The following is a 1,043,183-nucleotide window of genomic DNA, read 5'->3' on the forward strand; positions in this document are numbered from 1 at the left end:
CTAAGAACCCTAAAATTATTCTCCCGTATCTCAGTATGAAGTTGCTGTAAGAATATTGTAATTTTCTTAAATTATTTATGTTCATATATATATATATGCTTGAAGCATGCTTATTATTTTACGAAATGGTTACAGGAAAATTGTAGATGTTGCTGGAAATTGCTGTCACATTTTAAGAGAATGTTTTCAATCAAAATTGTTTGTACTTTTTATCAATCAATTAATCATAAATATTAGATTTATTTCCATTTAAACTTTATCTTCTCAAAAGTTAAAGGATTAAAATTTTCTTTTTGAACTTCGTTTGAGTAACATTGGAACATTCGTTAGAACATATCATTGCACTCAATAGAACATCTTCCATCTTATTGATCGAGGAGATTTGTTTGTTTATATTTTGACTTGTCCGTTTGAAAACCTTTTAACAAATATTCTCAGTTATATTTTATGAACCGGGAGACATTAGAAGGTAGTTTTAAATTACTACGTCATGTGTTTGTTACGTTAGAGTATATCTATAAAATTCTTATCTTATATTGATATAGTTACATAGATGAAGATATTGTGGTTCCTCAAAGATCAGTTGGTGCTTTACCTTCAGATGGCAGGTATTAATGTACACATCCAGATGTGCTGAAAGATGCTTTTGATGTTATGTCATGCTTATGTTTAACCTTTTAATGTTGTATCTTAATTACTTTCATAAAATAAGTAGCTACTCATGGAGAAAAAAACCCTTCAATAGTGAAAAATGATACTTGAACACCAGATGCCAAAACCACTGAAAATATCGATGAATTGGCGTTTTTTTTTTTCATCCGTCGATTGTATTAAGTCTAAAAATAAAATATTTTCATGTATATTTGTATTTTCTTTTGCTCAATACTCGTGATCAAATGTCCGGGTTACTGTATTCATTGTAATAATTATTACTAATTTTGTTTTAAACGTGATATCAAGATAATTTTTAAACCCATTTACATTTTTTTCAGTTATTCCTAGTTATAACGTGTTAGCATGAAATCAGTTCAACTTACTACATCAAGGTAATTCCAAGTTTATTTTAAAATATATAATACTCCATCATTGAAAGCACTTGATCTAATTTGCCTTTCGTATTTGTTAAAAATTAAAAAAAAACCTAATATTAATTATAAAATCCCATATAATATATTTTTTTAAATTTTGGAGGCGAAACGGCTGAGTGTAATAGGTGCTATTTTCGGTCGATGTAGTCGAAGCGACGGTATGTCGTATGTTTTCACTTGGAAGTTTGCCCTCCCGACGTGGGCATAGATTCTTTGTGGGGGGGGGTTTGTGCTGGAATCAAAAAATACCCTCTCTGAGGTGGCCCGCTAAGCGCTTGCAAAATCGTAAATTGTGAAAATGGAATGATAAACGTTATTTTTGTTTAGAGAATCCTACAGATTTTTCGCACGTGCCTCTCGCCGAGCGAAGGCCAGGCGCGGGTCTCGCCCACGCAGCAGAAAAGTGAAATACAGCAGTATCGAGCCCCACGCGACGCGGGGTGGCAGTGTTCATGAATAATGAATGCCCGCGTGGGAGGCGCCTCCTCTGGGTGCCGGGATGAAAAGACCGAGAGACAAAACACGGTCGCGTCGCGTCGGGTTAGGTGGTGTAGGGGATGGAGGAGGAGGGGGGGGGGGGCGCTTTATTCGCGCAAACCGTTGACCTGTGAACGGGCTCAGTAATCTCCTTGCGGCGCGCGGGCGAATGGAGTATTTTCCAGGCGTCGCGTCGGCGGCACCGATGAAATGCTACGCGGAGCGTTTCCGCGCTGTTGCCACGCCTCTATTTTTTTTTGTTTCCCCCCCTCCCCCTCCATCACTCCCACCCCCTTTACTTTTCGTTCCCTTTTGAGCGCAACGCGCACGGGGTGGTCTCTGCCTCATCCGCGTCGTTTGCCACACCAGCAACCCGCACTTTCCACCCACCTCCATCTTCCACCCTCCGCCCCGGCGTGACATTTACAAATTAAGTCCCCGTGAGAAACCCGACGCTCTTAGTCACGTGCTGCTGCGCCGACTCGCGGCGTTAGGTGCTCCTCAACCTCCCTCCCCCGCCCGTCCTTCCAACACCAGGTGTCATGCAGCGCGCGGCACGCACCGGCGGTGTTGCCAACTTGGCGGCTCTACCACTGGTTTCAGCTGATTCAAACACAGCACAGCAGATGAAACATCTCTTTAAGCAAGCGCCGTAAAACTGAAAATTCTTTACAGGCTCCTTGCACGAGTGGGGCGCTCAATGTTGGTAACGAAAAATGTAGAGTCAAGACAACTGTGAGACTCTTCGCAAATACTCATCACCATGTTTGTCACAGTTGTGAACACCCAGTGTTAAACTCCATTGCCTAATTGATTTTTTTTTTAGTTTTATAACTCATGTGAATTATTGAATGCTTTGTTTTATCGTTCAAGTAGATAATTTTAATGTGAAGTTTTCACTTGTAACACTTTTAGCACATACCCATTCATGTAGATGTATATTTTGGGTTAATGTCATATTAGACCAGCTGTTACATAAGCAAGTAGCAACTTAATATTCTTTTCGCTGTTTATTTGGTTATTATTTTGGTATAACACCTGTCAGTTTAATTTTTTAATATCCTATCAGATAAAAGTGGAAAGATAATATTTTTTTTATTTTTAATTTATTCAACGTAACCTATTAATCACTTTGATATGTTTTAGTGTAATTTATCCGCAATGTAACGATGCGGCATAGTGGTTAAAAAATGAACTCACGCTCCATTTGCCCTCTTCCAAAGAAAAGCTAGGTTTGTTTCTGGGCCCGATTACCATCCCAATATCTTTGGTCGGTCCAGTTGTGTGTTAGGCCCGTTGCACACAGCGGATTTTTCCGAGCGGATCTTTTACGGTCGCCGCCGTTCCACTAGTAGCCCACTGTAGTACATTGGAGCTTGCACATTCGACGGAAAAAAAAACGATCGGTAAGTCTAAAGTCGGCGATAGCTGTGCAGCCGCCCGGTGCCACTGGAGCCGACGGAAGTTTTACCGTCGCTTCGAAGTAGTGGCCTACGTGATCAAATGCGCGTTTGCACACACAGCGGATTATACCGCTCTTGTTTTGGGCAGTATGATTTGAACTCTCCTGCATGCACCGTACTGTTTCTGTTTCCTCATCGCGTATCCTCTTCCCCGTGTGTTTTGTTATAATGAGTGACGAAATTGATAATGAAATCCTTATTTCATTAGTCGAAGCAAAGTCTGTGCTATGGGATAAAACTCTAGACATTTTTAAGGACCGAAACGCCACGAAAATCGCTTGGCATGCTGTGTGTGTGGAATTACGAAGTGATTTCGACCAGATGCCAGAAAATGAAAGGAACAATTTTGGTAAGTCAAGTCCATATTCCTTCTATAATTCAATTCACTAATAATTTGTGCCATTCTATCATTTTGGAATGGAATGGAATATATTTAATTGTAAAAAAGTGAAGTTATTATTTTACCTTTTTTATTGAAAATATTACATTACATTATTCAAAAATTTCACAAATTAAACACAGTGTGACAAGAAAAATGTTTAAACAATTTACACTTTGGACATCTGCCAGGAAATCCTTCCTACACTTGAAACAAAATATTTACAGAGAATGTTTCTCACATTGTTAGCTATCAGGCCTCCGCTTATCGTGTTCTCTCCTGGTATTTCTTCCATCCCTACAATTGAGGTTGCATCCTCAACTATGTAACCATCTCTATCCCTAACATAATTCTGAAGAACAATGCAGGCTTTAACAATATCATTAGCTAATTGTGGTTGAACATTTAAAGGTCGATGGAATATTCTCCATGTGTTGCTGAGAATACCAAAAGCACACTCTATGTACCTTCTTGCTCGACATAATCGATTATTAAAGATTCTCTTTTCCTCTGTTAAATGTTTCCCAGCATATGGCCTTAACAGGTGTTTGTGTAGTCCAAATGCTGCATCACCAACAAAAAAAATATGGCACTTTCGGACTTCCTGCACCTGGTAGGAACTTCTCATCAGGTAACATTTTTGAACTGATTTGTATTGATTTCCACAGCTGAGTCTGTTTGAAAATTGACGAGTCACAGTCCTTACCATAACTACCAACATGCACAAAAATAAATCGGTACTTACTATCTGCAATGCCCATCAACACAATTGAATTATAGTCTTTATATTTAAAATACATAGATACACTTTCTATTGGACTCACGATGCGGACGTGTTTTCCATCGACTGCCCCAATACAATGAGGAAAGTTTGCTATTTGTTCGAAACCGTCTGCTACTGATTCCCACATTTGTTTTGTAGGGGATGGTATGCACTCACTTTTCATGTCCCTCCACACTGCTTGACAAACATCTCTAACTAACACTCTTGCTGTTGAGATTCCTACTCTGAAGGAATAATGAAGATCGGTGAAAGTACATCCACTTGCTAGATACCTGAAAAACGCACAAAAAATCATCACAAAAGCATAGTTAATATTATTTAAGAAGACATACATTTACTATAAATAAATTAGAGTGTTTTTTCCTTGTCACTTCCGAAAGTAAAAAAGCCTGGAATTCGTTTATGAATTCTAACCTAATAGAAACATTAGTAGTTTCTGCACATGCGCAAACAAATGTCACTCAAATTTTGCTAGGTACCAAACTATTCTGTACAACAGAGAAAGTAATTTATTTTATTTTTGCTTTTTCCCCAGGAAAGGAAGTGATGAAGCGTTGGAAACATCTACGTGACGCTTTTGCCAAGGCCGAGAAGAATATTAAAGAAAACAAAATCACTGGTTCCGGAGCTACCAAAAAAGGAAAATACGTATTTAATGACGAACTTCAGTTCCTGAAGAAAATATACACTAATGCAGACACAGCAGAGAGTTTTATTCAAGAACAGAACAATGATGACAACGACGGTACGTTGCAAACTGAAAGCACTGAACAAGAATGCGGAATTACAGCAACATCAGAATCCGCTCCTCCTTGTCAACCACGGAAAAAAAAAAAAAAGATGGATAAAGTAGATTTGAAAATTTTGAAGATTTTAGAGAAAAAAGAACAACCTGACCACCAAATGTCCTTCTTTAATAGTCTACTTCACCACACACAAACTTTCAATAACAATGAGTGGCTTCAATTCCAAGTGGAGGTTCTTCGCATGATTTCCAATATTTAAAATCACAACTTTGCCACGCCTTACTATCAGGGATGCTCTACGCAACGCTTTTCTCATCAGCAGCATCATATCCGCCCACCACACTATGATCCCCAACCTCAGACATTTCCACAGCCAACTCAGCCACATTTTTCCATGAACCCACAATATTCCCATCCTCCACAAGTGCCACCTTACGTTCCATCATCAATTCCCCAAGACGAACCACCTAAACCACCATGCCAGCTGAGACAAACATCTCGAACTATCACAGATCTGGCTCCCTAGCCATCACAACAGCACAAACCACAAGCCTCAGTAGCTGAACATTTTGCCGAGTTCGTTGGCGATGAAGATTGTGGAAGATGTTCTACACCAAGTTCACTTTCTTCAAATGCAATGGACATACATTTTTAATTGTAAATTGATGTACGTTTATATAATTTATACTTACATATTTATTCTTTACATTATACTGTATGATTTTTATTACAACAGTTTATACAATCACTGGAACAGATTTTTTATATTATATTACCCCGTATTATTATTTTTAACTCTCACATTTAAGAGTTATTTTCACTTACCTTAGTGTTATAGCCAGCATTTCTACTGGTTGAATACAGTTTCTCATTTTTGTATTTCTGCGCTGAATGGTATCTTTTAACCGACCGTGTAGTTCGTCAAAGGAAGTGATTGACATCCTGAAATAGTTGAAGAATTTCTTGTCATCTTTCCTCAACTCTTCGAACAATGTGTAGAATGCGCCAACCTCATTTCTTCGTTCATTAATTGGATGAACCCAAAATAGTCGAAATTTTCTTCGTCTTCTCATTCGACGACGGAATAACAACAATGCTAGGAGCTGCTCTTGGTTCATTTCAGACTACACAACTGAACTGAAATTAGTTCCAGAACTACAACTGCTGGTACCGACGTATATTTTTCCGTCCGTTGCCGGCGGTGAAATATCCGACCATTAGCGACGGTAAAATATCCGACCATAAGCGACGGTAAAATATCCGACCATAAGCGACGGTGGGGTGTCCGCTCGGATAAATCCGCTGTGTGTGCAACGGGCCTATTACATTCTTCGAATGGATCTTATAATGGGGGAGATTGACTAATTTTTTTTTCTTTGGGCATAGGGTATTGCTGGTTATTCTAAATGTCATAGAAAAACCTAAATAAGAATAAAAAAAATATATGAATACGCAAAAAAAAAAAAGTCAAAATCGACCAATGCCAAAACTAAAAACTTAAGACACCACAGAAAAGTCCGTAGAAGGAATTATTCAGGGGGGAAAAAATTTCATGCACAAACGGACATTGTGGGTTGACACCGACGAGACAGTTACAACAATAACAGCAAACAAAGACAAAAAAAGACCACGGGCAACACAGTGACAAACAGAGGAACCTAGCTATGATTCTAAACAGATAATCAGGAGAACACTACAACACAGACGCACGTGCGAGTCTAGCGATGAGACAAAACAGTTGTGTATTACCGTCTCTAATGATCTGGTTGTGTCGAAAAGACGATAATTTCAACTTAAAAATTAAAAGAAAAAAAAAAGGCAGATACCTATACTCAGAGGAACGCACTTTTCGCGAAAAAAAATTATTTTGAGACAAGCTGAGAGTTGAAATACTGTAGCTATGTCTGTGTTTCTTGATTGGCCGAGTTTATTTTTCAGGTAAATGCCTATAATGTCAGCACACCAATCACAAACAATCCAAGCAAACGCGTCCTGAATGGCCAGTTCCAATAAGGCAATGGCTTCTCTTGCGGACGGCCGCCATTTACAAGGAAGAAACAGCTGGCTCGGTCAAACCATATCGCAAAAAAAAAAATTGCCTGCGTCTAATTAATATTTACCACATTCAGCTGTTTTTCACTGCGATTCGTAGTCGAATAACTTACTTGTTTCGTCGCACGCAGCGCCTGAAACGGTGAAAACGAAGAGTGAAAAAAGGAAAAAGGAAGTGGGGGGGGGGGGGGGGGGTATTTGGGAATTACGCCCCTGAACAGCCGTCTGGCGACGACGCCAGCGCGCCCATCGATTTGTCATTTGCGGCGGCTGGCCGCAGATAAATAATGTTTCCGGTGCGCCCCTCTGCGGCCCGGGGTTCGTCACTGATCGACTGTTTCCGTGCGCGCCCTCAGCGAACCGGTCATTTGTGCGACCACGGGTAAGTAAGTCCACCTGTCTCCTGGACTCCCCTTCTCGCAACCACCCCGCGTCTGCGCTCAGGACACTGTCGAAAATCCAACAAAAAATTTCGGATAACACCGGTCCAAAATTATTCAAGCACATTCGTAAATATACACGCGCACCGAGTTTGGTTGTTTCAAATATGAACCCCTGAATAACATTGTTGTAGTATTAATAAAACCTTTCAATCAGTGGCGGTTACAGGAATTTTATTCGAGGGGGGGGGGGGGGGAAGGGATTTAAAAAAAATATATTAAAATTTCAACACGTGTGTTCAGAAAATACGTTACTTTTGACACTAACACACTAACATATGGGCCTAAAGAAGTATAGCCACAGACGACGAGGCTTCTCATAAAGTTGAAATTGCAGGCGTTGCAACAGCTCACCTCGCATCACCCAAAATAACATACTGCCTTCGCTGATGTTTTGCACATTTTTTCTAAACTTCGGAAAAAAAATTTTCTGTACGTTTACAAAATTTTCTGTACGTTTACAAAATTTTCCTTTGGAAACCTTTTTGCCTAACAATAGTTTGTAATACAAGATAGGTATAGTAACTTTGTACAACATACGGCTATGGTAATTTTTTGCATGTATGGAATACGATTTTTGGAAACAACACGGAATATTTATTAAGAAAATCTGCGCGCAACTGTATATTTTAACTGATGTTTCATTCAAGAATAGTTTTTTTTTTTCACCACGGAAAAGATTGTCGAATATCCAATAATTTGACTATATTTAGATTTATTACGCTTATTAATATGCACAGTAACATACTGGAAAGCTATTCGGAATGGTTTACAAATAACTTTTAACCATGGGAGGTGCTGGGACAACTCAAAGCGTAAATTCCCGGGTAAGAATCCGAACCCAACATTACAGCGAACACTGTTTCGTAGTGATATAGTTGTGTCCATGTAAATGTAAAACTGTACAAATGTACCTGTCATTCTACATGAATATTTCTGTTCAATTTTGCAAATAAAATTTTTACAGTGTACCCCACTTTTCACAAAGGAACACAGAACTCTGAAGTACAAGCATCAGGCGATGTTTATACGAAGATCCAATTATCAGGCACTACCATTGGCGCGTTATTCATTCGGGAAGTCAGTACATTTACTGTTATTTCTCGCCAGTGTGTGTGTGTGTGTGTGTGTGTGTACGCTCGATTCGAACTCAACAGCGGGTTCTGCCAGCCGAAATTACAACATGCCGAGCGGAAATCGTAAATTTCATTCCCTGCATCCGTCACGAACGCCCCTGGAGACATCACGTGACTCACTGCAGTTGACGATGTGTTTAAATAAGCTGTCTCTGGCGCGTCGTGTGTTGGTGTTGCCATAAAACATTTAAATTGTGTGTGAACATTACCACCCCCTTCCTCAACCCTTATCCATGACCATCGAGTGGAACTAAGGGCCCCGTGGGCAAGACAATTTTGTCAGGGCTCCCTCCCTATTACTTAACGTACAACTTTTCATCACCCTCATAAAAAAAACGTAAGTCTAAAAGTTACCGTGGCCATAACTGAAAACGTGATATAAATAATTCGCCTAACTTACAATGTTTCCAATGAATTTTAATAGCAATATATTTGAAATTTTTGTCATACTATCAGGGTAAAAACAAGCATGAAAAACGGAACCCGGCCGTGGTGTTCTGGCCCCAGGAAATTTTCACCCCGTACCCCCCAGCCAAATCACTACCTTCCTTTTCGTTCTCGAAAGCCCTGCCCTTATCAGGTCGCAGTGAATGTATTCACGTTTGTAACAGACGTCTGCTGCCATATTTTCGGTGTACTTTTCCGTTCCATTTCACAACATTTTAATAACACTGTCACAACCTCCTTTTTTTTGTTGCTTTTACGCTTGATAGGTTTTTGTGGTCTGTAATGTCCAAGAGTGTTCTTTGTGAATCTGTTAAACCTCTGCTTGACGTTTCGCATGGTTTTTTTTTCTCTAATCCACCCAGCATCGTACGTTCTCGTTTACTAAATATTCCATTAAAATTCTGCTGCTTTTTTTTTATTTGTCAAACGTCACGCTTTAAACTGTGGATTACTATCCGAACATCTTTCCAAAAAATATTTTCACGGTTCTAAGATAACTTTATTTTAGTTTCAAAAGGAAACTTCGTGCTTTTTACAATATGATCAATATTGAAACCTTCCATAACCTACACAACCATAATTTTTTTTTTAGTGATTTTACGTTTCATCAAACGAGGTACGCACATCAAGGAAGTAAAGGAAGGAATCTGTCGTGGCCTTGGTAACGAACCGTCCTAAGCATTGACCATAAATGAATTTGTCAAATTGTTAGATTCTTACATAACATTACGTTAGCTTTTACTAAAAATCTCACCTTTTAAGTATATGGATTAAAATAGTTATTTTAAATGACTGTGTAAATTTTACAGCATAGATAAAAATATATATCTTGAATTGCTATAACTAAACATTAAAATTTACGGTAAATATTACGAAGTATCATTAAACTTTGCACGATCAACAGCAAAAGTTACAATATTTTTTTGTTTCTGTTTTAAGTAACACTGAAACTATTTCGAAAAAAAGTGACACAAGTACTGTAGTAAGTAAGTACAAGTGTAGGTACTTATTAGTATTGATGAAAAGTAATTATTTACGAAGAATAAGTCATGCGGTGAAAGTTTTCGAGTTTTTAATCTGCAGTGTTATTTAGAACGGCTTTAAGAAACACAACAAACCGCTATTAAATTCCGAACGAGAGTGATTCCTGGGAGAAAGGTTTTTGGAGATAAACTGCCCGTGGTGTGATCCCTCAAAGTTTTGGAAGCGAAGGTAATGAGCCGACCTGTGCCGTATATTACATTCGCCCGGGGATCATCATCCGCGCCGGTCGAGTTGGGGGAACTGTCCGGGTTTAGCACGGAAGCGACGCGTGCTAAGGGCAAGAGCAGTTCAGCTCCCCTCCCGGAGGACTTGTTTGTGACGGGGGGAGATCCATCCCTCTCCGCGCGAGAGGAGGTGTCGTCAAAGCGCGTCGCTCTGATGGACCTCGCCTCTCCCCCAGGACGGCGTCCTTCCCGCCCGGTCCCCCCCCCCCCCCCTCGCCCGGTCGCTTTGAAGTGACGGCGTCTCCGAGGCGCCTCTCCGTCCACGCCGGGTCTTTGACTGGGGGGGTTCCGCGTCATGGCTCCAGCCCCAGGAGCCACGGGACCACGCGCCGTCCACACTCAGGCGATTGGGGGTTCGATTACGTGTTCTCATTTTGATGCAGGCGGCCAAAACGTCACAACACTTTGACCGCTTGTGTGTGTATATGTGTGTGTATGTATTGTTATGATCTACCGCGGGTTCGTGAAGGATAGCCCAATTAAAGATTTCATTACACGCACAGTTTTATTGATGGCCACAACTTATGTCACTTACAATATTATTAATCTTCTAAAATTGCAAATAATCAATTGCACTTAAAAATAATGTTGATTCCCCAGTCACTCGTTTTTTTACAATCCACGCACCTCGCTGGGCCGCACCTCTGGCGCAACTCTCGCCGCAGCAACCCTCGTGGATCTCCGCCGCGGGACTCCGTCGTCGCACTCCGCCGCCGCCGACGCACTTGCCTTCGCCGAGGATCCACTCGACGCATTGAAAGGGAACTTCGCTCGGAACTCCGCCGCGGGAAAACTCCCGACTTCACTCACTCACTCCCTGCCCTGGAACCTTCGTCCAAGGACTTCGCCACTCTGCCGCACCCGCGGCACTATCTCCCCGAGAACTCAGCGGGAAATCTCCCGCCTGAACTCTGAACTGACTGAACTCTGACGCCGGCGTCCTCGTTTTATATCAGCCCAGGCGCTTTCCAGAAATCACGAGTGCGGCTGGGGCCAGTCGCGTCATTCCGCGCCGACCTAACGGCAGAAATCTCTCGAAACACGTGTCGGCGGCTCGCGTTAACCCGCAGCTGTCAGGTGTCAGTTACGTGTCAAAGGCAGGGCGCCGCGCGGGGAGTGGTTGGGAAGGATGGGGGAAAGCGATAATCCTTGTAATCTTCCAGGCGCGCGCGGCGCATATCATGTTGCGGCAGCCGCCAGCCATCAGCTCTGCACCTGCACGTGTCGCGGCCTTGCTCACGTTCGTAACAGTATATATACACACACTCATAAAATGTATTACCCGACGTTGAACACCGAGTGAAGACGATTTCTTTTTAAAAATTGGACGTATAATGTTCTTTTTTAACTTTATCGTCAAGTATACAAAATTTCATCAAGAGGTGCCTGAATTATAATTCAAGGGGTAGAAAAGGGTGTTGTTGGAAGGGAAGGAAAAAATAAAGTAGTGATTCAAAATCTCACGTATTCAATTATTTTTTTCTCGTTAAAATCAGATGTAGATAGAAGTGTTCTTTTAAATTTTAACGTAAAGTGTTCAAAATTTCATCTTTAGGGCCAAAATACTGCTTTAAGGGAGTAGGAAAGGGAATTTTTTTCTTTCGTAATCTCATAGTATAAGTGAACTTCTTTTTCTTAATTTGGAAGTTGACGATAAATTCTCCTTTTCTATATGCGAACTGTTCTAAATTTAACCAAGAAGAGCAAATTCTGCTGTAAGGGGTAGTAAAGTGGATTTGTAGCAGTAATTTATTAGTTTCACGTAACCAGGAAGAAGGGTAGGTTTAACAGTAATTTCATTTTTAGTTTTAACATAAAGTGTAAAAAATTTCATCAAGGAGTGAAAAATTTCCCTTGATGGGGTGAGAAAGGTGGAAAGTGTAGTTTTTTTTTTTTAATACCGTGGATTCGGTAAACCTTTTGTTTATGAAAATCAGATGTAGACAGTAACTTTCCTCCTCTTTAAAACGTCTAGTGTGCAAGATGTTATCAAGTTGTACCAGTACTATTCATTATAAGTAGTGGGAAAGGTTGACGGGAGTGGTTTTTCGAAACCTCTTAAAAATTATATGATGGGGTTAAATTTAAAATTAAATGTAGGGACACGAAATCGGCTACCCTAAATTTTTGTGCGCGGGGGTAACCAATGTAATATTTTTCTGGGCCCCAGTTGGAAGTGAAGCATACTTGTCAAAAAAAAAAAAAAATTTCATACAAGTTTTAAAACCGTCCGAATTCAATACTCAGGAAACTGTTTTGCCAGAATTCAACGCAGTGACACTTGGAAAACACACGATGATAAAATGGTCGCTCCTATAATATCAGGTGTGCAATATTCCTAATGGAATATTTACGTGTATTCCATTGCATGCGGGACGTGCAGATGTAGCTTGATTGGCAATCCACCGAGACCATGTTGCTACATCAGGGTCAATCAGCCTTATTGCTGCAGAGTTGTGTGCGTGCGTGTGTGTGTTTGTTTTGTGTGTTTTGTTGGTGGGTGGAGGGGGTGGGAAGGCTGCCACTTTTCGTGGCATATTAATTTTTATTACAGCTAAGTCCCTTGGGAACTTTCCCTCTTGGGAGGGGGGAGAAGATGAAATGGGAATTTTTTTAATAATTGCTATTATTTTTCAAACTTTTTTCTCAAATGTGATTGATAAATTTTTTGTGAGAGAAAAGCTTTTGTGTACCTATTTCTGGTTTATAGTATCTAATAAATTACTAAATGAAAGAAATAAAAAAACCTTATTTAAACTAAATAAGATTTTAATTGACTGAAAGCATTGTGTGGGAAGAAAAAACGGTACAGCTCTAATTAAAAGTACTAACTTTATTTTAAATTAAGTATATCAAAATATGATGTTTATTTCCTAACTTCAAACTTTCGGGCCAAATATTTATGATTTTTGTTGGAAGGAAGGTTGTATTTTCTCCTAGTTATTTCGCAAAAATAATGTATAGATTAGCTGGTCATCACTGATTTTCTGTTGAAGAAATTTTTAAAGCCTGAAAATTGAACGGGAATACCCAAGCATACAAATTTTGTATAAATCGTTACGCAACAGATAATTTTTTAAATATTTTTTATAGCTTCCAGGCGAATATTTCTAAAAGTAAACTGGGCTACTAAGAGTGATAAAGTGACGCATTTATTGTATTACTGCACGTAATCTTAAGTAAAATTTTATAAGGATGATACTAGCTTTCAGTAGATGTTCAATACAATAATGTATGTTGAATACGTTGACGTCATAACTTATTAAGTCCATATCCGGTGTAAATGGTTTGTCGGAAAAATGTTATGTCTAATTTTAATCCTGATCATTTTGCAAGGTAATTTTTTTTGTAAGTGAAACCGAAATATTCATGTAAAATTACAGATATTTGTACATTTGTATGTTTACATGAAAACAACGACATCACCGAAAAAAAAAGTGTTCGCAGTATTACTGGGTTCGGATTCTTACCCGGGAATTTATACTTTGTATTGTCCCAGTATCACCAATAGTTATAAACCGTTCCATTAATTGATTTAAAGTATTAACTGCGCAAACAATAAGCATAATAAAACAAAATAAAGTCAAATGGTTGAATATTCGATTATCTTTTCCATGGTTTAAAAAAATTATGTTTGAATGTAACATAAATTAAAACATAAAATGATGCGCCAATTGTAATAAGAAATACTCCGTATTATCTCCAAAAAAAGTTATCTGACTTGTAGTAATATTACACAACTATTTCTTGGTTTTAAAGGAATGTTTTGTAAAATTACAGAAAAAATTTTCTGTGTAGATGTACACGAAAATACACCTTGTTTCAAAATGGTCTCGAGGGGATTGACAGCGGTGCGGCTTTGCATATCTGAACGCCTTGTTACCTCGGCAACAGACATAACCGTTAATTTTTTATTTATTTTTTTTCAAAACATCGCCAATTGGCAAGACGCTCGCAAGTTTGTCCGCTTGCGGCTCGAAGCCGTTTTGCCTGCGGAGTGGCACTTGGGCTAAGTTACATCGCTGCCACCTCGGGAGATCTTGAGCGATGGTCAAGAACGCCGAGAGCTTTTACAGCGTTGTGAAGTGGTAGATGAAGCGGGGAAGAAGGGGGGGGGGGGAGGGGCGAGCAAAAGGAGAAAGAAGATGGTTTGATACTCCGTGTCTGAGGCGACGGGAGCTGCGATTTGTCAGCAGATGCGGCTGTGCACACCCCCCCCCCCCCTTCACCCTTCTCCGCCTTACCAATTTTCTCTACCCTGCGTTTGCAGAGCTCGAGTAGCTGGATACAAATACAGAAGATAAACACAGCCACCGGACAATCTTTTGTTTTGTTGTTTCTCTCCCCCCCCCCCCTCTCCCTTTTCTCCACGGATTAAAAGAAGGCGAAGCACGTGGTTTAAAATTGGCTGTATAAATTAAATCACTGCTGTCCATTAGCAAAAATATTTTATCGCCGTCCAAACGTGTGATAGATATGACTAATTCTCAAGACGCTAGTAACGAATGAAAAAAAACTGTCATAAGCGAGGAAATTACATACGTAATTCTACAGTTTATTATTTTTATTCTCTTTTAAAAAAACCTAATTGTCACAAATACACTATATAACTTTATAACTCTCTCTAAAGCTATCTTGTACGTAAGTGTAAAGAGAGTATTAGTATTATTATTATTATATAAACAGTATTCTTACGGTATATGAACCTACAATTTCTGATAAAGACATAAAAAATTATGTTAATTTTTAAAATATAGAATTTTTAAATACAATTTTTCATTATTTTATATGTTGCCTCAGAGTGTATAAAATATATGATTATGGTTGAAATAAAAAAAGTATAATTACCAAAGCAACTAGATATAAGAAAAGTCTGCTTAAAAAATTGTAAGAGGTATTTCATCATCAGTTGAATTATCCAGCCATTCCTAAACTTTTATTGTAGAGACACATCTTACCGCTGGGTTGTTTATCGCATTCTTGATTTCGTTGCTGGTAAGTAACATAGACCAGTAATGGAGTTAGACAATGTTTGCAAGGTAACCTGTATAGAAACTTTGAAGACCTGACATTGAACGGCTTAGTCACCAATAACGTGTCGCAATGGTTAGAATCTCGTAGGACTTTGTATCAGCGGTGGCCCCAAGCTTTGCAGGAACCTAGGCCATATACTATTTATTTTGGAAAGTATTCTTACCGAAGAGATTCGGGGCTCTCCCCCAGAAAATTTGAAAATTGAACTCTTTAACGGGGTATGTCCTGTTTCAAGTCATTCTAGTACAGGTATATTTACGTTCCACACGGTTAAACTTCCTGATTGTTTGAGTGGCTGAAAATTCACAAAACAAAAAAATATATATTGCATACTTTTAACCTAATTACCTGAACGACGTTAAGGCTAAACGCGGTTGCGAGTCCAGACTTTCCGTAAGTTATGTGTGCCTCTGTACTTACCGTATATTTTGTAAGAACCTGCGCGGGATATCCGCTACTGGATTTAGGCTGTTATACTTGCTGTCGCTTCACAAACAACGAAGTTATCGTCTCATTAATTACATTATAATTTGGTTTGTCTAGATATAAGATTTCGGGGCTTTATTCTCTAACTAGAACTACGTCTTAAATTCTGAGATGAGTACAAGAAGTAGCTAGTGGCATCATAAATTTTACCTTTTATACCGAATCGAACTTACAGATGTTTAGAAGTAAACAAAAAGAAATGGCAACGATACGTCTGGAGGTTGTTGTGGAAAGTTTCTTTACCTTTCTCCGAGCCAACATTCTGTTCTTCTGGGAACCAAACCCACTGACAGAGTGGCTGCCGCATAAGAACAACAATGCTCCCAGCTGAAGAGCTCCTGAACAGAAGGGCTGCCGCGCAAGAATACCAAGCTCACATCCTGAAAGATTATGAACATTTTGGCTGCCGCTCAATAATACCTCAGCCCTCATCCTGATAGCTTCTGAACATGGTAGCTGCCGCGCAAGAAGACAATGCCCTCATCCTGAGAGCTTCTGAACATGGTAGCTGCCGCGCAAGAAGACAATGCTCTCAATCTGAGAGCTTCTGAACATGGTAGCTGCCGCGCAAGAAGACCATGCCCTCATCCTGAGAGCTTCTGAACATGGTAGCTGCCGCGCAAGAAGAACAAGCCCTCAACCTAAATTCTTAACATGGTAGCTGCCGCGCAAGAAGACCATGCCCTCATCCTGAGAGCTTCTGAACATAATAGCTGCCGCGCAAGAAGACCATGCCCTCATCCTGAGAGCTTCTGAACATGGTAGCTGCCGCGCAAGAAGAACAAGCCCTCAACCTAAAATCTTAACATGGTAGCTGCCGCGCAAGAAGACCATGCCCTCATCCTGAGAGCTTCTGAACATGGTAGCTGCCGCGCAAGAAGACCATGCCCTCAACCTGAGAGCTTCTGAACATGGTAGCTGCCGCGCAAGAAGACCAAGCCCTCAACCTGAGAGCTTCTGAACATGGTAGCTGCCGCGCAAGAAGACCATGCCCTCATCCTGAGAGCTTCTGAACATGGTAGCTGCCGCGCAAGAAGAACAAGCCCTCAACCTAAAGCTTCTGAACATGGTAGCTGCCGCGCAAGAAGACCAAGCCCTCAACCTGAGAGCTTCTGAACATGGTAGCTGCCGCGCAAGAAGAACAAGCCCTCAACCTAAAGCTTCTGAACATGGTAGCAGCCGCGCAAGAAGACCATGCCCTTATCCTGAGAGCTTCTGAACATGGTAGCTGCCGCGCAAGAAGACCATGCCCTCATATTGAGAGCTTCTGATCATGGTAGCTGCCGCGCAAGAAGACCATGCCCTCATATTGAGAGCTTCTGAACATGGTAGCTGCCGCGCAAGAAGAACAAGTCCTCAACCTAAAGCTTCTGAACATGGTAGCTGCCGCGCAAGAAGACCATGCCCTTATCCTGAGAGCTTCTGAACATGGTAGCTGCCGCGCAAGAAGACCATGCCCTCATATTGAGAGCTTCTGAACATGGTAGCTGCCGCGCAAGAAGACCATGCCCTCATATTGAGAGCTTCTGAACATGGTAGCTGCCGCGCAAGAAGAACAAGTCCTCAACCTAAAGCTTCTGAACATGGTAGCTGCCGCGCAAGAAGACCATGCTCTTATCCTGAGAGCTTCTGAACATGGTAGCTGCCGCGCAAGAAGACCATGCCCTCATCCTGAGAGCTTCTGAACATGGTAGCTGCCGCGCAAGAAGACCATGCCCTCATCCTGAGAGCTTCTGAACATGGTAGCTGCCGCGCAAGAAGACCATGCCCTCATCCTGAGAGCTTCTGAACATGGTAGCTGCCGCGCAAGAAGACCATGCCCTCATCCTGAGAGCTTCTGAACATGGTAGCTGCCGCGCAAGAAGACCATGCCCTCAACCTGAGAGCTTCTGAACATGGTAGCTGCCGCGCAAGAAGACCAAGCCCTCAACCTGAGAGCTTCTGAAAATGGTAGCTGCCGCACAAGAAGACCATGCCCTCAACCTAAAGCTTCTGAACATGGTAGCTGCCGCGCAAGAAGACCATGCCCTCATCCTGAGAGCTTCTGAACATGGTAGCTGCCGCGCAAGAAGACCATGCCCTCATCCTGAGAGCTTCTGAACATGGTAGCTGCCGCGCAAGAAGACCATGCCCTTATCCTGAGAGCTTCTGAACATGGTAGCTGCCGCGCAAGAAGACCTTGCCCTCATCCTGAGAGCTTCTGAACATGGTAGCTGCCGCGCAAGAAGACCATGCCCTCATCCTGAGAGCTTCTGAACAGAGGGGCTGCCGTGCAAGAAGACAAATCCCTCTGTCTGAGAGCCTCGAGGGTTTCTCGACTTCTCGACTGCCCCGCATATCGATTACCGTCGTCAGGAAGAGGGAGAGTGGGATTAGTAGGAAAGTGGGGGGCGTAACCCGTCCGGGAGAATCATTCCAGATACCACTCTCTTTCCCCGGACCCTGGGAAATATAAGGCAATTTCCTATTCCTGGTGTTCTTGTCGCGCGGCTGTCAAGAAATAAAGGGTGGTTGCGGCAGGAGGAGTGAAGGTTTTTTTTGTTAGTATCCTTCGTCCGCTTACACGCCTGCCAGCCGGCTTTTAGAGGAAATGGTTCGGGAAAAAACCCGCTTCCGTGAAGAATGAATGCTCTTGGCTCGCCATCGGTCGGACATTTTACCAGAAGATACTGTGTAACGTGTCATGCTTCCGGTTTAATTCTGAGTCAATTTACATAATAATATTATTACAGTTTTAAATATTGTTTATGTTCCCACCTTACTCAGGAAGCCTATGTTGGGGACGGCTTGGAAGCTAACTAGGAGATAATAAAGAAACATACCCGTTAAAAACATTTATTTTTTTGGCCACACGTCATTTCTGGATACTCTGTTAATCATAGATAAGCCTTAATAACGGACACAAAAGATGAAAACCAATGCAAACATGACCATAGCCATGTTTTGTGCAAAGTTTCAATGTCATTCTTGTAGTATCACATACTGTTTCTTGGTAACTGGTTTCCAAAATAATATTTTATTTTTAAAGTACAGAATATATAATATATTTTTCTGTGTAGACGTTATCTGACTATGGGGTTCATCTATGCCTTTCTCGTCGTTTAATTGAGGTGTCCACCAAGCCAGGAGCATGAGCCATAAGTGAATCTGTGTTGGCTGATTCTGCTAATGCAGTATCGTTTCTAAGCACTAGAATCTGAACTGGCGCGCTCGGGCAATTGTTAGGTTTTGTGATGCAAAACTAACTAATTAGTGACGTAGAGCTGAAGATAGCGGTGCAGTGCGCTTGCCTATGGTTCTTTCAGAATTTGTACCGACTGTTTTTTTTTCTTCTGAAAACATCTGTGTTGCGTCTTTTTCACTCTCCAAGAATATGCAATTTAAAACCAATTAGGGAAACAGAACTACCATTCAGATTAAATATATATTTAAATGCTTTTGGTAAACATATGCCACCCATTCATCTTGAGTGGGTTTTTAAAAAATCGCTTGGGTGAAGGAGGGATGTAAGGGAAAAAAAATTGCAAACATCAGTGAAGCAAGCATTTTATTTTGGGTAATGCAAGGTAAGCTGTTACAAATCCTGCAATTTCAGCTGTGCGAGAAGCCACATTTGCATGATGCATCATTAAGGCCATGTTAAAAATTAATAACCATTATCAAGTGCATAAACACACGACCATGCATATGACGTGCGAAATTAGTTCACCCTTAAATTATTCGTTGATGAATAAATATTCCTCAATATATCTGACATTTGTTGGTAGTGTTAGTTAAATATTTCTAGCTTGTAAATAGTGCTGATTATGTACTCCACGATGGCTAACTAGAAGCCAATGAACAGTGTTTTTCAACCTGTAATAATTTTTTTTTTTTTTTTTGTTATTGGAAGGATACTTCCGTAGGCCAATTTGTCAGCGCGTTCGTGTCAGTAGTAATGTAATTTATTTTTTGAATTCAGGTTTGAATTTTTGTTTTCCCATTTGTGTTTCAAATCAGATTAAAAAATATATATTTCCAGTATTGGCCACCCAGTGGTTAATCACGAAGCTTTGCACACAGGGTGCTCGCGCCCAGGTGGGCGGTACTGGCGCGCTGGTAAGTAAGAAGTCAACAAGCGCCGGAGGCTGGGTGACTAGTTCATCCGCTCGGCCGCGGACGAGAGCGTGTTACCACGGAACCCCCCCCCCCCCTCTCCCGCCCCCCCCCCTACCGATGACAGAGCTAATTGAGAGCTGCGATCACGAAGATGAAGATGGACGGCCGGCGGAGGCGGTGTGACGACTGGAAGGCGTTGAGTCACCCACGCGTCGCCTCCAGTAAGGCGGTGGCTGTTGCTGCCTCGCCGGAGTGCCTCACGTCCCCACACTGTCTCTCTCTCTCTTTATTTCCCCTCGTAAATGGAACATAAGTATTCACGTGAAATTTCGGATGTTTGTAAATTTTTGACGTGACAACGTCTAATAAATCGATGAACGCCGGCTGCACGCACGAAAATTGTCACGTTACGCTATGTTCCGTTACACTGTATCCCATTACACGGTGTCCCGTTACACTCATTGTCCCGTTACACTGTGTCCCGTTACACTCATTGTCCCGTTACGCTGTGTCCCGTTACGCTCATTGTACGCTTGCGCCGCACCGACAGAAGTGAAAACTTAAAACTTTGTTTATAAATGTGTAATATGAAATAATTTCTACGTCAAATGTACGTAAGAAAATGAATCTGATTAATAGTATAATTTCAAGTATTTATTCTTTTATTATTAAAATAAAAATGATTCAGTTTTATTCATAAAAGTATGCAATCATTTCATCGATGTTTTGTTACGACGTTGTCACGTTAAACTATCGCCCATAAACCGACTTTACAGACAACCAATGTTTTTTTTTTTAATTTACGTGAAAACAACTGTATCTCTGCAAAATAGTGTCCGGAGTAATACCTGGGTCCGGATTCCTACCCGGACATTTACGCTTTGTGCTGTCCCAGTGCCTCTAGTAGTTAGTTATTTGTAAAACCCCTTCCCTGAATAGCTTTCCAGTCTCTAACTGCGCACAATCATAAGTAAACTAAAAAAAGTTCAAATCGTTGCCTGTTAAATCATCTTTTCCATCTATCAAAAATAAAATTACGTTTGAATGAAACATTTATTAAAAATTTAACAGTATGCACTAATTTTCGTAAGAAATTATCAGTATCGTCTCGAAAAAGTATTTAATTAATGCAAAAATAACCATATCCATGTGTTGTACAAAACAACGATATATTTCTTGTAGTATTACTAACAGTTTCTTGGCTTCTGGTCTCCAAAGTAATCTTTTGTGAAGGTACGGAGTAAGTGTTCGTGTGTATGTCTTAAATCGCGGGGGTGCTGAACGTAAACACTGGCTCGCACATAGCATGCCAAGCTGATTCCACCCGCGAAGAACTTGACAATCCCGCTGTCTATCATTCGTCGATAAAGTTTGGGACCTCTTAATTTTGAACCTATAAGTTTACATTGTAATTTTTTGACTATGACTTCCTGCATCTACCTATGTCTGGAGAACTTAAAATAATGATTTTTTTTTTCGATGCCAGGCTATGATTCATTAAACTGTGCATAATATAGTCGATGTTAGGTGATCTTTTTATATATTTCCGGGTTGGATTTAATTTTGGATTTTTTTAAGGATTATCTTCATTAACCTAAAGTATTTCAGGGCGTGTCAAATAACCTATTATTTATATGAGGGACTAAAATCCATGTTACAATATTACACTTGTCTAGGCTGAGGCAAGGACTATTTTGACCTTTTTTTTTTAGTGTGTAACATCTTGGCTCTCGGTACGCGGATTCGTTTGGATTAATTTCGTGAATGCGACGGAAGAAAAAGAACGGAAATGTGTAACATAAGGAAAATTTAAAGTATTGACTTTTTAATGAATTTTAACGAGATTTTCAGAATTTTAAGATAATCCCTTGTGGAAAACAAGGTCTAAAGCTGGGGGTTAGTATTTTTATCAAGGTTTTTTTCGCTTTTATCGTTCGCCGTTTCATTATATAGATTAAAATTTCGGCCTGCAATTTTAATGAGTCGATAGTTGACGTAGCTTCTCTGGCAAAAAATTCTAACGGCGGATGTGGAAAGTACTTATTAATCGCGTTCAGAAATATAGTTCAAAACAATTTGCGTATATTTATCACTTTCAGCGTTATTTTCAAGAATTCTACGTTAAATTTTGTGTCCGACTTTCTTATTATACGTGTATTTGCAACATGAGAACACATTAAACACATTTATGCAATGGGAAATTTTAATTAAATGCATTTTTTTGGACATGCGCCATTGCAGTTTTGCACTATTGTAATGGAAAAATTCCGAAAAAAAAAATATGAAGATTAAAAAATTCACAGGAAACAAGACTGAATCAGCTGATGTCATTATTTTTATTTATTTATTTGGTTTTCGGAATTTTTCCATGACTGCAATGGCGTTTGTTCAAAAAATTTCATTAAATTAATCAACTATTTACTTTCGTTAGATGTTAAACATCACTGGCGAAAAATGAAAGACTCACTTTTTTTTTTGTTGTAGTTGGACAATTTTCTGAAAGATTGTGCATTTTTTCAAAACTCTTGAATTCTGTGTACAACCACACGAAGTGAAACACCAGCCTTGCTGCCTTGAATGTGCACACTTTCAGAAATTGCAGTTTAATTACGAACGTTCCGACAAATAATTAACCTAAAAATAAACGCAGTGTTCTGCGTAGTTCCAGTTCGCCATATTCGTACCTCCGAGTTCTTTGTTCAATTTGGGGAGGGGTGGGGGAATCTACATAGAGAGAGAGGGTTTTGTTTTCAATTGGGAAGGGAAAAAATTCTACACGGAGAGAGGAATTCTTTTTCTGCAGAACGAAAGTTTTTTTTAGGGGGGGGGGGGGGAGTTTGTTGAAATGATTTTTGGAAGTGCATGTTCGAAGTTAAGTACCCTCAATGCCCGCAAATTTACGAACGATATCAGTAACCATACGAAGATCCCGGGATAATGATGATCCAAGCATTGCCGTTCGTAAATATGAGTGGATGATTATTTGTCAATAGTGTAGGTACTTGACCTACGCAAGAGCATATTTCGGGCAACGGTGCCTGGGAGGGGAGTCCACCCTGAATGTAAGGCGGCGGGGCGTATCGCAGCGAGGTCCTTTGACGCTCCTTCCCTCCTGCGCGCGAGGTCCTTTGTCCTTCGCACAAGTATCCCATGCATCCTCGCGTGGCCCGAGACGAAGCGAGCGAGAGAGAGAGAGAGACAGAGAGAGAGGGCCTCTCCTACACCTCGCCCGGTACAAAGGATCCGGCCGCGTGTCCGAAGCAACCTATACACCCTTCGGGCCGCGTCCATTTTTTTATTCTTTGAACTCGCCTCTAAATATAAACCGGCGACGTTCAAGGGCCAATCCAACTGTTGCCTGCGGTCAGACTGAGTATGGCAGGCATTAAGAAAAAAAAAAAAAATATGTCAAGCGAAAAGCGCTTTCCGGACTCAAAAAATGATGACCTAGTTGCTTGCAAAGTGGGCGAACTTACCTCTCACCATTGGTGAAATTAATAATTTCAAAAGAAAATCCTACTTATATAACAAATGCGAAAGTTTGTATGTATGTGTGTACGTTTATTATCACTCAGTTCCTTATAGGCTGAACGGATATTAAAAAAAAAAAAAAAAAAAAAACTTTTCAAAAAGAGCTGCGGATGTTTTTTGCCGCAGCGACATGAAACTCGTGTTGTGATACCGGCTTAAGGAGGTGCAAGACGGTTCTTGCATGCATTCGAAAGCAGCGCAGGGGAAGCGGTCAGACCTGTTCATTGGCTGTCCTGTGGGAGGAGTGATGGTGGTGAACCCCCCCCCCCTTTTTTTCTCCTTGTTTTCATAACCAACCCCTCGAACTAAAATAATCTACTCTAGGCTGAACATGTTCTTTGAAGTCAGTTCGTATGTTTTGGTCGAGCCTTTTTTTTTTTTTTTTTTTTTTTTTAGGGAGACATCATATTTTAAAAATTTAATACCCTGATATTAGGTGAATCATAACAACTTTTCAAAAACGTCGCAAATTTGTTAAAATATGTTTTTTTCGCCCCTCTTCAAAGTGTTGGACTCTACATTTAACTGGGTGGTTTTCAAAACCGCCCGAAACCCTCAGGTAGGCTATATTTCGTCTTCTCCTCAGTTCGATCATTTTGAATCAGTTCTGTGCAATGACTTGTTCAAAAGATTAGTTAATTTCGTTCTTTTAGTTCAGACCACCGACAACAGTATAAGGCACGTCTTCGTTACGTTACGTCACGTCTTAGAGGCTGGCCTTGCCGCCTGCTGGTTATGTTACCTGGTCGGCTCGGTTTGCTGAAATTCCAGACGTAGGCCTATAGCTTTATACTGACTGTTAACAAAAAATTAGCGTGAACACATTTCAGAGCTCTCGCAGATAAATTTAATAAACAAAACCCAGACAGCAGTAATTTAATAATAATTGTAGCGCGATACTTTGATGATTACTCTGACTCCCGATGTTATGAGATAATTTATTGTACGAACGGATCAGCCCGGCCGGTTCACTTTCCTCGTTCTCTCTGCGAATTGTATTACCCCGAAATCGTGTAATCGACTCTCACGGTAACCGATTCTTTTACTTAGCGAACGAATCATGAATGCTTTCGTTCGCTCAAAGATTCGTTCATTCTGAACTAATTGTTCACGAACGACACATCAACTGGACGACGACACCCTCCCGCGTCCAACGAAGCTGTGACTTTCTCTCTCTCTCTCTCTCTCTCTCTCTCTCTCTCTCTCCGAGGATGGTCGTCCATCGTGCACCCGTTAACGCTGTATTTCCCCTTCCCGGCGTTTTCGCGTTAATAACGTTCCGGGTGCCCCTCCCCCCTTTTCCCTCCCTTCCCCCCCCCCTGCCCGCGGGGGACACTCTTTGAGCCCGCCCCTCCGCCATATTTGGGAATCAAGTTAGGCCTCTCGCGCGACGACCGGTCCTGACACGTCGCGCGTCAAACGCGCCACTTAGTTCGCGCTCTCGTTTCGTGATCGTTTGAGCTGAACTTTCCGGGATCTTGTTCCCTCCCCCCACCCCTTTTTTTTTTTAAAGTGAAAACTTATGTACAGTCGGTAGGTTGAGTCGGGGCAGTGACGTAATCAGAGCGCAGCCAAAAAGCGTTTAAAAAAGATATCGCTTAGAGCGAATAAATAAAAAAAGTAAGACAATAATAGAATAAATGTCTGTACTTATAAAAGATTCCTTTGAAAACAAGTTACCAAAAAAAAGTTTGCAATAATAAAAGGAAGATATTGGGAATTTGTACAACACATGGTTATAGCTATTTTTGCATATACTAAATACGTTTTTCGAGATAATACTGAGTATTTATTATATAAAAATTGGCATAAGCTTTTATATTTTATGTTTCAGTCGATCATAATTTTTTAAACCATGCGAAAAATATAGAATATTCAATAATTTCACTTTATTTGGTTGTTCATACTGGAAAGCTATTCAGGGAACGGTTTATATTTATTGGAGGTACTGGGACAACACAAAGCATAAATTCCAGGGTAAGAACCTGAACCTAGTATTACTGCGAACATTATTTTGTATTGATACAGTTGTTTCCATGTATAGGTACACATTTACAAATATATGAAATTTTTCTATATTCAGAATGAATTACGTTGTAGGACTGCTTGATTTTAGTTCGCCACGTTTGTTACAATTGTAAACCACCAGTGTGTATTTGATTAGCTGCCAAATTGCTTGCCGAAACACACAGATGAAAGCAGCAGCGCTCGACGGAATGTTTGCGTTATAGCGCACGTGCATACTTGCGCACTAGCACACTTGGGTAGGTAGGCTACTTGTAGGGTTGCACACTCGTGTGTCTGCTCACTCGCATACTTCCGCACTCGGATACTTGCGCACATTCCAGTAAACTCACATACCTGCACACACGCCAGTACACTTGTACACCTGCACATTTGTGCGCGTGCTTCCAGGTGGCGTCCAAGCAACTGTTTATGCTCTGCCGCCGGTCCTTTTGGCGCCCTTGGTTGAGGTTATGTAACTTCTGCGCGAGGGTTCTGAGTTCATGTCCCGGATAAGGCATGGATAAAGCATAGATATGTGTGGCTTTCCTAATCAAGGAAGGGGAGGGTTAGAAACGGAAATATGCCATATGCCATATTGGTTTAAACAGTTTTTTCGCCACGTTAATTCTTTTTCTTTTTTTTATATTGGAAAATGGCTAATGCCCGGCATGTTTGGCAATGCCTCACTCATTTTTTTTTTGTAATTTGTTTGAAGCAGGTACCACATATATCTCTAATTTTCTATCTATGTATCTGTCTGTCTATGTATATCTCTACATCTCTTCTTTATATCTCGATCTACATATCAAAATTTAAAAGCAGTCGGCGAAGAACTTTCTGAGATTTGACATTTTAAACGAACGAACATTTGCATTTTTATTTATGTAGATTTGCCCTTGTCGAGGCAGTATGTTTACTGTATTATTATATAATATAATTTAATTCTAAACGCAAATGACTTCGCTGGGTAAACTAATTGTAGCATCTCGTAGGTGTTAACTTCACGCATTCCATTAAATTATGTCTTATTGTTTAACGAAGCCGAATTTTTAATATCAAACAATAAATAATATGTTTGACTAAAAATCTATTAAAATCAAAATGACATCATTGGGTTCCTACTAAATTATATTATAAGAAAAAAAGGAATCTGTAAACAACTAATATTTACTTGCAGTATTTCACGATTAACAAAAACTGAATCAATGAATAACAGGCGGGTCTCACTAAACAAAATTAGACAATATTCGAAAATATTTATTTGGCTCCAAGATACGATCTGTTGAAACAGCACCGGGGACCAGCTTTTACCCTACTTGCCACACGATTAATGCCAAGATTACTCCGCCGACTCATTCCACTCCATGCTAGACTCGACTTCAAGCCCTTTTTAGGATTCTCATTGGTCGATAACAAGGTTATTATGTCCTTTGGCGGGTTACGCGTAATTAGTACCCACTTTTTTTATTTAGGCCTACAACCAGCCCACGGTTGTCAAAGGCGTGTTAAGAGCACTGCAGTCCAATCATGAAAGTGAAGCAGGGGTAATGTGTTCAAGTCTACTTTGCTTACCCCATATCAGTCCGTGTAATAATCATGGCTCTACACATGGGTGTGGCTTGTTCAATTACTACAAAACTTCATGACGGACTATATTCAAAGATTCTAGACAGATATGAAGGAGAACGCCGCACGGAATTACTTTCCAGTATACGTCGACCCGAAACTAAGCCTTGTGATAAATTGGTTTTGATCTACAGGTGGATCGGGGAGGCTTATACAGCGCACTGTCACGCTATGCGTTATGCCGGTCACGGGTTGTTGGGTTACGGGAAACAAAAGGCCGCTGGAAATTTTTCCAGTTCCACTATGGCGTAAGAAACCGAACTAAGGTAAACGCAGTTGAGGACTTTGTTTTCGTAACCCAGTCTTTCTTTGCACTTAGAGGAATAATTTTAATCCAACCTAAATGCACACTTTCAGATAGTAATCATACTAACATACAAATGTGAAATTTAGAAATGTTGGGATGTTTGTTACGCAATCATCTTTTTATGATAGCCCGTGAACGTTAACTTACACGTTCGATATTCACCATTACGAATTTTCACCCCTAAGAAAATGAAAATGGGGTCATATAATTTAAAATAATAAAATTTAAGATATTGGTTATAAATAATATACATACATATAGGGGTTGGCCTCTTTCTATATCTGCCAAGCAAAACACACAAGTCTTAAATTATACTGTTGCTCCAGATGGAAGGAATGTAATCGTACTTACTGAACTAAAAACATCGGGGTTGTCACATTATACATGCTAAAATAGCGTGTTTGTCACATTTGTGAATGTAATATGACTATACAGATAACATCTTTAGTCAAAAACCGAAGTTTTCTTGATTTAAATAACCAAATAAACAAGAGAACATCGCCGACATTTTGTTTCAATCTAATAGTTCAAGTGCTTTTTTTAAATTTAATTTAATTTGAATTTGATCAGTATGGTTTATGAATTTGATCGGGTGATTAGGAAGTTATTGTGGAGATACTGTATTAAAAAAATGTGAAATTTTGAATGACTGTATGTTTGTTAACACATAGTTTTTATTTAATCAATTTTAATGAATTTTGAAATATATCTAGCTCTCATATTGGAAGCAAAGGTTACTTTTATTGTTCAAAAAAATTCTTTAGGGATTAACTGTTATATTCCATTTACAAATATGAGATGTGGTGACACGGGCTCCGGTACTGATGGTAAAAACCTATGTTTACGTATAAAGTTTCGATAATAATTTTTTTGGCATTATTACATTGTTTCAATTTTACAATAAAACATGCAAATATAAAATATAAAATATATTCCTACTCCAAAATAGTGCTGAAACTGCAATGCCGTGTTATTTTTGTATTGTTTTAGATATAAATCGACGCTAAGTGCATTAGAATGCTTTGGAATTAAATGAAAATTCAATCCATAAACGACAGGTACCAGAGCTAAAGTACAAATAATATTGTTACTATTTAAAAAAAATTAAATAATTGATCTTAGGATGGATCTTTTTGAGTAAACAGATCTATTAATAATTTTATTTCTAGAGCTTATTTATAAACGTTGAATGTTATTTGTTCCAGCGTCAAGGGAAGCCTGTTTTTCACAGACGAGAGAGCCACACCCGAAGTTCCCCGAAGGTTGCTTAACAAATAACTTTTTAATATGTAGCTATCCAGGGCTAGGAAACAGTTTACATGATTTCACAGTATCTTTAATGTAGCTATCCTAACCAAATCAACCGTCCACAATTTTTTAAAGTATTTATAATGTAGCTAACCTAACCTAATTGACCATTAGTTATCATGAGTTGTCCAAAATAAAAAATAAAAAAACCGAAGATGCACGATCGGGCGTTTGGCTCTCTCGTCTGTGAAAAGAAGGCTTCCCGTTATTGACGTCGGTAAGAGAGGAGAAATTTTTTTTTTTTTTTCAAGCACCTTCGAAACATGACCAATTTTCGGAGAGCACTCCTCCGACACCGCTGATTAGCTTGAGCGCTCCGCCGCTGCGCCATTTAATCCAGTTCGCTCTCGCAAGCGTTCTGCTCGCTGCACGTAAACACAGCTCGCGCCCGCGTAACGCGCCGCTGGGGTGTTTACGTATGCCGTGGCGGAGAGCGGCGCGTGCCGCGGTGGTTCCAGGTACCGGGAATAGCGGCGAGGCAGCAGCTAGCGCGCCTGGTCAACAACCCGTGGCCCCTACGCGATCTGGCGCGCATACTATTCATCATCGCGCCACACGCAGCTAGAAAATTTTTTTAATCAACGAACATCTTTGTATCTTCTGCATATTTTTTTTACATTAAATTTATTCGGAACACGTTTCAAAAACGTAGCGCAATTGAAGGCGGGCTATATCATGGCTTTAAATATAATTTATATACATTTTAATTATATGGCTTTATATATATTAATAAAAACACCTCTCGTGTGATGAGTAGATACCGGAAGAAAAAAAAATTCGTTGATTCAATTCGCGACAGGCTAGAGGCAAACCACATTCAACACCGCATTAACCTTTTTCCTGCTTCTGTGATTGAACTGCAGTTGACTAGAAGGACTATGAGTCAATTGAAAACCCTCAACGTGAGATGTATCGAGTCAGTATCGAGTCAGTAGCCAGTGAGCAGGTGGCATTTTCCCGAGTACGTAGAGGATTTTAGAAACGTCCTTGATGTCAATGAAACCGCGAATTTTTCCACTCCCTAGAGGCGAGGGCTGTGGGCTCGATCGCAACAAGTCGGATTGATTAAAATATGTGAGCACCCACAGAAAAAAAGTTTTCTGTACTTTTACAAATGATTCCATTGGAAACCAGTTACCAAAAACTAGTTTGCAATGCTAAATATTCTAACTTTGTACATCACGTGGCTATGGTTATTTTTGCATTTATTAAAAACGTTTTTCGAGATAAGACTAAGTATTTATTACAAAAAAATTGGCGCATATTTTCATATTTTAATTGAGGTTTCATTCAAGCATAATTTTTTAACCATGGAAAATATGATTGAATATTCAATATTTGGAATTTATTTTGTTTAATTATGCTTATTTATGTGCGCAGTTAATACCTCAAAGCAATTCAGGGAACGGTTTACAACGAACTTTAACTATTAGAGGTGCCGGGACAACATAAATCATAAATGCCCGGGTACGAATCCGAACCCAGAATTACTGCAAACACTATTTTGCTTTCGTGTAATTGTACATATTCACAAATATCCGTAATTTTACACGAACATTTCTGTTCCATGTACAAAAAAAATACAGTGTGAGTTAACTTGTTACTGGTTAAATTACGAAGATATTTGTAGAATATTTGTAACCAGGTTTGGTCGCAAATATACGGATAAAAATTTTTAACAGTGCTGGCCCTGGGGGAGTTTTTTTTTTTCCTGCCAGTCCCTGAATACGAGGCTGTAGACAGCGAAAACCAAGTTCGTGAACTTATTCGAGCCGTGGGAGAGTTGCGGAATGGGGGTCGGCTTAGGTGGTTATAGCGGGAGTTGGTGCACCAATTGCTGGCTTTAAAGCGTTCGGAGTCAGAATCGTCGATTTTACAATCGATCGGTTGGGGATCGGACCGGCGCGGCGAGCAAGACCCAAGACAGGGGCGTAATGTCGGCGCCAACCCCTGCGTCCCGCCAACGCAAACCATCACAGGAACAACAAAATTAATTATTCAGCAATTCAATCAACTCGCCGTTGCAAAATTACGAATTCAACAAAAAAATCCTCCCTCCGCCCCTCCACCCCCCTCGCCGGCTGGAGTGGGACAGGGGGAGGGGGGATGCAATTAGGCCACGCTGCGGTCACATCGCCGCCACCGCGTCGCCTCGCAATTAGCGCAGTCGCACTGTCGCCGGCCTTCCCGTGCTTCGGGGAACTACCTTCCCGCTGTTTTCATTTGTGTGCCGCGCGCACTCGGCGCTCTTTGTGCCCGCTGGCCAAGTGTCTCATTTACCACCAACTAATCATATTACTAATTAGTAGAGACCTGATAAATTCGCGGATTCATTTCGTGAAATGCTACAATTTAAATAATCATACCTTAGTGCTTGCTGCTTCTGCCATTGGTTCACTGTTAATCTGGAGTAATGAGGGTCAATTAGAGACCCTCACTCGTAGAAGTGTCGAATCACAGGCCGCCCAGTCGAGACGACTCACAAGTCAGCAGCCAATGAACAGTTGGCGTTTGCCCGAGTGTGTAGAGGATAGTGGAGTCTATCCTGGAGGTCATTGAACCCGCGAATTTGTACTAATTAGGGATGGGCCAACCAATTCCTCATATCCTCAAATACTATCAAATCCTTGGTATTCGAAGGATTCTATATTCGAGGAAAAATAATAAATGAAATAAAGTTTATTAAACAATTCAAAGCTACAATCTCTGGAGTTTACTAGGTCAATGTTTTTTTCTCTCACAACTTTTCTGTTACCATTCCTCAAGATACTGAACTATTAATTACAAATACGTATTGATTCTGGAAACTTTATTTTGGAAACAACTATTTAAAGAGTAAAATGTTTCAAAACCTTGGTTAAAATTGCTTTATTTACTGTGTATTATTTTATTTTTTGACCCTTGACACCTAGATTCGGATTCTAGGGTTAAATTATCTGGGATTCGTATACGTATTTGGATTCGAGACGATTGGGATTTGAACCATCTTTAATACTAATACATCATGTATTGAAATAAAAATTTTAAGCGGCGAGTGTGTTCGCAGCCAGATAGCTGCTGGAGCGAACATCACTTCTCGACGAGTTCGCCAGGGGTTTATTTGGTGTGTTAGTGTCAGTGTGACGGGATGATAAGTGCGACGCTCGCTGGTGCTTCTGACGTGGTGTCGCCTCTAAGCGCAAGGCCGTGGACTGACGTGCAGTCTTCTCGTCGTGCATAGGACAACTACGAGATGACATAATACGGCGGAAGAGTGAAGTTAAAGGTGTAATGCAAGGCGCTTAAGTGCTTTCAAGAGTCTATACCGGATGTTTTCATGCATAAAAACCATTTTGAAAACCCGCGGAGCTTAAGCCATCTGAACTCTTGAAATAAAACAGTTTAAAAACGAAATACGTAAAAAAGAACAACTCACAAACTCTCAGCGTATTCCTAAAAGATTTTCTCATAAATTTGGTAAATAAAAATGAATATCCTCGCAACAATTTTCGTCAAGCGGCTCAAAAAGTAAAAAAAAAAAAAAAAAAAATTCTTTTGTGCGTCACTGACTAAGTCTTGCAGATTAATTTTATCGGAACGTGTCTTTCGACGCAGCGTGTGTCTTATCGTCCTGCAGTAGGCTACTTCATTTCTCGATACGAAATATATTTGTGAACTTTAAAGCGCAAACCTCTATTTTTAATGAATGCCGGCATGACGAAATGATGAGGATGAACAAAAATCTTTTTTTTTTCCCCCTTGTGTATTGCATAACATCTTAGCTCTCGGTATAAGTCGTGAATGCGACGGAAGTCAAGAATAGGAATGTGTAACAACCATTCTGCTGCCTTCTGTGACGGATGGCTCGAACCAAACTTCACATATGAAAACTTTACAGTATTAATTGGTTATTGAATTTTAATAATATGAGCAGTATTTTAGTAAAATTACTTGTCAAAAATCAGGTACAAAGTGGGTCTTAGTGTTTTGCAAGCATTTTGCGTTTTTATTGAAGCCGTTTCATTGTATAGATTAAAATTTCGGTATGCAAACTAATGATTCGATATTCGACGTAGCTGCTCCGGCAACGAATTCTAGCGGCAGGTGCTGAAACTACGTGCGATTCGCGTCCAGAAATTTAGTCGAAAAAACATTTTGCATATTTTTATCACGCTCTGCGTTATTTTAACTAATTTTATGATAAATATTTCGTGTCCAAGTGCAATATTATAAGCGTTTTGCAACATGATACACATGAATGTTGTTTTTACCGAGGTAAGATGTTTCACATCATTGGCGAGAACAGAACGACTCACTCACCTTTTTTTATTTGTTTATGCTACATATCTTAATTGAAAATTTTTATCTTTTTTAATAAAAAAGCAAAACTCGTCCTTATCCCTAGAGGCCGTTAAGATTTTCGTATTTATTTCATGTCAGGGCAAAATGTACCAAGAGGCACATGTACCTGCTCGGTGCATCGCCGATTGATCCCACAGATCGTGCTAAGACCTCTACACCAATGAAAAACTTAACATAAAATACTGTAATTACCGTAACACGAACAACCCATAGACTAACAAATTAAGCAGCCAATTATCATATTTCACTGACCTAAAATTACAGTGCCCACCAAAAGCTTAAGATCATTAGTAGATTTAGGATGATAATGTTTTGGTTATAAACTTCAGGTAGAATATACTTGTAAGTTATAATATCTCTTAAAAATATCAAATAATACATTATTATTTAACTATTTAAATGTAAAAATTATGGTAATTATTTGTAAAACAAAAAAAATAAATTTTTAGAAAATATTTACTTAATAAGGTGTTACATATATATTTTTAAGTTTTTGAAGTAATGGAGTAGTAAATGAATTCGTATGGTAAAAATACAGCGATTTAAAAATCAAGTTACGTAAAGAATAGCAGCTGAAAGAAAAATCTTAATTCCTTCATTTGACTTTATATATAATTTTACCAATAAAAAGTAATTTTGAAAGATTTTTTGTGAGAAGGAATTTTTACTACAACTTTAGAACCAAATATTACTATAATACAATTTATAAAGGTTTTACACTTTTGGTGTGTTCTGTAAAAAAGACTTTGGAGTGTATCTGCCGGTCACTGAATTCGTCAATTTTCCAGTCCTTTCTTATTCCCTGCTTTGTTCATAATCTGCTTTCCATGTAGTAAGAGTTTAAAGAGAACGTATGCAGGAACTTCTGCACCTAGGGGGAAAAAATCTGTGGAATCTGACTGCACAATAATGTTACGCATTTTTGTGTTAGTTTTTGATTCCTGAAATTGGAGGAATTGCTAGATCGTAGATAGCGCATGCAAGTGCGATCTACTGCTGTACTTTTCCATTGCAATCAGTGCAGTGCAAAGTATTATCCCGGTTACTATATAGTTATAACTTTTCAATTGTTTTGCAAATTTTGCAATCAGTTCCACAACTGCTTGCATTAGTACTCAGTGAAATCCACTGATGTTCCAGTCAGTAGTAGCTTGTAAGCTATATTTAAAGGTTTTTTTCCTATTCACCCCATTTGTACAACTAAACTTTACTTTAGTTTTACTGGATATAAACTCAAAAATTGTAGCTCGTTTTTATAAAGTATGTATCAAAATTCATGTTACATCGCTTGAGGGTAGAAAGCTCTTATTATTTGCAACCATTTTTGCCAGTAAACATGTTGCCAGAATCGCGTAGTTAAGCCCCTGTAGCCCCAGAAAGAGTCAGCGTAGGCAACCCGTTGGGCTTTGTGCGAGACAGATGATGCTTTGGTGAATTACGTGTTTACGACGCCGGGCAGCGCTCGAGAGGACTGTACGATGTCGAATGTTGACCCCCGCCCCTTTTTACTTCCGTTGGTGGCGCCCTCGCTTCTTTTCTTCCGTTCGTGCCGTGCCATAGCACTGCGCTGCGTGACATCGCAGTGTCGCAGTGTGTTTTGATATCACTGGTGGTCTGTCGTTGACTGTTCTGTCGTACAATAAAACTCGTGGTGTCATTTCTTTCGCTGTGGTTCTGAAAAGGGCGACATTTTAGTGGAGCTCAATGGAGTACACGTTTAGTGAGTACACGGACATGCTGCTTGTTTACGGGGAAGCTAGACAAAATGGACGAGCCGCCCGTCGTCTGTACGAAGAACGATATCCGGGTCGTAGGATTCCAGCTCACACCATGTTTGCAAGACTTACTCAGCGAATGCGTGATACTGGTACATGTGCCGTCACAAGACCAAATGCTGGTGCTCCACGCAGGGTTCGTACTCCCAGTTTTGAAGATGTACTTCAGAGATTTGAGGAGAGTCCGGATACAAGCACAAGGGCAGAAGGTTCCGATATGGATGCTGACAAAATGGCTGTTTGGCGAGTTCTTCATGAGCAACTATTGTACCCGTACCACCTTCAAAAAGTGCAACACATGGGTCCGGCGGACTATCCTATTCGCATGACCTTTTATCGTTGGTACATTCTAAGAGTATTGAGGAACCCCGAGTTAGCGGTTTTATTCAGCGATGAAGCCAAGTTCACTCAAGACGCTATTCTCAATTCGCACAACAGTCATGTTTGGAATGATGTCAATCCGCATGCAACGTGTGTTACAGCTCGCCAGGAACATTTTTCAGTTAATGTGTGGGCCGGTATTGTTGACGGCGTACTCATCGGGCCTTCTTTCTTCCGCCACGACTTACCGGCGCCGGATACCTCCACTTCCTTCAGAACGAACTACCAGGTCTTCTTGAAGAGGTTCAATTGCATGCACGACGTGTGATGTGGTACCAACATGACGGGGCACTACCTCATTTTGACCTGCAAGTGCGAGAGTATTTAAACCAAACATTTCCAAACTGATGGATTGGACGAGCGGGCCCTGTCGCATGGCCGCCAAGGTCACCGGACCTAACCCCGTTAGATTTCTTTCTGTGGGGTTCCGTAAAAGGGCTTATCTACGCTACGCCAGTAGAAACGGTAGAAGAGCTTACACAGCGAATCATTGAAGCGTTCGAAATCATAAGGTCGACTCCACACATGCTCCAGCGTATCCGTGAAAACATGATTCGCCGTTGCCACCTCTGTGTCGCTCAAGGTGGGCGTGTTTTTGAGCCGTTGCTTGAGGCTGTCACGTTGTTAAAACGTATGCAACAATTTCAATGTTGTGAAACAAAGCCGAAGCTGTGATTGATTTCAGAGTGAAATTAAAATCTGTGCCACGATTAAAAAGGTTATTTCTCTACTCGAACGCCCGCACATCCACAACATAACACTCTACAACGGGTTGCCTACGCTGACTCTTTCTGGGGCAAATAATAAGAGCTTTCTACCCTCAAGCGTTGTAACATGAATTTTGATACATCTTGTGTATATATATATATATATATATATTAGTCTACATTATGTCTACGTGCAATAGTGTTCTATTATAAAAAAAAACAAATTAAACGTACATAATCTTTTAATTATCTATGATTGAAAAGAAAAAATTTACTGACGTACAATTTAATACAAAATTTTGATTTAAATATTAATAATATAAAGAGACGATATTCAGAGAAAAATATGACATGAAAAATAAACTAGCTGAATTGCCTGGAATTCCCCGGGCTAAATCACACTTGGACCTGATTTTTGGATAACCTAGTTTTTAGTTAATGGTATGTAATATAAGAAACATCACTGCAGAGATTAAAGCCTGTAGAACATAATACTTGAAGAACGATAAATTTTGATCTTTGACACCCCGCAAAAGTTTTGCAGAACTTATTGTGTAAATACGTGAATTTTTAATTTTAACGCCCCCGCAACCCCCCTTGAGAGCTGATTTTCGTTAAATCCTTTCCTAGTGGATGTCCACGAACAACAGGAATATACGTGCCAAATTTCAAGACTGTAGGTCTTATAGTTCCTGACAATTCGTGATGAGTGTGTCATTGATTGATTGGTGTTTCGCATCATACCTACTTTACCGATTCTTTTCACTCCTTTAGGGTTGGAATTTCAAATATTTCTTTCAGTGATGCACCCCTAGGGTAATCAAAGGAATATTTCCTCCCAAATTTAAAGTCTCTAGGTCCACCCGTTTAGGCTGTGCGTTGTCTGTTAAACTATAACATGCAGTCGTCGTCATTCCCCGCCTTTTTCAGTAACTGAAATCTTTCGCTCGAGTTTGGAGCGTACGTCAGCCAGCTCACGGCGACGCAGCTCTTCGCCGAGTTGCCCGGGGCGGAAGTCGTGGGATTACTCGTTTGTAATTAAGAACAGAAAACGCGGGCGGGTGAACTCGGCGCTCAATCCCCGACGTAATCCTCCTGCCCAGAGCCCGCCCGAGGAGGAAATCCACTCCCCCCCCCCCAATTCCCCCTCCCTGCGGCTAGGTGAAGCAAGAGAGTGGTAGCGCGCGACGAGTAGCTTCGTCGCGTGGCAACCAGCCGCCGGGATACCTTCCAAACACGTGACCTCCGTGCTTCAAACGCGACATCACCGAATCTCCTCGTTGAAGAAGTGACTGAAGATGCAGTCAAACGAGAAGCACCCGAAAAACCGGCTATTCATTATGCAACTATGGGCCATGTGTTTTTCACAGAAAAAAAATATTCCTGCGAGTTAATACATCGTAATTAGTCGAGTTTCTTTTCAGGTACATGTCCAAGGGCCCTTTTTTATGACCCCCCCCCCTTTTAAATCTGAAGGATAACCAACAGATAGTTAATCCAACCCCCCGGTTAAAAAAAAAAACGAATGAAGTTTTTAACGGCTCGTATTATTTAGCCGGAGGTTGGCTAACTGAATCCTGGCGAAGCGCGTGGTGTAAAATTGGATGTGTTGGTAATAAATTGAACTAGAATTTAGTTTACGTTTGTTTTTTTAAGTGTTGCAAGACATCTCTGTTCTCTAGTCTGATAGTCAGCTATTAGTCTGAATCGTAATTATAACGGCTGCAACAAAAAATATATATATGCCGTAAACTTTAACTGGAAACATAATTACATAAAATGAAATAAGAAAAAAACTACTTTGACATGTAACTTTTTTGCATTAAACAATAAAAATTCAATTTAAGACGCATGACCGTGCCTGTTTTCTTTTTTATTAAACAATACTCTTGTATTTCGTAGCACGATCTCTGTAAGGTTATGTTAGGTTAATTTAAAACAAAGCAAACGGAAATAAGTCTCTACACACAACAACTATAGAGATAGAGAAAATAGGTTTTCTGTTACATAACATCTATTCTTTTCTGTCACAGTGTTTGTTTTATAATCCATTCATGTACACATCTGCCTCGGCGTTTTTAATTTCACTGGTGTGGGTTTCATTGGTGCCTTTATTTCAATGATATTATCCACACTTGTTACTTGCATGACAGGAAAATAGTATAGGTTTGTAAGTTAGAGAGGGAAAATTGTATAACCTTTATTTGCAAATTTAATTGTAATCGGGTGAAATACACCCATACCTGGAGTCACTTGAAGTGCATTTCAATTATGGAATGTGCATATATGTTCCTATCACAAGTTTTGGTAGTTAATTCACATATTTACCACGAACGCACGACTTTTATAGGTAGCAATGGCACTCGTTTTGCAATTTTTAAATGCAGTCAATTGCAAAAGTTCTTAAGTCATTACATTAAAGTGTTTTATATATATATATAACGTACATTTCCTTTGGAATTAATTTAAAACGAATACAATATACGACTCAGTGATAGGCTTACCCACATCATCAGATGAGTTTTACTCAAACTTCAATTAATGGAAAGAAGCATTTTTTTGTGCAGTACCTACTAAATTAGTTCATTGCATCCTGCATTAAACTCCATTGGAAATTCCCAAATAGTCATCTCACTATCACAGTCAACAACTAACCTCGTCTGATATCTCGCCAGTTTTTTTTCCTGGTGGTTGTTAACTTCAGGTTAACCAGCTAGCCACCAGTTCATCCACGGTATATCTCAGAATCAGGCGTCAACTACATAGGTCGTTAGACATAAATGAGAGCTATGTAGCAGTTAAATTTTTAGCCTTAGGTTTAACCGAAGGTCATAAAACCAGCCCTAATATTCAGCACGCGAATCACAGCCCATTCAGTTAAGAAACAAGCGTGGCTTGAACGGCCTGGTTGAATAAGGAAATGCTTTCCCTTGCAGACGGACACCAATTACAAGGAAGAAACAGCTGGCGTAGTTTTTTAAAGAGTGTTTAGAATGTTTTTTCGAGAAAAAATAAATGGCCCTAATTATAACTCACTGGTAGAGACGATAAAAATTCTCAGAGGCTGAAAGAAACTGGCTGGAATGCGTTCCGTTATGTACTTGAAACTGTTTCTAATTGAACCGTAGGTAGAGACCGGAAAAACTCGCGGATTCATTCAGCGATAGGCTAGAAGTCAAATACATACCTTTTAGATTAATGTTAATGTCTACGTGCGTGAGGAGGATGCACATTGAACCGAAGCCATATCCGGAGAAGGGTTGCCACGATTTGGAAAAGAAAATAAGGGATTTGCCATAAGATATTTTGTCACTAAACATATTAAATATGAAATTGTTTAAGTAACTGTGAAATAGCGTAATTTTACTGGAAAAAAAGGTTTAAAACTTTTCTAATTTGCAGTAGTTTTAACAGTTTAATATTTTAAGTACACCAATAACTATAAGGAGAAAAAAATGTACCAAAATATGTTTTCATTAACAGCAAAATTTTCTTCATATTTTGGAAAAATGCCATTAATGTTTTACACTGGTTGCCATAAACTGACTAAATTCCTTCCACGGATTTAATTCTCTGTGTTGTCTGAGCGTGTGGTCACAGAATAAACAATTGGTAACAGAAGCGACAAAGTGGGTTTACCCGCGTACTCGCTCATCGTTTGTTTACTTTTCGGTCGCCATCTTTTCGGGGCGCGTTTAGCCAATGCTGGGATAGCAGTTTAGTCGGATTTGAATTAAGTACTGTATTAGTTAGTGATTGCGAGTGAATTCTGGCATTGTAAATGATTTAATTACGTAGGCTTCACATTAGATTACATCGATTAACATTATGCAAGGTTTTTGTTTTTGTTTTGTATTGACGTCTAATATCTTTGTAAAAACGTGTACACACAGAAGATCTGACAAGATGGACAAAATAAGCTAAACAAAATGACATAATGATATGTTGTCCTCCCATTAAGAGCTAAAATTTACAGACAAGAAAGTTTCTTCAGTTAGTGTCAATAAGAAAATGGTTAAGTAAACTTAAATGTTAAATTAATTTGTGTTATGAGATTCTACTTATTTAACAAGCCAAAAAAGTAGGTAGCTATTTAGGCCTACATTAGAAATACCTAGATATGATGTGCATTTACAAAGTTTATTATAAGTATGTAAATACATATTTTATACGTGTTAAATACATAACGTAGGGGCCAATTAAAAGCAACGACTTAAAGAAATTCACTCTCAACAATATTACATTAGGCCTACAGGAAAATAAATCACACGTATGTTAAGTGTGTCATTTGTAATATAAATTGCATATTAAATTATAGAAAAAATCACTCTACATTTTGATTGCTGTAGTCTAGGTGCATTGTGGCAAAAAATAAATAAATAAAGGCATCGAGACACGTTGCATGGCAGTAAGCACAGAGTTACACAAATATCACTCATTCTTTCCAGCAAACGAGATCCCAACTATCAGAGGTATAAATTAACAATGTGGCATTTTAGATATTTTGCTTTGCAACATAAACTGAAATCTTTGCATTTAAGTCAGGGCACTATTGAACATCGTGGTGTACGTTTGATTGACGAAATAAGTTTAACACGAGATCTGTAGAGACATGCAAAATTCGCGGATTCATTTCGCGATAGGTTATCATTAAAACAACTATACCTTCGTACCGCTTCTGCGATTGGCCCACATTTTATCCGGGGAACTGTGAGCCAATGGGAAACACTAAACCAAGAAAGTGCCGAATTACGGACAGCCTAGTTGAGACGTCTCACGCGTCAGTAGCCAATGAACAGGTGTCATTTCCGCGAGTATTTAAAGGACTGTGGAGTCTATCCCAGAGGTCAATGAATCCGCGAATTTTGCAGGTCTCTAGAGATCTGGATTTAAATTCGGTGTCTCGTACAATTAAAGGGTTAGTGGATATAGATTATAATACAACAGACACGATTTCATCTACGTATGCTAATCATGGTTTAATCATGTTCTTTCAGTTATTTAATGGTGTCGTTTGTTCACTGGTTATTTAACAAGCCCTGAAGGGCTAGAAGCCAATAAGCAATACCTAAAAAACATCCGATCGAATCAAGAGCTTCTCGGAGCAAATGTGGAATATAGCAGCAGCCAATGAACCGATGGCATTCATTTGATTATGCACACGAATATGGAGTCAAAACTGGCACTTGAGAATAACATATATTTCGCAGGCCTCTGTATACCTATTATTAATGCAGTTGTTAATGGGGATTATGCCTCTCCATTTGGCAATTTCGAATGTTTTTATACCGCTTACAATAAAGCTTTTGTGCTACATGTTATGGTTTGACATGACATAGTACTTGGATGCTTTTTGAAGTCGAACACTTGTGAACTGCTTTGATTATCATTATAGTTATAATCGCCTGCGTGAAATAATAAGTTATTTCATCGCGGCGCTTTCAGACTAGAGCCTGTTAGTTACAACAATGTATAGAAGGTCTGGGAGATATGATTTATGCCTTAAAGTGCCAAAAATTGGGATAAATAGTTAAAAATTAGAATTATTGTAAAAAGTAGAGAAATCAAAGATAACGATGCCTGATCCCCCTTAAGACACTCAGAGTTTTATACATATTTGCTAAATTGTTATTATACTATTTCAATATATTATATTTACAAACCACAATAAATAAACGCAGAAAATTTATATTTCCCGTAGTAAAATACTCATAATCTTTAAGACCAGGTTAGTTTTCAGTTTTTTTTCTTATACTTGCCTCCGTAAGGAAAAAATCTTATGCTATTGTGTGTAATTATATTAATGTGCACTTGGAATTTTTTTCTAAAAATGTCTTAAAAGATTTTGATGAAATGTACAGAGCTGACGCATGCAATAGACAATTGATGCATGAATAGTTTAATATGTTTTATTTCACTGCAAGTTGTGTGAGTTTTCTCGACAGCTACTCCCTACACTCATCTCTATCATCGATCGCTTGCGCCCCACGTTTTTAGTTTTGCATCTTACAAATTAGTTCATAGATGTTAAAAATCAAAAACTAAAGATTTTTAGGTCAAGCTGTATTGGGTTAAGAATCTGTATGGGGTTACAAATCTTTACGGGGCTAGAATAAATTATTTTGTACGTTTTAGTACGTTTTAAAACGTTATTTTTTTTTAAATAAATATTTTTTAAATTAAATATATATTTTTTCTATTCCCATCATTTTCGTTTTTTTGGCGAGTTTGAGTCTGTTCTCTGAACAGGAAGTTACCAGTAGATCATAAAGACCGGCTTAATGAAAAAAAAATTGACCTCGTACACTTCTGCGATTTCGGTCTATGAGTTAGTAGAAAGCGTAGTTACTTTGTTTTCACAGTTTATAAGTCAGACATCACTTTTTACTTTACAAAAACTAACACAAACCTAATAATTTCTGATTTTTTGACGCGTTTTTTTTATCCGCAAAACAATATGAGTGTGATTATGTCAGTAGTTTGAAAATGTGTTGACAATATACACAGTGGTCTGAGTGTAGGACTTCAACCGTACTTAAAAACTGATCAATTAACCGTAAATTAAGCACAGGTAAATGATCTTATGGAAACAATGGAGTTAAATTACTGGAAAATGATAATACACTGAATCCAGTCAAGTAAGTTTCATCGACTTGCTTAAAAAAATGTTTATGCATATTTATATATATTAGGGAATGGTCAATAAAATCATCAAACTCGAAGTAAAATATCAGAGGAATTAAAGTAAATTAAAAAATTCAACACTGATAACTTCTGAAGTTTACTAGGTCAATTATTATCTTCATACCTATCCTCTTACCATTCTCCAAGGTATTGAAATTTTAACATGTAATTATATTAATAAAATTACAATATGTATTGATTCTGGAAACTCAATTTGTGAAAACATACATTTAAAGGGTAAAAGGTTTCAGTATCATAGTTAATATGTATTTTTCATTTGTTGCACATTATTTTAGATGGATTTGTATTTCAAGGGTATATTCGAGGTACTCTATGGGATTCGAGTTCGAGATTCGGATTTGTGGAAATTGGGGTTTGACCCATCACTAATATATATAAATATTTATAAAATTTAACGATTTCATGTTAAATACATGCGTGAACACCACAAATGAGGAATATTAGAGAAGTAATCCGCCATGGCCTTTATTTAAAAGATTCCTTTCATTTGTGCGCAGTGATTCAGAGGAACCATGGATACGTAAATCAGGTTGGTATTTCAACCCGTGACCTCAGGAATGCGAGCCCAGTGTTTTATCGCTGCGCTAACTGTACAAGCATTTCCGTTATATAGTAGTGTTTCACTGTTTGAACGCTCGGAACGCTAGTGCTTTAGTTGTTTATACGTACGATCTGGGCAGCAAAAAAAAAAAAAAAAACTATGCCATAGCATGCATTTCTGAAAACCTTGTTGCATAACGTTTATTGTGCAATTATTACTAGTTTATCAGTTTCAATTTTTCGAAATAAATAAATACTAATTGAGCCCACCAACATTTTGTGTCCATTTTAATAGACAATTTGTTTTAAATGATTTCAACTCAACATAATTATGGTAAGAAAAATATAAATACTAATAATTGACAGGCTTTCTCGTAAAAAAATTTCTAATTTAAATTATTGCACAAACATGAAGGCCTTATTTTCATAGCGCTAAACCTACAATTTCTGTACAGACTCTTTAATATGAATGTGTAAATGAAATTATATTATTTAGATATCTGAAACTTAAAAGTCCATGGCTTGTTTCAAAAGATTAAATTTTTCTGTATTTCAAATTACGAGTATGATCAACATCAAAGTGAGGATAACTCAAATATTTTTTTTATATCTATAGATATTAAAAGTGGAATCATGCCACTATTGAATTAGGAATTTAATTTTACTTTCAAATTTTCTGACATTTGAAACAGTACATAGCAGAACATTGCATGATGTGTAGCCCGATTTTGAAATTTCATTGATAGTAACATACTACATATGCGCTACAATATGTATAAACATTGGTATAAGTTTACAGGTTCAACACACACACACACACACACATATATATATATACATATATATATGTTTACACCCAGCCTTAGTTATCATGTTTAAACCTGGGTTCTCACAGGAATTGAACTCGTGAACAAGTCGAGGCCTCCGAGGTCACTTTGTTCAGTCAACGAGTCTTTTGTGGACGCCTATTCCAGTCACATTCGAGGGTACATGACCCGTTGAGGACGGGGTCTGGTCGTTGGGGGGGGGGGGGGGGGGGGGAGGAGGAGGATGCTGCGCCTCCTGAATATATTAGTAGTCCGAGCGTGTCTCCGAGAAACCAGCCTGCAGTCAGCTGCATGCTCCGAGAGGAAGAAGGAATGCGTTGCCGCTGCCTTCCGCGGTCGCCTGGCGCCCAAAGAGCCTCTGGAGATGTCCTTCGTCGTTGCTGCACGGTTGGGCGCTCGTCCTGATCCTGTCATCTGGCTGGGGGTCGGCGTTATCCCGCCGAGATGTTCTCTTCTGGGACAGCATTCTAAATGAGCATCAGTGCGCTGGAGAAAAGAAACCGTTTACTGCCGCAACAAAGTACAGCCAAGATAGTTTCTGATTTCTCAACGAAACCACCATATTTGGTGACGACGCAGTTTTACAAATAATCTACATTATTGTACATAAAAGGATGTCCCAGTTATACATTTTTAATAATAATAATAACTGTAGGCGTTGTAGATTGTTAGTAGTTCAAGGACACCATAATTATTCATTATTAAAGAGCAACTCAAGTTAAGCGCATGCGCGAATACTCTTTGTTGTTTTCTCGCTTGCAGCAATAATGAATGGCTCTTCCCCCAATTAGTTAAAGGGTGTACTAGTAAACTTGTAAACTCCATTGGAATCTCTTTGTGCGAGAGTGGCTGAACGTCGAAGTCCCTGACCGTTGGATTGGTCTAATGGTCGAGACGACAGAGCTGTTTTACGCTGGCTTCCACATTTACCTGACATAATGCCGTGCGATTTTTTTCCTTTCGGGTTTTATAAAAGATCGTGTCCGCGTTCCGCCGCTGCATAATGATTTGCCAGAGTTGAAACACGGAATTAAAGAGGCTATTGCTTCCATTACTCCGAACGTGTTAACCGAAGTGTGTGAAGAATTGGACTTTAGGTTGGATGTGTGTCTGTATAGGAACTAAAGGTGCACTTATTGGACATATGTAAGAAAAAATTGGTTGGTTTAACTTCAGTTTGATGATTTTTTTTTTGGAAATAGTCTAAATTAAACTCTTACAATATACCATTGAAACTGGGACATTATTTTATGGACATTAGGTACTTCGTGGTCACTATAGAATTATTTGGTTTTTGACCAAAATAAAAATTAAGGTATAAAATGACAAAAAATATTTTTTTAGTCGCTACAAAATATTTTTTGCCAATGCTATTAAAAACATGAGACTAATGCATTGAGCGTTTGATGGTAGCAAAATAATGAAAGTCGCTGTGAATATGTACTAAAGCCAGAATAATTCGTAGAAATATCTGCTAAAACAATTGATAAATTAATGAAATTTATCATCTGAACTAAACCCCAACAATTCACAGTGTTAATTGAAGCAATTTCAGCATATTTCCAGTTACATTTGACTGGTTTCGGAGCAGTTTCCATTTTTTTTCCTATATAGAGATAATGAAGACTTTTTTTTTTTAAAAAAAGGAGAATGAAGAACAAAGGTTAGATAACTCGAAGATGATCGCAAAAAGGCATGTCGAAACGTCTGGATCATTATCAATTTTTAAGAGCGTTATTTTTTCACCAAGTTGACATAAACATGTTTAAAGAACGCGAATGCAAAATAGTTTTTCAGTAGACTAAAATATAATGGCAATCTCTATCGTTGAAATGAAATTATATTTTTATCGTAGCTGTCATGTTATAACCCGTGTACTATGTATTTACCACGCACCTCGCAAATGAATAAAAAGGCTCTTTGTTATCTTTTCGCCTATCTTAATACTTTGGGCACGCAAATCCTCTGCTCTCTTGAAATTTTTCTTATCCCTCGTTATTTCCTTCCCAGGAGTGGTTTGCCTTTCTTGTTATCACCGCCCCGCTTGTGTTTACATTTAATCTCGTACCGTAAAGTTCTTCTTCCCATTTACGGCAGTCCTTGCGTGAATCCTGACTCTTTTTCTTTCCCGTTCGTTTTGTTCGTACTTCCCATTACCTCGTGCGTTACGACTATAAACACCAGTGGCAATAAAGCACTTCCTGTTCAGCGATTTCCTTACACAGAAAAAAAAAATTCTGCACTTTTACAAAAGATTTGTCTGGAAACCAGTTATACCTACTCTTATACGTTTCACTTGAAATATTTTTCTGTGTCGTAGTACTATCATGTTTTGCATGTCTACAGTACTCGTAATTTCCATTCATTCTTCATTATGGTATCCTGTCCTTGTTAAATACTTGTGGACACTACAGCAAAGGCATAGAGATGTGACAATAAATTTAAACTAGCTTCTTTTTAAACTGGTTTAGATGTCTCTAAAATTTATTTAATTTATGCAAAAACTGTCTGTTTTGTGACTTCTAGCCCAAACAATACAGATCCACTCTTTCGATCTAAATATTAATTTACACTTTTACCTCACTTTTTTCTTGAATAAGTTTGGTTTTAAACACATTTATCTTTATAATGTACGTTTCTACAACATTTTTAAACTCACTATTTATATATATTTATTGGATGTTGGTATGTATAACGTTGATAAACTCGGACACCGTTCGATCTATCGGATCGCCATGAAAGTTGCACATCGAAGTGTTTTTTTTTCATGGAAAAGGTTTTCATGCTATCCTTTTTTTGTAACTCGCCACTAGATGGCGCTGCAGCGCATCAATTTCTGTTCCGTTCAACCGATAACCATAAAAATTGGTGTGTTGTGATTTTTACTTTCCTTAATCCTCAATAACAACAAATAGTGATTGTGACCATGATTAGTCATTTGTGAGTGAGTTTAAAATTGAATACCATGCCATGAAGTGCTGGACGTCGATATAAATAACTATTATTATTTTGTTTACTGAAAAATGACATTTGTGTCAACTATAGTTGGACTGCTGGACATAAATATGAATAACCATTATTATTTTGTTTACAAACAAATAACATTTGTGTCAACTATCTTTGTCTTTGGACGTCTTATCTGTCAAAAAGTATTAAATATTGCAAATTCCACGCAAAAAAAAAATCGAACATTGAAAGATCAACCATAAATGCGCAGCAACTATCGGCTAGTAGAGATGATTAAACATCGAAAACGCGAGAGCAGCCCGGAAAAATAACCGGAGCAGAGCCTCTACTACAATTATTAATAACAAATGTATGTAATTTATCATCAATTTATACCAATATGAATAATAGAATATTATCATTATGAGTAATATTTCATTATTCCAAATATTTCTAAACAGCTTTATACACTCTATATTAAATACAAACCATTCATTTTATATATACTTAAATATATATATATATATATATATATATATATATATATATATATATATATATATTAAGCATCTGATTTCGTACCGTCATTTTTTATGATTATATCCTACTTTACGGATTTTTTTTGGAATGTGAAAAAAATATACTCAATATTTTTATTTAATATCTAGCCGGAACACATACATCCGTGTCTACCAAACTTTCACATTTGTTCCAAAGAGTTACGAAATATAGATTTTTCATATTAAATTATCAACCCTTAATAGATATACTTTATTGATTTATAAAATATCATAAAGTGAATACAATGTTAAATTTGTCGCAATTTAATTAATTTCTAAAGTACTGGAATATTAAATACAAATTGTGTTTTAAGAAAAGTTATATGGATATAACTAATGAAAGTTTTTAAATTACGTGTACATTTCATTAGTTTATTTTGTATGTTTTTAAGTATTATATTTCAGAAGATATTTTTAGTCGTGCCATATTTAAGCTGTGCAATATTTATCCTTTATTAATTTACTTAGATTCATAATCTAATTGACCCCTCATTATGTCATCCACGTCATTATCTAGAACTCTAGTTTTTTTTCTTAGCCGTAGTTGGTGTTGTAATTGAAGTACTTTTTTCCTCAGGTGACGTGAGCGAGGACTATATCTACAAGGGCAGCCAGCCTTAGGAAACAGGTAGGGCTGACTGCAGTGTATCAATGTTCTTATGTCTGTTTAAATAACCATGCATGTTACTCCACAATGAGGTAAGGTTTGCTCAACAATTTCTGAAAATGTGTTTCCTTTACACATCATGTAGCACACAATGAATAAATTTTTTTATAACTGTAAGGCCAGATTTTAAAACTCTGTCCGTATGTTAGCGCTTAAAGGGGCCCAAACTGTAAATTTATATATATATTTTTTAATTCATTGCGAAATAATTATCTAAGTTACGTTAGAGTTATATGTAGATAATAAAGTAAAGTTGTAAAGTTAAGTTATTGTGAAAAGTAATTTAAGTTAAAGATTATGTTAAAATTAAATAATTATTTCCTTGAAAATAAAACATATGGTATTTTTAAAATAAAATAATTAACAGTTTATGATTATGGGGAAGTAAACCTAGATACTGAGGTAAAAATTGTAAAATGTAATAAGTTCTATAAAAAGATTTAAAAAAAAGTCTCTTTTATAACTATATATGTAAATGACCTGAATTTTTTACAAGAAATAACTTTATCTTAAAATAAAAATAAGAACAATTAAAAATTTTGCAATTATTTTAAAGAACAAAATAAAAGTATGTCATTTGTTCACTCTCTGTTGAAACTTAACAATTGTGTGCCAAAAATTTTATCGGATAATAATTCTCCCAGTAACACTTAACAAGTGTTCTACATCTGCCGAAGACGGAATTGTAGTGCTATATTTAACAAACAATATCCTCATTGGACTAGACAGGAATTTCAGACTCGTATCGGCACTAGACAGGTACCGAGAAAGTTTCGGTAAAAACGGTTTCGCCTCCATCTTCTTCGAACTAGAAGAAGTCTTTAGTAAAACAGTTTATATTGCGGTGAATGCTGGACGTGTTTCTTTCTTGCATCATCAATCACACTTGTGAACGATTATTTTATTTATTTTATGTTTTAAAATGCTAGCAATCAAACTTTAACTTTTAAATTATCCGGAAATGTTAGTCACTCAAAACAACTCGTGAAAGTTAAAGTTAGCTTGATATAAAAGTAACTCGTTAAGATACATTTTAGCAAAAAACAAATAACTTTTTAACTTGTAACCTTTTTTAATTAGTTACTGCAGAATTCTGTCGCATACCTGTACACTTGCCAGTGCGTTTGAATAACGGCTCACTTGTACGCGTGTTTCAAACATATGTGTACCCTGCAAATTTAATATCTCTCTACCTATAAAATTTCATTTTAACAAACCTACAAGTTCCACACCAGTGTGTGTGTTTGTGTGTTTGCTGTTGGAATAATCATGGCAAATGTTTTAATAATCCTTACACACTGGTGAACACTTTGGCACTTGGATTCTCCAGGGAGGCTAGGTTTGCATCTAGAAGAATAGTTTTTTTTTTTTAATCCGTAGTAGTTCTTTTTAGAATTAATTTTTCTTAGACCACCTTTACCGGATGATCTCCAAGGCATTGTTAATGATGCGTTATTCGTCTCCATTGCAACGGCTCGGCTGTCGCATTTTTGATGCTTTCTTCGTTTCCTGGCAACGGCTCCTACATTTTTTATGCCTCATTACTTTTCGGATCTTAAATAATAATAATATTTCTGTAATAATATTGGCCATAATATTTACATAGCATTGGTTAAAAAAAAGGGCGAAATGAAAGTCCCTTTATAAAGGTTGAATCCAAGATGGCTTCTTTGGTTAAACTTTCTTCCCGTTTATATTAGTTCAAGTTTTTTTTTGGTTCGTAAGTTAATTTTAAAAATTTGGATTCAGGTTATTTTTTTTTGCTCGAGGTGCAGCAGTAGCGTACACAGAAAAACATATTTTATATTTTTTTAAAAGTTTCCTTTAGAAACCAGTTGCCAAGTAATATTGTGTAATACTACAAAAATATATTGTAACTTTGTACAAAACATGACTATGGTTATTTTTTGCATTGATGAAATACGCTTTTCGAAATGATACTGAGAATCTATTACGAAAAATGGCACATAATATTAAAGTTTTATTGTTGTTTCATTCAAATACAATTTGTTAAACCATAGAAACGATAATGGTATATACAATAATTTGACTTTATTTTGTTGTACCGCTCTTATTATCTGCGCAGTTAATCCTGGAAAGTTAGTGCGCAGTTAATCCTGGAAAGCTATTCAGGGAACGGTTTACAATTAACTTCAACTACTGGAGGCACTGGGACAACACAACACAAAAAAATGCCCGGGTGAGAATCCGGACCCAGTATTACTGCGAAACACTTATTGTGCAGCGATACGAGTTTATTTCACGCAAGTGTACGAATTCAAAAAAAAATATGTAATTTTACATGAATACATTTGCACCATTTACAAAAAAAATCACACTGTAGCCACGAGGAGGGGCCGTGTGTACGATGGGCACTTGTTTTCCGGCCCGAAGGCCGGCTCACCCGCCATCTCCCCTTCCATGTCTGCGCCCTTTTAGGGTAGAATAGGTGTCGTCTTACAGATCTTACTAATACGGAGCACAACACCTGAACTAGACTTGGAAAACAGACAGGTCCCCTCCGCTCTGTCCGACTTGTGGACCGCCAACTGCCTACGCAAGTCGGCGGACAGAGTTTCACAGTGCGAGAGAGTGCAGCAGCACACCAACGGGGACTCACCACAACGCCGAAATACCACAACGCCGAACGTACAATAACGCCGAATGACAAATTGACTACAACGCCGACAGCTAGAAAACTGCTGTGTACCACAACGCCGAATTACCAAAACGCCGAAATACATTAACCCCGAAAAATGTCATTGCAGGACTGCCACAAAGGTTAGGTTAGGTAAGGTTAGCACACAAATTCATTCAGTTGTTTTTTTTTCATTTTGCTCCTGTGGGCCCCCCCCTCCCCCCTTCGGTGTTACTGTATTTCGGCGTTGTGGTAGTACACAGCAGTTTTCTAGCTGTCGGTGTTGCGGTCAATTTGGCATTCGGCGTTATTGTATACGTTCGGCGTTGTAGTATTTCGGCGTTGTGGTAACGAACGACCCCACACCAACTAGTCCGGGCCTGAATGATGAAGTGCCTCCCCCACGAGCCCGCCCGGAGCAGTCCGGCTGCCGCCCGGAAGCCGGCTCCGGGGCTCCGGGGCTCCGGGGCTCCGGGCGGGCCCAGAGGAAGGTCGCGGCTCCGGGCCCCGGACCTCAACCGCGACCGCCACGCTGTTAGAGAGTTCGCCGTCATTTACGGATGTTTTTTTTTTTTTTTTTCAACGAAGGATTCAGCTCAAATAATCGAAGAGTTCATGGTTATTTAAATTAACTGACTCTTCGTAGAAAACCACGCCGTATTTTAGACTCCCAAAAATTGCACGTTTTCGTTCTTAAACAAAACGTGAATACACAGGCGCGGACGAAAAGAAGTTTGTTCCCTCTTGTATATACTAAACCAGTTTATGAAAGTTCTGTTAATATACTAAAAAAATATTCTTTTGGAGGTTTTTTTTCAATGTAAGGGGCCGTTGATTAATTATTTAAGGACGATTTTGGCAAATTTTTTTGTTTTCCCCCCTCCTTCTTATATAAAGATATATCAGATTTCTCGTACCCCCCTTGCCCTTCTTACATAAGATTTTACCTAGCGTTTCCCTAAAATAAAAAAGTTAAATAGTTAAATGCCGTAAGAAAAAGTTCAGTTACACTAAAAAGAACTTATTATTTGATAATAATTAAAGATTTTTATTAAAAAAATAATAATAACTTGGTCTATGGAAAATGCGCATTATAATAATTAAAGGTAAGGTTTGAAACAAACTGAAAGTAAGGAAACAAATCGGTAAAAAAATCTACAAACGAGGAATAGTTTGTCTAACATAATAAAATACTTGATTTAATATAATCTTAAAGTAAACCATTCCAAGAGTAAAATATTAGGTAAGAGTGGCTTTTTATCATCCTTTCCCTCAAGGTAAGGTTATGTAGAAATTTTTTAAACCCCTTCTTAACTCTCGGAACCCTTACGAAATTAATGAACGGCCCCTAAGTGAGTTCATTGTCCGTAAATTTACGAATGTCCCTGGATAATTTATAACAAGCTACCTTTTTAAGTTAAAAGTGAATTTTTTTTTGACAGATACACTCATGGCCTACAAGCCCCTTGCTCAACTAACTCCCTCGGTTCATAATCCTGCAAGGGGCATATCCATTAAGGTAATGGATGAATATTTTACATGTCCAAATTCTGAGAACCAAATATTGAGCATGGGTTCCGAAAACCGGGAAACAGATGAGCCATTTCCAATCGCGGCATGGTTCCGACAACTGAACAGCTACGCCGAGAGGTTGAAGAGACCCATTCCAACTTCAGCGTCACCGAAACAGCTACCATCCCGCCGTGTACCCCAGGTCACCTTCGGTGCTTGCTCCTTACCCGTGGTTACAGGCCTACAACTATCACATCACTGGGACCCCTTGATCACCCAGTTGCTCGTGATCCAGCCGAGGACCCAGAGATCTTTGGACAGTGTACAGAAACAGCAATGACTTCGTGGCGTTCCGGGCACAGAGCCACAATTACCGTTGATTTTGTCAACTGAACTGTCATCGAAGCCGATTTTGTTCAACGGCGAATTCTCTGTCGCAGTTGGTTGGAACCACATTTTTGTTGCGAGGGGCTGCTCATGTTCAGAATTCTCGTCTAAGGCAATAAATATTTGTGTGGTTTAGTTATTGAAGTAAAAAAAAAATATTTGCAGTCGGTAGGGGAAATCGAGGCAATGACTCATGATCAAACGTGCAACGCACATCACTCCAGTTCCCCTTTCTAAATATTTCTCTTGAGCTGCAGCGAGTGCTTGGAATGCACTTGAAGAACCGGTTAGGCAATAAATGTCACGTTCATATTTTAGGACGTCTGTTATAAACCGTATCAACAAAAAACAAAATATTGAAAAGGAGGATTATGAAGTGGATGTGATCCTTATTTTTATGAGCTTTGTACAAGTGTATGTTGTGTGCGTGTGTGTGTGTTTGTGTTTGGTTATTAAAATTGCTTTAAGTTAAATATTTTCAGACTTATATTTAACGATAAATAGGTTTTAGTTTCCAGTGTTTTTGGCATGAGTTTTATTTAATTTTTTTTGTTAAATATAAATCTGTCCTGTGTTTACTATTAAAAAAAATGTATCAATTGTGATATCAGTAACATGTAGCTTAATATAGGTGAATCATTTTTCATTACTTGCTAGTAATTGGTTTTGCTTATTTTGTTTGTATTTTATTTTGTAAGTTTGTCGTAAGTAGTTAGTTTAGGGTAGTATTAGAAACATAAAAATACTATAAATATAATCCTGATATTAAATTGTATTATAATCATAAGGTGACTAATGGGCAATGTTTCAATAGAGCGTTTCATGTCTTGTGTATCGAACGATGAGTATGCCCGTCGAAGGTTTCTAAACCTTCTACGTCAGTTCACTAACCAAATGTTAGTTATGTGTGGTGTTCCCCAAACAGACTGTTTACTGCAAGGGAAGCTACGCATCACAAGGGTAAGCAATGACTGAATTCTTGGACAGAACAGGAGACTATTGTGTAAATGAAAACGACGTATCCCGAGAAGGGGTGGGGAGCGGGTGCGCTCTGCTGACGAGAAGGAAGCCGGCAAGAGGGTGTGTTGGGGGACTCCCGAGGAGGTCATGTATTGGGACTTCGAGCCTGGTCTGATGGAGGAGACTTGGAGAGTCTAAGATGTACTGTGAATTTCTATGTATCTAGAGGTGTATGCAAAACATCTGTAAAGTATGAAACTTGTTAAGACTCAAGAAAGAGGAATAATAATACGAGATGTCCGGATCGTAGTAGTAAGTTATTGCTTTTAATCGCTTCGCTGCCCCACAAAGCCTTACCTATCAGGAACCAACCGCTCGGTCACGACAAGTTGTTTATCATGTCCTTATTTATTGTTTTTTATTTAGGTTAGCTTGGGTATGAATGTTTTTGGTGTAAATTTACATTTAATTGTATAATGTATATGTGGTTAAGTGGTGGACAAGGCGGCCCAACTTTACTTTGCCACATAAATTAAGTCGATAAAATAAAAATAAATACAATGAGTGGGGCGTTAGATGTTTGGGGAGGGGGAATAAAGTTGAGATTTATACAAGCGTAAAACATTTTTTCATGTTTTTCGTCACCATGTTTGTTACAATTATAAAACTTCAGTGTAAACCCCTGTATTGTATTTTATTGTTTGGTTTTGTTTTTAAAGTAAATTATTTAAGTTTGAAGTTTCACTTATAACTTGCGTGGCGATCACGCACCCATTTTTTTGTCAGATAAATTGTCATCCAAGCCGATATTATAAACTGTGAATCTCGAGTCATCATTTGGAAACAAAGGCTGACTTTTGTGGGCGCAGTTAGTTGAGACGCTATTTCTGGCAGTGTATGTGTGTGGTTTAAATAATTTATTTTAGTTTCACGCCTCATTAGCAAACGAAGTATTCAGAAACGGGATATCACTTGATGTTTCAGGGATGCTGGAGAAAAATAAAAAGAATCCGTCGTTGTTTCTTTATGGCCGGGTGTGTTTGTATGCTGTTGAACTAGAACTGTTGCCAGAGTCTGCTGTATGATTACATCTAGATCAATTGTTTACACATTTGTTTTAATTAATTTACTTCGTTAATTCTTGTGTACATTGTACACATTAAAAAAAGCTGTCAAAATAATATTCAGCAAAAAAAATAAACAAAAACGCTGCGGAAGTTGAAACCGCAGCGGTGTTGTGTGACACCAGTCTCAGAAAGGAACCATACAGTAATTTGTGTAAAATTATTTCGGGGAAACCATGGGAATCCGAAACCAGGATGAATTGTCCAGGAATTGGAAACCAGGGTCTTACCGAATGCGAATCCAACATCTAACTCTCACGCCAACCCGCTCAGTGGTTCAACGTAAGGTTTTTGAATCGGAATATTACTTATGGTTTACCTTGAAGTGGTCGGTGCGCGTCACTTGAACTTCGCGCCGCGCGGCGGACTTCGGCGCTCCTTCCCTTCCTACCTTCCCCCCCCTCTCTGCGTCCAGTGCTGTGTTTTGTCTTCCCCTCGTGAGGTGTCCGCGCATGCGCGTGGCGCCCTCTTGCTTAATTAAAACTAGGTGTAATGCCATGAAGGCTCTTCTTGTTCGTTAGCAGTCAGTCGGTGCTGGTCGTGAATTAAGCATGTAGTCTGATACTTGCTTTAGAGAGAGTGTGTGACAGCGGGGAGAATGCACGTAAGTGTTGTAAGGTGGTGACCCTTACAGTAATGTAAACGGTACTTGGTAATAGCTGTATTATAAATTCCATTTCGGCCGTCACCGTCTAAATTCAATTTGGCATTTATTGTTTTCCTTGATCGTTTTTGTATTAATACCATGCATAGTTTGTTTGACGTCTCTCCCCGTCTGGTCTACAGTCTTCGTTAGGACTTGTTTTTTACGTAATGTATTTAATGTATTAATTTGTGAATTTTCCTTTTATATCATGCCTTATCATGCTTTACAGTAAGCTTATACCGCCTAGTGTAGGTTAGGCCGCGGTCGCCTGCATGTTCATTTGACGTTTTTGTATTCTCTAATGAGGCATGTTAGTGTTCATTATCCTTGTGTGTAAGCGTTAATACTTAATTGTAAAATTTCTTTCAAGTATTTATCAAGTTAATATTATGTATTCAATCAAGCATTTAATCCTAAAGAAAACATGGATATGTGTTCACGTATTTTGCCGTAGCATTTGTACCGCTAATTTTTCTTGCTATCAGTATTATTAAAAACCCAGTATTACTCTTGTATGTGAAAGAATGTTTTACGTGAGGCTTTTGCCCAGGATTAAACGACATGTATGTAAATTCATTCTTGCTAATTCAACCTTTGCATCCATCCTTGGCTATAATTGTTAGATTACCTCTTTGAAAACCTTTTATTCAGCATAATTTATTCAGTATTTTTAGGATAGTGTTACACGCAGTTGAAGGTTCACGTGAATGTACTTCACCTGTTTACACTGTCCCATGAAGCTCATGGAAGCCTTCAACCTGCCGGCATGAAAACGAAGGCGTGACTAGACCAATGGAAATAAGAACAAATTGTAATCAGGCTATTTATGATATTATACATTTGAAAAACCAACGCCAATTGTATCATTGTAGTTTGATCAGTAGAACGACAAGAAAACACTAAGAAAATTATAAAATTGACGTGACCAAACCGGAAAAGAGGTGACGTGTAGCAGCGGTTAATTACGAAAGTACGTCGAAATAACAAGAATCTTCGTGGTGTCTATCATTAAAACATTACATTTCACTTATTTTAGAAGTTTGCGTTTTGCAAGATGTGTAAAATTTATTTAGGGTTAACTTTTCTACATTCAAATATACCTCATTCCTTGGGCGTAGATATTTCAGGGGGGGGGGGGGGAAGCTGAAATTAAGAAGCCCCTCACTGAAGAGCCCTGCTTGCGCTTAGAAAATCCTGATTTTGAAACGGCGTTAATGAACGTAAACGTCTAAACTATGTTTTATGGGAAACTTTCTGTAAACAATAAAGATCGCAGGCTTTCACGGCCATTGTCCTGGGTGTAGACCGTGTCAGGTAATTGTCTTATGACTTTTCGGCAGTCATTGCAGCTGCCATCATCAGGTAGACTAAGTCTGACTGACTGGTGCAGAGGATGCAGGTCCTTTTATACCCTGGTGCCTGAGTGGCTGTTTTCTGGTTGGCTGTGCTGGTCGTCCAATGACAGGCTGTCATTTCTGTATATATTAAAGTTTTATTATCATTGCATGCATGTGGGCTAACATATGTGCAGTACATAACATACAATCACCCTAACCAGAGATTGTGTCGGTAACATCCCACGCACAAATTTCGGGCCGCACGGACCCCCCCCTTTTTTTTTTTAATAAACCCCGCGAATTTCCGCGGACCCAACCTTGCGAATCCTACAGACCTTCACCCCGGCCTCCTGATATCCCTAAATATGGGCTAACTCATTTTAAGGTTTAACCCATAGGTTTGAATCACCTTTGAAGATGGCTGCAGCCATGTCGGAGACACCATCAGTTCCACGGAAATGGTATCAACCCAGCAGCCACGAAGTATTCAGTGACTCTGGCTACGAAAGGCGGCAGATCTAGACTTAAGAGGTGGTGAAATGTTTGCAAACCCCATATTGGAAATTCTTTGTTACACAAACACACAGAGTTGAGTTCGGTCCAGCTTGAGGTAAAGTTGAGCGTGTTGCCCTTGTAGATATCTAAGGCTTTGGCATCCCGTCGGACAGACAGTCTGCTGAGAATGCCACAGCTCATTTTAAGGTCGACCCCACTTGACCGAGCTTCAACACCAGCGGCTAGCTGTGGCTCCACACTTGCCACTGCTCTTTCAGCCAGCCACCGCTTGGCATGCTTGGCCGCCTGAGAATTATTGTCCGGCCGATGAAATACACGAATAAAATACTTTAATTTAATTCATATTAATGCAGTTCCATATTCAACGAGTTTAGATGCTGTGTTTAGTAGTCAGTAGGCCTATATTAATTTTTTCCCCCCGGCATTGTCTTTCAGAATAAGGAGGTAACAAGTTTGGGATTCGGTGTTGCACACACAGAAAAAAAAATTGTACTTTTACAAAATAAATAGTTTGTAATACTACCAGAACGTTATTGTAACTTTGTACAACACAAGGCTATGGTTGTTTTTGAATTATATTAAATACTTTTTTCGAGATATTTCTGAGTATATGAAAACTGGCGCATAATTTTAAATTTTCATTCACGTTTAATTCAAGCATAATATTTTTTGTAACCATGGAGAAGATGATAGAAATTCAATGATTGGACTTTGTTTTGTTTTATTATGCTTTTTAATGTGCGCAGTTGATACTGGATAGGTAGTCAGGAAACGATTTACAAATAAACCATTGAAGGTACTAGGACAACACAAAACATAAATAACCAGGTAAGAATCCGAACACAGTATTATTGCGGACACTTTTTTGTAACGATACAGTTTTCATGTAAATATACAAATATCAGTAATTTTGTGTTACGTTTAGAAAAAAAATACAGCGCAGTAAGAGAATGACTTTCTACCCCTCCTTTTCCATATAATTTTTTTTGGATCAAATCGAGGTTAAACGCTAATTCTTGATTATGTATTTAATCAAAAGTCTTTATTAAACGATACATGCTTCATCACGACATTTTTTACTATTTTTCCTGCCGAGTTCCCTTCAATCTATCAAACTTCTAACGTTAGCCTTTTTACAGTTACGGTTTGTTTGACTAACAAGTTAATTACTGACCAGAATTACTCAACTTCAGAACAGACATCCTATAGATAGTGTCATACCTCTTAGGTTCCTATAGTGGTTTATCATTTTATCAGTTTTTTTTGGTAAGCACGATTAAAAAAATTATTGACGATGACCTAAACATAGTCATAGATAGCGTGGTTATTTTTTATGAAACAGAATATATAAGGGGTTCCTTCCCCTTTACTCTGAGATTACTGCATTTATTTTTAGTTTAAGTAGAAAAGTCCAGCTGTCACCTGCGTTATTTCTGCGTGTTTTTATTTTAAATGCGACTAACATTGTTAAAATTCATTTAACTATTTACTGTCGAATCGACCTTCACACACGACATTCATACCCCTTCATTCTGTCTGCTTCGTTATCCTTGTAACGAAAGTTGAGCTCAATGTTTTCTAGACTCATTGATGGATTTAATTAATTGGCCTGGTACAACAGATTTTAACGTACCCTTGGGAACAGCTAGTATGTTCAACAAACTAAATTGAAAATATTTTTGAATTCGGGAAGATTTATTTATCTCCCCGAGAGCAAAATAAAATGGATCATGTTTCCGTGAAAATACTGCATCTTTATCGACAGAGATGACCACGGAACGATAACGCAAACGGGCCGCAAGAATGTATTTTTTTTTTGTGGAGGTTTGGGGGTTTCTGACGCAGTCGGGTTGGGTTGGATGGGAAGGGGAAATTTTTTTCTCGTAAGTTTGGCAGGGCCCCGCCCCGTCGAGTTATTAATAGCGGGCCGTTTGATCTCCGCCCTCGCTCGCCATCCCATCAATCCCCTGCCCGCCTATTTCACCCCCTCCACCCCCCTTGCCCGGGGCGGATCCGGAGTGGCCCAGTTGCGTGGATGTGAAGGGCTGCGTTCCCCCTTCCCCTTCATCTTCCCTCGTGGCCCCCGCCACTCATATAATGCGCTGATAATTACCTGCTAATGGCTGAAGCTGCGGACGCGTTGGAGGGGCAAAAAAAAAAAAAAAATTGCAAGCTCCGATGTGAAGCCTTTCAGTCCGCGCGAACGCGTCCGAACCGAAAAAAAAAAAAAAAAGACATTTTTTTCGAAAATTCTCTCTTCGCCGACGCTTAACGAGCTAGGATAAAAAAGAACCGTTCAAGTACGTTTCTGTTAGTTTGGCGGGCGCGTGCCCTTGGACGTATGGAACAAGCGAGAAGCGGGAAAACTGGCCTTGCTGAATCAGCCGTTGAAACGCACTAGAGTGTATGTTATGTTTGTGCTAATCGATTCTCATAGAAATCAAGCAGCACTCAAGGATTTTAAAACCTTTCTTAAAACTTAAAGCGGGCCAATGCGAGTCGAACTTGATGAATTAAATTCGTAAAAAAATTATATCAGTTTTAGAATATTTATTTACTTATATATGTTGTCGCTATTATCATAAAGATGGATCACGAAATCCCTCACTAATCGTCAAAATTATGAACTAAATTTATATTTTATGAGGGATGCTAGGAAGATAAATTAGCTGTTATTTTAATCAAATGTAAAAACATGCTTGTGTTAGAAACTTCTTGCTTATTAGGTAAAGATAGAGATACTTATTTACATTTTAATGACACTATTCACATAAAAATGAATGATACTTATAAAATTAATCGCACAAATAAACAACATTTTTCCACACGAATAAATAAATTGTAGATACTTTAAATTAAATAAATGAAATATGACAGCGTCAATCGGCCGTCAAGAAAACTGAGGAGTAGACAAACAAGCAGCGTTACGAGAATTCCGTAGCATCACTGCTGCGCGTCATTTCTATCTCGCCGTCTCTATGCCTCTATGCCGTCTCCCCTTCCGGCCGTTTCAACTAACATATATCGTGCTGCGCTACGTACCTATCCCCTCCCCTCCCTTATCGTCTTCCCATGCAACCACTAGTGCATGCTGACGCACTCTTCTCCTCCTCTATTGGTTACCCCACCACGTAGGCTACCGTACTATTAGACTCATGCGAACGGGAATTTTTCATAACGCTCGAAAATTGCAGACCCTCAGCAAAGATGTTTCACTTCAAAAACAAATGTTGTGAAAACAACCATGGATTTATATAATTTCGTTTACATGTTACATCATATAATTTTAAGATTCTGTAAATTGTTGAAATCCTTTATACTGTCGGTTGCAGACGTGTACGTAATAACATCCCAACCTAGTCAGGGGTGTATTGATGTGAGTGAGGTGGGGTGGCAAGTACGAAATTTCGCTGCTGCTTCTAGCGTGGTGTCGCCTCTAAGCGCAAGTTTGTGGACCTTGCGGGCAGTTTTCTCGGCATGCATGGAGTAACTATGATAAATGATGAAAAATGTGCAATGAAAGTCCCTTGTGTCCTTTCAAGACTCTGTTGTACCGAATGTTACACGCCTAAATATAATCGTAAAATCACGCGTTTCAGCCATTTTCACTCTTCTGAAAACAGAACCAACCCCATCCGCCCTCGGAGTATTCTTAAATACTTTTCGTTGACAGGCACCACTCGGATATCTTGAGCAGTTCTCAATCGCGCGGTTCCTTCTGAAGCTCCGTGTGCCCTTTGCAGGCCCGGAGTTTTATATATTGGAGGCTGCCAGGCCGTCTCCTCGAAGGTGCAGCAGTTGGTACGCGTGTACACGAGGCACCCGTGCGGGGAAGCCTACGATTCACTCATCTTTCTGGACATACCGGAATATTCACGTTGGCAAGCCTTCTTTCAACAGACGAGAGAGCCAAACTCCCGATCGTGCATCTTCGGGGTTATTTTTTTGTTCATTGTAAATAAATATACAACTCATGATAACTAATGGTCAATTAGGTTAGGTTAGCTACATTATAAATACTTTAAAAACATTGTGGACGGTTGATTTGGTTAGGATAGCTACATTAAAAATACTGTGAAATCATGTAAACGGTTTCCTAGCGCTGGATATCTTCATATTAAAAAGTTATTTGCTAAGTAACCATAAAATGATTTTACAGTATTTTTAATGTAGCTATACTTACCTAATATAACCAACCATCCACAATGTTTTAAAGTATTTATAATTACTTCTTGCTAATTTTAAGAATGACACAAGTTAAACCTGCGCATTTGGAGAATAAATGCCCGCGAATTTCCCCCCCCCCCCCCCCCCAAATAAATACACCTGTTGTGGTACGGAAAAAAAAACCGAGCATGAACTTGGGGAACATCGGGCTTGGCTCTCTCGTCTGTGAAAAGAAGGCTTGCCAACGTGAGTATTCGGGTATGTCCAGAAGGATGAGTGAATCGTAGGCTTCCCACCCGTGCGAGCGCCCATGGACGTCGTGTCGGCGGGCACAGCTTCGGCGCCCCTGGGGTCCGCGAGGAGGAGGAATTCCCCAAACCCGGTCGGCCTGCCCGCCAACCCAACAGCTGTCATCGCCCCTCCTAGGCCATTGTCACCGCGGGGAAGGCGAAACAGAAGGACGTCGGCGTGGGAGTTACCCCCCCCCCCCCCCCCAACCAACTCACACCTTCCCCACCCAACCAACCACCATGAAGCGCCGCAAAACAAGCCCGTGGCGATATTAAACGCACTCCCCTTGTCCCGCGCACAAAGACGTTCGGCAGCCGAAAGGGTTAATCGGGCCCCGGCTTCCACGCGGGCTGCATTGTTCGCCGGGCGTCGCTGGCGAAATGAACACACACACACACACGGTACGAGTTAACCCCCCCCCCCCCCACACACACACACCCGACACACACACACACACACACTACGAGTACCCCCCATTCCCTGGCTGAGATAATAACACTCGCGTCGTCTGTCCGCAACCGGTGAGTTGGTGTAGAGCGTGATGCCGAACCAGCTCCCAGGAATTCCTGTGCGATAAATTTAGGTTCTCGGAAAATCCCACTCTTGATCAGCTTTCATTTCAGAACGTCTGAAAAAAAAAATTATCGTGTTTTTTTCTGACCTTTTTTTTCTTTCTTGTGTCCTGATAATACCTGCGTTGATAGCAAATCCGTGCTTTTCGAAGAAGTACGCAACCTCAAATAAACGAAGGGATCCTCGTACTTTCAGGTAATTGGAACGCTGGGTTCCGACTCCAGGAAACACCCACGCTGCAAGGTAGAAGACAGTTTTTCATCTAGACTCAAAAAGTTTTTTTTTTTTTTTTTGTTATTTCTAAAAGATGAATTTCGTAGTTCATGTTTTGAACACAGAAAAAAAAAATTCTGTGCTTGTACAAAAGACTCATTTGGTATCCAGTTGCCAAGAAATACTTTGTAGTATTACAAGAAATATATTGTAACTTTGTACAACTTGTCAATGGTTATTTTGCGTACACGAAATACGTTTTTTTTTGAGATGATAGGTACTGCGTATTTATTACGAACATTGGCGCATAATTTTATTATTGCCTGATGTTTCATTGAAGCATAATTTTTTAAACCATGGAAAAATTAATCGAATATTCAATCATTTTGTATTATTTTGTTTAATTATGCTTATTAATGGTCGCAGCTATTCAGGGAACGGCTTACAATTAACTTTAACTTTTGGAAGTATTGGGACAACACAAAGCATAAATGCCCGGGTAATAATCTGAACCCAGTATAACTGCGAACCCCTTTTTTGTAGTGATACAGTTGTCGTGTAAATGTATAAATTTACCAATATCTGTAATTTTATATTATTTAGCCTACAATATTTCTGTAAATGTTCACCAAAAAAATATTTACAGTGAAGCTAGTGAATTCAATACCAGTAAATTTACGGATAATCTCTGAATTAAATGCAAAGAGTGTTTTTCGTAAATTAAAAATAATACCTTGAACAGTGTGCGACCTAAGACTGGAAAAATAAAACATTGGAAACGTCCATCATAGTTACCAGACGCGAAAATACATAATCGGACCCACCGGCTTTTGAACACAGATGTCCGTAGGTAGAGTCCATATCTGAAAAACTCTGACAGTGATTAACGTACAACCCCTTATTACATACGTACTGTCTTCATGGCTGACCGAATTACTTAGTTGCATTTCTGTACGATAATTCAGACTAAAATGTATTTGACATGCGTTTATTTTGTTTGTTCGTTGCAGGACATTATAAACTGAGGGGGAAAAAAAGTATTCTTTTTTATATTTTATTACTAGCGCAACAGACTAAACTAAAAAGGCCGTATACTGCTCCAAAATATATGACTCTAACTGCAATTCATTTGAAATGGTTGTATACGAATCAGTGAACCTTTACTGATTAATTAAAGAACTGTTATCTTCCCTTTTTATTTGCAACGAATTTCACTGCTTCATAGGGAAGAAATATGAACCTAAAGTCACTATCTTGGTTTATACCATTGTTACGCTATAATAATTGTCTGCCATTAAATTTTCAAAATTTGGATTTGTTAATGCATAATATAGTACATAATTTAGTACAATGCTTACATTTAATAATGCCCGAATGCTACAAATATGTTTAACTGTGATATCATTGACATTTGATATTGAATTATTTTCGGAGAATGATTATAATGATAATAATACTGTCAACAGACATTATGTTATGGTCTTTGAAAATCTCATTATGTGCTATCTCTGCTTTGGCGAAGGCAAATTTTCTATACCAAACGAATCAAATTGTTATGGCACAAAATTTTTTTAAACAAATACGACGTCTTCAGTTCGTAACTGTCATCCTTAAAGGATATTAGTGCCCGCCATCTTGGATATCTCATATTTTGGCTATAATTATGTTTTTACTATTTATCCCTATTTTTTTTTGGGCATGTCAAGGCATAAATCAGTTCTCCCAGACCTTATGTACCTTGTTGCGACCACGTATTTACCAACAGGTTCTACTTTGTAAGTGCTACGAGGAAGTAACTGATCGTTTTACGCGGGCGACTACAACTGTCATGATAATCAAACCAGTTTACAAGTGTGGACTTCAACAATTAGCCAAGGCTAAGTTCTTTGCCATATCGAGTCAAAACATTTAACACGGAAGATTTTATTGCAAGGGGGGGAACAAAATATCTGGAATTGCAAAGCTTAATACCCCTTAAGTTGACAGGACTTCCAAGATTTTAAGGGGTACGGAAATCTTTTGTAAAAATTGGAAATTTGTAAATTTGATTCATACTCGATGTTGGGATCGAACCAGCAACCCTCTTTCACGCTTTTGAAAACCTATTCTTAAAGAGAATTTGAAATATTTTCACTTTAACTATGTACAATATTTGTTTGTGTTTTGTAATTTTAGTGTAAGTAACAAATCGTGTAGTTACCAAAGAATTATTAAATAAACAAAGTCGTACGATGTAAAAAAAAAAAAAAAAAATGATGAGCTAGTCTGTTAGTATTCAACAGTGATTTATAACATATAACCTCGGTAACGAGTCAATTCATTTGCTCGCATGTTGCAAATACACTTTCAGTATGAAACTCGAACACGAAATTGAACTTAGAATTCTTTACATAATGTTCTGAGCACAATACTTACATGTACGTAAATTGTGAATCACATGCAGTTTTCTCTCCCACCGCTAGAATTCGCTGCCGGAGCAGTTACGTAGACTACTGAAACGTTTGATTATGAGACAGAAATTTTAAACTATATAATGAAATGGCTCCAATAAAAGCGAAAAAGACTTGGAAAAAAAATACTAAACCCCGGTTTTGGGCCTGATTTCCGACAAAGGAATTTTATTAATATAATGTCCATCTTGTTAAAATTCAGTAAACAGCTATTACTATAAAGTCTCCCTTTGGATTTGTGTACTTTGGTTCGCGCCATCCGACACAGATGGCAGCATCGTAGTTGTTGCACATTTCTGTTCCTTGACTTTCGTTACATTCACGAATTTACTTCCACCAAATTCCGCATCTCGAGAGCTAGAATTAGAACACAAAAGAATTCTGTCCGTCAATTATGTGTATAATTTTATAGACGAGGCCCCCTCGCCCGTCGTCGGGCAAGATTCGACCATTCCTGGATGACGTCAAGGATGGCGCCGATAGAATCCACTCTTCTTCTTCTTCGGTCCCGGACGCACCCGAACACCATCTGGACTTTGGGACAATCGATAAACACCCCCTTCCTCCTCCCCTTCAACCCCTCCTCTTTCCCATTTTCCCTTCCCCCGGCGAACCACTTCTGTTTTCGAATTGGCTTCTTTTCACTTAATGGTTTCCATTCAGGCCGTAAACTGGCTGTTCCTCGTCCGCGGAATGACTGTCCTTGCGCCCAGAGGCCACTCCCCGTCCATTGCCGTGATGAATAAAAAAAAAAATCCCCCGCGGGTTGTTCCGGTCAAGCCCCGGGGGGGGGGGGGGGGGGGGAGCTGCGTGGGAGGTCCTTCTGGGAAGAAAGGAAGTTCCGGTGCGCGGGCGATAGGGACCGTTACGGTCGCTGGAGCTGAGGCGTCGCACCGTGAGGCAGAAAGAGAGAAAGAGGACTGATTGTTTGTCCGACAAAATATGCGTTTTGTAAATGCCACGAAATGATTACGCGGAGTTGACTCAAAACAAATATTTATTATGAGGTAGAAAAGATTTTGTTGATACCGTAAAATGATTTGTTCAGCTCAAATGTATATTCATATTGTTACAATTTACCGCGGGTTCGTAAAGGATAGCCCAATTTAAGATTTTATCACTACAAAGTTTTATTTATTGCCACTATTTATGTCACTTACAAATAATCTTATAAAATGGCAAATAATTAATTACGCTTAAAGAAATGTCTATTTCCCAGTCACTCGTTCAACACACCTCGCTGGGCCGCACCTCTGGCGCAACTCTCACCGCAGCACCCCCTCCGCCGTGGGACTCCGTCGCCGCACTCCGCCGCCGCCGACGCACTTGCCTTCGCCGAGGATCCGCTCGACGCCTCGCTCGCAACTTCGCTCGGGACTCCGCCGCACCTGCGGCACTATCGCCCAGAATCTTCGCCGCGGGAAAACTCCCGACTTCACTCACTCACTCCCTGCCCTGGAACCTTCGTCCAAGGACTTCGCGACTCTGCCACACCCGCGGCACTATCGCCCCGGAAGCTTCGCTGCGGGAAGGCTGCCGCCTGAACTCTCTCTCTGAACTCTGACTGACTCTCAGGCCGCCTTCCTCGTTTTATCTATCAGCCGCAATTTCCAGAACTTGCGAGCGCGGCCGGGGCCAGTCGCGTCATTCCGCGCCGACCCGACGCGACGGCAGAAATCTCTCGAAACACGTGTCGGCGGCTCGCGTAACTCCACAGCTGTCAGGTTTCAGTTGCGTGTCAAAGGTAGGGCGCCGCGCGGGGAGTGTTGGGGAGGAGGGGGGAAAGCGACAATCCTTGTTATCTTCCAGGCGCGCGCGGCGCATATCATGTTGCGACAGCCGCTCGCCAACTCTGCACCTGCACGTGTCCCGGCCTTGCTCTCGTTCGTAACAATATATATTGTATATACATGGTATATATATTATACTTATATATAATACTTTATATATATTAAACTTATGAATAGTTAATTTTGTTATAAGTACGTTAAGTTAGTTTGGTAAAAAAAAATTATGAGATAATAAATGTAAAAATTTTTTTTTTTGATCGTATTGAAGCAACCTTTCACGCGCAGTTTTGTAGTGGTTTCAGGAAGTAAATGGTAATACCATACTTTTATTTGTTATGGATCAAACATTTACACCTGTTTGGTGGTGGTAAAATATTTGTTATGTCTTATTTGTTTAGGTTTAGCCAACCCAATATATAATTTCAGAAAGTAAATGTAAAAAAAAAAATTGTTTCGTATCGAACAAATCTTTCTCCCAGAGTGTTGGTGAAATTATAATTCAAGTCTTTGATTTTATTGGAATTTATGTACGTATTATTACGTTTGACGAGTTTTTAACAATTTAAAAAACAGCTGTTCATCCACACTTACACATAACGAATGTTTTTTCCATTCTGTTCCATGCAGTTTTGTAGTCTCGATAACAACTGTGTTCTCAGCCATTGTTGATGGTTGGAAATTGATAAGCAAAGCCACAATTATTCTGCAGATACATTGGGTAGCAAAGTAAACATGAAGCACGTGTACATCGGCTTCACGTTGGTGATTGGATGACAGCGCTCTTGACACGCGCTTGAAACCCTGAGAAAAACAAGGAGAGAAAGTGTGCAATCCGCCAAAAAGTGTGACCTTGTTTTTGACCATTCAGCACTCTAAACGGGCATGATTACATACAGGGAAGTTGAGTTCAGTTCGGAGTGAAATGAATCCGCTATAATATGTATGGCTATAATGATAAATGCTGCAACGTATACACAGAAAAAAAAAATTCCGTACTTTTAGAAACGATTCCTTTGGAAACCATTTGCCACGAAATATTTGTAATACTCCAAGAGATGTATTATAACTTTGTACAACACATGGATATGGTTAGTTTGCATATATGAAATTCGTTTTCCTAGATAATACTGAGTATTTCTTACGAAAATTGGTGCATGATTTTATATTTTAATTAATGTTTCATTCAAACATAATTTTTAAACAATAGAAAATTTATCCAAATATTCAATAATTTAATAAGATTTTGTTTTATTATGCTTTTCAAGGAAGGTTTTACAAATAACTTTAACTATTGAAGTTGCAGGGACAATAAAATAAAACAAAGCATAAATTCCGGGGCAAGAATCCGAACACTATTTTGTAGTGATATAGTTGTTTTCGTGAAAATAAACACATTACAAATATTTGTAATCATACATGAATGTTTTTTTGTTAGATAAACAAAAACAAATGCATTGTACAGTGTTTACATCAATTTGTTTTGAATATTGGCGAACATGTAGGAATTATGTAGGCCTGATTAAGTTATTAAAATGTACCAGGAGTTCATAGAAGTTTACAAAATATTTCCTGAAGAAATAGGCACTTCGAAATATACCTACGCCTGTAGGCTGTGCCGAAAGGGATATTTATTATTTTGTTAAATTTAAATACAATCAAAAGTGTAAAATACAACTGCCATGAAATCTATAGGGTGTATTCTTACAACTATCAGTTAATTTTACTGCATCGTTGAATAAATTTACATTAACAATGAACAAGTAAGTTTTACTATTTCGAAAAAAAATATTAATTTTTTCGTAGCTTAAAACAATCAGAGTGAATAAGAGGAGTATCAAACTTAATAACTTTTGGTTGTGTCTACCGTCTTAACCAGTTTACCAGCGTGCTCACCAATAGAGCCGTAAGTAATGAGAATACCACTTTCGTAACATGATGTAAATTAAATGGTATTTTTGTGAGCATAAATTGCTAATGTCTTTATTTTTTCATTAGTTCTTTGGTAGTGTTGTAAATTAAATATGACAAAAACGCATTTACCTAAAAGGTACAGTGTACTGACCAAAAAAAAAAAAAGACACTGTGTAATTTTATTTATGCATCTATATGTGTAAGCTTTTAATACGTTAGTTATTGTAAAAAAAATTTAACATTTGTGTATTTTTTTCTAACCGAAGCCTGTAGAAAAATATTTTTTTTTCCCTTGAAAGATTTTTGTTAAAATTATATCAAATTAACAGGACAAAAATTATTTTAAAATTACCAAACCTTTGTACAGTTAATTTTAAGATTTTTTTTTTTTTTTTTACAGTGCTGCTATCCTTGTTCCTCGGTCTGTGTCGTTGCTTGCTCACAGTGTCCGGTGGCCTTGCAGTCCCTGCTCTGCTTGGACGACAATCACGTGGACAGGAGGTGTCTCCCCCCCCCCCCCCCCCTTCTTAGCAACGCGCCGGCGAGACCCTGTGGGGCGGGCTGAAACTCTCCCAAGATCAGGGGAAAGGACTCTAGCATGATTTACGGCCGTCGCTTGACGGGTTGAGAAGGGGGGGGGGGGAGTGGCGGAAAGTCAAGTGGGGCCAGGGCTCGATAAGAAAGGCCGCTCGCTCCTGGAACGCAAACGCCCAGCCTCTTTTTTTTTTTCTCCCAGGTTTCCAATTCATCAACTAGCGGACCACGGGTTTTTGGTGGGGGGTTTTTTTTTGGGGGGGGGGGGGGGGGAATTGCAGTCGCTGCTGCTGTAGCGTCGGTGCTCCTTGCCGTGCAGTTGGTGAGGTAATAGGATATATTCCCACGTTACAAAAATGCCAGTGAGGGCAGGTGAGCTACACAACACCTGCAGTTTAAATTGCTTTCTAAGCCAAATCGCCCATGGCCCAAATGTCAGAGTTTTCGTGTCGAAAGTAGGTTTTATTTGGAATACACGTGTTATAATTTTAATTTTATTTCTATTGTTTACTCCTTTATTTTTTCAACTCCTGCACCAATGTTACATCGTATCAAAATTTGGTTTCAGACAAAAGTTTATAAGATTGACAAACAATCTGAACGGATTTAATAGTAAACCTAATAAGAGAAATAGTGATTTTTTTATTTTACCCCATACTTATTTTTTTTAACCCCTTGCAGCAATGGTTCGGCTCATCAAAAATTGTTTCAGACAAAAGTATTAGATAAAAATTACAACAATTCGTACGAATTCTATGTCGTGCCTACGAAGTTATGATTATTATTTTTTGTACCACCAACCCTTGTTTTTTCAACTCCTTGCAGTTCTGGTTGGTCGTATCAGAAATTTATTCAGACAAAATATTTTGATATTACTGCAACGATCTTATAATACGTTCAAACGGATGTGATTTTTTTTTATATTATGTGATTAACAGGAATTTTTTGGTTTTTCGAAAAACCTTCCCCATTTCTACCCCTTTGGTCGGATATTGCCCATTAACGAACTCAACTGAGATTTTACACTATTAGATTTTATGTATCAGTTTGGAAGAGACTTGTAAAAAATTGCAGCGGTTATCGTGTCCATAAAATTTATATATATATATATATATATATATATATATATATATATATATATATATATAAACGTTTTATTTGACTATGGTTTTGGGTTTTTTGGACCATGAAACGAAAAACTATGCAAACATTTTCTGGAAGTCGCGCCATGATAATGGTTACAATAGGTAGTATTTCTTTGAAATCTACTTAAAAACATAGATTTAACTGTGTCACATTGTTAAATCGCAATAATGAAAAATTATTTGACCAAGTGCAGATATTTAACTTTCTCTTACTGTTGTATTACCTAAATCTTATATATATTTAATTTAAGGTCCAATAATATTTTTGTTGGGTAATTCTGCACCCTCTCTAATCCTGCGGCCGGGGCAGGCTGCCCCCCCCCCCAAAAAAAAAATTCTATATCCGTCCCTGAATACACGATTCTCTAGTTATTATCTATCGGTCGTGCAAATCAAACATGGCTAAGTAAAATACAGAGGGGGTGTCCAACAAAAAACGCATCCAATAAACATGTTATTCGTTCTCTATTATGTAGGTATATTACTGCGGAGTCCTGCCTGTTGGTAAAATTTTCGGACACTTTTCTTAGTTCTATTTTAAAATCTCCAGACAGTAGGAGCGTAAAAAGGCCATTTTTACGAGATATATGGCAGTATTTCCCAATCATAATCCGGAATAGGCTACTTTTATTGCCAATATGCTAGGTTCAGCTCTTACTTTAAAGTAGTTGAATTGAAATTAAAACACAAGCTGGTGAAGTGAGTTTTTTTTTAAATTCTCCTAGATACGTAGGAATAGGCGGCGATGTATCACCAAAATATTTTTGATACTAGATCTCCAAATATTGGTAATTTTATAATTTAATATCAGGCTTTTTAACTGACGTAGGCAACGAGAGAACTACTTCATAAAATATCAAAACGTGTAACGGTATTCGCAGAAAATAAAGTAAACTCTTTCTTCACAAATATTTCACACGTATTGAATAAAAGTTGTTTCTGTCGCGATTGGCTTTTGATTCAGATAATTCCTGGTGCCATGTCTTTGGCTCATAGGCCGCAGTTTTCTAAGTGTTTTCGAGTTTCAATTACTGAAAATTATCTACACCCTGCTTCAGAGTGTGCCTCTAAGTTGTCTCGTTCCCAAATAGAGAAACATTTAGAAAAAGCAAGATACTACTTTTTACTGCGAGGAAAATAATGAAAACAAGTCTACACATACTTTTTTATAACTTTTTTACTGCACGTTAGAGCTTAAAAAAAAAAAAAAATTTCTAGCAAAAATTTCACATCATATTACATCGACTGAATTTGTCACCATTGAATAGCAGAGGTGGAGTTTTGGGGCATATGTGTTCCTTCCAAATTGGATTAATTTTAATGACTCGGTGTTACATGATTTAGGAATTATTTAACTGCGTGCATAAATGCATACTTAACAAACAATTAAGCCAAATGATTGCATTTACCACGTGAGAAAATCTTAGTGTTTAATTATAATTCGTGATAGTAATTTTTTTTTTAAAAATACATAATGCATTAACAAGGAAAACACTCAAATATATTTAAGAATAAATGGGTTTGGCTTTCCGAAAGAAAAATAAACCTTTCATCTAGCAACGTATGTCCTTATTCTGCGTCTTATGATGCAGTATTGGTGGTGTTGATAGCTCCACAAAGAATACTTTTTGCTACATCAACGCGCTATTATGAGAGTTAGATGCGTTTTGAAAAAATAAAAGTTTTCTTTGGCAAAACGAAAGAAGTAAGCACTTTGGAATACCTAACAAGTAATTAATAAGTCTAAACAAATACTAAAGATCCAAACAACGGACACACTGTGTCCCGCGCTCCTGACGAGAGTTGTAGATACCAACTTTGGAGTATAATTTTGATTGATTTGAAACTTATATATTCAGAAAATCAGAGTGAATATTTTTTTAAAAGGATATTTTCAGAGAATTGGGTTTACATTATGAACGATTAATATGGTTATGACTGTAAAATGACGAAGAAGGCTAATTTCGGCCTGTTTGAACTTCTTGCCACTTTTTTTAAACAATTATCGCGAGGAAACACTGGCTAGTGTCCATGCTGAACAGGCTGAGTGTCCGGTATAAAGCAATGCAGTATTTGGTATAAATACGCGGTGGTTACATAGTGGTTAGAGTGGTCGCCTCCCACAAAGGCGACCGGGGTTCGACTTCCGGCGGGATCAACCTTGATTTTCGCAAGTTGCCGTGGCCTGTTGATTTTTTTCGGGGTACTCTCGTTTTCCCCCCACCGATTCATTCCGTCGCTGCTCCATACCGCATCTTCACACTGCTCGGAACAGGTCTATCCCTAGGGTAGAGCAGCCGGCTCCTATATGAGTGTCAGTCCTATTCCATTCATGCAGACCCTGCCTCAGGCTGGAAAGTACGTGTCGATTTTCATTTTTTAGTATTTTGTATAAACCCTACAAAAAACTGAAAAAAATATAGTAACAACTAGGACACAGCTAAACTTGTCTTGATTTTTTCCCCCTTTAAAATGTTTTACATCTTTCACTTGTCAGTGTTTGTTTTTTGCCACCGTAAAACGCTCTTAAACTGTGCTTGTCCGTAATGCCCCGTCTTCGTACTCATTATAGTAAGCGAGCCCAATAGGGGATTTAGGGATTTACTCGAGCGCGGCAGATGAACATAAGGGAGGATACCTTGTATTTTGTTGAGTAGGCTACCTCCACCATACATAAGCCCTTTATATAGGAACGTGCGTCTAGGGCAACCCATCAGAATAGTAAAAAAAAAATTGGTTTTCTGTAAAGTCGGTTTACGGACGATAGTTTAACGTGACAAAGTCATAACAAAACATTGATGAAATGATTGCATACTTTTATGAATAAAATTGAATAATTTTTATTGAATTATCAATATTTTGTATGGATACAAAGAAGGAGCGAAATTAAATCTACAATTTAATTGATACATTTACTTTTATTTACACTCATTAATTCAAATATGTTTATTACTTTAACGAAGAGATTATTTTAAATATAACTTTTATACATGATTGCTATTTAACTTCTTCCAATCTGTGTTATTCTTTTAAGGATAGGACGATGATATGAAAAGTAGGCAACGAATGGGAGTGTTTCAAGTTTAATGTGCGTCGAAAAAGTCAAATCGATGGTTGTTCCAATCGAGTGGAAGAGATATAGTTGCAGCGCAAGCGTACAATGAGCGTAACGGGACAATATGCGTAACGGGACACTTTAACGTGCGTTCAGCCGGCGTTCATCGATTTATTAAACGTTGTCACGTCAAAAAAAAAATTTGATCGTCAGAAATACTCAAGAACGTCAGATTAAGGCAAGGTGGGTTGATTACTAGCTGAAAAGTAATCTGACGATCTGAGCGCAACTTAAATAAGTGGGAGGATCACAGACTTGCAATTCTCGAGCGTGGTTGATTTTTTTTTATTATTTAGAAGGAATATAATGCAAAAATAACTAGAAAAATATAATCCTCCGATTTCCACAAGCCGAAGTAACAAAAATCGTCTAAAAAATTTAGTGCGTGCAGCTGGGATAAAGCACGTATTCCCTACTCCACGCTTCTCTTTCACTTTCTCTTTTTTCCCTATCTCTGACTCTCTCGCACCTGGTTCGTTGGTAATCACTAGAGACCCAGAAAATTTGCGGGTTCATTTCGTGTTATGCTAAAATTCAAATAATTATACCTTAGTGCTGCTTCTGTCATTGGTTCACTGCTAATCTGGAGGACTGAGGGCCAATTAGAGACCCTCACTCATAGAAGTGTCGAATCACAGGCCACCCAGTCGAGACGACTCACAAGTCAGCAGCCAATGAACAGTTGGCATTTGCCCGAGTGTGTAGAGGATATTTGTGTCTATCCTGGAGGTCATTGAACCCGCGAATTTTCCGGGTCTCTAGTAATCACCTACCAGAAGCCTGTGAAGATGTTGTCATAACACCAGTTATTCTAGGATATGCTTCTGATTTAGGCATATTTATTTTCATTACATTAATAATACGCTCTTTTCATGGCATAAATAAAGTATTGTTAAGTGTTATAACGATTTATTGTTACAAATGTGGAAACCGCAGTTAATATCGACGACCCAATTGAATCAGTAGATTTGCAGTACGATGATAATTCCTAGGATGACTATAAAGATTGAAAAAGAATATATATTTTTTCAACAATTATATTTTATTTTATTTGTTTTCTGAATAAATTATATTTCTAAATATCGACTAATTTTTCGTGATTTTATTTGTCACATTTCATGGCTATTGAAAAAAAAAATTCATAAGTTAATTTTTTTTCTAGCCGTCAGATTAAGAATTTCCCTCCAAATAATCGTCAGATTTTAGGCTAGCACAACTGGGACATCAAACTGAACCGTCTTTATAAAAATCTGACACGCTCAAGTATTTCAATATTGCGATATAAATATTTTTTTGCATTTTCAAAAATTCGCTATGAGCTTGCGTCACTTCCGAATCGTCAGTCTTTTGAATGGGAGCATTTTTAGGGTTGACTTAACAGCCCTTCTGAATATCTGACGTGCTCGAAAAAAAAATATATAGGTATATTTGTTTCAATTTTCTTACCTTCTGGATGGCTACCCCCACCACGCAAGCCGGCTGATTAGTATATTTTTATATGAGAGATACGCTGGGGGACCTAAACTATCAATATCTGACACACTAAAGTATTTCTATGTGATGGTTTATTTTTACATTTTTGAAAACCTTCGGACGCTTTTCCCCACCGCTGAAAGAGAAAACATTATATAACCTTTTGTTTTTCCTATCATCTAGTATTCAAAATCCAAGAAATCCCCACGACGCTGGAGCAAATCCCCATTCAGCCTCGTGGGCTGCCCTACTATTAGGTTCTCTGCGCAAATGGCAGCAGGCCATCCGCACTTCATGTGTGCGATGGGTCGCCTGCCTCTCGCCCATCGCTACTTGATCTATCACGCTCCGTAGAGCTTTCAGAAGAATCACAAACCATCAGTACTCAAATGAGTCGCTCAATCTTAAGTTATTGCACGTTAGGTTCAGGGAAATCCGGTATTTTTTATGGAATAAATTAAATTATTTCGTTCATTAACTTATATTTGTTTATAAATTTTAAGTTCCTTTTTAGCTATATATATTTCAGTGGTCCTTAACCGTCTGTGTAATACTAATAATTATTTGTCTCTTAGGTTATCTAATTTTTCATAAATTACTTTTTTTTAAATTCTAGCTACCATGTCAAATAAACTATGCAAGTTCAACTTCCTCGAAGTACCACTGATATTTCAATTGTTTTGTAAAATTTAATGTGTTATCATTAAATAATTAGAATTGAGATATCTAGCAGTTTTATAGTAGTTTCAAACAGGAGTTCAAACACTACGTTTTATTGCTAACATACAAGGCGATACATAACAAGTTAAATAAATGAAGACGCTGTTTTAATGCTTATCCTCTTTTACAGTGTATTTTCAAACACACCACAATCGTTGGCAATGCGTTCCTCCGCACTCATGTGAACTGCGCGCGTTGCGTCGCTCACCCGCGGTCAATGCTGTGAGCGCGCGCGCTTCACATTGGTGCGACTATGCGCATCTTTGTAACTCCATACGTATTGCGATTGCACTTTGTATTAATATAACATTTAATTTTTTTGTACTCCAAATAACGTCAGTTATCAGCTCCTTGGTTTATTATACTTCTTCACTAATCATCTTGTCTATATCACCTTGATATGCTATGTTAAGAGGCCTGCCTTGTCATGGGTGTATTTAAGTTAGTGAAACGGGATGATGAGTGCGACATTAGCTGATGCCTCTTGCACGGTATTGCCTTTAAGCGGAAGGCTTTGGACTGGCACTTGTGTATAGAAAAATATGAGATTTCAGTAGTAACCAGAACATTATATGGGGAGAAATGAGGCGTAATGCAAGTCCCTAGAGTGCTTTCGAGAATCTGTCAGGAGTGTTTCGTACCAAAAATACTATCCTGAAAAACAGTGTTTTGACCATTTTAACTCTCATAAAAATACAGCTTTAAAACGAAATCCCCCTCAGTGTATTCGTAAATGTTTTTCGTAAACAGATTCCACTTGGATATCTTGAGCAGTTTTCAAATTCGTGTTTTTTCCCCGAAGCTCTGCACACTGCATGTGTTCGGGTAGGCGGGGCCCTCAACTTTTATGAATTAATAATGCTAGTAGTATTTAAAATAGAGCTCATTAGGATTTGATACGGCCCATCTTGTCTTTATATCACTTTAGTTGGGTTATCAAATACACATGGCTTAACATCTTATGAATAGAGACTGGAAAAATTCGCGCTTTGGATGACTTCTAGGATACACTCCATAACCCCCTACACACTCAGGCAAATGCCACCTGCTCATTGGCTACTGACTCGTGACACCTGTCAACTGGGACGCTTGCGATTCGATACTTTTTTCGTTGAAGGTTCTCCATTGGCTGAAATTCCTTCACATAAATTGTGAGTCAATCACAGAAGCAATATCAAGATACAGTAGTTTGGATTCTAGCATATCGTGAAATGAATCCGCAAATTTTTCCGGTCTCTACTTATGAATGTTATCTCATTTAGATGTTAACAATCGTTTTGGCAAGCCCGTGCCCGACTTAAATATTTTTAAAATTTTTACCATAGAAACATTTATGATTATTTGAACAATTGAATTCCAGGTTCAAACTTTTATTGCATGACTTAGTAAATGTCCTTTATTCGCAGCGGCATTCTTCTTTGATAGCCCCTCCCGAAAAAGTCATTTCTGGAGCCGTCTTTGCATTGTGCCTGATTTCGTGATTGGCCGCGCTGTCCGGGCGCCTGCTGGTGGCTGAAACATAACCGTCATCACCACCGGCACGTTGAAGGGCCGTGAAAGGGGGTTGGGGGAGGAGGAGGGGTGGACGCTTGGAGCGCGGCCGTTTCATTACACGGCTGCCTCCCGCGCAACCCGACGTCGGGTGACGTCGCTCGATCAGATAACGCGGTCCTTGACTCCCACGGGCGAAGGGGCTCGGGAGTGGCCATCAAGCGGTGCTCGGCTGCAGCCTTAATCTCCGGCCGTTGGATGCCGTTACCGAGCGCCCTTACCCCGTCCACGGCGCCCCGCCTCATGCTCCAGACGCCGCCCCTGCCCTTAAACTCCTCCCCCCCCCCCTCCTCTTCACCGAGGCACCACAAGGTTATCTCGGGACTAGAGTCTTTTGTTCGCCCTCCACCTTCGGCGGGGTCGGTCCCCCCCTCCCTCCCTCCCCACGAAGATAATTGTCTTCCTTTCGTGAAGCTCTATCTGCGGTGAGATAAAACGTCTGTGGGATGTGGCATTCGTTCCGTTTTCTGGGATCGAAAAAAGAACAAAGAAAAAATGGCTTTCGCATCATACACCTGAGAACACTTGTCTAGAGAGACCTGTATTTAATAAAAGTTTTTTTTTTGTAATGGATAGGGACAGGAAAATTTCGCGGATTAGTTCCGCGACAGGCTAGAAGCAAAACACGTTCAAAACATTATTCACATTTTGAAGTTATTTAAGTCATATTTCTTTAGGCGCGTTATGAAAAAAAAAATGATGAGAAAGCGCGTGCAGCATGCAACAAAAATTGGAATGATTAAAAAAGTCTACATACAAATAAAAATATATATTATTAATTATGTGCATGCAATATCAAAGCGAGTGTTTTTATTACGCCAAGTAAGCATAACTTCTGTGATTGGACCACAGTTGATTGGTATTGCAAGCCGATTAAAAACCTTCAACGTTAGACGTATCGAATAACAAGGAACCCAGACACCATGTCTTACAATTCAGTAGCCAATGATCAGGTGAAATGTTCCCAAGTATCTGGAGAATTATGGAGTCTATCCTAGATATCAACGAAATCGCGAATTTTTCCACTCCTAGTTTTTTGGAAAAAATATTAAAATTGGAACATTTTCTAATTGCCTTTAAAAGTCTACCAATTAAAAATAAGTTCTAAATAATTTGTACTGTTCTTACATTATTTTAATAACGATTTTGTATGCATTTAACTACGACAAAAATTTAAAAAATGTAAAATAAATTTTTATAAACGATATTTACTATTTTTCTTGTATATTCTCTTACAATGCATTTAATCTACAACTGATAAATGTTTAGCAAAGGCAAGTGGTATCGGTGCCGAGTTTGGCGCTTTTGGTTTATTTCTCTCCCATGACAAATTTCACTTCGTAGTGCGTCGGATATTTAATTTTATAGGGCTGGCTTCTGATATATTAAAGTTAGCATGATTTTCCTTCCCCGCCCAATATTTTAACCATTTTCTACACTGTGAGCTGTTTTCTTCCATTTGATTCTTTTAGAAATGCATTTACAGCTATTAGTTTGCGTAGAATCCTTTTGAAGTACTGTGTGTCGATAAAAGAATGTCTCAATTTCAATGGTAAATTATAACAGTTTATTTTACATTATTTACAACAAATCACACATCAAAACGAAGGTAAACTAACTTAGCTTTTCTTTCAAATGTTCAATATGTGTACCTTTAGTCATATCGCACACATCCAACCTAAAGTCCAATTCTTTCCAAAATTTGGTTAACATGTCTCAACTCTGGCAAATCATTAGGTAGCGGCAGAACATAGACACGATTAACCACTCTCATACAAAGAGAGCCCAATGGGGAGGGTACTCCATCCTTTTGCCAAATAAAGTTCACAGATTCACTCTCTACAATTCGCCATTTTGCGTAGGTGGCGCTGCAAGCGAGAAAACAACAGAGCAGTACTCGCAAATGCGCTTAAATAAAACTCTTTGAGTTACTTTTTAATTGTGACCTTAACCAAAACTCTACAACGCCTACAATTGATACTATTAAAATTTGTAGCTGGTAACATTATTTTATGGACAACCTGTATATATCATACGGTAATGTTGACCACCCACGTTGAACAGCAGTTTCATAACCGAAATGACTGGACGAGATCAAAGTGTGGCCATGCATGCATTATTACTACATGGGAACTAAGTGAAGCCGCTCTTTATCCAGTTCATGGTCTACGCCATGTTTGCGGGTCACCCCAAAATAAAAATAATGCGAAGCATATTGTTTGCATCGTGGGAACAGTTTTAAAGGACTGTGTTTTTAATGGACGTGGCTGTTTACACACAAGGAAATTTTCTGTACTTTTTACAAAAGAATTACTTTGGAAACCAGCCAACAAGAAATATTTTGTAATACTACAATAAAGATACGGTAACTTTTTACAACACATGACTATGGTCATTTTTGCAAATATGATATATGTTTCTCGAGATAATACTGAGTTTTGGTGCATAATTTTATATTTAAATTGATATTTCGTTCAAGCATATTTTTTTAACCATGGGAAAAATTTTGACTTTATTTTGCTGTGTCGTGCTTATTATGTGCGCATTCAATATTGGACAGCTATTCAGGGAACGGTTTACAAATAACTAACTAATGGAGGTACTTGGGCAATACAAAGCATAAATGCCGGGTATGAATCCGAATCCTGTAAAACCTTTTTTTGTAGTGATTTAGTTGTTTTCATGTAAATGTACAAATGTACAAATATCTGTAATTTTACATGAATATTTCTTGTTCCATTTACAAACAAAATTTGCAGCGTAATGACAGGAGTTCTTAATTATAGTAATTATCGTTTTTGTTTTGGGCAGTGGCGGATACATGAATTTATTTCGGGAGGGGATTTGGAAACAAAAAATTCGTATTCAAAAATCTACGTCAACTACAAAGATTTGGGTCAGTTTATCATTCTCAACGTGCATCACTGCCTTGAGGTTCCCGTCGCTGCTGTAACAGATCACTTTGCACCATCCAAAATAACGCAATTCCTTCACCGAGATCTCGAAATTTTAACTACCCTGCGTTCGTCACTGTGACTTCAACAATTTCACAGCATGCTATCTCCTGTTGATTCCAAACTGTACCTGAAAGATAAAAATAAGCGCGAGCATGTTTTTTTTACTTAGTATGATAGTTTTATGGATTCCCCATAAAGCGTTGTTTTTGTTCCAGTATTATTCCAGTCAAACTGTAGGAAAAAAACGCACGTGGTATCTATCTGTGCTCAGGCGCCCTTGGCTGGTGGCATCTGACGGCAAAACGGATAACTAAATGACATAATTCAGGCGGCGACACAACCCCACACGCCGGCTGGGAGGTAACGAATGCGCTGAAGCGAATCCCAGCCGGCGACCGCGTGGTATCGAACGTGACCCTGATGTAGCTGGGATTTATGGTCGATGCTAAATGCTGCGCGCATAAATCGGTATCTTGACACGCGGACCTGATAGCTCGTGGCTCAGGCATTGACACGAGCTGGCTCGTGGAGAGATCGGGACGCCGGAGTCATCCCAGCCGCTACCGGTGATGAACTACATATGCGCGTGGAACGTACCATTTTTGTCATATCGGTATATACATATACACATTTTTTGTTGGAATGTGAAGCTTTGGATTTTTGTTCAACGTTTATATATATTTTTTTGTCTATACTCATAAATATTTTCTTCTGTCTTTCACTTTAAATGACCTTTTTTTCGTTTATATTTGTATTAATTGGACTACCTCAGATACTGGCTCTTAGTACACCCCTTAATTTTCTTAGTAGCTTTTTCGTTGTACTCTCAGTGAACAATGTTTCATTGGTTAGAATTGTTTATTAACATTATACAAATATAAATTGATGAAAATCCAACTTTTGTGACGATATGCAAAAATAAAATTCATATAAATTGAATGGATTCTATGTCGACTATAACTGCTAGAGTTATAAATATATATTTTCTTTTTTGTCGTCAGGATTGTGTTATGTAATAATTATTTAAAGAAAAAAAATATTTTTATAACATAGAATGTGAGATTTCTTTGGGAACCAACCAGTTGGCAAGAAATAGTTTGTAATAGAACACGAAAGATATTGTAACTTTGTACAACATATGGCTATGGTTATTTTCATGTATGAAATACGTTTTTCGAGATGATATTGAGTATATATCACGAAAAGTGGCACCTAATATTATAGTTTTGGTGATGTTTCATTCAAGCATAATTTTTTTTTAACCATGGAAAAGATAATAGAATATACAACAATTTGACTTTATTTGGTTGTATCGTTCTTATTATGTACGCAGTTAATATTTTAAGGGTATTTAGGGAATAGTTTTATAAATAACTTTAACTTTTGGTGGTACTGGGACAAAACAAAGCATAAATGCCTAAGTAAGAATACGAACCCAGTATCTCTGCGAACATTATTTTGTAGTGATAAAGTTGTTTTCGTGTACATGTACAAATTTAAAACTATTTGTAATTTTACATGAATACTTCTGTTCCATTTACAAAAAAAAAATATAGTGTGGAGTTGATATGCGTTGACAGACTTTTAAGAACAAATATATGGTCGAACACTAAGAGGCAAATGCGCCTCTAATGTCTGTCACAGTTTCATTATATGAACCTTTGCACACTGTTATAAATCGTTGTCTAAAATTTACAAAGAATACTAGTTACGAGGTACCTATCCATGTTTCCTCATAAACGTAAGGCTCTTGACATTAATTTCTTTGAACATGAACTAGACCGCAATTCCCTTGGAGTGTTAATCAAATCTTCAGAAACAGAATTAATCCATAAGGGCTAAAATACTCCTCTTTTCTACGCGTGCGCGATCATCCTGCTCACAGGGAAACGCACAACTCGGGAGTGAGTAGGAAACTCGACATTGCTGGTTATAGTTGCGGTGCGTTCTTATTCAACGGAAAGCCCGTGAAGCCGCAGTAACTTCCAAGAGTGACGCGCAAGGCTACGGCTAAAGTGGATGTGTGTTCTGACGAAAATGAATCTGTTAGAACAGCTCAGATTTGTTCGTCAGTACACAGTGGTTTCAGTGCAGGCGTTTTCTGATATCTGTTTGCTTCTCTCCACAAACGAAGATGTACCCATAGACGCGTCGTTACCACAACGCCGAAATACCATAACGCCGAATGTCAAATTGACCACAACGCCGACAGCTAGAAAACTGCTGTGTACCAGAACGCCGAAATAAGAACTTAATGAATTTGTGTGTGTTTCTTTAATGTACCTTAACGCCGAAATACCACAATCAAACCTAACCTTACCTAACCTAATCTAACCTAGCGTAATGTAACCTAACTTAACTTAACCTATCCTAGCCTAATCTAACCTAACCTAGCCTAACCTAACCTAGTTTAATCTAACCTAGTCGGCGTTAGTGTATTTTGGCGTTGTGGTACACAGCAGTTTTCTTGCTGTCGGCGTTGTGGTCAATTTGGCATTTCGGCGTTGTGGTATTTCGGCGTTGTGGTATTTCGGCGTTGTGGTGCGTCCACCCCCCCCCCCATAGACGACGCGTATTTCCATTAAAGTCCGATATTAAAGTATTTATTAAAGAGTAGCGAAATAACCGAATATGTTAACTGATTGTCGGCTGCAAGAGACGATAAAGGAGAGTATCAAATATGCTCTTTCAATATTATTTATGTCAACCAATAAAATTGTATCAGTATTTCAGAATGACACCTACGACGTTCAAATATATCCCACTTCTGCCGAGATATATCTCTGTGTGGTTATTTTTTCCTTGCATAGGCTATCCTACAGACACTCTTTTTCAAATACAAGAATAATTAATTTTTCTGCGTCCATTGTTATGACCTATTATATTGTCGCGGGTTGAAATTTTGCAGGGTTGTTGAAATCAAATTTAGGGACTTTACTGACGGGACTCTGGGCTGGCTGCTCTGTTCACTCGTCAGCGCAAGTGGCGTGACCATGTAATTGGGGCACGGGGCCGGCGCGGCGCGCTGCGGGCTTGCAGAATTTTGTTTGTTTGTTTGGCCGCACGCTGGCGCAGCCACGGGCCGCAGTTACTGGGGCGCGCTGTCGTAACAAGCCGCGCGGTGTGGCCTGCACATTGGGGTAGAGGGGGGGTAGTCTTCCCAGATGTTCTAGTTAGTTGTTTAGTAAATTTGACTTCAATAACGAGCTTTTGTTATGGTAGGCGCGGCAGGGCGCGCGAATTTAAGCGCAAGTGAGTGGTGACTCGGGGCTCACTCAGGCGGAGGCTATGCGTCTCACCTGTGGTCACGAGTTGTTAGTTCGTTCGTGATGTAGGAATTCAAGCTTTCGGGCAGAAGCTATGGCCGACGCCAGAGGCCACGAGTCGTTTAATTTAAGTTAGGTCATAATGTAGTCGTCAAGCTTTCGGGCGGAGGCTATGGCCCTCGTCAGGGGTCACGCGTCATAGTTTTTAAAATGTAATGTTCGTTCGGGATTTCAAGGGCAGGAGAGGCCCCTACGTTATTTTTTTAAAGTAATCGATCAAGAAAGGCTTTTCGGAAAATGTGAGTATGGACTTATCTTTGTTTTAATTTTAAGTATTAATTATGATTTGAGGTATTCGGAAGGACTAGGGAAGTGTTTAGTGAAGTTCTCTCATTCTCTCTCTTGTAAGGTCGTTCAATCGTTAAGGAAGTAAAGAGATTATTGTTTTAAATTGTAATCCCGCTATTTAAATGTTCTTTAAAATGATGTTGAGTATTTGACTTTAAGAATAAAATAATTTTAATTAAGTATTATGTTATTTTGCAAAATCTCCTTAGTTCAGCTCTCACCAGACATCCTGTACGGGATGACGAACCTATGATCCTAGGTACAGTAAAGTATTTTATGAAGTTGAGACTAGTTGATGCCAAGCGAGTTGTTTCTATGTAAAGAGCTACGATTCTCGCCCCCCCTCTGAAGGTGGATCGTGACAGAAATGGCGGTGGCACCGGCTAGGTGCACGAGACAGAAATGGTAGAGTTCGCCGGATAGGTTCTATTTCTGGAGAGAGAGAGAGGTAGATTTTTATGTTTATTATTAAGTTAGTTTCAGCTTCTGATAGCAGGTTATTAAGAGTTTACTTGAGGAGAGGATTACGGAATTTTAGTCTATAGTGGAGGAAGTCTTTGAGATTTTTTTTTTTGACGTAACAGATGATTATTTGAGTATACTTGTAAGGATAAAGTTTATAGTGATAAGTTGTTTTAAGTCGTTGAATTTATTGTAGATTTATATCGGGGATTATTACGTGAGGAGAATACGTTATAAGTTAAATGCTTATTAGAGATAATGCAAGTGGTTTAATTTAATTGAAGTTCATTTTAAGATTGTAGGTTAAGAGAATTATAATTTAAAATAAAGTTTTTTGTCGTAAATAGGAATTATTTTCAAGAGAAGTTTGTTTTGTTTTCGTGCGCGTAGGAGACGAGACGTACGAATTAAATCAGTCGAGGGAAGGATAAACGTTAGAAAGGAATTAAAGAGAAAACGAGAGTTTATGTAAAAGAGAGTTATAGAATTTATAGTGATGTTTTGTTTTAATTAGAAAAATGTTGAGAGTTGTTTCAGAACGACACGTCAGTGGACGTGGCAGAATGAACACGTGACGGGGAGGTGCTGAGACCTAGCGGAGAACGGAGGAACCGCAAGCGAGGGTTGGCGCACCTGATGGAATTCGGTGACGTCACGAGCACGTACAGAGACGTGGACGGCCGTGACCTTGTTTTGATCAGCTGTACGGTAACTTAGCGATAAGAAAATAGACTATTGGTTAAATAAATTTAAATTTAAGTGTGTTTTAGGAGAAGAGGAACTTTCAGTATGTAAGTAATTTAATTTAAGAAGTGTATGATGTATAGGCTAGAAGTGTTTCGTTGTAAGTTGTTTATGTTTTTGTTAGTTAAATCCTACCTCGGTTTTAAAAATATTTTTTTGGGATTTGTAAACAGTAATAAGGAGGTACACTATAAAATCGATAAGCATTGAGAAAACTGGGAAGGCTAGATTTTGTGTGTAGAGGGAATTTACTCCAAAAGAACAGAGAGACAAAATTAATGTTTTCATTAGGGCGAGGGACCCTAAGGTGAGGCGTTGTGTCCCTGGGAAGAAAGGGAATTGTAGCGCAGACCATAGGAGATGGGCTGACTACGGAATTAAGGGTCAGGAGAATCCTGAGAGTTGTGAGTAGTTTGGGGCAGGAGTTCCCCATGGTAGTACCGAAGTGGCTATCCTGTATGGGATAGGGTACAATTTCAATGAAGTTTGTTGGTGGGGTTAGAGCCCCCTGTGTAGTGGGCCTATAGCAGATAGGCACTACAGTGAAATTTTTGGTTATTTTGTGAGGTAAATTCCCTGGAGGTTAAGTAAGATTGGATTCAGTTAGGAAGGAGGGAAATGAGAAACATTGCTGTAGAGAGTTAGTGTACTTGCCTAATGTGAAATTGAATTTTAATAAATTAATTAATGAGAAAGTTTTTTCTGGTCAAATAATAATGGAAGATAGGTAGGAAATTGAATTAATTTTTTTGAGTAAGTTGTTTTAAGTAATGAAATAAAATAAGGTGAAATAAGTTGAATAATTGGGGAGGAGTTTCTTTAAGAGTTTAGATAATTGTTTTTGAATTTATTGAGATATTCAGCCAGTGAAGTTTGAGTGTGAGAGACACAGTGAGATTTTAAGGAAATCGGTTGTTTATTAATTAGGAAGAATGAGATTTTATGATTAAGAGAGTCAGTAAGCATAGTTAAATTTATGACATGATATTTGTTGACAGTTTACAGTTATTAAGGAGAAAATAGAGTAATCTATTTATTTTTATTTTAATGGTTGGAAGATAAGATTATGAATTTTTTTTGGAAGTTTCTTTGGCATGTTGGAATAATTTTTTTTGATTTTAAGAATTTACAGAGAAAATTTAATTGATTTACATTAGTTTGGAGGTTTAATGTTCGATTAGCCCTAACTTGATGGTCGGATCCCAAAAGAATGCCGTAAAACCGATAGCCAATTGAGAGGAATGCGGTAGGCGCTTGTGTAGAGAGGGGTTGTGGGAAAACTCCTTGGGACTGATGGCAGATCAGGGGCCCTAAATAGTGTGTGATGCTGTAAAACCAGTGCAGAGAAAGCCTGGTATGCTTAAATTTTTGGGCACAGGTTATGTAAACCTGGGGTTCCATGGGATTTAGTCATGTTAGCTGCTGTGAGACATTAAGATTTCCAGGCTCCATAGTAAATTCAATGTAAATTTTTGTTTTCTTAAAATAATAAATTTGTTTTTAATTTTTTTTAGATATTTGATTTGTAACAGTGAATACAGACCCCGAGGAATAAGAGTTGTCATGCTGTGAGAGGAGAAGGTGGTAGGCCTAAAAGGGTACAGGCACCACAGAGGTTATGTGCATTGCATAATTTAAATATAAGGAAACTTGAGAATTTGAAATTTTGTTGTTGGTTTGTACACCCATAAGAAGAGTATAGGCAGAATTTTTATTGTTATGAGATGTCTAATTTAATTGAAAAGAAGAAAGTTTAAAGATGCAAGGTAACATTATTATTGTAATAATTGAAAGAGATTAAGAGGTAGAGAGAAATAGGCAGTTTTTGTTTGTAAGTACTAAAGTTTACATATAGAAATTTAGTAACTAAGAATGAATAATAAGTTAAGTCTAGTGTAAAAGTTTTTTTTTAAGTTTGTTAAGTTAAGAGTCACAAGTAAATTTTTTTTTAGAGAGAATGTCTTTGATAGGAAGTATTAGAAACTTATGGGAATTTTAGGGTAACATAAATAATGTAGGTAATGAATAATAAATAGATGGTAGGTCTTAAGTTAGGATTAACATTTGAAGCAGAATTTAATTAAGAAGAAGGAAAATAAATAGGCCTAATGAAAAGAACAAAAAAGGATTTTATGGTAAAGCATTTTTTTTAAGTAATAAACAATGAATAATAATGTTGTTTCAGGGTAATGTGTACTAATAATACAATTTTTTTTTTAGGACCAAAGAACAGGAATTATGTAATTTAAATTAACATGTATTTTTGAAACTGTTACAGATTCCTTAAGATGAGCTGAGCAGCAGTCCAGTTTACAAGATGACAAGAGTTCGAGAGACAAGATACAAGATCACTGAAACAAGAGCCAAGACTGAAGATACAAGAGAAGAGAAAGCTGGCAGCCATGGACTTACAAGTGGAGATTAATAAGGTCATGTAAAGTTTTATTTTTTTTTATGGAAGACAGTAACTGGAGTTTTTTTTTGTTATAAACATTATTTACAGAACTTTTTAGGTTATAGTAATGTAATGGAACTAGTGAGTTGTGATAGCTGTCAAAAAGAACTAATACCTTAAGTTTAATTTTTAAAGTTAATTTTCTTAATTTACAGAGGGATTAGTAGTTTTTTTTTAAACCTTATTTAGGTTGGAATTTAAATACAATAGCTTATTATAAATGTGTACGAACAGTTCAAGTTCACAGTACTGATAGGTAGGTCAGATGATCTTATTGATTTTGATGATTTGTTGTTTTGAGTTGATTTTTAGGTGTTGTGAATTAGACAATGAAATAGTTTTGAAAACTTAAATTATTTCAAGCTAAGAAATAGTAAAGTTAATTGTAACTCAAAGGACACCAGAATTTAATTTTTTTTTGAATTAGTAATGTTTGAAAATTTTATACTTTACAAGAAAGGTTATAAACAAACAGATCGGATGGAACAAGGATGCAGTAAATCACAATTTCATTTAGAATTATTGATTAGCTTTTGAGGTTATGAAGTAAAAGTAATTATAGTTTAAAAGTTTGAATAAAAAAATGTTTTTTTTTATTTGTTTGAAATAGAAAGTTTAAAAGTTAATTAGTCATGATCTAGGTGGGTGATGGGGTGGGAATTGGCCACTCTTTTTCCCTATAACCTCCCTAACATGGCCTTCTATTACATCTAACAGAAAAAAAAAAGAAGAAAAAGAAGACTTATTATTAGTTAGAATGTTTTTTCATGAAGATACCTGATGAACTTTTTTTTTTATTGTTGGGAAGAATAGTAGCAAGATTAATCAGATGTTTTACTCAGAAGAAGAAGAAGAAGAAGATAAATCAGTTTTATGACTCGACAAGCCAGAGATTGGTGTTTCCCCTCTGCGCTTCTATTGACTACGTTGTTTACTCTCATGGGATAGCTGGTTCGGCACCATGGAGAGAGATTGGTGGGCATTGTGGTTGCCCCCAGAAGAAAAGAAGAGTAGAAAGGTTATGGGTGGGTCATGTGAAGTGACCTTCAACCCAGTTACTTCGTGGGGACTATTTGCTGTATAGAGAAGATCAAGACTCAAGAGTTATGGAAAATCATTGGAGGTCATGTTTCCCTTCCTTAAGTTTTTCCTATCAAATTATTTGCCTGATTAGATTATGCTAAGGGTGGGATACTTTATGTTAGCAGTTGAATTAATTAATTTTATTTTTTTGTGTGTTTGCATCCTTGCCCATCGATTGCAGTTTAGTAGTTAGTTTTGTATTTGTCAGGCGTGATGGTAATGCCTGTTGATGATGTTTCAGAATTGTAATCTGTTCGTGATGAGGATGGCACAACTCCGAAGCAGATGTGGGGAGAAGTTGTGAGCTGCCCTGGAAGCCAGTCCAGTAGCTGTTGGAGTTGAGTGGTGTTTGCTGATGGCCAGCCCAGGGAGCTACTCTTCTCGACAACACTGACTTCGAGGAGTTGCACCAACCTTCACGAGATAAGAGTTTAATTAATTTGAAACACTGATAATTTTGTAAGGACACTTAATTTTTTTTTGAAGAACGAAAGAAGTATGGTAATAAACGGAAACTGAAAAAAAAAAAAAAAATAATAATTATCAAGAATTTGCACATTGTTTAACGAATACTGAGAAACTAAGAACAGTAATTTAATTTGTAAAGAGAGCTTCACTAACAGAACAATTTTTTTTAGAATTGAGAACTCGAGCCTCTGAAGGTTCCTGTGAGAACAAACCAGATAAAAGTTTTACATTTAATTTTATGAATACTTGTTGTTTTAAAATAAATCTTATGCAGAATCTAGATGTATGTTCAGACAGCAAGGAACTAAGAAAATTATTATTTTTGTGAAATGAGGAATTTATAGTTATGGTTTAATGGAAAAAGACAATTTGTAATTTTGAGGTAGCTCGATGGGGCTCGAGCTCTGTGAGGGGAGGGTTATGTCGCGGGTTGAAATTTTGCAGGGTTGTTGAAATCAAATTTAGGGACTTTACTGACGGGACTCTGGGCTGGCTGCTCTGTTCACTCGTCAGCGCAAGTGGCGTGACCATGTAATTGGGGCACGGGGCCGGCGCGGCGCGCTGCGGGCTTGCAGAATTTTGTTTGTTTGTTTGGCCGCACGCTGGCGCAGCCACGGGCCGCAGTTACTGGGGCGCGCTGTCGTAACAAGCCGCGCGGTGTGGCCTGCACATTGGGGTAGAGGGGGGGTAGTCTTCCCAGATGTTCTAGTTAGTTGTTTAGTAAATTTGACTTCAATAACGAGCTTTTGTTATGGTAGGCGCGGCAGGGCGCGCGAATTTAAGCGCAAGTGAGTGGTGACTCGGGGCTCACTCAGGCGGAGGCTATGCGTCTCACCTGTGGTCACGAGTTGTTAGTTCGTTCGTGATGTAGGAATGCAAGCTTTCGGGCGGAAGCTATGGTCGACGCCAGAGGCCACGAGTCGTTTAATTTAAGTTAGGTCATAATGTAGTCGTCAAGCTTTCGGGCGGAGGCTATGGCCCTCGTCAGGGGTCACGCGTCATAGTTTTTAAAATGTAATGTTCGTTCGGGATTTCAAGGGCAGGAGAGGCCCCTACGTTATTTTTTTTAAAGTAATCGATCAAGAAAGGCTTTTCGGAAAATGTGAGTATGGACTTATCTTTGTTTTAATTTTAAGTATTAATTATGATTTGAGGTATTCGGAAGGACTAGGGAAGTGTTTAGTGAAGTTCTCTCATTCTCTCTCTTGTAAGGTCGTTCAATCGTTAAGGAAGTAAAGAGATTATTGTTTTAAATTGTAATCCCGCTATTTAAATGTTCTTTAAAATGATGTTGAGTATTTGACTTTAAGAATAAAATAATTTTAATTAAGTATTATGTTATTTTGCAAAATCTCCTTAGTTCAGCTCTCACCAGACATCCTGTACGGGATGACGAACCTATGATCCTAGGTACAGTAAAGTATTTTATGAAGTTGAGACTAGTTGATGCCAAGCGAGTTGTTTCTATGTAAAGAGCTACGATTCTCGCCCCCCCTCTGAAGGTGGATCGTGACAGAAATGGCGGTGGCACCGGCTAGGTGCACGTGACAATATGGACACCTATATTTCGCGATTTCATTTCATGTCAAGGTATTTCACAAAACACTGTAGCTTTTTCTAAGAGTCATGGCAAATTGTGAGGGTGCAGCAGTACGGTGACCACATTCTCATTGGCCCCGTCAAGAGCGGGACGACACCTCTCCCCGATCTCAGCCAATAACCACAGGAGAAAAGCTAAAGTATTTTGTGAAATACCTTGACACGAAATGTATTCGCGAAATACAGGTGTCCCTACCTATTGATTAGCCTACAACGAGCACGTGGACATCACAACTAAAAACACGAAAGTTCAAACCGGTTTGAACGACGTACTACTTCTGACGAGTTCGTGCGTAATCCTGCAGGGGCTTCTCATCGATTGACTCGCCCGAACCTCTTCCCACCAGAGCACGCGTCCACTGTAACCGTGACGTCACGTGGCAGACGTGCTCGGAACAGCCTCCCGACGAAGCGGGGCTGCCGTCACAGACAGCTGCGCACCCCGAGGGCCGGGCGCAGACAGCGGCGTCGAACCTCCCAGTCCGCCGGGAGCACCAGGCGGTGGAATGTCGCGGGTCGTTACCACAACGCCGAAATACCACAACGCCGAACGTACAATAACGCCGAATACCAGAACGCCGAATGCCAAATTGACCGCAACGCAGACAGCTAGAAAACTGCTGTGTACCACAACGCCGAAATACCGTAACGCCGATAAATGTTAAATGTATCTTAACGCCGAAATACCACAACCTAGCCTAACCTAACCTAACCTATCCTAATCTTTATGGCAGTCCTGCAATGACATTTTTCGGCGTTAAAGTATTTCGGCGTTGTGGTACACAGCAGTTTTCTAGCTGTCGGCGTTGTAGTCAATTTGGCATTCTGCGTTATGGTTTTCGACGTTATTGTACGTTCGGCGTTTTGATATTTCGGCGTTGTGGTGCGTCCCCGAATGTCGCTAGTCAGGTTTTCAAGGTTTTAAGTAAAAATGATACTAGATTTCTAAGAAGCTTCAGTTGAGTTACTTTAGTATCTCGACGTGGCACGAGTCTGTGGTTGTAGTGCCATAAATACGTACGTAGATTATAATAAAACTTGTATTTGTTTAAAGACGATATATTTTTTTTAAATTTTATATAGATATTTATTTAAGGTTTGTGTTTGGTCTAGGTGGAAGAATGACTGATTTGTATACACGTAGGGAGGTAGCTGCAGCAGCGAGCAGTTTTTTTTTTTTTTTTTAAATAATGTTCGCAGGCCTTCACGGCCATTGTCTGAAGTAGTTTGACTTCTGGGTTGTAGCCGCGTCCTTTGGCAGAATAATTCACCGACGTTTCGGTCGACATTGCAGTCACCATCGTCAGGTAACTGCACCCTGGTGATAGCGCAAATTAAATAAACCTAGAGAAAAATCAGCTTAATAATCTAATGTGACTCTGAGATACATTTTTTTTTCTGAGGGCTGGTGATAAGGGTGGTTCCGGTGATTCCAGATGGTTATTATGATGGCGAACTGCATTTTCGACCGAAACGCCGGTGAATTATTCTGCCAAGGATCGCGGCTACAACCCAGAAGCTAGGCTAATTCAGTTTTTTTTTGTTTGAACATTTTTGAGTGGTAATTATTAGAAATGCCGTTGAAACTGCGAGTTTCCCTGAACCGTGGTCCGCTGCCGGGAGCTTATGGCAAGGCGTGTCGGAGGGAAGGTGTATCTTCGAGCCGCGGCCGGACAGTGTGCCCAGGAGGGCGACGACATGTCCTTGTACGCTGCCGGGGGTCTCGTCGCGCGCGAGTTACAGCGGGGACGCACCACAACGCCGAAATACCAAATTGACCACAACGCCGAAAGCTAGAAAACTGCTGTGTACTACAACGCCGAATTACCACAACGCCGAAATACACTAACGCTGAAAAATGTCATTGCAGGACTGCCACAAAGGTTAGGTTAGACTAGGTTAGGTTAGACTAGGTTAGTTTAGACTAGGTTAGGTTAGACTAGGTTAGGTTAGACTAGGTTAGGTTAGACTAGGTTAAGTTAGACTAGGTTAGGTTAAGCTAGGATAGGATAGGTTAAGTTAGGTTAGGTTATATTACGCTAGGTTAGGTTAGGTTAGGTAAGGTTAGGTTTGATTGTGGTATTTCGGCGTTAATGTACATTTAAGATACACACAAAAATTCATTCAGTTGTTATTTCGGCGTTGTGGTACACAGCAGTTTTCTAGCTGTCGGCATTGTGGTCAATTTTGACATTCGGCGTTATGGTATTTCGGCGATGTGGTAACGATCCAGTGACAGCTACCTGTGTCCCGGTCCTCCTACCCCTCATTCCCCCTGCGACCACCTTGCTCCCCTCGTTGTTCAATTAGCGGCGCGTGCATCGGTTATCGGGCGGAGGCGGGGTGCTCCTCCGATCAGGCTCCGTCCACCTTGCGTGTGCTGGGTGTCAACACGCGTGGTGCGTGGTCCGCGATTGATTGATTTGCTCGGTTGAACGCTGACATTAATAGCTACTTGTTGGCGTCTGTATGATCTCTGCATCTCTGCTTTGCCAGACGCTTAAGTGCCCTTTGCAGCCATCTTCAAAGGCGCTTGACAACAGTTGTCATCATATACTATATATATATATATATATACAACGCATAATTTTATAATCTAATGTCAGACAAAATATCTTTTGACTTTTTTCCCCTTGGAAATTGCAGGGTCAGGAAATAAAGTATATGTATGCAAATCATTCGAAGAAAGACACCTCCAAGAATATTAATAGACATAAAAGTACTTGGAATAATTTTAACGACAAAAATATCACTTTTACAATGTATTTTTATTTTCCAAACAAAAAAAAAACTCTAGTTTGAAAGTTCTGCTCAGCAGGTAATTAGTTACGTGTAGGTACATTATACTTGATCTAGTGAATTTGAGATATTTTTTATAAACTTTTGTTTTATGATGCTATCGTTGATGCTCACGTGATATGATAAATCGTACTATATTTTTCTTTAGACAAATATTTAAGATTATTTTCTGTCAATTTTGTACCTTCTAAACATAAATTCGTAGGTTCGAGACCCACTCCTAATCGAAGGGGTTGTTTTATTTAATATCCCTAACGTTATACTATAATTAGGGGTAGGCTTATGAGCTGTACGTAACTTATGTTGTAAAAACAACACACACATATATGCCTTACCGGTGGGTTTATAACACAGAATCCCTCGCACCGAAGCTAACTGAACCTTCAGCAGATTATTCCAAGAAGGCAGGACCATTCATTTTTGACGTTACAGTGGATTTTCTTTAAATTTTCCTCAAAATGGCACCGCACGTTTAACGCGAAAGCTTCCCATATGCTGTTCCGTTACGCGGTGTGTCGACGAACAAGCATGCGAAAGTACTGAGCTGAGACGCCTCTTGCCATATTCAAGTCTTGCGCTAACATCGGGAAAGCTACTATTCTTGATCTGAAGTCAAGATCGTACGTTCTTGCAAATTCGGAGTTTTTTTTAAATGTTTTTCAAGTAAAGGGTTGGTTAGTTCAGGTCTGTCACATAATAAAAATTCTCGCATAAATTAGTTCTTTATTTTTTTTCCACCTTGGAGGACAGGAGTAAATAGAAATGGCCGATTCGAGGACAAGCGGTGGAGCATTGTACCGACCTCCATCTAAGATCTACCATCTTGGATGATCATGACATTTTATCTTGACTCTGGCCACCATCTTTAATGACCTTAAAGCCCGGCCATCATCTTGGGTAAGAGACGGGATAATAGTATTTTCTAGGATCAAAGATGGCGGCCGGAGTCAAGGATAAATTTCAAGGTCTTACAAAATGGTGGATCCAATATGGCGGTTGGCTCCAAACCGCCTGTCTTTGAATCGGCTTTTTCTATCTACTGATAAGTTTTCACTCGTCTGGGCGATCAGTGAGTAAAATAGAAAGGTGTGTTAAGTTACTTGGGTTAGCGATAACTAAAATAGTCTAAAATCGGAAAAAATGTACGAAATATTGCATTTTTTTTGTTTCTATTCCGACCCCCAAAGTTGATTCAAGCGAGCGATGAAACTTCGGATATGTTCTGAACTGTTCGGGGATCAGCGAATCCTAGAACATCCGTAGGCCAATATCTCGCACGTAAACAGTCCACTCTCTCTTGCAGGTTAGAATCCACCTGCTCTCTCTATCTCCCGTTCCAGATAATTATTTTAAATTATGTTCCACGTGGTTAAACGCCAACATTTTGAGTGGCTGAACTTTCACAAAATGAAAACAATATATTTATTTACTAGCTGCCCGACCCGGCTTCGCACGGCTATACTAATGGAAAAAAATTAAGCCACATCTCCCATTTACAGTAATGGTAAATAAAAAAAATTCAGTGCAATTTTATTACAATGCTGTATAATGTACCGGAGAGAAAATGAATAGCACCGGTGGTTTCCCGACTCATGCACGCAACGTACATCTGATGTACCCGTACTTCGCTACGGCAGTCTATCGGCAGATCACTTTTGCGCCGCTCATTATACATGCCCCTTCTTGAGGGTACGCCACTGCCGCGCGATGCCCGTTGCCATGGAGACGCAGAAGGCATGAAAAATGCAAAATACTGTTCTCATGCAGACAATGTACCCACTGTTGCCTGGTTTTAACCACCCATTGGATCTAATTTTCAGAAAATGTCATCCTGCGTAACATAAGGAACATTACTGTGAAGTTTCAAGTCTATAAAATATATATAATTGGAAAAAAGGGCAATTTTTGATATTTAAAGTACTTGCAAAATTTCAACGGTGATGAGGACTGCACTAACAATGAAATAGCCGTTGCCATAGAGACGAATGAAGGATCAACAAAGCAACAGCCGTTGCCATGGTGATTTCCTACCAAAAACTGGAAATAAAAAAAAAATTTAGGGGTGGACTACCCCTAACATTTAGGGGGATGAAAAATAGATGTTGGCCGATTCTCATAGATACCGGATAAGCACAAAAATATGCCGGGTCAGCTATATGTATATATATATTTATAGATATGCACGCAACGTACATCTGATGTACCCGTACTTCGCTACGGCAGTCTAATTACAATGGAGTACGATATTTTACAATGTTTTGGCATTTAATACAGTTTCAGTATAAATAAATAAATATATATATATATATATATATATATATAAGCCATGAATTAATTACAATGGAGTACGATATTTTACAATGTTTTGGCATTTAATACAGTTTCAGTATAAAGAATCAAACAAACTACGCATATACAGCATATTAATAACACGTGCTTCTGCATGTGCTGCTACCTGTCAAGCTGTCATAGAACTACTTACTTTGTAATTGGTGCATATGTGATTTGAATATTTTCAACAACTCGTTGTGCTCGTTCAAAAGAGCATCTAGCTCGCTGACGATGCGCCTGGCATAAAGTGAATCAAGGTTATTATAATCACAACGTGCATTCACGCGATTGGCAAGTGCGCTTCCGGAATCCTCGCCGCCCATAAAGTAGATTTGTAAGAATTTATGTGGTTCGTTTGGCATTGGCAGCAGTGAGCCCATTTTATGATAAACTTGGCCTCTGATTTTGAATGTAGAATTGAATTGTTGACCAGTTGCATTAGTATTTCGAACTATTTCTGTTGCTCCGAACGATGTCATTTGAAAGCATGAATTGAATCTTCGAATTGACTTCAGGAACACGTTAGAATCTGGATCCGTGCCGATAAGTAAGCCGTTCAATGGTTCAGGTGGTGTTTCAATTTCAGGTAGTTGCACTTTTCCTGACGCGCAACACATCCCAGCTGGCTCATTTTTGAATTTCAGAGCATGACAATGCGGACATTCCTTGTCCATAGCACCAATTACCACTTTTGAATGAGAATAATATTCAATATCGGGCTCATACTGGAATGCTAGACGCAGGAATGAATCAGATATAAATGCTCGATGTACCTGTTGTCGTTGTTGGTCATTTGTTCTTCGTCTATTGACTGTGAAACGGCGTGATTGTCGTTGTTCTAATCTTCTGACTTCATTGCGTTCAGCTCGTGTATCTTCCGGCTCTTCTTGATGCAATTGCGCCATTCTGACACGTGCATCAGTATTTTGTTGCTGGATTTGTTCTTCTGTTCTTTCGGATCTGCTATTTCGCAAGTTTCGAGCTTTACTTGTACTGCGGCTCAAATCAGCCCCTTTGCGTTTTCTTGGCATTGCTCACTGTACAAAACATACATAAATAGAATTAATGAAATTATTTAATGATGAAAAATGTTAAAAGTATAATTAGGGCCAGGATTTTTGCCGCAGTTTTAAAATGATTTATAACAAAAATATAAGTTTTAATGGAAAAATGTTTCAAACAAAAGTAAAAAATTAAATTTTATGAAAACATTGTCTCTTATAATTTTTTCATACAACCAATATTTCCATTGACATTTCAAAATAAAGATTCATAATGATTGATTTGTTGGAAACTATGAAAATCTTAATTGTTCAATTACATTGTTTTAATAAAATTAAATTAAAATTACATTTTTATAAGATCAACAACATTTTCGATATAAATAAAAAAAAGTATACTTACAACACAAAATCCGTTGTTATTGGAAGCTCGTGTCACGTGTTGAGTACTTTTGAGGTTATAAAATCACTTGATTAACTAATCGTGCAAAATACACTCAAAATTGATAATTTAATTATTATTGATAAAATAGGAATGATTAAAAGTTAATATGAGAGTTACACTGAAATAGCAAAATAATAGTTGTCAACGTTACTACTACACTTGATGCATTAGCAAAATAATAGTTGTCAACGTTACTACTACACTTGATGCATAAACAATAATGATGGCCGACAACTGTGTAGGGAGTGAGAAAGAAAGGAGACCGGCTTCGTTCTCATCCCTACTCCGTGCTGTTTACTGGGTCAGAAGTGACACCTGTAGACATCTGGCGGGGATAACTAATTAAATGACGATTGATCAGTTTTCGACCGGAGAGGAAAAATGATTAAATTACTAAAATGGCTATTAAAAAATAAGGGTTGATCGTAGAAGGGTGAAAATTGAGGATTGTATGTATTTTTGTATGTTGTATCATAAAAAAATAGAAATTAAAAATTTTGTCTAAAAAATAAAAATAAAAATTTAGGGGTGGACTACCCCTAACATTTAGGGGGATGAAAAATAGATGTTGGCCGATTCTCATAGATACCGGATAAGCACAAAAAATTTCATCAAAATCGGTCAAGCCGTTTCGGAGGAGTATGGCAACGAAAACTGTGACACGAGAATTTTATATATAAGATAGTATAATTTTTGTATAATTAGCTGGCATAGTTTTATTTTTAACATTTTTGTGCAGTATGGATAAGGAAAATGAAATTGAATTTAAAACTGAAACTTTTCAGATTTAAAGTCAATTTACGGTCTGTTGTATGATATGGTTTAATTTCTTTCAGAAGAAAACTATTTAATTTTTTCTGGTTAATCGAAATCATCACAATTTTTATGATTTTAAAAGGGTAAATATTTTTTTTCTGAAATAATTACAAACATGCCACTCAGTAGCTACCATTGCCTTTAAACCCAAATTTTTTAGTTATTTATTACATTTTATTCTCCTTATTCATATCCACAAAAATGTTAAAAATTGAAATTTGTTCGCTAATTATGTAAAAAGTAGGCTTTATGTAAATTTATAATTTTATTGAAGTTCGGACAGTTAAAAAATCTATAAGTTGAAAAGTGTTAAAATTAAAAATAAAATAATTACCGGGAACTTGGTAGATGTCCTTTTAGCGAACTAGCTTCTCCCAGCCCCTCACCGATTCCTCGGATCATTAATATCCCTCCGCTAATTAGCAGATAATTAGGGGCATGTATTTTTGGCGAAAATATATAATCTTTAATAAGAATACAATAAGTTATGTCTGCGGCAGTGAGTGTTTCCTTGTATTTGGCGGCTATCTGCAAAATAACATTGCCCTATTTGACCTGGCTATTCAGGACGTGTTTATTTCAGCACTGAATGGCTATGATTGGTGTACATCTACTTAAAGAAACACAGCCAACTACGAAACACAGGCAATGCAACAAAGTTTGAACATACATCTGGTCTAGAATATTTCTCGCGGGAAATACATGACTCTGCATATAAATAGAAGCAAGATCATATGGCAGATGCTATAAAAGAAAATAACACCGAACTGGAAGTCAATACAACACGTAAAATATCTTAGTAACCTATTTTTTTTCAAAAGAAATGTAGAACTGAATTCATAACACTTTAAGGGATACTTTAATTAAGAAAAATTTTACAATTGTCTACTAATGTTTCAACATATATTTAGTGTCTATAGTATTGTTTATTTTATGGTACATTGGAAAATAAAAGAAGGCATTAGTAAAAGAATATTAACAGAAAAATTAATGTGATATATGACACAGTGTGAGAAATTTTATGTATTTATACATTATAGTGGTAATGTATGTAAAACGTTCGTAAAAGTAAAAACGATAACAGGCGTGATGTTAAATTTTTAATTTTATTTCAAAATATAATACCATAAAATCTGGACTCTACTATAAATTCTTCCCTCAACCTTTAAGCCCTACCCCTCTCTCTCCCTTCACCCTCTTCCTTGCCCTCCCGCAGCAAAGCCGCACGATGTTACACCATCACACCTGTTCCACGTTCCTGGTTATCGATTAGCCTCCACTGCTGTTAGCGTCTCATACCTTCTTCTTTACACACATCCCGCGTGGTTTTTGTTACTCATCATCATGCAGATCGGCGGATAACGTTTATCGCTTCTTCCCTGATTGATTATAGTGTTTATCCGGCCTTCTTTTCCGCCCGAAATTGCCTTTTCGGACATCGAAGGCAGTCGTGGAACATGTTTTGATGTAACTAAGTGCCACGCGGTATCCACCGAGGTAAACATTTTGAAGATTACGGCCACAGCGCAAGGGAGTTATAACCTAAAAACTGTAAGAGTAACCACCCTCCCCCCCAAAATGTTTCGAAAATCAGTCTCGTTCACGAGGAGAGTCTTATGACGTCTCACAGATTACGCAGTGTCTCTATTGCGTTAGTAATAGTAATTATATTTCAGAGTGTTCAAACACTAACAACCAAATTATCAATACATTTGTCAGAAACGGCAGTTAATATATATGCCTATATATATTAGCTTTTCGTTTGACTGTCCCCCTCCCTTCCGCCACCCCTCTACTACAGGTAACAAATAATGAAGGACAGAGTTACGTACATAGGTTTTTCCTTTCTTGTTTAATGCTGGTATCACACGCTATACTGTTTTTGTTGTTGTCAATACTATTATTTGACACCTATTTCTGTAAATGTATCACGAACTTATCTCTGGCATTTTATGTTTCGTCACAAACTTTTTTCATCGGATATTTAGGATTTTTTTAAATGTAGTAACGGTTAAAAGTCACGCGAAGTGTTGTTTAGTTTTTATCACTTGCGTAATATTTTACAGCACGGAAATAGTTTTTTATAATTATTTTGAAACGCAATCTGTACCTTTTAGCTCTGTCTGTGCCATTTAACTTGATTTAGGTAAAAATCCTTATCCAAACTTCAAACAAGTAAAAACGACAATGTCGTGTACATGAAACTGCTATGTAAATACTTGTCCAATGTTTGTAATTCCGACGAGCCGTTCAGAGGAACAAAGGTGCCTGAAGTCCATTCTGAAAACATCTCCACACTGTGTTGTTTCACGAAGTTAGAGACACTTGTAGGTTTTTTTTTGTAGCGGTGGCAATATAGCTGAGTTGTTTCAGTGACCAGATAGTACGGACTGTTAGTCGACGTGAGACTAGGAAGCCCACGTGTAAAAACATTTACTTGGTCCCTTACATCACTGCTATTGCACTATGTCTACTGGACGTGATAATGGCAAGGTCTGTGCCTCACGTCAATATTTCGATCCCAACGTTGACACGTGAGGCTGTTGTTTCGAAAAATACTGGTTCGATATGTCGAGATTGAACATCTATAAAGGTGAATCAGCGGTATTTCAATACCGAACAAAATTTTACACGTCACAACGTCCACACAAAATGTGTCAAAACCTACTTGTCAAAATATTTATATTGTAATAAACTAAACCACATGTCATAGATGTTTACAAATGCTCAACACTTAATAAGAAAATAGAAGCAGAAAAATTATGTTGATATCTAAAGGCGAGTTTGAAATTAAACAAAAAAATACTCTGTAGAGCCATGTATTTTCTGCGATGATATTTTGAGACTAGCTGTGTGTTATAACACTTTATTTTCGCCTGTGTTTCTAGATTGCTTGAGTGATTCGTTCAGGCACACGCCGGCTGTCTGCACACGGATCACAGCTAGTTTGTACAAATACACGTGTGTCCTGAATCGCCCGGTCAAAAAGGACAATGTATTATCTGTCTGACTGTCGCTAATTACAAGGAAATAAACCGCTCGTACATGCATACATCGTTGTAGTCTAATGACCATTCAGATTTTCCAGCAAAAATAAACCCAGAGTAAGGCGCATTTTGGCTCTGTGAAGTAGATTTTTCGTGAAAACGTTAACCTAAAATCAAAACAATCTTTGATACAATGGTTACACATAGCTAGAGACCTGAAAAATTCGCGGGTTCATTTTGTGTTATGCTAAAATTAAAATAATTATACCTTAGTGCTGCGTCTGTCATTGGTTCACTGTTAATCTGGAGGACTGAGGGCCAATTAGAGACCCTCACTCATAGAAGTGTCGAATCACAGGCCACCCAGTCGAGACGACTCACAAGTCAGCAGCCAATGAACAGTTGGCATTTGCCCGAGTGTGTAGAGGATATTGGAGTCTATCCTAAATGTCATTGAACCCGCGAATTTTTCCGGTCTCTACACATAGCGTCTCGCTATGCACAAGATGAACACGACGGCCGGCGAGAAAACAAATACTGCGCGACAAACAACATCTATCCGTTGTGGGGCCCAACAAAATTGTTGACGCACAATTTAGTCTCGTAGTTATTAGCGATTCCATTCTGACGATATTCCGTATACACGAGAGGAAAGGTTCGACCGACCATCAACTTACTGTAACGAGCGAGCAGAGACTCTCACGACGTCAAAAAAGTGCTCTTGCCCCTAACATTTTGCGATGATATCGCCGTAACTTTTTTTTGTTGACGTGAAGTGTCGTCGTCATCAAGAGACCCGAACGCGACAACAATCCAACCCGCACGAGCCATCGGGTAACTCTGCATCTCGGGTTAGCGCAAAAGGCGCGGAGGTCGAGACCTGGAAAGTTAAAAAACAAAAAAAAAATCACGTGGTCTCGCGCACAAGGGTCGTTGGAGGGAGGGGGGGGGGGGGGGTGGTTGGTCCGTGGGAAGGTGAGAGAAAAGACTTTGGGATTGCATGCCGCGGAAATGCAATGCAATTTTCAGCCCCCGCGGTCTAATTGGGCCGCATCTCTCTCTTCCCCCCGGCGGAACCCGGAGGCGAGGGATTTGTCGTGGCGTCGGTCGGGGTCGAGGAGCGGTCGTCGTCGGGTTCAACGAGGAGGCTCAGGGAGGTCGTGTACCGCTCCGGAGGCTGGCTGTCACCCGGCCGATGACGGAGAGACGCGAGGCCGGGAGTGTTATGTTTGCGGCGGCGGACGGCGAGAGCGTTGGCAATTTCTCTTCGTCCTCGTCCTGGGAGGGTGGAGGTTGGGGGTTAAAGGTAAATATCCCCCCCAACCTATCTTCCCCCCCCCGCACACACACCATTTTCCTTCCCGCGCGCCTACACCATTCAACCCTGTCGCAGCTCGCGCAGGAATTGCCACGGCACGTCATTCTCCCGACAAGGCCTACCTCGGCGTGGCGCAACTTTTAGTTCCCTCGCGATTCATTAATCAAGCTCGCCGTAGCGCGCCCGAGGGTAGGTCTTTTTATTTTATTTTATTTTCATTCGTACCTTCCGGCTGCGCGTGGCGAAGCAAGAGGCGGGACCGTCTACGTTTCAAACTTTAACCATGGGATTCTCCACGTACAGTAAGTATTCTTTTCGAGCCCACATAGTGAACACAGAGGCGAGACTTTGCAGAACTGGATGGCATTGCATCCAAGGCAAAACAAGAAAAAAACAAACACATTAGTCATTTAATTTTTCTGCAGGGAAATGTAAAATTGAATTAATAAATATTTAGGGGAGAATTGAATTAAAAAAAAAAATACAATTTTCTACTAATGTTTCAACATATATTTAGTATCCGGCCTATGATTTTTTTTTAGCGTACACTGGAAAAGAAAGGAAATCTTTAGTTTAAAAAAAACCTTACTGACAGAAAAATAAAATGTGATATCCCAATTTCTGAGAAAATTCTATGTATTTTTACGAATGTGTTGATATGTCTGAAGCTTTCGTAAAAATAATTACGATAACACGCGAATTATTTAGTTTTTATTTTAATTCGAAATACATTACCATCAAATCTTGACTTTACTTACAAGTTGTTCTACCTTCAAAGTTTGCGCCCCGACTTTCTCTCTTGCTTCACCGCCTTCCTTTTCCTGCTCCGCAGCAAAGCCGCACGATATTAAACCTGCAGAACCCGAATTTACGTGGCGAGCACCTACAATGCTTGTTAACACGTGACACTCCCGTCTGAGATCCCAGCAGGGACCCGGAAATGTCGCGGGTTCATTCTAGGAAAAGTTAGGCTTCAAAAACTTGGGTTTTTTGACGTGACGTCTAATAAATCGATGAACGCCGGCTGCACACACGAAAAAATGTCCCGTTACGCACATTGTTCCGTTACGCTGTGTCCCGTTACGTACATTGTTCCGTTATGCTGTGTCCCGTTACGCTCATTGTACACTTGCGCCGCATCTATCTCTCTTTAACTCGACTGTTTATAAAGTGAAGTGAAAAGTTAATGTGGTTTTCATTGCTTATTACAACAATAATTTCGGCAATAAAGTTTAATTATTCTTGCATTTTAAAAATCTGATTACTAGTATAATTTCAAGGATTTATTCTTTTATTACTAAAATAAAAATTATTCAATTTTATTCATAAAGTATGCAATCATTTCATCAATGTTTTTTTATGACGTCACGTTAAACTATCGTCCGTAAACCGACTTTACTGACAACCAATTTTTATTTTTCGACGTTTTCGATTGGACCACAATTATTCCGACGTGTTGCAGGGAAGTGCTCGGTCAAATCACGTTCAAGGCCATTAGAGACTAAAATGTCTCCTCTCGAGCAGAACAGCCCAATGAAAAAAAAAAAAAACGAAAGACTGAGACGTGAGTAAACATAGCACCGTCTGATCTAGCCTGCGGGTCATTGAACTAGCGAAATTTCAGGGTCTATATACCGAGAAACAAAACGGAGGTAAACGGATAGTTTCTTTAAATTAAAACTAACCTTAGCAACACAACTCAACCGTTGACTTTGAATGGCTTTAAATCGCATTTTTTTTTCATCTTAGATTCACATTAAATAACTAAAAGATATATCTTAAAAACATCCAACATCTAAAAATCATGTTGTACAAACATAAAAAAAATATCTTATACTAACTGCTGCCGGGGTTTAGGTACATATCAGATCAAGTCTGCAGGACAAAAGCTTGAAATACGCGAAATTTTGATCTTTAACTTCCCCGCAACCCGCCTTGAATGCTGATTTTATGAGAAAAATAACCCTTGCTCAGTTATTTTTTAATGTAATATAAAGAACATCCCTGCCGAGTTTCAAGTCTGTAGGACTCAAACGTGAAAGACGGGAAATTTTTTAATCTTAAATGCCCTCGCAATCCGTCTTGGTAGCTGATTAATACCTGGAAAAGAGTAAATAATTAAAATGTAAAAGACTTCGCCAGGAGACGCGGAAGCCATCCACACTTTCAATAGCAGTTGCCATGGAGACGAAGAAAGCACCAACAATGCGACAGCATTGGAAAATATGGAAATTATTATCATTCACACCCCCGAAACCTTCTTGGGAGCTAATTTTCGTAAAATACTTCTATAGCGGATGTCTACGTAGCTAAAGCAATACACGTGCCAAATTTCAAATCTGTAGGTCTCATAGTTTCTGAGAATTCGTGACTAGTGTATCATTGAGTGTTATTTTGCTTCATATAAACTTTAACAAAAATAATTCCCTCTTTAGTGAACCCCTATCACAACATCTCAGGGTCGCCAAACATCCGTTATCTACTTCACCATTTAAACCTAATATCTATTTTCGCAACTAGAGGTAGTGGGCGGCAATCCGCGGCCTGTAACTCTACGCGGACCTGTGGTTCGATGCCCGGATCTTGCATTCGGACCTCGAGACCCGCAATGTCAATGATGACAGTACAGTTGCAGCTTACCCTGCGGCGGTATTGCCTGACTAAGCAACAAGTCTGAGCCAGTGAACCCCTAGGCTAATCAAAAATATTTCATCCAAATTAAAAATCTCTAGGTCCACAGGTATAGGCTGTAAGTGGTCTGTCAATGTTTCAAATTTTGATGAAAAGTTCATTTTCAGGCTGTTAGTGTTGGTTAAGTGGTATTGATGAAAATGACAACAGTGCAAATGGCACATTGTGTAGATAAACATTTTAGTGTAAAATTGTACGTTACGTATCCTTGTTTTATAACAATGTGTATTGTAATGCATCTGTTATCTTGCCAGATGAGGCAGGAAAAAAAATGGTGGATGTCTAAAAATAAATAATTTGTTAATTTACTTTTTATATGATTCTCACATGCCCCATTTGGCAAATAAAACACATTTTATTCATTGCGATTGAAGAGATAGGATACGCCTTTTTGCCTTTTTCTTCAGAAATTCGTGCTTAACGCAGTGGAAGTTGTGTATCTGAAGCGCAGCTCATTGTAAACAACCGATATAACAAGGAAGGAAAAAAAAATGCGGTCAAACTCGCAGTAAGAAACATTGGTCAGATTTTCAAGTAGTGTTTAGCACATCTATGGTGGTTTCTGCAGTGTACGTAAGTAACCGCTGAGTTGCCAACACATTTCTTAGCCCGCGCGAGCTGTAATAATGTTCCGTTGGGAGAGACTGGTTTTTGTGACCTCTGTCTGGTCCAGCTAGTTTATTGCTCCCCGCACCCTCTGGAGCTACAGCTGCGAAAGCACAAAGGCTGCGAAATAAAATATAGCGTGCAGTGATGACGTTGAATATGTTCCTTAAAAAGTCGTAAAACTGGCCGGGTCCCAGGACACACATTACATGGCCATTTCTCGGGACCCATTTTTTTTTAGTATTGAACAGGGTTTATAGGTTTCAGTTTGAAGTTTATATGACTTTGAAGAAAAACACTGCTCTCATACAATCCTCAAAACAACATCCACGGTGGCAACATTACTCTAGTTTTGGAAATTCAAAATGTTATAATACGTCTGTCCCTCTTGCTATCTTTCGGAAAAGCTCAAGAAACGAATGACGTCTAAAATCTCATATCTCATGGTGTTGGCCTTCCCACTATCAGTTGTTGGTATTTCATCTATCCACACTCTTTATATTGAGCACTCGTACAGTAGACGCAACATAACTCCGAGCCTGGGTGACGGTTAGAAAATCTTGTGTATGTGAGTCCCGACACTGGAGAAGGCAGACGTAGCGCGCCAACGAGCGATAATGCGTAACTTGATAACAGGGGCTACACGCTACTGCACAGAGTGAAAACTTAATCCTTCGGTGAAATCCGACGAATACGTTCGTTAACACATCCGTGGTACTTACTAAACGTTTTCGTTTACAGTTTGGATCTGAGGTTTGTATGCATGTAATGTATCACTTTTGTTCAGAGCCAGTGTTACATTTGTAGTGCAGTACTTCAGTAAAGTAATACAACTTTATACATAAAATGCCTCCAGTGTTGTCAAAAGTTAAGAGGAAAAAACTGCACTCGCAGGCGAGGGAAATCGTCTATAACGTTCTGCAGTTTATGGAAAATGAAGTGCGATTGCAGGAACCCTCCATTTCACTAGAGAAAGCACAGCTGAGAACAGCTAATGCGACGGGTGTGTCTCGCACGACTGTACAAACAATATGAAAAATGGCTCACCGAACAATTAATACAAAATCTTCCACCAAAAAGTGTTGTTGTGATAGATAATGCTCCCTATCACAATGTAAAATAAATAAAACGCCTACCTCCAGCTTGACAAAATTGGAAATGCAGCAGTGGTTAAGTAAGGAGAATATTTCCTTTACTAGCGACATGCTCAAACTAAACTTGTATAACCTCATAAAGAAGCACAAACCTTCGCAAGTGCAGTACTCGGCAGACAGACTATTGGTAAATAGTGGCCACACATTACTTCGTCTGCCCACTTATCATCCGGATTTGAATCCGATAGAAAGCATAAGGGATAAAGATAAAGGAGAAGTCGCTTCAAGAAATGTTACTTGCAATTTGGCAAATGTAAAAAAAACTTTGCGAGGAAATATTTAACCGAATGGGTCCAGAAGATTGGATACCGATTTTTAATCACGTCAAGACACTCGAGAACGAATACTGGGATAAGGATGTGCGATTTGACATTGAAATTGATAAAGTGATTGTTCAGTTAGGTGATGCAAACAGTGACAGCAGTGACGTTTACACATCAGACTCTTCGCATGGAACAGTCAGTGGCGTTGAAGAACTGAGGTAGTGCTTGGAACGTCAGTGGTAAGTGGTCAATGTTTTCTGCTTTTCTCTACCTGCTGTGAAAGGTCGCCGTATCTGCTGTGCCGTTAATTAGTAAATTCGACACGATATATTTTAAATTTTTACTATGATTTTAAATTTTTGTGTGGAAATTTTATTTGCTCTACTATAGTGTAATTTTAATTTGTTAGTCTGGTGTACTCCTCTGAGTTAAACTTTGTCTCAGTGCCCTGAAGCCCCTTTCCCATCGGGGTATCGGATATTTTGCTGGCCTAATCCCTGACTAGCAGACAGTGTACCTTTTCCCCCGCTTTCAGTCACGCCTCAAGCCTGTAATATCATTTCTCTTCGTGACCCTAACTGCATAGAGCAGCTTCTGGGCTGCAAGCCGCTACTTCTCAGAGAGCTGCTGAGAGAAGTAAGTCTGGTCACGAATACGTATTAGGTTCTCTCCTCGAAAAGCACGTCATGGATACTTGTTCTCAGCGTCGATGCACTTTTACCCCCCCCCCCCCCCTCTCTTTCGGTTCTAAGAATTCGCCTAAGGCCAATGACAGGTCAGAAACCCCAGCAGACAGCGACCGTCTCCCAGGATGCCTTGCATAAAAAAAATGTGTGTGCCAGGATGGAACACCCCGCGACACCTAGCGGCAAACTCGCTAACCACCCAGCCAACTTGCCCTGTAGGCCGCCAGAGTGTAGCACTAGACTGCGCCCTTTAACCCTTGGTTTAAGCAGACGGCTTGGGCGAGTCGATTCTTTTTTATTTCAGACAGCCCCCAACAGGTAGCGCTAAAGTCGACGCAATGCTACCAGCTTCGAGACTTCAATCAGAGTTTTTTTTATGGCCCTCACTCGGGGAACTTCGGGACCTTTCGGTCCGGACTCCCAGTCCTCCCCTCCACTTTTGATTCAAGTTTTACTTTTAATTACGAGACGCGGTTTGCCGCGACACAGATCATCTCGCGTCGCGCCTGCAGACAGATCTCCAGCGATTATCGGCGAATCGGCAGACTTCATACGACCGCTAACGACTATGTAGTCGCTTTGTATAAGGGATGCTATCCATCAAGTCAATTCTAGTAGATTAGTCTGTCTGCATAGTTTAGTTATTTGCCTTAGAAATTTTTCTCTTTTAAATTTAATAATGAAGAAATCATCCACGTCCTGCCGCGCTATTCGCGAGCTCCAGACCCTGGCTGACTCCACGATGGAAGCATGCTGGGCCCATAACCCAGAGGTCCGTGGATCGAAACCATGCTCTGCTACCAAGTTGTCACACCCCTCGTGCCTGAAAATAGAATTATTTTAAATTAATTAAAAAACCTTGGAAACATGCTAAAAAAAAATTAGTTAAATAAATTGATTTACCAGAGGCGACACGAGGTGGGGAACACACAAAATTTAGGAACTTCCTGTAACAAGCAAGGAGGAAGTTGGTGTGGATCGTTAAAATCAATAAATAAAAACTACACGATTAACTTGATCTATAGTTTCCCTGTTTTATTTGCCCTGAAGAATTATCTTGTTTGGATTATTTTACACACACAAGGTTTTAACAAGTTTCAAAGATTAACAAAAGGAAAAACGAAAATAGGGCCGGCCCGCTAATCTTTAAACACTTTACATTCTTAGTTTGACATATAAACATTTGCATTATAAGTTTCACACCCAAAGTTGTATGGATCCGATGATTACATTGATAATTAGTTCTATTCGCTCTACATTTTCTTGAGAAAAACACTGGTCGCTGGTGGTTTGGTCATCCGCTTAAAATAGTTCGTAGCTAGGTAAGGGGGAAATGTTGAATTTACATTACCACCCGGGGTCTTCAAAACGATCACGTCGGGTAGTAGAAATTGTTTCTTCTAATGTGACCCACGGAACAGAAGGGGGGGGGGGGGGGGGGTGGGCACGAGATGAGAGCAATCAATCTCTCCCCGTCATCGAACCCTGTCTGCAACAGTCCAAATCAAACCTGATTAGAACTTGTATACAGGCAGTCTATGGGGCAGAAAATGCCCAAAGAAATTTAAGGGAAAAAAAGGGGGGGTCGCGAATTATCACTCACCAAAACAGGGGAGTTGCCTAGCACGCTGCCATCGTGGAGTCAGCCAGGGTCTGGAGCTCGCGAATAGCGCGGCAGGACGCGGATGATTTCTTCATTATTAAATTTAAAAGAGAAAAATTTCTAAGGCAAATAACTAAACTATGCAGACAGACTAATCTACTAGAATTGACTTGAGGGATAGCATCCCTTATACAAAGCGACTACATAGTCGTTAGCGGTCGTATGAAGTCTGCCGATTCGCCGATAATCGCTGGAGATCTGTCTGCAGGCGCGACGCGAGATGATCTGTGTCGCGGCAAACCGCGTCTCGTAATTAAAAGTAAAACTTGAATCAAAAGTGGAGGGGAGGACTGGGAGTCCGGACCGAAAGGTCCCGAAGTTCCCCGAGTGAGGGCCATAAAAAAAACTCTGATTGAAGTCTCGAAGCTGGTAGCATTGCGTCGACTTTAGCGCTACCTGTTGGGGGCTGTCTGAAATAAAAAAGAATCGACTCGCCCAAGCCGTCTGCTTAAACCAAGGGTTAAAGAGCGCAGTCTAGTGCTACACTCTGGCGGCCTACAGGGCAAGTTGGCTGGGTGGTTAGCGAGTTTGCCGCTAGGTGTCGCGGGGTGTTCCATCCTGGCATACACATTTTTTTTATGCAAGGCATCCTGGGAGACGGTCGCTGTCTGCTGGGGTTTCTGACCTGTCATTGGCCTTAGGCGAATTCTTAGAACCGAAAGAGAGGGGGGGGGGGGGGGTAAAAGTGCATCGACGCTGAGAACAAGCGTCCATGACGTGCTTTTCGAGGAGAGAACCTAATACGTATTCGTGACCAGACTTACTTCTCTCAGCAGCTCTCTGAGAAGTAGCGGCTTGCAGCCCAGAAGCTGCTCTATGCAGTTAGGGTCACGAAGAGAAATGATATTACAGGCTTGAGGCGTGACTGAAAGCGGGGGAAAAGGTACGCTGTCTGCTAGTCAGGGATTAGGCCAGCAAAATATCCGATACCCCGATGGGAAAGGGGCTTCAGGGCACTGAGACAAAGTTTAACTCAGAGGAGTACACCAGACTAACAAATTAAAATTACACTATAGTAGAGAGAAATAAAATTTCCACACAAAAATTTAAAATCATAGTAAAAATTTAAAATATATCGTGTTGAATTTACTAATTAACGGCACATACTTCCCCCCTGAAAGACAGAGTCAGGATGGCCCACTTGAGCCACCAAAAACCTGGGTTCCAGAAACTTACCCTGTACCAGGATCTACTGTAGTAAACTACTTACAATGGCTAACAATTCTTAAGGCTAAAACTTACAGATAACTTATTGAATTAGGGGCGCCCCTTTAAACTAGACAACTTAGCGTAACACTTCTTAACTTAAATATCTTATAAACTAGTACCATGGATTTTTTTTATATTACTTATAATTATTACCTAGGTTTTTTGTATCAACACGTTGGTTGAGTATGGCATGCCGTAGTAGGAACGCTGTTCCTTGTATAAAGAAACACAGTGAAGAGTGCCCTCATTTTAGGTTGGGGTGCACTTTCTTCAACTGAGAAATGTGTGCGCGCGCGCGATATTCGCCGGAGCTGGGGTCGGCTAACGCGACCGTGACCGGCGTGAGGTATCGCTGGATCTGCCAGGGGCCATTCCAACGATATGAAAGCTTGGCTGACCTCTTGTCGATCGCCTTGCTGAGTGTGTGTGCTCTGCACAACACCAAATCTCCTACTCTGTAGGGATTGGGATAGCGTTTCTTGTTATATTTTTGCCTGCTTGCCTCGTGGGCCAAGTTCAGGTTTTTACGAGCTCTACTCCAGACTTCCTTAATGTTCCTGGGGTCGTCTGGCAGTAACTCTTTTAACGTCCATTGATTAGAGAGTGGGGTGTTGGGCTGGTATGTAAACATGAGTTCAAACGGTGTTGTTTTGTGACTTTCATGTCTGGCGGAATTGAAAGCCATTTGCAACCACACGAGATTGGAATCCCACCTATCCTGAGAGTTCGCATGGAATGCTATTAAGGCAGACCGGAGTTTTCGGTTGAAACGCTCCGCATGCGAAGGCTGGGGGTAGTAGGGATTCCAATAATCAATAATCACGTCAAGACACTCGAGAACGAATACTGGGATAAGGATGTGCGATTTGACATTGAAATTGATAAAGTGATTGTTCAGTTAGGTGATGCAAACAGTGACAGCAGTGACGTTTACACATCAGACTCTTCGGATGGAACAGTCAGTGGCGTTGAAGAACTGAGGTAGTGCTTGGAACGTCAGTGGTAAGTGGTCAATGTTTTCTGCTTTTCTCTACCTGCTGTGAAAGGTCGCCGTATCTGCTTATACCCCCTCCTCATCCACCCGACCCCCCACACGTGTTGCAGTCCCTACTCCTCATGTGTGACGTAGCTCAAGCTCGGAGTTATGTTGCGCCTAGTGTACATTAGAGTTGCCGATAAAAGTGCCCGGTCTACAGAGATAAATTTATTTTGAATATTGCGTCAAATTAATTGTCTAATTAAAGTTTTTAAATGGTGGACAGTTTATTTTAACGTTCACTAAAATTTACTAAAAATACATTCTACATTTTTTTTTAGGTTGATATGGATTTCGTTTTCTGGAGTTTTAAGTTCTTCTGAAAGATGTTGTCATCTGTTTTATATTTTGTCATGTAACTGTGGTGATGCAACAAGCAACGATTAAAAAAAAAAAAAGAAAAAAGTATTAATTTTTAACGCTTAAGTGATAATTTTTTGATATTTTATTAATATTTTGTTCAAATGTTTTTTTTCCGTCGAAGTAAAAAACAGGCCCCCTAAATTGTAGTAAACCAATTGCATACTGACCACTTTTGGTATTTATGATTAGTCTTGTCGTTAGATAGGCACGGATTACTTAATAGTCAAGCAATAACAACTAGTCCAGTGAGTATTTCACAGATGGTAGGGTAGAAGATATATATTTTTTGTATTTTTGCATATGCATACCAACATGAAAAATCCAAGTGATCCAACATGGCCAATCAAGGAAAAACTTTTGGCGGCCAAAAAACCACAAAATTTAACTCTTTGAATTTTCGAAGTGTCTAAAAATTATTGAATTTCTCGATATTTTTGTTATGTCATGTTTAAAATATTATTAAATTTCCTACAATTTTTATTTCTACATCTTTTTTCAGGTACGAATATTAAACTACTTAAACGTTCATATTTTTTCTAATTTTTTGTAATTTCTTAATGAATAATCGAGTCCCGAATAAGGCATGGGTGTAAATTTGCAAATGTTCAAATAACTCTCAGCACTAGTCACGGTTAAAGGTATGGTCAAAATAAAAATTAAAAAGTCACAATTTAGTCATTACACGTACTGCGTTGTGCAACGAAAGCACGAATCTTTCTATAGTGTGTCTGTAATGTCATGGTGCACTTTCGACCGGTCACAGGGGGAAAAAAAAAACAACGAAACAAGATAGATAGCAATGTGAAATCTTCGCCAAGGTAAACTCTCCAAGAGTAAACTCTCCATGCCAAACTCCTGGAGACTTTACCTTTTATTTGGCGAAGCTTTCACTTTTCTCTTTTTTTTTTTTCGTTGCTTTCCTGTGACCGGTCGAAAGTGCACCATGACTTTACGGACATACGATAATAATCATGACTCTATGTTCAAAATAAGACCTAAGCGTGTTCTGGCCAGCGCGGGCGAGGTGTAGCTCACGGGCGGGCGCGTCATGATCTGCCGAGTCCACTTGGCACGCTCAGATAAACAACCGCACTCTTGTCACCTCCTTTAGGTCGAGCCATGACTCAAATGGCCACTGCCCCGCAAGCCTCCGTTTCATTGACCCCCGATCAGTTCCCCGTAACATTATCCGAGAAGCCTAAGATGTCCATCAAGTTCTGACCCTGCCCGAACACGCCCGAATATTCACCTTCAGCCAAACTCGGGATTTGTTTTATTTTTGCGCAGGAAAAATTAATTAAAATATTAAAAGTGGTCGGTTAGGTTAGCTACATTAAAACCCTTTAAAACACTATGGACGGTTATTTAGGTTAGTATAGCTACATTAAAATAAACAGAGAAATATAAATATATATAAATAAACCCGAGGTTGGCCAAAGGTGAATATTCGGGCGTGTTCGGGCAGGGACAGAACTTGATGTACATCTTCGGCTTCCCAACATATCCCAAGCTCATCGTTCGCTCGTGCAACTTCGAGGTCAGTGTATACACACACACACACACACACCGCTCTGCGCTATTTCATGCATTGTCGCCATTTTTAGAATATTTCACATGTCGCCGATCCGACCCAACCACCTAGACACGTAAAAAAAAAAAAATAACCTCCCGAATTTCCGTTTTGCAGAAACTTCAATCATGTAACGTACCTAACCTAACCTGAATTTAAAAAAATAATCATTGCGTGGTCGCTACGTGCGTTAGAAGTGACACTTAACACAATAAAATAATCCACCACAAAAGATAAAACTTGACGATAAATAATACAACGTAGGATCACAATTTGTAACAGACGTGACGGCAGAAAAAAAAACTCCTGCAAAAAGTGTTTTACGGTTTGGCCGCCACTTTATTCCCTACTCAGCCTATCCACCATGAGGTGCCTGTTTTACCTGAACGCCGCACTTCTCGTCACACTCCAAATAACCATCAGCTTACAAGCTGCCGGCTGTAAAGAAGCTTCGGGAAGATGCAGAAACGTGGGTTGTTTCGGGCGCATGACTCGGGCTCGGTGGATGTGACTTATCTCGCGCCGGCCACTGTGGCCGCGAATAGACGCGCGCGTGTCTGTCGTGTTTGTGTGAACGACCGTGCACCGCCTCTGCACTTCTGCCGCGTCACAAGCACAGCCTGTGTCGTGCACTGAGAAATATTATTTTGTATTTGAAACAGGAATATCCACGTAAAATCATAGACATTTTTTTGACGTGACGTCTAAAAATCGATGAACGCCGGCTGCACGCACGAAAAAATGTCCCGTTACGCACATTATCCCGTTACGCTGTGTCCCGTTGCGCTCATTGTACGATTGCGCCGCATCTAACTCTCTTCCACTCGATTGGAACAACCATCGATTTCACTTTTTCGAGGCACATTAAACTTGAAACACTTCCATTCGTTTACTACTTTTCCTATCATCGTCCTATCCTTAACAGAATAACACAGATTGGAAGAAGTTAAATAGCAAACATGTACAAAAGTTACAGTTAAAATAATCTCTTCGTTAAAGTAATAAAGATATTTGAATTAATGAGTGCAAATAAAAGTAAATTTATCAATTAAATTGTAGATTTCATTTAACTCCTTCTTTGTATCCATACAAAATAGTGATAATTCAATAAAAATGATTCAATTTTATTCATAAAAGTATGCAATCATTTTATTAATGTATCGTTATGACGTTGTCACTTTAAACTATCGTCCGTAAACCGACTTTACAGACAACCAATTTTTTAAAATTTGTACATGTAAATGAAAACAAATGGATTAATACAAAATATTGTTCGTAGTAATACTGGGTTCGGATTATTACCCAGGCATTTATGCTTTTGTGTTGTCCCAGTACCTTCAATAGTTAAAATTATTTTTAAAGTCCCTGATTTAGTTACAAACAGCGAACATTTATAAGCAAAATAATACCAAAATGAAATCTAATTTATGATTATTAGATTATCTTTTCCAAGATTGAAAATAAATATGCTTGACTGAAACATCCATTAAACTATAAATTTATGCGCAAATTTTCGTAAGAAGTACTCAGTATTATATCAAAAGAAATATTTTATGTATGCAAAAATAATTATAGTAATGTGTGGGCAAAGTTAAAATATTTTTCTTGTATTATTACAAACTATACATTGACAAATGGTTTGCAAAGGAAACTTTTGTAAAAGTACAGAAAAATATTTCGTGTTGCAACTCCGACAGTCACATGATGCTTGTTCTACGAATACTTACAAGCACATAATATTTACAGACAATGCTTGACAGGACAGCAATGGCAACGAAATGTGCATTGGTGACGACATAATTAAAAAATATCGCAAAGTTCTAGAAAACCAAATGGCGGATCCAAGATAGCTGCCAGGGTCAAGGTTAAGGTCAAAGTCCAGGTGATCCAAGGTGGCCGCCATGACGTCACAATCCAAGATGGCGTCTTCAATCCTCAAACCTCAGCCTGAAGCCTGGGCTAGGAGCCCCATTTGTACACTACTATCAATCACTAAAGTATAAGATTTAAAAGCACATATATATTTTTTATTAGTATGTAATTTTTTTCATCCTGTTAATTTTTTTTACATGCTGCGCGCGCATCCAAAAAATTCATTCTCATATTTTTTTTCATAATGCGCCTAAAGAAGTATAACTAAAAAAAACCAATAACTTAGAGTCATAACAGGTTGCCCAGGTGACCTGTTGGGATGTATTCCCCAGAATGCGAAGAAAAATGAAGTATTTTTGAACATCATTTGACACTTCGCGAATTTTTACCTGTCGAATTGTTCTTGACACTGTATGCTAACATAGTCTCCAATGAAAGTTTTAAAAAAATTGAGGGATATTTTAAGATTGTCTACTTAAGAATAAACGGCAATGATAGTAAAGAATTTTGCGCTGTGTGTATACTAGTGTAATGATTTTTCATTGTCGTTAACCGATAATCGTAAACCATTGCACGTGTATAAACAGAATTATATTTTAAGAAAGAACTAATTAGTTACTGCTGTGACTTCTTAAGTAACAAATCGTTAGCAAGCCGTTAATATTTAATACTATCTATGAAATGAAAGTAATAACAATTCTCTTGTTTTGAACGTCATTAGTACACTTTTTATTTTTATTTTATCTTTTCTTAGTAGAATGACAGTAATTTCGTCGGCGACCTTTTTTTTCCTAAGCATTTTAACGTACGGTTTCTTTTGTATCTCGACGTTCTATTGTTTACATTCCCTTTTTTTTCCCTTCGTATTTCCGTGTCGGGGCGTTAGTCGAGTCTAAATGTTCATTTCCACCCCCCTGCAACCCTCCTCAGAGGTGCTCATTTCCACGTAGCCACGCTGATCTACGCTTATTTCCTCTTACTCGTTACCAGACGGTAGTATATATTTTTTTTCCTTCAGCCGACCTCTCTCATCCACCGGTCTCTCGTTCCTCTGTCATTCTCGTTTCTTGTTTAGAACCGGGAGGAGGCTTCGGCTGTATTCCTGCCGCGCTGAGAACTGTGGGTGTTCATTCTCTCTCTCTCTCTCTCTCTCTCTCTCTCTCTCTTTCCTTTTCTTATCCCTTCCGTTACTTTTTTTTCTTTTCCCCCCACCGAGGTGGCAATCTGCAACACGACTTGTAGCGGTCCCCGCTACGCCCGCCGCAGAAACCGCCTCCGGAGTTTCGTCCTTTTCCTCCTGCTTCCGCTTCGACGGCCTTCGCTCTCTCCTTCGGCAGGCTCTCTCGTTGATTACAGCGGGCGCCGCCTCGCTCGTGTGTGTGCGCCCTCCTTCCTCTACAGTAGGCCTACCTCGCTCGCGGAGCTGGGGGGGATTGTCAGCAGACGGGCAAGCCCGCGACGTGGTGTGAACCCACCTTTGTGCCCCCCCCGCTGCAGACATGTCGTGCACGGTTTAAAGTCATTGCGCAAATGGGCGTTGCTTCGTCACGCCTGGTGATGGTTGATAAGTGTGTAGGAATTAAAAAAAAAAAAAATTACCCGTCGTTGAACACAGTCCTTCTAGTCATTTAAAATCGGTTCCACGATGAATTAATTTGATTTTCCGTCGCTAAACGGTTAGTGACCTAATTTTTTTTGCTTATAATATTATATGTGTTTTTTTTTTCAACGTGCTTTTTATAGTAAATGCATATTATTAACAAATTAATAGTTCATAACAGTATTTTATTACAAAAAAAATCCATAGTTGATGATTTTTTATGAATTTGAAGGCAAATTTTTATGTCCATCCCAGCAAGTAGGTACTGATGAAATATGCGGTATGCAGTTCTGAAATAACTGTTCGTGTATAACATTATCTTGAAACTCTTTATATTTCGTAGATCGTTCGTTAAATCAATTAACAAAAATAGATTGACCAGGGTTTTAGGAAACCCTAATTTTTATTAATTGACTTTTTATAGACTTGTTTTATTAGAAATAGCTTTTTACAAAACAATTATATGTGGTTATACTGTGAATTTATTTTAAATTATTTGCGCAAACACGAAGTATTAGAAGAAAAATATTTAAGGATACTACATACACCCTTAAGCACAGCCACCACACGTCCTTGAAAACTGTTTCCACAGTGCAAGCGCAGCACTTGGACCAATGTTTCTGGCGTCTCGCGAATCGCGGCGTGGACCATAAGCTGGACAGTACGGTACTGCACACAGCGTCCGCGCTTCATTGCGTGCGTGGTCGACCCCTGCGACCTCACACGCTTCGTCCGGACAGCCACGAGTTAGTTGTTCGCGAACCGCAGCTCGCACCCGGGCTCCAAGTTTCCCTCAATCCATTTATTCTTTCCTTGGCAAGTATTTCTGACATTTGATTCACTCTCGGGGCTCCGAAGCACCAGCATCCAACATTTCTGACAGGGTATAACACAACTGGCAACAAAACTTCTTACTTCAATAGTGTGTGTGCATGTATGTATGTATGTATATATATATATATATATATATGTACCTCGGAGGCAGAAGATGCCATGTCCACTTATGTGAAAAACTCACTTTTAACCACAAACGTTAACACCGTTTGACGTTCTTTCTAATGGAATATAACACTAAGATCTACGATATGCCAAAATTGCACATATAAATTGGGTAGAAAATAGTCAAGTAAATAAGTGAGGTACCATTTAAAATTCTTTAAACTTCTAATCATGAAAAATTACGGTTTATGTGACATAGTTTCGTATGCCTCCGCGGTACATATCGTACACGTACATATATACGCATAAATCCAACTTTTGTGCGTTTCGCTCTGTCGAGGGTTACTGACATAAACTTACAGCTGAAAAAAAATGCTCCATATGAATCGTCCTCGATTTGAACTCAAAATAACGCAGTCTGAAAGTAGAGGTTTCTCATTTTGCTTACTAACATATATAACGCAGGATTTTTCTCTAAGAAATTTTATGTAGCAAGGTCTCTATCCCAAACCTGTGGGAGGATTTTAGCAAGACAATGGAAACACATCTCTCTGGGAAGTCCGTTAGTAAACATACAATTATGCGGCGCATTCATAAACGTACGATTATTTTTCAAGTCTATAGGCTACAGAATTTTGACTGATAAATTTTGTTAAAAAATATTTTTTTTTATCTCGGATGAATAGGTTTTAATCACTGCACTATGAAATAGAGTAGAGTTAGTTAGGCTTTCTACGCAATGAAAATGTTGGTTAAGGGCGAGTTCTTGATTAATTAAATATGTAAACATGAGATTTGTTTCCTTGTGTACCTTTATTGAGTGAAACACGTATGAGACACTGAAATTTCTCCTTTTTCTACTACAAAGCTAATCCAAATTTGAAACTGCATTACTTAAAATTGATTTTTGGAAAAAAAAATGAAGTTCATTGAAATATAAACAGGATTTTTTTCTAGACAGTTTCATTGGTGATTTATGAAAAGAAAAATGAAATGCCTTATTTATTTTTCTACATCGTTCAACAGAAATACATTCTCTCAATTGGATAGGAAGATTTTTGATGCCTTCTTGGAAGAAAGATGGTTGCCCCAGTAGCCAATCGCGCACTTAATGTTCGACCGTAGAGTCAGTCGTCTTCAAATCTTCCCCCTCCTGACGCCTCCTTCAGTGGACCTTCTAAAGCTCACGCACGGCCTGGATATTGTCGTCATTGTCGCTGGTCGCCGACCGCGGTTTATGGCTTTTATTTTCCACTTTATCACGACCATTTCGAGCTCCAATCGAACACTTGGGAACCACTCAGAGTAGCATCATCTAACTGTGCTTGGAGTCTCTTCGCAATTTCACTCGATGTCACACCTTCGTTGGCGAGAGAACTAATAACAAGGCGTCGCGCAACTGACGCTGGCTCTACCACAGCGGCACTGACATGGCGGACGTGAGTGTGATTGTCTGTCCCCTCTCCATCCTCCCGCCACCGATTGACCATCTCACGTCACTACTTCAGTCGAACTAACCGAATTACGGTTTATATTTGAATGACCCTCGTATATATCTCGAGAGAGCAAGTGTTCAGTTCAAAACACCAAAAATCGTTCGGCTGCAAGCGATTTTTACGATAAAAATTTATAGGCTTAGTAAATATTTAAGCGTCCCTAATTATATACAATTTTTTAAGCCGGTGTATAGTTTGATAGTAATTTTATTATAGCTTAGATTACCAACTGTATTTAGAACTAGCAATTAGTTAAAGTTAAATTCAGATATTAGATGTTAATTTTAATATAAAAATTCCGTGATTTTTTTACTTAATCAGAGAAAATCAATAATATATAATCCATAATCAACTAAGTAAACAATTTCAGATTGGCATAAACAGGATGTTAAATTTGTATACATTTTTAATACCTAAATATTCGTCAATAACTACAAATACGAAACAGGGCAGCCAGAATAGTAGTATAGCAATTCTGTTGGGGAAAAAAAAAATAAAGGAGACATATGCTAAGTACACACAACACAAACATAGCAACCTTTATATTAAAATAAAACAAATCCAACTCTGTGCTACTTCAGATAGCTTGCTTGAAGCCAAAGGTAGAGTTCATAGAGTGAAAAAGCTCACGTATACGTACGGGCACTGTGCGGATACTCAAGCAAACATTGTGACACGTGTACACTGTCCCTGAGCATGATTGATAACGGGGTTGGAGGTGCTGTCTGAACGAGGGGCAGCCCCCCCAGAGACTAAATGGAGTCCTTGAGAAGAAGGTGGGGTGGGTTTTACCCGGGCTTCTCTTATCTTCCCGGCGCGCCGCAGGAGGACTCAAGTGGATGAAGACCTCCAGAGGCCTAGAGGTCGCTCCCAGCCCGTCTTCTCTGTGGCTTCCATCCTGCCTGCACTGGTCTGCCCCAGAGCTGAGCACGTGTCACCCGCCACACGACACCTGCAGGCCATGTTCTCTTCATTAGCATTAGTTCCCTTGTATCATTACGTGTTCTTGCATATTAGTTCTATCAGATTTTTAATACAACCAAACTGTTTAAAACCGCAGTATATTTTACTAACTTTTCAACTAAGAATTCACCTCAAATGTACGTGAAGTTTTCTTTTTCGTCATATCATATAACTTGATCTTCGAAGAAACTACGATGGATTCCGACTCCATATAGTTTCGTGTTCAATTGTATTCAGGGTATGAACAGCCACTTGGAAGGAAGAAGATCGTTTGGTTGATTTACCAAGATTATTCTTGCAGATATTTTTTTTTCAAAAGTAAAAACGTAAACTTGTACTCGTAAATTTACGATAATTAGTAAAATTACGACGATCTCTGGATAATTTGTAACCAGTTTTTTTCGCAAGTATACTGAGAAAACGTTCAACAGCGACTATTTTTGATAGTTTATACAAGTCCTTTTTTCTGATAAACTAGACGTTATGCGATGTTTATTCGAACAACTTAAAAAAACTTTTTTTTTTTCAGTCTTAGCATGTACTGAAAGCATGAAATAATGTGGTGTATAGTTTTGGATTAACCGTTTGTATGTAGTATTCAACTTAAATCTTTTTATTTTTAGTAAATCATTCATAAATCAAAAAATAAGTATTCCTAAAACCATAGAAACATATTTTTTTCGGGGATTTGAAAAATAACTAACTAATTTATATTGATTTATGAATGATGTAATAAAAATCAATAATTTTAAAGACAAATACTACAAACAAAAGGTTAATTCAAAACTATATATAAAACACATGATGTCACTTTTTCAGTAGGCATAATCATTTTCCTTTAAGTTTATAAAAACCATTAAATAAGGACTAGTTTCCAAAAAATGTTTTTTTATAAATAATAAATATGGTCGTATTATTAATTTATTTAAAATCATGTGCAAAATACAAAAAATTAGAAGCAAAATAATTTCAGATAATAACCGTTTAAGTACTCCAGTGCTTCAGGGGCACTACGCAACCCGCGTTAACTACGTAAGATTCAATGCTATTTTCATTTTGCTTATAAATAATTAACTAACCTAGATTTCGAAATGATGCTTGCTTTATATGTAAAACAACGATGCTCTTATCAAAGTCCCTTTCTTCAAAAACGTGCATAAATTATGGTTTTATACTAATCTTTACTAATATGAATAAGTGTATTGTCTAGGTTTGAACCATAATTTATGCACGTTTTTGAAGAAATGGGGCTTTGATAAGAGCATCGTTGTCTTACATATCAAGCAAGCATCATTTCGAAATCTATGTTAGTTAATTAGTTATAAGCAAAATGAAAAAAAGCATTGAATCTTATGAGGTTAACGCGGGTTACGTAGTGCCCCTGAAACACTGGAGTGGCCTCTTAAGGATTCTTTTTGAAATTTGAACACGATACCTCCCTTGCATTTGTTGTTCTGTGACCAATACTTTCAACAAATTTTCTAAGTGTAATAAAATGCGTGTAAAAAGTCGCTCAAGTGATAATAATTACGAGCAATTGAGCAACTATTTACACCAATGGTATTACACTTAGTAGATATCTGCTGAAAACATCGGTGACAGAACATCAACAACGAGGTATCGTTTTAGAATTTCAGGACGAATCCTTTAAATAACAGCGATGACGGGAAAATGAAAATAACCAACAAAACGCACGTGACCGAGTCTAAGGTTACTTGTTCACATCGCGAAACGTACAAAATAACCCCTCGGTGGGGCGGAGTCCCACTCGAAACCTACATACAGTTATCTGTAAACTGTACAAAATTTAATGGCGTGACCATACACTGAAAACTTTTTTTTTGTGTGTGGGAATGAAATTAGCTATTTGTAAAATTTGTACACTTACATTAAAGTAACTGTAGCGCTGAAAAATAATGCTGGGTTCGGATTCTTACCCGGGCATTTACATATACTTCGTGTTTTCCCAATACCTCCAATAGTTAAAATTGTTTGTAAATCGTTTTCTGAATAGCTTTCCACTATTACCTGCACACATAAATATGCATTATAATTAAAATAAAGGCCAATAATTGTTGGATATTCATTTTATATTTCCTGTATTTTAAAAAAGAATTTTGATATTATATATTAAACACCATTCAATATTTAACAATTTTTGTAAGCGCGTCTTTATATATATATAAATATATATATATATATACAGTATTTTTTCCAAAAAAAAAAAAAACGTATTTCACACATGCAATGAATTGTAAAATTTGTCAGTAGGTTTCTTGTAGAATTACAAAGTATTTCTTGGAAACTGGTTTCCAAAGGAATATTTTTTAAAAGTACAAACAATGTTTTCTCTGTAGCTATTTTTGACACGGTTCTGCTTGGAAAAGTTTGGCATAGTATATAATTGTTTTATTTACATATACGTAGTTATTTTCCAGTTATTTGAAAATCATGCACAAAAATTAGTATTTTCTGAATTGTTCATATATTATATTTTCACATAGTTTCATATATTTCACACACACACAAACACACACACACACACACACACACACACACACACATATATATATATATCCTCTCTCTATCCAGTCCTATCTCTAATGAGAAAAAACACTATGATATGATCTCACCTGAATACTACTGTAAAATTTGTGACTTTTTCCGCGCAAGTAATCAGAGCATTTATATATATATATATATATATATATATATATATATATATATATATATATATATATATATATATATAAATGCTCTGATTACTTGCGCGGAAAAAGTCACAAATTTTACAGTAGTATTCAGGTGAGATCATATCATAGTGTTTTTTCTCATTAGAGATAGGACTGGATAGAGAGAGGAGAAATTATAAGTGCGACCGACACACAGTGATGCACTCTCTTTGTTATGAAATAGAAAAAACTACCGCTAAACGTTAAAACTGCTCCAGTCAGATTCATAATGTATCAGTTTGAATTGACAGTCAAATTTAATTGCTTCGCAGTAGTTTTTACAGCTTCATATTTTGAGCGCAAATAATAATGTACTTTATCATGGGATAAAACACAGTGTTTTTATCGTGTAGAGTGCAACTATAGTACTTTTAGGAGTGAACCTATGATTGTATCGGTTAAAAAATATATGCTTGGCAAAGTTCTAAGCAGTTAATAAAGTATCTAAGTTTTGTTTACGTAAGGTAATTATTTATAACAGTTTTATATTTTATGATAGTTAGAAATTTTAAAGATAAAAATTTCTAAAAAGACCTGCAATTAGCCTTCTTCAAAGTTAGAAATTTTGAGTTTCTAACGTCTGTGACGTCTTTGAACCATTTCTTTGTTAGAAGAATTTAGTGTTTTTCGTACATTTTGTGGTTTTGCAGAGAAAGGGAAATTTCAAACACGCTGCAACAAAGTTTAAGATCCCGGTTTATTAAGCTTCTTTAAAGTGTGTGCAGATCTAAATGATTTTCGGTAGAATTTACATAGATGTGTGGCCAGAATATTTTATTATCCATGCGTAGACACTCTAAAGCTGAACGATGATTAGCAGAGAAAGCGAACGGATATGGCCTCACTTTTCTGGTACGCACGATAAATACGGTACAAATTATGGCACGTTAACCACGGGTAAGTGAAAAATTGTGTTAGGTACACTATAGGGAATTTAATGTTACAAATTATTATACATCCTACGAAAATTATGGCATGCTTTTAAAATTACCTATATCATACCTTAAGTTATGGTAATTTTCCTCTTCCTCCTCTCCTTCCTCCCTCGCCATTTCCTGTCCCATCCACCTCCTTCACCACCTCCAGTTTTCAGTGTCATTCGAATCGAACATTACTTACTCATCAAGGTTTTGGACAAGAATATACCTTCGCAACTTCACTGCCAACACAACAAGCGTAAACTTGAGAAGCGTTAAGTTTTTTTTTTTGTTTGCAGTAATGGTTGTATGTCCCAGGTTGATTTAAATGGTGTTTCAGATAGCAATTAACAAAATGTAAGCCAGCTGCTCAGCCAGATCCTTATATGGAAATTTCGAACTTGGCACTGTGAAGTTAAACAATAGAAGTTCTCAGCGAGCGTGATAGCTGAAAAGTCTCGCACGTGTGGCAAGGGTCATGGGTTCCTTCTATCTCAGACCCCTCCTCCCCCATCTACAAGCCTGAGATGAGAAACTAGATTTACGAGCACCGAGACCTTTGCATGTTACGGGGTCTACTGTAATCTTGGAGGTCCCGTTGGTGTCTCAGTTTTTTGACGTGACAACGTCTAATAAATCGATAAACGCCGGCTGCACGCACGAAAAAGTGTCCCGTTACGCACATTGTCCCGTTACGCGGTGTCCCGTTACGCTCATTGGACGCTTGCGCCGCATCTATCTCCCTTCCACTCAATTGGAACAACCATCGATTTGACTTTTTCGAGGCACATTAAACTTGAAACACTCCCATTCGTTTCCTACTTTTCCTATCATCGTCCTATCCTTAACAGAATTACACAGATTGGAAGAAGTTAAATAGCAAACATGTACAAAAGTTATAGTTAAAATAATCTGTTCGTTAAAGTAATAAACATATTTGAATTAATGAGTGCAAATAAAAGTAAATGTACCAATTAAATTGTAGATTTCATTTCAATCCTTCTTTGTATCCATACAAAATAGTGATTATTCAATAAAAATGATTCAATTTTATTCATAAAAGTATGCAATCATTTCATCAATGTTTTGTTATGACGTTGCCACGTTAAAATATCGTCCGTAAACCGACTTTACAGACAACCAATTGTTTATTCAATCTTTTTAAATGCTTGTTGAAGTCTGTGTGTACATGCAAAACAGTTGTAGGTAACTTAACTGTTAACAATCCAAGTATTGCGTGATTTTAGAAATTAAATATCTTATATAGACTTAAGATAACCAAACATCTGTAAACAGTAATAATTTACTCCACAACGAAATATGTCATATTAAAAAAAATATTACATTACCATATAAAAAAGTATTATTACAGCACAAAAAAAAATGTTTTTGAATGTAATTTGTTTTTGAAAATACGATTATTAATTGTTAATATTTAGTTTTTACTGAAAGTTTAATCGATATTCACAAGTAACATCGTACGAATAAGTAAAAATCTAATAGGGCATAGAACATTATACTAACACTGTATTGTAACTACACTGTAACAACTAAACCACAACTGGTTGTAACAACATACCCTTTCGCGCACCATTGTGTTTAGAATCAGATTCAAATGACAAAAATTACATTATGAAATAACATCGAAATGCCTTGATTTCACACGTTCTTTACATATGGTGAACATTTGAGTTCTTATGGGCTTCTTATTGACAGAAAAAGAAAACCTCGGAAACTTAAAAAATGACTCCAGTCTGCAGAAAGCACTCTTTTGTGCATACAAGTTCCGAACAACACATAATAACGCAACGAGAGAACTCGACGTGTGCTTCATCCGTTTGCGCGGATTGCACATAGCCGTCGCATACACCACACCATCGCTCCGCCGTTTCGGACTGTATCGACGCGACCTACACTACTGAGATCGACGAAGATAAATCAACGTCAATGCCGAATCGATAATGCATACATAGACTAATAGATTTATAGACTGCAGACGCGAGCTGCGCAGTATAGATATTTTGAGCCCTACATTGAAAGTCTTATTTGCCACTATGATTAATGAAAAAAAAAAGGTTTCATGACAGAACACAGCTGGCACGTTGGTGAGCTCATAAAGTTTTATAGAGTTTTATACCGAAAATTATGAAATTGAGCTCACTTAACCTTCTAAACAAGAGGAAGGTCGCTGTCTACGGGATATGTCAGTAAACAACTCCAGTCCTCTATTACCATACCATTTAAAGCATAATTTTGGCAATTCTTGATGAAATATTTGCTATTGCATTGTTAATGCTTTCTTCACCTCCTGACTACGGATATTGCATATGTGATGTTCACATTCGCTACGAGTATCAACGAGGTGTATGGCAGCTATTAACGATGAAACGTCATGTTTTCCACACGGGACAACTGTACATGGCTTGCTCAAGAGGCGGCAAGTCGGATAGATCTTTTGTTTACTATCCGGGCGGACAAACGAAAAACATTGTTCTTTCTCCTCTAGTTCTGGGTGCTGACTGGAAGCGGAGTTATTGGCCAGTGTGTAGCCACTCACCACCAGGGGTGCAAGAGCCCCTGGTCATAGATCCAGCAAGGGATACAACATGTGAAAGCGGACTACGCGTCCAAGTTCCCAAACCCCCTTCATGGTAGACTCATTCCTGCTTGTCAAACTCTTCATCCATATCATACTCTGTATCCTGTACACTCCTAAGAAATTAATGCATGCTCTTGCATCCCGCATGTCTGTGCCCACGTTTTTATATGTGTCTATGCAGGTTTTACCTGGTCCAACATAGCATAGTTTTAGTAAAGGGTAATCGGTCATGGCAACAATCGCTGCCATGTCTGGCCAATCCCCGAACAAAGCACACGATGCATTACCCTCTCTGCATGGCTAATCGCAGCATGAGTAGGCGTATGGGCTTCGCCGTAGGGGTTTCCCTAACCCGGAATCCTCCTTAGAAATACAATTAGTTTTTAGTTTGGTTAGGCATTAAGAAGGCAAAACATTGCATATATTTAATCTTTACAAAAATATAAAAAATAAAAATTTTTTTTGGAGGTTCGTTTTCCCTCTAAATAAAATATACCTACTGTTTACATTAGATTTTGGAAGAAAATAAAAACTATTCCCATCCAACTAAACGAAGCTTCTTAACGATAGGCAAAGCTCGGGTGAAATGGGTACACTGTCTAGTCCAATAATAATTAAAACTTTACTGGTGTTTAAAGAAAACAGTTGCACGAATGAGAGAAAGTGAAGGCGGTAACCTACTTTGCAACAGCGCAGCAACCGGATACGGTTACTGAAAATAAACGATCGCAGAGTCCCGTCAAACTGTCAGCCTCTTAAGTTCCAGCAATTTAAAGTGGAACGGAAACTTCTTCGCTGGCGAAATAATTGAATTCTTTCTTTAGCTACTACTGCTCCCAATTTGCAAACAACAAAGTTTCATTTGAAATAGTAACGAGGCTAGCGCTTGTGGAGTGGAACTAGAATAGACTCCCTTTCGACAACTTTCAAATAACGTCAAGTTTAACAAGTTCTGCACTAGAATAGCTGAAGTTGTGACTCTTTTCTTCCATTATAACAATCAACCCTCGCACAATACTCCGAAATCAATATCTGTGGATACCGATATAAAATTAATTTTTCCAACATGGTTTGTGCGTAGGCCTGATATCAACCAAATTGCTTACCTACAATGCATTCTAGTTAAAATGAACTATTCGGACTCGACGACTGCCAATCGTTGCTGTCAAGAACTGCACAAGACTTTCCTTGAACATAACCTGTCCTGTGCCTGCCCAACAGAACAATAATGCGTATTTTAACACCTCCTTTATTAAAATAATTCAAAAGTTTTTATATTTGGTTGAAGTGCGCTATACGTATGTATCTTAAAATACTCAAGTTGCCGAAATAATAAGTACAGACTCAATTGATAAATTCAAATGCCTCACCATCGTCCACAACTCTGGTGACTGAGAAGCAAACATATACACAATTATATTTCTCTGTATGTACTTAGCGTTTATAATAGTTTGTCGACTTAGAACTTGGTGAAATCTGCAGACGGTTGGAAGTTTACCTCCGTAACTTCAGTCAGGCTCTCACTACGGACACCACATACGCTCACCCGTACAATGCACGCAGCGTAATTTACGCACGATGTTCGTCAATTAATAACAAAAAGAAATATAGCTTAGCTCTAATTCCAAGGATTACGGTTCAGATGTGTTATTTGTGCAAACACCAACACTAAATTATTACCTGTTTAGTGTACGTTTTTTGTGGATATTCTATGCTTTGGATTCCACAATATGAGAACAATTTTGATAAAATCTCTTACCTTTTATGGTAAAAAAAAGAGTGTTAGTCTCTTATCGCATACTACAATTTTTTTCTGGCTCATATTATGGATAGTTCATGCTGTTTTATTGAAAAGTATAGCTTAAATTAAAACGCCTCTCTTGTTTTAAATGGCTTTCTAATTTACTTACTACATTTTTTTAGCTTTAAAAATGTATTTTTTTTTTTCACAATACTGTCCAGAGCGCATCTTTTTCATAATATTCTACATGCGCACTCTGCACTGTATTTATTTTTCTTAAAGGCCGAAGTCAATCCATTCGGATTTTAGTTTTCTATGTTTTGCGAAAATAACTCCAGGAAGTATGCCATATTCCCTTTTCGTTGTCTGATTTTGGGTTGCTCTGCATCACCGTCTCAAATGACTTCGCCGAAGCCAAAATTTAAACAAATAACTATATAAATAAAGTTAACGGAAACGCATAGCGTACGTTGTGAAATAAACGAACGTATGCGCGTAAGAAATATCGTGGCGTGGCGAGCAGCTGATCGCAATTATGACACACACACACACCATCTATAACCGCTTATAATCCAAATGCGTTATATCGATTAGTAAAGAACAAACATCTGAGCTTCTCCCTTTGCTGCGTCCGTTCTGTTGGCTAAGTGACGCGTCATCGCTAGCGCGTGCTATGTTTGTATAAGCAAATCATAAGTGCGGACGTAAAAAGTCAACGTTCTTTTTCATATTTTCTGGATCGTACCAACATTTTATTCGCGCATAACATCAAGACTCTAAGCTAAAAACTATTTTTCTTGGCAAACTTGTAAAATACATTGACATTAACCCAGAAAGGTCGTCTTGTAGGAAGTACTCAGGTATTCTGACTGCGAGCCGACCAATCAGGGGGTGGCTACGTCTTCATGATTACATGGTAAATGTGTGAAGCCGTTTATTTTTCACCAGTTCATCAGCTGAAGTGTACTGTTTGCATTGTAGAAACAGTTTTAAATAACCTTATATTTAAAATGAAAGTTACTGTTTTTAACGTTGTAGATTCTAATTCAAACTTACTAATCATCATCAGACGTTATGAAGCACCATTCCCGCAATGTTTTGGACGGAACAGTATGGCGATTGTGAGGATAAAAAACAACCACTTCAACTACGTCTCAGTATACCGTCTCATGACAATTCTCAACTCCATGCTACTACTCTACAAGTTACGGCCATGTGCGTACTTCAACAAATGCTTTGAACAGTAATGTTCAGTTGTAAACGAGAACGTTAATATGCAGTTGACAATCCTTAGCATTTTCGTTCGATTTGTGTTTCAACCCTCAACGTGTTGTAGTTTACGTTATCGATTTTTTTAATGGAAAGTTTATTATAATTAATATTGACTCCGGTAAAATGCTGAACATTCCATATTTTCAAAGAATAAAAAGCCATGTGATATATACATAAAAACGATTAATATGTTTGCTACATCTCCTCCTCCAGAATTGAGTGAAAATTGCGTAGCGAGGTAGCTGGTTTTCGTTTTATGTGGAATGCAATCGTCTTTTTCACTTTCATGAGTGGGATAGCTTGCTAAAGATATAGATAAATATATATGTACGTGCTGGCATTCCACACAAAGACTGCCCAGCCCGTACGCTGCAAAATTATTTTAGTTGGGAGCGGGAAGCTCGGTTGGGATTTTTTCTTTCGATTTGTGCCAGCATTGCATCCTGATATTTGCCTAAGGGGGAAACTTTCTATTCACTATCTCCCGAGTCAGACCTGTGAGATTCTCCTTCGCCCGGCTTTGGATTTTTGTTATTTTCTGTCATAAAAGTAAATGGTATATTAGGTTAGTTGTTTCATAAATAAATTCTTGCAATAAAAAGTTATTTAACTTTTTTCCGGAAGGGAAGGTGAAAGCTCGTCTAGGTGATCGTATAACCGATATAACAGTTTGGTTAAGTTAGGTCATAGACATTTTAAAATACTCTAAAATCATTAAAATGTATTAAATTTTGCAAAATAATTTTTTTTTAAGTTCCAACCATGAAGTCGTCAATAATTTTTTTCAAGGCTGTTTGTAAAATTTCAACCTAATACCTTCCTTGCTTTTGTTGCTCGGTCAAACATATATTCGCTTGGGTGTAAAATGTTGCGTAAGTATTATTATTTGCGCGACATTTTTAAGTATTTTGGAAATATTTGCGACGGAACAACAAGTGTGAGGGAAATATCGAGTTTGAAATTTTAGGAATAGCCCTTAAAAAAATATATATATGTATACATGTAGGGACCGGAAAAATTCGCGGATTCAATGACCTCTAGAATAGCCTCCATTATCCTCTGCATTTTCTCAAGTAAACACGCGTGTTCATTGGGTACTAAATTTTGAGGCGTCTCCACTGGGTAGCTTGTGATTCGACGCTTCTTTGGTCGATAGTCTCTCGTTGGCCCAGAGAGCTCCAGTTAAACTGCGAGCCAGTAGCAGAACCAGCAGAATTGTACACATGTTTGAATTTCAGCCTATCACGAAATGAATCCGCAAATTTTTTTCCGATCTCTATAATATGTATGTAATGAAGGGGGGGGGGAAATTCAAGATGGCGCGTGGGACCGGGAACGGACGGGGGGTCAGTGAAAGGTCGGGGCTCTCCTTGCCTGAGCGCCTGGCGCTGGGCTACATCGGCTCCGACGTGTCGACGGATCCGCTACGGCTGTTTATGCTGCCTCGCCCCTCTCCCCCCCAACCATGGACCAGGTCACTGCACACACACACACACGCGGCTCCGTGACGCATGGACGTTCCCTGGTCCGCACAGCTTCCGCGCACTCTATCTCCCGGCAGGGGTGGACACGAGCCATAGCGTCCTCCCACCCCCCTACCCACCCCCGCGGGGTGGGTGTTCGGGGGGTGGTCGAGGGCTTATCTGCGACCACACACGCACTCTGCCTCCCCCCTCTCGGCCCCTTCTGCCCTTCCCATAGTAGTGCCATCCGTCAAACCGTCGGGGAAGGGGGGGAGGGTGGCAGTGCACACCACCCACCGTCAATGCAGGTAGGACGCGCGCCCGTTCGGAGGAAATATTCCTCCTTCTTCTCCCACCAAACAATTTTTTTTTTTCATTTTCAAAAACCAACTTTTCAGTACTTGAAAAAAAAAAAAAAGAATACGTGCGGATGCAGACAGAAGGCGGATGCAGACAGAAGGCGGATGCTTATACTTATTGGAAAGCTGCCCGCTATATAATTTCTCGAGTAACGTTTTCATTAAAAAAACAATTAAATCTAAGTTTCAGCCCACAAACTTATTCAAACCAACAAGTTAGCGCAGAAATACTTATGCCGTTTATTTTATCTTTCACCGAGTACCTGCGCTTTTATCCGTACAATGCTTATGAATTATTTGATTTTTTTTCAAGGTATATGCATTTTTATAGCATTAATTTCTTTTAAATTTTAAATAATGTGTTTACTAACAATTTATACTTTTTTCAAGACCATTTTTTAGGTTTATTTATTTTTCTTTGTTTTCTTTTAAATGTATATTTACTTGACTAAAATGTATTTTCCTTGTTTTACATGCAGGATGAAAAAAATATTCAACACAAAAATCGGAATTGTATTACAATAAAAATGTCAGTGTAGGTATTTTCCTCACTGAAGAGGCTGCGAATACTTTAAAAAACCTTACACGCCATGTTGATTTTATTTTATATTTATTACTTTTATTAAGTGCTAATTCTGAAACACTAAACCGATAGTTCCTTTGTATTTGTTTTTCTGTCATTAATTTTTTTTAAAGATATTCACTAAGTGAAATATATTGGGTGTAAATAGCCGCGCAATTACCCGTAGTTATCATAACAGGCGCGACTTTCCACACCCGTAATGTTATACTTAGTGAATATCTGTTAAAATTCTTGGTGAAAGAACAAACGTATGCAATGAAAGTTATCGTATTGAATTTTCGGATTTAGCCCTAAAATAAAAAATAATAACCTCTAATATTATACAATGTTAAAGTTAAATCTTGTACCTATTTAAATTAACCAACTTTTTCATTTGTCACGTAGATTAAAATGACTAGATACACTCACACACAAAGCTTGATTTTTTATTTTTTTTAGTGTTAAATATATTGTTTGATTAAGCGAAATCATTGTCAACGTGTAGAAAACAAAAAGAGGAAAAATAAATTAAATTGAAAATAAAAAATGACAAGACATCGAGTTGCCGTGTGGATACCAAGCTTAAGCGCGGACACCACACTGAACTGCGCATCAGTCCACAGCCTTCGACGCGGTGAATTCACAAACGGCCAAACGTGGCACACCGACGAACGAAATAATGGAGTAGGATCATGGCGGTGGGAGGGAGGGGTAAAGAGAGATTAACCTGTTTCCCCCCGCGCGGGTGGGGGGGGGGGGGGAGGTGGATGGCGGAATGGAGCGTCGCGAGACGTCGGGACTCGTCGTAATTAATAGCTCGCGAAAAGCCACGGGGCCCTCCTCTCGCGCGCGCCGGTTGTATCCTAGCCCCCCTCCCCCCCACTCCGCTTCCAGGGCTCTCCTCCGGCCTGTCCGCCCATTCAACCGCGCGTCTGGAAGCGCCGGCGCCGGCGGCAGAACCGCCGTCAACTAGGGCCACGCGATTAATCACGCGCGCGCGCGCCTCAGGAGTCGGCATTCCCCCTTCCCAGCCTCTTCCCCTGTTGCACAGACGGCGTGTTAAGGGGGATCAGACCTCGCCGTCAAGGAATTTTTTTTCCATATTTTTTTTTTCGTGTAGTTTATAATTTTGAACTATTTATCCCAATTTTTTTTCTGACACGTCAAGGCATAAATCATATCTCCCGGACCCCCATTACCTTGTTACAAGAACGTTTACCACCAGGCTCCAGTCTGTAAGCGTTGCGAGGGAATAACTTATTATTTCACGTGGGCGACTATAAAACTGTAATAATAATAATAATGATCACGCCAGTTCACAAGCGTAGACTTCAGCAAGTAGCCGAAGCTGAGTCCTACGCCATGTTTGAACCCCCCCCCCCCAAAAAAAAAAATGTAGCACGGAAGCTTTATTGCAAGTGGCATAAAAATATTTGGAATTTGCAAAATGGCGAAGTCTAATCCGTGTGCACACATGCGGTGGGCAGGGCTTCGGAAGAATCCACGCCATTTTTAAACTGCTCGATAATATACTAATCATGTCTGTCGCGTAAATTATTTAAGAATAGGTGTCGGTATTCTTTTTTAAATATGTATTTTATGCATTTTTTGGAGAGTGGAAATGAGTAGTGAAATAACTATTTCATTCACAATGTAGATTTGTATGAGAAACAAACAAAAACTGTGGATTATTATTTATCATTAGTGAATTAAAGGGTGTTTTCAAAATCCTTTGACAAGGAATTACAATTGACTAAAATAGTACTTCAGTGGTGCAACATCAGTGTTATCAGTATACGGCATTTGGTAGGAGTAATTAAGTGAATGGAGCGGACGTCGCATGAAAAGGAAATGTGTAACCACGGTGCTTCCATCTGTGGCGGATGGTGCAAACTAATATTCATAAAGTCAAAGGAAAACTATATAGTATTAACTGTTAAATTAATTTTAACAGGATGGGCAGTATTTCAACAAAATTCCTTGTCGAAAATCAGTTCCGAAACAGGAGTATAGTTTTATTCAAGTCTTTTTCGCTTTTATCAGACCTTTCACTTTATTGTACAAAATTTTGGTCTGCTAATAAAATGATTCAATAGTCGACGTAATGGCGGGCGCGGAAATGTAGTTGAAATCACAACTTGCTTATATTTATCACGCTCTATATTTCAAAATATTTTAGACAGCTACAAAATTACACCATACAGCTAGCTGGGACTCTGATACGAAATTTCTCACACCGAAAGCCAAAGTGTGACTAACTGCGCCACGGAGTAAGTACCCTTCGAGTACGCGTATTTTTGTTTCACAGTAACCGTCCGCGTTTATTCGAAGGGATTTTATGTTTAACATTTAGAACATTAAAAATCGAAACATATGTATATTGAAAAAAAAATTTGGTGTGTTTGTCATTCGATGGGCTGTGATTTCGCACCCTCGAATCAGACAGTAGATTTAAGTTCGTGGAACGAAATGTGGTGGCCATTATCACAAGGTAGAGCCGTTTGTGAGTGCAATTTTTATTTATATTTAAAATATATACATAAATTGATTGAAACCAAGCATTTGCTAAGCTACAAAAATGTCATGGATTCCTTTATTTTGTCTCTGTACATTTATGCTGTAATGTTCATGTATTATCAACACACATTTCCCAGTTTGGCACTTGGTCCGATGTGAATTTCTCTTGAAACCCACCCTAGTAATAGGTTTGTTTTATATTGCTATACGTAATTTTGAGATCATCCCGTTTAAAAAAAAAAAAAAAAAAACTGCATTGACTTTGTAACATAAAGAGTAAAAAAAAAATGTAGCGTAGGTTTGGAAATGACACCGAAAGTGGGTCAAGCGGTCCCCCCTCCCCCCTCCCCATTAATAGGCATGCCGTGACCCAGGCGAACCCCTCTGACGCTAGCGGCGGCGTGTAAAGACGAAGTCGGCGCACTGCGTCAGCTGATCGCGGCCGGATGGTAGTTGCAGCGGCGCCCGCCAGTCCGCGCCGCGGTCGCCTGGTTCGTGCGCAATTACCCCGCGACAACGGCGCCCCGGGGAGGTGGTCGGAGCTCCGCCGGGGGTTGGTCCTGCAGGGGGGGGGGGGGGGGCAACAAATTGCCTTCCGAGGCCTTCCCGTTTCCGGAGGCTCATCGATCACGCTCAGATCGATGTCTCCGCGGCTCTCGAACCAACGCCGCCCGGCCGGGCTGCACTCCCCCCCCCTACCACCCTTCCTCCATTTCCCATGATTCGCAGCGCCTCCTACGTCATCTGGAGTCCTGTCCAGCTGCTGGCCGATGTTTCATGGCCTTCTATTTCTTTCCTCCATCCTTCTTACAGTTCCGAGAGTCAAAACAAAACAACTAAAATTTTTCAATACGTATCTTGGCTTCTGGGCATGAAAGGCCACGTTCGTAGGCTTCCCCCCCCCCTCCCCCCTCCTTCCTGAAGATGACTGAAACAGAGAGGGGTGAAATGTCGGGAAGAAATTTGCAAACACAGACTATGGCCACTGGCCGTGAAAGTATCCGATCCAAATGAAGTTATTATTTTTTTTATCGGAGTTGGTTTTAGATTAAAAAAAAAAATCTATTTACACGCAGTTTAAATAAGTATTGAAATCATACATACGAAAGAACTGTCTGTCTCTTAAAGTTATTAAGTACCCAAGTAAAATTAAATTAAATTTTAAAATGTTATGCTAACTTTCCATGACATTTTTTTTTAAGTTCCGAGAATTCCATTTTCACGAAACCCTCCTCTCGTAAACATTAATCAGCACTAAGTTTCATAATTTTTCACATAGTGGAATAAAACCTTTTCAAGGGGCCACTGTAATAAATTCGCAGGATTTCTTCTGTTCAAGACGGCTGGATAATATAGCGACGTGTTTGCAGAAGATCCAAATCCTTTTGAAAGAAAGAGTAATAAAAAGAGAATTAAATACCTTTGACGAGGGGGAGGGTTTCAGTGGAATTTTTTGGCACCACTTTCCAGATCATTACTTAAGTCACCTAAGATATGGGGTACATCGTAAAATGTTGTTCTAAAGAGTGTTAATAATTATTTATGTCGAGTGTTGTCTCTCAAAGCATATTATAATTGCACTTAAATATATCAGGTAAGAAATAATTCTGTTTGAGTTGCAGGAAATGTTTTAAATTGACCGCTTGGTTGTCAGGAAATCACAGGTTTGATTCCTACGGCAGTAGAAGATTAATACAACCTGCTTCCGGAATGGCTGTATTAAGTTTTAACCAGATGAGTCCAGCGTCAGAAGTAATTAAAAAATATAAGGCATCTCCATTTAGGCTTCCTAGCACAAAATCTGGAGACTTAAATAGGCCCTTAATTTGAAATTTTTAACTTACTTTTTAATTAACGCACATTTGATATAAACTTTTAAAAATTATTCTAGCCCGCAACCGTTTCCGTAAAAAAAAATATGTTTTTCTAATTCCCTTTCAATCGCAGAAGTCATTAATCGCTAAACAAAAAAAAAACTATGCTGCAGAATTTCCTGATTAAACTATCATAAGTTTATCATTTTTGTTGTAATAATACTTCGCATTAGTGGTGGTGTTACGCAAGATATTTTATAAGTAGGATATCGTAGTTACAATTAAGTATGGTATATATGTTCTAAACTACAATCTTAATCCATCTTTCCTTTTTAGAATATTATAGATTAATCACAGCCAGAAGCAGATATCGTTTCTATCGAACGGGTCTGCTTACTCATGATTTGTCAATCGTTTAACGGTTAAATAGCTTCAAATAGTCATGGTCGTTGCGCGACTCAAAATTGCAGGAGAGAAAGTGATTTGGGGCTTAAAAGGGATCGCCCAGTCAAGGGTTTGGGAGTGTTAGTGAGGTGGGATGATAAGTGCGACATTCACTAGTGCTTCTAGCGCGGTATCGCTTCTAAGCGCAAGGTTCTGAACTGACGCGCAGTCTTCTCGTCTTGCATACATAGGGCAACTATGAAAGTTTAGTGGTGACCATAACAGTTTATGATGGAGAAATGAAGATAAAGATGTACTGAAAGTCTCTTGAGTGCTTTCAAGAATCTGTAAAGAGTGATTCATGTCTAAAACGTATTCTGAAAACAAATGTTTCAGCCATTTTCACTATGCTAAATAAAATAAATTTAAAAACGAAATACGGCAACAGAAATAACCATCACCGCTCAGCGTATTCTTAAATGCTTTTCGTAAACAGACAACTCTCTGATATCTTGAGCAGTTTACAAATCTCGTGTTCTTTCCTGAAGCTGTGCACAACATATGTGTGCCCGGGTAGGCGGGGACATAACGTCTTATCGACTTCAATAATATTGAGACTCTGAAGTTCACGATGTGAGACTGTAGCAGGAACTGAATTACTGAATGGGTGGGGGAAACGTGAACACCATGAGAAATAAAAGTTAGCTTCTCTTTCACTATTCGCCAGAGATGTGTAACATCTAACCTCGCGGTAAACGAGCAAACCCATGTGTACTCATGTTGCAAATACACTAATAATACGAAACTCGGACACGAAATTTTACAGAGAATTCTTTAGAATAATGCCGAGCGTGATGAATATACGCAAATATAGTGTTTTCAACTATATATTTCTTGACACGAATCACACGTAGTTTCTGCACCTACCACTAGAATTCGCTGCCGGAGCAGCTACGTCGACTATTGAATCATTTGTTTAGCCGACTGAAATTTTAAACTATGAAATGAAACGGCTCCGATGAAAGTGAAACAAACAAAAAAATATTTGGAAAACTACTTAGCATCGAATTTGGACCTGATTTTCGACAAGGAATTTTATTAAAGTACTGCCCACATTGTTAAATTTCATTAATTGATTATTACTATAATTTATCCCTTTGGCTATGTGAACTTTGATTCGCGCCATACGCCACAGATGGCAGCACGGTGGTTACACATTTCCGTTCCATTACTCCAACCAAACGCCGTGTACCGAGAGCTAAGGTGTTGTTATGAAAAAACCACCTCACGGCAACGTTCACCACGTTTCCCACCCCCCAAAAAAGTCGGGTTTCAACCCGCCGGAAATCGAACCCGGATTGTTTCGGTGGAAGGCGAGCGACTTATCTCCTTAAAGCCCTTGCCCCTCCCCCTCCCAAAGAAAAACGAGATAACGGCATCCGGGAAACTGTTAAGGGGCCCGCCTACCTGGGCACACATACGGTGTGCAGAGCTTCAGGAAAAACAACGCGATTTCAAAACTACTCAAGATATTCGAGTGGGGCCTATTTACGAATAGCATTTAAGAGTTCGCTGAGGACCGAAAAGTACTTTTAATTTCGGATTAAGTTTTTAAACTGTATTTTTAGAAGCGTTAAAATGCCTAAAACGCGTGTTTTCAGAGTAATTTTTAGGCATAAAACAATCAGTACAGATTCTTGAAAGCACTTAAGGGGCTTGCATAACACCTTTATCTTCATTTCTCCGCCATATAATGTTATGGTCACCGCTCAAATTTCACAGTTATCCTGTGACGACGAGACGAATGCGCGCCAGTTCAGAGACTTGCGCTTAGAGGCTATACCGCGCTGGAAGCACCAGCGAGCGTCGCGCTTATCATCCCGCCTCACTAACACACATACACCACTGACGAGGCGGGCCCCTTAAGCCCTAGATCTCCGGGGACGACCCCATAAACCACAACAAATTATTAGTTTAAAGTTCCACCCCTGAACTGCTGATCTTATAGGCATGTATCGGGGAAATAATGAGCTCGAGCTCTGTAGCCAGAACTACTTTACTGTAGATACGTGAATAAACATGAATGGCGGCAGATGTTTTATCTCGTTTTTGTAGAGACGACAGCTGGAAATTATTTTCCGCCACGAATATTTTTGTGCGTGAATGCTGCAGACCTCTGCAGCTAACTGCCCCATATTTTCACAACATCTGCACGGACACGGACATTCGAGTGCCCATGAGAATAATCCATTAACCCTCCCTGCTTGAATTATCATGAATATTTTCCTGCTCGTGATTTCTTTAGCGTTTTTAACATTTTCTGCTAACATTGCGTGATTTCTTGTCATAGAATTTTTTTATAGAGCAAAGTCCATGGCTTAAAACTTACATAATGATTACTTATTCTGAATCGTGGTTTCAATTAGAGCTTTATTAAATCTTTATATTTTAAAATCTATATCATTGAATTTTTGTTTTATCTTTAACTTTCTGTCTGCAATGATCAGTACAAAGATTACTAGTTCATGTTATGAATTATGTAAAGTTTCTCTAAGTTTCAAGATAATTTCATGAATTTCCTAGGAAATAAAACAGCTTGCAGAGAAAACAGAAAACATAAAAAAAAGGCAAAATGCATATAAATTAGAATTGTATATAACATTACATAAAGTGACATAATTTCAATTGGTGTAATTGGTTTATCATAACTGCTTCAAAATCTAAAGTTTTTAATTTGATATAAAACTTATTTGCTCGTAAGACTTCCAACGGAATTAGTAATTACATTTGAATCTTTAATTTTCTTAACTGACAAGCATTATGTTTCTAGAGAATTACCAAGTAATTTTTGTCAGTTAACTAATTCTTTCATTATGGAACCATTTGTATGTTTATTTTGGCTACACATTTTATGAACATCCACCACTTCTCTAATTATAATAATAAGAGCATCACTTTTTTGCTAAGCGCTATGAAAATAAATAATACGTGAATAATTGCACAAGAAGGCTTAGCTAGAAAAATAATATAACCCATCAACGCCAGCTGCTACATCTGTAGTTTTATAGCGAGCCACTCGAAATGTCAGGGAATATGTTAACTGTTTAAAGTAAAATACTTTATTCTCGAGCACGTATTAACTCAAATATGAAATGCTTTAAGCCATCCCATGGACGCATAGGCTTTCTTGAAAAGTAATTATTTTTATTAAATTTATTCTTTAATATTTTCCCAAAATTTGAGAGAAAAAGTAAACACTGTTAAAATGGTTGGCATAGCCACGTTGTTTTGAAAACAGTGTAGGTGCTTAAATTTATTTAATGTAATAAATTTGCGCAGAAGAACATTATATTAAGAATACTTAGACATTACTTGTCATATAAAACATTATGGCATTAATTTACGTAATGTGCAATAACACGTTCGATAACAGGCTGAGAAAGATAAAGGTCTTTTTTTTAACCCTGTAAAGTATTAATGTGTAGCTTTCGGGGGCTGTAAATGAACGTGGGCATTTACTCCAGAGAAGTTATATATACATATATGTAATGCTCTTCATGTGCCAACGTACGAGGATTAATGTTTGCTTCCTCCCCCCCCTCCATAACCCTCTTGCGGTCCGCAGCGCAGGGCGTGCGCTGTGAGAGGGGCACAGCAGAAGCGTCCCCATTCGCCGCAAGTGTTGCCCGAAGGGGGGTAATTCAATAAGGATGTCGCAGCGGTCGAGTGGCGCTCCAGCCAGGACGGCGGAGTGAGAGGGGGAGGGGGGTGGCGGTTCGTTTGATGTTTTTATTGGACCCCGGGTCTGGGCGGAGAGAACGGCCCACAAGGGTTACGGCGTCCGCCTGGCCAGGACTCTACTCGAGTATGCGAGGCGGGATGATGGGTGCTGCTTGACTTCTCGTCGAGCACACGGCAACTATGAGGTCTGACCGGTAACCGTAACATTTTACGGCGAGAGAAATGAAGGTAAATGCGTTATGCAGGTCCCTTGAGATCTCTCAATGATCTGTGCCAGCTTTATTACCAGAATTATTATGAAAACACGGATTTTTATCAATTAAAAGGAACTACTCACCATACTTTTCGTGAACAGATACCACTCAGAGATCAGGAGCAGTTTTAAAATTACGTGTTATTTTCTCCCCTGAAGCTCTGGGCACCGCATGTTCGCCCGGAAAGACCGGTGGGGGGGGGGGGGGGGGGGGGCGCTTGAGGGACCCACCTAGTCCGGGGTGTACGTGTGTTAGTGAAGAGGGACGATAAGTTCGTGGCTCTCTGGTGTTTCTAGCGAGATATCTAGCGGCAAAAAATAAAATTACAAGTATGGCGAAGGAATGAAGATAGAGGTGTAATGCAAGTACCTTGAGTGTTTTCATGAATCAATACAAATCTGTACAAATTACCCTCAGAACACGCGTTTTAAATATTTTTACACTCCTAAAAATACATTTTAAAAACCTGATCTTGAAACAGAATTACTCATCCGTCCTCAGCGTATTCTTAAAAGTTTTTCGTGAAGTGACACCACTCGGATATGTTCAGCAGTTTAGATTTTTTTTCTCCTGAAGCTCTGGACATCGTGATGTGTGCTCAGGTAGGCGAAGGCCTTAAAAGTTAGTGATAGGAACGTGTTGGCTCTGAGGTTAAAGCTCCCGGAAGGAGATCATAATGACCTCCTTGGTACAGTGATTTTTACACATAGGGAGATTTCCTTCCCAGGCCCAAGACTGGGGAACTCTTTTCAAAACACCGTTGCGTAACCATGCTCGTTCACAAATATCATGGAACCATCATCACGGACACGTATATAGCTGGTTATTTCAAACCGCTTTACGCCTGAAAGATTCTCAATTTGAACACAGCGTATCAGTCAACTAAGCAATGGAACTTGAAAGAGCATTACAAATGCTATGAACACTTAGTTGTTAAAACGCCTTTTATTTCTAACTGCTTGGTCTTAAATGTTAGGTTGGGTTTATAAACTGGGCAAGGAACACAATGACGCAACAGCGCTACAACAACCAACGCAAGTAAGTCACAGTTATTTATAAAGTACGGAAGTCGCAAGACGTCACCAACCCACAACATGAAATTGCAACACAGTAGAAAACAAACATCTAGCCCGATATTCTTTTTAAAATTCATAATTATCATAAAAACCACAAAACAAATTCCGTGATTTGGTTTCAAAGTGTAATTTTCTTTCACTTCGTGAAAGTTTAACAACTGAAAACGCGATGTACATAATAAAAAGAACATCCGAGGTCTTCTATGCACATAAAGACTGCGTCTTTAAAAGTTTTCGGAACACCTTTCTTTGAATAATGGCCGTCAAGAACGCAAGCCGAAACGCAAAAGATTTTAATTGACCGATGCTTGCATTGAGTTTTGGATTGTTGTGTAGTTTATAAACGGGTATTTCAAAACGTCGATATTTAACTTTTTTGCGCCATGCGTTCCTTGCGTAGTTTATAAACCCAGCCTCACACCTCGCTTGCTGTGCAAAATACGACAAAGGACTACATATAAATTCGCTTAAGTTTTTCCAATTTTGAAATGATAGGATCCTCTATAAGAGAGAAAAATAAGCCTAATTGATGATTTTTACCAACTTCTCGCATAGATGGTCGTTCAAAGCTCCGCGCGAAAAAAAAAAAAACCCTCCATTTAATACAATGAAATTCCCGTTTGCCTGAGTGCTGTTTTCTGCACAAAGCAAACAGTTTACTCCAAACTACACGCCATGAAGTTTTTTTTTTAAAGCTAACTCCCCCATTTCTCTTTCCTAACAATTTGTGGGGATGAAGTCATTTAATTTGGTAACTTTTTTTTTCCTTTTAAAGTATTTCTTTTTTCGTGAAGCGCAGGAAACGTTGTAATTTCCACTAAACAAGTTTCCGTATCTCTCCTCTACGTGGACGATTCCCACTCGACTCTGAAGCAATGGGAACAAAATCACGTTTGGCTTTGCCTTGTGAATTTAGTTCTAGATTATTTTATAATTGCGTGCTGTTTATTTTGAATCAACACAAGAACTTATCTTCTTTTATTTTGTTTTGTAAATAGCGGTTAGTACAAGGGAATATAACTTAAATAAAATATATATATATTTTTCTTTTACCAGCTAAAACTTAACAAAGATATATATACTTATATACATATACATAAATTTTTTGTTAAAATATTTTGCAAAAAAAAGTTAGTGCATGCTTTCGATTCAAAATATTTTATGCACTTTGAAATTAAGGTCTCATTGGAGGATGAAAATAATTTGAACACACGCGTTTTAAAAAATATCCTGATAAATTAGAATTATTTATTCATATTTAACACACCAGTTGAATATTATAACATTCGTATAACTGATACCATGCTATTAACACTATAGCAACTTATTTTCTATTTATATCACTATTACTATTTATAATGCTTCTCTGTTTGATTTTAAAAAAATGTGGATGGCTTCGTAAATTTTATTTTTGGTATATTAATGAAAAATTGGTTTTCAATTGTGGCTTCGAGTAGCATTTTCAATTCCTTGAATCTATTTGGAAGTATGTGTTTTCGAATGTATTTTGTTTAATTGTTACTAAAAGTGTTGTGGTGATATGTCTTACAAGCAAAACCTGTTACAGCACAAGTCAACATTTTTACCTGCTTGGCAATATTTTGTATTGACACCAAAGAAAAGCTGTGCAGCAAAAAGTAAACATAACGTGCTCTGGTCTTCAACATATTTTTTACGTATTATGCAATACTATTAGTACTGGAGAATTATTTGTGGCTGGGATGTAAAGTCGACCCTCTTACAAATGTGTCAGCTGTCGCTCATACTGCCGCAGTTTCTTGGGCAGACCTGGTTTTTGACGCAAATCCGTCATTGACGAGACTCTAATCACAAAATATCTCTAAGTAGATGTCATCATTAAGGGGGTGGTTTTCTGGATTAGTTAGCATCTATAACGTGATTGGTTTGCTTGGAAAAAAAAAATTCAATCAATAAAATTGATAGATAATAGTTTAAAATAGATAGTAAAATAAATAGATAGTTTACAAAAGGTCATGTCACTTCAAAAAGTGTTACTTGATAATTTTGAGAATTATAAAGTCAAATAAAAGTCACAATCATCGCATGAACTAAGACCCTGAAATAGTTTGCTATACTATTTTGAATAACCGCTAGTAAATCTATTTATTTTTAGGTTTCATCAGTAATAAACCATTATGTTTTCACCAAACCTTGAAAATATGAGGTTTCTTGGTTTTTAGGAAAACAAAATTATTATTGATTCACGTATGATATCCTTGAAAATAAAGAGTTTTACAAAATAGACCACACACAACGTTCAACTGACAACTGTGCGTGATGTACTCAAGACGTGCTCTCAATTCATAATAGGATTTAAATATAAATTGGCCTTCAAGATGATCAACCCAGTTCAATAAACAAGTATTAATTAAAAAAAACGATTATGAGAATACCGAAGTTATATTAAAAGTTAATTTAAAACCAAAATAAAACGTGACTTAATAGGATAATCATAATAATTTAGGATAACCCCCTCTTAACGAAAACGGTTATCTGATAAATAATACTCGGCCAATCAGTTTTAAAGTATACTCTTGCGAGTTAAAGTTGATAGACAACGTGATTCATATATCTCGTCTTCAGTCAGCTGTTTTGCAGATAATGGCAAAACTACAGATAACTTCAGAAGTGACATATTTGTTAATTATTGATATGTTTTTGTAGTAGGATGCAATTTGCATGCAATTTATGTGTGTCTAGCGTGTGATGATTTTTTTCTTAACACTTTTACGCTCTCCGCATGGTTGTTCATTCCCCGTATGTCGGCGTGGTTGCATATTTCAGGTACCCAAGGGGAAATAGAAACATCAGCAAACATACCAAGGATAAACAAATACGTCTCGGAGGTCTCTCGTATTAACCGTGATGTCAGGAAAATCAACTACGATATCTCATCCTTTTGTATTTTATTTCTATTATTCATCTGTGATTACATTACAAAAAAGTTAAATATAGGAAATAATCTGTGTCCTTAAAACTTGCATAATGTGCTATAGAAAACCAAGATTCATACACAATCACAACGCTTTTTAATAACGCATACTGTCAGAGTCTGAGAGAGAAGCCAGAAGTTGTTCTGGTTGTCTCGTGCAGGGTTCCGAATAAAAAACAATGGATGACATTTTCCGAAATTAGATCCCATGGGTGGTTAAAACAAGGCAACAGTGGGTACTTTGTGTGCATGAGAACAGGAATTTACATTGTTCATGCCTTCTGCATCTCCATGGCAACGGGCATCGCGCGGCAGTGGCGTACCCACAAGGAGGGGCATGTAGAATGAGCGGCGCAAGAGTGATCTGCCTGTAGACTGCCGTAGCGAAGTACGGGTACATCAGTTGTACCTTGCGTGCACGAGTCGGGAAACCATCGGTGCTATTCATTTTCTCTCCGGTACATTATACAGCATTGTAATACATTTTCACTGAATTTTTTTTATTTACCATTACCGTAAATGGGAGGTGTGGCTTAATTTTTTTCAATTGGTATAACCGTGCGAAGCCGGGTCGGGCAGCTAGTATTCTTATAAAATTATAGATATTAGTACATTGATTAATTTTCTTGGGAAAAAAATTGTATTACTACAAATATGGTTTTTGCATTAATACTGGGCTCGAATCCTTACCCGGGAATTTACGCTTACTATTGTCTCAGTATCACCAATAGTTAAAGTTATTTGGAAACCGTTCTGCGCATACTAATAAGTATAATAAAACATAATAAAGTCCAAATATTTATTATTCGATTTTTTTCCCCATGGATGAAAAACACAATAGTAGTATGTAAATGGGGCTCCGAGGACTGGCGCTGGCGCGTGGAGCCTGAGCCGGTGTCCGCCATATTGGATTGAGACGTCACGGCGGCCATCTTGGATGGTTGTGACCTTGACCTTTGACTTTGACCTTGACCTTTGATCCTCAAAAATCGCCAAAATCCTCCAAAATTGGGCAAAATTTGCCCAAAATTCCTCAAAAATCGCCAAAATTTCCATTTCTGTGGAAAAAAGTTCCGCCAAAAATTCGCAAAAAATTCCTCAATTCGAAAATCAGGATTTAGAAAATCCTCAAAAGTCGTTTTGCCCTAGAAAGAACCCTAATTCCTAAAACTGGCTTAAAACTCCTAAGAGATAGCCGCTTATAAGCCATTTCTAGGAATAAGGATACCATGACCGCCATCTTGGATTATGTCGTCACCGATGCATTTTTCGTTACGGCCGCCATCTTTAACTTTTTTATTTATTATCCGATTTTAATAAAATATTTTTTAAAAATTATAAAAAAAATTAAATAATAAAATTTTAATAAAACATTTATAAAAAACAAACATTAACGACACGGAGTTCGGAGTCCTCGGTTCGAATCCGGTGAGGGCAAAAAAAATTAAAAATGGCGACAGGCTCCTTCCTTAATGGTGGCTGCAGGCAGACTGACTCCCACCACTTTTCTTAAAGCAGATATATCGTCACCTAGTATGACGTCATGTCCGCCATCTTGTCTTCGTTGCTGGAGACCACCATCTTGTTTTCGTCGGCGAGAGTGCGCTGACGCCATGTTAGTTTAGTTCTTATCCGCTAGAGTGCAGTAATCATTTATTACTAAGGTGCCCACCATCTTGAAATTTGGACGCCATATTGAAAATCCGTAATTATTTAGCTAGAAATTCGGGAAAAATGTCTAAATTCGTTAAATAAATCACTCATTAATTTACATATTGATTCGATCCGCTCCTGTCCTTGGTTCGATACTTGATCGATGCAATAATGTTTAATTTTATGTAAAAAATAATAATTTCAATAAACCATGTTCAACATTCATAAAGAGACTCTAAATCCTCTACGACCACCATCCTATCAGACATCAAGACCACCATATTGGAAATGCGTAATTTTAATGCTAGAGATCCGGGAAAAAGTTCAGAAACCATTAAATAAATTTCCGATCAATAAACTGATTAATTAGATCGACTAAGGTCCTTGGTACGATCCCAGGCCGATACAAAACAACTTTAATATTTTAAAAAAGCACCACTAAAGTGTAAGGTTCGAGGAATTAAACACCGCAAGTTCTTTTACAAACATAATATTTATTACATAATTTATATTCTACTACAGGATCACTTACGAAAGCCAGCAATCTTATAATCATTTAGTTCCGCAGCGGTGTGAAATGACTAATTCTTAGCTCCAATCGGTTTATACTAGACAGAGTCCAGCCAGAACCTTTACAGACATAGTCCACCTCTTCTTGACAGAGTTTCTGGATACCGTTTTTAACAGTTTGCTTCACATCGTTAGAACTGTAAATTACTGCAGCCGATGTCTTGAATGCACACTTCTTCACTTTGTCATCGAACGGATGTGGCTTTCCATATATACAGTCCAACCACAAGTTATATTTCAAAGGTCCGTTTGTTGCTACATCATCAGTAAGCTGATTGATTATCTTCTGTCTGATATCGTCAAGAAAATTACAAATGTCCTTCGACTCACCGAACGTATTTAGATAATAGTAGTCTTTCAAAGTTCCACGAAATGCAGACTGCGCCAAGTAGAAGCCATTATCGTTCACTTGTAATGCTCCGAGCACAGTCTTAGGTTTAGTTCCATGTTCAGACGTCATAACAATCGGTTGCTGGGCATCTGTTTTTTTGGTTGTACGCTTTCGTGTCTCCAATCTAAAGCGAGGAGCCGAAATGTCGGCAGGTAGTTCAGCAGTAGGAGCACAGACTCCACCTTTACATTTTTTCGCATGATGTCGCAAACTGTCAATTCGAGTAAACCATTTAAGGCACTCATCACATCGAAACTTCATGCGAGAAGGATTCTTCGTGCATTTGCTCCGCTCATGTCTTCGTGCATCATGGGAAAATGCGAACGACGTATCACAGTAGCTGCAAGGATACCGTGGTGATGAAGACGATCCTTTCAGACCCGATCCAGATACAGACGTTGCAACAGTAGTACCATTTCCAGGCATTCTCTTATGCACATCGATGCATCGTTGTTGTGCCGAAACCTTTACTTTCTGCCGCACAGCAGGACCTTTGCATGCCTTCATGTGCGTTTTCATATTATCTTTTCTGGCAAACTGCTTATGACATTTCTCACAAACAAACATTTTACGATATAGGTTCTTGGCAAATTCGCTCCTCTCGTGTCGCCGGGCATTGCTGTTGTTTGAGAAAATCTTGTCGCAGTAACAGCACCGATGTTCGCTAGTTGTCAAATCAGCATCCATTGAAGTCTCCATCGAAGTCGTATCGTCGATCGTCGTGGTTTCCTGCACATCCAGCTCAGTAGTCATTAAGCTATCTTCTGCTGGTGGTATCACATCTGTTGAAATCTCCTCCAATGTCGACGTCGTCGTCGTTGCCAACGGGATCTGTTCCACCATTGTCGTCGCTGACGTCAAGGTTCCCGTAGACGATGGTACAACGTCCATCGAGTTCGGCGTTAAAGTCGGTAAAGATGCCATCGAGTTCTCAAGAACAGGTAATTACACGACTTATGCACCAGATGAAATAATCTAGGTGATCCTTACACCGTCGACGACAGTAACAAACTGAGTGACCTGCTGTCTAGGACTCGCTTATATACATGCACCGGATGGAATAATACGCAAGTCAAATCAAGAACCATTTACTATAATACTAGAGTCAAAACAACATTAAAAATAGAAGGACCATCAACGAAAAGGCAGCACATTTGGAAGCACCGACAACGAAAAGGCAGCACATTTGGAAGCACCGACTACGAAAAGGCAGCACATTTGGAAGCACCGACTACGAAAAGGCAGCACATTTGGAAGCACCGACTACGAAAAGGCAGCACATTTGGAAGCACCGACAACGAAAAGGCAGCACATTTGGAAGCACCGACAACGAAAAGGCAGCACATTTGGAAGCACCGACAACGAAAAGGCAGCACATTTGGAAGCAACGACAACGAAAAGGCAGCACATTTGGAAGCACCGACAACGAAAAGGCAGCACATTTGAAAGCTCCATCAACAAAAAAAAAAAGGCAAAAAGGAAGCACAAGTTACGAGATCTATGTCTTAGTTAGAAATCAGAATACAAGAAATAAAAACATTAAATTCTTATAATTTAAATTATTTATTTTATTGCTTTACACTATACAAATGCAAGTAAAACAAGCCATTATTGTATTGTATGCATAAACAGTTTCTGCTAGCTTGTAAACTTATCATTGTTGAGCAAAGATAGAGTTCTTGTACAAGCCAGAAATTTATGTATTTTTTTTATTAATTTATTTTTATTTTTAAATATTTTTTCCTGTAATTTTATGATATCAAAGAAAACATGTGGTGGTTTTCTCCGAGTACTTCTGATTAATCTGGTCAATATTATGATGGTTTTCTCCGTGTGCTCCTGATTATTCTTGTTAATATTATGATGGTTTTCTCCGTGTGCTCCTGATTATTCTTGTCAGTATTTTGATGGTTTTTCCCGTGTGCTCCTGATTATTCTTGTCAGTATTTTGATGGTTTTTCCCGTGTTCTTGCAATCATTCCTGTGGTTTCTTCAAGTGTTTCTGACTATTCTGAGAAACCGCTGTCTGCATGGATTTTTTTTTTGACTAAGACATGTCATTTTATTTGGAGTTACATTTAATTCGATAATTTCTGCTACTAAATCAAAACTTGCAATATTTTTATCAGGTGGAATTAAAAAATATCATTACTCAGTCAAATTAATATTACGCCATGAGACATCTGTGGAGCACCAACATGCAAGACGAACTTCCTTTTCCTTGGAGTCTAGCGAAGCCATCCTTCTTTTGCGATCGTTAGTGAGCATCCCGCATCCCGCATAAAATAACTAAATATTATTTACCTGCAAGCAACATGTGGCGACATCTGTTGTTGAAAAGCAGAACTACATGCATAAAGTACTTTTGCATGAGATATATTAATTCGCGCTGATGAAATATGAAAATATTTCTATTTAAGTATTGGATCTAATTTAAAACACTCAATTGGTATCTGACGTTAGTCTCAGTAACTAATATGAATTCCGATTTGGGATCTGACGCTGTATCGAAAGAACATAGGTGTAAGTTTTGCAGTAAAGATTTTATCTTGAGAAAGAATAAAAGACAACACGAGAAGAATGACTGTGTTAAAAATCCACTGCGCAATATGATAAGTTGTGTTCGATGTAGCAAGTCGTTTACGCGGAGAGAGAGCCTAAAAAGACATGGCAGAACTTGTAGCGCCAAGCCTGCGTACAGGCTAGAGGACAACGATGAATCTACTAGACTAAGGAAGAGTGATCTGCATTACGCCAATAATTTTCTTGGCTCTTCCGATCTCGACAACGAACTTAAATTGAAGGAGGTTGATGATTTACGGAAGAATGAAGACAATGGAAGAATCCTTAACGTGAAAAGTGAGAATATATTCCAGCCGAATTCAAGTAGATCTTTCCTACTTTGTAAAAATGATGGACTCCTAAAAAGGAAGCATGAAGACGATGAAGACACTTCAACATCATCAACATCGAATTATTACGGTAAATTGGGTGAAGACGATTCCTTCTACGGTGATTGTTACAGTGACTCTGAGGCTGTTTACAAAGACATAGACTATGATGAAGCACCTAAAGCTGCCAAGATTGAAGAATGTGGCGGTGTCCTGAGACCGAAACGATGGAAACGACGTGATATATTAAATAAATCTGATCAAGCTTGTGATGATCACCGTCTCAAACATGAAAGTTACCCTGCGGTTGGTGGTAAAACGGAAGACACCAGAGATCATAATAATTATAAAGGTGCAAGGAAGATGGTGGTAGAAGAGAATGATTACACATCATGGAAAGATCCAAACATATTGGTTGACCGGCTAAGACTTCTACATGGTTCGCTTTGTGCAGGAAACTATTCGTGCATCAAAGAAATATCCTTCATACTCAAGGAACTGAGGAATGCTGGCTACATACAATAATGGCTTGTTTTACTTGCATTTGTATAGTGTAAAGCAATAAAATAAATAATTTAAATTATAAGAATTTAATGTTTTTATTTCTTGTATTCTGATTTCTAACTAAGACATAGATCTCGTAACTTGTGCTTCCTTTTTGCCTTTTTTTTTTTTGTTGATGGAGCTTCCAAATGTGCTGCCTTTTCGTTGTCGGTGCTTCCAAATGTGCTGCCTTTTCGTTGTCGGTGCTTCCAAATGTGCTGCCTTTTCGTTGTCGGTGCTTCCAAATGTGCTGCCTTTTCGTTGTCGGTGCTTCCAAATGTGCTGCCTTTTCGTAGTCGGTGCTTCCAAATGTGCTGCCTTTTCGTAGTCGGTGCTTCCAAATGTGCTGCCTTTTCGTAGTCGGTGCTTCCAAATGTGCTGCCTTTTCGTTGATGGTCCTTCTATTTTTAATGTTGTTTTGACTCTAGTATTATAGTAAATGGTTCTTGATTTGACTTGCGTATTATTCCATCCGGTGCATGTATATAAGCGAGTCCTAGACAGCAGGTCGCTCAGTTTGTTACTGTCGTCGACGGTGTAAGGATCACCTAGATTATTTCATCTGGTGCATAAGTCGTGTAATTACCTGTTCTTGAGAACTCGATGGCATCTTTACCGACTTTAACGCCGAACTCGATGGACGTTGTACCATCGTCTACGGGAACCTTGACGTCAGCGACGACAATGGTGGAGCAGATCCCGTTGGCAACGACGACGACGTCGACATTGGAGGAGATTTCAACAGATGTGATACCACCAGCAGAAGATAGCTTAATGACTACTGAGCTGGATGTGCAGGAAACCACGACGATCGACGATACGACCTCGATGGAGACTTCAATGGATGCTGATTTGACAACTAGCGAACATCGGTGCTGTTACTGCGACAAGATTTTCTCAAACAACAGCAATGCCCGGCGACACGAGAGGAGCGAATTTGCCAAGAACCTATATCGTAAAATGTTTGTTTGTGAGAAATGTCATAAGCAGTTTGCCAGAAAAGATAATATGAAATCGCACATGAAGGCATGCAAAGGTCCTGCTGTGCGGCAGAAAGTAAAGGTTTCGGCACAACAACGATGCATCGATGTGCATAAGAGAATGCCTGGAAATGGTACTACTGTTGCAACGTCTGTATCTGGATCGGGTCTGAAAGGATCGTCTTCATCACCACGGTATCCTTGCAGCTACTGTGATACGTCGTTCGCATTTTCCCATGATGCACGAAGACATGAGCGGAGCAAATGCACGAAGAATCCTTCTCGCATGAAGTTTCGATGTGATGAGTGCCTTAAATGGTTTACTCGAATTGACAGTTTGCGACATCATGCGAAAAAATGTAAAGGTGGAGTCTGTGCTCCTACTGCTGAACTACCTGCCGACATTTCGGCTCCTCGCTTTAGATTGGAGACACGAAAGCGTACAACCAAAAAAACAGATGCCCAGCAACCGATTGTTATGACGTCTGAACATGGAACTAAACCTAAGACTGTGTTCGGAGCATTACAAGTGAACGATAATGGCTTCTACTTGGCGCAGTCTGCATTTCGTGGAACTTTGAAAGACTACTATTATCTAAATACGTTCGGTGAGTCGAAGGACATTTGTAATTTTCTTGACGATATCAGACAGAAGATAATCAATCAGCTTACTGATGATGTAGCAACAAACGGACCTTTGAAATATAACTTGTGGTTGGACTGTATATATGGAAAGCCATATCCGTTCGATGACAAAGTGAAGAAGTGTGCATTCAAGACATCGGCTGCAGTAATTTACAGTTCTAACGATGTGAAGCAAACTGTTAAAAACGGTATCCAGAAACTCTGTCAAGAAGAGGTGGACTATGTCTGTAAAGGTTCTGGCTGGACTCTGTCTAGTATAAACCGATTGGAGCTAAGAATTAGTCATTTCACACCGCTGCGGAACTAAATGATTATAAGATTGCTGGCTTTCGTAAGTGATCCTGTAGTAGAATATAAATTATGTAATAAATATTATGTTTGTAAAAGAACTTGCGGTGTTTAATTCCTCGAACCTTACACTTTAGTGGTGCTTTTTTAAAATATTAAAGTTGTTTTGTATCGGCCTGGGATCGTACCAAGGACCTTAGTCGATCTAATTAATCAGTTTATTGATCGGAAATTTATTTAATGGTTTCTGAACTTTTTCCCGGATCTCTAGCATTAAAATTACGCATTTCCAATATGGTGGTCTTGATGTCTGATAGGATGGTGGTCGTAGAGGATTTAGAGTCTCTTTATGAATGTTGAACATGGTTTATTGAAATTATTATTTTTTACATAAAATTAAACATTATTGCATCGATCAAGTATCGAACCAAGGACAGGAGCGGATCGAATCAATATGTAAATTAATGAGTGATTTATTTAACGAATTTAGACATTTTTCCCGAATTTCTAGCTAAATAATTACGGATTTTCAATATGGCGTCCAAATTTCAAGATGGTGGGCACCTTAGTAATAAATGATTACTGCACTCTAGCGGATAAGAACTAAACTAACATGGCGTCAGCGCACTCTCGCCGACGAAAACAAGATGGTGGTCTCCAGCAACGAAGACAAGATGGCGGACATGACGTCATACTAGGTGACGATATATCTGCTTTAAGAAAAGTGGTGGGAGTCAGTCTGCCTGCAGCCACCATTAAGGAAGGAGCCTGTCGCCATTTTTAATTTTTTTTGCCCTCACCGGGTTCGAACCGAGGACTCCGAACTCCGTGTCGTTAATGTTTGTTTTTTATAAATGTTTTATTAAAATTTTATTATTTAATTTTTTTTATAATTTTTAAAAAATATTTTATTAAAATCGGATAATAAATAAAAAAGTTAAAGATGGCGGCCGTAACGAAAAATGCATCGGTGACGACATAATCCAAGATGGCGGTCATGGTATCCTTATTCCTAGAAATGGCTTATAAGCGGCTATCTCTTAGGAGTTTTAAGCCAGTTTTAGGAATTAGGGTTCTTTCTAGGGCAAAACGACTTTTGAGGATTTTCGAAATCCTGATTTTCGAATTGAGGAATTTTTTGCGAATTTTTGGCGGAACTTTTTTCCACAGAAATGGAAATTTTGGCGATTTTTGAGGAATTTTGGGCAAATTTTGCCCAATTTTGGAGGATTTTGGCGATTTTTGAGGATCAAAGGTCAAGGTCAAAGTCAAAGGTCAAGGTCACAACCATCCAAGATGGCCGCCGTGACGTCTCAATCCAATATGGTGGACACCGGCTCTCGCTGGGCAGTGTCGAGGGCTGATTCCACCCTCCAACCCTCTCGGCCAGCCCTTCCCTCCCTCACAGCGGCAGTGGCGCTACCATCACTACCATCACCGCTCCCGCCCTCTTAAGGTTATAGTATCCTAAAATATTTGTGCTTCAACAATGTCATTACTTCAAAAAAAATTCATATTATAAATATAATTCATCACTACATAGTATAAAACAAAGTCACTTCCCGCTGTCTGTCTGTCCCTATGTATGCTTAGATCTTTTAAAATAAGAAACGGATTTTGATGCGTTTTTTTTAATAGATAGAGTGATTCAAGAGGAAAATTTATATGTATAATACATGCATAATATAGTAGAGAAACACTGGCAATTTTAGAGGTTTCTAATGTGATGTCGTAAATAAACACTTTTTTTTTTTGCGCTTACATTGCAAACGCCGGCTGAACCCTACGAGATAGATCAAAATAATGTACTACAGTATTGTACACCTTGAAAAGTTCTACAAAAAAAGTCTGCGATGGTTTATGTCTATCTCTTAGGGATAACCCACAATAACCATTTTTTATTCTTTACTTTTTACGAGAAATAATGACTTATATACGAAGCGATTTTAAGCAATATAGCTTTAATCCTTTTCCAATTAAGTACCTTAAATACATTGTGCATTTAATATAGATCAATATGGCCCTTTACAGCATGTTATTTAAATGAATATATTTTCGAAGATATTACAGATTTATATTGCAGGGACTTAGCGGTTGCGACGGTACTGGCCGGGAAGCTGGTATATAGACATTCTGTAGTATATTTAGTATCAGCATTGCACCCGTGCGAAGCCGGGGCGGGTCGCTAGTTATTTATAAAGTATTTTATAAATTTAATACGCATTTTTAAAATAATTTTTAGAAACTTTAAGAGCATGCTTTAAATCAACCCTAGTATAAACTAAACTATATTTTTTTTGTAATTTTTTTTAAAGAGAATCTTTGGAATCCCAGCTTGCAACGATATCACTTGTAAAACTGCAAGACAGAGGTTTGTAAAAATACCAATGGTACAAAGCTCTACCTTATAATTTTACAAGTGATATCGTCGGAACTAAGTTTCCAAGGATTATCATTGTAAAAGTACTAAATATTTTACAGAGTGCATTACTTAAATTTTTGGTATTTCATTCATATATCAATTAAAATATATATTTAAAACTAAGTAAGAAATGTCAAACTATTAATTCCAAATCTTAACGACTCGATTACATGTTCGTAATTCATGCTACGGTTGAAAAAAAAAAATGTTCTTTAATTTTCTGAAAAGAACTAAACAAAAACTTACTAAATTAATCAAGAAATTATTGAACAATTAACGAAAGTTATACCATGAATTTATTTGAAATAATGAGCAAATACACGACATGATGGAAGCAAAGTAAAACTGCGACACTAACCCTTTAACGCTGAGGGATGCTACCCTTAAGGGGCCTCCCTAGTAGCTTCAGAAGTTAGCGGAACACTATGTTTTTTAAATAATGATGGGACTTTATTGATCGACACTACGAATCTGAAAATTTTTCACCCACGAGAAGATACTACACGAATTGTCTGTATACTTTTACATTTATGTTTTTTTCTATCAAAATATGAAATAAAAAATCACCAACTTGTCCAACTTTGGGGCCATTTTATACTGCTTAGGAGAATGACAGAAAAAAAGTACAAGTCTAGAAAAAAATATAATTTTTTTCTGAAGAAATTCATGTATTTAAAACATATAGTCATCGCTTTGAATTCCGAGATATCTTTTCCGCAATTTCTGCAAATCCTGAAAGTTTTCCACCGTCTCGTGCTGCCGCTCGGCGAAGCCAGCTCGCCGCCCACGGCTCAGGTAGCGTGGTGGTGGACCCTGGCCCGGAGGGGAGGCAGGCTACCTGTGTGTGTGCGTGCGTGCGTGAGAGGGAGACAACCCACAACCGCAAAGGTAAGATAATCCCGTGACCGAAAGAAATTCTCAGAATTGCTTTTAGTGTGCCTCGCCACAGTACCATGTGCTCGACTTACTCTGTGCGTATATTCGTGTATCTCTAAAACATCGCTTTTTTTTTAACTACTAATATCCTAAAGTTTACAATACTAGATCATGTATTACGAAATAAAGTATTGAAACTGATCAATCAACACGTTGAAATTTGTCGTACAAACTATTTATTGGTGACTTTACAGTCTCGCTAGCTAATTCGACAAAATTTTTATTTAACTTTTAACATGAACATACACTTCAGTGTTTTCCTTCTATTTTTAATAAATATTAAAAAAACAATTATTATACTACCCTAATTTTTTTTAAATTATTTTAGTTTTCCAAAATGATTTTACACATCTTACAACGCTGAAGAAAAATTTATACTGGTATTAACCAAATGGTCAACTATTTACAAAAGTTTTCATACTTAAAAATGTAGGTTTATATAAAATGTATCTTAAACTAAAAGAAAAATCATATTTTGAAAACTAAATGTTATTTTTCTATGTTTTTTGGTTAGATAGATATCTGATGGTCTTCTCTGTTTTAAAAATGTTCATGGAATGATAAATAAAAAATAAAAACAAGGGGAGATCTATAATAAATAAGCTAGTCAGAAGTATATATATATGTTCCTCCTGGCGCAGGAGTCACGAGGAGTATTGAAGATGAGGTCAGTGACCGATCGCTCACATATGTAATTATGGATGGTACGTTATTAATTACAAAATTCAAAAACCATTTGGAAGTTAAAAAGTATAAATAGTGGCAATGTTTAATGAAGATGACATAAATTTTCAGATAAACTTATTTCTACAGCTCGATTAATTAATAAGGACAGGAAATAAATTTTTTACAGCAATTATACAAAATTATTAAAATTTTACAAACCACAATTAATTTATCCAAAAACCAAAATTAAGTAAATATTGCCCATACATTACAACATCCACGAAAGAACCTTGCAAATTATTATTTTTAGATGCATTATTTTGCATTCAAGTTCTTTTTGTTTAATACTTCACCTACTTATAATTGTTACATATTTGGCACATGGTCCGTCACGCCCAATTAAAGGGCCTGAATAAAAAGAACGCGTTTCTAATCAAATTTCACGCCTGTTACTTTACCTGCAACCCGGAGCAGTGTGACATAAATTATTGTACACTCGTGACGTTGGCAATCAACTTAAATATTATTGAGTTAAAACTAAACATAACTATAACGGATAATCAAAAAAAAATGTAAAATTTTGAAAGCTTGTTATGTTTTTATATAGTACACAAAGCAGTTAAACCATTAATCATTTGTTGTTGAAAAAAAAATCCGTAATCTTTCATGCTTTTTTCCTTGATTTTTATTTCCAGATATTTTCGTTCTAGAAAAAAAATTAAGGTAGCCTTATTCCAAATTTGTTATGATAGACGTTAGTTAACTAATAATAAAAAATTCGCTTTACAACCACAGCTTGTACACAAGTCGTAAAAAAACATGGGTTCTACTTACAGGCCGTATTGAACTTAGTAGGTTTATGACAAACACAACAGCAATAAACATTATGGCTGAGTCTGCTTCCATGTACACTTTTGTTTTAAGTTATCACTTTTAAAGCGGGTAAAGTGTACCTATCAAGTAGCTTAGCATTACCCAAAGTGAATGTCGTGCTCCAGAAAATGTTCGAACTATGTAATATTTGCATCACTGTTGCGTTACAGACCTGCAACTTTTTTCAGTGCGCGATGTCACTCTTATGTAAAAATATGTCGTGTTTAGCGCAAACGTGTTCGAATGAATCCACATAGAGCTGCCAAATAATACCTATCGATGTCGGCAACATACATAAGTATGCAAACCATCGTTTACAAGTGTATTCATACGTAAGTATATAACTGGCGGCGGGCCATGATGCAGTTGGTTCTTCGCGTACAGTCCACTGACGGGATAAGAAGCGTCAAAGATCTTATATGGCTATTCTGTAAACTTGTATGTAATTTCACTGCCTGCTTTAGACAAACAACATCCATTACTTTCAGCTTTGGCTTGAAAAGAATTACTCCGGCCGGCTTTCTTATAAGACTTATTTCAGCTCCTCGTGCGACCAGTGTGTATAATTTGTCCGCGGCCTTATCTTTGGGTGAAAGTTATTTGGAAGGGAAGTTGTGTTGGTAATGTTATTGTTCATCATGTATTACATAACAATTCGACTTAGATACGCACATGTGTTTTTAAAATATAGGTATGCTTAATAACTTGCAATACAAAGTACCTAAGTGTTGAATTTCATGTATTGAATTTTTTATTACATGATGTACGAACATAATAATTACAATATTTCATGAGAAATTTTTAACACTTTTTACAATCTCTAATTTCTTCCACACCTCATGGTTAACCTTACTATTTTATTTCATGTTTCAGTTGATTTAAACTGTTTGGAATCATAATATGACGGACAATGAAGAATATTAGTTTCAGTAAATTTTATGAGAGGATTTACTTATTACATTAAATATACCTCAATTTTTACCTCAAAGGAAAAAGTTGCATATCATTAAATGATAAATATTTGTTTCCCTTTAATAAAGTTTATGAACATAACTTATTGTGATAATACCTATTAGTTAAATTGTGTTTTTGCAATGCTCTCCTATTGCAGTAAAATTCTTGGACAAATTGAATAGCATATAGTCGATCTTTAACATAAGCTTTTAGAATACATAAACGTAATAAATTATGTTCTCGTGATTTTAACAATTAAATATTTCTTCGCATGAAAAAATTAATAAACTAAAAAAATATTTCAGTAAATTTATACTCAAGGACTAAAAATGTTTATTTTAGTTTTAAAAAATATTGTATGTATGTATACTTTTCTGAAAAAAGTATATTCAAGAAAACAAATTTTCTTCTTTTTTATTTTGATCTTGAACTTACTTGACAAGCAATATTGAACTTCAACTTTATACTTTTGGTATAGCACTTTTCGATTTATTCTTCTTCAAACGGGAATTAAAAGTAATGAATAAATAGTATTTTCCTCTATAATTATTGCAGCCGTATACTGAAAAGTTTAACTTTCCTTTATTTGCATGACGCGGAACTCCTAACTAGACAAAACGTTTGTTATTTATTTTGAACGTTATATTTATGTTTCCTTTCGAACTTAAATGAAACTCTTAACATTTAATTTCATCAAAAGTTATACAATATAAGTATCAAGTTAAAATATTTTTAAGTGAAGTTGTGGCTATTTTGTTGTTGAAAATGACACTCTGAAGTTTGAATAAAAGTGAGAAATGATGAAATTATATTTGTAGTTAAAAACAGTTAATTCATTTCAAATTAAATCTTTTGTACATGCATATTGCCAAATAAATTCCACAATATATTAAATTCTATGCATTTGAATCTATTCGTATATTCTGCAGCATTAATTCCTATAAGCAAATACTTATTACGTACAATGTACTTTTAGTCCTGTCGTATAGTTATACAAAAATTTTTATCAAAATTATTGTTTCGTCTATGCGGTTATGGTTGAAAAAGAAAAAAAGTAATTTATATTATTTTTAAATTCGGTTGTTAGTAAGAACACGTATTTAGTGTAATATGACATACATTATTCTGTTTATTAAAACATTACTATCGATAACTCTATTTTAGATTTATCTGTCTATGTTATAGGTATTTCAGCTTGATTCTTTTTCTTCGGCTTATGACAGCAGCAAATTTTGTTTTATCGCATATGTAATGTTTTTATGTTTTGCATATTATAATTAATGAGTTAGTATTTGTTAGCGGGTGAGGCTTTTTCACAAATGGACGCGTTCTTGGCGGCTAGCAGGTAGGACGCGTGTATTATGCAGGCTGGATAGGGAAGTACGACTGCGGGCGAGCTCCATGATAGAAGCAACGGGAGAAGTAGCACTCGGCTATTTGTATAGGTTGGGATAGCTGTGCGAATGGTAGAACAGACCACAGGTCTATGGTGAGGAAAAAGGTCCCAAGCTCGACATCCCGACGATGAGACCGTTTACGAACTGTCGATGGATCATCAGGAATGTCAACAACTTGTTCAGAAACTTGAGTCCCTCTTTCAAAATTCAGTTTAATACCTGGAGATGACTATATTCGATGTTCTACCAAGCGAAGCAAACTCTTAATTCATTACTAGTTGATGTTTAATATTGTGACGCAAAATAAAATTGTGAATTAGCTTACTTTGCTCATGCTAGGTTTTACAAGTTTGGTCAAAGTTAATTAAATGAATAAAAATTATGTCCCTTTGCTGCTGGCTACCCGCAAGAAATTATCATGGTGAATAATAGATAATAATTTAAATCGACATGGAATATTATACGATTTTTATGGGATTGTGTTTTGGTAATGGTGTGTGTATTTTTAAGAAACTGTCTTGTGTATTTTATTACATTCACTTCACGTAACGAATTGTCTGAACGTAATGTTATTGTTTGTTTGTTTTAATATTTCGTTTAATTGAACAATAATACATAGTTTGCCGCTTCGAGCGACTACAGAAATGACAATACAATTAGTTTACAGTGTTCCAAACATTTTAGTTTCCTCTACTGAACATGGGGCGAATATTACTTATGTTATGTTTACTGAAACCATATCATTATACATGATAAGTGAGATGTTGCGATTGAGTAGAAGCGAAAATATGTCTTAAAACCCTGGTAATGCTATGAATTCCATTCATTAGTTTACTCGGTGATCCGCAGGGTCTGTTGTTATGACTGAATACATGTGCACTTCCTCTATGTAGCGTGGCTTCATTGAGATGAAAGCATAGCTCACGTTGATGAAATACTTATTAATTAAAAAATAAAAATGTTATTTTATGCTTCAATTTCTGTTAGTGTCGTACACAGATTTAAAATGTAATGCAGAGTTCCTTAGTTTTATGTATATTGAAATTTGCTCATGTGTAGAGTAGTTATTAAAAGCATAAAAAACATATATGACGAATTGTTGTGTATTATTTCCATTAGGCGTAACCATGAAAATAGATAAGATTTTATCATTATATGAAACCTACATTTGAAATGTTGGCGTTTAAATATTTATAAAAGCGTGTGAACTCTTAAAGCGCTATTTATCTATTTAGGAAGTAGGTCGTTTCTTTGATTTTAGAAGGTTTTTTTTAACAAACAACTAAATTAATTCAAAAATTTGAACTACTGCAAGCAAAAAATACTTTATTCAATTTTTATTTTAAAATTAGCCTTATATTCTACCTTGCTTACACTTTATTATCGAAAAGGATTTTTTTTGACAGAGATGAATACCGTAAATTAATACACAAAACAAACATGTTTTCGTATGATACAATAACAGCTAGTGACAGTGACGAAACCAAAATTATTTTGATAGTTTGTATAGAAAATCCCCAACAGTAGTGGTGATATATTTAGGGATTTCGTTGTAGATGGGTACTATTTCACAATAAAAAGGAGTTATCGTCAATTATCAAAGCAGCCATATTTCGTATCTTCTTTGACAGCCTAAATACAGCACCAAATTACGTACTTGGCTAAAAATTAATTCCAGCTGCATGTGTACATTCCGGGAGGAGGGGAAAAATCTCAGGGTGGCCCGAACCTCCCTGAAATAAAAAAAGCCCATCGGAGGGGGCCCACTTGGATTTGCAAAATCTTCACGTTATCGCGCGGGCCTCATGGGAATCCTACAGATTTTCGCCCGTGATTCCAGCTATACATTTCACTGACACCTTGAGCACAACAGTCAGTGCACACTGAGTTCTTACATACCACCCGCACTTGTCTTCGATAAAATCTGAACTCAGGTGGATTCAGCATGACTGACTAAGCCTGCAGTCTGAATCCACCTGTAGGCCGCTGTTGCAACAGCTAAGAAATTTACACTGCTCGTAAACAGTCTGTATGTAACTCGGAACGGGATTCCAGTTCATTCGTGTATATTTATTCATCATATTATGCAACGTTAAAGTCATTAAAACATATTAAAAAAAATAAAATGCTAAACATGTAATAAGTGCCAGAAAATAATAATATGCTGTAATATTTAGTGTACCTAAATACGACGTGAACCCTAGAATACAAAGTTGACCATGTGTCGTTGGTGGGATCACTTGTTTGTTCCTGACATTTTTTTCTCTACAGAATTTTAAAGTGAGTTTGACATGTACTTTTTCTTCAGGAAGTAAGTTAAAAATTTGTTTGTCGTTATTGCGATTTCAAAAGTAGATTTGTGTCTAAGAGTAAAAATATTTAATATTATTTTCATCATTTTATTCCCAGTTTTATTACTCAATCTATTAGTAGGACGTGATTTCTCGTCGCGGTGCGGAAGACTTTTATGAATGAAAGCATAATGTTCGTGAAAAACCATTCATCACACAAATGTCAGTTCTAAAGTATAATGTTGTAAATTTTTTTTTAATTATAATAATTTTTACAATTTTTTTTCTGAAAACACAAGCTTACGCATCAATTTTTGGTGACAATTTTTTGTAATGTATGTAAATCTATTAATTATGTAGAACATAATTAAAAAATAAAAATAAATGTTTTAAACAGAATTGACGATTGTTTGTATTTAATGGATATGGACTGGATCGCAACACTAATTTAATGTTTCAAGTTAATAAACACTGTCAGGAAGCAAGCAAGGCAATATGAGAACATTATCTTTTGGTTGAATGTAGCGAAAGGGAAAAACAGTCACCTTTCTTGCCACGATCTTGTTCGCAGATAACGCAGGTATAAGTAGTAAATGGACTCCACACAATGACAACCCTCCCATTATTCCGCCCCCCTCGCTGAAACGCCCTCTCCCCCCTCCACCTCGGCGCAGGCGACAGTCTCAGGTATATCGCCACGCCCAACCACTGGCAGTAGCACGTGGCCAGTGGCCCACCGCGCTAAACATTTTTACTAGGGAGGCCCCTTAACGCCCTATCCTTCTCCGTGACGACTCGTCCCGGATGTGCGACGGGGCGGCAGCAGCCCCTGCTCGTAAACAGCGTGCAGCTGTTGTGAGAAGTTTCTGCGTCCCTCCCTCCCCGCGCCATCCCCCCCTCCCATCCTACGACCACGGTTGTAATCCCGGACACACTATGGGTGCGTGGTCGTAACCCGCGCGCTACACCTCGAATTTGGAACAGAAATATTCATGTGAAATTACAGCTATTTGTACATTTCAACACATTTACATGGATGGCAACAACTATATAACTAAAAAAAATTAGTGTTTCCAGTAATACTAGATCTTACACAGACAAGATTACCCTTGCAAGATTTGTGTTGTCCCAGTGCCTCCAGTAGTTAAAGTTATTTGTAGAGACCTGCAAAATTCGCGGATTCATTCGGTAATAGGCTAGAATTCAAACACATATACCTCTTAGATAATTTTGCTATTGGCTTACTGTTCATCTGGACGAATCTCAACCAACCCTCAACCAAAGAAGGATCGAATCACAGACAAACCAGCTGAGACGACTTACAAGTCGGCAGCCAATGAACTTGCGTTATTTGCCCGAGTGTACAGGGGTATGAGCAGTCTATCCTGAAGGCCATCGAAACCGCGAATTTTGCAGGTCTCTAGTTATTTGTAAACCGCAGTTTTCCAGTATTAACTGCGCGCGTTTATAAGCACAATAAATCCAAATAAAGTCAAATTATTGAATGTTCGTTTATCTTTCCCATGTTTTAAAAAAATTATGCTTGAATAAAACATACATTAAAAAATAAAATTATGCGCCAATTGTCGTAGGATACACTCAGTATTATCTCGAAAAACCTATTTTATGTATGTGCAAAAATAACTATAGCCATGTGTTGTACAAAGTTACAATATCTTTCTTGTAGTGTTACAAACCATTTCTTGGCTACTGGTTACCAAAGGAATCTTTTTGTAGAAGTAAATCATTTTATTTTTTGCGTGTAGAAGCGAAGCTTCACACTCCAGTCATCCACTTGAGCGATAAGCGCAAAGCAGTTTCACGCTGAATGTCCACAATTGCAACACATAGGGTAGGGTGGGGCTATTTGGGTCGTGGGGCTATTTGAGTCGAAATAAGACTTTCGGCTACTGCGCAATAACTCCGCGCATCATCGGCACGGACTGGACTTCAGAAGCGAGAAGAAGGTTGTGCTGAGCAGACGGACATGTTGTGTGCGGACGTGATGTGATATTTTGTGTACGGACGGGCGGCGAACGGCGCAAGGTAATCATCCCACTGTCTTGAAATATTAAACTCTAACTTTAATACCCGGGGAAATAGAGATATCCAAGTGTAACGTGAAACTTTATCGTAAGTGTTATATGTCAAACGAAAGAAGAAGAATTTGTGAGTCTCTTAGTATATTCACAGCAAGAATTATTTTTAATGAATTTAGTATTTTGCTAATTTTGTGATTTAAAGTAATTGGGGCTATTTGAGTAGTTTTTCTGGGGCTATTTGGGTCAACAATGGGGCTATTTGGGTCAACACAAAAGTGATTGTTGTGATACCAAGTATATATTTATTAAATGTAAAGATGGTTTTTGCTAATATTTATTATATTACATTACATTTATATGAAAAAGTTTTGTTGTACACCATATTATGTAATTTTATCTCACTTTTTTTTTCAGATGGTTCGCACTTACAAAAGGACTGGTGCATATTTAAAGTGGACAAGTGAGCAGCTTAATTTAGCATCCAAAGCTGTCTTGGAGTGCCGTTTAAGCGTGAGAGCAGCAGCAGTTCATTTCAGCATACCATATGAAACTTTGAGGAGAAGTGTGTATACAGAAAGACTTCGACAATCGTACAGTGAGCATCACCTCCAAGAATATATTTCAAGAAAGAAAAAAATTGGCCACCCAACAGTGTTAAGTGACGAAAAAGAGAAGGAACTTGTTTTGAGACTGATAAACTTATCCCACCGAGGATTAGGATGTGATTCTAAAGGAGTGTGTCGTGCTGTTTACAAGTATGTTGTGTCAAATAGTATAAAACATCCATGGGGAGAATCTGGAATCGCAGGGAAAGATTGGTTCCTTTCATTTATGAAAAGACATCCTGAATTATCGTTGAGAAAACCCGAAGGACTTTCAAAGGCTCGTGCTGCAGGGGTGAATAAAGGTGCGGTCAATGACTTTTATTCTTTGCTTCAAACTAACTCTTAAAATTGGAGTCAACTGTAAACCTCAGAACATTTATAATGTTGACGAAAGTGGCCTACCTATGAACAATAGACCAGTCAAAGTTGTAGCTCCAAAAAGGAAAAGAGAAGTAACATCTATCACCAGATTATAACACGGGGAAAATGTTACAATAGTTGCAGCATGCAGTGCAAGTGGTCAGTATATTCCACCAATGGTGATATTTAAGGGTGTTCGTTTCCGACAAGAGTATAACGAGCACATGCCATCAGGAATGGTATTTAAAATGTCGGAGTCTGGATATATAAACGAGGAAATATTTCTCTTTTGGTTAAAACATTTTAATGTTTTTAGGGTTCCCGGAAAATGTCTTCTGGTGATGGATGGACATTCTTCTCACTGCTCCCTCGAATTCTTGGAGTTTTGTGAACAAAATGACATTGAACTTTGTCTGCCCCCACACACAACTCATGTGCTTCAACCCATGGACAGAACTGTGTTTAAGACTCTCAATACACACTATCATGCTGAAGCCACGCAGTATATCCATAGCCATCCGGGTGGAAAAATCAGCATGTTCAATTTGTGGAAACTGTTCAAAAAGGCCTGGCTCAGAACTGCAATGCAAGCTCTTGCAGAAAAAGGTTTTCAATGCACAAGAATACATCCATACAATCCTGAAATAGTCCCTGAAGAGAAATTTTTACCATCGACACTATTCTACACACAGCAAGAACCACCTGAGCTAGAGAGCTCTATTCCATCGACTCCACTTTCTGAAGAATATGCTTCTACACAAAAAGATCGTGATTCCTTCGAGATATCTACTGTAACTTTAACCACGAAGCAGTTGTCTTCAAAGTCTCCAGATTTTTCACAGATTCTCTCAACGCCAGTTAAAACAAATAGTAACAAAAAACAAGGAAGCAGAAAACAAAAATCTCGACTTTTGACATAAAAAGATAATATTTCTGACTGTAGAGCAAAGAGGCAAATAAAACTATTGAAAGGACAACCATGCAAGAAACTAAAGAAAAATTCCAGTGCAAGAAGTGTTCACTGTCCAGCTGAAGATTTACGTGAAATATCTACAAATTCAACTTCTGAGGATGATCCAAACGAAGTATCAATGCACTGCGAAGGAACTGATAACACACCGTGTAGTTTTTGTAGCCTACGTTATAACTCCTTGGAATCGCTGAAGAAAGGTGACTGGATAGCTTGTCAGCAATGTGCTCGCTGGTATCATGAAGTTTGTGTTGGAGCTGTCGGTCATAAAATGTTTGTTTGTGGGAAATGCATTTAATGCCTATGGAAACTCGTGTTTCTGTTTACTTTTCAAACATGGTATGAGTGGACATTTTATTTAGTAGGAAACATTTGTACGCGAAAGATTGCCTAAAGGGACTTGCAGATAACCTCGAAGCACAATTTATATTATTTAACAGCTCATTTACTCCATAATTAAATATAATTTCAACGACTCAAATAGCCCCTTGCGAAACCCAAATAGCCCCACATATTCTATTATTGACATATTTTACAATGGGTTTGACTTTTATTTCTGTAGTATGCATTTTCATAGATACGACTTCTATAACTGAGATACATGTAATTCAATAAGTGCAATTACAATGTTTAGCAAAAATTAATTTTTAAAATCGATTTAAGATGTAAAATTTTTGATTTTTATGTTAGGGTACTCAAATGCAAAGAGTCTTACAGTTGTCTGACACTCATATTTATTCCCCCTCCCCTTTATTCAACAAGAGTCCCACTTCTGACCATTGCACTTTTCGTTACGTATCAATTGATCCTATTAGTTTTAGAGAAGTTTCATTTTAAAAACAAAGCGTACCTCCAATACGTTAGAGTTGGCCAAACTTTATTGGGGAACAGTTACATACTGAAAAAAAGAAAGGTATGAGGTCACTGCAATATATATGTATAAAATTCACTAAATATTTTGTGGTGAAAACAAAATAATTTAGTTGTTTCCATATAGTGTTTTTTTTTTTTTTTTTTTTAGGAAACCTGAAATATTGAAAAAAATTTTGTGTCAGGCTAAACTTCACACACGTGTATTTCTTTTTTTTTTTTAGTGGTTCAGTTTTTATTGCTATAAATTTACTTTTTCCTCGAATTAATTGACGTGATTCGACATCTCAACTGCTAGCTGTGTTAGTTGGTTATCCCGCAGGTGAACAAAGGCGTGTTGAAAGAACAGAGATCCAATCATCGAAGTAATGGAAATATATAAGTACGTGCAGTATACTTTGAGACCAAACGAATCAGCGAAAATTTTCGTATTTCCATTTGTTCTGTAAGTTTCCTTGAGCGAAAAATAATATTTTTTTTTTGTAGATTCCTTATTTCCTGTGTGCGCTGTTTGGTTTTGTGATTGAACGTAAGTACAAGCAATTTGACATTGAATCGGTCAAATGTATAGAAATTTTAAATTATATTATGTAGGGTTAAAATTTTGCAACAGTGCTTTATTGAAATTAATCTATTGCTTGAGTTGTGATATCCTGAGCTCTGGCGCTCCGAAACTGTTTCTCAGGCCACACGTTGGGCGCCATTTTCATGGTCCACGGGCTTAAACGGATTTCGAATTTCAAACAGGAAAAAAAAATATAATAATAATCTGGTCGGACGGCGGTGACACAATAACGAAGGATTGATAACGTTTGGGGCTCGGATTAATGAATGACGTACCGAAGGGAGACGAGAGAAAACGCTTAAGCCCCGGTTTAGGTTTTAACGACGCCATGTAGTTTCGCCCAACGCCCTTCTTTTGTACACGGCGTTATGTTTTTATTTTTAATTTATTTTTTTTTACGTCAGCAGTGACAACCATCGGCTGCAGGGTTCCTGGAAGGTGTTAACATATCCGCTTTTATGCTATTTTATACTTACGATTCAAAAACGCCATACACATGACAGGTCGTGCATAAGCCCAACTAAATATAAAGTATTAATACTCATAAGAAGCCTCGCAAGTTACAAATCAAAGAAAATTTCGTAGTTCGTACTTCTTTTGAAAGTTAATGGTAAACTTCTGGAACATTCTAGAAACTTTTGGAACATTTGGAAAACTTAATGTGCAAAATATCCTATGTGTTCTCCAATATTCCAATATTAACGATAGAACATATTCTCATATTCCATGTAGCAAAAATGTTTAAAAAAAATCTTCTATTCGATGCATCCATGATTTTCGTATATTTTTTTTAGAAAATTCTCAATATAAGGAGACGAGGTCGTGAACTTTCACTTGGCCTGTCGCAAGAAGATAGGATCATTGTGCTGCTAGTGAAACTCCGATGAAGATATCCTCTGTACCAGTTTTGTTTCTTAGGCGAAGAACTAAAAAATTTTAACCTCCCTTTTGTGACGAAGCTTGCGCTTACCAAATAAGTCCTAGAAAAAAATATTTTGGAAACGGTATTATGAATATTTTGTCCTTCAGCCCCAAATTTTCCTCCTATTGCAGTAATAGTTCCTTGTATCAATTTTTTTTATAATACTTTAAGATACGAAGAACGAATTTCATACAATATTTATACCTACTAAAGGCGCAATGAATCTTTATTTCCTTCAAACACTATCCTTTAGCAATTGCAGGGGAAAATTGTCGTATAAAAACTTGTTTTTGGAACAAAGTTTGAGATAAAAATTAGAAGGTTAAAATAAGTTTCAACGGATTTGATTTTTTTCAGTCTCTTTTTTTTTAAATTTAATTGCAGTAATGGTTTAATTTGAAATTTTTTTAACGCAAATTGTTTTTAAGGAATCTTAAGAATGCTTACAATAAATTATAATACATTTTTTAGTGTATGTAGTAAGGGAGTTATTATTATTTTTTTTTAACCCCTGGTCCCCCCCCCCCCCCCTCCTTTTGCAGCAATGGTTTTTTATAAACACGGTTTTAGCCAGACAAAAGTTTTAGCTATTTTAAAGTTTACACATAATATGAAACGTTTTGGTGGTGTTATAAAACAATGTAATTTTTGTGTCCTTCAATCTTTTTTTTTGCTAGCATACCTAACTGGCGACAGAGGTCGTCACTTTCATGCGATGGATGGTATTTAATTACCAACAATTACATGAGGTCAGTAAAAATAACATTGCAGGGAATATTTATGATACAGAGTCATTGCAGATTTATTTTGAAAACGTAAAAAATTAATAACAAAAACTACCTACATTATTGCAATGATTAATATTTATTTCATAGTGTTAATTATTTATTGATATTAATTAATGTCCTAGATATTCATCGGTATTAACGTACCATAAGTGTTCCAAGTATTTTTAATTGGCGCCGAACAATACATTTCAGCTTGATTCTTGCTATATGAATTTTTGTAGTTTTTTTTTTTTTTTTACTGTCAAACTGTGCTAATCACGTGTAAGCTGTCTCGTAACTATAAAACTTGACATACAGTGAAAGTAATGCGTATCGGCAATTTGTTGTAACAGATTGAAGCTTTGTCGCCTGGGTTTTTGTTGTGACTTAATGCTGGCGAACGATCATTCATAGCTAATTTAAAATGTGATCTTGAGTCATGCATTACTCGTGAATTACGTAATGCTGCCTGTTATGTCTAGTCTTTAGGGCTTTCTCTCACACACAGCGTTAGTTATTTCATTTCATAGTCATTTCTTTGACATAAGGGCAATTGCTGTTGATTTATCATGACAGATAGATTGTAATTTATATACAATATGTCCATAAAATAGTGTCCAAGTTATAAATTTCAATAGCATCAACTGTAAGCGCGAGTACGGCTTTGTTGTTTTCCCACTTGCAGCGCCATCTACGCAAAATGGCGACTCCTGAGCGTAAAGCGTTTCGTGTTCTGCAATTTGCTAAGAGTGAATCTGTAATTTCAGTTCAACTGACGTTTCCTTTAGAGTTTAACTGTGATCCTCCATGTGGCAAGAACATACGCCGGTAGTTGCGATGAGAGATCTCTTTTTCGCTGGATTTCGCGTTCATTTGACGTAAAACCATGCGATTTTCATCCTTTGGGGCTTTATAAAAGATCGTGTCTACGTTCCGCCACTACCTAATGATTTGCCAGATTTGAGAAACAAAATTTAAGAGGCTATTGCTCCCATTACCACGGACTTGTTAACCAAAGTGTGGGAAGAATTGGACTTTAGGTTGTATGTGTGCCGTATAACTAAAGGTGCACATATTAAACATGTGTAAGAAAAAATTTGTAATTTTACCTCCAATTTTATGTTTGATTTGTTCTAAATAGTATAAATTAAACTGTTACAATATACGATTGAAAACGGGACATTCTGTTATGGATACGTTGTATTGTTAGAAATTATGCCTTGGATCTTTACTAAGTGTTATCTAACAGTGATAAAAAGCCACGCAAATGTTTATAAACATGCTAACTTGCTATGCATATTACAGATCCAAAATAACGTTTAGGAAATATCTGGTGACTAAAATTGCAACAAAACGTAAAATGCAAAAGAGTTTCCTGATATACTTGCAGAAAAAGCAGTAATGACAAGAAAATTATATATTATACATGTTGTGTGAAACTGAGCCTTAAGTGTAAATGGAATATTCTCTGTTGTTAGAAACATGCAGCTGTTCTGGAATATAAGTTTCGTCAGGGAAGCATTTATGTAGCAATATAATATCTTTTACGTATGATCTAATTGAGTTTTCTTTTATTTTCAGGTACGTGGCTGCAAGAGTAACGTCCACATTCGTAAGTAGAACGATAGAAAAAGGTACATACGGGCCTCGAAACCTATAATCTCCTAGCGTGTAGATTCAAGTCCTTTAAATTCTTTCCGCTTTAAAAGTTCTTTCAATATTTTTTTTTGATATGATAAAACAAACATAACTGGCATCCGATTTTTTTCGTCACCGGTAGTGTTAGCTAGGTATTTTTGCCTAAGAAGTGGTACCAGGGCTTATGTTACACTAGCTAAAGTACCCGGCGAGGCCCGGGCTTTACAAATCGTGAAGAGGCTTTTATTTAATACGTACACAGGTAGTGCTCTTAGTACTGAATATTCACAAACATTCATAGGATTGTCGTTTATCTATTTTCTGTTTAGTAGTGTTTCTAAAAATATTTTTGTTAACATTTATTGACTGCATTATAGTCTGTGTTATGTAACGTGTCTCAAATCTGACAGTTATAAAAAGTAGAACCTATTGTCTACGTATGCATTTGCCACTGTTTTAATGTCATTTAGTTGTAACATGGAATAAATTCAAGGAATTCGTAAACTTAAAAATATTTTTATTAAAAAAACTTATTGACAAACGGTACAATTAATTTTTATTTCTTTTCATTTACTATCATTATCCCATGATTTCCCTACATTATTCATGTTCTCAATTGTGTAATTAGGTCCAGTTATTCATAAATGTTGCGCAAGGACACTAAAAGTATATCTTCAGCAGGACTACATTTCAAATAATAACTGCATTTACGTTCGTAACATACAAGAAGTTCCAAGTCTTCGACCTATACATACCAAACTTCGAAAAAAATAAATTATGATTTTCGACTTGTGGTGAAAGAATACGGAATGGTTAGAATCAACTGTATAAAATAATCAGACAAAACGGTTTATTGGTAGAGAAAAATATTTCATAATTGATGTAAGGCTGTAGGTTTTTTCTTTGTGTAACATCTTAGATCTCGGTATGCGGCATTTGGTAAGAGTAAGGGGGTGTCCATTATTTACGTGAGGCGATTTTGGCGATTTTGCAACCCCCTCCCCCCTTGGTGAGATGTGAGATTCGGCTCGACCCCCTCCTTACCCTAATCAAACGTGAGATTTTTCCAAATGCGTATTTTTAGTGTAAATACGTTAATCTGTGCTTGATTGCGTTAGATTTATTAAAAAACAAAATTTGCTTAAATATTTTTATTGAAGACAAGTTAAGAATAGTATTTAAGACAGAAGGTACTCTAGAACCACAGTGAGAAAATATAACAATAAAAATACTTAAATAGGAACTACTAATACTATTCGTAAAAGAATATGCATTCTAATTCAGTCCACAGGAACTCATGTGGGGTCTCAAGAATGACTTTGTGGCGTCCGTATAACCACGATAAATATTATCGTGTAACATTAATGCATTTTTTAGTGGAGAAACATGTTTTACTTAATTCAACCTAGTTTTCTCGCAATTTTACACTGTTTCTTGCGGGAAAAAAAAATTACGTGATATTTGACGAGACCCATGACGTGAGATTGGGTGAGATTCAGCTCGACACCCACGACCCCCTTTTAACTCCTCACGTAATTAATGGACGCCCCCTAATTTCGTGAATGGAACGGAAGTCGCATGAAACAGAAATGTGTAACCACGGTGCATACATCTGATGGCGGAAGGCGCCAAAGGTAAACTTCATAGTATTAACTGTTAAGTGAATTTTAACAAGATGGGCAATATTTTAATAAAATTCCTTGTCGAAAATCAGGTCTAAAGCCGGGGTTTGGTATTTTTTAAAGTCTTTTTCGCTTTTATCTGAGCCATTTCATTCATTATATAGTTTAAAAATTCTGTATGCAAATGGAATGATTAGATAGTCGACGTAGCTGCTCCGGCAGCGAATTCTAGCGGCGGGTGACAAACTACGTGTGATTCGCGTCCAGGAATGTAGTTGAAAACATAATTTGCGTATATATTTATAACGCTCGGTATTATTTTAAATAATTCTACGTTAAATTTCGAGTCGGAGTTTCGTATTATAAGTGTGTTTGCAAAAATGAGGACACGTGAATTTGTTCGTTACCGAGGTGGGATCTGGCGAGTACCGAAAAACTCGCTGACAATTTTTTTTTGCCGACATTATCGACGTGCGCAGGATCGGGAACAAGCGCGTTCTGCGGGGGCGTATTTGCATTTTTATGGTGACGCGCATGGTTCGTTCATGTCCGACAGGTCCTTTAATTCAGCTCCGGACTCCCCGACGGCCGTATGTCCCTTGGTGCGTTCCGAAACACGACAGACATCTGCACGGTCGTCCGCCATTGGCAACCTTTTTTCGTGGGGAGGGAGGAGGGAGATATCTGATAACAAACTTACTGAGATACGATCTGCGCCCGGGGGCCAAAATCAAATTAGTCACCATCAGATTGGCGGACCCACCAGCGCGACGCATCGATCAGCACGAAGCCAGAAAATTCCGTTAAAAATAAAAATAAAAATTAAAAAGTGATGGGCTTCGGTTGAAAGTAGTGGCGTCGGAAAAGTCACTGTCAGAGGGCGAGAGGGCTTACGTCACTTTCTGGGTGGTTATTATAGTAAATCTGGCAGCTCTGTTAGTGATACCTTGGTATCGTGGTATCTTTAGGGACAGATATATGAAAAGGAACTCACCATATTGATATCTAAAAAAAAATTAATGCCATAACTACGAGGGTCGTTCAAATATAAACCGGAATATTGCTATACAGATTTACTGGTGTTTTACGAAAATACATTGCAAAGAATTATATTTTTTCTACATATTTTCCTTCAACAGAAGTACATATTCTCCGTCAGATAGGAAGTATATTGATCCCTTCTTGAAAAAAAATATGGCTACCCCAGTAGCCAATCGTGCACTTAATGTTTTCCCTCCTGATGCCTCCTTCAGTAGGACCGTTTAAATCTCACGCACGGCCTGGATATTGTCTCCATTGACGCTGGTCGCCGACCGCCGTGTGCGGATTTGATTTTCCACATTATCACGACCATTTCGAAACTTCTGGCCCCAATCGAACACTTGGACTTCACTCGGAGTAGCAACACCGAACTGTGCTTGGAGTATCTTCACAATTTCTCTCGATGTCACACCCGCGCGTCGACCCACACACTCGTCTCGGTGTCAGTCATTGACGTCACAGCCGCCAGCAGCGCACTCACGCTACGCGTCACACGACACTTGCTACCAACTCTTACATAAAAGTACTGACCATTTGCCAACTGTCACTTGTGCTCACTCAGGAACTGCTACCCAGCCAAAGTCTCTTACATGTGGTACGAGTGTAATAAATATTTGCCCACGTCTCTGCGCAAATTAGATTACCCAAATGAATATGAGCACAGTATAATAAAAACAGACTAAGCACAAACTACTGCTCAGTAGGCAATGCAACTAAAGGGCAACCAAAGCTAAAGAAAGAAATACGTCCTAAATGACAGTAACAGAATTATATCAAAACAAAGTTAAACTCACGTGAGGCGGGCCACACGCCTCAGTTGGCGAGAGAACTAATAACAAGGCATCGCGCAACTGACGCTGACTCTACCACAGCGGCACTGACATGGCGGACGTGAGTGTGACTGTCTGTCCCCTCTCCATCCTCCTGCCACCGATTCCCCATCTCACGTCACTGCTTCAGTCGAACTAACCGAATTACGGTTTATATTTGAATGACCCTCGTCATTTTTAATTTCTTAGTTTTGGAAATTTGCCTTCCTTACGGCTTAGACAGTATTATTACAAATGTAATTATTACCAGAAATGAATTCAGCGATAAACGCCATTGATTTAACATGTAAAACTCTTTGTAATAGCCAAACTTTATTGTACTTAAAACACATCTTATAAATGTTATAGTGTGCTTTAAAGAAGCCAGATTTTGAACATCTAACGTTAGAAATCTGTTATGGTCAAAAATGCCTTTGAATATGTTGCCTTTAGGTTACCATACCTACTCCTGAAAATTGTATCTTGATAGCGACACCATTCTGCATCCATAATAAAACAACGAAAGAATCGTATCAACTTTTTGTTTGAGAGATTTCGTGATGTCTAAGGTGTATGTCACAGGAAATGCAACCCCTACTTCCAAACTGCGATAGCATGAAGACAAGTGAGCTTTGTTCTTTCATTTTTCTTTGAGTATAAACATATGAATTAATTTTACATTTGTTAAAATTAATTTTAATCGCGGTAGATAATTAGCTCTTTTAACTTGTAACCGAAAAGTAAGTTTAATAAAGAGTGTCCCTCACCTTAAAAAGTGCGTCAGCAACAGAACAGTTGCTAGACGATAGTGTTTAAATCATCTTCATTTTGTCAACCAGTAACAGAGAAGCAAGACGTATGTTTCTTGTTACTACTTGTCAACTATTTAAAATAAGAATGTATAGAAATATATTTCTCTAATTTTCACTTTGTCAATCAGCAATAAAAATAAAAGTAACCGTGTTTCACGTCTTCAATTTGTCAACCAGAGATCTAGAACCAAGAAAGTGCTAATATCACCTTCATTTACTCAGCCAGCAACCAAGAAGAAATGATGAGTGTTTCGAATCTTCACTTGTGAAAAAGTAGGTAACCGAGAAGAAAGTATAGGGAAGTGTTTCTCTCATCTTCAATTTGTTAACCAGTAATCGAGAAGCAAGAGTAGGTTTCTCATCTCCACTTTTGCTTGTGAACCATTGAATAGAAGGTAGTATGCGGAAAAGTGTTTCTATTAACTTCACCTTGTCAACCAGAAACCCAAGAAGCTAGAAAGAGTGTTTTCTCACCCTCACTTGTCAACAAGTAACCAAGAAGAAAATAATTGGGAAGCGTTTCTGACATCTACAATTTGTCAACCACTAACCAAAAAGCGTGGAAGTATGTAGGTTTTTCATCTCCACTTTAACCGTGAACCACTGAAAATAAGGTTAGTACAGGAAAGTGTTGTATTATATCCACCTTGTGAAACAGTATCCAAGAAGCAAGAAAATGTTTGCCTCCTATTCAATTTGTCAGCCAGTAGCCGATAATACCTACAATGTGAGCGAGCAGACCCCTGCTCTAATCTTCACTCGTCAACCAGTAGCCGAGAATCAAGCTTCTGGAAGAGCGAGAAGCAAGCACAGTTGCGAGGGTTGTCCCCCCTGAGAGAGAGAGAGAGAGAGAGAGAGAGAGAGAGAGAGAGAGAGAGGACAGAAGGGCGTGAGGAAAGGGCAGCTGACAAATCGGCGACGGCGCGGGAGGCGCTGTCAGGACCACCGCGGCGGCGGTAAATCGCGAGGCCGAGGACGCAGCGGCGGCGGCGGCGGCGGCGGCGGCTGCTGCTGCTACCCCACGGAGGGGGTTACGAATGGCGCGGGGGCGTGCCGGTGACGTCACTGCAGTCGGCCCGCGGGTGCCCCTGAAATATGTGTGCGTTCCCGCGACGGCTGCTGCGACCGCTGCCCCGCTGACGGGAGAACAAACCGCGGCGTCGCGCCTGTTGGGGGGAGGGAAGAGGCGGTCGTCGTACCACGGAGACGTCGCAGATGCTCCGTGGCTGGAGGTTGCGTGCGAGCCACGGACCGCTGATGGATACGGACGGATCACCATCGTTTGTCTTCTGCGTAAGGGATCAACAACTAACTTTGCCCTATTCAAATTCAGCCGAGGTGAGAAATGCCACTTGCGCTTGTTCACAAACTGTAGGTATCATGGGCGTATTCAAGCGGCGACTTTGATGGAAAAAATAAGGTAAGGAAAATTTTGGAAGTATCTATTACAATTTAATATATATTTTTTCCTATTAATATCCTCTAATATCGTATGGCTTAACGGACCCTCGTCCCCTATGAAAGAAATTGAATTCTGGAAAATGCACTCACACACACCCTTCCCTCTTCAGGCGGATTGAGAAAAATTCCACCTTCTCCTTTTTATTTTTGAAGTGAAATTTCTTTGGGCGCTATGGGAGTAAAATTTCGAGGCCGAATTTCAATGCAAGGTTTCCGTGAAAACATTGTTGTGTAACGCTATTTTTTTTTAAATTGTAAATCTTCAAAATATTATTAAAAATGTGTTTTCGTGGAGTCCACGCGTGACAGAAGAGAAACATATTGCTTCTTATCTTGCTTATTAGGTGTAGATAGGGATATATTATTTTTTATTGAACAAGAGATAAAATAGTAAGGATGCGGTTATGATCTCAAATGAAAAAAAAACATTAAAAGTTAATGTTTAAAATATACTTCACGAAGAACTTGTTATTTAATTTGACAAACACATGAATAAATTATTATAATAATTACTCATTTTTATGATTATCCACAGAATTATTAGTGTATATCATGCACAAATCAATAACTCTTTTCCAAACGAAAAAAATTAATCGTAGATACTTTAAATAAAATTAAATAAATCCGGTAGAGTAAATCGCTAGCCGTTACGAAAAACCGAGGAGTAGACAAACACAAGCAGCGTTACGAGAACTCCGTAACATCACCGCTGCGTCATTTCTACCTCTCCCCTGCCGTCTAGTCTTCCGGCCGTTACAACTAGCTTATAGCATGTTACTCTACGTACCTATCCTCCCCCCCTTCCTTGCTATCTTCCCATTCGGACGCTAGTGCACGCGTTGGAGCGGCGTCGCCGCTGACGCACTCACCTCCTCTACCGGTTCCCCAGCCACGTACCTGACCATGCCCCTCATGCGGTCGGAATCTTCGTAACGCTCGAAAATTGTAGCTCCCTCAGCAATGAAGTTTCACTTCAATAATTCGTCTGATATATTTTTTGATAACTGCTAACCTTAACGTAAGGGATGAACATATATGTATGTATGTATGTGTGTGTGTATATATATATATATATATATATATATATATATATATATACACACACACACACAAGCTGCAGTATTCTGCGCTGCCCTGGCATTACACATCAATTTTTAATCATTACCACCTCTGCAACTCGCCTTTGCAGCTGATTTCCGGAAAATCCCGCACTCAGGTAATGCGTATGTAATATAAAGAACGTCCTTGCCAAGTTTCCAGTCTGTAGGAAATATACTTGATAGACAAGTGTTGTGCCTTTGAACGCTACATTTCTCTATAAAACTATTAATTACTTTTTTTAAATTTCTTCATCCAGTATTTAATATTTCTTATTTGTTGCCTTTTCCTGTGTATTTTTTTTATAAATTAAATGTGTCAAAAACGGTGCAAGCTTTTGGATTTGCAAAACAAATGAACTTCAGTTTTTATTTTTTTAAACTTTGTCTTTATAACCCCTTAGGGCTTGTGGTAGATCAGCAAGGAAGATCTTGATGTATTAGTCAAATAATTTTTTTTAAATTAATACTGATAGGATTTAAATTCAGAACCTCCTGTTTTAAAGTTCTCCCAGTAATTAATAACCAATTTGTTTTTAGAGGTAAAATTATACCGGTGGTAGAAATTCATCATAAACTCACTGCATAATATTTCGTCAATGTCAGTCGTGTTTAGCAACTTTTTTTTTGTTTTTGAATATAGCACGTTATAATTTAATTAAGGCTAACTTTGTGAGGTTTCGTTAGGTAATTATTACTCCATCAATGTCATACGTCTGCGCGAATGGAAATTGGCCTCTTGCCGAAAGATAATTTTTGATTGGATTTTTTTTTGTTTTTCTGTCAGCAATCAATTTTCACATTAAAAAATTATGAAATGTTTTCGCCATTCTGTGTGTAATAAAAAACTTTACTATTTTTAAATGCAATAAAATGGCGAGTATAAAATAGTTATCGCCTGACCTAAAATATTACGCCCCTCGCCTGGCAAAATTTATGTTCGGTAAGTGTTTTCTTTTCTGGATTTGTCGTAGGTACTGCCGTAAGTAAGCGAAGATCACTCACTGCTACTGAGAACTAGGATCATCACGTCTTTATGGACCATAATTTCGACTGTAAATTTCGGCTGTACCTTTAACAACAGACGTTTTTAAGACGTACGTTACGAGGTCTTTCGTGCAACTCTTGAGTTACCTTGAGTTACATTCATGTTTTACAGCTGAGTTTATTGCTGCTACGATGGAGTTTGATGGACGCGCTGTCTAACAACACTGGGCGTGTGCAATTTTATGTGCTTGCATATGTTCGGACAGTAAACTGAATTTTGTTCCGAGCTTGTGTTCCTAGCGTTTGCCAGTGGGGATAAAGACGGCACACGTCTTCTGAGTACAATAAATAAGTTTCTGCAAGGTGTCAGCAATGATTAAGACGAGTAAGCAACAGCGAAGTCTTTTGCAGAGTCTGAGTAACTAAGTTCTTAGTAAGCGTTTGTATGAAATGCATTCACGAATATTATGTAAAACAATTTATTAGGAGGTTTCAAAAATATTATTAATTTGTCATTCAATTTTGGTTTTAGATAACTAGCTGACCTTTGCAAATATTTCTCACAGTATCGTAATGAAACACAGAATAGTAATGTAATAATGTGGAAATAAGTAAATGCAAGTATTTATTAATGGAAAATATTTTGTTTTGAAGATAAGTAATAAATATCATTCTTATTGTAAAAAGTCGTATCCAATATATTTAATTATAAAACATTTAACAAATAGATTTTGGCTTTGATGGATGTGATATTTTTTAGAATATTTAATCTCACAAAACTTCTTTGAAAACAAGCATTTATAATGTGATCATCATTGACTTTTTGACCGTATGTATCCTTAAAAAAGATAAATATCACTGAATTTACGAACTCACGAAAAAGCCACGTATAATTGTCCATGCGAAAAAAACAAACAGGTTCTGGTATATTTAACGTTTTATTACTAACTCTTAACGTTGATTTAATTTGACTGATTTGCGTGATAGGTTACACTTGTACATAGAATTTAAACAATCTAACATATGTCATGTTTAACAGATTGTTAAAATATGGCTACTTATACAAAATAGTTGAATATATTTTCATTAGGAATACCATCAACATATGACATATGCTTCTTATAAAAAGGTTTTAATTAATTTATTTAACATAAACATTGATTTTAAACTATTTGTCTAATTTTTAATAGCGGGAAATATAATCTATAAAATGATGTTTGAAACATTAATTTTGATGAAGAATTAAGGGAGCAATGGCGTTGCCACAAAAAAAAACCTTTGAGAAATAATATATACGATGATTAATAGTTTTCAGTGAATTTTCGTGTGTCATTTTAAATCATCATTATAATTGTGATTGGAAGATTATTAAATAAGTTAGGAAGTGTTTACTAATTAGTCCGTGCGGAAAAAAATCAATTTTTTGCTGTCATCGTTTCTAGTTTTTTTTAAGCTAATAGGTATTTATTTGTATGAGTCTTGAAGTTTATAAATGGTCTTCTAGGAAGGTTCCCTAATTTGAATTGCCTTTCGGTACAAAAATTCTGTTAAAACGTCCCACCCACAAATGGTACAAGGGCTAGAAAATATCATTTGAAGTTTTTTTTTAATTTGCTTATGAAAATAAGATATCTGCTTCATTAAAATCAAGCTTCTACAAAAAAAAATGGCACAAGGGCTAGAAAATATCATTTCAAGTTTAACTTGCTTATGGAAATAAGATATCTGCTTCAATAAAATCAAGCTTCTACAATAATTGGTACTACGTGGTCAGCTGGGAATGATATTCTTTCACTGGCTCCGAAGAACACATCTCAGGGTCTCGTGAAGTTGAAACACGAGCGATGAACCAGGCTGCTTTGCGGGTGAACTGTTCGTGAGTTACACCGCCGCAGCTTTGAATGCGTGCAGTCTCTCCGGCTGCCAAGTCCCGTTGGGAAATATCGGAGAGCGCCCGTATTTTTCTGTACATCGCGATAGAAGCCTGTCCGATACCATCGCGCTATTTCGAGGGATCTGCACTCGGACGGAAAGTGCTCCAAGAATCCAAATCCATTCTCTACAGCACGAGACGTTTTCCTGTATGAAAGTACTACACTCTAAATCACAATCGCGGATTTGAATAAGTGAATAGTTTCTAACTGAAAATTCTGATGACATGTGGTTACAGACTGGTAAATCAGAGAATTTAACTTTATAATCTGATATCAAAGAGTGGAACTGAATGGGAACTTATTAAAGTTGTTTGATAAAAAATTATCATTTAGTAACAGAAACAAACTGTTTGAATCCACTGATTAAAGTGTAGAAGTTTCAAAATATCATCTGTCTAATTTAACTGATTTCAAGCAGTTAACGCAGTGGATGATATATAATTTTTTTTCAGGAATGATGTTTAAACAAAATAGAAAAAATAATAAAATTAGTTTTTATAATATATCTTGTTAACTAACTTCAACAGCATGGGTTTAGGACTGTTACTTTATATCAATCTCAATATGAGTTACTTCCTGTGTAGCTTATAGTTTCAGGCGTTGTCACCTTTAATTATCAAAACCAAAATACCGCCTTTACCGTAATATATCATTTTTTTTCTTAATATTTTCGGGAGGAGGGGTAAAATACATCCCCATAATCCCCTTGATCTAAAATATCCTATGAAGAAATACCCTATTATAAGTTAGTTATAGTTATAAGTTATAAAATACATCCCCATAATCCCCTTGATCTAAAAGATCCTATGAAGAAATACCCTATTATAAGTTTATTTTTTAATGTTTTGGCTTACATATGCAAGTGGTTCAATTATTTACTCAGGGTGGACACAAATAAGAAGAAGAATTAGGTCTAGCTTACCAGAAATCATCTGACAAGTCGCACCTAGTTAGCATAAACGTTAAATATCACCATTGGCTTTAAACAAAAATGTTAGTGGTGAAAGTAAATTATAGGCTTCGTTTAAGAAACATGAGATGTGTATTTAAGAAAACAGAATAATAGCGAGAAATTTTTAACTTTTTACAATATTTTAATAAATATTTAAATCTTTGGATTTTTACATCTTCGTTGTGTCTGTGTGAATACGGAACAAGTGATTGAACAAAGTATATAGCCGAGGTTTAGTAGCTACCAAATCAAAATGTACAAATTTACGAACTGACCAACTTGAAGACGGCTAAGGGCTCGAACCATTTTCTTTGCGGCCGTTATGTGTTGATGAAGCTTTCCAGGAAACGATATTAGTTTGCACTGTGGATCTCCAACGAGATGGCTGCGACCCCTAAACGCGAACCACGTGACTGGTCTTCCGAGAGTCAGTGCGAGGGAGGCACAGGGATCGTACCGAGAACCTTTTTTTTAACGAATCACAACCACAGAAAAAAAATTCTGTACTTTTACAAAAGATTCCTTTGAAAACCATTTGCCAAGTACTTGTTTGTAATCCTACAAGAGAGATATTTTAACTATGTGTATTGCTATGGTTATTTTTGACGTGACAACGTCTAATAAATCGATGAACGCCGGCTGCACGCACGAAAAAGTGTCCCGTTACGCACATTGTCCCGTTACGCTCATTTTACGCTTGCGCCGCATATATCTCTCTTCCACTCGATTGGAACAACCATCGATTTGACTTTTTCGAGGCACATTAAACTTGAAACACTCCCATTCGTTTCCTACTATTCCTATCATCATCCTATCCTTAACAGAATAACACAGATTGGAAGAAGTTAAATAGTAAACATGTATAAAAGTTATAGTTAAAATAATCTGTTCGTTAAAGTAATAAACATATTTGAATTGATGAGTGCAATTAAATATAAATTTATCAATTAAATTGTAGATTTCATTTCACTCCTTCTTTGTATCCATACAAAATAGTGATAATTCAATAAAAATGATTCAATTTTATTCATAAAAGTATGCAATTATTTCATCAATGTTTTGTTATGATGTCACGTTAAACTATCGGCCGTAAGTCGACGTTACAGACAACCAATTTTTTTTACATAAATGAAATACTTTTTTTTTTCGAGATAATACAGAGCATTTCTTACAAAATTCGCGCATAATTTAAATTAATGTTTCATCCATTTTTTAAAAACCCCGTGGAAAATATAATCGAATATTTAATAATTTGACTTTATTTTGTTTTATTGTGCTTATCAATGTGTGCAATTTATACTGGAGAAATATTCAGGGAATGGTCTACAAATAACTAAATGTTGGAGTTATTGGACAACACAAAGCATAAATGCCTGGGTAGGAATACGAACCCAGTATTGCTGTGAAACTATTTTGTAGTAATAGAGTTGTTTACATGTGAATGTACAGATGTACAAATGTTCAGACATTGGTAATTTTACATGAATATTTCTGTTCCATTTACAAAAAAAAAAAAAAACTACAGTATGCCACATGCGAGAACATTTCTGCGAGCATACCAAACATCTCTGCGAAAAGGGCTTTTTGTGAGTTGCAGGTAGAATGGAGGGCAAGTAAGGAGTGTGTCCAGTCATTCCGTCTGTCTGTTTTGTTTCTCATCTTTTCATAACAAAGCACGTACCGCCTTCTAGCGCTCCGCTATTTTTGTTCCTGGTGACTTGTATTCTATGGATTTTCAAACATTCGCTATACTCACGTACACGGATAGGTTTATTCACAATAGTTTTCGGTTAGAGACTGCATTTCATATCGTTCTTTAAACTCCGGAAAACTTATTCGATCGAACTTGACTTTTATGGAAGTTGCAAAAGGTGTTTGTCTGCTCATCCAATCTCCTCACCAGAGTTTTCATCTCGTAGAGAGCGCTTTCGATTCGCCGTAAACAACGCACACCTCCGTAAGCATATGCTCGTACAAGTTTTCTAGCGCTTTTTTTCTTCTCTTCTCAGCTTTCCTCTCTGTTGTCAAACTTGCCCCGTGCAAGAAGAGCGAAAACTTATTTTTCCTCATTCTTTTTTTTCCTTTAGAGTGCCCTCTAATCCGGCCTTCCCACACGATGTGTGGATGTTAAATGTTTAATGACGTCTGAGCCGTTAAAAAGTCTGCTTTTTTTTTTTTTTTGCCTTTCTCCGCCATTTCTTTCTTGTTCTCTCCGGGAGTTCTTTTCAAGCAGGGTTTTTCCGCCGCGGGTTCAAAGAGCAGAGCGCTCCTTCCCTACTCAATCATTTCTCTTCCAAGATCTGGATGTGCGCAAGTCAAAGTCACATTAACATTTTACTTCGAGCCTGTGGGACGAGTCCAAGACTGTTGCTTCAAGGATACGAGACCTTTAAGTTGGTAGTATCCTAGCTTATTTTGCATGTATAGTTTTATTGTATGCTCATAATTTTAAATGAATGCATAATAAATCTACCGTAAATTGTGTGTTAAAGGTTTTGACAAATTTATAAGTTTTTATTTGATGGTTTTATACGAACTTTAAGGTCAATTTATATTTAAACCATAGCGAGAACTAAGAGCATGTAATCGTGTGATATAAAGCTGGGAAATAACTGTTAATATGATTTAATACAATTCTTGGGACATACGCCATTGCAGTTGTCGTTGAAGAAAATTCAAGAATGCAAAATAAGACATTCTGGAAAACACAGCTAACAGATGGACCGAACGATGAAACTGAACAGGTAATTAATATGTACAACTCAACGTAGACCGCACAGACGAAAATATCAAACTTTAAATGTTATTCTGTACAATAATTTTGTGGAAGCTATTTAGTCATGAAAAAATTACACACACACGAACACAGTGGGCTAACAACGACGAGACTGTTTCAACAAGAACGGTAAATGCAGACAGACAACAAACCTGGAAAACACAGAAAACTCACGAACACAACGATGGAAGAAAATTGGTATCATGAACAACACAACGAAGAGAGCATCGATGAACCCCTCGGTAGGCTTCCTGTGACAATAAAAGTTTCGACGTTTCGGGAACTGGCATCTGTTCCCGTCATCAGACGTAAACAGACTGTATGTTTACCTTTGGTTCCGTGTGTTCGTTGGTCCGTATGTCTAGGGTTTCTTATTTTGCATTATTGAATTTTTTTCCAATACAAACAGTGCAAAACTGCAATAGCGTATGTCCAAAGAATTGTTTTAAATCCAAATTTCCCATGGTTTGAATAATTTAAGGACTGTAACTGTTAATATGTACGTTTTCGTTTTTATAAAACTCTTAATTTTTTTTAGCCTGATTCATTTATAAAACAATAGCAAATTGTGTATCCATAAATTATAGAAACTTGAGTTTTTCAGTGTTGTAGGAAATCACGTTTTTAATTGATTAATGATATCCTTATAATAAAGGAACTTAAGTCAAACACTGCATAGAAATTTAGTTATAAATCACTAGAAAAAATATTTAATCAAAGAGGAAAAATAATTTACGAAACAGGTCCCTTCATTTTTGCGAGTTTTATCATCTCTTCGAATATTATATATTGTTCAACTTTTGAATTGTTTAAGTAAAGTAATTTTCATAAAAAAATAGAAAAAACTTGTTTCAACGTGTAATAAGAACCTAATTGACTGCTTAATTTTAACTTTAAAAAGTTAAATTCAAATAACAGAGTCTACTTAATGATAACTTTAATATATTTTGTCTCAATTAAATTTTTACTTAATGTTTGTATAAATCTTTACAAAATAAATTTGAGAGTTGTGACATCTACATAAATTAACACTAATTTCACTTATAAAAAATCCCTTTTATATTTTTTCCGTACCGGTATATGAAATCGCTGGAGTAAGACGCCTCTGTCAAGGTATAAATGACGCACATCTCCGGTACGGGTATTTCCAAACCCTAGGTTGACTCGCGTGTTAGCCCTTGAAGCGCACTGGGGTTGGTCGCCGCACTGGCGGAGGTGGAGGAGGGTGTTTACAACCAGGGTCACCGTGAAAAGGGGGTCGCGTTATGGCGAATTTACGGTTGTTTTGATCTTGGAGGGGAAGGAGAAGTAAGATGCCCTTATTTCGTGACTAAAGGACACAAATTCAGAGTCGGCATGAAATAAATAAATTCAAGTTAACGTATGGACGAGTGTGAGCATGTGTACTGCTGCAGATTCTGAAATATACTTAGAAAATATTATTTCATAAGACTCCCACGGTGCAAAATTCCAAATTGTTAACAATGAAATTAACTGTGAAGGTTTTTGTGCTATTTCCAATACTGAGTTAACTAAATGCGACGAAAAGTTGGAGTGAGAAAAGCGATTGTTGGGTGAAGAGATTCTCAGACGTTACTAAAACAGATTGTACTTAAAAACATGTTTTATTTATAAAAAATTGCAAAAATGTAAAATTTGTGTAAGGTATCGTTCGGTTGATTTTAATACTTTTTTTTTTTCAGAATTTGTGTTTTATATAAGTATATTATTGATACAAACTAATATTTAGTTTATTATGTGTCTTTAGAAATCAAAATGATTGGAAAACAATTTTTACTTAAATATGCACGAAAAAGACAATATTCACAACAAATTTTATGATAGAGACAATTCTTGTATGATTTCCAGTTCATTTATGTGTTTGTAATCAGAATTGTAAATTTTACCTTTGATATCTATAAAAGCCCTTTTTTAACTGGTTATATTTCTGCAGCCATGTCAAACAGATAATTTTGTAATTAAATAAGCTTACAGAAATTAAAGAGATTATAATGTGTATATTTACACATAAAACCTTATCCAAACCTAACATTAATCAATTGCAGCCAGTGCAATCGTCTAAAAGGAGTGCAGTAAAAATAAATCATAAATTAAATACATTTAATCAATATAAATTACAGAGACAGTCATCAAACAAATCTCGTATCCTAAAATAATAAAATTCTTTAAAAAATACGCACATATAACTATGTAGGTACGCACCTTAGAAGTTGCCGTAATAAAATCTAACTTTTATATTGCATGCGAATAATTAATAGAAATAGAAAAATAAAGAACGGTTATTAAAATATAAATTTAATAAAAAAATGTTAAATTAATACACAGTATTCAATATTAATATTAATATATATGAATCGGAAACCTAATATAAGAAACAAAATCACTTAATACAATATAAATGAAATGATTTGCACCCAAATTTAATTGAATAAATAAAATTAATTAAAATAACATGAAAAAGCATCTAAAGAACCCATATATAACAAAATAAGCCTACTTTAATAGAATCGAATTTCAATGATTAAATGCCTGATTTGTAACGAAATAAATCGAAGGAAAGGACTGAAATGTGTGGAAATGTTACCTAACTGTACGTATTAATGTGAAATAACCGAAATAATCTGAAATATTAATATATGTGTATAAATTTCAAGTAATAATGGAAATTAAAAAAAAATGTTCTAGAAACACTTGGAATTATTTTTAAGAATTTTGCGTTAGATTTTGTGTCCGTGTCTGAAGGAATACAATCCCTTGCAACAAGTCAGACTACCAAAGAGACGGTGGGTGGTAACAGGAAACCTTGCAGAGTGGCTTCCAAATGGGGAGCCCGTTTCTTTTCTTAGGGCTCCCCATGCGGGGGTCATCCGGGGGTTTCTCCGGGGTCAAGGAGTTTTGCAAAAAAACTTAATAGTTTTCCTATACATTTTAATATATATAATATTAAGACTGTTTAAAATAAATTCAAACTGATTTGATACTAATATTTGATAGCATATCTATTAAAAAAGTAATGATAATTTTATACTAAATATATTTAGAAAGTTAAACAAAATAGAATTCAATTAAATCACTCAGTATTAATTATTAATATATTAATATGTATAAAATAGATTCATTTTGTTGAATGATTGAAATGGATTTTAATCAGTAAATTTGCGGAATGTTTATTCTAAGTAAATAGTTTAATTTCTAAAATTATAAATAATTATAAATCCGGGAACATCATTTATATAAATACATAATTTATATCTCTAATATTCACAATAAATAAATGTTTTTAATTTAATGGAACATTAAATTTCTAATGTCTCCGATAAAAACTAAAAATACATGAAAAAATACTAAACTCCAGTTTGGAACTGGTATTTTACAGGCCTTTTTATTAAAATACTTCATGTTAGCCTATATGTTTTAAATGTAAAAATCCCTATCGGCACAGCCTACAGGCTTAGATGGATTCCGAAGTACCTATATATTCTGGAAATATTTTTGAAACTTCTATAAACTTCTGGAACATTTTAAGAATTTACATAAAATATTTATGTTACAAAAAATGGGAACAAATATTTGCTCATCTTCCATGCAGCGAAAACATGTCGAATATTTTTAACTCATTGTATCCAGCATTGAAAGTTGACAACGCAGCATTGAATTTCTTTGTACGAATTTCATATTATACCTATGCCAAACAAGGTATTTATTTTTTACCTTTAAACACTTTTTTATTCATTGCACTAATAAAGTATTCTTATTTAAGTTTTAAGATAAATTTAAGATGGTATGAAATAAATTCAAACGATTTTGATACTAAGAAATTTTTATAGTAATAATTCGTTTCATCAAAATTGTTTCAGCCAAAGTTTTAGATGAAGTTTATGATTTATACAATACATTATAACGGATTTGATAATATATCTATTAAAAGTAATGATAATTTTTTTACTTTCATACCTTGTTATTTTCACCTCTTGCAGTAATGGTTGTTTGGATTTAAAAAAAATAGATTTTTTTTACAGTAGATTTAGAAAGTTAAACAAAAATAAGATTGTATTTGATAATGTACATAGTAGGTAAGTTTTATTTATTTTGTCATTCCAGCCACATGTTTTTTCAACCCCTTTGCAATAATGTTTTGTATTATCAAAAATTGTTTCAGACTAAAGTTGTAGATAATGATTCAAGGTGTTACAAGAAATCAGAACGCATTGATAGTGTACAGGATACAAAAATTATGATTTTTTTTTTAAATTCTTACCCTTGTTTTTTTCAACCCCCCTGCAGCAATAGCTCATTTTATCAAAAATGGTTTCAGACAAATGTTTTAGATAAAAATTGTAACATTAAGAAACAATTTGAACGGATTCCATTATGTTCTTACTAACGGAGTTTTTTTTTTTTTTTGGACTCCCAACCCCTTATTTTCCCACTCCTTGCAGTTATGGTTGGTCATATAGAAAATTATTACAGCATAAAGTATTAGATAATATTTATACGGTTTACAAACAATTTGAACGGATTTAATAGTGTGCATGTTCGGGGAATTATGAGTTGTCTTTCAAACTTTGCAGTAATGATAGGTCATATAAAAAATAATTTCGTACGAAATTTTAGCTAATATGTTTAGGTTTTACAACAAAAAAAATAATGGATTTAATAGTGCAAAAGGTACGGATTTTATGATTTTTTTTTATTTTTTCACCCTTTTTTTAAAACCCATTGCATCAATTATTTCAGACAAAAGTTTTAGATAAAAAATTATAACATTTACAAACAATTTGAACGGATTTGATAGTGAACCTACCCTACAAAAGGAGTTATATATATATTTTTTTAAATTTTACCCCTTATTTTTTTAACACCTTGCAGAAATGGTTAGTCAAATAAAATTTTGTTTAGTCAAAATGTCAAAATTTTAGATAAAAATTATAATATTTGAACGAATCAGATGTCGTGCCAATGAAAGTAGTTATGATATTTTTTGTCCTCCAGACAAAATATGTTGGTATTAGTCCTACAAGTCATGGGCGTAGATCCCGGGGGGGCCAGGGGGGCCCGGGCCCCCCCTGGAATTAATGGGGCCCCCCTTGGGGGGGCCTACTTCGTGATTTTAAAGTTAATGGTGTACACATTAGATATATATCAGATTATTATTTACAACGACAGACACTTTGACATGCTTTACATTCATACCGTCGAGTTCCGTAGTTATTTTCCCTTACCCCTTCTGCGAAAGCCATGGTATGGAGTTTTCCAGTGAGAACTTTGAAACCCTTAATTCCTAGAAACCGTTCATTCCAAAGGACGAAGCTAGGGTAAGGTTCCGTTAGCATTTCCTCCCCATTGTTACCCACACTACCTCGTCCTCTGAAACGACAGTATTATAGGTTTCAGGTAGTCTGTTTTTAAAGTGGTTTTGCTCTCGTGTGCGCCAGTCTTCTGCTTTCTTGGCAAACATCAACATGGATAAGTTCGTGACGCGGAAGACACGGAAAACAGAATCTGATTCTCACCTGGTAAGCTTGATTGTTTTATAAGTAGTGACTGTTATTTAGGTAATATATTTTATTTAAGTGATTATGTAATATTTTTTCCAGTAAATAAACAACTTAATACTTTAACAGTAATTATAGCAGAATTTAGTTTATTTACGAACAGAAACTTATATACCATTTTCTGGAATTATTTAGCTCATCTTCATTCTGTAAGGCTAGCTGCTCTGTACGTTACATGTGAATATACAGGGAATAATTTTTTTCCTCGTCAATATGGAATTTAAAATCACTCCCCTTTTATTATCAATCGATAATTTTCACAATTCATGGCCGATAATCACTTTATAACATTTGTTATTTGATAACTGCAACACTGCACGAGTAAACAGAAGTAGGAGTGAGAAAGAAGTATTTAAACGTTACACATCCGTATTTAAGTTAATAAGGAAGCAAACGCGTCTCTTTAATAACTAATGAAGCGGTATATTTTAACTAAATAATTCACTGCCAAAACACTGATTATACTAAATATAAGCCGAGAAATGTATGTAGTTTAATTAGCTGAAGGATAAATTTCTTAGTTCTATCTCCGAGATTTTTCATTTGTATCATTAAGTTTTTTTCTTTTTTACCTGGTTGATGTCTTTACTAAATAAAATATTCTTTAAGGGTTTTAATATGATTCAATCGTTCATTTGATGTTGATCCGTTTATTAGCTTTGGCGCTTTGGGTTTTTAGGGCGCATCAGAAACTGAGAACAAAGAATTTCACGAACAGCATTTGAATCGCAGTAATTATGTGATGTGGCATAAAAAAAACCGACAAAGTGCGAGTCTAACTCACGCACGAAGGGTTCCGTACCATTATCTATAAAAACGGCAAAAAAAAATCATGTCTGTTGTATGGGAGCCCCACTTAAATATTTATTTTATTCTGTTTTAGTATTTCTTGTTATAGCGGCAACAGAAATACAGCATTTGTGAAATTTTTTTCTGTTTTCGCGTTTGTTGTATGGGAGCCCCCTTAAATATTTGTTTTATTTTAATTCAATCATTTATTTTTAAATTGAAATTAGAATAAACACTTTTAGAAAATGGTAATGTATCGGTGGGGTGTTATATATTTGCCTTATATTCATGTATATTATTTTTATTTATTTTTTTCATGGATATTTTATGTATTTAGGTTAACAAATTATTCAAACATGTTTGAGAGATCACTGCTTATAGTCATGAATTAATAATTACTAAAACATATTTTGCTCTGCTTTATTGTTAATATCACTTACGTGAAAATAAAGTGTATAACATACGAGCTTATCATCCAGAGAAGACTTGTTTCGGTTGACCTCTAGCGCAAAATTCTTAAACCACAGAATTCACGGGCCCCCCCCTGGAAATCCTACAGATTTGCGCCCATGCTACAAGTTATAATACGTTCAAACGGATGTGATATTTTCCATATTGTGGGAGTTAAAGTGATTTTTCAGTTTTTCAAAAAAAAAAAACCTTCCCCATTTCTACCTCTTTGGTCGGATTCGACCGATATTTTTCACTACTAGATTTTGTGTATCAATTTAAAAGTGATTTGTGAACAATTTCGATGGTTATCGTGTTCACAAATTTGTGATATATATATTTACAATCTTTTTAGTTGACGATGATGGACCATGAAAAACGAAAAACTCTAGTATTTAATAATATAAAAAAAAATGATAAACAAATAAAACGTATTTAATATTTATTTGCTTAAAGCACAATTTGTATAATCCAGTAATCTGAAATTTTTTAAAAAAAAATTTCAACTACCGAGTTTTGAACTATGTTCCTTCCTACAGCTTATTAACCGCACACTAAAACCATTACGTCACTATGCCTGTATATTTAATATAATTTTTGTAATACCAGTAAAAATTATATTTTTTAAAAACTTTTAATAATTCTGTGCTACGGCTATTTTATTTTACCAAATATATTCCAAGGTTCCACGTTCCTATGAAAATTTCGCTGCATGTTGTGTTGCGATCGCGAGCATCGTACAAATTCACTCTCATCATTCTTCCATAACGCGCCTAAAGAAATATAACTTCAAAAATTTAACGTACTGGAAACAGCTGAATGTAATATAAGAGAGATATAATTTTATCAAAATATTTTTGTACACTTATGATCTAAATATGCGAGTTATTTCTGTGAAGTTTGTGGCATTTTAGGTTAAAAGCATAAACTTGTAACAACCACGCTATTGAGATGCATGCATATTTTATACAGGATTTATTTTATGTGCTATAATGTTGTGTTGTATTGATCTTTAAAAGTGTTTATTAATCCTGTAACTAAAAAAAAAAAAAAAACATCTAAGCTACAAAAATAATTGTGGCAATTGTTGCTCGTTGAGATAAATTAACAATGTTGCATTGTTTTGAGGGTAGGCCTACAGGTTTCTAGTCTCGCTCTTATGCACTGAGTCTCAACACGACAGGGGCTGGGCCTAGACCGAGGGAACTCGCCTCAAGCCAGCCTCAGCAGCCACGGCCGTCAAGGAGCCTGCGTTAGTTAAGTGATTTGAAAATGGAAATTATTGTGCGATAAAATACTAAATTTAGTTAAAGGCTAAACTGCTGCATAAATGCTGTGGCATATCTATATTAAAAAAAATTGAAAATTATATTCGAGGTTTCAACCCCGCACGTAACCGGACACTCGTTCATGTATCCGTAAAGCTGCAGAGATGACTAAGATTATGGTCTGTAAGTAAGTACAGGCATATACACACACACATTTGTATAGAGTTATACTCTCGTCGCTGTGCCGCATTGCTTCTAACCGACCGCCTTCCCTATCCTTGAGTGGTTCCCCCACCTCGCGGCCAAAGAGAGCGCAGTTCAGGCACGCGTCGGCGAGTCAACCTAGGGTTTGGAAATACGTCTCCGGTACCGCGATCATCCCAGCACCAGATATGAAAACACTGTACGCCGTCATTTTAATCGATCCCATTCGATTTATTGTTACCTAATATTAAAAAAAAACTTTCTAATGTTTAAAATATAACAAAACGGTACATCAAAAACATTATCCCATTCAATTACGTCCTTGGCTAGAATGTTTTCAGCCTAAAAGCAATTTAATTCACCGGCTCAGCCGCGCACAAGGATAGAGTTTTACGTATCAAATACAAATTTTTTGTTTTTCAATATCGCTTTCGTACGAAAAATACACTGTGCAATGCGAAAAGAAAAAAAAACTGCTATAGAACAAGCAGCGATAAGGTTTTTGTATGTCTTTGTTTAGTCATTCAAACTTTTAAAACTTAGAAACACAGATTTATTTTCGCACTCTTTCTTTTATAAACATGTTATTCTCGTTGCAGTGCAATTTTTTTGAAAGTTATATTGTAGAATATTGGCGTAATTTCGCCCAATAGTACTTAATATGCCGTATTCCGAAGCATGATTAATTCTCCAGGTAAGCAGGTAACGTTAATTAATAAAGACCTTTTTAAGAATTGTTCCTTCAAATATGTGTTATTTACGCTGAAACGTTGTATAATCCTTTGTTTTTGTTACCTTAACTAATTACTGAAGACTATTACGAACGTATTCTCTGATAAATTTAAGTTTCAATCCCATTATATCTTCATGTTTAGAATATTTACATTTTAGTCTGCATCAGAGATTTTTTTTTTTATGTTTTTGAAGTGAATGTGTTTATCATTTGCTGTAGTATTAAATCTGGGGAAAAAAATTCGTCAAGGTTGAGCAATTTTTATTTTTACTGTGTTCAGTACTGTGTTATCCCCCCTTCTTTTTTTCCCGTTTATTTAATGACACACACATAAATGTATATATATATATATATTTGTTGTCAACTCGGTATCTGAGCTGTCGCGAAGGGCGTAACAACGCGCCAGTCAACAGGCGACCGCGCGTCACGTCCTGTAAACGAAGCTATCTGCCACTCGTGTCACCGGGTCGGACAGGGGCGGTCATGTTGGCGGTGGAGGGGGGGATAAGGGTGGGAGGAGCCAGCCAGATGGCGCCAGCGTCAACAAACAAGGCACCGCGCGTCCCCCGCTTCACTCGTTGATCAGCGCGAAACAAACTGAAACAAACACGCGACCGCCGACCAGGACGCGCCAGTTTTTTGTCGCTGATGGGATCACGCGCGTTATCCCTCTCCTCCATGACCGGGGGGGGGGGGGGGGAAGGGAGGTTAACCTTCTGCTCTTCCCTCCTCTGTGCTTCCCCCCCGCGAATCCCAAATTGCGTGTCTGCCGTACGCGGCGCGGGACCCGTCACAGTCACCGCCGCCGCGAGAGCCAATAAACGCTAAAGCCGCTTGCAAATGGCAGCTAATTTGCCCCGGCGATGCGGCGGCTCTGGATGTGGGCGAACCCTGAACCACGCTCCCCTCCCCCCCCCCCCCCTTCCTCATTCCTTCTACAACCATCGGTTTTGGCCTTGTGTGTACTTCATTACTACCACTTGCCGAAGCCACGGTGGAGCAACTGGCAAACAGGGGCCCCGGTTCGAATATTGCTCCAACAGTCACAGTTTTTCGATTTTTATTTTATTGCTTCCAGAAATCTCACCAGGTTACCTCGTCATGTAGGTTATGATATAACGTGTCCTAGCCTAGTTTCTTCGTATCTTTTGCATATATTCGTTGCTAGTGTTGATAAAACGGTATGAACATTACGAAGTTGTCCCAGAATTATTTCTTTTTTCCATTTCCTAACTAAATACATTGAATAATATTGTTCAAATTAATAAAATGACATTACCATTCGCCAATAATAATAAATTTTGAAAATAAGTGAATAAAACAATATATATTTTTTAATTTTATATTAAAAATTGTATAATTTAAGAAAAATACCTATCAGATTACATAATAGGATATTTCTCAAACTACGTGTTTGTTATAGTGATTATTAAATATGAGAACATTTTGTAAATGCGCATAGTTTTTTCAAAATAATTGAGTCATCATTATGGGTGCTATCAGTCACGTTATGTAAAAGTATGACTGGTCTTATACATGAGCCACACTAAAAATAGAGTATTATACTCAAGAATAGACTCGCAGGCCACAAATGAAGGTAGATTTCGAAATTCGTACTTCTTTTGGCAGTGAATGGAAACTTCTGGAACGTTTTAGAAACTTTAGAAACTTTTGAAAAATATACGTACAAAATATCCTGTGTTCTTTAATATTCAAAAATTATCGATAAAAAATATTCTCATTTCCATGTAACGAAAAATTTTAAATTGGGTTCTATTCGATGCAACCATGATTTTCGTAAATTTTTAGAACATTCTCAATAAGGAGACGTGTTCGTGAACTTTCACTTGGCCTGTCGCAAGAAGATAGGATATTTGTGCTGCTAGTGAAACTGCGATGAAGATAACCTAGGTACTAATATTTTGTACCGATGGCTAAGATTAAACAAAATAAACCGTCCCCTTATGATGATTCTTGTAGTATTCGAAAAACGTTTCAGAAATAACATTTTGACTAACGGAGTTATGAATATTTTGTCCTTCAACGCCCTATTTTTCCACCCATTGCAGTATTAATTCGTTTTATCAATTTTTTTTGATAAGAATTTCAGATAATACTGTAATAGCTTACTACACCTTTTAAGGGCGTTATTAAAATTTATTTGTCCTTCAAACACTATCCTTATTTTCTTGCAGGACACGATGTTCAAGGGGCTTCGAACCAGTGGTCACGTATTATGGAAAACACTTGACCTAAGTAATTTTTTTTTATATAAATTTGATTTTCCTGCATTTTTTGACCATACATGTGGGTTTTGGTGTGTGATATATGTTGAACTAAGCAACTAAAAATGCTGAATGCTCTTTTTTTAACATTATTTATGTAACATAATTTTGTTGGTAGGTAAAATTTGCAACAGAGAAATTAGAATCTTGTACACACTTCATGTGCTTCCCCTTTCCGCTATCAATCCCATAGCTCTAACATATTCGTAAATTAATGACAAGCTGCATAAACATATGGCCTAGGAATTAAACAACTTCATTTTGAGGTCTAGTTAGACAAAAACATTGATAAACTGTGAAGAACTTATTGAAATTATTTAATTTGCCATAGCTGAAATTTTAATAACACGTCAATATAACTGCTAGAATAAAATTAACACAACTAAAATTGTGTAAAGATTTCATTTTCTTTTATTTTCTCTCATACATATTTGTCACTCGTGTAAAATAGAAAAAAAAGACGTAAAACCGTAAATTACTCCTCTGGCCATAACACGTGTCTGCAAAACTATGTCATTACGTGACCACTACAATAACAGTTCTGCAATGTTAAGTTTTAAGAGACTTTTAGTATAAACCACAATAAAATTTTACTATGCATAAGCTATCTCAGAGATTTGCGTATTCACTCTAAAATGAGTTCAGTGTCCCATTCTACAAGAGTTAATCGTTTTACAACACGCTAGGGTAATTTTTTTTCTTCTCTACAGCGCGACAGTCTTTCAGGAAGGGCGGGGGAGATACATGGAGCCGCCAATCCACCCCTATCCCCTTCCCCCCCCCCCCCCCAACAATCTCCCCTGTCGGGATTTTCAACTTCCCGGCCGACGTTACGGGGATAAAAAAAATTATTGAGGGTTGGGTTGGGGGTAGGGGGAGGAATATTCGGCTGAGGAGATGCTGCTACGGGTGATTGATTGGGAATCGATCCCCGTCGTCATTTCTGGGGCATGCACCCTGCGGGCTGTTGGTAGGAATTTTTTAACCCTCCCCCCCCCCCCCCCCCCATTTTCTCTCTCTTTCTCTGCGCTAGACATCAGCGCACAGCGGTGGGTGGTGATGTAAAAGGATTTTTTTTTTTTTTGGTAAGGATGGAGTAGAGGGGTAGCTCTAGGGAAGAACGGTCGCCGCTCTAATGTGCGGCTGTTCGCTACCCTGACGAGCGTCCCAAGGCGTCTTTTTGTATTTGACGATGGGTTCTCTGTGACCTAATTATTTTGCTTCTGATATTTCATTATTTTGCGCATGACTTTTAAATAAATTCACCATACCAACATATTTAATTGTTAATGTGTTGGCATTTTATACTAAACAAATCCTTATTCAATGATTTTTATGAACTTAAAGGCAAAAGAAAGTAATCATATGGTACGTAGTTTTGTATTAAACGTTCGTGTGCAGACTTAGTCTTCAAACTCTTTATTTTGAGTATAAAAATCATAAATCAAGAAAAAAAATTTAAAGATCAAAAACCGCAGGTTTCTATAGTTTTTATGAAACGTAATCTTTTCTTTATTAAATGTAGTTTTGAATTTCGGATACATCAAATTATGTCTCCGGATATGTTAAAAATTTGTGGTTTTTAGTTGCAAGTATTTGTTTTTAAATTTATTTATTTATTTATTATCATATATTGTAAAATTTTAAAGGTGTTTTCTTATACTTGGTCATCTTTGTTATTTACGTTGGTTATATAGTTTTTCTTTAAATATTTTCTTGCATTGTGAACATTTGTGTAGTTACATTTTCAACACGGCCTTAACTTCGTGACATAAAATTACTCCTTGCAATTAATTAAATTATTCCCAATAATGATTTATAATTTATGCTCACCGAATGGGCGTCCATAGACTTAATAACCCAATAGAATTAAAATTCCCATAACCTTAAACCTCTCTAAACGAGCATTAATATCTTTATTTCGTAGTTTTGCATTATTAAAACTTAGAATGTTTAGAGTTTCCCTACAAGGAGGTCACTTAATATATATATTTTTATGTGGGTTGTTAATAGCTTCAGCTGGATATGTTAACATTTTTAATTTATCAGATGGTAAAATTTTTGTTCTTGAAAAATACTATTTAAAATAATGCTGTTTTAAAAAATGCTCTAAATGAGCACTGATACGTGTTCTGCTTCTGACAGGCTACCATCATCTATCTATACTATAACAGGATTATTATTGTTTCTTATTTTATGAATCTTCGTCGTAATCAAATCAATTTATAATGAAGTTTAAAAAAAATCATTTCAAAAATGTCCATGCTAAATAAATCATTTGATGGTTTTAATTAAACAATGATCACGTATTTATCGTCGACAAACAGAGCTGAAGGTTTGTTTGCTTCGAGTTTCAATCTCGGGTCAGGGATGTTGATTGAAGTTCCATGTTCACTGGGATTATACTTTTATATAAAACTTAATTCCTCTTTTACAGGTTGTCTAGTTCCACATCAGACGCTGTCCTAAACCATTTATTGATAAAAATTGCGTCTGTCAATATCAGTTGTAGAAAATTTTTAATATAAATTTAATATCTAAGTCTAAGCCGGCTTCAGTAACATTTCACCTTAATAAGAAGTAATCGCAGTTTATTTACTTGAAAGAATAATATTAGCCTGGTTGTTCAAAAGGAAAAAGAATATTGGAAAATGTCTCAATTAATAAAGGTTTTGGGAAAATATGCTAATGCATTCGTCTAAAAAAAATATTTTTTTCCTTGCGGCACTATAAGAAAAAAACTTCTGGCAAAAAATGAAAAGTTTAATTAGAATTTTATGTAACATATAAAACGATCTCGTCTTCTCTCGTGGAGTACGTATTGAAATTGTTCGTTATTTGCAGAAGATTTTATTTAGCGACGAGAAGCATACATATACTTTGAACATTTCTCTTGTTCTTCTAATTAGGTCATTTTCTTTCAGAAAATCGGTTGTTGCGAACACTCTCGTGTTGGGAATTTGTAACACATTTCTAAGTGTCTGAATCAGTAGCCTATTATATATAGTAACTAAAATTACTGCTTCGGTGGATCTGCGGCCAGTAAAAATTTATTTTGAAAGTAAAAAAAAAATTAAGTAATTACGTCTAGAGTTAGTATTACCTTGCATCGGAGTAAAAATCGATTGACGAGGAGAACAGCCTGACGTCAACTGATAAGTTGAACGACACGTGACTGGAGAACTGATCATTGTGTCAATGACAAAACGTCGGACTCGTGTTAGTGACCTCAAGGGCTCTACTCCCGGACTGCCTACCCTCCCACGACTTTCCGAAATCACCCCAGAGGCAATGGCTAGTGTGGTTCCTAGAGGCGTGAGTAGGAAATTTTCATTCTTTTCCAATTTCAACGCAAATTTAAATAATTTAAGTGGGATTCGTGTACTAAAATATTTGCACAATCTTTCAATGCTTTCGTCTGTGCGCATGCACGTTGTTTAGTATTTATCCTATATAATTTTTATGCCACTTGAAAACTTTACTTTAATGTTATATCTCAGTACAGTAAAAAAACATCAAACTATGGAGTATTACCGTATGTAGCCTATAGTACATTATGTCTTTCTTTACCACTAACGGCTCACTTATTTATTTTTTGGTTTTGTTTGTTTTAAATATTTCTGTGAAAGTATAACTCGTTGGAAAATTTTTCCGGGTTTGCAGAAAATTTTCCGGTAAATTGCAGGAAAATGATCTCCAAAATATTTTCCTCGTAAAATTAACATCTTAAGTGGTTCCTAACAATAAACCATTCACTCACTTCTTGCTCAGTTTCCATGACTTGCATAGTCTTTGGCCGCCTCCGGTGAGCTATTTGTCGAAGACACGTAAAATGGATACAAAGAAATATACAAGCGTGAAAATTGCACTTAAATTCAGAAGGAAAAAAGAAATATGAAATCTATCACTTCCCCTTTTTCACCCGTCAAACTTGAGGCGTGTGCTCTTGATATACATTGATCTCTAATTTGAGAACACCTGCATTTACCTTTTAAGTTTGATTGTCACTTGACTGGGACGATAACTGGATGTGCGGTGTGATAATGCGGTTATTAAATGTGATATTGCAGACAAAATTAGCTCACATTTACTTCGCAAACAACATTAACACGCAAAAGCCAAACAAAATAAATTAAATTAAAGGTATCATTATAAATTCCTCAGTTCCCCGTAAAGTTGGGCACACGTTTAGCACAAAAACAACCATTACAAACCAAGCTTATGCTTTTCGCTCTTTTATTTATGGACTGATTCGTTCTTTTACTAATTACAATTTTGTGGACTGGGAAATATAAAAATATTCATATTGATTTACCAAAAATATTTTTGAATATAAATAGTTCACTAAGAGAGATGTCTCACTCGTAAAATCTACGATTTGAAAGTTCAACAACGAGCTCGTATGGTATTAAACTTTTTTTGTTGTTGCAGGAACTTTGGATAGGCTACCGATATTCTGGCAATAATGCTGTAATAATATCCTGCGCATAAACCGATCATTGAGGATCGGCTTTGTTGAGTTTCATTTGATAGCGTTAAAAGCAAGAACTCAACAGTTGGCTTTGTAACAGAGCTGCTTGTTTTCTCGCATTTAGCAAATTGGTGTGTACATCTACTTTAATCACAAGTCTTGTCGCTTCGAATCATTTTAACATTACTGAACTCCATTTACATGAGCACATTCCGTTTAATATTGATTTTAAATTTGCCCTTTTTTCAGTTATCTGACAGCGTTGGTAACTGCGTCGCATTTAATTAAATAAAATACAAAGAAGTGATTCAATTTTTTTAATACCTGACTAAGTACGATTCTCATAGTATAGTTAATAGGTTTCCTGTTAGTTTTCTGTTTTTATTTACTTCTTTAGAGCTTCTCCAAAAACTTAAATGCAAATTTTTTGCGATCGTCATTGATATATCAGTTTGGTAATATTATAGAGTACTAGCTGTACCCTGCCACGCTTCGCTGTGGCACATTGTGAAATCCATGAAAACAAAAGAATCAAGAGAAAACGCTTGTCTTTTGTTTTTATTAGCGGGATAAATGTTCATAAAAGTAAAACAGCAATAAAAAAATGAAGGAACGTTTGAATTCAAAAAATAAATAGCCATAAACCATCTAGGAAAAATTTCGCATCGAATGGTGGTAGTTTCATGTCGATACGATCAGTGGTTTAGGCGTGATTGAGCCTCAAACGAAGACCATTTTCATTATATAAATATAGAAGAAGAAGAAGAAGAAGAAGAAGATTTCGTAACTTACTATAATCAACTATTTATGTATTTAATTTACGTCTATTATTGATTATTTATAGTTAGAGAGACCGAAAAAAATTCGCGAATTCATTTCATGATAGGCTTTAAGCTTCTTTAGCTATTTCCTGACTGTTCATAATGGCCGACTCTGGGTCAATGAGAAACCCTCAACTAAACCAGTATTGAATCACAGGCAAACCAGTTGAGACGACTCGCAAGTCAACAGCCAATGAACTGGCGTTATTTTCCCATATATATAAGGGACTGTGCAGTCTATCCTGAAGGATATCGAAACCGCGAACTTTTCCAGTCCTTATCCGTAGAGACCTGCAAAATTCGCGGTTTCGATGGCCTTCAGGATAGACTGCACATACCCCTGTACACTCGGGCAAATAACTCAAGTTCATTGGCTGCCGACTTGTTAAGTCGTCTCAGCTGGTTTGTCTGTGATTCGATCCTTCTTTGGTTGAGGGTTTATAACTGGTTTGAGATTCGTCCAGATGAACAGTAAGCCAATAGCAAAATTATCTAAGAGGTATATGTGTTTGAATTCTAGCCTATCACCGAATGAATCCACGAATTTTGCAGGTCTCTAGTTATTCGTAGTAAATTTTATTTCATAAACATTTTGCGCTTCAGATGAAATTTACCTGCCACAGTTTGATGGGGGGACCACCAACCTACTTTTCCTGCTGGTCATTTCTAAACGCACCAGGGCCTCGTGTTTTCTGACGAGTTCTCAAATCACCAAGCCGCAGCATTCTCGCGTCCATAACTCTCGCCTCGCCCTGTACTTAACGGCCACGCCCAACAGCTTTGTTACCATGACAGGGGCACTATGAGCGCGTGACGAACAACCGCTGGAGAAACCTGACGTGCCGTCGACGAACAACGTGTAATCGAGGCGCGCTGCAATCCGATTCGCTGTGCCGTTTCTGCTATTCGTCAATTACACTTTCCAGCAAGTGCAAGGCCGGGTTGTTTCTAGTTTCGCAATAAAAAAAGTTCCCCGGCTCTCACGTGAAGCCGGAGTAAACTGCACTTGCTTGATTCTGGTCCCAATCAAGCGCGAATTAAGGGGGAGGGGTGCCCGGTCATACTTCTCTTCGACAGCCAGACTTGATTTGAGAAGTATGGAAGTGCAGATTTATGGTTTTGTGGTGGGCAACCAAAAATAACGAGGCTGATATATAGCGTCACCGTACAGCGTTTGTGGCATACACATGCAGAATGAAAACAAATACACACATTCATGGTAAGTCGTACCCATTATTCAAGAACGAAAGTTTCGCTCGTTATTAGAACTGTTTCCAGAGCAATATGAAAGGGGTGGTGAAGGTTCCCCTCCCGTCATTCGAAAGTATCCATGGAGTAGATTGTATTACAATTCTTACAACTAGGAAGGGGGGAAGAGACAACCCCCACAAAGGTGGAAACTGGAATGAAAATAATTTTTTGAAGCCGGTATCGGGAAAACAATGTTAAGGATTTGGAATACTTTTCGCAATTTTTGTGCGTCGTTCTCCAAAGTTTGGAGTTGCGAAAAATATTTTATACATTAAATTTGATTTATGCCCGATGCATTTTCCCATCGTCGTATCCCTCCGTGGGAGGAGGAGGGATTCCAAGCCAGTCATTTTTCGAAATACTGAAAATCATTCCCACATAGCATTTCGAAGTATTGCTTTTGATTAAATTACTCAAGACTCCAGCATGTTATGTGAAAGGTCCTCGGTTCTTAACTCAGCCGATTAATTCTAAATTGCCATCTCGTCCTCTTTATGAAGTCATTTTGAAAACTTGAATTTTTTTAATAAAACTTATTTATCTGACATATGTGCCAAATATCCGACTTAAAATAGCCTCCTGCTGCTTTAGAGTTCTAAATAACTTGAAATTGTGTTGTTAACCCATCAAATTCAGATGGTTCAATGTGATACTAAAGTACTAATAAACTATAATTTAAATACTAGGCTACCAATAATGATGTATGTTTATACGTCATAATTTATTATTGGTACGCATGTACAACATAAAGTTTTACTAGTCTCGACGTGATGAGATTGCGAAAATGAATGTTCTTATATCTCCAAATAAATCCAAACGTTATAACGATGACGAGATGTTTTCTTTGTGGCGAGTTGAGGTAATACGGAATACAACTTATTGCGACTAAGCTTTGGCGCCTTTTTGCACAGAAGAAAAGACAGGGTAACGCATTTTGAATAATTTCATGTAGTTAATTGGTTTTGAATTAATTTTTGTCAGGGAGGAGTCAGGAATAGAATCAATACCAAACAATCTCAAGAGAAGCACATAAAATGTATGCCCAAACCGATCATGTCGGTGGAACATAGAACAATAATAATTTGAAGGATAACAACTATTATTTTCGCTATTATTATTACTTGCTTATTCACACAAGGTGGAATTTTCATAGTCCTGAAACTCAGTGATCAAAGTAAAACATCTTTTTACGACAGTGGTAAGTTTCGGGACGCAATTAAAAATATCTTTATGGAAGCACCTTAAATTTATTAAGATGTTAGTTTTTGCAAGTCGCATATCAAAATAACTAAAACAAACATACCAGTGGTTCCACCACAAATTGTTAACATCGTATTAAGTTAAACACTTCTCTTGGAATTTAATAATGAACACCGAGTTGGTGTAGAACTTAACGTCATAGTCATTATAACCGAACGTTCAACGTTTTGTGTACTACTTCTGAAAGTTCACTGCTGAGAAAACTGGTCGCGTGAAAATATATTTAAAATTGTAAACTGTTTTAAATGTATGCGACTGGAGGAGAACTTTGCGTTTATTGAGGGGTCCTGAATTTATTTAATAGTAAAGATAAAAAACTCAATCAGTTATTTTAATGTATAACCCATACATTGAAATGATATGCACATCTGTACAGCGATATTATTATCTTTCTATTCTTTAACCTGTCGTACTTATGTTTCAGCTTCACCAGACATGTTTGATTTGTTTAGTTTTTGAATTACAAATTTTATGAAGACATGTTTCAAATATGTTTTATGGAAGAAAATTTGTATGCTTTGCTTAGCTACGGAAACTTTAACAAATAATAATAAAGCCAACATTTTAAATGAATTTCCATCTGACATTTTAAAAATTTGATGTAAATTGTATTGTAGATATAAAAGTATACAGAAAAACCATACAATACGCTGTTTTGTGGATAACTCCAAAAAAACATAATGCTCCGCCCTATTAGTTATATCATCCACGGTAATATTTTATAAACATTAAACTTGATGGCTAATTTTATGATCCAGTTCCAGTGTATGATTCAGTACATTCAAATACTCCTTTACTCCACCTTGTTGAAGAAGGCATCGAAAACTGAATATATCATACCGACTTCTGCCGGTGAATGTCAGAGGTCAGGCAAGTAATGGCATGGTAACCAACTGCCTGTGGGGGGGGGGTTATTCATTTTGAATAATGCATGCCTTATCAACACAGGGAAAGGAAGGTTCATCTGCGCGGAAGGGAAGCGAATGGGGAACGCATAATCACAGTCGTTTTCTCTCGTTGCTTTCTAGCGTCGGAAAGATGGAGGAGGGGGCGGGGGATTTTGCGGAAATGCCCAGCAATGTTTCATGCCCGAGGTTCCGCCTAGTAATACTCGATTCAAGATGTTATTTTATACACATGCCATTGCTGATTACACTTAATGTCATAAGAAACCTCAGAAATTGACAAGAAAAGATGAAATAAATAAAGACCAAGCAACCACACAGAAAACATCTGACATCAGCCGATGTCAAAAAATTAAAAACATAAGCGGCACTGGAAATTCTGTGGAAGTAATTTGACAAAAAAAAATCACAGCACAGACGGACACAAGTGGACTAAAACGACGAGAAAGTAGCAACATGAACAGTGAATAAACACACAGAACGACCCTGGAGAGCACGGCGACAAACAGACTAACCCAACGACTATAACTGAACAGATAATCTGGACATGGGTTAATTTTTTTATTTCTTTAATTTCACGCATTTGATTCTTTTTGTGCAAAAATTTTTGCGAAAGTTTCACAGGAACTGGCAAGGAAGGCTGCTCTCTTCCGGCGTATACTTGCCAACATTTTATCCATTACTAGAGACCTGCAAAATTCGCGGTTTCGATGGCCTTCAGGATAGACTGCACATGCCCCTGTACACTCGGGCAAATAACGCAAGTTCATTGGCTGCCGACTTGTAAGTCGTCTCAGCTGGTTTGTCTGTGATTCGATCATTCTTTGGTTGAGGGTTTATAACTGGTTTGAGATTTTTCCAGATAAACAGTAAGCCAATAGAAAAAATTATCTAAGAGGTATATGTGTTTGAATTCTAGTCTATCACCGAATGAATCCGCGAATTTTGCAGGTCTCTATCCATTACAACTACGATTGTAGGATCTAGCTCCACCTTTCTCCTAGAATGAAGCGGCAGTAAAGATGAGAAGAGGAAATGTCTGTGGATAAATATGATCAACACGACGTCGACACAGAGACACACAGATGAACACAGACATGTGACTTAACAGATATCGTGGACGCCACAACGACAGCACAGACGAACTCAGCAGGATTCGTAAGACACTGATTCTAATAATAATACTGGAACCAGTTGTGGATTCGCTGTGCAGCAACCACGTCGTTCTTCCCGATAGAAGTGTTAAGTTTCTTGGAAAATTCACCCGTGTTAAAGGGGGGTAGCTAACGCCTCCCGTGTTTCGCAAGAAGAAATAATCCGGGCTGACTATCGGTGTCTGGCTTGCGTTATATACATAAGTATAATAAAATAGTGCTACTAAAATTGTTGCAGGAAAGGAAAAATAATACTCGTGTTAGTTATTTAAAAAAATTGCAATTTTTTTATATCCTACAAACAGCGTTCATTTTCTCCAATATTCCGCAATTTCGTCATCCACCTTTTTTTTTGTGTGGGGGGAGGGGGAGGGAACAACGATAAAACCAAAAACGGCGAACATGTGATGGACCGCGGAAGGGAGGGGAGCCACGGAGTAGGTGACGTCAGAACGGAGAAGCTCTCTGACTGGTTATTGGTCGGAGCGACGACACGACACGTTTGCCGCGCCGGACCATCGTGCGCCATCGCGTCTTTTGCTGTCACTTTTTTCTTTTTGTCCGGCGGGACAGCCTTGCGTCCCGACAGCGACCGAACTGTCTTGTCCGACGTCAGGTCGTCCGGGGATCCGGGCGATTGTCTGCCCCCTTCCTGTTCCTCGCCCGTGTCGCGTTGTGGGCGGACGCAACGAACCGTGCTGCGACAGGCACGGACATCTCTCCCCCAGCAGCGGACGCTGGGAAGGGGGGGGGGGGGGGAAATACGTTAACATTTTTACAACACAGGGCTATGATTATTTTTACCATTATATAATACGTTTTTTTTCGTGATGATATGAGTATTTCTTATAAAAATTTGGGAATAATTTAATATTTTTAATTGATGTTTCGTTCAAGCATAAATTTTTTTTAAACCATGGAAAATATAATCGAATATTTAACTTATTTGTCATTATTTTGTTGTGTCATGCTTATTATGTGCGCAGTTAATACTGGAAAGCTATTCAGGGAACGGTTTACAAATACAATTTTAAAATATTATTGGAGGTACTGGGACAACGCGAAGCATAAATGATTGGGTAGGAATCTGAACCGAGTATATATGCGAACACTATGTATGAATTAGTGATAAAGTTATTTTCATGTAAATGTAAAAACTAAAAAATGCCGGTAATTTTACATGAATACATGTCAGTGTATTTAAGTCAATAGTAGTGTGAGGTTTTTATGAATACACGTGTTTAAATTTTTAAATTATATCTAATTTATTTTTAAATACCCTCCCACCTCCTTGAAAAAAAATTCCCCTATCCGCCCACTGCGTCTCCCGCTCTCTTCTACTCCTCCAGAGCCATCTCCGTTGCACGCCGTGAGAATTATCTCCCCTGCGATGAATGGCGAAGGGGAAAAGGGTCGCCCTTATAATGGCGGCACGTGCCTCTTACAGCGCTCGTTAACTCCCTTTCCCCTCGGGCGGTTCATCATTCCTGCCGCCTGGGGAGACTTCACTCCGCCCCGCGGTCCGTACTGCGACGCGCGATCGTAGCTCCGTTTGGCATTCGTTGTAGATCGCACCGTCCCATCAGAGAATGGCCGGGAAACATTTGCATTCTAGCTCTCATTTGGTAGTAATTTCGTGATTGGAACGGAAATGTGTAACCACGGTGCTGTCATCTGAAGGCGGATGGCGTGAACCGAAGTTCACAAGGTCAACTGTTTAGTGAAAATTTAACAAGATGGGCAGAATTTTTAATAAATTTTCTTGTCGAAAATCAGGTCCAATGCCGGGGTTTATTTTTTTTTTTTTTCAATTTTTTCTCGCTTTTATCGTAGCCATTTCATTACGTAGTTCGACCTTTCGTATGATTCGATAGTGGACGTAGCTGCTCCGGCAGCCAATTCTAGCGGCGGGTTTGGAAACTACGCGTAATTCGCGTCCAGAAATGTGGTAAAAAACACAATTTGCTTATATTTATCACGCTAGGTATTATTTAAAAGAATTATTTATAAAATTTCGTGTCCAATGCCCGAGTTTCGTATTATACATAAGTGTATTTGCAACATAAGAAGACATGGAATTTTTTTTGATAACCGATGTTAGATGTTACACATCTGTGGCGAGTACTAAATGATCGCTCACTTTTTTTAATTTCATAATCAAAACTGTTTTTGAATCGGCAATATAAAGTCTTTAGATTAAATTCCAGCAGTTACCAAACAACTAAAGGCTAGTTTATGATTGAGAGGTACTAAATAATTTTCTGTTTTATTGCTATTTAACATATAATCATGCATCTAGTTGTTTTACTCTCCTGGTGGGTTACATTTCATGAAACCACCAAAGAGCATTTTGTTAGGTGGTTGAATGCGCGATGTGTTTGAACTACGTTTAAGTGAAAACCGTACAGATAGTACCTGTAGTAAATTATAAAGCAATTCCAAAAGGAAATTTAAGCCATACAATCAATTTAACGTTTTTTACAATTGTGCTACTGCTACACTAATGTAAGTTCAGTAGCTCCAATAAAATGGAGTCTTGTTTTGACACACGAACTGTGATATATGCTATATTTGAGTAATTTTATATATTTATGCTCAATGTTAGTATAAAATAAAAAATTTTTTTAAACAAATATGTCAAAACATTAAACAAAAAATCTTGGTTCTAATATTAAAAATGTCCTGTCTTAAAAACCTTTAAATATTACTGTATATACAAATGTAATGGTTTTAGATTTTCAATCATAAATCATTAATTGCACTCGTTTGCACAGACTTATATCTTAGACTAGCTGGACTGTGTATATGGAAAACCATATCCGTTCGAGGACCAAGTAAAGAAGTATGCTTCCAAGACTATGAATATTCTCAGTTTTCACGATGTAAAGCAGTCTGTTAAACACAGTGTCAAGAAACTTTGCCGGAAAGAGGAAGACTATGCCAGTAAAGTACCTGGTTGGTCTCCCTGTCTTCAGTAATCCGATTGGAGCTGAGAATTAGTCAGTTCAAGCCAATGCAGAACTAATTTTTTTTTGGTAAATTGATGTAATATTTGATTTAATTACCTTTTTTTTGCATTAGTTAAGGATAAAACCAAGGGTGGAAATCGGTCAAGTAGGCCTATATCAATATTTTAATAAGTGATTTAGGTGATTATTTTTTGAAATTTCTCCCGTATATATAGATAAATAATTCGGGAATTTCAAGATGGCAGTCCATACAGCCGACAAGTTGGCGGACGCTACGGATAAATACTACTTTACTCTAGTGAATAAAAATATAATTTATATGGCTGCAGCGCCATCTAGCAAACTAAAACAAGATGGCGGATACAAGATGGCTCTCATGACGTAATTCTGGCTGACGTAATATCTCCCTTGGCATTATTTGGGGCGGGGGGGGGGGGGGGTCAGTTGCCTGGCAGCGTCCGCGGAGGAAGGAGCCATCGCCATTTTTTTTCGAATCGAGGACTCCATGATATTGTTTTTTAATTAAAATTTTATTAAAATTGTAGTTAATACTCTTTGAATTTATTTTTTTTTCCGATTTTTTACCTAAAAAAAATATGATTTTATGTATGGTGGACGTTACTTCATACAAAATGGCGCCCATGACATCCTAATGGTCGAGGTCATGACTTTGGTGGCTTAGGGTGGCTGTCAATGGGGAATTTAAACCACTATGAGGACATTTCAAGTCTCCTGATATTTTTTGTGGAAGGAAACGGGATTTATTTCCTCAAAACGGGAATTTTTCATTCGCAATAGGTACATTTTTATTTTTTATTTTTAAAAATTCGTAATGGATTTTTTCTCCTAAAAACTCGAAATTTTGGAGTTTTTTTAACGACCTTTTGGCAGACTTTTATTCATTTCAGACAAATGTTGAAGGTTAGTTTCAAATGTCAACGACAAGGTCCAAGGTCATACAAGATGGCCACTGTGATGTCACAATCCAAGATGGCTAACATCCACACCGACACCACACCCCGAATCCAGTGTCAGTAACGGCCAATACATACCTACTATTTAACTAAAGTTAAATTATTTTTTTTTAAAAAACCAACGTAACATCGGTTCTTCTATTTATTTATTTCGTCTGCCTTATAAATTTGAAGGCAGACAAAAATGGAAAATCATAATCTACGAGATCTTTATATTATGTAAATACATTATTTATGCTCCCGAGCTAACATGTTTGTTTAGTTACAAATTTTAGCATACCATGTTTAAAATTAGTGCAGGAGATAAATCACTAGCTTTAAAAACCCATAAACAAAATAAAAATACAGCATTTTGTGAATATTTGTGACATTTACGGACAAGTTATTAAGTTCTTAAAGTTCTTAGATCTTTAAACACATGAATTCAAACTAAGCAAATTTCCATTATTTCTTACGAAATACACGAACGCAGCTTTTTTGACGTGATAAAATTACTTAAAAATTTATTTAAGGAATTTTCTATTTGATGAAAACTCGTATTACAAGTAAAAACTATAGTAGTCGCTGTTGATGCAAATCCTAGAATGGTGAATTTTATGTCTCCGATCTTAATGCCGGCAGGTTTTATTGAATCAATTCACGAAACTTTTTCTAATGGTACTGAAAATTAAAATCTAGGAAGAACAGAATTGAGACGTGAAACTTGCTCGACTGTCGATTTTTTTTTCTCCCCTTACTTTTGGTTCTTGTAGTTGACGGTTTATTTTATTTTTTTTAAAGGGAAATCTTGTCGCAACAAGGGAAGGAGTTGTTGATGCCGCGCTGGGAGCCGAAGGGGAAAATTCGCACGGCTGCGTTCCGAAACGGCTTTCTTCCGCCGCGGCTCCCAACAGTTTATCCTCGGGCGTGTCGGCAACTGCCCTCCCCCCCCCCCCCTCTTTCGGAGAGATGTCCCGTGGCTGGGGGGAGCTTCTGTGGAGGGCGTGCGCCCCCGTTGTACCTGCAGCTTCGATGCTGTTGGCTGATCGAACAACTATTTAAAACTCCCTCACGCACAAAGGAAGGAATTCAACCCCTCCTTCCACACCCCTTGTCCTTCCTTCAAGTTTCGCCTCCCAAACTTCTTTTGTATGTAGGTTACGGAGTTTTCTTAGAGGGGAAGGTAGGAAAAAAAGGTGAGTGAGATAGTTCCGGTGAACTCCGGTGTGTTTGGAGTGAAATGAAGGATGAGAGGAGGAGGGGGGGTTGTACATGGATGCTGGCCGGGGGCGATCACTCGTGAACACATCCCCCCCTTCCACCCCGGTACAAGAGAGAAAAAAAAATAAAAGATGGAAGAAGAGAGTAAGTTGTCAAGAAGTGCTGTGTTGAAAAAAAAAATAAAACTTCTTAAGACATCGCCAGGATGGAAGGAAGCAGAGATAAATTCTACCACCTCGAATATACTGCAAGGTACAACAGCTTCCACGACAGAAATATCTTCAAAATGGACATGGCTTTCTTGATACAAAATGGGAAGAAAAGCCACGTACATGCAGATAGATCCTGTATGCTTTGCTCTCGGAAAATATTTGCGCATCGATTGTGGGATGTTGACATGTCTTGACGGCGGATAACACATGGCTATATAGATTTTAAGTGCTTCTATGTTGCAAACTCTATAAATATACGTTTGCGTATATCAATCACCAAATTTGTTTCATCAGAAACCCCATCCACTGAAAAAAATCTCGTAAGTCCATATCAAGTGACAAGTTTTTTGTTAAAGATATATGTTTCCTGACGGCTAGCAGTAACTTAAGCAATTTTTTTTCAGTATGAAGCACCAAATAATTTTTGTTAGATAGATATGTATTTTCAGAGACCAGTGGATATAGTAACTTCGAGTTTTTTTTTGTGTATGAATAAGTGGTACATTTTATCGGAGGGCACACATACTAATGCTATTGAATAGCCAAAGACATCAACTTCTAACCTGAAAAGTATATGTATATATATGTTTTTTATATTTATTTCTTCTCACTAAGTATATTATCAAATAGAAACAATTAAGGTCTCCGCCTACCTGGGCACACGTGTGGCTTGCAGAGCTTGAAAAAAAAAAAACAACGCGATTTGAAAACTGTCCTAGATGTCCTAAAGGCGTCTGTTTACGAAAAAAATGACGCTAGGGGTGGTTGGGTGGTTTTCGTTTCCGTATTTCTTTTTTAAACTGTGTTTTTAAAAGTGTGAAGAGCGCTTAAACGCATGTTCCCAGAATGATTTGTAGGCATGGAACGCCAGGTACTTAAAATAATTTCACTACATCTTTATCTTCTTTCCACCGTTATATAATGCTAGGTTACCACTCAAATCTGAGCACCGGTCCATAAAGTCGATACCGTACAAGATGTAGGCTACTAACATAATGAGACAACCCTGAGTAGCTGCGCCCCTTATACGAGGCAGTGCGAGAGATGTGAGTTTTTTTTTAATTAATGGGTAGAGACCGGAAAAATTCGCGGATTCATTTCGTGATAGGCTGAAATTCAAACATGTGTACAATTCTGCTGGATCTGCTATTGGCTCGCGGTTTAACTGGAGCTCTCCGGGCCAATGAGAGACTATCGACCAATGAAGCGTCGAATCACAAGCTACCCAGTGGAGACGCCTCACAATTTAGTACCCAATGGACACGAGTGTTTACTTGAGAAGTGCAGAGGATAATGGAGGCTATCCTAGAGGTAATTGAATCCGCGAATTTTTCCGGTCCCTATTAATGGGTATTTTTTTTTTTTTGGAGGTGCGGGTGATGGCAAGCGTGGGGCGGAGGTGCAGAGGTCAGCTCACGGACTGGATCGTAGTGGAAGAGACGGCGCGCGTTCACCCGGAAGGCAGGGGGTCTCTGGGGCGGCGGCTGGACGTCAAAGGCGACACCGCAGCCGCGTGCGCCGCCCGGACAGGCGCTCGCGGCCTGCTGGTCCCGGGATATTGGCTCGCCCCTGCCTGGGTGGATAGGCAACCCGCCTGGCGGCGCGGTGCTGCGGGGTCGCTTCTCTCCCCTGTCCCTCTGCAGGCACCTGGGCCCTGATGCTCGAAATCGTTCGACTTCATAGACCATTCGAGTCGAGTAGAGTGATGAACTCGCATACGACTTGCTGTGTTCGACATTTGCTATGCTCGAGGTGCTACTTGTCGCATGCGACTTACACAAAAGTCTTCGAGACGGAGAAGTCGAGTGGATTGTGGGAATTCGGAGAGAACTGTGAATTTGTCAGGATGGCTACTCTGCTCGTGTTCCAACTGGCCAATCAACGATCGCCGTTTCGTTTGTTGTCGTGTTCGGTAGGAAGAAGACAAACTCTTTATCAAAACATTTTTTTTATTTTGCCGTGTGTTCGTGAATGCCTAATTAATTAAAATTGTCGATTAGGTCAGGTCAGTTACATTAAAAAATACTTTCAAACTAAACTGACATTAAACATAATATGAATTAATTTTAATGGTTGTTCAGTTTTAAAGTATTTATAATGTAGCTGACCTGACCTAACAAACCAGGACAAAGGATGAACAGTAGGAACTCACGTAATTTTTTTTTTTTACTTATTACTTGCGCAACAATATCAAAATAACAAATAAAACATTAAAATTTGAAACGTTAAAATCTCGCCTAAGTTAGAGGCGGGTACAATTCCTTTGCCATTAGTAGAAAATGATGTAGTCGTTCACGTACGTCGCGAAAAAAAAAATTTCATACTCGTAAACAAGAAACAATCGTAGTAGTATGTAAATGTATTTCCGAGATCAGGTTGCAGGTAGTGGATTGAAGATTGTCGACCGCCATCTTGGATTTGTGACGTCACGGCGGCAAAAATTCCTCAAAATTCCTCAAAATTGACTCAAAATGACTCAAAATTTCCCGTTTTAAGAAAAAATTTCCCGTTTTCGAGGGAAAAATTCCCGTTTCGAGGGAAAATTTCCCGTTTTATTCCTTAAAAATCCCAACGGCTAGAAATGTCCTGATAGAGGCTTAAGCATCCTTAACTCAAGCCTCAGTTAAGCCTCTATCAGGATATGACCTTGACCTTAGACCTTGACCCCGACGGCCATCTTGGATCCGCCATCTTGGATGACGTCATTTCGTTTTCTAGAAAATTCCGGCATTGTGTTATCCGACATTTTGAATTATGACGTCACCGTTGCAATTTCCATTACAGCCGCCATCTTTAAATTTATTATCCGATTTTAATGAAAAAAATTATAAAAAAAATTTAAATAATATAAATTTAATAAAATATTTATAAAAAACAAAAGTTAACGACACGGAGCTCGGAGTCCTCGGTTCGAACCCGACAGAGGCAAAAAAATTAAAAAATGACGACCGATCCTTCCCCCGCGGTGGACGCAGGCATACTGACTCCCTCCACTTTTTTTTCAAAGCATATATATATATCGTCAGGTAGTATGACGTCATGTCCGCCATCTTGTCCTCGTCTGCTGGAAGCCATCATCAGTGTATCGTCGGCGAGAGTGCGCTGACGCCATGTTAGTTTAATTCTTATCCGCTAGAGTGCAGTAATCATTTATTATTGCTGTGACACCCGACATCTTGTCATTTGGCCGCCATCTTGAAAATCCATAATTATTTAGCTAGAAATTCGGGAAAAATTCCAAAATTCATTAAATAAATTTGTAATCTATATACTGATCGATTAGGTCGACTAAGGTCCTTGGTACGATCTAGGACGATGCAAAAAAATTAAATATAACATCAATTTAACATAATAGTAACAGGTTCGAGGAATTAAACACCACAAGTTCTTTTACAAACATAATATTTATTACATAATTTCTATTCTACTACATGATCATTTGCGAAAGCCAGCAATCTTATAATCATTTAGTTCCGCAGCGGTGTGAAATGACTAATTCTTAGCTCCAATCGGTTTATACTAGACAGAGTCCAGCCAGAACCTTTACAGACATAGTCCACCTCTTCTTGACAGAGTTTCTGGATACCGTTTTTAACAGTTTGCTTCACATCGTTAGAACTGTAAATTACTGCAGCCGATGTCTTGAATGCACACTTCTTCACTTTGTCATCGAACGGATATGGCTTTCCATATATACAGTCCAACCACAAGTTATATTTCAAAGGTCCGTTTGTTGCTACATCATCAGTAAGCTGATTGATTATGTCCTCTCTGATATCATCAAGAAAATTACAAATGTCCTTCGACTCACCTAACGTATTTAAATAATAGTAGTCTTTCAATGTTCCACGAAATGCAGACTGCACCAAGTAGAAGCCATTATCGTTCACTTGTAATGCTCCGAACACAGTCTTAGGTTTAGTTCCATGTTCAGACGTCATACCAATCGGTTGCTGCACATCGGTTTTTTTGGTTGTACGCTTTCATGTCTCCAATCTAAAGCGAGGAGTCGAAATTTCTGCAGGTAGTTCAGCAGTAGGAGCACAGACTCCACCTTTACATTTTTTTGCATGATGTCGCAAACTGTCAATTCGAGTAAACCATTTAAGGCACTCATCACATCGAAACTTCATGCGAGAAGGATTCTTCGTGCATTTGCTCCGCTCATGTCTTCGTGCATCATGGGAAAATGCGAACGACGTATCACAGTAGCTGCAAGGATACCGTGGTGATGAAGACGATCCTTTCAGGCCCGATCCAGATACTGACGTTGCCGCAGTTGCACCATCTCCAGGCATACTATTATGAACATCAATGCATCGTTGTTGCGCCGAAACCTTTACTTTCTGCCGAACAGCAGGACCTTTGCATGCCTTCATGTGCGTTTTCATATTATCTTTTCTGGAAACTGCTTATGACATTTCTCACAAACAAACATTTTACGATATAGGTTCTTGGCACATTCGCTCCTCTCGTGTCGCCGAGCATTGCTGTTGTTTGAGAAAATCTTGTCGCAGTAACAGCACCGATGTTCGCTAGTTGTCAAATCAGCATCCATTGAAGTCTCCATTGATGGCGAACCAGCGTTCGCCGAGTTTCCCTGTGCAGACAGCACTAGCAGCATTAAAGTCTCTTCTGCTGGCGGTACCACGTCTGTTGAAGTCTCCTCCAGTGTTGACATCGACGTTGTCAACGGGATCTGCTCCACCATCGTCGACGCTGACGTCATGGTTCCCGCAGTCGATGGTACAACCTCCATCGAGTTCGTCGTTAAAGTCGGTAAAGATGCCATCGAGTTCGCAAGAACAGGTAATTACGTGATTAATGCACCAGAAGAAACAAACTAGGTGATCCTTACACCGACGACGTCAGTAACAAACTAAGCATCCTGTTGTCTAGAGCTCGCTTATATATACATGCACCGTATGGAACAATACGCTAGTCAAATCAAGAACCATTTACAATAATACTAGAGTCAAAACAACATTAAAAATAGAAGGACCATCAACGAAAAGGCAGCACATTTGGAAGCACCGACAACGAAAAGGCAGCACATTTGGAAGCACCGACAACGAAAAGGCAGCACATTTGGAAGCACCGACAACGAAAAGGCAGCACATTTGGAAGCACCGACTACGAAAAGGCAGCACATTTGGAAGCACCGTCATCGAAAAGGCAGCACATTTGGAAGCACCGACAACGTAAAGGCAGCACATTTGGAAGCACCGACAACGTAAAGGCAGCACATTTGGAAGCACCGACTACGAAAAGGCAGCACATTTGGAAGCACCGTCATCGAAAAGGCAGCACATTTGGAAGCATTGTCAACGTAAAGGCAGCAATTTGGAAGCACCCACAACGAAAAGGCAGCACATTTGGAAGCACCGACAACGAAAAGGCAGCACATTTGGAAGCACCGATAACGAAAAGGCAGCACATTTGGAAGCACCGACTACGAAAAGGCAGCACATTTGGAAGCACCGTCATCGAAAATGCAGCACATTTGGAAGCACCGACAACGTAAAGGCAGCACATTTGGAAGCACCGACAACTTAAAGGCAGCACATTTGGAAGCACCGACTACGAAAAGGCAGCACATTTGGAAGCACCGTCATCGAAAAGGCAGCACATTTGGAAGCATTGTCAACGTAAAGGCAGCAATTTGGAAGCACCCACAACGTAAAGGCAGCTCATTTGGAAGCACTGACAACGAAAAGGCAGCACATTTGGAAGCACCGACAACGTAAAGGCAGCACATTTGGAAGCACCGACAACGAAAAGGCAGTACATTTGGAAGCACCGACAACGAAAAGGCAGCACATTTGGAAGCACCGACAGCGAAAAGGCAGCACATTTGGAAGCACCGACAACGAAAAGGCAGCACATTTGGAAGCACCGCCAACGAAAAGGCAGCACATTTTGGATGCATCATCGAATAAGGAAGCACATTTGGAAGGTCCATCAACTAAAAAAGGCAAAAAGGAAGCACAAGTTACGAGATCTAAGTCTTAGTAAGAAATCATAATACAAGAAATAAAAACATTACATTCTTATAATTTAAATTATTTATTTTATTGCTTTACATTATACAAATGCAAGTAAAACAAGTCAATATTGTATGTAGCCAGCATTCCTCAGTTCCTTGAGTATGAAGGATATTTCTTTGATGCACGAATAGTTTCCTGCACAAAGCGAACCATGTAGAAGTCTTAGCCGGTCAACCAATATGTTTGGATCTTTCCATGATGTGTAATCATTCTCTTCTACCACCATCTTCCTTGCACCTTTATAATAAATATTATGATCTCTGGTGTCTTCCGTTTTACCACCAACCTCAGGGTTACTTTCATGTTGGAGACGGTGATCATCACAAGCTTGATCAGATTTATTTAATATATCACGTCGTTTCCATCGTTTCGGTCTCAGGACACCGCCACATTCTTCGATCTTGGCAGCTTTAGGTGCTTCATCATAGTCTATGTCTTTGTCAACAGCCTCAGAGTCACTGTAACAATCACCGTAGAAGGAATCGTTTTCACCCAATTTACCGTAATAATTCGATGTTGATGATGTTGAAGTGTCTTCATCGTCTTCATGCTTCCTTTTTAGGAGTCCATCATTTTTACAAAGTAGGAAAGATCTACTTGAATTCGGCTGGAATATATTCTCACTTTTCACGTTAAGGATTCTTCCACTGTCTTCATTCTTCCGTAAATCATCAACCTTCTTCAATTTAAGTTCTTTGACGAGATCGGAAGAGCCAAGAAAATTATTGTCGTAATGCAGATCACTCTTCCTTAGGCTAGTAGATTCATCGTTGTCCTCTAGCTTGTACGCAGGCTTGGCGCTACAAGTTCTGCCATGTCTTTTTAGGCTCTCTCTCCGCGTAAACGACTTGCTACATCGAACACAACTTATCATATTGCGCAGTGGATTTTTAACACAGTCATTCTTCTCGTGTTGTCTTTTATTCTTTCTCAAGATAAACTCTTTACTGCAAAACTTACACCTATGTTCTTTCGATACAGCGTAAGATCCCAAATCGGAATTCATATTAGTTACTGAGACTAATGCCAGATACCAATTGAGTGTTTTAGATTAGATTCAATACTTAAATATAAATTTTTTCATATTTCATCAGCGAGAATTAATATATCTCATGCAAAAGTACTTTATGCATGTAGTTCTGCTTTTCAACAACAGATGTCGCCACATGTTGCTTGCAGGTAAATAATATTTAGTTATTTTATGCGGGATGCGGGATGCTCACTATCGATCGCAAAAGAAGGATGGCTTCGTTAGACTCCAAAGAAAAGGAAGTTCGTCTTGCATGTTGGTGCTCCACAGATGTCTCATGGCGTAATATTAATTTGACTGAGTAATGATATTTGTTAATTCCACCTGATAAAAATATTGCAAGTTTTGATTTAGTAGCAGAAATTATCGAATTAAATGTAACTCCAAATAAAATGACATGTCTCATTAGAACAAAAAAAAATACATGCAGAGAGCGGTTTCTCAGAATAGTCAGAAACACTTGAAGAAACCACAGAAATGATTGCAAGAACACGGGAAAAACCATCAAAATATTGTCAAGAATAATCAGGAGCACACTGAGGAAACCACCTTAATATTAACAATAATAATCGGAAGCACACGGAGAAAACCATCAAGAACTCTATCTTTGCTCAACAATGATAAGTTTACAAGCTAGCAGAAACTGTTTATGCATTTTTTAATTTTTTTATAATTTTTTATTAATTTTATTTTTATTTTTAAATATTTTTTCTTGTAATTTTATGATATCAAAGAAAACATGTGGTGGTTTTCTCTGTGTGCTTCCGATTAATCTGGTCAATATTATGATGGTTTTCTCCGTGTGCTTCCGATTATTATTGTTAATATTAAGGTGGTTTCCTCAGTGTGCTCCTGATTATTCTTGACAATATTTTGATGGTTTTTCCCGTGTTCTTGCAATCATTTCTGTGGTTTCTTCAAGTGTTTCTGACTATTCTGAGAAACCGCTCTCTGCATGGATTTTTTTTTGTTCTAATGAGACATGTCATTTTATTTGGAGTTACATTTAATTCGATAATTTCTGCTACTAAATCAAAACTTGCAATATTTTTATCAGGTGGAATTAACAAATATCATTACTCAGTCAAATTAATATTACGCCATGAGACATCTGTGGAGCACCAACATGCAAGACGAACTTCCTTTTCCTTGGAGTCTAACGAAGCCATCCTTCTTTTGCGATCGATAGTAAGCATCCCGCATCCCGCATAAAATAACTAAATATTATTTACCTGCAAGCAACATGTGGCGACATCTGTTGTTGAAAAGCAGAACTACATGCATAAAGTACTTTTGCATGAGATATATTAATTCTCGCTGATGAAATATGAAAAAATTTATATTTAAGTATTGAATCTAATCTAAAACACTCAATTGGTATCTGGCATTAGTCTCAGTAACTAATATGAATTCCGATTTGGGATCTGACGCTGTATCGAAAGAACATAGGTGTAAGTTTTGCAGTAAAGAGTTTATCTTGAGAAAGAATAAAAGACAACACGAGAAGAATGACTGTGTTAAAAATCCACTGCGCAATATGATCTGTTGTGTTCGATGTAGCTAGTCGTTTACGCGGAGAGAGAGCCTAAAAAGACATGGCAGAACTTGTAGCGCCAAGCCTGCGTACAAGCTAGAGGACAACGATGAATCTACTAGCCTAAGGAAGAGTGATCTGCATTACGACAATAATTTTCTTGGCTCTTCCGATCTCGTCAAAGAACTTAAATTGAAGAAGGTTGATGATTTACGGAAGAATGAAGACAGTGGAAGAATCCTTAACGTGAAAAGTGAGAATATATTCCAGCCGAATTCAAGTAGATCTTTCCTACTTTGTAAAAATGATGGACTCCTAAAAAGGAAGCATGAAGACGATGAAGACACTTCAACATCATCAACATCGAATTATTACGGTAAATTGGGTGAAAACGATTCCTTCTACGGTGATTGTTACAGTGACTCTGAGGCTGTTGACAAAGACATAGACTATGATGAAGCACCTAAAGCTGCCAAGATCGAAGAATGTGGCGGTGTCCTGAGACCGAAACGATGGAAACGACGTGATATATTAAATAAATCTGATCAAGCTTGTGATGATCACCGTCTCCAACATGAAAGTAACCCTGAGGTTGGTGGTAAAACGGAAGACACCAGAGATCATAATATTTATTATAAAGGTGCAAGGAAGATGGTGGTAGAAGAGAATGATTACACATCATGGAAAGATCCAAACATATTGGTTGACCGGCTAAGACTTCTACATGGTTCGCTTTGTGCAGGAAACTATTCGTGCATCAAAGAAATATCCTTCATACTCAAGGAACTGAGGAATGCTGGCTACATACAATATTGACTTGTTTTACTTGCATTTGTATAATGTAAAGCAATAAAATAAATAATTTAAATTATAAGAATGTAATGTTTTTATTTCTTGTATTATGATTTCTTACTAAGACTTAGATCTCGTAACTTGTGCTTCCTTTTTGCCTTTTTTAGTTGATGGAGCTTCCAAATGTGCTTCCTTATTCGATGATGCATCCAAAATGTGCTGCCTTTTCGTTGGCGGTGCTTCCAAATGTGCTGCCTTTTCGTTGTCGGTGCTTCCAAATGTGCTGCCTTTTCGCTGTCGGTGCTTCCAAATGTGCTGCCTTTTCGTTGTCGGTGCTTCCAAATGTGCTGCCTTTTCTTTGTCGGTGCTTCCAAATGTGCTGCCTTTACGTTGTCGGTGCTTCCAAATGTGCTGCCTTTTCGTTGTCGGTGCTTCCAAATGTGCTGCCTTTACGTTGTGGGTGCTTCCAAATTGCTGCCTTTACGTTGACAATGCTTCCAAATGTGCTGCCTTTTCGATGACGGTGCTTCCAAATGTGCTGCCTTTTCGTAGTCGGTGCTTCCAAATGTGCTGCCTTTACGTTGTCGGTGCTTCCAAATGTGCTGCCTTTACGTTGTCGGTGCTTCCAAATGTGCTGCCTTTTCGATGACGGTGCTTCCAAATGTGCTGCCTTTTCGTTGTCGGTGCTTCCAAATGTGCTGCCTTTTCGTTGTCGGTGCTTCCAAATGTGCTGCCTTTTCGTTGTCGGTGCTTCCAAATGTGCTGCCTTTTCGTTGTCGGTGCTTCCAAATGTGCTGCCTTTTCGTTGATGGTCCTTCTATTTTTAATGTTGTTTTGACTCTAGTATTATTGTAAATGGTTCTTGATTTGACTAGCGTATTGTTCCATATGGTGCATGTATATATAAGCGAGCTCTAGACAACAGGATGCTTAGTTTGTTACTGACGTCGTCGGTGTAAGGATCACCTAGTTTGTTTCTTCTGGTGCATTAATCACGTAATTACCTGTTCTTGCGAACTCGATGGCATCTTTACCGACTTTAACGACGAACTCGATGGAGGTTGTACCATCGACTGCGGGAACCATGACGTCAGCGTCGACGATGGTGGAGCAGATCCCGTTGACAACGTCGATGTCAACACTGGAGGAGACTTCAACAGACGTGGTACCGCCAGCAGAAGAGACTTTAATGCTGCTAGTGCTGTCTGCACAGGGAAACTCGGCGAACGCTGGTTCGCCATCAATGGAGACTTCAATGGATGCTGATTTGACAACTAGCGAACATCGGTGCTGTTACTGCGACAAGATTTTCTCAAACAACAGCAATGCTCGGCGACACGAGAGGAGCGAATGTGCCAAGAACCTATATCGTAAAATGTTTGTTTGTGAGAAATGTCATAAGCAGTTTCCAGAAAAGATAATATGAAAACGCACATGAAGGCATGCAAAGGTCCTGCTGTTCGGCAGAAAGTAAAGGTTTCGGCGCAACAACGATGCATTGATGTTCATAAGAGTATGCCTGGAGATGGTGCAACTGCGGCAACGTCAGTATCTGGATCGGGTCTGAAAGGATCGTCTTGATCACCACGGTATCCTTGCAGCTACTGTGATACGTCGTTCGCATTTTCCCATGATGCACGAAGACATGAGCGGAGCAAATGCACGAAGAATCCTTCTCGCATGAAGTTTCGATGTGATGAGTGCCTTAAATGGTTTACTCGAATTGACAGTTTGCGACATCATGCGAAAAAATGTAAAGGTGGAGTCTGTGCTCCTACTGCTGAACTACCTGCAGAAATTTCGACTCCTCGCTTTAGATTGGAGACATGAAAGCGTACAACCAAAAAAACCGATGTGCAGCAACCGATTGGTATGACGTCTGAACATGGAACTAAACCTAAGACTGTGTTCGGAGCATTACAAGTGAACGATAATGGCTTCTACTTGGTGCAGTCTGCATTTCGTGGAACATTGAAAGACTACTATTATTTAAATACGTTAGGTGAGTCGAAGGACATTTGTAATTTTCTTGATGATATCAGAGAGGACATAATCAATCAGCTTACTGATGATGTAGCAACATACGGACCTTTGAAATATAACTTGTGGTTGGACTGTATATATGGAAAGCCATATCCGTTCGATGACAAAGTGAAGAAGTGTGCATTCAAGACATCGGCTGCAGTAATTTACAGTTCTAACGATGTGAAGCAAACTGTTAAAAACGGTATCCAGAAACTCTGTCAAGAAGAGGTGGACTATGTCTGTAAAGGTTCTGGCTGGACTCTGTCTAGTATAAACCGATTGGAGCTAAGAATTAGTCATTTCACACCGCTGCGGAACTAAATGATTATAAGATTGCTGGCTTTCGCAAATGATCATGTAGTATAATAGAAATTATGTAATAAATATTATGTTTGTAAAAGAACTTGTGGTGTTTAATTCCTCGAACCTGTTACTATTATGTTAAATTGATGTTAAATTTAATTTTTTTGCATCGTCCTAGATCGTACCAAGGACCTTAGTCGATCCAATCAATCATTATATAGATTACAAATTTATTTAATGAATTTTGGAATTTTTCCCGCTTTTCTAGCTAAATAATTATGGATTTTCAAGATGGCGGCCAAATGACAAGATGTCGGGTGTCACAGCAATAATAAATGATTACTGCACTCTAGCGGATAAGAATTAAACTAACATGGTGTCAGCGCACTCTCGCCGACGATACACTGATGATGGCTTCCAGCAGACGAGGACAAGATGGCGGACATGACGTCATACTACCTGACGATATATATATGCTTTGAAAAAAAAGTGGAGGGAGTCAGTATGCCTGCGTCCACCGCGGGGGAAGGATCGGTCATCATTTTTTAATTTTTTTGCCTCTGTCGGGTTCGAACCGAGGACTCCGAGCTCCGTGTCGTTAATGTTTGTTTTTTATAAATATTTTATTAAATTTATATTATTTAAATTTTTTTTATAATTTTTTAATTTTTTTCATTAAAATAGGATAATAAATTTAAAGATGGCGGCCGTAACGGAAATTGCAACGGTGACGTCATAATTCAAAATGTCGGATAACACAATGCCGGAATTTTCTAGAAAACGAAATGACGTCATCCAAGATGGCGGATCCAAGATGGCCGTCGGGGTCAAGGTCAAAGGTCAAGGTCACATCCTGATAGAGGCTTAACTGAGGCTTGAGTTAAGGATGCTTAAGCCTCTATCAGGACATTTCTAGCCGTTGGGATTTTTAAGGAATAAAACGGGAAATTTTCCCTCGAAACGGGAATTTTTCCCTCGAAAACGGGAAATTTTTTCTTAAAACGGGAAATTTTGAGTCATTTTGAGTCAATTTTGAGGAATTTTGAGGAATTTTTGCCGCCGTGACGTCACAAATCCAAGATGGCGGTCGACAATCTTCAATCCACTACCTGCATCCTGATCTCGGAAATACATTCACATACTACTAATCGTGAACGCCGCATGAAAGCACAAGTATTGTGATGAAAATTAAAAATTTGATATCTCCTATAGTATTTGGAATTTCTTATCTCCGCCGTGTTTAATGAAAAGAGGAAGTTAAAGAGCACAGAATAAAAGCATTTTCGGAATTTAATTTTTTTTAAACAAATATCGCCCAAATATGATTATTAAAAAATTCGATATCTCCTAAAGTATTTGGAATTTCTTATCTCCGCAGGGTTTAATGAAAAGAGGAAGTTAAAGAGCACAGAATAAAAGTATTTTCGGAATTAATTTTTTTTAACAAATATCGCCCAAATATTAATATTAAAAAATTCGATATCTCCTAAAGTATTTGGAATTTCTTATCTCCGCCGGGTTTATTGAAAAGAAGAAGTTAAAGAGCATATAATAAAAGTATTTTCGGATTTTTAACATTTTTTTTTGCAAATACCGCTACTCTACATATTTACCATAATTAAGACTAAATAGCATTAACTAGTGTTGTGTTTACAGTATTGTAATGGACATGTAGGCCTAACCATTAATGTTCAGTTTGACGTTAGGGAGCAGGCTACATAGGCTAATTTTAATGTGGATACACACAAGACATAGACGTTCACTTGGAACTAAATATGCCAGGCTATTACCACTGTCACAGGAACAAACCAAGCATTTTAACATAACTGAAGTAGGCCTACCTATTTAAACCTGTATAATGCTTAAACAGGGGGTTTACTTATGTTTATCTTTGATTAGCTATTTATTGTAACTGGTAACTTAATTCAGGTATGCTCCAAGGAGGGATAAACTGCCATTCTGTGTTAATGGTGCTGTAGTGTTTGACTTCAGTCAATAATTATATTAAAAATGTACTACAGGCATAACTGCCTTCTGCATAACATTGCACTCTGACAGCTAACGAACCATTTGTTTTGTCACCGAAACTACACATAAGCAAGCACATAAAGATAACAATAGGGCTTCTTTGGTTTTTATAAGGTGCTAACAATTACTTTAGTTTCAACAGAAAGTGCAGTTGTACGAGAAGGTGCCGGCATAACCTCTTCCAGACTGCTAATCAGGTCTCCGGCACACCGCTTGTTAAGACGAAACAACTTAACAAATTTGTTGTCGTCCAGTTCAAACGCATCCTTCCGTTCTAGGAATCGACGAGGGTTTCTAGCTGCTTCTATTTCAGCTAATTCAAGCTCTTCAATGTCCAACACATCCAACCACTCCGCCATTTTCACTGTTTTCGTGACTTTTCGCATTCGTAATGGTTATCTCATTCGAGTTGGACCCCTCGGTTTCCATTCCGAACACTCGAGTCGCACACGAGTAAACTGGAACAGTTCGTGCATACCAAAGCATCAAACCGATCGGAAAAGACCACTCGGCTGGCAACTCGCATACGACTTAAAACTCCAGCATAGGGCCCCTGGGGATTCACCGACTCCGAGCGTGCGAGGAGGGTATGTCGTCGTCACAGCACAACTAAAAAAAAAAAAAACAAAAAACCAACATCTGACCTCGGCAACGAGCAAATTTCACGTGTTCCCATGTTACAAATAAAATTACAATGCGAAACTTGGACACGTAATGCAACGTAGAATTCTTTAAAAAAAATAATGCCGACCGTGATAAATAAGCGTAAATTGTGTTTTCAACTACGTTTCTCGACGTAAATCCCGCGTAGTTTCCGCACCCGTCGCGCTATAATTCGCTGTCGGATCAGCTAAATCGACTATCGAATCATTCGATTGGCAAAGCGAGATTTTAAACTATATAATAAAAACGTCTCCGATAAAAGCGAGGAAAAGACTTGAAAAATCTAAACCCAGGTTTTGGATCTGATTTTCGACAAGAAATTTCGTTGAAATGCTGGCCATCTTGTTAAAATTCATTAAAAAGTTAATGCTATAAAGTTTACGATTGTAATTGTGAAATTTCTTTCACGCCAACAAGTCACAGGTGGCAACGCCGTGGTAGTTTCACATTTCCGTCCCTTGACTTCCGTCGCATTCACGAAATAATGTTACACATCAGTAATTGAGTAATCGCTCAGAGCGAATATTATTTGTAAAAATCTGTGCAGGTGTTTTCGTTGCAATGTATATTGCAACTGTGCAACTTAAGCGTATTGTGTTAGCTGTCAAATTACTTGAAGAAAACTCAAGATGGTAGTAGCAGTGTACTTGTTTACTCGCGCAGTTGTGTACTTTCACACTGAATACTTGCTTACTAGCATACGTCCGCACTCGACTACATGCCCTCATTGACATACACTAGCATGTGTGTTTCTATTATTGGTATACCCTACAAATTTTCCTATTCTATCTGTGAAGTTTCACTTCCAAGGTGTGTGGCGGCCAAAACCTATTTATTTTTGCTGTTGTCAAAGTAAATGTTGATTTAGGTTAGGTGAACTCTAGATATGTTCGCGATGGATTGGGAATACATTTTTATTATGCTCAGCCTAGCACACAATGCTGTTTTTTCTAACTCCAATTTTTTTATTAGGATTTATTCAGTAATAGATATTGCCCGGCATGCGTTTCAATGCTTCTTTAATAATTTTTTGTATTTTTTTTAGTTTGTACACTCACAAAGCATCTGTCTCTATCTATATCTCTCTTTATCCCTCTGTAACTCTATATATATGTGTATATATAGCTTTCTATTAATCTGTATACAACACTCAATTTCTCTCAATCTCTATAGGTATATATTTATCTCACTATATATCCATATCTCTCTATATCTTTATATGTATCTTTATATTCTCTATTAAATACAACTGTATAATTATCTCTATCTCTACATCTCTAATCTCCAACCCTTTATTTTTATCTCTGTATATATCGTTCTCCTCTATGTATATATTTATCTTTATCTATACTTCTATATATCACTCTATTTATCTATCCCTATAACTCTATATTTCACTATATATACATCCCTATAACTCTATGTATATCTATATATATCCATCATACTATATATCTCTATCACTCTATCTATATCGCTCTCCATCTACTCAATCACTGCCTCTCTATCTTTCTGTCTCTATCTCTCCATATCTCTCGATTCGCCCATCGCCATTATTATTTGGAACATATAAAAGAGGAACTGGCATAACATACTTACTGGTAATGATCCGATACTACTCGCGCGCTACCTTAATTTTTGCTTTAAGGGTTGGTTTTATCCAAATCTCATCTAAACAGTGACCTTCCTCGTGTTTTAAACATGGAGGTAAGAAGTAAGGAAGTTGGTGCATACAATCTTTGCCATTTTAATACTTGAAGTCAAAATGAGAACGCGCTCTAAACCCTCTCCCTTTTTTTTCTTTCTGCATAGCAAAGTAATTATGGATTATAATGAAGTTTAATCCTAATTTCTTGCAGATGTTTTGGTATTTTTTTTGTTAAGTAATATTCACTACATGATGGCATATTTACGAATCTTCTTAGTGAGTTCTTTTCAAATTATTAAACAAATTTATAGCATATTAGTATTTATACAGCAACGATTGGTTTTGCTACATAATTGCTAACCAGCAAACTTCAAATTCAGAAGACACTTACTCCATAGACTGACTAATACCTCCATGATTTCAAAGGTCAAACGTGCAAATTTCATAAAGATCAGATGACCGATGAGTTATCAATGCAATGACAAAATTTTATCAGGAATAATAAATTCTGCTTTAAGGATTGGTTTATTCAGAATCTCACCTAGGCAGTGACCTTCTCCGTGTTACGAAGGTCAAGTGTGCAAAGTTTCAACTCATTCCGATGAACGATGCGCGAACCCATACAAGACGAACACACATACAAACATTCATTTATATATGTAAGAATATGTGGGACTCTTTAAGTAAATTAGCAAACATTACCAGGTATGGGGAAGAAAAACCACAACTAACTAGCGTATGACCATGACTAGTTATAAAAAACAGCTGTCTAGTAAATATACTTTGCTGAATTCTTAAAAAAAAAAAAAAATCAAAATATTTGTAAGGTAAAATTTGGTTCAAGAAAACTATACAAAGAAATATTCGATATTTATACAATACACATTTAAAATACTCTCAAAACGGCGTGTAGGTATTTATAAAGGACACGTAGAGGAGGTAGAAATAACAGTTAATATAAGTTATAAAGTTTCTTATCGCTAGAACGTTACCATGTACGTACTATGGGATACTCTGAACTCATGTTATGTAGAATGCCATGTCAGCAAACGTACAGTGTTTATTTTTTTTTTAAGTTTTTTGTTTTATTTAAATACACATGGACCCTATTTATTTTTAAAATTTATTTAGAAAAGTTTGCACTTTACAATGAACACAGTGAATATATATACAATGTATGTCTATGTATATATAAGTGCCAATATGTCAATGCACTTAATGTGACTACTCAGCAGAACGTTTGCTTTTTGTTCATTCAATTTTATTTTCTGTGGACTTCGTTGTTGCTTGAAGTGCCTACCGATTTTCCTGCGTATTTGTATGGGTTTCGAATCCCGAATCCCAAATAAAGCACGCATGTGTCGGCTCTGTTATTTCAGATTGTGTTCATTTCAGAAGCAGCCCTTATGAAAAAAAAACTGGTATTGTAGCGAGGAAATTATGTCCAATATAAATAAGAGATTTTCGTCAGTTAGTTTTAAAAAGGACAAAAAGCTCAAGAAAGATTTATATTCAAAACAATTTTTATATCTCAGCCATGACGTGGATTTACAAGAGAATGCAATACAAGAACGCCCATAATCCGTTCCTCTATATATATATATATATATATATATATATATATATATATAAAATCCAGCACTACTTCATATCACATACCCCATGCGCGATTTTGTCGGGTCGTGAAAACACCCCCTTAGCGGTAAAACACCGACAAAAATTCTTCTGTTTTGGTTTTTTATTAACAAAAAAAAACTTCAGCCTACTTAGCGAGTGTTTGGGATTAGACTCTTTCTTCTTTAATGAGAAAGGGGAAGAGGGCATTTGGAAAATACCACGCGCCGCACGGATTTTTTTTTTTTTTTTTTTTTTTCCGTTGCAGCATCGATCGCGACGAGGCACTTCAGCCAACTCTCATTTCGGCCCTCGACATGATGCGACCCGTGGAAGGGGGCTTCGGCAGGGGGTAAGTCGAAGGGATGCAAGGGGGGGGGTATGAAGGCTGGAATCCTGCTTCACCTGGCCACGACCTCAGTTGAATCCCCTCCTCCTCCACCCCTTTCCCCCTCGTAACCCCCACTCGATGATTCCCGACTCGCCAGGGGATTCATGGAGAGGCTGGAATTGTTTGCCAACAGGAGCCCCTCCCCCCCCCCTCCAGCCCGCTGCAACAGCGAGAGAGATGTGTTCCCGCGTCGAGAGTACACTCGGTCACACAAAACAGTGGGGCACATGCCTCTTTGCCGTTGCGTACCCAGCGTGCGTGGCAAGCAGATTAGATCACGCGTGGGCACCGCGCATTTTGAAAGTGAAACTTCACAAACTGAGAAATATGGAATTTGCATGACACACACAGTTACCACCACACCTTTCTTCACCTTAGAGAGGAATTCCAAGATTTTCAAATTAGAGCGAAAGACATGGTTCCAGGGCTTCAACGAGTTTTACTTATTTAAATGTTTAAAACAAGCAGCTAACTATCACAAAATGAAAAACATTATTAAATAATTATTTAACAAATATAAAATATATATAATATAAACGCACCAAGACCTCAAGACGGTTAATCATTACGTTAACAATAACCGCCAATAATCCAAAATTGTAAAAAAAAAAAAATTACAGTGATATTAATTACAGAAAATAACTAATGACTGAACATTTATCAAACAATTATACCCAAATACAAAGACTCCGCCGAAAAAAATGCTGTTAAAATAATCGTCTCTACTCGCCTTAAACAGGCTTTCCATAAGCGGGTTCACCAAACGAGTAGCTGCACTCGTCCTGGGCGATCGCACGTAGCTCGCTCTTCGTGGAGTGGGCTCGCCAACTCGTCAGCGCGAGACACCCGGTGCTTACTTAACTTAAACCCTTGTATCAATCTAATTATTAATGTAATTCATGATAGACCAATTATTGAGATAGTTTTAGATATCATTATTTTAGTATTAAAACTGAGTTCACAATTTTTTTAGGTTCTATATTTAATACTATTTATACTGAAAAAATAAATAAATTCTTAAATGGTAGAAAATTGTAATTAAAGTTGGTATTACTCTTTATCTTATTAATATAGATATTCACGACATGTACCGCTGTATGAAAATGTTTTCAATCCGTTTCCAACATTCAACCGCAGTTCCTTTTGTTACCTCGCAACGAATTTTCTTCTGCCCATCGTGTTCTTCAGTTGTGTCCTGTAGGTTCAAAATGTGCGCTACCTGGAAAAAAACTTTGTTATTAATTGTTCTGGCAGGGCCAGTTAGAAGTTTATTCATTTGTGGGATTTATTTAAATTTTAAATGTACGTGTGCAACATTACATCCGTAATGATTGCGATAAAACTTACTGTATGAAATATTTTTTCAGCATGTTACTTTATAAAAATTTACATACGTACTAACATTTTAGATCCCTTAAAAAATAATTTTCCAGTTTATACTCGATCAACTATTTTTTTTATTGTTTTTAAGTCATGGCCGAGGTCAGGCTTTCACGGATTAACCCACCGCATTGTTTGGTCCGAACCAAGGCACCAATCATGACGCCGCAGAGACGTTGCAAAAATAATAATTCGTGCCAGGATTCGCGTCGCGCCACTCGTGAAGCGTGCCAAAAAGCAGTTTGTTACCCGCCGACGAGAACATCCCAAATTGTTTTTATGTGATTTGCTTTTTTTAATTTTTTTTTTTACACAAATGCTGTCATGTTTCCATCCGCACTCTGACGCTGTGACCTCTCTTGCTTCTCCCCCCCCCCCTCCCCATCTTTTTTTCCTAACCCGTCGTTTGCTTGGTTTTTTTTTTTACGTCGAGTTTCGCCACTTTACTCTAATTGGTGTGACAAGCTCGGTCCAACTTGGGCCAGCTCGGTCGGGAGCCGTCGGCGGTCAAGGGCATTGAACAGTGCCGCGGTCAGTGAACAGTGCTGCGGTTAGTGAACAGTGCCGCGGTCAGTGAACAGTGCTGCGGTTAGTGAACAGTGCCGCAGACAGTGAACAGTGACGCAGCTCGTGAAAATTGCCGCGGACAGTGGACTGTGCCACAGACAGTGAACAATACCGCAGCTCGTGAAAATTGTCACGGACAGTGGACAGTGCCGCGAACAGTGGACAGTTCCACGGACAGTGGACAGTATAACGGACAGTGAACATTGCCGCGGACAGTGGACAGTGCAGCGGACAGTGACCACACTGTTAGAAATGACAGAAAATGTTACAAACTATTAAACAAACAATTCGCCTCAAATAAATGAATAGTTCTTCGTAGTTTAAGATAACTATATCTTTGTATAAACTACTTATGCCGTATTAAAACCTACGAGTTCTGTTTATTTATTTTTGTTATAAACCTTGTGAACACACAAGTGGAAGAAATAAGAACGTTCTTGCTATAGTTTTAACAAGGTTTTTGAAGTTTTTCTGATATACCAAGATTATTCTTGTGGATTCATGCTCAAAGTAAGTGAACTTAGTACCTGTAAATTTACGAAGATCTCGGGATAATTTGTAACCAGCGTTCTCCATACATTTGAGGAGAAAATGATTAACAGTGCAGAGCTTGGACAGTGACCAATAGAGATAGGAATTATTAGGAGACGACAATACTGTGGCTAAGGTGAAGCCACACTTTACCTCGCTATCGCCATATTTTTTCCACCCAAAACTCGCGGAATGGTGTTTGACCACCTTTGTGTGCGCTGAAGAGCTCTTGGTAAAAACAACCATAGTCAAAAAATTAAATATTTCCCTCCTTTGATCCTCGGTATTTAAATGTGAAACTATTCTGTGACACAAATAATACTTCATTTATCCCCTATGGAGTTTAAATCACCATTAATATGCAAATATAATTAAATAATTAAACTTGAAACTCTCTTGGTTCTAGACTAAGGTTAGTTTTGCCAAAAAATAAAAAAAGTAGAAAACGCTAGAGTGTACAAAAATGAAAAGAATATTCTTCATTGGTTAATTACTGTTCTAATAAAGTCACGTGAAAACTAATAAGAAATAAGGCGAATGAAAAAAAAAAAGTAAGCAAGTCTTTCAGTGATGTGACAACATATAACCTCAGTAAAGAGCAAATTCATTTTTTATCTTGGTGTTCGTTTTGGAAATAAACTTATAACACAAAACTCGGAAACGAAGTGTACTGTAGAATTTTTAAATTAATATGGAACGTCATAAATATACCGATAAATAAAATATCATATTTTAAAGTACATACCAAAATTTCTAGACGCGAATCACACACGTGCTTTCTGCATCCGCCGCTAGAATTCGCTGCCTGAAGCGTAGACGTTGCTTGCCACCATTACGCACAGTTAGCAGCACGAAACACACGGAAATTATAAACTATTAGAAATAGCTCCAACAAAAGCCGGGCTTTGAACCTGATTTTATACAAATAAGTGTATTAGGATACCGTACTCCTTTTAAAATTCACTAAAAACTTATTATTGTAAAGTTTTCACATGAGTTACAAGTTTTACTTCTATGACATTACTAAAATGTTAACCGGAAACATTTTAAAATACATTAAAATACTTAGTATATGTATGTAATTTTTTCTAAACCATAGAAATAATTATATATATACTTTCTACAAGCAAACCTTGACTCATTGAACTGATTCAACACTATTACGTAATATTGTTATTAATTTTTTTCTATGTAACAAGATTTGAACCACATCCGTTGAGATAAACCAGCATGAGCTCTACCGCTGTGCCACAGAGCCTTCTGGGAATTCAGAAGAAGAATATGTATTATTTTTAATGTACAACCAGTTTTCTCAGGTATTTTAGAACTTGTAATTACTTTTCACTATGACTATTTTAGTTTACCAAATATATTCCAGGTTAGTTTCACTATCATCAAGCTATATTTTGCACATGCATCTGTTTGGTATGTAGGATGGCAACATGCTTTGGATAGGGTACATACAAATAAAATATTTATTAATACTAAGGATAATGGTTATTTCTGTTTAAATTACTGTGGACAATAGTTATTTTCCCTGATAATACTTAATGTTGACAATGGATATTTTACTGAACGCACCATATTTAAGAGTCTCATATCGTACAGACAGTGGTTGTTTTATCACCACAAGATGAAGAAAAAAAAAACGCAAAATTGTATGTTTATGATTTTTTTGGCCAAAATCTCCTCAATTATAAAATCCTCGTCATTGAACACTGTCACCTATATACAAAACAATAATTTAAAACTGTCTCTTAAGTGTCAATTTTCGGGCATCCAACCAAACTGGTGCAAACCAAATGCTGAAAAATAAATTGTGAACGAGACTTTCATTTCTCGTCAGTGATATGTAAAATGTAACCTTGGTAACGAGCAAATTCAAATATTCTCATACTGCAAATTCTCTTGTAATACAAAAACTTCAACAAGAAATTAACGTAGAATACTTTAAAGTAATGCCGAACGAGATAAATACACGCAAATTGTGTTTATAACTACATTTCTGGACGCGAATTACACGCAGTCTCCAATATTTGAACTCGGGTCTTCACAAGAGCGAGTCCGTTGGTTTCTCATAAAGGGGCCCGCCTGGTCAGGGGTGTACAGATGTTGTGAGTCAGGATGATGAGTGAAACGCACGCTGGTGCATCTAACGCAAGGCTGTGGACCGACGCACAGTCTTCTCGTCATCCACAGTGGCAACTTTGAGATCGGAGTGCTAACCACTACATTATATGGCGGAGAAATGAAGATAAACGTGTAATTAAAGTCCCTTGAAAGCTTCCAAGAATGTGTACTGGATGTTTCATACCTAAAAAAAAAATATTCTGAAAACACGGGTTTTTAGCCATTTTCACTGTCCAAAAAAATACAGATTAAAAACAAAATACAGAAACATAACCACACATCCGCCCTCAGCGTTGTCTTAAAAGCTTTTTGTTAACAGACACCACTCGGATATCTTAAGCCATTTTTGAATCGTGGTGTTTTTTTGACGTGACAACGTCTAATAAATCGATGAACGCCGGCTGCACGCATGAAAAATTGTCCCGTTACGCACATTGTTCCGTTACGCTGTGTCCCGTTACGCTCATTGTACGCTTGCGCCGCATCTATCTCTCTTCCACTTGATGGGCCTATGCGTCCGAGGAGAAGAAAGACAGCGGCAGCACACAACTTACATCTACACGTGAACTGTTTCGTCGACTGGTTATAAAGTGAAGTGAAATGTTAATGTGGTTTTCATTGCTTATTACAACAACAATTTCGGCAATAAAGGTTAATTATTCTTGCATTTTAAAAATCTGATTACTAGTATAATTTCAAGTATTTATTCTTTTATTATTAAAATAAAAATGATTCATTTTATTCATAAAAGTATGCAATCATTTCTTCAATGTTTTGTTATGATGTTGTCACAAACGATCGTCCGTAAACCGACTTTACAGACAACCAATTTTTTTAAAGCTCGGGGACATTTTAACAATTTCTCTCTGTGACTAACATTGATGTCTACAATATTTCCCACATGCGAAAAAATCGAATTTCGGACCTTCTGGTTCATGAACAAGTACACAAAAATAATTGGGTGTCCATTGTTTATTAACTGCTTCCACATTTTACCTTCCGGCCGAATTGCATGTCATTGAATCATTCGATTTTTTTTTATGTTGTTTGCTCTTCTGTCCGTATTGAACTTACCGCGGTTCAATGAAAACGTAGTTTAAGTGTATACTTGTATGCATTCCAGCTTCTCTACAAATAATATCGTGCTTTTTACAGGTTTATACTGATCATATGTAATGTGCACAACATTCTCCAATTTTATTTTTAATTTTAATTTCATCGTGATACCCCTTAAATTTATAATTTTTAAAGTCACACACACACACACACACATATATATATATATATATATATATATATATTGCACACCCATCTGTTTGGTATATAATTATATACCAATATATGACGGTCATGTTACGTTATGAAAGAGTTTTTTTAAATTAAATTTTGGCACTGAGCTTAAATTGTGCAAAATTAAAAAAAAAACTTTTTTTTATGATATTTACAACTACTTCATGAAGAAGCTATCCCTCTGTGTTGGTATGTGACACGTACATACTAACTTACAAGTATGACAGCTCTGAAAAGTAGTATGAATGATCTATGTATCCTCAACACATTTTTTTTTGTCAACAACTTCATTTTTATTGCCAGTTTTGGTAAACAAATATCGCGTGCTGCTATGGAAGTGACAGTTGGGAAATGAGTGCCACTGGTAGTACTTTTGGGAACTTACAAATTTGAGACAAGTTGCATCAGACAGACTATAATTCTTGTTTCTACTACGGCGCCAATTGGATTATATAAATATTATATACACGTGTGCATTCCTAGTGGTGTTGTATTTTTAATTCCAACCTCGCACGACGCGGAAGGTCTTAACTGCGCCCCAGGGTTCCCACTAAAAAACACTACAGCTCCCTCTCATAACGAACTTCTAAACCCTAACCTATTCAATTACTATCCTTGTGGCGAAGGGGTTCTAGGTGGAAGGGGATACGGACTACTCCAGAGTCGGCTCTTTCCTGAGAAAAGTTGCTGGGGTTTGGGAAGGGGGAGTGGGGGGAGGGTGGCCACCCAACTCACCCCGCCTCCCCCCTCACCCCGCCCCACCAAACTATCCTCGCGGGGAGCCGTCATTAAGATCCCAGATAGAAGGCGCTAGCGTGTTTTACGCGAGTTTAGGAGCCGATATTTCAGTAGCTCCGGGGAAACACCTCCCGTATAACTCCGGGGGGCTTAAGAGGGGCGGGGGCGCGAGAACCGGTTCGGATTGTGTTTTAACAAGATTATAATTACTTTTGGAACTTGAGTCATTAATAATTATGGCGAACATTGCCCGCCCGACCACACCCCCCTCTCCGATCACAGAAGGGGTGGTTAGTTGATGAAGGGGGTGGGTAAGAGCTCCTAGATTCCCGCCGAGACTGTGATGGCGGTATTGCGGCGGAAGTAGTGGAATCTCGCAAACTCCCAGGTATCGATTGAAAACTCCTTCTCTTTCGGAATATTGCCGGGCGATCCGAGCCTTCGAGAGAAGAATGGAAGCAAGTGAATAGGAGAAAGGGTTGGTCTAAATACTGGGGGGGGGGGGGGGGAATGGGGATTAAAAAAGAGAATTCTTTTTTTCACACACCTACGCACATACACATGGTATAGAGAGAGATAGAGAGGGCGAAGGCAAACACCCAGATGGAGTTAATTAAGGGCGTGACGCCGTTTTGGGTGGATTTATCCCCCCCGGCTACCTTTCCCTCCCTCCTACCTTTCCCTCCCTCCTACCACCCCTACTACCCACCACTTCAAGTCTTCGCGTCGCCATGCGGATAGAGTGAGTCGGGAGGAGTGGGGGTGTCTGCTTCGTGAAAGCTGGCGCCTGTGTAAACTGCTCGGTCATAATCGCGGAGCTAATTATAAAATTTTAAAGTCGAGTGCTCTTCCTTTTTTTACTGTCGCCCCGTTATCCTCCACACTCCCCCCCCCCCCACCCCCTCTATTTTCCGGCCATTCGATGGTAACATTCCACCCGGAATTGAAATGTGAAAGAAAACCTAATATCCACTCGCTTCGCAATTCATAATATAGGATTGGTAACCAGACTCACAGAAGAGAGAAGTGAATTTTTTAATTTTTTAATTTTTGGAGACGTTTATTGGATGCATAAAAATCTGTTCATTTAATGAAATGAAAAAAGATAAGCAGTAAAAAGTATTTTTTTTAAATAATACAATCCCAAAGTGCATCAGAATATGTAATCTAGGTGAATAAATACCCTTCAAAATTTAATGAGGATGCGGTTGACGTGTGTTAATTTATCGAAAACTGGCTCGTATTATTGAACTTTCACGACTGTCCATAGTGGCATTATTTTTTAATCATCAAAACTTTGTTTATTAAAATTATACATTATTGTGCTGCCCCTACACTCCATTTAATTACTGCCGATAACTTTTATTCCTTTGGTCTGATCGTTGAACTTAATCTTACAATTAATAATGCTTCAAAAATACATCCATGCCTTGCTCGGTATTTGAACCTAGAACTCCTCTTAGCGAAGTTAGTGCTTCAGCCAACCACTCTACGGAAATCCACTGATTGTTTAAGAGAGCCATTTATTCATCGCGAAAAGTTTTATTTATTCATTTATTTATTCATTAAAAGGTTGTATAATTGGTTTTGTTGACAGTTATTGTTTTGCTACTGTGAAATGATAGTTTTTTTATTTAAAGTGCTGGTTTTTTGAAAACGTTGCTGTTACTAACGACGTCAAAAAGGTAATCGTGATCAAGTGTTTTTTCCCGTGCGTAGCGGCATGTTTCGTTGGCGGTAATGTGCGTCGATGTCATTACGCTCCGTAGCTTCGGATGGCAAGATCTCGTGAAACGTGGAAGGTTCGAGGGAGGAATTTGGTGGGGGGAGGGGGGAAAGTTGCAACGAGAAGACCTTCTGATCGCCGTTTCCTCGATTTTCCAACGAGCATCAGAGATTGTTACGTTATAGCCTTCTCGCCAATCGAAGATCAATTTGCCAGGGCCTGGTAATGGGAAGGGATGGAAAGATTCCAGGAGGTAGAAAAAAAAGGGTGGGTAGAGGAGGGGGGGGGGGTATTTCAGCTCGCGGGGATGAAACGTTCGCTTCTTAAACGTCATTACCTCTGCTCGTAACCGATTTCCGAAATTGTCCTTCTACCAGTTCGACGTCTTCATTCCCAGGCGAGACTCTCTCTCCTCCTCTCTCCCCTCTCCAACAACCCCCATCCACCATAAAATATGTTTCACCCCTGCCCGAACCGTGGCTCGCATCAGCCGGAGTTGCTTGATTTGGCCACTTGTTCAACGAACCGTTTTCTATTCTAATAAATTGAATCTATTCCATCTTGCTGTGCTCGTCCCCGACCCTCGAACGATGTTCATGATAGCAAATTGCCTGCCTTCGTGCGAAACTCCCCGCATTGCAAGTCTCTGGCCGCGCATTTGCTCCAAAGAAATTCTCAAAATCACGGTGCGCTTATTTACATATTTACGAATACTTTGAATGTCGCGTGGTTATAATAAACTATCTAACTGCGCGAAAAACTGAAATCAAGAAAAAAAAATAAGTGCCATAGTTTTTGGGTTGTACACTTTAATTTCAAATTTAAAAAAGCCCCACCCTGCAACCAATTGTTAGATACTGTGCCTGTAAATTTTCATTGCGCGATTCTTTTCATTGCGCGATTCTTAGTAACACTAATTTTGATAACAATTCAAAATTAAATCAAACAAAATATACTTTCGGGAAAAAATTTCTTCACACGACTGATGCGTCAAATATTTTTAATCGTGTGACTTCGACTATTCATTTAGTAAAAAAAATAAATACAATGCAAAACTTAGAAAGTTATTTGAAAATACGTCTAATTAAAGCAAATAACTTTCTAAGTAAGCCTAGTAAATATTTTAGAGTACGACTCATCAAAGCTACTCGGTTAAAAAAAAAAACTGCCCCAAAAGTCGTGGAGAGAAATATTTTTCTTCTCCATACTTGTTGCATGTTTGATTTTATTTGGAATTGTTATCAATAGCAGGGTTATTCAAAATTGCGCAACAATACTTTATGGAATAATTTGGGGCAGGATGAGGATTATAAATCATTAGAAAAATGTTTCCAACACAAAAACCACAAAACTTTTTTAAATATATTTTATTCATAACTGTAAATAATTAGCCTAATAACTGTTTTCGGTTTGACGTTGAGCTATGGGAAATTATTTATGTGTATATATATATATATATATATATATATATATATATATATATACACACACACACACACACACAGCCAATCAAAACTTACTGACATCACAAAATCTTCAAATTAGAAAGAAATAGATGGCTGAAAATTTTGCACGTATGTTTATTTTGTGTCCTGGAGGCTCACTAAGGAAGAATTTATGAAAATCAGCTTTTGTGTGGTCCAAGTGTCCTGTAGAGCTGAAACTGTGCACGTATATTATTCTTAAGCTATACCGTGTCACACATAAAAAGGATAATAACTTTTTTTATAAGTTTGGCACCTAAATAATTTTTTCTTTCATTGATCTCAGGCTTAAACTGAGTAATCTCTGATTTTACACGTTAAGGGTAACCTGACTAAAACACGGGTTGACGTTAGGTTTAGGTTTCAGTCATTGTCGTAGGCCTACAGAACATCTCTAACAACAGGCAACTTTTTCAAAATTTTGGTATGATGCCGTGTGAGCACAAAGCTTAAAATACCTTAGCGAAGCACAGGCACATCAGCTAGTTTAATACAGTTAGTAAGCATAAATTAATGCCACTCTTCGGAGCACTGGTACTTTATGATTCTAACTGGTTTTAAATGCTAAAATCCAGAGGTTTTGTTCAAAAACCACCTGTCTATAGTTTAGCGTAAAACGAGTAGTTTTTTCCCACGTCATTTTCGTTGATATTGAATTTTGGAGTTTTCTGTACGTCCGAACAACTAATGCTCGAAATTTTATTTTATTTTAATTTCATGAACCATCACTAAAACAAAGGGGTTCGCAAACATGCGCGTCTCAACCACTACATATTTTTAGATTAAGGAAAAATTGAAATAATGATCGATCTCATTCTTTTTATAAACACACATTATTTTAGATGGAAATGTATCTATTGTTATCTACGCTCGTTCTAAATAGTCCAAAAAAATTATTTGCTTTATTTTATTTAAACTTTTTAATTATAGCGTTAGCATTAAGCTTAGATTTTTTTTAAATAATATATAAAATAACTCTCGAATAAGTTGTAGATATTCTCATGTTACTCATTTATGCGTTCACTCTATTCGTCCACTGAAAATTTATATATCAGTGGTATATGAAGTTTATAAAATTTTTAATGTGTAAGGACTTGTATACATTCTAGTCAACATCATACTCTGTGGCTATGCAGAAAATAAAGTTGTCTCATAAATTTATGTATTAACTAGCTGGGGTAAATTACATTTATGAGCTGATTTTCGGAAAACAATTTTTATTAGTTGATGGCTAAGTAATAAAAGTAACATCACTGCTGAATTTCAATTTATGACATATACTTGAAAAACGGGACGTTATTATTTATTTTTTAGCGCCCTCGCAACCCGCCATATAAGCTAAGTTTAATTTTTAAAAAATTCTTAGCGGATGTCTGTATAGCAGAAGGAATTTACGCACCAAATTTAAAGTCTTATAATTCCGGGGAATTCACGATAGTGAGTCAGTGAGTGGTATTTCACTTCATATAAAATATACCACCCCTTTTTCATCCCTTTAGGGATGGAATTTTTTAAAAAAAATTCCTTTCTTAGTGCTCACCTAGGGTACTCAAGGAGTATTTCCTCAAAATTTCAAGTCTCCAGGTTCACCAGTTTAAGCTGTGCGCTATCTGTCAGTCAGTGTTAGAGTTTATTAAGTAGATACAATAATTATACATTGATAGTTTTAACTATAGTTTAGGATTATTACTTCATAAAAACCTTAAAAAAAATAGTGTCTTAATTTTTTTTTAAAGATTTGACATAGTGTGACTGAAAATGATAAGTTGTGTTCTCTTAAAATATTTTCATTTGCAAAAAGCCCGTATTCGTCCTTTTTTTTCTTTGACACCACGTTAGTCGGTTCCGCGTCTCCTATCCAACAGCTCGATTCCCTTTTTTTACTCTCTCTCTCACTCTCCCCGCGCTTCTCATCACACCCTTCTTTCCTCAGTTTAATTAACTGGCTGCTTGTTTAGCCGCGGCCGCTCGCAGCTCCCTCCCTTATCAGCGCCGCGTCTAATATCAGGTGCGCGCAAACAGCGGGTAGCGCGCATCGCGGAGGCTCGGTGTTTACGCCGGCCGGCGCTCGAGATGGTCGGGAAAACAGTTTACAGGCGCGCTTCTTAACGTCTTGTAAATATCCACATTAGATTCTCTCTCCCGCCAAAAAAAAAACATTTCCGTACTTTCACAAAAGATTCCTATGGAAACTTTGTACAACAAATGTCTATAGTTAATTTTTTGCATGTATGAAATAAACTGTTATTCAATAGTTTCAAACTAATTCTTTTGATAACCAGTTAAACAGAAGAATTAATGTATTTAAGTGAACATTAATATATCCTATATTGTTGTATCATTACCCTACATGCAATGGAAAACTTTGTTCTTATTGGAAATTACAGTTAGCACCATGATACATATTTCAAATAATTCTTTAGTAGAACAAAACAACATTGTTATTACAAGAATTTTGGCTGACACTGCTGTTTGATCACTGAAAACCAGTGATAAAATATATCTAAATAAAGTTTAAAGACGGAAAGTTAACCTTGCAAATTGTGAGTATAACAAACGAAAGTTATATAAAATGACAGCAGATGCTTATGTATTTCGTAAAAGAAAGATACCTGTTCGCGAAAAAAAAACCTATTGGAGTAGGTAGAACAATGTTGTAAGCGATACTGACGCTTAAAGTGCTTAATGTGTATTAACTAATTGTTCAGTATTAAAATTACATATGTAAAATATTTATAACCCATTTTTATATATGCCTTATACACTTCCGGATATATTAATATATCCTGCAAACAATTTGGCTTAGAAATAGTTATCGCCCCTTGTGCCCCCTACTGTATGGACCATTGCTTGATTTATATGTGACTCCAGTCAACAAAGAAGTCCTCAGAAACCTACATTGAATGGCCCCGCCTATCTGAGCTCACATAGTGATGTCTGCATACGAAAAACTGAGGGTGTATGAGTAGTTATGTTTCCATATTTCTTTTCTAAACTGTATTTTTAAGAGAGTGTAAACGGCTAAGATGCGTGTTTCAAAAACAATTTTGGATACTTATGAAACAGATTATGTCTTCATTTCTTTGCCGTGTAATGGGCATTATTAGAGACCGGAAAAATTCGCGAATTCATTTCGCGATAGGCTAAAATACAAATAGTTATACCTCAGTGCTGCCTCTGCTATTGGCTCACAACTCACTTGGATGACTGTGGGCCAATGAGAAACACCCGACCAAAGCTTTATCGAATCACAGGCTGCTACGTTGGGATGTCTCACAAGACAGCAGCCAATGAAAGGGTGACATTTGACCGAGTGTACGTAGAACTATGGAGTTCATCCTGCAGGTCATTGAACCCGCGAATTTTTCCGGTCCCTAGGTATTATGTTAACCGCTCTCATCTCATAGATGTCCCATGCACGACGAGGATACTGCGCGCCAGTCCAGAGCCTTGTGCTTAGAGGCGACGCCGCGCCAGAAGCACCAGCGAGCGTCGCACTTGTCGACCCGCCGCGCCCAACACGTGTACACCCCTGACGAGGCGAGCCCCTTTGAGTTGTTGTCCGCAGTGCAAGTAAGAAACACAACAAGCAAGTAGTAGCACGTAGCTGCATGCATGCGCGCACAAATGATTGCAGACCACGCGAAGGCCCTATAATTTCGATGATTTCATTTATTATTTTATAATTTTTTTTTCCGGATGCGCCAGCGCGACGCCGTTGCGCAACATGGCGGCGGCACAATGGACGCCGGCCCCGCCGGCCGCCTCGCGCGCGATGCTGAATAGACGCGTCATTTTTAATTTGGGCGTCGTTTTGTTCCGCGACCGCACGAGTTCGGAAATGGTTGGTTGGCGGGTAGGGAAAAGGGTGAGGGGCCTCTCTCTCCTAAATAATGCATTGGCCGGCCAGGCGGTTCGACGTTTCCAGGCTGAATAATCATTACTGGCGAGCGCATAGCGGGGGCGGCCCCACCCCATGGGTTCAGTACTGGCCGTGGCTACTGCCTGGCGCCGTCAACGCAGTGTTGCCATCTTGGTTGCTTTTCCGACTGAATCTCGTCGTGTCGAATCACGGTTTGGCCAGGAAAATATGATTTTTTTTTTTCGTTTCCGCTGGGAAACATAGGTTATTTAATGTAACTGAATAAACCTTATACAGTATATTTTGTCTTTTTGAATGTCATTGTGTCTAAAAAAAATCGCTAAAGGATAGAGAGAGGGGAATTTATGTAAATGCACTCATTTACAAAATCTGTAATTTTACGTGAATACTTATGTTACATCTAAAACAACAACAACAACAACAACAACAAATTACAGTAGTGTTCGTGGTCTGTGTCATGTGCTACCGTCTTTAGTTACCCCGCTGTTGACGATACCGTAAACACAAATTAAATTAAATTAATGACCTAGTACTAGAGTAGGAGAGAAAAGCTTATACTAGAGTCATTTATAAACGTTAAAAACCTTTTTGATCTGACGAGCCATGCAATTCTCTCCCCCCCCCCCCCCCCCCCGCCCTCACCCCAGCAAAATTGTTAACATTCCCTTCAAATCAAATCCCCGGTATTTTCATGCATATCCTACCATCTTTATTCTTTCGTCGACTAATTCCATTAAAATGGATATTTCCGTACTTCTTCAATGAACGTTGCTGTCAACTTGACCATTTGAAGCACAATACTGAGAGAAACAAAACTTCATAAAATAAAAGCAAACGCCTAAGTGCAGCTCAATTCCGCGCGAAAACAGATTTGGTTTTATTACCTGCGCATGCGTGAAGTCAGCGAAGTTTATAAAAACAGCAGAGAACCAAGACATCCGATGACGTCGCCAGGTTCGCCAACATAGCGAACACAGATCGGTGTGTCCAGTGACACCTGAGATGCATCACGAATATAGCAAGCACAGTGCTCTGTGTGGCCGAAGATTTAAGCTGGGATGGCTCCTTAAAATAGCCAATGGCTAGGAGCAGGTAGGCCTATGCGAAGCTTCGATTAAGCGAATCAATCCAAGATCTTTTTAACATTCGGTTTTACATCGCCAGGAAATTTGCTGTTCGTTTTATTTGAAGTTCCGGTTCTGATGGAAATATTTGTGTCTGATGTAAAGCTTCGCACTTGCTCCAAAGCTTTAAAACGTTGGAAGTCTAATATTCACTCATGAAAATATTTTTGATTTTTTTTTCTGTTGTACATGTGTTGCGTGAACAAAGTTGGCTACTTTAAAAAAGTAAAAGAAGGCACTCCATTTTCTTTTATGAAAGTTCAATATTAATATTTTGCGTGGTTATTTTACAATTTTTATCTAATTGCTTTATATATAGAGCACAAACAAGCGGTTGATCACTTAATCAGTTCAAACATAACAAACGTTAAACGATTATTTTTTTACCTCAATAATAATATTATATAAAATATGTGTAATGCAGCTTCGCCAAGAACAATATTCACAATTATATTCGACTTCGCGAATATTTTAAACATTCAATTTGATGTTCGCTTTGTATCAAAAAACTGATAACTCACATGCCTAGGAGAAGGTATTTTTCGTGATAAATCCTATCGTTAATTGGATTGCAATAAGATATAGTGTGCTAGCGAGTTTTTTTCCTGAAATTGGCGGCCGTCTGCAAGAGAAGCCATTGATTGCCTTATTTGGTCTTGCCATTCAGGACGTGTCAACTTCCGGACTGAATTGGCTGTAATTCGTGTGCTGACAGTAAACAAGCAACTGAAAGAAACTTAAACAATCACGAAACACACAGCCAGTCTCGAAATCTTTTCGCGAGAAATACGTGGACCTACCCATGGCAGACCTATTTTCATTGCAGGTGTAGTGTATGTCCTTACCTGATGAAGTAATAGTTGACAAGACTGAAAACCCAAATGATATTTAAAAAAAATTAAGTTAACTTTGTAACATTTTATACATGAATCATTCACCCCAACAACGTTGTAACCAAGAGATTTTTTTTTAAAGATAAGTTTAAGTTGGGATAACGTTCTATCATTACCCTACATGCAATGGAAAACTTTGTTCTTATTGGAAATAACAGTTGGCACCATGATACATATTTCAAATTATTCTTTAGTAGAACAAAACAACATTGTTATTACAAAAATTTTGGCTGACACTGTTGTTTGGTCACCGAGAAACAGTGATAAAAAATATCTAAATAAAGGTTAAAGACGGAAAGTTAACCTTGCAAATTGTGAGTATAACAAACGAAAGGTATAGAATGACAGCAGATGTTTATGTATTTTGTAAAAGAAAGATACCTGTTCCCGAAAAAAAAAACTATTCGGGTAGGTAGAACAATGTTGTAAGCGATACTGACTCTTATTAAAGTGCTTAACGTGTATTAACTAATTGTTCAGTATTAAAATTACATATGTAAAATATTTACAACCCATTTTTATATAGGTACGCCTTACACACTTCCGGAACCATGTTATGATTACAGTCCAATTATATTTTGAAATATGGGCACAATAACATTGTTAAGTTATGCACCTGTTGTTGCATTATTATAGAGTGTTCTTGATACAATATTCTTGATAACAATAATTGGTCATAAACACAAAAACAAAATAATTTCAAACAAGCTTTTAAATGCTGAATGTAAACCTAATTTATACTGATTTTACCAATTGTGTTTTTCTGTTTCTTTTTTTTTCTTTCTTTTTTTTTTTTTTTTAGAATAAAATGAACAACTGCAAGTTTTCGTGCAAATAGTAAAAGATTAAATCAGGAACATAAATTTGCCAGCTATGACACATCAGTTTCTCGGGTTTTATATAGTAAACCTTTACCAATCATGGGTGCAAAATAGAATGATTTGTTGGACACTTGCTAATATATTCCTGCTGAAAAAAAAAGGGGTTTCTATGAAAACAGACTACGCAAATAATTATTTGTTCTCCGGTTTGTAATTATTTTGTGGTTTTTAATAATAACGATCTGACTTTATAAGCTTCAGTGCAACGCAAAAATTTTCCAATGTAAATCGTACACTATATTTCTGCAGAATTTTGATATTATTTTACCTTATATATTGCTTCTTAAATTACTTACTGTGTTATATTTGTTGGAAAGATTACAGATAATATTGTAAATGTATTTAAGAATATCTAATTTATAACTAGCCACATACAACATTGTTTCTGCTATTAAATTTCATTTTTTCTATTAATCAGATGTAAATTAACCACAATATGTTGAATTGTATTCTTCAATGATAGTGTTATCATACCTAACTACTTTATGTTTGGAAATAATACTTGTTAAACAATAAACAGTTTTTCTTTTCCCCTGTAAAAAGTAATTTTTTGTTGGATACAATGTTGTTCGGGCGAATTATTCATCAATAGAGAGAGAAAGAGAGAAGGGGAAAAAGCAGGTTTCGAAATAGCACATGTGATTTCTTGCGAGAAAATAAGAAGGGAAAAAAATCTTGCTTTTTGTTGCGCCCTTCAAAAATTAAATTTCTGATAACTTTCTTTATAGACTTATTATAAACTACTTGCAAATAAGCAACACAACGGGGAATATAAAAAAAATACCGAGATCATACACTAATGAGAGCAGGTTGGCCATGCCACTCTCCTTTATTTATAAAATCAGTGCGGTCGCCTTTTTTCCTTAGCATATGTTATTATAAAACTCTTAGCCATGGGGTCTTCCAGCATTTTTCGAATGAAGAGGTAATAGTTTCCTTGACTAAAATGTTGCGGGCTGCACTGTATCATACACATAATGGCATTCATCGTTTTCGAAGTCATTCATCTAATTAATGTTCTGTCTACACAAAATATTTCTTTTGTGTTGATTTTTCGAGGGGGTTTAATTTCCTTCAGATAAAAGTATCCTCCCCCACCCCTTCCACAAGCTTGTGAAATCGTGGAAATGATTTATGTAAGTTTTCTGTTTTATTTCCCGTTTTTGTTGCCCTATTCTTGAAGCCATATTTCGTGTTTCGTGTCATAATCCATTCAGTTCTCTTTGTTACCTTTTTGGGCTTTCTTGAAGAGTATCTTCGTGAATTCCAAAATCTGATTCTTTTGAAGTTCTTTCTTAGTTTAATAACACGATCATTTGGTGCTTTTATTTTGATTTACTGCTCCTATAAGTTGTTTTTTATTTTTTTAATTTCTTGAGCGTATTTGTAGGTGAGATAACAACAGTATTATGCATGAGTGGTTTTCGAGTTACAGGTGTTTTGTTTCAGTACAATTCCCATGTATAACATTCTTTTAAATCTCTTCCCTTTTTTTTTGTGCTTTAATTCGTGTCAGCTACACTTGACATACGTTACCGCATTTTATTTATTTATTTTTTACTGTGAAACCATAAATATGGGCATAGGTAACTGTGATTACCTGATCTCAGCTGTTGTGCGCACTCGCGGCCGGCATCCTCCTTATGCCGGCAGTAAAAGTTATAAATATTTATGTTTCCAGTTCGCAGTTGTTACAACTTTTCCCCGGAGGAAGGTGGGGGGGGGGAGAAGAGTGTTTTATTACACCCCGGCACGTAACTCAACTCGGCCTCACCCCCCTTCCTCTACCACCTTCCTCTCTCAACCCTCCTGCTCCAAAACCATCCCCCAAAACAACTGCAGGAACGTTTTAATCACTCCAGATTTATTAAGCAGGCAACGTTTCTCTTTTCCCAGTCCGTTTCTGTTCCGGTTTTTAACGTCCCTCACCCCTCTCTCCACTCCCCCCAGGACCCACTCGGGGGGACCTAAATTACGGCCGAGGAGGCGGGTGGAAGGGGCTGGAAAGACCCTCTTCATTGACAAGAACGTTACCAGGCATCTTTAATGCGCGCGCCTCGCGGTGGCTGGAGGGGTGAGTTAGGTACGAATGGCTGAGTACTCGACCCTTGCGGCTCGCTCGCGCAGTTTCAGCGTTATTTACGACCCTGGGCATCCGTTTATAATCTCTCGTGCGCAGACGCCTTTTGGTGCAGACGTGACACGACTGTCAGATGAATTCCTGTGCCGTGTTTCATAGGTTATTATCCATAATTTTTTTAAACAATTAATCGATTGTATTCCATCTCTCTAGTAACACTCAAAATGTTATGAACGCAAAATTAAATAAAAATTAATTGGTTCTGAGAAGAAAAAAAATTATTTAATAGGTAAAATTATGATGATCAAAGACGTCGATGTGTCGTTTTGTTATCCTTCTTTTCGCTCAAGGTTTTCATTGTTATATAATGGGGATAAAAATGATAATTGCTCTGAAAAGATTACCTTTGTTATAACCGAAAGACAATGTTTATTTCGGTGGAAACTATGCTCAGAGCAAACGACTTTCTTTAAGGATGTATTAGTGAAAGGCTTGTTCTGGGGATCATCGACAGGCGAAAAAAAAAAATTAAGGCGAATGCCGGAGTTTGAGGTTGAATCACAAAAATTATAGGAAAGGCCACCTAAGTGCATAAACCATTTTAAGTAAAACGCCGGGGTTGGTTGTTGGTATATAATTTGTCATTTTACTGCGAAAACACTTTTAAGGCAAACACCGGATAAGGATTTTAAAATATACATTGCCATTTTATTGCAAAACTTGTTTTAAGGCGAACACTGGTGATGGATATTAAGTAGACATGGCCATTTTACTGCAAAAACCTTTTAAGGCAGACTCTGAGGTCGGATGTTGAAATATAATTGACGACTTAAGTGCAAACTCCTCTAAGAGACAAATGTTTTAGGGCAAGCGTCTGTAGGGCAAAGAAACTATGATAATATTGTTATATTCTACTATGGGAATTCTTCGAAGCTCTTTTTAATATTAGATTTGACTTCGTCATGAAATTTGCTATTCGTTTTATTTTAATCTTTGGTTGTGATACAAAGCTTTGCATCTGATGTGAAACTTTTCATTTTTTTTGCAAAGCTTTAAAACTTTGGAAGCCTAAGATTAAGTTTTTTTTTGTTTGTGTCATATATGTTTTGTTTGAATAAAGTTGGTTATTAGATAAAAATAAAAAAAGGTTGCACTACGTTTGCTTTTATGAATGCCCAATATTAGTATAATGCATGGTTATTTTGTATTTTTTTTTAATGATGCTATATATAGGGCCTAACTGGATAGTCACTTAATCAGTTAAAACATTTTAAACGTTAAACGATTATTATTTTTTTTACATCAATCCTGTGTTTTCTGAAATAAGTTTTAAACAGCTTCACCGAGAAATTTTTTTCGCAATTGTATTCGAACTCGCGAATATTTAAGACATTCAATTTGATATTCGCTCAAAAAAAAACGAAGGCTAGTATTCGCACAGTTGTAGTTGGAGGTACAGGTGCGCCTTAAGGGGCCCGCCTCGTCAGGGGTGTATGTGTGTTAGTGAGGCTGGATGATAAGCGCGACGCCCGCTGGTATTTCTAGGGCGGTGTCGCCTCTAAGCGCAAGTCTCCGAACTGGCGCGCAGTCGTCTCGTCGTCACAGGATAACTGTGAAATTTGAGCGGTAACAGTAACATTATCTGGCTGAGAAATGGTGCTGAAGGAGTAATGCAAGTCCTTTAAGAGCTTTCAAGAATCTGTACTGGTTGTTTCACGCCTAAAAATTACTCTGAAAACATGCGTTTTAGTCATTTTAACTCTTCTAGAAATACCTTTTAAAAAACTTAATCGTAAATCAAAAGTACTTTTCGGCCCTCAGAGAACTCTTTAAATGCTTTTCGTAAGCAGACTACACCCGGGTATCTTGAGTAGTTTCGAAATCGCGTTGTTTTTCCTGAAGCTCTGCGCACCGTGTGTGTGCCCGGGTAGGCGGGGGCCCTTAAGGGGCGGGTGGGACTAATGAAGAGGAGCGCGAAGCTTGTCGGTTGGCACGCGCGACGACTCTCTTCCGAGATTACAGCCGCCAGGGATTGTCACCGACCCGACGGGGTGGAGGAACGAGGTAGTAGCGAAGGAAGTCGACGGCAGCGGGAGAGGTATCGCAGGTGTAGTATCTGAGCGACGATCTGTTCCTCCTACCACCTCCACCCCCCACCCAGCAGCCCCTCGGGAGAGTTCCAGTGGGAATGTCATCCATCCCTTTCAGTGGGATCCTCTGAGACTCGCAAGAACAGACTCCCCCTCCCCCCCCCCCCCCTCCATCCGAAAATCTTCGACGCGACCGAGGGGTGACTGATGACCCACCCATTTCCCCCGCTCGCTCGTTTCGGACTGCCGGCGGCTGGGTGCCCCACCATATTGCCCCGCCATATTGCCCCGCCATCTCTATACGCCCGCTCCGGATATCTACGACCAAATACTTACAAACTGAGACTAACCATTAACCATTAATTCCTGAAATAGGTCACGTACGCCACATAAAATTTTTACGTCAACTTTTTTTCACAATATTTTTTTTTGTTTTAATTTGTATTATATTTTGAGTTTAATGCCGTATCCCTCACACGATGTTGATTTTTTTTTTTAAATTTTTATTTTGTAGTCATTAGCAAAAGTTCGGTCAATTTAACGCCATACCTCCCTTGCATTGATTGTTCTGTCACAAATATTTTCAACAGACATTCACTAAGTGTAATATAAGAGTGTAAAATTCCATTTAAAATGTTCGTAATATATCTTTTGCGCTAATTTTTACACTCATTATATATACATGTTGGTAATAATTGTGACAAAAAACGCAACAGGGTTATAGCGTTAAATTTACACAAATTGCCCTTTAAGAAGAAAAAAAATTAAACAAATAAATCTGGCGTGTGAAATCCAGCTTTAACGTGTTAGTACTTTAAGAATAAAAGTAAAACAATTTCATTTTGTTGTAATATTTAATAGTGGTTACGTTATAAATTGATATGTAACACTTAAATTATTATTTTGACAACTAGCTGCGATACCCGTTATCGCATGGCTACGTAAATATTTTAGACAGTACTAGCTGGGGTATATGATTTGACGATTAACATTTCCATTTCATGGCAAAGCATTCTCGTGCACGCAGCACCATATACATAATGTCCCATAACTCAACTATAAGCCAAAAATGCTTGGTAGGCAAGTAAATAGCAGTTCTAAATCATAAAACCAAAATTGAAATGTGTCCTGGTTTTTGAGTTGTAAGTTTTTTTTAAGGTTTTTATGTACCCACTCTGCTCCAATTTATTAGATACTTTGACAAAAAAATTATGCTAAGCAATCGTAAAAAACCTACTATTTATAACATTAAAATTCAAATCAAATATGCTACTGACCGAACCAATAAGCCTAGCGACGTTGAGAATTCCAGTAACAAAAATAAAATGTCACATATTTTCTTTGAATTATGTAATGATTACGACAAGGGAGTAGAGAAAACCGACGTTGAACCTCGAATATTGGAGAGAGTAACAAAATGAAGCTCGCATGTCTGCCTCCAGCCAGAGGGGAAAAAAAATATAACATAGTATGAACGAGATGAGATTGACATAGTGGACTGGACTGTCTGTTTTGATATTAAAAGGGAAATCCTTACATTCCTGGCCACCCAGAGGGAAGAAGAGAGTTAGGAGCTGGAGCAAAGGCGCCACTGGCGGTAGACGAGGTGGACGGGGAGAAGAAGATGGTTACGTCGTTTGGCTAGCCGTGGAAACTTCAAGAGACGCGTTGGACCAATAAAGCTGGACTAACAGTGATCCAACTCATCCGTCCGTCATCCGTCCATCCGTCAATCACACGACCTGCAGCCAATCAGATGGCCCGGAAAATTCCATCCGTCCCTCCGTCAAAACCTTTCCAAGCTTTAACTTTCGACGGACTGATGAAATAACCTCCAAAATGTTAGCAAGGTACATATTGCCGACAACCTTTACTATCTTAAAATGTGTTTTAAGTTTGTTCATTTGTTTTGGCTGCTTCCTTTAATTTTTTTTTTAGCTTACGTTTAAACACATTTCCAAGTTTGATGTTTTATGCGATAATTGTTCGAGGCATAGAAGTGTGAGAAATAACTCACATAAATCTTAGAAAGTAATTTAGTAACTATCAGAGGGGATAAAATAGTTTAATGATTTATAAGTTTTTAACTTTAATGATTGTCATCCTATACAAGATAAATTTGCACGACTATTTAAGCCTTCTCATCAGTTAGCGGCATCAGAATGGGAAAGTATTTGACAACGTGCGGATCATTGTGAATCGCTCGGGTCTTTAACGGACGGGCGGACGGCAGACGGATGGGTGACGGACGAACGTGACGGATCGTTGTGAGTCCAGCCTAACCTTCCTGAAAATGTCCCCTGGATACTGGTGCTCTGCCGCGGCCTGAAATAGAAATAAAGCTGCATACATTCATCTAAATAAATGTTTATCAGGATCTTCAGCAGACTACGAGTTGTAGTCTTTGAAACGAACTGGAACACGTGACACGGCACTCGAAAAACTTATCTACCTTTAAACTCATGCTGGAAAAGCATCTTTGGGACACTAACTTTCGCGGCTTACCTCCTGCATAAATATTTTTTTTGTAAATGTATGTGAGATAGGTGTTAATATATATAATGTCAGTTGCTTTTTTTATTGGCAACATCTGATGTTCGCAATTTAATGGCAGTATGGTTATGCGTATACTGTATTAATAGTAATAGGTTTATAATTTTGGCTGGAGGAGTTTGTAATATTTAACTCTTGTTTTGGAACATTGAACTAGCGCTTGAGTTGGTTTTCCAGCGCATTACTTAGTCTATCAACAACTATATCTTCGTTGTGTAATTTTTTAATAGATAGAGAATTACCAAGAAGGAATTAGTCAACAAAATATCACAGCACAGACGAAACAGTGGGCTGACAACTCATTGTGTTCATTTGTGCTGTGATATGTTTCTGATTAATTCTTGCCACGGAATTAATTCTCTGTGCTGTCTATGCATTTATCTTTTGACTTCGGTTGATTTTGGCTTTTTTTCTGTGTGTTTGTGTATTCGTATCTTCGTCCGTTATTGAGGTTAATCTATGACCACGGCGTACAAACCAGCAATGGCGTATGTCTATGCCCTAAAAATATTTAAATCAATCTTCCTCATGGCAGTAATAATTCATAGAACCGGGAAAACACCTCGCTTTATTTCTCAACTTGGACTCAGTTTTTACTATCACCAAAAAAGGCAACACAAATGTTTTGTTCATTGATTGTCATAATGCCCAGGAGTCTTAATTAGATTATTTTATAAGTTCATTTATTCCTACTTGATTCGATGCGACTTCTGAGTGTATGAGCTCTGTCTCACTTATGGAAGTAAATTGATAGGGAGTGGATGTGTTGCAATCTTTGCCATGTTAATAATCCAAGACAAAATGAGAACGATCCCCAACCCGATTTGCCATCTGTTAAAATAAAGTTTAATGATAATTCCTAGCTGGTGTATTAAAATTGTTGTTTAACATGGTGGAAATTTTACGATCCTATCTAGAAAGTTTCTTTCAAGCTGTTAAAACAAACTTATAGCATTAGCGTTTATGCAGCAGGCTAACCAGATTGAATTCAAATTTTTTTTAAAAAAAAAGGCCAACTCCACAGACTTGCACCGCCATGATTCCAGCGATGAATCTCCTTCACACCCTTAGGCCCTGCAGGCTAGTCCTGTCGACACGACAGATATATGAGCGAGAGAAAAAAAAAGAAGAGTTGTGGGGGAGGGAGGGTTGAGTGTGCACCCTTAACTCTCCTCGGTTCTTCCATCGGAGCGGGCGCCGACTGACATATTGGCCCCTGGGTTGAGTCGCCATTAGTCTCCCGTCGACGGATTCCCAGCCGACGACGACCTCACGACCACCCCCCCCCCCCCCCTTTTCCTTCTCCGACGACTCACGGCCCGAGGTGACTCCACCCCTCCAGGATTCCAACACTGCCGCCATTGTCTCTCGCCCTTCCTAACAGCCTACGCCTCTCCACACTACCCTCTATTCCTCCACCCCACACTGCTTGCACCATCAAACACGGGCATGGACGATGCTTCGTGCTATTCCCGGCCACTGAGCTCCTGATGAGTTCACCGGCGGTGTGGCCAACTCAGCGCATTTCCCGTCTGTTTTCATGGATGCCAACATTTTTTAAGGAAAAATTTGTTTGTTTTAGCGTTAGCGGATGGTTAAATATTTTGCAGTTTATATCTGTCTCCTCCCCCTTTCATCCCAAGGCAATGGCATTGATTATTTGCTCCATTTCAAAGAAATATTCGAGTTATTTTCAACTTAATACCGGTAAAATACTGTCGTATTTTAATGTTAACTTTTTATCGAACATTAGACATTAGTATTACCATACATGCATACGTTTATATTTATTTATAGACCAAAATTCTTCTACTTTTTAGCGGATTTTGTAACTACCTAATTCTGAGGCAGCCTTTTTAACCAGCCGACCCTCTCCCTTACAAGCAGCATCACATTACATATACATATATGTATATATAATGTCTAGTCAGTATCGAGTAGAATTATTTTTCTTCTCTCAGATTTAAGATTTAAGCATTTTTTATATCAGAGTAAAAAAAATCTTTACCGTAAATGCTATCTATAGAAACAGATATTCCTTTGAATCTCTTTAACAACAGACTGCATTATTTTCATTATGTTATGACTTCTCAATTTCAAATTACTTATTCATGAAACTCTGTTAACATTCACGTAAGTATACCGCCTTTAAGACTCTGTCTCACACACCAAGTAGATTTTTTTTCATTATCTCGTCAATATTATAATTATTATTCAAGAGCTATTTATGCAGTTTAAACACGATGTCTTCCTTGCATTTGTTGTTCTGTCACGAAATATATTTTCTAGTTTAATATTATTGTGTGTAAAAATTCGCGAAAGCGATACTAATTACGAAAACTTTCGTGAAGAATTTTTGCAGATATTATATTGAACATATTTGTGACATAAACAACATATCCAAAGGAGGTCTTTTGTCAAAATTCCAGAAAGAGACCCTAATTAATAGTAGGCCTAACGACGATGAAGTAAAAAAAATCAACATGGCGTATGAGACCGAGTCTCAATAGGTTATTTCCCACCAACACGTGGGATTGCTTCTCAGGTTCGTTAGCCCCTTACAACTTTTTCTCCTGCCATCTACTTCCTCTCGGCAATGGTATGAAAGAATGGAAGAGAGAAGAAAAAAAAATTATAATGACGTTCACGACCCTGCCGGGACAAAAGCTAGTGAGTTTCTGGCGTATACGTATACTTGAGGGGATCATTTTCGAGTCCGCGGAACATTTTCGTTATCCCCGCGCCCCGCGCCGTTGTGCGATGCAGACGCTGGGGAACTGGGAATTTTTCCAAGGCGTGGTAGATTTGAGATTTCCTCTGGCAACGAAAGGAAAAAAAAAAACTACATAATGTGTCACGCATGGAAAAATTAAAAACCTCAAACAAGTGAATACTTTCCCATTGTTTGCATGGTTGTTCATTTTCGTTAAAACTTATTTAATTTGTAATACAATATTTAGGGGCCCTTAAAAGTTTACAGGCAGGTAGTATATTTTAGAGATTGGGGGATATAAACACATTGCCCACTGTTTGCTTCGAAATTATTTATTTTGGTGGGTGGAAATGATGGATAATTTACGATTTCGCGGGGAGGGGAAGGATATATATTCCCCCATCATGAAAGTCATAAAACAACAATGAAGCTGGATGACTCGTCAGGAAAGTCACAAAAATGTCCAAAATAAACAAAAAAAATCTATGTTGTAATCATGGAAATTTAATTTGCAGCATCCTTTTGCTAATTTTAATTTTTTTTTGTCGCGTTACTTTCATTTATTGTCGCACATCAAATAAAATTAAATGTGGAAATGATATATCTCTGAAATTCTAACTAAAAAAAAGGCAAGTTCCAGAGAATACATATATATATATATATATATATATATACTTAATATTACGTTAATTTTTGCTTATTATTGACAAAAAAATGCTTCTATAATGATTGTACCTATAGGAAAATATTATTTAAAATCAGTAAAATGGGTCACCAAGTATTTGTAGACACTTCACAATATTTGATTTTTATTACGTACGCCTATTGAAGCTATGGAAAAAAATATTCGCTTGTTGCCAGAGTACCTACTTGAAACGGAAGAAAACCTGTTTCGAGACAGACATGAGAAGCATCTGTATGAGTGTCTTACTCAACCACACATAATCTTCATTTTGTTGTTAAAGTGAAATGTAATTAGAAATACAATTGTAAAAAAAAATCACAATAAATAAGAAGTAAAAATAAAATTTTTGAAGAGATATGCAAGAGCAAATACGGCTAATATCTACAATGTTCACTATTGTCAACAATTTTGTGACTTTCTATAATTTTTTTGTTGGTAAGGCATATTTTGCCTAACAGTTGCAAAATCAAATTCTAACTTTCTGCAATGTACTTTATCTTCAGAAAGTTTAAAACCTGGTGCGCTAAGATCCCTGTTCTAATGGGCGTAGATCTCCGGGGGAGGGGGGAAGTGGGAAGGAAGTGGAAATTAAGAAGCCCCTCACTGAGGTACTCCGCTTGCGCTTTCAAAATTTTGACTGTGAAACGGGGTTGATGAACGTAAACGTCAAAACTATGTTTTCATGGAAACCCTTTTATTAAATCTATTTTAATGTTTTCTGCTTACTGCATGCATACAGGCCTAAATAGGGGCAGCATACAACATACAAGCATCCTTTCCAGAGATGGCTTGTGTCGGTTAAAATCCACGTGCAACTCTCGGGCCGCACCCCCCCCCCCCCCCCAAATTTCTTTTTTGTGAATCTTACAGATTTACGCCCCTGCCTGTTCTCTTTAATTCTGTGGTGGAATATATATTAATTTTTTACAGTAGTTTATTTATAATTAAATCCTTAATATTGTTTCACAAAAATTTTTTCAGATGTCATTAATCGTTGATAGCAAACTTTCGCCGCCATTGTTTAATGTATAAACAAGTCTTTAATAGACTTGTATTTTGTATCGCCTTTTCGTTCTGCATTGCAACGGGTTGTGAAATCCTCCCTTCTGAAGATGCCTGCTGCAATATCGAGAGAAACGTAGGTAGTCCAACACTTCGACGCAGCTAACATGTCGTAAGTATAAATCCTTTTTTTTTCTAAGTTATGTTTTTTTAAAAGGTGTTGTGATTAACATTTTACTATGCAACGGAAATACGTCCATCTGCGCGCATACCAAGGACGGAAGTTTAACATGACGAAGTCTATAAATGCACATGCGCCTACGAACTGAAGTCGTCCAGATAGGCGATCGCCGTGAGATGGCATTAACTTATATATATTCGCTTACGTGAACATCGGGGGACGTAACAAACTTATTGGTGTGCCAAATGAATCCATATAGCAGCAAAATTTGCCGAAATGTATTTAGTGAACATTAATAGTCATAAACACAAATAATCGCAACTTAAAAAAATTGGTTGTCTGTAAAGTCGGTTTACGGACGATAGTTTAACGTGACGTCATAACAAACATTGATGAAATTATTGCATAGTTTTATGAATAAAATTGAGTCATTTTTATTGAATTATCACTATTTTGTATGGATACAGAGAAAGGGTGAAATGAAATCTACAATTTAATTGATAAATTTACTTTTATTTGCACTTATTAATTCAAATATGTTTATTACTTTAACGAAGAGATTATTTTAACTTTAAATTTATACATGTTTGCTATTTAACTTCTTCCAATCTGTGTTATTCTGTTAAGGATAGGACGATGATAGGAAAAGTAGGAAACGAATGGGAGTGTTTCAAGTTTAATGTGCCTCGAAAAAGTCAAATCGATGGTTGTTCCAATCGAGTGGAAGAGAGATAGATGCGGCGCAAGCGTACAATGAGCGTAACGGGACACATCGTAACGGGACAGTGTGCGTAACGGGACAATGAGTCATCCTTTTTCGTGCGTGCAGCCGGCGTTCATCGATTTATTAGACGTCACGTCAAAAATAAGTCAGAAATCTGGCATAATATACGTATCACTAATTTTTTTAAATTAAAAGGACGTTGTGCCAGTAGCCGCAACACGAGATAGAGGTTAAGTATAGTCGAGCGTGGTTAGTTCTTAGATGAGTGATCGCTATAAACACAGTGTGGTGGTGTCACTCAAGTTCTTTATGAGAAACGAAAATTTAAGACAAGTATTATATAAAAATACGATTCATTACGCTATTTCATAGTTATTTAGTGATCAAGTGCAAATTTTTGGGCTATATTCAAGTGATCAGTCCCGCCGTTGGGAAAGATTTTTCCTAATTTATACTTATAACAGATTATTGCGTTATAAAAACTATACTTTCGCAAAAAAATATTATTAATTGATTTTAACTTTAACAGGTTGCTATAACAACTTGTAATATATAGGTAGTTCGGCTTTTTTTAATGTCATACTTGGTAACCACGCAACCTTGACATGTTAGTTATAAAACATTCAGAAAAAGTCGAAGTGATAGTTTGCGTGTATGTGCATATATGTGTGTATACATAAAAGAAGAGTTTCTTTATTGTCTATATATATTATGCAGTTTTATTTGAACTTAAAATTTTGCACATTTGACATTCAAATAAAGAGGAAGGTCACTGTCTATACAAGATTTTGAAAAATTACCCCCATATCTCTCCCCGTTCCATTTCTAAAGAAATTTTTGTTAGTTCTTGACGCAATTTTACACACTTGAGGGTCAAAATAAAATTAAAATAACTGTCTAAATCTGACGTAAAAAATAAAAACTACCCCTACCACCCAACCACTAGTTATTTACATTTCTTAACAAAAAAAATAATAATTTTGTTCTATAAAAATATTAAGCCTTTTCACACTAGGTAAACCCGGTTAACGCTGGGTACTTATATATGTATATATATGTATATATATGTATATATATATATATATATATATATATATATATACATATATATATACATACATATACATATATAAGTATATATATATATATATATATACTTATATATGTATATGTATGTATATATATGTATATATATATATATATATATATATATATATATATATATATATGCAAATGTATATCACTATATCCATCGTTCCGTAAACTATTTTTGATGACATTAAAAATGTGATTAATTTTTTAAGTTATACCAAATTGTGATTTGTAACGAGTGTTCGGAATGCCGATAATCATGCTAGGTAAGATCAATCCTTAACATCGTTGACAAATTGCCTATAGCCTCTATCGTTCACAACGATTAAAAAACGTTGAGTATACATTACTCAAAAGAAAATCTGAAGAATAATATTTAATTTTTATTTTATTTTAATTGCAATGGGAGCTTCACTGCGGATTATGTATATAATCCTCTTATTTATGCTATATAGCTTCTAATTTCATTAAGTAGGCTTGGATGTTTTCGAGAAGAAAATTATATCTTTTGTAAGCCTGTGAGAGTGTAAATTATGAGAAAAGGTCTGTGCGGAGAATAAATTCGGGATGAATCAGGAAGAAATGAGTTAATTTTTCAGTGCGAGTCCTTGTAAGAAATTAATTCGAATTTTTAATATTTTGTTAAGGTATTTTATCTAGAGTGATTAAATATCAAGATCAATAGGTAATTAATTAGTTAGAAAATAATTACAACAAAATTTTCTGCTTCAATTATCATGAAAAGTCATCTGTGTGAGTCGCCCTAAATTGGGTATTCCAGCCATTAATGCAGTAATTATTATTTAAAAAAACAATGTCTTTTAATGCAGGGAACAGGGTTATGCATTCATGTGATTCGATAATTTTTTCCAATACTAAAATTGTTGAAATATTAATTAATTGATACTTTATGAAAACTCTTTGAACACGTCAAAGGAAATAATTACTGTTGCTTTCAAGATTCTTATACGTATAGACAATTTTGTAAACACTCGTGATATCCATTCATTAGAAAATAAATTTTCTAAATTTAACGACTGAATGGCGTCAGCCGTTTGTTAATTGATGTTTGATATCCGACTCCATTAAAATATCTCAAAGCATTTTAAAATGTACCTATATATATTAATTTTTTTGTTATTTTTCAACTCCTCTTTCTTCCACTACTTGAGTTGTCAAAAAAAAACTTTTAAACAAACGTTTTTGGTACTCTTCTTAGGAGGTATGATAAAATTAAATAATGCAATATATATTTTTAATATTAAATTAATAATATTTTTGCGGTTTTTTATAAACCCTTTCTCATTTGTAACCTGTTGATATGATTTTTCATATCAGGAAGATTTTACACCTTGAACTATACTGTGCGCAAGGTATGTTCAAAACGTCACAGCATCCTTCAAGCTGAACCAGCCAAGGATGATTTAAAGATCGTAAAAAAAAAAAAAAAAAACAAGTTTCTTAAGAAAGCAGGAGGTGTAGGGGAAATTCGGCGCACCATCTACAGAAGAGCCCAAGATATATATAAGACTAATCTTTATTCACGTTAGTAACAACCTCAAACATAACAAATATATAAACCGATGTTTCAAGCATAACAAAGAATTAAAAGATAATACATAAGTGGTATTCTATACAACTTGTTATACTTTACACAATACAGAAAAAAAGTGGTGACGCAATCGGTAAACGATAATAGAAACCTATAACTATAACAGCCTACTTTAACCAGGTGTTTATAATATTTCCCAGTGACCTGCAGTCAGACCAGATACGCAAAGATTTGAAACAAAATGACAACATCCTATAAATATTGACGGTGAGCGAGCCATATGGTCATGGGCGAAGAGAGAACGACAGATAATAAACGAGAACTTAGAACGTGGCCAATGAAAGAAAAAAAAAAGACAAACACAACTCTAGTTAAACAAGCCACTACAAACACAACAAACAAACAAACTTCGTTAAGGTTCCAAGTTACTCACGCCCATGACCACGGCTTCGACGTCACCAAGTGCACAAGTGCACACACCAAACGTCAAGGCAGACTGCAGGTAGCGACACCGCTTATAGCGGGTTTATATACTAGTTAACTAGGGGCGGAGTAAGCACACAGGGGAGAGGGGGAGGAAGAGGGGAACTAGCCCGAACCGTCCAGACTGAACTGGCTTGACCGAGCACACTCCAGCGGAGGGGCGGCAAGGAGGGGCAGGGGAGGTGAGAAGGAAGTCACCACAGACACAAAGAGCGCAGTCACGTAGCAGCCGGCGGACAGTGAGGAGACGTGAGTAGACACGTAGCAGCCGGCGGACAGGTGAGACATGCGTAAGCACGGCTCAAAACCCCCCGCTCTAACGAAGACTTCCAGGCGAAGAACTTTAGGCAGATGTAGGACTTCCATCCACCGAAGTAGCCGACGAGGATATGACCCAGCAGGTCCAGAGTCCATGTGTAGAAATTCAGCCATCCATCAGGGGTTCCGCCTTCCGGTAGGAACTCTGCAACTCCCAGAGTCCAGCTGACTAAACAATACTGGTGTGTGAAGTCAGTTCATACTCCACTCATCTCTGTCCGGCACCAACACATGATATCCTCTTGTAGTCACATAACGGGCCGAGGAGCATCGGAGCAGCCAAAAACTAACCAGTCCATAATAAATGGCGATACCCAGGTCACTCGACGAAAAGATGCAGGAGTCTGAGCTGGTCCGCGAATATCCGGCTGTCGTGATGCGTCCACCAGCGAACCAGTCCGGTCCTTGCGGCAGCAAACAGAATCTCCACTGCTCCATCCGGAGCGGAACCCCGCCAGGCACATGAAGGGAGCCAAGTAACTTCGGCTGCCAAGACACTATCCCAACTGCAGTGCCTTCCAAGGCGGGCCCAGCGAAAGAAGAAGCGCTGCAACAAACTCGAAGAGGGATGTGAGGAGGGAGAACACAACGGTAGTGCTTACCCCTCAGACATATGAACACCTATCTATATCAAAACACTCACTTAAAACATGAGCACATTACAACCTTACAATGAATATGAAGATAAAGATATACTCACAAGTCAAATAAGTATAAGTAATGCACAATAGATTATCTTCAAATTATTACAGTTACGCATGGTAAAGCTTCAAATGTGAGACATGACATTTTCTCTGCTTACCCCTACGGCCTTGCTGTGACAAAAGTACTGTGTTCCTCCCCAAAAAACGCGAAATGACGTAAGGTCCTACGTAGGGTGGAATAAATTTGGATCCTACTTGATTAACTTTAGAAGGGAGAGAAAAATTCTTGGCCAGAACAATATCTCCAGTGGTAAAGGGGGGATCTAACCTACCACAGTTATACCTGTCGCAAACCGATTCTCTAGCTTTCTGAAGATTACATGCTACTGAATCTAACACTTTCTCCATGGCATCCTGTTCCAATGGACTGTCAATGGATAGTAAACCCCAAATACTTAACAGGGGATGGGTGAGCTCTCGTCCCAAAAAGGGGACGGAAGGTGAGAAACCTGTGGAGGAATGTACAGCACTATTAAGAGCTATGTTGATGAATTCAAGATCACGATCCCACAAGGTGTGGTCGTGGCGGTAGTATACTGTGAAAATGGATTTTAACACCTTGTTAACTCTCTCAGACATGTTGCCCTGAGGAAAGTAAGCACTGCTGAAGACAGGTTTGATGGCCCACTCAAGGCACATCTCACTCCACTCAGAAGATCTAAAATAAGTGGCGTTATCTGAAACAGTCACTGAGGGTGCACCAAAAAACTTCCAAACATGACGTCGCAATGCTAAGGTTATAGAGGAGGCTTTGAAATTACGCAAGGGAAGCAAAAAAATAAATTTAGAAAATATATCCACCACAACAAGCAAACAAGTGTTTCCTAATTTAGAACGTACCAAAGGTCCAGAGATATCTACATGCACCGTATGCCAAGGAGCGACGGGTGGATCAGCATCATATAATCCTAATTTACTATTTTGAGGTGGTTTGGAAACCTGACACTCATGACAACGCCTAACATACTGACGCACATCCTCCCGTAAGCTAGGCCAAGCAAAACTGTTGGCGATCTTCTTGAAGGTCTTTTCCATACCCAAATGGCTACCCAAAAAGGCATCGTGATAGTAACGAAGTACCAATGGTCGTAACGAGACCGGAACAAAAACCTTTCTAGCACGTCCTGTTTTACCGGTGTAGTAAAGAAGACCTTGTTCAATCAGGTAGGGAATCCTGCTGCCTGATTCTATCTGCTGTTTCAGACACAGACACTCATCATCGGATGCTTGTTCCTCTTTAATATTAAGATAGGACTGAGGAAATACACGACAAACATTAGTCTCAGCGACGTCAGGAGATGGAATGACGCAGAACTTATCTGGATCAAACATGCGCGAGAGGGAGTCGGCTATGATGTTATCTGTCCCTCGTACATGGTGAATTTTAAACCTGAAACGAGACAAACGAAGGATCCATCTGCCTAGTTTTCCTAGCTGGTTAGGATGATTAAATAACCAACTCAGGGCCTGATTGTCGGTAAAAAGGTCGAATTCTGAGCCCTCTAGATATGACTGAAATTTCTCAACTCCAAATACACAAGCCAACGCTTCTTTCTCGTACACACCCAGCTTTCTCTCACTGTCTGAGAGTGTGCGGCTGTCGTAGGCAATGGGATGGAAGGTATCGTTGATGTGATGGCCTAAAACGGCTCCTAGCGCGAGTGAGGAAGCGTCCACGTACAATGAAAACCTCAAGTCAAAATTAGGCAGAACCAGAATAGGTGCAGAAGCTAAACAGTTTTTTAACGTATTGAAAGATTTTTCCTGTTCAAAATTCCATTCAAAAGGTGCGTTCTTTTTACGTAGTTTATTCAGTGGGGCTGAGACTTGGGCAAGATTAGGAATGAAACGGGCATAGTAGCCTAACAAACCTAAAAAACTCTGTACTCCCTTTACGTTCTTAGGGCGAGGAAAATTGACTATTGGGGCTACCTTGTCGGGGTCCATGAGCAAACGGCCATCGGAAACCACAAATCCTAGGAATTTAACTGATTTCTTTCCCAGGGTAATCTTGTCGGGGTTTGCAGTCAAGCCTGCATTCTTTAAACGAGTGCAGACTTCTCGTAGATGAACTAGATGATCATCAAAATTGTCACTATAAACTATGATATCGTCTAAATAATTGAAAGCATACTTAAATTTGATATCATTCAACACGTGGTCCAGAACACGGCTTAAGGCTTGACTTCCAAAGGAAGCTCCCATGGGAATCCGGTTATATTGAAATTGCCCCCAAGGGGTGGAAAAGGCAGTAAAACCTCTACAGGTAGGATCAATTTGACACTGGTGAAAACTAGCATTTAAATCGATAACTGAAAAAATGCGACTTTTGCCTAACTGCTGCAAAGCCATCTCCACAGTAGGTAATCAAAAATTGTCCATAATTATTTTCTTGTTTAAAGGAATAAAGTTATGTACAAGGCCGTAATCAATACCATTCTTTTTGGCTACCAGAAAGGTGGGCGTACTATAATTAGAAACAGAGGGGGAGATTACATCTGCTCGAAGAAGCTTATCCAGAATCTCTCTCATTTTAAGCTGTAGATGAGGGTTGGGCCTAAAATATTTGGAACGCACAGGTATGTTGTCTTTCAACTGAAATTTGTAGGGTACAACATTACATCTCCCTATGCGAGTCGTAAAGACTTCCGAAAACTCGGCTACTAGGGCCTTAATTTTATGATCCTCATCACTGACATCATCCGAAACCAGAAGCTTAAACGCACTACGATCACCTGATTCTAATTTCAATGTTAAATTAGGTTCAAATCCAAATCTAAGTTCGTGATGTGAGAAATCTATGACTGCCTGTGAGTGCCCTAAAAAGTCTAATCCTAAGATGAAGGGGTAGGACAAATTAGGAACTACAAGGAACTGCCAGTCCCACGACAGTCGATCTATCTTGAAGTGTAAAACAACCATGGAATTGGAGGTGATAATGGAATTGTTAGCTACACAGATTTCAATCTCAGCCTCATGCTGAATGTGACTTTTCAAACCTGGGGTAGAGCTACTTAATTGCCCTAAAAATGACTCACTGACCAAACTATTGGTGGAACCTCAGTCAACAAGAGCCGAAACGCTTTTACCACACAGAGAGATAGGCACAAAGAACAAACGTGAATCAGAAGTGGCTTTCTTGTTATAAGAAGGATAGGTACGCCGACCACTCTCACGGGGTACCCCAATCAGTTTCCCGGACACTGATACCTATAGTGCCCCGCTTTCTTACACCGAAAGCAGGTTCGAGAAGAGCTGTCCCTGAGCGGCTCAGTACAACATGATGCCATATGTCCATACCGACTGCAATTGGCGCATCTAACCTATGAATCTCGGGTGACTGCCCCTAAAGGCCTCGAATTAACTATCGTGATCCCTGGTTGAGTTACTCCATCCGATGAACAAGTACTAACCACATTGACCTGAGTCAACCTGCCCCGCGATGACTGACGCCCAATTGGAAAGGTGGAGGGACCTGGAGAGGCTGGTGAAGGAGTAGAACATACTGAAGGAAATTGTTTTACATAATTATTCATAGCTACAATTTTGTTGTCTACTTCGCTGCTCCAACGACGCAACTCCAACATATTTGTAGGAGCGGTTAACATGACACTATACTGTAAAATCAATGGTGAAATATTGTTAAGGATGACCTGAACTAATTGCGCTTCTGTTAATTTTAGCTCTAAAGCCTCGGCATAGCTGGACACTGAATTGATAAAATCGGAAAGACTCTCTTGTGGTCTTTGAAACCTGTAGACTAGTTCCTGTTTACATGCTTCTAAAATGCGCGGAGGACAAACCAGGGAAACCGCACTAGCCTTAAAGGCGCTAAAAGTAGGCCGAGATGTAATTGCTTCCGTGAGTAAAGGTAAGAAGGCATCACCGCATTTCCCCAAATATGCCTTCAAGAAATCTGACTCACCTAATAACTTTAACTTGTGTACTCTAGCCGCTTCATGAAGCTGAGACAGAACCAGTTGTGGGGAACTACCTTCTAACCTAGGCAATCCCTTTAAGGCATTAAAGAAAACCTTTTGATCTAGGCTAGAGGGAGCATGAGTCTCGGTAGAGGCGGAAGAAGGAGCTGCGGGAGTGTCTATATTGGCCCTTAAATGATTTATTATTTTAACTCTAAATTCTTTCACTGTTTCGGACTCATCAAACTCTATTTCATTATCATTCAAATAATCAATAAGATCACTACGTTTTAGAGTATATACCCAACCTACAGGGGCCGCAGAAGTTGCCATGTCTCCCGAGTGCGCACACCACCAAAAAAAATCCTGATCCTAAATCCTTACACCTCCGCTATAATTGCTCTTAAGTAGCAGAGTGGCGCAGCTTGAACTATACTGTGCGCAAGGTATGTTCAAAACGTCACAGCATCCTTCAAGCTGAACCAGCCAAGGATGATTTAAAGATCGTAAAAAAAAAAAAAAACAAGTTTCTTAAGAAAGCAGGAGGTGTAGGGGAAATTCGGCGCACCATCTACAGAAGAGCCCAAGATATATATAAGACTAATCTTTATTCACGTTAGTAACAACCTCAAACATAACAAATATATAAACCGATGTTTCAAGCATAACAAAGAATTAAAAGATAATACATAAGTGGTATTCTATACAACTTGTTATACTTTACACAATACAGAAAAAAGGTGGTGACGCAATCGGTAAACGATAATAGAAACCTATAACTATAACAGCCTACTTTAACCAGGTGTTTATAATATTTCCCAGTGACCTGCAGTCAGACCAGATACGCAAAGATTTGAAACAAAATGACAACATCCTATAAATATTGACGGTGAGCGAGCCATATGGTCATGGGCGAAGAGAGAACGACAGATAATAAACGAGAACTTAGAACGTGGCCAATGAAAGAAAAAAAAAAGACAAACACAACTCTAGTTAAACAAGCCACTACAAACACAACAAACAAACAAACTTCGTTAAGGTTCCAAGTTACTCACGCCCATGACCACGGCTTCGACGTCACCAAGTGCACAAGTGCACACACCAAACGTCAAGGCAGACTGCAGGTAGCGACACCGCTTATAGCGGGTTTATATACTAGTTAACTAGGGGCGGAGTAAGCACACAGGGGAGAGGGGGAGGAAGAGGGGAACTAGCCCGAACCGTCCAGACTGAACTGGCTTGACCGAGCACACTCCAGCGGAGGGGCGGCAAGGAGGGGCAGGGGAGGTGAGAAGGAAGTCACCACAGACACAGAGAGCGCAGTCACGTAGCAGCCGGCGGACAGTGAGGAGACGTGAGTAGACACGTAGCAGCCGGCGGACAGGTGAGACATGCGTAAGCACGGCTCAACCTCTATATTTTATCTATCATTCTGGCTGTTATTTGTGCTAAATTACGGTAGCTATCGTGTCCATAAAACTAACATTCATTTTTGTTGACGATGGTTTTGTGCTTTAGAAACCATAATACGAAAAATCTTTTAGAACATTTTCGGAAATTGCACAATATTAACGACTGCATTACTTAGTCTTTCTTAGAAAGCTGTCTTAAGTTACGCAAGAACTGATATATAGGCTAAATATTTCTCTCTTGGGCACTATTTGCGTGACTGTTAAAACAGGGAAATATAAAGCAATGAAAACCAGTTAGCATAAAATACGTGAAGGTTTTAAAAAAGTGAGGTCGAAAACCCATTGTCAAAATGTATTTAAAAAAATACAAATTAATGTAATTGGAATATAAAATATAATGAAGTTTATAATTACTGTAAAATATCATACTGTTGACAAAGAGTGTTGTATGGATGAATACCTACATGTAATTACAACTACAGCGAATAGGAAATTTTGATTAGTTGTGGAAGAACGCAGAAATGAACAAAAAAAATAAAAGTAAGGTTTTTTTAAATAAAAATAATTTTTCCATCCGCAAACCAACCTAATCGGACTGAAGAAACGTCCGATACATTTAATCAACCAACACCTACCTACATACAGGGGCGTAGCCGGGGGGGGGGGTGTTAAGGGTTCAAACCTCCCCCCCCCCTTAGCACCAAATTTTTAATGAATTTATTATTCATCACTCAAACAAATTTCATATTAAAATTAATAAAAATTGTATCATTACAATATTTAAATTTAAGTACCGAAAACTGCTAAAATAGCACTATTTTACACCTTAAAATCCAAATTTTCCCGGGGGAGGACCCCCGGACCCCCCCGCTTTAATACGGGGGAGGCGGGGCCATGCTTCTTAACACCCCCCATACACAAATCCTGTCTACGCCACTGCCTACCTACCGTAAGGTCCCTCGCGGTGTTCGCGTGGCGGTGACTCGCGGGAAACGACCAGCCCGCGGCACGCCAGGCCCCAGTGCCGGCGGGAGCACCACGAGGCAACCCGCCGGTCCAGCCACGCGGCAGTCCTGCCAGGCGGGAGGCCGGCCGCACCGACTCGCCGCTGCGGACAGTCGCCGTGGGATCGAACTGGCGGGAAACTGGCCCCGATACACATAAGGGCGTTTGCCCAGGCTGTCAAGTATTTAACCATCAAATTGAATCACTCCAATAAAAGCGAAAAACAACCCCGGCAGATTTTTTTTTCATACTAGAAAACTGTCCATATTGATAAAATTCATTAAACGGTTAATTCTATACACGTTTACGTTCCATTCGCGGAGTTTTACGTACAAAATTGCAACGCACAGTTTCTGTTACCGAATTGAACTACAACTTAACATTTCAAACGAGCAGGATTGGGATTTCATGGCCTACAACCGCAACGACGTTCATGTTCAAAAATTTATTTATATACGCTACCAAATGTCGCGATACTACTACATGGTGCCTGAAATAAATATCCACATAAAATTTATGTTGAAATGTGGAGACCCAAAATATATTTAAAATAATACATATCTATTTTATTTGCTGAGTTGTGTCACACTAAGAATTTAAAATCACGCAATGCGAATTGGATATAAATAGTTTTAATTAAATTTTTCAATTTGAGTATGTGTTTGTTCAAAATTTGAGGAACAACATTAAACCTCGGTAACTAGCAAATTCACGTTGCAAATACACTGACACGAAATTTAAAGTAGCATTCTTTCAAACAACTGATGGATGGTGGATGTGTGTGTACAGAATCAGCTAAATATTTTTTTTAGAAATATAAAATATACAGTGGCATTTCTCACGTTTTATAGGTCATTGAATAAAATAATTAACACAATTATTTTGCAGTCTTGCATTAAAAGTAGTTATAACAAAATATACTGTTAAAAAAGTTCCTGTAAGTAAGCCATTTACAAGATTGGCTCACCAATGTTCACAAAAGCGTGTGAGTACAAATGAAACGCGCATGTTAAACTTCGCCCAACGAAATATAACGTAAAATTTCAAAAAAATATAATAATCTAATAACATCTGCACGTGCAACCAACTCACTAAAATTTATGCACAAAAGCTAATTTGTTTTACGTATTTTATTTTTTTAATATTGTTTGAATGAGAAATATTTATAAATTGGTGGGGTCATAATACTACAATTATCTTATACAAAACCAACAAAATTTTTGCAAAACTTCGCGACCCCGGAGAAACCCCCGGAATGGCCCCCGCATGGGGAGCCCTAAAAAAAGAAACGGGCTCCCCATTTGGAAGCAGCCCTAGAAGGTTTTTTCTTTCCACCCACCGTCTCTTTGGTAGTCTGGCTTGTTGCAAGTGATTGTATTCCATCAGACAAATGCCACCATTTGCCTGAGACAATCCTCCTTGGAGGAGCCGGGGCGCGAACCCAGGTCCTACAAGTCACAAGGTAGGCGCTCTACCCCAGAGTCAGAGGGTAGAGCGGCGACCTGCAGTCTTATTATCACTGACATGTTGCTATTCCACGAGTTAATTGTGGTTTGGTTTGTAGTTGATTTGGGAAGCCTTTGTACGGTATTAAAAAAATAATAAACACGTGATCCTCGGGGTTCGCATGTTTAAAATACACTTATAATACGAAACTCTGTAATGAGATTTTACGGATGATTCTCTAAAATAATATATAGGAAATAAGTGTTTTTATCTACCTTTTTGGACGCATATAAAAATATAAATATTAAGGGGCGGGAGAAATTGAGTTGCGAAAAAAAATTTTGGTGGACAGGAAATATAAGATAATTTTTTAACGCTTACAAATATATTTAAAACTTTATTTTACAATATAAAAGTATACTATAACTCATGTTTTATCACGGTTGTTGTAACAGCCACATAAAACTGCAACATTATTAATTGAATGTAAATAATAAAAAAATACCAAAAGTCATGCATTTTAAAAACCTATGTGTTTTGCTGCATAGTGTGCTGTTTATAAACTGATAGTAAATTAACTTGAACTTGTAAAATTTTACGAGGTTTGGAGGGAACTGGAAAAATAATAAAATGGAGGGGGGCCAAAGATTGTATGCCCAGAGCGCCAGCTACCTGAAATCCGAGCCTGGAGGGAAACGGGTCGTTTGCACGTTATTGGAGCGTGGGATATATCCTGGACTACACGTATTGTCCCAGAAATTATCTTGTGATAATCTAGAATTGACTACCACTACCCCCAAAGGATTTGGTATCATTGGCCACCAAACGGCGTACCCAGCTTCGAATGTTAATGCGCCATTAACTAAGCATTCATAATATACTGATAGTGTGTGATTACAAATAGCATTTAAGAGCCATTACACTGGTATATACAAGTTTAGATTCATGTTTACTTCGCTAACATGTTTTTTTTTTTGCTCTGTAAAAAAGGCTAAAACTGGATTTTTCACTTACGTTTAATGGTATGAAAATTTCTAAACCTAATATTTTAGAAGGTATATGGAATTTCAGGGAGCATTTGGATTTAACATTCCGGCGTAAATTTATACGGTAGCCGCTTTAAGTCCCATGGAGCCTCGTTACCGACTAGAAGTCGACACGCCAGTTCGTTGTCTGGCGTGTAGAGGCGAAGAGGCATGTGACGGGCGAGCCAGTCTCACCCTTAGCGACACCGCGCTTTCGTAGATCACGGGCCCAGCATAGATTTCAACAGTTATTATGCCGTAACAAAATTTTGTTACTTAATATTGGAAGATAAATCACACAGTAAGCAAATTATCAAATACCAAAACACAGTGTTTGTTTACAATGTTATCCCTAAAAAAAATTAATTTGATGACTTCACAGGGAAAACTGTTTGTAGCGGTCTGTTAAAATTAACTTCAGGCATTCTATCAATCTTCCTAATATATATTAAATAAGCTACTACTTAAAAAAAATTGAAAATTGAACGGCAGAAAATTTTTATTACCTAAACAATTTTTGTGACCACGATGATTTCTTTTGATTTCCATCTCTCCTGAACGCCCTTAGCTATACAGAGTAAGCTTCATCGGAGATCACCAACGAGGGTTTTAAGTGAAGATATTTACCTATGTAACATCAATTATGGAGTCTTTGAAATTATCTGCCTTAACGAAGGAAAATGTTCAATATAAAACTACAATTATTAATCAAAATGAATTGTTGAACCGAACATGGCGTATTTAGGTTTAACGGCGTTTTCCCTAACGGCGTTATGCCTGACGGCGTTTTGCCTGACGGCGTTTTGCCTGACTCCTATTTGGCCAACGGCGTTTTGCCGAACGGCGATTTGCCTAAAATTAGGCAAAACGCCTTTAGGCAAAACGACACATGCCCGGTTCCTATGCCTTCCTCCTTTAGCAAGAAGGAAGCCTGTGTAATCGCGCCTCGAGTTAATTACCGCGGAGTCCCTCGAGGTCGGGGGGGAGAGGTCGGGGCTCGAACCCGCGACACACGACCCTTGACCGTGGGCCCTCCCGGGCGTTCAACTCGCGCCGCGCACCCGATAGCCCACTCCCCCCTCCTCCTTAATACCCACACACCCCCTCCGCGGGCGTCGACCACAAACACTGGTTGTTCGGGAGCCCGCGTGTTAGAGTCGGCTTGCGAAGCCGATAATTGGGCTCTGTTCGGGGGACGGCCAGGCGTTCGATACGCGGGGGGTGTGCTACCCCCTTTACTCCTCGTCCTTCTCCCTACACACTCTCCCTGCTCCCGTCCCGCCCGCGCCGCTTAATAACCTCTGCTAAATCACCATAATCCCCGCAGTATGCCCTGGCGTCACGCAGGCTTGAAATCGGAGCTCTTCGTGCCTCGAGCTCTTAGCCGACTCACCAGGCGCTGACGAACTTAACGAACGGGGATCAGTTCCCAACCGTCTTTCATTCAGCCTGTCTGCGCTGACTGCGGCGGTTCAAATATACCTACCGTTTCTTCGCCTCTGCGAATTTCGATGTCAATTAAAAAAAAAAAAAAAACGACGAAAAATTTGGTAGTTTTTAATTTTACTGAATTGTTATATATGCACGTGGCGTTATTGCAGCCAATTAGTATATAATACGTACTAAAATATTTAACAAACTAAAACATTTGGTATTTTATTTGGTGTTCCTACACATTTAAATAACTTGAAATAATTTAAATTAAATATTGTCGAAATTATTTTTATGATCAACCACGAAAAATCTTATTGGATTATATATATTTATTATGCGTAGTTGTGTTCCTTCATTCAGTGATATCGTTTTTTTTATTTAGTACCGAATTGTTGTATTTCACCAAGATAATGTTGATACTATATAGAAGAGTTACTTAAATATACTCCTCAGATATCTACGACTCCACGTCCGTTTTTTATAAACTATAGTTTTCACCGTGTTCATAATTTATGTTGTAATTTTTATGTACAAAAGCCTCAAACACTATTCCCCTAATAATTTTATGAAAACATTAAGTTATTATCTTTAAAATATTAATTTTGTCTAAAAAAAGACATCCAAACATAATGCTTTAAAGTATCATAAAACAATTCATATTACTAGTGAAGAAACCTGAAATGAAAATAAAGTTCAAACAAAATTAAAACTTGCTCTCATGAAAAGTTAAAGTTGTGTGCCATGGTGTCCTCTATCTCCCGGGGTATATTTAAGTAATTATTGGATATGTTATAACAACATTACGTATATGACGTGGTTTAAGATTGATATTGAAAGGTAATCAGGCTCTTTAACATGTCTCATCCTTATATTTCAGTGTGCATTTAAAAGGGCATTAACTTTCTCTTTCCAATGCGTAATATCTGCTATTAGCTATATCCTTTTTTCGGTGTGCTCTGTTGTCAGATACACTCAAAGACCATACAAGTTTTATAAAACAGTTTATAATGTACTGAAGATGTTTAAAATTTACTTAATTTATATTTATATTTCGTTAAGGAAAATTTGGAATCAAAATTTTTGAAATACAATTTCTTGTTGTATTCCATCAAGAGCATCATCGAATAATATACAATTCTTCTAATAAAATACAATTAGAATACGTCATCTTGGTTTCAATCAATTTTGTCATCAGTAATTTTTATATAATTTAATATTAAAAATTTTGGTTTTGTTTAACCATAGCACATAATTAATTTTATGTCTTGTTATTAATAGTGACCGACAGCTACAAATAGTTTCTACTGAGAAATAATACTTGGCGTTAAGAATTTATATACATTTTTTTTTCTTTCAGAATATATACAATTGTTATAATACTGACAAAAAACACTATTTTATGGTCTTAGAAAAATCAACAAATAGTAAAATAAAAATATATAAGCTTATTAAAGTTATCGACGGTATAAAAGACGTACTTTAAGTTAACCAGCTCGGTAGTATCAATCTGGCAACAGTGGGTGCCATTTTCTCTTTACTGCAATCTAAGAGTGAGACAGACTCCTATATAACTAACCTCTGGGGGTGACATATTTTACTACTTCTCGCGAGCGACTGCGTATGACGCTACAGTAACAATTGTTTACGAATATTGGATTTATCCAGTGTCGAAAGCTATATCGTGTGTTTCAGCGAACTAGAAAATAATAAAGTTTTTCTCTCCTTCAATTTGTGGCTTTCATATTTTAAGAATCCAGGATTGTAGGCATTGATATCATTTAAGCAGCTCTTCAATGTGGTGTAAATAATATTATATTGGAAAAAAAAATAAACTGAGTTCTAACTCTAAGTAACAAGTATTTTATTTATAATACAACTAGTAAATAAAGGAATAAAATAGAAATATATGTAAAAATATTGGAATATAACAGAATTCTTAAATTAATTTGTAAATGTAAACCTCGACGAGGACATAGTAGAAAACAGGTTGGGACGTTGAAGGTATTTCTATAGGACAGCCCGTCTCCTTCATCCATTCATTTTACTCTTCGTGTTAGCAATAGGGCCATCCCTGATAGACAGTAAAACATTTTTGTACCAACATTTCTTACAAAGTAATTGGTAATTTTCTAACATAAATTAAAACATAGTAAACTGAAAACTAATTATAACACACATACACTATTGTTATTTTTTTTTCTTTGTGCTTATTTTAAGCAGAAATTTCTCGCTTGTTTGGATACATACTCTGCTGTTTTCGAATAGGAAGGCCCGACGCAGCCTTAACCAAAGGATCATTCAAATTTCAAGGCTTCAATAAGTAAGAAAGTAGCCGGGAAACGGTATCCGAATTCATTCGACGCTAACACAACCTGGTGTATCAACAAATAAATACTTTATCGGCAGTTACTTTCTCGCGTTTACAAATATTTTTCACGTTGTATTTTCAGGGAATTTACAATCTGCACTCGTTAAAGTTAAATCATGGATTCAAACTTAATAATATATGTAATCTTATTATTAAAAGTTAACAATTTTTTCTTCGTTCAATAACAAATTCAACGTCCAGCAAGGAATTCTCAGGTATACAGCTAGCAGGTGCAGATTGAATCATAAATATTTAATGGGATTATCTTTATATATATATATTTTTCTTGTGTGCGTGTGTATGTCACTGAACTCCTCCTAGACGGCTGGACCGATTTTGATGAAATGTTTTGTGTGAGTTCACGGGGATTCTAGGATGGTTTAGATTTACAATTGGATATTTTATCTCGATTCTGAGTTAAGAAAAAACTAAAAAAAACACGCTTTAAAAGCAAAAAAACTAAGAATTGTTGATAATTAGCCTCCATGGCAACAGGCTTTTGCATTGTTGTTGCCTTCTGCGTAAACATGGGAAAGGTTTTTGGTAACAGCAGTGGCGTGCCCAAGAGGAGGGGTATGTATAATGAGAAGATACAAAATGTCCAGCGTAGAAATACTTACCGCCATATGTACATTTGGGCAGGACAATGTCTGTTGGGTCCGCTAGAAAGATATATAGAGATATATATGTAGAAAGATATAGGGCCTATAGAGATAGAGATATAAATAGAAAGATAGAGAGAGTTATAGAGATATACATAGAGAGATAGAGAATTAGAGAGATAAAGAGAGATGCTTAGTATACGTTTAAAAAATTGATTGAGGCATTGAAACGCATGCCGGACATTATCTAGTATATATATATATATTTGAATATTAACAAATTAAACGTATATGACGTAATTTATAAATACGTTTCTACATGAGCACATCTACATAAATGCTTTAAAATATCTGGACGAGGAGGACGGGGTGTTTTTTTCAGGCCAGTGAGCGAAAACACTCCTTCCCCCTCTTCCCCACTCTTCGAGTCTACCTGCGCGCGGCGACAGCACCTGCTATCGGCTGGAAATGGCCCGTGGGCGTCGCGACGCTCAACCAACCCCCCGTCCCCTCCCCTCCCACGCCACAATACAGCACACCGCGGTGACGCGGGAGACAATGGCCGTCGGCCATCTGGCGCGGCCGGATGTCCAGGGACGCTCCGCGGAACTCGTCGTGGGGGGAGGGGGGGGGGGTGAGCTCGCTGTTCTTCCGGACCGCTCAACACACACACAACTCTCTCTCTCTCTCTCTCTCTCTCCCGCCATTAGCGGTGCACTTGAAGAGAGGGGTAGGGGGTGGGTTAGATCCTGGGAGGGACGCAAACCCGTCATACGCGCTCGCCCGCCCGTATCTGTGTCCGCCATTAGCATATCCTCTCCCCGACCCCCCGCGGGGACTTCATGACGGGGACCATCACCCCTCCGGGAGTCGTCCACCCCCTCTCCAACTCCTTTCCGGCTGGGCCGCTGAAACACTAGCAGGCGAAGAAGGAGGGGACCCCGCATCTGGTTCGGTTCCGCGCCGAGAAGTCGCCTGGGTTGTCTGCCCCTATTCCCCCCGGAGAACCCTCGCAAGAATATCCCCCGCAGGCCCTCGGGCAACTCCTTCGGCAGATGTGCTGCGAGCAGCTGTTTCCTACCGGTACTGTGAACTTCATTTTCCGACCCTACTCCGTAAATACCCACGTCAAAACACAGATATCTGTTAATTTGTACATTTACAAGGAAACAACTGCATCGCTACAAAAAAAAAAACGCTCGCAGTAATAGTACTGGGTTCGGATTCTTACCCGGGCACTTATGCTTTGTGTCGTCCCAGTACCTCCAATAGTTGAAGTTATTTGTAAACCGTCTCATGAATAGCCACAGGTTTAGTTACATATAAAGTAAAAAAAATAATAATAATTTTGTCACAACAATCGGAATTGTATTATACTATATTATAAACCATATAATTATACTAAATTATCATTTTCTGTTTTATCTCGTTTATCGTCAGAGCGAAAATTAAATATTGTATAAAGTGCACAATAAAACAAAAACAAGGTTCAAATTATTGAATATTCGATCATCGTTTTCGTATCAATTAACATATAAATAATGCACCAATTTTCTAAATACTCAGTATTGTCTCGATAAACTTATTTCAAACATGCAAAAATAACAACAGCCATGTGCTGTAAAAGGTACAGTATATTTCTTGCAGTATTACAAACTATTTATTAGCAACTGGTTTTCGAAGGAATCTTTTGTAAAAGTACAGAATTTTTATTTTTTCTGTTTGGTTCTCGCCTTTTGTCGAGATCAGCGGACAATCAGATGTTTCATGCTAATGTGAACCCGGATTTCTTAAGCTCTACATTCGGAACCGTATTAATTTAACCACTTATTATAATTCTGAGTGTGAGCTTACGAGAAATTTAGGCACTCATCCAAGGAACTTTTAAAAATTTTAAGAGTACGTTATAACAAAAACATATACCTGTATTCGGGCTGCAATAACAAATACGTAGGCTATGGAAGTAAATACATTAAAGGTATATAGCTCACATTTATCCTAATAAGTGTGAACAGAATATAAACTGACCTGTTTTTTTAATTCACGAAACATGATCACAATTTTTTTTCTCTTAAAAGTAAAAAATAAAAAAAAAAATATTTCGAAGATAATCAATCTATGTCTGCATAATTTAACTGGTGATATTTCTTTAATATTTAATAAGGGGCTTTTATTAGTGATAGTTTTCGTATATATTCTGCATTTAATTTTTTAAATGTTGTATATTTTTTATTAATATATGAATATCTTACATATGAATCAAGTGCATTTTTATAAATCTATAATTTAAATAATTGATATTAATTATGTTGGCAAAAGGTTTTTTCATAAAATGTTATAGGCCCTATATGAAGTTTAACGATTGCTAGGCATAAATTTAATGGATAACAGGTGATGCCATAACTAGCAGTTGTTAAGAAACATACGGCGGGAAATGCAACCCTGCATCAAATCTGCAGGGGCGAGCAGTAGCGTGCAAAAATGTATGTTTCGCGCTATAGGCGCCAGTCCATTGAATATGACTATTCTACATAAATTAATATATAAAAATTATGTATTTTAATGCTAGGATAAAAAAATATATTTCTTTAGTAACCTGTTGCTAAAAAATAGATTGTGATAATACAAGGAAGATTTGTAACTTTGTAGATCACATTGCTATGGTACTGAGAATTTCTTACGAAAATTAGTGCATATTTTTATAGTTTCACTGATTTTCATTCAAGCATAGATAACTTTTTTTTTAAAACCATGGAAAAGATAATCTACAATTCTACAATTTGACTTTATTTTGTCTTATGCTTATTGATGTGCGCAGTTAATACTGGAAAGCTATTTGGGGAATGGTGTAAAAATAACTTTTTAACTATGGGAGATACTGGGATAACACTTTGGCATAAATTTTCCCGGTTGAGAATCTGATACAGCAATGCAGTTGTATAAATGTACAAAATATCTGCAATTTTGACATGAATTTTTTTATTTTCATTCACAAAAAAAAAATTAAATTGGGCCGCCGCCGACGATGACGACGCGTCATCTGCGACAAGAGCTGCGAGAGAGAGAGAGACAGCGGCCAGGTAGCGCCCCCGGCGCAGACCCGAGCAAACAGCGCCGTCGCTGCCTCACTCATGCATTAATGTACGGGCATAGCTGTCAGCATTTTCGCTAGCGGGGGCGGGCCCGTGTGGGGGTGGAGGTGTTGGCGGGGGCTAGGGGTAGGAAGCGGGGCTGAGGGTGGACCAGAGGGGAACGGGCTGGAGGCAGAAAGTTATGATTGCGCTCGTTCATGAATAATTCATGAATTCCCCCCTACCCTCCCCCTCTGGCATGCATTCCCGGGCGGATAAAACTACCCTCTGTGTACCCCCTCCCGCTGGTGAGTGGGTTTTTTTTGGGGGGGGGGGAGGGAGGGGTGTCCCCTACGCTTCCAGGTCCATCTTTCCGCGGGTCGACGAGTAGCGGGCAGGGACCTGTGTTTAGGGGGGAGGGGGGGAACGCGCTGCTTCGCCGCTTGGGCGCGGAGAGTGTTTTAAAAGGCGGCTGTCTCCCTCCCGTTGTCCCAGATGCTGTTAATGACTATCCTCTCGCGCTGTGTATCTCTCCTCTCCTCACCCTTCCCTCCAGGGCTTGGCCGAAGGTTTGTGACGGCGCCATTGGGGGGGAGGGAGTATGCTCGGTTAATTCGCGCCATTTGCGCGACGTCTTGAAGCGGTGGCTCTGTCGGGAGATTTGGGGGGGGGGGGGGGAAGGGCGAGTGTGCACGCGTCTAGTTTTATCACCAGCGGAAGAGCCATAAAGACTCGTGCTAGCCTGCGCGTTCGGCTCAATACAATCACGCTGACACTCCTAAGGCTCGGTTTCTAAGTGTGTTTGTTTGGGAGGGGGGTTCTGTGTTAGGGAAGACTCTAAGTGCGTCTCAGCCTGAAGCCTATACGCCTAATCATGCTGTGTTTCAGCCATGCTGAAAGTGTATCATGCATCGTGTGCTTCGTTCTGGGATTGGCCAGCCACGGTAGCGATTGATGCCTTGACTATCCCCTATCTTAACTATAGGTTATAAGTAGTAAAGTTGGGCCCAGGTAAAACATGCATAGACACAGGGAAAGCCCTGGGTTAAATTATTGCAAGCATTAAGTAGGCAGCTTCAGAACAGGACAAGAAGTATGGTCCAGCAAGAAGAGTTGGTCAGGGGCAGACAGTTTGAAACATGCTGGGGTCGGGAGATTGGGCCTTGCGGTGCCATTGCTATCATTTGAGGACTTTTCCCGTATATTTATCCTGATAGCGCTCCTGTATATTATTTTTAATTTTAAACATCCAAACATTTAATTTTACGAAAGATTATGACATGGTGTTTAAAAAAAATTAACGCTAGTGTCAATAATTATGTTCACTTGCACGACCTTTCACAGCTCGAAGGTAAGTTTTTTTAGTAAACGTCTGGTGAGAACATGTTTGTGACAAATACTAGAGTGCGTTTGGATAAGTTTGCATAAAATGGCCTTAATTAAAAATACTAACCAAAAAATAAGAATAAATAATTCGGCATGAGATCCGAGCATCAACCTGCCGCTGCTGTTTTTTTTTTTTTAATTTGTAGTGGAAGTCTTGACAAACGTTTGAATGTTGAATGTTAAAATAAATAAACGATATTAATAAGGTTTAAATTTGTATTAAAATTAAAAATGAACTAGATAACTTAGACCGTGATTCAATTCAACAAGAATAAAACTATAACCTCCCTCTCAAACCCGGGTTGGATTAAAACTCTCTAGCAAAGCAACAACGCACCCAATCGGCGCACGAGATAGTTTGTGAACTCCCCCAATGACATTTATACTCTACGCCTCATATTTAAGGTCAACAAACGAAACTAACAGGCTGGTAGCAAACTATTTTGTTGGGCTCCTTTCCCCTTTAAAACTATTCAAAACTCCACAATTTAGAAATAATTATAATAATTATATTAACGCCGAACATTGCCAGCCATAATTGTCAACGTGACCTGCACGTATCCCATGTCATTCAATTTTCGCAACGAATTATTTTAGCAATATACATGTTATTTTCATCGTAATGTTAGGCTGAACTCACGCAATTAAATAAATCGCAAAACTCACCTAAGCCTCTGGGATTTTTACGAGTCTGAGCTTTTTTTCCTCAGAATGTCAGAATAGTTGCTTAAGGTGTAATAGGCCCGCCATCTTGGATTTTTCCAATTTGTGCTATAGTTCTAATTTTAAATTTTTCGCATATAAAGACATAAATCATATATCCCGGACCTTATATTCCTTGATGCAACTACATATTTACTAACATGCTCTAGTCTGTAAGCACTGGTAGGAAATAACATATTATGTTACGCGGGCGACTAGAACTGTCATCACACCAATTCACAAGTTCCGACTCCAGTAAGTAGCCAAAGCGAAGTCCTACGCCATGTCAAACAAAAATAAAATAGCACGGAAGCTATTTTGCAAGGGGTATCCAAATATCTCAAATTGCAAGATGACGAGGCCTAATTCACCTTAACGAAGCTGTCCCGCCACATGAAAACATGATAAGTTTCAGGGGGGAAGGTGGGGTTTTCCCTTGGTGTTGGTTTGTTGACCCAGCGGTCTTAGCCATAAAGCCCTACAAACCTGGGGCCCCCATGGGCGCCGAAGCGGATACGCCGTTTATGCAATCGGGAAAGCCGTTGGAACCTCGACTGCGGCGAAAGGCTGAGGAGACCCATTCCAGCATCGTCACCACCTTAACCCCTATCTCGCGCAGCTTACCAGACAGTTGACTGTGTCCTGTGTCCTTAACCCTTCGACTTTATCAGTGCAGCCCCGGCGTCTTTAAAACTGCGCCGAAACATTCGGCGCAACTGGACAACTCGCTCAATTAATTTTTTTTATGTGTTCACGTATTGTTGCAGTCTTTGGCAAATACTATAGATCACAATACTAGACACTATCCTAAAATCATGGTAACCACTGCGTTCAGAAATCCTATAGCGGAGAGTTGTTTCGTATACTTACGTTTGAATGAGATATTTCATAGTTATGAATTTCGGTTAGTATTAAAACAATTATGTACGTTTGTGTAAACAGAAGAACTGTTTATAAGTCTCCAATGTGTCCTATATATATTAATAATTTCATAATGAAGAATAATGTGTTATAATTTGGCCTGGGCTACCGTCACAGCCACCTGCGGACCCCGAGGGTCGAATGCCAGAACCAGGGAGTACCATGCAAAGGAATGTCGCCCACAGCCTCCTGACAACCACGAGCTATAAGGCCCGTTCTTCAATGGCACGGAAGCGGAGACGGATCTGTCGGAACATTCCACCGTCGCGTCCGCTTCTTCCACAATGCACGGAAACGTAACCAATGACAGCTTATGAGATTTCATTTTAAGGTGGGGATTTATTTTTTAAATTATAAAACATATAATGGCTTCGAAATAATAGCACGGGCATAATTTATGTATATAATAAAAATAAACGACTATATATTCTTGTACTAAAACAATTTTGAATGCATTTATAAAATAAACAATCATGGCTGCCACCACAGCCAAATACTCGACTTTTATTGGTCGCACGGAGCAACGTATCATGGCCGAGCTGATCCGTATAGGTACGTATCCGTTTCCGTGTCATTGTAGAGGGTTAGGGTATGAAAAATGTGGGGGGAAGTGGTTAATTTTTTAAAGGTTTCAACAGCTTTGCTGAACCCTATCTCCTCCGCACAACCAACCACGTGTTATGCGTTCGTAGATGTGTGGCGTGCAGTATACCACACCCACCGCCACCATCATCTGTAAACACTCCCGCGTGGTATGTCAATTTTTTTTTTTTTACTTTTTCTTTTCAGCCATTATCACTTGCTCAACTAATATTTCTTTCTTTCTCTCTCTCTCTTTCTGTTTCAGCCACTCGTGCCCACTTTCGCGTCAAGTTCAAAATTTATGCAAATTGTTGTAACATCCGAGCGGCACCGGTCTCTCCTCTTCTCCCCCCTTCAGCCCCCCCTCCCCAAACCATAATTTCAACTCGTGCAACTTGCACGCGCGCCTTTTTCTTTCCCCAACACTCTTCCGTGGGCCTCGCCGCAAGTTATCAGACTTCATCATCTCTCGTGTATCGCGGCGCGGCTCCTGAAGTTCCCGCGCTCCCGGCCCTCGGAATTAATGTTCTCGAGGACGTAACTCATCCGCGCGAGTCATGCGATCCGGCGAGAAGCTGAGCTGCGCGCAGTTCGCGGCTCGTTCTTTATTTTTTTATAAACGGAGGTCAAAGAGCTCGTTCTGCGCAAACGCATTTTCTTTGCAATGTGATATTCGGTTACTGGTTACCAGAACTCGGCTCTGTGTCTTTAAGATTCGTCACAAAAAAAAAAGGTCGGGCTGAAGGAAGTGAGAAATAAAGTGAGAGACACACGAATACTTTTACAATAAACCTTCAAAAAAATATACACTAATATTTTCTGATAAACCATTTTCTTGTAAACTATATTAAGAAAAGGCATTTGCGAACATCTATCTACACACACAAATTTTAGTTAAATGTATGCGTCAGTTATCGGAACACAAACGAAAAAATAGCAACGTCCATAAATGTACAGATATTCCTACATTAAATAGTGAACTTCTTACAGCTCTGATTATTATTGCTTGCAGTTTTCAGATATATTTGATGTTAGCCTACTTTTGTAAAAAAAAAAGCTGCGGTTTGACATTTTATTAATCAGGCCTATAAAAATTTAGTTGCAGGTAGCTGTTTGCAGGCATTTTTACCGCACGAAAGTTTGACCAAAGTCATCTATGATATTTGCGTGGTTTCTTTCCATAATTTTACAAGTTTGAAAACCGATCAGTTTTGTTTTACATTAAACAAATGGGAATTTGTCATGAAGTAGCTAGCATTACGTCTTTGATTGGCCTCTCGTATGCTCGAACGTGTTTTTCTTTTAAAAAGTGACGTTTTGGCTTTTTGCTGTGTTTTTACGAACGTGCGATCAATTGTTTATCCGTGTTTATCGGAGTGGAGCAAAGATTGTTACACGGTAGTAGTTAAGTAAATTATATTTTGTCTTGTAGTGTATCACTTCTCTGTCATGATAACTAATTTAGAAAAAAAAATCAAAGAAAGTTACGTTTCATAACATTGTTTTACTATCGTCCGCGCATTATGTTTGGCAATGTGGCGTTTAATTTTCTAGTTTGGAATGTTAGATGATATAACTATAAAATCTAAGGTCAATGTGAAGTGAACAGAGATGTTGTTTTTATAGGTGTAAGACTTGCGTGCGTGTATATATCACACTTTTTTTCTACTTAGCCACCCATGCATTTTTTTAAATGGCAGCTGCTCTGCGTTAGCAAAATTCGATCCGCCTCACCACGCCACACCTAGCCAACATCGCAATGAACTCGCACGTTCTACAAATCACGCCTTCAATTAAGGCCCTTTATTTTTTTTTCGAGCCATCGTTACTTTCTTTTCGTCCCGGAATGAAGGAACAGACGATTTCAGCCCCTATGGCTCCAGCACCTAATGAAGCACTCTTTAACACCGCCATGCGGGCTTCGTTTAACACTATCTGACGATCTGCCACCGACTGAGAAGGTATTGGCAGACGCGATTGAAGAATGTATTATCATTTTTTTCCCCTTTTTTTTTCACTTTTTTTTTTCCTTCAGCAGCGATTAATTTCGAGCTTCGCGGGCACGTTCGAAGTCTGTCAATAGACGGGGGGGGGGGGGGGGGATGGTGAAACTTTGATGAAGGAAGGGTGGAGGGGTTTGTAAAAATGAAATAAACGACAAAAGCCTTTTGTGAGCGGGATTTTTTCGAAATGCGCAGAGTGAAACCAGTGCGTGGCTGAGCCACCGAGTGAGTGGTCGCTGACCGTACTGGATCTAGGCTGCTTCGTCTACAGACGTGAGTGCGTGAGTACATGTATAGATGCTTGCGATCAGTGGCGAACTCAGGGGAGGAGGAGATATGGAGGGGACGTATCCTCTCCTCTTTAAGTTCCGAAAAAAAATACGTGAGATCTCGGTGAATATATTTTTATTTTTTTGTAAATGGAAAAAAAATATTAATTCACGCTAAATTGAATATAGTTGTAAATTTGTAAATTTACATTAAAACACTTGCATCACTAAAATAAAATTAAAAAGGTTCTAGGATTCCTTCCCAGGAATTTATGCATTGTGTTGTAAGTACCTCCAATAGTTAAAGTTATTTGTAAATTTAAAATCCCCTGAATAGATTATCAGTATTAATTGCGCACATTAATAAATAATGATAAAACAAATTAAAGTTAAATTATTGAATATTCGATTAACTAATACATTACTTAAAAAATTATGCTTATAATAACAATTTCTTAAATATACAATTATTCCTTAATTTTATTAAGAAACACTCAGTATTATATAGGAATAAACTTTTTTCATATATGCAGAACCATAGCCACGTGTTGTATAAAGCTACAATATCGTTCTTGTAGTATTACAAACTATTTCTTGGCAACTGGTTTGCAATGGAATCTTTTGTAACAGTAGAGAAATTTTTTTCTATACAATATGTTGTTTTGGATGATGCAAGGTGAGCTTTAAAAACACCTGTAATCACAAACCACAAATGCAGTGATGCATGTTGAGAATGATATTGTAACTGTGCAAGCCCCCTTTTTTTGCGTAAGTTTTTTGAATACAAAAATTATTATTTTATTTTATTTTTAAATCCATGTATCCGCCACTGCTTCCGATAGTAAGAACTTAACAAATATGACATCCTCTGTTAATTAAGGGGGAGGAATATTGTCCGAAAGACGCAATTCAGTTTTAACAGATTTTTGGCCATATTAATACTTCGTCGTTTGATAATCAAAATTTGTTTGTTTGTTTGTTTGTTCTTCTTTCAAGCAGAAACGGAGCAACGGATCGACATGAAAATTTTTGCAAATATATTGTTTATGGGCCGGAGAGTGGCAAAGACTTCATCTTAATATATATAATTCCAGTGTTTCCAGTGAACTCTTCACCAAGTCAACCGATTTCGATGAAAATTGGCATTTATGTGTAATTTTTTTCCAACTTGAGAGATAGGATAGTTTTTATTTTGATTAATGGTTTTAATAATTTATAATTAATAATAAACTGATTATCAATGTTGATTGGTGTTATTAATCGTACGTTTCATAAGTCTCAAACAGATGGTGCCTTAAATCAGTTTTTTACAGACAACTGTTGTACTGTCTGACATTAATATCTCATAGATGGCGCTACGTTTCAATTCAAATTTTATTTTTCACCATGTTGTGCACATTTTCGTTGATCAACGTACTACGTAACCTCGCTTTTTTGTATTATTTTTGATTTTATTTTCACGTGTTTACAATTATTGATATCTATCTTCAGCTGTCAATCTACATATATAATAATAAAACAAATAATATTAGCTAGAGAATCAGAGTTCATTAAATTTGTAAGTATTAATTAATTCTACCTTTCCTGCAAATTTTATAATCTAAGTTTATAAAAATTACAAACATATCTATGTATTAAGTTCTTGCTTTTTATTTTCTCATTTTGATAGAATTTTTACTGACATAATTATTATTTTCAGTAAAATGCCTTTCTAAATCACTCAGCCACAGCAACGCGTGGCCGGGTCTGCTAGTGTAATTATGAAATTCCATCCCTAAGGGAGTGAACAAGGGATAAATCCAGTTTTATAATAGAAAATCATAGGAGGTTGGTCACATACACACAAACACTCAGCTTGTGTCATTTCTATATGTCCGCCATGTGGTCATACATATATTAAGGTCTGGGTACTTCCTGTCCTTCTCTTTGGCGAAACCCACCCGCTTACCGCTTAGTGAAGCTCGTAGCTGCTAGCGAACCGAAGGCGCTAATAACAGTTTAGTTTAGAAATTCGTCAATAGATGGCGTTGCCTTGAATTTGTAACGCGCTATCGTTTGTTTCATTCGTCACGTCTTGCCTAGGGATTACCTGCCTTCCCACAAAATGAAGTTTAAGATTGGCGTCCCGGTTTTGCTGATACATAGCCTTGATGCCCTGAGATTGCGCAATCAATATGACTTAAAAATAATAATTTCCCGTTTTTGAAGTATATGTCCTACATACTTGAAATTAGGTAGCTTTTTTATATTATGTTGTGTATAGCCCGGGCAACGCAGGGTACTTCATCTAGTATAAAATAACGATGAAAATCCTGAAGTTAATAATGACTTTGAAACTGTTAAATACTAAATAACCTTAAAACAATAACCATCCCACACAATATATCTTTTAAAATATGTATATAAAGTATTTAATTTTACTATCCTAAGATTCTAATTTTTAACCTTTAGAAGATGTCAAGACAAATAAAACGTTTTATTAACGTGCTTAGTAAGCAACGTGTTCATTCTGTCGCATTAGTGCTCTGTAAACTTTTATAACTACTTGTCATCAAAGTAGAATGTTAAATAGACTACCACTATAAATCTTATAGCAGTTTAAGTTTTTTGCATTAAAAAGTAAGTTGATTTTATAAAATAAATTTAAGATTTTCATTTAAAATGTCTTGGTATCATGCAGTTATGCATTTCGGTACAGTGAAAAAAATGTTTTTGGTTTTCAGCCCAAATACATTTTTTTTTTAATTTTTAACCCACTAATAACTTTTCTATCGCCAGGGTAAATACTTCAACGATCTTTTTTTAAGTATACACGAAACTAATTTGTTTTCGTGCGTAAGGGAACAGTTCAATGTAGCACAGTTGTTTTGACACGCGCTTTCATGTTCGTATTCCTTTCATATTCCATAAAATTACATTTTGCACAGAATACATTTTGTCTTTAACATCACATTTTATTATTTAATTAAATAAATACTTAATTCACGGTACTTTCATAATGTATGAGTCATTGTTCAATGGTATTGAAATCATTATATTTAATTTTACTTCATAAGCAATTTGAATTTAAAATCCCATGTTTATGCAATTAAATATAATACACAATCCAAGTTACCTACATATTGGTTAAAAAAAATATTCAATTGTGCTAGAGACATTTAATTTTACGTAATTTACAACACATCCTGGACATATTTTGAATAAAATTTCTATTCTCGAGAACAGCAGTCATTTATATTTATTATCGTTTTTTACGCCTAATTGATACCGAAACTATAGACGGGCAAACACAAATCAGGGAAAGTGGGTAGGAATCGGTCATGGCCTATCTATAAGGAACTTTCACAGAATTTACCAAAATCAAGATGGATGGACCGGAACTATAATTCAGATCCTTGGAAATCCGGTACAAATATTTTTTTTTTGTATTATGCCACATCATTCGGTTCAATAAAAAAAACTTTTGTTTAAATTTGAAAACCACAGCGTCATCCAGTCTCTCCAACATGTCAATGAACTCCGGGTGTTTCTGGTTCTCTTCACATTAGTGATGCAGAGCAAGACTCAAAATGCATTGTTCTAATTCTTTTATAGTTTCTCTTCGTCAATCAGGCTTCAGCATTTTTAGTTTTTCAAGGTGCAAATGATTAAATACCACCCCTGTAATGCCTGCACTTGATACAGAATGTCATGTACAAGATCACATTAACAAATTATTTCCATAATCACAAGGCTTCGGGTTCGTAACTCCCTTTATGTGTGTGTTTTTTTTTTTTGCTTGTAATTGTAGGTTGAAACATTGTGAAATGAGCTCTTCCATTAGCTTTTAGGTGAAACTCGGAAAAACGATAATTCCGAATGCCGCAAGACCCCGCCTACCTGGTCACAGATACAGGTGCTGAGCAAGAAAACCCACACCATTTAAAACCTTCTGAAAATATCTTAGTGTATTGTATTCACCAAAAGCACTCAAGTGTATAATGCTGAGTGCATGTGAGTAGTTATGTTTCCGGATTTCAGTTTTAAACTGTATTTTTAGAAGAGTGGACAGGGCTGAAACGCATGTTTTTCAGAATACTTTTTGGCATGAAACATCTGCTACACACTCTTGAAAGCACTTGAGGGATTTGCATTATATCTTTATCTTCTTTTCTCCGCCATGCAGTGTTATGGTTACTTCTCAAATATAACTGCTAGTTGCCCTATGCGCGAAGATAAGACTGCGCGCCAGTCCAGAGGATATATACCGCGCTCATCATCCCGCCTCACTAACACAGGCGCACCTCTCGCTATGCGGGCCCCTTGTATCTCTATCACAAAAAAAGGTTCTGATGGAAACAAACCGTTTGGGAAATGTTGTTTTTGCACAACATCGCGAGTTGTTCGTGGTCGGGCAGCTTCCAAAACCCCTGTGGTTTTCTTCCTCCCCGAATATCGCAACTCCTCGAGTCTTGGAATCACGCACGACCTGCGATTCGTAAATCTCTGGGCCCTCACTGGGGCCACCAGGGAGAGATTCTTTAAACTTTAACGCGATCTGGGGCGGAAACCGGCGGAACGGAGGCTTCCCCCCCCCCCCCCAATCCCCTCATGCGATTTAATCAGGGGCTCCCTTGGGACGGTCGGGCGGTCGACCACAAGTCGATTTTTACATTCCTTGCCTAACTTATTCGGGATGTAATGGTTTGGAAGGGGCCTGGGTCAGGGAAGACTCCAGATGCGTCTCAAGCCGAAGCCTATACGAAGGAAAAGGCTTTTGTTTCTGCAAAAAAAAATCTGAACCCCCATTAGACCACAATGTGGCGTGCATGCACCAGCGGTTTCTTCCTTGCAATTGGCAACCTTCTGACCTTCTGACCTTCTGCGAGAGACCTGGTCATTCAGGACGCGTTTGCTTCCGCGCTGAATGGAAAAGTAAACATGAACTTGTGAGAAACTCGACCAATCACGAAACTCAAACGATGCTGTAGTTTTTTTTTTTTACTCTCATCTAGTCTCGAAATATTTTCGCGAAAAACACACATACATGGCCCTACCTATACGTTTTATCATGCTAGGTTTCAACCATGAAGTTATGGTATCATGCATCGTGTACTTCAGTTGGGGATTTGAATGTTTAATGGGCGCCATGAACTATTTCTTACTTAATCAGTCTGGTCAAATAATACGAAACTAAAGTTAAAAAAAAAAAACTGCATTGTCCGTGAAACTATTTTCAGTGATACTACTGACAATGTTTTGTCGTGCACGCCATTTTTTTATTTTATTTTAGCACGTGAATGATTGAAGAATGAATGAATAAGTGAGGGCTTAACATCTTCTCTAAACCTGGGTCATTATAGACTATTTTTCAATGTGGAAGGAGCAAAAATTAATATGATGAGCCTATGGCTAGTATAGTTTTAATACAATCATGTGAAAATGTAATTTTTTTTTTCCTTCGCTGGCACAATTTTTATGGGGCGAAATTCTTTTGAGAGTTGTGGGTATTATTTTTTTCTCTCTGACGTTAGAATTCATGTTCTCCAAATTTTTGTCCCCGCCTGTGTAATTTCTGCTAGTTGGCGGAAGGGAAGCAGTGGCTCTCAGCTCGCGATGTTCTTCCTACGCGTTTCCAGAGCGAACTGCTGCAAAAGTTGCGGACAAACTTTGGCAATTACTCGCCTCGGATCCGGGCCCAACTTAACTTTCATTTCTTTCTTGTTTTGCAGGTGGGTGCGCGCCGAAGTAACTATTCTTCCGCCGCTGCTGCACCGCTGTGACAGGTGAGCTTCTTATGCAGTCGCCAGGGGCTGCGTCGCTCACACATGCGTGAAGAACCCGACCATTCTGTGAAATATGCGTGGTCCAACAGTTGCTTGGAATTCGACCGTCCTACGAATAAGAATTGATTCAGTTAGAGCCTATTTGTTTTGTAGATTTCAGCAGTTAAAAATTACCGCAAATAGCTCATCTAATTTTCAATACTCAAAAATTGGTTTTTCGACTATACAAGACACTTCGTCATTTGAAGCTTCTTAAACAAACAATAAAATCTTTGTTAAACATATATTTTTAATTATTTATTATATTAACTTTCATTTATATTTTAATTAGCCATATTTTTAAATATCTTGGTAAATTTGCAAATTATTTTTTTTACTGTGTGAATAGCCAAACCTACCCGATTGAAAATTGCTGTCGTATAAGTCTTGCAAATAATTCCCTCCCCCCAAAGTATGGCATGTTTGATTTTATTTTTAATTGTTATCAATAGTAGGGTTATTTATTATTGCGTGGCAAAAGTATTTTGTTACAGTATCTAACAAACTACTGCAAGGAAGGGATTTGAAAACGTTGGAAAAATGCCTATAACGCGAAAATTACGACACATTATATATTTTTTTTAATTCAGACGTTGAGTTATGGGGCACCTGCTATACAGTATGAGCCAGAATCAGACGGACAAACTTCAGCTGCAGGTTCGACATGAGGAAAAAAATAGTTTTGAAAACATTCATAAGACGTATGGTGCTTTCCATAGCTGGTATATGCGTTTGACTTTGGGAATGTATAAATTGTTAGTTGCCAATAATGAAGTATTTAAGATGGAACACAGCAAGTCTGGGCAATGTTTAACTGAACAAATATCTAAATCCATCGCAGCTCTTGTCGATGACATAATTATTCGGGGTATGATAATTTAGGATAACATTCATAGTATGGGACATACTCATACAAGCAAATCAGTTTCAGTGTTTCCTACTTTCCAACGTCCCGCATAAAGTGATAAGCCTTCGCGTCTGCGGGAGGCTTTATTTGAATAATTGAGGGAATTGCCAGGCAACACTACCCGCCCCGCTGCCGCACAATGGCATCCGATGGTGTGACTACAGGCGTTGCCTTTATCTAGTTCACGGCGAATGCAATTAAGTGTGTGGCGTGCTGGAGAGGGAACTAATTCGCGTCGTTGGTGCAGTTGTCACTTGTTGGCATCACTGTCTGTGAGGTGGTGTTCATTATCCCTCGCCCACGAGAAATGGTCTCACGCCAAAAGGTCGTTGAGGCTCTGTATCAAATGCTGAGTTGGTTATTACGTTTTCTTGTCATTACTATTAATTTGAGGTGATATTCCTGTGAAATCCCCCCCCCCCCTGATAGCTCTATCATTTTTTGTTTGGCCACGCATTTTTCACAGGATATTTTAGAGTTTTGGAAGATCTCGCAAGTTATCACAATTACGAAGTTTTTTTAGTGACTTATTGCCACTATTAGACATTACTAGCCGGAGTACCCGTGCTTCGCTACGGCAGTCTGCAGGCAGAGCACACTCGCACTGCTCATTATTAGAGACCGGAAAAGTTCGCGGATTCATTTCGTGATAGTCTAGAATCCAAAACGTTTGCCTTTATACTGCATCAGTGATTGGGCCATAGTTTATCTGAATGATACTCGGCCAATGAAAAACCTTTAACAAAAGAAGTATCGAATCACTAGCGTCCCAGTTAACAGGTGTCACGAGTCAGTAGCCAATGAGCAAATGTAATTTTCCCGCGTGCATAGAGGATCATGGAGTCTATCCTACAGGTCATTGAAATCGCGAATTTTTCCGGTCTCTACTCATTATACATGCCCCTCCTCGTGGTAGCGCCACTGTCGTTGCGAAAGCCGTTGCCATGGAAACGAAAAAAGCATCAACACAATGAAAAGGCGAAATTTCATCGAGAATAATTAAATTCTGTTTTAGGGGCGAGTTTCTCGACGGTGACCTTCCTCTTATTTCGATGGCCATGTGCGCAGATTCGCATCGATATCGGATTAAATATGTAGATTTGTGTGAGACAAAAAACACACAGAAATTCAAGTAACTTTTTAGGAATTCTTTCGAATTTTTTTTTTAAATCTTTTAATCTTTTGTGGTATGCATTCAGTGCAAGGGCCACTCAAAACTGACCCTTCTTGAAAATGGATTAACTTTAAACGGGAGCTCACCTAACATTTGTTGCACTTCGTTGTGAAAAAAAAGGTGTTTTATTGTTTATATCTCCAGCTTCCCGTCGTCGCAACGAGAAAAATATACACCAGTTTTTTTTTAAGCCTAATAATACGCTTTTAAAACACAAAAACTTTTCATCAGAATCGGTCCAGTAGTTTTTGCGTGATGCTCGAACAAATGGAAACCATTTTCTGTTTAGAGATTTATAATAGTATATAGGTTGAGGAGATTATGGACGAAACATTAAGTGCATTTGTATTTTTTACTATAATGTCTAACGGAGTGGTGGCTTGCCTCCAGACTGACGTAACAACAACCCCTGGAACGTAGTTCCGCATTAGACCGCACGCCGCGCGCTCGGAACTGTCGCCTCGCCGCTTGTTCGTGGTTGGTGGTTGTTAATTCAGTTTCCTCCACCGTGTTGGCGGTTCTGAGCTGGTGCCTGGTGCGTGCTTCGAGGGTGCACAGCCGCGAGTGAGCCCGGGGCGGCTCGCGACTCTTCCCCGGGCTGGCAGGAATACAGCCGCGTGTACTCCCCATAGACACTCTACCATCCGACATTACCATGCATCGACGCAGGTGTACGGGGAAATTTTCAGAATGCCAAAATATGTTAATGTCACGCTCATTTCATATCTGTCGTGTATCCTGGTTAAATTTGATTTAAGTACAATAACCGGTCCTGCAGCACGGTCCAGTGTCGACGTCTGCCATATTGCACTGTGAGTTCAACGGTAGCCATCTTGGATTACCTTGATATTTGCCAAAAACGTATGCCAAAACTGACTCAAAAATCAGACAAATTTGTGCCGAAATTCGTCGAAATGACCAACATTTTTAAGTTCAAACGAAAACATTTGCACTAAAACATCTTTAAAAAAAACACACAAAAATTTTTAATTTCCCATTTTCGAGGAAAAAATCGTTTTGAAGGAGAATTTCCCGTTTTATTCCCCGAAAAAAGGTTGAAGGCTGGAAATGTCCCCAAAGAGGCTTAAATTCCAAATTTACCAACCTCTAGTAAGCATATGAAGGGGACCTTTGACCTTTGACCTTGACCCACACCGCCATCTTGGATTCTTCCATCTTGGATTTGGCCATACTGAATTGATGATTGAATAGTTCACTTAAGTCACTTACAATTTTATTACACTGGAAATGATATGAACGTTTTCTCAACGACAGCTACTCCCTAATCTCTTTACTATCTAATCATGCTTTGAAAAATTGACTTTATTCACTAGTGTTTGAACATGTCTTCAATGGAATCTAAGAATCGATTAATACGTTTATGACAGTTAAAATTTGATACATCAACCTGCTCGAAATGTGTATAAATATTGTCACAATTCTATAGCTAACACCGGATTCAACCTCAGAGTTGGGAATTTAGAGTTATGAATTACGAGTTGCAAAAGTATGTAAATGTAAGCAAAATTATGCAAATTTATTGAAAAGTATAAATCATGCCGGTGCTATCTGTGAACGACTGTAAGCATGCTTCAATTCAAAATCCTTTATTTTTCAACCCCGTGCCATCAAGCAATATTCATTACATGCGTTACAAAAGTTAACTCCGTTGTCAGCTCACTTCCGTTGCCCCGTGATTATGAAATTAGTCTACCATTTGTGTCAATTTTCAGTTCAAATATAATATTTTCATAAACTCTAACATCAGCTTGCACAGTCGTGACTAGAGACCTGGGAAAGTTTAACCTCCAAAGAATATTCTTAGATTTTCTAAGATGACTATGTTAGCCATATTAAATAATTTCCGTCCGTAATAGCCTCACTGTTGATGAGATTTGGAAATGAACTAAAAATAAATAAATAATTAACTACATCAACTTATAGGAATTAACCATCCTAAACCATATGATAAAAAATATTACAAGTATTAAAAAAATATCTTGAAATGAAGCTGTCTTTGAAATTTCTTTCGAGCAAACAAAATTTTGTTTTGTCGTTGATATCAAAATTATCTGTTAGTACATTAAGTTTGGGAACACGTTATTCTGCTTTCAAATTTGAAAAAAAAATGTAATCTCAAAAGAGGGAGGGAATAACGATGCACAGACGCCTTGTACAATCGACAACCTTCCTTTCACGCACGACCGTGGACGACCTGTTCTCTCTGGACTGTCGTTGTTACGGGGCAGACATTTTTTTTCGTCTCACTTATCTGCGATCTCGTAGCACATCTGTTAGCGGTGACACTCGGGGATAAACTAACCTCTTCAATTCTTGAGGGGAATAAAAAAAAAGGCAATCCCCTGAGTCGTCGACGACACGATGCTATCGCTGCCATTATGCGGACACGGAACAATGGCGGCGAAGCCCAGACACGCCTTCGGACGAGCAAGATGGCGGATAGGATTAATTAGCTCCTTCCCAGTTCTCCCCACGGGTCACTGTCAAACCCAGTGACATCTTAACAAGGTAGTGGCTATTGAAAGGATCAGATATTCCGAGCCGCAAAACGCATTCTGGCTGGCTTTAAAACCTTTTTAAAGACGACCTCTGAAAAGGTTTTCTCGTCATGAAAAACCGGTACGAGTTAAAATGCATCCCTAATTCCCGATGGGTTCTTTGAATTTCAGATATGGAAATACTACACCATATTTGGTCATCCGAGATATTTTTTGCGTTGTAAACAAGCAAGGAGGAGAAAGGATAGTATTTCAAGACGTTTTTATTTATTGTGAACTCTGTTTCTTGTCTATCTGTTCGGTGACAAATTTTGCAATCGATTTTAAACTGACTTCCCGATGAGATAGAGACTTGAAACTTTGATCATAACTCATAACTGGATGACAATGCAATATGATCTCAGTTTCTTGTATGTCTGTATGCTTGTTTGTTTGATCGGTATAAATTTGTTTTGTTTTGTTTAGCACTGCCCCGGGATTCGTGGCGTTAGGCTCCGAGCAGTACAGTACAGTATTGCGGGATGCATAACGCTGCACTCCGCAGGCGGTGACTACATCAACGACTGCTCCAGTCAATATGTTTAAAATCGATCGCAAAATTTCACACACAAAAGACTAAAAAGCAGAAAATAATAATAAAATAAAAATATATTATATACAAAATTTATAAAATGGACTAAAAAGTACAAAATAATTTTTCCTAGCACAGATTTATAACCCCATACTAATTTCTAAACCCATTACATAATGTCTTGAAATTTTGTGAATGTGAAAATTTAATAGCTATGAAAATACTTTTAAGATTTACAACGGAAAACGTTGAGAGAATGTGGCAGATAATATCTACTCATGTTTCAAAAATTAGAGTACCCAAAATATTTTACTATTCCTCTTATCTGTAAAGTTTCACTTTTAACTGGCGTGGCGGCCACGTACCCATGTTTTTTATTTCAAACTGTGTTCTATTTAGAGTCAGGTAAGCTTGTTTACATATAGTTAACAATCAAAGTCAGATGGTATTGTTGTTAGAAGCAATATCGCAAGTTTGTCATGGTTTTCGGATGAAATTTAATTCCTTTTGTCAACGTCAACAATTTGTTCAACTGAATGTGAATATTTTTATTTTAAAATTACATGTTTCTGTTTAGATAAACTGTATAATCACTTTTGTTCTGGTTGCATTATATTATAATTATGTTTTGATAGCTATCGCGCTCGTTAGGCATGTTGCTATTTGTTTTTAAGATTATATATTTTTTCTTCCATATTGCCTGTCCTACCTTTCCCACGCCTCTTTAAGTACAATTTAAGTTGTAGGTTCAAATGAATTTTTTTCAAGAATTTAAAGCATGAGCCGTCTGGACGTTGCTCGCCCACACCAGGACTTAAGGGGAATTAGGCCCCGCCATCTTGTATTTTTCAACCTATTTGCTGTAATTCCCATTTTGAACTGTTTATCCCAATTTAATAGCACGCCAAGGCAAAATCATATCTCCCAGATATTCTCTACCTTGTCGCAACCACAGGTTTGCGTACAGAGTCTAGCCTGTAAGCACCGTGAGGAAATCACTTAAAATTTTTGACTACGGCGACCAAGACTGTCACGATACTTCACACCAGTTCACAAGTGTTTGACGACAACCATTAGTCAAAGCTAAGTCCTAGGGCCGTGTCAAAACCAAAAACATTCAGCACGGTAGTTTTTATTGAAAGTGTGGCGTTAAACTGTTTGAGATTGTAAGACGGCGTGTTCCTCCCGAGAGCTACAGAAAGAAAAAGCGGGCGTGGAAGGTTGTTGCTGGTACCACTTCAGGACTGATTAAGGAGAGTGGGTTGGGGGTATAAGTGAGGCGTCATCCCCCAACCTTGAGAGCCTTCCACCGGAGAGAGAGAGTGAGAGACGCCCGTGCATGTTTGATGGCATCAATGTTTCATTGTGGGGCGCTCGCAGACGCCAGGCATCCGCGCGGGATTGACTCCCCTGCAGGCGGGGCGGACGACGTCGTCGCGTTGCCCCGGTGGTGCAGAGGTCTGGAGGGGGGGGGGGGGTAGCCCCTTGAGAGGCGGGGTCCCGCGTGAAATATTCAGCCTTCGCCGCCTGCAGAGGGCGTGAGCAGCGGCGAGGCTAACTCTCTCGCGGGGGGCTGAGCGCCGGTTCCAGCCGAGGACGGCTCGTGATAACCCGGTGGATGCTGTTCCCTGGAGCCGCTTCTCCCCTCCGTCTAGGCCACGTGGTTTCCTCTCTCTCTCTCTCTCTCTCTCTCTCTCTCTCTCGCCTGACGTCGTCGAGCGTAGCGAAGAAAATATATGCAACGTTCTCGTGGTAAAAAAAAAAAAAAAATAAGAACTCGGCATGAGTTGTGCAACATCTAACCTCGGTAACGAGCAAATTATTCGTGTGTTCTCATGTTGTAAGTACCTACGCTTGTAATACGAAACTAACTGGGACGCGGAAATTGACGTAGAACTATTTCAAATGTAATACACAGCAAAAAGTGTTTATAACTACAATTTTTTTTTTTAAGCGAATCATACGTAGTTTCCGTACCCGCCGCTGGAATTCGCTGTCGGAGCAGCTACGTATGAAACGGCTCCGACAAAAGAGCAAAAGATTAAAAAAAAAAACTAATCTCCGGCTTTGGCCATGATTTTTTTTAAATACAGCCCATTTTGGTTAAAATTCACTAAACAGTTAATACTATAATGTTTTACTTTGGCTTTGTGAACTTTGGTTCGCGCCATCCGCCAACAGATGAAGCATGGTGGTTACACATTTCCGTTTCATTCACGAAATTACAAATATTGTATGCCGAGAGCTAGGAAGTTACACAATTTTTTTTATATTGGTACTGAATTTTTTTTGTAATACTACAAATGTTTTTAAAGTTACAAAAAATGTTTATTTTATAAACTTTTGTCTTCTCTACAAGTTTTATAAAAGTAACTAAAGTACTACACAGACAACTTTATTTCTGTATTCAAGTGAACATTAGAGAAATTAAATAAACCAACTTTTAAAAAAATATATCTAACAGACTTAAAAAAAATCCCGAGCGCTGTGTGTGTTCTGAGGGTTAATGTGGGTGCGCGGGCCTGTGTGCGCGCTGGTTTATTGTGTGATGCTAACAGATACTTGAGTTTCTGGTGTTCAGCCGGGTGTAGGGGACGAAACTCCCCCTCCACCAGTAGAGTACAGTACAGGATTCCACAGGATTTCCCCTGATTTTTCTTTTGTAACCCGGCTCTGTTAAGCCCTACCGGCCTGGGGCCCCCATTGGACGCCGATACGGATACGCCGTATACGCGAAACAGGAGGTGTTAGAGATCCAGCTATGAGCAGAGAATAAAGGTGTACTCATCCCAGTTTAGGCACCACCTTCACCCCCCGCCTCACTCAGCTAACCAAACAATTGGCTGCGTCCCAAGCTCTTTGACGTTGTCAGCATTGCTGGCGCCTATCCCGTTCTACCACTATAACACGGGCACCCCTCAATCTCCCAGTGAACCCGTGGTCCGGTGGAGGACTATCCAACCTCTCCCAGCTGCCCAGGATAATAACCGGAGTTGTATTGCCACTCACTGCGTCGACTCCGCATAGGGCTAGAGAACCCTTGGAGTCTGCTCTAAGCGACTTCCTCATGCTCCAATTGGTATGTTGTAACGTTGGTGAGCATTGCAGGTTTGTTAGTGTGCTGAAATGCAAGTGGTTAGTTACGCCAGGGTGTGGTAAATAACGTAAAGCTATTTGAGCCGCTCCTACGCTGTCTGGTCTGGGTGTATGTGTGTCAGTGAGGCGGGATGATAAGCGCGACGCTCGCTGGTATTTCTAGCGCGGTATATAGCCTCTAAGCGCAAAGCTCTGAACTGGCACGCAGTCTTCTCGTCATCACGGGAAAACTGTAAAATTTGAGCGATGATCTTGACATTATACGGCGGAGAAATGAAGATAAAGGTGTAATGCAAGAATCTGTACCGGTGGTTTTAAGCCTAAAAAATTACTCCGAAAACACGCTTTTCTAGCAATTTCACTCTTCTGAAAACATAGTTTGAAAACTCAACCCCCAGGGAATTCTTTCAAATGCGTTTCGTAAGCAGACCTAACTCGGATATCTTGAGCAGTTTTGGAATGGCGTTGTTTTTCCTGAAGCCCTGCGCGCCGCGTGTCTGCACGGGCAGACGGCGCCCTTCGAGACACGCGCGTGGATAGCTGGAACTCGTCGGCCAGGGCTGAGGCATTGCGCAACGAGGGCGACGGCCGAAACCCGTCCAGACTCCTCGGCGCCACGTGACGCACGCCGCGGCCGCCGGGTTCAGGCGGCGGCGCGGGTGCTGGGGGCGGCGCGCGTGTTGGGGGCGGCGGGCCACAGTCCTGACCAGAGCCGTCGCCGGGACTATCCTGCGAACAGCACCAGGCCGGTGGGACTGACATGGCTCTTTCGTGTTATTGTTACTGTTATTCATGAGTAGAGACCTGCAAAATTCGCGGATTATTTCGGTGATAGGCCAGAATTCAAACACACACACCTCTTAGATAATTTTGCTATTGGCTTACTGTTCATCTGGACGAATCTCAACCAGTTATAAACCCTCTACCAAAGAAGGATCGAATCACAGACGAACCAGCTGAGACGACGTACAAGTCGGCAGCCAATGAACTTGCGTTATTTGACGAGTGTACAGGGGTATGTGCAGTTGATCCTGAAGGCCATCGAAACCGCGAATTTTTGCAGGTCTCTATTCATGAGCAATATTATCTCTCGGTGTACGGCATTTCGTTTCACGACTGGAACGTATTCGTTACGGAACGGAAATGTGTAAACCACTTTGCTGCCATCTGTGACGGATGGCGCGAACAAAAGTTCACAAAGACGAAGGGAAATTTTTTTTTTGTTTAACAAGTTGGGCAGTATTTTAATAAAATTCCTTGTCGAAATAAAGGTCCAAAACCGGGGCTTAGTATATTTTTTTCAAGACTTTTTCGCTTTTGCCGAAGCCGTTTCATTGTATAGTATACTAGTTTTATAGTCGACGTAGATGCTCCGGCAGCGAATTCTAGTGGCGGCCGCGGAAAATACGTGTGATTGGCATCGAAAAATTTAGTTCAAACCCAATATTCGTATATTTATCATGTTCGGCATTATTTTAAAGAATTTTATACGTTGCTTTTGTGAGCAAGGATTTTATTATAATATTTGCAACATGAGAACACGTGAATTTCTTGTTACCGAGGTTAAATGTTTACACAATTCTGGCGAGTACTGAAGTCTCGTTCGCATTTTCTAATAATTCGTTTACTTACATTTTTTTAAACGTTTTGAAATATGTTCACGCGCAGTGTTTTTTTCCTAATGAATGTTTAGCTTGAATGGATTTTTTTCTAAATATATCCATAAAAAACTGGAATCATTCATTGCTGTTAAATGTTTTGTGAGTATTTAACATAAATAAAGTTTTCTTTTTTACATAGAATCGTCTTTTTCTTTGTTTGACGTGCGAGTAAAACCAGAATGTTCACAAGAACGCTATATTTTCCTGTCGCGTCGCTTCTGCCGTGCTTTTATGACTCCAGCATCAAAGCGTACTTGCAAGTGTTATGAGCCGAACAAAAGACTTGCCGTTAACAAACAGTTTAAGCGATGCCCCATTCCAGTCCCGACCCCACCGGGGGAAGCTCAGAGGTGATAAACGACCCTGTGTAGTTCACACTCGCGTCCCCCCCCCCCCCATTACACCCATCAAACAACATGAAAACGTCCAATCTTCCGTTGTGCCTAAGTTTCCCGTGCTTCCCCTTAATAGCGCGAGGCGGGGGAGACGTAAATCCGTGTGCTTAAACGCAGCCGTATCATCCCGTAAACAAACGTTTCAGGCCCTAAGCTGTACAAACTAGACGCCCCGGGTCGTTTGCAGTATAGTGTTTAGTGTTTACCACACAGAGCTAGCTGTTTCTGGTATTTTGGTCAGGCCAGCCACGTTTATAAAACACAACGGTGGTTAGAATTACGCGTGATGCCTTCCTCCCCCCCCCCCCCCACCCATGTTTTTTTTTTCATTTCCAAAAATGCACGTTCCGAAATCTAAAAAACGAGGCAGACGTTGCCGTAACCCAGGTGCAGTGTTTTTTCTTTCTTTTTTGCTGCTTCAAAGAGTACAACTGAAGTCTAAATGATTCATCCGATTTTACACGTACTAACATAGAACCTGTGGGGGAATTTTAATATAGCCTGTGTACGTATACAAAGTTTTTATATGTACTTACCTTTCATGAATGCTCGCTGTGTGACAATGTGCTAGCCACATGACGCACGGTATACGTCTAAATTGTAATCAAACTCGTCCCATTCAAAGGCGTTACTGTACAGCTCTTGCCGTTGCGATGCAGCTTCGCAGTTCGCCCGCAGCCACTGGAAGGGCAGGCGCGTAGACGGAGTCTTTGACCTGAAACAGAAATGTTGTTGTGATAAATAAAGAAATTACGTATGTAACTGCTTTATAATGTCCATAATTTTTTTAAGCCATTTCGACTGACTCAAATGAAACCCTTGTCATTGTCTTGCTTTTCTGACATCGTCACACCATTCTCTTCGGAGACTTCCCTCAAATCGAGCGCTAGGTAGTCTTGTCCTTTCGCAACGACCTGTGTGGTTCCACATATTCATGGATGAATTTCTGCACCGATTAGCACTTCGTTCCGGGGTAAGCCCCAATCTCCAGGGCAGCAGCGACTAGAAACTGCCAGGCTTTGCCGACGGCGCGTTCTACCAGAGGTTTGAAACGAGCGTTGCCGGGTCGAAGACGCCATCGGCGTGCCAGAGAGCCGCAGGCTCTTGCATATCGCGTAGGCTGCGGAAATCTACGGGCAAGACTCTCGCATTGCTCGTTAGACAAGGAGGCTGCAGAAGTATACTTATTTTCTTATTGCTTCTCTACGACGTGCAGAATCGTCAAGCTCAGGCACACGGGGTCGTCCTGTGGACTTCCGAATTTCCCCTCACACGAACAACCAGTCTCCTCGAACTGCTGCTGGTGTCACCGTGGAATTCTCTGGCAGGTGGAAGGCTCATCTCTTGTTATTATCTTTGAAAGATTTGTGCAACGAGAGTGCATGACTTGATGTAATCTTTTGGACATACGCCATTGCTAAGCACTTTTTCTGTTGAAGAAAACTAAAAAATCCCCAAAAGACAAAAAACACAAATTAAGCAAAAAATTGCTGTTGTCAACCAGATATAAACACCACATAATATTCCATAACAGGAATATGGTCAACAAACAAAGAAAAAACAAAGAAAAATGGGCTAAGAGAACGAAAAAAACCCACAACTGATGACAGCACAAAAATATTGACCCAAAAAAAAATCTCTTGTGCGGTCGCCACTGACACGGTGCAAACTGTGGCAGCACCAGGGAGACACCTATCGGCAACCGAGTGAACCAGCAACTTGGTAACTAAAAATGTGCCCGAGTCATCTTCCATTACTCGCCAGAGATGTGGAATACCTGCCTAGCCTCGACATCGTGCAAAGCCATGTGTTCTCGTATTGTAAATTCACTTTTAATGCGAAACTTTGACACGAAATTGAACGTATATTAATTAAAATAACTTAAGAAAATTGTGTTTTTTTAACTTCATTTCGTGACGCGAATCACACTTAGTTTCCGCACCCACCACTAGGATTCGCTGCCGGAGCAGCTCCGTCGACTATCGAATCATTCCATTTGCAGACAGAAATTTTAAACTATAGGCCTATAATGAAACGGCTCCGATAAAAGCTAAAAAGTCTTGAAAAAGACACTAAACCCCGGCTTTGGACGTAACAAACAAACTGAAAAGAAAGCGTTGCATCGGGAAGTTAGTTTAAAATAAATTGCAAAATTGGTTCCGACAAGAGGAAGAAAGCAAATTAATAACAAAGGTTTTGATAAAGGTTTTCCCAGTTATACTGCAAACTTACTCGGATTCTTATCCGGGTAATTATACTTTGTGTTGTCCCAGTACCTAAAATAGCTTAATAAATTAGTGGAATGTTCAATTATCTTTTCAATGTTTTTTTTTTTTAAATTATGCTTGAATTTAAAATGAAATAAAATACAAAATATGTGCAATTTTCATAATCATACATATAGTCAATTTTTTCTTGAAAATACGCATTTCATATATGTAACACCACCAGCGATAAGGACACACAGTGCCAATTCAAAATAGTGCGAAGCACACAGGTGAATGGTTGGCACACTCGGGTTCTCTGCCTGTCGTGTTAGTACCTACTGACCCTCATGTCTGATGGCATGGCTCGCCTGGCAGGCCTCACCGCCAGTGCCGGCTGTGTGCTGAAAGGCATGTGATTTTGAATTACAGCTGAAATAATTTAACTAAATAATTTTCTTTCTTCGTAATTTGAGTGGGCTGGCTGGCAGACCGGCGGGAAACGACTAAAGTCGCCCCCGAAACAACCAGTGCCATTCCAACCAATACGGACAGCAATGTCCAAGCCCCCCCCCCCACCCCCCCCCCCCCCCCCCCCGCATGGTAAGACTCTTTTCTACTCTGTCCAACTCTTCTTCCAGATCCATCCTTCTGTTTTCTCGTAAGCCTCCTGCTTGATATTAATGCATGGACTTTTTGCATCCCGCTCGTTAGAGCCCAGGGTTTCCCCTGTGTCTGTGCAGGTTTTACCTGGGCTCAACGTATCTAGTTTTAGTCTGGTATAGTCAGTGAGGGGAGTTAGTCACGGCGCCAATCGCTGCCCATGGCTGGCCAATCCCCCTCCTAGCACATGATGCATGCTACCCCTCCTGCATGGCTAACACCCTGCATGATTAGAGCGTATGGGCTTCGGCCTGAGACGCACTTATTCTCCCTCCCTAACCCGGAACCCTCCCCCAACACACTTAGCTTTAATTTAGGTAAAGGAAAAAAAATCGTATATGTAGAAATAACCACAACCATTTTTTTTTTTTTTTTTTTTTTTTTTTTTTACAAAGTTACGATATTTGTCTTGCAGTACACTGAGAGAAAGGTTTGTTTGCCTCAACAAAATATGTGTTTGTATGTTTCGAAATAAATATATTTTGTTAATTCAATCAAATATTTTGTAGTAGGAAAGATTCTGTCGACCCAACAAAATGATGTCGTCAACTCAAATGTATATTTGGTTAGGTGTAACATTTAATTTTTGTTTTTTAACCTAGTTTGGTTAAGCTAAAAAAATATTTTGTTCCACCAAGTAAATATTTGTTTCGCCATATACAAACAAATATTTGTTTGATTCAAACAAACCTTTTTTCTCAGTGTATTAGAAACTAATTATTGGCAACTGGTTTCCAAAAAGGAAGTGGGTTGGTGCAGGTGTGGTGGCCCTTGAAGCCGGGGTCTCGGGTCGTGGTGGGGGGGGGGGGGGGGGGCAGTACGGCCGACCAGAGGGCTACTCGTCGTTCATGAGGTCGTGATGTACTGCGGGGGGCGTCGGGAAAGCGCCCGCCGATGATGGAGTGGCGGCTGGACAATCACGGCTCGGCGCTGAATGGACTCTGAGAGCCCCTGGTCGGTGGACCGAGATGACCGGTTCTCTATTCCGGCACAGAAGCAGATCATTGTTTATTTTATCAAGTGAAAACTTCTTTACACTGTAATTTTATTTTTTATTTTTTCGTGCAAATAACACAAAAATTTTTTATCCTAAAAGTACAGATATTTGTAAATTCGTAAATTTACATGAAAACAACTGTGACACTACAAAAAATAGTGTTGGCAGTACAATGGAGTTCGGATTCTTACCCAAGCATTTGTGCTTTGTGTTGTCCCAGTAGGTACTTCCAACAGTTAAAATTTATTTGTAAACCGTTCCCTGAATAGTTTTCCAGTATCAACTGTGCACAGTAAATCGAACTAAAAAGTGAATATTAGGCGTACCTACTTATAGTTACGTTCTTGCTAACGTAGTTAAAATTAATTTTTATGTGGACGTTAAGTAAAACGTCTACAAATCTGATCCGGATTATCCGGAGATCCGGATCAACAAGGGCCGGATGAACCAGGTTTCACTACCTGCAAAAATTCGAGTTATTTTGTGGCTTCAGGATAAAGGATAAGCTGGTGTATACTATCCAGTGGCTGCTTCCAAACTGAGCGTACCGGCTGGACTGCGTGTGAATGAGCCATTGTAATGTCATGTTGTCACTTTTTTCGTGTTCTTCGAGGCGTGTGGAGACCACGAGTGGGTAGGGATCGGGAAAATTAGCTGTTTCGATGACCGTCAGGATACACTTAATAGTCCTCTGTGTACTCGGAATAAATAACGCCCCGTTCATTGGCTCTTGACTTGTGAGTTGTATCAACTGGTTTGCCTGACTCAACTGGTTTCTCTTAGTTTCTCTCATTGGTCTAGAGTCGTCCAGACGAACGCTTGCGTCAATAGCAAAAAAAAATAAAAAATTATATATGTATCTTTAAGGTTGAATTAGAGCCTATCGTGATTTTTCCCGGACACTACGAAAGGTGTAACGAGAACTCAGTTAATGGTATGCATTTCAGACTCTCTCTAAATAATAACGCGAAATCGCCTGATTTCTAGGACCTTCTGAATAATAATCCCTGTTCACATTTCCTCAAAACTTAAACATAGCAAAGGGTTTCACATATTATAACTGACAGCATACTAAGGCACGTATTTTCATATTTTTTTTGTCTCACTGACTGAAAAAAAAGACTAACAAGGGCTTTAAATAAGTAATTAATTTCGTTCCCTACAACATCGTCCGAAACTTGGTGGGGACACACGCACCGCTTATTAGCGAAACAAAGTGTATAAACTATGTATGTGTAACGTTGTGAGTCTAAATTTATGCCGTTACCTGAGGATCAATACTGCCTTCCTCTCGTCCGTTTTAAATAACGTAACACTAACTGGCGTGGTACTTGCGACTAAGTGGGAATGCTTGTGCCTGCGATCGAAAACCGACGGATGCAACACTATTTTTTTTTACGGAGAACGGAAAAAAAAGTCGGCATGTTTATTTCGCAATCGTTTGAATTTCAAACATGTAATTTCTGCAACTTATGTCATTGTTAGAGACCTGTAAAATTCGCGGATTCATTTTGCGATAGGATAGAGTCCAAATACTTTTGTCATTATTTTGCTTCAGTGATTGGGCCACAATTTATCTGAAGGACTCTGGGCCAATGAAAAATCTTTAACAGAAGAATTAGCGAAGCACGATCCTTCTAGTCAACAGGTGTTACGAGTCGGTAACCAATCAGCAGATGTAATTTGCACGAGTGCGTAGAGGATCATGGAGTCTATCCTTTAGGAATCTGAAATCGCGAATTTTGCAGGTCTCTCTCTAGTCATTGTCTATAGTTTATCCGGGTGTAAGCACAGAAAACAGTTTTCTGTACCTACTTTTATAAAAGATTTCTTTGGAAACCAGTTGCCGAAAAATATTTTTTAATATTACAAGAAATACTTTGAAACGTTGTACAACACGTGGTTATGGTTATTTTTGCATATATAAATATGTTTTTCGATATAGTAATGAGTATTATTTACGAAAAAGGGCGTATGAATTTATGTTTTAATTGATGTCTCGTTCAAGCATATTTTTTTATACTAAAAGATTATCTAATATTCAATAATTGGACATTATTTTTTAATTATGCTTATTAATGTGCGCAGTTAATACTGGAAAGCTATTCAGGGAACGGTTTACAAATAACTTTTAACTATTGGACGTACTGGGACCACACAAAGCATAAATTATCGGGGAAGAATCCGAACCCAGTATTACTGCCAACACTAATTTTGTAGTGACACAGTTGTTATCATGTAAATGTACAAAATTTTAAATATCTGTATAATTCTACCTACATATTTCTGTTTCATTTCACAAAAAAAAAAAATCCTGTTTATGAGACAACAGAAATCTTCAGCCGAAGAAGTAAAACGGTCACAGACAAACCAGTCTATACGTTTCACAGATCAGCAGCCATAGTTAACACGTGTCTTCCGAATATTTTTCTTGCATTTGTTGTTGGATCAAAAATGTCCTCATCACAACTAAATTTTCGAGCTGTAAAAGATCACACAAGTGGTCTTAATATTTTACAAAAGTTATATAAAATTTGGTTAACATATTTTGAGAAAATTTAAGACAAAACATAAAATGCAAGATTGCTATCGTAAAAAAATTATAGGTATGGTTATTTAAACCGAATTGATGTCATAAAAATTAACTAAACAACACGGCGAGTGAGACCGACCCTTAGAGTTCATAAAAATAATTATAGAAAATGAGATTTTAGGTGCAATTTAGTATGTGCTATCTAGTCATTGAAACTCAGAAAATTAACTTGTCGTGAGTCATCGCGACACAATTTGTTAAAGAAAAATTAGAATTATAATTATTTATCTGCCTTTTTTATGAATGGAATATAACATATTTCTTATATCTGGCGAACACATTCGATACAGAAAACAAAATGCATTGTTTATATAATGGAACGTCTGAAGAATTTGTCCCGCATAAAAAAAATATGTCTTTAAAATGAGGTAAACACATAATGTGAAAAAGAGCGGGGTGGAGAGGAATGGTTTGTTGGTTATTCTATGGAATTTTTTTTTGTCTACGGAACTGGAATATTCACGTAAACCAACAGATATATGTAAAGTTGTACATTTATATGAAAACAGCTGTATCACTACAGATTAGCGTTCGCAGTAATACTGGATTCAGATTCTTACCCAGGCATTTATACTTTGTGTTGTCATAGCACCTCCAATAGTTAAAGATATTTGTAAACCGTTTCCCGAATAACGTTCCAGCATTAACTTAACACATTAATTAGTACATATAATAAAACAAAATAGAGACCAACTATTGTATACTGGAGTATCTTTTCCATTGTTAAAAAAAAAATTACGCTCGAATGAAACATCAATTAAAGAATAAAATAATGTACTAATTTTCGTTAGAAATATTCAGTATTATCTCGAAAAAACATATTTTCTTTATGGAAAAATAACCACAGCAATAGGTTGTGCAAAGGTATAATATATTACGAAATATTTCTTGGCAATTGTTTTTCCAAGTATCGAAAACATTTTTCTGTGTTCCTGAAGAGGATGATTGTGAGAGGGAGGGGGGGGGGGGAGGTTCGGTCGTCGCGGTATTATCGACGGTATCGCGGAGCGTCCGGCCTAACCACCCACCACCTCCCCCTCCAGGCCCGGCGATGAATCACGACGGGCCTCAAACAATCGCCCTTCTGCCGGAGAGGCGCGCGACGCTAATCGTATCAGCGCTACGACGACGACGACTGCGACGACGTGTGTGTGGGGGAGAGAGCTGAAAGGGGGGGTCGGTGGTTGGTCGGCTGGCGTGGACGCGCTCGGGGTCCTCCGCTCCACTTGACGCAGCTCGCCGGTTAAATTGGATCACTCCCACCTCCCCGCTTCCCTTCCCCTTTCCTTTTAACTAAAACCAAACGTCGACGGGTGGCCTGTAAGTCCTCCCGGTCCGAGGGAAAAAAAAATACACCTCCGTCCCCTCGCACCCATATCCCTATTTCTTCCTTCACAGGACGAGACCCTTTTCTTCCCACATCTCTCTCTCTCTTTCTCTTTCTCTCTCCCCTTTTGGTCTCGTCGCTCGCACATATTCGCGGGGACCGGATAATTAGATATCCCCCCCCCCCCTCCACTTCCCCCCCCCCCCAAGTGCTTCCGCCGCGGCGGTCTTAGTCCCGGGGCTAATGAGACTGACAATGGTGGTGGGTGGCGTTTCATCTGGTCTTTGACGTAGGGAGAGACCCTCTTTCCCCCCTGCCCCCCCCCCCCCCTTGCGGAAAGACTCCGCACCTCTCCTGCAAGCCGCGGAAGGTCTGATTGGCGCCCGCCGATCTCAGGTCGACGCGGTCTGCTCGCGAGTGGTTGCGAACCTTGCAGTCCTCGCAGGTTTATATCTCCCTCCTACTCCAGTCTGCTTACCCCCTCCACTGCACAGCAAAACTCCGTTCGAGAGTATCGAGTCTGAATCGACCGAGGTGATTCGGAACCCCCTGCTGCATTTTTTGGATGACCCGTATCGCACTGAGATTCTGTTAAAACAATTGTTGATAGGGAGCAAGACTCTAAACAAATCGAAAGCCACACCTGCCAAATAATTGCATGAATACCCGGTCAAGTTGATGGCTGATAAGGGTGAGGAAAAAATAAACATCTTGAAGTCTGTTTTAAACTGTTATATCTTGATGGATGGCATTCAAGAATGTTTTCTGTACTTGGCCTCTTACCCGTGCAGTGGAGTCCGGTTGAAAACAAGAGTATATATGTCTGAAACTTCGCATCAAGGAGCTATGCATTTAAACCAAGACAAAAAAAGTGGGCCAATCTTTCAGTACTCCAGTTATGTGTAAACATATAACATCGGTAATGAGCAAATCCATGTGTTCTCAGGTTGTTAATGTTGCAAAAAAAAACTTATAATTCAAAACATGGACACGAAATTAACCTTATGTTTCTTTAAAATATTGCCGAGTGTGATCAATGTACCGATAAATAAAATATTCGCTTTTCGAGTACATACCCAAAATTTATAAACGTGAATTACACACTAACTTTCTGCGCCCGTCGCTAGATTTCACTGTCCCGATCGTAAACGTTCTTTGCCACCATCACTCCTAGATAGCAGCACGAAACAGATGAAAATTTTAAACAATCGGAAACGGCTCCGATAAAAACGAAAAATACTTTAATATTGCTAAACTCCCGTTTTGGACCTGATTTTCGACAGTGTATTTTAGTAAAATGCTGCTCATCTTGTATAAATTCACTAAACTGTTAACACGATAAAGTTCTCGCTTGCGATACAAGTTATAATTCTATAGCATTACTAAAATATTAACCTGAAACATTTTACAACGCTCATTATAACACTAAGTATATGTTTGCATATTTATTTTTGCTTGAACGACTGGGATCAGTCTGTAAATACTTCGTACAAACCAACCTTAAACTTGTTGAGCTGTAACAACTGAATTATATCATTATGTTATTTTAAATTAAAAATATATCTATTTTTACTGATGTGGTTTAAACCACATAAGAAATTACCCATTCAGCATTAGAAGCGCATTCTCTACCGCTTTGCTTCCGAGCCTATTTGGAATTTAGAAGGAGAAAATCATTGTAATGCTTATTTTCATACGTATATTAAAAATTGAGGTTGCTTTTACTATGACTATTCCGGGGTAGCTTAACTATAATAAAGTTTAATATGGCACACCAATACGTTTGGTATGTCCTCTAATGTTTACGAAAGTGACTATATACGGGCTTATGTTGCTAGACGTCGGTTCGTAGTCTTGACGACTTCGGCACCGTAGTTACACATTTCCGTCCATTAAACTTCAGTTACATTCACGAAACATATTCCTAACAAATGCCGTACATATACAGAGAGCAAAGATGTTAAAAATCAAAAATGTTCACTATAATACTAGGTTCGGATTATTGACCGGGTATTTATGTAATTTGTAATGTCAGTACTAAATTTAGTTAAAGTTATTTGTAAACAGTTCTCTGGGGTTTCTAGCGCGTAATCCCATAAGCGCAAGGCTTTGAACTGACGCGCAGTCTTCTCGTCGTGCATGTGACAAGTATTAAACTTGAGCGGAAACTATAACAATAAATGGCGGAGAAATGAAGAATGTGTAATGCAAGGTCGTCGGGAGCTTTGAAGAATTTTTACCGGACTCTTCATGCCTAAAACGTAGTCTGACAAACACGCGATTTAGCCCTTATCACTCTCCTAAAAACGGAGTAAGTAAACAGAAATACTCATTCGCCCTCAGCGTGTTTTTAAATGCTTTTCGTAAACAAACACCACTCGAATATCTTTATCAGTATCCAAATAGCGTGTTTTCTTCTGAAGCTCTGTACAACATATGTGTTCCCGGGTAGGCGGGCCTCTTATTAACATAGGCTACAACGATCAATCACTAATTGAAATTGAAATGATACATGAAGAATAATGGCATACTTTCGTTTATTCGTAATGGTCACCCTAGAAACAGTTGTAATTTTTTTGTATATATTTTTACGATGCTTGTAAGTATTGAGCAAGAAAATAGTTCGAAAATAGAAAAAATAGAAAAAAGAAAATAAAAATAATTAAAAATAAAAATTAATTTAAGTTTTCCAGACCATGGTTGGATTAAAGACACATTTTCTCTGTCAGCAATCAACGACGCGACTACAGCGCATAATTTTGAAGTGTCAAAAACAGAAATGAAACATCTACTACACCAGTACATCGAGTACAGCCATTGAAAAAAAAATAATAACCCCTCCCTTATGAAAGGAGATGTAACAACGGTGAAAAAAAAAAAAAAAAAAAAAACGAAAATCAAACCTGACACCTTTTCAGTTTTTATTCGTGTCAACGAGTTTGTTGCTTTCCGTGACAGATTCTACTCGAATAGGTACATATTCACGAACTGCTTTTCGAAGAGTTCGGAACTGTCGTTTCGGAGCCCCTCAGCGGCGGGGGGGGGGGGGGGGGGTGACTCCGCTGTCACGGAGACGCCTGTGCTTTGTGCCTCGCGTGTCCACGTCAATCTCGCGCCGAGTGTGGTGACAAAGCAATCGCGATGTCACCGACTCTCACTCGCATACGTCAAGCAACACCACACCGTAGAAGAAAAAAAAAGTTTAAAAGGAAATTGAAAAATTCACGTAAACTTACATGTACTTGTAAATTTTTACACTTACATGAAATAAACCGTGCCGCAAAAATATATATATGTGTGTGTGTGTGTGTGTGTGTGTGTGTGTGTGTGTGTGTGTGAAGGAGTCTTCCAGTAGCCTACTCGCCACTGATGTCAGTAACGAGAAAATTTAACGAAATCTCATGTTGCGAATAAACTTATTATACGAAACTCGCGACACGAATTTTTTTAAAATTAGAATTCTTTTAAACAACGCTGAGCGTCATAGATGTACTAAATAAATAAATATTTGCTTTTCAAGTACCGTACATTCTGGACGCGAATCGCACACCAACTTTCTGCGCCCGCAGCTAGAATTCGCTGTCTGAATCGTAAACGACGCTCGTCACCGTCTTTCGCAGATAGCAGCGCGAAACAGTCGGAAAATTTTAAACTTTTAAAAACGGCTCCGATAAAAAGCGAAAACTGCTTGAAAAATAATTTGAACCCCCGGCTTGGACCTTATTTTCGACAAGGAATTTTATTAAAATAGTGTCCATCTTGTTAAAGTTCACAAAAACAGTTTATACTTTAAAGTTTTCGCACACTTTATAAATTATAATTTTAAGGCATCAATGAAATTTTATCATGAACCATTAAAAAAATTATATGACACTGAGTAAAACTGTAAATAATTCCTACAATCATACCTTAACATAATTGAACTGATTATATTGTTGTTGATTAAATTATTATTACGTTATTAGAAATGTTTTAAAAAATGTTTTTCCAATGCTGAGGTTTGAACAACGTAAAAAAATTACCCGTGGAGGTTCCCTAACGTACGTTCTGCGACCGCGGTACAGAGACTATTGTTACTTTCAAAGGAGAATATGAATGTGTATGCCAGTTTTCTCACGTATTTTAAAACTTTTAATTACTTTTTACTATGACTATTTAAGCATACCAAATTTATTCCAGGGTAATTTCACTATGATAAAGTTTAATTTGGCACACCAATACGTTTGGTATGTCCTCTAAAGTTTACGAAAGTGACTATATACGGGTTTATGTTGCTAGACGTGGGTCCGCTGTCTAGACGCCTTCGGCACCGTGGTTACACATTTCCCTTCATTCGACGTCCGTTACATTCACAAAATTACTCTCAAAATATTTCCATATAGCCACAGCTAAGTTGTTTACATATCAAAAATGTTCACTGTAATAATAGGTTCGGATATTTGCCGAAAAAAAATCCTTAGTTTTAGAAGTTAGTCAACAGGACTTTGTTATAAGGCCATCATGAATTATATATTAACATTCATTCCTGATGCAGCTGATATTTTGGAAATATACATATTATGTAAGGATTATTTAAAGTATAATTGTCTAACTGTATGAATCTGGAACCGAAGTTTGTACAAGAAAACCGTCTGGATGATATTACAGTTAATGAATTTATGTTTAAAATATGAGTGGGAGAACAATGAATTCAAAGGAAGTATCGTGTTGATATTTCAGTTTTAGCCCTTTTATAATAGAAATGTCGTGAAAAGGAAAAATATAACACTTTGTGTGAAATATTGCAGACCATTGCATGCTTTATTTTAAATGATTTGTATGAACATAAAATTGAAGATAACTCAATATTTTGTATGAAGGTGTATCACTTTTGGAGTAGGGCCTTAAAGTTATGAAACCAGTAATCAGCTGCCATTTAATAAAATTTTACTTAGGCATAGAAAAAATTTAAACTAGACAAGAATTTTGAACAGGAAATAATATACATTGAAAATAACTGAATCGAATTAATGAGCTTCTATGTAAGAGTAAAACGGTATTGGCAAGGCTTGGTGAAAATGCCTTATTTAATAACGGCGTCAAAATTATTACTTTATAGTTATATCCATGTGTAAATTCCTTCATTTAAAAACAGGCGGGAATAATCTTGTTGCGAAAGCGGGAAACGTCCCAAAAAGAGAAAGTAAAAAAAAAAAACAGACAGAATTTAATAAAATATGCTTAATGAAACTCTTAACACTGACTGACAATGCACAACCTCAATAGGTGGACTTAGAGACTTGAAATTTGGATAAAATATTCCTTGAGTACCCTAGGTGTGCACTAAGGAGGTATATTTAAAATTTATTTCCTAAGGAGGTGAAATTAAAAATACCATTAAACACTTACTCATCACTAATTCACAGAAAATATTAGACCTACAGACTTGAAATTTTGTATGTGTATTTTTTTTGGTACGTAGACATCCGCTAAGTAAGGGTTTTACGAAAATCAGCTCCCAAGGAGGGTCACGAGGGCTTTAAAAATCATAAATTCCCTATTTTTCAATGCTTTTACATTGTTGGTGCTTTCTTCGTCTCCATGGCAGCGGCTATTGCATTGTTTATGCCTTCTGCGTCACCTAGCAACGTCTTTTAAATTTTAATTCTCTACTCACTTTCAGATCTTAATCAGCTGTCAAGGTGGGTTGTGGTGGCGTTATGTGCGCGCGTTAGTAGTTTTATTTACTTCGCGTAATACAAATACTAACTTTAATTTTACATCCAAATCATTAATAGAAATAGGCCCTACATTTTTTAATTGACTTGAGTGATATTATAAATACAGTAGATAAAGTATTAATTAAATTAATTTCTTAAAATAAATACTCAGTATTCAATATTAATATAAACACACTAATAAAACTAATAATTTAATTTATTAAAGTAATTGAGAAAAGTTTGAATTTATAATGAAAATTCATAAATGTGCTGAACGTTTATTCTAATTTATTTATTTTTATTATTTTTTAAATAATAATGTAATAATTTATTATTTATAATACAAATAAATTAAACATACTGGAACATAGCATCACAAACAATCACATGAAAACGGTCAGGAGACTACTAAACCTTCCGCAGACACTCCCTGCCAGCGACAATGGAAGCTTACAAGCAACCTGACATCGTTATACGTTCGGGAACATAACCTCATTCATATAGGTACACTTGAAAATAAACTTGAAAACTTTTATAAACACTATTTATGTTACTAATATTCACATCAAAGAATTTTATTATTATTATTATTATTATTATTTGGACCAGTATTCAATATCAATCACTAAAGTATAGGATTTAAAAGTCCATACATAATTGGTTATTTGTATGTAGCCTTCTTTCATCCAATGAAAATTTCGTTGCATGGTGCGCGGGCATCGTATAAATTCACTCTCAAGAGGCGAATCTCATAGGCCGGAAATTTCCAACATCTGAAAAGAAAAAAAATACCGAGACAGTTGGAAGACAAACCCGGAGTTTTGACTCGCAAGACTGGTGGAATAACTTTTTTTTTCTAGAGATTAGAAGAGCTTTAGAGGCTAAGCAATGCCAGATATACAGCGAAAATAATAAATATACGTCATGACTACCAGCCACATGGGCGTGTTAGTGAAAAGGGGAAAAGTGGTTGAAAAATGGTAATGGGCCAGCGGCGGAATGAATGGAAGCAGCAGGAACGAAGAGATATCGAGGGGAATCGCCTCGGCCCCTTTTCCCGCCCTTTCATTTTCCTATCTCTGCTGCTTTATCACCGCCTCATATTTCTCTTCGTGTTTCCGACCGGCGAACTTGCGTGCCGTAACGGCCGAAACGAACCGACTCTTTCCTTAGAGAAGCTCAAATGCTGTTTATACCACCAAGAATGCACGTTGAATTAAATGTAAAAAAAAATATTAGCATGTGCGCAAACGTTTAGTGTTTCCATTGCAGCAACACTATAGTCTGTCTCGCCTTAGGTTGCAGTACATAGTACTGTCCGATTGATACTACCCGACTTGTTAACGTTAAAACTCTTATATACCACCAAACATAAGTAATTCTAATAAGTTAGTATCTTTTAAATAATACTATTTGTTGAATTTTTCCAATGCCATAAAATAGTGTCTATTTACAATATATACTACGGTTGTAGACATTATTACGGAGAAAAAAATAATTAAATAGATACTAATTACCGATTATTATTTCACAGGAAAACCTATTTGTAGGAATTACTCACCGTTAATAATAAGGCATTCCATTAAGTTTTACACTATGCCAAACTTTTTAATATTTGATGATATGACAATATTGTCTTCAAAAACAGTTGAAACCAAGACGACTTATTTCCATATCACGTCTCCTTAGAAAATAAAAGTGAATATCGTCAAATGACTCTCACTCCAAATTTTATTTTACCAAATACAAATATTCAGATAAAATTTACGTAAAAGTTTTCATTACATTATAAAAGCGTATCTTAAACTTGTATGCTATCTGGCGTACATTTGGTAATAGGGCACATCGAAACAAGGACAGCTCTAAGGCCTGCTCCACAATGACACGGAAACGGAGACGAATCACGTAAACGGAGAAGGATCACGTAAACGGAGTCGGATCTCACGGAACAGAGATTCTACAACAGCACGCAGACGGAGACGGAATCGCAAGGATTAGCTCGGCAATCTTGAGCTCTTTCGTTCACGCTGCTCCGCGCGACCAATATAAGCCGAGTATACTTGGGTGCGGTGGTAGCCATGTTTGTTTATCTTCCAAATACGTTAAAAAAAATTTTGAAGTACAAAAATATCCAGTATTCTATTACAACTTTGTCGTTTATTTTTATTATTTATGTAAATTCTTCCCGTGCTACGATTTTGAAGAATAATATATATATTTTTAATTAAATTAATAATTCGTAATCTTGAAATGCAATATCATTGGTTGTTACGTGTCCGTGCACTGTGAAAGCAGAAAATGCAATAGTGAAATGTTCCGGGAGATCTGGCTCCGTTTACGTGATCCGTGTCTCCGTTTCCATGCCATTATAGAACGGGGCTAATGGAAGAAATGGTGCGATGGAAAGAGACATGCCCATTTAAAAGTCCATTGCAATCTAAGGACAAGACATGCTATAGCTAGCTTATTTACGCTCGTGCAATAAACTCTTAAACAAGCTTAATATGTTATAATTATATTTTTTGTATCAAGAATTTGTGCTAAGTTGTTTGAGACTAAAGCAGATAAAAACAGGATGTCAATAAAAGAATTCCCCAGTTTCAATGGCATATCATGACATTTTATTTTAGAATTATTACAACAAATCATGCAACAAAGTAAAGGCAAACTAACCTAGTTTTTCTTCCAATTGTTCAATATGTGTACCTTTAATTATACGGCACAAATCCTATCTGAAGTCCAATTCTTCCCACACTTTGGTTAACACGTCCGGAGTAATTCCTGTTTCTCAACTCTGGAAAATAATTAGGTAGTGGTGGAACGTATAAAATATATTTTATAAAGCCCCAAAGGAAAAAAAAATCGCAAGGCGTTTTGTCAGGTGAACGTAGATGCTATCGAAAAAGAGCTATGATGTCACGACCATTACGACCGATCCAACGGTCAGGGACTTAGACGTCCAAACACTCTCGTACAAAATGATTCCAATGAGGAAAGCACGTTGAACTGAAATGACAAGATTCACTTTTAGAAAATTGCAGAACACAAAACGGTTTACGCTCAGGAGTCGCCATTTTGCTTAGGTGGCGCGGCAAGCTAGAAAACAGCAAAGCATTACTCGTGCATGCGCTTATATAAAACTATTTGAGTTACTCTTTAATTGTAACTCTGAACCAACACTCTACAACTCGTAAAGTTGATACTATTAAAATTTTTAACTGGGACATACTTTATTGTATGTACTGTATATTATTTAAAATGTCATAAAATATTTTTTAAGATAATTCCTAGTTTGGTACAATAGGTCAAGAGGTTAACTTATTCAAGAAGTAATTGAAAATTACTGAAGAATAGTGTATAGTAATGGACTTTAGAAATGAGTGATTTCGGTACTTAAGTATTCTCTGGTTAAGGCTAATGCACTTATGCAAATCATTTTAGGTATGTTTATTTTGCCAGGCTTTATTACGCGGAGGCGAGAGATTATCACGAGAGCCGAGTTCTGTTTCAAATAGAGGAAATTTTTCTACCTGAGAAATTCCTCACTCCAGATCTCTGAAACAATGACAGAATTTAAACAATGAAATAAAAGAAAAGTGCTCGCTAACTTCAGTTGTCTTCTTATTGTGAAGCACGAAGGCGGATACCTTTCAAAATTAAAATCACTCTTGGCGCATTATTAAGATTTTATTCATGCCTGCTACTCGTACTGAAATTAAGTCCAACTAGCTTATATCACGACAAAAGAAGGGGGAAAAAAAATTCACTGTTTTCAGATGGGAAGAATCATCAAAAGACGACTTTAAAACATTCCAAATTATTTCAAAATCACATAAAAACTTATAGTAAAGAAATTAAAAGAGTTTGATTAGTGTCATATGGCGACGTAGCGGCTTGCAGAGTACCACATTACTATTTTTCCATTAAAAGTAAGTTTTTTTGTTCTATTTCTTTGTGTAATTGTTGTTTTATTAATACAGATAGAGTGATAAGTGTTTTTTTCTTGTAAAAACTTAAACATCAGTGGTTAAATAGCAGTGATTACTTTGAACGTAGGTTATCCGGTATAGTCATGGTAATTGTTTTTTTTTTTTGCGAATGAATGCAATGGGTACGGTTGTGCCATATTATCTGGGTACAGTTGTGACATAAGTAAACAATTTTTTTTTTTTTTTTTTTTTTTAGATGGATCAAATGCCAAGAAAAATGTAAGCTCTGGTCCCACTTTGAGTGCACAGATGGTAGATTTGTCATAACTGTGAAGAGTCTGACTAGATCTCAGTAGGTTACGTTTTTAGAAGTAAGAACTTCCTTAGATTTTATTGATTTTGTTTATGCTGTTGCATGTTCACTTACACAATTGTTTATTTAAGCTGTTATACAGATGATTAGAATTTTAGTTAACTATTGGCTGACTAATATGAAGACTCTTAATAATTAAAGATGCTATAGAGCCTTATTAGTTATAAGTAATACAAATGTTACTTTGTTTCCAGTATTTTACCACAAAATGATTGTATGAAATTTATTACGTGCCTTATAGGTGATTTTAGACCATTTATGTTTATTTTAATCTTAAGATGACATTAAGTTTAGTAACCTATTGGTTGCTTAATGTAAAGACTGTTAATAATTAAAGATTCTACAAAATTGATGCAAGTATTTCTTTGTTACCGACGTATTTCATCAAAAAATGATTGTATGACATATATTAAGTGCAATAAAGCTGATTAAAGACCATTTATGTGTATTTTTTAACCTGTCACTTTCGACCCCAGGCACTGTCACAACCGTCCTTGTGGTGGAGACGATTGTGACATTTTCTTCTTTTTTTTAAATGGCTCCTATAAGTTAACCTTTGCACTTATAGACAAAATTATAGTATTTACATGTAGGGAAATGTCCATTTCACTAACAAACACACCTTACTTACAGCTAACTGGAATACTTACGAAATTATGGGCGATCAAATAAAAATTGGCACAACCGTACCCAGTCTCCCCTACTGTTTTTTTGATAAATGTTAATTAAATTTGAGACAAGTTATACGAAACAGACTATATTTACAGTCCATTGCGCTATTAGTTTTTATGGTCAAAAGTCAATTGAAGTCTTTTGTTGTATTTATATATAAAAACGAATGTTTGTGTGTGTTCGTCTTCTATAAGCTCATGCATCGTTCATCCGATTGAGTTGAAACTTTGCACGCTTGACCTTCGAAACACGGAGAAGGTCACTGTTCAGGTGAGATTTAGATAAAACAAAACCTTAAAGCATAATTTATTTATTCTTCATAAAATTTTGTCACATCATTGATAACTCATCATTCATCCGATATCTATTTATAAAAATTTTCACGCTTGACTTTTGAAATCATGGAGGTAATTAGTCTATAGAATGGTTGTTTGTTCTGAAGTACCTGATAAAGTAGCTGTATAAAGGCTAATATGCTGTAAATTTGTTTAATAGCTTGACAATAACTCGCTAGGAAGAATGGTAAATATACCATCATGTTGTGAATATTGCTTAAGAAACATTATGTGTCACATCTGCAAGAAATTGGAGTTAAAATTCATTATAACAAAAAATTGATTTGGTGTGCAGAAGTAAAAAAAAAAGGATTAGAGGTCTTTCTCATTTTGTCTTCAAGTATTAAAATGGCAAAGATTGTATACACCAGCTCCTTTACTTCTAACCTCCATTTATAAACCACGAGGATTTCGATAATACCTAACCTTAAAGCAAAGTTAAGGCGGCGCGCGAGTAGTATCGGATAGTAAGTACTTTATGTCAGTTCCTCTATGCCATGGTCCTAATAATGGTGATGCGCGAGACGAGAGAGATATAGAGATATAGAGAGATAGAGGGATAGAGAGATAGAGAGATAGAGGGATAGAGAGATAGAGGGATAGAGAGATAGAGAGAGATAGAGATATAGAGATAGAGAGAGATAGAGATATAGAGAGATAAAGAGAAAGAGAGGTAGAGAGAAAGAGAAACATAAATATGTAGAGAGATAAAGAGACATAGTGAGATATAGAAATAGATAGTAATTGAGACAGATGGATACAGAAATCGAGATAGAGGGCAATATATAGAAAGATACAGATGATAGAGATATAGAAATAGAGAAAGTTAGAGTAATATGGAGATATATAGATATAAAAAGAATGAGCTATGGAGAGAAATATAAGAAGAGTTAGTGAGATATAGAAATATAGAGAGATATAGAGATGCTTTGTATATGTGTACCTACTTAACACTTATTACAAAAATATTAATGAGACATTGCAACGCATGCCGGACATGCTAGTCTATAATAATAATAAATTGTTCGAGGTAAAATGTTTGTACATTGGATGAAGTGATAAAAAAAACTAAATGATATGACTGGTTACATATTATACATACCAAAGCTACCAACTATAATGTTATCATTTTGTGAAATTCAATCATAAAGGGTGAAAAGGGGGTCGTTATGGTTTTAAAATAATTAATTATATCACAGAATTTAATTAAGCATAAGAAAATATTTGGGGTTCCAGTAGTACCTAAATATAAGAAAATTACTTACCGAAATTTGATCGTTTACATAATACAAACTTTATAGGGTAAAAGGGGATATATATTTATATGATAAATAATATCTCATAACCTAATCAAGAATAAGAGAATATATTGGGTAAGTACTAATAATAAACATACAAAAACTAACAGTCAAAATTGTACTATTTGTTTTTGCGAAATTCAACCCCTTAATGGTGTAAAAGGGAGAATAGTTTAAAAAAGAAAATTGAACACTTTAGAATCTATTATAACTAGAGGTAAGAAATTAAGGAAGAGTAACGTGCATTTAAAGAAGTTGTGTATTGTATTTTTTTCTTTTTCATTTATATAAATTTGTACCTTCAGGACGTGAAAAAGTGTGAGTTTTCATAAAAAAAATGATAAAAAAATTTTATTTCCCAAACCAATAAATTAAACCGATAAACTGTAAATTACTAAGTAATATTTAAAAAAATAGTAATCCACACATTAATAATTTACCTCTTTACAATATTTCACAGATGTGAGAGGGGTTAGTTTTTAAATAAAAAAAATCATATTTCGGAATCTATTAGATCTAAGGTTAAGAAACAAAGCATGAGTTACGAAATTTGTTTTGTCAATTTTCCAAAATTCGACCTGTAAGGGGGTGAAAATGGAATGAGTTTTGTTTTATCATAAAAAAGCCTATCTCCTTGGCAAATAAAGCTAGATGTAAGAAACTGAGAATGATTAACTGAAATAATTAGTTACGTAGGGTGCTTTTACCATTTTTCTAAATTCGACCTGAAAGACAGTGAAATGGGGGTAAGATAGTTTTATGCTATTAAATCGTAATTTTAAGCAAATTAAGCTGAAAATAAGAAATTCAGAAAGAATAATCAATGTTTATGATTTCATAGTAGACCTGTGTTTTAACGTTTGCCATTTTTCCTTATTCGATCACAAAATAGGTTAACAGGCGGTCAGATATGTTTTATTATATAAGTCATATCTCTGAAGCTAATTAGACGGGATGTAAATTTACCAAAATGACTCATAAACATGCAAATTCTACCTACTCCACTTAACCACTTGCTGAAATACTATTTCTAAAGGGGTGAAAGATATTCGATATGCTTTATATTAAAATATATCTAATGATCAGTCAAAATTAATTATGATTTTGGCAATGACAAATAAACATAGGTACCTTAACCTTCTTCTCTTATAAGTTGTAAAAGGGGAAAATATTATTTATAAAAATTATTTATCCACTAAATCAGTATTGACAAGATAAATGTAAAATAAATATTACTTTAAATTATTATAAATATCAATTTTAAATTATTATAAATATTTTGGTTTTCACTTTTGAGATAAAAAGGTATGAGTTTGGTTTATTTTATATAACGGATATTGCCATATTTACTAAATCTAATGTTTTGAATCTGCCCATAGGCATCCCTGTATGAAAAGAAAAGGGTGAAAATTTTGGGAATTTTGTCTAAGTAATACTAAACATAACTAATAATCAATCATATTTTTTTTTAAGAAATTTGATACCGGTATTCAACATTTAAAAAATTATTTGATTGGATCAAATAGCTTAAAACAATGTAGGTATCTGTAGTACGATACAATTATTCAATTCTTCTAAGCATAGCTATAACCAAAATAAATTTAATTGTAAGTGTAAACTATGGCATAATCTTAACTTAAATAAAATATGTGACGTTTCACTTCTTTTAAAAAAATATTCTCTATCTCATGCGATGAAAATGAGGTGTGATTTAATTAAAACGGGAAATAAAATCGGATACTTAATATATACTAAAAATTAAAATGGATTATACGTAACCACTTCAAGACATATCATTTTTAAACATTTTGGTTACAAATTTATTATTTTATACTCCTAATAATTTATTGGTTATATTTCTTCAAAATAAATGTTTGTTATTATTTAACACACGTGAAATAAATGCAATACATTGAAACTACGCGAGCGAAGCCGCGGTTTAATCGCTTGTCATGATATAAAATGTGCCGCAATATTAAAAGTAGTTATAAAATTTTAATTAACGTGAGCGAACAAGGTTCAAAGCGGGTCGCAAGGAACATTTTCTCGGGAAAAAGCCAATCATTCGTTAATTGGGTTGTGTAGTTTGGTAAAAAAAAAAATTGTTTTCAATTTAGATATGTCTGTGGAAAAAAAAATTAGATATTCCACTGGTTCAAAACGTTTTACGTTGTCGCTTCGCAAGAAGAAGCGGCGAGACGCTCATCGTCTCGTTTTTAACGCGAAATCATGGACGGTAGCGCAGTCGCGCAGGTAATTCGCAGAAAATTGCTGTCTACGGTCTCCATAATCTATACTGCACACCTCCTCAATTTTCTGTAAGTACCTATCAAGTTTGAAAATTTGTTTCGGAGAGAGAGTGAGAGAAAGATAGATAGATAGGCAGGCAAGCACCTTCCCCTTTCTTGTATTTGCATGTTTATGGACCCTTGGTTGGGTGTTGAATAAAAGAATCAAATTACATGCAAAAAAGCTGCAGAATACCTCTCTTTATTTCGAAGGTAAATACATAATTGCAGATTAAAAAAACCTTTTTTTGGTGATCTGTGTCATGCAAATTGTTTCAAATTTGACAGTTAGAAATTTTCACTTTAAATTTACGAAAAATGCTGGTTACAAATTATCTAGCGATATTCGTTAATTTAGGGTTATCTTCGTAAGTTTACTGGTTTTGAGATCACACCCACTTTGAACATAAATCAACAATAAAATTTTTGTAATAGTAACAAAAATTTCAAAAACGTTTTGAGTTTAAACAGAAACTAATTTTTCTCCAGCGTGGGTTTACAACGTAACATGCCTCGAAAGTTGAAATTCGGCGTAGTTTCTACGAAGATCCAGTTATCAGAGATTACGAAGAAGTCTTCGTTTTTTTTTTAGAGTTATTTCGCAGTTTCTTAAATTTTCTGTAATTTTTAACAGTGTAGTATTAATAGTCGGCGTATCATTTCTGCCTGTCACTGTTGTTCTGTCAACAGTGTTTGTTACTAACTTCGTGTGGCTATTGTAAAAATACATATTTTGTTGCTTTTGCGTTTACCTATTAAAAGCCCGAATATGGTGAATTTCTTTTTTTTTTTCATCTTTGGAAGACTTAATATCTGTAAGTTGTGATTATCCTTGACTGCATGGTATGCTATTCCTCTGCGTAAAATATTAGGCCATAAAGAACCAAAAGACGCCATCTTCTGGTTTTAATCTGGTTTCAACTGTTTTCAGGCTATAACAATTTTCTGTCGTTTAATTGTTAAAATTTGGCTCCGTAAAAACATTCAATATAACTTAGTGGAATGCCTGTACCTAAAATTGACTGGCTGCTACGAATAGTTTCTCGTGTGAAGTCATTGGCGTTTAGGTGGGGATGACGACAACTGTAAACGGAAAATAGTTTATGATATTTGTAAATGTGTAATGTATTATGTCTGATTTAAGAAAGGAAATTTTCAATTCTAAACATTGAAAAGTTTTCCCGGCATTAAAACTGTTGAAACCAAAATGACGTGTTCCGATTGCTTTCCTCACTTAAAAGTGAGTTACCCCAACACACGTAACGTCTCCAAGGAAGGAATGCTTGGCCCGTTCTTGCACCGAGTGCCACATCGTTGTCCGGTCAAGGAAGCTGCAGTCCGTCTCCAACAAAGAAAACCCCTCCATGGTCCAAGAGGCTTTGTATTCAAATGTGACTGCCGGCGGTCGGTGCGACAACGGCTCAAGTCTCCTTTCCAGGGGTCAACTTTCTAGAATACGCAATGTAAAATATTCTTTGAGTGATTCCTTTCAAAGGGGGAAGATTTATTGAAGTTGTCATTTCGGACATACGCCATTGCTGATTACAATGCATGTCTAGGGAAAGGAAAAATTCTCGTTTTTAGTGAACTATAGGATAGAGTCCACAGTTCTCTGTATACTCGGGCAAATGTCACAAGTTCGTTTTCTGCCGACTGGTGAGACGTCTGAACTTGGTAGCCTGTGATTCGGTAATTTTTATTACAGGGTTTCTCATTGGACAGTATTATTCCCTCTAAACTATGCATGAATATTGGAAGCAGCTTAGAGGTATACACATTTGAATATTATCCTATCACGAAATGAATCCGCGAATTTTTCCGGTCTCTGTGCATGTCATGAGAAACCTCAACGACAGAAAAGAAAGATAATAAATATTCACACATACAGAAAACAAGCCAAAATCAGGTGATGTCAAAAAATTAAAAACATAGCAAAGAAAATTCCGTGGAAGGAATCAGTCAAAAAATTATTACAGCATAGACGGACATCGTAGACTAACAACGAAGAGACAGTAACAACAAGAACAGTAAATGACAAACCAACTTGGACAACACGACAACACAGAGGAACGCACAGGCGAACCCAGCGATGTGCCCAAACAGATATTCTGAACAACACATCGACGACAGCACAAACCCAGTGGGCTTCCTAAGACTGCCAGCAGTTTAACAGGAGGAGTTTCGGTGGAATGTGTGGACCGCCATTACATCATCCAGGTCATCAAAATCAAACATCTCTTCTGATTAGCTAACAGCCATAAAAAACACTGAAAGCCGATTCCAATACTGTCATCCTTCCTGCCGTGCTACAGTCATGATAAAAATTACAGACTATGACGAACAAATCACCATCTCATTACCTGAGGTAAATACAAGAATTAACAACGACCCAACTTTCACAATTTTAGCTTAAAGTCTACCAGACCCTGAAAAATCACCAGAGCTACCTACATACCAGAAAATAACCAGGAGCGTACCAGCACCACACAGCAACAAGCCACCTCTCATATATGGTATTCCAAAAATCCACAAACTGGACATGCATTTGCGACCTATCATAAGTTCTTGTAATTCTCCGTGCCAAAAACTTACTAATATTTTTTCTAAACATTGTAGAACCACTCGCAAGCTAGACACCTACCTTTCTACCTACCACTTAGCCAAAACATTTGAAATGGCATCAACCGACACACTTGTGGGCTTTGATTTTCAAAGCCTTTTCACCAGTTGCCTGTACCAGGAACACGTACAGTTATAAAAACAAAATGGGGAAAATGACCACACTTTAAAAGAAATAACAGAAATAAAAATCCCATCACTCACGGAATTTATCACACTCTGTGTTAATACAACTTATTTTCAGTTTAAAGACGAATTCTACAAGCAAAACGAAGGAATGGAAATTGTTTATTCAATATCTCCTTTCATGGCTAGTATTTTTATGGAAAGTTTCGAGCAGGAAGCATTGAACACAACTAACGTCCCACCTAATTTTTGGCGTTGCTAAGTTGACGACACTTTTCTTGCCTGGCAACATGGAACCTGAAAAATTTGAGAAGTTCTAAAATTTCCTTAATGCACTCAGGCCTTCTACACAGTTCACATATGAAATCTAAACGGATGGTAGCCTTTCTTTCCTGGATGTTCTAGCCTCTAAATAAAAAATACTGCAAACTCACCACTAAAGTAAACAAGAAAAAAATCTTTCAAGCCAATTCTTGCACTTCTTTTCAAACCATCCAACAAGTACTAAAAACACACATTATTCACACCCTAATCAACCGAGCTGAAGTAATTTGCTATTACAAGAAATCAGTTACTGATGAACAAAATCACCTAAAATATTAACTCCTACCTGGCACCATAAAATAACTCATGAAAACATACAAGCCCTCCATTGTTCAACAAAAATCTGCTTGAAAAACCAAGCGGAACACTGTTTATTCCTTATGCCATGTCCGAAGACTTTATGGGGAAAAAAGACGATAGGGAAACAGACATGGACTAGGAACAGTTTTCAAGTCAAATTCTACAATTAATAAAATTATCAGCAGAATAAAACCAACCGCAGATAAGTTTCAACGCTAGAACGTATTTTATCAAATCCCCTATGAATGTGAATACGCATACATTGGAGAAACTGGCCGAGTCCATTCAACACAACTTTCAAGAACACATAAAAAAATTTAAAGAAAGTTGAAACTTAAAAAACTAGTCATAAAATAATCTGGGACAATGATACTCCACTCATAAAGGATAAACACCCAACAAAAAGGAAAATAAAAGAATCAACATTTATTGTCAGCAATAACAATGTTATCGTTCAATAAACTGTTGATTTAAATAATGTATGGAGATCTTTTATTAAAACTGAAACTAAATTAACGTAAAAAATATCAAAAAACTACCCTCGCAGCGAGGCACTAACCAATAACTTGGGCTTTCAGGTGCACGGAAAACTAGAGGACTGGTCGCATGTCATTGGCCAAAACATCTTAAAACACGCCATGTATTAGGAGGCTACTGGAGAGTTGGAAATGAAAAAAAAATATACATTATTAAATAACTTTATTTAAAGTCTCGTCTACATATGTCATTAAGTGTGATGAGATTAGAATGGAACATTAATGGAATGAAAGGCCAGTGGCGCATACAAACATTTTTTTTTGTAGGGGGTGGTGCGGAATGAAAGTATGTGAAAAATTTAAGCAAAAATTAAATTTAGAGAATGTATATAAAATACATCCATAACTGCTGACACTAACACACTGACTTTTGGGCATAGAGAAGTAGGCGTAGGCGAAACGACTTCTTATACAGTTGTAGTTGCCAATGTTGTAAAATATCACAGTTAATTACCCAAAATAACAAACCGTATTTCACTGATACATTTTCCTCCCAGCATAAAGGGATATATACATACTGTATATACCCCTTGCGTCTGGAGAAAACGCGAGCGCCCCGAGAAAAGCCACCAGCTCACGGCAAAGTCCGCCATGTTTCCAATGTTAAGAGTAAACCAATCATTAATTGACGCTTCAGGGAATCGAACCCAGATCAATTCAGCACGGACTTGGTCGTAGACGTGCCGGATTAAAGAGCCTACTATATTATATTTTAGTGCATTCCACTGCATTCTTCACGGCTTTGTTGACTCGTTGTAAGCCAGGTGGTTTCTTTTGTATTCGTGTCGTGTTATGATTAAAGTATTAAAAAAAGTTTTTTAAAAAACGAACAACTATCTATTCGTACATTATTCGTTTGGTTTCCAAAGCATTTAAGAATACGCTGAGGGCAGATCAGTAGTTTGGTTTCCGGTTTTCGTTTTTGAACTGTATTTATATAAGAGTGAAAATGACTAAAACGTGTGTTTTCAGAATAATTTTTAGTCATGAAACACCCGGTGCAGATTCTTGAAAGCTTTTAAGACACTTGCATTGCACATTATTAATAACTTCTCCATCCTATAACGTTAAGGTCAACGTTCAAATCTCATTATTTCCCTGCGCGCCAGTCCACAGCCTTGTATTTAGACGATGCGGTAGCCCCTTTAAGTTAGCTTTGTAGAGATGATTTTCAGCTCTGGTTTGAAGGTTAAAGTCCCATCTCGGAAAAAAGGTTTTTAGAATTATGGCCTACATAGTTTGTAAAACGTCCCCTCGTGACCTTCCTTAGGGGTATGTTAATGACATTAATGTAAAAAATAATAATAAAATAAACTGTGTTTCAAATTGATTCATATGATTTAACAAGGCTACTTATAACTTTTCCATAAACAAAGCTAGACCATCGGGGGATATGGTAAACTACACATTGAAACGTCGGCTGACGTGGTTGCTGATTGGAGTCGCACTGTTGACACCACAGCTAGTAATTCTGGCGCGCTCGTTCAGTTTGCATTGAGACGGTGACATAAATCGCTTTGCGTTCTCCGTTTTAACAAGAGACGTAGTCTGTTACATATTTTTCATCGTGAAATCCTTCGAAATTGCGGCAGTGTGAACCTCACAACGCTCATAGCATTCTATTGAGGCACCAGCAGTTTGAGTAGAAATGTTGTATTGTGAAAGTAAGTATAAAAAGAATTGTACTCATAATTCCACCCGAAAATTATTTATTGATTCATGTCAATAAATCACGTAACTTCCTGTGTGTAGGTGTTTGTGTGTGGTGGTGTGTACAATGTCATTCGTAGAAACGAGCTACTCAGAAACTCAACGTGGTTTACGAAAATAAAATGTTTCTACTAAAATTTCTTGGACGGACGTGTTCAGTAGCGCGTCACGATTGCATGGCGAGGGTCATGGGTTCGATTCCGTCCAAGAGTCAGCGTCCAGTTGCCGAGCGGGAACGTAAAATACGTACATTTGCTCCCACCATATCTCTGTGCGAGGTGCGTAATACGCTTCGAAACTAAGCCTCGCAATCTGCGCAGGTTTGGCAAAGGCTAAGAAGGGGAAAGGGGCAAAGAGATGGAAAAAGGGTAAATGAGTTGAGGAAAATGGGTGGGGAGATTGTAGCTAGGTGTGTGAGAAGGGGGGTAGGGGGCTAGGGGGTTGGGCTGAGACGTTGCGGCCCGGCTTCCGTAATTAATTATTTGCGCCATAAATAATGAGGACACGTGGTAATTAGTCCCTTTCACGGCAAGACGACACTACATCGCGAGCCGTGAAAGACGCGGCCCGAATACGTAACTACACGTCCGCGCGGGGTACGAAAATGAGGAAGGGAAAGCTGGTGGTGGGGGGAGGGGGAATGGGTGGTTGGTAGTGGCTGCCTTCTTGTGCGTTTATTCCTCCCCGTCATTCCGTATTCCCGGCGCAGATCTGCCGCCAAAGCGTAAATTGCTGCAGCGGACTGAATTATTAATTACCAGAGTAATCAAGGCTTCCTCGTATTATTTATGTCGGGTGACAACTAAGTTTTAACAAAATGTAGTGCGTATGGAAATAACAATACAGTCGTGTTGTTTCATGTTTCCTTAAAAATCTTATACATGTATACATAAGGTTTTTCATTATTTAATGAGGTAATCTTAAACGAGGACGCTTATAATTCATGCAAAAAATAATTGTTTTGTGTGTCTAATTTTTTATTATAAATAATAATAACAATCTCAAAATAAACTCCAAAAAGTGAATGTTTTAAAGTAATGAAAATATATTTTTTTCGATTTTTTTTATTATTTAGTCAATTTACGAATTTATTAAGGTAACGGTCATGTATCATATTCTCAACATGACCTTGTACCCAGTTTTTGTGAAAATATGCCGTCCTTTTGGAAGTAAAGATGAAATGTAGAGGCAGTAAGGAAAAGTTTAAGATATTATAAAAACTTCTTAGAAACGTGTGGAACCAAACTGGGAGAATTTTAAAGGTAAAGGGCTACGGATACTCAAGATGGAAAAAGGGCATTTACTCTTCCAACAATGAAATCTGATTTGAAAGCCTCTATTTTATAGCATACATAAACTTAATAATTTCTGTAACAAACGTCCGTAGAATACAACGGGAGTCTTCAGGAATTAAAATGCAGGATTTCCATAAAATAATGACCCAGTTTAAATGGTATATTATAACAATTGAATTTAGACTATTTACAACAAATCGTACATCAAAATGAAAGAAATATAACCAAGTTTTTCTTACAAATTTTCAATATGTGCACATTTAGTTATACGGCACACATACAACCAAAATTCTCTTCCCATACTTTGGTTAACACGTCCGAAGCAATGGAAGCAATATAGCCTCTTCGATTCCGTCACTCAACTCTGGCAAATCATTTAATAGCGGCGGAATTTAGACACGATCTTTTACAAACCTCCAAAGGAAACAATCGTATGGCGTTGTCAGGTAAACGTGGAGGCCAGCGAAAAAGAGCTCTGTCGTCTCGACCATTACGACCAATCCAACGATCAGGTTCTTCGACGTTCAACCACTCTCTCGTACAAAGAGATTCCAATGGGGAGGGGCTCCATCTTGTTGCCAAAAAAAACGTGTACAGGTTCACCCTCTGCTAATTGGGGGAAAGTGCCATTCTTTCAACATAGGTGTCGCTGGAACAAACAGCAAACTATTAATTATAAAAAAAGTATCTAATTGTAGTTGTAATAGTATTAAATTTTGTTTGGTACACCAATACGCTTAGTAAATCTTCGATAATATAAACTGTTGAACCACGCGGGTCCGGTATTTTTTTTTCTCTCGAGATATCAGAGACTTCCACAGATGGCAGCATTGTTTTTGGTGACACGTTCCAGTTCCAATCGACTTCCTGACGGATGCTGAATACCGAGAGCCAATATTTTTTACACTTGAAAAAAATAAAGTGAAATTTTAGAAATACCCGCAGACCGACTGACCAGTCGAGAGAGGCGCTGAGGCCGGCCGTGGAGAGTGGTTTGTGAGTGGGAAGGGGGAGGAACGGCTGTTAAGAGCAGGACCGCCACGCCATCGCGTCGTCGGCAGCATGCCTTCTGGGAAACGGGCGGTGACAAGAGGGCGTATTTTAAGCCCGCCCGAGTGCGGCAACACCCTTCACCCTCCTTCGACTTCTCCCTTCTTCCAACCCCCCCCCCCCCCCCCCACACACACACACACAACACACAAGCGCGTGGACGCATATTTGACCCTGCGGGAAGCATGCGCTGTAGAACAAGTTTTGTGCATTCACAAGGAAAGTTCTTGGAAACTCGCTTGCCAGCTACATCACTCTTGTTAAAACTACCATTTGTCCTTTCACAAATCTCTTCCTTGCAGTTTTACAAGTGATATCGTTGGCAACTTAGTTTACAAGAATTTTCCTTACAAAGGCCAAACCCCCCCCCCCCTATTTTTACGGTGTGATTTTAGAGTCTCCTTGCCTTGCTTAGAAACTACGTAGTGACCACGATGGTCGGCGGATGGCCGACATTTCAGTTCGAGTTCCAGTTAAGACATGGGTGTAATTTATATTGGAATAAATAAGCCCCAGCAAATTGTAAAATTGGACGTAACTAAAAATAAGAGTGGCCAGAACACTCACTTCCCAGCTAAGAATATCCTGGTTCGATTCTTGGAAAAAACGTTTGCGGAAGGCGGAGGAGGGGGGTGGGGGGTGGGACGTTTTCGTGGAGTGTTTTCCAGAGGCACTTAATTTTGTCCACCCAATTCTCATGTCATTGCCAGTCTCATCGTATTTGATACCACGATGTCAACACGACATTCTGTTCATTTGTTCAGTTTAATTTTAACATACGCGGGTTTTGCAGCTCACCCTGCAGGGGTATTGTCTCCCTGATCAGCTGGTCCGAGCTGCTCTTCTCGAGCAGAAAAAACACCACAAGCACCAACAGTGTTAACATTCATTCTCGGGAAGAAAAAAAAATCCGCACAGGACTTAACTTAAACGCTGCAGAAACTTCACAATACCTCGAAAACTTAGGTGACATCGAAGTCATGAGAGTAAGCGACGGATTTGATGCGAAGTTATTGGAGAGGATGCACTATGTAAAGGGAGGAAATAGGAGTGCCCAGAGAAAACCCACCATAGCTGTTGCTATATTATTGCTACGTTGGGTACACATCGTTTGCCCTACAGGCGTTTGCCCTAAACGTAGGGCAAATGCCTGTAGGGCAAACGACTTTAGGGCAAATGCCGTTTAGTGCAAACGACTGTAGGGTAAACGCCGGCAAGCACTTTTGTTTTGGATTAACGAAACCACACCAACTTTTAGGGCAGACGCCTGTAGGGCAGACGCCTGTAGGGCAAACGACTGTCGAAAAACTTATTTTAGGGCAAACGCCTTTAGGGCAAATGCCGGAGCTTGGTCAGAATGGGATTATCAAACATCTTGTGCAAACGCCTTTAGGGCAAACGCCTGTAGGGCAAATGCCTTTAGGGCAAATGCCTTTAGGGCAAACGACTGTAGGGCAAACGCCGGCAAGCATTCATTTTCGGATTATTGAAAATTCGCAAACTTTTAGGGCAAACGCCTGTAGGGCAAACGCCTGTAGGGCAAACGACTGTCGAAAAACTTCTTTTAGGGCAAACGCCTTTAGGGCAAATGCCGGTGCTTGGTCCGAATGGGATTATCAAACATCTTGTGCAAACGCCTTTAGGGCAAACGCCTGTAGGGCAAATGCCTGTAGGGCAAACGACTTTAGGACAAACGCCTTTAGGGCAAACGCTTTTAGGGCAAACGCCTGTTTGGAATGAGGAATGCGAGAATATGCTTCGAAAATGCGTTTAGGGCAAACGCCTGTAGGGCAAACGACGCACTCCCGCAACGTTGTGTGTTGGTTTACGAATGTAATGCATTCGTTGTTTTACCACTATTGTCAATCAATTTTATGTGCAAATTATTTTGTAAATTTACAAAATTTATGAATGTGTTAAACTGTTCTTTTTTCAATTTTTTTTTCACTTCCGGTCGATTCACGATGCGTTACCGTAAAGCTATACCTACGATTAGTTTATCACTTTTATATAATAAATTAACACTTAATGAACTGATTTAACCAGTGAAATAAGACTATTTAAAAAAAACACACTTTAGGGACAAATGATAGGACATTATTATTTTAACACTTATTATTTTTGTAATGTCACAAATTAATTCATAAGTGCAATTTACGAAGATAGATATCGTAATTTCGAACGCAAATTCTAGTAATTTAAACGCGACATCTTATACTACTCAGTTTTATAAAAAAAAATCTGTAAATTAACACAATTTTCACTTTTTTCGAAACCATACTTAAATTACGAAACTTTTATTTTTATAGTTTTACGAATTTTTCACAGTTGAAACGAAAGTGTTTATGAAGCTATAATAAACAGAGGATACTAATTACTTTAGGGCCCTCTCTTTCTTTACCCCTTACAACCAAGCAAAGTTTTAAATACATTAGTGTGTCTGCAGAAATAAATGTTCTCATTTGTCATTACTACCCCAAACAAATGACGTAGTTTTTAGTCCGTATCTTCCTTTCCGTAATTGGACGAACACAAAATTCTAAGCACATTTATATTCATGCTGCTTTTTCTCGTCACCTTTATTTCCTTTTTTTTATACCGGCAGGCCCACCATAAATTCGGCTCTTTTTTTTTATTGCAGTAAGATCACAAGGGACAAAAACATTTAATAATAAGTTACTGTATTTTACATAACACATTTTTTTTTTTTACGAATTAGCGTGGTATTTATTTTAGTTTTGAACATTTTACTTACCGCAAACCACGTGGGAAATAAAGCATTGCCGCCGAGGCTTTTAAAAAAACAAAACACGCACATGCATGCATATATACATACATATATATTTCGGTGCAGTAATTTAATCGATAGCTGCATTGATTGTTTTATGGAGAACGCACATCAACGTCACGTGCCATCCGCATACACTCGTACGTACCCGAACCCGTGTCCTCTGACTCATGCTCCGTTAATCGCTTGCGCGTAGTCTGCAAAAAAAAAAACCTGGATTTCACCGAATATCTGATCAGCCATTAGCCGGTAAGCTGGTTGTAGTCCAATTCCGACGTACGCTCGCGTTGTGTACGGTGAATACCCATTGACGTGCGTATAAGCGAACGCCAAAAGCTTTAAAAAAAAAAAAAAAACTAAAAAATGCACGAAAGAGCATTGTTGGAAATTCCGATCATACCTCGCACAGTACCTACCAACACATCAAAAAATGAAATAAAAGTCACTCCGAGTTAGGCAGTCAGGACACAAAGACGAACCAGCACGATAGAGCTCATTGCTGTTTGCTGGTCTCGTACCATCGTACATACACAATCTTAGCATTGTTTGAGAGGAGAAAAAAAAAACGTTTTGTGGTTAGAAACTTTTGATATACACGTTTTTAAACTTTGTTTACATTACAATAAGTAGTTAAAATAATTACTTAGAGAAAAAAAAATACTTTGAAATATATTTTAGTATAAATGCTCTGATGTGCGATAAATATATTTAGGAATATAGACAACAACCTTAATTTTGTGTTATTTCAAAACAGATAACAGGTTAGAGTTATGTTCTTCAAAATTTATATGCAAAGTAAAATCGTTATAAGTGTTGAGCAGTATATCCATGAAATATGCGACCCGTATCAGCTTTAGACAAGTAAAATATGCCAAGTAGGAAGTACTGAATATTTCTTAGCACGTGTATATTGCATGTGTATAGCAACTACGTTTATTAAAGTGGTTTTCTTGGTTAGCCCTTCTCCTGGAAGGAATTAGGATGCTGTAAAATGATTGTTTTTCACTGCTTTACTTAACGATATGCGTTCAGCGTATAACCGACTTTATAGCCAGCAGGATAAGGTTAACCAAGTCAAAATGAAAAATTTATTTGAATTGTTATGTACATATTGTTAAATAGTCTGTTTAGTGCATAGTATTATTTAATTCAATAGTTGTTTATAACGGTTAGACCGTAATAATTATTAATTCATATTTGTACTAAAAATATGTTAGAAAAGGTCAGTAATTTATTAGATAAATAATATTTTTATTTTTAGGCGAATTTAAGTTATATATGTATATATATAAAATTGTGAAAACGCAAAAGTAGTTTTCAGTACTGAGTGATGAACGTCATACGATATGCTGAGAAAAACTTGAAATGGTTACCTAATAGAAGGTGACACTGAAAAACGGGCTCATTTGACAAACAAATAAAAATAGAATACACGCTAAACACAAAATTTTACTATCAGTAATTAAACCATTAAAAATAGCTTTCAAGGAACAACAATCCCAATTATAAATTTGTATATCTGTTTGTGATTTTTTTCTTGTGGGTCCACGCGACTCGGCCAAGGGCACTGAATGAATTGAAACAAAGAGTTGAAGACGAAATTCGTGGCATCCCAGCTGAGATGTTGCAACGATCAATGGGTAACCTGAACAACAGAATAGATGAATGTATTCGTAAACAAGGACGCCATTTGCAGGACGTAATTTTCATTATCATAATTGATCATTTGAATTGTTGTTCCTTGAAAGGCAAGTTTTAATTTTTCAATTACTGTCAATACAATTTTGTGTTATTACATGTATTCTATTTTTTTTTTGTTTGCCATAATTTTCCGTTTTTCTGTGTCACCTTATATAATTTCACGGCGAATAAGCTCGTTTTAACAATTGCATGGTTCATAACGCCTGAAACATAATCATTGCTGGAAAATACAATAAAAAAAAATCGTGGCAAATGACGTGGAGTATAGGTAGGCCAAGAAGGCGGCTTGTCGTTAGCCCGTCGTAAAGAACACCATAAAGGTCGTTTCGGGGCTCCGGTAATGGCTGGACTTACGCCCCTACACGGCGCAAGGACCGTCCCAACTTGGACCAGGGCCTCCATGCGCGAGTCGAGGGCCAGAGCATCCCCCCCCCCCCCCCAGCTACACAAGTCTGATGGAGCCCCTGCGCCTTTGAGGATAACGACATCCTTCCGGTCAAAGGTCCTCGAGGAGCCCAGGCGACTGGGGTCCGGTGCCCCCCCCCCCCCCTTCCCGGGCAGATCAGCCCTTTTCTTTGGAAAAGTGAGGGGGGTGGGGTTGTCATCAATGGCCTCTTCACCAAGGAGCCAGCCTCTCTGGTGGTTCTGAACGCAGGGGTTGTTTCGAGACTGAAATAGGGCATTTATCCATGCAAAGAACACCGGCTGTAATGGTAAAGTCAATAAATAATATTATTTTTGTTCCTGACTGAAGGTTAAATGTAAGTTAAGTACTCGGATTCACAAGCCATTGTAGAATTTCATCCAGGACGTATCCTTCGGATGTTTCACGTTCCACTATATTGTTACGAACGCGAGAGACCGGACCGCGATGCCAGGTTTGGAGCCGGCTGGCGGCCCTGCACGGCCGTGCCACGTGCGGCCCACTGAAGTAAGACATGTCATGCGTGCCTGGTCGGATTACAAGGGTCGTCGTTATCCCCTACCCCCCCCCCCCCCCTCCGCTCCACGCGGATCACCCTTATGTATCGCTGAGCGGTCTTGGGAATTCCGCGGGCCGCCGCGCGGAGCAGCGTGAATTGAAGCTACCCTTCTGGACTGTTCGGGCCGGCCCGGGATGACGCCACTCGTCACAGCTGCTCTCGTCAGTTTCGAGAAGGGCGGCCCAGGTACTTAAGCAGCGACGCCGGCCTCCGCGACAGTAAAGCGACAGAGTTCCGCGACGGTGAGTGCTGTGAGAGTCCCGCGGAGGGAAGTGGACATCGGCGAAGAGGGTGAGAGACCTACCCTCGAGAGTGGCGCGACGCGGAGTTCGACTGGATCGTGAGAGTGCGGCGACTGAGTGGCGCTAGACTGTGTGTGTGGACAGGCGCGAGGTAAGGGACGAACCACTGTTGCGACTAGCTTCAGTGAGGAATGCGAACTGCGGAACTTGACAGACATTGATTGACTTGCGAATAAACATTTTTAAGTGCCAGTGATTTTTGCTCGGACATCTTTAAGAACAATTATATATTGGTAATGTAAATATTAGTAATTAATAAAACTTTATTTATCCCTTACGAACCCAGTTCTCCCCACATTATAAATCGTAACAATATTATAAGCATTGCGTTTTCTCTCAGTGGACAATTCTGTCACCGCATGCATGCACTTGTTTTATGCTATTTGAAAGAAAAGACAAATATTTAATATCAAAATTTTGTTTGACTAATTGCGTCGTGATTACGACTTAGAAGTTCTCTTTCTGGGTTTCCACACCGGGACTCAAACGGAATATGCTTCTCATATTCCCATTTATATTCTGCTTAATAAAACTCAAACACTGACTGACAGACTACACACAGCTTAAACCTGTGGTTCTAGAAGCATACAATTTTGCATAAGAATTCCTTATATAACGTAGGTGAGCACTAAAAAATATTTTTGGAAATGCATCCCCTAAGGCGGTTAAATAGGGGATTAGGGGATGAAAGTTTGGGAAATATCATCGGGCGCACGGCTAGTGTGTGTAGGTGAGTGTGTGTGTGTGTGTGTGTGTGTAAAGTAGGATATTCGTTTGCTTGTTTGTTTATTCTTAACACAAATATAGAATTTTGCTACCCTCTTTACGGAATTTCGTACACGTAACCTTCTAAACAAGAGGAAGATCACTGTTTACTTGAGATCTCGGAAAACTACCCCCCTACCCCTTTCCTACCCAACCTACTTAAAACATATTTTCTGTACCTAGTTCTTGATGAAAATTTCGCTATTGGATTGTACATGCTTTCTTCATCTTCTGGCAACTGCTATTTCATTGTTAATGCTTTAATCACATTTGGATCTTAATATAGTGATGTATAAAATATGCAATGTGTTTATTTTATAAAATAAATAAATCAAACATAGTGAACGGTTTGTGATGCACCACAGGAGGCGCAGGACTAACCCTTAAGATAATAAAAAATATAATTATTCTTATTTTTTATTACCGGTAGCGCATCCAGTGGGGAAGAGTATTTGCCGTAGCCAATAGGGGGGACGAACTGAGGGCGGGCAGAACGGCTCGTGGAGGGAGAACAAACGTAACCTTAACCTGGAACGATCATATAATGCAAAATAGCGAGAAAGTACGTTCCCCTATTTATTGATTACGAAGGTTAAAAAAAAAATGGCTATCCCCTTGTGTTAAAACTATTCTTGTCCAGGTCTTAATTAGGCCTCACTTTGATTATTGCGATGTACTATTTCCTGATCTGACGTATGAACTAGCTAAGCTACTCCAGAAGCTTCAAAACTGTTGTGTGATATTTATTTTTGACTTTAAATTCCGAGATCATTTAACCCAATACTGTCAGAAGCTAAAAGGAAGAATTTGAACTCACTCAAATATGTGATATGTACACACTAATCCTTGCTTATGAAGTACTGCAGCCGAGTGCACCTCATTGTCCGTCAGTCAGTATAAATTACCTACATAGTCCATGACACACGATCCATGCGCCACTCTATGCTGGAAATCTTTATACATGTATCCAAATGTTTTTCATGATCTTCTGCAGCCAGCAGTAGTAGGCTCTGGAACAAACTAGACCAGGTGACACAACAATAAAATAAACCTAGCTACATTCAAACACAGGTTGAAAAAAAATCTTTGGGAAACTTACTTATCATGACCACTTCGTGGCTTACCTACTGCTTGTATATGTGTGTGAATGTGTGAGTGACTGGTTTTGAGGAAATAGTACTTATTATCATAATCTTTTTTTGGCAGCGCCGGAATCTTTTAAGCGTTAATTACTTTCCAGCACGTGTATGTCTATGCTTAATTTTTGGTTACATGTAAATTAGCTTCATGGTGAAATCTTGTCATTGTTACTTCTTATCTTTGAATATTTAGTTTTAGCTTGATTCCGCTTTCCAACGTATTACCTCTTTTGAAATATATTATGTCATCCGTTTATATAAAATTCCAATGTATGATGTAATAGCAGCAAATGTGGTTAAGTATCGCCTTAACTTCACGTACAATAAAGATGACAATAAATAAATAAAAGAAAATATAGCAGTGCAGCAAGGGAAGTATGCAATGAAGTCGTAGATCTGTCTAGTCACCCGCCCAGCCTGAATGACACTTCGCGACTGTCATTTGTTCTTACTTCTTGCGTCAACCAACGAGACTCGCTTGCGTTTAGTTACCGTACGAGTACATCGCTACGAGTGGAGTGGTGTGCTGACAATAGACGTGTACATGAAATAAACTCCGCCAACCACGAAAAATACACGATGCTACAAAGTTATTTAACACACGGCTGGTCTCGAAATCTTTTCGCGAAAAATGCATGGCCCTTTTCATATTTTATGAGCGACTTTAAACAGAAGCTATAGGAATTCAAAGAACAAAATGAAAGTTAGCAAAAGGTCGCTGGAAATTAAAGTTCCGTTACTTACGGAACCACAGTTATTTTTTTTCGGTACGTTTACGTGATTTCCATGACTAGTTTTTCAGTTTCGTTACTTCGTGACTCTTAAGCACCCTGGAATAAAAAAGCTTATAATTTTTATATGCAGCTCAAAATAATTTGTAAATCATTTCGGGAGGAATCAGTAAGATTTGGGACCCATAGTTTACGGATAAAAATCGCAATAATAATAAAAAGTTACAGTTTATAAACTGAAATAAATCTAACCACGCAGCAATAAATGTTTCGCACATTTGCATAATGTTGGTGTAACATGTGTGCAAACTTGTCTTAATGATTTTTAAGCACAGTCACACGTCACATGTCACAAATGAGTAAAAATAAAACAAGAATACATAGGCTATTTGATAACTTTCCTCTAACCATGATGAAAAAAAATGTTATCCATGCCCTGCCTTATAATATAATTATTTATGTTATATGTATTTATATTTTGGTTGATTTGTTCAGATTATTACTAACGGAAAACAAACTGTCATCATGCACCTTGCAATATAGTTTAAAATATTTAACCACAAATAGAGATTGTTGTAAAAATCAAATAACATAAATACCTTGTTTTTAATAGGTATTTTAATTAGTATTTTGTAGCAGTGTCCAAAAATTATAGCTTGTGAATATCGCAAGGTTTTATGTTATATTTATGTGTACTGAATAACGCTAAGTAAAATGTGGTGCAAAACACCTCATTTAATTAGTTTCTTATTTAAAACACGGAAAAAAATAGATTGCATACTAGTTTGCTGTCAGAAAAGAAAAAAATATTTTTGAGAGCCCAAATTTTTCGCTTTGACTTTAAATAATACCGTTAGAATCTACAAATTTTGCATTATAATTAAACTCTCGTTGATAATAACTACAAGTGTTGAAAAGAAAAAATCAGCTGACAAAGTTGTTAAACAAATGAGTTGAGCCATCCTGACAAAGTGTTTAAATTCTGTGTTATGACTCAATATGTCTTAAATTACGTTATTTTACTTTCAAATACTGCGAAATAATAGGGGAAAAAATACTTTTCCGTTCAGTGGGGAAAAAATATGAAATTTAACAATGCCAGTTTATGTGTTTACTGTTCTAGCATGCAGTTTATTAGAACGACGTATAACTAATTTTATATTTAAGTATTAAGTAATTTACTCTTGCGTACGCCCACCATTACTAGAGACCGGAAAAATTCGCCGATTCGTTTTGCGATATGCAAAAATTCAAATAATTATACTTTTGTGCTGCTTCTGCCATTGGTTCACTGTTAATTTGGAGGACTGTGGACCAATTAGAGAGCTTCAATCATAGAAGTATCGAATCACAGGCCACCCAGTCGAGACGACTCATAGGTCGGCAGCCAATGGACAGGTGGCATTTGCCCGAGTGTTGTGCAGAGGATCGTGGAGTCTATCCTGGAGGTCACTGACCCTGCGAATGTATCCAGTCTCCCGCCATTACCATACTTCGTATCGTTGATATCTCGAAGCTAAGTTCAAGCAGACCAAGCATTTTCAAGCACACACATAGTTTATTCACATTTATTCTTCCCGAGGATCAGAATTTCAATTTTAGAGCGCTTCTTTTTTGCAATACTTTGAATGCGAATGTTGACTTTATGAGCTCATCGCGCTGCTATATTACTAAATTCAGTAGAAAAATAAATCCTGAATATTTTCCGTGATATATGTAATAAAACTCGTTCTTTGATCATTCCAAGTGCGTGGAGAGTGCATGTACAGCACACACAAATATTGAAAAAAAAAATGCAGAGAGTTCTTTTGCTTAAACATTTGCCTTGACGAACGAGGAATTCGTAATATTGCACAGAAAAGAGCGCTAAAGGGGGTTAAAATATGGAGAAGGGGGTGTAAAATTGCCGCTAGTCTAGAATATCGTTGTCGGTCCTTCGAGAAGTCTCAAAACGTCAGTTGGATCCGGGAATTTGAAACGTATGACGGATCAAGACCGGCTTGAGTAAATATTCAAATTAATACCGTTACTGTGGGCACCCTTATTATTCAAAACAAGCATGAACACTCATAAAGGTATACGTAAAATTAATCACTTTTGGTATATATTTTTGTAATTACATAATCAATACCCGGATTCATATTCGTTAAATTCATTAATTCGCTACAACATAAGAACGCACAAAATTACCGAAAGCCTGAAGCTGCATGCGTGTAACATATTGCCATTTTTTAATCAATTGTTTGAAATTATTCTGTTTTAAAGGTAAATCTTTGGCGGGTGTTAAAATAAGCATAAGAGAGTGTGTGGCTGCTCGGTGGGACCTCAGTCACGAATGCATCAAATAAATGTTTTTAACTATGGGAACGTGTGTTCATATTTATAACTTGTCTACTGTTCCAGTTATGACGGGCAACGCAAATGGTGGTGGTTAAAAATGGTGTTGTGGTCTCACGTGCCAAGTTGATGTATATTAAATTTCTCGTCATTAATATTATTTAAGAGATATTTCAGTAAATTTATCACTATGCATCACTTAAATTTGTGGTGCTGTCAAAAATATTTTCAACGGATATGAGTTATGGAAAAGGTGTAAAAGGTCGCACCGGATTTTGTAATCTTATTTTCTTTTGCCGAATTTTTACAGCAATTATAATACACTTGGTAAAAATCCCTTGAAAATATTTGTGAAAAAAAAAAACAAATGCAAGAGAGGTAAAGTGTTAAATACGCAGATATAGCTCTTAACTAATAGTGATTACGAGAAAATGAAAAAAATAAATAAATAAACATGTGGTGTGAGGCTCCACCTTAAGGTTATAAAACCTGGGTTTCAGTGTGGTAAGCGCATGATATTTCATCACCAGTACATTCGAATACATATGTTCTACGTCAAATTGCTATACTTAAGCATTTATGGTTATCTGTTGGTGCATCGTTTGTAAAAAAAAATAAACGCACTCGTCGTTATTGTTTGCGTCCACTGATTTCGACAGTTCTTTCGATAAATCGTATGTCAATGTAGCCCTGTGCGCAGGAGACAAGAACCCGTCTACATAGTATCATTAGTCTATATCGCAACAGGAGACGGTCGCTTGGTGGTCAGCATTTCATACCTGGACAGCTGGTGGTTGACCATGTATGTATGTATGTACGTATGTACGTACGTATGTACGTATGTACGTATGTATGTATGTATGTATGCATGCATGCATGTATGTAGTAAGCAGTAGCGGCCGTAGACTTTGTGGGTTCCTGAGCTATTTTCCTTTATGGAGGGCCTCCCCTGGAAAATTGGAAAATTTTACTCTTTCAAACAACATTATTAATCCAAATTGAAAACTTAAATTTAGGCGATTGTTTTTGCTAATTTATTTGAGGTTATTTTGATAATCTTTCCTGATAAATATTCCTCAGGTCGGTTTTATAAATGCTTGCGATTAAATTTCCCGTTGGATCGCGTCATTATACATTATTCTAATACGAAATCATGAAATGAAATGGTATTGATCTGCACCTTAAGTTACAAGATAATAAAAATTTAAAATTCATCTTGCCATGAACGTCCAAATTTTTTTTAATATAACACTAGACAAGCAAAAAAAAATAAAAATTAAAGGCACCGGTGCTCTTGAGTCGTTCCTGGTAGTGTCATAGGCAAGTGTTTCAGACGCCGACCATGTGGTAAACCGCGTATCAATATGCGGTGTACGGTATTTTATTTCGTATCGCAAAATTCAATAAATAACATAACATATGCAATTAATTAAAATTAAAAAAAAAACATATGTAGGCATTATTACCTACTATATCATACCATATATACATTAAATAAAACTAACTCAGGTAAAATAAATGTCTTGGTTATAGCTGGTTAATCTTATAGTTTAGTCTATTTCGTAAGTTACTGCAATGTTGGTTCCACTTCTGGTTTTTAGCGTGAGTGTTCATTTTAGCGTTTCAGTGTGCAAGTAGTCACATGACTCGCTTTGTTTATCCCTCGTAACCATAAATTTAAGTAAAAGTCGTGAAATTTGTGTTTCATAAGCTGCAATCGGCCTGTTTATGCAGATTAGATTTTTTTTCTGCTTGTAATGGTGGCCTGGACAATATAAAAGTCAAGCGGACAATTTTTTCGAACACACTTTTTTTTTTATTTGACGATAGCATAAATATACCAGAGTTTCTGCGTTACTGTTATGCATGTTTCGTACAGTATGTGAATAAAGTTGAAATTATAGCGTGCGCTTGTATACTTTGGTTTATCTGCTCATTATATGTTTATACCACATTATTAACGGGTCATAAATTTTAGAGCAATTAATCAGGAAAAGAGATAATAGCTTCACGTTTATAAAATAAATGTGTACGCAATTGTTATTGGACGGCATTGTAGAGACAGTACAATATAAATAATATTAACATGCATAAACATTTTAAGTGTAATATTCAATCATAATTAACTACAAAAATGTCAGTTCAGAATATATACAACCCAATTTTTTTTTGTACGTTACAAAAGTGACACACACATAATTACCAAAATATTTGATTTCCCTCGATTGTGAAATATTTAAGGTCATTAAATATTTTCACATTTCAAACGATATCATCACGAGTATACTATGAATAGATTGTAATGCGCTAGTTTAAAAAAAAAACTATAGTTAAAACGTCCCACAAATGCTATACTGTAGAGACCTAAAAACATACAGGAGTTTTTTTTAAGTAAATAGTATTTATTCATAATAATTTATTGATTTATTTTATGTGGTAATGTTAAGGCGTGCACTTTGTTTTCCACATAACTACATTCAAGTTTACAAAATAATTTAAAGCTATAATAAAAACGAAACTCACATAACTAAGTTAACTTTATTAAAATTAATATCCAATAAAATGAAAACAATGTACTAATGCAATATAATACAATACTAGTGAATGTAAAAAATAGGAAATTAAAAAATAGCCTATATAAAAACGGAATTTAAGAAATGACAATATTGCAGAAAAAATTCTTAAAAAGAAGAGTTTTAATAAACATTTAAGCGAGTCTTTCAGTTCTTGTCAATGATGAGTAATATATAACATCGGTAAAGAGCTTATTCATGTGTTCTCATGCAGCAAATACACTTATAATACGACACTCGCGCACGAAATTTAACGTACAATTCTTTAAAATAATGCCGAGCGTTATAAATATATACGTAAATTGTGTTTTTAACTAAATTTCATGACGCTAATCACACGTGGCTTCCGCACCCGCCGCAAGAATTCGTTGCCGGAGCAGCAACGATGACGAATCATTTTATCAGCAGAGTGGAAATTTGAAATCTTTATATATATATTTCTTGTGTGCGTGTGTATGTCACTGAACTCCTCCTAGACGGCTGGACCGATTTTGATGAAATTTTTTGTGTGAGTTCACGGGGATTTGAGGATGGTTTAGATTCACAATTGGATATTTTATCTCGATTCTGAGTTAAGAAAAAAAAAACACGCTTTAAAAGCAAAAATTGCAACGCATTATTAGAAGCCATTAAGTTTTGCTATTGTAAGGAACTAAGTAGAGAGTAAGAAAAAAATAAAGATCCTGACAGTTTATAGCGTCGCCATATTTGTTTCAATTTTCAATACCCTTTTTGTATATTACAATTTAAATTGCAGAAAAAAATCATGTTTCATAGCCACACAAATAGTGAGTGTGTGTCATTTCTCTATGTCCACGAGGTCGTCTCGCCGCGTCAATTTTCTCCTTGGAGCGAACCCGTCCGCTTAATTAAATAAACAGCTTTTATCGTTGAATGATTTCATGATTTATTTAATGAAAATATGCTCTCATAAAAAAAATTAGTTAGATAGACATTCAATATGTGTCTTTCTCTCACTCTCTCTCTCTCTCTGAAATGTATGTAGTTTGCTCGCGGGTCAGTAATGCAGACAATCTTTACATTCTGGCTCGAGACGGAAAAAACAGTAAATGTGGTTTACAAAGACATTTTATGAAGTGTCTTCCCGTCATTACATTTGAAAGTAGAAACATATTTACTCAAAATTTAGGTAGTAACATATTTTTATTGCAAAGACTGAAATAGAGGTGAGAAAAATTATCATTTGTGAACATAAGAAAACTACTACAACTGTATCAACTGTTATGTTATAATGTTTAAATTTCTAAATGGTGCAAGATAATACAAAATTCCATGCGGAAAAAGTCGTGGGCAGCAGATACGTATAGTTATAGGTGTGGGGCTATGCATGCTGATTTTTCATATACTGCATGGATGCGAACATGTAAGAATGATCTATCTATCTTACTATAATAAAACAGTACTTTTTCTGTCTGTCTGTTTGTACGCGATTTTGATGAAATTTCGTGTGTGAGTTCACGGGGATTCGAGGATGGTTTAGATTCACAATTGGATATTTTATCTCGATTCTGAGTTAAGAAAAACTAAAAATACACGCTTTAAAAGCAAAAAAACTAAGCATTGTTGATAATTAGCCTCCATGGAAACGGGCTTTTGCATTGTTGTTGCCTTCTGCGTAACCATGGGAAAGGTTTTTGGTAACGGCAGTGGCGTGCCCAAGAGGAGGGGTATGTATAATGAGAAGATACAAAATGTTCAGCGTAGAAATACTTACCGCCATATCCATATCTCACAAAAAGTACATTTGGGCAGGGCAATGTCTGTCGGGTCCGCTAGAAAGATATATAGAGAGATAGAGATATAAATAGAAAGATAGAGAGAGTTATAGAGAGATAGAGAATTAGAGAGATAAAGAGAGATGCTTAGTATACGTTTAAAAAATTCCAAAAAAAAAATTTATTGAGGCATTGCAACGCATGCCGGGCATTATCTAGTATATGTATAAAACTCCTGAGGTTAAGGGGCCCGCCTACCTGGTCACACACACGGTGTGCAGAGCTTCAGGAAAAACAACGCGATTTCAAAACTACTGAAGATTTCGGAGTGGGGTCTGCTATTTCTAGAAGAATTAAAATGGCTGAAACGCATGTTTTCAGAGTAATTTTTAGGTGTAAAACAAGTGGTACAGATTCTTGAAAGCACTTAAGGGACTTGCATTACACCTTTATCTTCATTTCCCCGTAATATAAAAATACGGTCACAGCACAAATTTCACAGTTATCAATTTACGACGAGAAGACTGCGCGCCAGTTCAGAGCCTTGAGCTTAGAGGTGATACCGCGCTAGAAATACCATCGAGCGTCGCGCTTATCATCCCGCCTCACTAACACAGATACACCCCTGACGAGGCGGGCCCCTTGAAGCGAAGAAGACTTGATTAAATACTATGATCCGGCTTCGGACGTGATGTTCGACAAGGAATTTTATTAAAATACCGCTCATCGTTAAACAGTTAATTCTATAAAGGTTCCCTTTCGCTCTGTGAACTTTGGTTCGAACCATACGCCACATGATGGTAGCACCGTGGTGGTTACATATTTTCGTTCCTTGACTTCCCTGGCATTGACGAGATTCCTCCCACCAATTTACGTGCTATGAGAGCTAAGATGTTACACATAAAAGATCTACCGAATACCTACTATAATTTCAAATTGGGATCGTAGATCTATCAGATTTCGTAATAAGTTCACATTAGCTGTCCCATGACTTGATGTAGGCTTTTGGACATACGCCATTGCTATGCTTAAGCATAGCAATGGCGTATGTCCAAAAGCCTGCATCAAGTGATGCACTACCATTGCAAAAATCTTTCAAAGATAATAGCTGTACCACATTCAGGTGTTGTGGGTTCTGGTTCGGCACGTCGTGGTAGGTACACCAATCCTGAGGGATGGTCAGGGTACACTGCCGTCGCCATGATGAGATGACCACTGCGTGATTACGCGAGGTGAAACTGCGATGGTTGTGAATTGCCTTCTGGACGACACAACAACCAGTCCTGAACCCAGAAACGAAAGTGAAAAAAATCCTCGTCCCGACGTAAAATCGAACTCAGGACTCTTATCCCGCCAGTCAACGCTTTTATTTTATTTTTTAATTTAATTTAGCCAGCGTTGTGCTTGTTTTAGTGAGGCGTTCAAGATAAGTGCGACGGTCGCTGGTGATTCTAGCGCAGTGGACTAGCGCGCAGTCGTCTCGTCGTGCACAGGGAAACTATGAGGTTTCAGCGGATATGTCGGAGAAACGAAGATAAAACTGTAATGCAAGTTCCTTGTGGGTTGTCACAAATCTGTACCGGGTGTGTTTCATGCATACATTTTTATTATTTTTATTTTTCAAAATTACGCGTTTCAGTCATTTTCACTCTTCCAAAAATACAATTCAAAAAAGGAAACAAGGAAAATAAATGCACTCAAACACCCTCAGCGAATTCTTGATTGCTTTTTGTAAACAAAACGATGTCAGAATGGTACCTGCAGGCACCATTCTGACATCGTTAGCTGTTATTAAATCGCGTGATTTTTCGGAAGCTGTGCACTCCGTATGTGTCGAGCTGTAGAGGAGGGGCCCGCCTCGTCAGGGGTGTATTTGTGTTAGTGAGGCGAGATGATAAGCACTACGCTCGCTGGTATTTCTAGCGCGGTGTCGCCTCTAAGCGCAAGGCTCTGAACTGGCGCTCAGTCTTCTCGTCATCACATGATAACTGTGAAATTTGAGCGGTAACCGTAACATTATATGGCCGAGAAATGAAGTTAAATGGGTAATGCAAGTCCCTTAAGTGCTTTCAAGAATCTGTACTGGTTGTTTTACGCCTAAAATTTACTCTGAAAACATGCTTTTTAGCAATTTTAACTCTTCTAAAAATACATTTTAAAAACTTAATCCGAAATTAAAAGTACTTTTCTGTCCTCGGCGAACTCTTAAATGCTTTTCGTAAACAGACCCTACTCGGATATCTTAAGTAGTTTTGAAATCGCGTTGTTTTTCCTGAAGCTCTGCACACCGTGTGTGTGCCCTTGGTAGGCGGAGCCCTTAATGACCAATTATTATTAAAAGGTTATTTTTATTTCAGCATATTTACTCTCCGTGATAAGAGTTGTGCCTTTTTTTAGATAGCAAATTCACACCCATGCCATTCCTGGAATCGAGACAGTATTCTTCTCACTGAAAGCCGGGGTGCATCCAATTGCGCTACGGTATTTACAAGCCAGAGTCTGAGATGAAACGTGAGTGTACATATAACAACGCTAACCGTGTTTAATAATAATTAAAACCTGACAAACATTCAATAAGGAATATTCATATTTGACTACATACAAAACCTCGGCTGGCCCAGGTCTCTTTTGCGGTTCTGCAACAGGCAACAGTGGCAATCAGCATTCAGACACCAGCTGCTTGCTCTTATAGGCATGAGGGAGGGCCCGCAGCATGAAAACATGAGGTGGACGTGACATCGTGTGGTGACAGGTGAAGCCAATATCACGCCCAGTTCTCGTCATCGACCACAGAACCCTCTCGTCCGCCCGCCCAATCTATCCCCCCCCCCCCTTTTACACTACTAACGCAACCATTTTGCCCGGCTACGCCATGGGGCAATAACAAGGGAAGAACGCCCCTCTTCTTGTCTTGCCAAAATTGTGATTGATGGGGGGTCGAACAGCCTCGCGTTGCTTTTGTTTCCCCTTCCCTTCCCGGAACCCATACACAGACACCCTCTCTTCTATCCCTCTAAAGCCCACTGCCCCTTGATTCGCGGTTAATGGCTTTTGTTCATCGACATTAACGGCGCCCCGTCAAATACTGGCCGGCGTTCGATCCCACGGGACTGGGAAGGGTGGTTTAAGTGGGGGGGGGGGGGGGTGCAGCCAGTCCAGCGCGCGCGGCGCTCCTGGTGTGCGGCTGGTGGAGTCGCCCTTTCGCGCCGGCAACAGCAAACCGCAATACTCTCTTCAACCGAGCGAGGCGTGGCGCAGTGGTAAGGCCTAGGACTTAACCACACTTACCTTTTGGAATACTCTGTTCAACCGAGAAAATCTTGGCGCAGTGTTAAGACGTTGGCCTTACCACACTTACCTTTAGGAATACTCTCTTCAACCGAGAAAATTTTGGCTCAGTGTTAAGACTTTGGCCTTACCGCATTAACCTTTTGGAATACTCTCTTCAACCGAGAAAAGTGTGGCGCTAAGTTAAGGCGTTGGACTTATCACACTTACCTTTTGTAATACTCTCTTCTACCGAGAAAAGTGTGTGGCGCAGAGGTAAGATGTTGAACTTACCACACTTACCTTTTGGAATACTCTCTTCAACCGAGAAAAGTGTGGCGCAGAGGTAAGACGTTGGCCTTGCCACATTAACCTTTTGGAACACACTCTTCAATCAAGAAAAGTTTGGCGCAGAGGTAAGACGCTGGCCTTGTCACATTAACCTTTTGGAATACTCTCTTCAACCAAAAGAGGCGTGGCACAAAGGTAAAATGTTGGCCTTACCACACTAATCTTTTGAAACACACTCTTCAACCAAAAGAGGAGCGGTGCAAAGGTAAAATTTTGGCCTTACCACACTAATCTTTTGGAACACACTCTTAAACCGAAAGAGGCGTGGCGCAAAGTTAAAACGTTGGACTATCGTGGGGTACGGCCAGGGCCGCAAATATGTAGGATTATGAGGAGAGGCCACGCGGAATCTGTGGCCCAAGTGTTTTACACGTTGAGTTAACCGACACAACACATCACTGGCTGGTATGTTTCAATAAGTCTATACTTCCCTACTTTGAAAAGAAACCCAGTTTTCAATTAAACGAATAATTACTGAGTAAAGAGAGCAAAGCAGAATATGTTCTCACAATTATTAATCAGTGACTATAAAGAGCGGAGCACAAATAAATACTCCCCCGGGTACTTTCCCTGTTATTTACGCCCATGGGTCCAAAATTTAGTTTACGTTTCACGTCATTTCTCCAAAATAACTCCAGGCAAGACCTGTTGTGGTATTTTACTATGAAGTTTGTCGACCGGCAACTTCGGCTTCAGTTTCATTACCAATATTTAAATTGAAAACATATTTACAACGTATGGCGTAAAGTTGGGTTGATATACACATCTTTGAATGCAAATAACAGATAAAGCATTTAAGGTGGAACATTAATCGTCTGGATAATCCTTAATTAAGCAAATTAATATAAATGCCGCTGTCATATGGCGATTTCTTCGAAATAATTGCCGGCAACAACACGCCAGACTGGCCCAGCTATATTACCGTCCATTCATCGCATCAAATAAAAAATAAGGTCATAGTTGGAAATTAATAAACACCACAAGCATTTATCTACAACTCAATGACGAATCACTTAGGACGTGGGTGACCCTACGGCACAATTTAAACTAACGCCAATCAACGTTGCTGGAGCCGACTTTAAAACCAAATTATTTGCAATTTTTTTTTAACAGGAAGAAGTAAGTATTATTTTGAATGAGAAAAAAAATTCTAATAAGGGTCATTGTTAGTTAAATATACATCGGAATGTTGTTTAATAATGTAGGATTACATTGTATGAGAGATATATTATGTTCTGTTTTATATAGTTAAATATTATCAGGTTTTTACCGTTTTGCTTCTATAGTCTGTTTCACGCTTAGATTGCAGTAGAGAGGAAATGAGGAACACTGTTACCAGATTTTTTAAATTAAAAGTCTTATTCTGTATACCATCTTTAATCATAATTAATTGTATATATTTATTTAATCATACTGTTCTAGATTTTTCTAAGACCGTAAAATAGTGTCTACTCGCATTATTATTACAAATGTAATCTCTCTGTTAGAATACTAATAGGAGAAACTATTTGTTACGATTTGTCGCAATTAATAACAAGGCGTTCGATGAAAGTTTATGCAATGCTGTAAAGAGCCAAACTTATTTAAATTAACTAATATAAACAAACTGTTAGCCAAAAGTTTGAAACCAAAATGGCGTCTTTAATTCTCCTCAGAAATAAAAAAAATTGAAATAATCAGATGCTGCTATTGATGAAATTCACCAGAAAATGTATTTCCACAATTCTCATTCCAAATTTTACGAAATACAATTTTTGACGTGACAATGTCTAATAAATCGATAAACGCCGGCTGCACGCACGAAAAAGTGTCCCTTTACGCACATTGTCCCGTTTCGCTGTGTCACGTTACGCTCATTGTACGCTTGCGCCGCATCTATCTCTCTTCCACTCGATTGGAACAACCATCGATTTGACTTTTTCGAGGCACATTTAACTTGAAACACTCCCATTCGTTTCCTATTTTTCCTATCATCGTCCTATCCTTAACAGAATAAACACGGATTGGAAGAAGTTAAATAGCAAAGATGTATAAAAGTTATAGTTAAAATAATCTCTTCGTTAAAGTAATAAACATATTTGAATTAATGAGTGCAAATAAAAGTAAATTTATCAATTAAATTCTAGATTTCATTTCACTCCTTCTTTGTATCCATACAAAATAGAGATAATTCAATAAAAATGATTAAATTGTATTCATAAAAGTTAGCAATCATTTCATCAATGTTTTGTTATGACGTTGTCATGTTAAACTATCGTCCGTAAACCGACTTTACAGACAACCAATTTTTTTTATACGTTAAACCAATTACATCAAAATGTTTTGTCTGAATTTTTTGCGCTCTTAGGCGTACATGTGGCAACAGAGTTCACCGAAACAAGGACAGCGCTAATGGCAGAAATCGTGCATTGGAAAGAGAAACTAAATGCCCATTTAAATATACGTTGCTATCTAAGGTTGAGATGCACTATATAGTGTACGACACCCCATTTCGCTTAAAGCCATTGCATAAAGACGTCAAACGAACTTACCGTCTAAAGTGACGAGTGTCTCCACGACACATGGCAAATTGCTTACATGCCCTTCGACGGAAGAGCCACTGCACAAAACTATTAACTCTGAAGGCACGCCGGAACACAGACGAGGGGAACGCTAGTCAACTTGCATTCCACTTCACCGCCTGCTCACAAAGTACTAGTGAGTAGACTGCGTCACAGCATTGTATGCAGTTGCGAATGCAAAGGGAGATAGTAAATATATCCACCCCTATTTACCCTTGAAGTTTTGAAAAAAAAAAAAATAGCGAGATCTCGGTAAAGGTGATATGGTATATGGATGATGTTAAACTACAAATAAAACATGAACTGACGAAACATGAGAGTGATAACGTACCGTAAAATGGGGCTACTTTGACATATTGTGGAAGTTTTTTGGTGGTTACTTTTTTTTAACATCCTAAATTAATTATATATTTGCTCCATCATAACAATGTGTCCATTGGCTATCAAATTCATATCAATAACACGCCCCACTAGCTGCCCAAAATTTTATATATTTTTTTTAAAAAGTGTCAAAGTTACTCCGAGTGTGGGGTTACTTTGACAAGGCATTTAAATGCAACTGATGTCAAATATCTAAAGCGTAATGGTTACTTTGACATTATTTTGATAAACAAATATTAATATTTTATTCATTATACACAAAATTAAATTAAAAACGAGTTTTGCTAAGCAATATATCATTTTTATTAAAGGCATATTTAACACAATAATATCAAACACTAAGGGTACAATTATAGGCACATAACCAGTCTTGAAATCAATATTATGATGATTTCGAATGTTCCTGGACTCTTTTGACGCGTTTGTGCCCTCGGCGTACTAGGACATTTATCGCCCCCGGGTCATCTGTAATATTTGTCTCATCAAAATAATAAATTAGAGCAGGACGTGTATCCTGTATCCTGGTCTCAGATTCTCAAAAAAACTATTTTATCTCGTTAGGACCCACTGATGCCCTTAAAGTTTTGATGTTTGTGGCCAGTCTTTGCGTGAGGTAGTTTCGAGCTGCAAATTCGTTCACAAAGTCGGCGAGTCAGGTGATCGCAAAGCAAACCCACGCGCCCCCCTCACCCCACTCCCCCCATACTATGCACTAACCCACTCCCCGCACTCACAGCAATCCCCTTCTGCCTCACAAGGTCACGCGAGTTCGCTCCGCACACGTTTACACCATATTTTGGCACTCTGTTAAAGTAGCCCCAAAAACTGTCAAAGTTACCCTTAAAGTCAAAGTAACCCCGTTTTACGGTAACAGTTCGACGATAGTTTTTTCGAATATAAAAATTATAATTTTATTTATTTATATCAAATGCTACCTTGAAAAAAATGTATGTATCGGCCACTGTGTAGAGGTGAATACTACCATAGGAAAAAAAAAGTATATATAAAATGGCACCAATCACCCTTGCACGTTACTAAAAGTGATAATTAAAATATAATACATTGATTCGCGTTTAACTTTTCGCTGCCATTTAAACGTTACGCTCTCATGACGTCAACGCCTCGAATTCACCCTACCGGCTGTAAAGAAGTTATGCATAAAAAAAAATTCTGAAGACGCATGAACGCGGATTATTCTGGCGTTTGACTCTGGGTCGATGAATATTAACACGTCCAGGTCGACACGGGAAGCCTTCTTTTCACAGACGAGAGAGCCAACACCCGAAGTTCCCCGAAGTTCATGCTTTTTTTCCGTATCTTTTATGTAGCTATCCTAACCAAATCAACCGTCCACAATGTTTTAAAGTATTTATAATGTAGCTAACCTAATATAATTGACCATTAGTATCATTTTATCAACACCGTCATATTTATTTACAGTCAGTGGCGTAGCCAGGATTTGTGTATGGGGGGTGTTAAGAAGCATGGCCCCCTCCCCCGTATCAAAGCCGCGGGTCCGGGGGTCCTCCCCCAGGAAATTTTGGATTTTAAGGTGTAAAATAGTGCTATTTTAGCAGTTTCCGGTACTTAAATTACAATATTGTAATGGTAAAAATTTTATTAATTTTTAATATGAAATTTGTTTGAGTGATGAATAAGAAATTTAATTAAAGATTTGGTGCTAAAGGGGGGGGGGGGGGGTTGAACCCTACCCCCCCCCCCCCTTGAAAAACGCCCCTGTTTATAGTGAACAAAAAAAAAAACAACCGAAGATGCACGATCGGGCGTTTGGCTCTCTAGTCTGTGAAAATATGGATTCCCGGTCGACACGACGTGCGCGCGGTGTGTGAAACTTGGTTACCTCCCGCGCGGTGATGTGCGCCTGGTAGCTGCGGCAGCGCTCGCCACGTGGTCGGGCCGAGGCGAGATGCGCGCTTGTCGCTCGCTCGCTTGACTTTACTTTCTTTCTTCTTGCGTGGGACGGGACCGCACCCCGCCTCTCATTCTCTCTCTCTCTCTCTCTCTCTCTCTCTCTCTCTCTCTCTCTCTCTCTCTCTCTGTCTGTCTCCTTTCCCTCGACGCTCCTCCTGATGCAACATACATAACACACCCGGCTATCCGTCTGTACTTGACACCAAAGCGCCTCGCCTGTCTGTTGTTGCGTGAGTGTGTGTGTGAGTAGAGTACACTCCCACACAACAAACACAACTAACTACTTACTGCCTAATTACTCAATATTATAATAAAGAAATATAAACAAGGAAGGCGCTTATAGTACGTTAGAGTTTGGGTGTGGGCCATCTTTCACATCTGGATAGCATAATATTTAATTTTTATTATTATGATAATTAATGTATTATTGCTCTGTAAATATATATTTTTAATGGAACTGAAATGATCATGTAAAATTACAGATATTAGTAAATTTTTTTCATTTACATGACCGAAATAGCTTCTAGTGGGATGGGGCTTCCAACATGTTCGGTTGTTTGCGTTCTCTTGTATACTGTGGCAGGTTATGTGGCGAGGTAGAAAAAAAAAAACAACCAGAAACGAGCCGTATACGGCAGTCTGGGAGCGACTAAGGTGGAGTCTGATTGTTGCAGGTAATGAGAAGTCGACTGCGTTAACAGAATTCCCTAATCTGCATAAACCTTTATTTTTTTTTTTGTCTTCTGTTTAACACAGATGCTCGTGTTTTTTACTCTTTGTTTTTCTGTTGGCCTTCCGGCCAGATTTTAAATGGGTGAGGAGCAGAGAGCGTAGCCTACATTTACAACCTACACCGGCATTTGCATAGAATGAAAACAGCCAGCCAAGCCCATTGCAGGCAACTGGGAAGAAAACCATGACCTCCTGAATACGAGTCGTAGAAACTACACACCGCGAGTCAAAATAATTCGGTGTTCATTAAATGTTCAATAAATGAAAAAAAGTTTTTAATGTGAAACGTCTTAGTGCTTGGTGTACGGAATTTGGTGGGAGTAATTTCGTGAATGAGACGGAAGGCGCATTGAACGGAAATGCGTAACCACATAAACGAAACGGAAATGCGTATAGCGCGAACCAAAAATCACAAAACCAAAAGGGAAACTTTATAGTACGAACTTTATACTGATTTGTAACCAGATGCGGGCAGCATTTTAATACAATTCCTTGTTAAAAATCAGTTACAAAGATGTGTTCAGTAGTTTTTCAGGTCTTTTTTTGCTTTTTATTATACAGTTTAAAAATTTGGTCTGCAAATCTAATGATTCGATAGTCGACGGAGCTGCTCCGGCAGCGAATTTTAGCGGCGGGTGCGGAAACTACGTGTGATTCGCGTCAATAAACGTAGCTGAGAACACAGTTTTCGTATATTTATCACGCTCGGCATAATTTTTAAAAATATAATTCCACGTTAAATATCGTGCCCTAGTTTCGTATTATAAGTGTACTTGCAACATGACAACACGTGATTTCGCTCGTTACCGAGGTTTGATGTTACACATCACTGGCGAGTACTGAAAGACTCACTCACATATTTTTACTGTTAAATTTTCATTCTTGTATCGTCATCTCCATTTATATATACCCTGTTTGTGCTGATTGTATAACGTAGGCTCCTAGGGTATAGTTAGAACGAAGAAACATCATAATATTTAACTTAAAATAATTGTGGAAACTATAGGCTTATGTGGGGCTTATGTGTGCCAATATTCATTGTACCATTATATTAAAAAATTAATCCGTGAAAACACTAAATTTCCCTGTTAATTTAAAATAAAAAATATAGTCCTCGCAGACGCACTGATAAGACGTGTAGATTATGTCCACAATATATTGGAGGTGTTTAAATTTACGGAATTTCGTTTGCATACGCATTTAAGAACTACTTTAACGTAAATAATTTTGTGAGATAATTCAAATTCAAAATCTATTTAAATGCTCTACTTAGTCACTAATAATTACTTACTCGTTTTGTTTGCAATTCTATATCTAGAGGAAGTTTTAAGAGTTAACTTCAGGCCTACATTCTTTATGTGTTACAATAATGTTATTTTCAGATTTAATTTGCGTACATAGTAATATTAACTTTCCTTCGTTTGTTTATATGAAAACCACGTTAACATAGAATTTATTCTGTGCTATCTCACAGCTACTATTTCTACCAACAGTATGAGAGTGCTTGGTTTGCCGTGATTATAAACGCGTCCTGCTCAAGCGGCGAGGGTTCAAGGTTCTAACCCAGTTCGCATCACGACTAGAATCCATGAGAAACGAGTCAATAGCCAGCCCACTACAACCGTGTTGAGCCCGCTGTGCAAAGTTGTAGGGCGTGAAAAAAAAATGTGATTGAGAATACAATAATAATAATACGAAACTCCGACCCGGGATTTAACGTAGAATTCTTTAAAATAACTCTGAGCGTGATAAATATATACGCAAATTGTGTTTTCAACTGCATTTCTTGAAGCGAATCACACGCTGGAATTCGCTGCCGCAGCTACATCGACTATCAAATCATTCGAGTTGCAATGTGGTATTTTAAACCATATAATAAAATAAATTATATAAATTAAATAATAATATAAATAATAAAAGCGAGAAAATTTAAAAAAAAATACTAAAACCCGGCTTTCGAAGTGATTTTCTACAAGGAAGTTTTCTAAAATACTGCTCATCTTGTAAAAATTCATTAAACAGATAATACAATAAAGTTTCCTTTTGTATTTGTAAACTTTGTCCCAGATGGCAGCACTGGGTTGTTACACATTTCCGTTCCTGGACTTCCGTCGCATTCACGAAATCATTCTAACCAAAAGCAGGATAACGAGAGATTTTACACATCAAAAACAAACTACATTTACCTGCACACCAATGCGTCGAATCGAACCTAACTCTCTTGACAGTCTAGACAGGCGGCGGTGAGTTCAGAAAGTCGTGAATGTATGAGTGAGGGGGGGGGGGGGGAATTAATGTTCGGAAGCTTATCTTTTTTTCCATTAGAAAAAGTATTTTTATGCAATGCATGCTACGATCAGAAGAGGAAAAAGAGAGGTGTGGCCTTCAGACCATTCAGAATCTCCTCTCCATTCCTATGTAAAAGACTCTTCCAATTCGTTTTGGGTTTTTGGACGTTCGTAGTTTGATCGTTTGAGTAAATTCATGTGCGGCCTGGCATACTAAAATCCGTTTTGATTTTGAAACCGTGTATAAGAAACGAGAATTTGTAATTGTTCCCGGTTGCTTATATAACACCGATTGCATCGTCTCTCGAAATTCTGGAGGGAATTTACGCAACATCGAGTCAATGTAATAATAATACTACATTATTAACTTTTAAGTTTTCATTTAATAAGTTTACAAATAATATTACATTTGCTATACATTCTTTCATTTTCACGTACTTCGTTAGCAAACTCTGTTCATCTGTCGTACAGAACAAACATTTTTACGATCGAAAGATACGGAATAAGGTCAATATTTGGGTAATTTCATCATTAACGTGTGTATGGTGTCGGAAATACTTCGTCTGTTCATGTAACGAGTATGGCAATTCTACCAAGAATTCCTTCTAGTGCAGCTGAAAATACCGTTCAGGAGCTCTCAACCTTAATGAATGATTACGCGGTGAAATAGCTTCGTTTTGCCAGGTTTCGAGTGCTCGTTGTTCGCTGAAAGCTTCCGTGGCTGCTAATTGGGATCGGGGGTGGAATTGTTTCATAACGAGAATCCTCGAGAGTAACACGTCGTCAGCGAAATCAAGTGGGAGCTTGTTTTGCCGTTAAGAACTGGGAATTGAATACAAGCATGTACGCGATATTCGCTGGGAACCACGATACGTGTTGCGAAAACGAACAAATGAAGCATGCAACTGGCAGCCTCCTTAACAGTGCTAAGCACTTTCTTGGTATACTTTATACAATTTTAATCAATGATCAAATAATATTAATAAATTACATAAAAAAATCGTGAGCGATTCTTTGAGTACGTACTCGCCAGAAATGTTGAACACCCACCACTCGGTAACGAGCAAATTTATGTGTTCTCATGTTGCGAACACGCTTATAATACGAACATCGGACGCGCAATTTAACATAGAATTATTTAAAACAATGCTGAGCGTGATAAATATACGCAATTTGTGTTTTCAACTACATTTCTTGAACCGAATCACACGTATAGTTTCCGCACCCGTCGCTAGAATTCACCGCAGGAGCAGCTACGGCGAATATTGTATAATTAGTTTGGCAGTCAGAAATTCTAAACCGTTTAATTAAACGGCTTCAATAAAACCGAAAAAGACTTGAGAAAAAAAACCCCAACTAAACCCGGGCTTTAGACCTGATTTTCGACAAGGAATTTTATGAAAATACAGAACCGTTTTGTTAAAATTAATTCAACAGTTAATACTTTAAATGTTCCCTTTGCCTTTGTGAAATTTGGGTGTAGTTATCTGCCACAGATGGCAGCACCGTGGTTATACATTTCCGTTCCACGTGACTTCCGTTCAATTAACGAAATTACTCCTAACAATTACCGTATACCGAGAATAGGGGCATGCAGGTTTCGCGAAAAGATTTCGAGACTAGCTGAAAGTTAAAACACTGTAGTACCGACTGTGTTTCGTGATTGGGTGAATTTACCCCAGCTACATATCGATTGTAACAACACCAATCACAACACATCAGCGCGGAAGCAAACGCGTCTTGAGTGGTTCGGTCAAACAAGGGAACGACTTCTCTCTGCAGACGGCCGCCAATCACAAGGAAGAAACCACAGGTGCGGGTATACCTTGTTGCAGTCTAATAGGCGTTCAGATATTTTCGCGAAAAATGCCTGCCCCTAACCGAGAATTAAGATGTTACAATTAATAAGCCTTATTAAATAATACGGGCCATATTATCTTTAAATCACATGCAATTTAAATAGCTTCTCTTTGTGATTTACGTCCGTCCTGTGTTTATGCATGCATTACTGTTTCAATTGAAAACTGATACATCTTTATTTATTTTTTAAAGCAGATACTGAGTTACAAAATACTCAACACATAATACTTGACTTACTCTGTGGAAATGCATACGTTACTTGACACAGTAATACATATACATTATACATTTTTGCCATACACTCACTTCCATAGTGAAGGAAAACTGTGTGGATTTTAATCGTGTTTAAGAAACTGTTGATATGGTGTGTGTACATGTGGGTATGTGTGTGTAGTGGGAGATGGTATGGATGCGAGTGTTGGGTCGTAATGAATATACAGTCGGGTGTTTTCATGTCCAACGGGTCCTCCAGACTACCACATTGCCCGCGACTGGGCCTTTTTTTAGTAAACAGACAGCCTTTAAGGTGTTCGTCTGGCCGGGTCGCCGAGTGACGTGCAGAACTCCAGGTGATAAGGAGCCTTTTACAAACCACTCGAGATTTTTTAAAAGTATATGATTACGAAGATAATTTAAGACCAATTGCAATTGCCTATACAAGTATCGTTCCATGTTTCGTCTAGGTATAACATGTATTTTCTGGACAGTGAAAAAGGCTAAAACGGGTGTTTTCACAGACGATTTTGGTATTAAAAATTCTAAACACAGTATCTAGAGACATGCAAAATTCGCGAACTAATTTCGCGATAGGCTAGCATCAAAACAACTATACCTTCGTAACGCTTCTGCGATTGGCCCACATTTTATCCGGGGAACTGTGAGCCAATGGGAAACACTAAACCAGTGGCGAATTACGGACAGCCCAGTTGAGACGTCTCACGCGTCAGTAGCCAATGAACAGGTGTCATTTCCGCGAGTATTTAAAGGACTGTGGAGTCTATCCTAGAGGTCAATGAATCCACTAATTTTGCATGTCTCTAAGTATTGCGAATGGTAAAGGGAAGTGTACGGAGCCTTTATTTTCCAGAATATTCCAGCATAAAATAACAGGGTTACAGCTTAAAGGCCCTTTAGAGGCGCGTTATCGACTGTGCGCCAGTTCTGTGTGCCTGGCGCGCAGAGGCGAAGAGGCGTTGTGATGCGCAAGCCAGTGTCGCCCTTAGCGCGTTTTGGAGCTACATAGCGGGTCCAGCCAGGTGGCCGGGGGAAGGACAACTCAACCAATCCAGAGGTCTTCAGCCACGTCGTCGTGACGTCGTCTCGTGCGCTGTTTCCCACCCCCCGGGGGGGGGGGGGGGGAGCATGAAGACCTTCCTCGTCGCGTGATAAGGTTTCCTTCGGTCCCGGCCCTCCGCATCCACGGCGAAGCCATATAGGATGACGGGTTGATGTGATCTCGAGAGAGAGAGAAAGAGAGAGAGAGAGAGAGAGAGAGAGAGAGAGAGAGGAAGACGGAGGAGCCAGGGAAAGGGGTGTTGAAGGACTCCTCGCCGCGATTGTTTTCGGGCCGCCCGGTGGGAAATCAAGTCTCCCCGCCGAAGAAGAAGTCACCCCCCTCCCCCCCCCCCCTGGGATGACCGGTCAGTCTTCGCGGTGGAGGCCCCCAGGAGCCTGGCAGGTGTGGGCGAGGGGGGGATGATATGCGTGTCACGGACCTCCATCACCGGGAACTAACTGTCCCCGAGGTACATTAGTGCCCCGTGGGTTAGCGCTGGGGAAAAGGTGGTAAGGGGGGAACAGCCCCTGCGACTCGGGACAATCTTATTACCATTCTTGTCCCCTGACCGCACCTCCCTCTCCCCCCCCCCCCTCTTCCCACGTCATTGTTTCCTGCCCCGAACACCCCAATTTCCTGACCGCCTTCCGGCCTGATTTCTCTCGTTAGGGCCTGTGCTTCACGAGGCCATGATGGTTTCTTTAATCATAACACACAGCAGAAGTAATCTGTTCCCGTGTAAGATTTTATTTTAGATACCAGTGGGTGAGAAATAGTTTGTAATAGTTCAGGACAGATATTGAAAATTTGTACAATACCTTGCAATTTTTTTTTTGCATATATGAAATAGGTTTTTCGAGATGATACTGAGTATTTCTTTAGAATATTGGCGCATAATTTTATATTTTAATTGATTTTAAATTCAAGCATAATCTGTTTAAACCATTAAAATGATAATCGAATGTTAAACAATTATAATTGTTGTTTTAATGTATCGTGCTAATTATGTGCGCAGTTAATACTGGAAAGCTATTCAGGGAACGGTTACCAAATTTTTTTTTTATCTATTGGTTGGTACTGGGACAACACAAAGCAAAAAATGCCCGGTTTAAGAATCTCGAATAAAACACAAGCGAAGTGATAGCTGGTTTGAGGATTGGACCTATGTTAATGATAATGATTTTCTTCCTGGATTATGGAGACATTATGTAAAAAAAAAACCCAACTGCCTATCCTTTACCAAAACCCTGAGACTTTTTACGTCACGTGTCCATCTCTTGACGACCTCAATGTCGTGGAGGTGTAAAATAAAATCTATTAAATATTCTCTAAATAGTATAAAACAAAGTCGCTATCCGCGTCTTTCTGTTTCTTTCTTCTTCTAAACTACTCAATGAATTTTCAACGGTTTACGCTATCATTCAGAGAATATCTTCCGTAAGGTTTGTGTCTGTAATACATTCATAATACTTTTAAAGATGGAAGAGAACCCTCGTTGTTTTGGATTCAAGTCGTAAAAACTCGCTTCAAGAGAGCTTACATGGCTTACGCTTACTTATACTTGACTGATAATCAAATTTATGTACCCCATAAAAATCCGCGATAGCAAATGTCTATCTTCTAAGGACGAAACATAGTAACCATTTTCATCTCTAAAAATGGGTTAAAAAATAATGACCTATTTCCGAAGCTGTTATATCATCACAGATTAAAAAAAAATATTCGCAACAAAATAATAATTATTATTGCTTACTTGCAAAGTGAGACTAGAGAAGCTATTTTGATCGACATATTACTAACCATTATTTTAGTAATTAAATATATTAGCTACATTAAGCAATAAATTTTGTCAAAAGTTGTTCTTCACACCATACTATATTTAAAATTAATATCTAGAACATATCACATTAGTAGATCGCTTACGTGCGAAGTTGGATTAGGTGCTAGTTAATAATGTATCTTTATTGTCGTCCGATATCTTATCACGGCTTGTGGGGTCGCCACTGGGTGGCTGTCACACACAACACACAAACTTAGATACACTAAGTTATGCCAGTTCTAATTTATGTGGCTCTAACTTCTGATAATAAATTCTAAGTGATGTGTTTATAAGTTTGGGTAGTTTAAAGTTGTGTTTCTATAAGTTGTAATAGTTTTAAGCTATTGCGATTCCCAGTTGTTTTGTTCAGGTTCTGTTGTACTAACGTAGGGGAGACCGGGGCAAGTTGACGATGTTAAGCTTGGAAATGGCCTTTAACAGTTAAATAAGCATATATTATATCTAATTTGGTACCAATATGAAATATATACTAATTTCTACCTAAAAACGTAACAAGGTTGTATTACTGTGCGTAGTTCCGAAGTTATTGACAAGAAAACAATTAGTTAGCACATTCGTCATCTTGCCCCAGGAGTGGGGTAAGTTGACGAACCTATTGGGGTAAGATGACGAAACAAAAATATATATATTTATAGACAAAGTAAACAATAGTTTTATAGATATCCTACACTAAACAACGTGCAGGATGTAAAGAAGATATATTGTAACATATTTGAACGACTTTGATATAATTCCTGGCCTTCATAATTGGAACAGTTTTCGTGCCACCACTCAGAACATGTGGAACACTGAATCCAGTCTTCATTTGGAGGTTCCAAGTAAACTTCTTCACATGCAGGGCAAGAAACACTTTTTTGGCTTGATGGTTTTGCTTTAGAATGATCAGAGCTTCGTTTTTCAGTTTTCTTAGTTTTTCTTTCATTTTTCTTCTCTTCATTCTGCTTCTTCTCTCTATATCTTTGTAACAACATGTTCTTAATTGGCGAGCTTGTTATTAATGAAGCTGATCCTGTACTTCTTTTCCTTGTCGCGGTTGTCCTGTGGGCCACTGCCAATGGTTTTAAATCATAAAAGATGCCTTTTTACTACATTAACTTCCATTGGCCTTCCTAGAAGAAGGCCCTGCTTCATCGACAAGATCACTATTTTGTTCTGGCTGCACATTGTTTGAAGACTGGGCTAATAAATCACCTCCTGAAGCATTAGGCATATCATTTAGCCAAACATCGTTTGATGCATGATCAGATTAAATTGGTATTGAAGTGGACATTGGTTCTTCACTTCCGGGAAGTTTTCTTTCCGATGTAGCCGCAGCAGCAAAATCACATTCTTCGAATATCTGAGGTTTGTAAGGCTCTATCCCAGTAGCCTCAAACCCTTTGATGGCATTGCCTACAGTTGCTGCTTTTGAATAAGCTGCAGCGAAGAGATTTCCTACATTACGATCAGTTATTTGTTGTCCGGGATGTGACATCAAATAATTGTCACAGGCATGTAAGTAGAATGTCTTCAAAGGGCCGTTAAACGAAACATCCAATGGATGCAACCTATGCGAAGTATGTGGTGGCAATCCGACCATCACAATACCATTATCACGACAAAAATTCACAACAGCAGTCGTCTCTACGTCACTCGAACGCCTCCTTTCCGTTCTCCGCTTATAATGCCTAGGCATCTACAAAAAAAATCAAACAAATTTGTTACGACTATTAACACATGAACTATTAATAATATTTTATAATTTCATTATTATTTTGATTTTACATAAATGTTCTTCATATCTATACATCATTGGTTTAAATAATACATTAATACAAAATAATGCTCACATTGTCATTACCTATGGCAAGTTGATGATTGCAGGGGCAAGATGACGAATTCGTCATCTTGCCCCCGTCAACTTGCCCCAGCAGCCGTATTTTTGCTTTACCAAAATCAGGAACAAAATTAAAAAAAATTCTTTAACAATCTATACACTAAAATACTCCCAAAAGTCAGCATTTCATTTTACATATATAAACATTAAAAACAAATGGACCCTTTTCTCGTAATAGCTTAACATACGTACCTTCAATATTACAACAATGGCTCACGAAACTGACTGCCTCTCAAAGCTGCCAAATTCAAACTGACTGTAAAATTCCGCTGCACCTGCCTAGTAGGTGCAGATGGTGACACACAAGGTCACAGGTGTGCCAACCTTCTATCTGTGTTTCTGGATTAGTTACATACGATTCGTCATCTTACCCCGTTCGCCAACTTACCCCGGTCTCCCTTACGTAGTTATAGCTTATGAAAATTCAAAGATATGTGCCTCTAAAGATGTGATAGTTATATGTTCTAAGATATGATTTTCTAATCTATGATGGTTCTAACTTATGTGTGTCTAAATTATTATCGTTCTAACTAATGACAGTTACAATTGATTTGGATTTATAGCAAAAATTATGACTAATCCAAATTGAAGACTTTCTAAATTATGTGTGCATCCCGTCACCAGCACTTAGACAAAGCCCGCCCCTTTCCCTCCTTTACCAAACACGATAATAAAAATATCTTTAAGTAAGTCACAAACGACGATAAAAAAATAACTAAGAGTGATAATCACTTCAAAACAATTTATTTCTCAACAAAAGCCCTACCAATATTAATGCAATCATCCCATCGTTTTATCAATGCCCCAATACCAACTAAATAAAATGCTTTGTAGTGCTGTCTCATTTGCAGAAGGACACGCTGCTATTCTATCGCACAATCATCGAGAAACATCGCCACTTTGCAAGTGAATGACGCATACTTGTAATGCCGCCAAGTCAATGTGGAATAAATTTCACGAAGCTGGATGATGCTTGCAATGTTTTACACATTCTCGGAATGTACTTGCTACAACTTTACGATGAAACATATCGATTTGCGACTTAACGTAAAAGACTTTTCCTCGTACGGTGATCACGTTGTCGTGTGTCATCAACCGTGATTCACTTAGGCCGCAATTCCAAGACGTTCGGAATAAGCACTGCCTTGTCGGGATACAACCGTTACATAACTCGGGGACAGTATCTCCAGGACGAGTCAAAACCGAATCCTAGTAAGGAAACAAATCGGCAACCGTTTTAACAAACAGTGTCATGCATGAAACTAGAAACTTGTTTCAAAGCAGGTTAGCGAACGTTTATGGAACCATTTATACAATTGTTACATCAAAAATACTAGAGATATCAGCACCATCGCACAAAAAATAGAACCGCCTTTCTAATTTTCTCAAGTACTCTTTAAGTTGCAATTATTTTTTTTTATGACCATGAATACGTAAAGAAATGTATTACAGAATAGTTTTTCTATCGTAAAATTTCATTTGGCACAACAACTTCGTTTGGTACGTCCTTCGATGATCACAGAAATGATTATTTACGCGGATCCGCCGTCTGGACGAAATCAGCGAAATAGTGAGCTCCGCGCATGCGCGGATATTTGTGCAGCAGATGCGCCACGGATGGGACACACCAACATCCGTTCCCGAAAAAAAATAAAAGAGACTTGGCCGTGTCCTATCTAAGAAGGGTCTGAGAGCGATTTTGTGCACTGGGAGTACCTACGGTTAGGGCACAGGTGTGGCACATCCTTAACACTTATTTTTGTGTCTTGGAATGCCGGTCTTATAAAATTATTTCAGTCCCCGAAGTCCCGTCACGAGAGGCATCATGAGTGTGTTCGCCCTCGGTCCCGGTCTGGAACGTAGCCTATACCACGACGGCCACCGCCCCGCTCCAGGTCGTAAAGACCGGCGATGCTTCTCAAAAAAGAAGAAAAAATAATAATATCGTGAATCCGCAACACAAGTGATTCTACTCCCCCATTCCCCCCCCCCTTCCCCCCCACTAGGAATTCTTGAATTCTTCGGCCGAAGTGGGCGTCGAAGGGCAGGAGGTGTTGTGCACCCTGTAGGGCTGAATCTGGCCGTCGTATAAAAACCGTTGCGCGTTGCGGGATAGGGTCGTAAAGATTTTTATGCCCTTTCCCCCTTTTCTGCGAGGCCTCCAGGGAATGACAAAAAAATTATGATTTCCCTTTATTTTTTTTCCTTCTTGTGGGTTGTTTGTGGAGGAATTGTGGGCGGGGGGGGGGGGTGAGCTTTTGTGCGATCTCGATTTACGGCCAGCCGAGCACGAGAGAAAGTGTCCTTTGTGCATCGCGGTTCCACCCGGACGACGAGCCTTTTATTTTGGCATCGAGGTGTGACGTCGGCTACTGAGGATATGTCCGGCTGCGTTCAGCGTTGGGATGGGTAGCTCAAAATTCACTGAATATCCCCTCCCCCCTCCCTCCCAAAAGTTTTGAACATATACTAAGTTCGTTGCTCGCCCTTTGCAACTTGTTACTTTACGAGAATCCATACATTTTAGCAATTTTAGAGTAATTTAAACTTAATTGAACATACTAAAAATTTAAAAAAAGAAAAATAATACACCTGAAGATGCACGAACGCAGATTATTTGGGCGCCTGGCTTGGGGCCAGTGAATAGTAGGTTTCCCCGTTGCAAACGATTAAGTTGCGCTTCGGCTGAAATTGATTGCACGGATTTACAACTTGACGCACTTGTAGTGATGCAATTGGTGTTATACGAAAAAAAAAAAAAAATATTTTTTTACAGTGTAGCGTGGTGGACAAGGTCGAAACTAAGGTTCCGTTGTCCCACCAAACCACTGACGTTCGCTTCGTTCATTCCTTCCCGAGACCATCTCCCCCCCCCCTCCTCCTTCGAATCATTGTTTCTCCTCCCCTCTTCCTCACTGGCCGCGGAGACCTGTCGGTTTCACCCGCTACCGCGCGGTGTGGGAGAATTAATCTGGCTGCGGGCCAGAACAGTCTGTGGGGAACGGGTGGTTGAGGAAAAGTCCCCAATAGCGCGCGGCTCGCGGCGAACCGACTGGGCCTTTGATACCATCGCCCAGGAAGGATTGGAGGGGTTTGTGGGGGAGGCACACGGGGTTTAATGCTGACTGATAAAACGGGGCCCCAGATCTCTTATCTCATGTGCCTACCATTTCCCCCTCCCCCGACCCAAAAAAAATGTTAAAAAAAAGCGCACGCTCTCCGATGTTGTCTTGCATGTTTATTGCTGCAATGCTCTCCACATATTGACACTCCCCCTCATCAATTTTCCTCCCACCACCACCACCACCGCAGTTAAAAAAAAAAGGCCAGGAAAAATATTTGTCCTGTTGACCTTTAACTTAGACACGCATGAGTTTTATTTCGCGCCCAACCCCATTGCGATATCTGTATCAGCGAAATAAAGCCACGATCAGAATTTTTTTTCCCGCCCATGTGTTCATAGAGTCGTTGGTTGGATATGTACAAGGATGCACATGACAAGTTATTTTCGCGTGGGAGACGAAAACTCTAGTAATCGATTTATTGAAATATTAAAGTGTGTCCTATTTTTTTTGATGGTTTATCACACTCAATTGAATACATTTGGAATAAACGTAACTTTTGACCAACTCGACACGTCAGTTGATAAATAATAGTTTCCACTGTTGGTGATTGGTTGAAGAAGTTTGGAGTTTAAAATATGTATACGTACGGCCTTGATCTTTAGGGGCATGTATTTTTCGGGAAAACGATTTCGAGGCTAATTGTATGTTAAAACACTATATAACCATGTGTGCTTCGTGATTGCTTGAGTTTTCATCAGGCACACGAAATCACATTCATTGCGGAATCAATGGGTCTTGAATGGCTTAGTCGAATATGGCAACGTCTTCGAATGAAGACGACCGTTTATCACATTTCATTTCACGATACGCTAATTTCTTAATCATATACCTTTAGGCTGGTATTGCTATTGGTTCAATTTTCTCCTAAACTACCCTGGACCAATGAGAAACCCTAAAAAAATACGTATCGAATCACACACAGGCAAACCATTTGAGACGTCCCACAAGTTAGTAACCAATAAAGTGGCGTTATTTGCCCAAATATACATATTACTTTTAGTTTTTGTACTAACTTGTTAGTCTGATTACTTTGTTAGTCAGTTCTGAAGGTCATCGAAACTGAGAATTTTTCCAGTCCCTATCTGAAAGTAGAACCTCTGACGCGGGCAAACCTTGTTGTAGTCTGTTGAGCGTTCAGATTTATTCGCGAAAAATGCATGGTTTATTCTGCTGCACACAACGTTCCCCGTTGTTCGGGCAGCAAGTGACGTCGACAACCCTTCCAAGTATATCATGTCGACGACTTGAGCATGTGAGAGAAACTTTGGTGATGATGGTGGTGATGATGGTGGTTATAGTGGTGGTGATAGTGCTGGTGATGGCGATGAGAGTGGTGACGGTGGTGATGGTGATGTTGGTGGTTGTGTGATGATGGTGGTGGTGATGGTGGTGGTGATAGTGGTGGTGATAGTGCTGGTGATGACGATGAGAGTGGTGACGGTGGAGATGGTGATGATGGTGGTGATGATGGTGGTGGTTTTGTGATGATGGTGGTGGTGATTGTGGTGGTGATAGTGGTGGTGATAGTGCTGGTGATGGCGATGAGAGTGGTGACGGTGGTGATGGTGATGTTGGCAGTTGTGTGATGATGGTGGTGGTGATGGTAGTGGTGATGGTAGTGGTGAAAGTGCTGGTGGAGGTAGTGGTGATGGCGATGAGAGTGGTGACGGTGGTGATGGTGATGTTGGTGGTTGTGTGATGATGGTGGTGGTGATGGTGATGGTGATGGTGGGGGTAGTGGTGATGGTGATGATTTCTTGATACTTTTCTGTGAACTTTGACCCGAGGTAACGACGGGGAAAATTTTCACAAGTGATAAATCTCCGACCCGGAAGAAATCGAACACGGGATTCAAGAGAGATTAAAAGCCACACCATCTTATATTTTTTCCCCATATTTTTTTGTTATTATTCTAATTAATAACTTTTTATAATCATGATTTGGCATGTCAAGGCATAAATCATATCCCTCATACCTTCTTGTATACCTTGTTGTGGCCACATATCCACTAACAGGCTTTAGTCTGTAAGCGCCGCGAGGAAATAATTTATTTCACGCGGGCGACTACAACTGTCATGATAATCACACCAGTTCACGAGTGTTGACTTCAACAAGTAGCCAAAGCTAAATCATATACCATGTCAAACTAAACCATACAACACTGAAGATTAATTGAAAGCGGTATCAAGATAATTGAAATTGCAGGAAGGAGAGGCCTAATCCTCCTTAAGTCTCACTAACCAGAAACTCAAGTCACTGAGCAAACAGGAAGGCCCAAATAAACATAATTTTTGGTTAAGTTATAAACCTATGGGACTATACTTTTCATAAAATAAATGTATGTCTTAAACGCGTATATTTGGTTTTGTTTTAGGAACCTTATAGATATAGGATTCGATACAAGCACTCTTCCTCACTGCGACATGTTATGACATCTTTGTTTCGAGTATTGCAAGAGTTTGACGATAAGAACCAAGCTATAAAATATGTATAAAATTTTATATGATTTCTTTACGATTTGCTGTGCCTCTTCTTTTACAGTTAAGACTACTGAATTTTTTTTTTTTTTTTTTTTTTTTACAATTTTTGGGGACAAAAATGCATACTACGCATGATAAATCTCTTTGTGAAAAGTTTTAGTCTCTATGTCGTAATTTGGTGTCTACTATAAAATCTGCAGGCTGTGACTGGCCAAATGGAGTTTTATCGTCGTCCGGTTTGTCTTGATGGGGCAATTCTTTTCGGTTAGTCTCACAAGAAATTTTATAAAAGGGGGAAGGGGGGAGGCATAAAAAGCGGCAACCGAATGCGAATGAAAATGCGAAGCTCAAAGAAGCTATAAAATTACTGAGAAGAACGTTAACGTATTTTACTATTCTCACTGGCGGAAAGATTGCATTTTCGTTTCCTGACGTAAAGTGTTTTATGTCCACACAAGTTCTCTGAGAATGACTTTCATTTTCGAAAGAAATGTGATTAATGATGTCATAAGAGAAACGTTACACTTAAGGATATTTTAGTTTGTCGTAAAATAACAAATATTCTAGCCCCATAAAGACATAATACTTTAAAGAGAGTAAAAAAATTATGATGACAAATACCTAATTTCAAGATTTTTTATTATATTCTTTAACGAGATTTAGATTCAAAAACTAGGTCTTGGGGTCAGCTTATAGGGATTAGGATTAACTGCTTTGTGGTTTCTTTCGCAACCAATTTGTGCTGTAAAAATATTGTAATGGGGATCCCAGACCTTTTTTATAGCGACAGAAAAATGTTGTTGATACTAATATGCCACTAACTGTAAAGTATATATTGTGTCAGCTGTCAGCAAAATATTTGGTGGAGTCTATATTGACATTATTGACATAAATATTTTTTTTTGGGGGAGGGGGGAAGTGGCACAGAATTTCGTTTTTTTCCTCTAGTCTGTGACACCTGACAAGGTGACGCCTTGGCGACGAGATTAAAAAATAAAAAATCGTTGCACACCCTTTCGTCAGGAACAGAACTTCGTGTACTGTTCTGGAATCATGTCGGCCGGCCTAGGCAGAAAAGTTAATTCGACCATTTCTTGGCAGCGTTTACCTACTACACCTTCCCTTTTAAATCGCAATCCTTCGTCTTTCAGCACAGTAGAGTCAATATGATTAACTTATAATAGCTGACACGAATGTCTATTAACATTTATAAAATTGTAAGAAAAATTCTTAAACTGAATGTTAAAACCCATTAAAAATTTTAATTTTTACAATGTTAAAAAACGTCGTGGGACTGTATTAATTATTTATCGGTCTACATTTAAATTTGTGATCAGAACTCACCCATACGCAAATAACCTTGGATTGATGATTCTGATTATTTGCATAGTTTTTTCCATGTCATATGTATCAAATTTGATAGTTCTTAAAATTAATTCCCTACTATTACTTGAAGAGCATCACGTGTTGTTTGTTTACAAACACCGACAGTCACACGAAGATGTGGACAATGAGTGGCCGGATTATTCTTAGACTATTGGTACTGCTAAGGTTTTGCACTGTTTGTCATAGAAAAAATAATTAAAGAATGCAACATAAGAAATAAAAAAATATGAAACGTCGCAACTGTTTTATCATATAAAACCTACTGTGTTCGTCGTGCTGTCCATATTAACTGTTTATTATCATTGTTGTGTTCCTATATTTGTTACATTGTCCAGGTTTGTTGTCTGTCTGCATTTAATGTCCTTGTTGAAACTATCTCGACGCTTTTATCCCACTGTGTTCTTCTGTACTGTTAATCTTTCATGACTTAATTCCAAATTTGTCAAGGAACTTACAGGCTGCACAGACCGTAGGCTTTAAAGTGGTGACATCCTGCACCAGACCGTGACCCCTTGGTCAACTCGTCAAGCCGAGGAATTCCCATGCCTCCAAGTACCGCGGCCCAGGGAGGATACAGACGATCAAAGGCCCGGTTGGGTCCCAGTCCGACGCAACAGGGTGGCCACCCCGGTTCTTCGCGATCGCCGTAGCGGAGCGAAGGCTTTCGAGTCCTGAGACACACGTTAGTAGCAACATCCCGTAGAAGTTTCAGACGCGTTCACCGTCAGCTCTTTCACAATCTATGGCACCCTTGCATGCAAGTGAGGTTGCACGAGGCTAGGGCACTCCCGGTAGAATTCTATTTGACAAACACCACCGGTGCCACGAGGAGGCAGGGTCCTCTTTGACAAACACCACCGGTGCCACGAGGAGACAAGGTCCTCTTTGGTAAACACCACCTGTGCCACGAGGAGGCAGAGTTCAATTTGGCAAACACCACCGGTGCCACGAGGAGGCAGTGTCCTCTTTGACAAACACCACCGGTCCCACGAGGAGACAAGGTCCTCTTTGGTAAACACCACCGGTGCCACGAGGAGGCAGAGTTCTCTTTGGCAAACACCACCGGTACCACGAGGAGACAGGGTCCTCTTTGGTAAACACCACCGGTGCTACGAAGAGGCAGAGTCCTCTTTGACAAACACCACCGGTCCCACGAGAAGACAGGGTCCTCTTTGGTAAACACCACCGGTGCCACGAGAAGGCAGAGTTCTCTTTGGCAAACACCACCGGTGCCACGAGGAGGCAGTGTCCTCTTTGACAAACACCACCGGTGCCACGAGTAGGCAGAGTTCTCTTTGACAAACACCAACGGTGCCACGAGGAGACAGGGTCCTCTTTGGTAAACACCACCGGTGCCACGAGGAGGCAGAGTTCTCTTTGACAAACACCACCGGTGCCACGAGGAAGCAGCGTCCTCTTTGACAAACACCACCGGTGCCACGAGGAGACAGGGTCCTCTTTTGTAAACACCACCGGTGCCACGAATAGGCAGAGTTCTCTTTGGCAAACACCACCGCTGCCACAAGGAGGCAGGTTCTCTTTGGCAAACACCACCGGTCCCACGAGGAGGAAGAGTCCTCTTTGAAAAACACCACCGGTGCCACGAGGAGACAGGGTCCTCTTTGGTAAACACCACCGGTGCCACGAGGAGGCAGAGTTCTCTTTGGCAAACACCACCGGTGCCACGAGGAGACAGGGTCCTCTTTGGTAAACACCACCGGTGCCACGAGGAGGCAGAGTTCTCTTTGACAAACACCACCGGTGCCACGAGTAGGCAGTGTCCTCTTTGACCAACAACACCGGTGCCACGAGGAGGAGAATCCTCTTTGGCAAACACCACCAGTGCCACGAGGAGACAGGGTCCTCTTTGGTAAACACCACCGGTGCCACGAGGAGGCAGGGTCCTCTTTGGTAAACACCACCGGTGCCACGAGAAGGCAGAGTCCTCTTTGACAAACACCACCGGTGCCACGAGGAGGAAGAGTTCTCTTTGACAAACACCAACGGTGCCACGAGGAGACAGGGTCCTCTTTGGTAAACACCACCGGTGCCACGAGGAGGCAGAGTTCTCTTTGACAAACACCAAGGGTGCCACGAGGAGACAGGGTCCTCTTTGGTAAACACCACCGGTGCCACGAGGAGGCAGAGTTCTCTTTGACAAACACCACCGGTGCCACGAGGAAGCAGCGTCCTCTTTGACAAACACCACCGGTGCCACGAGGAGACAGGGTCCTCTTTTGTAAACACCACCGGTGCCACGAATAGGCAGAGTTCTCTTTGGCAAACACCACCGCTGCCACAAGGAGGCAGGTTCTCTTTGGCAAACACCACCGGTCCCACGAGGAGGAAGAGTCCTCTTTGAAAAACACCACCGGTGCCACGAGGAGACAGGGTCCTCTTTGGTAAACACCACCGGTGCCACGAGGAGGCAGAGTTCTCTTTGGCAAACACCACCGGTGCCACGAGGAGACAGGGTCCTCTTTGGTAAACACCACCGGTGCCACGAGGAGGCAGAGTTCTCTTTGACAAACACCACCGGTGCCACGAGTAGGCAGTGTCCTCTTTGACCAACAACACCGGTGCCACGAGTAGGAAGAGTCCTCTTTGGCAAACACCACCAGTGCCACGAGGAGACAGGGTCCTCTTTGGTAAACACCACCGGTGCCACGAGGAGGCAGGGTCCTCTTTGGTAAACACCACCGGTGCCACGAGAAGGCAGAGTCCTCTTTGACAAACACCACCGGTGCCACGAGGAGGAAGAGTCCTCTTTGACAAACACCACCGGTGCCAAGAGGAGGAAGAGTCCTCTTTGACCAACACCACCAGTGCCACGAGGAGGAAAGAGTCCTCTTTGACCAACACCACCGGTGCCACGAGGAGACAGAGTTCTCTTTGGCAAACACCACCGTTTCCACGAAGAGGAAGAGTCCTCTTTGACCAATAACCCCGGTGCCACGAGGAGGAAGAGTCCTCTTTGACAAACACCACCGGTGCCACGAGGAGGAAGAGTCTTTTTTGACCAACACCACCGGTGCCACGAGTAGGCAGAGTCCTCTTTGACCAACAACACCGGTGCCACGAGGAGGCAGAGTCCTCTTTGACAAACACCACCGGTGCCACGAGGAGGCAGAGACCTCTTTGACAAACACCACCGGTGCCACGAGGAGGCAGAGTCCTCTTTGACAAACACCACCGTTTCCACGAGGAGGAAGAGTCCTGGTGCCACGAGAAGGCAGATTCCTCTTTGACAAACACCACCGGTGCCACGAGGAGGCAGAATCCTCTTTGACAAACACCACCGGTGCCACGAGTAGGCAGAGTATTCTTTGACAAACATCACCGGTGCCACGAGGAGGCAGAGTCCTCTTTGACAAACACCACCGGTGCCACGAGGAGGCAGAATCGTCTTTGACAAACACAACGGGTGCCACGAGGAGGCAGAATCCTCTTTGACAAACACCACCGGTGCCACGAGGAGGCAGAATCCTCTTTGGCAAACACCACCGGTGCCACGAGGAGGCAGAATCCTCTTTGACAAACACCACCGGTGCCACGAGGAGGCAGAATCGTCTTTGACAAACACCACCGGTGCCACGAGGAGGCAGAATCCTCTTTGACAAACACCACCGGTGTCACTAGGAGGCAGAATTTTCTTTGGCAAACACCACCGGTGCCACGAGGAGGCAGAATCCTCTTTGACAAACACCACCGGTGTCACTAGGAGGCAGAATCCTCTTTGGTAAACACCACCGGTGCCACGAGCAGGCAGAATCCTCTTTGACAAACACCACCGGTGCCACGAGGAGGAAGAGTCCTCTTTGACAAACACCACCGGTGCCACGAGGAGGAAGAGTCCTCTTTGACCAACACAACCGGTGCCACGAGGAGGAAGAGTCCTCTTTGACCAACACCACCGGTGCCACGAGGAGACAGAGTTCTCTTTGGCAAACACCACCGTTTCCACGAGGAGGAAGAGTGCTCTTTGACCAACAACCCCGGTGCCACGAGGAGGAAGAGTCCTCTTTGACAAACACCACCGGTGCCACGAGGAGGAAGAGTCTTTTTTGACCAACACCACCGGTGCCACGAGTAGGCAGAGTCCTCTTTGACCAACAACACCGGTGCCACGAGGAGGCAGAGTCCTCTTTGACAAACACCACCGGTGCCACGAGGAGGCAGAGTCCTCTTTGACAAACACCACCGGTGCCACGAGGAGGCAGAGTCCTCTTTGACAAACACCACCGTTTCCACGAGGAGGAAGAGTCCTGGTGCCACGAGAAGGCAGAGTCCTCTTTGACAAACACCACCGGTGCCACGAGGAGGCAGAATCCTCTTTGACAAACACCACCGGTGCCACGAGTAGGCAGAGTCCTCTTTGACAAACACCACCGGTGCCACGAGGAGGCAGAGTCCTCTTTGACAAACACCACCGGTGCCACGAGGAGGCAGAATCGTCTTTGACAAACACAACCGGTGCCACGAGGAGGCAGAATCCTCTTTGACAAACACCACCGGTGCCACGAGGAGGCAGAATCCTCTTTGGCAAACACCACCGGTGCCACGAGGAGGCAGAATCCTCTTTGACAAACACCACCGGTGCCACGCGGAGGCAGAATCGTCTTTGACAAACACCACCGGTGCCACGAGGAGGCAGAATCCTCTTTGACAAACACCACCGGTGTCACTAGGAGGCAGAATCCTCTTTGGCAAACACCACCGGTGCCACGAGGAGGCAGAATCTTCTTTGACAAACACCACCGGTGTCACTAGGAGGCAGAATCCTCTTTGGCAAACACCACCGGTGCCACGAGGAGGCAGAATCCTCTTTGACAAACACCACCGGTGCCACGAGGAGCAGAATCCTCTTTGACAAACACCACCGGTGCCACGAGGAGGCAGAGTCCACTTTGACAAACACCACCGGTGCCACGAGGAGGCAGAATCGTCTTTGACAAACACCACCGGTGCCACGAGGAGGCAGAGTCCTCTTTGACAAACACCACCGGTGCCACGAGGAGGCAGAATCGTCTTTGACAAACACCACCGGTGCCACGAGGAGGCAGAATCCTCTTTGGCAAACACCACCGGTGCCACGAGGAGGCAGAATCCTCTTTGACAAACACCACCGGTGCCACGAGGAGACAGAATCCTCTTTGACAAACACCACCGGTGCCACGAGGAGGCAGAGTCCTCTTTGACAAACACCACCGGTGCCACGAGGAGGCAGAATCATCTTTGACAAACACCACCGGTGTCACTAGGAGGCAGAATCCTCTTTGGCAAACACCACCGGTGCCACGAGGAGGCAGAATCCTCTTTGACAAACACCACCGGTGCCACGAGGAGGCAGAATCCTCTTTGACAAACACCACCGGTGCCACGAGGAGGCAGAGTCCACTTTGACAAACACCACCGGTGCCACGAGGAGGCAGAATCGTCTTTGACAAACACCACCGGTGCCACGAGGAGGCAGAGTCCTCTTTGACAAACACCACCGGTGCCACGAGGAGGCAGAATCGTCTTTGACAAACACCACCGGTGCCACGAGGAGGCAGAATCGTCTTTGACAAACACCACCGGTGCCACGAGGAGGCAGAATCCTCTTTGGCAAACACCACCGGTGCCACGAGGAGGCAGAATCCTCTTTGACAAACACCACCGGTGCCACGAGGAGGCAGAATCCTCTTTGACAAACACCACCGGTGCCACGAGGAGGCAGAGTCCTCTTTGACAAACACCACCGGTGCCACGAGGAGGCAGAATCGTCTTTGACAAACACCACCGGTGCCACGAGGAGGCAGAGTCCTCTTTGACAAACACCACCGTTGCCACGAGGAGGCAGAGACTGTACATTCTCATCATACACGCTCTCCGTGGACTTGACGGGCTCTAGTTTCCCTATACCAGGACCGGCAATGCTCCCGACACTTCAGCGACAGGCACCTTACCTTAGGGTAAAATAAACAGGAGCTAGAAGAAAACAATTTCTGAAATCCCTCATTAGTAACCCGTAAAAGGATAATGAATTTTTCATCTTCTAAAAATTATCTCAAACTTTTTTGTCTCAAATAAATTTTGATAAGACGAACTATTAGTACAAGGGGTTGAAAAAAAAAAACAGCTGTAGAATTATAAATATTCATAATTTCCATACCACGTAGGCCTGCACTATTAAATACATTGTCATTTATTATAAAACCTTTAAATATTATCTACAAATTTCGTGTGAAATAATGTGTGTAGAATCATTACTGCAAGGGTTGGAAATAACAAGGTTTGAAAGTAAAAAAAAAAAAAAATCATAACTTGTTTAGTATGCTTACTATCAATTGTATTATAATTTTTTGTAAAAAATTTAAACATTATCTAAGATCTTTGGCTGAAACAACTTTTTTTATACGACATATTACCGTAAAATCAGGGGTTTAAATAAACAAATAAATACTTCCTTAATATTAAAATTCGTTCGAATTTATTGTAAATCATTGTAATACTATCTTAAACCTTTATTCAAAGCAAATTTTTGAACGACTACTTATAAGTGTAATGGATGAAAAATAGTGTTTGAAGGGTAAAGAATATCACAACTTCCTTAGTAGGCATAATAAGAAATTCGTTTAAATTATTCAGTGTTGGATGAATTTTGTTAAAAAGAATCGAAACATTTTCGCTGCATGGAGTATGAGAAAATGTTTTATAAATCATTTTGTAATGTTAGGAAACATATGGGATGCCATGTACATTAAGTTCTTAGATTGTTACAAAATTTAAAGAAGTCACCTGAACATTTCCAAAAGAGGGAATATTTTATTTCCCTAAATTAGTATTAATTAGAGGCAAACACTGAAAATTGATTACCAAATATTTCTTGCATTTTACGTTTCTTACCAAAATGTTGTAACCAGATCAGATTTCTGCTAAGTGTGATGGATAATAACGTCAAAATTTCCCGAAAAGGTCGACGATTATCATCCCTTGCGTGAAAATTAACAGCACGCAAATACCGTTTAGTACATATCCCACGAGAAATTACGTTGCGGAACATAAAATGCCGGAGAGCTGTCGTGATGAATGTACAGGAATGGGCGGTAAATAACGGTAACGAAAAAGGAAAACGAAACGACGAGCGCGGCGCGCATGAGGCTGGCCTTGACGGACAAAGTTATTTGGGCCGGGCTTGCAACCTTGACTACCGGGTCTGAGGCCAAGCCAGCGGAGATGAGTAGTCGGCCGGGCAGTAGTGCGCAGTTCGGTGTGCAGAGGGAAGTTCGCGTGTAACGTAACATATATGTACAGAAGAGTAGGGAGAGAGTGAGGGGGTTTATGCGATAAGACATCTCGGCGGCTGGTAACGAACTTGGGCGGTCCCAGCAAATGAGTCGCGGTTTCGGGCAGGGTAATTTAACGCGGGCAAAGAAGAAAGCCGCCGACCACGGACTAAGTATAGGTCTGTAGCTAGGCTTGGCTGTGCACTGGCGGCGCAAGCTGCGCTGTTCAAAATCTTTGTTGAGGAGCCCCAACACTTAACAACATGTTGTCCAATTTATAACGATCAAGAAAAGTCAGCCACGAGTGTTTCGCGGATTAATTGGGCAGCCGAGTACCCTTGAAGCACATCTGCAGCATCTGCTTCAAGTTGATTATTGGACTACAGTGCTCTTGACTCGGTGCTGAAGACCCCGAGATAGTTAAATAAAAAAACAAAAAAAAACTAAGGAGTGTTTACGCACTCTCGTGCAACCCGCCAAGAATGGGACCTTGTTATCGACCAATTAGTAAGGGGCAATTTTTTTCGCGAGATAACCTGATCGCTTATTAGACTGAAATGAGATATGCCCGAACCGGTGATAGTTTTCTTGTGATTGGCGGCCGTCTGCAAGCGAATCTATGACCCTCTTTGGCCGGGCGATTCAGGATACGTTTGCTTCCGCACTGGATGGCTGTGATTGGTACGCTGATATTAGACATGTGCCTGAAATTAAACCCAGCCAACCACGAAACACAGGCAGTGCTAGAAAAAGTTAACGCACAGCTGGCCGAGAAATATTTCCGCGAAAAGTAAATGGCCCCTACCAATGAGCGACATAAAATTAACCTGTGTAATACGTAGGCAAGTTAGCCTGGCGTTTAATGAATTCTCGAAGCCGTCATGGCGGACACAGCTGATATCTGTTGGTTACGTCAATCATAACTATAACCACGTTGTATGTTCGTGTTTCAATGCCGTGAAAGGTTGATATTTTATTATTAGTGCATCTGAATTATGTTATTTTGCTAAATTCATAAGCAATGTAATCATTTTAATTAAAGTCAGTGTTTGTTGGAGTGCTATTTGTAAAAAAAAAATTACTCGTCACTTTTAATGATGTAATGTTTTCATAAATATGGATTTATGAATTATCATTTTACCTATAACTTATTAGGAGGGTTAATTAAGGTAAGAAATATAAGTTTTAGATTTTTTTATATATCAATAATAATCATTCGTTTACATTTATCGTGTTACGTTAAATTGCACAATTAACCTGTCGGGACTGCCCCTCTGGGCGGACCACCAGGAGGGCAGCACCCGTCCAACCCTGGTTCCTCTCGCCACACACCTCGAGGAGAGCGCGCCACCGCCCCGGACTGGCCACACAGTCTGCCGAGTTGCACACACTCCCTGCGTCTCGGCTACTGGTCCCCAGCACAAGCCCATAATAACAATGACAACTTACGTTGATGGTTATGTTGGAAAGACAGTAAGCCAATAATGGTACCAGCAGAAGACCAAAAAAACAAACAAATCTGTCTATATGACATATTGAAAAAACATTCCCGTGTCCGCCAGCTATCAGTTTTGTTTGTGTCTGATGAAGGCAGAAGAAGTCAGTTCCCGAAACTTCGCAAAATTAGGAAGCCCACTCACTGTGTTTGTTTGGGCTGTAGTCGTTGTGCTTCCATGAGATATCTTTTTAGTTTTTATCGCTGTTGTTTGCCTGTGCTTCTCTATGTTGTTGGTGTGTTGTCCAGATTATCTGCATGTTTAGTATCATAGTTGGGTTCGTCTGTTTTGTCGCTGTGATATGTCGAACATGGCTGTATGTCTGTACTTAATGTTACTGTTACAACCTGTCTTGTCGTTGACAGCCTTTTGCGTTCGATTGCGTTGTGATAGCTTTATAATACCTTCAACGGAATTCTCTTTATGCATTTAACATTCTATATAAGCTGGTTTTGTCTTGTTTTCTATGTCCGTGTATTAATATTTTTTGTGTCAGTTATTATAGGTTTCTCTATGAAATACCGTCTAAACCAGAAATGGCGTTTGTCCATCAAATGTTTCAAAACCATCTTCCCCGTTGAAATAATCAAAGAATCTCCATAATATAATTATCTTCTGCAATGATCCCGATGACGATGAGACGAAAAACGATTCATTCATTTATTCTTTCATTCATTAAATATATTGTACGGGGTGTGATAAAAAAAACGGCGAAAAATTTTTTATAGCAGCAACTGCTGACGCTACATGTAGCCTATTTGAAGTAATAAACCCGATATCCAGGTGTGATAGTCAGTGTCAAGATTGAACAAGTTGTGACTTGTCAGTCGGATTCCAGAGCCGGATGAGTTAGGTCGTGTTTACCGTGTCTGTCGCGCATCGTGGATAGCGATCCGGAAATTTCGCGGATTCTTCTAATCTCAGGGTAGAACTCAAGAGTCATATGTACGCTCAAAACCATTCGCTTTCCCATTGGTTGATTTCTTATCGAGAACATTTTTTATTGGCACTGCCTGATTCGCTTACTTCTCTCATAGCTGTGAATCGATTGCTCGCGGTCGTTGAGGGGCGTGTCCAAATAACTGCAATCCAATCAGGAACTCAGTGCGAGTGTGAAGGTTTGGGTATTTATTTTATAATTTTTCTTGTTAGCAGCAAATTTCAAATTAGTTCAGTATTTCAAATCTAAAGTGCGTACGTAAGCGCACACAGACATATTTTTAAATTAATAAAATGAAAAAATTGTTTGTTTATAAAGTCGGTTTATGGACGATAGTTTAACGTGACAACGTCATAACAAAACATTGATGAAATGATTACATACTAGTAGTATATAATAGGGGCTACTAGATCAGGCCTCAGGCGGTGGATTGAAGATTGTCGGTCCGCCATCTTGGATTTGTGACGTCACGGCGGCAAAAATTCCTCAAAATTCCTCAAAAATGCCTCAAAATTACTCAAAATTTCCCGTTTTAAGAAAAAATTTCCCGTTTTCGAGGGAAAAATTCCCGTTTCGAGGGAAAATTTCCCGTTTTAGTCCTTAAAAATCCCAGCGGCTAGAAATGTCCTGATAGAGGCTTAAGCATCCTTAACTCAAGCCTCAGTTAAGCCTCTATCAGGATGTGACCTTGACCTTTGACCTTGACCCCGACGGCCATCTTGGATCCACCATCTTGGATGACGTCATTTCGTTTTCTCGAACATTCCGGCATTGTGTTATCCGCCATTTTGAATTATGACGTCACCGTTGCAATTTCCGTTACGGCCGCCATCTTAAAATTTATTATCCGATTTTAATGAAAAAAATTTAAAAATTATAAAAAAAATTAAATAATAAAATTTTTAATAAAATACTTAAAAAACAAACATTTACGACACGGAGCTCGGAGTCCTCGGTTCAAACACGACGAGTGCAAAAAAAATAAAAATGGCGACCGATCCTTTCCCCGCGGTGGCTGCAGGCATACTGACTCCCTCCACTTTTTTTTTCAAAGCATATATATATATCGTCAGGTAGTATGACGTCATGTCCGCCATATTGTCCTCGTCTGCTGGAAGCCATCATCAGTGTATCGTCGGCGAGAGTGCGCTGACGCCATGTTAGTTTAATTCTTATCCGCTAGAGTGCAGTAATCATTTATTATTGCTGTGACACCCGACATATTGTCATTTGGCCGCCATCTTGAAAATCCATGATTATTTAGCTAGAAATTCGGGAAAAATTCCAAAATTCATTAAATAAATTTGTAATCTATATACTGATCGATTAGGTCGACTAAGGTCCTTGGTACGATCTAGGACGATGCAAAAAAAAATTAAATTAAACATCAATTTAACATAATAGTAACAGGTTCGAGGAATTAAACACCACAAGTTCTTTTACAAACATAATATTTATTACATAATTTCTATTCTACTACAGGATCATTTGCGAAAGCCAGCAATCTTATAATCATTTAGTTCCGCAGCGGTGTGAAATGACTAATTCTTAGCTCCAATCGGTTTATACTAGACAGAGTCCAGCCAGAACCTTTACAGACATAGTCTACCTCTTCTTGACAGAGTTTCTGGATACCGTTTTTAACAGTTTGCTTCACATCGTTAGAACTGTAAATTACTGCAGCCGATGTCTTGAATGCACACTTCTTCACTTTGTCATCGAACGGATATGGCTTTCCATATATACAGTCCAACCACAAGTTATATTTCAAAGGTCCGTTTGTTGCTACATCATCAGTAAGCTGATTGATTATGTACTCTCTGATATCATCAAGAAAATTACAAATGTCTTTCGACTCACCTAACGTATTTAAATAATAGTAGTCCTTCAATGTTCCACGAAATGCAGACTGCGCCAAGTAGAAGCCATTATCGTTCACTTGTAATGCGCCGAACACAGTCTTAGGTTTATTTTCCTGTTCAGACGTCATACCAATCGGTTGCTACACATCGGTTTTCTTGCTTGTACGCTCACGAGCCTTCAACCTAAACCGAGGAGTCGAAATTTCTGCAGGTAGTTCAGCAGTAGGCACACAGACTTCACCTTTACAGTTTTTCGCATGTCGTCGCAAATTATCAATTCGAGTAAACCATTCATGACACTCATCACATCGAAACTTCATGCGAGATGGATTCTTCGTGCATTTGCTCCGCTCATGTCTTCGTGCATCATGAGCAAATGCGAACGACGTATCACAGTAGCTGCAAGGATACCGTGGTAATGAAGACGAACCTTTCAGACCCGATCCAGATACTGACGTTGCCGCAGTTGCACCATCTCCAAGGCATACTCTTATGAACATCAATGCATCGTTGTTGCGCCGAAACCTTTACTTTCTGCCGAACAGCAGGACCTTTGCATGCCTTCATGTGCGTTTTCATATTATCTTTTCTGGCAAACTGCTTATGACATTTCTCACAAACAAACATTTTACGATATAAGTTCTTGGCACATTCTCTATTCTCATGTCGTCGAGCATTGCTGTTGTTTGAGAAAATCTTGTCGCAGTAACAGCACCGATGTTCGTTAGTTGTTGTCGATTCGGCATCCATTGAAGTCTCCATTGATGGCGAACCAGCGTTCGCCGAGTTTCCCTGTGCAGCCAGCACTAGTGGCATTAAAGTCTCTTCTGCTGGCGGTACCACGTCTGTTGAAGTCTCCTCCAGTGTTGACATCGACGTTGCCAACGGGATCTGCTCCACCATCGTCGACGCTGACGTCATGGTTCCCGCAGTCGATGGTACAACCTCCATCGAGTTCGTCGTTAAAGTCGGTAAAGATGCCATCGAGTTCGCAAGAACAGGTAATTACGTGATTAATGCACCAGAAGAAACAAACTAGGTGATCCTTACACCGACGACGTCAGTAACAAACTAAGCATCCTGTTGTCTAGAGCTCGCTTATATATACATGCACCGTATGGAACAATACGCTAGTCAAATCAAGAACCATTTACAATAATACTAGAGTCAAAACAACATTAAAAATAGAAGGACCATCAACGAAAAGGCAGCACATTTGGAAGCACCGACTACGAAAAGGCAGCACATTTGGAAGCACCGTCATCGCAAAGGCAGCACATTTGGAAGCACCGACAACGTAAAGGCAGCACATTTGGAAGCACCGACAACGTAAAGGCAGCACATTTGGAAGCACCGACTACGAAAAGGCAGCACATTTGGAAGCACCGTCATCAAAAAGGCAGCACATTTGGAAGCACCGACAACGTAAAGGCAGCACATTTGGAAGCACCGACAACGTAAAGGCAGCACATTTGGAAGCACCGACAACGAAAAGGCAGCACATTTGGAAGCACCGACAACGAAAAGGCAGCACATTTGGAAGCACCGACAAAGAAAAGGCAGCACATTTGGAAGCACCGACAACGAAAAGGCAGCACATTTGGAAGCACCGACAACGAAAAGGCAGCACATTTGGAAGCACCGACAACGAAAAGGCAGCACATTTGGAAGCACCGACAACGAAAAGGCAGCACATTTGGAAGCACCGACTACGAAAAGGCAGCACATTTGGAAGCACCGACTACGAAAAGGCAGAACATTTGGAAGCACCGACAACGAAAAGGCAGCACATTTGGAAGCACCGACAACGAAAAGGCAGCACATTTGGAAGCACCGACAACGAAAAGGCAGCACATTTGGAAGCACCGACAACGAAAAGGCAGCACGTTTGGAAGCACCGACAACGAAAAGGCAGCACATTTGGAAGCACCATCATCGAAAAGGCAGCACATTTGGAAGCTCCATCAACAAAAAAAAGGCTAAAAGGAAGCACAAGTTACGAGATATAAGTCTTAGTTAGAAATCAGAATACAAAAATAAAAACATTAAATTCTTATAATTTAAATTATTTATTTTATTGCTTTACATTATACAAATGCAAGTAAAACAAGCCATTATTGTATGTAGCCAGCATTCCTCAGTTCCTTGAGTATGAAGGATATTTCTTTGATGCACGAATAGTTTCCTGCACAAAGCGAACCATGTAGAAGTCTTAGCCGGTCAACCAATATGTTTGGATCTTTCCATGAAGTGTAATCATTCTCTTCTACCACCATCTTCCTTGCACCTTTATAATAAATATTATGATCTCTGGTGTCTTCCGTTTTACCACCAACCTCAGGGTAACTTTCATGTTTGAGATGGTGATCATCACAAACTTGATCAGATTTATTTAATATATCACGTCGTTTCCATCGTTTCGGTCTCAGGACACCGCCACATTCTTCGATCTTGGCAGCTTTAGGTGCTTCATCATAGTCTATGTCTTTGTCAACAGCCTCAGAGTCACTGTAACAATCACCGTAGAAGGAATCGTCTTCACCCAATTTACCGTAATAATTCGATGTTGATGATGTTGAAGTGTCTTCATCGTCTTCATGCTTCCTTTTTAGGAGTCCATCATTTTTACAAAGTAGGAAAGATCTACTTGAATTCGGCTGGAATATATTCTCACTTTTCACGTTAAGGATTCTTCCATTGTCTTCATTCTTCCGTAAATCATCAACCTTCTTCAATTTAAGTTCTTTGTCGAGATCGGAAGAGCCAAGAAAATTATTGTCGTAATGCAGATCACTCTTCCTTAGGCTAGTAGATTCATCGTTGTCCTCTAGCTTGTACGCAGGCTTGGCGCTACAAGTTCTGCCATGTCTTTTTAGGCTCTCTCTCCGCGTAAACGACTTGCTACATCGAACACAACTTATCATATTGCGCAGTGGATTTTTAACACAGTCATTCTTCTCGTGTTGTCTTTTATTCTTTCTCAAGATAAACTCTTTACTGCAAAACGTACACCTATGTTCTTTCGATACAGCGTCAGATCCCAAATCGGAATTCATATTAGTTACTGAGACTAATACCAGATACCAATTGAGTGTTTTAAATTAGATTCAATACTTAAATAGAAATTTTTTCATATTTCATCAGCGAGAATTAATATATCTCATGCAAAAGTACTTTATGCATGTAGTTCTGCTTTTCAACAACAGATGTCGCCACATGTTGCTTGCAGGTAAATAATATTTAGTTATTTTATGCGGGATGCGGGATGCTCACTAACGATCGCAAAAGAAGGATGGCTTCGCTAGACTCCAAGGAAAAGGAAGTTCGTCTTGCATGTTGGTGCTCCACAGATGTCTCATGGCGTAATATTAATTTGACTGAGTAATGATATTTGTTAATTCCACCTGATAAAAATATTGCAAGTTTTGATTTAGTAGCAGAAATTATCGAATTAAATGTAACTCCAAATAAAATGACATGTCTCATTAGACCAAAAAAAATCCATGCAGAGAGCGGTTTCTCAGAATAGTCAGAAACACTTGAAGAAACCACAGGAATGATTGCAAGAACACGGGAAAAACCAACAAAATATTGTCAAGAATAATCAGGAGCACACTGAGAAAACCACCATAATATTAACAATAATAATCGGAAGCACACGGAGAAAACCATCATAATACTGACCAGATTAATCGGAAGCACACAGAGAAAACCACCACCATATGTTTTCTTTGATATCATAAAATTACAAGAAAAAATATTTAAAAATAAAAATAAATTAATAAAAAAATAAAATAATAAAAAAAATGCATAAACCGTTTCTGCTAGCTTGTAAACTTATCATTGTTGAGCAAAGATAGAGTTCTTGTATAAGCCAGAAATTTATGCATTTTTTTTAATTTTTTTATTTTTTTATTAATTTATTTTTATTTTTAAATATTTTTTCTTGTAATTTTATGATATCAAAGAAAACATATGGTGGTGGTTTTCTCTGTGTGCTTCCGATTAATCTGGTCAATATTATGATGGTTTTCTCCGTGTGCTTCCGATTATTATTGTTAATATTATGGTAGTTTTCTCAGTGTGCTCCTGATTATTCTTGACAATATTTTGATGGTTTTTCCCGTGTTCTTGCAATCATTCCTGTGGTTTCTTCAAGTGTTTCTGACTATTCTGAGAAACCGCTCTCTGCATGGATTTTTTTTGGTCTAATGAGACATGTCATTTTATTTGGAGTTACATTTAATTCGATAATTTCTGCTACTAAATCAAAAATTGCAATATTTTTATCAGGTGGAATTAACAAATATCATTACTCAGTCAAATTAATATTACGCCATGAGACATCTGTGGAGCACCAACATGCAAGACGAACTTCCTTTTCCTTGGAGTCTAGCGAAGCCATCCTTCTTTTGAGATGGTTAGTGAGCATCCCGCATCCCGCATAAAATAACTAAATATTATTTACCTGCAAGCAACATGTGGCGACATCTGTTGTTGAAAAGCAGAACTACATGCATAAAGTACTTTTGCATGAGATATATTAATTCTCGCTGATGAAATATGAAAAAATTTCTATTTAAGTATTGAATCTAATTTAAAACACTCAATTGGTATCTGGCATTAGTCTCAGTAACTAATATGAATTCCGATTTGGGATCTGACGCTGTATCGAAAGAACATAGGTGTAAGTTTTGCAGTAAAGAGTTTATCTTGAGAAAGAATAAAAGACAACACGAGAAGAATGACTGTGTTAAAAATCCACTGCGCAATATGATAAGTTGTGTTCGATGTAGCAAGTCGTTTACGCGGAGAGAGAGCCTAAAAAGACATGGCAGAACTTGTAGCGCCAAGCCTGCGTACAAGCTAGAGGACAACGATGAATCTACTAGCCTAAGGAAGAGTGATCTGCATTACGACAATAATTTTCTTGGCTCTTCCGATCTCGACAAAGAACTTAAATTGAAGAAGGTTGATGATTTACGGAAGAATGAAGACAATGGAAGAATCCTTAACGTGAAAAGTGAGAATATATTCCAGCCGAATTCAAGTAGATCTTTCCTACTTTGTAAAAATGATGGACACCTAAAAAGGAAGCATGAAGACGATGAAGACACTTCAACATCATCAACATCGAATTATTACGGTAAATTGGGTGAAGACGATTCCTTCTACGGTGATTGTTACAGTGACTCTGAGGCTGTTGACAAAGACATAGACTATGATGAAGCACCTAAAGCTGCCAAGATCGAAGAATGTGGCGGTGTCCTGAGACCGAAACGATGGAAACGACGTGATATATTAAATAAATCTGATCAAGCTTGTGATGATCACCATCTCAAACATGAAAGTTACCCTGAGGTTGGTGGTAAAACGGAAGACACCAGAGATCATAATATTTATTGTAAAGGTGCAAGGAAGATGGTGGTAGAAGAGAATGATTACACTTCATGGAAAGATCCAAACATATTGGTTGACCGGCTAAGACTTCTACATGGTTCGCTTTGTGCAGGAAACTATTCGTGCATCAAAGAAATATCCTTCATACTCAAGGAACTGAGGAATGCTGGCTACATACAATAATGGCTTGTTTTACTTGCATTTGTATAATGTAAAGCAATAAAATAAATAATTTAAATTATAAGAATTTAATGTTTTTATTTTTGTATTCTGATTTCTAACTAAGACTTAGATCTCGTAACTTGTGCTTCCTTTTAGCCTTTTTTTGTTGATGGAGCTTCCAAATGTGCTGCCTTTTCGATGATGGTGCTTCCAAATGTGCTGCCTTTTCGTAGTCGGTGCTTCCAAATGTGCTGCCATTTCGTTGTCGGTGCTTCCAAATGTGCTGCCTTTTCGTTGTCGGTGCTTCCAAATGTGCTGCCTTTTCGTTGTCGGTGCTTCCAAATGTGCTGCCTTTTCGTTGTCGGTGCTTCCAAATGTTCTGCCTTTTCGTAGTCGGTGCTTCCAAATGTGCTGCCTTTTCGTAGTCGGTGCTTCCAAATGTGCTGCCTTTTCGTTGTCGGTGCTTCCAAATGTGCTGCCTTTTCGTTGTCGGTGCTTCCAAATGTGCTGCCTTTTCGTTGTCGGTGCTTCCAAATGTGCTGCCTTTTCGTTGTCGGTGCTTCCAAATGTGCTGCCTTTTCTTTGTCGGTGCTTCCAAATGTGCTGCCTTTTCGTTGTCGGTGCTTCCAAATGTGCTGCCTTTTCGTTGTCGGTGCTTCCAAATGTGCTGCCTTTACGTTGTCGGTGCTTCCAAATGTGCTGCCTTTACGTTGTCGGTGCTTCCAAATGTGCTGCCTTTTTGATGACGGTGCTTCCAAATGTGCTGCCTTTTCGTAGTCGGTGCTTCCAAATGTGCTGCCTTTACGTTGTCGGTGCTTCCAAATGTGCTACCTTTACGTTGTCGGTGCTTCCAAATGTGCTGCCTTTGCGATGACGGTGCTTCCAAATGTGCTGCCTTTTCGTAGTCGGTGCTTCCAAATGTGCTGCCATTTCGTTGTCAGTGCTTCCAAATGTGCTGCCTTTTCGTTGTCGGTGCTTCCAAATGTGCTGCCTTTTCGTTGTCGGTGCTTCCAAATGTGCTGCCTTTTCGTTGATGGTCCTTCTATTTTTAATGTTGTTTTGACTCTAGTATTATTGTAAATGATTCTTGATTTGACTAGCGTATTGTTCCATACGGTGCATGTATATATAAGCGAGCTCTAGACAACAGGATGCTTAGTTTGTTACTGACGTCGTCGGTGTAAGGATCACCTAGTTTGTTTCTTCTGGTGCATTAATCACGTAATTACCTGTTCTTGCGAACTCGATGGCATCTTTACCGACTTTAACGACGAACTCGATGGAGGTTGTACCATCGACTGCGGGAACCATGACGTCAGCGTCGACGATGGTGGAGCAGATCCCGTTGGCAACGTCGATGTCAACACTGGAGGAGACTTCAACAGACGTGGTACCGCCAGCAGAAGAGACTTTAATGCCGCTAGTGCTGGCTGCACAGAGAAACTCGGCGAACGCTGGTTCGCCATCAATGGAGACTTCAATGGATGCCGAATCGACAACAACTAACGAACATCGGTGCTGTTACTGCGACAAGATTTTCTCAAACAACAGCAATGCTCGACGACATGAGAATAGAGAATGTGCCAAGAACTTATATCGTAAAATGTTTGTTTGTGAGAAATGTCATAAGCAGTTTGCCAGAAAAGATAATATGAAAACGCACATGAAGGCATGCAAAGGTCCTGCTATTCGGCAGAAAGTAAAGGTTTCGGCGCAACAACGATGCATTGATGTTCATAAGAGTATGCCTGGAGATGGTGCAACTGCGGCAACGTCAGTATCTGGATCGGGTCTGAAAGGTTCGTCTTCATTACCACGGTATCCTTGCAGCTACTGTGATACGTCGTTCGCATTTGCTCATGATGCACGAAGACATGAGCGGAGCAAATGCACGAAGAATCCATCTCGCATGAAGTTTCGATGTGATGAGTGTCATGAATGGTTTACTCGAATTGATAATTTGCGACGACATGCGAAAAAGTGTAAAGGTGAAGTCTGTGTGCCTACTGCTGAACTACCTGCAGAAATTTCGACTCCTCGGTTTAGGTTGAAGGCTCGTGAGCGTACAAGCAAGAAAACCGATGTGCAGCAACCGATTGGTATGCCGTCTGAACAGGAAAATAAACCTAAGACTGTGTTCGGCGCATTACAAGTGAACGATAATGGCTTCTACTTGGCGCAGTCTGCATTTCGTGGAACATTGAAGGACTACTATTATTTAAATACGTTAGGTGAGTCGAAAGACATTTGTAATTTTCTTGATGATATCAGAGAGTACATAATCAATCAGCTTACTGATGATGTAGCAACAAACGGACCTTTGAAATATAACTTGTGGTTGGACTGTATATATGGAAAGCCATATCCGTTCGATGACAAAGTGAAGAAGTGTGCATTCAAGACATCGGCTGCAGTAATTTACAGTTCTAACGATGTGAAGCAAACTGTTAAAAACGGTATCCAGAAACTCTGTCAAGAAGAGGTAGACTATGTCTGTAAAGGTTCTGGCTGGACTCTGTCTAGTATAAACCGATTGGAGCTAAGAATTAGTCATTTCACACCGCTGCGGAAATAAATGATTATAAGATTGCTGGCTTTCGCAAATGTTCCTGTAGTAGAATAGAAATTATGTAATAAATATTATGTTTGTAAAAGAACTTGTGGTGTTTAATTCCTCGAACCTGTTACTATTATGTTAAATTGATGTTATATTTAATTTTTTTTTGCATCGTCCTAGATCGTACCAAGGACCTTAGTCGACCTAATCGATCAGTTTATAGATTACAAATTTATTTAATGAATTTTGGAATTTTTCCCGAATTTCTAGCTAAATAATTATGGATTTTCAAGATGGCGGCCAAATGACAATATGTCGGGTGTCACAGCAATAATAAATGATTACTGCACTCTAGCGGATAAGAATTAAACTAACATGGCGTCAGCGCACTCTCGCCGACGATACACTGATGATGGCTTCCAGCAGACGAGGACAAGATGGCGGACATGACGTCATACTACCTGACGATATATATATGCTTTGAAAAAAAAGTGGAGGGAGTCAGTATGCCTGCAGCCACCGCGGGGAAAGGATCGGTCGCCATTTTTATTTTTTTTTGCACTCGTCGGGTTTGAACCGAGGACTCCGAGCTCCGTGTCGTAAATGTTTGTTTTTTAAGTATTTTATTAAAAATTTTATTATTTAATTTTTTTTATAATTTTTAAATTTTTTTCATTAAAATCGGATAATAAATTTAAAGATGGCGGCCGTAACGGAAATTGCAACGGTGACGTCATAATTCAAAATGGCGGATAACACAATGCCGGAATGTTCGAGAAAACGAAATGACGTCATCCAAAATGGTGGATCCAAGATGGCCGTCGGGGTCAAGGTCAAAGGTCAAGGTCACATCCTGATAGAGGCTTAACTGAGGCTTGAGTTAAGGATGCTTAAGCCTCTATCAGGACATTTCTAGCCGCTGGGATTTTTAAGGACTAAAACGGGAAATTTTCCCTCGAAACGGGAATTTTTCCCTCGAAAACGGGAAATTTTTTCTTAAAACGGGAAATTTTGAGTAATTTTGAGGCATTTTTGAGGAATTTTGAGGAATTTTTGCCGCCGTGACGTCACAAATCCAAGATGGCGGACCGACAATCTTCAATCCACCGCCTGAGGCCTGATCTAGTAGCCCCTATTATATACTACTCATACTTTTATGAATAAAATTAAATCATTTTTATTGAATTATCATAATTTTGTATGGATACAAAGAAGGAGTGAAATGAAATCTACAATTTAATTGATAAATATACTTTTATTTGCACTCACTAATTCAAATTCTTCCAATCTGTGTTATTCTGTTAAGGAGAGGACCATGATAGGAAAAGTAGGAAACGAATGGGAGTGTTTCAAGTTTAATGTGCCTCGAAAAAGTCAAATCTTTGGTCGTTCCCATCGAGTGGAAGAGATGTGGATGCGGCGCAACCGTACAATGAGCGTAACGGGACACAGCGTAACGGGACAATGTGCGTAACGGGACAGTGAGTCATCCTTTTTCGTGCGTGCAGCCGGCGTTCATCGATTTATTAGACGTTGTCACGTCAAAAAAACCTTTTTATTAATTTGGGGTAGGTTTCAGATAGTTGTACAGTGAAGGGGTGAACGCAACGGCCCCTGGACGCCGTCGGACGACGTGTGTGGGCGGGACCGAGCAGCGAGGGTGCGGCGCTCGCGCCTCTAATTGCGGCGCTAAGTGGCAGGCCGGTGCTCAGCTGCGGGGCCCGCCCGTCTCCGGCCGCCGCTAATGGGCCGTGACGTCACCCATCCCCTCCCTAATCCCCTCCTCAACGCGGTGGCGCGCGGACGCAGGATCTCCACTGCTAGCACGTTCCCACCAATTATAGTACTTTTTTTTTATTGACGTGACGACGTCTAATAAATCGATGAACGCCGGCTGCACGCACGAAAAAGGATGACTCATTGTCCCGTAACGCACACTGTCCCGTTACGCGCCCGGTACGCTTGCGCCGCATCTATCTCTCTTCCACTCGATTGGAACAACCATCGATTTGACATTTTTCGAGGCACATTAAACTTGAAACACTCCCATTCGTTTCCTACTTTTCCTATCATCGTCCTATCCTTAACAGAATAACACAGATTGGAAGAAGTTAAAATAGCAAACATGTTAAAAAGTTATAGTTGAAATAATCTCTTCGTTAAAGTAATAAACATATTTGAATTAATGATTGCAAATGAAAGTAAATGTATCAATTAAACTGTAGATTTCATTTCACTCCTTCTTTGTATCCATAGAAAATAGTGATAATTCAATAAAAATTATTCAATTTTATTCATAAAACTATGCGATCATTTCATCAATGCTTTGTTGTGACGTCACGTTAAACTATTGTCCGTAAACCGACTTTACAGTAAACTAATTTTTTTAATATATAAAGAGATTTTTAGTTTTAATACAATTTATTGGACACTCTCCATTTCAGTGCTGCACTGTTTGTCTTGGAAACATAATTCAAGAATGCAAACTGAGAAATAACAATTAAAACAAAAAAAAACACAGACAACAAGCCTAAATCAGTAGTAGTTACTATATGTTGGCCCGTCCGGCCCTGGGTTCTGGGTGTGGAGGCGGAGACACTGCCTGCCAAAATACGTCAAAAAAATCCGCATTTAATTGATTGAATCGATCGATTACAGTATTTGGTTCGATCCTTGCTCGATACAAAAAAGGCAATTATGGGGAAAAAATATATATTTAATAAAATATGGAAGACAAATCCTAAAAGAAGCTTAGGTCCCTAATATACCATCCTCCAGTAAGCTGATGATGACAAATTGTCTGCTATTTTGGAAATTCGTAATAATTGACCTAGAAAATCGGGGGGAAATTCCAAAAATCATCATAAATATTGCTCATTAAAATGATTTACTCGATAGATTACCGTTCTTGGTTCGATTCTCTGTCAGTGATAAGAGTAACTAAAGCTTAGAAAATTTTTATTTCCACCTTTCGTGGAGTTTATTAATCACTCACTCCACGATAAAGACTCTACAAGATATCTGTCCGACGAAATAAATACGTTGTCGCTGAGCCTACCATGGAAGTCTAATTTTTTCGGTACTTGGAATATGTCTCAAACCAGGTCTTGTTCAATGTTAGGCGTATAGACCAAGTGTCTCTGAACCAAGAGGTATTTTTCAATAATACTTGAAGAATTTTTAAACAGGCCATTTCCAGTGTCAAGGATTTAGACCAGGCATATCCAAACCACGAGACCAATCATGTTTTGAGTACAGGCTTAACGATCCAAAATCAATAAAAAAGAAGCGCATTTGGAAGCAGAATAACAAAAGAAGCATAATCGGAAGCACAATTAACGAAAAGGAAGCACATTTGGAAGTACATTTAAAAAAAAAAAGGTGAGTTGTTCTTTGAGAACTCATCTTAGCTAGAAATCAAATTACAAGAAATAAAATAATAAATGTTTTAAATCTAAATAATTGATTTTTTTTCTTCAATATTACACACACGGAAGTTAAACAAGTGATTGTTGTATGTAGCCAGCTTCCCTCAGTTCTTTAAGTATGGAGGTCGATGTGCTAGTAGTTTCCTCCATGAACCGATGTCACCAACAGTCTCAGGTGATCAACCAATATATTAAGATGTTTCAATGACGTATAATCAATCTCTTCTTCCTGGAATGTCTGTTATTAATATTTTTAAGATCACTATCGTCCCAGTGTTCATCGTAAGCTTGATCATAAACATTTATTTTATCACGTAGTTTCCTTCGTTTTGGTCTCAGGGCTTCATTAAGGCTTTCAATCTTGCCAGTTTTAAGTAATTCATAACAGTCTTTGGTCTTGTCACCAGATTAAGAGTCACTGTCGCCATCATGGTATAAGTCAGCGTCTTCACCCAAATTACTGTAAGAATTCGAAATTGTTGACATCGAAGCTTCTTCATCGTCTTCAAGCTTCCTTTTTGAGGGTCTTTAATTTTTACAAAGTACGGAGGATCTACCTGAATTTGGCTTGAATGTATTCTCACTTTTTATGGTAATGATACTTACATTTCCTTCAGTCTTTCATAAATCATCAACGTCATTCAATTTACGTTCTTTGTCGAAATAAGGAGAGCTATGAACATACTCCTAATCTCGCTCAAGACAAGGAAAATTATTGACGAAATGCAGAACACTCTTCTTTAGAATAGTAACTCCATCGTTGTCCTCCATCTTGTAAGTAGGCTTAGTGTTACAAGTTCTGCCGTGTCTTTTTAAGCTCTCTCTTCACGTAAACGACTTGCTACAACGAACTCAACTTATCGTGATTTAATGCTGTTTTTTTGGACATACGACATTCCAGTTTTTCACTGTTTGTCATGGAAAAAATTCCGAAAATAAGAAATATATGAAATTAAAAAATTCACAGAAAACAAGACTGAATCAGCTCATACTAGACAAACGGAACCAACGGTGAAACCAAAAAAAGTATTATGGACAACAAAACGAAGACAGCGCGGACAAAAAATGTTCAACATATAAATATCATACAGCACAAGAATTCCGTTGAAGAAACTTAGTCATAGAAAAAATGATATAACAACACTGGTGAACACAGTGGACTAACAACGACGAGACAGATTAGGTGTAGGCAGACAACAAACACAACGATGAAGATAAACAAGTACTATGTACAACACAACGACGATAGCACTGACGAGCACAGAAGATTTCTAGTGATAACACACAAAAAAAAAAGCACATTGTAGGCGCCAATGAGAAACTTTTAAGGAACATCTGAACTAATCATAATATGTGACCTGGAGAGGTGACATGTTAGAGCAGCCAATGAACGCACGGCATCGACTTTATTATGCACACGTTTCTGTAGTCTATAGTTGTGGATCAGGATAATTTCGGAAAGCTATTCAAGGCGCGGGTTACAAATAACTTTTAACTTTTGGAGATACTGGTGCAAAAACAAATTATAAATTCCCGGGTAAGAATCCGAACCCGGTATTACTGTGATAACTATTTCATATTGATAAAGTTGTTTTCATGTTAATGTACAATTATTTATATTAATTTTGTAATCACCCTTCATAAATCGGTCGTATTCGCCACTGCTCCCGTTACCTGTCAGGGCGTCGCGTCGTCTCAAATACCCTCACGAGGTACACCCCCTTCCCCTCCCGCAGACAACTAGTACGAGCCCTTGACCGTGTAGCGTTCCCTCGCACCCTTCCCACCCGCAGGATGCTGACGCGGCAACACGGATTAAACCCGGGGTACTGATTGGCCTCCCCGGAGGGGTCAGCTCCCTACAGCAACGGCGCAAGTCGCGCCATGCCTCACCAGTCTCACGACCAATTAATGCTACCATGCGATCATGGCTTGCAGTTAGCTGTGAAACCCCAACTATTTTTGTTTTCAAACTTTCAAAGCTATAATAATGTTTACTGAGGTATTTATTCATTTTAGGGACATATTTAATTCTGCGTGGTAAATTACTTGTTTTAAACTTAACTACATAAAATTATACAAATTAGGTACATTTAATTTTATAAAAATACATATACAACTAAAATAACATGAATAAGAACCATAGCCAAGGAAATAAAAAAACTTACCGTTACAAAACAGATGAAATAAACAAAGTACTAGAAAGTATAAAACCTGTAAAATTTAAAACATGGTTTAAACTAAAATATATTAAATGATAAACAAAAACTACATTTTTACAAACAAGTTTAACGACAGTAAAAAAAAATTGTAATAGAATATTTCATTAAAACTAGCCAATATATATAACTAATCCCAATAATACAGATAAATTTTCTAACAATAATTCATACAAAATTCACAAACATTCACACATATTCAGTCACACATTATTAATATTACATCTTAACCTGAGCAAAGGCGAAGACTTGCTTAGTTAAACCATGTCATGGGCACCGCCTGCCTGAAAACAAATATTTTGTGCAAGCTTCAGAAAAATCGCCCAAGCGATTTAAAAGCGTTTGAAATATCATAGTCGTACCTGGGTAGGAAATAATATAAGAATAAGCTGAGGTTGGATGAGTGAAGTGTTTCGTATTTAAACTTGATTTTTAAAGGAGTTAAAATGGCTAAAAGTCGTATTTTAAGAGTAATTTTTAGGCATAAAATAACCATCAAATATTCTTGAAAGCTCTTAAGGGACTTTCACTACACATTTACCTTCATTTATATGCCATATAATGTTACGGTCACCGCTAAAATTTCACCGTTGTCCTATGGACGACAAGAAGACTATCACCAGTTCACAGCCTTGCTCATAGAGGCGACAACGCACTAGAAGCACCAGCTAGCGTCGCGCTTATCATCCCACCTCACTGACACACACACACGCACAGACTAGACGGGCCCTTAAGGTCGCAAAGGTCATGGTATTCCCAAAGCGTGAGCTGCGTTGCATTGATTTTTTTTTCATCGATATCCTGATTTGTAAAACAAAAACACTCTAATATATTTTTAAATGAAAGATTTTTTACATAGATATAAAAATCGTAAACTTGTAAAATAGAAATAATGTACTCATCAAACTTGTTCACAAGGAAAAAGGGAGAAAAGAAATCGATAAATCCGCATTGGAACGAATTACAGTATAAAAATAAATAAATAAAATAAATGTGGGCGAGTCTTTCAGTACTGCCAGAGATGTGTAACATCTAACCTCGTTAACGAGCAAATCCATGTGTTTTCATGTAGCAAATATACTTAAAATATGAAACTCGGACACGAAATTTAACCTATAATTAGTTAAAATGTGCCAACCGTGATAAATATACGCAAATCGCGTTTTCAACTACATCTATGGTAGCGAATCTCACGTAGTTTCCACACCCATCACTAGAATTCGCTGCCAGAGCAGCTGCGTCGACTATAAAATAATTCCTTTTGTAAATTGAAAATTTTCAACTATATAATGAAACGGCTGCGATAAAACCAAAAAAAGACTTACAAAAATAATTAACTCCTGTTTTGGACCTTATTTTCGACCAGGAATTTCATTAAAATACTGCCCATATTGTTAAAATCCACTAATAAATTAATACCACGAAGTTTCTATTTGGCTTTGTTAACATTGTTTTGAGCCAACTGCCACAGATGGCCACACCGGGGTCACACGTTTCCGTTCTAACATACGTACTTCCGTTTCATTCACGAAATTACTCCTACCGAATGCCGCATAGCTTACCGAGAGCTAACATGCTACACGTCAATAATAGGGCCGCAGCTCAAAATTCTATACAGAGGCACGCAACACGACTAAATTACATATGGCGAGTTGAGAGTCTCAAGCAGTAGGTCGGCCTTAAAATCCTGAGCCTCTCAGAACGGCAAACAAGAAACTTTCCGAGGGTTAAGAAATGCATTTCTTTCCCTTAACACCGTGATAATAATTATCTAATAATGAATTTATCTAATTCTTGTCCTTTTTAATTCACGCCGATATTATTAAAACGAGTGTCCATAAATTTAAAAATTCTATACATTTTATCTAGTTATACATCATCCTAGATATAATTATACAAGTACTAGTGCTTAACCATAAAAAAAATTAACTTTGGACACCATCTTTCTGATTGCACTGGGTTCTAGAAAGCCTCATTTCCTCGTTATCATGACGACGTCTACTTAAAAAAGAAAAATAGTGCCTGCGAAATTTTTGCTCTGGAAAAAAATTACATTTTTGTCCCCTGCTTTGTGGCTGTCAGCGTGTGAATTAGGTCGACCACTCACCGGATATTATCCTTTATATAAAATCTGCCTCTGCAGAAAAGGGGCAAAGTTAAAAAGACATCATTGGGAAACATTTTATCTGGCTTTTTTAACTATCCACCATGTTTCCATACATATTTATACTATTTATATCGTTATTCGACCGACAAACTTGCAGGTTCGTCACGTAAAAATAATTTGAAAACATACATGAATTATGTGTCAAAACGCCTTGTCTCTATCTCGTCAGAAAAAAAAAATGATGTCTCTACCTCCAATTTATTCAGTGAAATAATTTTACGACAAAGAAAATTTCCTGTTGTTGTAGAAGTTTGTTAAATTAAGATTATAAAGACGCTCAGTTTTCCATCTTAAATACTTTCTCCATAATTTGCAATAAAATTATTGTTCGGTTCCAACTTCAAAGGTGTATACCAGCCTTAGTACGCAAAAGTCGCACGAGTGTTCTCAACTTATTTTGTCCTGATGAACCAGCAGCCTAAATTTTGTGAGTCGAATTCCGACTCAGCCCGTATATCGACTTCTCAGAACATCCTACATTGCCTGCATGTCAAGTGGGTTTGATCTGCAAACTCCAGCTATGCATGTCTTTTGTTGAAATAATACAACTGCCCATTCTTTAACGTCGCGCGCGGGAACCTTATCTTGTTAACAGAACTTGGTGGCAACTTTCACAAAAATTGGAAAGAGCTCGATGACTCATCATACAAACCGTGAGATTTCGTAAACGTTGAAGTTATTAGGTGACAGTTGAGAGCATCATTTTGCAGTTATATGCTTCCAAACGTTTTTTTAATGTAAATTCATTTGCTTGAAGTATAATAAAGAAATAATAAAATAATGATGATAGTAATAGTTAGTATTTAATTAATTTCATTTAAAACTATTAATATGTATTTTGAGGTTTAGTCAAGATGATACCTAATGCCCATGAAGTAAATAATATTAATGCTTTTAGATTTGGGATTTCTATTATATTAAATGGATGAATTCTCATTGGTGGTTGTAACTTGCACTGTTGATAATCTTCTACGAATGGATGCTTCAAAAAATGAAATGAAGTAGAATATATTTCTGAAAAATAAATAAATATAAATATCATCCGGTAGTTTTCTTTTTATATATCTAATTCTATATATAATAATTAGTTATAGTTTTGATTATTATTAATAGTTCTGACAATTTATTGAATTGTATGTTTTGGTAGAATGCGTACGTTGAAGTATACAAGTACAGATTATTAGATTACTGGTTGTATCTTCAGTGGTACACATGTCTTTCTTACTCTTATAACTATAGTACAGTAAAAAAAATTAATGTTCAGGTAAGATATTCTGTAAAAATTTCTCATAAATTAGTGAAGGTCATTAAAATAAATGGTAGAAATACATATTAAATTGGAACAATTATGACTGGAGATCTAAGAAATTTGCGGATACATTTCGCGATGAACTGGAAGCCAAACACGTTTACTTTCTTCCTGCTTCTGTGATTGGACAACCGTTATTGGAAGCACTCTGTACCAATGAAAAATCCTTAACGTGAGACGCATCAAATCACAAGCAAACCAGACAACAGGTCTCACAACATTTTAGCCAATGAGCAGGTGGCATTTTCCCGAGTGCTTATAGAGTTATGGAGTCTCTCATACACTGTAAAAAATTCTTGTAAATGAAACTGAAATATTCATTTAAAATTAAAGGTTAACTTGTACATTTACATAAAACCAACTCTATCGCTACAAAAAAAAGGTTCGCAATATTACTGGATCCATAATCTTGCCCTGTAATTGATGATTTTTTGTTTTCCCAGTATAAAAATTAGTTAAAGTAATGTGTATTCGTTCCCAATATTAATAAGAATAATAAAATTAAAGTTCAATAGTTGAGCATTTGATTATATTTTCCTTTAATTAAAATTTTTTGTTTGTATAAAACATCAACTAAATTTAAAATTTTTCGTCAATATTCGTAAACACGAAAATTAATTGTCAGTATTATTTAAAAAAAAATTATTGTACAATATTCATCTTGTAATATTACAAACTATTTCCAAAGATATGTTTGTGAAAGGGCAAAAAAAATCCCTTTCGTCACAGCCTACAGGCGTAGGTAGATTTCGAAGACCCTATTTCATCAGAGGATATTTTTAAAACTTCTATAAACTACCGAAACATTTTAGGAATTTAATTTAGTCTACATAAAATCCTACATGTTCGCCAATATTAAAAAAAAAAATCGACTTTACATTGTCTCATATTCCATGAAGCGAACATATTTTTGTTGTTTTTAATTTAATGCATCCAGTATTGAATGTCTTAACGAATTGCATATAATGTCTACTAAGGTATTTATGCAATTATTTTTGATCTTAAAAGACTATTTTTCATATTTTGTTCTAATACGTCTCGGTAAAAATTTATTATGTTTAAGGTCGCATTAAGATAGTTATTAATAAATTTCAAAGAATTTTATATTAGAAAGTTTTAATTTATATTTTAATTTCAAACACTGTTTTAGCCAAAGGATTTGGATTAAGTATACGCGTTTTACAATAAATTATAATGTATTCTATAGTATATATTTTTTAAAGTAATGACATTTGTTTTTTATACCTTTGTTATTTCCACCCCCTGCAGTAATGGTTTGTATGATCAAAAATTGTTTGTAAAAATTATAATATTTACAAACAATTTGAACAGATTTGATAGTGTAATTACTAAAAGAGTTATGACTTACTTTTTTTTAAAATTCTACCATAATTTTTCAAACCCCTTGCAGCAATGGTTCGTCTAATCAATAATTGTTTCAGACAATGGTTTTAGATAAAAATTATAAGAAATACAAAATATCCGAATGATCTCGATGTTGAGTCTACAAAGGGAGTTATGATTTTTTGTCATTCAAACCTTGTTTATTCTATTCCTTTCAGTAATTATTTTAGGCGAACATGTATATAATAATTTAATGTTTTTCAATAAAACAGAACGGATTTAACAGTGTACATAATATGTAAATTGTGAGTTTATTTTAATTCTCCCCCTTTATTTTTTCAACATCCTGTAACTAAGGTTCGTCTTATCAAAAATTATTTCAAACTAAAGTTTTGGATAATAATTATAAGATTTACAAACAATTTAAACAGATTTGATCATGTTTCTACTAAGGGAGTTATGCGTTTTTTTAAATTCTACCCCTCAATTTTTCAACCCCTTGGAGCAATGGTTCGTCAGACAAACGTTTTAGATAAAAATCATAATATTAATATATAATCTGTGCGAATTCAATGTTGTGCCTACAAAGAAAGCTATGATATATATTTTTTCTCCAACCCTTGTTTTTTCAACCCCTTGCAGTTTTGGTTGGTCGTATCAAAAATCTTTTCAGAAGAAAAGATTTTGGTATTACTCCTACGAGTTATAGTATGTTCAAGCAGATGTGATATTTTCCATATTATGGGAGTTATAGCGATTTTTCTGTTATTTTTTTTTAAAAAAAAAACCTTCCCTATTTCTACCCGTTTGGTTGGATATTTTCCATTAACAAACTCAAACGAGATTTTTCACAATTTGATTTAATGTATCATTTTGGAAGTGATGTGTGAAAAGTTGCGACAGTTATAGTTTCTACAAAATTGTGATATATATATATATATATATATAAAATCAAATTGTGAAAATTCTCGTTACAGTTTGTTAATGGAAAATATCCAACCAAAAGGGTAGAAATAGCGAAGGTTTAAAAAAAAAAATCGCTATAACTCTCATAATATGGAAAATATCACATCTGCTTGAACGTACCTATTATAACTCGTAGGAGTAATACCAAAATCTTTTTTTCTGAAAAGATTTTTGATACGTCCAACCAAAACTGCAAGGGGTTGAAAAAACAAGGGCGGAGAAAAAATATATATCATAGCTTTCTTCGTGTGTATATATATATATATATATATAAATTTTGAGTTGAATATGGTTATGGGGTCGTTGGACCATGAACCGAAAAATTATTAAATAAACATTTTCCGAAAGTCACACCATTGGTAACGGCTACAACATGCAGACAAATTGCGCTCAAACCATCTTGATCTTGAACCCTGCTAGAGTCTCCTCCTGCTCTTGAGTTCCCGCCACTCGCGCGCAGATGACCTCCGACGCGATGGCCGCTCCAACACTCGGGCCTCTTTCACCCGTGCTCGGTCGCTTCTGTCGTAGGAGAAGCTTTTTGGGAAGTGGGGGAAGGCGGGGGGGAGCAATGACCTTGCCCGGCGTTGCGGGAGCATCGAGAAGAATGTCGCGGACTGTCAGCGACGGAAATACACCCCGGGCGGGCTCCTCTCAGAAGCTCCCGCCTTGCGAGCGAGTGCTAATTATAGGGCCGCGAGCCGTTTAGGTACGTACGTACACGCATGATGCACACCCGGTCCGCCGTAGGGATCGGTTACGTTCGTAACTCGATTTGGCACACAATCAGTTCCATGAGATCAAACCCAAGTGGGGAGAGGATTACAAGGGGACCCCCCCCCCCCCCTCCGCCATTCCCCAGGAATTAAAAGGTCCTTCGCTTTAGCGGGCCCAATAGTGACGCAGAATTAAAAACAAATTTCTCTCACTCCCCCCCCCCTCCCAAAAAAAAAATAAAACACCGTCGCATAACGAATCCTACAGATTTTTACCCCTGGTTGTAAGGGTTATATTCTCCGCATGCATCAATTCAAAAGATTTTATATGATGCCATGTAAGTATTTGAACGTAATCGGTTATCACGTTAAATAATATAAGCGTATTTCTATATGTGTAACGGAAGTTTGCAATCAGGCTTAATTTTAAACGCATTTTATGTTTGTTTTTTTTTTCGCTACGGTGTTCTGTTAATTGCCAGAGTTAATTAAAAATTCGTAAAATATAAAATGCACAGAAAATTTACTATTGACCCACCTCCCTGCTGTGGAGATTTAATTCCATAATGGTTTTCAGCCGTTACATGCATGCCGGTGGTCTCATATTACTAAAGACCCGTCGTGAATTAATCCTTAGCCGGTTTTTTTTTCAGCGCATCCCGCCAAACATTTCAAAATAATTGTGACCTCAAGTAACAACTTTTGTATCAGAGAAAATCAAAATTTTAAATACTTTGTCGAGAGCAAGGATTGTGATGAACCGTTTATGGCAGAAGAAATGTTCACACCCAGTCAGGTTGCTAGAATATCGAGAAGATGCAGTTGTTACTCGACTCAATTTCTCAGAGAATGTTTGAAACAAGTGAAATAGCTTCATCTTTTATCTGCATCTGTCCCTACGTCAAACAGTTTAACTATTAAATCGTTTTTTTATTCGCTAGTGACCCGCTCCGACTGCACGCAGATGCGATCTACTAATGAAGCATCATTTAGATTAAACAAGAAGATACTTTTAAGCCCCACGTACTCGTAAATGTCCGGTGTTAATAAAAATGTTATACATACAAAAAAATTTCCGTATGAGAGAACACGGTTTTTGTTTAGAAGTCACACGCGAAAGGTCTACATATAGCTGTCCATGTGAGAAGCACTCAACGCCCAAACCTATCTAGGCAAAATTTAACGTTTGACCCCGCTCTTAGTTTATTGTCATCGAATTGATTAATTTGAATGTATTTTACTCATTAACCTTCCAGGAAAAATTCTCTAAATGATGTGAAAACCGCTTCAAAACGCGCTGTGTAATTTAGATGAAGTAAGTGAACATAGGTACAGGTAGAAGCGGATAGCAACATTGTTTTATACTTAGTGGTATGCATTTTTAGCGAAAAAAATCAAAAAGCTCATTAGACTGCAGTAAAGTATGCCCACTCTAGTATTGGCGGCCGTCTGGTGGAGAAGACATTACCCTATTTGGCCGGGCCATTCAGGACGATTTGCTTCCGCACTGGGTGGCTGTCATTGGAGTGTTGACCGTAGGTATAAACGTGAAATAAACCCAGCCAACCACGAAGCACAGACAATAATACAGTTTTAACACATAACTGGTCTGGAACTATTTTCACGATATATTTATACTATTTAAGGGCGATTAGGCCTCACTATATTATTATTCCATATTTTTGATATAATACTAATTTTTAACAATTTATGCAAATTTTTGGCATACCAAGGCATACATGATATCTCCCAGACATTCTATACTACCTTATTGGAACCACCACATATTTACTAACAGGCTTTAGTCTGTAAGTGCCGCAAGAAAAATAACTTAATATTTCACGCGGACGACTACAACTATCACCATAATCACACCAGTTCACAAGGATTGATTCAACAATCAGCCAAAGCTAAGTCCTATGCTATTTAAAACCAAAAAAAATATGTATATAGCACGGAAGCTTAGTTGCAAAGAGTTATAAAATATTTTTAATGGCAAGATGGCGAGTCCTGATTCCCTCAATTAAGAAAATATTCAGCAATTGCAACCTCCCCCTGATATCTCTTTCTCTCCCCTCTTCATAACTCTTCTCTAATTCTCACCCTCTCTCTATCTCTCTCTCTCTCTTTACGCCTTCTACCCTCTGCGTAATCAACGACATACCGCAAAGTACTATTTGTCATGCAAGTGTGTTCCGCTTACGGGCGAGGTCGAGCTCTGTTGATGGCGAAGTTCCGCCCGATCTCGAAACATCCGAGTTAGGTTTGCATCTTGAGAGGGTTGGTAACAGGAGGCTGGGAATTCAGGAGTTGGGGGAAGGTTGCCGGGAGAATAATAAAGCGCTGAAGGACACTAATGGGGGAGGGGCAACGGGGGAACGGTATACTGTCTTTTTTTTTTGTAAATCTGTAATAATCTGTAAATTTGTATTTCTGTAAAATTTATACATTTGTCACATCAAAACAGTGACAGCAGTTATACTGGTTTCCTATTCTTACCCAGAATTTATGGTTAGAGTTGTCGCCAGTACCTCCAATAGTTAATGTTATTTGTTAACCGTTCCCTCAAAAGCTTTCCAGTATTAATTGCGCACATAAATAAGCAAAATTAAACAAAATAAATTAAAAGTATTAAATATTCGATTATATTTTATATGGTTGAAAAAATTATGCTTAAATAAAACATCAATTAAAATGTAAAATTATGCGTCGATTGTCGTAAAAAATACTCAGGTTTATCTCCAAAAAAATGTATTTTATATATACATAAATAATCATAGCCATGTGTTGTACAAAGCTACAATATCTGTTTCGTAGTATTATAAACATTTTTCTTGTGGCAACTTGTTTCCAAAGGAATCTTTGGTAAATGTACAGAAATTATTTTTGTATCTAACTCACAAACTTATATTTGGTTTAAGCGTCTTTCGTGGAGTATCGAACCCACAAACTTCATATCTTAAAATTGCTAGTCTTAAGCTTTAACTTATAGATATGTTTTTTAAACATTCTTTTTACTCGTTTGGTAATTATCATTACCATTTACAGACAAGCCTTTACCGTGACACGAACAGAAAACCACTCGCTCAAAAAGAATACCTTCGAAATAATCGAGGGGGAAAATGCAGGCAGAACTGCGCCTGCGTATGTTTTACGTATACCTTCAGAAGTCGGGAGTTACGCTCGGAAAATGAACTACTAAGTTCGAGGCCTATATGCGTCATTCGCCTTCGATGTAATCAACGATCTAATGAAAGTTTTTTTTTTCAGATTATATTTCTAACTTTAATTAATTTATGATGATATTTTTATTGAAACAAATTCTCTGGTTGATGTTATTCATTACTATCTTTATATTGTGTATTTTCGAAAACAGTTAAAACATTTACAAAGTGTTAGGTTTTAATTTGGAATACATAGAACTCGTGCGATTTTCTGTTGTGTATGAAGAAATAAACTTTCATTATGTGCTTAACTTTTAAATTTAATCTTCTCATTTGGAATTTAAAGTTATTATTCCTGGTATTTAAACACGTGATAACCTTTTCTGCGTTCTGTTTGGGTCGCATGCGACATTTTTACTACACGGTTTTTTTTTTGTAAACTGAATTATTTTAGCTTAGAAACACAGTCGAGTTAAAACTACGCCTCAAAAATTACAAAGAAAATAAATTGATTACAAAAATATCTCTCTTTTAAGCGAATATTTTCAGTTCTTATTAATAATTGTGTAAAGCGTTCGTTGTTATTCATCCTTTGGTCTAATAAAATCGTTTAGTGTCTTTATATGACCCAATAATAATAATAAATAGTTTATAAGTATTTTTTATGCCTCTGCTTACAAATCTGCACTAAAAATAGGAGTTGTATACAGTATCATGAGGAATAAAACTTACCAGACGCATGTGTCATAACAACCAAAGCTGGCTGTAATGTTCTCCTAGAAATGAGAAATGAAAGAAGTTGGTTGTTCCACGCATTCGCAAAACAGCACGTTGCAGAGAATGCACGGGTTGTAAAGATAATGCGGCTTTCAGTAATGTGCACAGTAGGGGGCTTATCTTCAACCGCTTGGGACAAGAACACGTGTTTTTACGCTTTATTATTTTTAACTCTTTGAAACACACGTTATTATACATAAAATAAAAATACAGCACCGTGCCGTTTGTGTCATCTCTGACCCGAAAAACCCAATGTACCTGTTTTGCATAAAGTCGTTAGCAAGGGAGGTGTTAGCCGCAGTCAGCCTTGTATTTTGTGGAGGACATAAACGCGTTTGAATGATAAGGGGTATATACAGTTTTTGGTAGCACGGCGGTCTGCGTGAACAAAGAAAGACAAAAAATTAACAAACTATTGTCCATTTTGCTGTTTAGCCTCATTTTATCCCACGGTAAACATTTGGTACAATTCATCCATTTTTTTTTTACGCAAAGATAGCGGGAAATGTAACAGGTTTTCAAATACACTGGTATGGAAACAATCTGAAATGTCTGTTAGTTTTTATTTTTTTATTTTTAACGGATGATTTAAAATTTTGTTAATTTCAGTGCCCAAGCTGTGCTTTTTTTCAGTTAGAACTAAAACATATTAAGTATTTGGAATGTAACCTTGTAGGTTAAGAGAGGAGGAAACGGTGTTAGATAAATCAAAGTAACACATAAAGGTGATACCATACTTGATAACTTGCGCGTTACCTTCCTTACCCGTTCAGAGAAGGCCGTACAAAATTTCACTCAAACAAAATATAAATTGTATATGTATATATGCATATTTAGCTGTAAGAGTTCCCAATTTTTAAAATTTTGTTTGCCTACCGATTTTAGTAGGCTATTGAAACTTTCCTGGTTGAATGTCAATACCACCGACTAATTCATTCCTTAATTTAAATTTTCGGAAGATAAATATATATATAACTTAATATTTGCACGGAAACATATTAAAAAAATTAACTTATTTGAAATAAATATTTATTGTATATGAAACATTTACTCTTAGCCTGTATAGTTATAATTTTGTGGCCGATTTAATTTGATTTTTGGTAGGTCACCCAAATCTAAAAATGCAAATACATTTTTGTTGATAAAAATGCGTTATTTATAAGGTCTACAAGTTAAAACACTGTGCCTATCAAAGATTATTTCCCGGATAATTTTTTCTCCTGGCTAGGACTCAGCAATGGTATACGCAAGTCATTTCAGTGTATATACTCATCGGCCGACAATAAGGTCACAGACTTTCCACTTTAGGACTGTGTTCCACATGGTCGGGTGAACTCTTTCTCCTTGTTTAATGGTGGCTCAGGGTCGTTCAGGGCGTGATAAGAGTTGCTGCGGTAGACCAATATTATCAAGGTGAAGCAAACTTATATGTGCTTCAAATCTATGTTGCTACTGAATCCGCGAACTCAGGGTGCCTTTGTTAAAAAATGATAACCTGTTAGGTGTAAGGAAATCTTAACGGGGTGCCTCCCATTTCAGGTCATGATTTCATATTTATATGAACCACTGATCAACGTTTAGACTTTTTCAATTGTTTAAATTTCATTAAATGAAAAATATACACAACACATACTTTCTGCATAATTAGCTGCCAAAGTTACATTTTTATGGTTTTTGGTTGTACAAAAAAAATTAAATTTATTGCAGAACTGAAACTTTTTAGGTTTAACTGCAATGCGTCTGGCTACTTCAAGAAATGGTTTGAAATTCTTTCAGAAAATATTAATTAATTTTATCTGGCATTTAAAAATTCCCAAATTTGTAACGGTTTTGACAGCCAAGAAACATGAAATGAGTTTTTGTGATAGAAATGCAAACCATATTATGAAGTAGCCAGTGGCATTTCAGTTAAACCTAAAAAGTTTCAGTTCTGCAATAAATTAAATTCTCCTTAGTTGTACAACCAAAAAACGCTAAAAATGTAAATTTGGCAGCTAATTATGCAGAAAGTATGCGCTGTATATATTTTTCATTTCGTGAAAGTTAAACAATTGAAAAAGTCTACAAGTTTATCTCTAATTACTGTTAATATAAAATCTTGACCTGAAATGATGGGAGGCACCCCCTTAATAGGCAATAATAACTAAGAAAAACACACTGTGTAATTTAAAATTATAAATAAAATATTTTTTACCGAATAGTACTTAAAGCGCCCCGCCGAGTTTGACACACATAAGGAGAAACCACGCGATTTGAAAACTGTTCAAGATATCCGAATGGCGTCTGTTTCTGTATTTAGTTTCTAAGCTGTATTTGTAGAAGAGTGAAAAGGGCTGAAAGGCGTGTTTTTTTTAGATATGAAACGCCTGGTAAATATTCTTGAAAGCACCCAAGGGCCTTGCATCACAAATTTATTTTTATTTCTCCGTCATATAACGTGGCTATCGCTCAGATCTCACAGTTGTCCCATGCACGACGAGAAGACAGCGCGCCAGTCTACAGGCTTGAGCTTAGAGGCGACACCGCGCCGGAAGCAACAGCGAGCGTCGCACCTATCATCCCAGCCACTAACACAGATACACCCGTGGATATCGAGTAAGGTGACGCAACGGCAAATCTTTGGATTTGCACTCGCGAGGATCCAGGCTCGAGGTCTGGTTCATCCATACTTTTTTTTCGGTTTTGCCTTTGTTTCCCTGAAACCGCTTAACATATCCCAGGGGTAGATTCCTTCCCCTTGATATCCCTGACTTGTGTCCGTCTCTAAGAACCACGTGGTCGATGAGACGTAACAACGAAAAAAGTAAACAACCAACTTGACATTAAGAGAAGAGTACACTGTAAAACGTTTCTGAAAAAAAATTAGATATTTAATTATTTACATTTCTGTAACATAATTTCGTAAAAAAGGCAAAAAAATAAATATAATAATCTCAGCACAAATGTTTTAATGGAAAAACCAGATTCTACAAAAGGTCTTGGTTATATTACACGACTGTTAATTTTAAAATACAATAACAAAACGTGTTAATTTGCACATTTGGGTGTTAATGTAAAAATACACAAGTACATATATGTTCACTACACTGTAATTTGCTAAAACCAAATTTACGTCCTTTTTAAGTTGCGCAATATCTATCAGTGAATTTATAACGATCAAATTTCTGCAAAAAATATATGCACATCTAAAACATTAAATTAACACAATTTTATCGTTTGTGTAACACTAGAGCACTGGTGCTATTACTAGAGACCGGAAAAATTCGCGAGTTCAATGACCTATAGGATGGACTCCATGATCCTCTATGCACTCGGCCGAATTGCATCTGCTCATTGGTTACTGACTCGCAGCACCTTTTAACTGGGATGCTCGTGATTCGCTACTTCTTTTGTTTACATTTTTTTTCATTGGCCCAAAGTCCTTCAGATAAACTGTGGCCCAATCACCGAAGCAGCAAAAATGCAAACATTTTGGATTCTAGCCTATCGTGAAATGAACCTGCGAATTTCCCAGGTCTCTAGCTATTACTATTGATATTTTTGAAGTGTAAACATCTAAGCGCTAGTAATTCCGTAGAAGCATAACTTCAAAAGTTGTAGAAACTTAAAAAAAATACCTGTTCAATGCATTTTAACAAGATGGTCAGAAATTTAATAAAATTCCTTGTCGAAAATCAGGTCCAAAGTCGGGGTATTTTTTCTCTTGTGTCGGACCCGTTTATAATAGTTTAAAATTTCAATTTGTTTCGTGCTGCCGTCTGCGGGTTTACGATTCAGGCAGCGAATCCTAGCGGAGGGTGCAGCAGAAAGTACGTGTGTGATTCGCGTCTATAAATTTTAGCATGTAGGCTACTTGAAAAACGAATATTTTATTGTTCAGTAAATTTTCCACGATTGGCATTATTTTAAAGAATTATACTTGAAATTTCGTGTCGGAATCTCGTATTACAAGTTTATTTGCAACGTGGAACCTCACGCGAACACGTGAATTTTCTCGTTACCGAGGTTAGATGTTTATATATCACTGGCGAGTTCTGAAAGACTAGCTTGCGTTTTTTTTTAAATTTACAAGTGGGCACAACGCGTAGGTAGAAGCACACCTGCTTTCGGAGCGAGGGTTCTCTGCTCGTGTCACGGACAAGGCTTGTGTGTGAATGGCAATGATTAGTTACCAACGAACAAATCATTTAAAAAAAACTTAATTGAGGTTGAAATGTTAGACTAGCAATTTGAAGGTATTAATGTCGTGGTTTCGGTACTCTATAAGTAGAGACCGGAAAAATTCGCGGATTCATTTCACGATATGCTAGAATCCAAACAACTGTACCTTTATATTGCTTCTGTGATTGGCTCACAGTTTATTTGTAGGACTTTGAGCCAATGGAAAACCTTTAACCAAAAAAAGTATGAATCGCAAGCGTCCCAGTTGACAGGTGTCACTAGTCAATAGCCAATGAGCAGGTGGCATTTGCCTGAGTGCGTAGGGGGTTGTGGAGTCTATCCTAGAGGTCATCGAAAGCGCGAATTTTTCCATTCTCTATATATAAGTAGGGACCGGAAAAATTCGCGGTTTCAATAGCCTTCAGAATGGACTGCACATTCCCCTGTACACTCGGGCAAATAACGCCTGTTCATTGGCTGCTGACTTGTAAGTCGTCTCTGCTGGTTTGTCTGTGATTCGATCCTTCTTTGGTTGGAGGTTTATAATTGATTGTGATTCGTCCAGATGAACAGTAAGCCAATAGCAAACTCATCCAGAAGGTATATGTATTTGACTTCTAGCCTATCGCCAAATAAATCCGCGAATTTTTCCGGTCTCTATCTATAAGTTCACTATCTTCAAGGGAAGTTTTGGTTTAAGCACTAAATCGTTTTTAAATTAAATATAGCTTTTGATTATGCATGAGCTAAAATTAATAATAGCATTTTTGGAGAAAGTTAATTTTTACAATTTTGTTTTGTGAAATTTTACTAATTGATTTACGTAAGATAAACTAGCATTAATGGCAAATATACTCTCGCTTTGCATATGTGATTCTGTATATCACTGAGTAAAAAATACACAAAAATTTATGACAAATTTTCTAAATAATATCGTTTGTACTTTAACACTTTTGATAGCATTTTTACTCAAACACACACCCAGATCTTAGGTGTTAATTTTGTGAATGGAAAGGAAACGTATAACCACGGTGATGCCATCTGTGGTGAATGGCGCAAACCAAAGTTCGCAAAGCCAAAAGGAAACACTATAGTATTAACTGTCTAATTTATTTTAACACAATAAAAACAATTCCTCGTCTAAAATCAGGTCCAAAGTCTGGGATTAGCATTTTTTTTTTCGCTTTTATCGCTGCCGTTTTATTATATAGGTTTAAAATTCGATCTGCAAATGGTGTGATTCGATAGTTGACGCAGCTGCTCAGGTAGCGCATTCTAGCGGCGGGTGCGGAAATTGCGCGTGATTCGCTTAAATTTGGCTGAAAACTCAATTTGCTTATATTTATCACTCTCGGCATTATTGTTTTTAAAGAATTCTACCTTAAATTTGGTGCCTGAGTTTCGTGTTATAAGTGTTCTTGCTATATGAGAACACATGCTTTAGTTCGTCACCGAGGTTGTGTGTCACACATTTCTAGCGAGCGCTGAAAGACTGCGACAGTGTATAGAGCGCCGCTTCCCGCTACACCGACTATACATATTCCGGCGGTAACAAGGCCTGGCCGTTTATTCGGCTCGCGTCAGGGTAAGCGCGCAGGGACGAGAAAAAAAAAATATTATAAGAATCGGAAATGTTTGGAGGAGCGTCCGAGGAGGGAGGAAACTGAAATAAAAATTCTTCTAATAAAAAAACAGAGTAATAAAACAAATGGTGTGTGTATGTACGCGTTAGAAATTATACATTTATATTAAAGTAAAAAACCTTTTTTTAAAATTAATTGTAACAAAAATTAATTAAATAAGCACTCATTCTTCAATATTAATAGAAAGTTGTGTATAAAATAATATTATAGGAACATGGAAAAAAAAATTATTCTCAATTTGTATTATCTAGTAATCTGTAATTTTAAACAAGTATATTTGTTCTACTTTTAAGTCTTGAACCACGGTTCTTAAGCCAATTAACCGCGCAATATAAGCATCACGCTACGAAGCCTAATTGAAGGACATGAGGAAAATATGTTTTATAATTGTAAAATTTTCCTAAAATACTTAGGTTTTAAAAAAACTTTAAATTACTCTATACTATGACTTTTTTAATTTACCAAATATATTAAAGGGTAATTCCTCTATCATAAAGTATCATTTGGCACACCAATACGTTTAATGTAAGTGTTGATACTTGTGTTTATGTTCATACACGTGACTCCACGATATTCGTGTAAATATTTCGCTGCATGGTGCGCGCGCGTCGTGAAAATTCACTCTCATAATTTTTCCATAACGCGCCTAAAAAAAACATAAATAAATAAATTGTTTGTCTGTAAAGTCAGTTTACGGACGATAGTTTAACGTGACAACGTCATAACAAAACATTAATGAAATGATTGCATACTTTTATGAATAAAATTGAATATTTTTTATTGAATTATAACTATTTTGTATAGATACAAAGAAGGAGTGAAATGAAATGTAGAATTTAATTGATAAATTTACTTTTATTTGCACTCATTAATTCAAATATCTTTATTACTTTAACGAAGAGATTATTTTAACTATAACTTTTATACATGTTTGCTATTTAACTTCTTCCAATCTGTGTTATTCTGTTAAGGATATGACGATGATAGGAAAAGTAGGAAACGAATGGGAGTGTTTCAAGTTTAATGTGCCTCGAAAAAGTCAAATCGATGGTTGTTCCAATCGAGTGGAAGAGAGATAGATGCGGCGCAAGCGTACAATGAGCGTAACGGGACAATGTGCGTAACGGGACAATGAGTCATCCTCTTTCGTGCGTGCAGCCGGCGTTCATCGATTTATTAGACGTTGTCACGTCAAAAATTAATACAAACAACCAATACGTGCTTGACCACCTTGCGTGTTTTCTGTGAAGCTTCGCTGGTGGAGCGATGAGAAATTTTTTAGGGAACACAAATGTTCATGGCCCCCATATTCGAGAACGGGCCCTGGACCCAAAATCAAATTTTTTCAGTCACGTGCTACATTATAATTGCATGGTTATTTCTTACATTCCTTCTTTTTAGAATGTTATTTAACCTGAAAATATAGGGCATAATTATGTTTACTATTTTATTTATTTATTTATTTAAATTGTAACATGCCACACTAACAGCACAAGGCTCCAAAGGTGGGCACAACATTTAGGACGAGTACAAAACAAATACAGTAACATTATTAATAATAGAACAGAACAAATAGTAAGACCAAAATGCAAGACAACACAACACAACATACAATGAGTCCAAAATAAGCTTTATTTATAGAATATTTAATATGTTTTCATAGTTTGTAAAAATGATAATAGTTCAACATTTAAAAATAAACGAGGCTGGGCACGGGCCTCAGGGGTCCACCCAGCCCCACCCTTGTGGGGACCGTGCAAATATTTGAAACACGTGTACTATTGTTCAAGTGTAAGAGCACATCGGTGAGTGCAGAGGTATGCGAGTTGCATAAGCATGTATGCAAGTGCCCTCGTGATGAATTATGCGAGTGAGCTATGATGCAAACATGCCGTCGAGCGCTGCCGCTGCCATCTGTGGTTTTAGATAGCCTTTAATCAACAATGTTGTTTAAAGGGGGGGAGGGGGGATGTCACAATTATAACATGGCGACAAAACTTACAGTTTCGATTACTGTCTACTTTATTCGTTGTGCCTCGCCGTCGATTTTCCCATTCCTGCGCGTTACAATTTTTCGTATCTCGATACGTTCTTGTTGAGTCATCGTCTAGACTCTACCCCGCGGGCTGCAAAGAAGTTTTCACTCCATGTAATTTCTTCGGAAACGATCTGCCAATTTTAACTGTTCATCAGATGTTTGCTCACGAGGCCGTCGGAGATGAACTAGTGACGGACTCGGATTGTGTTCGCTGGCACAGGAGAATTCGAATCTTGAGTTTGACCGTATTCCATACGGCCAGACTTTGGCGGTTCAGAAAGCACGGAAATAAGCATTCACAACCAAGAAAAAAATGGTGATAAAACTGATAAGCGGTGGGAAATCCCTGCCTATACAGCAACGTATACGATTGAAAATCATTGATAATGGTTTTGTATAAAAGATTTTTAGTCATCCGAACAATTAGCACGACCTTACTCTTTCGCGTGGGCCGATGCTCCACTAGAGAAGCAGTATTTTCTGTCTGAGAGTCTTCAGTGAGTATTAAGATCCAGAAGTTTTAGATTAACGTTTAAGTTACTAATTCACATAATTCTAAACCAACCTAATTTTTTTCAAGTAATGAGAATCAATTTGTGCCATCAAAGATTTTTATTTCTTTCCCTTGCAATCGTAAAAAATTAAAGCGTGTTCTGTACAAACCGTAACAAAGCTAGCAATACTTTTAAAAAAAGTAAGTTGACTTGGCTTATTCATACACACACATTGTTGATGGTTCATTTTGTCTTATTTTTTTATACACTGCTCGAAATTTTCATCTTAATTTTATGAAGAGAGCTGGTAAATTAAAAAATGTACGGTTAATTCGTAATTTTACGAGCACTGATTTCACTTACATTAAACATGAATCCAAAAGTGTAATCTTAGTATACCAACAATATCATTGGAACACTTGTTAAGTCAACGGCAAGAACATCCTTCTTCCTTACACCTTCCAGTTCACAGCCGAGCACAGAACTAGGGAGTTGCGGTATGGCGTAGGTTTTATGAAGATTCAGTTATCTGAAATCATGAATAACTCTTGGTTTATTTCAGGAAATTTCTTCGTTAAAAAGTCTGCGAATTTACTCTAACTTCTAATAGTGTATAGTACTCGTTATGGAAGAGAATGGATAGGCAAACAGTAAAAAAAATAGCGAATTAAAATGAATGGCAATAAAAATGACGTTTTCACCAAGGATTATTTTATCTTTGCTTCGTGTGTGATGTCCTTTACTGGATTATCAGATGATGATAATTGTAAGTAAAGCGATTTATATCAATTTGAAGCCAAAATTTTTTTTTCTTTCATGCGGCGATTTTTTTCGAGCGAACAAAATTAATCTAGCATGTAAAAAGTTAATAAAATAGTGTTTCAAACAAAATATATTTACCAATATATATAATTTCAAAGAAAACAGAACTCATTTTTTCCCCTACAAATACATTAAAAATATCATTGTTGAGTAAAAAATCCATCATAGTATCAAAGTATCTCATTTGAATGCATAATTTGAAAATAAAATTCTGACAATGTTACGCGTTTATAGAATGGCATTTATGTTACTTCTATAATGAATTTTTTGCACAGAAACAATATTTGGGACGATAAATAATTTTCAAAAGTTAATCTGTTCATTGTTTTCCCGTGTTAAATAGTTAAAATGAAATTGTTTAGCAAAATATTTGTTAAGGGTACATCTTAGTTGTTTTGAAATCTACAAATATTTGAAGCATGACAGGAACAATCATATTTTTGATATTTATTTCAAGGAGAAAGTATAATTTTAATATTCAAATCTAAAAAAAAAAAAAAAAACTTTAAACATTTTTTTTGCTTGTGTGTTTTCGCGCAAAAGTATACCTATACATTTGTGTTCCCCCATTATTATAACGCTCCAAAAAATTGGTTTTTTTATTCACCCTTTTACTACAAAGCTCGATTCCCAGGCAGTTTACACCGCAGGATATTAAAGTTCATTTTTTGTTACTTTTTCGGCACTGTACCAATAACTGCATCATGTGTTTAATGTTTTCTGATCGTAAAACACTTAAATCCATGGGAACTGTAATGAATGCAAACCGTATTTTGATACTCCGAAACAGTTGCCGCCGTACAATAGCTGGAATTACTCGATTCGATACGGAGCACATTACAGTAAACTTGTTCAACAAATATGTAAATACGTTATAACGGATACATTCTGTGCAGTATGTTCCAACTTTTTAATCACAAGAATACCTGCGATTAATAGTCAATTTATTAACTTATCACAATATTAATCTAAACCTCCCCCCCCCCCCCAAATATTCGATGAAATATACTAAAGAAATATCTAATATTTTATTTATATATGTTTTATAGTTTTGAGGTTTGCATTCCTTTTAAAATGAAATCCATAAACATTTTTTTTTAGTGTTGGCAAAACGTAAAAATATGAATGGTTCGTACAAAGCAAAACTGCTTTAATAGTCTAATTATTATATTTATAAATACTGTATTATACTTAAAACATTTCCAGAGTATAAAATAACAGGAATTAGCCACATACGACATTTAAAAGTTAAGGTTAAATTTTGAATTTATAAGCCCACTTAAATATTTGAAAGAAATCGATGGGTATGATAAAAATATCGGGAACTGTAAACTGAGATAATGTTTAGAAACCAAGAACTAAGTAAACATCCTAATGTCACTTTAAAACGAAGAAAATAAATAGACATTCAAGACTAAATTAATTTGGGGTTAACGTTTTGTCCAGTTTTGACGTTCGGATGTAACTTAAAAAAGACCTCAGATAAAAGCGTTAGTAAAAATAATTTCACATGTTATTTGGATATTTTAAAACTTTTAAATCAACTCTAAATAAAAAAATAACTAAAATACCGTAAATTTATAACTGTAGTTTTTCATAACTTAATAATGTTATTACACATGTCTTATTTCCGGGAATACTTCTAACTCTGCGCATATGGATTTTTTTTTCTTTGAAACTATAAAGCACTTGAGCGTCAGACAGCATGGCAGATGTTGACATCCTACAAATTAAAATAAAAAAAATACACGAGATTTTAATTTTCGAGCTACGAGATCAGGTTCTGCCTTTAATCCCGGGCCTCCTTTAAATTAAAACGAAATTAAACTAGCAACGTTCGCTGGGCAGAGCCCGAAGCTAACTCCGTTCTCTGGTTAACCGAAATTAAATCCCGAAGCTTCCTCGGGCGTGCTGCGATAAGGCAGAGAAACCGACGAAGGGCGAAATTCCTTTGGTTTGTAGTCCAAGCCCTTGGAAGATAAAAAAAAATGGGGGAGGGGTAAACAACTGAAGCTATGAAACAACAAGTTTCATTATTTGATCGCAGATATTTTGTTTGTGCTTCTAAAGCGTTGCGTGAACATTATCTACTTTTACAGCCGTGAGCGGGAAAAGGAATTTTTTTTTTTGGTCGTAGTTTCCTTGCATTTTACAATTACAAATGTTCTTAGCTTTCCTTCACGTATGTAAAAATTCCAATAGTAAGGGCATTAAAAAATTTCAATAAACGAGCTATCTGTTATAATTACTTAAATATCGGTTTGAAAAAACGCACATTAGTCATTTTATGTGGGAAAGATAGGAACAGAAAGATAACATATTGTTGTTCAAACAGTGTCTACATCATTACTAATGTTTATCGTTTAACATTGAAAAAAATGGTCTTCGTTAAGCCAGAGACAATAAACTAACTGTAAGATAGTTATTTTCTGAGAATATAAAATAGTATTGACTGTCAGTATTATTACAGTTGTAATCATTCTCAAAAATAAACTCAATACTACACGACAATGACTTCGCAGGGCAATATGTTTGTAGGAGCTAGCCACTTTTTACTTCAACCTATCCGTGAAATCACGCAGCCTGCATATTATGCTCAAAAAACCAAAATATCCAGTAAATCTTAATAAATATGAAAAACCTTTGAATCTAAAATGACGCCTAACCGTGCATGCTTACAAGAAAACAATTTTGCGAGAAGCACAAAAAAAAAAACTGGCACACATGCATGTACGTTTAACGGTTTTATACGCTTTTCGAAGTGGGCCGCCTGAATAAAATATTAAATAGACATTTAATAACCGTCAGATTTAAATTTCTTAACATCTTTCGATTGGTAGTCGGGCTCGTTAGGCCTATTACATCCGCATGATGAGTTATTTTCCTTCATTATAGATATTCATAAAGGCATTAACTACTGTACTATAGGAGCTATTTTTTATGCGTTAGCAAATTGTTTAGTAAAAAAAGAAGAACCTGTAGTTAGTAACCATGAGACAGTAACACGAAAACACACCAACAAATCAATTGTGAAGAAAAGTCAGAATTTTCATAAATAATAAAATGTGTTACATAGATGGGTATTAAATTCGCAACTTAATATGTGCAATTATTACTATAGTACAAAAATTTTGTTACGAGGATTCTAGCGACAAGGCTGGCCAGCTAGCAGGTAGCACCCATCCCTCCATTACTACCACGCACCTTATACAATTAGCAGAGATGCCTCGCTACCCCCCTTCCCCTCCCTCCCCCAGCTCTGAGTCTCTCGAAGGTTCAGCTCGTTCCCAGAGCCCCGTCTGCTTGAAGTGGCGCAATTAGGACTCCATTGTTCTCGGAGCTTCGAGTTTCAGGTCCGGCATTCTGAGGACGTGACACTTCAAGGGGGGACTACGAGACCTTTCCAGGGCAGTACTTGGCAGGTGTGTGTACGAACGGAGACACTGAACTGCGAGGGCAGTGAAGTGAAACAGGGTGAGTGACCCCTTGGCGAGCGAAAGTGGACGACGAGCGACGGGCTTCGTGCGCGAAGATAGGTACATTAGGGACCGTATTATCCTGGACTGTGTTGTGTGTGTGGCGGACGAATGAGTAGTGTGAGAGTGTGTTGGGACACAGGTGCGCGGTAATATACGAACAGTAGGGAGAGCCACTCTCATACCGAGCTCCAGTGGGGAGAGTAAGCTGCGGACGTAATGAAAGAGCAATTAATTTGTGGACTGACATTTTAAACGTTGAAATTTAATTAATAGTGTAAATAGAAGATAAGAAATAAAACTTAAATTAAATAATTGGTCCATCAGTTTCAAACCGGTTATATATATATATATATATATATATATATATATATATATATATATATATATATATATAATGGACTGAAACCAAACCATATAATTTTCTCCCACGGACTCAGCGAGACAGAGGTATGTATTTCAGGGAGCAGCCCGCTAATGGAACCCTTGTGTTTGTTTGTAGGGGTCCCCACGAACGGGTATTAACTGTGTCGCGGCGGGAATTTTGTGATTTCGTACTGTTTACGTCATTTTCAATTTAAAGTTGGGAACCCTGCGTCACGACCCGCAATCCAAAACAAACGATTAGTTCAGCTGTGACAATCTTTGAGTACCGAATGAAATTAAGAGACTGTTAACAATCAGTTGGGTTTAATTATTTTTCATGTCAAGGCTTCTTTTCCCTGGTCATAAAGCTTGCAGTCTTTTATACTATGTTCTGTGCGTTAAAGCTGGTCTAAACATTTGAAATTCACTTTTGACAATTTTATTTTGTTAACAAGTGCATAAAATTCAACACGAACATAGTTGACCTTTCATATAATTCTACAGATAGCACTTAAACACAAGGGGTTTAATCAATTGCTTTCTCTTTTTTGCTTTCCCGTGCCCCCTCCCCCCCCCCCCTCCCGCCATCTACCCGTAGACTGGCCAGTCTTGTCGCTAGCCGCGACGTAACAATAAGTTGAAGAGTCCGGTTTCTGAAATCAAGGTAACCAATGAGAAAAGAACGGTTTCTGTGTCGATAATAAAACAGGAAGCGCGAATAATGTGTCTTATGGATGTTTCAGGCATCTTATAATGACATTAAAATATATATACGGTTGACGCTATTTAATTGTAGAATTTTTTGATACGGTACATTCTGTAATTCGGCACCAAATAGAACATCTTTCATTTGGCCTTCTTACCAGTCGATTATTTTTTTTATAGCGGGTATATTCATCACGTTTGAACAGTTTTATAATTGTGTAGGTACGTATAGTGTACAGTCATAGAGCCTCTTATTACAACTTGTATTAAATGACATTGCACTCAGTGGTGGATGCAGGGAGTTGGGGATAGTGGAGATTCTCCCTCCCCCCTTAGAATTGGGAAATATTTTCAAAATATCCAATACTAATGTAAGTTTTTTGAAAAAAAATAAAATAAAGTTTTTCATAATTCCCTCGAAAACAAAATCGTGAGTCTGCCTGTGATTGCACTGTATAATCTTCATATATATATTGATTGTACTGTATAATATTTTCATATATATTGATTGCACTGTATAATCATTATATATATATATATATTCCTGTTGAAATCTATATTAAGGTTCAATAATCCGAAAATGCCGTGGTGCAGTACTTGCCGGACTATAAAGCTTTCACTGGTCCTGTGACTGTTACTAACAACTTCTAGCAACTCCACTACGCTTCTTTGTAGTTTCAAGATTACGTGATATTTCGTTTGAAGTTTTGTGACTTTCCCCCCCCACCCCAACTCCCCCCCACCCCCCCCCCCCCCTCTCTTCACCCCAGGTGTGCCTGTGTTGACGGCGGGCAAGGACGTCTCGCCGGCCTGATCCCGCACCCGCCTGTTCGCCCGTCGCCCGGGTCCTCATGTCTCCTCGGCCCGGCGGCCGTAAGGAGAGGGAGGGGAGGTTGTAAGGCCAAAGAGAATGTCGCGGTGGATGAAAGGAAGGAAAAAAAAAAAGGGATCGGGGAAGAGATGTATCTCGATCTCGATGTCCAGTGATACGTGACTAAGCTACACGGGATTTGCCGCCACTCTCTCTCTCTCTCTCTCTCTCTCTCTCTCTCTCTCTCTCTTTCACTTGCGTTCGGCCGTCCGCCTCGACTGTGTACCTTTGTCTCCTCCTCCTCTTCCACATGGCGTGTGTGTGTGTTTAGTTTTTAGTAGCTTAACTTTCACAACATTATAAATCATTATTTTTACATAATTTTTTTACTATGTGTAACATCTTAGCTCTCAGTATACGGCATCTGGTAGGGATAATCTGGCAAATGGAACGGAAGTCACATGGAACGGAAATAAGTAACTATGGTGCTTTCGTATGTGGTGGATGGCGTGAACCGAAGCACGCAACGCCAAAGGGAAACTTTATAGTGTTTATTGTTTAATTAATTTTTTTTAAAATATGGGCAGTATTTCAATCATATCCCTTGTCGAATATCAGGTTCAAAGCCAGTTATTATTATTATTTTTATCTTTTATTGGAGCCGTTTCATTATACAGCTTAACATTTTTCTCTGAAAATCGAATGAATCGATAGTTAAAGTAGTTCATCTGGCACCGCATTCTAGCGACGGGTGCGGAAAATGCGTGTGATTCGCGACAAGAAATGTAGTTGAAAACACGATTTCAGTATACTCATCACGCTCGGCATTATTTCAAATAATTCTAAGTTAAATTCCTTGTCCGAGCTTCGTATTATAAGTGTATTTGCAATATGAGAACACATGACATTTTGCTTGTTACTGACATTAGGTATTAGACATCTCTGGCGAGTACTGAAAGAATTGATATTTTTTTATTGAACTGCGTAGTACATACAAGAAGAATCAGATGGATCTCAGAATGCTACCAGCGTATTCATGATATGGTTTTATTTTCTTTCAGAAACAGTTATTTTCGTTTATTTGCAATATCTTCATAAGAATACATAATTTGAAAGGTTAAGTAAAATTAAATAAATTGTTCTGAAAAAATTAAAGCCATATCTTAGAGTAGTCAGTGGTAGTGTATTTAAATCTAAAACATTTCATTTATGAGATAAATTAAGTTATCCTTGTTTGTATGCCCATAAACTTAAATAATTTAATTTTTAGAGCCAATTATGCATATTTTTCACGTTGTAAAAGTTAACCAAATAAAAAGTCTTCACATTTAACAGTATCTCACTTAAATATTAAATAATGACTAGAAAGGAAGGCACACATTATTTTTGTCATAAACGTGTTGAGGGGTAATGTTGGACAGTATAATCTGTGGCTTTATATTTTTGCATCAAAAATAGTTAAGCAAACAACCTTAAATATTAATTTTATCTTGGCACACTATCAACATTATTATTGGAATGTTCTATGGAAGCTTTAGTATTTCACTGGCCATTTTCATGGAAGTTTAGTATTTTGGTCGTGTGTTATTTGTTGCAGATTACTACCTTCGAGTTGGAAAACGTATTTTATCAATGAGTTGATCTTATGGTGAAGCTCATAGTGATAACATATTTTATTAAAAATATTAAGTTTGTTTATGAACACCGGTAAAGTATATTTTTAAAATGCTAAATACTAGTACGAAAATATTCACACATTTCTACGTTCGTCTAAATATTAAACTTTTGAAAACCACTCCAAAACAGTGGAATTCCACTGGAAAACCATAAAAAATGCTTAACGCACATTCAGAATGCAGCAGTTTCAAAAAGAATTACCACATTTAACCATCTTAGCAACTTGCTTGAATGAATATTACAGTAACTGTCAGTGACGTATCGTGTAATCAACCACAAGCTGATAGTATACGTGCTAGGGAAGCAGTTCTGGTGACAATTTCAAGCGATTCATAGAATTAACGGCTTTAGTGGTTGATTCCTGTCTTCTGCGGAAGGGGTTATCTATCATTGGCTTACGACTCGCCACCGGAAATTTCAGAATACGTCGATGTGTGATACGCCGACCCTCCTAACAGACGCGCGCGCTTTGGTTCAACGAACTTTAAAGGCATAGGAACTTGTCAAGAAGTGTCAAACACTGCGCGCGCCACGACGCAAGTTTTAAGACAGACAGATTGTTATTTTTGGACAAGTGAGCGGTTCAACGTTCGCCTGGGCCGTGGTTCTGTCTCGTCGTTAGGTCCGCTGGTGGATTCATGAGGGGAGGGGGGGACGTACAAAGGACCTCGTTGTCGCAAGGAGGCGGGGTCCCTCCCGACATTCCAGCCAGGCGCGGCCCTGCCCGCCGTTATTTACGCGCGCTCCTAGCTAGCGCGTTAGCTTTCCGACTAACGAGGGCGACGTGCCCGCCGCCAGTGTCGACTATCGGAACCTGCCTCGCCCCCCACTCCTTATCACTCTCTCCTCTTCGACACCCCCTCCCCTCTTCCACTCTTCTCCGCCCCGATGTCACGCATCTGTCTGTCTGACTGCGTCGTGGGAAGGGAGAGGCATACGTCTTCGCGCTGACAAACAAGCGACGCCTCACCAAACATACCTGGACTAATACCAGGTTGTTGTCACGTCAGTCCAATAGATGGCAGACGGTATGCCCACAGTGTGAACTATGTATATGTTGAATACACATGGTACCAACATTATAACAAGAAAACTTTTTCTTGGGAAGAAAAAAACCTTTTATTTTTATAATCATAATATAGAGGTGTAAAAGTAACGAAAAAATGTGTACCCGTATGTATTCGTTACTATAACAATTAGTACTCGTTACTTTCGTATCGTTACTCGTTACTTCTGATACCTCTGTGACATGGCACATGCTATGTTATGTAACAGCATCGAATCGAGTTGTATTTCGTACGCGTACAATATGACGTCGCGTAAATAAAAATAAATCGAATATAAGCAATTAAAAATATTTGATAATTAACAGCTTTTGTTAACCAAGAAACAATTAACTCTCATTAGAGCGGCTTTATTATAATATATATTTTAAGATAAGAACATAAAACGTGAAAATACGCGATTAAAAAAAAAAACATACATATTTATAATTTGTAAAAAATACTTTCTTACGTTGTTTCTGTTCGAATCTAAAACTTTGTCTACACACACAATACCTTTAATAAACAGTAAAAAACTTGGACGACGAATTTCCAAATTATACTTTTATTAATAAACAAACATCGTTCTTTGTAACGAATACGCGCGCGCATGCGTGAAACATACGAAAGATGCGAGTAACGAAATGCATTCGTGTGTAACGTTTCGTTACTCGTTACTAAAGGCCGCACACGTTACTCAGTAACGAATACATACGGTTTGCTACAGCTCTATCATAATACGATATTTTATAGAAAATAAAACTCTAGTACTTCAAATTTCTTAAAATGAAGTTAAATGTTTTTGGAATAAGATAAAATAGTACATAATTTAACAAATTGTTCGTAAAAGTTTTGAAGTCACGCCTCTTGCCGCTAGGTTATTTTTTTATACTCTCGCTTGTGCTGTTGGTATAGAACTGTCGGGTGAAAGTCTCTAGTGCATTTGGCTTCACTCCTCTCGTCACACTTCCGTCTCCTTTTTCAGCCTCGTTGGTCGACGCAAGAAACGCAACAACGCAACACGAAACCAGTGCAAGAAAATCACGGTCGTTTATAAAGCCAACACGTCAATAACACTATATCTTGAAATCGTAGGACACTAGAAAACGAATTTCTTCTACGGGCTTCTTTAGTTGATTCAGACATCATGGAAACAAATGAAGCTTTCAATAATTCGAATTATAGGCGATGTTTTATTTTCTCTGTACAAAAGTTTCACAAATTAAAATGTCATGTATGTTATAGAAACATAATCGTGTGCTCACGTGCACGTTAAGATCTGCCGTTTTAAAAGTTTTCGGAACACCTCCACTTCAAATATGGAAAAGCAAGAAGTTAAAAATTTCGGCGATGCTTGCGTTGCGTTTCTGCGTGTTCGCGTAGCTTTTAAACGAGTTATTTCTAAACGTCTTTATTGAACATTTGCGTCTTGCGTTTCTTGCGTTATTTCATTTTTTTACGTAGTTTATAAGCCGTCCTAAGGGTATGCAGAGGTCACTCATCAGAAAAGATATCGGTGGCTGACTCTCAGCCCGGCATGACTCAAATGTATGACAATCGAGTTGGAACACCAGATGTTTGGAGCCAATTATAATCTTTAAGGTCTGGCACCTTGAGCATCAGTGCAAAAAAAAAACGTGTGGCGTTAAAACCTGTCAGCAAACAAACTATCCGTCAACGTGTTTTTTTTTTGCTTTTAGCTATCTCAAACATAAATTAATAAAAAAAAATTTAATGAATGGGTCAAATGGGACAAATGAAACCGAAAGAAGTCCCCAAGGGAGACCAAGTAGGGGTTTGGGAAGAGCAGATAGTTAAAGGAGTACAGGAGAGAGGAGAAGACTGGAATAATGTTAAGGATAAGGAATAATGTAGGGATAGAGGAAGATGGAAGTATTTTACTTAGCTGACCCGGCCACGGGCTGGAAGCAGGTGATGATGATGATGGTGATGATGATGAGACAAATGTTCTGATACGTGAGAGTGAAAGAGACGATGGAATTTTTATTTTAACATAGTACATTTTGGAACCATTTTTTTTTTTTTTTTTAACTGACGCAGCTAGTTTAACTTTCTATGTAAAACATAGTCATTAGTGTTAAATATGAGGGCAAAAAACGCTGAGCCTGATACAGCTATCACTTGATAAAAGATTTTGCGGCAGACTCTCAATAGAAAACGAACTTTTATTAAGTGGTATTGACGCCGTTATCTTAAGCAAACCGTTTGAAAAGTGTTAATACAGTGTCTGGTTGATTTTTTTTTTTACAAATGGAAATTCGCATGTGGCATATACGGTAGGAATTTGCCTAAAACGAACAAAGGCACGACAATGCAGTAACCGACATGGTAGGCGAGGCCAAGCGTTACAATTACCACGTCTCTTAAAAATATATATTTAACCAAAACATCGCAACCACGTAAGACGCTACCCACGTAAGAAAATGAAGGCCATTGCACGAAATTCGCAATGAAAGTCGTTCATTTTTATCATGAAAATATTTATAAAATTATTAATAATTTAAATTATAAAGTTATTACTCTGTGAAAGTTCAACAAGTAATAAAGGCATGTACACGAAAAAAAAAAAGCACATCATGGCCTTCTATGCATATAACGTCTGCGTCTCGAAACGTTTTCGGATTACTTCACGCAAGCCGAAATGAAAAATTAAATAATTGGCCAATGCTTGAGTTGGGTGTTTGCTTCTTGCGTATATAATCGAGTATTTGATAATGACGTTAATCAATTATTTTGCGTCTTACGTTTCTTTCGTAGCTTATAAAATTGGCCTGGTTCCAGAATAGATTTATTTATTACATATTAATACCTGACATAGCCAATGAAATTTTTCCAACGGTTAGTAGTTAATTTAGGTTTCTTAAAAATTATTCATCCTTAAAAAATCTTGGAAAGGGTAGGGTGAAATAATTTATGCATATCAACCCACAAAATTAAAATAATATACATGTTGAATAATACAAGTTTTTTGTAGCTTGAATTAACGAAGAAAGCTGGTTATAAAGTATCCAGGGATTTTCAAAAATGTATCTTTATAATCGTAAATTTGAGGGAAAAAATTAACTTACTTTGAATAATAACTAACAAGAATAATCTTGGTATGTAGCTATACCTAAGTAAAACATTAAAAAACTTCTGGAATTCAAGTAAAGACACATTTATTTTACGTGTGCGTTACCATGTTTATACCAGAAAACAGAATTCGGAAGTTGAAATGCGGCATAGTTTCTACAAAGATACAGTTTTCTGAAATGACGGAAAGCTCTTAATTTACTTGCGGTGCGGTATCTTCAACTGAGAAGTCTGTAAATTTACTGTAGTTTACAACAGTGTTGATGTAGGGTCCAATATTGAGAAATCTGTCTGGCAAAGGGCCCAGCGGTCCGCAGCAACAGAGTTTTGCGTGGTCGTCTCACAGTCCTGCAGTCGCAGGCGCCGTGATAGTTCACGAGGTGAGGGGCCGATTCCCATCACACAAGCATGTGAGCTAAGCGCTTGGTGAAGCCGTCCATAGCTCGCTGTAACAAAAGTTTATTCGCCTCGCCCTAACACGATGAAACTCTGGCCAAGGATCCATCCTAAATAATGGCATAGTTTCTGTTTCACGCCGAGGGTACAGTTGTGCTTGACCACGTGCCGCAGACATGCAGTGTGTGTATCAGTGGATAGTGGCAGTGACGAGATAGAGCCCCCGGGGGAAGGGGGGGGGAAGTGGTGGAGGGACAGTTACCCCTCCGCTTATTTGTGTTTCCCCTCCAAATGTTGCTGATACGTTATAAAAAATTTGAAGCCGTGCTCGTGTTATTATTCTGTTCTGACGCGTCTGGTTAGCGGTCAAACGTTCACTGAACAGTATACGTGAGTATTTAAAATATAAAATATTATATATATACATACACTAGCTTGTTAACCCAAACCAGTGTCATGTAACTTGTCTCAAATTGGACAGATCTCTTAAGTAATACCAATGGTTTATGTTTGTTTCTGAAATTGTCGTATTGTCACTAGTGTTTGTAAACAACTTCGCGTGATTGTTAGTGTTCGCAAAATAAATTCAAGTGTTGCTTTGCAAGCGACACTTTGGGAAACGGTACCCATGCCATTTTCCATTTTAAAACTGTCTAATTAGAGACAAGTTGCATGACGCCGACTTTACCGATAGACTTTTAGTGACCAAGTCATTATTTACTCATAGCAAATTTTCACGAGAATCATCACACTGGATATTGTTTGTTGTTAGTAGTACCTACCTATCTATATCTGTGTATCTATCAGTATATACTTTGTACTATTATGTAGTGTAGGTATGTTGTTAGTGTGAGAAATATAGTAATTAGTATATAAATAGTATGATGTCATGTCACATTCATTAACTGTGGTGATATTTGGTATTATTAATTTTATAAGACTCAGTATTTAACATCCAAAGTTGGGACACAACTCTGTGGCTTTTACTATATTCTATTTTCTGTAACAACATAAAACACATAAACTTAACACCAACAAACATGCAAAATGTACTATAATACACTGTTATCTTAAATAGAATTAGAAGTATTAAAAATATTATTTTATATTCTTGTTATTTAGAAAAAAATACTTTCATCATTTATATAGCTAATCTAAAAAATATTGATTCACTATCTAAGAAATTACGCTACTGCTCTGTAATTCAAAAGTTCAAAAATGGTTAAAAAAATTGCATGAATCAATTTTAAATAACTTTAGACGTTTGATATCAGTTCTTAATTCTCTGGGTTCAAGCAAAAAGAATTATGAAAATTTAATGCCCAGTCAGTTAGAGGAACAGGTCTTTTAATCACAGTACATTATATCTGGAATTAGCTATTAACTATTGCAGACTAAATTTCCGATCAGAGCTTGTTGATTCATCAATCTAGATTCCAGCTGCCAAATATAATTATATAACTTCGATTGGTGAACATTTAAACTCATCCAGAAGATACCAAAATGGCTATGTCCATATACAAAATCAACCACTGATTTTTATATACTTGAATATATTCGGAGTAATACATCTACCGTACAAACTAAATATCAGATATACTTTCAGGCTATTTTAGCTTTCAATTTTAAACAGTATCAAACACAGATATATGTATAGTACATCCGTTAAGCCATAAAATGGGCCAAGCAAAATTATATACATCTTCATCCATATTGATAGAAGAGAATTCTTTTACCTACTGTTCACTATCCGATAATTATAAAACAATTGCAGCCAATAACGTTAGTTAACATACCATAGGAATAGTGCGCCAAACAAGCTGAAAACCAATCCGTTGCTTAACTTAACTGGAGACTAAAAAGGTTTTCCAGTATGACCTCTAACATTCTAATACCTGCAATTTTGATAATACAAATTAACACATTGCTGTTTAAATACACAGATATTAGCTTGGAAACATGACATTAAAAAAAGTGTAGATAATATATACAGGTCCAAAGAGGTACACATTCTGTACCACAGAAATGTGTTCCAATTCTCTATTAAGTTGAAATAAATCATTAAAAGTAAAGGTTTAGTAAGCATCTGTACCTATGTAATTTTTTAATACAACAGATATATTCATGTAAAATTACAGATAATTGTAAATTTGTAAATTTACATGAAAACAGCTGAAACACTACAAAACATTGTTCGCAGTAAAACTGGGTTCAGATTCTTACACGGGAATTTATGCTTTGTGTCGTCCCAATAGCTTCAATTGTTCTAGTTTTTTGTAAGCCGTTCCTTGAATAGCTTTCCAGTATTAACTGTGCATATTTATAACCATAATGCAATAAAATAAAGTCAAATAATTGAATATTCGATTGTATTTTCCAAGATTAAAAAAATTATGCTTGAGTAAAATATCAATTAAAATATAAAATTATGCACCAATTCTCATAAGAAATACTCAGTATTATCTCTAAAAACGTGTTTCATATATGTAAAAATAACCGTAGCCATGTGCTTTACAAAGTTACAATATGTCTAGTAGTATTACAAATTTTTATTGGCAACTGGTTTCCAAAGAAATCTTTTCTAAAAGTACAGAATTTTTTTTCGACGTGATAACGTCTTATAAATAGATGAACGCCGGCTGCACGCACGAAAAAGCATGACACATTGTCACGTTCCGCCTGAGCCAAGCGTGCAAGAACCGGCCAACCACCGTGCAAGAAAATCTTATATAATATCAAACAGGTTAAGGCGGGATTTTTTAAAAACCGCAGCAATTTAAAAAATTTGATTTTTTTGTCCAATTTCGTCATTTCAAATTAACAAATTATTGACATTGATTTGATATCAGTTTATTTCTATAACAAATTGTTCGTGATTATATTTAAAAAATATATATTTAAATTAAATTTGCAAAAACTGTAAATAATACTTGAAAATTAAAAAGTATGCAAATTTTCATCAATGTTTTCTTATGACGTTTTCATGTAAAATTATCGTCCGTAAACCGACTTTACAGACAACCCTCTTTTTTTTCTGTACGTGCACACATTCGTCATCGGGACGACCAGAGAATGCAGGCCGTGCTTGCTGTTCGGCGAGTGCGATATTCATCTGTTGGTACGTCACGCCGAGAGAATAAATCGTGTCAAGATTCTCTTTCAAACAAACGACGGGCGAGCCTTAGCCACGTGGGTCACATAAGAATCCACATAGCAGCTGTGAGTTCACAAAGGAAACAAAATACGTTCAGTCACGAAGAACTGTGCTAAGATTAGCTGATAGGGCGAAGTTCCAACTATAGTCTGTTCGAGGTTTCTTGGCTTGTCGTATTTCAGCCGCGGTGAAGAGTTCACCAACCCAACGTTTTCGTTTCGAAATCTCAAGGGTAACAGTCAGGGCAGTTTCGAGAGGCTGTTACCCCGATGAAGGTGAACTTCACTTTTGACGCGGCTAAAACCCAAAAGGCAAGAAAACTCAAGATAATAACCGCGGAAAATCTCTGATTCTTATAGTTTGTTCGCGTGTCGGAATGTTTTAAGAGCTTATGTAGAGACTTAGCTTCATGCTGGAATCACAATCGCGCTATTTACGCGACGAGAGTTAAATAATTTTGTAACCAATCACGTTCGTGACGTCAGATTTCGCTGGTGCGACAGACTTTGCCATTCGTACGTTTTTCTGTTTCCCATCGCCTTGCAGGCGAGTCGTTAGCTGAAACGAGCATCTGAATTTGGTTTCCGAAAGATTATTAGAGTGGTCAATTTGTAATACTATTAATATTCATATATTATTTCAAAGGTTTTGTCTATGTTATTAATTGGTGCTCACGTAGTGATTTACCGCTCGGAAGAAATAGTTATTTCACGTGGGTGGTTGCAATTGCAGCAAATTTAGACTTCAACATAGTTTAAAACCTTGGCCTTGTGGTTCGTAGTGCAACAAAAATTAAATAATGCATATCAATTATAACTGTGTCCAGTTTTAATTGTAAAAATTCAAGATGGCGTGGCATAACATCCACCTTTAAGTATCAGGGGTGTGCATTCAAACACTGTTTCATGGCATTGCTTGTAGTCGCTTTTTGTCCAGATGATGACCCAAGCCAATGTCTGCGAGACACCCGAAACATTAGTTGAAGTGTAGCGTTTACATTGTGGAAACTGTTTTATGAACTATACTGTATTTTTTTGTAAGTGTAACAGATATATTCGTATAAAATTACAAATATTTGTAAATTTTTATATTTATATGAAAACAACTGCATCACTACAAAATAGTGTTCGCAGTAATACTGCGTTCGGATTCTTACCCGGACATTTATGGTTCGTGTTGTCCCAGTACCTTCAATAGTTAAAGTTTTCTGTAAACCGTTCCCTGAATAGCTTTTCAGTACTAACTGCACATATAAATAAGCACGGTAAAATTAAATTATGTCAAATTACTGAATATTCGATTATCTTTCTCACCGTTAAAGAATTATGCTTGAATAAAATGTCATTAAGATATAAAATTAACGGCAAATTTTCGTAAGAAATATTATATATTATATAATAATATAAATAACGTATTTTATACATGCAAAAATAAACATAGCCATATCTTCTAGCATGACAAACTTTTTCTTGGCAACTAGTTTAAAAAGGAAGCTTTTGTATAAGTACAAAAAAATTTTTCCTGTGTATGGACTGTATTTTATGAAAGCTGCTTTTTATTTTTAATGACGGAATTTCTAATTCGTACAGATCAACCATCATCAGACGTGGTGAGGCGCCTTTCTGTATTGTTTTAAGGGTGTTTGCAACATGGCCATCGGTGGGGTCAAACGTCACAAAAGGCCTTCTCTAGACAGTTTCTACGCGCTGAGTACCGAGGTTTTCGATGCATCTCGTCAGCTGCGGCGTGCATGGTCGATGGAGGCTGCGAAGCCAGCCACAATCACCCAACCACCTCCCTGCACCCCCCACCCCTTCCACCCGTCTACCCCACGGCTCGTACTTTAGGTAGCAGCAGGGCCGCAGTGAACCTCCGTAGCGTAATCCGTTTTACGGCCGGCGCCGGGGACGGGCGATCCGGGCGAAGTTCGTAGGAGATGCTCGGCTTGTCGGCGCGGCGTTGCCAAACTTCTCCGCGACTGCCGCCGGCCGCGGATGTACTTGCGCATGTAGCTACAGAACGCCGCAGCCACTCAGCTCGATTAATACGGAGTGGTAGAGCTGTGATCATATCGCGAGTTCATTTCGCTCCACGCTAGACTCAACTCGCATATGCACACATAGCTGTACATACACAAGCAATTTTTAAAGTGCCAATTGGTGGATATCAGGGGCGTAAGTATGGATATAATTTGAAAATTTAAAAGCAAGCTGCGGAAAAGGTGTTTCTATTACCACCCCTCCTCTCCAAAAAAAAATTAAATTCTGTGTACACTCTCGGTCGATAACATGTAGAGACCGGAAAAATTCGCGGATTCGTTTCGCGATAGGCTGTAATTCAAAAATGTATACCTTCAGGCTGTTTTCGCTATTGTCACACTGTTCACCTGTACGACTAAGAAACAAAAAAAAAAACAAGTATCGAATTGCAGGCAACAAATCTGGAACTAACAAGGCAAAAGCTAATGAACTGGTGTTTAAGATAATTTTGGTTCATAAATTACTGACACACAGGCCTGTAAAACCTCCAATGTCTAATTAATAATGAATGCAAGGGCAACTATCGGACTTAATTGAAACCTCCGATGTCTTACTTTTACATAATTTTATTTTTAAATACCTTCTATATATTAAAAAAAATAATAAATCATTTACACAATGTATTTTCATTCTTTGTAAATAAAAAAACATCATTTTATTTTGACATTGTAAAACCTTTTGTATTGGACTTAGTAGCTTTTGGACAGTAAGCCGACAATATGAGGCACGAATGTGCAAGTTTTATTGGCCTAAATGTACCCAGGCCACTTGGAATGTATCTGCGCAGCTATGTAAATACGTTACAATGATCATCCATGTTTGACCCGCACATACCTCGCGAGGACTAAGTGTTTTTTTGTTGCGAACTCAAAGAAACATTTTGGCGGCGAAATTCTTCGGCAAGTTTGCGCACCGGCCTTGTCAACGGATATTAGCGCTGCAACCAACTTCATTGCCACATGATGCACCAAAGAACTTAAATTACTTCATGCCCCGCAACAGGAGTAGGTAGTTTCGTAAAACGTCTCTGTGGATTGAATAATTTTAGCGAACTTTTGAAAATATGGCCGTTAGGAAGTATACGCGAAGCCCCAAATTAACTTCAGTATTTTAAATTTGAGCTTACCGTCCATTGTAGTTAATCGAGGTGGTAATAATTTTTTTTAATTCGACCTTAAGTTATTTGTACAGTTTCGTAATGTACGAGGGTTTTTTCACTGTCACCAGTATAATTGCTTCCGAGGCTTAATCTTTATAGTCATGTGTAATTTACACTTAAGTTTTGGTATTGCTTTATTGAGTAGCTTTTTAATATATATTTTAGAATTATCATAAATCAGATCTATTGGAATAATTTTTTAATAACATTGCCCGCTCACTGTCACTAGAGGTTATCCTCAGAGAGTTTTATAAATTTGTAAAACTAATAAATTTTTAAGTTGAATTTTAAAATTTGATGTTTCATTTTTCTCTGTTTTTTTTCTAGAATTATCTAAACATTAAGGTTTGGTTATCTAAGAAAGATAATTTTTGGAGTAATTTAAAATTTCATAAACATAATTTGCTTAACATCAGCAGGGTTTCGAGGTTGTGAATTCTCGCTCGTAAGGCGGGGAGAACCCACATTATAAGCAACGCAATTTTGTGGGGGCACTTGCGTTTAAAGTAAAATATATTTGAGTATAACTATATTTGTCTAAATAAAGTGAAGTTTTTTCTAGAAGGAAATAAAGTGGTATAAGTTAAACTGATATTTTTTGTATATGTTTACATACTATGTTAAAATAATATGCTCATCTATCAAATATTAAAAAATCTCTTGGTTTTTTTTCAACCGATAGTCATTAGTGGTAATCATTAAAATAACTGTTACCTTGTTTTATTAAATCGTGTGTATTAAGGTCCATAACATACTTAAATCGATTTAGCACAAGTGATGTTTTATAACATGATTTCACTCGTGTTGCAACGTAATGCAGTTTAAAAAAAAATGTTCACACGAGACTTTACCGCAAGGAGTGTCAAATTAATACCATCTCTTCTGAGCCCGATAAATTTTGGCGGTCTTGTGTTTGACTTGTGACGTTTTAGGATTTGTTATTCACGGAAATGAAATTCTACGTGCTGCTGTCAAAAACACGTTTTCGTTGCCAAAAAGGGAAAATGTTTTGTTCCCGAGTAGTAGTAGTAGAAGGAGGAGGAGGAGGAGGAGGAGGAGGAGGAGGAGGAGGAGGAGGAAAGTGTCAGGTAACGCGTGCTACAAAGTTTCTTAGCTCATGATGATGCACCGTGTGTTCCAGGTGCGTGCGGGCTACTGGCAGCTGCCCGGGAGTCAGGGGCATAACCTACTCGCGCCTGAAGGTAGGCTTCTTGCCCTATCCCGCAGATGCCTCCGGGGAGCCGAACAACAAACACCCTCCAGTTGTTCGTTGCTTCACACTCTGAGTAGGAATCCCGCCAAACTTCGTAATTCACGGTTCGGTTCGCTCGCTCCTCGCTTTTCGACTGTTTACAGGAAGCCTGCTCGTGAACTCGAACTTTACGGACAGTGGATGAACTTGTACTTTTTTTTTTTTTTTGGAATTTGCGAAGGCCCAGCTACCAGTTAGAGGAACAATGTTAAAACTGGCGCGTTGAATGAATGCAAACAGGAAAAAAATAAGAATATTCTAATCCACCGTGCTTTGCAAAACCAGGTCCGCAGACAAAAGTTGGGAAAGAAAAAAAACGCAACTGCTCTCTGTTAAATGTTGAAAAACAAATGAGATACTGAATTTATGTCACTTGGAAGTGGGGGGGAAGAGAAGGAGGAGATCTTAGATGCCAGCTTTTAGAATGTTTTAAGAAAATTCCTGAATTAAAACGAAACGCTTTAATTAAAACTTTTAATGAACTTGGTGGTAGTGGCATTCAGAATTTGTATTTGGCTCGTTTAATTAATGCAGTTGAGGAAAGAGGCACCCTAGCAAGGGAACGTATACCAGATTGGCTTGATTTCTACCACTCGTAGAAAGTTTGTAATTTAAGAAATCAAATATTGCAATATTCCCAATAAGCATTTTTGCACTTTCGATAATATTTTGATATCCGATAACTTTTCGAAAGAGATTACATGAAACAGGAACGTGTGGGACAGTATAACTTTATAAAACTATGTTCTGAACTTTTACAAAATACTCATATGTAAATCAGGTGCCAATAAAACGTTTGTAAATATGTACATTTACATTTTAAAAAATGTATCACTACATGATAGTATTCACAGTATATTGTGGGGTTTGGATTATTACCCGTGAATTTATGCATTGTTTTGTCCCAGTACATCTATTAGTTATTTGTTAACCGTTCCATGAATAGCTTTCCAGTATTTACTGCGCACCTTAATAACCGTAATTAATCAAAATAAAGTCCAATGCTTTAATATTCTATTATCTTTTCCATGGTTTCAAAAGTGTTTCCCCAATTAAACATCAATTTAAATACATAATTATGTGCCAATTTTCGTAAGAAATACTCAGTATTATCTCCCAAATAAACGTAACACATGTTTACATAAATCACCATAGTCACGTGTTGTACAAAGTTACAATATCTTTCTAGAAGTATTAAAAAGTTTTATTGGCAAAGGATTTACAAAGGAGTCTTTTGTAAAAGTACAGAAAATAGTTTCTGCGAACTTCTTGCCCCAGCCTCGAGCTGGTTCAGGGTATAGGGTGTAATTTTTCTTTTATAAGCATTTTGGTCCCCTCAGTTTTGTTCAGCAGTCAGATAATTTTCCGCTCACACGGGGCTCGAAATTAGATTTTTTCTTCAGAGACTGGGAAACATGGTGGACGTTACCACGAGCTAGTAAATTGTATTTTTAGATAAATACTGTTTCTACCTCCCCTACCCGTCTTTTCCCTTTATAGTGCATACCACCGTTGCTCTTGTTTTACCGCTCCACCTCTCTGTACGTCTCTGATAGCCTGATGTACAGTCGTCGAAACAGTAATTTAATCACAAGATCTCTTCGCAGTTCGATCATGGTTATCCCATTTTGGGTTGTTTCGGGATCGTCACGGTCCTCCAGCCCTGATGACGATTGATGACGATGATGGATGATAATGATTGATGACGATGATGGATGATGATGATTGATGGAGATTATGGTGATATTGATACTGATGATGGATATGATAAATGATAAAAGATGATGATCGATGATGTTTGATGATTGATGGAGATGACGACGATGGATAATGATGAATGATGATGGATGCATATGATCTATGATGACTGATGATTGATATATACAAATAAAATTTCTGTTCCATTTGCAAAAAAAAAACAATTTCAGTCTAACATTTTTGCCTACGCCCACCCGTACCTCCTTAGTTACTGTTTTGGGGTGACGCGTAGCCCAGCAGTTTGTATGTTTTGCGCAGACATTAAACCCCTTCACTCTTCCACGCCACACCAGCACCCCCAACTTTCTCTCTCTCTCTGTCTCTCTGTCTCTCTCCAGCTCGCGCTCACGCATTGTAACGCACGGCGCGTTGTCCGGCATGAATGTTAATGCCCTCTCGTCCCTCTTGTCTTCCTCGCCGCGAGTGCGTACCGGCGTCATCACTCATCGCCGTACTCTCCACGACTCTTCTGGCGAGGACTCGCCCGCGTCCAGTGGCCGGCGACAGTCGCGCCAACGTTGGCAGCTCAAACGTACCTATGTTGCCGACTATATTTCCCTCGTGTCCTCAGGAAATAAATGAAAAAAATAAAAAAAAATAATAAAAAAATACGCATCCACGGGAGAAACATTAAAACCCGGTTTCACACGTCAGGTTGGTTGTTTCATGTTCTCGTCATTGCGAATATTTAATAACTTTTCCTGTTAATCCATCACGACATCTCTCTCTTGTTTTTCTTCCATGCTTCGCAAAAAAACAATTTTTTTACCGGGTTGCTATTATGCTTTATTTAATAGCGGTAAAAAGGCACACGAGTGATTATTACTATGATCAATTGGGTTACATTTTACTGTACACAAATATGTGGCAACGACATGTAAAACCAAACAACCAATTTTAAAACGTTTTGTTAATAGATTTACAAGAATACAGGTCCCACCAAAAGTTTAATGTAATAACATTAAGTTATTGCTTCTCAACCGCAATAAATGTTGTAAAACTACTATTTAAAGGCTTTTGACAACTTATTATTAAATTTAAAAGGATATATATATAAATGTGATGAGAAATATTTCTCTGAACTGTTTTCATGTACGTAATCTTCTTCCTAGTTATTATTTACAACAAAAAATTTTTTTTACTATATACAAGTTTGTCAAAATATACAAAAATTTATACAACTTTATATATTTCTAAAACTTACCAAATATAATATTTTGTTCGACATATAACTATTTGAAATATAAATATTTATTAATTATTTTAATGTAGTGAGAAATTTTAAATTTACTACAATTAATAAGTAATTTATATTCGAAAATTATTACCTAAACATTATCATTTTAACTCTTCTGATGGTCTCAACTCGCTGGAAACTGTAAACCTAAACGATAGTAATGACAAGAACACATTAGGTAACTAACACGATGTTTGAGTCCGAGCCATGTGGGGGAGAAAGAGAATCCAAAATACGCCATCTTGCATCCAACCTTTTTATAAGCCCGGAGGACAGTGGCGTAGTCGGGGAAGACAAGGCGAGGAGATTATTCGGTTGTTCGCCATTGCAGCCCGATGTATCAGGGAGTAAAACAACAAAACTCTCAGTCGTTAACACCGAGAAGCAGATATTCCACAAGCGAAGATTTCTCTACAGGTGTCAGTTTCAGAAAATTAGCAACTGTTTTGTTGTAGGAAGCCTACTGTATCATTTTGTTCTTTTACGTTCTGGTGTCTATAATTTTTGTTCTCTTTCTTGAGAGTTTTCTATGACATCAAGTATGAACCATTGATGTCGTGTGTCCATGAATCGGTTTTAAATAAATCTTCCTCAATGCAGGAATTTACAAAAAAAAATAATTTTAAAGTATTACGCCGTGTGGTTATGCACAGGGGCCTAAGATTACGATAAGTACAAAATATAGATATGCTGGGATTGAAATATAACCAATGACACTCGTGGGAAAGCAAATTTGATAATACGGTGTGAGTAGAATCAACAACAACAAAAAATGAGCATATTCATCTGTTCTCATGTTAATGTTGCAAACAAACTTATAACAACTCGGACACGAAATTTAAAGTAAAGTTCTTAAAAATAATTCCGAGCTTGATACATATAATGATCCATAACATATTCGATCTTCAAGTAGCAACCAAAATGACGACGCGAATCACACACTTTCTATACCCACCACCAGAATTCGCTGCCTGAATCGTAATCGTTGCTTGCCACCTTCACCCGCAGAAGGCAGCACGAAACAAACTGAAAATTTGAACTATTAGAAACAGCCCATATCAAAGTGAAAAAAGACTTTAAAAAAATTCTAAACGCCGGCTTTGGCCTGATTTTCGACAAGGAATTTCATTAAAATATTGTCCATTTTGTTAAAATTCATTAAAAAGTTTAATATTTTATAGTTACCGCACGTGTTAGACGTAAAATTTCTGTGGCATTACAAAAATACTAACCGGAATCCTTTTAGAATACATATAACACCAAGTATATGTTGGTATATTTGTTTTGGCTAAAATGACTGAAATTAATCTTCAAATAATTACTACAAACGTATCTTAACCTTACTGATCTGATTAAGATTATTATTGTATATTATAATGTTTTTAAGTAAAAAAAATTCCCAGTGATGATAAGCGAACCACGTGTCTTGAGGGCAACAAGCGTGTGCTATACCGCCGAGCACGTAGACATATTCTGCAGAAAATATGTACAATAATGATTGTTATTCCAGATTTCTTAGGTATTTTACAAACCTAATATATCCCGGTATAGTTTCACTATCATAAAGTTTCATTTGGCCTACCAATACGTGTGGTATGATCCATAAAGTTTACAAAAGTATCTATTTACGGGTTCATGTTGTTACACGCGGGTCTGCTATCTTTGTGTCACATTTCCGTTCATTGATTTCGGTTACATTTTCACGAAATTACTTCTACCAAATGCCTTGTAACGAGCGCTAAGATGTTTACAAATCAATTTTTGTTTTCGAAATGGTCAGCTATCCATGATCTATATATATATATATATATATATATATATATATATATATATATATATATATAGATAGAGAGAGAGTTGATCTGGAAGTGGTCGCAGTCCTGTGGGAAATGATCGTGTTTTACAACGCAACAGCTTCATTTTGAACACAAGTAATTGTTCCCCTACATCAACGTTCCATTTATAGACCACAAGAATTAATTGGTACGTTTATCTAATCCCGGTGAATTGTGACGCCCTCACCAATCATATTCCCTGCAAGAGGATGTGTGAATTATTGGTCTGACACTTCCAGCACAAAAGCAATGAATTACCTATGGTTTATTATAATTATTATTCCGCCTATTGTGGATACTGTTGGAAAAATAAATTTGTATAGATCTAATGATATAAAACTACTAAGATATCTGACAGTGGTTTAAGTGTAGTTTCACGCAGAAGTTTTATAAACGCCAAACTTGTTCGCTGTAAGATTGTATTACCTTAAAATTTAATTTGTATCATCTTCGCAAAACTTATTTCATTGCATTAGAGAATTAAAAAAGCAATAATTTTATCATGAGTTCACACACTTAACCTTTAGTAAAAAAAATCTATTACCCTAATATGATTAAGTTTAGTTAAGAATTGAATATGTAGTTGCTGGATTTTTTTTCTCGTTTTAAATTATCAATTTATAAGAAACTTGCAGAATACCCGGTATTATTTGTTTACAGTAGAGATGAGTTTTGTACACTTAACTAATACTTTTCATGGGATCGCGAGTTATTTTCCACGCTCTGGAAGACAACACAGAAAACATTTTCTGTACTTTTACAAATGATTCCTTTGGAAACTAGTTGTCAATAAATAGTTTGTAAAACTATAAGAAAGATATTGTAACTTTGAACACACAGCTATGGTTATTTTTATGTATAGAAATACGGTTTGAAGATAATACAGACTATGTCTTACGAAAATTGTCACATAATTTTGTATCACATAATTTTGTATTTTATTTAATGTTTCATTTAAGCATATTTTAAATCACTGAGAAGATAATAAAATATTAAATAATTATATTTTTGTTTTATTACGTTTATTAAGCATTAATACTGCTACTCAGGGAACGGTAGCCTATACAAATAACTTTATAATCATCAGAGATACTGGGACAACACAAAGCATATGCCCGGGTATGAATACGAACCCAGTTTTACTACAAATGTCTTTTTTTTTACATAAAAATTTCCTTTCCATAAAAAGTACAGTATACAAGTCTATGAGTAACCCTTAAATACAACTAAGACGTACGTTACGGAGAGACGATAAAATCTGACAGGAACCAATAAACACATACAATCGACTTGATTGCGTTAACTTTATGGATTATAATGTGTATCCCAAAAAAATTACGCGAATTTTGCATGACTATGTTTGATCGTTTTACACAAATACGTAAGGTAAAATAATAAAACATTACGATGCGTACAATTTTGTGAATATACGAACTTTTCAACGAAAATAACTTCAAATATACGAATATTTTTTCGTTATCTCAGAAACGGGATATTCGTACTTAATATGCGCTGGTTTGCAACATCCGAGTCACTTTTTTGTTGTAAACAAGGTAAACATACACGTGGAAAAAAAACAGTGTTATTGATGCAGACTTAACATTTTAAAATTATTATTATTATTATTATTGATTCATGTTCAGAGTAACTGAACTCAACAACCGTAAATTTCCGAAGTTAACAGTAAATTTACGAAGATTTTTCGATAATTTATAACCAGCGTTCTTCGTAAATTTAAGGCGAAAATTTCTAGCAGTGCAGAAAACATTAATTTGGGATTGTTGGTTACGTTCTAGGCCTAATTTTTTTTGCTTCTTATGCGTACTATGCGTTTCTGACTTGCAAATGGTAACTTTTGCGCAGGGAAATACTCGAGAAGTTACGAAGCGAAAGAAATTACTTCACTATTCCCAGAAAGCGTCGTGAGGATCACTTTACTTTTGAGATATAAGCATGGAACGCTTAACTTGCATTCGAATTTATGGCTTGCCACAGGAAGGAGAATTTCCAGTGCGGGGAAATAAAAGCGTGTCTGCCGTGGTTATTTTCATTACACATAGCGCATGGGAAGAATATGAAGAAGAAGAAATAACGCAGAATTTATGTGCTCGGGATCCAAGACTGTTTTATGAAGACTCCTGTGCGTGCGAAATTTAATACGTTTTCATTTACAGCTTCGGAACTCAAACTCGTGTGTTGGCAACGCTGACACCGGAACTCATGAAATAACTCGAGTGAGTTTTCCACACCGCCGCGTGAGGCAGCACACACACACACACACACACACACACACAATCAAAACTACGAGTAAAATTGACGAATAATCGTGGAACACGATTGGGGCCAGTAATAATAACGCTTTAACGGTGCTGCCAGATTAAAACATTAATTAATAGTTTGTCAATCATCCATGAAAAAAAAATAGGTAGTTGTTCGTGCACGCTATGAAGAAATAAAATGCACGGGATTTGGTATAATGTGTGTGTGTATATATATATACACTCTAGTACGTTAGATTTTATTTTTAATTGTTATCAATAGTAGGATTATTCATGATTGCGTAGCAATTTTTTTACTTTGTTTTTAATAATCTGGTGCAGCGTGGGGATTGTAAAATCTTTGAAAAGTTTGCCAAGTTTGCCTGCAATTCAAAAGCTACGGAAATGTATTATTATTTTTTTTATATTCAGAACCGTGATTAAATGACCGATCAACTGTTTTCGGCTTGACGTTAAATTCTGAGAAATCCCGTTGATATAAAACAACCATAGAAAGCTCCTACGGATATATCGTAATAATTATTTGATTTTATTTGGTTAATGGTAACCTTTGTCACAGTACATACATATTAGTTTAAGTACTTAATGCCGCTAATAAATGGTAACAATATTTAATGTATATGGTATTAAATTATTACTGAAAATTACAGTTTACTAGTTAATGCTGACAATGGCTTGATGAAATAAATACATTTCGCTAGCACGCTAATTGCCTCACAATGGATACAAAATCTTACTGGTCTTTGTTACTTTTTGGTACATCGCTGAAACGTCTCATTCATGTATTGAATCAATGGTAGACACTATAAAAATATTTGAGTACATCACTTAACATGTTCTGTTATCACTTATGTAATCACTTAACCTGTACCTGCACAAATATGGTACATTTCCTACGCATTTAACCTTGCCCTAAACAAAAGTATGCGAGATGACATTTTTGCATTGTAAACTTACCATACAGTTTGTGTAGGTCAATAACTTACATTACATGTTCAAGACATGTTCAACTTTACCAAATTTGTTTTCAGAATGTATCTTATTTGATCTCTTCTTTAAAAAACCCACTATTTTGTAGTATCGAGTAGATGACCAAGTTTATTTATTATATTTTTACGTAATTTTTTCTACCATATCATAAAACTATTCTAATTTTTATTCTTTTTAAAATAAACCTTTGTCCCAACATTATTCAAGTTTTACTAGTGTCAGTGTGTCTGCAAATAATTACATCACATTGAATTTTTACTAAGTTTTTTTTATTTAATAAGTTTTTTAAGATTTAATAAAACTTAACGTTGCATGGTTGTGCTTAAGTCTTAAGGCAAAGAGATCTTCAAGGTTATAGTGGTCTCGGAACCATTTAGGTACCGACTCAGTGCTCATAAATTTGAACCCTCGTCTCACGAGCGTGACACGTTTTCTTGAATGTTACATCATTCCGCACCCAAAAGTGCGACATAAACACCCTTTCTTTACGTCCATATCACGCGTTAGATTTGAAAGTGTTGCATTTCCTTAGAAATTAGAATGACAGTTTGTCTCTTGCTAGTAGAATTCCATTGGAAAATCCAGTGACATAGAATTTTATTATATCCCGCATGAAACTCGGATGAAAAATTTTAGTGATTGACGTATGTATATCTTTTTGATGAAGGATGTTTGCTATATATTGGGTACTCTAAGGAGCGTCTCAGGAAACACCAATCATCTTCGATGTAGAGAATTAATTCTGGCCGCGACTTGTGTAACTGTTGTAACAGGTGGCCAAGATGTCGGGAAACCCCTCCCCTTCTCTATCTCTTTCTCTCCCTTCCTAGCTACCAAAGGAGCAGGAGTCAATAAAATGACTCTCGGTCGACACTGGACCCAACAATCACTGCCCAGTCACGCGCCTGCTGGTCTTTATCCGTCACATTCCACCGTCCCTCCTGTACTTACCCTGGCCTAGTAAGGTCCCCCACCCCCTCCCCACATCAAATGTTCTCCCCAACTAACGCGACAAAGTCCCAAAAGATGGCCAAGCTTTGGTACCTTCTTTCCGATCCCTCCACATTGCACTACCGCGATTTTACAACACCAAGCTAACAGTTTCATTTTTTAAAATAAAGATTATTTTTAAAAGTGGAAACTATATTTTCATCTGTTAGGGTAAGTGGAGGCGATGCCTACATCATAGCATAACGAAAGTGTATCGCTCAGACGGCAAAATAAAATTGGAAAGATCAGAAGTGCGGCATTCCAAGGGTGCGTAGGGGTGAAGGGGGAGTGGGACCAGGAATGGAGCGCTCTATGTCACGTTTGCATTACTGCGTTCATGCATTATTTTCGCGCTTGCGTATATGTACTTGCACACATTCTTATATATTATTACATCCACCTCTTTATGGAGGCGCATCTATGTGTTTATTTTTCTTGTGTGTTTTTATTGTAGCAAAGTCTATCGACTGCAAACAACCTCTTTACCAACCGCTTCTCATTTGGAAGTTCATTGGAGCCGCCCTGCAAATTTAGGTGGCATACGATAGTGATATTACACTTTTTTTTTGGTTAAATATTCAAAGATATTTTTTTACTACACTGTAATTGCATTCGTAAATGGAATAAAATTATTCATCTCAAATTACAGATATATTTAAATTTGTACACATATATAAAAAAAAACTACTGTATCACTACAAAATGGTATTCGCAGTATTACTGGGCTCGGGTTCTTACCCGGGCATTTATGTTTTATGTTGTCCGAGTACCTCCAATAGTTAAAGTAATTTATAAAACGTTACCTGAATTGTTTTCTAGTATTAACTGCAAATAATAATAAGGATGATAAAACCAAATAAAATGCAATCATTGAATATTCGAATATATTTTTTCCATGGATTAAAAAAAAACTTGAATTAAACATCATTTAAAATATATAACTAAGTGCTAATTATCGTAAGAAACACTCAGTATTATCTAGAAAAACGTTTTTTCATGTATGAAAAATGTTTTACAAAATTACTTTATTTTTATTGCAGTATTACAAACGATTTCTTGGCAAAGTTTTCAGATAATCTTTTGTAAAAGAATAGAACAAAAATTTCTGTGCAAGCAACGGATCATAACAGTGATATATGTGGAAAGTTCATATTAATTAATTGTGGAAGATTAACACGAGAGTGGCTCCACTTGTCACGTGGCGAAAGCATGATCGATTAGCGTAGCCACGATTGCTTGAAACGTGACGTAGACGAACGTAATCTACAGAACTATGATGAATTGATGAATTAATGGGGCTTTAAAAGAAACTTCATCAACTTCGAGGCCATTGGACGCGTTCTGAAACGATGAGATGGACCAAAGACAAAATGTTTTGGGGGGTTCTCTTAAGTAACCATTCCCGTTCGCGACAACGTCCGCCGCGTTTTCCCCCTCGCGATACACGTCCTTAATAGAAGGAAATCGAACCCGGATTGCTTTGTGGGCGAGCGATCTGTCCACTCGGCCACCTTGGCACGTTCACTGAAGAAATGTGACTTAGTACTTAGGCCCACTGTCAACTTACTGCCACTAGGGCCTAGTGTGAATAAATAAATATATCATCGAGAGACTCAAGCAATTGACAGCTTCACTTTAATTATCTTGAAGGTTTCATTTTTAAACATTTTATAATATTTTGCAGACACCTTATTTCAGTTAAAATTTATATTAAGTCCTTCAGTTGCCATTAAAGAAAATATGAATAGTATGATTATGTTTATTTGTGAATTAATGATTTAATACAATTCTTTTGACATACGGCATTCCAGTTAATCGCTATTTGTCATGAAAAATATTTCAAGAATGCAAAAATAAAAAACCCTGAAAAAACACTGTTAACATACGGATATTTTTTCATGACAAAAATCCTGCCACAGAATTCTTGTGCTTTTTGATTTTTAAAGTTTGACTGTGTTCGTCTATGCTGTCGTTGTTGTGTTGTCCACATCACCTGTTTCGTTTCATCGTTGGGTCCATCTGTTCGCTGAGTTATCCATGGTTTATTATTTATGCATTATTGTATTTTTTACAAGACACAAATTTCAAAACTGTAATGATGTATGTCCACAGAATTATATCAAATCAAATTCTCCATTGCATGACTTATTTAAAGATTGTAAATTGATGTTTTTTTTTTCTTCTCTTTCTTTAAATGATTCTTGCAGAAGGGAATATTTATTGCAGTAATATTTTGGTGGTTAATTCGTTCCACGGAATTCTCTGTGCTGTCTTTGCATTTAACACTTGACATACCTGATTTTGTCTTTTTCTTTGTGTTTGTGTATTTTGTGTGTCCGTTCTTGAGGCCCTTTATAAGACATGCGGCGTAAACCAGCAGTGACGTTTGTTCACAAAACATTTTTTTAAACCAATGCTGTATTTTGTTTTAAAATGTTTTCCTGTATCACGTGCACTTAAACTGTTCCGTGCCGTACAATTCTCTATGTTTGTCCTATTTTTTGACGTCAAAATCCATTAATTGCTGTATACATTTTTGCTTGCATCTCACGTTTAAAAACAGTTTGACACGATGGCATTTTTTTTTACTTCAGGAATTTTCATCATGTTTCGCATTCTTAACAAAGCACTTGCTAAAAAACGATATTTCAGTAGCAGTGACACAACTCCGAAGTTAATTTACTGCAGGAAATGAAATTCTTCAGGAGTTTTTTTTTCAAACTGAAGTTAGTAAATATATTCTGCGATTCTTTTTTTTTTTACAAACAGTTCCTTTTTTTAGCAAATATTTCTTACCAAGATTTATTTGGTTGTTTACGTTTTCAATTCGCTGATGTTCAGCTTTGCAGGAATCTATAACAGAATGATTTTGGTGCCTTTCATAGTCTTTTGCGCAGATTGCGTCTGTTCGTGTATCTATAGATGTAAGTGACACTGGGAATGTCACAGTTTGACTAAGTAAGGCCTCACCCATTAATCGTTTTAAAATATGTGCTTGCTTGTCTGAAAACTTACTTGCGCTGAATTAAATGTGTAGCGTTTAAAGCAAAATTTATTGCTAAAGCCAAATGCAGCGGTTTTTTTTTTTTTCAGTTTTAGGAATATCACACCAGTGCAAACAGGTAATAATTTATTTTATGTTTATAATATTTATTCGAATAAAATATTTCATATGTTAATTTTGTATGTTAACGCTCGGTTCTTCAACACTGCTTATTTTATTTGCGCCATGAGATGATAGATTAGATTCATTTCAACTTTAAGTGCAGACATATATAGGAAGCTGTTTGTCGGTTAGTTACTTTATCAACACAACCACCGTCGCGGAAACACCACGTGGCTCTGAATTAATTAGTTGTGAGCTTTGTTTCCATGACCCTGCCTGACCTCCCTCCCTTTTTTACCCTCTCCTCTCCTTTCTCCCCCTTGCCTGTGTCCCTTTTATCCCTAACTTATTGCCTCTCCCCTGGAGCCGCAAGTTTGAAAATCCCTCCGGTTAAAGCACGCTTTTATTTTAATAGGTAGAAGCCCTCTGTGATAGAAAACTGCGGCTGTTACTCCCTTAAGTGCTGGAGGAATTCTGTTGCCTACATACGTGCGGGTCGCGCGGATTATTTTGAAGCTACCACATCCAGATTTAAAATTCACTTGTTCTGCCGTGTTTTACGAAACCTTTACAAAGCATAAGCCACACCGAAGGAGGAGAAAAATCTGCATTTTTACAAAAGATTAATTTGCAAACCAGTTTCAAAGAATTTTTTTGTAATACTTACAAGAAATATATTGTACTTTGTCCAATACAAGGCTATGGTTATTTTTGCACATATGAAATACGTTTTTCGAGATAATACAGAGTATTTCTTAGGAAAATTGGTGCAATATTTTATATTTTAATTTATGTTTCATTCAAGCATAATTTTATTTAACCATGGAAAAAGATAGTAGAATTTTCAAAAATTTGACTTAAATTTGTTTTCCAGTGCTTATTAATATCTGTAATTAATACTGGAAAGCTTATCAGGGAACGGTTTTTAAATAACTTTAACTATTGGAGGTACTGGGACAACACAAAGCATAAATTCCCTGATAAGTATATGCACTCAGTATTACTGCGAACCCTAATTTGTTGTGATACATTTCTAAGTTACGTATGACGTCAGATGTAAATTTACAAATTTAAAAGCATCTGTATTTTTACGTGATTATTTTGTTCTATTTTAAAATACATAATTCAGGAAAATAAATTTAGGACTATTCTTACTTTTGCATACTGTATTTTAATCACTATTAATTTACATTGATTTTATATGTGTTTACGCATAATGGTAGTTCAATTAGCCAGCTATCAAAATTTTTATACAACATGTGCCTTGAAACGGGGAAACATATAAGTTAATAATCAAATATAAATTTCAAAGCTACTTTTCAGTAATGCGCTAACAATACAACACGTAGAATCACAAAAATATTAAACCTAAAATTAAAATAATTATGATTAACTATCTATTTGTTTATATATATGTTAAATTTCAGGTAAATTGTCATAGATGGGAAGAAATTTCATTGGATATTTTATAACTGCGAACGTTCACGGTACTGTCCATTACTATGTACAACCTCAATAGATAAAGCATTGCGATTCACGTGTTTCATGTTAGCATCAATACAGGTAATGTTTAATGGTTGAGTCGTGACTCGTGGCTTTTTCATTGGTTTCGCTTTTGGGAGTTCTTGACAAAAAAATTTTTCAAACTCCTCCGAGTTGGAAAAAAAACTATAATTTACAGCCCGCAACTGAAACATAGTTTTATATTTTAACTAAGAATAAATATTCAACTTTTACTTAAGTTGCTTATAAAAATTTTGTTAAATTAATTAATTTCGCTTATTTTTAATTAACGGAAATTTAATAAGTAATTTACGTAATAAAATTTTGTCGTTTGGAAAAATTACTTAACGAGATCTACTTAAAGATCAGTTTGTCAACACCTCACTCAGTTCTTCGTTTTTTTTCCCTGACCGCCGCCCCTATCTTCCACTTGACAACGTTACGGAGCAGTAATGCAGCTAGCTGACTGTTCACGGAGTCACAAAATGAGTGCCGAAGTGCAACGAATGCGATTTGCTCGGAATGAAAGAGTATTCTGCCGAATGGTCGGCGTGACCACCATCACTATAACGCCTTAAGTTGCCTTTCCAGTGTTCTCACGTACAGGATTAATCCGTGAAACAGGGAGAATACTGGAACTAAAAAAAGTGTCATTAAGTACCAGGAAATCCTTGGATACAAAATAACTAGTAAATATTTGTTTATACTATTTAGTATTTTAATGTATTGAAATTGATTATTGGCAACTCAGTTCATATGTTAATTTGGATAAAGGGTTATTATTCGTCTCAGCTGAAGAGATTAGTTGATTTAAAGTAACGTTTCTCTCTCTCTCTCTCTCTTTTTATGTACCGAAAATATTTGGCTTTAGGTTCATACTAAAAAAAATATTAAAAATATACATAACCATACGGTCTAAATTTACTCCCAGGGTTTGTATACACCTTTGAAGTTGAAGCTGAAAAACATATTAATTGCAAGTAATATAGTATTAAACGTATGGGATACAAAAAACTGTAATAATTTGAAGCACACGTATGATATTTCACCTGTTCACAATCAAAGTTCACGCAAAATTTAAATTGTGCGCCATTTGTGGGTAAAGATTTGCCAACGAATATAAAATACAGCATGAAAGCTGGCATTTCTGGGTTATTATAATATTTTATACTTAACCCTATACTGTATAGCTTAAGAATAAATAGAAACATGTACAATTTTTAATTAAAAACATGTGTTTTATATTACGTTGCTTTTTGCGTAAGTTTTAGGACATTCTTTATCATAGTTTCACAGTTTTATTAAACAAATAAAATTTATTTATACTGGTGGTGTATCTTACTTAGTGTTGATGAAAATGATAACAGAGCAGACAGTATATTGCGCAAAAAATATTTTTATAGCCAATTCTGCGCGTTGTGTATGTTTTTTGAAGTGTTTTTTAGTAATGACGTTTACTTTACCATATCTATCATATTGCCAAACAGATCACTTAGACAGGTAAAAAATGTAGGTGAGTCAGGAAAAAAAACCGCAAATAAATTGGCTGAAGTAATAGTTGCGACAGCTAACCTCGCAAGGCGATAGCGGCGAAAGAAATAATTATAAAATAATACACACATCATACTTTGATGCCAGGAATGAAACTTCGTACTCTTAGTATGGAATACTGTGCGCTCCACACTTCAACAGTTCGGGCTTGAATCGCAGTCAGGTCAAACACGTTTTTTAAAAAATAATAATAATAATGGGAAACGTGGTGGATGTTGCTGAAACCCGAAAGGGTTTTCTAGCAGTACTCAAGTCCCCCAACCCCTTCAAAATGCATTCGGTCTCTGCTCCGTGTCATCCCACTCCATCTCATCGCAATGAACCCGATGTCTACGCGACGACTTTTAAACCTAACATATTTCTATTTTGTTTGCTGAGCACCCGTCGCGTGCTCTTCTGTATGGCTAGTGTTTTCTGTGACGTCACTGCCGCACGTCGCGCGGGGCAAATCAGAGGTCTCCTTCCGCAGACCTCTGGTCGGGTTGGCGCCCCTTCCACCATTCACGTCACGTGCACGAGAGAGAGAGAGAGAGAGAGAGAGAGAGAGAGAGAGTCGTATTGTGTGTATGTGGGATTGCGTTGAAAGGGTTAGGGGACATAGTGCCGAAACCACGGGTCCCGGTCTTCTTGGGTAAGGTGAGAAGTAAAACCCTGCGGTGGGGGAGGGAGAGAGAGAGAGAGAGAGAGAGAGAGAGAGAGAGAGAGAGAGAGAGAGAGAGAGAGAGAGAGAGAGAGAGAATAGTGGCGGTGGACAGCGGTCTGTTTGGCTGGCGAGGTCCGACGAACCGCGTACCAACTGGAGAGAGGAAAAATTGCAAAAAAAATTCGCATGTGGCCGAAAGTTGGTTGGCGTGGTTTGGGCTTTGTCTGATTTACAAATGGACCACGCCACACCTTTTTTTTTGGGGGGGGGGGAGAGAGAGAGTGAACGCTCTAGGGCTTCATGGCGGATTTTGTGGACCACTTTATAGAAATGAACCGGGCTCAAAATTAATTTTATTGTGTATAACATGTATGCACGTATGCAAACGTGCATGGGAGTAAATAATCATGCATCCAAAATATTTCACTTTTTATACACACGCTTAGTACTTGGAAAAATTAACGTGATTATTTCTACACGGGCTGGAAGGTTTAGCAGTAAACATTGAAATACCTTTGTCACCCTGAAGAGAGAAAAACTATGAACCACAGTACAAAAAAAAAATCATAACATTTGCAATCTGGACAGAAAGTATAACGTTAAGGAACCCGTCAAAAAAATTTACCGACTTGATTGTATATAAGAATATAAAAGTTTAGCCATAAAAAAAACGCGACGAATTTGGAAAGTTTATAAACATTGATTCGTACACCTGTAAGAATGGTTGTAAGTTTTGAATATCGTATGGAATAATTGTTTCTTGAACACAATATTAAAGGAAAAATTAGAAACATATATACTATTTTCGGTAAGATTTTCCTTATAAATATGTGTTTGTAATACATATTTAATATAAAAAATTACGTACACTATTACATCCATAGTTTCAAATATATTTTTACTTACATTCCAAATTCCGGGATTTGTATTCCATAAAAACGTTTAATAATTATTTTAATAAGTTAAAGGAAACGAAATCATTGCTTTTTTAAATCGTAAATCACTGTTACTATTGAAAAAAATGTTATATTTATAAGGGGATGTTACGAATTTTTGTTCTTATGTTTTGTATACGACACTTGTTCCCTCTTTGCACTGCGCTGTGTATATATACCCCCGAAACGCTACCACAAGTTTGCTTCTTTCCTTTTTGCGTCCAATATATGAATATCTCTCATAACTTCCTCTGAATTTCAATATGAAGAAGTTTCCGAAGAAGGAAAAGGCGAATATGTGGTGGATTTTTTCCCTGGTATTTTTAACATGTTCTCCTTATGTTTATTGAGAAAGCATACGAGTTATGAGACAGAACTTTTGAACTCGTGGTAAACATGCAGGGCACAGAGTTCTTGTTGGATAACATTTGCGAAAGAAATATCACTCTGGGACCAAACTCTGATGCACCCTAAAATGAAAACCACACACCCAACGAATTTAATGTATCTTGCATGCAAACGGTGGTTGTGCCAGACACATAATGGAAGATAGGATTCCTTAGCCCAGTGCAGTCATAGCTTGTCATATAAATATTCAAATCAGAAGACCTTGTAAACATACTTGCTTCAACAAAACCACACTATTTGACTATTATAGTGATGTTATATTCTCTCTTATTTAATGCCTGTAATAGTTTGTGTTGAGAAATACCCACAAATTTGACTATTCTAAAAAGTAGTATCACCCAGAAAAATATTTTCTGTATATTTTCAAAAGATTCCTTTGGAAATTAGTTGCAGAGAAATAGTTTGTAATAATACAGAGAAAATATTGTAGAATTGTTCAAAACATGGTTATGGTTATTTTCACATATATGACATACTTTATTCTAGAAAACAAAAATGGTGCATAATTTTATTTTTTTTATTTATGTTTCATTCAAAAATTATTTTTTTTTAAACTATGAAAAAAAGATAATCGAATATACAGCAATTTGAGTTAATTTTTTTTTACCGTACTTAATATGCGAGTTAATACTGGGAAGCTATTCAGGGAAAGGTTTACAAATAACTTTAAGTATATGAAGGTACTGGGACAACAAAAAATAAATGCTCGTGTACGAATCCGAACCCAGTATTACTGCGAACACTATTTCGTAGTGATACATTGTTTTCATAATGTACATGTACAAATTTACAAATATTTGTAAATTTACATGAATAGTACGGTTCTATTTACAAAAAAATACAGTGCAGGCAGGGCGAAGCACACTGAGTAACTAGTTCTACCTGGCGGTATTATTTAGTCGCCGTAAATAAATAATTGTCTGTTTCGCTGCGTTAGACCTATCGTTCCACCAAACGTTTACAATCTCTGATGCAGAAGTTTGTAACGAATGGTCTTTATGATTCCCAGTTATAATTTTTTTTTACGTCAGCGTTTTATGGGGAGCCAATGATGCGATTTGAATTATTGACGATTTTTGAAATATTGAGGATGGTCGTAGGCCCTGTACGGATTTCAAGCAGGCCCTACACGGTCCTACATGGCCCTACAGTGTATTTAGAATCATTCACACATAAAAACGCACGTGAGAACATTATCCGAAAAAACAAAACGTTTAAGTCGAAACCATGTAGCAAAATTTTTAAATATGTTAACGTACAGTGATATTTTTTCGAACGAACGTTAAATTGGGATAAACATTAGTATTTCTCTCAAACATGTCCATGTAAATGAGTTCTTATGATGCTTTTTCATGTAATTATACTTCATTTTATTTATTTAATTACATTTGGGTACAAATCATTTAACTTGATGGGTGTCGTATGTGTGGTGTATATGTAATGACCAGAAAATTCTTACCTATAGTCAATTGCAGGCTTTCGCAGCCCTTGTCTGATAAATTATCTTACCTTTCAGGGTAAGGGGGCCATGACCCATTCCAGGTCATTATTTTATTTTTTACTTTTAAAATGTTTACACTTGTAGACTGCTTTTGTGGTCGAATGTCAACAAAATGAAAAGAAATTTGCAGTCCATACATTTTGTATAACTAGCTGGAAAAGATAACTTTTTAAAAATTTAAACATTTTTGTACAGTATGGATAAGGAAAACCAAATAGAATAAAACAAAAATAAAAATTTTTGGGTTTAAATGCAATTTAGTGGCTACTGCGTGGTGTGTTTCAAATTTATCACAGAAAAATATAGTTAATTACATTTAACCTTTTCAAATCATAACAATTCTGCGGATTTTAAAAGGCTAGCTAATATTAAACAATTTTTCCTGAAAGAATATAAACATCATATAGTAGCCAGTAAAATTGACTTTAAACCTAAAAGTTCCAGTTTTAGGTATATTCTATTTAATTTTCCTTATCCACACTGCACAAAAATGTTAAATATGCAACATCGTCAGCTAATTATGCGAAACGTATGCTAAACATATATACACATATATATTTATTTTTTTCATGTTGTGAAAGTTAAGCCTCTCAAAGAGTCTGCAAGTATAACTCTTGAAATGTAAATATAAATCACAGCCTTAAGCCGCGCCAACGTGGTATATTGTATCGACTTTTCGCTCTGTATTGCAGTAGGCAACTTCAGTGGCGAGAAATCAGTTTATGATGCACATAATTGTTTATTTTCGTTTTATCGCCCGGGCGAAAACCGGATGTCCAAAATGACGCGATATTTAGCTTTTAAATCTCTTCCTTCGCGTCACGTCCATCTCGCAGTTGCGAATACAGCTATAACTCTGAATCCTTAAAGCACGCGAAATAGATGCAGTTGGGCGGGCCCTTTAACCTGTGTTCGCTACGTTCCCAATGATTAGGGATACCTGTATTTCGCAAATACATTTCGTGTCAAGGTATTTCACAAAATACTGTAGCTTTTCTGCTGTGGTTATTGGCTGAGGTCGGTGAGAGGTGTCGTCCCGCTCTTGACGGGGCCAATGAGAATGTGGTCACCGTACTGCTGCACCCTCACAATTTGCCATGACTCTTAGAAAAAGCTACAGTGTTTTGTGAAATACCTTGACATGAAATTAAATCGCGAAATACAAGTGTTCCTACCAATGATTATAGACCTGAGAACTTCTTGGGTTGATTTCGTGATAAGCTAGAATCCAAATAATCATACCCTAATGTTGCTTCTGCTATTGGTTCACTTTTAAATCTGGAGGACTCTGGGCCAATTAAAGACGCTCAATCACAGAAGTATCTAATCACAAACTGCCCAGTGGAGACGCCTCACAAGTCAGCAGCCAATACAGGTGACGTTTGCTCAAGTATGCAGAGGATCATGAAATATATCCAAGGGGTAATTGAATCCGTGATTTTTTTATCACTGGGAGTCGTACCACGTTGCTATGTTGGAGAGAGGGGGGGGGGGTTGAGGAGGTATTTTTTAGGTGTAAAAATGCCTTTCCAGTATACCACTCAGGCTCTTTCTATTCGACTAAGCATGGTGTTCTGTGAGCTGGAGAGAGAGGAATAGGTATAGAAGTATAAAGATATAGAGATAGAGATATAGAATGCCAGTTTAAAGAGATGAATGCCTCCGCTAAGCGCATATGATGTCACTAAGCTCATTAATTTATATATCTGGCAAAATGCTACCTCGTTTGTGGACAGTTTGCAAGTAGTGTATATTTTCTCAAATTAAAAAAAAATTCCCAATTTTATTTCGGGTTTTGTAGTTTATTCGTAGTCTCTAATCGATTTTGCGAGTTACTGGTTATTATGACATAAAAATAACTGGAACAATAATGATAAAGTTATGTAACAGTAATAATGTAAATGTAAAATTAATTAACTTACGCGAAACTCATAAATATATATCCAATATTGGAATTTCATTTGTTCATTATGTCTACAATCTAAAAAAAAAAAAAAGTTAATATTTTCGCCAATAGAAATTTAAAAAATGACAAAAAAATTATTTTAAACTTAGTTTTATCACGACTTAGTAGTTTATTATGAATCTGGGAGAACTCATTTAATGAAACAAATGTAAACAAAGGTGACTGCTTTTAATATTATTACGTTTGTGGTAATTCATGGGAAGATAATTTCACGCGTGTAAAAAAAATCTGCCATTCAATTTGATAACTTTTTTTTCATACCTATAGATCAAATCTACTTAATATTTTCGTTCCTTATCTTTATGAGGCGGAAATAGCTGCGTCTATAGTTATTGTTACCTCAGAAACAAAAATCGCTTGCTGTAGGTACTTATAGTCAAAACGTGCAGTGTTGTTCATTAGTTTGTTTTGAATGCATTAGGAGCAATACACGCAATGTTGAAAGCTTGAAGCTACCGGCTCGGTTATCCGAGGAAAATGAACGGGCGGATAAGTAATGACGGGGACTGTTGATAGCGACGAGTCCATTAAGGCCCCGTCACACTGTCAAATTTGCGCTTCCAACATCTTCCAAAATGTTGTGTCGAATAAAGTTGGAAGGTTATGACGTCACCGAAGACTTCACTAGCGCAGGCATTGTTTCTGTGACAAGTAGGATGATTTTTGAGTTTCCATCAAAAATTTTGCATATAGGACAGAAGTTTGGAGAAAAAAAATTAAAATGCACAAATAGCATATCAACTTAAATAATTCCATCTAGCACTGTGACACGTTATTTAACTTCGAAATGAAATTATAATTAAAAAGGTGTGAGATAACTCGGACCAAAAATAAACTTTGTTGGTGTGACATGATTTAAAACAGGTAATTTTTCAAATTTCATTTTATGAAGAAAATTGAAAGCGGTTTTCCGTCAAATATTCTTCTAATTCTATTGTGAAATATAGTTGGAGATAAATATTTGACAGTGTAACAGGGCTTTTAGCAACCAATCCGCTGTTGCGGTTACGACATTGTCTACGACGCGAAGCGACTAACTACCCCTCTCACTATATCTCTCTCTCCCTGTTGCCTTCTCCCTTCATCACTCGTACCCTTCATCACCCCTTCTCACTTACTCATTCTCCCTCTCTCAGTTCCTCTCTCTCACTTACTCTATCTCTCCTTTTCTTATTCCATATATGTCTATCTTTCTCCTTCTCTGCCTCATCCTCATACTATCGCACTCTCTAATTTCTTCTTATGTATCTCTCCCTCGTTTTTATTTCCCTCTTTCTCCCTCACTTCATATATTTTCCCTCTCTCACTCTTCCTCTCTCTGTCTCTCACTCTCACTCTCTTTCTGTCTCTCAATCCCTCTCTATAATTCTCTTATACCCTACCTCTCCTCATTTAAACTCTCCTCCACACGTCTTTATTTATATCTCTCACCTTCTATCTCTTTCACTCTCTCAACGAGTGGCGGACCGGTTCGTCTGCTGTCTGTCTGGAGCTGTAAAGAGGAAAGAGCGGAGAGAAAACTGGCAACACTGTGCAGCATTGGGACGGGAAAACTGCAGTACGCTTGCTGCTGCACTCCAATGATTGGTAGCGCTGCAACCACTCTGCTCCGAGCACACTGCGGCAGCGCGGCGCGACGCATCCGAAATACGCTGCTTCAAGCTGGGAAGATTCAGTCCTCATTTTAAATTACAACTTCATTCCTTGACAATTTATATATTTTTATTTTTTATTGTTGGTTATCTTCTGAGTAGTGACTGTTGTAGCGTATAGCACAACAGTAGATTTTTTCACTACTCACCAGTGATGTGTTAACATCAAACTTTGGTAACGAGCAAATTCATGTATTCTCATGTTGTTCATGTTGCAAATAAACGTAAATTATGAAACTCGGTCACGAAATAAAACGCATAATTCTTTAAAAAAAATGCCGAGTGTGATAAATAAACTGATAAATAAAATATTCGCTTTTAAAATATCAAAATTTCGCTGAATGGAGAGCAGCACTTAACAACAGGTTATTTTATACTATTAGAAACGGCTCCGATAAAACCCCGAATGGAGACCTCATTTTCGACTAGGAATTTCACTAAAATACTGTTATTCTTGTTAAAATGCACTTACCAGTTAATACTATAATGTTTTCGCACACGTTAGAAGTTATACTTATGGTTTTACTAAAATATTAACCTTAAAAATTTTAAAACACATGCGATAACATTAAGTGCATGTTTGTATATTTTTGCTTAAAAGACTGAAATCAGTCTGTTAATACTTCGTAGAAACAAACCTTAACCTCATTGAGCTGATTGAAAATTATTATATAATAATGTTATTAAAAAAAAGGGAAAAAAATCTAGTTAAAGTTTTGAACTATGTTCCTTGAGGTTAACAAGCCCGTACTCTACCGCTGTGCTACTAAGCCTCTTGGAAATTTGGACGAAGAACATAATATTATAATCATTGTAATGCCATTTTTCTTACGTATATTTTAAATTTGGGATTACTTTTTACCATGGTTGATTTAGTTTGCCAACTATATTCCAGGGTAGTTTCACTATCATAAAGTTGCATTTGGTATGTACCCTAATGTTTACGAAAGTGACTATATACGGGTTTATATTGCTACACTTGTCCATCTATCCTGATTTAGGCTATACATGATTATATATATATATAATGGTCACAGATACGAGCATGCATATTTCACGAAAAAATTCGGAGACTAGCTAAAAGTTAAAACACTCTAGCATCGTCTGTGTTTTGTGATTGGGTGAGTTTCTTTCAGGTACATGTCTAATTTTAGAGCACCAATCACAATAATTCATTGCGAAAGCAAACGCGTCCTGAATGGCTCGTTCAAATAAGGCAGCGATTAATCTCGCTTACGGCCGCCAATCACAAAGGAAGAAACCGCTGGTGCGGGTATACCTTGTTTCAGTCTAATAGGCGTTCATATTTTTTTTTTCGCGAAAAATGCCTGCCCCATGTCATTAAGTACCTGTTTGAAATAACTCTAAACCTAAACTAACCAACCTTTCATTTTAGTTACGATAACCTAACGTAACCTATCCTCGCGGAAACAAAAAAGAACTATTATTTATTACACTGGCCGAGCCCAACCTAACATAAACTTTTACTTCGGTATACTTCGGAACTGTTCGGGTTGTGATTGTGACTTTCATCCCTGTGAACTGTAGGCTATTCAAATACAGGACCATAGCCATCGCTGACCCTGCAGTAAAATGAGGCATTTTGAATAAATAGTGCTACCTCTGAAACCCAAGGCTTTTCTGCTTACTTACTAGGCTCAAACAGTCCCGAGCGAAGCACATTATTAAAATTTATATCATCAAAGGGAAAACGATCCCGCGCCGTATCTATATCCGAAGTGAGCTATCCCAGCATTTGCTTTGGATTGATTTCGGGAAATCATGGATTATCTAAATCAGGTTTGATGGACAGGTTTTCGATCTATGCCCTCTGAAAAGAACCTTTATTTTTAATTTAACTGACTTAATGATATTTATTTGGTTAGTGAAAAGTGTACGAAGTATGATCAATAAAATAAGGCGAATAATTTTATTGCGAACAAAGTAATAAGCTTAAATCAAATATGAACTAATCTATTGGAACATAGCTTTCTTTTCTTGGCTAGCGATGCGCACTTATTCCGATGCGGCGTGGCAAACTCAAGTGTCGGGAATGGTGCCAAAACGTTTTCCTTTTAGCGCGACCTATTTGCTGGTCTCCTTTGCGCAAAAAGAAAAAAATAAAAAATAATCTTAATGTTAACGCATTGCTCGAAATACATTATTAGTAGAGACCTGAAAAATTCGCGGGTTCATTTCGTGTTATGCTGAAATTCAAATAATTATACCTTAGTGCTGCTTCTGTCATTGGTTCACTGTTAATCTGGAGGAATGAGGAGCAATTATAGACCCTCACTCAAGAAGTGTCGAATCACAGTCCACCCAGTCGAGACGACTCACAAGTCAGCAGCCAATGAACAGTTGGCATTTGCCCGAGTGTGTAGAGGATATTGGAGTCTATCCTGGAGGTCATTGAACCCGCGAATTTTTCCGGTCTCTAATTATTAGAGATACGGAAATTTTGCGCGTTCTTAAAGTCGCATGTTAGTATGCAAACCTCTCACACCCTCGCACTGTGTTCATGATTTGATCGCAGTTATTTGGACACGCCCATGTATGACCGTGAGCCAAGGATGCTCAGCTAGGAGAGAAGTAAGCGAATCAGGTAGCGTCAAGTAACAAGGATGAAAAACGTTCTCGCTAATAAATAAAACCAATGGGTAGAGACCAGCAAAATTCGCGGATTCATTCGGTGATAGGCTAGAATTCAAACACATATGCCTCTTAGATAATTTTGCTATTGGCTTACTGTTCATATGGACGAATCTTAACCAGTTATAAACCCTCAACCAAAGAAGGATCGAATCACAGACAAACCAGCTAAGACGACTTACAAGTCGGCAGCCAATGAACTTGGCGTTATTTGCCCGAGTGTACAGGAGTATGTGCAGTCTATCCTGAAGGCCATCGAAACCGCGAATTTTGTAGGTTTCTCTACCAATGGGAAAGCAAGCATGTGTTGAACACACATATGACTCTGAATTCTAGCCTGAGGTCAGACGAAAGACACGGTGAACACGACCTCACTCTTCTGGCTCTGTAAGTCGACTGAAAAGTCACAACTTTTTCAAACTTGAAACTAACTGTTAAACCCGATATCGGGCTTATTACTTCAAATAGATGTAGCGTCAGCACTAGCTGCTATAAAATTCATTTGCCGTAAATTTTGATCACATATCGTTAGGGACACCTGTATTTCGTGAATACATTTCGTGTCAAGGTATTTCACAAAATACTGTAGCTTTTCTGCTGTGGTTATTGGCTGAGGTCGGTGAGAGGTGTGGTCCCGCTCTTGACGGGGCCAATGAGAATGTGGTCACCGTACTGCTGCCCCCTCACAATTTGCCATGACTCTTAGAAAAAGCTACAGTGTTTTGTAAAATACCTTGACATGAAATTAAATCGCGAAATACAGGTGTCCCTACATATCGTATATTCGTATTAAGACATTACAAAATTACACTCGGGTATTAACCGAGACTGGAACGCCGCGCCGGAACCTCATCACTTTAAAAGCCGGCTTTCATCCTCGACTATTCGTATGGTTTGGATAATTGAAGGAAATGTTCTTTATCGAGTGATATATTTATGCAACGTAAGATATACAAGATAATTCCTGACGAATTAGAGAAAATGAAGTAGCTTACAAATGACGTCATTTGAAATGTTACGCCGCACTCATATGAAATGCGAGTGTCCGCACTTCACATTGGTGCGATTTTTTTTTTCGTCGCGTCATCACTACACCCTGCGTATTGCGATTACATAACACGCCATGTGGGTTAATAAAATTTTTTACTCAAAATAACATCAGTCATCAGGTTCTTTCTTTGTTTATTCCGCTCCGTCACGAATCTGCTTGTACAGGCCTACTGCAGCTTTCAAGATGTTTAAAGTGGAATGAACTACGTATAAGTATTACCACTGTCAACTTTGTTGATAGCTACAAACGTCGGTACGGTTGTAAGTCATTATTTCATGGGCTAAAGCTTGCCACGAAAATCCAAGAGGAGAAAAACATCCACAAAAAAAAATCCTGTACTTTTACGTACACAAAAAAATATAACTTTGTGTACTTTTGCGAAAGATTCCTTTGAAAACCAGTTGCCAGTAAAATGTTTGTAATACCACATGAAAAACATCGTAAATTTGTACAACTCGTGGCTATGGTTATTTTTGCTATATGATATATATATATATATATATATACATGTGTGTGTGTATTTCTTAAGAAAATGGGCACATAATTTTATATTTTAATTTATGTTTCATTCAAGCATATAAATTTTTTTAAATCATGGAAAATATAATCGAATATTCAGCGATTTGAATTTATAATGTTGTATCATGCGAATTATGTGCGCAATTTATACTGGGAAGCTAACAAGGGAACGGTTTATAAAAAATAACTTTAAATATTGGTGGTATTGGGACAACACAAAAGCATAAAATTTACCCGGGGGTTGAGAATCGAAAACCCAGTTGTAACAACTGCGAGCAACCATTTTGTGGCGGTCGACAGTTGTTCAGATGCAAACGCGAGCAATTTTACACGAACGTTTACGTTCCGTTGACAGCGCAGGGCTAAGCCTCGCGCAGATTTGTGTGTGCTTTTTGACTTCCCGGCTCATGACGGAGGTTTTTGGGCGGTCGTCGGGGAGGAGGGTTTTGTGATGGAGAGGGGGGGAAGGGGGTGCAATTTGTCGCGAGTGACGATGGCGGCGGGCGAGTCCCAGGCCGCACGTTTCGTCTGCCGACGCAGCGAGTGATGAACGAGCGACTGACTCCCTCTCTCCACTGGGTCGTCGCCGCGCGCACCGCAAGCAGACGCGACCGCGAGTCTCTCTCTCTCTCTCTCTCTCTCTCTCTCTTCTCTCCCCCCGGCCCGACCCCAGCAACAGAGGGGATTCACCGCGCGCCGACCAGTGAGCCGGCGCACTGTATTAATTCACCGCCCGCATGCGGTCCGCGGCCGGGTTAATAGTTGTTTATGGAGCCGGCGATCGGTTCCGTCCGGACTCCCCGCAGGCGGACTCCGAGGTCGCCGGGGATTTAAGGCCCCCGCCTGCCCGGACACACACACGGTGCGCAGAGCTCCAGGAAAAAACTACGCGATTTCAAAACTACTCAAGATATCCGAGTGGGGTCTACTCACGAAAAGCATTTAAAAGTCCGCTGAGGGCCGAAAATTACTTTTGATTTCGGATTAAGTTTTTAAACTGTATTTTTTAGAAGAGTCAAAATGGCTAAAAACGCATGTTTCCAGAGTAATTTTTAGGCGTAAAACAACCGGTACAGATTCTTGAAAGCACTTAAGGGACTTGCATTACACCTTCATCTTCATTTCTAGGCCATATAATGTTACGGTCGCCGTTCAAATTTCACAGTTATCCTGTGACGACGAGAAGACTGCGCGCCAGTTCAGAGCCTCGCGCTTAGTGGCGATACCGCGCTATAAATACCAGCGAGCGTCGCGCTTATCATCCCGCCTCACTAAAACTCACACATACACCCCTGTCTGCTCGCTCCAGCCGCTATGTCTCCACGCCGTGCCTGCGACACCCCTATGCGCGTCGGCAAAGTGGGGGTTCACACGAGTGGCGTCTGCAGTGGGTTTTGGGCGAATGCAACGAAAATACACTTTTATACAGCATGAGTCTGAATTCAACAAAAAAAAAACCCTTGTCTCCATGTTTATCACGACAAAATAAGCTGGAAACATATATGGTCAAAAGTGCTTTCCAGGACTTTTTCTGTCTTTGAAGTTTGGGCTGAACAACATTTTTTTTAAATTTAAATAATTGAGAAAGTATTTAAGATGGAGCACTGAGTGACTGTATTATGTTTAATTGAATGACGTTCTACAGCCGCCAGAAATTTTTCAGTCGGTAGCATAAAATTACCTCTTTGAAATAATTGGGGACAAAACCTTTATTTTTCACATCCTTTTGTGGCGTGTTACTTCTACCGATTATTTCAAAGAAGTAATTGGCAACAACAACAAAATATTTTGGTGGTTGTAGAACTTCATTCAATTAAACATAACGGAGACGCGAAGTGGTTCATTTATAAATCATTTTGTTGTTGTTTACAATTAAAAATGTTGTTCGGCTCTAAACTTCGAAGACGTATATTAGTCTTGAGAAGCACTTTGTACCAAACGAGTGTAAGTCATAACTGGACATGTTTGCAGGAAAGTTAAAAAAAATTGTCAATGATGCTGTATTACCGTCAACCTGCAAATGCATGTGGTCGGGTTAGAAGGAACTTATGATATGTTTCTTCCAAACGTAATACTTTTCGAATAACCACAGGCACATTACAACGCAGCTGGGCTTAACATTTGTCCATCTCAACTTAAGCCTTGGACTCAGGCTTTTATAACGCCCGTTTAATACTTTAAAAGCTTTTATAGTAAGCTAGTGATATCATAGTTCTATGGAAAACGAATTTTAAAGACGTAAACAGCAAGAGATCAAAAATCAGTAAATTTTAAATTATGCTCTTTTGACCGTTAGGTACAGAATTATGAAAGCACATAATGCAATGTCATTAGGGTAATTTGGGGGAAATAGGAAAACAGGTGTTAATGTTACTTATATTTTTTATTATTTATTCTGTATAACCTTATTGAGTTAGATATGTCACAAGTTCTCATGTATCTGGGAAAAAACGTTGGTTTTCATAATTTTGGGTCAATGTTTTTTTTTCTCGCAAGTGGAAAAATGGTGGACGTTGCCGTGGCCTGTGGGTTTACTCGGGGTGCTCCCGTTTCTCCCACAAATAAATACAGTCCGTCGCTGCTGCATACCTCATTTCACCTCTCGCATTATTCAGGCTGGCCCCATTTCATCCATGTAGACCCTTCAGGCGGAAAACCACTTGTCAATTTTCATTTACATTTTAATTTTTTTATAGTATAGCGTTTAGAGATTTTGAGAGCAAAGAGCTGTGAGTAACGCAGTATGTTTCAGTGGTATTAACTGATAGAAAATTATTCATCCTTTTTTTTTTTTTTTTTTTTTTTTTTACACGCCGCTTGGTTTAAGAATGTTACTATTCCTCGAGATCTTTATCATTTCACGCAATGGTGGGTGTATGTCTTTTTTCTTTTTTTTTCCATGGCGGCGCCTGCGCATAATATACAAGATATCACCGGCCTTACGCTCGCATGACGAGCTGTACAGCCGAGATTGGAAAAACTCGCAGACACTTGCCCTTCCGCGCCATTTCCCCTGCCCCAAAAAGTCAACAGCGCTCGGCCATCCGCTTTCATTAGCGCGCGCGGTGCCGGTGAGGTGATTGCGGCGGAGGGGAATAAACTAAAAGAGGGGGGGGAGGGGGGAAGTTGCGGAAGCGGAAGAGCGTGCAGAGTTCTAAATATCTTATAATGTCGGCGCGGTTCGCGTTCGTTTGTTTTTATGTCGGGAGGAGAGAAGAAATGCCTCTGCGGGCATCGTGGGTGGTCGGGAGGGGTAGCGGAGGGTGTATATTTTTTTTTTTCCGTCGCGGGGTGGAAATTGCGGGCAGGTGACCCCGGCGATATCACGGGCGCGGAAATGCGACCTACCTCCCCCCCCCCCCTTTTTTCATCCCCGCGTGAAGAATAACAGCGCCCCCAGTAAATAATAATAATGCCGCGAGGTCGCCATGTAAATGCGCCGCAGAGGCGCGGACGAAGCCAGGGATTGTTCGCGCGTGCTGAATGGTTGGTGCGGGAAGGGTTGGAGGGGGGGGCGGGTCGTATTTCACGTGGAAGCAGAGCCACAATAAAGAGTTCTTGCGCACGTGAGCACGTTACGGAACGCCGTGATATCCTGGAAAGCCTAGAAATATTTTTTTCCCTCCCATCTCCCTTTAAGTAAATAAAAGGTTTCATTAAAGGCTGTTATCAGGTCATGGCGATATCGGCATGGGCGTAGAATTCTCACATATGCGGTGGATTTTTTTTTACAACCTCTTGTGACGGGTGAAGTTGGTTGATTCCTACAGGTTGAGAAACTGCGGGGAAAGTAATTCGCTTGTGCGTAATAAATATACAGCCCCCGCTGAATGTTTTGCATAATGACCCTCGGTCGTCTGAGGTTGAATCTGATAAGTTTTCGTTCTCGAGTAATTACTTGAATGTATAATATTTTCGTATTTAAAATAAATTATATTCAGGTATCATGCAAATATTTTTTTCATGTGTTATACTTTTTTTCCCCGCTTCTCTTTATGCAGTACACGTAAGTAGCTTTTTTGATGCGTACATATATATTACAGGCTTTACAGATTTGTAATGTAGCGAAGTTTTGAGGTGTTAGAAGGAACACGTTGTAATAAGAATTTTTTTTGTATGATTCATTACATTTTTCATGTTCTTTTAAGTTTCACACACCTTTGATGAACGTGTTGCGGGTTTTATTCGCAGTGGGGTCAAGTACGGATTTTTTTTTGGCGAGTATTAATACGTGGTACGTCCTTCCGTTTGCCCCAAGTCGCTTCTCCACCATGTCGTCTTCAGTGAGTGGTTTCTCCATTGACAATAACAACTCAAAATCTTTATTTTATAAAAACGGTCGGAAAAAGGGGAGGGAAGCATATTTATGTGTAACATCTTAGCTCTCGGTATACGGCGTTTGGTGGGAGTAATTTCGTGAATGTACCGGAAGTTGTGTGAAACGGAAATGTGGTTGATGGCGTGAACCAAAGTTCACAAAGCCAAAGGGCATTTTACAGTATTGACTGTTCATAAATATTAACAAGATGTGCAGTGTGCCAGGGTTAGTTTTTTTCTCAAATATGTTGCGCTTTTATCGGAGAAGTTTAATTATAATTATAGTTTAACCTTTCGCTCTGCAAAATCACTAAACACGGCTCTTTTTTTCCACTTTGGAAAGGAAGCAGTTGCCGTCCCTTATCGCTCTTTGGATTAAGCCCTTGGTTGTAGTGTAGTTGATGTCTTAGTGGAGATACAAGCAGGTTTTAATGTTTAGCATCTTTCTCCTCCCCCCCCCCCCATCAACCTTCTCCGTCCAGCCGAAGACAGTTTATTTACAGTCAAATTTAGATTTTTATGAAGAAATTTTCTCGAAATGTTACTATATAATGGTTGTTACGCGCATCATTAACCACCGGTGGAAACACAGAAATCTAACTTCTAGTTAAATATCACGGCAAAATCAGGCAAATAAATACTCGCCCAGCTTTTTGATTTAACAGACCGTGTGTGTAAGCGTTGGATGCATAATATGCTGGGCGGGCATCATAAATATATATACACAGAAAATACATAATGGTCATGTTCGATTATTTTCACCTTTAGATTAAAATTTTCACTAATATTGCCAACAATTTTCTCCACTTCAATTTATGTTTATCCTTTAACAACCGTTGACCACCTACGAAATTAAACCGCGCGCGCTAATTTCTTACGCAATACCAGTCAAATGCCCTCAAACCAGGTGTATATATTTTTGCATAGTTGGCATAATACTTTACACACAGTTGAATGAAACTACATCATCGGTGTCGTTTTTCTAGTGTACTTGGGGTATAGTTCAAGAATTGAAACGTACATTTTGTATAATAACGTTCAAAAATAATATCATCAGTAACACCTGAACGTAAAATCGATATAATAAAAGCTTTTTTTCAGATACTTTATTATTTTTTTAATTCTTCATTGCATTAGAACCTACTTCAAATTACACAATTGTGATAATTCTGCTTTCTTTCAAAGCAAAATAATTTCCCCTTGCTAAGCATGTTTCGGAAGAATGGTCCTCCAAATGCAGCCACGAACCAGCCGTCATTACCAGTGAATAACTACTTAATGTGTCAGTGTATTTAACTTTAATATTTAGTTAAATTAATTTTTTGAACAATATTTAACTTTCAGTTAATCTTGTCACGAAATGTAGCTATACATCATTAGTTTGCAAATAGTGAAGGTCTATTCTCCAGATATTATTATCAATCTGAAGGTTTCTTAACTATCAGAAATATTTGAAGTTCGTTTAGAAGTTGCGAATTTTTACCCATAACGCGCCACAGTTCAGGGTCCACGCGCCGGTGGCGCCATGCAGTGGAATGGAAACGAAACACACGCCAAGGCCGATAGTTTCGGTACGCTGACCGCTGAGTGGTGAAATTTATCGGTAGACTCAACACAGCAAAATTTCCGTTCCAAACCAAACAAATTAATTAAACCAAACGAGTTATAAATAATAAATATATGAAAGATGACAAATGAATAAATAAAATAGAACTTAACGAGAGACACTGAGCACGTCTCATTGCTTAAAGACGGAGATTCTGTAATTCATAATTATTAGTCATATTCAGAAGTTCACAGGAAAAAAAAACATTTTCTGGACTTTTACAAGAAATATATTTTAACTTTATGCAACACATGGTTATGGTTATTTTTGCACATTTTAAATACGTTTTTCGAAATAGTACTAAGTACTTATTACAAAAAAAAGCACATAATTTTATTTTTATTTTAATGGATATTTCATTAAAGCATAATTTTTTAAACCGTGAAAAAGATTATTGAATATTTAATAATTTGACTTTATTTTGTTTTATTATGGTGTATAATGTGGTCAGTTAATACTGGAAAGCTATTCTGGGAACTGTTTACAAGTAACTTTAACTGTTGGAGGTACTGGGACAACATAAAGCACAAAAATACCCTCGTAATAATCCGAACCCAGTATTACTGCGTACACTGTTTAGCGGTGAGACAGGTGCTTTCGTGTGAATGTACAAATTCACAGATATTTTTTTAATTTACACGAGTGTTTCTGTTACACGTACAGAAATGAATGAAGTACGGCGACTTGAGCCACGCGACAGCATGCCGTCTCGTGTATCAGCTCCCAGATACAGCGCCGAGCTGAGCTGCAGCCGGCCCAGCGCTGTTCGCGCCATGCTTCACGGGCAGTTAGGCCCTTCCGAGACTCCGCCCTCGAGGGCCGCGGTTTGCCACGTAACTATTTCCGCTCCCGGGGCATCAACGGAACATTTTTACCCCGTTTACTTCCGCAATTTCACGCGTCCTGAGCTTCGTCGTAACGGCTTATGAAATTAGTTTCAAATTTAAATTCCCCCCCCCCCCTACCACCCCAACCCTGGCACAGGAACGTACCGCCTAGTCGAACAGCTCGACGGGTGGTATCTGGTCTATTGGGCAGGAGAATAGAAGTGGAACGTAACTGTTGTTCTAAATGGCGAGCGTAATTAGAACGGAAAAGAAGGGGCGAGGGTTTGTTTATGGATAACGGACGGCGGTGAATTTGAAGTTTGTAAGCGCCGCTGCGACTCTGGGATAGGCCGTTGTATACGCATAAAATTAATGGCGCACAAGTGAAATAAAAATAAACAAATATTATCATCCCGGTAACGCATGCAGTTTGATGGCGCGGAATAACGTTTATGGCACAGTGTTAGCGTACTCCCACGAGAGGTTGATTGTTTAGCTTTAGTGATGTTTAGAATGTCGGTCTAAAATACTTATTGGATGAGTAGCATCACTAGCTCTCGTTATACAGCATTTTGTAGGAGTAACTTCGTAAATGGAACGGAAGTCGTACGGAACGGAGATGTGTAACCACAGTGCTGCCATCTGTGGCGGATGACACGAAAACCAAAAACCCACAAAGAAAAGGAATTTTTATAGTATTAACTTTTTAGTGAATTTCAACAAGATGGGCAGTATTTTAACGAAACTCCTTGTCGAAAATCACGTACAAAAGTCGGGATTTATTATTTTACCATATCTGTTTCGGTTTTTTTCGGAGCCGTTTCAGTATATAACTTAAAATTTGCCCCTGCAAATTAAATTATTCGATATTCAATGTAGTGGCGGGTGTGGAAACTACCTATGATTTGCGTCCAGAAATGTAGTTGAAAACACAATATGCGTATATATTTTTTAAGCTCAGCATTATCTTAAAGAATTCTACTTTAAATTTCGTGTCCAAGTTTCTTATAATACCTAAGTGTATTTGTAACATAAGAACACACGATTTTGCTTGTTACAGAGATTAGTTGTTACCAATCTCTGTCGAGTAGTGAAACACTTACACACATTTTTTTTGTACAAATGTGATCGTTTGAGTTATCTCCATATCCAGCAGCCATTCACAAGGAGAGAAAAAAAGTGTTATTTTTTATGTTAAATACACGTTATAATAATTATACATAAAAATACTTCGAGCACATACTCCTCTATTATTGTCCGGACGATTTTGGTTATTAAACTGGCACCCGATCGAAATGAAATCGTGAACTTTGAGTACCAATGCATAGAACTAAAAAATTTCAAAATCATTTACAGTCACAAAATCTTGTCTAGAACGGCGTAAAACAGGAAGCTACAAACCAACGGTCTACCGAGATATTTAAAAATAACTTTATTAAAAATCATATTCGCTCTCTAAATTCAGTCACATAACCCAAGGAATAGTGTATGAATACATGTGTGAGTGTCTTATAGACAGTATCATAAATAAGAATTAAAATTTTAGTTAGGTTTATTTTTTTTTAAATAAAAATATTATGTATGGTGTTGTAAGTACCGAACTTGTAATTATTTGGTAGATGGTTAATAAGTAATTGCTGTAATTAATAATTTATTGTTGTGTAATTTCATGTGTGTTGCTAGATTACTTATTAATACGTTGATTATTCTATGGTTTAGTGCAAGAGAAGGCCTCGAAGAGTTAACTACACCAATGTTGAATAAATATTGTATTTCGAGGTCACTAAAATGCCATATATATATATACATATATATACACTTATATATCATTTTAGTGACCTCGAAATACTTATATATATATATGGTACCAAAAAACAAAATTAAAAAAAATATTTACGATAGCGAAATCAACGTCAGATATTTTGATAACGGAAAAATCAGGAACGTTTTCATTATTTAATTTTGATTCATTACTAGAGACCCGTGAATTTCTCGGATTCAATGACCTCCACGATAGACTCCAATATCCTCTACATACTCGGGCAAATGCCAACTGTTCATTGGCTGTTGACTTGTGAGTCGTCTCGACTGGGTGGCCTGTGATTCGACATTTCTATGAGTGAGGGTCTCTAATTGGCCCTCAGTCCTCCAGATTAACAGAGAACCAATGACAGAAGCAGCACTAAGGTATAATTATTTGAATTTTAGCATAACACGAAATGAATCCGCGAAATTCACGGGTCTCTATTCATTACTAAATATATCGCGTGGGCACACAATAAGAGGGTAATACATACATAAAACTACAACGTTTTGAAATATATAATTCTTTTACTATATTTGAATTTATTTGATAATATGAGATATACTGATAAGGGAAGAAGTATACCCTAAATATAAAACTGTTACGACTATAACGAATCCGTAGAATTTCACTGAAAAAAAGACTTAATTTTTATGCATAGGCATATGTAACAGCTTTTCAAAAATATTATACTGATCTGTGGTAGTAATAACAGTTTTGTGTCTAGAGTATAAGGGATGGAGCAGGAATAGTAATAATGATGGCGCTAACGGTATATGAAAATATTATCTTTGAAAGATTTGTGCAATGGATGGGAGTGCAAAAGCTTATATCAAGGTATCTGAAAAGTTATGAAATTCTGTAAAAAAAAAAAAAAAAAACAACCAAATAAGTCCCTTAATGTCAATGTTTCTCTTAAGTGCTAAATATTCAATATTCCTAATTTTATAATATATTACAACAAATAAATTAGGCATAAATATTTATAAAAAATCCTTTATTTGATTGCCATATCATTTCACGGACTTTATAGTGGTTAAATACAGCAATGAACATAAACAATTTTAATGGATCCGTATTGAATTTGACACTATGACCCAAATTACCGTCGTCCCGAAAATTCCACGCCTTCCGTCTGAGACAAAAATGTTACGCCCGATTCCGGCGAACTCGCAAAAACCCTTCGTCGTATTATCGTCTCACCAAGGTTAGTGTGGGGATTCCAAGCGATAAAGATATATATATATTTAAAGAGGAAGGAGGGTGAGATATGCTATTGTACATAAAACGCAACATTGATTTATCGCTTTCTGATATTCTTCAATTTTTTTATTTTTTTTTATTTCGGACTTTCTTTCGCCTCTGTTGCACCACAGCAAATAATAAATAAATTCCCCTCCTCCACAATGAAAAAAACCCTCTCAACTGTCACTTGCGGTTGCAACGCGTGGTAAGAATAAGTGTGCAGTTATTTTGCGTATCCTCGCCAGGAGAAAAAACTTTGGAGGAAGAGGGAAAAAAAACGAGCAATAAATATGGAACGCATTTTAAGTGCTTGACACACAGTTCATAAATCTTCAGCGCTCAAATAATGGGAGGGCAAAACGCTTGTAGGGCGTGAGGGTTGGGGGGGGGGGGGCGTAAGGGATTCAATTTTCGTGGCATGAAATATGTATGAGGGCTGCTTTGTAGCAGTCTGGGCAAAAGGAAAATGAGGTGGTTGGGGGGTAGAGGGGGCACGTGGTTTCCCTAGCTTCGCAGCGACACTGTTCCGGGCGCTTGCCCCTCGCTATAATAGTCCCGTAAACACGGCGCTCAACAGGGAGAGCAACCCGCCATTGTTTCCGAAAAGGGGTGTGTGTGTATACTTCATAACGCGGCAATCTGCCCGCTGACTGCTGCGACACACGCTTCGCGAAGCGCATCAGCGCTCTCCCAAACCACGCTGTATTTTTTTTTATTTTGTAAATGGAACAGACACATTCATGTAAAATTACTGATATTTGTAAATTTGGTACATTTGCGTGAAAAACAAAACTGCATCACTGCAAAATAGTGTTCGCAGTGATACTGGGTTCGGATTAGTATTCCCAATATTTAAAGTTTATTGTAAACTGTACCCTGGATAGATTTTCTGTATTGAATACGCACATGGATAAGCATAACAAAACAAAATAAACTCTAACTATTGAATATTTTATTATCTTTTCCATGGTTGAGAAAATTATGCTTGAATGATACATTAATAAAATATAAAATAATGCGCCAATTTTCGTTAAAAATTATTATCTCTAAAAACGTATTTCATATATGCAGAAATAACCATATGTTGTACAAGGTAACAATATATTTCTTATATTATTACAAACTAATTATTGGCAACTGGTTTCCAAAGAAAGCTTTTGTTAGAGTACAGAACTTTTTTTTTCTGTTCAATGTTAAAATTTCCACCTTGAGGCTCGGTCCAGCATGCCGTGTTGGTTATTTAGTTTTCTTGTCGTTCCTATTAGGCTACCTTTGAGACCCTTTGCTGTAAATTCATCACGGTAGCTCTCTGTCATTAGCCTATATGTTTTGTCTCACATTTTCTCAAAACGTGAATCCCTCCCGGGGAACGACCTAGCTATAAATAAACGCCACTGAGAACCGCACTACGACCTGGCTATAAATAAAGTACTAGTACAGAGTGTACACTTAACGCTATTGAATATCCGCATTTTTGGAATAATTGGTCTACAAAATCGCTAACTCCACAAAAATTAAAGCGGTTTTGTCACGCATTTAATTTGCAAAATTTATTCATAAACTATATTATTTTTTAAAATTATATCCTTCTCCCTTTATGTAGGTAGTCTTTACAACAAATGGTCAAAATGTGTGTTAAATGAGGAAACTAGGGAATGTTTTCGCTAGCATGTGGAGTGAAGCAACCCTGAAATTATTTTTAAGTGCATATAATAGACATATATATTAAATCCACGCATATTTCAAAAAATTCCTACCACTGAATGAGATTCCTTCCATCTAGCACGCCAGTCACTTTCACCACGCCATGCTGTCTTCTTCATTTCGCCGAGTTTTAACACGTGATAAAAATTAATAAAAAAAATATTCTGTCTTTCATATTTTAAGCGTTTTATAAATTTTACGTTAATTAGAAAAAAATCCTACTTATCTTACATATAAGTTAAAAAACAACCTACGGCTTGAAAACTTTAATTTATATTTCAAACTTTCGATGAAGCTTTTAGGTATTCTATAAACTGGCTCACTGCTCCACATGGGCGCAAATACATTTTTGGGGTTGAAGGACAGGGTAGGGATTCCAACACCCGCCCCTCACCCCCCCCCCTAACCACTCGAACTTAAGGAGCCCCTCACTTGTGAGCAAAATCGACTGTGAAACGTGTCAAACCTATGTTTTATAAAATAAAAATTGGTTGTCTGTAAAGTCGGTTTACGGACGATAGTTAAACGAGACAACGTCATAACAAAACATTTATGAAATGATTGCATACTTTTATGAATAAAATTGAATCATGTTTATTAAATTATCACTATTTTGTATGGATACAAAGAAGGAGTGAAATGAAATCTACAATTTAATTGATAAATTTACTTTTATTTGCACTCATTAATTCAAATATGTTTATTACTTTAAAGAAGAAATTATTTTAACTATAACTTTTATACATGTTTGCTATTTAACTTCTTCCAATCTGTGTTATTCTGTTAAGGATAGGACGATGATAGGAAAAGTAGGAAACGAATGGGAGTGTTTCATGTTTAATGTGCCTCGAAAAAGTCAAATCGATGGTTGTTCCAATCGAGTGGGAAGAAAGATAGATGCGGCGCAAGCGTACAATGAGCTAAACGGGACAATGTGCGTAACGGGACAATGTGCGTTACGAGACACTTTTTCGTGCGTGCAGCCGGTGTTCGTCGATTTATTGGACGTTGTCACGTCAAAAAATTGATATATATTTTAAAGTGTCTTGCTTATTACGTGCATGTAGATAGGCCAACACTGTGGGCAGTGTACAACACGCGAGCACCCTATGCGTCGATGACTCGTGTCGGTTGAAACCCACACGCAGCGCGTGTCCCCACCACACCTTTGCAGGTCCTGCAGGTTGGCGCCCCTGCAACGCGGAGAAATGGTCGCACGTGATTGGCCGCTGCTCGGCGTGTGGGAGGAGCCGTGCCGTGTCGGCTGCGCGGTGCAGCCCGCTCTGCGACCACGATTTATTTATTTTTTTCCTAACCTAACTTAACAGATATGAGTAGGGACCGGAAAAAAATCGCAGGTTCAATGACCTCCAGGATGAACTCCATAGTTCTACGTAAACTCGGTCAAATGCCATCCACTCATTGGCTGCTGTCTTGTGAGACTTCCCAACGTAGCAGCCTGTGATTCGATAAAGCTTTGGTCGGGTGTTTCTCACTGGCCCATAGTCATCCAGGTGAGTTGTGAGCCAATAGCAGAGGCAGCACTGAGGTATAACTATTTTTATTTTAGCCTATCGTGAAATGAATTCGCGAATTTTTCCGGTCTCTAGATATTAGTGTGCGGGAGAGGTCAAGGTAGGGAAGACTGTAAGTGCCTCTCAGGCCGAAGCCAATACGCTTAAATCATGCAGGAGAGGTATAGCATGCATCGTGTGCTAGGAGGGGATTGGCCAGCCGCGGTTGCGATTGGCGCCATGACTAACTCCCCTCAATGACCATCCTAGACTAAAACTAGATAGCTAAGTTGGGGCCCAGGTAAAACCTACATGGACACAAGGTTAAACCCTGGGCTCTCATTCATGCGGGGGGATGCAAAAATGAATGCATTATGCGTGCAGGTTGGTTGCGCGAAACAGAAGGGTGGATCTGGATGAAGAGTTGGACAGATTAGAAAAGAGTCTACCGTGAGGGGGGAGGGGGGGGGGGTTGGGCACATGGACATTTCTGTCCGCATTGGTTTGGGTGTAACTGGTTGTTTTGGGGGCGACTTTCGTCGTTTCCCGCCAGGCCACGTGGGCCGTTCGGTTCTGGTGACCTGCATCGTCGTGACGCAGTGAACGCAACGAATAATCCGCGCACGTTCAGAACGGGTCGTTACCACAACGCAGAAATACCATTACGCCGATTGTAAAAATTGACCACAACGCTGACAGCTAGAAAACTGCTGTGTACCACAACGCCGAAATAACAACTGAATGAATTAGTGTGTGTTTCTTAAATGTACCTTAACGCCGAAATACCACAATCAAACCTAACCTTACCTAACCTAACCTAGCGTAATATAACCTAACCTAACTTAACCTAGCCTATCCTAACCTAACCTAGCCTAACCTAACCTAGTCTGACCTAACCTAGTCTAACCTAACCTAACCTTAGTGGCAGTCCTGCAATGACATTTTTCGGCGTTAGTGTATTTCGGCGTTGTGGTACACAGCAGTTTTCTAGCTGTCGGCGTTGTGGTCAATTTGGCATTTCAGCGTTGTGGTGCGTCCCCGTTCAGAACTACCTGGCCTGTTTTTTTATATCAACCTTAAAAAAATTCACGAGTCTTTCAGTACTTGAAAGACACGTGTAATATCTAACCAATATACCAAAAAAATTATTGTGTTCTCATGTTGCAAATCTTATATCTTTAAACGAGCAATTCTTGTATATATATAATCTGAATCTCGGAAACGGCTCCAAACGATTTTCATGAAATTTAGTAAGCAGGGGGTTTCGGGGACGATAAATCGATCTAGCTAGAATTCATTTTTATAAAAAGGTCGTTTTATCAGTGTTTTCAATAATAAACTTTATCGATAATCAACTTAAACATAAATGACTCTTCCTGACATCTATTGTCGAGTAATAATACCAATTTTTTTAAATTGGGGGCAACTAACTGCTTTAACGACACAACACTAAAGCTACGCCAGTAGATGGCGTTGTTAGGCAACACTAAGCCAATGAGTGTTTGGTTTGAGGTTAGACCAAGAAAATCAATTGTTTACTTATATTATTTGTGTCTTTTTAACTCATGTGTTCACTTAAAATTGCCTAAACGATCTTTGAAAAAAACTCTTATAAACAATCTAACTTCACGAAGCCGCAACTCGTCTCAGGAACACCTTGAAGAACATCGCCTGTGCAATCACATAATAAAGGCAAAAATTGTTACTGGTGAACAATCCGGTTAAGAAGTACATATACCAAGGATAACCCTTGACTCATAAGAAGCACAACTGGGATGCACCATGCAGCGTCACCAATTTCCCTTGATATCTGCATTTGCCATGACTGTCCACAAATCCCAAGGGCAAACTTTCGAATCTATTGGGGTTGACTTAAAGTCAAGTCCCGGTCTTCATGCATGGCATGTTGTATGTGGCATTTTCTAGAGTTAAGCGACCAACTTCGTTAAAAGTCCATCTTCCAAATGCAAATCCTCGATATACCCGCAATATAGTATGGAAGGAAGTATTAGATTAAGACCCGATTTCAAAATTAAAACTGTGATGCCAAAAAAAAATATATACTTACGTAGTTGATTAATAAACTATAAAAAATTAAGTATTTGTTTCTAATAAAATATTAAACTAATATTGCACTCGTGATTTTTTATTTAAATAACCAGTTCATATATTTTTATTATTATGTCGGTAAGATCGAAAAATATTATTCATATTTCATCAGTATGGAATTCGTATTTAAATATAATTTCTAAAAATCACAATTTACAAAAAAAAAAAAAATCGAGCAAAGCTCGGTCATCCAGGTACTTAAATTATAATACGAAACTCAGACACGAAATTTAAAGAAGAATACTTTTAAACAATCCCGTCATGTTTGTTTCTGTTTTGATACACTGTTGGAAATTGCAGTTAATTTATCGGATAATTGCTGCTGCGTGAAAGTCACGTCACCAGATACAGCAGACACACGTACGCACATTAACAATAATGTAAGATTTGATAAAAATACCTTGTTTTTAAAATCACAACTATTGTCATAATTTATTTTTTAACAAAATATCTTGTTACAAATTCGTTATATATTGCAGTTAACCATAAGAAGGGAAAAAAAGGGGGGAGTGACTCAGCTATTAAGTTTTCAATGCCCACTAGTTTGCATAGATTTTGTTTTGCGTAGAGTTAGAGTTTATATTTTCATATCGCACTACTGCAGAAAACATAAATTATAATTATTAGTTAACGTCAACAATTGTAGTGCATAAATAAACAATTGAAATTTTTTTATTCTGACGTTAGGCACATTAATAATTTCTGCTCAAACTAATATATATATACATCAAATTGCGATAACATTCCAATAAAATTACATGTTATTGAAAAATAAAACTAAATATCAAGTGAACACTACCTGGACAACCCTGATGGTGTTGAAAAAGTAGCAAAAAATATAACATTCGCTCACACAACTGATTGGATTCTAACTTGTCTTTAAACGAACTCGATAAATACAATGAAAACTACAAAAAAGTCTAGCATCAAACAACGCAGTCACACACACACACACACACATACACAAAGGGAGACAAAGAAAGAGCGAGAGAGTGAGTGAGAGAGAGAGAGAGAGAGAAAGGAGGATTTATTCATAAACCGGACGCCAGGAAACAGCCATTCAGTCACGCACTGCCGGGCCAAATGAAATACGCCGGTGTTGATGCGGAGGCATGATCATATTGTTTTTGGTACGAGAATATTTCGCCAGGGCCGTTCTCATCGTCGAAAACGATTCGCCGCCATTAGGCGTCACCTGCGTTTCGCGCAGTGCGTTACTGTTATTATTATTATTATTATTATTATAAAGGAATTTCAGCATTCGCGAGTTATCGTCGACCCGTTTTGTTTGATTATAGCTTTCGTCGGCGCTGCGGAACGCGAAAGGAAAAAAAGGGGGAAGCTTCCCATTTAATCCCCCCTCCCCCTCTTCTCTGATCCAAACACCCCGTTACAACGACATCGTTATTTCATGTTTGTCAGCCGTGCAGGAGAATGTTTTAAAACGCGTGCAAAGGATGGCGTGAATCTCTACGCACCTGTTGCCCCCCCCCCCCTCCTCCTCCACCCTGCATTGATGGCAGTTTCGCTTGTGATTCGAACACCGCCAAGTGAACCGTTAAATATTTTGTAACTTTTTTTTTCTTCTCTCCCGAACGTGTTGTTGCACTTTTCTAGACATTATGAATTAGCAGAGCTTTGGATTCATTAAAATGATCAAGAAAAAATGTTTAAAAAATAAAAAAATAAATTTCAGTTTATTTTAAATCTCACTAAGCTAGAAATGTTTATAGTTGCGATAACGTAAAAAATTACTATATAAAATATAAATTGTGTAAATTTCTATAATTATCCATTAATACCATAAATTAATTCCTCAATATTATTTCCTTACACTCTTACTGTGTAGGATGCTGACTTAAGATCAACGCTGTAAATTTTTACATATAGGTTTTGATACTAGTAAAATTTTATGTAGAGAAAGTACATTTTCAATTAACAGGAAAATGTGCACCAATAAGTATAAGTCGACTGCAAACGAGCGGAAAAAAACAACTGCAATAGCTGACGTCGAGTTTTATTACGTGGGCTGTAATATTTCAAACGCATTGTATCAATAAAAAATTTTGATCCTGTTTGTCATACTTATTATTCAAGAACGAAAGTTTCGCTCGTTATTAGAACTTGTCCCAGGGAAGTGGGAAAGGTGGGGGGGGGGGACAAGATTTCCACCCGCTTTCGAAATATTGCCCACGAGTTAGACTGTATTAAAGATCTGTGGAAGCCTTCTCCCTTCGCCCCCCCCCCCCCCCCCCCGTCAACGCCCACCCAAAATTATACCGGAAGGTGGGACAACCCCTCGAAAATGAAAATGGGATTTAAAATAATTTTCGCGGCCGGTATAGGGAAAATTAATGTATAAGGATTTGTAAAAAATGTTTTCGCATTTTTATGTGCGCCGCTATCCAAAGTTTAGGGCTACGAAAGATGGCGTTTGTTTTCCACTAGCGGTGTTAAAAAGAGGGGTTCAAGTCCCGTGAAGGCATGGTTGTGAATGTATATCTTCAAAATTTGGTTACAGTGTAATTTTTTTTGTAAATGGAACAGAAATATTCATGTAAATTAACAGATATTCGTAAATTTGTACATTTATATAAAAAGTACATTACCACTTCAAAATAGTGTAATACTGGGTTTCGGATTCTTATCCGGGCATTTATGCTTTGAATTGTCCCGGTACCTCAAATAGTTAAAGTTACCGTTCCCTGTATAACTTTCCATTATTAACTGCGCTCATTAATAAGCATAATAAAACAAAATAAAGCCCAGTTATTAAATATTCCTATGGAATTTTCATGGTTATAAATAAAAACTTGCTCGCATAAAATACTATTAAAAATATAAAATTATGCACCAATTTTTGTAAGAAATATTCTGGATTATCTCGAAATACGAATTACGCACACACAAAAATAGGCATAGCCATGTGTTGTATAAAGATACAATATATTTCTTGTAATATTTCAAACAATTCTTGGCATCTGGTTTCGAAAGAAATATTCCGGAAAAGTACAGAATTTTCTTTTTCTTCTGTGTAGCGGTCGTTGAACGTGAGAATTATTATTAATTTTTTTTTCCTATATGTCGACCGCGTCATTTATGCCCATGCGCCATTCATGCGCCAAGCAGCGCCTGGCGGAAAAAAAGAAAACTGTGTTAATATTGTATTAAGTTATCCGCGCCAGGACTTGGGGGGGGGGGGGGGAGGGTGTAGTTGAAGTTTTATATATAAATGCGGCCGGGCAGGAAGGGTGGGTTCCCCTGGAAGCAACTACACGCATGACAGAAGTGGAAATAGACAAACATAAAAGAAAAAGAGAAAAAAAAATAAAGTGCTAGCAGAAATGCATGGGTGAAAGAGAGGGGGTTTGGGAAGGGGTCGCGTAATTGGAAAGCAATCCAATTATAAAGAAAATAAACATACGAAGGGGTTTTGAAGGGTGGGGAGGGGGGTTGGGGAAAATGAAATCCCTGCCTGCGCGCGCAGTGTGCATTTTTCATGAAACGTTTCCAACCGCGCATGCGCGCACGGCCCAGTGATTCTTCTCGCATTATGCACCGCATTGTGTAGCTAAGCCCATCCCTCGTACTTTTTTTTTTTTTTGTTTACATTCCCATCCTGCTCTCGGCTCGGGGCCCCGATTCTCTGTGACGGAGTGGTCTAGGAGGAATGCAGATTGCACAAACAGTATCTTTGGTATCTTTTCAAACGGGGTTTTGTTGAATTAGAAACGGTGTTTGCTTGCGAGAAAAAAAATGGATCTTTATTTTTTTATTACTCCCGATCTTCTTTTGTTACGAAAATGTCGCGAAGGGGGAAAAAAGGACAAAAAGGAAAAGGAGGGAAGAATAAAAAGTGGGGCACTCGGTAGAGAGAAAAAAAAAGACCGCGGTGGTGCTTGTGAAGCGAGCGAGCTTATTCGCGACGCCGCGCCGCGCCGCTAGGGGCGGGGCAGTCGCGCAATAAGTGACTCCTCGCCGTTTGAACGACACACAAACACAAACACACATACGCGCACATACACACACCTACACACAGGCAGACCTTGCGCGCAGCGTGCAAACAGAAACATGCCTGCGCCGCGTATTTACCTTCGTGAGGTGTAGGGGGGAGAGGTGTGGAGTCATTGTGCCCGCTGGGAACTGCGGCAAATCATTTGTTCACTGCTCGCCTTGCCGCACCGCCGACAACCCTGCAGGCTCCGTTCCAACCTACTAGTTCCAGCACAACGCGAGGTAAAAGGCGAATTAATAACGAATTGTGGCGGTAGTATCCAAAAATTCTACAAGTCTAAATGAAACTACGTATATGGTTTATTATTTTGCTTCACAGAAGAAAAAAAAATTCTGTAGTTTTACAAAAGATTCAACTTGGAAACCAGTTGTCAAAAATTCTTTCGAATCCTACAAGATTGTAACTATGTACAACACATGGCTATGGTTTTTTTTTTCACATACACTAAATATCTTTTTCGAGATAATAATGGGTATTTTCTTTCGAGAATTGGCGCATAATTTTAAATTTTAATTGACGTTTGTCCCCCGCCGAGAGACGACCGTTTTGTCTCTGGAACTGTTCTTTGTCGTCCTTGCCGCGACTAAGTTCAGGGTAGGAACACGGCACAAATAAAAAAACAGTTTAAATTAGTAAATTACCACTCGTTGAACTTGGCTGCAGGGTATTAGTTAATTACAAATTTTATCATCGTATCTACTACTTTGATGTGTCTGTCAAACTGCGGTACGTGCTTAATATTCAACAATCAACCAAATCTCTCCCACCAACGGCTGATACACTGTCCTGAGCTCGGCGGTTGCGTTTCTGGCCCCGGAACTGGATTTAACGCTACAGGTCGGACACGTCAGCACGCCTTCGAGGCGATATGCAGACTGGCTCCTCCTTCGCCCAATGACCTTTCGAGAGAGCCTGTTCAGCGCCCAAGTACCTACTCTCCAGGTCCACCAACCAGCGTCCCTCCCAACTCCTAGGCTCCACCCCTGCAGCCAAATTCTTTCCTTACGGGCAGAGTTTTATCGTGAATTATTTGGAGTTTCTGTATTGGTTACATTTAAACACCGTGACGTGAAATTCTTTGATCAGAATATTAACATTTGTTGAAAACAGTAGAGAATAATTTTAAATTTAATATATTTAAATAAAGGGTTTGGAATACTGTTCTCCCATTGGCCGTCAGGAAAGAACGGAACGGGCCAGTCACCCTGGCCGTTACAGTCGGGTCCGGCGTGGTCCAGCAGGGCGTACCGTGACAATGGTGGCTTAATGGCCCCACAAGGGTGGCTGGGTGGACCCCTGGGCCCACCCCTGCTTATTTCTTTATCTCAGTGTGTGAAATAAATATACACTCACTGTGGTTATTTTAAAGTAAAATAGGTTAAATAACATTCTAAAAAGAGCGTAGGTAAGAAATAAACATGCAATTATAATGTAACAAGTGACTGTAAAATTGGGGTGGTAGGGGGGAAGGGCTTTTCCGATCCTGGGTCCAGGGCACATAATAGAATTTGGAGGCCATGGGTGGCTTTTCCCGCGGCTGCGTCTCCAAGAGTTCGGTTCGCCAAGCTGTAGAGCAGCGTTCCACACAGAATTTTTCAAATTGAATCTTAATTTAAACACATGAATAATTCAGTGATATGAATCATAATTTCATTTCTAATCACAAGTAAAATTGTTTGTGCGTATCACACGTTTCATTCAAGCATCATTTTTTTAAACCATAAAAAAATAGAATTTTCAATAATTTGACTTAATTTTATTATTCTTAATAATGTGCGGAGTTAATACTTGAAAGCTATGCGGGGAACGGTTTACAAATAACTTTAATTATTGGAGGCACTCGGACAACACAAAGCAATAATTCCCGGGTAAGAATCCGAACACAGTATTACTGCGAACACTGTTTTGTATTGATATAGTTGTTTTCATTTAAATGTACAAATTAAAAAAAAAATCTGAATTTTTCATGAATATTTCTACGCCATTAAAAAGAAAATAATTGTACCGTGTCCGAACACTTAGTCATATCGGACAACAGGCTGCCACAGTTTTGAGTATAAATGTATTTGCTTGAGTTCTGTTAACAATCTTTTACCGAAGCTGATCGATTGTAGCCTTACTTGCGCTTTGAGTCCCGAGAAATGAACTGTGCCTATAGGCCTATACTTACTTAACTTCGTACTGACGTAAGTTACGAAAACTGAAACCGTTTGTAATGCTTGCAAACGCATGACTCGCCATAACATTTTTAGACTTGGTTTCTGGTATACTCTAAATTTTGTTTTCTTTTTCAATGCACTAGATTAATAATAATTTCAATAAAATAATTTCACATTCTTTATCATGAATTTTAGTGATACTGATATGATGGTTACTATAAGTTTATTACTTTAGTTTAATTGCCACTGAACCAATTATGTAAAGGTAACAAGTTTTAGAAATGAGAATTTTAATGTTTGCGCACTTTTTTAGGTACCTATCATGAAATTCGGCACGCTTCACAATCGACTCCAAAATGTACATAATTCGCATGGATTTCCTCTAAAAGCGTCACTACGCTCGGTCAGTGAGTCGATTAGAATTAATTTAAACACGCCGTGTTTACTGAAAGGGAATTGTGTGCTTTCCGATTTATTTTTATTTTTACGCGTCGTGTGGCACAATGCATTAAATATCGCCAGTGGCACAACGCATTAAATATTATTCGACGTAATTTTCACAGCAGTGCTGTGTTCACTGAACACGACTGCGTACAAACAACGCCATTGTTCTCATGTGCTTTGCTGTTACGTACCAGAACGAAACGCGGTTATATGAACTATGACGAAAATTTTATTAAAATATTTTTCTTTGCTGGTAATGCTGCAGTATTAAAGTAAATATAAAGTTACTTCTTTACAAGGGGAACATTTTGCAAAGAACTTCAATATTTTTGTAAATAGATTATGTTACTTTTTGTTAATTTTCTAAAGTATTCAAAATTATAGTTTCAACCTTACTTAGAACAGTCATGTACTGTGCACGATTTGTAACGTATGTAGTATTAACGTACATATCAAACAGACGCGAGATATTAATCATGTAGGCCCTATTAAAATTCACTGCTATTAAAAAAAATTCGTTGTCTGTAAAGTCAGTTTACAGACGATAGTTTAACGTAACAATGTCATAACAAAATATAGATGAAATGATTGCATACTTAATAAATAAAATTGAATCATTTTTATTTTAATAATAAAATAATAAATACTTGAAATTATACTTACTAGTAGGCAGATTTTTAAAATGCAAGAATAATTAACCTTTATTGCCGAAATTGTTGTTGTAATAAGCAATTTAAACCACATTAACTTTTCACTTCACTTTATAAACAGTCGAGTGGAAGAGAGATAGGTGCGGCGCAAGCGTACAATGAGCGTAACGGGACACAGCGTAACGGAACAATGTGCGTAATGGGATACGTTTTCGTGCGTGCAGCCGGCGTTCATCGATTTATTAGACGTTGTTCCGTCAAAAATAGATGTTTGATCTTTCTGTGTCAGTATGTTACTTTAGGCTTAATTAATCTGATACTATAATATTAAACTGGTTATATTCCTGTCTAGAGTGGAAAATTAACTATGGATAATTAGGAAATAATAGTTTCAGATTTATTCTAACATAGTGTTGGTAACATGCAAAAGTAATTTTAAAAAATGAGTGTAAAACATTAAAAAAATGTAAGCAGTTATGTTCTATAGTTAGGTTGGTGCTTCTAATAGTAATGATTAAAATTAATTGTTATTTGTAAATTAAATTAAAACCATGATGGAATTAGATAATTACATCATGAGAGATCATTTCCGTGTTAAACAATGTTGATATGATATTTAAACGCGTGACTGGCGTAAAGAAGTGTAACTTAAAACGAGACTACACAATATTCGTACAGTTTTCCCATAGATAAGAAAAACTAGACCGCATCACTTTGTAAATAAAAACTTTTGAAGTTGTCTACAAACATCTTAAGAATTTAAGAATAATTAGGTAAATTAAAATTTTCAGCCACATGTTGGCCGTCCAAATTTTGTAGCTAACAGGTTGTACAGTTTTCAAGAACAAGAAATTCACTTGTAAACTTGCAAATATTTGCTTGTATTACCGATGTCGTAAGAATTTATTTGTTATGAACTAACTTGTAGATACCTTTGTGAAACATTCCCTGAGAGAAGAAGCGCAGATGCTTGGAGGGCCACCTCAATTTATAGAATCAACACTGTCAATTTTTTTTTTGTAAATTGAACAGAAATGTTCATGTGAAATTACAGATATTTGTAAACTTGTACATTTACATGAAAACAACTATATCACTACAAAATAGCGATCAAAACAATACTGGATTCGTATTCTTACCTGTGAATTTAATCTTTATGTTGTCCCAGTACCTCCAATATTTAAAGTTATTTACAAACCTTTCCCTGAATAGCTTTCAGGTATAAACTGCGCACACTGTGAAGTATATTAAAACAAAATAAATTCCAATTATTGAATATTGGATTATATTTTCCGTGCCTTCAATGAAAGATCGATCAAAATATAAAATTTCTTAAGATATAACCAGCGTTCTTTCGAAAAACAATATTTCAAATATGCAAAAATAACCATAGTCATGTGTTGTACAAAGTTAAAACATCTTTCTTGTGGTATGACGGAACTATTTCTCGGTAACTGGTTTACCAAAGGAATCGTGACTTCTGCGTCCGAGGCGAATGTATCGCCGACGTTTCGGTCGACGTTGCAGTGACCATCATCGGGGTAGGGTAGGTACCTACAGGCCGAGCAAACCTCAGACAACGGCCGCGAAAGCTTGCGGTCTTTATTCCAAAAGGGAAATTTTTTTTTGTAAAAGCGCAGGAAATGTGTTTTTTTTTTCCTGCGCAGTCCCCGTGAAGGATGAAGCGGTGTTGCCGTGTCCGCGCGCTGTGCCTCACCGCCTCACGTGCCCCCCCCCCCCTCTGGACGCCCTTGCGCGGGGCCCGATAGCGCCTCCGGATTTACAACGGGGCGTACGACGGCAGCCACCATCCCCTCCCTCCTCTTCACGCCCTCTGGCGTCCGCGCACGGAACCCAGCCGATCGCCAACGATTCGCGAGATAAAAAAAATTTCAATCCAGATTTACGCTCGCGGTGGACTGGGCCACGGACCAAAGAGAGAGAAGATTCAGGAGTACCACCCTTACCCGGTGAAACTGAAAACATGTTTCGCGCCACATGTGACGCTATCTGATGGTTGGGTCTATAACTACTAGCAAAATAAATTTAAAAAAACACGGGTGGGAGGTTCAAAACCAAATTTCTAGCATTATAATGATAATTTTAATACTTGACAACTAATTTAAAAAAACTTAATATTGGTTCGTCATAAAAATCCCTTTCGGCACAGCCTACAGGCGTAGGTAGATTTCGAAGTAGCTAATTCTTCTGGAAATTATTTGGATACATTTTTAAGAACTTACTCTACATAAAATCCTATATGTTCGCCAATATTTAAAAAAAAAAAAATTTTAGTACAAGCCAATGATCCCCGCTCCCTTAGTAGACGTCTTTAGTTAAATTGTTTTGTTTCATTTGACTGCAGTTCGAGACGCGTATAGTAGCTACAAATCCTCACCATATACTCGAAAACCAGGACTTGGCACAGGAAGCCGGCGCGAACGAGACTGCGCCTCGAAGGTTTCGGCCGGACACTGAAGAGACGCTACGTCGCAGTCGATCTCCGGTTCTGGCGCGCGGGGGAGAAGCTACGGACGTGAGAAGCCAGAGGAGATCCAGGAATCGTAGCGGGGGAAAAAGGGCTCAGCTTCTTTGTGCTCGCTTCTCCTCCATTTCCGAAGCAGAGAGCCGGGTACGTCTGTAAAACCACCCGGAATCGGTCCAAAGCACTGGAGAAAAGAAAAACGCGGAGCTTCTACGGCTTTCTCCCCTTGCATTCATAAACATCGCGCAAGCTAGGTGGTGCCATTTTCCCGTCAATTTTGCAGCTGTGGAGAGAAGAAAACAAAACCTAGTCCTCAAGTCCTTACGAAATGGGTTAAACGTCTCGTCTAAATAATTATTTTAAAACAACTATAACTGTAATTTTTTTTTGTAAATGGAACATAAATATTAGCGTAAAATTACAGATATTTTTTTTAATTTATAGACTTACACGAAAACAATAGTATCAATACAAAAAAAGTGTTCGCAGTTATAATGGGATCGGATTATTGCACCTCAAATATTCAAAGTTATTTTTTTATATAGTTCCCTGAATAACTTTCCAGTATTAATTGCACACATTAATACGCATAATAAAACACAATTATTTAATTATTGAATATTTTATCTTTTCCGTTGTTTAAAAGAAACTATGTTTGGATGAAACTTTAATTAAAATATAAATTTATGCGGCTTTTTTTTGTAAAAGCATTTAGTATCATCTAGAAAAACGTATTTCATATATGCAAGAATTACCATAGCCACGTATTGTACATAGTTATATTTTTTGTAGTGTTATTAACTATTTCTTGGCAACTGGATTCCGAAGGAATCTTTTGTAAAAGTAAAGAATTTTTTTTTCTTTGCTAGATACCTTACTTGAGTTTAGTTAAACTTCGCTTTACTAATATAAATGGCATGCGAAATTCGCGTTATTGACGTGACAACGTCTAATAAATCGACGAACGCCGGCTGCACGCACGAAAAAGGATGACTCATTGTCCCGTTACGCACACTGTCCCGTTACGTTGTGTCCCGTTACGTTGTGTCCCGTTACGCTTATTGTACGCTTGCGCCGCATCTCTCTCTCTTCCACTCGATTGGAACAACCATCTATTTGACTCTTTCGAGGCACATTAAACTTGAAACACTACCATTCCGTTTCCTACTTTTCCTATCATCGTCCTATCCTTAACAGAATAACACAGAATGGAAGAAGTTAAATAGCAATTATGTATAAAAGTTATAGTTAAAATAATTTGTTCGTTAAAGTAATAAACATATTTGAATTATTGAGTGCAAATAAAAGTAAATTTATCAATTAAATTGTAGATTTCATTTCACTCATTCTTTGTATCCATACAAAATAGTGATAATTCAATAAAAATGATTCAATTTTATTCATTAAAGTATGCAATCATTTCATCAATGTTTTGTTATGACGTTGTCACGTTAAACTATCGTCCGTAAACCGACTTTACAGACAACCAACTTTTTTTTCTGGCACACAAAGTCTGTGTCTATTGTCCAATGGCTGCTTCCGAATTTTACCTTCGGGCTGGATTGCATTTGATTGCATTTCTTAATGTTATTATTTGTTTCTTGTCCTTCTTTGCGTGTCAAAACTATCTATGGTCCAAGGAGAACGCAATTGAATGTTCAATTGTAAGCATTCCACAGCCTCTATCTAGGTAATAAAGCGAATTTTACACGTGATACTAATAAACCTTTAAATATATTCTAATTTAACGTTCATTGAGAATTAAATCATTATTACTAGAACGAACTTTTTTAAAAAAAATATATATATAGGTATAACCATAGACTTCCCGCACTGTCGGTTATTTTTAACGGAAGTAGAACCCCTAAGAACGCTTCCAAATACATGAACCGCATACAACTCCGACAACGACAGCCAGTAAGGCCGGTAACAAAAACAAGTGGATGCTTGTTAGACCAGAGTGTTGTACACAGAGGGTGGTTACGTCTGCATGTTTACATAGTAACCGAGTAAAGCCGTTCATCCCCCCCCCCAACCCAAAATAAGATAACGGTCTTGGCCTCCTTGGTTGGACGCCAAAAATATTGGCTGAAATTAAAGATTGTATTAAAACGGAATTGACCGTGTTTAACGACGAAGATTCTAATTAACACTTACCCGTAGTCAGACGTGGTCAAGCCACGTGACCGCAACGTTCTGGGCGTGACGATATGGCGATGGCGATGTTAGAAAAATGACTTCAGCTTGGTCGGAGCATGCCGTCTCCTGACTTTTCCTAACTCCGAGGTTGTACAGCGTCGCCAGCGGGAGTCCGACACGGGAGCTTGAATGCGTGAGCTATAACGCGTCTCATCCTTGGGTTGCAGTGTTCACTTTAATAGGCTTTTACCCTCTCTTTCCAATACACGATATCTGCTATTAGCGCTGACCTTGTTTCAGTGAACTGTGTTGCCAGATACACCCAAAGAGCACAACAGTTTTAGACACAACTTTATTATATATATATTAAATATGTATAAACATATTTTTGAAACCAGAAATTTGGAATAACAAATTTGGAAATAAATTTTCTTTTTGAATTTCACCAAGAGAATCATCCGATAATATTCAATTCTTACTTTTAAAAACTGTAATGGTAAGCCGCCATTTTGGTTTCAAATGGTTTTCCATAAATTTTTGATATTTTATTTATTACTAAAAAATTTAACATTGTTTAGTTAATTAGAATTTCTTGTTATTAAAAGTGACCGATTGCTAAACATATTATTGCCCGTGAAATAATAATCAGGATTTCATAACTGATATTTTATTCTTTCAGAATGCATTTAACTATAATAATACTGTACAAAGACACTATATCTTAATATATATATATAAATCCAGTGTCCTGATGGTTGTTTCCAGTGATTTCTTCACCAAGTCAACCGATTTCGATGAAAATTGGTATTTATGTGTAATTTTTTCCAACTTCAGAGACAGGATAGTTTTTATTTCGAATAATTGTCTTAATAATTTATAATTAATAATAAATAATAAATAACCGATCGCCATGGGTAAACAAAAAATCATAGATCATTAGCATACAAACAGTAATTGTGTGACATTTCTCTATGTGCAACACACTGCTATATAGCGCTATCCAGTTTGCTTTAACTCGCAGACAATAAAGCTCCATGTGTTTAGCCCGGGAAACGCCGGTTACATCAGCTAGTTATGATTTTTAAAAAATCAGCATATACTAAAATTGAATAGAATGAATATTAAAACTTTTTAACTATCAATAATATACAAAATAAGAATTTCAAAGGGGATTAGGGACTCTCTATCTTAAATATTCAAATATTTTGATACCGCTTGCAATAAAAGCTCCCGTGTTAATGTTTTGTACTGACATGGCGTAGGACTCAACACTGGCTGCTTGTTGAAGCCGACGCTTGTGAACTGGTGTGATCATCATGCCAGTTGTAGTCTTTCCGAGTGAAACAATAAGTTAGAGCCTGTTAGTAAACACGTGGTCGCAACAAGGTGTAGCAGGTCTGGTAAATATGATTTTATGCCTTTGACATCCCGAAAAATTTTGGATAAATAGTTCAAGATTATAATTACAGCAAAAAAAAAAAATTGGTTGTCTTTAAAGTCGGTTTACGGACGATAGTTAAACGAGACAACGTCATAAAAAAACATTTCTGAAATGATTGCATACTTTTATGAATAAAATTGAATCATTTTTATTGAATTATCACTATTTTGTATGGATACAAAGAAGGAGTGAAACGAAATCTACAACTTAATTGATAAATTTACTTTTATTTGCACTCATTAATTCAAATATGTTTGTACTTTAACAAAGAGATTATTTTAACTATAAATTTTATACATGTTTGCTATTTAACTTCTTCCAATCTGTGTTATTCTGTTAAGGATAGGACGATGATAGGAAAAGTAGGAAACGAATGGGAGTGTTTCAAGTTTAATGTGCCTCGAAAAGGTCAAATCGATGGTCATTCCAATCGAGTGGAAGAGAGATAGATGCGGCACAAGCTTAAAATGAGCGTAACGGGACACAGCGTAACGGGAAAATGTGCGTAACGGGACACTTTTTCGTGCGTGCAGCCGGCGTTCAACGATTCATTAGACGTTGTCACGTCAAAAATATGGGGGGAAATAAATTCCAAGATAGCGGGCGACTAATCCCACCACAATGCTAACAAGCCAGGGTAGTACAAGTCTGGCAACAGTCTGCACTGCAATGCGAGTGTTGAGACAAAAGACTACTGTACGTGCACTTCTCGAAGCCAACACGTCGTCTTCGTCGCGTTGTCGCCGAGTCTTGTCCCGGGGAGGAGTTTTTAATTTCAGTAACTCTCTCTCCCCCCCCCCCCCCAATATTTTTTTCCCTAACCCACCCAATAAAAAAAAGGAGTGAGGCGACGTAGTGTAAAGAAGGAGGCCGGAAAGGGAGTGGTTGGTGGGGGGGGGGGGATGTCCCTTCTCTCCGGAGCCAATTACGACGACGCGCGCGCCGTGCGTTATCTTTTACGGTCGCGCCGTTGCGGCCGCTGCCGGCAGCTGGCATCGCTGCGCGCCGCACGTGCGCCGCAAGGGGTGCGACAGAACTCGGTGGCCCTCCTCGGGGAGGAAGGAAGACGCGCGATGATGTAAGTGCTAGGGGTCTCATGCGGCAGGTTAATTAATTTTTTTAAATATAATTGTATATTTATCAGTCTAGAGACATGCAGAATTCGCGGATTCATTTCGCGATAAGCTAGCATCAAAACAACTATACCTTCGTACCGCTTCTGCGATTGGCCCTAATTTTATCCGGGGAACTGTGAGCCAATGGGAAACACTAAACCAAGAAAGTGCCGAATTACGGACAGCCTAGTTGAGACGTCTCACGCGTCAGTAGCCAATGAACAGGTGTCATTTCCGCGAGTATTTAAAGGACTGGGGAGTCCATCCTAGAGGTCAATGAATCCGCGAATTTTGCAGGTCTCTGTTCATCGCTATTGTTTGTTGGCCAGTTCTGTGAGTTATTGACATTTAACACTCTACATTCCCTTCACATTGTAGAGTAAATCAACTTTATTTTTGTCTTCATATATATATATAAGGTTATTTATATAACACTTTATAGGGCTAATATGAATGCTTAAGTGAAACAAATCCATTTTATACAGATAAACCGTCGTTTTTGTATCTTGGAATGCAAAACAATTTTTTTTGTCTCTGACATCCTCCAACTTCCGTTGAAAAATACGTAACTATTGCATAGACTGTTATTTTCTAGTAATTACCTTATGCTTGCCATTCGCGCACGTTTCCCACAAAGTGTTCAAAATAAGTTACTAAATTAATATAAATACTGTAAAAGTCATTGTAACAATGCACTTTCTTAAATTATTGTGTGTAAAACCTAATCAAGTTATATGTTTTACCAACAGAGTAATTACTGTAGTGTGACTGTATGTATGTGTTGTTCTGTTACAAACATTTTCAACAGATATTTACTTGTAATTGCTGTGAAACGTCACGCAAGTGATATAAATTACAAACAATTGGACGAATTTTTACTTAAATATATATATTACTGTTCAAAATATTTTTGACAATAACAAATGCAAGAGAGATATGGTGTTAAATTTACAGAAATAGGCCTTCATTATTACTATTAGTAATGACAAGAAAAAATAAAATACCGTTTGAGACCCCCCATAAAAAAGAGTAGGTAGAGAGAGACTCGACAACGCCAGCAGATGGAGCTCGGTATTCGGAGAACAACCGCGCGTACTGCTAATGTGCGCAGATGTTACTTCTCGTTTCCCTTGTTGGACGAGGGGGGGGGGGGGAGGCCCACGTCTGGCGTGGCCTTACCTTTCGGCACACCATCAATTATACAGACGTTGCCTGCACCCAAAAGTACTAGTACACGAGGTGCGTTCCAAAAGTAATGAGAGTGATTTTAGTACCGTCCACTAAGCGCTGTTTTTTTTTTGACGTGACAACGTCTAATAAATCGATGAACGCCGGCTGCACGCACGAAAAAGTGTCCCGTTACGCACATTGTTCCGTTACGCTGTGTCCCGTTACGCTCATTGTTCCGTTACGCTGTGTCCAGTTACGCTCATTGTTCCGTTACGCTGTGTTACGTTACGCTGTCGGCGAGTGCAGTAATAATAGGTTATGTTACAATTTACTAAAAAATTATGGTGATTCATATAATTGATGATAGATATTTGATTACAGTTTATTTATATGAAAACCGGTTCATAATTATATTTAAACTTTATAGCTAAACGCCAGTTTTTAAAATTAATTACAACTCATCTACACGTGAACTGTTTCGTTGACTGTTTATAAAGTGAAGTGAAAAGTTAATGTGGCTTTCATTGCTTATTACAACAACAATTTCGGCAATAAAGGTTAATTATTCTTCCATTTAAAAAATCTGATTACTAGTATAATTTCAAGTATTTACTATTTTATTATTAAAATAAAAATGATTCAATTTTATTCATAAAAGTATGCAATCAGTTCATCAATGTTTTGTTATGACGTAGTCACGTTAAACAATCGTCCGTAAACCGACTTTACAGACAACCAATTTTTTTTAATCATACAAAAGGAGTGGATCACAAAGAGTTCGCACCTCAAGACACCACGGCCAAACATACTTTTGATCGAGAAATCCTTGAACTGTTGCGGAAGAGAGTTTTGAAGATCGCCCCTTCACGGATCCTTCATCGCGACAACGCACACTGCCACACTGCCCTGTCAATGCGCTAAATATTTTTGGCCTCAGAAAACGTACCAACACTTTCCCAGTCTCCCTACTGACCAGATCTGGCTACCGGTGGTTTTGATTCTTTTTCCCAAGTTGTAATATATCAAACGAAATAATTCAACAAACGCTGTGACGAGCGCTCTCCGCAGACTCGCAGAAAATGATTTCGCCCGTTGCTATGAAGAGTGTGAAGAATGCCGGAACCGCTGTAAAAATTCTCAAGTATTATACCCTCAAGTAGATAACATTGAATTATGATTTTTATTAGTGAATATTCTTTTATGAAAATCAGTTTCATTATTCTTGGAACGCCCCTCGTATAGTTAGTGACTGGTCACGACAGCTTGCGATCTGTGTATTCTTGTAGCGTTGGAAAATATTTAAAGACACGCTAAAAAGTAATTATTCTGTTAGTAAAACTAAAAACTAAATATTTTTACATTTACCTTATAGTTTAAGAAAGAAATTTTCTACCTACAATAAATAGCCTTTACGTTACTTTCGATTTAGTCACTGTTTGTGGACAATTTGCCTAGAAGGTCACTGTTCATACATTGCCGTACATTTCTACGGAAGGTGGAGAACGGTGTGGACAAAAATTTTTTTTTGCATTTCAAGATATAAAAACTACGATTGATCTGTACATACGTACGTAATTGGTTTCTTTAAGCTCTAGCTTTCATAATGAGACTATAGAGTGTTACATAAATAACCATTCATTCATATATGGATTCAGACAAGAATGAGCTGTATGTATACTACAATATGTAGTAAAGTTTGGCACCGATTATTTCCCCCCAATAATGTTTGGGATTTCTTTTAATATTTTAATACTTTTGTCCCAGAGGGTGAAATATTTCGTGCTACATGCAAAGCCCAATTTAGTTAGGAATATGAACCATGAATTTTCGATTAATACAGGTGCATCCGAGATCGTGCTAACGTTCATTTTATTAAATTGAGAGGGGGGAGGTAGTTTTAATTTGCTGTAATGTTGTATCATAAATGCGCTATATCTGCCCGCGAACGTGCTGTACCTGCTGAATGCAAGCGGGGAGATGAGAACAGCCGCTCTCCCTCCTTTTTTTTTTTTTTTTTTTCCAACCGCCAGAGGCAGTTAACAGCAGGAGGGCACCACGGGAGAGGCGAGTTGCGAACTGCGGAATTATTTAGTGCGGCCAGAGGGAATTCCCTGTCCTCGCTCGCACTTCGTTCGCTGGTGCTTCACTTCCAAAAAAAAAAAAAAAAAAAAAAAAATCCTCGGTAACGAGAAAATTCATGTGTTCTCATGTTGCAAATACACTTATAATTCGCAAAAAAAAAAACAAAAAAAAAAACACGGAATTTAACGCAGACTTCTTTAAAGTAATGCCGAGCGGGATAAACATACGAAAATTGTGTTTTCAAATACATTTCTGGACGCGAATCAAACGTAGTTAGCGTACCCGCCGCTAGAATTCGCTGCCGGAGCAGCTACGTCGACTATTAAATCATTTGATTAGCAGACCGAAATTTTAAACTTTATAGTGAAACTGCTCTGTGATAAAAGCGGAAGACTTGAAAAAAAATATATACTAAACTCTGGTTTTGGACCTGATTTTTGGTTCAGGAATTTTATTAAAGTACTGCCCATCTTGTAAAAATTCACCAAACAGTTAATACTGTAAAGTTTCCCTTTGTCTTTGTGAACGTTGGTTCCCATCATCCGCCACAGATGGCAGTACCGCGGTTACACATTTTCGTTCCATGCTACTTTCGTTCCATTCACGAAATTACTCGTAACAAATGGCGTATACCAAAAGCTAAGATGTTTCATATCAAAAGGAATTTTTATCGCGAGCACACACTGTTCCTTACTGCAGCGAGTGGCGAATGTACTCTAATGGCGTAAATGAGTATTCTAGGAACAATTTATGTATGCGTTATGAAGGCATAAAGGCAGGGATTTTCCCCTGTACCTCTAATCCTAAAAAATCTATAAAATATATTGTTCCCACCAGAGAAAGGAAAGAATTAAAAAACAAATATCGGGTAAAGTGGTTCTATCCTAACGGCCCCCCCCCCCCCCCCAAATAAATCCTGCGTACACTTATGCACGTTGGTATTTTTCTGTGAAGTGATTTTCTGTTCTAAATTTGAAGGAACTGTGTTTAGAAATTTGGTGTATTAAACAAACCGTAGCATTGACACGCTAATGCTAGAAGTTTGCGTAATGGCATGAAAGGAACTCGCTAGAAATATAATCGCATAAAATTCCATCAGTAAGTGAGGATTGCTGAACAGTGATTTTCACAACACATCATCAAAGGCATTATCGTTAAACTTCGCTGTATATATAAAAAAAAAAATTTTCCATCCAGATGGGAAAGGGAGGTGGGGTCGATCTTATTTTGACTACTTCAATGATCACCAAGGCGAATATTGCACACACCTTCTCCCTAAATACTTGGTGCTACGCATTTGTGTGTTCTGTACATGTATGTGTGCGTGGTTTACGCATGAGTCTGTGTATATTGTTCCGAGTGGGAAACAGGCCCGGGAGGATAGCCCATTCAACTAACAACAGTTTTATTTATTACACTGCTAATTATAATACAATACTTATTTTGTCTGCCCAGTGCCAAGTGGCTTGCCTCGTTGCCTCGCCTCTAGTATCCTCGTAACAATATGTTTACATCTACATGAAAGTATGCACACTTTACGAATTTTGGTAACGTTGTTAAATTTATAATGGAAGTTACTACTACATAAATTTGATTATTAATTTTGTTACACTAAATAAATTACCTGTGTATTTAATTTTTACGTAAACACAAAATTTTAGGAGAAATGCCATAGACTTAAGGAAATAATGTTTACTTAGTGATTACAATCTGGGTTCAATTCCCGGCGGGGATGAAACCAGATCATTTGATATTGGGAAACGTGGTGGATGTTGCCGTGGTCCGTGCGTTTTTTCGGGGTATTCCTATTTCCCTCAGCCCATTCATTCCAACAAGGCTCGTCATCTTCCCTAATGACTCCGATGTTAACGAAGCGTTAAGTACAACAAAAAAAAATCATTTTGAAGATTGCTTGTAGTTTTTAAACTTAGTACTACATCCAACATACCAATTTATTTTTAAGTATTTTAACACACACACGCACATAGATATATGTATATATATTGCGAGATTCTGTTAAACTATTTTTATAGAGCAGTTATGTAATGTTTTTACATCTGTAGCTTAATTTTAGTCAGTTTCTCACGTCATGCATTGCCAGTTGCTGGCCTATATGGTTGTCTGTCCACTAAGCCATCACTGTAAGCGGTGGATGATGGTGAAATTACGATAGCGAGACAAGGGCTATACGATAAGAATAACTTCCTATCCAATCAATAACGTTTGGCACGTGTGACTTTAGATCGTAAAATTTCGCAAGCGTGGTAAGCGTCTCGGATTTGGTTTTCAAATTATGTTTATACTGGTGTATTGGAGCGTTTGTACAATTTTTTTTAAAGATTTTTTTTACTAAATTTTTATTTGAAATCTAAGAAAATTTGTTAACGCTAAATAATTTTATTTTCCGAATGTACTTAAACAATTTTGACTAAACTTATTTGTCAATTATATCAGTTTAAAAAAAATTTTAACGCTGGCGGCTGCCGCATGTGTGGTGCGTATGTAGATAATTTCCAGGGATATTTTATACATAATTGTTTGCTTTTGTTTGATGTAAATCTTCATTTTTTTTTTAAGTATTTGAGGAGAATGGTTGAGAACCGAGAATTGGCATCTTTCAGGATTTCCGCAGACAGGGAAAATTGGAAGGAAAAAAAAACAGGAAAATCTTAGGTAATTTAAAAGGTGTTGTCGTAAATGCCACACGTTGGGCACCAGTTTATTTTTATCTATGATGGTATTATATCATCGATTGTTTAGCAACTTCGTACTGTTCTCAACTGTCTGTTTTTTTTTTACGTCAAATAGGGGCCATAACATCCATCATTAATATAGCTTGTGTTTATAATCATAGAAATCCTAAGATCAAAGAAAAAACTTAAATTGACCTCAAACAATAATTAGAGTATTATTCTCTGTGGGTAGTTAATCGAGCGTTATACATCAAAACAATAAGAATCAGGTTACACTGAACTGACACAGGATGCATGCCAGAAATTGGCATAACAAATTGTTTCGGGTGAGAAAATAATATCCCAATTAATTAAAAAAAGTTTTATTTATTACCTGATATTCACACATATTATTAAAATGCAACATTAAACATGTAAGTCCACAAGTTTTCACTTTTTTCATTTAGTCCACAATTTACACTAGAGCTCGGCCCAACAGAGACTTTCCTGACAGCTCGTCTCCGTCTTGACACACTTCCTCACACTAACCACTCGTCCGTCGCACACACTAAGGTCCCAGATGTTTCTTTCCCCGGTGCACCAAGTCTCCGCTCACGAAACCCCTCTGCTCATCGTCCGCTTTCGCTCCCCAATGGGGTTACTCGCCCTCTTCACTTCCCTGCCTCAGAGGCTGGAGTCGCCGTTTTCATACCCCTCATCTCCTCTTCTCGAATGGTCTCGCACCCCTTCGAAGTGTCTCGTCATCAGGGTCGACCGAAGTTCCCAGAAGAATGGCGTTCTAGCTACGCCACTTCACGCAGGCGGGGCTTTGGCAACGTGCCGAACCCTCCAGAGCCGCAGAGAGTCATCCGGTCTCAATGAGAAAGCGCCGTTGCTAATCTAATTAGGGGTTTAACGGTATTGTACCGTGCCCCACCCGCGGGCCGACAGGCCAGTTGGCTGGACAGTTGGGGCTCTTGGCTGCCTTGTGGCCACGCCTCTAGCATACTCGAAACACAGCCACCTTCCTTAAACTTCTTCCTCCCGAACGGGTAACAATGTGCTGCTGTTTCCGTGACGTGATGCCATCCTACGCATCTGGCAACTGTACTGGATACGGCCCACTTCTTGACAGACGTAGCATACGTCAGATTCTTCAGGATCACGTGTCTGCTCTGAGATCATTCTGGACCTCGTCCTTCTGTACTTGTTGTAGCGGCATCTCATTCTTCATCAGTCAGTCCCTCTGGGGACGTTCCCATTCCGGGCACCAACCATTGAATACACCTTAGTCCCTGGCAGACAGAGCACCGTGGGTAACTTCCTGCTCTTCGGATTTGCATATCTTTCTCTTCCTTAACTCCATTATCTCTTTGTTGTCATTCTTCCTTGGGTTTCCTCCCCCGATTAGGGGAGTCGCGCTGGAAATGATCCCCCCCCCCCCCCCTCCTTCACGACATGCAAAGCACTGTGGTCGTCTCCAGGCCTCCGAAACTGTGAACCATGCAACAGCTTTCTTAATGCCCCGAGGATATTGTGAAAATGTCAATTAATGTACTGCAATTTTTGTAGCGTTGCTCTTGGTGGTTCATAGAAATTTATCCAGCCATCTATTTCAGTTAATGCGTATTCATCCTCAGAGAATATTTGACTGCAAATTGGAAAAGTTATTTTCTTCTCAGGGTCTTTCTTAAAATAGTCGAGAATATATTACATTTTATACTTTTTACGATTCATCCTCGAAAATTTCAGTAGTTTATTGTTACGTAGCATTTTGAAAAAAAAAACTGTATAGAATACGCCACTGTGCATGGTTTGGTGTTTACAATGTAAAATGAAATTTCTTCGTCAGTTCACAATTTCCCTGCATTTTTTTTTATTTGGATTTATTTTTTCTTTACAGAATGTTCACGGGCAAAATGTTATCTCCAAGTTTTGGCGCCGCATAGAATAAAGTTTTTCAAAGAGAATTTCCACAGTTTTGAAGTTCTCACATCGCGAGAGAATCCAGATATTGTGTTGTCATGACAATGACAGAAAATTCCATCTATTGAAAACTATTTTCATTGTGTAAAGAATATATTTGACACAAAAGTTAACGGAATTAAATATTTTATAGCTTCCGTTGCCAGTACCTTTATGAAAGGTGCAGGTTGTATTGTTAAGTTCGCGTTATGAAATAAATGAAGAAGTTGTAACGATACGTTAACTACAGAAATGAGTTGATGTGAATCGTAAATATGTTATTTAATTTCGGAAAAAAATGTTTTATGCAGTGGCTAGGTATGCTCTGCGTAATATTATACCTTGTGGCCGGTATTTTGTTTACAATCGGTTAAAAAATTTTCATTCTCAGAATTATTATGTTAATAAACTTCCAAGATCCTTTTGAGTGTTTTAGTAATTATTTATTTATATCGAATGTGGTTGTATGGGTAAATTTCCTCCGTGTGTAGCGTAGTCATAGTGTGCAAAATTTCAAAATTGTAACTCTCTTGACTAGAGGACTTTCTATAGAGCTAATTGGACGTAGTTACTCAAAAAGGAACCAACCCACATGAAACCTATTCTGAGTATTTTGAAGTTAAAGTTAATAATAAATTGTAATTCTCCTATTGATAACATAATGTGGGTATGATTTTAATGGTCCAGTATAAATATACTGATATAATAATAGCAACGACGGTACGATCAACCTTGTACTATTTTAATTTATTTTCAAATAAAATATAACAAAATTGTGGGTTGGTTCCTTTTTGCATAACTACGTCCAATTAACATTGTGTGAGTTACTTAAAATCGGTCATTTTAAGTGTGTTTTTTCCTTGTATGTGTCCTGTGTGTGTAATTGTGTGTACACGTCGTGTCATCTGTGTGTAATTGTGTGTCCATTACATGTCCAGTGTGTGTAATTGTGTTTCAATTTCGTGTCTACTGTGTGTACTGTGTGTTTATTCTTTACACAGAGCTGATGTATATTTTTAAAATAAAACAAGTCGATTTTAGTGTTTTACGTTTCACAGTGCAGTTGACACCTTCAAGTTTGATCCCAGACCACAAGAGAGCCGTATGATCTTAAACTATATAAAAGCCATTCGAGGGGTGAGTTCGGGTCGCCGTAAGCGCGGACATACACCGAGGCCTGTTTTAAAGTTGCAATGCTAGATGAAGGTAAATACGTTTACTTGATCGGATTTAAGGGCGAACGTCCAAACTAGCAATTTACTGGCAGTGTGTGCCGATTACTATGCCCGCCTAGTCAGGGGTGTGGTTGTATCGGTGAGGCGGGATGATAAGTGCGATGCTCGCCGGGGCTTCTAGTGCGGTTTCGTCTCTAAGCGCAAGGCTTTGGACTGGCACGCGGTCCTCTTGACGTGCACAGGGAAAAACTGTGGAATTTTAGTGGTTATAATAACATTGTATCGTGGAGACATGAAAATTAAAGGTGTATTTACAAGTACCTGTAGTGCTTTCAAGAATCTATATCGGATGTTTCAACCGTAAAATTTATTCGGATATCACCTGTTAGCCTCTATAGATCCCCTTAAAATACAGTTTTAAGACTAAAAACTTAAACTGAACTATATACGCACCCTCAACCGTATCCTTAAATGCTTTTCATGAACAGACCAAAATCGAATATCTTGAGTTGTTTGCAAATCGCGCGTGTTGTTTTATTCTTGAAGCTCTGCACACCGTAAGTGTGGCCGGGTAAGCGCAGTCCGAAATGCCGTGTTGGTTAGTCCATTTTCTTGAAATTTGCTTTTGAGGGATTTTCTGGTAACCGTTAATTTACCTGTACGAATAATTCCGATAGCGATCCTGCGTTTAGTTTTGGAGGAAAAAAAATTCTTGCCAGATGCTCTGTACTAAGTTTTATTTTTGAGCTGTCAAAGGCCACCCAAGTGCTCTTAATTATTATAACTTGCGTGTTTTCTTCTCGTTACAGTTAATGGGATGTTGAAAAAAAAATTGACACGAAACATAAAAGCGGGATTCCTTCCGTGAGAAATGAACAGGAAAAGCGCTAAAATAGTAGAAATGAGAAGCGAAATAACAAACAGAGTGAGTCGGAGTCAATTCTACTCCTTGATGGTTATTCGTGGCCGTGGAAGTTGCGGAGATGTTTGTTCCCCGCTGGCTCGGGTGTACGTGCGAAATGCTCATTCGGTTCAACAGCTTTATTCCTCTTCGCACCTTCTTTCATTCCCGTCGTAACCCCCACCCCCCCCCCTCCTTCACCAAGGCCCCTCACCGCACTTCGAGCTATCGAGGGGCTCGTAATCATCTCACTGGCGAGGCATTTCCCTGCGCGCTCGGGAGGGGCAGTCGACGCGATGAGGAGAAAATTCGGTATTCATGTTTCACGGCCGTGATGATTGAACACCTCTTCATCCACTACCCTCTAACCCCCTCCCCCCCCCCCTCAAACTCCTGACCCCTCTCCGCAAACCACGCGAGGAACCAACTCGTTAGCGCGTTTCCGGGTCAAGCCCTGTCTTGTTTCTCTCTCCATCGCGTCTTAAGCTTTCTTCCTAATCCCCCCACCTTCTCCATTTTCCATCTCTCTCCCTCCTCCCTCTTTGCCATAACTCTTCCCACCAGGAAGTTTTGCCGTCTACTCTGTTTCTCTCTCCATCTATCTGCCTCTACCACGTACCTACCACCAGAACTTTCGTGCTTGCGTACACTCTTTTTTTTATTTTTACTAACTAGGTTTGTGCAAGGAAAGTAAACTTGTTCCAGAGAAATAAAAAATATATATAATGCGTAGGTTGAATGAAATAGAGCTGAGTATCACGTACGACCGCGTAATTCGTTTTTCGAAGAAATTAACAGTCGTGAAAATATTTTCGCCTCTTGGGAGACAGGATAAAGTTTTCTCGTTCAAGTACAAAATAAAAATAAAAACCTTTGTCCATATAGAATGACCCTTGGAATGTTTCTTGCAAAATTGTATATCGTTAATTATTTTACCTTGTTAATGAACAATTTTTACACTTTTTTTGCATATATTAATTCAGCTAAACGTTAGCGGAACCACACCAGCATATTTGGATTCGAATGTCACGGTTTATTATATAATTGTTCACGTGTTAATTATTTATTTTAGTAGGATGTTTTAATCGGCGTTTAAACTTCCGAAACATGCAACATTAGGTTAAATATTGGAGTACGGTTTAATGTTGATACTAAAGTCATTTGGCGAAAGTGTTTTGTCGGGACGATAAAATCCAGTCAAATCATGCGTCTACCAACAAACATTTATTTTAAAAAGCAGTAAAAAGCAATTTCGTGTAATTAATTATCAAGTTACCGCAGACAGAAAAAAAAATAGAAAAATCATGGAATTTAAAATATGTCTTCAAAACTGCGGAAAAACAGGGAAATTGATTAAAATTGTTAGGTACCAAATTGGATTAATACTTTTTAATATTAGCGTGCATCTTTATAGTCTTAAAACTAGTCAGTATATTAACCACAAATTTATGTCCATTTGGAAACCCATCTGTTTTCATCATAACTGGAAGTAGGGTAAACAATTTTATATATATACCTACTTTGTATTGATTTAATCATTTGAAGAAAGATCAAATGTATATAGTTATCCAACTGGTACAATCAATGCATTTTTTTAATTGGTTCCAAATATTGGCAGTGTTCGTTGAATACATTTGCATTTAGCGGGAAAATATTTAATGGTAAATTTGGACATATTATGTGTGTGGTTTTAACGTGTTTATATTAGTTTTTGTGGTTAAATCCTACTAATATTATAAATGTGAAAGTATGGATGGATGGATGGATGGATGGATGGATGGATGGATGGATGTTACTCAATCACGCAAAAACGGCTGAACGGATTTGATTGAAATTTGGCACACAGATAGTTTATAATCTGTATTGACACATAGGCTACATATTCATGTGAAATTCCATCCCTAAGGTAGTGAAAGTGTGATAATTTCATTTTATAACAGAAAAAATCATAGGTCATAGACATACAATTAGTGAGTGAGTTTCATTTCTCTGTTTATCACACGATCATAAACATAGTAAGGTCTGGCAAATTCATATCCTTCTCCTTGGCGAGACCAGCCCGCTTAGTGGAGCTCGCGGCGGCTAGCAAAATAAAGGCGCTAATAACAGTTTTGTTCTTAATTTCGTCAATAGATAGAGTTGCCTTGAATTTTAAACGCACCATCGTTTGATGCGTTTGTCATGTCTTGAATTTTCTTTTGTTTGTACCGTATGCGTTCCTATACCATTCATCCGATTGCGATGAAATTTTGGTGAGTTTTTATGCGCATGCCCGCCAAGGTTTCTGAGACGGTACAACAATAGTTGGAGCACGAATTGTTTCAAAAAATGTGTGTATTTCTTAAAGTTTAGCAGTAGTTCGTGTTTTCGGTGTATGAGTGCGCACACATTACAGAATTGAACTGAATTATATATAAACAACGATAATTCGCAGAATTCAACTGAATCAAATACAAACACAGACATTGCAGTTCATGTGTGATATGAACAATAGGTAGCCCGAGAGTCGATTCAATAAATGTGTTTATTTCATATTATATAGCGGCACTTTGTCATTTTTCGTTTTATAAGTGCGCACGCATTAGACAATTTAATTATATATAAAAGAGAGACAGAAATAGAGTGAGATTTAGAGAGAGAGAGATGTAGGTTGAGATAGAGCTAGGTATAGGGAACGAAATGGATTTAGAAAAAGAGGTATATAGATGTATAGAGCTATATAGTGATTGGTATATAGAAGAGATAGAGATGGTGGGAGGTATAGATGTATATATGTATATATAGAGAGATAAATAGAGATAGAGAGATACATAGATATATAGATGTAGATAGAGAAAAATATATATATGGATAGATCATTTGTATAGCCTATGTGTAACTACTTCAAACGTATTACAAAACAAAACTGAATGAGGCATTGCAACGTATGCCGATCATTAGCTAGAGAATGGAATCTTTTCTATATAAGTAATCTTTTTTTTTTTAGCTTTTATCTATAGTGCTTTATAGAGTCTAGATTACATACAGACCACCAATTTTTAGATATATAGAGGTAAATAACTAAACACTGGCAGAACAACGTCTACGGGGTTCTGCCAGCGATATAAATTATTTTGCACACTTGACATTCAAACCAAGAATACATTACTGTCTACATCTGATTTCGAAAAAGGACCCCTTAATCCTGTTTTCAGTCCGGGCAACGCCGGGTACTGCAGCTAGTATCTTTATAACATGTGGCAATATTAATGACATAGCGGGAGGGGAAATGCTAGTTTCGACAGTGAATCCAGAGAAAGCTCAGGGAAATTGTTAAAGTAACAGAATGACAACACTTTTTATGACTATTTTATATAAATTTACATAAAAATATGTATTTTAAGGCTAGAATAAAAGGAAAAAACCTTTGATAGTGCAGAGTAAAAAACAAATATTATGTACTTGTAAAAGAGATTTCTTTGGGAAACTGTTGCTAAGAATTAGTTTGTGATACTACAAGAAAGATGTTTTATCTTTGTTAACACATTGTTATGGTTATTTTTGGATGTTTTCCGAGATAATATTGCGTATTTCTTACAAAAATTGGCGCATATTTTTTATAGATTTTAATTCAAGCGTAATTTTTTTGAACTACGAAAAAGATAAACGAATATTCAAAAATTTGACTTTATTTTGTTTTATTATGCTAATTAATTTACTTAGTTAACACTGGAAATATAGTCAGGGAACGGTTTACAAATAACTTTTATCCACTCGAGGTACTGGGGCAACCAAAAAGCACGAATGCCCGAGTATAAGAATCCGAACCCAGCATTACTGCGCATACTATTTTGTCGTGATATAGTTGTTTTCATGTAAATGTAAAAAATTTTTTTTTTTACAAATATCTGTAAATTTTACGTCCTCATTTCTGTTTCATTGTCAAAAATAATTAATAATTACTGCTTGTGCAATAGGCTAGTGAAAGCGTGTTTCTGCGTCAACGAAAGGCGCGCGGTGCCCTGAATCACTCTCCCCCCTCCCTTCTCCGCGAAATGCTCTGAGGCCGGCAGAAGTTGGCGCTGATCCAGTCCGGGATTAGTCGAAGGGTGCGGCGGCCCTGGACCAGGAAAGCGTGGGAGAGGGGGGGAGGGTGGTGGTGGTGGTGGTAAGGGTTGCGGGCGGAAGGGTGTATAGATGGTCCTTGGCAGTGGGCGACCGGGGTTGTTCCCGGGCCTCGCGCAGGGGGTGCGCGTGTGCTGATAGGGTTGGAAGGGGGTGGTTGTGGGGGAAGCGAAGTTAGCCCTCGGCGACCAAGGCTTTGGGTCGGGTTTGTAAACTACGCAAGGGGACGCAACAGCGCAACACGCAACCGACGCAATAAAAAAAAATCACGGTCGTTTATACAGCACGCAAGTCGCAAGACGTCACCGACCATACAAACTGAAAATTGTTAGACAGTAGAAAAACAAATATCTTCCCTTAGCTTCTTTTAATAATTTAATTTTTTCATAATAATTATTGGCTTTAAAAGAGTTAATTTCTTTCAGCGTGCGAAATTTTAAAAATGTTGAAACTTTACATACTATATGTAATTAACACAAATTCGTTGTTTCTTTGGGTGAAACGTTTACAAGAATTTTAATAAACAGAAGCATTATCCAGATTTATGATATTCGTTTCCTATTGTCTAGGTGGTATTATAAATAAACTAATATTCGTTCGTCAAACCATCGCTGTTGCCACCTGTGTCGCACTAAAGCAGTCATTGTAAATGTTTTTTAATGGCTTTTCCCTAAGGAACTTCTCTTAGAAACGGTGAAGTATTAAATAAGTAATTTAGTATCAAAAATAAAACATCTAAGCTTCAAATTATAGATTCATGTGTTAATCCAGAGTATCCAATAGTATACTTGCCGCTGTTTATAAGGCACTACTTATCCCTATTTTACAATCCTAGTGTTTAAATTTAGAAAAATGAAAAATACTTTCTAACTAACTTTTTGTGTATGTAATTCATGCTCAGTTTCTAATTTTCACCTTTAGCACACAAATACTGTTAAATTAAGATTTCTTTATACAACCTATATTACCAAATTTTCACCTTATTAAAGGTTAGAATTTCGTAAGAAATATATATAACCTCGGTGTTAATATAGTTTCAAGATCTGTTCAACAGCAAATACACGCTTGAGTAACAAATATCCAAACTTTCAATTGAATTAATTACTTGGAATTGTATTTTTATTCTGCCTTTACAATACATTTAATTACTAACCTCCCTTTCCAGAGTAATTTATTATACCTAATAGTAAACATTAGCTTGTTATTTAAAAACTAAATATAAATAAAATATATGTTTCAGACGGTATTTTATAATTTTATTCAATATATTGGAATGCAGTGTGTTGTATCAATATACTAGAATTATTTATCTTCCAACGCATCGAATCACTTTCAGTGTGTATCGACGCCGTTTATCACATCTGACAGAAGCAATATGAAATTTTTCCTCCGGCGGATTTCGCGTTAAGTTTCCGATTGGGTTTAATCCCTGCCCGCAACAGTAAACATATTTTTTTTTTTTTATCTAACGAATTATGTCGACCTTGCTCGAGAGTTTGCGAGCCCCGCCGCTCAGGGCTGCAACACGAGAGGACCTCTGGGCGCGCAAGGGGCCTAGTTGCGTGGGTATTAGAGTGATTAGTTTCTCTCTGGGGCAGGTCGAGAGACGGTTGGTGGGTGAAAAAGGGGGGGGGGGAGGTAAAAGGGGATAGGGATGGATCACAGCTCTAGCAATAACCTCTCCTTTCGTGTGTTTCCCTGCTCCGCAAACTTCAACCCCCTACCCCCCTCCCTCCTCTTATACTCCGTCGAACCCTTTCTGTGCCCGGGGGGGGGGGGGGGGGGAAGGGGTTTACGCGCGCGGGATGCTAATACAGGGGGGGGGGGGGGGAGAGAGCTGGCCGATGACTGGTGCGGGCCAGATCTCGGTTCAGCTTTCCCCTCGCGGACCGCGCCTCCTGCTAACCTCCCTGGTGTTTGCACAGCTCCTGGGACGCCTGTATCAGCAGCCCCCTGGAGCGCATCTGTTTCCTCAGCGAGCCTGTGTTTACCACCACCACCACTCCCCCCCCCCCCTCCCCAGCCCTCATCCTGCTCTCTCGCCGGGCCCCGCAATATCAATACTTTAAAGGCGCCCGTCTACCTGCAGCTGTTTGGCGCCGCGTTTGCCTCTCCCCCGAGCGAGGGAGCAAGCAATAAGGGCGACGAAGGTGGGCGCCATCGAACGCCACGTCGTCTCTACGAACATGGGGGTGAGAGAGGGAGAGATAACCGTCTGGATTGGATACAAACGTAACAACGTTATATAATTTGGAAAAAATTAACAGATGCCTCTCCTATCATTTCCGTGTATTTTCATTACACGGGAAAAAAATTTTTTTTTACTTTACTTATGCAAAAATTTCCTTTGGAAACCAGTTGCCAAGAAATAGTTTGTTACACTACAAGAACTAATATTGTAACTTTGTACAGCACATGGCTTTGGCTATTTTTGCATATATGTCAAAACTGTTTTACGAGATAATGCTGAGTATTTATTACGAAAATTGATGCATAATTTTATCTTGATTAATAATTCATTCAAGCATTAATTTTTTTAACCGTGGAAAAGATGATACAATACTCGATACTTGGACTTTATTTTGTTATATAATGCTTACTAATGTACAAAGTAATCACTGGAAAGCTATTTAGGGAACGGTTTACAAATATATGTAACTATTGGAGGTACTGGGAAAATACAAAATATAAATTCCAGTGGAAGAATTCAAACCAAGTTTTACTGCGAACATTGTTTTAGTGATAAATGTAAATATAAACTTTAAAAATATCTGTAAATTTTCATAAATATTTCTTGTCCGTTAAAAAAATTAATGTGTACCAGAGACGGTGTTTCGCGTAAATGTTTCGTATGAAGCTATTTACCATATTTAATCATACTCCTACAGTGGTATTACCAACTTAAACGGGTTGCAGTATTATTTTTGAAGTGACTTGCGAATGTTCAACAGTGCAGCTATTGCATTCTCGTTCCTTTAATATAATGCAATGACATTAGTACTTATTTGGATTTATTAAAGGCTGCGTGCATCTAATGAAACTAAAAGAATTTATAAATCTTTAACTACATATATATATTAAAATTTCGGCTAACATAAATTAACAAAGCTCGCTGCACTGCCCAAAAAAACGTTTTTCAGGTATTTTCACTTGTTTGATTCTAAGACATATCATTCCAAAAATAAATTTGTAGAATATGTTTAATGACTTCGGTACCATTTTCTCTAAGCACTAAATTTCTAGACAGTGTTAATAGGTGTATTTACAGAAACACACATATAATAATGTTGAAATATATGTCTCTATTTTATGTACAGTTTACCTGATTAAGGCGAGACATCCCTCACAAACTAAGGTGAAATTTAATAGGATTAATGTCTTAAAATGGTTTTAAATATAACAAAATAAGAAAAAGAACATTTTGCATCTGCAATTTAATTTTAATTCCATATCATATATACACTCCTTTCAAAATAATGTGTAATCTTTTTAAAAGTGCAAAACTACTTAATATCCTTTTAAAAATTACAAAAATGTTATTGTTAATTGATAAGCTAGTCTTTTGTTACATTCATCTGTGTTTTTTTGAATTAATACTTCAAAAATTCCAACTGTCAGATTTTAAATGCTCGCAGAAGTACTTGTCAAGATAAATCACCTTATTTGAGTGTAGAATGACTGTATCAATTTCTAACAATGTCTTGGTTTGTTTACGACAACGTACTTACCTGCTGCACTTTAAGTTCCGTATTTTTCCCCCTTAAAAAAGTTTCAGGACTATGATAGAGTCCTTAAGAGCAGGAATGCGTTATGAAGCCACGGACTTGGGCTGGCAGGTCCATAAACTGCGGCCAAGTTTAAAAGCCGCTGCGTTCCGTAATCTACACGCTACTCGGTTGATGCAAACAGCTGATGTGTGACAGCTGTGTGTGAGAGAACATTGTGACTTCAAGTTCCGGGAAAGGAAAAACAAAAGTGCTGAGAAGCAGTGCGAGAAACTGAAGCAGGCCCACCCGACCGGGCAATAAATTACAATACAGTTCACTACAGTAGAAATGTATTAAAACTCTGCACATCAGAGCTAACAGAGTCCAAGTTGTCTATTTTTGTTTGATTATAAATGTTATCTGATAATTTAGTTTTTTTTTATCTAACCATGATTTGCATCTCACTCTAATTTTTTTTATACGTGAAGCAAGAATTTGAAGAGCCTAAGTTCAAGCTTTAATTGAGACAGATAAACGTTAAGTCCAATCGCAATGTTATTTATGTACCTGTGGGCTGTGATTGTTAGTAAAGTCACCAATCTAGAATGAATTAAAGGAACTGCACAGTCTGTGTTGCTAGGGTAGGATGGTTAGTGCGAAGCTCGCTGGTACTTCTAGCGTGGTCTTGTCTCTGGACTGGCGCGCAGTCTTCTCGTCGAGCATTGGGCAACTGTGATGTTTGAACGGTAAACATGTCATTGTATGGCAGATAAATGCAGATAAAGGTATAGTTCGAGGCCCTCAAGTACTTTCGAGAATATACGTATGGGGGCGTTTTTATGTCCGGAAAAATATTTTCGCTCTTCTAAAAAATAAAGTTTATAAACGAAATACGTAAACGTTACTACTTATTCGCGCTCAGCGCATGAGCGTGAAGAGTTACCGCTCGGATATCTTGAAGCGGTTTCAAATTCACGTAGGTTCTCCTGAAGCTCTGGCACAAAGTATGTGTGCCCAGATAGGCCACGTGCGTGTGGAGAATCACGGAAAACAGATTATCATTTTAAAACACTGGTTGTCTGTAAAGTCGGTTTACGGACGATAGTTTTACGTGACAACTTCATAACAAAACATTGATAAATGATTGCATTATTTTAAGACTAAAATTGAATAATTTTTATTTTAATAATAAAAGAATAAATACTTAAAATTATACTAGTAATCAGATTTTAAAATGAAAGAATAATTAACCTTTATTGCCGAAATTGTTGTTGTAATAAGCAATGAAAACCACATTAACTTTTCACTTCACTTTATAAACAGTCGACGAAACAGTTCACGTGTAGATTACTTGTAATTAATTTTAAAAACTGGCGTTTAGCTATAAAGTTTAAAAATAATTATGAACAAATTTTCATATTAATAAACTGTAATCAAATATCTATCAACAATTATATGAATCACCATAATTTTTTAGTCAATTGTAACATAACCTATTATTACTGCACTCGTCGACAGCGTAACGGAACAATGAGTGTAATAGGGACACAGCGTAACGGAAAAATGTGCGTAACGGAACACTTTTTCGTGCGTGCAGCCGGCGTTCATCGATTTATTAGACGTTGTCCCTTCAAAAAAGGAATTGTTTTTACTCTCCTGTACAGTTTCTTTAGTTTGCGGGATAGGCTCGTTTGGTTTTGAGGCACAGTATATGCTGACCCCCGCCACTGAAACCGGCTGCGGTCGGCTTCCTGACGAAGACTTAGCCTCGACTTTCCCCCCGAGGGGGGAGACCCCACGACGGTCGCCAACTTTGAGCCCCGTCAGGGCTGGCAGGAATCACCCCCCCCCCCCCCCCCTGGAGAAGTTGTCGCGAAACTCCGGCCCGCACGAACACGGTCTGGCATTGCTGGGTCCGGCGACCAACCCTCGCCGACACCGCGACGTAAGTCGACTCGGGTGACGTCGTCAATCCTCTTCATCCCCACCCCCCTCCCTCCCCCAACAAGGGTGGGGCTGGGTGGACCCCTGGGTACAGGGCCCGGGCCCATTTTTATCTCAGCGTGTGAAATAAATATACATACTCGCTGTGGTTATTTTGAAGCGTAATAATTTTATAAATAAAGCTTAGTTTGGACACATAAAATAGTAAACATTATTTTATCCTGCATTTTCAGGTTGAATAACATTTCTAAAAAGAGTGTAGGTGAGAAATAACCATGGATTATAATGTAGCACGTGACTGTAAATTTGTTGGTGGAGAGGGGGGGGGGGGGGGGTCGTTGTCACCGATCTTGGATCCAGGGCCCATGTGGAGGCCATGCCCCTCCCTATCGTTCTCAAGCACCCAATCCCAGCCACAATCCAACCAGGCTCACGCTGGTACTATCACAACAGCACGCGCGGTGGGCGACGCGAACATTATTAAAACCAATCACGTTCGGCACATCCGTGACGTCGGCGCGAAAAAAAATGGTGGGACACGACGTAGTTCCCGATTAGGAAATATTTTTAGATTTCCATCGCTTCGCTGGCGCGGCGTTAACTGAAATGAGCGTCAGAAGTTTAGTTTTAGAAAGTTGGTAATTGGTAATTATTATTATTATTCTTGTATTTTAAAGGTTTTGTTTACTATATTCATCTGCCACATCTCTGAAATGTACCTGTGCACAGTAATTATTACAATTTAATGTTAAAGTTTAATTAAACAAATTCCTTTCAAACATATATATTGATGGCTGTCGTATGTTTAGGGTGTATGTAAAATCAAGAAACATGTTATATAAAATCGTTTATTATCGGTTGCTAACGGGTTAAAATCGCATGTTCACATTTTTGTAGCATCGCAACATTCGCATCGCGCCATTGTTCTATTGTGAGTCCAGCATTATGTTGAAACTTCTCAAACAAAAACCCACTGTCGGGATCATCGTACATTGTCCTACGCAATATAGCCACCATTCTGATAAAGGTAATGATTAAATATTTTTTGACAGGTCTTCATAGAACATTTAAACATTGGAATGTTCAGTTGGTTTGCATTTGTTAATAAAAGTGACACCTTGTCGTAAATCATGTGTATTTATGAGTTATGCATAAAAATTAAAAATAAAAACATCCCACATTTTAAACATTGAAAATGATCATTTTCTTGTTAGTTTTAAGGATCATTATAAGACATTGTTTTCAACAATCTTCACATAGGTTTTAGCTATCTCATCTTTAGTTTGCAGTGTGCATTTAAATTGACTCTCTCTCTCTCTCCCTCTCGCCCTCATTCTCTCTCTCTCTCTCTCTCTCTCTCTCTCTCTCTCTCTCTCTCCAATGCACGATTTTAGGCATAAGCGCTGACTTGCCTCGGTGTGCTTTGTTGCCAGATATACGGTAGAGAGCACAAAATGTTTACACACAGTGTTATAATGTAATGAATTTTTTTTAATTTATCCGGAGAGTTGGTTTTTGTTATAGGAAAATTTAAAAGGGTGATTTTGTAAATAAATTAAATGGTTTAAGTGCATCAAGAGCATTATCTAGCAGTTTTACATTTTTATTTTCAAGGAGATGTAAGTAAAATACGCCATCTTGGTTTCAAATGTTTTGGTCAAACGTTTTCTTGATCATTTAATATTAAAAATCTTAGGCTCTATTTGAGCATGGTACATAATTGAATGGAATGCCTTGTTATTAACAGTGACCAACTGCTGCATATAGTTTTCTTGTTAAATAATAATTGGTGTTTAGCTATATATTATATTTTCTTTGAGATTGGCAGCTCTAATAATACTGTCTATAGACGCTAATTTATGTCCCTAGAAAAATCAACAAATACTAAAAATTGAACAAATGAAAGCTTATTTTCCACTACTAGATTTTATGTATCATTATGGAAGTGATTTGTGAAAAATTGCGACAGTTATTGTGTCCACAATATTGTGATATATATATCTGTATGATTAACTATGATATACAAAATAAGAATATTTTTATATTAACATGCCGTATAGTATCAATTATGCTGCAAACTAAGAGTGCGACATATTATAGAATAGTGTTATGTTAGATATTCCAGCGTGCCTTCAATAAAACATCTCCAAGTGTTGACAGAAAATCAGTACTGTTCTGATTGAACATAGTACGATATGAATTGTTGGCTATTAAAATGTGTTTCATTTTAGTCTATGAACATTAGATTAAGACTTGGGGAAAGCTATGATTGCGAAGAGTCAATCGATTTAAATAAGCCGTGCTTATTTAAATGTTAACATGTTTGGAGCTGATTGCGTTGAGTTCTGTGCTGTTGGTCGTGGAAGCTCAAATTCTAATTAACGCTTTTTAGGTCCACCTGAACACTAGCTAAAATCTGGAAACATTGCTAGCATACGCATTGTTTCGCATTGTTAACGAACGTATCCACTGGGGAACAAAATCCTACCCACTCAGCTGCAAGTAGTTTCAGGTAAGCTATAGCGAGCACTGTAGACTATTATGTTCAGTTATTGCTGGTAAGTGTCTACACACTAAAGGCAAAAAAAACCTGTACGTTCGCCAGCTGGCGCGTATCAAAATCGGGTACGTTCATGAGTTTGATTTGATAAAGACGACCTGCAGACAGTGGAACATACATTTTACCTCTATGTTTAGCATTGTTTCTTATGGAAAGTTTGCTTGGTTTTATTAAGGGGAAGAGATATAATCCGAAGGCTACCATATAAGGTGAACTGTTTTGAAGGCCATAACAAAATTTTAAAATGTTAAATATTAATACGCACGAATATTGTAAATTATCTTAGTTTATAAATCGTATAAATGCTACACACACATGTTCAGAAATTTTGTTTTCTGTTTTTAGTTACTGTCCATAATTATAAAAAAAAATTATCATGCCTATTCGTTACAAGTTTTGAATTAAGGACATAAGTGGCTTTGCAATTATATTATTTTAAATAATTTTTGTAGACTTAGATTTAAAATTAATAGAGAAGCCATGGTTCTGAAATATTTGAAAACATGTATATGCATCTGTTAATTTTTTGGAAATTTTTAACACAGGCGTTCTGGAATAAATAATAAATCAGTTAACCTTTATAATTACTTGTTTTATCCCTCCTTTCCCCTTCGTAGGAAATCGTAATACAGAAACGTAACTTCCTTTCTGCAGCTGATAATAATAATAATTTTGATTTGCAGCGAAGATGAAAAATGTTTCCAGCATGAACGTGAAAGGCAGAGTTCGCTGATAAATTCCTGGTTATCAGTTTAAATGAACTATAAGTTTCCCACGAAACATGCGTAAATGGATGGCCCACATTCTCTCCCAACAGGATTACGCCGACCTCATTAGGTTCGGCCCATTTAACCGAGCGGGAAGGTTCCGTATAGTTCCAGAGAAACGGAAATTAAAAACTGTGTTATTAGTTCCTCTACGACGCCGTTCCCAGTACTAGAGAGCACTGTACGAAACACACACAATTCCATCTACAATGTATTTTTAACTCCCTCATTTTTTTTCTAATCAGATGAGCATAAGATTATTCGCTTAAAGTTAGCTAAATGATTTACGAAAGCGTACAAGTTCGGCGATTTCTGTAAGCATGGGTCCCAAGTGTTGTTATGCCCGAAGTTATTAGATAGCCTAGAGTTCACAGGGATTAAAGCTACATCCACAATCCGAACAGTTCCGAAGTTTACCGAAGCAAAAAGTTAGGTTAGTTTAGGTTCGGTCAGTATAATAAATAATAGTTATTTTTTTCGGGAGACTGGGTTAGGTTATGTTAGGACAGGTTTTTGTAACTAAAATGAAAGGTTTGTTAGGTTAGTTTTATTTAAAACACTCTATTACCGTAAATATATATCAATCTGGTAATTTTTTACGAGCAATCGGCAAAATTTGGATTACTTCGGAACTGTTCGGGTGTGGCTCCCATCCCTGTGAACTGTAAGCTTCCCGTAGATATTCTACTTTATGATTTGGTTGCTAAAAAATAAAACAGTACCACAAGCACTGCCATACGAGCATGTTGCTGTGGCTTATTTGATCTTGACTACGTATGTGTGTTTGTGTGTGTGTGCATATATAACGAGGAAAATAAGTAATGGAGGGTGGGTAAAACATTTATCTCACTGTGCACTTAACCTGTAATAGCTGACGCCTAAGAGTGCTGCGTTAACACACGAAAAAGGAGGCGGCATGCCATGCAGTCACTGCTAGCGAGGTCTGTGTACACACTAAACCATTTACCTCACCGCAGCTTATCAGAGCAAAAAAAAAAAATCTTATCCAATATTTTTTTGACAATAGCGCAACCTGAGATTGGTGAGGAGGTGTATTTTGGAAAACACACTCTACCCACTCTTCTACGAAATTACCCGTTCTATAGGTAAAGCTTGTGAATTCAAGAGCCCTGCGTAAGATTTACCTTCACTAACCTTCCGTCACAAGTGTAAATTGAATTTTGGCAAGCCCACCGACTTTATGCACTTGTATACTGCGCCGAGAGGGACGAATACTGAAAGAAGCTGATTTCAATAACTGGAAGCTTGGTAACACTACTTTTTTTACAATCAGGCTGCTTGAAATTCTTAGCGAGCTTGTACTAGTTATTTTTTTTTTTTTAATCCAGCGACTAATTTCAAAATCGTCCATACTTCGCCACATTTAATGGCGTCCTCAGGTGACCAAGGATCCGAGCTACGTTCGTGTGAAGAGGGTCGTGTGTTAAAATTCCATCTACCCGGCATGACTCAAATTTGTAAGCACTGTGTAGAGTGTTCTTCCTTCCCTCCTTGTGGTAAGAATAGGCCCTAGAGGTTTGTGTGACACTTTACTACTTCTCTCAGGAAATGTTTCACAACATAATTTGAAATGTGTGAAAATAACACTATAGCTAAACAGATGAGGTGACAATATCACTACGTGTTAGAACTTATTGAATTGGCTGTTTATGCTGGGCGCCACTCCTACGTATATATTTACTTTGTTATCAAAGAAAACAAGTGAAACAAAATACATAAGAGAAAATAATTTCAAATCTAATGTTCAGGTAGAATGAAACACAAGGAGAAATTAGAATTTCTGAACATACACAATATTAAATAATAATAAAATAAAATACAACTAACAGATACCTAGTCTTTAATAAAATAAATATATATTTATAATTTATGGTTTGACAAATGGTACATACTTATGTCTTTATAACAAACAGGAAATATGTTGCACACATGAGACTCCAACAAAAGTTCATTAGTTCAGTTTATTATGTCTGTTGTTCTCACTCTTAGATCGAAGAAAAAATATAAAATATAGTTTATTATCATTAACATTTAATTTAAGAAAAATGTACCTCGGCTTCGTTCAGTATGTTGGGTGGGTAGAACATGAGATTCAAGTCTCATTTTACCTCTGGGTAGGAACTGTGATGTGTATATAGAATATTAATTGGACTTTAATGTTTGTCTTTGGAGGGCTTTACTTAGTTTTGAAAATAATCAGTGTTTTATTCGTAGACAACAGGATATAATGACATTCGGTTCAGGAGACAGTCTTTTACGACGGAGAATATGAGTCAGTTCTTACTCAATTCATGATTCACTCCTTTCACTCCTTATTACACATCTGTGCGGATGTGCCCTATATTAATTACATACATTTAATTACACGACGATTTAAACATCCTTACACATGGATGATATAATTAGGTTTCGAGGATTGCCAGATATATACGGGATTGAAACCGGGCGATTTCAACAGCGCCGCCACAATTACATCACTTTTTCTTCTTAATTAGTTCCAAAACTGTTAACTTATGTAACTCGGCCTCCGATTGGCCGGAGCAAAAACACCGCAAACGGAAATTTACACTTCAAAACATATACCGACTTCCAACAATACATCTAAACTATCAAAATGTCACAAATTTAAAATGTTATATGTCAACAATGAATATACTTTTATATAAAATACGTGGAAAAAGTTTATTTTGCCGTTAAAGTCAATAGTGCCCTAGAGCGGTCTTGCCAATTGTTGCTCACATGTCAGCTCGGGCTACGTCATAGAGTGTAGCACACGTAGATACGTCCAACTACAAATATAGAGCATTTAACACGGGAAAATAAACAAATAACAATAAATATATTAAAATGTTATTGAATTTAAAATAATTCAATTTCTGTGCATGGACTAGTCATGTAACAGCACAGCACCGAGTGGATATTCCAGCGGTTCGTGGTGCGCTATAGTCTCTGACGCGACTTCCACATTTAGTCTCTTTAGCGATGCGAAACTATTACGACACACCAATAAGCTACGTTTTGTGAATGGATCGAGGTGTCGTGGTGTTCGGACGACCCAGGTTCAAACAGGGCCAGGGACGTAGCTAGACTAGTTTACACACGGGGTAAGAACCAACCCAACAAAAACCTTTCCCGACAACAACTCACATCACCACCGCATAATAATTCCACTACTCCAAACATTAATAATGTTCGCAGACTTTCACGGCCATTGTCTGAAGTAGCTTGGCTTCTGGGTTGTAGCCGTGTCCTTGGCGAATAATTCACCGACGTTTCGGTCGACATTGCAGTCGTCAACTGCTCCCTGATGATGGCGACTGCAATGTCAACCGAAACGTCGGTGAATTATTCGCCAAGTACACGGCTATAACCCAGAAGCCAAGCTACTACTCCAAACAATTTTTATTCAGCTTAGATGGGAAATAAATAAATTTATTTCCAGTCATTTCACTTTGAATGCATCTCAAGTTGGGCAGTACGCCAAAAAATTACCAGTTTTGAAATATTTGATGTTGTACATGTATGTATCTTTCAATACAAACAATTAAGTTCGTCTGCCCTCCATATATATATTTTTTGTGTTCTTACACTACGATATTCAAGTGAATATCTATAGTAAAAATTTACCTCACCAGTAAAGCGCCCTCCCTAAATGCGACGCCTTGGGCACAAGCCTAGTCTGTCTCCCCCCTTTCCACCTTTCTAGTTACGTCCCTGGGTTCAAATACCGAGCCAGCCGCACTGACATGTTTTCCATGGCTTTGTAGCTATTTGTAGGTCATGAGTTATTTCTGCCAACAACAACCCTGGTCTGTGTTGCTGTGTGCTTTCGTGTCTAATTTTTATCCTGTCGGCGAGACGCTAAGCAAATAGAAAACAATATATAATTGTGCGCGTGTTTACAGATTCGTTCGTGAAGAGGATTATATGAGCTGTTATAAATTTTCTTTTGTAAGATACGTAGTTTCTTTCCACTTTGCGTTTGCTGTTAATAATGAAAAGAAATGAAAGAGAGGGAGGGAAGGGGAAAGGGCGAATCGAGGATGGGGAAGAACAAGCCAACGAGATAAAGGGCAAGTCATAAAAATAGCCATTTATTCACATTATCATGCGACGAGCGCTAACAAGAAAATACGAAGCCCAACTTGTTCCTACTCTTGCCCCCAATTTGATTTTTTTTTCTCTTGCCCCTTGTTATTTTCTCATCCGCTTTGGATAAGGGATGGAGAAACCCTTTTGAAGAATGGTTACTTCTTTGGTTTTCTTTTCATTAATATTCTTTATTATATTTGAAAATAACACTCTGTTAGTCAAATATAAGTACTGTTTTTAATTATCATAATATTATGTAAGTTAGAAACCAATTTGGTGTAGAAATAAAAAAAAATGTAATATTAATTTTGCATTTTATGAAGTACGCCAGTTGTATGTTGACATGTTGTATTGTTAGCCTATTGATAGAGTTTCTGTTTCACCTTTAAATGTTATGAAAGCCATATTAATAGATTCCTCTCAAAAACTGCTGGTTTTTTCATTAATTGGTGTAGAAATCAACCATCGAGTTTAATATACGGATACCTTTTGAAATATTTCACGCGGTTAATTATTTCCTTATCACGAGAGTGATACGTGTATTTTCGTGCTATCTCTTTTTTAAGTCAGTGAGGCAACGCAAGATTAATTAGCTGTTTCCGATACATCTTTACCGATGTATCCTTAACTAATGGATACTTTAATTTCAAGGCTTTTTTTCACTGAGAAAAGAGCGGGGAAAAGTTATCCATATTGTTTCAACGATAGACCCTAAACGTTATTTAGTGTATACAAGGGAATTTTCGACCAGCATTTTATTGAGTTTATTAATTTTTTTTACATAAAATTCCCAGGCAAAACTTGATTTTTTTAATCTTTCAAGTTAATAATTTGACAAGTAATAGATAAACATTGTGTAGACATCAGTTGTCTGACAGAGCAACAGACAAACGTTACACTGTTACTGAAAGCTAGCGCCACCAACTCCTCAAAGGCTACAAGGGTGCATGAAAGGACACGAGAGACTCGTCCTTTCATGAAAGGCTGCATTGGCGATCCTGCAAGGAAAAAAATAATTGGCTGACGTCTTCTAAGAGTCACTTTTCAAAGATCTTTAAGGTAAAGGATTCTTTTTTTTTTCTGAGTATGAATGGGTCTTGGACCATTTTATTATTATTATTTTTTAGTATGGCATGGAGCTAAATTCTATGATTATATTTTATTTTCAATACAGCAGTAAAAAATATCTATCTTCTGACCACACTGAATGTTTTAATAAATCTTTACGATGACTTAGGTCATTAATATATGTATATATATGTATGTATATATATAGATATTACAGATATTTTAGAGTAATTTTTGGAAAAAATTATTATTTTCGTTATTTCTCTTGCACTAAGAAAATATATTTATTTATTACAATACAATATTAAGGACGAGACACTGCATAATTCTGAGATATAAAACTGTACCTATTCATTTTCTTTTCTGTCACTTTAGTTTTAGTTTTTTTTATCACTGTTTGAGGCGGGATGCGAATAGTTTAACTATCATCATTTTTTCTACCATGTTAATCCAGTTCTCGCATTTAGGCAATTTCTTTACTTTTGTGAAAAACCTGAAGTATTCTTACCTTTTTGCTATGGTCGAAAACGATTGCAGGTTAGGAAGCCACTTGTACTAATTTTGTGATAATGGTGCTTTGTTTGTGATGATTTTTAATACACCTAAAAAAAGACAGCATGATGTGACATAGAAATATTATATTTCTCTCAGTGTTTCTAAATGCAGTCGTTCTAGAGATTTTAACTTAATTGCGTATTTAAGCAATTATTGTATTTTTATGTTAGTTTTTGTTCTAAGGCTCTTCTAATGCTGTTTGTCATGAGCCGATCCAGCATTGTAATTAATGTGCAATTCCAACATTCCAAATGTATCGAGAGTTTATGTTTTCTCTTTTAAATGTATGAACTGTGTTGGTTTGAAGTGTCGTGTGTTTCGCACGGCAAGAGTGGCTGCGTCGTTTTATGCGCGGAACCTCGCAATCTACGCCGCAAGTACCACCGACTGTAGATCTTCGCACAGCCTTCAAAATAAATCAAATTGGCCCCCATCCGAGCTAGTTCTTATTCACAGCAAGCAGTGCGGCTACAGCCTTATGCATTTTCAGTTCGCGACCGCAGAAAGAAAGCTTTATGGAAACACGCCAGAGAATGTGTCCATCACACGCCGCTTAGCTTGAGAGATATAAATGGCTGCTTTCCAAAAAAAAAAAATGTTTTGTTTACGCCAAGTCCTTCACACCTCCTTGGCGTCACGCTGTCTCAATTTTTTTTTTATTTCCCCCGTCCTGTTGTACGGCGTAAGTTATGCTCTTCGTTTCAGCTAGGTTTGTCTCCTGTCAGCAGGTTTGGGAATTATGGTAACAGATATGTGAGAAGAGTTTTCCGTCGTGTTTTTCTTTATTCGCCTCCTACGGGGTATAGCTGCAGTTCTCTTAGAAACAAAACGGGTACTAAAATGTCTTCGTGTTTAATGCATAGAAAGTATTTTACAGGTAGTTTTTTTTTCCAAATATTGGTAATGCTGTAACTTGGTACTGTACGAAATGAAGACTTAATATACTGGGTAAACGAAAGAAAGAAATTCAGGAAAAAAAAATAATATTTTTTTGAAGTTATACTTTTGCGTGTGCAGCAAGTAACAATAATTTACAGGATGAAAAAAAAGTTGTAAATAAATAAAATTTATTTATGTGCTTTTAAATTGTATACTTTAGTGAGAGTTATTGACAGATCCATATAATTAAAAACCTTTATTTATTGTGACTATTAGTGATATATATTGTGTTTATAATCTTTTTTAAAGTGTATTTATATAAGTGAGGTTATGTTCTCATATGTATAATTTATTTGCATTGTATATTACAAATTATTACATTATTATTAACAAATAATTCAAAAATAATTTAGAATAACCACTCAGCATATGTATTTGTTGATATTTATTATTAGTTAAAATTGATCTCGAATAATTTACTAAATTAAATAATTATTTTATACGCATGTTTATATTAATATTTAATACTGAGTATTTAATACTTTTTTTAATTTCATTGAATTTATACTTTACCAACCGTATGTTTAATATCACTCCAGTACTTCTATTTTTTTTTATTTATATTAAATTTTGTCATGCAAATCAAAGAAAGTTTTTTATTAGGTACGCCAAGTAAGTATAACGTGTACGCGCGTACCCAATTTTTTTTATAAATCATTCTAATTTTGTACTTAAGTGGAAAAGATGAATACCAATATTTTTTAAATAAAATAATTTAACGTTCCACCAGCAGAATGTTTAGAAAGAGCCCAAAAATTAAGTATTTTTTGAAGCTTCGTGCGCCTTTAACTGCGACAGACGTGCGAATAACTCATTATTACGGTGTTCCATAGCAACACCTCGAGTGGGAAAAACATCCAATAGTCTTATTCATACAATCACTTTAATAATACGTACTGTCGATATGATGACTAGATATTTTGTTTTCTCCCACTATTTAAAACTAGTTTTATTTAAACTATAGTATGCTTTTTAAAAGAACTTGATGCTTATTTTTTTACCTATAAAATGTCACAAACACCTAATAACATGTGCATGATTTTCATTTAACTGGAAAATACAACTCTTTGAAGATAAAACCGTAAGGGATTAGGCCATAGGTTTTTTTAATTTTTAAATAGTAAGCAGATAACTATTAGTGAGTGTCTCTCGCTACTTCACCTCGTTGAGGCTTAGAACTTTGTGTGCCCTGCGCTCAAACCACACCTTGGCCTTACGAACTCTGTGAAAAAAGAACTTCTACTTCTAAGTTACTTCGTGAGCGTCGCTTGGTTCCAGTTTCTCGAGCGTGGGAACTTCTCTGTGTTCCAGGTGAGAAGGACGGAGTGTCTGGAGCTTCGACCCTGGAGCGAGCTGTGTCTCGGGATCTGCGTGTTGCCAGCCCGCGCTTCTTTGGTTCGTTCACGACTTGGGAGGATCAGTGCCACTTCTCTTGGCCACGACAGTATTTCACGCTATTTATAAAAAAAAACTTTTTTGTTGCTTTTACTAGAGACCTGCAAAATTCTCGGATTCATTCGGTGATAGGCTAGAATTCAAACACATATACCTCTTAGATAATTTCGGTATTGGCTTACTGTTCATTTGGACAAATCTCAACCAGTTATAAACCCTCAACCAAAGAAGGATTGAATCACAGACAAACCAGCTGAGACGACTTACAAGTCGGCAGCCAATGAACAGGGGTATGTGCAGTCTATCCTGAAGGCCATCGAAACCGCGAATTTTGCAGGTCTCTAGCTATTACGGAATATAAAATGAACACCCTTAACCATCCTGAAGTTTATAAGGTTTAGTATTAAGTGTGAGTGAAAGGCAACATTTTGATTTCAACAGGTTTCTATCGTTTAATTTTTAAAATAGTGGCTCCATTAGCATAGTTTTTATTTTAATGTGACGCATGAAGTAAAATATGAAGTCATTGACAGGGTTGAATTCATTTTTGGTAATAACTACAACTGCCATAATACTGACAACAGACACTATGTTATTTGAAAATCTTTTAATGTGCAATATCTGCCATAACAGACAAAAAAATTCAATGTCAAACTACATATAAAAGAAAATTCATGACTTAAAAACGGTTAGAATGATTAGGCTATATTTCAGTTCCTGTCTTACCACCTTAATTAACATTGTTTTTACCCCCTGCGATATTTGCGATTAAATAATTTATCAAAACTTCCAAGAACTTGTAAAAACCATAGGTGTTGGTTTCAAGTCGTAGATATTTTTCTTCGAGCTACACTGTTAAAAATTTAATTCATTTTCATATTTATGAATGCTGAGTTTATTTAATTTGGACACCAACTGACAAGAATTATCTTGGAGTACAAACTAACTTTTCAGTAATGTGTTAAACCAATGACATAACACTATTATTCCGTCTACGTGCATGTTTTATCACGTTTACAACAAGACACAGAATTCGCAATTTGGAACCTGGCGGGATCATACGAATATAATTATCTGAAAATATTAAGAACAATTTATTTTTTTGAAGTGCAATCTTCGCTGAAAAGCCTATAAATTTATTGTAATTTTTAATAGTGTTAAAATGAAACAGGAAGCTAATAAGGGTATTTAAAGCAATGAAATATTCCCTTTTTTATGTGAATTTAAATGAAAAACTACCTATTTTGGTCGTTACCATGACACGACTTCCGGAAAATGATTACATAGTTATTCGTTCCATGGTTCATAGACCCTAAAACCATATAACCATATAAAAAGTTTATATATGTATATATTTGTATATCTATGCATCTATGTATTTAGTATAATTATATTTTATGTACACGATAACAGTCGTAATTTTTCACAAATCACTTCCAGGCTGATACATAAAATTCAGAGATGAAAATCTCGGTCAAGTTCGTTAATGGGCGATATCGGCCAAAAAGTGTTTTAAGTGGGAATTTTTTTTTAACAAAACATTTCTTATGCCTACCGTAATATTAAAAATATTGCATACATTTGAGGTTATTAAAGCTCGTAAGAGTAATGCCAAAATCTTTGGCCAAAACTAATTAATTTTTGATACGACCGAAAATTATTACTGCAAGAGGTTAAAAAACTAGGATCGAAGGTCCAATAAAACTAAATTATTTACTATGTATACAACCAAATTACTTCCAATTAATTATAATAGTTCTAAGTATTATAAAAGAATTACTACTCAAACAATTTTGACACAACTAACCATAAAAGGGTGGGGGGAAATAGACGTTGTAGAACAAAAAAAATACTTACCATGTACACTATAAAATTCATCAGTAGTATATGATAGCCGGTCCTGAAACTGGCTTCTGGCTGTGGAGCGGGGAGCCGAGCCACATCTCTGACGTCACGTCCATCTCTGACGTCACGGCGGCCATCTTGGACTCAAAATTCCTCAAAATTCCTCAAAATTGACTCAAAATTCCTCAAAATTGACTCAAAATGACTCAAAATTTCCCGTTTTAAGAAAAAAATTCCCGTTTTCGAGGGAAAAATTCCCGTTTCGATGGAAAATTAGGATTTCGAAAAACCACAAATGTCTTTTGCCTTAGAAAGAACACAAATTCCTAAAACTGGCTTAAGCATCCTTAACTCAAGCCAGCGTTAAGCCATTTATAGGATTATGACGTCACCGTTGCAATTTTCGTTACGTCCGCCATCTTGAAAATCCACAATTTTTATGTTAGAAAATCGGGAAAAATTTTAAAAATCATTAAAAAAATTATTTAATCGAATTAAAAAAATATTAAAAACCACTGTTGCAGTTATCGTTACGGTTGCCATCTTGGATTATATAAATGTTACATATTTCGTTACACCCGCCATCTTGGTTGAGTACCATGTCATTCTTACACTTTACGTTACGACCACCATATTGGATCCTATTAATGTTGCAATTATCGTTATGGTCGCCATCTTTAAATTTGGACGCCATCTTGGAAATCCGTAGTTTTTATGTTAGAAAATCGGGAAAAATTCCAAAATTCATCAAAAAATTAATGTATTTAAATTCTGTATGATTATATCGATGTACGTCCTTGGTTCGATTCCCGACGAGAGTAAACAGTCGATCCTTCCTCCATGAAAGCTACCTAGACTGATCTACCACCACCAGTACCAAGGTTTATATCATCAACTGGTATGTCATCATGTCCACCATCTTGTCTTCATCCGCTGGAGTCCACCATCTTGTTTTCGTCTGCTAGAGTGTGCCCATACCATGTAGTATAATTATCTGGTCACCATACTTTTGTCCTCAACTGTTGACATTGATCATTGACCTTGGCCTTTGACCTTGACCTTTAAATTTGACCTTGACCTTGAAATTTGACCTTGACCTTGAAATTTGACCTTGACCTTGAAATTTGACCTTGACCTTGAAATTTGACCTTGACCTTGAAATTTGACCTTGACCTTGAAATTTGACCTTGACCTTGAAATTTGACCTTGACCTTGAAATTTGACCTTGACCTTGAAATTTGACTTTGTCCTTGAAATTTGACTTTGTCCTTGTCGACCATCATGGATCCGACATTTTATGTTCAGTACATGCTACCAGGAGCTACCACCTGCCAGAGTACTCCATCTTGTGTGTGTACTTGTATTATGGAGTACATTTCCATCTGGTTAATTTTATTCTAACCCGCTACAGTGCAGTAATCATTTATTACCGAGGTGCCCCCGACATCTTGAAATTCGACCGCCATCTTGAAATCATGTAATAATGTAGCTAGAAAAGCGGGAAAAAATCCAAAATTCATTAAATAAATCACTCATTAACTTACATATTGATTCGATCCGCTCCCGTCCTTGGTTCAATACCCGATCGATGCAATAATGTTTAATTTTATGAAAAAATAATAATTTCAATATACCATGTTCATCATTCTTAAAGAGACTTTAAAACCTCTACTAACATCATCCTATCAGACATCAAGACCACCATATTGGAAATTCATAATTGTAATGTTAGAGATTCGTGAAAAAGTTCAAAATTCATTAAATAAATTTGTAATCTATATACTGATTGATTAAATCGACTAAGGTCCTTGGTTCGATCCCTGGCCGATACAAATCAACTTTAATTTTAAAAAAGTACCAGAAAAGTGTAAGGTTCGAGAAATAAAACACCTCAAAGTCTTTTACAAACATAATATTTATTACACAATTTCTATCCTACTACAGAATCACTTGCGAAAGCCAGCAATCTTATAAACATTTAGCCCTGCATAGACGTGCATCGACTACTTCTTAGCTCCAAATGGCTACAAATGCTTCAAAAGGCTCCAAATGCTCCAACAGCTCCAAAAAAAGGCTCCAAATGCTCCAATAACCACCAAATGCTTAACACAGCTCCAAATGGCTCCAAATGCTCCAAACGGCCTCCAAATGCTTGACAGCCTCCAAATGCTTGACTGCTCCAAACGGCTCCAAATGCTCCAAATGTCTCCAAATTGCTTCAAATGCTCCAAACGGCTCCAAATGCTCCAAATTGCTCCAAATGTTCCAAACGGCTCCAAATGCTCCAAATGCTCCAAATGCTCCAAACAGCTCCAAATGCTCCAAACGGCTCCAAAAGCTCCATATGTCTCCAAATGCTCCAAACGGCTCCAAATGCTCCAAATGTCTCCAAAAGGCTCCAAATGCTCCAAATTGCTCCAAATGCTCCAAACGGCTCCAAATGCTCCAAATTGCTCCAAATGCTCCAAACGGCTCCAAATGCTCCAAACGGCTCCAAATGTCTCCAAAAGGCTCCAAATGCTCCAAACGGCTCCAAATGCTCCAAATGCTCCAAATGTCTCCAAAAGGCTCCAAATGCTTCAAAAGGCTCCAATTGCTCCAAACGGCCTCCAAATGCTCCAAATGGCTCCAAATGCTCCAAATGGCTCCAAATGCTCCAAATGGCTCCAACAGCTCCAAAAGGCTCCAAATGCTTCAAAAGGCTCCAATTGTTCCAAGAGCTCCATCTTCAATTGATTCCAACTGATTCCAATTACTTTTCTTATCGAACTTGGCATGGTTACTAACATGTCTTTATTAGTATACATTTTGACTGGCAGTGGTAACGTATTTTGCACCTTTAAGTTATAAGTTTTATTTAGAAATCAGATTTCGATAAATGGTAGATACCATTTGGAAAGAAAATATATTAATTTATCTTCAAGTTTATACACATTTAATTTAAGCCATTATTGTATGTAGCCAGCTTCCCTCAGTTCTTTGAGTATGAAGGATATTTCTTTAATGTTCGAATAGTTTCCTGCACAAAGCGATCCATGTAGTAGTCGTAGCCTGTCAACCAATATGTTAGGATCTTCCCATGAGGTATAATCAAACTCTTCTGCTGCGTTCATCATCCTTGCATGTTTATAATAAATATTATTATCTCTGGTGTCTATCGTTTTAACACCAACCTCAAGGTCACTTTCGTCATCGTGACAGTGATTATCACAAGCTTGATCAGGATAATTTATTTTATTACGACGTTTCCATCGTTTTGGTCTCAAACCACCATCACAGTCTTCGCTCTTGCATGCTTTTGGTGCTTCAGCACAGTACTCAATCATGTCAGCCTTAGATGTGTCAGCACAGTCTTCGTTCACGCCAGCTTCTGATGTGTCACCACAGTCTTCAATCATGTCAGCACCACAAACTTGATCAGGATAATTTATTTTATTACGTCGTTTCCATCGTTTTGGTCTCAGACCGCCATCACAGTCTTCGATCTTGCCTGCTTTAGGTGCTTCAGTACAGTACTCAATCATGTCAGCCTTAGATGTGTCAGCACAGTCTTCGTTCACGCCAGCTTCTGATGTGTCACCACAGTCTTCAATCATGTCAGCACCACAAACTTGATCAGGATAATTTATTTTATTACGTCGTTTCCGTCGTTTTGGTCTCAGACCGCCATCACAGTCTTCGATCTTACCTGCTTTAGGTGCTTCAGTACAGTACTCAATCATGTCAGCCTCAGATGTGTCACCACAATCTTCAATCATGCACGCTTCAGATGATTCATCATAGTCTTCGACCTTGTAAGCTTCAGATGGTTCTCCATCTTTCTCATTTTAATGGAGACGTTTAAATATTGGAGTAAATATATTTTCATTTCTAATGTGGTTACAACTTCCTTCGTTTGTTTTAGATTTTAAATTATTATCTTGATCTAGATCAGTAATTTTAGCATTAGCTTTTTCGCCTTCGTTCCTCTTCCGCGATGTTGTAGCCCAGTCTTCGTTATCTTTATTCATCTTAATTGTACAGGTCTTGTAATGTCTATCCAAGTAATATCTTCTACCAAAGGATTTCTGACACTGACTGCAATGAAATGGTTTTTGACAAGGACCCAAATTACACTCGCTTCTCTCATGTCGTTTAGCATTCTTTCTCAAGGTAAACACCTTGCTACAGTATCTACAGTGATGACGTTTCGATACAGCGTCAGATCCTAAATCGGAATTCATATTAGTTACCGAGACTAATGCCAGATGCAAACTAAGAGTTTTAAATTAGATATATTACTTAAATAGAATTTTTTAATTATTTCATCAGCGAGAATTAATTTATCTCATTCAAAGGTACTTTTTGCAAGTAGTTCTGCTTTTCAACAACAGATGTCGCCACATGTTACTTGCAGGTAAATAATATTTAGTTCTTTTATGCGGGATGCGGGATGCTCACTAACGATCGAAATAGAACGATGGCTTCGCTAGACTCCAAGGAGAAGGAAGTTCGTCCATCCTGTTAGTGCTTCTTAGATTTCTCAGAAATTATTTGACTGAGTAATGATAATTTTTTTTTTTAATTTCCGCCTGATAAAAATATTACAAGTAATGATTGAGTAGCAGAAGTTCACTAATTATATGCAACCTTGAATAAAAAATGACATGCTTCATTAAGTAAAAAAATCCTTCATGCAGAGATAAATTCCTCATCAGTAACCAGAAGCACTCGGAGAAAACCATCAGATGTATAGTCAGGAATAATCAGAAGCACCCAGTGAAAACCATCAAAATATTGTCAAGAATAATCAGGAGCACACGGAGAAATCCATCAAAATATTGTCAAGAATAATCAGGAGCACACGGAGAAATCCACCATAATACTGTCAAGAATAAACGGGAGCACACGGAGAAAACCGCCATAATATTGACAAGAATAATCGGAAGCACACGGAGAAAACCGCCACAAGTTTTCTTTGATATCATAAAATTTCAGGAAAAAATAATAAAAAATAAAAATAAATTAATAAAAAATTCAAAAAAATAAAATAGAAAATACATAAAATTCTGGCTTGTACTAGAACTATATCTTTGCTCAACAATGAGAAGTTCACAAGCTAGCAGAATCTGTTTATGTATTTTTTATTTTATTTTTTTAAATTTTTTATTAATTTATTTTTATTTTTTATTATTTTTTCCTGAAATTTTATGATATCAAAGAAAACTTGTGGCGGTTTTCTCCGTGTGCTTCCGATTATTCTTGTCAATATTATGGCGGTTTTCTCCGTGTGCTCCCGTTTATTCTTGACAGTATTATGGTGGATTTCTCCGTGTGCTCCTGATTATTCTTGACAATATTTTGATGGATTTCTCCGTGTGCTCCTGATTATTCTTGACAATATTTTGATGGTTTTCACTGGGTGCTTCTGATTATTCCTGACTATACATCTGATGGTTTTCTCCGAGTGCTTCTGGTTACTGATGAGGAATTTATCTCTGCATGAAGGATTTTTTTACTTAATGAAGCATGTCATTTTTTATTCAAGGTTGCATATAATTAGTGAACTTCTGCTACTCAATCATTACTTGTAATATTTTTATCAGGCGGAAATTAAAAAAAAAATTATCATTACTCAGTCAAATAATTTCTGAGAAATCTAAGAAGCACTAACAGGATGGACGAACTTCCTTCTCCTTGGAGTCTAGCGAAGCCATCGTTCTATTTCGATCGTTAGTGAGCATCCCGCATCCCGCATAAAAGAACTAAATATTATTTACCTGCAAGTAACATGTGGCGACATCTGTTGTTGAAAAGCAGAACTACTTGCAAAAAGTACCTTTGAATGAGATAAATTAATTCTCGCTGATGAAATAATTAAAAAATTCTATTTAAGTAATATATCTAATTTAAAACTCTTAGTTTGCATCTGGCATTAGTCTCGGTAACTAATATGAATTCCGATTTAGGATCTGACGCTGTATCGAAACGTCATCACTGTAGATACTGTAGCAAGGTGTTTACCTTGAGAAAGAATGCTAAACGACATGAGAGAAGCGAGTGTAATTTGGGTCCTTGTCAAAAACCATTTCATTGCAGTCAGTGTCAGAAATCCTTTGGTAGAAGATATTACTTGGATAGACATTACAAGACCTGTACAATTAAGATGAATAAAGATAACGAAGACTGGGCTACAACATCGCGGAAGAGGAACGAAGGCGAAAAAGCTAATGCTAAAATTACTGATCTAGATCAAGATAATAATTTAAAATCTAAAACAAACGAAGGAAGTTGTAACCACATTAGAAATGAAAATATATTTACTCCAATATCTAGTCGTCTCCATGAAAATGAGAAAGATGGAGAACCATCTGAAGCTTACAAGGTCGAAGACTATGATGAATCATCTGAAGCGTGCATGATTGAAGATTGTGGTGACACATCTGAGGCTGACATGATTGAGTACTGTACTGAAGCACCTAAAGCAGGTAAGATCGAAGACTGTGATGGCGGTCTGAGACCAAAACGACGGAAACGACGTAATAAAATAAATTATCCTGATCAAGTTTGTGGTGCTGACATGATTGAAGACTGTGGTGACACATCAGAAGCTGGCGTGAACGAAGACTGTGCTGACACATCTAAGGCTGACATGATTGAGTACTGTACTGAAGCACCTAAAGCAGGCAAGATCGAAGACTGTGATGGCGGTCTGAGACCAAAACGATGGAAACGACGTAATAAAATAAATTATCCTGATCAAGTTTGTGGTGCTGACATGATTGAAGACTGTGGTGACACATCAGAAGCTGGCGTGAACGAAGACTGTGCTGACACATCTAAGGCTGACATGATTGAGTACTGTGCTGAAGCACCAAAAGCATGCAAGAGCGAAGACTGTGATGGTGGTTTGAGACCAAAACGATGGAAACGTCGTAATAAAATAAATTATCCTGATCAAGCTTGTGATAATCACTGTCACGATGACGAAAGTGACCTTGAGGTTGGTGTTAAAACGATAGACACCAGAGATAATAATATTTATTATAAACATGCAAGGATGATGAACGCAGCAGAAGAGTTTGATTATACCTCATGGGAAGATCCTAACATATAGGTTGACAGGCTACGACTACTACATGGATCGCTTTGTGCAGGAAACTATTCGAACATTAAAGAAATATCCTTCATACTCAAAGAACTGAGGGAAGCTGGCTACATACAATAATGGCTTAAATTAAATGTGTATAAACTTGAAGATAAATTAATATATTTTCTTTCCAAATGGTATCTACCATTTATCGAAATCTGATTTCTAAATAAAACTTATAACTTAAAGGTGCAAAATACGTTACCACTGCCAGTCAAAATGTATACTAATAAAGACATGTTAGTAACCATGCCAAGTTCGATAAGAAAAGTAATTGGAATCAGTTGGAATCAATTGAAGATGGAGCTCTTGGAACAATTGGAGCCTTTTGAAGCATTTGGAGCCTTTTGGAGCTGTTGGAGCCATTTGGAGCATTTGGAGCCATTTGGAGCATTTGGAGCATTTGGAGCATTTGGAGGCCGTTTGGAGCAATTGGAGCCTTTTGAAGCATTTGGAGCCTTTTGGAGACATTTGGAGCATTTGGAGCATTTGGAGCCGTTTGGAGCATTTGGAGCCTTTTGGAGACATTTGGAGCCGTTTGGAGCATTTGGAGCCGTTTGGAGCATTTGGAGCAATTTGGAGCCGTTTGGAGCATTTGGAGCAATTTGGAGCATTTGGAGCCTTTTGGAGACATTTGGAGCATTTGGAGCCGTTTGGAGCATTTGGAGACATTTGGAGCTTTTGGAGCCGTTTGGAGCATTTGGAGCTGTTTGGAGCATTTGGAGCATTTGGAGCCGTTTGGAACATTTGGAGCAATTTGGAGCATTTGGAGCCGTTTGGAGCATTTGAAGCAATTTGGAGACATTTGGAGCATTTGGAGCCGTTTGGAGCAGTCAAGCATTTGGAGGCTGTCAAGCATTTGGAGGCCGTTTGGAGCATTTGGAGCCATTTGGAGCTGTGTTAAGCATTTGGTGGTTATTGGAGCATTTGGAGCCTTTTTTTGGAGCTGTTGGAGCATTTGGAGCCTTTTGAAGCATTTGTAGCCATTTGGAGCTAAGAAGTAGTCGATGCACGTCTATGCAGGGCTAAATGTTTATAAGATTGCTGGCTTTCGCAAGTGATTCTGTAGTAGGATAGAAATTGTGTAATAAATATTATGTTTGTAAAAGACTTTGAGGTGTTTTATTTCTCGAACCTTACACTTTTCTGGTACTTTTTTAAAATTAAAGTTGATTTGTATCGGCCAGGGATCGAACCAAGGACCTTAGTCGATTTAATCAATCAGTATATAGATTACAAATTTATTTAATGAATTTTGAACTTTTTCACGAATCTCTAACATTACAATTATGAATTTCCAATATGGTGGTCTTGATGTCTGATAGGATGATGTTAGTAGAGGTTTTAAAGTCTCTTTAAGAATGATGAACATGGTATATTGAAATTATTATTTTTTCATAAAATTAAACATTATTGCATCGATCGGGTATCGAACCAAGGACGGGAGCGGATCGAATCAATATGTAAGTTAATGAGTGATTTATTTAATGAATTTTGGATTTTTTCCCGCTTTTCTAGCTACATTATTACATGATTTCAAGATGGCGGTCGAATTTCAAGATGTCGGGGGCACCTCGGTAATAAATGATTACTGCACTGTAGTGGGTTAGAATAAAATTAACCAGATGGAAATGTACTCCATAATACAAGTACACACACAAGATGGAGTACTCTGGCAGGTGGTAGCTCCTGGTAGCATGTACTGAACATAAAATGTCGGATCCATGATGGTCGACAAGGACAAAGTCAAATTTCAAGGACAAAGTCAAATTTCAAGGTCAAGGTCAAATTTCAAGGTCAAGGTCAAATTTCAAGGTCAAGGTCAAATTTCAAGGTCAAGGTCAAATTTCAAGGTCAAGGTCAAATTTCAAGGTCAAGGTCAAATTTCAAGGTCAAGGTCAAATTTAAAGGTCAAGGTCAAAGGCCAAGGTCAATGATCAATGTCAACAGTTGAGGACAAAAGTATGGTGACCAGATAATTATACTACATGGTATGGGCACACTCTAGCAGACGAAAACAAGATGGTGGACTCCAGCGGATGAAGACAAGATGGTGGACATGATGACATACCAGTTGATGATATAAACCTTGGTACTGGTGGTGGTAGATCAGTCTAGAAAGCTTTCATGGAGGAAGGATCGACTGTTTACTCTCGTCGGGAATCGAACCAAGGACGTACATCGATATAATCATACAGAATTTAAATACATTAATTTTTTGATGAATTTTGGAATTTTTCCCGATTTTCTAACATAAAAACTACGGATTTCCAAGATGGCGTCCAAATTTAAAGATGGCGACCATAACAATAATTGCAACATTAATAGGATCCAATATGGTGGTCGTAACGTAAAGTGTAAGAATGACATGGTACTCAACCAAGATGGCGGGTGTAACGAAATATGTAACATTTATATAATCCAAGATGGCAACCGTAACGATAACTGCAACAGTGGTTTTTAATATTTTTTTAATTCGATTAAATAATTTTTTTAATGATTTTTAAAATTTTTCCCGATTTTCTAACATAAAAATTGTGGATTTTCAAGATGGCGGACGTAACGAAAATTGCAACGGTGACGTCATAATCCTATAAATGGCTTAACGCTGGCTTGAGTTAAGGATGCTTAAGCCAGTTTTAGGAATTTGTGTTCTTTCTAAGGCAAAAAACATTTGTGGTTTTTCGAAATCCTAATTTTCCATCGAAACGGGAATTTTTCCCTCGAAAACGGGAATTTTTTTCTTAAAACGGGAAATTTTGAGTCATTTTGAGTCAATTTTGAGGAATTTTGAGTCAATTTTGAGGAATTTTGAGGAATTTTGAGTCCAAGATGGCCGCCGTGACGTCAGAGATGGACGTGACGTCAGAGATGTGGCTCGGCTCCCCGCTCCACAGCCAGAAGCCAGTTTCAGGACCGGCTATCATATACTACTTTCATCCAATTTTTTTATAAGCCTTCTAAGTAATTTCATGAAGATATTTTCAAAAAGCATAATATCATTGCAGTTGTAGTCATTCCCAAAGATAAAATTTCAATGCTAAACGTCAATGGCTTCACAACCGAAACCATTTGTAGCAGCCATTCACTATTAATTTTATTAATTTCTCTAAAATATAAGATATGATTTTATAAAGCAAAATTTTTCCAATTTAAAGGTAGATGTTGTTAGAGCCTAAAAGCTGCAGCAACCAAGCTGGCGTATTTATATTCTTGTGTCTACCCTTCAAACTGACATTTTTAAATCTTCACACCAAAAGTATTGAAAATCAGTAGTTTATTTTACTGAAAACTGTAATAACTGATTTGCGATGGATAAATATTAACAGTTTTCAGTCAAATGTCATAGATTTGAAGAAGATTTCACAAATACATATGTAGAGTGTACTTGGCATTTTATATCAACCGATAAAATGTTACACTTAAAAAATTTACCCTCACTAGTACAGGTGTATTATGGATATTTTAGGTTTAAATTCTGTGCGGTTTTTATTTCCGGAACTGTTTTTCTGCCCTTAATATGGTATTATTAACCTCGAACTATCCTAGGGAAAATTTATATATATATATATATATATATATTTATATATATATATTATTTTGAAAGTTAAAGAAGGCAAAAAAATCTAAGCTGGAACTTTACCGAATTAGATCGGCTTTTTACTGGTGTATTCGCATACGATTGTTCATGTACTACCTATAATTTTTTTAATCTTTTGATCGCAAGGCCACGTCACACTGGTTGAATTAAAATCAAGACGTCAGTTTACAGTATGTTTGGTAACACATACATTATAGGTCAAATCATGCTTTCTCCAATTTTTACCATTTATTGGATACTTAAAATGTTTAAGCTAACATTTATCAACATAAAACTAAAGAAAGTCACATAAAAATGTTCTACTGTCACACTAAATAAAACAGATAATACATTACCCTCCATATTGTATGAATTAGTGTTTCGTGTTATATATATATTATATCAGTATGAAATAAAGTCAAATATTACACTTTGAAAAAACTCATACATACTTACTTTTAAAATAAAATAAGTTGTGTACAGGATGCAAAGATTCAATTTTTTTTTGACATCAAATTTCCCTGAAATGATTAAACAGGTTTCTGGGAGCACTGAAGCTAGTGGAACACAATAATATCTTTCATAATTCCTGAGGCGCAAAATAATGTAGTCCTCGTCAACGTCAAAAGTTCTTGTGTCAGAATTTACTTTACTAAATGATTTTTCTTTGAATTTTTTTACTTCGAGAATAAAATTTAAAGAACACTACATTTCTGATGGTATTTGACTGTTTTAAAGATTTGATATGCTCATCTTATATATATATATACACACGCACTCTGTGATATTGGTTTAGGGGTTTTGTATTGAAAATATTTTCTGTCAAGCTTCCAACCATCTTCTCAGGACAACAATTTCCATCAATGAACCTAATGAAAACGTGCGTTCATTTACAAAAATTATCCTATACTAGTGACCCGCCCCGGCTTCGCACGGGTGCAATGCTGATACTAAATAAACTACAGAATATATCTACATACAACGTTCACAGCTTTTTTGTCATTAGACAATACAAACATGTTTTCTTTAGAGGTTATTCTTGAAAGAGCGACATATAATTGGCCATGTGAAAAACACTCAACGCTCAAATCTAGGCCTGCAACGTTGAAAGTTTGACCCTGCGGTTTATTAATGGTCATTGCAAAATATATCTTTACCGGAAATTGTAGGCGTTTAAATTGGAACGGTATCTATACCATCGCGGACTTTTTTGTAGACTTTTTTAAGGTGTACAATACTGTAGCACATTATTTTGATCTATCTTGTAGGGTTCAGCCAGCATTTTCAATGTAAGCGCAAAAAAAATGTGTCACATCACATTATAAACCTCTAAAATTATCAGTGTTCCTCTACTATATTGTGCATGTATTATTATACATATAAACCTTCCTCTTGAATCACTCTATCTATTAAAATCCGTTGCGTAGTTTTAAAGATCTAAGCATACATAGGGACAGACAGACAGCGGGAAGCGACTTTGTTTTATATTATGTAGTGATATAGTTACGCTCATCACTCACTCACTGACTCTGTAAAGCCAAAGAGATATGTATACATTAGAGACAAGCGTATCAAAGCACAAATATTAGCCTATTTCATAGAGATGTGTATAAAATAAAAAATGGAAGCTATTAAATTAAAGTGTTTGTATATTCATCAATTTTCAATGGGCACCTTAGGCGCTTTACGAATAACCATGCTTATACATACTAAAAAGGCTTATATCTCAGAAAGAATAGCCCTAAACGAAAAACTTTGATATTTTTCCCTTTTCGGAAACCTAAGTTTGCGTCACTGGGTATCTTTTGATGATATTTTGAATGTTATATTTAATGCCGTTTAGAAAATCCTTGTTATTATTTTTAATATGCTTATACCTTTGAAGTTTATAATTTTATTAAAAACATTTGGTATTTTTTTTTCTTTTATGTAGGTACATACCCGAAAGTTTTTTGTTTTGGCAGATTTTCTTTTTTTGTAGTGACGCCCTTTTGAACGTCTTCTTTTGTGGTCACTTTAATTTCTTGCTGCTAAAATTATCAGTAAATAGCACCGATTAACTTTATATAGGCCTATGTATAATTTGTTGTCAAATATTTGTTATCATTTAATATATATTTATATAAGAAGTATTTTTAATTTGCACAATAATACAATAAGTCGAATTTTTAATGAAAATTTCTAGTATGTCAAATTAAAATGCTTGTTATATTCAAAAAAAATTTTAACGGGCGCCCCAGGCACCGCGCAGCCTCCCAGGACCAAAGAGTGCACGTGAGAATGACGCGGACCGGAGTGCGACGTTGCCGATACGACCAGCTCGTACTACGTGTCGCGCCACCGCGCGGCGCTGAATAATGCAGGCCCGCCAACGTCGCGGCTGATAAGCACACGGAGAACCCCCGTCGAGACCAAAGTTTCCCCCCTTCCCCCCCCCCCCACCCCGGAAAGCCAACTAGCGGCAAACTGCAGCGCAAGTGAAATGTTTGCAGTTGCCCGGGGTGCCTCATGGCAGGTGCTCCGTTAGAACAGAGAGACTCTCCCGATAACAGGGTTGCAGCAAACCCGGGATCCTACCCTTCACACGCCTTAAAAAAATGTTCACCTTTAACTCACGAAGAACGTTGGTTACATATATTACGCCGGTATCTTCGTACATCTACGGCTAACTTCGTAAATTTACGGACACTCGAGTTAAAATTACTTTGGACATGAACCCAAACAGAATATTCTTGGCATACTAGCAAAAAACATTCAAAAACTGGTTAATTCTTCAGCAAGAACATTCATTTTTTTGTCCTCGTGTGTGTTTGCCTTTGTTAAGAACGAAACATAACGACTCGGAAGTCGAAATACGGCGTAGTTTTTTTTACGAAGATTCATTGATTTGAAATTAACGAAGTACTCTTCGTTTATTTGAGTGAAATTCTTCGTTTGAAAGTTGAAAATTTGAAGAAAAAAAAACTGCATTTAATCAAAATTCTTCATTGCATGAATCATTTAAAGAACACATCTTTATATCTGTGAAGTTTCACTTTTTTTCTTCTCTCATTTGTATCCAAATCTCGAAATTCTTCTTGTCGCTATCGGAAAGATTGTAAAACGCATTTCTCCGGACTTTCTAAAAATATTGTACTCTTTACCCAAGTAAACACTATGGTCTGCGAGAGATGATACATTCCTCACCAATTCCGAATAAAAAAAAAATCCTACATGTTCCGAGAAATGTTGTATGTGCGTAGCATTTTTATCCCAGCAATAAATGTGATCCGACAATGAGCACCTCCCTTCGACTCCCCTCACACACCAACTGGACACTAAAAATTTTAATAGCTATAATGAAGTTCAACGCTGATTCTTTGCTAAAATGTTGTTAAAATCTGTGTCTTATATTAATTATTTGATGATGGCATGTATTCCTTTCAAGCTTTCAGATAAAATTCTAGCGATAGCCTTCATGCAGGTACAGTTTTGTTTTACTCACCAATTGCTAAGTAGAGTGACTCCAACTTTAGAACGGACACCAACTCCATGGACTAATTATCTTTATTTTTTTAAACGAAACCATGAAACAAACCCGTCATTGGAAAGTTCAGTGGCTCTTAAGGGTCTCGCCTACCCGGACACACGTACAGTCTATCGAGCTTCAGAAGAAACCACGCTATTTGTAAACTGCTCAAGATATCCGAGTGGTGTATCTTCACGAAAAGCATTTTGAAATGCGCTGAGGGCAGATGGGTAGTTATGTTTCCGTATTCCGTTTCTAAACAGCATTCGTAGGAGTGTTGAAAGGGCTGAAACGCGTGTTTTCAGAATAATTTTCAGACGTGAAACTCTAGGTGGATGTTCTTGAAAGCACCCAAGGGACCTGCATTAAACCTTTATCTTCGTTTGTATGCCGTTAAGTATTACGGTTACCGCTCAGATATCATAGTTGCCCTATGAATTACAAGGAGACTGCGTGATGGACCAATAGCTTAGCGATTAGAGGCGACACGGCGCTGGAAGCACCAGCGAGCGTCGCTCTTATCATCCCGCCTCACAGACGCAAACACACCCTAGACTTGGCGGTATTCGCAATCAGACACCTTTAATAAACCTTGAGTGGTTTGTAAATGGCGTGCTTAAAGCCTGGAGAAATGCATACTGTTTGGCGGCCCAGGTTGGCGAGAAAAAGAAAGTTATTCGGGTTTAAAAAAAAATAACCTTTTTCAGGAGTCAGACTGCTTAGCGAATCGTAAATGAGTCGTCGCCGGCGAGTTGAAGTCACGCCTCCGGTCATCCAAAACGGCAGTCGAAAACACAAATTCCCCCTTGGCATTCACCTCTTTTTTAGTTAAGGAGGCGGGATTGGTCACGATATTACGCCATCAACGGTTGAATTACCTCGGTTTATGTCTATCTGCGCGGTACGGGCTTGTCATGGCATGACAGCGCTTTGCAATAATGACCAAGATTGTGGGCGTGAAAACAAAAAAAAAAAAAAAAAAAGTACTTGGGTTCTTTGCAACCTCAGCGAGTATTTTTAACTCAAAAGAGCCAATGGATTATTATATGTTTTAAACCTCGGTCTTATATTCATTGTTGGGTTTTAAAAAAAATAATTTTTTGGCATGTATAGCATTCCAGGACTATCCCTGCAAGTTTATATCAATAATTAGCTTTCATGTTGTTTTACTTCACAAATTTTGCCGCCGTCAAAATTTTTATTCAATAGAGCTAAAAACACGCGAAAATTTTTATAATTATTACGATCAAATGTGTGACAATTTACAGCTCATAAATAACGTTTAGGAAACATCTTGTTACAAAATTTGTCATCAAGCAACATATAAAAAATATATATTGTATTTGATTTACAAGAACAGTCCTTAAATAATATAAATGATGATAACAAGTAAAAAAAAACATCTTGGTGTACAAGAATATACTAATTAAAAATTAAACGATGCATATGAAAAAAGTATCCTGGAGATAACATAAAGTTATATGTAAATAATTTGTTTAAATGAAGGAAACGTACAACCAGTAGCACAAGTAATTATTTTTCAAAAAAAAATAAAGGTTAAACGTTACGACAAAGCTAATCATACAATTGAGATTTGTGTGGAAATATTTACACAGGTTGTTCGGAAACTGGTTTCAAATAAATATTGAAAACCATTTTAAATTTACCTTACATTTAATAAATAGGCCCTTTTCTCTACGTCGAAATAATTCTGAGTGTCATATTTTTAATTTTGCTGTCAAAATTCGTGTCTACCGAATTTATGGATATTTTATTTAGTTTTAATGAGAAGTATGGTCCAATGAATAAAATATGTAGCTTTTTGTTGCAACTGTCTATGACGAACCGTTCTGCGTTACATCGCAAGCAAACGTTTCAGCAGCAGTGATACAACGCCTTGGGCGTAGGAAATATATTCTGCATGCAGAAGTAACTACGGTACGCAGATAGGTTAAAACACATACTGACTGATTGTCACCGGGAACAGAAAGAGAGCACGGAAAATACGTTATTCTTGTAGTGGATTTTTTTCTGTACCTAAGGTGTCACGTGGTGTCGGTACCTTTGTTGGTACAAGCAGCGAGCTCACGAAAAAAATGCAGCCTTTCGCATGTCAAGTAGTTTTTCCCAAGTGAACCTCCACTACTTCATAACACACGCTAAAGCATGTTCGTGGATCCCCGGGAGGGAGGGGGGAGGGGGGCGAAGCAGGGGCCCGAAATTAAGAAGCCCCTCACTGTGACTTTGAAACTGGTTTGATGTCAAAACTATGTCTTATGGAAAACGTTCTGTTTAGTTTAGAGTTTTCTGCTTATTGCATGCATGCAGGCCAAAATATGAGCCTTATACAACATTCAAGCACCGTATTCAGAGAAGACGTGTCGGTTAACCCCGCATGCAAATCTCTCACCACCACCCCCCCCCCCCTTCGGAAAATTTCGCAGGTCCCCATTGCGAACCCTATAGATTTGCGCCCCTGCACGTAAGATCAGTGAATTTACAGTGAAGAGTATGTTATAAGTTAAATAAATTAAATATATGGCGAACATTGATTATCCCAAAACTAACACGAGATAGAGAGCTCTGTGTTGTTGACGAGGTTCACGGATTTATCTGAAACAAATATATATTTATATACAATATAACATTATTTTTTATAATATCGATAAAGATTATGTACAACCGTTTATCAGTCTAGCAACAGGAGCTCTTCCGATAGTACGCAATAGTCTACATTTAGCAATTTGGAATATCGGGAAACTGCTGTGTAAAAACCAAACATACAAACCGTCCTGAAAGTAAACATTTAGTACAGTATCTGTCCGAATGTGCTGTCATTAGGTTCATTCTTACAGGTTTATAAAAGGAGCGGTTAAACGACGCAAGGTTATGTCTTTAAGAACAAACTAGACATTGCAGGCTGATTAAAAAACTGAGCACCTTCAAACACGAAAGACGCTGCTGCAAGGAGACATCATCGTCTTCTCCGACGAAGGTGGACGACGATATCTGCGTGCGGTGGGAGTCGTAATCCGAACATTCTTGCACAATTTGAGCGGGCGAACCTTTGCGAAAAGGATTAAGCCCGTCTTGGAACTACGGCGGGAGGGAGGGGTTAAAATCCCCCCCCCCCCTTCTCCTGCCCTGCGCAAGTTTTCCGAGCGATAAAACCCGCGCTGTCTCTTGCGGAACGACCGAGACTTCCCCGCGGTATTTGAATTGGCCGGCGTCGCGTGCAGCAAGGTCCTAAAGGCTTCGGCCACACACACACAGCGCTGTGCTCGCCATGTTAGTGATGTTCGCTACGCGTTTATAACATAGGCAGCTGCCTCTCATGTGTCACTGGCCACACCAGAGCTGTGTTCGTTATGGCGACGTCACCGGTTGTTCGGTTCAGATGATGATAATAATAAACAACATCTCTCAGCTGCGTATCAACGCCATTCAGGATTTTTTTTTCAAGCACTGTTAAGAGCTCATAAAATGTAGCTATACTCCTACGTACAAACAAGCTGGAACTTGCCTGGATTCTGGCGAATATCGGTTCAAAGCGTGAAAAATATCCCTTTTGTAGATCAGTCACGCAGGATCGTTTGAATCTATTACATTATGTTCTTTAAGGCATTTCTTTCGCTGTATCAACAACAACAAAAACTCCCTCCAGATACATTTCTGCACTGACGATCGGATGAGGCGGGGGGACGCTTTCTCAGCGCCGCGGTTTGTTCTTGAAGAAACAAAAAAAAAAAAAAAAAAAAACCACGTGCCAAGTGCGCTAGAAGTGAAACTTCACAGACAGAGGTCATAAGAAAGTGTACAAGTAGGCACAGTTAAACTTCGTCCATGCGGACCAACTGGGACCAAAGGCAATCTGGGCAATCGAAAATCCAGGTAATAACGATTAATAAGCAAAACAGAATCCTTAAATAAGCAAAACTTGTCGTTAATTACAATGAAAAAACTAAGTTTTCTACATGCCTTTATGTGGTTCACAATACATAAATAAAATATAAAAATAAATATCCATATCTTTCCTGATTAAAGAATTGGTCCACTCTTATGTTTCCAAACATGTATGGTGTTTGAATGAAGCACGCGACGCAGAAGCTTTATCATCAGTAGTTCACCCGGAGCGGTGTCGGGCTGACGCTCCAAGTACGCCATGATGTTTGTCAGCTGGCGAGCTTTCTTAAACTCAACAAAAAAAATTAGGTTGTCTGTAAAGTCGTTTTCCGGACGATCGTTTAACGTGACAACGTCATAACAAAACATTGATGAAATGATTGCATACTGTTATGAATAAAACTGAATCATTTTTATTTTAATAATAAAAGAACAAATACTTGAAATTATAATAGTAATCAGATTTTTAAAATGCAAGAATAGTTAACCTTTATTGCCGAAATTGTTGTTGTAATAAGCAATGAAAACCACATTAACTTTTCACTTCACTTTATAAACAGTCGACGAAACAGTTTACGTGTAGATGTCTAGTAATTAATTTTAAAAACTGGCGTTTAGCTATAAAGTTTAAATATAATTATGAACAAGTTTTTATATGAATAAACTGTAATCAAATATCTATCATCACTTATATGAATCACCATAATTTTTTATTAAGTTGTAACATAACCTATTATTACTGCACTCGCCGACAGCGTAACGGAACACAGCGTAACGGATAATTGAGCGTAACGGGACACAACGTAACGGAACAATGAGCGTAACGGGACACAGCGTAACGGAACTATGTGCGTAACGGGACACTTTTTGTGCGTGCAGCCGGCGTTCATCGATTTATTAGACGATGTCACGTCAAAAACACTTTACTACCGTAATTATATCAGCCATGCAGTAACCGTACATTGGCTCAAACTAAAAAAAAAAAAAAAGCGAATATTTGGTTTACTTGTTACGTTCTTGCTTAGGTTAAAAAAATGTATGAGAACATAAAATTTATATGTCTACAAATATTACCCGGATTATTCTGAGACCCCGATCAATGTAGGCCTCATAAACGAAGTTTTACTGCGTATGTAAATGTGCAGATATAAAACTGTACTATGAAAATTCATACGAGCTATCAATCACCCCATTCCTGAAACCCCTTCTCCTATGCACATTCAACCGCTCCAACCCTGATAGTTACACTTCTCGTTGCTCTCCGAGAGTTTAAACTTTCGTTACGCTCCGGTGACGTCATCGCATCGACTTATGACTAGGGACATGCGTTTTTCGCGAAATAGTCTGCTCGCTCGTTAAACTGCAACAAGGTATGCCATTGTTCCCTTGTGATTGGCGGCCGTCTGCGAGAGAAGCCATCGCCCTGTCTGGCCGGGCCATTCAGGACGAGTTTGCTTCCGCACTGGGTGGCTGTGATTGGTGCGCCGACAGTATACATGCACCTGGAATAAACCCAGCCAACCACGTGACACAGAAAATGCTATAAAGATTTTAGCACACAGCTGGTCGGAAAATCTTTTCGCAAAAATCACATGGCCCTACTTATGACACTGGCTGTCAATAAATTACAACTAAAATGTTTAATCACACTACACGGCGGCAGGCGACTGTAAGCTCAGCCCTTGGTTATTTCATTTTGTTGTTATCACTATTGTTTTAGTTATTTTCTTGTAAATTTACTCTCATCATTTGTTACTGGGTCACGAATCTTCTGACCAGATATTTACTAAACGATTTTTTCGAGTTGTAAAATTTCAGGCACGTGGTTATAATTAGGAACACTTTCGTGACTGTTCGATAATATTTAGTAAATGGATGTTGAATAACAGACGAAATCTGGATTGTTAATTTAGACGTGACGTACGTACGATCGTCACGTAAACTTTCATGTACGCACGTACGAATTTCCTTTCTTCCAATGGTTGACCCACGTGAATTGTAGGACAAATTTAACACATGAATTTGTCAGGTTTGCCCCTTTTCATACAATAAAACTAAATGAATACTTAAGTGACATTAAATTCATTTTCAGAATATTTTTTTTTTAATTTAGTGTAAATAGTTTTCCGTTTTTATGTACCTATTTTTTGCACAGCCGACAATTATTTTATTATTTCGACATTTAATTTTTTGTTTTCATAATCTGTATATTTCTTGTTCTAAATTTTCTCTAGTATTCAGCTAATTAAACTTAATAAATATTATTTCATTTACCGAAATATTTTTATGCATTATACGTTATGTAGTAATGTGACGGAATGAATGAGCTAAATAAATCTACACATGCAGAATGTTTAACATAAAATATTTATTTTAAATAATTGCAACAAATATTAAAACTTAACAAAATAAACATAAAACCAACTTAAGTAATTATTGTAAATGAATAAAACAACTCACATTTTCTGTTTTCATATTTTTTTAAATTTATTTATGAGAAATTCAAAGGAATACCCACCTGGCTTAAATATTTATAAAATTGAAAAGTTGACACACAATATGTGATAAGGCTTGCCTATTACATTAGTTAAAATTGGGAGTTATATTTTAAATCGCATGCTAATGACCTGCATTACGTGTAGTTATAAAATAACTCTGTTAACATTAGGAAGATTTATTTTGAACAGCAGGCACGTTTTATTTCGACGTGCCGTGATGCCTGCAATTACGACTTTAATAATTAGTTCCTGACCATGCCTGGACTCGTTAATGGACACAACACGAACCGGCACATATGAATCAGTGTTTAACTGAAAGCTGATAGGGCCGAAGTGGGCCTGAGGCCTCAATTACACTGCGCGAGTTCAATAGTCGTGTGCGTAATCGCAAGCTCCGCGCGCGACAATTTAGGGGGCGGTTGGAAATTTTATATGCTGGATATTATCATTAAGAAAACCTGAATGTATAGAATTAGTCAATAGAGTGGATAGTTTTTTTTTAATTTTGCAAATAGTTGAGGGCTCGAAAACCCAAAAAATAAATAAATAGGATAAAAAATCGGCTGTAAAATTATTAAAATCATATAAAAAAACCTGTGTGGTAACCAAATCTTAGTATGAATAACTTATTACAATTTTAAGCTAATTTTAATTTTTTTAAACGTTCTGTTATGCAATTGTGAAAAAAAAATTAAATTGTTTTTCTAAAATTTGGTTATTATAAAAGCTTTACTTTTGTGTATTTAATAATTTTGCCGCCAATTTTTTTTAAATGGCTTGGTTATGTTTTATTTCAAGATCTTATTTCATAATAAAAACAGTTTGCATTTTTTTCTTTCAACTATTCACTGTATTTTCAATGTCTGTACATTCACGTCTCCGTAATGAAAATATTTAACCCACAAAACAAACCTCATAGAATTCTCTCATGTCATTCAGATCCTATTATTTTTTTTATATTCTCGTTATTCAAGCACGATGCGACTTATTCCTATGCTCTTAAATCACGGGTCCGCAAGTCGGGTCGATTATTTCACTTTCTTGTTATTACTATTAATAAAGAGATTTCCCTGTAAAAGTCTTCCTTCATATACCAATCTTGCAACTTATGTGTTTGGTCTCACATTTTCTAAATAGGTATTTACTAAATATTAACCTAGAGCGGTAAAAGGTCACGCAGGTGTTTATAATAATGAGCGTAGTTCCCGGATGGGAGAAAGGCAAGGGGCCCCTTCCCCCCACTTCCAGGAATTAAAAAACCCTCACTGAGTGAGGTCTACAATGCACTTGCAAAAGTGTGACTGTGTAACGGGTTTTCTGTCAAAATAATGTGTTGCGGAAAACTTTCTGTGTATTTTTTTTTTAAGTTATCTGCTTATTGCATGTATATAAGCTAACATATGGACAGTATACAATATACAAGCAGCATATCCAGAGATGACGTGTCGTTCAAACACACGCGCAAAACTCTCGGGCAGCTCCCCTCTCTATCTCTTTTCCTCCACCCAACGGGCGAGTTTCCGCGGGGGACCCCTTGAGAATCCTACAGATTTGCGCCCCTGAACATAATTATGATCTTTTGCGCGACCTTCTACAACTCGAAAATGACATTTTGTAAATATCTGGTGAAGAATGTTGTCACCCAAATAGCCAATGCAAGAGCTCGAAATCTTTTCGTGAAAAAATACGTGCCCCATGCCTTAGGTAAAAAGGTGCGCGCGCCCACTGGCGCGAAGCGAGGCGAAGCGAAGAGAGGAGAAGCGAAGCGCCGTTGAAAAGGTTTGGCACCGATTGGCGCGAGGCGACGAGCAATACAGCAGGGATCTCGTTTCGCGCTACTGCTTAGGGCAGTTTTTCAGCTGGCGACCCACCTTTCCTTGTAGGAATACATCCACGGTCCATCGGTCCATGGTGGCGTGAAAAACCTTATTTATATCGTATACCTTCCTTATGTATATATAATTTACCATCAATTATATATATATATTTAAGATACCAATTGATTATTGATAAACAATTTGTGTTCTGATTGGAAAATGGTTGACAAAATATAAAACTTGGAGTTAATATCGCCTTCAAAGTCGGACATCGTTCTTGAGAAATTAAACAACTGTTCAGGACCAATATTTGTGAACAAGGTTGTAGTTAAGTTCGGTGGTTTCAAAAAAGGCTGCTTGCCGCCTTGTTACTCTTGCGGAACCGGTGTTGGGATGTGGTCGTTTAATGTTCGCGCTTAGCAACAATAATAAAAAATATATATATAGGTTTCGAGTATTAATTGAGAAAATAATGAAATGTTTTTGTTGACCGGAACAAAATCTATCGGGGAATATATTTTGCGGTGGCGTAATACTACATTTTATTCTCTGGGCAGTATGTGCGAGCATTGGGAATCTTCAGCGCTCGGCGTGTACCGCTCGCTTCGAGATCTGAGCTCGGCGTCGAATGCTGGCGCAGTTGCTAGCCACGAGGGGAGAGAAACTTCTCGGAGCCCAGGGATGAGGTTGTGCCAGCGAGCCGGGAGAGCAACAACGCAGCGCTGGTGTACTCCGATAGGGATTTCATTTCCTCCCGAGTGCGCGAGAAGACCTGTCTGAGGCTTTCGACGGACCGAGATGGTGACGATGGTTTGGCCAAGCTAGCTGGCTTGGATCCCTAGACATCGTCGCGGGAGTTTAGATTGTTGTGAGAGGTGGTGATAAGGGTGGGGGGGATGGGTTTGTCTCTGTCTAGGCTTGGGTGTACTGCAGCGGACCTCATCCTTATTTTGCAGTGTCCACATGAATGGGCGGTTGCACTCTCTTTATAATACACGATTTCGGCCATCAGCGATGTCCTTGTTCGGTGATGTACGCAATATAGCGGAAAATATTCGGACACAACTTAAAAAAATATAACGAAAAAATTATTTTTAGTGTATCAAAAACCTTGTTTTTTTCTTAAGGAAATTTTGTAATAAGAATATTGGAGATAACTTTTCTTGTATCTCGTCAAGGCTATCATCTGATAATATTCCATCTTTAATTCTAGGAAGACGTAACTATGAGTCACCATTTTGCTTTTAACAGTTTTTTAAACTATTTATTTTATTTCATATAATTATTATTAAAATTTTTGGCTCTGTTTGAGGATCACACATACTTTGATGGAATGCTTTGTTATTAATTGTGACAGACGACTGCAACAAATAGTTTCTCTATGTAAATATTAATTCATGTTTGGCAATTATTTTTTTTTCAGGATTAACACAGCTGTGATAATACTATCAATATATATTATTTTATATTCTTAGAAAAGTAAAAAAAATGCAAAATATAAAATATGTATTTAATTTATTATAATTAGCAGTGGTATAAAAGGTCAACATTTTAACGTTTACAAGCTGGGTAGTATAAACCTGGCAACATTAGGCACCATTTACTTTGTACTACAAACTAAGAGTGAGACACTCTATAGGCGAGATGATGATGCGCTAAATCGCAATTGCCTTCACATCATGGACGATAATAATTGGCAACTAAACCACCCAGTCATGAAAGCAGGAAGGCAATTTTCAACGGCCGAAAAATCCCCCGGCTCGGCCGGGAGTCGAACCTAGGACCTTTGGGTCACCAGCCGGAAGCCGACTCAAAGTAAATAACAAACAGGTTTAGCATAGGGCCAAAATTGAGGGACAGGGGTATTTACTATTTAAAAAAAAATGGCTTTGTGTGTTTGTACGCAGCAATATAGGGTGTAGGTATTTTTTTTTTTTTTTTTTTTTTAATTTTAGCGTCTCGTCGAATAAGTTATTGCAAGGGATCATCCCAGAATTTTTCTGGGTTTATTTAAAGAAACAATTGAATAAATAAATCATGATGGCTGTACCATATTCGAACTCAGGCCCTTACGAGTGTGAGGCCAACGTCTTAAATTAGCGACATGTCACTATTTTGTTTACTATTTATTATTTATAGTTTAATTGTATGGTAATTAAAGAAATTATTTTTATACTACCAAGGAGTCAATCGCCTCCCTTCAATGACCCTTAAACAATGTTGACATACAATTTTTATTTTACCATAAAATGTTTATGTGATTAATCAAATCACACAAAAATCTTTATTTTCACGGCGGTAATTTTCTGTGCAAGATTCTGTGCACAGAAAAAAAAATTCCTGTACATTTACAAAAGATTCATTTGGCAATCAATCAGATGCCAAGAAATAGTTTGTAATATTACAAGAAAGATATTGTAACTTATTACACTTATTGTAACTTTGTACAACACATTGCTATGGTTACTTTTGCGTACATTAAAAACGTTTTTCGAGATAATACTGAGTATTTCTTACGAAAATTGGCATATAATTTTCTTTTTAATTGATGTTACATTCAAACATATATATATATTAAAATCATGAAAAAGATAATCAAATATTTGATAGTTGGACTTAATTTGATTTTATTATGCTTATTAATGTGTGCAGTTAATACTAAAAAGCTATACAGGTAACCGTTTATAAATAACTAATTACTGGAGGTACTGGGACAACACAAAGCATAAATGCGGATTAAGAATACGAACCCAGTATTACTGCGAACACATTTTTGTTGCGCTATATTTTTTTCATGTAAATGTACAAATTTACAAATATCTGATTTTTTTTAATGAATATTTCTGTTCAATTTACAAAATAAAAAAAAAAAATACAGCATACAGGGTTTAAAAACAAATTTCAAGCCGAGTCCACGCATATAAACATTTTCTCCGAAAGGATTCAGCACAATGTTTTTCCTCAAAAATTAAAGATTATTACCAGAAGAATAAATTGTTATCTCGAGCGGTATGTGTTGGTGCTCAAGTTATACAACCAAAAACTACAACCACTAAAACTGGGTTCGTCAATTATTTTACAGATCATTGGTCTAGTAGTACCTATTTTTATCTTCTTTTCGTTTTAGTAAATCGCACAAATCAATAAAAGCTGCACACTTTTCCTTAATTCCGACATTGTTAACTAACATAAACTTGGTCTGGTCTGTGGATAGAAAAAATAAAGCATTCGCGCTGCAAAAACAAAAATAACCGTTCGCATCGAGAACTCGATGTGGCGTAAATCTTTTGATGTTCGACGGATAAACCAACTCATTCTGGAGCGTGTGCTTTGAATGTGTAATAAATGTTTGCGTTCGTTGCCACGTCCACATTTGCGAAAATTCCCGCGCACGCACATTTTACTCCGTACGTCGTATTCGGCGGAAATATTCATTGGCGTGGACCAAGCAGTATTAACCGTTGGAAGTTAGTTATTTCCTATTCATCCATTGCAATTTCAAGAATCTGAAAACAGAGGACACGATGTTACGCAATTGACAACAAATAAAAGTTTGTTTACTGTAGAGGATTAGGAACTATACACATTGCTACGTAAATTTCAAATAATATTGTGACCATACTATACAACTAAGGACTGTATGTTAAAATAATGGAGTTGTCTTTTAGACAAATAACTATAGTGTTATATCTGTCATTATATTAAACTTCAATACTTTTATTCTAAACTCATGAAAATTTAAAATTATTAGCCTGTTCCAATCCTTGTAGACGTCAAAGAACGGTGTTTCTGGACACAATACCCTAAACCTATTTCTAAAGTCATCAGTACATTTTTATAACCAAATCACTGAGGCACCATTACCTATATTTTCCCGGCGTGTATAATGCTAGTCCAGTCTTATATTCACACAGTAAACATTCTCTAAAATACGAGTTTTTACTTTAAATTTAATATTGTGCCCTTCATTTTTTATAATTGAAAAATAATGATCAAATTTTAGTAAGGTTTCTTTCTGATTAACTATTCTGTAATGAATATTCAGTTACGTGATGTATAAGGGCTTACGTAATTTTGTTGCTTTAGTCTCTCTCGTTTGATGTAATTAATGAAGTATTGTTGACATATACTATATGAAAAAAACTTGGTTGTCTGTAAAGTCGGTTTACGGACGATAGTTTAACGTGACAACGTCATAACAAAACATTGATGAAATGATTGCATACTTGTATGAATAAAATTGAATCATTTTTATTGAATTATCACTATTTTGTATGGATACAAAGAGGAGTGAAATGAAACCTATAATTTAATTGATGAATTTACTTTTATTTGCACTCATTAATTCAAATATGTTTATTACTTTAACGAAGAGATTATTTTAACTATAACTTTTATACATGTTTGCTATTTAACTTCTTCCAATCTGTGTTATTCTGTTAAGGATAGGACGACGATAGGAAAAGTAGGAATGAATGGGAGTGTTTCAAGTTTAATGTGCCTCGAAAAAGTCAATTCGTTGGTTGTTCCAATCGAGTGGAAGAGAGATAGATGCGGCGCAAGCGTACAATAAGCGTAACGGGACACAGTGTAACGGGACAATGTGCGTAACGGGACAATGAGTCATCGTTTTTCGTGCGTGCAGCCGACGTTCATCGATTTATTAGACGTTGTCACGTCAAAAACGTATTTGAAAATTCAACATTACTTTTAAATAACCGAACCGATTGTGCTGAAAATCGGTGGACGATCGTTAAATTACACAATATTAATATTTCAAACGACGAGAACATGATTGAAAAGTCAAATCGATGGTTGTTCCAATCGAGTGGAAGAGAGATAGATGCGGCGCAAGCGTACAATGAGCGTAACGGGATACATCGTAGTGGGACAATGTGCGTTACGGGACCCTTTTTCATGCATGCAGCCGGCGTTCATCGATTTATTAGACTTTGTCACGTCAAAAAGATCGTGTATGGAATTGACCGTAAATGAAATTAACTTGGCGCCCTCAAGAGGAAATTACTGAAACCTATTAAGGGGGAAAAGTCAGCTTGTTCTTTGTATGCGTTTTAGCGCTTGGCTAGAGAGGTCCCTTGGTGTGTAAATTACGCAGTGGTCTGTAATAACAACGGCGATTTTACGTTTCGATTCCTAGGTTTGATTTTGTTGTTACAGCATACGTTTCCACTTTGGCCTTCCGCTCCACGCGACTGGGATCCTTTCATCCAAATAACTTTTTTCTCTTTGTCGATTTATTTGTCAACAGAAAAACTTTTTTTTTACTTCGCGCTTGGCTGCAGGGGCATCACAAACTGTATCATAGATACGGGCTGACGGATTTTTTTTGTCTGTTTCGTCAACCTTTGTTCGCTTGCTGTTGGCGTTTCGCACACTCCACTCTGAGCGGATCAAACAAACAAACAAATAAATAAAAATATACTGTTTATGGAAACACCACAAAAATGAATTTTTCTTTTAATTTTCACATTTGTACTACAGTCCTCGAAATTGAATACATTTTACTATAGCAGGGTGTTATTTATTTTTATTTATTTTTTTAAAGAAATGAACTTTATTTCACATTTAAATATGTACGTTAGTGTTTCATAGAGAGAAAAAAACTATCTCAAATTGAAAGATGGAAACAAATATAAGGTAAACACGATGGTTTTCATGACTTATTTATCATCCGCGCCCGATTAACTAAGTATTTTTTTTTTTTTTTTAATTTTCATGCTATCCTTTTTTTACGGTATAGAGGATTGACTTGTACGACTGTAACTGTGAATACCAATCAGGAAACATTTTATTTAACTATTACAGTAACCGTCCGAATTCACGAAAATATAATTTAAGTTATACACCTGAGAAAAATCTATCACTATACAATCATGGCACTATATTAAAATTTATTTTTATCGTCAAAATAGAAAATAATATATTTTAGATCATTGCACCTCTTAGTGAAGACAGGACATAGTTCAGTGTTTCAACTATAACATAACACCATTTTTACGCTATTATTTGCAGGAATTATTTATATACCTCAGAACACTAATATAAATGGCAGTATAAGAAAAAATTAAATAATAGTTAATTAGTTTTTATTTAATGTGATGATCAATACAGATGTAAAACCAATTATGATAACTTTTTTATGATAACAATTTTTAAACCTACTGTACGTAAATACACGGAGGAAGCTTTTTGATTTTTTTACACTTATACTACGTACAAATAATTTCACAGGGTTTGCATATAAGTGAAGAAAACTGAGTTCTGCGCATATTCAGAGCCTGGATGAGAGGGAAATATTGGGGGTGAATAATATAAAGTGTTTAGGGCCTTGCAGAGCCACTGAAATCGCTCTCCTCGCCACAGGGCAGACTAGAATGAAAACGATTCAACAGATTGAGGCGTAGCTCGAGGTACTCCGACCACGAGTCAAGGTACGCAGTCGCCTATGATGTCTAAAAAATCGTGGAAACTATGAAACCGAAACCGGACAGGATGATACTAGAAATAAAATGATATATTACTGCCCTGAGCATGTTTAATCACACAGGATTTGCGGCATGACATGAAAGCACTATTCCTTAGAACCAAAGACCAAGAGAAACTTTTCTAGAATTTAACACTAGACCTAGAGCAAAAACAACTAACAACATTGTTATGATTTTTTATATATAAAAACTAAAGTGAACGGAGGCGTGCAAAATGCCTCAAGGTCACACATAAAAAAATATATAATTCTCCTAACAATTTTCTTCCTATATGACTAGCGTTTTCGCGTTATTTCCGCGAAGCTTAGAACCCTGATAAACGTTTAAAAATTAAGCTGCTGTGATGAACGAAGCTTTTGAAGTATATCTGTACACCAGAGGTAAGCAACACCGCACGTTCCTCGAATGTTTCTTACAATGGGGAAGATTGATTTAAAACATTATTTTCTAACACAAGCAAATTGCTGGTTGACACCGTTTGTCATAGACCTGTATTGATTTCAACGTCATAGAATATTTTTGTCGCCATGCAAATCTCATACTTTTTTCTGTGGACGACGAGAGAACTGCGTGCCAATTGAGAGCCTTTCGTTCAATGGCGGCTTCAGGATGACTTTTCGGGAGGGGCTATCGCACAAAGAAAGGTCGTAGTTGCAAAAAATTAAAGTGGTCAGATATTGGCCTTGGAATATTATTTACAAATGACAGGTTTCAAATACAGAACCTTAGTAGCTCCATGCAACTTTTGATGTGATAAAAGTTTAACATATGAAATTAAATATTTAAGTAAACATAAATATACACTAATCAATAAAATTGGTCTCGGGAGGGGCTATCGCCCCCACCGCCCCCCCTTCTGGAGCCGAGCTTGCTTTCGTTTTGACGCGATCCTGCACTAGAAGAACCAGAGAGCGTGCCACTTATTCTGCCTCACTAAACAAAAATACCACGAACCCGGCTAGGCGGACCTCTTAATGCACAGCAGATGTATTTTAAGCTGTGATTATATGAACTCATAAGGCAGTTGCATACTCAAAAACGTTTTCTGTGACTATTGCACCTAACTGGAATGAACTACCCGAGACAATCGGACTTCAAAATCCTCTCTTTCCCGTGTTTAAGAAAACATTATTCAGGTACTTGCTAAACTCCGATGATCAGGCTAAGCTGTGATTGGATAGGCGTGAATGTATGATTTATTATAAGAAAATGTATTATTATCTTAAAAATTGTTTGCGTCTCAGCTATTTTTATTTTTTTTATTTGTATTCATTAAATATGTTCAAACCATTAAAAACATAGCTTTAGATGGATTAAAACAATTTTAACATCTATTTTTGATATATTATAAGTTAGGTAAATCATTTTTATGTTATTTTCTAATTTTTTTTGTTATTTTTTTGGGCTTGTGATTTGTTAATTAATTTTTATTCTATTGTATTTGTAAGTGTTTTTAGTTTTTCTTGGCTACAGCTTTTAAGCTTATGTTGCTTGTAGATACTTAGTTAAATTTATGTGGTTAAGTGTAAGACAGTGAGACACGCTCTAACGTCACCACTTAAATAAGACAATGAAACATAATTAGTGAAATAAATGTACCTTCGTGGCTAAAAGGCGATAAACTCAGTAGACGAGGGGGTGGAGAATGTGGAGAGGTGAGTCGTGCCATGCACTGTCCCGTCCTGGTTGTCTGCGACTCGCAGTTGTTTATACGCCCTCTCTGGCAAAGACAGCTATGCTCGATGGAGAAGAGCAGGGGGTGAGTTTGTCAGGGAGCCTGGACGCTTGTAGGGGGGAGAGGTGAGGCAAGAGGAGTCTTAGAATACTTCCAAGAGGATTCCGAGAAGACGACATTCCAGTCGGCAGTCGCGCAGGTCTCTAAGCTACTACAGCCGCTGGAGAAAGTTGGTCCGAGAAGGGGCGGTCGACGGAGGGAGGGGGGGGGGGGGGGGTTGGAGAAACTTGCAGCAGGGAAAAACAGAAAACAGTGGCGGAATAGTACCAACATTTCTCTTACACAACGCTTGCTGCCTACAATACGGTTTTTTTTTATTTCTGAATTTTCAACCATATTTATTCACCGCAAGGCGTACTTTCTGAAGTCTTCAAAGTTTGCGTAGGAAACTGCTGTGGTTGACAGCGCTATCTACCGACGTATTTTACAAACTCTTGAGAGCAGAACCGTTGTACTCGATCTATGGATTGTATACGAAGTTTTGGTATTGTACCGTCCGTACTTTTCCATGTTGCAAGTTTCCTCCCCGTTGGCACTTTTCCACTATCCACGAAAGAAGACGAAAAAAAAAAAAAAAGAAGCAAGCAAGCCAAGTTTTCGAGGTTCCAGGTGAGGAAAAAAGGTGCAAGTGGAAAAGTGTATGCGGAGTACATAGACATCGCAATGGCGGGGCCAGTCTTGGCGCGAGAAAAGGTGAAGTTCGAGGCTTTCCCGACGTCCCCGCGTCCAAGGTAAGTCCACGACGGGCAAAGGACCCGGGTGACAGCCCACTCTACGAGAGTTATCTAACCCTCGGAATCCCGAAGACTATTTGACACCGCCACAAGATAAGTTCTTTGTAGTTTTACACTTGAATTTCAGCACTTATTTTAAGGCACAGTTTAAATCGCTGAATGAAACTGCACAAACAGCTAAAATGAATGTGTAAAAAAAAAAAAACCTCGTCATCCAAACAAATTCAAAATACGTAAGAATCGATATTGCAGTGTTTTCTGACGCACGATCATAAAGACAATTAACTGACTCACTTCATTATTCCCAGGGCAGGATCACACTACTAATAAATCGAAATTAAGATATATTTGCTAAACCTATCGAAGGATCTACGATGTACATTGAAATTATAGTATAATATACGTGTACAGTAACAGCTTAAAATATCATTAGTGTCAAGAAAATTGCTGAAGAAAAATATCAATATATGTCCTATACCTATATTCCATGTTGTTAAGTGTTGTAAACTATTATGTTCACAGACTTTACCTTCGTTTTCTCTTAGCCCATTATTAAGCTACTTCAGGATCTCAGGCATAATAATGGGAAGTGATTCACTTCTGTAAAGCTCAATCGTAAAATTAGCGTAGAAAACCAGGAGAAAAATTTTATGTGAGTCAATGAGAAAAGTAACTTTTCGGGCTGTAGGTAAATCTTTTAAGTTTCTCAAGTGTTGTTACCCTAGAGTAGAAATTAACATAATAACGGTTGTTACAACTTTGAAAGGGACAAATTTTCGGTAAAGAACAAACTTGTAAAAGTCTATGTAACTTGAATATTTTTAGGAGAAAAGACCAAACGTGGTAATGGCTTAAATGACATTGCTTTCAAAGCAAAAAGTTTACGGTTTTTTTTTGCTGGACTCGTAAGATAGCTAGCGATAAAACGCGAAGTTAGGAATGAAATCAATTACTTAGCCCAAATGGAAGGTTTCAAAAAACTCCAACTATATTACAGAGAATAAAGTTTTTTCAGAGTTTCACACAAAACTTCTCACATCAGATAAATCACGCGTGTAAAATATAAACACGTATAGTACAAACAATGCAAACATAGATTTGTTTAAGCTGAAGAAAGAATGGCTTGTTGTAGTTGGTGCAAGGTTGAAATAAATTAGGTATACAATAAATAAAATTAAAAATAAAATCTTTGAGACGGCCCAAAACCAAAGAATACGTAAATATATTATGCTACATGCGCGTAGACATTTGCATAGTCATATATTCATATGAAAGGCATTCATTTATTTAATTTCAAATATATTTATTGACGAGTCCTTCTATAATTTGTACAAGTAAGTAATTAGCCTAAAAATAATGAAAGCTGTGATAAATAAAAACCCATTAATATTGGGAAAGTCTATAATAAAGAATATTATAGCCAAAATATGAAGTAGTAATCCCAAATTGTAAACAACAATGAAATATATTTTAAAGAGTCGCATCTTCAGCGTGACAGAACTGGGTTTGTTATGTAATGGTACATTAAAAATATAGAAAAACGTACATTAATGAAAACTTGTCAATATTTGGGTGCAATATTAATTTTTGGCTATCAGATTTATAAACTTATTCAAGAAATTTTTTTTCTGAACGAACTTGGCCATCAAAACTGTGGCATAGTTGAGATATCGGATGTACCTGCCAATGTCAGTGAAATTTATTAAAGTTTCACACTTTGTTTTCCTCAAACGTTTCTGTAATCTTTATGATACCTGTAGTGTTAATATATGTAAACATATGTTAATCTTTTTTTTAGTAAATTAAATAATTAAATGTCTAAAATACAAAGGCAAAGGTGGAGTTTTACGTTTTTCGGTTATGCATGGGATCTTCAAGATTATTGTTGGGCTCAGAACCGCTCGCCATTTTTCATCTCCCACACAGATCAAACTGGTTTTGATTCTTTCATGAATGTTTTCACAATTGCGATCTCTTTTCGCACTCATTGGTCCTTAAGACGTTTTGCCCCCACACCACTGTGATAACGGCTTTCCAAAACACTATTCACGTGGCTGAAGCGCGAACCCACCAAGTCTAAATCACGCGGGCGGGGTCTTACTTCAACCCACGAACCCTCTTAGACCGGCCTTAGAGAAGGCCATCCCTCCTCCCTTCGACGGGAGTTTTTCTGATCTTCCTGCCGCCTTCGAAGATAAACTTACCATTTTACTATCACGGTCCTTTCTATCCTGTCGCCTTCGGCATCTCTTGGCAGCTTCTGTACGCGTGTTGAAATACCCTCGTATCCCCCCTCCCTCTCTTTAACATAAAGTAAGTTAGCACATCACACGTTTTCTTTCATTTCCATTGTTCGTAAGCTGTGACTTACGGTATTTAAGTTTTAGCCATATATTAGGGTGTCGAAAATAGTCTTTAACTACACCAAAAAATACTACTTTTAAATAATACATATCTATAATACATACATATAAATATATATACATATACGTATACATAAATATACATATGTATAATACATATAATTTTTATGTGCCACTTGTGTATATTACATACTGTTTATACATATTAATACGTATATTTTGGTTTGTATATAAAGTTAGAGCAGTGGAATAACAAAAAATAAGAAAGTTACTATTTTTTTGCAGAATCTCGGAACTAACACTAAAAGTTGAAATGGCTCTTACTTTTGAACGGTTAAACAAAAAATAGTAAAGTATTGTATTTTTGGAGGATTTTGAATGCTCTACAACTTCCTTCCTTGGAACCGTTTCGTAGCTCGAAGGACTGAAGAGTTAGCTAGTCAAATAAGTAAAAAAACGTGAGGCAAAAAAGTATTCTTTTGAAAATTATCTAATTTTTAACGAGAATATCTGGGCACATTTTGTCAGCTTTAATTTTATATGGAGTAATCTTATTACTATGACTAATATTTTACGAGATATAAGCAACAAACCGAAAAAAGGGACCTTCTACATGCCCCCATGCACCCCGCTCACATCCTAGGAATAGGGAATTTGAGTACGTTTACATCCTAACTAGTACAATCAAAGTCCAAAAGTCAAAAATTGTGTTACTTCGATTTTCCTCTACAAACGTTTATTTGCTTGGACTACATCCAAAATTGACTGTGTTTTCTATTTCAAACATATGTCAAACCCTTGACTCCACTCACTCTTCACATGTCGCAAAAACTGCATTTCGTAATGTTATTCGTTTGCGATTCATTATTTTTCAGCGCAGAGTTTCGATTTCCAACTGACTGAAGATCTACAGTCCAATTATAATAATTCAAGGTAACCATTTGTAAATAGTAGATATATTCTTAAAGTCCTTGGAGACAAACTTGAGGAAGTAAATTTCTAAATTCTCCTCTTTATCAATAAAAGAATTTGCAACTAGTTTATGCTGAAAATTTTAAACATAGTTAAGAACTGGAAGATGTCGCTTTCTTTATTTTTTTAATAATATAAGTAAGAAACACGTCATCTAAACCATATTTTTGTTGAACAATATTTACATGAACCAAAATTTTCAATGCTTTCGTAATACATAAACGTATAGAAAGTTTCCAGCGTCTCCTCTTTGAGTTTCCGGTCCAAAGCACATCGCTTTATACTTCAATTCAGAACTAAGTTTCCCAAATTTACTCGTGTCTACACTCTTACTTCTCGAAAATTTTACAAAAGCGGAAGTTTTGAAAACAATATGTTTCATGCTAAGGAGAGAGGTTTTGCCGGCTACCAAAAGATAGGGTTATATTATCACCATGACACATTTATTTATCACTAAAATTACATTTTACTTCAATGAAAGCAAAATTTTTGAATTTCGTAAGAAAGATTTTTCATCAATTATGTTGTTCTTTGTTTGAAATTTCAGTCGGTATTGTTTTTGCCTCCCTGAACGTTTTAATGTCTTTATGTTCTAAAATTATATTAAAAGTCTAAATTCTTGAAGTAATTAAAGTTTAACAGGTGGTATGAAGAAATTCACTGGTGGGAATTCACGAGAAGAGAATTTTTTCACTGCACAGAGAACATGAGATATATTATTTATCTTTGAACCAGTCCCAGAAAGTTGCAGAATTTCAGTAAAAAAAACGCCCGACTCTGGAATAATAGGCATAGGAGATAAGTTATTTTTTAAATATCATAATATAAAAGCTTCAACAGATGAAAACTGAGTGCACACATGAACAAGCCTTAACTAAACTCTTTAAAAGTTATCTTCAGCTACAGCCAATAAAATCAGAGTAGGATGGCATACTTGTGGGAGTTGGGAACTGTTTATACTACTGTACTCGGAGGCATAAGACACAATGTTCACTTTTGGACAAAATGCACTTTTAACCATAAACTTGACAACCGTTTGAAGTTCTTTATAGTGGCATGCAACACTTAAGATCTACGATATGTCAGAAATTCACGTATTTAGGGTAGAAAAAATTAAGTAAATGAGTGAGATTTTTTTTTTTTTTCAAAATTCTTTGAACAGCTCTAAAAAATGGGGGGGATATATGTTTTTTTTTTGACATAGTGCCTTATGCCTGCTAGGAACAAATTTATGTATGTTATCGTTGCAAGAAATTTTTAAGTAATTACATTCTCCAGGTGTCATAAAATAAATCATGGCTATTATCTGCAAAAAAACTAGCGATTAATGCAAAAAAAAGTACTAAAATATTTTCCAAGGCTAAAATTGTTCACTAAAAATATTACATCACCTAAATTTATTTATATTTTGAAGACCTGTGCTCACAGACGGTCAGTCAGATGTCGGACTACCTATATCAAAATATGGATATTTGCGAAATTACGTTGGCTAAAATCAATGCATAAGATTTGAATTGATAACCGATTACGCACAGTTCATGCGTACAGTCGTGTGCATAGCCAACTGCGCACTCGCTTGTGTCTTTTTTTTTGTGCTAAGCCTAACTTCTTTGCTGAAGGGGCTACAATTTTCGATCTTTGCGAAAAATTTCCGATCGCATGAGATGAATAGTTAGGTACTGGGTTGGGGGGGGGGGGGACCACTAGAAGTGAAGACAGCTGGGGGGAGACGATTTGAAATGACGCAGCATACTTGCGCATTTGCATACTTGAGCAATAACATAATTTTGCGCTCGCATACTTACCTCTTGCCATACTTGCAATTTTTTTATCTAAGTCATCATGTATTTTGAACTATTTATCCCAATTTTTGGTATGTCAAGACATTAATCATATTTCCCAGACATTCTGTACCTTGTCGTAAACACATTCTTACTAACAGGCTGTAGTCTGTAAATGCCGCGAGGAAATAAGTTATTATTTCTCGCGGGCGAGTATAACTATCATGATAATCACACCAGTTCCCAAGTGTTGACTTCAACAAGCAGCCAAAACTAACTTCTTATGCCATGTCAAACCAAAATTTTTGCTTGTAAGCTTTATTGCAAGCGTAATCAAAATACTCGAAGTTGTAGTATGGCGAGGCCTAATCCTCCTTAACAAATGATGCAACGGGTTGGACCCTGAGTGGCATTTTACCGTCAAAATATCAAATATTTCGTGATCGATAAAACGTATTTTTTTATCACTTATCAAAATTTAATAAAAAATTCTAAAGAATTAATTTGCATATGGTGTGAAAATCCTAATTATTTTGTTGTTAGTAGAACAGGTGAGTTGAAAACAACAGAATTTTGTGTGGTGATACTCACACAATAAATCCATATTACAATACGGTTACGAAACTGGAATTCTGCTCAGTTTCTATAAAATTAATAATCAGTTCGCCATTTTTCCTTAGCAATCTTGCGCTAATGTTGGTTCCCTTTAATGTTGGGCACCTATCCCCGATGGTAGTTAAGAGGCAGCACTACTCACCTTAATTACTGCCATCATCAAGTGAAGTTATTTAGGATACACGTACTCTAGTACATTTTTAAATATTCGTTACGGAAGTGCAAACACAAATCATACGTGAGAGGTGCACCATCGTGACTATATATTTGTCTTCCAAGGTAACGGTGCCCCCCCCCCCCTCCCTTCTAAGTACTCATCATTCATGAATGAGATATCAGCAGGGATCACACAACGAAGCAGCAATGGCATTTTATTTTCCGCGCTTGGTTTTCAACTGACTTGTGTTTCGCTCAAGATAATATTAAAATATATATATATATATCTCAAAAATTAAAAGTTCTTACCTTGCCATCAAAATGATAACTGTTTTAAGTTTTAAAAAAAAAAAGCTGTTTTGACGGCTTTCATAATAATTTAGATTTAATTTCCTAGTTACACTTAGGATATTATTTACTTATTTTTTCAAGACCATCACACAAAGTTGAATTTTTTTTTGTATTTCGTTTATTTCAGAATTAATGTAGAAATATTAAAAATAAATTTGCACTAGAGAAGTTATTCTAAATGAATTATTTAGATTGGAAGGCATAGAAACGACAATGATCATATATTTGGTGAAAAACATTTTTAACAAAACATGCTACGCATTGCTCGCACAGTGAAATTATAACGCATACCGCACGGCTTGAGAAATTAAATAACACCAGAGGCGAACTGAAACAAAAAAAAAAAAACCTAATATCGTGACAGGAAGTGCGTATTTAATATTTTTGCTCCGAGGAAGATGCCGTTTACGGGAATGCGGGAGAAAAAAAGAAAGAAAAGAAAGAAAAAAAGAATTTCGCTTTGGCTCGAAGGAGGGGCACTTGAGGCGTTGTTGCTCCGCGGGGAAGAAGACGTTTGGCGGGACTGTCAGGGAAAGGGATCCAGCGGTTCGCCTCGCGAAAATAACCTCGGGATAAGGCGGCGGTGGTATCCGTCGCCTGCTTATCCCCCCTCCTTCCCCCCCCCCCTCGCGGGGCTACATGCTTACCCAAATCCTGCGCAAACACGCGGCACGAGGCTCGAACCAAAAAGGGACGAGGAAGAGAGGAAGAGGAGGGAGGGATGTCGAGAAGACGGCGTGTCCCCAGAGAATCCTCAGAATTTTTGTGTGCTTTCGCTCCCAGCCCTCGGCAGGCGCCCGCTTTGGCATCGCACGAGATTCTCTTACCCCCACCCCCCTTTCTTCTACCATCCCACTCCATTCCCATCGAACTCAGCTCCAGCTCTTTCATCCTGCATGTGACTTCCGAATAATTTCTGGAATTTTCCTTTCGGGAACGGTCAACTTTGCAGTCTGAAGCTTCTGGAATGACACACGCACACAAGCAGTTGACGGTGTTAAGAGGATGGTTAGTTCCCCTAAGTTGTTTTTTATTCCAATACATTTCTTTTTTTTTCGCCCGATTTAAATCGAATTATTTATACAACTTAAGTTGATGGCTTATAACATTTTTTTATTACTTTCAAAAAACTGTTATTTAATGCTATGAATTAAGGGAATATAATCGTGTGTTATACAAAACTTTGAATTAACCGTCAATGCGTAGTACCTTTCGTCAATCATAAATTTTAAAAAGTACCTAGTTTTTTATTAATTTTTTTTTTTAGCAAAATTTGTATTGCTTTACGACTGGCGAGTTTTCATACTGCCCATAAGTTATGTTGGCGTGTGATGTTGCCAACTGGAAGAAACGTTGGCATTTTCAGGACCAACGACTGCAGGAATTAAGTATTTACTACAATTTGTTGGTATCTGTGCTCAGGCGCACTTATCTGGAATACACAGAGATTCACAGACCTAAACGTTAAGCTGAGAACAGTTGATAAGCCAATTAATTAAGGTTCTGTATCAGAAACCAAAAATTTAAAAAAAACATTATCGTAGTTTTTGAGTTATAGGCAATATTTCAAAAGTTATAGAATTCTCACCCTGCAACAAATTTATTATTTGACACTGTGACTACAAAATTTTGTTACGCAATCATGCATAGTCCTTATTATGATTAAAAATTAATAATAATACATTATATTATTTTTGGGAAAAAATTATTTCAATATTTATGTAGCAAAATCTTGTCTATTATTACTGTAAAAAATATCTCGCATACTTAACAATTTATATATTTAAATGAGCCAAATTTCTAAGAAATTAATCCATTAAAATGTAACAATACGTACACCTAATTCCACAGAATATATATAAATATATATATTAAATTATTTCCATTGCATAAGCAAGGACTATTAATTTGCAAGTACAATTTAAGATACATTTATGTTCAACTAACGATCAGCCCCGACTTGACAAAATATAGATTTTAATAAGTATGTGTATATATAACGTTTTCTTAGCCACAACCACGTAAGAATTGATATCACACTTCAGACAATAGTTTAAATGTCTGGTACAATGTAAGGGTGGGAAAAAAAAATTGTATTAATGTCATTCTGTAAGTGTGTATGATATGACAATAAATAAGTTTTAAAACCAAAACTAACCAAAAAGACCCATTGGCCACACAACTTTCTTTCACGTGTGATTGTCGTATTTACTACACTATTCCAAAAAAAAAAAAAAAAACTCTGTCCTTTCCTTTACGCGGATTTTGACAGCTCTACAGGTGTTCCCGTAACCACGATACGCGTTCGTCACCGCAACAACAGGATGCGCAGAAAATCAATACACGTCCGTGATACATCCATCCTTCCTCTGCGTGATATTGGCACGCGCGCGCGCGTCTTCCAGAAGAAAGAAAAACATGTTTACCAAACGCTTTAAAAAACCCCAGCTTCCCCCAGCCTCGCGGTATCGAAGAGACGTTGTTGCCGGCGCTGGTCCGGCGGGTGGGGAAAAAAAAAGTGCAAGGGAGTAAAAAAAAATCATTGGGTAAATAAATCGAGTTAACGTGCTCGCAAATTTCGGACGAGTTATCGAGGCCATCGCTCAGTGTCCCGTTCGTGTTGTTCCTGCCCTTATTTGCGATTGTTAGAGCGTGATGAAGTAGTGTCGCGTTCGATTCGTTCCGCCCCGCATGCGTCACGCAGCACTAGGAGAGGGGGGGGGGATGAAGGGGGAAATTAAAAAAAAACATTCACATAAACATCATCATTAGAGACCCGGAAATTTCGCGGATTCATTTAGTCGCAAGCTAGAATGCAAACCTTCACACTCTCGCACTGTGTTCATGATTGGCACGCAGTTGTTTGGACACGCCTCTCTACGACCGTGAGCCAATGATGTCCAGCTAGGAGAGAAGTAAGCGAATCAGGTAATGCCAAATAACAAGGATAAAAATTTTCTCGCTAAGAAATCAACCAATGGGAAAGTAAACATGGGTCAAGCACACCTATAACTTTGAATTATATCCTGAGGCCAGAGGAATCCGTGAAATTTCCGGGAGACTAATCATCATCCCTCCTTATTTTGTAAAAAAATATATACCTGTGCAGTGTTCGAGACATACATACAGTGGCTGGATTCACGTGATTGAAATGAATACAGGTTATAGGTAGGTATACTTACATAATACAGTGATTGTAAGCTGTTCCAACGGACTGATCCTTGGTAACCACCTTCTTAACACGTTTAACAACATAACTTTCAGTAAAAATAAATAAAAAAGCCTATACTTTTCTGAAACATAAATTTATACAAAACAAAGTCGCTAACCGTGTCATTTTGTTAGTTCGCTTACTCTTTGTCTAAGCCGCACAATGTATTGAGATCCTGTTTTCACTATCACTTGGAGAATTTCTTCCGGAAGTTTTTATGTATGTAATATGTTCACATTAAATTTAAAGATAGCAGACGAATCTCGATTTCTGTAATCAAGTCGTAAAAATACCCTTTTAGGGTGCTTACGTGGCTTACGCTAACTTATACGTTACTGATACTTCTAATTAAAGTACTACAGAATTGTAGGTCTTAAAAAAATTACAAAAAAGTCCGTGATATAAAATATGTATCTTCTATGAATGACTCACCGCAACCAGGAATAGATTCTAGCGTTGAGTGCTTCTCACATGGACAGCTATTTGTAGCCCTTTCGCGTGTGTCATCCAAACAAAATCTATTTGTGTTCTCTCACGAGAAAAAAAATCTGTCAACATTGTCAACAAAGAAATTCTTTAGTTATGGCCAGTGCATGTTAGTATGTAAATAATTAAAAAAAAACACCGGACATTTACAAGAACTTGATACTTATAAGTACTTACTTATTAAAATCTATATTTTGTCAAGTCGAAGCTGATCGTTAGTTGAACATAAATGTATCTTAAATTGTGCTTGCTAATTAATAGTTCTTGCCTATGCAATGGAATTAATTTAATTATATTTAATTTTTGTTGAAGATTCACTTTGTGTTTCAACTTTGAAAAAGGGCACAGTTGAAAAACATTATACAAATTAAGTTTTTTTAAAGCGCAATGAGCTTGGTGCGATTAGGCAATGAAGCGCAAGGATGGAAGAACAGTTGGAATTAATGTTTTTCAGTAAGGCTTAAAACTGCGAATGGCATTGCTTTCTACGCAGCCAGTCATAATCCGCGTTAAGATACATGCTTACTTAACACGGTGAAAAACGCAACTCCAACTAATATTAATTAATTTGTTTTTAGTGACTCTCATATTACAAAAATGCATCACAGTTTCATTCTTGGTAGTTTTAACCATCCACAGTGGAGCAAAATAAAAAACCTGCCAACATAAAAAACAAATCCAATCATATTAACCCATCCTTCTGAAATTATAAAATGTACACACAAAGAAACAAACACAATCAATTCCGCTTCTCTTTTATTCTATTATTCAGTGTTATCATTCCTACTACAATAAATAAAATCGATAACTTTATTTTCGTTATAACATGAGGGGCTAGAGAATATTGAATGAACTAGATTCCATGAAAAGCTTCTCTATACATGTACTTATATCAACCACAAATGTGTATTTTTTTTTTATCTTAAACAAAAATTCTTTATGAAGTTTCATCGTCAAATCATCTACATGGCTCAAGTTCATACTAACCATAAAGTGTCTCGGATCAAGTAACTTTGAACGTAAAGTTAAGATGTTTACCTGCTGTAAGTGATACTAACGCGAAGTTCGTTGGAGACGTTTAATCTAAACTTTGCTCCTTCGCGTTGAAAGCGTAACTCAAAACTCCGCCGCGAATGATGACGGGAATACAAAACATAAATTAAACTTTAGTACAAGAACACCACATTTCCTATAGCCCAGTATGAACTACTTGGAATAAAAATATTAATTAATTTATTTCACTTTAGTATTGGAGTACAAATTTTAAAAAAAAATGTTTCATCACATTATACTGACAAAGGTAGATTTAGATTTTGTTTTTTTTTTACGTTCTGGAAACTGCAGCCAAAATTTTTCGAATGTTTTCTATGTACCCAGCATTTTCTTACAGTTCCTAAATGTTCTCTATAATAATGACGTAGCCATGATTTGGAAATTTGCCTGGCTTAGATAGGTATAGGTTCTGTACTGTGCTTCTAGTATCTAAAGATAACACACCCATTTTGTTCCATAAGCTAAGCATTAAACATTTATATTGGCCTTTGCGCCAGGGGTTTCAATCATAAAAATAATTTTATATAAAGTACTAGCGACCGTCTTCCCTCCCCCCCCCCCCATTTTTTATCATCTCCCGCCTTTGCGTGGATGCGATCTACTAATGTGGCAACATTTATTTATATTTAATAAGTAAATACTTAAAAGTATAAAGTTCTTATAAGTGTCGTTATAATAAAAGATTAAATGAATAACAACACTAACAACTTATTTAAATTGCAGGTGAATTAAAAGCACATAGGATACGTTGACAGCACTTAAATTCTACCTGTCTACCTAATTTCAATCATAAATTAGGATGATATTACAGATACTCCGATAAAAAATAACTGGGTATCTATTAAATAATATCGCATTAAAAAGCACGGTTCGATGAATCGCATATGATACGACGTAAAGATCGATTTATTTTTACGGGCATACCGGAGGCGGGGCCGCTAAGGTAGGCCAGTCATCCGGCCCGTTAGAATTCGGTCCCGCATTTTTCAGGTTAGCGGCCCGTCCTCTCTACCCCTCACACCACCACTTCCAACTTCCCCGGCGATTTGCCATTGTCCATTCTGTCCTTCTGGAGTGTTCTGCGGGCTCCCGGAGGCCGCGTGGAGTGGCGTAAATTAGGACGCCATTGGTCTGGGAGTTTCGGGGTGTCAAGTGGACCCTGATGACACCACACGTCAAAGGGGCGCGAGATCATCGCAGAAGGGAGACTGAGGTGTATAAACACGACGACGCCAGCCTCCGAGTCAGTGAAGAGAGGGAGGGTGAGTGACCCCTTAGGGAGCGAACCCGGATGACAAGCGACGGAGACCGATGAATCCGGGACCGTGCCGTGTCGGAAGAGTGAGCAGGGTTTAAGCAGAACTCCAATGGGGAGAGTGAACCGTTGACTGAACGAAACAGTGGACGGATATTTTAAGTATTTTAATTTAATTAATTGTGTAAATATTAGTTAGTAAATATTTTTTTTTTAATTAGGCTATCTTTTTCGAACCGGTTACCCACTCGAACACTATTTAAAGATTTTGATAGGCTTTACAGTAAAAAGGTTTTCGACGTGACAACGTCTAATAAATCGAGAACGCCGGCTGCACGCACGAAAAAGGATGACTCATTGTCCCGTTACGCACATTGTCCCGTTACGCTGTGTCCCGTTACGCTCATTGTACGCTTGCGCCGTATCTATCTCTCTTTCACTCGATTGGAACAACCATCGTTTTGACTTTTTCGAGGCACATTAAACTTGAAACACTCCCATTCGTTTCCTACTTTTCCTATCATCGTCCTATCCTTAACAGAATAACACAGATTGGAAGTTAAAAAGAAAACATGTATAAAAGTTATAGTTAAAATAATCTCTTCGTTAAAGTAATAAACATACTTGAATTAATGAGTGCAAATAAAAGAAAATTTATCAATTAAATTGTAGATTTCATTTCACTCCTTCTTTGTATCCATACAACATAGTGATAATTCAATAAAAATGATTAAATTTTATTCATAAAAGTATGCAATCATTTCATCAATGTTTTGTTATGACGTTGTCACGTTAAACTATCGTCCGTATACCGACTTTACAGACAACCAATTTTTTAAATGTTGATCGTATTTTGTACTACGCCTACTAATTGAAATGAAATTAATTCTTCTTCTAGCTTAAATTTTACCATCCCTGGCAATAATGGTTCGTCGTATTAAAAAATTTATTTATTATACATTTTAGATAATAATAAGAAAAGTTACAAAGTTTATAACTAATTTCATGTTATTATTTTTAAGTGAGTATATGCATTTTGTTTTGTGTTTCAACCACAATCTAGAAACGAAGAAAATTTGTTATGTCGTAAAAATAACCATTGAAACTAGGGGTGAGACAATAAAATCCTCCAGTCCTCAAAGGTCACCAAATCCTTAGTATACGAAGGAGGAAAAGATCTGAGGAAAATTACTAAAGAAGATAAAGTAAATTAAAATTTTCAACACAGATAACCTCAGAAGTTTACTAAGTCAATTTTTTTTATTCATACTTATCCTTTTTCCATTTCTTAAGATACTGTACTTTTAACGTGTGATTATATAAATTGAATTACAATATGTATTGATTCTAGAAAATTAGTTTGTGAAATAACCATTTAAAGGTTAGAATGTTTCAACATCGTATGTTAATAATTCTCATTTATTGTTCATAATTTTATTTTTTTACCCTTGACATCAAGATTAGGATCGAGGGGAATATTCGAGGCAATATCTGGGAAATCGAATTTTATGTTGACATTCGAGAAAATTCGAGAATCCGACCCATCACCAGCAGTTAAACCAACATGGCATCCTCGCGTGTTCCCGTCCCTCCCCTTTAAACCGCAGGGCCTACTGCAGCCCCACACGTCAGCGAGCGCTGTGCGAACAAATATTTTGCTGTTGGGTCAAGCAGTGCTTTGAATTAAGTTGGAGAGGATGTGTGTACGTGAGCGCAGCTCAACTGCTGCGCGTGCTCACCAAGATGGCGGAGGAGGAAGCGGAAATTGAAGAAGGGGTTGGGCGGGAGGAGAGAGAGAGAGAGAGAGAGAGAGAGAGAGAGAGAGAGAGGAATGGAGCGATCTCGTTCGCCAACAAGCACTCGGAAGTCCGGCACTGTTTTGCTTTCCCGCATTTCCGCTCCCCGGCGGAGTTCCAAGTCCGAGTTAGGAAATGGCTGGGTTTGTAGGCTGGGGGAAGGAGGTTTGCCGGGAGAATGTTTGAAAAAAGGTTGGGGAGGGGGGGAAGGGGGGGAGAGAGAGAGAGAGAGAGAGAGAGTAGTTTGGAATCGTTGAACTGCGGATCGCTGCGGCGTCCCGAGAGCTCGGAGAATCCAGGCCAATCGAACCGGGGGAAACACGAGAAGGGCACGCGCGCGGGGTCGAACCGGCGCCCAGACTCGCGATGAATGGATCGGTGGGCTTTTCAAGACCTATTTCAGACGAGACGTATGGTTGATTCCGCTGTTTTGAACGGACGGGTGCCGAGGAGCGTAGCGACGTAGTATATTATGATTGGTAACAGCCCGAAACCCCTTCGCACGCAGTCGACTGCAGTCGACTCGTCCGCCAATAGGCCCCACCTGTGTCGCTCACGTTCTCAAATTTCAAACATACCCACTGGTAGACACTCAACAAAAAAAATGTAGTTAAAAACAATTAACGTAATTTTATTATGCTTATATATGCATAGTAAAATTACGTAATATACATATATAGTTACAGTTATAGTTACAAAACTGTTTATTTTTTATATTATATACAGCAACAGCTAAACGCGTCAACCGGGACTTGGCGATCATGTGATGCAATTTTTCACTTGCAAGTAATCTCCGTACACGATTTAAGGTTGGGCGAGTGCGTGATCCGGCATTTTCGGAGCCACAGACGTGCCGAATTAGTGATTGTGCCGGATTATCGATCTTCATTATGGTTTTAGCGGGAGTATGAAAAGTATTCTCGCTCAAATCTAAATCTAAACTAAAATCACACTAAAGTCCCATTCGCCCATGGTCACTTATTGGGCTGAGACTTGTACTGTGCACAAGAGAGATGTTGGGAACATCAGAGAAAATAGGTTGATGAAGAGCATGTTGGCATTTACGAGGCGAGACAGGATCAGGGATGAGATGTTGCAAGCAAGGGCAGGAGTAGAGAGTTTGAAGGAGATTGCGGAAAAAGCAAGAATGAGAAGGTATGGTCATTTCCAGAGATAGGCAAAAAGATGCTGTCTAGAAAAATTATGGCGTTGAAGTAAACAGGAAGAAGACCCCCAAGGAAGACCAGTGAGGAGGTAGGGACAAAGATTGTGAAAGGAGTGCAGTAGAGAGGAGAAGGCTGGGAAAGAGTGAAGGAGGAGAAATGGCGGAGGTTCAAAGGAAACTGGAGGCATTTACTTTGATGGCCCTTCCACAGGCTGGAGTAGTTGATGATGATTTTTTTTTTTAATAAGTTTTAAAAAATACAAACGAGTGTTACTTTTAAAAAAAAGTCTCTGATATCACGTTGCGTCCGGGAACAAACAATGCGGATGTATATCGTGCCATCACTTTACTGTGACCCCAGACAGCAGATGGCATCTGCCTCGTTCCCTCTTCCAGAGCGAAGCAGGGACCAAGAAGGTTGGAACAGTGCTGGTTGATACAATCTCCTTGGCAGGGGTGCAAAACATCCAACATATATTTAGAAAAGTTATATTTGCAGAACATTTGATGGAAACTCGAGTCGTCCAACTTGTAAAAACGGACATTTACTGCGCTAGTGACGTTCTAAGTGACGTCATTAACCCTCCAAACTTTGACACAACATATTGGAAGGTGTTGGAAGGGAAAAATTTTAACAGTGTAACAGGGCCTAAGTGATTGCTTCCTTCCTCCCCCTCCTCTCCCAACAACCTTTTCCCCGAATAAAAGTCAACTAACCTTTTGTCTCAAGAGTTCCGGCGCGACCCAGAGGGGGAGGGTTGATGGTTGGGGGAGGGGGGGTAACGAATAGCTGCCCTGGGGGTGGCACCTGACCCATTTCACCCCCAAGACACGTGCTCGCTGCATCACGGGAAGGGGGGGGGGGGTGGACTCCCGCCCAGGAGGAAAGCGTCGAGGTGCGGCGGTGTTCCGGGAGAGCCCACGACATCAGACGCACTGCAGGGCAAACTGCGATCTGATTCGAGTACCGCGAGAGATTATCTCATGCGCGTGTTAGAAAAATTCCACTGTCTGAGTGACGAAAGATTCGATATATATATATATATATATATATATAGGGGAGAGTTGGCTAAAACGGGGTACTTAGTGTTTATATGCTCATTAAGTGGCTGGTAATTATACCTGAGTATCCATTATTTGCAAGGAAACACTATATATATCCCTACTGATATTGTGCATATGAAGAGTCGGATCCAAGCAATGTGAAATAAAACATTAATATTTTTCTTTCATGTTGCTAAGTACCCTGTTTTATCATACCGGTCGGATAAAACGGGGTACATCAATGTCGAACATATTAGTGCAGGTATTTCGATACAAATTGAGACATTTAATAAAAAGTGTTGACAACGTTATTACATATGATTTATGACATGCATGTATATTACAGTTTACTATGATACATTAACAAATAGCACAATAAGGAAGTCAAATGTCATCATTATCAGTTTCTGAGGATCTCATTTTTCAAAATGCCTGAAATCACAGACTCTCTGAGTATCAGTGCAAGTTATACAACACATTTATACCAAAAACAATATTCTATCGCTGGCAATAATCACAAGTGTAAGGACCAACATCATCACTGTCTATACCTGCACACTGTTCGTGTGCCCATTCATCGCACATAACATACTTAATCCACCCTACTTCTGATTTGGAGTTTGAATACAAGTCATAGCAGAAGAGACATGCTGCATTTGTTTCCTCTTCATCAGATGTTTCAGAATTGTCCTGAGTCATTACGGATATTTTACTGCATTTTTTATTACTGTGGGCTTTGCGAGTTGTAGACTCATTAACATGTGACCTGTCTCTAGATGAATTCAGTTTTCTTTTTACTGTTTTGGGATTAGCAGTAGAACTATGCGCAGATGTCTTACTTTGTGCAGCAATTAGGCCTAGTTCATTTTTATAAGGGGAGCTTGTGAGGATCACAGTTTTGCCACGTCTCCTGTTATTTTTGGTTTCAACCTTCCTCTGAGCTATAGGTATGGGTTTAATGTCTTTCGGTGACACAGCAAATGCCGATGTGGCTGTTGATGTGGATGCTTCGGAATCCAAAAGACACTGCGAAAATGGCCCATGAGATTCACGTTGGCTAGATGCAGGTTCAGGTGTGCTGGCCATAGGTTCAGATTCAGCCATGGTAGGTTGTACCAATGGTTGGTGGATGCTTGAAATGGCCAAACTTTGCTGACGAGACATTTCCTCTAGAGGCCTTTCAGTGGTTTCAGCAGGTTGAAACATCCAGCCCAAGCCTAAATAATAATAATTCACACATTATGATGCTTCTTATTTTAAAAAGTCAACATTCAGCAAAATAATAGAGATTTTATTTAGTTTTTTTTCAATAAATATATTAAAAAATGATAAATATTTATTTTTTACACTTCTTAGAATGCAATAATTTTAAAGTGCTTGCCTTTCTAAGTAGCATCCTCAAACGATAAACCAGTTCTGGCTTTTTTCACTCTCGCTTTAAGAAGTTGATTGTGGGACGCCAAACATTTTAGAAGCCTTAAGGTATCCCATTCTGGCAGCCAAAACCTCAGCAACTGCATTTTTCATAGCATCTTGAGACCAAGACTGTTTGTTGGTTTGGCGAACATAAGGCACGATGATTCACTGTCTAAATAAAATATTGTACATTAATTTGTGCCCGAAACCAAATAAATAATGGTTTGGAACTTATGGGTAACAATATCAAATGATCATTGTACTTAAAGCTATAGTTAAGAAACGGTTTGATAAAACAGGGTATAGTCGGATAAAACAGGGTACTACCCTGTTTTAACCGACCACGCAGTACCCTGTTTTGTCAGACTACGCCTTGCTACAAAATAAATTCATTTCTAAGGAAAGATGAGAAACGTACAAGTTAGTACACACACGTATTTGTAGTGCATACTACACTCATTTCTATGCCCACTCACCTGTATAGTTTGACGAATTCATTCATCTGCAGTTATAATACAAACAAAAGCCAAAAATTACATCACATCAGTCAGAAAACACACTTTTCTCAATAGACAACGCTTGACGCTGCTGACTGCCGCGCTATTTGTTGCTGGCTAGCGGTACTCGTACGAGTAATTAACTGACACGATCAGAGGTAGATGGCAGCACGGTATAGTGGAAATAACAGCGGTACCCCGTTTTACCAGACCACCCGGTTTTGTCCAACTCTCCCCTATATTGCTGTCACCGCCAAATAAAAAAACCGTGCGGGTTGATACCGGATCATTTTTACAAAATTCTTTATTTTATAAGTCAACGAGCAGGGAAACGTGTGCAATGTAATAATTTATAACGACGTAGTTATATTATGTAAGTTAATTTTGCCTGGAGGACACGCGTAATTATCGCCTACTGCCTTAATTAATAAAATGAAAATAATAGTGTAATTTATCGTTTAATGACATAGTTCATCTGTCGGCATAATTTCTAGTGAGATGAGCCAAATTCTCCAATTTTTTAGATAGCCGCAACGTATATTTTTTTCTCTGTATCTACATGGAATTTTAAGACGATAAAACGAGATAAAATCCAAATATTTTATTCACTAATTCAACTTAAAGTTGTTTTAAAAATAAATGCTACTTAGGAAAATACATATAAACGTAAAAAAAATCATGGTAGTTATTAATACAGATCTACTGTTTGAACAATAAAACCATAATCATTTTAATTAATTAATTATTAAAATTAAAAAAGAATATGGGCGAGCGTGGAGGCGGGGCGATGCGGTGATGGGGTTCGAGCGCAGGTCGAGGAAATGCCTTGTGATTGGGCCGTTTGAATTTGTTCGGCAATTCGTTTTTTGTTATTGTTGTGGCAGCGCAGTGAGTTGTAGAGCCGCGATATCCTATGAAACAGAGCCGCATGCGGCCCGCGAGCCACGGTCTGCCGACCACTGGCATAGTTGGTCGTTTTGTCCGTGTAATAGCATTAATTTCCAGTTACATACACATTATTTTTTTGTTTAACTCACCTCCTGAAAGAGAAAGCTTTGGCAGTAGTTCTATTTAAAAAAAAAAAAAAATCCCTTTTGGCACAAACTTCAGGCGTAGGTAGAATTTTTAGTACCTATTTCTCCTGGAAATATTTTGGAAAATTCTATAAATTTCTGGATAATTTTAGGAACTTAATGTACATAACATATTTATATTCCCCAATGCTACAAAATTATCGATTAAACATTTTCTCATTTTCGATGCCGTGAAATGATTGTAAATGTTTTTTACTCATCCAGCATTGAATAGCTTAGAACGAATTTCACATTAAGCCAGCTAAGGTAATTAATCTTTTTTTTTTAGCTTCAAAAACTATTTTTAATCCATTGCACTAATAACGTGATCGTATAAAAATTTGCTTGAAAATAAAAACTTAACAAATTTAATATTAAAGAAGTTTTTAATTTATTAAAGTTTTAATCCCTATTTTTCTGTTAATAATTCGTTTTATCAAAAATTGTTTCAGCCAAAATTTTAGATAAAATTTAGGATTTATGCAATAAATTGTAACGGATTTGATAGTTTATCTAATTAAAATAAGTAATGATTATATTTTACTTACAATCCTTGTTATTTTCACCCCTTATAATAATGAATGGTTACATAAAAATTTATTTTAACAGAGGTTTTAGATGTTATTCAGGAAGTTAAACAATCATAACAATGGATTTGATAGCGTACATGGTAGGGAAGTTTTATTCGGTTTTTTATACCAACCACAATTTTTTTTTTCAAATCCCTTGTTATAATGGTTTGTATTATCAAAAATGTAAGAAAAAAGTTTTAAATAATAATTTTAAGATTTACTAACAATTTCAACGGATTTGATGGTGTGATTACTGAGGTAGGTATGAATAAATTTTTGTATTGTAACCCTCTTTATATTGTGCAAACTATCAATGGCGCGAGTCAAAAATAATGATTTAACTTAAAATAAAGTTTTTTGTCGTTTCCAGCGTAACTAAAAATGCAGCACTGTATTGTCACTTCACTAAAACTGGTCCGACAGTGAGGAGTTGGGGGGGGGGGGGGGGCACTTTATATTTCCTCTCCTCTTCTCCACCATCAGGCACACCACTTATGAGTAGAGACCGGAAAATTCGCGGGTTCAGTGACCTCCAGGATAGACTCTACTAAACTCTACACACTCGGACAAATGCCACCTGTTCATTGGCTGCTGACTTGTGAGTCGTCTCGACTGAGTGTCTGTGATTCGACACTTCTATGAGTGAGGGTCTCTAATTGGCCCTCATTACTCCAGATTAACAGTGAACTAAGGTATATTTATTTGAATTGTAGCATATCACCAAATGAATCCGCGAATTTTGCAGGTCTCTAATGAGCGATGAACTCTTTTCGTTAACCTCTGACGAGTCATCGCTTCGAGTTGTAGAGTGGTTAATCCATGGACGATGACCACCGGAAGTTCACCGATGTCGTCACTGCAGAAAGATGTTCTCAATCAACGGCAATGCGTGGTGATGTGCGAAGAGGAATTGTCCGAAGCATCTACATCACATGAAGTTTAGCTGCGAGAAAAATCTTAAGCATTTTATTAGAGGAACAAAATAACATTTTTAACTATTATTTCAGTACTTGCCAGACATGTGTAGGATATCTAACCTCTGTAACGAGCAAATTCGTGTGTTCTCGTGTTGCAAATACAATTATAAATACGAAACTCAGAAACGAAAACAATGCTGAGCGTGATAAATATAAACGCAAATTGTGTTTTCAACTACATTTATTGAAGCAAATCGCACGTAGTTTGTCACCCGCAGCCAGAATTCGTTGCCGGAGAAGCTACGTCGATTATCGAATCATTCGATTTATAGAGCGAAATTTTAAACTATATAATGATACGGCTCCAATGAAAGCGACAAATACTTGGAAAAAAATAATAAACCCCGGCTTTGGACTTGATTTTCGACAAGGAATTTTTTTAAAACACTGCTAATCATGTAAAAATTCATTAAACCGTTAATACTATAAAGTTTCCCTTTGGCTTTGTGAACCTTGGTTCGCGCCATTCGTCACAGTTGGCAGCACCGTGGTTACACATTTCCGTTCCATGCAACTCCCGTTACATTCACGAAATTTCTTCTACCTAATGCTGTATACCGAGAACTAAGATGTTACACATTAAAATTATATAAAATTACACTAGAAGACGTGCTAAGGTTGTGCTATGTGCCAGATTGTGAAGATGTGGCCACACTAGCGTTGCATAGATGCTCTTAAGAATACTCCGATATTATGTTCATTAGCACAATCATCACCATCTTTCTATAGCCTGAAAGGTTCTTTGTCATCGACTAGACGTTCTTGGAGCTACTGCGACATTACGTTCGCATTTGCACGAAGACACTAAAAGATAAAATGTGTGAAGAAACCCTTTTAGTATGAAGTTTCGTTGCGAAAGTGTCATGAATGATTTTTCTCTTATTGATGATCTAAGAAGACATTCGAAGAACTATAATGGCTCGGTAAGTTGTCCTGCTATGGAAGAGCCTGTAGACATTTCTACTCCTCAGATTAGGTTGAAGACTAGCATGCACACAGACCTTAGTGGTAATGTTAATGTGCAACAGCCTAGTGCGTCACCTCTTGGTCATGAATCTAAATCTAAGAGCGTGCTTGGTGCATTACAGGTAAACTGCATTTCGCGGTGAAACTACTACTAATTGTATATCATCAGTGCGTAAAAATATATTAAGATTATTTCTTAGTAATATCTAGCAGGATGAGGTAGCAACAACACGGTGCTATAAACTTATTTTTGGACTGTGAACGGTTACCCGGAAAAGAAAAGAAAAACAAGTAAAAAAGCGTGCTTTCAAGACAGTGAATACTCTTATTTACAATTCCGAAGTATAGCTCTTTGTAGGATATATTATTGAGACACTCTTTCTGGAAGAAATATTACATGGAAAAAGGATCTGATTGGACGCTGACTTCGGTGAACCGACTTAAGTTACTCGGGTCGCTACCGAAGTATGTATATATATATATTCTATAACTTATTACTTTCGCAGGCATAAATACATGTAGTAGAGTATAGTTTATAAATAAATGTTATTTTTATGTTTGAGTTATTTTTATTTTCTGGTTCTTGTAATCTTACATAGAGTTTAGCCCGATTCCTAAGCTTAAATCACAAGAGTAAAATTAAGTACATAATTAGCATTAAAAAGGGCTGGAACCAAGGAACGCAATCTATAAAATTATTAAATATTTGAAATAGATAATTTAATTTTTGAGAGAATTTATTTTGCTGATATTTACGAATTTTTGTTTGGCAATTGGCACTAATGCACTCTAGCGGATAACCAGTAAAGCAAGATGGTGACCAACACAAGTGCACTCTTAACTAACTACAAAATGGTGGCCAATATAGTGGCCAATATGGCAGCAGATATGTCACAATGTCAGGATGAATATATATTTTAGCATAGGTAGTAGGGATCAGTCTGCTGGTAAATATTGCAAAGGAAGAATGTGTTGTGCATCAACCAGGAATCGATCCAATGACATTAACATTTGAGTCGTTTGTGCTTTTATATTAAAATTTTAACATATTGTTTAGTTTTTATTAATTTTTAACATAAATCCCTTTATTAGGTTTAAACTGGAGACTCTGGAGTTTTGACGTAAGAAAACACTTTATTAAAGAATTTTATAATTTATTTACACCTTTTACATTAATTTATTTGAGGTTTTAGCCAACAACGTAATCGAAGAGTCTGATTTCACTAGATGTGTTAAAATTCTGTCGAGATAATGAATTTTGAGATTAAAGGCTACGGTCCTATGCCATCAGCGTCTTTAATTAAATTTTAAAACAATTTTTTAAGGAATTTAAGCCACGTTAAAAAAATTTACTGGGAAATTTCCCTCAAGACAAGATTTTCTCCTCGAAAAGGGATATTTTGTGTAATTTTTAGAAATTTTTATTAATTTTTTTAAATTAAAAATGAGAACGTTAATGTTAGAATTCCAAGATAGCAGACCCCTTGGCTTTGTTCATTGACCCTCTTCACAATGTACACTCTGGATCCTGTTTCAGAATTTCTTATTCCACACTACTCGTCATTATTCAAACTAATCACTATCTGGGAACTCGGAACCATTAACGTCAAAACACAAACTAATTTAGGTCGCCCACAAAGGAAATTAAATCCTAAATATGATTTACACTTTCAGTATACAAATCACACGAAGGGTGTGTTTGTGTTGCGAAAATATTTCGATTATAAATTTATATAAATATGGTTTTCCAGGTTAAATTTATAAGTTAGTATTATAACAAGGGAAAAAATCCTTTTGGCACAACGTACAGGCGTGGGTAGAGTTCGAAGTTCTTAAGGAACATTCTGGAAAATTCGATAAACTTCTGGAACATTTTGAGAACTTAATGTACATAACATTCTTTATGTTCTCCAATATTCCAAATTGATTGATTAAACATTTTCTCATGTTCCATGCAGCGATTTTTTAATTCAATACATATAGCATTGAAATAACTCACAAATTTCTTCATACTAGGTTTACTAAGGTAGTAACGAATTTTTTTTTTCTTTTCATACACCATATTTCATTCCTTGACTAATAAATGGTCGTAAAAAATTTAGTTTTTGACCAAGGCTTATGATACTGTTTAGTTGGTTTGCAGTAAGATTGAAAGAATTTGATATTGTACGCAGTAAGGAAGTTTTGAAATTTTTTATTTCAACCCCTGTTTTTTTCAATACATTGCAGTAATTGTTCGTCTCGTAAAAACGTTTTCAGCCAAACGTTTTAAATATTGTATAGGTTTACAGTAAATTGTAACGGATTTAAAATTATACCTACAAAATAAGTTATTTTTTCTATTTCAACCCTTGTTATTTCTACACTTTGTAGTAATGGTTGTGCTTATCAAATTTTATTTCAGACAAAAGTTTTATGTAGTTATTAGAATGGTTTAAATAAATAATAATGTATTAGATAATATCATGGTACGGAAATTATGATCTTTTTTTTAAAATCAAACCCTCTTATTTAGTTCTTGCAGTCATAGGTTGGGAGAATAAAAAGTTACATTTGACGAAAGTTGTTGAATATCTTTAGATATTTAAAATAAACAATAATGGATTTTATATTTTAGATGGTACATAAATAATTATTATATATGTATACAACCAATGTATTTTAAAATTTTTGAAGCAATGGTTTGTCTTATTAAAATATTTCCAGAATCATTTTAGATAATATTTCTAGGATTCGGTGATACTGTTCCTTCTAAGGAAGCAATGAATTGTTTGCCCTTCGACCCCTTTTTCTTCCGCTTCTAGCAGTTACGGTTAGTCATAGAGAAGATTTATTTTTACAAACGTTTTTGGTATCACCCAAATGAAATATAATAAATTCATATTGATATATTTATCAAATTAAAGGAGTTAGAATGATTTTTCTATTTCTGAAAAATTTTTTGCCAAATGTATGCCTTTTGTCGGATTTTGCCCATTAACGAACTCGACCGAAATGTTACTTTACTTTATTTTATTAATCAGCTTGGAAGTGATTTGTCCAAATTTACGGCAATTTCGCGTCCAAAATATGTGATATAAAAAGTACATATATAAATATACACATAAACTTTGAATTTAAAAAAAATTCGGAAGTATTCTTCTAAATTTACCTCAAACTATATTGTAAGAATAAATAATATAGCCAGGAATTACATATTTGAATTTTGGAAAACTATGACTTCTCACTTTTATACTTCATTGATGTATCGGGCAAAGAAATTTAAAACCTGTCAGGGTTAAAATATTTATTATAGAAACTTTGGTTAAAGAATATCATGAATTACCCTAATGAAAATAATATAACTTAGTGGAAGAGAATACAAACGTGTTTTCTTGGCACTCGCTTCCTGCTTAATATTGGATTCGCATCGTATTCTCAAATGTCATCTCTTCCACACATTACGTACGTTCTTTGGACGTGACAGTGATGCCAACGTCCAGAACAATGACAGTTCTGCGAACGAAGCTGAAGCTCTTGAATGGAAAGTACTCTTCAAGTCGAGATAAATAGTACATTTCGTCTGTATCACGTGCATAAACTAAGCTCATGCCTCATAACTATATGGAAACAAAAATACAATAATGCCAGTTATACTTGCCCACCGTTGAATTCGTACCGTAAGTAGTTTTGTCATTAACTTGCAAATTATTTAAAATTTTAGTACCATAGGAATTTATTGGTTTGAGCTTACAAATACGTCTTATACTTGTAAAGAGTTTAGTATTTCTAGATATAATAATTTAGTGTAAGATTTTGTAACGCAAAAAAATTAAAAATATTAATTTTTTACATCTGCTCACAAAGAGTATTACTTTAATTTAAAACAATTTTATGAGCTTAAGCCATTGCTGGTTTTCATTGTAGGTCATAGAGAAACTACAAGACTGGACAAGAAAGATGAATACACAAACACACCCGAAGGCAACTGTTAATGAATAGACAGCGCAGAGTATTCCGGGGAAGGAAGAAGTTAGAAAAAAAATATCACGGCACAGACAAACAAAGTGGGTTGACAACGACGAGCAGTTGTTACAGTAACATAAAAAAAAAAACAGACAAACAACAACCTTGGACAAAACAGTGACACACACATAGGAACCTACAGATGATACAAAATAGATATTCTGAACAACATAATGACGACACAGCGACGCACAGGTGAACCGAGTGATGAAATTAAACATATAATCCGGACAATACAACGACGACGGCACCAGCACACTTCCTTAACACTAAAGTAGCAACGTTTAGGGAACTGACATATTCCTGTCATCGGGCACACAAACAAGACCTTCAAACATACTTTTAAACTTCTAAAACTTACGCTACTTACATGGATATTACTGTTTGGAATTAACAAGAAATCATCCAACCGGATAGATAGTAGGTACCGGGGACGAAAAAATATTCTTCAGTTTTCTGTATTAAGCCACTTGCTGTTTGTATACTTCATTCTACTGTATAAATCTTAAGGGGTTATGACATTACATGTCGGATAAGAATTTAAATAAATGCATTCGTACAGGAGGAAAAAAAATTAGAAAAATATTTGTTTTATTGTTGAATGTAGCCCTCACGTACGGTGAACACGAAGAAGCTGTACATTTATAATCACACACGTCAGATTAGGCGTGCATTGTTTATTGTTTCCGTTTACATGTGACTTAAAATTTACATCGGCTTTATTTATTGTCAGCTTAACAAAATGAACAACGACATCAGGTTATTTTAGGACTGCAAAACTGCATATGCTGTCTTCTTAAAAGTTTAAACATACGTTCGCCTTATTCAGAAAATAGATAATTTTACATAAAAGTCGTCAAGCTAAAAGAGAATCATAACATATATATTGTTAAAATTATTAAAACAATAAACGTCGTGGGAAAACTACTGGGTTCGTAAATGCATAGCCCAATTAAAGATTTTACTACACAGTTTTATTGATTACCAATGTTTACATCACTACAAATATTCTTCTAAAAATGCCTAGTAATCACTTACACTTAAAAAAATGTTTATTTCCTAATCACTCGGTTTTAACATACCGCACACCACGCTGGGCCGCACCCGCGGCACTCTCGCCACCCAACTATCGCCGAGAACTCAACTCCCAACTGCCTCGGAGGCCGGCATCATTGGCTTATATAGCCCAGGCGCCTCTTCTAGAAGTCGCGAGCGCGGCTGGGGCCAGTCGTGTCATTCCGCGCCGACCCAACGCCAGATTTATCGAGAAAGACGTCGGGAGCTCGCGCGACAGCTGCCAGGTGTCAGATTAACGGCGGCGAGACAGAGCGCCGCGCGGGGAGCGTTGAGTATGGAGGGGGGGGGGGGGGGGAAACCGGCGACCATTGTAATCCACCAGGTGCGCGTGGCACGTCTCACGTTGCGGCGGCCATGTGACGTCAGTGGCCGTGCGGGGTCGCCAGCCAGCTCTGCACCTGCGCGCGCCGCGGCCCTGCTTACGTTCGTAACAATATTGTATATAGAAAAGATCACATGTCGTCAATGTAAAAATTTTACTGGGATAATTTTAAGTAATATTTGTTTCATTAAGTTAAATAAACATTGTGTTCCGCATGGCTGATGTTTCAGAAAAATCTTATGAAGTAAATATTTAACTTCATATTTTACTTTTTACCTACTGGAGATCGAGAAGATGATTATTATTTTATTTCTCTTGTTAATACTCTTCTCGACGACAAAGCCGCTGGGTGAACCGACCGACCTCAACGTGTGGCTACAAGGTAAAAAATAATAATAATTCAAAGTTAATGTAAACTAACGAGTCGCGTCAAACTGACTTGCAGTCTTAAGAGCTGGCAAAATAAACGGCTGCAAAACTAAGCGCGATTTAAGCGCGCAGTCGACCCTTTAATTGTGTGGAAAAGAGGGTGAAGGGGAGGGTGTAGCGGCGCACGAGCCCATGACAAATGGTTTGTTGCCCTTTTACCAGGAGAGAACAACTGTTTTCCGGGGATATTAATGCGCGTCTTGTTTGCGCGGAAGAGGGTTGGCGGGACGATGGATGAGCGAACCTCAGGGGGTAGTAAAGGAGAGGGGGTAGGCTGGAAAGCAGGGGCAAGAGTGGAGCTCTTGAAATACGACCCCTGCGCGCGTGCGTGCCACTTCCCGTCGCTGCGAGATAGCGAATGGGCTGCGGAATGCGCACAGAAGTCAGCGACTTTATGATGATGTATTTTATTTATTTATTTATTTGGTTGGTTTTGTAGTGGCCGCCAACAGTCGACGCCTTTTAGAGGTAGGCACTTAGAAATTAATACAATTAATACATACAGAAAAAAACACACACACTTGAAGATAACACAGGATATAACACAAACATAACACAGAATAACAAAGGTTATAACTAGAGACCCGGAAAATTCGCGGGCTCATTTCGTGTTATGCAAAAATTCAAATAATTATACCTTAGTGCTGCTTCTGACATTGGTTCACTGTTAATCTGGAGGACTGAGGGCCAATTAGAGACCCTCACTCATAGAAGTGTCGAATCACAGGCCACCCAGTCGAGACGACTCACAAGTCAGCAGCCAATGAACAGTTGGCATTTGCCCGAGTGTGTAGAGGATATTGGAGTCTATCCTGGAGGTCATTGAACCCGCGAATTTTCCGGGTCTCTAGTTATAACAAACGCAAAGCATAGACAATAATAATCAATAAAAAAAACATTTTTAGTTATAAGTTAAGTGAGACTGTATTAGAAGTAAAAACGGTGGCAATTATATGATATAATCACAAAACAAAAGAATTTGTGATGTGGTTCATTGAAATTTTTAGTTTTACCTTTGAAACAAGCGCTAATATTGTATTTATTTTATTTAGTTATTTTTGAGTGCCTGCCAACAGTCAAAGTATTTAATAGGCAGACACTTAACAAATATTACATTAACTAAAGAGACAATAACATACAGCACAGATACAGTTGAAATTAAAAAAATAGGACAACACAAACGTTAAATAAAATAAAACACGCGCATGACAAAGATAATAAAAAATCAAGGAGACAGAAAAAATAAAATTATTACCTAATTTTAATTAATTCAAACTAATGAATACATAATACAATATTTACATAAAATAGATACTTAACTGCATACGAATTAAGAGTTCAAATAGTCTTCAATTGAAATTTTTTGACTTTATAATCGGGTCCAAACCTTTTAAAAAATCATTACCATTATCTGTGCAACGTTATGACACGCATTTTTTTTTACATAATTTGTTCCAAAGAGTTGCGATGTTCTATGTTGGAAAGTAGGTAATCTATGTCCTATCTTGTTTAATATTTCAGTTATGTAAAATACATTAGTAATTCAATTTATTACAAAAACAGAACACTTTTCTCTAAACTGAAGTGTAGGCGTGTTCAGGGTATCTAGGGTTAGGTCGTAATTAAATTGTTATGAATTATAGCTGACTAAAATTGACTATTGTTAACAATATATTCAAACAAATTTTTACAATTATTTTTGAATCAAAAGTAGTTATTGAGTTCCAGATGACTGAGCCAAATTCTAATATAGATCTTACTAAAGTAAAATAAAGACTAAGCACAGAGACAGGATAGTTAGCCAAGTAAGTTAGATATCTTATAAGGCCTAATATTTTGTTTGAACTTACAGTTAAATTATCAACATGATGATGAAAATAAAATTTTGAATCTTTAATAATACCCAGATCACGCATGCATTGAGTTGTCTGTATCATGTTATAGTTTAAATCTTATTTACATTTAATACAAATTTATTTTTTATTGTGTAGTTTAAACCGACGGTGACGCATTACCCACCAAGTGGCAGATTTATGATTGGACCCTCAAGTGTTCTACACATTCTTAAGGCTCAATCTCCAAATCCATTTTATAATTTTTTCCCCTTAATCACAAATATTTAATGAAGAAATATTTAGAATAAATGAGACCATTATAGCGAAGTCGTTTGCATTGCCTGACTTTAATCACATTGAAAAGGAGGGGGGGGGGGGGGAATAGTTACACGTGATTTTTCATGATGCTAATAAGTCAAACGGAATTTGTATTTTTTAATATTAGCAGATAACGCTTAAAATACATCTGGCGCAAAAAAATTGACCACAAACAAATTTGTAATGCTTTCACGCATTAGAAAAATCATCCCTAGGAATTGCAGTAAAACAATTAATAATGATGGTTAAAAATGAATTAACCCAACATGGATCCGATGGTCCATCTCACTAATGGACAGTAAGCGCCTTATAGTTTTCTCCTTTATTGTAAAAACCATTTAAGTCCCTATGCACAATACACTATGTGCCATACTTTCATATTTCACACTACTATGACACAAGGGTGTTTTCTCAAAGATTCTAATATAGAGTCCTAACAAGTCACTCATTTAAAATATAAATTAAAGAGGGAACGATTCCAAGTGACTTAAACCAATTTATTTTCTTTAATATTTAATTTATATTTTATTACCTTACGATTTCCGCAACACAATAATATATTAACACCAGCACTTTAGATTATTAAAATAACCTGGCTAAATTATGATTTTTATCATACGAAATCTTAATAAAACTATGTTACAAGTATTTTAAGTGTTTATTTTCTTTTTTTTTACTTGAATTTTTTATTTGTGTTCAATAGTAAATATGTTTGAATTTTTTTAAATTTTATATCATTATACATTTTTCACTTTCCTCGTATTTTGGGTGTTACCTCCACAAAAAAAAAACTGCATTTCAGAATCCCCGCAGATAACTAACAAAAGTCTGAGGTTTCAGTCTAAAAATTCTTGAGTTATTAATGTCTGATCAGGCAGCAATATTTTGTAAAAAATTTTTAGAAAAAATTAATGAAGCCTTTTGTATGTTGTGTACAAAAACTTCCTAAGCATCTTTGAGTCATCATATTCAAGCTTCTCATTTTGCACAGCCGTTAGAAAATTTCGGGCTATCATCTATGCATATAGTCGTAAAAATTATTGATAGTTATTAAATTACGGTTATGTACAGGATTACTAGGTTGTGTAAATTTGTTTGTCGTATAATTCGTCTCTCAAAAAGGCGGTCCGAGTTCGATTCCTACTTGGAGGTGAACTCAAAGTTTTCACAAGAAGTGGGAAACGTGAAGAATCATTTATCTGCGTATTTTTATTTTTATTATTATTTTTTGTTTTCTCAAAGTACTCCTGTTTCTCCAACCAGTGCATTCTATCCCTGCTTCATCTTACCTTATCACTTCTCACTCCTCAATCCGATCGAGACTTTAAACCTTTATGAATACAATAATTAAAAATGTTTCTAGCATCGGTCAAAACCTCTAAAAATTGAAGTAACAAGGAAATGTTAAACTTCTGGAAAAATCCGAAAATATCAAGTGAAATGTAGTGTTGTGGGGTGACGGTATGATGTGCCCGTCGTGACGCAAGACGTCCTACTCGCGATACCGTGTGCCTGGCCTGTTATGCGACAAGTGCGTCATCTGCCCACCGCCTGTCAATCAAGCACAACTCCCCCACCCGCCTGTAAGGTTCAACATCCTTGCGCGCGCAAGAGGAGCGACGCATCACACGTCCGATATTAGTCATCTGCCGCTGCGTCTAGAAGGTTTCTGTTACCGCCACCGTTACGCAACGCTGTCGGCATATAAGCGCTGGCCGCCCAGTGCAGCGGTCGGATTCCAAGTTCTGTTCGTAGTTAGTGTTACTTACCAGTGGTGCCGTGGAGCGATACGAGTCGAGGTGAGTTCCGTCGCTGTTGGTAACGATACCAGTGCAACCTTTGTAGCGATAAAAGTCCAGGCGGATTCTGTTAGTAGCGATACCAGCAAGTCCTTGAAGCTATACGAGTCTAGATAAATTCTGTTGGCATTGATATCAGCGATTACTTGGAGCGATACTAGTCGAGATGAGTTTTATTGGTAGTGAGTTCTTAGAGCGATACTAGTCGAGGCGAATTTATATAGGTAGCGATACCAGAAAGTCCTTGGAGTAATACGAGTCTAGATATATTCTATTGGTAGTGATTATCAGTGAGTCCTTGGAGCGATACTAGTCTAGGTGAGTTGGTAGATGTACCCGCAAGTCCGTGAAGCGATACGAGTAGAGGTGAGTTTTATTCGTAGCGATACCAGCATGTCCTTTCATCGATAAGAGTCGAGGTTGAGTTCTATAGGTAGCGATACCGGCGAGTCCTTATGGAGATACGAGTCAAGGTGAATATTATTGTTAGCAATACCATCCAGTCAGTTAAGGCGACAACTAGTAAGGAAGAATTCGTGGTTGAAGAACGGAATGTCAGTGTTCCAGTAAGAAGTGCGGCAGTGGTGAGACAGCGGTGCGTGGACGGATGCTAGTGATAGAGCGAGAAACTTTTGACCCAACCTGCAGTGTAGGGTGGGAAAAGTAGACTATTTAAGCTGTGAATATTTTTTCAGACATGAATTGAACTTTTTTTTAATTCAAAGATAAATTTTGTAAATGTAAGAAAACAAATGGTCCTAGCCTTAATTATGACGACAGTATGTTATCTAAGGATATTTAAACAAAATGGTAAGACAGAGAAGCCAACTTATCAGATGTCCCGTTTATATATTTTTTTCCTATTTCGCAATGTTGTTTTGCAGTATAATTGAGCAGATTCAATTCTCTAAGTGCATAATATGCCATGAAAAAGCTGACTTATTCTTGAACTATGACGCATAACAACATGATTTTTTCACAAGTAATTTCGTTTCTTGCTATCACTTTTTTCAATGAATTTTTGTAGAATTTGTAAGAAATTTTTTTTTAAATTTTTATTACTACATATTCCCTAAGCAAAGTTGTAGAAATCTTTGAGAAGTATTTCAAATATTTTTGTACTTTGGGGGTTTTACGTACCATCACAGTGTAGTTGTGTTAATCAGAGAGGGGGGGAAAAAATGAGAGACCTTGAGAAGTAAGGAAATTCTGTATGCGGGTTATTTTTTTTTTCAACCCACTCTTAATTCCACAAATTCGCCGAAGGGCGTGAACGGAAGAGGGTGAGAAGAGCGTCTTGGCGCTTGCTATTTTCAGCCGCGAACCTCGTTACCGGCGTCTTTGCGTCAGCGCAAGGGAGAAAGGGAAGGGTTGGAAGGGGGAAGGGAGGGATTGTACCCGCCTTCTCGTCATCCCCTTCGGCAGCGCCAGACGCTGCGGCCTCGTTAGCTCCCGCGCGGGCCGCGGATAGCCGTGTATGGCCTTGTCGGAGGAGCTGCGTGCGTGGGGCGGCGCTCCCCGGATACAAGGGTGTGGGGAAAAAAAATTGGTTGTCTGTAAAGTCGGTTTACGGACGATAGTTCAACGTGACAACGTCGTAACAAAACATTGATGAATTGATTGCATACTTTTATGAATAAAATTGAATAATTTTGATTGGATGATCACTATTTTGTATGGATACAAAGAAGGAGTGAAATGAAATCTACGATTTAATTGATAAATTTACTTTTATTTGCACTCATTAATTCAAATATGTTCATTACTTTAACGAACAGATATATTTAACTATAACTTTTATACATTTTTGCTATTTAACTTCTTCCAATCTGTGTTATTCTGTTAAGGATAGGACGATGATAGGAAAAGTAGGAAACGAATGGGAGTGTTTCAAGTTTAATGTGCCTCCAAAAAGTCAAATCGATCATTGTTCCAACCGAGTGGAAGAGAGATAGATGCGGCGCAAGCGTACCATAAGCGTAACGGGACAATGAGCGTAACGGGACAATGAGCGTAACGGGACAATGATCGTAACGGGACAATGACCGTAACGGGACAATGAGTCATCCTTTTTCGTGCGTGCAGCCGGTGTTCATCGATTTATTAGACGTTGTCACGTCAAAAGAGCTTGGGGCTCCTGAGCCTATGTGCTTTTCAACCGTCAGCGCTTTGCGACGTTAGCTCGCAGCCCGTCAACTGAGGAAGTGTTCGCCGTTCGACTGACTCTGCGCGAGGCAGCACACACGAAACAAGTTTCTGTACATTTACGAAAGATTCCTTTGGAATCAGTTGTAAAAGAAATATTTTGTAACACCACGAGAAATATATTGTAACTTTATACAAACCAACGCTATGGTTATTTTTGCATAGGTATGTGAAACACGTTTTTTTTCCTCGAGATAATACCTACCTACTTACAAAAATGGCGCATAATTTTATATTTTAATGTTTCACTGAATCATAATTTAAAAAAAAAAACACGGTCGAGATATTCGAATATTCAACAATTTACTTCATTTTGTTAATATCACGTTTGTTATGTGCGCATTTTTAATACTTGAAAGCTATTCATGGAACGGTTTACAAATAACTGTAACATTTTTGAGGAACTGGGACAACATAAAGCATGAATGCCCCGGTAAGAATCCGAAACCCAGTATTACTGCGAACACTATTTTGTAGTGGTACAGATTTTTTCATGTAAATGTAATAATTTAAACGTATATATATATATATATATATGTGTGTGTGTGTGTGTGTGTGTATGTATGTTCCATTTACACAATAAATTACTTTGCAGGATCCCCATATCTTGTTTCTTCAGTGGGCAACGAAGGACCGATTCGATAACTCGGGAGCTTATTATAATTTTATCGTTACGTTAAAATGTCTCGTTACTTGTAGATTATCGTTCACTTTGCGTTTTTTTTTCCCTTTGACTACACTATTTCGAAAATCATTCAGAGCTATCGTTACTACACGAAGGGGCATGAAGCTAGCAAAACGAAAAACATATACATATATATACATGTTTAGTTTTATTTAATGATTATGGTGCCAATTTTATTTTATGTACGTAACTTTTTATACTTTTGGTTAAGATCGCTTTTGAGTCACAAGAGAATAGAGCAGAGGAAGTCTAATTGTTCTGAACTTGCCAATTATATGTAACCTACATATCAAGGGTTTATTCTACATTCATCGACACTTCCCGTAATCTGGTTGGATCGATGTAGGTATGTCTCGATGAACATAACAATTGGCTTTTTATAGGCCGAAAGAGAGAACACACGGCTCTAACGATTTCAACGCATTGACTGGCACATGAATTGTTTTTTTTTTACATGTTATACATTTTCTTAAATAAGAGTTTTTAGTCATTTAATCCTTTCGTGCAAAATTAATGTCTCAAAAACTGATAATTGCTATTTAGGAATGGTTTTAATCTGTATTATAAAACTTTTAATTCAGTTACAGCGTAAAATTGTCTGTCAAAAGAAAAAGTACTTTTATATGTTCAAAAAGCAGTTTAAAAGAAAGGTTAATCGCTGGGGGGGGGGGGGAAATAGAATGAAAATAAATCCAGTTCTAAGAGAAAATAAATGTTATTTCTAAGCAAAATGGCTAGTAGTTAAATAGTAAGTCAAATACGTTCTGTAATTGATTTATGCAGAGGGGAATTTAGATTTCATATAATTTCTTTGACAGACGCCATCGCAGTTTTGCACTGTTTGTCAAAGAAAAAAAATTCAAGAATGGAAATTACTTTGTTCGTCGGTGTAATCATCGTTGTGTTGTCCTAATATCTGTCTATTCATCGTTGTGTTCTTATATTTGCTGCGTTGTCCAGTATTTGCCTGCCTACATTTACTGTTGTTGATGAAACTGGCTCGTCGTTGTTATCCCACTGTGTTCGTCTGACCGTTAATATTTTTATCATGACTAAATTCATTCTACGGAATTCTCGTTTTGTTGATATTTAGGTTTGAATATGATCTTCTGCGCTGTCGTTGTGTTGTTCATAATAGCTACATGTTTAGGTTCATTGTTGAGTTTATTTGTTTGACATTAGATAATTAAGGCTTGTTCTCTGTGGGTTTTAAAATTTTCGTTTTTAATTTTTTTTCTTCTTAATTTGCATTTGTTTACATTTTCCCTTGAAAAATAGTGGTAAACTGCAATGTATATGTCAAAGAAAAATCAGCAAATGATTGCCGTTCAGTAAACTTTATCAATTTTCATTGAATCCAGTTTTTGAAGTACAATCATATACCTCGTTTCAATCCTATAGATTGTATTAAATTGTTTGAATTCAACAAATATGTGATCGCTTGAGATTGCATTTAGATGTGAGGGCACATTGATCACAGTGCAGAAGAATTGATTGAATAAATCTGCCATGGCATGTGGTAAAGGACTGATGTGACATGTTTCTGTAAAATTGCCGCGTCAAGTCGACGAGTATTCATTTTTATGATAACGGCGTGTTATTTTGGGCGTATGTACCTCGTGGGGAGGACCCACAGACATTGATTTATTTTACGGACTTACATTAAGTGGCGAGGTTAAGGCGCGCCGCCTTGTATTACTCATAACTATATACATGTTTACAAAGCAGTTACATGTAGTTTGATAATAAAACAAAACATATTTAAGTACATCTTAACATAAACTATAGCCAAAAAAATAGAAGCTACTTAGCCTACGAATTCAGTACAATACAAAATAAACAAACAAATTTGTAGTTATTATAAAATATAAAACATATGCGATATTAAACATGATTTAACGTATAAAATATTAAAAATATAATTTTAAAAATTTACATTGTTACAAGCAAGTTAAGTATTCTTTGAGGAATTGGAGTCTCTATAGTTGCTCTAATATGCTCTTAGGGGTTCTTAGAGACTCTAAAATGTCTCTTGGAGTATCTTAAAAGCTTTTAAAGGCTTTATAAGGGCTCTTAAAGACTCTTGAGTGGCATTTGCCGTTCATTCTAGGATGTTGTGAACTAATGTCCTACGCTCAATTTTATTTAGTCTTGTCTCGTTGACAACGAGAAACGCATAAACACAACATCGCAGTTCAAGGGACTCAGCGATCGCCTATAGTGAGGAAACAACCCGTCATGTGACTGTAATGGCTTCGGGAGAGAAAAAAGAAATCACGTGGAGCCAAAACCGTAAAGACCGCACAAGGATTTTAACGCGAATGGTCTTGGAGTAGGTACTAGTCCAGTATCTCAACATTTTAAACCGATCATGTACAAAATCATGCGCATAGGCCATTATTAGCCGAACCAAGAGGTGCTATTCGCCCATAAGCGACCAATGTTTTAAAACAGTTCATGTTCAATATCAGGCGTAAAAAACCAGGCATCTCCGAACCACGAGGTCATTCATGACCTGACTGAAGTCATCATTATTAATCTGTAAAACATAGCTACTTACCCCTTTTCAAGCCTTAGGGCCTGATTCCACAAAATATAAAAAAAAAAATGTGGTTGTAAGTTTCTGTATGTTCATTATTGGCATTCAAGATCATTCATTACGCCCAGTTAAATTCGGAGATATAATTATTAGTTTTTAAATCATACCTACAATAGTAACTATTTACTACTAAATAATTTCCAATTATTATTTCAATGGTTTAAAAATAATATACTTTAATTAAAAATTAATTAAAATATAAAATCATTGACCAATTTTTGTAAGAAATACTCAGTATTATCTCGAAATAAAGTATTTTATATATTCAAAAATAACCATAGACATGTGTTTACAACGTTACAACAGCTTTCTTGAAGTATTAAATGCTATTTAATGGCAACTGGTTTTCCAAAGAAATTTTTTGTAAAAGTACCAAAATTATTTTCTTCGTATAGTACAGTGGACTTCATCCTGGAGCGATAAGAATACGTGACATAATCGGAGCTCTGAATGTGAATTACATTATACCTATATCATTTGCGAATTTTTTGAAATATTAAGTCACTTATTTAATTTCAAAATTTCAAAGTGCTTCTTTTTGCTTTCATTTTTGTTCACTCGAGGAACGTTAGAAATTATCTTGTTTTCTTGAAGTTTCAGAATTCCCTTTGAGAAACTTTGATATCACGATACCCCTTCTTTATTTTTTTTCGAAGCTGTTTCCAAGGTACGATGTTTCGTCGCGAAACAGAATTCTTAATGCCGCGGCATTGACAGCCGCGCGGCACGTTGGTAACAATGGCAGGGGACTCGTTACTAAGAAACGAACCTCCCGCCAGGAGTTGAAAAGGATCCTGCGCAAATTGCAGGTCTCTGGATGGGAGGACGAGAGGCTTCAAAAAAAGGTTCGGATGTTTGGAGCATGTGCGTATCTCCTGGGAAAGTAGGGGGGAATTCCTCCCCCCCCCACCTCCATTCAGGAATCAAAAAGGCTCTCTCTGAGAGGGCCCGCTTGTGCTTGAAAAATCGTAAATGTGAAATGGGAATGATAAACGTTATCCCGCGGTGTGGTGGGGGGGGGGGGGGGGGAGCCCTTCCTGGGAATCCTACAGATTTTCGCCTATGGTATGCAGTGTAGGTATGGCGAATCTATGATAAACATGAATGTTTAAAAGTAGGATAATTTAACTGAAGTAATAATGTAAAATTACATATATGTATTTGTAAATATGTACGTTCACATGATAGTAACTGTATAACTGGGGAAAAACAATTTGCAGTAGCCTATAGCTATCCAGTACCTATCTATTTATTGTGCATAAACAAAATTATGTCCAACTGTCGAATATTAGTTTATCTTTTCCATAGTTCAAAAAATGTATGCTTGTATAAAATATAAATAAATTTTTTAAATTATATAGGGTATTAACTTTTGTAAGCACGACAATGAATATTCAGTAATTTTTTTTCCCAATAATCATGTTTCATATATGCAAAAATAACCTTTTTTTATTGTAGTATTACAAACTATTTCTTGGAAAATGGTTTCCAATTTTTTTTTTAAGTACAAAAAAAATGTTATCGTCTCTTTCAGTATTCGCCAGTGATGTGTTAATATCTAACCTCAAAAACGAGCAATTTCATGTGTTCTCATGTTGCAAATATACCTATAATACGAAAACCGGACACGAAATTCAACGTTTAATTCTTTAAAATTATGCCAAGCGTGATAAAAATATGCGCATATGATATATATACACTTAAGCTTCTTTTGCTATTGGCTCACTGTTCATCTGGACGACTCTGAGTCAATGAGGAACCCTCAATCAAAGGCGTACCGAATCACAGGCAAACCAGTTGAGACGACTCACAATTCAGCAGCCAATGTACTGGCGTTATTGGCATGAGTAGAGACCCGGAAAATTCGCGGGTTCATTTCGTGTTATGCTAAAATTCAAATAATTATACCTTAGTGCTGCTTCTGTCATTGGTTCACTGTTAATCTGGAGGAATGAGGGGCCAATTAGAGACCCTCACTCGTAGAAGTGTCGAATCGCAGGCCACCCAGTCGAGACGACTCACAAGTCAGCAGCCAATGAACAGTTGGCATTTGCCCGAGTGTGTAGAGGATATTGGAGTCTATCCTGGAGGTCATTGAACCCGCGAAATTTCCGGGTCTCTAGGCATGAGTAAACAGAGGACTGTGTAGTCTATCCTGAAGGTCATCGAACCGAGAATTTTTCCAGTCCCAAGTTATGGTCTTCGTGGATCTCTTGTGTGTAATCTGTGTCACAACCAATGCAAAGTTTCAATTTTTAAGATTTAAAATTGTTATGGCATTAAAGCAATTGAATCCAATAAATAGAGACAGGGAAAATTCGCAGATTCATTTCACTGTATGATAGAATCCAAACAACTGTACCTTTATATTGCTTCTATGATTGGCTTACAGTTTATCTGAAGGACTTTGAGCCAATGGAAAACCTTCAACCAAAAAACTATCGAATCGCAAGAGTCCCAGTTGACAGGTGTCACGAGTCAGTAGCCAATGAGTAGAGACCGGAAAAATTCGCGGATTCATTTCGCGATACCTAAAATTCAAATACATATACCTTAAAGCTGCTTCTGTTATTGTTTCACTGTTCATCTGGACGACTCTGGGCCAATGGGAAATGCTCAACCAAAGAAGTGTCGTATCACAAGCAAACTAGTTGAGACGACTCACAAGTCAGCAGCCAATGAATAGGCGCTATTTTCCCGAGTATACTGAGGACTGTGTAGTCTATCCTGAAGGTCATCGAAACCGCGAATTTTTACAGTCCCTACCAATGAGCAGGTGGCATTTGCCCAAGTGTGTAGGGGGTTGTGGAGTATATCCTATAAGTCTTTGAAAGCGCGAATTTTTCCAGTCTCTACCAATAAGTAGGGGCATGCAGATTTCGCGAAAAGATTTTGAGACAAGCTGAAAGTTAAAACACTGTAGCATCGTCTGTGTTTAGTGATTGGGTGAGTTTCTTCCAGATAGTAACAACACCAATCACAGTAATTCAGTGCGAAAGCAAACGCGTCCTGAATGGCTCGGTCAAATAAGGCAACGACTTCTCTCGCAGACGGCCGCCAATCACAAGTAAGAAACCACAGGTGCGGGTATACCTTGCTGCAGTCTAATAAGTGTTCAGATTTTTTCGCGAAAACGTGCCTGCCCCTACCAATAAAGCATCTTTTGATTCCTCGTCCATACTGTTTACTATCCCGAGTGCTCAAGCACCATTTCCGCGGTGTTTTTTTTAAGTGTTTCAACACAGCGATGGCGTGGTGGGAAGTGACTTCAACTACGTCACAACAGGCCAGCTCCCCATAACTCCTGACTGCGAAAGATAGTCGTGTCTCGACTGCACGCACGTGAAATATTGCTTCGCGTGAACCAACAGGTGTGAGGTGCGAGACATTAAAGCCGAGAATTCCCTCTCATCTTGGATTTTTTACACAAGCTACGTAAGAATTTCACTGACAAACTTTGGCTGTTACACAGAAAGAAAGAAAAAATCTTTACTTTTACAAAAGATTCCTTCGGAAACAATTTGCCAAGAAATAGTTTGTAATACTACATATATATATATATTGCTACGTTGTACAACGCATGTTTATGTTTTTTTTGGATATATGAAATACTTTTTTCAAGATAACACTGTGTATTTCTTACGATAATTGTACCAAAATGTAATATTTAAATTAATGTTTCATTCAAAAATAATGGTTTTGTGCCATGGAAAAAATTAATCAAATGTTTAATAATTGGACTTATGTGCGCATTATTTTATGATTATTATTGCGCAGTAAATACGGGAACGATCTTCAGGGAACGGTGTAAAGATAACTTTAACTATGGGAAGTACTGGGACAACGCAAAGCACTAATGCCTATCTAGTATTACTACTAAAACTATTTTGTTTTTGTACAGTTATTTTCATGTCAATATATAAATATACAAATATTTATTAAATTTTACATAAATATTTCAGTTTCATTTACGAAAAAAATACAGTGTACGCCAATTATTTGAAAGAAATCATTTTTCGTCAATAACAAGTCTTGTGGTGGCTGTAGAAATTTTTTGAATAAATATTAACCAGTCTCTCAGTGTTTCATCTAATAAACTGTATCTTTATTTTTGCAAGATAAATGTTGTTTTAGCTTGAACTTCAAAGGTGGATATATTCCAGTCTTAGGTAGCAATTAAAACCATATTTTAACGTGTGCAGGAAATTCACTGATGTTTCCCAGTATGAAGCTTACTGCAGTATTTTATTAAAAGAGAAAACGTAGAGAACAAATATCTTCAAATATCTGTTCTGAACAAAGCGGGAGATAGACATATAGATCGATAGATAGATAGATGGATAGAGAGAGAGAGAGAGAGAGAGAGAGAGAGAGAGAGAGAGAAGTGCGGTAAACTCACGTAATGGGACAAACTGAATTTTTTTTATGAAATATTTTCCCCTAAAATAAGATTCAAGAGATCCAGTTATGCAGAGCGCCAAAAACGATCATTACCGCTTTTTGTGACCAGTCGCGAAAATAAAAATTCCCACAGGGCCCGCATGGTGAAAAAAAAAATTCTTTCGCGAAGTAATAAAGCTGCGAAGGTTTTATTACTATTATTATTATTATTATTTAGGCAGTCAATCATCTGCGTCTCTGAAAACCCTCCGCACTCTGATCCGTCGTGGAAATTATAGTGAGCGTGTCGACACGAGGCTGATGGTCGAGAAGAAATTATACATATAAAACACATATTAATTTATCGCTCCGCAACGAAGCAAAAAAAAAAAAGGCAAAAACATCAAATTTACATTAGTGCCGGGCGAGCAGGGTGAAGTTTGCACAAACCCCCCCCCCCCCCCCAGTTTTTTTTTTTTTTCACCGAGAGGGTTTCAAATTAAAATGAATGGTGATTAAAAATATCCCATCTATCCTCTCTCTCTTTTTTAACTCTTCGATGTGTTGAGCTCTCTGTGACGATAGTTACCACCTCACTTTCCTCAGTCATTAGACCCTGTGGTTAGCCTGCCAACACGTATCGGTGGCAACAACTATAAAAACAAACATGTAAACGAGTCTTTTAGCACTCGCCAGAATTGTCTTAACAACTGACCTCGGTTACAGGCGAATTCATGCGTTCTCATGTTGCAAATACACATAAAAGTAGGGACCGGAAAAATTCGCGGGTTCAATGACTTCTAGAATGAACTCCATAGTCCTACGTACACTCTGTCAAATGTCACCAGTAGTATATAATAGCCGGTCCTGAAACTGGCTTCTGGTTGTGGTGCCTGTGGTTCCGACCGCCATCTTGGATTGTGACGTCACGGCGGCCATCTTGGATGACCTTGACCTTGACCTTTGACCTTGACCTTGACCCCGGCGGCCATTTTGGATCCGCCATTTTGGATCCGCCATCTTGGATGACGTCATTTTGTTTTCTCGAACATTCCAGCATTTTGTTTTCCGCCATTTTGAATTATGACGTCACCGTTGCAATTTCCGTTACGTCCGCCATCTTTAACTTTTTTATTTTTTTTAGACACGGAGTTCGGAGTCCTCGGTTCGAACCCGACGAGTGCAAAAAAAATTAAAAATGGCGACCGATCCTTCCCTCACAGTGGACGCAGACAGACTGACCCCCACCACTTATATCAAAGTATACATATCTTCACCTAGTATGACGTCATGTACGCCATCTTGAAATTTGGACGCCATCTTGAAAATCTTTATTTAATATCCGATTTTAATGAAAAAAATTCCATAATTCATCAAAAAATTAACGTATTTGAATTATGTTTGATTATATCGATGTACGTCCTCGGTTCGATTCCCGGCGAGAGTAATCGGTCGATCCTTCCTCCATGAATGCTACCTATACTGATCTACCACCACCAGTACCAAGGTATATATCATCAACTGGTATGACATCATGTCCGCCATCTTGTCTTCATCCACTGGAGACCACCATCTTGTTTTCGTCTGCTAGAGTGTGCTGGCGACATGTTAGAATAATGTTCTGTTCTCCATACATTTATCCTCTACTGTTGGCATTAAACTTTGAACTTGACCTTGAACTTTGACCTTGACCTTGAACTTTGACCTTGACCTTGAAATTTGACCTTGACCTTGAACTTTGACCTTGAAATTTGACCTTGAACTTGAATTTGACCTTGACCTTGTAATTTGACCTTGACCTTGACCTTGAAATTTGACTATGACCTTGAAATTTAACTTTAACCTTGAAATTTGACTTTGTCCTTGAAATTTGACTTTGTCCTTGAAATTTGACTTTGTCCTTGTCGACCATCCTGGATCCGACATTTTATGTTCAGTACATGCTACCAGGAGCGACCACCTGCTGGAGTACTCCATCTTGTGCGTGTACTCGTATTATAGAGTACATTTCCATGTGGTTAATTTTATTCTAACCCGCTACAGTGCAGTAATCATTTATTACCGAGGTTCCCCCGCCATCTTGAATCTCGGACGCCATCTTGAAATCATGTAATAATGTAGCTATAAAAGCGGGAAAAATCCTAAATTCATCAAAAAAATCACTCATCAACTTACATATCGATTCGATCCGCTCCAGTTCTTGGTTCGATACTCGAACGATGCAATAATGTTTAATTTTATGAAGAAAAAAATTCAATAAACCATGTTCAACATTCTTAAGAGACTTTAAATCCTCTACTACCATCATCCTATCTGACATCAAGACCAACATCTTGGAATTTTCGTAATAATTAAACTAAAAATTCAGGAAAAAGTTTAAAATTCATTAAATAAATTTGTAACCTATATACTGATTGATTAGGTCGTCTAAGGTCCTTGGCACGATCCCGGACGAAGATAAAATAAATTTAATTTAAATACCAGAAAAGCGTAAGGTTCGAGAAATAAAACACCACAAAGTCGTTTACAAACATAATATTTATTACACTATTTCTATCCTACTACAGAATCACTTGCGAAAGCCAGCAAACTTATAAACATTTAGCTTTGCATAGACGAGCAACGACTACTTCTTAGCTCCAAATGCTCCAGCAGCTCCAAATGCTCCAACAGCCTCCAAATGCTCCAACAGCCTCCAAATGGCTCCAACAGCTCCAAATGCTCCAACTACCTTTTCTTTCAACAGCTCCAATGATATTGGGACACAATGCTACGAGTCTAAGAGACTACGAGGCTACAAGGCTACGAGTCTAAGAGGATCTAGCTGGTTCCGAGTTATACATGGCTGAGAGACTGCATGACTAAAAGACCGCATGACTACGAAACTACATGTCTATGAAGCTACATGGATACAAGTCTACTCGGCTCCAACACGCAATGTACACACAGTACACACAGGAAACTGAACGTACACACAGTACACACATGAAACGGAACGTACACACAGTACACACAGGAAATCGGAACGTACACACAGGAAACGGAACGTACACACAGTACACACAGGAGACGGAACGTACACACAGGAAACGGAACGTACACACAGTACACACAGGAAACGTAACGTACACACAGGAAAACGAAATGTACAAACAGGAAAACGAAATGTACAAACAGGAAAACGAAATGTACAAACAGGAAAACGAAATGTACAAACAGGAAAACGAAATGTACAAACAGGAAAACGAAATGCACAAACAGGAAAACGAAATGTACAAACAGGAAAACGAAATGTACACACAGGAAAACGAAATGTACACACAGGAAAACGAAATGTACAAACAGGAAAACGAAATGTACAAACAGGAAAACGAAATGTACAAACAGGAAAACGAAATGTACACACAGTAAAACGAAATGTACAAACAGGAAAACGAAATGTACAAACAGGAAAACGAAATGTACAAACAGGAAAACGAAATGTACAAACAGGAAAACGAAATGTACACACAGGAAAACGGAATGTACACACAGGAAATCGGAACGTACACACAGTACACACAGGAAACGGAATGATCACACATACAGTAGAGGAAACACAGGTTTATTTGGAAATCAGGATACAAGAAATAAATCATACTTTTTTAAAATATAAATAATTCATTTTATTTTTCATTAGTACACACATGACAGTTAATCAAATGATTATTGTATGTAGCCAGCGTTCCGAAGTTCTTTAAGTATGGTCGATACTTACACGATATGCGAGTAGTTCCCTCTACGAACAGATGCCACCATCACTCTTAGCCGGACAACCAATATTTTTGGATCTTTCCATGATGTGGAATCAATCTCTTCTGCCACCATCTTCATTGTATGTTTATTATAAATATTATGATCTCTGGTGTCTTCCGTTTTAACACCATCCTCACGGTTACTTTCATCATCTAGCCAGCGATCATCACAAGCTTGATCAGATTTATTTATTATAACACGACGTTTCCATCGCTTCGGTCTCAGGGCACCACCACATTCTTCGATCTTGTCAGCTTTAGGTTCTGCATCACAGTCTATGCCTTGTAAACAGCCTCAGAGTCACTGTAGCAATCACCGTAGAACACAACGTCTTCACCCAGATTACTGCAAGAACTCAATATCGGTGATGTCGAAGTGTCTTCATCGTCTGTATGCTTCCTTTTCAGGAGTCCACCATTTATACAAAGTATGGAGGATCTGCTAAATATAGGCTTGAATGTATTCTCACTTTTCACAGTGTTGATACCTTCATTAGTTTCAGTCTTCCCGATACCATCAACATCCTTCAATATTTTTTTCTCGTCACGATCGGCGTGCTATCTTTTCTATATTAATAATATTATTTGTCTTAAAATCTCCGCGTCCATGTCACTATCACAGATGTAAATCATCATCATAGCTGTCATCAATATTATCATGAGTTGCATCAATATCACTCATTTTATGATATCGTTTCCACATTTCAGTTGTCAGAGATGTACCACAATCTATGATCTTGTGAGCTCCATTCTCATTTTCTGTAAAAGCCTATCAGTCCAGTTTTATTATTTAATCCTTCAACCCATCATCGCAAACTCAATTAAATCATCTTAGTATATAGAAAAAAAATCATCAAAGTTCCTTTCATTTAATCATAGGAACCGCATCATCCTTTCCACCTATAGTTTAGTTTCTTGAGCCCAAGAGTCTTTCATTATATATACCATGCAGTGTTCTTCAAGAGATGTGGTATACTAACAGTTCTACATACAAAACCATCCTATCAATAATTTGTTTACACATAAAAAAAACCTTCACGCTATTTTTTCGTGTTTTACTAAATTATCTCTTCGTCTAAAATAATTACCACACATAGTAATTTCTACAAAGGACACTTTGTCCAAGTCATTTTAACCATCATCTGTCTGAAAACAACCATGTCCCATCTATATCACAAAGTAAACGAGGGTTAGTGGAGATAGGTCAAACAAGTGCTAGTCACTCATAGGGTAAGAACCATGTGTTCGATACATATCTCAGTCAATGTAGCATCTATGTATTTTTCTTACCTCATGTAGAAAAATATCTTACAATGCATACGAATTTAAACTTATTCACGTGCGACCAGTCAAAAGTACATAAATTCAAGCACGTCAACCTCAAAAAAAAAAAATATTCTCAAGGATAGAGACAGAGACTACACGATCGAGACACGCCTACCGTCACCCGCAAATGAACATTGACCCCTCGCGCGGGAGTTGCAAGCTAGCAGAATACTGCGGCAGTCATATTTTTGCTCAAGACATGCATACATCACGTCGCTAGCCTTCCAACCCATTTCACGTAAAACTCCAGTGAAATCGTAATCCAGCATACGTAAAGTACTTGCTGGAACCACTTCAAAGTATACATCACTGAACCAGAGCAGAAAATCAGCCTACGAATGTATATCTTGCTACCTACAAAAATAAATGTAAAGCACATATACGAGAGGAGTCGATTCCTACATACCATACTCAATACTCTGATAATTATAAGCAGCAAAATATTTTAAATCAAGACCTTAGCCAGTATACATTCATTTTCCCATGTTGTAAAAATTCATGTTAGTAATCAGCAACGGAGTGAGTTACTTGGACGAAGAACAGCTTTCCAAGTATCCAGAATCTTACTGATACAGACCATCCAGTGCACCAGCATACCCCGAAGTGTGGTCAATTGATAAACATTCTTTAATTTTTTAATATCACCTCCGTAGTGTACACCAATATATGACAGGTTACGATTTAAGACCATAAATTTCCCACAAGTCTATTAGTTTTATTTCGGGGAGTAATAAATTATTTCTCAAACATAATAAATCAAGTTCCTATCAGATTTGCTCTAATGTTACGGCATTACCTGTACCAGCACATTACCAAAACATCTCCCATAAAAATCTTAAGAATGCAGATGACATACACAGTCAAAAATAATTTTAACAAAAAAAAAACAGTCTTCAGCATTATTGATAAAAAAAGAATACACACAAACAAGTCAAAACGGACATTTCAAATCCAACCTAAATTACGTGACACATGTAGTTTATTGAATTAAGATAAACGATGCAGGTTAGGGAAAAATATATAAAAAATTCTTTAATTCTATAATTTATTTAAAATTTTACATTTATACACATTAAAATCTGACACTGTATATATTTTTTACATTTCTCAGTCCATGCGACATTCAACATTATTAAAATAAATTATTATAGTTCGTATTAAGAGTGAAAAAATACAAATAATTCATACAGATCACGTTACATCAGATCAGGAGTGTAACACCTTAGAGGGCCAGAAATTATGCTAGAAACCCGTCTTTACAAAATTGTTAATGTTTTTTCAAGTAAAATTTTCGTGTAACCTGTACACCGCACTTCTCACACAGAAATTTTACACGGTCAAGATTTCTTCTGCAGCCATGCCTTTCATGGATGCGTGTACTTCGTACTCGTTCAAAACGTTTACCACAGTAGCGGCACTGATAGAGATACTCATCACAATTACCATCGCTTCCCCGATGTACAACTTGCAAATTAACTTTGCTTTTACAATGCCTAATCAAATTACTTTTGTTTGTGAAATGTACACCACATGGCTCACACGGAATTTTCAACGATTAACGTTTCTTCTACAGACATGATTTTCATGTCTTCTTGCATGTTGTCGGTATTTAAAACTTTTGCTACAGTACGTACACAGATGTCTCGTCGTTAGACCGTTAGTCACCGACGGCTCGGAAAGTATATTACTTTCAATGTGCACTGCTGTTGTAGGCGACGAAGTCCCGTATGTTGCACGAGCTGGAGATTTCCCAGTCGACATTAACATATCATCTGTACTGGATGCCAAAGAATCTGAAGTATACACGACTGATGCAGAAGCTGGGAATTGCTCACAAAATGTTTTATTTACGAAATGCGGTGTATTTGCAGGTATCGGAGTCTCCTCTGCGTTCGATAATGAACACATTGAAGTCTCTTGTAGTGAAGAGACAGTAGATACAGCCATACATCGGGATCTCTGGAGATGGTAGCTTCGTTACTATCGGAATCTCTGGAGCTTCCCTCATCGTTGTCATAGGGATCTGCTTCGTCATCATCGCCTCCGTCGTCAGGGACCCCGGTGAAGACGTGAGACCCTCCGTCAAGATCTCTGCAGTCGTTGACCCCGCCACTATTGGGATTTGTACCGATTTCAACGTTGCTACAATTGAGTTCGGATACACATCAATATTCATATACCAGACTTATATGCAGCCAAAGACTCGCTTAAATAACAGTGTCCGCTTGTATAATACGCAAGTCAATACATCATCCATTGTTATTACTTAAAAAAATTAGGAATTTCAAGGAATGAGAATTTAAATTATATATACAATCAACTAATCACACATCCTACATACACGGTTAATTTAGACTTAATAGAGGAGCAAGAGTCTGTAATCAATGGAACTTTCAGAATCCAAACAAAATTTAAACTACTCAAATGTAAATTTTATTATGTAGAGCTACACATAACATCCAACTGACTCCAAATGACTACAACACATGACTAAAATAATTTATACGATACCAGGCTAGGTCCAAAGTCAATTTTTTTGTACCTCTCATCTACAGTTCAGGGGAGCTTCAGTGCTGATATAGCTACAGCCAAGACATGCTCAGTACCACACATCTTCAAAATCCTATCCCTTCAAAGTCGATCCTTGTTAAGCCTTACGACAAAAGTCTCCGAAACAAGAGACCTACTCTATAATTTTACTAGACATTTTTAACCTTTCATAGCACACATCGATAAATATCTTCGTAAATATCCCAAAATATTATCAGACCACTAGCATTTGATTTATGCACATACTGTGGGTCACCAGCGTATTCATCAACACATGACCATTCAACATTAAGCTCCCCACTTACTTCCATCAGTCTACTAGGCTCCACGCAGCACACATAAACTAAAAGAAGTCAATTAACAACCTATTATTTATTTACATTCGAATATTTAACAGCATACCGTCGACTAGTAAAATAATCCTGTCAGTGAACATGTCAGCAAAGTCTACATTTATATAGAACCAGGAATCCATTGAACATTCAGAACCTAGCTACACATACACAGTGCTGGATGCAAGTTAATTCTACACTTATTTATCATCACTGACACTCATATTACATCATAGGCACTTGAGTCAACACTCATTTTCCATCATTAACATGCACACAAATGCAAATTAACCACCATCGACACTCAATGCAACCAACCACTTTCCATAATCTAATCTCAATTCGGCACTCATTTTCAAACATCAACACTCAATTCAACACTCACTTTTCATCATCGACACTCAATTCAACACTCACTTTCCATCATCAACACGCATTTTCCATAGTCGACACTCAATTCGACACTCATTTTCCATAATCGACACTCAATTCGACACTCATTTTCCTTAATCGACACTCAATTCATCACTCATTTTCCATAATCGACACTCAATTTCCATCATCGTCGCCCAATTCGACACTTATTTTCCATCATCGACACTCAATTCTACACTCATTTTCCAACAACTACACTCAATTCAACACTCATTTTCCATCATAGACACTCAATTCGACACTCAATTTCCATCATCGACACTCAATTTGACACTCAATTTCCATCATCGACACTCAATTCGACACTCATTTTCCATCGATGACACTCAATTCAACACTCATTTTCCGTCATCGATACTTAATTCTACATACTCTTTCCTTCTTCGACACTAATTTTCCATCATCTACATACAGTAAAATGGAAACTTTCCACACACACACACACACAGATACATATATAAATATATTCATACTCAACTCAATTCTTTAAAGTAGCATACACATGAACTTTATTAGGACATGAATAACGACACATTTTAATAACAATTTTTAAAATTATATTTATATCAAAAATACAAAAGTATAAAAATCCGTCAGTCAATACACATTACTAACTTATTATATATACCCTGAAATTCTAAGTTCATCAAGAATAGCCCACGTTTCTTTGATAACTGATACAATTTCGTCATTTTGCGAAACAAGTAAAAGTCGCAACCTGTTCGTTAACACGTTCGGGTCTTTCCACGATATATAATCAATTTCACTTGATGACACCATCTTCTTCGAATGTTTGCTGAACATATTCTGAAAATCGTTGTAATAATGATTATGATAATTTGTATCATCATCATCATCGATGCTATCCACATCTTTATCAAACACACTGACATCTTCATCTTGCATATCCCAGTATTTCGAATTTTTTGACATTGGAGTACCATCATTGGCAACAAGCTTACTTGCTAATTTTCCAAAAAAATATTCCAAAGTCCGTAGAATTCTACTTTAGGACGCCTTGACACTTTTTCTGGAGATGTTACTTTCATTATCTTCTACCTTACTTATATCTCCAACACCATTTAAGCTATATACTTTCTCAAGACCTGGAGAGATTTTAACACAATCGCTTTTAAGACTAGGTCGATCAATTTCATTGTAAGACATACTGTCCCCGAGCATATCGTCTCCATCTTCGTACTTTATCTCCTGAACGAGCTTGGCTTTACAAGTTTTATAGTGTCTTTTTAAATTCTCTCTTCGTGTCATCCGCCTACCACACTTGTCACAACTTAGTATTTGACGGAATGGACTTTTAAAACAATCGGTCTTTTCATGTCTACGAGCATTATAGCTTTTATCAAAGTATTTGCTACAGTATGTACAATGTCCTTCAGATCGAGATCGATATTTGAGTATCGTACTTTCACTAGACTGTATGTACTCCATAATGGTTGAATAGCCACTAAAAGTATTATTTAGGTACTTCGTATTTTTATGTATGATCATTCATTAATTATTTACAAAAAAAGATTTTTTTTTCTCATTTTGACTAAAAAACTCATGTTCCACGTAGTTTTACTACCCACCTTCATATTTCCTCATATATTATGTTGTAAAAGCATCCAAAGTTGGTTGTAGGTTACGGAATGCTCACTCACGATCTCTTGAAAAAGGTGTGCCTCCCTAGATCTCAAGAGGAAGAACATTGACCTTATTTAAAAATTAGTGAATAATATCATGACCTAGCAAGAATCACAAGATAATCTATTCACATATTAGCAACCATCATGTATCAGTTGTCTGTATATGCAGTCTCTGTTGTCTGTATAAGTAGACAATGTTTTGTGTGGGATGCGGGATGCTCCCTAACGATCGCAACAGAAGGAGGACTTCGCTAGAACTCAAGGGGAAGGGAAATCTTCGTGTGTGATAGCTTTTTCCATTTGTTTCAAGGCATAGTAATCGTCTGATTAATGAACTTTGGTTTTTGTGTGATTTCCACCTGTTAAAATTATTTTTTAAGTGTTGATTTGATAATATGACTTCGGAAATTTACACGAAACTCTGAATAAAATTACCTGTTTTAGACACCAAGGACAGTACAGTTTGTCTTTCATGTTAATGCTTCTCAGATGTCTCAAAGCATATTATTTGTCTGAGTAAAGTTATTATTTTTTTTAATCCACCTGATAACAATATTGTAAGTGCTGATTTATTGACAGAATTTCACTGATTAAATTTAACTCTGAATAGAAATAACATGAGTCAGTAAGTAAAAAATTCTTCATGCAGAGATAGATCTCTCGCAAATAATCAGGAGCACTCGGCGAAATCCATCAGATGTCTAGCCAGGAATAATCAGAAACACTTGGAGAAAGCCATCAATATAATATCAAGATTAATCAGAAGCACTCGGAGAAATCCATCTGATGTCTTGTTAGGTATAATCAGAAGCACACGGAGAAAACCACCATAATATTGTCAAGAATAATCGGAAGCTCACGGAGAAAACCATCAGGGAGGATGTCGTTTATAAACATCATAAATTACCAATTTTTTTAAAAAGTCCAAATTTAATCCTGCTTAAGCAAAGAGTTCACAAGCGGGCTTGTGCTAGAACTCTCATGTTGCTTAAGCAAAGAGTTCACAAGCGGGCTTGTGCTAGAACTCTCATGTTGCTTAAGCAAACAGTTCACAAGCGGTCTTGTGAACTCTTTGCTTAAGCAGGATTAAATTTGGACTTTTTAAAAAAATTGGTAATTTATGATGTTTATAAACGACATCCTCCCTGATGGTTTTCTCCGTGAGCTTCCGATTATTCTTGACAATATTATGGTGGTTTTCTCCGTGTGCTTCTGATTATACCTAACAAGACATCAGATGGATTTCTCCGAGTGCTTCTGATTAATCTTGATATTATATTGATGGCTTTCTCCAAGTGTTTCTGATTATTCCTGGCTAGACATCTGATGGATTTCGCCGAGTGCTCCTGATTATTTGCGAGAGATCTATCTCTGCATGAAGAATTTTTTACTTACTGACTCATGTTATTTCTATTCAGAGTTAAATTTAATCAGTGAAATTCTGTCAATAAATCAGCACTTACAATATTGTTATCAGGTGGATTAAAAAAAAATAATAACTTTACTCAGACAAATAATATGCTTTGAGACATTTGAGAAGCATTAACATGAAAGACAAACTGTACTGTCCTTGGTGTCTAAGACAGGTAATTTTATTCAGAGTTTCGTGTAAATTTCCGAAGTCATATTATCAAATCAACACTTAAAAAATAATTTTAACAGGTGGAAATCACACAAAAACCAAAGTTCATTAATCAGACGATTACTATGCCTTGAAACAAATGGAAAAAGCTATCACACACGAAGATTTCCCTTCCCCTTGAGTTCTAGCGAAGTCCTCCTTCTGTTGCGATCGTTAGGGAGCATCCCGCATCCCACACAAAACATTGTCTACTTATACAGACAACAGAGACTGCATATACAGACAACTGATACATGATGGTTGCTAATATGTGAATAGATTATCTTGTGAGTCTTGCTAGGTCATGATATTATTCACTAATTTTTAAATAAGGTCAATGTTCTTCCTCTTGAGATCTAGGGAGGCACACCTTTTTCAAGAGATCGTGAGTGAGCATTCCGTAACCTACAACCAACTTTGGATGCTTTTACAACATAATATATGAGGAAATATGAAGGTGGGTAGTAAAACTACGTGGAACATGAGTTTTTTAGTCAAAATGAGAAAAAAAAATCTTTTTTCGTAAATAATTAATGAATGTTCATACATAAAAATACGAAGTACCTAAATAATACTTTTAGTGGCTATTCAACCATTATGGAGTACATACAGTCTAGTGAAAGTACGATACTCAAATATCGATCTCGATCTGAAGGACATTGTACATACTGTAGCAAATACTTTGATAAAAGCTATAATGCTCGTAGACATGAAAAGACCGATTGTTTTAAAAGTCCATTCCGTCAAATACTAAGTTGTGACAAGTGTGGTAGGCGGATGACACGAAGAGAGAATTTAAAAAGACACTATAAAACTTGTAAAGCCAAGCTCGTTCAGGAGATAAAGTACGAAGATGGAGACGATATGCTCGGGGACAGTATGTCTTACAATGAAATTGATCGACCTAGTCTTAAAAGCGATTGTGTTAAAATCTCTCCAGGTCTTGAGAAAGTATATAGCTTAAATGGTGTTGGAGATATAAGTAAGGTAGAAGATAATGAAAGTAACATCTCCAGAAAAAGTGTCAAGGCGTCCTAAAGTAGAATTCTACGGACTTTGGAATATTTTTTTGGAAAATTAGCAAGTAAGCTTGTTGCCAATGATGGTACTCCAATGTCAAAAAATTCGAAATACTGGGATATGCAAGATGAAGATGTCAGTGTGTTTGATAAAGATGTGGATAGCATCGATGATGATGATGATACAAATTATCATAATCATTATTACAACGATTTTCAGAATATGTTCAGCAAACATTCGAAGAAGATGGTGTCATCAAGTGAAATTGATTATATATCGTGGAAAGACCCGAACGTGTTAACGAACAGGTTGCGACTTTTACTTGTTTCGCAAAATGACGAAATTGTATCAGTTATCAAAGAAACGTGGGCTATTCTTGATGAACTTAGAATTTCAGGGTATATATAATAAGTTAGTAATGTGTATTGACTGACGGATTTTTATACTTTTGTATTTTTGATATAAATATAATTTTAAAAATTGTTATTAAAATGTGTCGTTATTCATGTCCTAATAAAGTTCATGTGTATGCTACTTTAAAGAATTGAGTTGAGTATGAATATATTTATATATGTATCTGTGTGTGTGTGTGTGTGGAAAGTTTCCATTTTACTGTATGTAGATGATGGAAAATTAGTGTCGAAGAAGGAAAGAGTATGTAGAATTAAGTATCGATGACGGAAAATGAGTGTTGAATTGAGTGTCATCGATGGAAAATGAGTGTCGAATTGAGTGTCGATGATGGAAATTGAGTGTCAAATTGAGTGTCGATGATGGAAATTGAGTGTCGAATTGAGTGTCTATGATGGAAAATGAGTGTTGAATTGAGTGTAGTTGTTGGAAAATGAGTGTAGAATTGAGTGTCGATGATGGAAAATAAGTGTCGAATTGGGCGACGATGATGGAAATTGAGTGTCGATTATGGAAAATGAGTGATGAATTGAGTGTCGATTAAGGAAAATGAGTGTCGAATTGAGTGTCGATTATGGAAAATGAGTGTCGAATTGAGTGTCGACTATGGAAAATGCGTGTTGATGATGGAAATTGAGTGTCGATGATGAAAAGTGAGTGTTGAATTGAGTGTTGATGTTTGAAAATGAGTGCCGAATTGAGATTAGATTATGAAAAGTGGTTGGTTGCATTGAGTGTCGATGGTGGTTAATTTGCATTTGTGTGCATGTTAATGATGGAAAATGAGTGTTGACTCAAGTGCCTATGATGTAATATGAGTGTCAGTGATGATAAATAAGTGTAGAATTAACTTGCATCCAGCACTGTGTATGTGTAGCTAGGTTCTGAATGTTCAATGGATTCCTGGTTCTATATAAATGTAGACTTTGCTGACATGTTCACTGACAGGATTATTTTACTAGTCGACGGTATGCTGTTAAATATTCGAATGTAAATAAATAATAGGTTGTTAATTGACTTCTTTTAGTTTATGTGTGCTGCGTGGAGCCTAGTAGACTGATGGAAGTAAGTGGGGAGCTTAATGTTGAATGGTCATGTGTTGATGAATACGCTGGTGACCCACAGTATGTGCATAAATCAAATGCTAGTGGTCTGATAATATTTTGGGATATTTACGAAGATATTTATCGATGTGTGCTATGAAAGGTTAAAAATGTCTAGTAAAATTATAGAGTAGGTCTCTTGTTTCGGAGACTTTTGTCGTAAGGCTTAACAAGGATCGACTTTGAAGGGATAGGATTTTGAAGATGTGTGGTACTGAGCATGTCTTGGCTGTAGCTATATCAGCACTGAAGCTCCCCTGAACTGTAGATGAGAGGTACAAAAAAATTGACTTTGGACCTAGCCTGGTATCGTATAAATTATTTTAGTCATGTGTTGTAGTCATTTGGAGTCAGTTGGATGTTATGTGTAGCTCTACATAATAAAATTTACATTTGAGTAGTTTAAATTTTGTTTGGATTCTGAAAGTTCCATTGATTACAGACTCTTGCTCCTCTATTAAGTCTAAATTAACCGTGTATGTAGGATGTGTGATTAGTTGATTGTATATATAATTTAAATTCTCATTCCTTGAAATTCCTAATTTTTTTAAGTAATAACAATGGATGATGTATTGACTTGCGTATTATACAAGCGGACACTGTTATTTAAGCGAGTCTTTGGCTGCATATAAGTCTGGTATATGAATATTGATGTGTATCCGAACTCAATTGTAGCAACGTTGAAATCGGTACAAATCCCAATAGTGGCGGGGTCAACGACTGCAGAGATCTTGACGGAGGGTCTCACGTCTTCACCGGGGTCCCTGACGACGGAGGCGATGATGACGAAGCAGATCCCTATGACAACGATGAGGGAAGCTCCAGAGATTCCGATAGTAACGAAGCTACCATCTCCAGAGATCCCGATGTATGGCTGTATCTACTGTCTCTTCACTACAAGAGACTTCAATGTGTTCATTATCGAACGCAGAGGAGACTCCGATACCTGCAAATACACCGCATTTCGTAAATAAAACATTTTGTGAGCAATTCCCAGCTTCTGCATCAGTCGTGTATACTTCAGATTCTTTGGCATCCAGTACAGATGATATGTTAATGTCGACTGGGAAATCTCCAGCTCGTGCAACATACGGGACTTCGTCGCCTACAACAGCAGTGCACATTGAAAGTAATATACTTTCCGAGCCGTCGGTGACTAACGGTCTAACGACGAGACATCTGTGTACGTACTGTAGCAAAAGTTTTAAATACCGACAACATGCAAGAAGACATGAAAATCATGTCTGTAGAAGAAACGTTAATCGTTGAAAATTCCGTGTGAGCCATGTGGTGTACATTTCACAAACAAAAGTAATTTGATTAGGCATTGTAAAAGCAAAGTTAATTTGCAAGTTGTACATCGGGGAAGCGATGGTAATTGTGATGAGTATCTCTATCAGTGCCGCTACTGTGGTAAACGTTTTGAACGAGTACGAAGTACACGCATCCATGAAAGGCATGGCTGCAGAAGAAATCTTGACCGTGTAAAATTTCTGTGTGAGAAGTGCGGTGTACAGGTTACACGAAAATTTTACTTGAAAAAACATTAACAATTTTGTAAAGACGGGTTTCTAGCATAATTTCTGGCCCTCTAAGGTGTTACACTCCTGATCTGATGTAACGTGATCTGTATGAATTATTTGTATTTTTTCACTCTTAATACGAACTATAATAATTTATTTTAATAATGTTGAATGTCGCATGGACTGAGAAATGTAAAAAATATATACAGTGTCAGATTTTAATGTGTATAAATGTAAAATTTTAAATAAATTATAGAATTAAAGAATTTTTTATATATTTTTCCCTAACCTGCATCGTTTATCTTAATTCAATAAACTACATGTGTCACGTAATTTAGGTTGGATTTGAAATGTCCGTTTTGACTTGTTTGTGTGTATTCTTTTTTTATCAATAATGCTGAAGACTGTTTTTTTTTTTTTGTTAAAATTATTTTTGACTGTGTATGTCATCTGCATTCTTAAGATTTTTATGGGAGATGTTTTGGTAATGTGCTGGTACAGGTAATGCCGTAACATTAGAGCAAATCTGATAGGAACTTGATTTATTATGTTTGAGAAATAATTTATTACTCCCCGAAATAAAACTAATAGACTTGTGGGAAATTTATGGTCTTAAATCGTAACCTGTCATATATTGGTGTACACTACGGAGGTGATATTAAAAAATTAAAGAATGTTTATCAATTGACCACACTTCGGGGTATGCTGGTGCACTGGATGGTCTGTATCAGTAAGATTCTGGATACTTGGAAAGCTGTTCTTCGTCCAAGTAACTCACTCCGTTGCTGATTACTAACATGAATTTTTACAACATGGGAAAATGAATGTATACTGGCTAAGGTCTTGATTTAAAATATTTTGCTGCTTATAATTATCAGAGTATTGAGTATGGTATGTAGGAATCGACTCCTCTCGTATATGTGCTTTACATTTATTTTTGTAGGTAGCAAGATATACATTCGTAGGCTGATTTTCTGCTCTGGTTCAGTGATGTATACTTTGAAGTGGTTCCAGCAAGTACTTTACGTATGCTGGATTACGATTTCACTGGAGTTTTACGTGAAATGGGTTGGAAGGCTAGCGACGTGATGTATGCATGTCTTGAGCAAAAATATGACTGCCGCAGTATTCTGCTAGCTTGCAACTCCCGCGCGAGGGGTCAATGTTCATTTGCGGGTGACGGTAGGCGTGTCTCGATCGTGTAGTCTCTGTCTCTATCCTTGAGAATATTTTTTTTTTTTTTGAGGTTGACGTGCTTGAATTTATGTACTTTTGACTGGTCGCACGTGAATAAGTTTAAATTCGTATGCATTGTAAGATATTTTTCTACATGAGGTAAGAAAAATACATAGATGCTACATTGACTGAGATATGTATCGAACACATGGTTCTTACCCTATGAGTGACTAGCACTTGTTTGACCTATCTCCACTAACCCTCGTTTACTTTGTGATATAGATGGGACATGGTTGTTTTCAGACAGATGATGGTTAAAATGACTTGGACAAAGTGTCCTTTGTAGAAATTACTATGTGTGGTAATTATTTTAGACGAAGAGATAATTTAGTAAAACACGAAAAAATAGCGTGAAGGTTTTTTTTTATGTGTAAACAAATTATTGATAGGATGGTTTTGTATGTAGAACTGTTAGTATACCACATCTCTTGAAGAACACTGCATGGTATATATAATGAAAGACTCTTGGGCTCAAGAAACTAAACTATAGGTGGAAAGGATGATGCGGTTCCTATGATTAAATGAAAGGAACTTTGATGATTTTTTTTCTATATACTAAGATGATTTAATTGAGTTTGCGATGATGGGTTGAAGGATTAAATAATAAAACTGGACTGATAGGCTTTTACAGAAAATGAGAATGGAGCTCACAAGATCATAGATTGTGGTACATCTCTGACAACTGAAATGTGGAAACGATATCATAAAATGAGTGATATTGATGCAACTCATGATAATATTGATGACAGCTATGATGATGATTTACATCTGTGATAGTGACATGGACGCGGAGATTTTAAGACAAATAATATTATTAATATAGAAAAGATGGAAGCCTTAGCACGCCGATCGTGACGAGAAAAAAATATTGAAGGATGTTGATGGTATCGGGAAGACTGAAACTAATGAAGGTATCAACACTGTGAAAAGTGAGAATACATTCAAGCCTATATTTAGCAGATCCTCCATACTTTGTATAAATGGTGGACTCCTGAAAAGGAAGCATACAGACGATGAAGACACTTCGACATCACCGATATTGAGTTCTTGCAGTAATCTGGGTGAAGACGTTGTGTTCTACGGTGATTGCTACAGTGACTCTGAGGCTGTTTACAAGGCATAGACTGTGATGCAGAACCTAAAGCTGACAAGATCGAAGAATGTGGTGGTGCCCTGAGACCGAAGCGATGGAAACGTCGTGTTATAATAAATAAATCTGATCAAGCTTGTGATGATCGCTGGCTAGATGATGAAAGTAACCGTGAGGATGGTGTTAAAACGGAAGACACCAGAGATCATAATATTTATAATAAACATACAATGAAGATGGTGGCAGAAGAGATTGATTCCACATCATGGAAAGATCCAAAAATATTGGTTGTCCGGCTAAGAGTGATGGTGGCATCTGTTCGTAGAGGGAACTACTCGCATATCGTGTAAGTATCGACCATACTTAAAGAACTTCGGAACGCTGGCTACATACAATAATCATTTGATTAACTGTCATGTGTGTACTAATGAAAAATAAAATGAATTATTTATATTTTAAAAAAGTATGATTTATTTCTTGTATCCTGATTTCCAAATAAACCTGTGTTTCCTCTACTGTATGTGTGATCATTCCGTTTCCTGTGTGTACTGTGTGTACGTTCCGATTTCCTGTGTGTACATTCCGTTTTCCTGTGTGTACATTTCGTTTTCCTGTTTGTACATTTCGTTTTCCTGTTTGTACATTTCGTTTTCCTGTTTGTACATTTCGTTTTCCTGTTTGTACATTTCGTTTTACTGTGTGTACATTTCGTTTTCCTGTTTGTACATTTCGTTTTCCTGTTTGTACATTTCGTTTTCCTGTTTGTACATTTCGTTTTCCTGTGTGTACATTTCGTTTTCCTGTGTGTACATTTCGTTTTCCTGTTTGTACATTTCGTTTTCCTGTTTGTGCATTTCGTTTTCCTGTTTGTACATTTCGTTTTCCTGTTTGTACATTTCGTTTTCCTGTTTGTACATTTCGTTTTCCTGTTTGTACATTTCGTTTTCCTGTTTGTACATTTCGTTTTCCTGTGTGTACGTTACGTTTCCTGTGTGTACTGTGTGTACGTTCCGTTTCCTGTGTGTACGTTCCGTCTCCTGTGTGTACTGTGTGTACGTTCCGTTTCCTGTGTGTACGTTCCGATTTCCTGTGTGTACTGTGTGTACGTTCCGTTTCATGTGTGTACTGTGTGTACGTTCAGTTTCCTGTGTGTACTGTGTGTACATTGCGTGTTGGAGCCGAGTAGACTTGTATCCATGTAGCTTCATAGACATGTAGTTTCGTAGTCATGCGGTCTTTTAGTCATGCAGTCTCTCAGCCATGTATAACTCGGAACCAGCTAGATCCTCTTAGACTCGTAGCCTTGTAGCCTCGTAGTCTCTTAGACTCGTAGCATTGTGTCCCAATATCATTGGAGCTGTTGAAAGAAAAGGTAGTTGGAGCATTTGGAGCTGTTGGAGCCATTTGGAGGCTGTTGGAGCATTTGGAGGCTGTTGGAGCATTTGGAGCTGCTGGAGCATTTGGAGCTAAGAAGTAGTCGTTGCTCGTCTATGCAAAGCTAAATGTTTATAAGTTTGCTGGCTTTCGCAAGTGATTCTGTAGTAGGATAGAAATTGTGTAATAAATATTATGTTTGTAAACGACTTTGTGGTGTTTTATTTCTCGAACCTTACGCTTTTCTGGTATTTAAATTAAATTTATTTTATCTTCGTCCGGGATCGTGCCAAGGACCTTAGACGACCTAATCAATCAGTATATAGGTTACAAATTTATTTAATGAATTTTAAACTTTTTCCTGAATTTTTAGTTTAATTATTACGAAAATTCCAAGATGTTGGTCTTGATGTCAGATAGGATGATGGTAGTAGAGGATTTAAAGTCTCTTAAGAATGTTGAACATGGTTTATTGAATTTTTTTTCTTCATAAAATTTAACATTATTGCATCGTTCGAGTATCGAACCAAGAACTGGAGCGGATCGAATCGATATGTAAGTTGATGAGTGATTTTTTTGATGAATTTAGGATTTTTCCCGCTTTTATAGCTACATTATTACATGATTTCAAGATGGCGTCCGAGATTCAAGATGGCGGGGGAACCTCGGTAATAAATGATTACTGCACTGTAGCGGGTTAGAATAAAATTAACCAGATGGAAATGTACTCTATAATACGAGTACACGCACAAGATGGAGTACTCCAGCAGGTGGTCGCTCCTGGTAGCATGTACTGAACATAAAATGTCGGATCCAGGATGGTCGACAAGGACAAAGTCAAATTTCAAGGACAAAGTCAAATTTCAAGGACAAAGTCAAATTTCAAGGTTAAAGTTAAATTTCAAGGTCATAGTCAAATTTCAAGGTCAAGGTCAAATTACAAGGTCAAGGTCAAGGTCAAATTTCAAGGTCAAGGTCAAATTCAAGTTCAAGGTCAAATTTCAAGGTCAAGGTCAAAGTTCAAGGTCAAGGTCAAAGTTCAAGGTCAAGTTCAAAGTTTAATGCCAACAGTAGAGGATAAATGTATGGAGAACAGAACATTATTCTAACATGTCGCCAGCACACTCTAGCAGACGAAAACAAGATGGTGGTCTCCAGTGGATGAAGACAAGATGGCGGACATGATGTCATACCAGTTGATGATATATACCTTGGTACTGGTGGTGGTAGATCAGTATAGGTAGCATTCATGGAGGAAGGATCGACCGATTACTCTCGCCGGGAATCGAACCGAGGACGTACATCGATATAATCAAACATAATTCAAATACGTTAATTTTTTGATGAATTTTGGAATTTTTTTCATTAAAATCGGATAATAAATAAAGATTTTCAAGATGGCGTCCAAATTTCAAGATGGCGTACATGACGTCATACTAGGTGAAGATATGTATACTTTGATATAAGTGGTGGGGGTCAGTCTGTCTGCGTCCACTGTGAGGGAAGGATCGGTCGCCATTTTTAATTTTTTTTGCACTCGTCGGGTTCGAACCGAGGACTCCGAACTCCGTGTCTAAAAAAAATAAAAAAGTTAAAGATGGCGGACGTAACGGAAATTGCAACGGTGACGTCATAATTCAAAATGGCGGAAAACAAAATGCTGGAATGTTCGAGAAAACAAAATGACGTCATCCAAGATGGCGGATCCAAAATGGCGGATCCAAAATGGCCGCCGGGGTCAAGGTCAAGGTCAAAGGTCAAGGTCAAGGTCATCCAAGATGGCCGCCGTGACGTCACAATCCAAGATGGCGGTCGGCACCACAGGCACCACAACCAGAAGCCAGTTTCAGGACCGGCTATTATATACTACTGTCACCCACTCATTGGCTGCTCTCTTGTGAGACGCCCCAACGTAGCAGCCTGTGATTCGATAAAGCTTTGTTTGGGTGTTTCTAATTTTCTAGAGTCATCCAGGTGAGTTGTGAGCCAATGGCAGAGGCAGCACTGAGGTATAACTATTTGTATTTTAGTCTATCGCGAAATGAATTCGCGAATTTTTCCGGTCTCTACCTACAAGAGACTCGGACACGAAATTTAACGTAGCACTCTTTAAAATAATTCCGAGCGTGATACATAAACGAAAATAATTGTACTTTAATTTACATTTCTTGGCGCGAATCACGCGTAGTTTTCGCACCCGCCGCATGAATTCGTTGCTGGAGCAGCTTCGTCAACTATTGAATCATCCATTTCGCAGAGCGAAATTTTAAAGTATATAGTGAAACGGCTCCGATAAAAGCGAAAAAAAAAAAAACTTTAAAAAAATACTTATCCCTGGCTTTGTATCTGATTTTCGACAAGGAATTTTATTAAAACACTGCTCATCTTGTAAAAATCCATTTAAAGTTAATACTAAGAAGTTTCAATTTGTCTTTGTAAGATTTGGTTTGCAGCATTTGCCACAGATGGCAGCACCGCTGTTACACATTTCCGTTCCATGCGATTTCCGTTCCATTCATGAAATTACTCCTACAAAATGCCGTATACCGGGAGTTGAGATGTTACACATTAAAATAATAACTTCCCTCCCTCGTGAATTGTGTTGTAGCCTCTGACTCACATTTCGGGTGAAACGTTTTTAACTGCAGTAGTGAACGAGTTCTTCGCATGCATCTGTGGCCGCGTTAAACTAGGTAACGCATGTCAAGAAACGGGTATTTTTCACGAACAGTTTTTGAAAAATGCTGCTAATCAAATCCCTTTAGCATCGTCTGTGTTCCTTCATTGATCGAGTTTCTTCGCAGGTACGCGCCCACTCACAGCCGTTTTGTGTGTCAGAAAACGCATCCCGAATGCCCTGGATTAGAAAAAAAAATGGCTTTTCTTACAGAGGACCGCCAGTCTCAAGGAAGAAATCTCTGACGCGTGCATACCGTATTGCAGTCAAAAGAGCGTTTTGATTTTTATCTTCGTGAAAAATACCTGCAAATTGGGAGTTATTTTTTGGCTCCAAGATAGATTCAAATGCAATGTGTTCAATGTCTGTTTGCCAAAAATGATTTTTTATAGTGGTGATTAGAAATGGTAATTTTTATCGCGCAAAAATTTTAAGATAGAATTCAATGTACTATCTCCTATTATTTTTAGTGACCGGCAAATGTTACGTATTCATTTCGCGATGGGCGAAAATTCAAATACATGCAAATTTAAGCTGTTTTTTTATTATTATTGGTTCTATGTTCAGCTGAAAGTTTCTGAGAGATTTTTGAAGTCCATCCCGAAGGTCATTGAAAACCACTGATTTTTCCATGTCCTTAATTATTTTTGTTTGGAATATTTTTTTATGCCAATCTTGGACGATTTGAATTGCAGTACGTGTTTTTCCTATTGTTAATTGCTTGACGCGTTTCTCTTGCCGACGATAACAAATAAATTAATGTTGCAAATACCAACAAATTGTATTAAGATTACCAAGCAGTCAATTTTACTATGATAAATCGTCATATTTAACATGTTTTAGCAAGCTGGTTTTTTGAAGGTGTTTGTCGTTTGAATCTCTTTATTTAGGGGTTTGAGGGGGGGTGGGGGCAATTAACATGTGATCAAATGACAAGAATTTCATAAATATTTCTGTTCCATTTACAAAAAAAAAATGTTCAGTGTTCCACGCACAACGCTGGGTTTTACCTCCGATAGCTGTATGTACTATCTTTGCACGCATCCTCTTTTGCCCTGAGCCTGTATGTTTGCGGGGGGGGGCTCAGGTTCTAGGGTGCAAACGTAGGTAAGCAAAAAGCAATTCCCGAGACTTGGCGCTCGTTTCCAATTACAAGATGAACCTCCCTCCCCCCCTCCCACCCAAAAACTACCCCCATCTTCACTTCCTTGAATAAGAAGCTGGGGAGAGTTCCGCGGAGCACGCAAGAGCGTCTGTGCGACTCCAGAGGAGTATTTGCTCTCCTTCGAAGGAGAAATCTCCTCGGCTCGTGTTGGACGAGGAGGAGAGGACGAGAACCACGACTTCCCCCTCCCCCTCCTGCCATTGTCTCTGAGCGGCACACTGCAGGGGGGCGAGAGGAACAGGGAAGAGTAGTCGAGAGAAAGAGACGATGCTACATGGGAAGGGAGGCGAGATCAAAAGAATCGAGCCGACAAGAGTCCCTGTAATTTTGGCCTCGCGAGTGGTAAGTTGATGAAGGGGGGGGGGGGGGAAGCTAAACCAATTGACCACCCAGCGACCACCCATTCTCCCACTCCTGCAGCGGATAACCGTTTGATAATAAGGGTGGAAAGGGAGGGAATAAATCGCTCCCGGATAGGTACGTAGATAGACGACTGCCGCCGACGAGTAATCGTTTTACCTAATCGCCGGCATCGCGGTCGTTGCCATAAACCTAAAGCAGGGCCTTATTTTTTTACGGATTCAAATAGTGCATTTGAAGTTCCACCAATTAAGTTTGGCACTATCGTTCCGCACGTACGTAAGTGTAATAGGTAGCGGCAGGCATTTTTCGCGAAAATTAACTGAATGCCTAATAGATTGCAAAAAGGTGTACCCGCGCCAGCGGTTTCTTACTTGTGATTGGCGGCCGTCTGCGAGAGAAGTCGTTGCCATATATGACCGAGCCACTCAGGACGCGTTTGCTTGCGCACTTAATTACTGTGATTGGTTATGAAACGATCGACTGAAATCGGAAAGAAACTACCCAAACACGACATACAGATGATGATGCTACAGTGTTTTAACTTTCAACTGGTCTCGGAATCTTTTCGCGAAATATGCATGCCCCTAGTAATAGGCATATACGTATACATGTGAATTTTTTTTTTTTTTAAATGTCAAGTAGGCCTATTTATATTTTTAAATTGTGAGCTAGTATTTCAGTACGCGCCAGTCATTGTGAACATCTAACATCGGTAACGAGCAAAGTCACGTGTTCTCATGTCATTTCTGTTACAAATAAACTATTAATACGCATCTCGGACACGAAATATGAAATAGAATTCTTTAAAATAACTTCAAGCGTGATATATGTACTGATCAAATACACATTCCTTCTTTCAAGTATATACCAAAATTTCTAGACTGGAATCACACACACACACTTTCTGCGCCTGCCGCTAGGATTTTTTTGCCTGAATCATAAACGTTGCTCGCCAATATCACCCTCATATGGCATCACGAAATGAAAGGAAATTTTAAACTATTAGAAATGGCTCCGATAAAATCGAAAATGACTTGAAAAAAATTCTAAACCCCGGCTTTGGAACTGATTTTAGACAGTAAATTTTATTAAAATACTGTCCATTTTGTTAAAACTCACTAAACCGTTAATACTTTAAACTTTCCGTACACGTTATACTTTTATGGCATTAATAAAATATTAACTTGAAACATTTTAAAACAAATAACACTTAGTATAGGTTTCTTTATTGGTTTTTTTCTTAAATGACTCAAATTAGTCTTTATGTAATTATTACAAACACACCTTAACCTTATTGATCTGATTCGTTATTATTATATAATATTAAATTATGTTATTTATGATAGTAAAAAAAAACACTGACGTGATTAGAACCATGTCCCTTGAGGTTAACTAGCGCATGCTTTACCGCTGTTGACATATTTCGAGGAGAATATGAAATAATATAATCATTGTTGTGCCAGATTTCTAAGGTATTGAGATTGCTTTTTACTGCGACTATTTTATTTTACCAAATATTACGGGGTAGTTTCACTATCATTAAGATTTATTTGGGACACCAATGTTGCTACACGTAGGTCCGCCATCTATGTGTCCCATTTCTGTTCATCGAATTCCGTTCCATTTTCACGGAAATTACTCCCACCAAATGCCAGGTACCAAAAGCTGAAATCTTAATACATAAAAAATAATTACCTGAATTTTTATTGTCTCCATAATATTGTAAACTGATATAAATATGTTGGGTTTATAATGATAAAATGCTGAGTGTAGTGATTTTACACGTCAGAATATATATCTCGAAAAAAAAAATTGGTTGTCTGTAAAGTCGGTTTACGGACGATAGTTTAACGTGACAACGTCATAACAAAACATTGATGAAATGATTGATCCAGAAGAAAAGGAAATATCATATTCGGCCTTAGACTGAGCCGTAATAGGTTTTTGCAACCAAACCATTTAGGCATTAAAAATATAATATTCTTTGAGGAATAATTTTTTTTTAATTTTTCTATCTTTTGTATGATAAAATCTACCTCTGCATACTGTTATGAATAAAATTGAATCATTTTTATTGAATTATCACTATTTTGTATAGATACAAAGAAGGAGTGAAATGAAATGTACAATTTGATTAATAAATTTGCTTTTATTTTCATTCATTAATTCAAATATATTTATTACTTTTGAAATGTTGCGTGCGCCGTATTTATTTTTACAATTAAAAAAAAAAAAAAAGGAAATACTGGGATTCGAAACCGACAATCATTGAATTGGTAGTCAGCAATGCTGACCGCACGGCCACGAGGCCATCCTTGATATATGTAAGTTTTAGATGCTATATAGATATTTATAAAAATGTTGTTCACGGTAGGGGAATAATATTATTTCGTTTTTATAACACGATTTTATAACAAATACGCATCCCAAAAATACCAACTATAGATATTTATAATGTGTTACAATATTTTTTAAAACATTGTGCAAAAGATCCCGGGTGTAATTTGAATTATTATGTGTAACTGTAAAACACCATTGTTGGTTCAAAACGTATTTGAATATTCAACATTACTTTTAAATAACCGTACCGATTGTGCTGAAAATCGGTGAACGATCGTTAAATACATAATATTAATGATTCAAACGACGAAAATATGATTGAAAAGTCAAATCGATGGTTGTTACAATCGAGTGGAAGAGAGATGCGACGCATGCGTACAATGAGCAAACAGGACACATCCGTAGTGGGACATCCATAGTGGGACACTTTTTCGAGCGTGCAGCCGGCGTTCATCGATTTATTAGACGTTGTCACGTCAAAAATATGTGTGTTCTTGAGAAACACGTTGTATAGCAACGTATAGCAACACGCAAATTTAAAATATTACAAAAGTATTTTCTGAAACAGATATCAGCAGATAAAGCAATAAGGAATGATTGTTGAAGACAGAGTACTTTTATTAAAATGCTTACAAAAAATACTTGAACGAATCAGTTTTTATTTATTTTTGGATAAGTGAATGTCTGACACTTAAATAGTAATGTTATTATTATTTTTTACCTTTCCATTTATACATACTGTGGCCAATGATTATTCCTCAAGTAATTTTAAAACAAAAAATATGAAGTTCGTGGTTACTACGAGTTACACGATGCCCAGAAACAGGGAAAACCTGAAATATCAGATATTTTCGAATTCCTGGAAAAATAAGGGAGTATTCGGAGGGATAAAAGTTAGTTCTGGGAATTTAAATGAAATCTTTAGACAAAGACTCGTTCTGTTTTTGGGTTCGGTTAAGTTGCAATGCTGGTGTGGCCAGTATTTTTGAGCATAGTCTTATCTCTTTTTTTTTTTTTTTTTTTCGCGCGTGAGGCTGAATTCTAACTTTGATATTACGCAGGAGTGTAATGCGAGGAAAATCACTCTGTGCATTTACTCCAGAATTTTTGATTTTTTTTACTGCCTAAGCATTTTTGTCATAACACTAAAACATCTGCAAGTACTTTGTGACTATGGCATATGGCAGCAAAAGTTTTTGTTGAAATATTATAGGTTTTTTTTAGCCTGTGTAAAATTATACTGGACTTGGAAGAAGAAGTTTGATTGCAATACTCCTAGAAAAGTCAGAGGAAAATATGGATGTTATGATTGTGGATTTTGCTGGACACACTGATGTAAGCAGTGACGGATAAATTGTTGTTTCACAATACGAGGATGTGCAATTAACTTGATTTAAACACAGTAAATTTTTTTTTGCACATGGAACTGAAATATTCATGTATACATACAAATATCTATAAATGTGTACGTTTGCATGAAAACAACCGCATCACTACAAATTACTGCTCGCAATAATACTGGGTTCGGATTCTTACCCGGGCATTTATGCTTTGTGTCGTCCCCAGACCCCCAATAGTTAAAAATTATGTGTAAACCGTTCCCTGAATAGCTTTCCAGTATTAACTGCGCCCATAATAAGCATGATACAACTAAATACAACGAAAGTCAAAATGTTGAATATTCTATTATCTTTTCCATGGTTTAAAAATATTATGCTCTAAAGAAATATAAATTAATATAAAAAAATGATGCACAAGTTTTCGTTATAAGTACTCTGTATTATCTTGAAAATCGTATTTAATTTTTGCAAAAAAAAAAAAAATATAGCCATATGTTGTACAAAGATTAAATATGTATTCTTTTAGAATTACAAACAATTTATTGACACTGGTTTCCAAAGGAATCTTTTGTAAATGTACAGAAAAAGGTTTTCTGCGTAGGAAATGTTTTTTTAATATAAAGAAATATTTCCTAACTTTCTTGAAGAAAAAAAAAATGAGTTGGTTAAACGGTTTTTGTCCTGAAACGTCCGTAATGCGCGCGCACACACACACACGCACATATACACACAAAGGCAAGCCGGCTCAGTTGCCTAACCACATCTCTTGAAGGGCTGCGTGAAGGAACAGGAAACCGTTATTTCTCTCTCCCCCTTTCCGCTTTCTAACCCTCTCTCACTCTTTCTCTCTCCTCTCCTTAAGTGACCCTACACGAGTGGCGACATTGAATAAGTGCCTGTGGCGGTTAAGACCACGAGCAGAGAAAAGCGGCCGAAGTAGAACGTGGTCCGCGCCGTTGCACGGACTGGTCGGCGTTAAGCCCCGGCTTCAAAGAAGAGTGGGGAGGGTAATTCCAGGCCTGAGACTGGACTAACAAGCCGTCTTTACGAGCAGTTTCACTCATTAATGGTTTGCCTCGCACACCGTCTTTTACCGTGCAGACGTGAAATACTGTGTTTTGTTGTGAAATTTTCTGCAAAGTAGGTTTACACTACGTAGACGTTATAATATATATTTTTAAGACGTCTGGCAAACATTCCCAAAGTAAAAGTACGTCTGTCTAATAGCCTCGCGGTCTCTGACAAATGGGTAATGCGTGCCATTTTAATTCATTGTTAGTACGTTTTTTTTTTTCAGAAATTGAATTTTACCAAACGTATTGAATTAATTAAATAATAATTAATTTAATTTAACAATAACAATTTTTAAAATATTATAAATGTTATTAATTAACTACTAGTACGATTTTGATGAAACTTGTTTTGTTTCAAAGATTATGATTACTAGACATAAAAACTAGTATACATTTTACCTCGCAAAGATCACGGGAGCCAACAACTGCTTCTAAAATTACTACAATGTACCACTACATGATCTAATTTATTTATTCTATTACAATCAATAATTTGTAACAACTGAGAATAAATTTTTCATCGCACGATGTGATAATAATTAAAGAAACACATTCACCGTGCGATTATTTGCACTGGAACTCACTTCGCTTGGCCACTGTCTCTAAGCATATCACGTATGCCATTGATATTTGACTTTCATGCATGCCAAATTAGTATACTTGAAGTAAAAATATAAATTGAAACGTAAGTACGGTAGAGATTTAGAGTTCAAAAAAATTCAGATCGTTGAGATGGAACACCTACAGGACTGTGCCATCTCGCAAAGCGTTCTTCCCGGAAATCCGGCGGCCGGTGTAAGCCGAGAGGTTATCGAAGATTAACTGCGTGCGAAGTTTCACGACTGCGAATTCGAGATTGTTCCCAGACACGACTGAGAGAATGTTTCCTGGTGAAAATCCTTCCGGCTTGTGAAATGGTTTACGGGTGGGCGGCGGTATAAACTCGTCGGCATTACGGCCCCAGCCTTCGAAACGTAGTTGGGACCCTGCTGAAGGGAGGTGTTTGCAAGCCTGCAACCCCCCCCCCCCCCTTCGATGTAGCGTCGTAACTACCCTACTGATGAGCAGTAGTGCTGCGTGGTAATGGCTCCTCGCTCTTATTGCATCGGTCTAAACGGTCTAAAACCTAAGTTATCGCCTTTACGACAGTCTATCCCCCCCCCCTTCTCCACAGGACCATCCTTCTTGGCCGTTTACTCCGGCAGCTGAACATCCGCCAGCTCTATCGCCTGCTGAGAGGGGGGGGGGGGGGAGGGCATTTCTCTCATCCCACCAAAATCGAACACTGCCGAAGCGTTTTATTATATATATATATATATATATATATATATATATATATATATATACACGTAACTATACACATATTAACAATATGTATATATGGTGGTATATGTGCATACATATATTTATACAGTAAATTAATACTTTATGTGTATGTATACAATATATATTCATGAATATATATATATATAATATATATGTAAACACGTACTAATGTACCTACTCAAACACACAAACACCTAAATACGCACACCACACAACACAAACACCTAAATACGCACACCACACAACACAAACACATTTAAACACACACAACAAACTTAAACAAGCACAAACACAACACAACCACACACCAAAATACACAATCACACACGGACGCTCAAAATAATGCACTCAACACACACAAACAAAATCTCTTATTTAATTGTTATTTTGGCACGATTGGCAGCGGCATCGATAATATATTGAAAGTGAAATTTGTGTTTAGCCTATGGACTACCTTAAACGTGACATCTAAAACCAGCATAAATGGACAAAGGCTGATTCGGAAATCGAACCCAATTCTCCAATTTCAAAGCCAGCTCTAGAGACGTTTACCATACAGTTCACCGGATACGCATTATTACTGTAGCAGAGATTAACTTATAAAGTAGCATCCTTATTTTCATCGCTATAATTCATGGCAAGGAAAAAGTACCTAGGTAGTATAAAGCCAAGCTAAAAGAGCTGTTATATCCATGAAAATTAGTGAAAACGACTGTGATTTCAAAAGCCATGATAGACTACATAGCTTAACTAGCTGAGGTGAATATTTTAGGTAGGCATATTTGAAAACATTTACTTTTTGGAAATGTAGGTGCTAGTCAAATTGCACGGCAATAAATTCTTTACAGCTCGAATAATTCACAATGTTTACGATTAGGTATGTCTCAGTTTTTATCAGGATGGCTTAAAACTATCATACCACACAATCATTTCGTTTTGCCATCTTCTTACACAAAACAAATAGTTTCATATTTTTTATTATTTTCAGTTAACGTTTAACCAGCCAGTGACTATCAGGTATAGAGAATATATATTTCTGAAGTATATGCTTGAATAACCGGCTTTGTTTGAATAAGAACTTACTCCAATCTGAATGCATGTAACCAGTTGATGATATAAATATAATCCAATGAAGTAGTCCTAAGAGCCAGGTTGCTTTGGTCTTAGTTATTCGAATAAACTTGTTAATATCCACTGCTTCAATGGACCAGTTGTAACACAAATGCAATCAAGTGTAAAAGATTACAAGCAGTTAAAAACTTTTTTAATTCTTTCATTCTATTCATACACTGAGACGAAAAATTTACATCTCAATGATACACGAAGTCTATCAAACTTTGAATGTATGGTCCATGGTGTACATTCTAGTTGACATCATACTTATGGCTACGACATGTTATTAGAATGTTATATATAATATAAATACTATAAACTAATATTTTAATTAATTTTAGCTTAAGTTTATTATCACATAAATATATAAGAAAACGTTTAGTTAAAATAAAAAAAATTGTTTCTTACGAATTGACAAAGTGTGATTGAAAGAGTTAACATATCGAGTGTAGGATCGATGCCTTCGAAAGCAGTGTTCCTGCGTGCTGTACACAGAAAAATGTTTTCTGTACTTCTTTGAAAGATTCCTATGGAAATAAGTTGCCAAAGAAATAGTTTGTTATACTACAAAACATTATTGTAAATTTATATAACACATTGCTATGGTTATTTTAGCACTTATGAAATACTTTTCTTTAAATCATAAATTAATATATTTTGTCGCGCTTACGAAAATTGGCGCATAGTTGTAAATTTTGATTGAATTTTTATACAAACATAAATATTTTAAACTATAATTGAATATTGAACAATTGGACTTTATTTTGTTTCACCATGCTCATTATGTGCGCAGTGAATACTGGAAAGCTATTCAGGAAACTATTTACAAAAAAAAAACTTATTTAGGCAATGTGACAACTCTAAGCATAAATAAATACCAGATGAAATCCGAAAGCAGTATATATGCGAACAATTTTTTTTGTAGCGATACAGATGCTTTCTTTTAAATGTATAAATTTACAAATATCTGTAATTTTACATGATTATTTCAGTTATATTTAAAATAAAAAAATCGCATGTGGTGCTCTCGTTCTGTGAGTTTTCGGAACGGGAGTGAAGTTCGGGGCCCGTCACTCGTTGAGAGACGTCAATCACTCTGTGCGACGACCTACGGAACACGCACGATGATTCTTCCTCACGCCGCGCCGTAGAGAAAAATTCTTCTTTCCGGGAGGCAGTTTGTTACTGCAGTCAAACTAACTGAATAGTTTTCGCCCTGGAATGCTCGCTGTCTCTCCTTACCCCTGCTCTGCCCACACACACCCTCGTCTACGCTCTTCTCAACCGTTTGTTTCCGACCTCTCCCTCCATTTCTCTCTCTCTCTCTCTCTCTCTCTCTCTCTCTCTCATTTTAGGCCACGGGACCTCTCTTCGGGAGCTTCTGCTTCGCTAACGATCCAGACTCGACAACGACCCCGGTTCGGTCTACCCGGGACCGAAGATGCCGTTCAGACGAATCCGCTTGCTTCGAACTCGTGCATGCAAATGCAGCGCGCGCCCGAAAGGACTTCGTCTTTTCCCTCCCCCGGGGAACAGACTGCGGGAATACATTTGCGACGGCAAGGAAAGCGGAATTAAACGAGAATTTCTGGTCCCGTACTTTGTATCACAGCAAACGACCGAATACATTTTTTATTTTTTTTATTTTTACTTATTTTCCACTTCATGAAACTGTCGAATTGGCGCTACTTTTAACCGTGGGTAAATACAATTTTATTTTAAATATTTTTTTATCGCGTTTTGAAAATCCTGAAACTTGGCAAAACGTAGAAGACAACATATGCTTGCTGCAAGGAATCTCATTCATTAATCGAAGTTTTCATGAAGCATGCGTGAAATTGATATGTGATGTGAGTAATGCAACGAGGAAAGATCAACAATCGATATATATATATACATATATATAATTTTCTTTTAATTTCTCGACCTGCTATCAACTAAATAAAATGAAATTACTAAAAGTAAACTTATGGCTGCTACTCCACGTGCTAAGGAAAAACAAAAATCCCTAGTATATACAGTTTGCAGCTATTTACTTTTTTTATATAATCTGTTCAAACGTGGCGTTACAATAAAAAACTGGGAACTCGTTGGGCAGACAGAGTAAGAAACAACATTTTTGGGAAGGTCAGACGTTTCTGGGCGATGTTTCATAACAATAATACAGAAAATAATCAAGAATTAAGATTTGGTTGAATTAGTTACAAATGTAAAAGTAGAGAGTAAAAACTGTAGAGGTAATAATATTCTATATGAGAAAGTTTTGTAGCCGCCATGTTTTAAAAGACACAAATATATCTGAAAACTTAAGATAGGATGTCAAAGATCTGATGATTTAGTAAAATGTAATTTATTGAACAAAATTTTAACTAATATTTTTTTATCCAATCTGTTAATTAAATAGTTAAAGTGTTTTAATAGTATGTGTGTGAAGCAATTTTCTATAAACACTTTCAAGTTTCTCTGAAAATCTAATCTTTAAAGAGCACTCACATAAGCTTTTCAAGTCAATGTAATGAAATCGATGGATGTTCGATCGTGTGAAAAGAAGGGCTTTCAGTATGTACCGGAAATATTCGCGGGTTCAATGACCTGCAGGATGAACTCCATAGTTCTACGTACACTCTGTCAAATGTCACCCACTCATTGGCTGCTGTCTTGTGAGACTTCCCAACGTAGCAGCTTGTGATTTGATAAAGATTTGGTCGGGTGTTTATCATTGGCCCAGAGTCATCCAGGTGAGTTGTGAGCCAATAGCAGAGGCAGCACTGAGGTATAACTAATTGTATTTTAGCCTATCGCGAAATGAATTCGCGAATTTTTCCGGTCTCTAGCTTTCAGAGATCAGCGATCAAGTGCGGTGACTTTCCGCCCGACGTCAGCTGGACGCCCCGAGTCCTTGGCCCGCCAGCTGCGGTCACCCTGCGTTGTGCGCGCCGTAAATAGATCATGAAGTCATCTGCTTCCCCTCTTCGAACCCCCCCTCTCATTCTCCGCCCCTCCTACAAACTGCTCGTGTGGCACAGGTCATACATGCTACACCATCACTAGTGACAGGAAAAATCCGCTGGTTCAATGGCCTCCAGGATGAACTCCATAGTTCTACGTACACTCGGTCAAATGCCACCCACTCATTGGCTGCTGTCTTGTGAGACGTCCCAACGTCAGCAGCCTGTGATTCGATAAAGCTTTGGTCGGGTGTTTCTCATTGGCACAGAGTCATCCAGGTGAGTTGTGAGCCAATGGCAGAGGCAGCACTGAGGTATAATTTTAGCCTATCGCGAAATGAATTCGCGAATTTTTCCGGTCTCTAACCATCACGTGTGCAGATCGTTCGATATAGTTCGACATTCAAGTACTTCTACTGAGTCTAGACTCGGTGCTAATGAATAGAGGCCAGCATTTTTCGCGAAAAAAAAAATCTGAACGCCTAATAGACTGCAAAAAGGTGTACCCGCGCCAGCGGTTTCTTACTTGTGATTGGCGGACGTCTGCGAGAGAAGTCGTTGCCGTATTTGACCGAGCCACTCAGGACGCGTTTGCTTGCGCACTGAATTACTGCGATTGGTTGTGGAACGATCGACATAAATCGGAGAGAAACTACCTAATCACGAAACACAGATGATGCTACAGTGTTTTATCTTTCAACTGGTCTCGGAATCATTTCGCGAAATATGCATGCCCCTACTAATGAATGATGGCTGAGAAAATTCGAGATTTCGATGACCTTACAGTATAGACTCTACACGATCCTCTGCTTGCTCGGGCCAACGTCGCATGTTGATTGGCTGCTGATTTGTGAGGCGTCTCGACTGGGTGACCTGGTGATTCGATACTTCTTTGATTGAGGGTCTCTAACTGGCCCACGATCCTCCAGATTTACATTGAATCAATAGCAGAAGCAGCACAATATTAAAGTTTCTTAAATTTTAGCATATCGCGAAATGAATCCGTGAATTTTTCCTGTCTCTACTAGTGACTGTGTGATGATTTATTTTTCGCAGTCGCCCTACGAAATCGCAAACTTGACAAACATAAAAGATAGTTTGTCGTTTTGTACACTATATACACAGTGAGTAAATATTTTAGTTATATTATTAAAATTCATGTATTTAAATGCCAGCCTTTTATATAGGTACACAAAAAAATTAAAATGTGTATCAAATCAATACAAGAAAACTAAAGATGTCTTCTTTTTTTCGTTAGCATGTTGAGTAGTCGCCCTAAATTTGCTTTTAGGGATTTGAAATATTTTATTTAGTTGATAGCACAATGAGAATTTGACGAAAACCATATTAATGTCGTTTGGTCATCTTTCCTTGTTGCATTACACAAATCACATATCAATTTCACGCAGACGTCACGAAAAATGAGATTTCTTGCAGCAAGCATATGTTGTCTTCTACAATTGCATGTGAAAAACGCGATAAGAAATTTCAAATAAAATGGTATTTCCCGTTTTTAAAAGTAAAACACCAATTTGACAGTCCATAATGTCAAAATATAATTAACATGCATTGGCTTGTAAATGCTTATTCGATTCTGTAAGGACACAACAGGTTTGCGCCACTCGGCCGACAACACTGTCCACACGTAGCTGTGTCCCGGTGGACTCTCAGCTGGGCTCCACTGGCGTCCATATTCGTACAAGCACAAGATAAATGACTGTCGGAAACTGCAAGACATTACTCTCAAACTGTTTCTTTCCTGGGAGAAGTGAAAGTATCTTGTAAGTATTTGTAAATGGTTGATAAAGGTCACTGAGTTATTTAAAAAAAAAAAAGATTAATACCAACCCCCAATATCTAATATATTCGAATTATGATGCAGGTGGGTACTTACACTGCTCATGCAAAAAAAAATCATGTTTTTGAAACACTTTATTTGGCGTAATCTTTTATTTATTAGTGAAAATTCGGGTAGTGAAATCAATCAATTTATATGAGAGGTTTCTTTCTTGCAGGTACCATTTAAACGTATATTCTTTAAGGAAAGACATCGGGGATTGAATAGCTTTGGTTAAGAATCCATCACGTTTCTCTTTACGATCGGTCTCACACGCCATGTTATTTTTATATATATATTACTTATTACGTTTAGGTTAGTGCTTTATATAAAATTTTAACATATATTATCAATATATATTCACTTAGTGCAATATCATGGGTGTAAAAAGTCGCGAAAGAAGAAATGCGCGCCTTTGTACGTCCATGATATAACACTAACAATAAGTGAATAGGCCCTATCAGTTGAAAATATTTTTTTTGCAGGAAAACCAATACAAAGGTGGTATTTAGCTAAATTTTTTACAAATAGTCCTTAAATAAAAGTAACGAGAAAAACATTAAAAAATCAAGATGGCATGCGAGACTGAGCCTTAAGTAAATACGGGCTAAATTTTGTCTTTGAACGGGACAGTGTACTTCAGCGTACCCTGCGACACCTTAACGACGTCTATCCCTTAAAGAACAGTCGAAGCGGTAATTGGCCGTATTCCAGCAATTACCCACCCGAAAGTCTCCCGCGGTCTAATAACTGCCCCCTTTCCTATAATTGCTCATGTTCCAGTAATTGCGTGCTTCGTCCTTTTCCCTTTTCCCCTTCCGACAATTAAGACTTGCTTCCCCATTATCTGTATGATTGCCGCGTCCGGAAAGTTATCGTCCGAGCAAGAATTTGCTGATCTCCTTGTGCTTATCTTACTTAACTCACCTACCTTGTTTTCCAAAGGGAAGGCAGTATCCGTTTAATGTCGCGTGGCCTTTAGCGGAATTGCCCAATTAAACGAGATCATCCATTGAATAACATACGCACTGACTAAATTTAGTCCTGCCTTGACTGAACCGTTCAAAAATTAATCGTCCTTTGAGTTTGGAAATTTTTAATATCTTCCTAGACACTTGACTCATTTTGTCGACAGATTCTGGATCACTATTGCATTCAAAATTACTCGTATGGATATGGCCTCAATGTTTTAAGAAGTTAAATTTTTTTACAATAATCCTGAAAAATAATCTTAAACCATTTTCGTTGCGATTTTGACATTTTAAACGTAACTAAATTATTAAATATATCATTTTTATTGCGATAATATTTGAACATAAAGGTTTTGTATATAAATTACAATAAACATAATAAAGTACGAGATTAATGCGTTTTCAGATATTCTTAAAAAGGTTCAAATTGTTATATAGAAGGAAGAAAAATTCCAGTGTTAAAATAAAGTTTACTGTTTGGATAGCTGAAAGATGTGATTTTTTTTAAAATCAGAAATAAAATCCCTATTTAAAATACACTACTTAGGCTACAGATTTTTAAAGGCCGTAATTCATATTCAATTTCCTTTATGACCCATTATTATTTTTTTTGATATGATTATTTCATTAAAAAACTATAAAATACTCCATTTTCACCCCCTAAGGAAACTTCAAACTGTGTTAATGGTTTACGTGTGTTAACTACCCATAACCAATATCTTAACTTCATTTTGGATAGCATTGCAGTAAGATTTTTCATTCCTACACTGTATTATTTTGTAAATGGAACAGAAATATTTATGTATAATTACAGATATTTGTAAATTTGTACATTTACATGAAAACAACCGTATTACTACAAAATAGTGTTTGCAGTAGTACTAAGTTCGGAGTCTTGTTTTTTCTATTATAGTAGAATACTCTATACTTTGGTCAGAACAGTCTGTGTCTGTTAATCAAGCTCAGCCCGATAAATAATTGCATGTAGAATGATATAATTTTCTGGCTTATGACTTGATCCTGTGTTAATTTAACGCCCGTAAATAAAAAATGAAGCTGTACACGGCATCCAGCAAAGAATGTATTAATCGCGTTGCTATTAATTTTTGGTTTTGCTGTACGTAGCATAGTTGTGCTTTGTCGTGCTTCCCGCAATTGAGGCTTTCTGGACCCATTGTTCAGTGCGGTGTAATAATGTATTCCGCTCTCACAAAGGGAGATCACACAATACAACTGTGACTTTTTGGTTTCAGTTAGCTTTCAAGAGAATATATAAGCGGCATAATGCAGTAAGTGTTTCATTACTGTTGTTAATTGGTGTTTGTCTAGCTACAGTAAATAAAATTACGGTCCACAAAATTACTTTTGGGTTAAATTTAAATTAAACAAATATTACGAATTTTGAGACTTAGTATTCCTTCATTTGAACAATGAGTTTCATGTGATATGATTAAATTTAAAAAAAAAATACTATTTCAAAACAATATTGTGGGTAAGTAAAGGCAAAAAAAAATTCCCATAGTAAAGTATTACGTATATAGAATTAGCTTTACGAGGCTAGTTATTATGTACTTGTGTGGCTTCATTATTTTAAAATTATGTTGATATTTATTTTCCTTAATTGAAATTTTTTTCGTTAAGTGAAATTTTATTTTGTTTTTATTTCGTGACGTTAAATTAGGCTTCTGAACTTTGAAATTGGGAAAATTTTAAATATAAAACAAAATGATGCAATATTGGAAATTAATAAATTTTGTTCTAAACTTTTGATTGCCATTAAAATTATTGGCATGATATTCGCTAAATGTTAAACGCAGTGTGTTAGGTGTAACTCGGTATGGCTCACAATCAGCAGGTCGAAATTAATTTTTTGAGTACTGATAGTGTGATGATACTGTAGAGATGTCATTTAAAAAATTTCAAGTATTTTTTAACTAGAGAAAAATGTTATTTGTCAGTAAAGTTTGGTTAGTTTATATAATTGACATTTAAAAATTACTACAAAAACACTTAAGACTGTTGGTTAGGATAGCGACATTTAAAATATTGTAAAAGCCGTTCAAAAGGTTGGTTAGGTTAGATTAGTAACATTTAAAATACTGGAAAACTATTTCAAAGGTTGGTAGGTTAGTTAAGCGACATGGAAAACACCGCAACAGTTGTTTAGGTAAATCAAATTTCAAATAATGTTACACCGTTTAAAATGATGGTTTGGTTAAGTTATTGCAAAATCCACTACTTAAAGAAATTTCCTTTTTTCTTACTACACGCTTTTTTTCAATGATCAAACGTTTATGGAATTCAAACCAGGTGATTTTATTATTACAGAAGTTTGGCCAAACTAAAAAAAAAAAATCTACGCATTGTTCCGTGTTTCAGGAAGTTCTCCAGAAGACGTCGTTAAACTCCTTAACCCCCCCCCCCCCCCCCGCCCTTCAATATTATACCCCAGTGCAAGTACCACAAACGATGCCACTACCAACCTCGCGATAATGTACTTTCGGCGCTGTTGTGGTAGCCGTGATCACCATCTTACCCCCTATTCTGCCATTACCCTGGGTCATAAGCTTCCTTGCAGGTCCGGCGGTAATGTTCGAGGCGCCATCTTGTTGCCCCCTTCATATACGGGTGGCGTCCGGGGAAGGTCCCGGCCGCCTTTTTGGGGTGGTTTGAAGAGGTGGGGGGTGGAATGGGAAGGGGTGTTGGATCAGTGACTAACTTTCCTTTGATGTCATGTTTCCCCCCCCCCCCCCCCCCCCGGGGCCTCTCACCTACCCGCTTCGCCGCCGTTAGATGCGCCTCACCCTGTTCGTCGATGACCGGGCCGCATAGTTGAGGGGAAGAGGGGGAGGGGTGGAAGGGGGAAGAAGTGCGGTGGAGGGGAGAGGACACTTCACGGAGGCCACTCTCCATTTATTGCTTCCTCGCGCGCCGCGCCGGCAGAATGCGCTCCTGTGGCCCGCGACCGCGGGGGGAATGCGGAACGGAAGCTGCGCGCACCATGCGGGATACACCCTCAAAGGCGGGCCCACACCTGCTTATTGCACAAGTGCCGTTCCTTTCGTGTTTTGCGCCCACACTGCAAATTTACGGAAATATTTGCGTGAAACTGCAGATGTTTGTAAACTTGTGCATTTCAATTATAACAACCGTGTCACTACTAAATAGTGTTGGCAGTGGTACTGGGTTCGGAATCTTGTGTACTCCCAGTACCTCCAGTAGTTAAAGTTATTTGCAAACCGTTCCCTGGAATGCTTTCCCGGATTAACTGTGCTCATTGTTAAGCATTAAAAAAATTAGTAAAATTATTGAATATTCAATTATATTTTCATTTTTTTTTTAAATATGCTTGAATGAAACATCAATCAAACTAAAAGATTATGCTTGAATGAAACTAAAAGATTATGCGCCAATTTTCGTAAGTAATATTTAATATTATCTCGAAAAAAACGTATTTTCATATATGCAAAAATAACCATAGCAATGTGTTGTAGCTACAGTTACAATATCTCTCTTGTAGTATAAAAATTATTTCGTGGCAACTGGTTTCCAAAAGTAATCTTTTGTAAAATTACAGGAATTTTGTTTCTGTGTATAGTTTATTTTCCTACGAGTGAGATTTTTAACGTGAATACGTATTATGTATAAATCTGGATGCCCGTTTTAAGAGTGGAGTGTAACGGAAATAGTATTGGTTTTGAAACGTTAAAAAAATATAAACTAGGCTTAGTATATTAAAATTGTGCATATACATAGATAGGGGAAGCATTTAAGCATGCGACGTTATAAAATGTTTTTTGAACATTTACAGGTCACTACGGGTAATAGCCAAGTTTCTCGTACGTTCGTTTCCAGGTGACTCATCTTTTTTTTTTTTTTAGAGTAGATATTGGACACACGCATTAACTAATTATTTTTGTGCAGAAAATAGTGAACAATCTAAACCGCGTTTAAAATTCTTAAAAATAAAACGTTCACGATAAAAAAAAATAGTGAGACGAAATTTCGAGGAATAGTGCGAAAAAAATTACGATATCGAGGCGTATGGTGAATAATACAATCAAAATGGCAATAAAGGAATATCATAAGTAAGAACAGCTTGTGATGATTCCAAGAAAGGGGCCCCTCGCCGAGGCCCGAAGAAACCGACACTTCAGGGTAGGAAGAGAGATACGATTGCGGACTTCACCCGGCCTAGTACGAGTGCAAGCATGATCGGAACTTCTGTCTCTTGTTTATAACTAACTACCTGCTTACATGACGTGCACACGTTAAAAACTTGCAGCCGTGTCCCGACACAGCATGCCCCAATATTTTTTTTATTGAGATTATTGTTTACTAGGTTAAACGAATGTACATTTGCATGCACCTATACACACCAACACACACCTACATACGCTCAGCTGCACACACACCTACTCACACCTAAATACACTCACCTACACACACACACCTACACATACCACCACACAAACCTACACACACACACACAAACACACGCGGTCAAGTCAATGCCTTGGAGCATCGAATATCCTATCATCTCTACTATTTTAAATACTTGAGGTAGTAGAGATTCGAAAAAATTAGTAAATTAAATTTATTCAACACTAACATCGCTGAAGTTTTTATGTATATTTGTTCTTTTTTCTTCGTACCTATCTTATAACCGTCGCCTAACTTTTAGCATGTAATCGTGGAAATCAAATTTTTATATGTACTGATTGAGGAGAACTTAGTGTAAGGGGTTGAATGTTATAAATCAAGATTAATAATTTTTTTTTAATTTTCAATTATTTATATTATTCTATTTTTGACCCTTTAGCCTTTTATTCGGTTTCGAGGCGTAGATCCGAGGTTATTCGAGAAAATATGGATTGAACACATAATTTGTATATAAACACATTACGATAATTGTGTTGTAGTTCTGGAGGCTAATAGAACCTCCAGTCATTGCCATGGAGAAATGACCATGGTGTGAACAAGACGTACTAGACGATATGATACTGCGGTGATTCATTACCTTCAGTAGTATGTGGGCGAGGGTTCAACACAATATCCAGTTTTATAACTCACAAAATAACCTTTACTTCATAAATAAACTGCCAATTCATAAGTAAATAACTGGCTAAACGATTATATATTAAGAGTTATATTGAAAATACCAATTTGTCGAACAAAAATTTTTTCTTAACTTATAAAAACTCTTTCATCAAACGTAGAATGGATCGACAATCACCCTTTAGTATAGTTATATTCCAATAGAACATTTTTAAATTTTCTATTTTTTTAATAAATTATTTAAAAATACGAGGACTTATTGATTTTTACTTGTTTGCAAATTTTAGATTTATGATTTCTTCAAAAATTTTTATTTGTTTTAAATATGCCAATTTACACATGGGTACGTACGTAAGATTTAGTTATAAAACATTTAGATCTATACCTCTTATAAAAATCTAAACAGCCATACCTGGGTGTATCACTCAAATTTTCTTACCTATCGAATTATTTTGTAACCTAGCCTTTTGATCCTAACTTTTATGTATGTCGAACCTGTTCCCGACGGAAAATCTTATCGCTGTTGATTTCAAAGACCATTTTATCTTCATTTATTTAACAGGGTTATTTTTTTTGATGTGTCTTTAGGTTGACATCAAGCACCTGATTTACTTTATACTTCGAAGGATCGAGTTTCTTTAAATTTTTTCTAGTGTATTCAATAATGATGACAAAATAATATTTAAAACGTTTCTACAAATAAATTATCTTTATTTTTACAGAGTTAAAAATACACCGTGATATTTTTAAGTTGGGATTTTTATTGGGGGTAGAGTATGTTCACCCGTACGGCAGCACTTAAGATCAGGATGCCTATTTATCTGTAGTCGTGAATATTATGCTGCTTTGAACATTACTGTGAGTACACGAGAAGGTTAAAAAAAGGTAAATATTTCATTTACGTATTCAAAAATTGGTTTTATTCCTTTATAGTATGTGCTCAGTGAGATTTATTTTTTGTTACAAAACTGCAGGCAGCACTGCATATATTTAGCATGGAGGTAAAGGCTAGCTTATAATTGAGAACTTCAGAATAAACCGTAATAAATAGTATTTTAAGTCACAAACAAACTCGTACACACATAAACGTATTTTAAAGAAAATATGTAGCCTTATGTAGTTAATCGTAAACCAAAATGTAGGATGTGGGTGTACAATCTTTAAAGTTATTTATTGTTATATGTTATGATACATTTTAATGCAAATTCCTTTTTAATATCTTTAATTATTAATACTTACTTCATTATAACATATTTACGATTCTTCCTAGCGAGTTCCGAGTTCCTTTCCTGCTGTTAAACAAACTTCCAGCACTAGCCTTTATACAGTAGTGATTTGTTTTGATAACCAACTGCTAATTAAAGTTACTTCAACCTATTAACAGACACGAACCGATATCTCCATGGTAACAAAGCCGTGTTGGGCATGGGCCAGTCTAACAAGCACTGCGCTTGCGCAGTCGACGGTAACTTGACGGACGGCTCGGTACTGTCTAAAACGCGGTCAGCAGCTCCTATGCTGCACCGTACAGTAAGTCAACTGGACGCAGCCTTTATGCCTAGCATTTTTTTTTAATTTAATTTTCGAACACTGTTCGTTGTGGATAACAGGCTATCGTCACCATTGTCTGAAATTGCTTGGTTTGAGGGTTCTAGCCGCGTCTAAGGCGAAGATTTCACTGACGTTTCGGTCAACCTTTCAGTCACCATCTTCACGATATCAGTTAGTAGGTATCTGCTACCCTGAAGATGGCGACTGCAAGGTCGACCAAAACGGCGGTGAAATCGTCTTCGACGTGACTACAACCCAGAAGCCAAGCAACTACCAATCAATATCCCATCAAGCTCAGAACACTCTCGGTATAATCTTGGACATCGCTTCAACGTAAATATTGCATCCTTCTAAAACGGAAATTGTTAGCCCAATTTTATCCCATTTACCTAGTTTTAACTATCGAATAAAATAACCGGATTTATTTTTCATTGCTTTGCAATCTCTTTATTTGTTCAGAAGTCTTTAACTGTGGTTGTATATGATAATTGCTGAAATAACCGAGTTACGCAATTCTCAGCTTTCCTCGGAATTTGTTAAACTAACTCCAATAATTATTTTAAGATATATTTTTTATATCCACGCCAGCAATAGCGAATGTCAAAAAAAATGTTCAATTGAATTTTCCCATTGCAAGAACCATTAAAAAAAATTATTCGATAATTGTGGTACGCCATTTAATCATTTCGTTTGATTTCTCAATGAGATGTTTCCTTTGTGCAGGATTTTTAATTGCCTCGAATATTGTTTCCTGATTTTTTTTTTGAAAATAAATAATGCAAAACCAAGCAGAGGACTTAAAGCGATTCAGAGTAAAAAAAAAAATGGTAGAAGCAGGAGAAGTGATTGCTTGTCAACGGAGCGTTTCAGCAGGGAAAACACTTCATTCGGCCCGCAAAATAATTCCGGAAATGAAAAGGGTGAGGGTAGGAAAGGGGAGAGAGGAGTTTTTGACTTTAAAATTAGTTGGTGTAGACTCAGTCGTCGGATGACGGAGGATTGAAGTTCGTTTGATGACGAGCAGTCCCGGGACTCTGGCTGGATGTCAAGTCGACGGGCGAGGTTTTTGGGAAAGGGGGGAGGGGGGAGGGGTGTAGGATGGCAGAGGAAGCCGGTTATTGGCGTCTGGAAGAGCGACTGGGGGTTGCGGGTTTGCCGCCAAAGTTTGTGGCCGGGGGGGGGGGGGGGTGATGAGGGGAGGGAATTCGATGGTTGAAAGTTAGCGTCGTAGAGAGAAAGTGGCGGTGACCCCAAAAGTCCCAGGGAAAATGGCTCCGCCGACGAGATTATGTTTGGGCCAAGTTGAAGGGATATCGGAATGCGGGCGGCGGCGAGGTTTCGGGAGGGTCGTTAGACATGCAAAGCAAATTAGAGCCAATTTGATTTTCGCTCGCGAGGAAACTTCGAAGTTTTTTGGTTTTTTTTTTTTTTATAAGAGGATGTTTTCGAAATTACCATTTGGGCCGGTAAGGGAGCGACGTTTCTCTCGTCCGTCCGTGAATGACTAATCGTGATTGTTTACCTCTCAATACCTCGTCTGCGTTCAAACCAAATATTTTTGCAGCCTCTTTTTTTGTGAAGTCTGATTCAAACAAATGGCGTAGCATCCCGGCGGTTTATTTAAACCAACACAGTACCTCTGACCTTTAACTATGCATCGATCGATACTTTTTTTTAGAAACATAGCTTACAATTAATCTTTTTTTTTCTATATTTATTTTAAACACATTGGATTACTTTTCGTAACTAGCTGATAACTTATCAGTTTTTGTACACTTCAGTGTTAAAACAAAACATAAAGTTCTGGGCTTATAGGTAGAGACCGGAAAAATTCGCGGGTTCATTCCACGATATGATAGAATCCAAACAACTGTACCTTTGTATTGCTTCTCTGATTGGCTCACAGTTAATCTTAATGACTTTGAGCCAATGTAAAACCTTCAACCAAAAAAGTATCGAATCGCAAGCGTCCCAGTTGACAGGTGTCACGATTCAGTAGCCAATGAGCAGGTGGCATTTGCCTGAGTGTGTAGGGTGTTGTGGAGTCTATCCTAGAGGTCAACGAAAGAGCGAATTTTTCCAGTCTCTACATATAGGTGACCATGATTCCTGGCGTGTCACGATAATGTGACGGTAGTCGTGAGTTCTTTACCAGCGCATGATCCCCGCTTGATTCATGAGCACCTTGTGTGCAAGGTGAATGACCACGTTATACTTTGTCATTACTTTAATAGTCTTTAATGTTTTTTTACACTTAATTAAAGAATACTCACAAAGAGCAAAATAACATTATAGCATTTGCAGATGAAGTGCCCTATTAAATGTATAGGTATTACAAATTATTAAATAAACGACCATTTATATAACAAAAGTTAGAACCAATCTTAGAGTTAACATAAAAATGTTCCCTCATTACGTGAATAACGTTATACAATTTCGCGCGCGCGCGCGTTTGTGTGTGCGCGATTTGATATTTCCACAAATAAATTTATTTAATATTTAAATTGTTTCAAGTCAGCATTTATTTACCAAATAGTATTGGTTTACGATAATTTAACATCCCTCTCTTTTTATGCTTAGGTACTTGCACTTCTGCTGGTATTGTGTACGTTTGTGTGCGCGTTCTTTGTGTTTGTGTTCACTGTCATCCTCGGACATCACGGAAGTAATTTTAGGATACATTATATTTAATGAGGTCAGAGGGAATTCACAATAAAATTATTTTGAATAATGTCTTATACTAACTTACATAAGGTCTGATATGTAAACGCGACAAAGGTTTCTCAAGTATCAGGTGGTACAGGGGTAAATAAAAAAAAGTAATAAAGGCATAGAAATTTGCGTGTAGGTTTTCTTCCGATAATATTTGTGAGAACTGCAAATAACGTGTGGTTTGCATTCGTTAACTATTATTTGGATTTAAATGCAAGTATTGTCTTCTACGCTTTCGTGGGCGATTCGTGCTCACATAAGAAAAATACAACGTTCCTTCTTTTTGTTTCAGTCTTAGTCCATGAGTACTTTATTACCTCAAGTTGGTTTAATTAGTTTATTTCTATTTACCATCGCATACTTGCTCATCGAAGTACTGAAACTCCTGTTTTGACAAACATAACATCTATATTGTCAAGGCATTGGTAGCCTTCCGGGCACAAAAAAAACTCCTCGTGTTTCTTATCTTTCTTTTTTATTCCTTTTAAAAAATCGTTAGCATCGAGCATTCCTCCTCGCATTAACATAAGATAAATCCTAAGAAATTTACGGCCGCCATTAAGGGAATTGGAAAACGCCCAGATTGAAAACTACTTACCATTAGTCAGCAAGAAGACTGACCATTGTTCGAAAAGATGCATATTCCTTTGCTGCCGTTGATGAATAATCTATTTTTTAGTGTGATGAAGGTAGGGTTTTATTTTTTTTAATCCTTATCCTTTGAAAGATTACGAGGCTTTTTCGATTTCATCTGGTCATGATCATACAGCATTAAATGATACTGTAAGGTAAAGCAAAAAAGGGTTTTATTTATATCTTAGTGAAACTTCCACAGAATGTTCTTTGCTTTATTTTTTTTTCCTTTCACCTGTAATACATGATACTTGAGTACTACCTTTGTAGCTTTTAAAAAATATTCCTTGGATGATATAAGTTAATATGAGGCATAATTAAAGGTTCCTTTAGTGTGAATTTTATTCCCGCGTAAAAAATAATATTTTTGAAAATCACATCATTCGGATCCGAGTATGACAGTGAACACATTAACAACGTTTGCGTGCGCAAATACTAGCAAACGAATACACAGACAGTTATTTAAATTAATGCAAGCCAGTAAGCCACACTTACTAAAGTAAACTTGGCTTAAAACAATTAATATCATAAAGAATTTGCATTTGCCGAAACATTTTATATACATAATGGACACTTAAAACTTTAAATTGCTTAACGTTCAATTACTGATGAGGATAAATTTCACAACGCCTCGTCCTTATTTGGTTCTAACTTCTTTAACGTTAGTCTTATATTTCATAAGGTATTTCAACTACTACGTTCGTTATTACGTTAGTTTGTGTTGGTTTCTATTCAGTGTACTGAAAATAGAAAACAATTGTCTTTATTTAGTGAATTGAAAAGAGAAAACTATAATGAATGAAGCACTATTTATTCTCTCTTTTATTCGGATGATTTTAATTAAATATTAATGAGATTGCTCATGGTTTTACATATGGTATGACAAATAATTTAACGATTCAAACTTAGGTATTTGTTTGTAAATAATTGATATGAAAATTTTAATAGAGAAAATGGGGGGAAATGAGTAGTATAAGAATGGAGCTCCGAGAATATGAAGCTGGAGCGTGGTGTGTGGTGGGGTCAATGAACGACCGCTCTGACGTCACGGTGGCAATCTTGGATGACCTTTACATTTGACCTTGACATTTGCCCTTAGTTTCCATCTTGGATAGTGCCATATTGGCATCGAGCGCCCCAATCCTCGAATGTTGTAATTTTCGTTAAGGTCGCCATCTTTAATTCTAAGAAAATTCTCGCCATCTTGGAACTGATGCCACAGACATTTTTTCGATTCTGACGCCATGGGTCATTCTGATACTCAGGGATTGGGGCGCTCGATGTCAAGATGGCGCAATCCAATATGGCGAATTAGGTCAAAGGTCGAGGTCATCCAATATGGTAGCCGTGACGTCAGGGTGATCGGTCATTATCCCCACCACACACAACTTTTCAGCTCCATGTTCTCGGAGCCTAATTTCCATACTACTTGTGTGACATAGTCTTCGTGCCGAAGTCGCGAGTTCCTCTTTTTGTTGGTGTTTCGCCGTTGTTGTTTGTAACTTCTTCCCGTCGGTGCCGGTCGATGTTACCAAACTTTGCGAGATGAAATTTTGTTTACTCTCTCTCGGTAAGATGTAAAACTATGCGAAGTACAAAGGTGTTTGGTGATCACTTTAAACCCTCCTTCCCACCCCCCTCATCATCATACTCCAGCGCTATTGGCAGCGGTTGCTTCCAGCGAGTGTCGACGGGAGTTCTCCGGGCCAGATGTTGTCGGGGGGGAGGGGGATCATTCGGGGAAGGAGGGGGGGAGGGTGGTATAGCGAGCCTCTCGTAGGTCGTCTCGTTTTTGCGGAGTCACGTCCCGAGTCGAGCAAACAGTTTATGCGACCCTATTACACGATAAAAGTGTCTCGGCTCGTAAACTAGCCGTGTGTATTAGCCCGCGGCGCCTCGCCACCCCATCTCCCGGCTCCAAACTCCGAAGTCTTCCCCCTGTCCATCCTTTTATTTTTTTACCCCCCCCCCCCCTCTCCTTGGCGTGCGTGCAGAATCATTGCTTGACTTTCCAGCCCACACAGCTCTCCTTCCCCCCTTCCCCTCCCCCTCCCCCAACCCATCCGCATACACACTCTCGAAAAATGACGTCCGCATTCTCCTTGTTTCTCACCAGGAATTGGTTTTCTATAGGCTTGTATTTCTCGCGCAGCTGCCGAGGGGAAAGACAAAAAAAAAAAAAGGAATGGGAAGCGAGAGAAAGAGAAGTGAAATTTGTGAACGGCCCGTGCCACAGAAAGCAAAGAGAGAGAGAGAGAGAGAGAGAGAGAAGGGTGAGTTCCTTGTATCGTTGGGCGATAAAGATGATAAAGATGGGGCCACGGTAACTGATGGCATTTAGTTTATTTTCATCTTCCTTTTTCCTCTCTCTCTCTCTCTCTCTCTGTCCTTTTTCCTCCCGGTCTTGCAGACCCAAGCGGACGAGACGAAGTATGGCACACGGGTCCGCACTTTCAGAGACATTAATTTTATTTGGAAGGCACCCCTCAGTCTTTCCTGCCTTCGTGACCGTACGTCAACTCAACCAGTGACCTTTATTTCGAGTTTTCTGTCGCAAGTTTTTCAATTTTTTTTTGTATCCATTGGCTTTGAAACATTGACTAACTGTTTTTATCTGTCAACTCATATCGACGGATGTTCCCAATATAGGATATCCCAATTTTTATTAAAATTAATTAACATCTTTTTTTACAATTTTCTAAACGAAATAAAGAAAACCCAGCTTCCGTCACACCCACAGCTATTTAAGCTCTGCCTACGATACATTTTTTAAATTAAACTGAAACTTGGATACAGCCATTTTATAGTGTTTATTACTACGCAACAAACCGCCATCTGAAAAAAAAAATTCAGTTTGGTTGAAGGCAGGCTAGAACATGATATTTTACTCTTATATTACATCTCTGTGAAATTTTTTATGACTTTCTCAAGTATTTCAAGTAACTCCCGTCAATTTCCCTGACCAATTCTAACTTCCCTGACTTTCCCTGACTTCCCAGAATGGGGAAACCCCTGACGCTGGACTCTCATTAGAGAGAGTCCGTGTCCCGTCGTCATCCTGATTTAGTTTTTCCCGTGGGTTTTTGACATGCAACATCTTAGCTCTCGGGACACTGCGTAGGGTGGGAGAAATTTCGTGAGCGGAACGGAAGTTACCTGGAATGGAAATGTAACCACGGTGATGCCATCTGTGGCGGATGGCGCGAACCAAATTTCACAAAGCCAAAGGAAAATTTCATGTTATTAACTGTTTAGTGGATTTTAACAAGTTCAACAATAAAAATTCAATCATTGTCGAAAATAGGTTCAAAGCCGGGGTTTAGTAGTTTTTGACGTGACAACGTCTAATAAATCAATGAACGCCGGCTGCACGCACGAAAAAACATGACACATTGTCCCGTTACGCACATTGTCCCGTTACGATCATTGTACGCTTGCGCCGCATCTATCTCTCTTCCACTCGATTGGGAACAACCATCGATTTGACTTTTTCGAGGCACATTAAACTTGAAACACTCCCATTCGTTTCCTACTTTCCCTTTCATCGTCCTATCCTTAACAGAATAACACAGATTGGAAGAAGTTAATTAGCAAACATGTATAAAAGTTATAGTTAAAATAATCTGTTCGTTAAAGTAATAAACATTTTTGAATTAATGAGTGCAAATAAAAGTAAATTTATCAATTAAATTGTAGATTTCATTTCACTTCTTCTTTGTATCCATACAAAATAATGATAATTAAATAAAAATGATTCAATTTTATTCATAAAAGTATGCAATCATTTCATCAATGTTCTGTTATGACGTTGTCAAGTTAAACTATCGTCCGTAAACCGACTTTACAGACAACAAATTTTTTAAGCCTTTTTCGCTTTTATCGGAGCCGTTTCATGATATAGTTTGACATTTCGATCCGCATATGGATTGCTCCAGCAGCGAATTCTAACGACGGGTGCGTGTGATTCGCATCAATAAATGTATTTTAAAACACAATTTGCATGTACTTATTACGCTTGGAAGTATTTATTATTTTGAAGAATTAAAAGTTTGATTTCGTGTATCATTTTCCTATTATAAGTGTATTGGCAACATGACAACACGTGTATTCGCTCGTTACCGAGGTTAGATGTTACACATCTCTCTCGAGTACGGAAAGACACGCTCACAATTAATATTGTATGACATTTTGTCTTTTATTCTAGATAAGTATTGTTGCAGAGAGATGCTAAACAATTCAGTAACTGTCTTTTTTCTCCCTCGTTTCCTCCTCTTATCAGAACCGTTATATTTCAACAGATTGTTCGAATTCGAATAGTTTCCAAGCTTTTTTGTAGCGCGCGAAGAATTACTGTGTGCATGATTGGCATTAAATGCCAACCTCTATAGCGCTGTTAGATGCAAAGGAGTTCTTGGTTGGAATCATGAACTAGTGAAAATTATTCGAGGCAAATGAAGCTGTAAAACTGTAAAACGTTTTAAATATTACAAGTCGATAAAAGGGTGGGTGAAGGACTGTAGGTAGCTAATTAGCGACGGGGGGAAAAAAATCACCAATAACATAAAACAGAGTCGTACCTGAATTTTCCGTCGCAAACGAATGTGTCCTTAGCTAATTATTTTCGTTTTATCTGTGTGCTCCCATTTTCCCCCAAAATCATTCGTTCCTTCAGTTCTTCGTTATAATCTCCATTACCCTTCATCGCACCTGATGATTCATACGAAAAGCCGCTTCAGGATGTAAAGGAACGTTCTTTAGCGATCTCAGGTCTTCTACACGCGGGGGAGTAGAAGCAAAGGAGTGTTTTCATAACTGGTCCCTGGGGAAAGAAAAAGGGAGGAGGGGTGAGCTATAGGCCTACCGAAGGGCAACAAGCGGCGCGGGAAAGATTTATCTACAGCCGACCAACCACGCTCCAGACGAACAATGGGCTCCTCCGTCGCACAACTGGTGTTGTTTCAGGTCGCACCGTGGAGGCGTTAGATTCTGGAGAAGCATCTGTACTGTTGTTCTTGGCAGGGAAGCCCCGAGGAGTTGTTAGACTCTGGAGTGGCATCTGTACTGTGGTTCTCAGCAGGGAAGCCCCGAGGAGGTGTTAGACTCTGGAGTGGCATCTGTACTGTGGTTCTTAGCAGGAAAGCCCCGAGGAGGTGTTAGACTCTGGAGCGGCATCTGTACTGTTGTTCTTGGCAGGGAAGCCCCGAGGAGGTGTTAGACTCTGGAGTGGCATCTGCACTGTGGTTCTCATCAGGGAAGCCCCGAGGAGGTGTTAGACTCTGGAGTGGCATCTGTACTGTGGTTCTTAGCAGGAAAGCCCCGAGGAGGTGTTAGACTCTGGAGTGGCATCTGTACTGTGGTTCTCATCAGGGAAGCCCCGAGGAGGTGTTAGACTCTGGAGTGGCATCTGCACTGTGGTTCTCATCAGGGAAGCCCCGAGGAGGTGTTAGACTCTGGAGTGGCATCTGTACTGTGGTTCTTAGCAGGAAAGCCCCGAGGAGGTGTTAGACTCTGGAGCGGCATCTGTACTGTTGTTCTTGGCAGGGAAGCCCCGAGGAGGTGTTAGACTCTGGAGTGGCATCTGCACTGTGGTTCTCATCAGGGAAGCCCCGAGGAGGTGTTAGACTCTGGAGTGGCATCTGTACTGTGGTTCTTAGCAGGAAAGCCCCGAGGAGGTGTTAGACTCTGGAGTGGCATCTGTACTGTGGTTCTCATCAGGGAAGCCCCGAGGAGGTGTTAGACTCTGGAGTGGCATCTGCACTGTGGTTCTCATCAGGGAAGCCCCGAGGAGGTGTTAGACTCTGGAGTGGCATCTGTACTGTGGTTCTTAGCAGGAAAGCCCCGAGGAGGTGTTAGACTCTGGAGCGGCATCTGTACTGTTGTTCTTGGCAGGGAAGCCCCGAGGAGTTGTTTGATCTGGAGTGGCATCTGTACTGTGGTTCTCAGTAGGGAAGCCCTGAGGAGGTGTTAGACTCTGGAGTGGCATCTGCACTGTGGTTCTCAGCAGGGAAGCCCCGAGGAGGTGTTAGACTCTGGAGTGGCATCTGTACTGTGGTTCTCAGCAGGGAAGCCCCGAGGAGGTGTTAGACTCTGGAGTGGCATCTGCACTGTGGTTCTCAGCAGGGAAGCCCCGAGGAGGTGTTAGACTCTGGAGTGGCATCTGTACTGTGGTTCTCAGCAGGGAAGCCCCGAGGAGGTGTTAGACTCTGGAGTGGCATCTGTACTGTGGTTCTCATCAGGGAAGCCCCGAGGAGGTGTTAGACTCTGGTGCGGCATCTGCACTGTGGTTCTCAGCAGGGAAGCCCCGAGGAGGTGTTAGACTCTGGAGTGGCATCTGTACTGTGGTTCTCAGCAGGGAAGCCCCGAGGATGTGTTAGACTCTGGAGTGGCATCTGCACTGTGGTTCTCATCAGGGAAGCCCCGAGGAGGTGTTAGACTCTGGAGCGGCATCTGTACTGTGGTTCTCAGCAGGGAAGCCCCGAGGAGGTGTTAGACTCTGGAGTGGCATCTGCACTGTGGTTCTCAGCAGGGAAGCCCCGAGGAGGTGTTAGACTCTGGAGTGGCATCTGCACTGTGGTTCTCATCAGGGAAGCCCCGAGGAGGTGTTAGACTCTGGAGCGGCATCTGTACTGTGGTTCTCATCAGGGAAGCCCCGAGGAGGTGTTAGACTCTGGAGCGGCATCTGTACTGTGGTTCTCATCAGGGAAGCCCCGAGGAGGTGTTAGACTCTGGAGTGGCATCTGTACTGTGGTTCTCAGCAGGGAAGCCCTGAGGCTGTTGGAACGCCATCCGCTTTCGGTGCGCAGGTGTCTGGGTTCAAATTCCTGGATGGAAATGTACCGTGCGAAATATTTGTAAGATCTCGCCCGCCAATCCTATTTGGCGTACTGGCAGTATTAAACAATCCACAGTATTAAATTTATTTGCGACACCATGTCAAAAGCTTTTTCGTCCGACTACCAATTGTTTCGTTAAAACTAGGATATGGAGAATTATATTTTAGATATTAATTATTTTTAATTATTAACTCTTGAATGTATTTTATAAAATTTGTAATTGAATCAGCTGTTTTAGGAACGGTTGTATGCCAAAGTACACAATTATTTAGAAATAATTTGTATTTACTATTATAGTTTATAGTTATGGTTTTCCAATAGCACCATAAACAATTGGATATCTATGATGTAACAGATTATGTGATATTTTGGAGAAATGTGAATTGGCATGTATATATATATACCTGTATTTATATGAGAGAGAGAGTGAGAAAGAGAGAGACGTAAATGTTAGTGAATACAGGTCCGAAAATAATTTTGTTTATCTCTAGAGCCGTTAAAGTGGACAAGGACAAAGTCTACACTGGATCCCAGTAATGTGGAATGTCCTATCTTCAACGAACACAATTAACCATACGCGTTGTGTTTTGTGTACCATGCACACGATCACCGAGACGGCATCTCACAAAATAAGGATGAAGTGTATTTTATTGTACAGGGAAATGGGTCTAAACGGTGAACAGAAGTGTTTCCGGCCTCATTGTTCGATGAAAAGTCTGATTTCTCTTCATGTCCTGCAAATAAACCACAGTTTTGACTTTCATTTTAAATAAATACGATAACGAGTTGCAATATTTTTCCTACGGGGGGGGGGGGGGTGGGCTTGAGTTTCGCAACCTTGTGATCTAAGGTCGTTAATTACGGGACTCGTGGTCTGCGTATTTTCCGTTCTTCGCTTTCGCGTCCATCTGCAACCTGGCTCGCGGCAAGACAACATTTCTCTTCCGGACCTCCTCCACTAACCACCCTTTGGCGCTGCTAACTCGCACCCTAATTATTTCGGCGGCTTTTCGAAGGGTGGCACAAAAGAGGCCCCCCGTGGTGAATAAATTGCTAACGGGAGCCGGGGTTTTAGCCCGCGCAAAGGAATAGTATTGTTTGTTCAACTTGCCCGGGAGGGGTGGGGGGAGGGTAAGGCTCTTGCTGTGCGAATAAAGGACGCTGCGGTCGAACCTTCTTTATTGTGTTGGCGATGCTTTTTGTTTTGAGATAACCCATGCGCTGTGGTGTTTTGTTTAAAACATAATGCTTTTTGCGGATGTTCCTGCCCTTGTTTTCAATTTGTTATGTACCACGAAAGATTGAAAAGTTGTTTTGCAACTCGTTCCTTTATATCGCTGCTGGTCTAGAACATCCGTCAGACACCCGCCCGTCCAAAACATGAGTCAGTAATTGTAACGTGTTTTTATGTTCTTTGTACTTGGCAAAGAATTCAAGTGTGCATGTGAATTCGACTCAGCCAAGGATACGACTGAAAATTTTTGACGTGATAACGTCTTATAAATCGATGAACGCCGGCTGCACGTACGAAAAAGCATGACTCATTGTCACGTTCCGCCTGAGCCGAGCGTGCAAAACCTGCCAACCACCGTGCGAGAAAATCTTCTAAAATATCAAATAGGTTAACGCTGGCTTTTTAAAAGCACCAATTTAAAAAAATTGATTTGTCCAATTTCGTCATTTCAAATAAACAATTTTTTACATTGATTTTATTTCAGTTTATTTATATAAATAATTGTTCGTGATTATATTTAAACAAATTATTTAAATTAAATTTGCAAAAACTGTAAATAATATTTTAAAATTAAAAAGTATGCAATTTTTCATCAATGTTTTCTTATGACGTTATCACGTAAAATTATCGTCTGTAACCGACTTTACAGACAAACCCATTTTTTTTTACGTTTAGCTTTCAGCGACACCAGTGTTTTATAAAATACCTTTCTTGTATGAATAGTAAATTATTTTAGACATCAAACTACACGTTTTCCAGCTATAAGACAAGTCATAAAGAACGCAAACAAAAAATGATAATTTTTAGTTTTTTTCCCCCACAGATTTTAAGGATTTGATTTCGATTAAAGTTCAGTTTCCCTTTCAACATTTATTTCGCCTACGAGTACTTTGGCGAAAGGCGTTTGCAATTTATGAAGAAGGAGTTTTAAATAATCGCGTTAAGGAAGCGTTTTGCAGACAGTATTTTGGCAACCCCATATTTTTCATTTTTTGTTTGTTTACAGAATAGTTAAATCACCAAGCAACAATTTAACAAAAATGCACTATATTCAATAAAGGACTTTTTTTTTTGTTGCGATTAAGCTTGGCATTGTTGCCGTCTATGTGCAAAGGATGAGATAGCATTTTACCCAACAACAATATTGGATTTCCTTTTAAAAAATTGACGATACCAACTTTGTAAATTTGTTCAAAAATTAATTTTAGTGCTTATAACTTACGTTTAATAGACAATAACTTTCAGTATATGAGATTTAAGTGGGCTTAGGCTTCACCATCTTTTAAATGCAAATATTTTGATACCGCTTTCACTAAATAACTCGTGCTAATTTGATTTTTGGGTCGACATGACATAGGACTTAGCTTTGACTACAAGCCGAAATCAACACTCGTGAACTGGGGTGATTATCATGACAGTTGTAGTTGCCCGCGTGAAATAATAAGTTATTTCCTCGCGGTGGTTACAGGCTAGAACAACAGCCTGTTAGTAAATGTGTGGTTGCAACAAAGCATAGAAGGCCTAGGAGATACGAATTACGCATTGGCATGCCAAGAATTAGGATGAATAGTTAAAAACCAGAATATATTAAAGAGATGGGGAAATCCAACGTGGCGAGGCCTTATTTCCCGTTAGCTTGTCAGCATTAATAATACTCGGTCGCACACGCCCAGTTCGTCGTTTAATTTTCCTGTAATTTATATTAACTAAGTGATTTTCTTGTAAATTAATTCAAGTAGCTTATTGGCTAGGTAGCAAAATTTTTTCAGCCTATATATACAGAATGTTATTTTATCTATAAAAGCTCACACCCGTGATCGTAATTATGAAGACTACTGAGAAGATTGAAATGAAACATCTACTTGACAAAACTGGCTCACACACCACACACACTGCTTGAACCGGTGGGTCTAGAAGTATGTATGATATTTTGCATAGGAGTTCCTTGAGTCACATAGGTGAGCACTAAGAAAGACTTTTTGAAAATTCATCGCCTTAGGGGGTTACATAGCGGATGAAAGTTTGTATGTAAGTTTTATCATTTTTGAAGTTAGAAATATGGAAATAGGTGTTTAGGCTTCTTTTCTATTAATACAAGTCAGTTTGATCAGCGTGTTTTGGTGATTCGTCGAAAATAAAGATCAAATACTTTCCCAGCGGGTACACGGCTAGTAAAATAATACAGAGTTATCGTGATACATTCTTGGGGAAAATCCTTAAATAAAATGAAAAATATGTTTTTTTTTTAAAAAACACACACACATGGTGTGTGTGACCTATCTATAAAAGATTTAATTTTTGGTGGTGACATTTCATGCTGCGAAGGTTTTTTTTTTTTTGCCTTTTTCTCACTCTTGCCTATTTTTGTTGTGAAAGGGAGATGCACGGTATGCGTTTGTGTCTGGGGGTATTCGGTTCAGCTGGTGTATTTGGCAGTAGCGTGGTTTATACATAGGGCGCGCGCATCTGAAGCTTCGGAGGTTACCGGCGTCACGTGCCCCTCATATCCGATTCGGGGCAGATCCATCGTCCCCCTCCCCCCCCCCCCCTTCCTTTTTTTTCCCACGTCATGGGCCGCGACGTGGTGCCGTGGGTCGCGGAGCACCATCTACGCCATCGAAATAGCAGCGCGAATCCCTTTTGAGGGGGTTTGGTGTTTGGGGAAAAAAGGAGTTGGGCCGGGGGGAGGGCTAGGGCCCTTCTTAGCTCGCTGTGATTTCCCGATGGCCGGAGGACCTGCCATGGCTTCCCGTCCGCCTTTGAAGTCCCGCCCGCGCGAGATGTCAGCCCTCTAATCTCTCTCTCTCTCTTTCCCTCTCTCGCTCTCTCTACAGGTTCAACCAACTCTTTACAGCGCCTTCTGAATGCAGCCACACTCCTCGTGACACGTGCACACACTCGCTCTCCTCTCTCCTGCCCGCCCGCGGACAATGAAGAGATAAAAAAAAAAGAAGAAAGATGGACGTATCTTTTGAAGACCGGGCTGGAAGGCGTAAGCCGTCGGACGGACGTGTTTGCTCTCCGCAAATGACGTGCCGCGGCGGAAACGACCGCGAGATGGAGAAAAAGGAAAAAAAAAAAAAATCTTTTTGAGTTTGCGCGGATTTCACGGACCTGCGACTTAGTGCGGGATAGGATCCGACCAGGCCCTTAAAAAGTGGGCCGGTCTTAGCCCGGATTTGAGTGCTTCCCACGTGATTGCGAAACAAGCTCGGTATCAAGAGCCATTTTGATTTTTTTGATGTTTAACATCTTAGCTCTCGGTATATAGCGTTTGGTGGAAGTAATTTCGTGAATGGAACGGAAATTTTTAACAATCCTGGCGCTGCCATCTGTGGAAAATAGCGCGAGCCAAAGTTCACAAAGCAAAAGGTAAACTTTATAGTATTAATTGTTTTTTTATTTTTTATTTTAACAAGATTTAAAATCCCTTGTTGAAAATCAGGTACGAAGCCGGGATTTAGTAAGTCTTTTTTTTAACTTAACTTTCATTATAAAAATTTTAAAATTTCGGTCTGCAAATAAAATGATTCGATAGTCACCTTAGCTGCTTCGGTAGCAAATTCTATCAGTGGGCACGTTAAATACGTGTGATTCGCGTCAAAGAATGTAGTTTAAAAAAAATTGCGTATATATTTATCACGCTTTGCATGATGTTAAAGAATTAAACGTTTCATTTTTAGTAATAGTTTCGTATTATGAGTGTATTTTCAACATGAGAAAACATGTATTTGCTCGTTACCGAGGTTGGATGTTACACATCACTGGCCAGTACTGAAACACTCACTCACCTTTTTTTAAAACAAAATTTCTCGTAATTACTATTAAGGGCTATTTCTGACATTTTCAACTTGATACCTCCTTTGCATTTGTTCATATAGCACGAAAGTGTTCAACACATGTTTGCTATATGTTAAACAATATTTGTACAAAGGCGCGCAAATTTTCGTCATTAGTATCACTTTGCGATGTTTTAACACTAATATTACACTTAGTATTTAATACACTTAGTATATATGTGTTAAAAATATTAGTGACACAACAAAAAATTAAAGGAAAAATCCGTGTTGAAATTTAAAAGGAATAGCCCTTAAATAATAGTAATAACGAAAAAATGAAATAAATCAACATAGCGTGTGAGACCAAACGTTAAGTTTTATGTTTGGCAGTTGAAATGTTATAAACGTGCACAAAATCAATGGAAACTCGATTGAAAATAGGATACTACTGCTCCTTTAGAATTCGCGAATTTTTATAGATTATGTTGAGGGTGTAGGTATGTTCCGTACAATGTCATTATTTCATATTTAAATTCCACATTTTAAAACTTGCCTACTTTTTGAGTGGCTGAACTTTCAACAAAATGAATATTTATATATCGCATACATTTTGCATAGTGAGCTGGAAAAGTTGCATTCAGCTTTTGTGCAGTTTGGATAAGGAGAATGAAATGAAATGTAAAACTGGAACTTGTTAGGTTAAAAGTCTATTTTATAGGCTAGTATGTGATATGGTTTAATTTCTTTAAAAAAAATTATAAACTGGTAGCTCCTTTTTAAAATTCTCAGAATTTTTATGATTACAAAAGTTAGAATAAAATTAAATAAATTTTTCCGAAAGGAATGTGAAACATTCCACACAGGAGCCATCAGAATTGCCTTTAAACTCCAAATTTGTTTTTTTTTTAATCAGTTTGGTTCTCCTTATATATACTGCACGAAAATGTTAAAAATTCTACCATGCCAGCTAATTATGCAAAGAAATATGCACTTCGTTTTTCACTTTGTTGAAGTTCAACCACTACTAAAGTCTACAACTGTGACCATGTTAAACGTAAAAATGAAATAATGATCTGGGACAAGACATATCCCTTTAAAGACATTTCTTCGTGATTTCCACAGATTAAGCAGTGAATATATTCCACATTTACACACATTCCCAGGGAACGTCGCTCAGCAGCAGTCAGCATTAGAATGTTCATTTTGTCATTTAACATATTCAAACCACTTAAAATTATTGTGTGCTAGCTGAGCCCGTGGCCCAAGTTATCTGAATATCAAACAATCATGGTCCGTTTAGACATTGTAAGCCCTTTGAAATCACTGAAATATTTTATTTTTATTTTAGACCAACAACTTAAAAAATAAAATAAAAATTACTCAAGTTAATAAATGTGGTTTATTTATAGAACAAGTCAGTCTTCTTTAGTTACATCTATAAGCTTTATCTTGCAATTCAAATAAAAATAATCACATTTGATAATAGATCAATTTTAAATACAAAAACAAAGCACTGCATATATGTCCGCCAAGCATAAAATATGAATCCTTGGAATTATGAGATTGTCTTCAAAGCTATTATATATAGGCCTTTATTATTTGCAGAGATATTTTGTGTCAATTTAAATATGAAAGAAATTTTTTTTAAAAGAGTGTTTATTCTACTAACAAACACTTTGTACATTAAAAATCTCAACGTTGTAATACAGTGTTAAAAATAAGTTTTTTGTCATTAACATTGAAAACGTTCGGGATATCCCAATAAAATAAAAAACTAAATTAACCCGGTGATTACTACTATCTGAAACGTGTGAATTTTAAGTGAATAGCATCAGCAGTTTTTGAGTCAGATTAATTGATACAGCGATATATATATATATATATATATATATATATATATATATATATATATATATATATATATATATATATATACACACATATACATGCATATATAATCACGTTATCTTTGGTAACAGGGAAACAAAAAAAAATAGTATGCAATAATGATAAAATCACAGACATACAATTCGATTTTTTTTAACGAGTATTAATGTATTGATACGAATTTGTATATCAGCAATAATCTTATTTCAGTGCAACTCTAAATGTGCTCGTTTTTTTCTTTTGTTTCAGCCGGTCTCGGAGAGGCAGACGATTTGAGCTGTGATTAGCGAGCACATTTGTTTCCCGGATTCTAGTCTCAGGTATGACTAGCAGTTTATTTATAAATGTATGTGTTGACTGTACTCGCTGGTACATAGAGGTAATGCAAAGAGCTCTCATGCTATCGTATCACAATAGCGCGACACAAGTGACGCGACAACAGAACGTAGCACTACTATTTATCTCATGCCATTTTAAAACCAACGAAACAAACAAACAGAAACAAATGACTGAATGTAAAATGTCTCTTTACACTTCATACGCAAGCTACATAATACGTCAGCCATCAATGTTTACAAACTTATCCAAACTGACCTGTTGAGAATTTTTTTTTGGTCCAAAATAATGTTTACGTCCCGAAAAGTCATTGAGCGTAAATGTTTTTTTTTTTTTCAAACAAATTTTGTCAATAAAACCACAAAACCAAATTACGACTAATAATTTTATAACCAACGCACCAGTTAAGCAAACATTCTAAAACCAAATTTTCGCGCTAATTGCATTAACATGGCGCCTGAGTGATGCTGGTAATCGGAAAAACTTAATAATTTGGAATTTTGTCGCGCTCATAGTTTTTTCTCCATGACGTCGCAGATAGGTCAAACACCATTGATCACAACAATTTTTCATTCGTATTCCGTCCTTCACATCGCACCAGTTGTGCTATAGTGATTCCAAGCATAGTGTCTGATACCCGTAGTGTGAAATATTTTCAATAGCTCAACGCGATGACTTGAAAAGATAAGGATTTTAATGGTTTTAGTGGCATAATTTTAAACAAAATTAAATTATAAAAGGAATTTTACTGAATTTCACATGAAAATGTAAACACCACTCTCTATAGAAAACTACACAAATACCTATGTTTTAAATTTATTAGATCCATTTTATGCGTTTTGAAATTGTTTTTAGAAACTAAATTAGTTTTATAATTATTTACGTAATAAATAGCAAGTAACATAATTTTTTATTTAATAAACGATTCCATTGTGGTTACTGAGAATTTTTTAACGTTTATAAAATTTTGCGCAGTAAGAAAATATTTATTAAGCCAGTCACTAGTTTTCGTAATAAAAATAATAGTTATTTTTTAAAATTTACAAAGTAAGAAAAAATAAATTACAGTTGAAACTCGCGAGACAAAAAATTATCAATGAATTCAGTTTTTTATGATTGTTTGTAACTTAATTACATTTCGAACAGAAATTTTGGCCAGAATTTCATGTTAACTGTATCAGAATGAACGACTTTGGATAACGCTGTTTTTCAAACTGGGAAACATTTTGTGGCTAATTTAAATACATAAATATTTACAAAAGACAAATGCGTGTCCCACTAATCCGTACTGCGTTGATAACAGTTGTAGATGATAAAACAGAGTTGATTTCAAAATTGTTATTTAATGTTTCGCTTGAAGTATTGAACAGTTACCGCTTTTATTATTTGTTGTTGTAAATACGCACCGCTTTGTCATATAAACATTGTGATATAATTTATAAAACTTGATTTCTGGTATTTAAATGCAACATCGTGGTGATAGACAGAATTGCTAAACATTTAAATACTACGACTATTTTACTGGACATTTGATAAGGTATATGTATACACAAATTTGCAAAATAATGAAGTGTTACGACTTTTAATGTTTGTTACATATCACACACCCGTGGTATTGCAATAACTTCGGTATTTTATTTAGAATATATATTTTTTTCTAATAACTAATTTTTTTTTAACTTTGACTTAAATATGGATGGTTAATGAAACAAACTTGACCATTAACGCTAGATTGTTTTGTGTGTGCAATAAGTTTGCTAAAACTTTATCTATTCATATTTTAATTAATTTGTTTTTAATTCTCGTGCACAACGTGGTCGTTGCAGTTCGAGAAATTTTTGAGGAATGTTTGGCCAAAGGAACCATTCCAAAAAATTTCCTGGAGTTATTTCCGAAAGCCATGGTTAGCCGAAATTAGGATGGATGGAGCGAGAGTCGAAGCCTGGTCTTCCCAAATGCAAGTCAAAAGTTTTTCTGTTGCGCCAACCCACTTGTGTACGTCTCGATAACTGAGCTTCTAGCACTAAAGTGAAAAAATCGGCACCTTCTAGTCTCGTCAGAGAAGACAGTATGTTATTGTGTGAGAAACAAAGTCACCTACTGCTATTAATGTAGGTCCACGTGTCAGTGTGTAAGTGTCAATAGTAATGTAAGTTTTTAATATACGTGTTTAATTTTTTTTCAATTACCTCATCCCCTCCCCGAAAAAAATTTCAATATCCATACACTGCAAGACAAGTTAATAAATTAGAAGTGTGTAACTCTCTTTGCTTCTGGAATTATTTAATATTGTTACGAACGCAGACAGGACCGCAACGGGCGCCAGGTTCGGAGCGGGCTGGCGGCTGCGCACGGCCACTGACGTCACGCGCCGTTCATTGGCGTAAGGCATGCCACCCGTGCCTGGCCGGATTACAAGACTCCTCGCCACCTACCCCCGTCCGCTCCCCGAGCACCGTCCCGCCTCTAGCTATTGTCACCTTTAGCGGCCTGGAAATTCCGGGCTTACATAGGTCGCCGCGAGGAGTGGCGTGAATAAACGTCGTTGTTCTGGGTGTTTCGGGCGTCGGGTCGCCCCGGGATGATGTGACACGTCACAGCCACTCTCGTCCTTTCGAGAGGGTTGCCACGCGTATGTAAGCGACGACTCCGGCCCTCACAGGAGTTCCGAGGGTTTGAGAGTTCTGAGAGTAGGGGAGAGAGTCTCCCCCTCGGGGAGTGGTACTGGCGATACCCGTGCGCTCAGCGAGAGGTGAAGGGGGCAAGTGGCCCTTGGTGAGCGAACCGGACCTATCGGGAGGCGATACCTGCGAGAAGGCCTGGCGAGCCAGTCGGGTGCGACGAGCGATAGTTGAGGACTGTGCTGCGGCGCGGCGTGGGTGAGTGTGCGAAGGAAGCGGACAGAGGCGGACAGAAGAGCGAGCCACTGTCGAGCAGCCAAGCTCCAGTGGAAAGTGTTGGAAAGTGTTAATGTTTCAATGTCCAGTGTAAGATTAATTGTTGTGGACAGAGATCTTGAGTGCATAAATTAAATTTTCGGTGTAGACATTAGTAATTAATAAAACTGTACTAATTAATTGGGCTATCCCTTACCAACCCAGTAGTTCTTCCCACATAAATCATAACAATATTGATTATTTTTCTGTTAGAAAAATAAACAAATGAACTAAACATAAAGTTAAAAACACAATTTCTCTGTCTGTACGAAATGATTTAGCTAAAAAAAATTGCCCATATTTCGACTTGAAATTATAGTTCATATTCTCAGTAACCACAGATTAACTTAGTTTTCCTTTTATTGTGATACATCAAACAGTACCGTATATATGATGATAATTATATAAAGTAAATTTATTTCGTAAAGCTTTACATAGCTGAGCTGTAACTTAAATTGAAAAATTATGTTTATTCTAAGGCTTTTATGTAACTTTAACCTTGGTGCACATATTAATAATGATGTAAATTTATTGTGTAAATAAATTATTCTGTTCAAGCAAACAAAGTCGCAGACACAGCTAGATAATTTATAAATTTCAGGAGTCTTGGCTTCTAGTCTGACGCAGCGTGGTGGCTGCACTGACTGACGTTTAGTTGCACGTTTCAGTAGGCTTGGCGGAAGGTAAGGCGGAACGTCAAGACTCCATCGTACAAAAATCCCTTTTGGCACAGCTTGCAGGCGCAGATAGATTTCGAAATATCTTTTTTTTCTTCTGGACACGTTTCGGAAACTTCTATAAACTCCTGAAACATTTTAAGAACTCATTGTAAATATATGTTCGCCACTATTCAAAAAAGATCGATTAAACATTTTCGCAGCTAAAATATTTTGTATTATTTAAACTTAATGCGTCCATCAACATTTTGATATTATTTATAAGGTTTACAAACAATTTGATCGGATTTGATAGTGTGCCTATTAAGAAAGTTATGATTTTATTTTTTTAACCCTTCATTTTTCCAACCCCTTGCAGCAATTATTCGCCTAGTAAAAAATTGTTTCAGTCAAAGTTTTAGATAAAAATTATAAGATTTACAAACAATCTGAACGAACTGATGGTGTGCCTACGAAGGGAGTTATGATTTTTTTGTCCTACAGCCCTTGTTTTTTCAAGCCCTTGCAGATATGGTTGGTCGTATTCCAAATTTATTCAGACTGAAGATTTTGGTATTAATCTTACGAATAATAATACGTCCAAACGGGTGTGATATTTTCCATACTATGCGAGTTACGGTGATTTATCTGTTTTGCAAAAATCTTCCCCATTTTTACCCCTTTGGTTGGAAATTTTCCATTAACGAACTCGACCCAGATTTACCACTACTAGATTTTATGAGTCATTTTGGAAGTGATTTGTGAAAAATTGTGACATACACACACACACCTACACACACACACACACACACACACATATATATATAGATATATATATGTATGTACCACAATGGGCATATATATATATATATATATATATATATATATATATATGTACCACCAGGGGCGCTTGCGTCCCTGGTCACTAAATCCAGTACTGGACAAAAAACAAAGCGGACTACGAGTCCAAGTGCCCAACCCCCCGCATAGTAGGTTCTTATCTACTCTGTCCAACTCTTCATCCAGACCATCCTCTGTCTCCTGTATTCTCCTACACTTAATGCATGCATCCCGCATGACAGCGCCCAGGGTTTTCCCTGTGTTTATGCAGGTTTTACCTGGGCCCAACCTATATCTAGTTATTGTCTTGATTTATGAGTGAGGGTATTTAGTCATGGCATCAATCGCTGCCATGGCTTGCCAATCCCCTCCTAGCAAACGATGCATGCGACCCTCTCCCTGCATGGTTAATCCCAGCATGACTAGGCGTTTAGACTTCGGCCTGAGACACATATAGGCCCCTCCCCTAAACCGGACCCCTCCCAAATACAATTAGTTTTAGTTAGGTTAGGAAAAAAAAATTGCAATGTTTCACGAAAACGTTGCATAAAAAATTCGACCTTCAAATTTTACTCCCATCGCGCCCAAAGAAGTTTAAAAAAAAATGGTCGAGAAACAATGCAACCCCAACTCCCACGGTATCGTGAATTTCGTCTACGCTTCCGCCGCAGTCTTCGCTGCCATTTCGTCGGCTGCTTTCATATTCCGCGAGTGCTTTCCCCGTAAGTTAGCGAACACCCCCCTCCCCCCCCCCCCGTACTTTTCTCCACCGACGACAATACCTCCCGCCCGTTCAGCTGTAACGTGTATTCCCTTGGCTCGCAAGCGTTCAAAAGGCATCAAAGCCCGTGGCTGTGGCACCCGTTCCGCCGTGGCAGCGCAGGTAACTGACAAGACAAAGGGATCGAAGAGACAGCCTCCCGTCTGCTGTTTCCTCTGATAACGCCAGAAATTTCCACCGCAGGTTCGTCGGAGTTGCGGGCCTGTCCTACACTTCCCGCCGCGCCCGACTTCTGCGAAGCAACCGAACCACGCACACGGAGGGTATTCGGCCAAAAAAAAAAAAAAAAAAAAAAAAAAAAAAAAAAAAAAAAAACGCGGACAAAATTAACTTCGTTCTAATTTGTATTCCTTTCTACGTAGTTTAAGTCAGTCTGTATGCGTGGACCTCACCACCTATCACTGGAGACGAGAAAAATTTGCGATTTCAATGACCTGTAGGATATACTCCATGATTCTCTATGTACGCGGGAAAATTAAATTTGCTCATTGGCTACTGACTCGTGACACCTGTTAACTGGGACGCTCGTGATTTGATACCTATTTTGTTAAAGGTTTTACATTGGCCGAGTATCATTCAGATGAACAGTGGTCCAATCACTGATGCAGTTAAAAGGAAAACTTTTTGGATTCTAGACTATCACGAAATGAATCCGCGAATTTTTCCGGTCTCTACCTATCACATATTTGTAAAACAAACACTAAGTTGAGAAGTTATTTTTGCTATTGAATTAAACTGCTTCTGTGTACTGCTCAATTGGAGTTGTTTTCATTTCCATTTACTTGAAAACTTGAAAGATATTCCTATTTGCACTAAGCACAAGTATACGAACAGACAATTACGTACAGGACGGACACTGGAATGAAACAATTTAGTTTTCAATATAATCTATTATAATAATTCTAATGTTTCGTGTTTTTACACATTATATTAAATAAATATACAATATACCCACAGTGAGTCATTTAATAAAGGCTTTTTCTACCAACTAAGTCCTCATTTAATTTTTTGATAAGCTCGAAGGAATATTTTTATGTTAGTTCTCGCATGTACTAAAACCATGAAATCGTGTGGTTTACAGTTTTGTAATAACCGTTCGTATTTAGCCTTCATCCTAAAACTCATTTTTTTTGTACATCATTGATTAAATCAATAAAAATTAAGCTCTCCCAAAAACCTGAAGAACTAAGGACTCTATGTTTTTGAAAAAACTGACATAAAAATATGCCTTTAAGTTTATAAAAAAATTAAATAATGATTTATTTAGAAGATGAGGCCTTTAATAAAAAATTAAACGTGGTTATATTATGGATTTATTTGAAGTCATGTGCAAAATCACGAAACATTAGAAGCATGATAATTTAGAGTACTGTCGCCTTAACGACTCTCCTAAGAGTCAGCTCTTGTCCTCGGTGGTTTGGGGGCGGTGAATGAGAAGGGGGGGGGGGTGTTAACGAGTTTCCAAGTGCGTTTGTTCGCGCGCGTGATCGCGACTAATTTCAGCGCTGGTCGCATGGTGTCGCGCCGCAAATGTGCAGAAGAAACGACCAAGTCATGGAGGGCTTTAAAAGCGCAGAAGAAAGAAGCAGGCGAGAAAAAATAATTACCTTTCTTTTCTTTTATTTCTGCTCAAAAAAAAACATTTTTTTTTAATGGAACAGAAATATCCACGTAAAATTACAAATATTAGTAAACTTGTACATTTACATTAAATTAACTGTGTCACTACAAAACAGTGTTCGCAGCAACACTGGGTTAGGATTCTTACCCGGGTGTTTATGCCTTGTGTCGTCCCAGAACCTCCAATAGTTAAGAGTTTTTTTGTAAACTGTTCCCTGGATAGATTTCCAGTATTAACTGCGCATATTACCTAATAAGCCTAATAAAAAAAATCAAATCAAATTGTCGAATATTCGATTAACTTTTCTATGATTTTAAAAAATATATTAAAATAAAAAATTATGCGTATTTTTACGTATTTCATATAGCCTACATAGCACAACAACCATAGCCATGTTTTGTACAAAGTTAAAATATTTTCCTTGTAGTATAACGAACATTTTCTTGACAACTGGTTTCCAAAAGGATATTTTGTCAAAGTATAGACTTTTTATTTCAGTGTCCTGTCTGCGTTTGTAAACATACTGCCGCAGAATAAATGTCATATTTTATTTCTCGGGTAGGTAAAAAGGTGGGTTGGTGAAAGGGAGTCGTTAAATGCAGGAAATAATAAAATGTTCTCTTTTTAGTTACAGATGTGATAAAATGTACTTAAACAATTTTAAAATAACTCTGTCAATATTATTATTTGTTTTTAAACACTGAACTCTGAACTTAAGACATTTGGAAGTATTTTTAAACCCGAAATTAAGGTGATCGATTCAGCTTTATGGCTCTACTTTACCTGCATTGTTAAAATTAATACATTTAAGTGCTATTATTTTTTATCTGGGATAGTCTCTACACATGTTCCAGGATATGGAAACTAAATTTAGTTTTTTTTGTAACAGGCTTTTATTTTCGTACAATAGGTGCTACATGTTATTTGATGTTTGTAAAAATTCAGAAAAATATAGATGATCAACTTTTTTCCTGACTAAAGTTCATTTTCTGTGTCCACACAGGTAAGTAACAAACACATTTATAATAATTCTGTAGTCTTATTTTTGAAATATTTTTGTACGAATTGCCTATAAATGGTTTCAATTTTAAAAGTATTTATTAAATGATATTGAGAAACTTAATCACTCCTAACGTGAACATAGACCATTTAGACAATGGTAAATAGTTTTGAAATTAAATGTTTGTATGTGGGTTTTGTCATAAAACTTCATTATAAGGGTATTATTCCTATTTCAATAGATATTTGGCATTCGAAAAATCCCAGAATTGTGACATTTTCATAATTGTGAGAAAACTGCATTTTTTAAACTTATTTATGAAATATTTACTAAACATTAAATATCTTACCACAAACAATACATACAATCGGTGATGTAAAATCGTGCCAAACACTATTGGAAACTTTCAAGATATGATAGATTTGAAATTTTAAATGGCTTTTGGCTTTTAAGGTTCTCAAAGACCATTAAATTACACTCATTGAAGTGATAAAACCACTTAACAACCATAGACTATAGTTATATTACTGATTGAATTTAAATACCCGAAAATATGCTATTTATGAACACATAATTTAGGAAACTCCTCGTTTACAAGAAAAATTTATTCTTTATCTTTTTTTATCATTATTAATTAATTATTATGAGATTTTCGTGTGGATATATTTTGATATAAATTTGCACTTGTTATGTCACAAATTTTCTCTTACATTACTTTTTTTCGATGTGAGAATATTTAATTAATATCTGGTGAGATAACTCGAGAATCAAATTATGATGCAAGCAAGCTAATGTGATAAATAAGCAGGAAAAGCCCTGAAATACAAGTAATGACAAGAAAATAAAATAACTAGTGCTGTGTAAAATCCCAATTTTCTCGAATCCAAATCTCGAATCCGAATGTAGGTACTCCTCGAATCTAAATCTACGTCTCAAAGGTCAGAAATAAATAAATAAATATATATATATATATATATATATATATATATACATACATATACCTACATAAACTAGCTATGGCGATGAAGAATTCAGCCCTTTAAATGTTTGTTTCACAAAAAAAGTTTACAGAATCAACACATATTTTTATTTCATGTACATATAATATGTGTTAAAAGTACAATATATTGGGTGGTTTTAACAGGATAGGTATGAAGGCGAAAAATTCACTTAAATAACTTCGAAGTTCATCAGAGTAGAATTTTATTTTTTAATTTAATTTATTTTCCCTGATATTTTACTTCAAGTCTTATTTTTTTCCTCGAATATCGAATCCTTCGACGAACACTAAGCATTTGATGAGTATTTTGATGATTTGACTGGCCTAGGTGTGTGTGTGCGTGGCCTGTGCTAATGAGCTCTGAGCCTTAGACTTGAGTTCATACCATTTGTTATGTACACGTGTATTTTTTTTCTTCTCTCTTTCTTACTTTTGAAATGTAAAAGTACTCTGTAATATTTAGTTCTTGTGGTTGTACAGTATGTTTGTATATATGTATATATTATTGTATTAATTGACTTGTTCTATATCCCGGAGTCCTTACCTCCATATGGGATCTACAGATCAAAAACTGAATAAATAAATAAATAAATAATGCAGGTCAGGATCCGCGACATCCTCCGCCCGAGTGCGTGAGAGAGAGAGAGCGTGTCGTCTTGGTAGAGGATCACTGACATCCTTCGTCCTCTCCCGGCGACGAGCGCACGCGCCGCGGCAGGAACTGGCGGAAGGAAGTCCTGGTGTCGGAGGTCACTGACGTCTGTGTCCTTCCGCTCCTCCCACCCCTCCCCCCTCCCCCCAACCCCACACACCTCCACCTTCCTCGCCGCACGAACTCTTCCTCTAATCCCGTCACAGACTCGGGACGCCTTGATCGAAGATTGTCGTGAGGGAGGTCGGAAACTCGGCGCACCGGTTTGCAGGCACGTTTGTCTTCGCTGGCCACAAATGAGAAGAGTTGTTAGTGTACCGTGGGTTGGTTGTGGCTGTCCGTCCACCATTTTTTATTTAGGCTTTGGCCGATTCCGAAAACATTCTCAAAAGACATTATTGTTAACTTTTCTAATAGAAACAATGATAGCGTCCTTGTCGGCTTATCTTTTTTATTTTTTACGGAAAAATCTTGATTTGGTTGTTGAATTACACAAAAAGTACCATCTTTCAGTTGTTGTGTCATATTTAAACTCAAAGGTCCACTCCAGTAGCTAGAAGATGTGGAATTTCAAGTCGCTATGGGAACATTGGTCCCTCTGAAGTTTTTGAGGAAAAAATGGGACATTTTTTCCTGAAAATGGGTATTTTTCCTTCAAAATAGGGACTTTTTCTTTTAGTCAGTTTGAGGATATTGAGACATATGTGAGGACTTTTGAAGAAATGTTGACCCAAAATGGTTGGCTGTAACGTTACAATCTAAGTTGGCTGACCCCGACTCCGGCTCCACACTCTGATGAACTCTGTTTCTGGAGCCCGCATTATATCCTACCAGTGTTTAAGTGTCTGTAAAGAATTATGCATATAGAAATGTAGTAGTTTTGTCTTTTCTGCTATGGTAGAAACTAACCAGGAAAAATTGTTAGGTTATAACGCGAATATTGTACGTGACACGTGATTCATCTAAGTAGTGTAGAAAATGTTGTAACAAATCGGTTTCGGGAAGAATGAATTTAACGAGTACTTAACTGTCCTTAATACAGTTAAACTTCCCTGTAATGATCAACGCATAGGAAGTCATAATATTTTTTAATGCATTCTAGAACAAGAATAAACTAATACAAAAATCATCTAACATAAATAAAGTTTGTTTATCTATCAAAATTGCAATATTTGAAACATTTAAGGGGGAGGTATGGGACCGAAAGACATGCTATAAGTTTTTTAAAAAACTATCGTACGATATTTAAAACTTGTCAAATTTAAAGCAAAATTACACTTTAAAAGATTTTAAAATACCATAACTTATTGTATATTGACAGGGTTATTACAGATGTAGTCATTCCGAAAAAAAAAAGATTCATTACCAAACGCCAATGACTTCACAAAGTGATAATATTTGAAGCAGCTAGTCCCTATGAACATCAATCGTTTTATTGCATTATACACCTTAATTTAAAAACTAGACCCTAGAAAATTGATATGAACTAAAAATTGTAGAAGGGAAGCAAGCTGGCTTATTTCGGTACCTGTCTTGCCTTCTTTAGACATGCATCACCATCCTAAAAGTTGTTTCGCAAACCAATAAAACAAGCAAAAAGGACATAATACTAAAAAAAATTTCAAAGCAGTCATGAGGACTGCCGACAGAAGTGAAAACTTAAAACTATAAACAAACAGTTGTTATTTTTGGATATCCAAATTAATTGTTTGATCTTAAATTAAAACTTGTAAATCAAAGTAACTATTATTCATATTAATAATAGAATTAAGAAAATACACATATAGTTTGAAATAAGAAATACTAACTTTGTAACATATAATTGTGTAACATAAGAAAATATTTTTTGATAAAAATCAGAGACTTTTTCGAAATTTTTACGAAAAAATATCACACAACAAATTTGTTTTATCAAGTTAGTAAAATAAAATTGCACCTAAATTACTATACAGTACACATTGCATAGTAATTCTAGGTATTAAAAAATAATAATGATATTTTTAATTTTTAGGTTACATTGCTACAAAGACTCCGTTTACTTCGTTATTCAAACTAAATATCTATATGAGAATATTAATATATTTTATACACACTTTTTACTGCACAGTAATCGTATACTTAATATTTAAAATAAAAATTGAACAAAAACACAATTTGAACATTAATATAAACAGATATAGTGTTATCGTTAACACGACACGTGACCATGTCGATAACGACTTACACGAATGTACTCCCTATCCAAGGCTTCCCATAAGAAGTTTTCACTTCAAAATTGTAGTCCTTGCTAGGTACCTACTTCCAGTGTAAATTGGCTCGCTCGAAGTGAACCCACGGCATTCGGCGTGACGCGTGACTTAGGCCCCCGCCTACCCGGGCACACACACGGTGAGCAGAGCTTCAGGGAAAACAACGCGATTTCAAAACTACTCAAGATATCCGAATGGGGTCTGCTTACGAAAAGCATTTAAGAGTACGCGGTGGGCCGAAAAGTACTTTCGATTTCGGATTACGTTTTTAAACTGTATTTTTATAAGAGTTAAAATGGCTAAAACGCATGTTTTCATAGTAATTTTTAGGCGTAAAACAACCAGTACAGATTCTTGAAAGCACTTAAGGGACTTGCATTACAACTTCATCTTCTTTTCTCGGCCATATAATGCTACGGTCACCGCTCAAATTTCGCAATTATCCTGTGAAGACGAGAAGACAGCGCGTCAGTTCAGAGCCTTGCGCTTAGAGGCTATACCGCGCTAGAAATACCATCGAACGTCGCGCTTATCATCCCGCCTCACCAACACACACACACACACACACACCCCTGACGAGGCGGGCCGCGCGCTCTGGCTCTGTGTGTCGGCGCCTCCCGGCGGTCCTGAGGCATCGCCCGTCCCACGTCCGAACCAAACAAGGGCCGGTCGTTTGGCCGCTGTCCAGTGCACAGCCGGGAGGGAGGGCCGCGCGCAGAAATTGGAAACCCTTCCCCCCACCCTTTCATCCCGCGTCGAGGAGAGATTCATTGCGTGGCGGAAGTTTAGCACGGTCGCGTGAACGTACTGCTCAGACGCGTCGGCGCAATCCTCCGAGTAAATCACTGGCCGATTGTGGCAGCAGTTTACGATTGGCGTTGCATAACGCGCTTGGTTCTCTGCGACCTTTCGACGCACCCTGCTTAGAAAAGAGTTCTTGTGAGGTTCTGAATTATTCGTACGTACGAAACAGTTCCTTTCAGTGGTTAATTCAAGATAAACGTGTTAAAAACCCATAAAGTACCTTTTACTTATTGGATCTTCCTTCAGAGTCCTTTTAAAAAAAACACTAGAACTTGATTAGAGACGTCTTAGGCCAGACGTAGTGGGATATTTCGTAATTTTCTAGTTTATAAGAAGGATTACTATTTGGATTGGTTCAGTATGAACTCGTTTCTTATTCATAACCACGTTTCAATGCGGTTACAACTGAACTAAAATATGTCAATTAAAAAAAAAAACAATTTCGTCTTTAAAATGTCTCGATCTTTATTCGCCAGTGACGTAGCGCACAACACTTATGATTTTCCAGTCAGACGTTACTTCACTAATTTTTTGGCAAGTGATGTGTCGCTTTTTGGCAATACTGAGCCAGATTACGAATGAAGAAAAATATTATTCGTGTTGTAATGGAAATTGAATGTGGTTAATTTAAAATGTATTTTCTATCTTGAGATTATTAGCGACTGGATAGAACAACGACGGAGTGTATTGGTGAGAAAGTGGTAATTACCAAAATCATTCTGGCTGGTGGGAATGTCACACTTGTTTATCTCTTGCAATAGAGAGTCTATGTTCTACCCTAACGGCAATTGAACATGGATAGTGTATATGAGAGGCCACTTTTTTATTTCATTTTTGATGTGCAACATCTAAACTCTCGGTCTACAGAATTTGGTAGGAGTGATTTCGTAAACGCGACGGAAGTAAGGAAACGGAAATGTGTAATAACAACCACGGCGCTGCCATCTGTGGTGAATGGCGCGAACCAAAGTTCACAAAGTCAAAGATAAACCTTATTCTATTAAATTTTCAAAGAATTAAAAAAGGGCAGTATTTTAATAATAGTCCTTGTTGAAAATCAGGTCCAAAGTCGGGGTTTAGAATTTTTTTTAAAGTATTTTCGCTTTTTCAGTGCCGATTCATTAGCTATATAAGTTAAATTATTTCTCCGAGAAACGAATGATTCTATAGTCAACGTATCTAATCCAGCAATGAATTCTAGCTGCGGGTGCGAAAATACTTGTTATTTGCGTCGATTAAATGTACTTGTATACACAATTTGCGCATATTTGCCACGCTCTACGTTGAATATCGTGATCAAGGCACATGTTTCGTATTATAAGTGTATTTTTAACACGAGAACACATGAATGTACTCGATACTAAGGTTAGATTTTAAACATTATTGGTGAGTAGTGAAACACTCACTCCAATGTTTTTTTTTTGCATAAAATATTTTTCTCGTAGGAAATACTTTTACTATCAAAGATGCAAAAATAATTTTTTTAAAATTATTATTATTTTTTTAATTATTTGAAATGTTGGACGTAGGCCTACTTGGGACTTACACATTCCCACCTATGCCTTGCCCGGGACTTGTACCAGGAACCTCTCGCACCGTAAAGACGGCGAGCATCCGACTGCGCTAACGCTACGGCAGTTCGGCATCCGAGAAGCTATCTCGGAATCGACGAGTGAGGATATTTTCCCCATTGGAGCGCGCGCCATCGCGTTCGTAAGCTCGTGCGGTGACGTAGCTACGGGGATTATCACACGTCACTTCGCAGCGCCGGGGAACCTCCGCCAGGACTGTAGATCAACTCTGACGTGCCCCCCTCCCCCCCAACCACCCTGCGGGAGCGTGGCATCCTTCGCGAAGAAAAAATACCCTCTAAGAATAAACCACAGCCACGACCAGTTCAAGCCAAACATATAACCTCGGTGACGAGCGAATACGCGTGTTCTCGTGTTGCAAATACGACTTACGTATAATACGTAACTCGGACACGAAAATTCAACGTAGGATTCTTTAAAAATAATGCCGAACGTGATAAATTTACGGGTATAGTGATTTCAACTGTGTACATTTCTTGACGCGAATAACACGTAGTTTCCGCACCCGCCGCTAGAATTCGTTGCCAGAGCAGCTAAGCGGACTATTGAATCATTCGATTTGCAGAGCGGAAGTTTCAACTATGTAATGAAACGGCTACGATAACATTGAAAAATACTTTATAAAATTTCTAAACCCTGACTTCGGGCCTGATTCTCGACAAGGAATTTGTTATGAAATTACAACTGCCCATTATGTTGAAATAAATCATTCAAACCGTTAATAACATAAATTTAACCCTTTGTCTTTTGCGAACTTTGGTTCGCACCGTGGTTACACATTTCCGTTCCACGCGACTTCCATTGCATCCACGAAATCAGTCCTACCAATTGTCGCACACGGAGAGCTGAGATGTCACACAATCAAAAAATAGTTAACGTTCGCTAGCCAATTCACCACGGAATGGATAGTTCCACAGTTTATAAATAGCTAAAACTGATATTCACAGGGTTTGCGTACACATTGTTAAAATTTAACCTCCCTATGCCTTATGTCTCAAAGGAGTCTCGAGGGGAAATAAAAGACTGTGTAACGTTGAACGTTAATAAGTATTGGTATTAACTGCGTCTAACTGTATCGCAGTAACACACTTGAGCAGAGGCGTCACCCGACCAATTTATTGATGGAACCCGAAGGGTTTCGATTTCACGCATTTGGGAGTAGGTACTTCTCACCTCGCCGGTCCTATGTCGCGATCGCGGCTGCCCAGACGCACGACGCGCCCCGGGTTCGCCGTCTCGGACCCTAAGGGTGACCCCCTCTCTTAAGGACGTGAGTCCCTGTACTTGAACCTCGCGACCGCGTCCTTGTTGACGATATACGTTCCCTCCGCTCCCGGCCTCCTTCTCGCGACATCGGCCGGGCGTCGGGGCCTCTCGACAAGCGAGGTCACACTGCTGCCACTGCTGGTTGACTTCGGCGAGGCAGGCCGCCTGTGCGTGCCACGACAACAAGGTTACTCACGGCGCTGTCCGTGTCGCTACAACATTGAAAACCAAAAACACAACAAAGTAGACACTGTGCCGAACCGCTTGACACGTCGACTCGGTGTTTGTAAATATTTAGTCATGTGGGATAGAACCCGTAACCCTCGCCAAGCGATACCGTAAGCCCTGTCAATTTTTCATCTACAACTATTTTTGACAATATATTTGGAAGGAAAACATTTGGGGGGGGAGGTTTTGTGTAAATTTGGGGTTTCCAAATTTCTCCACCAAATGAAGTTAGTCAGATAACATCAAATATATGTTTTATAATCATGCCACACTATCAAATTTATATTTGAACTGACTATCCCAAAATTTTCAGTTTTAATATCATTTTGAAATTACAAATAATGCTTCACTGTGCTGGATGGAAATTTTGATTTTTTTCTTTCGATTTTGTACTTTTATTAACTTTAAAAACATCTATAAATTTCTTTCACACAATGTTCTGCGTTTTTTATAAAGAAATGGATAAATCATTTTTTTTACATATTAAATTATTTTATATTGGACATTCATATTTAATATTATTTTAGTTATTTCACATTTATAACCTCTTAAATCATTCATTGTTTCTTCGTCTTTTTAAAGATTCCTTGTGATGAAAAGAGAACGCCATTTCTGTTTCCGCTGGGCACGCTTCTGATTGGCTGGTACCGGCCCACATACTTGATAACCCCTCCTACGTGCAATTTATTTTATGTAAATTAAAGTCGGCCAACTTGTCAAAAAAACGTGGTTGCACTAGTGAAGTTTCGGTGACGTCATGCATTACTTCGCCAAACGTATTAGAATATGTTAAAAGCGACAATTTGACAGTGTGACAGGGACTTTAGCGACGACCGTAACAGAAGCCGCAGGAGCTACCAGGTGTAACCACGTTTCGTCACAACTTACATCGTCAGAAAACACAATAAAATTTACGGACTCTTTAACGAAAAAAATCACCACAAATAAACAAGGAGTTCTTGGTAATTTCAGACTGCTGAATATTCGTAAAAAACTAAGGCGTATTTCGACTTCCTAGTTCCGTGCTTTGCTTTGAACAGAGTAAACATTAAAGTATAAGGAAGAAGGCGCTCTTGCTGCCGACTTAACCATTTTAACAGGTTTTTTAATGGTTTTTTGACATAGTAAGATTTGTATTGTGTAGTCATTTTCAGTTGAATTTCCGTTAACTTACATAAATAACCGTGAATTAACGAAGGTCCCTGGATAATTTGAAACCTGCTTTTTTCGTAAATTTAAGGTGAAAATTTTTAACAGAGTAGGAACGTTCCTGAAAAATATTTGTTTTTGCCATTTTTAATGACCTGGAAAAAACATAAAAAATAACTAAGTGTGGCATTGGGAATCGTGTTGGTAGGTGTTAAGGCTCTTGTGTACTTACTATTTATAATCAGACATATTGCAAGAATCTAGAGGAGTTTTTAAGTAAACAATTTCAACTGAAGTTCTAAGCACAGTATAGTGGCCAGCCAAGTAGCCACCTTAACACTCTTACAGCATCAAATCAGTAACACAGTATGACTTGGAAAATTTTGAAATAGCCCCACTGGTGTTTTTTTTTATTATTATCTAATTTCACTTATTCGAGGCAAATTTTGACAGTTTAATTAATGTAGTGCATAAAACCAGTAAAAATAGGATGGATCAGCTTTGAAAACTGTAAGCAATTTATCTTATTTGAATTCTGTTTCGTTCTAATTAATTTTTTGATTCTATTTTTTAATAAACATAATTGTGTTAGTAATATTCGTGGGCCTCTGCTGAGTGATTTTTTTTCTCGCTATTTTTCTACTGCTATTTGACATTCACAAAGCTGAGCTTCCCTTTGTGGATGTAAATCGTTAAGTTACCTTCTAGCGACAAAAGGCTTGACTACCGAAACTGGCGTCGTGGAACGGAAGTAACAAGTTCATTAATAATGAAGTCTTGCGAGATACGTTTACTCTTGACGTAGTGCGTACTGCCTCTAGTTTGAGAAAACAGATTCATCAGATTCATTAGCTCAAAAGTTTGAACGAACGGGGCGAAAAAGAAAGAGTTGTCAGTCACCCATAAGTGGAAAGGGAAGTTCTTGAAAAGGATATATATATATATATATATATCTGTGTAAAGTCAAGTAAGAGGAAGAATGGAATAGACCTATGAATCATAGTATGCCCGATTTTGATCTTGTCTTAAACCCATTTGTATTTTTTTTAAGTAATTTACATTTTATTCTATGCTTAGTGTTTACTATATGGCCGAAATATATTCCTGCATTATATCATTACCTCAAACGAAAAACTTACTAAGAAGTGAACATTAATGAAAAGAACCGTTTTTATTTGCTTTATCATCCATACCTTGCCTAGGTCATAAAAAAGCATTTTCGTAAAGCTGTCGTAACTTCGGAACAATCACATGATGATGTGATTGTCAAGTTAGTTCAACGTTAGTTCGAGTTATATCAACGTAAGCACGAAAAACATCATAGCATTTTTGCTAGGAAATGTGTCGTAAATAGCTCTACAGTACCCATTTCAATGGTTGTATACAAACATTTAAAATAAAATGTGCCTACTTGCTCTATGTAGTAAGACCTGTCTTGCCAAGTTTAACATCGAATATGATATATTCTGATATTGGCACTGCCAATTTTGTATATTGGACAAATAGACGGAAAAAATATATTTTAATGTTATAATTGTGGGGCTTAACATTTGATAAATAAACAGTAGGCTTATGTAGAATAAAGGACAGTAAAAATAAAATAACAAATCTAACAACCAACCGCTTATTTTTTCTGGTCTTTATTATTTTAATATAACTGTCTCTTTGACACAACGAAATAGTAAAAGCTTATATGTATTAAACTATAAAATTAAAAAAAAGCACACAATAGCAGACGGCCCCGCGTAATTTTTGTTCAGGCACGAAGCGTCAACGATGTAACTAGAATGAAAGTGATACAGAAGTGAAGGTGCAAATGCAAGACCAAGCACACACTGGTAGAAAATAGAGCCCTTTCAGAAAACATCGGTACACAAGTTAAACGTTAGCGAGATAAATGCATGCGATGTAATGTCGAAAATATGATAGTGGGCTCCGAAGCACTTGCGCGCCGACTCATCGCTCATAAGAAATTAGAGTTAAGACGCGGAGTTGGAGTTGAAACTGTGACTCTAGTCATATGAGCGCAATGCGTAAAAGATGGTAGCTACCAAACGGCAAGGTCGGCTTTCTGGGGTGAAGGTAGGCTTTATGGGGTGAAAGAAGACTAAGCGGAACTAAAGAAGTATAATTAATAAAAAATAATTTACAATTAAAATTTATAGTATGGTACTAAATAGACATATAAAAGAAGGAATAAACTTAAAAAAAATATTGGTGTGTAGGTGTTTATACTAACAGCGGATGATTTTGTTTATGTGTGTGAAATATATATATGTTAATGAGAAACCTAGATGGAATAATGTTTTTTTTCAATCATGCCTGTTCTAATCAGCACAAATTTTAACTCAAAACCATATAGTCTATAACTCCTATTCCAAATGACATATTAAGATAGGTTTTTGATTGACATAAAAACACATTAAGGATTCTTAAATCGCCAGTTTAAGGTGGATTAGGACTCTTATCAAGCAATTTAAAGTATTTTCATACCACTTTAATAAAGCTCCAGTGCTAATTTTTTTTTGGTTTGACATGGCTTTGTTGGTTACTGGATTTGGTGACTTTGTTGACGTCAACACTTGCGAACTGATTATCGTGTAAGTTGTAGTCACCCGCGTGAAATGATAAGTATTTTTTCCCCTGCAGCGCTTACAGACTAAAGCCTGTCGGTAAACATGTAGTTGCGACGAGGTATAGAAGTTCAAGGAGATAAGATGCATGCTTTGACATGCAAGAAATTGGGATAAATAGTTAAAAATTAGAATTATAGCAAAAAAATGAAAATTTCAAGATGGCGGGTCTAATCCCCTCTTGTAACTGTTTTTCTGACTTGCACTGAAAAAAAAAAAGGACGAATTGGGGGTAAACGTCTCGTACGGATGGGTGTTAGGAGAGGCGATGAGAGGAGAATGAATCACTGGCAGAATTGATGGGGAGCGAAAAAGGTGAGCACCCCGAGAAAATTCCCATCGTCTCAAGGCAACGTCCGCCACGTTTCCGCGCTCGAAACAAGGCGTGTTCGCGAAGCGTGATGCACGGCCGCGCGGGATTAGTTAGCATGAGATACACACCGTGCGTGCGTGCGTGCGTGCGCTCCCTGGGCGAGGGGCCTTGAAGAGGGGGGGTTAGGGGGAGCTGTTGACACGCCGCGCCGGAGCGACAGCCAATCAGCAGTTCAAACAGCTCCCCCTCCCTCCCTCTCTTCGCAGACCTGCGCGGCGCAGCCTAGAGGTTTCTCAGGAGCCCCGGGTAAACATAACGGGATGAGTACATACCCGAGATATAACTAATAAAAATCAGTAAACCATATCTGTAAGTACACGAGTAGTGTATACATACTGTAGACACAGCGCCTTAAAAAAAACTTTTAATATTTTATTTTCCTTCATATAACTTACTACTTCTGTGGATTATGGTTGATCGTGTGAAGAAAAAGTATACTTATTGTGATGACTGTAATTATAAAAGTGTTGAAATTATGTGTTTTATGTGTGTCTTAATTCATAATTTATCTTTAAAATACTAATTAAATACTTGTTAATTTTACTATTCAAAATCACCCGATTATTTTTTTTTACCTCATAAGTCGTACAATGAATTTCCTGAAGTATAGTATGTTTGACTTTATCGTGAATTGCAATCAATCGCTGGGTTATTCTTGGTTGCTTAGCAAAAATTTGTAGCTACAGTATATAATAATTTGGTACAGGGTTTGGGGTTTTAAAACAGGCAGAGAAAGTGTCTCATTTATTTATATAAAATACAAGATGACCCGGCGAACTTCGTACCATCTAAAATTAATTTGATCGTAACTCTTCATAAGCGATTATCAATCCTTATCAACCTTACAACTATAATTCATTGAGATCGAGAATTTTAGCCGCATCGTGTACGGTTTGGGTTTTGTTTTGTTATTAAATAAAACTTATTATTAACCTCAAACTTATTCCTCGAGTTTTGCACAAAAAAAAACACATTTAAATTAATTTGTGGTTATGTCTAAGCTTGCAAAGTCAATTTGACTTAATAGAATGGTTTATCAAAAAGAATGTTCGCAAAATGTAATTAAGTTCGCTTTAACGACATCTTTTCTCAAACTCCACTTCTTTTTGTTTACGAAAAAAATTTCAAATGTAAAAGATTTCACAAAACCGCACGAAATGAATAACAGTCATGCATGGCGCAGTTATTATTCCTCAAGTCTCGCTGAAACACATTTGTGGTTATGTCTAAGCCTGAAAAGTCAATTTACCTTAATAGAATGGCTAATCAAAATTAATGTTCACTAAATGTAATTAAATTCTCTTTAACCAAATCCACTATCTTTCTTTAACGAAAAAAAAACGATTTTAAATTTAATAGATTTCACACAACCGCACGGAATTAAAATCTCATAGAGGAAAATTATTTATGCATGGTGAAACTGTCGAACGAAAGGTTCGCCACGTACGCCATATATTGAATGAAATCGGAAGTGGCAATTCCCATACAAGATTACCAATTTTCTTTTGTTTTTTCGTTATTTCTGTTGTTTCTTTGGGTTTTTCCTAATGCAATTTTTCCCAAAACCACCCCAGTATTGAGGCGGACAAAAAAATATTCAAACCGTTCGAGCCATTTTAGATTTTTTGCGAGACTAACGCACTGCAATTGATTTTTATACATAGAGACTAACTAATGCCTGGCGTGCGTTGCAATGTCTCTTAAATTTTTTTTACAAATTTTTAAAAGTAGGTATAGGCTACACAAACAGAGTGTGTGTGAGTGTGTCTCTATTCCGCTGTATCTCTATACCTCTCTACTACTCTCTATCTATCTCTATCTGTATAGCTCTCTCTAAACCTAACTATCTCTCTATACAACCCTATCCCTTCTTCGCCTCCCCTCTCCCTTCATCTACCCCTTTCTCTATCTTTCTCTATCCCACCTTCCCTTCCACCATTATATTTGGACTATAGCAAAGAGGAAATACTATAAAATACTTACAGGTAACGACTCGCGCGCCACCTTAAATTCTGCTTTAAAGGTTAGTGTTATCGTAATCTCACCTACACAGTAACCTTCCTCGTGTTTCGAAGGTAAAGTGTGCAAACTTTCATCGAGATCGGATCAGTGGTTTAGGAACACATAGAGGACAAACATAGAAACATTCAAAAGTAATTCGAAGTGCCAATTCCCATACAAAATTACCAATTTTTTTTTTTTTTTCGATTTTTCGGCTGTCTTTTAGGTTTTCCCTAATATTTTTTTTCCTAAACCATCCCTGTAGTGGTTTTATAGTTTTAACGAGACTAACGCATAGCAAATTAATACACACACACATATAGGCATATATAAACTGTAATTGGTAACTGCCAGGACTCGTGGCAGACCAAAGGCTGATTTGTAACCCGTGCCACGAAAGGTTTAGTTCCTTTCTTGCCTCCAGCACTATGTAGGTGAGGTGGTCCCACATCGTCCAGTTCAGTACACTAGAGAGAGAGAAAATAAATTTACATCTGAAAACTCATAAATCATAAATCTAACACAGGCCCTTTGGTTCACCATCAAAGTTTCCTGAACGTTCCAAAATACTGATCATACATATATGCATAGATTCTAATTGGTATGAAGTAGACAATGCGTATGAAAGGGTGTGAACATTCTGGGAAGTAAGAAAAAATCAGGGGAAAGTCAGGAGGTTGGCATTGGTCACGGAAAGTCAGGAAAGTTAATTGAAGTCCTGGAAAGGTCGTGGAAATTTCCCAGTGATAGTAATTTTAGGAATAAAATATCATGCCTCAGTCTGCTTCACCCAGCATGTGAAAGTCTTTCTTTTTCTAATGGGGTTTTAGTGCCTTTTACTATTAAATGGAAAAATGCAAAGTTCTGTTTCACGTAGGCATCTATTGGGCTTGGTGGATGCTGTGTTTTCTTGATTTATTTCAGAAAATCACAAAATTGGTAGTTTAATTCAAAATATTAATCGGGGAAAAATGAAAATCTTGTCAAAGATGGTCAGGGAAAAGACAGTACCAATTTACTATTGGATTATATTTATAAGAGTATTCCTATATTTGTTTTGGTTAAACTTTGCGTGATATCGGTATTTATGTGTCCCTGGAATTTAATAAAGAAATTAATTTATTACGAAACCAAATGCTAATTTTTAAATGGGAGCAGAAAATGCTTTAATTTTCTTACCCAAAATATGACCAATAAATGGCCATTTCAAGCTTCCTTCTTATCCACAACGAGGAGGAATGTTTCATTCGGAAAAAAGTAGGAGATCTTCATCAAAACCAAGGCTCGTTCATTCATGCGTTTGGAAAAGAAAGGCTCTTGTGCCGGGTGCCTCTTATTATAAACGGCTGGTTAAAAAAAATGAGGATGAGCTGGTCTCAGAACTGCCTGTGTTTTAATAGGTTATTAGCGTTACAAAGAGCCAGTTTACGCAGTAGAGGTGAATTAAAAATAATTTGAGAAAGTCTTTCAGTACTCGTCAGAGATGTGTAATATCTCTAACCACGGTAATGAGTAATTCAAATGTTCTTACGTTGCAAATATGTACACTTATAATACGAAACTCGGACTCGTAATTTACTGTATAATTCTTCAAAATAATGCCCATCGTTATATATATATATATATACACGAAAATTGTGTTTTCAACTACATTTATTGACGCAGAACACACTTAGTTTCTAAACCCGCCGCTAGAATTCGCTGCCAGAGCAGCTACGTTGACTATTGAATCATTTTATTTGCAAACCAAAATTTTAAACTATATAATGGAATGGCTCCGATAAAAGCGAAAAAAAAAATTCTTCCAAAAAAATTACTAAACTCCGGCTTTGGATCTGATTTTCGATAAGAAATTTCATTGAAATACTTCCCATCTTATTAAAATCCATAAAACAGTTAAAACTAGAGAGTTTCCTTTAGTGTTTGTGATATTTTGTTCGCGCCATCCTCCACAGTTGGCAGTACGGTGGTTTCCGTTCCTTGACTTCTGTCGCATTCACGAAATAACACCTACCGCAAATTCCTTACACTGAGAGCGTACCTACATCAAAATAATCCATGGATAATAATGCATAGAGGATAACCGTATGAAATCATTCTTAAATTGCGTGTTCTTCACTCTGTCCTGCAAATTCAAATATTTATGTCCCACCATTTCTCTAGCTCTTTTTTTTTCTGGCTTTGACCCCCTTTCAATTTTACCCTTGCGTCGGGTGACAAGTGTGTGATCGGGTGGGTGGGAAGTAGTTGGGATGCGTACCACTCGACCGTGCACCGTCTCTTTTTTTAAAAAAAAAAAAAACACTCTCCGCCCTCCTTCCACTGTTCGCGTGACACGACCCTCGCATGCCCGTCGTGCCATTTTCATAACGGCGGGACACGTGACGAGACTACTTCACGCCGGGCCAGCACAGTGGCGAGCGGAAATGGGCTGTTCACGGCATCCGTGCCAATTGGAGGTACGGACGCCAACATCGAATTAACACAGCTTAATACATTTTACAGCGAATTTTTGCTACTCAGTTTATGTCGTAACCGTTGCATACGTCCATTCGCCTGACAAAATTAAGCGTCAAAATAGATAGAAGCATTTTATATATATATATATATATATGCTCAGTTGTACAGCTATTTAAATTATGTGACTTTGGACTATGTTTGTAGAGAATCACTGACTAAGACATAGTATAATTCGAAAACCCCTTATTTTAATCTCAACGCCTACGAAAACAGCTGTGATTTTGTAACCCTGAGTGTTGTAATTTACAACATAATCCCTCCTTAAATATTTCGATCCGAACGACATTTTCTAACATTCGGTCAAATTTTTTCTAACCCTACTACAACATTCTTTTCATATCTGGGAACATTCATGTAATTTCCGTTAGATGATTTTACGAGGTAAAGGTAATTTTTTTAAATATTCAAAATGTGTACAATAATGTTTAAAACTTCTATTTTTTATATTTTAAATATTTGAACTAATTTCAGTCAATTTTAAAACCGAATTAGAAGACCTTAACCAGATTTTCTGAAAGGAAATGTTACGCTCTTTCGGAAGGTGAATTCGGATTAGTTGTTTCTTCACTATGTTTGTAATAATTAGCATCTTTATACGGTAAGGTAGCAAACAATTGGAAAAACAACAAAAGTAAAATATCTCAGTGCCTTGCTGTCCACTGCGTTTCTTTACCTTTTTCCCTTCCCATCGTGGACGAAGATTAGCGAGAAGGTAGAGAAATAAAATTTTCCCTATGATGAATTCACACCATATTAATGTTTTTTTTTTTTTTTTTCGCCGTCGGGGCTTTTAAGAAAGGGCTATTTATAAAATTTACATCCCTTGAATTTTTTGTACTGCCACACACATTTTCAAGAAATATTCACTTTTAATGTAAAATCATGGATGTGATATGGTGTGCAATTCATTACTTGCGCATCGTTTTACACCCATGATATTATACTAAATAAATATATGTTGAAAATATTAAAGGAAGGTATCAAGTTAAATTTGTATAAAAGCTCTTAGATAAATGTTAAGAAAAAAGTTATAAAATCAAAAAGGCGTGTAAGATTGACCCTTAACAATTTTTTTTATTTTTAATATTAGAAAGCCAAGATTTTCCATGCGAGTTCATTTTCATTTCAAGTTAATTTACAAAGAGTTTTATAATTTTATGAATCTTCCTGGATAATGCGAAACTAGCGATCTTCATAACTTTGAGGAATAATATTTAACAGTGTATCTAAACACATTGATCTCGAGGTAGGCCTTAGACGAGGGGAGAAACGGGTGCCTTTTTTTTACGTCCGATCCCTTTTGCTGACATCATCACCAATGATAACGAGAGAGGTTTTTTTTGGTTTTTTTTTGCTGCGCTGGAATATTCACAAAGCCCAGTGGCAAACAGTTGACATTAAACTACCGGTGTGTAAATAAAAGTGATTGCTGTTTTTTTTAATTCCACGGGGTAATTTTTTTTCCTAGATACCGTCGCTCGTTTACACAGTTTAAAATTTGCTTGATGGACGTGTTCAGGCGAGCTGCGAATGATAAATGATAAATTTCACTGTGGGCGGTGTCGCACGATTTATAGCAGTTGCTTCATTGGATCACTAAAAGTTATTTCTGCGCATATTAGTTTCTTTCCTTCACAGAAAGCGAGATGATTAGAGACAAATAGGAGAATCAGGGAATAAATCCGTTTTTTTTTCCTGGAATGATTTCGGGAAATAAATGGAAAATGAAATTAGGAAGCCTGGATCGGGGTTCGATCCTATGTCCTCTGGAATAAGAGTTCAGTGTGATGTCACTGCTCCAAAAAAAGTGTCTGAATACAAAACAACGTTGCTCGTGTATTAATACATTAGCGACAAACAGTGCACGCTTATTTTCTTTTTATATCCCTGTTCAGTCTGGGCGCACACATAATCAGAACAGACGCGACGCGACACAGCATGACACGGCGTGAAACCACACTATGCCACGCGATAACATAACACCATCCTCTCACGATAGCTTAACACCGTCCTCTCACGATAGCTTAACACCGTCCTCTTACTATAGCTTAACACCGTCCTCTCACGATAGATTAACAACATTCTCTCACGATAGCTTAACACCGCCCTCTTACGATAGCTCAACACTGTTCTCTCACGATAGCTTAACACCGTCCTCTCACGATAGCTTAACACTGTCCTCTCACGATAGCTTAACACCGTCCTCTCACGATAGATTAACAACATTCTCTCACGATAGCTTAACACCGTCCTCTTACGATAGCTCAACACCGTCCTCTCACGATAGCTTAACACCTACCTCTCACGATAGCTTAACACCTACCTCTCACGATAGCTTAAACCCGTCCTCTCACGATAGCTTAACACTGGCCTCTCACGATAGCTTAACACCGTCCTCTCACGACAGCTTAACACCCTATTTCTGTTACGTTTTTTCTTCCCATACTTTAGAAATCAAATTGTTGTCGTGATATCCTTAAAATCTGGATGATATAAAAAAGGATTTTCCTTTACTAAATACACACTAATCGATCTTCATCCAGCTTCATAAAGAGAAAAAAATCAATCAAAATACTTTTGAAGTAATTTTTTGCTAAAATTTAGAGTAACCATGAAAAAAAACAGTTTTAACTAGTCCAATTTCAACGCACTACTTTATGGTAAATAAGGGTATGCACACTACGACATGTTTTTGCTGACAAATTGCTATACTCGCACATGCGCAGAAAACTGCAGCCATCAGACAGTCTGCTCGCGAAGACAAAGATTTTGAGTGCATTAATTAAATTTATGGTGTAGACATTAGTAATAAATAAAACTGTACTAATTAATTGGGCTATCCCTTACGAACCCTGTAGTTCTCCCCACATAAATCGTAACACAAATATCATTCAAGGTTTTAGTGGAATTTATTACTTCTGACAGTATGGTTTCCTTAAAAGCCTACAGTCAGAAACAAAAAAAAATGTGAGGGAGTCTTTCTGTACACGACAGAGATGTGTAACATCTAACAACAGTAACGAGCAAATTCATGTGTTCTCGTTTTGCAAATGCACTCATAATACGAGAAATTGACACGAAGTTTAACGTATAATTCTTTAAAATGATGCTGAGCTTGATAAATATATACGCAAATTGTGTTTTCAACTAAATGTCTGGACGCGAATCACACTTAGTGTCCGCACCCGCCGCTAGAATTCGTTGCCGGAGCAGCTACATCGACCATCGAATCATACGATTTGCAGACAGAAATTTTAAACTGTATAATGTAATGACTACGATAAAAGTCAAGGGACTTGAAAAATATTAAATCCTGGTTTTGGATCTGATGTTCGGCAAGGAATTGTTGAAATGCATTAAACAGTTAATAATATAGTTACGATTGGGCTTTGTGATCATTGGTTTGCGCCATCCGCCACAGATGTCAGTACTGTGGTTACACATTCCCGTTCTATGTGACTTCCGGTCCATTCACGCAATTACTCCTACTAAAGGCCGTATAACGAGAGCTATAATGTTACACCTAAAATACGATATGAAACAAGCAAGTAATAAATTTACTAGGGGAGCTAAAACAAGGACCTGCAAAAATAACAAGTCGGCTTATTATATCTATACATAACGGTTTTTAAAAAGTTTTTGGATGTGACCATTTTCGCGGGCGTAAATACTTGTCAGGCATAAAGACTCAACCGAGGGATGCAAAACCACTTGTAATTTATATCTTTCACGCAGCAGACAAACTGATCTTGGTGGAGGACAGAGAATGCCTTAACTAAGGGCCTTAATTGTAGCAAATTGTTCTTCCAGCCAGTAATTTGGAGGCGCTGAGGCTTAAGTTAAATTATTTTGGGGGAGTGTGAGGGCTCAACAGTTAACTATTTAACTGTAATTAGGATGCTGAGCGATGAACATCTTTTAACAGCTCTTTACGCGGAGAAAATGTATGTCCTTTTCAGGACACGCCACTAGTTTATATTTGGCAATTTGTTTGCTATAATTCCTATTTTCATTTATTTATTTATTTGTTCTAGTTGTGTACACGATCAGGCATAAATAGTACTATTCGAAGCTATCTCACTCTGTTATAATGTGGTATTTATGAACAAGCTGCAGAATTTTACCACGGGAAGAAAATAAATTTTTATTTCACGTATTTCACCTGGGCGGCTGAAGTCAATGAAAAGTTTCACTATAAAACGAATGTTTACTTCAACAAGGTTCCGAAGCCAAGGTATAGTTGTTTTTCAAGCTTTTTAATTCATAACACATAGCATATGTAGTGTAAGCTGTGAACAATCTTAAAAAATAATAATTTTGTTACTCAGCTACTGTCAAACTTGGCCAACACAATCAGCTATGTTGAGCTGAATCAGGTCTCATTAGCGCATTTATTTGGCCGTACGCAGGCCAATATTCAGTCGACAAGAGCAAATATTTTATGAAAATAAAATGAGTAACTCACAACTTTGGTGGTTAGTACAAACGTTGGAAATTCTCGGCGGAGTCGACATATTTATAAATGTAACAAACAACAACCATTTAGCTCTGGTTTTGACGTATTTCGGGAATCCGATATTAAATTTCTTTACCGCAGGTTCTGAATAATAATTGAAAGTAGAACAGCTGTGTTTTACAAAAAAATTTGCTTTACTTTTATATAATATAATTCAAATTTGAGTAAACCTTTTTTTGTTACAAAGAATGGTTCATATAAAATAAGCCTTTTTTCTTTATCCTGATTCTATCCATCGCAGCCATTTCTCTTGCATTGCAGTTAATTACGTTTTTTTAATCTCATAAAATATTATTAAACGCTATACTGAACAGAAAATTCCTTTCATTTAATTTTGTAAATTAGATATTTACTTTATTTTTTTTTTTGTTTCAGACAGTTTGACTAACATATTTCCATTGATATTACATTTTTCAAAGGGAATGATTTTTCAAATGGAAAAAAAAACACTTTTTTTTACAAACTTTCTTTGATGGTTAATTCAAATTAAACTCGTGATTTCAAACTTAGAAATTGCTTGCTTATTTAAGATTTGTACGTAATCTAATCCGAATGGTTTTAGTTGAAAATTAAAGTGTTTTACTCAAATCACAGAAACATTTTGAAAACCGAAATGTTACTTAAATCACTTCTCTAATTATGATTACACTTTGCACCTTGAACCTTCTCAGGTACGTCGAAGTTAATGACCACTACATAAGTTTATTTTGTTGAAAATATATATATTTTATTATGTTTTTATGACAAAATTATCTCTTTTTACTTTTTTTCGAATTTGACGCCTAACTAAAATTAATTTGCAGATATAAATTGTAACTATACGATGAAGAAACGTTTTTCACGTTCTTTAACGGCATTCGAAATTTCTAACATAATTACGTTGCGTATTATAAATAATAAGCTGAAAGATAGATGGCAGGCTTAGCCTCAAGTCCGGAGCTGTAGTCAATGGCTGAACGCAACGGGACTTAATGAACTGTGGCAGGGAAAATACCGGACGCGGAGAAAACATACAATATTGAAAAAGAGTTGGATGGGGAAGGGAAGGGGGTGGTTGGATGGTTAGCTAAACGACCCGAAACCTTTTCCCGTTCCGTTGGCCGTCCTGTGTACGCTGCTTTCAGGCCGTCTTGTTGGAACCTGCACAGCCCGGGGGGGTTTATCTCGTCTCGTTAGGCGGTCGCGGTCGTTAACATCAAAGCACTTGGGCATCGCTCGGCGTGACGTCACAATCCAGATCACCATTGAGAGTCACCCAAGCTCTTTTTTTTTTGATCCTCTAAAAACAGCTCAAAGTAAAAAAAAAATAACAAGTCCTTCAGTACTCGCCAGTCATGTTTTCACATTTAACTTCGGTAACGAGCAAATTCCACGTGTTTTCGTGTTGCAAATAAACGTATAATACGAAACTCGGACTCGAAGTTTAACGTAGAATTCTTTAAACTTATGTCGAGCCTGACGAATGTATATGAAAATTGTGTTTTCAGCTGTATTTCTGGACGCGAACCACACGTAGTTTCCGCACCCGCCGCTGGAATTAGCTGCCGGATCAGCTACGTCGGCCATTGAATCATTTGATTTGCATATCGAAAGGATAAACTATGTTATGATAAAAGCGGAAAAGACTTGAAATATATACTATACCTCGACTTTGGACCTCATTTTCGACAAGGAATTTTTTTTTAGAATACCGCCCATCTTGTTAAAATTTACTAAACTGTTAATACGACCACTATAACGTTTCTCTTTGTCTCTATGAACTTTGTATCGCGCCATCCAACACAGATGGTAGGGCAGCACCGTGTTACACATTTCCGTTCTATGTGACTTCCTTTCCATTCACGAAATTACTCTTACTAAAGGAGGTATACCGAAAGCTAAGATGTTTTCAAATCATCAAAAAAAAGTCACAAAATACATACTTTTCTTTCGTGTAGGTATTGCTTCTATATTTGTTAGAAATGTTATGATGTATTTCTAGTATTCTTACACTTTATTTCCTCATAACAATATCTTCATATTTACGAGCGAAAGGCCTAATAAACTAACATTTGAAACGAGTAGTACCCAAAACACTGTTATAAATTACGGTGAGTTTAAGAACTTTTAAACGAAGAAACGAAGAATAGCCACTTTAAATAAATCAATGTTTCTTCCTGGTTCCACGTAATTGGCTCTTCGTAAACCCTCGCCAAATTTATACTTTCGTCTTAAATAGCGCAAAAATGTACGTGGGATGAAGATTGTTCTTTTTTTTTTTTTGCTGCAGACTTAATAAAGTTGCTGAGGTTTTGTTAATACTTCACAGTGGTTCATTTTGGTTTATGGTGAGAATAATGATGCTCAGTACCCGCTACTTTACGGAAATTCCTGGATGGTTAGTAAAAAGCATTATTTCCTAAATTTAAGGTAAACATTTTTAACGGATTGTTAAAAATGTTCACCTTAAATTGACGAAGAATGCTGGTTACATCTTAACATTTGACATGGGTGATTAAGGGAAACCACGAAAAAGCAAAATCATGACGGATTGACAGAGACATGAACCAGACACAACGTTGTAATGTTACGTCACCTGTCTTGGTGATAGACTGGTATTAAAAATTTGGCCTTCATATGTATGCTTTTTTGTACGCTTTTTTTTAAATGGTTAAAACAACGGTTTTATTTAGGAAAGCTTTAAATCAGCGATGTTTAACATTGGGAACTATATTAACTCTGTGTTTTCGTTGTTTAAAAAAATGCTATCTTCTTTCACTAGACGTGATCGTTCTACTCGCTGACGACTGTACCACAAAATTGGATACCTCGTGACGTATCCTCTTGAGCCTCAGTGCACTGTCGTGCGACGTAAAACACTTAAACTGGGTTCTAGCCACATCAAGGGCTAATATTTCACCGACGTTTCGGTCGAACTTGCAGTCACCATCTTCAGAGTAGCAGTTTCCTACTGAGGGTCTCGGGATTTATCCTGCCTGAAAGGAGAGTTTCCTGACTGGCTGCAGCTGTAAACCTTTCTTAATTTTGGCTGGTTGGTTTGGCCAATCAGAGCTGGGTATTTGTGAATTTATTGGTCTGCTGGCCAATCCGTAGCCTCTTCTCTTCTGATTGGCTTGGCCGCTTGGCCAGTCGGAGGCGAGAGTGTTTAAAAGCAGAGTAATTTCCAAGGACCTCAGACAGCGACTGCAAGGTCGATTAACTGGCGCATAATTTTATACTTTAATTGATGTTTTATTCAAGCATTTTTTTAAAACCATGGGAAAGATAATATAATATTCAACTATTTGAACTATTTTGTTCTATCATGCTTTTTATGTGCGCAGTTAACACTGGAGAGCTATTCAATAAATTGTTTACTAATAACTTTAACTAATGGCGGTACTGGTACAACAAAAAGCATTAATGCCCGGACCAAGTATTACTGCAAACCTTATTTTATAGTGATATAATTTCTTGTAGTTGTACATACTTACAAATATGTGTAATTTTACATGAATATTTCTGTTCCAAAAAAATTTTTTGTGTAGCATAAGGATCCGAACTGGCGCGCAGTCGTCTCATCATGCATAGAGCATGAGAATTGTGTAGTAACAGTAACATGTTTCTTAGTGAAATGAACATGAAGACGTAATGCAAGTCCCTGAAGTGGTTCGAAGAATCTGTGCCGTACTTTTCATGCCCAACCATTATCCTGAAAAGACGTCTTTTAGCCATTTTAACTTTTCTAAAGATACAGTTTGAAAACGAAATACGGAAACAGGGAGTACTCATCCGCCCTCAGCGCATGTAGTCTTAAATGCTTTTCGTAAGCAGAACACAACACTTCCATGCCTTAGGCTCGGTTAGAGTCCACAAGCCAAGCAACATCAGACAATGGCCGCCAAAAGCCTGCGATTCCTGTTAGACGCTGCTTTGACATCTTCGGCGTTTCGACGAATAGTTCCTTCGTATTTCCGAATAGAAGAAACCTTCTTTCAAACCGCACGGGAATCCCTACTCCTTGAGTCAAGAAGGTAAACGTGTGCAATCGGGAAAGGAAGAAAACTTGTTCCTGACGTAGGACTTGAATGGGTTTCGGAGGGATCTTTTTAACACTCGAAGATGATTCTTGCGGGGGTTCGTTCGGGTTTTTTTTTTTTTTTTTCCACCTCTGTCGGACGAGAGGGAGAGTGCTTTTCCGTGTCTTCGCCGCGCGTGAAGTGTCGTCCGCCGACAACCTTGCTGCCTCCGCTCGGTCGACTCCCGCCCTCTCACGGGAGGCCGTCGACTGCTGCCCCGCGGCTGCAGCTGAACAAGCGCGCCCGCATCACTTTTCAGCCTGGTTACCCCCGCTGCCGGGCACACAGGAAAAAAAAAGGGGGGGGGGGGTTGACTGTAAAGTCGGTTTACGGACGATAATTTTACCTGATGACGTCATAAGAACAACATCGATGAAAAAAATTGCATACTTTTTTTTAATTTTCAAATATTATTTACGGTTTTTTTTTCCTTCAAATTTAATTTAAATAATTCGTTTAAAATGTAATCACGAACAATTACGTACCTAGTTAAAAAGCCCTCCTTAAACCTGTTTTGATATTATAGAAGATTTTCTCGCACGGGGGTTGGCCCGTTCTTGCACGCTCGGCTCAGGCGGAACGTGACAATTTTTCGTGCGTGCAGCCGGCGTTCATAGATTTATAAGACGTTATCACGTCAAAGAAAAAAAATTTTTTTTTTCTGTACTTTTACAACAGATTCCTTTTGGGGTTGCCAAGAAATAACTTGTGATACTGCAAGAAAATAATATCGTATCTTTGTACAACACATAGCTAGGATTATTTTCGCATACATTAAATACCTACCTTTTTTCCTAGGTAATACTGAGTATTTCTTACGAAAAAAAGTCGCATAATTTTATATTTAAATTGATGTTTCATCCAAACGCATTTTTTTTTTCAAACCATGGAAAGGTCAATCGAATATTCAATAACTGTACTTAATTGTGTTTTATCATGCTTATTAATGTGCGCAGTTAATAAAGAGAACGTTTTGCAAACAATTTTTTAACAATTAGAGGTAGTGATACAACACAAAGCATAATTGCCCGGGGAAGAAACCAAACTCAGTATTACTGCGAACACTATTTTGAAGTGAAAAAGTTGTTGCCATGTATACGTACAAATTTAGAAATATCCGTTATTTCACATTAATATATGTGTACCATTAACAAAAATACATTTACAGTGTACAGGCCACGCCTTTGCGCGGCGTCTGTTCATTGGCCGTTTACGTCCTGGCTTTGGTGGTGATGACAAAAAAACAGCGCAAATTTTAGGGGCTGATATAGATTTGAATTATTTTTCTGTGGAAGTTATGAAAGGAGGATTTTGGGTGGCAAAAGAGGGAGTCTTAAATTCTATTTATATTAAAAATATGAAAGTTTGAATGTTTAGATGCTTAGATGTTTGAATTTTTGTTACTCAGTTACGCCCGAACCGCTGAAATGTTTTGGATGAAATGTCGCATACAACTAGCTCTTATCCTGGAGTGATACATATGCTATATATAATCCTATATGTAACTAGCAAACCCGGCGAACTCCGTTTCGCCACCAAATGGCTTCGTTTTATGTAACATTTCGTTTGGTGATTAAAAGATGAAGAATTTTTTTTTTGTTTTATATTTGAAAAGGAAAATTTTTATTTCATTTCACAACAGTAATGAATTCATTTCGATTACAAAAATGAAGTGTTATTTAGTTGAACTTCTCTAAGTAAATGAAAGTGAATCCAAAGTAAATACTGAATCGAAGCGTTATACGTGTCCGCAAATTATCCGTTTCATTGAAGTGCTCTTTGGTAAACCACATTTTTTGTTTTTTGGTCTGACGTTAACACAAACAAAGCGGATGGTTTCCCAACTCGTGAACACGCAACGTATAACTGCCCATGTGAAAAACAATGATTTTCTAAATTTATTCCGCAAACACTAAGCGATTGGCCTTGCGACTTGTTAATTGTCATTGCGAACGCAAGGCGAACTGGAAATTGCAATCGTTTGAAGTCAAGCGGAAGATTAGTCGGAATCATTGGTATTCGAGGAATACATACATTTTCACCTGCGTACTTTCCGTTAATAATGGTTGCCTCAATCAAATTCGGCATAAGTCTTTTTACCGAAAGTCGAGTACCGTTGCAAAGTCGCGGTGGATTCAAATTACGCAATATCATAATAACTGTACCAACTTTGAGTAGCAAGTTATGTGGTGGAAATCCTGGTAACTCCAGAGAGTTCAAAAACTCCGTTGGATAATTTACTACATCATCGGGATTTGTTATGGAATCAACGGATTTGTATGTCACCAAATCGCCAGAAATTTTTGATTTAATGGTGTTGAAATTGAATAAAAATTTGCACAATATACGTTATATGTTTTTTTTTACTTTTTTTCACAATTTCACAGTAAACACAATACCGGTTTGTCACATGAAATTAACTGAGCAGAGAACAATGAGTAGTTGATTTGATGGTTTCCAATTGAACTGTTAGGAAACGAATAACTTTTTTTTTCTTTTTTTTTTTTCACAATTTCACAGTAAACACAATACCGGTTTGTCACATGAAATTAACTGAGCAGAGAACAATGAGTAGTTGATTTGATGGTTTCCAATTGAAATGTTAGGAAACGAATAACTTTTTTTTTCTTCTTTTTTTTTCACAATTTCACAGTGAACACAATACCGGTTTGTCACATGAAATTAACTGAGCAGAGAACAATGAGTAGCTGTCAAACAATGTATCACGCACCGGCGCCATCTACTTAAAATGTTGGTTTGTCCTGAATTTTTCCTGAATTTTCTTTGCTATAAACCTCACGGAGCCCGAGACCTTTCCAACGACTGCAAAACCGTGGAAATCGGTTCGTGCGTTCTGGAGTTATAGCGTCAGGAAGGAAAACCCGACTTATTTTTATATAGTAGACTAGCTAAACCCGGCCACGCTTTGCTGTGGCACAGTTTAATATTAATTCATTGTTTAATTTAATATTTTACTGTGCATGGCTGTGGAATATAATAGAAGAAATAAAAATGTGTTTAGCTTAAATATTTTTATTGTAAAGCTAATGGAAGGACTACATTCCTTGTTTTCCCATTTTTTGCATAAACATATAGATCAGATGGTTTACCGACTCTGGAGCACCCGACATATGACATGAGAGAAGCATTCATTTTCTAAATTCAAACCGCACACTTGCAAAGATTGTCCTTGTGCTTTATTGATGGTCATAGCGAACGCAAGGCGTATTGGAAATTGAAGTCGTTTGAACTCGAACGCCATATCTGTCGGAATAAGTGGCATTCGTGGAAGTAATACGTCTTCACCTTTATGAAGTCCAATCAAATTTGTTGCTTCAATAAGATTATCCATTAATTTTTTAACTACTAATCGTGTACCATTACATAATTTAGGCTGACAGATATTTCGAAGCAATATAATTGGCACACCAATTTTCAAATTCAAAATATGTGGTGGTAATCCTGGAACATCGAGTGAATTGAGAAATTCCGTTGGAAAGTTCACTGCTTCATTTTGGTGCACTACTGAATCAATAGATTTGTATGTCATTGTTTCACCTTCGATTCTGTTTATAATACTATTGTTCATATCGTGTACGTCAACATTTTTAGCCGCTAGAATGGCTCTTTCGCTCAACCATGCATGATTTTTGAATTTTGTTTCGATGTTTTGGAATACCTTGTCTACTAATTCCTCTTTTGAATCTACGATGTTGCATAAATCAGATGATAAGCTGATTTTTCCTGTTTCTGGATTTGTAGGTACAGTGCCGTTACCAACTTCAATTAATTGTCTTGAAAATATGACTGCTGTTGGATCGTTCTGAAGTTTAACTCGCATATTCGTGGTTAAATGCATTTTTTTTACTGTGCTCCAAAAATTTGAATATTTTTTAATTTAAACGTATTTTTATCAATAGAGTCGAAAGAATATACTTTCAAATTAAATAAAGTTTTTTATTCTTTCTTGAAATATATATATATACACATATTTGTGTAAATTATAGTCGTCAAGGCACAATGGTCGAGTAGCCTGATGTGCTTGAACTTCGACAATATGGTACAGCATCGTCGAGCGTGGTCACAACTAAGTTGGGTGACCATGATATTTAGTTATAGAAACTTTTTTTTCCGACTTTTCCGGTGGATTTTCCCAAACTTTTATTTCATATAAACACTCTTCTGTTAAGATGCAATGTTCTGTAAAAATTTCAATCCAAACCATCGTCTACTTTCCGAGTTTTGCGGCCAAATACATACGGAAGCTAAATTTTTATATATATAGATAGATAATAATGGGAGTGAAAAAGGAGTAAATACAGTTTTATAATAGAAAATAATAGGAGGTAAGTCGTAAACATACAAACACTCAGTGTGAGTAATTTCTCTATGTCCGCCTCACAGTCATTATAGTAAGGTGTGGCAAACTTCAATTATTCTCCTTGGCGAGACCCGTCCGCTTATTAAACTCTCGTGGCAGCCAGCGTACTAAGTGCGCTAATAACAGTTTAGTTTTTAACTTCTTCAATAGATGGTGTTGCCTTGAATTTGAAGCGGCGAAATAGCTCCGGCACTAGCCTGGGCAGCGCGAAATAGCTCCGGCACTAGCCTAGGCAGCTAGCGAAATAGCTCCGGCGTCAGCCTGGGCAGCTGGTGAAATAGCTTCGGCGCTAGCCTGGGAAGCTAGTGAAATAGCTCCGGCACTAGCCTGGGCAGCTGGTGATATAGCTCCGGCACTAGCCTGGGCAGCTAGTGAAATAGCTCCGGCACTAGCCTGGGCAGCTAGTGAAATAGCTCCGGCACTAGCCTGGGCAGCTAGTGAAATAGCTCCGGTGATAGCCTGGGAAGCTAGTGAAATAGCTCAGGCACTAGCCTGGGCAGCTAGTGATATAGCTCCGGCACTAGCCTGGGCAGCTAGTGAAAATTGGACGCCCTTCGGCCAGACCACAGGCTCCCTGGGTTGTCTGACGGGTCCCAGAGGTGTGGTAGATTTGGTTAAATGCCTTTCGATACTCTTTTGGATGTGATATCCCATAAGTTAGCCTAAGAAGGTTAAGGGGGAGTAGGTGGAAATGATGCTGGGATCGGTATCCTCAGCCTCTCGTTGTAGTGTAGCTTCTCCTCAAACTCCTCGAAGTTGCGTTGAAATGGCATATCCATTTCCCTCTGACTCTAGGCAGCTCGTATTGGTAATGATCCAGCCATCGCGGGAGTAGTTGCCTTCAAGTCCAGCACGTTAAATAATCATTGCAGCATTGCTAAATGATTGAGAGGATTTCTCGCCTCCTATCAAAGTGATTCTCCGGGTTAGATTTCTGACGCGGTTGAAATTTGATTTTGTTTCGAGTGGAGACCGTGATGGACGTGGCCGTGGCTTCGGGTACGTTCCCCTAGTTCAGTGGTCGGGGGAGGTACCGAGGTAACCCCGAGGCCCTCCTGCTCACGCACCGTGGTGTCATTCTAGTCAGGGCTTCCTGCGATCGCAGGCACTTCCGGGCCTTAATCGGCTGTAAATCTGCCGGGCCGAAGTACGGCAGGTCGGAGGGTAATCCTAGGAGACGAGGACATCCAGTGGAGTAACTCTGAAGAGTGGCAGTCGGTTAGCAGCTGGCGAACAGTCTGCCGAATCGACGCCAAGTTGGAAGAATCCATGGAAGATTGAATGGTGTCCCGCTGAGGTTTCCTCCAAGGCCCTGGATTCTGATTGGGTAGGACTCGTACTTGGTAGAGGTGCTCCGATCGCTTGGAGCAGGCTCCAAGGGTTCCCTAGCCCGGTGCGGAGTCGACGTGGTGAGCGACGACACAGCTCCGGTACTAGCCTGGATCGCTAACAGAGGTTGGATAGGCCTCCACGGACCACGGGTTCACTGGGTGTTTTGAGGGGTCCCAGCGTGATGTGGGAGATCGGAGAAGGCGCCAGCAGTGCTGATAGTCTTAGGGCTCAGGACGCAGCCAACTGTCTGGTTAGCTGAGTGCGGTAAAGGGGCTGAGGCGGCGACTATGTTGGGTTGGTGGCCCCAGCCGCTGATCGGCGCCAAAGCTCTAATACCCTCCCGATCAACAACAGGGAGCGATCCCTCACAGTTCTGTTTATTAAAAGCTCTGGAATGTTTAATCAAAGAGAACTGGAAATTACTCCCACCCTACCCTACTAGGGCGCATATGTGGGAGGGGAATGCGAGAACGCCGGCCGCAAGGTCGGAATAATCTGTCAGTGCCAGAATTTAATTTGATGAACGCATTGTTGCAATTCACCATATCCGTGTCGTCAACGAATTTGCAGAAATATTTTTTTGATTGGGGAATCAAAAAATGTTTTTTTCTCCGTTATCCACAAACATACCGCGGTGCATTCAAGGCGCCCCATGTCGTGGGATCCTTCCTGGAGGGTGGGGCTGCTGTCAGCGGGGAAGTACGTCGGAGCGACCTCGGGTGGTGGATGACACAGACTCGCCCTGCGAGAGGGAAGGGATTAGCGCGAGCAAGCTACCCCTGCGTGGTCAGGCAGTCCGCCGGGCGCGGGTGTGCTGCGGAGCTGCCCGCCTCGACTCCCGAGGCCCTCCTCCCATATACAACGGGCTCTTCGTGTTCTAGAAGTTTCCCTCGCCGCCTGAGCTTTGAAGTGGGATGATGGTCGCCGCCCCGCGGAAAGGATTAAACACCAAGCTCGGGAGACGAGACCAATCCAACACCCGGCGACCCCACGTAATCCTCTCCGGGAAACGAGTTTCCCAACCCCTCGTTTATCAGCTTCTGGCTGTGTACGTTTCTGTCAGTGAGGCGGGGTGGTTACCGCGACGCTCGCTGGTGCTTCCAGCGCGGTTTCGCCTCAAAGCGCAAGGCTGTGGGTTTTGTCGTCGTGAATAGGGAAACAATGATATCGTAGTGGTAACCATAACATTACATGGCACAGAAGTACCTTCGAGTGCTTTCAAGAATCTGTGCAGGACGTTTCTTGCCTGAAAATTATACAGAGAACGCGCATTTTCACTCTTATAAAAATACATTTTAAAAACGAAATCCATAAACAGAACTAATCATCCGCCCTAAGCTTTTCGTTAACACGCAACAATCGGATATTTTGAGCAGTTTAAAAATCGCGCCGTTTTTTCCTGAAGCTCTGCTGTCCGTATGTGTGCCCAATTAGGCGTGGCCCTTAATCAACTGTTTCTCTAATGACGAATATCAGAGGCACAACTGCATTGCCTGCGTTGTTAAATTTTATAATAAAATTGTGGAGCTAAAGGCTAAAAGGTGGTAAAAGACACGTATAAATTAAAACTAAGACTGGTTAAAAGACAAAACAATATCAAATGAAGCAGTAACGGTAAAATTGGGTTCCTTTTCCTGACTTCCTAAAGCTAACTTGCACCCAAAGTTATGTTCACCATTACCGCACCCACTATAAAAGGACCGTGTATCCAGGCTTGTGTTGGGAATAGGAAAGGGCAATATTATTTCAGCAGGGAAATAAAGACACGGGAATAGACTGGAGGTACCCACCCTCTGTCGTCACGGTATCACATGACGCACGAGGGAAAGGGGAGGAACTATGGGATACAAAGCAGTCGCTGCCTAATCCTGCATATGGCTTCAAGGAAGCATTTAATTTTTTTTTCTCTCAAGCTTTTAAATAATTGTGCAATATTGTTTCATCCTTCATTGTAAGAGTTTGTGTTTTACGCCTGAAATAGCATTTGATATCTTAAAAACAAAAAGCGAAAATTAAAGTTTGCAAAGACGATCGCTCAAGTACAATATCTCAGCATTCTCAGCGCAAGTGGGTGTGTGCTCTGAATTCGTCGCTGCAGATTACAGAAACGTTTACTGCTGCGTTAAATTTTTAAAGAAGAAAATCGTTCCCAGTACTTTAATATTCACATCACGTAGGAAACTAAATTCCACCCCCCACCCCCCAGCATAAAACGTCGTTACAGGTCAAAAGTAAGTAGGCCTAGAATACAAAAAGTAAAGAGCTCATCTCCGAAAACTATTTACTAATCAAAGACAGTTTCATTTTTTACGGGATATTAACATTTAGATAAATGAAAATTAAACACGTATTTATGCGGACAGCATAAAGGCCTGCCACATTTGCACTTCCAACTAGATATAACACAATTCTGTTATAGACAAAATAATTGTAGAAAATAAGTTTGTAAGGTTTGTACGTATTTTTTCAATGTCCTCTAATTATACCGTGCATACGTCGTTTAAAAACACAGCCAAATCATGAAAAATTGCATAAATCGTCACCTGCAGTACGGCCAAGGTGTGTTCTTATCGAGGGTAGCGGGTTTTCCGTTAAAATAGAGATACATAATTTGGAAGATGATATTTCTGAGTTCAATGTTACAACGACTTTAATTATTAAATTATTTTTCAGTATTTGGTTTTTAATGTTTTTACCTCCCCATTTTCTCTAGACTTTATTGCTATCCACACTATTAAGTAGGTATTTCAAGGTCCATTAGAAATTTCTAACATAATTTTTTTGGTGAAATCAAAGAACATTAGAAGTACTCTATTCCCTTTTTTTTGTAATTTTTATATGGAAAATTGCCTTATAAAATTATGTGAGTGCCTGCAAGTTCATAATACACAGGATGTAAAAAATAATCGATATTTTGTATTAACACGCAACATTTTTGAGTAATCAGAAGTTAACGTTATAGAAGCGAAGAAGGAAATATCTATATCCAATAATTGCAAGTTAAAATTACATTCAAATACCTGTTTTGGACGGGAGTTCTTCATGCCCTTATAAATCGATTTCGGCTTCAATAAAATGTACTTTAGATTAAAATACAATATATTTTAGTTTGAAGGATGATTTAATTGTAGAAGGCATACGGGTTTTCTGAGTTATTTACTGGCGATTTATTTTGCAGTAAAACATTTCTGTATAATCAGTTAACAGTTTCCAGATTATCAACACATAAATAATTCAACATTTCCTCACAAAAATGTAAGTCAAAACTATTGGCCTTGCTTTAAGGCACAGTATGCGCGAGGGATTTCAAACTCATTTGGTTTTTTTTCTCTCCACAAAAATATATAAATTTGGCCTTTTCGTTTTCTTTGCCGTGGATAGCAATAGGCTTTCACAAACACGTCCTCACTGCATGGTGTTATCCACACATCGTTTTAATACGTAGCAACATGTACACTATCTATTTAAGCGTCTTGCTTCTTAAGTCCTCGACAAAGCTAAATCGTTAACAAAATCCTAATGAGTTCAAATTTTTAATGATTAGTCCACGATAACTTTTTTAACATAGCTTATTCCATACACAGTGACTTTACGTTGTGTCCCACAGTTGACAGTGGTGCTTCAATCGGCCATTAAAATAAATGCTTGCCTCCGCCACTTTTAAAGTAGTCCATTCCTGTAGGCTAAATCTGCGGGTAGTACTGTGTTTTCTTGGAACTTAAGGGGCCCGCCTCGACAGGGGTGTATGTGTGTTAGTGAGACGGGATGATAAGCGTGACACTCGCTGGTGCTTCTAATGCGGTGTCGCCTCTAATCGCAAGGCTCTGAACTGCCGCGCAGTTCTTCTAAAACCACAGTTTAAAAACTTAATCCGAAATCAAAAGTACTTTTCGGCCCTCAGCGAACTCTTAGATGATTTTCGTAAGCAGACCCCACTCGGATATCTTGAGTAGCTATCAAATCGCGTTGTTTTTCCTTTTTTCCTGAAGCTCTGCACACCATGTGTCTGTCCGGGTAGGCGGTCCTCGGAAGAAGACCTAGTCTTGGATGGCCCTGGTCGTGATTCTACTGTACAGTTGCTGATTGAGTTTCTTATCGGTTTAGACCACGTTGACGCGTGTTGGAACAACAACAACTGCAGGTCGATTGAATGATTAATTCGCATGAGCACAGGATTGTTCGGAGTTTAATTTGTCGTTAAATGAACCCCCGGGATATCCCGAACCTTAGGTCCACGTGCGGGCGTAAAGGCCAGGGGAGAAAAAAAAAGGCACACGTGCGTTTAAAGCAAACCGAGGAAAACCACTAGACAAGCAGTGCGCTCTCTGGGTGTTTTATTCGAAGTTAAGTGGTCGGTGAAGGGGAGAAAGTAGGTCTGGGTGGGGCGCTCCCCTCTCCTCTAGGGGTGGAGAAGGCGCGGCGGGAGAAAGGCCCGTGGCAAGGGTAGTTTAAGGGGGAGAGGGGTGTGCACTCCGGAGAGATATTGCCCCGGGGGCAGCCTCGGAGAAGGGTTGATTCAAGTACCGCAAAAAGTGGAGCCGGGGGGGGGGGGACAGGGCGTGGGATTAAAAAACAATTACAGGAATTTATTCCCGCGCTATCTCTTGTTATTCTCAAACTGTGCCGCTACAATAAATTGCGCCTGCTCCTCCCCTACCCCCTTACAAAACTCGTTAACCTCCAAAGTTCTTTCCAAACACTTGTGACCCTTTTACACGCGAACTCTTTCGATGTGGAACAATGAGGTGTATAAATTACGATTGCATATCTCTAACCATTTTTCCCCATATAGTCTGCTTGGTGTTTATGAAAAAATCAAGGAATCGTCTCATTATTTCCTTTGTGATATCTAACTCCAAATATTTTATAATGATGTCTATTTTTTTTTACCAGATTAACTCACTGACCTTTTTTATCTACAAAACGTCTTTTCTTTACAAAACGGTACTTGATTTATTGCCTGTGTTACGTGTTTTTAAAATAGCCTACCAGACATAAAAATTTCTATAAAAATGTTAATAGGTTTGTGTTAGGTGGGCGGTTTGCCTATGATACTCGTACTGAACTACGTTTTTTTAAATAAAATATGCTTAAGGTTTTTTTGTGAAAATACGTTTTTTTAAAAACAATTCTTTTATTAATATCTAGTAACAACAAAAACACCGTTCATGTATTTAAAAATTAATATGGCTACATCAATTTGGTTTTAAAAAAGTAATAGAGAACCGTAATATTAAAATTATGTGAGCCAGAAATTTATATGTAAAGTGCAATTTACATAAAGCATCTTATTGCGATTAAACTTTGGTGAGTTGGTCTGCGCACGTCCGTGAAGGTTTCTGAATCAGTACAAGCATTTCACAATAGGTGGCTCGAGAGTCGTTTCAACAAATGTTTGTATTTCATATAATTTAGGGGTAGTTCGTGTGTTTTCTCGGTGTAAGAGTGCGCACGCATGACAGAATTGAATTGATTCAAATACAAACAACTACATTTAAGTTTGAGTATGAAATAAATTGTGTCGAATGTGAAGTTTCAAATTCCTGCGGTCGACCTTAGATACTACATATCGCACGCGCTTTCTTTTATTTTTCCAAGTTAATTTGTAATAGTCGTCACAAAGCATTATTTTTTTGCTGTCAAATCTATTATGCCACCCAAACGACAAGAGATTGGTCGATCTACACCTCAAGCACGGAAGAAAAAGCCATCACAAGCTTCAGAAACCGTCAATCACGAGAAGCGAGGCTGGAAAACGTTCGAGTACTCTCTGCTCGATCGACGCTGATTTACTTTACATCTTGTTGCATTACATTACGGTGCTAATTAAGATTACAGTCTTCATCCAACTAGCACAGAATTAAAACACAGTTTCTTTCTTTGAGCGACATTGCAAAGCATGCTGGGTACTCGCTAGTATGAAAATAAAACTTTTTTTTTAAGAAACAGGCAGTTCGTGGAAAAAAAGAAAGTACCGTCTGTTCGTGTAGAAGAGTATAATTATTTTTGGTTTGAAATCTTTGTTGATATTTTAAAAATAGTACACTTTCAAACGGAAAAAAAGGATAAGTGATAAAAAGACGCATTAATCTTAAGTTTGGTCAAAAATTAGGGACTTAACGACCGTTGCAGTGAAACTTGGTTAAGTTTTCTTCTCCGCGGTACATTAATTGCGTTAGAAGGGCTATTCGTAATGTAAGGTCCGTTTGGACAATAAAAAAAATAATCTCTTGAGAAAACGTTTTTATTGACAGTTTTAGTTTACTACAGACATATTTCACATTTTCAGTAGTTCCAAGGACATTTTGCAACGCTGCACCAGTTTTTTTTAAACTTTCTGCATTGCAGTTTTCTTGCTGGAATTTAAACCAAATGACAATCCTAATTTATTAGATTTTGCTGTAATCATTGACCCACGTTTCATTAAATCAATCAAAATGACGGATTTTTTTTTCCAAAACAAAAGTAGCCATCGTTTTTCAACTCGAGTATGGAGATTGATTAAACGTTTTGCGGAAAGATTTTCTAAGCGCCTGTACTTACATTACACGCTTTGCGTAATATATGCCTATCTCCAAGACGTCCTTTCTACTCCCAAACGGTGAACTTCTATGCGGAGAGGTTAAAGAAACTGTTGCTGCGTTACGAAAAGTGTTTGGAACTGGATTGCGATTATGTAAAAATGTGAAGTAGATATTTAATCAACTAAAACTGTGAATAAAAAACGTTTACTCACGAGTTTATTTTTATAAACGACCAAACAGAGCTTACTTTACGAATATACCTCGTATTAACGTATTCAAAAATTGTTTAACCCGTTGGCCGCACCAGGAATACCTTGCATATAGAATTAGGCTACCCGTGGATTTTTCCAGCCGAACGGATCCAAATGGAACCACGATATGGAGCTTACTTATATGTGATCACATATGTTTTTTTTTATTTATACGGGTAGCCAAAATAGGTACGCATACAGTATGTACAGGTACCGGAAATATTCGCCGATTCATTTCGCGATAGGAAATATTCGCAGATTCATTTCATTTAATCTGCTTTTACTATTGACTCACTGTTCATCTGGACGACTGAGGTCAATGAGAAACCCTTAACCAAAGAAGTATCGAATCACAAGCAAACAGGATGATAAGACTCATGAATCAGCATCCAATGAACTGGCGTTATTTGGCCGAGTATACAGAAAAGTAGTCTATCCTGAAGGTTATCGAAACCGCGAATTTTTCCAGTTTCTAATTACGTATCTAAACTACACGCCAAAACTGTGGTAGCATATGCAGGGCATGAAGATAAAACAGAAATTCCAATGAATGCAGGTCCATAAACACTTCTGTCTACGGCTAGAACCGTTACTGTGTACGCTCAGGAACACTGAATCCCTGTTACGTGGAATGCGCTGACGGCAAAGTACTCAATAAGTCTTACAATTGGTGCGTTGTGTACCGTGATGACGATCGCTGATATGATATTTTACATGATATTGCTCCAGCATGTCTCGGTTCAAGCTATAAAAAGAAGCGTTTCTGTCCCTATTTTCCATGACATTTCTGCCTCCTACATAACTGCCCACGGTTTTAACATTAATTTAAGATGTATTCTGTACATGTCACCAATTATGTTTCATGTGCATTTACTTGGTTAAATAATTTACAAATTTAAACGTCATATACAAAAATATTAACTAGTAAAATAGTATATGCAAACTTTAAAAAGATGGAAATGCGGACAGCCCAGTATCATCCCCCTTCCCCTCTCCCCCCTCGTATGAGCCACTATACATAAGAAAACTTAACGTTTTACCAAAAAACTTGCTCAAACATGTTTTATTAAAGAGTGGAGCAATATTTTTCTGTATTATCTCAAAGTTCTAAAATAACTCATTCGAATTAAAAATTCACCATGCATCACAGTAATGTGTTTATTTATCAGGAGTAGGCTATATTATTTTGCTTAGCCATTAAATTAATTAACGTGATTTAATCAGTAAATTTTGTTTTCGGGATGTAAGTGGAATATTCGTTTATAACTTTCAATTTTTTTAATGACCCTAAGTGGTGATTACCCAAATGGCACCTTACCAAGCATTTTCAAGAAAGTAATTATTAGTTCATGCATTACTTTCGTGATTTCTTGTGATTGTTTGTAAATAAGTGTGTACCTCAAGGAAGTTTAAGTTGAAAATAATGTACGAAGTTCATCCCTTGCCTGGTCGTCAAATATTTATTATTCTAAATGGCATGCTATTATAATGGTAGATTGTGATATTAGAGTATCAATGCGATAATTATATCGATTAATCAAAATAACATATTAAACATTAATTTTTCTATGTTTATTTGTGTCTTGAGCAATGTTATTATTTTTCTCAGATTTGACTCCTGTAAATTTCAACTTAAAATTATTGATTTTAGACTTCCAGTTTTTCACTTTCTGATTCCTTGGTTAGTTATCTCAAGATTTTTAATTAACTTTAAAAAATGTTATACCTTGTTTGCAATAATTTGTTGTTCGTCCGTAATGAAATGTCGTATGCGTCTTGAAATAATGGCTCATGTAAATTTTTTTTTCTGAATAAGTGGGTGTATTTCCGTTTATAATTAGGGTCTAGGTAAAATAAAAAAATTTCCTCTTATTACTTCCCAGCGTTGAGCACGTATTAACAGAATTTCCATTACGTCAGTTTAGACTTACTTTTTGTTGGTAGAAAAAAAATAAATCAAACTCTTTCTCGGTAACTCTGCTTTATTCAACTCCAAACACCCTCGCTTTGCCAGACGAGCTTGGGTGGATTATGTCCTTTCTGCTTGTCTGCTTTGGCCATGTCAGATTTACTTTCCAGTCCTCGAGGCAAGGGAAGAAGAAGCGTTTTCGTTTTTTGTTTATGTTCTCTTTTTTTTTTCCTTGCTTAATACCAGGCAAAAGTTACCCGGTAATTTTTTTTTTCCTTTACAAAATTATAAAATGTAAAAAAAAAAAATTGTCAGGCTTTTGTAGATTTTTTAATGCACATAAACGGTTACTGCCATGGAAATTAACGTTTCGTCCGAAACTGCAGTCACCATCTTTAAAAATCGGTTACAGTAATAATACGTATACTTCGTGGCATTTCATATTTAACAAGATGATCACGTTTAGATTTACGTTAATGTCACGGTATATTTCACCAACAGGCCAGACTTAAAGCAATTCTATGCGTTTTTCATGTGTTTGACAAGAAAATAATGTATTGATTACTATAGTTTATAAGAATTTTAACGCCTAAATAAACTAATGATTATAAGAGAAATGTAAATTATGTTGTCCAGTAGCTTAAATAAATGTTTCATTTTTTCCTTTGGTTTTCCATTTAGTTTTCCTTATTTTTAAGTCCTCAAAAATAAAACAGATGCAATTTCTTGTTATTAAAATTACTGTTTTTTTTTTTCAAATTATACAAGTTAATAAATGAGTGACATAAATTATTATTAAAATCTGATAGGCGTAGAGGAATTTTAAAACTTAATGTCAGTTATAAACGTGCTGTTTTAGTAATTTTGGCCATAAGTCATGCGTACAGATATCTTCTCTAAAAATGGTTTTATTCACTTCGCTTCATAAAAAATTTCGTTGAACACCCAAGTAGCGCTTTGAAATATTTGAAATTTTCCTCCTGAATCTAACTGGCTTTGCCAGTAGTCGAATCAATGTAATTAGTAGAGACCGGAAAAATTCGCGGGTTCAATGACCTCCAGGATAGACTCCAATATCCTCTACACACTCGGGCAAATGCCAACTGTTCATTGGCTGCTGACTTGTGAGTCGTCTCGACTGGGTGGACTGTGATTCGACACTTCTTGAGTGAGGGTCTCTAATTGCTCCTCATTCCTCCAGATTAACAGTGAACCAATGACAGAAGCAGCACTAAGGTATAATTATTTGAATTTTAGCATAACACGAAATGAACCCGCGAATTTTTCAGGTCTCTAGTAATTAGTTATCAGGCTTTTCGGCAGGGATGTACAAATCCTGTAGGCGGATTACGCATCACGCGCGCTAATGCGCAGGGAGCAAGCCAGACGACAGGAAGGTTGTTACGAAGTCGATTGAAGCGCGATTGATCACCGACTCAAGGGCCCACCCCATCAATCACCGAGGAAGGCAGTGGGATTCCCGCTGTGGGCCTTCATCAACCTGCGGTCTCTCGGTCGCACGAGCGAGCGGCAACTAAGCAGCCGCGGCTCTCAGATCACACGCGCCCTTAAGGGAAGGGATGAAGCGGGCTCCTAATACCTCTGTGAATCAACCCCCCGAAGGTCTCGTTAGCGAGTAAAAATATCTACCACCCCCCGCCCCCCCGCGCGCGTGGTAACAGATAAGACTACTGGGCGAAGGCGCGTGCGTTTGTGCGCAAGGCAAGCGTCTCACCACCTAAGGTACGACGTCTGCCCGGGAAACACACACGGTGTGCAAAGCCTCAGGAAAAAAAAAACAACGCGATTTGAAAACTGACTCAACATATCCGAGTGGGGTTCGTTTACGAAAAGCATTTAAGAGTTTGCCGAGGGCCGATAAGTAGTTTTTGTTCCAGGATAAAGTTTTTTAAACTGTGTTTTTTAAAAAGAGTTACAACGAATAAAAAGGCGTCTTTTCAGAGTAACCGGCACAGATTCTTGAAAGCATCTAATGGGCCTTGCATTACACCTTTAACTTCATTGCTCTGCCATAAATTTCATGGTTGTCCTATCCAAGACGATAAATAAGACTGCCTTGCTCTTGGAGGCGATGCATCGCTAGGAATACCAGCTTTAGCGTCGCGCTTATCATCCCGCCTCACTGACATGGACACAACCCTTGAGCGCAGGGATCGTGGAGTGTGCACGCACGTGACGTAGCTACCACACTCCCTTCAAGACCAATAGGGCTCTACGAAGGGACGGGCATAGATAGATTATTGGAGGGGAATATAGCCTGCCCCGGGTGGCGAGTTTGAGGGAGCGCCAGATGTGCCGAAAATTTTTAACGAGAAACTACTTAGCTCTCGGTATACGGCATTTCATAGGAGCGATTACGTGAATGGAACGTAAGTTGCATGGAACGGAGATGTGTAACAACCAAGTATCTGCCACCTGTGGCGGATGGCGCGAACCGAAGTTCATAAAGCCAAAGGGAAATCTTTATATGTAGTATTAACTGTTTAATTTTTTTAACAATATGGGCAGTACTTTAATACAGTGTAAACTGTATATAACGAAACTTAAGGGATTGAGCATTTTTCGGCGTTATAGAGAGTTGTCGTTAAATGGAGAGAAATAAAAGATATCATTTTGCTATTCTCTAATAATATGTATTTACTAATATAGTACACGTTTTACACACGAACATTAATATTCATACAAATAACAACACTTATTGCATATTGTCTGTTATCTTCGTGTGATGTTTTTTGTAGCTCCAATATTTTAATTGTATTTTCTTATGTATTTTACTGATATATTGAGATACTGCCGGAGCATCTTGATTAAATAAAAATATGTTTCTAATAGTTTCGCTGCATCAAGTGCTTAATAAAAAATTTTCGTCAATACACAAATATTTTCGTTTACTCGCCATGTTTACATTTCGAAAGTCTGTAAGCAACTGCCAAAAAAAAAAAAAAAAAAAACATGTTACAATTTGACAAAAGCCTAGTGACCGAGGTAAACATGTGCAAGCTCATCATACAAAAACAAAAGACAAAATTTCTTAGAATCTCCGGTACGTCAGTCGAAGTAAATACGTGCTAGATAATACAACAAAACAGCAGACAAAATAACGTACACAGCTGCAGTTCTTATCAAGAAAGTACTGCTTAATTATTTATAATGCCATATTTTTGTCGTTAAATAGAGTGAGTGTGACGCTATATAGAGTGTATTATTGTATAGAAAACAAGGTAAACCAACCAAAGTCAAGCAATTTCGACGTTTTAAGGAGTTTGTCGTTAAATCGAGTGACGTGATAAAGAGTTTACACTGTATATATAAAACTCCTAGCCGAAAATCAGGTCTGAAGTTTAGTATTTTTTCATGGTTTAAAAATAATATTTTTGAATGAAACAGCAGTAAAAATATGAATTAATATGCCAATTTTCGTAAGACATACTCAGTATTATCTCGAAAAAAGGCATTTCATATATGCAAAAGTAACCATACCATTTTTTTTAATACAATTTCCTGGACAAACCCATTGCAGTTTTAAATTCATAAATGCAAAATAAGAAATAACAATGAAACATAAAGCCACAGGAAACTAGCCTGAATCAACTTATGTCAAACAGATAAACCCAACGATGAACCTAAACAGATATTATGGAAAATACAATGACCACAGCACAGACGAACACATTCAAATTTAAATATCAGACAGCACATGAATTCCGTGGAAGGAATTTAGTTGTTGGAAAAATTAATGACAGCCAGACGAACACAGTGGGCTAACAGCGACGAAACAGTTTCAACAATAACAGTAAATGGAGACAGACAACAAAACATGGACAACGCAGCAAATATACGAACACAACGATGAAGATAAGCAGATATTAGGGACCACACAACGACGACAACACCGACGAACACAGTGCGTTTCCTATGACAAAACAGTTGCAACGTTTCGGTCACTAGCATCTGTTCCCGTTATCAGGGACAAAGGGCGCGGTTACACGGGACCCTGAACTACTTCAGGTGAACATGTTTAAGTAAACACGTTTACAAACGCGAAAGTGTGCGGTTACACGGTAGTTGCTGAAAAGTGTGTTTAGCTCTAAAACCGATTGTCTACTGTCAACGAATGACTGTGTTGTTGATCTCTATTTTTTAATTGCATCCAGAAAACGCGGGATTTTCTCACTTGTTTATACAGCATTATCAGCAGAAATGAAATGTGTTTACATATTGCTCAATATTTTTTTACAAATCGGGAATTCAAACATGCACAGTAAAATTTTTAAACTTATTTTTTATTATTTTCTGAGCGAGAGTACCTATCTCAGTTTTAAGAAAATTAAGGTCAGGATAAATTAAAAAATATGTATAATTATCTGTTGGTTTTTTTGTTGCATTCGGTAAAATATTACTCGAACTTGTGCCAGAGACACTTTCCATCTAGAATTTCTGCAAAAGACTGTTTATATTCTAACCAGCCAATCAGAGGCTAATGTAGAAGATATGTCGATCTGAACTACTTTGCCAACCTGTTTAAGTTAAATGAGAAATGGCCTCGAACGAAACATGTTCAGACTGTGTGTAACCGCACTCAACAGCTGAACATGTTCACCTGAAGTAGTTCAGACTCCCGTGTAACCGCGCCCAAACAGACTGATGGGAATTTTCCAGGTTTTGTTGTCTGTGTACATTTACTGTTAGTGTTGAAATTGTTTCATCGTTGTTAGCTCACTGTGTTCGTATGTGCTGTTATTAATTTTTTTCATTACAAAATTCCTTCCACAGAATTATTCTGCTTTCTGATATTTAAATTTGAATTAGTTCTTCTGTGCCGTAGTCGTTGTATTGTCCATAATATCATCGTTGGATCTATCTTTTTGACGTCATCTGATTTAGGCTTGTTTTCAGTGAGTTTTTTTTTTTCATTTTTATTTCTTATTTGGCATTTATGATTTTTTTTCCATGTCAAACAGTCAAATATACAGTGGCACATTATGTACAAGAAATTTTATTAAATCAAAATTCCCGAATGCGCGAATCATTTGAACATTTAAAAAGGCATAGCCATGTGCTGTTCAAAATTATCACAACGTATTTCTTGGCAGGTGGTTTCCGAAGGAATCGTTTGTATAAAGGTACAGAATTGTTTAGCAGTGATCCTCGGGCGTCTCGACCAGAAGTCACGTCCGTCCCGCGCGGAGGTGCCGCGCTGTTAAGGCCCCCGCCTACCCGGGCACACACACGGTGCGCAGAGCTTCAGGAAAAACAACGCGATTTCAAAACTACTCAATACACCCGGGTGGAGTCTGCTTACGAAAAGCATTTAAGAGTTTTCTGAGGGCCGAAAAGTACTTTTATTTTAGATTAAGTTTTCAAACTGTATTTTTAGAAGAGTTAAAATGGCTAAAAACGCATGTTTCAGAGTAAATTTTAGGCGTAAAACAACCGGTACAGATTCTTGAAAGCACTTAAGGGATATTCAGTGCACCTTTATCTTCATTTCTCGGCCATATGATGTCACGGTCACCGCTCAAATTTCACAGTTATCCTGTGACGACGAGAAGACTGCGCGCCAATTCAGAGCCTTTGCGCTTAGAGGCTATACCAGCGAGCGTCGCGCTTACCATCCCGCCTCACTAACGCAGATACACCCCTGACGAGGCGGGGCCCTTAACACCGAGCGTTGTTTGTTTCGCGGGTCATGCGTCGGGGGCGCTGTCCTGGAACGAGCGCGGTGTTATCAGGCCCCGGACCGCGCCTCCGGCCAGCACGTGTCGGCCCGGCCGCGGTGCCCATTATTGGCTCATTACACGGCCTCCTGCCCCGGTAATGGAAGCGGCCTGTTGTTCTGCCCCCGCGGATAATAGTCCGTGCCCGGGCGCGCGGTAACTCCGTTTGGCGGTCATTACGGATCTTCGCCGCCAGATAGCAGGTCTTCCGCGGGGGCCGGGGTTTACCGTCGGAGGGTGTTAAATTTTCAAGCCCGTCGACTGGTAAAGCCAGACCGTGTGGCGGGAGTGGGGGTTTGATCCTTCTCCCCCCTCCCACCCCATCTCTTGGGGGGGGGGGGGTTCTGACCGCAGCAAATAGCGGGTGGGTTGATCATAGCCGTGCACCAGTGATGGCGCAGGCTGATTTCCGTCCGCGGCTAGGTCATCTCGCGACCGTGATCGCCAAAGTTCCTGTCACGACTGTCAAACTTTCGCTTCCAGCACACCTACACACACAGGAATAAAAAATTAACTGTCCGTACTTTTACAAAAGATTTTCTTTGGAAAATCAGTTGGCAGAGGTTGTAATCCTACAAGAATGATATTGTCGCTTTGTAATCCACATTGCTTATATTAAATATGTTTTTCGAGATATTACTGAATATTTCTTACGAAAATTAGGGCATCATTTTATTATTTATTTGAGTTTCATTCGAGCATATTTTTTTTTAAAGTATGAAAAAGATAATACAATATTCTATAATTACACTTTATTTTGTTTTATTAATCTGTATAATGTGCGCAGTTAATACTGTAAAGCTGTTCAGGGAAGGCTTTACAAATAACTTAATAACTTTTAACTATTCTATGTAGCTACCTGGGCCAACACTAAGCATAAATTCCCGGGTGAGAATCCGAACCCAGTATTACTGCGAACACTATTTTGTAGTGATAGTTTTTTTTCATGTGAATGTAAAAATTTACAAACATCTTTAATATTACATTAATATTTGTGTTGCATTTACAAAATCAAATTACAGTATATCCGAAAATTTGGTTTGATAATGCTGGAAGGTTGTGTAGAGGCGCCTAAAACGTCTCTAGCGCAACAATGTTAGTTGTCAAGTTGGGTGGCTTGAGTTTCCATTACGTTTCTGATTGGCTGATTACGTCATATGTCTAAGATATTTTCAAACTAATCCAACGTGGATTCCTAAGTATTCCTACTTGTCAAACAAACAGGGTTTCAATTTTGACGTTTTCGGCTTTGTCGTAATCACTATAAGCGTTATTTGACCACCTATGTTGGAAGGTGTTGGAAGCGAATGTTTGACAGTGTCGTTCACGGGTTCGTTCCAATCCCCTCGTAATTTCTAAAAACTTGTGAGCATCGATTCGGAAGCCCCGTTGTTTGGAGCCTACCATTATCTTGGAGGCCCTTTTGAATTTTGAACAATTTGACGTAAAATCAACATACATCTACCTAAAGACTGGAAAAATTCGCGGATACATTTCACGATATGCTAGAATCCAAACAATTGTACCGGTGTATTGCTCCTGTGATTGGCTTACAGTTTATCTGAAGGACTTTGAGCCAATGGAAAACCTTCAACTAAAAAAAAAGTATCGAACCGAAGTGTCCCAGTTGACAGGTGTCACGAGTCAATAGCCAATGAGCAGGTGGAATTTGCCTGAGAATGTAGGAAGTTGTGGAGTCTATCCTATAGGTCATCGAAAGCGCGAATTTTTCCAGTCTCTACATATACCTCGACTTATGCCCATGGTTTCATAACTGACGTAAGATTTGCCTACATAAACTCTCAAAAAAAAATTTAATACTGGCGCGGGGTGTTTGTTAGCATCTGATATTTTTAACACATCAAATTTTTGGCCAAAATTATTCTATGCACGGTAATGATTTCACACAGTTAGTATGTATTTAATGCATGACCTATTGAAAATATATATGCACTTTTTGATACACACATAAGTTTATTTCATATTCTACTTTTCTGTACCAGTTTGAATGATGTTTTCCCAGACTCATTTATTTAGATATTATCAAGTAAGAGTAATTTTTTTTTTAATCTTCATGGAATGATACAATTTATCGACTGTCATGACAGTAATCCCATACACAGGTCTATTTCTAGAGGGTTAGACAAACTGAATGGGCATGGTTGACCGATTTAGAAAAAATAACTAAACCTTTTAAGCGAAAAAGCCCTAGGGTTACAAACATTTTGTTATAAATTTGTTATATATTTTTTTAAGTTTTACCTAAATTTGACATCTTAACCCATATAGGTTTTTTTGTAGCGTATTTTAAATTTTATCTTTTTTATTTACGTTGGGACCCTGATGCATCCTTCGTCCTTGCAAGCCATAAATGCAAATAACGACAAAATAAATATTTCTGAACTCATAAAGTTAGAAAAACTGAAACAAATAGGCAAAAAAGTCAACTTTAAAGTAAATTTAAGAAAATATTTTATCGCGTTCAAGATATTCAAAATGTTTTTAAATACTTCCCGAACATTGTTTTTTAACAACGGTGAACTAAATTGGTATAAAACTCTTATCTGTTTGTGTAACAAATGAGACGTAACTGGATAATGGAGCAAAATTTAAAATTAATAATTATTATCGGTTTATCAAAACATTACAAATCTAACTAGAATATTGCGCCGTAATTTATAATACGAAATCATGCTACTTTAATAGGATTTCCGACTTTTTGGTTAATAAATTATTTTTTATAGTTTGCGCTTCATTTTCCTTTGCATTTCATTTTTTATTTTATTTTTTACACAAGTTGATAGCGGTCCAATTTCTGCAAAACTTAAGATAAATATAAGAACAATTTATAACAAAAACATTTGTATACCTAGGGCCTTTTTGCTCAATATGTATTTTCTAAATGGGTCCACCAACACACCAGTTCAGTTTGTCTAACCCTCTAAAAATCAGCTTGTATTTTCATAATAATTGCCTCGTAAAACACGCGTTTGGGGAAGAATGTCTTCCCTTGTAGATATTATGTGCGCTTCGTTTTTTAGAGCGCTAAAAGCTAAAAGCATAAAAAAATCATGGACGAGTAGAGAACACGAGAGACACATTTTTCACTGACGGGACATATTTATTTAGGGTGAATTTCAAGCTGTGCTGAAAATCCGGATTCGTGGTGAAGACAAGGTCGGCTATTGAACCCATTCACTAAATATTGATAAAGACCACGCCTCAAAGCTGCTTTTTAGTTTGGAGTCCGTCATTTAAATTTTTTTTTCGTGAGGCCGTGTATTTCTCGTTAAAAGATTTTTAGCTGTGACATAGAACTTTTTAGCATTGTTGTGTTTCGTGGTTGGCTGGGTTTATTTCAGGCATATGTGTACTCTCAGCTCGCCAATCACAGCCGTCCAGCGCGAAAGCGAACGCGTCCTTAGGGCTCCGCATACCCGGGCACACATACGGTGCGCAGAGCTTCAGGAAAAACAACGCGATTTGAAAACTACTCAAGATATCCGAGTGGAGTCTGCTTACGAAAAGCATTTAAGAGTTTGCTGAGGACCGAAAAGTACTTTTGATTTTGGATTAAGTTTTTAAAGTATATTTTTAGAAGAGTTAAAATGGCTAAAACGCATGTTTTCAGAGTAATTTTTAGGCGTAAAACATCCGGTACAGATTCTTAAAAGCACTTAAGGGACTTGCATTACACCTGTATCTTCATTTTTATACCACATAACGTTATGGTCACCGCTCAAATTTCACAGTTATCCTGTGACGACGAGAAGACTGCGCGCCAGTTCAGAGACTTGAGCTTAGAGGCGACACAGCGCTAGAAGCACCAGCGAGCGTCGTGCTTATCAACCCGCCTCACTAACACAGATACACCCCTGACGAGGCGGGCCCCTTAATGGCCTGGCCAAAAAGGACAACTGTTTCTATTGAAGCTATCGTTAGCGCAGGCACACCTTATTGCAGTTTAATGTGCGATCACATATTTTTATTTCGCGAAAAAAGCATATTGCTACTTACTTGTCAGTAAAGACTGGAAAATTCGCGCTTTCGATGACCTCTAGGATATACTCCTAAAATACTCAGGCAAATGCCACCTGCTCATTGGCTATTGACTCGTGACACCTGTCAACTGGGAGGGTTGCGATTCGGTACTTTTTTGGTTGAAGGTTTTCCATTGGCTCAAAGTCCTTCAGATAAACTGTAAGCCAATCACAGAAGCAATATAAAGGTACAGTTGTTTGGATTGTGGCATATCCTGAAATGAATCCGCGAATTTTTTCCGGTCTCTACTTGTCAGTATAACTGGTATACATGGTTAAAAAATTATGAAATCTCATATGGCTTTGTATGCCATTTCATTTCTAGTGAATTTTTAAAAATGTTTCGCGTCCATTTATTACTTTACATTAATGAAATTTTAACAAACTTTTGAAGTGATGATTGTGAACGAGAGCAATTGTCATATTTCATAATATTGTAAGCCAACGTCAGCCTCATACGCAAAATATATATTTAGTGTGCGGTTGAAGCCTGAGCCCAAGGGCGAAGTACGGAACGTGGCTTCGATAACTGTGAAGGATCGTTCGAGCGATTGGACCACGGAAAAAAAAACAAAACGACGCGAGGGGGTCCCCCCGGAAAGCCGAAGAGATCGCCTTGTGGTCGCGGTATTGCCGTCGTCGTAGTCGTCGTCGTCGTAATAAAGTGCGGACGGGAGGGATGAATGGACCGAACATTTTCCCTCGGCGACTTCATATCGGAGATTGATACGAGTGAAAAAGACCCGTCATCCCTTCCCCCTCCCTCCCTCTACAAAAACCCACTCCCCCCTAGAGAGCGCGCAGTTTTGACGTGCACCTCTTCCACACCCTTGGTCGTCGAATCCAACCTGCAACTGCCTATCACCGAGCCCCCTTTCCTTTCCCTTTCGCCTCGCCAACGTTTTTCCTTCCGCTCGTCAGCTCGCAGATTATCATAAAAACCCCTCTCTTCCCCCCCTCCTTCTTTCTCTCCGCTCCGCACAGTACCATCTCTCCTCCCACCTCCCTTTTCAACCCGTCACCGATCTAATTTTTCACGTCAGAATGAGCCGTGCCCGAAAGGAACTCGATATTGAATTGAACGCTGATATTCTCTTCCCTCTCTCTCTCTCTCTCTCTTTTTTTTCTTTCCGTCTCCCTTCCACCTCTGTTTAGTTCTCCAACGCAACCTCTAGCGCATGGATAAATGGGAAGGGTAAAAAAAAAAAGATAGTCCAGCCCTTGTATATCCTACCGTTCCCCAGTTTCTGTCTGTCGCTCTCTCTCTCTCTCTGTATCTCTCTTTTCCTGCTTCTCCCTGATCAAAGGGATTGAAATGGAGGCGCGCGAGACTGCCAATGCGCGAGGGAGGATTTTTATGGGGTCGCTTGGGCAGTGTGGCAGACCTGATCCTGCGCCCGCATTTCGGCGGTCGGGGTGCTCGACACCCTCTGCAGCCGCGCAGGAGGTGAAAAAAAAAAATATGGTATTTTCAAAAAAAAATTCCTTTGGAAACCAGTTGCCAAAGAAATATTTTGCAATACTGAAAGAACTACATTGTAACCATAGTTATTTTTTTGCATATATGTAAGTAATACGTTTTTCAAAGATCATACTAAGTATTTTTTACCAAAATTAGCGCGTTTTTTTTAATGTTTGAATTGATGTTTCATTAGAACACAATTTAAATAAAATTATGGAAAAAATAACTGTATATTCAATAATTGTATTTTATTTTGTTTTTTTCTGCTTATTAAGGTGTGCAGTCAAAATCTGTAAAGCTGGTCAAGGAACTGTTTACCGGCAAACACAAAGCGTAAATGTCCGGGTAAGAATCTAAACCCAGTACAATGTACAAATATCTGCAATTTTACGTGAATGTTTTCTGTTCCATTTACAAAAAAAAAAACACAATGTGGTGTCATTCTGTTCCTATTCCTTCCCTCCTCCCCCTCGCCGGATCCACTGTTAGACACTCCGTGGCTTTTGCTCCGCGGGTGTTCGGAACGCCGCATCGCTGTGGATCTGCGAATGGCTCCGCCTACCTCCGGCTGTTCGCGCGTCGTTGACGATCCCCCTTTTTTGACCTCTGGGCGCAGGAAATGGAAGAGGGGGAACACCTCTTCCACTCTTCCCACCTCCATTTCCCCCCCCCCCACCAACAAAAGCACTCTAAACCCCCCCACACGGGCTCCGACACGTGGGAAGCGCACAACACGGGGTCCCAGCCAGCCCCGTGAACTGAAACACCCAGCCGGGGGGGGGGGGGGTGGTAAATCCCCTTTGCGGTCGGCTGGAGCTTCCCGCGCCAGCTGCGGCCAGGTGGGCCGACCGTGTTGTGTTGTAACGACTCCACCGCACGCGGCGGTGATGATGATGCTGCTGCTGGTCAATATCTAGTTCATGGCCAGGGCACGTCGATGTGAACACGGACCGTTTGGTGAACCCGACGCTTTTGGTGAACCCGTGGTCGTGGCAATCGAAAAAAAGCATGCGAGCATGGGAGCTAATTACCAAATTAAAACAATTTTATTGGTAGAGAAAGAGAGCGAGTCTATCCCCATAGCTTTTTGACGGATTCTATATTAAGTTAAAAAAATAAACTATTATAAGATAACTATAATTCTTAGAGACCGGAAAAATTCGCGGATTCATTTCACGATATTATACAATCCAAACAACTGTACCTTTATATTGCTTCTCTGATTGGCTCACAGTTTATCTGAAGGTACTTTGAGCCAATGAATAAAACCTTCAAACCAAAAAAAGTATCGAATCGCAAGCGTCCCAGTTGACAGGTGTCACGAGTCAGTAGCCAATGAGCGGGTGGCAATTGCACGAGTGTGTAGGGGATTGTGGAGTCCATCCTAGAGGTCATCCAAAGCGTGTATTTTTCCAGTCTCTAATAATTATATTTGTTCCTTATAGCGAAATTGCCAATTTTCACGGCTAGGAGACTATAAACCTTCCACAAACACTCCCTGCTACCGATAATACAAGCTCACAAGGAAATTGGAATCGTTATACACATGGAGTTGGGAATTGTTAGGTGACGACATGCTGTGACTATTTTTTTAAAGGACTTATTAACTTCAACATCGCCATATTGTTCCGCCAAAAAACATTACGGGAATGGTTATGAATAACGTCAGATGACGTTCATTTAACATGAATTAAAATCTATATCGTTAAAAACAGTAACTTTCATTTTTTTAAATATTTAAAACTGTTTACACAATGCAAAAACTATACTTCAGCCAATGTATTGGCCGTCTAACCAATATGACACAACAATTAGCTGAAGGGGGAAAAAAAGACTTCACCCACTTACAATGCAATCATGCAGACGTGGCAACCCCCTGGTCAAACAAACGGGAACATAACCTCACTCATTTAAATACACTTCAAAGTACACTTGAAAAAGTTTATAAACACAATTTATATCACTAATGTTCTCAATAAATAAGTGTTTTTATTTAAATGGACGATCATTCGATATTAATCATTAAAGTATATTATTTAATAGCACATATACGAGGGTTATTTTTTTTTCAACCTCCAATCGGCTGTAATAAAAAAACGGGAATGAATTGGGAAATTATTTTAATGTCAAAAGAAACGTACATCTTTACTCTATTTTTCCACATAATCACCGTGCATATTGTGTACCGATGCACCAGCTTTCCAATACCCTCTGCATAAAATGATGTCTCCTGCCTATTCAGCCACGTTTTAACTGTGCTCTGCAGTTCATCATTGGTGTGCCCTTCTGCCTGTAAGAAACGGATGACACCACACAGCTCGCATTTCGCCGTACAGTTTATCGTTGCAGCCATGTTGACATTCCCATAACCAAGCTTCAACTGAGGTGTGAGTTGGCCGCTCCACATGGTTGGTGGAAGGGGGTAAACGCTACGAGACGTGTCGATTCGTGTACGAGCGATTAGGGTATCTATTAATGGGCATGCCATGGAGAAATGAAACTGTAATCACACTTATTTGTATTTAACTTTTCTTTATTCTATCAATTTTTGTTGCATCCTGCACGCGCATTGGAAAAATTCGCTCTCATATGTTTTTATAACTCGCCTTAAGAAGTATAACTTCAAAGAATACTTATTTTAAGATTAAGGCATGGTTGATACAAAACTTAGCTCCTGCTTGGATTTTGGCGTATCGTCAAGGACTAGGTCATCTGAGACGGTCGCACACGCCTTTTGAAACTCTTGGATACTGAGAAAAGTCCTCGGATCATCCCAGCCTTTTCCTGGAATGATTTCTGGAAATCACTAGAGATACCAGAAATCAGGATGACCGGACTGGAATTCGAACTCGTGTCATCCGGAATGCGAATCCAGTGTCTTGCTATTGCGCCACATAGCTTCGTAACTGTAGTCGAGTGCGATCGCTACGAAAACTCAACCCAAATGACCGCAGTTAGTTTCCTATACAATCTACACCATTAAATTACATCTAAGTACTGGAATGATTACTGTAACTATGGATGGAAAGTTTACTAAGAACGGTGCAATAACAAACATCCAGGTCTTCCAAAGATAAAAAAAAAATAAAAAGAATATCATCAGTAATTTTTCCTCACTGAAACTTTGTAATGTTCCTGTAACATTGTAACTGCAAGATTGTAAATATTCCGCAATATTTTAATGAAGTTAGCCGTTTGAAACCATTGTAATGTTCCTACAAGATTACTGAAAAATTGTAATGTTCACATAACATTTTACCTTGCAAGAGTATTAAGAAGCATGAACTCTTGTAATAACCTCAGTAGGTAACTGCTCCCTGTTGATGAAGACTGAAACGTCGACCGAAACTTCGGTGATATCTTCGTCTTCGACGTGGCTACAATCCAGAAGCCAAGCAACTTCAGACAATGGCCGCAAAAGCCTGCGATTTTTAAAATAGTCATAGTAAAAAGTAATTTCACATTTTGAATTACGTAAGAAAGCTGGCATCGCAATGATTATAATACGCACTCTCCTTCTTAATTCCCTATAGGCTTGGTAGCACAAAGATAGGGCGCGCGCTTGTTGACCTCATGGTACGTGATTTCAAATCTCGTCACTGGATAAACGTTTTTAATAACATTGTAATATAATCATGTTGAATCAGCTCAATACGGTTAAGGTTTGTTTGTAGGACGTATTTACAGAGTGTTTCAGTCGTGTAAGCAAAAAAAAAATATACAAACATATACTTAGTGTTCTAATATATGTTTTAAAATGTTTCATGTTAATATTTTATAATGCCATAGAAATATAACTTCTATTTTGTGTGGAAATTTTATGGTATGAACTGTTTTAGTGATTTTATTACGAGATAATAATAAAATTCCATTTTGAAAATCAGGTCCAATTTAGAGGTTTATTATTTTTTTTCGATTATTTTATCGGAGACGTTCTTCTATCTGTGCGTGATGGTTGCAAGCAACGTTTACCATTTAGGCAGAGAATTCTAGCTGCGGGCGCAGAAAATGTTTGGTTCGCGTCTCGAAATTTTGGTATGTACTTGAAAAGTGAATACTTTATATCAGTATACTTATCAACCTTGGCATTATTTTAAAGAACTCTACTTTAGTTTTTAGTGTCCGATTTTCGTATCATAAGTTTATTTGCAACAAGAACAACATGAGAACACATTTATTTGCTCGTTACCGTGGTTAGATGTGTACACATCAATGGCGAGTACTGAAGGAATGGTTCACTTTTGTTTTTTAATTTCCACCGAGTTATTTATTTCAGTCTCCAAGGGGTGAAACTAAAAGTTCTAAAATGTTGCGAGTTGTTAACAGGTGTACGTCAGTCTACATTTAAGTTGAATTTTGCGGAGTTGTCGACAGAAATCACATCCATAATTAAATTCCAAAATGTTACATTTGCTTTAATGCACAATATTATTGAAGGGGGGAGGGGAAGGGAAATATTTAACTGACAGTTTCAACCGGAATGAATTACATATAGCTATCCCTCTTACCCTGGTTCACTATAGTCTGAAGCTTTCAGTACTAAGGGCCCATCTTAACCTGGCACCCATACGGCATGCAGGGCTTCAGAAGAATGCACACGATTTAAAAACTGCTCAAAATATCGCCTTTTTGGCTGATTACGAACAGCATTTAAAAATAAAACGAGGGCAGATGAGTAGTCATTGAATTTAGACTAATGAAAATTAATAAATTCTGGTGGTCTTTGTTCAAGCTCTCATTCCATAGAATTCCTTATCTCCTACCCCCTCACCCCCCTTATTCCACCGCACACGCCTTCATTGATTTTTTCCTCTGGATTTTTAATGCGGGCTTGTTTCTTCCTCGTCCGTCTCGGAACGACTTTGCGGAATTTTACTTTTTAATGGCCGAGAAATGATACAGCAGAGGAAGAGGGAGTTTGAAAGGAATTTCGGGGAAGAGAAGAAGGGAATCAATCGTTAATGCGAGAGGCGGAAAGGGGGAAAAAAGTGGTGTGTTGGAAAAGTGGGATGGAGAGGAGAACAAAAAAAGTTCGGAGACATCGTCTTCCTCCAGCCACTTCCACCAGCGGGGGGGAAAAAAAAGCAAGAAAGTTCGTTATACATCTTGCGTATTTTTTACATTACGTCTAATGACCGAGGTTGGTGCAGACCTGTGGGCTTATGGAGAAGGGGTGTGAGGGGGGGAGAGGAAAGGTCATTGTTCCTATTGTCAAGACTCGGGTCTGGTGGCCCGAAGCCACCCACAGAACAACGTAAGCAATGGCAGACCGCTCATTAACACAAATAGGCATTACGTCACTCTCTTTCTCGAAGAAAGGAAGGGACGAAGACCATACCGCAGTAAAAAAAGGGCCTTCGTCGGAGCCTGTTTATGCGGATTTTCTGAACTCCCTTTTGCAATGTAGTTCCAAACAAATTAAATTTATTAAATTTCGAAGTCATGACTGTCGGTTTTTTAATAAATGTTTACATCTCTAATCTATAAAAAGATAATTTATGTTTGAAAATGAAATAAACCATTATTGTTTCCGGAATTGTAAATGCTATATTTCTTCTAGGCTGACATATTTATGCATTAGGAGGATAGGAAAGTTAGTACCTATCGTACATGAATGACGAGAATATAAAAACTACGTGATAAAATTCGATATAGTGTTTTTGTCGGTAATATTTTCATTATGAAGACCAATAGGTACGAAATAGTGAATAAGGTGTATAGGTTTTTTTTTAATTTGCGAAGGGTTGTTTTATCAAATAAACTCTAAAACCCGGGAAAAAAACAAATAATAAAAACATTAGGCTGTAAAATCATTAAAAACGCATAAGTAAAACCTCTATGGTAGCCAAATCTTAGAACGAAAAATAAATTACTGTTTTAATCTAATTTTAACCCATTTAAACGTTTTATTATGCAATTTTAAATGAAACCATTGAAATATGTTTCGTTCTTGGTTAGTAAAGATATGTTATATGATTTTAATAATTGTACAGCCTATATTTTGTTTTTTTTTAACTCTTGGTTAAGCCTTTATATTATGAAAAAACATTTTGCAAATTGTATTAAGTTTACACTGTACTGACTATTTCTGTACATTCAGACCCTCCGTGATGAAAACTACCTAGCAGACAAAAACAAAACCCACATCGAATTCTGAAATATCGTTCAGATTCTGTTATCGTTTTCATATACTCGTCATTCATGCCCGATGCGACCACCCACTCCCACCCTCTGAACGTGCGCTAGGGACCCCTCATTCAGCGGTGACGGCTGACGAGTCTCGCCCGTGCGGCGGGGGTCCGGGCACGAACCCGGGCTCTCCGGCGTTGACTCGGGTCTACGGGCACTGGAGTCGGTGGCCGAGTGGTTCAGAGCCCCAGGGCCGGATTTAGGGCAGGGCAACCGGGGCGAAAGTCCCGGGGCCTCCACAAACGGAGGGCCCCCACAAACGGAGGGCCCCCACAATAGAGACTTCGGAAAAAGAAATCTTACAAATTCCGACAAGTAAACACTAGTAAACATATTTTCCCTTGATATTCTCTTTTCGCTATTTTACCTTTACCTACAGTACTTTGTACATACATGATTATATTATTGTTAAATATATTAACAGAAATATTCATTAACACTAAAATTTAATTTCATGTAATTCTAGTCTCCGATTATATTTATGTATGTTTTTTTAAAAAAATACTAAGAGAATCTACTTGATTTCACAATAAATTATTTATTGGAAAACTCGACTGAAAAAAAATTGTTCATTTTATTTGGAAAATAATTTGAGGCCAGGTGGCCTCCGCTCCTCTGTTGCCCCGAGGCCTCCAGACCTCTAAATCCGGCCCTGCAGAGCCCTATGCAAAACCTTGAGGCCCCCGTCGCCCTAAGACCCGATCGACTACGACAAGGAAACGGAGACGGATCACGTAAACGGAGCTGAGTTCCTGCAAAAGCACGCAGACGGCGTCCTTGAGGATTAGCCCGGCGATGCTGCGGGCGACCAACAGAAGCGCCGCGTACCTACTTGGCTGCGATGGTGGCCATGTTTATTTATGTTCTGAATACGTTAAAAATCGTTCATTTTTATTATATATTTATGTAAACTCTGCTATGATCTCGAATCATAATATATATATTTTAAATTAAATTAATATTTCATAACCTTAAAATTACAATATTATTGGTGGCCATTTGTTACGTTTCCGTGCATCGTCGAAGTAGCAGACGGGATAGTGGAATGTTCCCCGAGATACCCGTCTCCTGTTATGTGATCTGCCTCCTTTTACGTACCATTGTAAACCGGGCGTAAGGCCTGGTTTGTAAACTACTACGCAATAGCGCAACACACAAAATTTTAAGCAACCATATCACAGAGTACCGCTTTTTTTTTTTAACTATATGCAAGGCGCAATAACGCAATACAAGTATTGTTCAACTTCCAACTTTCTTGTGTCTTTTTTTTACTTCCGTTTCTGTCGTCCATATTTGAAGAAAAGTGTTCCGAAAACGTTTGGGGACGTAGACGTTATGTGCATGGATTCCCACGATGTTCTTTCATTATATGTATGCATACATCATGCTTACGCTAGTTTAACTTTCACAAAGTTGAAAAAAAAAACATTTAAAAATCTAATTCTTTTCATTTTTTGTTGTCATGATAAATATGAGTTATCAAAGAAGCCTGGGGTAGAATGTTTTAAAGTTTTTCATTATAGATTTGGTGACGACTTTCGACTTGCGCTCTCTACAAACGACTCTAATTTTCTTGCGTTGGTTGCGAGTTGCGTTGTTGCGTAGTTGCGTAGTTCATAAACCTGGCCTGAGCCTCTGTACGTGACCGTACAGACGTGATGCCCTAACACACAAAGAAAATCAACATTTGGCGTAAGCGAGCTGCGGATGGCAGCCACCGATCCAGGAAGTTTCGCAGAAGAACGAACGTATGTCGACTGAAGACTCGGGTTGATGGCGTGACGTCTGAAAAGGAAGAACGCCCAAGCTGCCGTGAAGTTCATTCGGTTTTCTTTTGTCTCCTCTGCGTGACTACGTGGCGTCTGTGAGGACTTTCTTCATTCCCTACTACCACACTACGTACTACTACACACATGCGCACATTAATAAGCACAACAAAACAAAATTAAGTCCAATTTGTTTAATATTCGATTATCTTTTACATGGTTTTAAAAAAAAATTATGTTTGTTTGAAACATACATTAAAATATAAAATTACGCGCTTATTTTCGTAATTTTCGTATTATCTATAAAAAACGTATTTCATTTATGCAAAAATAACCGTAGTTAATGTGTTGCGTAGAGTTTCAATATCTTTATCTTAGTGTTACAAGCTATTTCATGGAAACTGGTTTCCAAATAAATATTTTGTAAAAGTAGAGAACATTTTGTTCTGTACGCCTGGAGGAAGTCACAACCATGGTTTTGTCGCACGAGGGAACGTGACAAACCGCGGGGGAAATTTCGTGACCAGAATTTTGCTAACCGAGTACCACTTCTTTGACTTTTTTTTTATTTCGCTTTAGAAAATGGGTGGGGGGAGAGAGAGATCTACACCAAACCTTTGGCTCTTAGAATGAGCGTGGTCTTGTTTTCTTGTTTGCGGTAGCTGTGCTGAAAGTGAACGGGAAACGGAAATCGCGAGGTGAAACTTTACTTCGAACCGAGAGCTGAAACATAACGTTTACCGGAAAGTGTCTTCTGAAGATAATGATTGCTTATTATAAACGTGGCGTTTTATCTTCTTTTTTTTTAATCGGCCTTTCTTTTTAATCTGCGAAGCCTCAAGAGATAATATTATTACTGAAAAATAATTCTCATTTTAAGTTTTTCGTTTAGTGTCCTGAGACGATGTGTTGCAATTTCCGTAATTTAAAATTCATCAACGAACGTGATTTTAACTAAAAGATTTTTTGTTAATTAGGAGTATCGAAGTAAAATTTAAACTTTGCTAGCCCTGGTACTCGGAGTTGGGTGTGTAAATGAATACACTGGCCTTTAAATAATTCTGAAAGCATTCGCCATTTGAATCAACGACGTTTATTGCGTCCATCCATTAGGCGAATATAGAAGAATAAAAAAATAATTTTAAACAAAAAACATAATTTTTACACTATTTTTACTTCAATTATAACTAAACAAAACGTACAACAAAACGGTGCTAAATAAGTTATACTTTAGGCTGTAATCAACCACTTACAGTCACAGGCATATTCTACTTAGGTGGCTACCAAGTTCGAAATAATGATTGGGGGGGGGGGGGGGGGGGAATCGTATAAATTTTATTAATCTTACATCAAATCAATAGACGTAAGATAAATCCCACGACGTACCCAAAATATGAAAACATTTATATACATTTTTGTAATACATCTGTACGTACACCAAACTTTCAACTTAGTTTTGCTCTAGACTGTCCATTCAAGAAGTCACTCCATCTACACCTTACATGTTGTACGATTACTTTCTTTTTACCGCCAAAGAGGAAAACGTGACCTAAAGAAAAAAGGATTGGGGTTAAAAATACATAGAAAGGATTTTATATTTTCTTCCTTACTTGTCGGTTGCGGGGCGGATCGAAATGGTACGAAAATGATAGTGTGTATGTTTATCAGTGATGACCAAACCAACGCTGCCTGGCCCATTTTTTAACCTTGCCGAAGTTATATCTCTTCTCGAATTACATAAATGTATCAAATTTAATTTTTAAATCTTATACTTTTAAATTGTTGTGATAGTTATTTGCATTACAAACGAAAATTAGCATTAAATTAAGCAAATAGAAGGCACGTTCTTGTTAAGAGGAAAAAAAACTTGTAGAGAAACGTTTTTTTTAAATATTTTTTTTTCTCACAAGAACTCGAGGTTTCAAGTTAGTGTTTGTGATCGCATTTGAAAATATCACATTTTTCTTTTTTATGTAACCAATATTTCTCCGGTCGGTATGGTTTCATATCCGACGTGCTAAAAGGGTTATGAGCGAGGCCTCACGTGTGATCGTAAAATAAAAGAGGAGCGATAAAACAGCGGGAGACGCCGAAGGACCCACTCGGGTGTCGCCTTGACGTCAGGACGGGGAGATCACCTGTTGCCCGCCTCCAGCCCCCCGCCAGCTCACGTCAGACGGAGCGCTGGCGGTAACCCGGCTTTTAATTGCTGCGCTCACTCTTTCCGCCCTTTATCGCCCATCAGCCACTTTCGCCTTCTCGTCGTCTCGCACCGCGAATTAAAACCGAAAATGGGGAATGAAAACTGCAATGGGGAAGCACATGTTGCCAGATATTTACAAAGAATTTATATATATATATATATATATATATATATATACATATACATATATAATATATTTTTTCCAAACACCTATATAGGGTACGCGGGTTGTCTGAAAAATTTCCGACCTCAACATGAAGATGGCAGCACTCGTCAACAAAATTTGGGGAATGTGTTTGATCATGCTTTGGAATGTACTCTCTGAAAATCTAGCCATTTTGGAAGTAACGGAAGTCGATGAACGGAAATGTGTAACCAAGGTGGCGGGTCCACTTGTAGCATTGTAAACCCGTATATAGTTACTTTCATAAAATATTAGGGGACATAACCAAACGCATTGGTGTGCCAAATGTAACTTTATGATAGTTGAACTACCCTGGAATATATTGTCATGGTAACTAATAATCATAGTCATATTCATAGTAATTAGAATAGTCATAGTAACAAGTTATTACAAGTTTCTAAATACTTAACACTGCTGTCATTACACTGATGAGTACATACTCAACGGCGCACTTGTTGACCTCAAGATATGGGGTTCAAATATTGTCACAAGAAAATCTCTTTTTCATTTTAATACCATTATAATATGATAATATAATGTACGCTTAATTTCGACTCAGCTCAGTAAAGTTATGTTTGTAGGAATTATTTACAGACTAATTTCAGTTGTTTAAACAACAAAAATATACAAACATATAGGCCTACTTAGTTTTATGGTGCAAGTTTTAAAATGTTTCAGATTGATACTTTATTAATTCCATCAAAGTTTAACGTTCATGTGTGCGGAAACTTCAAAGTAATAAATTTTTAGTGAATTTTAACAATATATATAGTATTTTAATAAAATAATCCTTGTGAAAAATCAAGGCCAAAGCCGGGTAATAAGACTTCCTCAAGTCTTTTTAGCTTTTATTGGAAACGTTTCTAATATTTTATAATTTCCATCTGTTTCGTGCTCCTATATGCGGGTGATGGTGGCCAGCAACGTTTACATTTCAGGCAGCGAAATCTAGCGGCGGGCGCAGAAAGTACGTGTGTGATTCGCGTCCAGAAATTTCGTTACTTGAAAAGCCAGTATTTTATTTATCAATATATTTATGAGGGTTCGGCATTACTTTAAAGAATTCTACATCACATTTTGTCCGAGTTTCGTATTTTAAGTTTATGTACAACTAGAATAACATGAGAACACGTGAATTTCTTCGTTAGCGAGATTAGATATTTTCACATCACTGGCGAGTACTGAAATTCTCTCTCTTTTTTTTTTTTGTTACCTGTTGTTCTATTTTAAGTAACGGGTAGAATATGTATTTATTTTTTGCGACGTTTTCATCGCAAGCCCGGTGTCGGCGAATTGTTTATTCTTTTCAGCTTCTCCCTAAATCACGCAGGTGCACGAATCGTCGCAATACTTTATATTCCGCGACGTTTTCGCACAGGCATGGCGTCGCATTTTAATTTACTCGCCAACCAATATTGCTACCAAATCATAGCTTGCAAAATAAAATACAGTACAGAAAATGCTGACTCTGACTTTTAAAACAAACCATTTTGAATTAATCGCGAGACATCTGTGTGCTTCCGATTAGTGGCTCTTAATAGGCATTGACTGTAGAATCGAGGTGGGCTGCGACCAGAAACAAAGTACTTTAGGCTACTTTACGGAGATATTTTTGGGTGTTAGACCCGTTCTTCAGTGACACGGAAACGAAGACGGATCACGTAAACAGAGACGAATCTCACGGAACATAGTTTCTACAATAGCGCGTAGATGGAGTACGGATCAGCTCGGCAATGCTAAGTTCTTCCGTTTACGTTGCTCCGTGCGACCAATAGAAGCCGAGTACTTGGCTGCGGGGGTAGCCATTTTTGTTTATGTTATAAATACGTTGAAAATATTTTAAGTACAAGAATATCTAGTGTTCAAGTATCACTCTATAGTTATTTTTTATTATTTATGTAAATTCTACCCGTGCTATGATTTCAAATCCTAATATTTCGTTAATTAAAATAATATTTCGTTACAATTTGTTACGCGTCCGTGCATTGTGGAAGCAGCAGACACGACAGTGAAAGTTCCTGCAAATCCGTCTCCGTTTACGTGATCCGTCTTCGTTTCCGTGCCATTTTAAAACGGGCCTTGAACGACATCAGCCAGCTCCGTGTCTTATGATTTAGAATTCCGGAAATATTTAAGGTCATTAATTGTTTACATGCCAACACTTGTTTAAGCAAAGCTAAGCATCTATTAATTTTTAAAAATGCAGCGAATGTTCCAAAATACTAAATTATACTTTACGGTTACGGATCGCATCGGAGAACTTAACTCATTGACGCAAAAGTGTATTGCTAATAATAAGAGAGAGATCCTTTGACAGATTAAATGTTAAAAACTAAGCTTGAATTAAATATAGATGTCGCTATGGGGGTGTGTGAGATAAGTTACGGAAGTGAGAATAATTTTGATAAACAAAGTAGCATCGACTTTAGCAATTTCGTCGCATAGAGCTCTGCTACTTGACGTACAGATTATCACATCCTGTAAACAGCGTATCCCAAGTCTCTAATTTAGTTCATTAAAAAGTGTTAATTGCTTCTTGGTACAGAATCTGCAGTAACTGGGATGTCTGTTATAGAACGAGAGAAGAGAGAAAAAGAAAATTAGGGGTAAAATAAATCGAAGGAGCATGTTAAAACGCCTTTTTTTTCTGTGTTTTTTTTCTTCTGAATAAATAGTATCGTGAAATGATAACGGATGAAAATTTTATTGAAAGTGTGGAACGAGAATTTTGTTTGAAATTATTACGATTTAATTAAAAATTCGCAGTAAACAGAAAACAAAATTATATGTATTTTTTATACAGAAATAAATTTCTTCTTAATTCGTAAGATAAACAGTATTTTATGCTCTTGGTTAAGTTTTAATCTGAACTAAGTCCAATAAAGTCGTGTGTGGCAATTTTTTTTTAAGTTATACTTCTTTAGGCACTTTATGAAAAAAATGATGAGGATGAATGTTTACGATGCGCGCGCTAAATGCAAAGATATATTTACAGGATGAAAAAAAACGCTGCCTACAAAAGAAAGGCTGTATACAAATAAAAAATATGTATGAACTTTAAATCATATATTTTAGTGATTGATATTTTATACTGGTCCATATAATCAAAAAAAAAACATTTATGTGTTGTGAATTTTAGGGATATAAATTCTGTTTATAAACTTTTTCATGTGTAGTTTCAAGTGTATGTTTGTAAGTGACGTATGTTCCCGTATGTATAATTTATTTGCGTTAAAAATTATAACACTATTATTTAATGAATAACTAAAATTATTAAATTAGAATAAACATTTGGATTATTTATTGAATTTCATAATTGATTAAATTTCATCTCGATTATTTTACTAGATTAAATGGTTAATTTTATACACGTGTTTATATCAATATTGAATAAATAGTAGAATTTAATTTTTTTAATTTGACTGAAATTACACTTAAAAAACCGTATTTATAATATTACTCCAGTCATTTTATTATTTTATTTCTAATAACTATTTGAATGCAATTTTTTTTTATTTCGCCAAGTACCAAAGTATAACTTCTAAAGCACGTACATGAGTACAGGCACACGTTGTTTTTTTTTTTTTTTTTAGATTTGTTTTAACTCCCGCTATCTTTCGCAGGAAATCCTTGCGCGGCAGTTTGTTTTCGTTTCATTTCCGCCCCGCCCCCTTTAAGCCCCCAAAACCCCCCTCCTCTCCCCATCCCCCTCCACATGCTACTCGTTAGGGGTCGTAGGCCCGTCCTCCCGGCGCGGCGTCCGGAATATGGATCGCCCTGTCATTTTATCGGAATTTCATTAGATGTCGCGGGGTGGTGGAAATAATAAACCTCGATGTTGCGCGGCCACGCATACGGCGCGGAAGATTATTAGCGTCTGCGCGCGGGAAGGGGTAAGTACTTTATCGGAAGTCGATATTCAATAAATAGGCTGGTAATAAAAGCGCTGACAATGCAGTGGTGAGGGAGGTGGGGGTAAGTGCCATATATCGTACAACGGAGCAACAAAAGCCGTCACCTTCGCCACAAGGGGCGTAATCGCCGACGTAAGTGTTGTATCTCGTCGCTGGCGTTCTGGTCACCATCTAGGCCTATGTGTAAAAATTTGGTTTGTACGTTGACTTATAAGCATTTTAACTCCACTGAAACTATTATTTGCTGATTATTCAAACAGTAAGAAATGAATTACAAAGTTAAGTTATTTAAAAAAATGTCATATGGGATTGCACCTTTTTCTATCTCAACAAAAATATGGAAAGTTTCTGTAAAGTGCGCTAAGGATTTTTTTTATTTCTGTTTATAATATCAGTAAGGTATCTTCATACAGTCTCCAGTAGGCAGAAGTAAAACTCTTAGAAGTTTATTTATGACCTAAGTTGGACATCTTGATGTGGGTTTCCTTGGTAGCATGAATAGCGTCCAAAACGGTATTGTAGCTCTTGCCAATTAATGTGGAGCATGTCTGCTGGAATATTCTATCCGGTAACCACGCAACCTCAAAGGCAAAGGGAAACTTTGTAGTATAAACTTTTCGGTGAATTTTAACAATATGGGGAATATTTTAATAACATTTCTCGTCGAAAATTAGGTCCAAAAAACCGGGGGTTTTAGTATTTTTTTCAAGTCTTTGTCGCTCTTATAGAAGCCGTTTCATTATATCTTTCAACTTTTCGGTCTGCAAATGGAATAATTCGAAGTAGATAGGCTATAGCTGCTACGGCAGCGAATTATAGCGGCTGGTGCAAAACTACGTGGAGATTTGCGTCAATAAATGTATTTTAAAACAATATTTCGGTATATTTATCACGCTTCTACGTTAAATTTCGTTTCCGAGTTTCGTATTAGAAATTTATTTGCAGCATGAGAACGCATGCATTTTGCTCGTTTCCGAGGTTAGATGCTAAAAACATGTCTGGCGATTACTGACAGACTCGCTCACATTTTTTTTGTTTGGTGGAGGGGGTGGAAGGGGTAAATGCTCATTGGTCGACAACAAGGTCACATCCTTGAGCGCGTTGCACGATATTGGATCACCACTTCTTACCTTTGTTTATAACTAGAGACCGGAAAAATTCGCGGATTCATTTCGTGATAGGCTGAAATTCAAACATGTGTATAATTCTGCTGGTTCTGCTATTGGCTCGCGGATTAACTGGAGCTCTCTGGGCCAATGAGAGACTATCAACCAAAGAAGCGTCGAATCACAAGCTACCCAGTGGAGACGACTCACTATTTAGTATCTACCCAATGAAAACGCGTGTTTACTTGAGAAGTGCAGAGGATAATGGAGGCTATCCTAGAGGTCATTGAATCCGCGAATTTTTCCGGTCCCTATTTATAACTTACTTGGGTCGTCAAAGGCGTGCCGAGAGCGCTGTAGTCCAATCATCCGTGTGAAGTAGATGTGTTTGCACGTGTACTTCAAAACTAATTATCAGCCCAATTAATCCGTGGCATAATAGTGGTACTGTTTACAGCCAAAGTTACTTATTTTGGGCGTTGAAATAATACGTTTAACCTGAGAGCCATCAAAAATTTGTGTTGGATTGCAAAATATTGCTAACAAGTGCAACGTCTCCAGCGCCATCGGACGTGAATTAAAAATCATTGCAAGCACTTAACAAAAGACTCGTTTTGTCAAATATTAACTCAGTTGAAGGTCTACCTTATCTTACAAGGCGTGATAAAAAAAAATACGATGAATGAACTGTTATAGCAGCAACTGCTGAAGCTACATCTATTTGATAGCCCTTATTCATTAAGATAGTGTTCGTTTAGACAAGCTGTGACGTGTCAGTCAGTCAGCTTCCAGAGCCGGATGAGTGAGGTCGTGTTTACCGTGTCTGTCACGCATCATGGGTAGAGACCCGGATTTTTCGCTCATTCGTCTGGCCTTAGGGTAGTGTTCAAGTTCATGGGTGTGCTCAACCCGTGTTTGCTTTCCCATTTGTTCATTTCTTAGCAGAAATATTTTATCCGTTTTAATCGGCACTACCTGATTAGCTCATTTCTCTCCTATAGCTGGCCATATTTGGCTCACGGTCGTAGAGAGGCGTGTCCAAACAACTGCGGTCCAATCATGAACACAGTGCGAGATTGTGAAGGTTTGCATTCCCACTTGATACTAAATAAAAGCGCGCAATATCCATATCAGTAATCATGGATTTCAAACAACGCGTTAACATTACGTTTTGTTCGCGGAACGGAGACCAGAAGACTGGGCCAATGGCTTGCTCCTTCATGACGACCACGCGACGAGCCACGCCCCGCCTCTGCTCCGCGAGATCTGGGCCGAACAAGAGGTTCCTGTCTGTCCGCATCCAGGTGTGCTTCCAGTCGGGGAGTCAGCGTTGGGATAATGCGCATCGCTAGCCGAGGAGAGTATTTCGAAGGAGATTAGTTCAAATTTGATGTTATCTCATGACTTTGTTCGTAATAAATTTATTCTACGTATTTTTTGATCACACCTCGTAGTTTCCTCGTAACCTCTCTAGGAGTGACAAATACAGACCAGCACATTCCAAATTGAAACCAAAGAATGAATGATGAATGAAATGAATGAATGAGGGGTTAATGTCGCGCTCGACAGCGGGGTCATTAGAGACGATGAGAGGAGATGAGATGAAAAAAAAAATATCACTGGCGCATTGCATTAGTGGGGTAAACGGGATTACCCCGAAATTACTCACAGATTTTGACGGTAACGTCAAACACGTTTCCCACCTGCGGAATATCGTTGAAAATCGAACCCGGTTCGCCAAGTTGGGAATCGAGTTATTTGACCAAGGAGTCATCGTAGCCCCGTTCAAAACACGATATCTTAATTTAAACTAAAGGGCCTAAAATGACCACAATGCATATTTTGTTAAAGTAAAAAAAATTTCATTGGTTGTAAATGTAAGTTGAAAAAAAAATTTCCCAACATTTTGTAAATAAAGTTATTAGAGTAAACTAAATTCCAATGACCAATTTTGCAGAACATTAAACGTTGTAGTTTTCGTCATTTTAGGATCCTTCGAAGAAAAAATTTGGAAAATTGGTTCGAATAAAAAAAATTTTTAAAATAGGTCACATATAGCAACTCACGAGTAGAGATACATTTAGTAGCAGACGTTTATTTCCTCAGTTGCGACTTTTTCGGGGAAAATTTAAAATAAATCCACAAATTTTATTTTTAAACTTTTTAATGTTCTTTAAATATCCTGCAAAACTGTGTTTTTAAACTCCTGTTAGATACTGAAATATTTATATGCTGCTGTCCTTTTCGCACGATTTTACATTATTTTATTTGTCCCTGGACAGGCTTAACCTACCAAGAATGGAAAATGATTTGAGTCAGAGAGTGTCTGCATAACCTCGGAAGTAATAAGAACAAATAAAATCCTTTTTTTCAGAGAATATTTTTTACTCGACAAAGTCAATAGTTTAGAAAATTATCCGCAGCGGAACATAAGATCCTTTATTCTAACTACTATTCTCCACTTCCACGTTGTAGAATTAAAGTAGAATTAAATCATGAGCCTGTTTGCGTCGGTGTCCTGTAAAAATTTAATACACTGCAAAAGTTTTTTGTGAATAGAACTGAAATAATCACGAAAAATTACAGAAGTTGGTAAATTTGTACATTTACATGAAAGCAGCTGCATTGCTACAAAAAAAAAGGGGTGTTCGCTTTTTACTGAGTTCGGAATCTTGACCGGAAAATGGTGCTTTCTTTTTTACCAGTGCCTAAATGTTTTAAAGTTATTTGTAAACTGTTTCATGAATAATTTTTTCAGTATAAACTGCGCATATCAATATACACATATATATATACAAAATAAAGTCCAATGATTGTTGAATATTAGATTTTCTAAATTTAAGTATTAAAGAAACATCGATCAGAATTTAAAATTATGCGCCAATTTTCGTAAGCGCGACAGCATATATTCATAATTTAAACAGAAAAAAACTGATTTCATACATTCAAATATAACCATGGCAAAGTGTTATACTATTTTAAAATATTTTATTCCTTGTTATATTACAAACTACTTCATGCAACAGGTTTACAATGAATTCCTTTGTAAAAGAACAAAAAAAATGGTTGTGTGTACTTATTTACGCGTGTTATAAGTTATCCTACTTACTTGGCTTGATAAAAAACTATCTTTAATCTTGCACAAAAATAATTTATAGAAATAAAATATTAAATGACTAGAGTGATATAATTACAGTTGGTAAAGTATAAATTCAATTAATTTTAAAAAATATAAATAAATCTCAGTATGCAATTTAATGTAAACATGTGTATAATTTAATTATTGAACTTAGTAAATTAGTTAAGATAAATTAATAATCAATATCAATAATTATGTTGGTTGTTTATTATAATTTATTAATTTTAATTATTTTTGAATAATAATGTAATAATACTATAATGAAAATAAATAACACATATGGGAACATAACATCACTTATATAAATATTCTTGAAAATACACTTTCAAAAGTTTATAAACACTATTTATATCATTAATATTCGCATTTTTTTATGAAATGGACTAGTATTTAAAATCAATCACTAAAGTATAGTATTTAAAAACAAATATTTAATTTTTATTTGTATGTAACCTTTTTTTATCATGTGAAAATTCGTTGCATGGTACGTGCGCATCGCCAAAATTCACTGTCGTCATTTTAGGTAGATTTCAAAGAACTATTACCTATTGTAGCCGTTACCATGGCGTGACTTCCGAAAACTTTTTATATATTTTTTTTGTTTCATGGTCCATAGACCCCAAAACCATCGTAAACTCACAAGTTGATATATACTTAAGATTTTTATGGATACTATAACTGCCGTAATTTTCCATGAATCACTTCCAAACTGATACATAAAATATAGTAGTGGAAAATCTCGGACGAGTTCGTTAATGGGCAATATCCGACCAAAGGGGTAGAAACAGAGAAGTGTTTTTGAAAAACAGACAAATTGCTGAAACTCCCATGATATGGAAAATATCACATCCGTTTGAACGAATTATAACTCGTAGGAGTAATACCAAAATATTTTGTATGAATATGTTTTTGATACGATCAACCATAACTGCAAGAGGCTGGAGGACAAAAAAAATGATACCTCCCTTCGTAGGCACAACATCGAATTCAGACAAATTATTTTTTAATATTATGATGTTTATCTAAAACTTTTGACTGAAACAATTTTTGATTAAACGAACCATTGCTGCAAAGGGTTAAAAAAAAAAAAAAAAAAAAGTAGCTGGATGCATTAAGTTAAAAACGTTCAACACATTTTCGCTGCATGGAGTATGAGAAAATGTTAAATCGATTTTTTTTTAATAATGCGAACATATAGGATGTCATGTAGGCTACATTAAGTTCTTAAAATGTTCTAGGAGTTTTCCAAAATATTTCCAGAACAAATGGGTACTTCGAAATCTACCTGCGCCTGTAGGCTGTGCCGAAAGGGATTTTTTTTTTTTCGTAACACACCTAAAGAAGTATAACTTCCAAAAATGTCTGCGTAACGGCGCGGCAGAGTGAAAACTTTGTTCTGCCGACGACAAGGGCGAGATGTCGATGAAAGATAGCAGGCGCGGGTCAGTGCTCTGCAGACACAATAGGCTCTATTGTCCCGTAGATGACCGGCCTCTGAATAATAGCTAACAAGCTGGCCGCGGAGAGAGAAGCTCCTCGCTTCCCTCGTGTTGGGGGGGGAGGGGGGGTGAATTAAAAATAAAACCAAGTTCAGTCCCACCGACGCGACGGTGAACATCTGGAAAACAGGGGCTCAGGGAATAGAAATAAAAAAGTTTCCTTCGAAAACCTGGAAAACTCAAGGAGATTAACTTCGTCCTAATTGCCTAACAGAATAAGAAAAGTAAAAAAACTTTTCGTACTTTCTACACAAAAAATCTGTAGCTTTAAAAAAAATTCCTTTGGAAACCAGTTCCTATCGTTATTATTGCATACATGAAATACTTTTTTTTTTGACGTGACAACGTCTAATAAATCGATGAACGCCGGCTGCACGCACGAAAAAGTGTCCCGTAACGCACATTGTCCCACTACGGATGTGTCCTGTTACGCTCATTTACGCATGCGCGGCATTACACTTCCACTCGATTGGAACAACCATCGATTTGACTTTTCAATCATGTTTTCGTCATTTGAATTATTAATATTATGTAATTTAACGATCGTCCACCGATTTTCAGCACAATCGGTTGGTACGGTTATTTAAAAGTAATGTTGAATATTCATAAACGTTTTTAACGAACAATGGTGTTTTACAGTTACACATAATAATTCAAATTACACCCGGGATCTTTGGCACAATGTTCTAAAAAATATTGTAACACATTATAAATAAGTATGGTGTATTTGGGATGCGTATTTGTTATAAAATCGTATTATAAAAACGAAATAATATTATTACCGTACGGTGCTATCATATACGGAGACGGACGCGAACCGAACGAATCGTGCTATCTATTAGCTGTTGCGGGAACCAGGCACTGGTTAATACATATTTTCCTTTGTTTATCGCGAGGGGCGTTATTATTAGTGAATTATAAATAAAATTTCGTGGCCGGGGCCACAATTGCATATCATTTGGAGCACTAAAAGACATAAAAAAGTAAAATATTCTTGACGAATGTTAATCTGTGGTTTTCATTGCTTATTACAACAATTTCGGCAATTAAGGTTAATTATTCTTACATTTTAAAAATCTGATTACTAGTATAATTTCAAGTATTTATTCTTTTATTATTAAAAAAGAAGCATCTGTCTGCGAGTGCAGTAATAAAAGTTTATGTTAGATATTTGATTACAGGTTTATTTATATGAACACTTGTTCATAATTATATTTAAACGAAAAGTAAATGTGGTTTTCATTGCTTATTACAACAACAATTTCGGCAATAAAGTTTAATTATTCTTGCATTTTAAAAATCTGATTACTAGTATAATTTCAAGTATTTATTCTTTTATTATTAAAATAAAAATGATTCAATTTTATTCATAAAAGTATGAAATTATTTCATCAATGTTTTGTTATGACGTCACGTTAAACTATCGTCCGTAAACCGACTTTACAGACAACCAATTTTTTTTTTTAGATAATACTCAGTAATTCTTACGATAATTGGCGCATAATTTTATATTTTAATTGTTTAATTCACACATAATTTTGTTAACCATGGAAAAGATAATCTTATATTAAATAACAGGATTTTAATCTTGTTTTTTGACGTGACAACGTCTAATAAATCGATGAACGCCGGCTGCACGCACGAAAAAGTGTCCCGTAACGCACATTGTCCCACTACGGATGTTCCACTACGGATGTGTCCTGTTATGCTCATTGTACGCATGCGTGGCATCTCTCTTCCACTCGATTGGAACAACCATCGATTTGACTTTTCAATCATGTTTTCGTCGTTTGAATTATTAGCATTATGTAATTTAACGATCGTCCACTGATTTTCAGCACAATCGGTACGGTTATTAATTTCACGCCTACCACTATAAGAAATAACCATGGCGGACTACATACGTTTTTTAAACTTCCACACAAAACAAATTTTTTATAAATATATAAGTATAACATCTGAAATAATTGTTTCCAATATGACCTCGTGGCCGTGCGGTTAGCATTGCTGGCTACGAATCCAAAGGTTGACGGATCGAATTCTGGCCGGTGCGATACTTTCATTTTTGTACTTGTAAAAATAAATACGGCGCGCGACACTACAAAATTAATAAATATATTTGAATTAATGAATGCAAATAAAAGTAAATTTATCAATTAAATTGTAGATTTCAGTTCACTCCTTATTTGTATCCATACAAAATAGTCATAATTCAATAAAAATGATTCAATTTTATTTATAAAAGTATGCAGAGATAGATTTAATCATACAAAAGATAGAAAAATTTAAAAAAAATTTCTTCCTCAAAGAATATAATATATTTAATGCCTAAATGGTTTGGTTGCAAAAACCTTTTACGGCTCAGTCTCAGGCCGAATATGATATTTCATTTTCTTCTGCGTCAAGCATTTCATCAATGTTTTGTTATGACGTTGTCACGTTAAACTATCTTCCGTAAACCGACTTTACAGACAACCAATTTTTTTTATTATGCTTATTAATGTGTGCAGTTAATACCAGGAAAGCTATTCAGAGAACGGTTTACAAATAACTACGACTATTGAAGACATTGGAACAACACAGAGCATAAATGGCCGGGTAAGAATGCGAACCCAATATTATTGCAGACTCTTTTTGTAGTGATACAGTTGTTTTCATTTAAATGTGCAAATTTACATATAGCTGTAATATTACATGAATATTTCTGTTCCATTTACAAAAAAAATTGACTATGTTGTATCGAAATATCTTAAATCCTGTATGTAATTTAATTATCAATTCGTGTGCCGTTATAAGTTTACAAACATTATTTAAACGTAAATACTTTCAAAGAAAGTGGGTATTAACTTTAAGCACAAATAAATATAAATAGTCTTTCGATTGATCACAATCAATAATGTATCTCTTCCTAATTTTATCCAACTAATATGTTCGTTTTGTTTTTAAGACTGACATAAATGGTTACATAAATTTGATATAAATTATATACTTGCAAACTAAGTAATGTGTAGGAAAACATTTTATTATGATTCATCATATTGTGTCCTATGTATGTTGTAATGTGTTTCGATAATAATGTCTTAAGTGGGACAGAGGAAATTTAAGGATTTGACACGTTAGAGTATGGGAACTCTGGAGTTAGCCTGATATCAAACCGATATAATTTTTGTGAAAGGCGTAGGGGCGTTTTAATAATTGTTATGTTTTTTTTTTCACATAAATGTGTGTATAAGTAAATAAACTCTACAACCAGATCTATGCAATTAGTTATTGCAAACAAGCAAACATTAAAATATGTCCATCTCAGCCTGATATAACTAGATAATTGTCACTAAGGCAACAAGATAGTAGAATACACTCGGTTTACACGTAGGTACTAACTTTCGAGCTTAACGGTCACCTGATCACGCCGTTTCATTTCTCAGCTTCGGAGCTTGTTTCGCCAAAAGATGTATCTTATAGTCTGCGACATGTAATTAGTCTCAGAAATAGTACAAATGTTCTGCGTATCCTTCCGCTCTTGTACCGACAATAGTATTCGCACACAAACATACTGTGTTTGCTTTGCAATTGACGTTTTGGAATTGGATACAACTGTCAATTACTCTTGTGAACTGTGAAACTTGAGACAAGTTGAGGTTTGCCAGTGATGTTAATTTGCAAGCTCGTCGGCTTTGGGTGTCAAGTTCAGTCTGCGTGGGACTCGACACTGTGACTAAAAAAAAAAAATCATCGGTGCGTGTACACCACGCGCGTTAGAAGGGAAACTTCACAGATAATAGGAATAGGAAATTTTTAGGGTACAATAATTTTTAAAACACGCGTGATCATGCATTGAAAATACACCCTTATTACTGGTGTGTAAGTCCATGTCTTCGATGTAATCTAGGAGTGAGTAAATGGGTTTATGATTACTAAAATATGATAAGCAAACCCTCCTGAAAATTTCTATACAAATCGTCACAATTATCCGAACACCAAAAAACCACTGAGTGGGGAGTTCAGAGTTGCGAATAACAAGTTGCAAGAGTATGAGAAAGTAATTAAACTTTTACAAAAGTATTGTAAAGTATACGAAATTATGCACTGCTCCTGCCATCTGTAAGCGGCTGTAAGATGTTTCAATTTAAAATATTTTTTTAAAAAAAGCACCATCGAGTAATATTCGTTACGTACGTTACATACGTTACACGCGTTAACTCCGTTTACATGTTTGCTTTTATTGCCCTGTGATTCTGACATTACTCTACAGGCTGTAAAAATAAAGTCTCACTTAAAAAAAAGAGCATGCGATAACGGCCCCAAAGTAGTCATATTCCCCAACTTCTTTAAGGGTGTGTCCCGTTCCAGGTCATTTTTTTATTTTGACGTTTAACTCGGTTAAACTTGTAGACTTTTGAGTGGCCAAACATCAACAAAATTATATTTATATATAGCACATACTTTTCCCATAATTAACTAGCAAAGTTGAATTTTTAAGCTTTTTGTGCAGTAGCGATAAGAAAAACCAAATAAAATAAGTAACTGAATTTTTTAAAATTTTATTTAGTTTGAAGGCAATGCTGGCTACTGCGTGGTATAAAATTAAATTATTTTAAAAATATATATTTAATTTTGTGTAACCTTTTAAAATCATAAACATTCTGATGATTTTTAAAAGGCCAGGTAAAAAAATATATATATATAATTTTTTTTTCTGAAAGAGACTTTACCACGCCACATAGCAGTCACTAAAATTGACTTTAAACATTAAAAATTACAGTTTTATATTACATTAAATTCTTCTTATCCACACTGCAGAAAAAAAAAGTTAAAAATGAAACTTTACCATCTAATTATGCAAACAGTATGCGATATGTATTTTCTTTTTATGAAATTTAAACCATTCAAAAAGTCGGCAAGTTTGAACCTTATGGCGCGTAATTACACAATGATGACCCGGCACACGGGACACACACGCTTTAATCCCAGTTGCTCCGTGGAAGTCAGGGATCCTTTCCGCCTGCTCGCGCACTGTGATCCTAGACGCAGCTTCCAGGAGGAAAGAAAGAAAAAAATAAAGAAAGAAAGGGCAGTAACGTTCGTGACGCGAGGGCTGAGTACATCCTGCACCGACGAGAACAGGGTCGGAGTCATTCCCCCGGAGCTGACGTACCGCCCGGAGCTGATGAGCCGCTGCTTCGCTGTTCGCCCGATAACCTCCTCCTCCCCCCCTTCCCACCTTTCACCCCTTCGCCGCTGCAGCCCTTATCGCTCTCTTTCACCAATTACCCAGCCCCGTCCCGCGCTCGCCTGCCCGAGCCTTCGTTAGTCGGCGGCGGCCGCTATTAGCGCGCGGCCTTCGGGGGCTCGGACCATCCGGGATTGGTTTGGTCAGGAGCTCCGAAAGAGGGGGTTGGGAAATTGCCGGGTTCTTTTTTTTTTTTTTAATCGCGTTGCTCTGGACACCTCCATCCAACCCCCCCTTTTTTTTTTTATCACTTTTTGATGTTTTAACATCTTAGCTCTCGGTGATCACGTGGAACTCGGAAACGTGTAGCCACGGTGCTGCCAACTGTGGCGGATCGCGAGAACCAAGTACTCACAAAGACAAAGGGAAACTTTGTAGTATTGACTGTTTAGTGGATTTTGACAAGATGGAGGCAGTATTTAAATACAACTATACTTGTCGAAAATCAGGTACCAAAGCTGAGATTTCAAAAAAAAAATCTTTTTTTTTTGCTTTAATCGGAGCCGTTTCAGAATATAATTTAAAATTTCGCTCGGCAAATCGGTTGATTCTATAGACGAAGTAGCGTCGGGTGCGGGAACTACGTGTGATTCGCGTCCAGAAATGTGTAGTTGAAAACAAAATTTGCGTACATATTTATCACGCTCGGCATCATTTTAAAGAATTCTACGTTCAATTTCATGTTGAGCTTCGTACTATAAAGTGTATTTTCAACATCAGAACCCATTAAATTTTCTCGCTACCGAGGTTAGATTTTCCGCATCTCTGGCAAATACTGAAAGACTCGCTCACTTTTTTTTGACGTGACGTCTAATAAATCGATGAACGCCGACTGCACGCACGAAAAAGTGTCCCGTTACGCACATTGTTCCGTTACGCTGTGTCCCGTTACGCTCATTGTTCCGTTACGCTGTGTTCCGTTACGCTGTCGGCGAGTGCAGTAATAATAGGTTATGTTACAATTGACTAAAAAATTATGGTGATTCATATAATTGATGATAGATATTTGATTACAGTTTATTTAAAACTAATTACAAGTCATCTACACGTGAACTGTTTCGTCGACTGTTTATAAAGTGAAGTGAAAAGTTAATGTGGTTTTCTTTGCTTATTACAACAAGAATTTCGGCAATAAAGGTTAATTATTCTTGCATTTTAAAAATCTGATTACTAGTATAATTTCAAGTTTTTTCATTTTATTATTAAAATTAAAATGATTAAATTTTATTCATAACAGTATGCAATCGTTTCATCAATGTTTTGTTATGACGTTGTCACTTTAAACTATCGTCAGTAAACCGACTTTACAGACAACCAATTTTTTTTTCACCCCTCAGTTTACTCCCGTTCTCAAACCTTCTTCGCCTCCCAACATGCACGGGATATGTTTCGAGTGATCTAGTGGAGTAATATCTTCGGGGATGCCGCGTTGTTTCCGAGTGTTGAGGTAGCTTTGATCCAGTCCAGGCGACCCGGGTTCCATTCCTGGTGGGGTGGAAGTTGTTTGTTTGTTAACAAACGTTAAACATGGAGGATGTTGTCCCGCTGGACCCGGTGGGAATTCTGTCGCTTAATGCTGCCCACGCTTTCTGCGTCTTCTCCATCTTGGCGAGGTCAAACCCATGATCCTTTTTTCACAAATGGATTGTTTTGTCTAGAGACGTACGAGACTGTAAAATCCAGATAAAAACGACACAATTAATTATGATGCACTTGCAAACAACTCGATTGGCAGCAAGCGTGCACGATAGCACAACTTACCGCCATGATGGTTCAACAACAACTGTTGCTTCGTTTCCGGAAGCTGCAGGGCTACCCATCTCGGCAGGCAGCCAACTTGAAAAACTTGGCGCTGCTAGCAAGCAGCCCGGGATGTTCAAAATTCAAATGTTTCAAACACTATACACTAAATTACACACAATATTTACAAGTCCAAACATGGATAATGTGGTGGACGTTACCGTGAACCGGTGTTTTTTTTTTTTTTTTCGGGAGATTCCCGATTTCCCTCGCCCATTCATTCTCTCAGTCTTACATCCTCCTGTCATTACCGTTATCGTTTTTTCTTATATGCCTACCTCTAAGCCCTGATACATTCATCCATCCATCCGTCCGTTTCCACTCCAGATTTCGTCAATTGTACACTATCTAAAAGGGTGCCTTGACGGTCAATAATATTGTCGATGGTATGCTCATCGAAAAAAAAATAATTTGATCGAATAGGAGACGATTTTTCCGTCGATTGACGGGGATCGATAGCAATTTTGATTGAAGGATGTTTACGCGCGCCATTGAACGGAGCTGATTGAAGCTGTATTTAAACACCTGTCAGTCTGAGCCATCAGCCAAAAGAAAAATAATATTCACCTTCCAGGTCTACCCAGGATTTTTGCGTCTTCTGAAAATCTTCCCTTGACGTTGGAGCGTGTTAAATGCAGCATGGTGATTCCTCTGCTGCTGCGTTCGTGTGGTGAGAGTCGCAGTTTCGAGCACAACTCCCTGGTGGCACTCGAGTTCAAGAACATCGAGTCGTGACCCTGCACTCTATACGTGTAGTAGCACAGTGGAGAATGCTCCAAAACCAGTGTAAATTCGTTGCAAATCTGTTAAAACTGATTCACTTGAACGTGCAAATTTCGGCACTTCCTTTTAGTGATTGAAGTTCACTGTTTTTGTTTGTTACTAGCTGTGCTCGTGTTTTCGTTCATGTGGACAGATCCATTTACACGGGTTATATAAATATAAAATATGGACGTTACTATTTAATAATATGCGTGCCTTACATTTCTTGCATATTCGTTGAATTGTCTTAGAATAATTCTTTCTTGAAATGGGGAAAATTGATATAAAAAAATTTTTGGACCAACGCTTTTGCTGGTTTAAATTATGTGTCGTGGAGAAACCTCACTAAAGGACAAAAATTATGAAACATAAACACCTGTAAAACAAGCCAAAATAAGGCGATGTAAAATGTTAAATTCAGAGACAGCACAGAGCAATATGTGGAAGGAATTATTCATAAAAACATCAAATCACAGTCGAAAACAGTGGGCTGAAAACGACAAGACAGTTGCAACTATAACAGTAAATACAGATTTTAAAAAGACATTAGTTCATACAGCGACAAACAGAGGAACCCAACATTGATATTGAACAGATAATCGAGAAAAAAAACCACAGCGACGCCATATATATACCTAAACATTATACACCTACTGTGGAAAATATCTAACCGTGTGCATGTTTGTCATTGAAAAATATAAATTAACGGTAAATCGTAATCATTTTAAGCGAAATAAGTAGTTCATAGATATAATTGGACTCCTCGGTATGAAAACATGTTCTCCTTGTTGTAGTGCTTTAAGGAAATCAATTTTCGGTGTATAACTATCTTCGTATCTTTGGAATCGTTTGAGATACCACAATTACGTACAGACTAGATAAATACTGTGATTATTATCCAAAACTGTAGCAGTTTATGAGGTGGAGAATTTCGTACAAACAGACAAAACATGATATAGCAAAATAAAGTCATATTATTGAATGTTCTATTATCCTTCCGTGGTTAAAGTATTATGCTTGAATGGATCATAAATTTTTAAAAAAAAATTGTTCGCAAATATACGTAATGAATAGAGACCCGGAAATTTCGCGGATTCTTCTGGCCTCAGGATAGAATTCAAAGTTATAGGTGTGCTCGACCCATGTTTACTTTCCCATTGGTCGATTTCTTAGCGGGAATATTTTTATCCTTGTTATTTGGCACTACCTGATTCGCTAACTTCTCTCCTAGCTGGGCATCATTGGCTCACGGTCGTAGACGGGCGTGTCCAAACAACTGCGTGCCAATCATGAACGCAGTGCAAGAGCAGGGCCGGCGCGTCTATATAGGCGAACTAGGCAACCGCCTAGGGCGCCAAGTAGCTGGGGGCGGCGCAGCACGACACATAACAGCTGATATAATGTGTTTAACTATTATTGAAACTAGATATAAATGGATTTTTGTAACAGTTTGGAATGTTAATATTGATATAAGTAATTATTTAAAGTCCACGGTGTCCTGTTTATGATTTGTAATAAGTAAAAAAGTAAAAAAAACACAAGCCTGCTTACATTTGATTGTTGACAAAATCTTAGGCTTACGTGATGTATTTTGATGCAAGGAAAAAAAAAATTTCGTGTGTCCGGCGGGTTGGGGAGGGGGGGGGGGGGGACATTAAGGTTTTTCGCCTAGGGCGGCAATTTACCTTGCACCGGCCCTGTGCGAGAGTGCGAAGGTTTGCATTCTAGCTTGCGACTAAATGAATCAGCGAAATGTCCGGGTCTCTAGTAATGAATACTCAGTATCATCTGTAGAATCGTGGTTCATGTGTGCGGTGTGTTGTACTAAGGTAGTGTCAGTGTGTGAGAGAGGGCCGGCTGCCGCTGTTGCAGGAGCATGGCGAGGTGGGGGCTGCTCGCGCTGCTGCTCCTGGCCGCGGCAGGCGCCGGCGGCGCCAAGGCGCGCAAGGACAAGGCGCGCCGCAAGGAGAAGGACCCCAGCCCGGCGCCGCCGGAGGAGAACATCTGCGACCTGCAGTCCGAGTTCAACGTGTACTGCTACTGCAACACGCCGGAGCCGCGCAACGCCACCGAGTCCACGTGCTGGACGCTGCGCGCCGAGGACCCCGACGACCCCGTGTGGGACGTGTTCCGCACGCAGCCCTCCCTCGAGAAGCTCATGTTCAACAGCCGGCCCGACAGCCGGCTGTGGTTCGTGCCGACGCGCGCGCTCACGCACCTGCCCAAGCTGCGCGTGCTGGACGTCAAGTACGCCAACATCCCGGAGCTGGCGCCGCACGCGTTCGCCAACCTCACCTCCTTGCGGGAGCTGTCCCTGTCGCGCTGCTCCATCGTGACGCTGAGGCCGCACTCGGTGGCGCGCCTGCCCGCGCTGGCCGTCGCGTCGCTCGACGAGAACCGCATCGCCGAGATCCCGCGCGGCGTGTTCGTCGCGCTGCCGGAGCTGCGCAAGCTCTACATCGCGCGCAACAACCTCAGCGTGGTGCACGACAAGGCGTTCGCGCACCTGCGCCGCCTCGAGGAGCTCGAGCTGTGCGACAACCAGCTGACGGCCGTGTCGCGCGACACCTTCGCCGGCCTGCGCTCGCTGGCGCGGCTCGACCTGCACCAGAACCACATCTCGCTGCTCGGCGACTACGTGTTCGCCGAGATGCCCAACCTGGAGGAGATCGACGTGGACCTGAACGGGCTGGAGGCGGTGGGCGAGCGCGCCTTCGCCGGGCTGCGCAAGCTGGGGAGGCTGTCCATCGCCGAGAACCGCCTGGCCGTGCTGGGGGGGTCGGTGTTCGCGCACACGCCCAGCCTCCACCACCTGGACCTCAGGGACAACCACCTGCGCACGCTGGTCATCGACACCGTCAGCCCGCTGCTGGACAACCTCAAGAACGTGTCCACCTACTTCTACGTGGAAGGTGAGTACGTCACAAATATATATGTTTTCATGAGAGCAAGTTGTCCATTCATATGTTCCAACTTCATTTATTTACAGGTTTCTTCGCTAGTTTTAACAATTTCAACGTAGTATTTTTGGACATATGTTTTTAGCCAAAATAATACTTTCAAGATAGTAGTTTAATGTTTTCATTTTTTTTAAATACATTTCTTTGGGGAATGGAGTTGTAGGCCTTTGTATATGAAAATTTTACTTCTATATGGTTGAAATTAAATTACAACTTTTTTGTGTGTATCTAGAAAATATTGTTATTTAAGTGACATATTGATATCTTGAGTGTTGAAATTTGTGGTTGATTATGCCTCGTGCTTTATCTAGGGCAGTCGAGTAGAGACTACCGATGGATCACGAGTGTTTTACAAATAAGTTTCCAGTTGACAAATTACCTTCCTTTACCTCGTTACTTTATACTTTGTTTCCAATAACAAGATTAGTTAGGTGCGGCAGAAAAGATACACTCACAATAGTAGTGAGGAATAAAGGAAGATGAAGACAGGGCCCACGGTGAAGATGACGATGGGTTCAATGACCAACTAGCATGACTTCACGGCGGCCATCATCTTGGATGACTTTGACCTCGAACTGTGACATTGACCCTTGACCTTGAACTTTGACCTCAGTCGCAATATTGAATCTGCCATCTTGAAATCGAACGTCCAAATCCCAGAGTGTTGCAATTTTCGTTACGGAAGCCATCTTGAAATCGAGCGCCCCAATCGTTACGGCATGTTTGCCACCTGGAAATATGGGCAGTATTGCGAACTGGGAAGCAGAGCCGCGACTCTTACCACATACCTGAGTGGGGCCTCCAGCGGTAGTCTGGCCCGGGGCTTATCACACGGCCACTGACGTCATGCGCGCATCAGCGCCGCTTGACCTCACCACCCTGCCCCTCTTCCTCCATGTCGTCCTTCCTCGGCGCTGTTATATATCGCTGATCGGCCTTGGGAATTCCGCAGGGCCGCCGCGCGGAGTGGCGCGAATAAACACCGCCTTTCTGGACTTTTCGGGCGTCGGGTCGGCCCGGGATGACGCAACACGTTACAACCGCTCTCATCTCCCTTCTCATCCCTTCGAGAAGGACGCCATGGGGATATATAAGCGACGACGCCACATTCCGCGGGAGTTCCGAGAGTTTGGAGAGTTCCGCGAGTTTCCGCGTGCGTTCCCTAGGAAAGGGGGAGGGGGTCAGCGATGATCTTCGTGATCCGACCAGGCACGCGTGGCATGCCTTACGTCGGTGGACGGCGCGTGACGTCGGTGGTGGCCGAGCGAGGCACGCCAGCCAGCTCCGAACCTGACACGCATCGCGGTCCTGTCCGCGTTCGTAACACTTATCATCGTTTTCGAAGTGGAATTGCAAACTTTTATGAGCTCTGTTTGGCTGTGAATAGAGCAAAAAATAAATAATAAATAATAAGTAAAAAATTCTGTGATCGTATCCAAAACAAAAAAAGAACGCATTTTGTATGGGAAATGCCGTCGCGTGAGGACGCAGATGTGGCAAAGAGGAGCATTTTCGACGCTGGGGGTATGGAGGGTTTACAGGGAGGGGGGTCGCCCATCTGCCTCGCGCCTGTGATTGCCGCCGGGACTAGCCCGGCGTTAACAAGTAGGACCCTCATAACGACCGGGCACTCCTGCCTCCGGGGCGTAATATCACCTCTCTCTCTCCCCCCTATCTTTTCCCTCTCCGTCCTTTTCTGGTCAGTTCCGGCAGCGCCTGTTGGGTCACTACCTCGCGGATGTTTACCGCCCGTTATTTGGTGGCGGCGCTTCGAGGTCACTACAGACACCGACGCGACGACGACGCGTCACGTGGAACTGCCGCGGTTACCAGACGATGCACTGTAATTTTTCACTATCGCGTCTCTGCTGCTTCCACAATACAAGGAAACGTAAAAATGGCAATCAATGAGATTGCATTTCAAGGTTACGAAATTTTAATTTATTAAAAAAATTATATATATATATGTAATAAAAATAACCCACAAAATAATAAAAGAACACCAGTACAGCCGTATTCTTGAAATATTTTTAACGAATTTAAAATATAAATATTCATGTGAAATTAGAGATAATTTTTTTTGTTGTTCTTTTACATGGAAACAACTATATCACTACAAAATAGTGCTTGCAGTAATACTAGTTCCGGATTATTTTACCCGGGCATTTAATGCTTCGTGTTGTCCCAGTACCTCCAATGGTTAAAATTATTTGAAAAACGTTCCCTGAATAGCTTTCCAGTATTAACTGCGCATATAAGTAAGCACAATAAAACAAACTAAAGTAAAATTGTTGAATATTGATCAACTTTTCCATAGTTTGACAAAAAATAATGCTTGAATGAAACATCAATTAAAATAAAATATTATGCACCGATTTTCGTATGAAATACTCAGTATTATCTCGAAAAAAGCGTATTTCTTACATGTAAAAATAACCATAGCCTTGTGTTGTACACCGTTGCAATATATTTATTGTAGTATTACAAACTATTTCATGGCAACTGGTTTCCAAAGGAGTTTTTGTAAAAGTTAAAAATATTTCCGTTTGGGGACGAGTTTTTGGGCCGAACACGCTTTCGTATGTATTATTTGTTACAAACCCACCAACAGTTGTTAAACTTTTTATGTATGGACATTGTAGGATATCTTAATGCACCTTATAGCTTTGCAACTGCTATAACTATATTTGTCAAGAAATTGTAGGCCTATTTCAGTTATGTAATGTTAAATCAATTTATTAAAATTTTAGTAAGAATACCAAAGTTTAAGATAAATTAGTCAAACTTTCTTTAAATTTAAGTTCCAGGTTGGCTTAAAAACGTTTTTGTACAGAGATAATTTTAAAAAAATTCTGGGGACGTCTTTCGAATTGCCCTGTTCTCTGGAAAATATTTCATAACCCCCCCCCCCCCCCCACCCCACCCCCCCCCCCCCCCAAACACTAAACCTCCTCCCCCAGATAAGACCCCGCTGTGTATTCGTAGAACACCATAGTGATATGAGAAAATTGCTTCTTTTTCCTGTTTCTCGCACTAACCTACAAATTTTCTTGCTTGGATCATTGTTGTACTGAACTGTTCTGTAATCATAAAGTTATCGACCATAATGCTAAATATTCGGCAGCCAGGAATTAAATAGCGCGAAAACTCTTTTGGAGAATTAAATGAATGGTGGTGTAACCGTAGTACCAACGAATTAAAAAAAAAATCTATTGCATCAAAGAGTACAACGTAAAATGGCCTACTGTTTCAGTTATTTTTATCTTCAGGAGGGGGGAGGGGGGGAGAGAGACAGAAATAAATCGTTGAAATGCGAAAAACGCGTATAGGCAGCAAAATACGTAACAATATATCAATTCGACCGTAAACCGAGAGATTGAGTGAATAGGAGGCTTGTAGGGGTAACAACTAGATTGGATTGTAAGCGAGGAAAGCACTCTGCCAAAATTACCTGAGTACGCGTGAATTACACAGTTGGAACGAGGAGGGGGGGAAGGGGGGGCGTGGCCTCCAGGCGCGTTAGAAGTAAAACTTCACAGACTGGTTGTAGTTCTATGTCAGCTCACTAGCGGCGCTGAAGGAAGCGCTGGTGCTTTCGTCTTAGTTTTTATTTTTATTTTTAAGTTACTTGACAGCTAAAGTGTGATACATTAATTCGCGATTCGAGGGGCATTTGCGTGATAATACCAATACAGTAAAATTACAACTAATTTACGTGTTTTCGAAATTTATATAAACCTGAAAATCGCCGCGCCGCGCCCAATTGCTCGGTGTCGCCATAGAAGTGCGAGTGGAACGAACATGGCGCCCGAGCAGCAACGCAGCCACGCCACTCTATTCCTGATCGTACCACTTTCCGCAACGCTTCTTTTCGCTGCGTTCCTTTTCGTTAGGCTCGTCGTTCTGATGATGTCATCTCCTTGACTTATCCGACCGAAAAAATCATGCTCGCCTTCATTCTCATTAACGACCTCCACCAACTCCGGTGCAGAGCTGTTTTCTGGATTCGGATCCCAGGTAATGCATGGACGTGTATGTGTGTTTGCGAGAGGTCTTCAGGTGTGAGGTAGGTTAAGTTTGGTATGTGAGGCTCCCCTGTATCACCGTAACGATAAAAATTAGTCATAAGCTAAATTAAATAAAATTTAATTTTCTTAATGAGTGCACAACAGTCAGAAATGCTTGACTCAAGTCCGAGTGAGATTCACTACATAGCCCTACATGGTTTCTTATTTGAGTACAAATTTGTATCCTTCCATCAAAAGTCAAAACTGACATTGCTCTTAACCAGGGGTCAGCAGACTCTCAAGTGAGATGAGCCAAATATTAATAAGTAAACAGGTTCTCAATTTTTTAGGGAGCCGCAACATGTATTTTTTCTACATATATCTACGTGACATTTTTAAGACGATAAAAAAAGAGATAAAATCAAAATATGTCATTCACAAATTGAACATAAAGTCTTAAAAATAAAGACTACTTAGAACAAACAACACTTAAATGTAATAAAAATTATGGTAGTTATTAGCAGAGCTCTAAAAATTAAATAAGAAAACCTAAATTATTTTAATTAATTAATTATTTCAATTTAAAAAGCTATATGGTTGAGCGCGGGGGCGGGGCGGTGCGGTGGTAGGCTTCGAGCGCAGGTCGAGGACATGCCTTGTGATTGGACCGTTTGAATTTGTTCGACAATTTTTTTTTGTGTGTTGTGGCAGCGCAGTGAGTTGTAGAGCCGCACAATCCTATGAACAAGAGCCGCATGCGGCTCGCGAGCCGCGGTCTGCCAACCCCTGGGGGTAGAAAATGGCAGCTGGATGGGCATGTCACTGGTAGACATGACGTCATCCAACATGCCGGATAAAAACGCACACGACACTAGCCCTACCTGCCAAACGAACTTAGATGTAGGTAATCCAAAGTGACTCGACGTCAGAATGTGACACTAGCGCTTCCTACCAGCGAACTTTTAACCTTAGAACTAACTGTGATATCATCCAAGATGATGTGCCATAATTTGTTCTGCGGCGTTCGTGCTGATGAAAACAGCTGCGGTTAACGCTACAAAATAAAAGCGTGCTCATCCGACTCAGTCAGCTTGATGTGCAAACAGGAAAGTTAAAAATAAAAGACAATCCTAACAAGCAGAAATATCAACATGTTACTCACGCTTGAAAATGCATACACACAAAACTAAAATTAAAAATAAAAAAAAAATTTAATGAATTTTTTTTTTCATCCCGTAGTGAGTAGGTAATTGAGTTAAAGTGTATACCGTATATAACGATAATAGCTGGATTACGCGGGGCTTAAAAAAAAAAATTTAAATTGAAACATCTTCCCATCTGTTACAGATGGCAGAAACAACGGACGATTTCTTTCAACTTTCGAATGCTTTTGTAAACGTTTACATAATTACGCATAAATTTTACATACTTTTTTTCATACTTTTGTAAGCTTTAGAAACTCGTAATTCGCAACTCTGAACTCTTATCTCTGAGTTTGAATCGTGTGTTTGCATTAGCTATCGTAACTCATTAATTAAGCAATTCTTAGATTTCATTGAACACATGGACAGACACTAGTAAATAAAGCTTTAATTTTTAAAGCATTATTACTCGTGTTTCATACATTAGAGTACCCTAAAAAGTCCTGTTTTTTTTTCCCCTCATCTGTGAAATTTCACTTTTAGCGCGCGTAGCGGCCACTCACCCTTGATTTTTTTTTTTATTTAGAAATAAAAGTAGACAAGTATCACTGTCACCAAGTCCCGACGGCGCTCCTGTTTAAATATCTCCGCCTTCCCCCCCCCCCCCTTTCAAGGGTGAAGATTACAGACTTTGTTTTTTTCAATTTTTGGGTTTAAGGGTTGGTACTTCGGGATTTTTTGGCCGGAGACTGCTTCATCCCGCACCCTTGGCGAAGGCTGGTTCGAACTCGTGGATGTTTTGCCCAGCGGGGCACGCACCAAAATGATCCCCCCTCCCCCCCCCCCCCCACGGTTTGGTCGCTCAATAACATGGAGGGTTTTACCCAGGGGGTAGGGGAGGGGAGGGGAGAGGGATACTAGCGCACCCGCTCTTATCATTCCCCTGCTGGGTACAGGGCTTTTCTCCTCCGCGGGTTTATTTTTCTACTTTTTCATTCTTTCTTTCTTTCTTTCGTGGTGCCCTCTCTGTTGTGTGCCTGGGGCCAATCACAGCGCGGGTGGTTGTTGTGTGATCCCGTGTCCTTCCGCTTCCACTACTTCATCCCCACACGCACTCTCTGCTTCATTCATCCACGCTGCACTTTACTTCACCACCTCTTCTCTTTCTCTCTGCTCCTTGGTTTTTTTATATGGCGGTTTCTGCGTGACGTTAATCTCCCCCCCCCCCCCCCACTTCATCCTTTCCTCCCTTGTTTTAGCCTTGGTATAATATACCTCGTAGATTGCAGCTTGCAAATATGGCACACTTGCAAGTTATGCGCTTCGGCAAGAACCTTGATTCACGAGTTCGTTTAAAAATGTTTTAGCAGGAAATTTCAACCACACAAATATAGAAATCTGCTATTGAAATAAACATTGATATATAAAACGCTAACGATTGGTTTTAAAAAAAAAAATTTTAAAATTTTTGGCATCAGAATAGTTTGTGAAAACACTATCATACCAAACAGACATTAAGTTTTTAAATTGAAAAGCACAAAATATTTGGCCTGATAAAGCTTATGTAAATAAATAACTTAAATTATCAATTCATTTGACACAATCTAGTTTTTTACATCACATTTAGGAAACTTTATTTTCAATATTTTTTTTGTTTGTAAGCCATTTTTTCTGGAAATATTAACTAAATAATTTCCATTGGCTTCAGTGAAGCAACGTATTATTTTTCGCTTGGAGCAAAAATAGTCTAGACTTCCTTTCAAATAATCGGTTTACCTAAGAATAATGATGGAAAAGAAGAACAAGTGTATCGTTTGAACAAACGTAAAATAAACCTCGTTTCCACGAAAGAACAAAAGCGAGTATAAAACTGAAATATAATTTCATGTCTACATTTCAACAACCTTATTTTTTAAAACAAATCTACGTACACTTGTGGGAATTAATTTTCATATTCTACCAAATTAAATATTATTTTTAGAAAAGTTCGAAATCTTCCATAGTTGAAATAAGGGTCTAAATAATAGTGGCTTAGTAAATGTACCTTCTTCTCTACTTGCTTTAAAATAATTAGAATGAATTTATTAATAAAAAACCATCTCAATTTGTCGAAGTATTATTTTTGAGATAAGAAACCTGACTCTTTAACTTTGATCTTTTTATATAATTAATGTGTCTCGTGTTTAGTGTGCATTATAGTAAATACCTAAGTATTGTTGGTTTTGCTTGCCGGCCGTAAGTAATAAAAAAAGTTTTTTTTATTGTCATTAGTCGATATAAATCGGTTGACATCGCGGTAATTAGTGACAATGGGGGGTGGCAAGATGAGAATGGAGCCACTGACGGAATGGATAGGAGAAGGAAGCAGAAGAATCCGGAGAAATCCTTCTGACTCTATACAACGTCCGTCACGTTTCCCACGTGTGAAAAATCCGGATGCGACGGCGCTTGGAATCGAATCCGGATCATCTTGGTGGGAGGCGCGATTTATCTGACAACTTAAAATTTTAATTATAAACGTTTGGCCCGATAGTTATTTGTAAATCTCCAACGAGACAACCATCCCTCCTTTTGTGTCTTATTATTGAAGTGAAACGTCTTTGCTGTGGGAGGGGGGGGGGGAGCTACAGTTTTCGAGCGTTACGAAATTCCGATAGCATAAATAGTTAGTTACTTGGGAGGGGGGGGGGGGGAACGGAAGAAGAGGAGACGGCAGGAGAGAATTAAAACTGCGCAGCATACTTGCATGATTGCATACTTGCATGATTGCATACTTGCAGACTTGCAGACTTGCATTCTTGTTCACTTGTATACTTGCTTTTTTTGTTTACTTGTATATTTGCATACTTGCACACTAGCATAGTTGTGCAATAGCATGATTTAGCACTCGCATTCTTGCATATAGGTATATTTTTTTATCTGCGGTCTCAGCCAAAGAATTGTTTCTCCTATACATAATAATATAATAACCAAGAAGTTTCTCTTTTGTCGCACGCAAACTCGACGCACACTTTTTTTTTTTTACATTTTGACAGTTTTTTTTTTTAAATTGGCTTGTTTGCGACAAATTCTGACAGTCACAAAGTTAAACCCACGTCTTTCCCGGGACTCGAACCCACAACGCCTCGCACCGGAAAACCGGTGTTGATGCGACTGCGCCGCGGAGGTCGGTTTCCACTCGACCTCAGTGAACATGTGCGCTCTGTATGCAGCAATCGTGGATTTGGATGGGGATTGTCGTGGACGGCAAGCTGTGACGTAGTTTAAGTCACTAGGGCGCTTTAAAAAACCAGGTATGATCGAGCGCCAATTGTGGTCTCGCGCGATAAGAGACGCCGGCTACAGGTCAGTGCAGGAATACGCCGTCCCTGACCAATAACCAACAAACCAAACTACACAAAAAATTTTAATGTTCAGTTTCTTAAGGTTCATAGCCGCCTATGGGTCAGTTTTAAACATTCAAATCGCTATAATACAGCAAACAAAAAATGGGCTCGTTTACTTATGTACGCGCGTTAGAAGTTATACTTACTTGGGGTAAAAAAAAACTAACTTTAATTTTGCATGTAAATAATGAACGGAAATAAAATAATAATAGAAGGACTGGAAATACGGTTTGTAAACTATAAGTTCAAACAAATTATAAAATTTCATTAAAAACTCAGTATTCAAATTTAATATAAACACGAAATATAAAATTAATTGTTTAATTTAGTTAAATAATCGCGACAAATATTAATATATAATTAAATACAATAACAATGCTGAATTTTCATTCTAATTTATTAACTTGATTAATTTATTTAATAATGTAATACTTTACAATGCAAGTAAATTATACATAGGTAACATAACCTCACTATAAAAATTCACTTAAATATAATACACTTGAAAAAGTTTATGAACACAATTTCTATCACTAATATTCACAATAAATAAACGTTTTTATATATGGATCAGCATTCAATATCAATCACTAAAGCAGATGATTTAAAAGCACATATATATTTTTTTTAATTTGACTTGGACTTTTTTTCATCCTGTCAATTTTTGTTACATGTTGCGAGCATTTCGTAAAAATTCACTCGCATCATTATTTCTTAACGCGCCTAAAGAAGTATAACATCAAAAAATAATAGATCCATCACGCAGTGTTCCTGAGGTTTGTCAGATATCGAACAGTTTTCGTTATCGAAGGACATGTTTCTCCTTACTACCGTATGTAGGTGGATAATGTAAGCGTCTGTAATGTGCACTAAAGGTGAAGTATCGAATCCCCGTTCTCTAAACGTTAGGTGATACAGTCGCTTCCTCACAGCCGTGCCGTATGTATTCGGGTCCGGCGCTCTCTCGCGCATGCGCAGTTGGTTACTCGACACTGACGAGTTTAGTTCATAGCGGCGCAGTCCTGCGCTGGCCGGGAGACGGCGCGGCGTCCCTTCTCGCGCGAGACCAAACATGGCGCTCGATTATACCCGGACTTAAGGGGCCCGCCTACATGCAGTGCAAAGTGAGCTGCAGAGGTTTAACAATTAGTTGTTTTTATCGAAACTATTTGACATGCGATTACCGATTTCGGATATAAAAGAGATTAAGGTACCGGGCATGATCCTAAAGTTGTTTAAGATGTCTCAGACATATAGTCGATTAGTAAATGCATGCCGAATAAGCCTAATTAGCGTATTTTCAGAGGCACGCCAAGCTCACAGTTTTCATTACTATTGCGTAAAACCACTTTTGGATCGTGCACCAATCCTTTCTCTTTCGCTGCGTATATAATTTGCACTAGGTCACAACGTAAAATTTTGAGAAAAACCGTGATTTCTACGACGTGTTTTGCGTGAATGTACTCCCCGACTTGTGGCGCCGCCACGGCCGCTTGACCTTGTATGACGTGGCGGGAGGAAGGGGGGTCTCAGCGCTGCCTTTTCTTCCGTCCTCTTTCACTTCTGCTTCGCTCGCCCGGACTGAATACCCACCCCGGCTAGGCCGGGCCTGTGGACACCAGACCGGGCTGAGTACACGCGTATTCCACAGTTAGTTGTGTTGAGGCCGAACGACATTAGAATTCAGCGTGACTGCAGGCGGGGTCATAAGGCAAGGTTACGACAGAATGCACCTCGGAAGAAGAACAAAACCATTAAAGGAAGTAAACGCCAAATCGTTGGGCATAAGTAATATTTCATTATACAAGTGATATATTCAAATCGATTTTATATGGCTTTGTTAGTTACGTATTTATTAATTTTATTTTATATGTGGCAATTAATATTTTTAATGGTATAAATTTATATGCAATCAACACTTTTAACCAAAATATGCATTTAACCATTTTAAAAACGCCAAGTTGAAATAAAGAATTTCACGTAACATTTAAAAAAGTATTTTTTTTAACTGCAATTGTGAATGAACGTAAGAACAAGAAATCCTTTTTTTTTTGGAGGGGGGGGGGGGGGTTCTTATTTGGTAAGCAGAATTTGGTGCCCAAAGCAATTAGCTACAAACTGTTCGGTGTGTGCAAACATGCATAAATATTGCAGTATTTCAGACAGTGTAAGTTTAATTTGGACATAGAAGCTTGTCATTATAGTCACAATTAAAACAAATAGTATTTTGCCGGCTGTCCATGGCTGACTGTGATAGTTTTTAGTGAGAACACCTCTACACATTTGAAAATTTTTATACAGCAAACAAGAATAATAAGTCATAAATAGCATTTGTTGCATGCTATTAATGGCCGTACGATTAGTACACACTTCTATGTTTTTTTTTCCGGTGATTCAAACCATAAACGTCGGAGTCTAGCAACATACGTGCGGTTCTGGAAGTTGGAAGTGTATGCGTTCGGAGACGTACACGTGTCAATCTCGCTAAGCTCAGACTCACAGATTACAAACGGAACTCCGTGAGAGCGGTTCAAAAAAAGTATCATATTGCATTATCGCCGCTGCTACTTGTAAAACCTTGACGAATTCCACAGGTTACTAAGAGACGTGTAATGTGTAGCCGCCGCTAAAATAAGAAAAAAACGACGCTGTGTTTATACTAATATCTCGTGTCACTTAAACCTCTCTGTGCGCTGGCGTGTTACGCATTGCGGAAAAAAGTTATCGTCTGTGCACATACCGTTCCACTCGTCTCACGTCACATTCTCATCAAGCACCCGAGCCCGGGAGTCGGACTGCATGCCTGACATTATAGCCCGCAGAATAAAACCATTTGGATATAAATGTTCAATTTTTAGTTTCTTTTGCTTACGAAGAGGCAACGCCGGACGTTTCGGCGTCTAGGACCTTATTCACAATGCGCAGTCCGCAGTTTGACAACTTGCAACCGGCAGGCGGCAGTCGGAGATAAACTGTTCCACAGACAGCAGTCCAGCAGTCGCCAGTCGAGCAGTGGGATATCATCGAACTTCATTTCGGACTGCCAGACCGCCAGCTGCCAAAATATTTTCACCTATCAGAAAATCTTTCGCGATGATGTGGTTTAATCAAATACTCCCTTGGTCATGTTATGTAATTTTGACTGTTGCCTACCGATGCTACGCTAACTGCCATCCTAAATTTTGCTTTGGAATTATACAAAAAAAAAAAACAATTACCACCTAAAACCCTGCAATGAAAATATTTAGCAAGTATCTCAAATTTTAAAATTGATTTTTTTATGTTACCTTCTTTAATATCGATATTAATTATAATACCAATTTTAAAGCTTTAATAAAACCGGCCCGTTGTCGTATATCAGGTTTTTTCTATTTACGATATTCATGAACACTGTCGTTTTTACATGTTTTATGTTTAACGTATTCTATATAACTAATATTAAACAATCGAAGGATTATCAGCATTTGTTGTGAAACTTTCCTATAATGTAATAATAACACGTGTAGGGCCTATTGACGAAACAATCGTTCGTTAAATTATTGTAATACGTATATATGTAAATTTGAGGCAACATTTCTTTTAAACTTGCTGTGCTTATTCAAAGGAAACGTCCAATTAAAAATAATGCATCACGAGAAATGAAATTATTTTATGAATGTGTATCTGATGAAAGACGATCCAAGGATGAATCTTTCGCACATACTGTATGCTGATGTAGAATGTAACGCCGACCCTAGTTGTTTCATGGTACGGAAAACTTAAAATTTTGTAATGAAAATTTTTAAACTGTAAATGGACCTTTCTTTTCCATCTACAACGACGCGTCTTCACAAAAAAAAATTGTTTTTGTCAAAAATATTTAGTTAATATTTTTTCCTTAAAATATTCTCATCAATACTAATATTATAAATGCGAAAGTAACTCTGTCTGTCTGTCTGTCTGTCTGTTTGTTTGTTTGTTACCTTTTCCCGCTGAACGGCTGAACGGATCGTAATGAAATTTGGCAAGGAGATAGATTATATCCTGGGGATGGACATAGGCTATATTTTGTCTAAAAAAATAATATTTAAACGGGTTAAAAAAATATATCTTAATTTTATGTAATGTGTGTCATAGATACACAAACTGTTAGTGTCATTCCTCTATGCCTGCCGTGCAATAGCTTTCAAGCCATTACGTTACGTTTTTCTATTGTAAGGAACTAAGTAGAGAGTAAGAAAAAAATAAAGATCTTGACAGTTTGTAGTGTCACCATATTTGTTTCAATTTTCAATGCCGTTTTTGTATATTACAATTTAAATTGCAGAAAAAAATCATGTTTCATAAACACATAAATAGTGAGTGTGTGTCATTTCTCTATGTCCACGAGGTCTCGCCGCGTCAATTTTCTCCTTGGGGCGAACCCGTCCGTTTAATTAAATAAACAGCTTTTATCGTTGAATGATTTCATGATTTATTTCATGAAAATCTGCTCTCATAAAAAAGTAAATTTTATAGTCATTCAATAGGTCTCTCTCTCTCTCTCTCTCTGTCTCTCTCTCTCTCTCTCTCTGAAGATCAATCTATGAATCGTTACAAATTTATTTCCTTTATTTTTTTTAAATTTTGATTTGATACAATATGATTTCACTAAAAATCTATTTCTACCCCTTCCTATTTTCATTTCCACATTACGAAGTTTCACTTCTTCCGCGCGGAGGGACTCCACGCAATATTTTTGCATGCAATTAAAAACTATTTTTTAATGATGCCAAAGAAGTATAACTTCTCATGCGCGTACCTAAGTACACGCACCCATTTTTTTATTTAATTTCTTCTATATTTTTTCTCCCTACCTAGGGCACTCATAATTCTTTTAAATTTCACGTGTATGTTTTCAATGTCATTCGAGTTGTTCAATTTTTTTTTGTCAAATTGGTCATTATTTATACTTTGTTTCATTTTGGAAACATACGTATTTTAGGTATTATGACAAATAAAAAAAATTAATTACACTAACATTCTTAGGTTTTTATTGTGTGGATAGTTTGAAGTTTAATATTATGTAGGTATATAAATTCGTAAACTTATAAATTTCTTCGAAATTTATTCATAGGTTGGTAGGGCCTACTAATATTTATATTTGTATAGTTTGAAGTTTAATATTATGTATGCACGTAAATTCTTAAACATAGAGTTATTTATCAATTTATTTTGAAAATTATTCATAGGTAGGTAATAAGTTTTTCTATTTGTCAATATTGTTATTATGGTAGATAGGAGTACAGTAAATGCCTACATTCTTATATTCCTTTATATCTCTTTCGATTTGGAGTGTTTCCGAGCCATTCGGGGTCCTCAACATCCCCCCCCCCCCCAGGTGGTTAAAGCCCCAAAATTTCGAAAGTTTAAATTTTTTAAAAAATCTTTCTTTTTAGATTTTAAGTGTTTTCGAGTCATTCAGGGTCCTCGAACACCCCGCCCCCCCTCTAGGAAAAAGCCCCAAAATTTCGATAATTTTAGGAATTTCAAATATCTATTCTTTCGAGATGGAGTGCTTCGAAACATTCGAGGTCTTGAACCTCCACCCCCCCCCCCCTCTCCTTTCCACAAAAGTGAAAGCCACAAAATTTCGAAAAATTGGAGGAAATTGTATTAAAATTAAGTCATTACGAACTAAAGTGTCCGGGGCATGGTGGAACTTTTACCCAAAGTCGACTTCCCACCCAATTTGGAGGGAGGGGGGGGGGGATGCAAAACCCCAAAATTTCGAAATATTTCTTAAATTTAAGAATACTTTTTTACTATTTGGAGTGTTTCCAAGCCATTCGGGGTCCTCAAACTACCCTCCCCCCCACAAGGAGTCAAAGACCCAATAATTAAAAAATTTCCGAAAATTTCCAAAAGCCTATTCTCTTTCGATTTGGAGTGTTTACGAGCCATTCGTGGTCCTCAACAACACACCCACCCCCCTCAGGGGTAAAAGCCCCAAAATTTAAAAAAATTCAAATATCATTCTCTTTCGATTTTTATTGTTTCCCAGCCATTCAGGGTCCTCAAAATCACCACTCCCCCTCTGGGGACAAAGCCCCAAAATTTCGAAAATTTCAGGAATTTTAAATATCATTTCTTTCGAGATGGAGTGTTCCAAACCATTCGAGGTCCTGAACATCCACTTTCCGCAAAAGTGAAAGCCCTAAAATTTCGAAATATAAGAATATATATAATTGGATGTTGGCATGTATGACGTCGATAAACTCTTACACCGTTTGACCGATCGCCATGAAATTTGGCACATCGAAGTGTTTTTATCATGAAGAAGGTTTTTATGATATCCATTTTTTTTGTAACTCGCCGCTAGATGGCGCTGTAGCGCATCAACTTCTAAACCTTTCAACCGATCGCCATGGGTAAACAGAAAATCACAGGTCACAGATACACAAACAGTAATTATGTATCATTTCTTAATGTCCAACACACTGGACATATCGCTATCCATTTTGCTGTAACTCACGGACAATATATCACCCGGTGTTCAGCCCGGGCAAAGCCGGGTACCGCAGCTAGTAAATATATAACCCTTATAATATCGTCGAATTGCATTCTTATTTCCATTATTTTTTTCACTTATTGTGACATAGTAGGCTATTCAAAAAATATGACGAAGTTGCATACAAATATATCGGGGCTCCTTGCGCTGCCTAATGTTTCAAAATGCTCTCGCTGAAAATAATATAATGACTTCATCTAACTTAAGAGCATTATTCAACTTCTAAAAATCGTACTTTATTCATAAGAAAATAAACATTAATGTTTATATTTTAAAAAATGTATTTCACTGGGTGCTTCATTCTGTATATTATTTTTGTTTTTATCTTCTGCCAGCCATTTTACAAAACAGATAATGCGCGTTAGATATTTTGACCTTGAGTGCTTTGCCCTGTGTCGTGCATCTCTGCGCCCGGCGAGCCGAGCCAGTCGCTCGGGGAGAGTGTTTATTAGGCTAACGCTATGTCACGTAAATTAATACTGTGAAATGTTTTGTAATTTAGATTCTGAATTATTATTTTATTGTTTCCAAGTAAATCTGTCTATATGCCGAGTTTGATGTGCACTTAATAATTAGGTACAGGCTGAGAATCTCGAACTATGCTATCTTACACCTCTGTCGTGAGGCACCTCTATCAAGAAGTGTGTGACTGAGTGGTATGTTTTGTGATCAAGTTGTAATTTTTGATGTTTAACATCTTGGCTCTCTGTATAAATGGATTGTCAGCAACCGAAATTGCTTTACATATTGTTACAGTAAAAAACTATGCCTGTAAGTACCATGAAGAAATTCAGTCAGTTTATGTTGGAGGATTGCGTAAGCAAGTAACTTTGCATACAGCAATATTGAACTACTTTAATTCTGAATAGGAAAAGCTTAAGTAAGTTTTAATATGACAGTGACACACAATTTCCTTTCCTTTTGATTCGGGCTAAAGCATACGAAATAATTACAATTTATCTAGCGTAACCACATATTATATTTGTCGTTGAAGCAGTTAGAACCATACAGAAATGGGACCTGTAGAGTGTCAATTATGTAGTAAACAACAAAACAATACTGCCACATACATTATGAAACATAAATTTGGGAAAAGCATGAATCATAAAAATGAGATATGCCATGACTGATTTCCTACTGTTTATGACGTAAATTAGAGGTGTAGTAAATCTAAGTGGGCGATACTTTGGTCTAAATTTGGTAGATTTAAATTTAATTTGAACTTATTGTACTGTAAGGTCCCTTGTTTAAAATCACTGGTTTTTAACCAACTCCACAGTTGTACAATACATGTGAAAAAAAATTAACAATAAGAAATCTAGTTTTATATGCACACACACTTTATATGTATATATGTAAATGCATACACATATTTACATATCAAATGTATATATATACATTTATGATTGCGACCACTACGATGCCCATTCCCTTAGCAGTTTCCATAAAAATTTTCTGTTAGCGCGCCTGCTCCCGTGTGGGTAGCATTTCAGTATCCTTTCAAGGGGTTTGGAACTGGGAATAAAGGTTTTCATACCGAAAATATTAGCTAAAACCGTACTAGAACGTGTTCGATTTTTTCTGCTTTACCCACGAGCCAATGTTGCCAAGATGATTGACCCGCGTGTAAGAACATAAACCTGTATATATTAACTTATGCAAACATTAGGAAACGTATTAGTTTCCCAAATTAAATTTTATGGTATTGGAGTATTCTGAAATATATTTGGTAAACTAAAATAGTCACAGCATTGCTCTACTGATAATACATAATCTCCTACAAAAGTTCCCACAGACTTTGTTGTGCGTCTATAAAGCGCGCTATTTTTCAACTTAGGTAATGGAATATAATTTTTTTTTTCGATAAAATATTACTGACTCAAAAAATATGCTTACAGCAAATACCTACTAAAATATTTTATTTGTTTATCCTATTGTTATAATAACATTAAATTTATAGCTTAGTCATTTGGTTTGATTGTTTAATACAAGTAGTTTTAGCAAATAATTAACTATCTATATTTATTAGGAAATTATTCTCCATATATTATTACTGAATAAACTTAGCAAATCATAGAAACCCCACACCTGTTAGTCTAAACGAAAATGCGATGGTTTTCCTTCACTTCAGATTTCAGTTTACTATGCGAACTACTACATTAAACTGAGCGTGTTTATTAGTCTCACTTGTTAACGAAAATTGTTAGTTACAATTTCTTTAAGTAGTAGAATAATTTAGTAACCAATCAGTATGTACGTGCGTATAAAATATGTGAATCGGGACCATTTGGAATTAGTACAATAAAAATAGCACATTTAATATTGTTAATTAGTTGAATGAGCTGTCTTATTTATGTTATCTTATGAATATATAATAAATAAACTACATTTGAGCAAACTTCATTAATTTTACAATTGCTCGGTTTTTTTTAATACCGCACAAATTTGTTTTATTTTTTGCAAGTGAAGTCAGGAAGATTAAATACCAAGTTCATCCACCAGGTTACATTATTTTTAAATACACCGTGAGATTTTTATATATTTTCAGTAATTGGTTGAATGGACAATAACATGTCTATCCTAGCCCAAAAAGCATGATTTGTCGGCAAATGCGTTGGCAGGTTTTCTGTTAGTATTCTAGGTATCGTGTGAATGGAGTAACTAATTATTTCTTCTCTTCTGCTAGATAAACTTTTGCTCATTTTTATCCCCATGGGTATATTTGAAGGTATAGCATAAATTTGGCAGCTGTGTAATGGGCTTAATTTAAATGAAGAATATGCGGTCCTAACCTACACAAACAATAACTGGAGGATTAAATTCTGAAGTGTAAGAAGTTGAAACGCCAACGTACGAAACATATGTTCCAGATTAGGTTATCAACTAAATTTAAAAAAAAAAAATGCTTTCTTCAAAGTCATTTAAAAACCAATTCCAAAAATTCTTTTTCATCAGAAATTATGTTTACCTTTTTTACTTGCACATACTCCCCTTTAGAACAAGGTTTTTTAAAACCGATATAAGTTAAATCTACGCTAAAGTTTAATGACAGGAAAATGTATTAAACTGGGCATGTTTATTGGTTCAAGCAGAGCTAGAAAATTGTATCATTCAGTTACCAGTAAATTATTAGGTCTGTACTTTTAGGTAATATTATATCGATCTTAAAAATTGCAAGACTTGTGTTTCTATAATAAGCAGATAGAGCATTATAATTTGGGAAACTGTTGGCGTAATATAGGCTTATACTGTGCGTCTTGTACGGGATAGCCTAGCGTGTAGATTATTCAGGACACAAATATTCATTGCTGTGGACAGGGAAGCGAGCGGTCGCCAGCTACACGTTCCTTATCACCACGGCCTGCTATCATTCTCTCATTCTCTGCGTCTGTCTTTTCCCCTCCTCCCGCGTTGCGTTCAAGGTCGCGTCAAGGAAGAAGGGAAGAGGAAGGTGGCCGGAGCTGTGTCCCCCCCACTCCCCAGCTGCCCTCCTCCCTGCTCAGTGTTTCTTCGACTCGCCACCCTGCTTGGAGGAAAAACTACAACTCTTGAGCTCGAGCGGTGAAAAAATCGGCCACGAGGCGGGCCCCTTAAGAGGATCCTCTATACCACACCATCGCCACTGGAACACACAAAACACTGTGGAAATGGTGCTCGACCGCAACTCGTGGGTGTTAATAAGTAGATGCGAATTAGAATTTCCGCCACCTTCCACATATGTAGTACCATCATTTTTTGGTTGTGTCCAGAATGGAAACTTTACATTTCAACCAAAGTTTTAGGTAAACTTGCTCTAGTTGCTACCCCATTTACTCTACCCATGTAATCAATCATTTTTCTGGCTCTAGTTGCTATTCCATCTTCTCTACCCGTGGAATCGATTGAATCGATCATTTTAGGTACTAGTCCTAGTTGCTATCCCGACTATACTACAAATGTAATCGATCATTTTCCTTGCCCTAGTTGCTATCCCGTCTACTTTACCCGTGTAAACGAAACTTTTACTTGTCCTAGTTGCTATCCCGTCTACTCTACCCACGTAATCAATCACTTTACTGGCCCTAGTTGCTATTCTATCTTCTCTACCCGTGGAATCGATCATTTTACTAGTCCTAGTTGCTATCCCGTCTACTCTACCCGTGTAATCGATCATTTTACTAGTCCTATTTGCTATCTTGTCTACTCTACCCATGTAATTAAACATTTTACTTGCCCTAGTTGCTATCCAATCTTCTCTACCCATGGAATCGATCATTTTACTAGTCCTAGTTACTATCCCGTCTATTCTACAAATGTAATCGATCTTTTTACTTGCCCTGGTTGCTATCCCGTCTACTCTACCTGTGTAATCGAACCTTTTACTCGTCCTCGTTGCTACACCGTCTACTCTACCCATGTAATCAATCCTTTTACTTGCTCTAGTAGCTATCCCGTCTATTCTACAAATGTAAACGATCATTTTACTTGCCCTAGTTGCTAGGGGCAGGCATTTTTCGCGAAAAGATCTGAACACTTATTAGACTGCAACAAGGTTTATCCGCACCTGTGGTTTCTTCCTTGTGATTGGCAGCCGTCTGCGAGACAAGTTTTTGCCTTATTTGACCGAGCCACTCAGGACGCGTTTACTTCCGCACTGAATCACTGTGATTGGTGCTGTTACAATCGATGTGTACCTGGGAGAAACTCACCCAATCACGAAACACAGACGGTGCTACAGTGTTTTAACTTTAATCAAGTCTCGAAATCTATTTCGCGAAATCTGCATGCCCCTGTACTAGTTGCTATACCGTCTATGCTGCCCATGTGAACGCTCCTTCATGATTGCGCGGCCACCAATGGTAGCAACGAACACTGTGTCCTAAACCAGCAACTGAGCAGCAGAGGAAGGAGAAGTTAATTTTCGCTAGCGAATGGTCGGCCCGTGACCGCACGTCCGTTGTACCCTCGACGTCACCGGAAGTGTCGCACGTAGAGCCGGAAGCCAGGGGAAGGGGGGGGGGGGGGACTCGCGGCTTGTGGAAGGGGTCAGAAGGGGGGGGGGGGGGAGACGTGACCCCTTCCTGAAGCGTGCGCAGCTTGTCCGAGCAGGGTCTTGGGTGATAAGTGCGATGCTCGCCGGTGTTTCTAGCGCAGTATCGCCTCTGAGCTAAAGAGTCTGAAATGGCGCGCAGGATTCTCTACGCGCACAGGGCAACCATGTATGAGATTTCAGTGTTATCCACAACATTACATGGCGGATAGATGATTATTATTCAAGTCCCTTAAGTGCTTTCAATAATCTGTACCGGGTGTTTCATGGACAAAATGTTTTCTGAAAACACAGGTTCCAGCCACATTTTCACTCTTCTAAAAATACTTTTAAAAATCTAATTCAAGACCAAGAGTTTTTGAATTATTAAATATTTAGTCCTGACGATATATTCACTACGTGCATTTAAAGAAACGGACGCAGCTTTGGAATTTTTTAAATTATAAATAATAGAACATATTTTTAAAAAAATTTACAAACTCTGATTAAGGTTAAACTCTGAAGAAAGCTCAACTTATATCTTTGAAGAAATGCTAAATGAACCAAGCTTTATGTTAGAATAAACATGAGCTGGAATTGGGGGTGTGGGGGAAGGGGGTGGGGTTAGGGTGGCTGAAAACCCGCGTAAGACATTTCTGTGTTATTTACGTCGGTTTCGCGGGGAGAGGATTTGGGGAGGGAATTACTTTCCCAACCCTGCGTTGAAAGCGCGAGGGGTGGAGTTGGATATATTTCAAAGACCTTGTTTAGGAAAGTCGCATCCTCTTCGGCTAGAGGGGTGGAAGCCACCCTTGTAAATTCCAGTTTATGTAACAGCGTGGAAGAGATTCCAGGTTCTCAGATGGGAGACTTTTCAAAGCGCGCGTCCGCAATTTCTCGGTTATTGCTATGAGAACTGCATTACTGCATCTTTGGCTGTAATTGGATTTTCAAAAAAAATTAATGCTGGTACATACACGTCTACTAGTTTATATGTATATGAAGGTTTGGAATTTACTCCAAATGAAACACAAAATTCTGAATAAAATTATTTTATATTATCGTTTATATTTCTCTTTTTTTTCTAATAATTGAAACTTGTGGCTTGAATTTAAATAATATTAAGTGTTCCCTATTAGAAAAACTTAATTATACAAGTTAATACATGGTGCATCTTTAAACGTTATGGTTGTCATTTTGTTACCTTGTAGTTTAATGGCTCAAAAAATGTTTAACTTGGTGACGATGGTAAAAAAAATATGATTTCCGTATTTGTTGGTTTTTTAAAATATAAATGTTTATGTCTTTAATGCATCGCTACTCTCACGATAGAAAAATTATATACTTTTAGCACACGGAAAACGAAAATCGTGTTAAATGACACTAGTCGAAACATAATAGCCCACAAGAAAAACCATGGATATATTCAATCCAAATATTTTCCTACTTTTAAATGTTGACAAAATAGAAGCACGATTATAGCATTTGGCCTCAGCAAAAAAAAAAAAAAACCGCACATAGCTGCCAACCTGTTAGTGTTTGAATAGCACAAGAGTTTCATAAATATGAGATCCGGTTGCATTGTTCACTATAAATCGTTTTATCTAAATGTATCGAGGCACATCTGTTGCCTTGCTGAAAAGCCGCAGCACATACATCATACATACATACATGTATCACTCATGCATACTCATATTATCATTAGTTAAATATTTTTTACATGCATTTAGATTGTGCAATACACATTCACACACCATGGCAACAATTTTTTTTTTTACGTCATCTGTGTTGTCCTGTTCTATTGCGGATCGCGCGTATTAGGCCCGGCGGGTCCTCCCTGCTAATTCGGAACTTTATCCTCTCGTAATTTCCGAAACACAAAGGGGTCGCGAACAAAGAACGCAATTTACGACTGCCGGATACAGAATCCAATTCGGTCGAGCCCAGGGGGAGGTTGAGGGGGAAAGGGGGAGGCCATTCCCACCGAAACGACGCAGGTGGAGGTTGCAAGAGTTCGAATCCACTTAACTTCTAATGAATTTCAACTTTGATTACACCCGGGTCTAGCGACGATAATGACAAGTTGGGAGGGGGGGCGGTGTTTTCCACCAGCTGGTCATGTGTACAGAATGGATTCATTTCGCGATACGCTGAAATTCAAATAACTATATATTGGTGGTGCTGGTGCACTATTAAAAGAACGCTGGTCACAATTCATCCAGGGATCTTCGTAAATTTACGGTCATCTTCGTAAATTTGGAGACACGGACTTCACTTAATTTGAACTCTAATCCAAATGAAAATTCTTGGTATATTGGTAAAAACATTCCAAAACTGGTTAAGTCTACAGCAAGAACACACTTATTTTGACAACTTGTGTGATGGCCTTTGTTTAGAACAAAATATACTACGGGAAAGTAAAATATATATAAATGTATAGTTTTTACGGAGATTCAATTGTTTGAAATTATGAAGAAACTTAATTTATTTGAGTTGAATGTTTAGTTGAAAAGTTCGTAAATGTACTGTAATTTCTAATAGTGTGGAGAACTCTGGTCCAATGAAAGACACTCAGAGAAGAAATATCAAATCACGTAAACATTAAGTTGAGACGTCTCACAAGTCAGCAGCCAATGAGCAGGGGTATATTGGCTCAAGTATGCAAAGAACTGTGTAGTCCATCCTGAAAGTTATTTAAACCGCGAATTTGTCCTGTCCATAACCAGGTGACTCGACCTCTTTTCCCGTTTACGCACAGAAGTTATTTTTTGCACAGTTGGTTCTCCATCTGGTCATTTGGAATCACCACAGGTGGAAAAGTTAAATTTTAGAACTCTCATATTCATGGACCCACATAGTTATCCTATTTTGTAACAAAAATTCTTAATAGTCCAGACAAAATAGACATTGTAGAGGATTTCACGATCTACAAACTTTGGCTGATACATTTTTACGGTAGCTCTTATCGTTTCAGAGATATGCGGGGAAAAAACAGAAATTGGTGACCTTTGACCTCGAATAAAAACCAACGCACAAGCGGGATCGATGGGGACTTTTGACACATAATTCGTAATGACGTATCCAAGACCTGTGCAAAAATCCAGCGTGTTGGCAATCAATGCAAACTCAGCATCTTTTATCGTCTATTTTGTCTGGACTATAATGTTTTGCCTTTTTCCCACGGCGTAGTCTCCTGCGTGCTGGTCATGTGCTTATTTCAACATTTCAACGGAAATCAGAAGTAACAAGCGAGACCAACACGTACACAGTACATGAGGTACGCCGAAATAGGCCGAAGTAAATACGGCGCATGCGCAGAAGGTACTGAACTGTGCTTCGGCCGTAATTTTTACGAAGGTCCCGTTTTCTGGAAACACGAACGACTGTTCGTATATTTAAGGGCATTTCTTCGTTGAAAAGTCGGTAAGTTTGCTGTGATTTCTAACAGTGTGCACGCCGTGCCAAATGGCAAGCTATGTTCAATGTGTGCATAGTTTGCGGGAGGGGGGAAAACCGCATTTATATCGTCGCATGATAATTTATTGTTTATGACCAAATATTTAAAAGGGTTAGCGCAGCCAAATGGAAAAACGTAATAATTTAAACTAAGCTCGCTGTAATTACTAGGCATGTTTACACAATGCATTTCGTTACATTTTACTCTCCATTGAGTAATATTTAAAGAGCAACCAGTTTAAATAAATCCGTTATTCCTAAAAAAAAAAAAAAAGTATTATATCAGCGCAAATCAAATAAATAAGTGGACTAAAAAAATCCAGCAAAATCTTCAATTTAATCATTTTGACAGTATTCTATTAACACACAACATATACTATAGTGAAAACGATATTATAATAAAAACTAAGAGAATAATATTTTTTTCCTCTGTTAGAAATTCGAAAATTAAAATTGAATTACTGGGTTAGGTTCAGATATATAACTTATTTAAGCAGTAAAATATTATATGCGAGTAAAGTGAACTTCAACCCAGAGCATAAAAAAAATTAAAAAAAGTTTATACTTTTTTAAGCAGTGCATTTTGAATTTAATATTTAATTATTGTTAATTATTCTGATTAATGCAATCTGATCTTTATTTACATAAACATGAAAGATTAAATATTTTACGACATACTTTGTTACAGATATTAGTCATTTTTACTGTTAGACTTTCAGGTGATATTAACTTACTGTCTAGAATTTTAATATTTTTTTAAAACTTAAATTTTATTCAATTATTATTTATAATAAATAATGTGATATATTCCTTCTTAATATTGCTGTACCATTGTATTTGGAAACGCAATTTTCTTGATAAATTTACTAACATTTCAACAAATGTCTCAATTTAGCTTTAAACGAGCAGAGAAATTAATGCTACGCGTAATCTTGAAGTCTTAGTTAAGGTTATTTAGTTATTCGGGTTATTCAGGTTAGTTAAAGTCTTACTTAAATGTACAGGATTATTCAGTATTCGACACAGAAACTTTGGCTGGTTCGTTGTGGAAAAAATAAGTTGAAAACATATTTACGAGTTATGGTCAATAGTGATTCCCAAGGCTGGTGTACGCTTTAAAGTTGTAGCTGGACAAATTTTATTACAAATAATAGAGTTTGTAAAATGGTACACTAAGCATCTGGATAATTTTTAGCTGGAAAAATTCATAAAACTACCAAAAACCTGGTCTGTCGTAAAATTATTTTATCAAATTTGTACACAGAAAAAAGTGTGTACTTTTACAAAAGATTCCTTTGGAAACCTCTTGCCAGGAAATAGTTTGTAATACTACAAGAAAAATACAGTAAATTTGTAAAAAAAAAAACTAAGGTTATTTTTGCATATAAAAATACGTTTTTCGTGATTACTGACTATTTCTTACAAAAATATATTTTAATTGATGTTTCATTCAAAAATCATTTTCAAACCAAGGGGAATAAAATATAATATTCAATTATTGGACTTTATTTTTTTTAAATATATTTATTAATGTGAGCAATTAATGCTGCAAAAGCTGTTCAGGGAACGGTTTACAAATATATTTAACTATTAGAGATACTGGGACACCACAAAGAATTCGAACCCAGTATTACTGTGAACACTATATTGTAGTGATACAGTTGTTTTCATAAATATATATACATATGTAATCTTACATGTATATTTCTGTTCAGTTTACAAATATAAAATTATAGTGACTTTTAGTTACACCCTTATTGCCCATAATTATTTCCTGACCTGTTATTACCCCTTATTGTTCCAAATAAATAATTTTACGGCAGCGATAAGTTTCGTATGATTGTTTAACTCTGTTTAATAAAACATTATCCATCCTCTTTATACTACCTTAAAACTTTCTCTGTTGTTTGCGACTAAAAACAAATATCCAGCTGCAACTTTAAAGGTGTATACTAACTAGCCTTGGAAAGTATTTTACACCAAGTCTTGTGTTTTTTTTAAATTATTTTCTTGTGAATAACACAAGCTAAAGTTTGTCGGCTAATTGTGACAGTTAAAAAATAAAGCATGCACGCCTGTGGAGTTATTACATTGGTTCATGCTTGAATTCACGAACTGAACACGATAGCTTTTCGCAAACATTCTCCACCAACGGACACGGCCGGACGTTGCTGTTTTTTTTTTCTTCTACGTCGTCTGACTGCTTGCAAGCATCCTTCATCCCGGGGATAAATTAAATTACTTTCCACGTCCCTCCCTCCCTTTGCCCTTTTTTCGGCGCCGCGCCGTTGGAATCGCAGACTCACCACTTCCTCCGCAGATGAACGACAATATTTCTCCACGGGAAAACTCCCTTTCCCCCTCGTACCCCCTCTCCCGGCGGAGTCCGCGTCGAACAATATCTGCACCCTTCCCAATAACCACGCCCCATCCCCTACGTGATGAGTAAGACATACAGCAGATAGTTTCGACGAGGCTGCTAGCTCTTCCTTTCCCCCTCCCAGGCCCCCCCCCCCCTTATTTTAACATCCGTCCGCGTCCCGATTCTTCACGGCAAATGGCCTGGAACGGAAGCTTTACTGGGGGGGATGGGGGTGGGAAAAAAATGAATGATCTGATCATCCCTAAACAATTAAATGCAGCAGACCCCGAGGGTTGTAAGGGTCGGGACTCGATAACTGGAAGATTAAGGGGGAGGGCTGTTAAAGGGCGCCCGACGACACAAACAGCAGTTTTAATCCCCCTCGCACTCCCCTCCCCATGAGGTCCCGCACTGCCATTTTCCACCCTTCCCCGGCATTAGGGTCCTTCCGCTATGTAAACCCTCGCGATTAAGGATTTTTTTTTTTGTAAATTTTACTTTTCGCCAATGTCCCAGCCGGTCCGAAAATGGTCTTACCGCTTCGAGCAGACGGCGGGGGGCGGCGAACATTGCAATACGGTACCGGAAAGAGGATTATAATCATCTGCTCTTTATTTGAAATGCTCCAAAGTTTCGGTTTGATAAAAACAAATTTTATTTTAAATGGTTACGTGTAGCGGGAGCAAAAAAACACACTAGAATATTTATTATAGTTGCAACTTGTAGAGTATTCAGATACTTCAAATTCAAGGTATGAGAACAATTTTTTTAAAGAGACTATTTGTGGCCCGCACAAAACATCTTTTTTTTTGTCAATACAGACTCAGTGCAAAATATTTTATGGTGCCAAACTAATTTTATGGTTGGCCCAAAACTGTTCATTTTTTCTGAGTTTAAAAATTAAAATAACCTGAACTAAACGCACGCAAAAATGATCAACATATAATTACAACATTAAATTTGTAAATACCCATATTAATTATTTTATTATTGCTTATAAACAAATCTGTATCAAATTGCTTAGATTAAAGGTTGGTTGTGAATTCCAGTTCTTTTTTTTAAGCGTTGTGTTTCTACTTGCAAACTGATTTGGAATACTTAATACTGCTTACAGCCTAACGTTACCACTATTTTGACATCTGATTCTGATTTACCTTAAATAAATTATAATATAATTTACTGTTGTATAACTTAAAAACTAAAACGTGTCTAGGGTATCATTGTTGTGAGTAACATTTCATCATTAGTGTTTCAATTAAGGAAAAAATATAGGGTTTCCTAGATTTTTAGGTACTATATATAAACATAAAAAGCATTATATTAAGAGCTTATTGTGTAAAAATATGTAACTTATTGTAATTATTTGAGTTCTAATGCATGTAGAATGTTGGGAATTTCACACGGATTAAAACGCTAATAAGTCTCTGCCTTGTCCACAATACTGAGTTTTTGCCTTTTTTACTAGTTTCAAATTGTTTTGAAGAAACACTGTCGTAAAGTACCTAGAGAAGTTAGGTTGTACACATTACGTAGCTGCACTGCAAATGTTTTTTTTTCTTGTACATAGAACAGAATATTATTCATGTAAACTTGCACATATATGTAAATTTGTACATTTACATGAAAACAACTATATCACTACAACATAATGGTGATATTAATACTGGGTTTAGATTCTTACCATGCCATTTATGCTTAGTGATGTCCTAGTACCTAGAATAGTTGAAGTTATTTGTTAATAGTTCCCAGAATAGCTTTCCATTATATACTGCGCACAACAATTAAGCAAAAATAAAACTAAATAAAGTTCAATTATTGGATATTCGTATATATTTCCCATGTTTGAAAAAAAAAATTTGCTTGCGTGAAACACTAATCGAAACATAAAATTGTGCGCCAATTTTTCGTAAGAAATACTCAGTATTTTCACGATAAACGTATTTCATATGTGCAGAAATAACCATGGACGTGTAGTATTATAGTATTACGGATAATATCTTAGCAACTGGTTTCCAAAGGAATGTTTCATTAAAAAAAAATTTCTGTGCACAGTGTTGGCGCATTAACATTTTTCGACGAAGTGTACGTGGGTCTCCTGGCGATGAACTCACGGAGCAAACGAAATGACGCGGACTTGCATCAGCGACACCTGCGTGAGGCCGTGATGCGTGAGCGAGTGAGAGAGAGAGAGAGAGAGAGAGAGAGGAAGCGCCGAAATGCCATAACGCCGAATGTCAAAATTGACCACAACGCCGACAGCTAGAAAAACTGCTGTGTAACACATCGCAGAAATTACAACTGAATGAATTTGTGTGTGTTTCTTAAATGTACCTTAACGCCGAAATACTACAATCAAACCTAACCTTACCTTACCTAACCTAGCGTAATATAACCTAACCTAACTTAACCTAGCCTATCCTAGCCTAGCCTAACCTAACCTAGTCCAACCTAACCTAGTCTAACCTAACCTAGTCTAACCTAACCTAGTCTAACCCAACCTAACCTTTGTGGCAGTCCTGCAATGACATTTTTAGGGTGTTGTGGTATTTCGGCGTTGTGGTGCGACCCCGTGTTGAAGGCGGAAAACAGCAGCGGCCGGGCTGAGCGACGTCCGTTGCTGCCGCCCGCTCGGCAAGGCTCGGCCAGGGGTTGGTGGATGGAGGGTGCCTGCGGGGTGAAAGTGCTGGTGTTGGTTGATGAGGGGATGGGTGTTGAGGGCTCGAAGGGAAGCCAGCAGCGCGCGCCGCAGGTGGCGAGCGCCTGCGAGCCGCCCGTAATGGCCACGCATTAAGGGCCCCCGGAGGCACTGCCGTGAATGATGAGGTGGAGAGAGAGTGAGAGAGGACAAGAGAGGATTGTGTGACGTGTTGAATGAGACAATACTGAGCTCCAGTAGGGACCCCGCAGGTACCTGGGCGTGCTTGCACAGGTGACTCGGCGGGGGGAAGGGAGGGACTTCAAACAGAAAAGCAGGGGTTGCTCTGCGAACGGGAACCCAACGACTATAGCGGTTACGAACCACTTGCTTTAATGACCCGGTGCTCTGCATTTGTATTTGTGAGACCGTTCCTTGTCAACATCGCTCTCAAAAACATTTTTTTTTTTTTTTTTTTTTAACCCGGCATGCTGTCATGACATCATAATATGGAAATATTATACACCTTTGTCGAAGTTGGATTAGAAGGGGGGGGGGGGGCTTGTCTAGTCTGATTGAGGACATCAGTGAGGAAGAACCTGTCATAATTTTAATTACAAGTACATCCACCGGGGGAAAAAAAAAAGGACATTTTCCCTCTGAACGGGAATTTTTCCCTTTAAATGGGGTAACACTCAGTAATTGTGAGGAATTTTTAGTTTTTTTCAAGAGTTTTTTGATGACATTTTGAGACCAAGAAAGCTACGGTACGTCACAATCCAATATTAAGACATTCACCTTGGCATCTTAACGTGAACCCAGGCGTCGAACATACTATTATATACCAATATAGCTATTTTCAAATGAATGATGGACGCTCAGTAGTTTCGAAACAGCAATATCATTGGTGAAATCAAGTTATATACTATGAGCTGAATTTTTTTTTTTTTTAACGTGTGTTTGCAAGCATTGTAATTCTTTTCTGGTTAGCTGGAACGGCATGTATACTCTGTTCCAGATAAGATGTTCTTTTTTTGACTGGTGCTCCAGCGAACATTCGGATTTTGGCAGCTGAATACTGTGAGGTAATGATTGTTTTGTTAAATTTATATGTGTACTAGCAGACCCGGCCACGCGTATCTGTGTTGCGAACAATGCTCAACGGATTTTTGAGCTCTTCTAATACGTTGAAGTCGAGCCTTTTTGCTCCGGGCATTGTTGAGATTCGATTTTTTTGGTGGCATTTTACTGAAAATAATTATTAAGTTAGTAAAAATGCAATCAAAATGAGAAAATAAAAAGAAATCACTTAATACATAGATTTTTTGTAATTTTTATAAACTTAGATTATAAAATTTGCAGGAAAGGTATAATTAATTAATACTTACAAATGTTTTAACATGAAATAAAATTTGATGAACTCTGATTCTTTAGCTAATATTATTTGTTTTATTATTATATCTGCAGATATATGTCGATTGACAGCTAACGATAGATAACAATAATTGAAAACACGTGAGAATAAAATCAAAAATAATACAAAAAAGCGAGGTTACGTAGTACATTGATCAACGAAAAAATGCACAACATGGAGAAAAATAAAATTTGAATTGAAACGTAGCGCCATCTATTATTTATTATTTACTATTTATTATTATTTATTATTTATTTTTTAATATTTATGTCAGTTAAACAGTTGTCTGTAAAAAACTGATTTAAGGCGCCATCTGTTTGAGACTTATGAAACTTACGATTAATAACATCAGGACACTGGATTTATATATATATATATATATATATATATATATATATATATATATATATATTAAGATACAGCTGTCAAAGTGTGTTTGTTTGCAAAATCACCTCTCAACAAAAATTGGGACCCCTATGTGCATGTATCAAACTGTTAAATTCTAACTATTATTTTGTGATTGTCTAGAATTCAAATATATTTACACTTGCATGGCTATTTCCATTGGATCACGGAACAGCAGCCCCAATAATCTTCGACCTGGAGATTAGGTTGAATGTGGCGGCATCCAGTGGACACGTGAAGTCAACTTGGCCTACGTTTTTGGAGTTTAACCTAGCCCGAAAAAAAAAAAAAACTTGAATTTTTGCATTTTTCTGTATGTATGGGGACGCGACAGTAGGCCTTAAACCACTAGACTGAAAGGCACAAGACCGAAGGTCAATTGACCGAAATTTCGGAGAAAGCGGACTTTCGTTCTAGTGCTAGTTCCAGTGCCGGCACTAGAACGAAAGTCGTTTCTCCGAAATTTTGGTTGAATGACCTTTGGTCTAGTAGTGCCTTTTCGGTCTAGTGCCTTTTCAGACTAGTGCCTTTTCGGTCTAGTGCCTTTTCGGTCTAGTAGTGCCTTTTCAGTCGAGTGCCTTTTCAGACTAGTGCCTTTTCGGTCTAGTAGTGGCTTTTCAGTGAAGTGCGTTTTCGGTCTAGCAAGTTTTCAGTCAAGTGCCTTTTCAGTCTAGTGCCTTTTCGGTCTAGCACGTTTTCGGTCTGGTGCCTGCTACCCGTGTGTTTCTCGTCACGTGTGGCTCGAAGGGAAGCCCGTAGCGTCCTTCCGGGCGGGTGCAGCTCTTGGAAAAGTGCGTCGCGACACCACGTGGTAGAGGAAGATGTTCCCCGATATGTTTGTCGCCGCGACGGACGACGTCACGTCGCGGTCCAACCCGGATGCGGGTATCACTCTCTCTCTCTCTCTCTCTCTCTCTCTCTCTCTCTCCTCGGGGTGGTCCGGACGTAAAGGCCCAGGACGGAAGTGGCGGCAGCAGACTTGCGAGGGTATGGGGGTGCAAGAGGATCCGAGGGATGTGTGTGTGTGTGTGTGTAGTGGAGGGGGGGAACAAGGTGGAAGGGATGTGCCGCAAGGGGTTCTTCGCCAGCTCGCGAGAGGTCGCCGAGGTGTGAAACTGACGCAAGGATCGTGAACAACGCTCTCCTCCAGACACGCGCGCTCCTCCGACCCCGACCTCCACCTCGCGTGGAAACTGTACCTCGACTTGGTGCCTGGGGGGGGGGGGGGGCGTCCGAGAGGTCCCATTCTCCGCGGTCTTTTAGGCGTGTCGCGCTCCGCGGAACCTCACCTCCTTTCACTCCGACTTGTGTCTCTTTCTCTTTCTCTCTTTCTCTCTCTTTCTTTCTTTCTAAAGAGTTGGGTACGTGACCGTTAACTTCGACTCGGCGGATAACGTCTCATTTTCTTTGTCGAGCCGACTAGTACCTGCACAGTAAATTCTCTTTGCAAACGGAACAGAAATGCTCATGTAAAAATGATCTATATTTTTACATGAAAAAAAAACCTTTATCACTAGTAAATATTTTTAGAAGTAATCCTGGGTTCGTATTTTGCCCGGTCATTTATGCTTTGTGCTGCAGTACTTCCAGTAGTTAAATTTATTTGTAAACCGTTTCCTGGACAGCTTTCCAGTATTAACTGCGCACATAATAAGCATTATACAACAAAAGCAAGTCAAATTGTTGATAAAACGATTATAATTTTTGTGGTTAAAAAAAATTGTTTTTTAATAAAACATCAATTAAAATATGAAATCATGCGCCAGTTTTCGTAAGCAATACTCAGTATTATTTTGAAAAATCTATTTCATATATGCATGCAAAAGATAATCATAGCCATGTTGTGTACGAATTTACAACATCTTTTCTTGTATTACAAACTATTTCGTGGCAACTGGTTTCTCAAGGAATATTTTGTAAAAGTACATTTTTTTCCCCTTTGTAACACCTCGGCAAAGTTCATTTAGGTAATTTCGAAGAAATACTACCGACTGTAGCAGTTAACATGATGCGACTTCTGGAAATTTTTATATAGTTTTTCGTTTCATGGTCCATAGGCCTAAAACCACCATCAACTCAAAAGTTTACATACTTATATATATATATATATATATATATATATATATATCACATTTTTGTGAACACGATAACTGCCATATGTGTTCACGAATTACTTCCAAACTAATACATAAAATATAAATATGGATCATATCGGTAGAGTTCGTTAATAGGCAATATCCGACCAAAGGGATAGAAATAGGGAAGGTTTTTGAAAAACAGAAAACCGGCAATAGCTCCCATAATATAATGAATATCACGTTCGTTTTAACGTATTATAACTTGTAGGAATAATACCAAAAACATTTGTCTAAAAACATTATTTATACGACCAAACATAACTGCAAGGAATGGAAAAAACAAGGGTTAGAGGACAAAAAAATTTATAACTATGTTCGTGGGCATAATTCGTTCAAAATATTTGTAAATCTTATAATTTTTATTTAAAACGTTTCTCTCAAAAGAAATTTGTTAAGACAAGCCATATTTGACGGGGTATGAAAAAACAGGTGTAGATTTTAAAAACATGCATAATTTCTGTACAATGTTCACTATTAAATTTGTTCTGATTTATTGTATAACCTTAAATTACTAGCTACACATTTCGTCTGAAATCATTTTCATAGAATCAAACATTACTGCAAGGGGTGGAATAAACAGGGTTTGATTGACAAAAAAAATTCATAACTTCCTTAGTAGTCACACTATAAAATCCGTTAATATTGTGTGTAAACCTTATAAATATTATCTAATACCTTTGTCTGAAACTAACCACTGCTGCTGCAAAGGGAGCATTAATAAGAGTTAAAATACAAAAAGAAATTATTTTTCTCAGTAGGCATACAATCAAATCCGTTGATATTGTTTGTAAATCTAATAAATGTTATCTAAAACTTTTATCAACTACAATTTTTGATAATGCAAACCATTATTGCAAAGGGTTTGAAAAAACCTTGTGTTGAAATAATAAAATAAACAAAACTTTCCTAAAATGAACACTATTGAATTAATTGTTAATTTTTTTTAATTATTTAATATTCTCTAAATCTTAGGTCTAAAGTAAATTGTTATGTAATAAATTTTTCCTGCAAGGGATGGAACTAACAAGGGTTCAAAGACAAAAAAAAATATTTTTTTAAAATTCATATTCTATCAAATCCGTTATCATTTACTGTAACAATCCTAAACCTTATCTAAACAATTTTATATGAAACAAACTATTGCCGTAAAAAAAGGGTTGAAACTAAGGAAGAAATTCAAAACATTCTTAGAGTCAGATTCGTTGTGATTTTATAGAAGTTTCCAAACATTTCCAGAAGAAATAGGCACTTCGAAATCTACCTACGCCTGTAGGCTGTGCCGAAATTGATTATTTTTTGATTGTTTTCATAATTTGTCTACAAATTCCTATATATTTCAAGAACTGAAACACGTCAAGCATAAAGCTTGCATAAAACTGATTGGATAATAATTATATTATGATGTTATATTTTTACTGTAATAATATCAATTTGCGTTATTTTTTACGTCTTTACAGCTAAAATTTCTCGTATACAGCGTTAGAGTTAAAAAAAAAGCAAAGCAAACCATCTATTACTACACCAGTGCATTGACAATTGTAAAAATATCTGCAGAAAATATTTTGTTGAAAACATTAGTCATTAATTTCTGTTACCGTTGTATTTTTTAAAGGTTGTTAATAATTTTATTGTTTTGATGTGGTTACCTACAGTAGCATAAAACTATTTGTAGTAAGTATTTATTTATCTTTAGTGTTGTTTATTATTATTTACATTTCAATAATTCATAAAGTAAAACTTTACAGGCTAAACTATTTTTGCTGGTCCTTGTCAACTGAATCTGTATCTAATTGTATCTAAGAAACAACGAAATTGAAAATTGTACTAATATACTTAATTACTAAAGTACTAAAAAATGAGTGCATTTGTAAATAACACGGTATGTGGATTTTTAGCTATGATCCATTGAAATAAGTGTTGATATTAGTTTTCATAAAGGCTAAAGTTGTTGACTTGTATTGGTGTCCCAGCTGAAAGACCTGTCTTCATTTTAATATACGACATAAGATTTTTTTTCTCCCCTTCTTTGATCTGCGCCTGATTGGCACTGTTAGAAAATTCCTCTAAGGAACTAATTACACATTTTAATCAAACAGCTTTTCCAAAAGCAGATTTAAAAAAAAAATCTTTGAAGGAAAAAAAGAATAAGAAGCGCTTAAAATGTAAAATATGTAATATGCCCTTGATAGAATCTGTGTCGTACTGATTAGAAAATCGTTGAGCTTATGAAACTTTTGTAGTAAGAATTCTCTGGCAGTAAACTTGCTTGACAATCATATACCTACGGCATGGTGGCGTATTTAACAAGCGAATATAAATAAGTTTGCTCTCGCAAAATAATTTATGTTTAAATATTTCTTGATTGAGCGGTGTTTCTGTTCCACGGCTTGGAAACTAAATGTTTGATTCCAGGTTTGGCTTGGTATGACTTACAGCTAGAATGTGCTTTGACAGTGTTACAACGATCATGTAAAATCAATAGCAAAACTTGCGATTACTGGCATTTACTCTGGTGGTCGAAAAAAAAATCATAAATTTATCCACATGCAGGAAAAAAATTTTCGTTGCTAGCGTTACTGAATTGAATTTTTTATGTCCAGAAATTAAAGCGCAAAATTAAAAATAAATTAAAATAAATTAACCTAGAAGATATAACACAATAATTACAAGTTTTCGAGGCAGCAGTACACAAAGCTATATTACAACAAACGCATGACGTAACAATACTTCTGTCGTTGCCTAGGAGAGAACCGACCAATGCGAGAGCTATTGTCAGCTGACAATAGCTGTGTTGTCATTGTTCGTAAACAAAATCACGTTGTTGTCGTAATTCATAAACAAAAAATAAATAAATGTGGCTGTGGAAGTGACATTTTGGGAAAACGGTACCAAGGTTCTACTTTTTGAGACAAGTTATCTAACACAGACTACACATATAAATAAAAGAATTTCCTAACCAGAGATACCTACAGTACACAAATCCAGTTAAACCACGGATCATTATTGCGGGTTGATTTTTGTTGGCTCATTATTGGCGATATAAAGGTTTTTGTTTCAGACTCCCCTAAGTGCGCGACATCACAGTCTTCTTTAAAATAAAACCTTAAAGGATTAAAAAAAAAAGGTTCGGGACATATTGAAAAATAACTCTGATTCACTGCTCTCTTACGTTTGCTGTAACAGCATTTTCGCTGTGTTATTTCTTGATTGCAGATTCGAGTTGATTGCAGTTTGAAACAAACTCACATATTACTCCAAAAATAAACCGTGAAAACGCTTGCATCTCCCCCCCCCTCCTCGTCTATATATGACTCCCGTAATGTTAAGTAGGTCTGAAATACGAATGAGCATGAATTGAAAACGCCGACCATAAGATGTGAATTTCTGCAATAGAGATATTTTATTAATACATTTTAGTTTTTCCATTGTAAAAAGTAGAGTGCATATGTGTATATTACTATTACATATATTTTAACGTTTATCGTGCTCTTTCAAAGTTACAAAAACATTCACCTTACACTAACCTACTTGAAACATCTTAGTCTAGCTGTAGGTAAAATCGAGGCCAATACTAACAAAATATTGTGTATTCATAAACGTTGATAAAAATGACCCAAAAATACATACGAATGTATAAATAAAAACGCAATGTTAATTTACTTTTTTCTCGTTGTTACATTGATATAATGAATCATTGCTTCAGATTTCACATCAGTTAGACATAGTTAGATATTTTATGTTCATAATCGTACATAAAGACATTTAAACGAAATTTTTCATAGATTCTGTGTGACCTACACCTATGTTTACCTTAACATGCTTTATGCAGCACAGCTAACTAGAATATTATGTGTTTAGGTTTTTACATTTGCGGACGTTTCGTTAGTTATGTAAGTTTTTAAAGTATTGCTAGGAAAGCAAGTCATTGTTCATCAGTACACAACATTCCAAAAAAAATTACGCTATAATTTTTTTATGTATTCAACCCATGTGATATTTCGTTTTGCTTGTATGCACATTAAACCAAATCATATATTGGTATACGTAGAGACACGTAATTCGTGAAGACTTTTCCGGTCACGATATGCGTCTAAACACTGTAGCACCTCTTTGCTCCTGTTGGTTGGTAGAATAATTTTCAACAAGGTGTACAAACATTTTCAAGATATTATTGCAACGTTCAAACATTGCAGCAAAAGCATTTTTCACAGCCCCCATCACCAGAAGAAACAGCTTCCCTCGCTAATTCCAACACATCAAAAGACCACGTCGTAAGGAATTATCAGGAGATGGCATACCTACTGCTACACTGTAATATTTTTTTGATAAACGGAACAAAATTTTTAATGTAAAATTACATGTATTTGTAAATTTGTACATTTACATGAAAACAGATGTATCTATTCAAAATAGTATTCGCAGTGATACCACTATACAAACATGATTTTCTATGATTATCTGATCTTAAGTGTTCCTAAAGTTTTTTTTTGCGCTTATTCCATATCTGCAATCCGTTTTTTTACAGTTTTTATTGCAAATAAAGGATACATATTTCCAACACGTTACCCACAGCTATTAAAAAAAACTCCAACAGCAGCAACAAATATCGTGATGGTTGTAGAAATCTTTTCAAATAAACTTGTACAGATTCTGAGTGTTCCATCGTAAATAATTTCTTTTTTTTTATTTGTAAGAAATAATTGTCCAGCTCCAACTGCAAATGCGTAGACCAGCATTGAATGGTGATTTAGGCCATAAGTAATAGACATGATTCAACAATTTTTAACTTTTCGTGATGTACCTGCAGCCGAAGATTTTCGGTCGAATTGTGGCTCACTTTATATCTGCTGACCTTTGTGGTGCCAGTTTACTTTGAAACAACTTGTACGTCGTTGGTACCCTATAGTTAGTTTACATTTTACTTTCTCACTTTATTGACATGACAAAATCTAATAAATCGATGAAAGCCGGCTGCACGCGCGAAAAAGTGTCCCGTTAGGCCCATTGTTCCGTTACGCAAATTGTTCCGTTACACTGTGTCCCGTTACACTCATTGTTCCGTTACCCTGTGTCCCGTTACGCTCATTGTTCCGTTACGCTGTCGGCGAGTGCAGTAATAATAGGTTATGTTACAATTGACTAAATAATTATGGAGATTAATATAATTGATGATAGATATTTGATTACAGTTTCTTTAGGTATATGAAAACTTGATCGTAATTATATTTAAACTTTATAGCTAAACGCCAGTTTTTAAAATTAATTACAAGTCATCTACACGTGAACTGTTTCGCCGACTGTTTATAAAGAGAAGTGAAAAGTTAATTTGGTTTCCATTGCTTATTACAACAACAATTTCGGCAATAAAGGTTAATTATTCTTGCATTTTAAAAATCTGATTACTAGTATAATTTCAAGTATTAATTATTTTATTATTAAAATGAAAATGATTCAATTTTGTTCATAAAAGTATGCAATCATTTCATCAATGTTTTGTTATGACGTTGTCACGTTAAACTATCATCCGTAAACCGACTTAACAACCAATTTTTTTTTCTTACTTTCTCTTTGTTCAAGTCTCTTTCGTTTTATTTTTTGCTGTCTCTATTCGTCTTTTTTTCTCTCTCTCTAAGATTTCGATCTCTCGTTCTTGCTTTTACTCGTTCTCTTTTTCTCTCTTTTCCTCCTTCGGTAAGCGTCTGTTCTCGCCCCTTCTCGAGTTCTCGGAAGCGACGTCTTCCCGGAGAAAGGGCGGGGGGGGGGGGGGGAGGGAGGGAGGGCGGAAGGCGGTCTCGCGACGTTTATGCGCGGATAAATATATCACTGCCTTCTCGGCGCGGGGCGGATCACAGAGTGCGCGGCATTCCCTGTCAGCTTGTGCGGGGAGGAGGGGTAACCCCGTCCCCGTTTTGGAAATATTCGGGGCCCTTGCTTCGAAACGGAAGGGATGTTCACGTGTCTTGCACGTGCACACACACACACACACACACACACACACACACACAAAAACACGCACAGACGTGATCCTTTCGTGCGAGATGAATATTTCGCCCATTTCTCCTTCAACCAGTCCTACGATATCAATAGACTGCTTATTTTTTTTCCCCTGTACCGATACAACAAAAAATGATGAAAGATCGATGCAAGCACGTGCGCCGTCGGTATAAATGATTGAAGTCTCACGTGTCGGGGTTATTTATCTTGCGCTGCTGGGCGGTATCGTGTGATCGGGACTTGTTATTATTCCTTTTTTTTTTTGACGCGTCCCTGCCACGTGACGACTGACGGCGAAGACGGCGTCAGCTCGACGACTCTCGGCGGACAGCGGCGGCCGTGGAGTCTCCCCCCCATTGACCTCGAGTCGCCGTGCTCGGACACCGCATCTGTGACATGACATCTGACGGGAAATTCTGCCAACGAGTTGTCACTGGCTGATGAATAAGGGCAGCGTGAAGCCATGCTCTATTAGACCGGAAAGAAACCAACAAACGCTAAAAGCGCCATCTCACTGCCTTATTTTGTATCATATATATGTGTGTGTGTTATTTTGACAAATTTAAAACAACTTTTACTTAAAACGTTAATTTCAGAATCTTTCTCAGTGTAGCCTATTTACGGCCTTCTTTGTTAAAATTTTACCTTTATATAAGTTTTAAAATGTAAATTTAAATATATTTATTTATATATATATATGTAGCACTGATATACCAGGAAATTTATTGTGTGTAATTTGTTTTTCTACATGACGAAATGTGCCAAAATTCGACCTCTCTGAATCATGTAAAATTTTGTAACTTACCAACTAATAAACAAATTTCAATTATTTACATTTATAAAAATTAATATATGCTGCAATGGCTAGCCTAGATTGGTGAGAAAATGTATTACTAAAAATTGCACCACATTTTTGAGAGCAGGAACGTATTTGTATACATTTCTCATTAATGCTAAATTATTGACGAGTACACAGAAAAAAATGTTTCTGTACTTTTACAAAAGATTCCTTTGGAAACCAGTTGCCAAGAAATAGTTTGTAAATATATTGTTACAATTATTAAAACAATAAATAATTGTTGTGAGAAAACTATCGGGTTTGGTAATGGATAGCCTAATCAAAGATTTTACTACACAGTTTTATTGATTGCCAATATTTACATCAGCAACAAATAATCTTCTAAAATTGCCTAATAATCAATTACACTTAAAATGTGTTATTCCCCAGTCACTCGGTTCTTACACACCGCACACCTCGCTGGGCCGCAAATCTGGCGCAACTCTCGCCGCAGCACCACTCGTGGTCCTCCGTCGCGGGACTTCGACACCGCCGTCGCACTTCCCTTCGCCGAGAGTCCGCTCTACGCTTCGCTCAGAACTTCACTCGGGACTCCGCCGCACCCGCGGCACTATCGCACGGACTATGGCTCAGACTCCGCCGCACCCACGGCACTATCGCCGAGAAACTCCCTCGCCGAAAAAATCCTCGCCCAGGAACTCCGCCGCACCCGCGGCACTGTCGCCGCGGGAAAACTATCCCGGAGGCCGGCGTCCCGGGTTTATATAGGCCCAGACGCCACTTCTAGAAGTGTCGAGCGCGGCTGGGGCCAGTCGCGTCATCCATGCGCCGACCCGACGCCAGATTTATCTAGAAATGCGTCGGCAGCTCGCAGGCGGAATTCCCCCAGCTGCCAGGTGTCAGGTTAACGGCGCCGAATCAGAGCGTCGCGTGGGAAGCGGGGGGTGGGGGTGGAGGAGGGAGGGGAAGCGGCGACACTTGTAATCCACCAGGCGCGCGTATCATATGTCACGTGAGCGGCGGCCACGTGACGTCAGTGACCGTGCGGGGCCGCCAGCCAGCTCCGAACACGCGCGCGCCGCGGCCCTGCTTAAGTTTCGTAACAATATTGTAACTTTGAAAAACGTGGCAATGCTTATTTTTTGCATTTACGGAATACAGTTTTCAAGATATTGCTGAGTATTTCTTACGAAAATTGGAGCATAATTTTAAATCTTAATTGATGTGTCATTCAGGCATAATTTTTTTTTTTGAGACACGGAAAAGATTTTAGAATATTCAGTAATTGACCTTTATTTTGTTTTATGGTGCTTATTAATGAGCGCAGTTAATACCGGAAAGCTATTCAGGTAACGGTTTACAAATAACTGTTAACTATTGGAGGTACTGGATCAACGCAAAGCACAAATTCCCGGGTAAGAATCCGAACATAGTATTTACTGCGAAAAATTTATTTTGTGTACAGTACAGTTGTTTTTATGCGTGTGTACTATTTGACAACTATCTGTAATTTTACATGAATACTTCTGTTCCGTTTACAAACCAAAAAAAAAATATTTGCATTGTACTGTACTCGGTATACTGTACAGTATACTGTAACGAGCCAGCAGGTATCACCGCGTGTGACGTCTCCGCAAAGGATCGCGAGGCGAGCGACATCTGCGGCGAGCTTTGCACTTACGCCCTCGCCCATGCAAAACCTTTATTTTTTTTTTACCCCGCCGTTTCTTTTATTTTCCAACCGTCCACTTGCTACCAGCTGAGGTTCGCTCGCTTCACGAGTGTAATGGCGCAGAAAGCTTCGGCGCCCCCAAAATCGCTTCGCCCTCCCCCTCCCCCCCTCGCGGTTTTTTTTTTTTTTTTTTTCATACTGCTCCACTTTTCCCAGCCAGCTTTTGCTCCCGAGCAGAAAGGAAAGAAAAAAAAATCCTGAAAAAGAGATCTGCTTACCCGCGAAGAAACAAAAAAAAAATGTATATATATCCCCCGCCACTTTCTCGGTCCGAATGTCATGGAAATGCCTTTTGAAAAGAATTTCGCCCGTATATTTCATTCTCCATTAGTTACATTTTTTTTTTTTTTTTTACTCATTCAAACGTCTACTCAGATGTTTTCAACCCCTCACCCTTCTTCACCTCATTTATCTTTAACCTTTTCATTCCAAAGAACGCGTGATTTAATTTAAAGAACAGTAGAAAATTCTTTAAATAGATTATTCACAAATTGTTTTTACCTTATTCTAAATATCTATAGACCTGAAAAATTTCACGTTTTATCATAGTACAGTCTGTTGAAAATAGTGTGTCACATTTATGAAGGGTCCTGCAAGGAACATTCGGACTTTGACAGGATAAAATAATTATTGAGACATGTTTAGCTAGTCTAGTGTTATAGGAATGCGCGTTCATGTAGTTTATTACGTCACAATGTTTAACAGTTAGTCAATCATTTGAACATGAGTAAGTAGGTGTGTGTTGCTCATTGGTTGTTGCATCTACTCCCTGGCTGCTTTGCGTACAAATGGGTAAGGGCAGGCATTTCTTGCGAATAAATCTCTACGCTTATTAGACTGCAACAAGGTATACGTACACCAGCGGTTTCTTCCTAGTGACTAGTGGCCGTCTGCGAGAGTATCGGCCGCGCATGCGATTTGCGCAACAGAAAATATTTCAGCTCAACTTTGAGTGGTTTATTTTCCAGTAGAACTATCCAATAATGGGTGATTCCTAACGTCCTGCTGGATTTTAAAGACATCCTAGATTGCATATGTTTGTACACTTGATTTGACCCTTGTCATTTGATCAAGGGTTCTTCGAATTGCCCTCGAGAACTGTAAGCAAACGATAAACCCCTTAAAAAATCTCACCAAATCACTTAAGACCCGGAGAGAAAGCGAAGTGTGGTAGCAGCCAATGAACACATGGGATCGTCATGATTATTCATACTTTGGCGGAGTCTAACGTGGAGCCAGAAATTAACGCGAATTCTACAAGTCGAGTTTTAATGCAGTTACTGTTTCAAATTTTACTAGTAGTGCATTTAAATATCTCGTGCTTCATGTCGCTGATTAGCATACTAAGTACAGTTGTAATAAAAACGCTTCTTAGAAGAAACGATATTTGTAAACAAATGTATATGTCAATGTAAACACTAGTTGTGTTGGTGATCCGTAAGGAAAGACCAAAATCTATCCATATTGTTACGAACGTAAGCAGGGCCGCGGCGCGCGCAGTTGCAGAGCTGGCTGACGTCACGCTGCCACCGCAACGTGAGACGTGCCGCGCGCACCTGGTGGATTACAAGGGTCGCCGCTTCCCCTCCCTCCAGCCCTCCACTTCCCGACCGGCGCTCTGCCTTTGACACTTTAACATGACACCTGACAGCTGCGGAGTTACGCGAGCCGCCGACGCGTGTTTCGAGAGAATTCTGCCGTCGGGTCGGCGCGGAATGACGCGACTGGCCCCAGCCGCGCTCGTGAATTCTAGAAGTGGCGCCTGTGATATATAAGCCCAGGACACCGGCCTCCAGGGCAGTCAGTGAGTGAGGAGTTGGGAGTATTCCCGCGGTGGCGTTTACGGGCGATAGTGCCGCGCGTGCGGTGGAGTACGGGGGCGAGAGAGTCTGCGACGAGAGTCCCGAGCGAAGTTCCGAGCGAAGCGTCGAGCGGATCCTCGGCGAAGGGAAGTGCGATGGTGGCGACGGAGTCCCACGACGGAGATCCACGAGGAGTGCTGCGGCGAGAGTTGCACCAGAGGTGCGGCCCAGCGAGGTGTGCAGTGTGTAAGAACCGAGTGACTGGGGAGTAAACATTTTTAAGTGTAATTGATCATTAGGCATTTTTAGAAGATTGTTTGTTTGTGATGTAAATATTGGAAATCAATAAAACTGTGTAGTAAAATCGTTAATTGGGCTATCCATTTACGAACCTGGTAGTTTCCCACACGACGAATTATTATTATTTTTGTTTTTAATAAATCGTAAAAAATATATCATATCTAGGGTTGGTGATTGATTGCGAAAAGATTTACTGTTTATTTGGCTTCAATACACTTTATTTCTGCAAAATTTACTGCCTACATTTAATGGCTTTGACCTGCGAAATAGGCTTGTGTTGTTCTTTAAAGAACAAAGAGAAACTATTTTGGTTCCAAGTATCTTAAGACCATTACAATGTTTTTGTAGTTTAATATTTTACTTTGTCAAAGTGTAGGGTACGTAATAATTTATTGGCGTTTCTGAAGTTAGAAGTGTCTGACTGCATAAGTAATTTCGCCTGTGAAGTCATTGACATCAAGTTTTGAATTTGTTTCTGAAAACTTACTACAACTGTTATAATAAAGCCAATCTACACCTTTTTATACCGCCTTAAAATAACTTTATGTGTGATTTGTGTCTCAATGAAGGAAAATTATCAATATTACACGATAAAAAAATGTGAGCAATATTTTAGTACTCGCCAAAGGTGTGTAACATCTAAATCCGGTAACGAGAAAATTCACATGTACTCATGTTGCAAATACACTTATAATACGAAACTTGGACACGAAATTTAACTTAGAATATAAGCAAGTTGTGTTTTCAATTACATTTCTTGACGCGAATCACACGAAGTTTTCATACCCGCTGCTAGAATTTGCTACCGGATCAGCTACGTCGACCATCAAATAATTCGATTTACACAGCGAAAGGTTAAACTATATAAAGAAACAGCTACGATAAAAGCAAAAAAGACTGAAAAAATACTTAACCCCGACTTTGGACTCGATTTTCAACAAGGAACTGTATTAAAATACTACCTATCTTGTTAAAATTCATTAAATATTCAATAATATAAAGTTTTCCTTTGGCTTTGTGAACTTTGATTCGAGCCATCTGTTCCATTCATGAAATTACTCTAGCCGTATGTTTTATACCGAGATATAAGATTGTTATGGCCTGAAAACTGTTAAAAACTTGAGGACGCATCTGGTGCATAAAAGAACGCCTGTCGTTCGTTTGAAAATTTATATATGGTAAAAAAAAAAAAAACTTTTATTCAATATAAGTTAGAATTTTTTGTAAACTAACTTGGCCGAAAACATTTTCGCACCAAAGCATCATATCTAGTCGTATCATTAGCATGTGTTGTTTCAGCGCTGCGCGTAATATATTTTGACTCAGAACAGAGTCCGCCAGAGAGGTAACAAAATTTCTTCAAATCAGTCACCGGCCTTTCAGGCGACCAACATGAACAACGAGCGATGTCAAAATATCTCTCTCCCCCCACCTCCAACCCCTTACGCAAACCTTGTCCGTGTTCGCAATTAGCTGAGCGCGCATCTGTTGCCGCTGCGTTATCTGCATATTGCGTACACGACGGAACATGCGAGCTGCCGTGCCAGCCGGTGTACGTATTCGCGCGGTTGACCGATCAGCATGTACGATGCAAGGACACGGCCCGACGGTGTTGTCGCAGTGTCGGGACAAGGCGGGGGTTGCGCCAGATACGCCCTGCTTGCTGTACCTCCGTGCTTCCCAAGATTAGCTCCCGGAAACACTCTGACAACATAACAGAATTTTTTAAAGTTATACTTCTTTAGGTACTTTATGAAAAAAAAAATTTTTTTGAGAGCCAATTTTTATGATGCACGCGCACCATGCAACGAAATTTTCACAGAATGAAAAAAAATATGGCTACAAACAAAAAAAAAAGTGTTGCATACAAATAAAAACTATGCACATGCTTTTAAATCTTATACTTTAGTGATTGTTATAGAAAACGTTTATTTATTGTGAATATTAGTGATAGTAATTGTGTTTATAAACTGTTTCAGGTGTATTTATACAAGTGAGGTTTTGTTCCAGAATTCATAACGATGTCAGATTGCTTCTAAGCTTCCATTTTTGGTGGAAGTTTTATTGGTTTCCTGACTGTTTTCATGGGAGTGTTTGTGAGGTTATTTCCCGTATGTATAATTTATTAGTATTCTAAATTATAATATAATTTAATAAATAATTAAAATTAGTATAAACATATAGAATATTTGTTGTGCTGATACGAGGCACACATAGAGTTTAAACGTAATAAATATAAATTTCATAACATAAGCATTATGTACTGTCTCTTCCTCAGCTTATGTTTACCACGAACAATGCTCTATTGTTCCAGTATTAACGTTCTGAGAGCGTCCTACAGGAACATTACTCTTTGGACCCAGGTGCAAATTACAGGAAGTGAGGTTACGCACCTGTATACAAAAAGCCGCGGGAAGGATTTTCGCCTAAATTATTAAGTGCATTTTCATTTACCTTTTTGGTTATACGTCAGTAATTACAACGTGTTTTTGTAGTGAATGCACCACTCCATAACTTTTGTTTTTATTGTTGCTTATTATTGTTTTTATTGCTGCTTATTGGCGTCTTGGTGCCAAACGCTGGACCAATCCCAGTAAGGCGCTGGTATATAAGTACAATTTCCCGTTTATTCGGGGATTTCCTTGTACCTCCGCAGTTGTGACTGGTGACAATAAGCAGAAGAGTTTGACGCCAATTTCGACTTAGCGATTTTAGAAAATTTGAGATAGCAACTGCCTTAAGTACAGGCATAAGGACGTGACTCATCGTATAGCCGAGTATCATTTCAGGATAGGCTGAGCTGCGATGTAGGACCGAGAGTGTGCGTGACTGCTACGCAATAATCGCCGTATGTAAGTCGCTTCACCGCCGTCCTACTTGTATCCCCTATACTGGCTGATATTTCTACGACGGCGCATCACAGGTGACGATTCCTCGTTACGCCATTGGAGGTTAAATATAATTTAAATACCGTAATCTAAATTACCCTAGCAACGATTTGTGTTGAAGTGACAAGTATTGAACAATCCATCTGCGTCAGCACTGTAAACATCAGTTTTAGTCAAACCCAGTGGTCTTGGTACTAGATTTTGCGCCTACCACTGGGTTATAATATAAAAATTAAGAACTCTGAGAGCTAATATTAATGTGGAGACTATAGTTTGTGAAAATGATAACTGTTGTGGTGAGAGAGTCCGACATAAATTCCAGCTTTAATTTGCATTTGTCTGGCACAGATTACTTAGCCTGTTTCATTGAAAGACTGAACTATGGTGTTTGTTTACATGCTGACTGAGCGAGCCTATCGATATTAATAGCTGTCAATCATTTATTGTTATTGTTTTGTCAGTCTCATACCTTTGCAAGCTACCCTGGGAGGTCTTTGTAAATTGTTTATTTCTGTAACCGAATATTCTGAAGCCATATACATATATTTATTTATTATTGGTATATTGTAGCTAAGTATTTCTGTCTCACTCTAAAGGTTTTATTGCAATCTATAGGCAAGGGTATGTTTTGTTAGTGTTTATTATTGCAATTGAAGTACCGGTGCTTTACGTGACGGAAGGGTGTATACTGCTAGATTATAGTCCATTACCTTTCCCTGCCCACAACACTACTACACACGTGATAGTACCGAGAGGCATATACAAACAAGGTCATACGGTGAGCAGACATTATAAATTTTCATTATTTATTAAAGTATTACTTGTTTATATACTAAATTAAATAACTACTTGTATACACGTGTTTATATTAATATTGAATTCTGAGCATTATTATTTTTTTTTTAATTTGATTGCATTTATACTTTACAAGCTTATATATATCACTCCAGTCGTTATATTATTGTTTTTATTTTAAAAATTTGTTTGTTAATGTTTTGTGACTGTGTGCATGCATGGGTAGCATATGTATGACTACAGTCTTTTATTAAGCGTAGGTAAACTATTGCTACCAAACGAGACAAAACTAACTTTCCATCGGGTCGTTTTCACTGAAGTCAAAAGCAGAATCCACCTCGAATTTTCCTTAAAAGGTACATTGTACCCGAGTTGAAGATTCCAGGCGATGTTTTTTGGAACTGTGTGGGCCAAGTTTAGCATTATTCATTGACCAGCACGAGCTAAATCACGATAATGCACGTCTGTGAGATGCACAGTCGTAGAAATTTATTGGTCACGCAACAGTAGTTAACTTTGCAGAGTCACAAAAAAAAACATTATTTGCAACTATTCTAAAAAAAAAATACTTTTTTAAGACGTACAAATATTTTATTCTCAAAGGAATACGATCGCGGGGAAAGGAAGCATTTGGGGAAGGGGGAGAGAGAGAGAGACGTGAGTGTGACGCACAAGGGATGGGGATGAAAATTGTGAAGCAAGCCGGGGTGAGCATGGAGGAAATGGATCGTGTCGGAGTCGGAGTCGGAGTCGAAGAACACCCGGGGAGAAGGGGGTGTGGGAGAAAGGGGGTGTGGCGCTTTGTCCCGACGCACCGCTATCTTCTTTCACTTCAGACACAACCCTCCATCTCTCTCTCTCTCTCTCTCTCTCTGTCCCCTTCCATCTCGTGGCGAAGATGGAAAAATATCTTAACTCTCCGCGGAAGTTGCCTTGTTTTCGAGCAAAATTTCCGCCCGGCGGAGAGGATAACAGTTTAAACTGTGATCACGTTTCCTTTCGCAGCATGCCTCCGACGTCCGGAACACTCACTCCTCACTCCTCCCTCCTCAACCCCACCAGTACACTTCTTCACGACTATAGTTATCACGGCATGATTCTTCAAGCATCCGACAGCCGCGTGCCTCCCTCAACTCGGCCCCGGGCACTGCCTGCCGTCTCGCCGCGTGACGTCAAGAACAGTTTCCCGCTCACCCGACTCCCCTTTCGCTGAAATCTGAAAATCATGCTTGGGTTTTTGGCGTCACGTTCGCAAGGATGCTATCGGAGACTTGACACGTGCCGGTTGAGAGTATACGTTTGTTGGAATGATAGACGCTCGCTGGTACTTCTAGCGCAGTCTTCTCGTCGTTCACAGGGCTTTACTATCAGATCTGAGCGGTAACCAGAACATTACGTAGCGGAGAAATGAAGATAAAGACCTTATGTTTGTTTCATGCCTAAAAATTATTCTCAAAACACGCGTTTCAGCCATCTTCTCTTTTCTAAAAATAGTTTAAAGACCAAACACGGAAACGGAACTACTCATATGCCCTGAGCGTATTTTTGAACGCTTTTTCCGTAAACAGACAAAAAGTCGGATATCTCAAGCAGTTTAAAATCGCGTCATTTCTTGTTTCTTCCGAAGCTCTGCTCTCCGTATGTGTACTGGACCGGACATCGGACAAGACAGCGTTCAAGAGTGGACGTGAGATCACTAATCAGTGTTGTACCTAGCTTCTCTTGAGCGTATAAACAGTGGCATTTGGATGGATTTTCTTGAAGATTTCCAAAAAAAATTGTTGGATGCAACGTTTCCTGTACCACAATTTGAAAATGCATCTTTTTATATTATATAAGACACACAAACATCGATGATTTTTCTAACATTATCAAGCACTTTTATCATATTATCTTTCATAAAACGCCATTTTGTGTGGACCAACGACAAAACCCAAAACAGTAAAAAGTTGATGGAGCACGGAAGGGATAAGTCACAGAGTAGGTTATGTCTTAGCGGAGAATAATGGATTAGTCCGGGAGGAGCAGGGTGAAGCACTATAAATTTTTTTATTGCAACTCATTATCTGATTTACGTAAAATTATTTAAGTATGTTTCAATTTTTATCCCTAAATTTTCTATATTCTGAGAGTAATCATATCTTTAAAAAAAACTAATTAGGACATGAGCATAAGAAGTGTTGGTGAAACATCCATAACGTAAAAATTTTTATTTAAGAATATTGGGGGTGTAAATAACCACTTAAGGGTTCTTAGATAGATTTAAAATGCGTTTTTAAGCCTCGCCTTTTAAAAAAAGAATTCCCGGGGGAGGCACTTGCTTGGAGGATAGTCCGTGTCTCCCACTTCCCCTGAAACAGATCTATTCATAAAATAAATAAAAATTTTCACCTTATATTTACGAAGAATTTTGGTTAAAAATTACCCAAGGACCTTCGTACATTTGCAGTTTATCTACGAAAATTTACAGTACTGAATTAACTTATTTAGAAAATAAATCAACAATAATAATCATATTATATTAATAAAACATTCAAAATCTTGTTGAATACAGAGCAAAAATCTCTTCTTTATTTTTCCTCTCACGCTTGTGTTTACCTTGTTTGACAAGGAAACACTGAACTCTTTAAGTCGGAAACAGACGTAGTTTATGCAAATATCCGGTCATCTGGAGATTACGAATAACTGTTCGTTTATTTAAAGTTTAATTCTTCATTGGAAAGTCCGTAAATTTACTGTTATTTCTAACAGTGTAACTCCCTTCGGTTCCCCCCATCCCTCATACTTTTCCCACAAATCCTCTCCACGCCCATGACGGAAAAGCTCTGTGACTGTCTGAGGTTCGCGCGATTACTAGAGACCTGCAAAATTCGCGGTTTCGATGGTCTTCAGGATAGACTGCACATACCCCTGTACACTCGGGCAAATAGCGCAAGTTCATTGGCTGCCGACTTGTAAGTCGTCTCAGCTGGTTTGTCTGTGATTCGATCCTTCTTTGGTTGAGGGTTTATAACTGGTTGAGATTCGTCCAGATGAACAGTAAGCCAATAGCTAAATTATCTAAGAGGTATATGTGTTTGAATTCTAGCCTATCACCGAATGAATCCGCGAATTTTGCAGGTCTCTAACAATGCCGCACCAGACAAAAAAAGAGTGTAGGGAGAGACGGATCGTACGTGAGTCCGAGGCCTTCCCCCCCCCCTCCCCCCATCAGCCTCCCAAGACACCTGAACCGTCTGCATCTGTCTGGCGTTTCTGGAGCTGATGTGCAGATGCGAATATGGCATTTGATTGGATCACGTGACCTACTACGTCAGATGCCGATAGCGCAGTTTCGCGGAGCGCGGATCTGTCTGTCTGACCACAGCCGGCGAACTTAAAAACTTCCCAGGTCAGACAGCCACCGTCTGCATCTGACGTCACGAACAATGTTCGCCAATGAGAAGCATGGTGAGTAGCCTACAAGCTAACTGTAAAATCGCGCGAAAACTATTATTTACTTACAAACGTTTTAATATAATTTTTTTATATAATTTGTCTTGGGTGACATTTTTTTGTACTTTATTTTAAGTGAAACTTCATTGGGCGCGATTGGAGTTTAGTTTAAAGGCCGAATTTTAATTGAAAGTTCTCGTTAAACATTTTTTTTCCTTTTTTCTTTTTTCCTAACCTAACTAAAACTAAGTGTATTTTGTTTGGGAGGGTCTGGGTTAGGGAAGACTCTAGGTGCGTCCTTGGCCGAAGCCTTCACGCCTATTCATGCTGGGTTTAAGCCATGCAGACAAGGGAGCATGCATCGTGTGCTTGTTCGGGGATTGGCCAGCCATGGCTGCAATTGGCGCCATGACTAACTCCCCTTCTTAATACTAGACTATAACTAGATAAGTTGGGCCCAGGTAAAACCTCCATAGACAGAGGGAAAACCCTGGGCACTTTCATGCGGGATGAAAAATTTCATGCATTAATTACAAGCAGGTTGGTTACAGGAACAGAAGGATGGTTCAGGAAGAAGAGTTGGTCAGAGTAGAAAGAGTCTACCATGCGGGGGTTGGGCGCTTGGACGGTTGTGTCGGCTTGTGGTGTTTAGGGGCACTGGTTTTTTGGGTGCGACTTAGTCGTTTCCCCCCAGCTGCCAGCCAGCTGAATCTGAAAAAAATTTTTTTATTAAACGATTTCTGACGCTGAAAGTTTGCGGACGGTGCAGAGAACTTGGCGGGCCGCTTGCTCCACGTGGCGGTGTGCGGCTTAGGTTATAGAATATTTAGAAGTGAAGTTTTTTATACGATTCATAGAGAAACATTAGAACACCACCTTTTTTTTCTATGAAACGTAATCGTGCATGTGTACTTCACTTCTAAATATTCTGAATCATTAAATTAATGTTGCCTACCACAAAACTCCGAGTAACAAGAGTGATATACATTTATTTAACGTTATAAATGAGTTTTTCTTTTTTTTAATTTTCATATCATGCCTTGTCTGTTTATAGCACCGAATCACTTAAAAATTATTTTTCTGAAATCCTTCTTTGAGGAAAATTTGTTTATGGAGGACCATTTTTAAGTTTATAGAGCCGTAAGCTGGTTCTGAGCGGGCGGAAAAGTTCTTTTAAGGGGGAGCTTGAAGGAAATTGTCTGTCTCTCCCAGGGAGTATAAAAGTTTAATATCAAACCCGTGACGTTGCATAAATTTCTTCGCACTTAGGTTCACCATCAAAAAAAGAGTGGACGAAAATTTGTCTCCTGTGAACGAAACAAGTGGGTTTTTAATGCGCTTGTTGCCCGGGATCGCTTCGAGTTAATAAATTATGTATGAAAAAAACTTTATGTACCCACCTTGTGATTAAAATCAAGGGAAAATATTCCATGGCGAGTACGTATAATCCAGTACAGCTCCATGAGAGAGAGAAAAAAAATTGTGGAGGTTTTTCCGGTTAATACCGCAAATAAATCCGTACATTTTTGCGCAACATGGGTTGAAAAAAATACTCGGGTAACATCCTAGTCAAATCGTTTTGAAAACAAATTAAGCTCACAAATGTAACGATTTTAATACACGTTCGCTCATAATGCGTCCAATACTTTCCAAATTTATGCTTCAGAAGTCATCATATATAGGTAGAGACTGGAAAAATTCGCGCGTTGAATGACCTCTAGGTTAGACTCCACAATCTCCTACACACTCGGGCAAATGCCACCTGCTCATTGGCTACTGACTCGTGACACCTGTCAACTGGGACGCTTGCGATTCGATACTTTTTTGGATGAATGTTTTTCATTGGCTCAAAGTCCTTCAGATAAACTGTGAGCCAATCAGAGAATCAATATAAAAGTACAGTAGTTGATATTCTATCATAACGTGAAATGAATCCGCGAATTTTTCCGGTCTCTATAAATAGGTAACCAATATATCAGTAACTATCCACGATAAATAAATATTGATTAAAACATTTTACTACAACTACTTAACGTATATGTATAATATTCAACTAGGTAGTGGATCTTTACATTAAAATACAGTTATCTCTTTCACCATTTTTAATCCCTGTTTTACGAGGTGGCCATGACTTCAAACCGACTCTCATTCCAAGATGCCGCTTCTGTAGGTGCCGAAGGAATAAATTTGACATCAATGGTGTTATAGAAGTTTAAACCTGTACAACACTTAAATTGTCTGAGATTATAACACTTAACATTCATGTGAATGGTAGTTCCAAAACTTCAGTACCAGCACCAGAATGATCTGTACGCCTTAGAAATTACAGTAAATTTACGGGAATTTTTATCGAATAATTTAACTTAAATAAACGAAGATTTATTCGTAATATCAAGTAAGTTACTCTTCGTATAAACTACGCTGTGTTTTGACTTCCGAGTGTATTTTTCGTTATAAACAAAGGTGAACACACTTGTGGACAAAAAAAAGTGTGTCCTTGCTGTACCTATACGTAACCAGTATTAGAATGTTTTGCTACTATTCCAAGATTAATCTTTTTTCATTCATGTTCAAAGCAGGTGAACTCTGTGTCGGTAAATTTACGCAGATAGCTCTGGATAATTTTTAAACAGCATTATAGACCATATTTTGTAACAAAACCATGCGTAGCATAAACAACCCTACATTAATAGTATAAATGGGTTGTGGGTACCGAAACATGGTTCCTACCACAGATTTTTTTTCCTTGAAGAAGAAGAGCAAATGTGTTCTCAGGTCTTTCCGGTAGTTGTAATGACAGTGTGGTTGAACTCACGTCTCGGTGCTGAAGCCAAGCGACGTTTCGCCGCGCTTCGCAGTCAGCATCTTCACGGTGACAACCAGGCACCGAGAGCTCAGGGATGTACTTGCGTCGACGCTCGCTGGTGCTTCTAGCGTGATGCAAGGCTGCGGAGTGCGCAGTCTACTTCGTGTACTTGAGACAACTATCAGATCTGAGTGGTAGTCATAACATTATATTGCGGAGAAATGAAGATAAATTTGTAACGCAAGTCAAGAACCGGTTGCTTTATTCCCACAATAATATTTTTGAAAACACGTATTTTAACTATTTTCAGTCTTCGAAAAATTTCAGTTTAAAAAATAAATCCGGAAACAGAAATACTCATCCGCCCTCAACTGATTCTTAAGTTATTTGCGTAAACAGACTCCCCTAGGATATCTTGAGTCGTTTTCAAAAATCATGTTTATTTTTATCTGTAGCTCTGCACAGCGTATATGTGCCCAGTTAGGCAGGGTTCTTAGTACAGTCAGCTTGTTGCGGCTACGTGTCAGCCAATGAGAGGCGGCCTCAAGACTTATCTTCTTCTGGCAGCATATTGTAACCATAGATTCATTTCAACGAAAGAAAGAGAGAAATTATAGACAACTTATTACCTGAAACATTTAATTTCATGACTAATCAGAAACTATATGACTTAAAAAATTTACGTGTCACTATGGAAATAATGGTTGTCGGATCATTATCGTATATATGTTCAATTGCTTTTTGTTGTGATTTATGTTGAGTTTGTAAACATTAACAACAAAAAAGATTTTCTTGGTGTAACTTGTAACAGTGAGTTTGAATTTAAATGCGTGCAGTAATTCCTGCCCGACATGCAGCTAGCATCGCTGCTCTACAGGGCCATGTAGCTCACGTTCTTTAAATGAATCTTTCAATGAAAAAGTTATATTTAAATTATTATTTTGGACACACGATATTGCTAGCCTTTTGTACTCTATTGCCATAAAGAAACCCTGGAGGACAGACAAAGAAAAATTAATACACAAAGACACAGAAAGCAAGCTAAAATCCGCGGATTTCAAATCATAAATTTAAAGACCGCACAGAGAATTCCGTGGAATTAATTATGTAAACAATATCACAGCACATGCAAACACAGTGGACTGACAACAATGAAACATTTAGAGAAAAAAACAGCGATAAATCTGTAGTATGATATTATCTAAATAATTTTTTTTCCATGGAATTCTCTGTGCTCTCTTGAAATATAACATTTGACAAGGGCTAATTTTGGCTGGTATTCTGTGTGTTTGGTCATCTTTCTTTGTCTGCTTTTCGGGTTTTCTCTGTGACATACAGTGCAAACTAGCACTGCTATATGTCCACAATAATTATTTTAATCATCCAAGGAAATTAAATAAGGCTTTAAACTACTATAAATAACATGTCGCCAGACGAATAGTCCGTGTCCTTTATATCTTGTCTCAAATTTGACAGGACTCGAAAGTAGTACCGATGGCCAACGTATCCTTCCGCCACTTTTTTTCTGTCTACAGTTCTGGCGTAAACAACATCACGTGGTTGTAAGCAGACATCATGTGTCGCTTTGCAAGTGACGGGTAAATGAGTAACAATGGTACTGCTACCCAGACTATACGTAGGGGCGCGTATTTTCTCTTTTCGCGAAAAATATCTCATTGCTCATTAGACTGAAGTACGTTAGCGATTGTTCCCATGTAACCGGTGGCCGTCTGCAAGATAAACCATTGCTTTGAGACTGGAGAAATTCGCTGGTTTAATGACCCCAAGATAGACTCCAACATCCTCCGCACACTCGGACAAACGTCGCCTGCCCATTGGCTGCTTGGCTTGTGAGGCATCTCTACTGGGTAACTTGTGATTCGATACTTCCATGACTGAGGTTATCCAATTGGACCGAAGTCCTCCAGATCAACAGTGAACCAACAGCGGAAGCAACAGAAAGGTAAAATTATTTGGATTCTAACCTACCACGAAATGAATCCATGATATTTTTTTTTCCGGTCTCTTAAGCCATTGCTCTGATTCTTTCGGATGGTTGGTGGATGATGGCAACGGTTGGTCTGCCGTGAAATAAAACCAGGGCCAACCACGAAACACAGATAATGCCAGAAGGTTTTAAACACACAGCTGGTCCGAAAATATCTGCTCTAAAATCAGCTTGGTATCCGATACGTCCTGCATCGCAGGACCAGAACATTAGACTGATTTTTGGAACAAGGCGGAGCGCTAGGGGCTTGCCCCACCTCCGCCGCGGGTTGGCCCGTTATTGCAGTTCCACCGGGGATCGGCCAAGAAAAAGTTCTGTAAAATGGTAGGAACAAATGGATAGCTTAGCTACATTAAAAAATATTTAAAACTGTAAGGATTTTTGGTAGAGTTACCTAGTTATATTTTTGAACTGGTAATTCATAATGTTGAAGTAGCTTGGCTTCTGGGTAGGAGTCGCGGCCTAGGCGAATAATTCACCGGCGTTGCGGTCGACATTGCAGTCGCCATCATCAGGGAGCAGTTACCTACTGCTCCCTGATGATGGGCGACTTAAATGTAGACCGAAAAAGTCGGTGAATTATTCGCCAAAGGACGCGGCTACAACCCAGAAGCCAAGCTACTTCGGACAATGGCCGTGATAGCCTGCGGACAATTTAATTCATAATGTCATTTTATGTTTTTTTTTTTTAGTGGTAAGCAATCCTAATAAACGAGCCAGCACTGTTTAAAGTATTTTCACGTGTTTCTAACGTAACCTAACCGAAACACGCGGGACCAACTGCACGTGTTGAAGAAGGCGTTGCCAGCGCCATGTAGACGCGCGACTTGGACGCGCGCGCGGGCGCCGGACGCGTCAGCCCCAGGGGGCGCGTCTGGAATGACGCGTGGAGCGCGCGCGATGCCCCCTGCTACGGGGAGGATGCACGACCCCTGGGGGGAATGCGACGTGTCTCGCCGACGTGCTGGGCAGCTGGCGAGGGTTGTTCCAGGAGGTGTGAGAGATGGTTGGGGGGGGGGGATGCAGGATTAGGATGCGTGCCGAGGGAGCGGCACGTCGGACAGATTGGGCCGGTGTCAAATAACTTTCACGCAAGTATTTTGTTCATTTGATTCCGATTTGTGGCTTAGTCAAAGCAACAGCACTTACTTACACCCAACCATATGATCAACAGCTTTATACAATTAGATAAATTTTTAAAAAAATATTAGGATAAATTTATAATGTAAATATATTTGACTGAACTACATCCTAAATTTCATACAATGCACCTTCCATTTCAATAATAAAATAGTATGGGAAAAAATATCTTAAATTCAATTAAATTATGGGGGGAGAAAAACTACTGGAAACTTTTATTTACGTCCCAATATTTATTAATATATTGTTTGTTTATTTACCCCTTTGTTCCGGCATTACATGAAAACTAGTGAACGGTTTGGCTTACTTAAACATTTAGCTAATATCACCACAAAACTTCCACCCTTAAAAGGCTGAAAAAGGAGTGTGTGTATATATATACACTATATATGTATATATATAGAACTAAAAATAATATATTCAGAACTATTCAAGAAGAAATTTAGGTATTGGATACAAATAAATATTCAACCTACCAAAACTACCAGTTCATATTAACCAGTAGTATAGGAATGTATGTCCGAGCGCAGGGTCCAGGGTGAGGTGCGAGGTGCCGAGCCACATCTCTGACGTCACGTCCATCTCTGACGTCACGGCGGCCATCTTGGATGGTTGTGACCTTGACCTTTGACCTTGACCTTGAATTTGATCCTCAAAAATCGCCAAAATCCGCCAAAATTGGGCAAAAATTACCCAAAATTCCTCAAAAATCGCCAAAATTTCCATTTCTGTGGAAAAATGTTCCGCCAAAAATTCGCAAAAAATTCCTCAGTTCGAAAATCAGGATTTCGAAAATCCTCAAAAGTCGTTTTGCCCTAGAAAGAACCCTAATTCCTAAAACTGGCTTAAAACTCCTAAGAGATAGCCGCTTATAAGCCATTTCTAGGAATAAGGATACCATGACCGCCATCTTGGATTATGTCGTCACCGATGCATTTTTCGTTACGGCCGCCATCTTTAACTTTTTTATTTATTATCCGATTTTAATAAAATATTTTTTAAAAATTATAAAAAAAATTAAATAATAAAATTTTAATAAAACATTTATAAAAAACAAACATTAACGACACGGAGTTCGGAGTCCTCGGTTCGAACCCGGTGAGGGCAAAAAAAATTAAAAATGGCGACAGGCTCCTTCCTTAATGGTGGCTGCAGGCAGACTGACTCCCACCAATTTTCTTAAAGCAGATATATCGTCACCTAGTATGACGTCATGTCCGCCATCTTGTCTTCGTTGCTGGAGACCACCATCTTGTTTTCGTCGGCGAGAGTGCGCTGACGCCATGTTAGTTTAGTTCTTATCCGCTAGAGTGCAGTAATCATTTATTACTAAGGTGCCCGCCATCTTGAAATTTGGCCGCCATCTTGAAATCATGTAATAATGTAGCTAGAAAAGCGGGAAAAAATCCAAAATTCATTAAATAAATCACTCATTAATTTACATATTGATTCGATCGATTCCCGTCCTCGGTTCGATCCCTGGCCGATACAAAACAACTTTAATTAAAAAAATACTAAAAAAGTGTTAGGTTTGAGAAAATAAAAACACCACAAGTTCTTTTAAAAAAATTTTATTAAATAAATTCAATACACTACTACAAGTCCAAAAAAAACACTGACAAATTACCAAAGCCTTTTGGATTCCTCGATTCAAACAGTCTTCTTATTGTACGGACTAAGCCTTTTACATGACTTTAAATGTCTATCCGATCCGTTCATCACCGCAGCCAGAGACGGACTGAAGTTCATAGCACCTATATATAGTCTCATTAGCCGATACAACACATGAGTCAAATCAATAACCATGTTCATTATATGTCTCGGAGCATTTTTTATAATGACGATGTAAGCTATCGAGACGTGAAATTAGTTTATTGCACTTATTGCACTGAAATTGTATTCTTTGAACATTATTAGAACAACCACTTCTTTCATGTCTGCGAGCATTTGAGGTGATAGTAAATGATGCACCACAGTATTTGCACTGATGCGAAGTACGCTCTTCATTAATTGAAGTATTCAATGCTGATGAAACTTCAGCTGATGGTGGAACAGCACATATCGAAGTCTCCTCCAGTGTTGTCAGAGGCGTTGCCAACGGGATCTGCTCCAACATCGTCGGCGCCGACGTCATGGTTCCCGTAGTCGATGGTACATCCTCCATCGAGTACGACGTTAAAGTCGGTAAAGATGCCATCGAAGTCTCAAGAACAAGCAATTACACGTCTTATGTACCAGAAGAAACAAACTAGATGATCCGTACACCGTCGACGGCAGTAACAAACTAAGCGTCCTGCTCTCTAGGACTCGTTTATATACATTAACCGGTTTGAATAATACGCTAGTCAAATCAAGAACATTTTACTAAAATACTAGAGTCAAAACAACATTAAAAAAATAGAAGCACCATCAAAAAAAAAAAGGAAGCACACTTGGAAGCACCTTCAAAAAAGGAAAAACAATAGGAAGCACCGACTACGAAAAGGCAGCACATTTGGAAGCACCGACAACGAAAATACAGCACATTTGGCAGCACCGACAACAAAAAGGCAGCATATTTGGAAGCACCGACTACGAAAAGGCAGCATATTTGACAGCACCGACAACGCAAAGGCAGCACATTTGGAAGCACCGACTACGAAAAGGCAGCACATTTGGAAGCACCGACTACGAAAAGGCAGCACATTTGGATGCACCGATAACAAAAAGGCAGCACATTTGGAAGCACCGACAACGAAAAGACAGCACATTTGGAAGCACCGACAACGAAAAGACAGCACATTTGGCAGCACCGACAACGAAAAGGCAGCACATTTGGAAGCACAGACTACGAAAAGGCAACACATTTGGCAGCACCGACAACGAAATGGCAGCACATTTGGAAGCACCGACTACGATAAGGCAGCACATTTGGAAGCACCGACAACGAAAAGGCAGCACATTTGGAAGCACCGACAACAAAAAGGCAGCACATTTGGAAGCACCGACAACGAAAAGACAGCACATTTGGAAGCACCATCATCGAAAAGGCAGCACATTTGGAAGCTCCATCAACAACAAAAAAAGTCAAAAAGGAAGCACAAGTTACGAGATCTAAGTCTTAGTTAGAAATCTGAATACAAGAAATAAAAACATTAAATTCTTATAATTTAATTTATTTATTTTATTGCTTTACATTATACAAATGCAAGTAAAACAAGCCACTATTGTATGTAGCCAGCATTCCTCAGTTCTTTGAGTATGAAGGATATTTCTTTAATGTTCGAATATTTTCCTGCACAAAGCGAACCATGTAGAAGTCTTAGCCGGTCAACCAATATGTTTGGATCTTTCCATGATGTGTAATCAATCTCTTCTGCTGCGTTCATCCTTGCATGTTTATAATAAATATTATCTCTGGTATCTTCCGTTTTACCACCAACCTCAGGGTAACTTTCGTGTTTGAGACGGTGATCATCACAAGCTTGATCAGATTTATTTAATATATCACGTCGTCTCCATCGTTTCGGTCTCAGGACACCGCCACATTCTTCGATCTTGGCAGCTTTAGGTGCTTCATCATAGTCTATGTTTTTGTCAACAGCCTCAGAGTCACTGTAACAATCACCGTAGAAGGAATCGTCTTCACCCAATTTACCGTAATAATTCGATGTTGATGATGTTGAAGTGTCTTCATCGTCTTCATGCTTCCTTTTTAGGAGTCCATCATTTTTACAAAGTAGGAAAGATCTACTTGAATTCGGCTGGAATATATTCTCACTTTTCACGTTAAGGATTCTTCCATTGTCTTCATTCTTCCGTAAATCATCAACCTCCTTCAATTTAAGTTCTTTGTCGAGATCGGAAGAGCCAAGAAAATTATTGTCGTAATGCAGATCACTCTTCCTTAGGCTAGTAGATTCATCGTTGTCCTCTAGCTTGTACGCAGGCTTGGTGCTACAAGTTCTGCCATGTCTTTTTTAGGCTCTCTCTCCGCGTAAACGACTTGCTACATCGAACACAACTTATCATATTGCGCAGTGGATTTTTAACACTGTCATTCTTCTCATGTTGTCTTTTATTCTTTCTCAAGATAAACTCTTTACTGCAAAACTTACACATATGTTCTTTCGATACAGCGTCAGATCCCAAATCGGAATTCATATTAGTTACTGAGACTAATGCCAGATACCAATTGAGTGTTTTAAATTAGATCCAATACTTAAATATAATTTTTTTCATATTTCATCAGCGAGAATTAATATATCTCATGCAAAAGTACTTTATGCATGTAGTTCTGCTTTTCAACAACAGATGTCGCCACATGTTGCTTGCAGGTAAATAATATTTAGTTATTTTATGCGGGATGCGGGATGCTCACTAACGATCGCAAAAGAAGGATGGCTTCGCTAGACTCCAAGGAAAAGGAAGTTCGTCTTGCATGTTGGTGCTCCACAGATGTCTCATGGCGTAATATTAATTTGACTGAGTAACAATATTTGTTAATTCCACCTAATAAAAATATTGCAAGTTTTGATTTAGTAGCAGAAATTATCGAATTAAATGTAACTCCAAATAAAATGACATGTCTCATTAGACCAAAAAAAAATCCATGCAGAGAGCGGTTTCTCAGAATAGTCAGAAACACTTGAAGAAACCACAGGAATGATTGCAAGAACACGGGAAAAACCATCAAAATATTGACAAGAATAATCAGGAGCACACGGAGAAAACCATCAAAATATTGACAAGAATAACCAGGAGCACACGGAGAAAACCATCATAATATAGGCAAGAATAATCAGGAGCACACGGAGAAAACCATCATAATATTGACCAGATTAATCAGAAGTACTCGGAGAAAACCACCACACGTTTTCTTTGATATCATAAAATTATAGGAAAAAAAAATATTTAAAAATAAAAATAAATTAATAAAAAAGTTAAAAAAAAATGCATAAATTTCTGGCTTGTTCAAGAACTCTATCTTTGCTCAACAATGATAAGTTTACAAGCTAGCAGAAACGGTTTATGCATTTTTTTTTACTTTTTTATTAATTTATTTTTATTTTTAAATATTTTTTTTTCCTATAATTTTATGATAAAAGAAAACGTGTGGTAGTTTTCTCCGAGTACTTCTGATTAATCTGGTCAATATTATGATGGTTTTCTCCGTGTGCTCCTGATTATTCTTGCCTATATTATGATGGTTTTCTCCGTGTGCTCCTGGTTATTCTTGTCAATATTTTGATGGTTTTCTCCGTGTGCTCCTGATTATTCTTGTCAATATTTTGATGGTTTTTCCCGTGTTCTTGCAATCATTCCTGTGGTTTCTTCAAGTGTTTCTGACTATTCTGAGAAACCGCTCTCTGCATGGATTTTTTTTTTGGTCTAATGAGACATGTCATTTTATTTGGAGTTACATTTAATTCGATAATTTCTGCTACTTAATCAAAACTTGCAATATTTTTATCAGGTGGAATTAACAAATATTGTTACTCAGTCAAATTAATATTACGCCATGAGACATCTGTGGAGCACCAACATCCAAGACGAACTTCCTTTTCCTTGGAGTCTAGCGAAGCCATCCTTCTTTTGCGATCGTTAGTGAGCATCCCGCATCCCGCATAAAATAACTAAATATTATTTACCTGCAAGCAACATGTGGCGACATCTGTTGTTGAAAAGCAGAACTACATGCATAAAGTACTTTTGCATGAGATATATTAATTCTCGCTGATGAAATATGAAAAAAATTATATTTAAGTATTGGATCTAATTTAAAACACTCAATTGGTATCTGGCATTAGTCTCAGTAACTAATATGAATTCCGATTTGGGATCTGACGCTGTATCGAAAGAACATATGTGTAAGTTTTGCAGTAAAGAGTTTATCTTGAGAAAGAATAAAAGACAACATGAGAAGAATGACTGTGTTAAAAATCCACTGCGCAATATGATAAGTTGTGTTCGATGTAGCAAGTCGTTTACGCGGAGAGAGAGCCTAAAAAGACATGGCAGAACTTGTAGCACCAAGCCTGCGTACAAGCTAGAGGACAACGATGAATCTACTAGCCTAAGGAAGAGTGATCTGCATTACGACAATAATTTTCTTGGCTCTTCCGATCTCGACAAAGAACTTAAATTGAAGGAGGTTGATGATTTACGGAAGAATGAAGACAATGGAAGAATCCTTAACGTGAAAAGTGAGAATATATTCCAGCCGAATTCAAGTAGATCTTTCCTACTTTGTAAAAATGATGGACTCCTAAAAAGGAAGCATGAAGACGATGAAGACACTTCAACATCATCAACATCGAATTATTACGGTAAATTGGGTGAAGACGATTCCTTCTACGGTGATTGTTACAGTGACTCTGAGGCTGTTGACAAAAACATAGACTATGATGAAGCACCTAAAGCTGCCAAGATCGAAGAATGTGGCGGTGTCCTGAGACCGAAACGATGGAGACGACGTGATATATTAAATAAATCTGATCAAGCTTGTGATGATCACCGTCTCAAACACGAAAGTTACCCTGAGGTTGGTGGTAAAACGGAAGATACCAGAGATAATATTTATTATAAACATGCAAGGATGAACGCAGCAGAAGAGATTGATTACACATCATGGAAAGATCCAAACATATTGGTTGACCGGCTAAGACTTCTACATGGTTCGCTTTGTGCAGGAAAATATTCGAACATTAAAGAAATATCCTTCATACTCAAAGAACTGAGGAATGCTGGCTACATACAATAGTGGCTTGTTTTACTTGCATTTGTATAATGTAAAGCAATAAAATAAATAATTTAAATTATAAGAATTTAATGTTTTTATTTCTTGTATTCAGATTTCTAACTAAGACTTAGATCTCGTAACTTGTGCTTCCTTTTTGACTTTTTTTGTTGTTGATGGAGCTTCCAAATGTGCTGCCTTTTCGATGATGGTGCTTCCAAATGTGCTGTCTTTTCGTTGTCGGTGCTTCCAAATGTGCTGCCTTTTCGTTGTCGGTGCTTCCAAATGTGCTGCCTTTTCGTTGTCGGTGCTTCCAAATGTGCTGCCTTATCGTAGTCGGTGCTTCCAAATGTGCTGCCATTTCGTTGTCGGTGCTGCCAAATGTGTTGCCTTTTCGTAGTCTGTGCTTCCAAATGTGCTGCCTTTTCGTTGTCGGTGCTGCCAAATGTGCTGTCTTTTCGTTGTCGGTGCTTCCAAATGTGCTGTCTTTTCGTTGTCGGTGCTTCCAAATGTGCTGCCTTTTTGTTATCGGTGCATCCAAATGTGCTGCCTTTTCGTAGTCGGTGCTTCCAAATGTGCTGCCTTTTCGTAGTCGGTGCTTCCAAATGTGCTGCCTTTGCGTTGTCGGTGCTGTCAAATATGCTGCCTTTTCGTAGTCGGTGCTTCCAAATGTGCTGCCTTTTTGTTGTCGGTGCTGCCAAATGTGCTGTCTTTTCGTTGTCGGTGCTTCCAAATGTGCTGCCTTTTCGTAGTCGGTGCTTCCTATTGTTTTTCCTTTTTTGAAGGTGCTTCCAAGTGTGCTTCCTTTTTTTTTTGATGGTGCTTCTATTTTTTTAATGTTGTTTTGACTCTAGTATTTTAGTAAAATGTTCTTGATTTGACTAGCGTATTATTCAAACCGGTTAATGTATATAAACGAGTCCTAGAGAGCAGGACGCTTAGTTTGTTACTGCCGTCGACGGTGTACGGATCATCTAGTTTGTTTCTTCTGGTACATATGACGTGTAATTGCTTGTTCTTGAGACTTCGATGGCATCTTTACCGACTTTAACGTCGTACTCGATGGAGGATGTACCATCGACTACGGGAACCATGACGTCGGCGCCGACGATGTTGGAGCAGATCCCGTTGGCAACGCCTCTGACAACACTGGAGGAGACTTCGATATGTGCTGTTCCACCATCAGCTGAAGTTTCATCAGCATTGAATACTTCAATTAATGAAGAGCGTACTTCGCATCAGTGCAAATACTGTGGCGCATCATTTACTATCACCTCAAATGCTCGCAGACATGAAAGAAGTGGTTGTTCTAATAATGTTCAAAGAATACAATTTCAGTGCAATAAGTGCAATAAACTAATTTCACGTCTCGATAGCTTACATCGTCATTATAAAAAATGCTCCGAGACGTATAATGAACATGGTTATTGATTTGACTCATGTGTTGTATCGGCTAATGAGACTATATATAGGTGCTATGAACTTCAGTCCGTCTCTGGCTGCGGTGATGAACGGATCGGATAGACATTTAAAGTCATGTAAAAGGCTTAGTCCGTACAATAAGAAGACTGTTTGAATCGAGGAATCCAAAAGGCTTTGGTAATTTGTCAGGGTTTTTTTGGACTTGTAGTAGTGTATTGAATTTATTTAATAAAATTTTTTTAAAAGAACTTGTGGTGTTTTTATTTTTTCAAACCTAACACTTTTTTAGTATTTTTTTAATTAAAGTTGTTTTGTATCGGCCAGGGATCGAACCGAGGACGGGAATCGATCGAATCAATATGTAAATTAATGAGTGATTTATTTAATGAATTTTGGATTTTTTCCCGCTTTTCTAGCTACATTATTACATGATTTCAAGATGGCGGCCAAATTTCAAGATGGCGGGCACCTTAGTAATAAATGATTACTGCACTCTAGCGGATAAGAACTAAACTAACATGGCGTCAGCGCACTCTCGCCGACGAAAACAAGATGGTGGTCTCCAGCAACGAAGACAAGATGGCGGACATGACGTCATACTAGGTGACGATATATCTGCTTTAAGAAAATTGGTGGGAGTCAGTCTGCCTGCAGCCACCATTAAGGAAGGAGCCTGTCGCCATTTTTAATTTTTTTTGCCCTCACCGGGTTCGAACCGAGGACTCCGAACTCCGTGTCGTTAATGTTTGTTTTTTATAAATGTTTTATTAAAATTTTATTATTTAATTTTTTTTATAATTTTTAAAAAATATTTTATTAAAATCGGATAATAAATAAAAAAGTTAAAGATGGCGGCCGTAACGAAAAATGCATCGGTGACGACATAATCCAAGATGGCGGTCATGGTATCCTTATTCCTAGAAATGGCTTATAAGCGGCTATCTCTTAGGAGTTTTAAGCCAGTTTTAGGAATTAGGGTTCTTTCTAGGGCAAAACGACTTTTGAGGATTTTCGAAATCCTGATTTTCGAATTGAGGAATTTTTTGCGAATTTTTGGCGGAACTTTTTTCCACAGAAATGGAAATTTTGGCGATTTTTGAGGAATTTTGGGTAATTTTTGCCCAATTTTGGCGGATTTTGGCGATTTTTGAGGATCAAATTCAAGGTCAAGGTCAAAGGTCAAGGTCACAACCATCCAAGATGGCCGCCGTGACGTCAGAGATGGACGTGACGTCAGAGATGTGGCTCGGCACCTCGCACCTCACCCTGGACCCTGCGCTCGGACATACATTCCTATACTACTTTAACCATTCTCCGAATTTTCACCTTAAAGAGGTGCATAAGGGGTAGTATGACCTAATGAATAATAGTTCATGCCTAATATTCTACTATAGCGGCGACAGGAAACTGAGCAAAAATAACTTTTTTCCATAATTTTACTCCTAAGGGGGTGAAAATGGTGTAGGTCCAAGTATTTTTGTAATTTTAAAAATGTATCTTCTAAGCAAACTAAGCTATATGTAAGAATTCTAGGTAAGTTTATTTTCATAATGAATCATCATATCTCCGAAGCTATTCAAGCAGAAGTCAATAAATTGGGTTATGAACAATAAATCTACAAAACTCCCAACCAATTTTACCACTTTACAATTTCTCAATTCTGAGTGTTGTAAAAAGGGAAAGTTTGTTTTTATATTTTTAAAAATCTTTAATTTTAATTTATAAAGTGGGCATGCTAATTATACATAGTGAGATACGCTGAGTGTTGCTTCTCTAGTTTTAGCTATTTGAGCGCTGATGAAATGAAAAAGCGAAAGTTTAGTTTTGAAATAAAAACTACTTTTCATCATCTGCTGATGTAAATCTTACGCTAAAATTTGCATGGCTTATGGCAGCGATATTTTCTAAGTGTTAATTAATGCAAACCTTAAATATTGGTTTTGTTTTAAATCAAGTATGTATAACTAAAAGCGTACGTTAGTGCTAATTTTAGCTAAAGTTTGTGATGTAATTATCTTATCATGCGAATTAAGTGACTGTCATCTAAGGCCAATTTTATTTTATTTACTTAGTTTATGTGAAGATAAGATGTGCCTTGTCTATCTTTTAACCATACAAAATTGTACAGTCTGTAGAAAACAAAATGTATAATCCTAAATTAACCTAAAATAACAATAATTACAAATAATATGAAATATGAATAATATGAAATAAAATGAAAAAATATGTAAAAGTCTTTCAAAGAGAGTCCAAATTAAATAAACAAATTGCCAGCTTGTAAAAAAATTCACTTTTGTTACATAAAGATAACATCATGTAGCTAATTTTATGTAAATGAAATTAAAAGCTAATTGAAAAATATATATATATTATCATAGACTATAATAACATATGTTTTGTCATTTATAATTATATAAAAATTAATATAGACATAACTATCTTTAAAAAAAGACTTAACAGATTAGCTAATAATCATTTACGCATATTCAGTCATACATTACTAACAGCACAGCTAAACCTGAGCATGAGAGTTTAGTAGATATGTACCTGAATGTTTACTCAAACATCGCAAATTAATTTATGAATTTATATATACCCAGACATCACTAACGAGTGCTCGGCACACAGCCGCGACTATCAGAGAGTTACAGTCAACGAATAAACGTCTGGAAGACTGGAAACTTAGCGTTGCTTTTCTGTAAAAAAAAAAAATTACCGATCTCACTATAGCATCTATGAACGTAAAAATGAAGTAACGTGATCGGAAGTGCGTGACCATAGAATGTATTGAAAAAAAAATCGAGTTCCGACGGCTTTTTTTAAGCTCTAACGGAGGCACTATATAACCATTAGTCTCGCATTAATAGTAATAAACGCCCCAAGACTTGTTTACTGTCATACTGCTAGTTACAATTTCAGAACGCTGAGAGGTTTTTTTTTCGTTATAAAAACAGTTATTTTTAATTTATTGACTATGTAATACCCGCTTATTTCATTTTCTTCAGTTATTATAGAAGAGATCAGGTATTAACAATTACCATAAAAAAAGCACATTTAAAAACAATAATATAGATAATGTATGTTTTATTACTATTTATTATTTAATATGAACATTTAATTCTGTCGAAAACGTTTCAATTAATTAATTATAAATATTAACGCTCTCTGTGAACTGACAAAAGACCCGGCTAGCCGTAGTAGCGCTATCTAACGTGACGGTTTGAAACACGACATGGGCACATACCGCGCTATTTCAGTCGACACCCGCCGGTTCCAGAGATAACCCCCTGGAACGGTCGAGTCGCGGAGTGTTTCCAGTCGCCGCACCCCGCGCGCAGGGCTGCCAACTCAACGACATGACAAACTGCTTGAAGGGAGCGATGACGCACTGCTGCCACCCTTGCGAGGCCCCCCCCCCCCCCCCCTTCTCAACCAAACTGCTGAACCTGTTCTGCTCGTGTTAGTTACGCTCCGGCTGTTCCGGAATCAATTTAGATATCTCAAATTTATTAAAGTAATTGCTTTGAAAGTGGGAGAGAGGGTAGGAAGCGCCCTACCCCCCCTCCCCTTCCCAATTTCCACTCCCTCACCGACTGCATCCCTTCGTTTCGAGACCTCGTCGGGCTTTTAATTTGAATCGTTAATTCGTGTTCCAATCCGGTTCCAGGGCCGGCGCTGCGTAGTTCCCGGCGACTTTGCTTGCCCTTGATCTCGAGAAGAGACGAGGTAATTAATCCGCGCACCTGTCGGGACAGAGGTGTTGGGTTCTGCAATAGAACATCTCGCGAACGATTCAAAGAGATTTCTGACGTGAAAGATACTTTGGGTAAAGTAATTTGGAGCTTGAAAATTATTGTTGGAACCTTTTTTTTTTTAATATAAATTCCATTAGTAGAGACCGGAAAAATTCGCGGATTCATTTCACTATTTGATAGAATCCAAAGAACTGTACCTTTATATTGCTTCTATGATTGGCTTACAGTTTATCTGAAAGACTTTGAGCCAATAGAAAACCTTCAACCAAAAAAGTATCTAATCGCAAGCGTCCCAGTTGACAGGTGTCACGAGTCAGTAGCCAATGAGCAGGTTGGCATTTGCCCAAGTGTGTAGGGGGTTGTGGAGTCTATCCTAGAAGTCTTCGAAAGCGCGATTTTTTCCAGTCTCTATCCATTAGTGAATTCCCTACTTAAAAAGACTACGGTATAATTGTAAAGACACCAATGTCTGAATATTATTGACGAAACATTTCTTACCATTAATATTACACTCTTAGAAAATATTAAATTGTATTTTTTTTCCAAGTTAGCCATAAATGTAGGTATAAATTTTTAGATTAGACCTTAATATGTCTCAGCGAAACTGATGAATAAAAGTATAAAACACTCAAAATTTTTATTTTTCTAAAAGATTTATATGTTTAACCATAAAATTATGAAGTATTATGTATTTAACTGTCTTGGTTTATATGTTGGTAAATGGTTGGAAATTCATTTCCAGCTTAAGTGACCAAAGAGCGTGGCAGTCATAACAAAATTATATAAATTGAATTGTTCCAGTACGTTAGGTTGGTTCCATCAAATAGTCTAACCTAAGCCGAGGGGCTCGTAATTTTTTAAGGCTTTAATAGTTCGTGATCCATTGGGGCCTTTCATATTCATGGATGCAGGAAATAAACACGAAACCATCATGCGTTTCGTAGGAAACAGTAGTCGTGTTCATGTCCATACAAATAAAGTTCCAAAATCAGTGGCGCATGCGTTAGAGGGTGATAGGACGTAACTATACGAGCACAAGTTAACGTACAATTTTATGCTCGGAACTCAACTGGAGGTTACGTGTTAAGCGAGTCATTCAATACTTGCCAGAGATGTGTAAACATCTAACCTCGATAACAAGCAAATTCACGTGTTTTCGTGTTGCAAATACACTTATAATACGAAAAATCGGACACGAAATTTAACGTAGAACTCTTTAAAATAATGCCGAGCGTGATAAATGTTCTCAAAATAATTTTAACTAAACAACTGGACGCGAATCGAACGTAGTTTCTGCACCCGCCGCTATAATTCGCTGCCGGAGCAGCTACGTTGACTACCGAATCATTCGATTTGCAGGCCGAAATTTCGTACTATATAATGAAACGGCTCGGATATAAGCGAAAAAGACAAAAATTACTAAACCCCGGCTATGGACCTGATTCTCCTCAATGAATTTTATTAAAATACTCTCAATTTTCTTAAAAATCATTTAACAGTTAAAACTATGAATTTTCCCTTTGGCTTTGTGAACTTTGTTTTGCGTCATCCACCAAAGAGTACAGCACTGTTGTTACACGTTTCCTTTTCCTGCGACTTCCGTTCCATTCACGAAATTGCTCCCACCAAATGCCGTATACCGAGAAAAATGTACGTTAAATTCAGGCAGTGGTGCTTAAACGTGCCTGAGCGGCGTTATTACGGCATCGTTACCGCCCTGAGGTCCCTAGAGCTAGTGTGATTGGCCCGACAGAGCAGCGAGTGTCCTGTCGGGAAGGGAATGCCGCCCTTTAGAGCTTATTACTCGTATTTTATGCAACCCGCAAGACGGGAGTGATGCGCGTGTTGCGTGGCAAGGGAAGCTACAGGCGGCGAGCGAGTTGAGTGATGACGTGACGCACAGGGAAGTGACAAACTCCCCCCACCCCCCCCCCCCCCCCCTTCCTCCCCCTTTTTTTCTCACACACATACACACACACACACTCTCTCTCTATCTCTCTCCCTCCCTCTTCGTCATACAATTTTGGGTGAAGGGAGAAAGCGAGGTAGACAAAGAAGAACGACTCCAGACAAATGGCCGTAAAGCAGCAGAAAGCGTTATTTTTCATCTTCATGCTCATGTCGCTGGATTTGTTTTCGACGAGCGAGCGAGCACACAGGTCTAGGAAAGAGAAAAAGATGAAACGCGACATAAAAAAATCAAAGAACTGACAAACGTTTGTCCCGCTTGTTTTAATGAAGAAAAGCGTGTTTGTTATTGTGTGCACAGAAAAAAAAATTCTGTACTTTTACAAAATAATTCGTGTTGAAACCAGTTGCCAAGAAATATTTTATAATACAACATAAAAGATATTGTAGCTTTGTACAACTCATGGCTATGATTATTTTTGCATTAATGAAATATGTTTTTCGGGATAATACTGAGTATTTCTTACGGAAATTGGTGTATACTTTAATACTTTAATTGGCGTTTCATTTAAACATAATTTTTTAACCATGGAAAAGATAATCGAATATTCAATAATTGAATTTTATTTTGTTTTATTCTGCTTATTAATGTGTGCAGTTAATACTGAAAAGCTATTCAGGGAACTGTTTGAAGAAAACTAACTATTGGAAGTAGTACTGGGACAACACAAAGCATAAATGCACTGGTAAAAATCCGGAACCAGTATTACTGCGAACACTATTTTGAAGTGGTACAGTTTTTTCTATGTAAATATACAAATTTCAAAATATCTGTATTTTTACATTAATATTTCTGTTTCATTTACATAAAAACCTTACAGTGTTCGTTCATACCTGTTTACAGTTTACTTGTTTGGTAACTTTTCAGACAGCAAACTTACAAATTTACAAATAGTTATTCTGCTTCAGTATACGCCCTGCAACGATTTATCACTGCCTGCCGTCTATTTCGGTCGGTATATGGCTGGTTTCAATAATTGACATCGAGTTACGCTACAGTTGGCTTGCACACGTCCTCACGTAGGAAAGAATAAGTACAGCTTAAAACTGCTCGTTTGCTAGGTGGGTATTACTATTTCCTTAATCACGCAACCGTAGCAAAAAGTAATAACATAAATGATAATTTTTTACACTGCTCGTTGAAGACAGAAAAAGAGCAGAACGTCAATGTTTTTCAAGAAGATAAAATTTAATTTTTGTGCAAACGTATTTATATACGCTCGTTTGAATAAGAAAAGTTTAATCTTTGAATACTTGAATCTTTAAAATAAATATTCGTCAAGAGCAGAACGTCAATGTTTATTTTTTTTTTTTTTTTTTGCAGAAGATAAAATTTAATGTTTGTACAAACTAATTTACATACGCTCTTTTGAATGAGAAAAGTTTCACCTTTGAATATTTTAATCTTTAACATAAATATTCGTCGATTTTTACCTCTTAGACATGTTTTATTACTTGAACGAATAAGTAATTGCTTTGATATAAGCGTGATTGCTATTTGGTTGTATAAACTTATTTAATAAATATGTTTACTTCGTTAAGGTACAATATAATCTCCTCTTTCGGGCTATATTCCATGTGATAGACTAAACACAAACCGAAATTACGTAAGCATTATTGTAATGTACTTACAAGACTTACGCTTAAAATGAACTGAATATTTTCCCCACATGAAGTAGATGTAGTAACAACTAACCAAGTAATACATTCATATTAGAGTTACGAGAAACTTTCAAGTGATTTAACTTTGTGATTACAGCAATCATATAAGTGTCGTTAAAATATTAGAAACCGTTTACAAATATCAAGAACTTACCTCCAACCAATTAAATGATAACTTAAGTGATTTTTCTAGAGGAAAGAATAAATAAATTTAATAAAGGAGGAGATATAAAATCCGAAAATAATAATATTGGTTTAAACAGTTTTTAAACTCTTACAATTTTGTATTTGATCTTTACAATTTGTTTCGGTTAAAGCAAAATGATATAATTTTATGGAATGCTTCAAGTTAATGGTGACTAGCTGCTACAAATAGTTTATTATGTTTAGTCATTGTTGTTTAATATTAAATTCATTTTTTATGAATGACTTGAACTGTAATAATACTGACAATACTGTCAATATTGTTACGATTAATAATGTGGGGGAGAACAGGGTTCGTAACGGATAGACCAATTAGGTTTTATCACATTTGTATTAATTACTAATATTTACATTCATAATAAATAATTATACTTAAAAATGTCCGATCACAAGTCACTGGCCCTTAATGTCTGTCAAGTCCCACAGTTCGCAATGACGGCCGTGCAGGGCCGCCAACCAGCTACGAACCTGGCATCGCGGTCTGGTCTCGAGCGTTCGTAACAATATTGACACTCTGGCTGTATCCGAATACCTAGGGATGCGTCATTTAAGTTCACGTCCCTACATCCCTAAACAAATGCACCCACAGTTTAAAGGATGAATTCTAAAGAATGTACGATATCCGAATTGTTTTACAGCTAGCACTACCTGTTGGTTTGTCATTGTACAAATTTGGATTGGCATTTTATATTCATGACATCTAAGGTGGGCCAGTGAAACGTAAATGAACATTCAAAATTTTAAACAATTTCGGATTTTTTTCAATTATCGTTGGGAATTGAAATATGGAAGAAAATTTGAATCAGGGACTTGTTGTTCCTACAAATCAGATTAATTTACTGTTCATGTGAATTATGTAAACATATACTTATGGTATAAGTATTTATAAATCACGTTCGCTCTTTAAGGGTTGTGTTCACAATAACAAAGCTAAGGGATGTATGGACGTATCAGTGGATGCGAGAGTCGCATCCCTGAAAATCTCGAATTAGTGGACGCATGAGAGGATGCATCGACATCCCTTGTGAGAATTCGGATACAACTCAAAGATGGCCGCGTCCATTACGATGCACTATCTATGGATCCCTTAGCTGAGGGATCCATTAGGCCACTATTCGGAAACAGCTTATGTTATGGAATGTGTAAATCTAGTGATGTATTATATCTGCCATAAGGAAGACAGATTTTCAATTTTAAACAAAAAAAATGCTTTACGGCATAAAAACTTTCAACAATATGTCGCCTTTCCAAGCCTGTATTTCTCCTTCACGTCTGTTCTACTTTAAACATACGTGCAGGCTGCCAGTTCTTGGTTGGCATAACATAGCTTATTCGCAATTTTTATGCCATAAATTTAGTTATCGCGTGGGAACGTATGCAAATGTTCTTTTTTTTCTGTGCTTCTGTACGCTGTTTCGCCCTACGCCGTAACGATCGGTTAGGAGAAATTGGGGATATCGTGATTATGTCGACCACCGGGGTCTGTAAACATAGTTTAGTCGGTCGGCGAACTGTATGGATATTACTTCACGTGAGAGGTTGAATTCCCCCCCCCCCCTCCCCCGAACTACTCATGCCACCCTTCATGCACGAACTCACGTGACTACCCGCTTCCACCCTCTCTTTTGCCGGAGTAACTGGAGCGAGAACCTTTCCCTCCCCCCCTTCCCCAACAATCACCTTTTCCACTCCACAGACCATCTGATCGGGTCCCGTCCCGCAGGAAGCGACAATAAATCAGCCCCTACCCCTACCACCCCTCCTCCCTAAAATCCCAACCCCTTCGCCTTTTTTCCAGCTAACGTTGCGAAGCTGGTGGCGTGCTTCCAAGGGGCAATTCATCAGTGTTTCCCCCCCCCCCCCTTTTCTCCCCCCTCCCCATAACCAACGCACGTAGCGATTGGAACATAATTACTATATTCACCACGTGGCCGGCTCGGGTTTCCCGACGTGAATTATCGCGGAGCGCACGGCTGTGCTCACGCGAGGTGTGTGGAACCCCCTTAACCCTTTAAGGCGCTAAGACCCGCTCCACTGCATGAGCCTCTCAGGGTTCATGTGGTGTCAGATTCTGGTTCGAATCCAGTCGCACCTTTCTTTCCTTGGCCATCGATTTACCCCCGTGCTTTTCACCTGGCCAGAGCTCCTGTAGCCCGCATATCAAAGCGACATTGAATCGTTCTCACTGTCCCGCTGTCATTGTGAGCTGTGTGAGAAACGTAAGTATTTTGGTAGTTTTGGCGACAAATATTTTTATCCCTGTCAGAAGCGATTTTAACAATGAGAAAAATACCCGAAGTTCACATTCTTGACACGAAGATTATATAATTTCGTTATTTCTGACTAAATACACCTTGATATTTATGTGGTTAAGTTTTTTAAGAATTCAGGTTCAGTTACTAACAACCCTAGAAGGGTCAAGCTAATATCACATAAGCTTATGCTCGGTGCAATAGCTCACTTCAGATGAATGCGACATACGATTTATTATTTAACCTCCTCCTGGAAGATTCACTCCCACAGCAAACTTAAAAAAAAAAAATAATTGTCTGTAAAGTCGGTTTACGGACGATAGTTTAACGTGACAACGTCATAACAAAACATTGATGAAATGATTGATCCAGAAGAAAAGTAAATATCATATTCGGCCTGAGACTGAGCCGTAATAGGTTTTTGCAACCAAACCATTTAGTCATTAAAAATATTATATTCTTTGAGGAAGAATTTTTTTTTTAACTTTTCAATCTGCAACCGCGCTGCTGCGTAACTCCCGCAACAGCGCGATTAGCAACTCTTCCCCACACTCATGCCCCAAGGCCAACCAAAGGTAAATAGCTTATTCCCTTATTCCCCGGGCAATGTGTGAGTACCATTATAAAAACACAAAAAATTAAGTGCAGTCAACATTTACTATCAGACCTACCTAGGATTACAACCCCCTCCACGTATACATTGCACGAAACACATAGATGCCCTATACAAAATATATATATATATAAAACTATAGTTAAACAAAAAATCTAAAGTTTTTTTTTCCTGTGCGTGCACTTTCCCGTTTGCTCGCGGCTCATACGGCAGTCCTCATGATAATACGTAAACGTACTTGAACTGTGTCCGTGCACTCCATCCAAATTATGACTATGTGGGCCCGAGTGACAAGTTCATTAACTTCTTTAAGTTCATTCATCCACTACAAAAATTATTTCCGGTCCTGAAGAAAGTCAAATTATGTTGCGAATCACAGTCTATTTTAGCATTTAGTATTTCACAGCCCCGACCTTCGCCTATTCTGGCCATAACAAGTATGTGCGTCGACTCCTTACTTTAGGCATGTTGAGTGGGGCCCCAGCTGGTGGTCAACGCGCCTCCGCGCCGTTGCCACACCGCGGGCCAGACGGTCGCACCGAACCATCCTCCTGCTGTCGAGTCCGGCTTGCAAGTCCCGTACCGCACACTCGCGCGCCACCGCTGAGCGCGTCACTCGGCTACGTCACCATCCAGCTTCTTCGGCCGTCCTCGGGTACACTCGAAACAACGACACCCACACATGACTAGACGGCCGTTGAGCAAACGTTTCACGTTCTTAGAGTCCTCCTAATGCAATTAAATTAAAAAAAAAACTAAAAAACATAACTGTGAATAATGAAATAACAATAACTGAATAATAATTATTAATTACAAAAACAGTTACCGGAAACGGTAACAAATCTTTTGCATGATAAAATCTACCTCTGCATACTTTTATGAATAAAATTGAATCATTTTTATTGAATTATCACTATTTTGTATGGATACAAAGGAGTGAAATGAAATGTGCAATTGAATTAATAAATTTACTTTTATTTGCATTCATTAATTCAAATATATTTATTACTTTTGAAATGTTGCGTGCGCCATATTTATTTTTACATTTACAAAAAAAAAAATTCGTAGATGCCGGGTTTGAACCGACAACCTTAAACTCTAATGGCACCTACGCTAACCATACGCCCACGAGGCCATATTAAAGTAAAGTGGTTTCAAATGGTATATATATATATATTTTTATAAAAACTTTGTTCACGGTAGGGGTATAATATTAACACGATTTTATAACAAATACGCATCCCAAATACACCAAACTTATTTATAATGTGTTACAATATTTTTTAAAACATTGTGCAAAAGATCCCGGGTGTAATTTGAATTATTATGTGTAACTGTAAAACACCATTGTTGGTTCAAAACGTATTTGAATTTTCAACATTACTTTTAAATAACTGTACCGATTGTGCTGAAAATCGGCGGACGATCGTTAAATTACATAATATTAATAATTCAAACGACGAAAATATGATTGAAAAGTGAAATCGATGGTTGTTCCAATCGAGTGGAAGAGAGATGCCACGCATGCGTACAATGAGCAAACAGAACACATCCGTAGTGGGACATCCGTAGTGGGACACTTTTTCGTGCGTGCAGCCGGCGTTCATCGATTTATTAGATGTTGTCACGTCAAAATATATATAGGCCTACATCTCATCGAAGATACTAGAAATACAACAAAAAAAATATGGCGGCTCTAAAGGTGATTCTCATTCCTGAGCGTAAATTTCAGTTGAACGACGAGTCACGAATATATCACTAAAGGGTAAGGAGGGTGTTTTTAATAAACAAGTTAATATGCGTCTGTTTTCGTAGACGGTGAGAAAGCACATGATAAAGTGTTTTCTCCGTCCCGACACTTTTTTTTTTCGGGTTTATTGATGCTGAGGCAGTGTTTAATTGCTGGCCGGAGGCAAGGAATTAAGTTCTACAGAGGTCTGAGAGAGAGGATTGTCTGGGGGGTAGATTAAACACAGCCGCGCTGATGAACTGCGGTCGTACAGCCCACCCCGGAGTCGTGAATTAGCGCGATGCCCTTCCCAGCCCGCGTGACCTGGGAGCTCACGCCTTACCGAGCTAGGTCGACGCCTGCGGCTATCACATCAAGTCCCGCGGACGAGACGCCTCGTGACGTACACCTCTGTCGGAGGAGGGTTCGTTACAAACGCGCTTGTAATCGGACTTCTGAAGGACAGCGCGTGTTCTTGCCGGCGGGAGAGAAAGGGGGGAGGGAGCAATTCCTCCTGGAAACTAAAAGCATGGAAGCGCACCCGACCAACCCTTCAATTTGCGTCTTGGTTTATGACTCTTCGTGGGGCCGAAGAGAGAACGCGTGGAGTTTCCACGGACCCGGAAGGTTCCCGTCGTTTTTTTTTCTCTTGTCGGTTTCCGGATGTTCTTTTCAAGTGAAAGCGGTCACTTTCGGCTGGTTATTTATTGAGGCGTTCAGCACGCCTGGCTGTCAGGTCAATGGTCACGGGGCGTGTTTTACGAACCGCGTCGTGGATATCCCAGGCTCGAGAAGCTTCCATCCTGTGTCGAAGGGCGTGCGTGGGTGTCGCGTTGTGCCAACGCCTCGTGAAAGGCAGTTAAAAACAATAATGTTTGGTAATTGTTTCTTATTGCTAGAGACCGGAAAAATTCGCGGATTCATTTCACGATATGCTAGAATCCAAACAACTGTACCTTTGTATTGCTTCTGTGATTGGCTTACAGTTTATCTGAAGGACTTCGAGCCAATGGAAAACCTCCAACCAAAGAAAAAAAAATTATCGAATTGAATGGACCCAGTTGACAGGTGTCACGAGTCAGTAAGCAATGAGCAGGTGACATTTGCCTGAGTATGTAGGGGGTTGTGGAGTCTATCCTAGAGGTCATCGAAAGCGCGAATTTTTCCAGTCTCTACTTATTGCGTATCCAGTTAACATCAAATTTCATTAGTTAGAATTTTCAAAATTAAATTATAATTTTGCATCACAAATATCGTACATTCAACTGCGTACCTACTTTATTTAAATATTTTACGTTAAAATACAATTGGGTATGTTACATGGTACAATGTCTTCTGGGAAAAAATTCCTCTAATGTCTTATACATATTTTCAAAATCAAATATATTATGATAATTATGCTTTCAATTATTTCCTTTATTGTATATTAAAATACAACTGGATACGCAATAACGTACAATTTTTTTTAAACATACAACCTTGTGTTTGTGGTGATCATCTGCCGCAGCAATGTTGTTTTCAGGATCCTTAATCAATTTTACGAAATGGGTGCGTGGCCATAATGCGTGTTCAAATTAAAACTTCGGAGATAAACGTATACGAATTTGTACTGACATACAAGTGCGCAATTATGCAAGTGCACAAGTAAACAAGTTCGCAAGTATGCAAGTGCTCTGTAATGCAGACTTGTCATCGATGGCCCCACTCCTGATTGTTGCATCGTTCGTTGCTCTCTAAGTGCTACACTATCATTATTATCTGATGACTTCATTGTCTTGTCTTAATCATACCGGCTGTAAAGAATTTTCACTTCAAACAAAATTTTTCGAGATATTCCTGCAGTGTTGAAATTATTATTATTTTATTATTATTCATTTGGAACTGAGTTCTTACACTTCATAGTTCCACGTGCTCTTATCTCTTCTGCAAGGCTCCACCATTTGAGCATATTTTAGTCTTCATGCGAGTAAACTACGAAATTCGCAAGTAGCGTATTCGAGTTGAATTTCGTACCATGCTATAACTTTAATGTAAGATCAATACATTCACCTGGAAAGTAAAACGGACTGGGGCGTAATTTGTGTGAATAACAAGTAATAGACTTGAAATGTGCCTCAATATATATGTGGTCTAAATGTTGGCATTGCAGTAAAATGAAAAGGTGCAGTATTAATTAATTGTTTTCTGAAGGGACGCAATAGGTTCATGCCCAGTCATCGTAAATCAGAAATTATCTTATCACCATGCAGAGACTTCAATCTTGATCGTAGAAAAAGTTTTAACTACTTCTTGTTTTGGGTTATGACCACGTCCTGGGAAAAGATTGCTCCGACATGGCCAGCCGAAACGTTGTGCACTTCATAATTTCCTTTGACGTGGTCTTAACCCAAAAACCAAAAAGTTATTAGAACTCTGGCCTTGAAGGCCTATGACCAACACCTTTTTTAAGCCGAGGAATTCGCTAACACTATTTTTTTTCTTTCGGATGACATGAAGGGAAAAAAAAATTAAGCTGGTAGGGAAAGCCACAACGATCTGGAATGGTAAGCTAGTCGCCAAATAACCCAGCATATTTAGTGTTGTTAGCCGTACATGTTAAGGTGATAAGCCTGTAAGTACATAATAAAAAAGTATCGTAACTTATTTTTAAAGCCCTAATTGCTGTCTCATTTTACTCTGTCCTTTCTTCTTTTTTCTAATTACTAAAAGCATATATTTTTCGCGAAAATATTTCGGGACTAGCTGAGAGTTAAAACACATCGTATGTGTTTCGTGATCGGTGAAGTTATTTCAGCACAACAATCACAATAATTCAGTGCCGAAGCAAACGCGTCCTGAATGGGCAAGTAAAATTAGACAATGGCTTCTCTTGCATACGGCCGACAATCACAAGGCAGAAACATCTGGTGCGAGCATAGCTTATTGCAGTCGATTACGAATAAAAAAATTATATTATAATATAAAAGTAAATTATTTCTTATCTCAAGTATGTGCCCTTTAACCGTTGCAATAATATTTTCCATATTACAAGTCGATCCTTTTCGTGAAATTGTGTACCTCAATAGATAATTTATTTGATGTTAAAATTTGTTTGAGTACAATGTTTAAGTTTTTGAAATATGCGGTAACAGTTTCCATTAGTATACTCACAGAAGAATTTTAATTCGTTTCAAAACCCCTTTACTATAAATTGTTTTCAAATGTTTTTCAAATAATATTTATTATCTGCTGATTTAACTTTGAGAGTTTTAGAACACATTCGAGATACAGGCTAGTTTCACTATATCTCGTAACATGTACAAATATTACATGGCATAAAAAATCCTTAGGTTTAGTCTTAAGAAGGATATTTTTAAAAGAATTCTGATTGTTTAATGACTTAGTAAAAATTTTATTAATAAAGTAGCTATTTATTCAGGACATAATTTTGCTAAACAGTTTTGCTGTCATCAAGTTAAATAAACAAATCTAACCAAAAGTAACCCTTTCACTTTTGCGATCCACAAAAGACGCTGTCTTCAATTTCCTTCACAGAATATGACCATTCCTTTTATCTTTCTCGTCACGAACCATAATCGCTGGAAATCAATTGTGTGTGAAGGCGGATTTGGAGGGGAGGGAGGAAAAAAGGCGATAAAAGTAACCTGAATGCCCTCTAATGCAGGACACATGAAAAAGGGGAAAAAATATATCTTAGTGCTAATGTCACGCGAGATGGGCCTTACCTAAACTAGGCAAACCTCTGAAGAACTTTGAAATACATTCTGTGTTCATAGACCATTTGTGTTCCAGACGTTTTAGAAATTATATTTTATGAAGAGTTTTACACTGTGAGATTGTCGAGTAATTTTTTTCATAAAACGAGAAAAACAGGATAAGAATATAAGCTAGGCGGTAGTAAAAATGTTATGCGTCTTGAGTTTATAATATCTAAACAATCCTTGAGCACATTATATAATATAAGAGTAGGAGAATTTTTTGTAGGTTATGTGAACTCACAATTTGTGACACTAATATAATTTATAAATATATAAAAACCATATCAATTAAAACACTTAAAACAGGTATAGATAAATTTTTTTTTTCGTTTTATAGAAGCTTTTAGAGCCACGTGCCTACATCAAAACTTACTTATCTGAAAAACTGCTATATTCCTGGTTAAAGCATATAATTACAACACAGAGCGCACAAAAATTATCCTAATCTGTATATTCCACATGTTTTCAGAATGTGGTATTGGTAGCGCTGACAATATCGTTGAACTAAAATAAAAATAAAAATTTGTAAAAAAATTGTGTCAATTGATGAACTTATTTGATGCCAAAAAATTCACCACTTATGTTCAAACAAACACCAGTTATCGAAAATTCACCAGTGATTCACATTTTGTATCAAAATAATTTAACACACTAACGTAAGATTAGAGTGCATTAAAAACACCATCTCTAAACTAACTCGGTTTTGTTCGGGTACTAAGGTGTGGTGGTATCGTTTCATAAATTTCTGTGAAGATTACATATTAAAGATTAAAGCTTATCATGGCCTATGTAATATCTTAACATATTTTATAATATTTACCGACATTTTTTTCCACTTTTGAGATAAAATATTTAAGACGAAAAATAATTATTTGACAAAATAAATTCAAAAATTCATCTCGTACACTGTAATTTTTTATGGAATAGAAATATTTATGTAAAATTACAGATATTAGTAAAATTGTACATTTACATGACAAATTAGTGTTCGCAGTAATACTGGTTTCGGATTCTTGTTCGGGCATTTATGCTTTGTGTTGTCCCAGTGCCTCCATTAGTTATGTTATTTGTAAACCGTTTCCTGGCTAGCTTTCCAATATCTTTTACGCTCTTTAATAAGCACAATAAAAAAATTAAGTCAAATTATTGAATATTTGACTATCTTTTCCGTGGTTAAAAAAAATGCTTGAATGAAACATCAAATAAAATATAAAATTATGCGCCAATTTTCGTAAGCCATGTGTGAAAAAATTTACAATATGTTTATTGTAGTATTACAAACCCATTTCTTGGCATCTTGTTTTCAAAAAGAACCTTTTGTGACAAGTTCAGAATTCCCCCCCCCCCCCCCACAATGTGTAGGCACGACCACGGCACCTTCTCTTGTGAGCACCGCCGTAGTTGCAGGCTGCAGCATGCGTGCTAATGCACTGCTCTCTGTCGGTAATTTCAGGGAACTTGTAGGTTGGAAGGGAGTGGAAAGGAGCACGGAAGGATACGGAAAAGGGATAAGGGGGGGATGGGGGAGTGAGATGAACTCTGCACTCGGGACGGCTTGGCAGAGTTAATACGAAGGTGGAGTGAGCTGGCACCAAGATATACGTCACTGATCAGTGGTTGTGGAGGTGGAACATTAGTTGTTCCTGTACTTGCTCCACCGAGGTAAAGTCTAAGCCCGAGTGTGAGGATTGTTAAGTACAGTATTTTCTAGGTGTGTGACGCTTGTTTGTTATTAATCGGGGTATTTTCAGCCGTGTTTTCCGCTGATGAAATGCGAATACAAGATGAAACAATGAGCTTCTAATAGTTTTAATGAAAAGTTGAGATGCAGGCACATTTAGTACAGTACCGTCTTTTAAAGCTGCTATTGGTAGCCAAAAACGCTGTTAAGACTTCAAGGTAACGTTTCTCAGCATATGCATTTATAAAAATGCTCTGTGCATATATAGAGAGAGAAAGAGAGAGGAGAGAGGCCTACGTATACACATATAAACATACATAAGTTCATATGATGGATCAAATACAAAATCTGGAACTTGAATTCCATTCTTAAAAAGGTTCCTTGAATCCCAATCTACATATTAACAGTTAGGAATAAAATAATGTATGACAAACACACAGAAATTTATGTCTTGAAAATTCATTGAACCCATTACATTAGAGGATGTATAAAAATGTATGTCGCAAATGTTCCTTGAAGTTCTAAACAAACATTTCCAGAGTATCGCATCTGGTGGCAGATAACAAACAATTCTTTGATAGCTTCTGTGAGGATAAATAAAGTATTCCTTGTCAATTCCATATATTCTAATGTTTGAATTATTTGTTTTCGTTCTTCAAATACTTTTTTTTTTAGAATCTTCTTCCTCAAATATCATATTTTTATATACCAAAGGTTTAATGTTATTTGATGATTTCATGATTGATTAGCCCATCCATGTGTATCAAATTTTGTTCCTAATGATTTTCCTTTACATAAATACTTAATTTGTTTAGTAGTGCGTCGTTATTAGCATGTTTTTATAAAGAAAAGTGTAACGTGTTCGTAGCCACCGTAGCTGTTAAGCATATATGACTCTCTGCATTTACAATGTAAAAACATGTACTTTTAGCAAATAAAAAAATGGTATTTTGAAACAAATTTTTGAAATGTTTTGTTAACACAGCACATAATTACTGAACGATTCGGAACACATTTCTGTGGTGTATGTATATATATTGTTTTCTTTATTTTATTTTTTTTCAAAATAAGTATGAACATCATAGAATAAAAAAGAATTATTTTTTTTGTAGTTATACACAGAACTATTTATTTTATGCAACTAGCATCCAAATCTATACTAATATTATAAAGCTGAAGAGTTTGTTTGTTTGTTTATTTGTTTGAACGCGTTAATCTCAGGAAACACTGGTCCGATTTGAAAAATTCTTTCAGTGTTGGATAGTACATTTATCGAGGAAGGCTATAGGCTATATTAAATTACCAATGACATTAGGGATCCTTACTAAAAATCCAATTTAGAATAAAATGCGTTGGAGGGGGTTAGATACAACATGCAGTACACGTACGAAGTGTGTGTTGACCATGCCGCAGGCGCTAGAAGTTTATTTCCTATTGCCTATTAACATTGTTGCCACGCACTAGATGCCTTGTCATTCTTAATTTTCCCATACAAGTAAAAAACACCCGTGTGATATTAACAACGAAGCAATCAGTACCCTCATAAGAGTTCAATTAGTATTTAAATACTTTTTATCACTTTAAATCGCAAACCTAAACTATTGTTTTTTTCCCTCTCTCTGTGTTCAATTTGTTTTTTTTTTCTTTTACTAGAATTATTTTTATTATTTTTAATTAATTTTCATTTTTCGGACCATCAATAATTTTCCTCTCCCGTTACAATTCTGACAAGGACTTGTATCTATATATCTATACTAATATTATAAAGCTGAAGAGTTTGTTTGTTTATTTGTTTGTTTGAACGCGCTAATCTCAGGAACCACTGGTCCGATTTGAAAAATTCTTTCAGTGTTGGATAGTACAATGATCGCGAGGAAGGCTATAGGCTATATTATATTATCAATAACATTAGGGATCCTTACTAAATGTCCAATTTAGAATAAAATGCGTTGGAGGGGGTTAGATACAACATGCAGTACACGTACGAAGTGTGTGTTGACAATGCCGCAGGCGCTAGAAGTTTATTTCCTATTGCCTATTAACATTGTTGCCACGCACTAGATGCCTTATCATTCTTAATTTTCCCATACAAGTAAAAAACACCCGTGTGATATTAACAACGAAGCAATCTGTACCCTCATTAGAGTTCAATTAGTATTTAAATACTTTTTATCACTTTAAATTGCAAACCTAAACTATTGTTTTTTTTCCCTCTCTCTGTGTTTAATTTGTTTTTTTTTTCTTTCACTAGAATTATTTTTATTATTTTTAATTAATTTTCATACTTGGGACCATCAATAATTTTCCTCTCCCATTACAATTCTATCAAGGACTTATATATATATATATATATATATATATATATATATATATATATATATATATATGCGAAATACCACTCACGGACTCACTCATCACGAGATCTCTAAAACTATACACCCGATTGACTTGAAATTTAGCATAGTTACTCATTTTGTGATGTAGACGCTCACTAAGAACGGTTTCTGCTGATATCCGATCCCAAGGGGAGTTTCGGGGGCGTAATATATCAAAATTTCCAGTTTTTGGAGGAAATCACCATGGCAACGGCTGTTCCTTTGTTGATGCTTCATTCGTCTCTATGGCAACGAATATTTCATTGTTAGTGCAGTCCTCATCACCGTTGAAATTTTGCGGGTACTTTAAATATCAAAAATTGCCCTTTTCTTCAAGTATATATATTTTACAGACTTGAAGCTTCACAGTAATGTTCCTTATGTTACGCAGGATGACATTTTCCGAAAATTAGATCCTATGGGTGGTTAAAACCAGGCAAAAGTGGGTATTTTGTCTGCATGAGAACAGGATTTTGCATTGTTCATGCCTTCTGCGTCTCCATGGCAACGGGCATCGCGCGTCAGTGGCGTACCCACAAGGAGGGGCATGTATAATGAGCGGCGCAAGAGTGATTTGACTGTAGACTGCCGTAGCGAAGTACGGGTACATAAGTTGTACGTTGCGTGCACGAGTCGGGAAACCATCGGTGCTATTCATTTTCTCTCCGGTATATTATACAGCATTGTAATAAAATTTCACTGAATTATTTTTATTTACCATTACTGTAAATGGGAGATGTGGCTTAATTTTTTTTTCATTAGTATAGCCGTGCGAAGCCGAGTCGGGCAGCTAGTAATATATATAAAACTGCAATTTATTTATTTATTTTACTGTGTATGTTACGGACTCTGCCACACTGATCTCGTGGGATACGCCTACTCCGGCTGCTGTTTCAGAAAATTGCGCCGGAAAAGCCCCCCCCCCCTCCTTTCCAATATCTCCCGGGGGGGGGGGGAAGCACCACACCCAAAATGCCCCCCACCACGGGGTTTTCGCGAATGGCGAATTCCCCGCGTGCCTTTCCAGTTCTATTCACCCCCGTCTACCCCCCCCCCTCTTCCAACCTCCAACAACCTGGGTCAATAACATCCTTTTCCTTCTCACTCCTCCCAACATGCACATTCAGGCAACCCGCGTCGATATCGCATCATGGTAATTGTTTACGGGTTCGGATTCCGGACCTGGCAGTCCCCTCCCCTTTCCCCCCTGCATGACCCATCATCCCCTCTCCACCGCGGGTGAACAATGTCGAGCAACCCTTCTTTCCCGCGGCGGCGCCAACACTTGGAATGCTAGCCGGAATGGAAATTTCTCCTTTTTCGAGGGCGATTTCTGGAAATTCACCTGGAATGCGCGATCAGCTATCTTTTATTCTTTTTTTTTTCATTTAGCTGTACCTGCAAAAACTATTGTTTCATTCATAGGTATAACGTTACGACTAACACAAAAGCCTTTGTTCGTTACTTCGCGTCTTCTATTGTTTGTTATCATAATAGCCAATCTTTGCCTGGACCCTCATATTACCAGCTACTGTTTGTTTCGTGTGAAAATCATATACTGTTGCGAATAGTATTGGTACCTGTAGAATTTTCTCAATTCCCAAATCACAGTCTACTTATTTATTTATTTATTTTAGCCTATTTCGTATTCTTCCGCCGTATGTACAAATAAACAATGGCATTTGTGATCTCACATCAGTCGTAACTGGCTTTTTTTTTAAAATGGAAAAGAAGTATTAGATTTTGTGTTCGCATAGTTATTACTATGGTGTAGCTAAGTTAATAATAATAATAATACCATATATTTGACCAAATTGTTTTAATATACCGTAGCAGATTATTATATAACTTGAAGCTTTCATACTATTCTATATGCGTTCAGATTAACAATAATTTCCATTACTAATCATTTCAAGGGTTATACTAAGTGTTTGTTTCATATGTACGCAATAAAGAGAACCGTGGAAAACATTTTATGTACATTTTCCTCAAGAATTGCTTATATTAAGAAGATAGAAGAGTAAATTTCGAGTAAAATACAAAAGACTAAAAACATGATTTTGTTACATAAAACATTCAAAAATTCAATTTATAAATGTATGTCATGAACACGATGAGTATTTGTTAATAAGTTGTTAACATTATTAATTGTTATGTTTTATACACAGTGATGTGAAACTCGCAGCTTTTTGCTGGTTACAAGATAGGTACTAATTTTAAAGCATAGAAATATTTTTTGTTGAATTTTTGCTACTCGCCTACAGTCCCGCGAAGAACGTTTATTTTTTATGTGTTACCTCTTAGCTCTCGGTACACGGCGTTTGGTGGGGGTAATTTCGTGAATGCGACGGAAGTCAAGGAACGGAAATCTGTAATAAACACGGTGCTGCCATCTGTGACGGGTGGCGCGAACCAAAGTTCGCAAATACGGATGGAAACTTTAGAGTATTAACTTTCAAATGAAATCAACAACGTGGGGCAGAATGATTCGATAGTCGACGTAGCAGCTCTGGCAGCGAATTCTAGAGGCGGGTGCGGAAACTACGTACGATTCGCGTCAAGAAATGTGTAGCTGAAAACTCATTTTTGCGTATATTTATCACTCTCAGCATATTTTTTTTTTTTAAAAGAATTCTACGATAAATTTCGTGTCCGAGTTTCGTATCATGAGTGTATTTGCAATATGAGAACACATGAATTTGCTCGTTACCGAAGTTAGATGTCACACATCACTGACGAAAAATGAAAGAATCGCTCTCATTTTTTTTTTTACCGTCATCTTGCTGCCTCACACCTCCTCGAGAATCAGCCAATGAAAGCCGCATTCCTGTGACACACTCTTCCCCTATTACTTCCCTCCATTTAGATGGCGCGCGCCGCCTTGTCGTGGTATTCGTGGCGGGGGGGGGGGGGGCGGTTGTGTCTCCGAAGCGCCACTACCTGCCGCCTCGTTAATTACACCTCGCGCCGCACCTTGTCGCCATCCCGCGGAGTGACACCCCCCCCCCCCCACCCGCAGCAACCCACGCAGCAACCCCTACCCCTCGTCAATGTACGTAGGGGGTGTGTCTTTGTCGGCGAGGCGAGATGGTAGGCGCAACACTCGCTGGTGCTTCTGGCGCGGGGGAGGGGGGGGGGGGGGACTCACCACAACGCCGAAATACCACAACGCCGAACGTACAATAACGCCGAAAACCATAACGCCGAAATGCCAAATTTACCACAACGCCGACAGCTAGAAAAATTGCTGTGTACCACAACGCCGAATTACCACAACGCCGAAATACATTAACCCCAAAAAAATGTCATTGCAGGACTGCCACAAAGGTTAGGTTAGGTAAGGTAAGCACACAAATTCATTCAGTTGTTTTTCATTTTGCTCCTGTGCCCCCCCCCCCTACCTATTCGTTTCCTACTTTTCCTATCATCGTCATATCCTTAACAGAATAACACAGATTGGAAGAAGTTAAATAGCAAACATGTATAAAAGTTATAGTTAAAATAATTTCTTCGTTAAAGTAATAAACATATTTGAATTAATGAGTGCAAATGAAAGTAAATTTATCAATTAAATTGTAGATTTCATTTCACCCCTTCTTTTTATCCATACAAAATAGTGATAATTCAATAAAATTATTCAATTTTATTCATAAAACTATGCAATCATTTCAACAATGTTTTGTTATGACGTTGTCACGTTAAACTATCGTCCGTAAACCGACTTTACAGACAACCAATTTTTTTTTTTTAAGTCTCCTAACTCTGTATGTGTGCCCGGGTAGGCGGGGCATTCAAGAAGTCAGCCATTGAAAAGGAAAATGTCGCGTGGCTGCCACGCGCTTTAGAAATGAAACTTCGCAGATGGAGTGATAGGAAATATTTAGCGTACACGAATATATATGAAACACGTGTACTAAAGTGTAGGTTTACAAAAGTAACTGGCGAGTTTACAGTTACGCGAGTATGTGTAAAATTTTGTGCAAGTATCCTAGAGCGGAAAGTTGAGAGTATGCACGCACACAAAAATGCAAATCGTCGGCTTACTTCTAAAATCTCGTAAGTACAGATTTTCCCAGTTTTATATTCTGGATGTGTTTGGTGTATTTTTTAATTTTTTCATAGTACATAGGCTGATAAAACCTCGTAAGTCAACTCTACTTAGTCTCTGTTCTATTCACAAATTATAAAACCTCGTATCTTTGTCAGTCGAAACCGTGCTCCAAAAGCTCACAAGTTCTCCTGTAAAATTGACTGAAATGGAGTTACGAGGTTTTAGAAGTAAGCCGACGAAATGTGCTGTATTGCAAGCATACCACAGAGCGCCCCCACTACTGAGCACCCACCCTTTTTCTCAGCCATTTATGTCTCACTGAACCAACTTAAGCAATGAAAAATGCTTCTATAAGGCTATTATTATTCATCTAGTGTCATTGCCTACTGTAAAAAATAGTTTTGGCGACACTGATTTTTTATAAAACTGTTGTAGTATAATAAAAGTGTTTAATTATTTATATGTATATTTATGTATAATCCTAAAAAAATATTAATTCTTTTAAAACTTATATTACAATTGTTATTCTGAATAAAAAAACATTTAACGCCCTAATAAATATGTATCCGGGTTATCGATAGGCCTAAAATTGTCAAAAATTATGAAAATATTATAGATTATTTCGTATTTTTCCTCCACAGGGAAAAAACGTTTTTGCACATTTTACGAAGAAATTCCTGCTATACAGCAAGAAATTAAATTTCAAGTATGTCTGGTTAATTTTAGTGTAAGCTTCATGATTGTGTAAAGTGAAATATATTAGTCGTGGTAAAAACCACCTTATTTAAGTTATGTGTTCTTTATTAGTATGTTTTAAGGAATTTTCTTTTATCATAACTACGATAGATTAAATGATTAAATATGGGATAAAAAAATATAAGTGCTTCAAAAGTACTTAAAAATTACAGACAGCGATTTCATTCTTTTGAGGTTTTATTCACCTAGTTACCGCATCCGTTCATTACTCAATCTCGTTAAATTCTCTGCTTGAGCCTTACCTTAGCACTGCGTTAAATTTGGCCTGATAAACAATATGTTTTCCAAACTATTAGCTCACGAAAATTTCTCAAAACATTTCACCTTTCAAAAAAAAAAAAAGCTGTTAAACAAAACTAATGCTGTTGCCGAATAGTAAAGATGTCTCATTTACCGACGCAGCCATAACTAAAGGATCATTTAATTTCAAGGTTACATTCAGTGGGAAACTAGCCGTGAAATCTTATCCTGATTACTTGCGTTTATAAATTTCTAACACTACATTTTCACACAGATTTTAATATGTACAGGCACTGACTTTTTTGTAAATGGAAAATAAATATTCGTGTAAATTTGTATATTTTCATGAAAATAACAATATCACTACAAAATAGTGTTCGCAGATATACTTGGTTCGGATTCTTACCCGGGCATTTGTGCTTTGCGTTATCCTGGTACCGCCAACAATTACAGTTATTTGTAAACCGTTCCCTGAATAGCTTTCCAGTATAAATGACACACATAATAAGCATGAACCAACAAAATAAAGTCAAATGGTTCAATATTCGATTATCTTTCCGTGGTTGAAAAAAAAATGCTTGAATGAAAAACCACTCAAAAATATGAAATTATGCACTAATTTTCGTAAGAAATACTCAGAATTTGTCTTGAAAAAACTTATTTCATATATGCAAAATAACCATAACCATGTGTTGATCAGAGTTACAATATTTTTTCTTGTAGTATTACAAACTATTTATTGACAACTGACTTTCAAAGTGATCTTTTGTAAAAGTACAAAAAAAAACTTTTTTTGTGCGTTCAACTTAATCATTTAACAGTCATGCATGAGCACTTAAGTATCTAGGCCGCAGTTGGCCAGCCAAGCAAGAAACTGTCGTTACATTTTCGCTTAAATATAGCGCTACCAACTGCTCCCAAGCCCGAACTGTGCTATTCTGTTTTATTTTGAGGGTATGTTAACTTCATTAAAATATTAAATATTATGTGGTAATTATTTATTTAATCTAAAGTTATATGAAATTATCCAAGCTCAGCATTTAGTCCATAATTTTTTTAATATTTCAAACCAAATATCTTATATGTATATATATATATATATATATATATATATATATATATATATATACGATACGTCTTCCTGGAGTCGTCCCTGCCACAAGGATTCATGGAAGGATGCGAGCGACTGGTCCTTTCCACGAAAGGCTGTAAGGATCTTTACAACTGTTTGGAAAAGGATGAAAAAAGGCTGACATCCTTTGCGACGCACTTTCCATGGGTTCTTTGGGCTGAATTTTCTCTCAAGAGGCCCGCCTCGTCAGGGTTGTGTATCTGTGCTAGTGAGGAGGGATAAAGGCGACGCTCGCTGGTGCTTCTAGCGCGGTATCGTCTCTCAAAGCGAAAAAAAAAATTCTGAAATGGCGCGCAGTCTTCTCGTCGTGCACGGGACAACTAGGAAATTTTTTTTAGCGGTGACCGTGGACATTGTATGGACGGAGAAATGAAGATAAAAGGTGTGATGCAAGTCCCTCGCTTTTTGACGTGACAAGTGTCCCTGGCGCGACGCCGCAGGTCTCGGCCATCCCATGAGACGATGACCCCAGAACTCTCCAGACCTCTCTGCGTCCAGGCCTCCAGACCGGCCGGGCTCCGTGACTTGGGGGGGGGGGGCGTGGAGGGGGAAGGCTGTGACTGACGTGAAGCCTTCTTTTCACAGACGAGAGAGAGCCAAACGCCCGATCGTGCATCTTCGTTTTTTTTTTTTTTTTTTTGTTCATTGTAAATAAATATGGCGGTGTTGATAAAAGGATACTAATGGTCAATTAGGTTAGGTTAGCTACATTATAAATACTTTAAAACATTGTGGACGGTTGATTTGGTTAGGATAGCTACATTAAAGATACGGGTAAATAAAAAGCATGAACTTCAGGGAACTTCGGGTTTTGGCTCTCTCGTCTGTGAAAAGAAGGCTTCCCGTGACTAACATACCGCTAATGGACAGCGACACACACACACACAGACACACACACCTCCCTCGCCGGGGTGAGGGGAGGGGGGGGGAGGGTCCGTGAACTCCTGAACTCCGAGGCAGACAGCGGCCTACGTTAACAACACGTATTTGTCGGAAACTCCTGAATACAACACCTTGATATCTGAGAACAGTGAGTTTTTTTTTTTTTTTTCCTGCTAGTGAAAACGAAATTTAGAAAGCAGCGTTTCAAATAACAAAATACAGCTCCAATGCATCAAGCGTAGAACATATTTATAAACAGTGCAATTTATATTCAAATTACCCATTGGCTGTGTGAAACTTTCGTTGATAATTTTTAACGCTTACCCAACATCAATAGCCATTCATTACCACCTACGGTGAAATGAGCTACCAAAAAAAAATAGAATGATTTACCAATGCTGTGTTTTCGAAATTCATCGAATGCGAATCATGTTATTTCTGAGGGGGATCGTACAATTCAAATATATTTTTTTTGTTTATATGAGGATACTTCAATGGCTAGGAGTGGGTTTGAACACCACTTTTCCAATTTGTGGATAATATGCAAATTATATCGGCAAGTACGGCTGCGAACGACATCGTATTAAATTCATTGATTGGAACCGCAATTTGTAATCTATCTGCAACATTGTACGCTCTTCCAGCATCATTTTTTGTGGCATTTACGGTCAGCTTAAGCCGTACTTTAAAAATGTATCGTCATAGAATGAAAATACCAGTGATATCGAGATAGGCTACTCGGCATTATCCCGCCTGCCTATCATATTCATTTGTTATTTTCCTTTTACCGTCTTCGCCCCAACACTTCATTTATCCATCCCGTAACTTTTCATCTACACTTTTTGTGTTTATACGGGTAGAGTAAACGTGATAGCAAAATGGGGCAAGAAATGAAATCCGGTTTACTCTACCAGTGTAATAGATTCTGTGACTCAACCTGGTTGCTATTCCGTTTTTTACTCCAACCATGTAAACGCTAAAACGCTACTTACGGACCCAAACCTTACCTAACCTTAGTAGGTACGTACTTCTTTCTTTTTCTACCTCTTATCGATAGTTGTTTGTCTATTTTCAATGTTTTAGTTCTTTCTTTTGTGATTCAAATTTACATATCCTATTTTAGAACAATAATATTTTTTTTTCTCGCTCAGCAACGCACATTCAGATGCACAAATAACTGTCTTTTCTTCGTCTGCTTTTTTCCTAACATTATAGACTAGATTGTGATAGTTAGAGACTCAGAAATTTCGTGGAGTCGTCTGACCTCAGGGTAGAATTCAGAGTTATATGTGTGCTCAACCCATGTTTGCTTTCCCCATTAGCTGATTTCTTAGCGAGAACACACGCTCAGCATCACAAAAATCACACCTATTGAAAAATCTTATTCAAAGTTTGAAAGGTGATTAAATAAACACTAAACTTCTAAAAATAAATTTTATGTTTTTTTTGTCAGTGTTTTAAAGAAGGGTTGAAGTCTGGACTTCTCGTCGGCCACTGGAGAACAGGGCTCCTAACCTCTTACAGATAATTCCTTGCAGTCAACGCGGTTGTGGGAACGAGTGTGGTCGTGCGTTCACGTGAACCCGTCGCCAACAAAAACCCCGCATGTGGGAACCACGCGCTCTTGTGGGATCTGTGTGATGCGTGGACGAGCGGTCATGCGATCCTTGTCCGCAAGCATCGCCTTAAATTTACAGTGTGTTTGGGACATAAAAAGGTAGGTTTTCACCAAATTTAGTGGAAAAAAATTGTAAAAGATTAAAATAAAAAACCAAAAACGTGGTTATTTGAAATTTTCACATAAGTTTAGAGGTTATGTGAAAAACGTGTAAATACAAAAGTTGTAGATGTTTTTATTACCTTAAACTTTGCTATTTAACTTTTTTCCATAGGACTTGTAGTTTTTCCAGAAATCGAGATAAACCGTTTTTTACCCTTAAAAACTCACCCCCTTCCACTTCCATTTCCCGACCTCAGATCGCCCGTAAATTATTTTTTCCTTTCATTTTTTGTTATATTCTCTTCCTTTTCCAATGGGTTTCATCCTACTATTATTATTTTTTTCACTTTTTACAATTTTCAAAGGCTTCAGCCCTGGTCTACTGTCCGGGGAACGCACACAACAAGCTCGGTCTTGCCGCCGATTGACAAGCATGAGCCGGCCCCGTAGTGAACTGTCTCATCGATGCAGGCGTGTGCAGACCGCTCGTCCTGCCTTCGGTGCACTCTCCTCCGCCTGTCTTTGCCGAACAGACAAACCCTCGTCTCATCCGAGAAGAGCACAGACCTCCATTGGTCGAGAGTCCGATCAACGTGCGCGCAGGCGAACTGCAACCGCTCCCTGCGATGCTGTTGCCGACAATTTTGGTACCGTAGCAGGTCTGCGGGCGACAGTGTTCTTTTCCCTTAATCTTCTTATAACCGCAGAGAGATTTTCCGTTGTGCTGCGAGCCGAGACGCCTTTACCATACTGCTCGATACGTTCTATAATTTTAATTGTTCATTCATTTATTTTTCATGTGACTACCAACAGTTAAAAAACTTTTTTTTTGAAGGTAGGGAATGCACACATACAGACAAAACAAAAGACAAACACATAGACCAACTTACAGGACAGCGTACAAAAGACTAAGCAACACAAACAGTACAATTCTAGGAGTTGTAATATAATAATGTTATGAATTATTAAAACAATAATATTCGTCGTGGGAAAAAAAACTACTGGGTTCGTATAAAAAGCCCTTTTAAAGATTTTACTACACAGTTTTATTGATTGCCAATATTTCCATCACTAACAAATAATCTTCTAAAAATGCCTAATATTCAGTTACACTTAAAATTTTTTACTCTACAGTCACTCGGTGTTTACACACCGCCCACCTCGCTGGGCCGCACCTCTGGCGCAACTTTCGCCGCAGCACCCCTCGTGGACAACCGTCGCCGCACTCCGCCGCCGCCGTCACACTTCCCTTCGCCGAGGATCCGCTCGACGCTTCGTTCGGAACTTCGCTCGTCATTCTCGCCGCACCCGCGGCACTCTCGCCAAGAAACTCGCTCACCGAGGAACTCCTCGCCCAGGAACTCCGGCGCAACCCGCGGCACTGTCGCCCAGACCATCGCCTTGGAACTGAACTCTCTCGGAGGCCGGCGTCTTGAACTTATATAGGCCCAGGCGCCACTTCTAGAAGTGACGAGCGCGGCTGGGGCCAGTCGCGTCATTCCGCGCCGACCCGACGCCAGAACTATCGAGACAGGCGTCGGCAGCTCGCGCGACGACCCGCGGAACTCCCCAGCTGCCAGGTGTCAGGTTAACGGCGCCGAGGCAGAGCGCCGCGCGGGGAGCGGAGGGTCGGAGGGGGGAAGCGACGACCCTTGTAATCCACCAGGCGCGCGCGGCACGTCTCACGTTGCGGCGGCCACGTGACGTCAGTGGCTGTGCGAGGCCGCCAGTCAGCTCCGAACCTACGCGCAGCCCTGCTCACGTTCGTAACAATAGTTAACACGTAACAAATAAACAACAAGAAATGTGACTATAACATATTGAAGAAAATTTCATTTTAAATAATTTTAAAAAAATTTTTTAAATGATTAGGGAAAATTAGTTTGTTTTATAAACAATAATCTTTTTCATACAAAGTTAACTGTTCGAAACATTTACATGTTGGTCTTGTTTATTAATTTAGTAATTAGTCTGTTAATAAATATTTTATTTTAAAGAGTAAAAACTTTTAAATTGAGAGACTCTAAGAACATATTCAAAAATTAAGTATTTGCAATTAATATACGCAAAAATCACAAAAAAAAGAACATTTAATAAATCTCTATGTTCAATAAAGGAACCTAAGCTAAGTTGTCGATAGAATTTTTTATTTATAGATTTAAACAATTTGTTTTTATATTTTCTATTTTTCACTGTCGGTTTTATTAATATAAAATGCATTTTACCATCTAGACTTTTAGTTTATAAAACACGTGAAACCAACTGTGTTTCATATTGAATATCTGGAAGGTTGTGTGGCCAATTTGTTTCCATAACTTACCAGTAAAAGTTATTTACAGCTAGTGAAAAGAGTAAAATTAATTTTATGACATGTATATTTATTCTATTCATTCTGCTTTCTCGTATTTGTTTGCTAAAGTTGTAAAGCAAAAAAAAATTACATTCACATATTCATTATTTTTTATATTCACGCGATGTAAACCACCTCACGTTTAGATGCTTCGCCCACAAATTTATACCGCTTATTTAACATGCCCTGCAATTGTTTATTTTCAATCAAACGTCTTGCGGTAATACGATAAAGTTATACTTTTTTCCAAGAAAATATTCTTTTAATATTTAAAAAAATACATTGTCCCTGAAATAGAAAAAAACAAATATCTTATGGTCAAACCCTATTTTTAATATTTTACGTGAAAATAATTGTTATTAAAAACAAAAACAAATTGTATGAGAGTTCTCACCTGAATATTCATTCATCTCAGTAAACAAACCACCTCTGAAAATTTACAGTATTATAGATTCAAGCGTTGACAGTTCAGAATGTACTAATGTCCCTATCCAAGGTTAAATGTTAATTAGAATGACTGTTAGTAAGAATGTTAACATATTTAGCCTTTCAGTAAACACAAACGTAAATGCGAAATGTGAAACCATATATTTAATTAAGTACGATTTAATTTTGAAACCATGCTATATTTACATTTAATTTAGCCGGTTTAATTTCGAACCGTTTACTTGGTTCGCGAGTTAATTTCGGGGTAATTTAAAAATAAAACCTCGTAGAAACATCAGTGTTGCCGTCCCTCGCGCACGTTTTGAATAAATTAAAACAGCCGGCTCTTTCGACTGTTCACGCAGCGAGGCCGCAAACTATACGAGCAATTCATTACGAGCGTTCAGGGGGGTCGCTTTGATGGCTTCGAGCTCGAAGCAGAGCGAAGCACATGAGGTCCGCGTGTCCCGTTTCATTTGCGCGCGTTTCGCGTCGTATCGACTTTATTCTGTTCGGCTCGCACGCGGTTTTTCGGCTTTGGTCGGTGCAGGAGGCGGGGGGGAGGAGGGAGAGAGACCGCTACGCAAACGTTCGATTAGGGCGCGGAGAGAATTGTGCGCCCGAAAATCGCGCACAAATGTCGCGCGCTCGTCGCTGTCCAAAGTGGCTAGGTACCGCTTTGCCGTCCCAAACATCAGCGGTGCTCCTGAAACCACTGAAGTCCGCTTCCGTCCGGCCGGCGGAGCGATTCGCGCGCGGCTGAAGCGGTCAAAAGTTTGGCTGAAGGTTTTTTTTTATTTTTTTCGAAAGGCCGATAATATTTCCCGTCTGTTACGCTTATAATCCGTACTTTTGTGATCTTCTCATACTGCATGAAATACCGACATTCAAATATACATACACAAAAAATAAATATAGTTTAAAAAACTAAAGAAACATGCTTTTAAGATTATCAAACTAAAAGGTAAAAAATAATTTTAAAATTTAATTTATGACAATAGTATATAAGCAATACTAGTATAAATGAGAAAAAAGCTTGAGGCGCTTTGTGCCATATTTTTTGTATATTAAGCGCCCCATGCTTTTTTCTCATTTATACTAGTATTGCTTATATACTATTGTCATAAATTTAATTTTAAAATTATTTTTTACTTTTTAGTTTGATAATCTTTAAAAGCATGTTTCTTTAGTTTTTTAAACTATATTTATTTTTAACCTTTTAGTTTGATATTCTTTAAAAGCATGTTTTTTTTTTAGTTTTTTAAACTATATTTATTTTTAACTTTTTAGTTTGATATTCTTTAAAATCATGTTTTTTTTAGTTTTTTAAACTATATTTATGTATAATTATCATAGGGAAATGAGTTACCGACACTACCTATTACCATCTGAGATAACTATTTGGAGTTGCAACGTCACAAAGAAATGGTAAAGTCTCTCCGAATCATTTACAGTTAGATGTATGGAGAAGTCGCGCGCCTTAAACCGCTCGGCTAACGAACGTAGTTAATTTGGGTGGACATTTTACAGTGATGGGTCACTCACTCTTAGTCGAAAGAGTTACAGACGGACAGACAAACAAACATACAGGTGAAGCTAATATAAAGCATGTAAAAATGGACAGTGCTCTTAGATTTAAACTTGCGTCACTTCTCTTCTCTGCTCAATTTATTTACAAATAAATAAATGTTTTAAATTTTGAAAAGTTGAAAATACATTAAAACGTTGGTCTTTTTTTTTTACTATTCGTCGCTGTAGGACATGCATCGAGCGATTATTACGTATATTGAACGTCTTTCTTACCTATACGTCCCAAACTTATGGTTTTAAAAATTCATTACTTTTTGCCGGTTTCAAAAAAAGTTTTGGTTACTAATTTTACAAATTAAGTATTTTATAGAACAATTTTTTTTATTAAATTCAGTTCTCACGCGCTATTTTGGATATTTCATTGTATTAACGTTACTATTTTAGGTATCAGAATTTTCTCAACAGATATTTGCTAAATATTATCTAATAGCGATAAAAAAAAAGCACGAAATTGTTCATAAATCTGTACCTCGGAGGCATTGTACATTTTTGGGCAAATTGAACTTTTAACCATAAACTTGACAACCGTTTGACGTTATTTAAAGTGGCATACAACACTTGGATTTACAATATTTTAAATTTAAAATTCGCATATTTTGGGTATAAAATAGTTGAGTATATAAGTGAGGCACTCTTTGAAATTCTTTATACTGCTCTCATGATGAATATGGTTTTTGTGACATAGTGTCCTATGCCTCCGAGGTATACAACTATGACCATCTGTGTAAGTTTTTTACAGCTCACAAATAACGTTCAGTAAATAAATATCTGGTTGAGAAAAACTGTGGCCCAGTAACAAATGCTAGAGTGCTGTTGCCGTAACTCGACAACAGGGTGAGTTTGGAGTCAAAACTCGAAATGATAAAGGAGGTGCGTTGAGCTATGAACCACGTATAACACTCATAGCTATCAACCCTATGTATGTCTCTGATATGCCATTCCGTTTCTTGTGTTGTTCTCGTCCTCGCCTCAAAGTTTTGCGTTTCGTCCGTGTGTGACTTCTATGTGACTGAAATTTAAAACCTCAATGTCTACGTATTTCCGTTAAAGTTTTAGGACTAAAATTACCACATTAGTGTAAATAATTTTTTGATAATGATTTGAAAGATAATGATGGTGACGATGATTGTGATGATGCGGTGATGATAATTATATTGGCGACGATCAGTGATGGTGATGATGCGATGATAATACGTGACTGGAAGGTGACGATATGATACTGCGTTGGTTTCCCATTGCCTTCTGCCCAGTCCTGAATCACAATCATAAATTTTACAGCGAGTGAAAAATCCCCTATCAGGCCGGGAATCTTGGCACACCAGCCAGCAGCTCTTAACCATTGAGCCATATTTGTGTTTCGTTTTTTTTTTTCTGACGGTAGGTTGAATTTTTAAGCGCTTTCATTATGGACAGTTCATTTTTGTTTCCACAGAAAAAGAACAAATTTGCTCGAGCCCCAAAAATCCATTCCGTTTTATTGTTGTCGCTCGTTTGTTTTAAAAGTAAGTTACTTCCTAGAATGATTATTGCAATGGGAGAAGACTGATCTAACATAATACCTTGGGCATACACAACTTCTGGTTTATAATGCTTGCCATAGAAAACCAACTTCAGGGTGTACCAGCAATGGCGTGTGCCCAAGATATAACACATTTTCTTTGACGGAAAAAAATTTAACTGCCCGTTAACAACAACCGACTGTAGAAACTTTCGCATGGAAGTTGTTCATGTAAGTCAGTTAATCCGGCATTATTAGATGTGTAGCATTTTACCTCTCGGTATACGGCATTCGGTAGGTGTAATTTCGTGAATGTAACGGAAGTTGCATGGAACGGAAATGTGCTGCCATTTGTGGCAGATGGCTCGAACCGAAGTTCACAAAGCCAATGTAAAACTCTAAATTATTAACTGTTTAGTGAATTTTAACAAGGTGCGGCAGAATTTTAATAAAATTCCTTGTAGAAAATCATGTCCAAAACCGGAATTTAGTTTTTTTTTAAAGTATTTTTTTCAGTTTTATCAGAGCCATTTAATTAGGTATATAGTTTAACCTTTCGGTCTGCAAATCAAATGTTTTAATGGTCGACGAAGCTGCTCCGGCAATGGATTATAACAGCGGGTACGGAAACTACGTGTGATTCGCGTCCAGAAATTTAGTTGAAACACAATTAGCGTATATTTATCACGCTCGGCATTATTTTAAAATAATCCGACGTTAAATTTCGTGTCAGAGTTTCGTATTGTGGGTGTATTTGCAACATGAGTACACGTGAATTTTGCTCGTTTACCGAGGTTAGATGTCACACATTTCTGGCGAGAACTGAAAGACTCACAATTTTTTTTATTAATACTGCTTTGCGCCGAGGCATGATCCGTGGCGACAGTGAAAAGGTGGTGGGGGATGACAGCGGATGAGTAAATGATTTCGCGAGATGGCAAGAGTCGCGTGCGTAATTCATCGCTCCCCCACCCCCCACTCCCATCGCATTTTTACTCGCTCTCCCCATTGACCAATCGCCGTCGACCGGGTGCACTTCCGGCCTTCCGGCGGGCAGAGTCAGCGGCTCGATTGCGTCATTTCCCGCGGACGGCTTCCCGACGCGCCGCGAAGAAAGGGCCTAACTCGTGCAGTCCTGTCGCATTCCGCGTCACGAGCCTCGGTCTCGCGTTTGACAGTCCTCAGAAGTTGTTGCTGTTGTCCGCGAATCCTTCCGACTGTCGTCCAGTCAGCCAGGGGCGTCTCCAGGGCCGCGCGAGGACCCAGACACCACGACATTCGCTTTTACCTACCCACGCACCTACGGTGTTTGAAAAATTAATACATGTTAGCCAAACCACTGTCGATATTTATTTTCCAAGTTGGCTTCCAGGAATATGTCTCATTCCAGGTCATTATTTTACTCTTACGTTTAACATGGTTACAGGTTACAGACTTTTTTAGTGGCCGGACTTCGAGAAAATGAAAAAAAAAATCGAGTGCATACTTTTTTCCATAATTAGCTGGCAAAGTTTAATTTTAAAATATTTGTTCTGTATGGATAAGGAGAACCAAATGGAATAAATGATTTTAAGTTTTTGGGCAATGCTGGTGGTTACTGTGTGCTGTGGTTCAAATTTATTTTTAAAAAAGTATATAATTTAATTAAATCTTTTGAATTCATAAAAATTCTGAGGTTATTAGAAGGTTGTCTAAAATTAAATATTTTTCTTCTGAAAGAAATTAATCCATATCACATAGTAGACAGTACCTAAAACTGACTTAAAACCTAAAAAGTTCCAGTTTTATATTCCATTTCATATTCCTTATCCATACTGAACTAAAACTAAAATGCAACTTTGCCAACTAATTATGCAAACAGTTTGCTATGTATGTATGTTGTATGTGTGTGTACATTTTGTGGAAGTTCAAAAAGTCGGCAAGTTTAACCGTGTGGAACGTAAATATAAAATAATGACCTGGAACGGGACATATAAACCCTTGGCTTTACGAATTTCTTTTCCTTCAGATTTTCCAGGCAAGGGAACTCGAGAACTCGACCCCGTTATTCTCTGCGGGTATTTACCATACATCCCTCCCCTCCTCCTTGATCACTTGGTAAAAACTCCTTTGCAAAATATTAGGTCCCGCTAGCCCCCCCCCCCCCCCACCTCCAGCCACACAGTGATGGCCCGCCTCTGCTGTCAACAGCGGTTGTAAAAAGCCTCACTGGTTGTCAGTGTTCGTAAACAAACAAACAAACAAACAAACATTGTGTGATGTTTTGCAAGTGACAGTCAGGGAATTGATACTGTCAGAATTTGAGACAAGTTACCTGGCACAGACTTGATCTGATAACTGACGTTTGGCCTACGAGATGCTAGTTGGTGTAAGACGGCAGAAGAAAACACACTTATGTAGACTAGAAAATGTGTCTGTTTGAGAGGGTTTTTTTTTCAGTTGCAGTCATTAAAAAAAATAATAATTTTAAAAAATTAAACTGAAATGAACTCTGAGGTGAAAATAGTTACTATTAACTTCAGGGAGGCCATTAATTTTTTATACTAACACTTTAACGAAGACAAATGTGCAGTATTGTGGCCTAAAATTGTTTAAAACCAAGATGGTGTCTTTCGGTTCCTGTGTCTTCCCCTTAAGTTCCTTTTATGGATCTTACTCAAAACAGCGACTCCTAAATTTTAAGATGCAACCGCAGTGACGTCAAATAATATATAAAATTAATTTTTGGAAGCAAAACAAAATAAAAAATGTGAGCGAGCCTTTCAGTTCTCGCCAGAGATGTGTAACATGTAACCTCGGTAACGAGCAACGTCATGTGTCATGTTGCACATACACTTATAATACGAAACTCAGACACAAAATTTAACGTAGAATTCTTTAATGTAACGTAATGTAATTATGGACACATAAAACTGCCCCAATGTGGGAAAATTAATGGATGGATTGGAAATGGCTTGTGATAAAAGAACTTTATAAACAATTGCCAGGAATTATTTCAGGAATCTCTGGAGAACCGGGGCTTGAACTGTAAAAAGATCCGGACTGTTAATCATTGTCAAAAAATTATATAAATGACGAAATATAAACAACAATTTTATACCGGCAGGTAAAATATTATGTCTTGCAGGGAAATTATTTTTAAAAATATTTACCAAATTAACAAATAAAATAAAACACATACTCTAACACATCCACACTGTATGCTGTAACTTTATATTTATCTTGATTTGGTAGTTTTATACTTGCTTGTTCAGCTGCAACTTAGGTTTTCCAGCAGAACTTTGAGTTTCCTAGCTATTATAATTGTGTATCTATTGTAAAATTTTAACAAATTTTTTTTAGATATAACATGAATTATGTGATGTTACAAGTCTCTCTCTCTGAAATGTTTTATGATTAATGCAAAGCCCATTGAGACGAAAATGCTTATCGTAGAGCAAGTGTCGAACTCAACGCTACCTTTCGTGATTATATTCCATATGTCGACTGGTTTTCGCTTTTAAATATATTACCTTGTGACGGAAAGTTTCATTTGACATCAGTAATTTTTTTTTTAAAGTCTCTTATGTACGGAGCTATATTTCACCATTTCTGGTCGCTCCACATCAATCATTTCTTCTAAGACAAACTATTTTCTTTCCCTCGTGCTCTCTCTTCCTCCGCCTTTAAAAAATATTTTTAACGCAGGGGTTACTTCCACTTACTAGACCTTTCCGACTATATCTTCCTTCTCTGGAAGAATATGAGACTCGAAAGAATATCCTGCTGTTTTCAACATCAATCACGTCTTTCGCCAATGGAGTGATGGTTGGGATTTTGGGAAGCCTCCCAAGTTGCTGTCTCGCCCTGCCAAGCATAGAACACACGTTTGCAGAAGCTCGAATGTAGTGGTGTGATGAGTCAGCGAGGATAAAGATTGGATGCGTGGCCGCCACGTGCGCTGGAAGTGAAACTTCACACTTCAGATGTCCACTTGAACGATAGAACAAAATATCCCGTAATTCACCTGAACTACAAAACTAAATACGTAATAAAGTAGCCTACCTACACAATGGAGATTCATGCTGGAGATTCCAGACTGGAACTTCAGAATTGTTTCAAAACGGTGCACTGTATTTTTTTTTTTTGTAAATAGAATAGAAACATCCATGCAAAATTATAGATATTAATATATTAATACATTTGTACATTTATATGCAAACAACTGTATCACTACAAAATATTGCTCGCAGTAACACTGGGTTCGGATTCTTGCCCGGGCATTTATGCTTTGTGTTGTCCCAGTACCTCTAATAGTTAAAGTTGTTTGTAAACTGTTTCCTGAACAGCTTTCCAGTATAAACTGCGCTTATTAATAAGCATAGTAAAACAAATTAAAATCAATTTATTGAATATTCGATTATCCTTTCCATGGTAAAAAAATTGTGCTTGAATGAAACATTAATTTATTCATAAAATTATGCGCCAATTTTCGTAAGAAATACTCAGTATTATCTCGAAAATCTTATTTCATATATGCAAAAAAACAATAGCCATTTTTTGTACATAGTTACAATATCTATCTTTCTTGTAGTATTATAATTTTTTTTCTCCAAATAATCTTTTGTTAAAGAAAAGAAAATGTTCTTCTGTGCGACGAAAATTTTGCAAAGAGTCTATTTATTTACTTTATTCGTCATTTCCCTTCCCCCCCCCCCCCTCTTTCACCGTAGACTTACCTTGAACATTGCACTTTTCGTTACGCTCTGATGAGTCATCGCCTTAACCGACACTACTAACAGTAAATAAGTTCATCAGCTCAATAAATATTACAATTATTTCTCGCAGTTTGGGTGATTGAAATTCGTGAACAATTATGTTAATTCGTATTTAGTAAGTAAGTAACAGTAATTCCGTGAAAATTCCACAAGTTAAAATCTCGACGTGTTGTGTTCGCTCTTGCTTCGACTCAAAAGGCTGCAAATACTAGCAAAACGTATTTAATATGCGACAGTTATAGGCAAGCAATCTTTCAGTAAATTTCACGTTAGGATATTCATGAACTTCCAGTTTCTTTGGATCACCCGTTTAGTTATGCCAACAAACTCATTGAGCAAATCAATTTATTTCCGGTTGTTATTTTTGACGTGACAACGTCTAATAAATCGATGAACGCTGGCTGCACGCACGAAAAAGTGTCCCGTTACGCACATTGTCCCGTTTCGCTGTGTCCCGTTACGCTCATTTTATATTGCTCTTTGCTAACCTGAACCTCCTAGCATTGCGACCGAGTCCGTGGCGTAGTTCTGTTTTCATGCATTTCAATGTAACATTTTCATTGCTCTTTGCTAACCCGTTCCTCCTAGCATTGCTGCAGAGTCCGTGGCGCAAATATATTATTTTTGACTGCATCTTGGTGTTTGGTAAGCCTTTTTCCTTCACATCATCCTTGAAACACTCCCATTCGTTTCCTAATTTTCCTATCATCGTTCTATCCTTAACAGACTAACACAGATTGGAAGAAGTTAAATAGCAAACATGTATTAAAGTTATAGTTAAAATAATCTCTTCGTTAAAGTAATAAACATATTTGAATAACGAGTGCAAATAAAAGTAAATTTATCAATTATTGTATCCATACAAAATAGTGATAATTCAATACAAATGATTCAATTTTATTCATAAAAGTATGCAATCATTTCATAAATGTTTTGTTCTGACGTTGTCACGTTAAACTATCATCCGTAAACCGACTTTACAGACAACCAATTTTTTTAAAACTTAGCACAGTACAGTAGAGTATAAAACATCTTAATAATCAAAATTAAATAAATTTGTATTAAAAAAATTACGCCCGTGTCAACATATTGACTGTAATATGAAACCGGAAGTCTCGCGCTGTAAATTGGTGTGTGCAAGTACGATTTAAAATTGTTTATTTTCCTTTGTTCTTACTCTCTGTTCACTGTTCAGGCCTAAGTTAGTTCTCCCCTTGTTGTTCACAAGTTCTACATAACCTGTTAAACATTGCACGCTCGATCGTAATGTACGCTAGAGTCTGTATTTTCCAGAAACGTCTTTCATCGCAATGGTTTTGCAGTCAATAAAGCGCTTTTAGAAGTCTTTCTTAAAATATGCTTTCTGTGTCTTTCCGCCACGTGTGAAAATTAATTTTGCCTTGTAATTGTATGCATGCCCATATCATGTGAACCTGTTAGAAACAAATAAGTAGGGTATGAGTTTTTATTGTAACAAATGTTTATCATCTTTACATAATCTTACGAAGAAACCAACTAAAACGAAAAATGTTCTTTTAAATTTACATTTTATTTTGGGTATTGCTTTTGCTTACTTTGTACCAACGCGAGAATTGATTTTTTTTTAAAATACTGATTCTGAATCAAAAACAAAACTCTTTACATATTAATTATAATATAAAACATAACATTTGTAGTAGTCATTTATGAGAGATGATGGTCCTTAGTTCACAGTACCCTTCCTTTTAAATAAATTTATGTATTTTTAAGGAAAACCCCTATTATAGGGTTTGCAACTTTAAACTTGCATGAATGTCATTTAACTACCGCCTTAAATCTAGAGGAACGGTTGATATTTTGAGCAGCTGTATTGAAGAATGATTTGCTGGAAGTTGGTGCCAAGTGCTCGGATTGACTTGAACGTACTGTACGCATCTCGATGGTAACAACTGCAAAACCTAATTCTTAGCTGAAGCTTTGATAAATTACTCGAATAGGGAAGCGTGTCATCAATATCTGATCTCCAACGTAACCTTATAAGAATAATCCACATTCACAGACGTAGTACATCTGAAAGCTTAGCAAAATTAATGAAACCACTACAAATAAGGGCAGGTGTAAAACTTTTAGTTTACAAATATTAATTTTATTAAATGCTTGAAGTTGCATAGCTTTTACGCAGAAAATATTAATTTGTACTTGTTTGTTCAAGAATAAATTAAGCTGTCATCATGTTTTAATATACTCTACGTCCTAGGGGGTGAATGGACATTTGGGCAGGAAGTGAGCTTGTATTTGAATAAATTTAACTTTTATAAAATCTTTTCACACGTTATTATATCTCCCGTGTGGGTTTTATACCGCACGCCTGACTTTCAAAATCCTGGAGGTTCTTATGATACCGAATGGTCTTTTACTTCTCTAAGAATAACATCCTAATATCTTAGTCTCTGGAGGAAAATTCGCTAATCGTATTTTAAAGGAGTAAATGACACTGAGCAAAGTTAGTAAATAATAACAGTACGTATGCCTAAAATAATAAAATTTGTAACTATTTCCTTGAACATGGGTCCCGGGTCTTTGTCTCGATTGCGTTCGACAGAAACGTTAGTCTCTTGCTCGCGTGAAACTGTTTTGCGGAGGGGTCGACCCATAAATTACGTATTTCAACCCCCCTCCCTTCCCCTTCCGCTCCCACATCCTCTCGCACAGAACCCTCCAACCAACAGCAGCGGTTCGCGAGGGAGACGCTGCGAGGCGCTTTGTGCCATTGTGTCGGCGGGAGAGGAAGTTTCGCTGTGCTCGCTGGAAACTGCAACCTTTCCGCCGCGCCGCGCCGCGCCGCCACGGTGCGGTCCTTGTGTCTCGCTTTGTCGCGGCGGGGTTTTCCCTTTTGCCCCAGCGCGCGTCGCATCTTTTGTTCATGCGCCAGTACCCTAACTTTATTTTCCTTCTAACATTTAATGGTTTTACTAATGATTTTTAAATTATTTCCACAGTGTAATCATATAACATTGTTTATAAAATGCGTTTTCAATTAAACAAGTACTTAAGTATTTAATGTTTTTTTTTAATTAACTCGAAGGGAAATTTTTATGCCAGTGCTAGCATCTACTGAAAGCATAAAATAATGTGGTATACAATTTTGGATAAATCGTTCGTAAGTAGCCTATGTTTTAAAACTCTTGGTTTTTTAATATATCATTCATAAATCAATGAAAATTATTTTGAAACCATGAAGAACTCATTTTTCTGTGCTTTTGTGAAAACATAATATTATTTATTTATGAATTATATACTTAAAATAAAGAGTTTTAAGATGAAGGCTATATACGAACGGTTAATCTAAAACTGCATACCACATATTTTATGCTTTCAGTACGTGCTGGGACTGACATAAAAATGTGCCTTTAAGTTTATAAAAACTATTAAATAAGGATTTTTAGTAGAAAATATATTTATATATAAAATATATAATTTGTATAAAATTCAATATGATTTTACTGCGAATTTATTTAAAATAACACGTAAAAGACAGTATAAGGAACATAATTTAGGATATTAAACTTCGCTGTTACGTCGACCGATGAGAAAGATGATGGTGGAAATACCTAATATTAATTCCTTGTCTCCGAGTCAGAAAATTGTTTATATTTTTTTTTTTCTCGCTTCGGAAGGGGAGCAAATCAGCCACTCCCTCTTTTTTTCCCAATTCTGATTACGTTCACGCCAATCAATGGCTGAATCTTCGACTAATTATTAAGTGATAGAAATGGATTCACGATGCACAAATGTCATTTACGAGCCCTGCACATAGGTAAATTGCTTCAAGCTATTTTTTCTTGCACAGAAAGTTTAAAACTTATAGATAACATTCAACCAGTATTCCCACACTGTTATGACAGTCTATTTCCCTGAGTTTTGCATGTTTTCCCTGTCTTGCCTAAAATGTTTTCTCTGTCTAATTGACCTATAGATAAATTCCAATACAAATTATTATGATAACAGTTGCAAAATTGACTACTGAATTTTTTTTACCATTATGCATAATTATTTACGTAAACAATTCTGGCAGTCTGAAAAAAAATATATATTTGTTTGATCAAACTTTAAACGATACAACGTTGATTTTAAACAGACTAAAATCAATAGATATTTGATTGTGCATGAAGATTATACAGTTACTAGCAAACCCGGCAAACTCCGTTTCGCCACCAAATGGCTTCGTTTTATGTAACATTTCGTTTGGTGATTAAAAGACGAAGAAAAAATTTTTTTTTTTTGTTTTATATTTGAAAAGGAAAATTTTTATTTCATTTCACAACAGTAATGAATTCATTTCGATTACAAAAATGAAGTGTTATTTAGTTTAACTTCTCTAAGTAAATGAAAGTGAATCCAAAGTAAATACTGAATCGAAGCGTTATACGTGTCCGCAAATTATCCGTTTCATTGAAGTGTTCTTTGGTAAACCACATTTTTTGTGTTTTGGTCTGACGTTAACACAAACAAAGCGGATGGTTCACTAAGCGATTGGCCTTGTGACTTGTTAATTGTCATTGCGAACGCAAGGCGAACTGGAAATTGCAATCGTTTGAAGTCAAACGGAAGATCAGTCGGAATCATTGGTATTCGAGGAATACATACATTTTCACCTGCGTACTTTTCGTTAATAATGGTTGCCTCAATCAAATTCGGCATAAGTCTTTTTACCGAAAGTCGAGTACCGGTGCAAAGTCGCGGTGGATTAAAATTACGCAATATCATAATAACTGTACCAACTTTGAGTAGCAAGTTATGTGGTGGAAATCCTGGTAACTCCAGAGAGTTCAAAAACTCCGTTGGATAATTTACTACATCATCGGGATTTGTTATGGAATCAACGGATTTGTATGTCACCAAATCGCCAGAAATTTTTGATTGAATGGTGAAATTCAGTGCGTGTACATCATTATTCTTTGCGGCAAGAATTGCTCGTTGACTTAACTAAGCATAATTCTGATAATTCTCACTAATGTTTGGGAAAACATTTTCAATAAGAGCTAATTGAGAGTCTACAAATCGGCAAAAGTCGTTGGTAAGTGTAATTAATCCAGATGTCGCATCAACTGGGACTTTTCCATTTCCAACATCTAACAATTGTTTGGAAAATTGTGCAGCACTTTGATCATTTTGATTGTATGATGCCAATGATCTTCGTGTGCTCACGCGTTGTCTCAATCGGGCATTTTCTCTTATTATATTTTGTCTTTCTTCGCTTAAGTTCTGTGAATACACTTGTTGCTGGCTTGCATGTCTTGTGCGGCGGCCGATGTTGGCACGTCGTCCTCTAGGCATTTTGGGCTATGGACAGAGTGGTGAATTTAACCTCAAATGCACGATCCACATAATTTACACAGTTCAACTTACGACCTTAAAGACAAATGCCTGCTGTTGAAATTGAATAAAAATTTGCACAATATACGTTATATGTTTTTTTTTACTTTTTTTTCACAATTTCACAGTAAACACAATACCGGTTTGTCACATGAAATTAACTGAGCAGAGAACAATGAGTAGTTGATTTGATGGTTTCCAATTGAAATGTTAGGAAACGAATAACTTTTTTTTTCTTTTTTTTTCACAATTTCACAGTAAACACAATACCGGTTTGTCACATGAAATTAACTGAGCAGAGAACAATGAGTAGTTGATTTGATGGTTTCCAATTGAAATGTTAGGAAACGAAAAACTTTTTTTTTTCTTTTTTTTTACAATTTCACAGTGAACACAATACCGGTTTGTCACATGAAATTAACTGAGCAGAGAACAATGAGTAGCTGTCAAACAATGTATCACGTACCGGCGCCATCTACTTAAAATGTTGGTTTGTCCTGAATTTTCCCTGAATTTTCTTTGCTATAAACCTCACGGAGCCCGAGACCTTTCCAACGACTGCAAAACCGTGGAAATCGGTTCGTGCGTTCTGGAGTTATAGCGTCAGGAAGGAAAACCCGACTTATTTTTATATAGTAGATTTGTATCCTTTACGTTTAGTTAATATTATTAAAATCAGATAAGGATAATTAAAAGCAATTTATGAACTAAAAACTTACCAGTTTTCATACATCTAAATGCACAGTATTAAAACGATCGGTATTGATACTGTTTTGTTACTAATATATTGTTTATTTACCTGAGTTTCTCAGGTTTTGAAGACAATCTTTCAATTCCTGTACTTTCCCTGTTTTTCACTTTGTTGAACTCTGTTTAATGCGTCCTTAACTCTTGTAGTAAATATTTAAACTACAACATAATTTTTCATTGCTTACTCTTTTTTTAAATATTTGATTTAAAATGCTAAAGAAAAAATTTCACTATTTGCCGTTATTTTATTCGTATGCTGAATTTTTTTTTTATATATAAAAGTTATAATATCTCATCTTGTCAGTTTTGATCTCGCGGGTTTAAAATAACAGTAGTTTCAAGTTTTCGCTCTGGATGGTTTTGGAAATCCGTGAGTGACAAAAAAAAATTAAGGAAAAAAAAAGGAAATGTCTACCAAAGCCAGTGGCGTTTTAATAACTTCTGCGTCGTGACGGTGATATTGTCCTGCCCCTGTCGGGAGCGAGAAGTGCTTGCGAACCTCGGTAAACAAGTGGCGCAGTGAGAAGGAGGGGGTGACAAAAGGGGAGAGAGAGAGAGAGAGAAAAAGAGAGAGAGAGAGAGAAGGCGGGGTTAGTTCATAAACGCCACTTCGGCGGAAGGTCAGCGGGACGTCCTCAGAGTACATCTTCAGAACCACTAGACACGGGTATCGGATCGGACGTCGGGCGGCGATCGACCGCGGGCAAGAACGGCGCAAGGGTCCCCGACGAAAATTCACCATTTCGCATGTAGCTTTTTGTCTTCTAGCGGGGGAGTTAACGTCACGTGCGCTCTGTCGCCGCTACCGACAACTATCCGCTAACTCTGTAGCGTACGGGAAAAAAATATATATTGTAGCTATTTTCAGACGAAAGTCAAAAGAAAAAATTATTCAGTTAGTTAAATGCAGATTTACATAAATATATTTATTCTATAACGTCCTTATATAAGTCACCTTAATTGTCATTTTAACTCATGTAAAAAACATTTAAAACAATTTTATTTTAAAAATACAATCTAACAAACTTCAAGTACGGCTAGGGATGTCGTTGGCCAAATGTCTGAAGGTTTATTAGAAATATAATTTCATTTTGTTTATATTAATTACACCGTAGGGGCTAAATCTTTTTAAAAAATAACTGATCCAACATTTTTTACATTTAAAAAAGAATGCGCATTGCTTTAAAATACATTGCCAAAAAATATCTTAAGGTTTCATATTTTGGATACATTTTTTAAAAAAATCTCTTTAAACTAAGTCACAAAAAAGCTGAGGTCTGGATCAAACAGCATGATGATCTGCCAGAATTTGCGAACCGTCCGCTGGAGGTGACGCGGGCTCCGAGATGAGTGTGGAGACCGAGGCACCAGGAGGCGACCAGGTGCTCATTAATATGAGTCGCGCCGCGCCGGGGCGAGCTGGGACCGAGCCCGCGACCCTCGCCACATGAGCGCTACGACTCGCTCGGCGAACTCGCCCGCCGAGTAATCTCCCTCCCCCCCCCTCCCCCTCCCCCCGGTCCAGCAACAGGGTTGAGGCTCAGATCAGTCACGAGTAGTGGCGGTGGGTTGAATCCAAATTTTCTCGAATTCGAATCTCAAGTTCGAATCCCCAGAGAGAGTAGGTACCTCGAATACACCCCTCGTATCCGAATGTATGTAGTTGCCAAGGGTCAAAAATAAATTAATGTTCAATACATGGGGAAAAAAATTATTAACAATGGTGTTGAAACATTCTAACATTTAAATTATTGTTTCACAAATTAATGTTTCCATAATCAAAACATATTGCAATTTTATTTATATAATTACATGTTACAATTACAATATATTGGAAAATGTTAACAGGATTTGTATGAAAAAACTTTGAACTAGTAAACTTCAAAGGTAATCATTGTTGAAATTTTTGCTCTAATGTTGGTTTCAGTAGTATAGGAAAGTATTTCCGGGGACACGGGTTCTGGGTGTGGATTGTGATTGTCGGTCCGCCATCTTGGATTGTGACGTCACAGCGGCCATCTTGGATGGTTGTGACCTTGACCTTTGACCTTGACCTTGAATTTGATCCTCAAAAATCGCCAAAATCCGCCAAAATTGGGCAAAATTTGCCCAAAATTCCTCAAAATTCGCCAAAATTTCCATTTATGTGGAAAAAAGTTCCACCAAAAAATCTCAAAAAATTCCTCAATTCGAAAATCAGGATTTCGAAAATCCTCAAAAGTCGTTTTGCCCTAGAAAGAACCCTAATTCCTAAAACTGGCTTAAAACTCCTAAGAGATAGCCGCTTATAAGCCATTTATAGGAATAAGGATACCATGACCGCCATCTTGGATTATGTCGTCACCGATGCATTTTTCGTTACGGCCGCCATCTTTAACTTTTTTATTTATTATCCGATTTAAACGAATTTTTTTTAAATTTATAAAAAAATTCAAATAATAAAATTTTAATAAAATATTTATAAAAATCATACATTAACGACACGGAGTTCGGAGTCCTCGGTTCGAACCCGGTGAGGGCAAAAAAAAAATTAAAAATGGCGACAGGCTCCTTCCTTAATGGTGGCTGCAGGCAGACTGACTCCCACCACTTTTCTTAAAGCAGATATATCGTCACCTAGTATGAGGTCATGTCCACCATCTTGTCTTCGTTGCTGGAGACCACCATCTTGTTTTCGTCGGCAAGAGTGCGCAGACGCCATGTTAGTTTAGTTCTTATCCGCTAGAGTGCAGTAATCATTTATTACTAAGGTGCCCGCCATCTTGAAATTTGGACGCCATATTGAAAATCCGTAATTATTTAGCTAGAAATTCGGGAAAAATTTCTAAATTCGTTAAATAAATCACTCATTAATTTACATATTGATTCGATCCACTCCTGTCCTTGGTTCGATACTTGATCGATGCAATAATGTTTAATTTTATGTAAAAAATAATAATTTCAATAAACCATGTTCAACATTCGTAAAGAGACTCTAAATCCTCTACGACCACCATCCTATCAGACATCAAGACCACCATATTGGAAATGCGTAATTTTAATGCTAGAGATCCGGGAAAAAGTTCAGAAATCATTAAATAAATTTCCGATCAATAAACTGATTAATTAGATCGACTAAGGTCCTTGGTACGATCCCAGGCCGATACAAAACAACTTTAATATTTTAAAAAAGCACCACTAAAGTGTAAGGTTCGAGGAATTAAACACCGCAAGTTCTTTTACAAACATAATATTTATTACATAATTTCTATTCTACTACAGGATCACTTACGAAAGCCAGCAATCTTATAATCATTTAGTTCCGCAGCGGTGTGAAATGACTAATTCTTAGCTCCAATCGGTTTATACTAGACAGAGTCCAGCCAGAACCTTTACAGACATAGTCCACCTCTTCTTGACAGAGTTTCTGGATACCGTTTTTAACAGTTTGCTTCACATCGTTAGAACTGTAAATTACTGCAGCCGATGTCTTGAATGCACACTTCTTCACTTTGTCATCGAACGGATATGGCTTTCCATATATACAGTCCAACCACAAGTTATATTTCAAAGGTCCGTTTGTTGCTACATCATCAGTAAGCTGATTGATTATCTTCTGTCTGATATCGTCAAGAAAATTACAAATGTCCTTCGACTCACCGAACGTATTTAGATAATAGTAGTCTTTCAAAGTTCCACGAAATGCAGACTGCGCCAAGTAGAAGCCATTATCGTTCACTTGTAATGCTCCGAACACAGTCTTAGGTTTAGTTCCATGTTCAGACGTCATAACAATCGGTTGCTGGGCATCTGTTTTTTTGGTTGTACGCTTTCGTGTCTCCAATCTAAAGCGAGGAGCCGAAATGTCGGCAGGTAGTTCAGCAGTAGGAGCACAGACTCCACCTTTACATTTTTTCGCATGATGTCGCAAACTGTCAATTCGAGTAAACCATTTAAGGCACTCATTACATCGAAACTTCATGCGAGAAGGATTCTTCGTGCATTTGATCCGCTCATGTCTTCGTGCATCATGGGAAAATGCGAACGACGTATCACAGTAGCTGCAAGGATACCGTGGTGATGAAGACGATCCTTTCAGACCCGATCCAGATACAGACATTGCAACAGTAGTACCATTTCCAGGCATTCTCTTATGCACATCGATGCATCGTTGTTGCGCCGAAACCTTTACTTTCTGCCGCACAGCAGGACCTTTGCATGCCTTCATGTGCGTTTTCATATTATCTTTTCTGGCAAACTGCTTATGACATTTCTCACAAACAAACATTTCACGATATAGGTTCTTGGCACATTCGCTCCTCTCGTGTCGCCGGGCATTGCTGTTGTTTGAGAAAATCTTGTCGCAGTAACAGCACCGATGTTCGCTAGTTGTCAAATCAGCATCCATTGAAGTCTCCATCAAGGTCGTATCGTCGATCGTCGTGGTTTCCTGCACATCCAGCTCAGTAGTCATTAAGCTATCTTCTGCTGGTGGTATCACATCTGTTGAAATCTCCTCCAATGTCGACGTCGTCGTCGTTGCCAACGGGATCTGCTCCACCATTGTCGTCGCTGACGTCAAGGTTCCCGTAGGCGATGGTACAACGTCCATCGAGTTCGGCGTTAAAGTCGGTAAAGATGCCATCGAGTTCTCAAGAACAGGTAATTACACGACTTATGCACCAGATGAAATATTCTAGGTGATCCTTACACCGTCGACGACAGTAACAAACTGAGCGACCTGCTGTCTAGGACTCGCTTATATACATGCACCGGATGGAATAATACGCAAGTCAAATCAAGAACCATTTACTATAATACTAGAGTCAAAACAACATTAAAAATAGAAGGACCATCAACGAAAAAGCAGCACATTTGGAAGCACCGACAACGAAAAGGCAGCACATTTGGAAGCACCGACTACGAAAAGGCAGCACATTTGGAAGCACCGACTACGAAAAGGCAGCACATTTGGAAGCACCGACTTCGAAAAGGCAGCACATTTGGAAGCACCGACAACGAAAAGGCAGCACATTTGGAAGCACCGACAACGAAAAGGCAGCACATTTGGAAGCACCGACAACGAAAAGGCAGCACATTTGGAAGCTCCATCAACAAAAAAAAAAGGCAAAAAGGAAGCACAAGTTACGAGATCTATGTCTTAGTTAGAAATCAGAACACAAGAAATAAAAACATTAAATTCTTATAATTTAAATTATTTATTTTATTGCTTTACACTATACAAATGCAAGTAAAACAAGCCATTATTGTATGTAGTCAGCATTCCTCAGTTCCTTGAGTATGAAGGATATTTCTTTGATGCACGAATAGTTTCCTGCACAAAGCGAACCATGTAGAAGTCTTAGCCGGTCAACCAATATGTTTGGATCTTTCCATGATGTGTAATCATTCTCTTCTACCACCATCTTCCTTGCACCTTTATAATTATTATGATCTCTGGTGTCTTCCGTTTTACCACCAACCGCAGGGTAACTTTCATGTTTGAGACGGTGATCATCACAAGCTTGATCAGATTTATTTAATATATCACGTCGTTTCCATCGTTTCGGTCTCAGGACACCGCCACATTCTTCAATCTTGGCAGCTTTAGGTGCTTCATCATAGTCTATGTCTTTGTAAACAGCCTCAGAGTCACTGTAACAATCACCGTAGAAGGAATCGTCTTCACCCAATTTACCGTAATAATTCAATGTTGATGATGTTGAAGTGTCTTCATCGTCTTCATGCTTCCTTTCATTTTTACAAAGTAGGAAAGATCTACTTGAATTCGGCTGGAATATATTCTCACTTTTCACTTTAAGGATTCTTCCATTGTCTTCATTCTTCCGTAAATCATCAACCTTCTTCAATTTAAGTTCTTTGTCGAGATCGGAAGAGCCAAGAAAATTATTGTCGTAATGCAGATCACTCTTCCTTAGGCTAGTAGATTCATCGTTGTCCTCTAGCTTGTACGCAGGCTTGGCGCTACAAGTTCTGCCATGTCTTTTTAGGCTCTCTCTCCGCGTAAACGACTTGCTACATCGAACACAACTTATCATATTGCGCAGTGGTTTTTTAACACAGTCATTCTTCTCATGTTGTCTTTTATTCTTTCTCAAGATAAACTCTTTACTGCAAAACTTACACCTATGTTCTTTCGATACAGCGTCAGATCCCAAATCGGAATTCATATTAGTTACTGAGACTAATGCCAGATACCAATTGAGTGTTTTAAATTAGATTCAATACTTAAATAGAAATTTTTTCATATTTCATCAGCGAGAATTAATATATCTCATGCAAAAGTACTTTATGCATGTAGTTCTGCTTTTCAACAACAGATGTCGCCACATGTTGCTTGCAGGTAAATAATATTTAGTTCTTTTATGCGGGATGCGGGATGCTCACTAACGATCGCAAAAGAAGGATGGCTTCGCTAGACTCCAAGGAAAAGGAAGTTCGTCTTGCATGTTGGTGCTCCACAGATGTCTCATGGCGTAATATTAATTTGACTGAGTAATGATATTTTTTAATTCCACCTGATAAAAATATTGGAAGTTTTGATTTAGTAGCAGAAATTATCGAATTAAATGTAACTCCAAATAAAATGACATGTCTCATTAGTCAAAAAAAAAATAATCCATGCAGACAGCGGTTTCTCAGAATAGTCAGAAACACTTGAAGAAACCACAGGAATGATTGCAAGAACACGGGAAAAACCATCAAAATATTGACAAGAATAATCAGGAGCACACGGAGAAAACCATCATAATATTGACAAGAATAATCAGGAGCACACGGAGAAAACCATCATAATATTGACATGGATAATCAGATGCACTCGGAGAAAACAACCACAGGTTTTCTTTGATATCATAAAATTACAGGGAAAAAAAAAATATTTAATAAAAATAAATAAAAAAAATTTAAAATGAAAAAAATTACAAAAATACATAAAATTCTGGCTTGTACTGGAACTCTATCTTTGTTACACAATGAGAAGTTCGCAAGCTAGCAGAATATATTTATGTATTTTTTTATTTTTTTTAAATTTTTCATTAATTTATTTTTATTAAATATTTTTTTTTTTCCCTGTAATTTTATGATATCAAAGAAAACCTGTGGTTGTTTTCTCCGAGTGCATCTGATTATCCATGTCAATATTATGATGGTTTTCTCCGTGTGCTCCTGATTATTCTTGTCAATATTATGATGGTTTTCTCCGTGTGCTCCTGATTATTCTTGTCAATATTTTGATGGTTTTTTCCGTGTTCTTGCAATCATTCCTGTGGTTTCTTCAAGTGTTTCTGACTATTCTGAGAAACCGCTGTCTGCATGGATTCTTTTTTTTTTTTACTAATGAGACATGTCATTTTATTTGGAGTTACATTTAATTCGATAATTTCTGCTACTAAATCAAAACTTGCAATATTTTTATCAGGTGGAATTAAAAAATATCATTACTCAGTCAAATTAATATTACGCCTTGAGACATCTGTGGAGCACCAACATGCAAGACGAACTTCCTTTTCCTTGGAGTCTAGCGAAGCCATCCTTCTTTTGCGATCGTTAGTGAGCATCCCGCATCCCGCATAAAAGAACTAAATATTATTTACCTGCAAGCAACATGTGACGACATCTGTTGTTGAAAAGCAGAACTACATGCATAAAGTACTTTTGCATGAGATATATTAATTCTCGCTGATGAAATATGAAAAAATTTCTATTTAAGTATTGAATCTAATTTAAAACACTCAATTAGTATCTGGCATTAGTCTCAGTAACTAATATGAATTCCGATTTGGGATCTGACGCTGTATCGAAAGAACATAGGTGTAAGTTTTGCAGTAAAGAGTTTATCTTGAGAAAGAATAAAAGACAACACGAGAAGAATGACTGTGTTAAAAAACCACTGCGCAATATGATAAGTTGTGTTCGATGTAGCAAGTCGTTTACGCGGAGAGAGAGCCTAAAATGACATGGCAGAACTTGTAGCGCCAAGCCTGCGTACAAGCTAGAGGACAACGATGAATCTACTAGCCTAAGGAAGAGTGATCTGCATTACGACAATAATTTTCTTGGCTCTTCCGATCTCGACAAAGAACTTAAATTGAAGAAGGTTGATGATTTACGGAAGAATGAAGACAATGGAAGAATCCTTAACGTGAAAAGTGAGAATATATTCCAGCCGAATTCAAGTAGATCTTTCCTACTTTGTAAAAATGATGGACTCCTAAAAAGGAAGCATGAAGACGATGAAGACACTTCAACATCATCAACATTGAATTATTACGGTAAATTGGGTGAAGACGATTCCTTCTACGGTGATTGTTACAGTGACTCTGAGGCTGTTTACAAAGACATAGACTATGATGAAGCACCTAAAGCTGCCAAGATTGAAGAATGTGGTGGTGTCCTGAGACCGAAACGATGGAAACGACGTGATATATTAAATAAATCTGATCAAGCTTGTGATGATCACCGTCTCAAACATGAAAGTTACCCTGCGGTTGGTGGTAAAACGGAAGACACCAGAGATCATAATAATTATAAAGGTGCAAGGAAGATGGTGGTAGAAGAGAATGATTACACATCATGGAAAGATCCAAACATATTGGTTGACCGGCTAAGACTTCTACATGGTTCGCTTTGTGCAGGAAACTATTCGTGCATCAAAGAAATATCCTTCATACTCAAGGAACTGAGGAATGCTGACTACATACAATAATGGCTTGTTTTACTTGCATTTGTATAGTGTAAAGCAATAAAAAATATAATTTAAATTATAAGAATTTAATGTTTTTATTTCTTGTGTTCTGATTTCTAACTAAGACATAGATCTCGTAACTTGTGCTTCCTTTTTGCCTTTTTTTTTTTGTTGATGGAGCTTCCAAATGTGCTGCCTTTTCGTTGTCGGTGCTTCCAAATGTGCTACCTTTTCGTTGTCGGTGCTTCCAAATGTGCTGCCTTTTCGTTGTCGGTGCTTCCAAATGTGCTGCCTTTTCGTAGTCGGTGCTTCCAAATGTGCTGCCTTTTCGTAGTCGGTGCTTCCAAATGTGCTGCCTTTTCGTAGTCGGTGCTTCCAAATGTGCTGCCTTTTCGTTGTCGGTGCTTCCAAATGTGCTGCCTTTTCGTTGATGGTCCTTCTATTTTTAATGTTGTTTTGACTCTAGTATTATAGTAAATGGTTCTTGATTTGACTTGCGTATTATTCCATCCGGTGCATGTATATAAGCGAGTCCTAGACAGCAGGTCGCTCAGTTTGTTACTGTCGTCGACGGTGTAAGGATCACCTAGAATATTTCATCTGGTGCATAAGTCGTGTAATTACCTGTTCTTGAGAACTCGATGGCATCTTTACCGACTTTAACGCCGAACTCGATGGACGTTGTACCATCGTCTACGGGAACCTTGACGTCAGCGACGACAATGGTGGAGCAGATCCCGTTGGCAACGACGACGACGTCGACATTGGAGGAGATTTCAACAGATGTGATACCACCAGCAGAAGATAGCTTAATGACTACTGAGCTGGATGTGCAGGAAACCACGACGATCGACGATACGACCTTGATGGAGACTTCAATGGATGCTGATTTGACAACTAGCGAACATCGGTGCTGTTACTGCGACAAGATTTTCTCAAACAACAGCAATGCCCGGCGACACGAGAGGAGCGAATGTGCCAAGAACCTATATCGTAAAATGTTTGTTTGTGAGAAATGTCATAAGCAGTTTGCCAGAAAAGATAATATGAAAACGCACATGAAGGCATGCAAAGGTCCTGCTGTGCGGCAGAAAGTAAAGGTTTCGGCGCAACAACGATGCATCGATGTGCATAAGAGAATGCCTGGAAATGGTACTACTGTTGCAATGTCTGTATCTGGATCGGGTCTGAAAGGATCGTCTTCATCACCACGGTATCCTTGCAGCTACTGTGATACGTCGTTCGCATTTTCCCATGATGCACGAATACATGAGCGGAGCAAATGCACGAAGAATCCTTCTCGCATGAAGTTTCGATGTGATGAGTGCCTTAAATGGTTTACTCGAATTGACAGTTTGCGACATCATGCGAAAAAATGTAAAGGTGGAGTCTGTGCTCCTACTGCTGAACTACCTGCCGACATTTCGGCTCCTCGCTTTAGATTGGAGACACGAAAGCGTACAACCAAAAAAACAGATGCCCAGCAACCGATTGTTATGACGTCTGAACATGGAACTAAACCTAAGACTGTGTTCGGAGCATTACAAGTGAACGATAATGGCTTCTACTTGGCGCAGTCTGCATTTCGTGGAACTTTGAAAGACTACTATTATCTAAATACGTTCGGTGAGTCGAAGGACATTTGTAATTTTCTTGACGATATCAGACAGAAGATAATCAATCAGCTTACTGATGATGTAGCAACAAACGGACCTTTGAAATATAACTTTTGGTTGGACTGTATATATGGAAAGCCATATCCGTTCGATGACAAAGTGAAGAAGTGTGCATTCAAGACATCGGCTGCAGTAATTTACAGTTCTAACGATGTGAAGCAAACTGTTAAAAACGGTATCCAGAAACTCTGTCAAGAAGAGGTGGACTATGTCTGTAAAGGTTCTGGCTGGACTCTGTCTAGTATAAACCGATTGGAGCTAAGAATTAGTCATTTCACACCGCTGCGGAACTAAATGATTATAAGATTGCTGGCTTTCGTAAGTGATCCTGTAGTAGAATAGAAATTATGTAATAAATATTATGTTTGTAAAAGAACTTGCGGTGTTTAATTCCTCGAACCTTACACTTTAGTGGTGCTTTTTTAAAATATTAAAGTTGTTTTGTATCGGCCTGGGATCGTACCAAGGACCTTAGTCGATCTAATTAATCAGTTTATTGATCGGAAATTTATTTAATGATTTCTGAACTTTTTCCCGGATCTCTAGCATTAAAATTACGCATTTCCAATATGGTGGTCTTGATGTCTGATAGGATGGTGGTCGTAGAGGATTTAGAGTCTCTTTACGAATGTTGAACATGGTTTATTGAAATTATTATTTTTTACATAAAATTAAACATTATTGCATCGATCAAGTATCGAACCAAGGACAGGAGTGGATCGAATCAATATGTAAATTAATGAGTGATTTATTTAACGAATTTAGAAATTTTTCCCGAATTTCTAGCTAAATAATTACGGATTTTCAATATGGCGTCCAAATTTCAAGATGGCGGGCACCTTAGTAATAAATGATTACTGCACTCTAGCGGATAAGAACTAAACTAACATGGCGTCTGCGCACTCTCGCCGACGAAAACAAGATGGTGGTCTCCAGCAACGAAGACAAGATGGTGGACATGACGTCATACTAGGTGACGATATATCTGCTTTAAGAAAAGTGGTGGGAGTCAGTCTGCCTGCAGCCACCATTAAGGAAGGAGCCTGTCGCCATTTTTAATTTTTTTTGCCCTCACCGGGTTCGAACCGAGGACTCCGAACTCCGTGTCGTTAATGTATGATTTTTATAAATATTTTATTAAAATTTTATTATTTGAATTTTTTTATAAATTTTAAAAAAAATTCGTTTAAATCGGATAATAAATAAAAAAGTTAAATATGGCGGCCGTAACGAAAAATGCATCGGTGACGACATAATCCAAGATGGCGGTCATGGTATCCTTATTCCTAGAAATGGCTTATAAGCGGCTATCTCTTAGGAGTTTTAAGCCAGTTTTAGGAATTAGGGTTCTTTCTAGGGCAAAACGACTTTTGAGGATTTTCGAAATCCTGATTTTCGAATTGAGGAATTTTTTGAGATTTTTTGGTGGAACTTTTTTCCACATAAATGGAAATTTTGGCGAATTTTGAGGAATTTTGGGCAAATTTTGCCCAATTTTGGCGGATTTTGGCGATTTTTGAGGATCAAATTCAAGGTCAAGGTCAAAGGTCAAGGTCACAACCATCCAAGATGGCCGCTGTGACGTCACAATCCAAGATGGCGGACCGACAATCACAATCCACACCCAGAACCCGTGTTCCCGGAAATACTTTCCTATACTACTGGTTTCGAATCTTTTTCTTCGAATATCAAATCCTTCGAATACTAAGGATTTTATGGTATTTGAAGCTTTGATTGGTCCATCCCTTTTTAGGACTCATTTCGTGACAAATATATTTATATCAATATGCAGAGACCAGGTCATTTAATGACTGACAAACAAATGTAATTCAACAATAAAATTTCATAAACTAATACTATCATTTAAAATTGATAAGTATCAAGAATTTACGATTTAAAGCAATATATGCGAACCACGCAAAGAGATTGCATATTTAAGGGGTATAAATACAAATCGGAAAATCGTTATACTGATTTCAACCGTTTCCAACCCAAATATAATTTTTATCTTTTAATATTGATAGTTTGCTTTTCTTAAAGCATTTACCACACTTTTACATACATACAAAACATGTAACATTCTATCGATTAACAGTCAAAAATAAGTGAAATACTAAACGTCAACCATTCCACAGGATAAAAATATTTATTTTTAGCTGTAAGACACTATTAACTTCAGGCATTCCATTAAATTACACAATATTCTTTAACAGGGCCAAATTTTGAATAATAAAACTATATATAAAATTGTTATGGCCTGAAAAACTGTTTCAACCAGGATGGTGTTTTTCAGTTCCTATCCCTCCCAATGAAAACACTTTTGTGCCGGCTTCTACTGGCGTGACTGTATGAATATTAAAGCCCGTATCACACGGTCGAAGATTCATTCAGGCTCCACTAGAAGCTTCCAGCAAAACTGCTGGCCAAGCCTACATGGAATCAGGTATGGATGTTTCTATGGAGTAAACTATCATACGTATAATTGTGACTGGCATAGGCCGAGCTTGTGCGAATGGTTTTGATATGATAGTTAAATATTTTTTATCGTACAAACATGGATGTTTCTCATAATTGGTGCATAATTATTAGTAAATAATTCAACAGACCACATGTTCACCGCTTTTCAAATCAATAATCAAGATTAAATTCAATCCCTCCAAAATAAATTGCCTTTTTTTAAATATTTGAGACACACTATTACCAATTCATTATGATTGGGTTAAACTTCCATATTCTACGAAATATTCCACAGAAATTACGACACGACCGATTGCAAAAACGTCCATGGAAACGGCCAGCGCTCTGCTAATACTGCCATAGAACCATCCATAACTGCTTCCAAGGAAACGTCCATCATGTGATAGGGGCTTAAGTATTTCTCCATTTGATTAACCTGCAAAGTTTTTGCTAGGATTTTACTTAACCGGCTCTGCGAGTAGCCCTTAGTAATCGATCGGACAGGAACCGCAACTAACTTGCCTAATGTGAGTCAGACATGATACCGCGTGACTCAAAAACTTTATGTGCCTCGTATACCAGGTAGTTTACTGGGTTTCACTGTCAGCAGTCACTGTGATATTTATTTATGAGCAAGGAAGACTTCGGAACTAAAATAAAGTGAAAAATTGTTATTCCCCCGTGATTACCTTTCTCGAAGTTCTTCGAAAATTTTCTTTTACAAAATGGGAAGCCGTTAATAAATTATCTTATATGGCGCATATTATTTGGTTACAAGACTAATCTGTTTAAGTAACATAAATTAATGAATTTATTTTAGAAACCATTAAATATATTTATCGACGACACACTTTCTCAGAAATCTCTTTTTAAATATGACACAATATTGTCATTGAAAAATCTTGCTACGATAAAGACGTTTGTAATGTTTATTTATATGCGTGTCCTGTCAACGATCTTGATCTTCTATACATATGATCTTGGTGAAGTACATTAACATTTTTTTCACTATAACATTTATTCCATATCACGGATCAAGTTTATTCCAAGATTCGGGCGAAAAAGGAAATTCAGTAAGTAAATAAATAATTCAGCTCTTATAACCTCTGAAGTTTAATAATTCAATTTTTTTTTCTTCTTAACTATCCTGTTGCCATTCCCCAATATATTTTATTTTTAACATGTATTTATATAAATTAAATTACAATATGTATTGATACAGAAAACTTAGTTTGTGAGGAAAAAAATTTTTATTTGTTGTACATTATTTTATTTTAGACCCTTGGCACCTTGATTCGGATCCGAAGAGTATCAACTATGGGATTCGAGTTCGATATTTGGTATTCGAGACAGTCGGGGATCCGACCCACCGCTACAAATTACCAGCTCGACGTGTGTGTGGGACAGAGCCTTAAGCCTGTTTCGCCCTTTAGAAGCGTAGTGGCGGCGCTTCTGGTGGTTGCCTGACGATGCCAGGGACGGTATCCGGACACTGTGGAGGTAGGAGGGTTGAAGAGAGAGAGAAAGAGAGAGGGAGAGATGCGCTACGTAGTTTCTGTTCCTGCGGTTTCAGGGGATGCGCACCCCCTTGGGGAGGGTCTCCAGTTCATGAATACCTTCAACACGCTGTTCGCCGACCACGTCCGATTGGGGGGAGGTTCTGGCGCGGGCTTCCCACTGGACGGCGGTAGTGCTAGCCAACCAACCCCAATGGTACACGGGCCAATTTTTTGGACCCTCCAAAATCTTAGAAGTCATACTCGACCCGTGAGCAAGAAAACAAAAACTTACTGGCAAAATTTTGCCATTATTGTAAATTTCAGTTTTCAATCATCGGCTGCGTGCATGCGTGAGAGTTGTCGTCGCACGTGCGTGACAACAATTGCACTTACACAACCTCGGTTACTGGGCTACTGGTTTATATGACATAAAAAACAAAGTATTTAAGTTGTAACACTGAACTTTTTTTTGGATGGAAGTTGATTGAACATAGTATTACAACCACCGCCAAACTTGTCGCTGTCGTAAAACGATCTCAGTGAAATTATTTGTGGTTACGCCCTTATATTCCACACTTTTTTATATGTTTTGTCTACCCATTATATTACAATGAAATCATTTAACAATAGTGATAAATTTGAGATTGTTATTATTCAGATGACTGGTGTTATACGTATCTTAACTATTTTATATATACCTATTTCTTTTGTAAAAAGTCACTTTTTCAGCTCTTACATTAAGGGCATATACCAATTTTAGGAAGCAATGCAGACCATGCGTCGTATGTGTGTTTTCAAATTATTTTTTTGTGATCCACCTGTGGGCAATGTTTGTCGGTCGAATTCTGACTCACTCTGTGTATAGGATGATTTCAGTGTTATAATTCTCAGTTACTAGTACTTACATTCCATCACAAAACTAAGCTGGTATGAAATAAGTTTGAATGTTTTTTTCGGGGGGGGGGGGAAGGAGGGGGTAAAATAAAAACGGCTTGTTAAATTTTAAAATGTTTGTAGTTGTTCACAATATTTAAATTCTAGGCACTTTCAGCCTTGGGGAAAGGGATGAGTGCTACCGATTTGTTAAAAAACACCCTAAAATTGAAGTAGGTAGTTAAAAGTTTTCCGAATTAATAAAAAAACAAATCTAACTGCGTGTGAGTTAAAATTGCTCCACCGTAAAAGGTGTAATCCTACTAAGTATTTAGTGACAGTTGAGCACCGAAATGGCAGTAAAATTATACGAACCTCGAGTTAAAAGACGTTTTTTTAGAAAATGTTTTAATAAAAAATATTTTATCAAGGGATTGATTTATTTGGATTTAATTAGCTTTTTTTTATAATTGTATAATGTTTTGCAAGTCTTTTCGTAGTAAATAAAAAAAATATTAAGAACTTTCTTAAGAGTTTATTTGTGACTTGAATAAATTGTACTCGAGATGTTAGGAAATTTTACAGGGACACTTAATGTTTCCGGATGTCTTTATTCCAGACAGCCAGATATCAGAACTACATTTCGAAAATGTTGCATCTCTCATATTATTGATATACAAAATATTTGGCGAATTATTGTTACCAATGCTATGAACTTTTAATAGTTGGCATGTTCACTTGTATTTTTACTTTTAGTGAGAGTAATTCGTGAACGTACGGATTTTTATTAAAACCGGCATTTTAAATTCGCGGAACACTACAAAAATTTTGAACGTTTTAGGCCTTGCAGTGTCGCAACCTGTTGCAGACGTCATGGTTACAACCGACCGTAATGCATGAGGCGTGACATTATCCCAGTCGCCATGAATTTGTAATCCCCTTAATGCTTTTTCCCTTTCGCTTTTGTTCTCGGAGGAGACGGCCTCCTGACAGTATAACTTACGCCTTCTTCCATTTTTCCAGGGGGGAACAAGGGGAGGAAAAGTTAAGCTAGCGCGTGAATCCGGAACACGCCCTTCCAACATATCGCCGTTGAAGGAACTCCACAATTTAGTGCTTAAAGCTCGCGATGTGTACTTTGTTGGGTGTGGTCGCGGCAAACAAAACCTCATTAGGACTGACATTCCACTCCCTCCCGCGTGCTTCAAAGAGGTCACAAAGACAGAGTGATTAAATTACTGGAGCACCAACTGCACAACAATAAATCATAACAGGCATATTTCGATGACGGGAATTTTTTTTTATAATTCGTTTGATGAGTAAACAATTTAGCTCTCGGTATAAGTCATTCGGTTGGAGTAATATCGTGAATGGAACGGAGAGCGTGCAATGTTATGAATATTATTTGCTACGTCACTTGAGTTCTTGGGGCGTAGCAACTATATCCTTGTTGCTAAAATTCAGCTTGGCTAGGGACTGAGACAAAATTAAATAATATGACGGAAAATATAAAATATAAATTTTGATCAGCCTCCTAGACAATTTTTTTTTGTATTATCTTGTTTCCTTTTTGAAACAATTTGACTTCGTAATAACGAGCTATCTGTTTGTAGTCTGTGCCATGTAACTTATCTCATATCTGATAGTTCTTGAATTAAAAACCAATGGGCTAAGTATTTTTTCGCCATTGTATGTAAACGTATGTATGTGGTTGTCAGTGTTTGTAAACAAACATAATGTGATTCTTTCTTCAAGTGACAGTTGGGAAACGGATAACATTTATGCTCCTTAGGAGAACCGTCAAATTTGAGACAAGCTGCGTGAGACAGACTTTTTCTTTTTAATAAATTAAGACTACCATTTAAGAGTACATATTGAATAAAATTAATTTATTAATTATACATTTTCCTGTGTTGAAGTGGAAGCTATTTGCTTAGTTGAATCTTGTTTAAGTGATCACTGCTTTGATATTTTATATTATGATAATTTTTTTTAATATGTGGTTAAGTTCCAGACAAGGCGGTTCCACACCTTAACTTCGCCACATGTAAAAATAAGACGAATGAATGCATTAATAAATAAACTTATACATTCAATCATAGTTACGTTATCCTACAAATACGTGAAAACCTGGCTTCATGTTTCCTGTCTCGTGGTTATCAATCTTGTTGTAGGTAACTGCGAGCAATTTTCTCTCGGGGAGTTAAGGGGGAAGGGGGAAGAGGGCGGCGACGACATTTCCAGACCTCGTGGTTAATAATTTCAATATAAACTTTGTGTCGTTAAGGAAGGGATGTCGTGGTAATAATAATAATTCGGCGGAAATTGAGTTTTCATCCCCCCCCCCCCAACCACCGGTTGCCATCTTGACTCCGGCGATTAGGGGGAAGTTGGACGAGGGCTCGGCTACTTCCCCCCTCCCCCCACCCCTTTTTCAATCCCCTGGGCCCCTTGCACCGTAGAGCGAGTTGTGTTGCTCGGTGCGACAGTACCTCCTGCAGGATGTGCTGCAAAACCTATATCGTCGTCATTGCTGCGGAAGGCCTCGTGGTCCCGTATGAGTAGAGACCTGCAAAATTCGCGGATTCATTCGGTGATAGGCTAGAATTCAAACACATATACCTGTTAGATAATTTTGCTATTGGCTTACTGTTCATCTGGACGAATCTCAACCAGTTATAAACCCTCAACCAAAGAAGGATCGAATCACAGACAAACCAGCTGAGACGACTTAGCCTACAAGTCGGCAGCCAGTGAACTTGCGTTATTTGCCCGAGTGTACAGGTGTATGTGCAGTCTATCCTGAAGGCCATCGAAACCGCGAATTTGGCAGGTCTCTACGGTATGACGTACTGTCTCCACTGACTCCATTTTTAGATCCACAGAAATTGTCTTTGGGCTGTTTTAAAAAAAGTAGCCGAAATTGTGTTCACTTTATTGAAAGCAGTTGCATAAGGTACTTTTTTTTTTTAATCCGGCTTTCTTCGGTTTGGCTCATTGTGTGATACGCATAGACCGAAAAAATTCGCGGATTCATTTCACGATATGTTAGAATTCAAACAACTGTACCTTTATATTGCTTCTGTGATTGGCTCACAGATTATCTGGAGGACTTTAAGCCAATGGAAAACCTTCAACCAAAAAAAGTATCGAATCGCAAGCGTCCCAGTTGACAGGTGTCACGAGTCAATAGCCAATGAGCAGGTGGCATTTGCCTGAGTATGTAGGAGGTTGTGGAGTCTATCCTAGAGGTCATCGAAAGCGCGAATTTTTCTAGTCTCTAATGATACGGCATCGATTGGGCCGTTCGCGTTTGGATATTTCCGATGGGATCCACTGTTTTCCAGCGGTTTGCATGTCACGTTTTGCACGATAATTACAACTATGTGCATACGGTGTACAACCGCAGCACAGAAAAAAATATATATCCTGTACGTTTACAAAAGATTCCTTTGGAAAATAGTTGCCATGAAATAGTTTGTGATACCTTTGTTTTCGTGTAAATGTACAAAATTTACAAATATCTGTAATTTTACGTGAATACATCTGTCCAATTTACAAAACGAATTACAGCGCAGAAGAATTTTAATACGTCTTGTTTGGAAAACCATTGTACTGTATAATAAATGTTCATTTGTCATGCGCGTTAAAGCTACATTGGTGTTCGATAATCCCGCACGAGCGTGGTGCGAAACACATGCCGGACTGAAGAGAATACCTATCTCACTTTATTGTGGTGTTTGTTAGTTATATAACGAGATTTTAAACCCTAATTCGTCCCTTTGTGTCCCTCGTTAGTAAAAATTTTTTTATGTCGGATTGTATTTCTGTTGGTTTTTTTTTTTTTTTTGCGCATTTTATTTGCCGAGGTTCCCGTTTTCTGCACGCGATAAAAAAAAAAGTCGTCAAAAATTTACCTCTGTCGCCCTCGCATTCCGATTTCTGAATATCTTAACTACCACAAGGTCGCCAACCCACGAAATAATATAAACAGCCAAAAAAATTATAAAACACATTTACATAGACGTGTGTTGTGCCTCTTTTCCCCTTCACTGCCCTCTCAGCGCACGCATACACGCGTACACCGCAACGTCCGCCGTTTCGATGGAGGAACCGACATTTCCTGTGGCTAGGGCGGCCAAGATGGCGCGGACAGACCGACCACCACTTCCCTTGCTACCTCCCGCCCGCCCGCCACCAAGCATCAACGATTCACCCACCACTTCCAGTAAACCGGCTGTCAGCTCGGGGGTCATTTCCTGCAGGGCTGCCAACGTGCGCGTAAGGGAAAGAAAAATCTCACCCCCCTTCCATCACTCGACCCAACGCGGCTTTATCCCGAATGCCCCCCACCCCCTTCCTCTCCGCCGTCTTGCTACTCGCACTTCACAATTTCCGCGGTCCAGGGCGTAGTCTCTCTCTCTCTATCTCTCTCTTCCCCCCCCCCCCCCCCCGCCTTCGCCATCAACACCGTCAGGGCGACTCCCCGCTCGCAATCCGTTAGCGGCGACCACTCCCCGGTGCTCGATCAAGGAGACGTGACGCAAGTATCTCGGCTATAAGTTGCCTCGCGCCCCTGGCGGCAAGGTTCGTGAACCACGCCGCGAGAAAACCACCACCGTCGTATGTGGTTGGATTTTTTTCCTTCCTTCTTCTGAGGTTAAGCTTCTTTACAGCTGTAAGGCCATCAGGGGGGCAACGAGACGTAAAACGATTAGGAGTGGGAAGGGGGGGGGATTGATGGCGGAGAGGAGGAGCGGGCTCAGGAGTGGGGCTCTCGATAACATGTTTGCATTATGGCTAGGGACACCTGTATTTCGCGAATACATTTCGTGTCAAGGTATTTCACAAAATACGGTAGCTTTACTCCTGTGGTTATTGGCTGAGGGCCAATGAGAATGTGGTCACCGTACTGCTGCACCCTCACAATTTGCAATGACTCTTAGAAAATGCTACAGTGTTATGTGAAATACCTTGACATTAAATGAAATCGTGAAATACAGGTGTCCCTAATTATGGCACACTTGCATACTTGCGCACTAGCCTACTTGCTCACTTGCACAGTTGCGCAAATTTTAATCAACTTCGTATGCCTACCTCTACATATTTGTGAAGTTTCACTTTCAACGCGCTTGTTGACCACGCACTCGTGTGTGTGTGTGTGTTTTTTTCACGTGATTGTATATCGCAAGTAGTGACCAATGTTACAATGCGAAATGTTAAAACTGCATGAAATACCTAATGTACACAAACGTGTACTTGAAGAAATTACTATTTTCTTTTAAAATTACGTTGGAACTCTAATACAGAAATTAATAACAGGGCGCCAGAGGTATACCACATGTGAAAGTAAAAATAATGTAGGCCTACTTAACAATTATTTTTATTAAATCAAATATATCAACATGAAGAACCTCGAGTCATTATGTCACAAAAACAAATATTAAATAACTGGATTTTGTCCAGTCTATGGGATTTCGTATACAACCTGACTCTTAAACAAAATAAATAAAAAGTACTTAAGTTCCTGGAAGTGTTCACAACGTAAAAGTTTTGGGGTTGCTCCGGCTTGCTCGAGCTCTATATTCCTAGCTTCTGGACCTCTGAACCTGTGTGTGATTAATTTGAAATTCGTAATGTTAATGATTTTTACCGAGAAGTTAATGTTCACGTAATTTCGTAATAGATTAAAATTGGTCCTGATAATGTTTACTGGAGGTTGACGGTAAAATTACGTTGGCGTCCCTACACAAGGACGATGCAGGCCATACCTTGTATCTGGACGATTATGATCGTCCAGAAAATCCGTCGCAACTCACGTAAATTGAATGACTGGCATCTACATTCAATATCAGAGCTTCTCTGATAATTGCCCTGTATGTAGACTAATTTTCACAGTAATAACGCCGAAAATAACCTCGCCACGTATAAATATTCCCCGAGGGAATAAACTTCACCACGCACTAAATAGCGTCATTTTACACACCTTTTCCTCTTCTCTATTGCTTGAATGTAATTATTGTTACTTGAAATAGGCCAATCACGGCCGCGACACGTTAGCGTCCTTTTTACCTAGGTCAATAAAACGTCACTTTTACACAAGCATAGGCTCGTCGAAGCTGTTCCAAAACCGTGCGCTTTATTTACATCGGCAGTTGTCATGACGACGCAGCACGAGCTGCGCGCGCCGCCATGCAAGAAACAAAACAAAACACTGCCGAAAGTCCGGGAAGCGATATTAACCTCGAACGTAAAACAATAACAAACAGTTTCAGTTAGTCTGATAATACCGTAGTATTACACTAAGTGTTTTTCTAAGGCTTGCGTTTGATGTGTCATGTTTTTATCATCATTTCCAGTAAAATCATGTACGTATGATTTGTGATTGAGAGGCTATCCGCCTTCATTGTCTGAAATCAAACAAAAATAAATTAGCAAAAATGTCATGGTGGTCAAAAATGAAAGAAAATGGTTGTAGAATGTTTTTTATCTCTAACTTTTTCGGAATGCGACACTTTTGGGACTTATAACCTAGAAAGCGGTAACGCTATTGCCGAAAAGCAAAAAAAAAAAAAAATGTTATTCGTTCAACACCAGCGTTGGCTACTAGCGTCCTGTTCATTTATAAATGGGCCCTGTGAGTGATTTAAAAATCCTGTTAATGACTATTACGAAAAGCAAGCTTTGTTTGCCTAAACAATATTTTTTTTTGACCTAACCAAATTATTTCGTCAACTCAACTGCAGATTTTGTTATATTGTGGAAAAAAAATCCGTTTTTTTTCTTCGGAACCAAACGAGCCCAAGTCACTATTGGGAAACTTTACAGGAGAATAAAAACACTGATATTCTTACTATACTGTGTGTTCCTTAAACCTCCACATTCGTGTGGCCGGCATGAAGGAACTTGTGAATAATTTGTTCCAAATAGGGGCTTTTCCCAACATCAACATGTACATGAGATTGTAAAAGGACATAATGTTCGTCTGGCTCAAGTTTTGATTGACTAAGGCACTTATAACTCTTGCTAATTGCTTTAGAAAAAATTTAAGAGAGTCACGATCGTATGGTTTCATTGACACGAGGTCTTTTGGCCATGAGGTTTTTGGTTTTGTCCAACCAAAAAAGTCTTTTTTTGCAGACAGAAAAAAACACGACAAAAATCATGTTTACGTTCTTTGAATGATGCTTGCAATGGGGAAGATCGATTCAAGTCACTATTTTGGACCTTCGTCATTGCTATTTTCAACTGTATATCATATAGAGAAAACACAAAGAACGGACAAAGAAATATGCATACACAATCAATAACACATTAAACAAGCCAAAATCAGCTGATTTCAAATGTTAAATGCAAAGAATTTTCAAAGAATTCCGTGAAAGGAATAAGTATAATCAGTATAACAGCACAGACGATGACGAGACAGTAAATACAGACAAACCTGGACAACACAGGGACTGAAGGATGAACCCAACGATGATAACTAAACACATAATCCTGACAAAACGGCGACGCACGTGCGAACACAGTCGCGATACTTCAGGAACTGAGATCTGTTCCCGTCAGCAGACACAATCAAGACGATGATACTCAGTTGAAACTAGCAATTGATAGTGGCATGCATATTTCGCGAAAATATTCCGAGACCAGTTGAAAGTTAAAACACTGTAGCATAATCTGTGTTTCGTGATTGGGTAGTTTCTTTCCGATTTATGTCGATCGTTTCATAACCAATCACAGTAATTCAGTGCGCAAGCAAACGCGTCCTGAGTGGTTCGGTCAAAATACGGCAAAGACTTCTCTCGCAGACGGCCGCCAATCACAAGTAAGAAACCGCTGGCGCGGGTACACCTTTTTGCAATTGCCCCTTAGCAATTGATTATGTCCAAGATGATGATTTTAATCTAAAACGTATTTATTTTCGAAATGAACGAAGCTCTTTTGACGTGATAACGTCTTATAAATCGATGAACGCCGGCTGCACGCACGAAAAATTGTAACGTTCCGCCTGAGCCGAGCGTGCAAGAACCGGACAACCAACGTGCGAGAAAATCTTCTATAATATCAAACAGGTTAAGGCGGGCTTTTTAACTAATCGTTAGAGACCTGCAAAATTCGCGGTTTCGATGGCCTTCAGGATAGACTGCACACACCCCTGTACACTCGGGAAAATAACGCGAGTTCATTGGCTGCCGACTTGTAAGTCGTCTCAGCCGGTTTGTCTGTGATTCGATCCTTCTTTGGTTGAGGGTTTATAACTGGTTGAGATTCGTCCAGGTGAACGGTAAGCCAAAAGCAAAATTATCTAAGAGGTGTGTGTGTTTGAATTCTAGCCTATCACCGAATGAATCCGCGAAGTTTTCAGGTCTCTACTGATTGTTCGTGATTATATCCAAACAAATTATTTAAATTAAAATTGCAAAAAAAAAAAACTGTAAATAATATTTTGAAAATTAAATAAAGTATGCAAATTTTTCATCAAAAGTTTTCTTATGACGTTATCACGTATAAATTATCGTCCGTAAACTGACTTTACAGACAACCCCCCTTCTTCTTCTTCTTCTTCTTCTTCTTCTGCTTCTTCTTCTTGTTCCCGGCACAAGCGTGTCACGTGCGCGTGTCTCGCGCCGCGCCGAGCAGACCGCTTATCGTCGTGACGGAGGGCCCCGGGTGTCGAGCGAGGACTCTTCCGGGCGGACGTTCGCCGCAGAGGCGCAGAAGAGGGGGAGAGAGAGAGAGAGAGAGAGAGAGAGAGAGAGAGAGGAGTGTCGGAAGCCCTCGGCCCAATAAGTCACACACCGCTGCGCCAGGGTACGTGTTACATGCTGCTGGGATCCCGCCGTGTAATTTGCGCGGGCAGGAAGCCCCTCTCTCTGTCCCTGCCTTTCCCCCCCCCACCACCCCCCCCCACCACCACCCCCCCCCCCTTTGCCTAGGACCACCGCCACTCCGGGGAGCCATTATCAGCTGAGGGAAGGGTATAGGGAACTGTCGAGCGGGGAGGGCCCCCGTGGCTGTCTGCACTTGCCCGGGCAAGAGGGTGCGTGTTTGAAACACGGGGGGAGGGTGGGGGCCGGCATCATCCAGCCAGAGAGCCAGTGGCGGCGACGAGAGCGCTCTGGCGCTCTGCGGTGCAAACCACTCAGTTTGTAGACAAAAAAATAAAACTGTCAAAAACTAATCCAACGTACCTGACACCCCCTTTTTTTTTATTCTTGCTAAGAGCTTTTTTTTTTTTTTTTTTTTCGTTGAAAAGGCGTTATTGCTCGGTCTCCCACGCCGAGTTGCTAATGTCATTTTATTCTCGGTACTAATTTTTTTTTTCAAGCCTTAAGTGTAAATTTATTAGTTCAATACCTATCACATGACTTCATATAATTCCCAATTCTCGTAATTCGCAACTCTAAACCGTAATTTCTGAGCGTTAGCATACGAATTGTGACAATTGGCATAAAAATTTCCAAATGGGTTATGTATAGGGCCATGAAAATTTCGCGAAAAGATCCCGAGAGTAGGTGGAAGTTAAAACACTTTAGCATCGTCTGTGTTGCGTGATTGGGTGAGTTACTTTGAGGTGCATGTCGATTGTTACAACAACCAATCACACTAATTCAGTGTGGAAGCAAACTCGTCCTTAGTGGCTCGTGCAAACAAGGCAACGACTTCTCTCGCAGACGGCCGCCAATCACAAGGAAGAAACCGCTGGTGTGGGTATATCTTGTTGCAGTCTAGTAGGCGTTCAGATTTTTTCGCGAAAATTTCCTGCCCCTAGTTATGTATCATATTTTAGCTAACAAAAACCAACTCTTAAATTCCATTTAAGACACGGACAGACAATAGTAAATAAAAGGTAAGTTTACAACGCGTGATTAAACGTGTTTTTAATATCCTAAAAATGTCCTAGCCTTCTTATCTGTGAAGTTTCACTTCTATCGTATGTGGCGGCCACCTACTCGTGGTTTTTGGTTAGACATTGCACGTTACCCGTCAGTACCATTTGAAATCTGAAAGATGAAACGTGGTACTATTTTTTTTTTTTTTTAATGAAGTTAAACGCTAGTTCCTTGCCGACGTTTCGCCAACATCGTTGTTCAACAATACTCACTTCTTTGTGGATATATTTTTTTTTTTTTTGCTATTCTTCCTAACGAGTTTCTTTCAAACTATTAAACACAACTTCTATCATCAGCCTTTACATAGCCACGATCTATTCTCTAACCAATTGGCAACCAGAGTGACTTCAACTTCAGAACATACACCTACTCCGTAGACTAATACTAACACCATAAATTTGGAGAGTGTCTTGAATGCACACCATTACACGTCACTTGGACTGCGTTCTCATTGGACCATAGGTAGTTTTGACACGCTTCCGAAGGATGGTTAACCAATAATATTTCAATATTCAAATGCAATCTGGCCAAGAAGGGGAAATTGAGGCAGCAGCCAATGGACATATCTGTGTACAAGTGTTTAGAGTTCAAGCCGGTACCAGACAAGATCGTCGGGGACTGGAAAAAGTCGCAGATTTCGATGACCTCCAGGACAGACTATACTTACTCGAAACAAAATAATGCCCGTTCATTGGCTGCTGACTTGTGAGTCGTCTCAACAGGTTTTTCCTGTGATTCGGTACTTATGGTTGAGGGTCTCTCAATGGCCCAGAATATTGCAGATGAACGCTGAGTAGGGCAGGCTGAACGCCTAATAGACTGCAAAAAGGTGTACCCGCGCCAGCGGTTTCTTACTTGTGATTGGCGGCCATCTGCGAGAGAAGTCGTTGCCGTATTTTGACCGAGCCACTCAGAACGCTTTTGCTTGCGCACTGAATTACTGTAATTGGTTATGAAACGATCGACATTAATCGGAAAGAAACTACCCAATCACGAAACACAGATTATGCTACAGTTTTTTAACTTTCAACTGGTCTCGGAATTTTTTTTGCGAAATATGCATGCCCCTACTAGAGACCTGCAAAATTCGCGGATTCATTGACCTCTGGGATAGACTCCACCGTCCTTTAAATACTCGCGGAAATGACACTTGTTCATTGGCTACTGACGCGTGAGACGTCTTAACTAGGCTGTCCGTAATTCGGCACTTTCTTGGTTTAGTGTTTCACATTGGCTCACAGTTCCCCGGATAAGATGTGGGCCAATCGCAGAAGCGGTACGAAGTTATAGTTGTTTTGATGCTAGCCTATCGCGAAACGAATCCGCGAATTTTGCATGTCTCTACCCCTAACGCTGAGCCAATAGCAAAAATAAGTTAAAGGTATATTTATTTTGAATTTTTAGCCAGTCGCGAAATGAAGCTGCGAATATTTCCTGTTTCTAATTCAGCGATAATTCTGCAGTGTAAAAAAAAAAGGTAAAATTTTTTCGGGAGCATAGAAAAGGAGAGAAGGGTGGGAAATGGGGTGAAAAGCGAGGATGCGATTCGAACGGTGCACAGTGGAGTATTTGTACCAAAATCCTGGCCAAAAAAGAAAAAAAAATATTTCGTTTAGTCACAGCAGAAATGGTATTTTCTTGTTGCCTAATCACATGCGCGTCGAGCAGGGTCTATTTTGGTACCATGAGTCATATCCGGTGACTGCTACGCTTAGTTGAAGAGTTGATGTCTATGTGTGCGGACGTGCTTGTGCTAGAGAGTTCACCGTTCGTGTTCTTCAACATACGTGTTTCTACTAGCTGTTAGGATTGACATATTGTCATGAAATTTCGTACAGCTGTTAAATAAGGTAACTGTTTCATTTCAATGTATATTTTATTGTGAAAAATTATTTAAGTGCCGTAATAAAAAATAACAATGTTAGGACAAAATGTGTGTTCGAAAGGTTAGAAAAAATTTATGATTTCAAGAGACTTTTTGAATGTGTGTCGGGCCTTGTCGGGCTGTCGTTTTAACATATTCTTAATACGTTGCCCACTAAGTTTCAATACCAGAAGATAAATTTCCCGCATGTAGTTGCCATTTTTATTTAACACTAATTTTAAACATTGGTGTGGATTTTTACAATAGTTTTCAGATTAACAAATTTGACTGTTGCCTATCAAAGGATACCGGAAAAACTAATTTTACTTTGGTTTATTATAGCTCTTGTATTTGTAATACATTGCCAGCATTATTAAATAAGAAATAATAACATTACAGTCCCTACCAAACGTTTTCCACCGCTAGTAAATTCTAATAAAACTATTACAGAACTAGGTACAAGTTGCTATTCAATATTTGTGCTTAAATTAATATTATGAGCCAGTTGATTCATCAGTGCTGAGATATGCACGTGTTGGAGACTGGGAATTAGAAAATAAATTGAGGAAAATACCCTATGTGATGCTCCTCTCTTAATTTCGGAGTGGACATATTCCCATCAACATTCACTTTCAAAGTTCTGTGCGTTTACTATTTTCTTTGTCCCAATCATGCTTCTTATCCAGATATTAATGTGATAGGAAATGTGGTTTTGTTAACACAGATTTATTAAAAATCTTATACATTTATATTTATCGTGATATAGATAAGATTTAAGATATCGGTTTTTAAGTGATTGCCTACGTTATACTAATATAAACCGTAAATAAGATTTAGATAATTTTTTTAAATAATATGTAAGTATAAACTTTATTTCATAATTAATTACAGTCATAAATATTAGTTTATTTTGTTTTAGGTTCAGAACATGGAAAAGGAATTTACAAGAATGTCATTATATGAACTACTCCGGGAATCTCCAAACAGGTCCATTGTTGAAAAGCTTCATTTTATGGAACACAGAGTAGCTGACATAACAAAGTGCCCAGAAGATGAGAGAAAGTCATTAAGTCGCTTACTCAGGTATTTTAAAGCTGATTTTAAGAAGAGGTGGTCTTTAGCTAATAACAAAGAGGAACGGTTTCTCCAGAACAATGGTAAATGGTTATCGCATACCATTAAGGTGCCCAACTTTTCATCAACTACCTCAGGTCGCGGTCGTCCTACGAAGGACTTCATTGAGTCAAGTGAGAGGACAAAACGCAGGAAAACAGAAGAACTCAGACAACAGTTCACCCCTGAAGAACTAACATATGCTGCATCAATGAATCACAGAGTTTCAGGAAATTCTGATGCTGCTGATTTAATGAAAAAAATCACTGAGACTCCAACAAGGGCTAGTAAATTTAAAACAAATCTATTGTCAAACAGAAATTCAGTAAAAAAACACAACCCTTCAGAAGCATTGTCTATTTTTGTTCAAGCGGAATTAACAAAACAGCAATATCAAGTAATTTATAGTGCAAACAAAAATGTTTACCCTTGCTATTCACTGCTCACAAAAGCAAAAAAAGAATGTTACCCAAGCGAAGACTCCATTGTCGTTTCTGAAACAAAAGCAGAAGTTAAGTTACAGTCTTTATTGGATCACACCTCTTCAAGGTTATGCAAATACTTAGAAGAAGTGTTACAGGTACTGTCGTCAGAAGAAAAACAAAATTTGGAATTAATCTCAAAATGGGGGTGCGATGGTTCTCAGCAAACACAGTTCAAACAAAAATTTGAAAACATAGCTGATAGTGATGCCAATATTTTTCAAAGTTCATGTGTGCCCATAAAATTAATTGCTAATAACCATACAGAGAAAAAAATTATATGGCAGAACCCAACACCTTCCTCCACAAGATTCTGTAGGCCAATTCGCATCCGTTTTGTACATGAAACTGCAGATGTTACTCTTGATGAAATTAAGTACATTCAGGAACAAATAAAAACATTGAAAGAAACAGAAGTGCCAAGTTTTCATGGAGCTGTGAAGATTCGACACACTTTACTGTTAACAATGGTTGACGGAAAAGTCTGCAATGCTGCAACTGGCACGACATCGACAATGAGGTGTTACATCTGTGGATCTACATCAAAAGATTTTAATAAATTATGTAAGGATTTCACAGAAAACCCCAATACTTTAACGTTTGGACTGTCCCCTCTGCACACACGGATCAGGTTTTTGGAATCAATTTTGCGTTTGTCATACAGAATACCAATTAGCATTTGGCAAGCAAGAAGTAAAGAACAGAAGAGAATTGTTGCGGATACTAAAAAGAACATTCAAAAAATGCTTAAAGACGAACTTGGATTATTGGTTGATGTTCCAAAGCAAGGATTTGGAACTACGAATGATGGGAACACATCAAGACGCTTCTTTGCAGAACCAGACACTGCATCACGAATTACTGGCGTGAATGTTGAACTTATTAAAAGATTAAAAGTAATATTGGAAGCTATTTCAAGTGGGCACCATATTGATGAGACGAAATTTCATAAGTATGCTTATGAAACAGCCAAGATATATGTGAGCCTCTATAGTTGGCATCCCATGAGTCCAACAATGCACAAAGTATTGATTCACGGAGCTGCAGTTATTAAAGAAGCTATTCTGCCTATAGGCCAGCTATCAGAAGAAGCTGCTGAGGCTAGGAACAAACATTTCCGGATGTACAGGACGAAGTATTCCCGAAAATTTAGCAGAGAAGTGTGCAACAGAGATGTCCTCAATAGGCTGCTGTTAACCAGTGATCCTTTTTTGAGCTGCTCTACACAGAGGCGAAGGAAAACAACTAAGCCATATAGCAGCGAGACTCTGGAGCTTCTTCTGCCAGAGATGGCTGAAATTCGTTCTACCAAAAGAAGCGAAAATGGGTGCGATGAAGAAGCTGAATGTAATTACGAGGAAGCAGAGGAGAACCGTAGCTGTAGCTCCGAAGACTCGGATTAACACAGCGCGCGTTCATCGTACAGACACAAGAAATTACAATGAAGGCTGAGAATAAACTGAACTCATTTTTGTAAATAACTTATCATCTATAAAGACTGGTATGAATACAGAAGTAAATGTAAAATGAATCAGCAATGTGAATAGCTTTCCACTTAATAGGCTTTGCTTTTATTTTATTGCTGAATCCAGTTGTTCTTTGGTGCACAAGAGCTTCATTTAAGTGTTTTATTGCAAAAATAGTTCACAAAAAGTCGTCTAAACTGTTTGACTTCAAATAATCAAAAAATATATTTTTGGCCAGGATTTCGGTACAAATACTCCACTGTGCGGTGGTTATACGGTGGGAAGATAAGGAGGGTTTGCGAGTCTTCGCTTGGAACTTAACTAGGCGCGCGCCTCCCGGCAAGTTTTAGCCGTAATCGCGGGACTTCTTCCTCCCCCCCCCCCTCCCCAATGGGGCTTCCTTCCTGGAGAATCAACACCAGCCGCGACTCGGGACGCAACTTCTGGCGGGAGTATGCGCGTGCGCAGATATCTGCCCGGCGCCGAGTGTGCGGGTTGCTCGCTCGTCCTTTGTTCGCTCGCTTCGACGGGTCTGCACCCGGCTGCCTGCCGCCGCCAGCCCCTGGCAGGTGCCGCGAGGCAACTGCCTCGTGCTCGAGCTGGAAACTTACCACCGCCGAACTGTTTCCTCGACGCTTGCTTGCTGTTGGCAGTGGCTTACATGTTACAACACAATTATTTCTTGGACATGCGCCACTGCAGAGTTGCACTGTTTGTCATGGGTAGAGACCTGCAAAATTCCGCGGTTTCGATGGCCTTCAGGATAGACTGCACATACCCCTGTACACTCGGGCAAATAACGCAAGTTCATTGGCTGCCGACTTGTAAGTCGTCTCAGCTGGTTTGTCTGTGATTCGATCCTTCTTTGGTTGAGGGTTTATAACTGGTTGGATTCGTCCAGATGAACAGTAAGCCAATAGCAAAATTATCTAAGAGGTATATGTGTTTGAATTCTAGCCTATCACCGAATGAAAACGCGAATTTTGCAGGTCTCTAGTCATGGGGGAAAAAATATTCAAAAAAACACAATGAGAAATTAAAAAAAAATGAATAACATAAACCCACAGAAAATGTGATGTCAAAAATCTACCCCTGTTTTTTCGACCCCTTGCAGCAATGGTTCGTCTTACTAAAAAATTGTTTTAGATAAAAATTATAAGATTTACAAACAATCTGAACGGATTCGATTGTCCTTACTAAGGGAGTTGTGAATATTTGGTCCTCCAAAACCTTGTTTGTATCCACCCCTTACAGTTAAGGTTGGTCGTATAAAAAATTAATTTCGAAAAATGTTTTGGTACTGCCCCTACGGGTTGTAACACATTCAAACGGTAGCGATATTAATTATATATATATTATGAGAGTTAGAGGTGTAACTTCACAGAGAAGAAGGTTAGGAAATTTTTAGGGTACTCTTATATTTAAAACACACATAATCATGTGTTGAAAATAGACTGTTTATTTACTAGTGTCTGTCAAAGAATCCATTGGAATCTGACAGCATTAATTAATGGGTTTATGATAGCTAAAAAAAAATATGCATAACCCTATTGGAAATGTCTATGCAAATCATCACAATTATTATGCTTAAACTCAGAATTGAGAGTTTAGAGTTGCGAATCACGAGTTGCGAAGGTATGGGAGAGTGTGTAAACATTTTACAAAAGTATTGGAAAGTATAAGAAATCATGCGCTGCTGATGCCGTCTGTAACGGGCTGTGAAGATGTTTCAATTTAAAAACGGTTTTTTTTTTTAAACTGCGCAATCGAGCAATATTTGTTACGTACCTTACACGCGTCAACTCCGTTACCTACTTGCTCCTGTGTGCTTCTGATATTACTCTACCGGTTGTAACAATATAGTTTCACTTCAGAAATGCAGATGCGATCGTTCTCATTGTGACTTCAATCGTCAACACGGCAAAGACTGCGCACGCCGCACTCCCTAACTTCTTGCTTCCACGCTCGGAATTAATACCCTGAATGTTTCTTGATAATACCCTGAATCTTTCTTGCAAGTCCCTGTTCCGCGGGGGGACGGCGAATCGGGAACCGCGCCGCCACGAACATGGAACTTGTTCTCGGAGTAATTAATCCGCGGGAGGTACCTGCTCGCCCTCGTTCTTCTCTCTCTCTCTCTCTCTCTCTCTCTCTCTCTCTCTCTCTCTCTCTCTCTCTCTCTCCTTCCCTCCCCCTTCTCCCGTGGTTCACCAACAGAAGTACTACCCGGTGCAGCTAAGTCTCCGATAGTTATACCACTCGCCGCCGCCGCCGCTGCAACACGAATTCAATTTTTCATTGTTCCTTTCTTCTCCTCCCCCCGCCCCCACCATCACTCCGCCACGCCAGCGAAGGTAAAATTTTTTTTTGCCATTTCCGCGCGCGTGCGGCATTCAGAAACTTTTCCGGAGCTTTAATCAGATATCCAGAGAAAGTTCAGAGATGGATTTTTTTTTTTACTTGTCTCGTTCTTTCAAGCCCTCCCCCCCCCCCCCCCCTACTATTTTTTTTATTCTTTCACCGTCTGAACAACAGTCCCGTAACGTGTGTTTGAAGGATTTCGCGCCGCTTCCGAGGAATGTCCCGGCCGAACAGCGGCGAAAGTTAAGTTAAGCCCGTTGTTACAAGAATAAATCCCTGTGCGACGTTCACTCGGAGGGAAAGCGAGTTACATCGCACTGTTAACATTTACGGGGAAATGTAAGCGCTTTACCGCCTGTGCCTACAAGAGCTTAGCAGTGCCGCGAGACTTAAGCCTGAAGCTCATCCAGCTTAATGTTGTGTTTATAACTTTCCTCTTTTTTTTTTCAAGAGCCAGTGATGTTAGTAAACAAATTTTTTAACTCCAGAGAACTTCCAGACTTGTTACAAATGAGGGTGTTTTTTTTTAATAAAACAAACAGGAGTCGTCTCCACGCAAATTTATCTGCAATGTTACGTAAACTTCTTAGTAATCGTTTCTCCATGTTAAGTATGAGAGATTGAGAAAATGGTTTAAAATGAAACACGCAAAAAAAAGACAAAGAGGAATGTTTTTAGAGGAAGGTGTACCAATATGACGTTACCGTCCTCAATTGTTTTGGCTAGGAAACACATTGTGCTCGTGGACGATAGTTAAATTATGTTATTTGGCAGTCTCAGCTATCGAACCGTTTGGTCTGGAGGACAAAACGCTTAGTTGTTAGGTCATGGTCCCGTGGTCGAATCTCAGCCGGGTCGACGAGTTTCCAGTTGTGGAAAATTACCTACACGCCAGGTCTCAGGACTGGATGCCGTGTAGTAGTTTACCTCCTCGTTGCGGAAGGCAGTGAAATTACACCGCTGCATCACACTGCCAAGAGATTTGAGAAACATTGGTTCATCAACAAACTAAAATATTCCTAGAGATTTGCTTTTTAATCAAAACCATCTTCAAACCTCACATAAAGCCTTTTTTTCTTCTGAAGACGAGAGGCATATAAGAGGGATAATTCTGCAGTTTTTTTGTCATTGATTAAATTTTTTAAATCAATTTTTTTTATGGTATTGTTCCGAAGATGTCCATATTACAGAAAGTCAGGAAAAATTCAAGGAATTAGAATTTTTTTCAAATCTAGTCAAGTACTTAACTTGAAGTTCTGGAAAGGTCAATGAAATTCCCTAGTGATAGTCATTTAAGGGGAAAATGTTACCATCTCTCAGACACTCAATTTTTTTTAATTTTTTTTTTGTTTGAGCATAGTCATTCACATTATAAAATGGTCTGTGCAAAGTTCTGTTTGAGAATTAAAAACATGTGTAGGGAGAACTAAGCCATTTATTTGGATGGTGCGACTGGATTTTCTTTATTGATTTCAGAAAATTGCAACATAGATAAAGTACTTTTAAAAATTTTTGAATTTATAATAAGTACATGTTAGGGAGATGTTATTACAGATTTGTATGCCTTACTGTTTCCACAAAGTACGTATTGCGCCAACGACATTCCACTACAATGTTTTTTTTTTTTTTTGTAAATAGAGCAAAAATATTCATGTAAAATTACAGCTATATGTGAATTTGTACATTTAAATGAAAACAGCTGTATCACTACAAAATATTGTTCGCAATAATACTGGGTTCAGATTCTTACCCTGAAATTTATGTTTTGTGTTGTTAAAGTTACTTGTTAACCGTTCCCTGAATAGCTTTCCAGTATTAACTCCACACATTAATAAGCATAAAAAAACAAAATGAAATCCTATTATTTAATATTTGATTATATTTTCCGTGCTTTAAATAATATGCCTGAATGATACATCAATTAAAATATAAAATTATGCGCCAGAGTAAGTAATATTTGCTCAGTATTGCCTAGAGAAACGAATTTTATATATGCAAAAATACCATAGCGATGTGTTCTACAAAGTTACAGTATCCTTTTTTAGTATTACAAGTTATTTCTTGGCAACTTATTTCCAAAGGAATCTTCTGTAAAGTACAATTTTTTTTCTGTGTAGCTATAGGCCAAACTCGCTTCTTGGAACCAACGGTTGAGAAAATGGACACTCTGTGAACCGGTGAATGAAAGAGTTTCTTGGGAAATGTAGTACATAATGACAAAGTGTATCGACTCCTATCAGTCATATTGTCCTGCGGTGAAGCACCATATCTACGCACCATTTTTCAACGTCTAACAGACTGCATGCACAGTTACCTAACTACCAAGATCATTGAATTGTGCGTTGTTTTTTGTAAATTCAAAACATTGCAGAGTGAATTTAAATAAAAATTTCAAATATAAAATAAGTGTTATAAATCGTTATTGCATTCAAACCGGTAATCTCATTGAAAAACTGAGCAGAAACGTTCATAAAAGGCTTAGAAAAATCTAGTACTTGAGAATTGTGTGTAAATTATCATGGCAAACTCACGGTTTAAGGGACCCTGCGTTAGAATAATTTATGTATTACGAAACACGTGCCACAATACTACCAAAACACTATGGTAAGCTTTAAAAGATTTGTGCAATGGGAGTGCATGACTTGATGTAAGTTTTTGGACATACGCCATTGCTAAGAACTTTTTCTGTTGAAGAAAAACTAATAAATAAAATAAATAAATAAAAATACTCAAAAAAAGACAAAAAACACACAAAACTAAGCAAACAATTGCTGTTGTCAACAAGGATATGAACACCACAAAATATTCCGAAACAGGAATATGGTCAGCAAACAAAGAAAAACAAAGAAAAATGTACTAAGAGAACGAAAAAATCCCCACAAATGATGACAACACAAAAATATTGAAACCCAAAATAATTCAGCACAACAGTTGAAGCGAGACAAAAGACATGACAAAACGAAAAGACAAACAAATACAATAGTTTTACCTAAACAGAAACAAGCGACGTTTCGGGAACTGCTATCTGCTCCCGTCCTCAGGCAGAGACGCACATGGTACGGAGTGCGAGTCGCACCTGTGTTTCCGTACCATGTGCGTCTCTGCCTGAGGACGGGAGCAGATAGCAGTTCCCGAAACGTCGCTTGTTTCTGTTTAGGTAAAACTATTGTATTTGTTTGTCTTTTCGTTTTGTCATGTCTTTTGTCTCGCTTCAACTGTTGTGCTGAATTATTTTGGGTTTCAATATTTTTGTGTTGTCATCATTTGTGGGGATTTTTTCGTTCTCTTAGTACATTTTTTTTTGTTTTTCTTTGTTTGCTGACCATATTCCTGTTTCGGAATATTTTGTGGTGTTCATATCCTTGTTGACAACAGCAATTGTTTGCTTAGTTTTGTGTGTTTTTTGTCTTTTTTTGAGTATTTTTATTTATTTATTTTATTTATTAGTTTTTCTTCAACAGAAAAAGTTCTTAGCAATGGCGTATGTCCAAAAACTTACATCAAAACTATGGTAAGCAATAAAGTATCATTTATTTGTACATTCGGATGGTCTTTATTGCATTGAGTTATTTTTTAAAATTAAATACTCTGTTTGTGCGATGATTCTAAAGGAAATATTCAGTTCTATAAAAAAATGAGTAGGTGAACGAAAAGAACCAAATCCCGATTAAGTTTATGTATGGTCAAGACGAATCCATAATGGCCAGTGCTATGACGCAGTGAATGAATAAGTGGGAATAAGCGAAGAAACCCCACTGGCGCAATTCACATGTTTATCCCGAAAATATTTCGAGACTAGCTGTGCGCTTTAACACCTCAGCACCGTCTGTGCATCGTGATTGGTTGAATTTCTTTCAGACACGTGTATATTGCCGGCACACGAATCGCAGCAATTTTATGCGGAAGCAAACGTGTCCTGAACGGCCCGACCAAATAAAGCAATGGCTTCTCTCGCACACGGCCGCCAGTAATACAGAATAAACCGCTGGAGTGGACTTAACTTTTTGCAGTATAAAAGAACGTTCAGAATTTTTTCACGAAAAAGACAGACAGATCATCTTATACTCATGTATGGAAACAGAAAAAGTAGGAAAGACTTGGGGCTACACTTTGGATTTTCGCTAAATGTTTTTTTTTTTTCAGTTCTAAGTTGGGAATACGTGTAATACAAGCAATGCTTAGGTAAAGCGTTGTGCAACTGTTGACTAGAATGACTGTCAGAAGCTGATTCCAAAATATTCTTATCAAATGCGATGCACTGTAGATGAAATTATCTTTGAAAGATTTGTGCAATGGGAGTGCATGACTTGATGTAGGCTTTTGGACATACGCCATTGCTATGCAATGCATATGCTATGCTATGCATAGCAATGGCGTATGTCCAAAAGCCTACATCAAGATGAAGTCACGATTATCTCATGGATTCACTGGGTAGAATTGTGGACTTAAATCACATGTTGATGATTGTACGTACAATATTGTGCTTCACACGCCATTGACTATCCTGAGCAAGTATAAACAAGGAGAAGTGGTTACCCAATCGCATGCAACCCACTGAAGAATGTGACCTTCTCATCTACTAATCAGTATCTAAAAATAGGTTTGATTATGTAAATGCAAGTCAAGTCTAGCTAAGAGTGAAATTAATCTGTAACATATCAGTGGCTCTAACTATGTCAGTGTGGGAACATGAGCTTGGACGACAAATCTCAAGCGGGAGGGAAATAGACCATTTCTCAAGAATTTTTGTATCTTGAAGTGTTTCTCACCACTAGACTCAGGACTTATGACAGCTGCCTACCATGCTTTGTAAACGAATCAATTTAGATAAAGTCTAAACTAATTTTTCATGTTATAAACATGAGGACTTATATGAAGAAAGCAATTTTACACATCTCGCGCATGATTTGCTGTTTAACGAAAAGAACATCAGCGTTGACATCAGAATCAAGTTGAAACATGGCGATCATTGTTTTAGCTTGGATTCCTTTTTTATTACGGGGAAAATATTGATCAAAATTACTTCGCAGTTAGAGAATTACTAATTAGCGTGAATTTTCCTTCCTTGAAAATGAGTAATGGGTGAATATTCAATTCATGCACAAGTTCACATTTTGTATTTTATCAGTCCGATCGATCCCGTTTATCTTAACAGAGTTCAACAGTTGCTTTTTTTTTACTTTCGTGGAAAAGTTATTTTTTAAACCATTAACTGAAAGAAATTAATAATTTCACAGCGAAGACGTGCGTGGTTCCCAGAGCAGGTGCGAAAGTTATATCCTTCCCCCTTCCCCCTTCCCCTTACGAGGTTACGTGCTAGAACTTCCGAGGGGATATCGCGTGCGACTGGAGGTGAAACTTCATCGCCGCATCACCCTCCCCTTTCGCACTGGAAACGGTCCTCCGGACTTACCTCCTTCTTCCCCGGACACGTCAAGAACACGAAACATACAGTAGGCGTAACGATACCGGGAAAAGCCTGGCGACAGTTGAATTAATTCTTGAACAAGCACAACTGATACTAAATCCACACAGAATTTTTTTTTCTGTAATTTAAAAAAATAGATTCCTTTGGAAACCAGTCGCCAAGAATACTACAGGAAATATATTGTAACTTTGTAAAAAAAATGGCTATGATTATTTTTGCATTTATGAAATACGTTTCCCGATATACTTACTACTAAGCATTTCTTACGAAAATTGGTGCATGATTTTATATTTTATTTACATTTCATTTAAGCTCAATTTTTTTTTCAAAACATGGAAAAAGTAATCAAATATTAAACAATTTGACTTTACTTAATTTAATTACGCTTATAAATGTGCGCATTTAATACTGGAAAGCTATTCAGGGAACGGTTTACAAATATTTTAAACTATTGAAGATACTGGGACAACACACTAAACAAATGCCCGGAGTAGTATACAAATGGGGCTACTAGATCTGGCGCTGGCGCGTGGTGCCGGTGCCGGTGTCCGCCATCTTGGATTTGTGACGTCACGGCGGCAAAAATTCCTCAAAATTCCTCAAAAATGACTCAAAATGACTCAAAATTTCCCGTTTTAAGAAAAAATTTCCCGTTTTCGAGGGAAAAATTCCCGTTTCGAGGGAAAATTTCCCGTTTTATTCCTCAAAAATCCCAACGGCTAGAAATGTCCTGATAGAGGCTTAAGCATCCTTAACTCAAGCCTCAGTTAAGCCTCTATCAGGATGTGACCTTGACCTTTGACCTTGACCTTGACCTCGACGACCATTTTGGATGACGTCATTTCGTTTTCTAGAAAATTCCGGTGATGTGTTTTCCGCCATTTTGAATTATGACGTCACCGTTGCATTTTCCGTTACGGCCGCCATCTTTAACTTTTTTATTTATTATCCGATTTTAATGAAAAAAATTTAAAAATTATAAAAAAATTAAATATTAAAATTTTAATAAAATACTTATAAAAAATATACTTTTACGACACGGAGGTCAGAGTCCTCGGTTCAAACCCGACGAGTGCAAAAAAATAAAAATGGCGACCGATCCTTCCCCCGCGGTGGCTGCAGGCATACTGACTCCCTCCACTTTTTTTCAAAGCATATATATATCGTCAGGTAGTATGACGTCATGTCCGCCATCTTGTCTTCGATGCTGGAAGCCATCATCATTGTATCGTCGGCGAGAGTGCGCTGACGCCATGTTAGTTTAGTTCTTATCCGCTAGAGTACAGTAATCATTTATTATTGCTGTGACACCCGACATATTGTCATTTGACCGCCATCTTGAAAATCCGTAATTATTTAGCTAGAAATTCGGGAAAAGTTCCAATATTCATTAAATAAATCACTCATTAATTTACATATTGATTCGATCGATTCCCGTCCACGGATCGATACCCGAACGATGCAATAATGTTTAATTTGATGTAAAAAAATAATAATTTCATTATTCCATGTTCAACATACTTAAAGAGACATTAAAACCTTTACTGTCATCATCATCCTATAAGCCACCAACACCAACATATTGGTAATTCATAATTTTAATGCTAGAGATTCGGGAAAAAGTTCAGATATCATTAAATAAATTTCCAATCAATGTACTGATTAATTAGATCGACTTAGGTCCTTGGTACGATTCTGGACGATGAAAAAAAAATATCAATTTAACATAATAGTAACAGGTTCGAGGAATTAAACACCACAAGTTCTTTCACAAACATAATATTTATTACATAATTTCTATTCTACTACAGGATCACTTACGAAAGCCAGCAAATTTACAATCATTTAGTTCCGCAGCGGTGTGAAATGACTAATTCTTAGCTCCAATCGGTTTATACTAGACAGAGTCCAGCCAGAACCTTTACAGACATAGTTCTCCTCTTCTTGACAGAGTTTCTGGATACCGTTTTTAACAGTTTGCTTCACATCGTCAGAACTGTAAATTACTGCAGCCGATGTCTTGAATGCACACTTCTTCACTTTGTCATCGAACGGATAAGGCTTTCCATATATACAGTCCAACCACAAGTTATATTTCAAAGGTCCGTTTGTTGCTACGTCATCAGTAAGCTGATTGATTATGTCCTGTCTGATATCATCAAGAAAATTACAAATGTCCTTTGACTCACTTAACGTACTTGGATAATAGTAGTCTTTCAATGTTCCACGAAATGCAGACTGCGCCAAGTAGAAGCCATTATCGTTCACTTGTAATGCTCCGATCACAGTCTTATGTTTATTTTCATGTTCAGATGCCACAGCAATCGGTTGCTGCACATCAGTTTTTTTACTTGTACGCTCACGAGTCACCAATCTAAACTCAGGAGTCGTAATTGCTGCAGGTAGTTCAGCAGTAGGCGCACTGACTTCACCTTTACAGTTTATCGAATGTTGGCGCAAATTATCAATTCGAGTAAACCATTTATGACACTCGTCACAGCGAAACTTCATGCGAGAAGGATTCTTCGTACATTTACTCCTCTCATGTCTCCGTACATCATGTGCAAATGCAAACGTCATGTCGCAGTAGCCACAAGGATGCCTAGTTGAAGACAAACCCGAACCAGATGTCGCTGTTACTGCAACTGAATCATTTCCAGGCATACTCTTATGCACATCGATGCATCGTTGTTGTATAGAAACCTTTACTTTCTGCCGCACTGCAGGACCTTTACATGCCTTCATGTGCGTTTTCATATTATCTTTTCTTGTAAATTGCTCGCGACACTTAATACAACCAAACATTTTACGATAAGGGTTCTTGGCACATTCTCTCTTCTCGTGTCGACGAGCATTGCTGATGTTTGAGAAATTCTTGTCACAGTAACGACATCGATGTTCGTTAGTTGACGATTCGCCATCCATTGAAGCCTCCATCGAGGGCGAAACGAAGTTCGTCGAGTTTTCCTGCACAGCCAGCACTACCGGCATTAAAGTCTCTTCTGCTGGTGGTATCGCGTCTGATGAAGTCTCCTCCAGTGTTGTCGCCGTGGTTGTCAACGGAATCTGCTCCTTCTCCGTCGTAGCTGTCGTCATGGTTCCCGTAGTCGGTGGTACATCCTCCATCGAGTTCGACGTTAAAGTCGGTAAAGATGCCATCGAAGTCTCAAGAACAGGCAATTACACGACTTATGCACCAGAAGAAACAAACTAGGTGATCCGTACACCGTCGACGGCAGTAACAAACCGAGCGTCCTGCTGTCTAGGACTCGCTTATATACATGCACCGGATGGAATAATACGCTAGTCAAATCAAGAACAATTTATTATAATACTAGAGTCAAAACAACATTAAACAAATAGAAGCACCATCAACAAAAAAAGGCAGCACATTTGGAAGCACCGACAACGAAAAAGGCAGCACCATCATCGAAAAGGCCGCACATTTGTCATTGGTTCCATCAGTCTATTGATTCTATCAGTCTAGTGACTCCAACAGTCATTGACACCAACAGCCTTTTTCTTCATCAGCTCCAATGATATTTGACTAGAATGCTACGAGTCTAAGAGACTATGAGGCTACAATTCTACGAGTGTACAAGACTCCTCCAACTACCTTCAAGTGTATAAAGCTCCAAATGCTCCAACAGCTCCAACACGCAATGTACGCAATGTACGCGCAATACATGCAATTTACACACAGGAAACGGAACGTTCACACAGTACACACAGGAAACGGAACGTACACACAGTACACACAGGAAACGGAACGTACACACAGTACACACACAGGAAACGGAACGTACACACAGTACACACAGGAAACGGAACGTACACACAGTACACACAGGAAACGGAACGTACACACAGTTCACACAGGAAACGGAACGTACACACAGTACACACAGGAAACGGAACGTACACACAGTACACACAGGAAACGGAACGTACACACAGTACACACAGGAAACGGAACGTACACACAGTACACACAGGAAACGGAACGTACACACAGGAAACGGAACGTACACACAATGACTACACTTCGTTCGCGCAGTATAAGCATTTAATGAGAACGAAGCACGTTTGGACGGAAATTCTATAAAACGAAAGCTCATTTAACGAAAAGGAGGCGCATTCTCTCGTTCATTCAACTTGGTAGGATGCAATCGTCAATGATAAGTTAGGATATAATCTCTCCAACAGTCTATGAATCCAACAGTTTATTTTTCCATTAGCCATTGACTCCAACAGTCATTGACTCCAACAGTCATTGGCTCCAACAGTCATTGCCTCCAACAGCTCCAAATGGCTCCAAATGCTCCAAACGACCTCCAAATGCTTGACAGCTCCAAATGACTCCAAATGCTCCAAACGGCCTCCAAATGGCTCCAACAGCCTCCAAATGCTTAACACATCTCCAAATGGCTCCAAATGCTCCAAACGGTCTCCAAATGCTTGACAGCTCCAAATGTCTCCAGCAGCTCCAAATGCTCCAAATGGCTCCAACAGCTCCAACAGCTCCAAATGGCTCCAACAGCTCAAAATGCTCCAAACGGTCTCCAAATGGCTCCAACAGCCTCCAAATGCTTAACTCAGCTCCAAATGGCTCCAAATGGCTCCAAATGTTCCAAACGGCCTTCAAATGCTTGACAGCTCCAAATGCTCCAAATGGCTCCAACAGCTCCAAAAGGCTCCAAATGCTTCAAAAGACTCCAAATGCTCCAACAGCTCCAAATGGCTCCAAATGGCTCCATCAGCTCCAACAGCTCCAAAAAAAAGGCTCCAAATGCTCCAACAGCCTCCAAATGCTTAACACAGCGCCAGATGCTTCAAAAGGCTCCAATTATCGCATCTGTCTTCGTCGGCATTTTCTCTTTTGCTCCCACTGCTCCAACAGCATTATGTTATATGATTCCATGGATACTTTGTTACGTAGCTACAGGTCTACGAGGTTCCAATGCATCATGTTTACGAAGCTTCCAGGACACGAGGCTACATGGCTACGAGACTACATGACTCTAACTGATTACAATAGCACCACTCAGTGGTGAGAGTTAGGTTATCTAATGCAAAGCAAATTGATGTAAGTAGTTCTGACTGTCATCAACAGATGTAGCCACGTGTTGCTTGCAGGTAAATATTAAATAGTTATTTTATGTGGGATGCGGGATGCTCACTAACGATCGCAAAAGAAGGAGGGCTTCGCTAGACACCAAGGAGAAGGAAGTTCGTCTTACATGTTAATGCTTCGCTGATGTATCATGGCATATTATTTGACTGAGTAATGGTTGTTTATTTCTTTAATTCCACCTGGTAAAATTATTGCAAGTGTCATTTTATTAGCAGAAATTCACTAATTAAATGACACTTGCAATAATTTTACCAGGTGGAATTAAAGAAATAAACAACCATTACTCAGTCAAATAATATGCCATGATACATCAGCGAAGCATTAACATGTAAGACGAACTTCCTTCTCCTTGGTGTCTAGCGAAGCCCTCCTTCTTTTGCGATCGTTAGTGAGCATCCCGCATCCCACATAAAATAACTATTTAATATTTACCTGCAAGCAACACGTGGCTACATCTGTTGATGACAGTCAGAACTACTTACATCAATTTGCTTTGCATTAGATAACCTAACTCTCACCACTGAGTGGTGCTATTGTAATCAGTTAGAGTCATGTAGTCTCGTAGCCATGTAGCCTCGTGTCCTGGAAGCTTCGTAAACATGATGCATTGGAACCTCGTAGACCTGTAGCTACGTAACAAAGTATCCATGGAATCATATAACATAATGCTGTTGGAGCAGTGGGAGCAAAAGAGAAAATGCCGACGAAGACAGATGCGATAATTGGAGCCTTTTGAAGCATCTGGCGCTGTGTTAAGCATTTGGAGGCTGTTGGAGCATTTGGAGCCTTTTTTTTGGAGCTGTTGGAGCTGATGGAGCCATTTGGAGCCATTTGGAGCTGTTGGAGCATTTGGAGTCTTTTGAAGCATTTGGAGCCTTTTGGAGCTGTTGGAGCCATTTGGAGCATTTGGAGCTGTCAAGCATTTGAAGGCCGTTTGGAACATTTGGAGCCATTTGGAGCCATTTGGAGCTGAGTTAAGCATTTGGAGGCTGTTGGAGCCATTTGGAGACCGTTTGGAGCATTTTGAGCTGTTGGAGCCATTTGGAGCTGTTGGAGCTGTTGGAGCCATTTGGAGCATTTGGAGCTGCTGGAGACATTTGGAGCTGTCAAGCATTTGGAGACCGTTTGGAGCATTTGGAGCCATTTGGAGATGTGTTAAGCATTTGGAGGCTGTTGGAGCCATTTGGAGGCCGTTTGGAGCATTTGGAGTCATTTGGAGCTGTCAAGCATTTGGAGGTCGTTTGGAGCATTTGGAGCCATTTGGAGCTGTTGGAGGCAATGACTGTTGGAGCCAATGACTGTTGGAGTCAATGACTGTTGGAGTCAATGGCTAATGGAAAAATAAACTGTTGGATTCATAGACTGTTGGAGAGATTATATCCTAACTTATCATTGACGATTGCATCCTACCAAGTTGAATGAACGAGAGAATGCGCCTCCTTTTCGTTAAATGAGCTTTCGTTTTATAGAATTTCCGTCCAAACGTGCTTCGTTCTCATTAAATGCTTATACTGCGCGAACGAAGTGTAGTCATTGTGTGTACGTTCCGTTTCCTGTGTGTACGTTCCGTTTCCTGTGTGTACTGTGTGTACGTTCCGTTTCCTGTGTGTACTGTGTGTACGTTCCGTTTCCTGTGTGTACTGTGTGTACGTTCCGTTTCCTGTGTGTACTGTGTGTACGTTCCGTTTCCTGTGTGTACTGTGTGTACGTTCCGTTTCCTGTGTGTACTGTGTGTACGTTCCGTTTCCTGTGTGTACTGTGTGTACGTTCCGTTTCCTGTGTGTACTGTGTGTACGTTCCGTTTCCTGTGTGTACTGTGTGTACGTTCCGTTTCCTGTGTGTGTACTGTGTGTACGTTCCGTTTCCTGTGTGTACTGTGTGTACGTTCCGTTTCCTGTGTGTACTGTGTGAACGTTCCGTTTCCTGTGTGTAAATTGCATGTATTGCGCGTACATTGCGTACATTGCGTGTTGGAGCTGTTGGAGCATTTGGAGCTTTATACACTTGAAGGTAGTTGGAGGAGTCTTGTACACTCGTAGAATTGTAGCCTCATAGTCTCTTAGACTCGTAGCATTCTAGTCAAATATCATTGGAGCTGATGAAGAAAAAGGCTGTTGGTGTCAATGACTGTTGGAGTCACTAGACTGATAGAATCAATAGACTGATGGAACCAATGACAAATGTGCGGCCTTTTCGATGATGGTGCTGCCTTTTTCGATGTCGGTGCTTCCAAATGTGCTGCCTTTTTTTGTTGATGGTGCTTCTATTTGTTTAATGTTGTTTTGACTCTAGTATTATAATAAATTGTTCTTGATTTGACTAGCGTATTATTCCATCCGGTGCATGTATATAAGCGAGTCCTAGACAGCAGGACGCTCGGTTTGTTACTGCCGTCGACGGTGTACGGATCACCTAGTTTGTTTCTTCTGGTGCATAAGTCGTGTAATTGCCTGTTCTTGAGACTTCGATGGCATCTTTACCGACTTTAACGTCGAACTCGATGGAGGATGTACCACCGACTACGGGAACCATGACGACAGCTACGACGGAGAAGGAGCAGATTCCGTTGACAACCACGGCGACAACACTGGAGGAGACTTCATCAGACGCGATACCACCAGCAGAAGAGACTTTAATGCCGGTAGTGCTGGCTGTGCAGGAAAACTCGACGAACTTCGTTTCGCCCTCGATGGAGGCTTCAATGGATGGCGAATCGTCAACTAACGAACATCGATGTCGTTACTGTGACAAGATTTTCTCAAACATCAGCAATGCTCGTCGACACGAGAAGAGAGAATGTGCCAAGAACCCTTATCGTAAAATGTTTGGTTGTATTAAGTGTCGCGAGCAATTTACAAGAAAAGATAATATGAAAACGCACATGAAGGCATGTAAAGGTCCTGCAGTGCGGCAGAAAGTAAAGGTTTCTATACAACAACGATGCATCGATGTGCATAAGAGTATGCCTGGAAATGATTCAGTTGCAGTAACAGCGACATCTGGTTCGGGTTTGTCTTCAACTAGGCATCCTTGTGGCTACTGCGACATGACGTTTGCATTTGCACATGATGTACGGAGACATGAGAGGAGTAAATGTACGAAGAATCCTTCTCGCATGAAGTTTCGCTGTGACGAGTGTCATAAATGGTTTACTCGAATTGATAATTTGCGCCAACATTCGATAAACTGTAAAGGTGAAGTCAGTGCGCCTACTGCTGAACTACCTGCAGCAATTACGACTCCTGAGTTTAGATTGGTGACTCGTGAGCGTACAAGTAAAAAAACTGATGTGCAGCAACCGATTGCTGTGGCATCTGAACATGAAAATAAACATAAGACTGTGATCGGAGCATTACAAGTGAACGATAATGGCTTCTACTTGGCGCAGTCTGCATTTCGTGGAACATTGAAAGACTACTATTATCCAAGTACGTTAAGTGAGTCAAAGGACATTTGTAATTTTCTTGATGATATCAGACAGGACATAATCAATCAGCTTACTGATGACGTAGCAACAAACGGACCTTTGAAATATAACTTGTGGTTGGACTGTATATATGGAAAGCCTTATCCGTTCGATGACAAAGTGAAGAAGTGTGCATTCAAGACATCGGCTGCAGTAATTTACAGTTCTGACGATGTGAAGCAAACTGTTAAAAACGGTATCCAGAAACTCTGTCAAGAAGAGGAGAACTATGTCTGTAAAGGTTCTGGCTGGACTCTGTCTAGTATAAACCGATTGGAGCTAAGAATTAGTCATTTCACACCGCTGCGGAACTAAATGATTGTAAATTTGCTGGCTTTCGTAAGTGATCCTGTAGTAGAATAGAAATTATGTAATAAATATTATGTTTGTGAAAGAACTTGTGGTGTTTAATTCCTCGAACCTGTTACTATTATGTTAAATTGATATTTTTTTTTCATCGTCCAGAATCGTACCAAGGACCTAAGTCGATCTAATTAATCAGTACATTGATTGGAAATTTATTTAATGATATCTGAACTTTTTCCCGAATCTCTAGCATTAAAATTATGAATTACCAATATGTTGGTGTTGGTGGCTTATAGGATGATGATGACAGTAAAGGTTTTAATGTCTCTTTAAGTATGTTGAACATGGAATAATGAAATTATTATTTTTTTACATCAAATTAAACATTATTGCATCGTTCGGGTATCGATCCGTGGACGGGAATCGATCGAATCAATATGTAAATTAATGAGTGATTTATTTAATGAATATTGGAACTTTTCCCGAATTTCTAGCTAAATAATTACGGATTTTCAAGATGGCGGTCAAATGACAATATGTCGGGTGTCACAGCAATAATAAATGATTACTGTACTCTAGCGGATAAGAACTAAACTAACATGGCGTCAGCGCACTCTCGCCGACGATACAATGATGATGGCTTCCAGCATCGAAGACAAGATGGCGGACATGACGTCATACTACCTGACGATATATATATGCTTTGAAAAAAAGTGGAGGGAGTCAGTATGCCTGCAGCCACCGCGGGGGAAGGATCGGTCGCCATTTTTATTTTTTTGCACTCGTCGGGTTTGAACCGAGGACTCTGACCTCCGTGTCGTAAAAGTATATTTTTTATAAGTATTTTATTAAAATTTTAATATTTAATTTTTTTATAATTTTTAAATTTTTTTCATTAAAATCGGATAATAAATAAAAAAGTTAAAGATGGCGGCCGTAACGGAAAATGCAACGGTGACGTCATAATTCAAAATGGCGGAAAACACATCACCGGAATTTTCTAGAAAACGAAATGACGTCATCCAAAATGGTCGTCGAGGTCAAGGTCAAGGTCAAAGGTCAAGGTCACATCCTGATAGAGGCTTAACTGAGGCTTGAGTTAAGGATGCTTAAGCCTCTATCAGGACATTTCTAGCCGTTGGGATTTTTGAGGAATAAAACGGGAAATTTTCCCTCGAAACGGGAATTTTTCCCTCGAAAACGGGAAATTTTTTCTTAAAACGGGAAATTTTGAGTCATTTTGAGTCATTTTTGAGGAATTTTGAGGAATTTTTGCCGCCGTGACGTCACAAATCCAAGATGGCGGACACCGGCACCGGCACCACGCGCCAGCGCCAGATCTAGTAGCCCCATTTGTATACTACTGCCCGGGTAAGAACCGGAACCCAGCATTACTGCGAACACTATTTTGTACTTATGCAGTTGTTTTCATGTAAATGTACAAATATGTGTGATTTTACGTGAATATTTATGCTCCGTTTACAGAAAAAAAAAACAAATACGATAGTGTTCTATGCATAACAACTGTAAAACATCGAGCTTTTTTAAAAAAATTAATATTTGTAAATATTTGTAAATATTCAAAGGTTGGTTCCACACATAGTTCTCCAAACTTTTGTGGCTGCATTGCATTTGCAGGGGCTGGACCCATGTCTCAGTTTACGTTCTCCTCCCCCCCCCCCTCCCCCCCCCCCCCCCAGCCATCATCGGAACATCGCCTCCGGTGAAGTAAGTTTGATTGAATCTGTGACCTCGTTTGGGAGTGCTAATTTGTCGATTTAATATTGGAAATTTCCATTCGTCGAGGTAGGTAACACACGTTAAGAGGTTTTCTAAGACTATAAATTTGTTTCTGTTGACTTTACCAAGACTAAACGCCAATGACTTCACAGGAGGTACCATTTGTAGTATCCAGGTACTGCCAAACTTCAAGCACTACATTAAATGTAAGGTTTATTTTACTTCACGTAAAAGATGTTAAACTTGACCTAAAAAATAATTGTTGAAACAGCGAACCAAGCAGGGTGATCCTCTGTTCGCCGATGTGATGAAAGCCTCTGCCACAAACCGAACAATTCCGAAGAAGTTTACCGAAGAAAAGGTTTTTTTACGCTTAGTTTAGGTCAGTGTAACGAATAATAGTTCTTTACTTTATTTTCCTGGACGTTAGGTTAGGTTATGTTATCGGTACTGAAATGAAAGATAGGTTAGGTTAGCTTAGGTTAGCAAAATACATAAATACTTTCAATATGGTGTTTTTTTTTTGACGTGACAACGTCTGATAAATCGATGAACGCCGGCTGCACAAAAGTGTCCCGTTACGCACATTGTACGCTTGCGCCGCATCTATCTCTCTTCCACTCGATTGGAACAACCATCGATTTGACTTTTTCGAGGCACATTAAACTTGAAACACTCCCATTTGTTTCCTACTTTTCCTATCATCGTCCTATCCTTAACAGAATAACACAGATTGGAAGAAGTTATATAGCAAACATGTAAAAAAGTTATAGTTAAAATAATCTGTTCGTTAAAGTAATAAACATATTTGAATTAATGAGTGCAAATAAAAGTAAATTTATCAATTAAATTGTAGATTTAATTTCACTCCTTCTTTGTATCCATACAAAATAGTGATAATTCAATAAAAATGATTCAAGTTTATTCATAAAAGTATGCAATAATTTCATCAATGTTTTGTTATGACGTTGTCACGTTAAACTATCGTCCGTAAACCGACTTTACAGACAACCAATTTTTTTTTTATTTCACGATCGATCGGCCAACTTCGGAGCACTTCGGAACTGCTCGGGCGTGGCTCTCATCCACGTGAACTGCAGGCACCTTCTGTTCGCCGGCCGCCGGAGGGCGCTTCTTCCCCTGGGGACCAGGGTTGCCAACCGCAATGCTCCAGACGCCGGCCCACCGCCCGTTGTCGCGGCAACGACGGGCCTATCGCCGGCGACAACTCTCCTCCCCTCCGGTGATGAATATTGACGATGATGCGACCACACCCCCCAGCCCCCCTGGTAATTTTTTTTTCGGCGGGAAAGGAGAGGGGAAGTAATTAGGAGGGCTGAGTGCGGCTCGTTGGCGGGGGAAGGGTTGACGATCAGAACAAACAGGGGTTGGCTCCTGTTGCGGTGAGGGGGAGGGGGAAAGTGCAAGCGGGCGAGGGAACGAGACTTAACGCACAGTCGGCTGCGCTGATTTCAGTTGATTCGGTTACGTGCATTACGAGGGTACAGTCCCGAAATGGCGACCGCGTACAGTCCCGAAATGGCGACCGCGTACAGTCCCCGCTGAAATGGCGCCCGTCTGCGATCACCGCATCTTGGATCGACTTGCTCTGAACCAGCAGAAGAACACGAGGAAACTTGTGTTCGACTCACCTACCGCGTGAGTTAACGTCAATATGCCCCGGTGTTAAAACATAGTCTGTATCATGTACAAATATTAACAGTTGTTCAAAGGAACAAAAGTATAATTAGAACACATTGTTTTAACGTTTGACTGTTTATTCTAGGTTCTTCTGTTGCGTATCTACATGCCCCGCCAAAAGTTCACGACCTTTAGCTGAATCATGATGAAATTGTTTGGTTAAAAAGTTATTTTTGTAAACCTTAGTAAAAATGCGATGGTATGTATAGCCCACATAAAAATTTGATGCAATAAAAATACTACATTTCAATACAAATTATGTTTTTAACATAATAAAAATAATAGAATTTTTTTATTCGTATACTTTTCTATACATGTTGTGAAATTGAACCATAGTACATTTTGAAAATTTTTTAATTTTTTAATTTTGAAGGTACATAATAAAAATCTAAAAGTTACAAAACATACGTAATAATAAAAAATATTAAAATAAAAAATTAACATCATATATTTTACTATTCGTTTGGTTTCTTAAATCCTATAAGTTTTGTTTATAAGCTAAATAAACTTCCTTTCATTTTTAAAATAAATTATTAAATTCATTATAATGTATGTTTTAAACCAAAACAATAATATTATTATTTGTTTATGAGCACTGAATTGGTATAAAAAAAGGTGCTGAACTTATGTTTGCTATATTTGTATTTTTAAGTATTTAGGTCTCACGGTTATGTACAGAAGCTTAATGCAACAACGACTTTATATTTATACATGATGAAATGTAAGTGACAAAATAACTCGTAGCTAGTGGGAAAATAGCCCAGAAAACAGTACTAACGAGCAGAGAAACCAATGTTTGATCTAAACTATTATATAACTTGAAACAGAATTGTGTGTCAGTCTGTTTATTTGTTCGAACTTCACGCAAAACCTACTGAACTGATTTTGATTAAACGTTTTGCGTTTGAAAGCTTATGATTTGACTTAAAAACTGATGTAAAATTTATCTCGCTACGATGATGGTAGCCAGAGATATAACAATAAAACACATTTTTGCATGTACATACTACGAGACTACGAGATTGCGAGATTTATTGATCGTTGACCATTGGCTTAAATTAAAGACCTACGATTACTTTTATTACGACTGCCTATGATTGGATCATATAATTACGAAATTACAATCCTAACGGAGTGAAAAAGGCGTAAATTCAGTTTTACAATAGAAAATCATAGGTAGACATATAGTGAGTGTGTGTCAATTATCTATGTCCGCCACACGGTCTTATAGTAAGGTCTGGCAACTTCATATCCTTCTCCTTGATGAGAGCCGTCAACTTAGTCAAACTCAAGAGAGTTAGCGAACTGACGGCGCTAATAACAGTTTGAATTTCCTCAATAGATGGCGTTGCCTTCAATTTGGAACGCGCTATCGTTTAGTGCGGCCGTCGCGTCTTGCCTAGAGGTTATCTGCCTTCCAATAAACTGGAGCTGAAGACTGGAGTCACGGTTTTGATGATGCTTAACCATGATGCACAGAGATTGTGCAACGGTACCACGCTGTGCATCACAGAGCTGGGGAGAAACATATTCTTACTGGATTAGCTAAAGGAGATAGCGTGTTGATAACCCGCATCCAAATAATTCCCTATAAATACCTATTAAACTCTAAGAAGTTATAATCCCCGCTAAAGTTAGCATTTACAATGACAGTGAGTCCCAGGGCCAGACATTGAAAATGGCTGGAATTCATTTGGGCACTCCATGCTTCTCGCTTGGTCAGCTCTATGTTGGTTGTTCAATGGTATCGAGAGCCCGAAACGTATGATTACTGGCGGAAAATAGTAAATCATGTCATGGTGCCTACAGAAAAAAAAATTGCATTAAATTAAGAGTGAGAAACAATATAAATTCGGCAACTCTCTGTCTTGTCATAGAAGCGCAAAACTGCAGTACCGGTCAAACTCGTCTATCTTTATTTATAATTCATTTTCCATCTTTGTTTATTCCTCTCTGGATTCAATTCTGAAGTCTACGCAGATGAAGTCGCGGACAAGAGCATGTTATAAAGCCAGATAGGTAGTTAATCTAAAAAAAAAATTAAAAAGCTTAAGCATAATGACGGTTTTCTTATGATTTATACACCTGACAATTAATTGAGTCCATTTCTTAAGTAAAAATATTTAGAAGAAATCACATTTTTTACTATGGTAAAATGTCAGCAATACCCTGAATGTGCGCGAGCGAAGCCTTGGGTTATTAGCTAGTACAGAATAATTGTGACACGTTTGCTCTTGTAAACTGTAACTGAAAAAGCTTTGTATGGAATAAATTTAAAAAAAATGATGATGGAATATTATTCTTATGTATACCTATACTAGCGGACCCAACAGACGTTGTTCTGTTCAAACGTTTTAAATTTGAAAATTTACAGGAAATTTCCCTGAATCTAACCGCATCACCATCTACCGGGTCGAACTGAAATAAAAATAAAATATTTTTAAATATTCGATAACGCGATCACAGCGCTTCCTACCGGATCCAATGTAAAACATCCAACGTTCAACAACAACATTAATTTAATTAATTAAAAATATTATTTATCGGATTGAATTGTGAATCTAAACAATACTTGAATCCACCTGAACACACACATTTTAAAGTGGACCCGACAGACGTTTCCTGTTCAAACGTAAATCCAAAAATTATAATTTTTGACGTGACAACGTCTAATAAATCGATGAACGCCGGCTGCACGCACGAAAAAGTGTCCCACTACGGATGTCCCACTACGGATGTGCCCTGTTTGCTCATTGTACGCATGCGTGACATCTCTCTTCCACTCGATTGGAACAACCATGGATTTGACTTTTCAATCATATTTTCGTCGTTTGAATTATTAATAGTATGTAATTTAACGATCGTCCACCGATTTTCAGCACAATCGGTACGGTTATTTAAAAGTAATGTTGAATATTCAAATACGTTTTGAACCAACAATGGTGTTTTACAGTTACAAATAATAATTCAAATTACACCCGGGATCTTTTGCACAATGTTTTAAAAAATATTGTTACACATTATAAATAAGTTTGGTGTATTTGGGATGCGTATTTGTTATGAAATCGTGTTATAAAAAACGAAATAATATTATTCCCCTACCGTGAACAAATTTTTTATTACGAGTATATAACATCTGAAACTATTAAATTTTAATATTGGCCTCGTGGTCTTGTGGTTAGCGTGGCTAATTTCTGATCCGAAGATTATCGGTTCAAATCCCGGTAGCTGACAAAAACTTTTTTTGTTCTTGTATAAATAAATACGACGTACGCAACATTTCAAAAGTAATAAATATATTTAAATTAATGAATGCAAATAAAAGTAAATTTATTAATTAAATTTTACATTTCATTTCACTCCTTTGTATTCATACAAAATAGTGATAATTCAATAAAAATGATTCGATTTTATTCATAAATATATGCAGAGGTAGATTTTATCATACAAAAGATAGAAAAACTAAAAAAAAAATTCTTCCTCAAACAATATAACATTTTTAATGCCTAAATGGTTTGGTTGCAAAAACCAATTACGGCTCAGTCTCAGGCCGAATATGATAGGGGAAAGTGGTGAAATACCTCACAGGTGGGCAATACCGCACAGCCCCTTTTTTGTGTTAACTGTAGGCTGAGCGCCGCCTTGTACGTGGCACGCTCTAGCGGGAGAGTGGGTGAACTAAGTAGTAAGAGACTATTTTTGTAGTAGCCGTATGAGTGTCGCGACCTGCTCCGAAAGTTTTTTTAACATTTCCTTCTTATTTTGTTGTTTCTTATTTAAGAGGTAAGTACTATTTATATTCAATTTAAGTTTAATTCATATAACTGGTTGGATTCGGAATTTTTTTACGGTAGTTTGCTAAATTCATCGTTTGAATAACGAACTTTGTTTCTTGTTTAGAGGAGGTAAAATAGCGGAACACATCGTGGGGTAATACCGCACAAGTAGGGTGGGTAATAGCGTACACTGTGCGGTATTGCCCCTGTGTTGTTGTTTATGACTAAATATAATTTTTAAATATATTTTTCCAGATAGAAAACTAATTTATCATAAAGAATTCCGTTAAAATTTTCTTACAGTCATTTATTTCAAATAGACTAACAGAAATCATGTGTAGGTGCAAAACATTATTTTTAAGCAACTTTGTGTTGCCTGTCAATAAAGGTGAATAATAAAATACAATACATGAACAATATTTTTGCTTATTTTTCATATGTTTATGTAGCAAATTTTTTGAATAATTTGGTGTATAAATATTGTCAAGACCCTTATAAAACTACCTGGCATGGTCTTATAAGCCAATTTGGTCGGCTCTTTTAGGCCAACTGTAAGGATTTGTTTTCATGCAGTTGTATGTTACGATACAATGTTACATAGTGGATATAACTCCTACAAGTATTCTTTTAAAACTGTTTTTACAGATGGCGAGGAAGAGAGTGAGAACCACAAATAGAGCGAAATGGACTGCAGAGAGTATGAAGGAAGCATTGAATGCCATGGCAATGGGTCGAGGGCTTAGGGAAGTAGCAAGATCTTTTGGGATTCCTGTATCCACTCTGAAAGATCGGTGCAAATCTGGACGCTCACACGAAGCTAGCTTAGGTAGAAACTCCGTCTTCTCTGCAGCGCAAGAAAAGGAACTAACCAATCATATAATAACGATGGCTAGAATGTTTCATGGAATCACGCCTGTAGATTTGCGCCGAATTGCTTTCGAATTCACTGAGAAAAATTCTATCCGGAATAATTTTAATGCAAGTTCTCGAACAGCTGGAAAAGACTGGCTTCGAGGGTTTCTTAAGCGAAATCCACAAGTCAGCCTTCGCAAGCCAGAAGCAACAAGTTTGAATAGTGTTATTGGGTTCAGTGAAGCTGCTGTAAAAGAGTTTTCTTCAAACCTTGAAACAGTGATGACGAAACACAGATTTCAGGGGTCAAGAATATTCAATATGGATGAGACAGGAATATCTGTTGTTCAGACTCCAAATAAAATTTTGGCGCCCAAAGGCCAAAAACAAATTGGATCACTAACAAGCCTGGAAAGAGGCAAAAACATAACTGTCTGCATGGCTATGAGTGCAAGTGGGTCATACATACCACCGATGTTTGTTTTTCCAAGAGTGAGGATGAGTCCAACTTTGAAGAAGGGAGGTCCTGAAGGGGCAATATATGACTGCTCTAAGAATGGTTGGATCAACGAAGATCTTTTCATTAAATGGCTGGAGCATTTTGAAGCACATGCGAAGCCAACAAAAGAAGACCCAGTGCTGTTGATCACCGATAACCATAACTCTCACAAGACATTAAATGCATTCAATTTTTGTCGAGATCATGGTATTGTTATGATAACGATTCCTCCTCACACCTCGCATCGTCTCCAACCACTGGACTTAACATTCTTTGGTCCCTTAAAAAATGCCTACAACCGAGAGTGCGACTTGTTTATTAAGGGAAATGCATTTAAAAGGATAAGGGCAGACGATGTTGCAATGTTGTTCAACAAAGCATTTATGAGGGTTGCAACTATTGAGAAAGGAGTTTCTGGATTCTCTGCTGCAGGAATTTATCCCATGAATCTTGATAAATTCTCAAAGGATGATTTTTCATTCCCTACCACTCAGATAAGTTCCAGGCGTACATCTGACCTTGTAACTGTTTCTGATGATGTCGCAGAGAGAAGTGAAGTCGAGAATAGTCATGATCATACGGTTAGGCCTACAGTCAGTGACAACGAAAACATTCAGGAAGAAAATGTTGTGAATGAATCGAGTGAAAACGCTGAATGTTACCAGCAAACTGTCATTAGGCCTACTGAAAAGGCTTTATCTACTGCTACAATTTCCATTAGATTTTCTGATGTAAATCCCATTCCTTGTCTTAGACCTACAGCTGGACCTTCAGAGGCAACACCTAGGCATCGGTCTAGGCAGAATTCGGTAATTTTCACTGCAACTCCAACTAAAGTTGTGCTTGAAGAAGCTATGAAGAAAAAACAAGCAAAGAACATTAAAAAAAACCTAAAAGCTAAGAAAAGAGAAGCGAATCCTGACAGGCGCATGAGCACCAGCAATAAGAAATTGAAGCTTGACAAGAAAGTATAGAAAAGTAAGAAAATAAGCAAATTTGGTCCAAAGAAGAAACTTTTTGACACTGCCAGTTCCGATGAAGCAAGTGATGCAGATTCTTTTGCACATTTATGCGATGACAATGATATTGACAATCTTGACCAATTATTTAACCAATGTGCAACTACGCCTACACCTAATTCAAGTGACACGTGCATGTTTTGTAGGGAGTTTGGCAGAAATAAGGAGTTGTGGTTCAGATGTGTTTTTTGTTCGGGATGGGTACATGCTGACTGTAGCGCATCTGACACAGCAGAAAATTTTGTGTGTGACTTTTGCAAAGCTAATTGATTTGGTGGACTGTGAGAGGAAAACATAAAAAAATTAATAATTACTTATTATGTAGAAATAATTCTAATGTGAAATTTTCTGGCCTGATATACATGTCTTAGTTTTATATTGTTCCCAAAGGTTTAAATGTAATACAAAGTTTAAATGGAGTATGTAATTTATGCTACATAGTCGGTAGTAAGTTTATGATGTGGTGCTTGTACATAATAATATGGTGTGCGACATTGCCCCATGGTGTGTGCGGTATTGCCCCATGGGGTGGGGAATACCGCACAATTGCATCATTTTGTTTTGTTGTAAAATGTAAATAAACTAATTAGTTTTTTGCAGGTTATATTATAGAGATGCAAATTGTATAGATCTAGGTTCGTATAATTAATCAACATATTTTAAAATAAATAATAAATTTCAATTTATAGCACTTTTTCCTTAAGTGTGCGGTATTTCCCCACTTTCCCCTATTTCCTTTTCTTCTGGATCAATAATTTCATCAGTGTTTTTTTATGACGTTGTCACGTTAAACTATCGTCCGTAAACCGACTTTACAGACAACCATTTTTTTTTTAAATAAACTATAATTTAAAAATATAAAACTTCAATTTTAAATGTACTTTAAACTATAATGACTATACGTAATTTTTATTTTATAAATGTTATAATTTATTTTACAAACTTATATTTTTATTTTCAGAGAGGCGTTCAATACGTCATAAGTTGCATATAATAAAATGAGAACTGACAATTTAAAATTGTAGGTTAAGTTGATTGTTATTGAATGCACGTCTATACATAATTAAAAGTAATGAAAAATCGTGTAAAATACTCACTTCAATACTGCACCTTACATATTTTGCACACTGTATATTTTTTATTACACTTTAAAATGTAGAATAAAATAAGATCTGACAATTTAAATGTGTAGGTTAAGTTAACTGGTATTGAATGCACGTGTATGCGTCATTAAAATTACGAAAAAATCATGCAAAATATTCACTTCAATACTGCACCTCACCAATTTGCACAATGTATATTTTTAATTACACTTTAAAATGTTATTTCAATAAATAATAATATAATATTCTCAATAAACAATTATATTTTAATTTTAATGTAATAACAACAATTCATAGAATCTATCCAAAGATTAACAACATATAAATAATTACACAACCTACACACATATATATAATTATATATATATATACTATGAACTTATACCATCCAAAGATCAACAACAATTTATAAATAAAAAATTAATTAAATTAACATTTTCCAGTGGACTGAATTGTGAATCTAAACCATTCTCGAATCCACCTAGACACACAAAATATTTCATTAAAATCGGTCCAGCCGTTTAGGAGGAGTTCAGTGACATACACACGCACAGAAGAATTACAAATATATCTTTATCTTCAAAAGACATTCTAGCTGTTATGAAATTTCCATTACCTACAAACATTTAAACATTGCCACCTTATTCGTGCGATAAATGTTTGGTCCCGAATATATTCCTAATTTCCATTTTAAGAGTGACAATACATTTTATAATTCCTGTTTTTTGTGATGTGAACTTTTTTTTTGTTGCAGGCATGTATAGAGAATAAAATTATAATAAACAAAAAAAAAATTAACGCTGCACAAGGGAAACATCAGCCTCGTATTTATTTTTAAAAAAATGCTTTCCGTTTTTTTAATGTTATTTTTAGCTTTAAAGTTAATTCACTTAAAAAATATAATAGTTAAAAATCATGTTGTCTTGACCTTTTTGTTTGGATCTTTAGAATACTATACTGTATGCCCATAAAAGAAAAACCTTATTAAATTTACACTGCTGCTTGCGCAAACACTGTTGCTGTCATGAATTATCTCCAAGAGCGTTGCATTATGCCGCAGGGACGTAAAAGGTTTATGTATGTATGTAAATGTATATATATATAATATATATAAAACACACACACTAGGAAGTTGTAAGGCGTTAAGGTGCCCGTTGAAATATGATGATAAAACAAACACACTAATTTAGTACCTACAACTAAAATGTTTATTAAAATTTCAATTTATTTTAATATTGTGCATATGAAAACTATATCTTTATATATATATTTCTTGTGTGCGTGTGTATGTCACTGAACTCCTCCTAGACGGCTGGACCGATTTTGATGAAATTTTTTGTGTGAGTTCACGGGTATTCGAGGATGGTTTAGATTCACAATTTGATATTTTATCTCGATTCTGAGTTAAGAAAAAACTAAAAAAACACGCTTTAAAAGCAAAAAAAACTAAGCATTGTTGATAATTAGCCTCCATGGCAACGGGCTTTTGCATTGTTGTTGCCTTCTGCGTAACCAAGGGAAAGGTTTTTGGTAACGGCAGTGGCGTGCCCAAGAGGAGGGGTATGTATAATGAGAAGATACAAAATGTCCAGCGTAGAAATACTTACCGCCATATCCATATCTCACAAAAAGTACATTTGGGCAGGACAATGTCTGTCGGGTCCGCTAGAAATATATATAGAGATATATATGTAGAAAGATATGTAGATAGAGATATAATTAGAAAGATAGAGAGAGTTATAGAGATAAACATTGATAGATAGAGAATTAGAGAGATAAAGAGAGATGCTTAGTATCCATTTAAAAAATTACAAAAAATAATTGATTGAGGCATTGCAACGCATGCCGGGCATTATCTAGTCATATATATAATTGAAACAATATTTGACAAAAAATTATATATAACATACCTACATACTAACGGATTTTTAGTAAAATTATACAATTCAAAGCTATAAAGAATATTTAAAAAAAAATAATAACTAATATTTCTGAAACATAACAACTACAAAATTCAAAATATCATCAAAATATTCCCAGTGTTGCAAACTTAGATTTCCAAAAACAGAAAACTTTTCACCATTTTTCGTGTATAGCTTAACTTTCAGAGATAAAATATTTTGTAGTAATTATAAGCATAGTTATTTGTAAGAAGTCATTTTAATTTTATAACTAAGGCGTGTTCCACTTATGTAGCTGTATTTCAAATGTCACTCTATTGCTACCTTTCCATTATCTGTTTTATACATATCTATAAAGATTAAGCTAATATAATATGTAATTAATGATACGCTTGTCGCCAAGGTATACATATATATTTGGCTTTATAGAGTCAGTGAGTCAGTGATGAGCGTTACTATATATAGTATTAATATAAACACGTGTACAAAATTAATTATTTAATTTAGAAAATAAATTTTATTTAATAATGAAAATAAATCGCTATTCTGAATGTTAATTATAATTTACTGCGTACAATAAGTCAGTGAGTGACTGCTACGCTACTTAAGTCCACCTCTGCTCCTCCTCGTGGGTACGCCACTGTCCTTTCTTGTGGGTACGCCATTCCATGCTTCATGGATGTTGAGCTCCGAAAAAAAATTAATAAAATAAATAAATTTAATTTTGCATGCAAATAATAGAAATAAATTAATAAAAATGACTAGAGTGATTATAAATACGGTTGGTAAAATTTTAATTTAATCAAATTAAATATTTAACTTCTAACACAGTATTAAATATTAATTAAAATCCGTGTATAAAATTAATTATATAATTTATATAAATAATTAAGGTAAATTTTAATTATTAATGAAAATTAATAAACACACTGGATTAAATTAACAATGTTGTAATTTGTATTGCAAATAAATAATATTCACAATAAATAAATGTTTTTAATTATATGGACCAGTATTCAATATAATTCACTAAAATAGGTATATGATTTAAAATCACATATATTTTGTATTTGTATGCCGCCTTATTTTGTCTTATCAATTCGTTGCATGCTGCGCGCGCATCGTATACATTCACTCTCATTATTTTTTTTCATAAGATGCCTATAGAAGTACCTATAACATAACCTTATGTATGTATAATTTTTATGTAGCCTGTTTTCATCCTTTCTGTGTTTTTGCATGCTACGCGTGCATCATAATAATTCACTGTTACCATTTTTCCATTATGCGCCCAAAGAAGTGTAAATTTTAAAAAAAAATTCATTAAATTTTGATTCAATATTTAATTTCTTACGTCATTTTAATTGCCTGTAAGGTGCCTAAATCACCTATTGAGAAATGATGAATATAACAAAACTTTAATTTATTATACTCGAAGTATTATTAAAAATTCATTTTATTTTAATTTAATTTTATATATTGCAAGCGCATTCATTGTCTCTGGTGATTCATTAATATTCCCTGCTGTTTATTGATTCAATATACAGTTTCACTTGACTTGAAACTCTTGATCGTGACAAAGCCACATACAGTTAGTCGTGTGAAGATATATTTAATAATAAAATATGTATTTCATATTTCACTGTAGGCCCTATATAAAGGTGATACCAACAAGAAAAGAAAGACCATTCATATACCTGATGACATTAATCATTCAAACACAGAACGACATAAGTGAAGATAATGGGCATACGGAAAGAAATTGGTCATGTACAAATATGGGAAGATAATGGTAAAACACATGATTATTCACACACAGAATCATACATTTAAGATACTTAACTCACCGATGATGTGCAGGAAAATGGCTTACCCAACACCAAGATGTAGTCAAAATATTTTTTTTTTTTTCCACGGACTCTGCAACAATGCTAGGAGTAACAGGTTAGCAAAGAGCAAGGAAAATTTTACACTGTAAGCGCACGAAAACAAAATTGCGCCACGGACTCGGTCGAAATGCTAGGAGGTACAGGTTAGCAAAGAGCGTTGAAAATGATATGGCCTACAGCGTTGCGTGTTCATTAAGTCAGTGATGAGCGTAGCTATATATATATAGGATATTGTGCGGAGATGCGCGCATAACGTTGCAAGACGCAGTGCGTCTCCACCCGCTTATCTTCTTCTTCTTCTTCTTCTTCTTCTTCTTCTTCTTCTTCTTCTTCTTCTTCCCATCGCTGGCCGGGCGGGAGTTGGCTTGGGCGGTTCTTCGTCGCTCCCGCCTCTACAGAAAATCAGAGCTCCGTCGTTCGCTGGAGGAAGAGGAAGCGGAAATACGTGTTCTTGCGAAGGGAAGGGGAAAACGTAAAAGGGGGAGGTGTTACTTGTGTGAAACTCAGAGATGAAGTTCAATTGTTGAATTCATTTATTTTCCAAGAAATCGTTGTTTGTACTAACGGAACTTCTGCAACCTGATTTTTTTTTGTTTATAAAATTTTCATATATTTTTGAAAAACTGTACCCTGTTCTGTTTTAATTTAACTGTTTTGCTCTAAAATTTCAGATATAAAGACTAATGAAACTTCTTTTAAATTCATGTTATTACTATTTAAAATAAAAGTCTCATTTAAATCCCTGGGTTTTTTTTCTAAATCTGTTTATCCTGTGCAATAGTTTTACTGTCCTCACATGATATTCGCTGATATTGAATTTTCGCTTAGTTAATTATTTTACCCATTATGTATCGAAACAGTAAACGTGTCGAGATTTACACTTCAATGGGTTTTAATGTAATTTTAATAAAAGCACTGATCATGTGAAACTGAAAAATTGTTAAAAAAATAACTAATTAGGTCCATTGTCATTTTTACGTAATATTTTACCTTAAAGTTCATGAATTAAAAAATCATTACTGTATTATGAGTCTTTTTATAACATGTTTTATTGATACAAATACTATTTATGATTATCCAAGAGTTTGAGAGTCCTACACCAGACGCTTAAAGATATTTTCCTTATAAATAACTTTTTTTTTTTTTTTTTACATTTTAGTGACTTATCTATAATGAGAGATAAATAAGAACAGAACTGTAACACAATTGAGAAGTTTCTCTCACATGGAGGGTCTTTTAGCCTGGAAAGTTTTCATTGGTATTCGTTTGGATGTAAATGTTAGACAAAGTCTGACACCTAACTATGTAAAAAATTATACGACATATATATTTTTGATTTTAAGTAAGTTAAATTGCTTAATAAGTTTGCAAGTAGCAATTGTTTCAAGTAAATAGGCTATTCAATTGATATCTTTACCCACGATTTCGTTTGCGTGGATAGTTATTAACAGTTTCAGATTTATTTATAAACTTGCAAATAGATAATATTTTTTATTAAAATCAAAGTAGAAGAAAATACTTAAAATTATTTCGTTTATTAGCAAACACATATTACTTATAAAATTAAGATAAAGTTATGTTACAACTCCTTGTTATAATGCTTTACGGAGATCAACTTATGATTGATAGTTATCACTGTATCTTGAGAACTGTTTAAGATGTCACAGTAAAAATTATTTTTCTATTTGTTGATTATCGAAAATGTATAAAATCCAGGTTAGAAGCTGCATGATCTCAAAACATTTTCTAGAAATTACTTAGTAAACACAGAAAAGTATCGCGTTTAAAATAATATCGTTATCACAAAAGTTAATTTATAAGTTGTTGAACTTGTTTAAAAGTTTCAAAGTTAATCAAAAAACTCTAGGGTGCTGCAGGAATATTAGCTTCGTTTCGCGCTTTGAAAGTTTTTCTACGCATGCAAAATGTTTCGGCGTGATGTCATTTCTATGGAAATGTTCTTCAAGGTGTGGCGAGCAAAAGTCTTCGTTTCTTTTATTCCGCGTCATGATAATAAACCAAAGTACAGGGTTCTCGTTGGAGGTGTCGTAAAATATCTGCTGCGAAAATTTGTTTCCCGCGGGTTTTAAATTACAGCGCGCGTAGAGTTTTGAGCATTTGTTGCTTTGACAGCTCTCCTCTTGCGGGCAAAGGTCTGCAAGAGCTTCGTACCAAGTTTTAGACCTCATGAAAAACAGTCTGACATGCAAAGACAGGTCCAACGGAAAAGTTATAAACAGCTCATTGCAAGTTGAAGAAAGGCTATTTCTCTTGTTGACTATGGTTCAATTTGTTATATTTATCTCATTATAATTGTATAAAATGTCAAGATAATGTTACTTAACTTTTCAAAACTTATGCTTATAATGTTTTTCTTGTGTCTAGCGACGCAAAAAAAGTATTTTACTGTACTGGAAATTTTTGAAAATATCTTTAGATAAAAGTCAATTTGAAAATATAATTTATTATTGAGTAAATATTAGTCTTTTTTGTGATGTTTGTAGTTTTGCGAGTGTGGGCATCATGAGACAAGACAGAAAACGTCTTTTAATTCAATAATCTTTTTTTCTTATCACATAGGCCTACTTAAAACAACAAAAGCAGTCGTTCACACATTTCAGGATAAATTATTTTGTATTGTATTTCCTTCCCAACGTTACAATCAACCCTCAAGTGGGAAAGTACGGGATACATGATATATGAACGTTTCCAACCAATTCAAATATTGCTATGAAATTATGCTTGTTTTGTGTATTGTTTTTTTAATTATGTTGATCGGGGTGTGCAAAATTGTGTTTCAGGAAACCTTATTTAATTTGTACCTCGCTCGCGTTTGCAACTGTCCGCTGCATGTGTTTCACCCAACCACTCATATAGACAAATATTTGTCGGCTAGCTGTCTGCAAACGACGTAGATATGACGTATGTGTGTATGCATGTATGTATATATATGATTTATCTCGACATTTATCCATCATCGTTCGCCAGCAACAGGTAGGCCTACCATGGAGGAAAAATTCCAAGTGGTCGAGTGTATCAAATTGTATTTTATATAACAGTGAAACAAGCGGAACATTAACGTTTGATACCACACAGCATTATTCAACAACATATAACTTTTATTAAATTTATTCAAGGGGGGGCCTCAAGAGTTTTACTATGCTTGAATAGTTACTTTAATAATGTTCGCAGGCTTTCACGGCCTTTGTCATAAGTAGCTTGGCTTCTGGGTTGTAGCCGTGTCCTTGGCGAATAATTCACCGACGTTTCGGTCGATATTGCAGTCGCCATCAGCCATCGCCATCAACTGCAATGTCGACTGAAACGTCGGTGAATTATTTGCCAAGGACACGGCTACAACCCAGAAGCCAAGCTACTTGAATAGTTACTTCTCGAAAACTGATTAAAATGCCATAAGCTTGGTTCTGTCTAATGGCATCTGGCCATCTTATCTCCAATCATTTTTAACTCTTATAAAATTGTGTTAGTTTTAAATGCACTTAAACATTTACAAAGTTAGTTCGCCTATGTCTTACGCCATAAAATTCGGGACAGTTTGCTTCGATATTGCTTACATAACTAATTTTAAACTTTTTAAGAAAATAAACTTGTTGCTAACATGAAAAATGTTAGGTAGTCCATTTATCACTGATGGTTCTCAGGAGTTACTGCATAAGAGCAAAAGGTTGGCGATCCGATCCCCAGTCACACAGGTTAAGACGCGCTCAGTGAAAGCGTGTATTTCAACCTTGTAGTCATCATCGCCGGCAGAAGGTCACGCTGTTACCTGCTAACTCTTAATTCAATTTAACGGATTAATTTAACTACAAGTTAAACTCTGGAAAATAATTTTTATTTTTTTTTCTACCCACTTAACTTAGAAAGTTACAAGTTGGAACTTCCATAACTTAGAAACACTCAAATTGGGAACACCCAACGCCGTACGTACCACACTACTTAGAAACGTCGTGACTTTGAAACGCAAGACTTTGAGTAATCGTAACTTAGAAAACCACAACTTTGAATTATGTTAACTTAGAAACACATAACGTAGAAATGCAATAACTTAAAAAAACACGTAACTCATAAACACGAAACGCCGAACCACAGGACTTAAAATCGTCTAAAGTAGGTTTTAACCAGTAGTAGACCAACAGCAAACCGCGGACACATTTAGGCCATTCAAGACACTTGAAACGTCATCTCTCGAGGATGAAAGGTGAATGAAAACGATTGACCAAGGCTCGAGATAACATAGTCTGGTCGAGTCTGGCCTGCAGGTGTGTGATAAATGAGCCGTAGTTTCACTGCTTCGATGTCCGCAACCCTAGCTCGAATCGCACGCTCGCGCTACCAATGGGAGTCAAGTATTTACAAGGGCGACGCCCCTTATCTCCTCCCCCGGCGGGTTAATTAATGCTAAAATTGGGTCTCGACCCTCTAAATTGCTATAATTATTCATTTCCATGCGGTCCGAGACCATCAAGGTGTCTGGTGGCGCGTAAGTAATTTCGGCCCCTGCGCCGTGGTAGTGCGCGTTTACTTTTTCCGCCCCTCTTCCTCCCCCCTCCGCCCATTTCCCCTCACTTTCCTTCCGTATGACCTTCCTATGAAGTCAGGGACTGTCGAGACACGGCATGCTGTGTGACGTAGTGGAAGTCGCTCTTTTATTTCGCCAACGGCACATCGTCATGCCCAAAAAGTTGCGAAAATGGTACTTGATCAGGCGCGATGATTAGTAAGTATTAATTACCATCTCCGTCGTTAAACACATTTTACAGTCATTTAAAACTGTTTCCACAGTGCAAACACTACACTTCAGCCAATGTTATATGCGTCCAACCAATATGGTGTAAACTAAACTCTCGAGGAAATTTCGGGAATTTTTTTTTTTTTTTTGGTTACCAGTTGGACTGCAAACATCATTGCTTTGATTATTGGTTCAAAAATAATTTCAACACTTTCTCTATGATTGTGGACCAGTCAGCGACCAGTTAGCAATAGAGAGAACAAATCACATCTATCCACTCAGGAGAAGGGGAGGCTCTACATAAAAAAAAAAAAATCGGCAAATAGGGAAGCATATGAAGTTACAGTACACTCAGAACTGTGAATTTTAGCCTGACATAAAATTAGTCCACGAAATATTTTAGTCTCTTGCGCAGACCATGAGCTGAAAAAAAAAATTTTACATGTGAGCGAGTCTTTCAGTAGTCGCCAGAGATGTGTAACATCTAACCTAGGTAACGAGCGAATTCACGTGTTGTCATGTTGCAAATACACTTAAAATACGACATTCAGACACGAAATTTAACGTAGACTTCTTTAAAATAGTGCCGAGCGTGATAAACATATACGCAAATTGTGTTTTCAACTACGTTTCTTGACGCGAATCACACGCAGTTTTCGCGCCCGACACTAGAATTCGCCGACTATGAATCTTTCGATTTTCAAAATGAAACTGCTCTGATAAAAGCGAAAAAGACTTGCAATAATACTAAACCCCGGCTTTGTGCCGGTCCATCTTGTTAAAATTCACTCAACAGTTAATACCATGAGTTTCCCTTTGGCTTTGTGAACCTTGGTCCGCGCCATCCGCCACAGATGGCAGCACCGTGGTTACACATTTACGTTCGATGCGACTTTCGTTCCATTCACGAAATTATCCATACCAAATGTGTACCGAGAGCTAAGATGTTGCACATCAAATAACCGCTTCACCCAGTTACCATGTAATAATGCAGACGTGGTCATTGCAAGATCACGTTGCGAGGCACGTGTCATTCAACCAGCGTTACGTCACCAGGCTCCTCCATTGCCTGTTCATAAGACGTCTGCGTAACGTAACGTGTCTCAATTTTTGTAATCTTCTAGAAAGTAGTTGAGTGCCATCGGTACCCACTTCCCCAAATGTCACTTGCAAAGCAGCACGTGATGTTTGTTCACAAAAAAACTGTCAGCTACTCGAAGTTGTTTCGGAACACCGTCGGCACAACAACCAGTGGTAGGAGGACACGTGGACAATCGGTACTACTACTTGTGAGGACTTTCGTGTTTGAGGCGAGTGACATGACACACACTATATGAGATTGTGATTTCAGGCAACCTTGACTGTCTACACCAATAATACCGAGTGAGCCACCGAGAGGATGATGGTGAATGGTGTGTGTGTGTGGGGGGGGGGGGGGGTTGTGAACTCCTAAGGGGCTCTGGCACCTAGGAGGGGGGAGGGTGCACTTAGGAAACCTTAGCTATTTTCGGACGAAGCTGTTTGGTTGAATTCAACTAGGGTTGCCTGGTTGACTCTCAACTAGTTGACGGCCGTGTGAAGACTCTTGTTGGGCTGGTTTCACACCAGGCAACTTCTCTTCCCGGCGAGAGGTCAGAACCATGTCAAAACCCGAGGAAGGAGGGGCACTTATTGTGCTTGCTCTCCTGCAAGAAAAGAAGCAAAAAAATAATCGGCATTGCATTTTTGTACCACTTTCCTCCATGCTTCAATCCTTTTGATTTCATCGCTGTATTCTTCAACCCTCATATCCCATATCACGGGACTGCTACGAATTTATTCTGTAAACTGCTCCGCATTGAATCCGACAGGTGGCACGCCCTCCAACACGACCTGGGTGGACTCGTGGACTCGACTAGGCGACTCGTGTGAAGGACGAATGTCGAGTAGTGTCTCTTTTTGTCGAGTCTACTGGTGGGGTTGAGAACGAGAGAGGCACAGGTGCCTATTGGCCACCCGCCAAATCATCTGCTACATCGCTACACTGCCTCACACCCGGCTGTTCAATTGGTGGAACCAACAAGTTGCCTCGTCTGAAAGGGGTATTACATTACCGTTAAGGCCACCGTAACGATTAAAAGTTTATATATAGATATATTTTAGATTTAGATTTTAAAAAGCTGTACATTAAATGATAGGGAGTGGGATGAAAAAAAATATTCGCCCCCGGTTCTTAAATTCTCTCAATTTTCCGTTGTAAAAATTTCAACCCATGGCGATCGGTTGAACGGTTTAGAATTTGATGCACTTCAACGTCATATAGTGCAGAGTTACAGAGAAAATGGATGGCATAAAAACCTTCTTCATGAAAAAAAATAAATACTCTTAGATGTGTCAACTTTCATGATGATCGGTCAAAAGTTGTCGGAGTTTATAAATCTATATATACAAAATTTAATGTTCGTCTGTATGTATGACGTTGATAAACTCCGAAACATCGAAGGGGTTTTTTTTTTTTTTTTTTCACGGAGAAGGTTTTTGTGTAACTATTTGTTTGTAACTCGCCGCTAGATAGCTCTGCTGCGCATCAACATCCATACCGTTGAACAAATAGCCATAAAAATTAGTATACATAGATATTTTAACACTGAGAATATTTTCCAAAAATATCGTTTATCCACTTGCGTTAGGTACGCTATATATTAGTATTACATAGTTTTAATTATTGTAATTTGGTTAGATTATATGGCGATTGGAATAGTTAAAAATATTGTTCATTCACGTAAATTATCAATAAAAATGTATTTAATTTATCATCAATTTATTCCGATATAAATAAAGGAATTTTTTCAATATGTGTATCGTTCGGTTTTTTTTTTTTTTTCAATTTTTTTCCAAAATATCTATTTTAGATACATAGAGGTAAATAAATAAACACTGGCAGAACAACACCTGCCTCGTTCTGCTAGTCTCATGTATGCCAACATTCATTTATAAATATGTATCCTATAGATGAGTGCTATATGTTTTCGTAAGTTTGTCAAAATATCACTTTTAGCACAAAAAGTTCTAATATCCAATGTGTTAATAATAATATATAACTAAGCTAACATATATGCCTATAGTTATTGAGTCCTGGAAGTAATTTCTGAGGGTAGTGAGTTAGTGACTCCCGGTAACGCCCGTGGTGTTGAAAGCCGTGCCGCATCTGAAACTGTCATGGCAGGATGATTTTGCTATGGCCACCCATTGCCTTCCGCAGTACGGAGGCGAAAGGACAACACAACAACCAGTCGTGAAGCCAGGGAGAATATTTTACACGAGCGAATCATTCCCGACGAGTACACGCGCGTTAAATACTTCAGGCGAATTCCGGCACATAGCCTAAGTGCAGGCCTATATTCATTAGGCGGGAGGATGTCTGTGTTAGTATTGTGGGAAGGACGAGCAGGGGTTGTCTAAACGATGGTTGTGGTTGCGTAGGGTGGGGGGGGGGGGGGAATTGATGAATTTGGGGGAAAGGGGAGGAAAACATAAACTTTACATGCAGTCTGCCTGGAAGTAAATGGAACTTGGGAGTTCGTAAGGGATTTCCGCCCAACTTTGAATTCTGTCCCGAGTTCAACACTGAAGTTAGGTTTTAACGGAAAATGTTCATGGATAATCTCATCTCCTCTTCATCACAGCGTTAGAGAAAATTTTTACATTTCCGTTAAATAAAATAAACTTTTATTTTACCCATCATAATGAGATTTTAGTTCAAACAGAGCGGGAATTTTTTTTTTTAGGAATTTTTATACTTTATCTAAATGAAAAGGCGTCTTATATTAGTAAAATAAATTTAATCCAATTAAAGTTTATTGCTACTGAGTAGGCAATCACAAAAAAAAAAAAACTTGAAAATTGCAAACTTTATCTGAAACCTGACATCTCATAGACTAAAATAAAATACCTATAGCCCTGTATTATTCTCATGTTTGAACAGGTTGGTATATAAATGGCATACTGCCCAGTATTCAGCTCATATTTCTGTGACTTATAACTTCTGGTCATTAACATATGACTCACGATAGCTCATAACGTACCTTGATCAATTAATTACCCTGAACTTCTGACCTTAACTTTCAATAATATAATTCATAAGGGTCACATGTATGTACAGCGGTAAAGCTCCTTCGAAATTCTCATTCATTTTTAACTCAGTATTTTTCAGCTCATGATTTTTTTAGGAAGTGACGTAAAAATATATTTTTTTAAATTTATATATATATATATGAATGTGTTTGTATTTCTAGCGATTGTAGCGCCATATGCCTAATTTTACTGAACACTAATTATATTTCATAAAAATATAGGTATAAGTACAGTAGGGTACGTACCTAATTGAATATTACAGGTTTTCCAGCATGGTGAAGCTTGCCATGGATTCCAATTGATTTCAAATACTTTCTTGGACATTATCCAGTGCTAGCTTACACTAATTGTTGTAAACAAAACTCAAGAAAGTATTTTAAATCAGTTTTTTTTTCTTTAAAATTACAAGAATTCCATGTTCGTTTGGGTTCTAATGCAATGAGAGATGCTGGCTTGAATTTCGGCAGATTTCCCAGGGGGACTGACCTGATACATCCAGTCCGAGCACTCCCAACGTTCTCCACCTGCGATATACCCGTATCGTTATTGGTATAAAAGAAGAATACAATGAATGAATATAAAGGGCCCCGCCTACCTGGGCACACATACGGTATGCAGAGCTTCAGAAAAAAAACACGAGATTTGAAAACTGCTCACGATATTATAGCGGTTTCTATTTAAGAACAACATTTAAGAATACGCTGAGGGCGGATGAGTATGTCTGTAGCCGTTGTTAGATTTTTAATCTGTATTTTCATTCGAGTGAAAATGGCTAATACGCGTGTTTTCAGAATAGTTACCCGGTACATATTCTTGAAAGCAACCAAGGGACTTGCATTTCACCTTTTTTCCTTCATTTCTCCGACATATGATGTTATGGTCACCACTCAAAGTTTTCCTATGCACGACGAGAAAACTGCGCACCAATTGAGAACCTTGCGCTTAGAGGCGACACCTTCAATTGCATTTTTGCGGCACTAAAACAAATATACACCTGAATAGGAGTGCACCTTAGGGCTTAACATCTCGTTGACATTAGAGACGTTAAGGTGGTGAGGAGATGAGAATGGGGCATTGACGGATAGCGTGGGCGAAGGAAAGAGGAGTGCCCCGGAAAAGACCCCACTGTAAGTTCGCCTCATCTTCCAGTTGCAAGAAATTTCTGTTTTCGACCCAACCGGGAAACGAACCCGAATCTTTTTAGTGGTACTCCAGTGATCTGACCACTGAGCCACCGTGCCCGCCATAATAAAGTGGAGGGCTAAAATTAGGTGTCTCATTACTTTGTTTGAAAAAGAAAAAATAAATGCTAATACAAAACCCAACGGGATCGTCTATCGTTCCATACCGTCTGCAAGCCTTATACCACATGTCTGTGTGAAAAATTGAACACCTCTGAGGCTTAAAAAGCAGGCTTCTTGAGAAGTTTTCCGCGGGAGAATGTCATTGTGGAGTGGTATTTTTCCACTTTCTGTTTACTCCTGCTTCTTTGCGCGCGCTCTCGTGAATACCCAGCGAAAGCCTTCGTCGAGGGAGCGAAGTCTTTGTAGTGAAACTTACGTAGGGGGAAGGGGAGGGGGAGGAGAGAAAGGCCTAAATATGTAATGTTGTGCCGAGACGCGACCCGCCGCTTCACGCGCTACGTCAATGCGACACACGCGCTGCGCCGTGGCATTTCTCCCCTAGCTCACTCCGCCCCTCCCCCTTTCGAAGAAACATTTGCGACAAAAACACACGCGAAGCGAAATTAAAAAAAAAATAATGTGAAGGTTCCAGGACCACGACTGGAACACGAGGCCGGTTGTCGCGATCGCCAATGAGTTGCGCTCATCAGGAAAGTATTCATTTTAAAATTTTATCGAAGCGAAGCTTCTTTACAGCCGGAGGTTATTGCGTCATCAGCGTGCGACGGGAAAAAAATAAATAAATTGTAAGCGATTCTTTCAGTACTCGCCAGATATGTGTAAACATCAAACCTTGTTAGCAAAATTTAACGTAGAATCATTTTAGATAATAATGATAATGTCGAGCGTGATAAAACAAACGTAACTTGTGTTTTCAACTACGTTTCTTAACGCGAATCACACGTAGTATCCGCACCCTCCGCTATGATTCGCTGCCGGACTACTGAATCATTCGATTTGCAGAGCGACAGAGAGAAACTATACAATGAATCGCCCTCCGATGAACGCGATAAAGACTTACCAAACCGCTTTTGGACCTGATTTTCGACAAGGAATTGTACTAAAGTACTGCACACCTTATTAAAATTCATCAAACCGTTAATACTATAAAGTCTTCCCCTTTTCGTCCTTGTGAAGTTTGGTTCGCGCCATCCACCACAGATGGCAGCACCGTTGTTACACATTTCCGTTTCATCCGACTTCCGTTTCATTCACGAAATAACTCCTACGAAATGCCGTACGCTGAGAGCTAAGGTTTTTCACATCAGAAAGTTATAAGATGGAGAAACCTCTTGTTTTCCTCGATTTTTAATAAGCATTTAATCGTGCATGGTGTGAAGACAGTTTTGGAAAAGTGTTGTGCAACCCTACTGTGTTCGTTGTTCTACTGTGGCATCTACGTTTATCGTCTCCATTATTATGCCATTTTTTCTATAATTTTTGGTCTTCTCGCCGTCGTTTTTTTTTTTTTTTTTTTGCTTGTTCACTGTTAGAAATTACAAGTAATTTTCAGACTTCGACCTAAATAAAATAAAATAAAGAGTATTCGTATTTCAAGATCACTGTATATTCGTATAAACTAACCAGTAACTGTGTTTCGTTGTAAACAGGGTGAACAGTCAGCCACATGTAATGGAGAAGAGTGTTATTGTTGTAGCCATTTATGCTCGAAGTACGCAAGTAAACTCAGTAAATGAAAATTTACGAAAATATAGCAGAAAAATTAAATTTTCGACAATTATATTATGCATTGTAACCAGTGTTCTTCAGAAATATAAGAAGAAAATTTCTAACTTTGAGAAATTTTTATTGGGGAAAAAAATGCCTTTGTATTTTTTGTAGGTGACAGCAAACCTCAACTTGTTTTCTCGTGTTTTCTGTTCAGTATTTTCATTAACCTGCCCTGTTTTGAAGGTGTAACATGTTAGCTCTTGGTATAGCTCCTTAATGGAACAGAAGTTGTATGGAACGGAAATGTGTAATCACGGTGCTGCCATCTGTGGCGGATGGCGCGACACTAAGTTCACAAAGCCAAAGGAAAACTTTGTAGTATTAACTGTTTAATGAATTTTAATAAGGGCAGCGTTTTAATATAAAATTTACTGTCGGGGGTTTAGTATGTTTTCCAAATCCTTTTTCGCTTTTATTTAAGACGTTTCGTTATACAGCTAAACATTTATATCTGCAAATGGAATGATTTGATAGTTGACGTTGACGCTTCGGCAGCGAATTCTAGCGTCCAGAAATTTAATTGGAAAAGGATTTAGAGTATATTTATGTTTTAAAGAATTCTACGTTAAATTTCGTGTCTAAGTTTTGTATTATAAGTGCATTTGCAACATGAAACACATAAATTTGCTCGTGTCCGAGATTATAATTAGTTACACATCTCTGGAAAGTATTGAATGACTCGCTTACATTTGTTTCTGCGAGACACAGACAGTCTGATATGGTGATTGTGCCTGTCCACATTTCTTTCCTGAGCATCCATCGTCCTGAGAATAAGGTTGCCTCTCCATTACATTCCCAGCGTTGGACGGCTGCTCTTTCAGGCGAACACCACCCTTCCCACCGAGTCATTCGTTAATTACGAAGCCAGTAAGCTGGAAATGAATGGTTAAAATGGTTCCGCGGTGTTCCTAATTAGCAAGCACTCCTTGTTGTTACACGGTGACGCTCATTAATTCAAATTCAATAACCGTTCACGTAATATCAGCTGTGTATCCTTTGGTAAAAAAAAAAAAAATTATCCATTTTTCTATTAAAAACATTCCAAAAATAATGGTCTCTGTTACCTGTGTCGATAATTAAAAGTTATTTCGCGATATGTTTGAATCACTGAATCAGTGACATTTTGTATCTATATTCCCTGAATTTTTATATTGGAAGGGTATAAATATCCGCAAGCAACAAAAAACTTTAGTAGCTATGGGGATTTTTTTCGACAAAACATTGGTCCTACTAACCAGTTCAGCGTCAGTCATATTTTAGAGATAACATATGTAATAGACTGATCGGGTTTATTCTTGGAGTAATTTAATACACAGGCACGCCTAAAATTACTATAGTTACTAGTTTCATCATTGAAAACGTTATTACATAGCAAATTTGAATTTAATAATTTAATAAGGGTTAGGGTTTTTTTTTTCATATATTGGTTCTCCTTCTTCCTCTAAATTGTAAGTAACCATTCGGTAGAAAATAAAAATTATTTCACATATTTTTTCTGTTAAGCTCTCAATAATCTGTTTTCTTTGATGTCGAGCGAAAACGTCACTGCATCGACGATGTAGCCTATGATTCATTAGGCGTAGTCTGTAGTGAAAAACATTTCTTTTTATTGCAGCTGTGGTTAAAAATAGTCATTGGTGTGTCATATTGATAACCCATGATTGAGCACTACTCTTTAGTCCCATCTTGATTGATAATAAAAAAAACATTGTTTTTTTCTTGTAATCCCTTGGACACTATCATAGATTTGGGGGCGATTAATTTTTTCCGCACTATTACAAACTGTAACTCTTTCAACAATATTGTGGTTTTTTTTGTATGTAACTTTAAGCTCTCGGTGCACAGTATTTGTGGGAGCAAGTTCGTGAATGCGACGGAAATGTGTAACAGGAAGTTGGGAGAAGCGCGCACTATTCAAATTTTCTGTGCGGCCTGATGTTGGCGCTGTTCTGTAGCGTGTCAGCGAGCGCAAACATTGCCATGGCGTGTGGACAAAGAGGGGGGAAGGAGAGAAAGAACATATACGTGTTTCCCGTTTGTTCCGCTAACATTAGTCTTGAAAGGCGCGATGCATTACCATGTGGCTTGTCTCATACGTTGAAATACATTGTTAAAAAATAATAATAATGGATAATCTATTAAATTAAAAATGTAAATATTCCTTCGTTCTAAATCTTAAATCTCCTAAATATTGCTTTTAATTATTGAAACAACGTTGCATCCGAAAACGCAAGTTTTATTTTTATATGTACACCTATGACAGGTAAAACTATAAATAAAATATATGTGTGTGTGTAAAAATACGTTGGTGTGTTCGTTATGAATGCCTGTGTGTTCGTCTTCTGTTGTGTAATAATAAAGATGTAGGCATAAAGAGATATAAATATATAGAGAAATGGAGATATACATATATATAGCGAAATGGAGTGAGGGATATATATGTAAAGAGAGATGTAGAAGATATTTATACAGATAGAGGTATAGGGAGATGCTTTGTATTTGTGTACTTATTTCGAAAAAATTACAATTGTTTTTCCATTTGACCAGACTAGTCACAGCAACGCTTGGCCGGTACAGCTAGTATCTAGACTATTATTATAAAACTGTACCGGTCTGTATGTTCGAGGATCACGCAAAAACTACTGGACCGATTTTTAATGAAACGTGATTTGTTTAATGGCTTATTTTTGACTTGGTAACTGGTATATATTTTATCTCGCTACGATGACGGGAGCAGAAGTTATTACATAAACACCACAATTTGCATAGATAATTCCTATCCTTCTCCTTGGTGAGACCCGTCCGCTTAGCGAACCTCGCGGCTGCTAGCGAACTTACGGCGCGAATAACAGTTTAGTTTTGATTTTCCGCAAGAGATGGCGTTGCTTTAAATTTGAAAAGCGTTATCGCTTGGTGCGTACGTCACTGTTTTGCTCGAGAATCACGCAAAAACTACTGGACCTATTTGTATGAATCATTTTGTGTTTAAAACTTATAGTATTAGACTTAAAAAAAAGTGTACATATTTTATCTCTGTAGAATACGAGAGCAGCTTGAAAGAAATGAAGTATTAGGTTGTGTTGAAACAAACATGGCATTCTATAAAGAATTAAGAACGAGACAATAGCTTTTTAACACAATTTTAGTAGCTTCTCTTGTAACAAACTATGGAATATAATATTGATAGTCAATTTTGACCTACTTCTAATTGTAGTATCGATTTTTAATTCTGCAAGGATACGTAATTTGGATGACAATACAGTAATGTCATGTATCTAAACTGAAAACCGCTACGGGCAAGAAGCCACTACTTTCGAGCTATGTGGGAAAAAAACATGCTTTTTGTGTATCCATGAGGCCGGGGCATGGTGGGAAATTCGCCGGTGGACGACTGCCCCTCCCCTTTTTACCAATTCCCACACCGGGTTTGTGAAATCAATACGCCCAAAATTTAGAAAATAGATTCTCTTTCGATTTGGAACGTTTCCAATCTAAGAGGCCGGGGCACGCTGTAAAATGTGATCGGGGTTTTGGTCACACACACACACCAGCAAAAAAAAAAAAAATTATCTGCCTTTGATTATTCGAAAGTCGGGAAAATTGAAGTACGTTGATTTAGAGCACCATCGGACCAACTCGTGGGAGGGTAAAAGGGGGGAGGAGGGGGGTAAATACCACCCCAAATTTTCTGGCCATTGAAAATTGATTTTGTGGTACATTTCGAGGAATCTAATTCAATATTTACACAAAAGTGAAACAAAAAAAGATAATTTAAAAAACAAGCTTTCTTTGTTCCATGAACTCAAAAGTAGAGAAATATTTATTTTCATTTTAAGTAACAACGGCAATAAAATGTACTACTTAATTTTTATAATAAGCTTAAAATAAGAATCAAGCGTTAAACAAAACATTAATTTTAATGGAAAGAAAGCGTGGGGTGCTCTCCGTTTCATTTTCGTAATGACTATCCTTTAGTGTTAGAAAATGAACGACATCTATTATTAAGCACCTCTCTCTTTTTTTATTTAAATTAATTGCTTTGTTTATTACATGATTTTTATTTATAACTTCTTAACACATTACATTATACAATTTCATATATTATTCTTCACTGTTGAACAAAAAACTTAAATTTAAAAAAAATACTGTTTAGTTCATAAAACAATAAAAGATTCTTTTTTTTTTGTTTTTTTAACATTACTTTATTATATTTTTCAAACTAAAATTGCACTTCAATAAATAGCTGTTAAAATTTTCGCTAAGTAATAGTATCAGTGTTTTTTAATGAAAACTTTGACAATTTTGTAAAAAAAAATCATAAAACGAATCTAATCAATTGGGAGTGTTATTTTTTATTTGATTTCTTAGTACTAAGAATATATGTTAATCTACTCACACGTACAATAAGAAATTTGATACCAGTATTATACATATCAAATTAAGATGCGATTGTTTCAAAAATCTTTAAATATCTATAATGAAGTTAAAAAGGAAGAAGTTAAATTTTAATCATTCTGTGGAAGTAGATATTTTATAGATGACCAAAATATAAATTAAAGTTTAAAAAAAATTTGAAAAAGCTATTTCTGAAATTTAAAAAATGGAGTGATAATTGTGATTGCATCAAGGTAAAATATATTTATAATTTAATGTACAAAACCAATTTTTTTTGCAAAACTCCTCGACCCCGGAGAAACCCCCGGATGACCCTCGCATGAGGAGCCCTGGAAAAGAAACGGGCTCCCCATTTGGAAGCCACCCTGTAAGGTTTTTTTGTTTCCACCCACCGTCTCTTTGGTAGTCTGACTTGTTGCAAGGGATTGTATTCCATCAGACAAATGCCGCAATCTGCCTGAGGCAATCCGCCTTGGAGGAGCCGAGCCGCGAACCCGGGTCCTACAAGTCACAAGGCAGGCGCTCTATACCTCAGAGCCAGAGGGTAGAGCGGTGCTGTGCTGCGATATCAGCAGTAACCTGATGTTGCCACGAGCGAAGCCGCGGGTTATAAGCTAGTGTGATATAAATTTAATCAATTATTATGTAAGTGTTTTTTGAAATACGTGTTGTGTTAATACATAGTTTTTGATACGAATTCATTCATGTAAGTTATTTGTATATAGTAGGCCTATTAATAAATAAGTTCTGTAATTTTAAACTCATTACATTTAATACAGTGTAAAATAATCCTTGTAAATTTTATGTATAAGAAATTAACAAATTTATTAAAAAAACAATTATTTCCTGATTATATAAGTGTTGTTTTTCATTAATTTACTGGGGTTGGAAAATAAAGAGCAGAGTACATGCAAGAGTGCTAAGTATTTTTTCAGTGATGTAAGAATTTCGCATTTTTTTTTGTAGACTGGAAAATAATTACTTGGAAATGAAGCCATTGGAGACTAGGCAAACGTTTTACAATCAAAACACACATCAATAATTGGTACGGTTACAGTATGAATTTTGTACTGTTTACAGAAAACTACTCATAAAGTTTACGCGAGAATCCGCCCAGCTGAGACATTAATAATGTTCGCAGGCTTTCACGGCCATTGTCTGAAGTAGCTTGGCTTCTGGTTGTAGCCGTGTCCTTGGCAAATAATTCACCAACGTTTCGGTCGACATTGCAGTCGCCATCATCAGGGAGCAGTTACCTACTGAGTTTCTTAACATAGGAATTTTCCAAACCTATATATGTGGCCGTGGCTGTACCTGTATAGGAGGTTGAATTGGAGAAAAATATCAACTCGTATCATTACACTTGTATTATTAAGATTATTTTTTGGACTTTTAATGTATATAAACATATTAACCACTAATACTTTGATCTAATTTTCTTTCGAACAGTCATTAATAAAAGTAGGCTATAGAACAGCTGAACACAAATATAAACAAACATCCGCCATATTGGTATGTGAAAATCAGAAAAAATATTGGGGAGAACGGCTTCACGTCTGACGGCTAATGCTCCAGCTGTATCCTTTCCTATTCTTTGACATGGCGTGTCTCGTCGGCTTAGCGAATCTCGCGGCCGCCAGCGAACTAACGGCGCTAGCAGTAGTTGAACCCATCTTTAAAATTGTGTTAAATGGGAGTTTCGTATAAAATATTATATTATTTCTAATTCAGTCTCAATTTTTGAAATATTTTTCCCAGATTTACTCTGTGATACATGTCTGTAGTCGAACTAGTTTTTATTTGGTGTTGTCATCTGTAAAATCGATACTTCAAAGTGGCGTGTCTTTTTTCCCCCTTAGAAACTCGTTTTTAAATGTTGTTTGTTTTATATGTGGTGTTATTCTTGCCAGCAATTGCTTTTTGGGTAGAATTGCATATCCGTTTTACGCAGCGAAAGAATTAAAGCATAATATTGATATTTTAAAACAATATTTTTCATATTCCTGTTTAAAACGTATTACGTGTAAGTTTCCCCAACTAAAATTTATTTATATTTTAGGAACACCTTTAATTTAATGTTTCGACCTACCTCAAAATAAAACATTATACTGTCACTAATCATGGCGGGATTTTATACGCCATTCTTCCAAATATCGTGTTTTTGAATTGCTTTTGGGGGTGAAATTTGTTAACATTGTTAACAATTTCGTTGGGAAATTTTCACGGCGAAACATCAGCACAATGCAGATTTATTCTCCGTAGAAGCGTTACTACCGGCCATAATAAACGCGACAGCTTCGTCCGTGCAGGGAAATTCATTCTCATGCCACGGCTGACGTCACGTTGGCTATCAATAACCAGCTCCGCCGTTGAATTCCAGATCACCCGCATCTATGCAATATACCTGCTCTGATAGTTCTTTTTTTTGTAAGCACAGCTTCAATTCTTTTTAATTAAAATTTTTTTTTGTAGATTCTACCAGTTTCTATCCCGGCCCTGTTTTCCTGCCTGCAGGGCCGGTGCAAGGTAAATTGGCGCCCTAGGCGAAAACCTTAATCTCCCCCCCCCCCCCCCCCCCCCCGGGCCGGACACCACAAAAAAATTTTCCTTGCCTCAAAATACATCACGTAAGCCTAATATTTTGTCAACAATCAAATGTAAGCAGGCTTGTGTGTGTGTGTGTTTTTTTTTTTTTTTTACTTTTTTATTTGTTACAAATTATATACAGGTCACCGTGGACTTTAAATAATTACTTATATCAATATAAACATTCCAAAATGTTACAAAAATCCATTTTCATCTAGTTTCAATAATCGTTAAACATATTATATCAGCTGTTATGTGTCGTGCTGCGCCGCCCCCAGCTACTTGGCGCCCTAGGGGTTGCCTAGTTCGCCTATACGGACGCGCCGGCCCTGCCTGCCTGGGCAAACACACTGTGTGCAGAGTTTCAGAAGAATCCGCACGCGATTTGAAAACTGCTCAAGCTGTCCTTGTGGTGTCTGTTTACCAAAAGCATTTATAAGGATACGCTGAGGCGAAGGAGTAGTTCTGTTTCCGTATTTCGTTTATAAACTGTATTTTTAGAAGAGTTAAAATTGCTGGAATGCGTGTTTTCGGAATACGTTTTAGGCATGAAAAAGCCCAGTGCAGATTCTTCAAAGCACTCAAGGGACTTGCATTACACCTTCAACCTCGTGTCTGCTTCATTTAAATGTTAAGGTCACCACCCAAATTTCACAGTTCTCCTATTCACGACGAGAGACGACTGCGCGCCAGTTCAGAGCCTTGCGCTTAGAGGCGATACCGCGCTAGAAGCACTAGCCATCATAGCACTTGACACAGACTGGTTACAAATTTTTTTTAGGTCGTAACAATTTTCTATACATACATCAATTTTTCAAAACTCGGCTACTTTAAAGCATAGTATATAATTTAATGAAATTATTAGTGACAGACCGCTACAAATATTTCCCCCTAGCAGTCACTGGCGTTCATTATTTGAATTTTTTTAATTTTTTTTTTTTGAATGACTACAACCATTATAAAATGTTCAACAGAGACTTCATTATGGTCTTTGAGAATCTTTTAATGTGCGATCTATGTGTTGATAAAGGCCAGTTTTCATTATTTAAACGTTAAAATATGATAATGGCACTAAGGCTCGCTCTACAATGACACCGAACCGGAGACGGATCCCACAACGGCACACAAACGGAGACGGACCCGCAAGGATTAACTTCGCAATGCTGAGCTCTGCCGTTTACGTTGCTCCTTTGCGACCAATAGAAGCCGAGTACTTGCTTGCGATGGTAACCACGTTAAAAAAAAAAAATTAAAGTCCAACAATATCTAGTGTTCTATCATTTCTTTACCATTTATTTGTATTACGTGTGCGTGTAAATTCTGTCCTTGCTATGATATCGAAGCATTTTATTTTTTCTTGATCGAACTTACATTTCTTTAACCTTTAAATGCACTTTGGTCGCCATGTGTTACGTTTCCGTGCATTGTGGGAGCAGCAGACGCCATGGTGGAAAGTTCCGAGAGATCTGTCTCCGTTTTCCGCGCCGCTGCAGGACCAACCTACAAAAAAAAACACTGATTAGAAAAAAAATTGGTTGTCTGTAAAGTCGGTTTACGGACGATAGTTTAACGTGACAACGTCATAAAAAAACATTGATGAAATTATTGCATAACTTTATGAATAAAATTGAATCATTTTTATTGAATTATCACTATTTTGTATGGATACAAAGAAGCAGTGAAATGAAATCTACAATTTACTTGATAAATTTCCTTTTGTTTGCACTCATTAATTCAAATATGTTTATTACTTTAACGAACAGATTATTTTAACTATAACTTTTATACATGTTTGCTATTTAACTTCTTCCAATCTGTGTTATTCTGTTAAGGATATGACGATGATAGGAAACGTAGGAAACGAATGGGAGTGTTTCAAGTTTAATGTGCCTCGAAAAAGTCAAATTGATGGTTGTTCCAATCGAGTGGAAGAGAGATAGATGTGGCGCAAGCGTACAATGAGCGTAACGGGACAACGAGTTACGGGACAATGTGCGTAACGGGACAATGAGTCATCCTTTTTCGTGCGTGCAGCCGGTGTTCATCCATTTATTAGACGTTGTCACGTCAAAAAAAAAATTTATTTATTTCCGTTGGGTTGTGGGGAGTGGAAAGGTGGGACCGAAATTTCGGGTGGTGAACTCTCCACTCCGGTGCTTGACCCGTCAGCGCGCGAAGTGTGAGTTGCGGCCTCGGCACTTTTGCCCGTATTTCGTTTTACCGGCACAGCTCTCTCTCTCTCTCTCTCTCTCTCTCTCTCTCTCTCTCTCTCTCTCTCTCTCTCTCTCTCTCTCTCTCCGGGGAGAGGAAGCTCCCAGGCGCCTGACTGGTCGACCTCTCGGAGAGGATTATGTATCGGGCCCGCAGCATCCCTCGCTGGGGATTACTGCCCCTGGGAGAGCCGCCGGCGCGAGTCGGAAAGGGGGGGGGGGGGGTTAGAGGGATAGCAGGAACACGAGGCGGCGGGATTATCTATAGGCTCGCTCCTCGGTTATCGGGAGGCGGGGGAAGAGTTTATCATAAACGGGCGCACGGTGGAAACTACCAAGTAACGACCGCGCGCCTCGGAAGAAAAATAAAAGGATTCGAAATTAGCTCATTCAGTTCCAGTTCGGTCCATCTAATTATATCTTTATATATATATTTCTTGTGTGCGTGTGTATGTCACTGAACTACTCCTAGACGGCTGGACCGATTTTGATGAATTTTTTTGTGTGAGTTCACGGTGATTCGAGGATGGTTTAGATTCACAATTGGATATTTTATCTCGATTCTGAGTTAAGAAAAAACTAAAAAAAAAAAACACGCTTTAAAAGCAAAAAAACTAAGCATTGTTGATAATTAGCCTCCATGGCAACGGGCTTTTGCATTGTTGTTGCCTTCTGCGTAACCATGGGAAAGGTTTTTGGTAACTGCAGTGGCGTGCCCAAGAGGAGGGGTATGTATAATGAGAAGATACAAAATGTCCAGCGTATAAATACTTACCGCCATATCCATATCTCACAAAAAGTACATTTGAGCAGGACAATCTCTGTCGGGTCAGCTAGAAAGATATATAGAGATATATATGTAGCAAGATATATAAAGAGATAGAAATATAAATAGAAAGATAGAGAGAGTTATAGAGATATACATAGAGAGATAGAGAATTAGAGAGATAAAGAGAGATGCTTAGTATACGTTTAAAAAATTACAAAAAAAAAGATTGAGGCATTGCAACGCATGCCGGGCATTATCTAGTGTGTGTGTGTGTGTGTGTATATATATATATATATATATATATATATATATATATATAAAATCAAATCTCGAACTATCTCTTTTTTTAAGTAAAACACGTTGATATTTCAAAAATCATTTGAATTTCGTTCCCAGTTTATTATCAGCCAAATAATGTGTGTGTATGTGTTTAAATGTTATGGACTGAAATCTTGTTTCCAGCGTCTAATCGAATACATAAAACTAAATTAATTTGTAAGCTGCGTGCATCGAACCGATGAGCCATACTGTAGTTTCTGAATACTTAATTGTAAAAAAACTTGAATTCAAAAATTGTCTGCAGAACTAAACTTCTTGCTAAAAAATATATATAGTCTATATTGTAATAACTTGTTATGTTCCGAACATTTTTTTAGCAAGTTGGCAGCTGTTACTGTCATTTTAGATATAAGTCTATTAGGGTAAATTTACATATTTACAAATAGATTCAACATTAGCTAAATTATGTGCACTATGCAACAGTATATGTTAATAATTATCTTCATGTGTCCAGCTCATATTGGGTTTAAATCTAATGATGTTGTGGTTAGTTATTATTTTTTTTTAGGTTGAATGTTCATATGGTTTTAACGCATTGCATAATGCATACATTGAATTCTAGAGAAAAAAAGTTGTGTATTTTTAACTTAAAATACAAATGTGATAGTTTGCTTTAATTTGTAAAACTCCTCTAATGCTACGTTCAACCTAGCAATAGCTCATATATTATCAGATATGATTGTCTTATATTTCCCGTTTCAAAACTCCTCTGTAAATACATCCAGGTAGTATCAGAACACTGAAAGTAGCAGGAACTTGTATGTTTACTCAGTAGTTATTCGACTGACAAGATAATATAAACGGGTCTCAAAATCAAAAACTTCCTGATCATGGAAACGCACAGCTCGTTTATTCCAGGCACTGTGTTTATAGATAAGAAAAAAAACACGCGACATGAATCTTAAACGTTTTTTTATATATAATTGAATTCTTTGTATTCTAGGACATATGATGAAGCACTTGAAATAATAATAATAATAATAATAATAATAATAATAATAATAATAATAATAATAATAACTTTGGCTCGGCGGTGGTGAATTATTTATCTCGTATCACCCCCTTCCCAAATTACGTCTCTAGGTGTTTCCAACACATTTTCAAGATATCTCTGTTCCTTTCTTCCCCTCCCCCCCCCCCCCTCTTTTCACTCGAAATTCCCTCCTCGTCTTCAATCTACCCGACGTGTTTTGCCGTTCGCAACAAGAACCGTTACAGCGTTAGAGAAGCCGTCACACCGAATGGAATTACCTCTTTCTCCCCCCTTTCCCTTCTCTTTACCCTACCTTCCTCAATCAATGTGTGTGTGTTTTTTTTTCTGTTATGCCCTAGAGTAGGCCGTCGGGAAAGAGGGGGGGAGGGGTGCAATTCCCCGCTCACATTCTGGTCCCGACGGGGCAAAACAGTTTTTTTTTTTTTCGAGGCGATGAGAAGGGGTTTTGACTTGCGGCGCTTAATTACTGACTCTTGCTCCCTCGATGTTAATTTAATTTAGAATGTATGATGATGGGGGGGAAGAGAGACAGATATATATATATATATATATATAGAGAGAGAGAGAGAGAGAGAGAGAGAGAGAGAGAGAGGGAGAGGATACATCGAGGTCCAGCCTCTAATACTTCATGCATGGATCAACTGCAGACTAGGAAAGGGTGTGTCAAGCGATGGTGGAGGTAGAGGTTGGCGAAACGTCGGATTCCATGAAGAAGGGAGAGGGGTTGATGGTAGGTAGCAAGTTTGTCGACGGGAAGGGTAAACAACCCGGGAAATGAGCCGATCCCCCCCCCCCCCCCGCCACCACCCCACAATCGCAACCCGCCGTTTCTACCTTAAACCCAACCCCCTCGCCTTAACTCGCCTCCTTCCATCGTCACGCCAGTGTACATCCGACCTCGGCGCCGTGTTTGCCCTCCAGTTTCATTACTCCAGCTAGATGACCCTGGGAAGGAGAGGGGGTAAAAAAAATATATATATTTCTCTCGGAGATGTCACTGCCATATCGCAACGACAACACCTCCCAAGCGGTCACTGAACTGATTAGTTGCATAACGTAGTCTTTGGACCATCATGTGATGAACTGACATGTTGATGGGAGTTATTTGCCATATGCAAATGGATTTAACGCATTTGTAACTATATATATATATACATTGCATTCTAAAAAAATTGTATTGCTTTTAACTTAAAATGAAAATGTTATAGTGTACTTTAATGTGTAAAACTCATCTTACACTGTTGAACCTAAGAATATCTCATATAAACCATGATTGCCTTGTATTTCCCGTTTCCAACTCCTCTGCAAATATGTCCCGGTAGTTTGTGACCATTGAAAGTAGCAGGAACTTGATTATTTACTCAGTAAGTTATTCGGCTGAGAAGATAATATCAACGGGTCTCAAAATAACGTAATTTGTCTCAAACGTAGTACATGTGCTACCCATTTCTCAAATGTTATTTACAAATCATCAAGTGATGTGTGTTTTACGGATGCTGTTGCCATAACAGTGTCAGAAGGATGCGTAGATCACTGGTGCTATAGTTTGGAGCACCATCAACTTTCAGACAAGTTACATGGCACAAGAATATAAATATGTAGTACTCTGGGATCAAAAAATAACTTTTATGATTCTTATCATTCGGGATTTCTGAGTCATCTTAAGGCCGGAAGATATTTCATCATTTTTTTATGACAGCAGATAAATGCATGCAATTAATTTTCCGAAGAATATATTTTTTTTAAGCTGAACATCTGAACACGAGTTCATTGGTTTCAATGACATTCTACCACGGAACTAATTCTGTGAAGAACACATATTTTAGATACATTCTAAGTACACTGTAAGGTAAAGAGGCGAGACAAATAAACTTAGGGCCGGTAGTTCTGGCTGGAGTCCAAAATAAAAATAGGTTCGTTTTCTCGTCTTAAATGAGCTGTCTCGCCATTCAAGATATCTTTCCTGGTGATGAAAAAGAAAAAAAATATATGAAATAAAAAAGTCCCTTCAGGTTTTGTTGTGTTTCTGTGGTTATGTTTGCATTAAAACAAATGTCCATTATCCACCATTTTAATTCTCTGTGCGAATACTTGATGCTAATTGGTCAAGCGACTGTGTCACGTGTTTTTAAGCACGGTAGATGCTGACCAAGAAAATTTAGTACTGCGTTCATTCTAAGACCTGCATCGTGCGCAAATTTCAACAGTTTTAAATGGCGAGTTTCAGCTCGATCTCACGCACCATGTTGGATATTTAATTTTCTTATCATTACTATTATTTGAGATCTTTCCCTATAAATTTAACATGGATGCTCTTTTTTTTCATTTTAGGTTCTGTCTCAAAATTTCTCAGCAGATATTTACCAAACATTATCTTGTAGAGGGTAAAAAGTCTCGCTAGTGTTATAAATACTTACGTGACATTTTACAACTTGAGAATAACGTTTAGTAAACATCTGGATAGAAAATTTGCGATCCAACAACAAATTGAAGAGAGTTGTAGGAATAGGGAAGATCCCTTAACTTATAGTTACAACAAGAAAATGAAATAGCCAATTAGGCTATTCTGAGTCAGTCCCATAATTTTGTGTTTTGCTCATTATTTTTAAAATAATATAATTACAGTTCATTGTTTATATTTTTTTAAATAAAAAGTAAATATTTAATGGTTTTATAAACTTAATGGCCAAACATATATGTCAACCCTAGCATGAACTAACAGCATGTAAAAATGTTGTATACAGTTATGAATTAATCTTTTTTGTGCAGCCTTTGCTTTTATCATTTATTTATTTTACATCATCAATAAAACAATAAAATAAAGATTATCCCGTAATCCTACAAACCTGAGTATTTTGAAAATCCAAAATAATACACGTCAAAAACTACACGCAATTAAATTTAAATCTGTACACAACATGATTACGTGCTCTTAGTTCGTTGTAATAAAATTTGACCTTAAAGTTTAAAAAACTAATTAAATAAATACGTATTATATTTATTCAACAATTGAAGATAGTTTTGGATATGAATTGATTTAAAATAATGAGGAAAAAATTAATAATTTCTGATATTAACCCCCTTAGAGCCTGAAGCTCTGCGAGCCGTTTGAGGTCCGGCCAGGCGGCCGCCTTATGCAGCTCTACGCAGGGTGCGTTCGTCCACTCGCCAGGGTGTCCACAAGGAAAAAAATATTTCGTACCAACTTAGGCGAGAAAAAAGTACTAGATTTGAAAAAAAAAAAAGTACTAAATTATAAATTTTTTTTATGGTTTTAACGATTTAGGAAGTTATTATGGCATTGCAATGCTTGAACTTAAATATCACACAACACACACACATAAATTCCATAGTTTTTAAAAAATAATAAAATAATTACGCTTGATAATAAAACATATTGGAGTTACTGTAATATTATTATATTAAAGAAAAAAGTACTAGATCTGAGCGTAAATGTACTAGACCACTAAAAAAACTTATAAAAGTACTAGATACAGTACGAAAGTACTAACTGTGGACACCCTGCCACTCGCCGGTCGTACAATATCTGCCGTAGAGCTGCATGCGAATGAACCCGCTGGGTTGAGGGAGAAGGGGGGGGGGGATGAAAGTAACCGCGCGCGCCGCTGATCCGCGTGTGGCGCGACGGTCGGCTGCGTTCGGGTCGGACGTTCGCGGCAATTTTTTTCCACCTCTTCCTTTCTTTTTTTTTTACACTCCATTAGTCCTTTCTCGACCGGAAGAAGGAATTGCAGGCTTTCGCGTCGGCGAGAATTGCCGTGAAGGGTTTCCCGCGATGGCCGCGCAAGGGACTTATGGTGGGGGCTCACCATACGGCACACGAGGTTTCAGATACTTTACCTTAATGGAAAAAAATATATATACATATATATTTTTTTTAACATTCTTGAAATTTCACACGAAATGTGACGGAAACATTTTGCGCAGCATGGCGATAGATGGCTTCTCCCGTCGTTTATACAAACGACATTTACACCCTATATTCTTCTCCAGAAGTTAACTTATGATTGCGCTTGTGACGTTGTGTGACTTTCTAATTTATGTTTATTTCGCATGTAAAAAAAGTCAAACTTTTGAATTAATGATGTAACTCAACTAACCTATCATAGCATTGAAGTTTTTCATGGCACTCGTAAAATTATTTAGACCTTTTGTTTCTCGAATTATGAGAATTAATTATAAACATAAGGTGCTATAATATGGTTTAAGTTAAATGTTCCGGGTTGGAGACTATCTATTACTAAGACAATGTTATATCTGTTCTAATTTTTCTGAAGCCGAATTACATGTGAAACTAAGAAAGAATGTTGCTAATGGAAAAATAGAAAATACATATAAGTATTATTTATATTAAATGCTCTTAGTTACTTACTCTATTATCAGTGTAGTAACGATCCATTTTATGAAAGAAAAATAAAAACATGTAGCAAATTTTCAAATATTTTGATTCTAATTCATTAGTTAATTATGAACTATAACCAAATCATTGTCCTAAAGGGCATTATGTTTAAACATTTTCTTATTATTCTTTGTCCTACTGTCGACTACTTAGTGGTTGAGAGTTTGTGGCAGGTGAGCCAAAGACTGTGGATTCGTTTCCCGGAGGGGGGTTCTTTTATCCAAATCAGCCTTCAGGGTGATTCATTGCCATCTAAATCGATTATCATTATTAATTAGTCATGCTTGTGTATTGTTATTAATAGACAACATTGCTGTGCAAGTTGGAAATGGCAGGAAGTATGGGTAGTTTGGGTGGAAAAGCCAACATGATGTGCTCTGCGTGCCATTGGCAGCCTGAAGGAAAGCGTGTCGTGAGGTGCTGCGCCCTGGTGTTCGCAGGCAACAACTTCGTGTGCGACTGCCGGCTGTCCTGGATGTACGCGCTGCGCAACGAGACGCCCAACGAGCAGGTGCGCAACGCCCTGGAGGAGCTGACGTGCGTGGTGGAGCCGGCCGACGTCGAGGCGGTGGCCGACGCTGCGACGCTGGAGGCGGACGCCGCCGGCACCACGGAGGGCCGAGGGGGCTACCCGCGCGACCAGCCGCGCGACGAGGCTCCCGGCACGTCCACCGGCCCGCCCCCGGCCGCCGCCGCCGCCGCCGCCGCCGTCCGCAAGCACCTCTTCGAGATCCCGGCCGAGGACCTACCCTGCCCGGAGAACCTGCAGCTCAACCGGGACCCGTTGGCCGAGGTGGAATTCGGCTCCGGCCTCAAGCTGGGCCAGGGGCTGACCGGGAAGTCGGCAGGTGGCGTCGCGATAGCCGGCCACCTGGCCGCCATTTTGGCCGCCATCTTGGGCGTGTCGTTAGTCACGTGAGCCGCTCGCGCCCAGGTGCAGCCCAACTTTTCTGTTTGTGTCAGTGACCTTTAGTGGCGGTCTGCGTACTGTTGTGTGAGTGGAGCGGACAATTTGACGAAGAGAAACGCATTTCATTGAAATGTATCTTTCTTTTTTGTGCATTAATGTTTCCTCAAATAATGCTTGTGCAAGCAGCGACCTTAACGAATGTATCCCAACGATTTACTTATCGACGTATAAATATTTTACCACAATGAGTGAGTGTTAGAGAATATTCACTCACCATCCTTTACATTATTTCAGGGTATACAGGTTTTGAAGTACTGAAACAGATTTGCAAGTGCTTGTCTACATATAATTACAAGAAAAGAAAAAATGAAATAGACTGTTTATCATCTGTATTCCAAAAATTTTAATCTTTGTTATTTTTAACATTTTTTATTATATCTTTCAGATAAAAATAATAAAAAAACTAACATTTTTAGTGTGTATGGTTTTAAGCTTCAGTTAATTTCGAGACACTAAAGCTATTTTATTTAAACGTAATATACATTTTATCGTCAAAATTATTTTACTTATTATACGTGAGGACATATTTCCAACATACTAGCATTCAGTTCTATCACCCGAGAATTTAATTTTGGCAAATGGCAGAGTAGTAGAGGATTCTTTTTTCCCCGTTCTCGAAATTTAGTAAAAAAATTAGTTAAAATATTTTTTTTTCAAATACAGATTGTTGTGTGGTTTCTCATTAAATAAAGTAAAGGTCAGTTGTTCACATGACTAAAAATAAACTTATATTTATGAACAAAGATGTGTGCAGTATAAATAGTTTTTACAAATAAATATTAAATCACCATAGTCTTATCCCCCATATTAATTTCTATATATATTCTTTAAAATGTAGAAATGTGGATAAAATACGGTTATTATTTTCGATTGAAAAACAACTATTTAACTATCGGAAAGTTGTAAAGATAAACTATTCTGTCATTGTGACTCTTGTCATGCGTTTCACGTGGAGAAATTAAGTGAAATTATTGTTACTGCTATTCAATGCGATATTTTATGTTACAGGTAGTTTCATCAAACATGTTCCAGCAATGAGTTTCGGGATCCTTTTCTCTCTCTCTCAGTTGACACTTCCCGACCCTGTTGCATTAGCGAAACGACACGGCAGCCATTTAGTACCAACTTGCAATGGTGATACTGCGTGAATATTACACTGTCTAAAACCTCGGAGCACCCTCTCGGCTAACGACATCCAACCCATGCAATCAGCGCTTTGTGCATAATCAAATATGCGCGACGACTGACACATTAGCGAGCAGAGCTCTCTGTGTGTGTGTGCACAAGCATTGTTTGAGTTCGAGGTTACGATAACGGCTACCACCTTCGCACGTCGAGACTCCATGCCGAGTTCTGGAAGCGCGAAGCCAGAGTCATCTACTGTGCCGAACCAACAACACTCGCTCAGTACTTCAAATGATTTTTTTTTTATTTCATTGGTGTCCTCTGATGTTTTAACGTGTAAATACAAATGCTTCTCTTGTATAACCACGGCGTGTTGAAGTGCTCTAACGTCTATGCAAATCACAATCAGGGTTGATTTTATTTATTTTTTTCCCTCGTGCCCAATTAGAAATTTCCCCCTCCTTCAGTTGCGTTTTCAGACTGAGAAGTGACTATCGTTGATTAAACAAGAGAAGTCTAAGATGTACATCAAGTTCTGTCCCTGCCCGAACTCGCCCGAATATTCACCTTAGGCCAACCTCGGGATTTGTTTTATGTTTGCGCAGGAAAAATGAATTCAAATATTAAAAGTGGTCGGTTAGGTTAGCTACATTAAAACACTTTAAAACACTATGGGCGGTTAGTTAGGTTAGTATAGCTACATTAAAATAAACAGATAAATATAAATATATATAAATAAACCCGAGGTTGGCCGAAGGTGAATATTCGGGCGTGTTCGGGCAGGGACAGAGCTTGATGTACATCTTAGGCTTCCCATTAAACAAAGGGCGCAGTTGGCAAAATGCTCTGAGCGGTTGTGTTCACGGTCGAGGAAACGTACACGACTCATTACAGCATGTTCAATAATTTTCGCATCTCAAGCCTTGTGTCCGTAACAGACGAGCGCAAGAAATTAGCGCGTATTTTTAAGATTACAAAGTTAATTTTAGTAGTGATTTAACTAAGAAAAGATGATTATCAAAATTCTCATTTAGAACTACCACAAACAGCTGGAAATGCATTATGTAATTAATTAAAGTGGTTAACATTAGCTTTGTGTTTCACTCTGTTCCATATAGTGCGTCCATTTATTTTGATAGGTGTTTCGGCAGACATTTTGATTTTGACTGCTGAATCTTGTGGCGTATTAAAAAAACATGTTCATGTACCGCCATTTTTGATGATTATGCATCAGTAAATTTTGTTGATTGTATACGAATATTTACTATTCAGAATGTTCACTGAACCATCTGTCAAAAAAACAGGACACCTTATCTGTAACATGGTGTTATCCGATTGGATTATCACTTTGGCCTCACGTTTTCAATTTTAAATTTTTTTCGGATTTTTTTTTAACACTAATGGTTTAACTTATATTTAAGATGTTTGAAAATATTTATTTTAGGTTTGATTTCCCGAATTGTACACATTTCAATTTGTATTAACGGCGTTAACTCGGAGTCACTTGCTAAAAAAAATTTGTTCTTTCACCACTTAACCGTAACTTATAAAAGACACGACTTGCATTCAAAGTATCTTGTTACTTATAAAATATCTAATTTTGCAAATATCCATTTCAGGTCGTAGCCACAGCAGGCCACGAGCTCGTGAATGCGATCATGAAGCCATGTTGCTAAACACTGCAGGCACTCTAAAGCGTTTTGCCGGCCGTAAACATAATATGTTCAACATATTTCACTTTAAGAAGTTACTAAATAATCATTATAATAAATACACACATGAAGAACAAACTTATGGAACTATGAAGAAATCTATCAGTTTCATGAAATAGCTTGATTTCACTGTGACTCACATATTAACCATGACAAAATATTTTGCAAATAAAATGCGCAAGTTCGATTAACTTGATCGAATTTCGCCGTCACATTTAGCTATGCATTTAGTGTCTGTTTGCTTGGTACGTAAGTTTAAGTTTTCGCGGGGATTTATTCTGAAACCATCCCACGAAAATGATTGTTTATGAATCTATATATTTTTATCCTAAAGTGTACATAATACGGCACACAAAATGTAATAACATCTCAGTATATTTATTTTCTTAGAAGAGAGATAAGTGCCAGTCTATATATATACTATATCCAAGTGTAAGATAAAAATTAAATTGAGATGATGTTAATAGTCTATCTGCCATTCTCTTTGTCTGAAAAGGTTAAACAAGATTAGTGTTACTGATGATTCAAGTATGAAAGTGAACTTACTTTGTTTTTAAAGCTGTTTGGAATGAACAAACAAAGCATTATTCATTTTCCAACCACAAAAAAGCAAGCAAACTATCACTGTAAACATAAAAAACACTAATTGTGACAATATAAAACATATTGACCATTTATGACAAGCTTTAAAAGTTAAAATTTATGTTGTAAATATTTTGATTTTTTTAATCAATGCCTTCTTTGTATCCATTATTTGTATAGTAATAATTTCTGGCATTTCTTATCTACAGCATCCATAGTTTGAAAAACAAATATAAGATCTAAAACACTCGTTTTGGATTACGTCATATGGTTAAAGCAACTGTGTAAAATACTTAACAATTTAATTATAATTTGTCTTATTCTAAGCATACATAAACGTTCGAGTAATTCATGTATAATTGTTTTGTTGGTAGTAAGGATAATTTTGAAATATCGTTATTGTAATATGTGATGTAAGACGTGTGTGTTGTGTGTGTACAGAGCTGCTGGATTTTAAGTACATAATTTTTGTGTGGGCATATTATATGCTCAAATTTGTAATGAGTATGTTTCAAACATATTTATCAACTAATTTTGGGTCTTGTGATAAAGCTCACTTTTTTTGTATACCCACTAGTATATTAGTATTTTTGAAATTCGCATATAAATTTCATGGAATTTTGCTACTTCCTGCTTTATTAAACTTATGTGTGGTGCGTCATTTTACACAGCCATTAAATAGCAGTGTGCATTTTATTCCTGATTATTATGTCGAGTATATTTCAGAAGGGTTTCAAAGTGTTTTTTTTAAGGAATTTTATCTTCCTGAACTCAAACTTTAAACATTTTTGCATTAACATCATGAATGAAAATAGTCCCATAAGCCTTGAGTGTACCTTCCACAATGGACACATATATACTAAACTACCATGTGTGTAGGAGACTGCCTTTTTTTATCGTTTAACACCAAAATTCAGTAAAGTCACATTAAATACCGCAGTTTCTTCATTGGAATTTTGCAATTGTAATTAGTCCATCCCAACCTTTGAAACATCAAAATACCAAGCATTAGTATGCTTGAGAGCCAGTTGGTAGATTTATTCATTCTAGATTATAAGGCTTCATGTATTTTTTTCACGCATATTTTGCACTTTTCTATAAATAATTAGAACATTAAATTTTAACTATAAAAATACTGTCGTTATTTCGTACATTTTATTAGGACCTATCTGTAGTTACCTTAACTGTTGAATTTTTGGTTTTTGGAATGGACTAATTCTTTAATCAGCTGATATGAAAACACCGATTTAATGTTCCTTCCTGGTTGAGTTTACCTACTTATGGTGTAAACAGGGACAAACCTTCTGTAAAACAACATATCGTCTGTAAGCTGCTTTGTGTTACTTATGTTGTTAGCGGTGTGAAAGTGTGTAAGAGCTTTTTTTTAAAAGCACCTTGTAACATAGACCTTGGCAAATTTGCTCTACTGTCCAGAATAAAATAAATAAATAAATAGATGTGTAAACTCTATGAACGTTTATTTATACTTCTCCTATTCGTAGTTACTTATTATGTTGGGTCGAAAAAAACCTACATTTTCTTCGACCCACCCGTTAGTTATTCCTTGCAAGCAATGCACTTTATTTTAACACGTTGTCTAGTCGTTAAAATTGCAATTATGCAGCAAGAGTGTCTTACTGCTGCATCACAATAATAACTGACACGTTGAATGAAAAATTAAAAAAAAATTGTTTAAGTATTTTAATTTCCACTCTGGAAGCACATATTAGACGATTTGGACATTTTCGGGGCCGAGACTATAAACTTTATTACTTAACTATCTATTAAGTGTTTTATTATAGATCTTTTTTAACTTTCAACATTACAATCAACATCTACTTACATATTTACCAATAATAATTACTGGTATACACTTCGTCACCACAGAGTTCACTTACGCACTTTTCATATTAGCCAAATTGCAGAAAATGGTTTTGGTTGTTTAGGTTTTATGAATTCGTACGTCATGCATTATGGCTACAAACGACAAAGTAGGTAAATATAATCCCACCTATTTCCAGCGTTTTTATTATTCGACCAAAATATCAAAATTATACCATTTTCAATATTTTCTGGAACCTTCAAAGGTAATTAAATTCTAACTTCGAGCTCAATTTGAAACGCTTCGTCCAATTTTAGGTAGGCTATAGCCAACCAACGTACAGCCCTAAAAAAAATTGAATTTATATCTTGGATTTTGTGTTCATGAAAGCCCCCATTCCGAGTTTATTCCAGTACGTGCTAACATCAAAACACTAACTTAGTTATGAGTCGATCACACACGCAATAGTTTTTTCCATAAATAAAGATTACACAAAAAATACTGTTCAACGTAATTCACGAATCGTAATTTGCGTAGTAAGGGATTCTTGCGGCGTGTCTTTCCTGTACTTAACCAGGTCGTAAGATGGCAACAGTCACCGTAAGTATAAAACGTACTTATTCACTACTATTTGTATTGAATTAGTTTGTTTCACGGACTTGAACGGACACCGGGAAGCGAGTGTAGGTTTCTGCCGCGTCACCTTTTACTCAAGACGTTGTGGACTGAGTATAGACTTGTTGCGCCGTGGCATTTGGACAGCGAACGTTGCGGGCGAACGCAGGTCCTTACTTGTGACTTCACGGTATTCGCAGGCAGCGTGATCAGGGGCCCGTTTCACAAGAGATGCCTAAGATGTACATCAAGTTCTGTCCCTGCCCGAACACGCCCGAATATTCACCTTCGGCAAACCTCGGGATTTGTTTAATTTTTGCGCAGGGAAAAATAATTCAAATATTAGAAGTTGTCGGTTAGGTTAGCTACATTAAAACACTTTAAAACACTATGGACGGTTAGTTAGGTTAGTATAGCTACATTAAAATAAACAGAGAAATATAAATATATATAAATAAACCCGAGGTTGGCCGAAGGTGAATATTCGGGCGTGTTCGGGCAGGGACAGATCTTGATGTACATCTTAGGCTTCCCGTTTCACAAATGTATAGGTCTCGTTATTAACCATTGTAAAACTATGAGCTCTTGTAATCATAAGTGGTTACGAACAGGCGTTTCACGTAGATTTTATAAAGTTGTCACTAACCAGCAGAAGTTCAGTTACGCGTTAAAAGTGTAGTTAATACATTTGTAACTTAGATGACTATGCGTCATAACCTCAGTTAATTAATATACTGATAGCAGTTGTTCAGTTGCTGTTTTTTTTTATGATTCTACTTCGTCTGTATTTTTTTTTATTAATTTAGCTCATTAAATAAATATTTAGACGACTGCATCTGTATAACTTGCAATTGTAACCTAGTTCACATTGAAGGTAGGTTTTTAGTAAACGACAATCGTCGTCTACAAGTTTGTAAGCTACAATTGTCAATAATCCAGGTTTTTGTAGCAGCTTGCAAGTAAATCACTCGCAAACTTGTTACTTGTCATTACACGTTTGCAAGAGTGGTTTTGGAAAAACACTTGTAACTGGGTCTTTTCTCCAACTTTTAAGATTGAGCTTGTTGGGTTACAAATTTGTATTTTGGTGAAATGTGTCCGCTTGGTTGATGGTCAGGGTGAGTTAACCGCGAGCCACATGCTATATACATATACATACATACATACATACATACATACATACATACATACATACATACATACATACATACATACATACATACATACATACATACATACATACACACACATATCGAAACGACAGTAAGAGCGAGCGCGATAGCAAATACACTGGAGACTAACACAGCTCCGAAGATTTTTGAGTGAAAAACTGGCGTTGTCGTCACGTCAGTCCGCTAGATGGCAGACGGCATTATTAACAATACGTATGAGCAATGTATCTGTTTAATACATATGTTACGATTATTTCAACTAAATAACGTTCTTTTATATAGAAAAACTTTTATCATACAATTTTATGGGGGGAAATAATCCTCCAGTGCTTAAAATGTCTTAAAAATAAGTTAATCATGTTTGACACCCGATTATATAATACATAATTTAACAATTTATCTATAAAATATTATTGTAGACATGCCTCTAGCATCTAGGTTATTTTTCACACTCTCGCATGTGTTTTTGGTACAGAGCTGTCTGGTATTAGTCTCTAGTGTATCTAGCATGCTAGTAGATTTGAAACAATACATAGTGAAGTTTCAATGAAGGATAAAAAGTCTGTTCGTTTGCGTAAAGCTGTAGACAGTTTAAATTTTAAAAAATTGCTAGCGAGTCTTTTAGTACTCGCTAGTGATGTGTAAACATCTAACTTCGGTAACGAGCAAATTATTTATGTGTCCTCATTTTGTTCATGTTGCAAAAAAAATTATAATATGAAACTCGGACACAAAATTTAACGTAGAGTTTTTTTTAAATAATACAGAGCGTCATAAATAAACTAACAAATAAATATTCGTTTTTAAACTAGCAAAATTTCTGTATGCGAAACACACGTATACCTTCTGCGCCCGCCGCTATAATTCGCTGCTTGAACCGTAAACTTGCCTGCCACCATCAAATGCAAGATAGCAAAGCAGCACGAAACAACGGAAAAATTTGTAACTCTTAGAAACGTCTCTGTTAAAGCCTCGGCTTTGGAACTGATTTTCGGCAAATAATATTATTAAATTACTGTCCATATTGTTAAAATTCACTAAAGAGTCAATACCATAACGTTTCTGCGCATGTTAGAAGTCATACTAGTATGACACTATAAAATATTACCTGGAATATTTTTAAACACATATTATAACACTAAGTATATGTTTGTATATTCAAACGACTGAAATCAATCTGTAAATACTTCCTGTAAACAAACATTAACCTTATTTTAGCTGATTTTGTAATATTATAATATTTTTGTAAAAGTAATTTTCCAGTGACGAACAAGCACGTTCTCTACCGCTGTGTTACAGAGCATGTTAAGGAATATGCAGTAGTATGGCTGCACTGCCAGTTTTCTTACATTTTGTAAAACTTGGGATTACTTTTTACTATCACCATTTTAGTTTACCAAATATATTCCAGGGTAATTTCACTACCATTAATTTTCATTTGGCACATCAACACGTTTGGTATGTTTGCGAAAGTGACTATACACGTGTTTATGCTGTTACACGTGGGGGTCCGCCATATTTGTGTTGCATTTCCTTTCGTCTTCCGTTCCATTTCCACGAAATTACTCCTGCAATATGCCGTATACCGAGAGCTAAGCTGTTTACACATGAGAAAAAAATTGTTTGTCTGTAAAGTCGGTTTACGGACGATAGTTTAACGTGACAAAGTCATAAAAAAACATTTATGAAATGATTGCATACTTTTATGAATAAAATTAAACCTTTTTTTATTGAATTATCATTATCTTGTATGGATACAAAGAAGGAGTGAAATGAAATCTACAATTTAATTGATAAATTTACTTTTATTTGCACTCATTAATTCAAATATGTTTATTACTTTAACGAACAGATTATTTTAACTATAACTTTTATACATGTTTGCTATTTAACTTCTTCCAATCTGTGTTACCGTATTCTGTTAAGGATAGGACGATGATAGGAAAAGTAGGAAACGAATGGGAGTGTTTCAAGTTTAATGTGCCTCGAAAAAGTCAAATCGATGGTTGTTCCAATCGAGTGGAAGAGAGATAGATGCGGCGCAAGCGTACAATGAGTGTAACGGGACAATGAGTCATCCTTTTCCGTGCGTGGAGCCGGCGTTCATCGATTTATTAGACGTTGTCACGTCAAAATAATCTTGGTGTGCTCGGCGGTAGTGCCGTGCGCGCCGCGAGACACAGGGTGTGGTCGAGTTCCGTCGGCGCGCGGCAGACGTGGCGGTCGAAAGCGCCGATGCCCTCGGCAGATGCTCGAAGGGCGTCGCAGCTGCGGGTGCGGCGGCGACCACGGAACACCACAGCTGCAGCGAGGGTGGGACGAGAAGCCTAAGATGTACATCAAGTTCTGTCCCTGCGCGAACACGCCCGAATATTCACCTTTGGCCAACCTCGGGATTTGTTTTATTTTTGCGCAGGAAAAATGAATTCAATATTTTAAAAGTGGTCGGTTAGGTTAGCTACATTAAAACAATTTAAAACACTGTGGACGGTTAGTTAGTTTAGTATAGCTACATTAAAATAAACCGAGAAATATAAATATATATAAATGAACCCGAGGTTGGCCGAAGGTGAATATTCGGGCGTGTTCGGGCAGGGACAGAAGTTGATGTACATCTTAAGGTGGGTCTACACTATATAACAAAAACATGTTATATTTGTAACATGTTATACAACAAGTTATACAACTTGTTTCATAACATGTTACATAACAAGTTAAATAATAGGTTATATAACAAATAATACAACTTGTTTCATAACATGTTACATGTTTTTAAATATGTATACCAGTGTGGACAAACGGCCAACATGTTATACAACAAGTTATTTAACTTCCTTTGATCTTTACCGACACTGCATGGGAAACATATAACTTGTTTTATAACACTTATTTTGTTATAAAACATGGTGTTATATAACATTTTTCTTCACGTTTTCATAACAAGTTATATAACTTTGTTGTATAACTTGTAATATAATTTTCATTCTTTTCATTTTGTAACATGTTGTATAACTTTGTAATATAACATTTTATAACTTGTTTTGTTATACAGTGTAGACCCACCTTTAGGCTTCCCCTTTTCGTGCAGGTAAGCCACACCAGATGTTGTAACAGGGTCAATATAGCCAAACTCGTTAAGAAACACGCCAAACAAGTGATGTCTGAGTGGAGTGCAACTACTTTTATTATTTTTTTATACAATGTGTATTTTAAGGAGCGTGAGAGTAATGACATCTAGCGGCTTGGGGTTAAAATAGCTTGAAAGTAATGCAGTAAATTGTCTCGCGTTTCGACGATGATTATTGGCCAGAGTTTCCCGTATTGTCGTATTACGATATCTGGTCACATCCACAACGCAAGAAAGATAAAAGAGTGGCAACTCAATGCTACAACTAACGCTCTTATTTTCTTTGCAAATCCGGGAACTGTGCAGTATTTAGAGGCAACCTAACGACCTGAAAGTCGTTATCTTTTCAAAAGCAAATTTTGGCAACTATGATTTTTTTATTAATTCGTTCGTTGCTAAGTATATTAACCATATTATTTTTAAATTATTTATTTAACAAGACGGAACAACCAAAAACAGTTTTGTTTCAAAAATTAAAAACTGCATGGCCGCAAAGTTTAAATTATGACCTCAGTTTCTAGTGCAAAAAATACACACGTGCACACGTCTGCTAACCTTACCTTGGAACAGAATTAATATTTATTGCATGGGAAAAAACTTCAAATAAAAATGTGCAAATATATTTCATTGAAAGCATCATTAATGCTTGTTTCGTGCTACATTAACGCGTGTTTCACGTCTAACAAACATATACACAATTATTTTTTAACAGCCATGTTTCTTTTTTATTGCTACCAAAATGATTCAACACTTACAAAAATTGTTCCAAGGTATAATATTTTGCCATTGCACTCAATACGCTATTCCGTTGATACACCATTCCATAAATTATGAACTGAGAATTTTTGTAAAATTTCGTTTTTATTTATGTTATTATGTTTCATAAATTTCTATAATTTCCTTATATTTAAAAATTAATATTTTATGTTGGCATTTATTAATCGCACACTTTTTAGTGACCATATTTCGCCTTTACCAGGTGTCGGCAGACTTACGAGTGAGATCAGCTAAATACTACGTAAACAGATTCTCCAATTTTTTATAGAGCCGCAACAAGTATTTTCTCTGTATCTACATGAAATTTTAACACAATAAAAAAGAGATAAAATCAAAACATCTTATTCACAAATTCAACATAAAGTCTTAAAAATAAAGGCTACTGGGAATATAAAAAAGCAGGTAAACGCAAAAAAAAAAAAAGTAGTCATTAGTACCTAGGGCTCTACTGATAAAACAAGAAACCCTAAATTATTTTGATTAATTAACTATCAAAAAATAAAAATAACCACCTTGGCTTTGTCAAATTTATTGCTTAATCGGGACGATGATTTTGCATCGCTTCCGAAAGCTTAGCTATGTCGGGAAAGTGACTACTTATTTCATATTTTAGGTATGATCGTAAGTTGTCATCAGTTAATGTACTTCTTAATCTAATTTTTATTTGATTCATTGAAGATAATTTTTTGTTCACATGTTGTTAGAATAGCGAATGCTAGTTGTTTTTTTTTTTTTTTTTTCAATATGTTTCATGAGGATTTTTCCGCGTAGGGGTGCGAGCGTACAGGTTGAGGACATGCCTTGTGATTGTGCCGTTTGATTTTTTTTTTGTGGCAGCGCAGTGAGTTGTAGAGCCGTAAAATCTTATGGGGAAAAAGCCGCATGCGCCACACCCAGTGCCTCTGTGGAGGCTGACCCCATGCGAGGGCAGGCACCTCCCGGCAGGGCGGTGCAGGGAAGCCGGTGCAGTCAGTAACACTTTCATCAGCCCATCAATGTTCGGTCTCACTCGCCACTACTGCCGTTACTGTTATCTGAGAAAATTTATTTCGACAGCTCTCTTGCTGCATTCGTTTTGGATCAAAAAATTTTTGACGCGACATCGTCTAATAAATCGATGAACGCCGGCTGCACGCACGAAAAAGTGTCCCGTTACGCACATTGTCCCGTTACGCTGTGTCCCGTTGCGCTCATTGTACGCTTGCGCCGCATCTATCTCTCTTTCACTCGATTGGAACAACCATAGATTTGACTTTTTCGAGGCACATTAAACTTGAAACACTCCCATTCGGTTCCTACTTTTCCTATCATCGTACTATCCTTAACAGAATAACACAGATTGGAAGAAGTTAAATAGCAAACATGTATAAAAGTTATAGTTAAAATAATCTCTTCGTTAAAGTAATAAACATATTTAAATTAATGAGTGCAAATAAAAGTAAATTTATCAATTGTAGATTTCATTTCACTCCTTCTTTGTATCCATACAAAATAGTAATAATTCAATAAAAATTATTCAATTTTATTCATAAAAGTATGCAATAATTTCATCAATGTTTTGTTATGACGCCACGTTAAACTAACGTCCGTAAACCGACTTTACAGACAACCAATTTTTTATCAAAAGGTTACTTTCGACCTGTAAAAGTTAACACTCGAGTGATCATTAGTTATGAACCCTAACGCGACGTTTTACAGCGATTAGATAATCCACGGCAAGTATCCGTTGGAAAAACATTTGTGACGAAACTATCGTAATGATTTTACAGGGAAAAAACCCTTGAACAATGGTAATGATCAGGAAATGAAATAATGAAATTGAGCTTTAAGACCTGGTTCATAAACAACGCAAGGAACGCAACACGCGTCCAACGTAAGATAATCACGGTCTTTCATAAAGCACGCCAGTCGCAAGACGTCATCGACCCTGTGACTTGAAACTGTATAAAAATTGTATATATATATATATATATATATATATATTCCAATGGGATTCTTTTGATAATTCATATTTATAATGAAACATTCAAAAAATTTTATTTTAGAATGTTTAATATTTTTACGGTGCAAAATTATCATTATTTTTTACGCAAGCCGAAACGACAGAAGTGTGAAGTTGGCCGATGCTTGTGTTCAGTTTTTGCGCCGTGCGTATTTCATAAACGGATATTTGATAACGTTGTGGAACCTTTTTAACGTTTTGAGTTTCTTTCGTTCATTTCGTAGTTTTTAAACTCGGCTTGCATCTGTACATGAGCGAGTAATATCTGTACAGAAACGTTCAGTGAGCTCATCAAGTCACGATGAGTCGAAACGGGGGACGCACCACAACGCCGAAATACCACAACGCCAAACGTACAATAACACCGAAAACCATAACGCCGAATGCCAAATTGACTACAACGCTGACAGCTAGAAAACTGATGTGTACCACAACGCCGATATACATTAACGCCGAAAAATGTCATTGCAGGACTACCACAAAGGTTAGGTTATGTAAGGTTAGCACACTAATTCATTCAGTTGTTTTTCATTTTGCTCCTGTGCCCCCCCCCCCCCTCCCCGCAGCAAAATTTTTCAGCGTTACTGTATTTCGGCGTTGTGGTACACAGCAGTTTTCTAGCTGTCGGCGTTGCGGTCAATTTGGCATTCGGCCTTATGGTATTCAGCGTTATTGTACGTTCGGCGTTGTGGTAACGACCCGTCGAAACGCTCCAAACTGTTGTGAGGGCGTGTTTGCCGTTCTATATAACATTGCTGCTCGCCTCAAGTTCATTATGAAGAAAGTTCTGCTTTAAGTGAGACGCAAGCTGGCAGTTGGTTGCTCGCTAACACGCCGCGAGTCGGAGCGCAGCACGCGAAGGAGTTGCGTGATTCGCGCTGTCGAGTTAATACTTTCTATTCATGAAAGAGAGTACAGAACGTTCACGTCAGAACACCGTATGGACACTTCAACTTATTGTTTTTTTCTCATTTGAGGACACCTGAAAACAATTCGCAGTTTCCGTCCAGGTGCCGATATTATAAACGGATTAAAATTTAAATTTAAAAAAAAAATCTGATTACAAGTATAATTCCAAGTATTTATTAGTAGTATATAATAGGGGCTCCGAGATCAGGCGCCAGGCGGTGGATTGAAGATTGTCGGTCCGCCATCTTGGATTCTGACGTCACGGCGGCCATCTTGGATGGTTGTGACGACCTTTGACCTTGAACTTGACCCCGGCGGCCATTTTGGACCGCCATGTTAGATGACGTCATTGTGTTCTAGAAAATTCCGGCATTGTGTTATCCGCCATTTTGAATGATGACGTCACTGTTGCAGTTTCCGTTACGGCCGCCATCTTTAACTTTTTTATTTACTATCCGATTTTAATGAAATTTTTTTTAAAAATTATAAAAAAATTCAAATAATAAAATTTTAATAAAAAATATTTAAAAAATATACTTTTACGACACGGAGTTCGGAGTCCTTGGTTCGAACCCGGTGAGGGCAAAAAAAAATTAAAAATGGCGACCGATCCTTCCCCCGTGGTGGGTGCTAACTAGCAGACTGACTCCCACCACTTTTTTTCAAAGCATATATATCGTCATCTAGTATGACGTCATGTCCGCCATCTTGTCTTTGATGCTGGAAGCCATCATCAATGTCTCGTCGGCGAGAGTGCGCTGACGCCATGTTAGTTTAGTTTAGTTCTTATCCGCTAGAGTGCAGTAATCATTTATTACTGTGACACCCGCCATCTTGAAATTTGGACGCCATCTTGAAAATCCGTAATTATTTAGCTAGAAATTCGGGAAAAGTTCCAAAATGCATTAAATAAATCACTCATTAATTTACATATTGATTCGATCGATTCCCGTCCTCGGTTCGATACCCGATCGATGCAATAATGTTTAATTTTATGAAAAAATTAAAAATTCAAAAAACCATGTTAAACTTTCGTAAAGAGACTCTAAATCCTCTACGACCATCATCCTATCAGACATCAAGACTACCATATTGGAAATTCGTAATTTTAATGCTAGAGATTCGGGAAAAAGTTCAAAATTCATTAAATAAATTTGTAATCTATATACTGATTGATTGGATCGACTAAGGTCCTTGGTTAAATCCCTGGACGATACAAAACAACATTAATATTTTAAAAAAGTACCACTAAAGTGGCAGGTTAGAGAAAATAAAAAACACCGCAAGTTCTTTTAAAAATATACTTTTATTACATACATACTACACTACTACAAGTACAAAAAAATACACAGACAAATTACTAAAAACTTGGTTAAGATTTATTTCCGCATTTAATCTTGTGCTGTTCAAGACACTGTATAGCTGTGAGTCCAAATCTTCGAGGTAGTAGGTCCTAGGCTCTGATTCACGAACATGTGTCACACGGAAAAGTTCGGGACTCCAGTTTGCAGTGAAACCTTTCTCGAAGATACCTTTCTGCTTGGAGATTCGCACAATGTCACCGACGTTAGCTCTATGCTTTCGTGGATCTTTCTTCTTCGTGTTGGAAAACACTGTTTGAAGCAGGCGATTGTCCGTTACGTCCTTTGGCTTCATTTTCGTGGTAGAATGCACCGTGGAATTATACTCGCTTATTAGTTTCGGCAAGATGTCAAGCCACTTGTAATTTCCGTTAGCCGTGAACTGCCGCCACATCTTGGAACGCAAAGTTCTGTTAAACCTTTCGACAACGGAGGCCTTGACGTTACTAAATGTAGAGTAGTGTTTGATGGCATACTTCTTCATCAAAGCCTTGAAGGTTGCATTGTAGAATTCTTTCCCGAGGTCCGTTTGCAGGTGCGACGGTACACGTCCATCACGCAAAATATTGTTCATGGCCTTGGCTACGTCAGTTGCAGTCTTTGATTTTACAGGTCTAGCCCAAGCGAACTTGCTATAAACATCGATGACTGTCAACATGTACTTGAAACCTGTATTCAATCGGGAATACGGTATCATCTCAACAAGGTCCGCCTGGAATAAATCATCAATTCCACGAACTATGACTTTGCGACGAAGGTATTTTCGTCTAGCAGGAGCATGAAGTTCGCGAGCGATTCCGGTTCGACTCATTGTATGTAGCCGGCTTCCCTCAGCTCTTCAAGTATGGAGACTATTTCGTTGATGTGCGAATAGTTTCCTACGCTAAGCGAAGCATGTAGAATTCTAAGGCGATCAACTAATTCATTGGGGTCGTCCCAATATACATAGTCAAATATCTGACCACTTTCTAGCTTTTTTAAACCTTCTCCATGCATTGTTAGTTCACTGAAGAGATTAGCGAGAATGTCCATTTTTTCATGATCTACGTCTTTATATACACCACTATCTGGATCGTTATCGCGAAAATGTGCATTGGTTAGCTCTAGCAGTTTTTTGTACTCTTGTAAGTCGTTGTGAGAATATCCTTTAGGTTCCCTGCGAAACAGCAATTCGTACAGACCCGGAGTCCCGCGCGTTTTGAACTCTGCTACGCGCACGATATTTCCTGGTAGAAAGTCTATTTCTTTAGCACCGAGGAACCATTTATTATGTTTTCTGTACACTCCGTAGGTCGTGTCATTATTCCGGCTCGTAAACGATATCAGGTATGGTCGAACCATTGCATTTACTTGATGTCCCTTTTTCGGTATTTTTTTCTTGTGCATGGACTCTGTACTTGTTAAGTCCTCTTCTTCTCGATCTGGTTCATACTTTCTCTTCTTTACAGTCGGCATTTCATCTTCAACTTCTGTCTTCACAATGATGGCTGGAATCTTCCTTGTTTTTAAGTTCGTCGAGGCGACTAGTGATTGGTTTAAATATCTCCTCATTTTCCATCTCATGTGCAAGTCTGGTTCGTCTAGCAAGTAAATATTTTTCGCGAACAGACTGTATAGCTCGATGAAGGTCACCGGCCAGGTCCGAGATTGTACTGGCTGAAAACTTATTGCAAGACCTCCTTATATACTTTTTTATTCGTTCGCAGAAACTTCTTTCTTGTGTTTGGCCAAATCTGAATTTGTTGACGATTGAGATAGTGATGCTTTCAGACTACTTTGGAAAGACCTCAGATCGTCACGTCTTTGTGCATTCGATACTTCGATCATGTCGCGAATGCGAGAATCCGAAGCTTCCACGCGCTGGTATATGGCTACGAGGTACTCAAGTGATTCCTTTTTCACCCCGTCTACTTTTTGAGCCAGTAGCGAAATGTATTTGCGGATAACGTCGTCATGAGACTTGAGAGCAGTACGTAAGTCTCGACTGCTACGTCCAAATTTCGAAATGCTATGACTCATGTTTGGCGATAAACTGATTGAAACCTCGTCTGTACCTGCCCTTATATAGAGGCCAGTCTTTGACTATGACTAGGAATCCGTGTTCTTCTTTCCAACACAAGGAGCACATGTCTTTGAATTCTTGGAATGTCATGTCGGTGTTTACGTGATCGTCATAAGCGTGACGTAAATTAAGTTCGTCCATGCGAAACAAAACTATGACATTTGCGTTGTCTCGTAGGAGATGTTTTGGAATACGACTGTACGTCTGACACAGGTAAACACAGTCTACCTTGGCGTGTCTGCCCATGGAAAAGTACTCTTGTATTATGCCTTGTTTCTCGCACATTACATCGTCGAAAACAAACACGGCATTAGGCTTTGCTTCGTTTGGAGGTACAACATCGGTATTATCGCTAAACGGAAAATACTCCACACCATCCACCGAGCGTAGAACAGTAGCTAGGCACCGGTACTTTGGCTGTTGCAACGACTTGGAATACAAGTAGACGTTCTCGAACCGAAGACCATTTGGCTCCTCCAGTAAACTCAGTAAAACACACGTTTTACCGCAGTTGGACGGACCCGCCATTATGCATCGTACGGCAGAAGGCAACAGTAAGCCATGTCATGATTCACGCGCACTAAATACATCGTCTTGCGTAATGCGCACGGGCAAACACACGTCTTGCTTGACGACCTGCATTGTACTAAAGTAATTGTATAAAAGAAGCGTATTTATACTTACTGGTCAGTTGTGCGTAATGACTCGAAGAGGTAAGAACAAAAAATACATCGGTGCGGGACTCGTAAACTCGCTGATAAACAACCTACCATTCGAGCTACACATTCCCGGTTACAGATTTTGCGGCCCCGGGACTAAACTAGCGAAAAGGTTAGCTCGAGGTGACGAGAGCATTAATTCTCTGGACGAAAAGTGCAAGCAGCACGATATCGCATATTCATTAAGCAAGGATCTGGAATCTAGGCACAGAGCAGATCAGATATTGGCACAGGAAGCCGAAGATATAAGTAAATCGTCGAACGCGGGACTAGGAGAGAAAATCGCAGCGTGGGGCGTTTCCAAAATCATGAAGGCAAAGACGAAATTAGGACTGGGCGCTCAACGAGCCAGCTCCATCAAGTCAAAGACTAACTCACGCAAGACCAAACGCAAGACTGGTGCAGGCGTGCAAAAAGCCAAGCAAAAATTACAGACCTTCGACAAGAAGATTATAGGAGGATTTCTTCCTTTGCTTTTGCCTGCATTGGGTGCTCTCGGCGGCCTCATCGGTGCAACGAGCGGTATAGTGCGGGCAGTCAACACTTCGAAGAATGAGCGCAAGCAGTTAAAAGAAGCACAGCGACACAATGCCAGCATGGAAGCCATTGCCATCGGTAAAAAAACGGCGCAGGACTCTACTTGCAACCTCACAAGACAGGACGAGGCATGAGGAAGAAACGAATGAAAAAATCCTAAGTTCTTTGCCGAAACGTCCGCTCACCAACGTAGATTTAATAAAGTACGCACGCAAACTTAAAATACCAAATTTCCGCGGTGTGTTTATGCGAGACACTTTGCCCAGCAAGGCAAAGACACGTGAGCGCGCCATAATTAATTTAGACACGTTGTCGGGTCGAGGCACACACTGGGTGGCGTACATAAAGTCTGGAAAAAATTCTACTTACTACGACAGTTTCGGTAATTTACGGCCTCCGCCAGAACTGCGACAGTACCTGGGCCGGTCCACTACATTGTTTTACAATTACGAAACGGAACAGAGGCCTAATCAAACAAACTGCGGACACTTGTGTCTTCGCTTTTTAACAAACAAAAATTAGCTGACAAATAAAAATTGCTACTTAAAGGTTGTGCAGTGATGATAATTTATTAGTCATGTCGATAACACTTACCTTGACAGGTCACGCATCTGAGCTGCGGGCGGTTCATTTCCCGCCTCTGGATTTAGACAGAGAATGGTGTATCGGACTCGTAGATTTTCAAACGTATAATGCCATACCTAATATCGACGAGGAAAACTGCAAGATCTGTTTCCTGAAAAGCGATGGGACCGCTCATGAAATACAGTTACCTGTTGGCTCTTACGAAATTGACGACATTGCAAATTACATCAGGGATATGTTACCACGGGATGTAGACTTTCAACTGCGTGGAAATCCAAACACTCAAAAAATCATTCTAACATGTAGTGAAAATGTCGACTTTACGAAACCTGGCACCATAGGTACGATGCTCGGATTCGAATCAAAGGTGTATGATACAGGAAGAACGTACGAATCTACGCGCGCAGTAAACATTTTGCCTGTGAATGTCATAAGAATAAACTGTAATTTGGCAAGTGGAACGTATCTCAACGGAAGACTAAGCAACATGCTGCACGAGTTTTCGCCGATGGTCCCGCCAGGATATAAACTGGTAGAAGTACCGCAAAGTACGTTCCAGTCGTCGTGAAGTGCGCACACGAAGTCGTCGTCCGAATCGTTGACCAGCGAGGACGATTGGTGAATTTTCAAGACGAAGAAATTACATTACGTCTGCACTTGAAGCGATGGGCATAAAGTTCGTAACACCGAACAGTTATAAAAGAAATCGTATTGTCGTGACTAAGAACAGTTCTCTACCAGACATCGGTGCATTAACACCTGACAACATAAAGTATCTTCTCAGTATTGGACAAGTGCCGAATAAATATGGAAGACGAAATCCTCAACGTGGAAGATCCGGTCATTTTTGATGACAGCATTACGAAAATGGAATTGCACGAGTACCAGCCTTTCCTGCTCGGACCGTACGCACTACCATCGGAAGTACGCATTGCAGTACAACACCAAGATATTTGTACTTTACCTTCGCAGTCATTTCTACGTATAAGAGGCACGCGTACAAAAGCGGATGGTACGCACCCGACAACAACATCAATATCCTGCAATGGTATTCTTCACCTAATCGAGCGCATTACATATGTACTCAATGGCGTTGAGGTAGACCAGACGAGAGATATAGGCATAACATCTGCTATGAAAAATTACCTTTCGCTCACGCCAAATGAACTGTCTGCTGCAAAGATGGCCGGTTGGGCTCTCGAGGATGAATATAAGCTTCCGGTTTATGCCGAAGGGAAGTTCGAAGTTTGTGTTCCTCTGTCCATGCTTCTCGGATTCGCTGAGGACTACAAGCATATAATCATTAATTCGAAATAAGAGATCGTACTGCTTCTAGCCAACACGCACATTAATGCAATTGTCGCCGCTGCAGAAAACCCTCAAGATGTCTCGCTAACACTACAGTCTATCGAGTGGATGCTGCCCCACATCCAAGTGAGCACCGTTGAACGAGTCAAGATGTTGAAGAACATAGAAAATGGCAAGAACTTCGATGTGATATTCCGATCCTGGAGCCTGGAAACTTATCCTGGCTTGCCTCATAGTCAGCGTATCAATTGGATAGTAAAGTCCAGCTTCGCTACGGAAAAACCAAGATACATCATCGTTGGGCTTCAGACCGGAAGACAGCTCAATGCAGGAGTAAGTCGCTCCATATTCGATAACTGTCAAATACGCAATGTAAAAATATTTTTAAACAGCGAAAGTTATCCGTACGTTGAAATGAACATGGATTTTGAAAGTGGAAGATATCTTCTAGCATATCAAATGTACGCCAAGTTTCAGCAAGCTTACTATAGGCGGAGACAGTCACCGATACTGAGTCCTGACAGTTTCAAGAACAAGGCTCCGTTAATGGTGTTTGACGTTTCCAAACAGGATGATCGAATAAATTCAAACATCATCGACTGTAGGATCGAGATAACGACTAGCGGAAATATTCCACTAAACACCTATGCTTTTTGTCTGATACTTCACGATCAGCTTGCATCGTACAATTGTAGAGACAAACTTGTGAAAATTCTGACATAAATACCGTTTCGTTTTCGATATTAATTTAGTTACGACCAACCGTTGCTAGCGACAAGATGTACTGCAACCTGCAAGGTTTCCAGAGTCAAAATGGATTCGTGCTCAAGGAAATTAGCGTCACCTCCGGAGACAAGACTCGAACCCGCAGCTTCCGACCTCCGTATCCGTGGAATCTACTAGACGAAAAAAGTAAACGGTCGAATGAATGGCTATGTAAATATTATCACGGACTAGAGTGGGACGAAGGAAAAATTCCGTACCACCAAGTGAAAAACACTATTGAAGATTTACTAGTTCAAAACGAAATAATCTTCGTTGTCGGACCTGAACAGAAGAAATGGCTGAGCAAGTTGTGTGATGCGTCTGTTGTAATTGTAGACCTACAGACCGACTACGGCTGTCCTTCCCTGCGCAAGCTTAGTGCAATATACGACGTGCAGTCACGTGACAAGTTTGAACGTGTCTGTGCCTGCACAAACTCGCAGCTAATGCAGAAATGGCACGCACAATGTTAGTAGGAGCCTGTATATATATAAATGATGTACCTACGTACGTGCCATCAGTTGTCGTTCGACCTGCAAGAAGATGTTTACGTTTCATCCTGCTAACGTGTACGTGAGCGCAAGACCTAGCTTCAGCAGTGTCGAGTACAGCTACTGGGATTCCGGGTATCTACGTACATATACAGAAACCTGTGATGGAGGCGCTCAGCATTGGCGGTTTGCGCACTTTCCTGTGTCCTACGAACCGACTCAGCAGCTGGTAGATTGTTGCGAACCTGGAAACTGTGCCGTCTATCACATGAGACCACACACAATCCTTCCTGCTAGCATCGCTGAGGTAGTCGCCTCGTCTGCATGTGCAACACCAAACATGGACGTGTTGCAACCTGTTGCGACCTGTGATGCTTCTACGCAGATTTCCAAACGACGTGCATCTCGTCGTCGCAGTTCAGGCAGTGAATCTGTCCCAACTAGCACTGAGCCTAAGCCCAGGCGTAGACGTGGTCACAGACGTCACCGACCATGTCTTGTCGGAGTTGTCGACGTCGCAGAAGATGACCAGCTGGAAACCTGCGTTCCTGATCGCGTGACCGGCGAACCAGTTGGAACCGGAGTCGACGAGTCAGTTCGTGCGGCATTAAAGACTTTGCTTGTGAAACTGCTTGATTCCTTAACCTAATGTGTATTTGTGTATGTTTTATAAATAAATGTGTAAAACTTGAACTCGTGTGTGTTTTTATTTCTATAATTTTTAGGTACCTAATAAAAAAAATTTCAAAACAGACAATATTTTGACTCATGTAGTATACCAGTAGACCACGGGTATATAAGCGAGGTTCAGACGACTGGACCCACAGTTCACCTCTGGCCGCGGTGCAGTACGGACGTGCTCTCTCCATTAAGTTTTGTGAGATTTAGTTATGTCGACCGGAATAGAATGTTTACCGACAGCAGCGGGGACCTCGATGGCAGCAACGATGATGGAGACGGAGATCCCGATACCATTTGCAGAGGAGACCACGGCAGCGGAGAGCTCAATGGCTGAGGTGTCGACAGCTGTGGAGATCCCGATACCGACTGCAGAGGAGACGATACGTGCTGTTCCACCATCAACTGAAGTTTCATCATCAGCAATGGATTCTTCAACTAATGAAGAGCGTACATCGCATCAATGCAAATATTGTGGTGCATCAATAACCTGTAGTAGGTCTCTGACAATCTCTCGAGAGACATATAAGTGCGACAAATGCGATAAGGTTTTTTCGCATTGTAACAGTCTGGATAGTCTCAAGATTATGTGCTTAGGAAACGAATCAAGTGATAGTATGCCTCCATACCATCAGACATCATCATTTATTGCCTTACCTGAGGCGATAGTCAACAAAAGAGCAGTAGTCAATTGCCAAAACTTGAAGGACCAGTGTTGTTTTAAATGGAGTATTTTGGCAAGATTTGTCGAGGGAAGTCATCAAAACCGTGTTGATAAGAGGTACTATGCTTTGGAGAATAAGTACAACTTCGATGGACTATGCTATCCGCCACCATTAAATCAGATAAAAGTTTTTGAGAAAAATAACCCTGAAGTCTCAGTTAAAGTGTATGCGCTAAATGCGGATAATAAAGTGTGTCCGATTCGTGTAACCAAACAAGAAAGAAAAAATCATTTCGATTTGTTGCTTGTGACAAATGAAAGCGGTGCTGCACACTACTGCTACATCAAAAACTTCTCCCGACTTGTGAGACCCCAGGTTACAAAACATCAACAGAAGATTTATGTGTGTAAGGTGTGCTTTAAGTATTTCGCTAATCGACCTCGAAAATCAGGACTCACAGCTATACAGTGTCTTGAACAGCACAAGATTAAATGCGGAAATAAATCTTAACCAAGTTTTTAGTAATTTGTCTGTGTATTTTTTTGTACTTGTAGTAGTGTAGTATGTATGTAATAAAAGTATATTTTTAAAAGAACTTGCGGTGTTTTTTATTTTCTCTAACCTGCCACTTTAGTGGTACTTTTTTAAAATATTAATGTTGTTTTGTATCGTCCAGGGATCTAACCAAGGACCTTAGTCGATCCAATCAATCAGTATATAGATTACAAATTTATTTAATGAATTTTGAACTTTTTCCCGAATCTCTAGCATTAAAATTACGAATTTCCAATATGGTAGTCTTGATGTCTGATAGGATGATGGTCGTAGAGGATTTAGAGTCTCTTTACGAAAGTTTAACATGGTTTTTTGAATTTTTAATTTTTTCATAAAATTAAACATTATTGCATCGATCGGGTATCGAACCGAGGACAGGAATCGATCGAATCAATATGTAAATTAATGAGTGATTTATTTAATGCATTTTGGAACTTTTCCCGAATTTCTAGCTAAATAATTACGGATTTTCAAGATGGCGTCCAAATTTCAAGATGGCGGGTGTCACAGTAATAAATGATTACTGCACTCTAGCGGATAAGAACTAAACTAAACTAACATGGCGTCAGCGCACTCTCGCCGACGATACATTGATGATGGCTTCCAACATCAAAGACAAGATGGCGGACATGACGTCATACTAGATGACGATATATATGCTTTGAAAAAAAGTGGTGGGAGTCAGTCTGCTAGTTAGCACCCACCACGGGGGAAGGATCGGTCGCCATTTTTAATTTTTTTTGCCCTCACCGGGTTCGAACCAAGGACTCCGAACTCCGTGTCGTTAAGTATATTTTTTAAATATTTTTTATTAAAATTTTATTATTTGAATTTTTTTATAATTTTTAAAAAAAATTTCATTAAAATCGGATAGTAAATAAAAAAGTTAAAGATGGCGGCCGTAACGGAAACTGCCAACGGTGACGTCATCATTCAAAATGGCGGATAACACAATGCCGGAATTTTCTAGAACACAATGACGTCATCTAATATGGCGGATCCAAGATGGCGGATCCAAAATGGCCGCCGGGGTCAAGTTCAAGGTCAAAGGTCAAGGTCACAACCATCCAAGATGGCCGCCGTGACGTCAGAATCCAAGATGGCGGACCTACAATCTTCAATCCACCGCCTGGCGCCTGATCTCGGAGCCCCTATTATATACTACTTTTATTCTTTTATTATTAAAATAAAAATTGGTTGTCTGTAAAGTCGGTTTACGGACGATAGTTTAACGTGACAACGTCATAACAAAACATTGATGAAATGATTGATCCAGAAGAAAATGAAATATCATATTCGGCCTGAGACTGAGCCGTAATAGGTTTTCACAACCAAACCATTTAGGCATTAAAAATATTATATTCTTTGAGGAAGGAATTTTTTTTTAATTTTTCTATCGTTTGTGTGATAAAATATACCTCTGCATACCCTTATGAATAAAATTGAATCATTTTTATTGAATTATCTCTATTTTGTATGGATAAAAAGGAGTGAAATGAAATATACAATTTAATTGATAAATTTACTTTTATTAGCATTCATTAATTCAAATATATTTATTACTTTAACGAAGAGATTATTTTAACTATAACTTTTATACATGTTTGCTATTTAACTTCTTCCAATCTGTGTTATTCTGTTAAGGATAGGACGATGATAGGAAAAGTAGGAAACGAATAGGAGTGTTTCAAGTTTAATGTGCCTCGAAAAAGTCAAATCGATGGTTATTCCAATCGAGTGGAAGAGAGATGCCACGCATGCGTACAATGAGCATAACAGGACACGTCCGTAGTGGAACATCCGTAGTGGGACAATGAGCGTTACGGGACACTTTTTCGTGCGTGCAGCCGGCGTTCATCGATTTATTAGACGTTGTCACGTCAAAAAATTGTACCTAGTCTTTCAGTTCTCACCACCTATGTATAATTCGGACACAATATTTAACGTATAATTATACGTAAATATACGTAAATTATGTTTCCAACTACATTTCTTGACATGAATCACACCTAGTTTTGGCACCCGCCACTAGAATTCGCTGCCGGAGCAGCTATATCGACTATCGAATCACACTCGTTTTGCAGAACGAAAGATTAAAATTTGTAATGAAACTGCTCCGATATAAGCGAAAGAGACATGAAAAAATACAAAACCGCGGCTTTGTGCCTGATTTTTGACAAGGAATTTTATTATAATACTGCACATCTTGTTACAATTCATTAAATAGTTAATGCTTTAAAGTTCCCCATTGACTTTGCGAACTTTTTTTCGCGCTATCCGCCACAGATGACAGCACCGTGGTTAGACATTTCCGTGCCATTCACGAAATTACACCCACCATTATCTAACAAAGTAACAGCACGCAGGTTCTCTATTATTTATTTAATCTTCATTTGAAACATTTAATTTGAACCTTAGGTCTAGTAAAACCCGTAATAATTTTTTTTTCAATGGTGTGTTTTACCAGTTCCGTACATTCATAACTCTAATCACAAGAATATTTAGGATCTACAGTGACGTTACAGAACATGGTTTAAAACAAAACCCGTCCCATAGGTCTTTACGTTCGCAACTTAAATCTACATTATGTACAACAATAAGAAGGATTTTAAAAAAATTAACAAAGCTTAAGTTACCCAGTTAAAATTTACGTCTAAATTAAGTCTCGCTTGGCGAGCTTCCCAAAGAGCTATTATAAAATGTGCCTCGTGTTAACTGCATCACTTGTGTTATCTGGTTCTTGGTTAATGTAAGCTTAGTGGCGTCTGGATTATGTCTGTCAGAAGTGCCTCCAAGAGTTTAGATAACCATACTTCCCTTTCTCCTTGTGCCTCACATGCCAACTACTGAAGGGAGAGAAAGTATGTTTACAGCGTATGTAGTGAATCTCTCAGAATTAAGGCTGGATTTATAAACAACGCAAGAAACGCAAGAGCGAAAAGACGCGACACAAAAAAATACATGCAACATGTTTAGGAAAGATGCAAGTCACAATACATCACCAACCTTCCAACTAGAAACTGTAAAACTGTAGAAATAATTTTCTTTGTTGGGCTGCTTTCCATTTTTAATGTTTTTTTTTTAGTTTTTTTTTTACGAAAAAGTGGGATAAAAATAAAATTGTAGTCTTCTGTTCGCATGACTGCATCTTTAAAAGATTTCGTAACACTTCACTTCAAATATAGGCGGAAACGCAAGAAGCTGCAAGACGACCGATGCTTGACGCGTATTTGGGTCTTGAGAAGTCGTTATTTAAATTTTCGCATCTGGCTTTCATTTCGTTCCTGCGTGGTTTATAAACCCGATCTGAAAGTTAACGGCGCATATTACTGACGCTTGTGCCAGACACACACAGGCTGTACGTGTCAAATTAGCTTATATCCTTCTTTTTTTTATTGTTGTGTCTGGGAATTCTGGAAGGGACACGCGTACAAATGGTTATTTTATTGGAATTGTTTGTAACTGATTTATTTGGAACTTCATTTAATTATTGGGTTAGTTAGAAGAGATCATTCATTGTGGTTCGTTTTGGGATGGCACAAGCGCAGTTGGCCGGCTGGTGCGTAGGAAGGGTTTGTGCTCTGTGGACGGTAGAGCTGACGTGAAGATGCATCAGCGGCCGAGCACGTATAGCTGTGGACATCACTCAGTGTGCTGTACGAACTGAGCGTGGGTCTGCGGGGAAGCATTAATTTCACAGACGAGAGCCACACCCGAAGTTCCCCGAAGTTCATGCTCGCTTTTTTTTTTCCGTACCACAACAGGTGTATTTATTTGAGATGTAGCTTACTCATACGTCATACGCCGTTCTATCACATTGTATAGACCGGTGTGGCATTAAATTTTGCGGTCGATTAGGATAGGTTAGCTACATTATAATTACTGTAAAACATCGTGGATGGTTGGTTATATTAGGTAGGGGAAGTCCGGGCAAAGCAAATAACTTAATTTTAAACTAATATCTGCATGTCACTAAATAACTCAGGTGACTGAAATTTGTTGTGTTGACTCGTTGTTCTATGTACTATTAAGTTTTGCCAAAATTAAATTTTATTTTAAATTATACATAGTTTAAATTATTTATTTTAAAGTATCATACACATTATTCGCTTTGCCCTTGTATAGGTCCAAAGCGAATAATAGCAAAGGGCAAAGTGAATAACAATGATATCAAAAACAATATTAAGCAAGTACAATTTAGCTACGACTTGACAGTTAAAACTTAAGTAGCAAGTTATTTCTCTTGTAAATAATAAGCTTTAATTTGTCATATTTCATTTTTTTTTCCATAAACAATATAGGCTGCAAAGTAACTTTCTTAATGTTAATGTAGGCCCTATTATTTATATTGCAATATAAAAGCATAAAAGTCCCAACTAAAGCATAATCTGAAATTCTGTTACACTTTAAAACATCATGCTTGGGATGTTACAGCGTTATATTAAATTCTGTCACCTCGCTCACACTCACGACACAAATATTGTCCATTTCCACAATATGAAGTGCAGGACTCATGACTCCAGAGTTTGCACAGAGCACACTGAATCCAGTCCTCTGTTGGGGGATCATCATATGGTGCTTCACATATTTGACAACTGTATTCTGATTCTGTGCTTTCGACGTGTTTTTCACTCTTCTTCAGTATCAACAATTTTTTCTTTGCTGAAACGTGAAGAGAAGTGCATTTTTTAGCATTTTGTTTCAGTTTCAACTTTTGGTAGACCTTAACTGGAGTGCTAGTCAGTACTTCAGCTTGCTGGGATTTTCTTTTTCTTGTGTTTTGCTTGCGAGATGTAGTTGGCAGGGGTCTAATGTCTCTTGGACTAGTCCTGGACCTTCTAAAACATTTGAAGTGCCAGGGACAATGCTGGAACAATAATTGCTATGCACTACTGATTCTCCACAACCATTTTAATTTGCATTTCTGTCTGGCACTAAAGCAGGAGCATAATCTTCATCACCAAAGATATTTGGGTTGTAGGGCCACAAGCCAGCAGACTTGAATCCGCTACAGCATTCTGTGTTGAGGCAGCTTTCAAGTATGCTGGGAAAAGTAATTTAGAAATATCGTATTGGTTGATAACTCTACCAGCATGGTTCTTCTGAAACGAATTTACTTCTTGTTCAAAGTATTTCTTCAAAGGCCCGTAAACAGCTCGGTCAAGAGGCTGCATTTTGTGAGTGGTGTGTGGAGCAAAAGACACAAAAACCACATTATTTTCAGAGGCAAACTGAAGAGCAGGGTAAAGTTTGTGTGATTCGTAGTTGCCAAGCAAAAGCAGAATTTTTTTTTCTGGTTTAGGGCGGACATGTTCGACAAAGAATTGCAGCCACTGCAAGAATGCTTCACCATTACTCCATCCATTGTCTGTGCACGTTGCTTGTGTTCCTGGTGGCGCATCATCCAGCAGTCTCTCTTGCATGCGCTTTCTAGCAAAAATTAAGAAGGGTGGAATGAAACCTCCAGCAGCATTACAACAACAAATCACTGTAGTAAGTGTTCCTCTTTCTGCACTTGAGATTATTCCTACCTGTTTCTTTCCACAAACTGAGAGAATTTTAGGGGGTTTATTTGTTCTCGTCTGAATGCCTGTTTCGTCCATGTTGAACAATGTGCTTGCACTCACATTATATTTCTCCATCTGGTCCCATAAAATCTTGTAAAACCTATCAACTTGCGGCCGATTAAAGCCCCTTGCTCTAGCGATTGTTGTCGGTTCCGGCTGTCTGAGCGAAATTTCAAGATGCATTTGCTGAAATCCCATAAGCCACTCATTACCAGCACTACGATTCTTATCCCAGTTTGATGGATGAGCTATGTTGTTCTTTTGGGCGAAGTCATATGCTAGTCCCATGAATTCACGTCTTGTCAAACCGTAAAAGATGCTGTCCATTTCTTGTATATATTCTAAAAGTTCAATTTCTTGTTCATCTGTGAATACAGTTCTGAACCTACCAAGCCGCTTTTTGCTTGAACCTGACTTACAATGTCTATAAAGAGTTGCAAAGGGTATTCCATATTTTGTAGCACCAGAATTTATTGAATTAACTTCACATTCTTCCATCGCTCGTTTCATGGTTTCCTCCGACCAGTTTTCTTGGTTGGTTGTTCTCTTGTATTTATACACCATCTGTGGACAGAGTTCATTTTGATATAAAATGTCGTATACTGATTGTATGGTGTAATATTTATGAGCATTACGGAAACTATGAAAAATTATTAACTTATTATGAAAACACATAGGCCTAAACTTAGAATTTTTTTAATTTATTCATTAAGTGCGAGTTCCTACCACAACTGTATGCTTGCAGTTATAACATTATGCCAGTAAACTAAAAGTTTAAGAACAACAAATATGTGGTAGGATTAAAAGCACTGGAAGATGAGTGTTTAAAATCTTAGTATAAAATAAGTTTTGTATAGAGTAAAAAGTTCCTGCTTCGTAATTATAATACTTATATTTTATAACTCGGTTTTTATACAGTTCAATATTTACATGTTAAAGAAATTTAACAGTTTTTTTACATACAGAGAATAATATATAATTTACAAAAATAAAATTAATTCTAACATTGTCAACATTCCACGAACAGCAGTTTATTTTCCACTGTAATTTTCGGTGTTATTCTGCTGAATTATACGACATGCACACTCGGGACACTTTAAATATCACTATGAATCATGTTTGTATAACAAAATTGTTGTCAGGGCAAAGTGAATAGCTAATAATATTAATCCGGGCAAAGTGAATATCTATTCACTTTGCCCTATTCACTTTTCCCGCTTTGCAGCCATTGCAGAACAATGAGAGTAAATAAAATTTACTGACACGTTACTATTGACGTTATATGCTATACATGTAGGCCATTGTATGGGTATTATATGATACAGTAATAATTATTCTGTCGTTAAAACTTCTTGAGTAGTTTTAAACAACTCACCTTTATAAAATCTTAACAAATGTGGCAAAATGTTTTGTAATTATCTGTATGCGCCGTTCCTGTCGATGTCCATCTCGTACCGAGTTCCTTCGAGGGCCGATAGCTAGCTCCACCTGCTGGGCGAGTAGGCTAGAGCCATCTGTTGTCGTTCAGTTAATACTGCCTTTATTCGTTTTACCCGGCCTATTCTCTTTGCCCGGACTTCCCCTAAGTATTGCTACATTTAAAATACTGTAAAATCATTTTATGGTTGCTTAGCAAATAACTTTTTAATATGTATCTATCCAGCGCTAGGAAACCGTTTACATGATTTCACATTATCTTTAATGTAGCTATTTTAACCAAATCAACCGTCCACAATGTTTTAAAGTATTTATAATGTAGCTAACCTAACCTAACCTAATTGACCATTAGTTATCATCAGTTGTCCAAAATAAACATTAATGGACACACGACAAACGAAAAATATGGCGGCGTACAAATAAATACCGTTGCCTTGTTTATGGTCTTTCCTTTTTTCAATACCGCCATATTTATTTACAATGAATAAAAAACAAAACGGAGATGCACGATCGGGCGTTTGGCTCTCTCGGCTGAAAAGAAGGCTTCGCAGGGAAGTTTCGGTAGAGCCCCGTGCCACGTGACTCGAGGATGTGACGACATGAACTTGTGTGTCAGGGGCGCGCCTGGCTTGGGACGTATGCCAGCGACGCGGCGCCAGAGTCTTGCCGCTGGCAGGGGGCTTCATGCATGTGTCATGTACAGGTGGAACTTAGTGAGTAAGAGCGCAAGGTAACTGATGTCCTGGGGTACGTAGCCCTTAAGCGGCCCGCCTCGTCAGGGGTGTGTGTGTGTTAGTGAGGCGGGATGATAAACGCTACGCGCGCTGGTATTTCCAGCGCGGTATAGCCTCTAAGCGCAAGTCTCTGAACTGACGCGCAGTCTTCTCGTCGTCACGGGATAACTGTGAAATTTGAGCGGTGACCGTAACGGTATATGGCCGAGAAATGATGACAAAGGTGTAATGCAAGTCCCTTAAGTGCTTTCAAGAATCTGTACCGGTTGTTTTACGCCTAAAAATTACTCTGAAAACATGCGTTGTAGTCGTTATATCTCTTCTAAAAATACAGTTTAAAAACTTAATCCGAAATCAAAAGTACTTTTCGGCCCTCACCGAACTCTTGAATGCTTCTCTTTAAGCAGACCCCACTCGGATACCTTGAGTAGTTTCGAAATCGCGTTGTTTTTCCTGAAGCTCTGCGCACCGTGTGTGTGCCCGGGTAGGCGTCAGTTCCCAGACCGCCGCAAGCTTCACTAAGCCGACGGATAATGAAGGTAAATTGCTAGACTTATCCATACGGCCGTGGTCAAGTAATTTATTTGTAAACACAATTTAAAAAAACACAATTTTATATTTATCACGCTTGGCATTGTTTAACAGAATTATACGTTAAATTTAGCTGTCCCGAGTTTCGTATTATAAGTGTATTTGCAACATGAGAACACGTGAATTAGCTCGTTACCGAGGTTAGACGTTAACACATCATTGGCGAGTACTGAAAGACTCACTCACATTTTTAGGTGGATTTCGATTAAGACGACCCATTGTAGCCGTTATTATAATGTATCTTACGGAAAAATTTCATGATTTTTTTTGTTTCATGGTCCATAGACCCTAAAATTACATTTTATGGACACGATAACTGCCGTAATTTTTTCACAGATCACTTCCAAACTGACACATGATATAATAATGTAAAATCTCGGTCGAATTCGTTAATGTTAAAAAAAAAATCGCTATAACTTCCATAATATGATGAAAATCGCATCCGTTTGAACGTTTGATAGCTTTTGGGAGTAGTTAATACTAAAAACGTTCGTCTAAATAAATTTTTTGATACGACCAATCAAATCATAACTACAAGGGGTCAAAAAACAAGGGTTGGAGAACAAACAAATTCCGTCGAATCCGTTCAAATTGTTTGTAAATATAATCATTTTTAAACTAAAAAAAATTCTGAAACAGTTTTTGTTAAGACGAAACTTTACTACAATGTCTAATATACAAGGGGTATAATTTAAATTTACACCATTAAATATGTTCTAATTCATTTAAACCTTCTAAATATTGCCTAAAACGTTTGTCTTTGGTAAATTTTTATGTAACCAACCATTACTGCAATTAACAGGTATATTATCATTTTTTTCTTCTACTTACTTGTTTCATAAATATTAATTATTCTATATTTAAATTATTTGTTATTTCACGTTTGGAAACAATGTCATGTTACGTCCATGATAGCTTTCGAAAACCGCCAAAAGTTAGCTTGTGTAAACGCTTGCGAATGACGCCGTGTTAGTATTAATAAGACTGTAGGTCATCGCTCTACCACTCTGGCTCTGGGGTAGAGCGCCTGACTTGTGACTTGGAGGACCCGGGTTCGCGCCCCGGCTACTCCAAGACGGTAGGAAAACGATCCCTTGCAATAAATCAGGCTACCAAAGAAACGGTCGGTGGTAAAAAAAAAAAAAAAAACCTTCTAGGATGGCTTCCTCATGGGGAGCACGTGTCTTTATGTGCTCCCCATGTGTAAGCCATCTTAGGAGATTTGAAAAAATTTTCCTTGGTTTTTATTTAATAGAAATTTTAGCATGTTACTAATAAAAATTAATAAAAAAAACAAGTTTGTATCATTTAACATTTTTCTTTATTATGAATGTAGTTTTCAAAATCTAAACAATATATATCTATGTACGAATAATAAATACACAAAAACTATAAAAATATATCACTATAAAAAATAAAAAATTAAGCTTAAAATGTTTATATACTCTTTCGTTCCAAAAAACCATCATCAACTCAAATGTTTATAAATCACATTATTTATGGACACGATACGTACCGTAATCCTTCACAAATTCCAAACATACATAACATATAGTAACGGTAGGAAAGGGAAAGTAAAAACAAAAATCGCTAGAACTCCCATAATATGACGAATAATGCATCCATTTGGAGGTATTATAGCTATTAGGAGTTGATACCAAGAACTTTAGTCTAAAAAAGATTTATGTAACCAACCATACTGCGAGGTGCGAGGGCAGAAAGACAAAAAAATATATATTTTTTTAGTAGATACAAATCAGTTATAATTTATTGTGAAACCTTTGGCTGAAACCGTAAAAATAAAAAATTCAAAACTCCTGACTATCAAAGTCGATCGAATTAATAATTATCTTAATATTTGTTAAACCTTATATAGTGCTTGGATATCAAAATATGTTTTACTACCTTAGTAGTTCTAAGTTATTTAGTGCTGTAAGATTTTTGCTGCATATAATACAAGAATTTGTTCAATCGATCATTTGGGAATATTGGTGAACATATAGGATGTTATTTACACTAAGATCTTACTATCTTCCAGGAGTTTATAGTAGATTCCAGAAATTTGCAAGAAGAAATATGCTGTACCGAAAGGAATTAACTTCAGCTCCTTGCTCTCTATAACTCATTGATTTAAACTGTTTTCACATATAATAGTGCTTCTTAGTCATGTTTTAATATACAATAACAAAAGAAAATCTCTTTCGGCATAGCCTACATACAGGTGTAAGTAGATTTCTAAGTACCTATTTACTTTGGAAATATTTTGGAAACTTCTATAAACCTATGGAACTTTAAGAATTACATAACATATTTATGTTCTCCAATATTACAGAACGATCGATTAAATATTTGCTAATTTTCCATGTAGCGAAAATATTACGAATAATACTAATTCAATGTATCCAGCATTCAATAGCTTAGAAAGAATTTCATATTATATGCCAACTAAGGTAATTATTTAATTTTTTTGACTTTAAAACACTATTTTTCATCCCTTTCACTAATAACGTGTTTTAAAATAAATTCAAACTAATTTTATACTAAGAGTATTTTAACCCAGGTGTTTACGGTAATAATTCATTACATCAAAAATTATATGAAGTTTAGTATGTATATAATTTAAAAAAGTAATGATTAATTTTTTTTAACTTTTAAACCTTCTTTTTTCCACCCCTTGCAGTGATGGTTGGGGAAACATAAATTTATTTTAACAGTAGTTTTAGTCAATAGTTTGACAGTTAAAAAAATGAAATCGATATTGTGCCGGGTAGGGAGGTTTTATTTATTTTCTCATTTCAACCCGAGGTTTGTTCAACCCCTTGCAGTTATAGTTGATTGTATAAAATATTATTTCAGAAGAAATATTAAGATAATATTTATACGGTTTACACACAATTCGTACGGATCTAGTTATGATGTTTGTTTTGTCTTTCAATTTCCATTATTTTCCACCCCTTGCAGAAATGTTTGGTCATGTAAAAAATAATTTCCGATGAAAGTTGTAGATAATATTTTTAGGTTTTACATAAAATTAATGGATTTAATAGTGTTTAAGGTACAGAGTTTATATATATATATATATATATATATTTACTTTTCCAACATCTTTTATTGAAAGCCTTGTACCAATGGTTTGTCTTATCAATTGTTTTTAGACATAAAGTATAAGATTAATCCAAATTTTGTACAAATTCGTTGTTGTGCCTACGAAGGGAGTTATGATTTTTTTGTCATTAATAGTTTAAAATGCTACTGATTCATATATTTTATATATGTTACTTTATTATCTACTTACTTTGAGAATTTGAAACCAACCATTTTTGTTACCAAGTGAGGCAAACAAAAGGATCCACATAATTTAAGATGATAATAGTTGCCCACTTCCCATAATAAACTTAAATATGAAGTGAAGAAAAAACATCTCGCATTTGTGTGGCGTTTGTATAAAGTGTTAGTTTATTCTTTATAATTCATTTGCATTAATTTCCTAGTAAACGTATGTGTTTTAATTAGAGAATTAATTTATTTGGTTAAATATTTGCGATCATATAATTAAATTTTATTTTAAGTAAATGTAAGAGATGTAGACCTACCTAGTAAGAAAATTCAATACAATGGGCTGAGCTATGTATTTAATAATATTATAGCAATAAGATATTTGTGTAAGTTTTTTTTCCATAAGTTGCTCCTGTAACAGCGCGCTCTACGACTTCACTGCCGAGACTATGTAACCATCAAAATGCCAGTTTTATTATGTATATTAAAATTGAGGTTATTTTTACTATGACTATTTTAGTTCACCGAATATATGCCAGGTTTAGTTTCATTTGGCACACAAATATGTTTAGTATGTCCCCTAATGTTTACGAAAGTGAGTGTATACAGGTTTAGTATGTTGCTACAAGTTGATCCGCCATCTTGACGACTTCGGCACCGTGTTTAAAATTTCCAATTTTACAGCTCGGCAGCAGCAACGCATGAATTCGTATACTTTTGTAAACGTTTACATGCTCTTGCAACTCTACACTCTGAACTCTGAGGTTGGGTCCGGTGTTAGTATTAGAATTGTGGCAATTTGTAATGACATTCCCAATAGGGCTATTTTTTTTAGGTTCACTTAGATTCCATTGAATAGGTGGACAGACACTAGTAAATAAAGGACTATTTTCAACGCATGGTTGCACGTGTTTCAAATTTCAAAAGATTTCGTAGCTTTATCTGTGAAGTTTCGCTTCTAACGCTCGTGGTTGCCACGCGCCATTTTTTTTTAAATTATATTTATTCCCCATTTCAACCCTTGTGACGCGACGTTTTGGGCCCATGTCATTACCTCAGTAAGAACGCATCGTTTGTAAACAGAAAATAAATACAACCTCGTGGGCTTAAAATATTTTGAGTATTTGTGGTATTAATGTGAGGAGCTGGGAGATAAGTTATAAACCCCGATAGACAAAGGAGGTGTATGTTTCCATGTCGCAAGGCTGCGCACAAAAAGCTTTGAGGCGACGGGACCTCCAAGGTCCTAAACACGGCAGCCAGGTAGTCACGCCGTGAAGATGGACTCGAACCCACGTGGCTCGGTTTCGAACCGATCATTAAACGGTTTCGAAAAATTTAATCGGCCCTTAAAATATCGTTCACCCACTATCGACCTCGACACGTCGATCTATCTCGCAGTGTTGGCGACATCGGTGCTTGGGTCTCGACGTTCCACCAACTACTACATTATCTGTCATACGTACGATAATCATTGTACTTGTACCATTACTGAGAGCTGTTAGTACCATGAACTATGATGAATCGGTCACGGTACGCAAATATACCATTATTTGACTGCAAAGTAGATAAACAGCGAAATAATATTGTCAGTATTTTAAGTTGGCTGTCTAAATACCTAAAAAGGTTTTTAAATTTCCGTAAGGTACAACTAGGCAATATTTCTAAACAAAAAGTTACGCTTTATTTGTATTTGTTTCCACTATTAACTAGTACAGCCTTTTTGTGACGATTGTCTAGAGATGAATTTAAAAAAAAAATAAGCATTTCTAGCTGTATAATGTAAGGCCTGCCATTTTTTTTGTCGTGCCCTTGTACCATTATTTTAGCTGTTCCGCAGCATCGCAAGACAATGACGGTCCAACATCGTTGCCCTGGGCTACATTGCGTCCGAGCGCCTCCAACTGCTGTCGGCATGACGTCACGCCGAAGGCTCGTTCACGGGGTAACAGCCCCGGGACGTGTGCATAGGAAGCTTGTGTAGGGGCGAGACCTCCGGCCTGTGGAGGGGTGAAAGGGGTGGAAGGGGGGGATTAATTTGAGACCGCCCGCTTCCTCCTTGTTCCGGCTGGCTGCTGAAAATTATCTCTTTCCCCCTTCCTTCCTCCCCCCCCCCCTTCCCCCGTCCTCTTATTTCCACGACAGTCTTGCGCGACGAGCCACGGCGCTGAGCGGGGAAAGGGGAGACGTGTGTTGGTTGTTGGAGACGGCGCCAGAGAGGGTAGCGTGTGCGTGGGCGACCCGGGCACACACACGGTGCGCAGAGTTTCAGGAAAAACAACGCGATTTCCAAACTACTCAAGATATCCGAGTGGGGTCTGTTTCGAAAAGCATTTAAGAGTTCACTGAGGGCCGAAAAGTACTTTTGATTTCGGATTTAAGTTTTTAAACCGTATTTTCAGAAGAGTTAAAATGGCTAAAACGCGTGTTTTCAGAGTAATTTTTTGGCGTAAAACAACCAGTACAGATCATTGAAAGCACTTAAGGGGCGTGCATTACGCCTTTACCTTCATTTCTCCGCCATATAATATTACGGTCACCGCTCAAATTTCACAGTTATCCTGTGCCGACGAGACGAATGCGCGCCAGTTCAGAGACTTTCACTTAGAGGCTATACCGCGCTGGAAGCACCAGCGAGCATCGCGCTTATCATCCCGCCTCACTAACACACATACACCCCTGACGAGGCGGGCCCCTTAAAGCGACGCACGAAGAACGTGAGTTTTCCGTTACACCTCGTGAATCCACGACATTTGCGGTATTAAAAACAAAATCATCAGAGCGTAACGAAAATAGTAACATAATGGAGGGAAAAAAATTAAGCTCAGAGCGTTGCGGAAAGTGTAATGATCAGGATTGCTGTTTGACGCCATGTTTGTTCCACTTGCGCTTCTATGACGACACCAAATAATTGGTTGTGAGATGGCCTTGTGGCTGAGGACACATCAATTATTGCACATTACACATATTATTCTGAAGCCTCTATACACTGAATTTTCAGGTTTTGTGTAAAAAATTTGCTATAATTACCAACTAAGACGACTTCTCGAGTTTTAGATGTAATTCGTCTAAGAACAAAAGTAACAATCATTCTTTACTTAGCGATACCCCACACACGTGAAAATAATTGACTCTCATAAAGAAGTTGTAACCCATAAAATTATTCTACAAAAATGTAAATTCATTTTCATTGCAGGGCCAACGAATTATTATTTTTTTGACGTGACAACGTCTAATAAATCGATGAACGCTGGCTGCACGCACGAAAAATTGTCCCAGAGAACTCGGCCGGCACGTGGCGGCGTATTGCTCAGGTTTCACCCCGCCATGCTGCAGGGATAGGCGGGTCGCACCGGTTGGATCACGCCTGCGCATGTCGCCACACACGGCTTGGGGCAGACGACAACAAAGCGGAGTTCGAGGTTATTGTTGTGCACCGCGCCACGGGAGTATATTCGCAAGGAAATGGCGTTCTTACAAGTACTTATTATTTTAATTACTAGTGTAAATCAGTATATTTAAACAGTATTGTATGAGTATTGTTTTAGCTGTGTAACTAAATATTTATTGCTGGTATGATACTTTTCACGCTTTAGTTTGACATTGGTAATTATTTGTCATGAGTTATTATTTGATCAACTAAATCACACACCGTATTATAGTTATGAGCCCACGAGCGTGTAAATATTTCGAGTCCAACAGAGAATATGCTAGTTAAAAGAAATTCAAAAAAATATCGTGCGTGGAATATTATTATTTTATAACATCTGAAACAATTGTTTCCAAAAGTGCCTCGTGGCCGTGCGGTTAGCATCGCTGACTACCAATCCAAAGATTGATGAAACGAATCCCGGCCGCTACAATACTTTCATTTTTGTACTTGTAAAAATAAATACGGCGCGCGCGACACTACAAAAGTAATAACTATATTTCAATTAATGAATGCAAATAAAAGTAAATTTATCAATTAAATTGTATATTTCATTTCACTCCTTCTTTGTATCAATACAAAATAGTGATAATTCAATAAAAATGATTCAATTTTATTCATAAAAGTATGCAGTGGTAGATTTTATCATACAAAAGATAGAAAAATTTTAAAAAATTTCTTCCTTAAAGAATATAATATTTTTAATACCTAAATGGTTTGGTTGCAAAAACCTATTACGGCTCAGTCTCAGGCCGAATACATTTCATTTTCTTCTGGATCAATCATTTCATCAATGTTTTGTAATGACGTCACGTTAAACTATCGTCCGTAAACCGATTCTACAGACAACCAATTTTTTTTTATTTATATATTATCCCCTATCTTTCCATGATAGATCTAACTATTTGCCACAATCTACGACGTATAAAATAAAAATCCCTGTTGTTTTGTTTTTTTTAAATTTAGTTTTGCAGTGTTTTCATACTACGTTACATAAGCAAAAAGTAATAATATAAGACAATTTTTCGACACTTGATCAGCAATAAGCTCATTGTTTTTCAAACAAAAAAAATTTCACACCACAAGAAATGCTACACTTCACGGAACCACAAAACATCCAACAGAGACGTCTTCGCACAAATGCCGCTCCCAGAATCTCGCAATCCGCGTCGCGGCATATATATTTTTTGTCGGCCGAGGGCGCGCAACTTCGTTTGCAATTCCAAGAGCTTATGTGGGATTGTGGTTGCGGAGGAATGCCCTCGCACACAAAAACTGCCGCGGATGTTGTTCCGGGCCACTCGGGGGCTGCTGGGAGCCTTTGCTACACTCGCACCAACAACACAGCAGCACCAAAACACCACGTCATCCTAACCTTTATTCGCACAGAACCTAGTGGTTTCAACACTACACAAAATATTTTTTTTCCCCCGCATTTTTCTTACGCAAAACAGTTAGCCTAAGAAGGTAGGTAGTATCCAAAATAATTTTGTTTTTTATGCTTCGTGTTTTAATATGATTTTAAATAATATTAACAATATATAATAAGTTTAAAACCTTAATGGTAAATTTTTTTGTCAGTTCTACCATATACTGAAATCTTTAAACAATGTATTTTACAGTTTTGGATTAATCGTTCGTGTGCAGCCTTTGTCGTAAAATTATTTTTTTTGTATATGATTCATAAATCAATAAAAATTAGGTTTTAAAAAAAACTGAAAAATCTCAATTTTCTATGGTTTTGGGAAAACTTTTTTATTTATTTTTCTATGTATAAATGATGTACGGAAGATAAATAGATTTCAGACAGAGGGTGCATGCAAAACTGTATAACTGTTTAACCCATGATTCATGCTTTCGGGACATGCTAGGACTCGCAAAAAAATTTGCGTTTAAGTCCATGAAAAAAATTAAATGAGGACCTTTTACCAGACAAAAACTCTTAAAATAGTTAAATATAGTCATAACATTAATTTATTAAAAATTTTATGCGAAACATGAAATGATTGAAGCACAATAATAATTTATTATACGGATCGGAAAACATTGAATTCTGTCATCTCCTGACGCGTGAAACGGTTGTCAATAAACATCCAAGTATTATCATCACCGTTTACACTTTTTTTTAAGCACTGAAATGCAGTTAAGGCAACTGTAATGAGGAATTGCTTAACAAGAAAATACGATTGTTTGTATGTACTTAATGACAATGCAGTTCCTTAATACGATATTATGATCTGCACATATTTTCGAGGTTATAAGAAGAATTTGTTAGACCCGTTTTGCAATGATACGGAAGCGTAGACGGATCACGGAACGGAGCATCTACAACTGCACTCATGCGGGCACGGACCCGTACGTATCAGCATTTTGGTGTTGGGTAAGCCATTTTCCTTCACATCATCGTTGAAACACTCCCATTCGTTTCATACTTTTCCTATCATCGTCGTATCCTTAACAGAATAACACAGATTGGAAGAAGTGAAATAGCAAACATGTATAAAAGTTATAGTTAAAATAATCTCTTCGTTAAAGTAATAAACATATTTGAATTAATGAGTGCAAATAAAAGTAAATTTATCAATTAAATTGTAGATTTCATTTCACTCCTTGTTTGTATCCATACAAAATAGTGATAATTCAATAAAAATGATTTAATTTTATTCATAAATTATGCAATCATTTCATCAATGTTTTGTCATGACGTTGTCACGTTAAACTATCGTCCGTAAACCGACTTTAAAAACAACCAATTTGTTTTAACCTTTTAGCGTCTTGCATTCTATTTTTGCAATGGGCAATATGTGTGTCGGCAGCGAGGCTGTCGGTCGCCGTCACCAGAAGAGTACTGACGGAGAACATGCGGTGGACTGTTAGATGGCGGTGAACGCCCATGCAAAGGAGTGGTCGTGCTTCGGCGCGCAGAACAAGAGAGCGATATAGAAGTGTGACTCTTGCAGAGGACACGGAAACCATGTTTCGCGCGACTTGTGACTATCTGTTTGGTGAGCACTTAATCACTAGCAGAAAAACTCGGGCTAGAGGTTCTAATAAAAGTTTTGGGTTAATATGATTTATTTATCTACTTGATGATTAATTGTTTAGTAAAAGTGGTTTCAATCATACGAAAAAAACTTTAAAAAAAATCATATATGTAAATGAGTAGGAGATGCAACAATCTATGCCTGATGATAACTTATACAATACTTACCACAATCAATGTAGCTTTATTAGTAATAAGTATATCATGAAAGCTACTATCTAGCGGGCGGGCCAAAACTAAGTATTTAAAAAAAACTAGGTCTCAGTCTCAGCAATTAAGAGATTAGCCCCCATGCTTCGCCGAAGGCCAGATGATCCAGAGGCGAAACCAGAAACGAATTTTTTCAACTCCCCTCCCTAGACGTAATTTCCTGAAGTGTTAGCACGAGTCTGAATTCGCCTTAAGAATGTACGTACAGATGTGAACCCCGCCATGTTTAAAATCGTATTATATGCTAAATTCCATTGAACAGTGGCATAATTAAAATACTTTTAAATCATTTTCACTTTAATTTTAACTCGGATTACAAATTTAAAATACATGAAGTTTGTATAGGTACTGATAATAGCTGACGAAACAGGGGTAAAATCTTAAAAATTCGTTGTGGCATTAAATAAATGCATTAAAGTTTTTTTTTAAACAAATTTATTGAAGTGAGGCAGACTTAAGGAGCAGCCGTGAACCTCACAAAGAGAACTCCTTCCCCTTGTATCCCCCGCCGGGCGAACCTCAGCGGCGCTCGGCTACAACACAGGTGAAGCGCACTCGAGCACAGGGCTGTGCTGTGTCCAGTGGCGGATCCAGGATTTTGGTTTGGGAGGGGCTTGACCCAGCTGAGGCTAGGCTTTATCAAGGCAAACACTAAAACAATAGTGGACCCAGATGCTTTTGGAGGGGGCTTGAGCCCCTTAGTCCCCCCTCTGGATCCGCTACTGGCTGTGTCGGGCGTGGACTGAGCACAGCAGCCTGGTCAAGGACTGGAGTCATATTATAAATAGGGAAGGTAAAGTATAAATTCAATAAAAATTTTTAAAAAATAAGTAAATACTCAGGATTTAATATTAATATGATCAAGTGTATTAAATTAATTGATTATTTAGTAAAATAACTTTTTAATTTATAATGTAAATAAATATACTAAATGTTAATTCAAATTTATTAATTTTTAATTATTTATTAAATAATAATGTAATAGTCTATAATGCAAATAAATTATACATATGGGAACATAACCACAAAAACACTACCACGAAAATGGCCATCCGTCAAAAGTTTGGCAAGCTCATACCTGCTTTTGATGGACGGACCCATGGATGTATTGTATTTATTGTTTTGTTGCGACAGAAAACAACATCGATATAAATCTTGAGAGAAAAACGTAAGATTGTTGGCAACACTTATTTGGAAAAAATATTCTCATGCACTGACGAAGTCATGTTGTAGGCTAAATCGCTTGGCTGGATGTGTGGCATTGTTGGTCGAAAGATGCTGCATATTTTGCTCCCTAGCATTTGCAAGAGTTAGGAGCAAATGAACCTCTGTAAAAAAGAGTTGGTATAGGCAAAGAGAATGCTTGAAGCTTTTTTTTTTTTTTTTTTTTTGCACGTCTTGAAACATGCAATTGCGACTTCAGATTATTCTGAAGGAGAAACTGCTTATGCAATACCTAATATCATAGCACAAATTATGAGCGCTTCATCAAATTATGTAAGATTCTCAATAAGGATTACTCCACATAACCTGTAGTAATTAAAGAAATACATGTTCACAAAAATACTTTATTCCAAATATCATATATAATTTAAATACAATAACTTTGGTAGGTACATATGTAATGTGATTAATAAGTTATTCATTGTCCTAAAAATCACAATACACTGAACATCATAAGCAACACATAAGTAGATGGTCACACTAAAACCACCAGCCTGATTTCCTTTAAGGCACTTCATTCCATTGAAAATTAAACAGAAATCTAAAAAGTAAACGAAACTAAATTGTATTAATGGCGATTGAAGTTCCCACATCTTTGGTTTTTCAGATATTCAGCCATGCTTGAGGCTCGGCCAATAGGATGGTGCTGGTAGACGCCCCTGTGATGCTGCTGGCGGCTAGTATGGGTAGCAGCATAATCATATTTATTTTCAGTTTCAGCAAGCAATAATTTGTGCTGGTTTTTAACAAGCCAACATATTTTATTTTGTTTAATAATTTTTTTTATTTCATAGATTATATTTTTATATTGTGTCTATTGCCCTTCTGTACATCAGGTAAATATATTTATTTGGTGTATGTCATCCATTATGTCACTAAGAAACTGCCAACCATTTATGCCATGCTGGCCGTCCGACTGACCCCAAAGGTCAAAGTTGGCCAATTCGACCATAGCTTCACAGCAGGCCAGAGTGATGTCATGCCCAATAATATTTCAGAATTTGGAGCATCGTGTAGCATTATGTCAAAGGACTGCCCTTTTATGGCTTGGCCTTTGTGAAAAAAATTTATTTTGCAGTTTGTAACCACTATATTTTTAAATCACCTGCCTGAAGTAATCAGTAACTTCATCCTTGTAGGTTGACATGGCCGCGGCCTAACTGTCCTTATGCTATGCGGGGGTTCGCGTCGATACGTGTACTGAGATTAATTTGTGGGCGCCACCGTGCAAGGGGCACGGACCCGGGAGAGACTCTTTTTCAGGGCCGTGACGTCGCCCATGTGAGGTGTGATTTTAACCCCCTAAAGCCAATCCTAGTACTCGCTACTGGTCCGCTCTCAGCGTCGGGTACGCTCTTCACCTACGCAATGGGCTCTTACGGCGTCCCACACGCCGTCAGACTCAGGATGTTGAAATAAACAAATACAAATAAAATCGTATAGTTGCTACTTCGCCTACACCTTTGATTATATCACACAACGCCTGCGGCACGAATCGGTTCGCGTGGTGCGACCTGACCACGTGGTCACACTCTACAATTAGGTAATTAGCATAAAAAGGACCATAGTGGTCACTCATACAATTATTTAAACATTCCCCCCGACCGAGAGAAGCCCTGAGGAATTACGAACGAAAGATTTAAGATGATTAAGATTTAACAGAATTACTCAGCAGTGCAGGCAAGCGGTGAGGTCCCCGGGGTGCTGATGCGTCTACTCTCTGTCGGTGCTGGCGAAGGACTGGGCTGAGCTCAGGGCTCTGCTAGCCTAACATGGCGTCTTCGCGCCGAACCATTTACCGTTATACCTATTTACAATTACATGCCACAGGAATCTACAGGTGAAACATGAAACACTCTTAATAATTAGATTACACCTAATACATGATAAAAACTATTAACTAAAATTACAACAATTTATTATTAATGATAACCAATCCGGCTTCGGCGAGCTTCGGTTCGCCTCGTGCATGCTCGGTACGTCTATTCGTTGTTTATGCCTAACTAAATATTAATTACTTAAAGTACATAAAACACTCCCGGCCGATCTGCCGTCACACGCCACGTGGGGAAAAATACGCAAAAAAGAACTACAATGTTTATCTCTAGTTAAAGGGGTGTGGCGCTCTGCTGCTACAGCGCCCTCTAGACGTCCGTGGCGCGCTATTCAAACACAACCACCCGACTACGTACTCAAGACGGAGCGGCTGCCAGTACAGGAAGTGGGACGGCGGGTGAGGGGAAAGGTGGCGGAGGCTGACCAGGCTTCTGGGGCGCAGGCCCGGTTGACGTCAAGGTATTATCTGGAAACTGATAATATTATATATTCGGAAGGGTTTAAAAGTTAATGGTGTACAGATAGTGCCTGCCTTGTTCAAATAAGTCCTAGTACGGATGGCAGAAAAATAGTTTTATTTTCATTTTCAGCTAGTGAAAGTTTGTGTTTGTTTTAACAAAACAAAATATTTTTTTTTTTTTAATTTCATTGACTTTTTCCTGGGTGTTTGACTATATTACAATAAAAACATTAATTATAATAGTACATATATCTTAAGAATTGACAAAGTGTGACTAAGGTTTAAATCAGTTTTTACAAGCAAGCTGCAGTAGTTATAAAGTTTCTATCTAATACTGTACTTACATTTGAGATCAATTAATTTTTTTTAAATTTGTTATTGAATGTATGAGACCCATGGACTCTCCTCCAGGAAAGAGGTTAATTTCTGAAAAATTTCCCCCCTTCATGCTACTTTTCTGTCAATTTAAGCTGGCTACTCTCTTGATTACTGGCCCAAAATAAAATTTTAAATAGTAAATTATAACTGCAATTAACTATTTGTAATGGTAGCAACTAATTGTGTTTCTTGCTCTATGCCAGTGTTGAATAATTTGATATTTTTTATTTAATGCATATCTCAATGTAAAGTACTTAATTCAATCAGTGGCGTAGCCAGGATTTGTGTATGGGGGGTGTTAAGAAGCATGCGCCCCCCCCCCCCCCCCCCCCCCCCCGCTTTAATACGGTGGGGGGAGGGGGGGTCCTCCCCCGGGAAAATTTGGATTTTAAGGTGTAAAATAGTGCTATTTTAGCAGTTTTTGGTACTTAAATTTAAATATTGTAATGGTAAAAATGTTATTAATTTTAATATGAAATTTGTTTGAGTGATGAATAAGAAATTAATTAAATATTTGGTGCTGGGGGGGGGGGGGGGGTTTGAACCCCTAAAACCCTCCCCCTGGCTACGCCCCTGAATTCAATACCCTTTAACTGTAATTTAAATTTCATTTGACATTCTGTCGTTGGTTTAGCATTTACATTTGAAGTCAGATATTAGGTAGGTACCTACCTAAGTTTTATTTTATTAATTAAGGAATTATATGCAAAGTTATATTGCTTGCCATCTGGATTCCTCTTGGTGGCCTTTGATTAGCTGATAATGTTCAATAATTCTTTCAAATGAGAACCTAATTTGATAAAATATCAAGTATTTAACAATTTCAACTTTACATTGAGCGACTTTGATTTTCTGCTCCAAACCTTGTTAAATTATGCTCTCCATTTGTAGGTTAATAATTTATATGGATGGGGTGAATCCAATTTTTTTCCCCAAATATGAATCTGTATCATCCAAAAATGTTATGCAAGCCTATTATTTTTTATGAAATGAGTCACCAAATATTACACACACTGTTAATGTATTAACTAATTATTCAAGAACTACACACTATTAAATTACATTTTTCATGCAAAACTCTCTTGTTTTCGAGGTCACCATTTTCACCTCATCATCTCTACAACCTTGATTATATTCAAACTACCAAATCTTCCTGACAAAGAATGCAGACACATTGCAATACTAAATAAGAAAAAACTTAGAATTCAAACGTGTTCAGATATCTGTAATGCCCAGCAGGATCAAAGGCTGGAATTCTTTTCAGCTGTATTATCAATAGACAAGATTTTACGGTTTTTTTCAGGAGATTTTGGTGTTTGTTTTTATTTTTTATGAAATCTGTTTATTATAAAAGATGGCATATTAATGCACAAAATGATACTAAAATTTTCAATAATAATAATTTCTCCAAAACAGTGTAATTTTGATTGATACATGATGCACTTTTTCACTATAATGATTTGTATTAAGCAAGTTTAACTTTTTGGAACAAATAAAATAAATCTGTATTTCTGCATTAGAAAAATGTTCTAAGGGATTAATGTAATGATGTGTACTTAACTAAAAACAGTTGCAAGACTAAAAAAGTAAACTTTTTCCAATCTTATTTTTAATTAGTTTGTGGTACAAACATCATACTAAATAAATTACTTACATTGAATTTAATATTTCAATATTTTTCATGAGTTAAATTTTGATTGAAAATGCTGATTAGTGTCACGATTTTAACTAAAAATCAACTAAATCAAATGTAAACAAAGGGTGGAAAAAACATTCATTAGGGAACAATTTAAAATGCCTTTTTTGTACCATCATATATTAATTCTTGGTCTAAAACAATAAACCTACCAAAATGTGAAGTGTAAAATGAGAAGCTAGGTTAATTCTGTATTATCTCACACATTTATGGATGTTTTCCGGGAAACTAATTTTTTTCTTCATTTTAAAAATTACATTTTCAAGTGTTGCATCACGTACTATAAAAAAATAACATAAACAGGTATAAATATAAAATATGAGTTAAGTTCTGTAATGCTGTGGTCTTATAAACAGTCATTATGCTATTTTACTAAATAACCAAGGATATGAAAATATAAGAACTTTAATTAATATATTGCCATGCACAGCACGAAGAGCAATGTATCACTGTTGTGCATTCATCAGTAATATCGAGCCAAGCTCCTCCCCCTACGCATCGTCATGGCTACCAAAAAGGATGGTACTCTGAGGTTCTGTGTTAATTTCAAGCCCATAAACCGTCTCACCATTCCAGCACCACCACCTCTTATTAGTATAACTGATGCCCTAGCTAGTATTTCGATACGAGAGAAATGGCATCATTTTTGAGAGATTTTGGTGGTTTTTTAATCCAGAAGGTTTAGATGCTGAATCTATATACAAAGCTGTTTATTCAGAAGTAGACTCACAACTGGGAGAGAACAAGACAAAATTAATTGCGCAGTGCTATGATGGTGCTGCTGTCATGAGTGGCCGTGTTAATGGAGTGCAAACAAAAATGAGAGAACAGTATCCTTTTGCATATTACATTCACTGCTATGCTCATCAGTTTAATTTAGTTTTGCAGAAAGCTGCAGCCATAAACAGTTCTGTGAAAATATTTTTTTACAATTTGTCAGGTTTCCCAGCATTCTTTACTCGGTCTTCGCAGAGGACAAAACTAATTGACAGTGTTGTGAAAAAGAGACTGCCAAGAATGGCAGCCACAAGATGGGTTTTCAACATTTGGGCAGTTAACACTGTATTTGAGCAAAAGAACGAGCTGATTGAGTGCTTAGAAGATATCTGTAATTCAGAGCGAGTAGAAGACAAAACACGACGAGAAAGCAGTGGACTTGTTTCTAATTTACACGACCCAGTATTTTTATTTTGGCTAGAGTTTTTTTATCGTATCATGCCGCATGCTGACGTTTTGTTCAAACGACTGCAAACCACTGACATTGACTCTGGAAAAATCAAAACATGTATTGAGCAGTTTGCAAGTTATGTACAGGTTGCTAGAGATAAAGTGGAGGACATGTGTACTTCAGTGGAGCAAACTGATCAAAACAAAAGGTGAAAATTATCATTTACATCCATAACTGGAAATGCTAAAGAAGTCTGCGATGCAATTATTGTTGGCATTAAAGATAGATTTTTGTTTAATGGTCATTTGATAGTTTTTAAACTTCTTCACGTCAATAGTTTTCCAGTGTTTTCAAATGCATTTCTAGAAGAAGAATTTAGAGTAGCTCTTGAAACATACCCGTTTCTATCAAAGGAGCAACTGCGAACAGAGCTGCAAGTTTTGTATAGTAGGAATGACTTTCATCAAGCTGATGGTGCTTTGGTTACACTGCAGTTTCTATTGAGCAATAATCTGGACCAGGACACATTTCCTCAACTTAATAGTCTTCTGAGGATTATTGTAACAACTCCCATGACAACAAGTGAAGCTGAACGGTGCTTCTCTACTCTCAAGAGGGTCAAGACTTTTCTTCGGAACACTATGTCAGAAGAAAGACTTACTGCTTTAGCAATGTTGTCAATAGAAAAGACTCTAATAAATAGCATGCATGATTTTAATCATAGAGTCATCAACAAGTTTGCTCAGCTGAAAACCAGAAGAATGGATTTTTTATACAAATAAATAATGGTTCAATACCTTTGTAGCATTAAAGTTTGTAAAATCATATTTTTTAGCTTCACATTGCTTTCAGGTGCAACACTTTGATAAGCTTAACCCCAGCCACAAATTTGAAAAAATCAAGAACATCAAACATAATTTTTTATTATTTATGTGAGGCTTGATCAGCGATCTACCATTTTGAATTACAATTTAAAATCTCTTAAAAAACAACTAGTCTGCTCAATAAGCTTCGTTGTGTTAATTCGGGCTACAAATACAGACATGAGTTTGTGTAATAAACGAAATATATCTTTCACAACTCCAAGATAAGCAGTATGAGTGTGTGCACACCCATAATTTAACATCACCAGCCTCTACTGATTATACCTGTACATACAGTGAACAGCCCTAGAGCAACTTATTAAAAGTTTTTTTTAATATAATTGTTCTGTATATTAATTTTTTTTAAATATATTTCCAGTTAAAACTATATTGGTGTTAAATAATTGTACAATATGTATTTCTAATCCAGCAAGACCGTATTCCTGAACACGATCGTACTTCAAATACAAATCACATACTGTCTTCTACCCAACACTGCATAAACAAATCAGCCTTCTAGGCTCTGATTGGTTTTTTGTTGTAATGTAAACACTTCAACTTTCCATTGTGAATTGTATAGAACTCTGTAAGAATAAGCATGGCGGTAACCATTTAAAGTCAAGTCACAATGTTTTTAATTGTAAGGCCGTGAGAAAAACACATTCAAGATAATGTATTGTAGTCTTTATATGTGTGTACAGCCAATGCAGCTTTTAAACAGAAAGATGTCTCAATTATTATCCAAATCCAAATCAATTGTTATATCATAACAAGGAAATTTACCCAACATGGAATAATAGTAATGTTAGGTTATCTTTTATCACAAGTGTATTTCATGTAGGAACTATTTTTTTTTTTTTAAATGTGATGAATTTCAAGTAAAAATTACTCATGAAGTAACTGTTACAGATAACTTGTAATTCATTACATGCTATCACTAAACATAAGTTATTAAACTAGTGTATACACAAACACATACAGTAGAACCACTTTAACCCGCGCGTCCGGATAACCCGTACCAGTTACGGAGAAAAAAATTATGTTGTTAGTAAACGAAGACTTGTTTTCCAGAGAATAAATCGCTATTCTCAGTAGGTACATTACTGGAATTCACTTGCCAGCAGGCAAGCTTATTCCACGCCCCCGCCTGCTGTTGTTATGCAGCAAACTGGTGACTCAACCCTCTCATTCCCCTCCCACACCACGCACTTGATACTGACCTAGAAACAACATTACTCAGCTGTGCTGCAATCTCGTAAGTGTTTGTGTGTTTCCTTGTGTCACTGTCGAAGTACAGTTTCATTGTGTTTCGTTAACACGTTGTTCGCGATGACGGTAAAACTTAAAACATTATTGTGACTATGTAAAAAAAGGTTGGAAGATTTGACAAGGATAGATACGGGAGAAACGATAAAGAACATTGCTGCTGAGTTTGGAGAAGGAACATCAACCATATCTGATTGTAAAAGGAACAGAAAACATGCTGAAGACTTTAGTTTCGAAATGATTTCTAAGGACAGTTTGGATAATCATGTAAAGCAAAAATTGCTAAACTAGAAACTCTGGATGAAGCATTTTTTGCTGAAAGAGAAGGTGGTTTGCAGATTTCTGGCCACATCATCCACCAGAAAGCATTGATTATGAACAAATAGTTGCACCATGGAGACCCGAGTTTTATCGCTAGCCAGGGATGCTTGGACAGATGGAAAAAATGGCATGGAGTGCATCAACTTACAATTACTGGAGAAAGCTTGTCAGGTGATGTTGAAGGGGCAGAAATAGTTTTCAAATATTATGAAGACTTTCTTAAAAAGGGAAGAACTGACTGCAGATCAAGTTTACAGTGCCTAGGAATCCGGTTTATTTTACCGGATGTTACAGAGAAAAATAAACCTCAAAATTAGGAGATGCAGCAAAATAGTAAAAAAAAAAAAAAAAAAAAGGAGAAAGCCTGCCTCACCATAATAACTTGCTATTATACATAAGAAAAACACTAAATTTCTCTCATAATAGGGAAGTACAAAATCTCCTTGCATTGAAAAATGTGAAACGGGTAAAACTGCCTTCGTTTACAGCTCACATTAAAGATGGTTACTGACATTTTCAAACAATGGTTTTGCAAAAATTTTGCACCAGTAAAAAAAATATTTGAAGAACTATGGTCTTCCCAACAAGGCAGTTATGTTAACTGACAATGCACCTTCGCAACCGTCTGTCAATAACTAGTCAAAGAAGACATTTTAGTGACTTTTAACCACATACTGTAATTTCTCTCGTTCAACCGATGGACCAAGGAGTTAAATAAAAAACAAACTGTAAAAAAGGCAAATGCTAAGTCAACTGCTACAGGACGAAGGAGAGCATGGTGTGGTAGAGGTGTTGATATCTTTTAACATAAAGACTGTTATATACATGATTTCAGAAACTTGGGACCAGGTTGAGAAACTTTAAGTCATGGAAAAAGTTGTGGCCTGGTGTGTGTGAATTGCCAGGCAACAAAATTGAAGAATATTTTATAGACATTTTTAAAAATATTGATGGCTGTTCAAATGTTAATGTAGAAGACATCCACGTTTTCCTCTGTGATTCCACATTAACAATTACGGGAAGTTATAAAGCAATCACAGAGGAAAACGTGGATAATGGAGTGTTACAGGAAATTTAAATGAAGAGGATTCAGACAGTGTTGATGAACCAGCTGTGGTTATGACCCACACAGAAGCAGTAATGAACTTAGATAATTTGATGGTTTATTCCAAGAGTCGGGTTGAAACATTGCCAAAAGGAGCTTCTAATGCTAAAGCGGATGCGAGATTGCACTGCTCGTAAGCGATATACAAACTGAGGCAGCAACAGCTCACCGCCTTTTTTACTACAGACTATTTTGTACCTATATTGTGGACAGTTTAAATACATATTATGTGTTTTTAGGTGTAAGTGTGACAATAATAATTTTTAAACTCCATTAAAAATATTTTTGGTTATGTTCTTTATCATTTTCCATCATCTCTGATTGGCCCCAGCCCCAGTTGATCCTGGTTAACGCGGTTCTACTGTACACATAAATTGGGTAAAGAAAAATTAATAAACTATTAGTAATTGCTAACTGCTAGTATACAGTCAAATTCAATTTTAAGTATTTTAAACATAAAGTAATTAAATCATGAATAAACAGAAGTTTGTAGTCAACATTGTCACAAACTAATGACATGTCATGTTCAATATTAAATAAATAATACGAGTAAGTAAAGTAGAAACATAATATTCTCTGGGAAACATAATTCCAACATTATTGTTTCCTTATCTTCAGGCCAAATGCTCTAAACTGCTATAACAAAATAAAACTTTCTTGTTATGCAATGTTTTGCTCTGTTTGCACTTTCTGGAAACTATCAGTAGCAATAATGGTCAAAAGCTTTTCAGGAGTTAAGCACAGCACAACAGGAATAACGCTTGAAAGAAAGTAATTACTGTTTCGACCAGTTTAGATGATCCCATGCAAAACTGACTGGTTTTATCTATTTTACTCCTATCTCAGCAACTCCAAAACCAGTTTCTCATTTATTCTCTTAAAATTAGCAACTATGTATTGCAGTACAAGATGTACAAATAGTACAAATAGTAAACACATTTTGATGAATACTTTATTGTTATGTATGTTATGATGGTTACCACAATAAATTGTGTATTAGAATAGTCATGAGCATGGTTACAGACAGTATAAAACATTTATCTAAAGTTATAGATTTGTTTTCAAATACTATTAAATGAGATGTTTTAGTTCATGCAGACTTTATATACGTAACACCAAAATATTATTTTTAAAAAATTCAAAATGTTATACTAGAACATATACAAATTAACTGATTAAAATACCATCATAGAAAACAATGCTTATGAACAAATATATAGCCAAACTATACAATAAAAAATAGTTTGGGTTTCATTACAAAATCAAGAGTCAATCTGAATTCTTTTATGAATATTTAACAAATATGTTATTACAATTAAGGCACTGAAAAGCTAACATTCTTTATTTGTTTTGACTACCATGTAACAATTTCTTATAATACATTTTTGTCTAAAGGCACATAATTCTTTCAAAATTTTAAAAATGATTACAAATGAAAGACATGATCTAGCATTTTAAATATAAACATTTCAAAAATGGCCAACAGCCAAAAGATTGCATATATCAAGCAATTAAAAATTTAGCCAGAAACTTTTTTAATTTTTATTTCAAACTTAACTTTGCCATCATTTACCAATTTATTTAATTTCCAAAATTCCACAAAGGCACACTTATCTGGCTTCAAAATCTTTTCTTTGTCTTCCAGATCAGCATGCGTGAAGCATGTCATGGATGCCTTCTCAGAATTCAACACTGATCCAAATGTGATTTTGTACGTGAATTTTTTGGCCACCTCTGCTGGTCCTATGTACTGGACTGCGCTGTAAACTATTTCATCAGTAGAACTGTAGTGTTGGTGAAACCAAAATATTTCACCATGAGCTTGCAACAGTTGGCTATCCCGTAGCTCTTTCGGCAGTTTCAAACTGCCCACCACAGAAATTTTCTCCCCCTTCATCCATGCGACTTCGTTGTGCTTCTCTTGAACGTGAGCGAGAATCTCGGTCTTTCTGCCAGCCCACTTGCAACCTTTATTTTTGCCGACAACGCACTCGTACAGGCGATACGGACACGCTCGCACATGCTGGTCTCTCTTGCTCAGGAGCATGGTGTCAACACAACCAAACTCTACATTTTCGCAAGGGAAATGTGTGGTTTCTGCGATTAGCTCAAGGGCACGATTGCGTGTAATGAAGAACCCTTGGCAGGATGGACACCTGTTGATCTTCTTCTTGCATTCACCACAGATGTTATGGCCATTACTACATTGGGTGATTGGCGCGGCCATGAACTCAGTGCATATGGGGCACTCCAGCACGCTGACGAGACTTTCGTTCACGTTACTCATGATGGATACACCCAAAAAGCAGTGGTCTTATTCAGTCAAATCTGCAAAGAAACAGTCAACGTACATATCTGTAGAAACACAATTGAACAAGATACACGATGCAAGAGTTTAAAAATTATTTTTAATCATGGTTAACTAAATAATGTATATGCATTTGTAATTAAAATATATTAAACATGCAGATATCTCCTTCAATGTTTGTCAGGTATTCCTTGGATTTGCAATTGGGTCATATTATGCAAAGAACCACCCAACAAAAACAGAACTCCAAGAAAAATATTTTTTTTTGTATACCCTTGTCATATAAATACATGATAAATTAAGCTCACTATTAACAACAAATAGCTGTTGGAGTTTAAGTAGCAGTTAAAACAATGCTTTGATAGCAAATATTTAAAAATATATAAATTGATAATATTTAACTCTGCTGACTTACAAAAGGAGTCTTAAAAATTTAAAAAAATAAATACTGTAACAGATTCACAGCCAGATTGTAGTTGTAACATCTGCTAAAGGTGGCAGGATAAAATGTTCTGGGTGCCACATTCATGTGAACATTGCTCCAATGAAATAAAACTTGAAAGTATGTTACCTAACACAGTTAAGACAGGAGGAATAAGGACATTTATACATTTCTAGCTCAATATCACAAACTAAATAAACGGAAAGAGGTGATGAAAATTATTTAAACATACAGAATTTGCATTTTAAACAATATTTATACCACATCGAAATATGTTTATAAAATGCTCTTCATTACTATTTTTTTTAAGTTATTACTAACTACTTATGATGATGATTAAATGCCACTAAACATAATCTGACTTATTTTGTCCTCTTACTTATGCCATGAAAACAAAAAGAGAACATAATTAAAACAAGAAAGAAGTAAAAGTTTGGCCAAATATTGTGTTGTATTCTTGCATAGTTTACAAACAGAATTCTGTGGGTTTTTTTTCTTTCTTTTTTCCCCACTTATGTTTCTTGCATTTTGCAGTCTCTAACCAATGGTGTTTGTTGCACTATAAGAAGCATTTAAAAGAGATATCTTCCCCACCATTACTCTCTCCTCCTATCACAAGGTCAACCCAAGCTAACAAATTCTTCCCAAATATTCTATTTGTTGACTGTGGCAAGTAATGCATAGTCATACAACACATCTCCGATTTATATTTTATAAGGCTCGCATCCTGTTTAAAAAAGGTATTTTCTGTTGATTGATATTTATTTATCAAAGAATGAAAATGAATGCAGAAATATAAACAACAAACTCGAGAGATCTGCCTACAGATACGAAGTAACAAGAGCTGAGTGTTCATCTGTCATGGTGGTAAATTATTTTCTTTTGCTTTAAACAAATAAAGAATTGAAGCAGTCTATTAAAGCATGAAATTACCGATTCCACATGTTTGTGCAACAAAAACTGACAAAATGTAAGTGAGGTTATATAGCAGAATTTTGAGAGCTACAAACTAAATACATACATGCATAGTAAGAATCCTAGGAGTTTGTGATCGCTAATGTTGCAAATGTCATGGGCTTGATTCCAAATCACCTGCATGATTCAAATTAATGAGCACCGAGTCTGTAACCAAGTGGTTCAGACCAGGGGCGTAGCCAGGGGGGGGGTTTTAGGGGTTCAAACCCCCCCCCCCCTTAGCCCCAAATCTTTAATTAATTTCTTATTCATCATTCAAACAAATTTCATATTAAAATTAATAAAATTTTTAACATTACAATATTTAAATTTAAGTACCGAAAACTGCTAAAATAGCACTATTTTACACCTTAAAATCCCAATTTTCCCAGGGGAGGACCCCCGGACCCCCCGCTTTAATACAGGGGGGCCATGCTTCTTAACACCCCCCATACACAAATCCTGGCTACGCCACTGGTTCAGACACCACTATAATCTTGAATGTCATGACACTAAGTTTCTGTGCATAACTGTGTGCAGTAAAGGCCCAACATTTACCTAAAACCTTTTTTTTTCTTTCACACCCAAATCTGAGAAAGGAAGATTTTACGCTAAAATGCAGTCTAACATAAGGTAATTTTAATAATTTTCACACAGACATGCCACCCACACAGACTTTGTTAAAAAACATGTTTGTTAACAGATACCAAAACCAAAAATATAATAATTTATATGATTTCATAAAACTACTAAAAAAATTAAGAACATAAATTGTTCAAATCATTGGTGCCTGAGCAAGTTACATGTAATTTATTTGCTATTATCACCTAAACTTAACTAATCTCTTCATGTCATAACTAACACACACTACTACGTATGTTGTAATAGTGCTTCACAAATCCCAAACTTTTGACTAACTTTAATCTACTGTTTTCACCCCCCCTTTTCCAAAATCACAAAGTTGACCAAATCTGAATTTCATAAGATACATCAGTGTTTATTTCTTTACATAATTTTTGTTATTCTATTTACAAACTTATTTTTGACATAATTGTTTTTAAATTTCATATATTTTTAACATTAATGGTCTATTTTTCATTTCCACAGAATTACTAGATCAGTAAAATAAGTATTTGACTATAAATGTAATTACATAACACAGATTTAACTATTTTGAATCTACTGTTTCAGAAAGGGCACCGACAAACTTGTGAGCAAATGAACCTAGTTCAAAAATAGCTGGTAACTCTCATATGAGTGAAGAGAACAACTTGAGGATTTTTCTCAACCTTGCACTGAAAATACAATTGAAAATTAAGATGAGTTTGAATGCGAAACTGCTTTGGCAATATCTAATATCATGACACAAACGTTAAAAGCTTAATAAAATAACGCAAATTTTTCAAATTCAAATTTATTTTGGTTATTGTACATTATCGCACCATAAACACATTCAACTGCTTACTTAATTTAAAAATTTTTCGTTAAAATACAATTGGATATGTTGCACAGTGCAATCGCTCCCAAAAACAGCTCCTCTAAGTTTTATACATATTTTCAAAATCAAAAACCATTTTGTTAACTATACAGATTTTCATAACAAAACATTCAATTACTTTTTTTATTTTAATATTTAATGTTAAAATACAACTGGATAAGCAATAAAGGACAATTACCAAATAATGTTGTATGTGTTTAAACATAAGATCTAAAATAAGGATATGCTTCATATAACCTGTAGTAATTAAAGGAATACACGTTAACAAAAATTCTTTATTCCAAAATATCATCATATTCAAACATACGATCACTGTTGTATGGAACATAATTGATAAGTTATTTATTGTCTTCAAAATCACAATACACTAAATATTATAAACAATGCAGAAATACACGATCACACAAAAACACACAGCAGGACGATTTGCCATCGAAACTTATTCTTGAAGAGCATCGAGAGCATGATCTGACTGATCTGAGAGCATTTTGCCCCCACGAGTAAAAATGATCGACCGCTATAGGGTTTCTGGCAAGTAAAACGCGCAAGGGCGTCCAGAGAGCTAAAAGGTGAAGAGGAGACAGAGTAAAAGAAACTTTCTGAAACAAATGAGCAACAAATTTAGGAAGGATGCTGTGGGAAAAAAAGATTTTGACTGGCTTAAGTGAAATGAGACTAAAACATAAGTGATTTTAAAAAATTATAACACACAACAAAATCAAGTCTTGAAAACGAGCACTATAACCAAGATTATGCAAATTAAGAAAAATTACAAAAATAATATCACATAAGGTCAGACAGAAATAAAGTCTATTTGCAGCTCTACAATAATAGCTGCTTCCAAATACTAGCCTAAGAGATCCACTGAAAGTGCAGCTTATCTTAGTGGATGCAGCCATCTTTGCATTGCTTCCAAACTCTCACAAGAGATGTTGATGCATCCACTAAACTTGAGATTTCTAGAGATGCGACACTTGCTTTCACTTTTGTGTCCCTACATCCATTAGCTTCAGAATAGTGTTTAATTTTGTTAGTACATAATATTGCTTCAGAGTTTTGGCATAAGATTAGTTGAAAACATAAATAGTAGGAATGGGCCAATCAAATCCTCAAATATCATCAAACCCTTAGTATTCGAGGGATTTGATATTTGAGGAAAAATATGCAAAATAAATATTACAGGAAATTAACTAAATAAAAAATTAAACACTGATAACCTCTGGTTTACTAGGTCAATTTTTTTTTGAATACCAATCCTGTTACCATTCCCCAAGATATTGTACCTTTAAAATATAATAAATCAATAAAATATAATCTGTATTGATTCTAGAAACTTAATTTGTGAAACAAACATTTAAAGGGTTGAATGTTTCAACACCATAATTAATATTGGTAATTTCTTGTATTTTATTTTTGACACTTGAGAATTACATTTGGTTCTGAGGGGTATATTTAAGGTACTCTTTGGGGTTTAAATTGTAATGTTGCAAGACCCTGCCCTCCTAAATAAATAATTTTTCTTTTAAACTATTTTTTATGCATGTAAATATTTCTTAAAAAGTCTTTCTAATGATATGTTACCGTTTGTTATATATTTTAGGGTTGATATTTTCACTTGCTGTGTGTTAAAAAGGTATTTTATATTTTAACAGATGTTTTTAATCATTACTATTTTTTTATGTAATTATTCACAAATGAGCCGCTGTACTAGATTTTTGCCTGTTTAGGCCTACTTTTTCAGGTTATTTCTAAATGATTTTAATTTTGTAAAGTAATTTGTATTATAATTGCTGTTTGTAATGTTCATTTACGTGTTGCATAATTTTAGAACAAGGGACTGTGTCTGGTGTGATGGTTAGAAAGAGAGGCATAAGAGGCCTGTAAGTGTGAGTGAGAAAGAAACAGTGCTTCCCCGCCGAGATAAAGACAGTAATTCCCCCACTGCGTGGGAACTGAGTGATAACTGCTGTCTCACGGTGTGGGAGAGAGAATGAGAATGGGAGTCCCCGATTTCGATGTGAAATTGAAAAGAGACAGGTCAAGGGAAGCCCCGAGTTCTGTGTGTACAGGGTTTTTTCATGTATTGTAATTTGTTCTGTGATTGGCTTGTATCTGTAAGCGTGAATGAAGCGTGCGTGTGATTGGTCGGTGAGGTCATGTGACGTCTACTCCCTGCGTGGAGGAGAGTGTGGCAAGACTTAACCAGTCGTCCGTCGAACGCCGCACAAGTAGGTCGCGTTCCGTGGTTTCTCGCAAATTATGTAAAAGTATTTGAAGAGATAATTTAACGTTGGTGGTCAGAGCCGGGCCGATTATTAAGTTAACCTAATTATTTTTTATATTTCGTTCGGACATAATTAGAAATTGCGGCCACCTTCATCGGTGTTTTTGGCTCGCGGCGAAATTTGTTTTCGCTGGGTGCGGCCATGTTCGAGGTCGCACTGACTTCGTATATTTGCAGCAAAACATTACTGAAGGACACAATTTTTTTCGTTAATTCTCATCACGCGAACTACGAGCATTTTTCGACGGGCAGATGTATGTGGAATGAGTGAGCAACCTCTTTTGGAAGTGTTTGGATTCGTCTATGCATTCTATTTGAAAAAATAAAAACAACAAAATTACAATCGGCGTTGAACATCTGTTTATTTTTGTATATAACGAACCGTTATAAAATTCAAAATTTGGATTGGATAAAATTGAGATTTCACCCATCACTAATAAATAGTGTCTCAAACAGAGACAAATAAATTTGAAAATAAATTATTACCTATTGGTGAAAACTTATATGAGTACTTAATGCTTATTATAAGTATTTTTAATATTTTGTAATTGAAAACTAAATTTTTATTTTTTATCGCTAACCATTTATAACACAAACGCTACATTAAAATTTTGTAATTTTTTTTACCAATGGTCATTGTTATTTACGTTTTGCTGAATATCTAGTATTTTAGTATGACCAACTGTCACCAGGTGATACTAACAGAAAAAAAATCAGATATCATCCCTCCTTTAGATATGCATCCTTTACATTGTAGCTTTATTTGCATAGAGATGTGGGGATGAGTGCGCTATGGACGCATAATATATATGTAGTTAGAAACGACCATTACTGCAATACCGACAATAACCTCTAAATGTTTCAGGGCTACTTGAAGAACACACGTCAAACAATTTTTTTTAAACAAAATCTAGAGTTTTTTGAAAATATACATATAAGTTTGTAATATATGCTCCCTAATGAAAAGTTACTATGAAAAAATGCATAAAAGACTATTGAAAAAACACACACAAATAATCTTATAAGGATATTTAATGCTAGTTATAATTATTTTTAATATTTTGTGATTCAAAACTAAGTTTTATTTTTATCACTAACCATTTATAACATAAACATTACATTAAAATTTTGTAATTTTATTTACCAATGGTTGTTATTTCCATTTTTCTGAATCTATGACCATGTGCACATTAGTATAACCAACTGTTAACAGGTGGTGCTAACAGGAAAAGTATTTTTTTTCAGATATAATCATCAGTTAGATATGTGTCCTTTACATTGTGGCTGCATTTGCTTAGGGATGTAGGGACATGTGCCATATGGCTGCATACTTATTCTAAAAGTGTTATCTTCTGAACATGTATTACATCTACAAGAAAGAAAAAAATAATTCTTCTGGTGTATCAAATACAAATGCAATCTTAAGGTGCAGATACATTTTCAAACGGAATCCCAGCTGAACCATTCGCACACCACTCGTGAACCGTCCATTGAAATATTGTCGCAAAAAACTTCCAGCCATCCATTAGAAATGAACGACCCAACCGCGAACCACAAACAATCATTTGTCAGCCACTGGTTCGTGTATTTATATCATGTCTTCAGGTAAAGAAAATTACGTAATTTTGGTTCGCAGATACATTCATCTCAGCACCTTTTCCCCTTTAGGCATCTTCTTTTATTTTTTTTTTAAAATGATACTTACTTTTAAAATTCCATAGCAAAAAATTTAGTTATATATACATTAATCTGTTTCAGTGAATTTTATTTTGAAAACTCCATGATTAAGTTAAAATACTGTGAAACAAAATCAACAGGCACGTGAAGATAAAATAAACTAGTGATACTCAAGTACACACGCACGAGCAGACCACAGCTGGCACGCGACATAATTTCATTCGGCCCGCCTGAATATTTCAACAAAGAAATATTATTAGCTATCTTTGTTTGCATGTCAGCAAATACTGTTATTAAACCATGATTTCTTACAGTAATATTGCTGACAATTAATTGCAGTAATCTTTCTAATTTTTGATATTGAAATCGCATTATCTTCTTATCTAAAGTTTTATTTTTTATACTTTTGATAATACAATTTTTAAGAGAATTTTAATTTTTTTTTAAATTTTTTTTATCACAGGCCACATATTGTATTTATTGGTTATTGTAGAGAATAACATGATGCCAAAAATTGTTGTAAGGACTTTAATATAAATTTGTACTGTCTGGCCCTTGCAATAGTTTCAGAAACAAAACCAGGTCCTCGAAAAGAGTAAAGTTAGCCATCACTGAAAGACATGGAGCCTGTAGGTTCGCGAACAGAAAGAAAACCAACAAACTGCACTCAACACTGTCCCAATAAAATCTAAGAACGCGTTTGTGTTCGTCAGAAATATAGATGGGGTGGTTCGCCATGAGCGGTTTGTAAGCAGTTCGTACGGTGCTACAAAACCTAGCCCAATTGTGAGAACTAGCGGCTCGTAAGCGGTTCTGCTACCAAATGTATACTATGTATGTGCACCTTTAGGAACAATAAGTATAAAATATCATTCAATTTTTTTTATCCAATCAAATCTATTAAGTATTGATTTCCAATTATCTGCAGAAACTTACTCTACCAACAACATTTATCCCAATCATTCATTGTAACAGTTCGTTATAAATGTATATTATATGTAAATATTATTCAGGACTTCATTAAATATTACAAATCACTCGTCTACCTTTTTTATTCTTATTTCAAACATCACCTTATAATCATGAATTAACAAGCCGAGTTTTCTAAATCCAATATAGGCACAATTTTCAGGTTTCAAAATTGTTCTAATGTCTTCCGTTTCAATGCGAGATAAACAGGCCATGGAAACTTTCTCAGGCGATGTTACTGATGCATAAGTAATTCTGCAAACAAATTTTTTGGCCAATTCTGCTGATCCAATGTACTGAAGTGCACTGTAAATTCTTTCATCTTTAGCACTGTAATGCTGATGAAACCAAAATAGTTCATCATGTGCCATTACAAGTTGGCGATCCTGGTCCTCTTTCGGCAATATTAAATTCTCCAATATAATTTTTGATCTCTCTCCCTTCCACCATTTAAGTTCAGTGTGTTTCTCTTGAACGTGAGCAAGTATTACATTCTTGCCACCCCTCCACTCACATTTATTTCTCATGCTTGCAAAACAATTGTAAAGACGATAAGGGCATGCAACACCATGCTCATTTAATTTGTTCACAACCAGCTCTTCTGAGCAACCAAACACCACATTTATACATGGAACTCTTGTTGTTTCGGACAGGCGTTCCAAGTCGTGATTCCGACTGACGAATGACCCCCTGCAAGATGGACAACAAGCCACCTTCCTTTTGCAAGCTTCACAAACGTTGTGGTCTTTACCACATTGCGAAATGGGTGCTGTCAAATATCCCTCGCATATGGAACACTTTAGTTTGTCCATTTGCCCACCTCTATGAAAGAAAACCTCCATGGTGAACGGTTAAATACGCAACCTGAAACAAAAATTATAATGAAAAAAAGTTACTTAAACTTCACAAAAGTGTTAACAATACTCATATTTTAATCACAGCATCTGAAAACTGAAAGCAAACACATGGGTATTATGACAAATTAAAAAAAAAAAACAGTTCTCTGTTTTACATTGTGTCAACGTAAAGCTTATTCTGACCATAAGCATCAACTCCTGATACAATATAAACACAGAAATAGCAAATACTTTAACCAGCTGTAAACAAAAATACATCTGGAAGATAAAAAACCCACTGTGGTTATTGTTTATAAAGCTAAAATATTTACTTATGTAGCAGTACATTGACATAGGCAATAATTAATAAATGCTGTCAATGAAGTTCTTTGGTATTTATTCAATTCCAAATTGAGACTCAATTTATTGTACAGAGTTGATTAACTCTAGTGATGCTTTTTTATTTGCAAGCATACATTTATTATTATTATTATTATTTTTTTTTAGGTGTATATGTCACACTATGGATTTCTTGCTGATTCGCACAAAAGCTGGGTTTGTAAATGGCTGCCTGGGATGGTGTCGTGACGGAAGTCTTTCTGTTCCTTGATGGCTGATGACTGGAATGTGTGAATTTGAATTCCTCATAAACAGCAGATAGAAATATTCAGACTGTAAATAGGATGAACACAGCTGCAAGAGAAGAACTGAATATATCTGATTAATGTAACCATTAGAAAGGTTTTTTTTTCCAACTCAGCTGGGTTTATTATTGTACTGTCTAAAATGGTATTTGGAATTACCAGGTACAAAATGTGATTCTGTAAAGCAATTTTCCTTCAAAAGTAGTGCATGTTAATCCGTACATGGTTGAATGATAGTAATAATTTGCCTATTATATGAGTATTTCAATTAAATTCACCTTCAAGCCACTTGCATTTATTTTACAATTATGTGAGGTTCTGGGGACCAAAAGTACAAAAAAATATACATGATATGTTTTAAAATTTTACGTGAAGAGTTTATTGAACTTGGTTTTGCACAGTGGTGCTTTGAGAGCCCGCTTGAGTGCCTGATGCTTGCTTGCGACACTCGGGTGTTGTTTTTTTCTTCGCGGCGCGGTAGATTGCTAACGCTCTGTGTTTTTCTGGGACGGTGGCGTGATTCGCCGTTCGTGGCCTGGCCAGCTACCGGGCGGTTTCGACATCGTGGCCAGGAATCTCCGGGAGCGTTGGCCGTCCTGGTTGTTTTCGCTGCGTTGCTGTCTCTGCGCAGGCGCACTAGCCTGTCGCGCCGGTGTTTGTGTCGCAATCTGGCGGAAGAAATGTGAGTCTGGCATGGCCGGTGGAGAGGGGATAGCGTCGGTTGGCTGCATGGCGGATGTGTTGTGAAATCGCGGCCGGGGTTTTTGCTGTCGCGTAGAGTGTTCTCGACGTGATGACAATGTGAGGGGGAATTAATAATAAATGGGCCACCCTAGGTGTGCCCGGGGTGGTTCTTCTCGGTGAGGTGTTTGAGGACTGTCGGAGCCCCCCTGGCTGGTAGTTGCTTGCTGCCGTTCGGAGGTGCTGTAAGTAATGGCGAACTCGCAATTAATTCTCCTTCACCTCGTGTAAAGCATGTAGGCGTATTTCAAATTGCGTTAGGATGGCTTAAACTTTTTTTTTCTTTCCAGGAGTGCAGGCAGTTTGGAATCCAGTAATGTTAAATTTCTTTCGTTAATTTAGCCTAAGGATGGGTCGAGGTGTTTGTAAACATTACTAATTTCATTTTAAAAGTTAATACTCATGCTAAGAAGAGGATAAATTATTGTTTATTTATTTCAAAGGAGTATTTATTTATTTATTGTGAAAAGAGTAGTTTGACATTATTTATTTATGTGTTGGTCATAGTTTACCGGAAATAAACCTGAAACGATGTGGGATGAATAATACTTTTTTTTTCAGTCAACACCCTACACCCCCTGTTCCAAGGAGGTTAGACATCCCTGTACCAGCTCTACTGCTACCCCACCCCCCATCTAATGTTTTTGAAAACTTCAGATATTTTATTATTTATATTTTTTTTAGTGACATTTTGCAGATCTTGACACAGACCAAGGGCCTTCCGCCACAATATTAGTCACAATTGCCCTAAGTGTCAAAAACGGGACTGGTCTTGAGCACTGTTCACAAAGAAGACATGCTAAGTGGAAGCACAGTTTACAAAGGCATGTTCATTATGTTTTCTTGTTCATAAAGAGCAATAATTTGTAAAGTACTTATTGAATACCAATCCCATGCTGGTTAATGTACCCAGTGGGTCAGCAGAAATTTGTCTGCAGGCCGGAATAGGCTCGCAGCTGTCTACTGAGAAGGCTCGTTATAGGGGCAGTGATAATAAAATCAGGTAAAATTAAACATGAATATCATAAAAAGACATATTCATGATATGGAAATAAAGGAATAAAATTATTAAACCTTCTTAAGTGAAATTTGGCCAATGAAATTTTATTTTTGGACAGGTAGGTAATCGGCAATCATGAAGTGGAGATCTCATAGATGTTTGAAAAATTACTTAAAACCAGCAGAGCAATCATCTTATTTACTATACTTACTTGTTTGATTTTTCTTTAGCAAAAATTAATTACAAGTCTATAGTAGACAATCAGTCCAAAAGTTAAAATTTTTTTTAATTAACATGTACTTGAAATTTATTTTATTAACTTTTTATTTTAACTTGACACTTTAAAAATAATATTTTCCATAAAATGAAAATTTTAAAGACTTTCACCATGAACAAAAATCTGTAGGATTCCCAGGGGGGAAGCATGATAAAGTTTATCATTCCCATTTTACAGTTACGATTTTTCAAGCGTAATCGGACCCCCTCAGAGAGGGGCTTTTGATTCCAGGGGGGCCCAGCCCCAGATCTACACCCATGACTTTCACAACCACCTCAAAATGCTTGCAATAGGATAGTGCCACTTTCTACATTACAACGTTGCAACATACTTCACACCACCAAAGAAACATTCTGTATTACTCAATAAAAGTTAATGTTTTAATGCTTACCCATATTGTGCAGTCTTGAAGTTATAGTAGAATTTGCTATCTTGAGAAATAATGTACTGTTGAGAAGATTTTGTATTGAAATATGTTTTCTAGTTGCCTCACAAAGAGATTATCATGAGATGATGTCAGTGACCTCTATGAAGAATCAATAGGCAGCATTATGAATTAAATGGGACTGACAAAATGTCGAGCATCAATATTTTTTGCAGAGTTCCATTTGCAATTCTCATCAGATCTACCAAAGTCAAAATATAAGTTTCCGTAAAAATAATACAAGTATATAATTGCAAACAGAGTATGATGCATTAAATTCAGAAACTAATAATCTCTCAATGTGCCAATAGTTTTGCAAACATTTAAACTAAAGTTATATTGTAATTCTTTAAAGTTAAGCACTGCTGGTTGATAAAGTATTTGCTGCTTCCAACATTGATAAACACACATGGGTTAGGCGACAGGGGAGCTTTTTCTCACTCTGTAACTCTGACAGTGACACACACTGTTATATTACCAAATCAAAAAAATTGGAAGATGGTAAAGGTATAGCAAACTAAGAAAATGTAAGTACTACATTATGGAATCCTGACTATAACTAATGGCTCACTGGAAAAAAAAAAATTCTAAAAATGCTTAATTTGATAACTGCTCATGTTACTTGATTATACTGCAAAAACTTATTTGCAAATTCTAAATGGAATTTGAAAAAAAAATTACTTGTGGGGAACTAGAGATACTGATGAAGTCCAGAGAAATTGTATGAGAAGTTAAAACATAAATATATAAATCAGCTATCTCAATAATTTTTCATCAATATTCACTTGTTTTTCAATAGGTGCAACCCACTATTTCCGTTGAATTCAAAGACCTCCACAACTAACGAACTTATCAGAATAAAAAAATTACATTTTGCAAGAATTCATATATTTAAACAATTTCACAGTACATATTTTAAATATCAATGGCAGCGCTGGCCATGACACACGCACACTGACCACCTGGGGACAGCGGAGTTTCAGGCAAGGAGCGAGGGGACTTAATGCTATGTTACAGAGGAAGTAAGATGTAAGCTCTCTGGTCACACTGGCATAATTAAGTATGGACGAAGTCGTCGGCCTACAGCTACCGGGATGTAGTCAAACACAAGTCGGCTAGGGAGTGAGTAGGTTACGCCCAACGGTAGCAGCGACAAGACTCGTCTTGCTCCAGACACTTATGCCCATGTTGGTGAAGAAGAAATGTCCGTGGGCTACGCACGCGATCTACGGCAGAAGCAACGACTGCCTGGCACACTGGATCGGGTGGAGGTACCAGCAGACCCTGGGGTGGTGACTTGTGGGAGCTCGGACAATAACTGGTCGCAACGTAGCTAAGTACCAATAACAAATTTCAAAGACAAAGGTCAGAGAAAACCAGGGGGTGGGTTTCGGACTATAATAAGTGTGATTTGTTCGTACCAGGCTTACTATTTTTGTAATATTAATTTTGAAAATTAATTATATTAAACCAGTCTTACACAAATTCTTTTTTCTTAAAATCTTGACATTTTCACTTAGCCTTAGCTCAGGTAGCTACGACTTTAAATCTGAAGGTCTCCTCCTTTTAAGAGGGCAAGAAGAAAGTCTTAACCGATCACGTTTGTTATGATAACCTAGTTTACTACCTAGCCTCTTCAAAAAAAAACTACACTACATAAAAATACCCTCCGTAAAAATATTCACACAACTGACTGCAATGTTAAGTAACACACAAAAAAAAAATTCATCTTTTCCAGAGTCATTATGAATGGTTAGTGTGGCTAATGCACAAATTTACATTACTCGAGAAAAATGTGCACTGCATCATAAATTCAGTAAATTATTACAACAAATATACAGTATCACACAAATTAACACAAACACTGCTTAAAAAAATAATTTAAAAATGCATCATTATCAAAAAAAACCACTCTCACAAACAGAGTGTGTGTGTATACGTGTGTGTGAGCCTACGTATGGGTGCAGATTGGTAGTCTGGTACTGGCGTAGCGAAGAGTTGTGTCCTAGAGCGAGATCGTAAGCTTAAGACAGGGTGCAGGCAAGTGGAGTCTGGTGCTGGCCTAGAAAGAGAGGGAGTTATGCATAAGCCTGAGAGTGAGAAGTTGAGTAAAGCATGGTGCAAGAACGGGCATAGTGAATGAGAGAGTTGTGCCTAAAAGTGAGATGGTGAGCTAAGGTGAAGTGAAGCTGGGTCTTACCTTTAACATTTCAGGCTCTAACTGTTCAAATTGGAAAAGCCTAAGCTGCACACATTCTCAATTACACAACTGAAAAATCTGTGTATGTGCAATGTAGAAATTTTGCTTATGTGCATTAAAAAAATTAAAATTAAAATTAATGTGGCTAATAAACCCGATCAACCCTTCACTTTAGTTATGATCACCTGGACTTGCAAAAAAGTGGAGTGAAAAAAAAAAAATAGACAAAAGGGTATTATGAGTTTCTCTTATAATACTTGATGATTCTGTAAAAATGTTTGGTTAGGTTAGATGATATTGTAAGGCACATGATAAAGAATGGTACACGTCTCACGTTTAACATGATTTATTGGATTGGCATAGGGTTATATGTCTAGCTATGATATTGGTGGCGTCCCATAAAAGGGTTGAAAATTATTAGTTAAACAGTCTGACTTCGAGGCAGGCTATGAGGATAAATAATAAAGCAATTTAGAACACTAAACTTCAGGCCATTTGCATTAATTTTACAATTATGTGAGGTTCTAGGGGCCAAAAGAAAAAGAAAATTACAGTCACCATTGCCTTACATGACGAAAACGGGACTGCTGTCTCGAATGCGGTTCACAAAGATACGCTAAGTGCAAGCACAGTTTACAAAGGCATATTCATTATGTGAACTGTCAGCGATGGCAAACGATGAAATCTCCGGATGTGGACTCTTCCTACTTCAGGCGGTAATGGCTTCAGACTGGGGTCGGATATATAAAAAAACTGCCACTGACCAAGAATTCTTCATTCCACCTTGTTGACCGTTATACGATACTGAATCTGCACCCCTTACATTAAGAAACTTGTACGTAAAAACCCTTCACATAAATAAAACATATTAAGTTATGTTAAAAATCTCTAAACAATGACTGTTTAAATACATCAAGTTTTAAAATGTATTACCGCTCAGGGATATTGTTCTGGAATGTTTGAGTCTGCCTGGAGACATAGAATAAAAATATTTTATAAATGGCAGTTAGTCTTAGCTGAAAAAAAAAGTTATATTTTAATGTATTTATTGGAAATTCGTACTGCTTTTACTTCAAACACTCCCATCCTCTTCCAAGCCAGTGGAACTCCATTATAACGCCAGTATACATACATAGAGCAGGGAAATGGTGGCTCAAGTGGGCGTAGCCCTAAACAAAGTCATACATCAGAATAATTTAAAATACTTTTAAAATTGTAAAAACTATTTAATACTTAAGAAATTAATGTTTCTTTGCGCTGCAAACTTTGCCTTATACATAAGGCTTCAGAAGCATGACTCCCCGCCAGTGAAATTTAAGGCTTCCATTGCTGTGTTGCTTTGGTAATGAATGTTTATCGGTGATAGTGAACAGGAATTTTTGTGCACACTTGTATTACTTGTAAATTTCTGAAACTTTGGTAATTATTTTAATATTTTGAATTCATTGTGCAAGGTGTTTTTTTTTTTTTTTTTTTTGACAAATGTTAATGTATTCACCATGCATGATGACTGATGGGTGAGATCGAAATGGTAAGTTAAAGAGGCATTTTTGTATTTAATTTTGGTACATTATATTGGATAGGCTTTTTCATGTCTACATGATTGTAAAGTGTGGCCAGTGTCATTTAAAATGCTTTGAAATGATGCAAATTAACAAAAATTGTTGTTTTTCTCTTTAACTAGATCCTAGAAAACACAATTGTTGTGAAAGGCCTCGAAATCAGAGGAAAATGTGTTTTTTTTTACCTGATAAAAACCAGTAAAAATTTATGGAAAATTACTATTAATGTAACTGTAATTTTCTTTGTTTCTGCAATGATTAATTTTCATTTATTACCCTTTTCCCTGGACTTTATCACTCTCCCCACTATCGAGTGTTGTTAAAATGCAGAAGGAAATTAAAAAAAGTTTATTTTGGGAGGCGATCCTGTTGAAATGTTGAAAGATCCTGGCCAAACAACAACTTGAATATCACAATATAAACAAATTATGTCAGGTCTTGTGGAAATTTTTTCTTTCATATTCAACTAGCGAACATAATTCATTGTTATGTCACAAGTTTTTGTTATGCCCAGTATCTCTCAACATACTAAATTAAAACAGCAAGCATCATGTACAACAGGATAAATGTATTTAGGATCATACCAGCAGGATTAAGGGGTAAACCTGGATATGTGATGTGGAATTTTTACCGAAAGATATACACAAAACTTTTATTTTTACCACGTTACAATGTCTAACCAAAAAAAAAAAAAATTAATTACAAATATCTAATGAAAACATAAAAATGAACAAAGCCAATTATTTTTATTATTTTAATTTTATGAATACATATTTCTAGTAGGTACACTTACATCAACCTTCGTTGTTTATTTAGAAAGTGAATAACAATCTCAAATAATATATTGTTTCATTAATATAGTGAACTTGTTAAAACGCAATACCAAATTAATAAAGAATCCTTAATAATAAAAAAAAAATGGTAATGCTACAGAAGTGGGGCTTTTGCCAACATTAACATAATATTACAAAATCTGTATTATTAATTTTAATAATACTACACAGTTAATTATAACAAGGGAATGTGATTTAATGGTATTTACATCCTTCCAATTCTGTGTTTTGTTTAGTATACAATTGTGTTCCATTTCAGTAATGCCATGTTAAGAAAAGCAGGAAATGGTGGCAAAATACATTATGCCAAATATGTGAATATTTATTAATTATTTAAATTACGTTATTTGATTTTAACCGCAGTATTGTTAACTGTGAAAATTTTTTTGAAATGAGAGCTGAGGGAAAGCTTTATTATTTTTTACTCGCAGCACTGTACACGCCTACCAAATAGGTGAGTGAAGTTTAAAGAGTGTTTATTTTTTGTGTTCAGTTGTTTGGCATTATTTGGATAATACTGCCTGCTGTGATGTCACGTATGTTTGACAGCAGTGTTTTTACTACTTGTGTGTCAGGAAATAATTCAACTCATAGAGATAAACTATAATGCAGCTGTTTGCTTTTGTTATTTAATAGCGCAGTGACTCTGTTTTCCACATGACGTTCTGATTCTGTTGTTGTCGCCATACTGTGCACCTAATTCTTGCTTCAACTTGATCCTGTGGTTCATTCAAAAGATCCTTAGGAATACTGCGTAGCCAAAAACCGATTCCCAAAAGTCTTGGACATGTCGGTACCTACGTTATGACTGGGGCCAAGACTATTTACCACCCCCCTCCCCCCAATTTGTTTTTCATGCCTCTTTTGAAGTTGTTTGAACCCACATTTCCCTCCACTTCATGGCCCTATACACTATTAAATTTATTGGAATCTTGTACGAATTTAAAAACCACCTTTACTGGATGAACAAAGTAATTCTGTAATGTTCAAAACCAATGTTTTAAAAAAACATTTACATTTTTTTTTTAAAGCCGTGCTTTTGCACTATTACAGCAAAAAAAAAACACTAGTTATATTTAGATAAAATTTTGGAAATTAACATGATATCTATTCTACATTCAGAAAAAAAATTATTTTGTTTATTAGGTCTATCACGTGGTGCCAAAATGCCTCTTGTTTGACAATTATTTATGCAGGCCTATGTAGAATTATTGTAAAAATTTTAATTTAGATTAGATTAAAAATATACACCTGCAATTGGGCTGTTGCCTGTAGTTTCTTCGCACCTCTCACTTCAAATACCTTTTCTTCAAGCCCATTAAACTTCTGCCCTGACCACACTAGGAAAGAATGCTTTCCTCTTTCCGTTCATTTCCACTCCCTTTGTATCTTCCGCTCATGGTTTTTCCTTCCTCTGTATAAAACTATGTGCAACCTATCAGCCAGCTTCCATCACTCTCCCTCACCTTGATAAGCTTGAACAGTCTCGCCAGCCTTTACCCTCCCCTGCAACGTTTCCCACCCCAGCACCTTGATCCTCGCTGATGGTCTATGTGACTTCCCTCTTCCCTTCCCCGCTATATACTCATTAACCTTTCCGCAGCACTGCGCAGTACCTTCTCCAGGTCTCGTATTTCCATCAAAGGATATTGGTTCCCAAACAGTTGCTGCATACTCCCTTTATCGGCTTCACCAATACGGAGTACGCCTTTGCTTTTACCTTCCTTTCTGTTACCTTCAATGTTCCTCCCGTTAACTCCACCCCCACCTCCCCTTCCCACTGTACCTGCTTTCCTGGTCCCAAGGTGTTCCGCAGGGTTACCTTCAGGTAGGCCTACTTGTAATCCTCTGCCTCCTGTATCTCCTGCCCCTTCCACTAATAAAATTCCTTACAATACTCTTCCTTAAAAACCATCATTGATCAGGTCCTTCGGAATACAGCATAACTGATGCTGTTTTCAAAAAGATAGAGATGTTCAATATAAGTACGTTACGGCCAGGCCCAAGACTCTTTTTCCACCCCAAAAGGTTTTCCACCCTAGTTGTGCCTAATTAAGTGGAAAAACCAATTCGGGTAGAAAACAGACTTGGCCCTGGCTGTAACGTACTTACCTTTAACATCTCTGTATTTTAGAATATAGCATAGACTACGCTGTATTCTTAAGGATGACTGGAGAACCACACTATCATGTTGCAGCTAGTATCAAGTAAACAATAGGATGATGACAACATTATCAGCTACACTATTAAGCACAAAACAAATTTACATTACAGAGTATATTTAAAATTATTTTAAATAGGTAACCTTTAACTTGAAAAATGCCATATTTCGCATGTTTCTAGAATAGTAGAACTCAATGTTTACCTGTACTAAAGGATGGTGGCATCAAAGTTACCACAAAGCTAAAATGGTAAAGTACATGAAAAGTTCTTGAAAATACAGATAATTTTCTATATCATTTATCAAAGTTTATCTATTGATCTTGATGGCATGAACCTGTACATACTGATCCTGTGGTACATGATGCTTGCTGTTTTAATTTATTACATCAAAAAGATCCTGTACAAAACAAAACACTCTTGATAAAATCTTAAGTTGAATAATAGAGAAAATTTATTTATTCAAATTACGATCATGACTCGTTATATATTAAGTTATGTTCATAATCTTTCTACGTACCTAATAAATTAAAAAAGCAAACATCATGTACCCCAGGATCAAAATATATAGGATCATTCTATCAGAATCAAAGGACAAAATAGAGAATTTGATACAGAACGTATAACGAAATATCTCAATGCGCTGTGACAGAATGGTTAGAAATACAACTACTAAATAAATATTTTTTTCATGTTAATGTTAATAATAATAATAATAATTTTTACACCTGCAATTGGGCTTCCGCCCGGTGGCAAGGAGTTCCCACCCCCCAACTACCCTCACTCCTCCCCCTTCTGGAGCCTCCTTCGTAAGTCCTTCCCTCCTCCCAGATCCAGTGTCCTACCCTCAAACTCGTTCCACTCTCACCCCGTCCTCACAAGGAATACCTGTCTTCCTCTCTCTGTCCGTCTCCATTCCCGCTGAATCTTCCACTCATGATCCCTCCTTCCTCGATACAGCCCTCTGTGCAACCTAGCTCCCAGCTTTCCCCACGAATTACCTTATTCATTCTCACCAGCCTTTCCACCTTCCACCTTTCTTGCAGCGTGTCCCACCCCAGCTCCTTCATCATCACCCATGGTCTGTGAGTTTCCCCCATCCTGCCTTCCTTACTCCACCACATATTCGTCACCCATCTCGCTGCCTTGCGCTGCACCCTCTCCAACTCCTCAATTTCCTTCTCCACATAGGGGTCCCACACCGCCGCAGCATACTCCAACACTGGCCGTACCAATGTCGCGTACACCTTTTCCTTTACATTCCTACCTGTGTCAGTGTCCTGCTAAGCAGCCCTAACCCCATTCTGCCCTTCTTCACCACCTTCTTGACCTGTTTTCCCCACCCCAAGTCGTTCTGCAGGATCACTCCCAGGTACTTATACTCCTCAGCTTCCTGGATCACCTGTCCCTTCCAGCAGTACACAATTCCCTTCACCCTTCTCTTCCTCGTGAACCTCACCACCTTTGTTTTCCCTACTTTTATACTCATTTCATTTTCCCTCGACCAGCACTCCAGTTTCTGCAAATCCTCTGCCAGATGCGCCCCTTCCCCCACAACTTCATAGAGCACACAATCGTCCGCAAACAACCGCAGCCTACTTTTCAACCCCTCCCCTACATCATACATCATTCATCATGATCAGGAAGAGCAGGGGTCCCATGACACTGCCTTGTGGTACCCATGACGTCACATTTCCCTCTTCTGACCATTCCTTACCCACTCTCACTCACTGGATCCTGTCCCTCAAGAAGTCCCCTGCCCAATTTACCACCCTCCTGTCCTCTATCAACCCCTCCACCTTTTCCATCACCTTCCTGTGCGGCACCTGTCAAACACTTTCTCAAAGTCTATAAAAATAGTGTCTACCTGCTTTCCCTCGTCCACTGCCTCCACCAAGTCCTCCAGCAGCCCCGCCATCTGCATTTCACAGGAGTAACCCCTCCGGAAGCCGTGCTGCCTCTCATCCATCCAGTCCCTTTCCTCCACCCTTTCTACTATATACCTCACTACCAGCCTCTCCATCACCTTGCCTACATTCGACGTCAAGCTGACCGGCCTATAGTTTGCCGGGTGTGCCTTATTCCTACTCCCTTTATAGAAGGGCACCACCACTGCTTCTTTCCACTGCCTCAGCAGCTGTCCCTCCTCCAGTGACTGCGCATACAATACTTTCAGGTACTTCCCGATCACCTTTCCACCCAGCTTGTCTTTTTTTAGAGTGGAGCCCCTACACTAGACTATTACCAAAAAAAAAAATTAGTGTAGTCATGACACCATACAATTCCCGACTTGTTTGTACATTCTGAAAGGGTACTGTTTGATAAACATTCATTATAAAAAAAATATTAATATTAAACTACGAACGAACTAAAACAGTATTAAAATTATAGAAAACTATACTCACAACGCAATAGTGTCTCTTGAAAAATAACTTCTAGTTAACAAGTACACCGAACATACAATACAGAGAACTTAACGAATTTGCAACTTAACATTATACTCTCAAAATAAAAGCATACAAAACAAAATTTATCCCAAACAGTGCAGCCAAAAGCTCAACACATTTTAATTCGCAACAGGCAAGGCAAGAAACCTAACATCAATATATCTTTATTATTGCATGGTTGTGGTGAAATTTGGAAATAAAAAACAATGTACAAAAAGTGTTATCTGACTGAAATGATGGGTAAATAAGTGAGGAAAACAAATTTAAAAAAGAATAATAGATTGTAAATATCTACGAAAATTTATAAACATAACAAAAATGGATAAATTAAGGCACCCAGAACAAATTTATCCAGTAATGCAGTTGCCTTACCAATGAGTTGTTATCGTAGGTCATCAGCCCAGGGTGGTCGACTAGGTCCGATGTCCCGAATAATGTACAAAAACTAAACTAATCCACTCGTGCACTCAATTCACAGCATAGGACTATGATTCCTATTTGGTATGCTGCAGGGGCTCGAAAATTAAACAGTACATTTTATTGACACATCACACATACAGTTTCTGCACAACGGAATGAGGAATGAGTAACCCTTGAAGTTACTTCTTATCGGCTACTTTTGTCGTTGCTTTACTGGAATCGGTCAGTACCGTACGGGTCAATTCTAGAGTTCCGGAGCTCTGTAACTCGACATTAGTTGACGTCGTACCGACCGAAGGCCATTAGCACAGCCTCAGCCCACAGTACTGGCTCCTGCTGGCGGAACGCACCCCTCGCCAAGTCTCCACCCAGATGAGACAAATGGCGTAACCGTGGCACATGGAGGGAGTGTCCCCCCCCTCCGCACTACCCTGAAGCAGTTCTGATCAGCTCGCAGCCCGGAGCGGACGTGCAAGTACCGTGGGGAGCCTTCAAGTTTTGTCTCTCTGATTCCTCACAACTGGTAACTATAGTTGACGTCGTACCGACCATGGCCTTTAAGCCCGTGCTCCGCACCGCCAGTACCGTATCCTGTTTTCGGAGCGCGCCCCTTGCCCAGCCGGATTGAGTCAGGCGAGCGTCCCGGGCGTGACCCCAATAGACAACAAACCTTATTAAAAGTCACCGCGGCCACTGGCCTTAATTAAAATGTCCGTGACTAGGATCGTGTCAGATTAGAAGAAATCCAACTATTACAGCTCACAGTGAGACAATATGTTGATAAATACAGTCGCCAACTTGATGTTACATTTTAAATAATTAAATACATTAAAACTATTGTTAAGCCTTAAGCACCCAATTACCAGGTGCTACATTTTAATTGGGCACCTGGAACATGTTTTAACTGGTAATATAGTAAATTAAATTAATATATGTTTTTTGACGCCGACTCACAAAGAAGAGAAAGTTTCTCTTCCTTGCGAGGCGGCCATGTCCAGCAGTCTCGAACCACTCCGCGCCGGGAACAGACGTGTGTCCGTGGGCAGCATCCAAGTTTCTTTCATTTTATTAATTTTTATTCTATACTAAATCTTTAAATTTAAACCTCATTAATTCATAGCTGCCCACGTCGACTCGGCGCGTATTTTACGGAACCGGGCCTATCCCGACCGTCTTCATAGTGATACCGTGCGGCAGATCGTATCACTCACGTAAGTGTTTCGCCTAATTTAGGAGCCCGCTCATAGAGCCCCCCCTGCACCCGTTAATGTTCGGCGCTGGCCGTCTCCAGCGAGCATCTACCCGCGTCCCGCGAGACTGCCGCGGTAACCATCAGTGTCGCGTAGTGGTATGTTTTTATGTGTTAGTGTTGGTGAGAATTTTTGTAGCGGGAATGAACCGCGGAGCGGACTTGTAGAGTGTACCGTGTACCCACATGGACCCCCGGTGAAACTCACAAATTAAACGTATTCTCGCCAACTCGTGTACACTAATTTTCCGTAATTCCCCGTCCTCCAAACGTCCGAGCGGCCTTCACAGTCAAGCGTAGAACCATTCAGGTTACATTCAAGCCGTGTACCTGGCGGGGCACGCGGGGGCAGAGTACCCACGACCCCACACCAACGGCCTAGCAGCCAACTAGCCTGGCGCCCCTCCGGACAACCAGAGCATCGCGACGCCCGTAGCGCCCGTCAGGTACCCCCCGGACCTTTCACATAGGTCGGGTGACGGCATAGTCATCACCAAATACCTTTTTCAACGCATTTCCCCACGCGACTCCGGGTCGGTTTTTTTCTACGGTGCAGGGATTAACCCGGCCGTCGCTACTTTCCAAGTCAAGCCACCGAGTCTAGGGGACACGCTGGGGCCGATCGACCCACTCACGGTTAGACGATAGAGCTAGCCTGGTGCCCTCCCGGAAAACATCCCAATTTTCACTCACAGCTCCTTAGACTCGCCGCGGGAATCGCACCCGAAACCCTGGCTGATAGCAAATGGCACCCCTGCGTGTGGCAAATAGTGCAAAATAAATCAGCAAGAGAAACACCCGTCAAGCAAAACCGGACAGAAAACAAACCAGGAGAAATCTCAAAACAGAATTATTCAAGCCATTTCCAACTCGGACGACAAAACGGGCACTAAACGGCCATTTTGCGGGCGAGAACGGATCAGGTTAAGACAGGACGGCATGTCGAGGCGAGAGGACATAGGAGCTTCTCCCCACCCCCCGCAGCCACCCGCTTCACGACCTTCGTGACGCGGGAGCGGGGAGCGCAACGCCACAGCCCGACATCCCCTCCCCTCAACGACCGTTTTTCACCTCTACTTTGTGCGGCTCTCCGGGCGCTATCGGCCGTCGCTTCGCACGCCCATCCGCATCCCCTCCTCCGCCGCGGCCATCCTTGACCTCCCCTTTGTGCTGCTGTCCGGGCGCTCTCGGCCCCTACCTTCACAGGGGTGTCCACACCACCCCCTTCTACCAAGTCGCTGGAGCGGCGCGCGCAACCAATCCGCCTTCCCAATCGCGATCTCCCGTTTGTGCGGCTGTCCGGGCACCCAGCCTGCGGACTCGCTAAGGCGCGCGCGGCACGACAACGATAACAATCGTCCGAAGGACCAAGAGTCGCAACAGAACTATGTTTCACCAAACATCCAACGGGACATGCGCACACTGCAAGCAACCGAGTACCACCGACTTGCTGACAGGCTCACTGCCTTGGCAAAGCACGTGCCAATGCGCAGCGCAAACCAATACCACATCACCAACCAACCAAGCGAACCACGAACAGTGGAACATAGACTGGAAGAAGATTTGGAAGGAAAAAGTAGAGACAGGGTATACAATACCACCACAACCCACACTGAGAGTGCCAGTCACCGGGAACAAGCCAAACACGTGTTACGGCATGCCCCCACACCAAACCACAGCACAACTGATTGGGCACGACATTGCAACGCGACCCACCAACATGCGCATGGAGTCGGTGCGAACTGCCCCATACTCATCGAGGTTACCCGAATTCAGTGGTGCGCCTCACGAGGACCCACGCGCATACCTCCACCAGTGCGAAATCCGACTCATGCGAAGGGGAACCCCAATCGACAAGTGGCCCAAGCGGACCAGCGAACAGCTGCGGGGAAGCACCCTGACCTGGTGGCGCCTATGGGGCCGCTTCGATATGGAGTGGCAGGAGTTCACGGAGGCCTTCAGCCAACGGTTAGATGCAGGCGCGACAATGGTGCAATGCACAGCGCAATTCTACGGGAACACACACAGAGACAGCGAACCCGTTGAGAACTTCGTGGCACACAAGCTACAGCTTTTAAAGCGCATAGCACCACTCGCAGAGCCCACCAGAGCACTCCCCACCATCACCCTACTGTTGAGGGACCAGCTCCAGCCGTTCATGCGCGTCACCCACGTAAACACCGTCATGGAATACGTGCAACTCGCAGTGGCGACGGAGCAAAATGTTCAGAGGATGTGGGGAAGGAGCGCACGTGGCCCCGAGCGAGAACGGAGCAGCCCAACCAACCACCGACACCTGCTAGCAATCCAGGCACCATCACCCCAACCACAACAGAGGGGCCCCAACCTCAGGGAGCCGATAAATGCTACGCACCGACGTCCTGACGCGGCCGGAAGCCAGTGCAAGTTATCAACCACCACAGTGCAGGTTTGGATGCTCCCAGGGCACGTACCACTGGCACAGCGACTGTCCTAGGGGTGCAAACGCCCGGCGCACGAGACAACCCACTTACCGGCCACCCACCACCTCGCACGACCAAGAGTTGACGGAAAACGAGTAAGGGGGGGGACACAGATGGAGTCCCCACCCACAATACCGACACGCGAACCAGGTAATGCCACGACCACAGCAAACCCACCCACGACAAGGGCAGCACGACATGAACCACCCACCACGACACTCATAACAGGACGCAATGAACCCAGTACCGCACCACGCTCAACCGCCGAATGCATCCACCGTGCCGACATACGCTACATGAGCGCAGGTGACAACCACGACGAGCCACGACAAGCGCCGCCCACCACAACACCTCGCTACCCAAGACCACCAGGTATGCCAACCATGACAGAACCCACCACGACACTCATGACAGGACCAGGCGACCTCAGCAACACACCACACTCAACCGCCAAGCGCACCCACCGCGCCGACATACACCACACCCAACAGCCCAGCCACGGCGGACCAATACAGTTACAACAACCCCCCAGGATGGGACAACTCGCACAACCCAGCGACCACCTGCTCCGCGTGCCCGTCGAGGTGAATAGATGCCCGACCCTCACCCTCATCGACATGGGGGCGAGCCAGTTGTTCATCCACCCCTTGCTGGTACCTCCCGGGACCTTCCGCCCACATCAGGGCGAGCTCCGGCTGGCAACCACCACCCACGCCGGCCGGATGATGGGACAAGCGGATGTGAAGGTAAGCCTTTGGGAGCTAACTACGCCAGTCACCGCTGTTGTTGTGGGGGACTTGGGGGAAGAGCTTGTGTTAGGGCAACCCTGGCTGGCAGAACACGATACCGTGTTGGAGATGGGGCCAGCTAAAATCAATGTGGGGCGAACTGAGAGGTTCGCTGTGTATGCGGTGGGTCGAACACCTAGACCATCAGGCCTGACCGTAACCCTAGACGACCTCCACCAAGATGTACCACCAGAGTTCCGTAGCACCATCAACAAAGTCCTGCACGAACGACGAGGCGTGTTCGCAACCGCCGAGCCCTTACGGCGCACCACTGTAACCGAGCACTCCATCCCGACCACCACCGACCAACCTATCTATGAATCACCCCAGGGTTATGGGTACAAGGAGCAGAGGATCATACGAGAGCAGGTCACTGAAATGCTGCACAGTGGGGTGATATAACCCTTCAACAGCCCCTACAACACGTGTATTGTTCTGGCCCCCAAAAGGGACGGTACTCTGAGTTTTTGTACTGATTTTCGCCCCCTCAACGCCGCAACCATCAGCGCACCACCCCCACAGATCAGCATCGAGACGGTGGTATCCGGCCTCGGGAAGGCCCGCGTGTTCAGCACACTAGATCTGAAGTCGGGGTACTGGCAAGTACCAATCAAACACCAAGACCGGGAGAAAACCACCTTCACCGTCCCCGATGGCAGGCGATTCCAGTACAGGGCCATGCCTTTTGGGCTCAAGTGTGCACCAGCGACATTCCAAGCAATGATGACGTGGGTGCTAGGGTACCTCGGCCAGTTCGCCCTCGCGTATCTAGACGATGTTATCGTCTTCTCGGAGACAGGGGAGGACCACTGCCGCCACCTAGCACTCGTGATCGAGAGACTCGCCACCCACCACCTGACAGCAAACCCCGCTAAATGCCACCTGGGTACCGAGGAGGTGGAATTCCTGTGGCACCGCGTCAACGCGGAGGGAAGCCAGCCTCAGACTGGCCATCTCCAGAAGATCGCGACTTCGGAGGCCCCATGTACTAGGAAGCAGCTCCAAAGGTTTATCGGTCTGATCAATTGGCTGAGGGTATACATACCCGATTTCTCCCGGGTAATCGCACCCCTCACCGACCTGCTGTCACCGCAAAGGCGCTACCACTGGGGCAGCGATGCGCAATGCACGTTCGAGGAGGTGAAGAGTGCGTTTACTCGCTGCCACACCCTTGCGCGTATTGACCCTGAATGCCCACTCATCCTGCAGACAGCTGCCAGCGCCTTAGGGGTAGGCGCCGTCCTGTTTCATGTTGACCACCTAGGAGACAAGCACGTAGTGGAGTACACCAGCGCGAAGTTCGGGCCTGTGGAGCGTAGATACCACAGCAATGAGCAGGAGTGTTTGGCGGTGATCTGGGCAGTAAAAATGTACCGGCCACATCTCTAGGGCCGGACCTTTACTCTCTGTACCGACAACCGCTGCCTCACCTGGCTCCAGACAATGCAGGGCAGAAAAAGGAAACTCACATGGTGGGCATTACTCCTCCAGTCCTTCGACTTTGTGGTGGAGCACATGCCAGGGCGAGAAAACCAGCTGCCAGACGCCCTGTCGTGGCAACCGAGCGACCAACACGAGGTCATCGACGTGGAGGAGTGGGAGGACATGCTGCCGCCCGGTCCCAACACCAAACACCTCTCAGCACTAAACACCTGTTTACAGATCACGACTGTTGCCAACCAAACTGACCCACCACCTGACACCGAAACTGACGTCGACTAACGGGTCATGACCGCTCAACGTCAATCAACCGAAATGACCCAACGACGACAACAAGCCGGAGACAAACTACACCCGACGTGGAGAGACCAGGACGGCCGGATCATGCACCGAGCGCTTGGAGAGGCTGGGTCGTGAAAGACCTACATGCCTCCCGAGGCGCGCGAGGCCGTCTTGAGGTTCTACCACGACCAGGACCTTGGCAGGTCACTCCGGTACGGACCAGACATGACACGCGGTCTCCCAACACTACCATTGGCCTGGCGTGGTGCGGGATGTGAGGGAGTACGTCAGGGAGTGCGAGGTCTGCCAGGTCCGCAAGGTGTGCCGACACGACTGGGAGTAGCAACAGCACCCACGACAACCGACCCACACCTTCCAGACCATCGCACTCGACCTGATGGGGCCCTACCCCAGGTCACCCAGAGGGAAGAGGTTCATACTCATCATGACGGATATGTTCACAAGGTGGACAGAGGCATATCCGTGCAGCAATGCCAGGGCATCCACCATCATCCACCTCATGATGCAGGAGTTCCTGCCTCGGTGGGGCTACCCACAGTCGGCCTTGACCGATAATGGCAGCCAGTTCATTGGCAAGCAATGGCAGGACTGGTGCGCGCAGGTGCATATCCAGCACCACACCACCCCAGCTTACCATCCCAGAGCCAACCCTACCGAGTGCAGGAATCAGGACTGAAGATCCAACTCCGACTCCGACTGACTGACAACCACTCAAAGTGGGACCAACACCTCGCCGATGCTCTGTTCTGCATCCGCCATCGTGTGAACGCAGCCACCGGCCACACGCCCGCCTAGATGGTGCAAGGAAGTAACCTGCACCTCCCAGGCGAATGGGCCACCCACAGGACGCCGCACGACAGAGAAGGGACGGGGAACACGACAAGCACAGGACAGACATGCATGAAGACACATGACGACGACAAACGACCTACTCGCAGAAGATCACCCCCAAGACCACGCGGGAGCCACCCCTAGTCCGAGCGGGAGACCAAGTCTACGCCTGGGTCCATCCGCTGTCGGCAGCCCTCTGCAATTACTGCGCCGGATTGGCACCGCGCTGGAGCGGGCCTTACAAAATCCAGAGACGCGTGGGCAGGACCGCATATCTGGTCAGACTCGGGGGGCGGCGCATCCGGAAGATCCACCGCGACAATCTACGACTGGCCACACACCGGGTGAGCTGATGCCGGAAGAACCTGACCATGACAAGACACACGACAATATGCACGACAACGAACAACTGGTAGCAGATGATCCCGAACCGGCTACCGGAGAGCAAGACCACGACATCCAAACCAGGACACCAGAAGAGGCCCTCGACGATCCTGGAAACACCAAGTGACGCACAAGATCCCACGCACGAGATAATGTCACGCCAACCGAGACAGATGAACCGCCATGGACATGTGTCCATCACCGACGTCTCACTGAGCGACCCAGAGGGCCTATTGGGAGACACAGCCACCGTCGTCGACGTACACTATGTGGCCGCCGGACAACAACTATAACTCTGTGTGGCTGGGCCAGTGATCGCCCATGCATCAGAGGAGGAGGCGGCAACCCTACCTGAAGGCACAACACCCGTCATGAAGAAACCCGACGACGAGGCAGGAGAAACCCCGTGTATACCCGAACGAAGAAGGCAACCTTACTCTAGCGGGCCATTCAACAAGCACGACGCGAGTAACCGCCGTACAACCCCGACAGAAGACCACAACAACACCACCACCACCACCACTCGGACGCCTCACGACCTACCACGAGCGCCCGACGAACCGCCCACATGCCAAGTAACGAGACCCGCCAGGGACAGGTGGCCCCTGCGGTACCTGGCTGAGTACGACCTCGGGAGGGTCCAGAGGGGCCACCGCGGCCCCCGCAATCCCGAGGGCACGATGGAGGAAACTCGACCACCGGTGGACACGCACTACCACCTGCGACCTCCCAGAGCCCCAACCGCCTGGACATGCTGTGAAAACTAGGCCACCACACCACACAACCACACGACCACAACACTGCACACAACCACCTCATCACGCCTCCATGCGGTCCCACTAGCCGCAGCCACCAGGTCCAGAGCGCCGGCCCCACCAGCCGCAGCCACCCCAGGCGCCAGGATGGGGAGTAAACGACATGCTAGGGGTGCAAACCGCAGCAGAGCCTGATCGCGTGCTAGGCCGGGCTTCTTCAGGGGGGGGGGGGAGTTTGACGTCGTACCGACCGAAGGCCATTAGCCCGGCCTCAGCGCGCAGTACTGGCTCCTGCTGGTGGAGCGCATCCCTCGCCAAGTCTCCACCCAGATGAGACGAGCAGTGTAACCTTGGCACATGGAGGGATGGTCCCCCGTCCGCACTACCCTGAAGCAGTTCTGATCAGCTCGCAGCCCGGAGCGGACGTAAGCATACCGTGGGAAGCCTTCAAGTTTTATCTCTATGATTCCTCACGACTGGTAACTATAGTCATCACCAAATACCTTTTTCAACGCAACTCCTCATGCGACTCCGGGTCGGTTTTTTTCTACGGTGCAGGGATTAACCCGGCCGTCGCTACTTTCCAAGTCAAGCCACCGAGTCTAGGGGACACGCTGGGGCCGATCGACCCACTCACGGTTAGATGACAGAGCTAGCCTGGCGCCCTCCTGGAAAACACCCCAATTTTCACATACAGCTCCTTAGACTCGCCGCGGGAATCGCACCCGAAACCCCGGCTGATGGCATAGTGAGTAGTAAATACTGATAAGTTCCAAGCAAATAAAGGCTCGGTTGTTAATTGAAACACGTTGCACACTGAAGATGGCCGTATCCTGTACCTCCGCTGAGAGGTTCTGGGCAGAGGGCCCCATAGACCCACATATCATGGAAATGCTATGCGGATCGCTGTTAAGTTCCAGTTAATGAAACATTGGATAGAAAAGTTCCACATGAAGCCCAGAGGCAGTGCCATGCGGCCGGAAAAAGAAAGTGTCTCGCTATAAGTTCATTTTACGTACTGTCAAGTCCACAAGCTTGACATTGTCTGACTAAAGGTCACCCTAAAGCCCGACCTGCAACCACCAGTATCCGACCCCGCTTACGGAACGCATCCCTAGCCATGGCCCACCTGAGACAGGCGAGCACCGGAACAAATGGTAGAATTAAAGACCATGCCCTAATCAACCAGACACCGCGGTTCCTGTACATTATAAATTAAACATAATTTAATGATAACATCACTTTTAATTAAAAAACCCATCCAAGGGAAGTGCGACGTAGGAGTGCCCGGGTCACTCACGTGTGAGTTTTTATTAATACATTTGTGAGTGCTCCCCTTGCGGCCTTCAGCCTAAATTAAATAAAGTAGTGTGTGACGTAATTATGACCTCCCCATTTTTATGTGCAACTCGCCACTGGAGCAGTCAACAAGTGACGAACAGTCTCCAGTGTAACTCACATTATTTAAACTTAATTAATGTAAACTTGTGAAATCCAATTCCTAAAACGTAGCTGTGTATTAGGTTAATTTTTATTATTTAATGTGTGAATTTAGAGCCACTTTCAATCTCTTATTAATTTAAAAAAATTCCGAATTACGGAACTTTAGAAACTTTGGCGCGAAAGGAAGCTGAGCCCTCCCCTCGCGCCAGGGCCAGACGCCAGTACCGAACAACTCGCGGACCGGGACGGACGTGAGTCCCACGGGGAGTCTTCAGCCTTTGTCATCATCGAACTCACTCCTGGTAATTATAGCCACTCATCAAATCCTTTTCGTAATTAACTCCCTGTGGGCACCCGGTCCTTTTACGGTGTAGGGCCTATCCCAGCCCCGTAAACATAAACTCCCCGCACTAAACTTTAAGCGGAGCAGTTCACCGCCTCCAATCGACCTCCCCCCTCAACCCCGACTGGCGTGAGGATTTAATATTAGTGACGGCGCATCAGAGTGCCCAGTGTCAACTTAGTGTAATTTGCATCGTGTAACTGCCTGTCTGTTCCCCGCCACCCGACATCCCGGTCCGCCGCTCAGGCCGGTCAGCTGCACAGGACGTGATGTTATACACCTTTGCGCGTGAATATGGACGGGGTCTGCCAGGTGTGTCATAAGCCACATGGGGCGGGCAGCTTGCGAGGGGAGGGCACTATGCTATGGTGCTCATGTACCCCTAAGGAAAAGGCTGTAAAAAAGGAAATATATAACCATGACACAGAGCGGGACGTGATAAGGGAGCACGTGACGTGCGCGATGGTAGGCTGTTCCAGGTGACCAGGCAAGACGGCGCAGTGCTATGTGTGCGGCACAGTCAGACACTGGATTTGCACGACTGCACGCAAATTCGGTAATTTCAGGGACGAACTATTCCTATGCGCAGCCTGTAACGATGGTGTGGGGCACTATGGTGAAGCACAACCGGAACCGGTAGGTACCGCGAAATGTAAGCATGGCGGTGTCACTGCCTTTATTCACAGGGCGAGCACATGAAGATCCGCATGCATTTCTGCAAGCATTCTAGGACAGACTATCAAGACACGCGGTGCCCGAGGACGAGTTCACGGACAGAGTAAGTGGACAGTTCCGAGACAATGCCCAAGCCTGGTGGGCGATGGCAGGCGAATACCGGATGTCTTGGACAGAATTTGTTACCCAGTTCGAATCCCGTTTTGATGACGCGCGTTCCCGTGCCAGCTGTCGGTACCAGCTGCACTGTCAAACACAGCGGGCCGGGGAAAGTGTGGAAGGCTTTATTTATCAAAAGCTACACATCCACCAACGTTTGACGACAAGTGACTCCGTCGCCGAGATACTGCCAATGATCATGGAACTACTGTCACTGAAATTACGACTTTTCATGTGTAATGCCGCGGGGAAAGCATGGACGATTTCCTAGCCATGGTGAGGGAAACAGAGAGAGACATCCAAGCCATACAGAGTGCAATGGAGACCATGATGCAGTGGAGGCCCAACCCCACCCAGGCGGTGCTGTCACCAGAAGTTGTTGGAGTAGTGGTGTGGTACACTGGCCCACCAGCACTGCAGGAAATATCCGCCCAGTCGCCATGGTCGAGGCGACACAACCTTGAGCCACAGGGCCAGTCCCGGCTGACCTGGCAGCAGGCCGACTGAGGGGAGCGACGCGGAGGCCCGACAGCCCACGAAGAGCGGCCTCCCCGCTGCAGGTACTGTCCAACAGAAATGTACCACTGGCTCTGCGAATGCCCTGTCAAGGCCACCGGAGAAAAGGGGAAGTGGAGGTGACACAAAACCATCGGGAAACGCCTAGGTGAGGGCAATGAGACAGTTGGGCCCCGCTCTCCAACCAGCCACGCCGCCCCGCCTACCTGACATTGGCATGGGGCGGTCCGCGCAGGACCGACAGGCCGTGCACCGAGTCTCCAGTGAGCTCTGCCGCTCTCCTCACGTCGTCGGCGTCCCCGCCAGTAGCTGCGGGCGCCAGTGAGCTACAGCCCCGCCCACCTGACGTCAGCGGGGGTGGTCCACGCTGGCCTGACGGGCCGTGCCCCGAGTCTCTGGCGAGCTCTGTTGCTCGCCCTACATCGCTGGGGGCCTCGACAGTAGCTGCTGGACTGGAGGATACGCTGTCCCGGCTCGGGTGCTTGGGTCCCGAGGAAGGCAGTCTGCTGCGCATACCAGTCCAGGTGGACGGCCGGGAACTGGAGGCACTGGTGGACACAGCCGCTAACCACAGCTATTTTACTGCTACCTCGTCGCCGGTGCTGATGTGACGGCTGAGGTGGGGACAGTCCTGCTGGCCACCAGGGGAGCTTGCGCGCCCACGTCTGGGCGCGCCCAGGTAAAAATCCACATAAGAAACCATGTTAGCCAAACAGACACCATAGTGCTGAATGAGCTACGAGATGAGCTGATCCTGGGAGCCCCCTGGCTGTCCCAGGTCAATGCTACAATCGTAGTCCATGCCGGGCGATTGCACCTTGGTACCCACGGCCGTTGGACTGTCTACGGTATCCACCGGCCTATTCCATCCCCACCTAGCACAGTTGTAGGTTTGGATGAGCTGCACCACGGAGTTCCAGCCGAGCACCACGTCGACATCGATGAGGTGACAAGGGCTCATTCGCAAGTGTTTGCAGCTGCGGACCAGTTTGCTGGGGCCGTGACAGCCCATGTACAGTGTGTGGCGTGTGCAGTAAACACAACTTTACATCATAAACTCTTTTATTTCACCCGAATTATGCTAGTTCCCTTGCCACGTGGCACGAACCTTCTCTGCCGGAGCAGCTGGGCAGCGACTCAGAACCACGGGAACGGCCCTAACGTCAACAACTAAAATGCAGGCTCCGCATGGGACAGCGCAACCGCCCTAAATCGTGGCTGGAAGAAGACTGCTGAAAGATGGCGGCAGTGTGGGGGAGGGTAGCAGCATTACTCTGCGCCAAACAGGATAAAAATAATTTACATAAAACTTACAAGCTAAAAATAACACGAAGCCCTTCAATAAAAACTAGGTTGTGAGTACACTTTGCTGAGGGCGTTAGTATGCTGTAGTTGCTCTTACTTTAAATAATAAATTTGTAACTATGACTCAAGCAACAGACTGTCTGTTACTGTTGTAACTACTACATTTTTTGTCAAATGGCTGTTTTAACTTTAATTTGTGAGTTATTTGATTTCATCTTAAGTGGTTACCGCACTTTGCGCTTGGGTTGTTAATAAATTGACGAAGTTGCGTTCTTGACTCGTGCGGAGTATTCGAGGGGAGTGTTCCTCCAGCAGGAACTGTTAATGGCAGGGTGGATACTGGGCTTTAAAACCGCAAGAGGTGTGATGTCGGACTAAATTTGTAAAATGTTTATATTGTGTAAATATTATGTTCTTTGAAAGGAGTTTATTTCAAAGATTCGGATGAGCTATGAAATTAAATGAACTTATAACAGTGATATATCAGATTATTATGTTAAATTGATCGAGACACATGGTAGCAGCAATCGCTCTTAAGGTGTTGCTGGAGTTGGCAAGTACTGTATATATCTTGACTGATGAGCCCCTCTATTTAGTCAACTTTATACAGTACTTGTCAACTCCAGCAACACCTCAAGAGTAACTGCTGCTACCATGTGTCTCGATCAATTTAACATAATAATCATTTGCTGTACTTACCTTATACATGTACAAAAACAGTTTGTGTACGAGTGTATATGTACAATAAAATCAAGTGGCCCACTAACCATGATACCTATGAGTTTGACCCTTATTATTTCTTGTCTCAAACTAGACTATAAAAGCCTTTTAACTACTAAGTATCAGACGTCTGTTCCTGCACCTTGGTACCCCATGGCCTAACGTAAGCTACACTGGGATAGTATACCCACGACTAGCCTTAGATTTATATTGGCTCCCTACAGATAATCAACAAGAAATAAGTCCTAGTAATAACACTAGGACCACCTCGGGTTATGAGCACAGACATGAGGCATGTTACACGGCCACCGCCTCATCTGCAGAGGAAGTTTGGAGGTGATGGCGATTGTGGGAAATTTGAGTGCAGACAAGCAATGCCACTCCAACCGTAACCATCGTGGTCAGTGCGGTAGACAGCATAACTGGGGATCTGGAGGTGGTCGGTGGGTGTTAGCCAGGTTTAGGATAGGAACATGGCGTCGGGGGAGTGCTTATCGAGCAGATGAAGAAGGTCGGGGATTTTGGATACGAATGAAAAGGAATCCCGTATGAGAAGTTTAAGGGGAGGGGTAGGAACCATCGTAGAAGGACAAGATTGTCTGAAGGAATACATCCAATTTTTCGGATGGGGAGAGGGCACAGGAGAGTGCTGTGAGGATGTGACGGAGGAAAGGAAGGTAGGTTTTGACAAGGGGCATTATCTCGTGGACGAGGTCGGAAAGAAAGGTGGGTTCAGAGTCGGAGGTGGGTGGTGAATTGGGTTGGGGTGGGCCAATGAGGGAGGGAGGTGTGGACAGGCATTTTTTCCGGGAGAAGGGAAATTTCATTGGGAGGTCAGGTCAGGTGGTTTTGAGCATTGTGGTGAATCAGTTGTTTGTGCATCTGGTATCTGGTACAGGGGGTTATAAGCGATCAGGTTTGGACAGTCAGGGGAAGTTGCAATGTGGGAGCCACTGCAGAGGCAGCACTTCCTGTCGGGGCCAGCAGTGCAATCGCGCGACCTTAGCTGCCCAGCACATTTGAAGCAACTGACAGTCCTGTCGCATCTCCTGGATGGGTGGCCAGGTAGCTGGCAGCGGTAGCAAAGTGGGACCTCCCAGATCCACTGTACCACTCCACCTTCATCACCCAGCTGCCGAGACTCATCTTATGCACGAATTGGGCTGCCTCTTCCAAGTGATTTGTCGACACAAGGAATGGTTTTGTATCGGATTCGGGTGCTGTGCAGAGAGGGATGACAAAATATACTGGGTAGTTGTGAAGAAGGAGTTGCTCTTTGAGCTCTTCGGGAGCTGTGGAGAGAGGAGGGTTTTTATCAAAATCCTGTCAGTTTTCTCCTCTTGGCAAAGGGATGTGAAGGCCTGGATTTTGGACCATGTCGTACATTGGTCTATGAGCTGTATTTACACTGCACATTTACATAAAGGATTTGAGCATTTTACCTTTTTTCACAAATATACAACAAATAATTATAACACATGGTAATTGCTGTCATTAGCCTAGGGAACCACAGGCGATGCAAAAAGTTAAACTCTCATAATGTTCGCGCGCGTGTGTGTGTATATATATACACATACATACATATATATAACTACCATCTGTAGACGACTGGTGACACTACACTTCCCATAGGTGTATAGAGCTGCAATGCACACTCGAGAAGAAGATTGTTCCGTCTGTGTTGCTGTGTCGGCCGAGACCAAGATAGTGGTAATGACCATATATAGATTATTCTTTAAACAAATACGATTTTTTTTAAATTTTGCTATCCAATTTCTAACCAGTTGACTTCAACTTCAGAACAGACACTCATTACATAGACTAATACCTCCATGATGGATACAACTCGCGCGCTTCCATTATTATTCAGACCATAGAAAAGAGGAACTGCCATAAAATATTTACTGTTAATTAACCTATACACCTCGCGCGCAACTTATTGTATGTTATCTAACTTAGTATCTTCCTTGTGTTTCAAAGGTCAAGTATGCAAAATTTTATAGCGATCGGATGAACGATGCTTAACAATGGAATGTTGAAAAATCATCCATTTTAATTTAATTCTGCTTGAAGGGTTGATTTTATTGAAATCTCACCTAGATAGCGAACTCCCTCGTGTTTCAAAGGTCAAGTGTACAAAGTTTCGTCGCAATCGTATGATGTTTTAGAAATGCATAGGTGACAAACATTCGTGTGTCGTGTGTGTGTGTGTGTGTGTGTGTGTGTGTGTGTATATATATACCATATGTGTGTGTGTGTAGAGAGAGACAGAGAGAGAATTTTACAAGGAGTACCCATCTTTGCATAGATAAAAACCAAATTGTGTATTACAATACTGTTATTCTATGGACAAAAGTAAAATTAATTTTCATCATATTTCTGTATTGGAATATCTCTTCAGTGTAAGCGACCCCGGTTAGCAAGGGACACTTCCCCCTCCCCCTTACAATATGCCTACTGAGTTTTTAAATCAACACCACAGTTTTATTTACCATAGGAGAGTGTAACATGGTGCCAGTCGCGTGCTGCTTACCTTCGTTCCTCAAGGGCGAACAACTGTGTGTGTGTGCACAAGCAGTTAGGCTCGTTTGAGCAAACGTTCATGATGTTTTCCTCGTTCCCGATTTCTTAACACGCGAGTTACGCAGAGTAACCGCTTCTTGTTAGGGATCGGAATTCAGTGCCTCTCGAGTACCAACGCTGTTGTCTCTCACTGCCGCGATGCTGCTCTGCAACCATCTCTCTGACAAGTATTTATGAGCTATAGTAACTTTTGTGTTAAGGCCAAGTTCGTGGTAACGATGCTTTGCCCGACGTTGTTAAACGTCTTTGGAGATGGCTGCAACAAGGCATGCTGAAACGTCGGGTACACCATCATTTCTATGGACGTGGAATCAATCTATAAGTAGTTAATGCTGTAGCTATTAAATCCTACGATATGAAGTTTAGTAGATAAGTTGCATCATGTCATAGTAGCTAGCCCATTTCGTGTGTATTTAGCATGCTAAAGCTTTAACAGTGGCTGACTACACGGACAGAATATTACTATGCAAGTGCTAAATTAATATTAATCATTCGACACAACACACAAATACAAAATATTTTAAGTTTATGTTTTAGAGTTACTATAGGTAAGAGCTATGATTTTACTTGTACAATGCTCAGTTTCTAGCAGGTACTTATTTTCTGTCATTAACAAAAATGACATAAACTCAATGGTAAAGGGAGAAAATTGAAGGTTTCGCGGTTAATATAAAAAATAAAATAAATTTCTAGATGCATATTGGTCTGCTAAATTTTTTATCACCCCCTCCCCTTGTTATTTAAAAGTTGGGAACCCCTTGCTTGATTTTAAAAAATAATAATAATGTCACATTTTTTCGTCTTTAAAAAGCAAGGACCTCTATTACAAAATTATGAGTTTACAAGGTATAATAGAATTCATCTGTAATTTGTAAAACAACAAGTTCCTATATTATAGCATATAATTATTGATATTGTTTCGAAAGTATTAATAATTAATTTTACATATTTACTTATTTAACTAATTTTTAGAAGGTGATAAATTATTTCCTTTTGAGTATATTAATAACTTCACCTCAACATTCTTCAATTTATACCTAACTAAAATTTCTCAATTCCCTAAAACCATCATGCCTTCCATCTCACTGTCTCAAAATAAAAGTTGAGATTCCAGAAGAGTATTTTGATGTGTAACCAACATCCTCCAAACCTGTGCAGTGGCACAAGATCGCAAGTTAAAGCATTCAGGAGCAGGGGCGCAAATCTGTAGGATTTGCAAAGGGGAGGGGGGAGGGGGGGCTTGCGGTAATTCACAGGGGTTCCTCGCGGCCCGAGAGTTTTGCGCGTGGGATTAACAGACAAACATAATATCTGGATAGAAAGCTTGTATGTTGTACACTGCCAATATTTTGGCCTATATGCATGCAATAAGCATAAAACTTAAAAATATACAGATAGTTTTCATTAAAGCATGGTTTTGGTGTTTATGTTTATCAACCCAATTCCACAGTAACGATTTTTCAAATGTCTTATTCAAATCTTTTCACAAAATTTAACTTTGGTTCTGAAAAATTACACTTTACTTCTGCCATGATTGCGTAGACGAAGAACCATCTCTGGGTTGTAATTTCTTTACTAGTGGTGTTATATTGTTACTCTTGTATCACACTTTAATTCACACCAGAAACCAATTATATTTACACAAAATTATGTTTAACCTCTGTACTTACAGTTCGTTATCTTCTAATGGGGAAAATGATGTTCCAATCTCGTAATCATCAACAGACTCTGTACACATAACATCCAACAGGGACAATGGCGTTTCTTCTGTAGACTAAATTGCAGTTTTTTTTAATGTCCATATAGTAAGTGTGAATAACACACAAGAAAGATAATTTCAGAAGGATTAAATACTAGTATTGTATAACATACACAAATCAATGTCACAGAACGATGTCAATTAGTTACATGCAATGAACAAAAAACTTATTTTACAACAACAAAATTTGACCTCTAGCAAAAGATGACCGTACGTTCAAAAACACAAAACCAAAATTCAACTTTTTAAGCTTAGTGCCACAGAGGTAGCCATATAATGTCATACCCATTTTAGTATTGATAATTAATATATGTATCGTCTTAATTTGTAATAAATAGAGTCTTGACTCTCTGTACCAATGTTCCAGTACATTTCACTGCATTAGCGATCTGCCCCAGCTTTGCACGGATGTGATCTACTATTGTAACTTAATTTAGATTGCACGCAAAAATCATACTTCACAAAATGTTTTGTTCAACTATTTCAAATACTGTGCCGAGAACGCTTTCCAAAAAGACTAATCTGAAGCCTACGTAACTTCTGGCAGGTAGCTAGAGGGCGAAACCTGCTACGTTCCTCAATTTCACCAGTTGAGTTCCGAACATACATTCCCATGGTGATTACTCAAATTTATGTTCCACGAATTTGGAAGCATCATGTTCATTGAAGTATAGAATTACTTTACCATCGGAAATAAAAATTGATTGCCTCCGTACTATTTGTAAACGCTTCTACGACGGTGGATCATACAGCCTCGCGTGTCTTGCCTTTGGTCCCTTGTTGCATACCCGAGGAGGGAGAGGGTCGGTAAACGACGCGTAATGGGGATATGATGGCGAATCAAACGCTACGAGGAGGAGGGGGACCCTGATGTTTTCGGGATACTCGTCCCTCTAGCTTCTGGGACAGCAGTTGTTGTCGCCTGGCGCCAGCGCGCGGTGGTCACATTCCAGACCGTGCAGAGACAGGAAACCAGTTGCTGCCCACGTGACTTCCGGAGGGGTCACAGCAGGGCTTTGTCGCACTCGCCTACAACTCTTGCGAAGGCTCCCAGGTTTGTTTGTTATTATAGTAACGAATTTTATAGCAAAAATGACTTCGAGATTTCTGCTGAAATCTCCTAAAACAGTTAAACCCCAAAGGAGAAACACATGAGTACAATATTAATCAATGTATCAAAACTTTTAATTTTAAACATATTGATAGGATTTTGTTCCTTTAATGGTGAATTTGATAAAATAATATATATATATATATATATATACACCATCGAGATGATTTGATTGTTGTATGGGCCTACTCCCAAATCAGTTTGACACATCCCGACATGACTGAAATTTAGGATCATCGCACTCCATTACAATCATGGAAGCCATGCGAAGTAAAACTAAACCGAACAGAGAAAATCATTCAGGAACTCACCACACATTTTTTGCGCTCTCTCTCTCTCTCTTCCTCCGCCCTCCGTAAATTAGCCCTTGTTTTGAGACCGTGGCACAGAGGAAATGTTTCATCTTTACAAAATTATTGTAAGAAATTATAATCAATTCCAATTAGACCTTCATCAACTTAAATAAGATATTTTATATTACTTGACAATTATGTAATATCCTAAATTGTTAATAAAAGAGTTGGATTAAGATGAACTGAAGTGGTATTCTTGGAGAATAAGTTGTAATAAAATTTAGTGTGGTGTAATTCACGAGAAGTTAAAATGTGAGGGAGTTCGGTAAGTGGTTAAATCGTCGTAAATGAATCCATTTTAAGGAGGAAGAAAGTGTAATAAAAATGGCATGTCTCCCTAATCGTGTATGAATTCCACTTTTATGTTACTATACCAAATAAATAACTAGTTTTTTTAACTGCCCGTTACAAAGCTCTTTAACTGCACCCTTCACAGTATTTGTAAGTTGTGGTACAGTTTTTTAATAACTGAAGGTATTTGCTGTTACTAAATGATAGAATTCAGGCATTCTTAATGCCTCTTATTTTGTTTGGAAATTATTATTTTATTGTATCTTCTTCTGTCACATTTCAAACTAAAGCTCTGCCGGGTCAAAAAATTTAAACAGTAATTTATTTATTACCTTATTACGTTTTTAATGGAAAATTTAAATTTTGCCCTGTAGCCCTGCTGTTTATTTGATTTATAACATTGGTTCTTGAGATACCAACAACCAAATGCGGTGTGCATTTATGGACCACAAAAACCTGGCTGATGCTTTTTCCATTGTTCATCTTTTTGTGTGGAGGGGAGGGTTAAGAGCGACACACTCGCACTCATCAACTGTATCTTCACCTCTACGTGCAACGCACAGAGCTGACGAGGTTTGTGTAAACTTGCGTGACTTTAAAGGGTGTAATGTAGACAATAGGTATTTCAATGTGTAGTATGTACCTTTAAGAAGTTGCTACTGGTCTGAACAAAAAAAAATTGAAAACTTGGATAAGTCAGGGAATTTGAAAGTGGGAATATCTGAGGACGTAATAACAGTGTTAGCTAAATCATTTCTTTAACTATAAAATCAACAGCTATTTGTTAATGAAATAACTGTTTTATGATAAATTAAATAAAGTAAAATCGATCTATATAAACATAAACAGAACATGTGAAGTCTTTGAAACACACGCAACTAAACAAAAATTCGCTGAGAAACATGAAGAAAAAATTAAGGAATTGTTAGAAGGACGTCAAGAAACAACATAGGAGATTCATTATGATAATTTGAGCAAATGAAAAAACGAAACAACCAGGTCAACTAACAAGACTAAAAGTGCTTTTTATAATGGCAAAACAGAGGTGAAAACAAGAAGAAGAGTAAATTAACATTACAAACATTTTGACTTAAAACAGCCGGTGTTGCAACGACCAGGTATTATAGTTGTTCTTGCTACAAAAGGGACTCAAATGTTTCGGGGATTGGTAACGGGCAGTATCGTAGAATTTACTATACCGCATATTAACATTAAAATATGCACTTTAATAACGTGATTAACTTTACACTATAAACTTTGCAATTTATTAATGCATATGTATATGAACCCTTTACACTTCTATCAAACGGGGCCGTGGGCTTATATATATTTATAGGAAAAAAAAGCGCAAACAATAAAAATAAACATTTATTAAATAAAAAGTAAAAAATCCTATTAAAGGTGCATGCTGTTGTGGTAATAGAAATAAGGGCGCAATATTCTAGTCAGATTTGTAACGTTTTAGTAAGCCAATATAAATAATTCGTTTTGTAATTTTACTCCATTTTCCTTTTACGTCTCATTTTTTTTTTTACAAAAGCTAATAGTTTTATTCAAA

General features: G+C 38.0%; 1 protein-coding gene, 1 long non-coding RNA gene and 1 pseudogene across 3 annotated transcripts; 2 read left to right on the top strand and 1 right to left on the bottom strand.

Annotated features, from left to right (window-relative positions):
- The first annotated feature begins 48,035 nt into the window (after positions 1-48,035).
- Positions 48,036-951,194, top strand: LOC134528214 (connectin-like). Of its 2 annotated transcripts, XM_063361629.1 has the most exons (6): positions 48,043-48,087; positions 434,899-434,959; positions 522,193-522,276; positions 657,485-657,555; positions 745,748-746,787; positions 945,776-951,194. In XM_063361629.1, the coding sequence occupies exons 5-6, from the start codon at positions 745,752-745,754 to the stop codon at positions 946,252-946,254; spliced, it is 1,515 nt and encodes a 504-aa protein (XP_063217699.1). In that variant the 5' UTR covers positions 48,043-48,087; positions 434,899-434,959; positions 522,193-522,276; positions 657,485-657,555; positions 745,748-745,751; the 3' UTR covers positions 946,255-951,194. The 2 variants fall into 2 exon arrangements, with proteins under 2 accessions (XP_063217700.1, XP_063217699.1); XM_063361630.1 differs by lacking the exon at positions 522,193-522,276 and having other exon boundaries at positions 48,036-48,087.
- Positions 802,013-802,187, top strand: LOC134528652 (U2 spliceosomal RNA; annotated as a pseudogene).
- A 48,223-nt stretch (positions 951,195-999,417) lies between the features above and the next one.
- LOC134528219 (uncharacterized) lies at positions 999,418-1,021,911 on the bottom strand. Its single transcript, XR_010074367.1, has 2 exons — positions 1,021,694-1,021,911; positions 999,418-1,000,807 (listed from the first exon to the last, which is right to left on the bottom strand). It is a non-coding gene; the product is annotated as an uncharacterized LOC134528219 (long non-coding RNA).
- Between the last annotated feature and the right edge of the window lie 21,272 nt (positions 1,021,912-1,043,183).

The sequence above is a fragment of the Bacillus rossius genome, chromosome 1 (genome assembly GCF_032445375.1).
Source record: "Bacillus rossius redtenbacheri isolate Brsri chromosome 1, Brsri_v3, whole genome shotgun sequence".
Classification (NCBI taxonomy): domain Eukaryota; kingdom Metazoa; phylum Arthropoda; class Insecta; order Phasmatodea; family Bacillidae; genus Bacillus; species Bacillus rossius.

Excerpts from the sequence above, each read along its gene's own strand:
- LOC134528214 (XM_063361630.1), top strand. The coding sequence starts at position 745,752 with ATGGCGAGGTGGGGGCTGCTCGCGCTGCTGCTCCTGGCCGCGGCAGGC. Across the intron at positions 746,788-945,775 it reads CACCTACTTCTACGTGGAAG|GCAACAACTTCGTGTGCGAC; the intron begins GTGAGTACGTCA and ends TGGTGTTCGCAG.